Source organism: Pelobates fuscus, chromosome 2, assembly GCF_036172605.1.
Source record: "Pelobates fuscus isolate aPelFus1 chromosome 2, aPelFus1.pri, whole genome shotgun sequence".
Taxonomy (NCBI): Eukaryota; Metazoa; Chordata; class Amphibia; order Anura; family Pelobatidae; genus Pelobates; species Pelobates fuscus.
This window is the reverse complement of record NC_086318.1, coordinates 370,179,731-371,333,163: the sequence shown is the minus strand read 5'-3', so window position 1 is coordinate 371,333,163 and position 1,153,433 is coordinate 370,179,731. Positions and strand designations below refer to the sequence as shown.

Genomic DNA, 1,153,433 nt, shown 5'->3' with positions numbered 1-1,153,433 from the left:
CTTAACACACTGCTACACAATTCAACAATTTCTAACCTCCAAATCAGAAATATTGGATGTGACCACTGCCCCATTGCTTCGAAGGACGCTTACCAATCAGTATCCATTTCAATGGTTTCCAGCATAGATGCACTATCTGGGAATATGGCTAACAAAGGATCCTTCCAACCTATGCACAACGAATTGTCGCAGTCCTCTGCTCTGTGACAGAGGAATTGGCAAATTGGAGCTCCTATAATATTTCATGGCTAGGCCGGATTAAAGCAGTTAAGATGACACCGCTATCAAGACTGTTTCTCTTTCAGACTTTCTCAATAAATGTTGCACCAGCTTATTTTAAGTCCCTGAGGAAGGAGGTGTTTTGACAATTCATCTGGTTCTCAAGAATTGCCCATACCCAACTGATACTCCCTAAATCAGTGGTGCCCAAAAGGTAGAGCTCTAGAAATTTAAAACTACAGGTTCTACGATGCTTTGTCATTCTAAAGGAATTCCAAAGGTATGCAAAACATCAAGAGAGTTGTAGTTCTACATCTGGGAATTACCTTTTGGGCACCACCGCTCTAAATTGAGCGGAGGATTAATCCTTATGGATTTTGAGAAATATTACATGGCTGCACACATTTCCTATTTAACAATTGTCAGTTGGACGATTACAGGTGGCCAAAAGCTCTTGGTGATGTTGGAATCGGCAAGTGTCTAGGCTGATCTACGAACCTTACCATGAATATGGACAGAGGAGGGTCGACTGATAGCAGCTACCAACCCATTAGTCAAGATGACAATCACACTAAGGCACCAAGTATTACCTCTCTACGGAGCCAGGGCCACGGCTTTCCCCGATTGGAATCTTGGACTTACAAGTTTCCTTTCCTCTGCTTGCTTGATGTACTACAAACCCCTGCTGTTTCTGACCACTTTCCAGATGTTCCCCTTCACTTGATGAGGGCTCAAATTGCAAATTACATCTCTAATTTCCCAGAAGCCTCATAGGATCATTGAGGCATTTGAATCTGTTTTCATGACTCCCTAGCTCCCTGGAGTAACTCAATTTACAGAACGCTGGTGGAGGGTAGATATTTGCTGGCACCCCCTGCACCAACAAATTGGAAGTAGACTTACAAAATACATTTACCAATGAGGAATGGGATAAAATTAATACATCTTATACAAATGACCCCAGCTTCCGCTTGTTTTGAAGAAAACTCCTACAAACTGTGTTTGAAGCAGTAACCCACGAGGTACTCCATTTGCAGGATCTTTCTGTACCAATTACATGCTGGCAATGTGGGGCGGAGGTAGATGGTATCCGTCATGTTTGGTGGGACTGCAACAAGATACGAACCTTCTGGTCTGCAACAGACACGGTTCTTCAAAACCTTTTTTGCACAAGGAGAAGTGAATACAGAGGAATATCAGAACCATTGCTATAGCCTTTAAAAGGTGATAAACTAGGAATATCTGAACTATGAAGTACCACCTTTTTTTTTTTTTGCTGATACAATACAACTGTGTAGCTTGTTTTCCGAAGCACAGTTTAGTGACTAATTAAACCCTAATCTTGAAGATTATTTTCTCACCAACATTTAATTTATAAATGATTTAGATTTTATGGTGATAGTTTCGCATCACATCACAGTTCCTTTTTACATGTTTTTATGTGAGGTATCACTATTTTCTGTGTATTTGATAGTCACTTTTATTCTTTTTGCAATACTCATTCCTAGGCTGCAATAATGTCTCAGAAGTAACATAGGTCCAGTAGACCAATCTGGAAAATTTTAATGTGTGAAAAATTAAATGGGCAAGCCTATATATTTGACTAACTTTCCAAAATCCCATAATCTGGTGTATGTGGGTTCTGTTGTACTCGTAAGACAAGTGTTTTAGAGCAGTAAAAGATATTAAGGCAATATTATTAGTGAGAATGCAAAAGCAAAAAAAAAAAAAAAATCTGAACAAAAACTTTGGTCAGACTTTGTGACTAAGTGGCTACTACAAAAGACGGGGCATACCCCATTTTGATTACCCTGGCTTGTCTACTTTTGCAACTGGTATGCCATTATGGGGTAATGTTTATTACTGCGTTGCAATATGGATCCAAAGGCAACATAGGCCCATCAAACCAATCTGGCAAATGTCAATGTGTAAAAACTAAAATGGGCAAGCCCTATACTTGAACCTATAACTTGTCAAAACACCATAAAACCTGTACGTGGGGGCATCATAGCATACAAATATGTATTTTATTGCAGTGAAAGCCAATAGTAAAACATTAAAATAATTTCTCTAATTAAATTATGTTATACATGTATAATTTTATGTGAAATGAAAGTCCTATTTCTCTTGAATAAAACTATAAGTGTAGGTGCACATAAAATAAATCAGAATTAAAACAAAAAGTTTTTTTGGGTCAGAACTTGGACCATTGCCTCCTTCCCCAGGGTGTGAATTTGTAGTAAAGCATTATTAAAAATGAAAATTTTCAGTCTATAGTGTGCCTTAAAGTATTTAAAATTAAGTAATCCCATTACACCAATGTGCATTTATTCAATACACAAGATAATCTTCACAAAAACATGTGACAATTTTATGATTTTTTTTTTTTAATTGAAAAAAAATCCACCAAATGCAATATTTACAATGGATCACAATGCTTTGTGGAGCTATATCCGATACACAGTTAAATACAAAAAAAATAAACAGTTAAAAGTTTGCTATTGAAACCAGTTCCCAAAATAAAATTGCGTCAAATGTTTTCTTTGCAGCTTATTTCCAGAGTTGTTCCATATGGGATATCATTCTTTAGATCAAATCAGCAACTAAAAAAAAAAGTTAGAAAAATTTATATTTATTATAAAATATATTTGCAAGTGCCTCATACAATAGTGGTCACATATACGTAGAGGGTAATGTACGTACCATTCATGGGCATTTCATCAATTTGGGTAGAGTAGTACTGCTCAATATCTCGCAGGATCCGAATATCGTCATTCTTCACAAAGTTGATAGCAACACCTTTCCTTCCATATCGCCCTGAACGACCAATTCTGTTAAAAACAAAAAGGTTTAGTATAAAAAATGATTTGACTTTTCTTAAAATTACAAACCTCAAAGTAATAATAATAATAAAAATGTTTAAAAGACCAGCTCTGTATATAAAAGTAAATGATGTGACAGATGCAATACTTCTAGACATGCAAAATTAGCTTACTTTTATAGACGAATGGTAAACATAGGCTTACTGTAACATTTAATGACTCAGTGAATTGGGTAGATATGCAGCAAATATATGCGTACTGACATCAAGATACGTTTACGATGACTACTACTTCCACCTCAATTGACAGGACAGTTGTAGGCCACAAGTTGATGCACAAAACATTACTCACTATTGTAACAATCCATAGCAACATGTTAATGGTGTTACCGAAATAAGAGTGTCCCCACCCTACAAACTGAAGTACAATAATCAAATTTATTATGAACGTAACTGTTATAAAGTCATACAAGAAAATGACTATACCTGTGAATGTACAATTCTCTGTTGTTGGGCAGATCATAGTTAATGATTAAAGACACCTGGGGAACATCCAAACCTCTAGCCCACACATCAGTAGATATGAGAACACGGCTGTAAGAAGGGAAAGAGAAGAGAGAAAACAAAAAAGTTTATACATGCCTGGCATTACACAAACAATGTAAAACGCATATCCTTAAACTGGTTCTAAACATAGTCATGTCATCACGGGCTGCAAACGTTTACAAATCTTTAAATAGTACATAGACTATCAAGACATTAAAAAGTGACATGGCTTGATTACACCACGCCTGGCTTTTACAGCAGTTGCAGTATTTCAAAAGCATTTCATAGACTTCCCATGCAAAACAAAAAGTTATTAAGAGGAACATGTAGGATTAAAGGACTCAAAAGGTATACATTGATTTTTGTCAAACCACATTCTAGCTGTTTTGGGAAAGATTTCAGAGACTAGTAAAAAATAAATAAATCACAAACCATTATCAGCACAAAATAGTTCGCAAATAAGGCCAATAAGAAAGGTGCTTTATTAAGTGCACGCAGAGCGGTAGCAACGGCATGGCTCTCACCTGAAGGCCCGGAGTTTGGGGGGGTGATCTCTAGGATAAAGGAAAGCAGAATCATGGACGATCTGACCGCTAGATTGAGAGGTACAACCATGGCCTTCCAGAGGACATGGGCACCCTGGGACAATAGTGTTATGGGCTCCAGTAACGAGTGACGTGGGAGGTCTCCAGTTTGATTCGGGATTTGGCCCCATGGGGCCATTGCAGGACTGAGTCGCTTTAGCCTCACGCACCCCCCCCCCCCTACCCTCCCTACTTCTGTCCTCGTATCCTTCTCTTCCTTCTACTTCACCTTCCCTTCTTTAACCTTTTCTCTCTTCTTTAAGTTTTTTTTTTCCTTTCATTATTCTTGTTATGCCCTTGATTGACAAGGGTGCTATTCTTGTTCTATATTCTTTCGTCTCTTATGTTATAGGCTATGTTGTCAATATCGAATTTCATCACCCAGGCATGAGTATAGTGATTGGGCATTGAAGATGCCTACAGTACGGCCTCACGTAGATAGAGACAGGGCTCCTCTATAAGATACGCAGCCTGATTATTCCTTACGAATCCTAGAGGGGAGGCAAGTTGAACGACCTACATGCTGAGGCTGGGAATATGGGCTGATATCGAATGTTATATACTCAACTCTGATCTTTTGCACGGTGGCTTCTGCGCAAGCCACGCGGTCATGTTACTTTTGCTATGCCTATTTTCTATGAGCATACGGTAATTCGATAATATAGCTGTACAAAAACATAAAATCCTCGATGGGAGGCAAGTTGTTCAGAATGTATAAAACTATTTATCTTATGGGCTGATGCCAATTCTTCTGTTTATAAGTTTGATGTTTTATATTGAGGCTTCTGCGTAAGCCAAAAGGTTGTATTATGCTTGCCTTACCTATCGTGTGCAAAAATAAAGAATTTAAAAAAAAAAAAAGAAAGGTGCTTTAAAGCCAAGGAACGCGAGTAGAATCTATATTTCGACCAAAGAACGTTAGCAAGCTTTAAACCTTACAGAAGGCTTGTCTACCGACGTACAATGCATAAGAAAGAAATGGAAAACAAAACGCTTCATACCTGGCTCCAGAACGAAATTCTTTCATGATGGACTCACGCTCCTTCTGAGGCATGTCCCCATGCATGGATGATACTGTGAAGTTAGCCTCTCTCATTTTCTCTGTCAACCAATCTACCTGAGAAGGAAAAAGAATAAAATGGAACTTTAGTTTCTTTGCACTCTCTTGCTTTACAGCTATAGGCTTGCTGAAATATTTACATGCTGTAGCCTAAGAGACCAAAATCAATGGAAAGATTTTATATATCAAAAGTTCATGCCCTAAACTTCTCGAAGGCCTAAATGTAACCCTGTAAATAAAATACTTGACCTCTGAGAAGTGACAGGACAGAAGCTAGTACAGCTGCCATGGAATTACTTATGCAGCATTAATTCCTAATTTGAGAGTGCATGCTAGGCACTGCAGGAAATTTGGTGCAGCTAAAATGACAGATAGGTGAAGGAAATAAAAAACACTTTAGCGTTCAAATGGACAGAATATTGGATATTTGGGGTTATTGAAAGAACACTGCAAGAGAGGCTAGAAAGTCTCTAACACTTTAAAACGCATCAAAGAAAATAAAGAAGTCCCTTAACATAAAGGAGGAACTTTTTAAAATTCACTTAAAAAAAGAAATAAAATAGATTACATACCTTTCTTTTGGTGTTGCAGAAAATTACAGCCTGTGTAATAGTCAAAGTGTCATATAAATCACACAAAGTATCAAACTTCCACTCCTCTCTCTCCACAGCCACGAAGAATTGCTTGATGCCTTCCAATGTCAACTCATCACTACAGGAGAAATAACAGTTTGTAAACAAAAGGTGTAAAAAATAAAAACCACAGTCCATATCAAAGTATGTTACACTGAAGCAGTTCGAAATAAATGCTCTAACTAAAAAAAAACCTGATAAAACCACATTACGACAAGCCATATATTTGAAGAGACTACAATAAGGATTTATTATAGACGCTGTCACCTTCCATCATTTTTGCATATATTACAGAGATACCTTATGCCAAGCTGCACAAACACAGCCATTTTCAATGCTAAGCTGACACATTCACCAAGAATATTTCTGTATTACCATACATGTGCAAAATTGTAACAAGGATGTCTTTGGAGGATCCCATGAGACCGCTAGCATTGGAAGATTGGAAGCTTCATCTTTTGTCAAGTCTGACATTTACAGTGAGGCAAATTTGTCTCATCTCATGAAATCTTACAAAAGTGTTGGAATTCTTTACAAGCATACCATGAAGATGGTATTTTTCATAAGACCTTAGTGTAGGAAACTCCATTTTAAAAGATATAATCTTAAAATCAAATAGTATGTTCTGATCAGTGAAGTGTTATATATAGACGTGTTTTGGAAGCCATTATGGACCTCTTGTTTTCAGAAAAATGTAAACATACAAATAAATGACAAATATGACTTACCGTTTCACCAGTATACGAATGGGATCAGTCATGAATTTATTGGTCATTTCCAAGATTTCATGAGGCAATGTGGCACTGATCAGACATACTTGAGTAGCAGGAGGAAGGTATCGGTATACATCATAAATCTGCTCTTTAAAACCTAAAATTAAAATTAGAAAAATAAGAATTTAAATGGTTACTCAGACATCAAATATGTACAGAAAAACTTGTTTCAAGCTGGCTGATGATGCTGTATTGACACTGCCGAGGTGGAGTTACACCTCTGGCAGGAAAGGGCTATGTCTGTATGAGCTGCATTTCCTAGACTCCAAGCACCGTGACCACTTCAAATCACCGGAGTGGTCATACTGCTTCAAGTAACCCTTTAATGGGTAAAAGGAATTTAAAAAAAAAAAAAAAAAGTGTCAGAGGAAAGATGGTTGGGCAACATTCTACAACTGGAGCAAGCCACATGACAACCAAATGGATGGGCATCCATGTCCTGTACGTACTTTTAAACTAAACATGTCACGACAGACAGATCACACATTTTAATGTATTTCCATTACCCGTCTCCTGAAAACATCAATCATGCTTATAGGTGTTACGCTTGCTGTAAGACACCTTTCCTGCATATCCCTGCTTGAGAAACACAGACTTGTTTCCAATAACCGATTAAAAGCCAACACTTTATATTGGCTTTGTGTAAACAAAACTCCTGTTCTCAGATTGCCAGCCTAAAGCTAAAGGCTGTTTCTCTTGTCTCATTGTGCCTGCCCCCCCTCCCTACTTCACCTCTCATTGTGCCTGCCCCCCCTCCACCCAACCTACTTCACCTCGCAGCCATTGATTTCCCTTAAGCTAAATTCAAGCTCAAATGAGAGTCTCTGGGATAACAGTAGAACACAGCCTTGTTATCGCTGTGCTGATCAGCACAGGAGGGGAAAGGCTATTTTTTAACCTCTGATTTTAGACATTTGCTAGCATATTTGTATTTGTCATGATAGGTACCCTTTAAGTCAATGTTTTTGCACAACATTTTCCCCATTTTAAGTGCTTTTAGCTTCCCACAGAATTCTTACCTTTATTAAGCATTTCATCTGCTTCGTCCAAAACTAGCATTTTAATGGCGCGGGTTCTCAAACTTCTGCGTCTAATCATATCTAATCAAATACAAAAATATAATTTAATTGTGAAGTACAATTCTTTATTCCTCTCTAGTCAAGGTGCACGTGATATACCTAAATTACATTCAATATAACAGAGTCAATGTTAGGATTGGTAAAGTAGTTTTGGAATTGTGCTGCCCTTCAGTATTTTTAAGAATAATGCAAGCTCCTTTAAAAAGGGAGAAATATTCCCACATACAATAAACAGTACTCTGTTTTATTTTGATACTAAACACAAGGAAGTTAAAATGGTTATCACTAAAGTGGGAACTCAAGGTGAATCTGAAATTGAAGGACAAATAACTGAATCCGTGTCTAAATCTAAGGCTGCTATGCTTCCAGTTTGGCTACTGTGGCCAAAAATGTTAAATTAAGCTAAATTCTCACTTTAGCACAATGTAAGTAATTTTGATCCTGCAAGATTTAATTTTGCCTATGCTTACCAAAAACACGACCCGGGGTACCAGCAACTACATGCTGACCATAATCCAGTTTGCGGATATCTTCACCTACATTTGTACCTCCAATGCAGGCATGGCACTGCACATTCATGTAGTCCCCCAAAGCAAGAAGAACCTACAATGAAATCAACATCAACATTTCCAGAAGACTAAACAACAGCCACAATTTGACAATTAAGCTAGAATGGGAAAAAAGAAAAACTACAAATATAGTATCAGAGTTATGCCATCGGAACAATATGCCCGTATTTAATAGTTCTCTCCTATAACAGTAAATCATATAAATATATGCCACAGATGATTGAACATCTACCTTCTGAATCTGTCCTGCCAATTCTCTGGTTGGTGCCAAAATTAAAGCTTGAGTTTCACGAACCTGAAAGGGAAAAAGCCTGTCAATATAAGCATGTCCTGAAACAGTCTCAAAATTGCAGCGCAAATAAAAAGGGGATATGTTTGAGAGAATGCAGAACCCTTCCACAAACGAACAAACAAATCCTAAAACCAACTAACAGTGCAGCCCCATTGTGTTATGCCTATACATTTATATTCACTAAACAGATAAATGGAAAAGAAAAATCAAATAATAGAACTAGGCAAGCTTAGATAATCCAATTTGGAGAATATTTCTATATCTGTGACCTGAAGTTTGTACATTATTTTTCAGTCCAACTGAAGATGACGTAAGCATTCTAAATGCCAAATGTTTCACTGATATGTAGTTCTTAAACCCACAAATACCCAAAATAAACTAATACTTATATTTCTATTTACTTGTCTGCATATCATGGACTAAATATGATATACCACAATAGATTGATAGATATATAAAAAAAAAAAAAAACCGCAAAAGACCAATGGGATAGGTCAAAACTTGGAAGATATTATGTACACTTTATATACCAGTGGCCACAGGAATCAATTATAAAACATAATTCAAGACCAATTACCTGAATGTCCAAACACTGAAGAACAGACACACAAAAGGTTGCAGTTTTGCCTGTACCAGACTGTGACCTGAAAGAAAATAAATAGAGAACATTTAAGGTATTCACTAGGTTGAGCATGCGTGTTAAAAATGGACTAAAGAAATGTCAAACGAAAAAGATGGTTGAAGAAATAATTCCCCAAGCAGATTAACACAGAAAAGTATCAATTCCAAAGTGGGCATGAAAACAACTAAACTATAGAAAACAACTAATCTGTGTTCGGCTTCTAGTCCTAAAAGTATATCAATATACTCCATGCATAGCTTTGCCAGATTCAATGAACCTACATGGTCAAATTAATACTGGTACTGCATAACTGGCAAAGCTAGAACATATGTAAATTAATTTAATCCCATAGTGCTGAACCATAATTAAACCTTCATGACAATGGCACAGATGTTCCACTACTGTTTGAAAATACAAAAGCATTCAAGCACTATGTTTGCATGAGTGTGTTAGAGAGTTTTGCGTATGCACTATGGCTTGAGAACTCTATCAGGAAAGTGTAGTGTTGATTGGCAACTAAAAAGCAGGTAAGAGTCGAACAGGCTTACACATACCATTTGAAAGAAACACATTTTTTCTAGATCATAATTTAGAATGTATGTAGCACAAGAGAATAAGTAGGAGCGTTAGAACTTTACATCTCAAAACGGACCATGTGAATTAAAATCCTGTACTTACTGTGCAATAACATCTCTTCCTTTAATTATCTGCTTGATAGCTCTCTGTTGAATAGCTGAAGGTTTCTCAAAACCTGAAAAATAAGTTCAAACCACTTAGCAATCATGCAATTAATATGAAAATGAAGCAAACTGGAAGGAAAAAACAAACAAAACGCACGACATAAAAGTAAAATTTGCCAATTGAGAGAACTAATGAAAAGATCATTTCATGGACAAGATAATTTTTGATTTGGTATAGGTGAACATTTGCAAAAATGGTAAAGTACCACTCCAGTTGCCAAAAGCACTTCTAAACAAAGTGCTTCTCAAAGCAGATCATGGAGACTGTCACACATATACTGTAGGTCTCCAGTGCTTCTCTATGAGATTATAGGCCAAAGGTTTGCCAGAATAGATTATTTCCCAGGGGCAGAATGGGAGGTCCTAAATCTAAACTAAAGAAGCCCACCAGTGTGTGTGCGCGTTTTTTTTAAGTGTGTTTCTTTAACCCCTTAAGGACACATGACATGTGTGACATGTCATGGTTCCCTTTTATTCCAGAAGTTTGGTCCTTAAGGGTTTAAGCAGAAATACTTTTATTTTTAGATCATTTAACATTGTTAGGTTCTGAATATTGGTGCAGACACTGCCTACAGAAATTACATATTGCAATGTTCCCACTTATCCCATTTTTTCCAAAGTGACAGCAAAAACTGTACAGGGTTTTTCAGAACTTTATAAAAGTTTGGAAATCAGATAAGAGGCATAAAGATGTGAAAGTGCGGTAATCACATGTATGCCCCTTTGTGATAAGAAATGTAAACAGTTGCCTTAAGGTGATTATTCCACTTTCATAACTTTATGCCACTTATCTGATCCCCAAACTTTTATAAATGGAACCCACAAACACAAGCAATACACACTTGCACTCATTCTAAGGATAGTCCATTACTGAATATCAGCCCACAAACACTGACGCATATTTCTGATTAGGGGGGGGGGGAGGGGGGGGAGGGACTACACAATCAAAATAATATCTCCATATAAATACTAAGCATCAAAAAAGCATTCAAAGGACTTTGAAAAAAAAAAAAACCTCTTGCAGAAGACTATTAAAGTTGCACACACGCAAAAAAAATATTATCCAAATAACCTCCATCCCAAAGCACTCAATGATAGTATTAGCCCAAAGTAATTTTGAAATTTAAGACCAAAACAGCTGAATTGGAGAATGTTTTTCTCCAAGTTAACTATGCTTCCTGTTCTGCTATTTTGGCCTTAAATGGGATAAGGCAAAAAAATGGGATAAGTGGGAACATTCCAATATGTAATTTCTGTAAGAAATGTAAACAGTTGCCTTAAAGGACCACTCTAGGCACCCAGACCACTTCAGCTTAATTAAGTGGTCTGGGTGCCAGGTCCAGCTAGGGTTAACCCATTTTTTTTTTTTATAAACATAGCAGTTTCAGAGAAACTGCTATGTTTATAAATTGGTTAAGCCTTCCCCCTAATCCTCTAGTGGCTGTCTCATTGACAGCCGATAGAGGCGCTTGCGTGATTCTCACAGTGAGAGCACGCAAGTGTCCATAGGAAAGCATTGTAAATGCTTTCCTATGCGACCGGCTGAATGCGCGTGCAGCTCTTGCCGCGCGTGCGCATTCAGCCGACGGGGCGGAGAGGAGGAGGAGAGTTCCCCGCCCGGCGCTGGAATAAAGGTAAGTTTTAAACCTTTTCCCCTTTCCAGGGCTGGGCGGGAGGGGGTTCCTGAGGGTGGGGGCACCCTCAGGGCACTATAGTGCCAGGAAAACGAGTATGTTTTCCTGGCACTAGAGTGGTCCTTTAAAGTGATTAGTCCACTTTCACAACTTTATTCCACTTATCTGATCCCCAAACTTTTATAAATGGAACCCACAAACAAAAGCAATACACACTTGCACTCATTCTAAGGATAGTCCATTACTGAATATCAGCCCACAAACACTGACGCATATTTCTGATAGGGGGGGGGGACGACACTACACAATCAAAATAATATCTCCATATAAATACTAAGCATCAAAAATTCAAAAAAACTCTTGCTGAAGACTATTAAAGTTGCACACACACCAAAAAATATCACCCAAATAACCTCCCCCCCAAAGCACCCAATGATAGTATTAGCCCAAAGTATTTTTTTCCAAGTTAACTATGCTTCATGTTCTGCTATTTTGGCCTTAAATTTCCCTTTGCATTCATTCTCACTCTGATGTAGGAGTAGGCACCCTTCAGCCCTCCTAATGCTTTGGACTACATCCCCCATGATACTTTGCCAGCATTAAGGGAGATGTAGCCCCCAACATCCTGAGTGTCCCCTGATCTAACGAGTAACCCTGACTTTATAGGGAGGAACCCAGACTTTAGTAAATAAATAGAATTTAGTGTAAGTTTCCACCTATATCGGCAGATATTATCGTTCTTATTAGTATTATAGTTATTATTAGTTATCCCCGCTGTTCCCTAGCCGGTATGGGGTGCCCGGGCCCTCTCTCAGAGCTCTCCCGGACGGTCCGGCCCGCGGGCCGCTTACCATAAGCGTAGATTCCCCGGAGCAGGTCTTCCCGCAGCCCCATGGTGTCGAAGGTGGGAGTCACATCCACCTCCTCGCTGGTCTCGAACTCCACCTTGGTCATGTCCTCCTCCCTCATCAGCCTCTTTCGGCTGGACTGACTGGTCACCCCGGCGGGGCCCACAGCTGCAGCGGCCGCCATTTCACTAACACCCGGCGAGAGAAAGAGAGAGACCGGACTGACTGACTAACTGGCAAGCACCTCGCTCTCCAAGATGGTTACACGTTCGACGACGGCGGAAGTGACGTCTTACAACGTCTGGTGGCGGTGTTAAACCGCAGCCAATAGAATACTTAGGGTGTAGTTACGTCATCACAAGGCGCGCGCGTCCTGTGTCGTCCACTAAATTATTATTAACCGCCCATTTGTTTGGAGTCCGAGATTTACTTGTGGTCTATCCGTCAAAATGGCTCCTGTACCGGCGACAGAGTATAAACTTACACCGTGACTCTTGTGTTTAGAATTCTGGGACCTTGGCGTAGTGGGGTTTTTTTTTTGTCATTACATTTTATTTATTTATTTTACTTTATTGAATTGATCGTGCTGAAAAAAAAAATAACAAAAAAAACGTGTTTACTTTACGTCCAGTGGGTTATGATGTTGTTGTAGTTGGGATTTCTCGGGATCTGTGACTGGTGCAATAATAACCCCTTCAGGACGGAGTCAATAGTGCACGTTCTGATCAAAACAAAACGTAAACAAAAACTAGAATTTGCGCTATATGTCTGTTCACCCGTAATTCTTTCATATTAAATGCACTCACACTTTGTGATGTAATTCCAGTAAAATACAAGTTTAGCAGGCTAAGATTGCCACAAGGCATATGTATGTATATGTGTTTGTAGTATCAGTTAGTTAATAACACGTAGCTAAGATACTGTCATCACTGTACTGACCAGGTGCAGGAATGTAAGAACTGGAATTACGCGTCCCTCTCCTTTGTATCAGATGAGCCACGTGGTTAGACCGGATGGATGAGTTTAGACTCTATTCATTAAATAGGTTAAGGGTATGTGTGGGTGTAGTTAATTGTGGGAGGAGCTACAGTGCTATATAAGGAATGTACTCTATGTATTCAGTACTCAGACTTTGCTGTATTTTGGTGACGCTAGTCCCTCTGAGTCCCGATCGGTGATCCAATAAAGAATCTCTTCCTTCCTGAAGAAACCTGTGTCCATCTCTCTGTGCTTGGCTTCCGTCAGTTTCTCCGGTATCATTTGGTGCATTGGCCGGGAAGCTCATCGTTCAACGGTAGCTGAGAGGCAGAGGCGTGAGACGGTCTATCTTTGCCCACGTTCTCTACGGCTGCACCCCTGAACTTCTGCGTGGACCTCCCTTCGTCTCGGCGCCACTGGTCTGTTGTCCAGGAGATCATCGGCCTCTACGTGAGAAGTGCTGGGGTGTCCCCGTCGATGAGTGTGAACTCAGGTTCAGGAACGAGGAGGTAAGACAACTGCTGTTTTAGACGGCAGGACCCACTAGGGGTATACCGATTGTGCGGTAGGCCCAAAGGGGTTTTGAATCTGTGTATCTGCCCCCTCTGTCGGAGGGAAGGAGCGAAGGCGCACCGCTCGATCGAACGCTCTTTAGTCAGACCGTTTGATTTGGTTAGTCAGGCGGGGTCCTGGTGTAAGATAGCCCTAGCCGGACACCGGTGTCTTGTCTAGACTAGCGTTCTAGGGTGTATATTACGTTCGCTAGGTCGGAGGGACCGGGAGACTAAGCGGCGCCTGTGTAAATTCGGTTCGCTAGTTCTCATCCTATCTGGGCTAAGTGGGAAGGCGTGTAAATTTGGAACCCACTAGACTTTTGATAGTACGACTAAGAGGCGCCTGTGTAAATTCGGATCTCTAGCTCGTTGTATAGTGCGACTAAGAGGCGCCTGTGTAAATTCGGTTCTCTAGCTCGCTATGTATATGTGGTGATTGGGCAGTGTGGCTAACCAAAACGGGTGTATATAGTTTTAGGTAGTCCATTCAAGGTACTGGCCAATAGTTTAGTTGGGAATTGTAAATGTGTTAATGATTGTTTAGTAAAGTGTATATCTTGTTAGATAGCGCGAGCTCAGCCGTCTAGCGAGAGTGTTAATAGTGTGTTGCTGTATTATAGTGCACGGTACCATAACCCTGTATATTTACTGACATTATATAATAAGTACTAATCATTGTCGTCCATTGCATGTTTAACACCATAACCACTAATAATTGTATTGTGACCTTAACTTGTGCTTTGACCTATGCTAACCGTACTGTAACCGCTATTTGTAAAAGACGATGTTACTGGGGTGTGTTATAGACGGGTAATTCGTATATAGAGAATTATAGCGTGGGTGACTGTATAGTTACGCCAAAGGGCATAATATTGATTATATAGTGACTGGTGTAACAGCTGTGTGTGTACGGGAATTCCCTGAGTGTTTATTGTGTTATTGTGTACGTTTCACTTGGTAACCGTACCACGTGGTGCTGTTGCCAGAGGAAACGGGTGTGACTGTTGAATAGTACGCGTGTATAGTAATCGTTGTCAACGACGTTCCACTGTTAAATATGGGTGCGTCGCAGTCAACGATTCCGGATCCCTTAGGATGTATGGTTAAGAATTTTAAAAAGGGATTCAAAGTTTGTGATTTTGGGGTAAAGATGTCTCCTGTACGTTTGGTCACTTTGTGCACTAGGGAGTGGCCTACTTTGGTTGCGGCATGGCCGCCACGTGGCAGTTTGGATCCAACTCTGGTACAGCGCTTACACGTGGCTGTATCAGGTAGGCCTGAACTTTACGGCCAGTTTCCTTATATTGATTGTTGGAGACAGGCCGTAAATGACTCGCCAAAATGGCTCCGGACATGCCACGAGGAGCAGTGTCGCCTCATGGTAGCTAGGACTTGCTCGTCCACTAGGACTGGTGTTAGGCCCATTTTGGACACGCCCCCTGAGTCCGAGATCCCTTTGCCGCCCCCTTACTTTCCGGTAAGAGGAAGTGACGCAAATACAGGAAGTCCTGTAACCCTTCCCTCACTACCCCCATCCACTTCCGCTTCCTCCTCCAGTACAGGATCCACCCCCCCTCGTACTAAATCTCCCCTTCCGGAACCAGAACCCACCCCCATTAGAAACGAATATCCTGATTTGGCGCCACTTCAGACTTCCGGTCAAGCTTCATCTAGCTCGGCCCGAAGTGTTCTATTCACTACCTTTTCCCAAAACCGACCTCCCACATCCCCATACCCTATCTCTCCCCGACCGGAACCCATGACTGACGCTTCCCTACGTAGCCCCATCCAAACCCGACAGTTGACTGGTGCCCAACAATTAAAGCACTATCAGATGCCTCTTCGCTTAAATCCCGGGTCAGCTTATATCGATGCCGCAGGTCAAATGGCACACGCTGACCCTGTCTTCGTATATGTCCCTTTCACCACTACCGACCTTTTAAACTGGAAGACCCATAATTCCTCGTATACTGAGAAACCACAAGCCATGACTGATCTGTTCACCTCAATAGTACAGACGCATAATCCGACATGGGCTGATTGCCAGCAGTTACTAATGACTTTATTTAACAATGAGGAAAGGACAAGAATAAATCAAGCAGCCATTAAAGCATTAGAAGATAGAGCCCGTGCTTTGAACCAAGCTAATCCAGCAGCATGGGCCGCGACACACTATCCCAACACCGATCCCGATTGGAACGTAAATGGTGCTGATATGGTTCAACTCAGAGCCTATAGAGACGCTATAATTGCTGGCATGAAAGCCGGAGGAAAGAAAGCCATTAACATGTCGAAGACAGTTGAGGTGATCCAGAAAAGCGATGAAGCGCCCAGTGTCTTTTATGACCGATTATTGGAGGCGTACCGCTTGTACACCCCCTTTAATCCGGAAGACGCAGACAATTCCCGAATGGTTAACTCCGCCTTTGTCAGCCAAGCATACGGAGATATTAAGCGCAAGCTACAAAAGTTAGAAGGGTTTGCAGGTATGTCCATCACCCAACTAATGGAGGTAGCAAATAAGGTCTATATGAACAGGGATACAGAAAGTAAGAAAGAGGAAGAGCGCAAGATGCGTAAAAAGGCTGATATGCTAGCGGTAGCGATCGCAGGCGTAGATAAACGGGGCCCAGATAGAGGCAATAATAGATGGAGTAGGGAGCCTTTGAGTAGGGATCAGTGTGCGTATTGCAAGGAAGAAGGGCATTGGAGGAACGAATGTCCGCAAAGAGAGCAGTACGAGAGGGTCCTACCCAGGGCAGGCTACGGAAACTTTAGAGGCAGAGCGAGAGGTAGAGGAGGCCCCGGAGGGAGTAATGGTTATAGAGGGAGTAATGGGAACAGAGGAAGTGTTAGGGAAGACAGGTATATTCCAGCAGCGCAAAGGTCCCGCGATAGAGAAGGTAGGGACTTTGTAGGATTGGCTGACACTGTCATGGAGGACTATTGATACCGACCGGGCTCCATCCCCCTTGGTCGAGCGGAGCCTATGGTCGATGTATCAATAGGGGGGAAAAGGAGTGCGTTCATGATCGACACTGGTGCTGAACATTCAGTGGTGACTAATCTAGTTGCTCCTCCATCTGGAAGGACTATTACTGTGATAGGAGCAACTGGAAGAAGTGCTGAAAAACCGGTTCTTAAAAGTCGACTCTGTACATTGGGAGGCCACGTAGTAAAACACCAATTCCTTTATATGCCTGAATGTCCAGTCCAATTGCTGGGACGTGATATGCTATCAAAATTACAAGCGCAGATTACGTTCCTACCAAATGGAACAACATCCTTAAAGTTTAATGGACCTTCAGGTATTATGACTTTATCCGTACCAAAGGAAGAAGAGTGGCGACTTTATACAGTGTTGACTAGCCAAAACCCTAGGAGTGATGAGACATTGTTTAACATACCAGGAGTTTGGGCAGAGAACAACCCACCAGGACTGGCCCGCAATATTCCACCAATAAAAATTGAACTGAAACATGGGGTTTATCCAGTGAGCCTAAGACAATATCACATTCCGCAGAAGGCTAAGAAGAACATCCAATCCTATCTGGATAAGTTCATACGGTATGGTATCCTAAAATTCTGTACTTCCCCCTGGAACACCCCATTGCTGCCTGTTCAAAAGCCCGGCACAGATGAGTATCGACCTGTGCAGGACTTAAGAGCAGTCAATGATGCGGTTGTTAGTATACATCCAGTTGTACCCAATCCATATAACCTGCTTGCTTTAATTCCGGGCGGGGCTACTTACTTCACAGTTTTAGACCTCAAAGATGCCTTCTTTTGCCTCCGAATTGCCGCAGAAAGTCAATGTATTTTTGCTTTCCAATGGGAGAACGCTGTAACGGGCTCAAAACGCCAAATGACTTGGACAAGACTGCCCCAAGGGTTTAAAAATTCACCTACCCTATTTGGTTCAGCCCTAAGTCAAGATCTATTGGATTTCGAGTCCATCCCAGGAGAGTGTGTATTGTTACAATATGTAGATGACTTGTTGATAGCAGCAGTTACAAAAGAAATCTGTCAGCAAGCAACGCACGATCTACTACACATTCTCTGGAAGGCAGGATACAAGGTGTCTAGAAAGAAGGCTCAGTTGTGTTTGCCAACTGTCAAGTATCTAGGATTCCATATCTCTGAAGGTCAAAGAATTATGGGGCCAGAGAGAAAAGAGGCTGTCTGCCAAATACCAATACCCAAGAATAGAAGACAAGTGCGAGAATTCTTGGGGGCAGCAGGCTTCTGTAGGATATGGATTCCCAGCTATGCGATACTGGCAAAACCTCTGTACGCAGCTATCAAAGGTACAGAGCACGACCCCTTCCTATGGACCCAAGAACAGCAAACGGCATTTGAAGATGTGAAGAAGGCTTTGATGAGTGCCCCAGCATTAGGTCTACCTGATCACACACGACCATTCTACCTGTATGTACACGAGCAAAGAAGAATGGCTGTGGGAGTATTGACACAGTACTTGGGATCATGGCAAAGACCTGTTGCCTACATGTCTAAACAATTGGATGCAGTGGCCAGCGGACTTCCACCTTGTCTAAGAGCCGTAGCTGCAGCCGCCCTGCTAGTAGCTGAAGCCGATAAACTCACTCTGGGTCAAGAACTTTATGTACGAGTCCCACATGCAGTACAGACGTTGTTGGATTACAAAGGAAATCATTGGTTTAGTAACAGCCGTATGACCAAGTATCAAGCAATGTTGTGTGAAAACCCAAGAGTGCATTTAGAGACTGTAAACACCTTAAATCCAGCTACCCTTTTGCCACAACCTACTGAAAGTCAACATGATTGTTTGGAAGTAATGGATGAAGTATTCTCAAGTAGACCAGATCTTCGTGATTTTCCCATCCAGAACCCCGATGTTCAATATTACACCGACGGCAGTAGTTATGTGAAAGAAGGGATCCGCTATGCAGGATATGCAGTGACAACAATAGACAAGGTGATAGAAGCTCGGCCACTGGCGAAAGGAACATCAGCACAAAAGGCAGAATTAATAGCACTAACACGAGCGTTACAATTGGCTGAAGGTTTAAGAGTAAATATCTATACGGACTCTAAGTATGCGTTTTTAACCACTCATGCCCACGGAGCTTTGTATAAAGAAAGAGGACTACTGAATTCAGAAGGCAAAGAAATCAAGTACGCAGCTGAAATCCTACAACTATTGGAAGCAGTGTGGGAGCCGAAAGAAGTCGGTATCATACATTGTCGAGCGCATCTGAGAGGAGATGGTGATGTAACCAAGGGAAATCGGATGGCAGATAGTGCAGCTAAGCGTGCTGCTGAATCAGGAAGACAGGAGTATGTAGGGCATATAGCTGCTCTTATACCAACTCCACTGTCCCAATGGACTCCAGTTTATACAGCTCAAGAAGAGGAGTGGTTAAAGACTGAACCGGGAAAGTATCTGGAGAACAAGTGGTATCAGCTAGAAGATGGAAGAATAGTTATACCAGCATCGCTAGCGGTAGAAATTGTCCAAAATTATCACAACGGGACACATTCTGGGAGAGACAGTACTGAAGAATCTCTTAGAAAACATTTCTACATACCAAGATTGTCCAACTTGACTCAGGCCATTGTACGCAGATGTGTAACGTGTGCTAAGAATAATGCAAGACAAGGACCAGTAAAGCCACCAGGAGTCCAGTTTATGGGGGGACTCCCCATGTCCGATCTACAAATAGACTTTACAGTGATGCCTAAATCGGGTGGACATCGTTACCTGCTGGTAATTGTGTGCACCTATTCAGGCTGGGTAGAAGCATGTCCTACTCGTACAGAGAAAGCAGGAGAAGTTGTAAGATTCCTGCTACGAGAAATAATACCCCGATATGGACTACCCTGTTCTATAGGATCGGACAATGGTCCAGCTTTTGTTCATCAGTGCCTACAACAACTGACTCATATGCTTGGTATAAAGTGGAGGCTTCATACTGCATATAGACCACAGAGTTCTGGTAAGGTAGAGAGAATGAATAGAACTATAAAGAACCAGTTGGCTAAAATGTGTCAGGAAACCCAACTTAAGTGGAACGTTCTCTTACCCATAGCTTTATTGCGAATCCGCAGTACCCCTACCAGAAGGATGGGCCTCTCTCCTTTTGAAATCATGTATGGGCGACCACCTCCCGTACTTGGTAACTTAAGGGGGGACTTGAGTCAGTTGGGAGAAGGAATTACCCGGCAGCAGGTTGTAGAGTTGGGTAAGACTATGGAGGAGGTACAGAAATGGGTACAAGATAGATTACCGGTGAATATTTATCCCCCTGTTCATAGTTATCATCCAGGAGATCAAGTGTGGATTAAAGAGTGGAATAATGTACCGTTAGGGCCCAAGTGGAGAGGTCCTTATGTTGTTCTTTTGTCTACCCCTACAGCGATAAAAGTAGCAGAAGTGACTCCGTGGATACATCACTCCAGGGTTAAACCAGCAGCAGTCGATTCTTGGCAAGTTACAGCAGATCCAGAGAATCCCTGCAAGATCCGGTTAAAACGCACTACTCAGTCGGAGTAACGAGGAATTATTGTGGATTACAAATTTTATTGTTACAGGTGTGAGTGAGAAGGCCATAATAAAGCCTGTCCGCTTACCATCACATAGTGTATAAGCCAGGAAAGTCTCGAAGGGACACCTGTGAAGATGAGCAGAACTCCATTCCCTGCAGCCCTCACATCCTGGAAGCTGAGGTTCCATCGCACGGACGAAGACTGAGGATGACGGCGAAAGATGTGCTTTTGATTGTGTTTATTTATATGTGTTTTTATATTCAGGAAGGTAGAGGTACCGACACTCCTAGCTGTGAGGTATGCATTAAGACTACGAGAACAGGTAACCATATTTCCCAAACCCTAATTTGGCATTCACAATACGAATGTAAAGGAGAGGTATCAAGATGTAGATACCTAAATATAGACTATAGTGTGTGCCATTTAGGAGTAGGAGAACCTAAGTGCTTCAGTCCGGAGTATCAGCCTCGTACAATTTGGTTGACTCTCAGGAATGGAGATCCTCAGGGGACCCTAATTAATAAAACGGTGTTAGAATCCGTACATTCTTCGGGTGTTCTGCTATTTGATGCGTGTAAAGCGATATCGAGTGGTAGAAAGCCGTGGAATGTATGTGGGGATCTTAGATGGGAGAGGACGTATGGGTCTAATGATAAATATATTTGTCCCAGTAGTAAAAATAAATATGTGAGTCCTAGATGCCCAAATAAAGACTATAACTTTTGTCCATATTGGTCTTGTGTGGGGTGGGCAACTTGGGGACAGACAGTAGACAAAGACATGATAGTGACTAAGTTGCCGACTAGCCCTTATTGTAAGTCTATGGAATGCAACCCAGTCCATATACTTATTAATAACCCCGACAAGTTCCTAGATAAGTATGGAAATTTATTTGGGTTTCAAATATACGGGACGGGTTTAGATCCTGGGACATTATTGTTTATAGGAATAGAGACTGATACGGTATCCTCCCAGACTCAAGTATACCATTCCTTTTATGAAGAGATGAGTATAGATAATAAGATCCCCCATAATGCTAAAAACCTGTTCATTGACCTAGCTGAAAGTATTGCCGGTAGTCTTAATGTTACCAACTGCTATGTGTGTGGAGGTACTAACATGGGAGACCAATGGCCTTGGGAAGCAAAGGAGGTAATGTCCGGTTCTGAGGCAGTTGACCAACTAATATCTACACAAGCCGATTATCATTTGAGTGTTAGAGGTAAATCTGAGTGGAGATTAAAGACCTCCATCATAGGTTATGTTTGCATAGCAAGGAAAGGAATAATGTATAATACTTCTGTAGGAGAATTAACTTGTCTAGGGCAAAAAGCTTATGATGATGATACTAAAAATACAACTTGGTGGTCGGCTTCAAATGTCTCAGAACCATCTAACCCGTTTGCTAGATATGCCAATTTAAAGGATGTGTGGTTTGATTTATCCATCACATCTACCTGGAGAGCCCCAGCAAATTTGTACTGGATCTGTGGTAAGAAAGCCTATTCGGAGTTGCCACAGGACTGGGAAGGGGCATGTGTGTTGGGTATGCTCAAACCATCCTTCTTCTTGTTACCGATTGAAACAGGTGAGACTTTAGGTGTTAAAGTGTATGATGTGAATCATAGGAAGAAAAGGGGACCCATAGAGATAGGCGCCTGGGAAGATGATGAATGGCCTCCCCAGCGTATTATAGATTACTATGGGCCAGCCACGTGGGCAGAAGATGGTACCTTTGGTTATAGAACCCCAATTTATATGCTCAACCGTATTATAAGGTTACAGGCGGTGGTTGAGATTATCACTAATGAAACATCACAAGCGCTCAATCTTCTAGCGAAGCATAACACCAGGATGAGGACAGCAGTCTACCAAAATAGATTAGCCTTGGATTACCTTTTGGCAGTAGAGGGAGGTGTATGTGGGAAGTTTAACCTAAGTAATTGCTGTCTTCAAATAGATGACGAAGGGCAAGCAATAGCTGAGCTTACTAGCCATATGGTTAAACTAGTGCATGTGCCTACTCAGGTATGGAAAGGGTACAATCCAAGTAGTTGGTTTGGTAGCTGGTATGAGTGGTTTGGAGGGCTTAAGGCAGTGGTAGGTGGAGTCCTACTGATTTTACTGTTGTGTCTACTCCTACCGTGTCTTATACCCTTAGTAGTTAGGTCTGTGCAAAGCCTGATAGGAAGTATAGCAGAGAGGAAGGCTGCTGCACAGATAATGGCGATATATAAGTATAAGGCTCTAGATCAAGGAGAACCAATGCAAGAAGATGAATGTTGAAGATTCACATCATAAGATAAGTCTGGTCTGGTTCATGGTAACCTGAGGTATATGCAAACCAAGGTTAAGTGATGCCTCAAGTAATTGTGAAATATCAGAGGCATCAAAGGGGGGAATGTGATGTAATTCCAGTAAAATACAAGTTTAGCAGGCTAAGATTGCCACAAGGCATATGTATGTATATGTGTTTGTAGTATCAGTTAGTTAATAACACGTAGCTAAGATACTGTCATCACTGTACTGACCAGGTGCAGGAATGTAAGAACTGGAATTACGCGTCCCTCTCCTTTGTATCAGATGAGCCACGTGGTTAGACCGGATGGATGAGTTTAGACTCTATTCATTAAATAGGTTAAGGGTATGTGTGGGTGTAGTTAATTGTGGGAGGAGCTACAGTGCTATATAAGGAATGTACTCTATGTATTCAGTACTCAGACTTTGCTGTATTTTGGTGACGCTAGTCCCTCTGAGTCCCGATCGGTGATCCAATAAAGAATCTCTTCCTTCCTGAAGAAACCTGTGTCCATCTCTCTGTGCTTGGCTTCCGTCAGTTTCTCCGGTATCAACTTATTATATATAATTTTGTTCAAGAGCAACAGGGCTTTAATTTATCATTAACTATTCATATATGGAACATAATTCATTATGAATAAAATTTTAAAAAAATGTGAGAAAATAAGATTTTTTTTAAATTTGTATTTCCGTCTGACATTTTAGCTGTGAATGTCATAATACTGTTTTTACTGCACAAAAATGCACATATTTGTAATCAGCGATGTCTCACGAGTACAACAGTACCCCCAATTAACAGGTTTTATGGTGTTTTGGAAAGTTACAGGGTCAAATATAGAACGTTCCATTTTCAAATAGAAATTTGCCAGATTGGTAATGTTACCTTTGAGACGGTGTGGTAGCCCAGCAATGAGAATTACCCCCATAATGGCATACCATTTGCAAAATTAGACAACCAAAGGTATTGAAAGTGGGGTATGTTTAGTCTTTTTTAGTAGCCACTTAGTCACAAACACTGGCCAAAGTTAGCGTTCATATTTGTTTTTGTGTTAAAAAAGCAAAAAACGAATATTTGACCAGTGTTTGTGACTAAGTGGCTACTAAGAAAGACTGGACATACACCACTTGCAATACCTTGGGTTGTCTACTTTTGCAAATGGTATGCCATCATGGGGGAATTCTCATTCCTGGGCTACCATACGCTCTCAAAGGCAACATAACCAATCTGGCAAATTTCAATGTCAAAAAAATGAAATGCAAGCCTTATATGTGACTCTCTAACTTTCCAAAACACCATAAAACCTGTACATGGGGGGTACTGTTATTCTCGGGAGACTTCACTAAACACAAATATTAGTGTTTTAAAACAGTAAAACATATTACAACAATAATATAGTCCATTAAAGTGCAGTTCGTTTGTAAAAAATGCAAAAAAACTTCACTTTTACTTAAAATATCATCGTTGTAATACAATTTACCAATTTGAAACACTAATATTTGAGTTCAGCGAAGTCTCCCGAGTAAAACAGTACCCCCCATGTACAGGTTTTATGTTGTCTTGGAGAGTTACAGGGTCAAATATAGTGCTTGCAAATTAAATTCTCTGCACTTTCTCCCTGTGTTGTCAGGTATGTCAATCAAATTTTAATTAATAAAATCACCTAATTATGTTAAAAGATTACTTAAATATACACGTAGAAGAGGGCGGAGCTTACCAGCCGAGCAAGCCAGACGCACATGGTGGGAGCTCCCACATCTGACGCCTTGATCCTGGGCATAACGCCCGGCCACCGGATCGTGCAGACAGCGTACAAACACCCTCACATGCAGGAGGGAATGCTGAGCCTGGAGATACCCGATTCGGGTCTCTCCGCCGCGGAAAAACCCACATCTCAACCCGCGGCCTGCACAGGTGGGAGCCGTGGAGAGACGGCCGCTCTCCCGGGTCTCAGGCAGAGGAGGGGACACCCACACACCGCTTCCCCCCCCCTCTGGACCGGTGGGGGATATCCCGGTCCCCACAAGCACGAGCAACAACAAGCCGAGACATAGCGGCAGAAGCCACTAAACGTTCAAGCAGGATGGAAACGCCGGCGCCCAAGATGGCGAACGAGCCCAGCTTTACTACACGTGGCCTGATACAGCCCCGTTACAGCAAAGACAGACACTCAGCAAAAGGGAGAAAAATGTCGAACCGAGGTACCAACAAAGCCCTTGCCACTCCACCTAGACACACCCAGGAGACCGGCTCTGCTGCTACTTATGGTCACAACTCCATCGTAAGGTTCGGCCTTTTCAACAAGCGGTCCAAGCAATAGCAGCATGGGTCCGACCAGCTACCCGGCGGCTACTGAGTAAATGCCCACAACGAGCCCCCAGGGAAACCGTCAGAAGGGGACGAAGGCAGAGAACAAAGCAACGAGAGGCGACGGATCGCCCCCCCAGGCACCAACGCTCCCCCTCTCAAGCGCCCACACTTGCCGGTGAAAGCCCCGGAACAAACTACTACCCAGCCCCAGCGAAACCTCACCGCACACGGCCAAGCTGGACACCCAGCCCAAGCGACTGCTCACAGCCGAAACCACACAGTAGCAACACAGGAGATAGCCCCCACACAGGAAGCCTCGGACTGCTTGCAGACCTATGCCGAAAGCCTGCCGACCTCTGGTATAGGGTAAAAGGGGACACTCACAACAAGATGGCGGACTGAAATGACACTATACATGATCAACCGACCACCTAACACCCTTAATATAGCTCATACTACCCCACCAAATATGGCATACACAGGGTCACCCAAATCGATTATATAGTAGATGTTACTAACCCTGGTTTATGGCATTTTCTTTTTTTTATAAAGAGGTGTGCAATTGTAAAAGTTTGCAATGTGATGTGGTAGGTGTTCTAAGCTCTCTGCCTATTCTAACTAAGCTATCTGGGCATACAAATATGCCTGACGTTCTGCTGCCCCCTGGTGGATAACCTTAATTGAGTTTACAGTAATCTAATATTGATAATGAACCTAATCTAAGTTTGAACGTCAAAATACAGCTAACTATTTTGTATTTCACATGTATACCTAACACCATTGACGTTTTAGCCCTGTTGAACGACAGTTATCTTGCTACATTTTATTTACCTTCACGCTAACGACACAACTGTTTTAACCAAGCTTGTTATAATTATAAAAATGTGCAGTCTCTCATGCCACTGTTATGCCAATGTATATCTTACAAGACGCTGTTGTGGCGTTTGTTGATTCCTTGTACCCACCTGCACAGCAAAAATAAAGAATTAAAAAAAATATATATATATATACACGTAGAATTTTAATATATATGCATTTATAGGTATTTAAATTCTACGTGTATACTAATGTAATCTTTTATGTAATTATATGTAGTTATCTATATATATATATATTTGCGGTTATTTGCATTTTATATATAGATAGATATATATAGAATGTCATTCTAAGTGTATTTTGTTACCAATATATATATATTAATAACAAAATACAGTTAGAATGAAATTACATATGTATATATAATTTATATAAAATTTTGTTTCAATATTTTATTTATTAATTTTATTATTTTATTTATTTATTATTGTAATTATACGTATTTATATATATAATACATGTGTATATATCTATTATGTATATAATATATGTATATTATATATATGTAACGTCATTCTAAGTGTATTTTAATACTAATATATGTACTTATATTAGTATTAAAATACACTATGTATGACGTTAAATATATATAATATACATATATATTATATATATATAATATATATACAAATATTATATATATATAAATATATTTATTTTATTTTATAACATGTTTCATTATTTTTTTTTACAGATCCCACCAGCAGGGGGACTGTCTGATATTTTAGACAGTCCCCCTGCTGGCAGATCCACAGCCAGCTATAGGGGGCCATGTGATCGCTCTTTGAGAGCGATCACATGGCCCCCGGGGGCCTGATTTGCCGTGGGGGGGCTGCCTGGGCTGTTAGGCAGTCCTCTCGAAGCGGAGCGCCGGTAAGGTAAGTATACCGGGCGCTCCAGGGCTCAAAGCCATTATGGCGTTCTATGCCGTCGCAACGGCTTTAAAGCCCACTTAAAGCGTGACGGCATAGAACGTTGTAACAGCGTTAAGGGGTTAAACCATAAACCCATACCGAGTGTGAGACTTTCTAATACTTTATATCTAAAGCACCAACACTGGAGACCAGGCTGGGGCCCAGCTTGTTTAACCCCTTAAGGACCGGCCTGTTTTTGCAATGTTGTACGTTAAGGACCAGAGCTGTTTTAACACTTTTGTGGTGTTTGTGTTTAGCTGTAATTTTCCACTCTCTCTTTTACTGTTCCCATACAAATTATATATTGGGGGGTTTTTTCAGGACAAAAAGGGCTTTCTTTACATACCATTATTTATATAATCTCATGTAATTTAATTTAAAAAAAATATTATTAAAAATACATGTTTTTTTACTTTTGCTTGAAAAATCTTTTACTCATCTACAAAAGCGAATGAAAAAAACTGCTAAATAGATTCAAAATTTTGTCCTGACTTTAAAAATACCCAGTGTTTACCTGCTTTTTTTTTTTTTTGCAAGTTATAGGGCTATAAGTACAAGTAGGACATTGCGGATCAAAACATACATTTTTAAAATGTATCAATAGTGACATTGTAACACTATTATCTGTCATAAATCTCTGAATAACACCCCACATGTACATATTTTTTTTAAAGTAGACAAGCCAGGGTATTCAATATGGGATATTGTCAGGGTACCTGCCGTCTCTACCTCTGTGGAGGTGAGACACTTGGACGTTCTTCCTCGCAAAAGGGTTGTATCACTCGTTCCTCGCGGTTCCTTCGGTCGTTTACACGCCGGCCGCGAGGGATCCACTTCCTTTTATGACACGGCGTTCAGTAGCCGACGTCATGACGACAACCCAACCCGATCTGTCAATCAAGCCCCAAGCACGAATGAGGATTCGTCGGGGGCGTGATTGCCTGTTTAGAATCAGGGTATAAAAGAGGGCTTTCTACGTTTGTTCATTGCCCTGTCGTGGTTCTTGCTTGTCTAGTCACTCAGTGCTCTTGTATTCTGTTAGTTTCTTTGGTTTTGACCCGGCTTGTCTGTTCTACCTCGTTTACCTCTATTACCCCTTTGACTCGGCTTGTCTCTCGTTTACCTGCTCTCTCATTCCCTCGACCTCGGCTTGTCTCTAGACCATTCTTTACTACTCTTACGTTAGTCCGGCCATTCTAAGGTCCGGTATACGTACCCTGTACCTGTTTGTACTCTGCGTGTTGGATCCCTGTCCCGATCCTGACAGATATGTCCAGTCTTTTTTAGTAGCCGCTTAGTCGCAAACACTGGCCAAAGTTAGCGTTCATATTTGTGTGTGAAAAAAGTTAAAAACTAAATTGAACGCTAATTTTGGCCAGTGTTTGAGACTAAGTGGCTACTAAAAAAGACTGGACATACCCCATTTGCAATACCTTGGGTTGTCTTCTTTTGCAAATTGTATGCCATCATGGGGATAGTTCTCATTCCTGGGCTACCATTCACTCTCAAAGGCAACGTAACCAATCCGCCAATTTCAATGTACAAATATTTGACCCTGTAACTTTCAAAAACGCTATAAAACCTGTACATGGGGTGTACTGTTATACCCGGGAGACTTTGCTGAACACAAATATTAGTGTTTCAAAACAGGAAAACATATCACAACAATTATATCATCAGTAAAAGTGCTGTTTGTGTGTGAAAAATGCAAGAAAAGTCACTTTCATTGACAATATCATCGCTGTGATATGTTTTACTGTTTTGAATCACTAATATTTGTGTTCAGCAAAGTCTCCCGAGTAAAACAGTACCCCCCCCATGTGCAGGTTTTAGGTTGTTATAGAAAGTTTCAGGGTAAAATACAGTGCTAGCAAATTAAATTCTCTGGACTTTTGGCCTGGATTGGCAGGCAGGTCCCTTAAATTGCAATCAATAAAATTACTTAATTATGTAAAAGTATTACATAAATACGCACGTCGAATTTAAATATATATGCATATTTATATATTTGAAGTCTACGTGTATATTTCTATAATTATTTATCTAATTTTGTATATGGACATATGTATATTTCGTATTATTTTTATTTATTTATTTATGTATACATAGATATATATATACAATTTTATTCTACGTGTATTTTGATAGAATGTCCAAAAGTAGATAAATGTCAGCGCTGTGCAATAGCCCCAAATCAGTGTTTGTGGGGAAGCTGGGTATTGAAGTATATGTGTATGATTTCCACCTCCACAGCGGTGGTTTAGGAAATTAGGAGTATTCTGTGTAAACTTTGTATCCAACAGCAGTGATCACAGTAACGTATCTTCAAAGATACAAACCAAGCAGAGAAAGTGCAACACAGTTTATTAATGCTTTTGAAGCATTTGAAGATACGTTACTGTGATCACTGCTGTTGGATACAAAGTTTACACAGAATACTCCTAATTTCCTAAACCACCGCTGTGGAGGTGGAAATGATACACATATACTTCAATACCCAGCTTCCCCACAAACACTGATTTGGGGCTATTGCACAGCGCTGACATTTATCTACTTTTGGACATTCTATCATATAGGTTTGCGGAATAACCTTTTATGTCTGGCAGCTAAAAAATTTTTTATCTTTAGTCTTTTAATATTTGGTGTCATTCAGGCGATTTAATTTTATATTGCGCTTTTTTGTTCTATTTTTTGTGTATTTTGATATAAATATATATATATATATATATTAATATCAAAATACAGTTAGAATAACATTTTATATAGATATATATATTTTTTAAATGTTTATTATTATTTTTACATTTTTTTATTTAATTTAAATTACTTAGTATTTGTATTTTATAATAATACATATACATTATATATTAGTTATATATATATGTTATATATATATGTGTGTAATTTAATTATAAGTGTACTTTTATATTAATATATGTACATATTAATATAAAAATACACTTAGTATGACATTACACCCTGTTCCAAATTACAGGTTGTAGGTTGTAAAGAACTGAAAATTGTCATTTGTTGTGTTTGCATATTTACTGAAATCAAAATCTATTTCCATCAAACTTATAACAACATTTTAACTTTTTAAACATTTTAACAGGTCACATTACATTTTAACATAGGATCCCTTATTTGACAGCAGCTTCACAGGTCTTGCATCCATTAAACTTGTGCGTTTTTGGACAGTTTCTGCTTGAATTTGTTTGCAAGATGTCAGAATAGCCTCCCAGAGCTGCTGTTTGCAGGGCCGGTGCAAGGATTTTTGGCTACACAGGCGAAGATGAATTTTGCCGCCCCCCACACGAATAAGATGTATCTTTAGCGGTGTCTCATATCCAGCCTTTTGAAATCCCCATGTAGTGTATTGTACCCCCCTTTAGTGTGTCTTACACCCCCTTGTATGTCTCTTACAACCCCCATGTGTATCTCCTTTCCCCCCCAGCTCCTTTGTGTGTCTTTCTTTCCCACAGCCCTTTTCTGTGGGTCTCTCCCCTCAGCCTGTTTTTAGTGTGTCCCTCTTCCCCTCAGGCTCCTTTGTGTAACTTTTCCCTCCCAAGCCATATAGACATAGATATATAGCTACACACATACAGGCACATAGTCACAGAAATATGCAGGCACACAATCAAAAACAAAACAGCCATACAGTCATACAATCAACACATACAGGTACACAGACATACAGTCATACAGACACACACAGAGACATGCAGACACTGGCATATAGATAAATAAAGACACATTTATACAAACACAGACATACAGAGACATGAAGATGCAGGCATACAGAGACATACAGAACAAGGCATACAGATACATACAGGCATGCAGATACATACTTACACAGGCATGCAAGGACATATATACACAGACAGTCACACAAAGATATACAGAACAAGGCATACAGAGACATATGGATACGGTCATACAGACATACAGACACAGGCATAGAGACATACAGACACAGACATACACAGACAGACATAGTCATACAGAGACATGCAGACAGGTATACAGAGCAGGGGCAGATCCAGAACCTAATCTTGGGGGGGGGGTAGTGAGTTTCAGTGGGGTAATAGGGGCTCTAATTGAGGAGTTAGGGGCTGTAGTAGGGGGACAGGGGCTGTAATTGGGGGCTTAGGAAATGTAGTGGGGAATTGGGGCTGTAGTAGGGGGTTAGGGACTGAAGTAGGTTGATGGCTGCAAGTGGGAACAGGGGCTGTAGTGTGGGGGATATGGGCAGCAATTGGGGGAGAGGGACTGTAGTGGGGGTAAGGACTGTAGTAAGGGAATAAGGGCTGTACTGGAGTTATGGGGTGTAAAAGGGAGTGGAAGGGATGTGAAGTAAGGGAGTTAGAGGCTGTAGAAGGGAGTATAGGGGCTGTGGTGGGAGCAAAGGAGCAAAGGGGCAATGTGGTTGGAAACGGGCAGTATGGTGGGAAACAGGGGCAGTAGAGGGGGACACGGGCAGTATGGTGTGGGCACAGGCTGTAACGAGGGACACTGAGGCAATAAAGTGGTGTCACAGGGACAGTATGGTAGGGGGTAAATGGGAAGTAGAGGGGGGGACAGGGGCTGTTGAGGCGGGTAGAGGAAGTAGAGGGGGGAGACAGGGGCAGCAGAGGCGTGTGAAAGGGGGGCAGAGGCAGGGGCTGTAGAGGGAAATAGAGGAGGCACACGGGATAAAGAGGGGGGCACAAAAGCAATAGAGGGGGGCATGGGCAGTATAGTGGGGACAGGGGCTGTAGAGGGGGGCATGGGCTGTATAGGGGGCACATGGGCAGTTTGGTGGGGCAGAGGCTTTAGAGGGAAAGAGGGGCTGTAGAGGGAAATAGAGGAGCTGTAGAGGGGCAGTATGGTGGGGCCGGGGTTATGGAGGGAAATAGAGGTGCTGTAGAGTGGCACAGGGGGCAGTAGAGGAGGACAGGGTCAGTATGGTGGGGGCAGGGGCTATAGAGGTGCTGTAGAGGGGCACATGGGGCAGTATGGTGGGGCAGGGGCTATAGAGGGACGTAGAGGGGACATGGGCAGTATGGTGGGGCAGGGTCTATAGAGGGAAATAGAAGTGCTGGAGAGGGGCACATGGGGCAGTAGAGTGGGGACAGAGGCTATAGAGGGGCTGTTAAGGGGCAGGGGTAGTATGGTGGGGCAGGGGCTATAGAGGGGCTGTTAAGGGGCAGGGGTAGTATGGTGGGGCAGGGGCTATAGAGGGGGCAGGGGCAGTATAGAGGGGCTGTAGAGGGGGCGGGGGAAGGATGGTGGGGCAGGGGCTATAGAGGGATATAGAGGGGTGGGGGCTATAGAGGGGCTGTAAAGGGGGCAGTATGGTGGGGCAGGGGCTAAAGAGGGGCTGTAAAGGGGGCAGGGGTAGTATGGTGGGGAAGTTTGGAGGAGCAGGGGCTGTAGAGGGGACAGGGGCAGTATGGTGGGGGCAGGGGCTATAGAGGTGGCAGGGGTAGTATGGTGGGGCAGGGGTAGTATGGTGGGGCAGGGGCTATAGAGGGGGCAGGGGCAGTATAGTGGGGCAGGGGCATAGAGGGTCTGTAGAGGGTGCGGGGGCAGGGGCAGTATGGTGGGGCAGGGGCTATAGAGGGACATAGAGGGGTGGGGGCTATAGAGGGGCTGTAAAGGGGGCAGTATGGTGGGGCAGGGGCTAAAGAGGGGCTGTAAAGGGGGCAGGGGTAGTAAGGTGGGGAAGTTTGGAGGGGCAGGGGCTGTAGAGGGGGCAGCGGCAATATGGTGGGGGCAGGGGCTATAGAGGTGGCAGGGGTAGTATGGTGGGGCAGGGGCTATAGAGGTGGCAGGGGGAGTATGGTGGGGGCAGGGGGAGTATGGTGGGGGCAGGGGGAGTATGGTGGGGCAGGGGGACTATAGTGGGGACAGGGGCTGTAAAGGGGGCAGAATGGTGGGGCAGGGGCTATAGAGGGAAATAGAAGTGCTGTAGAGGGGCAAATGGGGCAGTAGAGGGGGCAGGGGCACTATGGTGGGGCAGGGGCTATAGAGGGGCTGTAAAGGGGGCAGGGGTAGTATGGTGGGGCAGTTTGGAGGGGGCAGGGGCCATAGAGGTGGCAGGGGTAGTATGGTGGGGGCAGGGGCTATAGAGGTGGCAGGGGAGTATGGTGGGGGCAGGGGCCGTATAGTGGGGGAAGGGGCCGTATAGTGGGGGGCAGGGGGAGTATAGTGGGGGGCAGGGGGAGTATGGTGGGGGGCAGGGGGAGTATGGTGGGGGCAGGGGGAGTATGGTGGGGCAGGGGGAGTATGGTGGGGGCAGGGGGGTATGATGGGGCAGGGGGGTATGATGGGGGCAGGGGGAGTATGGTGGGGGCAGGGGGAGTATGGTGGGGGCAGGGGCTGTATGGTGGGGCAGGGGCTGTATGGTGGGGCAGGGATAGTATAGTGGGGCAGGGATAGTATAGTGGGGGCAGGGATAGTATGGTGGGGGCAGGGGGAGTATGGTGGGGGGCAGGGGGAGTATGGTGGGGGGCAGGGGGAGTATGGTGGGGGCAGGGGGAGTATGGTGGGGAAGTTTGGAGGGGCAGGGGCTGTAGAGGGGGCAGGGGCAGTATGGTGGGGGCAGGGGCTATAGAGGTGGTAGGGGTAGTATGGTGGGGGCAGGGGGAGTATGGTGGGGGCAGGGGGAGTATGGTGGGGGCAGGGGCAGTATGGTGGGGGCAGGGGGACTATAGTGGGGGCAGGGGGACTATAGTGGGGGCAGGGGCTGTAATGGGGGCAGTATGGTGGGGCAGGGGCTATAGAGGGAAATAGAAGTGCTGTAGAGGGGCAACTGGGGCAGTAGAGAGTATAAAAAACTGCAATAATTACACTTGCAGGGTTAGGAGTAGTGGGAGTTGGCACCCAGACCACTCCAATGAGCAGAAGTGGTCTGGGTGCCTGGAGTGTCCCTTTAAAGGTGGATTCTTAGCACCATAACATATACACCCCATTGTAAGCCCATATTTTGGTTCTAAAAGGCTCCTTGCACCATTCACTGGTTCTGGAATGAAATCATTACTGAGCAGCCTAGTCCTTTTTCATTTATTATATTGCTAATATATAGGTTACATTTTTGCATTAGCAATCCCAATTTCATCCACGTTTGGACACCATTCATTGCTTGAGTGTGTCAGCTGATGATCTCAGTGCTTAGATTAATGTGCATTTCGTTGTTACAATGTTTGTACATATAACCAAATTTAAATTTGTTCTTTAAGATATATATGTTTTACTTCCATAGCATAATATTCACCGTGTATATGTAATAGCCAACAGTTTTTTGATGGGGGCGTGGCTTGACTGCCGAGAAACATGGCAGCCTAATCCGTGAGCTCCGTCTCACCCAGCTACAACCAGCACGCTCAGACAACAGCGAGGGCGAGACATGGGCCGCACAAAACGCCCAGATGGCTCCCAGACACCCCGGAACATCCCCACCAATTCCCAAGCGGGAACCATGGAAGGCTACCTGCAAACCCCGACAGCCGCACCACGCGAGCAGATGGGCCCTGAGAGAGCCGACTACCCATCCCACGCACGGCCCCGTGAGCCGGTAAATCCCACGTTCGCGGACATCAGCGCGGACATCAAGGCACTGGCGTCCCAGATGGTCACTAAAAGTGACCTCCAAGTCCTATCAGATGACCTACACGGCGCAATTCGCTTTGAGGTGGTGGCCCTGCGGTCAGAGATCACGGCACATGGCGGCAGACTCCAAATCCTGGAGGAAACGGTGAGAGAGACGGCAGAGAGGGCAGGGACCAATACCACTGCAACCACTAGACAGGGGTAAATGCTACTAGCCCTCCAACGACAAACAGAGGACTTAGACAATAGGAGTCGCCGCTCCAACATCCGCGTATGCGGCATACCCGAACCATCCACTGAGGAGGATGTGGAGGCCACGCTGAAAGCCCTCTTTCGGGAGATACTGGGAGCTGACATGCCAGAAACCCTTACGTTTGATCGGGCGCACAGGACCAGGCTGGCTGACAGCACCCCACGAGACGTCATCTGCTGCCTGCCCAATTACAAACACAAGGAAAGAATAATGCTCAAGGCGCGCTCTAGACCGCTGTGGAGATTCCACCGTGCGGACGTGGCCCTATTCCAGGACCTATCACCACTCACACTCGAGGCTCGCAGGGCCCTGCGCCCCATCACATCACTACTCAGGGAGAGGAACATCCCCTATAAATGGGGGTTCCCTTTTGCCTTACTCGCAAGACACCAAAATGAGTGGGTGCCCCTACGATGGCCGGAAGAGAGTCCGGGATTTCTACAACGCATGGGCCTACCACCTACCGAAATAGCTGATTGGATCATTGGACCTCTGGAACAAGACAGCAGCGTCACCATAAGGAAGAATCGCCAAGACGCCCCAGCGCCCGCAGACATCTGGACCAGCGGAACCCGAGGAGTAACAACGGACGCGATCCCCCCCTCCGACACGACCACCTACCCCAGAAGACAGCAGACAACCCTACTTCCCAGTGCAACAGGTGGATACCAGAGGGCTGCAACTACCACCAGGACACCAGAGAAGTGTAACACTAACCACACTGCAAGCACTCAACAAGGGGTTCACGGGTAGGGGTTAATGATGATACTATCAGACTCACGAAATTCAAAGAACTATGCTACACCTGGGGTGGGGGGAATGTCGTCAAGAGGGTGAAACGGGGTAAAGGGACTAAAAGACTCTGTTTTTATGGTTTAAAGTTCTCAGGTTTGAAGTTAGCATGGTTTGCTAAGGCACACATTGAGGGAACCCACGTAGGCCCCGAGTAGCTCCACTGCTGAACCCCAGGACACCAGGATGGCAATCACACACTACTAATAGGCCAGCCAAACCCCCTGATTGACCGATACATGGGTACTGATAACTAAACATGCAGTTGTATTAGATCTTGTAAATCCTTAAACTGGTTAGCACAATGCTACGTGACCTACAATAATGTGTATAACGTGATATTATGACTGACACCCGCCTCACAGGCAACAAAAGGAATGGGCCCCTTCCCCTGCCTGGCTTCTGACGAGGGTGGGGACCTGCAGGTAACGATGCCCCCATGCATGTCACAACACAACGTTTGTAGAGGGCACGCCATGGATGGGCCGACCAGGCCCCCCCGGTTTACCGGTGTATAACCTCATAGGACACCGATTTGTTTGTAAGAACGTAAACAGACGGGGGTGGTGACCGAAAATGATTCCAATACAGAACAGTGCCCCCCCCCCCCCTCGTCCGGCTCCCAAAGGGGAATGCGGGCCTGTTGGCGTAGGAACCACCGAACATGTAGTAACGTCTGATCCCCGTGTAGATCTCAATACTTACATCCCTTGAAGACAACCTACACCCCCACATGTGCACAATACCGTAAGGCGAAACAAACCCCCAGAACCCCAGCCTAGAGACCCCGCTGAGAGCAAACCATGATAACGGAACATGGGAGAGAAACCTAGGGGACCGACCACTACTGATGCACCTATAGATGATACGGATAGAATCAGAGTTAGGAAGACGGGCTGGGAGGGGCGGGGAACGGGGGATCAACGGGGCAGGATACCACAACATAAGAGCGGGAAAGGATAGGACACTACCACTACCGCTAAAAGCAGATGAAATAGCACAGCAACAGGGACCACAGATAGCGCAGCCACCCTAGGTTGCCCCGTGATACTGGGCAGATTAACAGCCCACAGACACTCCTGGACCTACGTGAACCCCCCAACCCTGATGCCTCCTACCCTAGGAGACACCGCAGTAGCGAGACTCAGTACAACGTTAAGTGAGGAGCGGCTTAGGGGACGGGACGCTACAGACACAGCAGCACCAAACCCACATGGCTAGACATAACCAATGACGAAGACCACACACATAAGGGGACCCACGCAATACACAGAGACCGGACTGACCCCAAACAACCGCTGAGACCGGGAGACCCTACCCAAAAGCCATACTCCAAAATGCTAACACTACTAATGTGAGACTCCGACATATGGACCGCTCACTCGCGCCCATACCACACCCTCAAGACCGCCACACTGAGCCTTAGCGCTCAACATGCCACCAATCACCAATGAGACGGACAACCCACGGAAACAGGTACTCTTGGACCAACCCCCTCCACTCGACCACGCCACCACAACTCTGGTGGTATACAACATACACGGGAGGCCACGACCCCGACACAGACTACCAAGGGGAACACTGCCTTGCTGCCCTAGTTAACTCTAAGTGGCAGTTTGGCATTTCCCACCAACTCGGTTACACAGTTACCCTATCCTTATAGGGACTACTACCCCAGATACCCAAGAAACAGAACAGGCAACAACACACAAGCCCACAACAAGCACAACTTAACTACACGACCCACGAGAGCCCTCCAGAGAAGGGGGAGGGGGAAGGGCAGACGCGGGCCGCGACCGCGGGAGCTCTGGGGTAATCCTTTCCTTCACCCTACCAAACCCTAAAACACCCCTAATACCCCACTCCCACTCTTGACCCATACCTGGCCCCTCATCCCCGTCCAGACCGAACAACACAACCCACCCACACCAAATGGCATACTCACCCGCACCATTCCATATAATCACGCAAAACTGCAGAGGTTTAAACGCACCTGAAAAGAGATCTCACCTTCTATAAGACTTAAAACGCCGCCGAGTATCAATCGCCCTCCTGCAGGAAACGCACCTCAGAGACGCTGACACACATAGAATACAGAACAAACACTACGACACCACCTACCATAGTAGCCATCAAACCACACGAAAAGCTGGGGTCTCGATACTCCTAAGCTCCAATCTACAATTCTCCCACTCCGAAACGCTCAAAGACACAGACGGAAGATACATATTCGTGAAAGGAACGATCTCCCTGAAGACCTACACGTTCGCCTCAATCTACGCCCCAAATACAAACCAGGTCAAATTCCTTCGGAGACGCTTCTGAAACTAGCAACCTTCGCAGAAGGCATCCTTATACTAGGCGGAGACCTTAACTTGCCTTTGGACCCAATAGCAGACACCTCCACTGGACGTAGCACAGTAGCACAAACAGCAATTAGAAAACTCCGCAGAACTCTCCTAGATATGAGACTAGTGGATGCATGGAGGGCACTCCACCCGGAAAGCCGAGACTATACGCATTACTCGACACTCCACAAGCGATACTCACGCATTGACTACATTTTCATCCAGCAAGAGGGACTCACACACCTACAAAAAGCCAACATTAGACCAACCCCATGGGCAGACCACAGCGAAACCTCCGTACACCTGGACTCCCCTCTCTTTAAGCCCACTAGAACGTCGTGGAGAATGAACGAATCGCTCCTCCTAGATGTGGCAATCCAATCGCAACTGGCCGAACACTTGCACCAATACTTTGAGGAGAATGCAACAGCCGACATGTCACAGGTTACACTCTGGGAAGCCCACAAGAGCGTACTCAGGGGACACTTCATACGACTAGCGTCGCGGAAGAAACGGGACAACCTTAAAGCAATTGAAGACCTAATGTCCCGCATAGTGAAACTCGAGACCCTGCATAAACAAAGTCAACTGGCTGCCCAGTATCAGGAACTCCTGTCTGCGCGCAGACAACTCACAGAGCTCATAGACCGCAAATACCACAGAGCCCTACAGCGCTCGAAGGCCTTTTACTACATACACGCAAATAAAAGCGGCAGACTACTAGCGCAGATGCTAAGAGGGCAGCAAAAGAGAGCCCAGGTACCAACGCTGCGAACCTGAAGAGGACGCCTCACACAATTCCCAGAAGAAATAGCGGAGGAATTTCGCACATATTACGCGACACTATATAATATCCACGCGGACAGTACTACGGGGAATCGGGAAGCAGCCACCAGAGAGGCAGAGCAATATCTACAAGGATTCCATCCGGAGGCGCTTACGGGAGAGGAAAGCGGAAGCACTTTAAGCGCAGATATCTGAGGAGGAGGTCAGACTGGCAATTAAGGTATCAAAGAATGGCAAAGCGCCCGGCCCAGACGGATTCCCCGCTGGATATTATAAGAAATTCGGTGACATCCTGATCCACCGACTGACCGCAGCACTGAACCAACTGCAGGAAGGGGACGGGTTCCACGCAGAAACAACGGCTGCCACCATCACAGTCATACCCAAACCGGGTAAGAACACAAAATGCTGCAGCAATTACCGCCCCATCTCACACTATCTCAAACTATTCTCTAAGATTATAGCAAATAGGTTACAGCCCTACCTCCCGAGGCTAATCCATCCAGATCAAACAGGCTTCATACCGGGGAGAGAGGCCAGAGACTGCACTTTGAGGACGTTTACTATCCAACAACTGGCACAAAAGGAAAACAAGAACATGTTATTGCTCTCCACAGATGCAGAAAAGGCGTTTGATCGGGTCAAGTGGCACTTCATGATGGCAACGCTCGCAAAGATAAGGTTGGGGAGAGGGATGCTCACGTGGATCGAAATGCTAAATCGCAACCCAAATGCGAAGATACGGGTCAACGGAGCACTCACAACTAGCTTCGCCATCCACAACGGCACCAGGCAAGGATGCCCCTTATCCCCCGTCCTATTCGCTCTCACACTAGAGCCTTTCCTGGAGAAGATTCGACACACGCCCAACATCCAGGGACTCCGACACAAAGAACAAGAACATAAGGTGACAGCCTACGCAGACATCATGCTCTTCTACATAAACAACCCGACGCAAATGCTACCCGCATTAATGGAGGAGTTCGAAACCTATGGCCGAGCTTCAGAGCTCAAACTGAACCTTTCGAAATGCGAAATACTACAAGTTTCGACCCCGACATCGGAATGGGACCAGATCAAACGGAACTTCCCCTTCACATGTTGCAGAGATCAGATGAAATACCTTGGAATATGGATCCCACGTAGCCCAACAGAGATATACACAAGGAATTACACCCCGCTCCTTCAACAAATTCTAAGAGATTTGAAATCATGGAACCATAAGTACATCTCCTGGCAGGGACGAATAACGGTGGTGAAGATGAACCTACTGCCAAGACTCCTGTATTACTTCAACACCATACCCTGACATATTCCACCAGACTTCTTCGCCACTATAAAATCAGCGATCGGCAGCTACGTCTGGAAAGGGAGCAAGGCGAGACTCAGCCACGATAAACTCTGCCTACCCAAATCATGGGGCGGACTAGCACTGCCTGACATACGGAAATACTACCATACGGCTGATCTACAGCGGATCAGGGACTGGCACACAGCCCCGAACCACAAAAGATGGGCAGACCTGGACAGGGAAAGCATGAACGATACCCTCCACTCACTCGTGTGGCACCACGCTCGAGTAGAATTACCGAATATGAGTAGGTCCTCACCCATAACACAAACACTAAAAACATGGGCTACAGTGAGAAAAGAATCTTACATATCCCCACAACCGAGCCCACTGATCCCGCTGACACACAACACTCTAGCTCTAGGAGGCGGCCTTCCGAGAGGCGCATGGCCAGGGGCGAATGGAGAAGAATATCTCCCCCTGAAGGAGGCACTACACAACACAGGGTTAAAGAACCTCCAAGAATGGACCGGGACCGAAACCCCCCCTCTCATGCATAGATTCCGCTACGCGCAGCTACGGCATTTCTACTATAATATCCCGAACAGACAAGCAGTACATAGAGATACAACCTGGTTCGAACGCATATGCGTCGACACACCTGAAGCGGATGGAAGAGTCTCTATACTATATCAGAGACTACTGATAGGTGACCGAATCAGAAATATAGCGTATAAGAGACAATGGGAAAACCTCACGGGCAGGACATACAGTGACGCACAATGGGAACAGATCCTCCTACTACAACACAAGAGCTCGATCAGCTCAAATTACCAGGAGGCCAATTTTAAACTGCTATCCCACTGGTACCGCACACCCGCGCTACTACACAGGATATTCCCAGGGACCCCCGACACATGCTGTAGATGTGAAGCCCACACGGGAACGGTATGACACATCTGGTGGGACTGCGCTAAAATACAACCATACTGAGACCAAATCCGACAAGAATTGAACGAGATCTTAGGCGACACACCAGAACTCAGCATAAAAACCGCCCTACTACACTTTACAGACCAATCCGTAGCACAATACAAGAGATCCATTATGAGACATCTACTCAATGAGGCAAAAGCCCTAATCCCAACACTGTGGAAAGGCACACAACCTCCCACGATTGCGCAATGGCAACAGAAGGTTGAAGACATTCACGCAGCGGAGGCAAAGAACGCAGATCTACAGGGGAGAAGCACCAAACACGCAGAACTATGGAGGCCATGGTACATGTACCTAACATGCCCACAAACACAGGGAAGGAGGAGGGGAGATACAGGGGACAGCGGAGCACACATGAACAATACATAACCCACACAAGCAACCCCCCACGGATCTCCCCCCCTGCCCTTTACTGCTACCCCGACCTGCCTCAGAGCTCGCGCGTGAGTGGCTGGCGCCTCCACGGCCTGCCCCCTGGCCTCCCTGGGAGGTGAGACCTCGACAGCACCTAATAAGACCCGAAACACAGAGGGACCAGAGGCACGGGAGGAAGGGAAAGTTGGTGACTTACCCATGGGGACGTGTCCCGCGAACCCCTAACAAACCTTGTCCACAGCTACACCACCTCATGACCACAGAAGGTTATGACAAATATGTCACACAAATAAACGAAAACATGACATTTGGGACAATCCCCTACTACACACACAACAAGACAATGCCAGACCACGCAATAGACCACACACAGCGGCCTGAACCTAGATGTAGGCGAACAGGCCCAATTTGGTGGAAATAAAAGACCAACAAGGGGCCGACACACCCTCCCCCCAACCTCACCCGTACCCTATGACCCTTAACCCGAACTGTATACAGACATACGATACGAGAGAATCGACCACACCGATAGTCATCGAGACTGAGACGACAGCGAAACCTAGGAAAACAACCCTAGACTTATAGTAGAGTGTACTACTACACACACCTGCACATAGTTCACCGTAAGATAAACGACAAAAGTCAATCAGTCTAACACCGGTATTGGTGACTTACAATCTCACTTCTGAAGAACGTAAACATGATATACATCTTGCTAAGAGACCTGCGAATCTCCTTATTACTGAAGCTTACGCAGAGATTTGCATATCTCAATGTATAATATATTCCTACAAACGTCAGAAACCTGCGAGTTTCACAATGTTTACCAATTAAATTCTTTTTACAACATGTAAAAATCTCAATAAAAAGATTTACAAAAAAACAAAACAAATAAAACAAAACAGTTTTTTGATGCGTTTTTAGAAATATTGACTAGTGCTTCTTGTATTGATACTTTATATTTAGCATTAGGAGTCTGTTATTCATCTGGTATTTCTTCAAGTCTAATTGCTTTTCAAAACCTCTAAGCCTCGATTGATTGTCCATTGGCAGATCTCAAGTAAGACAATAGGTTGCTACGGTGAGATCGTGTTCTGCCATCAGAACATTATACTGAAGTGTCTCATGTCCCCTTGACTACCAAGCATTTCACAAATGTAGTGAAATAAAGGGCCTTTTACTCTCTCGTGCTAGAGAAAAATGTTTAGGTATTGACTTATAATATATATGACAGTGTGTATTTCTTAAAAACCTATGCAGAGTTGACCATATCTGTGTAACTATTCAAGTCCATCAGAGTCCAATATTTGTGAGTAATTATATTAGGTTCCCCTGGAAAGCAATCTAAAGAAGCACACAAGGAAAACAATAAGATTCAAAGAAAGAAAGATTCAATAAACTTTAATATGTCTCAGAAACCAAAGAGGACAGCCAGAGACAACTTACCTTAACCCCTTAAGGACACATGACATGTGTGACACGTCATGATCCCCTTTTATTCCAGAAGTTTGGTCCTTAAGGGGTTAAAGAGATTCTATAGAGCCAGGAAAACAAACTTGTTTTCCTTGCACTATGGTTTTCCCCTTTGTTAAGGCCCCCTCCCGCGGCACTGAAGAGGTTAATAACGCCTTCAGTCACTTACCTGGGGCCAGCGCCGATGTCCCTCGGCGCTGGCTCAGCTACGTCCAAGCAATGGCCGCACTTGCATTAGTATTTCCCCATAGGAAAGCATTATTCAATGCTTTCCTTTGGGGAAAATCTGACGCTGGAGGTCCTCATACAGAGCGTGAGAACCTCCAGCGTCAGATAACGGACCAAAAGTCTGTTTCAATTCCAGAAGCTCTCTAGTGGCGGTCTGTCTTGATTGACTGCAGTGCACAAACAGAGTGCTGCACATTGGAAGCAATTCCCAGCACAAACACAGACATGCAACATCTCCAGCACACACACAATGACAGACTGCAGATACACACTGTAACGAACTGTATATACCAAGATTGGTACGTTCGCCTAAATCAATCTCCCGAATTCCGGCACGACACAGTCTGTCTACATTCACACACAGTACACAGGCTGTCTACATTAATAAACAGTACACAGGCTGTCTACATTCACACACAGTATACAATCTTTCTACATTCACACACAGTACACAGGCTGTCTACATTCACACACAGTATACAATCTTTCTACATTCACACACAGCACACAATCATTCTACATTTACACACAGTACATAAGATATCTACATTCACACAAGCACTCAATCCACCTACATTCACAGACATGGGCACCACCAGACAAAAAAGGAGCGCTGATTTGGATGCACTAAAAGAGCTCCACCAATCCAAATTCTGCCTTACCGTTTACAAATGATCCTGGATAAATGAGAAGATGAGAAGTTTATATCTGCATTGTGTCATCCCAAGCAGTGGCAGTGTGGCTTCTGAAAAAACATTTTTAAAATGGTTTTACATAACTCATAACAGACTAATCTTTCTTAAACAGTAAAACATGTGATTTTATAAGCTACACCTTCGTAATTGGGGGTATCTTACCCCTCCCATCCACATCCTACCCCAATGCAACTGGGTTACAAAAAACACAAAAACGGCAATTTAACCCCTTAAGGACCAAACTTCTGGAATAAAATGGAATAATGACGTGTCACACACGTCATGTGTCCTAAAGGGGTTAAAACTGCTAATTAAAAAGGAGCTCCTACCAGGATTTTTAATATTCCTATTCACTATATGTAGAAATGTATGTTTTGTGAGGAAAAATAGCATTAAATGTAGAAATCCGCTGGAACTGGGCGCCTCCATCTTAGCACACTGTCTATCATTGTTAAAAATGTAATAACAGGTTTAACACAAGTAACGGGTGGTTTTCAATGGTTTTTTAATGATGTAATGGTTCTCGCTTTAGTGAATAATCCTAAAAATATATGTATTTAATATATACTGTTTGACATGATATCAGCTGAAAGTCTTGTGAATTAGATAAGCTTTTAGTCAAAATTAGTAAAGTCCCACAGCAGGTAGACATTATGAACTATAGATGATTATCTGTGGTTTATGTTTGGATAGTTAAAGCTATTTGTCTTTGAATACGTAAAGCAGTGTTCCTCTCCCAAACCATTTCAAACAATTAGAGTAATTTTGATTAAATTGTCAGTAAAAAATAAAAATAAAATCATAATATTAAAAAACCAATAAAAAAACAACATTGTACAGACTTATTTTTATATACAATTTGTAGTTATAGATAACTATTAAGGATGAATAAACCCAAGACATTTGATGTGCCTATTTACTTTATAAGGATACCACTAAGCAGTGATGTCATCATGCATCATAATAATCTGAGAGTATCTAACAAGTGTTTGAACAATCTGAAGCCAGTCAGTGAGGAGCTGGGACTACAGGATAAACAGAAACTCATCAGAACAAAGCAATACCTTCTGGATAATCTGCTGCATGGACCTAAACAGGATCTGAAGAGGATGGTAATGTATAGGGTAAATGATTCATACAAAATAGATTGAATACAGATCCAGGGACAGACTTGTAACCGATCGCCTTAATATGGGGTCAGGAAGGAATTTTTTAATTGGATATTTTACCCATTGTATGTCCAAGTTTTTTCGCCTTCCTCTGGATCATTAATTCACTAAATATTGAATTGTAGCAAATTAGTCTGACCAGGTTATTCACTAAACAACAAATTTTATCCACATGGGTTTTTGTATTTTTGTAACTCTTAAAATTATATATATATAAAAGCTTGGTACAAATATATTAAAGACAAACACTCTAAATAAAATTAGAAGACTTTTTAATTACATAGGTTACAAAAATACAAAGATAAACAAAAAAAAAACCTTTAAAAGGGGAAATAATTGAATTGCCATATATAAAAGACACTAAATACATATTAGCCTCATGCTTCTGTAAATATGCAGTCACAAATATAGTGCCATGTCCCAATAGTAGGAAAAAAGCATATTATGATTTCTAATAATAATAACAAGTCCATTCTGACCACATCTCATCACATTTTAAACCACAGTTTTGCACTATATATTTTTTTATGATAAAACATGGAAGCATTTAATCATGAGTTAGCTCCTCCCCTCACAGCAGAAAGGACAGGAAATAGAACTCTGAAATTGGTATAAATAGATTAATCCCCTCCCCAACAGACAGTCTTTTTTCCTGTCCTTCACAGCAGTTTGGATGGAGTCTGCTTAAAGGAACACTATAGTCACCTAAATTACTTTAGCTAAATAAAGCAGTTTTAGTGTATAGATCATTCCCCTGCAATTTCACTGCTCAATTCACTGTCATTTAGGAGTTAAATCACTTTGTTTCTGTTTATGCAGCCCTAGCCACACCTCCCCTGGCTATGATTGACAGAGCCTGCATGGGGAAAAAACTGGTTTCACTTTCAAACAGATGTAATTTACCTTAAATAATTGTATCTCAATCTCTAAATTGAACTTTAATCACATACAGGAGGCTCTTGCAGGGTCTAGCAAGCTATTAACATAGCAGGGGATAAGAAAATCTTAATTAAACAGAACTTGCAATAAAGAAAGCCTAAATAGGGTGTTCTATCAGATCTCTATACCTTGTCAGAATGGTATACCGGAAGTGACGCAGCCGCACCGGAAGTGACGAGGCCGCACCGGAATTGACGTTTCGGAGCTGGAGGAGGAGGAGCGCCTGCGCAGAAAAACAGGTAGGTGAAAATTTCACACAGATCGGGAGCGAAGGACACCTAATGCGCATGCGCGAAACCCACACTGCGCCTGCGCAAGTAGCTACAAGGGAGGGGGGATGGAGGGGATTTAACGTGCCAGTGCGCACGCGCGCCGAAGTACTCCCGCCGGGCACAGACAGCGCACCAGCGGGCAGGGAGATCGATTCAGCCGAACATTCATCCGATCTCCCTGCCCCACACTGCGCACGCGCCCACCAAGCCAGGACAGCCTCGGACACCGCGCATGCGCACTAAGGGGGTATAGAAATCTGATGGCCATATCTTCTAAGAAATCTCCTACCCCCTGAGTGCGCATGCGCGGTGTCTGCACTGTATCCTGACATCTCTCAGGTAAGCCTCGCTCACAACACTCTCAGCCATCAGGGGGGACTGTGCTGTATGGAGGGGGTGTATGTACAGTATTGGGGGGGGGTCTGTACAGTGGTGGGGGGGGTCTGTACAGTGTGGGGGGGTCTGGACAGTGTGGGGGGGTCTGGACAGTATGGGGGGGTCTGGACAGTATGGGGGGGTCTGGACAGTATTTGGGGGGTTCTGTACTGTATGGGGGGTCTGGACAGTATGAGGGGGGTCTGGACAGTATGGGGGGGGGGTCTGGACAGTATGGGGGGGTTCTGTACTGTATGGGGGGGTCTGGACAGTATTGGGGGGGTCTGGACAGTATTGGGGGGTCTGGACAGTATTGGCGGGGTCTGGACAGTATTGGCGGGGTCTGTACAGTATGGGGGGGACTGTACAGTATGGGGGGGTCTGGACAGTATGGGGGGGGTCTGGACAGTATGGGGGGGTCTGGACAGTATTGGCGGGGTCTGTACAGTATGGGGGGGACTGTACAGTATGAGGGGGGTCTGGACAGTATGGGGGGGGGTCTGGACAGTATGGGGGGGTTCTGTACTGTATGGGGGGGTCTGGACAGTATTGGGGGGGTCTGGACAGTATTGGGGGGGTTCTGTACTGTATGGGGGGGTCTGGACAGTATGAGGGGGGTCTGGACAGTATGGGTGGGGTCTGGACAGTATTGGGGGGTCTGGACAGTATTGGCGGGGTCTGGACAGTATTGGCGGGGTCTGTACAGTATGGGGGGGGGTCTGGACAGTATGGGGGGGGTCTGGACAGTATGTGCAGTATTGGGCGGTCTGTGATGTATATTGGGGCGGTCTGTGCTGTGTATTAGGGGGCTGTGCGTTAGATGTGGGAGGCAGTGTATTAGGGTGCTGTGTGTTAGATGTGGGGATTGTGCGTTAGATGTGGGGGGTGGGCAGTATGTGGGGCCTGTGTGTTAGATGTGTACAGCCCTGGTTTGACTACCAAATATTTTGTTTCAGAGATCTCAGACGCCATGGCCTGCTTTTTGCTACGAAAGCCCAGCCATCTAGTCACTCACCAGGGGTGGATGAGAAACTGCACCCCAGCCAGAGGGACTGCCCCACATCTGCAACCAAATCCGTCTGTCACTGAATTCTGTAATCTCCGTGTCTTTGTGCATGTATAGTACTCCCAATTCTTATATTTAATACGGTGTGTCTCTCACAATCTTTGTGTCTGTCTGCTGTAAATATGTGGCACGCAAGTCTGCATGCACTGTGTCTGTTTTGCCATTTTACTCTAACCATTATATTTTTGTGTGTGTCACAACTCTGACAAGCATGTTCTCCTATGGGGCACGAAGTACATAAAGAGGAATGAAGAAGTCCCCGTTTGAGGCTCGCGTCCAGGGTGGATTATTGAAGTGCCATCTGACACGTGACAAGTTTCTCCTGTTTGCACGGCGACTTCAACACTGTGTACTGTGATCAGAGGTAGGTAACCTTAGACAGTTCAGATGCTGTGAATTACATCTTTGCCAGCAGGTGTAGTCCAAAACATCTGGAATACCGAATGCGTATGAATGAAAAGTATGGTGTGTGTGTGTGTGTGTGTGAATGGTCAGTAACAAGGGTTGAAGCCTTGACGTGGCGTTACTGCTCACATGTGTATTCATGTGCCAATTCAACCAATGTGAGTCACTGTAATACTGATAAGGTAACCAAAAGTACTGTGATTGTGGAGAATTAAACGCCTGTATCACCTACACACCGCTTACACTGTGACCTTATCTCCTAAACACGGCTTACACTGTGACCGTATCTCCTATACACTGCTTACACTGTGACCGTATCTCCTATACACTGCTTACACTGTGACCGTATCTCCTATACACTGCTTACACTGTGACTGTATCTCCTATACACTGCTTACACTGTGACCGTATCCCATAAACACTGCTTACACTGTGAATGTTATTTTTTCAAGTTAGTTTTAGTGTTTGCGGTTTCATATATTTGTTAACCTCTGTCCTCAATCTTCTGTTCTGTGTTTTCTTACATTTGTGGGAAGAACAAGGTGATCCTCTCCATTTTACACTCCTTTACTGATGGTTCCAGTTCCAGAGACAAACCCACCACCATTAACCTCCACCTGCTCAAACAGAAGAGATTACCTTCTTCTATAGAAAACTTCCATATGGCTGCTTCGGAACGCATGCTGCAGACATGATGTAACCTTCATTTTCCAGTGGACCGTCCAGGGAAAGAGACCATTATATTATTAAGATACTGCCTTCCTAATGCCATACAGCCTTTCTTTACATGTGATTGAACTTTCTCCTTCTTGGATACCACAGTGTGACTTTTCTTAACCAGTTTCCAAATTTGACTTTTTATGTTTTCCACTATACATATAAAGTGTAAACTGCATATTAACTTTGAATAAATAAAGTATTTTGCTGACACCTTAACATGTAATTTGTGTTACTTAGCTACAAATAATACCAGCACTTGCTGCGTTCCATTGTAGGTTTCTCAGAAACTGCAATATTTAACATTGCAGGGTTAAGGGGACATTGACACTGCACCCAAACCATTTAACCCCTTAAGGACACCTGACATATGTGACATGTCATGATTCCCTTTTATTCCAGAAGTTTGGTCCTTAAGGGGTTAAACGAGATGACGTGGGCTTTTTTTTTTTTTTTAATTCTTTATTTTTGAGTGCAGAGGTAAATATACGATTCATCAATAGTACAGGGTTTTAGAGAGATATTAACTGTTCCGTATAGCATAGTCATGTTGTGCTGCACTTTTTTTTTTTTTTTTTTAAAACAGGATTAATAACAAGATATGAAACATGCTTGTCAACATTTTCTCTTGTATGCGTTATAACAGGAGATGTTTTTTTGTGGGCGCATCTGAGAGGTGTGATGGGTGTTGGGTATCTCGGGAAAGAAGGGGGCTCTTAGGTGTGCCCTTGTGATGGGTGAGATAATCTTATGGGATTCTATGTGGAGGCTCTTAGTGGCCTCCCATGCGTATGTCCGTGGTATTCTGCGGGAGGTCCCCAGGTGTGGGGTGTCTTTTGCCTAGTGTCTGTCGTATTTAGGTATGTGGCCGTGTGTCGCTAGGCGCACTGCCAAGGTGCCTGAGGTGAGATGTGGGACCTCCTCTTTATGTGTTGCCCCTAACCATGGGGGTGGCGGGGGGGGGGGGGGGGGTTGTGGCGTCAGTGTGCCTCAAGGTGTTTGTCTCTGCGGGTTCTACAGCTCTGGTAGAGCAGTGGACTGGAACGTATGTTTGAGAGAAACAGTAATCAAAAAACAAATATACATATGCAACTTAGATCAAACAGGTATAACGGCTTGTGCCGGTTTTGCCCCAGCTGTTTTTTGGGCAGGTGCCATAGCCATAATCATTGGCCCAGTCCCCATTAGCTGTCAGCCGTCGGTGACCTATGAGCTTCCGGCTCTTGGGACGAAGGGGGTGATGTGGGCAGGGTCCCACGTGCCCCCAGGGGTGGTCGCCAGTGGGTCCTGATGGTTGTCCGTTAGTCCCAGTGCTTGGAAGAAGGCCGGTGCCCCTTCTAGTGACGTGAGTGTGTGAGTATGTCCATTGTGGGTTACTACAAGCGTTCCTGGGGCTCCCCAGCGGTAGGGTATGGCTGCAGATCGTAGTTGAGAGGTAACTGTACCCATTGACTTCCTCCAGACTAGGGTATTTTTGGTGAGATCTTGATAAAATGTTAACGAGGAGCCTTCAAAGGGCAGAGGTGCTTTATTCTTCAGTGCCATCATGATCTGGTTCCTATCTTGTGAGGATAAGCAGCGGAGGATAACATCTCGTGCTGTTCCAGTTGGTGCTTTAGGTGTGCCCGATATGCGATATACTCCGTCCAGAGCCATCTTTTTGGCTGTTGTGTGGGGCAGTATGGACGTGATTAATCTACGTACGTAATGAGGGAGTTCCTCTGCGGTCACCGCAGCAGGGATGCCACGGATTTTTATGTGGTTCCTGCGCTGTTTGTCCTCCAGGGCTGAGATTTGGTGTGACAGTGTGACTTGAGTGGTTTGCAATTGTTGTACTGTCTCTTTAAGGGCAACAATGTCAGTTCTGGCAGTACATATGTCCTTTTCAGAGGTTTGTACTCTGTCAGTTATGGCCTGTATGTCAGTTCTCAAAGCCCTGAGGTCAGCAGCCCACACTTGTTGGATGTCATTAAGCAGGAGTTTCAAGTCCTGCTTTGTTGAGGGTGCAGACCCGTCCGGGTTGTCAAGTATGTGTGGGAGACTTGCCTGGGTGGTCGGTGTAGCCTCTTGTCTGTCCTGCGCCCGGTTCTCCTCATTCCGGTCTCCAGCAGGGGTCAGCTTAGGCTGCATGGGCTGTCTCAGCATGTCCCCAATGTCTCTGCCGTCAGCCACTGTGTTTGGCTTTTGGGAGCGTCTCCCCATTGCGGTCCGGTGTTCCGGTTGCGGCAGGTAGGTGATGGGCTCCGTTCCCTGCGGGGGTTGTATGGTGCTGCCGCGGAGGAGTGCTTCCAGTCCCAGGCTCAGGGGTGTGTTGTAGGCCGCAGATTTGCGCCGTGGTTTGGTGTGCCTTGTCGCGATAAAGAAAGGCATCTATCGATGCGTTATGGCTCTGGGGACCCAGCTGTGGCGGTAAGAGGGTCGGATGGGCTTTAGTTGCTTTGATATTTGGTCGGATTCAGTCTGTAGTTTAGGAGCTCTCAGAGATGGCGTCCGCTTGTCAGGCTTGCAGGCTCCGCCCCCCGACGTGGGCTTTTAAAGAGCAACTTCTTACTATGCTTATTGCTATCTTTTGAAAGTCATCACATTTATAAGCAAACCTATGCATTGGCACAGTGACAAGAGGACCTATATGCACCATAAATTATCAAATGTTGTTACAAAGCCATATTTCCTAACAGTCCTGGATTGTTTGGTAGAGTCCCAGTTTCGGTTTTCTCTCCACTGTCCCACAATAATTAACAGGTTAACGTTATTACAGACAAATTACTGTAGATTTAAAAAATAAGAGTTTTAATCTTTTTAAAAGTGGCAATATAAAAAAAGTCAAACAATATTTAATTTCTAATTGAACAAAATTGAAAAAGTATGTTGTCCATTATTTACATAATAATTGCACATGTGGCCTAATATCAGATATTGTTATTGTCACCCCCCTGTCACCCCCCTCTCACCCTGTCAGACCCCCACACCCTGTCATCTCACCTCATCACCCCTTGTCACCCCCCTCTTACGGTCACCTCACCATAACCCCCTCACTCTGTCACCCTCCTCACACTATGTCACCCATCCTTACTCTGTCACCCATACTCTCACATTACATCACCCCCCCTCTTACTCTGTCATTTCCCCCCTCATCTCATCACCCTCACACTATGTCACCCTCCCCACACGGCCACCACTCCCCGTACACACGAGCACCACTCTCCACACTCTGGCACCTCCCTCCATACACACTGTCAACCATCAACACGCTGGCACCCTCCTGCTCTTTTACACTCACCCTGCCACAGTTACCCCTTTACTCACCCTGTCACCCCCCCAAAGGCAATCATTATACACACACCGTCATAAAACTTAGCTTCGCCATAAACTCAGTGCCAAAGGCCAGTCAGTACACAAACATACACATGCTCAGAGAAACATACATACAGATACAAGGATACTCACTGTCAGACACACACTCAGGTAGACAATGAAACGATGTTTACAGAGACTAGCTCTGTGTATCCAGTGCTGAAAGCTCCCCCATCAATATATCTACAGCTCCTTATACACAAAGTCAACTGCTATTTATTCTTCAATAATGGTGTTCTTCGTGGGGTCTCATGTACGAGTTTTGCCCAAGGCCTCGCCAAGTCTAGAGCCGACACTGCAGTACAGCCCTTCAGTATCCAATAGTCTCTTGTGCAGGGACTCCTCAAAGCGGTTTGCTCCTTCCCTCTGGAACTGTAAAAATAAAAAATATAGTTACAACTCACCAAATCGTAACCAGAAAGCATAATACTTATTTTATATTATTACAAACGACAATTTCAATGTTGGAGATTGGAGGCGTAGAATAGAAAGAATGGTCGAGCGCTTTCAATTTTGAATAAAAGCATGTCTGTGCTTAAAGTATGAGCAGTGTTTAGGAGATACGGTCACAGTGTAAGCAGTGTTTAGGTGATACGGTCACAGTGTAAGCAGTGTATAGGAGATAGGGTCACAGTGTAAGCAGTGTTTAGGTGATACGGTCACAGTGTAAGCAGTGTTTCGGTGATACGGTCACAGTGTAAGCAGTGTTTAGGTGATACGGTCATAGTGTAAGCAGTGTATAGGACATACGGTCACAGTGTAAGCAGTGTGTAGGTGATACAGGCGTTTAATTCTCCACAATCACAGTACTTTTGGTTACCTTATAAGTATTACAGTGACTCACATTGGTTGAATTGGCACATGAAAACACATGTGAGCAGTAACGCCACGTCAAGGCTTCAACCCTTGTTACTGACCATTCACACACACACACACACACACCATACTTTTCATTCATACGCATTCGGTATTCCAGATGTTTTGGACTACACCTGCTGGCAAAGATGTAATTCACAGCATCTGAACTGTCTAAGGTTACCTACCTCTGATCACAGTACACAGTGTTGAAGTCGCCGTGCAAACAGGAGAAACTTGTCACGTGTCAGATGGCACTTCAATAATCCACCCTGGACGCGAGCCTCAAACGGGGACTTCTTCATTCCTCTTTATGTACTTCGTGCCCCATAGGAGAACATGCTTGTCAGAGTTGTGACACACACAAAAATATAATGGTTAGAGTAAAATGGCAAAACAGACACAGTGCATGCAGACTTGCGTGCCACATATTTACAGCAGACAGACACAAAGATTGTGAGAGACACACCGTATTAAATATAAGAATTGGGAGTACTATACATGCACAAAGACACGGAGATTACAGAATTCAGTGACAGACGGATTTGGTTGCAGATGTGGGGCAGTCCCTCTGGCTGGGGTGCAGTTTCTCATCCACCCCTGGTGAGTGACTAGATGGCTGGGCTTTCGTAGCAAAAAGCAGGCCATGGCGTCTGAGATCTCTGAAACAAAATATTTGGTAGTCAAACCAGGGCTGTACACATCTAACACACAGGCCCCACATACTGCCCACCCCCCACATCTAACGCACAATCCCCACATCTAACACACAGCACCCTAATACACTGCCTCCCACATCTAACGCACAGCCCCCTAATACACAGCACAGACCGCCCCAATATACATCACAGACCGCCCAATACTGCACATACTGTCCAGACCCCCCCCATACTGTCCAGACCCCCCCCATACTGTACAGACCCCGCCAATACTGTCCAGACCCCGCCAATACTGTCCAGACCCCCCAATACTGTCCAGACCCCACCCATACTGTCCAGACCCCCCTCATACTGTCCAGACCCCCCCATACAGTACAGAACCCCCCCAATACTGTCCAGACCCCCCCAATACTGTCCAGACCCCCCCATACAGTACAGAACCCCCCCATACTGTCCAGACCCCCCCCCATACTGTCCAGACCCCCCTCATACTGTACAGTCCCCCCCATACTGTACAGACCCCGCCAATACTGTCCAGACCCCCCCATACTGTCCAGACCCCCCCCATACTGTCCAGACCCCCCCATACTGTACAGTCCCCCCCATACTGTACAGACCCCGCCAATACTGTCCAGACCCCGCCAATACTGTCCAGACCCCCCAATACTGTCCAGACCCCCCCAATACTGTCCAGACCCCCCCATACAGTACAGAACCCCCCCATACTGTCCAGACCCCCCCCCCATACTGTCCAGACCCCCCTCATACTGTCCAGACCCCCCATACAGTACAGAACCCCCCAAATACTGTCCAGACCCCCCCATACTGTCCAGACCCCCCCATACTGTCCAGACCCCCCCACACTGTCCAGACCCCCCCACACTGTACAGACCCCCCCCACCACTGTACAGACCCCCCCCCAATACTGTACATACACCCCCTCCATACAGCACAGTCCCCCCTGATGGCTGAGAGTGTTGTGAGCGAGGCTTACCTGAGAGATGTCAGGATACAGTGCAGACACCGCGCATGCGCACTCAGGGGGTAGGAGATTTCTTAGAAGATATGGCCATCAGATTTCTATACCCCCTTAGTGCGCATGCGCGGTGTCCGAGGCTGTCCTGGCTTGGTGGGCGCGTGCGCAGTGTGGGGCAGGGAGATCGGATGAATGTTCGGCTGAATCGATCTCCCTGCCCGCTGGTGCGCTGTCTGTGCCCGGCGGGAGTACTTCGGCGCGCGTGCGCACTGGCACGTTAAATCCCCTCCATCCCCCCTCCCTTGTAGCTACTTGCGCAGGCGCAGTGTGGGTTTCGCGCATGCGCATTAGGTGTCCTTCGCTCCCGATCTGTGTGAAATTTTCACCTACCTGTTTTTCTGCGCAGGCGCTCCTCCTCCTCCAGCTCCGAAACGTCAATTCCGGTGCGGCCTCGTCACTTCCGGTGCGGCTGCGTCACTTCCGGTATACCATTCTGACAAGGTATAGAGATCTGATAGAACAAGGGCTCCTTTACAGGAAGTGTTTATGGATGGCTGTGTAAGTCACATGCAAGGAGGTGTGACTAGGGTTCATAAACAAAGGGATTTAACTCCTAAATGGCAGAGGAGACTGCTGGGGCATGTTCTATACACCAAAACTGCTTCATTAAGCTTAAGTTGTTCAGGTGACTATAGTGTCCCTTTAAGCAGGCCTAGATTTTTCTTCTATGCTCATCAGGCCAGTATTTTTGTGTCCCTGCCAGGGTTCAGCCTCTAAGCCCTGAAGACCCAGCAACAGCACATCTCTATGAGTCGCCAGCCTGGGTAACCCCTTTAGTGACCAGGGGTCAGACTCACTCTCTCCCTCCCTCAGGGGATGAAGGTGGTCCACTCTATACATACCAGGGTTCAGCCTCTTATCCCTGAAGACCCAGCAACATCACATCTCTATGAGTTGCTAGCCTGGGTACCTCCTTTCGTGACCGGGGGTCAGACCCAATCACTCCCTCAGGGGATGAAAACAGTCCATTGCATATATAACAGGGTTCAGCCTCTTATCCCTGAAGACCCAGCAACAGCATATGTCTATGAGTTTCTAGCCTGGGTAACCCCTTTAGTGACCCGGGGTCTGACCCAATTCCCTCCTTCAGAGGAGGAAAGCGGTCCATACATGAAGCCATGCCAGGGTTCAACCTCTTATCCCTGAAGACCCAGCAACAGCATATGTCTATGAGTCGCTAGCCTGGGTAACCCCTTTATAGACTGAGGGTCAGACCCACTCTATCCCTCAGGGGATGAATGCGGTCCACGGTATACCTGAGGCCCAGCCAGGGTTCAGCCTCTTATCCCTGAAGACCCAGCAACAGCATATGTCTATGAGTTTCTAGCCTGGGTAACCCCTTTAGTGACCCGGGGTCTGACCCAATTCCCTCCTTCAGAGGAGGAAAGCGGTCCATACATGAAGCCATGCCAGGGTTCAACCTCTTATCCCTGAAGACCCAGCAACAGCATATGTCTATGAGTCGCTAGCCTGGGTAACCCCTTTAGTGACTGAGGGTCAGACCCACTCTATCCCTCAGGGGATGAAGGCGGTCCACTCTATACATACCAGGGTTCAGCCTCTTATCCCTGAAGACCCAGCAACATCACATCTCTATGAGTTGCTAGCCTGGGTACCTCCTTTCGTGACCGGGGGTCAGACCCAATCATTCCCTCAGGGGATGAAAACAGTCCATTGCATACATGCCAGGGTTCAACCTCTTATCCCTGAAGACCCAGTAACAGCATATGTCTATGAGTTGCTAGCCTGGGTAACCCCTTTAGTGACCCGGGGTCTGACCCAATTCCCTCCTTCAGAAGAGGAAAGCGGTCCATACATGAAACCATGCCAGGGTTCAGCCTCTTATCCCTGAAGACCCAGCAACAGCATATGTCTATGAGTCGCTAGCCTGGGTAACCCCTTTAGTGACTGAGGGTCAGACCCACTCTATCCCTCAGGGGATGAATGCGGTCCACGGTATACCTGAGGCCCAGCCAGGGTTCAGCCTCTTATCCCTGAAGACCCAGAAACAGCATATGTCTATGAGTTTCTAGCCTGGGTAACCCCTTTAGTGACCCGGGGTCTGACCCAATTCCCTCCTTCAGAGGAGGAAAGCGGTCCATACATGAAGCCATGCCAGGGTTCAACCTCTTATCCCTGAAGACCCAGCAACAGCATATGTCTATGAGTCGCTAGCCTGGGTAACCCCTTTAGTGACTGAGGGTCAGACCCACTCTATCCCTCAGGGGATGAATGCGGTCCACGGTATATCTGAGGCCCAGCCAGGGTTCAGCCTCTTATCCCTGAAGACCAATCTCTATGAGTCGCCAGCCTGGGTACCTCCTTTAGTGACCAGAGGTCAGACCCAATCGCTCCCTCAGGGGATGAAAACAGTCCATTGCATACATGCCAGGGTTCAACCTCTTATCCCTGAAGACCCAGCAACAGCATATGTCTATGAGTTGCTAGCCTGGGTAACCCCTTTAGTGACCCGGGGTCTGACCCAATTCCCTCCTTCAGAGGAGGAAAGCGGTCCATACATGAAGGCATGACAGGGTTCAGCCTCTTTTCCCTGAAGACCCAGCAACAGCACATCTCTATGAGTCGCCAACCTGGTACCCCCTTTAGTGACCAGGGGTCAGACCCACTCTCTCCCTCAGGGGATGAAAGCGATCCACTCTATACATGCCAGGGTTCAGCCTCTTATCCCTGAAGACCCAGCAACATCACATCTCTATGAGTTGCTAGCCTGGGTACCTCCTTTCGTGACCGGGGGTCAGACCCAATCACTCCCTCAGGGGATGAAAACAGTCCATTGCATATATAACAGGGTTCAGCCTCTTATCCCTGAAGACCCAGCAACAGCATATGTCTATGAGTTTCTAGCCTGGGTAACCCCTTTAGTGACCCGGGGTCTGACCCAATTCCCTCCTTCAGAGGAGGAAAGCGGTCCATACATGAAACCATGCCAGGGTTCAGCCTCTTATCCCTGAAGACCCAGCAACAGCATATGTCTATGAGTCGCTAGCCTGGGTAACCCCTTTAGTGACTGAGGGTCAGACCCACTCTATCCCTCAGGGGATGAATGCGGTCCACGGTATACCTGAGGCCCAGCCAGGGTTCAGCCTCTTATCCCTGAAGACCAATCTCTATGAGTCGCAAGCCTGGGTACCTCCTTTAGTGACCAGAGGTCAGACCCAATCGCTCCCTCAGGGGATGAAAACAGTCCATTGCATACAGGCCAGGGTTCAACCTCTTATCCCTGTAGATCCAGCAACAGCATATGTCTATGAGTTGCTAGCCTGGGTAACCCCTTTAGTGACCCGGGGGCTGACCCAACTCCCTCCTTCAGAGGAGGAAAGTGGTCCATACATGAAGCCATGCCAGGGTTCACCCTTTTATCCCTGACGACCCAATAAGCAGCACTTCCATAAGGTGACTACCTGGGTATGCCGTGGGTTTGTTTAAAACCTTCCTCCACTGGTGGTTAGTGATGTCCCGAACGGTTCACTGGCGAATAGTTCCTGGCGAACATATGTGCATATGTGATGTTCGGTCCGCCCCCTATTTATTTTTATTTATTTTTTTGTGGCCAAATTTACTAATACTAAGTAAAAATTACTTAGTATTAGTAAATTGTGCCCCTACTCGCAATACCGCGAGTAGGGGCATGTCTATTAACCCCTTAAGACCGCAGCCAAATGTACAAGTTGTGATCCAAAAAAACGTAAACAAAACCTGGCATTTGCGCTATATGTCTGTCCAACCATAATTCACCTCTTTCATATTAAATGCACCCCCCATTATTATATATCATTTTATTCAGGGGAAACGGGGCTTTCGTTTAACATCAAATATTTAGGTATGGAACATAATTTAATATGAAAAAAATATTTAAAAAATGGGAGAAAATAAGAATTTTTTAAATTTTTTTAGTTCTACGTGACATTCTAACTGTGAATGTCATAATACTGTTTGCTTTTACTGCAATACAATACACATATTTGTATTCAGCGATGTCTCGCGTGTAAAACAGTACCCCCTATGTACAGGTTTTATGGTGTTTTGGGAAGTTACAGGGTCAAATATAGCGTGTTACATATTTCAGTTTTTTTACATTGAAATTCGCCAGATTGGTTACGTTGCCTTTGAGACCATATGGTAGCCCAGAAATAGGAATTACCCCCATGATGGCATACCATTTGCAAAAGTAGACAACCTAAGGTATTGCAAATTGAGTATGTCCAGTCTTTTTTAGTAGCCACTTGGTCACAAACACTGGCCAAAGTTAGTGTTAATATTTGAAAATGCAAAAAACTAAATTGAACGCAAATTTTGGCCAGTGTTTGTGACTAAGTGGCTACTAAAAAAACTGAACATACCCTATTTGCAATACCCTGGGTTGTCTACTATTGCAAATGGTATGCCATCATGGGGATAATTTTCATTCCTGGGCTACCATACGGTCTCAAAGGCAACCTGGCAAATTTTAATGTGAAAAAACTGAAACGCAAACCTTATATTTGACTCTGTAACTTTTGAAAACACCATAAAACCTGTACATGAGGGGTACTGTTATACTCAGGAGACTTCGCTGAACACAAATATTAGTGTTTCAAAACAGTAAAACGTATCACAACAATTATATCGTCAGTGTAAGTGCCATTTGGTGTGAAAAATGCAAAAAATGTCACTGTCACTGACGATATCGTCGTTGTAATATATTTTACTGTTTTGAAACACTAATATTTGTGTTCAGCGAAGTCTTCCGAGTAAAACAGTACCCCCCATGTACAGGTTTCATGGTGTCTTGGAAAGTTACAGAGTTAAATATAGTGCTAGACAATGTAATTCCCTGAACTTTTGGCCTGGGTTGGCAGGCAGGTCCTGCAAATTGTAATTAATAAAATGACCTAATTATGTAAAATTATTACATAAATATATGCGTAGAATTATTATATATATATGTGTGTATATATATATGTGTGTATATATATGTATATAATTTTTTTTAATTATTTTTATTTATATATAGGTATATACATAGTGAAATATACGTATATACTTATGTATATAGATATATATATTATTTCGTTCTACATGTATTTTGATATCAATATATATATATTAATTTTAAAATACAGTTAGAACGAAATTACGCATGTTTATATATTTTTTATCTATTTTTTTTTTATTATTTTTTTATTATTTTTTTATTTATTTTTTTAACGTATTTATATATTTATTTATTTTTTATTATATATAAATATATATATAATGAAAATTATATATATATATTTAATCAATATCATTGTACGTGTATTTTGATATTAATATATATATATAATTATGTATATATTAATATTAAAATACACGTAGACAGTGTATGCATATTTATGTGTATGTGTGTATATGTGTGTATATATATACTTAGATCATATATATAATAAATATATATATGATCTAAGTATATATAATTTATTTTTACACTGTTTTAACATTTTTTTTTTTTTTTTCAGACAGCAGGGGGAGTACCTGTCATTACAGGCACTCCCCCTGCTGGCAATGCCTTGGACGGCTATGCCGTCCATGTGATTGCGGGGTCCTCGCAAGGACCTCGCGATCACATGGCCCTGGGCGGCTGAAGAGGACGCAGGGGGACTCCCTGGGCTCCCAGGTAAGTCCCCCATACCGCGATCGCCGGCGTTGGATCGCCGGCGACCGGGTAAGTACATAAGATCGCAGGACGTACTATGCCGTCCTGCGGCTTTTAGAGCCACCAAAATAAGGACGGCATAGTACGTCCTGCGGTCTTAAGGGGTTAAAGCCTGTGGCTGCTCACTGTTAAAAAAAAAAAAAGGGTCCCCCCTCCCTGAGCGGGTTGGGGCCCTAAATACCAATAGGGGGGGGGACCTTTTGTCCTCCCCCCCGGCCCCCACCCCTGAGCGGCGGGTGGGGGCCCTAAAAATAACAATAAGGGGGGGACCTAATGTCCCCCCCGGCCCCCACCCCTGAGCGGTGGGTGGGGGCCCTAAAAATAACAATAAGGGGGGACCTACTGTCCCCCCCTGGCCCCCACCCCTGAGCGGTGGGTGGGGGCCCTAAAAATAACAATAAGGGGGGACCTAATGTCCCCCCCGGCCCCCACCCCTGAGCGGTGGGTGGGGGCCCTAAAATTAACAATAAGGGGGAACCTATTGTCCCCCCCGGCCCCCACCCCTGAGCGGTGGGTGGGGGCCCCAAAAATAACAATAAGAGGGGGACCTACTGTCCCCCCCTGCCCCCACCCCTGAGCGGTGGGTGGGGGCCCTAAAAATAGCAATAAGGGGGGACCTACTGTCTCAGGGGTGGGGGCCGGGGGGGGACAGTAGGTCCTCCCCTTATTGTTATTTTTAGGGCCCCCACCCACCGCTCAGGGGTGGGGGCCGGGGGGGACAATAGGTCCCCCCCTTATTGTTATTTTTAGGGCCCCCACCCGCCGCACAGGGGTGGGGGCCAGAGAGGGGGAGGACAGTAGGTCTCCCCCTCATTATCTTTATGGCCCCCACCCGCTGCCCAGGGGTGGGGGCCGGGGGGGGGAGGACAGTAGGTCCCCCCCCTCATTATCTTTATGGCCCCCACCCGCCGCCCAGGGGTGGGGGCTGGAGAGGGGGAGGACAGTAGGTCCCCCCCTCATTATCTTTATGGCCCCCACCCGCCGCCCAGGGGTGGGGGCCAGGGGGGAAAAAGTAGAGTAGGTCTCCTCCCCCCCCCCTTCAACCACTATTGTGGCCAGATAGAGTCCCTGTGGGTTTTAAAATTTGCCTGCCTACTGAAGTCTATGGCGGTTCACCCGGTTCGCCGGGTTCGCGAACATTTGCGGAAGTTCGCGTTCGCGGTTCACGAAAATTTTATGTTCGCGACATCACTACTGGTGGTGACGAATGGCATGTTCTTTCTAACAAATAGGTGATATTTAGGAAGTTTCTGTGTTGAGCATTTAGGAAAGTTTATACATGCATTGATGCAATTTCCAAAAGAGCGCTGATAATGCAACAATGCATTTACAAAAAGAATGCTGATAATGAAATGATGCATTTTACTAAAGAGTGCTGATAATGCAATGATGTATTTTAAAAAGAGTGCTGATAATGCAATGATGCATTTTACTAAAGAGTGCTGATAATGCAATGATGGATTTTACTAAAGAGTGCTGATAATGCAATTATGTATTTTACAAAAGAGTGCTGACAATGCAAGTATGTGTTTTACAAAAGAGTGCTAATTCAATTTACCAAAGAGCGCTGATAATGCAATGATGCATTTTACAAAAGAGTGCTAATAATGCAATTTACAAAAGAGTGCTGGGAATGCAATGGTGCATTTTACTCAAGGGTGCTGATAATGCAATGATGCATTTTACAAAAGAGTACTGATAATGCAATTATGTGTTTTACAAAAGAGTGCTAATTCAATTTAAAAAAGAGCGCTGATAATGCAATGATGCAGTTTACAAAAGAGTGCTAATAATGCAATTTACAAAAGAGTGCTGGGAATGCAATGATGCATTTCCAAAAGAGAGCTAATAATGCAATTTACAAAAGAGCGCTGATAATGCAATGATGCATTTTACTCAAGAGTGCTGATAATGCAATTATGCATTTTACAAAAGAGTAGTGATAATGCAATGATGCATTTTACTAAAGAGTGCTGGTAATGCAATGATGCATTTACAAAATAGTGCTAATAATTCAATTTAGAAAAGAGCGCTGATAATGCAACGATGCATTTTATAAAAGAGCGCTGATAATGCAATGATGCATTTTTACTAAAGAGTGCTGATAATGCAATTTACAAAAGAGTGCTAATAATGGATATCCTGGTTGTATAAAGTCTGCCTGAATACCAGAGTCCTGGAGACAGAGAAGAGGCCAATACCCTCGGGAATAGAAAGCTTCCCTGGGTGACTGAGCCAATTGTACCTGTACACCCAGTGCATATAAAGGGTGAGTGATTGCGTAGTGATAATATATACTTACCAGCAAGCGCTCCACTCATTTCCTGATGTTGGAGCCGTTATCAGGTCACACAGTGTAAGATCTTTTTTTTGTACAGTTCTGGTGTGGTGTAAGGAACGTACCAATCCAAGTGTTGTAGTAGTTTATTCTATGTATCTTTCTATTATTCATTATTTGTTTGTAAGAGCCTCTTTTATCACAGATAGGTTCTATAACATGTTCTCCATACTGTAATGAATAACCCTGTGAATATTCAAATTCACTCAAAACAGTCAAGTTGTGACTAATTACTCTGCCCACATTTTGCCATCAGAGTTTAATTTGCTACAAATTAAAATGTATTGATTAAAACTGTTCATGAAGATTTTTTTCCTTTTCTATAAAAGGTTTTTTTTTACACTCTAAATAAATAAATTAAAAGAAAATATTTTTTTGTCTATCATGTTCTTTCAATGCAAAACAACTCCATGGCTCATTTACTTCATAATTCAAACACCAGAGCCACTACAGCATGGTTATAGTACCCTGGGCCAGATTAACATAGGGACTGATAGTTATATACAACTCCATGAATATCGAGTAAACAACTACTGTGTTTTGATGATCTCTCTGTTAATTCATCTATGGTACATACGGCAAGCTTTCATAATATACACATCCCAAATTATGTACAACTATATACAGTCTATAGATACAACATATATGGAGTTTTGAGAGTGATGTCTTTTAATTTTGTGCCTCTAATCTAAATTTACCATTCCTGTCATGGGTGCACCTCTTCCTGATATAAGAACCCACCCCTTCCTCTTTAGCTGCTCCTTTAGACTGAAGGGGTTAAAATCCTATGGGTATTTAGCAGATGTCCTCATGCACTGATGCAAAGATGCATTGGTCACCACCCAAAAGTAGACACTGCCTATAGTGTCCCTTTAAGAACACACACACTCAATGACAAACACACAGACATCACTGATTTGACACACACAGATTTCACTGACACTCACAGATATATATACACACACACACACACACACACACTCGCTTTAGTGCAGCGGGCTGTTCTAATTAGAGGCGGCAAGGGAGCTGTTATCTCTCTGCTCTGCTACCTGATCAGCAAACAGTGTGCAAGGGAGCAGAGGAGAGAGAGCACTGCTCCCTTGCTGCCTGTGACAGGTGCCATTTTTTGGTTGCCGGTGTACCCTCTGTAGAAAGAGTGCAGGAATGCTGTTCCCTCGCGTTCCTGTAGGACTTGAGCCCTGTTCCTAACATGAAAATAGATGGATGCCAGTTTGACCCAGAGCTGGAATAATACTGCCACAGTACACCCTGAGCCCTTCAGACAGCAAGGCGTAAACGTAACCAACCCCTTTAAGAGACCTGGCTGGGTTTGAACTCATAGCGCCAGCATTCCAGTCAGGTTGTCTGTCATGATATCCACCAGGGTGCTTCAGTATCTGGCTGCATTGTTCTGCTTCCTGACCCCTTGCCTGGATTGAGCATTGCTGATTCACCTGCAACCCTTTTCCAATTAGGGTTAGCTGCATCTAATTAGCAGGCTGTAAAAGCCAGCCCTGCCTGAAACCTAGTATCTGGTCATTTTCCTGGACCCTGACCTCTGCCTGCCTTACCAACTACGTTACTCCACTGCCAGCCCTTCTGTTTCTTGTCTGACCCTGCCTTTGGATTTCCCCTTAATCTGTACTGCGCTTTTGGTTTTTGCCTCCTGTGCCATCTCCTACAAATGGGCTCCAACTCCTGTTAAACTGTTACACAGACATCAGGGACAATGTGGCAGAGGCTCAAATTCAGTATTCGTCATAAATATCCTAGTCAGTGTAATACGCTTGTGTTAAAGCTTACTCTAGTTCAGTACCTGTGCTGAAAATAGATCTGTTTATCCTTCTTTGTATTCACCCATTGTCACTGTAAACCTGTTAGAAATCCCAATGCCCTGGCCTGACTTACTGCCTGGTGATGGATTACACATTAATCCATGTGTCCTAACCTCCTTCTGGTTCTTGGTCTATGCTTCTAGTGACCCGTTTAAGTTCTGAGTTTGTACTGTATATTGTTTACATATACTTCAGGTTTAATTTGCTTATGGTTGGCAGAGCTGGGATGATATTAATTTCATGTTTCAGATGCTGATCTAAATAACATTTATGTATCTAACACTATGATATACAAAAGTTGAATCTGGCCTTGGCTGTGAGAGAGTAACATACTCGTTGTTTCTATAATTGTGTACAATGTTGCTGTGGTCATGTTTGCTGAGTCCCATTGGATTTTCAGTACTGTAAACTACTTTAAAGGACCACTATAGTCACCCAGACCACTTCAGCTCAATGAAGTGGTCTGGGTTCCAGGTCCCACAGGTTTTAACCCTGCAGCTGTAAACATAGCAGCTTCATAGAAACTGCTATCTTTACATTGCAGGGTTAATTCAGCCTCTAGTGGCTGTCTTCCTGACAGCCGCTAGAGGTGCTTCTGCAAATCTGGATGCGAAAATCGCATTTAGCGTGCAGAACGTCCATAGGAAAGCATTGAGTAATGGGCGGTTTGAATGTTTCAATGCGCGCGCAGCTCTGGCTGCGCATTCGGCTCCACTCGGGAGCTGACTTCGGAGGGGGAGGAGAGGTCACCAGCGCCGAAGGAGCCCGGCGCTAGATTAAGGTAAGTGGCTGAAGGAGTTTTAACCCCTTCAGCCCATCAGGAGGGGGCCCTGAGTGTGGAGGGGACTATATAGTATATAGGGACTATATAGTGCCAGAAAAACGAGTTTGTTTTCCTGACACTATTGTGGTCCTTTAAAACTCAGTCCCGAGGAACCCAGAATAAATCAACTGTCCTACCTGGGTTGGAACTAGTAGAGGTTAAAGAATTCTCAAGATGTTAATCTGTTTGTATCTGGGTGTGCATGCAGTCTAAGTGAATAGACCCCTAGGTTAAAGGGGAATCTTTAATTGATTCTATTGATAATACATTAAAATAATGCAAAAAAAAGTAATACAAAATAAAGATCCCTGCAGATGCATTGCTTATTAGGCCTTGCTGCGGCAGCTATGAGTTTAAACATACTTAACAGACTTTCACTGTGTAGTGAGGTAGAAGAGGGAACCCAAGTCATGTGTGTAACATGTGCGCTGCAAACACAACTTCGACAAAATTGATATAAGGCATCTGGAAATGAACGTTCTGGCTCCTGACTGACAGAGCTGAAGTATTTTGTTAGAATTCAGAGTCTGGCTTGTGATGACAAGAATTATATGGAATATCTGAACAAAATGCATAATTTGTTTTTATGTGTGTTTACTAGGACTTTAGCAGTTTCATTTTTCAAAATCAAATTTTCACAATATACATGAAGACAGGTGTGGAAAGGAAAAAGGCCCACTCCCAACAAGCCTACAACTAGAAAAATCAATACAAATGTTCTAGAAATAACTATCTCTAACCCACACTAGAGGGCGCCAACTGACACCTTAAGAACAGTATAAAAAGGTATATTATTATTATTTATATAGGAACAAATAAATAAAACAGTTACAACTCTTGTAGTTTGAAAAGTTCACATATAAAAGAGAAAAAAGGAAAAATCATGGCACAGTACATTTATTAATAACAATAAATAAAACCAGAGTAGCATATGAACACTCACAAGAAACAATGCACTAATCTCTAAAAAAAAAAAAACGTGCTGTCCATCTCCTCTTTCTTTTACCTTGAATCTTTGAGCCAATTTGCGAGATTTGGTGCTGCATCATGGTGCCGCAGTGCACCGGGCGTGCCCGCATACTCACGCTGGAACACCACAAAACCAATATTAGCCAAAATCTAATTTTTTTTATTTTTTTATTTTTTTTTGTATTCTTTATTTTTGCAGTGCTCAGAAAATACAAACAGGCTCGTATCGCCACAACAGCTGGTACGGGCTTAAGTAGTACAATAACGACAATAAGAAACAATGTTGTGGTTGCTAGGATGGCACAATTTTTTTTTTAAAATTACGCTTTGTTGAGTGGGTACATCTAAATACATTTGTTAATAAGTAATGATTGTACAAGCTAAACAGGCTCGTCTGTGGGCTAGATGTTGCGAAGTAGACATACAATATAAACTCCCCAGACTTAGGTTATGTGTGTAGAAGCTGGCTGGGTAGTTACTGTGGAAGGCAGCTAGACTGAGTATAGATATTATTAGCCTTTTACTGTGCTCCTATGAGCTCCTCTCGGGGTGTTACGAATTATGTTAACCAATAATAAACTTTTAACGTAAATGGTAATAACTAGGCATATAAAAATGAACAAAAGTTCTTAAGTCGCCGAATGTCTGCATAGTGGAGGTCTGCTGGCTGTTCATGTCCCCGACGGTGACGATGGTTTTCCTCGGAAGGATGCAGGTACAAATGGGCGCACCTTCGCCGGGTCCCAGTGAGTGGTAGAGGAAGGTGTCGGCTGGGACGGTGCTGCCGCTGGTTGCTCAGGTAGTCCAAGCGTCTGCAGTATACCGGGTATTTCAGTGGCATCGGTAATTTTCAGATCGCCATTTTCTCTCGAGATAATTAGGCTTCTCGGTGCTCCCCATCGGTACGAGATTTTGTGGGTAGCGAGAACTGTCGTTAGTGGGCGCATTGTGCGTCTCCAGTCCAGGGTAGCTCTGGATAAGTCAGGATAAAATGTTAAGGAGTGTTCCTCAAATTGTAAAGGTGACCTGTTGCGGACGGCCGCCATGAAGGCTAGTCGGTCTTGGCTGTGCTGGAATCGGACAATAGTGTCCCTGCTGGTGCTTTGGTTGCCTGTGGCCGGTTTGGGTATTCTGTACCAGCCGTCCAGAGGCATCGCCTTGGCCTGTTTGGCGGGGAATAGAGCGTTGAGCATCCTGCGGAATAAGTGCGGGAACTCCGCCGGCTCCAGTGTGTCAGGTAGGCCTCTGATTTTGACATTTTTCCAGCGCCTTCTGTCTTCTAGGACTGCTAGAGTTTCTTTGGCTTGTGTCTGGCTTTGTTGTAGGGCCGTCACTTGTCGCTCTAGTGTTAGTATGCGGTTCTCGTGGTCCGCGGAGTTCAGTTCAGTGTGTTGCAGACGTGCTGAAACTCCATTGATTTCCTCCCTGAACTGCCCTATGTCAGTCGCTATGTTGCGGCGTAGCTCATCTAGTAGGCTCCGCAGCGTGTCCTCCGTTACTGGAGGTTTCGCGGCCGGTGACGGCTTGGGGGGTACAGGTCTGGTAGGTACCTTAGTGTAGTAGTCCACCCCGTCTGCCGAGTGTTCGTCGCTGGAGGATATTCCGTCGGACATTGGCGCCATTTCTGGTCGTCCCGCGACTTGCGGCCTTCTCAGCAGTTCGCCGATATCTGCCATTGTGTGGGGCCGATCAGCTTTACATTTTTTAGTGCGTCGTCCCATGCCTTCAGCGTTGTCGGTAGCACCGTTTTGCGGGGTTCTGCAGTTAAATTACCGAGTTGAGATGCTTTTTATTTTTGCGGTTCTCGGAGCTCGAGGAAGATGCGTCCTCACAGTATGGCCGCTGGCCCAAAATCTAATTTTTAACAGCTTTACTAGATGTACTCTTACAAGAAAAGGACACGGCAGGTTAGCCGTAAAATGTATAATGTGATTTTAAATATTTTTTTTTTTTTTTTTTTTGTGTGTCATGAGCGTTTAAGGCTGGACATTCGAGTGACATATTTGAGTATTCGTTTGCTCATAGTATAATATGTAAGTTGCATATTGAAAATCATAAAGTAAACAAGCTTTTGGCGCTTGGTAAAAAGAGGAAAATAAAATATAAATGCAGCGTCAACTATGGAGATTGTGCTTCGACGCTAAAAATTACCACCCCATGTGAATCCTGTGTGATCCAGGTGAGAAAACATGTGCACCTCTAAGAAACAGCCCGAGCATTTATGTTTAGCCTGTGAAGCATCCCCCCCAGGCGAGTCCCATGTCAGCCAGGCGAGGGTGTTTGCCTGTCAGGAGACCAGCCTTTGTGCAGCATGACTGTTGGTGCATGAAGCTCGGCAGACACTGCATTGTGCACAGTCCCTTTATGTGTGGAACGGTCCGACGCTTGTCTCAGACTGGGTAAGGTTCCAGGAATCATGGTTACCATTAGTGGTCAGGCTGTGTGTTTCTGCTCCTTCACTGTGTGCAGCGTGGTTTGGTAGGTAAGTTGTCATATCGTGCTAGTTCTTCCCTAGGTCTGCTCTGTGGCTCGTTTTCCTTTGCTGCCGGTTCCTGCTCTGTCTGGGTCATTAGGCTGTTCATGGGCCAACCGGAGAGGTGGGTGCTCCCCGCTGTCGTCAGGGTCGCCTGCCACGAGGTCTCCGCCATTTTAGAAGCGGCTTGTGCGCTGGGCCTTCTCTGACACCTCTCCGAGCGCTAGCGTTATGGTGGTCCGATGGGTATCAGGGTGGGGACCGGGATCACCCCCGCCGGCCCAGAGGGGGGGGGTAAACGTGGCCGGACCCGCCTAGCCCCGGGTGTCTGCTTTACCGCTGGTGGGCAGGATAGCTGGGCAGCGGCCGTCCACCCCGCTCACCGCCCGAGCGGTCCGCATCGTGAGACTTGGATCGCTCCTCCAAGGGACTAAAACCTCTCGGCAAGCCTCTCCTCAGGACCAGGGTGGCCTCTCACTTCGGGGTTCAGCAGCCAGGCGTCAGGTAAGCTTAAAGATGTTGTTTTGAGGCTAAAATCGGAGGCTTTTGCAGGAGCTACTCCATTTTGCGTCCGTGCAGTCCGGCGGTCCGGCCCCGTCCCCCGATTTTAAATATTTTAATAGGTTTTTTTAAGCAGTATAAGAACACTTTATTAGCAACACAGTGCAATGTATGCGTTGACTTAAAGGGAAATACTGTAGCTCCCTCTGCCTTCCACCTCCCTGCGGTGATCAATAAAGGGTTAAAAAGCCTGCCTTTACTAACCTGATCCCAGCGCAGATGTCCCTTGGCGCTGGTTGTGGCACCTGGGTGCCTATAGTGTCCCTTTAAAATGAAATGTAACTACCAGCAAAAAAAATAGAATTAGATTGTACATTCACATATATCAGAAATTCTGCATTCTTAAAAGGACATGATTCTGCATGCAAGACCCTAATTAAGGGTAAATTGATGGTCACTTGGCCCCTAAAAACTTCAAGACTGACGACTTCACAGCAGTGCCAGACATTTGTTTGCTCTCTCTGCTAGCTATTGTCTCCAACACAATAAAGTGAAACTCTGTTAAATGAGCCAGGGTAATAAAGGATTGTAAACACACCATCTCAAGAATTTTACTCCATTTGCATTGAATTGTATGGAAATCAGGATCCTATGGTATAAGACATAATTTAGGTTACACTTGACTGGACAAACTAGATCTCACGGACATGCACATTTGCAATGACACTATATTTTCAATATAGTTGGAGTCGAGCATGGACACATCTTGGTGCTAATGTGAGGCACTTTCTATACTAACATGGTGATTGACTTCTTCAAGTGTGAATTGTTGGGAAATAAAAGTGAATTTGACATTTTAGGGCACAATACTGGTGTTGGGAGAATGTCCAAAGTCAGCAATGTTTTCAGTTAGGATCTCTTTGACTATAGACAAATATTTGCCAAACACTGGACTTATCTTGTCTGCTTCACATCTTGATTAGTTAAAGCCATTAACTTGGGAATGCATAATACTGTGGAAGGATTAGGATAGTCTTATTTGGAATACTGAGGTAGGTCAACCTACTGTCTCTGCAGACTTAGAGTTTTACTGAATCATTTCATGATAGATGGCTTGCCAATACTGCCAAAATATGGACAGCCTGTACTCAAGAGGTTAAAAACTGTTTGTATTTGATAGCTGGACTGGAATTTGAGACTTTTACTAAATCAACAGCTTTTTTTTTTTTTTTTTTTGAGTTCACAACATTATGTATGACTTCATTTGTCCAATCATTTACCTGTGAGAACATATAACTGTTTAACATATACCAATTACCATAGTGTGTCCAGGAGGAGGTACAGGTGTTGTATTTAGGTGGGAGATTTGAGCACTAATTTGACAGTGCCACTAGGTCATTCTTAGAATGTCAAGTGTACCATCAACATTGCTGGGCTGGCTGATACGAAGGAGTGTGAAGGTCTGCAGAGATTCTAAAATGTATCTGTTACTCAGGGTCGGGGTGCGGTAAGTAGGTTTTACTTTACTGGGACTGAATAGAGAAATGTGTACTGTAGGGTTGCAATATTATTACTGCTATGACTTATTGTTTCATAGAATATATAAACATAAATATAGGATGCATGACTGACTGTGTAGACTGAAATTTCTATTATTAAAGGGTCAGTCTAGGCACAATAACCACTACATACCGACTGAGAGACCGTTAGCCCGAGTAGCACATAGGGATTGGGCTGCTGGGAACTCTTGGTAAACCATTGAAAATTGTTTAACACTAAACAGAAGAACTGTGCCTGAGACTTCAGGCAGGGCCGGTGTGACCGCTAGGCAGATTAGGCAGCTGCCTAGGGCACACCTGCCCCGGGAGAGCAATGCCCAGACGACCAGCTGGAGGGGAGCATAGTGTACACTGCTACCCTCCTGCCGGTTACATCATGTAGCATGGCCGAGCCACGGAACGCAGTAGAGGAGACTCTATTTCCCCTACCCGGTCTGACAGGAAGCAGTTCTGTGCTCTCTGAGAGCACTTCCTTTAAGACAAAGTAGAGGGAAACAGAGGCTTAACTAAGTTACATGGCACACGGGGAGAAAAAAGTTATAAAACAGTTTGACTTCTTATGCTGGTCCCCACCTCCTCTCAGCAGCCATGGGCTTATTAGCTCTCCTGATCTAAGCCACCACATGGACTGAGAGCATCAGCTGAACTTTCACAGCCAATGTACACTTAGTATAGTTTGTTATGGTGGTCAGTCTAAAATGTAATAACTCCCAAGTGTCCCTATTTAGGAGGCTCAATCCCTATTTTGAGCCCAAACCCCTCCGTCCTTTTCTGTCCTAATGCCACTATTTTAGGAGCTCCATATTGTTGGTGTGTCTAATGGTTTGTATAATGGAGCTCCACAACAATAATACTCACAGTAACGTGTCTTTAACCCCTTAAGGACCAAACTTCTGGAATAAAAGAGAATCATGACATGCCACACATGTCATGTGTCCTTAAGGGGTTAAAGGAACACTATAGTGACCTAAATTACTTTAGCTAAATAAAGCAGTTTTAGTGTATAGATCATTCCCCTGCAATTTCACTGCTCAATTCACTGTCATTTAGGAGTTAAATCACTTTGTTTCTGTTTATGCAGCCCTAGCCACACCACCCCTGGCTATGATTGACAGAGCCTGCATGAAAAAAAAACTGGTTTCACTTTCAAACAGATGTAATTTACCTTAAATAATTTTATCTCAATCTCTAAATTGAACTTTAATCACATACAGGGGGCTCTTGCAGGGTCTAGCAAGCTATTAACATAGCAGGGGATAGGAAAATCTTAATTAAACAGAACTTGCAAAAAAAAGAGCCTAAATAGGGCTCTCTTTACAGGAAGTGCTTATGGAAGGCTGTGCAAGTCACATGCAGGGAGGTGTGACTAGGGTTCATAAACAAAGGGATTTAACTCCTAAATGGCAGAGGATTGAGCAGTGAGGCTGCAGGGGCATGTTCTATACACTAAAACGGCTTCATTAAGCTAAAGTTGTTCAAGTGACTATAGTGTCCCTTTAAACTACAATAAATGTGTTTAGAAATCAGTCTGTACTAATAAGATAAATTGCTCATGTTCTTAATTAGATTTTAGTTGCATAAATTATTATTAGTAAGTCCCCCTTTCTCAATGTGAAATGTTCGGAGGTATTATTATTGGTATTTATATGGCGCCAACTATTCCGCAGCGCTTTACAAAAATATAAATGAAGGGAGAAATTTAACAATAAATGAGACAATTATAAAATGTTACAGGAACAATAGGTTGATGAGGACCCTGCTCAAACAAGCTTACAGTCAAGTAATATTTAATTGTATAAATAAGATTTTTTTTCTATGGAAAAAGTCTGCACGCAGATTTATTGTTCTATCATGTGTTTATGTACCAACCATGCATCCTATGTTTATATTAATATATGTATGTATGTGTGTGTATATATATATATATATATATATTTTAAATACATAAGGTAAGGGAGGGGTTAAAGAGGATTTCTGTGTTGAATGTTTAAGAACAAGTGAGTCCCTTACAATAAAACTTACAGGGGGAAAAAAATGAAATTAAAGTGTCAGAGTGTACAACTGAGTTTATAGGTAACACAGTAACCCAGCATTCCACGGTAGATTTAATTTACAAATATAATGCACACATACCACAGGCAGTAGAACTGTTTATCTTAGAAGCAGTTTAAACACAGCATTGAGTCACATGTAGTGACAAGATCCAGGTCTCTCTCTGCATCCTAGAATTAACTGTTTGCCCTGTTCCTGTTGGACCATGGCTGGGAGCTTTGCACAATAACAAAAGAGTCAACAGACTGACAAAAGTCAACTTGCTATTCTTTAAAACGTGGATTCACCATGAAATGCTCCAATCCAGCACAGGGTGGCAGTGGCATGGGTGCTGCATGGGGGAGGAGTAGGTGTCAGATAACAGTTGGATCAGGTCTCCAGAGCTCCTGGTGGAGATGAGAGGGAGATGGGGAGTTAGGAGGAGGAGGAGATGATGATGATGATGACAAAAGGTTCCCAGCCTCGCTTTAGGAGAGTTCAGCCTGCCCCCTTCCCTTTCTCCTGTGCCGCTGTGGAAGATTAGTTGGATCCCATAGGAGGGGCCAAGGCAGCTTTTTCTGTCTGTAACCCAGAGTCCCAACAAGCCTGTGCAAGGAGCCCTCCACCCTGGGGTGCTCTGCCTCACTAAAGGATGACCGTGTGTTTGCAGGTCTCTCTATGATCCCACCTAGAGAGCGGGGCAGACAGGTAACTCACCAGCCCACTGTTATTATAATGTTATACAATGCTGCCGCCTCACTTCCCCCCCAGGGTGTGTGTGTTTTTATCATGCTGATTGTTTGTTTTACATTGTGTCTACCTATATCAGTCGGTTTCACAGCCCCCCAGACTGTTCTGGATCATTCCCCCAAATATCCAGGTGATAAATGCCCTGTTTCTCCCTCCCGTGTTACAGGAGGCTGTTTGTTTTTGCTGTGAAGCACAATACCTGTTGATGTTCAGACTTTAATTTCTGTAAACTGAGAAATTCTCCTTTTTAGTCTTTTAGAATGCTTATTAACTCGTGGATGGTGCAATCATTCCAGTAATGGTTACTTGAAATAACTGATATGTGTATTAGTATTAACCCTTGGTGGGCTACAATGTGTGATAAGACATCATTTAGTCACATGGCTTCATCATAGTAAATATGAAATATCAATAATTACCTGTGCTGGGACTCAGTGATATACTTTTTAATTTGAACTTTAAATTAGACATATTAATTGTCTTTGCTTTCTGGCAATGGAAGAGTTACTGCTGTTACTTTGGGCTGCTGTATTGCTGATACTCATTAATAAATTGTTTTATACTTTTTGTAATGATCCTGAAATATTATATGTATTAGAGATGTATTGTAATTTTAGTTTTTTTTTTGTGTGGTTAGTTAACAATCACACTAAGCAGGGACAAACTAGAATCCATGCCAATTTTGTCATGAACGTTTAACGATTGCCATTTTTAAATCACAGCTTGTTCCTGTCTGCTGCTTGGCTGAGCAGTTTGAAAGCCAAGGGGTTAATTGTGGTGATTGCTAAATGGATTTATAAGCTAATAATGACACATTTTTCTGATAAAGTATGCTGCTTGCTGATGTAGCCTTTATATTAACTAATGGAAGGAAATCATTTTCTTCTATGTTGTGGAAGTTAATAATTTGTAAGGCTGGATGGAAATAAAACACTTTTTAAATTAGGAAAAAGAAAACAGTAATGCACCTTTTAATGTTGGTAGGGTGGTGAATAGAAAAAAACATTGTAGGATTTATTTTATATATAATTTTTAAAAAAATCATTTATAAGCTGCATTAATATTTATTGACTTTGGGGGAGAAGTTGCTATTCAATCTGGGTAAAACATAAACATGTTTAACATAAATAAATAAAATTATAAATATGCGTACTTGTTAGGAATTCTATTATTTTTTTTTATGGTGAATGATTGTGAGAGAGAGAGTGTCTATAATGTTACATATGGTTTAAAATAAAAAATAGTGTGGATTAAAAAAAAAAAAAAGAGGCTTCTGTATGTCAAAGGTTACTTTAGAGCACAGCCATAGTTTTCAAACCATTCTTTTGCAGTGTGGTGTGTTTGCGTTTTTAATATTTATTTTATTTTGTAGTCGTGAGGACCAACAAGGGATTGGTGGACCCAGTAATCGTGGTTGGGCTGTAAGATTTTTGCCACCAGTGTCTACAAAGAGTAGGAAAGGAAGTGTTTTGTATAAGACAATGCTACTAGTAATCTATCTGGTTTAACCTTTCAAATTACAGTTCTTATATTTTTTTTTTGATCTGCATTTCAGTGTGTTATTTTCTCGCAAACACTGGACAATCCTGCTGATAGAATCAATGCACTGCCACCTGTGGGTTTTAGGTTCCTGTAAAACCACAAACCAAATGATAGTTAATGTAAATACATTTAACCAAGAGGGACCCTAATAAGTCCTGTTCTCAGTGCCACCATTGTCTTACCATGGCCAGTTTAACCCTCCCCCCCCCCCCCCCCCCCCCCCCCGATTGTATCATTGCTGAGTCCTGATTGATCTATTTTAAACCACTGCATTGTCTGTTCTACTTTAAAAACCACCAATCCGTACGGTTCAGGGAAGAACTGAATGGAACGGAGATACTTTAAGAGAAAAGTAACCCAAATTCTTGACCATGTGCAAAAATATCATAAAAGCAAATGGAGTATGATGTAATTCACTATCGGAATCTCTTTGGAACATGATTTTGTTTATTGTTTCGTAATTTGATTTTTAGTTAACTACAATTCAGTGTTTAGAGAATAACCCTAATAGAACATTTATGGGGAAAGGGACTATTCAAGTCTTGTTCTTCTCTATGATATCAGAAATGAACGTATGCACACCCTACGCTCTATACAGCTACAGTTTATTGCCATTGGGTGCAATTCTTCTCAATGGTTTGACAATGCCAGGCTGTTACTGCACATAAAGCTTTGCTTCCACGGATATTAATACGGTGAAAATCTGGCCACATCTGGTTTACAGTGATGGGATGAGAGAGCTAACGTTGACTGATGTGCTCGCTGGACTAGCCCTGTTTTTGCCAAACTTCTCAAACGCTTCGACGAAAACCAGTGGAGCTGCCTCGACAGACTCCTTGCACCTACGACTACAGTTGCCTAGAATGTCCCTTTAAGTGTGTGTGTGTGTGTAGTGGAAAGCACTGGTAGGCTATTGTGCATGTGCAGTGAAACTCCGCACTGCATCTCCTCTTAGAGATGCATTGAATAAATGCATCTCTATGGGGAATATTCAGCACCTCCATGCACAGCGTGGAGAAGCTGAGCGTCCGTTCTGCAAACTGTACAGCACTGACCCAGGAAGCATCTCTAGTGGCCGTCTGAGTGACTGGTGTTCCTTGACAGTAATATAAATGTTTACAGTACAAAGCCTGCAGGGACAAGCTAATGACACCAGAACCACTACATTTAAGCTGATTTAAGTGATCCTGGTGACTACAGTGTACTTTTTTTTTTTTTATTCTTTATTTTTGCACTGATAGACATGCAACAGTATGACATATCAAGCTTATGCAAAAGCCAAAACATAGTTGCGGTACTATAGTGTACTTTTAAATGAGTAAACTCCCATTTTTTTTTCTTCCCCCCCCCCCCACTCCCCCTCTTCAATATTTTTGATTTGACAGCCACTAGAGGCAGTCTTAGTCCTGCACTGTAATTATTTCAGTTTTTAAAAAACTGCAATGATTTACGTTGCAGGACTACATTGGACTGGGACACTGCACCCATTCAACTTCAGTGAGATGAAGTGGTTTTGGGTTACTATAGTGTAGCCTTAATGGACCTATTTCAATGATATTAGACACCATGAATGCTTAACGTATGGAGATTTATTTGACTAGGTACGGACGATGACGGCTTTTAAATGACCCCCTCGCAAAGTCAGGCTCTTCTGATTGGATTGCATTGCTTATAACATTAGTTAATGTTTTCAAGCTCTTGAATTTCACCCCGCACCAGATGGTGCAATTGGCGCTGAAGAATTATCTGTGGATCTTTTGTACCCCAGAAATGTCAGTTTTGCTTATTAACAAAGCCAAATAAGTGAAAATGACCTTAGTCAGACATGATGAGTTGATGAATAAATTAATTGTTTTCTCTGGCTCATTGTTCTTTTGTGACCTTCATAAGTTATTCACCTGTCAAATCTTACTCTGAGTTTTGGCCCACCCTGTATTAGTAGACTGTCCGTTTCAGGATCCCACAAAGTAGACTGTGTTATGTGTGGATTTGAAGAGCAGTGTGTGAGGTGCCTACACATGCTTTAGTGGCACACCCATCTTGTATTGTGTATTTTGTTCTTTTTCCTGCCTCTTTAAATTGGAGCAGAAATTATATTTCTTTGTTTACCTCTGTTTCCTGTAAAGCATTATGTTCCCTTAAAGATAGACATCATTGGTGCGATTTGTTGTTGTTAGACTTAACTTCCGTCATCCTTTGCCATTTAGCGGTCAAGTCACCACAATTATAGCTGTAGCCCAACACCGTAATTGGAGGACCAAAGTTTGCCAGTCATTGCCTCAAATACTTTCTCTATTTTTTTTCTTTCTTTTTTGAATTCAATTCCACGCATCCGCCACACTTTAAAATATTTTTCTTTTTTTTTTTTACCCTGCTATTTTTTTTTTTAGTCCCCTAAATTTAGAGCGTGATGTAGTTTTTTTTGTTTTTTCCCTAGCCTCTTGTCTGTGAAAGATTTATCCCAACTGTACTTTTGTTAAATCCTTAAATATATATGTTTATACACACACATTCCTATGTGTGGAATGGTGTAGGCTGTGTGCCTGAATCACAGTGATTTCTTACTGCCAAGTCCTTCTTTTCAATTCACTTCATTTAGTGAGGATAGAGAAGGTATCATGGGGTTAAAGACAAAGGCTATATATGGGGGTAGAAAAGCAAGTGAGCAAATTAAACAGAGAAACGAAAACTACAAGGGGGGTGGGGGTGAGAGGGGAGCACGAAGACAATTAATGGAGCCACATTTTCCCATCATGCCTCTTTCTATAGGGTCTGTCTATAATAGTTTGAAGTGGAATTCTGGAGAATTTAGACTTATTGTATAGAGGCTCTTTCTTAACCCATTAAGGACCAAACTTCTGGAATAAAAGGGAATCATGACATGTCACACATGTCATGTGTCCTTAAGGGGTTAAGCTGATGAGTGGACTCCATTTAAATCTCCATTTTGGCTCATTACAATCCACCCTCCCAAGGGCTGCATCACATGGGTCGTTTGGACACCAAATGGCTATGAAGGAGAATAAGCCATACTATGGTTTATGATTAACAGACACACTTTAAGATCACATCCACATGTTTATTACATATTTTATTTTATTTTATCTTTTAAATGGACGAACGCATTGGATTTTTACTTTTGCTTAACTATTGTTTAAGCCAGCTTTCTTTTCTATTCTCGCGCACTCTCTCGCTCCCCCCCCCCAACCTTATTTAGGTAACATTTATTGTATAACTACTCCCTTATCAAGAGTATTATTACACGGATTAATGAAAATGCAGTTTCATGTACACTGATAATATTATCAAAGAAGGTAAACACTGGAAGTTTGTCATGAATTGGCAAATAAGATCAAACTTGGTTGGTAGTTCAGCCAGTAGGGGTACAATTGGTGGGTAGAGGAATGACGTGACTTTCAAAGTAAGAGCAGGAGAAAGCTAGGAGTGAGGGTCTGGGTTAAAAGTTATGGAATTGAGGGGGCAAATGGCAAAAAATATAACACTCTGCAAACCATAACCAGTACATCACTCTGGCACCACCCTAATTTAGTCAAACGGGGTTTAACCTGTTAAACAATGTTTTAACTTCTTAAGTGAGGACTACTATTTGCCCATCCCTGTCTCCACAGACAGAAGCTGTTTGAATGGCTGAGGTCTTGGCTCATTGGCTGAGGGCAGCCACCTGATGTTCTTAGCCAGTAAGCTAGCCCAGCACTGCAAAACACTAACAAACATCTGGCTCTCAAACTGAGGTAGTGGAGGTGGGAACAGTACCCAGTGGGCATCATTTAAAAAGTCAGACTGTTCTAATATGGTTTGGCTTCTTACAATTGGGGGGGGGGATTAATGTCAATCATCCCATGACACCTTGGGCGCACTAGTGTGCAGTCGGGCACCTACCAGGAAAGTCATATTATCAGAAAGCCATTTGAATTTTATCCAGCAGTGCAGTACGTACACACTGCAAAGATCAATATATATACGTGTTTTTTTTTTTAATGTATACCTCCTTCTACTGTAATTTAAAAATCAAAATAAAATCAGCATTTGATTCCCCACTGGACAATGTGTATTTGTGAAGGCAGGACTGCCGTAGTTACTGGTTTATAGTGGGCAGTTGCCTAGGGCCTAAATTAATATAGTGCATCTTTTTCCATCGCTGGGAGTGGGGACCCCTGAAGTAGCATGATGGCAAAATGGTGGTTTTGATTATAGAGCTTTAGAACCACTGCTTTTATCAAAATATTTAATAACCCCCAAAACCGCAGCTGGTAGAAAAAAATGTGGTAAATGTAATGCACATGTAGCAGTGTTTATACCAAGTCTAGCATAAAGTGTACATATGCCTTGCATTACTATTTCCTGATGGGATGGTGTGCTTTTTATATTGATACTCTAAAGTGCAACTTTTTTATTTTTTCTGCTCTTCATCTTCTTTCGCTTTTCTAATCTGAAGACTTGGAAGAACTGTATCGCTGCCGGGTACTCAAACAACAATTAATGCCTTAAAAGTAATGCTGACCAATAAATGAGAATTGACATACCGGTAATCTGGTGTCTTTCTTTGCATGAACATTGGCTGTAACGCCAAAAACTTGTGATCCTGGAACATAATTGCTCTTTACACATCACCCATAGGGTTCTTTCTCTATAACCGTGTTGGATTTGCAGACATGGTCAATACGTCTTGGTTGTTGCTGGCCCAGTGGTCTCACATTGCAAGCCAATAATCTGTAGACCACTTTTAAAATTACAGTTTACAATCTGATTACATATGAGCGATGTTGGCCTGCTTTTCCCTGGTGGTTTCATTTTCACAAAGCCAGAATGCTGGTTAAAATGTGACTACCTCCCACCCCTCTGGGAAAAGCCTAGTTACTGAGAAACAGGGTTCTATATCTATCTCCAATAGGTCCACGTGTTCCTGTCATGTCTCTTTGATACCGGAGAAACTGACGGAAGCCAAGCACAGAGAGATGGACACAGGTTTCTTCAGGAAGGAAGAGATTCTTTATTGGATCACCGATCGGGACTCAGAGGGACTAGCGTCACCAAAATACAGCAAAATCTGAGCCCCGGACAATAGTGCAGGCTCCTTATATAGGCATATAACTCCTCCCATATTAAGCTCCACCCGCACATTCTCTTAACCAATCAACACAAATAAGAATTAACTTCCTGTTTGACCGCATGGCTTGTCCAGCACAATGGAGGAGGGGGAATACTATATCCTGTATTCTTGCACATGCTCCGTACACTACTGATCGTATCTTGCCACGTGCAACCAACTGATCGATACGTCAGCATATGCACGTACACATGCCACGTGGTAATCTCGGCCTACTAAATTTATTTTTACCGAGATTCCACCACATCTTGGCATTTGATTTTCAAAGCTGAAGTTTTCTGGTGCACAATTGGTTTTATAAAACTTAAATTTTTAATTTTTTCTTTTTGCAGTTCAATTTCCAAAGGTGACCTTATTATTAAAAGGCACGCTTCATGTAGTTATTCTGGAGAGTATAGCATGTCCCTGCAGGCTTTTTGCTGTAAACACTGCCTATTCAGAAATAAAGGCCGTGTTGGAAATATTTAACTATTTAAGAATAAAATCTTTTACTATGGGAAAAACTTTTTCTGAAACCTCTCCAATTGATCAATTTATAGCATCCCATTATAGAAAAAAAAATTGCATCCAGATTTAACCAATTTATAAGAAGCCAAAGGCAAATAGATAAAGCATTAGCAACGAATAAATGGGAGCAAGAACTCCATTTTTCATTCCCGGTTAAAGATTGGATTTTGGGTCTACAATTAGTAAAAAGATATATACGTGAAGTGTACTTTAAACTTGTATACCGTTGGTACCTGGTGCCCACTCGCCTTCATAGATTTCAACCCACACTTCTACCAGATTGTTGGAGATGTGGCAGGGAACTAGGCTCATTCTCTCACATTTGGTGGGACTGTGAGGAGTTGAAACCTATGAAAATAACTTTATCAGATTTGGTAGAATTTATTCTGAACGTTCAAACTGTTATTACGACTCAAACGTTCCTGTTCCATTTAGATATGCCAAAAGTCAATATAAAATTAAAAATCCTTATGATTCACATCATTATGGCAATTAAAATAGTTATGGCTAGAAATTGGAGAAGTATGGGTCTGTTAATCTGGCAAGATATTTGTATACAAGTGGATTATCAATGCAGGATGGAAGCAGGGATAGCAATAAACAAGATATCCAGAGAGAAATATGATGAGATCTGGGCCCCATGGAATAGATATCTTAGTCTTAAAACTCAAAACCCCCTCCCGCCCCCTATTGATAACCACTCTTAGGTAGTAGCATTTTGTGGAACTGTAAGTAAGAGGAAATGTATGTAACTTTCTGTTTTTTGACTGTAGTTAATGTATAATTGTGTGAAATATGGCTTTATTAAAAATATGTATAATATTTAATTTATTGTAAAATTTCAAACCTATTTCTGTAAGTGTGTATATGGATGACATTTTAAAATGACAAAAATTTATATATATATATATATATATATATATATATATATATAATATATAAAGAAAAAAGGCAGTGTTTACATTGCAGTCTAGGCACACCTCTAATGGCAGTCACTCATGGAGGTGCTGAACTTTCCCCATAGAGATGCATCTCTAAGGAGATGCTGATTGGTCAGTGCGGAACTTTGCCGCAGGTGCGCATTAGCCTCCTTGTTGAGATTGTCTGTCTGTTTTGATGATCTCAGCCAATGGGGTGGACCTGGGATAAAGCTGTTTTTTTTTTTTGTTTTGGTTTTTGTTTTTTGGGGGGGGGGGGGATAAAAGGGAGGGGCTAAAATGTATTTTTTTTTTAACAATATAGGGTATGGTGTGTGTGGGTATTGTTTTATTTTATTTTTTAAATGACTCTCTAAATCTTGTGAATTTATATTTTATAAAACTTAAACAATACAAATGTATAAAAGTTCTGTTACAAAACTGTGTAACAATCATTGGTAAATGGGTAAATAACACAGAATAAAAAAAACAGATAAGAGAAAAGTACTGCAATAAATTAATCACTGATCAAAGATTACCTAGTCCGCTAGAGGTAGGATATTGGTTTAATTAAAGGAACACTATAAGCACCCAAACCACTTTAATGCAAACTGCAATGTTTATATTAAAGTGTTAAGTCTGTCCTGTAGTATAACAGAGTGCGACTCCGTGAAACGTCACTGGACGTCCTCACACTTTTCCTTGGGGCATACAGCGTGTTAAAAAAAAACCATAGGAAAGCATTTGGATCACTGCCTGACGCGAATGCTCATTAGGTAATCCCCATCGGCTGATGTCAATGGAGGAGGAGCCCAACCCTAGTGCGTGCCAAGGGACATAGGTGCTGGAATCAGGGAAGTTATTCAAGATTTAGAAACTTTTATTTTATGGGGGGGGGGGGGGCAGAGGGACATTATACACCTACAGCTTTGTATTCATCCCAAAGGACTAGCATGCACAGAATTAACATTAGCCACCCGGAACTCTTGCTCTGGGCTGGTAATGATGCCCCAATAATTTTGACAGGGATGGAGTTACACTTCCAGAAGCAGAGAAGTTAACCTCTGTATGTGTAGTGTTTCTTTGTGAAATAGACACCAGGCACCATGATCACTTAAAATCACAGAAGTGTTCGTGGTCTTTTGAGTAACCCTTTAATGTTTGATCACTCTGTTCTAATAGGTTTCAAATTAGACAGGGATTTTTTTTTCTCTGGCATGTTTTATCAATGATTTTGACATTGTATTTTGTAAATATTAATTTCTATGCAATTTTGTAAAAACTTTACAAAATGTCATTTTGTAAATTTGATACCTGCCGTAGACTGGTGTAAACTATTCATAAACGTGAGGAGAGAGTATAGATTCTCTTGTTTGCTCTGTCGAGTGTCCCTCTGTTTAAGGATTTTAAATTTAATCTTGAAAGGTGACCAGATGGCATCAGATTAGTAATTCTCAGACTGTCTGGATCTGTAAATCTCCTTTGCCATATAAGAAAATGATGCTGTGCTCCAGAATTAGTAGTTAATAACTGGGATTCAGCTGGCTCTTTGAGTCATTTTGCATATGATGTCACAGGTGACAAGCTGTGGATTTTTGCTTTACTGATTAACTTGAATCATCCAATCATGTGATTTTTAAATACTTGACTGGAGAGGCAATGGGAATGGACTGGCTTTATATATATCTTTGTAAAGTATCAGCTGCTGACAAAGTGACAATCACACCTTTCACCATGCTGTGTCTTACATTAACATCTCACAGCAACCACCTTTGGATGTATTGTGTGTTTCTTGTTGGTTGTTATTTAATATTAAGTTGAACACATGTTTATTATGTTGGAGTGCAAGCTGTGTGTGTGTGTGTGTGTGTGTGTGTTTTTGTTTTCTTTTTTTGTTTCTTCTTCGTCTCTTCTCCTTCTGGCATGTTTCTCTGTGACCAGTATCAATAAATTAAAGGACCACTATAGTGCCAGGAAAAAATACTAGTGTTCCTGGCACTATAGTGCCCTGAGGGTGCCCCCTCCCGCCGGGCTCTGGAGAGAGGAAGGGGTTAAAATCTTACCTTTCGGGGCGGGGCCTGACCGCCGAACAGATCAGACGTGTCTCGTCTGAGCTCAGGGATCTGGACCGGAAAATCGGTGCCAACTCCGCACCATTAGTAGCCACCAACCCAAACTGGCACCTAAACTGCCCACAAGGTGAGGGCACACACAGCGATACCTCTCAAGACACGGTATGGCGCCGGAGTAACCCGACCATCATACTCGGATCCTCGACAACTCCCACACAGGGAAGGACCGCGACCCACAGTGGAAGCACTCAAAACCACAAGCCGCAGAAGCAGGCCCCCGGGATTACCCAGGGCTCTGAAGAGTGCTTCATTGAACTCTGCAGCCGGGCCTCCTACAGACCTATATGTACACAACCAAGCCTGGGCATCAGCTAATTTTGGACACTAACTATGGACTCTATAATGCCGTACCTGCAAACACTGAAACAAACGGTATCCACTGACTCACACACACACTCTGACTTACCTGACATCACAACCTGACAACTTCTGGTATAAACAGGCCAATGCAGACAAAGATGCCACACATAAGCCCTGACAAATACCCCCATCAGTGTTAACCACGTAGACCCCAGGCCTGACAGCGATTAACCACACAAAACTCCACATGCTCTGTGGGGGCGCCTGGGGTAGACCAAGATAGAGCTTAACTCACTAGACCAAACGACTCATCAGAGACCAAACACTCATATGACTATAGCCAGCAAACGTCTAACTTTGTCATGCTAACTCTAGTACAGCAAATTGTAATTCTTAGTCAAGCTTGTCTTTATGCTCCTACAGCATTAACTGATTATACTAGCGGTGAAAACAGCTGGAGCACCAAACGCGTAATACTCTAATGTTATATTAGAATACATAACCTACTCGTAAGTCTGACCTCACATGTTATGCCACAAAATGACATCTATTAGCTTGCTATAATAACGTGATATGTACAAAACAAAAAAAAAGTGCATTGTCTATCTACCCCCCACTGTAGCTAATGTCTTGAAACCTGCATATGGAATGCCGTTGGGGTACCATATGTATGCCTGTAACCAATATACGCACTGCAAAAATAAAGAATAAAAAAAAAAAAATTAAATTAAAAAAAAAATCTTACCTTTCTCCAGCGCCGGGCGGGGAGTTTTCCTCCTCCTCTCCTTTCTAGCGACGTCATTGGCTGAATGTGCATGCGCGGCAGGAGCCGCGCGCGCATTCAGCCAGTCGCATAGGAAAGCATTTAAAATGCTTTCCTATGGACGCTGGCGTCTTCTCACTGTGATTTTCACAGTGAGAAGCACGCAAGCGCCTCTAGCGACTGTCAATGAGACAGCCACTAGAGGCTGGATTAACCCTCATTGTAAACATAGAAGTTTCTCTGAAACTGCTATGTTTATAAAAAAAAAGGGTTAATCCTAGCTGGACCAGGCACCCAGACCACTTCATTAAAGGGACACTGTAGGCACCCAGACCACTTCTGCCCATTGGAGTGGTCTGGGTGCCAACTTCCACTACCCTTAACCCTGCAAGTGTAATTATTGCAGTTTTTCATAAACTGCAATAATTACATTGCAGGGTTAACTCCACCTCTAGTGGCTGTCTACTAGACAGCCACTAGAGGTCACTTCCTAGTTTCTAGCACAGGTTTCCTGTGCTAGAGCGTCGCTGGACGTCCTCACGCTGTGTGAGGATCTCCAGCGTCGCTCTATTCCCCATAGGAAAGCATTGAAATGATTTTTCAATGCTTTCCTATGGGGAGACGTAATGCGCATGCGCGGCATTTCCCCGCATGCGCATTAGGTCTCCTCGGCCGGTGAGCGAGATTAGTCTTGCCCACCGGCCGACGTAATCACCAGGAGGAGCATCGCGGAGGCGGAGACAGCGGCGAGGGACATCGCCGCTGTCCCAGGTAAGTCACTGAAGGGGTTTTTACCCCTTCAGTAACCGGGGATTGGGGGGTGGGAGGGAGAGGGACCCTCCAGTGCCAGAAAAACGGATCGTTTTTCTGGCACTGGAGTTTCCCTTTAAGCTGAAGTGGTCTGGGTGCCTATAGTGATCCTTTAGGAAAAGACTAGGTCCTGTTTCTATAGAATATAGTTACATAGCTGAAAAGAGCCTTGCGTCCATCAAGTTTAGCCTTCCTCACATTTGTTTTTTGCTGTTGATCCAAAAGAAGGCAAAAAAAACAATTTGAAGTACAATTTTGCAACAAGCTAGGAAAAAAATTCCTTCTTGACCCCAGAATGGCAGTCAGATTTATCCTTGGATCAAGCAGTTATTACCCTTCATTGAAAGATTATATCCTTGAATATTCTGTTTTTGCAAGTATGCATCTAGTAGCTGTTTGAACATCTGTATGGACTCTGATAAAACCACTTCTTCAGGCAGAGAATTCCACATCCTAATTGTTCTTACAGTAAAAAAACCTTTCCTTTGCCTTAGACAAAATCTTCTTTCTTTCAGTCTAAACACATGACCTCGTGTCCTATGTAAAGTCCGGTTTGTGAATAGATTTCCACACAATGGTTTGTATTGGCCTCAAATATATTTGTATAATGTTATCATATCCCCTCTCAGGCGACGTTTTTCTAAACTAAATAGGTTTAAATTTGTTAACCTTTCTTCATAGCTGATATGTTCCATTCCTTTTATTAATTTTGTAGCCCGCCTCTGTACTTTTTCTAGTGCCATAATATCCTTCTTTAGAACAGGTGCCCAAAATTGCACAGCATATTCAATATGTGGTTTTACCAGTGATTTATAAAGAGGCAAAATGATATTCTCGTCCCGAGAATGAATGCCCTTTTTAATGCATGACAATACCCTACTGGCCTTGGCCACTGCTGATTGACATTGCACATTGTTGCATAGTTTGTAGTCTATAACAATTCCCAAGTCCTTTTCGTGTGTTATCCCTAATTCGCTTCCATTAAGGGTATACGTTGCTTGTGTATTCTTGTGTATCTTGAATATTAATAATTAAATTGTATCCACTTTAATTTTCAATTCCAGACATCCTCCTACTGTCAGCTGTGCAACTCTTCACTCTCTCTTTCTCTATGTAGTGGTTATGGTGCCCAAAGGCCCTGGGAGTCCTCTTGCCTTAGTGGGTTAAACTGTTTACTATCTATTTGAGTTGAAGGTTTAGTGAGGAGTGAACAATGCAGAGGAAACCAGTAACTTTGGTCCAAATAAATAAAAATCAATAGTATGCAATTTATTCCCCATGTATTGCATTAAAACACAAGTAAGGCGCAACCGCTGCTCCGCACTTAAGGCCCCCATCATAAGACCGATGATCTCATGAGGGTGCATTACGTACATACAGCGATATTTATGTCCTCCAACCTCCGAAACTAGTTGTGAAATATTGCATGCCTAGACGTTGCCTGTTGGCCATGCCTCTCAGTATGTTACAATCCTCTGTACCTGTGTCATGTATGCACCTTACAATAAAAATGAAACCTTTAAAAAAAAAAAAAACACACACAAAAAAAAAACACATGTAAGGCGGACCTATTATCAAAAGGATGGGACTGCGCCAGTTTGCCCTTTTCATTTATTTCAAGGACACGTAAGGGAGTCCTTGTTTGGGACTGCTGCCTTATATACTTCTTTCTGATACACTAGAGGTGACTCTATTTTCAGTTTTTTATGTAAGGCGGATTGCAGCAACAAATTTCCATCAATTAATCTACGAATTTCCTACAGCGTACTTTAACTAGACTGAATGATAATAATATTTTTTGAAAACCGTACAACACGCGTGGGGTACCCCGATGGCATTCCTTGGCATTCCTCACGCTTATATTCATTGCTTACATAAAAAGTGTATGAAAGATTTATATGCACATTTTTAAATGAGACGATATTAACCATGTTTAAACATATCGATCGGTGTCTGACATTGCAATTCAGGATTGACCTGTATAGAATGGTGCGATTAAAGCTTAATGCAGTGGGTTACAGGATGACAGGACTGCGCCTGGCAAGGCGGCCATCGTAAGAACTAGTTGCACATCTTTAACAGGGTGGTGTGGTGTATGTGTGACCCAGGGGCAAGCTAAACCTCGTGGTCAGGGAGGCAGAGGTGTATGTGCCTTTAAGAAGGTCTCCCTATCATATATTGCACGTAAACTGTGAGCTAAGCTAAGCAAAGACATGGTACAAAATACAGCTATATTCCAGGTTACTCTGGTGTATCAAATAGCGTCCGTGTCAATGGTCTGCTTGTTACTGCAATAGCCATGTTGAATCAGGTAAGGGAGTGTATTATCCCGTGGTGTCCAGCTTCATGGAGCTCTGTACTAGCTGTTATCCCATGCCACGCTTTGACTTAATAGCATTGTCCATCGCTTCCATGTGTACCGCTGGTGAGGTGACGGTAGGGTAGTGTAGCCGGACTGATGCTTGTTTCTCCGCTGTGCTGATGCCCTCTAAGGGTGTTGTAAAGGTCCTGCTGTAAACCGGCTGTCTCTGTGCTTTGCGGCTTTTTCTGTGCTGGTGAGAGAGTGGTGTTCGGCTCTTCGTATGGGAGATCGGCTTCCCTGCACGTCTGGAGTGTAGGTGTTCGCCTATGTGTCTGCGGTGTGTTCCAGTTCAGTGCAGGTGCTGGTTTGCTGTGCCCCCGCCTCACCCTCCTGTTTCGGGCCTGCCCTGGGGCTAGAGTAGGAGTCCAAAATTGCTTCCCGGGCGGTAAGTGTCGGGTCAGGGCGCCTTGCTGGGGGTTTATCCTTGGCTGATGTGGGTGGCTGGCTGGGTTGTACCTGTAAGCGGTTTGCGTTGTGAGCGCTGGGCTGTTGTGATAGGGCCCCTCATTGCCTTCGGCATGCATGGCGTCTGCCATCTTTGGTGAGATGTTTAGGCTGTTGGTCGTGGTAGCAACGCTGCTGGGTCTTGGTAGGCCTGTAGTTGTTGTGGCCACTGGGTGGGGACCGGGATGACCCCCCCCCCCCCGGTCCAGAGGGGGGGGGGGTTAAGCGAGACACCGGTCGGAGACCCGGGAGAGCATCCGTCCCTACCTGGCTCAAGCTCCGGAGCGCTTCGGGCCTTGTCGGGTTGCTTTGGAGTGCCAGGCAGGGCCTAGAGTGGTATCCCCGTGTACCCTAGCTGCTGGTAATCGCCGTGGGCACCAGTATGGGTCAGTGGTTGCGGTTGGCACCGATTCTCAGGCCCAGAAGCAGGAGCTCAGACGGAGCACGTCTGATCGTGTTGGCGGTCTGGCCCCGCCCCCCCTTTATTTTTTTACTAGATGTTGCAGTTTGTTTCTCATTGCACTGTAGTTCACTGTTTGAATTGTATTTGTATTTGGTAAAACACCATATAACCATGCGTTTGGAATTTCCGGACTATATGCCCTATTAACGATGCATGACTTCTCCTGCCATAAGACTTGGCTTTTAAATAACACATCCAGCTGGTGCTACTAAGCTTTCTAAGTACTATGTTTGTTTCAGTTTAAGAGACACTTCAGGCTTGGAGGATTGAATGTACATAAATTATTAATGTATTATATAAGATTTAAAGGACCACTCTAGTGCCAGGAAAACATACTCGTTTTCCTGGCACTAGAGTGCCCTGAGGGTGCCCCCACCCTCAGGGACCCACTACTGCCGGGCTCTGGGGGGAGGAAGGGGTTAAACTTACCTCTTTCTCCAGCGCCGGGCGGGGAGCTCTACTCCTCCTCCTCTTCTTCCTCGCGACGTCATCGGCTGAATGCGCATGCGCGGCAGGAGCCGCGCTCGCATTCAGCCGGTCGCATAGGAAAGCATTCATAATGCTTTCCTATGGACGCTTGCGTGCTCTCACTGTGATTTTCACAGTGAGAAGCACGCAAGCGCCTCTAGCGGCTGTCAGTGAGACAGCCACTAGAGGCTCTGGAGGCTGGCTTAACCCTCAGAATAAACATAGCAGTTTCTCTGAAACTATGTTTATAAAAAAAAGGGTAAAAGCTTGCTGGACCTGGCACCCAGACCACTTCATTAAGCTGAAGTGGTCTGGGTGCCTAGAGTGGTCCTTTAATGAAGTGCATTAAGCTTTCACTGAACCAGGAAGTAGCTCAGCCAATCAAGACCTCAAGATCTCATTTTGTTTAATGGAGTTTCAAGTTATCTCATAAACCCTTGCTGGGTTTAGTTCATCACTTTTCAGAAATTCCATTAATGACCTAGGATCATATTGACAATATGATCACTTCATCTTGCATGTAAGCAGTCGAAGGAAAGTGACTAGCACGGAATGGAATGTACAGATGTTTGGATGGACACAGGAAGTGCAATGTATTCTGACAGAAGAAGCTGGATAGGTATTCTGTATCAGGATTGCAAATGCATGTAACTGTAAACCTCAGAATGGCGGCGGGCTCTGAGGGGGGCATCACTGCCAACGCCAATAATGTGCACGTCTACCCAGAAAAGGAGCTGACCTGACCACTGAAGGGGAGTGCCAGCCCGTCTGGCCAGTCACCAAACTACAGGACTATGCAGGGAGCACTGCTGAAGCACTCTCTGCATGGTCCTAGTGCCAGCCTCACAGCACTAGTGTCTAATTATGTATTTGCACTGTGATGCCCTGGGGCATCTGGGAGCGAAATTGGGAGTGCGGAGTTGGATGGTGGATGGTGGATTGTGTTTTGGGTATTGGAGCAGTTAGAAATGGCGTCTAATCGGGTTTAGTGCCAGGCTCTCTCACCTCTCCCCCCCCCCCCCCCCCTCCTACTGGGTGGTTGTTTTGATAAAATAACCTTGCTTTTTTGTTTTTTAAATGGCAATTTCTACTTTAAAGGTTTAAGCATGCTAGCAGCTGTCTTTCGAGACTATATGTTCCCTTTAATTTTTAAGTCTGAGTTCTGTGTACAGTTACGCTGTAATGCTATATAAAACATACCTGGCTGTACCTTAACGTGAATATGTATTTTCCAGCTATGATAGGTTAAACCTTCAGGAGTATCTATTGGTCTTCTGAATTGTTAGAGCTTACAGAAATTTATAAATAACTGATCATAAGAATGTCTATCCAAATAAATTGTTGGGCAAGTTATAGCCTGTATCTATTTGGGCAGCCAGCCAGGCTGTTTTGTTTTCTAATAAGCTGAGAAATGCCTGTCATTGTCCCAATACAAACTGATAACCTTTCCTTTGCAGTTGCATAAGGGAGGTTGTGCTACAGCAGTGCTGGCAGCTAGACAGTGCAACAAACCTATCTCTGAGAAACGCTTGATTTATATATTATTTTACAATCTACCGGTAATAAATGTCGTCAATCCAGCGATCCCTGTTCCGCAATTTAAACATTTACAGCGTTGTCTTCCAGTTCTAAAAAAATAAAATCAACAAATCTGTTTAAAAAAAAAAAAAAAAAGAGTGTCAAATATATTATGTTCTGTTTTTAAAATGACACTCTGAGCACCAAAACAACTTTATCTTAAAGGGAACCTGTAGTCCCAAAAATATTTTTTTTTTCTGGATTTAGGTTCCATTCTCTCCACCCCCACTTGTTTTGGGGGAAAAAAAAAACTAATAAAGATTACTCTCCTTGTTTCCAGCTTGGGGCTTCAATGCTGTTGCTGCTCTCCCTACCTCCGGTGTAGTGGGCGTCCAAATTGACTTTACCTGCTGTCTGCTCCAAGCCATTGCTTCTCATAGACTTTTACACATTTTACATCACATCGTGGGTCCCACCTGTCAAAAATCGCCAATAATATATTATTTTGTAAAACTCTGCTGAATATGTTGGAGCTCTATAAATAAAAATTACAAAAAAATAATGCTGGATACAAGTACCACTGTGTTCTCCCTCTCCCTCCATAGCACTTTACATTTAAGTGTGCACACAAATGCCATCCAAACTTTTACGTAAACATTCCAATAAAAAAAAAAAAATTAAAAAAAAGAAAAATCTAAAAGAAATATTGTCCTGCTATTGCTAGGTGTATATAGAGTCATAAATTTATATTTATTCAGAAACAAAAGAGCCCTTGTGACCTAAAGGATACAGAAACCTGACAGACAGCAGCCATATAAAAAGTGCATAGCAATACCTAGTTTTTAATATGTACAGGATTTAAAAAAAATTCTTATTAAAGCGATACTCTACTCTAAAATGCAGTTAATCTGACGCTTAGTGTTTATGGCACAAAGAGTTTGTGGGTGAGGTCCCTCTGGTTTTTGAGTAGTTTGACAAAAACTACGAACTATCTGTCACTCAAAGCCCACCCCCTCTATTCGTGTTGAGATTATGAGTAATCCCACTTCCACGTTACCCACGTTGTAATCTGTACAAACCTAAACCCTGGCCCTGGGTTTGTTTATGGTGCAGGGTGTGTTCATTCTACTGTTCTGATATTACAGGTACCCTACAGGTTGCTATGGGATGGACCAGGAAGAGGAGAACAAATATGTATCCCAGCTTCAAGATGTATTTAACAGCTGTGACACCACGGGCACTGGGTACCTGGACAAAGAAGAGCTGACAGACTTGTGCCGCAAGCTCCATCTAGATGCCCAGTTACCTCTTCTCCTACAGACTCTACTGGGAAAGGATATTTTTGCCAGGGTAAGATACACCTATTTTTTTTTTCATTAATTTAAATATTTTGCTATAATTCAACACTGTGAAGTGGGTATATTGATATACCCTATATTTGCGGTGCCCTTACTGGACTGTATTCAAATCTAAAACTGTTTGAATCCTTACAATGGAGGGAGGGGGAACGAGGACACTCTTTGGCAAAATAGACAACTGTAGTGCTTATGGTGCTTGAAGTGTTACCTTAATGGGTATAATATCTGTAGTTCAGGGGGCACTCTTACTATCCACTTATGTTCTCGCATACATTTAATAATATGTAGTGACCATTACCTGGAGGCAGAGAAAATTGTATAACTTCTTATAATTATATCATTTTAGAAATGGATAATGCAAGCAATTTCATGGGATTGGTTGAATGGGAATAATAATAATAATAATAATAATAATAATAATAATAATAATAAAGGAATATGGTATGTTCCTTTTTAAAAGGACATTCCAAGCACCATGACTACTACGCTGTAGTGGTTATGGTGCCAGGATTGCCCTGGCACTACTATTTTTAAGTTGTCACACAATTTGGCCACGTTTGCACTTTGTATCTGGTGTTCACCGAGCACTACTCCGTCATTCTGCAGACTGAAGTCTGAGCTGAAAGCTTTTGATAAGATCTCCTGGTACAATAACCGCTACAGCATGTTGTGATTATGGTGGTTTCAGTGTTCTTGTAATATTTTTGTTTTGGTTTTTTGTCGGCACTATTACTTTGTGTGAATGGATATTGTAGCTATTTACATTCCTGCGTGTGATGTGGTCGGCACAACAATGAACAACCTTTTAAAAACATTACTGTGTGTATATAGTACTGAGAAGCGCAAACACTTCTTTATCCCAGCAAAATAAACACAGGTTTTAACAATTGTGCAAAAAATAACATTGCGCAAGTAAAGTATCTTGATTTTCCTATCCAAATACAATCGGCTTTGTCTGGTTGAATTGTTTGACAAGAATGCAAGGCTCAGTATTATATAAATATTTAATGGCCATGAAATGGAGACCAGACCTTAAATTCAGCTTCACGGCTAAACCTAATCACTCCTCTGTTTAATACGTTCCTAGTAATAATTTTGTAGCTGTAGGTAGCACAGGTCTGTGTAAGATACGTATTGATTTAAATAGCAAAACAACCTAACCCAACAATAAATTAATTCTTTCAAATATATATAGATCTTGGCCTCAGTCCGAGTCTAAGGTCACTGATGACAAGGTGTGTGTGTGTGTGTGTATGTGTGTGTGTATATATATATATATATATATATATATATATATTTTTTTTTTTTTCCCTATGTTGCCGACCGGTAAACCTTTTTACAACTCTGTACTTTTTAGAGTATCCTGGTTGAAGTCTACTCTAGTCCATATTTTTTATTGTATCAGTTGTTGCGTACTTTTCTGGAATAACACTTAATCTCTGACTGCTCTTCTTGTTCTATAGTGGTTATGGTGACTCTTTACCTGGGTTCTGCCAGGCTTTGCTCCCTGCCTCCTCTCAGCAGGAAGTGAGAGCCCAAAAGCTTTCTACTAAGAGCTTCCGTTAGTGCTTCTGAACTAAGCCTTGCATTGCAAGGACAAGTCATGGACAGAGCATCAGCAGATCACTACGATTGTCAGGTTTAGCTTAGAGCTGAGAATTTCTGTTTGAGTACTTCTGGATAACAGGAAGCGGGGAGCGTTGCCTGGTGGACTCTAGTTTAGAAGCAAATCTGTTATTAAACGTTCTGATTTCTTACATCGGGAAAGCACCATAACCACTACAGCATGTTGTAGAGAGAGCCACAAATGAACTTGTAACCATGTGAAGACTGTTTTGTAATCTAGTTTTCTATTGCTTTTAGGTCAACTTTGATGAGTTTAAAGAAGGCTTTGTGGCTGTGTTGTCCTCCACAATTGACATCAGCATCTCTGAGGATGAAAGTAGCTACTTAGAACCAGGTATATAAATATTTATATATATATAATTAATGTGTGTTTTAAAGTGGAACTGTCATTTCCCTGGTTCCACTTGTCTCATGCCAATAAATGCTATTAAAGCGTTAAATGAGGTGGGAAAGAGGAGCTGGGATGAGTAGAAAACACAGTTACCTCTGCTGCTCTTCAGTTATAATATGTGCATGAATGCTCGGTTATTCCCTCACGTCTTCTGAATATGTGGCAGAGTGCAGGTTACATTTGCATGATATGCCCTCGCTGTGCCAGAACATTCAGATGTGCAGTGAATATTTAGGAAACTTACATTTTTGTGATTTATGGCCCAACCCCCTCCCCAGTGTCACATATTTAAACACAGTAAAAAGAAAAATTGTAATCCTAGCTTAACAGGAATTGGCTATATGGATTATATGTTCTGGATGTGTCTATCCAAATAAATTTGAAAACTGATTTTGGTAGCTTTTGTGTAATTTTTATCCAAGCACAACTAGAAGTAGGTCACCACTATCAGCTGTTCTGCCTTCATTAGTGCTTTTATTATTTAATTATTTATATCTTAAAGGCACACTAGAGTCACCAAAACAACTTTAGATTAATGAAGCAGTTTTGGTGTATAGATCATGCCTCAGCAGTCTCACTGCTCAATTGTGTGCCATATGGGAGAGAAATCCCTTTATTTATGCAGCGCTTGCCACATCTCTCTGCATGTGTCTTACACAGCGTTCCTAAACGCTTCCTGTAAAGAGTCATCTAAAGTTCACACTTCCTTTATTGCAAATTCTGTTTAATCTAGAACTTCTTATCTCCTGTACTGTTAATGGCTTGCTAGACCCTGCAGGATTCTCCTGTATGCAATTAAGTTCAATTAGCAGAGCAGGGGATAAAAACGTTTTGTTTTCATGCATGCTGTGTAAGTCACAGCCAGGAGAGGTGTGGCTACAAACAGCATAACCGCTGAAGGTGTTAACCCCTTCAGCCCAGTGGGAGGGGGCTCCAAGGGAGGGTGGGACCTAATAACCCTATAGTGCCAGGTAAACAAGTTTGTTTTCCTGGCACTATAGTGTTCCTTTTAAGCATATGTTAAAAAAACAAAAAACCCTTTTTCTCTTTTTGATGGTGGGTTTCGAGGGAGGATATTTATACAGCTCTATTTCCCTATTTGTATTTCTTTCATCATTAAGTGATCCCAGATGAAGTGAAACCAAAGTTTGTAAAAGGCACGAAGAGGTACGGGCGACGCACACAACCTGAATTTGAGGCTGCTGAAAATGAGACCAACAAATATATGCAGGAGCAGCACAATGTCAAATGCAAGAGGAAAGGTCAAATTAGAAGGTCGTCCTCTCTGGAGAGCGTGGAGGTGAGAATGATTCACTGGTTAAACATCCCAAACCCTGTACTCTTATATACTTTTATATGGGACCGATTACTCAGATTTGCTTTCATTTCTTCCTTTTTATTGCTGAGTCTCGATGAGGTCAAAATGTTTCCTTTTAGAATTTTGTTTGGTAAAAAAAATGATTTTATATCGTTATGTAGAGGGTACAATAAATAAGCAATTTTACATGAGCGCTCTAAAGGGGCAACGCAGACTGGAATTGACCTCAAAATTGTTGTTTTTATTTAGTTTTACATTAATGTTTTTTATTTTTTTATTGAAGGGTCTGCAGAGGTACATAGCAGTAGACAGTAGTCAAATGTTTACAGCGATATGCAATTTAATTTAATATCCTTCAAATTTTATTCCAAAGAAGAATAGAAAAATTATTTATTTATTTTTTAAATAAAGATGAATAGAAAAATGCAAAAAGAGTGAGGAGAGGAAGACACTTCTGGCACTGTAATTTAACATATTATATATATATATATATATATATATATATATATACACACACACAGTCTTTACCCTGAAAATATGACCGGTTCTTCTATAATCCTCCCCCCCCCCCCCTCCCAAAAATCGCACTAGTGCTTACTTTCGGGTGATTTTTTTATTTTTTTATTTCAGGGAAAAACAGTCGCAAGCGTGCTAGAAAACAGGTCTACTACGTTCAGGGGAATACCCAAAACGTAAACCTGTTTACCACGGCATAGAATCCAGCAAATCTGTGTTTGGGGAAGTTTCCACAAATATAGATTAGCAAACTAGCGACTAGGGCTTTTTTCGGGGGATGTCTTATTTTTTGGGAAAGTGTGTTTGTTTGTTCTCATTTTAGTGAATAACCCTGTACTGTAAGATACACAGGGATATCTTGTGGGACTATAGTTGCTAGATTATAGAATTTTTCAATAATTTACTCCTACTTTTTTTTAAAAAAAATGAATGGAGTGTAAATTTTCTTGTATTTTGTATTCACTTTTAATTGTATTTTAGAAGTAAACATTCCATAGTTGCAAAACAGCTAAAGTATTAGACAGATCTGTTCCCCCTCCTACGCATTCAAAATCAATCTTTATTAAATTAATTTTATTGAATATTTTGGAACATACTTATTTATATTAATTTGCAATTTTCCTTTATTTTTTTTAACCCAATTTATGACAACAGGTTATGTAAAACATATGATTTCATACCAGTTCAAGTGTGTCTTTTTTATGAATGTGTTAATTGGTGCATAATCCAGCAAATCTTTTTTTCTCTGTTGTCTCCACCTCTGAAACTATTTTAACACTTTAGCTTTTGACCTTTAACTCTCATCTTCCTCAGCCAGCCCCTGATAATGTCAAGAGATGTAATTCAATAATGACCAGCACCCTCTATGTAAGATAATATCTATCTGGATCTGTGTACTGGTGTGTGTCGTATGCAGCTCACTGGAGGAAAATATTACATTTTAAACCACCTGTTAATATTTTACTTTAAATAAAGGCCTCTGACGTTTTAAAAACCAGTTGGGGGCTGTTAGGATTTCAGCTAATATCAAATTTTCAGACTGAATGAGGCCGTGGTATTTCTGTATTTATTTTGGCTGTCAGCTAGTCTGGGAGGTTAACGCACATTCTAAGCTCTGCAGAGGATTTAATGTTTCCCCCCACCCCCTTCCTTCTTGCCTGGCACATTTGTGTTTCTTCTAATGAGTATTTCCATCTTGGATAGTTTTTTAGACTAAATCTTTTGCACATGTGATTTATTCAATTTTTTTTCTGCAGAGCCTTAAGTCTGATGAAGAAGCAGAGAGTGCTAAGGAACCACACAATGAAAACTTTGAAGGTCAAGGTACGTGTGATGATATATTCGTCAGATGTTGTGAAATGTTCTTCGACATTTTTATTGATTTTTACTGGAAAGAAAGTGCTGATTTCATTCTTGTGATCCGTTCAAACTGCAGAACACTGCATTCCAATGGTTAAACTGTAGGAGAATTGGATGTTTTTAACTTTATCGTTGGGGTATTTAAGTTCTGTATTGCAGCTGGGAGTTGGAGAGCCGCACTGTGAAATCTACGGTTGATGATTAATAGTCTCCCGGTTCATCATATGATATGTTCATCTGGTCTGCGTGTTGAATTACCTCAAAGAAATGTGGGATTTTGTAAACTTTATAGTGTTGTGTGTTGACTTAGCGCCTTCAGAGATGGGCTGCTAAGCTGGTTCATGGATTGCAGGATAAAACTTACCAGGAAAGGTTAAAGGATCTTAACATGTATAGCTTGGAGGAAAGACGAGACAGGGGGGATATGATAGAAACATTTAAATACATAAAGGGAATCAACACAGTAAAGGAGGAGACTATATTTAAAAGAAAAAAAACTACCACAACAAGAGGACATAGTCTTAAATTAGAAGGGCAAAGGTTTAAAAATAATACCAGGAAGTATTACTTTACTGAGAGGGTAGTGGATGCATGGAATAGCCTTCCAGCTGAAGTGGTAGAGGTTAACACAGTAAAGGAGTTTAAGCATGCGTGGGATATGCATAAGGCTATCCTAACTATAAGATAATGCCAGGGACTAATGACAGTACAGTATTTAGAAAATTGGGCAGACTAGGTGGTTCTTATCTGCCAACACACTCTGTTTCTTACCAACCATGAATAATACTGATATGGTTTAGGGTATTTTCTGAAGTGCAAATTTAAAATTTTAGGTCAAAATAGCCACATTTGTGCAATGCTCAGTTCTATTGTTTTGACCTTTAAATATGAGTATTACTTGAAATTAACTAATTTCTTGACCTGAAAATGCCTGAGGTATTGCATGCAGATCTGCTCCTTTAAGGAAAGGGAAGATTTCTCCAGGGCACTAGTTTACTGGCTCAGGCTGATGGGAGGATTGGTGCACGGCACACCAGAGGAAACTATTGGGCTGCCCCTGAGGTAAATAAATAATCTAAATTGGAAAATAGGAATACAAACGTGTTCCTTTAAAAGCCAAAATCGGGTAGCTTAACCTGTCTATAGCCCATTCTACTTATAGCCTCCCCAGTGACAGTGTATCATTTTGCCTATAGAAAACTGCACGGTCGAACATATGCTGCCTAACGAGCTCATATTTGTTATGAAAGACTGCCCCGTCTTTCCAGATTTTCTTTGGTTCGTATGCCGATGCACAGACTGCAGTCTAAATCGTGTGGGAACACTGGAAGAATGCCTTTTTGGTGTTAAAGGAATATAATTGTGTTCTATACATACTGTACCTTTTCTATGATGCTGGTTTTCTGCTCTGGTCTCCTAAGATATCCAGCCTGTCAAATCCACAGTGACCTTTTCCCTTTGTTTAATTAATATTTATAAGTGAGCTATATTGCACGTTATACAGTATTGGGTTTATTTTTATAAGTAACACATACACACGTATAAGGCTATTATTAGCCTTAATATATTTGACCTGAGACCTGGTTATTGACACACTAAGTGCTATGGTGCACATAGTCTCATCCTGTGGAACGCGTTGAATAATTTTAAAGAAAAATAACTTAAAATTCATGCGTTTTCTATCCATTACTTCAGCACAATGGCTATTGAAATAATAAATATTGTATGTTTAGAATATTAAAGGAACACTATAGCGTTAGAAATACAAATATGTATTTCTAACGCTATAGAGCCCTAGTCACCTAACTGTGACTAGGGCCCCATTCTGCAGCGAATAAATGGTTAACCATTTATTTACTTATCTTAATCCAGCGCCGGGCTCCCTCTGCGCTGGTGACCTGTCCTCCTCCATCGACGTCGGCTTCCGAGTGGAGCCGAAGGCACACGTGCGGCCAGAGGCGCCCGCGCGCATTCAAATCCGCCCATAGGAAAGCATTACTCAATGCTTTCCTATGGGGATCTTTTTTGATGCTGGAGTTCCGTGAGAACATCCAGCGTCAAATAAGTGCGATTCGCGGAAGTGCCTCTAGTGGTCGTCAGGGAGACAGCCACTAGAGGCTGGATTAACCTTGCAGTGTAAACCTGCTATGTTTTCAGCTGCAGAGTTAAAACTAGGGGGACCTGGCACCCAAACCACTTCATTGAGCTGAAGTGGTCTGGGTGCCTATAGTGGTCCTTTAAAGAATTTTCATATAGACAAAGAAAAAGTAAAGGCACTCCATTCACTTACTTCGTTTTACCTGAAATCTGTGCCATTTAGGTCTTCTTGTAGAAATAGACTACCTGCTCCCCCATGAATTTCTGGGGCAATTGACAAAAAAACATTTACTTTTTCCATTAACTTGCTGACTGCCAAACAGCCCCTAATTCTTTAAATTCCTGCATTTAGGCTTAACTGGCCTGCTTGACAATCCAGCTCTTTCTACACAAATAAACATGTACAAATGGCAATTATAAGGAAATTGTGGATTTGTTAAAGAGGACTGCAAAATACTAATAGCTCTTTAACCTCTCTCCTAAAACAATCATTTAAAAATGTGTGGCGTGTAGGAAAATGATAGAATTACTTTTTTTTTTATACATTCCAAGCCATCACATTTTAGGTTTTACACTGCCTCTTTTTGATATTTATTACTCGTGTTTTGGGAACTGTAATGATGACAGAGGGAGGTTATCACAAAGATAGCTGTTTGCATGTTAAAAAAAAACAAAAAACCTGTATTTGAGCTTCAAATTCTATTTTTTTTTTTTTTTTGTCCTAGGTCAACTAAGGGTATGGGAGTCTGAGTTCTTTGCCAGTCCAGGAAGAAATGCAAGCCTTTACTGTGACATGACGGAACACCAGGTACGGGCCATCTGGGAGGAGCTGGGTGTGGGTTGTAATGGATACCTCAACCTACAGGAGCTTGCCACCGTGTGTCAGAACATTGGACTTAAAGACTTCAGTAAAGAGGTATATAAACATTTTATGAGATTCTATTCTGTCTTTAAAATTAGCTGTTTAGGTGTCTGTCATACTTCTGTAAGCAATGGACCTATTACCTCAAATAAAACGTTAATCTTGCCTTCATTGTAAGCATGAATATACTCAAGGAGGGAGTTTTGCCTTGGTTCTAGACCTGATAATATTTATGGAGTGAAGACATGTCTTCTCACTACAAAAAGAAAACCTAAGCCACAAAGTGCACCTTGACTGCAGTTAGAATGTACATCCAGTCAAACTCTGCTGTGGAGCCTTTACTGTAGAGAGAGCCTAGAGCAGGGGTAGGCAACCTTCAGCACTCCTGATGTTGTGGATTATTTTCCCCCTGATGCTTAGATACTGCCTGATACCTCTGCACTAGGGAGTAGAAGTGTACTATATGTTATGTGTATGTGTGCTTGTGTTTGTTTTTGTTTTTTGTGATGAAGTCTTAATTGTTTCTGTAGAAAATTGAAGACTTGTTTAAGAAGCTGGACCGGGATGGAGATGGCAAAGTTAGCTTTGTGGAGTTCCAGTTGGGATTGTTCAACTATGCTCCTCTGCCGTTTTCCTCGACACCGCTCCAGCAGAGGCGGCCATGGGCATTTTGTCAGGTGAGCAAACTTTATTTAATTTTATTACAATACACTGATATTTGAAGGGACACTATAGTCGCCTGATCAACTTTAGCTTAATGAAGCAGTTTTGGTGTATAGAACATGCCCCTGCAGCCTCACTGCTCAATCCTCTGCCATTTAGGAGTTAAATCCCTTTGTTTATGAACCCTAGTCACACCTTTCTGCGTGTGACTTGCACAGCCTTCCTAAATACTTATTTTGAAGAGTCCTCTAATGTTCACACTTCCTTTATTGTAAATTCTGTTTAATTTAGAATTTCTTATCTCCTGTTAATTGCTTGCTAGACTCTGCAAGATCTTCCTGTATGTAATTAAGTTTAATTTACAAAGCAAGAGAGAAAAACTTTTAACGTAAGTTACATCTGATTAAAAAAATAAACCATTTTGTTTTTATGCAGTCAGTCACAGCCAGGGGAGGTGTGACTATGGCTGCATAAACAAAGTGATTTAACTCCTAAATGGCAGAACATTGAGCAGTGAGACTGCAGTGGCATGATCTATACACCAAAACTGCTTCAATAAGCTAAAGTTGTTTTGGCGATTTGTAATGTCCCTTTAATTGTACGTGCTTTCTTTATATCTGATATTAATAGTTGATCTACTTTTAGTCTTTGTATTGTATATCTGGATATATCCCTATCTGATATTTCCAATTTCCTTAAAGGAATACTGTATATTGTTAGAAATACACATTTGTATGACTAATGCTATAGTGTTCTAGTCCCTATTTAAAATTTACAACTTCCACGGTGCTTTGTCATTCTAAAAGCATTCTAAAGGTTGTAGCTCTACAACATCTGGGGATCTACCTTTTGGGCACCCCTGTTCTAGACCATAGAATGTAGGAAAAGGTATCTCACATGAGAAACACAATGCAGAGTTTCCGTAGAATATTGGAGGGTTGGAATAACATTTGCATCTTGCAGCACTGATCCACCTGTTCATGGAGTCAAGTTTTGCTAATCTAAAGACAGCAAATTTACGCCATTTACGTTGAAATTAATTTCAAATATGCTGTCTAAACCAGGGAAGGCTTACACACTCGTTGTTTGACTGAAGTCTATTTTAAAAAAAATTTTTTTTTATGGTTTTGTGTGTATGAGTTGAGCACCAACTCGGGTCACTAATATGTTTCTTTCAGTCGGCAGAGGACAGTAGTCGGAAAACGGCCACTTCTTCCCTGCTATCCAGCTGTGGAGCTATCCACCTTTTCACCAGCATTGATGATGGAACTGGATTTGGGAATCCTGAGCAAATCATGATCATCTGGGAGGAAGAAGGGATTGAAGACAGTAAAGACCTATTAATGGTGGGAACTTTTTACAAATGATCTTTTCATAAAATTCTGTATCAATTTTAAAGTTTGATACATGTACTTGAAACTGCCTTATTATAATGACCAATGATATTGTTGGTACAGTTTAATTCTGATTTTTATTTTGGATGAACATGAACCTTTGAGTATACTTGGACAGTTTTTATTATTTGCACAGTTTGACTATTCTTCGTTGACTATTCCAGTGTCGAGTCCCTTTTACTATAATGCTTTATTTAGAAGGAAAATCGCAAAGCATGATAATATTCAGTGATCGGTTTGTTTCATGTGTTCAGAGCCTTGACTTCAATTTAGAAGAACGAATTAACCTTTTGGACCTCACGACTGCCTTGGACAATGAGTTGATTGCAGCAAAGAACAGATTCCACCTTGCAGCTCTGGCTTCCTATAAACATGAGCTTCATTACCAACAGTAAGTTCCTTGGGGGCAATATTGGATGGTTTGCGCATGAACTTAAAGGCTTTCTGTTATACAGTAGTGTGGTTTTGATTGTTCTGTTAAATTGGTTTGTACAATTTTATCCATCTATCCATAAGGATTATGTAGTATTGTGATAATGTTTACACACCTACATCTACTCCTTAGTAGAGTTTAATTTTTATATACAGTCTAAATCAAATTTCCATTGATTTGCCAAATTTTGATTTTAATTGTAGGATTCAATTCAGGTGCCACTTCATCTTTTTAAAGGACACTATAAGCACCAAAGTTCCACGTTGCCCTTCTGTAGTGGCAGAAAGGTGAGGGAGGGGTCTTGGCCATAGCTGAGTGGGGTATCATTGTTTTCTGTTGAACATCTCAAAACCAGTGTGACACAGAACTGAGGGAAAAATGCAGTAACCTTCAAGCACCATAATCTACACTATTAACCTACAAAGGGGCTGAAGTGGCCTTTTTTATTTGGAATTAGTTAGTATATATATGTATGTGTTTTTTTGAGATATAGATATAGATAGATATAGATATATAGATATAGATATAGATATATATAGATATATATATAGAGATAGAGATAGAGATATAGAGATATTTTCTCAAAAAACAGTCCTACACTCACTCAGTTTTACTTGCCAAGATGCTCCTCAAGCCTTTTAAGAATGCATACACTCGAAGAAGGGCACTCACTGGTCTTCTTAATTTGCAAACTTTATTCACCAATGTTCAGTAACTTTACAGTATCATCGTTTCAGTCCTCATCTGGACTTTCATCGGGATCTTTGGGAAATGGCATTTAGTGTTTTAGTGATACTGTGTTTTACATGGTGTGTGTTTGCTTCAGTGGCCAGGTTAATCAGGTGACGAAGGAAAGGGACAAGTTTAAGCAGGACCTGGAGAAGGCAGAGAAGCGAAACCTTCAGCTGGCTGATGAGGTTGATGACCACAATAGTACTATGGAGCAGCTGAATGAGAGCAAGATCAAGTAAGGCCCATTTATCTCTGACCAGACTCGCTAATGTTTTTGGCTTTCAGATTTGCGTAAACAGCGGTATCCCTTAATTCTTATTATAGCCTTTCTTTGTACGCACAGTGTTTTGTGTTAACAATGGAAGTTTAATAAAATTGTTACTGCAACTAAAAACAATGTTTTAATAGAATGGATAGAGTAAGCCTTACCTGATAAAGAGGGGGGAAGGAGAGGTCAAGCAAAAATCTGTGGTATGTGCATGTGCAGACTCCAAACACTATGACCACTTCACATCGCTGAAGTTGTTATGGTGCTTGGAGTAATCCTTGAAGGAAAAAAATGAAAAATGAGTCTAAAAATGCATAATTCATTTTGCTATCTGTATAATCACGTTTTTTCTCAGTTGTACAATAATCCTGTTACCCTATTATATACACTGTTATTGATTTAAATTTGTGCTTGTTACATTCTCTTTAATTTGTATATTGATATGAAGTACATTTGCATGCAACTGTCATTTTAACAAGGGCGGATGCAGAAAACTTTCAACATAACTAAGGGAGGTTGCTGGAGTGTTTTAGGGGTTAACTGAAGGTCTCTTCTTCTTTTATGACCGTGCTAATTTCAAGAGCAATTGACACTTCTTTAAAAGTAATTTGTTGTTTTTGTTGCTAGTTTAAACCGTAATTCCAAATGGAAGGTTTTTCTCATAGAAAAGTAATTAAAGGGACACTATAGTCACCTGAACAACTTTAGCTTAATTAAGCAGTTTTGGTGTATAGAACATGCCCCTGCAGACTCACTGCTCAATCCTCTGCCATTTAGGAGTTAAATCCCTTTGTTTATGAACCCTAGTCACACCTCCCTGCATGTGACTTGCACAGCCTTCCATAAACACTTCCTGTAAAGAGAGCCCTATTTAGGCTTTCTTTATTGCAAGTTCTGTTTAATTAAGATTTTCTTATCCCTTGCTATGCTAATAGCTTGCTAGACCCTGCAAGAGCCTCCTGTATGTGATTAAAGTTCAATTTAGAGATTGAGATACAATTATTTAAGGTAAATTACATCTGTTTGAAAGTGAAACCAGTTTTTTTTTTTTCATGCAGGCTCTGTCAATCATAGCCAGGGGAGGTGTGGCTAGGGCTGCATAAACAGAGACAAAGTGATTTAACTCCTAAATGACAGTGAATTGAGCAGTGAAATTGCAGGGGAATGATCTATACACTAAAACTGCTTTATTTAGCTAAAGTAATTTAGGTGACTATAGTGTTCCTTTAAACCAGAGCTTCTCTGAGACACAATGGACAGATGGAGTGCACCAATTACCATACATACAATGTAGGTTCCCAATACTTCTCTACGGGAAGCGTTGAATTAGACCTGAAATAATTAATCATAGTGATCTCGGCAACGGGGGATTTGGAAGCACTGGTCTTCTATCACTTGACATTTGACTCCCACACGCAATCAAACGTTAAGCAAAAAAATCAAATCGCTACAAACTGGCGAGTTTATTCTAATCAAATTAAATCAGCTTTCAAAGTGACTGAATTTTGTTTTGTTTGCATTTCTGATTTTTAAATGAAAATGCATAATGCCTGTTGCCTGGCTCCGTGTGGAATCGTTCATTAATTTTAAATAAGATTTTAAATAAACACCCAGCCCATCCCCCATAATGTGATTTGCTGCCATGGTCTGTTTTGCTCATTGATAACTGGTGCTTTCAGGGAGTTGGAGCAGGAATACAGGCAGAGGCTGGCATTCATTCGAACCGAGCTGGAGCGGGAGAAGGATCAGTTCCTGCAGAATACTGACCAGCATAGGACCAAAATGGAGTCAGACTTGGCCAATTTCCAAGTAGAAGAAGCCTTTCTAAGAGATAAGCTTAACCTGTCAATAAAGGTAGAAATAAAAAAAAATAAAAATTTCCCATTTGCCTGCTAACCACCAACTCTTCATAGTTATCTAGTGCTGTGTTTTATGGAGAAATTCCCCTGCAGGACTATTTTTAAAATATATGACATAATGTGAATATTGTGTACGTAAGGAAGAATGTACAAACTATTAATCTGAAGTAGAAGAGTCACAAAATAAAAATATATCACATACTTTATAGTTACGCACAGAGGAAACTGACACACACATACTCTCACTCACGAGTTATTATTTGTATAGAAGTCCACCTAGCCTCCCTACCTTTGGGAGAGCTGGAGTGAATTATTTTCCTGTAGTCTAGTGTGGCTGCTGTCCTCTTTATGGTCTTCTTTCTCTGCTCCTTCGTGCGCTGTTTAGTGATGCCGAGGCTGAAGTCATGTCTTAGCCTGGCATCACCGCAGGGTGTGCAAGGAAGAAGTGCTGGAAGAGCACAGAGATTACAGCTCCCTCGCCACCCGGCAACAACCAGGTGCCCGACACTGTAATTGGGCACAGTAGTCAACTGTTGGTCTCTACTCTGAATTAGCGCACAGCCAGCTGCCTCCTGAGGGGGCCTTAAGGTGACCGGTTGGTTAGCTTTTGGTGTACTCCTTGCCTTTTGGTGCTGCTGATTCGAGAAACCAGGATCTAGTGTGTGTGTGTGTGTGTGTGTATATTTTATTGCCTAACTCAGTGGCACTTATTTTAACAATCTCAAAGTCCTGGTCAGAGATGAATCTGCAATCCAAAAGTTTAAAAGAGCCCTAGAGATGCTGCAGCAGGAGTTCTAACATCTGAACTATTTTACAATCTTACAAGTTGTAAAATAGAGTGCAGACATATAATTGAATTGGCCAGTAATGTTTGTAATGTGGTTTATTGTGAAATGATGAGGTATTCCTTTTCTATACTTTTTTATTTTATTTTTTTAGTTGAATTTGGAAACTTATTGGCATGCAATTTCAGTCAGTATGCAGACACACAGATTGTATTCCTAGCAAGATTAACTGATATCTCTGTAATTTCAAAATGGATAAAATTGGTGTCACGGAGTTTGGACACACTCTCATACTTAACTGCCATTGCAGTTACCATTACCAAAGTTCACAGAATAGAGTGCTTGTTAATGTGATTAATAATTATAATTTTTTTTTTTTTTTTTTTTTATTGCAGGAGAACAGCAGGCTACAGAAGGAAATGGTTGAAATTGTTGGAAAACTGTCTGAATCAGAAAAGCTGGTGGAAAAATTACAGAACACAGTGGATCGCATACTAAAAGAAAAGGTAAGATTTCCTGTAAACCTATTTTCTAATTTATTTTTTCAAATATATTATTAGTATCTATGTAGAGGTGGGTGATATTTGGCTTCTAGTGTACATGCCCCTGATCTGCCTCCTTGGGTGACATCATCAGAAGTGATAATCTCAACCAATCGAAATGCATTCCCACAGGAAAGCATTGAATTGGCTGAGATTGTCAATTCTGATTATCTCAGCCAGTAAGGCAAGCCTCAAAGAGATGTAGTGAATCAATGCATCTCTCTAAAAAAGACAGTGTTTACTGCAGGAAGCCTAGCTCCACAGTACTGGGCACAGATTTTGATTCTTCTTCTTCCTGCTTTGGAGTGGATTTTTATTTCTTTCCTCCTATTACATCTCACCTCAGCTGGGCTAATGAACTGATCTGATTGATTTCTGAAATGGAGCCTGTTTCATTAATTTAAAATGGTCACAAATATCCCACCTAGGTAGTCCCAAAATGGTAAGGACTAGCTCTTGAATTAAGCCCCAAATTATTTCTGAATTAGTCTTGAAATAATCTTCCCACTGGAAGTTGCAAATTGGTTTTGAAAACTCCCTAGTAGTCATGGGTCCGGTGGTATGCCCTCATAAGGTATCCTAAACGCCATAGATTTTCATATGGGTAATATGTACTGAAGAGTATACCTTCATATGTTCAGTGCAAACTGTGGGCAAAGTTCTAATGTAGAGAATTTAGCAGAAATATTTCATTGGTTTCCATGGTGATTGATCTAACCTTAGAAAGCAGTTAATCGGTACTCTATGTTATGCTAAAAACTTGATCGTTCCAGACTGTGACCATGCAGAGCTTTTTGTTTATCAGACTCTGTCTACCATTTACTTACAGGGGGTCACAGATCCTCTTCATTCTGAGATCTTCGTTCAGGAGGAACACTTTGCAGAGATTATCAAGCAATATGAAGCACAGTGCAGGGTGAGTAATGGAGGGCTTGAGAATGCTGAACTGTGGGGGTGTTAGTATCACATCTCATTGTTTTTGTTCTGGTATCCATTTTAATTTGCTCATATAGAGCCTCAAAAACAGAATCCATGTATTTTCACTGAATGATGTAACCTATAGACTTATGTTAACACTAAGATGAACAATCATGCATTATACAATTTAAAATCATTTTTTGGTTATGTTTGCAAAGCAGTGCCATCCAATTGAATTAAAGCATATTGAATTGGCTGTTTTATGTCTCGAATACCTGTATGCCATTTGATATCAGTGGAATCCACTGATGTCCTAACAACAAAAAGGGTATTCTATATTCCATGAGCCTTTTCATGTGACTGTTGATGTAATATCTTAGTATCTTTTTTTTTTTTTAAAGTGGTTATGCTTTAAAAAAATATACTGAATCTAATCTCTTTCTATATAGCTTCCTGTGTTTAAATCCAATATATTTACTTTTTTTTTTTTTTACTGAGCACTCAAGTTTTCATTAAATATGTGAAGAAAAGTAGGAACTACTTTTCTCTTTATGTAGAACAGTCAGTTTTACAAAACTTAACTGGTAAAGCTTTAATCAAGGTTTTATTCCAGTTACCAATCAAATTTACCCACAATCCATCAGTAAAACCAATGGGGCATAATGAAAGGAAAACCTAATTGGGGGGAAAAAAATGACAGAACTGTTGTAAGTCTGTGCTAGAGTGTTCCATAGAAGGGAAAGCTGGGAGAGAGATCGGGGCACCAGGAGTAACACAGATCTTGGCTCCTTCCATCATTACACTACCAGGAGAAGAGGTGCAGAGATCCTGTAATGGTTGCATAGTCGGAAAACATACTGACTTATTTATTTACTCTATTTTCAAGAGTAAGAGTTTATCCATCCTTGGTACCATCTGTCACATACATCTAATACTACCAGCTAATTGTTTAGCACAGTATGGCTACAATTTGTAATAATGCGTTTAGAGTTTGTGTTTTTGGAATACATTTAAAATTCATAATTTTTTTACTTTTCTAAATTAAAAATTCATTAAAGTGTAAGGTGTCGACGCTGCATTGAAAGATGGATTAAATAAATTTAAAATTTCAGTAACACAAAGTACAGAACATAAAATGTGCGTTTGAAAGTATGCCAATGCTTTTACAAACTCTATTCACAGAATGGACAATAAAACTCACTTGTTACATTAATTAAACCCGTTTGGTGATGGGCTAGTAGTATCAGGAAGATATAAATCCATTCTGCTCCTTGTGGTTTATATGCGTGCTTTTAGACTTATTATTTCTCATCTCTTTCTCTTTGATCTCATCACTGTCTGAGTAGGTTAATGCAGGCCGACCTATATAAAACACAGTAGAGAGAGTTATGGGTCTTGGGATGTTCTAGAACAAAACGATTTCATTCCAGTTACTGTTTTGTTTTTTTTCTCTTTTTATGAACACTGACTTTCTATGTAAAATGGGCTACTAAATGCTATTTTCCCTGCTGCTCGCTGAAATATATGTATGCATGCAAACTTACATAATGGAGACAAACCTCCCCTTTTGACTATTGTATGCGACTGATACTAGCCTTACTGCATATAATGTCTTGTATACGGGGACATTCCTCATTCCTTATTGTGACACTAATGGTGTGTCACTAACTATTGTGACACTGTCAAGTTCAATGCTGTAGAATAGGTTTGACCTTCACTATCAGAATCCATTTGCAGGAAAGATCTGTGAAAAATGTAACCCTGGCCACTAGAAATTCACCCCTGGCAAATGTGACACAGACCCTCCAGGCTTGTAATGAGTAACCTTTGAGGCCCAGCTGGAAGTGTAGGAATGTAAATCTTAAGCCCCTGTGCAGAGGTTAAAATTGCATCTTGGGGAAAAAAACAGAACCGTTCATGCTTCCTTCAATGTTGGTCGCACAAACCTGCTTGTAATATTATGTATGAAATTCATTATGCTGATATAATTAAAGCAATTCCTTGCTGCTGTGGTAGGCTAGAACACATTTCTCGACTACCTTTTCTCACTTTCCTTCTCCTTTTCTGTTTTTCGGGAGTTTCTTTGTTTACTACCAAAATGACTGAAGTGACTCCAGCTGCCTGCTCAATACCTAACAGCACCCGTCTGTAAACTCGCCAAGAAACAATGGCAACATTTCCTATAGGCAGACCCATTATATGCTTCGGCCTACTTTACGGCTGAGTCACTGACTACTTTTTTTGCCCTGTTTTTACCATTCTTTCTGGATGCCGTATGTAACAGATTATGGATATTGCTACAGCATCTGTGTGTCCCATACAGAGACACAAAAGCAATTTTTGCTTCAACCTAAAATTATGGTTACTAATGCGTACAACTCTCTGTGTACCGGATCTGTGCCACATTGTAAATTTCATGAGAAATGTGTCCTAGGAGTAATTGATTAAATAAAATAAAAAAATCTAGCTATTGATACATTTATTGACTTAAACTCATGGTTTCTTTTTAACTCTTTATTAAATGGATACCAACCCTCACTGGGCTCTTTGCTAATCTGCTTTGGGACATTTAGAGAGTAAAGGTGAGCGTGACTGGACATTCACGTTTGTGTGTTTGTGCGTTTGTGCGCTGTTTTCTGCATGCTGTTCTAATGAGCAACAAAACATTATTTGCTTCTTCTACCCTTGGCCTATATTGCCCTGTTTTTTATTTTTCTTCTCTCAAATGTATAAATTAATCTGAAGATGAAGATTTAATGGATCATCTAAATAAGTTACGTTTTTATGTTTGTTTGTTTTTTTTCCCCGTAAAGGTTATTATAACCTTTTTCATAATGTGCTATTGGTTACCAAAAACTTGGTTCACCTGCCGTTTTATAATTGGCAAAACCTGCAAATAAAAATAACGCTTGCCTTCCAGCGCCAAGCAAAGCTCTCCTAGAGCATTTCCAAACCTGATGGCACACAGCATCACTCCTTTACTTGCCGAGGTCCAATCAAATGCTTTTCGTAAGGAAGCAATTGAAAGACTGGTCTCACTGGCTCAGAGCTTTTAAAAGATAGTGGTAGGTTCCTAGCACTTGTTGAATGATAAAAAAGACCACCCCAACCAAAGTCTCTCCTTTTCCAGTCGTGATTGAATAAAATGCAGAAAAAAGGAAGTGGCACCTTGTGAAAGTCCTCCGATACAGGTGCATGCAACACAAAATAGAAATAAAAAGAGGACAAGGAGTGGAATATAGTTTAGTTTGTTTATTTTTTTATTTTTTTTTTTTTTTATCGGTGCAAACCTAAAAGAAATGCACTTACAGTGTACAGAGCTGATATTTAGCTCCAAATTAATACACGTGGACGGCACAACAACTGCTTTTGCAGACCGTGTCTTGATCCAATGGGGGTTACTCAAAGAGTATGTAAGACAAACGGGAGATACTCAGAGCTCCGAGCTTATGCATGCACTCTGAGTGGGGGACTACGATGACTGAGCAAGGGTATAAAAACAACAACAAATGCTAACTATTATAGAATGCAGGGAGGGCTGAAATAAGAGCGGAAGGGAAAATATAGGCTTCCCCTTCCAGATGTACTTCCAGCACTGAAAAGAAAGTAATTTAGTTTTTTTCCTCCTCGATTTGGATTGCTTGCTCTTTACTTTTTCCACCTATGAGGACTTCTCACTTATAGGCTGAATAGTGTTTTGGTGCAGTTGTTTTGTATCTTCTAGTATCTATTTTTCAGCAAAAACGTTTCTTCTTTTTATGGTATATTTTCACCTGTGGAGACGCTCACAGTATGTTGCCTATATAATGGCATGGCTTTGGCAGCCTTCCTTTTTTCTTTTGCCGTTTCAGGCCACTTAGTAATTTTTCTGTTTTTAATTATTTTTTTAAATTTTTTTTATCCATTAAATTGTGTGCTCCTAAACAATAAGTCCTGGCTAAGTCCACCTGCAGTTGTTTTTACTCTTTGGGGAGTGTTTTGGTGCAAATTACACACCTGATTAATGTTCTAACGTGTTGTATATCAGGTAGATTTCTGAGTTAGTGTCTCTCTCCTTGTGCCCCCTCTGTGCACTGTTTGTTGCTGTGATGTATATTATTTAATTATCGACAGATGAAATAAAGCTTGGATTTTTACTTACCAATCTGAGCCTGCATGTGTTTCCTTCTTTTGTGATCCAGTGTTCCTTGGGTACTTCCATTTCTTTAGATTGGATGGGACAATGTGAGTTATTTCTATTGTGACAGTCCAGTTATAACTTTGTCCACACTGGTTGGAACCAAGATGTCTTGACATTGGACATCAATGGTTGTTCAAGGAGTCATGAAGCATTATTCTAGTAATTTAATAACCGTCTCGTGAGTTTGTGCATTTTTGTTAATTAAGTTCCGTTCAAGTCAGAAACCTAAACTTCACAGCCTTAAACATGATTTAAGCTGCACTGTTTACATTTAGTTCTCATTCACACAGCCACTAGGGGCTTCAGACTAGCAAATGTTAATTTATATTGTGATTACCAGAAGTGTAGCATGTTCTCGAGAAGCATATGATTACATAAAAGAGCTATTTAAAAAAAAAAAAAAATGTACTTTTTTTTTCAAGGTTCCAAGTAACCTAAAATAATGGATTTGTTTATTATTAATATATACATTTTATATAAATATTAAATTGTATTATATTTTTATTTTCCTAGAATGTTCCTTTTAACTTATATTTAACTTGTATTCAAGTTGCTAGTTTTAATTGTATGGTTTCTTCACATCTGTATTTGTGGCATTCATCCTGCAGGAACTTCGAGATCAGAATGATGAGCTTCAAATTCAGCTGGAAACCTTACGCTCGCAGCTCAGTGAGAGCAAGTATTCACGTTTGCTGGCTAGAATGAAGGACAATAAATTGCTACATCTTAAAGCAAAAGAAAAACACCATCTGTCCAATGGTAACTAAATATATATGTAACAAAATATAATATAGAAATAGCACTCTGTGTTTTCTTTAATTTTTTACATTGTCTAAATAACTGCATTAACGTTTTAAGGTGTTACTGGAAAAAAGGGCCTATCTACAAGGCTGAGAAGGAGTTCCTCTGCTGCCGGTGCTGATGGTACGTTAGACTGATTATTTTCCAGGGTTATTTTAATGTTCTACTTAACAAACCAGTGTTTTAATTAAGATGGAGAGACTGTACTTGTGCTCCAAAGTAAAGGGGAGGAAAGTATATAAAATGTGTGTAAAATAATGTTCAAGCCCAATAATAAATCATGCCCTGTGCCCAAACATGTGAAGCCCCCAAACAGCGACTCTAAGGGGACAGGCTGGGGGGAGCTCAATCCAAGTTACGTACCGTATATACTCGAGTATAAGCCGAGTTTTTTAGCACATTTTTTGTGCTAAAAAACCCCAACTCGGCTTATACTCGAGTCAATAGTCTGTATTATGGCAATTTGCATTGCCATAATACAGACTGGGGGAGAGGGGGGCTGGCAGAGCTGTACTTACCTCTCCTGCAGCTCCTGTCAGCTCTCTCCTCCTCCGCGCCGTCCGTTCAGCACCTCGGTCAGCTCCCAGTGTAAATCTCGCGAGAGCCGCGGCTCTCGCGAGACTTACACTGTGAGCTGACAGAGGGAGCTGCACGGACGGCGCGGAGGAGGAGAGAGCTGACAGGAGCTGCAGGAGAGGTAAGTACATCTCTGCCAGCCCCCCTCTCCCCCCACTGAACTACCAATGCTGGACCACCAGGGAAGGAGCCCCCCTCCCTGCCATATATCAAGCAGGGAGGGGGGACGAAAAAAAAATAATGAATAATAAAAAATAATAATAATTAAATAATAAAAAAATAATACAATAATAATAATAACACACACACTCACGCTGCACACTCACGCTGCACTCACACACTCACGCTGCACTCACACACTCACGCTGCACTCACACACTCACGCTGCACTCACACACTCACGCTGCACTCACACACTCACGCTGCACTCACACACTCACGCTGCACTCACACACTCACGCTGCACTCACACACTCACGCTGCACTCACACACTCACGCTGCACTCACACACTCACGCTGCACTCACACACTCACGCTGCACTCACGCTGCACTCACGCTGCACTCACGCTGCACTCACGCTGCACTCACGCTGCACTCACACACTCACGCTGCACTCACGCTGCACTCACACACTCACGCTGCACTCACGCTGCACTCACACACTCACGCTGCACTCATACACACACACACTGCATTCATTATACACACACACTGCATTCATTATACACACACACTGCATTCATTATACACACACACTGTAAATAAATATTCAATTAATATATTTTTTTTAGGATCTAATTTTATTTAGAAATTTACCAGTAGCTGCTGCATTTCTCACCCTAGTCTTATACTCGAGTCAATAAGTTTTCCCAGTTTTTGGGGGTAAAATTAGGGGCCTCGGCTTATATTCGGGTCGGCTTATACTCGAGTATATACGGTATGTGGATTTTACAGCAAGTATGCGAAAAGACATCTCACTGTATTGTTCCTAGTAAGATACATCCTTGAAAATAAATGGATAACTTTTATACAACAATAATGGGGCTGTCCCTTTCATTTTGTTCCTGTTAGAGTTGAGGAAATCTGAATTTTTTTTTGACTATTACACCTTTTATAGCCTGAGTGTTTTGTGTAATGTGAGTGTGAATCACAGGTTTTCTTATGGCTCGCTTGTTACTCATGTGTTCTTTGCTGTGTATAGTGACCGTCCAGTCGGAGAATTTGCCCATGAACATGGAAACAGAACTGACAAAGCACCAAATTAAAGAACAGCAACAAGAAATTCAAGATCTCAAAATACAACTGGAAACAAAGGTGAGGCATGCCAATAGAAATCCTTTAAAGATGAAACTAGTCTTAATAGAGAATGGCATTGACCTCCGGAATTCGCAGCCTCCAGAGAAATTCAATGCCTATGGAATTGTAGGGAACTCGACCCAACAGAAAAATCTTAAAGTAAAACTCCATTGCAAAAAAATAAATAAATTCGTAAAGCTACCTCCAATGAAAACATGCATTTATTTCTGCAGGTTTTTTTCTTTTTCTTTGGGGGTATATGTAAAAATATCTTTAAAAAGCTGTAGATCTCTTGTCTGATGCCTTTGGAAGCCCCCGGAATAAACTTTGCTGGGCAAATGACCAAATAGAGGCTTCTCATTCAGTAGCCTCTAGTTTTGGGTCACAAGTTCACATGGTTTTCCAATTTTATACATCTCTCATTGAGCAATACAGGAATTACACAGAGCTAAAATGAGGTCTGTGGACACGCATGCTCACAGGGACATTGGGACTGGGTTTGAAGGCATGCACAATCTAGCTAAGCATGCCTGGCTCTTCCGTTAACTCTGTACAGCTAAATTGGAGTGGAATATACTCTCAGACAGCCATGGAGTCATTTCTGTAGTTATTTGTAAAATTCTGAACTTTTCTAAACTGCATTGACAATGAGGCGATCCGGATAAAGCACTCCATCTTGCTGAAGTGCTTTATGTGTGGAGTGTTCCATTAATGAAGTGACATCGTCCTTGTCTTCTTTTGTCTTGATGTGTTACCGGGTCCTTGAGTGGCTGGACTTGATGTAATAATCAAAGAGCGAGACTTAGTCCTATAACAAGCCAAGGTCAGGAATACAGATGGTCTTCAAATGGATGAGAAGCCAGATCAGGATCACAGAGGTACTCAAATTCCTATTAACAGACCGAGGTCAACATCAGAAAATACACAGAAGACTTTAAGGTACACTATAGTGACAACATATACAAACATGTCTTCCTGGCACTAAAGCTGTTCAAGTGATGCTTAGGTGTCTGGCCCACCTGTAAGTTACGAAAAAGGTCAAATAAAGTGATGGTGCCGGCACTCCATTAGATAGCTTAACATCAGCTTTAATAGGGCAAACACACGGCAAAGTTTCGACCCGACCGGGTCTTTGTCAAGCTTGAGCTCAACAAATCCAAACATTTCCTATAGGTAAGCATTGGGAGGCTATTACGCATGATAGGCAAAATGTTTTGCTGGGCCAATCCGCAAAGTCTCAGAGATGCATTGAATCTGTGCATCTTTTTGAGGAATATTTAGGACCTCCATGCATAGCACATTGTGCAGCACTGACCCAGGAAGCACCTCAAGTTGCTGTTTGAGTGACTGCCACTAGAGGCATTCCTATGCAGTAATGTAAACACTGTCTTTTCTCTGCAAAAAAAGTTTATCACCTAAACAATGAGACATATGCTACTTTTACAAGTACATATCTAAGCCAATACATGCCACCTTGCAGTTTATCTATCAGAATATGTACAGAAACCGTATCCCCATGCCTAAAAGGCCAATGAGGAGCTGACAATGGTTCTTTCCTGGCTCCCCTACCAGAGAGCCTTGCTTTTGGTTGGATTAAGAGCAAAGGACAGTTTGCAGTTGGCTGACTGAGGATCATAATTGTGGTTGGACAGCAACTGCAGATCCACTAGATGCTGCTTAAATATGTCATTCAGTGTCTGCATATGTTATCCCTGGGGCATCCTAAAGAGACGGAGTGTTCTTCAAAATTATCATCCTCATTTTTAAAATATAGAATTAAAAAAAATATTCCTCAAAATGCTATAATCGTTACTGTGTATCAATTACTTCCACTGTAGTCCTGATTTACTGATAGATTTTGCATGGTGAGGAGATTAATATTGGTTTATCCTTTTTGGTAGATCTGTATAAGATATTCCTGATCTCCTCCTAGCTGAAACCAGATTGCCTTTTTCACAGCAGAAGGGGCAAGCTATTCTAAGGACACCTATTTTTTTTTTAATTAACCCAGTCCAAAAGAACACGGAGGGGCAGCACTAATAGTCATAGCACCATACGAACTGCGGTGGTTCTTGTGTTTGGAGTGCCCCTTTAATTTTTAACAGTCTCCTGTATCTCATAGAAACCTAGAATGTGACGGCAGATAAGAACCAATAGGCCCATCTAGTCTGCCCAATTTTCTAAATACTTCATTAGTCGCTGGCCTTATCTTATAGCTAGGATAGCCTTATGCCTATCCCACGCATGCTTATACTCCCTCGCTGTGTTAATCTCTACCACTTCAGCTGGAAGGCTATTCCATGCATCCACTACCCTCTCAGTAAAGTAATTCTTCCTCTTCTTGTGTAAATGTTGAAATGTCACTAATTCCTTTTAATTTCTTTTTCTTTTTAGGTTATCTATTATGAGAGAGAGGTAGAACTAATGAAGTCTAATTTTGAAAAGGAGAGGAGGGAGACCGAGCAGAGCTTTAAGATGGAGATTAGCGAATTGGAGGAACAGAAAGCAGACCTCGAGGGACTAAATACAAAGTACCAAGAAGTCATTGATGGACTGAAAGAGCAGCTAAACAAATCTGCTCACATCCAAGATATAGAAAAAAAATTTGAAAAAGAGAGAGTTGAAATGGAACAGTATTACGCCACGGAAATCTCCATGCTTGGCAAAAAGCTGACCGGTGAGAAGGAACAACTTGAAGAGGAGATAAAAAGGTTCCACCAGCAAGAACTGCAGACAATGAGGTCGGATATCACATATTTACTTTATGGTGTTCTCGAGTAGATGCAATTCCGGTTTACTAATAAAGAGTAGTTCTGGGACAACGTGCAGCAATTTTCAAAACTTTCTTTTTTTATTTTTGTTTTTTTTTGTTCTACTTTTAGAACTTTGCCCTGGAATTATTCTATATTAGAACCCCCTACAGGGGTGCCGTTTCTCCAGATATGGAGAAGATAAACTATGCTTTGTTTCTTCAACCTCTCTTGCACGTTTACATTTACAATTGCAAGTTTGATCTGAAGAATCTTTGCAGTAAACATTTACTAAAGTGTGAATTGCCGGGATTAAAAAAATTAATAAATTAATTCCTAGTGAATTTCAAATTTAGGGCTAAAGTAGCATAATTGAAATTTTGAATTTTTCCAATAAGGCTGCTTCGGTTTTACATTTTGAAATTCACTTTGAATTCCCAACAAATCCCACTATAACAAATAGCCTTGACAGTGTTTTCTGCATCTGATTTATATATATTTTCTTATTATTTTTTTTTTTTTATATATATATTTTTGCTTTGTTTAATGCAGCAGGTCTGCATCCTAATGCATGTGTCTCACTAAACCATTCTCACAGGTGAATGTTGATCTAAATAGTAGTGCATGGCATGGACTGTAATTAATGTTTAATTTCTGATCAAATGCTTGTCTTTCTTAAATATGTCATTTTTTTTTTATGCAAATACCACTGCACTTTAAATAAGGACAGATGTTCCTCGTCCACGTGTATGTATATATATTTTTACACATCACCCATCACTTGATCTAAACCTAGCACAGGGTGCTTAATGTTGCCGTTGCCCATTCTTACCAGGTTCTCTGTTATTTTTTGTTGTTGTTGTTGTTGAAAACCTTTCTTTATGGTGGTGATTGGTGCCATACACCATTTTAAAGACCCGTTTATTGAACTTTATTAAGAAAGAGTTTGAATTATGTTTTTGTTTTTTAAAGTCTGTGATTTATCTTCGTTCAGTTCATCATCTTTGTTATTAAAGTAATTTTTAAAGTCGTTCATCTCTAATGGGCTCTGCTGGTTTTTCATTTTGACTTTGGTAAACTAATCCGAAATCGTAGACATTTGCATGCAGCAAACCTGGTGATCTTGGTATGTGAAATGGTTTTCTCTGCTTTGCATGGCCACCTACGCATGCTGAAATAATACTGGACGTGGGCTTCTAAGATCTAATGCATCAGCCTCTTGCTGTTGTAACTTTACTGTCTGCTTTTGCTTGCCCCAATATTGAAAATCGTATAGAACTAATAAACTAGACCGTGTAGGTGGCAGTACAATATAAAATTACTCATTGCTCTATGGCGCCCCCATGTGAGAATAGTAGAGACAAACTTATGCTATTCTTACATTATCTATCCCTGCATTATGGTACGTGTGTTTAGTGCAATGCAAACATGATCACTCTTATTATATACCATAAAAAAAAAAAACAGTTATGCTCCTCTCACCGCCACTCACGCAAACACTTAAAACCTCGAGAGCCCCTTCTCCAAACATTCTGGATTTTTTCCAAACCTATAGATTCCAGTGATTGTTAAGGCTCGATACCTTAAAGAAGAACTGTCCTCTCAACACTATCTTTTAATATAACAAACCTTTTATCAAGTTTTGAAAGGAAATGGATTCTTCGTTTAAAGAAGTATATGTAAAAAAAAAAAAAGAGGAAAAATCATCCCTATGATAAGATCATTAGTATATGGCAGGATCATTAATCCATACACGTACACCCTGGGTCAGGCAGGGTTAGAATTTGACGGTTATTAGGTCTGTCACTGCATGGTGCAGAGAGGGAAGCAGGGAAAACCATAGAGCCTTTGGTGTGCCCTCCACTAACATTGGCACCCATGTGAAAAATAGTTTTTTAAAAATACACAAAAATATTCTGCAATTGTTTGCTACCCAGGAGAGCAAACACAACACAGGTTTATAAAATATAATTGAAATATCTGTACAGCACAATTATTGTCACCCTTGTAGTCAATACCTCCCTTTGTCAAGATAACCATTCGCAATCTTCTTGGAAAATACATGGCAATGGATCTTCTGAATGCCACCCAAGACTTGTAATGTTGAAATCCCTCTGTGTGCAGTACATCTGTGCAATAAAAAAATGTGTTTTAATGGACACCTGAAGTTTTTATATACAGGGAGCCTTGCATATCCCAAAGCAGTGTGTGTTACAAAGGACTTCTGAATGATTTGTTTAAAAAAAAAAAAAACTGAATTCCAAAACAGATTTTAAGGTTAGAATTGTGAAAGCAAAGTGATCTCAAAGGATTATTCTTCTTATAAAATACATTTCAGTTGTATAAATTATTAGTCACCTAAAATTTCTCCGAACTGCCCTGCCCCTTGTCACACACCCCACTTGTACTCCTGATATTAAAGTGTCCCTCTATGCCCATTTGAAATGTTGGGAGGTATGAGTAACCATACTGTGTTTGGGCATACCAAAAGAAACCTGTTCATACTTTCAATATAAATGATAAAGTTTCTGCGTCATGGTAAAGTGTTAAAAAAATATGCAGCACTAGATGCTTAGCCCTGGAGGCTCTAGGTTCAGATCACTTTCTCTTTCCAGAGTATTGTATCTTTTTTTTTTTTTTTTTTTTTTTTAAAGGCAAGGGGTAAGGCCTACAGTCACATAGTCTTTATAGCTCATCGTGAGTTTCCTACAAATCTGCTTCCCTCAGAGGGTGGTTATCTTGCTGTAACCTTCTGAGTGACACCCAAGACTTGTATGGTTGAAGTCCCACTATGTGTGCACTACTGCTGTGCAACGTAAGTTGTGTTTATTGGACACCTGAAGTTTTGATATACAGGGAACCAGGCATCTTCCAAAGCAGTGTCTGTAACAAAGGTCATCTGAAATGATTTGCTAATAATATCTGTTTTGGGATTCCTGATCTCTTTTAAGTTTAGAAACGTGAAAGCAAAGTGACCTGATCTGGGAGATGTGTCCTCACGGTCTTCAACGATTTGGTTTTTACATAGATTTTCATACTATTCTAGAAGTTCTATTGTACAAAAAGGTTATAAAGCCCTTAAACACCCCAAAGAGTTTTCCATTTAGGACTCTGGATACATTAATGCCCAGGATGTTGTGTTACTGGGATGGACGGGAAGTTGTGATAGGGCTGACAATGTTCCCTTTAATTTATAGTAGTAGGTGTGCGCAGAAATATTTTGTTGTGCAAATTTTTTTCCTGTTACAAATGTATGTGCGCACTGAATGCTTGTGCAAATGTATACCTGAAATTGTTTCAAGATATTTTTATCATGACTAGTAAAACTAGTTCCATATTTTAATATAATGCAAATATAATGGCAAGCTGTATTATCCAAACATTGTGTGTGTGTGTATATATGTATGTGTGTGTGTGTATGTGTGTGTGTGTATATATATATATATATATATATATATATATATATATATATATATATATATTTATATATATATATATATATTTATATATTAATTATGTCAGTTTGCCTCCATTTTATTATATATATTTAAAAAATAAAAAAAACGTAAAAAAATAAATAAAAATCAAGGAGTCCTTTTTGGAGGCTTCATTGTAAAGGTTTGTAGAAATGTCGGAGAATACACAAACAAAGGACTGAGTCTATGGTGCTTAGTACGGCAAGGAAACCAACATTATTCTGAAACTGCTGCATGGTTTAATGCAATGTAGTAGCTTAAATCTGAAAAATCCAGAAAAAATAGAATGACTTTAATAAAAACTATTTACATAATTAAAACAGAATTTAAGTATCATAAAGCAGGACTTGACATAGATGAGAAAAGTTCCATTGACTCCTGGCTAACTTTTTTTTATTTTTTATTTTTTTCTTAAAAAGAATTTGGTATACTATATTTAATACAAAAGCAGATTTTTCAATGTTAAAATTTAAAAGGAAAAAAACAAATGTAATTTTGTTTTTCTTTTCCATCATTTTGGAGTTGTTGAGTATCTCGAGTACATTTTCAATATGGCTTTCAAATTCCCCTTGCACAGTTTACAGCAGATTAGCTGAAGGTTCTCAATGATCAGTGCCTAACTTTTGGCTTTATCTTCAGGATTTGGAGTGGATGTGAATCTAAAGGTCCCTTTCTGTCTCTCCGTTTGAGCTCACTACACCTTCTAAATTTGAGTTCCACTTGCTCCTCTCTGATCCCTCTCAAGTCCCTTTATCTGCCAGCTCCCGTGCACATCGCTAATCCTATGTGCTGTCCTTCATTTCACTTTATATCTACATTTAATGTCTCACCATAACAGCTGGTTTCTCACTAGACCCTCCATATTGTTCTGCTTGTTCTGCAATTAACTCCTTCACATCGGTACTTGTCTATACACAATTGCCAAAATATGCATTCATACCCCGCAATGGTTTATAACAATTTGCATAATTGAAAAGTAAATTTGTTTATTGCAAACAAATTTAATTGTCAAATTATGCCTATATTAACTTCTGAAACAAACAACTCGGTGGCACCAAACGCCACCAAGGGAAGGCCAGCCCCAGATTTGGAAGCACAAGGACCTAATATCTGAGTGCAGTTTTCTTTGTTTGACATTATGTACCTATGTGTCTAAAAACGGGTGTCTGTGTGACGGCAGTGAATATCTGTCTTTTCTGGCAGTTGTAGAAGTGAGTATGTTTGGAATATCTGTGTGTGTGTGTGTGTAGATAAATGCATGTATTGTTGTGTGTGTGTGTCCAAAGAGGCAGGCTTTAATGAGGGTGATTTGGTATGGGCAACGTTATCACAATGTGACAACACATACTACAATTATACGATCTATATATATATATATATATATATATATATATATATATATATATATATAGATTTAATCTATGTTTCCTTGCTTACTTCAATATTTAGTAAATTATTCATTTACTTTTTTTTTTAAGCTTTTCTGTCCAACCAAAATATTTTTTTTTTGTTATCATGCAATAATGTGCTATTGACGCAAACTGAAACTAAAAATGCATTTAAACATTGCTTCCCAGGACACCCAAATTACATGGTTTCTGGAGATGTTATTTTTTGTTCCTACTACCAAGAAAACCGCTTGGTAGTAAAATGGGTAATGCCAGTCTGCAGGGCCAGCCCAAGGCATTCTGCTGCCTGGATCAAAGGATGAAATGCTGCCCCGCCTCCCCCATCCCCAACAAAACCACACCAAGCAAAAAACACCTACATCCATTATGTTATGCAGCGTCTGTGTAGTGGATGCAGTGTCTGTGGATTGCATGCAGTGTGTATAGTGGATGCAGCGTGTGTGTATTTTGTAATGGATGCAGTGTGTGGATAGCGGATGCAGAGCATGTATGTGTGTGTGTGTGTGTGTGTGTGTGTGTGTGTATATAGTGGATGCAGGAGGGTGACGGGTGGCAGAGAGACGGAGGGAGGCGGTGGCAGAGTAACTGAGGGGGTGACAGGTGGAAGAGTGATGGAGGGAGGGGGTGACAGTGAGGGAGGAGATTATAATTTTAAAAATAACTTTTATTTTTTTTCCCCTGGTGGTCCAGTGTCTTTGATCCCTGGTGGTCCGGTGGGCTTTCTCTCCAGTCTGCACTTAGAGGCAGAGAGCCAGCACAGTCTGCAGCTCCGCTTGGTGTGAACTGCAGACTGTGCAGTGTCTCGCGATACCCAGAAGTCAGAGCGTTTCCATGGTAACCTGCGGTAACTCTCTGATTGGCCAGAGATCTCAAGACACTGCACAGTTTGCAGCTCACACGCGGGGCCTTGCACCCGGCGGCATACCGGGAAAGCTGCCAGGCCCCCTCCTGGTGTCGGGTCCTCTGTGAGGGACCGAGGACCTGACAGTCTGCCTGCCCTATGGCGAGTTAGGCAGCCGCCTAAAAAGAGAGCCGCCGGCCCGCCACTGACATGGGCGGCAAAATGCTGCTCCTGTCAGAGTGCAGCCTGGAGCCGTGACTCCGCTGTGGGCTATGGACGGGCTGGCCCCGCTTGCAAGCCCACATATATAAACTGTACTTTGATGTAATTGATGTTTGCTCATATCTGTGTTTTCTGCCAGTCACTTGGCCTGTTCCTGTTTTGCATTGAAGCTGTAAGGCGTTTCAGGGATTATAGTTTGCCTGGGTGCTTACCTTTTTTAGACCGAGATCAAATGCCACCTTGGAAGAATTTAGTACTATGGTGGTTTCTATACTATAGGTTTGTGATCAGTGGTCCCAGGTAGTCAAATGTATGTTTTGTTAAACTTAATGTGTCTCACTGGTTAAAAGCTGTTTGCGTCTCATCCTTTGTCCACATTAAGAGAGAGCCAGGTGTAACTTTAGAAATATAAAAACGTTGATCTCTCGAATTACAAAGACATTTTAAAAATACATTTTGCTACTGGAAAAAAAGCAAATGTTCTTTATAGTTTAGTGGGTCTTTAAGCTGTTTTTGATTCCGTGCAGATATTTGAAATGATGACTTATCTTTAACCATGTAGTGTTCTCAGGATTTAAAAAAAAAAATAAATTTAATTGGTAGGTTAGGGAGTTCATATGACCACATCTATTCAATAAATGTGAAATTATATTGAATTCAGGTGAAAATCCACATTATTTATCTGTAGGGAAGAGGCAAAGGAAGAACTGAATGAAAGGTTATCAGAGATTGAAGCTCAGTATGCTGATTATTGCCAGACCATCTTGCTGCGACACAATTCTGAAAAGGAAGAGATTCTCCGAAAACATAAAGCAGACAAACAAGTATTGATGGAGGAGCACACCCTACAGAGAGCTCGTTGGGAAGAACAAGAAAAGGCGACAATGATGCAGTGGAAAAAAGAGCTACTTAAACTGGAAGAAAAGCAGAATGAAGAGCAGGCACTAATCTGTAAAACGTTCGCTGTAGAGCGAGAACATATTGAAAACGAGTACCATACTCACATCCAAGGGCTTAATGAGGAGATTCAACTTTTAAATGCACGTCTTACAGAGCAGGGAAGCTTGTCTTGCAGCGGGAAGGGGCAAGTGCAACAAAAGGTGAATTTGGAGAATGGACAGCTTGATGATGGTGTAGACGTCTGCTTTGGCAGTCCGAAACAGCAGCCATTTTCTTGCTCTGATATTATGCCAGGTGATGGCTGGGTTTGTGCAAAAGATGAAGACCAATTACTGAAACCTAAAATGGTCTGTGGCGTCAATTTGCTAGTAAATAAATGTGAGCTTGTAGAGATGCAAATAAAACCAATAGAGGCTCCGCATCTAAAGGTCCAACAGGTGTTATCTTTCAATGCATCGGAAGAAAATCTTGCTTTTTTGAAAAGGGCTGAAGATGATGCAATGGTAAAGCTGCAGGAGACGGAGAGCCCAGGGTCCTCTCCTAGAGCGCAGCTGCGGGGTGAAACAAAGGAAAAAGATGGGCTTCTGAAAAAACAAAAAAGCCTTGAAGTAAAAACACAATTAGTAAGCCAGTTAAAAGCAAAGGAGGAAGAATGCTTTTTGTCAGAAGTAAAGGGTGAACAGCTAGAGTCACAGATGAAAGAAGCCTGTAACGGCTTAGGAGACAAAGGTCTATGTAGTCAAGTCCTTGTTCAAGAATGGGAAGAGCTACAGAAACGGGTAGAGGATTTGCAAAGCTTGGTTTCAGAATTGGAATGCAACAGGACTTTAATGCAGGAAAAAGAACAAGACTTGACAGCTCAGCTGGAGCAATCTAGGAGAGAATCCAATGTGTTAAGAAATGTTTGCCAATCGTTGGAGAATGTGGAGGAAAGACACCTGGTGGAAGAGCTTATTAACCGAAATGTCCTGCTGTCTCAACAGCTGAAAAACAAGGACGATGAAGTATATAACCTACAGAGCAAAATGTTAGAAAATGTTACCTTCTCCCAACAGATGGAAGAAGAGGTGAATGAGAGAGTCCAGCATGCCATGAATGACCTTGAAAGGGAAAAGGACAATGCAAAAGACAAGCTCTTTGAGTTAGAAGCCTTAGTACGGGAAATCGAAGCCAGATCAAGTCTGGATAACAGGTTTGACTGTTTATCTTGTTTTATGTTGCCTAACCACAATGAACAGCCACACAGTAAGCAAGGACTCAGCATGCTACTAATCAAACTACTGACCCTTAATTTAAACAATATTCTATAGGTTTGTCTTTTGCATTGACACAATTGATTATGATTTATTGTTGTGCTTGTTTCACTGCTTTACTATCTGTACACTAACCGTGCATTCCTAGTAATTCGTTTTTTCCATTGCTAGGAACTTCATACTAATTTAGTGCTGGGTACACAAATTCTAGATTTGCACTGTTTTTTTTGTTTTTTTTTAAATTAACATTTAAACTGTGGTTGTAGCTTGTATTATTCATTACGATTGGGAGTAATTAGTTTCACAAAGTACACAGCTATTTTCTTCTGTTTCTACTATCTTTTTGTAAGGAACAGTTTTATTATAGCGTTTCAGTGTTAATTACAGAGCCCTGCGGGGACTTGCTTTACTGCTTTAGATTGTAGATCTTTGATATCCTGAACAAAACCACAATTGGTGGGAAAATAAAAATAAATAAATAATGCAGCTGTAACTGCTATGCTTCTGCATAAATATCATATTTGAATGATACTGCACATGTCTGAATAATTATGTGTTGTCTACAATCATTTTTTTTAATAGTTTACAGTTTTACACTTCTAAAATCCCTGAATTGGTTATTTGATTTTCATAACCTTTTGCATCATGATGCCTACAAGAAAATTCTGATTGGCCTCCCCATATTACAAAGCATAGAGTTCCCAGATATCCGATATGTTATTTACTAATTAGTTGTGGTGAGGTTACATTAATTTAAAAAAAAAAAAAAAAATGTAGGCAGAGTAGACTTGACTAGAAATGTATTTAGTTCTAGGCCCCTATTGTTCTAGGAACTTTAACTGATTTCAATCACTCTTCCCAGTATTGGTCAGATTATATTATTTGTTATTTTCAATATTACTCATTGAATACACCCTACAGAACCTGGTTTTTCCAAGCTCCATAACTCCAGCATACCAGAGCCCAGAAGATCCTAAGCAGGAGCTTCCATTGGGTATCTGGCTCTGAATCCTGCAGTGCAGGGATTAGCTCGTTGGCGGAGAGCGATCAGCTGGTGCCCTCAGCCAATGAGCAAGCCGTGAACTGTACGGCTTAGTTCAGGAGAGCCAATGGAAATCCCTGCTTAGCAGCTTCCATCTCTCTGGCGTTGTAGGAGAGGCAGGTGTTTATTCTGGAATGTACCTTTTCTACATTTTTCACTTCTAAATGTTTTTACCTTCATTATGATGTTGGCCCCTGCCAATGTTAAAAACTAATAATAAAAAAAAAAAAAAAGTAGTGGCGGCAGAAAGCAGCACCAAGCAAACCCCCAGGTAAGAAGTCAAACAATTAAAAAAAAAAAAAAAAAAAAATGTATGACTGCTAACAATGGGGAGAAACCAGGGCACTCCTGGGACCATGACCACTACAACGTTCTATAGTAGTTATGGTGCTTGGAGTGTTCCTTTTAATGTGAGGATTATTTCTACTGGACTATGTAGAGGTTACCTTGCTTAGTTGATACTAGAATCGAAAACTATTTTATAAAAATGACAGTTAACTATTTATGGACTTTCGCTGATGATGAGAGCTTTCTTTGCTGATGTAATTGTGCAGCTAGAATGTAAAATAAAATTATCCTAATCCTCCAGAATTTTCCCAACTACTTTGGCCCAAGTGTTTCAATGTAATCACATATCACAGGTTAGTGGGTAAGCATTCTGGGAACAACATGCTTTAAAATGTGGGCCAACAACTACTTCTAGATTACTCAAGAGTTTATATTATTTATATTGGTCAAAATCGCATGCAATACAACACATGTGCTATTCTAAGGTGTTTCCTTCCTCGTTAGGCTCCGTGCCTTCTATGTATAGGTGGTATATCACTGCCGTCTAATATGCCCTTTGTTTATCTAGGATGGAGCTCTCCAGACTTTCTGAGGATAATTCCGAACTTAAGAATAAGCTAGAGCGGCTCCAGCAGCATGTGGGTGACTTAGAAGATCTAAATAATATGACCAGGTAATGGAGCAAGACATTTTTATTAAGTGAACATGGTGATAAAACCATACTGACCAACTTCTTAGATGGGCAACATATGACACAGGTTGGTGTGGCTTTTGGACCCGCAGTCAGGTAGCTGTTAATATGCAACTAAGTGGACACACAGCTTGATGTCTTATATCTGATAATTGTGCATGTACACATAGGATTGTCATATCCGCATGGCTACACGTCATTTATACTTATTGATGGGGAGTATATGAAAAGCATTATCCTGTTATGAGTAAAATTTGAATGGCACAGGTAGGATATAAAGCCAGTAATCACTGACCATATGAATGCTACATGTAGCAGGGCAGTATTGTTCATGTGCTGCCCATTAAACATGAAGAACTGATACAAGTTCTATAAAACATGGTGGACATGGCAACTCTGTGTGCGCATGATGTGCGTAGTGGCAGTAAGATGGCAAAATGCAAGTGTGGCATGTTGGTCACTGTGGGTGCAGAATAGGAGAAATCTGGAACATTAAAGGAACAAGACAGTGTTAGAAATACAAACATCTCTTCTTAATGCTATAGTGTTCTAGGAACTATTTAGATTTTTGGCCACTCCCCAGGTTTGCTGATCTCCATGCGGATATCCCAGCTGATAAAATCAGTCCTAAGGGGGGTCGGGGCCTGGAAGCCAAGATGGCCGGTCGCACACTCTAAGAGCTCCTGCACTACGGAGTACAAATACGCCACCACAGATCGACCCATTAACGCAAGCGACTCATGGTGACCAGGGATCCACTCACAAAATCATGAGAAACAGAATGGTACCGGTCCGGCACCGATGTGGGGCGGAACAACACAGAACGACCATGCGGCCTACAACAGAGCGGAGCCTGAGGCCTGGGGGTGGCGGCCGAATTTCCGGCACGGGACCCGCTCACAGACATGATCTCAGCACAACCCTGCTACCCCCCCCTCTGGACTGGCGGGGGATATCCCGGTCCTCGCTGGGGACGATTACCCCCACACCAGCACCTGACCAAGCGACAAAGTCCAAAGCGATGTGGGTCTGTCCAGGCCCACACAAGATGGCGGCGCTGAAACAGCCTACCAAAAGACGCGCATTACTTAAACCTCCCAGGAACTTACAGGAGTTCTTCGACCAGATCTGCGCCAGCCTGTGGATCAAACTGCGGGCCCAGAGACGGCCCTACAAGATGGCGATCCAGCAATCCAGCGCCACATGGGCGGAAATACACCTCGTACACCCAGAGTGGCCCACTGGCAGGACAGGAGACAAGCACAGAGAGAAGCAACGCCAGGTGTCTGGGGTACCAGCACTTGCGCACCCAAGCCCCGGAGGGGGTCCTACCAACATGCCCGATATGCCTGTACCCCAGCGGCCCCAACCGACCCTACCCGGCAGGATGTTACCCCACGTTTGGATGCTCACAGCACCGACCGCGCCGCTGATCGGGGGGCAGTGAGGCTGGAAACCAGCGAGAGACGCAGACGGAGCTCCCCCAAGCATCACACAGGGGACAGATCCTCGATCCAAGGGGCCCACGTGCAACGCCAACGGCCCAGCAGAACGGGCGTCTGCTGCCAGGGAACAACTATGGATAGAGGCCTAACCACCTCTATTAAGCACCGTGGGAAGTACCAGCACCACCGCACAGACTTTCGCTGCACCGCAATACGCTGCCTAGCTGTCTCCTATATTCCTGGACACTTGTATGTACATTTAGCTAGCGAAGGGCTAGGACCAATGTCTAATTATTTTTTGTTTACGAATTAATTTCTGTTTAACGCGCGAGATTGGCATGTACCCTAAACACTAGCTTGAACTGCATTGCATAAAGCTACCTTTACTAACCTCTCAACATGTTAATTCCACCGCTATGCTTCTGAGGCGAACATGTTGCACTAAGCGCAAGCTACATCTCTATAACCATAAGCACAACTAATATAATGAGCGACTCTACCCTAGCATGTCTTACAGTGTAGGCGAACTGTTTACTGCTTCACATATACTGCATCACCTGTACTATCTATATTGAAACTAACATAGTTAACGCATGAACCAACCCTGCATAACATCTATACTTACGCTTTAATTGATGCTTTAATTAATTCATGCTAATGTTACGTTACTGTTACGTTAATTAAGCCTGATAACATATAAAAAAAATTGTGCCAGTTAGTCATACACCCCGTATGTTAAACGTGGGAAACTTTGGGGCACCTCAAGCCTGTCTGTCTCATGCATGTGCACTACAAAAATAAAGAATTTAAAAAAATCAGTCCTAAGATCTCAGCAAATTGCTGTGCTCCGCCAATCAGCATCTCCACATCGAGTCAACATGGAGATGCCAAACATTGGTACTGGACCCATGAAGTGCATCTAGGTAGCTATAGGCAGCAGTGTAAGCACTTCCTTTTCTCAGAAAAGGTAATGTTGAACACTGCGGAGGCTGAAGTGGCAGTCTCTATGTCCTAGAAACACTACATTAAGCTGGACAGTTCTTAGTGGACAGTTCCCAGCTTACATTGTTAGTGAATGGACAGCACAGTTTTTCAAGTGACTGGTTCCCTCGATTTGTACCCAGTGAAATGACCACATTTTCCAAATTGCAACATTACAACTATAGTCACTGCATTTGCTACAATGTGGAGTTAAGTGAATAACTACCTGTATTGTCTATGGGCTAAGTAATACTGTTTCCAGGGATATTGATAGCTGGATAATGGTTTTCATCGGAAGACGGTTTTTGCACAGCAGCGAAACTTACCATCTATTTTTAATTTCTTTTAATAGGCTACACTTGGAAGATGCTGAGAGAGAGAACAGTAAGCTGCAGAGTGACTTAAAAGAAATGGACATACAGGTGAGTAATGGGCAGAAAATCATCACATATTCCACTGAGAACCATGGGAGTGATTTCGCAAAGGAAAACCAGGTGTTATGCTAGGGCAAAGTGCTAATTTAGAATCCATCACCATGGAAACCAGTAGAATCTGTGTCTCTCTACATCCAGAATAGTATCTGTTTTGCCTTAATAAGGCTCCCCTAATTATATTTTTTTTACAAGTATGAATTGACAGAAGTTTAAGGTGAATTTTAAATTTTAGGCCAATTCTGCCAAAACTAGAGCTGGGAGACAGCAATCAGTGTAATGTGGCATGTCCATCTACAAAAAGCTAAAGGATCACTATAGTCTTTGTTTTCCTGACACTATAGTGCCCTGAGGGTGCCCCCATCCTCAGGGTCCCCATCTTGTGGCGCTGAAGGGGTTGAAACCCCTTAAGCAGCTTACTTTAATCCAGCGCTGGGCTCCCTCGGCGCTGATGACCTCTCCTCCCCCGACGACATCAGCTCTCCCATCCGACGTCAGCAGAGCCGAATGCGCATGCACGGCAAGTGCCGTGGGCGCATTGAAAATGTCCATAGGAAAGCATTTCTCAATGCTTTTCAATGGACGCCATGCGCGATGGAGGCATAACATGCCTCCAGCGTCGCAGATGCGCCTCTGGTGGCTGTCCGGAAGACAGCCACTAGAGGCTGGATTAACCCTGCAGTGTAAGCATAGCTGTTTCTCTGAAACTGCTATGTTTGCATCTGAAGGGTTAAAACCAATATGGCACCCAAACCACTTCATTGCGCTGAAGTGGTCTGGGTGACTATAGTGTCCCTTAAGCTTTATAGGTAAATCTGAAAATGAATGCCCAGAAAAGCTATTAAAACCAATGTGGTACATACATTAAACAGACTGTTATCGTTGTGGAATAAGAACTGGTCTTTATGCACCATAACAACTAAATCCATTGTAGTGGTTATGGTGTTATACGTACCCTGGCACTAACCTCCGTGTAAGTAGTCAAACTTTTTGCTAACAGTTTGCTAAAAGGACTTAAGCTCATTTAAAGGAACCACCCAGGCACCATAGCTACTACAGAATGTTGAAGTGCGTGTGGTTTCAGAAATGCACTGGACCCCCCTTAATGTAAGTAGTCAAATTGTTTGCTAATGGATTGACTTCTTACAAGAGGTTAGTACTATGTAAGGAGCACCTAATATAAACTAGTGTTGGCTTTCCTCAGCTAAGGGTAACCACAGGTAAGAAGTCAATCCATTAGCAAACAATTTGACTTCTTACATTAAGGGGGGTCCAGTGCATTTCTGTAACCATGAGCACTTCAACATTCTGTAGTAGCTATGGTGCCTGGGTGGTTCCTTTAAATGAGCTTAAGTCCTTTTGTAGCCAATACTACAATGCAACAATATGGTCCAATATGATTTAGAGGACTTATCGATGATGCCTGTTATTATGCATTAAAAATAAAAAAAATAAACAGTAATATGATTATTACTTATACTGAATTATATAAAAAAAAGTTATTTATTTGAAAGTTTAAGTGCGCATTTTTAAAACCAAACAAACAAATGAAATATTGTAGCTTTGATTCTTAATAATTCCATGTTATCTCTTCAGAATAAGAAATACCAGAATGAGATGAGTCAACTGAATTCCCATCTAAATGGCACAGTGTCTGAGATTCTGGCCAAACAGGAGACCATCCAGCAGATAACCAGCAGACTGCAGGAGGTGACACAGCAGAGAGAAGAGGCAGACGCTACTATAAAACAACTGCAGGAAACCGTTAGTGCTCTGGAGAAAGAGAAACTGCAGCAACTCTTAGAATGGGAAAATGTGAGACAGAGATTAGAACAGGATCTCCTTATGTCTAAAATGGAGGTAAATAACACTTTAAACTTAATCTATGGTCTGCATCATTCCATTAAAACACACGACTTGTGGTGTAAAATGTGAATTTATTGTAGAATTTTTGCCATAACCTTTAACTAATATACAGAATTGGTTGTATTGCTAATACTTCAGCTGTCCTGATGATCAGTCCTCTGTATTGTTTGTAACATTCCCCGCAGAGGCTTTATTTAGCTCCTATTTTATATCCGTTTTGCTTTTTATTTGTATTTTTTTTTTTTTAACTCTTTTTGTGGTTTGATATCGTTCTTGATTGTTCGTAGCCCTTCCATTTTTATTATGATGATTGCTGACTCCTCTGTAACTATCAGGGAATAATAAATAACAAAATAATCAATGGGGTGAGCAAATGTCATGCACCAATTCCCCAAACCTTGTACCACTTTAAAGTAAAAGTGTCAAAAATGCTTAAAAAATGGGAAGTGAGGGGGGCGGGGCCGGACCGCCGAGCTGGCTGGTCGCAAGTAGGACCAGCTCCTGCAACCCAAGGCCTAACAAGCAATACAATTCAGATTTCTGGCACAAAACCGACCGGCAACGGTGGCCCTCAGCGGGCAGAGAGCCCTGGATCCAGGGTGAGGCTGGCCAAACAGGCTTCAGTCCCCTGGAGGAGGAATCCTACCTGACACTTTTGAGGCCTACTCTGGAGTTGAGCGGGGCGGACAGCCGCTGCCCTGCCGCACGCCATGCAGTACTCAGTCAGACCCGCGGGGAACCGGCCCCGTACCCCCCCCCCCCTCTGGACCGGGGGGGGTGATCCCAGTCCCCACTCTCGGGACCCGACAACCGCAAGCACGACAGGCAAAGCTACAGGGCCGCCAAGACCCACGCTCCAGGCACTGTCACTAAGATGGCGGAGGCCACTTGTGAAGGCGGCGAGTCCAGAGCCTCCACAGGATACCCAACAGCAGCAGTACAACGAGCGGACTGTAAAAACCGAAGGTACAGATCCCGACTGCAACCATCCACCTGCACACATCCCAGAACCCCAGCAAGCCACCCACCTCCACTAACACTGGACCCTCAGAGGTCTCCCGCTGGGCTCCGGTACTTCCTCCCTCCTCCAAGCAGGGAAACAAGACGCCCCACAGAGGCATCAGCCGCCCGCAACCACCGCCGCACTGGGAGGCAACCCAGCATGTGGAAAAGCAATAGCCATAACCCACATCCCTGAAGTAGAGATCCTCACATGCGACTGGAACATAGTAGAGAATCTACCCAGCGCCCAGCGACTGGCAGCAGACCGGGCTGCCTGGGGGTATACTGCACCCAAAAGCTTGCCTATAGATCACATTGTGAATAGGAGCGCCCAATTTGTTGACCTTACCAGCCTGTCTTTAGATAACTGCCATTAATTAGAATTGCAAAAGCATGGGTGATCTTTGTTTCACTACTACTACTACTACTACTACAAATGCTGGATTTGAATTGGCATAATTAACCCATCACATTAAAGCGACTTACCTAGCGACTGACACAATGTCTGATATGTGACCTAACTGCTAATCGACTGTAGGATATGACTAGTTAGCCTGTTTAAGCGTAATCATACCTAGGGCCCGAAGCTAAAGCGACAACGATTACTACACTTAATAACCATAAGCTACTGTTGCCAAACGTCTGACTAATTCATTTTAGACAGCCAGTATGTACCTAGCCTGTTTTATCATATATTGTTTAAAAATATGGGCAAACCTTCTAAATGCTTAACAACGGTTACAACTCTTGTATGTTTATACTACCTAAGAATGCTGTTGTGGCATTATAGTCAAGCGAATGTTATACATGCACATCAAAAATAAAGAATTTATAAAAAAAAAAAAAAAATGGGAAGTGAAATTTAGATATTACATTTAATGAAACTTAATGATATATATATATATTAAATAATTTATATTGACCTTTTTTTTTTCTAAAAGAAAAGTTCACCTTTTTATTTGAAATAGCAGCAATGTTGGCTCTGAATCTGTCATCTGACCTTGCTTGCCTGCCGGCTGCCGCTACAGGTTCAAACAGAGCAATCACAACAGCAGGGAAAATAGGCTGAGCAGCAGTTGGTCCGATAACAGTAGAGTCTGACCCAAGATGGATAATCTTCCCAGGGCCAGATTAAGAGCCCATTAGGCCTGGTGCTGACAGTTATGTAGGGTTTGATCTTATTGGCAGAAAACACTAAAACAGTCATATCTTCCAAGTGCCATCTATCTGGTGGAGGGAAACTCACAGAATACACATAGCCTATACCAGTGTTTCCCAACCCAGTCCTCAAGGCACACCTACCAGTCCAGGATTTAAGGATTACCCAGTTTTGTCTAAGGTGTTTTTAGAAAAAAAAAGAAAAAACACCTTAGACAAAACTGGGTAATCCTTAAATCCTGGATTGGTAGGTGTGCCTTGAGGACTGGGTTGGGAAACACTGGCCTATACTAATCTCTCGCTTTCATTTCTCAACCAACATCTGTGTATTGTGAAGGAAAGGTGGCGGGTCTACACAAAGAATTGGAAGGTCAGCCTGGCATGAATTCATGCCAGACTTCCTGCCAGTCACGCAGATCAGCCAACGATGCTTCCGTGCCCTGAGCGTGGTACGAACACGTTGAATAATGCGCTCACCCTACGCTTTCTGGGGATTGTTCCCTTGTGTCCCCCAGCACTCCCTTATCTACTCCTCTCCTTCCCTTCCTACAAACAGATAGAAGCACAAAGTATGCAGCCTGGGGCAGAGAAATGGTGGATGAATTACCCCAATTATTTATTTTCAGAATGAGAAATACCAGGATGAGCTGAGCCAGATGAACTCTCAGAGCCTCCAGCTAAATGGCACAGTGTCTGATCTGAGCACTCATAACATGGCCAAACAAGAGACCATCCAGCAACTAACCAGCAAACTGCAGGAGGTGACGCAACAGAGGGAGGAAGCGGAAGCTGCTATAAAACAACTGCAGGAAACACTCAGTGCTCTGGAGAAAGAGAAACTGCAGCAACTCTCTGTATGGCAAAACGAGAGACAGAGATTAGAGCAGGAATTGCTAATGTATAAAGAAAAGGTACATATGTTTCAGATTTTCTATTTATTTTTTATTTTTTTAATATTACATTCCCACACACTGTCTCAACCTGACTCTTCATATTTTACACTGATTTGATATTTATTAAGACACCCATTTTCCTAGTAATATGTCACGGGTAAAATAGGTGCTTGTATTCAGGTTCCTCAATAAAAAGATCTTTTGCTGTCCAGATAAGATACAATTTCTTTGAGGACATTGTGAGGAACCGCCTGCCACCCCGACTGGGTGCCTCAGTCAATCGCTGCTTCCTAGTGCTCACCGAGTACTCCAAGCACTCCACCAGACACTATACACACCATAAACTCCACAGACAGCGTTACAGCTTGGTTGGGGTCCTCCACCCACCCTGGACCCAAAGCCAGGATTCATCTTCCAGTGGGTAGACCTCTCCTAGTCCAGAGAGTAAAGCAGGATACTCTTACAAGAGCAAGTTTTGTAATCCAAGGGAGTATAGTGATTATAGTAATCCCCAGAGTGAATATAGCTGTTCCCTCCACACATGAGACGAGGCTCTATGTTGAGGGTGAAGAGGAACTTGTTTAATGGCAGCCACAACTGGCCTTATATGCAGTCCCCATGCAAGGGGCTTTCCATAACATATTCCAGGGGCATTCCCCACTGGACCTGAGAGGGGTCTGTGACAAAGTACACACCATAGGATAAGGGTGTGCACCCTAAAGCACAAACACACACGCCGCGTATATGTATGTATGTATGTATGTATGTATGTATGTATGTATGTATGTATGTATGTATGTATGTATGTATGTATGTATGTATGTATGTATGTATGTATGTATGTATGTATGTATGTATGTATGTATGTATGTATGTATGTATGTATGTATGTATGTATGTATGTATGTATGTATGTATGTATGTATGTATGTATGTATGTATGTATGTATGTATGTATGTATGTATGTATGTATGTATGTATGTATGTATGTATGTAATTAGGCCTGAATTTGTGGGAGGAGTAAGTCCCCAACTTAAACTCACCCCTGCTGTTCAGCTGATTGTCTATCCCCATAGCAACCAGCACTTCCGGTCCGAGCTTCCCGCCAGATCAGCTTCAGTCTCCTGCAGCAAGAGGTCCAGAGCATTCCTCCATCCGTTCTGAGGCCCCGCCGCATGGTTTTCTCCCGGTCACGGTACCTGGCTTCCGGTCACAAGACCGGCACGCTCACGTAAGCTAAGTGAGGGAAATAGCGTCCGGCTATTTCCCTCCGTTCGGGCCTAAAAACATAGGGGTAGGCTCCCTCTATCTTCTTTACACGTATCCATGCTCATTTAACGTATTCAACGTTCGCGCCAAAACGGACGAACGCCCGTCACACTTACGCATCGTTCACATATTCGTACGGAAAACTACCGAACTATGTATAAGTATAACGCTCATATTAATCGTTGTATTTCTATGTTACTGTTCGGTCATACGCACGAACCTCGTACTTACCCGTTCGTGCATCCTTAACGTTAGACGCTAATCCTATTCACCCCTCGCTATTTTCTCATTCAGTACCGATCTAAACGAACGCACGGTACAAATACCTATTACGGTTAATTCTTTAAAACCAGGCTAAATAAATGCATGAATTTCATTTACACAAATTTTAAATGTAAACGCATATTCCCTGTTCGGTCAGTTAACTGCTGATACCTACATGTCAGTATTGGTTATTCAATCCGGTCTAACTACCAGTCTTTTTCTTAAACTGTGTTGGCCGGTTTGATATATCTAAAACATTTAAAAATCTCCACAATTATTTATGAGATACGGTTCTTTTTCCTACACCTAATTAACTAGTAACCACGTTTTAATATTAATTTTATTAATTCTTATAGACTTCTCATGTCACCAATATAAAGAACAGGTTTTTCTAATTATGCACCAACCCTATTCAAACCCTACATACAGATATTAATTATGATCTTCTAGGGTAATGCCGTTAAATCCACATCTGTACTACATCTTCTCCTTAAAATCACGCAGTCATTTATTCTTGCCTCTGTCACATGTCTTTGGCTTTACAGATTGCATCGGTTTCTTGCATTCCTGCTCAAAAGTTGTTATTTCAAGTTCTTTTTTTACAGGAACAGGTATAGTATTTTTCTCACTTTGGTTTCATCTAGGTCTAGGCCAAAAAATTCAATTAAGCTATCTAGACTTGTCACAACAAGACATGTTGGTATTTATTACATACTGTCACATCTGTCGTTAACTATTTAAATATTCATTGGTTAATCCTTAGCTCCAGTATTATTCTACGCCTCCACCGGTTTCTACACATTAAACCAGTTACGCTCATCACAAGTTTCGTACTTCATTCAAGGTATAGTTCCCCACTCTTTCAAGACCTTTCTATACAAGACCTTACGCGGTCTCGGTTTCATTACGATTGACTCACGGTCTTACGCCCACGGTATGTTAATTCTTTACAATTTCTCTACCCAGGCCACGGTCATACTGCCATCAGGCCAAGGAAAACATCCAACCTACCTAATCCGGTACTCAGGTATACCACCAGGTACTTACGTCCTTAATCACGTACGGCAATCACTACCCCAAGGCCTCAATCAGCCTCTCTTTAACGCAAACTCGTCCCAATCCTATACTAAACCTTTCAGATCCCTCAATTCAGGATCTCACGTTGCGCTCCTAACAGCCAACCCTCACTACAAACCATACGTCACCACGATACGCATAAATACATCAACATCTGTCTTAATCCTCAGGCTTCTTCTTCAAGAACAGCAGCAGACAAGACTCGCCACATTAAAAAATACTAGAAGGTTCCAGTTATCATTTACAACTTTTCAAGGTTAATATCCACACATTACACCAAAATTTCCCAGTCAACCTTAAAGGACCACTCTAGTGCCAGGAAAACATACTCGTTTTCCTGGCACTAGAGTACCCTGAGGGTGCCCCCACCCTCAGGGACCCCCTCCCGCCGGGCTCTGGAGAGAGGAAGGGGTTAAACTTACCTCTTTTTCCAGCGCCAGGCGGGGAGCTTTCCTCCTCCTCTCCATCTTGATCGCGACGTCATCGGCTGAATGCGCATGCGCGGCAGGAGCCGCGCTCGCATTCAGCCGGTCGCATAGGAAAGCATTCATAATGCTTTCCTATGGACGCTTGCGTGCTCTCACTGTGATTTTCACAGTGAGAAGCACGCAAGCGCCTCTAGCGGCTGTCAGTGAGACAGCCACTAGAGGATTTGGAGGCTGGATTAACCCTCATTATAAACATAGCAGTTTCTCTGAAACTGCTATGTTTATAAAAAAAAGGGTTAATCCTAGAGGTACCTGGCACCCAGACCACTTCATTAAGCTGAAGTCGTCTGGGTGCCTAGAGTGGTCCTTTAAGTATACAATTGAACTGGCTACTGGGTCTAGGCTACCGCCTTAGCTCACCCTATTAGGAAATCCGGTCCCACGAGGCCATCTCCCACCTCAACACGGAGGTACGGCCCCACACCCAAATCATAGTTATACACCTCGCCCGCCCTACTACAGGGCTTTAGTCAGGGCCTCACCTGTCACGGCCACACGTTTTGAATTCTCTTTACAGTCACCGAGAGGCCAACACCCTGCCACCACGTCTGTGGCCTCAATTTCCTAAGCCAAATCATAGATAGAGCCTCTCACCGCCACTTGGCATTAGCAGGGCCTCACCTACCAAAAATCCCACAGATAAGTTTTTCGCTTCGGCACTAGCATTACAGTCCAGTTCTTCCAAACAATACCATCCTTCATATCCCCCCCCCACGTTTTCCTTAATCCCCTTCTAATACCCCATTCACAAAATCATTTCTTTTAGAATGTCCCAAGAACCAATCCCCATCGAAGAACTGCCAGAAGAGATACCGTTTACGCCAACCAGACCAGAGTCTCCAGGCGAATCTCTCACCCCGTCAACTCCCACGTCCTTGAGAGCATGGACTATTCCTAAAATTACGGCCGAGCTTAGGCTCAGGGGAATCCCCTTTCCAGCCACAGCTAGGAAGGCAGAACTTTACAGGCTGCTTACCTACCAAGCCCCTGAGCCTAGGCCAAGCACTAGCTCTCAAGGTCGGCCACGAAGCACTGGCACGGCCATCCAGGATACCCTGGCAGCAATCTTGGCCAACCTACAGACCCTTAATAACAGGCTATCTAAGGTGGAGAGCGCCATCGCCTCCCCAGGTAATACCCCGGGCCTCCCAGTCTCCACCCCTGCTGTCGCCGCTGTACCAGCATGCCCCCCCATACTCCCCTCGCCAACACCAGTCACAGCTATAGCTCCTTTCGAGTCACCAGCTCAATCCGTCCCAGACTCTATCAGGAAAGAAATCCTAGACGGGAAGGGCGTGTGTCTGGTGTCTCTGCTTATAGCTTCACAAGACATATTGGAGAACAAGGCTTACAACTACGGGGATATATCACTAGTGCTTAAGACAAGAGATCCCAGGCTTAATAAAAAACGTTCAATTCCCCAGTTCGTGATAGCTTTTGGGATATACCATGACGTCATCTGCACGGGTATCCCCACAGAAGAGAGGAGTTAGACCTCTACCTTCACAAGGTGGTGGATCTAGGCATCAAGTACGGGGGCTCTTCTTTCTACGACTATCATAAGTCAGTATCAACGAAGGCGGCGACCCATCTGAAACAGTTCAACGTTAAAATTAACTGGTGTCAGATGGATACAGAACTATTCTGTCGCCACTTCGCTGGTCTTAGGCCCCCGTCTTGTGCCATATGTAATTCCACATCCCACATGGCGAACTTATGTCCCTCTGAAGCAGATCCCACCACCTCCACTCCCACCCCTCATCCCTCTTTCACCCCTCACAACAAACCAGCGGGTGGTCTACATGACAAGCTGGGTAGGCCCATCTCCTTTTTCGGCAAGGCGCAGGTGTGCAATAATTTCAACGCAGGCTCATGCAGTTTCAGCGCATGTAGATTGTTGCACATCTGCTCCATTTGCTTCTGGGCACATACCAAGAGCATGTGTCCGGCCAGGTTGTCCCCTAACAAATGACTAACCGACATTAATGTCGACAACCTGTTTTTTTACTTAACGTCACACCCTAGCAGGCACCTGGTGGAATATCTGACCACAGGGTTCACACAGGGGTTTCTCACGGGTATAGTAGCCACCCCCTCAGGTACACTTGAATGTCCTAACCTCCTGTCAGCACGTCTAGACCCAGTCTCAACAGACACTCTCCTTGCCTCTGAAATTACCAATGGTTTCATGATCGGGCCTTTCACCTCCTCACCTTTTTCCTCCTGGCACACTATCCCAATCGGTGTCGCTGTTCACAAATATTCTAATAAAAAACGTCTAATTATCGATTTATCGGCACCGCACTCCTCTTTTGTTCCCAGCATAAACGCACTCATTCCAGCAGACGAATTCTCACTCCAGTATGTAACTATCGACGTAATCACCCCTGGCTCAGCAAAACAGACATCACAAACGCATTTAAGTTACTACCCATGCACCCCTCACTCTGGCACTTGCACGGTGTTAAATGGCGAGGAAAGTACTACTTCTCCACACAACTCACTTTCGGTTCTCGAAGCAGCCCCAAACTTTTCGATATCTTCGCTGAGACACTATGCTGGCTGCTTCTGAACGTCCTCAGGTGTCACTCCGTTATTCACTACCTAGACAACTTCCTACTGATAGAGCCAGGGTCACAGACACTACAGCACTTTTTTCCACACTTGGAGTACCTTTGTCCCCATCTAAAACAATTGGCCCCACAACTAAATTAACCTTTTTGGGGATAGAGCTAGATTCCGTTACCCTCAGAACTAGCCTTCCCCATGACAAACTGACCCGCTTGAGAGGGGAGATAGACATGTTCCTGCGGAATGATGTTTGCACCAGGAAGGAACTCCAGTCCCTTCTGGGATCCCTGAACTTCGCCATGCGCATCGTCCCGCAGGGAAGGTCTTTTATATCCAGGCTTCTTTGCCTGCTCCACGGGGTACCGGACTCTTGCCCAGTTTCACTGGACCCCCACGCCAAGGCTGACTTAGCTATGTGGGGGAAGTTTTTGGCAGATTGGAACGGTATCTCCATGTTTATCCCCCCTCTCTCCACTTCGTCACCCAGCATTCACACATATGCTGCAGCCGACACTGGTTTCGCAGCCATCTTTGGGAACCACTGGTTTAGGGGTCACTGGCCCACTGAGACGGATGCCTTGCCAGGATTCAGGGAGACCTCAGCCCTATTTAAAGTCTATCCCATTGTGGCAGCCGCACACACCTGGGGTCATCTCTGGTCCGGCAAGGCAGTAAAATGCTACTCTGACAACTCGGCATCTTGCAAAATCATTAACCAGGGGCGCTCATCATCCCTGACCATCATGCGGCTGATTCGCAAGCTGACCTGGCTAGCAGCAACCGGTCAGTTTCACTTAATTTGTTTTCACATCCCGGGTATTCACAACACTGCAGCTGACGCTCTTTCTCGCTCTCAATTCCAGGTATTCTCTCAGGCACTCCCTACGGCTCACCACCAGCCATCCAGGACACCACGGTTTCACAAACTAATCCTGGATTGAGCACACTAATGCATCACGCTAGGACTCTCACTCACCAAGCACTATCACCTAACACAGCTATCTCTTATAATAGGGCACTTACCATATTTAACAAATTCACTGCAGAATTCGGTTTACAAGGCGACCTTTCTATACAAACCATGGTGGCTTTTGCCTCTTTCTGCCACTTACATCTTAAACTTTCCCACAACACCATAAAACTTTACCTCACCGGGGTGCAGCACCATAGCCTCACTAATTTCCCTAACAACACCCCCTTCTTGTCATCATATCCCATTAAAAAGGTATTGAAAGGTATGTTAAAGGTTTCAGCTCCTCTCACTATCACAAGACTACCTATAGATGGGCCTATCTTCAGATCACTTGGCAATCTCCTTGACGAATCCCCGTTTGATCCCGACACAAACCTGGTGATCAAAGCGGCTATCTATCTTGCTTTCTACGGTTTTCTCAGACCTAGAGAGTTCACCGTTGTTTGTCAAAGGGATATCACGCACAGCCTAAAAACATCGCACCTCACAAAGGTGGAGGATCACTATCTACTTTCGATCCCATCAACTAAAACCAACCATTCACTACACCCCACTGTAATTCCTCTCTTCCCTACTGATAATGCCTGGTGTCCGGTCAAGGCGCTAGACCACCTACGGTCAACCCGTCACGCGCACTTACCAGACTCTCCGCTCTTATCAATACAAGGGCACCCGCTTACCACAACTAAATTCACGTCTCACGTCAGAACTCTATTATCTAAACTGGGTTTCAATCCGACTTCATTCTCCAGGCACTCCTTTCGCATAGGAGCCGCCTCTTCAGCCTCCAGCACTAATACACCGGTCCACATCATCAAGAGACTGGGGCGATGGAAATCCTCCATATACCATACTTATATTCCACGACCAGAAAAAGAGCTTCGCCAAGCTTTCAGGAACTTGGTTATGTAAAAAGGCAACAAAGTATGTATTTTCTTGAACTTCTCTTTTATTTACAGGCCCAATCGCACGTTGGTTTCGGCACACCACAACCAACTTTGCCCTTACAGATACTATCCATTACGTATTAAATTCCGAGCACAAGTAGAAAGGCCATTAGGCCTGAATTTGTGGGAGGAGTAAGTCCCCTACTTAAACTCCCAGCCCCTACTCACCTCTGCCGTTCAGCTGATTGTCCCCACCCACCTACACCCTGTTATAATTACATTCTCCTTGGTGGGCCCTCTTTTATTTACAGGCCCACTCGTACGTTTATTTCGGCACACCACAACCAACTTTGCCCTTACAGATACTATCCATTACGTATTAAATTCCGAGCACAAATATATACACACTGTGTGTGTGTGCGAGGGTAGTGTGTGTGCGAGGGTGGTGTGCTGTGTGTGCGAGGGTAGTGTGCTGTGTGTGTAAGGGTGGTGTGTCTGTTTGAGGGCACTGTTAGTGTGTGTGTGTATGTGTAAGGGTGCTGTGTGTGTGTATGTGTATTGTGTTGGGTAGGGTAGGGGGACCGTTTAGTTAATATCCCCCCTCCCTTCTTACCTTATAGGGGGGGCCATGCTGCTGCCATCCCTGGTGGTCCAGTGGTGAGTGGAACCGATCTCGCGAGAGGAACCCGGCGGAGCTGCTGGCTAGAGCTCCCCGAGTCCTCTCCTGCCTCCCTCCCTGCCTGTGGGTCGTGAGGGAGATCTAAAATCTCCCTCACTGGCCCACGGAGGGAGGCACATAGTGCGGGCCACGGGGATGAGGGTGTGCCCAGGCACACCTGGCACACCCCGTGCGCACGCCTATGATACCACTGTAATTACATTGTCCAGGACACTCCCACACAAAACAAGATAATCCCTTCCCTGTGCCTGAGAGATAATTGAGTCAGGAACTGTACTAAACTCAATAATCTCCAAGCACAGAAAGCATATATTTTACAATAACCCAAAAGTACCCCGGGAACACATGGAAACCCCATATCCCCTGATAGCCCCGATCTGGGGGACCAACATATCCAAAAATCACCGAGATTGGTTAAGGGGTTTGGGATTTCCATGGAAGTCATAATTTTGACCGACCGTGAACATGGTCCCATGCCCAAAACTGTTCCAGGGAATCGGGGCTAACGGTCGGTCTCTCTTTCTGGAGTACAAAACTACATAAATCATATGAACAGAGCCTTTTAAAGTGCATTGGGTAAGGTATATTGCAGGTCCCGTATTCCTGAGGCTGGAGGCCGGCAAGCAGGCTCCTCCAGGAGCCCGTGGCAAGGTTCTGTTCGGCACAGACATGTACTAGGAATGTTGTTAATTTTCAGAACTTTAACAACAAACGGTAAACACACACATATACAACCACCTGCATAGACACACATACATACACAATCATTCAAACTCTTTAATGTAATTATACACATTCATTCTGGGCCTGGTACGAGACATTACTGGAAAGTTGTAGTAATACTTTTATAAAAATACCTTTTGCTTTGCATTTATTTTCTCCTTAGAATGATAAATACCAGGATGAGCTGAGTCAGCTGAATTCCCATGTAAACGGCACGGTGTCTGATCTAAGCGCTCAGATTATGGCAAAACAGGAGACCATCCAGCAGCTAACCAGCAGACTGCAGGAGGTGACTCAACAGAGGGAAGAGGCAGACGCTGCTATAAAACAACTGCAGGAAACACTCAGTGCTCTGGAGAAAGAGAAACTGCAGCAACTCTCAGTATGGCAAAACCAGAGACAGAGATTGGAACAGGATCTCCTTATGTCTAAAGAAAAGGTAAATAATTACAACAGAATTTCTTTTTTATTGTTTTAAATGTTTTTAGAAGTATTCGCCCTACAAATGTACCATTATCTCGAATGTGCTTTTTGGCTGTATGAAGTCCTAAAGGGATACGTTGGAGTTATTTAATTGGGTCATATACTGATACTGCTTACATTCTGGGCAGACCTTATAGTGCTTACACCTTACTCACAGGAGAAGCCAGGATAGAATTTGACATAATGTAACTGAACAGGTCATCGAGGACGTGTATAACTCTTAGGACTACATTAGACCATTGATATATAAACTATTTAGTCCATTCGGGCAAATACCCCAATGGACATTTGTTGCAAAATTATTTGTAGAATATGTGGGTATTTCCCATCTGTCTATGGCTGATTGTCCTGGATACTGTGAAGTAGCATGACAAATGTGCTAGTAAAGTGACCTTATTATTGATATTACTATTACTGGCATTTATAAAGCACCAACAAATTCAACTGCGCTGTACTATTGGCGAAAAAGACATTATAAGATGCACAGACCAGTACAAAAGTTAAATAGCTGAGGTCTAGCCATTAAAGCTCTTTTATACAAAGTACTTTTCTAGATAACCTGAGAGCTTGCAATCTGAATGTAAAAATGGGGAGTTGAGACAAGGCAGCAGGGAGAATATGGAGGTGGTTGCAGCCATTGGTAACGTGTAAACGGAACGATGAAGTTGTTTAGTGAGATCTCTAATAGCTGGAGAAACATGCTATGAGACTAAAACAGTTCTGCAAGGAAATGGTATCTCCCTAAAAAAGAATAATGCAAATTCACACACAATATGAAAGTATTGGTTAGAAGCTATGCAGAAATTACCAGTCACAAGATATATATAATACTTAGAGTTGCAAACATGTAGAATGATATTGATGAAGGTGGGTAAAAACAGCATGGAGTTTGTCTTGATGAAAGGTAACCTAATTGCTGGCAGAATGCAGAATGTTAGAGATGGTTGCAGAGGAAAATCGCTGTGTAGGTATGGATCTGGAGAAAGGAGGGGAGCATATGGCATTAAAGCTGCTCTGTCACCCTGTCCCTCTCACCCAAATAAAAAAAATCCTTATGAAATACTCACATTAAAGGAACATTATAGTGCCAGGAATACAAACATGCATTCCTGACACGATAGTGCTGGTGTGACTGTTTAGGTCCCTATCCCCCTTATATCACTCTGAGAAGGTGTTAATCTTACCATTTCTTCCATTGCCGTGCCGGTTTTGCTCTGGCTGGCCCTGCCTCCATGGCTGAGATCATCAATTTTGATTATCTCGGCCAATCCAGTTCTTTCCCATAAAAAAACATTGGGGGACTGTTGCTATCTGAAAAGGCAGCATTTACATTGCAAAGCCTGCAGGGACAGGCTATAGACACCAGAACCACTACATTAAGCTGTGAAATTCCAACGCAGTCAAAATACATTATTAGACAAAGTAAGGGGTACTTTGTGCCTGGTGGAGATTCCGCTGTCCAGTTTTGTCACTAGTGATGCTGGTAGAGAAAAGGGCCTTGTTTATATAGGCTCCCTCAATCCTCCATAGACATCAGTGTGCGAGAGTACAGCATTGACACGGGCTCCTGGCAGGTGCAGTGTCAGAAGCTTAGGAGGATAAACATGGCGGAAGCTGCAAGAGACCGTTTGAGGAAAGTAAAACTAACCTCCCCCTGCACCCCAGGCTACCAGGCGTGCTTAAATTGCAAAACATGCAAATACCCCAGAGGTGACCGATCCGCTTCAATAATGTCTCTGTCACTCTGTGTTAAAGGGCGTATGGCTTTTTCAGGATCCACTTTATCCAGTCTCCCTCCTCCACTGAGTGATTTATAATGATTTATATAGGTTGCCCCATACTGTGAATATGTAAGGCTGAGTACATTTGATTCATGAGGTTTTCGAGTAATTGGGCAGATTCTCAGGGCCCAAGAGAATGATAGATTCTCAAAGCATGGGGAGGAGTGTACAGATTCCCAAGGATACACAACCTGAACCTGAATTATTAAGCCACCCATTTTCCTAGTAATGTCACCGGTCAAATAGGTGTTTGTATACAGGTGTCTTAATGAAAAGATCTCCTGATGTCCCGGTAAGATAAAATTTTCTTGAGGATCGGTCCTAGAACCATCTTTATAGCATTGTTGGTAATTTTCAGATCTTTAACAATAAAACAAGCACCAAACAAACACATACATAACCACCTGCATAGGCACACACTCATTCAAACTCACTCTACTCAAGTAATTAAAAATATTCTGGGCAGGATAGCACACATTATCACGGACTAGACAGTACTAGATAGTTGTAGTAATAGCTTTTCCTCTGCATTTATTTTCCTCTCCTTAGAATGATAAATACCAGGATGACCTGAGTCGGTTGAATTCCCACAGTCTCCAGCTGAACTGCACAGTGTCTGATCTAAGTGCTCAAATTATGGCCAAACAGGAGACCATCCATCAACTAACCAGTAGACTGCCCGAGGTGGCGCAGCAGAAAGAGGAGTCGGACTTTGCAGTAAAACGGCTACAGGAAACCCTCTGTGCCCTGGAGAAAGAGAGACTGCAGCAACTGTCAGCATGGCAAAACGAGAGCCAGCGATTAGAGCAGGAACTGCGGATATCCAAAGAAAAGGTAAAAACTGCTAACAAAAAGTGCAATGACCACACGTCTTTCAGTGTCCATGCAGGTTAATAGATATTAAAATAGGTCATTTTAGTTTTTTTTTTCTCCTTTCAACATCATTTATATATGCGTCAATATGAAACACCTGCTTATTTAACATATTATTACTGGTTTGTCGGGACACAAATACTGCTTATACCTCTGAGTGTGTCAGCAAGCAGGGCAAAATTTACCCTCCTTGCTGCACAAGGCCCGTATCCTCAGTGCACTCCCATATATATATATATTTCTATAATACACCCACTTCAAGGGCCGAGCACTCCTTTTTAAATAATAAATATCTGGTGCAAAAACCTCCTGCTGAGCATCCATCCACCAAGAAGAGGCACACTCCAGGATTTGTATTGAAAATAAAGTATCTGCTGTTTATTACCACGTCATTATGCCACTTGTCATAGTGTCTTGTCCCAAATCCGACATAACACAGCACTGTGCGACTGTGTCTTGTCCCAAATCCGAAATACCAGGTCACTGTGCGATTTTTGTCTTGTCCCAAATCCGAAATACCAGATCACTGTGGGACTGTGTCTTGTCCCAAATCCAGAATACCAGGTCACTGTGTAACTGTGTCTTGTCCCAAATCCGGAAATCAGGTCACTGTGTAACTGTGTCTTGTCCCAAATCCGGAAATCAGGTCACGGCGTGACTGTGACTTGTCCCAAATCCAGAAACCAGGTCACTGTGACTGTGTCTTGTCCCAAATTCAGAATACCAGCGCACTGTGCGACTGTGACTTGTCCCAAATCTGGAATACCAGATCACTGTGCGGCTGTGACTTGTCCCAAATCCAGAATACCAGATCACTGTGCGACTGTGACTTGTCCCAAATCCAGAATACCAGATCACTGTGCGACTGTGACTTGTCCCAAATCTGGAATACCAGCTCGCTGCATGACTGTGTCTTGTTCCTCTAGGTGTTGGCCTTGGAAGCTCTTGAGGTAGATGTTTCAATACTAATAAAAGAGAAGCAGGATCTGCAAGAGCAGTGCCAGCGAGTGACTACGCAACTTAAAGAAACCGCAGACAAGGTAAAATCAACATGTAAACCTCATTGGAAGCTTGGAGAGGAGAATCCAAATGTCTGCTTCGATAAGATCATTGTATATTAGGACAGTATAACCATTTTCTCACATTACCTGTTAAATTCACCTGCTGTAGTGAGAACATCGTTATAGATGGTTGATGTGTATTATCCTTTACTTAAGCTTGTTGTAACTGTCTGTACTTCGCTGTCATAGTGTTAAATGTAATAAATCTTCCCTGTTCATATCCTCTCTCTCAACCACTGGTTGTTACTACCACAAAAAGTTCATCCTGAATTTCTTCTAATGACAGTAAAATGGCTCTTCCTAAGGGTTTGAGTCCACCAAGCACTGGAGGGCCACGGTTAGACACTCTGTTTTTACAGCATTCTGGACTCCCAGCTGATAGCTGACTTCAACTCCCATAATCCTTTGGCAGCTATAAGCACAGCAGGTGGTCTGTCAAATCTTTAGCAAGGAGATTCTTTAGATGTGAAGTTTGCCCAATAAATAAGCCCCGATTACCAAGTTAAATAGATCAATCCATCACTGTATGTACATTACCAAAAACCCAAACAATAATAAAGATGAATTGTGTTAAAATAAAATAAACACTTTCCTTCCTTACATTGCACTTTGAGAAAACACTAAAGTTAACATTAACTGCCTTCAATTTGCTAATAATAATAATCCCATTCTTGTATTATGTTCTTTTTTTTATTCTTTATTTGTACTCGTCAGGGAGAGCAAGTATACTTCAACTGTTGGGCTTACGCAGAAGCCAACTCATTGTACAGAATCATGAGACAACCATACGTATTCGGAATAATACAGAGCATAATTCACGACTCTCGCCCGGTCCCGGGCCTCTTATCGTTTGCCCCCTATCGAGGACATTTTTTTACTTTATGAGCCTAATATCAGGTTTGCCAGTAATCTATGATAGCCGAATGGGTTAGCCAAAAGGCTCCGCTGTTCCTTCAAACCCTTTAATCAGGCCAGATAGAAGAAAGAAAAGAGAATTAGGACGTCACCCCCAGAGGTATAAGAGAAGAGAGGAGTATCGAGAGAAGAGGGAGATGCAGCATTTAGAAGAGAAGAAGAAAAAAGAGAGGAGGGGGAGGGGGGGGGCACCGATTATTGATCAAGGCCTCTGCTTCCATCCCAGTCGCGCCGGGTCATAGGCCACCGGCCTAGCTTGTATTATGTTCTATGTGAACATGTGACCGGTTTCTTTATTGATATTATGTCGATGGTGTCCGTCACTGCTAATGTCACACAGATACTTTTTTTGACCAAATAAACCTGCCTATGGTTTGAACACCTTCAGTGCCTGGAGACTCTTTCCTGTTTGCCTTATCGTTGTGGGATTTGCTGGTCCTGCTCCAGTGCACCTGGTTTTGACTAGAATAGAGTGCGGTTCCTCCTAATCTTTATAACAAATAAATATTATCAAAGTAGCATTGTAATAGTCTCAACCCAGAGCTTATTAAACCAGATTTTTAGGATGCGCCTTATCATACGGCCCTTTGTAAGACAACAGTGTGTGTGGTTCTATATAGAAGCAGGCTGGAGGACAGGTACGAACCCCGGAGAGAGTCTTCAGAATCGTAAATCTTTTCATCCTGAAGTGATTGTGTGATTCTAATGCTAAATGTACTTTTAGTACCTTATTTTAACATCGTGGACTACATTACTGTGATGAGCATACAAAGCAAGAATATGCCACATATAACAAGGTTAGAATACGTTTGTCCACTTAATGTTTCAGCATTTTGTTCTTGTTATTAACAGGTAATACAGATGGATACAATAGAATCTGACCTAAAACAAGCACAGCAGGAATGTCAAACTCTGAGGACAGTCCAAAACCAACTCAGAGAGCAGTTAGATGAATCCCAAGACCAGGTAAGTGTCTATAATATGTTATATTATACACATGTTATATTATACACATTATATGTATTGGTGATTACATGTGTAAATCTAGACTGTATGGGCAATGTGTGTTCATGAACCTTTGACTATCGGTGTTTAACCAGTTTTGTGTTTATATGATGTAATGATCTCTTGTTTTTTTAACGTTCACTTTGAAGCTAATGGAAGCCCATATGAAGTTAACGCTGGCCCAGTCTCAGCACATGAGAGAAGTTCAGCAGCTGAAAGAACAGGTGAGCTCTGCTGCGCCCATGGACCAACTGAGTCACTTACAGGACAGGCTGTTGCAGGAACAACAGAAAGTTCAACAGATGCAGGACAAGCTGAGATTTCACGCGGAGCAGGCCAACAGGCAACTTGCCATGCAACAGGTATAGTCCATTATTAAAAAGCTGTTAATGTTCATTTTATAGAAGTAAAGTTGGCATGACTGTGCCAGTAAGTATACAGCTAGATGGCTTAATTTCCCCCTGTTTCCTAGACATTCGTTCTGCTCAAATGACCTAATATATATTCTATCAATTTTTATCCGTGAATGCGGGCATCTGACCAACATTTGGCAAAAAAAAAAAACTGTAAATAAACTGTTATTTAATGCATACCCTTCTTGGCATTGACAGAAATGTCAATGTTGAATATTGATCCGTAACAAAACAATGTTTATTTTGTGTTAAGCTTTATGAAAAGGAATCAGTAGTATGGTAAGGGGATTGTGGAGCCAATACAAACATTCCTCATATTGGTACATGGAACCATTATTGCATTAATGACCCTTTCATTGTCCTACTATTCACATTCTTGCGGTTTGGAGAATGAAAGGCTCCTAATTGGATGGGTTTTGAAGAAGGATAATGGATTGCTACCCAGAAGCCACTTAACCCCTTAAGTACACAACTTCATAAATAAAAGAGAATCATGACGGAATATTTCCGTCATGTGTCCTTAAGGGGTTAATCCACTGTCAAATCCAGAGCCTAAGGAGGACCTGAAGATCCCAATTTTCTGTGTATAAATACAAACAAATATTTACTATTATACTGAATAAACAAGCACTCAGGACTGACCTCTAGAATATTCTGGTAAATTGTGTTTTGTATTTTGTTTTAAGCATAGGAATTGGGTACATTTGATTGTTTTTAACATTTCAGTAATATTTGAGTTACATATTGATTATGTATATAATGGCTAATCTTTAGACTAGCATATCCTTCATGATTCAATTCCTTACTATACATCCCTTGTATTCCATTGATGGGTTTTTAGGAAGCTCATGAGAAGCTTTTGAGGAAGATGGAAGACCGAATGGAAAGTGTGGAAATGAATTTAAAGAATTTTCGACTCATGCTTCAGGAGAAGGTCAGCCAGTTAAAGGAACAGGTGAGTGCCCATATTTTGAAGGTTTTTATGGGGGGAGGTTTCAACAATAAATTCAGTTTATAACTGATCAAAATTAAATTTATTGTACTTTCTTTACTTCCAAGATAACAGTGTAAAATAGATAAAAAGCAAGACAAAGGCAACAGCTTTGATATCCTTAGCTCTTTCATCAAGGACACTTAGCAATGTTGAAATCTTGGTTTAAAAAGGGACACTCTAGGCACTAAATACCTTAATAATCATTAAGTTGTTATGGTGCAAGGAAGTCCCAGACGCTGGCGTACCCCAAAGTTTTGAGTCCTTAACCCATCAGCTCTGCCCTTCAGTTCTATTTAAGGCTGAGGCTTCAGTCAGGGAGCCTCAGACTGGGCACTGCTTATAGACATAGAGTTAATACTATCAGCCCATCAGTGTCCCCCCATTCACAAAACAGAGTGAAAAAGGTACGTATCTTTTTCAGTCCATCTTGTGAATGGGAAACAACCATCGGATCCTTCCTGATTGAAGCCTCGAACTGAAACAGAAGTGGAGAGGCAGAACTGACCGGCAAAAGACTAAGGGATTAAAACATTTGCAAAGGACCTCATTGCGCTATAATAATGCCATTGGAATGAAATTGTTATGATGCCAAGAGTGTTTCTTTAATACTAGATACAAGGACTGCCACTTCCTTTATACAGCCTATTGCCAGACTAGATTTTATACCATTCCTGGTGATATTAAATAGTTCCATAACGCTTATGCCAGCGTGAATACAGAGGAATACATAGTGTAAACATACACTACACGTGCTTTGTGTATAACTTGCAAAACTCCTCCCATACTATTCATCTATTTCACAAGGATAGAGTTATAGAAACGCAAAGGACCACTTGTCACTAAGACCTATACAAAGTCACTTTCTGTTTTTGAGAGTGGTTTTACTATTAATTGAGGTAATTACACATTGATGATCTTCCCCTATCCGTATATTCTAATAGCTGGAAAGGAATTCTAAATCAGACCTGCTGCTGAAGGATCTGTACGTAGAGAATGCCCATCTGATGAAAGCTCTCCAGGTCACCGAAGAGAGACAGAAAGGTGCAGAAAAGAAGAACTATGTCTTAGAGGAAAAGATTTTTGCTCTTAATAAAGTCATTAAGAAAATTGCACCTGCATCACTGGCGGTTTGACCTTCACCCGAAGATTCTTCAATACAATTGCACTCCAGAATGTGGACATAAATGCAAAAGACATGTTGGGGGGAGTGTAACCTGTACAAGCTTTACGAATACTTGCTTTTTATAAGATTTTTATTTTTAATTTAATTTTTTACTTGACAATTTCTACATCAAGCAGCTGTTTATTAAGTGGAATAATTAGATCCAGGCCATACTCCGATGGCTGCTGTGCAGCTTGTTGTATGAAACATAATGTACATGTCTAATCATTCGTAAATCCAAATGTCACTAAAGTTAAACATTTCTGAAAAATTTTAAAAAAATATTTCCAGAATAAAATTAAGTGTCTTAAAGAAGCCACCCGAAAAAACAACCCACTTATCCGAAGAAAGATTTTAGATAATTCTCTCTCTTCAGCCATCACTAACTTTCTCTGGATAATCTAAAATGACATAATTTAAGGTGGCTTTGGTAATTACTGTCATTATCTATATCTTCTGCTCCTATGATAGGAGATAATTTTGCTAAACAGAAATACTCTAATTTAAACACTAAAGTATTTTCTTCTAAAGATCTAAAAGTGAGCAGGGATTTAAATGAATAAAAGCACTAATTATTTTCAGGGTATATTACTACCTTAAAATGCACTCACTAGGACCAGAATTGTTCTAAGTAATGACAGATGTTTGCACATTATTACAGTAAGTATGGGTCTGCCAACAATGTTCTTATTTTATCTAGATTTTGGAAGTGATGTTAAAACTTGGTTCAAAATCTTTTTATATGGTGAGAATGAAATGCCGAAATTTTTGCAAACAGCTGGGCTGTATGACCATGATTGTTAAGACCTTCCAATGCTTGTATGAAATAAAAGTGGCATTTTTACTTGGTGTTTTTTTTCTGCTTGTCCTGAGTTTCACTTGTGCTACATTTTAATATTAGCAATATCTAGCTGCAGATGAACATTATATCTGTATATTTATATGTATCTAATAGCACAAGTCAAAATGTTCCATGCTTTTTATTTATTATTGACTGCGAGAGGACTATGCATACATACATACATACATACATACATACATACATACATACATACCACAACATACATACAACCTATTGATTATTCTTTAGAAAATATATTTTTCACACCAGGCAAGTACATATTTTTGTTGTTTGCAATACATATTTCAGGTAGAATATTGTACAGCTATAATATGCTTATATATTCATCTAAAACAACAACAAAAACCTAAACATTCAATTCACCCAAAGAAAAATGGAAAGTGAATTGCCAAGTGTAACAGAAGACCAGGTTGATTTTATTCTGAATATATGTAACATATTTGAATACACTGTACATAAGATTTTTCTGTTTATGTAAATGATAATTGGCTAAATAAAAAAAAAAAATGTTAATATACATTTACTATATTAAAAATGGACTTTGTGGATTCTGGTTAGAACAGATACACATTTGAAGCAATTTTTGGTTCATTCATCAAATATTGAGTAGGTTTGAGATGATAGTCGAATGTATTAGACCAGCGGTTCACAAAGTGTGGGCCACCGGGCTCCCTCCAATTAGTCTGCCCAGCTCCGGTCGGCAGCTCTGCTGGGTGCAGAGCTGCAGAACGTGTCATAAAAGTCTCACACGCACCCAGAGCGTTACCACAGCAAGACTCTGGTAGCTTGCGAGACTTCTATCACACAGTCTGCAACTCTGCACCCAGCGGAGCTGCAGACTGGAGCGTTAACCCACCGGACCACCAGGGAGAGACACTGGACCACCAGGGAATTAAATAAAGGTAGGACAAAGCCCCCAGACCCTGCCCCCCCCACACTGTAACCTCTTCACTCCCTGCCCCCCCACACTCTAACTCCTTTCCCGACCAACCTCCCCGCACTGTAACCCCTTCACCTTCTGCCCCCCTCCCCGCACTGTAACCCCTTCACCCTCTGCCCCCCTCCCCACATTGTAACCCCTTCTCTCCCTGACCCCCCTCCCCGCATTATAACCCCTTCTCTCCCTGATCCCCCTCCCGGCACTGTAACCCCTTCTCTCCCTGCCCCCCCCCCCACACTGTAACCCCTTCTCTCCCTGCTGCCCCCCCACACTGTATCCCCTTCTCTACCTGTCCCCCTCCCACACTGTAACCCCTTCTCTCCCTGTCCCCCTCCCACACTGTAACCCCTTCACTTCTGTCCCCCTCCCCACACTGTAACGAAACAGTCTCGAAAAATTACAGTTTTGAAAAGTGAGTCTCGGCTCATAAAAGTTTGAAGCCCTGTATTAGATTATGGTAAATAAATTGCTTGAAAGGGATATATCCTATCCCAAAAAAGGTTTGATCATTAGATTAAGCATAAGCTTTTATCTATACATTGTGCTAACAGTTTTACTAACAATGGAATAGATTAGGAGATAAACCATATTTAAAAATTGCTTCTTTTTTTTCTCCCAGTTGTCATTCAATGCTTCAGTGGAGTGTCCCTTTAAAAGAATACTATAGGGCAGTTTGGCACGCCGGGCCTGCGGCCACAGGTCGCCGGTCGGCATCCATGCAGAGTAGGCACCTGTCTGCCCGAAATGTCAGGCGCCTATTCTGCTTACGTGTTGGGAGGACAGGGGGAGGGATCAAGGAAGCCGCTCTCCTGTCCTCCCGCGAGCAATGTGTGGAGTGTTGCCGCGCGTTACCATGGCAACGCTCCACACAGCATCGCGCGGGAGAGCTGCAGGACCTGTCCCACTTACGACCACCAGGGATTTCTGTGTTCACCAAAGGAAAGAAGAAGGGAGGGGGGGGATACAGATTGTATTAATACATTTGCAGCAGCAGCCACCCTCCCTTCACACACAACCCCACTTCCCACACAGCACCCACTCTTCACTGTGGGGATATTTATGGGCTGATAATATTATACAGTTGAGAATTGCCCACAATTTTAATTCTCTTAGAGATCGTTATCATGTAAGTGAAATGTATTCCATACAAATAAAATCACAATTTGTTATAAAAATATAATTTATTGTGACAAAATAATAATAGGCAGCATGCATGATATTAATCAGTGAATATTTAGTATAACATAAATATGCAATACAATGGAATGGCTAAACACATTCCAATGGCTAGCAGCATCAACTGTCAAGACTTTAGATTTATGAGGGTACTTCAGACAGAAAGCTAAACTTCACACAGCCCATTTAAAAGTCGTAAAACCTTGGCTAACAGATCAACTGAGTAACCCTTTCAATGCTGGCTAGATCCTCCTAGGCATATCATATCCTATTCTCATGTAATTTTCAATTAAAATAACATTCAAACCAGCTCATTAATCATTTCCTGGAACCATCCAATAAGAATAATCTACCAGATTTTTACAAAAGCCAAATTTTAATTTGCCTAAAAAGATCTTATCTTATTTTAGAGCAAATCAATACACCTGGATAAAAAACAGTGGTATGCTAACATGTGATAATATCACATTAATATATAATTATTCTAAATTCCACCTGCAGAATGGAATGTTTATAACTATATATTCTTTAGTTAACGAAGATTTCTAAATATTGAAATCTGACCATGATTTATCCAGTCATATATCATGCTATTAGATTTTAATTAATTTAGATTAAATAAAACCAGCATAATTACCAGTTATGTAGATTTTCTCATCAGATGAGTAGGTAGTCCCAGGAACTTGGCTTGGTTGTATGGAGGTGTGTAAGTAATAGAGAAAAGTGATGTTGGTTAGAAAGTAAGAGTAAAATTCTAAGTGTCAAGGAGTGTTTCTTGAGTTGTGTCCAAGAGAGTTTGAGTGTTAGTCCCAGAGTGAATATCTGTCCTGGGTTTTTCTGAATGTCCGAATCTGAATGCCCAAACTACCCTCTCTCTTCCCTTTGTCCTAACTTTTAAAGGGCCAGACTCTCTGTACGTCATTAGTTGATAAGGGCAATAGGAAACTGAAGGTGTGTTCAACCTGCAGATTGCAATTTAGATTATTCGTCCATAGAGGGTGCAATTGCCTAATTAAACTTTCCTATCCAGGAAAGAGTTAACTTTTCCTGATGACGATTTTGACGTCATTTGGCTTATCTAAAATGACTACCATAACTTAAATTTGCTGTCAGTTCAAAGCGTTTGCCTCAGTCTTTGTGGCAACAACTTTGATCGTAATTTCTAGGATTGACATGTCTAAACTCAATTTCAATGGGACCTTGTAAGATTTAGAAAGTAAATTAATTACTTCGTCTTCTCTGTCACTAGTGTCTGTGTTTAAAATTATTTCTATTCCATTAACATTTAAACAGAGCATTCCATCCCCCTGCTTCATTGCTTATCACTTGGCTTGTTTATATAATGCATTCCTTAGCTCAGGCTAGTGGCTAGTGTTACAGAAAGCAAGAAGAAATGTGGCTTTGTTAGCCTGAAGATCCAAAATGGAGTCCGCTCTGTTCTGAGTGACTCTGGCAATATACACTTTTCATTTCTATCTTAGCACAAAATGTCTGCCGATATAAATATCCTGACATCACACACAAACTGCACCCCCCATACACACACAGCACCCCTCAATGCAATGTTTGTGTGTATGTATTCAGCAGACTGTGTGTATGTACTCAGCAGTCAGTCTGTCTGTGTGTGCATGTATGCAGTGGACAAAGGAGATGCTGGGGGGAGAAAGGGAGAGGAGTAGGAGGAGATGCTGGGGGGAGAAAGGGAGAGGAGTAGGAGGAGATGCTGGGGGGGGGGGAGTAGGAGGAGATGCTGGGGGGGGGAGTAGGAGGAGATGCTGGTGGGGGGAGTAGGAGGAGATGCTGTGGGGGGGGAGTAGGAGGAGATGCTGGGGGGGGAGAAGGGGAGAATCTGGGGGAGAGAGGAAGGAGATGCTTGGGGGAGAGGAGTAGATGCTGCGGGAGAGAGGAAGAGGAGAAGGTGATTCTGGGGGGAGAAGGAGGGGAGATGCGAATCTGGGGGAGAAGGGGAAAGGAAGATGCGAATCTGGGGGAGAAGGGGAAAGGAAGATGCGAATCTGGGGGAGAAGGGGAAAGGAAGATGCGAATCTGGGGGAGAAGGGGAAAGGAAGATGCGAATCTGGGGGAGAAGGGGAAAGGAAGATGCGAATCTGGGGGAGAAAGGGAAAGGAAGATGCGAATCTGGGGGAGAAGGGGAAAGGAAGATGCGAATCTGGGGGAGAAGGGGAAAGGAAGATGCAAATCTGGGGGAGAAGGGGAAAGGAAGATGCGAATCTGGGGGAGAAGGGGAAAGGAAGATGCAAATCTGGGGGAGAAGGGGAAAGGAAGATGCAAATCTGGGGGAGAAGGGGAAAGGAAGATGCAAATCTGGGGGAGAAGGGGAAAGGAAGATGCGAATCTGGGGGAGAAGGGGAAAGGGAGCTGAGAATCTGGGGGAGAAGGGGAAAGGGAGCTGAGAATCTGGGGGAGAAGGGGAAAGGGAGCTGAGAATCTGGGGGAGAAGGGGAAAGGGAGCTGAGAATCTGGGGGAGAAGGGGAAAGGGAGCTGAGAATCTGGGGGAGAAGGGGAAAGGGAGCTGAGAATCTGGGGGAGAAGGGGAAAGGGAGCTGAGAATCTGGGGGAGAAGGGGAAAGGGAGCTGAGAATCTGGGGGAGAAGGGGAAAGGGAGCTGAGAATCTGGGGGAGAAGGGGAAAGGGAGCTGAGAATCTGGGGGAGAAGGGGAAAGGGAGCTGAGAATCTGGGGGAGAAGGGGAAAGGGAGCTGAGAATCTGGGGGAGAAGGGGACATGGAGCTGAGAATCTGGGGGAGAAGGGGAAAGGGAGCTGCGAATCTGGGGGAGAAGGGGAAAGGGAGCTGCGAATCTGGGGGAGAAGGGGAAAGGGAGCTGCGAATCTGGGGGAGAAGGGGAAAGGGAGCTGCGAATCTGGGGGAGAAGGGGAAAGGGAGCTGCGAATCTGGGGGAGAAGGGGAAAGGGAGCTGAGAATCTGGGGGAGAAGGGGAAAGGGAGCTGAGAATCTGGGGGAGAAGGGGAAAGGGAGCTGAGAATCTGGGGGAGAAGGGGAAAGGGAGCTGAGAATCTGGGGGAGAAGGGGACATGGAGCTGAGAATCTGGGGGAGAAGGGGAAAGGGAGCTGAGAATCTGGGGGAGAAGGGGAAAGGGAGCTGAGAATCTGGGGGAGAAGGGGACATGGAGCTGAGAATCTGGGGGAGAAGGGGAAAGGAAGATGCGAATCTGGGGGAGAAGGGGAAAGGAAGATGCAAATCTGGGGGAGAAGGGGAAAGGAAGATGCGAATCTGGGGGAGAAGGGGAAAGGAAGATGCGAATCTGGGGGAGAAGGGGAAAGGGAGCTGAGAATCTGGGGGAGAAGGGGAAAGGGAGCTGAGAATCTGGGGGAGAAGGGGAAAGGGAGCTGAGAATCTGGGGGAGAAGGGGAAAGGGAGCTGAGAATCTGGGGGAGAAGGGGAAAGGGAGCTGAGAATCTGGGGGAGAAGGGGAAAGGGAGCTGAGAATCTGGGGGAGAAGGGGAAAGGGAGCTGAGAATCTGGGGGAGAAGGGGAAAGGGAGATGAGAATCTGGGGGGGAAGGGAGATGAGAATCTGGGGGGGAAGGGAGATGAGAATCTGGGGGGGAAAGGGAGATGAGAATCTGGGGGGGAAAGGGGAAAGGGAGATGAGAATCTGGAGGGGGAGGAGGAGGAAGAGCAGAATCGGGAGGGGAAGAGCAGAATCTGGAGATGAGGAGATTATGGGGGGAGAAGTGGAAAGGAAGATGAGAATCTGGGGGAGAGGAGGAGGAAGAGGAGAATCTGGAGGAGGAAGAGGAGAATCTGGAGGGGGAGGGGGAAGGGCAGAATCTGGAGGGGGGGAGGGGGAAGAGCAGAATCTGGAGGGGGAGGGGAAGAGCAGAATCTGGAGGGGAGGGGAAGAGCAGAATCTGGAGATGGTGAGATTATGGGGGGAGAAGTGGAAAGGAAGATGAGAATCTGGGGGAGAGGAGGAGGAAGAGGAGAATCTGGAGGGGGAGGAGGAAGAGGAGAATCTGGAGGGGAGGAGAATCTGGAGGGGAGGAGGAAGAGGAGAATCTGGAGGAGGAGAGGAAGAGAAGAATCTGGAGGAGGAGAGGAAGAGGGGAATCTGGAGGAGGAGAGGAAGAGGGGAATCTGGACGGGGAGGGGAAGAGCAGAATCTTGAGAAAAGGAGATTCTGGGGGGCGAAGGGGAAAGGAAGATGAGAATGTGGGGGAGAGGAGGAGGAAGATGAGAATGTGGGGGAGAGGAGGAAGAAGATGAGAATGTGGGGGAGAGGAGGAGGAAGATGAGAATGTGGGGGAGAGGAGGAGGAAGAGGAGAATCTTGGGGGGGAGAGGAGGAGGAAGAGGAGAATCTTGGGGGGGAGAGGAGGAGGAAGAGGAGAATCTTGGGGGGGAGAGGAGGAGGAAGAGGAGAATCTTGGGGGGAGAGGAGGAGGAAGAGGAGAATCTGGAGGGGGAGGAGGGGAAGATGATAATCTGGAGGGGGAGGGGAAGAGCAGAATCTGGAGATGAGGAGATTCTGGGGGGGATAAGTGGAAAGGAAGATGAGAATCTGGGGGAGAGGGGAAAGGAAGATGAGAATCTGGGGGAGAAGGGGAAGGAAGATGAGAATCTGGGGGAGAAGGGGAAAGGGAGATGAGAATCTGGGGGAGAGGAGGAGGAAGAGGAAAATCTGGGGGAGAGGAGGAGGAAGAGGAGAATCTGGAGGAGAGAGGAGGAGGAAGAGGAGAATCTGGAGGAGAGAGGAGGAGGAAGAGGAGAATCTGAAGGAGAGAGGAGGAGGAAGAGGAGAATCTGGAGGGGGAGGAGGAGGAAGAGGAGAATCTGGAGGGGGAGGAGGGGAAGATGATAATCTGGAGGGGGAGGGGAAGAGCAGAATCTGGAGATGAGGAGATTCTGGGGGGATAAGTGGAAAGGAAGATGAGAATCTGGGGGAGAGGGGAAAGGAAGATGAGAATCTGGGGGAGAAGGGGAAGGAAGATGAGAATCTGGGGGAGAAGGGGAAAGGGAGATGAGAATCTGGGGGAGAGGAGGAGGAAGAGGAAAATCTGGAGGAGAGAGGAGGAGGAAGAGGAGAATCTGGAGGAGAGAGGAGGAGGAGGAAGAGGAGAATCTGAAGGAGAGAGGAGGAGGAAGAGGAGAATCTGGAGGGGGAGGAGGAGGAAGAGGAGAATCTGGAGGGGGAGGAGGAGGAAGAGGAGAATCTGGAGGGGGAGGAGGGGAAGAGGAGAATCTGGAGGGGGAGGGGAAGAGCAGAATCTGGAGGGGGAGGGGAAGAGCAGAATCTGGAGATGAGGAGATTCTGGGGGGAGAAGTGGAAAGGAAGAGGAGAATCTGGGGGAGAGGAGGAGGAAGAGGAGAATCTGGGGGAGAGGAGGAGGAAGAGGAGAATCTGGAGGGGGAGGAGGAGGAAGAGGAGAATCTGGAGGAGGAAGAGCAGAATCTGGAGGGGGAGGGGAAGAGCAGAATCTGGAGATGAGATTATGGGGGGAGAAGTGGAAAGGAAGATGAGAATCTGGGGGAGAGGAGGAGGAAGAGGAGAATCTGGAGGGGGGAGGAAGAGGAGAATCTGGAGGGGAGGGGGAAGAGCAGAATCTGGAGGGGAGGGGGAAGAGCAGAATCTGGAGGGGAGGGGAAGAACAGAATCTGGAGGGGGAGGGGAAGAGCAGAATCTGGAGATGGGGAGATTATGGGGGGGGGGAGAAGTGGAAAGGAAGATGAGAATCTGGGGGAGAGGAGGAGGAAGAGGAGAATCTGGAGGGGGAGGAGGAAGAGGAGAATCTGGAGGGGGAGGAGGAAGAGGAGAATCTGGAGGGGGAGGAGGAAGAGGAGAATCTGGAGGGGGAGGAGGAAGAGGAGAATCTGGAGGGGGAGGAGGAAGAGGAGAATCTGGAGGGGGAGGAGGAAGAGGAGAATCTGGAGGGGGAGGAGGAAGAGGAGAATCTGGAGGGGGAGGAGAATCTGGAGGGGAGGAGGAAGAGGAGAATCTGGAGGGGGAGGAGGAAGAGGAGAATCTGGAGGGGGAGGAGGAAGAGGATAATCTGGAGGGGGAGGAGGAAGAGGATAATCTGGAGGGGGAGGAGAATCTGGAGGGGAGGAGGAAGAGGAGAATCTGGAGGAGAGGAAAAGGAGAATCTGGAGGAGGAGAGGAAGAGGAGAATCTGGAGGAGGAGAGGAAGAGGAGAATCTGGACAGGGAGGGGAAGAGCAGAATCTGGAGGGGGGGGTGGAAGAGCAGAATCTTGAGAAGAGGAGGTTCTGGGGGGAGAAGGGGAAACTAAGATGAGAATGTGGGGGAGAGGAGGAGGAGGAAGATGAGAATGTGGGGGAGATGAGGAGGAAGAGGAGAATCTTGGGGAGAGGAGGAGGAAGAGGAGAATCTTGGGGGGGGGAGAGGAGGAGGAAGAGAAGAATCTTGGGGGGGGAGAGGAGGAGGAAGAGAAGAATCTTGGGGGGGAGAGGAGGAGGAAGAGAAGAATCTTGGGGGGGAGAGGAGGAGGAAGAGAAGAATCTTGGGGGGGAGAGGAGGAGGAAGAGAAGAATCTTGGGGGGGAGAGGAGGAGGAAGAGAAGAATCTTGGGGGGGAGAGGAGGAGGAAGAGAAGAATCTTGGGGGGAGAGTAGGAGGAAGAGAAGAATCTGGGGGAGAGGAGGAGGAGGAAGAGAAGAATCTGGGGGAGAGGAGGAGAATCTGGAGGGGGAGGAGGAAGAGGAGAATCTGGAGGGGGAGGAGGAAGAGGAGAATCTGGAGGGGGAGGAGGAAGAGGAGAATCTGGAGGGGGAGGAGGAAGAGGAGAATCTGGAGGGGGAGGAGGAAGAGGAGAATCTGGAGGGGGAGGAGGAAGAGGAGAATCTGGAGGGGGAGGGGGAAGAGCAGAATCTAGAGGGGGAAAGAGGAAGAGAAGAATCTGGGGGAGGGTAGGAGCAGAGTCTGGAGGGGGAGTGCAGAGCAGAATCTGGAGAAGAGGAGATTCTGGGGGGGGAGAATGGGAGAGGAGGGGGATATGCTGGGGGGAGAAGGGGAAAGGAAGATAAGAATCTGGGGGAGAGGAAGAGCAGAATCTGGAGGGGGTGGAAGAGCAGAACCTGGAGGAGAACAGGAGATTCTGGGGGGAGAATGGGAGAGGAGGGGGAGATGAGGAGATGCTGGTGGGAGAAGGGGAAAGGAAGATGAGAATCTGGGGGAGAGGAGGAGGAGAATCTGAGGGGAGAAGAGGAGATGCTGGGGGGGAGAGGGGGATATGCTGTGGGTAGAGCAGGGAAGATGCTGGGAGGAGAAATGAGGAGAATTAGTTCGGGCAACTGTATGCTTTGTTTTTTCTAAACTTAAACCTCAGTATTCATGTTTAATTGCGGTGTTGGCACTTTGAGGAAAAAAAGTTGGCATGTATTGCGGTTTGGGCACTCAGGCTCAAAAAGGTTCGCCATCACTGCTATAGGATCAGAAATAAAAATGTGTATTCCTGAACTTTTAGTATTAAAAGTGCCGTTAAGGCCCCTTGCCCTCCTTAAATTGTTAAAATGTTACCTCCATTCCAGCTCTGAGTGAGTCCGCCGGCGCTGACCTAGCCCCCATCCGAATTGATGATCTCAGCCAATCACAATGCTTTCCCCTTGGAAAGCATTGGATTAGCTGAGATTGTCAATTCTGATGATCTCATAATAATACACAACTCCACAATATGACATAATGTAAAGTCCCAAATGACTGATTCCTTGTCAAAAGAAAGGCACCTGCTTTGGCAGGCTAGTTGTGGAGGGCCTGTTTGAAGAAACAGGGCCCATAACTGTAGAGAAAAACATCAACTTTCTTCTATGCTTTCCAGACCAGATGCTCCAAGCATCTGGGGTCTGTCCCATTTATTGGTTTAGATGAAAGCTGTTATAATGTCTGGGTTGGCTAAAGTATCGTCAAGGTGAGAGGCAGTGACCTAACAAAGGCAAAGACAGAGGGATAGGAAGAAGTGTATTACCAGAAATTAGAGAGGTTGTATGGGTTACAGATCTCTCCATGTTCTCAAACTTCATCCAAAATGCATCGCAAAGGCAGTCACAAATACACAATGTCCATCCAATTGTAGCCTCAAATGGGGCTTCGATCACATTTTCCTTGACACATTAGAATCCACAACTATGGTGGTCCACCTGCAGGGTGACATGCTTGCAATTGTTGAACTGTTTACCCCAAACCTTGTCAAAGGTCCAGAATGTCCTCTTCAGGTCCTGAACACTATTTAACAGCTTGCATATCTGCTATTTGCTAGGTCAGCCATGAATAGCTTTTGAATGTCCACAAATAAGTTGTGGCTATCCTACCTGGCATCTGGGGTTGCACAACCTGGCCCAACCAGGACAGCAACCGCTGGGGTTATTAAACAGGGTTGTAGGGCCCAATTAACTGTGCTGTCCTCAAACTGAGAAGTGTAGGCCTCGGAGTCAGGAGGATCTGTCACCTTATAGCATGAATCACAATGCAGCTTAGCATCAATATCAAGGAAATATCTGATAGCAGATGTCTGTCTCCCATTTCTGTTTCTATGGGAGTTCGAGTCTTCGAGGTAATAGGTATAAGAACACTCCAATCAGCTAGGCCTCTGGCAGACTTGACCTCTGCTCATAGACCCCCCACACAATAGGCCTTAAGAGACTGTGATACAAATGAATGCAACCCACATAACGCTATTCCTGAATTTTTCAGTAAAGGAAATAGACTTGACAATGGTCACAGCACTGGTTCATTCATAGAAATCTGTAAAAGAGAATCTCAGAGGAGTTAATCATTTGACATGTGCAATTCATCTTTGTAAAGTAAGATGATAGAACCGTTTTAATTTCAACTCTCCATCAAACGCAATGCATTTTTTTGACCACTTGGTGGCAGTGGCACAACTAGGATTCTAAACAAGGCTTGTACAATCCAAAGCATCTAGTAGTCTTCAATTCATTCAAGGCATTCGTAAACTATTTATTGTCAAGGTAGAATGTGGGCAGTTCTAAATTGTGAGGCATGCCCTGATCAGAATGTGCCCCAGCCATTTAAGCAGCTTTGTCAATTTGCAGATTTTGCTTTTGGATTAGACCTTTTTCCCTCTCTATTTCTCTTTGGTTTTATTGTTTTGTAAATTCATTATTGTTTTTTAGTTATATACAAAAAGTCGTAGGGAAAATTTTTTTAAAGGGTAATGTAGTTTTGGCAGTGGGCAGAGCTTAAGCAAAGTTCCATTGCAGTTAAGATAATTTACTCACAATCCATGAGGGAGAGCAAAAAACAGTGTGCAATAGAACAGACAATAGCTCAACTCACTTGCCCTTTGGTGGGTAAACCGAGACCAAACTGCAAACCAATGGAAAACTGAAAGAAAAACCAAAAAAATGCCTGAGCTTAAAGGGACACTATAGTCACCAAAACAACTACAGCTTATTGTATGTGTTCTGGTGAGTATAGTCAGTACCCTCAGGCTTTTTGCAGTAAACACTAGGGATACCTCTACTGGCCATTTCTCAGATGGCTGCTAGAGGTGCTTCCTGTGGTACACTGTGCAGCACTGCCATTCAGTATTTCCAACCTCTGTATGGAGACACTGAACTTTCTTTATAGAGATGCATTGATTCAATGCATCTCTATGAGGAGATGCTGATTGGCCAGGGCCGTGTTTGGCTTGTGCTAGCTCTGGTATTAATCTGCCTCCTTGGCAGTCTCAACCAATCCAATGCTTTCCTATGGGAAAGCATTGTGATTGGCTAAGAGAATCACTTCTGATAATGTCAGCCAAGCAGTGAGATCAGGTTCAGAGACAGCAGCAGCAGACTGGAGAAAATGTAAGTTTTTACTATATATAGGGGTGCAAGGGAGGGCTGGATGGTGTTTTTAACAATCTAGGGTCAGAAATACAGGTCTGTGTTCCTGACCCTATAGTGTTCCTCTAAATTATTTACATTATATACATTTATTTTCATCTGAGCGGTTACTGTAGATGCACCAGCGCAGATAAATTATACCATGAATGTGTCTCACAGATCATGACCATGCAGATGAAATTTAATTAATTAGAAAGTGTGAGCTTGTTGGATAGACTACACATAAGCAGTATGCATATGGAAAAAGTGCAGAAGACTAGGCAGACACAGGAGCCTATAGAACTTTACTGCCAAACATGAAAATTTAAACATTTTGCAAAAAAGTGCAATGGAGACCAAATGGCTGCTTTGCTCCAATGGAGCGTCCTAAAGGTAGTCAAGTACTAAATTGTTTTCCAAGGAATCAGCCTGCCAAATTAGAGAGCTTAGCCAGAATCCAAAGTATCAATTGAAGCCTTTCAACCCTTCCTTAGGCCTGAAAAATTTACAAATTGAATCACATTAACAGCCTACGCATAACATTTGAGGACCCTCACTATATATAGGGAATGGAATAATTGTGTTGTAATTGTCCATCTTTGGACAAAAAAAGTATCAACATCTCTTGTTTAATTATAGAAGGTAATGAGGTAATAGTGTTGTTCATATTAGGGACCGACTCCCACATACTCACCACTGTAGGGGTGACTGAGTACATGCACTTAGACTGTGTAGGACCAATGCACTACTCACCAATGTGTCATACTGCAGAGAAACTGAGGATGGTCCTCCTGGCTTGGCATTACTGGACTTGCTTTGACAAGCATTTGAAGTAGAAATAAAACTAGCATAGAATTAAGAAGTCTCAGGGAAGCATTACTGTAACTGGGTAATTTTCAATGGGACTAATGAGATGGAGGATTTGTATTAGGGCTCTGTCAGGGCTTACCTGGGTTGGGAGTCCGGCAGGCAGAGATGTATGCTCACCCTGGCAAGAAAACACAGGCAGAGGTGGTCAGGCAAGAATTCACCTGGCCTGTGAGTCGGTGCGCGGGGGCTGTGCAGGATAATTCCGAGTCGCGGTACAGGAACAGATAAACCAGGAGAATAGTCGTGGGAAGCCAAGGGTCAGAGGAAGCCAGAAGTCAGAATAAACGAAAACACAAGCCGAAGTCAAGAGCAAGCTGTAGAACAGGAAACAGCAAACCGATCACCAGAGTCAAGGAACTGACACTGCCTTCTGGGAAAGGCAGTGTTTTATACCTGGCTAATGAGGCCATCAGCTACAGGTGTGCTGAGAATGTTGGAACAGCCACAGAATAACGTCCAGCCCCCAGTGCTGGATACAAGGCAAGATACAAGAGACAAACTTCAGGCTGTATGGTGGCTCAGAGGAGAAACAGCAGGCCCAGGACTAAAAAGTACCCAGGTTCAAATCCCTTATTGGGCACTTCTGGGGTGACCTCGTCTGGATGTCGCGGTGAGAACTGTGACAGGCTCTAAGGATTTTTTTAATGTCTCCAGTTGGGAATATCACACAAGTAACAGATTATCATGGACTATGACCACATTAAAATGAAAGGAATAAGCAGTCTAAAGGGAATATCCCTAACACCAGGAAGGAGCATCACAATATAAAATAATAAGTTTCAGTCCACACAGGGACTTTTATCAGGATCAAATTTTCGGCCGAAAATTGGTCAAATTTGCCAAAATTTAATAATATATATAGTTTTGTAGTGCATAGTTTAACAGACATGCTTGCATTAACAATTCAGATGATTATATATCACAATGAAAGATAGTAATGATAACATGAACAGGGGAGGGGAGGGGAGAAAAGAACACTGAGACAGGGGAACACTAGAGGGGGGAGAGAGGAACATTAAGGGTGGAGGCACTAAAAGAGAAGGAAAGTTTTTCATATTAGATTAAATTCATTAAAAAGTCCAATATTAATAAAATTATAGGAAAAAATCTTTTTAAAAATCATTTGGGGAAATGGCATTTTCGGCCAAGTGCATCCTGAATTTTCGTTTTCGGCCCAGAATTTTCATTTCAGTGCATCCCTATGTTAAATAGTTATGTAGCATATTTTCTTTATCTATAGGTTATGGAAAGCAAATCATGATTTGTGGTTCTGAAGAGTGTTTCAGAGGTGTGTTGTTGTTTTTTGTCCATCTTTCTGATGTCACAGATTTATGAAAGGATTACCCAAAACACAACTTATTGTATTGGTTAGAATGCGAAGACACATTAGGCACCATTTAAACTGTTTTACAAAACACGTCTTTTCTCACAGCTAAATCCCAATTCCTCAACTGCAGCTAAATTTCCACATTAGATGTCAAACTTTGGATACCAATGATAGACTGACAGCACTATGGTAACCTGCTCCCAACCCTCTCTGCCTAGTTAAAGTCCTAGTCATAGTAGCATAGGGGATTAGCTTTAGGCAGTTTTGTTTGTGAAACTGCATAAATAAGTTGGCAACCAAAGACTCAGCTTCATAACTAAAACTAGGAGTTATGTGATTATAGTGTTCAGAGGGTCACATTACATACACGGTATCAGAGGGGAATATGTGACAGTTTCTCAACTCTAGTCCTGTGATGACTGTATTAGGACTGAACTCACGTAGGCACTTGTGTCAATGACATGAAAACAGAAGTAACCCAAAAATAAAATTATATTTTGATACATTTCATAAATTAGAAATATTGGCATTTGTAGCTCCCATACTCTTTTATATTCAAGAGAAATCACCAGTGATTCTGAAAACGTCACACATGGGTTAAAGCATGTATTTCTCCTTCCTCAGTTGTACATCCTCCCACGTTTTGGAATGTAAATCAACCAATTAGCAGTTTCCTAGCTCTCAATTATTCCCACAGAAGATACTGTTCCATTTCAGACTCCCACTGGATTACATCATGAGTGCTGTACACACAGTGTTCCCAGAATGCACAGGACATATCACTGTATGGGGAAGCCAATTTCTCATTTATACATTTTTAATTCAGAGAAATGCTCTCGCTGCAATTCTGTAATAACTGCAGGTTTCCAGTGGTTATGCAAATTAAATAGATCTGAATTATTAACATGTGAATGGAAACAGAGATGATAATTATTAACTTAAGAACCTTTGATTGCTTTAATCGCATTTGCAGTTCTATTTTTCTTATTGTAGTGGGTCTTTACTACATTGGACAAAAAAATAAATAAAAAATAGATAATATGCTGAGCAATGGGTGTCTGTTTTTTTTTTTTTTTAAATCAAATACACTTCAAAGCTGTACCTGTAGTCTCCTAGCATGAATACCACTACAAAGACTGTTATAGTGCCCCTTAGAAGACTGAGAGCACAACTGTATTAGAAACAGCTGACGCTATGAGAGTCGTTTGCTTAAAATGATCTTCTCCATCAAGGATGTGATGGATGATCAGAGGACTGCATTATTATAATTAACGTTTTATTGATTTTTTATTGCCATATTGATACAAAAAGAGAATAGGAACCGGAAAATCAAATTAGCAAGAAAGCATCTGAGAAACAGACTGTCAGGATCCACACCTTATTCCTTAAATTCAATTTTGTACCTACAGTAACTGTTGTCACTAGTGGCTTCCCTGACCACTAGCTCTCAACTTTCCTTGACTCATACTCACCTGGCTAGGACTAAATACAGACCCTACAAAAGGCTACACCTTACTCAATACAGGGCCTTTAGATTGAAGTTGATCATCAACTTGAAAATACTTCTGTCCCTGGCTCCTGTGAACTTACCATCCTGTTGAATACTAACCTTATCTACTCAACCAAGCTTCTTTGCTACCAAGCTTCTTCATATCAACCTGAACTACGCAACCAACCTGCTTTATTCTAACCTGAACTACGCAACCAACCTGCTTTATTCTAACCTGAACTACGCAACCAACCTGCTTTATTCTAACCTGAACTACGCAACCAACCTGCTTTATTCTAACCTGAACTACGCAACCAACCTGCTTTGATACCAACCTGAATTACGATACTAACTCACATTGCAAAGAGTAATTTACCTTTTTTTTTCAGTGCTCCTTCACTACACTTATTTTTTTTACAATTCTGATATTTCTTTTCTGATTTGCTTGTCTTTCTATATACCATACCTTCTACTATAGGTATTTGCTACCTTATCTAATTCTGCTTGGTAACAACCTGTGTGGGGCATATTGCCAAAACCTCTATTATTTCACCTTCTACCTACTTACCTATAATTCCGCTTATAGGTTCTCCTTCAACCTTACCTATAATTCCGCTTATAGGTTCTCCTTCAACCTTACCTATAATTCCGCTTATAGGTTCTCCTTCAACCTTACCTATAATTCCGCTTATAGGTTCTCCTTCAACCTTACCTATAATTCCGCTTATAGGTTCTCCTTCAACCTTACCTATAATTCCGCTTATAGGTTCTCCTTCAACCTTACCTATAATTCCGCTTATAGGTTCTCCTTCAACCTTACCTATAATTCCGCTTATAGGTTCTCCTTCAACCTTACCTATAATTCCGCTTATAGGTTCTCCTTCAACCTTACCTATAATTCCGCTTATAGGTTCTCCTTCAACCTTACCTATAATTCCGCTTAGGTCTTCCTGCTACCATTTGCCTAACTCTCTTTTCTGTTCTACCTTCTTTACTAACCTCCTTGTTTTGCTTGCTAAGTATACCAATTGGGTGTAAATATGTCTAAAAAGTCTCCAATAAACGATCAAATTGTTTTCCCCCCAACGTTAACCCAGGCCTAAGTATTTTACCTGACCTGCTGAAGACAATGACAGGCCTCAGTGATCAAGGGTAAAGCAATCAGAAAACAAAGTCAAGCTTTGTAAGACAGACAGTGAAGAGTCTAAGAAACATTAGCGTAACGGACCCAACTGCTAGGTAAAGAGAAAGGGTGGAAGAATTTAAACACAAAGAAAGGGAAAAAAAAAAAAAGGGAAGAGCTAGCCACAGCCAGGCAAGCTGGAGGCAGGGTTCCCCCACCAGGAAATTTAGGCTGAAGGCCTCAGTAGCATTGCCCTTCATCCATGGCCTCAAGGATTTTAGGAAGTTATCAGTGGTTTCATTAATGGGTGCTGTCAGGTTTTTCCCATTCTGATCGTATACCAAATTCTGGCATAAATCAATTTAGGCCTGTTAAAGTGGAACGGCCTTCTAGGTCTTAGCCAAGCAGAGTCGCAAGTCCAGAACTGTATTATTTTGTATTGTATTTACATACATGAACACATACTTTAAATTAGAAAGTTATAGAAAATGAAAATAAAACCTTAAGAAAGAATATTTTATTATTAACAGAAAATAGGAAAACAAAAGTCCAAAGGAGATCTGATATTTACACATAATGGATTCAAACTGATGCAACTGAGCCAGTGAAGGACAGCAAGTTAATGTTTGTATTGGTCTACACAGTAATACACGCGATGAAGTACTGTCCTAAGATAATACATGTTCCAGAACTCCTTGTCTGATCAACTGCTCACACTTCCACCGGGGAAGGAAATGCTAGGAAATAGAAAAGAAACAGGAGACATGTACAACATATTAAGGTCAAGACTTCCATACGTAAATGGTGCTCTAAATTCCCCTATGAAAAAAAAATAAAAATATATATATATATATATATATATATATATATATATATATATATATATATAAATAATAATAATAATAATAATAATAATAATAATAATACAAACAGGAAAACTTCTACACAACTATAAAAAAAATAAAAAAATAAAAATTAGAAAACCATTCTAGTTGCTCTTTACAGGTGAAAAATAGGGAACTATGTTATTCATGTAATAAAATGAAATCTATAAGCTTCTCCCAAAATATTTATATTTTAGCTTACTAAACATCCTCTGGAAAAAATATATACAAAAGATAAAGAAATATAGCTAAATTCCAATTATGTTGCAGTTTACCTGGCTATTCTTCTTTAGTAAAATTGATGTCCCATCTTCAATTTCAAATTCACCATAATCTCTTAAGCACCGCACCTGTAAAACAAAGGTCAACATTAGAAAGATGTTTTCTCTGATGAACATTTTAAAACAAAACGGTCACTAACATTTTCAGTAGCTTTAAATGTATTTACATGGCATCCTTCAGGGTGTGATTACAACCTTAACACTCTACCTAAAATAAATTAACCCCTACAGTTCCAAATGTCTAAGTAACGCACTACTGAACGAGTACCAGAGAAGATTATCCCCTTAGAACAGGTGTTATATTGTAAAGTGAAGGCAACATGGGAGTTGTAGCCTTACAACAACACCTGGGAATCTACTTTTTGGGCATCAGTTTCATTATTTTGCACAGGTCAATCTTGTGGCATTCTTTTTACATCAATGTGTCAAAGTCCACAGAGGAAAAATACACAAACCATGTTTATTAAAAGTGAATAGACATTCCTCTACCCAGTTAACCTCTTCCCTCTCGTACCCATACACAGTTAATTTTGCATTGCACTGGTCATATTGCAGGGTATGTGCCAGGTAACTATATACATATGCACTATGTCCACAGTTAAAATGTAAATGTTCTGCTTTCTTTTTGCGAAACTGAATATACAATAGAATGCTAACAGATCTCTTAAATACTAACAAGCATGGTATTTGACCATCTGTTTTACACGCATTTTAGTTTCCCCACTTACATTAAATGGATAAATGGCTAAATATGTCCTAGAATTGCATCACACAATTCAAATAAATATAGATTTACTCAATGAGAACCTGGGAATAACAGGATGAGAAGTCCTCATAAATACAAGTATACAAATGCATTGGTAGTCCTGCTACACACTTCATGAGTTTTATGATACCATTGAACTTACCTCAATGTATAAACTTTTAGGTGGTTTCATATCTTGTGTTATATCCAAGCCATCTTCACCTCCTAATGATCTCATATATGTTGCCAGGGACTTTTTATATTGATTAAACCAGTCTGTCTACAGGAAACCATAAACCAAATACACTCATTTAGTTAGTATTCTATAAAATACAACTGCAAAGCTCTACACCAGGATTTCTCAACTTTTTTTTTGTACCTCTTTAGGTACTTTTATTAACAAACAGCTGAATAAAAGTACTCCTCAAGGCCTGTTACAAGTATTTGTTGATAGCACCATCAAAAATCCAGTATCTTCCACATCTCAATTCACTTTCCCATCTTTTCACCCTTCCAGTTTCTCTCACTCTGCCAATCATTCCCTTTTTTCTCCAAATCTAACCTTTTCAATTTCTTTCTAACCTATTCACGATGTGTCTACAAATTTTTTTCTGAAAGTTGCGTGTGAAGTTACTACACATCGGGGCAGAAGATAACACATTGAGGCTGCTGCTTGTAGGGTTTTGTTTTTGTGTATAAGGAGGCCGCTTGTTTCTGGGAGAGGCAGTGAAGGAGAGCCATCCTCCCTGGTGGTCTGGCTGTGGTAAGCGCTCTGGTGTCCCTGTGGAAGGAGAATCTGGTCTCCATGTTTGGCACACAGTCAACTGCTTTTTTACAGTCCTTTCACACAGTGATTATCTGCCAATATAACCTGGTGGCAGGACTCAAGTTATTGAAAAGCACCAGGACCAGGACCATGAGGGAGAAGCCATAGGTGCAGACCACACACTCCCTTTGTATAGTAAGGGGACACAGTTGGACATTTCTGCTTTATGCTATATACACATTTCCAAATATTCACACAGTAATTCAGAAACCTCTTCTGTAGACATGTGGAACCTCAATGCATTTGGTAGTACACTGCCATATTCCCATCGGAGAGCTCGAATTCGAAGTAATCGGTCATACCTATAAAATAAACAAAAGGTTGCAGAGAAATACAAACAAACAATTTTCCCTCTTTTAGCCTTTTTAGGGTCCAAATAAATTCTGATTTTCGTAAGAAAAAGATACACAAGTCCCCATAATATTTTAGCTTTTTGGTTGAGACTGACAGTCTATTCTATTACCAGTTTTAGCGGATTATGCTGCCAAAAGTCTACAGGCTCTTTCCTTAAGTTTTTTCTCTTTATTGCTGAAGGTCTTGATGGTAAGGCAAGTCTTTTTGCTGATGATACTAAGATATGTAACAGGGTTGATGAACGGTAAACTAGAAAAATGGTCAGAGTTGTGGCAACTGACATTTAATGTGGATAAGTGCAAGATAATGCATCTTGGATGTAAAAACCCAAAGGGCAGAGTACAGAATATTTGATAGAGTCCTAACCTCAACATCTGAGGAAAGGGATTTAGGGGTGATTATTTCTGATGACTTAAAGATAGGCAGACAATGTAATAGAGCAGCAGGAAATGCTAGCAGAATGCTTGGTTGTATAGGGAGAGGTATTCACAGTAGAAAGAGGGAAGTGCTCATGCCATTGTACAGAACACTGGTGAGACCTCACTTGGAGTATTGTACGCAGTACTGGAGACCGTATGTCCAGAAGGATATTGATACGTTAGAGAGAGTTCAGAGAAGGGCTACTGAACTGGTTCATGGATTGCAGGATAAAACTTACCAGGAAAGGTTAAAAGGATCTTAACATGTATAGCTTGGAGGAAAGACGAGACAGGGGGGATATTATAGAAACATTTAAATACATAAAGGGAATCAACACAGTAAAGGAGGAGACTATATTTAAAAGAAGAAAAACTACCACAACAAGAGGACATAGTCTTAAATTAGAGGGACACAGGTTTAAAAATCATATCAGGAAGTATTACTTTACTGAGAGGGTAGTGGATGCATGGAATAGCCTTCCAGCTGAAGTGGTAGAGGTCAACACAGTAAAAGAGTTTAAGCATGTGTGGGATAGGCATAAGGTTATCCTAACTATAAGATAAGACCAGGGACTAATGACAGCATTTAGAAAATTGGGCCTACTAGATGGGTCGAATGGTTCTTATCTGCCCTCACATTCTATGTTTCTGTTTAACTACTATTCTGCTGCGGTTTTGTTTTGTGTGTTTTTGAGTCCCCATGTCATTGCAAAGCCACCTACAGAGACAATTCCTCTCCAGCTGTAAAATGAGAAATCTACACTTATGCATTACCAGTATAAGTGCTGGACAGCCGTAATAGACTGGTAGATTTGGAGGAGAGTATTTTACGTTCAGAAAAGAAAAGTCTAGTCTTTATACGAGTATGTGTGTTTGGTAGAGTCAATGCTTTGTGCCCATGTTTTTAAAATAGTAGATGATATATTGTATACATTTCAAATAAATGAAGCCACTTAAATCAATCTTGTCCATTCAAAAAATAATAAAAGTAAAATTTTAATGAATAACCTCACTATGTTTTTAAAGCAATGTTTGCTACTTCACAATATGCGTCTTTCCTGCTACACATTTCCCCCATCTTTCTCCTCCCAGTTCATGAGCAAAAGTACGAGTCCCCGATGCCAGCCTTTTCATGCCCCTAATTCCCAACCTGTATTGGCTCAAGATGCACCAATCTGAACACAAGCCCCAACCTAAAATGACCCAAGGAACATCTCCCTGAACCCTGATATTGCAACTGAACCTCAGTCTGAAACGGCACAATGAAGTCAAACTTGTGGCCACACTCAGCACAAATCATCAGAGAGAAACCCTTTGGGTGACATACAAAAACGCTCTAGTATAGGCAGATATGTGAGCCAGGAACTGTAACTCCCAGCTCTCTCATTGGGTTTGTACGCAGAATGCAAAAAATAAATTAAAAAAATAGGCCTTGAAAGTGGAGTTTATCAGTTGATAAATTAATAAAATAAAAGACTGCAGGGGTGGTACCCTGGCACCATAACCACCTCAATAAGCTTAACCAGTTCATTAACAAAAAAAACATTTGAAACAAGGGGTGCATAGCTAGCATATTCACATACCACAACACAGCAATTTTGTGTAGACTGTTTTGTTGACAAACCTAAACATTATAAACATATTTGATTAAAGAAAAGCTTTAAAAATGTATAGTGTGCGGGGGCGGGGCCTGACCGCCATGCTGACCGGTCGCATGGCCCTGAGGCTCCAACTAATTTTACCTCCAACCGATAAAAAGCATGGGCATGCCGCCGAAAACTGGAAGGAATAGCCCACATAAGCATGCAGGAGAGGGCTGGCACCACCGCAGACCCCGAGATCGGGAGTTTCGGGGCCCCAGAGGTACGAGACTTCGGAGCCTGCGGCCTACCTGGGGAAGACGCGGGGCAGACGGCCGCTGCCCTACTCAAAAGCCTGGTCGCCATGCCACAACCCTGCAGCGCGACTCACAGGCCCCGGTCCCCCCCCCCCCTTGGGCCGGGGGGGTCATCCTGGCCCCCACTGGAGGGAGCTCAGGCGGCACAGCAGGATGCCTGAGCGCGTGTACAAGGCCTGCAACACCGGGCGCAAGTACACACATCGCCGGCGTGCAAGAAGAGTACCCGAGTCCTGTCTCCTCACTACAAGGGAACACAGCAGCAGAGCCTTGCCACACACCACGGCAAACTCCCAGCCTACCTGACTCGCATACCCAGGATCTGGACCTGGTCTCCTGGTCTTGAGCCCTCTGAGGACGCTCCTCGAACCGCAGCCCCAGGCACACACCATCAGCCAGGCATCCCGTTACCGGCCAGAACTGGTACCGGAACTGGAGGCACGAGCGGTCGCTCAAGCAGAGACTGGGGCTGTCGGAGTGGAGCATACCAGACCAGCCCTCGAATCAAGCCTCCGTTCACAGCAACATCAGGCTGGAGAAGGGTGAGCCACGAGACACAGCAAGCCTACTGCATAAGCAGCTCAGCAACACCATGCAGAAGACAGCATGATCCCTCCGGTGAGAACTCAGTGGAGCCTAACACTTGGCATTTCTGATTACAGCCTATTACTCAGTCTGACTCATGAACGATTCCACACAGAATCAACAGCGACACCCCACCTGTATCTGCCGACACATACCTACACAAGCAAGCATTCATCACTCCAGCTAAGGACTGTCCTCCCCCTGCTCTCTCTTGGTCAGCTACATGGTCAGCCAGCATATAATATACCTTTTGCATGGAGAAGTGCAGGGGTGAGGGGACTATCACTTACAAGCAGTGTAATGGTACGGAGCGGTAACTCGGCGGACAATTGATCCTGTCTGTTTAGCATAAATAATACTATCTATGCAGCATACGCCTCCTGTCTTTACCTTCTATGACCTGCTATCACTCCTCTCATAAATAACACTGTCTTTCTTCAGTCTAGGTCTAGATTTTCGACAGCGCTATACATTGCTTATCAGATCAATGCTAAGTAGGAATTCCATGTGTTATCTTTATTTTTATTTTATTTTTTCACACTATGTTTAGGCTTATCTGTCAGACCTCAGCGGCAATATCTCTGAATGCCATCTGCATAGTGTACCTAATGTTAACTAACTCTAGCTTCACTTAGCTTGTAATCTAATCTACCATGCTTAACAAAACAAAATGTGCAGAATACTCGAATGCCTTGTAACTTGGAAATGTCTAATTAACTGCCTGATTAGTGCTGTTGGGGCATTGAAAGATGCTATGTAAAACATGTGCACACAAAAATAAAGAATTATAATAAAAAAAAAAAATGTATAGTGTGCTTTATTTTGTAATATCCAACACTGGGTCTGGAATACATGCATACATTTTTTTCCCCCAATTTTCCCTCTTACAGATTTGACATAAATGTTCCAATATCTTTCTTATAGATATTTATATGGACCCTGAAGGCATTACTAGCAGTACAGCTAACTGGAAATGGCAACAGAAGTAGGTAAATACAATTAAATCACATTTATAATATAAAAAGGTATTGAATACTTCTATAGCAATCTTTACCAATGCCTGGACTGTTACAGTAATGCCAACAGTGACATTGTAGAGTTCATTCAATGATGATATGACCAATTAAAACTTAATTTACTGTTTGAAAGTAGAGATGAGCTGGCATTTTCAGCAAACTTGCAGGCATTACAACAGTGACTTGTGGCTTCTGGCAAAGAAATGTGTTCCTCTACATGCTAGTAATCACCTTGAGTTTACATGAGGGTGAGTGAGGCTTTGTTGAGTAAATTTCATTCTTCTTACATGAAAAATAAGAAAGTTTAGACTTGATTTTTTAGACGCCATCTCCCACAAGGCTATTACAGCCATAATGCTGACAGAACATCATGGGTGATGTAGTCCACAACATCAGTAGTGTCAAAGGTTGCCTATCCCTGGTTTAGCATATCAAGGGATCTATTTAATTTTCTTTAGCAGCAGTCATGTTAATATAAATCTCCTCCTCCATGACAATGCTCCTGGGGCCTCCAGCTTTGTAATTATCCCAGCTTAAGAAAGCTTTTCCCCAGCAGGGCAAGCCTCCCTCATGATGCCAACACGCTGGCTTCATTGCCAGTTCCTTAGCATCATATGTGGACATCAGTGATGGCTGATGCTTTCAGCCAATTACCATTGTGAAATGCTCCTCTAGTTGCCTTCTGAGCAAATGAGGAGCAAGATAATGTGCTGTAAACAACAACTTACAGTAAACTTTCACTCAGAGACTCAGCACTCAAAGCAACTTGAAACGAAGTTGATTTAACCCCTTAGTGACCAGACCGTTTCAGTTTTCTTACTGTTAAGGACCAGGGCTGTTTTTAAATTTCGGCTGTGTTTCTGTTTAGCTGTAATTTTCCTCTAATTTACTGTACCCAAACATATTATATACCGTTTGTCTCGCCATTAAAAGGTCTTTTTAAAGATACCATTATATCCATATCATATAATTTACTATAAACGTAATTATAAAAAAAACAAAAAAAAACCAAACACGTTTTCTAACCTTGACCCCCAAAATCTGTTATGCATCTACAACTGCCAAAAAACACCCGTGCTAAATAGTTTCTAAATTTTATCCGGAGTTTAGAAATAGCCAAATGTTAACATGTTCTTAGCTTTTTCTTTTTGCAAGTTATAGGGCAATACGTACAAGTAGCACTTTGCTATTTCCAAACCATTTTTTCCCCCAAAAATTAACGAAAGTTAATTATTAACACTGATATCTGTCCGGAAGCCCTGTATAACCCTTCCCATGTATATATTTTTTTTTAAAGAAGACAACCAAAGGCAGCGGTTCCCAAACTGTGCCCTCAGGGGTGCTGCAGAATATTTCCCCGTTGCTATAAACATTACGGCTCAACAGGGACCTGGTCGAGTGCCGCGGCCCTTTAAGACAGCGACCGGGCCCCTGTAATGTCGGCTGGCTGACATAGCAATTTAAAAATACATGTACTGAGTACTTTAAGGGTTACTGCCAAAGAACACCCCAATATGTGTTCAGCAACATCTCCCGAGTACAACAGTACCTCCAATGTACAGGTTTTATAGGTTTCTGCAAACTTACAGGGGTCAAATATAGGGCTTTCCCCTTTTCCATGTTTGCACATTGAAATTTGCCAGATTGGTTTGCTGGGCCTATGTTGCCTTTGAGAGCTTATGGCAGCCGATGAATGAAAATTAACCCCATAATGGCATACCATTTGTAAAAGTAGACAACCCACGGTATTCAAAATGGGGTATGTCCAGTCTTTGTTAGTAGCCACAAACCCTGGCCAAAATTAGCATTTAGGTTTGGGTTTTTTTGCATTTTTTTCCCCACACATAAACTGACATTTTACCGAAGACATCAGTATAATACATTTTACTGCTCTAAAACACTCATTTGTGTAGAGTAATGTCTCACAAACAGGTTTTATGGTGATTTGGAAAGCTACAGGGTCAAACATAAGATTTGCCAATTTTTGTAAATTGCTATTTGCCAGATTGGCTATGTTGCCTTTGAGATGGTATGGCAACCCAAAAATGAAAATGAACCCCACCATGACATACCATTTGAAAAAGTAGACAACCCAGGGTATCCAAAATGGGGTATGTCCAGTCTTTTGAAGTAACCCCAAACGCTGGCCAAAGTGAACGTTCAATTGGTCTTTGCATTTTTATTGGTGATTTCATCGGCGTGATAAGTTTTACTGTTGTAAACACTCATATTTGTATTCAGCAAAGTCTCGAAGTTTTGCAAATGGGGTAAGTCCAGTCTTTTTTTAGTAGCCACTTAGTCACAAACACTGGCTAAAATTGGCGCTCTAATTAGTTTTTTGCATTTTTCACACACAAATATTAACGCTTACGCTGACTGGACATACCCCATTTGCTTTACCTTGGGTTGCCTACTATTGCAAAGGGTATGCCATCATGGGGGTAATTCCCATTCCTGGACTACCATATGGTCTCAAAGGCAACGTAACCAATCTGGTGAATTTCAATGTGAAATACCTGAAAAATGTAATATGCTATATTTGACTATGTAACTTCCCCAAACAACATAAAACTTATACATAGGGGTTACTGTTTTACACGTGAGACATCGGTGAATACAAATGTGTATTTTATTGTAGTAAAAGCAAACAGTATTATGACAATCACAGTTAAAATGTCATGCAGAACTAAAAAAAAAAATTTAATTTCTCCCATTTTTAAAAAATTACCGTATTTATCGGCATATAACACGCACCTCATTTTAAGAAGGAAATTTCAGAAAAAAATAAAAATTCAAATAAAGAACTTTGAAGCAAAATAAGGGTAGCTCAGAACTTTTTTCTATTAATATTATTAACACTTATGAGGTAAATAACGTAAAATGACAGTAAAAGCAACTGTTTTAACAAAGAAACTTGGATATTATATGTTTTTACAAAAGTTTACTCAGAAATCGCTGCTATCTGGGAAACCAAGAATCTCTTCATCTTCACTGCTATCTTCAATATCTTTGAACTGAACACTGCTACTGTCTTCATAAATCAGCTCGTCTTCACCATCCAAAGCATTGCTTATGCCACATTTCTTAAAAGATTTGATAATATCTTCTTTAACTGCGTCCCACGAAGTCTTTATCCACTGACACACTTTTGAAATGCCAGGTCTTTTCATTCTCCCAGAACTCGTACTTTCATCACACATGTATTTATTCCATTCTTCACGCATGAAGGCTTTAAAGGGCTTGTTAATGGAAACATCCAATGGCTGCAATTGTGATGCAAGTCCTCCTGGAATGACTGCTACTTCTGTTTTGCACATTTGAAATTCTTTGTTGGTTCTGTAAGATGAGATCTGAATGAGTCCAGTACTAACAAGGATGGCTTCTTTAACAAAGCACCTGGGCGCTTCTCCACCACATTTCTGATCCAAAGCCTCATGCCTTCTTCGTCCATCCAACCTTTGGGATGATCATGCACCTTTATGCCACTTGGAATCTTCTCCTTAGGAAAAGTTTTCCTTTTAAAAATGACCAATGGTGGTCTGCAGTGACAGCAAGGACCACAGTGTAACAATTTTTTTCATGCCCTGAAGTTTTAATTGTTACCGTCTTGGCACCTTTTGCTTCAATAGTTTTATTTGAAGGAACATCAAAAGTGAGTGGTACTTCGTCCATGTTGCCGATTTGACCAATTTCAAAATTTTGTCTCTTCCTTTGTTTGATAATAAATGTATGAAAATGTATTATCTTCTCTTCATAATCTTCTGGCATATGCTGGGCAATCCTGGTTCTTGTTCGCATCCGAAGCTCATGCCTCTTCATAAATCTTTGGCACCATGATGCTGTCCCTTTGAAATCTTGTATTTGCAACTCTTTGCTGATTTTCACTGCTTGAATTTTGATCATTTTTGTTGATAATGCAATGCCCGCTTTTCTATGATTAAGTACAAATTCCTTCACCCGTTCTTCTAATTTTGGCCATTTAGCAATACCGCTAAAAATTGCAGTTTTGAGTTTTTGCAGCATTGAGTTTTTCTTCCATTTTACGCCACTCTCTTATTGTGCATTCTGTTGGTGGCTCTCTAAAATGCCTTGCTGCAGCCCTATTTCCATGTTGCTTGGCATATTCCACAACCTTTAACTTGAAACCAGCTGTATATACTGCACGCTTTTGCTTTGATTCCATTAGGGATACCGTAGTAGGGAAATACCGGTACCGTAAGTACGTAATGAATGCACGTATGATAGTGCAGAGTTCAGCGTCGGAATGTCAGGATGAGTCACATTGCAGTGGTATACTTTTTTATCCAAGTTTAAATTAAAAAAAGAGTAAGGTAGTATCAGGGGTGTGTAAATTTACCGGTACTCTTGTTATATCTGTGTGTTGTAGGATGGCTGTGTATAGTGTGTGTTGTAGGATGGCTTTGTTAGCATGTGTTTGTATGGTATGGTAAAATTAAGGATGGGCTCGGACGTATTCAGATTGAGCCTCCCAGGAAGCCAATCATAGGTAGTGAGGCAATTCCCCAAACAGTTAGTATGGCTGAATTTGCACCGCATCCGCACTAAACACGCACATGACCCTTTTTTTATCCGCAGCAGAATCGGATCGCATTGTGGTTCACACTAGTGCGATCCGATTCTGTGCGAACTTGCAGATCGCACTGCGATATGCGATCTCAACTGGGGGTGTCGTTAACTTTTAATTGACATCCCCTGCGTATCGCATATGGCAGTGTGAACTGCCAGAGGTGCGGATGCGATGCGGGAACAAGCTGCATATTCGCAGCGTTCCCGCATCGTACAAGTGTGAACCGGCACTTAAGGTCCATGCACACTGATGCCTTTGCAGGGAGGGGGGCCTGTCGGGATGGGAGCTACTAGACACACACTAGCCCCCCGAAGGCAGCAGTGTGCACTGATTTAAAAGTGGACCAGATCATCAAAAGAAGTCTGCCAGGGGGAGCAAAGAAACACTGCCTGGTAGGGAGACAGACACAAGCCATCAGCAGTGTTTCTTTGCTCCCCACCTGGCAGACTTCTTTTAATACTCTGGTACCCTTTAAAATCAATGCACACTGCAGGGAGGGGGGTCAGCTAGTGTATGTAGTAGTCTATTGCTCCCCCTTGCTCTGTCAGGCAGTGTCTAATCTTTGTGTGCAATATCGTACTTGTCACATTCTTGAAATTCCTTAAATGCCATTCCCTAAATGCCTGTACCTCAGTGAAACTTTCGCCGAGTAACTCTCGCGAGCAATGCAGAGCCGTTGCCGTGGTTATGCTCCGGTAGGCCGCGAGATTTACTGGTGTGACGTATCCCCTGTAACAGGAAGGCTGCACTGGAGGTCTGTAATGCCGCGCCATTCAAGAAGAATTCCACTTGCTTACATTATGTGACACATTCCAGTGTAGCAGAGGAAGGCTGCCGGGGACTGCAATGTGCGCCGATGACATCCATTCGCGATGCTATGCGGTATGTACTATGGGTCCTTAATATTATATCGGCGTATAACACGCACACATCATTTGCCCCCTATTTTCAGGGAGAAAAAGTGTGTTATAGGCTGATAAATACGGTATTTTATTCATATTAAATTATGTGTCATAGCTAAATATTTAGCCCTATTTCTCCTGAATAAAATGATATATAATAAGTGTGGGTGCACTTAATATGAAAGAGGTGCATTACAGTTGGACAGACATAGTCAAATTCCAAGTTTTGCTTACGTTTTATTTTGATCAAAACGTGTACATTTGGCCTTAAACAAAAATCTCCACAACAGTCAAGCCATAAGACTTGCTTTTCCCACAGAAATCACAAATTTGCAGTGATGTTACTACCGCAAAGGATTCTGGGTGGGCATATTCAAATCACATTTTTGCCTCATTCCATTTTAAACATGGATTCCTTTGGATCTGTGTTTGCTGTATACAACAGCTTTGAAACACAACTGAGTAAAAGATGCAAAGCCAGTGAACCATTCATGGACAGCTGTTTCATTGTTAATGCAAATCATCAGCATAGGGTTGGTTACTGGTTTGCTATTGAGGCTTGGTAGTGCTTGGGAAGCAAAAAACAAAATGGCTTGACTGGTATGCAGATTTTTGTTTAACATTGTAATAACTAGCCACTTTGGTTAAAGGGGACATTATGAAAATAGAAACTTACAGGTATGCTAAAATGCAGCGTCGATTCCGTAGGAGACAGCAATGTCGGAACTTAATTGTTGGTATTAAATCACCGCGGCCTTCAGATTTTGCTTCATTACTGAAGAGAGAGAAACATAAAATAAAATTTATGAACTTTAATTCCTGCGGTTGCATTAGTCACGGACCAGGTTTAACTTTATTGCTCGTTAACTTTTTAGAGTGGTATCTAAATTATATGAAGGGAATTTCATGTAGAGTATTTTTTAAATGTAAACCAAGCTCAGGGCACCAGACAATATAACAAATACATCTGCAATAGCCTTTAATTGGAGACAGTTAAAGTTAAAGCAATGCAGTTAAAGAAAACACGTTCATACAGGCAGAGCCTGATGAATACAATGTGCCTGTCCCAACCATTAAGAACACAATAATACCATAGGGTCCAAATTTTGGGTACAGAAAATGAGTTTAAGAGCTACTGCTTGATTACATTACTAGCTTTGACCAAGTACACAGGACAGTCTTTTGTTTAACATTTAAAGAGGACTTACACATCTGATTGGTTCTGCTCATACAAAGCTTTCATTTCCTCGAGAACTTGCCTGATTCCATCCTCCTAAAACACACATACGTCAGATACATAAAACACTAGCATTGACTAAAAATACAATACACAGCGACAGCTCAGCAATTACATTCAAATACGCAGAACAAAACCAGAGTTGCGTACAGCTTCCAAATACACTGAATAATTCACAAAAATATGGAAAAAACATAATATTGTCATAATTGTACATACCCTTACAAAATCAAATAGATCAATTATTAATTTCTTACTTTGTGGCGCCAAACAATAACTAGCAAAATTTTTAATATAATCTGAACCTCTCTGTCCTGGGGTGAAGTGGCCAGGGTGCCTACAGTAGCCATTTAAGCATATTAACATCATATTGCATAGCTAGATCCATTAGGATTTCACTTAAGATATGCAATTTAAGAATGAAAGAAAAAAAAAAAAAAAAAATTATATATATATATATATATATATATATATTTATATTTTTTTTTTTTAAAGTTATTTAGTGGGCATGGAGCTTTGAGTTACCCTTTTATACGTTGTCAAAGCCAATGCCCAGAGTGCTATTTGTGCAGCACAAGCAATTTTAATAAGCATGCTGTATATTTGGTCTCTGGTTTCCCCAGATACAGCACACAAAAGAACAAAACTTGGATGACAAGACATGAGCCAGAGGACATTTTGGAGATATGGAAACATAGCATGGTGCTCTAGTCTAGAGAAATAAACTCACAGTAATGTGCAATATGCACGAGTGTATTACTGTGCTTTCCAACAAACAAACTCACAGATATTTACAACATGAATGAGTTTATTACAGAGAGTTCCCCAGCAATAAAACATTCAGTAATGTACAATATGTTTGAGTATATTACAGTGCACCACCACATCGATTTGCAATAGTGTATTACAGTGCTCCCCATCAATAAAAGTCATAGTTACATGCAATATGTAGGAGAACACTGTTCAACAATACAAATTAAAACTACCTGACTAATATCATGTAGGTCCCACTCATGCTACCAAAACAGCTCTGATGTGTCGAGGAATGGACTTCACAAGAATGTGTCCTGTGGTATCTGGCACCAAAACATTAGCAGCAGATTCTTTAAGTCCTGCAAGTTGCGAGATGAGGCCTCCATGGATCAGATTTGTTGCTCCAGCACATCCCACAGATGCTCACTCGGATTGAGATCTGGGAAATTTGGGGGCCAAGGCAAAACTTTCAACTATATGTCATGTTCCTTAACCCCTTAAGGACTAGACTGTTATTGCGATGTTGTACATTTGCGACCAGGCTTTTTTTACACTTTTGTGGTGTCTGTGTATAGCTGTAATTTTCCGCTCTCTCATTAACTGTTCCCATACAAATTATATATATATTTTTTTTTAGGACAAAAAGGGCTTTCTTTACATACCATTATTTATATAAGCTCATGTAATTTAATTGGAAAAAAAATAAAAAAATAAGATGAAAAATTGAAAAAAAAAATACATGTTTTTTGACTTTTACTTGAAAAATCTTTTACTCATCTACAAAAGCAAATAAAAAAAACCTGCTAAATAGATTCAAAATGTTGTCCTGAGTTTAAAAATCCCCAGTGTTTACGTGCTTTTTTTTGCAAGTTATAGGGCTATAGGTACAAGTAGGATATTGCGGTTTCAAAACATACATTTTTAAAATGTATCAATAGTGACATTGTAACACTATTATCTGTCATAAATCTCTGAATAACACCCCACATGTACATATTTTTTTTTTTTTAAAGTAGACAAGCCAGGGTATTCAATATGGGGTATGTCCAGTCTTTTTTAGTAGCCACTTAGTCGAAAACACTGGCCAAAGTTAGCGTTCATATTTGTTTGTGTGTGAAAAAAGTAAAAAACTAAATAAACGCTAATTTTGGCCAGTGTTTGTGACTAAGTGGCTACTAAAAGAGACTGGACATACCCCATTTGCAATACTTTGGGTTGTCTTCTTTTGCAAATGGTATGCCATCATGGGGGTAATTCTCATTCCTGGGCTACCATATGCTCTCAAAGGCAACGTAACCAACCTGGCCATTTTAAATGTAAAAATATTTGACCCATATATTTGACCCTGTAACTTTCAAAACACTATAAAACCTGTACATGGGAGGTACCGTTATACTCTGGAGACTTTGCTGAACACAAATATTCGTGTTTCAAAACAGGAAAACGTATCACAACAATTATATCATCAGTAAAAGTGCTATTTGTGTGTGAAAAATGCAAAAAAAAAGTAACTTTCACTGACAATATCATCGCTGTGATGTTTTACTGTTTTGAATCAATAATATTTGTGTTCAGCGAAGTCTCCCGAGTAAAACAGTACCCCCGTGTACAGGTTTTAGGATGTCATAGAATGTTACAGGGTAAAATATAGTGCTAGCAAATTAAATTCTCCGGACTTTTGGCCTGGGTTGGCAGGCAGGTCCCTCAAATTGCAATCAATAAAAATTACTTAATTATGTAAAAATATTACATAAATACGCACGTAGAATTTAAATATATATGCATATTTATATATTTGAAGTCTACGTGTATATTTATATAATTTTGTATATGGACATATGTATATTTTGTATTTATTTATATATACATAGATATATATACAATTTCATTCTAAGTGTATTTTTATATAAATATATATATATATATATATATATATATAACTATCAAAATACAGTTAGAATAAAATTTCATAGATATATATATTTTTTATTATTTTTACATGTTTTTATTTAATTTAAATTACTTATTTGTATTTTATTATATATATATATATATATATATATATATATATATATATATACACACACACACGTGTACATATTAATATAAAAATACACTTAGTATGACATTATATATATATGTGATATATAGACATTATATAGATATAATATGTCTATATATATCATATACACAGACATACATATAAATTTTTTTTTTTTTTATGATTTTGCACAGGCAGTCCCCCTGCAGGCAGACACATGGACACCTAGTGTGACCATGTGATTGCTGTGTTGAGCGATCACATGGCCCCAGAGGTCCTAATCTGCCCCGGGGAGACTGTCTGGACTGCAGGCAGTCTCCCCACACCGGGACCAATGCCAAACGCTGCCGGGGGAACGACGGCGATCGGGTAAGTACATATTATCGTTCGGACGGTTCAGGACCGTCACCGTTCGGCAAGACAAAAATGCCGACGACGGTCCTGAACCGTCCTAAGTCGTTAAGGGGTTAAACCATTCCTGAACAATGTTTGCAGTGTGGCATGGTGCATTTTTCTACTGAAAGAGGCCCCTACCATCAGGGAACACCATTGCCATGAAGGAGTGCCAATGAGCCTTTGGCGTTCAAGGACCCATCACCAGGTTCCAAGTGTTTCTTCTTTGCACCACTTTGGGTAGATACTATCCACTGCATAAGAGGAATACCCTACAAGACTTGCCTTTTTTTTTTAGATGCTCTGACCCAGTTGTCACGCCATAACTATTTGGTCCTTGTCAAAGTTACTCAGATCTCTCTGCTTGCCCATTTTAACTGCTTCCAACACATGAAATTTGATAACTGACTGTTAATATGCTTCCCAATATATCCCACCCCTTGACAGGTACCATTGTGACAATACAATCAATGCCATTCACTCCACTGGTTAGTGGTTCTAAAGGAACACTATAGGGTCAGGAAGACAAACATGTATTCCTGACCCTATAGTGTTAAAACCACTATCTAGCCCCCACATGCCTCCCTTAATATAATAACATCTTACTTATATTCAAGTCTGCAACTGCTGCCTCGGCCCCTGATCTGCCTGTTTGGCTGACATCATCAGAAGCGGTGGTCTGAACCAATCACAATGCTTCACCATAGGATTGGCTGAGATTGTCAAGGAGGCAGAGCCAGCACAGCACTAGCCATGCAACATCCCCTCATAGATACAAGTTGGATCAATGTGTAAAGTTCCATGTCTCCATGCAGATGGTGTTGAATGACAGTGCACTGCCCGAGGAAGCACCACAAGTAGCCATCTGAGGAGTGGCCAGTGAGGTTATCACTAGTATAATGTAAACACTGCCTTTTCTCTGAAAAGACAGTGTTTACAGCAAAAAGCCTGAAGGTAATCTACTCACCAGAACAAATTCAACAAGCTGTAGTTGTTCTGGTGACTGTAGTGTCCCTTTAATGTTGTGGCTAATCTGTGTCTAATTACAGTGCAGCCCAGCAGTAACAGTCACAGTAATGTGCAGTGTGTTTGAGAGCATTAAAGAGTTTTGCAGCAATAAAACACAGAGTAATAAGATGTTACTGTGCAGACATCATGTCTTAAATCTGCCCCCCACCCCCGGCTACCCATGGTAAAGCAAAACACACACACACACACACACACACACACACACACACACACACACACACACACACTCTATATGTACCAGGAGCACTCACATTAAAGGCAGGGAGCTGTCCATCCGAGGCCCGGTGGAGCTCTCGAATCAGCTCGATCGCTTTCTCACAAAACATCTCACACAGCCTCAATCCCAGGCGATAGCGGACAGCAAACTTGGCGCCACAAACACAGTCTGCCAGGAGAGGAGGGGAAACATGTCTGAAGCCAGCGACGCCATCTTGAATCCTGGCACTCACCCATTTCCCGGTTTAAAATACAGAAAGATTACTAACGACACCGCACTATCATTGCGGCTGAACAAATATTAGAGTGATTTATAGAAACGTACAGTTTGTGTCTGTCTAAACCCATCCAGGTCGGGATCAGAGCTGCACTCCGATACATACTGTAACTCCACTGACCGACGTGGTTCAGGGTGTACAGGTCAAGTCGGAGGATCACCGTGAATAAAATGAATAAAGCACAATAACGTAGCTGTGATAGGATAAAGGAGCCATGTTGGTAGAGTCTGGAGCCCATCATTTTGTTTTGGTCTCCAGTAAAATGGCGGCGCTCATTTCATTCTAGAGATTGACAGCCAGAGAGACCTGCTCTCCACGGAGCCGCCAGCGGAGTCTAACGCACGGACAAGCCCTGGCTATTAAACCTGGCGCCCAATACTAGCCGCCTATGAGGGGGCTCCTGGTCACGTGGTACGGTAGCCGCAGGAGCCCAGTATTTTAATGTGGTGCGTGATTGCCATGGAGGACCTGGCGCGGGGCTGCTGTCCGCGGGGTCGGAGGTAAGTCCTGGACATGTAATAAACTCTGTATGGTGAATGCCCCTCTCACTGCACCCATGCAGATATATTTATTTGTTTTAATGGTTAATATATTTTATCCTCCATGGTGTTAGAGCAGCACTGCCACACACACCCCTGAAAAATTAATATTTCATAAAGATAGACTATTTATTAAATAATCAAATTTACTGTTTTATTTTTACTGGAACCCAACCCAGCCAAGAGATCTAGTAAAACAAAGTAGGGATAACTTTGTCTCTGTATATTTCCAATGCCTGACACCTCCAGACACTGGATGGTGCCACCTCGTCTTGAAGTTGCGTGCCTCCTTGCACCTCCAGGTACTCCACTGTCCAGACGCGGCCATCGCAACACTGACCGACACACTCACTGATCCACTGACAGACAGACAGACACACACTAACCGACACACACTCACTGACAGACACACACTCACTGACAGACACACACTCACTGACAGACACACTCACTGACACACACACACTCACTGACACACACACACACACACTGACAGACACACACTAACCGTCGCACAGAAAGACACTGACACACACACACACTCACTCACTGACAGACACACGCACACACTCACATCATTCTCTGGTGTCCCGTGGGGATCTTCTCTCAGGAGATCTCCCTGCTCCTCACTGCTCCCTTGTGCGCAGTTTAGTGGTGCCGGAATGACGTCATATTCCGGCATCACTACAGAGGGCGAGCAAGGGAACAGTGAGGAGCAGTAAGACTGAGCTCCCTCGCTGCCGCCAGCGTCCTGCTTCTTCTCCAGCCGGGTGAATTTTAGCAGAGTAGGCACCTGCAATGTGAAGAAAGCAGGTGCCTGCTCTGCTTTAACACCAAGCATGTACTCGCAGCTCGCCGGGGCGCAAAGATTTTCATTGTGGGCTGCATGCAGCCCATGGGCCGCATGTTTGACATGCTTGAACTAAAGAATGGGAAGCCAAGCTAACGCATATATATATAATTTGGGTGTGTGAAAAACCGTATAGAAACAATCCAAGCATCATAACCACCACGGGTGCCACTGTGCATCCAAGCTTCCCTATAGGACATCTTTGTATGCAATGCTTTCCTATGAGCTTAGTTAGTGGCTGTCAGGAAGATAGCCACTAAAGGTGGAATTAAGTTCTTTCTCTGGTGGATCCCACAGTCTTGCGGTTCCTCCATAGACCTCAATGCTGTATTCTTGTGCAAGCGCGAGAGTACAGTGCTTATATTGTTTCCTGGCTGCTAAAGAAGAGCTGACGGAAGCTGATTGCGACGCCCGTGAGGTACAGGTTCAGATATGTAGCTCGAACTAGAAGTATGCACATTTCTCTAGTAAAACTCCAATGAAATGCTGTGCGCCTATCCTCGCCTCCACTGCAGCCAACAGAGAGTCGGAATTAGTGCAGGGCTTATTTCATTAGCGAAGGGCGATGAGCTAATGCTTTCAACCAATGAGCTAACAGGGTGTCACTTACCGTTTTCTGAGTGGTCTGCTTAGGTGTTCTCTCCTCTGAACAGTATCTGCGGGTGGCTCAATCATTCTGTATTTCGATATTTTATTCTTTGGATGCTGTGTTATTTTACACGCTTGATACTTTTTTGTACATATGATATTGGAACTACCTCAGCATACACGAGTATTTCTATTACTTTTTTTCAATAATGTGCTACTTTTTAATTACCTTTTTTTCATTTGTGGAGTGTTTGGATTTACCCATGTGTGCGGACTGTTTTTTTTTTTTGTTGTTGTTGTAATTTTGTCACGGAATTACAAAGGGATATGGTGGTAAAGCTCAGTAATTCCATGGCAATTTTACTCAAATTTACACGTCACTTACATATGCATAGATAAGTGTCTGACAGACTCTAATTTGCAACATTTAAAAGCGGCACGTATAGACCGTATCTCTTGAACAGATCATGCACCAGTAAGATCTGTTTCTTCAACTCTTTAGCCAGTCCACAACAGTGACATGTGGCGTCTTCATTACTTGTCACTAGATAATCCAAAAGTCTTTGTTCACTCAAGTTGGCTTTAGTTAATTATTTCAGTGACAATCCCTAAAAAAAACTCCATATAGAATACCAGTTTAGCACGCAATGCCGCAATGAGAGGGCAACTGATTTAAAGCTGGGTGGAGGCTTTAGATACAACATGGTGCGGCTCAGGCACAACTGCTCCTGCCCCTTGCTACCATAGAAACAATGTGAGAGCAATTGCCCTGGGCTGGACACAAGGTGCTTTGATTTAGTGTTTTAGTGTCATGGTAGCCCCCTGAGAATAAGGATATAAAGGTGTAGGTTTGAGTTTGGGAGGGGGTCCATGGCGGATTAATGGGGGACTCCCTTTCTAAGCTTCACAGTCTCCTCTTATGTTTAAATCACTCTGTGCTTATCCGGGAGACAGGATGACAGGAAACATCAGGCTGGCCTGCCCATATCAGACTTCCACCTCAGAATGATTGTCTGTGAGGGCTCCATGCGCCTGACCAGGACAAACCTGCAAACTTTGTGGAACTGCCAACCAGATAAGAACTTTCAAACAGCCAGCTGAAACTTTAATCTTAGGTACCTCGGACCCCCTGTGATGGACAACAGCGCAATCTTGCCTGTTCGGGTGCTCAGGGATACCACATATGTGTTTTTTTTTTATGTTTATATATGTGTGTGTTTTGGGGATATTCTGTTAAGGAAAGGTGTCTGAGTGGTATTTCCATTGTTTCAGTTAACGACCAACTACCGGGGGTCTGTGTATAAATATGTACATTTGAACCAAATAAAGTGTCATTATTTTTCACCCTTTATCAAGTCTATGCTGATGTCTGGGATGAGTATCAAGCTCTGTTACACGCAACATAAAGTAAAGGGAATAAAGCTGGGGTATTATTAGCATGTAAATTTAAAAAAAACGAAATATACGCAAACTTAAATTCCATATCTACTAGCTAATGACAGCACGAAAATAGCAAACCCTATAGTTCTAGCCAACGAATTTTATTTTTATGAGTCTTTGTACACTATCAAAAGATCAAACTGCTGCTCCGCATACACAAGCTTACCGTATATACTAGAGTATAAGCCGACCCGAATATAAGCCGAGGCCCCTAATTTTACCCCAAAAAACTGGGAAAACTTATTGACTCGAGTATAAGACTAGGGTGGGAAATGCAGCAGCTACTGGTAAATTTCTAAATAAAATTAGATCCTAAAAAAATTATATTAATTGAATATTTATTTACAGTGTGTGTACATGAGTGCAGTGTGTGTGTGTGTTGCAGAGCCTTGGTAGGGGGTGGGCATTTTTTTTATTATTTTTTATTTTATTATTATTATTTTTATTTTTTTCGTCCCCCCTCCCTGCTTGATACATGGCAGGGAGGGGGGCTCTCACTCCCTGGTGGTCCAGTGGCATTGGCAGTTCAGTGGAGGGGGGCTGGCAGGAAGCACTTACCTCTCCTGCAGCTCCCTTCTCCTCCGCGCCGGTCCGGTCAGCTCACACTGTAAGTCTCGCGAGAGCCGCACTATGACCCCGCGGCTCTCGCGAGACTTACACTGGGAGCTGACAGAGGTGCTGACCGGACCGGCGCCGAGGAGAAGGGAGCTGACAGGAGCTGCAGGAGAGGTAAGTAAACGCACACAGCCCCTTGTCTGTATTATGACGATGTAAATTGCCATAATACAGACATTGACTCGAGTATAAGTCGAGTTGGGGTTTTTCAGCACAAAAAATGTGTTGAAAAACTCGACTTATACTCGAGTATATACGGTATATAGATAAGTTGCTTTATGAGTTTAGACCCCCAAATCTTTCCCTGGAACAGATTTGGGACATAGAGCAACCATTTACTGCTATCTGCAATTAAAATACTTACTAATACTTACCTAATACCTCAAAAAGATTCTCAAATGTTTAATATTTTAAATATTCAGGCATTCTAACCCAGCATTTAATTAATATTTGTAACCACATAATGGAAACAGGACTTATGCATCCTGAGATGTTCGAAGCTAATATAGTTACACAACACAAACCTAGCAAACTGACAGCTTGCTGCGCAAATTTCTGCTCTATTTCACTACTGGATGCGGATACAAAGTTATACGCCAAAGTGCTAGCTAATAGACCAAAGCCTATGCTCTAGTTATTAGTTTCTGAAGAACAAGTGGGCTTTGTATCAGGACGCCAAGCAGGAGACAACACCGGGCACTTTATAAATGTAATTGAACTCCTGAGAAGGGAATGAGAACCAGAGCTTTTGTTGGCGCTTGATGCTGAAAAGGCCTTTGATTGTCTGAATTGGCTTTATATATGTCATCTGCACTGGTTTCCCATTGCTATTCCTTCTCAACACTTCCATATAACAACTAGAACTAGGCAGGGGTGCCCCCTTTCTCCATTGATCTTTAATTTAGCATTAGAATCTCTCGACATATTACAAATAACCAAGGAATTAGAGGCCTAACTACTCCCACAGGAGAACAAATATTAGAACTGCCTTCAGACGATGTGGTGATCTTACAGACGAATCCACAGAAGTCTTTACCAAAATCGAGACAATACAGTAGTATTGGCTGGTCTAATTTTATAAAAACACTGTTTCAAAACCTCAAGCTTTACCAATAGGCTTATCTAAAGAACTCAAACTAACTATGTCACATACCTTTCAATTTGAATGGAGGGGAAAATCTCTAACTTATCTGGGAATTCAATTAGCTACTTAGAGGCAGAGCATGTTAGCTGAAAATCACTGTAAATTGTTATCCAAAATTCAAGTCATGGTGGACTAGTGGATTGCTGAAGCAATGTCGTGGCATCAATTCAATTAAAATGATTCTGCCGCTGACCCAATATATTCAGAACCATTCCCATCGTTATTCCCAAAACCATTCTGTCCAAATTTTAAAAAATACTTAATGCTCATATTTGGAAAGGCAAACCTGCAAGGATATCCCGTAACTCTTTAGTATTCAAAACCCTGCAGATCAAAGGATATCCCACAGTTCTTTAGGATTGAACATTTATGAGGGTGGCTTGGAAGTGTCAGTGGTGCAAATATTTGACTCCCACAATTTTGGCACAGACTCATACACTTCCCAGTATGCAGTAAGCTCCTCTTTGGCTTAAGCTGGAGGACTCTCTTATACGTCACCACTCTCTTGCACTTGTTCTGGATACCACAACAACTACTGCCCCCGATGCTTCATCCTCTTGCCACAACTAATCTCTTATTGAATGTATGGCATAAATAGACTCACAAGTTAGTCATGTTGCACTGCCGATGTTGGCGTCTCCTTAGCCTGAGATACTACACACCCGACCTAACATTAGATGCGCAAGTTATGGCTGGCATCCCGTACGTGTCGCAGGTAGTGGGAGTGGAGGGAATTATAGAGTTTCCTGACCTACAAAGTAGTTTTAACCTCCCCTCTAGCGAACCTTTTTGATTACCTCTGTTTAAAAAAATATTATGAGGAAGGAATTAGTTCTCTCAGATACTACAGAGTTGACTGCATTTGGACAAGTGTGTATTGCAATTAAGTGTACTTTTAAACCTCTATCATTATGTTATGCTATCCCAACAGACCTTTCCAGACTCGCTAAACCCACTTATAGAAACATAGAATGTGGAGGCAGATGAGAGCCATTCGACCCATCTAGTCTGCTCAGTTTTCTAAAAAATATGCTCTGGTTTGAGAAAGACTTAAACACTTTTCACCGGAACAGTGGGATTTAGCGGCATCCCAAAGGAAAGGAACCACACATTGCCTAAATCGTATTAAATCCACTAAAAAAAGGCACATATTTATTCCAATGCCTTGTCTCTTTTGTTGGAGGTGCTGTAAGGCTACCTATTTTGGTATTGTTCAAGCTTTGATATTTACTCTATTGGGAGATAACATTTCATTACAACTGGAAGTTTATTTTCTGCATATGCTGTCCACTTCTTTGGCAAAAGTGGAAAGGGCCATTATATTGCAAATACTAATAGCGGTCAGATGCTCATTAGCAGGAGCTTGAAAATTTTCCCAGCCTCCGAGTTTTTGGTTCTGTAGAAGTTGGCTTGTAACAAAATGTATGAAGAAATGTCACAGAAAATGGAGGGGTACAATGCATACATTTGCGCAGATATGGGCCCAGTGGCACATGGTTCTTGTGTATTGTCAGGATATTTATATCGGCAGACATTTTGTGCTATGATAGAAATTAAAAATGTATATTGCCTGAATCACTCAGAACAGAGCAGACTCCATTTTGGATTTCAAGCTAACAAAGACACAGATTTCTATCCTTTCTGTAACGCTAACTACTGAGCTGGGAGCTTAGGAATGTTTGTATATACAAACCAAGTGATAAGAAATGAGAACGGGAGATGGATTCTCTGTCTAGATGCTAATGGAATAGAAATAATTCTAAACCCAGACATTAGTGACAGAGAAGATTAGTAATTAATTTTACTTTCTAAATTTTACAAGATTCCCATTGTAAGTGAAAGGTGAGACTAAGTTACGAACTGTCATATTAGAAATTACAGCAGGAATTGGAGACACACTGTCTGAAGAAAACCCTTTGAACTGACGAGTAAACTTAAATTATATTAACCATAAAGATAAGCTAAATAACGTCAGAATAGCCACCAGGAAAAGTTAACTCTTTCCTGGATAGGAATGTTTAGTGGGACGAGACTGCCCTCTATGGACCAAATACCTAAATTGCTATCTGGAAGGTAACCACACTTCCAGTTTTCTATTGGTCTGTCACCTAGTGACGAACAGAGAATCTTTCCCTTTAAAAAGTTAAGACAAAGGGAAGAGAGAGGTAAGCAAGAGAGTGAGCAGTAGTGGGCAAAGCAGTCGGAAGCAGGCTAAGTCAAAGAGTCGGAGTTGAAGTGAGTTGGAGTTTGGGTTTCAGATTTGGCCATGCAGAGAAATCCATGACAGATATCCACTCCAGGGCACTCAGAATTTCTTACACACCAATCACACATCCATTCAGTTCCTGAGACTACCTACTCATCTGATGAGAATGTCTACTCAACTGGTAATTATACTGGTTTCATTTAATTAATCTAAATTAATTAAACATTTTCTAATAGCATGATATATGACTGGATAAATCACGATCAGATTTTGATATTTAGAAATCTTAGTTAACTAAGAAATATATAGTTATAACCATTCCATTCTGCAGATGGAATTAGAATAATTATATATATTTATGTGACATATCACATGTTAGCATATCGTGATATTTATCCAGGTGTGTTGATTTGCTCTAAAATAAGATAAAATATCTGTTTAGGCAAGTTAAAATTCTGCTTATAGAACATGGTAGATTACTCTTATTGGATGGTTCCAGGAAATGACTAATGAGTTGGTTTAGGTGTTATTTTATTTAAAATTACACGAGAATAGGTCTTAATTACCTAGGAGGTCTAGCCAGCATTGAAAGGGTTATTCTAACTGTTAGCTAAAGTTTTATGGCCTTACGCTGCAAGCTGTGTGAAAGAAAGTTTTTCTTTCAATTATGTGTAACCATTGGAATGTATTACCATTTGTATTGCATACCCATGTTATACTAAATATTCATTGATTATTATCACGCATGTTACTTATTATTATTATTATTATTTAATTTGTCACAATAAATTGTATCTATTTTTATAACAAATTGTGATTTTATTTATATGGAATACATTTCACTTACATGATAACGATCTTTGGGGTCTGAGAATTGAAATAGTGGGCAATTCTCAACTGTTTACTATTATTATCCCATAAATATCCCCACAGTATAACAAGGGTGTCTGATAGAAAACTTTACTTATAGGATGTAAACCCATTACTCTATTTGTGTGCTGCACATGCCTGTTTACGGTGTTAAGCCCATGTGTTGATTTCTACATGTATAATGAAAAATCGACTAATAAAAATTGAAGCACGTAAAACAAAAAACGAAAGGGTGGAATTGTGATAGAATGAATGCATGACAAAAGTGCAAAAAGACCTTGGTCATAAATGCGTCACATCTAAAAATAGCCTTGGCCCTGAAGGGATTCATCCATATTTTGAATATTTTTGGGGTATTTACAGCAGCACATGTATGCTGAAAATTTGAGTGGTGAGGGACTATACTTTTACATTTAAAATATTTCAGTCTTTACATTTGCAAGGTATAAATTATTTGATTTAAATTTCTTTCTGTAGAAAGTAATAAATCAGTGTACCAATGACCGATGCACGTTAAATTTTTTTTTTTGGGGAGCCCTTTAATATTGTACATGCCAATAGGGCATTATAAATCGGATTATCAGATCCACCATGTTTTCAGGGACACAATCCATATTTATATTGATTGGCAGCACATGAAAAGGGTTGCCATATAGTATGTAGAAAATTTAGAAGAAGGTGTATAAGATTAATTCAACAATGAGAAATACTGCAGGGCAACCCATTTAATGCATTTCATAAATATGACAATTATGTGTCCCTGAAAACATGGTAAATCTGGTAAATCTTAATTATAAAGTTTAAAAAAAATAAAAGATTGTGAAAAGGGTTGTTTTAACCCCTAAGGACGGTGGGCATGCTATGTCGTCCTTGGGGACCCGGCTCTAAACGCTGGCTGGCGGCATAGCACGTCCCCGCCGTCCTTTGTACTTACCCGCTCGCCAGCGATCGCGGTGGGAGGACTTACCTGCCATGTTAGGGAGTCTCCTTGCTGCCGTTCCGGCCCTCCTGGGCCATGTGGTCGCAAGGTCCTTGCAAGGACGTCACGATCACATGGACGGCATAGCCATCCACAGCAGTGGCAGCAGGGGGAGTGCCTGCAATGACAGGTAGTCCCCCTGCTGCCTGTAAAAAGTAAAATAAAAGTTTTTAAAACAGTTTAAAATAAAATATATACTATATATTAGATCATATATATATATATATATATATATATATATATATATGATCAAAGTGATATATACACTTACACTGTCTAAGCGTATTTTAATATTAATATATAATTATATATTAAAGGGACACTATAGTCGCCTGAACAACGTTAGCTTAATGAAGCAGTTTTGGTGTATAGAACATGCCCCTGCAGCCTCACTGCTCAATCCTCTGCCATTTAGGAGTTAAATCCCTTTGTTTATGAACCCTAGTCACACCTCCCTGCATGTGACTTGCACAGCCTTCCATAAACACTTCCTGGAAAGAGAGCCCTATTTAGGCTTTCTTTATTGCAAGTTCTGTTTAATTAAGATTTTCTAATCCCCTACTATGTTAATAGCTTGCTAGACCCTGCAAGAGCCTCCTGTATGTGATTAAAATTCAATTTAGAGATTGAGATACAATTATTTAAGGTAAATGACATCTGTTTGAAAGTGAAACCAGTTTTTTTTCATGCAGGCTCTGTCAATCATAGCCAGGGAAGGTGTGGCTAGGGCTGCATAAACAGAAACAAAGTGATTTAACTCCTAAATGACAGTGAATTGAGCAGTGAAATTGCAGGGGAATGATCTATACACTAAAACTGCTTTATTTAGCTAAAGTAATTTAGGTGACTATAGTGTTCCTTTAATATCAAAATACACAGAATGATATTGATTAAAAATCTATATAATTATGTATATATATAAAATAAATATGTAAATACGTTAAATAAATATATGTGTAATTTCGTTCTAACTGTATTTTGATATTAAAGGGACACTATAGTCACCCATACCACTTCAGCTCAATGAAGTGGTCTGAGTGCCAGGTCCCTCAAGTTTTAACCCTTCAGATGTAAACATGGCAGTTTCAGAGAAAACACAAAAAAATAGCTTGACGCGTGTTAGCACGCCGTCGTCAAGAGCAATGTCAGCTGACCCCAGTGTCTGTTTTATAAGTCCTCAATTGTTAATCAATCACTAAGTGTGAATTGCTGAGCCAAGGGGGTGTGTAGAGCACATCCTATCATGATCATTATATTTCTATACTATTCATTGGTCTCGTCCGATAGGAGGCGGTACTAGACTGTGTATCTGTCCGGACCCAGCAGCCAATTAAATGAAGGGAGTTCAATCACACCTCCCAGCCGGCACACTTAGGTGATTGACGACTTACCCGCCCCACGTGGGTAGCGCACAATGGACATAGAGGGGAGGTAACTTTCCCCCATAGCCAGCAATAGAGGTGTCATACCTACTGATCGGCACACATAGCAGACCCGCCCCATGTGGACGGTGGGGTAATACTCCACTATACCCTCCGATGGACAGGCACACAACCTAGTTTTGCCTCACGCGGGCGGTGCGCGCAATGAATAGAGAGGGGAGGTACCCTCTGATGACAGATACAGTCTAGTACCGCTCCCTATCGGACGAGACCAATAAATAGTATAGAAATATAATCATGATAGGATGTGCTCTACACACCCTCTTTGCTCAGCAATTCACACTTGGTGATTGATTAACAATTGAGGGCTTATAAAACAGACACTGGGGCCAGCTCACTGACGATGGCGTGCTGACATGCCAAAACGCGCGTCAAGCAATTTTTTTGTTTTTGCACTTTAGCACTTGGTAGCACTTATGCACTGATTTTGTTAAAATTTGTTTAATTTTCTTTTGTTAAACTCAGGAAGGGAGAGAGGTTCAGGTAGGCACCAGTGGTTAGTCCACAGTGTCGAAGTATTCTAGGTACAGACTTATCTTTTGAGTTCTGGTTTGGGGGTACAATGGGGATTTCTCTGAGGTATTCAACACCTTTCTCTTAGCCTCTCTATCCCTTACTTCTTACTATACCTGATATACTAGTGGTACACCTGTTTTGTGTTCAACCGTTGGGATAGTGCACTAGTATGGGCTTAGAGCTTACTGGTAACTACTTTCCTAACTACTTTGCTGGACACTTTTGGGTAGTTGTGTGTGTGTGTATACTTATACATTTAAAATATACCTTGTTGTCCCTCACTCTGTCCTGTTTTATATTTGTTTTTGTTTTTTTTCCTAGGACTATTAAAGGTAGGGCTCCCCTCCATTTCCCTTATTTTATGTTAACTCTCCGAATTAGGACACCAGTCCATTTCTGTTTACTTTGTATACCGTTGGTTATTCCCCAATCTTAGGGAGAGTAACATTGGGCATTTTTTGTTACTGACCCATTAGCCCCTTATTTGTATTGGGACTCTTGGATCAAAGCCAGTTCCTTCTTTATTTTTATGACGAAGATTGATAATATCAATGAGGGAAGCAGCACATGGGTAGGCGAACCCTATAGCATTAGGAATGTTTGTATTCCTAATTCTATAGTGCTCCTCGGGGACACACACACACACACACACACACACACACACTATGTGGGTTATTCCCCAATCTTAGGGAGAGTAACATTGGGCATTTTTTGTTACTTTCCAATTAGCCCCCTTTTTGTATTGGGACTTTTTGGATCAGAGCCAGTTCCTTCTTAATTTTTATGACTAAGATTGATAATAGATAATATCAATGAGGGAAGCAGCACATAGGTGTAATGACATGAAGGGGTGCTGCCCTGCGACAGCACTGTCCCTTTAAATGTGGGAACCAACTTAGCAGATAAATAATGCAAGGACACGATGAATGGAGCAATCAAGAAAATGTATTAAAGAAAACCAAAGGATAATATATACACAAAACAAATGATGTACAATGCCACAAATATATATACAAGAAATCAATCAGAGTTTGCAGGAATCTATGATCTGCAAACTTTCTTTGTCTTAGGGATGAGCATAACCACCTAGCAAAGCTAGTGGGTATGCGGCAGCCTCCCGGAGTCAAATGCCAGAGCTGAAAAGGCTCGCGCTGTGCATCTGCACAGCAACAGCCTTTCAGCCAATCAGGTAATCAGGAGAGCCGTGCTGATCGCGGGATTCCTGATTACCTCAGATTTTTTAAAATTGGGAAACTGCGGATTTTTAGCACATCCCACGAAGTACTAAGGATAAATATTTCCGACAGTGTACGGGAATATATTTAAACGTCTAAACACAAATAAAACAGTTCAAGATGCCAATAGTACAGGGGAACAAGAAAATATTTAATAAATCATGAAGACATACAAGATAGACTTGAAACTTTGTATAAAACAGCTGAACTGAAAAACAAGGCAACAATGTATGCCAAATGAGAGTAACAAATGAATAGTGGAAACATTCAACAAATTGCAACAAAATAAGTTCAATAAAAGAGAAGAGAAATGTTGAAACAAGTCTCAGCAAACATATTCTTTATGCAGGGAGTCCATGCGAATATTGAACCGACGAGACTACTTGCATCCACTTCTCCTATTTAGGTGGATCTTTGGTTTGTTGGTCCGGTCTTGGAGTACGGCTATAGTCTGTAAAAAACAAAACAGAGAACGGTTATCAAATGTTGAATAAGCACCAGATAACCTTATGTTTTAGAAAGCAAACTACCACCAGCAGGCAAAACTCTTAACTTGGAGGAGGGTGGGACGGGCGCTATTGCTAGGTGGTTATGCTCATCCCTAAGACAAAGAAAGTTTGCAGATCATAGATTCCTGCAAACTCTGATTTGTCCTCCGGGAGGCATAACCACCTAGCAAAGCTAGTGGGTAGAATAGCACACACCTGGTGGTGGTCCTAAGAAACTGAAGGCGTTCAACTTCTGATGGCCTCCAGTAAAATCTAACAAAGGTTTTACTGGACAACCATCTTGCAGCTTTTAAGATAGTAGGGAGAGGAAGGCCCTTTCCTGCTGCTTTAGTAGCCGAGGCTCCCCTAATTGAATGGCTTTTGAACACTGAAACATCAATTCCAGCCGTAGACATGGCGGAAAGTATCCAGCCTCTAATTGTATTAACCATGGCTGGACGAAAGGGATTCCTTGATGTAATGAATAATTGACTGATATCATTTCTAAATACAGCAGAAAGTTGAAGGTACGATTGTAACAAACTGACTAAACATAAGCCTGGATCGGAAGAATCTTGGACCAAGTCCAGTTCTACCGGACCAGGAGAAAAATTGGATGTTTTTTGTCTGCCTTTTAGTATAATATGGAAACCTCCCGGGGTCCTGGACAACCAAGGTTCTGAAATATGGATTTGAGTTAACTCTGCTCCTCTAGCTGCCAGGGCCAAGGACAGCAGAGAAGCCAACTTAATAGCAGTCCATCTTAAATCAATTTTAGCATTATCCAAAGACTTAAGGAAATTTAATAAGACATCTACATCCCAAGTAGATGTGTAGCGTGGGGTATATGGGCGGCAGACGGCTAACCCTTTTAGTAATCTCAAATACAGGGCATCCTGAGTAAGGTTGGGGATCAGGAAGTTTAAGGCAGATCCGTAGGTCTTGATTGAACTGACAGATAAACCAGAATGGAACTTAAGGGTAAGAAATTCTAACGCCAAAGGAATGGTATCAGATCCTTGTGTGTTAGACAGAAAAGAAACCTCCCATTCTTTGAATTCCTCGATCATCTTTCTATATCTTACCCTAGTTCTACGTCTTAAAGATGAGTTAATAATATCCAAGACCTGATCCGATAAAAGGGGATGTGTTAACAGCCTACCAGGGCTGCGATCCACATTAGCTGCGGGAGCTTGAGCAGAAGATCGCTGGTTCCCTGAAAGCAGTCCACTGTCATGCCTAATGGGATCTTGGTTCCCTTGACTAACTGGTGGATCAAGGGATACCAGGGTCTGGAGGTCCATACTGGATAAACGAGAACTAAGCTCTGCACCCTGTCCCTGCGGATCTTCTCCAGCACTTTCATCAGTAAAGATGGAGGGGGGAAAGCATAAGGGGCTGGAACATCCGTCCATTGGAAAGACATTGCGTCCATTTTCCAAGCTCCTTTTGTCCAGGTTCGGGAGACGAACCGGGGGGTTTGAGCAGATGTTTGGGATGCAAACAGATCTACCTGTCTCTGGCCAAAATTGCTTTCTATCCGTTGGAAAAGAGCAATCTTTAATTGAATCGTTGCCAGGGACAGACTTTGGCGAGAGAGAGAGTCTGCAAGCTCGTTCGCCTCTCCCGGAACATATTCTGCGAAGACCTGAACGTTGTTTGCTAAGGCCCAGGACCAAAGATCTAGAGCCTCTAAGCAAAGACCCCTTGATCTTGTACCCCCTCTGTGGTTTATATAAGCCACCGCTGTCCTGTTGTCCGAATGGACTTTTACCAACATCGGTGACTGGTTTAGAGGAACTAGGCCCTTGAGAGCTAATTTTATAGCTCGTAACTCCAAAATGTTTATATGGAGGTGACTCTCTTGGTCTGACCAGATTCCCCTTATGGCGTTCTGGGATGTAAACGCACCCCAACCGTGACTTGAGGCATCTGACGTCAGAGTGACTGTCGCAGGCTGCTCTAACAGTGGACGAGGAAGTGGAATTTCTAACTCCAGAATGGACTTCAGTTCTTCTCTGACCTTCTTGGGGAGAACAAATTTTGATTCCCAATGGCCACCCTGTCTTAGTCGGTTCCCTAAAAACAGCTGACTTCTTCTGCAAAGTAAGGGGGAATTGTTGTATGCTGGTGTTAAAGCTATTAATTTCCCGATAATCTTTGCTAGGTCTCTCAAGGACCAACTCTGGTGCCTGAGAGATTAGTTGAGATGTACCAGTAGTTTGTCCCATTTGTCTTGAGGGATTCCAAGAGACATAGTCCTGGTGTTCAGTATGAAACCCAGAAAGAGGATGCTTTGAGTGGGAATTAGGACTGATTTCTGTAGGTTTACTACAAATCCTAGGTCTTGTAAAAGGGAAGCAAGGTAATCCCTTTGAGAAGCAAGGGCTTCCCCATCTGGATGCATGAGCAGGATGTCGTCTAGATAGTATAGACACATGAAACCTTTTAGTCTGACATGAGCTATCACTGATTTCATAATTCTGGAGAATGTGTATGGTGCGTTGGATAGGCCAAACACCAAAACGGTCCACTGCCACACTTTCCCTTTCCACTGAAACCTGAGAAAACGCCTGTGTTTCTTGGCTATGGGGACTGAATGGAAGGCATCTTTTAGGTCTAACTTTATGCAGAAAAAGGCTTTCTGTACTAAGCCTGGAAGATCTGATAAACCCTCCATCCTGAACCTTTTCCTTTTGATGAAAGCGTTCAGAGGCCTCACGTTTAGGACCGGTCTCCAGGAACCGTCTGACTTTGGTATTGGGAACAATGGGCTGACCCATCCTGTAATAGACGTGTCTGCCAACTCTATTTTCCCTTGACTTAAAGCTAAGGAAAGGGAGGCATCTAGCACTGGGTTCACCTCTCTGAGGGGTGCAAACTTCTGGACTGGGAACCTTGAAAGGGGGAGTTGTAAACCCCTTTGAAAAATCTTTAGGACCCATTTGTCTGAGGAAATATCCTTCCAATTTAGTGGCATATGAGGAGGCACACTTACTTGAATGCATGGGTTTTCTTTTGGAAGCTGAACCGCCTCTGGAATGCGCTCCTCTGCCACCGCCTTGGAGCTTATGTCTTCCACTGTAGTGGCGGTACTGGGCCTGGTGAGAGGCTTCTCGGGACGCTCCTGCAGCCCTATAGGGGCGACCCTCTGTCCGAAAGGGCTTTTTGTAGCCAGGGACAGTCTTCTTGAGCTCTGAAAAGGATCTCCTTGCCTTGTAATTGCCTTTAACCTCCTGAATGAACGAGGGACCGAATAGGTGAGAATCCTCCAAATTTGGGAACTCATGGGATTTGGGGGCTAGGTCGGACAGACCAGCTGCATGGAGCCAGCGTGATCTGCGGATGTTCGATATATAATTAAAGGCTTGGCCGATAATTAGCACTGCCCTGCCAGACGCTTTTAAAAGGGCCATCTTAGATGCTAACAGAGATGAAGTGGAAGGTTTCTGGACATTGCCTTCCTTTTCTGCCTTATCCAGCATCAGTAATAGTGGGCCCACAGCATCAGCAATTTTAAACTGTATATTGCGAAAAGTCTGGTCTGTGGGATCAGAGGATACGCTGCTCCCTGTGATGGATAACAGCGCAGGGTCTACCTCTGGGGCCATTAAAGCCTGAATGTCCGGGATACCGATGTGGTTCCTGAGGAGAAGATCATCTTCCTTAACCAAGGGGGATCTGAAGGCTAGTTCAGCAAAATCTCTAACCTCAGAGTCGTGCTCCATAGCCCATCTGGAGTGAAATAATTTTGATGGGAGAGTCTTTCCTAGGAGACTTACTCTGGCCATCTGAACGTTGCTTAGCTTCCCTCTCTCAGTGGAAGCCGCTGAACGAACCACTTCCTCGGATTCCCAGTCTATTTCTGGAGAGCCGTATCTGGAACTGGGACGGCTTTGGGAGGAAGAGTGAGCGAACGCTCTAGAAGAGGAAGGAGAGGGACTATCTAACCTCCAACGAGATTTGCCCTTTTCCTCTGGAAGGTGTTTCTGGTGCTCAAACGAGGGAAACACACTATTCCTTTTTTGGGGTCCTGTCCCCTTAAATTTTCTTTTACTCAAACGAGTATGAGGGGAAGGAGAAGCGGAGAAGTTTTCCTCAGACGAGGAACTGGCGGAAGAGACCAGCTGTCTTCCTTTATGTTTTTTATTTAAAACTGGGACCAAATCCTCCTCAGATGATGAAGAGGAAAGTTCCCTGGCAAGGAAAGCTCTTTTATGGAGCTTTCTAACATTGATGGGGCTGCCTTTAAGAGAGGCATCCACTAAATCTGTGGCAGACACAGAAATAGAGTCCTCCATCAATGATGCCATTTTAAAAATCTGAGGTAATCAGGAATCCCGCGCTCAGCACGGCTCTCCTGATTACCTGATTGGCTGAAAGGCTGTTGCTGTGCAGATGCACAGCGCGAGCCTTTTCAGCTCTGGCATTTGACTCCGGGAGGCTGCCGCATACCCACTAGCTTTGCTAGGTGGTTATGCCTCCCGGAGGACAAATATAAATGCAATAGAGCAGAGAGAGTACACGTGTTAGTCCTTAGGCATTAGTAAAGGCCTTAGGCAGGATAGTGCAGCCACCACAGAATATAAGTGGGGCACAGATCTAGGGATCGACCGATATTGATTTTTTAGAGCCGATACCGATACCGATAATCTGTGAACTTTCAGGCCGATAGCCGATAACTTGCCGATATTCTGTACATTTACCATTTTGAAAAAATAAACAATTTCTAACGGTAAATGCACAAAATAAACATGCCACATGTAGTGGATGAAGTGTATTTAGACAGGGGAGCTGTGTGTGTTGTGGATGCAGTGTGTATTTGTGTAGTGTGTGTGTTTGTGTAGTGTGTATAGTGAATGCAGAGTGTGTGTTTGTGTAGTGTGTATAGTGAATGCAGAGTGTGTGTTTGTGTAGTGTGTATAGTGAATGCAGAGTGTGTGTTTGTGTAGTGTGTATAGTGAATGCAGAGTGTGTGTTTGTGTAGTGTGTATAGTGAATGCAGAGTGTGTGTTTGTGTAGCATGTGTATATAATGCCGTGTGTATATAATGCAGTGTGTGTGTTTGTGTATATAATGCAGTGTGTGTTTGTGTAGTGTGTGTATATAATGCAGTGTGTGTTTGTGTAGTGTGTGTATATAATGCAGTGTGTTTGTGTAGTGTGTATGTATGTAATGCAGTTTGTGTAGTGTGTATGTTTGTGTAGTGTGTAGTGTGTATGTGTGTAATGCAGTGTGTGTGTGTGTTTGTGTAGTGATTTAATTTGTGTAAAATGGGGGGGGGATTTTTTTATGTAAATTATTTTATTTTAATATTTAAATGGTGTTTTTTTGTTTCTTTTAGTCCCCCCTCCTTGCTTCTTACCAGGGAGGGGGGATATAGTATTCCCTGGTGGTCCGGTGGTTTGTTAAGTACTGTGGGGGTCCGGCAGCAAGCGCTGACTTACCTTGCCAGCAGCTCCTGCAGCTCCCTAGTGTAAATCTCGCGGCCCTTAGTGCCGCGCGGAGCGTTGCCATGGTAACCCGTGGCAACGCTCTGCGGCCGCGGGTCTCGCGAGATTTAGACATGGAGCTGCTGGCAAGGTAAGTCAGCGCTTGCTGCCGGACCCCCCAGGACCGCCAGGCTTGTAATGAGCCTGGCGGTCCTAGGAGGTATTATCGGCAATATCGGTAGCTATATTGGCCGATACCGATATTGCCGAAAATACCGAATATCGGCCGATAATATCGGTAAAACCGATAATCGGTCGATCCCTACACAGATCCTAAGCCACCAAGCACTAAATTAAAAAACACCAAGTAGCAAAGCCCAAAGCAGGTCACATGAAAATAAGGCAGCAAGGTCAGAATCACTGGAAATGGAGTTTAGGCAGGAACACTGCAAGCGAACACTGGAACGGAAGGCACAGGACACAGGACCAGGCAGAGACGAGAACACAGGACCATAAGGACATCGGAACAGGAACACAGGATCAGGATACAAGACACAGGAGCAAGGAGTCAGAATCACTGGAACCAGGAGACAGCAGGTACAGGATGAAGGATAATGATCTGACAGGGAGTGAGGGGAGAAACCAGAATATATAGGTGCTAAACAAGGTGTAGTGCTTAACGAAAGTGCCAGGTGTAGTGCTTAACGAAAAGAAATGAGAAACAGTGCCAAACAGAAACAGTGGTGAGTGCGAGTACTGCACGAGGGCATATTAACTAAGGAGTGTCGTGACAATAGGTAGGCGAACCCTATAGCATTAGGAATGTTTGTATTCCTAATTCTATAGTGCCCCTTTAAAAACGTAAGGTTCATTAAACCCAAACCACTTTATTGACCTGAAGTGGTCTGGCTCACTTTAAAAATGTGTTGATTTTTTTTCCTCCAAAAGCATTTTACTAAAAGAAATCTGATTTAAATCAAGCAAATCTGATTTTATTGCTCATTTTTATTTAATTTTATAATTCTTGGGTTTTTTTTTTGGGGGGGGGGGGGGGGGGGGTAATTACTGAGTATGCCCAGTAAGTCCCCAATGCATGGGCTTAGACCAGGGTTCATGCAGATGGATGATCTCAATGATTAAGAATTGGGTGCCCAGCAGAAACTATTTAGTGCTCGATTACATCTGAGTTAACTGCATTTTTTTTCTCCTTTTTAAAGTAACATTAAAAATATATTTATATTTCATTACTAAAATTCAGTGGTTCACAAACCTTTTAGGTTCAAGGCTCCCTTAAAGCGGCACTGTCTTGGCCGAATCCAGTTTTTTTTAACCCCCTCCCGACTCTACTACATCTAATTGTTCCTCTAGTTACCCCCAAATGCCCCTGTGACGAAGTGCCCTTCGCCACTTGGGCCTGGAGAGGACTGCTTGCCAGCCTCTTGCCATGTGATTATGGTCCCTGGGAGATTGGGCCCTTTTAAAAAAACGTATTCAGCCCTAACAGAGTGCATGTCACTCATTCTGGCCCTTTAAACACAGTGGGGCCATTCGGTACTTGCCCTGTGTGAGCGGTGATACCCCCAGATAGCTATGCCATGGAGCCTATTCATATAATGAAAGACTATGGGAAAGACTTTAGCTCCATGGCAATTGAACTGTGTGATTAGGATCTGCGCGCTATTCGGTAGTTTTGTGCGTTCAGATCCCAGCTATCTGGGGATATGTTACATGTCTGCGTGTTATGTATAAAAAGTAACTTTATGTATTTTAAAGTGTTTTACTGTCTTTGTGTAAACATGTGCTCAATGGAGTCTGCCTCTATCCCTGGATAATTGGATTACTTCCCCCCCCCATTGTCTCCAGGATAGAGGCCTCTGTAAAAACCTGTGTGAGCCAGATTTTGCCATGCTGCCAGCCAGGGCCCAAAAGATACTTTTACTAACTTTTGAACCCCTGGTCTGATTCATGCCAATTTTTAATATGTTGTTCCCCTGAATGGATATGTATTTTTATGTGAATGTGATGTATGGTTTTAAAGTTACAGAGTATGTGTGGAAACTGTATTTTTACTGTATGTAATAATTATGTTAATTGCTTATCTGGGGGGAGGGGATGTGTGGGTTGTACTGTTACTTGATTGGTTGTTTTATGCCTCCCCCTGGGTGTGTCCTGTATGTGCATAACTGTAATAAAAAGCAGGCTGGGTGTTCCAGACCTGAGACCACTGCTTGACCCTCAACACGGAGCCTTGTCTCGTTCTTGGGGGGATTCACTGTATGCTGTTGGAGATTGATTGCTAGGAGTGTAAGCTGATGTCTGCTTTTCCTGTTCGTCTGCTAGCAGCTATTCCTGAGGTTCCAGTTTGGAGTGCTATTTTGTATCCAGTTCGGGAGTTTGGTGTTCTGCAGTAGCTGTGCCTGTCTCTCAGAAAGGGGCATATCGCCTAAACGGATTTTAACCCCTTGTCTGCTGAAACGGTCCGTTACAGCCCCTAAGCCGCCATCTTTTTGTGGGTAGATGAAGTCCCTGTGGGACACGTCATCTGCCCACACTAAATAGCATTGTGAAATTCCCGCGCATTCCCAGTTAAACACTTGGGCATTCGAACGGGAATGTCATCTATTCATTCATTAGTCAGAAAGACGAATAAATGAATGAAGACCTCTTTGTCGTCCCCCCGAGCCACACAAGTGGGGTCTATAAACGTAAATGGGCCCACTTGGCCCTCACCCATGAGCGGCGGGTGGGGGCCCTAAATTACAATAGGAGGACGGGACCTATTGTCCTCTCCCACAGCCCCCACCCATGTGCTGCGGGTGGGGGCCCTAAATTAAAATGGGGGACACGCGTATTGGGGGCTGCGTGTGGGGGCTAAGTGTAAATAACCCCCAAAGGTAACTAAGGGTCCCCAAGTCCCTAGTCACCCCCCACCACCCAAAAAAAAAGATTAATTCCTACCTACCCCCTTCACCCTAAAAATAGTGAGGGGGGAACGAGAAAACGAAATCCCTGTAAATAAAAAAATAACTTACCATTTGATGTCTTCTTTTTTTCTAAAATCCTCTTTTCAGCCCCAAAAAAGGCCAAATCAAAATCCATAATACCCGTCGAACTTAACCCCTTGAGGACTGAGCCAAATGTACATGTTGTGAACAAAACAAAACTTAAACAAAACCTGGCATTTGCGCTACATGTCTGTCCAACCGTAATTCACCTCTTTCATATTAAATGCACCCACCCTTATTATATATCATTTTATTCATGGGAAACAGGGCTTTCATTTAATATCAAATATTTAGCTATGAACATAATTTAATATGAAAAAAATGGGAGAAAATAAGATTTTTTAAAAAAAAATTTTTTTTTAGTTCTACATGACATTTTAACTGTCAATGTCATACTATTATTTGCTTTTACTGCAATAAAATACACATATTTGTATTCAGCAAAGTCTCACGTGTAAAACCGTACCCCCTATGTACAGATTTTATGGTGTTTTGGTAAGTTACAGGGTCAAATATAGCACGTTACATTTGAAATTTAAATTCGCCAGATTGGTTACGTTGCCTTTGAGACTGTATAGTAGCCCAGGAATTAAATGTACACCCATAATGGCATACAATTTGCAACAGTAGACAACCCAAGGTATTGCAAATGGTGTATGTCCAGTCTTCTTTAGTAGCCATTTGGTCACAGACACTGGCCAAATTTAGCGTTAATATTTGTTTGTGTGTGAAAAATGAAAAAAAAAACGCCAATTTTGGCCAGTGTTTGTGACTAAGTGGCTACTAAAAAAGACTGGACATACCCCATTAGCAATACCTTGGGTTGTCTAGTATTGCAAATGGTATGCCATCATAGGGGTAATTTTCATTCTTGGGCTACCATAGGGTCTCAAAGGCAGCGTAACCAATCTGGCGAATTTTAATGTGAAAAAAATGAAACACCTTATATTTGACGCTGTAACTTTTGAAAACACCATAAAACCTGTACATGAGGGGTACTGTTGTACTCGGGAGACTTCGCTGAACACAAATTTGTGTTTCAAAACAGTAAAAAGTATCACAGCAATAATATCATCCATGTACGTGCTGTTTGTGTGTGAAAAATGCAAAAAACTTCACTTTTACTGGCGATATCATCGTTGTAATACATATTTGTAGCGGAGCTGCAATGTTAAATCCCTGCTGGTACAGAAAGTAATCCAAGTAAAGCGCTGGAAATTAAGGCAATATCCCAAATCCCCCCAGTAACCGGACGAAACACAGTTCTAGGAGTCAACTGACGATTTTATTCACAAGCTCCAGTATTTATGTGATTCCCCATGCAAGGGGTTTCCTTAGTCACTTTACAGGGTTTATACAGTAGAGGACTACATGGGGAACTGAATATACAGAGCATTTCTCCCACCATGCACTGCTGTACGAGAGGGATACTCCCACTAAAATATCCTGTTAAGTGGATTATCCCTCCGTACAGCAGAACCGGATTTTAACACAAAAATACATAACTTTAACATTATTCGTGGGATTATACTAAATGACCGTTCGGTAGATAGCTGATGTCTGAGCGCACACTTCGTGAAAGTACCGCTCAGATCCCAGCAGAAATATCCAAACGCCGCACGAAACACACTTTATATTACATTCTCCTTAAAAGTACCGAATACATATTGGGGAACAAAATACCGAAGGACCGGTGCTCCCGAACGGCCTGGAAGTCCAGCGGTGTTCGCGCCATTGAGTAGCTGTCAGGGTACCTGAAGTCTCTACCTCCGAGAGAGGTAGAGACTTAGACGTTCATCCGTCCGGACGCCATGTTTCCTCTGTTCCTCGCGGTCGACCCGGTCACACAAACGCCGGCCGCGAGGGAGTCTCTTCCTTTTGTAGCATGGTGCCCGGAGGCCGACGTCATCACGCCAATCCGGAACGACCTGTCACTCAGTCCGAGACAGACTAATCAGGTTTCGTCGGAGGCGTGTCTATCCTCTCTAGCCAGGGTATTTAAACATACTTCGCCCTGTTGCTCATTGCCCTGTCGTGGTTCTAGCCTGTCTAGTCACACAGTGCTCTGGTGTTTCTCAGTTATCCTTTTGGTTTCGACCCGGCTTGTTTCCTTACTCTGTTTACCTCCGTTATCCTTGACCCGGCTTGTTCCTCGCTTACCTGTCTTCTCGTTCCCTCGACCTCGGCTTGTCTCTGACCATTCTCTATACTCTCTGTACGTTAGCCCGGCCATTCTAAGGACCGGTATACGTACCCTGTACCTGTTTGTACTTTGCGTGTTGGATCCCTGTCCCGATCCTGACATTACGACAGGGCCAATGGATCCTGCAGGTACAAACAGTCAGGTTGGTTCCTCTGATTCCAGGTTTGACGCCATGGAACACAGAATGGACCAAATGGCCTTAGCACTACAGGCATTGTTGTCTCGTGCTAATAATCCTCCAGAGGAGACGCGTCCTACTCCTATTTCCTCTGTAGGTTCAGGCCTAGAGGTAGCTACTGTAGGTGCCTCTTCCCGTGTTACTCCACCTGTACGTTATGGTGGGTCACCTGAGAAGTGTCGTGGTTTTTTAAACCAGATCAGCATTCACTTTGAATTGCAACCTCGCTCCTATCCTACCGATAGGGCAAAGGTTGGGTTTATTATCACCTTACTCATTGAGAAAGCTCTGAGATGGGCTAACCCATTATGGGAGAACGATAACCCGTTGGTATACAATTATACTGCCTTTGTAGCTGCTTTTAGAAGAACTTTTGACCCCCCTGGTAGAAAGGTCAATGCAGCCAGATTACTGTTGCGCCTGAGACAGGAGAACCGAACATTAGTGGATTATGCACTAGAGTTCAGGTCTCTGGCGTCAGAAGTTAAGTGGAATGAACAGGCTTATATGGATGTATTCTTGAACGGGTTATCAGATGTTATCCTTGACGAAATTGCTACTAGGGAGCTACCAGAGAATTTAGAGGACTTAATTTCGTTCATTTCTCGTATTGATGAACGTATAAGAGAAAGACAGAACACTCGAGAGAGGAACCTAAGACCTGCCTTTAAATTAGCACCTGCATTTCTAAGTCCTGAGTCCAATACCTCACTAATTCCTGAACCTATGCAGATAGGCAATACTCATCTCTCAGAAGAGGAGAGACTGTACAGGAGAAGGGAGGGATTGTGTATGTATTGTGGAGTCAGAGGTCATTTACGCCTGAATTGTCCTGTTCGCTCGGGAAACGCCCGCACCTAAGTTTCTCTAGAGGACAGGCCTTGGGTGTTTCTATTTTGTCCTCTACGCATAATTACAAAAATCACAGGCTTTTACTACCAGTTTCTTTAACATGGAAGAAGGAAGTACTTAAGACCGTGGCATTGATAGATTCCGGCGCTGCTGAGAATTTTATCGATCAAGCCTTTGCCACTAAGCACACTATTCCTTCCCAGTTAAGAGAGACCCCCTTGGCCGTTGAGGCCATTGATGGTAGACCACTACTCGAGCCTGTTATTACTCGTGAGACTATATCCATGAGCCTGTCTGTTGGTATCTTACACGAGGAGAGTATATCTCTTATGCTTATTTCGTCCCCTTCCGTTCCCATAGTCCTGGGGTATCCATGGTTAAAGAGACATAACCCTACTATCGATTGGGAGTTAGGGGAGATACTCTCGTGGGGCCAGGGTTGTCAGGAGAGGTGTTTACGGAAGGTATCCCCTTTGGCTGTAATTTACACACCTGACACTACTACCCAGCCTAAAGAGAGACAGATACCTCCTTTGTACATGGACTTAAAGGCAGTATTCGATAAAAAGAACGCTGATACTCTACCTCCACACAGGTCCTTTGATTGTAAAATTAACCTATTACCTGGTACCATGCCTCCTAGGGGCAATGTATACCCTCTATCCACTAAAGAGAATGCTGTTTTAGAGGAGTATATTCAGGAGAATTTAGACAAGGGATTTATCAGGAGATCCTCATCTCCTGCCGGGGCTGGGTTCTTTTTTGTTAAGAAGAAGGATGGGTCACTCAGACCTTGTATCGATTATCGAGGGTTGAATAAAATAACCATCAGGAATGCCTATCCTATCCCCTTGATTACAGAACTCTTTGATCGGTTAAAGGGCTCTAAGATTTTCACCAAGTTGGACCTCAGAGGGGCGTACAACTTGGTGAGAATTCAGCAAGGCCATGAGTGGAAGACAGCGTTTAATACCCGCTATGGTCATTATGAGTATACGGTCATGCCTTTTGGTCTCTGTAACGCACCTGCAGTTTTCCAAGATTTGATTAACGAAGTTCTTAGGGAATTTCAACATGATTGTGTTATTGTCTACCTGGATGACATACTCATACACTCTAAGGAGATTGAGACCCACCATCGACAAGTCAGACAGGTATTACACAAACTTTTACAACATGGTTTGTACTGTAAACTTGAGAAATGCAGTTTTGACCAGACCCAGATAGACTTTCTTGGATACGTGATTTCTGGGGAGGGCTTTAAGATGGATCCTGACAAACTCCAGTCTATTTTAGATTGGCCATTGCCTCAGGGACTCAAAGCTATTCAGAGATTTATTGGCTTCTCTAATTATTATAGACGCTTCATTAAGGGCTACTCGTCTATTATTGCGCCCATCACCAATATGACCAAACAAGGGGCGGATACTAAGACATGGTCTACTGATGCTTTAGCTGCTTTCAAGAGTCTCAAAGAACTTTTTGCTTCTGCTCCAATACTAGTCCATCCGGATACGACCTTACCGTTCCTGCTCGAGGTCGATGCCTCTGAGACAGGAGTAGGGGCGGTTCTGTCACAAAGATTGGGGGTAGATAAACCATTGCACCCATGTGGTTTTTTTTCTAAGAAACTTTCGGGCCCTGAGAGCAGATATGACATCGGCGACAGAGAACTCTTAGCAGTCATTAAAGCCTTAAAGGAATGGAGACATTTATTAGAGGGAACCTTACACCCTATTACTATCCTGACGGACCACAAGAACTTGTCCTACATTGGGGAGGCTAAGCGCCTGTCCTCTAGGCAGGCTCGTTGGTCCTTATTCCTGACTCACTTCAACTATGTGCTGACTTATAGACCTGGTTCAAAAAATTCTAAAGCCGATGCCTTATCTCGCCAGTATGAACCTTCTACTGTACCTGAGCCGGTCCTTTCCTCTATAGTTCCGAAATGCAATATTGTTGCTAATACGAATCTCAGGATTCATTCTCCGTTACTGGCCGAGATCGTTAAGCTACAACATTTAGCACCTAGACAGACTCCTGTGGGTCGACATTTCGTTCCTCCTGCTCTTCAACTGGAACTGTTGCAGTGTTTCCATAACAGCAAGATGGCGGGACATCCTGGTATTCGCAAGACTTTTGCGTTGATCTCTAAGGATTTCTGGTGGCCTGCTTTACGTAGGGATACTAAAGATTTCATCGCTGCATGTGAGGTTTGTACTAAGACCAAACAACCTCATACGCTTCCTTGTGGATTCCTGCACCCCTTAGAAGTTCCAGAGAAGCCGTGGTCCTGCTTGGCCATGGACTTTATTGTCGATCTACCTATCTCTAAAAAACAGACTGTTATCCTCACCGTGGTTGACAGATTCACTAAGATGGCACACTTCATTCCTCTGCCTAAACTTCCATCTTCTCCCGAATTGGCCGAGATATTCGCTAGGGAGATTTTTCGCCTACATGGGATACCCTCTCAAATTGTGTCTGACAGAGGTTCCCAATTTATTTCCCGTTTTTGGAGGTCCTTCTGTTCGCAACTTGGTATCAAATTGAACTTTTCTTCTGCCTATCACCCTCAGTCTAATGGAGCTGCTGAACGTACCAACCAGAAAATTGAACAATATTTGCGATGTTTTGTTTCCGAACACCAGGATGATTGGGTCGGTTTGATTCCTTGGGCAGAGTTTGCACACAACAATCTCGTTTGCGATTCTACTCATTCAAGCCCCTTCTTCATGAATTATGGCTTTCACCCGTCTATTCTTCCTTCGGCTTCTCCTTCCCAGGGGGTGCCGTCGGTTGATGTTCATGTTGCTAATTTGAGGAAGTTGTGGGATCAAACTCGGCAAATCCTTACGCACAATTCTATGCTGGTTAAGAAACATGCTGATAAACGTAGAAGGGCGGCTCCGCTCTTTGTTCCGGGTGATAGGGTATGGTTGAGCACGAGGAACATCCGTTTAAAGGTGCCCTCCATGAAGTTCGCTCCCCGTTATATTGGACCTTACAGGGTGTTGTCTCGTATCAATCCAGTTGCGTATCGTCTAGCTCTTCCTGATACCTTACGCATCCCTAACTCGTTTCATGTGTCGTTGCTGAAACCTCTTATTTGTAACAGGTTCTCCTCCACAACAGCCCCTCCTTGTCCTGTTCAGGTGGAGGGTCAGGAGGAGTATGAGGTTAACTCTATTATTGATTCTCGTATCTCCCGGGGGAAAGTACAATATCTGGTCGATTGGAAGGGATACGGTCCTGAGGAGAGGAGTTGGGTACCTCAGGAGGATGTTCATGCTCCTCGTCTCCGCAGGGCGTATCACTCTCGCTTTCCATCTCGTCCCGGTTCTTTCCGCCCGGTGGGCGTATCTGAGGGGGGGGGTACTGTCAGGGTACCTGAAGTCTCTACCTCCGAGAGAGGTAGAGACTTAGACGTTCATCCGTCCGGACGCCATGTTTCCTCTGTTCCTCGCGGTCGACCCGGTCACACAAACGCCGGCCGCGAGGGAGTCTCTTCCTTTTGTAGCATGGTGCCCGGAGGCCGACGTCATCACGCCAATCCGGAACGACCTGTCACTCAGTCCGAGACAGACTAATCAGGTTTCGTCGGAGGCGTGTCTATCCTCTCTAGCCAGGGTATTTAAACATACTTCGCCCTGTTGCTCATTGCCCTGTCGTGGTTCTAGCCTGTCTAGTCACACAGTGCTCTGGTGTTTCTCAGTTATCCTTTTGGTTTCGACCCGGCTTGTTTCCTTACTCTGTTTACCTCCGTTATCCTTGACCCGGCTTGTTCCTCGCTTACCTGTCTTCTCGTTCCCTCGACCTCGGCTTGTCTCTGACCATTCTCTATACTCTCTGTACGTTAGCCCGGCCATTCTAAGGACCGGTATACGTACCCTGTACCTGTTTGTACTTTGCGTGTTGGATCCCTGTCCCGATCCTGACAGTAGCCGATTTTAGTTCCAGGCGCTCGACGACCAAACACCGCTGGGCTAACAAAGGATCCAAGATGGCCGACCGCCGCGTGGTCAGTAGCCGAACGACGGCCATCCAGGAAAGCAATTAGCCGCCGATTGCTACAAATTTTGCAATCGGTTACTGGGAGCCACACAACCCTCTGTGTGTGGGCTCCCATTCGTTACTTTATTCGTTTCACGAACAGTGTGTAAAGTCACTGTTCGTGAAACTACCATATGAATGCTAGCGGCTTTTGGCCATTAGCAAACGAATGCTCTCTATTTAAAAAATACACGAATACATACATACACAGAATTAAAGCAGCTTTTTACAGACAACCTTCAGATGTTACACAGTATGACCTAAAGTGGCTAGGTTTGCCACAATATTATTTTTATTATATATTTTATCAGTATCAGTCTACGTGTAATTTGATATTAATATATTTAAATATATATTATATAGATATATATATATATATATATTTTAATAGTAAACTACACCTAGACAGTGTATATGTGTGTGTGTGTATATATATATATATATATATATATATATATATATGATCTAAGTATATAATTTATTATTTTTTTACACTGATTTTAACTGTTGTTTATTTGAATTCAGCCAGCAGGGGGACTGTCATTACAAGCAGTCCCCCTGCTGGCAATGCAGCAGCCAGCTAACCCGGCCATGTGATTGTGAGGTCATCGCAAGGACTCTCACATGGCCGGGGGGGGGGCTGGAGGAGGCAGGATCCCCGGCGACCGGGTAAGTAAGAAAAAACGTGAGGGTGTACTATTACGCCCTGCGGCGTTTAGAGCCGTTTAGAATAGGGCGTAATAGTACGCCCTCCGGTTTTAAGAGGTTAAATCAGGGGTTCGCAACCCAGTCCTCAATGGCCCCCTACCAGTCCAGGATTTAGGAAATACCTGGGTGTGTCTAAGGTGTTTAGAAAAAAGAAAAAAAAATCCTTAGACACACCCAGGTAATCCCTAAATCCTGGATAGGTAGGTAGGTAGGGGGTCCTTGAGGACTGGGTTGAGAACCCCTGGGTTAAATGAAGAGAATGACAATTTTTTTTTTTTTCAATTTGACAATTTTTATTTACAGTCAGAATGGGGGATGTGGGGGGTGTTACAGAAAAAAGGGAGGGGGGGGGGACTGGTCAACCTTGCATCACATTTGCCTCTCCACTCCGCCACTTGAGTAGTTGTGTTTTCTAATGCGCACTTATTACTTTGATGGCCTCTCTTCTTTGTGGGTCTCTTTGCATTTGCCCCCTGTTGCTCAAGTGGTAGTATATTTCTCTATGTAGTGCGTCCACCTTGTTTGTGCTTCCCTGATTGTGTGATTTTGTTTTGAGGTATATGCTGGCCATGGTTTCGTACTCCCAGTTTGTGGAGATTTGACCAAGTAGGGCTTGTTTGGTTGGCGGTTGAGGCTGTTTCCAACATCTAGCTATTAATGTAACCGCTGCTATGAGTGTTTGGAATATTAGTTGTCTCTCTGGTTTGTGCCAGAGGTCTAGGTGCATGAAAAGGAGACCCTGTTCTGGTGTCAAGTGGTATGTTTCGACTAATGTTTTGGCTATTATTTCCTCCACTTTTCCCCAATATGCGGTCAGGACCGGGAAGGTCCACCAGACATGGTACATCGTTCCCCTCTCCCCACATGCTCTTCAGCATTCTTTCTTGTTTCCCGGGTATATTTTGACTAATTTGTCTGGGACCATGTACCATCTATACATTATTTTCCTCATTATCTCTAGGTGTGAGGCACATGTGGTGAGGCCTTTGTGTGCTCTAAAAGCTTGTTTCCAATCCCTGTCCTCTATCTGGTGTCCTAGGTCTGTCTGCCATTTATTTCTGAAGTCTGTTTGAGTATCTGTGTTTGAGTTCGTCAGTAATGCGTACAGTCTGGATATGACTTTTTGGGGTATTTTGTTGGGCACAATTGTTCCAGGGAGTTGATGTGCTGTGGTTTGGGAATTTCGCTTACTGGTAGGGCGGACACAAAGGATTTTAACTGTAGGTATGGAAAGATTTGTGTGGCCGATAGGGAGAATTTGGTTTGTAGTACTGGAAATGGTAATATTTTACTTCTCTCACACATCTGTCATATGTGTGTGCATCCCCCTGCCATCCATGGTGTATGGTCGAAATTTCGGATGCTCACCGGGATGCTTGTTATTGGCATGTTCCTTGTATGCAGACCACTCCCACCCATCAAGGCTTTTACCTTCTCCCATGTTTTTAACATTACCTCTGTCGGTGGCAACATGTCTGGGTATTTCGGACGTAGTGTGTGGGGCATCCAATATAAGTGTCTTATTCCCTGTTTGCAGGCCCATTGCGATTCTATGTATACCCATTTAGGGGGTTCTTCCGCCGAGTTTGATGTCGTTATGGCCGCTAGGTGTGTGGCGCAATAGCATGCTTTAATGTCAGGCATCCCTAAGCCCCCCTCGCTTACTGGTTTTTGTAAGAGTTTGGTGGCCACCCGTACCTTGCGATTTACCCATACAAACCGCACTAGTGGTTTCTGTATTGCTGCTAGGTACTGTCCCGGCACCCGAATGGGGATTGTGCGTAAGAGGTATTGAATCTTGGGGAGTAGGGACATTTTAAATGCTGCCAATCTACCTAGCCATGATAAGTATTTACCCTCCCATGTTTGTAAAGTGTCTGTAAATGACTTGGTGAGTTTGACAAAGTTGAGTTTGAACAGATTCGGCAAGTGGGGCGGTATGTGGACACCTATGCTGTGTAATTTGACTCAACTCTCTGTTGGTTGATTACATCGCATGGGCCCCCACCTGCAGCTCATGGGTGGGGGCTGGGAGGGAGGATAATAGGTCCCCCCTTATTGTAATTTAGGGCCCAAACCCTCTGCTCAGGGGTGGGGGCCAGGGAGAAGGACAATAGGTCCCCCCCCTTATTGTAATTTAGGGGCCCCACCTGCCGCTCAGGGGTGTGGGCCAGGGGCGAGGACAAAAGGGCCTCCACCCGCCCCTCACCATTTAGGGGTGGGGGCCAAGTGGGATCCTATGTCCCCTGTTTACTTGAATAGCCCCCACTCGCGGGGCTCGGGGGGGACACTATGTTCCCCCCAGGCTAGTTACCATGGGCTCACTGTTCACTAGACATGCCCCTACTCGCGATATAGCGAGTAGGGGCAGATTAATTATGAATAACAATTAATTTTCACTTAGTATTAGTAAAGTTAGCTTAAAGACCAATTTAGATCTTTCAGCCTTTTGGTAGATGGCTCCCTAATGAAATTTCGAAACAAACAAAAGTCCCAAATTTCGTCCTCACACAAATGGACGAACTGCTCTCATTCTGTTAGGACGAAATTCTGTAGTTTTGCTGGTGTTCGGAAACACGGAAAGGAGGCATCGCGGGAACACGGAGGAAGGGTGAGAATTGTGAGAAAATTGCTTTGACCACAGGAAACGGAACACACTTTGTTTCTCCGCTGGTCAAGCATAGGAAACCTACATAAGACAAAGTAGTTCCTACTTTGTCTTATGTTTTAAACAAAACTAGATCAGATAGGAAGAAACGGAGAACAGATCCTGACAGAGGGAGAGAAGAGGAAGCGATTAAAGAAAGGTAAGTTCGACATTACAGTGCCGCTTTAATATTTCAATATTTTTCCAAGGCGCATTGTGTGTGTGAAGGATGCAGTATGTATGTGTGTGTGTGTGTGTGTATATGAGACAGTGTGTGTGTGTGTGTGGGCAGTGTGTGAGGGCTACTGTTTGTGTGTACGAAGGGGCAGTGTGTGTGTATGGGGGGTAATTGTGGGTCTTAGGGGGTAGGAGGGTAGATAAATATATATATATTATTTTAATATCCCCCCTCCCTGCTTACCTGGGAGAGGGGACAGTACTAATCCCTGGTGTTCAGGTGGATTAGCCCTGGTGGTCCCAGTGGTGAGAGTAAACTCTAGCAGCCTCAGTGGTAACCGCGGCAATGCTCCGAGCTCGCTAGAGTAGAATGCGGCGGAGCTGCGAGTTAGAGCCCCCCCCCCCAGGTCCTCTCTCCCCTCCCGGCTGCCAGCAGTACATTGCTAGCAGGCCAGAGAGGGTGATCTCTGATTTCCCTTCCGGTCCTGCAGAGCCAGCAGGGGATAGCGATGATCATAGCACCGGGAAAATATCTTGCGGCTCCCCTGTGTACTAATAATCTTAATTTTAGTAATGACAGGAGGCGAGTATTTTTCATAATCTCTCTTTACTAGCTCCACAGCAGCAAAGAAACACATAGAAAAAAAAAGAACCAATCACAAGAGAGTAGGATGTACATGAGGTGTAATGACCTAATCACTTCTTTTTTCAGAAAACAACATCAAGCAGAAGCAAACATATAACAAGCAATAATAATAACTCCTAAATCCAACATCCGACGGAGCAAACTTCCCCGTGAAGTCCACACAAACAACCAAAATGTTTTCAGGGACGAATCAAAATCCAAAGAGGCAAACTTCCAGAGAATTTCACATGAACAACCAAATGTCTTCAGTGACGAATCATAATGAAAAGAGAATGTGTGACAAGTTTAGTCATGAATTTGGAAATCCAAGTAACGTACCGTATACATCATTCCATAGCAGTAAGTTGAAATTACAATCTGATAACTGAATAACTATTATGTAACTCCAATGACAATTCCTTACCAATGGAAATAAAATCATCAATGTAAACACAAAATAACAGGAATCCAATCTACCTTACACCAGTGACAGGAAAACAAACAGAAAGGGTGGGCTAGCAAAGCAGGAAGGGAAAATACTCGCCTCCTGTCATTACTAAAATTAAGATTATAAGTACACTAAAAGCTAGCATAATCTTTAATTTTACAACATGACAGGAGGCTTCGTATTTTGCATTTTTAACTCTGAGAAAAGAATAGAAAACTAAGGAAGAAGCCGAAAGTGCAACGAGATACCTAGAACGTCGGGGCTACAGGGGAAACCTCTGTGTCGTACACCCGATTATCCGGTACCTGACGGAAAGCCACCAGACCAAGCTTAAAAGTCTGTCAATAGATGCACAGTCCCATAGAAAAAACGGAGAACGACCTCCACATCCCATAAGCCGGAGGTTGAGGTCACTGGTTAGTTGGTACATAAGAGGATCCTTGTCCATCGGGAGTTCCCAGACCGGGACACGGACCGTTGAGCCGTCCAAACCACCACATAATGGATCGCTTATGAATCCTAAGAAGCGGATCATCCACTATGAAACACGACGATTCCAGCTGGACCACAGAGAATCTCGAGTGTAGACACAGTCTTGAGTTCCCTGAATCTACCCTCAGGAGATTGTCCAGGACGATAATGCCACATCATCCCCATGCGTAATTGATCACTGATTTTGATGGTTTCATGAAGTCCTCAAGGATCTGAGCTGAGGGGTCAGGTGAAGAGCCAAGGTTGATCGTGTCACAAGAGACCTAGATAACGTCGTCAAGAGGGATGGAAAAAGATCACCATGACATGTCTTCATATCCAGTTTTGCCAGGCCAGTGGTACAATACGAAAAGTTCCTTATTAGGTTTTAATGCCTTCCGCATAGATATGATGGAAACTCCTGTGGGCGTAGTAGAAAGTACAGTCAATGGTACCCTAGAGGCGCTAACCTGAGGAAAACAGTACCTAGCGAATCTGCACGTTCTGTGTTCTCTGTCCGATCATCTGGAGCACCAGAGGTTGACTCTTGCTCCTTATGGGTAATCGAGTTAGCGATAGCGGGGTACTGTGGTCAGATGTCCCAAAGTGGTTGGCGGTCAGCCGGCCCCAGAGAATACCCCTTAGGGAGGTTAGGGTCTTGATGAGGGCAGCGGGACCATAAACGTGTGTAATAAGTTCCCTCAGGAAAAAGTGTGCCTTGTGTCTGGGGTCCCAATGATTTGGCGCCCAGAAACGCCAATCATCCGTCAATACGGAGGAGAGCTATGCGCTTTCCATAGGAGAGGCGAACACTGGGATTTCTGACGAAACAGAAGCATCTCTGAGCCCATTCACCAACATCATGACCACATTTCCGGACTGTGTTGGCGTTTCCCAGTATTTTATCCACGATAGGGTCGATAGAGTCCAGTAGTTAGTCCTGGGTGTCCCTGAGACCTCTCCTGACTCCCTTGCGGAGTCGCGGGCACCCAGAACCACGAAGGACTTCTTCCGCTGATCAAGCGCAGTCGTCTGTGCCACTCTGTCCAGGAGGGAAGGGCATGGGTCGGCCGACCGCAAGCGTATACGGACATCCTCTATAGAGGCTACAAAGCCGCCGGTGCATAAAGTAGCCAGGCGATCAAGAGGGGACAGTCTCTCGAACGTGGGAGAAGGATGTGTAGGTTACACAGCCATTGACCAGTAAGGTTCAGGGTCGCTACCATGTCTTCTCGGTCAGTAGCGTGCAAGGCACCGTCATCTTAGTAGTTACGTGGGATTCCCCTAGAAAGAAGTAGTCAGGTAGGCTTATCGTGATATGGGATACCCCTATAGAAGGCACAAACCAGTAGGCAGTCTCAGGATGCAGGGCAAACAGATCAGCCTACCATAGTAGAAGGCAGTGTTCACAGAAACCCCTGCAGGGTTATACTCTGAACAGTGGCCAAATAAAATAGACTGGGGCTCACCCAGTAAATAAAGGGTTGCAACCGCATGCCTCCACTCAGCAGCACTCATATAATAGGGCCTCGCCCTAGGAGCACAGAGTATGAACCCTTCAGTACTGGCCACAGCCATGATAGAGAGTGTCAATCAGTTCTTCCACAATCAATTCGCTATCAAGGGAGATATGCCTTGAGGCAGGCAGTGTTTAAATGATGTCCAGCAGTTAGCCAAGGCTGCAACAACATGCCTCCATTCAGCATTTCAGTGCAGCGCACATATAGTAGGGTCTTCACCCTGGGTATGACGCCTAAGTGCTGGCCACAGCCCTGATATAGAGCAGATGGCCGTTCTCCAACCATAACTCACTGTTATAACCATAACTCACTGTCGAGGGAGATATTCCTTTAAGCAGGGAGAGCTGAAAATCCTGTCCAGCAGTTGTGTCTGTAATGGCATGTCTATTCAGCAGTGCAGATCTAGTAGGTGCAAAGGGTATGAACCATTAAGTGCTGGCCATCAGCCTGATAGAGAGCCTCCCTCAGCTCTTCCAATAATTAATGCACTGTTATGGGAGATATTTTATGAAGCCGGAAGTGCAGAAAATTGTGTTCAGTAGCTAACAGAGGCTGACATCCAGCAAAATAGAGTAGCGTATACATAGCGGGGATTCACCCTAGGTGCACGGGGTATGAACCCTTCAAGTGTGGGTCACGGCCGTATAGAGTGCACCAATCTGTGTTTAAACAGACGTTTGAAGGTTGTGGTTATATCTCTTTAACCAGAACCAGCGGGTATATCTCTTTAAGCCACATGTCCAGGGAATCCTGATCAGCAGCTGTAATAGCCTGACTCCATTCAGTGGGACAAAGTAGTAACGACCTAGCCAAGGGTATATGAACTCTAGAGCGTGCATGTCTCCATCCTAATCCTGTGCTCTAACAGTTAATTTGAGGTATCCCTTTAACCCCTTAAGGACACATGACATGTGTGACATGTCATGATTCCCTTTTAATCCAGAAGTTTGGTCCTTAAGGGGTTCAACATCCCAATAACTGAAGTAATTCAACATAACGTGTAATCATACGGCACAGTCCTGGATATGGAGCACTGAACCGTGCTCTAACAGTAAGTCTGTGTCAGAGCTGCCTGAGCTGTGAGAGCAGTTAAGGCTTAACTGGCAGCACAAGCATAAGCTACTCCCGAGCGGCCAAATCATGGTGTGCGGGTGTAGCAAGATGGCCGCCTTCAATCTCGCGAGATTAAAGATGGCCGCCGCAGCTCAATTGCAAGGGCCGCTAGTCCGGCGCCAAACTAGAGTGTGCGGTGCAGCTGTGGGGGACCGTAGTCGTGCCAGGATTACTGTAAAACCAGAGGGAAGGGAAAAAAACGCCTGTGAGCCGGCGGAACCAGCAGAAGGGTAGGGAAAAAGCCCCAGCAAGGCCCAAAAGTTTCTTGAGACCCTGAGAGAAGAGAAAATAAGGAGGGGAGAGGGCCAAGGACCCAGAATAAGATAAAAGTATAGAAAGAAACCCAGATGCCCATAGCATAGAAGCACAGTAAAACAAATCACAAAGCCTATTGAAAGACAATTCCAAAACAGTCCTAAAAGGCAATAGAAATACAAATTAATGGAGAAGAGTAATACTCTGACCTGTCTGCTTTATGGAGCAGCAAAGAAAGAGAAAGTGCTTAGGTCATTACACCTCATGTACATCCTACTCTCTTGTGATTGTGTTTTTTTTTTTCTATGTGTTTCTTTGCTGCGGTGGAGCTAGTAAAGAGGGATTATGCAAAATACGAAGCCTCCTGTCATGTTGTAAAATGTATAAAGCGACCGCAAATTCTGCAGAGCTGTGCAATAGTTTTTAGTTTCCAGTCGTTGCCAGAATCGCCTGCAGACGGCATCGAATTTCGCTTTAAATGCTTCTGCCCAGTCGCTTACAGTTTGTTGCTTCGCGGGAACTGCGGCGCTGTCGGCCATTTTGACTCGGTTTTGCGGCACACAGTTTAAGGTATGCCCTGGAGAGTCTCGGAGGTGAATGTCCTCTGTGTGGAGGTAGACCGGGATAACCCCTGCCGGTCCAAGGGGGGGGGGGGGAACGGGGACCCATGTTTACAGTCGGCTGCATGTGGCGTCGGGAAAGCGGCCGTCCCTCCCGCGCCTGCCATGTGGGTAGGCCTTCGACATCTGCCGAGTGGATCATATTCGTAGAGTAGCTTGGGTGCTGTCATAGTGTTCCTCTCAGTGTCACCTCACCTTTGATGACTCTTTCAACACGGTTGATCACAAATTTGGTTATTAAAATCCGCTTTAGTCTTTGATCGATGCAGGAGCTGCTGAGGCAGACGTCCTCACAGCTCTGCGGTCAGGCCCTGCCCCAATTGTGATTTATTTTATCTTTCAAATATTGACATTAAAAAAAGCGTGTGTCATAAGAGACTCCGTAATGCTGCCGCATTAAAAATGTTGGCAAACATGTGATTAAGAGTAAATGAAGGGGTGTGTGGGTATCTGCTGCCAGGATGATGTGGACTGTAACTTTAATCACTCTCATCCAGCCATTGTCCTATTAACACTAAACATACCCTAGTAGTTTTACTTTTATGGCGTTGTGAACTGTAATGATGCCACATAAAGTCAGTGTAAGAATAAAATGCTCTTTCAGCAGCAATGTTTTAAATAATAAAATGCTGCCAGACATATTAAGCTAAAGAGATACAATACCTTCCACTCCAGACAGATGGGCTCATTTGTGTATTGGTGTGCAATGGTACTGTATTGATTTGTTTTATTTTACGCTATTGTAACGGAACCGCTGGCACCCCGACCGGGTACCCTCCGCTGACGGATGCTCCTAGTGCTTTCCGAGGTCTCCAAGCACTCTGCCTGACACCATAACCACTGCAGACCCCACGAACCGCTGCAGCTTGGTTGGGGTCTCACCGACTCCACCCACTCTGGACCCAAGACCAGGGTCCAGCTTCCAGTAGGTGGACCTCTCCGAATTCCAGAGAGCAGGAACAGGAACAAGCTCTTAGCAGAGCTCAGCGATTATACCCTGGGGAGTATAGTGATTATAGCAATCCCCAGAGTGTAGTTCTCCAATCCCCCAAACATGAGCCGAAACTTCATGAAGGTACAAGATCTGAGGTGCTGGCACACCCAGTCTGGTTTTTATTACAATCTTTGCCAATACAGGACCGCCCACAGGGAGGTATAAAACAACTAATAACATCCCTGTTACAACCCACAGATTCCCTCCCCTTATCCTGGGAGGTAACCCAATTACACATACAGTTAAAACATACTTTTTACCCAACTTTCATAACTCTAAAACCATACATCCAATCTCCGTAAATTACATATTCACAATCAATCCATTCAGGGGAACAACATATTAAAAAATGGCACGAATCAGACCAGTGGTTCAAAAGTTAAGGGAAAGGCCTTTGTGACCAAATGAAGCATGGCTTTTCTTCCCAAAACAAGTTCCACAGAGTCTCTATCCTGGAGATAATTGGGAAGTAATCCAATTATCTTCAAGGACAGAGGCAAAACTCCATTAGCCACATGGCAGACAAAGGACAATAGAAGACATAAAAATACGTACTGTTACATTTATCACATAGAACCTACACATTTACAATTTACCGAACACATAATAGCATACATACTATTGAAGACAGCCTGAATGCATTCTGCTACACAGTCTTAAAGGGACGTTGTTCCTAAAAGTCATAATATGTCCACGGATGGTTTTAAAAGGGCCAGCAGCAGCACCATACAAATCCAATATGCCCAAATGTTGCACCTGAAGGGCCAAATCTCCCAGGGACCATAGTCAACAGGTAAGAGGCTGGCAATCAGGCTCCTCCAACAGCCAGGGGTAAAGGGCAGCTTGTCACCAATAAACCCAGTGACAAAAGGCATTTCGTCACAGCTATATTTTTTTTTCCTCCGTCAATATTTGTATCTAATGCTTAGTGAGATGCCATATTCAAATATATGCTACCACGTTTGCCTGTCATCTGGGCAACGTGCATAGTAAAACAAAAAGACAACTTACCGGTACTTAATATCCATGCAGCAAGTTATTTTGTTTTTAGACTATAATATGACAGTACATATTAACTAGTGAATGCTAATATGTGTTTTGGCAGCGTGCTTTGCTAAGAAGCAGTAACATAATTATGTTGTGAGTTATACTGCAATAGAGTTGTAAGACTTGCTGGTCAAGTTCTGTGTTGGATTTTATGCCATTTCATTTTGCTTCTACAACAAAGTGTAACCTACCACTTTCAACCAAACAAAAACACATTATCAACCGATCTAGATTCCAAACGCTAGCAGGATCAGAAAGTACACATTCCTGAGTGGTGAGGAAAATGCTTTACTTGACTAGCCCTATAACAATATTGCCAAGTCAACAGTGTGCTATTGGTCCTTTCAGACAGTTCTGAGTTCTGTTCAATATCTTTTATCTCCAGCAAGTGTTTATCCTTTCTGATCCTGCTTCCACCCAAGCATTCTTTCCTCTTATTCTATGTGAGCAGGCCATGGCTGGAACCATAACTGCATAGTAGATGGAGCAAAATCGTGGGCACCTGGCAAAACATTAAAATGGCTTCCTATAACTCTTTTATAACTTCCTGCGTACTGATCTAAGAGAGCTTCTTTTCTTTCCTTCCATTCTTTTACCAATTTTTTCTCTCTGGAATAATGTGAAAGACCATTTCTTTGTTTTGTTCTTCCCTTATCTGGCATAAGACAAACTGTCGGGTATTAACAAAATTGATAATTATGGGTAATTGTCAAGAGAAATGCAGTTTCAGGTGAAACTGTAAAACCTATTCTAACATAGTGTAACTTTACACCATCCATACCGACCCGTAAAAAGAATGGGCAGCAAAGATAAGCTGAAATCACTCGGATGACACCATCACTGTCGTCCTTTGCTGCAGGTGCCTGGACACCCCTCGGTGTTCAAGAATGGCTCAATGCTAAACAGTAGGAAAGGGAACTCCTAGTCACCATAACCACGTCCGCGAGACAAAGTGGTTATGGTACGTTGAGTGTTCATGTAATAAACAGCTTCCGGTTTGTTGCATCTCTTAAATAATGGAAACCTTACAGTGGCTATTTTTTTTTTTGGAACTCTCCAGCAGTACACAATCTCTTTGCTGTGTTTTTGGGAGCTCTCCAGCACTCATATTGCTTTGCTAGATATTTTTCACCATTATTTGTAATACTGGTCAATTGTTTATAAATGCAGAGGACTGCCAGATTAAACTGACTATGGTTTTGGAGTAAAAACGTGTTACAATATTTCCATTGTTCACACACCGTGTAATAGAACATGGAAAATATTTTTGTTGTGCAAAGCCAGAGATGAGATTTTTATGTATTTATTTTACAAGTTGATGAAGTTAATGAAACAATATACTATGTTATTCAAGATTTGCTAATCATTTCACTTATAAAGTATAAGAAAAACATGTAATTACTACATAGTTACATAGCTGAAAAGAGACTTGCGTCCATCAAGTTCAGCCTTCCTCACATATGTTTTTGCTGTTGATCCAAAAGAAGGCAAAAAAACCTAGTCTGAAGCACTTCCAGTTTTGCAACAAACTGGGAAAAAATTCATTCTTGACCCCAAAATAGCAGTCAGATGTCTCCTTGGATCAAGCAACTATTACCACACTAATTAGAAATTATATCCCTGTATGTTATGTTTTTTGCAAGTATTTATCCAATTGCTGTTTAAACATCTGTATGGTCTCTGATAAAACTACCTCTTCAGGCAGAGAATTCCATATTCTTATTGCTCTTACTGTAAAAAAAAAAAAACCCTTTTCTTTGCCTTAGATGAAATCTCCTTTCTTCCAGCCGAAATGCGTGACCTCGAGTCCTATGTATAGCCCTGTTTTTAATAGATTTCCAGATAATGTTTTGTACTGGCCCCGAATATATTTGTATTATGTTAGGCGCCGTTTTTCCAAACTAAAGAGATTTACATTTTTTAAACTTTCTTAGTAACTAAAATGCTCCATTCCTTTTATCAATTTTGTAGCTCGTCTCTGCACCAAGTAGATCACATCCACTGCAACACCCTGATCTATACTTCTTCGCAGAATGCAATTAGGTTAGTTTGAAATTACCTATTTTTTATAAAACTATGCTGATTATTGCTAATAACAAAGTTATCCCTTAATAGCCCTTCAAATATTTTCCCATTCACAGAAGTTAAGCTCACAGGTCTATAATTTCCAGGTAAGGATTTTGAACCCTTTTTAAATATTGGAACGACATCTCCAATAACAATACATCTGCCTTCCAATGCAATACCTGAAACAAAAGAATCTTGAAAGATTAAATACAGAGGTTCACTTATTTCTCCACTTAGTTCCTTAAGTACTCGTGGGTGAATACCGTCAGGCCCCAGAGCTTTATTTACATTAATTTTCTTTAACTGCGGTTGCACCTTGTCTCAAGTCATCCAATCACAAGTTATCTGCAGGTTTTTTGCAGCAATCATTTGCTTACTCTTTAAAATAAAGCGGTTATTTAGTACTTTACAGCATAACAGCATGTTCACTTTAGTTTCTTAACCCCTTCAGGACGGGTGACGGACGAGGTCCGTCATCCAGGGAATACCCTTAACGACGGGTGACGGACCTCGTCCGTCACGCGGTAAAATTAACCCCAGATCGCCGCAATCGCGGCGATCGTGGGGTTAATGGTGCTCCCGGTCTGCCTCTGTATTAGAGGCAGACAGGGAGCACCGGATCGGGCTGCCCCAGCACATGTGCCCGCTCTGACAGCATGTCAGAACGGGCACATGTACTGTGTATACTTACCTTCCGCCTCCCTGCACTTCCTGGTTCACTGTGAAGTGCAGGGAGACGGATCAGTGCTGATCCTGCCCCCTAGTGTAAAAAAAGAAAAGTAAATTTAAAATCCCACCCCCCTTTACCCATTTTAATAAAAAATTAACCCCTTCCCTGCCAATTGATCACTGACTACAGTAATCAATTGGCAGGGATTACATTTTAATATGATCTGATTTTTTTTTTTTTTAACCCCTGAGGGTTAATTCTTTTTTTTTTTAACCCTCAGGGGTTAAATTTATTTTATTAATTAATTTAAATATTTTAAAATAATAAATTTAGCTAGCTGGGGAGGGTGGAAGTTAGTGGGGCATTGGGGGATTTAGTGTTAGGCTAACTAGGGGTTAACGTTAAAAAAACGTTTTAAAATAAGCTTTAAACAGTTAAAAAATTAAGTTAAAAAAAGTTTTAATAACGTTTAAGTAAAAAATTAAAAAAAATAAACCCTTTAAAAATTAACCCCTTCCCTGCCAGTCGATCAAAATACAGATCACAGTATTATACTGTGATCTAATTTTTTTTAACCCCTGACGATTAACTTTTTTATTTATTTTTGAACCCTCCGGGGTTAAATTTATTTAATTAACTAATTTAAATATTGTATAATTAAATATTTTGCTAGCTGGGGTGGGTGGGAGTTATGGGAAAATGGGGAATTTACCGTTAGTGCTGCTTACTGCTAGTTAGGGGTTAACGGTAAAAAAAAAAGCTTAGAAAAATGTTAAATCTGTAAAAAAAAAGTTTTACGAAAGTTTAAGAAACTTTAAAAAAATTAATAAGCATAACAAAAGTTTAAAAAATAGTTTAAAAAAGTTTTAAAAAGTTAAAAAATACATTTAATAACGCTCATTACCACTACACCTGGTACAAGCTAGCGGAAAAATGATCCCACGCTAAGGTTCAAAATATGCCTTTTGAAATACCCTGGGATGTCTTCTTTAAGAAATGGTATGGCTTTATGGGGTATTTGGATTATATAGCCTGGTATAATACTCTAAAATGGGACATGGGCACAGCGTAAAAATGTAAAGTTTGAAAAAAACTGGAATGACTATGTCCCAAATGTGCCCCTCTGATGTCCACATATACCTGGCAAAGGTACATACGGGGGTATTTTTGTACTCAGCTGACATAGCTGAGCAACATATAAAGTATTATAGAGTGGTGGTACACATAAGGTTTGCAAAATATACTGTGCAAACTCACTTTGTGTGTCAAAAAGGCAGAAAAAACGCTTCTTACCACCACACCTGGTACAAGCTAGCGGAAAAATGATCCCACGCTAAGGTTCAAAATATGCCTTTTGAAATACCCTGGGATGTCTTCTTTAAGAAATGGTATGGCTTTATGGGGTATTTGGATTATATAGCCTGGTATAATACTCTAAAATGGGACATGGGCACAGCGTAAAAATTTAAAGTTTGAAAAAAAATGGAATGGCTGTGTCCCAAATGGGCCCCTCCGATGTCCACATTTACCTGGCAAAGGTAAATACGGGGGTATTTTTGTGCTCAGCCGACATAGCTGAGCAACATATAAAGTATTATAGAGTGGGGTACACATAAGGTTTGCAAAATATACTGTGCAAACTCACTTTGTGTGTCAAAAAGGCAGAAAAAACGCTTATTACCACTACACCTGGTACAAGCTAGCGGAAAAATGATCCCACGCTAAGGTTCAAAATATGCCTTTTGAAATACCCTGGGATGTCTTCTTTAAGAAATGGTAGGCCTTTGTGGGTTAGTTTGAATTATATAGCCTGGTAAAATACTCTAAAATGGGACATGGGCACAGCGTAAAAATGTAAAGTTTGAAAAAAACTGGAATGACTATGTCCCAAATGTGCCCCTCTGATGTCCACATATACCTGGCAAAGGTACATACGGGGGTATTTTTGTACTCAGCTGACATAGCTGAGCAACATATAAAGTATTATAGAGTGGTGGTACACATAAGGTTTGCAAAATATACTGTGCAAACTCACTTTGTGTGTCAAAAAGGCAGAAAAAACGCTTCTTACCACCACACCTGGTACAAGCTAGCGGAAAAATGATCCCACGCTAAGGTTCAAAATATGCCTTTTGAAATACCCTGGGGTGTCTACTTTAAGAAATGGTAGGCCTTTGTGGGGTAGTTTGAATTTAAAACCTGCGAAGATGCTTAGAAATTGCACATAGGCCCAGCGTCAAAATCCAAAGTTCTGTAAAAACTGATATGGCTTGGTCTCCAATATGGCACTGTAGCTTCACAAAATAGTGCCAAAGACATTCATTGGGGATGTCTTTTTACTCAGAAGACTTAGCTGAGCATAATTTGGAGGTTTTGAACTTAGTGGCACATATGAAATATACAAAATGCCCAGCAAAAATGCAATCCGTATGTAAAAAAAAATGCCCCAAATTATTATTTACCACATACTTTGGCATATATTGGTGAAAAAATGGGGGCATGCTAAGGCACAATATGCACCTTATGATATACCCTGGAGTGTCTACTTTTACAAATGGTAGGCCTTTGTGGTTTTTTTTGAACAGTCAAACTGTTATAATACCCCAAATGGAAGCATAGGCTCATTAAATCCGTCTCTCAAAATTCTACTGTGAATACTGAAAAGGACAGGTCTCCTGTATGGCACTGTAGCTTCACGAAATAGTGCCATAGACATACAATGGGGGTGTCCTTTTACTCAGAAGACTTAGCTGAGCATAATTTGGGGGGTTTGAACTTAGTGGCACATATGAAATATACAAAATGCCCAGCAAAAATGCAATCCGTATGTAAAAAATGCACAAAATTATTTTTTACCACATACTTTGGCATGTAATGGTAAAAAAATGGGGGCATGTTAAGGCACAATATGCACCTTATGAGATACCCTGGAGTGTCTACTTTTACAAATGGTAGGCCTTTGTGGTTTTTTTTTTGAACAGTCAAACTGTTATAATACCCCAAATGGACAGGTCTCCCATATGGCACTGTAGCTTCACAAAATAGTGCCAAAGACATACAATGGGGGTACCGTTGTACTCAGCAGAAGTAACTGAACACATAATAAAACTTTGTACAGGAATAGCACACACCAACTTTACAAAATACACATGAGAAGTTCTTTGTTATAAGTTTTGTGTGCGAAAACCCCCCAAAAACACAATTTTACTCCAATATTTAGCAGAGGTTGGCGGTAAAATGGCTACGTAGAAAGTGTCAAAACAACCTTAGGTAAATAGCCTGTGGTGTCTACTTTATATAAATATATACTTTTGTGTGGCAATTTTGTTTTCTTTTATGGCTATTAAGCTTACAAGACAAACATACCAAATTCTAAAATCGCTCCACATTAAAAGTTTATTTTACTCCTTGTGCTTTGTGACCTGTAACTACCAAAAAAAAACTTAAAATCCCAGACACATTATATATTCTGTAAATCAGAACAACTAAATGAATTTATTTTTAATTACTTTCCTTAACCTGCACTAATTGTGCACACATTATTATTGCAAAAACTGTTAAAAAAAAATCAAGATTTTCCATTTTTTTTGCATTTTCTGTATTTTTTAATAATAAATAAGCATTTATGTAAATATATGTTACATCAAATGAAAGCCCTTTCTGTCCTTTAAAAAACGGTATATAATATGCGTTGGTGCAATAAATTAGTAAAATGCAAATTGCAGTTGAACGCAAACAGCAAAAAAATGCAAAAAATGCTTGTGTCATTAAGTGAAAGACAAGCTTCTGAAGCTCTGTCCTTAAGGGGTTAAAGTACTGTTTTCAAACAAAATCTGCACTTTTATAAACAAACCCCTATTAGTAACACCTCATTGCTATCAACGCTGGCTTCATTGCGATAAGCGGATAGCAGCAGTTGCTACTCATTTGCACTGTCCAACAATGCTTCTCTCTGAAAAGCATTGGATTGGTTGAGATACCATCATTAGCAATAATCTTCTGGGGGTGGAGTGTAGAAGAGTGTCTCTCTGCTAGATTAGAGGGAACTTATTTTCAGGACATAGTAGGGGCCCTAAAATGTATGTTGGAATGGTCTTGTAACATACAACAGTTTCCAGGCAGAATATACTGAACTTATCATAATGATACATTAAGTAAATGATTTGAGAGCAGTTATATTGGTACTCACCTGTCAATTCTTGCTCCAGCGCTCTGTAGTGGTTATGGTTTTTGGAGGAGTCTTCATTTTAACATACTTTATAGGTGATGTTAGTGTTTTATGCATTGCAGTAAAAAAAGTAATAATCTTACTCCCTTCCTCCCCCCCCCTTTTTTTCCCTTCCATATAAAAGATGTTAGCTGAACGTTAACTGCCATAAACCGTTTGTCATAATAAATAACCGTGTTATTAGAAAAAACACAGCAGTATAATAGGGAGTGGCAGAAAGGAAGCCGTGACATATCGTGGTCAGGTACTCTAACCAGTGACTAGAAAGTATTTTTTGTAACATGAGATGGGCTAGAGCAGTGATGGCGAACCTTTTTGAGCCCGAGTGCCCAAACTGCAATACATGCCAACTTTTTTTCCCTCAAAGTGCCAACACGACAATTAAACCTGAATACTGAGGTTTACGTTTAGAAAAAACTACTCGTACAGTTAACAACTTTTGTTTTAAAAGAAGAACACAACGTAGAGTTAAATTATACAAATTTTAAATAATGATATAAATTAAGCTTATATTAGTATCTCCAACAAATGCAATACATACACACAGACTGCTGAACACATTCACACACCGAGACATAGACAGACTGCTAAATACACACACAGTCCGCTAAATACACGCACACTGCTGAGTACGCAGTCTGCTGAATACACGCACGCAGTCTGCTGAATACACACACACACACTGCTGAATACATAAAGACTGCTGAACACACACATATACTGCATTGAGGGGTGCAGTGTATGTGTCTGTGTGTAATGTGTGTGGGGTGCTGTGTGTGGGGGGTTGGGGTGCTGTGTGTGGGGGGGGGGAAAGGGTGCTGTGTGTGTGGGGGGGGAAGGGTGCTGTGTGTGGGGGGGAAAGGGTGCTGTGTGTGTGGGGGGGAAAGGGTGCTGTGTGTGTGGGGGGGAAAGGGTGCTGTGTGTGTGGGGGGGAAAGGGTGCTGTGTGTGGGGGGGAAAGGGTGCTGTGTGTGGGGGGGGGAAAGGGTGCTGTGTGTGGGGGGGGAAGCGTGCTGTGTGTGGGGGGGAAAGGGTGCTGTGTGTGGGGGGGAAAGGGTGCTGTCTGTGGGGGGGAAAGGGTGCTGTGTGTGGGGGGGAAAGGGTGCTGTGTGTGGGGGGGAAAGGGTGCTTGTGTGTGTGGGGGGGAAAGGGTGCTGTGTGTGGGGGGGGGAAAGGGTGCTGTGTGGGGGAGGTGAAAGGGTGCTGTGTGGGGCAGGGGAAAGGGTGCTGTGTGTGGGAGGGGAAAGGGTGCTGTGTGTGGGAGGGGAAAGGGTGCTGTGTGTGGGGGGGAAAGGGTGCTGTGTGTGGGGGGAAAGGGTGCTGTGTGTGGGGGGGAAAGGGTGCTGTGTGTGGGGGGGAAAGGGTGCTGTGTGTGGGAGGGAAAGGGTGCTGTGTGTGGGGGGGCGGAAAGGGTGCTGTGTGGGGGGGGCGGAAAGGGTGCTGTGTGTGGGGGGGCGGAAAGGGTGCTGTGTGTGGGGGGGCGGAAAGGGTGCTGTGTGTGGGGGGGGAAGGGTGCTGTGTGGGGGGGGGAAGGGTGCTGTGTGTGTGGGGGGGAAGGGTGCTGTGTGTGTGTGGGGGAAGGGTGCGCTGTGTGTGGGGGGGAAGGGTGCGCTGTGTGTGGGGGGGGAAGGGTGCGCTGTGTGTGGGGGGAGGAAAGGGTGCTGTGTGTGGGGGGAGGAAAGGGTGCTGTGTGTGGGGGGAGGAAAGGGTGCTGTGTGTGGGGGGAGGAAAGGGTGCTGTGTGTGGGGGGAGGAAAGGGTGCTGTGTGTGGGGGGAGGAAAGGGTGCTGTGTGTGGGGGGAGGAAAGGGTGCTGTGTGTGGGGGGAGGAAAGGGTGCTGTGTTTGTGGGGCGGTAGGGGTGCTGTGTGTGGGACTGCTGTGGGTAGGGGTGCTGTGTGTGGGGCTGCTGTGGGTAGGGGTGCTGTGTGTAGGGGGTGGGGGTGCTGTGGATAGGGGTGCTGTGGGTGCGGGGGTGGGGGTGCTGTGGATAGGGGTGCTGTGGGTGCGGGGGTAGGGGTGCTGTGGGTAGGGGTGCTGGGGTAGGGGGGGGTAGGGGTGCTGGGGTAGGGGTGCTGGGGTAGGGGTGCTGGGGGTAGGGGTGCTGGGGGTAAGTGGGGTAGGGGTGCTGGGGGTAAGTGGGAGTAGGGGTGCTGGGGGTAGTGGTGCTGTGGGTAAGGGGGTAGGGGTGCTGGGGGTAGTGGTGCTGTGGGTAAGGGGGGTAGGGGTGCTGTGGGTAAGGGGGTAGGGGTGCTGGGGGTAGGGGTGCTGTGTGTAGGGGGAGTAGGGGTGCTGGGGGTAGGGATGCTGTGGGTAAGGGGGGTATGGGTGCTGTGGGTAGTGGGAGTAGGGGTGCTGGGGGTAGGGGTGCTGGGGGTAGTGGGAGTAGGGGTGCTGGGGGTAGGGGTGCTGGGGGTAGGGGTGCTGAGTAGGGGTGCTGTGGGTAGTGGAAGTAGGGGTGCTGGGGGTAGGGATGCTGTGGGTAAGGGGGTATGGGTGCTGTGGGTAGTGGAAGTAGGGGTGCTGTGAGTAGTGGAAGTAAGGGTGCTGTGGGTAGTGGAAGTAGGGGTGCTGGGGATAAGGGGGTAGGGGTGCTGGGGGTAAGGGGGTAGGGGTGCTGGGGGTAAGGGGGTAGGGGTGCTGGGGGTAAGGGAGGTAGGGGTGCTGTGGGTAGTGGGAGTAGGGGTGCTGGGGGTAGGGATGCTGTGGGTAAGGGGGGTATGGGTGCTGTGGGTAGTGGGAGTAGGGGTGCTGGGGTAGGGGTGCTGTGGGTAGTGGGAGTAGGGGTGCTGGGGGTAGGGATGCTGTGGGTAAGGGGGGTATGGGTGCTGTGGGTAGTGGGAGTAGGGGTGCTGGGGTAGGGGTGCTGTGGGTAGTGGGAGTAGGGGTGCTGGGAGTAGGGGTGCTGGGAGTAGGGGTGCTGGGAGTAGGGGTGCTGTGGGTAAGGGTGCTGTGGGTAAGGGTGCTGTGGGTAAGGGTGCTGTGGGTAGTGGGAGTAGGGGTGCTGGGGGTAGGGATGCTGTGGGTAAGGGGGGTATGGGTGCTGTGGGTAGTGGAAGTAGGGGTGCTGGGGGTAGGGGTGCTGTGGGTAGTGGGAGTAGGGGTGCTTGGGGTAGGGGTGCTGGGAGTAGTGGGAGTAGGGGTGCTGGGGGTAGGGGTGCTATGGTAGGGGTCTGTTGGTAAGGGGAGTAGGGTGTGCTGTAGCTAAGGGGGGTAAGTAATTAAATCAGTATCCCCCCCTTCCCTTCTTGTTACCTTTAGTGAAGGGGAGGGGGGGAACACAGCCATCCCTGGTGGTCCGGTGGTGTTATGCAGGACAGGACAGGTCCTGCAGCTCTCCTGTCCTCCCGCGCGATGCTGTGTGGAGCGTTGCCATGGTAACGCGCGGCAACGCTCCACACAGCTCGAGGGAGGACAGGAGAGCTGCTTCCTCGATCCCTCCCCCCTGCTTCCGGTCCTGCCGACATGGAAGCAGAGTAGGCGCCTGCCGTTTCGGGTAGGCAGGCGCCTACTCTGCAGTGATGGCAAACCTATGGCCGCGTGCCCACAGAGAGGGCCCGGCGTGCCACCTGTGGCACGCGTGCCATAGGTTCGCCATCACTGGGCTAGAGGAAGGCAGTGTTAATTTGCCGAGTGCTGTGAAACAATTCATTTGCAAAATCTGTACAAAATTGAGCGTGCAGAAAAAAATACATGCATGATGGTTATATTGGTGACTGGAGGTTCCCTTTAACCCCTTAAGGACACATGACATGTGTGACATGTCATGATTCCCTTTTATTTCAGAAGTTTGGTCCTTAAGGGGTTAAAGGATCACTATAGTGTCAGGAAAACAAACCCGTTTTCCTGACACTATAGTGCCCTCAGGGTCCCTCTCACTTGGCGCTGAAGGGGTTAAAACCCCTTCAGACGTTTACCTTAATCCATCGCCGGGCGCGCATTCAAACAGTCCATAGGAAAACATTTCTCAATGCTCTCCTATGGACGTTCTGCACGCTGGATGCCAATTTCGCATCCAGCGTCGCAGATGCAGATGCGCCTCTAGCGGCTGTCAGGAAGACCGCCACTAGAGGTTGGATTAACCCTGCTATGTAAACATAGCAGTTTCTCTGAAACTGCTATGTTTACATGTGAAAGGTTAAAACCTGAGGGACCTTGCACCCAGACCACTTCATTGAGCTGAAGTGGTCTGGGTGACTATAGTGTCCCTTTAAATACTTAATCTGTTGCAAATCCCAGGGGATTGTAGCATTCTGAGCATATTGCATATACTGCTGTTTAGGAGGTGTAGGCGATATGCAGATCTATATTCAATCGTTCTGTTTATCAGAAATTAATGCTTTCAGGAATGAGCCTATAATAAGCATGTCTGAACAGGTGTGGACTTGTATGACATGCACGCTCTATTCACGTACGCAATGTGCAAAGGACTGGATACAGTCATATTTACATTCTGTTATAAGTTTTATATGACTCTGTCAGACCTATTGCATTCCAAGGAGGACAAGTTATACCTGTAGTACCACTGAGTAGCAATCTTATTATGCTGCTGTAACTTTGTGTGCAAACTATATACTCTACATTTTGAAAGAAAATTGTAGTTTATATTTTTCCCCAGAAGACCTTCTAGTGAGGGGGTGAAACACTGCCAATTATATCATGGTTAAATCACTAAAGTGAGAAATCAAAGTGAATTTCAAAATTTAGTCCAAGGTAGCCAGCCGTACTGGAAGGTTAGCTGAGAATATTTTTTAGTTTGGCTGTTTTGGTCATAACTTTGGAATTTACTTTTCATTTCAAACAGAGAATTACTCTGTAAGTGTGTAAATAAAACTGAATGTGATCTAATTGTGTACACGGATATATCATCGTATACTCCAGTCTTGTGGTAGCATTGCCTTCTTGTCCTTTAATAAGCGTTGTATTGCTTCATCAAGTAGTTTATGGAAGAGGATATTGTCTTCCAAAAACATAGAACATAAACTGGACTTTGAAGATATATCTGCATCCCATGTCATGAAATGCAAAATTACTCTAGCTACCGTAGATAATGCTATACCTAATGTTACATCTAATATAGTTTCTGGAGAAAAAAAAATGCTGTCTCCAATTTAATACCCGTAATATTAATTATCTTTAACTTCTTTAAATATTTGCCCATATCTTCTAAGTGGCCAATCCATGCTTTTTGTGGTTATCTGTGAGATCTGCAATACACCTGACAGTGGCCCTTTCTATGATTTTACTAGATGGTCTAGTTTTTAGTTTTTTTATTATTCTTTGGTTATCTCAAAGAAGCAGCACTGTCTCTAGTAAGTATTATTTTCTTAGCTAGTCATATTACTGCTGCATCAATGTTCTCCTCTGGCTTTACCCATTTGGATTCCATTCTGTTCTGCCATTTGTACGGAATGCACCTCTTTTTGGTCTCAGGAATCCACTTAGTTCTTTAAGGGGTTTGGCTAAAAAATAAAGCACAACACGGAACAAAATGTACAGTTTGTTTTATACTTTTAAAGATTCTAGCAACATATAAAACAGATACTGCCTTTAAGTCAACTAACTACTTAAAAATTGTGATTATTGCCAAGTGTACCTTCTGATTGTAGCTTTTTTTTTATTATTATTTTTTTCAAGTGTGTGTTTTATTCAGATCCCTCTCCCAGCTGTTTTACAAATGTAAGATTTCAAAACATTTGTCTCGCATTTAGATTTTCATATGCAAGGCAAAGTGTCTTAGGCTCAGTTTTACATGTTTGTGTGACCTGAATGTCTCCTAGATACAGTAACACGGCTCCATTTTATGTTTTCCTTTCTTGCATGTTTAAACTATTCCCTTGCTGTTTGCTGTAGTCCTGTGAGAAATATTTACTGCAGACCAACTCTAGCTTCTTTACCCGTAAAGTGAATCTGAAGTCACGAGACATGGTTTCTACATTGTTCGTACATTTAATCATAAAATGCTTAAAGGGACATTAAAGGCACCCAGGAAGTTGTCTGGCTGCAGTGCCTCTGTCTCCTTAATACATACAGTAAAAAACAAAGAAAAAGTTACCTGCGCTCTCTCCTAAATCCCTATGTATATTTAAACAAATGGAGGTCATTTAGTTACTCCAATGACCATTGGAGGGAATGCCCGCCTGCCAACGTCAAGGTACTTAATAACCATTAATAGGGAACACATGGGATGGGCGGCAGCATTGTAACATAGCTGTTTGATACAAATACAAAAAGATAAGTCCTGTGCTCACTCCCATCACTCCTGGGCGGCAGCAACGACCACAGTACACATCAGCCACCACACATACAGTAAAAACCAAAGAAAAAGTTACCTGCACTTTCTCCTAAGAGGAGGTCATTTGTTTAAATATACAAAGGGATTTAGGAGAGAGCGCAGGTAACTTTTTCTTTGTTTTTTACTGTATGTATTGGGGCTGATCTGTACTGGTGGATCCACTCAAAGTTTCTACCTCAAGACCTGCGCTTCAGACAAAAAAACAAACAAAAACCTGGCTTTAAATTACTACAGATGCATTCGGAATCATTTGGGGTGCGCAAGTAGATCTCTTTATGCACCAGGGTTTGTGGAGTCACTGAGACCCAAAGCAATCTTCAAACTTAAGAGAAATTAATGCAGTATGCAAAGCATTTCTAGCCTTTCAGGATTACATCAGAGATGACGCAGTAGGAATTCAATCAGTCAACCTTACCACAGTAACACAATATAAGGAGGCACAAGAGTGAGAAGGTTGTCCGTACTCTACTCTCTAATTTTTAAATGGGCCGAAGAGAATTTTGACGACCTATCTGCACCATACATCAGAGGTATAGACAACACAATTTCAGACTATCTAAGCCAATAACAATGGAAGCAAATAGATTGGTTCGTAAGCAAAGATATATTCAGAGAAATGTCTTGCAAGATTCAGGAACTGTTCAATGGATCTGATTGCTACAAAAACAAACAAGAAAGCTTGGACTTTCGCTTCCATGAACAGAAAAGACTACCCATATTTTTTCCAATGGACTCTCAATCCCATGGAAATTTCGGCTGGCATATGTATTTTTCCTGGTTTCTCTAATTCTAAGAATCTTGCATAAGAATAGGAAGGATAAAATGTCCACCATTCCCTGATGGCCCAGTTTGTAGTGATTCTCAGAACGTGAGACACAGTCATAGAGCACACCATGGGAACTTCCAATTTCTACTCAAATACTGGAGAACAAAGGGATATCAGACATTTGTAGGGGTGCCATATAGTCTTCATTCAAAACTTTCAATGTCCATTACAGGCTATACATCTTTTCTTTGACAGATGCATCTTTCTGGCATAAGGTGTTGCAAGCTGTTGTTACTTGATCAGACCCACCCTGTTTGGATTTTGCTATATCCATAATGTACTGCCACTATAGGACAGGGAACCGAAACTCTACTTACCTTAAATTCTTTTTACCTTGTATAGTGGCAGTACAGAATTCCCTCCCAATTTTTGTAATAAATCTGTACTTTGGCATACATTTCGGTCTAGTGTGGTTTAAATTTTTTAATTATTTAACTTTTTTTTTTTTTTTTAATAATTCTTTATTTTTGTTGTACTTGACATATCAAAGAGTACTTAATACACATTGGGTAGTCTAGAAGTAAGCTGTCACAGCATAGCATGTCAAGTGTACAGAAAAACCAGCAATTTTTTGTATAAAAAAGAAACATAAAAAATGACAAGAGGAACACAGTGCAGATTGATAAGATCAGTAGGGTAGTACGTATGCAGGCTATATGCACTGGAAATAAGCTTTATGGGGTAGGCCGTGACTAGCTGCATAGGCAGACAAGCTTCGAGTAAAGACCCCTCAGAGGCCCCCCAAGCAGGCTATAAATGAGAGCCTAACAAAAAGAGAAGCAAAATAATAAAAATAAGCACAATGGCTGTTTCATTGGCAAGATGCATTGCAAGGGTATCCTGTCAGATAGAGCTAGTCCCTGATCCAGCCCTGGACTCACAGACCCTCCACAGAAGTCCCTGCAGGAGGCTCAGCAGTCCACTTGCGTGGTAATCTTGGGGTGCTGCGTGGCATTCAGGTAAGTCCTGTGTGGGTAACGGGGATCCCCTCGATGGTCCCATGATCCAGCAGGCTGTGCATCTTGCTGTGAGTCTCAGCCTATTTCTCCGGTCCCCGGTGTGGCTGGAGCCCTTTTCCTCACGGTTAGCCTCAGTATGCAGACTCATTGCGCTTGCCTGGCTCTTCGGAGCAGCAGGCCATGGGCCCATTAGGATTTTTTATTCACGTGGTGCAGGACATGGTTATAATTATTGCTTGAAGGAGTACGTGGCACCCGCCATCTTGTGGTCGCAAATGCCAGTTGCTTGTTCAACGGGGAAGCCGCGTGTCCATTTGTTAAATCTCATCTGTTCGCGATTTTCTTCATTGCTTCTGCATTCAATGTGTCCCAAGCCTCGTTATGATCTTGATGCGACATGAGGTTCCTTCCCATTCCGCCGAGAGCGCATGTGCAACCCTCGTGCGGTTCCACCATCGTTCTGTACATTAAGAACAAACTGAGGAATCTTCTTTCTAACCTGTATATTTATCTTAATTTTTTTTTCTTTACCTGTTTCCACTGGTGTTAACTTTATTGGGTATTGTTAATTATCTCTGGTAAGTGTAATTATGCCTGACTCTCTGACAGGGCTTATAGAGGATGCTACAAAGTCTGCTTTAATGTTCTGCCTTATTAGTGTACGAAGTAATTGGAATGAAAGATTGGAAAAAGTTATCTTAGCACCATTCTGATTCAAAAACCTGAAGAGTTTATGGTGCCATTGACCCACTACATGGAAAAGCTATGCTTTGAGACAGTGCAATTCAGGTTTTTAACAAAGCCTTGTAATGAGACACCTGTAAATTGAAGGTGTGTTATAATATGACATTTGGTCAAAATTTGGTTCAAGGTGAAAATCTCTTACTGCGTTAGTAGTGAGAGTGGTTCCAAAACACCCTATTAATTGGTCAAAACGTGTTCAGTATGCACATCTAAGGCATGGACGATATGCAGTATCTCTGAGAGGTTTGTTTTGAATGCCACGCATGATATAAATTGGAGCACGAACGGTCAATGGTCAATGCTCATATTGCTGCATCACTAGCATGTATTCAAAACACAATAGTCATCCATGGAGGTGAACTAAAATGAGTCATATTAAAGGGACTCAAAGCACCAGAACAACTCTAATTTATTAATCAGCATATGTAGTCTAACATGTAGGAACAATAGTTTGTATCCCGGCCCATAGTGATCCTTTAAATTTGTTAGTAAATGGGAAAATCCTGTTGGAGAACACAGAATTTCTTTGTTACTATTTTTAATTTGGTTAATTTACAAAGTACTCTTTATTTTGTAGCACACTTCACCGTTGGCCAAAAATGATCAAACTTGGGCCAAAGTGTGTATTAACCAGTAACCTTTTGACGAGTTATGCATGTTAATTCCCACCCCTCTTCCTCTTGCAATTACTGTATTCTAACGTGCTTCTAGTAGAAAGATTTATCTGTGGCATTCTATAAACATCTTCAGGTCTTATTTGTATAATATTATCTTGACAAGTATGTAGGCTTTGTGTTACCTTGTTGTAACTTTACCTTAGTGGATGGTCACTCGCCTTGTTTGATATTTGGTTACGGCTGAAGAATACTTAATGCAGTTTTGCTTGATTGTAATCAAATCCCTGGTGCCCTCATTGCATTTTTAAACTGGAATGGAATGCGTGCACTGCACAAAATCTATTTTAGTTCCCTTCTTATCACTGGCATCCAACCAGATGCATTTGTTCCGATTCTTTTAAAATCAATGGTTTTTAAATATCCAGATCCTATTATTATTTTAAATAGGAAGAAGTACTGTTTAAAAAAAAAAAAAACAAAAAACTGAATGTTTTCAAACAAATTGTACAGATTTGGTCAGGAGGACCATGTTTTGATTGCATTTGGCATCTGTAAATATGAAAATTGCCAAATGGTTCTGAGTTGAACTATATTCACAGAATTTTGTCTGGAGAAATGTTTTTTAGTAAAACTCGATACTGATTTTATTGACATGCCGTCGTTCCCAGTAAGCTAACCATAGCTTGCTAGATGAAAAGAATTAAATCTGTTTATTTGTATAATTGTTCTAAACTGGTTTATGGAGAGACCCCTTTTGGTGACAATACCACTTTTTAAATTATAAAACTCCTTAAACCAGGCCTTTTCAAATGGCAACAATTGAGTCAGGCCTTTCAGTGGATTGAACGATTTGACATTGTGCTGAGAATATATTTAAAAACGTTTAATGAAGAAAATTAGATTTCCCAATTAAAGAGAATGAGATATTGCCCTGTGGTAAACGATTGCCGGTGAAACTGTCACTTTGCCGTTTCAGAGCGATTGTTTTGTTCTAAGTGTGGCACATTCTGAATACTATTATATAAAACCTAGGTGAAAATGGGCAACCTTAAAAATATAAATGTATTTTTTACTACAAAAAGCATTCTGTGTTCTTCTAGCAAGATATTGGGTTGAAGTATGATACCTGTTTATTGGCCCTCTCCCTCATTCCTTTTTTATAGTTTATTTGCACACCTGATAGATAATGTGCGTTTGTTTTATTAACACTATGCAAACAAGTTTGTCAAACTCTAGTGTTTAGTCTCATCAAACCGGTTGCTGTAATTCAAATATCGAATAAATAGATTAGCATGTTGATAGAGGAAAAACTCTGTACTTCATATGTAGTATTCACATTTATGTTAGAAGCTAGTCATAATTCAGTTCCATTTAAAGAGACACTGTAGTCATCTAAACAACTTTAGCTTAATGATGCAGTTTTAGAGTATAGATCATGCCTCTCAGGTTTCACTGCTCAATTCACTGCCATTTAGGAGGTAAAACACTTTGATTCTGTTTAGCAGCCATTGCCACACCTCCCCTGGCTATGATTGACAGAGCCTGCATGAAAAAAAAAAAAATGGTTTCACTTTCAACCAGATGTAATTTACCTTAAACAATTGTATGTCTTGCTCTGTAAATTGAACTTTAATCAGCAGGCTCTTGCAGAGTCTAGCAAGCTATTAACATCACAGGGGAAATCTAAATTAAACAGAACTTGCAATAAAGGAAGGATAAACATTAGATGACTCTCTTTACAGGAAGTGTTTATGAAGGCTGTTCAAGTCACATGCAGGGAGGTGTGACTAGGCTTCATAAACAAAGTGCCTAACTGGCAGTGAGACTACAGGGGCATGATCTATCCACCAAAATGGTTTCATTAAGCTAAAGTTGTTTTGGTGACTATAGTGTCTCTTTAAAAAGCAGAATTGAGAGGGTTTGACTGCTTGGAATGACATTTGAAAAGACAGTGAAATGTTAGAAAACTCTGGCCACACCAAAACCACACCCTTTGCTCACCTTTCTCTCACAAGCTGCAGCCACTGAATGCACAATGGAATTAGCAGGATTGCTGAGGTTTTTGTAAATACCACCTGAAATTTTAAACCTAATGCTATGCTCCTTTTGTGTTCTCGCTTTAAACCAGAAGTACACGGGGAGGGACAGTAACGCATATGATCTTGATAGATTTTTTTTTTTTTGAGTGGATTCATTCTCCTTCCCCACAACTATGCACTGACGTGAGAATTCAAAGTGAATTTCAAATTAAGGTCAGAGTAACCAAACTGAAAGCATAGCTAGCGTAGAGAATTTTTCCAGTGCAGCTTTTTTCACCTTGATTTCGAAAATCACGTTCTTACTTAAAGGGACACTCCAGGCACCCAGACCACTTCTGCTCATTGGAGTGGTCTGGGTTCCAACTCCCACTACCCTTAACCCTGCAAGTGTAATTATTGCAGTTTTTTTTAAACTGCAATAATTACCTTGCAGGGTTAAGTCCTCCCCTAGTGGCTGTCTATTAGACAGCCACTAGAGGGAACTTCCTGGTCCCTAGCACAGGTTTTCTGTGCTAGAGCGTCGCTGGACGTCCTCACGCTGTGTGAGGACCTCCAGCGTCGCTCTATTCCCCATGGGGAAGCATTGAAATTCATTTTAAATGCTTTCCTATGGGGTGCGCTAATGCACATGCGCATTAGGTCTCCCCGGCCGGCGGGCGAGATCAGTCTCGCCCACCGGCCGACGTAAGCAGAAGGAGGAGCGGCGGGGGAGGAGGAAGCAGCGACGTGGGACATGTCGCTGCCTCTGGTAAGTCACTGAAGGGGTTTTCACCCCTTCAGCAACTGGGGATTGGGGGGTGGGAGGGAGAGGGACCCTCCAGTGCCAGGAAAACTGATTGTTTTCCTGGCACTGGAGTTTCCCTTTAAAATAACTCTGTATGTGAAAAATGTACTCTTTCTAAAAAAAAAGTGCAAATTGTGGGTTTTCAAGTTTTAGGCCTAAATAAACTATAGGATTTGGTGATTTATTTGGATTGGCTTCTTTGACCTCACCCCTCAGTTTATGCTTCAATTTTGCAATTTGTTTTTCAAATCCCAACATTTCACGGTTTAGTAAAGTAATTCCCAGTTGAATAAACCTGAAATTTAGTTTCACATTTTGACCAAACTAACCATACTGGAAACAAAGTAGTGTACTACAGTCATTATTTATATTTGCATTGGGATTTGGGATAGTGCGCAAGTAACTTTTAATTTTTTCATTTTTATTGCATGTATTGGGGCTGATGTGTACTATAGTCATTGCAGTCGCCCTGGATCCGTGGGAGTTTAAGCGCAGGGCTTAATTTCGTATGTTTAAAAACAAAGTAGACTTGAAAAATGTTACCAAATTGGCTGTGTTTAACATAAAATTTGAAATCTTTATTCCCTACTATTCTCTATTTGGCAAATAACTGACAGTTGCCCACTCTGGTAAACAAAGGGTTAATGTTGCTTGCTATAAGCAGCTAAAGGTTACATTTGAGTTTCTTGGTAGATTTATATATAAGGTACAGGTGTTCTGAGACAAGCGGAGTGTGGATTGGCTTGGTCAGGTATGAGGCAAGTTGTTAAATTTAAAGGATTGCAGTGCTGGATGTTTCAAACAAGCTCAATTGTAGAAATGCACTCCTCTGCAAGTGAGGACTTGATATTTCAGGACGGTTTTAGAGCACATTTAATATGTCCAACATGAGGTTCTGAAGTAGCTGGGTTGTTCCGCAAGATTGCTGTTTGTTCTGAACGGAACTATTGTTAAATCCAGACACAGGACTCCTAACTACAGTGCGTGATACAATGCCTGTTGTGGGCCAAAATTGTAAATACAATTTTGAAAATCAGACCATGTTTCCAGGTGTGTTCCTATTGTTGTGCATTCCCTACAGTTCCCATTTCAGTTAGTACTTGGTAATAATACTGTGCCAGACCCAGACATGAAACTGGAGTGACTGCTAATGTCTAATTCTCCTAGCTGGGCTCTGTACTTGGTAATAATACTGTGCCAGTCGTAGAGCTGGAGTGACTGCTAATGTCTGGTACTCCCAGCTGGGCTCTGTACTCGGTAATAATACTGTGCCAGACGTAGAGCTGGAGTGACTGCTAATGTCTGGTACTCCCAGCTGGGCTCTGTACTCGGTAATAATACTGTGCCAGTCGTAGAGCTGGAGTGACTGCTAATGTCTGGTACTCCCAGCTGGGCTCTGTACTCTGTAATAATACTGTGCCAGCATAGAGCTGGAGTGACTGGTAATGTCTGGTACTCCCAGCTAGGCTTTGTACTCGGTAATAATACTGTGACAGACGTAGAGCTGGAGTGACTGCTAATGTCTGGTACTCCTAGCTGGGCTCTGTACTCTGTAATAATACTGTGCCAGCATAGCGCTGGAGTGACTGGTAATGTCTGGTACTCCTAGCTAGGCTCTGTACTCGGTAATAATACTGTGACAGACATAGAGCTGGAGTGACTGCTAATGTCTGGTACTCCTAGCTAGGCTCTGTACTCGGTAATAATACTGTGACAGACATAGAGCTGGAGTGACTGCTAATGTCTGGTACTCCCAGCTGGGCTCTGTACTCGGTAATAATACTGTGCCAGACGTAGAACTGGAGTGACTGCTAATGTCTGGTACTCCTAGCTGGGCTCTGTACTCGGTAATAATACTGTGACAGACATAGAGCTGGAGTGACTGCTAATGTCTGGTACTCCTAGCTGGGCTCTGTACTCTGTAATAATACTGTGCCAGCATAGCGCTGGAGTGACTGGTAATGTCTGGTACTCCTAGCTAGGCTCTGTACTCGGTAATAATACTGTGACAGACATAGAGCTGGAGTGACTGGTAATGTCTGGTACTCCTAGCTAGGCTCTGTACTCGGTAATAATACTGTGACAGACATAGAGCTGGAGGGACTGCTAATGTCTGGTACTCCCAGCTGGGCTCTGTACTCGGTAATAATACTGTGCCAGACGTAGAACTGGAGTGACTGCTAATGTCTGGTACTCCTAGCTGGGCTCTGTACTCGGTAATAATACTGTGCCAGACATAGAGCTGGAGTGACTGCTAATGTCTGGTACTCCTAGCTGGGCTCTGTACTCTGTAATAATACTGTGCCAGTCGTAGAGCTGGAGTGACTGCTAATGTCTGGTACTCCCAGCTGGGCTCTGTACTTGGTAATAATACTGTGACAGACATAGAGCTGGAGTGACTGCTAATGTCTGGTACTCCCAGCTAGGCTCTGTACTCGGTAATAATACTGTGCCAGTCGTAGAGCTGGAGTGACTGCTAATGTCTGGTACTCCCAGCTAGGCTCTGTACTCGGTAATAATACTGTGCCAGTCGTAGAGCTGGAGTGACTGCTAATGTCTGGTACTCCTAGCTAGGCTCTGTACTCGGTAATAATACTGTGACAGACATAGAGCTGGAGTGACTGCTAATGTCTGGTACTCCTAGCTAGGCTCTGTACTCGGTAATAATACTGTGACAGACATAGAGCTGGAGTGACTGCTAATGTCTGGTACTCCTAGCTAGGCTCTGTACTCGTAATAATACTGTGACAGACATAGAGCTGGAGTGATTGCTAATGTCTGGTACTCCTAGCTGGGCTCTGTACTCGGTAATAATACTGTGACAGACATAGAGCTGGAGTGACTGCTAATGTCTGGTACTCCCAGCTAGGCTCTGTACTCGGTAATAATACTGTGACAGACATAGAGCTGGAGTGACTGCTAATGTCTGGTACTCCTAGCTAGGCTCTGTACTCGGTAATAATACTGTGACCGACATAGAGCTTGAGTGACTGCTAATGTCTGGTACTCCTAGCTAGGCTCTGTACTCGGTAATAATACTGTGACAGACATAGAGCTGGAGTGACTGCTAATGTCTGGTACTCCTAGCTAGGCTCTGTACTCGGTAATAATACTGTGACAGACATAGAGCTGGAGTGATTGCTAATGTCTGGTACTCCTAGCTGGGCTCTGTACTCTGTAATAATACTGTGCCAGACATAGAGCTGGAGTGACTGCTAATGTCTGGTACTCCTAGCTGGGCTCTGTACTCGGTAATAATACTGTGACAGACATAGAGCTGGAGTGACTGCTAATGTCTGGTACTCCTAGCTAGGCTCTGTACTCGGTAATAATACTGTGACAGACATAGAGCTGGAGTGACTGCTAATGTCTGGTACTCCTAGCTGGGCTCTGTACTCGGTAATAATACTGTGCCAGTCGTAGAGCTGGAGTGACTGCTAATGTCTGGTACTCCTAGCTAGGCTCTGTACTCTGTAATAATACTGTGACAGACATAGAGCTGGAGTGACTGCTAATGTCTGGTACTCCTAGCTAGGCTCTGTACTCGGTAATAATACTGTGCCAGTCGTAATGTTTGGTACTCCTAGCTGGGCTCTGCATTCGGCTGCAGTTCCGGGTGTAACTCCCTCCCAGCGGTCTGGGATTGGCTGCCTGGCCGGAGACACGGCGGAGGAGGCGGGGCCCGGGTAGCTAAGCTAGGGAAGCGGCACTAGGCTCCCGAACAGCCCAGCACATCCCAGCTCTGCAAGCCCGCTCCCCGCCTGTCCAGGGATGAGAAAGCGAGCCGAGCCTGGGCCCCGGGAACATGACGGCTTTGGTGCGGCTCCGCTGGACCGGGACTGCCGCCTGAAGCGCCTCAGGATCGGGGGGAGCAAGGGGACCCAGGGCCATTCTAACCAGGACTGCGACACCAAGGGCATGAAGCGACTTAGCAGGTAGGTACCGGGGCAGGTGACCGCACACCTACCGAACATAGCTCGCTGTATTTCTTATTCTTTGTTATGGATTATTTGTGGGAGATGCAGGCTATTGGGGTGAATGGTAACAGTGCAACAAGGGATATAGAATGGAGTGATAGAATTTGGAATGTAGAGGTGAGGATGCAATAAGAAATGCGTTTGGAATACAGAGATGGGCATATAGAATGTCGGGAGCTACAGCAACATGTAGAATATAGGGATGGTCTAAATGGCAAATCCATATTATAAATTTAGCTCATATTTACAAATATCCTGCTCTGTGGAATCGTGTGTGTGTGTGTGTATTAATATTTTTCTATTCTAATTCTGCAGACAAGGGTGTCTTTCGTATTACCCCCCTTCAGAGTAAATGTGTACTACGCTAATACTTTTTGTTGCATTTCCTAACCTTGGCATTCCAAGTGTCTGGAAACTAATTTCCCATGATGTTCATTGGACATCAATGGAAATGTAATCCTCCTCTCCGCGCCCCCCTCCTAAAATCTGGGGTTTTATATGTTCATTTTACCATGAATACTACTTTTTATAGCTGAAATTAACTGACTATAAATTGATGATGAGATTTTATTTCAAGTGCTACGTAACTGCAGTAAAAGATTATTTACTGACAATAGGAGTAGAATCCTGATGGTAACTAGTGTCTATGTAAAAGATAATTGCTGGTTTTGCATATATTTTATATTTTGTGGAAGTGAAAGTTCTAACTGTTAAGCAGTCTGTAATACTCGTATAGTTACTACGTAATATGTTTTAGAGCAGGGGTCCTCAAACTCCGGCCCCCCAGATGCTGCTGAACTAGAACTCCCATGATTCTTTGGCTATATGTAATTCAAAGAATCATGGGAGTTGTAGTTAAGCAACATCTGGGGGGCCGGAGTTTGAGGATTTAGAGGTTTTAGAGGAAATAAAATGCGACCTCGTGAAATTGATAAAATGTCCTGTGACACAGATGAATTGGACGGTTGTGCTTATTATGCAATTAATGCAATTGCTCCTGAATCTTTCAACTGGAAGTAGCTTAATAAACTGAATTTACAACACAAGATGATAATCCTAATGCAAGCCCTACTGGGCATCATACATTTTGGTGTACGACTTTCAGATGTGACTTGTGAATACTTTCCTGTTGTATGGAACTAGGGATTTTTCATGAGGAAACTGGGTAACACATTTTGCTTGTGCTTATTTTTGGTTTAGTGTACTATACATCCTCATTTCTCAAGTATTACATTTAACCCTTTTTGGAAGTGGTCTCACAAAAAACTGTTTTGTCACTCAAGCTGCCTCAGCAGTGTACTTTAGGAAAGGGTAATGGACTGAGCCTGCTGATTAGGATTTCCGATAAAAAGAATACTGACACTATGCATTTCCGTTTTTGGCAAGAATTTCTGCCAAACGCCTGAACTGTAAGTTTACTTTTAATTGTGTAGTTTTCATCAGTTCTTTCGGTTTCTATAGAGTTTACTGCAGTATGTAGGTAGTACCTTGAAATACAGAATTCTGCCATTGGGGTTCCCCAAATTTTGGCTTATGTGGAATCCATAAACTTTCACCTTGACCCAGTCTTGGACAGTTTAACAGATAAAATTACTTTATGGAGCCAATTTGCAGACTAGTCCTCTGCTTATTAATGGCTTTATCTTGTGTTTATCTTGCTGAGACAGATTTCATTTAGCTCAAAACCAAATCATTTTATTTGTTTGTTACCAGCAGTACCAATCGTTGAACTAGCATAAAATCTGTCTAAAAATTAGGCTGTGTGGAAGCCATCTCCCGATATGTTTATTTAGTTTTTAATGCCGCCTTATCCAACAATGCCATTGTGAATAACCTTTTGATCAGTGGTGCAAATGCCTAAAATATGTGTAAATATACATATATTTGTATACATGTTTAAGATTGGTTTGTCATTTTGAGAAATCTAAATTGCAGGTCATGGGTACTATTTATTGAGTGGCACTGCTAGTTTCTGATACAAAGATAATTTTTAATTTCTTTATCATTTTGAGCTGTCAATAGTTTAATCATTAATTTCCCTTACCTTATCTCTGATTTACTGACTGCGTAATTAATAATTCTAAGGGTCTGATGAAAAGAGTGACCTAACTGCAGCACACTTACTGCATTATTTACTAAAGTGAGTTTAAAATAAGAGAAAACCAGCCAAAATAGCGGACTTGGTTGAATTTTCTAGTATAGATATTTTGCCATTTAATGACATCTGTCATGCCCCAAACTATATGTGCTCAATCCAATGAGCATAAGATTTTATCTATACTTTGTGCTGACAGTTTTTTTTGTTTTTTTTTCTCAGGTGTCAATCACTCCATTCCAACACTGGCAACAAAGACAGTGTGATTTATAAAATACATAAAATCTCATCGCTATGAATTAATTATGTTACTTATTTAGAACAAGAATGGGTTTACTAATGGTATATTGTATATCGTGAATTATGTGATGTGTGTGTGTGTGTGTGTATGTGTGTATGTGTATATATATATATATATATATTATATCTCTATCTCTTGCCAACTTCATTGACAAGATTTGCTCTGCATGGGTTTGCGGAGGACCGCCAGGAGGTGGGTGTTAAGTTTACATTGAATACACTGTTGTTGTTTTTTTTTTTCTTTTTTCGTTTTTTTTTCTTTCTTTCTTTCTTTCTCTCTTTAAAGTTGAAATTCACTCTGAATTCTCACTTTAGTGAATAAAATGTTTGGTGTCTGTACATGTGTATACATTACCAGTATGACATTTTGTCAATATATGTGATCATTCTTGTAGGAGCACTCCATGCAGGAGCCCCCCCCCCCCCCTTCCTTCAAACAAACCATTAGACTGAGATCTCTGAACTTCTCTTGCCTGCTGCAGCATCCATGGGGATCAGAGATCTCAACCAATCTGAGTCCTCCCAGGGGATAGATAGGTCAGCAGTCCCAAGGAGTTCCATTGATGAAAAGGCTTATAGCAGCAGTTTGTGTAAATTGCTGTAGCTATAAATAACAGAATGACAGAAGGCAAGAGAGCTCCTTATACTGTATGCTGTGCTAAGAGCACACATTGTTATGGAGATTCTAATATCCAACAATGTTGCATACGGTATAAATGCTACAAATACTAATAGATTTGTATTAAATGCTCTGTACATTTGTGTATCTCTTCTGTATAAAGCTCTTTTTAAACCTTTTTTTTTTTTTAAACGTATACATTAGGGCTTTATAATTCCAGGGCTCCATCAAATGGGAATTTGGGGAATTTTTTTTTTTTTAGTGTACCTATCCTCCCCAAAACCTTCCTTGCATATGTTTAGAAAGAATCAGCCGCTGGAGAGCAAGTGGATCCTACAAGCTGTCTCTGGTATTGCAGCATGCAGAGACAGCCAGAATCCAACTTACACCGGGGACTTAATCCAGCATTTCCACTATCCCATTTACCTCTCCCTGCCGACAGGTGAACAGCAGGGGGAGGGAAATCGAAATCTGTTTCAAGTGTTTGATAAGTTATGCAGTTTAGATATACCAACACTGCAAAAAATGCATAATTAAATGCATTTGTGTTTTCGTTGGGGGTACATCTACTAAACATTGCCATTTATTCTTTTGTATTTGTGTAGGGGAGTGTCTCTTTAAATCTGACAGATCTTATGCTGTAGTGTTGGTGACACCTTGCAATATCATACTCTGTAGTGCAAGATATAACACTGTGCGCTAAAGAATTTGATAATATGGACTGTCCACTTGATATAACAGGCAGATCGTGTAAGATACATGTGCACTACTTTTTTTTTTTTTTTTTTTTTTAGTTTCATTTAAAAAAAGAAAAAAATCGACTGGGATTTTTCTGGTCCCTTCCATGACACACTTCAGAATAGAAATAACTGCAAATGAAAATGGTACCAGTATTTGCATCAAAGATAGAAGAACAAACAGAGACTGTAATTGTAAAGTTTGGCATGGTTCCAGCAGCAGTAACAGTAACTCAGCTGAACAGGCTTATTCGCAGGTAGACGACATAGCCTTTTGTTTAAAACGGCAATTTCATTGTATGCATAATTCACTTTCTGTTGTGCTTTGTGCAAGTTCTCTGTTGGGGATCTGATCATTGCAGAGACCGTAGCTCTTCAGGACTTTCTTTGCAGTAGAAGGTGAGTATGCTGCACTGATGCTGCACTGTATTCGGGTTTGGTTTTATTTCAGTGTTACTCATTAGTTAAAACCGTCACTTTTGTCTAAAGGTATTCATTAGTCTGGGTGTCATGTACCTGTCGGTTTAACCATGCAACGTAAAACATTGCTGTTTTGCAGGAAAGGCAATGTTTATATTGCAAGCTTTAAATGCTTTCAGTGGGTGTTACTCTAACTGCCCCTAGAGGCGCTTCCTTTAAAAAATGTATGATGCTCATGCACACTAGCTTCCCAATGCTTTCCGATTGGTTAAAATCTTCAGTTTTGATGATCTCGGCCATAAGGGCGGGATGGCAGTGTGGAGACTGGCACTGCGAGGGAGAATAGGTAAGTAAACTAGCCCCCTTTTGCACAAGGTGGGGGCTGGGAACCTAAACTCCTAACAAGGCACTTTAGCATTAGAATTTGTATTCCTAACACTATAGTGTTTCTTTAAGATGCATAATAACTGTGTTCTGTCTATTGACAGATTTTATAGTTTTCTTGTGTGAAAATGAAACCATGTTTGCTATGCAAGGATGAAAAAATAACAGCGATAGCACCTGCAAAAGGGCTTGATGGAAAGCACTCTGCTGAACAAGCAGAAAATAATTGCACTGTTGAAATCATCAAATGTTGTTCACAAACGAATTTGAAATTCGACACACATCCACATGATGAGCGCTACATAAACTAACCTAGCTTGGATGACTGAGGTTATGCATTTGACAGGTGTGTAGCGTTTACCCACTGTGCGGCATTGCAATGTGCAATTTCCTTTCAATGTTGCTATTTATTATCATTTTTTTTCCTCTATTATGCTATTGAAAGGTATTAACATTATTTTCAGAACCCCATAGATGAGATGTTGCAAACTGGAGCAGACTTTTTCTTTTTATTCATTCTCCTTTTTGAAGCCATTATGTGTTCACAGACATAAATCATGATGCTAATCTACATATCAAATTAAAGGGTTACTCCGACAAGTGTTTTTATTAGAAGAGCTCTTACTGGCATGCCTCCCTTTCCAACAAAAATAAAAGGAGGAAAAGAAAGCCTTTCCCACAGGCCAGTTTTTTCCTGCAACCTGATCCTTTTTGTCTAAAGGCAGAGGGATGCCCCACAGGATGGTTGAGGGTAGGTCTTGGGCAGCAGGGAAGGGGGGGGGGAGGGGGGCATGCCATTGGTGATGGTTTGAAGAAGCTCCTATTTTAGTCAAGTCACTCAAAATTATTTCACTCAGAACTAAGTAATATAACTCTCAGGTTATCCTAACCACCTCAACAGGGTTCTAATGGTTATAGAGTTGACTGCTGTTTTTGAAGCACCAGATTTGCTCCTATATGATATAAATGTGTCCGAAGCATCTGACAGCCTCCCTACTTTGCATATAATCCCAATGAAGTTGCAAATGACTATGAAGTCACTTCAGACAAGTGACTATGAAGAATAATGGAAGGTATTTCTTCACATAAACTTGTATCAAGGCAAAGGGCATCCTGGTAAATGGTATGGGCTGTGTGTTTTTAAGTAGCTGTGGACAAGATCTTCAGATGGAAATATGTAAGATTATGCTATAGTGGTTATGTTGCTTGGAGTATTCCATTAAGAGTCATAAATGTTGTGTAACAAGTGTGGCCTTTTGAAAGTAACCTCATACTAATGCAAAAACAAATTATTTTAATCAGCATGCATCTCACAGAAAACATTTGGAAATGATCACCTGCCAGGTGCAATAATACTGGAACCCAGCATCTCAAATTATAGACTGTCAGTCTAGGTGGAAAATAGTAATTACAGTTGGGTACATTTTAGACACACGAGTTTGATTTTTTTGTTTTTCTTGGTATTGGTGTCATTCCATGTCAGGTATTCATACACAGGCTGCCTTCCTATAATTTTTTGTAATTTTTTTTTTCTGTAAGTTGAGTAGTGCTTTCTAACTTTGCCCAAAATAAAACCAAATTGTTGCTAACAGTGCTTTACTAAATTTTTTAACGTATAAAATTGTGAAATATATTGTGGTTTATTTAGTCTGATTTACAAAGGCTAATCAAATCAGATATTAAATATACCAAAAAAAAGAAATGTGCTTCCACCAAACATGATCAGCTGTATCGATTTTTGTAGGAAAATTAAGATTCTGGCCAATCCAAAAATGCCCTCTAACATTAATTTAAGATGAATTTGTAAAAAGGTTAATTTGTTTATCACAGTGATGTCGATCTATTAAGTGCAAAAAAAATGCAATTTTAACCCACCTGTCGTACTGTCTAGTGTTGCCGTGTCATCGGCAGTGTGGATGTTACGCTTTTATGACACCCACCATACTTCCACCCTGGCTCTCCTTTCATTTGCATTGCTTATGAAGACTTAATGAAACCGTGCACATCTCCTCCTTGACACTGACACGCTTCCTGCAATGGTGTCTTAATGGAGTGATGTGTTCTTCTAGTTCCTAGCCCAGCTCTAGAACCGTTGACTAGGTAGTTGGCAACAACAATTCAGGTGTTGTTAGTTGCTTTGTGTGGGCTGGAGGGACCGCATGTTTTTATTTTTTTTTCTGCTCTCCCAATCACTCAGTACTTTGACACAGGAGTGTAGACAGTATTATTGATTGACAGGATCCTCCCACCACCCCTGTGTGTACATTTGCTCGTAATTCTGTTAGCACAATGTATAGGTAGAATTTTATGCTCTTTGAAAAGAGCATAGGTTGTGAATACCATGACAGGTACAGGCTTATTATATAACCCTTGTTATAGATTAGGAATTGTCCTACCCAACAATGTGGATTGCTGGCTGCAGGCAGGACCCATTTCAATAGAACACTTTTTACTGCAGTGCAATCAGTATAGTGGGTCATGTGATTTTCATGATGGAGAGCACAACTGAAGTTGAATAAAAAATGGAATGTAGATATTTGAATATGTTTAATATATTACCACTGATATGGAATTGTTGGTAAGCAGTGGGAATTAATACCTGCTGGTCAGTCAGTATTTTGTCATATTTGTTTAATTCTGCTTTGTTCCTTACAGAGAGAGCTCTTTTTCTTTTAAAAGTGAAAACCATGTGGTTGTATTTGCACGAATAACCGGTTATATTGCTTTGGTCGGGGAATGAATATAATTTTGAATATTCAGTGTTTGACGCACCTCATGCTTCCCAAATTTAATATCACTCAACTTTTTGTTATCAACCCCCGTAACCCTAATCTATACCCTACATGAATGAATGCTCATAAAGCATGCATTTCATTAGTGGATAGAAGACCAGGCCTCACATTTTGTCAGTAGCTGTAAGCAACGTGTGCAGCACATACAGATTGTGTAAATTCGCAATTGTTGCTCATTTAAAGATTACTTCTATTACCTTTTGAATATAAAATACAACTTTCACAACAAATACAACTTTCATGCTTGTTTTTCTTAAAGGATCACTATAGTGTCAGGAAAACAAACTTGTTTTCCTGACACTGTCATCCTTGGGGGACCCTCAACTTCAGGGCACCCCTCCATTAAAACCCGTTCAGCAGCTTGCCTTAATCCAGTGTCTGGCTCCCTCTGCCCTGGTGACCTCTCCTCCCCACCTACGTCGGCTCCCAAGTGGAGTGCAATTCGCATGCGCTGCAAGAGCCGCACGCGTATTCTAACAGTCCATAGGAAAGCATTTCTCAATGCTTTCCTATGGACGTTCTGCATGCTGGATGTGAATTTTGCATCCAGCGTCGCAGAAGCGCCTCTAGCGGCTGTCAGGAAGACCGCCACTAGAGGTTGGATTAACCCTGCAATATAAACATAGCTGTTTCTTTTAAACTACTATGTTTACATCTGAAAGGTTAAAACCTGAGGAACTGGCACCCAGACTACTTCATTGAGCTGAAGTGGTCTGGGTGACTATAGTGTCTATTTAAATTGTTAGTCACCTTAACCCCATATCCTAAATGAGTGTTTCATGAAGATGAAATCTTTAGGAAATACATTGACCGTGTTGGAATATCACTGAAGTTACTACCGAGTCAATAGATATACTAAGACAAAGTAGAGACTACTTTCATAGTATTTTTCTTATGCTTGACAAAAGGCACAGTCCCTCTTGTCACGGCTGAGGGCAAAAAGTTTCTGGCTGTGGAGGGTCTCATGCTATCTTCGATAGCGGTCTGTGTGTATGACGCTGACAACGGCTACTGGCAGCTGTAGTAATGAGGCACAGGTTCAGGCATAACCCGCCTTCTGCCACCACACTGCCAGTGAAGCAGTCCCCATCGGGGGTCTTTGCAAATTAATTAAAGACCAGTTACAGCTTTTATTTAAAGGACCCTTGAACTCACCCAAGCCATTTCCTCTTAATGGGGATAAGTGTCTGGTTCTCTTAAGTATTTTATTTTAGAAACTCCAGTGTCATTGTTTACATTGCAGGGTTCAATCCACCTCTTCCCGACAGTTTTACGGAAGTGTCTTTATCAGACCCTATTGATTCAGATTTGTATCAAAGGATGGAATAAATTAATGGGATTAATAGTCCTACATATCAAGTCCAGAGGGGCTCCCAGTGACTAGCATTTGTGGAAGATATTTGTCAAATAAAAGTGTTACATGGCATACTAGAATATGTTCATGCTTAGTGTCTTATAAGGGCATTTCTTAATGATCTTTCCAATGGTATTGTAATAAAACTGTTATTTGCATCAGAGCAAGTTGAACAGAATGGAGACCGTAAGGTTAACATTAGGTTGGTTGCACATTCTTAGTTTAGTGACCCATTCTCCCATTGTAATGTAGTCTATAATAAAGTAAAATCTGCAAAATACCTTCAGTATCCTCTTCCCGTTGTGAAATGGATATCCATTACAAAAAGCAAGCCAGCAGCACTGCAGGGAATAATTTGAGAGCAATTGTTGGAGTCTTGTTGCATATGATATCCCTGTTCAAATCACTGGGGACCCACTGAAATTTGGGTATTGCATTGCTGAATCAAAATGCATGTTTAGGATAGCTTTTCATCAGTCCAGATGGTTGATTTTTATTTTGTGTCATTAAAACCTACATTAGAAGCGAAGGTCCCCCTCATAACTAATGGGTCACATTCAATATTGCTACAAGTCTCTAAACAGGGAAATTGTTTTTGTCAAAAGCAGACAGTGCTTCCAATATTTTTGCAGGCGGTATTTGCAAACATAATTCCTCGTACATCTGATTATTATCCCAAGTGAATGCTTCCTCTGCCCTATGTTTGCTCTGAAAAAATAAACACCAATATACTCAGGAGGGCAATCTGTCTAGCTCTTGATCATGTGTGGGAGGGGGTGTATTTGTCAGTTTTCGAAGTTGTTTGTCAAAAGACAAGTCGTGCTGTGGCATGACATATGTATTGCTATTTGTACCCAGACCTGCACTTACTATCGACCCAGGCTTCGCATCACCACAGGCCTCGCTCTTGGTTATAAAATGATCTGAAGGAGAACGTTGTAATGAGGGCACTGCGATTTGTTTATAACCTTAGGATGCAGTGCTTTGTTACAATAGCCTTATCTCGTTCTTGTAATGTCCTTAGCCTGCTGTGAGGACAACTTTACCACATGCTTTGCTATCAGCTCCTGTTAATTGTAGACATGTAAGCACAAAAAAAAATCTGTATATGCTGCTTGACTCATAACAAATGTATTCTTTATTGCAGTAAATCTAACATACAATTGAATTGTGCTGTGGCATGTATGAAGTACTGTGTAGTTAAAAGAGATGAAAATAATGTAAATATATACATTTGCTTTTATGTTTGAGTCCCTAAAAGTAGGCATCAATATACCCATACCCTGTCAACTGTATGCAAGCTAAGGCTAAGTAAAAAAACTGGGAGAAGCGTTGATGCAAGAAACCTCTCTCTGGGTTCATCCAGGCCCCTGAGACTCCCCAAATGCTGTGTTCTAGAGGAAGGAAGGAAAAGGGGGAAGAGGAGATGACCATTCTTCTAGAGAAGTTTTAAGCTCTCCCTTATTTGTTATTTGTGTGTAATTTGTCATCCTCCCCTTAAAAAAAAAAAAAAAAAAAAAATTAATTAAATCCTCCAGTTTGTACATCCCTGCAGTATTAAATTTGTTTATTTTTGTGCTTGAAGTCTTGAGTAATTAATTAGATGAAACCTATAGTGTGTGTGTGTGTGTATATGTGTATATGTGTATATGTGTGTATATGTGTATATGTGTATATGTGTGTATATATATATATATATATATATATATATACACACACACACACTCTCTCTTTAATTTTTATTTTTTAACCTTGTGTGACACATGTCATTTGGTGCCCACTTCACCCATACACACATTCAAATTGTAGACTGTGCACCCCAATAACCCTTACTAAATCTGTCATTTAATACTGTTGGCTTTTACGGCAATAAAATACACCCATTTGTGTGCCGTGATTGTAACGGATCGCCTGGCACCCCGACTGGGTACCTCCGTTAATGGATGCTCCTAGCGCTTCCTGAGGACTCCAAGCACTCTGGCAGACACCACAATCACCGAACCGATTCAGCATATGAATCTTCTCAAGCATAGGAATACTGTAGACCGTTGAATAGGAACCATACGAATAGGCGTACACTCCTAGCAGTCAACTGGAACAGCATGCAATAAATCCTTCCCCCAATAATGAGACGACACTTCACTTTGAGGGTAAAACAGGAACTCTCGACTGGCTCATCCAGCCTGGCTTTTATTTCCATCTCACACATACAGGCCACACCCAGGGGGAGGCATAAAATAACCAATCCGAGATATGTTACCACCCACACATCCCCTCCCCTTAGCCTGAGAGATAATCTACTTATTATACAGTTTAAAACATAACTTTTACACTATCTATAACTTCAAAACCATACATCACATTCACATACAAATCACATATTCAGACTCGGCATACTTTAAACATAAACACTTCGGGGGCGGAGCCTAACCGCCGAAGAAGATGGCCGCGTTCTAGGAGAGCTCCGAGGCGGCAAACCGCTCACATTAAGGGCAATAACACCGGCAATCCAGCCACGAACCGTACACCGTAAACCCGACCCTCACCGGAGCACACTGAAATGGGCGGCGGACGAAAATCCAAATCCGGAACGGCCGTGGCGCCGATCTTCAAAGCCAGGTCAGACAGAGAGGCGCCATGCGCACACAGCATGCAGGCCTCGGATTCAGACTCCGACACAAGTATCACTAGCCACAAAAAGGAGACGTCACCCCTTACCAGACAAGACTTAAAGGAACTACTCACAGACATGAAGTCCCTAGTGGCAGATGAACTCACCAAACATCTATCCCCAATCAATGAAGGCCTGACTGCTCTAACAAAGTGCGCACACACACTCACTAGAAACCAAAATGGCCGACGTTACCGCCATTACCTCCAACCATGAGGCCAAATTCAAAGAAATGCAAGAGCAAATAGCCTACCTGGAGGACTTACAAGAAGACCTTAATAACCGATCCAGACGAAACAACATTCGCATAAGGGGTCTGCCCGAATCCATAGCACCAGAAGCCCTCAACGCCATGCTCCTTGAAGCCTTCAGCAGCTTGCTGCCTGATGCCTCATCATCAGACCTCCTCCTCGACAGGGCGCACAGAGCCCTCCGTCCGCCCACAGCGGGCTCCTCACAACCCCGAGATATCATAGTCCGCTGCCATTACTTCCATATCAAGGAGGCAATCATGCGGGCTACCAGAGAGACCCCACTGCAGATAGAAGGTCACACGGTACAATTATACCAAGACCTAGCACCCACGACCCTTCGCAAACGCAGAGAGCTGAAACCCCTGACCCAAGTCCTCCAAGCAAGGAGAATTCGCTACTCATGGGGCCACCCCTTCAAGCTCATGGTGCGACATGACAACCACACATACACGCTATACAGACCATCGGAAGCCCAAGAATTCGCCACACAACTAGGCCTCCACGAACTAGCCCAAGATATGAACGCAGCCTCACAACAACCGGTTGCCCAACACCGACCATGGGACCAACAGCCACAACGGGAGCGCGACAGGAGACAGCGCCCTAGGCAGTCTCCAGCCCAAACCTACGTCCAATACCACAGCCGCGTCTCGGCTTCGCTCACGGCACCCTCGCATCGAACCCACCCTGCTGACCAATCCCGGATACACAGAACAAAGACTATCGACACCGCAAAGCCGAAACTAAAGACCTAACCGTGAACTCCAAAACCCGACAAAGAGCACCCAGTACTTGCACCTGCTCCCCGGCCTCCGGGACACACTCAACATCCTCGGTGCCCTCCCCCAGTGAGCACAACGACCCACCACAGCTACCCACGCCGTCAGCACTGAGCCACACCGGCCTCGCCAGCCTCGACCCACAGCCCTGGAAGACCCCAACAACGCCATTCTACGAGCCACAGGACGCAGCACAGCATCCCCAACCGCAGACGAAAAAGACCCCACTCAGCCGTGGAGCACCCCAGCTCACACCCCAAGATCCAGCTGGCAGAGATCGAACTTTGAGAGCTCTAAGGACTTTGGGACTAACGTAAGAACACAATGGGGACAATTTTTGTCTTTCTTTTCTACTGCGTGGGGCGGGGATGGGGAAAAGAATGGGATGACCTGGGGCCCTGGTGGTCCTCCGGGGGGGACGGCGGACAGCGACGGCTTCAGACCGGGAGGAGAAGTGCACCACGAAGGCTACACACGACTCGGCCTATGCCGTTGGGACAGCAAGGGGAGGTGGGCTTGGTGGAACATAGTGGGGCTCTGGCGGCCTCCCCCCCCCCCCCTCCCACAGGGCGGGGATGCGGTGGGCCGCGACGGCCCCGTGACAGAAAAGGTGACGGCTCTTGGGAGTCACATAGCACCTGACCTGACCGGAGGGCGGGATCGGGCAGACGATGGAATACAGATGGCCTGGGCCCTGGCGGCCGTCCCCCTCCCCCCTCCTACGGGACGGGGGGGCGGCGGGCCGCGACAGCCTTGAGCCTGACAGAAATGGTGTACCCCGACAACTACATAGATCCCAGACACTCTCAGGAAACAAAACAGCCCCTTATAATTACAAAGAGACTGGGCCTAAAGTAACACAACCCTTACACCGGACCACAGCACCCTCACCGAAAGATCCAACCACCAACCACCCCATGCGACTTACTGCCGCACCGAGACGCGGCAAAACACAAACACTGCTGTACATAGTTTCAAAGATTACCTCCCAGGTTTCATTCTCCCCGGTTCCATACTAAGACAAGAATGCCCGCACGAACTTGTAAAGTGTTTGCCGCCCACTCCCAGACAGACTACCATTTCCCCCCCACACAATCTGATTCGTACCGCCGGTCTCCGACCACACCAACCAGAGAGACCCTCGGTACCACAGTCCACCTTTGCTGGCAATTGAAGTAAGTCCAGCACTTTTACCCCCCCCCCCCCCATACACCTTACCCTTCCTGTCAATCCTCCTGCTGCCCTCCTGAGACCACTCGGGCCCTGATACCTCCCCCTTGTACCGCCCTACACCCTCCAGATACACTGCAACACCTGACCAGGTCACCCCAGACCATGCCACTCAACTTACATTGTATCTCCATCAACGCAAAGGGCCTCAACAACCCCAAAAAACGCCACGCCCTGCTACGATGGGCCCACAGCCAGAAAGCAGACATTCTCCTAATTCAAGAAACTCACTTCACTCCTCACAAACACTTCCCACTCAAAAACAAACACTACAACCACAGCTTTCTCGCCAATTCTCCAGAAGCCAAAACCAAAGGGGTGGCTATCATACTCAAAGCATCTTGCCCCCTGACCGACATCCAAGCTTTCCCAGATAAACAAGGTAGATACCTCACGCTCACGGGTAAAATAGGCCCCTCAACCTATTCCATCACCTCCTTATACGCCCCTACGACCCCAGACTCAACATTCTGGCAAGCATTCTCAGCCCATCTAACAACGCAGTCCTCAGGAAGCGCTAGGAGCATCCATTAACGGAGGTACCCAGTCGGGGTGCCAGGCGATTTGTTACATTGGTGGCAGCAGTGGGATGGGGTCCTAGTGTGAGGTAAAGCAGCTTGGAGACACAGTTCATTTGGATTACAAAGTGAGGGCAACGCTAGTACCCGTACAGCGCCCCTATCCACAAAAGAGGCAACTTCAGCAGAGCACAGGGGGTAGGGATGGGTCGGTCCTGCCCCCCCACAACAGGGCTGTTTAGCCAAAGGGGAGACAGTCGGTCTCCACCAGCAGAGCAGTGTATCTAAAGGGGAGACAGTTGGTCTCCAGCAACCAGGCTTCAACCCGACTACTCCCGTGGTAGTGCTGGCATCCGGGCAGAGTACCGCTGGTCTCTGCCCACTTAGCAACCCACCAAGGCAGCCTACCAGTCCCCCACACAGCCATGGTGAGGCACCTGGACATGGACCAATTTCTACTCTACCCAGGTGTAGTAACCAGTTATTGTGGGTAGGCTGTACTGCTGTTTCTGTTTTGTGGGTGGGTTGCTGGACTAACCAGGGCACTGACCGGCAGGAGGTCAGATACATAGAAACATAGAATGTGACGGCAGATAAGAACCATTCGGCCCATCTAGTCTGCCCAGTTTTCTAAATACTTTCATTAGTCCCTGGCCTTATCTTATAGTTAGGATAGCCTTATGCCTATCCCACGCATGCTTAAACTCCTTTACTGTGTTAACCTCTACCACTTCTGCTGGAAGGCTATTCCATGCATCCACTACCCTCTCAGTAAAGTAATACTTCCTGATATTATTTTTAAACCTTTGTCCCTCTAATTTAAGACTATGTCCTCTTGTTGTGGTTTTTCTTCTTTTAAATATAGTCTCCTCCTCTACTGTGTTGATTCCCTTTATGTATTTAAATGTTTCTATAATATCCCCCCTGTCTCGTCTTTCATCCATGCTATACATGTTAAGATCCTTTAACCTTTTCTGGTAAGTTTTATCCTGCAATCCATGAACCAGTTTAGTAGCCCTTCTTTGAACTCTCTCTAAGGTATCAATATCCTTCTGAAGAGAAAGAAATGAAACCAAGCAGATGCCAGAATTCTATACCCTGTTAGTCTAGTTGGTAAAGGGGAGAAATGTGGCGGAACTAACCTCGCCACTGAGAACTGGAGAAGCCTGGTCGCTAGCCTCCTGCCCAGTGATTATGGTCCCTGGGAGATTTTGCCCTTTAATGGACTGAATTGGGGCTTATGGACTGCTACCATAATGTACTGACCGTTTAAGAACTACTTTTGGGCAGGTGGATTGTATTATACTGTCCCTAGCTCTTTAAATACTTTGGGGACAGATTGGTACTTTTGTATATGGCACTTCGGACACAGTCGAAGTTACCGAAGTGGCCGGTATCGGACAAAGGACCACGTGGCGGCGGCCATTTTAACTTCGAACACTGCCAACCCTTAACATCAACTCCACTTCGACACTTCGACCAAAGTCGAAGTACAGGCACACTTCGAATGGGACTTAGCCGTTTTTATGCCAGGAATTGACCGACCGCACAGCCTAAATCTATGGAACTGTTTTGGGCAAGAAAATGTGCTTGCGGTCGGTCATAAAAGGACTTCCGTGTAACTTTTGATCCACTGGAGGGATTTGCCTGAATTTTGGAAGTGTTTATGTTTAAAGTATGCTGAGTCTGAATATGTGATTTGTATGTGAATGTGATGTATGGTTTTGAAGTTATAGATATTGTGTAAAAGTTATGTTTTAAACTGTATAATAAGTAGATTATCTCTCAGGCTAAGGGGAGGGGATGTGTGGGTGGTAACATATCTCGGATTGGTTATTTTATGCCTCCCCCTGGGTGTGGCCTGTATGTGTGAGATGGAAATAAAAGCCAGGCTGGATGAGCCAGTCGAGAGTTCCTGTTTTACCCTCAAAGTGAAGTGTCGTCTCATTATTGGGGGAAGGATTTATTGCATGCTGTTCCAGTTGACTGCTAGGAGTGTACGCCTATTCGTATGGTTCCTATTCAACGGTCTACAGTATTCCTATGCTTGAGAAGATTCATATGCTGAATCGGTTCGGTGATTGTGGTGTCTGCCAGAGTGCTTGGAGTCCTCAGGAAGCGCTAGGAGCATCCATTAACGGAGGTACCCAGTCGGGGTGCCAGGCGATCCGTTACAATCACGGCACACAAATGGGTGTATTTTATTGCCGTAAAAGCCAACAGTATTAAATGACAGATTTAGTAAGGGTTATTGGGGTGCACAGTCTACAATTTGTGCTAGGACTACAATTCTGGCAAGCATTCTCAGCCCATCTAACAACGCTCAAAGCCACATTCACCATTGTAGGTGGCGACTGCAACGCCACACACCATCCGTCTATTGACCGCACCACCAAAACCCAGAGCGACCCACGACCATCACACAACGCGCTCCCTTCTCCCACTTCCTACACACACATAACCTCCTGGACATCTGGAGAGCCCAACACCCCTCAACTCTAGATTATACGTTCTACTCCCACCCCCACAACACTTACTCCCGCATCGATTACTTCCTCATCTCCCCAAACATAACATCGAGGATCACACACACCTCCATTGGCCACATAACCTGGTCGGACCATGCCGACATCTCCCTTACCCTCTCAATCCCCAACATGACACGTCCCTGGACATGGAAACTCAACTCACAACTCCTACAAGATAAGCTCATAACCATGTCCCTAGCGGAAGACATCAAGGAATATTTCACCCTGAACGACCCTTCCGTGTCCTCCCCAATCACCCTATGGGCGGCCCACAAACCAGTTATCAGAGGCAAACTGATTGCTATAGCCACAGCACGCAAAAAACAACACAACAGACAACTAATGGACGCCATTTCTGAAATAAGCCGCCTAGAAACCCTCCACAAACAACACCCGACCCCCTCTCACCTTGACCAGCTCACAACAGCTAGGGCTCTACTCAAACGCCTCTCCCTCTCAACCACAGCCAAAGCACTCACATGGACCAAACAAAAGTACTATGAGAAGGGCAACAAGGCAGACTCGATGCTAGCAAAACGCCTCAAAAACCTAACAGACACAAAACGAGTCTCTAAGATCCGCACACCGGATGGCACAATGAGTACCGACCCACACACAATTGGGAAAACCTTCCAGCAATACTTTACGTCCCTTTACAACCACACCCCAGACCCCCAATCTGACTTTATCCGATCCTTAACAGATGACTTCCTCAAGAAACTTTCCCTCCCCTCCCTCACCGATACAGCCAGAACGCTAATCTCAGCAGACATATCCCCAGAGGAACTACAAGCAGCAATACAAACCCTGAAACCCAATAAAAGCCCCGGCCCAGATGGCTTAACAGCTATCTATTACAAATCATTCGGAGACATACTCACCCCACGACTATGCAAAGTCTTTAATGAAATGCTCAAAGGCAACCCATTACCCCCCGACATGACACAAGCCAACATCACCCTCCTGCCTAAACCCGAGAAATCCCACGAGGACCCAGGTCACTATCGCCCCATTTCACTCCTAAACATAGACTTAAAACTCCTGACCAAAGTAATGACAACAAGAATTAATCCCCTCTTACCAAGACTCATCAATCCAGACCAAGTAGGCTTCATCCCTCACAGACAAGCACAAGACAACACCAGAAGGGCCATAGACCTAATTTGGTACGCCAACCATAAACGCCTCCCTACTCTCCCTAGACGCCGAGAAGGCATTTGACTATCTTTTCGCAGTTCTCCGCAAATTCAAATTCCCACAAGAACTTACCCACTTTCTCCAAGCAATGTACCACACTCCGACCGCACAGCTACTAATCCCCAATATTACCCCTCCCGGAACGGAACCCGTCAAGGCTGCCCCCTGTCCCCCCTATTATTCGCCATATCCCTCGAACCCTTGCTAGAGACCATACGTAACAACCCACACGTTGAGGGGCTCAAGATCAGAGAAGACACATTCACCATCGCAGCATACGCAGATGACATCCTCCTTACCCTGACCAACCCCATCCCGACCCTGACCGCCCTCATAACAACCCTGCAAGAATACTCAAAGATATCGGGATACCAACTCAATGCCACTAAATCAGACCTCATGCCGCTCAACCTCACTGAACCCGTTATCCGCTCCCTGAAACTGGATCTCCCCTTCCGTATCTGCCCGACGGCAATCACTTACCTAGGAGTCCAAATCACTAGCGACACCACCGCCCTCTACACAGCCAATTACCCCCCACTTTTCCAGAAAGCATTCCTAAACCTGGAACGTTGGAAACCGATGAACATATCCTGGCTAGGAAGAATAGCTTCCGTCAAAATGAACCTCCAACCCAAATTCCTCTACGCCTTCCAAGCACTACCCATCCCCTGTAATAAAACTGACCTCAAACGACTACTAACTGCCATAGACCGATTCATTTGGAATGGGGAAAAAACCCCGTGTCCGTAGAGCCACACTGTATGTACCCAAACTCTCCGGAGGTCTAGGCCTCCCCAATCTCACACACTACCTACATGCAGCCCACCTGACACAAATCCAGCACTGGCACCTTCCCCCCGCACACAAACGATGGGTAGACCTGGAACATCTCATCTTTGGCCGAGACCACCCCTCCCAATACATGTGGCTCCAAAGGCAATATAGACCACTGCCACCCCCCACCTCCCCGACAATCACCCACTCCCTGGACCTCTGGGACCGACTCAGCGATAAATTTGACTTGTCCACAGGCCTATCGCCCCTTACCCCAATCCTCCGCAACAAAATGTTCCTACCTGGCCACACACCACAACACTATGCCCACTTCGAAGATCGCGACATAATTAGGTTAGGACACCTCTATCCCAACGGCAAGCTCCTGCAATACACCGAAATCCCCAATCCTGAAACCTTAACCACATTTGACTACTTCCGCTACCTCCAACTCCGAAGCTTCGCAGCAACGGATACGGTTCGCATGGCAGCCACCTCGTCCCTGACCGGGTTTGAAAGAGACACCCTTCACTCACCATCCAGAAAGAGCCAAATATCAACTATTTACATGACACTAACCACACATCACACTCAGATAGCCCTCCCATACATCACGGCATGGGAAAAAGATCTCGGACCCCCCGAGGACCCCACAGACTGGGCTGACATCTGGGCATCCATTAAATCCATTTCAATCTGCGTCACCCATCAGGAGCAGGCATACAAAATGCTCTTCAGATGGTACCTCACTCCCTGCCGTTTAAAGGCTATGAAACGAAGCCCCACCAACCTTTGTTGGAAATTATGTGGCGAAACTGGCACATTCCTCCACTGCTGGTGGACATGCCCAAAACTCACCCCCCTGTGGGAAACAATCATGACTCTCCTAACCAAAATACTTGACAAACCGGTACCCCGAGACCCATGGTCCCTACTACTCTCCAAACCCTTAGACATCTTCACCCGTAACGAAAACAAACTCATAGCAAGAGTGGCCCTAGCCACACGCAGAGCAATTGCGGAAACATGGTCCATACAACGTATACCCACTCACCCTCAAATACACACAAAAATCACGGACAGCATAGATATGGACAGACTAACAGCGCAAATACATGACACCCCTAAATCATTTCACAAAGTCTGGGACCCGTGGATAGAAGGACACAGCACCCTACCATGGTGATCTGAGAGACCACTCAAATAAAGCCACTAACGTACAACGAAAATGGCGTCTGACACCCACACAACCGCCTCACCCGACCCATCCGGAGCCCGGTGGGTTACTCAGGAGGGCAGCAACACCTACCCCCTTCTATGTAGTCTTTCCCTTTACCCCTCAAATACCCCCCCACCTGCCCAACAACCCTACTGATTACAGCACCCGACTCAAATGCTAGGGTCTGGTGATATAGCCGCAACCAAAGAATAATCTAAGGCTGCAGCCCCTATGACAACTGCTCCCCCCCTCCCTAACAAAAGAACGACTACCTCCGAACCACCTGGCTTAACAAACCTATAAACTATATCACCTCTCTTCGCCGACATACTTTCAACCCGGACCACTATCCCCTCAGACAAACCACGATCTCCTCAACGACATATGACCATTGATAAAATAACCTGTGGGGTCGCACGCAAGACCTCCCACATACTACGGTCCTCAAAGAAAGGTATAATGCAAGCCAACAAACCTCTATGCCAGACTACAGTGCAAACAATACAATGTCGTACCTTATTGTTATTACCCATATAACCAACCTCTTTTTTCTGTTAAAATGTACATACGACTTTTTGTATGCGAAATATGAAAATTGAAAAATAAAGAATCTTTAAAAAAAAACATAAACACTTCCAAAATTCAGGCAAATCCCTCCAGTGGATCAAAAGTTACACGGAAGTCCTTTTATGACCGACCGCAAGCACATTTTCTTGCCCAAAACAGTTCCATAGATTTGGGCTGTGCGGTCGGTCAATTCCTGGCATAAAAACGGCTAAGTCCCATTCGAAGTGTGCCTGTACTTCGACTTTGGTCGAAGTGTCGAAGTGGAGTTGATGTTAAGGGTTGGCAGTGTTCGAAGTTAAAATGGCCGCCGCCACGTGGTCCTTTGTCCGATACCGGCCACTTCGGTAACTTCGACTGTGTCCGAAGTGCCATATACAAAAGTACCAATCTGTCCCCAAAGTATTTAAAGAGCTAGGGACAGTATAATACAATCCACCTGCCCAAAAGTAGTTCTTAAACGGTCAGTACATTATGGTAGCAGTCCATAAGCCCCAATTCAGTCCCTTAAAGGGCAATATCTCCCAGGGACCATAATCACTGGGCAGGAGGCTAGCAACCAGGCTTCTCCAGTTCTCAGTGGCGAGGTTGGTTCCGCCACAGTGATGATCCCCCAAATACAACAGTTACAGGGACAAATGTAGGTGATACTACCCCATTTCAGTTTGTACATATTGATATTTGCCGGACCTATCTTGCCTTTTGAGACTGTATGACTGCCCAGGAATGAGAATTGCTCCCATCATAGCACACAATTTGCAAAAAAGTCAGCACAGTGTATTCAAAATTGGGTATGTCCTGTCTGTTTTTCCTTTTTTTTTTTTTTTTTTTTTAGCTACTTGTCCAAAGCTAGTGATATCATTTTGTTTTATTTTTATATTTTACACAAAAACTGCACTTTACCTGTTGGCATCATAGTTACTATACATTTTACAGGTCTAAAACAATGGGGTTTTGGAATGTTACATGGTCCGTATTCACACCTGGAAATTTAACAAATCGATTTTCTGGGCCTATGTCTCCTTTGAGAGAGTATGGCGTCTCTTTTGTTAGTGCCTACTGGTTTCCTTAATGACTGCTCCGCTCTTGGTACTTTAGACCACTAATCAGAATATGACCCTTTTTTATACATAACCCCAATGTTACTATAGTTTTTGTCAGTGAGCCTCTAAAACCTTATTTTTTCAGTTCCCTTGGGAAAAGAAAATCAAACTCGTATGCCAGGCTTTAGAGTTGCAACAAATTATCGATCATAGATCATGAAAATATTTGTCAAAGAATCTCATCGATTAGTTGGCCTGCATACAGCACTGGGCATGTTTACTCTTTGCATTACTGCTGTTTAGAAAAAGTTATTACAATTGCCCTTTAAAAAAACAAAGGAAAGTGTGAAACGCGCTGATAATGTCTAGTTGAGCAGAGTGTATAAAGTTAGCTGTGTTTTACTCGGATAAAGGTGCCGGAACGTTTAATACAGTTGCTAGTGGGACATGGAGGGTTCTTAAGACGGACTTCTGACCACTGCATATCAGAAGACCAGCACGTATATGTGCCACTTTTTTCAGGGCAGTATAGGTTTCTTTTTCCGCTTACAGCTACTGGTTTATGTGTATTAGATCACCAGTGCAACCCAGAAATAAGTGTTATCGTTCGGATTGTTTTATATTCAATCAGGTGATTTGGGATTATGCTTTGCATGATCTAGTGCCAAGCTTATTTGCAGTAAGCCCCTTCAGGCATAGGCAACCTTCGGCTCTCCAGATGTTTTGGACTACACCTGCCATGATGCTTTGCCAGCATTATGGGTGTAAAAGCGCCAGCATTATGGGGGATATAGTCCTCAACATCTGGAGTGCAGAAGGTTGCCTATCCCTGTGCACTATTATCTGTTTACAGGATTATTAGCTGATTATATGTGCTGTATAGATAACTGTAAGGTTTTGTATAGTCAAGACTTGACAAAAGCCACAACTGGCTGAAATATTGTCAGCGTCTGCTTGATTTTCAAATTAAAACATGCACTTTTGTACACTTTCTGAATGCATGGATCCTCCATCTAAGGGCTGTCCACGGGCCAGTGGGATTTTATGCGGCCCACCTGTGGATTGTGACTTCAGCTTATGTAACAAAGCCATAGGCCCTGTGGGTTGTGAAAAAATAATCGTACACATACAAGCTGGCAGGGCCGATGACGTGAGTGTGGACCGCCCAATGTGCTGTACAAAGACAGGGGTTTCGGGACTAGGCTCTGCCCCCTCGGGTAGATCCTGCCTCCTCTCTTTAGGCCTGAGAGAGGCAGTGCCTAGTGTTAAAGGAACACTATAGTCACCTAAATTACTTTAGCTAAATAAAGCAGTTTTAGTGTATAGATCATTCCCCTGCAATTTCACTGTTCAATTCACTGTCATTTAGGAGTTAAATCACTTTGTTTCTGTTTATGCAGCCCTAGCCACACCTCCCCTGGCTATGATTGACAGAGCCTGCATGAATAAAAAACTGGTTTCACTTTCAAACAGATGTAATTTACCTTAAATAATTGTATCTCAATCTCTAAATTGAACTTTAATCACATACAGGAGGCTCTTGCAGGGTCTGGCAAGCTATTAACATAGCAGGGGATAAGAAAATCTTAATTAAACAGAACTTGCAATAAAGAAAGCCTTAATAGGGCTCTCTTTACAGGAAGTGTTTATGGAAGGCTGTGCAAGTCACATGCAGGGAGGTGTGACTAGGGTTCATAAACAAAGGGATTTAACTCCTAAATGGCAGAGGATTGAGCAGTGAGGCTGCAGGGGCATGTTCTATACACCAAAACTGCTTCATTAAGCTAAAGTTGTTCAGGTGACTATAGTGTCCCTTTAACCCCTTAAGGACACATGACATGTGTGACATGTCATGATTCCCTTTTATTCCAGAAGCTTGGTCCTTAAGGGGTTAAACCCACTGACTATGTTCACACCACACTGGGCTTTCTGCACCCTCCAGCTCATCAGGTCTGCTGCGTATTGTTGTAGAAAAGCAGTTTGCTCCCCCCTCCCCCGCCTTGCATGCTTGCCCACGATAGCTTGTGAATCCACTTACAGAAAGGGAAACAATTTTGGCACTGCATTCCAGCACATACACCCACACCTATATAAGCAGACTTAATAGCTACTCACTTACAGCTGGCTATTAGATTGCAGGCTTGGGCCATTATCTCCAAAGTGACAGTTCCTCTTTACTAAATAGATTTTATCTTGTATGGCTGCCACACCTATATAAGCAGACTTAATAAGTAAAGTAATTTACAGGTATTAGATAAGGGCAGTGATGGCTAACCTTGACACCATAAATTGTTTCTGGACTACATTTCCCATGATGCTCAGCTAGCTTTTAGAGACTGTAAAAGCTAGCTGAGCATCATGGGAAATGTAGTCCAGAAACAATTTATGGTGTTAAGGTTAGCCATCACTGGATTAGGGCCTTGGGCCATTATATCTAAACTGGCAATTCCTCTTTGCTAAATCACTTAACTGTTTACTCAACCCTTGACTGTCAGCATTGAAAAAGTAACAATATCGGACCTACAATAGCTTGAAGTGCTATTTGCTGTCAGTCAGTAGTCGAGGTGAGACACGACAGCGGCATGGACACGCATCTTGGCTGTATCAGACGTTAAAGGGTCGGATGCGCGCTATCTTTTTGAGATAGAAGTGGCAGGATTTGGCTATTGATTGGATATAAGGGGTGAAGGAGTGGTCGGAATCAAAGCTAACTTTGCATGCGGCCCTCGGATTACCGAATGTTGGACAACCCTGCTTTATCTAATTATTCAGTTATCTTATAGTCCTTAACGCTTCGCACTTTTTATTTTTCTTCTTTAAGTTATGATCTGTACCAGATTCAATCCCCTGTTATTTTAAGTGTACTATTTTAGATGGATAAAACCGTTTCCTGATCAAACATGGCAGCATGTACTTTACCCAGAAATCCCAACATGCAAAAACTAATTTCAGGGAGGTTACTTCACTAGCTACTTGTGCGTGCCACCTTCCGCCGCTGCCAACAACCATATATGATCAAAGAACATTACGTTTTATTGTGACCTGGACACGTTCTGAACTGACTGTCGAAAGTCCCTAAATCCTGGACTGGTAGGGGGTACTTGAGGACTCGATTGAGAACCCCTGGGTTAGGAGAGGGCTTTCAAAGGCAGCAGACAAGAGAAATGCAGGTTTTGTAAGCGATTTTTACATTTGGGTACAGATGGAAGCCTATAGTTTAAACAATTTAGGCTGTCAGTTGTTCAAATCCCCATTTGCTGCTGAAACACAGGACAGCAGCAGTTTATCTGTCTCCATGGTTGTTTAGTGTGTTTAATCCCCTAAGTACATTTAGTAATTTAGAATAAAGACTAGTATAAGTACCTGGGTTAGGTTCTTTCAGATCCTCCTTCCAGAAGGTGCTAGGAGACATTTTAGGAAGTTTTTGGTGAGAATTTAGGTACGTTTTATATATCCAATGATGCATTTTACAAAAGAGTGCTGATAATGGATATGCTGGTTGTATAAAGTCTGCCTGAATACCACAGTCCTGAAGGCAGTGAAGAGGCCAATACCCACGGTAAGAGGTTTGCCTGGGTGACTGATTAAAGTACATACTTAAATAACATGCATTAAAAAGTCCACGCAGACTCTTCCTATCAAGCTGGGCTTGACAAATTTGGAAGCAGCTAAAAATGTTAGGAGCCAGATATTTTTATTAACAAAGCTTAATTTTCAGCGACCAAAATAAAATTCTTAAAGGGATACTATAGACACCATTACCACTACAGCTCAATGTAGTGCTTCTGGTGTTAACATTAAAAAGCCTGCAAGGACAGCCTTTAAACACTGCCAACATTGATGGCAAATCACACCTCTAGTAACAGTCACTAGGTGATTCCTAGTCCAGTGCTGCACAGTGTGTAGCAATGACGTTTAGCATCTCCACGCACTGAATGTTCCCCATAGAGATGCATTGATTCAATGCATCTCTATGGGGAGATGCTGAATAGTGCATGTGCAATAGCCTAGCATTGCTTTCCTATAGGACAGCATTGGCTTGGCTAAAGTCATCAAGATTGAGTCTTAGCCATGGAGGTGGGGCCAGCCATGGCGAGACCGGCAAGGGGTGGGAAAAAATTGGATAAAAATCAGAGGGAGACGGACACACTCAAAAATGTATCATTTAAAAAATGTGTATTGTAATAGAAATCCACCCAGCCTACCTACATTTTGAAAGAGCTGGAGTGGATGGACTTTCTTTGGGGTCCAGTGGGGCTGCTGTAATCTCCCTCTCACGCGGTGTTGAGTGATGGCAGGGCCGACCAGGCATGACCGCAGGCGGCTGGCCCCGTCCTCTGCTCTGCCACAGCTGACCGGTGCCTGCGTCCTCCCTCACTAGCTCAACTGACCAGCTCACAAATCCTAAGCTTCCGGAGAAAACTCCTAGTCTGAGGTTTGTCGAGTCCTGCTATGAAGGTATGTGGCATTGATTTTGTTACCTGTGCCTTTTAGCACATACACAGGCTTCTTTTTTTCTCTTTCAATTTAATAGAAAAAAAAAAATCAGTGGATTTACTTAATTGAAATTCTGAAAAGAATAGTTGATTGCAGCCCTTCCAGGCTCTGTATTATCTTGAGGTATAGCCTGTGTGTTGGCAGATTTAGTATTAAATGGAACAGTGGTCTTGTATCTTGTGCTGAGTCTCTTTTTTTATCCTTGTCACTTATTTATTTTAGCACATTATGTGTCTGCAGATACCATTATAGGTCATCTTTAAACTGTTTCATTAAAACTGATTTGTGAAAAATGGGAAACTACCAATTTGTGTTGTCACTATTGCCAATTATAATAATTTTGAGAAATTGACAGTGGTTTTCTGTCTTTTCTTTTTTTTCTTTTTTTTTTTTCTTTCTTTTTTTCCCAATAACTTCCGTAGAACTAGCAGCTAACCGGCTCACCGCTTCCATACTGATATTGAAATACTCAAATAATTGCTTGGAGAGAACCTTGCAGCTATTTCAGATGGCTCTGTGTATTGTGCAAATTTTAATTATGGGGTTCTCACTACCTACAGTAATACCCAATTTGCAATAAAACTGGATTATATAATATGCTAGACATGCATTTGGACTCAAACTTTGTTTTTGCCTCTTCACTCCTGTATGCTGCATCTGAAATATGGTATATTTGGTAAACAGTACAAATTGTGTTGTTCATTCCTCCTAATGGTTTACATTAGGAATATATACTAAAGGTTGCAAGGTTTTGCTAGTATAGTCTCTCTATATTACTTTATATATATAATTTTTATTTCTCCGCATCCTTTAAAGGAATACTGTAAGGACAATAACTACTACAGTCAGCTGTCCTGGTTCCTTCAAGGGCAAATCGCCAAACCATTTGAGAACAGTTTTACAACGTACTTGGGGTCCACTGGGCACCTCCTTGTGTACTTCTGGAAGCTCCTGCACTGGCACGGCACGGCCTTCTTGCTCGATGGGAGGTGCCACCTGGCAGTCCATTGGTAATTTCTCAGGCCTTTCTCAAACGCTTTTGACTACTTACACTGGGAGAACTGCTGTTCCCTCCTAGCACCTTAACCTCTACAGGAGACGTAGTGGTTATGGTGCTTGGAGTGTTCCTTTAATAATTCCACTGATCTGATTTAGTCCAGTATGTGGGCTTTTTTTTTTATTAACCTTCTTTTTATAGTAAACCATGTCATTATGTACAACAATTTCCAACAGACCCAGCAGACGATAACGTTTAAAGATAATTTTTTCCATGAAGGCTGTATGAGTCAAAGCCAGAGGAGGTTTGGATCAGGCAGCATAGCAGTGATACTGCAGAGGCATGATCTATACACCCAAACTGCAGCCTTTCCAAAGCACGGCTGTTTGATTTCTAAACGGTTATTTATGCATCCAAACTCCAGCATATCTGTTGGCAAAAGGAAGGTCTCTGGGGTGCATTGAATACTTATTTTTATGCCGTATATTTTTTGGTTACAGGTTAATGCATTCTCTGCAATGAAGAGATCCACTGTGTTCTAGAATAGCACTGCAGCTTCTAAGGCATGCTGCTTAGGTCATGCTGCTGTATGTAAAACTAAAATAATACAAAATAAGTGTTTGTGTTTTTTTTTTTATTTTTTTTTTTATTTTTATTTTAACATGCCTTTTGATCCAAGGGTAAGCACAAAGTCTATAGTGTAGGGAAAGTATCTGTGACAGAACAAGTATTTACTATTTGATTCCATGTCAAAGCTTGAATTGCTTGTAAGGGTTTGATTTTGTGTTGCATGAATACACTCTGGAAGCATTCTCTGTGGTTGCCTTCACTCTATAGCAGTTGAAGGTTTTTGTAAACGTTCATGCTTGCAGTAGGAAAGAGGGTGGTAGATATACAGAAGGTGAATAAAATATCCAATATTATAAAAAAAAAAGTGACTTGGATAATTTGTGTCATTCGTGTTTTGATGTGAATTAATTTCTGTACCACCATCTGTCACATTTCTTTTGATATAAAGTGTTTTTCCTGAGCTACTTGGAGTTTTATTTAGTCTCTAATGGACTGGTGAGGGTATCATATAGTATTTGAGTTCTGGGTCCTGGTATGATCACAAATACAGATTGTTTTGAAAAGCTATTTTGGAAAAAAGATTTTGGGGAAAAATGCTGGTTATATGTAAATGATCTTGGTACAATTACTCAGACATTTACAGACATTTAATCCTGCAAAGTTGTTATCCATCTAATGTATATTTTTTTAATTTATTTTTTTAGGCGCTATGGTTTGTGGTCCCGGTTACGAATGTGCCTAATCTTCTTGGTTGGATTGTACATAGCCATTCCATTTTTAGTAAAGATCTGTCCTGCTATCCAAACTCAGTTGGTCTTTTTAAATTTAGGTAAGTGTTCTGATTTCTTCCAAATTTGTAATTCTGTTGATTGTTTCAGTGTAGAGCCAAGGTTGATATAGAACAAATACCCAAAGGTAATCTACAATACAATAGTAACCGAGAAAAACATCTTGAAAGTGTGCCTTTATATTAAAGTGTCATTTTATTAAGATACCCTGCACTATTATTTTCTTTGTTTCCTTCTATATTTGCCATGATGTTCCACAAGTCCTGAGGTTTCTCCAACTTTAAGATATGCTTACAATCAATATTGGTTTGTGAGTGTGACTTATTATCAAATTATTAACTCACAATTGTTGCAACATTATTGCACATGTTTTTCTCTGTTACTATTGTATTGTAGATTACCTTTGGGTATTTTTTTTCTATATTGCTTTGAGTCCTTATTTACAGTACATGGGTAATTGTTGTGAATTTTTCACCTACTGCCCACTGAGTGTGTTTCATCCGCTAATAGGTGTATCTGTATACATTATATATAGAGCCAAGGTTGGCAGACTTAATTTGAACAAACCATTGACTAACATTGATGGTAGTTGTCCAGTAGAAAGAAAAGAGACAAGTTTGCCTAAATCTCCACATAGCCAGTAATGCGTTATTTCATGAACAAGCCAACTGCTCACATGCAAAAACGGTCATCCTACTTGAGTGGTTTAGACATTTTGTGGTATGGAGAGGCTGTCAGAAGTCTTAGCACTATAACTGCTATCTGCCACCATATCATGCATACATTTAAAGGGGCAAATATCCTCTCCATGTTATAGTTTGTGTTAGTGCAGGTTTGACTCTAAATGCACACATATTGCAACACTGTTTTGGTTGCTAGTACCTAAATAGCAGGAAATCCCAGCAGCACAAAACATTAAAGGGACACTATAGTCAACATAACTTTAGCTTAAGGAATCAATTTTAGTGTATAGATTATGTCCCTGCAGTCTCACTGCTGAAATTTCTGCCATTTAGAAGTTAAATCACTTGGTTTATGCAGCCTTAGGCACGCCTCCATGCATGCGACTTGCACAGCCTTCCTAAACTCTTCCCATAAAGTCATCTAATGTTTAGACTATCTTTATTGCAAATTATGTTTAATCTAGAATTTCTTATCTCCTGCTCTCGTAATAGCTTTCTAGACCCTTCAGGAGCCTCTTGTATGTAATTAATGTTCAATTTACAGAGCAGCAGACCCAAAAACATTTTTTTACTTAAGTTACATCTGATTGAAAATGAAACCATTTTGTTATCATGCAAGCAGTCATTAAGAACAAGGGGAATTGTGGCTAGGGCTGCATAAAGTGAAACAAAAGTGATTTAACTCCTAAATAGCAATGAAACTTCACAGGCATGATCTATACACTAATCTATACTCCTAAATAGCAATGAAACTTCACAGGCATGATCTATACACTATATATTAAGCTAAAGTTCTTTTGATGACTATAGTATCCCTTTAAATACAGACAAGGCGTTACCACTTTAGTCTCAGTTGCCAAGAAATTAGGGAGGCTTTCCATTTAAAGAACATGAGATTTTAATTCGCTATGGGAAAGTGTTTTGAAGTTTCCCAAGCTCCTGTTTTGTGATTTCCAGTGCCATGCTCCTAAACCTTTGCCGCAGATGGCAGCTGAATAGTCAAGCCTTCATGGACATTTATACTAAACACTGTACAGAACCTGTGGAATACCCAGTCTCAACTGCCCTTAAAGCAGAACCACTTATAAACAATATAAAGCCACAAAAAAGACATCCTTCTGGAAAGTGCTAAAGAAAGAAGTGGTTATTTAAAATAATGTTTGCACTTTACTACGTAATGCTGTTGTATTTGGAAAATGCTTTTGTAATGTAACCTAGGGCATGAACGTATTACAATTTGTTAGGTCAAACTTTGTACACAAACCTTTTTTTTTTTTTTTTTTTTTACTGACACACCCCCTTCTTAAAAAAAAAAAAAAAAAAGCACAATACCTGGTTTATTACAAGCTCCAGGGATTAACTAGATGTTTTGATCAAGCTATTTGTCTGGTTTGCTCAAATGGTTTCCCAGCTTTCTGTAGGCAAATTTGTCAAAATCATATGATATTGCTTATCTTTGCATTCATGGCTTGTGTAATTTAATCATGTGATCTTTAGATGTATTATATTCATCTAGAAAGGGAGTTAAGGAAGAGATTTCTGACTATGACACCGTGTCACATGCTTACAAGGTAAAAGAGAGGGCTAAAAGCAGAACTGACTCCGTGACTGAGCTCAGCAGAAGTTGTACTCCATAAAACCTCAGACAGGGACTAAATTTTACTTAGCTTTCCAGTTAAGCAGATAAAACCATACAAAAATAAGTCCTGCAGACAAACTCACTCTCTACTCCTGGGTGGCTGCAATGATGATCAGCCCCAATTCATACAATAAAAACCAAAGAAAAGCGTCACTTGCTCACTATCTCAAATCCCTATGCAAATTTAAATAACTGGATGTATTTTTAGTAGACGACAAATGGCCTCCCGACTCTAATACATCTAATAGCCCCCCTGGTCGCCCCCAAATGCCCCTAAACCCCTATATTACCTATATTTAATGTTTATTTTCTGCCCGGACCTAGGTCCTGGGCGCCACCATCTTTTTGTGGGTAGATGAAGTCCCTGCCCACATTAGATAGCGCTGTGAAATTCCCGCACATGCAAAGTTCGGCATTCGGACGGGAATTTTGACCAATTATTCTTCAGAAATACCGAATGTCTTTTCGTTTGTTCGTTGGTTTATTATAAGGAGGGAGCTGCCAGCTCGCAGATCCCTCTTTGTAATATGTAAAAATAGAAGCGTCAGGGAGCTTTGCTCCCCGCCCCTTCCTAACCCTCCACATGTCCTCCCTCACTCTATAGGGGTCAATATGACCCCCATAATAGCATAAGGGAGATTAAAATCTTCCGACTGACCCTACTTGCTATGCTGCGAGTAGGGGCATGTCACCTAAACAGTGAGCAGCTGGTGGCTGCTCACTGTTGTGAACTCCCCTCATCTATTAACTAGCTCCTCCTCTCCCCACCTATCAACTAGCAGAGGGGACATAGTGTCCTCCCCGAGCCCCCACCTGTGCCCTGCGAGTGCGTGCTATGCACTAAATGACAATGACTGGGGGACTTATTGTCCCCCTACCCGGGCCCCAACCCATGAGCAACGGGTGGGGGCCCCAGATGGCAAGGGGGGCCTATTGCCCCCACAAATAAGCATCGGGTGGGGGCTCTACATGAAATTGGGTGGGTGCCTATTGTCCCCACCCATGGGCAGCAGGTGGGGGCCCTAAATGGCAATGATGGGGGAGGACCTATTGTCCTTCCCCCAGTCTCCACCCATGAGCGGCCGATTGGGGGGCCCTACATGAAAACAGGGGGGGGACCTATTGTCCCCGGCCCCCACCCATGAGCGGTGGGTAAGGGCTCTAAATGGGGGGAGGAGGGGGGGTATAAAACCTGGGGAGGATGACTAGGGGTCCCCAAGCCCCTTGTTTCCCCACCCTCCCCCAAAAAATACATTTCTACCTACCCCCCTCACACTAAAAATAGTGAGGGGTGACACAATAAAACCAAGTCCCTGTAAATAAAAATAAATACTTACCATTTTAAGTCTTCTCTTTTCATTCCCCAAAAAGGCCAAATTAAAAACCATAAAGCCTGTCGAATTTATAAAATATAAGACCCAAGCGCCAAAAAAAAATAGACGCTAAAAAAAATAATCCATGTTATTCGTTGGATTCCTGACAAGGGCCTTGGGGACCTATGTCTCGCCCCATTGTCACCAGCGACATAACGAGTAGGGGCAGAATAATTACTAATATTAAGTAATTTTTACTTGGTATTAGTAAACTAGTCTTTTGGTAGATCCCTCCCTAATACCGTGGAAATTAGGGACCTATTTACTAAATGGCTGCAAGATGCAGCCGTAGCACGAATAAGATCGATTCAAATGAAATTCCGATACGAACAAACTACTGAATGCCATTCTAATACAAATGAACAAACTGTTAATTCTGTTAGGACGGAATTCGGTAGTTTTGCCAGCGTCCTATCTGTATGACAGGATGCTGGGGAATATTGAAAGGAAGCATCGCAAGATCGGGTAAAAATTGTGGGAAAATGTCTTTGACCGCGAGAAGTGGGTCCAAGCTGGTCAAGCGTAGGAAACCTCCATAAGTCAAAGTAGTCCCTACTTTGTCTCCTGTTTAAAGAAAACTAGAGCAGACAGAAAGGGGGGAAAAAAGAACAGATCCTGAGAGAGAAGAGGAATAGATTTAAAGAAAGGTAAATTCGGCTTGACAGTGCTGCTATGAGTGTAAGCTCACAGTTCCCTGATAACCCAGAACACTCTGTTCCCTTTTCCTCCCTTGACCGTTTCTGCCTTTAATGCTTACCTCCCTCTCCCAAGTGCTTTCATCTCCCTCACTTGCCCATAATGCTGAATAGTAAAACTGTAAGATGTGGTCTCTGAAAAGCCCTTCTATCTTTCATTGAAGGGCACATAATAAATCTTATTTATCTGATGAAAATTAGTTCACGCAGGTCCTAAAATGTCCAGTCCCTTGAACTACCCAATCCTTTAAAAGTTACTTGTCATGGCAAGCCTGGAGAGTGTATGTCACACTCACCAGAGCTAAATCTTTCCTTGCCAGAGTTACATATTCATTCACCAATGGTTAGCGGCAAGAAGACATTTTAAATAAAGATTTGGTATGTTTGTATACTTTTTTTTTTTATTATTATTATTGTGTACAATGTGTGTAGAGTCTACACCTTTCATAGATCTATATGCACAGCTTCTTCTCTATGCTATGTATTTTGAAGTTTTTATTTTAAATTTAAAAAAAAAATGTTTGTTTTTTTTCCAGTGCGGTTTCCTTATTTTATTGATCTTAAGAGGCCTCAGGATCAAGGTTTGAATCACACCTGTAACTTTTACCTGCAGCCAGAGGAGGATGTAACCATTGGTGTCTGGTAAGTGCTATGTTGTATTGATCCTCCCTTAAAGGAACACTCCAGCTTTAAAATGAAATACTTTTATGTATAACATTTGGGTGTAAAAAAATCAAATAAAAAGCTAAATCTGTTACGGGTCTTCTTAAAGGAACACTTTAGTCCTTTACATAGTTTCAATGTTGCAAAATTGTTTTTCCTCACAGATTATAAACTTTTTATTACACAGATAAAGATAAGGCAATGTTTGTTCTTTTTTTTTTTTCTTTGTGAATTTCTTTCACATTGATGGTTGTTATGGGGGAAGAGGCTCTCCCATGCCCCCTTCTGATCCATCTTAAATGGAGGTTTCCCATCTGCAATACACTGTGCATGTAAAGCAGCATTTATTGTTATAATAGTAAGTACATTTTCCTCCTGGAAGCTGTTTGACAATGAGCTCAGAAACCAAAATAATTTGTACTTTATGTACTGCTGCACATGTGAATAATACTTAATTTAACAAATGCCATGCCATCTGATCTCCGTCACTTTGAGCTAACAGATGCAGCTTTATTAGAACCCTCTGAACGCTGTTATATCGTGTGTTTCTTCTGCTATAAAATAAGATAAACCGAATGCACATACATTAGAATGGTCTACCTTCCATCCTGAAGCCCAGCTGTTGGCTCATTGGGACATATGCTGCACTTTGTATTTTAAGTTGTTAGATTTACATCTTCTACATCTATTTATTTATGTGATACTCCTATTTAAGTATTTGGTGGAGTTTTGTTTTTTTTCTACTACTATCCTGTTGGCTGTATGTATCTGTTTGCAATGGGTGTATATATATATATATATATATATTGTCATTTCAAAATTTGGCAGAAGCTAGTAGTACTTTTTTTATTCCTAGCCAATTCTCCCAGTTCTCACGGTTTCCAACAGCAGCTTGCACCCAAATCTCTAATGAACAATACACGTTTTTTGTTTTTGTTTTTTGGGTTGCGTTTTTTTTTTTTTTTTTTTTTTTAATGTGATTTTTGTATTTTTAGGCACACCCTTCCTGCAGTTTTATGGAAAGATGCTCAGGGAAAGGACCTGGCATGGTATGAAGACGTAATGTCCACTAACTATCCTGTAATTCTCTATCTACATGGAAATGCAGGCACCCGGTAAGATTTCTTAGTATGTGAGTGACTAATGGGGGCTTAAGTATTGTTCAGACTTTCGTTTTAGGCTGACACAAGTCCTTAAGACGTTGTGCCTTATGCATCACATGATCCTGAAAGACTGAATATTGCCATCCATAACAGCATGCATAACAAAGACAGTCCTGGGGCATATCTCAAAATATATGATGTAGTTTTGTTAAAACTGGTTTGTTTAAAAAAAAAAAAAAAAAAAAAGTCAGTTAGTGGTATAATCATTATTTTAAATTTAATGCCAAAACCTTTCCCCTCTCTCTGCAAATCTACTCTTCCCTTAGTTCATCCTCTCATGTCACAACAAACTATTCAGATTATTATATGAATCTAAATACATGTACATTAAGTGTGTGTGTTTGTGTATATATAGAAAAAAGTGATGGCTACTACTTCCTGAATTATTATTTTTTTTCACTCCCCCTAGCATGTGACAGATCCTTTGTAAATTAATTTAAAAGTGCTCTAGGAGTCATCTTTTGAATTTGGTTTGCTGTTCTCAGACTGCTTGGCATATTCCTCCTACACACCTTTAATGTTTTTGTAAGGATTTCAGTTCTACACTTATCTTACTGTATACTGTAGACAGGACAGGTGTAGCAGTACGTAGTCTCATCTTTGGAAGTGTAGGAAGAATCATTGTGGAGAAGACAGACATTGGCTGTTAATTATAGTGTATGCAGGCTGATATTTGTAAAATGTCTCCATTGTAATAATTCTTCCTTCCTGTCCTCCCCCCTGTCCCCCACAACAGAGGAGGTGATCACAGAGTGCAGCTATACAAGGTATTTATTATGTTTCATTTTGTTAAAAATTGTCATCTTTTCACTTTTCCAAATTAACTATGTTCTTCTTGAATAAATCTCATGTAGATTTTTTATTAAAATGCTTTACTAAACCACATTTTAGTTAAAAAATCCATTGTCCTTATGTGTGTTTCTACTGTAATAGAAGCATAACTGTATGCTGTCTTAAAATATATGTCAAGAGGAAGTAGTTCCCATTATATTATTTTTTAGCCTAACTGCAAAGAGATGTTTCACTGCCCAAATTAAAGAAAAAAATATACTGTTTAGTAGATATACACCCAGTGAAAACAGGCATGAGTTTATTATTATTTTTTTATTTATTTTTTTGTATTGGAGTTTATCTAAAAACAGTTTGCAAAATTGGCAGATCTCCTTTTTTTTTTTTGGAGCCTTAACAAGCCGTCTTCTAACCTAGCCCAGACTTTCTATAGCTGTACAATCAGGAAGTAATAGGACCAGTTATCGGACAGCTGGGTGTGTAACAAGGTTAATTTGTTAATGGTGCTAATTTCTATTGAAATCTGCACTTTGTAAAATGGAAAGACATAATCTTCACATATATGCTTTAGTGGTCTGGTGTGCCACTTTATTGATCTGTTCCATCTGGAATGGTGGTATCTTCCCCTCTATTATCAGCTGTGTTTGAACTACAGTGGAACTCCCATTCTCAGCAACTCGTTTGCAAAACCTGCCTATTGCTGGATCTTTACCTGATTTCATTAGCTACTGTCAAAATGGAGGAATACTATGATAGATAGTGAATTCGTGTTGGGTAGTATCAACAAGCTGTTCTAACTCGCAATACTTTGTCCACTTTGCATTTTAGGTCCTCAGTTCAATGGGTTTTCATGTTATTTCGTTTGACTACAGAGGTAAGCACTGAATAAAGCATTTACTCTCTAACCTGATAACCTGATTTCACTGGTTGTTGTTGGTTGCATAGTCAGCAAGTGGTAGGTCATGAAGAATTAAAATAGATGTGTCTTGTGATTGGGATATGAAGTAGAGAGCACATCCTCTTTTGTGTATATTCTTTTTGGGAACATCTTAATTTTGTCTTTACTTTAATGCATACTTAAATACTCTGGAGGAAAAAAAAAGTTTCAGCTTGAGATGTACTTCTGTAAGGGAAAGAATGCCTGCCTGTATTTGTGCTTTTACCTAAATGTTTATTTACGGAATGTTCATCTGGCAACCCTCTAATCATATTTATTGTTATTGTCTTTACATGAAAAAATACGTTACACAATGTGGGTTTATGTTTATTTTATTTTTTTTTGTCTGTGTGTGTCTGTTTTAATACAGCTTGCAGTTGGCTATGAAACCAATGAGCATTACATTAGAGGATTGCGATTTAACAATTTCCTTATTTTTGTTCTTAAATCTGATGGTATAAAAATGGTAGGCAGGATTTATTTTATTTGGGGGGCGGAGGGGGGAGTTAAAGCAACTCTATAGTTTTAGACATTTGGAATTGCTTTATCAGAACATAGTATGCATGATGCATGGTATTTCCTGAAACAAGGCTACTGGCAAGACTTGAAGGAGTGTGTTGGCACCCATCATCTAGTGTAAAGTAAGTAAGAAAGCATAGTTAGTTATTTGTTATGGCCCAAAAATATTCTGGAGTACTCCTAATATGGTTGAAAGTTGAGCTCCTAGAATAATCATTTGTTTGTTTTTCTAGGAATAAGTCAGTTGTGGGAACAATGCTTCTGTTGAAATTGGGAAGCACTAGTTGAATGTAACCATGCCTAAATACACACAAACTGCTCTCCCAGATCAAATTGTGCTGATACCGGAGAAACTGACAGAAGCCAAGCACAGAGAGATGGACATAGGTTTCTTCAGGAAGGAAGAGATTCTTTATTGGATCACCGATCGGGACTCAGAGGGACTAATGTCACCAAAATACATCAAGTTCTGAGCCCCGGACAATAGTGCAGGCTCCTTATATAGGCACATAACTCCTCCCATATTAAGCTCCACCCGCACATTCTCTTGACCAATCAATACAAACAAGAATTAACTTCCTGCTTGACCGCATGGCCTGTCCAGCACAATGGAGGAGGGGAATACTACATCCTGTATTCTTGCACATGCTCCGTACACTACTGATCGTATCTTGCCTCGTGCAACCAACTGATCGATACGTCAGCATATGCACGTACAAATGCCACGTGGTAATCTCTGCCTACTAAATTTATTTTTACCGAGATTCCACCACATTCCCCCCTTTGATGCCTCTTGATATTTCACAATTACTTGAGGCATCACTTAACCTTAGTTTGCATACACCGCAAGTTACCTTGAACCAGACCTGACTTATCTTATGATGTGAATCTTCAACACTCATCTTCCTGCATTGGTTCTCCCTGATCTAGAGCCTTATATTTATAAATTGCCATTATCTGTGCAGCAGCCTTCCTCTCTGCTATATTTTCTATCAGGCTTTGCACAGACCTAACTACTAAGGGTATAAGACACGGCAGGAGTAGACACAACATTAAAATCAGTAGGACTCCACCTACCACTGCCTTAAGCCCTCCAAACCACTCATACCAGCTACCAAACCAACTGCTTGGATTATACCCTTTCCATACCTGAGTAGGCACATGCGCTAGTTTAACCATATGGCTAGTAAGCTCAGCTATTGCTTGCCCTTCGTCATCTATTTGAAGACAGCAATTGCTCAGGTTAAACTTCCCACATACACCTCCCTCTACTGCCAAAAGGTAATCCAAGGCTAATCTATTTTGGTATACTGCTGTCCTCATCCTGGTATTATGCTTCGCTAGAAGATTGAGCGCTTGTGATGTCTCATTAGTAATGATCTCAACCACTGCCTGTAATCTTATAATACGGTTGAGCATATAAATTGGGGTTCTATAACCAAAGGTACCGTCCTCTGCCCACGTGGCTGGCCCATAGTAATCTATAATACGCTGGGGAGGCCATTCATTATCTTCCCAGGCGCCTATCTCTATGGGTCCCCTTTTCTTCCTATGATTCACATCATACACTTCAACACCTAAAGTCTCACCTGTTTCAATAGGTAACAAGAAGAAGGATGGTTTGAGCATACCCAACACACATGCCCCTTCCCAGTCCTGTGGCAACTCCGAATAGGCTTTCTTACCACAGATCCAGTACAAATTTGCTGGGGCTCTCCAGTTAGATGTGATGGATAGGTCAAACCACACATCCTTTAAATTGGCGTATCTAGCAAACGGGTTAGATGGTTCTGAGACATTTGAAGCCGACCACCAAGTTGTATTCTTTGTATCATCATCATAAGCTTTTTGCCCTAGACAAGTTAATTCTCCTACAGAAGTATTATACATCATTCCTTTCCTTGCTATGCAAACATAACCTATGATGGAGGTCTTTAATCTCCACTCAGATTTACCTCTAACACTCATATGATAATCGGCTTGTGTAGATATTAATTGGTCAATTGCCTCAGAACCGGACATTACCTCCTTTGCTTCCCAAGGCCATTGGTCTCCCATGTTAGTACCTCCACACACATAGCAGTTGGTAACATTAAGACTACCGGCAATACTTTCGGCTAAATCAATAAACAGGTTTTTAGCATTATGGGGGATCTTATTATCTATGCTCATCTCTTCATAAAAGGAATGGTATACTTGATGAGTCTGGGAGGATACCGTATCTGTCTCTATCCCTATAAACAATACTGTCCCAGGATCTAAACCCGTCCCATATATTTGAAACCCAAATAAATTACCATATTTATCTAAGAACTTGTCGGGGTTATTTATAAGTATATGGACTGGATTGCATTCCATAGACCTACAGTATGGATTGGTAGGCAACTTAGTCACAATCATGTCCTTGTCTACTGTCTGTCCCCAAGTTGCCCACCCCACACAAGACCAATATGGGCAAAAGTTATAATCTCTATTTGGGCATCTAGGACTCACATATTTATTTTTACTACTGGGACAAATATATTTATCGTTAGACCTATACGTCCTCTCCCATCTAAGATCCCCACATACATTCCACGGCTTTCTACCACTTGATATCGCCTTACACGCATCAAATAGCAGAACACCCGAAGAATGTACGGATTCTAATACCGTCTTATTAATTAGGGTCCCCTGAGGATCTCCATTCCTGAGAGTCAACCAAATTGTACGAGGTTGATACTCTGGACTGAAGCACCTAGGTTCTCCTACTCCTAAATGGCACACACTATATTCTATATTTAGGTATCTACATCTTGATACATCTCCTTTACACTCGTATTGTGAATGCCAAATAGGGTTTGGGAAATATGGTTACCTGTTCTTGTAGTCTTAATGCATACCTCACAGCTAGGAGTGTCGGTACCTCTACCTTCCTGAATATAAAAATACACATAAATAAACATTATCAAGAACACATCTTTCGTCGTCATCCTCAGTCTTCGTCCGTGCGAAGGCACCTCAGCTTCCAGGATGTAAGGGCTGCAGGGAATGGAGTTCTGCTCGTCTTCACAGGGGTCCCTTCGAGACTTTTCCTGGCTTATATACTATACGTCGGTGAGCGGACAGGCTTTATTATGGCCTTCTCACTCACTTACCAAATCTCTGAAACAATAAAATTTGTAATCCACAAAGTTCCTCGTCACTCCGACTGAGTCGTGCGCTTTAACCGGATCTTGCAGGGATTCTCTGGATCTGCTGTAACTTGCCAAGAATCGACTGCTGCTGGTTTAACCCTGGAGTGATGTATCCACGGAGTCACTTCGGCTACTTTTATCGCTGTAGGGGTAGACAAAAGAACAACATAAGGACCTCTCCACTTGGGCCCTAACGGTACATTATTCCACTCTTTAATCCACACTTGGTCTCCTGGGTGGTAACTATGAACTGGGGGATAAATATTCACAGGTAATCTATCTTGTACCCATTTCTGTACCTCCTCCATAGTCTTACCCAACTCTACAACCTGCTGCCGGGTAATTCCTTCTCCCAACTGACTCAAATCCCCCCTTAAGTTACCAAGTACGGGAGGTGGTCGCCCATACATGATTTCAAAAGGAGAGAGGCCCATCCTTCTGGTATGTGTACTGCGGATTCGCAATAGAGCTATGGGTAAGAGAACGTTCCACTTAAGTTGGGTTTCCTGACACATTTTAGCCAACTGATTCTTAATAGTTCTATTCATTCTCTCTACCTTACCAGAACTCTGGGGTCTATATGCCGTATGAAGCCTCCACTTTATACCAAGCATATGAGTCAGTTGTTGTAGGCACTGATGAACAAAAGCTGGACCATTGTCCGATCCTATAGAGCAGGGTAGTCCATATCGGGGTATTATTTCTCGTAGCAGGAATCTCACAACTTCTCCTGCTTTCTCTGTACGAGTAGGACATGCTTCTACCCAGCCTGAATAGGTACACACAACCACCAGAAGGTAGCGATGTCCACCAGATTTAGGCATCACTGTATAGTCAATTTGTAAATCGGACATGGGGAGTCCCCCCATAAACTGTACTCCTGGTGGCTTTACTGGTCCTTGCCTTGCATTATTTTTAGCACACGTTACACATCTTCGTACAATGGCCTGAGTCAAGTTGGACAATCTTGGTATGTAGAAATGTTTTCTGAGAGATTCTTCTGTGCTGTCTCTCCCAGAATGTGTCCCGTTGTGATAGTTTTGGACAATTTCTACCGCTAGTGACGCTGGAATGACTATTCTTCCATCTTCTAACTGATACCATTTGTTCTCCAAATACTTTCCAGGTTCAGTCTTTAACCACTCCTCTTCTTGAGCTGTATAAACTGGAGTCCATTGAGACAGTGGAGTTGGTATAAGAGCAGCTATATGCCCCACATACTCCTGTCTTCCCGATTCAGCGGCACGCTTAGCTGTACTGTCTGCCATTCGATTTCCTTTGGTTACATCACCATCTCCTCTCAGATGCGCTCGACAATGTATAATACCGACTTCTCTCGGCTCCCACACTGCTTCCAATAGTTGTAGGATTTCAGCTGCATACTTGATTTCTTTGCCTTCTGAATTCAATAGTCCTCTTTCTTTATACAAAGCTCCGTGGGCATGAGTGGTTAAAAACGCATACTTGGAGTCCGTGTAGATGTTCACTCTTAAACCTTCAGCCAATTGTAACGCTCGTGTCAGTGCTATCAATTCTGCCTTTTGTGCTGATGTTCCTTTTGCCAGTGGCCGAGCTTCTATCACCTTGTCTATTGTTGTTACTGCATATCCTGCATAGCGGATCCCTTCTTTCACATAACTACTGCCGTCGGTGTAATATTGAACATCGGGGTTCTGGATGGGAAAATCACGAAGATCGGGTCTACTTGAAAATACTTCATCCATTACTTCCAAACAATCATGTTGACTTTCAGTAGGTTGTGGCAAAAGGGTAGCTGGATTTAAGGTATTTACAGTCTCTAAATGCACTCTTGGGTTTTCACACAACATTGCTTGATACTTGGTCATACGGCTGTTACTAAACCAATGATTTCCTTTGTAATCCAACAACGTCTGTACTGCATGTGGGACTCGTTCCCAGAGTGAGTTTATCGGCTTCAGCTACTAGCAGGGCAGCTGCAGCTACAGCTCTTAGACAAGGGGGAAGTCCGCTGGCCACTGCATCCAGTTGCTTAGACATGTAGGCAACAGGTCTTTGCCATGATCCCAAGTACTGTGTCAATACTCCCACAGCCATTCTTCTTTGCTCATGTACATACAGGTAGAATGGTCGTGTGTGATCAGGTAGACCTAATGCTGGGGCACTCATCAAAGCCTTCTTCACATCTTCAAATGCCGTTTGCTGTTCTTGAGTCCATAAGAAGGGGTCGTGCTCTGTACCTTTGATAGCTGCATACAGAGGTTTTGCCAGTATCGCGTAGCTGGGAATCCATATCCTACAGAAGCCTGCTGCCCCCAAGAATTCTCGCACTTGTCTTCTATTCTTGGGTATCGGTATTTGGCACACAGCTTCTTTTCTCTCTGGCCCCATAATTCTTTGACCTTCAGAGATATGGAATCCCAGATATTTGACAGTTGGCAATTACAACTGAGCCTTCTTTCTAGACACCTTGTATCCTGCCTTCCAGAGAATGTGTAGTAGATCGTGCGTTGCTTGCTGACATATTTCCTTTGTAACTGCTGCTATCAACAAGTCATCTACATATTGTAACAATACACACTCTCCTGGGATGGACTCGAAATCCAATAAATCTTGACTTAGAGCTGAACCAAATAGGGTAGGTGAATTTTTAAACCCTTGGGGCAGTCTTGTCCAGGTCATTTGGCGTTTTGAGCCCGTTACAGCGTTTTCCCATTGGAAAGCGAAGATACATTGACTTTCTGCGGCAATTCGGAGGCAAAAGAAGGCATCTTTGAGGTCTAAGACTGTAAAATAAGTAGCCCCGCCCGGAATTAAAGCAAGCAGGTTATATGGATTGGGCACAACTGGATGTATACTAACAACCGCATCATTGACTGCTCTCAAGTCCTGCACAGGTCGATACTCATCTGTACCGGGCTTTTGAACAGGCAGCAATGGGGTGTTCCAGGGGGAAGTACAGAATTTTAGGATACCATACCGTATGAACTTATCCAGATAAGATTGGATGTTCTTCTTAGCCTTCTGCGGGATGTGATATTGTCTTAGGCTCACTGGATAAACCCCAAGTTTTAGTTCGATTTTAATAGGTGGAATATTGCGGGCCAGTCCTGGTGGGTTGTTCTCTGCCCAAACTCCTGGTATGTTGAATAAGGACTCATCACTCCTAGGGTTTTGGCTAGTCAACGCTGTATAAAGTCGCCACTCTTCTTCCTTTGGTACGGATAATGTCATAATACCTGAAGGTCCATTAAACTTTAAGGATGTTGTTCCATCTGGTAGGAACGTAATCTGCGCTTGTAACTTAGATAGCATATCACGTCCCAGCAATTGGACTGGACATTCAGGCATATAAAGGAATTGATGTTTTACTACGTGGCCTCCCAATGTACAGAGTCGACTTTTAAGAACCGGTTTTGCAGCACTTCTTCCAGTTGCTCCTATTACAGTAATAGTTCTTCCAGATGGAGGAGCAACTAGATCAGTCACCACCGAATGTTCAGCACCAGTGTCGATCATGAACGCACTCCTTTTTCCCCCTATTGATACATCGACCATAAGCTCCGCACGACCAAGGGGGATGGAGCCCGGTCGGTATCAATAGTCCTCCATAACCGTGTCAGCCAATCCTACAAAGTCCCTACCTTCTCTATCGCGGGACCTTTGCGCTGCTGGATAGTACCTATCTTCCCTTACACTTCCTCTGTTCCCATTACTCCCTCTATTACCATTGCTCCCTCCGGGGCCTCCTCTACCTCTTGCTCTGCCTCTAAAGTTTCCATAACCTGTCCTAGGTCTGTCTCTCTCATACTGTTCTCTTCGCGGACACTCATTTCTCCAATGCCCTTCTTCCCTACAGTATGCGCACTGATTTCTACTCAGAGGTTCCTCATTCCACTTACTATCGCCTCTATCTGGGCCCCGTCTATCTACGCCTGCGATCGCTACCGCTAGCATATCTGCCTTTCTACGCATCTTGCGCTCTTCCTCTTTCTTTGTCTCTGTTTCCCTGTTCATATATACTTTATTCGCTACCTCCATTAGTTGGGTAATAGACATACCTGCGAACCCTTCTAACTTTTGTAGCTTGCGCTTAATATCTCCGTAAGCTTGGCTGACAAAGGCGGAGTTCACCATTCGGGAATTATCTGCGTCTTTCGGATTAAAGGGGGTATACAAGCGGTATGCCTCCAATAATCGGTCATAAAAGACACTGGGCGCTTCATCACTTTTCTGAATCACCTCAACTGTCTTCGACATGTTAATAGCTTTCTTCCCTCCGGCTTTAATGCCAGCAATTATAGCGTCTCTATAGGCTCTGAGTTGAACCATATCTGCGCCATTTACATTCCAGTCGGGATCGGTATTAGGGTAATGTGTTGCGGCCCATGCTGCCGGATTGGCTTGATTTAAAGCACGGGCTCTATCCTCTAGCGCTTTAATGGCCGCTTGGTTAATCCTTGTCCTTTCCTCATTATTAAACAAAGTCATTAATAACTGCTGGCAATCAGCCCATGTCGGATTATGTGTCTGAACTATCGAGGTGAACAGATCGGTCATAGCTTGTGGTTTCTCAGTGTACGAGGAATTGTGGGTCTTCCAATTCAAGAGATCGGTAGTCGTGAACGGGACATATACGAAGACTGGGTCAGCATGTGCCATTTGACCTGCGGCATCGATATAAGCTGACCCGGGATTCAGACGAAGAGGCATCTGATAATGTTTTAATTGTTGGGTACCGGTCAGTTGTCGGGTTAGTATGGGGCTACGTGGAGGGGCGTCAGTTAGAGGTTCCAGTCGGGGGGAAATAGGGCATGAGGATGTGGGAGCTTGATTTTGGGAAAAGTTAGTAAATAGAATACTCCCAGCCGAGCTAGAAGAAGCTTGACCGGAAGTTTGAAGTGGCGCCAAATCAGGATATTTAGATCTAACGGGGGTTGGTTCTGGTTCCGGAAGGGGAGGTTTAATACGAGGGGGGTGGATTCTGTACTAGAGGAGGAAGCGGAAGTAGATGAGGGGAGGGGTATAGAACTTCCTGCATTCGCGTTACCTCTTCCTGTAGGGAAGTAAGGGGGCGGCAAAGGGATCTCGGACTCAGGGGGCGTGTCCAAAATGGGCCTAACCACCGTCCTAGTGGACAAACAAGTCCTGGCCACCATGAGGCGACATTGCTCCTCGTGGCATATCTGAATCCATTTTGGCGAGTCGTTTACGGCCTGTCTCCAACAATCAATATATGGAAACTGTCCGTAAAGTTCAGGCCTACCTGACACAGCCACGTGTACACGCTGTATCAGGGTTGGATCCAGACTACCACGTGGCGGCCATGCCGCAACCAAAGTAGGCCACTCCCTAGTGCACAAAGTGACCAAACGTACAGGAGACATTTTAACCCCAAAATCACATGTTTTGAATCCCTTTTTAAAATTCTTTACCATACAACCTAAGGGATCCGGAATCGTTGACTCCGACGCGCCCATACTTATCAATGGAATGTCGTTGACAACGAATACTATGCACGCGTACTATTCAACAGTCACACCCGTTTCCTCTGGCAACAGCACCACGTGGTACGGTTACCAAGTGAAACGTACACAATAACACAATAAACACTCAGGGAATTCCCGTACACACACAGCTGTTACACCAGTCACTTGATAAACAATATTATGCCCTTTGGCGAAACTATACAGTCACCCACGCTATAATTCTCTATATATGAATTACCCGTCTATAACACACCCCAGTAACATCGTCTTTTACAAATAGCGGTTACAGTACGGTTAGCATAGGTCAAAGCACAATTTAAGGTCACAATACAATTATTAGTGGTTATGGTGTTAAACATGCAATAGACGACAATGATTAGTACTTATATACAGTGTCAGTAAATATACAGAGTTATGGTACCGTGCACTATGATACAGCAACACACTATTAACACTCTTGCTAGACGACTGAGCTTGCGCTATCTAACAAGATATACACTTTACTAACAATCTTTAACACATTTACAATCCCAACTAAACTATTGGCCAGTAGCTTGAATGGACTACCTAAAACTATCTACATCCGTTTTGGTTAGCCACACTGCCCAAGCACCACATATAGCGAACTAGAGGACCGAATTTACACAGACGCCTCTTAGTCGATTACTCTATCAAAAATCTAGTGGGTTCCAAATTTGCACGCCTTCCCACTTAGCCAAGATAGGTTGAGAGCTAGCGAACCGAATTTACACAGACGCCGCTTAGTCTCCCGGTCCCTCCGACCTAGCGAACAAAATATACACCCTAGAACGCTAGTCTAGACAAGACACCGGTGTCCGGCTAGGGCTATTTACACCAGAACCCTGCCTGACTAACCAAATCAAACGGTCTTACTAAAGAGCGTTCGATTGAGCGGTGCGCCTTCGCTCCTTCCCTCCGACAGAGGGGGCAGATTCCATACACAATTCAAACCCCTTATGGGCCTACCGCACAATCGGTATACCCCTAGTGGGTCTGCCGTCTAAAACAGCAGTTGTCTTACCTCCTCGTTCCTGAACCTGAGTTCACACTCATCGACGGGGACACCCCAGCACTTCTTACGTAGAGGCCGATGATCTCCTGGACAACAGACCAGTGGCGCCGAGACGAAGGGAGGTCCACGCAGAAGTTCAGGGGTGCAGCCGTAGAGAACGTGGGCAAAGATAGACCGTCTCACGCCTCTGCCTCTCAGCTACCGTTGAACGATGAGCTTCCCGGCCAATGCACCAAATGATACCGGAGAAACTGACGGAAGCCAAGCACAGAGAGATGGACACAGGTTTCTTCAGGAAGGAAGAGATTCTTTATTGGATCACCGATCGGGACTCAGAGGGACTAATGTCACCAAAATACAGCAAGTTCTGAGCCCCGGACAATAGTGCAGGCTCCTTATATAGGCACATAACTCCTCCCATATTAAGCTCCACCCGCACATTCTCTTGACCAATCAATACAAACAAGAATTAACTTCCTGCTTGACCGCATGGCCTGTCCAGCACAATGGAGGAGGGGAATACTACATCCTGTATTCTTGCACATGCTCCGTACACTACTGATTGTATCTTGCCTCGTGCAACCAACTGATCGATACGTCAGCATATGCACGTACACATGCCACGTGGTAATCTCGGCCTACTACATTTATTTTTACCGAGATTCCACCACAGTGCCTCCTTTAACGGAGTCCTTTTTGTCATTAAAGTTCCCCAAGTTGGATATGGATAGTGGTTGGCATTGTCAGATTGTTGCATTGTCATTGAAAAAAATATAAGTAGGAAGCGGGGAGGCCAGCAAGTAAATATTTCAGATAAGGGACAACTTGGCTATGTGTGCTCATTTCTGAGTGTGCCTTACCAGCTACTCGCAGAACAGTAAAGTCCTTATCTCCAAAATGGTCTCCTCGTCTGTTGCAGGCTCTAACAGTGAGATGCTACAGCTATTAAGCGTTTTTCATCCTCCTGTCTCTCCTTGTGCCACTTGCCATGTGGGGTGAGATGCTTTGTGAGGAGCAGATGACTGTGCAGCATTAAACTAGATGGACTTAAGGAGTTGTGAAAGGGGAGCAGGGGAGATGATTTATTTACCTAGACTCTGTTCTTCTGAGCGAGTAAGGGCTTGAAGCAGCCTATGAAAGTGCCACTGAGTTGTGGATGGCGAGTAATAGGTTCAGAGACATATTAATCAATCTTCATTCACTGGCTTGCAGTAGTCCCTCTTCCTGAGGTTCCTGTAAAAATGGTTTATTCTGGCCTCTTGGATAAATGTAATTTTTATTTGCAAAGAATTGTATATGTTTTAATTTTATTTACGTGTACCTGGGTACCTTCAGGCACTGTAGATTATTCATGGTTTCAAGGATGTTTTTGAACATTATCTAAAATGATATATAAGTGCTCTAGCAACCTGCTCGTCCTCAGTTTTTGGCTTGAATTGGCAAGCATATCATTTAATTACATTCTGCAAATTGAATTGAATGCCAGGAGACAAACAAAAATGTTATTTTAGTATTGCATTTTGGCTTACATCCAACAATTTTACTGTCGCTCTGCATAGGCTCCCAGTGCCTTCTGGTTCTATTTGGCAGTGATCTGTAGTTTGACCTTGAATAATATGACTTCTCGTAATGTAAATAGAACTTGGTGAATAAGAAAGGTATAAATACCTAAGGAGTGTCTTTATGGTTTGTGTTGTTCCCCCTCCTTCTAAGGTGTGTGTGCGCTGGTGTCAAAATATCAGCAAACTTTGTTTCCCTGTGCTTCTTTTCAACGATTAGCTTATTTTTTTTAAAAATTCATTTAATAGCCAAGTACAAAAGCTAAAATGGGCAAACTGAACCAATCTATAATGGGTATAAGAGGGGAAAAATGCATCATGTCTACAATAACAAATGTATAGAGGATGCCGTTCTACAACATCTGGGGACCTGCCTTCTGCACTCCCCTGGTGTAGGTGAACTGTTATTTTCTCTGTGGAGAGGCTGTACAGATATTACTGTGCAGATATTGTGAGGTGCAGGAGGTCCTTCCAGTATTTAATTCACATGGCTGTAAAAGAAGATGCCCTTTTTCTGCAATGAAGAATTAAAAATCAATGTATATATTCGCCTATTGTTGATTAAATTGTGTAAATCTATTTCTGCAAGCTCCCAGAATGGTTACTCCACAAACAAGGAATTTAGGGAATTTCAAAACTTAGACCAAGTAGCCAAGGTGGAAAAATGAGTTTACTAAATTTCCGGTTTATCAAATAACCCAGTTTATCGATGGGTGGGCAGGCAATGATATCCACTAATGTTTCATGGCTAGCCTTCTACTGCGCATGTATAGACAGCGTTGTCACCTAATCTTGCGGTGACCACAGTGTAAAATGTTTACTACTAAAACTTTCACGTGCATACCAGAATCGCTTTATCCAAAATAGGATGGGAATCTTGCCTGCCAACAGAATCTTTTATGTTGAGCATTTGAAACGCTTGCAACGGTGGGGTACATTTTGTTAAGTAGCAATTATTATTCCACACCAGCCACATTCTATACATTGCAGACTAAAACACTGTGTACATAACTCCATCTTTCTGCAGTCACAAACACTGAAACTAGTCATAAAGGAATTTTTATATAAGCGAGAAAATCTAAAATCCTTTTATTGTCTACTCTAGCTTGGTCAATGCACAGTTATCTTTCAGCCCGTGTATTTAGCCAACATATTGGCCGTAAGCAATCTTGTATGCATAGTATAAGAGAGAAACAAACCATTTCCTTTTTTTTTTCTTCTTCTTCTGTTCTCCTTCATAACCCCCTTGACCTAGTTATTGTTCTCTCTGTCGTTTATTGCACGTGTGAGTGTTGATCTTTCTAATCTTTCTGCAAAGTTCTGCATTGGATACTTTGCTGAATCTGCAGTATTGCTGGTGTATGAAAGAGATGATCTCAGTGCAGTACTGAGTCACCCGAAATGAATATTCCCTCCGTTCTCTACATGGCTTCCTCTATGCTGAGAACAATTGTGAGTTCTAAACCTGAAACGCATGGTGCCTAATGTGATGTCCATTTTTTCAACTGCACTAGTTTGCCAGATTGATTTATTTGGTACAAGGAAGGAACATAATTCTGCTTTCAGCATCTTGTGACACACAACACACTGGCACCTATAGTATGAATCAATAGGTATTGTTTGTGCTTTGATATGCTTTGTAAAGTCGATAATGAAAAGTGCAGGCTGTGAAGACTGAGGAATTTTGGTCTTTATTACACTGAGCATTTGTTGTTTTAACAAACAAACAAAAACATGGTATCATTTATGAGTACATTTATAATTAATGTCTCACGTTTAAAACTTAAAGTGTAACTCCAGCCACCATGACCACTTAAGTGATTTAAAGTGATCATAGTAGTCGGAATAAGTATGTCGAGTACTTCAGCTTTACATACAGAGAAACCTGCACTTGTGTGCCAGGGGCTAGTTAAACTGCTGGCACACATGACTTAGCCAGCACAGAACTCTGTTTCGCAATGCTTAATGTCTGTTCTTTGCATAAAATACTTTTATCAGCACACCACATGCTGGCAATGACACTTGCAGTCATTGTCTGAAAGGAGAAGATTCTATCTACCCTCCCTACCTTCCATTAAAACAGCTTGTTTAAAAAAAAAAAAAATAATAATAATAATAAAAAAAACTCCCTCACAGTCGCTTTCTGCACTCTATCTCACCCTTGGTGGCTCGGATTGTGCGCATGCACTCTGGGCCAGCAAAACAGTCCAATCACAGGCTTCTCAATGTGACTTTCCAAAACACAAAGCTACAGATTCCTAGATAAGGGGTTATTCTTTATAAGATAAGCTGTAATCTGGTAGACAATTGCTTTTTTTGAATCACTTACCAGATGTGCTCAGTTGGTAAATATCGTGGTCTTTTCAAGTTGCAACATTAATATCGTTAATATATTGTATTTCTAAAAATATTTCTTTCCTACGCCAACAGAACATTTTGGTTTGTTTTTGTTGAAAATCCCTAAAGAGTGCAGTACTTTGTCTTTACAGCAGCTCCCTCTAACCCGAACCAACACTACAGCTACTAGTAAAACTCAAAATATATATAATTCATTTTTTCTTTCTTTCTTTTTTTATTTTGTCCTATGACTTTTTTGTGCATTTTTATTTTTTATTTTTTTTACTTCTGCTGATTTTAGAACACAGGTGACGTTGCAACAAGTGATCAGTTTGAAGTTTTCTAGAATTTAGATGTAAAACATTAATTGTTTGTTGTTTGTTTTAGGCTGGGGTGATTCTGTGGGATCACCATCAGAAAGTGGCATGACTTATGACGCCCTCCATGTCTTCGATTGGATAAAAGCTCGAAGTGGGGACAACCCAGTCTATATATGGGGACACTCTTTGGGCACTGGGTAAGGATCTAGTACAGACTTTGTGTAACTCTTTAGTCTGTTATTACAGTGCATTGAGTTTGCTTGAACCACAAACCATTGCAGTAAGAATAATATGCAGTTAAATCAGGTGAAGTATTTTATTTACCAGCATACCCAACCACAGTCTCTATTGCATCCCAAATACATTTTGATTTACAGTCAGAATGATTTGTTTTTGCATTTTCAACAGATGACTGCATTTAGAAATTTTTAGCATTTAATTTTATCAAGAATGATTTGAGATGTGATAAGGAAATCTTTACAAAAGTTTCCTGCAGATCTGTGCAGGAGCCTTTACTCATCTCCAGCAGCTATAATACCAGTGCAGTACATGTTCTTATTAAATTTAATAGGCGAAAGGCTGACCGTATTGTGCAGATACAAAGGCTAGGAGAACGTTCCATTTAGGACACCTTTGTAATCCGTATCTCCTCATAGATATGCATTGATTCGATGCATCTCCATGGGTAACGTTCAGCGCCTCCATGCAGTTTGTGGAGACTCTCTAAATGCCAGTGCTTCACAATGTGATACGCTGAACGTATCTAAAGTAGGTCCTGCAAACATTGCAGGAACTAACCCAGGAAGCTAGTGTCTGTCTGAGTGATTGCCACTGGAGGTGTAACTAGCCATCAATGTAAACCCTACATTTTCTCTGAAAAGGCAGTGTTGACAGTGCAAAGGCTATAGACACCAGAACTATTACATTAAGCTGTAGTGGTGACTACTGATGACTACAGTGTCCCTTTAAACTGGTATCCTGATGTGGGTCAGCAATTCTAGCAGGCAACCCAAATAACCTATACAGAGGTCTTCAGAAATCATAGGATGTAACAGCCTTTTGTTGAAAAAAAAAGAAATATAGCCATATTTAAATTGCTGCAAACCTTCTAGAGAAACTACTGTTTCTCTTAAAATAAATATTCATATTTTTATTTGAAGAGACTACCACGGCTAGACTAGATAAATATAATGCATATTCCGAAACAATTTAATTGGCACTTTTTAACTTTCTGTCAACTGGTAATATTCAAACCTGCAAGCTACACTTCATTTTACATTTAAAAATGTCAACACTAGAAATCTCAATGGAATCTTCTCATTGATGTGTGTTAAATTATTTATCTGCGTTTGGAACTGTAGTAGGCCTTTCCGATTTTAGGAATTCATAAGAATGAAGCCTATGATTTGCAATTAGAGCGCCCTTTTAAAATGCTCCTCTACTCTTCAAATGTTTTCGTATGTGAGAATGATTCTGCCTTTGACACAGTCTCACCTGCAAATATTTACAGCATTACATGGTATGTTTTTATGGATTTTATTTTAAATCCAAGTTAGTTCAGTTTGCTTTAGCTACACCCTTTTCTCTGATATCCACTAGTTTATCTGTGATAAGAAATGCTTTGGCAAATACGGAGAATAGTTATTGCTGCAAAATAAAAATTTGCAGAGGAAAAAGGTATCTGATATGTGCAAAAAAAAAATGGGCTCCTTGTACAGATAAAACAAATATTGCTTAGATGCATGCTGCTAGCCAAACTCATTTAGGTTTTTACAGAATTTAAATACAGTTTGCACATGTCATTTAAACAATAAATACAATTTTATATATATATATCTATATATCTATAAATCCATAATGCCAAGCTTGAGCCTGCAGGATGACCATCTTTGCATTGTGAGAAATCCACTGCCGGTGTTTTAGAAAAAAAGAGTAGCTGTGAAGATAACTTGTAATCTGTTCAATTGTGTAACAAATCTACTAGCTCAGAATCAGGTTGGATTTTGATAGTTCTCTGAAACTACCGTGGTCATCCAAACTCTTTTTTTTGTTTTGAGCAGGTGGTATAGTACGTTGCAATACTAGACAACAAAAATGCACATGTTAACGCTTTACAACATATTGACAGTATTGTCTAGAGCAGGCTTCCCCAAACTCAGGCCCTCCAGATGTTTCTGAACTACAACTCCCATGATTCTCAGCCCATTTCATTCCTAGAATCATGGAAGTAGATTTTTTTTTAAACTGGAGGCTAGTATGGAAAGGGCCTGCTCCTTAGTTTATGATTTGTCATAACCCTTAACCTGGGGGGGCAGTGGGTGGGCGAGAAGTCAAAAGTAACTTAACGCCCTAAGAAAAAATGCTCTATGGAGCAATATCTATAAAACACTGAAAAAATAATATTGGCGGAGACCCCACCTTAACTTAAATGTAGACACCTATGAGGACTTTTGATAAGGTGAAGACTAGAAATCCTGTGATTGGACATTGACATAATGTCCTGTGATTGGACATTGACATAAATAAAATCTAATTATTAGAATTTTACAAATTCATATATTATAATTTATTTAATATGAAATATTACTTAAATGTATTGGTGTGCAATAGGGCAGGATACATCTCTAATTCTGTCCCATTTTCTTTCAGAGTGGCAACTAATTTAGTAAGAAGGCTTTGTGAAAGAGGTAACGTGAATATTCTTATGAGAGGTTCTATTTATTAATGTAGAAGATTTATATCCATTATGCATGGGTGCATTTTGCCATAACTCTCAGCCAACCTATAGCTGCTGGAATGTCTGCTTTCATTTGTGTCTTTCAGAAGGTTTGAGGCAACACAGATAGCAGAATTTTTGCTTCCTTTTGTGTGATCTGCCTCGGATGGAGAGAACCATCCTACCAGTCTATATCTGTTGGTATAGATTGCACATTCAATATAGGCCTCAATTTAATATTTGAGGTTTAAATTTCCAAATGACTTATTTTTGGATAAACTTTGAAAATTATATCTTTTTTTTCACCTCATTAAAATGTTGAAAAATGCAAATTTGCAATCTTTTTTTTTTTTCTTTTTCATGATAAAATCTTTTAGACGTTTATCCCAATTTTTTTTTTTTTTAATTATTAGAAAAACTTATCTAACTAAATTTTAAGCAGATTTTTATTTTATTCATGTCCTGGTTTGAAAAATGTATTTTTTTTTTTTTTTATTTATTTTTTTTTTCCTTCTCAGGATGAATATATGAAATGCCTTTATCTATCTTGCGCTAACTAAGCATTCATCATATTTATCATAGTCCCTATGTACTATGGGTCTCCCAAGTACACATACATTAACTTTATTCACTGAATGGTGAATAAAGTTAATGTTAATAACCCTGTATGCTAGGTTTAAAAAAAAAAAAAAAAAAGCCCCAAACTAGGCTCTAGTTATTTTTTTTTTATTAAAATGTATTTTATATATATATATATATATATATATATATATATATATATATATATATATATATATATATATATATATATATATATATATATATATATAATAATTATTTCAGTCGAACTTCTGCAATTTAGTTTTTATTTTACCAGAATTCACTGTTTAGGTGAATCCACATGCTCTCTCAATGTGAGAGTGAATTTTGATTTTTGTTGTCATTTTAAACGCTGGTTGCCAAGGATTGTATTGTCCCAAACTGTGTTTTCCTGTCCCAGTGGTGTCTTTCTCCCACGGTGTGTCTCCATGTTACTATCCCCCCACACACTGGGGAATATAGTGTTCCAAATAATGATGAAATGTAACCGTCACTCTTCAGATCATATTTATTTATAACCTGTTTTACCAGGAAGGATACATTGAGATTACTCTCACTTTAAAGTATGTCCTGGGCCCACAAACATTGCATTGTTAACAATTGGGTACAATACAAAAAGTACAAAATACATATAGGCACACACAGAACAGGTAAGAAATAAAGACAACCATGACGGGTGCATTCTGTATTGAGGTATGTTGCCATAGATCTCTTAAAGGATTTTTGATTGGATTAAGATTTGACTGTCTTTGAGGTTATTCCATAATTGTGGTGCTCCCCTGGCCCCTTAACTAACTAAAATGAAGTTTATAGTTACATGGTATATCGCATTTTCTAGTTTATAAATTGGCATCAACCCAATTAAAGGAACACTATAGTCACCTAAATTACTTTAGCTAAATGAAGCAGTTTTAGTGTATAGATCATTCCCCTGCAATTTCACTGCTCAATTCACTGTCATTTAGGAGTTAAATCACTTTGTTTATGTTTATGCAGCCCTTGCCACACCTCCCCTGGCTATGATTGACAGAGCCTGCATGGAAAAAAAAACCTGGTTTCACTTAAAAACAGATTTAATTTACCTTAAATAATGGTATCTCCATCTCTAAATTGAACTTTAATCACATACAGGAGGCTCTTGCAGGGTCTAGCAAACTATTAACATAGCAGGGGATAAGAAAATCTTAATTAAACAGAACTTGCAATAAAGAAAGCCTAAATAGGGCTCTCTTTACAGGAAGTGTTTATGGAAGGCTGTGCAAGTCACATGCAGGGAGGTGTGACTAGGGTTCATAAACAAAGGGATTTAACTCCTAAATGGCAGAGGATTGAGCAGTGAGGCTGCAGGGGCATGTTCTATACACCAAAACTGCTTCATTAAGCTAAAGTTGTTCAGGTGACTATAGTGTCCCTTTAATTTTTTTCTTTTTCTCTTCAATACATTAATAAACTTTTTCTTGCTTTTAGAAACCCCTCCTGATGCACTCATTCTTGAATCTCCGTTTACCAACATCCGTGAAGAGGCAAAAAGTCACCCCTTTTCTGTGGTAAGTACAAATATGGAATCTTCCTGGAAATTTCAGAGAAGTCGTTTAGAACGGAGTACTTCCCATCCCTCCAGAAGTGTAAACAATGAGTTTTGTGTCCTGTTGGAATAAATCATGTAAGTTGCATGGGCCAAGATGAGCAGAAAACAAGGTTCCACTAAGCTCATTTGACCAAAGCACCCCCTCCCCCTTTTGTTCCTGTCCACTTTATTTTCTGTAACATACTAACTAGATCATGCACACTCGCACGTTCACTAAACCGAAACTTCAAAGCTCACAGAATGTAATCGATTTTTAAAAAGCCCTTAAGCTAGGCAAAAATAATGGAGGTTTAGTTATACATTGCATAAGCCTGGCCAAACACCAGTGTAGTTTATTTTTTTTTTTTTTGGCAGGCCCTAACCTAGCAACATGCCTGCTCTTATTAGTTTAAACCACTTACTTGGGGAAAAACTTACCGTATATACTCGAGTATAAGCCGACCCGAATATAAGCCGAGGCCCCTAATTTTACCCCAAAAAACTGGGAAAACTTATTGACTCGAGTATAAGACTAGGGTGGGAAATGCAGCAGCTACTGGTAAATTTCTAAATAAAACTAGATCCTAAAAAAAAAATATTAATTGAATATTTATTTACAGTGTGTGTTTAATGAATGCAGTGTGTGTGTGTATGAGTGCAGTGTGTGTGTGTATATGAGTGCAGTGTGTGTGTGTGTATATGAGTGCAGTGTGTGTGTGTGTATATGAGTGCAGTGTGTGTGTGTGTATATGAGTGCAGTGTGTGTGTGTATATGAGTGCAGTGTGTGTATGAGTGCAGTGTGTGTATGAGTGCAGTGTGTGTATGAGTGCAGTGTGTGTATGAGTGCAGTGTGTGTATGAGTGCAGTGTGTGTATGAGTGCAGTGTGTGTATGAGTGCAGTGTGTGTGTATATGAGTGCAGTGTGTGTGTATATGAGTGCAGTGTGTGTGTATATGAGTGCAGTGTGTGTGTATATGAGTGCAGTGTGTGTGTATATGAGTGCAGTGTGTGTGTATATGAGTGCAGTGTGTGTGTGTATATGAGTGCAGTGTGTGTGTGTATATGAGTGCAGTGTGTGTGTGTATATGAGTGCAGTGTGTGTGTATATGAGTGCAGTGTGTGTGTGCAGTGTGTGTGTATGTGTTGCAGTGGTGGGGGGGTGGGCAATTTTATTATTTTATTTATTATTTTTTATTATTTTTTTTTCATTATTATTTCTTCTTATTATTTTTTATTTAATTATTATTTTTTTTTCGTCCCCCCTCCCTGCTTGTTACATGGCAGGGAGGGGGGCTCCTTCTCTGGTGGTCCAGCATTGGCAGTTCAGTGGGGGGGGAGAGGGGGCTGGCAGAGATCTTACTTACCCGTCCTGCAGCTCCTGTCAGCTCTCTCCTCCTCCGCGCCGTCCGTTCAGCTCTTCTGTCAGCTCACACTGTAAGTCTCGCGAGAGCCGCGGCTCTCGCGAGACTTACACTGGGAGCTGACCGAGGTGCTGAACGGACGGCGCAGAGGAGAAGGGAGCTGACAGGAGCTGCAGGACGGGTAAGTAAGATCTCTGCCAGCCCCCTCTCCCTCAGTCTGTATTATGGCAATGCAAATTGCCATAATACAGACTATTGACTCGAGTATAAGCCGAGTTCCGGTTTTTCAGCACAAAAAATGTGCTGAAAAACTCTGCTTATACTCGAGTATATACGGTACTTCTGCAGTGTAAGTTTAAACAGAGCCCTGGAATGAGGCACATGTGACAGGGAGGGTTGCAAAACTGGGGATTTGGCCTAGGCTTTTCGAATATATTTACATGTGAAACCAAGAGGACTACACTCCCCTGAATATGCATACATTATAAAGGTGCTGCTGGGGCCACTTCCAGGGTCCTATGTAACCTTGCACTGGAAAATAAACCCTGGTGGAAGGTTTTCCCAAGTAAGTGGTTTAATCTCGCAAGAACAGACATTCGGTTTAGGATAAAACCTGAAAAAATGGGGCTGGCTTGTGCAGTGTATGATCATGTACTGTATCTAAACCGCCATTATTATTTCCTAGTTTAGGTGTTTAAAAAACTTACATTCTGTGAGCTTTGGATTGGCTGTTCAAATTGCGCTGATACTTCTATTTTGTTTATATTGGCCTTAGCAGCACTCTTATTTTGTATACATGCTCAAGTGACTGCAGTCCTCATATGACATTATTTTAACTTGTCATTCTCCATACTTTATTGTAAAGCGCTGCAGATAATGGGGTACTCCAGTTATTATACATAGATATTCTGTAAGTCTCAGAATAGTGTACAGTATAAATGTCTTGACTTGATGTTTTGTTTCATTACATTCTCTGATAATTGCAACTATAAGCTAACCAGTAGATCCACCTGGTGTAGACATTAAAGAATAGTCTTACTACAGCAAGGTGCTAAACTGACATAAGATTAACCTACCTTTTTTGTGGCAATGCTTTACTGCAGTGTTAGCCTTGTACTGTGTTATATTTTTATCTTATACCTTGGAGATATTGCTTGTGCTAAAGTAGGGATGGGCAACCATTGGCACTCTAAGTGTTGTGGACTACATTTACTGTAATGCTGGCAAAGCATCAGGGGAGATGTAGTTCACAGCATCTGGAGTGTCAAAGGCTTCCTAACCATGTGCTAGAGTGTACACACTGTGCCATTTGATCTTTTGATTGCCTTGGTGCATATTAACACATTGTAGGAGGTTGTGTTTTTTGGGGGGGGGGGGGGGTTTTGGCATATTTGTTTTTTCTTCAATATATATTTTATCCATTTAGATCTACAGGTATTTCCCAGGCTTTGACTATTTCTTCCTTGATACGATTACATCAAGTGGTATAAAGTTTGCCAACGATGAGAAGTAAGTGTTTTGCATAGATCACACAAGAACTTCGTAGCGGAGAGCTGATATTCCACAGGTTATCTCAAAATCCCAGGGTGGCTCAGGAACAAGTATTACAAATCTATAAACCAATAAGTACAGCAGGCAAGACAATCCACGAATATCCCAATATAAATCCCATTGACTGGACGACACACAGCATCAGGAGCAGAACTGAACTTTAATCCACACAACCTTCTTTTAAAGCTTTCTCCCATGCAAGGGAGGGATTCAAATTAATTAGTACAATATCCAATAGTGTAACTGTTACCTCCCACACTTCTCCTCCCCTCAGTGTGACTCATAATCCACTTATACATACTTTATTTTTACCAGATTTCTGGATGTACCCCAAAACAGTCAGAATTATATACTGGGTAGCCCTGATCTGGGTGACTAACCTATTCAAAATTCACCCAGATCGGACCAGGGGTTCGGGAGTTAGATGGAAGGTGAAATTTGACCGACCGCACACGAGGTAGTATCAGAAAAAGGCTCCATGTGTTTTGGCCTTGCGGTCGGTCTCCGTTCGGGAGTTAAAATACATATTAATATCTTACATTCGTATTAATTCCCTTGTTCGGGACACTTATTTTACTGAACGGGGGGCTGGTTGGCCCCTCCGTTCGGGAGTTACAGAGATCTGGAGGTCTCAGCGGTGTTCTGGTGTTTGAGTGTCTGATTTGAGTTTCAAACACTCGACGACCAAACACCGCTAAGATTTTCTTGCGTAAGATGGCCGCCTCCACGCGGTTCGTATGCCAAACTGCGACCACACAGATACATACAAAGTAACGATTTCACGGTCAATTAGTTTGCGGTTACAGAGTGTGAAAGCTTAATGAGGAGGTGCACACTTCTCGCTTGGGTGGTCTGATGGTTCGGTATTTTCATTCGTATGAAAAACAGAATGAAAACTACCGAACAATTAGACGAAAGCTACATACAATACTGCTATATATGGCCGTAATTACACGAAATACATACACAAATTCTTGAGGATAGCCCAACGCCATCCGCTATAAACTTAAAAATGATGAAATTGGGGGCGTGGCTTGACCGCCGAAAGTGATGGCCGCTTAGGCAGAGAGCTCTGCACCCCGAACGGTCCAAAAACCACGCCAGACGCAAAACACCCGCTCACCAACACCCGAAATTGCTAGCAGAGCAACAGAGAAGGTTCCGGAGATGGCCCAGCATAAAAAATCTGGAAACAAAAGGAGAGACGGTACTCAGTCTGTAGCCGACCTCCTCACAACGCCCAGGCCGCAAGCGCACAAAGATGGCGGCGGCCACGCGAGCGCGGATTCCCCGAGCTCCCCGGGCACCAGGGACCTGGATGCCCCGACGCAGCAAGCCACCATCTCGGACATAATGCGGTCACTAGCAGAGGTAAAACACTTTTTAGCAGGGGAGATCGAAAGGTCGGCAAGAGAAGTAAAGGCCGAAATACAGGCTGTGGGGCAACGTACTGAAGCCCTGGAATGGCGGATGGACCAGGTAGTAACCGCCCACAATGAGACCGCCACTACCACCAACACCCTGCTGTCCAGAGTAGCTGAACTGGAGGCAGAAATTGAGGATGCTTCCAACAGGTCGAGAAGAAACAACCTGAGGATAAAGGGCCTGTCTGAAAGAATTAAAGACACAGACATCCAGAAGGTACTCACAGACATGTTCAAAACGCAGCTGCCAGCTATCCCTGATCATATGTGAGTGATAGACATGGCACTTAGGGCCAGGGGACCCCCCAATGGCCCACCCAGGGATGTGATAATGAGGTGGCACTTCTTCTCCACCAAAGAAGCCATCATCAAAAGTACCAGACACCACACGTATACCCTAGACGGCACCGCACTCCACTTATATCAAGACATAGCACCAGCAACGCTTGCTAGGCGCAGAGAGTGGAAGCCTATAGCGGATCTTGTCAGAGCCAAGGGCCTGAATTTTGCCTGGGGACACCCCTTCAAAATGCTTGTGTTTAACGGGCCAAGGCCAGCCGTACTACTGCCCTCGGCGGACCCCAGGGCCTTCCTGAGGGACTTAGGAATTGAGGTCCCGGCAGACTTCCATCTCCCCCAGAGGGGTATCCAGGCGCTAGGACTCTTACCCAGGGAAGGCGAAGCAATGGACGGTATTGCACCTTAATGGACACTAACAGACCCCTTCCCATCACATCGCCCCCATTGCACAACCAGCAGACCGTAACCCCCCATATTACTCCCCAACCCAGCAACATAACCAAAGCTGATCCACACAGTATAAGTAACCAGAGACTTTTAGAAGACCACCAGCTACCCAAGCAACCCCACCATGAACCACAAAGTAAAATAACCATACAGGCCGGAGCCAGATTATGGCATGCTCCACCATTGATAGCATATATCAACTTTACCCAAACGAAAATGGACATAAGACTGGTCACAAAGATGCCCTTTTTTTTTTTTTGTTGCAAAAAATTGTTTGAAAACCGGAAGAAAAGAAAAATTGGAAAGAGAAAGAAAAGGGGAAAAGGGAAAGAGAAGGAAAGAGACAATTTCCTAATAACACCTCTCACCAGAACTCTCCGACAAATACCCAAGAAAGAACCGCCTAAGGAAAAGACCGACCGCCACAGATCGACGACTCAAGGTGAAAGGAATCTGCCTATGCCTAATACGAACCGAGGCACTCAAGTGCGGTACATTGATCGCAATGAAGCACGAGAATATACTGGCAGTACCGACAAAAGGACCGAAAGGACTACCTGACCGTATACTCCTTGACGAACATTGCCCCAACCGGAGTATAAAACGGACTATTATATCCGCCTCGCATCCAACTAGACACGCAAGTTTCACCCTGTGTTGTGTATTTATGTTTATATATATATATTGACGGGGAGGGAGGGGGCAGCTCAGGCAAGTGGTAGGGTCAGTGGGCCCAGGGAAAGGAACAACCAGCCACACACCCCCTCACCCCCACCCAACCCACACCAGAAACCGTACACTATCATGCCTAAGTAGATATAGACACCCACCATAGAGGGGCATGGGAACCGGCGGGGCCCGAGCGCAACCGACATAATACTGTGCCGAGGACCCATTCCCTCATTATTCGAGACAAGCCAGTATGCTCGGGATTGAGGGTCTGCTGGGTAGCCAACGACAGGAATTCCACATATAACGTACCTTTATGCAAACCACTTAGTAGGGGCGAACAGGGACCGGCAGATTAGGCAGCCCCCATAGAAAAGATAAGGGGTAAATGCTCTGTATTTTGTATTTCTTTTTTTTTCGCTTTCGCTATTAACCTGATTTTGTTAAACTTTTTGATTTAATAACTGTTGCACATAATGTTGTTTATAAATGTTACACGTGACGAGACACACACGGACGACCTGACTCACGTACGCAGGCGTGACCAAAGAATGGGTGACGAATAATTGTACTATATGGACCGACACCGGGGTGCTCGGCGATTGATTGCCCCCTCCGCGCTAACACAAGGTACCGCGGGGCGGGTAGTCACCCCCCGAGACACCCGGCACTATTTGATAAGACCGGGGTGCTTCCCCGGAAACAGTAGTTTTCACCAACTACCTCCCCCCTCCCTCCTCAAGCTACCTTCCCCTACTCCCCCCCCCCCCCCCCCCATCCTCTCACCTTTCCACCCCCCACCCCCTTTCCGGCTCGATCCCCTACCGGGCCCGAGACTGGTGGACCCAACGGGTAACACCCAGGGAACAGCAGGGCTCGGGGGGGCGCTCGGCGGGCGGAGCATAGTCTTGCAGCACTAGTGATACATAGTAACTTCAAAGGTTCCACAACATGACAACGCTAAAATTCACCTCCCTAAACGTAAACGGGTTAAAGACGCTTGCTAATGAGGGAACTGAAACGACAAAAAACGGACATAGCTTTTGTACAAGAAACACACCTCCTGCGCTCAGCCCGGATCCAGTTGAAGGACCACATATACACCAGGGTATACTCCTCCAGGGCCCTAGTTAAAAAGAACGGGGTAGAAATCCTCCTACACAAAAATTGCCCCTTTATAGTACAGTCGACAAGCGCGGACACATCGGGAAGATATGTCATCGTCTCAGGGACAATACATGCTACCACATACCACCTCATTAATATTTACGCACCTAACCAACCAGACCCAGGCTTCTGGGACCAAATACACGCTCTAATTCAGGCCCTATCGCATGGTATCATAATCCTAGGGGGCGACATGAACGCTGCTCACTGCCCAACGGTGGACCGTAGCACCCCTACCGGAGGACAGAGGGCGCAAAGCACGAGGGGACAGGACAAACTCTTAACACAATTTATACAGCAGGCAACACTATTTGACCCCTGGAGGCTGCGGAATCCGGGTGTAAAAGACTACACGTTCTTCTCGGCCGCACACTCCACATATTCTCGCATTGACATGTTCCTGGTGAACCAAACCGGGATCCCATGGGTGCAGACTGCACGCATTAACCTTATCACATGGTCGGACCACGCCGACATAGAACTGACCCTCAGGATTCCAGGACCTAAACCACCTTGGAATTGGCGACTTAACAGCACACTATTAAAAGACCCAGAGACAGAGACACTCCTTCGGGACGAAATCCTGACATACTTTAGAGAGAACGACCACCCAGAACTAACCCAATCCACGATATGGGCCGCACATAAGGCGGTACTGAGAGGTACCCTCATAAAAATTGCTACCCGCCGGAAGAAACAGAGAGCTGAAACCCTCTTCGGGCTCCAAAAGGCGCTGAGGGGGGCAGAAGCCAAACACAAACATGACCCCACATCTCAGGGGCTACAAGACCTCAGGGAACTCCGACACAAAATTAGGTCAATAGCAGTAGAGGATCTGGGGAAAGACTTAGTTCGCAAAAAACGCTTCTACTATGAACGCTCCAATAAGATGGACACCTTGCTAGCTAGGGCACTGAACCCCAAACCCAACTACCATACCATTTCGGCCATTAAAAATAAACAGGGCCAAATAACCCAACACCCAACGGAGATTAATCAGATATTTACAGAATTCTTTGCACACACTTACAACCATTCCCCAACACTCAACAGCGACAATAAGGACCACACAATAGAAGTAGCAGACTACGTAGCGGGGACGAACATGCCGAGACTGGCCCCGGAAGCTCTAAACACCTTAGGGAAACCAATAGACGAGGAGGAAATCAATAAGGCGATCACAGACCTTAAAGGCAACAAGGCCCCGGGACCAGACGGCTTTGACGGCTCATACTATAAGGTCTTTAGGGACGTATTGACGCCCAGCCTCGTGAAAATGTACGCAGAGTGGATGGAGGGTGGGTGCCCTAATTCAGATATGCTCACGGCCGACATAGCACTTATACCTAAACCAGGGAGAGACCCAACTGAACCCTCCAACTACAGACCTATTTCCCTGATTAACTTCGACGTAAAGATTTTTGCGAAAACTTTAGCTACAAGACTTAACCAACTCCTGGGCACGCTGGTCCACCCGGACCAGGTCGGTTTTGTACCAACAAGGCAATTGTACGAAAACACCAGGAGGGGGGCAGACATCATATGGTGGGCGGTGAGGTCTCGAACGCCTTCTCTGATCCTTTCCCTGGACGCGGAGAAGGCGTTCGACAGAGTGCAATGGCACTACCTATTTACACTACTCGAACGACTGCAGATGCCAGAAGCCTTTATAAAGGGCATCAAAGCCCTTTATACCCAACCGAGGGCGCAGACCAAAGTGCCGGGTGCTATCCCGACCCCGTTCACGACAACCAACGGCACAAGACAGGGCTGCCCCCTCTCCCCCCTACTCTTCGTCCTCTCGTTAGAGCCTCTCCTGCAGAGGATAAGAGAGGACGAGAACATCTCGGGTGTACAGGTAGGAGGTGAAGAGTTCAAAGTCTCCGCATATGCGGATGACGTCCTGGTCACACTAACCAAACCTGCTCAATCGCTGCCCCGACTGGTGACAATACTAGAAGAATATGGCAGCGTTTCAGGCTACAAAATCAATCTAGACAAAACGGTAGCCATGCCAATAGAAATGGACAAGGCAGGGATGGACAACATAAAAAACACCTACCCCCTCAAACACGATCAGAATTCAAATACCTTGGGGTAAAACTCACGGCAGACCCAGAGAGGCTATACAGCGCCAATTACACGCCCACCATCCAGGCGCTCTGCAGGGACCTAGAAAAATGGCATGAGAGGCCCATATCGTGGATTGGTAGGATGCATGCAGTCAAAATGACTCTGCTTCCACGTATATTGTTCCTATTTCAAGCCCTTCCAACTAAAGTCACAAAGCAAAACCTACAAACACTACAAACACATATAGACAACTTCATCTGGGCACAAAAAAGACACAGGATAGCTCGACAGACTTTATACCGACCTAAAGCGAGGGGAGGGCTGGGACTCCCGAACCTCTACCATTATTACCTCGCAGCCCAACTGGCCCAGATAATAGCATGGCATACACCGGAGGGCGCACATAGATGGGTCGACCTTGAGACAAAACTGATGCACACTGACCTCCCTCAATTTTGGATTTGGGTGCCTAAACAAGACCGACCATCATTGCATACATCTTGCCCAGCGATCCTTAACTCCGTTAGGATCTGGGACTTGACAGCCACTAAATTCGCCCTGAAACATACACCCTCACCGCTGACTCCGTACCTACGGAACAAGGCGTTTGGGCCCGGGCTGAGCGCACGAGACTTCAGGGGGATAGAAAGCACAGGAATGCAAAGATATAAGCACATGTACATAGGGGACTCCTTCAAATCCTTCGAAACCCTACAAACTACTGCACCCCTAACGACCAAGGACGTCTTCCGACACATGCAGTTGCGTGACTTTGCCAAACACCCGAACATAAAGAAAGCAGCCCAGACCCCCATGACATTTTATGAACGGCTATGCGACGCCGAAACAATCCAAAAAGGGATGATTACAACAATTTATGCTCAGCTCAGTGCCCCAGAAAGGGGAGCCACAGACCCAAATTACATACGCCAGTGGGAAACAGACTTAGGGGGAGCAATAGAAGGAGAGGACTGGGTAGACATATGGGAAGCAACAGCGAAGACATCAATATGTGTGCTACATCAGGAGCAAGCATATAAGATGCTCATGAGGTGGTACACCACACCTGCTCAGCTCTATAAGATGGGGAAAACAACGACAGACACATGTTGGAAGGGATGCGGCGGCAAAGGCACCTTCATCCACATGTGGTGGGAATGCCCTGAGGTGACTAAATTTTGGAAAAGAATCCAATCACTGCTCCAAGAGGTCCTCATACGACACATAGACCTAGATCCCTGGGCGATCCTCCTATCCAGACCAAATGACTGCCTTTCTAAAAAAGAACAACAACTACTAAACAAACTTACACTGGCGGCTAGAAGGGCACTGGCACAAAAGTGGCTACAGCCCACGGTCCCCACTGACAATGACGTGATAGTTAAAATCAAAGATACTTGTCTAATGGACAAACTGACTGCCCAAATCAGACATACGGAAAAATCATTCCAAAAAATCTGGCAACCATGGGAAATTTACACCAATGAATAATTCCAAAATAACTGAGAATCGCGAGCTGCGGCTCGGCGTGCTTCTGCCTGCCGGGCGCCCCAACGAGCAAAATACCTCCACCTCCTATAACTACCCCCCCCCCCTCAACCGTAACTCACACCCTACCCTACCCTACCCCCTACCTGAACGACCGCTCAGTACCTCAGCTGGCTTGACATACCAGACTAGCAAGACAGCCTCGACTGGGTAGAATAGGACGCTAAGATGTAAAAGGCGAGAGGCAACTGTGTTACTGTAACGAGAACCACCTCGTAAACGCAGAAACTCCTCGCCCACCAAAAGAATCCCAGACCCATATAACGTTAACTGGTAAATATGCTGTGAAATGTAGTACTGAACTTCCATGACCATGTCAATAGTCATATATTTTTTTCTTTTATTGTATGTTTAAATTTGATACTTGGGCTACCAACGCCCGGATAACAGAAAACCAGTGCCGAACGGCACAATCCTTTATATTTATATGTGACAGCACGATATACATCTTGTTAAAACACTGTATAATCTGTCTTTAAAAGGCCCCTGCGTGAGCCACCTACTGTATTTTTTGATGCCGTTACGGATGCTGGAACAAAAATAAAGAAATTAAAAAAAAAAAAAAAATGATGAAATTGACCAGTATTTTTGTAGGTCTGTAAACTGTAATTAATATGCCTTGTGGTATAAATGTAAAATTTCTAACTTTTAATGTGTGTATGTATTTTGTAATTGCACGTGTAGTTTTACAAAAGAAACCTTTTTATTTTTAAATTGCATAGAAAAATACTAAACACTAAATTACTACTGAAAGTGAGATAATCAAAGGGGGAAATAATAGAAGGCTAGGAAGATAGACAGAAAAATAGATGGCACATTATATGTAGACATGTACTGTCTGGGTATCTGTATTGCAGTTCTATGTAATCCATCATAGTGACCCTTGGCTGTGTGGGATAGTTATGAGATCTCCTTATAGTGTCAGCTCTGTGTGTGTGTGTGTGTTTTGTATTTTACTCTGCTCTACCTGTGGGTATCTCTGGGCATGGGTATCTCTGTAGTCTACCAAGCTCTATGTATTTTATACATCTTCTTGGGTTGTGCCCATCTTGTTTTATTGTATGAGCCTCTCTACTTTACAACAGGAAGTCTGGCGCCCTATTATCTAACATCATTTTGAATTTTGGCATTATTAAACTGTATTCAAACTTTTAAAGCACCTTTGACCCGGCTTGTTCACATGTTCTAATTGCTGTGCTATAGCATATATTAGAATACCTTTACTGTCAGTCCACTGGGATTTCTTGATCATGTGATACATTAGTAAGCTGTGTTCTATATATCCATTTGAAAATCTTTGTGGCTGTCTGACCTCTCTGTAGCCACTGAGTTTATCCGAGCTTGGTAAGAATTTGCTGCTTTACTGAGCTGTTATAAAATTCATACATTTCATACATTAACCTTAATATATGCCATTATTTGTATCCAAGTGGCAATTGCAGATAATTGTACATTTTAGACGTAAATGCTAGAGTATTTTTAAACTTGTCTGTTTTTCCAGTTTGGCTCTTTTAGAGTAAACTTCATAATCATTCTCTTATTGATCAATAGTTTTCTGTGTAATGAATAACTAGGACTTCGAGCACCTTGACAAAAGACAAATTTAAAATTGTCCCTAATTAATTCTGACAAAACTTTGGCAACGTAACCCCTTTTTTTTGGGGGGGTCCCTGAGTTTGATCTATGGGGTATCTTAAATATACCTTGTTGAATTTGCTTTGTATGCATATTTTCTGATACCTTCTTATTATTCAAAGATGAAAGATTGGGTGGGGGTTTAACCACCACCTATTTTTCTAATTTAGTTTTATAAATTTAGGGAGTATCACTATCCATTGTAGAAATTTTTTTTGCAAATAGGAATAGTCTTAACTATGATAAAGAAAATAATCTAATTCCCGTGTAGGGGGACAATAAAGGGGGTAACCCTCAAATTGTATGTAAATCTAGGAAACAACATGTATTCTTGATACTATAGTGCTGGAGTGGCTATTTAGGTCTCTGACCCTCTCCTCTGTGGAGAGGAGACTTGCCTCTTCCTCTTCTCCACCACAACGCTGGCACCGCCTCCATGGCTGGATTCATACATTTTAAATTATCTCAACCAATCCGATGCTTTCCCATAGGAAAGCATTGAGAGGCTTTTACAGAAAATGCTGTGCTGCACTGATCAACATCTTCTCATAGAGAAAGTTCAGCGTCTCCACGCAGAGCATGGACAAGCTAAAGGCCATTGCTGCACACTGTGCAGCACTGGACTAGGAATCCCCTTAAGTGGCCGTCTGATGGACTCCCATTAGAGGTGTTAATAGCCAGCAATGTAAATGCTTCCTTTTCTCTAACAAGGCAGTGTTTACGGTGTTAAACCTGCAGGGACAGGCACTACATTAAGCTATAGTTCTTTTGGTGACTATAGTGTCCCTTTTAAAAATATAACCCAGTTTGATTAGATATTTTTAATCTTGCTGAGACAGAGAATGGCACATGATAAAATTAATATTCACAAGCATTTTATTTTTTTTTTAAATCAAGTTTTTATTAGTAATCGAGCACGATAAATGGAGGGCACGCAGGCCCTCATCAATCAGGCAATGAAATATTACAATAGAATAGCATTTTTACATATAACATGGGTACGTACAAATTCAAGGAAGTTTTTCTTTTGTTCCGTTACATAACAAATGACATTGTACAGTGGTGTTTCTCTTCTATAGTGTGGGATGTAGAATGTTGTTGTATCAGTATGTCATGGGACTAAGTGCGTCCGATTAGTGCTAGAGCTTAGTGCTATGTGGGCGTAGTAGCCTCCATAGATATTCTAAGAGTGTGGTTCCGCGGTTGGAATATATCTATAATCGTCGTCGATGAGTGTAGTTTGTATGAGTCGATGAGTAGAATGGTGATCTAACTAGAGATCGTGTGTAGGAGTGTATAGTGTCGGGATAATATGAAGTGCACAATGTAGGGGCGGGGTGAGCAGTGGGATGTGGTCCGTATGTGCCCAAGCCATAGTGCACACAAGCATTTTCTTAAGTTTTTTGGAACAAATTTAATGTTTTGGATCTATAACTTAATGTTTTCTGTTTCTGCAGTGTGAAGTACATATCATGCCCTCTGCTCATTATGCACGCGGAAGATGATCCTGTTATTCCATTTCACCTCGGTAGAAAGGTATTTAACCTTACCATGTGCACATGATCATTTTTAAAAAGTGACATCCAACATGTGAAAGGGAGGCATTCACAAAGCAATCGGACTCTTTTTTTTTTTTTTTTTCTTTTCTTGTAAATTAGAAAGTATTGCTACACCACAATCAATCCTCTGTTCTCTTTACTCCCCCACTTGTCTGCTTGTGAACTGATAGAAATTGAATTTGAATGATTTTATGATCTTGCTACTTTGCTTTTACATACATTTCAGAATGTCCGTATGTTGCAGATTATGCCCTGATTTTAGATTAGTGACACTGAGCTCTGTCTCTGAATTAGGCATTCTGTTTGGAACAGATAGCATTGTCGTGCTGCAATGAACCGTATATCTAGTTTTGCTGTTCTAAGCTCAACTAAGTGTACATGAAGATAGTTTAACTTCTACAAAGTAAAAAAATAAATTAAAACCTTCCCTAACAATCGTAGGCTCCACAAAGTGCTGTGGGGGGTGACCTATTTAAGCCACTGATGGGGCTTATTCAATAAAACAATAAATGCCATTGAGTTTCTATATGGCGGTTTTAACTTGTTTGGCTGGGGAAGGAGAATTTAGCTGAATTCAATTATCAAAATTTGCTTTAAAGATTTGTCTAGTCTAGTGAATAGAATCCCTCTCCAATGGCTGCTCCTGCCGCCACTTCATGATCTACAAATGCGTGTGTTATTACATTGATTTAAAATGGGTTTACAGTAAAATCAGTGCCAATGTTTTTTGCTTGTTATTTTGAACCTGTCTGAGATTATACAGAATCGCCTACTGGTTCCAGTATTTCTGCAACAGATAAACAAATGCTTTAATATATATTGCACCATGAAACTTCCTTTCTCTTTAATTCATTTTTTTCCCCCTCTGCATGCTTTGTAATGAAGGGATTAAATCAATGTTATTTCCACAGCTTTACAACATTGCTGCTCCGGCACGAAATTTACGGGATTTTAAAGTTCAGTTTGTTCCCTTCCACAAAGATCTAGGATACAGGCACAAGTACATTTTTAGGAGTCCAGAGCTGCGTCAGATACTGAGGTAAGGAACACACCATAATCGCTTATACTGCTTGTGTCATGCATTGACCTCCTAGTCTGCCTCAGTTGCCATAACTTCTGCAGCAATTTCTACACCCAACTATTTTGCAATGTCATGTTGTTGGATACTGACCATTTTTATTATACAAAATAAAGACTATAATTATTGTTCCAAATGGAATTATTCATATTTAAATGGACACTAAGACCACTTCACCACTCCATCTCATTTGAAGTGTTCTGGGTTTTAGTGTCCCTGACCCTTGACATTACAATGCAGAGTTAAGACTGCCTTTAGTGGCACTTGCATAATTTACATGGAACATGGTTTAACTCCATAAAACGACACATGAGGACGTCCGGCATCTTGAATATGCCCAAAGGAAAGCATTGATGCAATGCTTTCCTATGGGGAAGGTCTCATGCGCGCGGTAAATGCATGCACATTATGTTCTTCCATCGCCATAATGCAGCGTGAGGAGGATCGCTATTTGGGATGTGAGAGGGGGGGGGGGGGGTAAAGATAGAGGGACACTATAGTATTTAACTATGGAGCCAAGTCTTCAATAGTTCAGCAAACTGTGCCCAGGCAGTCAGTTAAATTAAGAACCCTGAATATTAATTAAATGAATGAAAGAAAAACACAATTCACTTAGAAAAGATAAAGCAAAGCCAGCAGTAACAAAGAGAAAAATAGTGACATTATATTACACAGACATAATAATTTGTATATACTCCATGTTTGTGTATTTTATTAGATGCACAAGTATTACTTGTTTTCTGGGCAACGCTCCCCATTCTCTACTCCAGGAACTCACAAATAGACACTGCTCCCACGCCCACAGATCAGAAAGGTTTGGGTGGACTGCATTTACTTAGTGTAATCGTTCTCCTGGTGTCCAATGTTTTTGGAAAGAACATCACTGTGAAATGACCTAGCCAATTAAAGTCACTTGGGGTATTACTATGTTCTATCAATCCATACATCACTAAAAGAAAACAAATGAATTCCCGTGTGTGTGTGTATATATATATATATATGTGTGTGTGTGTGTGTGTGTGTGTGTATATATAAATATATAATTAATTTTTTTGCTGAGTGGTTATTTTAAGTAGCCTTGTGAAATTTAAAACTGTATTTTGTGTGTGCTATTCTTTTTTTGGTCTCGACAGCAGCACCTTTGCTGAGAAAAGTGTGTGTGTGTGTGTGTGTGTGTGTGTTTTTTTTTTGTTTTTTTAAAGCTTACTATTGCAGTTTAACACAAAAAAGGCAAACCGTAACATGGCATAAATATTTGCACGGAATGGCAAAAGTTGTATAAAGTAATGTTTGAATGTATTTTATATTTTGTTTTTTCCATCTTCAGAATATACTTTTTACTCTTTTATACCCACGTCGTACAAGTCAATGCATTTTCTCAACCTCTTGAATTTTAGTTTACAGGTGAAAGCCCTATTCTAGTTCATATCTCCAAATTCCATCATTTCTGCTGCAAACTCCAAAACCTGTATAAATCATTCAACCATCACTACATGTTAACTACTATATCCTTCCATTCCATATACCTCTTTCAGAGAGGCAAGTACAGTGTGCGTTCCTTTCACAGAACAAGTAGACGTGGGTGGCTGTGTAACTGCCAAGGTGACAGTCAGGCTTCCTCAGGAATCCTAGCATTCTCTAGTCCAAGCAATTCAGCTGGTTAGGGGAAGGGGTTAGATCTCGATTTCCAGTTTGTTTTTTCTAGAAGAGAAGTTTGATAAGTAAAGATTAAGTATGTTCATATGAAAATTGTTATAGATCTAGTGTCAAGTGTAGTTTATAAAGATCCCTTAGATGCGTCCTCAATATAATATTTTTTCCTTCTGCCCATATCTACCTGGTTCTCTATTTCCAATCATCAAATCTTTCATATATAGAAATGTAAGGGCAGGAAATTATAAAACTGTCTGAGCAGGTAACCGGAAATTATTGGACTGCATAAGGCTGTTTAATATCAACAAATATTGCTGCTCACTGCAATCAGTCTTTCATTTGTAAACCTCAGTGCGTTTCCTTTTGTTTTTTTATTTAAAATAAATTAAATGTTTTTATGCATGCAGGTGAATAACAAAATAGAAATACACAAGATCAGCTTGCATAAATCATTCACACAGTAAATTACATGATGATATACCCAGTTTTCGAAAAAGTAGATGGGCTATGATAAAAAGTAGGCTATACCTAAACATCATGTAGCTTGCAGAGTCTAGAAGCTGTGAGTATGCCCAAAGGTGAGACTTCATATGCCTCAAGTGGGGGGTGGCGTATTCATCACAATGCCTGCTAGATTAAGTGAAGTTCCATTAAGAACTACTGGGAAAGTATAACAGCCTACTAAACGGTAGACAAAGTATAAAGACAAACATTATGGCTTCAGCAAGAGGACCTTTTCTCAAAATAACAATTGGAAGAGTGTCCTCAGCCAAGAACCGTTAAACTGCTAGGGATGAAGACTAGAACATTGTCCATGTGCACGCAGAGTGTATCTTCGTGTTCAATGCAGCTGGGGTAGAAAAGCTGGTAGCTTCTTCCACAGAGTGTAACTTTGTTCCTCCTCCCTCCGCTGTTGACAAATAAGGACCAAGGTGTTCTCCATCTATGTGAACGAACAGAGTCTCGTAATTGTTTGGTCACTGCTTTGAAAGAGCATGCCACTGTAGAGTAGAGCGACATAGATGGTTAAAAAAAAAAAATATAAAGAATGTTACTCAAAAATAAAAGTAGTGTTTCCCATTACTGATTTACGGAGCCTTTCTTTGTTGCTGCATGTTTGAAAGCATACAATGACATCTTGCAGTGCTCAGAATTGAGTTTGGCGGGTATGGGTAGTCTGTAGAGCCCTCACAGAAAAGGCCCTTATTTTGCTTGGGTTGCAGAAACGAATAGCATAGACGTTTCATAAACTGGAGAAATTCTCCCACCTCATTGCGCTGCCATGTCTTGTCTACCAGTTGGTCTTTAGTTGTAAGTAATAAACAGGTTGTGCTGAGGTGTTAAAATAGAAATATAGACCACCCAGGTGCAGTGAATATACAACAAATCAAAAAGGTAATTACCCCCTTTTTTTTCACAGTATAGTAGGATTCCTCTTAATCCTCATATAATCAACAAAAACAAATATACCTAAAAATATAACCTGGAAAGAACTCATAGGGTAATAACGTTTGTTAAAAAAGCCTCCCAGCGTTTAAAATTGCTCTCACAGAGTAGCAGTTTCAAGCTCATCAATCATAGATGTCACCAGGTTCAGCAATATTCAGCATTCCAAGGATTTACATGAAAAGAAATTAAAGAGACCATAGTGCAACACTGTTGAAAAGTAAAAACTTACACGCTTTAATTATCACACTCACAAAGTGGAAATTTGTCACAAGCCCATCAAATGTGATCTCCAGTCCAATCCCGACAATATCAGTGTCTGGAACTTACACAAAAGTCTAAGGCTAAATAAAACCGCAGCATACAAATAAAAACTGACTCTACGCGTTTCATCTAACATATATAACTTCTTCAGAAGTAGACACAGTGCTAGTTAGTGCATCAATAAAGTGCTATAATATGTAAAACCGGAGCTGCTTCTTTTAAATCTCCCTCTTTCGGCAGTTCACCAATCACTTCTCCTCTTCTCATGTGTTTTTACTTGTTCTGATTGCCATAGTCCAAATTGATGACGTCAATGTATTCCTGGCACTAGCGATCCCTCGCGCCCCCTTCTACCCTGTAAATAAAAGGGTTAAAAACCATAGGCACTGGGTCGAAGCTCCGTACCGCGACGAGTGGGGTCTAATGCCCATGCGCGGCAAATGCTGTGCACGCATTAGACCCCTCCATAGGAAAGCATTGAATCAATGTTTTCCTATGTGGAAAAATCTGACACTGGAGGTCCTCGTGCAGAGCGTAACTGACCAGAAGTCTGTTTGGATTCCAGAAGCCCTCTAGTGGCTATTTTGTAGACCGCCTCTGAGGGCAGACTTAGAGCTGCAATGTAAACATTGCAGTTCTTTGGAACGGCAATGTTTAGCATTGCAGCACTAGGTGCAAAAGGAACACAGCACCTAGACCACTTGAATGAGCTGAAGTGGTCTGGGTGCCTACAGTGTCCCTTTAATCCAGACCTCCTGCACATCCTTCTTTAATGAGACCTGTGAGTGTATCCAGGTTTTCTTTAAAAATGGTCAGTTCAGCAGTGAAGAAGGTTTTAATATCAGACCTTAAGCTGGAGATGTTTGTTTTAGTGGCCAAATTCAGGTTCTGGTCAGGCATGGCTGGTATAGAACTCCCATGACACCAAGCTAGAACATCTGACATATTTTCACTTTCATCATCGGAGGCAGGCAGAGAATGAGATGTCCCCAGCCAGGTGAAAAATAAGCAGGTAAGTACTTTAATAATTGCTCAAAAGCAGGCAAAGGATCTAAGCTCTGAAGTGCGTCCACGCACTACGCTGGCTAGCTCCACCCCCACCCCTTTAAAAGGAATGCCTCAAATGTATTATGATTGCAGAGCTGTCTGCTTTTATTATTCATCCATAAGCCTTGTTTATCTAGCCTCATTTTTAGCTGTTCTGCCTAGTGTTGGATTATTTAATCCTTGTTGGTAGGATAGTTGTGAAAACATTTAGATGTTCTCTGACTCATTCCAGCATATAACCAGTCATGAATTTAAAATTCTGGGTTTCAAACTACATCAACTTTTTATCTTTTAAGCATAGTTTTATTTTATTTTTTTATTATTTTTGCAATGCATATGATGGTAACCTACAGGCACGTGGTACCCCAAAGGCAATCCGCATGCTTATTTCAAAGACAAAGAGTGTATAACAAGGAAAGCATTAGGGTATGGTAGTACAATGCACTATTTTTTATATTTACGGTCACGTTTAAATCGCAGTGAAGTGGATAGCTTGAAAGTTGTAACAATTTAAGGCTAGCATTGTCATAGTAGGGAGGTATCTAAGAGTTACTAAGGCTTTTCTATAGACCTGACACTGAGTATTAATACAGCAAGTCATAGCTACCAGCAGAGGCAACAATCCTAATAAAAGTAATATAAATGTATATGTTGGTGATCATAAGACATTCTTGCTTTTAGTACCGTTAAGCTATATTTAGTATACCTGTTAAAATAAGGTAGGTCTGTCAGTTAGGTTACAGGCTGGTATAAGACAATATCTACCATATTATAAAACAGCCTAGCATTGATAAGTGCATTCAAGCTCCAGAAGCTGGGGTTATTCTTACAAGATCTGTTATAGTCTATGCATTCATACCACAACATCTAGAACTTTTTACTGATAAGGCATCTGATTTCTACCACTGTCAGGATTATACCATATATTAGGTTATTAACAGCACTGTATTATCCCCTGGGGTCCCCTAGGCTGAAGTCCGTCTCTGGGCATGTTGGAGGGACGTGTTTCGCGGTATCCAGTTGCGGTGTGCCGTGTCAGGTCTCCGGACCAGAGTGCCAGGGGTGCGGTGCGTCTCTTCAGATCATCCGACGCCTCGTTGGGACTGTGCAGCGGCCCGCCAGGGTGATGTCTCAGTGCGACGGGTCTCTGGACGTGATTGGAATTGTTTGGAGTTTGGTTCTCCGTCGCCTTCCCGCCTTTCTGGGTTGTTGCAGGGCTGTTGGGCTTTGCTGTGGGTCAGGCGGTGGGCGGCAGGGTGAGCAGCTTGAGGCAGGCCTCCTCGGTATCATCTGCCGAAGTGTGAGCTCCATGCTGCACCAGAGGTCTGTGAGGGTTTGCTCCAGGCTGATCAAGGAGCTCTGCCATATTGCGTGGCAGCCGTCAGGCCGCATGGTCTCTGCCATCTTTGGCGGGTTTCTCAGCTCTCCGCCCGATTTCCTTTTCCCTGCTGCCATATATGGGAGGACTCCCATGGGTGGACGGTGATCTCCCTCACAGGTCCCGAAGGGGGGTTGCGGGGAACCCGCTTGCAGCAGTCAGTCTCCGGGCTGCTCCAGGCTGGGAGCTCGGCCGCCGCTCCCACCCAGTGCGCTCCAGGCCTCATGCCCTCGCAGGTTCTGCCTGCCGTCTGTCGTCCACCCACGGTCCGCATTACCGGTTTACCGTGGGGGCTGATTGCCAGTAGGTCTTGTGGGGTCATTTTCTGTCGTTTATCGTAGTTTAAGAGTGCCTTTAGCATTGTTTTCTTAGAAAGTTGTAGAGAGCTTCAGTCAGGCACGTCTTCCCTCCATGACAGTCAGGCCTGCCCCTCTTTGGGTTTTTTTTTGTTTTTTTTGTACAATATTGGTAAATTGAATTGGACACGACAGTGCTGGAGTAACTTGCCATGAGCAACACAACATTAAACAATTTTTATTATTTTTTTTTTGTATTTTTATTGTTGTACCACCTCTACTGGGTATAGTGCAAAGTATAATCACTATTGACGGCCAGTCCATGCCAAATTGACACCCAGTCCATGCCAAATTGACACCCAGTCCATGCCAAATTGACACCCAGTCCATGCCAAATTGACACCCAGTCCATGCCAAATTGACACCCAGTCCATGCCAAATTGACACCATATCTCCTGCAGTCAATAGAACTTGTATACTCCCATTTACTTGAAATGTTTAGGTGTGTGAGGACACGAACATCTACAAAGATAAATTGCAACTATGAAAGGGCAATTTCTACAGCATGCAATAATATATAAATTTTAGTAGGGAAATTGTAAACAAATGTATACTTTATATGTTTTTACTTAAAATGAAAGAGAATCTGTAGGCACCTAGATTCCTGCACTGAAAAACATTGTTGTTTTAGAGATGCGTTCAGGTTTACATTGCAGGGTTAAAGATACCTCTAGTGGCTGTCACACAGGCACATAAAGGCTCAGAGAGGAGCCGAATCGTTGTCTCCACTTCCTTGTTTCAAATAAGAAAGACTGCCTTTTAGAAGAAACTTCAGGTGTGCCTTTTTTTTTTTTTTTTAATTTGAGGTCTTCAGGGATAGGCCCTCCTTTTCTGGAGCAGCATGCAGGAAGTATTCCCCCCACCCCCTGCCAATCTGGACAATGAAAGGCTGAGAATGGGTTAACAAAGCACTTCATGACTGCCATCGGTGTTGGATTTTATTTTTTTTTTTTTACTCATACTAGCTTGTATATTAACATTTATATAATTATTTTTTTATATTTTTCTGGTATGAATTGACCATTTTCTATAATATATCTAATTTTACCTATTGAGTGTGTCCTAAATTTGTTTTTCCCTTCCACAGGGAATTTCTTGGTAGTACAGAACCGCAGCAGTAATACCACCAGCCTTACGCAGACTACTTTGCTGTCCTTTGGTATGAAGACCTGTGGACCACCATGCTTACATACACTGGGAAAAAACAGAGCTTTGGATTTGCCACAGCAGTGAAAATCTTGCTTAAACTTTTCATTGGGACCTAATCCATTCCAGGGTCATTGAGCTAAAAAAAAAAAAAAACAGTTGATAAGATTTTGAGTGTTTTATCTTTGTGGTTGGACCATAGTAGTCTACGTACTAGTAGGGGGAATAATCTGTACTGTGCATATAATGCAGAGTTGGTAAAAGAACCTGTTTCTCCATGGCATTTAGAAGAATCCACCTAATGGACTTGCTGCTTCTACAAAAAGTAATGATCCAACTGGACAGATCCGGAAGTCTGATCTGCCTGTTTTATCTGCTATAAAACAGGTGGCCACCAAAAGGAAAAAAAAACAAAAAACTCACGTCTCCTATCTATAATAATTGTGAGAGCTGCTTTATTTTGGTGATTGGGTTTGCACATGTCAGATGTCCCATTAAGATATCATGCATGCATTTGGGATGACAAGTCTCTAAGAGGTTGTTATTGGCAAAGTCGCTATCCCATATTCGCGTAGCCCCAAGTCAGTTCATGGGTTTGAAAGCTTTCAAACTTAATTTTACCCAAGTAGATGCCTCTGAAAGGTCATATCCATACATGTGAGCATGAAATCTTATAAGTTGCACGTTTATTTATTGTTAATATTGGGAAATTTTACTGTATACTTTTTTTTCGTGGGGGAGGCAGTTAACGTGATTTTAAACAGCGGTAAGTTATGGTGTACAGTTGATAAGTGTTGGTTAATGTAAACGGGTCAAATCAGAATTGTAAGGCTTTGGAAGTTGGTTAACAAAAACTGCTTGCAACTAAACAACCTATAACAGGTTTTTGTAAATTGTACTTTTAATTTCAACATGCCACCTTGATGGCAATGGCCTCCCACAAAATGCCATATCCTGAATTAGTACATTTCACAAGTCTGAAGCATCTAACAAGATACAATATTCAATGCCCATGACATTATCTTTAACAAACATCAACATTTTGTATACAGACCTTGTATGTGTTTCCTATGGGTGGAGGGGAACACTTCTACAGCACTGATGCACTGCACTATTCTAAACTTAGAGGTCCAAATGCAGTGTTCATATTGACAATAAATACTGCAGCTAATAGCTTTTAAACTATGAAGAAAATGTGTTGCATACTTTGTACCATATGAACGGACAACGAAATGATTTCTGGCTGTTTAAAGTCTCATATCTTTCTACGCTGCAAAAAACTTATTCCATCAGATTTCGTTCTTGCAAGCCTCCCTCTTGCTGCTGTTGATCCAAATGTTTTCCAGTTTTTTTTTTCCAAAGGAGAAAAAAAGCAATTGGATTAGCAAGATTTGTCTATTAAAAGTTATATATTCTACTTTGCTAACACATATAGCCCCATAATTAAGGCATGCATAGAATCTGATGGAATAACCTATCTAGATAGTGAATACCTGTATCTTTTTTTTTTTTTCTTTTTTCTTTCTAAAGAAGAATTGAGCTGCTGTAGTTTGGGACGGGGCAAACCTTCCCTTAAAAATATCAATAGATGATCTTTTGTTCTTTTTATTGACCCTGTATGTTTGCGTAATGTTTTGGGTTCATTTTTTTTTTCACTCAATATTGCACTGCATAATCAAGGATTTATGAAGAGGAAGATTTATTGATTTAGATTAATTTGAAAATACCAAGACCTGGAGGGTGTTCTTCAAAGTGTTTAAAAAATACAATTTAAAAGTGGTCAAAAGTACTAAAAGGGAGGCAAACACCATGGGAATCAGTGGGACCAGTAGGTGTATGCAGTTGGTGACTCCTTCAATTTACGGCTTTGACCACTTTTTAGAAAACACTTTGATAATCTCTGTTTTTAATATGCCCTAAATTAAATAAATGTGTGTGTGTGTGTTAACCTTTTAAACCTGAGTTAGTGTAGAAAGAAAAGCTGTATGTACAAATACAGCCACTAAAAAGTAACAATAAAACGCATAATGTTAGACACACTTAAACTCATAGTACTGTATTTACTAAATATAAAATTGTGATTTTATTTTATTTGTATTTATTTTTTTTGAGGGGGAGGTAGTTATAAGTAGGGCACTACTCATCAAGTAAATGAAATTTGAAGTCTATTCTTCCACATTTGGTATTCTGTCCCATGAGGTGCGCAATTTTACCCCCAGTTTACTTGCGGTTGTTACTGTATTCTGGTGCCTATTAGACAGTCACCATGTCACTTCTGTGTTGTCTTAATTCTTAACTTTTTTTTATTTTATGTTTCTATGGCACTTTAAATTTTTTTATTTTTTTAACAGACTGGTTAATTCCTTTTGTTTTTTTTTTTATCTTGAGTGATAGAATATTGATTAATTGCATCTCTCTCCCTCCTTCCTATGTGTATATTCTTAAAATCTAACTAAAATAGTGCAGTAATTGGTGGAAGACTAGCACAGCCCACATGCGCTAACTTTGCCGTTGTATTTTGCAAAGGTTGCAGTTCCTCTTAAAGATCAGTTGATACAATCGTTTTGTTCCTCTTAAAAAATCTTAAATAACTTTGCACCACAAGTGTTTGTTTTCCTTTATTCTGATTATCAATGTCTTTTAGGACATAAGCAAATAAAAGGTTATTTTCTGGACTAATAAAATTATGTCTAGCTCAGTCAGCATAGACCTTTATTATATTCAATGGTTGTCCTTTCCCAGCTAAATAAAACATGGTTGCAATGGTAGAATTGGAATCCTTAAGTCTCACCATGACCATATTTTGGTGGTTTGTTGTGGATCACTCCAAACACCTAAAGTACTTTAGCTTGCTAAAGTGATTTGTGTGAAGTGTGTCCTCTTTCTTTCCATTTTACAGAGAGTGCGTATTTTAGGTAATTGAAATCTGGGTGCAGTAAAATAATTTAGTGGGGAATGGAGATCTGTATACAGTGGTGATGTGGAAGGTTGCAGTTGACCTACATTATAATATCTGGTTAGCCAGTCTGTTTTAATGTTACTTTCTTGCTGTCATCGTGCAATTTTGACATCCCAAGCAAAAAGGTAAGCATATTATGTGTTTATGGAACTCTGAATGATTGTCACAAGTCAGCGTACTATAACAAGTGCTGCAAGCATACACATTGCTGTGTGTACTAGACATGTGAAGAATGTTATGTGGGGTTTAAACACATAACACACAACACCGACAATAATGAATACAGACCATGTCACACTCTATACTAAGCAGTGAAAAAGTTTTGATATCCTTTTCGAAATCCAGTAAACCGATTTGAGGTTACATTTATTGGTTTGCACTTTGTGAATTGGTTTAAGTTGGCCTCCAAACTAAAAAATAAATTACTTAAGCTTGCTGGCAGTCCTCTAGCATTGGTCCTTGTGCTTGTTGGCCTACAGCAGTTTAGGCATTTGCTAATTAAGGAAGAGATCTTTTTTCACGAGTTTTTATTTACTTTCTAATAACCATTTACAGAGCACAAGGTCAGGCCTTTAAACATGTTTGTTTATGATCCAAAGTTATTTTCATGGGATATAAAGTACTTGCATACTTTTCACAAACTGAGAATAAGCTTAATCAGTGTTTCAAGATTAAATGTGTTCTCCAAAGAACCCTTTTTTTAATTCCGTATCTAAACCAATACGTTTTTAATGCCAAGTAATTCCTGCTGACCTGGCAAAGGCTCTGTTGGAGCTGAAACATTGTCTTGATAGATGACCAATAAACCGCATTTTAGCCACAGGGTGCGGGACTAATGTTTCTTGTGCTGCAGCTGCTTGAGATGTTTTACTTATGTCACAAACCTCATTTGTGCATCTCTAGTGTACCGGTTTGATAAAACACAATCTTTAAATGAACACTCCAGGCTCACTAACCACTACCGCCTGCTGTAGTGGTTATGGTGCAACTGCTCAGCCCAGCAATAAGATCTTAAATAATTTTTAGTATGCTTTGACATTTGCATTGGTTGTGTCCCCTCTATCTGGTCTTCTCCAGCAAGAAAATCTAAAGAACAAGGCGGGCCATGCAGGACTGCGTTCATTGTCTGAGAGGGTGTAGCGAGCATTGACGTGGACATGGTGCTTCGCGAGTTCCATTTAGTGAATGTTGGCCAACTGCCATGCCCATAGGTCATGTAAAACTCATTTTACAATCCCAGTAGAATCTCTAGGACAGGGGTAGGCAACCTACGGCACTAGTGCCATGCACGGCACTCAAGGCTGCTAGAGCCAAACGCACTCTGGCCTATTAGGAGTCCCAGTAAAACTTCAGATATCTGCTAATACGAAGAGGTGGTGAAGGACAATCCTCAATTTCTGCATTGCAGCACGTAGAGGAAGTGATCTCCGATCACTTCCTCCCAGCACTTGTGAATGGGAATCCACACTATAGTAGAGCAGCCTTGACAGCTATCCCAGATCCTGTCCTTAATCTGTACCTGGCCAGCCTGGTCCCCACTGGAACCCAGGGAACCCACCCACACTGCTAGATATACACAGAAATGCAGAATAACCCTCCCCTCATACAAATAATACGAACAGCCCACAAATGCAACACCACTAACAATCCACATACATGCACACAACCCCGCATGCAGCCTCTCACATACAATACCCCAAACAGCCCCTACACACTACCAAACACACAATGTGACATATCCATCCACACACAATTCCACAAGCAGCCCTCATACACAGCCCACATTCATATGTATCATACACGATACCATAAACTACTAATGAACATATACGATATAATAGCTCATATACGCACAAATACAACGACAAAGCAATTATAGTAAAAATAACACAAGCAGAATACGGCAGCATACACACCAATTTAAAAAAATAGGACCGGCACACTACGGGACATCACAATCCTATATCGGCACAGTGCTGCTAAAAGGTTGCCTACCCCTGCTCTAGGATATCAAAGTATTGCTCAATACACTAATGTTAATGCACTGTGCTGCCATAGTGTGGTTAATTAAACAATTGTTCATACTAATTTGGCAGTAGCACTCACAAGGATGTTAAACCCTCAGGCATTTTATCTTAGGATGTTTTATTTTCACATTGTTACTGTACGGTTCTGATCGGTACTGCTGACTAGAAAATGTTGACCTTTAGTCTGCACTTTTGTGGTCAATTTGCTTTCCCAGCAGGCTGTTTAAGTGCAGTGTACCCTGCATGGTAGAAAATGTGGAGCACTTTACTCCTACAATTTACTCCTGCTTCTGTAGCAAGACCCTACATTTTTTTTTTTTTTTTTTTTAATGAAATAGCAGTAAAACAAGGGTTTGAATAATCCATATTGTATGTCTATATGTTGGATTAACTCCTCCAGGACCCAAGTTATACAGATCCCTTGAAATGTTCAATCCTGACATGCCTTTGGTCCTGGAGGGGGTTTAGAAGAAGCTTGAACATGTTCTGATTATTTTTTTTTTTTATTTTTTTTTTACACTGTTTTAGGGCTGACAAGTGGGGTGGAAATTTACTGACCAAGCATAAATGTCTTATACCCATGTATAAATCAAATAAACCTAACAATCTCAGCTTGATAGATATAAGGTTTTTGTTTCTTTTGTGAGTACTTGGTAAAACTAGTTCTAAAGCCCTGTATAGACAGATTTTTTTTTTTTTATAATCCTTGTGTTCCAAATGTATCTCTTGACCTAAAATGCCAATATTGGGTAATATGATCAGAACTTGTATAATAATATATCAAATAAAGCCAAAAGAAAATGTTCAGCACACAGCAGGTGACATTCGCTCAAATTGAGTTTACCACGGCAGGGCTTAACATTAAAAGAACATGCAATGCTGCATGAAAATGGCGTAAACAGTCTGGCCTAGGTTGAGTGTTAAATAAGGTACATTTATCAGTAAACAATATAAGATCAAGGAGAAATGAAGCCACGTCAAAAGCAGAATAATCAAACCGAATCCGAACACTATATTGGAAATCTAAGATGACAAAAGGACTTGCTGAAGAAGTAACAACGTCAATATGTGCGCTATGCCAACAGCCACAGGACAGGCTCTACTGAGGAGAGGGAAACAGAGTTTTGAAGACGTGGACTGGGTACATTCTTATCGGTAGCAGGAAACTCAGGACTTTTATTCAAGCTGGAGTGCTGCCTGGGTCAAGAGTCATTGCTAGCCTGAGGAGGACTAATAGGTTTGTTTTATTACATAATTAATTCTAAAGGGACATGTGAAATGCGTTTGTAATTTATAGAACACTATTCATTCTATATATACTCTTACAGGGGCCTATGTATCTAGGTACCAATTATTCGAAGAGGGTGCAGAGACCCTATCACTATCTTGGTAGGTAGAGTTGTTCTTTAGCATCAATCAGCATAATGTTTCTGTAACTGGATGTTCTTACTAATGCTTTATTTTACCGTGCATGAAAAGTACAAAGCAACAAGCAATGCCACCACGGTGACTGCAATCTTAATGGTCAACATATTGGAGACATTTGTTTGGCATAATATAACATTGCACATTTTATATATTAATGTAGATTTATCAAGAGTGGAACCAACATGTCAGCTAAGAGATAAGACCGGCGGGTTATTGATTTAGCATAAACAAGCTGGCAATATTGAGGTATTATGGGGTCGCATGCATAACCGAAATATATCTTGTCTGTGCGCTGCCTAAAATAACATGGCTGGACAGTTTGCTGAATCTGCGCAAGTTCTAAAATAAAATAATAATACTGATCAAATAGGCAACAGGCTTGTTCATCATGTCTAGAGACGTAGCGGAGGATAAGCTGATGGCTAATGGCTTAACAAGTATGACTAAAAATCTTAGTAGATAGGCGTTAACACTAGGGACTCTCCAGACATCGAGCTCTAATGCCACTTGGTGTTAAAGGTAATTGGGAGGTGCTGCATTCTAAGTAAAACAAATTAAGACTTGGTAGGTGGTAAAGAATTTGATGGCCTTGTCACGCTTAAGCAATCCAGGGAACACAGAGCTAGTGCTGGGTTATTAAGAGTTATGCTAGAGATTAATGCATAGGCACTGGCTGCATAACTTATATTAAGGAACACATTAGCTCCCTAACAAGAAGCTGCTGCATCTGTTGACATGATTTTGTGCACATTAATTTTGAAAAACAGCCCGTTTAGGAGATTTGTGTTTTCCACCAGTGGAAACTCCTGATGGTAGAGTCTCAAAGCATTGTTGGTCTAAAGAAGAGTCTCCGTGACCACACTTTGCAAGGATATTTGTCTGCTGAGTCATCATTCTGGCCATTGCCCAGTTAACTGCTTAAGAAAATATATATAATAAAAAAAAAAAAAATATATATATATATATATACGGTATATATATATAATAAACAAAATCCGGAATACCTCTCCTTGTGGATCTTATTCGTTCCATGCAATAACAGCAGTAATGATCGCTTACATAGCATTCTTACTTGGATAGTTGGACTCGGAATGGTTGTAAAGACCCAGAGTGCAGAAGAGAAGCCAAAAGGGAGAGCTCTCAATTGATGGTGAAGAAACTGAGCTTGATCCTGAACACAATCTCCAGAGACCTTCTGTGGTGTAATGTGATAGGATGTGCAGGTAGATGTCTTTCGGATCTAGAGAGCTCATTCCATCTCTTGTTTGAATAATATGGTTAGTTGATTGATTAGGTGGGCCAAGATTCATAATAGGATTTGACAGGTAAATAATAATTTATTTTTTTTTTTTTTTTTTTTTTTTTTTAGTAAAATTATTTTTGTTGCAGGAACATATTATAACGGAGTCTTGGGAGATTAATCATGTGTAATTTCACGAAGTAACAAGTAAAAAAAGTGGAATTTTATTTTCAAAACTGAGAAGTGTTCATCGAGCTGATAACTTCAAGGAATTCCCAGATTAATTATCTACCACGTTTGCCTGACCTTTCAGCTCTTGATTACTTGGGGATATCTGAAAGAGTGGGTATAAGTGAACATACCGCGTATACTTGAGCAGCTCAAGCAGAATATCCGCGCAGAAATTAAAGAGCCTCAAATATTATAGTTGTGAACAATGAAAAGAGCCCGGCACATGGAGCTCATTTATAGGATGTCATCTACCTTACTTAGTCAAACAAATCTCAATACGTGAAGCATTTATTGTATATAATATCTTTGGAATTTGTCATTTAATAAACAAAAAGTTGACTCCCCTAATCTGAATTTGAGATATATAGAAAGAACACCCTCTTTGAATTATTTGGTTTTCAGACCAACAAATTAGGTAAATGGCTTTTATTTTTGTTCAGTAAATCATGACACTGTGTTGTTCATCTGAGATTGTATTTACCTAATTTTAAGAGGAACAGATGATTATGTCCTGATATGTAAAACCACAGAGTTCAAAGAGGCTATACTTTGTTTCCCATAACTGTATCATTCTAGGTGGAAAGGATTGTAGGAGAATTGAATTAAGGGAGCTTTTTCCTACGCTGAACTGCATTGAAAATGGGTTTATTATGAGATTGTGTTTCTATGGTAACGACTAGCTATAAAATAAAAGATCCTATTTCTATAATCTATTATACTGTGATATTCACGTTATTGAGCTTTAGGATTAATTAATATGGTCTTAAACTTAGAAAGACATGACTCATTCACATACTGAGACAATGTTTAGAAGTTTACACCTTATAAACGATAAATGGCAGGTGTATGTACCGATTTCCATGTTTAACTGTATTTTAGAACTTGCATAGTTCTTAACCCTGTATTTCGCTAAACTCAAATTTTTAGTTATATTTTTAAATGGATTAAAAAAATTAGAAGGTTCAAAAAAAATGTGCTAAAATACGTCTGGGGGCGGGGCCTGACCGCAGAGCCGAGTGGATGCGAGAGAGAGCAGCTCCTGCAATCGGCAACTGAAATAAAGCCAAAACTAGGCACAAAAAGGCACCAAATCGAAGCAGAAGTGCCACCACCAGAGAGATGACATGGTGGGGAACAGGCTGACACTAAACGAAAAGCCCATTGGACATAACCCGGCAAATACAAGCATGGCGGACGCGGGGGAGACGGCCGCTTTCCCGCGACCCGCCACAGAAGCAAACACGTACAAGGGCTCCTGTTCCCCCCCCTATGGGCCGGCGGGGGTCATCCCGGCCCCAAGAGGATCAGCCCAAGCAACGGAGCAGCGCCTCCAAAAGAGACCCACCAACACCAAACTGATGCCGACAGTAACCGGTCCACCTAACCTTACAGATGGACTAGATACACTGGCACGGCTCAATGCCATATTCAAGGCTTTCTGGTGCAAGATAGAGGACTGACATGCTATGGCACAGGGCCCAGAGGCACACTCACGAGTAACGGCACCTACAAGCCCACGCCCTCAGGGCGCAAGCCAAGCTGGAAAGCGAGCACAGAAATGGCGTCGCAAAAACAGACCCCCCTCCCTCCCGCCGGGCAGACTTCGCCAGGTGCACCCAGCAGCAAACAGCGCTTCAGGCAAGCAAAAACCCTCCCGGCCTCTAGCCCACACGAGCACCAAGAAACGCCTGAATCACCACACACACCAAAGTGTAAAGAAACAACCCGCAGCTCCCGCAGAGAAGAACATACCTTGGGGAGGGCGGTTGGGCTCCACGCATCACCCCTGCACAAGCAAAAGCAAAGTCGGACCCACAAGGGACTTACCTCTGCACAGCGCCGAAGACCTCCGGTACTCCCAGCAACTACAACCCAAGGGACCGACCGAGCCCACATGACAAGACAGGAGATGGGAGGCTTGAGCTACCCTGCAAATGGGTCTGGACTGGGTCTGCCAGCCATGGGCATAGGCTGAGAAGAACAAGCACAAGGGGACACTAGAGATGACAGAGCTATAATCTGCTGTTCCCTCTCACACACGCAGCACTGATATATAAAAGCATGTGTTTTAATATATTGTTTTATGCTTATACCCCCTAATTCACCTGATCCCACTACTATTTGGTACCCAGTTATTAAAAGACCTGGTGGTCTCCTCTCTTTAAGTAATGCCCAGCATCCGTAGTCCCTTAGCCTGTGTAATCTTGGCAAACAACCTGAATGTTCATGTTGCTCCTATAGGACTAATCACATACCGAGATATGACATGCATAACTATAACACCTTACACGGCCCTAGACAAATCCTCTAAGCCTGTTTTATAAGCTTGTTTCGTCTTAAATATAAAAAAAAGTGCACTGTCTATTCACGCCACATAACAGTCTTTATATGAACGTGTAAATTCTGGCAGAATGCTGTTGTGGCACTTGCCGGCGTAAATGTACCTTGTCTTAACTATGCACGATAAAATAAAGAATTTAATAAAAAAAAAAAATGTGCTAAAGTTAAAAAAGTGGCATAATTTGAATTCTGCATTAAGGCTGTTGGGATGCAAGGAATCTGAGTAGACCCACTAATTTCCTTTTTTAGTCTAGTTTTTTTTAATACGGTCCCCTCCAGGGCCGGACTGGGGATACAAAGCAGCCCTGGAAAAAAATAATTATGCCAGCCCCATAAGTCACTGCGCCATATATTGTCACGTGTAATATGTAAGGCTATGTCTTGCCATGACAGATGATTGAGTAATATATAAACACACACACACACACACATATATATATTGCTTTTTCTAATATAAAATATTGGTCCTTTCAGAGTAAAATGTTTAATTATACAGTAAGCATACTCACATGCAGACACAGACAATCTCACTGACATCTCAATGACACACACAAGTTCATTGATACACAGCCTAATAGACAAATAATCTCACTCATATACATCAGCTCATTGACATAATAACACAAGCTCACTCACTCGCAGGCACACACATGCAAGCAAGCTCACTCACTAGCAGACACACACACACACCGCTTAATGTAGTGGTACTGGTGTCTATAGCATGTCCCTACAGGCTTTTCAACGTAAACACTGACTTTTCAGAGAAAAAGCAGTGTTTACATTGCTTCAAAGTGACACCGTTAGTGACAGTCACTCAGACGGTCACTACAGGTGCTTCCTCTGTCAGTGCACCTACATTCAGGGCCTCCACACTCTGTAGGTGCTGAAAGTTCCCCATAGAGATTCATTGATTCAATGCATCTCTATGAGGAGATGCTGATTGGTGTAGTGTTTTCCAGCCAATCCTATTGCAAAGCATTGGATTGGCTGAGATCATCAAGCCATAGAGGCAGGGCCAGTCGAGGGGAGACCAGCACGCTGCGTGGGGGGGAAAAAGGTGAGCAAAAACACTATTTTTAAACACACATATACACCATGACAGACACAGAAATACACATATACCATGACCGATACACACACACATCATGACTGACAGACAGACACACACCATGACGGACAGACAGACAGACACACACCATGACGGACAGACAGACACACACCATGACACAGACAGACACACACACACACACACACACACACCATGACAGACAGACACACACACGGACAGACACACACACACCATGACGGACAGACAGACAGACACACACATTACTCTTACCTGCCAGGGGGTCGTGCAGTGCAGACGGCTGTCTGTGCTGGAGGCTGCTGGGGCACCCGTGCTGGCGGCCGCTGGGGGAGGTCTTCTGGCGGCCGCTGGGGGAGGTCTTCTTGCGGCCGCTGGGGGAGGTCCCCCAGCGGCCGCCAGAAGACGCAGGTGTCTGCCCGGCCCCAGGTGCCTACGGCCCACCGGGAAATTTCCCGGTATCCCGGTGGGCCAGTCCGGCCCTGGTCCCCTCCTCTCCATTGGTTTGGCACATGAGAAAAAGTTGCAAATTGTAATAAACTGGTTTTAGCATTACAGATTTCAGAGAAATTGTCTGACCCTGAGTGTTGTAGAAATCTCTTGGAAATATTTCACGTGTTCCCTTTCTCGGACATACAACTTGCTTTTGGTGCTTCCAATGTATTGCAACCCACAAGGGCATTGCAATATGTAGATCACATTGGTACTATTAGAAAGTACATTATTTGGAAGGATTCGGCTGAATGTTTTGATGTTTGTTCATAGATCCCTTTAAACTATTCCTTTTGCTGCTCCTGCATGCAAAAAAAGCCTTTTGTTTGATTTTTCTGTGGGCTAGGGTTCTCCTTACTTGGCTCTCTCTGACTTCTTACCAACTTTTTCTTAATACCACTAACACATATTCTTGGTGTCTTGGGCAATAGATCCTTAAAGAATCACTATAGGGTCAGGAACACAAATATGTATTCCTGACCCTATAGTGTTAAAATCACCATCTAGCCCCTCTGGGCCCCTCATGCCTCCATAAATATAGCAACATCTTACTATATTCAAGCCAGAAGCTGTAACTCTGCATGCTGTCTGCCTAAACAAAAAAAAAAACAAGCAGTCTGCTGACATCAGCAGAAGTGGTGGCCTGATCCAATCACAATGCTTCCCCATAGGATTGGCTGAGACTGACAAAGAGGCAGATCAGGGACAGAGCCAGCATGGTTCAAACACAGCCCTGGCCAATCAGCATCTCCTCATAGAGATGAATTGAATCAATTAATCTCTATGAGGAAAGTTCAGTGTCTGCATGCAGAGGGAGGAGATACTGAATGTTTGGATGCATTTTAGGCAGCCATGACCCAGGAAGGATCTCTAACAGCGATCTGAGGAGTGGCCAGTAAAGTTATCACTAGGCTGTAATGTAAACACTGCATTTTCTCTGAAAAGACCGTGTTTACAGCAAAAAGCCTGACGGTTATGATTCTACTCACCAGAACAAATTCAATAAGCTGTAGTTGTTCTGGTGACTATAGTGTCCCTTTAAGTATTTTATCCTTCCTTCACTAGGTGCTAGTGTTTTCGAATAACTATTTTTTTTTTTTTTTATACATTATACAATTTTTCCTTGCAATAGTCTAAAATAATGGACTACCAGGTAAATTTTGTTCTTCCTTAGGTCTTTCTACCTCTTGTTTTGTGTTAACTGTAGTTCACTGTATTTCTCCAGTTTAAAAAAAAAAATAAAATAATAAATAATGGTTTCCACTTGTACCTTTTAGGTGGTAACATCTATACAACTACATCTAATCCTTCAAAATTCATTAAAAAGGGACATTCTTTAACCTTGCACAGTGGTGACAACTGCTTCTCGAGATGAAACTGCACGTCAACTTCCTTGAAGAATGTTTTAATTTTAATATGACCATTTCAATGTATATCTTCAGATCTAGGAATTCTACAGATTTTTTTTTTCTATATACGATACTCATGCGGACCCCACAAGTATTCTGACATAAATATTTTAGAAATCTATTTTCTATTTTCTATTAGATTTTCTCTTTTGGTATTGTTAATGTACAGTCTATAGAGGCAGATGTTCTTGCTCCATACATGGTGGTTTTACCAATTCCCCATAAAAAGGTTGGCAAAGCTTGGGGCAAACTTGGTCCCTGTAGATGTGCCCTTTTCTGTAGATAGACACTATCCAAAACCCAAAAATAATTATTGGGGAGTAGAAAAAACATCCCCTTAATTAGAAACTGAATCTAAAGGTAGTCTATTTCTTGTGCCTTCCAAAGGGCTTTATATACAGCTTTGTTTATGGTCTATGACGGTATACAGGGATGTCACGCCTGCCACCACTAATAGGAACTTTTTGAACCATTCAAAGGAGGCCATTCTCTAATTATGCTTGTTTGTATCCTTCCTGTTCAATACAACTTTTTTGTTACATATGGCTGAGGCAACTAGTCAATATATTGGGACAGGGCTCGACATATCCCAGGTCGCCATAGCGACAAGGATTTTAGTCCTTGCGCCTAGGATTTGTTGGCCCATTCAGCTAGGTGGTGGTCAGCCGTTCATAAAGAGCATGGGCATGCGGTTGGTCGGTTGGCTGGTCGGCCGGCTGCCCGGCTAAAAGGAGCGCATTTGCGGGTGGTCGGCCAGCCATCTGATGTGTGGGGTGCTCGCACGGGCAGGAGGCTCCTGGAGGATTGAGACAGACCGGCGCACGAGGGAGCTGTAACCTCTCTTGCGCGTCCTCCAGTGATGCCGGGAACCGGAATATGGCTTAATTCTGGCACAGGCATCACTAAACAGCGCTCTATGGAACAGAGCAGGGAGATGACTGAAGCCCCACTGCACCCCAGGGAAAGCTGAATTACTCCTGCTCTAGGTAGGCATGCTGGGTGGTCACCTTAATGTGTGTTATTGCAGTGAATGTGAGTATGTGTTTAGGTGACTGATTCCCGTGTAAGGTTTTTTTACTCGCCTCCCTCCCCCTCCCCCCCCCCCCCCCCAACTGTGCTGGTCTCGCCGCAGCTGGCCCTGTCTCCATGACTGCAATCCTCAATCTTGATGATCTCAACCAATTCAATGCTTTCCCATAGGAAAGCATTGGGAGGCTATTGCACATGTGTGGCAAAATGCCATGCTGCGCCAATACGCATCTCCACATAGAGCTGAATTGAATGCATCTCTATGGGGAACATTCAGCGCCTCCATGCAGAGCGTGGAGACGCAAAACGTAGGTGCAGCACTGACTCAGGACACACTCTAGAAGCTGTCTGAGTGACTTTCACTAGAAGTCTTACTAGGCAACAATGTAAATACTGCATTTTCTCTGAAAAGGCAGGGTTTACATTGAAAAGTGTGGAGGAACAGGTTATAGAAACGAGAACAACTAAATTAAGATGTAGTGGTTCTGGTGACTATAGTGTCCCTTTAAGAATTTTATTTTTGCCATAACCTGGCTCCTAACTTTTTTTGCTGGCTCCTAGATTCAAAGCAAATTTGTCAAGCCCTGTATTGGGATAAATGGGATGTAAGAAAGTCCATTCACAAATGATTGGTCCCTGGTGGTTTAGCCAGAATTTTATGTATCTTTGATAAGACGTAGAAGGCTGGGGTTCTTGGATGTTGGATACATAGATTTTTTTTATGATACCCTCTTATTTTGTTTCATTGAGTAGTGTTGCTAAAGCAGTGGTCACAGCTGTCAATGGGTCATCTCTTAGAATCTCATGTCGCCCGATCATTAAGGAGCCTATAGGCCTCTTTCAGATGATTGTGACAATATAACTATGCCACCCCCTTTGTCTGCCGGCTTTACACAACAGATCATCTAAGCCTTCCATTTTTTTCTTCCTGAGGTTATTCTTAATATCCTCTACAACCATTTCTTCAAAAAGCTCATACCAGCTGGGATGAGGTTCGTAGAAAAGAAGGTTGATCTTGGTTTTAGGTTACTGTGTGATGTGATCCTGTATTGCAAATAGCACAGTCCTCTAGGGTATAAACATGCGCAGTCTTGTAGGATTAACAAATTCAGGCACTTTATTTTGCAATCCGCTCAGAAGGCAGCATCAGAAACAATACCAAAGAAATAAAATACCAGAAATCCTTACAAACAAAATCCTAGCTCTTTTGAGGTCTTACTAACATTCAGGTCCCTAACTATCAAGGGTTAGACTTAACCCCTTAAGGACACGACATGTGTGACATGTCATGATTCCCTTTTATTCCAGAAGTTTGGTCCTTAAGGGGTTAAACAAAACACAGGTATCACCAACCTTGTTAATAGTCACTTTTCTGAACTCCTGTGGTCAGCGACCTTGACTGTCAACTTTCTGCATTCCAGTACTAGGTCACAAGTCAGCCTGCTGCTTCCAGCCCCCAAAAGGAGAAACAAAGTCTCTCCTACCTGCCTAGCAGCGAGGGATTTATTTCCCTTTCTGCAGCTGAGCACTGGGTTGGAGATCGTCTGAATTCCTGGCCTGAACCTTATTTCTCCCAGTTACCTGTAAACTGAGGAGTGGAGCACTGGCCTGCCCTACTCCCTGAATGCTCCACCCCAGAGGTCCACATCAAAACATTAATTTATGTTGCATACAACACATTTATGTTGCATACAACACAACGGAGGAGCAATCCTCCATGGGTTAAATCGTTTGAAAATGGTTTAACCCTTTCAGGTAAGAAAATGACTTTTTGGCACCAAAACTGAATTCCCACGAAGTTATGGTGCCCAGGGTGCTCCTTTAAGAACTGATAACCTGGAACAGAAGCAATCCAATCTGCATTCCATGGCTACATGGCAGATAGAGAGAGGCTTCATGGAAGGAAACCATTCTACCTCTGCTGGACAAAGCCTCTCACAAGCTACAGCTGCCTCACCATTTCCAGATCAAAAATAAAAACATGGGAGTGCCTTCCTATTCTGAGGACATGCAGATAATTGGGGATCTTGTCTCATTACCTGCATTTATACAAGGTAGGAGGTGAGGAGGAATTTCAAAAGTCTTAATTCTATCTTTCAGCCAGTCTGAGCAAGGTGGAAATCTCTATGGTCTTGTACTGCCTCTAATCTGACTGGGGGAAAAGTTACATAGCTTGCTTCTGATAACATGTCTTTCTGCAATAAAATTACTTTTCATCGTAGTTTAATGTTTACAACTATCTGTACTATTTGCTATTATTTAAAAATGAAAACAGACATAGTGTAAATTTATATCCTGGGCTGAAATCGCACTTTGCCACCACCTAGTCCATAAAATACAAGAGCCGGGAATTAATTTAGTAAATGTTTATTGGTCATTGATGCTCAGGGGAATATCTTGGAGAAGGAACACAGTATCATTCACACGGTTATACTTTCTCTGCATCTTCTTCTAACGCTCGTTGCATACTTGACATGTAACCAAATCTATAGTCCACACTGAGCTTTTACATTTATTTAATACCCATTCAAATCTATGTGTATTCATTTGAATTGCCATTCAACTATACGAGTTGGTAATATGAAAGTGGAAGGGGGGTACATGGCTATTTTCTCAATTTGCTTTGTCTTGATTTTATTAGGCATTTTGCATGCTAATCCCAGACTAGGCCCTTGCAAATTTGACTCTTTCTGCTCTTATTTCACTATCCCAATTTATACTTCGGGATAGCTGATATGGAGCAGAACTCTAACCAGCGTTGGAATATCTCAAAACTTTAAGGAAAGAATTTATCAAGGCAAAACCAAGTGCTATTCTGAGACAAAGTGCAAAATATAGCGCAATATGCTGTTGGTTTTCATTGTGATCACAATTTGTTGTGCAAGTTGCTTTAGATTAGCACCTCTTTTGCCCTGCCAAAGCTCCCCAATCAGTGCCTTAGAAAACATGTAAGTTTCAGCATTGTGTTTTACAGTTTACTGAAAATGTGGCAATATTTAATGGGAAGATGGAGAGTAGAAGTGAACAATTGTGCTTAGTGCTGAGAGGCCATGTACTTTAAATGCGGCTCGCTAATTGCATCTAACTGCACATTAGAGATAAGTAGATAGAACCGTCTGGCTCTACTAACGCTACTCCCTTCCTGTGGTTGTTTACTTTTGTTTTTTTCAGAGGTGTTTTGCAGAGGTTCTGACACACTTATTGATCAGTTTGGTATAAACCAGACCACAATATATTTCTGTATAGACCTCGTGGAGCAATGTTTTTGCCCATAAATTTAATTGGAGTATTATTTTTGTACATAAACAAGGTAGTTAAGAAACTAATGCCATTACAGAATGTCTCATTTACAGTAAACTTTTCAAATTACACAAGTGCAAAATGGCTTGTAAGTGCTTTGTGTTTAAAGCTGTGGAATTGTATGGATTCCTACACACATTTTTGCATTCCATCAATAAACTGTCTGAGAGTGCTGAAAACCTCTGTAGGTATTGGCTTAAAATAGTGGAAGGTGTCAGTCCCAAGAGCCTCAAGCAGGAGTGATCGTGCAAATCATCTAGTTTAGAAATACAGTACTTTAAATATCACACACACAAATGAGAAAGCAATTCTGCTTGTACAAAGAAACACACAAATACAATGATAAACACAGGATTTGCTCAGACTTTCTTTCCTCGCACACTTTTTAAAGTCTTACGGTGAGCATAATATAAGCTACAACATTCCTCAGGACGGTTTATTAGTGAATCAGGAAGGTACTCTAAGTGGTTATAGCACCTTCGTGTCTACCCACAGACAGCTGCTTTCTGTTACAGTACATTAAATGCCCAATCCTAGAACTATGCCCATAACGGCCTGTTTTCCTATAAAACACTATTAATCAGTCTAGCACAGAGAATGCTTATTCTGATAATCAAGTGTATGCCTGGGGAAAATGTGCTCTTTTGTAGACCCAAACCAAACTTTTCAATCAGTAACATACTTTCTGAAGAATTAAGGTGGCTGTCATATTTTCTATATATTGTTCTGGACCGGAGAGTTATAGTGTTTAGTAGCCTGATGTCAGAATTGTTTACACTTCCCCCCAGTTGGTGATGACATCCTCTACACTGTGTTGTTGTCTAAATGGTCTTTATAAGGAACGCCATGGTTCTACTGCGTCTGTGAGGTGTATTTGTAAAGACACCTGCTCTTTATGGATAAAAGTCCAAGAACATGGCGATGTAGAGGGTAACTTGAAATAGCCAGAATAGTAATTGGCCTTGAATAATTATTTTCTTGCCATGCAGAAGACCTGTGTACTATAATCTTTGGTCACTTCTGGATATACTGGATATTGTGAGGTTTGATTTATGATGTGTTACTGGAGGACAGTTGGTTTAGGAAAACACAATGAAAGCAATCTTTTTAATTTTTTTTTCCTCCCCAGAGACAAAAATAAGCTTTAATGGGAAAGTGGTTCTAAGTCACAACTGGTGGATAAACACTAATCCTGAACCAACCAAACTAGCAGTGGAGAACATAGAGCACATGCACCCTCAGAATTATTCCCTGGGTATGTTTGGTGGTGGGATCTTCACTGCTGATGGTTCAACTCCCCAGATCTCTGTTGCATATTCACTAATTGTCCTGTCGCTAGAAAACTTCCCAGAGCAAGCAATATTCTTTATTACTTTTTTGGTCCACTCCCTGGGGTTCTGAAATAGAAAATAAAGTCACATATGAATGTTATTTCAAAAATTGATTGCCATCTTAAGGAGAACACAATGCAACCTTGAAAGCCACAACTTCTGTCCAGTGTAGCAAACAAAATTTCTGGTTGAAGCAGAAGTGGTGGACTTACAGCTTAAATGTACATGACTTGTTTTGATGGAGATATATATATATATACACATACATATACATACATATACATACACTGCTCCAAAAAAATAAAGGGAACACAAAAATAACACATCCTAGATCTGAATGAATTAAATATTCTTCAGAAATACTTTGTTCTTTACATAGTTGAATGTGCTGACCACAAAATCACACATAGAAACATAGAATGTGACGGCAGATAAGAACCATTCGGCCCATCTAATCTGCCACAAAAATTAAAAAAACGAAATCAAATTTTTCTGGATTTGGAGTCACACTCAAAATTAAAGTGGAAAAACACACTACAGGCTGATCCAACTTTTGATGTAATGTCCTTAAAACAAGTCAAAATGAGGCTTAGTAGTGTATGTGGCCTCCACGTGCCTGTATGATCTCCCTACAACGCCTGTGCATTCTCCTGATGAGGACTAAAGCATCTGCCAACTCCTGGACAGTTTGTGGTACAAAGTGACGTTGGTGGATGGAGCAAGACATGATGTCCCAGATGTGCTCAATTGGATTCAGGTCTGGGGGACAGGTGGGCCAGTCCATAGCATCAATGCCTTTGTCTTGCAGGAACTGCTGACACATGAGGTCTAGCATTGTCTTGCATTAGGAGGAACCCAGGGCCAACCACACCAGCATATGGTCTCACAAGGGGTCTGAGGATCTCATCTCGGTACCTAATGACAGTCGGGCTACCTCTGGCGAGCACATGGAGGGCTGTGCGGCCCCCCCAAAGAAATGCCACCCCACACCATTACTGACACACTGCCAAACCGGTCATGCTGGAGGATGTTGCAGGCAGCAGAACGTTCTCCACAGCATCTCCAGACTCTGTCACATGTGCTCAGTGTGAACCTGCTTTTATCTGTGAAGAGCACAGGGCGCCAGTGGCGAATTTGCCAATTTTGGTATTCTCTGGCAAATGCCAAACGTCCTGCACGGTGTTGGGCTGTAAGCACAACCCCCACCTGTGGACGTCGGGCCCTCATACCACCCTCATGGAGTCTGTTTCTGACCGTTTGAGCAGACACATGCACATATGTGGCCTGCTGGAGATCATTTTGCAGGGCTCTGGCAGTGCTCCTCCTGTTCCTCCTTGCACAAAGGCGGAGGTAGAGGTCCTGCTGCTGGGTTGTTGCCATCCTACGAACTCCTCCACGTCTCCTGATGTACTGGCCTGTCTCCCGGTAGCGCCTCCATGCTCTGAACACTATGCTGACAGACACAGCAAACCTTCTTTCCACAGCTTGCATTGATGTGCCATCCTGGATGAGCTGCACTACCTGAGCCACTTGTGCGGGTTGTAGACTCCGTCTCATGCTACCACTAGAGTGAAAGCACAGCCAGTATTCAAAAGTGACCAAAACATCAGCCAGGAAGCATAGGTACTGAGAAGTGGTCTGTGGTTACCACCTGCAGAACCACTCCTTTATTGGGGGTGTCTTGCTAATTGCCTATAATTTCCACCTGTTGTCTATCCCATTTGCACAACAGCATGTGAAATTGATTGTCACTCAGTGTTGCCTCCTAAGTGGAACGTTTGATTTCACAGAAGTCTGATTGACTTGGAGTTACATTGTGTTGAAGTGTTCCCTTTATTTTTTTGAGCAGTGTGTGTGTTTTTTTTTTTTTTTTATGCCAATGTTTAAGAATTAAGGTTGTTTTGAATTTTGCATGTACATTCTGCAACAATGTATACATCTTGTTTGATATCACACTGGGATTATTTACTTAAAGGGACACTATAGTCACCTGAACAACTGTAGCTTAATGAAGCAGTTTTGGTGTATAGAACATGCCCCTGCAGCCTCATTGCTCAATCCTCTGCCATTTAGGAGTTAAATCCCTTTGTTTATGAACCCTAGTCACACCTCCCTGCATGTGACTTACACAGCCTTCCATAAACACTTCCTGTAAAGAGAGCCCTATTTAGGCTTTCTTTATTGCAAGTTCTGTTTAATTAAGATTTTCTTAACCCCTGCTATGTTAATAGCTTGCTAGACCCTGCAAGAGCCTCCTTTATGTGATTAAAGTTAAATTTAGAGATTGAGATACAATTATTTAAGGTAAATTACATCTGTTTGAAAGTGCATGCAGGCTCTGTCAATCATAGCCAGGGGAGGTGTGGCTAGGGCTGCATAAACAGAAACAAAGTGATTTAACTCCTAAATGACAGTGAATTGAGCAGTGAAATTGCAGGGGAATGATCTATACACTAAAACTGCTTTATTTAGCTAAAGTAATTTAGGTGACTATAGTGTTCCTTTAATATTTTTACTTTTCTATGTTGATTATAGTAAAGGGTGTCTGATGGGTACTTATGATAAAGACATAGAGAAAGATGATTATACTCTGGCTTCACATAAACAGAGTAGAAGGGAGACAGGAATTTTACAAATGTTTACGTGAGTGCAATGCAAAAATAATTATCTTACAAAGTGGATATTCAAGGATCTAAAAATAGCTTTCTAAAATGTATTAATTTTATGTACTGTTCATTGTGTCATTTAGGTCTGTATAGCATATTGTTATGTGTGTTTACACATTAAAATAAAATTGGTTTGGTAAGGTGCTTTCTAAATCTTTAGAAAAGAAAAGTCTCAACTCTTTTTGTAGAAAATAGAAATCACTCTTACGTTATTCATATCATAAAGTCATGGTTAGATGATTTCTTAAATTAAAATAATTTCCATTATTAAACATATTTTCAAATGTTTATGCATATTAATAGACTGTAAGCTCGTTTGAGCAGCGCCCTCTTCAACCTATCGTTTCTGTAAGTTTTCTTCTAATTGTCCTATTTATAGTTAAATCCCGCCCTCTAACAATATTGTAAAGCGCTACGGAATCTGCTGGCACTATATAAGTGGCGATAATAATAATTAATGTAATTTAGTAGTTTTATTTTAAACTGAAATACTATTATTGTCCATTTTCAACTCTAGCGGCGACCGCTTTGTTATTTTCTACTCTTTGCTATAACCTTAAAGGACCACTATAGGCACCCAGACCACTTCAGCTCAATGAAGTGGTCTGGGTGCCAGGTCCATCTAAGGTTAACCCTGCCGGCGTCTTGCGCATTCAGCCGATGACGTCGGAAGGAGGAGGAGAGTCCCCAGCGCCGAGGGAGCACGGCGCTGGAGAAAGTTAAGAATTTAACCCCTTCCTCCCACTTGAACCCAACGGGAGGGGGGCCATGAAGGTGGGGGGACCTATTAACACTATAGTGCCAGGAAAACAAGTTTTTCCTGGCACTATAGTGGTCCTTTAAGTAGTTTGGTTAATTTCCACATTTGTGTGGTGTTTCTTGTAGAGTTACCTCATTAGCACACGGAAATCCTAATTAATACAAAAGTGACATCTCAGGCTTACCATGTACAACTGGTCCACTTTCTCCTGGCACTTTATATATGCCTCATAATCAGCAAACACCTTAAACCTGTGAAAGGATGAAAAAAAGGAAGGTATCTAATAAGCAAACTGGTTAATACGAATTAGACAGAAAACAAAGTCTACTGCCCCCAAGTGACACGCCAGCATTTCACAGCCTGCAATGTAGACGCACAGCTGGCCATCCCATAATACCATATTATCGAAATAAGATTATTAAAATCAATACCTAAAAATGTGTGGATGACAGGTTCACTTTAGGAATCACTGTATATACAAAAGCTTTAATAGCAACACTGGGGTACGAAACTGAGAAACTATTGCTTTCAATAATTAACCATTTTGTTATAAGACCTTTTTCTTAGTCGCTGTTGAAATAAATTTGGCTTTTGTCAAAAACTCTCTTTGGAAACAAATTGGTTTTCTATGAATGTCCAACACGTGGCCCTACTAAAAATATGTAAATCACGTACTGTATGCATGCTATGATTTATATTGAGTGTTTTTGTTTTGTGTTTTTCCTAAGCATTGATAAATGGAAACTTATACTTGCATTTATTTTAAGAAGGGAAGAAAAACACATTTTGGCTTTTTCCTTTATCGCAATGTAAAATTTTGCATTAGATTATATATGTAATGCATTATATATATATATATCTTACCAAGTTATTTCCTCTGGTTTTATATAATCTAAAACTGGTTTAGTAGGTTTTTGTTGTCTGGCAACGTTGCTGAGAATTTAGAATTGTTTTATTTTTGAAATTTCATTTCACATGGTGCATTGGAAAGAACAAATACCTCCAAGGTGCCAAATTCTATTATTCTGGACTATATTCGTATACAGTGAGATGTGTATTGTAAGAATATGAGGTCCTGGATTCCCTAATATCTTACCTGTCGTGGTTCATCAGCATATCGACCAAATCTTTGAACAGATCTGGTTCTCTTGGAGAGAAGTGTCCATCCCTCATCTGATTAATTGCCTGTCGCAGCTCAGGTATGCGATCGTAATAATCCTTTGCGTTGTACCTTTTTTGTTAAAATAATACAATTTAGTATTACAAGGTCATGGCTATGATGAGTTTAAAATATTTATGATTTGTCATCTAATGGGGTTTCAAACGATATATAGCACTAGGTTTCCAGACTGTGAAGAACAGTTTTATAACATTGATATATTTAATTTGTTTCTCAGAATCTGTCATTTCTCGAAACCACCTGTTCAGTAAGATCGTACATCTGTGCTGAAGTTTTTCTATACTTCTTAAAGAACTGTTGTACAGGTGCACTCTAATTTAGAATGCATGCCACTTCCTTTAGCCAACGTAGTGGTTCCCAAATCATGGGTCATTATGTTCCCTACCATTCCACGATTCAGTGATTACCCAGTTGTGTTTTTAGAAGGAGGAGAAAAAACAAAACACATTGGCACTGGGTAATCCCTAAATATGGAACTGGTTGAGGGGAAGGGGTGGGTTGAAAAACACTGTGTTAACAGTAGTGGAAGAAGACCTGCCCATCTGTCTAAACGACAGCCAGGGAGAGTTTTCTGCCCCCAATTATACAAGTGGTGGAATTGGCCCTTTTATAAGTTGTCAAAAAATGATAGACTCGAGCAAGCTGAAATGCTTTGTGACTTGAGTATTCCTTTAAAATAAACTTCTTGTCAAGTTCATGCAAACATACAGCTCTGTCTAAATTTACTGAGAATGCACTGGCATGTCTTTGATCACATGACACAGAATGCACTTGTCCTCAGACGGATGGATTGGAAAGGTATCCGCTCTTGCTGTAGCTGAAATATTTGTAAACCTCTTGTTTTAGTGCTTCTCTGTGTTTTTGCTAGAATGTTACAAAAAATATATATATTAATTTTTGTATTAATAAAAACACTATGTAGCTTATTTGTCAAACTTATACAAACCCTTTCTTATCAAGTGCTTCAACATCCTCCACTCTCATGCCGAAGATGAAAAGATTTTCCTCTCCAGCTTCTTCTGCCATTTCCACATTGGCTCCATCCATGGTACCAATGGTGAGAGCCCCATTAAGCATAAACTTCATGTTCCCAGTACCAGAAGCCTCGGTGCCTGCAGTGGATATTTGCTGAGATAGATCGGAGGCTGGGATCACTGAAAATAAAAAAAATAGTGTGTTCAGAGAGATTCTCAGAATGTTACACTCTCTACTAATATTGACAACCTTGGTAATTATGAGCAAAAATAACTGTAAAAAAAAAAATATTTACCCTTTTGATCTTCTGTTCAAAAAAATACATAAAAATACTCTGCTCTAAGGGATTTCAAAAATTGCAAACTCAACAAAGGTTTATCCCAAAAAGATATTCGAGCTATATGAGTGGAACAATTATTGGCAAAAGATTTATCCCAAAAAGATATTCGAGCTATATGAGTGGAACAATTATTGGCAAACCTTTAGTCAATACTTTGTGTCTACTTTTGCCAAGATAACAGCTCCGAGTCTTCTCCTCCAACGCCTGATGAGATTGGAGAATACATATCAAGGGATCTGAGACCATTCCTTCAGATCCCTTGCTAAGATTGTAGTTTTGGAGACTTTCTGACCCAAAGTCACAACTAACTTCTCCAATTCTTCAGCTGTGATCCTTGGAGATTTTTATTGGCAACATCCTCTTCACAGAGGAGACAATATAGACACGTCCTCTTCCAGGTTGATTCATAATATTTCCACTTGACTGGAACGTCTTAATTATTGCTCTCAAGGTGGAAATGGGTATCTTCAGTACTTGGGATTTTCATTTAGCCACTTTCCATTTTTTTTTGAATCTCAACAACCTTTTGCAGCACATCACAGCGATTTTTCCTTGGTCGTACTCATGGTAGAACAATTTCCTATTCCTAGTCACCCAGGTGTACTAAAAATAAATCTATGGAAATACACTGAAAATGTATTTTTTTCTGATATGAATTCATAGGGGTGCCAATAAATAACTAAAATATATTTATTTATATTTTATAAATCTGTGTAGTGTTTGCAATTACGTGATATCCATAAGAACAGTTTTTTTGTGTTATTTTTTTATTTTTTAACAAAAGTTTAAAAGGGCCCCCCCTCCGGTGCGGGGCGAGCTGGGGGGGGGAGAACCGTGGTGGAGGAACGTACTTAAGTGTGTTAACACTGTTTTAAGGCTTGATAAACCTGTTTTGTCGTGTTACGTTTTACATGGATCACTACATATGTATGTGGATATCTTTAGGTTTTGCTTTCCATAGACTCACATTCCTTCTCACAATTCGGGGATCTGACGTACGCAAAATGTTCATTAATCTACGACATGATCACTTGACGACCTACTAGGGGCGGACTGATGGGATAGGTGAGAGGACTAGAAGGAGGTGCTCTATGCTGGGGCTGTACCTGGGAAAACGGGATAGCCTTGGAATTAACTGAATAGCCCTGGACCCTTATATTTATTGCCTAACCTACTTAGCGATTACTGTCCGAGGGCTCCTTCATCGCTGATGCCCAAAAGGAAATTCACATTGCCCACTAGCTCTCAATACGGGGGGTGGGTTGAGGCGGGTGCTGACTATCTTCTCGTGGGAAATCCTTTGAGCGGAGCCCGAGCCGTGTTTCCACACATATACACTCGTGCTAAAAGTGGTGCGGCCGCGCAACGGGTACTTTGATCTCCTGGGCTGGTACCGGAGTGAAGGCCCATTGGCGTCGGCTGCTGCACGAGACTACCCTCCTCCACCTTGGTGGGGGGTGTAGATTTGGGATAAAACCCAAATTCTGTGAGGGTATCGACAATAGGGATACTTACCTCCTTTTAATCCCCTTACAGACGACTAAACCTGCATCTCAGGCCCCTGGACGGACCTGCCCCTACGCTCACTTTACCTATCTCTGACCTCCTCTCTCCCCCCTACCCGTTCTCTCACACCCCCCCCCCCTTTTTCTCCCTCTTTCTCTCCTCTTCCCCCTTCCCCCTCTTCTCCTGCATTGGACTGCCGGGCGTATAGACTGGTTGCTCTTCACTAACCCGCCTTCCCAGCGATACTGAGCACTATGGCCTACCGCACAGCGCCCCTGAAGGTTGTCACGCAGAACTGTAGGGGACTTAACATCCCCGAACGCAGGACGCACCTATTGAGGGAACTGCAACGGAAGCGGGTGTCAATCGCCCTGTTACAAGAAACCCATTTTAAGGAGGGGTCACAACCCAGATTACGCAACCGACACTATGCTACCAACTACTTTTGCAATCATCCCGCATCGCACAAGACCGGTGTGGCCATCCTAATGGCGACCAACCTGGGATTTGAAGAACTGGACCGAGTACAGGACTCACTGGGGAGGTACCTCTTCCTTAAAGGGGTCATCGCGGACAAGATCTACACTATAGCTTCCATTTATGTACCTAATAAGAGGCAGGCTCCTTTCCTCCGCAACGCTCTCCAACAATTAGAGGACTTCTCCGTTGGAATCCTAATAGTAGGAGGCGATTTTAATGCCCCGCTGGACCCGACGTTGGATTCTTCCACGGGTCACAGCTGCATATCGCAGCGCCATATTAGGTCCATCAGACAATCACTGGAGGCCCTCAGACTGGTGGACTGCTGGAGGACATTACACCCCTCGGTGAAGGATTTCACCTACTTCTCGGCGCTTCATAACCGATATTCACGCATTGATTATCTTTTTCTCACTCGAGGGATTATCCTGCCTACTTGGAGCCGACATCACCCCTGCCACATGGTCGGATCATGGATCTGTTGACATGGAATTGGCCTCCCCACTCTACAAGCCAACAGGATGGACCTGGAGACTCAATGAGGCCCTGTTACTAGATATGGACACGAAGGACCAACTACATCGGGCACTAGAGCAGTACTTTAGGGAAAATGACACGACGGATGTCTCCCCGATCTCGCTCTGGGAAGCACACAAGAGCGTGATCCGCGGGACATTCATACACATCGCCTCGCAAAAACGGAAGGCATTCATGTCCGAGCTGACTGAGCTACACCGCACCATCTCGGCACTGGAGCGCAGGCATAAGAGATCCCAACTAAATGCGGTCTATGGAGAATTGATGGAACATAGAAGACAACTTAAAGCTCTCCTCTTGAAGAGACACCTCAGGTCTGTACAACGCTCTAAGGGCTTCTACTATGCCCACGCCAACAAAGGTGGCAAGTACCTTGCACGACTGTTGAAAGGCCCCATGCCCCATAGGCAAATCCGACAGATCCGCTTGACCTCCGGGGAGATATCTCCCTTCCCGGAGAAGATTGCGGAGGAATTCAGACAGTTCTATGAAAAACTGTACAATCTGTATCCGCCTAAAGGGGAAGCCGAGACTGAGGCACCGCACGATGATTCAGGAATATCTGACTGAAATGGGCATACACAGACTGGAGCAGGATTCTGCGGCACTTCTGGAAGCTCCAATTGGAATTGAAGAAATAGCTGCAGCCCTGAAATCCTCTAAGACCGGTAAGGCGCCAGGACCAGACGGCTTCTCTGTGGGGTACTATAAAAGTTTCTCCGACATACTTTTACCGCGGCTCACTGACGCCCTTAACGCAGTCGGAGAGGGGGGACATCTGGGGAGGGAATCAGTAGCTGCTACCATCTCCGTACTCCTGAAACCTGGGAAGGACCCATTACACTGCGGCAGTTACCGCCCGATCTCATTGCTCAATGTGGATTCCAAACTGTTCACAAAAGTTCTGGCTACCCGCCTCAAATGCCTTCTGCCCGAGCTGATTCACGAGGACCAGACAGGGTTCATACCGGGTAGGGAAGCCAGAGATAGCACCATGAGATTATTCGCCATCCAACACCATGCTAGGAGACATGGGACCCGATTGATGCTTCTTTCCACGGACGCGGAGAAGGCGTTTGATCGGGTCAACTGGTCATATCTTATGGAGATGCTGAGATGGCAGGGATGCGGTGAAAAGCTCCTCTCTTGGATCTCTGCACTGTATATGGACCCCCGAGCAGCGGTAAGAATCAATGGGGCCACGACAACTGACTTCGCGATCCGTAATGGAACCAGGCAGGGGTGCCCGCTCTCACCGCTGTTGTTCGTACTCTACTTGGAACCCCTCTTACAAGCTATCAGACGAAGCCCAGACATCAAGGGCTATGTATGGGAAGGAGTGCACCATAAGGTGGCGGCTTACGCTGATGACCTCCTCTTTTTTGTCCGCAATCCCCGGATAACGCTACCTTGCCTCCTCACAGAACTTGACAGATTCGGACAACTATCTGGATTCAAACTCAACATCCCCAAATGTGAGGCACTAAACGTCACACTCCCCACAGAGGAGGTCCGCTCCCTGGAATCGCAATTCGCGTTTCGTTGGTGCTCCAACAAAATGAAGTACCTAGGCGTCTGGGTGACAACAGAACCGGAGGACATATACGAATGCAACTTTACACCCCTCCTCAAGAACGTCCTGATGGACCTCTCCAACTGGTCCTATCCACATGTTACATGGCACGGCAGAGTTGCCGTACTTAAAATGAACATCCTACCAAGGATCCTCTATCTCATGCAAACAATGCCCGTTGCCATCCCAGAGTCTTTCTTCTCGGCCCTAAAATCGGGAGTGCTTAAATATGTCTGGCGAGGCGGTCGCCCTCGACTTCGGCATGACATCATGTGCCGACCTAGGACACAAGGCGGTCTAGCGCTCCCTGATTTTAAAAAGTATTATCAGGCCGCAGTAATGCAACGTGTTTTAGACTGGCATGTAACATCGGCGCCCAAACAATGGGTGACTCTGGATAGGGGACTCATAGGTTCGACGCTGGAGGCGCAGGTATGGGGGAGTGCCGGAAGACGCATCACTCCGACTCGCAATGAGGGACTGGTCTCTCAGACCCTGATTGGTTGGCGAACACTGAGGAAGCAGGAACACATATCTCCAACGCCTAGCCCAATGCTACCGATCACACACAATGAGGAGGTGGGAGGTGGGCTCCCAGCGGGAGCATGGCCCGTCGAGAGTGAACGTGCATATATACCCATACATACAGTCCTCGTTGATGGGAAACTACGGGATCTCCCATCGCTGCTTGGAGACAGGCCCTGGACGCAGCTGAAACACTTCCTTGCCTCCATCCCACACAATGCACGGTTACGCAGGGATCTCACATGGTTCGAAAGACTCTGTGACCAAGGAATCGATCTGGCCCACGCAATTTCGATGCTCTATCAAAACCTGTTGGTGGGGGGCACTCCCGCACCGATGGCGTTTAAGCGGCAATGGGAGGGACAGCTGGGGAAGGAACTTACCACCCAACAATGGGAATCCGCGTTGCTCTGGCAACATAAGAGCTCAATGAGCTCTTATTACCAGGAAATGAATTATAAGCTGATATCCCTGTGGTACCGGACGCCGGCACTACTTCACCGAATTTTCCCATCAATCCCACCAGTGTGCTGGAGATGCCAGGAAGAACGCGGCACGGTACTACATATCTGGTGGGAGTGCAAACTCATCACCCCATATTGGATCATGATCAGGGACGAGGTGACGCTTATCCTGAGAGACATACCCAACTGGAATGCGGAACTGGCCCTGCTACACGCCTCTACACAGCCCATACCAGTGTATAAAAAGGTCGATACTGCGGCACATGCTTAACGCCACTAAGGCCAACATTCCAGCACATTGGAAAACAGATACGGTGCCAACTAAACAAGAATGGATTCACCGGGTTGAAGATATTCAGGGGGCGGAGGAGGCACATGCCACCATCACAGGTCGAAGAACCAGGCACCCCGACATGTGGATGCCCTGGTTTTTCTATATTGCTCAGTACCGACAAGATGGAGACAATCAGACGCACGGCGCATGCACCAATGCTCCCCTCCTCCTAACCTCCTTTCCTTTCTTTTTCTCCCTCTGGTCGCAGGGTCTCGAGGGGTCTGAGATCGAAGTTGGACAGACTGGACTTAAGCAGATAGGTGAAGCTCCGTGACAACTGACAGAATAAGAATCACTGACTAGAAACCTACGAGTTAGGACCTGACGTTGGACGGAAGACTCTGAAGGTAGAAATCGCCTTCGGGGACATTTACTGTACTGGACATTCCACAATCTGGATACGCTCTACTTCAACTCACTGGCGTCTTGACACATGGACTGACAGAAACCCTACACATGCACACGCAACAGAGAACACCGCCCATGACAGGAGCGATCAGAGGCTCTTAGAACCAATAGGTGACTCAGCGATGTTGAGGTAGGGGTGACCGGTGAACATGTTTTGGGCTCCGCTTTGGATGGGTATTGCGTGGGAAGAGCACTTGCATTGGGACTTAGTTTTCTACCTTAAGTCCGAACATTTAGCCACTTAGGATGGGGGCGTCGGGACGTGGAGGTGCTGTAGGATAGGTCTTTCACATACCTTACCTAGCAGGGGGTACTTCAACATCACTGAACAGATTATATCTCTCCCCGGATGTACCCCGGAATATACCTGGGACCCTACCACCAACAATCCCACATATGTGGAAGACTTGATGGTGTCATTGCCCATACTCTATCTTCCGACCTTTGCTGACCCGACCCCACATAGCTCTAAACTCGAGACTCACTGGTCTCCCTCTCCTGAAACTATATTACCCCCCGAACCGGCCTCAACTATCTGAGGTAGTAACTGCTTATTTGACATATTTACCCCCTGTTCACCATAGGCATAGTGCCAACTGTAATCCATGTCTAGCCAGAATAACATCACGCCGTGAATAAATACTCATATACACACAAATACAACATGAAGGCGCTCAAAACTGATTCCTGCTCTCTGCACCCACAGATAAAGGGAAGTAACCACGGAATTTGTCAACCTAGGTCAATACTCTGTTTGCCTGATTTTGAGAAGTTTAACTGTACTAAGATTGTTTTACTCAGACTGTTCTGGTACTAGAATATTCTATGCTTGCCTTATCTTGTTTTGAAAATGTTACATTTTTGCTTGGCCTGCGAGCCACTTATGTTGATTATATCATCTCAATAAACAGATTTACTAAAAAAAAAAAAAAGTTTAACCCCTTAAGGACACATGACGTGTGTGACACGTCATGATTCCCTTTTATTCCAGAAGCTTGGTCCTTAAGGGGTTAAAAGGGTAAACAAAGACCAGATTTCACAGCCTCCTTTGCTCATATTTACCAAGGGTGCCAATGTTAGTGGAGGGCGCTGTATATGTCTGGGTTGTAAATAACCATTAAACGGTCATAGGTGAGTGCTGCCCTTAAGAACACTAAAGTGAAAATCAAACCACCGCACACATTCCTTAAATTCTGAAAGCACTACCTTTGCATCAACTGATGCTGCCTACTAACTAAGCTGTTAGTTAAAACCAGGCTCTGTTCCTTTGCACCAGTGCTTGCAGCTGTGTGTATTGGAAAAATATGTCCTTTCTAAACTAAAAGCTGCTTTACTCCATGTAGTACCTTTTTCTGCTAAGGACACCCGGTAATTCTCCAAGAAGATGACCTTCAGTCTGTCTCCTACCACGGGATCGTTGTTCACGATACTTCCAACAGAGGTGATCAGCTTGATGATCATTTTAGCCATGTGATAACCAGGGGCTGCCTGCAATACAATAAAGCAGTTAATATAGACAGAGAAATTTGCTGCACGGGACAATCGGTAAATCCTGCTTTATATGTGATTTTAAACTACCGGATATTTGCAATTCTTAAATGCTGTAAAAGTATCCTCCTTATTTCACATTTACACACTTTTAACGTACAGTAACATACCTTACACTTTAGGACTGAATAAATGAGCAGCTATGAGTTGGCTAATATTTAATATATGTATTACCTTTCCTCCAATCATAATTGTTCTTGGCACAAATGATTTGGACGGCTCTTTCTTGATTCCTGGAACACAAATAATTTGTTAATAAATGTAACTGTAACAAATGCAGATCATACTAAGAGCCTTAAATGTTTTTGAACTATGCTTATAATTCTCTGCAATCCTTAGACATGCACAGCATTATGGGAATTGTAGATCAAAATAGAAGGGGGAGTGTAGTGTGCTATTCTTGCTTTTAGTTGAACCGCTTTTGCTTTGGATATCCCTGTGCACATTTAAAGCGGCAGTGTCATGGCAGCATCTGTTTAGTTTTTTTTTAATCCCACTCCCAACTCCACTACATCTAATTGCCCCCCAATTTACCTAATTTTTCATCTTTATTTATGCCCGGACCTAGTTTCTGGGCGCCGCCATCTTTGTGTGCGCAGATGAAGTCTCTGTGGGATACGTCATCTGCCCACACTAGTAAGCACTGTGAAATTCCCACGTATGCCCAGCTAAACACTTGGGCATTCGCTATTGTCCAAAATTCAGACGGGAAATTCGTCCATTCATTCGTCAGAAAGACGAATGAATGAATAGAAATTTCAGACGAAAAAACAAACACCAAATGTCGGTGTTCGTTTGTTTAGTTTATTACAAAGATGGCGCTACGGGCACGCAGCTCCCTCCTTGTAATATGTAAAAACAGAAGCGTCAGGGAGCCATGCTCCCCGCCACTTCCTAAGCCCCCCTGCCCTATGTCCTCACTATGACCCCCATATTAACATAAGGGAGATTAAGATCTCCTGAATGCCCCTACTTGCTATGCCGCAAGTAGGGGCATATCTACTAAACAGTGAGCATCCTGTGGCTGCTCACTGTTGTAAAAATATTTTTTAAAAAAGCTACCCCTTCTAATAAATAGCCCCATGGTGGGGCATCTTTTAAAAAGTGGGGAAGACAGTGTCCTTCCCACCCCCCCAATCCCCACCCATGCCCTGTGAGTGGGGGCTATTCAACTAAATAAGGGACATAGGGTCCCCCTTGATGACCGGGGTGGTACCTATTGTTCCCTCCCCGGCACCCACCCATGAGCAGCGGATGAGGGCCCTAAAAGACAATGGGGGGGGGTGATGGGTGGGGGCCAAGCCCCTAGTCACCACCCACCCCCAAAAAATAAACAAAAGTCCTGCCTACTCCCCCCCCCCCCCCCTCAACCTAACCATAGTGAGGGGGGGGGGGAGGGGGCAATAAAATGAAATACCTTTAAATAAAAAAAATTTTAACACAAAAAAAACCCACTTTTTTTTCTAAAACCTTCTTTTTTTCAGCCCCAAAAAAGGGCAAACTAAAATCCATAAAGCCGTCAAACTTATATATAAAAAAAGACCTGAGCGCCAAAAAAAAAAAAAAAGACGCAAAAAAAATGAATCCATCTTCACCCAGGGAGGGCACCGCGCAGACTGAGCTCCGTAGGGCAGAAAAGGGCTTATAAAGCCTTCCCATACGCTGCAATTTGACTCAGATCACTCTGGCTGGTTTAAGTCAACCAATAAGAGTGCTCTGATGGGTAAATAGTGAGCCTTACCCAATTGGTTACCTGTAAGGCTCATCATTTACATATCAGAGCAATTATTTATTATTTTTTTAAGTTAGACGGGCTTTATGAATTTTAATTTGGCCTTTTTTGGGGACTGAAAAAAGAAAACATCAAATGGTAAATGTTTTATTTTATTTTTTTCTATTTACAGTAGTTTAGTTTTATTGTTCTCTCCTCCCCCCCCCCCCCCACCCACTATTTTTAGGGTGAGGGGGGTAGGTAGGGCTTTAGTTTATATGGGTTTGGGGACCCCTAGTCACCTGGGGATGGGGTATTTTTTGGCAAAAGTGAGTGGAGGGACAGATGTTGGTTACTAAAACGTTGCCAAAATGCTCCACACTCTAGGTTTGAACAAAGCTGGTACATAGCACTGCTTTCTAAATGAGCTTTGTATTTATTTGTAGTAATGCTGTAAGCTGTATTCTGAAAAGGCTCTATAAAATGGTTTTCCACCCTAAATTCCTTTACTTGGTTGATCTGACAAACTAAATATAATCACTAGACTCTCAGCAAGATTAATATATTAAGTTTTGGATGTGGGAGGGTTCACAGACAATCAACAAAATTAACAAGAGAGTTTCGTCAGAACTACAGGATGTCTAAACTAGCTTTGTTTATTATAAGAAAAAGTCCCCTATGGGACAGTTTCACTGTATACAAGTTTTATTCGAGGTCAATTCCCACAATTTTGAGGTCTTCCATATGACTATAAACACACAAACATTGACTCAGTCTAAATAACTGTTATTTTATTTATTTAAAAAAAATATATGTTTTCTTTAAAATCGTTTCCGATGGATCACAGTACTGTATGATTTAATATCTTGCTCTGTCTTTTATGGTAAGGAGATCAACAATAAACGGCAAATGATGTGTGTTAAACCTTTATTTGACCTCTATGGTACTGTAATATAACAGAGCTTATATGGATTATAACAGTAAACTGAAGTAGACTATATGAATGTAATTAAAGTAAGGGTATAATTCTGAGCAGACTGACTAAGGAATATTTACAATTTTAATTAAAAAAACACTACAGGGAGTAAACCTCAAAGATTTTAATAGTACATGTCTACTATTTCAGGAGTGTCTCCAACACCGTTTCTACTAATGTTAACTGCCAATATCACAAATTAGATATCCTGAATTTGGATATGTGTTCAGACATCTATGATGCACAGTACTCCTTTAATGACAGTAGATGCCCCCTCTCCCCAAAACCAATACGGTCCTTAAAACCATAAAAGTAGGATATTTCTACTGGTACATATGTTCTCAATGAAAATGATTGATCCCCTGAATACGTTATCTGTGCTAAAGTTGGGATTTACAGACATTCTGGCTAGTTAGTGGATCCTGGTCTTGAAACCTAAAGATAATAGTTACATTGTTCACTGTGCACATGTCTATTTTTTTTTTTAACTGTAATTAAAATTTACTTATTTTGATTTGGTAGATTTTGGTTTTTTTAATACTTTTTTTGATCTCTGTGAAGTTTTAAAGTGCAATATTATGATACAACACCAATCGATCGGCCCTCCTAGATCTTGGGATGAACTTGGAAACGGACCAGAGTAAGATGTAAAATTCTTTAAGTAGCTTGATATGACAGAAACTTATGTTGTGAATATTTCTGTGTGTTTTGCATTCAATAAAGGAAAGTACGATCTCTAAAAAAGGGTATTTTATTATTAAAATTATTAATGTGTATATGCCTATTACTAGATAGCGATATATGGCGATCAGAAGGCACTTTGTCTATTTCTAATCCTTTTCTAACTTTTTTTTTTTAACCATTCAAATAGTAGTATTCACATCTTTTTCTAAAATATGTGATCCATTACTGCCCATATAAAATAATTCACCATAATTATACAATTAATTCATATAATTCCCCTATGTAGTACTTACGGTTATAGATTGCAATGATATGTAAACAGTTTAATAGCTGCCTTTTATATTCATGGATTCTCTTGACTTGAACATCAAACATGGAAGAAGGGTTGATCTTCACTTTGTATTGCTCTTCCAGGTAAACAGAAAACTTCAGCTTATTCTCCTGAAATGTACGTTTAAATAATTATATAAAAAGTGAAAGAGGACTATAATAAGTAACCTTTTAATCACTTGGTTAGAAAGCTTCCCTATGTTAAAAGTAGGGTTCCGATTAGGAGTAACTAGTGTACAAGTAAAACAGACTTGGGAACAAAATGATGGCTTGCAAGATGAAAGTATAGCCACAGAGCTGTAGATGGCGATAGGGAGCAGAAAAATAATACAAAATTCAAGTAGAAAAACTAAATACATTCCTGGAGTGTCTCAGACTTACTAAACCGTAAACTTGTTTTGTTTTTTTAAATTAAAGGAACACTATAGCGTTAGCCATACTGTACAAAACTCTATGCCTAATGCTATAGTATCCCTCTCATATAGAGCTTGGTTGCTTCATCTAAGTGTTGCTTCTAAGTGTGTGTGTGGTTGGAGATATTCTGGAGAGTTTTACAGAAGCTTCAACTGTCTAAGAGTTGTGCTAAGAGTTTTCTTTTTTACTGTTACAGGTAAGATTCATCTGTAGGAAAAGGTTACTGATTGCACAAGGTTTGATTTCCTGTTGGTAATTATAAGGCATTTGATTGGATTAGGTAGCTACTTGCTATTGATTGCTGTGTAAATTAGCTATTGTTTGCTAATAAGCAGAGGCCTGCCCAGGTGTTAAACATTCCTAGTGGGAGGTGATTTGAGGAGTATATAAGGGCTGTTGTCATTAGCTTGGCTAATAGAGCTTGGTTGCTTCATCTAAGTGTTGCTTCTAAGTGTGTGTGTGGTTGGAGATATTCTGGAGAGTGTTGCTTCTAAGTGTGTGTGTGGTTGGAGATATTCTGGAGAGTGTTGCTTCTAAGTGTGTGTGTGGTTGGAGATATTCTGGAGAGAAACTGGAGGTAATCTGAGGTATTCAGGAGGATAAATAAAAAAAAAGGTAAAATTTGTTTGATTTAAATTATTCGCCTCATTGGAATGGCAGACTTAGTTCAGTGTAATAGTTGCTTTGCATTTGTTTCACGTTCCACTTTTTGGAGGTTTGGTTGTTGTATAATCTGTAGACAGTTCTCTATCTTGCGGCAGGAGATTGTATTTTTGAAGTCTGAGATTTGTAAATTATCTGGTAAACAAATTCAGGCTGGAACTGCTGCAAAGCCATTGCCGCAGAGACATACTAGGAATGGCAGATGGATTACTGTAGGATCTGGTAGACTTGGAGTTGTGGATAAAAGGCATATTGCACAGTCTGTTGTTCTACATAATTCATTTTCTGCACTTTCAGAGTGTAGTGGTGTCCTGGAGATAGGCACTGAGGCTAGTGGTGTTGTGCAGAGAGGCACTGAGGCTAGTGGTGTTGTGCAGAGAGGCACTGAGGCTAGTGGTGTTGTGCAGAGAGGCACTGAGGCTAGTGGTGTTGTGCAGAGAGGCACTGAGGCTAGTGGTGTTGTGCAGAGAGGCACTGAGGCTAGTGGTGTTGTGCAGAGAGGCACTGAGGCTAGTGGTGTTGTGCAGAGAGGCACTGAGGCTAGTGGTGTTGTGCAGAGAGGCTTGAAGACTATGGTGAGGCCTAATAGAAAGCAGTTGTTGTTGGGGGATTCCATCATAAGAGGTGTGGAGATGGACAATGGTGGTCTTGTGAGGTGTTTTCCTGGAGCTACTGCTCACAAAGACAGGAGACGTATCTGTAATATTGTTAAGCAAGCAAAGCAGGAAGGGGAATTGGATGTACTTGTCCATTTAGGGACAAATGACTTGGCTTGCAATGAGGTTTCAGAGGTTAAGGAAGTTTTTAGTGTTTTTGCCAATGATATACGGCAGGTTGCTTCCACACTGCCATTCTCTGAAGTTCTGCCTGTGCATAACACTCAGAACGACAGGTGGATGCGTATTAGGGACTTTAACCCCTTAAGGACACATGACGTGTGTGACATGTCATGATTCCCTTTTATTCCAGAAGTTTGGTCCTTAAGGGGTTAACTTGTGGCTTGGTGAATGGTGTCGGGAGCAAGGATTTGGCTTTATTGCTCATGGTAGCTCTGTTTGGAATGGAAATAAACTGTACAAAAAAGATGGTTTGCATCTTTCTCAAAAGGGAACAAATGTTCTCAGTGAGCAGTTCAGAGGTTTTGCTAGGATGTTTTTAAGCTAGGAGGGGGGGGCAAAAGGGTGATAAAACATCAATCCAATTGTCCCCCAAAACAAGGACAGAAGGTGCCTGTAGCAAGTGTGTTAAAAATGATAAGCTTAGAGTCATGTCTACAAATGCTCGCAGTTTAGGGAATAAGATCCATGAACTTGTGGCAATAATGGCAACTGATAGTGTAGATTTAGTCGCTGTTACTGAGACATGGTATAATGAGAAAAATGACTGGGACATAGCAATACCAGGGTACTCTTTATATAGAAAAGACAGGGAAGGCAAGAAAGGGGGAGGGGTGGCCCTGTATGTGAAGGATAGCATAAAATCTACCCTAATAAAGGTTAGTGAGGCGAACATAGAGTCCGTTTGGGTTACGTTAGAATTTGGTAATCACACAGTAACTCGTGTAGGTGTGATTTATAGGCCCCCAGGACAAATTGAAGAGTTAGATAATCTACTAGTTGAAGAAATAGCTAAAATGACAATGAAGGGGAAAGTTATCATCATGGGTGACTTTAATCTTCCTGATGTGAATTGGAAAACAAAAATAGCTACTTGTGCCAGGAGCACACCTATTCTAAACTCCCTACTGGGATTGTCTCTAAAACAAGTCGTTGAGGAGCCAACTCGTAAAGAGGCCATACTAGATTTAGTGTTAACAAATGGAGATTTGGTATCAGATATTACTGTAGGTGAAAGTTTAGGATCCAGTGATCATCAGTCAGTGTGGTTTAATATAAGAACAGTGACTGAGTCACACCACACAAAAACAAAAGTTTTAGACTTTAGAAAAACAGACTTTTCTAAAATTAGAATATGTGTAAAGGAGTCATTATCAGACTGGAGCAATTTATATGGAGTCCAAAAGAAATGGGATTATTTAAAAGTTGCACTACTGAAGGCAACAGAAAATTGCATTAGGCTTGTCAGTAAAAGCAAAAAATTCAAGAAACCACTGTGGTACTCCGCAGATGTGGCCAAAATAGTAAAAAACAAAAAGTTAGCATTTAGTAATTATAAAAAAACCCAGAGTGAGGAAGACAGAATGACCTATAAGATTAGGCAGAAAGAGGCTAAGCAAGTTATAAGAGCTTCCAAATCCCACACAGAAGAGAAAATAGCACAGTCAGTAAAAAAGGGGGACAAAACTTTTTTTAGATACATAAATGAGAAAAGAAAAGTAAAACAAGGATTAGTTAGATTAAAAACAAAAGAAGGAAGGTATGTAGATGAGGATAAAGGTCTAGCTGACTGCCTCAATGAATATTTTTGTTCGGTATTTACAGATGAAAATGAAGGAAAGGGACCTCAGTTAAGAAAAAGGATAAATGAGTCATTTATTACACGTGAGTTTACAGAGGAAGAGGTTCTATTTCAACTGTCAAAAGTAAAGACAAATAAGTCAATGGGACCTGATGGAATACACCCAAAGCTATTAAAAGAGCTTAGTGGTGTACTAGCAAAACCATTAACAGATTTATTTAACCAATCATTGATAACAGGAGTAGTCCCAGAAGATTGGAAGTTAGCGAATGTTGTGCCCATTCACAAGAAAGGTAATAGGGAGGAGTCGGGCAACTATAGGCCAGTAAGCCTTACTTCAGTAGTGGGGAAAGTGATGGAAACCATGTTAAAGGATAGGATTGTTGAACATCTAAAAACACATGGATTTCAAGACCAGAGACAACATGGGTTTACTTCAGGGAGATCATGCCAAACTAATCTTATTGATTTTTTTGATTCGGTAACTAAAATTATAGATCAGGGTGGTGCAGTAGACATTGCTTACCTAGATTTCAGTAAGGCTTTTGACACTGTTGCACATAGAAGGCTTATCAATAAACTACAATCTTTGAGTTTGGATTCCAATATTGTTGAATGGGTAAGGCAGTGGCTGAGTGACAGGCAACAGAGGGTTGTAGTCAATGGAGTATATTCAAAGCTTGGGCTTGTCACCAGTGGGGTACCTCAGGGATCTGTACTTGGACCCATTCTCTTTAATATTTTTATTAGTGATATTGCAGAAGGTCTTGATGGTAAGGTGTGTCTTTTTGCGGATGATACTAAGATATGTAACAGGGTTGATGTTCCAGGAGGGATAAGCCAAATGGAAAATGATTTAGGTAAACTAGAAAAATGGTCAGAGTTGTGGCAACTGACATTTAATGTGGATAAGTGCAAGATAATGCATCTTGGACGTAAAAACCCAAGGGTAGAGTACAAAATATTTGATAGAGTCCTAACCTCAACATCTGAGGAAAGGGATTTAGGGGTGATTATTTCTGATGACTTAAAGGTAGGCAGACAATGTAATAGAGCAGCAGGAAATGCTAGCAGAATGCTTGGTTGTATAGGGAGAGGTATTAGCAGTAGAAAGAGGGAAGTGCTCATGCCATTGTACAGAACACTGGTGAGACCCCACTTGGAGTACTGTACACAGTACTGGAGACCCTATCTTCAGAAGGATATTGATACCTTAGAGAGAGTTCAAAGAAGGGCTACTAAACTGGTTCATGGATTGCAGGATAAAACTTACCAGGAAAGGTTAAAGGATCTTAACATGTATAGCTTGGAGGAAAGACGAGACAGGGGGGATATGATAGAAACATTTAAATACATAAAGGGAATCAACACAGTAAAGGAGGAGACTATATTTAAACGAAGAAAAACTACCACAACAAGAGGACATAGTCTTAAATTAGAGGGACAAAGGTTTAAAAATAATATCAGGAAGTATTACTTTACTGAGAGGGTAGTGGATGCATGGAATAGCCTTCCAGCTGAAGTGGTAGAGGTTAACACAGTAAAGGAGTTTAAGCATGCGTGGGATAGGCATAAGGCTATCCTAACTATAAGATAAGGCCAGGGACTAATGAAAGTATTTAGAAAACTGGGCAGACTAGATGGGCCGAATGGTTCTTATCTGCCGTCACATTCTATGTTTCTATGTTTCTATGTTTCTCACTATAACAAAAAGACTACCCAATCCCCACTCCCTCAGGTGTAAAGGAATAATAACCCCCTTTTTTCACTTACCTGTTTCCAGCACTGAGGTCACTCAGTCTGGATTGATTTCTCAGTCTAGAGCCACGCGCACATTAGGGCAAAGCGTAATAACGTCCGTGAGAAGCCAGAAGACAGCCACTAGAGGTTTTCTTATTCCTGCAATGTAAACACTGCAGTTTCTCTGAAACTGCAATGTTTTACGTTAAGGGGACAGGGGCACTGCACCTAGACCACTTCAATGAGATGAAGTGTTCTTGGTGCCAATAGTGTCCCTTTAATTTACTATTCAATTAGTTAATGAAAGATTCTCATGTGGATAACTGGATAGCAAAACAGATATTACGGCAATTAATTATTCTGTCAATATCAAGGCCAAATACCTTTCTTGTGTGTGTGTGTGTGGGGGGGGAAGGAGGTGCGGGGGATTTAAATATTTAAAACATGTATCAAGAACCAATCACTGCTTTCCTGTAGTAACACAGCACTTTACCTGCTTAACTTTAGCTATGTCATGGACAAAGCTCTCATCATCCACAAAATCTAACAATTTCTTCAGCTGGCTCAAGTCGGTCACAAAATCCTCTCCAATTTTCTGCAAAGAAAATACAAATTAGGTCTTATCTAGTGTGCTTAGTTATGTCAAAAGTCTGATAACATGCATAAGTCAACATCAACTAACAGTAAACAAAAAGTTTTGTTTGGCTGGGGCACATATTGATGAGGTCGAGGACCCCTTTTCTAATCATTTGTAGTTAGTATAAACAGCAAGTATCTACAAAGAATGCATGATGTGCTTGCTCTGCTCAGGCAGGAATATCATGGAAACAAATGTTAACATGTAAAGTTAAATCCCACTTTAAATGACTATGACCAGCTGTGTGAAAAGCATAGAATGTACTGATACTCTAAGTACAGAATCCTCATTAAAATTCCATCCAGCCAGCGCACATACCAGTAAAGGGACCACATAACAATAAAACAGCACATTCTTTGGGGTTTATGTATTAAGAAGTGAACTGTTCAGCATATAAAACCCCTCTGACAGCCTGGGCTGTGGCAAGACTCCTCACCTCTGCAATGATATCAGCCAGGCCAGGGTTACACAACATTAGCCACCTTCTAGGAGTGATACCATTAGTCTTGTTCTGAAATTTAGTGGACTCCAAGTCATAAAAATCTTTAAAGCTGTAAAATAAAAATAAAATAAAAACTTGAGGCCAAGTTAAATAACGTTGTATCTGCGTGAGACCATACGATATAATTAATTATTTCACTCTCTTGAGTATTTTATATTGATTGGCCATGTGCAATCTGGGACAAAACTCCAAGTTTGCTCTCAAATGACTCATTGCTTGCAGACAATCAGAGCTCATCTGTTGACATGGTTCTATATAATTTGTTTGCACTGTGCTATTTTCTTTTACATTTTGCTATATGTATTATGTTCTGCATGTTTTGTTTGGACACATTTTGCTATTTTTTATCCTTTTTCGGGGCTAAGCTAGAATAGTTTTTTTTTGTGTGGAATGTTGTATTTGTTGAAAGATAGTAGTAATGGAAAATCATTCATTTCTTTCAACAACCAATTTTACTGCAGTGTTTTACACAATTGCACAGTTTTGTAAAATTGGAGAACACTGCATGCTTTGGTAATGGAATAGGGAAAGAGAAACTCAAGTATAAACATACTTTACAGGGTTTAGTATAGAACCATTCACGTGAAGGGCAGCGGGCTGTGTATTTGTTAAAGTATTTCCATTTGGATAATCGTCTGTCTTGTAAAATCCAAGTCTGGGTTAAAAGGGCACCCTTGTCTAAGAAATAACTTAATCTGAAGTACATAAGAGAAAATTAAATGCTCGTTAAAGGACACTCCAGGCACCCAGACCACTTCTGCCCATTGGAGTGGTCTGGGTGCCAACTCCGACTACCCTTAACCCTGCAGCTGTAATTATTGCAGTTTTCATAAACTGCAATAATTACATTGCAGGGTTAACTCCTTCTCTAGTGGCTATCTAATAGACAGCCACTAGAGGGCACTTCCTGGTCTATAGCACAGGTTTTATGACGCTATGTGAGGACCTTCAGCGTCGCTCAATACCCCATAGGAAAGCATTTTCAATGCTTTCCTATGGAGAGGTCTAATGCGCGCGACATATTGGCGGGCATGCGCAATCGGTCTCCCCCGCTGGCGGCCGCGCATGCGCAACCTGTCGCCCCCGCCAAATGACGGTGGGGGAGGAGCCTGGGCAGACTTGAAACCACCGCCGAGGGACATCGGCTGGGGTCTCAGGTAAGTCACTGAAGGGGTTTTCACCCCTTCTGCAACATGGGAGGGGGGACCTGCAGTGCCAGGAAAACGATTTATTTTCCTGGCACTGGACTGTCCCTTTAATGGCCGTTCTATAATATGGCTCTTGTTTTTACAGTCACAATACGATACAAATGAATCTGTCTGGTTTTACAAACTACAGGGAGATTTATTAAAGTGTTCTGTTCTAATAAGTGGTGCAAATATTTAAAAAGGGAAAAATAACCAATGGAATGTGCATGCTGCTTCCAGTGGTTTCCACAGCGATTCCCCCACTTTTAGTACTTTAAATCAAGAGAATACTTTCACCCCAATGTGTCTAAAGCTGTGGTTAATTAATGGCTCTTACTCCAAGCGGCATGTTGGAGATTTTGAGATTTGCAGTTACAATGATCAAGAGCAAATAGTTGGGCATTCCACCCGTTAGAAGGCTAGCATGTTTAAAAATGACACTCAGCACATTCTGTTCCTGTATGTCCACCATGTCTTGTTGCAACTACAGTTTTTTTTTTTTAAACTATATCTAGTGTACAGTGCTGTAGAATATGTTGGTGCTTTATAAATAGCATTCAAGGTGCAGAAGATCTTCTCCCTTGATACATACACTGTATTTTTAACAATTTCTGAGTGAATTCTGGCCACTCCATTCACGGCATGAGACCCGATCACACACAGATGAGCCATGTTAATTCGTTTACAGTCGCCTTCTTCAATAATGGACATCCTTCTAAGACGATCAAAGTCACCAGGATACAAGGCTGCAACTTCCTGGGTGTTGGGAGAAGAGTAAGAAGAAAAACAAAGCATGTAAGACTTTTAGAATGGTGAGGTGATGTCTTATATACTTAGAGACTGGTGACAAATCCCCCGGGTTCCAGCACTTTGCAATTGTGAAATTATTTGCCCTAGCAAAGACCTGACAGAAGAGTTCCCATTAATTGCACTGATGTGTAAACCAGTACAAGCTAGCTACCACCTAATTTTATATGATCTAAGAATACCAAATGTGGGGTTAAGGCCTCAGGGAGATAAAAACAGGAGTTTACCCAATCCCGCTCATCTTAAATAAAGGGAAAGCTCTCCAGCTATCAAATTAGAGCTCCCATAACATCCAGATAACAAATGCTGAGTGAGGCTAATGTGGCCTAATATTTGCAATTCACTTGAATCCTGGCATGTCACACTAATGAATAATACACCTGCCTGGATTTGTAGCTCGGTAACAGTGCCAGCTCTGCCTGCACATTGGATTTATAAATGCTAATTACTAGTGGTAATCTGACAGAAAATTATAATTCAAATTAATAATAATTCAAGCTGAAAAAGATAATAATAAAAAATAAAAAAAACTTGTGCTGAGTTGAGGAGATTTTCATGGTCGGAATGTTCAAACCTTCTCAGACTATTGTCATGTCAGCAAAACATGCAGTTGAGTAAATATACCCCTTGGATTTGACTAGGTTTACACTACAAATAGTGGCCAATTATCAGCTTCATAGCTGCAGGGGAACAACATGGGCCATTTTACTCTAAATAATGTATCTAAATAAATGCTCTTTATCAATGGTAATTGATATAAACAAAATGAAACCAGGCACACGTAAGAGTTATTTAAACTGTGCATGGAAAACCAATAAGGGTCCATATTCCCCTACATAATATATACCTCCCACCCTATTTAGGTCATCGATCCTTCATATTCAATGTGCACATACATTGATATAGAAACATTGTGCTAGCAAAAGTATCAACAAAGTAAATCAATGTAAAGGTTACATTACAACATTCACAGGAGGCCACATCAGAATTTGAAAGCAATCCACTGGGACATACTGCAATGCATCCCAGGTCAAGCAAACTGAGAAATGTGAATGGACAGAGTATCTTATTATATACAATTTACTCCTCCGAGTCCTCAACTGCTATCCATTTTGCACTAGAGTACATACAATTAGAAAATATGGGGATTATACCAGGATTATATGACAGTCTATTGTTTAAAGATAAATTAGGCTAGTCATTAAAGTGTACATTGTCAAGAATTCAAACAGTGTCAGATTTTAGGAAAAGAAAAATCCTTAGATTTTTTTTTTATTTTTTTTCCCACTAGTTTGGTCTAAAATATACAATTCACTTTGCATTGCTGGCAATTCACACTTTATTGAATAGCCCTTTAAATCTTTACACAAGGCTTACATCCAGGTGTTTTTGGTTGATGGCGTAGATAATCTGCAGGTGGCGAGGGAGCAGTTTCTCAAAAAGATGAACAGGCCAGCGCTCCAGGGCTTCGGGTAACACTGTGTGGTTGGTGTATGCACAGGTTCGCTTAGTTACATCCCAGGCCTAGGGAGAAATTGACATTAACACAGTCAGTGGTATTTCACCAGCATTTCCATAGATCTTAATCATTTTAATACCATTCAAAGAATTAAATCATCATGTTTATTTGATGTACTGCAAGATTGCTTCTAAATTTACAATATACAGATTGTTTTAAAAATTTTCCTGCTGTTTGCATGGTTTATTTCAAATCTTCCATTATGTTACTATTTCTGTAATTAGTCTGCAAATTTGGGGTTTCCTGCACATTCATTTTAGCTATTACTAAGGTGTAAACCAGTTATGCAATTCTGAAATTTCCGTCTGAAATTGTAATAGTAAACCCCCTCCAGCTACCTCATCACCTCGGCCAGCGCCGCACTGCTACCGAGACCGCTAGGGATCTCACCGGAGGAAGCTACTAATGGTCTCCCCACCCCCCTCCACCTGTAACACCTCCAGGGGCTCGTTAAGCCCGTCAAGGTAACGGCCCTCGCGGCCACTTAGTTCCACCCTATCCAGGCGGCTGCTTGCTGCTCAGTTCACACATACTCTAGCTGGACTGGGCTCTCACTCCCAACAAGCTTAGCCATCCTTCTTGAGGCAAACTCACATTGCCAATACATGCCCTTATATTTTCACGCATTACTAAACACATATCTTGTTGTTACAATCTTGTTCCGTGGTCATTGCTCAGTCTCAGTCGCTATATAGATGCTATAGGTCGCTAATTTGCGCTGTTCAGAAGGCTGGATAGTTCCTTTGAGTTGTTTTCTTTGTCCCCATTAACAGTTTGATATGATTTTATTGTGGGATCTTACCTATTTAGCCTCATGCAGGGTCAGGTGCATTACACACGGAATTCTATACTGTTATAGAGTATTGAACGCGTTTGTGTCTTACTATTCACCGCTCCAATAACTTTACGTCATTTAGTGTTAACCTGCTGTTATTCACGTTTTATCAATTTAGTAGTCATTCTGTTGTATAGTATTATGTGGGGTCTAACTGCTTGGCTTCTTTAGGGGTTACGTATATGTATAAAGAACCTCTGTACACGCTAGTATGTTGGATATGCCATGTCTTTTACGGCTGTTCTCATACTACTTGTTTCTACCAGGTAATCAGGGAAGTTTGTGGCCATGGTTATGTTCTCAAACAGGTTATTTCCTGGGACTCCCCTAAGCCTGCCTATTATGTTTCTGTTTTCAAACTCTTGTTGACTCTCATCCGTTACAGTAGGCTCTCTTTAAAGGCTTTTTTCTGCTTCTGAGAGCACATCATATTCAGGTACATATTGCCATCTATTTGGCCTGAAGCCAGGCCCAAAGCCAGGTTTTCTTGTATCTACCTTAATCACGTAACCCTGCCCTAGTCACGTGTAGGATTTTTACCTTACACTATCCCTACAATGGTTTATTTATGACTCAGTCACATGTTTATCTATTCTAATTCACATCACCATACACGCCATGACTCGAGTACCTGTCTGCCATGTTGTTAAGTAGTTTTATGTATTTAAGGTACTGACTGGTATATTGCTTTACATTTAGATCCTTCAACTGTATCCGTTAATTGACAAACTAAAAAAGAAAACACTTTTCATGTCTTATCTGGTTTCTTCACCCCTGTTAAGGTATAACGAGGATATTTTATAGTTAGCAAGCACTTACCTTTCATAGGTTAGGTTGCTTATTACAACATCCGAGTCTATATGGTATTCACTAGTCCCTTGAATATATCACCACATAGGTATACTTACCTGCCACGGACCAGTTATATCCCGACAATTCTTGCCTCGTGAGAAGGTAAGTACAACATATAAGCCCATTTCCAAACTACGTCATAGTCATTCCCTTCCATAGCAGGCTTGGAGGCACTGGCTTGAGTTCATTAGTATTCAGTCCATCCAAGGCATCAGCCATTTGATTTTCTTCCCCACCTCACCACGAAGATCCAACCCCGGGCCACTTCATAGTCAGAGCCTCAATAGACTCAACTAGGAGTCATTAGAGAGGGCCTCAACCGAGACGGCCATCCATTTTGTATCTTTTACGTCACGAGAGGCCTACTACTAACTATATATATATATATATATATATATATATATATATATATATATATATATATATTGCTTGCTCCACTGATTTTTATGGGAGTGTAAGGATTGGCTGTAATTTAACATTCATTTATATAATGATATATATATATATATATATATATATATATATACACACACAGTTGCATGAAAATGGACAGATTTCTTTGCAACAATTAGGGATTCATTATAGTCTGAGATAAAACAAAAAAAATGTGTTGGGAAAAATATAAAAAAACTGATTAAAAGCTGGAGGAAAAAAAAAAGTCTCTTCATGTAAATCTTTCCTAGCAAGAAAATCCACCTTGAAAATAATCTACAAATTGCACGGTAGTAAACAGTTTTCCTAGTAAGGCCCTGTAATTCTATTCCAAAGGCTATGTGGCTATATAATTGTTTCATAATGACAACCATGCTCACTAAAATATTAGTTCGCGCATGTATTGTTATATGCCTTTAATTTATCAACTCAAAGTGCTATCATTGCCGGCTTCAGCTCAGGCACATTGCTCTGTATGTGGAATTTGTAGATACGGGTTTAGATAACACATTAATAGCCATCATTATATCACCAAATTACCTTGTCCCAATCCAATTTCTCAACGTCAACCAGGATCCTCATGAGCTCTGGGATGGCAAGGGCAGGATGTGTGTCATTCAGCTGGATGGCAACCTGTTTAACAAAGAGACTGGGTCACAAAATTACTTCCATGTTATGAAATCCATCAGTGTTTTCTAATGAAAGGATGTAAAGCAGGGATCTCAAGCTCTGGTCCCCAAAATGTTGATAGCCTCCAACTCCCAGAAGTCATTGCATGCAATAGATGGCTAAAGAATTGTGGGAGTTGTAGTTCAGAATACAGGAGTATAGTTGGAGGTGCCTTGTTTAAAGTGTGGACAGGATTGGAATTGTGGAATAAATATCCCCTGTGAAGAAAATTGACTTTTATTTGACATTTCCTTCTGTAGTCGTTTGTTTCCCCCATTCACTGTATGAATATTGGATATTAGTTCGGTAGTTTGAAACTACCGAACACTGACCACCCTCCTGGCTCATTAAGTTCAAAAGAACCGTCGATTAAGTGCTCCCTGGGCGGCCGCTGTTCGTATAGCGGAACGCCACGTGGAAAAGAAAACGGCGGCCATCTTGTTCGCACGAGGGGAGTCAGCGGGACTTGGTCGTCGAGTGTCTGGAACTAAAATTGGACACTCAACCTCACGAACCACCGCTGAAACTACTGAACGCCGGCTTCTCCTACTTACCGAACAGCCAGAAGAGCGGCATTCGGTAGTTATGTTCGTGCAGACAAGGGGAACAATTGCTCCTATGAGCCAGGAGGATCCATTCGGTATTTTGCTCGTTTTTCGCCTTGTTCTTAATTGACCGACCGCACACGCTGAATTCGTGGAACTGTTTTGGGCAGGAGCCTCGTGTGTGGTCGGTAAAACATGACTTCCACACTTTTTAAGAACCTCTGAACCGATCTGGGTGAAATTTGGATATGTTTGTCCCCCAGATCGGGGCTGGGGATAACTGGTGGGGAAAGGGGTGTTCTAACTTTTGGGGAAATTGTGTGCCCTTTGCCTGGAGATAATTGATTTATTCCTTAACTTATCTCAATATCTCCCAGGCAGAGGGAAGGCGTGTATTAGTGCAAAACTGTATAATGATTGGTCAATGTATTTGTTTGCTGTGGGAGGTCCTCTTGCAGGAGGATTTCTCATAAAAGCCAGCCTTTTTTCAATAAAGATGATTCCTGTTACACCCTTCATGAAGTCTAGACTCATGTTTGGGGAATATTCTATTTGCTGGTGAGAATCGTCTTGGAAGCTGCATTCATCTCTACTATTCCTCTACCCTCTGCTGTAGCTATAATCACTTATGCTCAGCTGTTAAGTGATCTTTGTGACTATAGTGTCCCTTTAAATAAAACCGTTAATCCGTTACAATTTTTACTAATATTTAAAAAGCACCAATAAATTCCTCCGTGCTGTACAATGGGTGGGATAACAGACAAGTATTTTTTTTTTTTTTGTAAATATAATTTTTATTTCCTGGATATAAGGGGAAAATAAGGTCATTTCTGCATAGACTCGCAGGTCTGTGCAATTTTCAACAACATGTTAGAGTCACAGACAAGTATTTTTAACCAGACGAGTTAGACGCACGGGAACAGAGGGGGTTGAGGGCCAATCCTAGAGAGAGTGGGGTATAATAACACAAAAGGTAAAGGAAGGGTAGAAAAGTAGGTTGCTAGAATAGTCTTCAATGATGGCTTAGTTTTTTTTTTTTTATGACAGATGCAGGAGTGGAGTGGGAGTATCATTTATATAGCCAATGCCTATCGGAGAGGGGCAAGGGTTAGGATAGGGAAAGACCTGCCCCCCCTGCTCCCCAAGAATTTTAAATGTAATTTTAAAGCTCTCTACTGTATGGGATGCCGATGTAGGGACTGACAGAGGGTGGAGATGTGGGAGGTACAGGTGGACAGGAAGATGCAAGCTATGTTTTTGAGATGATAACGGCAGGATTTGGCAATCGACTCGACATGAGGGATGAAGGAGAGGTTCGAGTCAAAGAGAAAAACTAGGCAGTGAGCCTGGGAAATAGAGGTGATGTTAGTTCCATTAACATGGAGAGAGACAGACACGGGAGTAGAAACCTTTGAGTGGGCAAAGGCAAGAAGTTCTGTTTTGGACAGGTTAAGTTTAAGGGAGTGAGAAGCCATCCAGATAGAAATAGCAGAAAAGCAGTCAGAGAAACCAATCAAGAGGGATGGCAAGAGATCAGGAGAGGACAGTTAGATTTGTGTTTCATCCACATAGAAAGGATATTGGAGGCCAGAGAAGACCAAGGACAGAATCGTGGGGAAGAGAGAGTGGTTGCAGAGAAGAGGCAGAGCCAAAGAAACATTGGAACAGTGCTGGAAGACAGAGATTAAGGAGGATGAGATAAAGTTGCTGATGTTCAACAGTGTCAAAGCAGCAGAATGGGCAAGGATAATCAGGAGAGAGTAGTGACCATTGGATTTTGCATAAATTATATCATACTTTGGTCAGAGCCTTTTCGACAGAGACAAACGCGGAATCCAGACTGAAGCGGGTTAAGCCGAGAGTTGGATTGAAGGAAGTTTCTCAATCTCGTGTACACAACTCACTCAAGGATCTTGGATGCAAACAGCGGTCGTGAGATTGAATGGCTAGTTTAGGTTAGGTTGGGCTTTTTAAAAAAATATATATATATTTTTTAAAGAATTGGGGTTACTGTTGCATGCTTGAAAGATGAAGGAAATATACCAGGAGAGGAAGATATTGAATATTTTAGTGAGGAGCAGAGCAAGAGAAGGAGACAGAGTGTTAATTAAATATGAGGGAACAGGAGCAAGGGGACAGGCAGTATGTAGGTTGATGCACATATGTGTAAGCAGCTTGGATGATCAAGAGTGGGTTGTTCATGAACATTTCTGATTTCTTGTAAACGAATGTACAGATTTTATGAGTAAATGTTCGCACTATAAACTATATTGTAGCTATCAGGATGGCTTGGTATCTTTGCTTTGCTGTTATATTGAAGGTTATGATGACAAGCAAAGCAGGAAATGCAAGGTACAGATTAAAAAGCTGCTTCCGTTCTATCTCTGTTGACTGCTGCGAAAATGATAAGCCAGTTTCAAATATCTTTCGGTCGATCATGATAAGAAAAGTGAATATGAGTAAATGGTACAGAATCGTCCTATTATCACAGTATATATAAACTACACAGCACACCAGCTCTCACCACACAATGTATTTGTTGTTTTGTATGCATGATGGAAGTGATGCTTTACATTAGATTGAGTGCTTGTTCCTTGCCATTCCAATTGCAACTCCCATCATACTCTGCCAATGTACACAATACCTGAAACTGCAGAGTCCAACCTACACTTTGATTGGGGTTTCAGTCTTTAGTAGAAAGGACAAGCAATATCCTGGCATCCCAGCTACTATGATTTACAACTCCCATCATTCTTTAGTCAACAGCGACTAAAGCACCAGGATGTATTCTTAATCTGCCCCATTCCAGAACCCCATAGAAAAATAAAATCATGCTTATTTTTCACAAATCTTTATTTTACAAACTGTTCAATAAGCTTCTGAATTTTCTACTCTATAATGCTAATATGATATTTACATTCAGTCATGAAGTTCTGTGTACAAACTGCTAAGCTGCTAAGTAATGCTATAACTTCATTCACAAGATTTCATGGTTTCTTTCCTAATATTTATAATTGGCTACGTCTATTCCCAAATGATCCCTTTGAGACTGCCCAGAAACATATAAAATGTAATGCAGACACCAGAGGGTTCTCCACTAAATCTTGGCAAATTGAAAAGGAGCATTGCAAATCATATTTGAATTGGGTAAACAGCGGACTTGCAGAATGTTTTCAATTAAACCAAAATGTACAATTTTGCGTTTAGTGAAAGCCTCAGAATATACCAAGTACCTCTGAACTCATATAACAGATGTGTTTTATAGTAGCATTATTAAATGTATTTTTGGACTGTGAATATCCCTATGCAGGATTAAAGAATGAATAATAGATCAAGCATTTTACCTTGTCTGGGAATGAATCAAAAGCTGTTCTAACCGGATCCCGACATCCAAACTTGGAAGACTTGAATCGCCTGATTATGTCTTGAAGCGTGGCAGCTACAACAAAGTACTCCTGCTTCAAACGCAACTCTTTACCTTCAAAGAACTAAGACAGAGTAACATATTAGCAGACAATCCCAAAACATTCAGTGTGAAACATCCTGTATATCACCAGGGGCCATTCCATAATAAGCTGTAAAACCACGTTGAAAATCATTGCATGGAAATCACTTTGCACTTGTTGCGTCAAATTTTTTTTTTCTTTACTACAGATAAATAAATAAGCAAGCAGCTAATTTCTAACCTTAGAAAAAGTTAACAGTTCAGCAAACAGAAGGCAACAGTGATCCCCATCCACCAGCTATATACATACAATGGGAGCTGTGAGGCACACTACAGCAAATATAGACCGAGAGGTTCAAGAAAGCCATAATAAACTTCTGCAAGCCAGATGTAAACAAACAGATCTGAACTTCTCGTCGCAGGACAAAATGGTGACAATAATAGATAAACGTTTTTAACGAATCGTCTTTGGTAAGAACACAATGCAGGTCTAATAAATTTAAAAAATAAAATGAAACTAAAATATATATATTTTTTTTTTTTATGTTTTATTTTTAATTTATTAGACCTGCATTGTGCTCTTCTTTATTTTTGCTGTGCAGGTGGGTACAAGGAATCAACAGACGCCACAACAGCGTATTGCAAGATATACATTGGCATAACAGTGGCATGAGAGTCTGCACAAATTTTATAATTTTAACAAGCTTGGTTAAACAGTTGTATCGTCAGCGTGGCATTAAATAAAATGCAACAAGATAACTGTCGTTCAACATGGCTAATTCGGCATTTGAGCTAGGTATACGTGTAAAACAAAATAGTGCGCTGATTTTGTCGTTCAGACATAAGTTAAGGTCATTATCAATATGCTAGGTAGGTATGTGTAGGAGTCACGAGTTTATCAACTTAGGTACATAACTAGGACATTGGGGGTAGGGTTAGATGTCAGGCTTATTATGCTCTATGTGGAGGCATGGTTCTCAGAGCATGACTAAAAGGCGTTGCTATATCTTATATAATATTGAAGAAAAAACTTGGTTATATGAAAAGCCTATATGTCTCAGCTTCTAGTAGTACAATTATTGGCTAACCCTGCAACCCTCGAAGTCAACATGCCTAGGGAACCTATCTAGATCTTGTTGCTTAAGTGTGTCATCGCTTTAACATCTAGACATATAAGTGATTATGCTGTAGCAAGATTCAACAAAATATGAGACCACTGGTAACAAGCATTAAAAAAGAAAAAAGGAAAGGTAATATGATCAATTGAAAGGAATTGCTGCAGTACTGGAAGCTAGTTTCTTAGGTAAACTTAGAGTCTGCCTATATGTCCGAAGAATGCGCCAGCTTATGAGAAGTAGTTAAAGTTGGCTGGGTAGTAAGCCATAACGGTGGCAGGGGTTGCTCCAGGCTAAATAAAAGAGAGTACATTAACTACTTGGGCTAGATACTAAATTAGACGTCAGGGTAAACTAGTGTGATATAGTGACATCGGGGGAAAGTGCCCGCACAATTTAGATTAAGGTATGTCAGCTGAGGGTCAGGGAAACGGGCTCTTCAGCCTATGCCCAGTGCGGGAATGTCTCGATAGCTGACACGGTTGGCCCCTTCGATGTTATTAAGGATGTATGCACAATGTTGACATTAACACTGTCAATAATAACAGGCTGAACAGAGCTTACTGTTTGTGTTAGGGTATACTTGACATCAATTTTTAGAGTACATCATGCTAGGCAATACATGAATAAAACATTGCTGGTTGGGCTTAGGTTTAGATAGGGCTAGCTAGTAACATATTACGACTACAGTATACATAACAGGTTGTCTAGGAGCACAGTCCGTGAAAAGAATGGAACATATCGCCATCTCACAGGCAAGAGGGGTAAGCTGTAGATAGGCTTGGACAGGTATTTATAGAACATCAGCTCTAACCTGGAGCTTGTAACGTAACCAGGCTTAGTTAATTATGTAGCTATATAGTAGGTAACGGAACTTTAGCAAATACATGTATTAATATTTCAAAAGGCTATCTATTGCTTATGGTTAAACTGGTCTACAACTTGGACTTTTAACAAAACAAACTCGCTTACAAACTGTCATGTCTTTACACTTTTATGTTGCTGGGTCAGCCGTCTTGAATTTGAGGCTCAGTTCAGCGGCTCGTTTTGGCCTGCAGCCATATCCCAGAGTGAGAGAGTTAGAAAGTTAACCGGTGTCCCGGCTGGGCTTCTGTTTAACATACTTGTGTGGTCCTTTTCGGTGGTCCCTGTCGCTCGTCGAGAGCGAAGTTCTCCTCCCACCCCAGGCCTGTTCCAGAGCCTGTGTCTTGTTGTCAGTCTTGGTATTGCGGAGCATGGAAGGTACGCCCTTCGGCTCCATCTAAGTGGTAACTGAGGCGTAGGTAACCGGCGTGGTGCTCCGTGGTCTGAAAGGGGCGGTTTTTGCTGGATCCCAGCTGTGGCTCGGGGTGGCGGGTAAGTCCTGTGGTAAACCCAGGGTTCGGAGAAGGGCCGCTGCCTCGTGCATGCTGTGGATTTGGTGCGTCGTTTCACCCTGTTGTATCAGGAGCGTGTGCGAGGACCTCCAGCGATAAGGTACGTTGTTGCGCTGGAGTGTGGAGGTGAGAGGCCGAAGAGACCTGCGCCACGCCAGAGTTCCACTGGACAGGTCGGCATAAAAGGTTAGTTTGGTATTTTCAAATCGTATGGGGGTTTTACCTCGGACTGCCGTGAGGACCTTCGATTTGTCAGTCCCGTTTTTAAAGGCGAGTATGGTGTCCCTTGTGGCCGCTTCTGGGGCCACAGCCGGTTTCGGAATTCAAAAGAGCTCTGTGGGTGTTATGGCGTTAGCTTGGTCTGTGGGCAGTATGGTGGTTAGCAGGCGCTTGACCATGTGTGGTAGGTCCGTCTCCGGCAACCCCTTTGGGAGTCCCCTGACCTTGATATTGAGTCTCCGTCTGGCGTCTTCCTGGGTTGCGAGGCGCCGTTCATATAGCATATTTTGTTCGCGTAGGTCCTGTATGTCGCTTCGCAGTGAGGCGATGGTACTCTGCTGTTCTTGGGAAGAGGCCTCCAGTACTGCAATGCAACCTGTCAGGCCCTGCAGCTCTCCCCTTAGCGCAGTGACATCTGCGAGGATGTTCTTTTGGAGGTCTGCTAGCAGGGTCTTTAACACCCCAGTGGTCACCAGGTCGGCGTCTGGGTCCTTCCTTGGTCCGCTGGGTTTTGCCTTCGGCTTTGGGTCCAGGTTTGGGAGGTATTCATCTTCAGCTCCCTCGGAGTAACCATCTGAAAAATCCGAGCAGCCTCCGTGGAGCGCCGCCATATTGGATCCGCTCGGGCCGCACGCTTGCCGCCACATTTCCCCTATTGTGAGCCCTGGGGCCGGTTTATCCAGCATCTGCTTCTTGTGTTTTCGTCCCATCAGGGTTGAGGGGTTTCCCACTTTCGGTTAATGGGTGTTGGGGGTAGTTTCTGTCGGTTTTATGTTAATTTTCTTTCGATTTGTTCGGAGCTCCAAAGATGTGCGTCCGCTTCTCTCCGCTTCCAGGCCACGCCCTGCATTGTGCTCTTAACACATTTCCAGTTCTCCCTTCCTGCCTATCCATGGCTGATGGTATTTTTCTGTCCTTCTAGATCTGGAGTAGGCAATCTTCGACACTCTAGATGTCGTGGACTACATCTCCCCTGATTCTTTGCCAGCATTTTGGCTGTAAGAGTAATATGGGAGACGTTTTTTACACCAACTGGAGTGTCGAAGGTTGCCCACACCTGTTCTAGATTTACTGATATGATGGGGGAGCTGCTGGAGAGAGTGAAACACCAGGTGTCATGTAAAGGAAGATGGACTGGACAGGGCTCTATTCAATCTCAAAGATTTACAGACCCTGCAATGGACACTGCTGCATCACATTGTGAATTATTTCACATTGAGCAATATGGTGTTTAAAAAAGATCTGCCAGTTTAGTGGAGCTGTGATCTCCTATGGGAATGTGGGATAGTTTCAACAGTCTGATCTGTTAGATTTAGGAGTTTTCCTCTCTTAAGAATGTTAAGCAACTAGAGATCTAGAAAACAGTGTCAGTACCCCTATTTTAACTCCCTCACTCAGTACCCAGATGGAGAGAGGGGAATTAGATCCCTATACTTACTAAAATAGGTGACCTTCTCAGACAAATTAATACAGTCATCTTTTCAATTAAAACACAATATTCTTGACTCCAAACAATTATATTTGTCCTTTATATTAAAGGTGATGACTGGCCCAATTCCAAAGGCTTAGTACTAGACAAACAGACTAGGAGCCGCTATCACCAGCCTCCTATATATATATATATATATATATAATAGTATATAATAAGATTGCACCATGATTGTACCAAGTAAAATCAGACCCTAATAATGGCACAACCTCCTTCCAGATCTTACTGCAAATGGCCTCCTAATAAGTACCAATTAACTTCTCACATTATTACCAGTAGCTTATTTTCAGAAAATGCACAGTAAAAAAACAAAAAACAAAACGCTCACTTTACACCCGAATGAAACAATTCCAATTGTAATTCTGTGACACGAACAAACCTCCTTAACACAATGATATCACATACACTGCTATTTAAGGGAAACAAACCTTAAATCTTAGAAACTGGTATCTAAACCAAGTAAACCCAATTTCTTTGTAGACCATCTAAGGTCAGGGGCTGCTTCCAATACATGCTTTTGTCATATGGTACCTGGTATTTAAATCATGGTTAACGCCTAATGAAATAATAAACTATAAGCTTTACTCCTATAGTTCATCTCCCTTTACATATGCTTTGTATCGCCTAATACCTACATACGCTTTCAATCGTCTAATAAAAATACGTTTGAAATAGTGATTTTAAAAAAAAGATTGATAATTTCATTCACCTGATAGTGTCCCTTTAAAATGTCTCAATGGGAAGTAAAACATTTGTATTGACCAAGAAACTGACTTCTTTAGTAAAAATGGGTCAATGATTGCTTAAGAAGAGCCCTGCTCATGAATGCTTCTTTGCAGAATCAGATATTTCAAGGATATTATGTATTGCTTGCCTGCAATATGATCTCTTCCTCTTTCTAAGCTATTTTCCGTTATCCTTAAATAATTAATGCTCTGTACATTACCACTAAAGGATCTATGGGTCCTTGCAAAAACTGTGTTGGCAAGTCACCAAGTATAGAAATACACAGGTGACCAATGAATTACCTAGGGGGCAACCATGCGTGGAATAATATGAGCAACAAAGTAGTTTCTCTAGAAAGCGTGTGCTTTTTGTTTTCCTTCACTGTTGTTTACATATATGCGATGCCCAGTTATTTTAATTATTTTCTACCAATTGGAGCCCTCAATGCAAATATTGAAAATAAGAACTCTCTCCTCAGACATTCTCATGGCCGAGCTTGCTACAGTGCCTGAGGTTGTTTTGGAGGATCGTCAAAAGGATGTATTTCAGACAATCTTTGAAGTGTAAAACATTATATAGAGCCTAATGGAACCAGCTACTATTTCAACATAAGGTGGTGTGGGTATCATTTTTCTTAAAAAATATCCAAAACGTATATTAACTTAAATGTGTAATTTTTAAAGCTGCAACTCACATTGTCATTGGGGTACAGGACTCGGGAGATATTTTCAGCCAGATTTCTGTCCAAGACAGCCTCTATATAATCACCAACATTAACTGAAATAGAGAAAAATATAAAAAATATATATTAAAGGATACGGTCTACAGATAAAGATAGTCAATACAATGTAATGCGTGTAAAAACTTAAAACATTTATTAAACCATAACAATAAGCCAGCCTTGTTGCCTCACTGGAAAAAAATTATTTAATTAAACTATGAAACTCAAAAGTGTCATAAACATTCACCCATGCTAAGTGTTATCACAGCTTTCAGGATGCAAAGGTCTGACCCAGTCATATCTCTAAAATTCAGCAGATTTATAAAGCTAACTGCAATACAGGAGATAACAGAAGAGGTGAATATACACAACATTCGAAGAAATGTCCATATACACCTAAAGTGAACCTTATCAGAAGTTCGCTTTGTGAATACACCATATTTCACAAAGATTGTGGTGTATTCAATGTAAATATAAAGATTTACTCACCTTTCCTCCACTCCAGCGCTGCTTTGTGGGAGTTACTCTTCATAACCCACTTAAGCCTCCTCCGCTCCTCCAAATCTTTGATTTGCCCTGCTTGGTAAGCATACCCAAAGCAGGGCAAATCTCGTCAGTGATGTTGGCACACTGGCGTCGTTGCCAGCGTCGGAATGGAGCACATGTGCTGTGGTTCCTACTATGAGTGGAGAGCAGAGGGGCCTCTTGTGTGAGGCACTGACTGAAAGCTGGGGGGGTGGGGGAAATACTCAAATAGATTTTTCTCCAAATCTATATATTTGCTAATAAAACTGATAGCACGATGTATAGATAAGATCTTACTCTCAGTGTAATGAGCATAAGTTGTTTGGGGTAGGACAGGTGCCCTTTGAAGCATCATTAAAGTCCGGCAGCAATGTAGTTTTTTCAACCATGTACACAAGTATCCATGCACAACCACCTGTTTGCCAATGCTATCTCATAATGAGAATGTTTAGTACATAACTAATCTGGCAAACAGGTGATAAGAGTCTTTGTTAAACAGGAAAGAGAGAGCTTCAATATCAAATATGGGCTTTGTTTTGTGTTATTGTGTTATAAACGTGATAAACTCTGAGTGGTTAGATTTTCCTGTATGTAGATTAAAATAAAGAGCATTTCTATGAGGCTGCAGTGATTCCATTTTATGGATGCTAGTGGACAAGATTTGTATAACCGACATTTATATTTATATTAAATGGTCACAGTCATTCACTAAAGTGTGAATTGTTGGGAAGTCAAACTGAATTTCCCCCATCTACCTACATCATTATAAATCTTTGTTTTCCACCCAGACTAGGAATCGGACTTCAATACTGATTTACATCTCAAAGGCATCACACACTTTCTTTGGCATTACCTGGGCCTCTTCTCAAACCCCCGTTTAATGACACAAGCTCAATTTCTGTCCAAGTTTCCCATATCCTTCCAAAGGATTCCTCAATTTTAATTGGATATATATTTACTCATTGTACCAGTGTGTTTTTTTCTTACATTTTCCCATGTCTACTACACAATAAAGTTACCGGTATATTGATTTCTATCTGTTATCTCGCTAATTGAATAGTAAAATAGTTCACAAATCAAGATTTATTATCTATTTATTATTATAATTTTTTTATAATTCTTTATTTTTGCGGTGCTTTAAAGGAACAACATGCAAGTAAAGACATTTTGACAATTCCAAGATTAGCGCATGAGAAAAGCATACGTCAAGTTTGCAGCACCATTTTTGATAATATAGTAGGAATATAACAGGCATGTCTAAGTAGGTGTTCAAACCATAACAAAGTATTGTATATGGGAAATAGACATGGCGATTACAGAGTTAAGATTAGGTTAGCATGTGTAATAGATGAAACTACAATACAACACACTTATGGGACATGAGAGCGTGTCAGTAGGGTATAGTAAGATAGTCAACTGACTCCCTGACTGGGTAGGGTTTGGCAGTATGAGAGTCCGCTTGTGGGCGCAACTGAGCACCAACAGGTAAGTTCCCCCTCCCATCTCCAGACCCCGAGTCCTTTCCAGGTGTGTTATTGCGTTGTACTTTAGCACGGTTCTGATGATGGCGCCGTCTGACTTAGTCTTGCTGACTCCCGTAGATGTGGTTGGCCTGTCAGGGCCTCCCTCCATAGAGCCCTAAGTGGAGACAGGCAGGTGATGCGAATAGTGGGTGCCATAGTTGCAATTCTGCTCGGGATATGCTGTTCCCTCCATTCTCCATTCTGCTGCGGTTTGCTAACCGTGTGCAGGATACTTGGGACAGCCGAAGCCTCGGGTCCCTCCAGTGCTTGTCTGAGTTGGTCTGTTTTGGCGCCATTCCCTGTATATTAAGGATAAGTGCAGCGGCCATCTTGCGTAGTGTGGTTTGCAGGGTATGTTGCCACTTTATGTGGGCCTTAGCTGCAATCAATACAGGTCCAGGCAGGTCAGGAAATGAAATACCGTCCCCTTCCCCCCAGTCAATTTCCCACACCAGGCCTCAAGTTTTGCCCATTGGACGGCATTCTCTATGGGCAGATCTGTGTTTTATTTTTTAGTTGAAGGTGCACAGGCACCTCTACTCCCAAACTATCATCCGCTGGAGCAAAAAGTCAGCGTGAAAAAGTAGGTAGATTACGGTTTGAGTGAAAGTGCTGGGGATCTTATGGATTGTGCATCTTTCCAGCTTGGAGGTCAGGCTCCACCCCCCTATTATTTATTTTTTAAAGGATCACTACAGAGTCAGGAACACAAACATGTATTCCTGACCCTATAGTGTTAACACCACCATCTAGCCCCCCTGGGCCCCTCATGCCTCCATAGTTTAAATATACTGTATTCAAGCCTGAAGCTGTAAATCTGCATGCTGTTAGACTCAGAAAAACAAGCAGTCTGCTGACATGTGGTAGCCTGATCCAATCACAGTGTTTCCCCATAGGATTGGCTGAGACTGACAAAGTGGCAGAGACAACATGATTCAAACACAGCCCTAGCCAATCAGCATCTCCTCATAGAGATGAATTGAATCAATGAATCTCTATGAGGAAAGTTCAGTGTCTGCAGGATGCTGTGCACAGTGCTGCCCTGTGCTCTGCTGACAGCAGATCTGAGTGGATGGAGGCATATTATGCCTCCATCAACTCCGAAGTCCCTCTGGTTCACTCTGAGTGACTGCAACTGGAGGTGTTCCTAGCTTTCAGTGTAAACACTGTATTTTCTCAGAAAATATAGTGTTTACATGAAAAAAGGCTGCAGGGAGCTGTAGTTCTCACCTGAACAACCTCATTAAGCTGAAGTTGTTCAGGTGACTATAGTGTCCCTTTAAATCTAATTTGAGGCTAAAAATATTCACAAAAATCTAATACAATATTAATTTAGAATGAATAACTCTGTGTCTAACTGCAAAATCATTAAAACAAAGCCTAAAAAAATATCAATAATTACAAAAAAAATTTATATAATTTTTTTGATATGTTCCTTTGAAATCGTTAAAGATGGTAATTCACCTTATATGTCTATATTCACGTACACAAACACTATTTGCAGGAACATTCCAAATAGGTCATAACCTTCTCAGTGACCTCTGACCCTGTCAACTCTAGCCTTTGTTTATCCCTGTGCTTTAGCACATACACCACACTGATTAACTCAATATTTTTTGTATAGCCAAAGACTTTTTAAGAATATCATTTCAAATATATATTTAGTATAATAGACTTTTAAAAACATACGCCATTATTCCTTTCAGTAGCTGTTTGTATTTTTTGTATTAAACAATACTTACGGAAAATTTCTATACTGTTAAAAATAGTAAATCTCTTAAATGTACATTATAGGTTTATATATACCGTATTTATCGGAGTATAACACGCACTTTTTTCCCCTGAAAATAGGGGGGAAATCGTGGGTGCGTGTTATACGCCGATATCCCATAATTACTTACCTGTCCTGAAGCGTGGGCCGGCTTCACAGCTTGCACCGCGGTACAGGAACTTTAATTTCATGTTCCGGTTTCCGGCAGGACTGAAAGGAAGTGTGCACAATAGTGTGCACACTTCCTTTCAGTCCCGCCGGAAACCGGAACATGAAATTAAAGTTCCTGTACCGCGATGCAAGCTGTGAAGCCGGCCCACGCTTCAGGACAGGTAAGTAATTATGGGAGGGGAAGTACACTATGGGAGGGGGAAGTACACTATGGGAGGGGAGGGGAGGAGGGGAGGGGAAGTACACTATGGGAGGGGAGGGGAGGGGGGGGGAAGTACACTATGGGAGGGGGGGGAAGTACACTATGGGAGGGGAGGGGGGGAGTACACTATGGGAGGGGAGGGGGGGAAGTACACTATGGGAGGGGAGGGGGGGAAGTACACTATGGGAGGGGAGGGGGGGAAGTACACTATGGGAGGGGAGGGGGAAGTACACTATGGGAGGGGAGGGGAGGGGGAAGTACACTATGGGAGGGGAGGGGAGGGGGGGAAGTACACTATGGGGGGGAGGGGAGGGGGGGAAGTACACTATGGGGGGAGGGGAGGGGGGGGGAGAATACTATGGGAGGGGGAGAATACTATGGGAGGGGAGGGGGGGAGAATACTATGGGAGGGGAGGGGGGGAGAATACTATGGGAGGGGAGGGGGGGAGAATACTATGGGAGGGGAGGGGGAGAATACTATGGGAGGGGAGGGGGGAGAATACTATGGGAGGGGAGGGGGGGAGAATACTAGGGGAGGGGGGGAGAATACTATGGAAAGGGGGGGAATACTATGGGATGAGGGGGGAACACTATGGGATGAGGGGGGAACACTATGGGATGAGGGGGGAATACTATGGGATGAGGGGGGGGGAATACTATGGGAGGGGGGAAATTTCCTGGAATTTCTTTCTAAAAATGAGGTGCGTGTTATACGCCAGTGCGTGTTATACGCCGATAAATACGGTATATATTCCAACAGTTGGGAAAATAGACACATTGCAACTCAGCTATTATCCACAGATTTTGTAATTTATGAAATAAAGTATATAAAAATCATGGTAGAAAAGTCTATGCAATGAAAACCCACTCACTGGGGTTTAAAAATTATTTCTTTCTTATTTTTGTTTCCATTTATCTATACATTTTTCTAACTAAAGAAGAAACATGTATATTATGTGTTATTTTAGTTTCTTACCACATCCTGCCTGGAACCACAAAGAGAATTGTGAGTTTTCTCAATCTAAAGTGCACAAGCCCTTTATACATTTCTTTAAATGACCCCAAAAACCTTCCACACAATTAATTTTAATAAACGATACTGAATGAGACTCAATGCAGCATTGATGATGACTGATTATTATTCTATTATTTATATAGCGCCAGCAAAATCCGTAGCGCTGTACAATGGGATCATCCTTAACCCGCCACTAAGACTTTGAAATAATTAGCAATGAGTGAATATTCCTTTCACAGCGACCTCTGTATATTTCTTAATGCTGCTTATGTCTCAAATAGCTAGAACTGACATTTTCAAAGTATTGCTATCACTATCATAGAGCCATTAGTATTTTCATGCATTGTCAGTTTAGTCACTAGCTCCTGTACTTGACCTATGTCGAGAGCTCTGGATAAGGGAATTTTATGAATAAAATGTAAAAAATATATATACATATTCTTTAGTGCTTGTTTGAAAAAAATAAAAATGTTTAGAATTACAGTTCACAAAACATTTCTTGCTCTGAAGAAGACAAATAAAGAATCATATTTCTTTCATAAAAATTTATATGACATCCTAACAACCTTGGCAAGATCTAAACTAAAATAGCAGTAGCCTGGGGCACACGTATTCCCCTTATATGGTCATCCCAAGACTGTCGCTAGCACTGTACAGATAATCACAAGAGCGAGACAATGTAACAATTCTTACAATGTAAGTGTGCTCCTGTAATAGAAAAACCTGTTGAAAGATGTCCTTTCCTTGCCACATTGCCAATCGGTACCATCACCAAGAATGAGTATGACCAAAATAGAAAACTGATGATTAAAGCAGTCACTGCTTTCATAAAATTCCCTTTCTAACAAAAGGAATGTCCTGTCCACTCCATCTGCTGTGCACAGTATTCCCTTTCTCACAGTATATTAAGCAGCTTTTTCATACTGCTCCAGCGTTAACTGGTTTTCAGGTGCACAGACCTGATCAAAACAGGTCCTGTATCTTCTGCATTAGATCCAATTTTGGCCAGCAGGTACCTCTATAGATGCAGTAAGTCCTTGAGTGACCTAAAGCAGTGTTCTGTAACCTTTTAGCACCCGCGGCCTGGCGAAAAGAGCAAGTGTGTGTGTGAAGGGTGTGTGTATGTGTATGGTTGGGTGGAAGGGGGGGTGGCAGTGTGTGTGTGTATATGGGGGGCAGTGTGGGTGTGGGGGAAGTGTGTGTGTATGTAGGGTAGTGTGTTTGGGTATGGGGGCAGTGTGTGTGTATAGGGGAGAATGATTGTGGGGTTGGAGGGTAGATCCAAAATATGTTTTTTTAATTAAAAAAAAAAGTAAAAAAAGTAATTTTGATATCCCCCCCCCTCCCTGCTTACCTTTGCCTGGGAGGAGGGACATTTCCTGCACTCCTTCGTGGCCTGGTGGGGAAGCCCTGGTGGTCCCAGTGATTAGAGTGAACTCTAGCAGCCTCAGGAGCTGCTAGAGTTCACTCTCGCGAGATTCAGAGCGTTGCCGTTGTAACCACAGCAACGCTCCGTGCTCGCGGGAGGAGAACCCGGCGGAGCTGCAGGTTAGTGTCCCCGGGTCCTCTCTCCATCCCCTGCTGGCTGCCAAGTTGCCTGCAGAGACGGCAGGGGAGAGGAAGGCACGGTTCCCGGTGCTATGATCATAAGAGCAAGAGACTTGTTTATCTAAGCTGTCAACATTATGAGGGTTAAAAGGGACAATTTTATCTGGAAGAATTGTATTAAGAGGTTATAGTGATGCATGTATGAAAACTTAGCTGTATGGAACACACCCTTTTACCCCTCTTTCGAGGCTACCAAAACAAATCCGCTAACACTAACGGTAAGGAATCTTATTTCAAGAGTTTAATAATCAGGATTTCCATTACTGATAATGCTTCTATTCTAAAAAGGTGAGATGGAACTGCAATCAATCGCCCAACGTAATCTGAGTCTGGGTGCAGCCAGGCCTTCCCCAGTACCAAGAGACCATTAGATAAGTAGACCAAAAATAGAGAGGTCCAGGCACTCCAGAACACAGTGAAATAGGCAGTTTATTGAACTCACAGCCAACACAACGTTTCTACCAAACTGGTCTTTGTCAAGCTTAATAGATAGATAGATAGCATAAATGTGATCATATTTTACTCATATCACTAAATGCACATTACATTAAACAGACCATTATATCAGACAATGCACTTACAGTCTTGAAGATTAAAATCATTTGGTGCCTTGGCAGACCAAAGCCTCATTGTATTAACAGTGTTGTTTTTGTATCCAGGAACTGGAGTGTCATAAGGCATTGCAAGAACAATCTGAGGAGAGAAAATACAACAGACCTTTATTAGCACAGGCTAACCCAGCAATGCATAAATGTACATGCAATCAACGCCAGCCAATATCTGTCATCTTAACCGCCTTATTTTTGTGTGTTCACTGCAACACCCCACAGAACCACTGTAATAAAATAAACCAAAATGATGATAATATCACTAAAGCGGTTCTAACGGTAGGTCCCCAGCTGTTGTAGATCTGCACCTACCAAATTGCCAGCCACCTTAAGCCTGGCAGTCGTAAGTTTGACAAAGCATCATGGGATTTGTAGTTCAGCTATTTATTTTTGTGTCCACCCCTTGACCTAAACTATTACAGTGTGTAATCAGAGATCAAGCAGGAACAGTGGGAGCTGGGATGGATAATGTTCGACTGACATGCTTTTTTCCCAGCATTTGTTTGAGAGAAGCAGATGGCATGAAATGTCTTCACTAAATACACAGAAAAGACGATTAGAATCTAGAGCTTGCAGACCAGTTGCTTTAAAAATGCACTCACAATACTTATGCCTATCACACAGATCTAGTGTGTGTAACACAGACACATACCTGAGTATCCACCCATTTGGAGCCTTCGGCCGTCTGCTCCACTCGTCCATAGAAATGAACTGGGAGCATGAACTCCGGACGTGCTTTCTCCCACGGGTTACCATAACGCAGCCAGTCATCCGCTTCCTCAACCTTTATCAACAGGGAATGGTGAGTTATTCCACAAGCACAGAAAGTATGCAAATAAAAATTTGGAGAGGTTTATATCAAGGGCCCTAATTTGATGACCTTTGCATTGAAAAGTAATGATTTGTTCAACCTTTTGACACTCAAAGGGTAAATTTATTGTAGTTTAGCAAGTCTTAGGGTGAGCTGTTTGCAAAGTATTATTGTTTAGCATTTTTCTTTTATCGAGTGTGGCGAAACCGACCTAGCCACGTGTCCTTGGAGGGGGCTGCTTGCCAGCCTCTTGCCTTTGGACTACGGACCAGACTTTATGTGAATGTGTTAACCCAGATAGCTATGCCATGGAGCCCATTCGTTTAGTTAAAGACTTCGGCTCCATGGCAATTGAACTGTGTGAATAGGATCTGCGCGCTATTCAGTAGTTTTGTGCGCTCACATCCCAGCTATCTGGGGATATGTGAAATGTCTGTGTGTTATGTGTAAAAGGTGACTTTATGTATTTTAAAGTGTTTTACTGTCTTTGTGTCCCCATGTGCTCAATGGAGTCTGTCTCTGTCCTGGGAGGTAATTGGATTACTTCTCCAGGAGAGAAGGCTCTGTAAAACCGGTCTGAGCCGGAAAGCCATGCTGGCAGGGGTTTTAAAAGATACTTTACTAACTTTTGAACCCCTGGTCTGATTCATGCCATTTTTTAATATGTTGTTCCCCTGAATGGATTGATTGTGGATATGTATTTTTATGTGAATGTGATGTATGGTTTTAGAGTTATGAAAGTTGGGTAGAAAGTATGTTTTAACTGTATGTATAATTGCGTTTTCTCTCAGGATAAGGGGAGGAATATGTGGGATGTAACGGATGTGTGAGTGGTTGTTTTATACCTCCCTGTGGGCGGACCTGTATTTGTAACAACTGCAATAAAAACCAGGCTGGGTGTGCCAGCACCTCAGTCCTGCTTAACCCTCAAAGTGAAGTGTCGTCTCATTATTGGGGGAGGATTTATTGTATGCTGTTCCAGTTTGACTGCTAGGAGTGTAAACCTATTCATATGGTTTCCTATTCAACTGTCTACAGCATTCATATGCTTGAGAGGATTTATACGCTTCTCTGATTCGGTGGTTGTGGTGTCTGCTGCAGTGCTTGGAGTCCTCAGGAAACACTAGGAGCATCCATTAACGGAGGTACCCAGTCGGGGTACCAGGCTATCCGTTACATCGAGCAACACATATTTCAAAATATATTTTTTCTACTTGTGTACTTATGTATAACTTTTGAATTAGGGGGAGTGTGGGAGGCTTGTAATCATAAATAGTTGGCAAGCATGTTTAGCCCTGAACCAAGCCCCAATCAATAGCTACATTGATACCAAAATGAGCAGTAAGGAACTTACTCCAACAAGTATTACATATTGTGATCCCTCTATAACCCTCAATAGATTTGAATATTCAAACAATCATGTAAATACGCGCAGTGCCGGGGACAATATAATCCTTCAAATCACGAGTTGTTAGAAATTTTATTAACAAATAACACCTTTTCTGTTTAACAAACACAAAGACTTTTGCATAATGTATTGAAAATTAATAAAATTATGCTATATGTAGTAGCCAAACTGCAGGTTGAAAAATCAAATAGTAAAAAACAAAATCAGATTTGTACCAAGGGAAATCTTGTTCTCACATGATTCCCACATGGTTTTTATCCGTGATGTTACTTTATATAAAATCATTGCTAAAATAAACTCAGCAATATTTTCAGTAACACTTGCATAGAACAGGTGTACTAAAATGATCTTTGCCTTGTTACATCTCAATGAACTAATACTAAACCAATGAACATGCAAGGTTTTATGGTTTTGGTATTTCCCTTGAAAACTGACAGGGTATTAAAGCCATATAACATAAATACAGAATAATTAGTTGATGTAAAAGATTATCAGGGTCAAGTTTAACACACATTGTGTTTATTTTTTTTAGCACGCAATTGAACACAGCACAGAGCTCAATTAGTACTGCTGTCTTAAGCTGGTTCTGTCTAAGTATTACATAAATAAGTAGTAACCATGGCAAAATGGAATTTTACCGAGTTCTGGATTTACCTGCCAGCCATTCATAATCCTTTGATTGAATATCCCAAACTCATATCGGATTCCATAGCCATATGCAGCCAAGCCCAGAGTGGCCATTGAATCAAGGAAGCAAGCTAAAACACAAAAAAACAAACAAAACAAAAAAACACAATTACCAAATGGTTACAAATCTAAAGTCACAGACAACAGCTTTGTGAAGACGTAGAGACATTATATCCGAGATATATCACAACAAAAGCAGCTGGTATTCTGGGGGCAAAGTGCTAAAGATAGAGCAATCATCATAGAGCTAGTATAGCCTTAATCCATAGCTATCACAATTATAAGTAAATAAACTTGGCAAGCATTACATATTGTGAGCTCTCTATAGCCCTCAATTGATTTAAATTGTCAAACATATATATTCAAACAATGCGTGTCCAAGAGCTCTTTCTCCTTCAGTGAATATACAAAAGATCTACACTAATGTCCAACTTTTTATTTATTTTTTTAATAGCTGCAACTTTTAAATACATTACTCCTGAAAAGGAAATCCATAGTTTTCAACTTTTCATAACAACATATATACCACTGCAAGACGTCACGGAGATCAGGCAGCATATTAGGATTTATGAGGGTTCTAGCAAAAGGGTTGCTCCAACAAAAGACAAAATGGCGTTCTCCATGCAACAGGTAGGGGTTAGTATATCTTTAAAAGCAATAAACTTGTCACAGGTTGAAAGAATGCTCCCATTAAATTGGTAACTAAAAAATCCTTTAAAATTATCTTAGAAAAGGAAATGGACAAACCTTTATTAAGAAATGGGAATCAGACTGTACTACAAATGTTACCAATAAACAATGGAACAAGATGGTTTTATAAGTCAATAAATATCACTCTTTGTCAATTAAAATTCAGGAGAATTCCTTTAAGATCTTATCAGGGTGGTATAGAGACCCAGTTACATAAAATCCAACAAGGTACCTCAGATACATGTTGGCGAGGTTTGAACTCAGCAGCCTCTAAACTACTTTCAATGACTTCCTCCCTCGGGTTATCACAGTGGGCTATTTCTCCCACCCATGTAGCTGGCAATATCCTCAACCTCATTTTCTCTTATGCATGTATAGTATCTAATATCTGCAACACTCCATTTCCTCTGATCACCAACTCTTATTGTTTGCTCTTAAGTACCGCCACACCCAACAACCTCAGCCTAACACCCCCTTCACTCAGGAGGAATCTTAATTCTATTGACCTCCAGCAGCTGTCAGCTGATATTTATTCACAACTGCTGTGCATCACTTCCCTCTCCTGTCCTTCACTGGCCATCTCCACATATAACTCTACTCTTACATCTGCCTTGAACGCTGCAGCCCCGCTCCAAACATGCACCTCGAGGAGGACACGCCCCCAACCATGGCATACTAAATCAACACACTATCTGTGGAGTTGCTCCCGTTGTGCTGAACGCTCCTGGAGGAAGTCTCGCACCCAGACAGACTACCGTATATACTCGAGTATAAGCCGACCCGAATATAAGCCGAGGCCCCTAATTTTACCCCAAAAAACTGGGAAAACTTATTGACTCGAGTATAAGACTAGGGTGGGAAATGCAGCAGCTACTGGTAAATTTCTAAATAAAATTAGATCCTAAAAAAATTATATTAATTGAATATTTATTTACAGTGTGTGTATGAGTGCAGCGTGTGTGTATGAGTGCAGCGTGTGTTTTTTTAATTATTTTAATATTTTTTTATGATTAATTTTTATTAATTTTATTTTATTTTATTTTTATTTTTTTATTATTTTAATATTTATTTATTATTTTATTTGTAGTATTTATTATTATTTTTTTTTTCGTCCCCCCTCCCTGCTTTATACATAGCAGGGAGTGGGGCTCCTTCCCTGGTGGTCTAGTGGCATTGGTAGTTCAGTGGGGGGGAGGAGGGGGCTATCAGAGAGTTTACTTACCTCTCCTGCAGCTCCTGTCAGCTCTCTCCTCCTCTGCGCCGGTCCGTTCAGCACCTCTATCAGCTCACACTGTAAGTCTCGCGAGAGCCGCGGCTCTCGCAAGACTTACAGTGGGAGCTGACCGAGGTGCTGAACGGACGGCACAGAGGAGGAGAGAGCTGACAGGAGCTGCAGGAGAGGTAAGTAAACTCTCTGACAGCCCCCACAGCCCCAGTCTGTATTATGGCAATGTAAATTGCCATAATACAGACTATTGACTCGAGTATAAGCCGAGTTGGGGTTTTTCAGCACAAAAAATGCTCGAGTATATACGGTATCTCCATTATAGATTCCTATTGTGTTCATACAGCACAGCCCTTGCCCTCGCCAAAGAGTCATACTTTTCCTCTCTCATTAGATCGTGCTTACGCAATCCCAGGCGTCTCTTTGACACCTTTAACTCTTTTCTTCGCCACCCCACAAACTAACCTTATAGCCGATAGCTTTGTATGCTGCTTTACCGACAAGATTGAACAGCTAAGGAAAGAATTCTCCCCACCTTGCCGTTCTCTTTCTCAACCACACGTTGATCTCTCTCCCCCTGTCTTGTACCTTCCTTAACACACATCTTCAACTGCTCTCTCTCTTTTGGCGTTGTCCCTGCTGACCTTAAACATGCCACTGTAGTACCTATACTGAAAAAACCATCTCTTGACCCGTCCTGCCCCTCGAACTATCGTCCCATATCCCTGCTCGCTTTTTCCTCAAAGCTTCTGGAAAGACTTATCTTTACCCGTATGTCTCACTTCCTCAATTCCAACTCTCTCCTTGACCCTCTTCAATCTGGCTTCCGCCCTCTCCACTCTATTGAGACTGCTCTTATAAAAGTTATGAACAACCTAATCACAGCTAAATCCAAAGGCCACTACTCCATACTAATTCTTCTTGACCTCTCTGCTGCCTTTGACACCGTTGATAATGCTCTCCTTCTTCAAACTCTTCAATCACTCGGTCTCTGTGACTCTGTCCTCTCGTGGTTTTCCTCTTATCTCTCCCAATGCTCATTCAGTGTCTTCTTTTCTAATGAAACCTCCTCCCCTCGTTCTGTCTCGGCTGGAGTCCCCCAAGGCTCTGTCATTGGTCCCCTTCTATTTTCTTTTTATACTGCCTCTCTTGGCAAACTTATTACCTCATTTTGATTCCACTACCACCTGTACGCTGATGATACCCAGATATATCTCTCCTCCCCGGATCTCTCCCCTGCCGTCCTGCAACGTGTCACTGCTTGCCTTTCTTCCATCTCTGACTGGATGTCCTCCCGCTTTCTAAAACTCAATCTCTCTAAAACTAAGCTCCTTGTCTTTCCTCCTCCTAATACTGATCCTTCTCTTTCGCTTTCCCTTTAAGTTAGTGGTATCCACATCAGTCCATCCTTGCAAGCGTGCTGTCGTAGCGTCATACTTGATTCTTGTCAGGATCCCGCGGGCGGCTGCGAGGGGAGGCTGCAGTCCGCTCGCGGCACTCACCCTCCATCCGTCCGCGGTCCCCTTCTCCTTGTGCGCTTGGCGAGCGGCATCCTCCCAGCCTCGGATGACGCCCGCGTCTTCCTCTTCGTCCCCCAGCGGCAGCATGCATGACGCTGCACGCTGGGAGACCGCCCAGTTTTGTAAACGCCGGGGTCAGCCACCTGACCCGGCGTTAAAGGCACAGTGCCTCAATCACAGTGGGAGGTATAGCTATCTCCCACGTGTGATTGTTAACTCTGTTTGGAAATTATCCAATCAGAGTTAAGCAATTGGTTTAAATACTTACCTTTCCTGTCTCTCTCTGTCCTGTTGTGGTCTTTGCTTTCTAGTATTGCTGTTCTACTTGTGGTTCTCTCTGGTTTACGTACTCTCTGGCTTGTTTATCCGACCTTGTGACTTTCTCCTACCCTTTGACCTCGGCTTGTCTCTCGTTATTCTGTCTTCTGGTTCCCCTTACTCGGCTTGTCTCCAGACTATTCTTTGTGTGCTTAGCCCGGCCACTCTAAGGTCCGGTACTGCACCTTTTCTGTGTGTGTGATGGTGTGTTTTGGTTCCCAGAATCGTGACAATTCTAGCTTCACTTTTGAGTCTCACATCCAGTATGTTGCCAAATCCTGTAGATTCCATCTTAAAAACATAGCCCGCATCCGCCCCTTTCTTACGCAAGATGCTACCAAGGAGCTTGTCCGTGCTCTAGTAAATTCCTGCATGGATTATTGTAACCCTCTCCTAATTGGTCTTCCCAAAAGCCGTATTGCTCCGCTACAGTCTGTAATGAATGCTGCCGCCAGACTGATTTTCCTCTCTAATCGGTCCTCTCACAACTCATCCCTCTGTCAATACTTACATTGGCTTCCTGTATCCTCAAAGTGCTAACTCATTCAAAGGGTCACCCCACCTCCTATAGACTGTAAGCTCGTTTGAGCAGGGTCCTCTTCAACCAATTGTTCCTGTAAGTTTTCTTGTAATTGTCCTATTTATAGTAAAATCCCTCCTCTCATAATATTGTAAAGCACTATGGAATCTGTTGGCGCTATATAAATGGCAATAATAATAATAATAATAATAGAAAAGGGCACCAACCTACACATATGGTGGTTTTGCCCACTCTTATTCCCATTATCGGAAAAAAAGATCTTGAAATTGAAATGAACCCTACATTAATGCAATCATTGTTAAATTCAATAAAGAATCTGATCCCAAGATATTGGAGACAAACACAAATCCCCTCACTCAATGAATGGTATAATATGGTAGATGAAATATGTGAAATGGAACATGTAATATATCTAAGTATAGGAAAAAGTATAGAACTTCATAAAAGATGGTCTCCTTGGATTGAATATAAAAACAAAACTGTAAGGGAAAACAATTACATTTATTTGTAGTTCTTAACGGAATTTTTTATTTTATGATTGGAAACTGCATTACAGGAGGGGGAGGTATGGGGGTGTGGATTAGTGGGGATGTAGTAGCGGATGTTTTACCAGGATATATATATATGTATGGTTGTGGGGTTTTTTTTTATATGTTTTTTTTTTCCGTTTTATATGTTTGTAAAAAATAAATTAATTTATAATAAAGAAATATAAAAATGTTTTTTTTAAATCTATATGGGGTTCCCCACCAGAAATTAGCCCATTGGCAAGTGAAAATGTAGCCCTAGCAAGTAGTAATTCACAGTCTGGTGAGTATGCCATGTACTCTCCAAGATTGCTGCATATAGAGCGTGAAATCTTAAACTTTGCATGCAAATTACATACCTGCCAAACGACCCAATCCACCGTTACCAAGGCCTGCATCCTCTTCTATCTCCTCTAGCTCTTCCATATCCAGTCCAAGCTAAAGAGAGGAAGAAGAGAGGAAAAAATCCATAGTTACAGATTGACTTTGCAAGTCCTATTATACACACTCAAAACCCAAGGCTTTATCCTACAAGATTAAATAAGATGTTAAGAGCAAAATACTAATTTATTTCTGGTTAGAGAAATATATGGGTGGATTGGCGCTATTAGAAAATAATGGGAACAGCAACAACCCCCAAGTGCCAAACAAATCACCCAAAGGCACTATACAAATACAAATGGTGAAAAGAAACAAAAAGAGGAGGGGGGTGCTATATATATGAAAACACAGTGTTATACTTATATCTGTATACAGGTGGTCCTGTCAAGGATCTGCCGAATCGATCTAGAAACAAATTATGTACATAGCATAATACTGTATAACACAAATAGTGAATGAATATAATTTGGTATTGGGTCACTCACGATCTCCAAAGCCTATTATAGCAGGCTTAGACTGTAACAGCTCTTCATAAAGTCATGCAGACTATGATTTTCAGGATGTTCCACTTTTTTGATTTTCTCCCCGATCACATCAAAAGCCTCAATAGCCAAATGGATACGATTAAAGGGATTTATTCAATAAAATAACAAATTCACAAAGTGATAAAAAAGTATAAAAGTACAGGGCACAACGCGTTTCGACTCTAGGTCTTCTTCCAAGGTGCATATGGTCCGGACAGTTTCAAACTCTTTAAATAAGTCCGGTGTTGCCGGTTTTCCCGGGCAAATTTTAAAGATGGCGTTAAAGTAAAGCAGTATCCGGGTCAAGGACTGAATACGAACTTATCCACGATGACGTCACTGACGCAAGTCACGTCGGAGGAACCCGGAAGTGACGTCACAACACGGAAGTGAATTGAAAATTTGCCCGGGAAAACCGGCAACACCGGACTTATTTAAAGAGTTTGAAACTGTCCGGACCATATGCACCTTGGAAGAAGACCTAGAGTCGAAACGCGTTGTGCCCTGTACTTTTATACTTTTTTATCACTTTGTGAATTTGTTATTTTATTGAATAAATCCCTTTAATCGTATCCATTTGGCTATTGAGGCTTTTGATGTGATCGGGGAGAAAATCAAAAAAGTGGAACATCCTGAAAATCATAGTCTGCATGACTTTATGAAGAGCTGTTACAGTCTAAGCCTGCTATAATAGGCTTTGGAGATCGTGAGTGACCCAATACCAAATTATATTCATTCACTATTTGTGTTATACAGTATTATGCTATGTACATAATTTGTTTCTAGATCGATTCGGCAGATCCTTGACAGGACCACCTGTATACAGATATAAGTATAACACTGTGTTTTCATATATATAGCACCCCCCTCCTCTTTTTGTTTCTTTTCACCATTTGTATTTGTATAGTGCCTTTGGGTGATTTGTTTGGCACTTGGGGGTTGTTGCTGTTCCCATTATTTTCTAATAGCGCCAATCCACCCATATATTTCTCTAACCAGAAATAAATTAGTATTTTGCTATTGTCTAAATCACCAGGGTGTGGGCAGCCAGACCATCATGGACATCTTTGAAAAAAGAGCAAAGATGCAAAGATGGACAGATGAAATTTTTCAAGAAATAGAGGTTGAAACCCCAGAAAAATATAAAATAACTGATAATTTGAAGGAAATTAGTATATTATTGGAAAAACTGCTAACTAAAGAGTTAAAAATTAAGTGGGAGGTATTCACGATGGAAAAATATTTGAGTGACCAAATAACCCCTAGAGGTCTCCGCTTCACGAAATACCCCACGTTTGATCGGGATGATAAAAGATTCATGGACATATGGGAAAAAGCCTTAGAGTCTTTTTCAATAACCATGATGCAGATTATAGTAGACCAAAGGAAAAGGAATTTAGACGTTTTAGACAAAATCATTAAAGAAATTCGTGAAAAACTGGAACCATATATTGGAACCAGGGACTTTGAATTAATCTCCGATCCGATTATGGGAAAATTAGATAAGTTGGAATCAATCATTATTACCAATAAAAAGAAAAAATATCAACGAGATATTAATGATTATGCCACTAATAATGTCAGAAAAAAACCTAAAGACAATTTTAATCAAGGGAATTTTAGAGTAAAAGAAAACAACCAACAAAGGGAAAGAAAACACTACACAAATAATTATGTCCCTAATCAAACATATAATAGACCATCAAAGACATATAACCCCACGTCAGAATGGACAGAGGTTAGGAGACAGAAATCAAGGGAAGGAGCCCACCGAGATGGTAAACATCAAAGTTACAATTCTCAAAAGGCCCCCCCAAACTATGGTGTCAAAAAGAGGCATCCATACAACCATAGGAATAGAGACCCTGACTCGAGTCAGAGGTCCCCAATTAGAGAAAGGCGAGATATCCCTATATCTAACCGGTTTGAACCCCTGAGCCAGTTAGAAAAAAAGAGGAGTGAACCTTTTTTAGAGGAGCGTTGGGACGAGTTGAGAGAAAAAACTCTGATCCCTACCAAAAGAAGGTACAGAGAGGTAGAAGAAGGGGAAATAGGGGAGGAAAAAGATTGGAGAGACCCAAGAGGGAAAATGATGAGAAGATAAAGATCTTTAACCTTTCTAAAAAATTTTTGAGTAATGACCAAATAAAAATCTTGGGAAAGGGTTTCAAATTTGTCCCGAGCTGTAATGTTGATCAATTTGATGCATATACAGATATCAATCGTTTTATGAGAAAGCTATGCATAAAAAAGTTTTTCGATAAAAAAATCAATACGGGAGACCCCAGCACTACAGAACCAGGGGAATTTGTACATACAGGCCTAAAAGCCCCCTCTACCTTTTACCCCATCCATCTGAAATCCAACCCAATGAAGGTCTTCGAAAAAGCATGTGTCAAAGACTTAAAAAAGATAAAAGCCAATAAAAAGAATAATCTTACCAAACTAGAGTTATTGGCAATACAAAATTTACGGAAAGACCCTGAAATAGTGATTAAACCCGCGGATAAGGGTGGTGGGGTAGTGGTGATGGATAGGGATAAATATGTGGCAGAAATTAATCGCCAACTTGAAGACAAAGATACTTATACCCAATTAAACAATAATCCCCAGCAAGATATTCAAAAAACATTTGTAAATTATTTAGATGAAGGCCTTTTAAAGGGAATCCTTAACAAAAAAGAGTATGATTTCTTGAATATTAGGTCCCCAAAAATTCCAGTGATCTATGTATTACCGAAACTTCACAAAGACGATAAGAATCCTCCGGGGAGACCAATAGTCTCTGGAGTGGGCTCCCTTTTGTCCAACTTATCGAAATACATAGATACCCTCCTCCAACCTCTAGTCAAAGAAAACCCCTCATATTTAAAGGACTCTATGAGCCTGTTGAAAATATTAAAAAATTTTAGATGGGAAAGTGACTTTGCACTCATTACTTGTGATGTCACGAGTCTCTACACCTGTATTGACCATGACATTGGGTGCAAGGCAAATTATTCATTTCTAGAAATATCTGGTCTGTACCCTAAAGACCAAATAGATTTCGTAATGGAGGGAATTTCCCTAATTCTTAGGAATAATTTTTTCTGGTTCGAGGGGGACTTTTATTTACAACGTCGAGGGACCGCTATGGGGACCAGGTTCGCACCCAGTTATGCTAATTTATTTATGGCCTACTGGGAGAAACATTTTGTGTATTCCCAGCATGACTGGAGTGCGAACCTGGTCCTTTATAGACGATATATAGATGACATTTTTATTATTTGGAGAGGAGGCTACTCTACCTTTTTGGAATTTTTTAATTTTCTTAATTCAAATGAGTGGAATATAAAGCTGACCCAAGAATATAGCCAACAAAAAATTAATTTTCTGGATTTGGAGATTTTTGTTAAAAATGACACCTTAGAAACCTGCACCTTCTTCAAACCGGTAGACGTTAATGGATATATTCATAAAGAGAGCTGTCATTTTCGCCCATGGCTGGACAATATACCAAGAGGCCAGTTTCTACGCATGAGGCGAAACTGTACAGAAATAGGAAATTTTGACTCTCAAACCCAAATTTTAAAAAAACAGTTTGTAAGTAGGGGATACTGTGAAAGTCTTCTAGATCAGGAGATAAAACAAATTAGAGATATGGAAAGAGACACCTTATTAGAATATAAATCCAAAACGATACTAGAGAAGAAGGATGATAAAATACCCATCATATGCAATTATAATCAAGACCACGGGAAATTAAGAAGAATGTTTAACAAACATTGGCACATCCTGCAACAGGATGAGGAAATTCTACCCTACCTCAATGAGAGACCCAAACTAATCTTTAGAGGAGCCTGTAATCTAAAGCAGAAATTAACTTCGAGTCATTTAGAATTATTGAAACCTAAAGAGAATTTCTTAACTTCACATAAAGCCCTACAGAAAGGCTTCCATTATTGTGGGGAATGTATGGGCTGTAAAAATATTGGAAAGAAACCCAAAAGAATAGAAGTTTTTAAATCAAGGATTGGCTCTGTTAATTTCAAAATCAACTCCTTTATCACTTGTCACACTAAAAATGTAGTGTATTTGCTCACGTGTCCTTGTGGACTCCAATATGTGGGGAAAACAACAAGGAATTTAAAAATAAGGATACGTGAGCACATCTACAACATAAGGAGAGGTTTTTTAAAACACAGTGTTTCCTCACATTTTCTGAATGTCCATGGTGGGAATCCAGCAGGTCTTAATTTCTATGGGATCCAGTCCATCAAATCCCATTGGAGGGGAGGCCAAATCGAGTCCACGTTGAGTCGTAGCGAAATGAGATGGATTTTTGACCTGGAGACATTAACTCCGGGCGGACTCAACGTGGACTTCGAAATGGCAGCCCTTATTTAGAAGATCAGCCCCTCTATATTCAGTTTGCCTTTTTGGATTATCCTTTCCCTTGGTATATTTTTTTAAAACAATTTTTTATATTATTCAAAAATTCTTTTATTATTCAAAAATATATATATTTTTTATTATTCCAAATTTTTAAAAAATGTTTTCTATATACACATATATAAGTTTTTTACCTATTAGGATCTTTTGGACAAAACCGTCTCCACACCTGTGTTCTCTACTTATGTTGTAGAATAAATAGATACTATCTTTGAAACTAAAAGTTTTTTTTTTGTTAATCATAATTGGATTTGTATATTTGCACAGTAAGATGTGGATTAGTTATTTCTAATGGCTCTAATTCCCTTACCGAAGAGTGGACTTTACAAAATAAGTTGCCACCTTTAAAGATGGCGTTAAAGTAAAGCAGTATCCGGGTCAAGGACTGAATACGAACTTATCCACGATGACGTCACCGACGCAAGTCACGTCGGAGGAACCCGGAAGTGACGTCACAACACGGAAGTGAATTGAAAATTTGCCCGGGAAAACCGGCAACACCGGACTTATTTAAAGAGTTTGAAACTGTCCGGACCATATGCACCTTGGAAGAAGACCTAGAGTCGAAACGCGTTGTGCCCTGTACTTTTATACTTTTTTATCACTTTGTGAATTTGTTATTTTATTGAATAAATCCCTTTAATCGTATCCATTTGGCTATTGAGGCTTTTGATGTGATCGGGGAGAAAATCAAAAAAGTGGAACATCCTGAAAATCATAGTCTGCATGACTTTATGAAGAGCTGTTACAGTCTAAGCCTGCTATAATAGGCTTTGGAGATCGTGAGTGACCCAATACCAAATTATATTCATTCACTATTTGTGTTATACAGTATTATGCTATGTACATTGTAGCGGCACCCCGGTGTAGTAGGGGTTTACGCCGCTGAGAAGGTGTCCTTTCCCCCAAGCACGAAGTTAGCTACAGCATAACAGGTTCCCCACAGTTACGATATCCAAGTAATAGTCATCCCCTCCAAGCACGAGACGAGACTCTGTGTTGAGGGTCAAAGTAGGAATAATGTTTATTCGGTAACTCGGGCTTTTATGCCGTACAACAACTCCTCCCCGTATCCGGAGGAGATAATACATTTACAGTGGGAGTCACTCCCACTGTACCGAGCAGAATATTATGCCATTATTACAAGTTTATATAACACACACAATATGTAACGAAAATACATTGTGCTACGTGTACTAGGGAACGGAGATCTAGGGGAACAATATACGTGAAAATCCCCTAGATCGGTTGGGCCGTTCGCCAGATACACGTTTGCACCAATTACTCAAAAACTATACAAGATAAACGGAAACTCTCTGTTGGACCGGGTGTCTTTAGTTCGGTACTTTGGATCCGTCGACTAGCATGGGCGTACGTCGTTGGTAAGGTCGGAATTCGTCGTGTGGAAAGTTCGGGCATTAGTCCAGGTGGTCAAAATGGCCGCGACCCATTGTTCTCTCCACGTGGCGATGTATACCGTACGGATCCACAAGTACCCGAAATCCACAATAATCCATATGCAACGGCAATTCTCCGAGATGGTATCTGTTACACCAGAAAGGGGTCTGTCACACGGCTCCCTCCTAGTGGTACACTCCGGCAGACCTGGATTGATCCTTTCGGATTAACTTAGGGATGACCGGAATTCATTTGTCCGGAGAATTGTCCAGTTGTCGAGACAACCCATCGGCGTTGCCATTTAGCTTACCGGGTCGATAGCTGATGGTGAAATTGTACGTTTGCAGGGCCAAGCTCCATCTTAGCAATCTGCCATTGTCTCCTGCGACCCGGTTAAGCCATACCAATGGATTGTGATCTGTTACCAAAGAGAATTCTTGTCCATACAAATAAGGTGTTAGTTTTTTCAATGCCCATACCAGGGCCAGGCACTCTTTCTCTACGGCCGCATAACTCACTTCCCTCGGTAACAGCTTTCGGCTGAGGTATGCGACCGGATGCTCTTTTCCATCTTCCCCGATTTGGCTCAGCACAGCCCCCAGTCCATACATGGAAGCGTCTGTATGTACAAGGAAACGTTTGTTAGGTACTGGGGCAGCCAAGACAGGAGCATTAACAAGAGCATGTTTGAGAGATTGAAATGCGGCTTCGCAAGCGGGAGACCACAGGACCTGTCTGGGTAAATTCTTTTTGGTCAAGTCAGTCAAAGGTTTGGCTACAGTGCTATAATCAGGGACAAAGCGTCTATAGTACCCGGCGGTCCCTAAGAAGGCCAATACCTGGGTCTTGGTATTCGGTGTGGGCCAGTTTGCTACTGCCTCAACCTTGGCAGGCTCCGGTCTCTGGTTTCCACACCCCACCCGATGTCCCAGGTATTGGACCTCGGCCATTCCTAGATGGCATTTCTCGGGTTTTAGTGTCAGGCCCGCGGCCCGAATCTTATCTAGGACTACCCCTACGTGGACTAAATGTTCTTCCCAAGACTCACTGTAGATCGCAATGTCATCCAGGTATGCACACGCAAACTCCTGGAAGCCATCGAGGAGCCGATCCACCATTCGCTGGAACGTAGCCGGGGCATTTTTCATCCCGAATGGCATGACCTTAAATTGGTATAAGCCAAACGGGGTGACAAAGGCCGACTTGGGGACGGCATCCTCGGCCAGGGGGATCTGCCAATAACCCTTGCAGAGGTCTATGGTAGAGAGGTAGTTACCCCTGGCTATGCGATCTAATAATTCGTCTACCCGAGGCATGGGGTAAGCGTCAGTGGTAGTCTTTTCATTTAGCCGCCTGTAGTCGACGCAGAACCGAGTGGTTCCGTCTTTCTTGGGGACTAAGACTACGGGAGAGGCCCAGGGACTGTCGGATGGCTCAATGACCCCCAGCTGTGTCATTTCCCGTATTTCCTTCAGCATTCCGTCCCGGACGGCTTCCGGAATACGGTACGGGGGTTGTCGGAGGGGGGCCTGCCCTGGGGTCTCTACTTTGTGTATGGCCAGGGTGGTGTATCCTGGCTCCTGGGAGAAGGTACTCTGCTTTTCCCATAGGAGCTGTCTAGCCTGCTCTAGCTCCGTAGGGTTCAGTCGTTCTCCCAGCTTCACTAGGCTAACTGGGTCGGGGTGAGTCTCCTTTTCCAGCAGGTCAGGTAGGGGTAAATTTTCGGGGTCATCAGTAGCTGGGGCACAAACAGCGTTAACATCTTCCTGTCGCTCTTGGTACTCTTTCAACATGTTCACATGAAAGGAGCGTTGGATCCTTTCATCTGCACAGCTGGCAATAAGGTAGGTGGTATCACAGAGTTGGGCTAAAACCTTGTAAGGACCCTGCCACGCAGCCTGCAGTTTGTTGTCCTTCACCGGTTTTAGCACCAACACCTTCTGCCCTATATGGAACAGTCGTTGCCGGGCACCCCTATCGTACCATCGTTTCTGTCGCCCCTGGGCCGCCTGGAGATTCTCCCTTACCAATAGGGAGAGTTGCTCCATGCGGTCCCGGAGCTCCAGGACATATGGCACAATAGGTGTCCCTGCCTGTTCGGTTTCCCCTTCCCAGTGGTCCCGAATGAGATCGAGGGGTCCTCGCACCCTCCTCCCATACAATAACTCAAAGGGAGAAAAACCCGTAGATTCTTGGGGGACCTCCCTATAGGCAAATAACAGGTGGGGTAAGAATCTCTCCCAGTCTCTGCAACCGTCCGTAAAGGTCCTCAACATTTGTTTGAGAGTCCCATTAAAGCGCTCACAGAGACCGTTAGTTTGGGGATGGTACGGGGAACTGAGCAGGGGTTTAATGTGGCACACTTTCCATAATTGCTGTGTGAGTACGGCAGTGAACTGGGTTCCCTGGTCGGATAGGATTTCTTTAGGGAACCCCACCCGAGTGAATATCTTAACCAAGGCATCGGCTACCGTCTCCGCTTCAATATTCGGCAGGGGTACCGCCTCGGGGTACCGGGTCCCATAGTCCACCACGGTAAGAATGTACTTCTTACCGGACGGCTATGTCGCGCTAGGGGGCCTACAATGTCGACGGCGACCCTATAGAAGGGTTCCCCAATGATCGGCATCGACATTAATTTGGCCTTCGGGCGATCTCCCCTCTTACCCACCCGTTGGCAAGTGTCACAGGTTCTGCAATATTGTCGCACGTCCCGGTTAAACCCTGGCCAGAAGAAATTCTGGGTAATCCTATGGGCCGTGCGACGTACTCCTGAATGGCCAGCTAAGGGTATATCGTGAGCGATCCTCATGATCTCTCGCCTGTATTTTTTCGGTAGCACTAGTTGCTTCTGTGGGACGGGGTTTTTACCTGCTGCGGGCTCCTGGGGGATCCTATACAGTCTATCCCCCACCCACTCGTAGCTTTCCCCATCTGTCCCTGGTTCCCCTTTCTCTGCCTTATCCCTATATTTCCGGAGAGTGACGTCTTCCCGCGTCTCCCTCCCAAAAGTCTCAGGGGTATCCCAGTCTAAGGGGGTCTGTCCTAAGGTCACAGTCGGAGGGTCAGATCTTACCTGGGTCTCCGCGACTGGCGGGCCGGTTCCAATAGCACGAGCCTGAGCCCGGGTGGTGACAGGGCAGGCTCCAGCAGGGCCTTGGGGAGCAAAAGCGGATAACAGCGGGGCTAAGTCATTTCCCAAAAGTACTTCCGCGGGTAGTCCTTTCATCAGTCCCACATTCACTTGGCCAGCTCCCACCCCCCAATCCAAATGCACTCGGGCCGTGGGGAGGCGATGTACTGCACCCCCGGCCACTCTAACGGCCACCGTTTGGCCCGTATGTTCTTTTTCTGGGACCAGGTCGTGTTGAATCAAGGTTAAGGTGGCCCCAGTGTCTCGTAACCCACTGACAATTTGTCCATTCACTCGGACTGTTTGTCGGTGATGCTGCCGGTTGTCTACAGCAGCCGCATATAGGGGATTGGCCTCGTGTAAAATCTCCCATTGCTCTTCCCCCAGGGGTTGGGCTTCAATGCAATGGGCCCCTGAGGTAAAAGGTCGGGGGTTCCCTTCAGCGGGCTTCCTCCAGGAAGTTTGTCGAGCGGGATCAAGTGGGCATTTGTCCCTCAGGTGACCCACTTGCTGGCACCTATGGCACCGCCGGCGGTCCGGGACACTTGACTGGGTGAAGCGGGAGGAAGTGTTGTAGCTAGGTTGGATAGTGGGGGTGGTTGGAGTAGGGCCGACAGGGCGGCTTTCTACTCGGGCAGCTGTCTTTTGGACCGAGAGATCGGGTTTGCGGGCGTCTGCATACTCGTCGGCCAACCGGGCGGCTTCGGGTAGGGTAAGCGGTCTCCTATCCCGAATCCACTCTCTGAGCTCCTTGTCCACCTTTTCAAAAAAATGTTCCAACAAAAACAACTGTAAAACCTCCTCCGCGGTGGTAGCTTGGCACCCCTCCATCCAGTGGCCAGCCGTGCGTTGTAATCGGCAGGCCCATTCGGTGTAGGAGTCACCGGTTTGCTTTCGGGATTCCCGGAAGCGTCTCCGATATGCTTCGGGGGTTACCGCATATCGGGACAATAGAGCTTCTTTTACCAATCGGTAGCTTCCCACCTCATGGTCCGGGATCGCCCGGAAAGCATCGCTGGCTCGTCCGGATAATTTGCCAGACAAAATTTTGACCCACTCCTCGGAGGGTACTTTATGCAGGGCACACTGACGTTCAAAGTCCGCTAGGTATTGGTCAATCTCCCCCTCTGCTTCCACAAAATTTTTAAAAGCGGCAAAGTGTACTTTCCTCTTTTCTTCGGGAGTTTGGAAAGTCCCCGCAATTGGACTGGTGCCTGTGGAAGTCTGGCGCCGGTTGGCATCGACTGCCGCAATGACTTGGGTTACAATCCTAGGTGAGGGGTTTGGTCCGTAGTGAGCCAGCCTTACCCTCACCTCGTGGTCGAATTGTTCATCTGCTGGTGTTCGGACCAAAGCGATCTCCGGTTCTGGGTTTGGTTCGACACCCAGTCCGTCATTCTGTTCAGCTAAGTCCAATGCGACCAACTCTGCCAAAATGTCTCTTTTCTTTTTGTTGCTAGCCGAACGACCACGGCTCTCCAACAAGTCTTTTAGGGTAGATCGTTTCAACCTTCCGTAGTAGGCCTCCATCCTGATTGCTCTCGGTAGCTGTCCTTCTGGGGTGAAAGAACGATCCCGCCGCTGCCACCAATTGTAGCGGCACCCCGGTGTAGTAGGGGTTTACGCCGCTGAGAAGGTGTCCTTTCCCCCAAGCACGAAGTTAGCTACAGCATAACAGGTTCCCCACAGTTACGATATCCAAGTAATAGTCATCCCCTCCAAGCACGAGACGAGACTCTGTGTTGAGGGTCAAAGTAGGAATAATGTTTATTCGGTAACTCGGGCTTTTATGCCGTACAACAACTCCTCCCCGTATCCGGAGGAGATAATACATTTACAGTGGGAGTCACTCCCACTGTACCGAGCAGAATATTATGCCATTATTACAAGTTTATATAACACACACAATATGTAACGAAAATACATTGTGCTACGTGTACTAGGGAACGGAGATCTAGGGGAACAATATACGTGAAAATCCCCTAGATCGGTTGGGCCGTTCGCCAGATACACGTTTGCACCAATTACTCAAAAACTATACAAGATAAACGGAAACTCTCTGTTGGACCGGGTGTCTTTAGTTCGGTACTTTGGATCCGTCGACTAGCATGGGCGTACGTCGTTGGTAAGGTCGGAATTCGTCGTGTGGAAAGTTCGGGCATTAGTCCAGGTGGTCAAAATGGCCGCGACCCATTGTTCTCTCCACGTGGCGATGTATACCGTACGGATCCACAAGTACCCGAAATCCACAATAATCCATATGCAACGGCAATTCTCCGAGATGGTATCTGTTACACCAGAAAGGGGTCTGTCACATACATAATTTGTTTCTAGATCGATTCGGCAGATCCTTGACAGGACCACCTGTATACAGATATAAGTATAACACTGTGTTTTCATATATATAGCACCCCCCTCCTCTTTTTGTTTCTTTTCACCATTTGTAAGATGTTAAGAGCATTTATACATTCTATAAAATGAATAGAAATGCCTCAGTGTAGGCACATGCTTAACAGTTAACAAAAGTTCAGTAATATATGGAAATGGCAGGAAAATTTTACTTTTACTATGTTTGTTATTATTTTTTACTGAAATCTGAAGTTTACAGCAGACTCGGGACCCGGCTTGTGGTGGAATCTCGGTAAAAATAAATTTAGTAGGCCGAGATTACCACGTGGCATGTGTACGTGCATATGCTGACGTATCGATCAGTTGGTTGCACGAGGCAAGATACGATCAGTAGTGTACGGAGCATGTGCAAGAATACAGGATGTAGTATTCCCCCTCCTCCATTGTGCTGGACAAGCCATGCGGTCAAGCAGGAAGTTAATTCTTATTTGTATTGATTGGTCAAGAGAATGTGCGGGTGGAGCTTAATATGGGAGGAGTTATGTGCCTATATAAGGAGCCTGCACTATTGTCCGGGACTCAGAACTTGTGGTATTTTGGTGACGCTAGTCCCTCTGAGTCCCGATCGGTGATCCAATAAAGAATCTCTTCCTTCCTGAAGAAACCTGTGTCCATCTCTCTGTGCTTTGCTTCCGTCAGTTTCTCCGGTATCATTTGGTGCATTGGCCGGGAAGCTCATCGTTCAACGGTAGCTGAGAGGCAGAGGCGTGAGACGGTCTATCTTTGCCCACGTTCTCTACGGCTGCACCCCTGAACTTCTGCGTGGACCTCCCTTCGTCTCGGCGCCACTGGTCTGTTGTCCAGGAGATCATCGGCCTCTACGTGAGAAGTGCTGGGGTGTCCCCGTCGATGAGTGTGAACTCAGGTTCAGGAACGAGGAGGTAAGACAACTGCTGTTTTAGACGGCAGAACCCACTAGGGGTATACCGATTGTGCGGTAGGCCCAAAGGGGTTTAAATCTGTGTATCTGCCCCCTCTGTCGGAGGGAAGGAGCGAAGGCGCACCGCTCGATCGAACGCTCTTTAGTCAGACCGTTTGATTCTGTTAGTCAGGCGGGGCTCTGGTGTAAATAGCCCTAGCCGGACACCGGTGTCTTGTCTAGACTAGCGTTCTAGGGTGTATATTTTGTTCGCTAGGTCGGAGGGACCGGGAGACTAAGCGGCGTCTGTGTAAATTCGGTTCGCTAGCTCTCAACCTATCTGGGCTAAGTGGGAAGGCGTGTAAATTTGGAACCCACTAGACTTTTGATAGTGCGACTAAGAGGCGTCTGTGTAAATTCGGTCCTCTAGCTCGCTATATATGGTGATTGGGCAGTGTGGCTAACCAAAACGTATGTAGATTGTTTTTAGGTAGTCCATTCAAGGTACTGGCCAATAGTTTAGTTGGGAATTGTAAATGTGTTAACGATTGTTTAGTAAAGTGTATATCTTGTTAGATAGCGCAAGCTCAGCCGTCTAGCGAGAGTGTTAATAGTGTGTTGCTGTATTATAGTGCACGGTACCATAACCCTGTATATTTACTGACACTGTATATAAGTACTAATCATTGTCGTCCATTGCATGTTTAACACCATAACCACTAATAATTGTATTGTGACCTTAACTTGTGCTTTGACCTATGCTAACCGTACTGTAACCGCTATTTGTAAAAGACGATGTTACTGGGGTGTGTTATAGACGGGTAATTCGTACATAGAGAATTATAGCGTGGGTGACTGTATAGTTACGCCAAAGGGCATAATATTGATTATTTAGTGACTGGTGTAACAGCTGTGTGTGTACGGGAATTCCCTGAGTGTTTATTGTTATTGTGTACGTTTCACTTGGTAACCGTACCACGTGGTGCTGTTGCCAGAGGAAACGGGTGTGACTGTTGAATAAGTACGCGTGTATAGTATTCGTTGTCGACGACGTTCCATTGTTAAGTATGGGTGCGTCGCAGTCAACGATTCCGGATCCCTTAGGTTGTATGGTGAAGAATTTTAAAAAGGGATTCAAAACTTGTGATTTTGGGGTTAAAATGTCTCCTGTACGTTTGGTCACTTTGTGTACTAGGGAGTGGCCTACTTTGGTTGCGGCATGGCCGCCACGTGGCAGTTTGGATCCAACTCTGGTACAGCGCTTACACGTGGCTGTATCGGGTAGGCCTGAACTTTACGGCCAGTTTCCTTATATTGATTGTTGGAGACAGGCCGTAAATGACTCGCCAAAATGGCTCCAGACATGCCACGAGGAGCAATGTCGCCTCATGGTAGCTAGGACTTGTTTGTCCACTAGGACTGGTGTTAGGCCCATTTTGGACACGCCCCCTGAGTCCGAGATCCCTTTGCCGCCCCCTTACTTTCCGTTAAGAGGAAGTGACGCAAATGCAGGAAGTCCTGCAACCCTCCCCTCATTACCCTCATCCACTTCCGCTTCCTCCTCCAGTACAGGATCCACCCCCCCTCGTACTAAATCTCCCCTTCCGGAATCAGAACCAACCCCCATTAAAAACGAATATCCTGATTTGGCGCCACTTCAGACTTCCGGTCAAGCTTCATCTAGCTCGGCTCGAAGTGTTTTATTTACAACCTTTTCCCAAAACCAAGCTCCCACATCCCCATACCCTATTTCTCCCCGACTGGAACCTATGACTGACGCCCCTCCACGTAGCCCCATACAGACCCGACAGTTGACCGGTGCCCAACAATTAAAACACTATCAGATGCCTCTTCGTCTGAATCCTGGGTCAGCCTATATCGATGCCGCAGGCCAAATGGCACATGCTGACCCAGTCTTTGTATATGTCCCATTCACGACAACCGATCTCTTAAATTGGAAGACCCACAATTCCTCGTATACTGAGAAACCACAAGCTATGACTGATCTGTTCACCTCAATAGTACAGACACATAACCCGACATGGGCTGATTGCCAGCAGTTATTAATGACTTTATTCAACAATGAGGAAAGGACAAGAATTAATCAAGCGGCCATTAAAGCACTAGAGGATAAAGCCCGTACTTTAAACCAAGCCAATCCATCAGCATGGGCCGCAACACATTATCCCAACACCGATCCCGATTGGAATGTAAATGGTGCTGATATGGTTCAACTCAGAGCCTATAGAGACGCTATAATTGCTGGCATGAAAGCCGGAGGAAAGAAAGCCATTAACATGTCGAAGACAGTTGAGGTGATTCAGAAAAGTGATGAAGCGCCCAGTGTCTTTTATGACCGATTATTGGAGGCATACCGCTTGTATACCCCCTTTAATCCGGAAGACGCAGACAATTCCCGAATGGTGAACTCCGCCTTTGTCAGCCAAGCTTATGGAGATATTAAGCGCAAGCTACAAAAGTTAGAAGGGTTTGCAGGTATGTCCATCACCCAACTAATGGAGGTAGCGAATAAGGTATACATGAATAGGGAAACAGAAAGTAAGAAAGAGGAAGAGCGCAAGATGCGTAGAAAGGCAGACATGCTAGCGGTAGCGATCGCAGGCGTAGATAGACGGGGCCCAGATAGAGGCGATAGTAGATGGAATGAGGAACCTCTAAGTAGAAATCAGTGCGCATACTGTAGGGAAGAAGGGCATTGGAGAAATGAGTGTCCTCGAAGAGAACAGTGTGAGAAAGACAGACCTAGGATAGGTTATGGAAACTTTAGAGGCAGAGCGAGATTAGAGGAGGCCCCGGAGGGAGTAATGGTAATAGAGGGAGTAATGGGAACAGAGGAAGTGTTAGGGAAGATAGATATATCCCAGCAGCGCAAAGGTCCCGCGATAGAGAAGGTGGAGGACTATTGATACCGACCGGGCTCCATCCCCCTTGGTCGAGCGGAGCCTATGGTCGATGTATCAATAGGGGGAAAAAGGAGTGCGTTCATGATCGACACTGGTGCTGAACATTCAGTGGTGACTAATCTAGTTGCTCCTCCATCTGGAAGGACTATTACTGTGATAGGAGCAACTGGAAGAAGTGCTGAAAAACCGGTTCTTAAAAGTCGACTCTGTACATTGGGAGGCCACGTAGTAAAACATCAATTCCTTTATATGCCTGAATGTCCAGTCCAATTGCTGGGACGTGATATGCTATCAAAATTACAAGCGCAGATTACGTTCCTACCAAATGGAACAACATCCTTAAAGTTTAATGGACCTTCAGGTATCATGACATTATCCGTACCAAAGGAAGAAGAGTGGCGACTTTATACAGCGTTGACTAGCCAAAACCCTAGGAGTGATGAGTCCTTATTCAACATACCAGGAGTTTGGGCAGAGAACAACCCACCAGGACTGGCCCGCAATATTCCACCTATTAAAATCGAACTAAAACTTGGGGTTTATCCAGTGAGCCTAAGACAATACCACATCCCGCAGAAGGCTAAGAAGAACATCCAATCCTATCTGGATAAGTTCATACGGTATGGTATCCTAAAATTCTGTACTTCCCCCTGGAACACCCCATTGCTGCCTGTTCAAAAGCCCGGTACAGATGAGTATCGACCTGTGCAGGACTTGAGAGCAGTCAATGATGCGGTTGTTAGTATACATCCAGTTGTACCCAATCCATATAACCTGCTTGCTTTAATTCCGGGCGAGGCTACTTACTTTACAGTCTTAGACCTCAAAGATGCCTTCTTTTGCCTCCGAATTGCCGCAGAAAGTCAATGTATTTTCGCTTTCCAATGGGAGAACGCTGTAACGGGCTCAAAACGCCAAATGACTTGGACAAGACTGCCCCAAGGGTTTAAAAATTCACCTACCCTATTTGGTTCAGCCCTAAGTCAAGATCTACTGGATTTCGAGTCCATCCCAGGAGAGTGTGTATTGTTACAATATGTAGATGACTTGTTGATAGCAGCAGTTACAAAAGAAATCTGTCAGCAAGCAACGCACGATCTACTACACATTCTCTGGAAGGCAGGATACAAGGTGTCTAGAAAGAAGGCTCAGTTGTGTTTGCCAACTGTCAAATATCTGGGATTCCATATCTCTGAAGGTCAAAGAATTATGGGGCCAGAGAGAAAAGAAGCTGTCTGCCAAATACCAATACCCAAGAATAGAAGACAAGTGCGAGAATTCTTGGGGGCAGCAGGCTTCTGTAGGATATGGATTCCCAGCTACGCGATACTGGCAAAACCTCTGTACGCAGCTATCAAAGGTACAGAGCACGACCCCTTCTTATGGACCCAAGAACAGCAAACGGCATTTGAAGATGTGAAGAAGGCTTTGATGAGTGCCCCAGCATTAGGTCTACCTGATCACACACGACCATTCTACTTATATGTACAAGAGCAAAGAAGAATGGCTGTGGGAGTATTGACACAGTACTTGGGATCATGGCAAAGACCTGTTGCCTACATGTCTAAGCAATTGGATGCAGTGGCCAGCGGACTTCCACCTTGTCTAAGAGCCGTAGCTGCAGCCGCCCTGCTAGTAGCTGAAGCCGATAAACTCACTCTGGGTCAAGAACTTTATGTACGAGTCCCACATGCAGTACAGACGTTGTTGGATTACAAAGGAAATCATTGGTTTAGTAACAGCCGTATGACCAAGTATCAAGCAATGTTGTGTGAAAACCCCAGAGTGCATTTAGAGACTGTAAACACCTTAAATCCAGCTACCCTTTTGCCACAACCTACTGAAAGTCAACATGATTGTTTGGAAGTAATGGATGAAGTATTCTCAAGTAGACCAGATCTTCGTGATTTTCCCATCCAGAACCCCGATGTTCAATATTATACCGACGGCAATAGTTATGTGAAAGAAGGGATCCGCTATGCAGGATATGCAGTGACAACAATAGACAAGGTGATAGAAGCTCGGCCACTGGCGAAAGGAACATCAGCACAAAAGGCAGAATTGATAGCACTGACACGAGCGTTACAATTGGCTGAAGGTTTAAGAGTGAACATCTACACGGACTCCAAATATGCGTTTTTAACCACTCATGCCCACGGAGCTTTGTATAAAGAAAGAGGACTACTGAATTCAGAAGGCAAAGAAATCAAATACGCAGCTGAAATCCTACAACTATTGGAAGCAGTGTGGGAGCCGAAAGAAGTCGGTATCATACATTGTCGAGCGCATCTGAGAGGAGATGGTGATGTAACCAAGGGAAATCGGATGGCAGATAGTGCAGCTAAGCGTGCCGCTGAATCGGGAAGACAGGAATATGTGGGGCATATAGCTGCTCTTATACCTGTCTCAATGGACTCCAGTTTATACAGCTCAAGAAGAGGAGTGGTTAAAGACTGAACCAGGAAAGTATTTGGAGAACAAGTGGTATCAGCTAGAAGATGGAAGAATAGTCATACCAGCATCACTAGCGGTAGAAATTGTCCAAAATTATCATAACGGGACACATTCTGGGAGAGACAGTACTGAAGAATCTCTCAGAAAACATTTCTACATACCAAGATTGTCCAACTTGACTCAGGCCATTGTACGAAGATGTGTAACGTGTGCTAAAAATAATGCAAGACAAGGACCAGTAAAGCCACCAGGAGTCCAGTTTATGGGGGGACTCCCCATGTCCGATCTACAAATAGACTTTACAGTGATGCCTAAATCGGGTGGACATCGTTACCTGCTGGTAATTGTGTGCACCTATTCAGGCTGGGTAGAAGCATGTCCTACTCGTACAGAGAAAGCAGGAGAAGTTGTGAGATTCCTGCTACGAGAAATAATACCCCGATATGGACTACCCTGTTCTATAGGATCGGACAATGGTCCAGCTTTTGTTCATCAGTGCCTACAACAACTGACTCATATGCTTGGTATAAAGTGGAGGCTTCATACAGCATATAGACCCCAGAGTTCTGGTAAGGTAGAGAGAATGAATAGAACTATTAAGAACCAGTTGGCTAAAATGTGTCAGGAAACCCAACTTAAGTGGAACGTTCTCTTACCCATAGCTCTATTGCGAATCCGCAGTACCCCTACCAGAAGGATGGGCCTCTCTCCTTTTGAAATCATGTATGGGCGACCACCTCCCGTACTTGGTAACTTAAGGGGGGATTTGAGTCAGTTGGGAGAAGGAATTACCCGGCAGCAGGTTGTAGAGTTGGGTAAGACTATGGAGGAGGTACAGAAATGGGTACAAGATAGATTACCTGTGAATATATATCCCCCTGTTCATAGTTATCATCCAGGAGATCAAGTGTGGATTAAAGAGTGGAATAATGTACCGTTAGGGCCCAAGTGGAGAGGTCCTTATGTTGTTCTTTTGTCTACCCCTAAAGCGATAAAAGTAGCCGAAGTGACTCCGTGGATACATCACTCCAGGGTTAAACCAGCAGCAGTCGATTCTTGGCAAGTTACAGCAGATCCAGAGAATCCCTGCAAGATCCGGTTAAAACGCACTACTCAGTCGGAGTAACGAGGAACTATTGTGGATTACAAATTTTATTGTTACAGGGATTTGGTGAAGTGAGTGTTTTTAGACGGCCATAATAAAGCCTGTCCGCTTACCGACATATAGTTTATAAGCCAGGGAAAGTCTCTAAGGGACTCCTGTGAAGACGAGCAGAACTCCATTCCCTGCAGCCCTTACATCCTGGAAGCTGAGGTGCCTTCGCACGGACGAAGACTGAGGATGACGGCGAAAGATGTGTTTTTGATAGTGTTTATTTATGTGTGTTTTTATATTCAGGAAGGTAGAGGTACCGACACTCCTAGCTGTGAGGTATGCATTAAGACTACGAGAAAAGGTAACCATATTTCCCAAACCCTAATTTGGCATTCACAATACGAGTGTAAAGGAGATGTATCGAGATGTAGATACTTAAATATAGATTATAGTGTGTGCCATTTAGGAGTAGGAGAACCTAAGTGCTTCAGTCCGGAGTATCAACCCCGTACAATTTGGTTGACTCTCAGGAATGGAGATCCTCAGGGGACCCTAATTAATAAGACGGTGTTAGAATCCGTACATTCTTCGGGTGTTCTGCTATTTGATGCGTGTAAGGCGATATCAAGTGGTAGAAAGCCGTGGAATGTATGTGGGGATCTTAGATGGGAGAGGACGTATGGGTCTAATGATAAATATATTTGTCCCAGTAGTAAAAATAAATATGTGAGTCCTAGATGCCCAAATAAAGACTATAACTTTTGCCCATATTGGTCTTGTGTGGGGTGGGCGACTTGGGGACAGACAGTAGACAAAGACATGATAGTGACTAAGTTGCCTACCAGCCCATATTGTAAGTCTATGGAATGTAATCCCATCCATTTACTTATAAATAACCCCGATAAGTTCTTAGACAAATATGGCAATTTATTTGGGTTTCAGATATACGGGACGGGTTTAGATCCTGGGACAGTATTGTTTATAGGGATAGAGACTGATACGGTATCCTCCCAAACTCATCAAGTATACCATTCCTTTTATGAAGAGATGAGTATAGATAATAAGATCCCCCATAATGCTAAAAACCTGTTTATTGATTTAGCCGAAAGTATTGCCGGTAGTCTTAATGTTACCAACTGCTATGTGTATGGAGGTACTAACATGGGAGACCAATGGCCTTGGGAAGCAAAGGAGGTAATGTCCGGTTCTGAGGCAGTTGACCAATTAATATCTACACAAGCCGATTATCATATGAGTGTTAGAGGTAAATCTGAGTGGAGATTAAAGACCTCCATCATAGGTTATGTTTGCATAGCAAGGAAAGGAATAATGTATAACACTTCTGTAGGAGAATTAACTTGTCTAGGGCAAAAAGCTTATGATGATGATACAAAGAATACAACTTGGTGGTCGGCTTCAAATGTCTCAGAACCATCTAACCCGTTTGCTAGATACGCCAATTTAAAGGATGTGTGGTTTGATTTATCCATCACATCTACCTGGAGAGCCCCAGCAAATTTGTACTGGATCTGTGGTAAGAAAGCCTATTCGGAGTTGCCACAGGACTGGGAAGGGGCATGTGTGTTGGGTATGCTCAAACCATCCTTCTTCTTGTTACCGATTGAAACAGGTGAGACTTTAGGTGTTAAAGTGTATGATGTGAATCATAGGAAGAAAAGGGGACCCATAGAGATAGGCGCCTGGGAAGATGATGAATGGCCTCCCCAGCGTATCATAGATTATTATGGGCCAGCCACGTGGGCTGAGGATGGTACCTTTGGTTATAGAACCCCTATTTATATGCTCAACCGTATTATAAGATTACAGGCGGTGGTTGAGATTATTACTAACGAAACATCACAAGCGCTCAATCTTCTAGCGAAGCATAACACCAGGATGAGGACGGCAGTCTACCAAAATAGATTAGCCTTGGATTACCTTTTGGCAGTAGAGGGAGGTGTATGTGGGAAGTTTAACCTGAGCAATTGCTGTCTTCAAATAGATGACGAAGGGCAAGCAATAGCTGAGCTTACTAGCCATATGGTTAAACTAGCGCATGTGCCTACTCAGGTATGGAAAGGGTACAATCCAAGTAGTTGGTTTGGTAGCTGGTATGAGTGGTTTGGAGGGCTTAAGGCAGTGGTAGGTGGAGTCCTACTGATTTTAATGTTGTGTCTACTCCTGCCGTGTCTTATACCCTTAGTAGTTAGGTCTGTGCAAAGCCTGATAGAAAATATAGCAGAGAGGAAGGCTGCTGCACAGATAATGGCGATTTATAAGTATAAGGCTCTAGATCAGGGAGAACCAATGCAGGAAGATGAGTGTTAAAGATTCACATCATAAGATAAGTCTGGTCTGGTTCATGGTAACTTGCGGTGTATGCAAACCAAGGTTAAGTGATGCCTCAAGTAATTGTAAAATATCAAGAGGCATCAAAGGGGGGAATGTGGTGGAATCTCGGTAAAAATAAATTTAGTAGGCCGAGATTACCACGTGGCATGTGTACGTGCATATGCTGACGTATCGATCAGTTGGTTGCACGAGGCAAGATACGATCAGTAGTGTACGGAGCATGTGCAAGAATACAGGATGTAGTATTCCCCCTCCTCCATTGTGCTGGACAAGCCATGCGGTCAAGCAGGAAGTTAATTCTTATTTGTATTGATTGGTCAAGAGAATGTGCGGGTGGAGCTTAATATGGGAGGAGTTATGTGCCTATATAAGGAGCCTGCACTATTGTCCGGGACTCAGAACTTGTGGTATTTTGGTGACGCTAGTCCCTCTGAGTCCCGATCGGTGATCCAATAAAGAATCTCTTCCTTCCTGAAGAAACCTGTGTCCATCTCTCTGTGCTTTGCTTCCGTCAGTTTCTCCGGTATCAGGCTGACATTTGTTTATCCTCACCTGTGTATATTTTGGTCACTGGTAGTAAACTCAATTCCAGGAAGATTATTCTCCAAACAGTAAATTGTAGGGGAATCAACCAGGGAATTAAAACTTAAGGTCAAAACAGACAAACTGGAAACAAACAAACATTCTTCAAACAGCAATTTGAAAAAAAAATTTGAAACTGGCAAGACGTGGTTGTAGAAACTGATTGAAGCCCATGTCTTGCCAAGAATCATCTAACCTATAAAAGAAAGTCGTCCTTGTTGTCTTTTTATAGAAGTATAAAAGAGGGATAGCGGGGAGAAAGAGGGAGGTGGAGCTAATGTGAAAACTGAAATTGCCAATGCTAAATTCTATTACTCCAAATAAATAAAACAATTATTTTTTTAAAGGGACACTATAGTCACCAAAACAACTTCAGCTTAATTAAGCAGTTTTGGTATATAGATTGTGCCTCTGAAGTTTCACTGCTCAGTTCTCCGCCATTTAGAAGTTAAATCAACTTTGTTTCTGTCTGTGCTGTCCTAGCCACAACTCCCCTGGCTGTGACTGGCACAGCCTGCATTAATTTTTTTTCATTGTGTCAGTTTAAAATTATTATTATTTATCTCCTGCTCTTTAAATTGAACATTTATTACACACAGGGAGCTCCTGCAGGGTCTAGCAGGCTAGTAACAGAGCAGGAGATAAGAAATTCTGAATTAAACAGAATTTGCAATAAAGCAAGTGTAAACTAGGACTCTTTTCAGGAGGTGTGTAGGGAGGCTGTGTAAGTCACATGCAGGGAGGCATAAACAAAGGGATTTAACTCCTAAATGGCAGAGGATTAAGCAGTTAGACTGCAGGGGCATGTTCTATACAACAAAACTGCTTCATCAAGCTAAAGATACAAACTTGTAATTAAGCCTGTTTCCCAGGCAATAGAATCCAGTTGCCAAGTGCAACATTCAAAATCAAAGCATAAGCAATCAGTATTTTATTTATGGACTATTCTGCCTGCAGGCTAGTGTGTATGTGCAAATGAAAACGTGCAGCTTCGCAGGAAAAGGGATAAAAGACACATTAATTCAACAGGTTGAAAGATCCCAGAAGCTGTCTGCTCTGGCTGCATTCTCCCCATTAACCCATTCTCTATAAAATATCTTATATATATGTACGGTCATCAGAACACTATGAAAACTTTCAGAATATAATGTATAGTAGTATTTATTTTTAACACAGTCTATACAGTTAGTAATAACACACCAGACTGTAACACAGTAGTAACAAACTGAAACTTGCTCACAAACATCCGATATCTTCATCTCAGTAAGTGATTAGCTTCCTGAAACGTCACTGTGGAAACAGCTGAACAGTTTACACAGTTTTTTTGGTTTGGATTTTCCTGGCTATTCTTTTCCAACACAGAGATCCAGCAATTAGTTTCCTGGACGTGTAGCTTTTCATAGAGGGACGTTAGGTCCTTGGTGTTAACAATACAGGAGTGAGCTGAAACAAAATGATCATATTTTTCAAATGAAGAGGAAATGCACACACCATTATCCAGGGAGTATTCCCATCAGGGTGCCTCCAAATTGGGAAGGCTAACTCCCAAATACATCCAGTAGTTTGAAACATAAATGGCTGGGTGCACCTGTTGGTTTATTTAAAGAGGCAATGTTTTATTCAGGAGTAATGAAAATAGACACCGTTTCGGTACCTATCTGTACCTTTGTTAAGTCCGACTTGTAAGACTTGACAAAGGCATAGATAGGTGACAAAACATTGCCTATTTCTGTACTCCTGGATAAAAACTGGCTCTTTAAAGTGACCAACAGGTGTGTCCAGACATTTGTATTTGAAACACAAATTACCAGTCATATTTGTAATTAGAGTTTGCAATCCTCCCCTTCTCCACAAAAACATATACAGGTTTAGCCTGTCTTATAGAATTAGCCACTCACATATAACTTGCTCCACACACCACCTTATTGGTAACACACACACAGACACACACTGACATTCATACAAATATAAACACCAGCACAGACATGCATGCATATACATACACACACACACACACACTGTAGCGGACCACGGGTAACCCGACTGGTTACCTTCGCTGTTACCTTCATTCAGCCACTCTGGAACCATCAGCACAAGTAAATACCCATTCCCCCAGTAACCTGATGAACCATAGTCCTGGGAGTCAAGCTGAACTGAAATGTTTGATGGGACATGGTACAGCCAATTTATCCACAGACCCCCAGCAGGTGGTCTCCATACTATTACACAAACTTTCACCAATGGGAATACAGAGCAGGTTACAGAAAAAGAACTACAAAGCAACAAAGCGATTCCTTACACTAGTTACCACCTCCCCCGGTGCCAACACACCATGACAACAAAAGGTTATCTTGGATGGACCCCATGTCCCTTCAAAGCAATCTTCTACAGACATGAACTAGCCCTCACACTCAGACACATCACACTAACACAATAAGACACACATTATTGCAAATAGTGCCCTATTTCTGCCCTACTCATGCTTCTGTCTGCCCCCTCTTTATGTTCTTTCTCATATATGTCCTTTAGTGGCCCTCTATGTTCTTTCTTCTTTTTCTTCCTCACCTTTTTCCCATATGGTCAACTAGCCCTTGTGCAAAAAAATGCATGGTCTGAGGCTGGTACCCTGCTCAAAGGGCAGACCTGATATTTTTATTATAGACATAAAAAATGAAAACCATGTGTCCAGGGTATATACCAGTGTATAGACAGGACTTAGTTAAGGTGTTAATAAACTACACTGCTTTGTGTTGGATGTGTGTTTCTTTAACCCTTTCATCCTGGGATGAGTTGCAAGTTCAGTGGCAGTCATGGGTTACTACACAATTCTTATGCAGCATTTAAAAGAATCTTAGCTGAACTGTGCTAAATATAAATTTCTTCATTCTGCCATTTAAGACATGCAGCAGCCATTTAAACAGTATCCAAAATAAATACTTCTGGGGAACGTTTAAGGGGAAAAGGACTGCAGTTCAGAGAAGGATGCCCTTGTTTGATGACACGTTATATTTATTACTTTGGATGAACTGTTGTTAACCCACTGATACTCAAAGGACGGATATATTTTATTAGATCTCAATAAAAACACTGTTCCCTTTTCTATTGGTGGCTTAACATTTACATAACCATGATTAATATAATACCCGTGAACTCCTTTTTATTATTCACTTATTGCTCTTGGGAGTCAAATTATGGCTAAAAGCTAAACTGCATTGCAGCACATTTCAGCACCAATTTATCATCATGTTTGACGAATTATACCGAACGACAGCTCCTGGTTTTGATATTGTTCCTTGTTTATTCTTACTGTCTACATCTACGACAATCGATAATGTAACTTTCTATTCTACTTCTCCAACAGACTGAGGTGCCTGTGTGTCCCACACAACCAAAATATGGTGAAATTGTCTCTTGTGCATATTTTTTTGTATTGCACCGTTTCTCAATAAAAAACATATTGCTATAAAAACACTGTTCTCTTTTGTAGTTGAAAATAAAAATTTTTGTTCACTTTGCACATGCAATTTCTTAATACATATTTTCTTTAAAAAAAAAAAAAAAAAGTGATTGGAAGCATAAGTGAGCTAAGCATAAGTGAGAATTCTTTCCAGTTCGGCTATTTGACCTTACATTTGAAATTCCCTTTGAATTCTTACTTTAGTGATTAACCCTGTAACATGCTAATTCAACTTTTTCTAGAAAATTCCATTGTAAATGTGCAATTTTTAATTTTTTTTATTGTGTGAATAAAAGCCTTAGTGTGTGGGACTGAAAATAGTCTTGTTGGTCTCAGAATGTGATTCTTCCCAACCCACATTGCTTCCTGGAACTCAGACTGATCTGGAATGCTCCAAGGATGGATATATATCACAAACAAACAAACAAACATGAAAAAAGTCTGAGCTTGCAGTTTATGTTTTTAGATGAGTTTGTCTGGTTTCCATATTGTAATTTACTACAAAAGTAGTGTGTTTATAAGCAAACATGTGCACTGGTGTGACTTCAAAGATAAAATGACAATAAGCTTACAGGAACTGATAATAGTTTGTTGGATCACTCTCATAAATAACACAAATCACACTTTCCTATAGGGAAGTCATCTTTTAACAAAGTTGGTGTAGTGTTCTATTCATTTCCTATCTCATATTCCACTCAACATTCTATAAGTTTAACAAGATTTTACCAATTCACTATTTAATAAGCATTTTCTGAACTAAGATTCCCATTTATTTACATAAATAGTGATGCTTTTTAGTAAGTTAAAGACACACTATAGTCACCAGAAGAACTACAGCTTATTGAATTTGTTTTGGTGAGTAGAATCAGTCTTTTTGCTGTAAACACGGTCTTTTCAGAGAAAATGCAGTGTTTACATTACAGCCTAGTGATAACTTCACTGGCCACTCCTCAGATGTCTGTTAGAGATCCTTCCTGGGTCATGGCTGCCTAAAATGCATCCAAACATTCAGTATCTCCTCCCTCTGCATGCAGACACTGAACTTTCCTCATAGAGATTCATTGATTCAATTCATCTCTATGAGGAGATGCTGATTGGCAAGGGCTGTGTTTGAATCATGCTAGCTCTGCCCCTGATCTGCCTCTTTGTCAGTCTCAGCCAATCCTATGGGGAAGCACTGTGATTGGATCAGGCTACCACTGTCAGGATCGGGACAGGGATCCAACACGCAGAATACAAACAGGAGCTAGGTACGTATACCGGACCTTAGAATGGCCGGACTAACGTAAGGAGAAAGCAAAGAATGGTCAGAGACAAGCCGAGGTCGAGGGAACGAGAGAACAGGTAAGCGAGAGACGAGCCGAGGTCAAAGGACACAAGAGTTAAGCAGGAACGAAAGTACAAGCCGAGTCAGAACCCAAAAAAACAAACAGTAATAAGAGCACTGAGTGACCAGACAAGCTAGAACCACGACAGGACAATGAACCATTACACACATCCCTATTTTATACCTTGGCTCTTTAATTGATGACTCCGCCCTTGCCGAGCCCTGATTCGTTGTTCGGAACTGGATTGACAGGTCGGGACGTGATTGCCGTCATGACCTCGGCTCCTGAGCGCCGCGTCATAAAAGGAAGCGGGGCTATCGCGGCCGGCGTGTAAACGGCTATGAGAGCTGTGAGGATTGGGTGAATCAGCCCCCCTGAGAGGACGGCCGTTTGAAAGTCTAACCTCCTCCGAGGTAGAGACTTCAGGTACCCTGACAGTACCCCCCCTCTCAGAAACGCCCACCGGGCGGAAGGAACCGGGGCGAGACGGAAAACGAGCATGAAATGCCCTGAGGAGACGAGGGGCATGCACATCTTCCCGGACCACCCAAGACCTTTCCTCAGGACCATAACCTTTCCAGTCAACAAGATATTGCACCCTCCCCCGAGAAACGAGAATGGACTTGACTTCATACTCCTCCTGATCCTCAACCTGGACAGAACGGGGGGAGGACACAGCGGAGGAAAACCTGTTACAAACCAAAGGTTTCAATAAGGAAACATGAAAGGAGTTCGGGATGCGCAGGGCAGGCGGAAGAGCCAGACGATATGCAACCGGGTTTATACGAGACAGAACCCTGTAAGGACCTATGTAACGAGGAGCAAATTTCATGGAAGGAACGTTCAAGCGGATGTTTCTGGTACTCAGCCATACCCTATCACCCGGGGAAAACACCGGAGCCACCCGTCTGCGTTTGTCAGCGTGTCGTTTGGACACCGCGGAATTATGAAGAAGAATTCGTCGAGTCTGATCCCACAACTTCCTCAGATTGGCAACATGAACATCAACCAACGGTATCCCTTGGGAAGGGGAAACCGACGGAAGAACGGAAGGATGAAAGCCATAATTCATGAAAAAGGGGCTAGAACGAGTAGAATCGCAAACGAGATTGTTGTGTGCAAACTCCGCCCAAGGAATCAGACCGACCCAATCGTCCTGGTGTTCAGAAACAAAACAACGCAAAAATTGTTCAACCTTTTGGTTGGTGCGTTCGGCAGCTCCGTTGGACTGGGGATGATAGGCAGAAGAAAAATTCAATTTGATGCCAAATTGAGAACAGAAGGACCTCCAAAACCGGGAAACAAATTGGGGACCTCTATCAGAAACAATTTCAGAAGGAATACCATGTAAACGAAAAATCTCCCTCGCGAAAATCTCAGCCAATTCGGGAGAAGAGGGCAATTTAGGCAGGGGTACAAAATGAGCCATTTTAGTAAACCTGTCAATCACCGTGAGGATAACAGTATGTTTTTTAGAAACAGGCAAATCGACAATGAAGTCCATAGCCAAACAAGACCATGGTTTCTCAGGAATTTCTAGGGGGTGCAAAAGCCCACATGGAAGCGTATGAGGTTGTTTAGTCCTCATACAGACATCACATGCCCCGACGAAGTCCTTAACATCCTTACGTAACGAAGGCCACCAGAAATCTTTAGAAATCAGAGAACACGACTTGCGTATGCCAGGGTGTCCGGCAAATTTACTGTTATGAAAACACTGCATCAGTTCCAGTTGGAGTTCAGGAGGAACGAAGTACCGATCCCCAGGAACAAGTCTGGGAGCCAGATGCTGTAATTTCTTGATCTCAGCAAGCAACGGGGAGTGAATCTTGATGCTCGTGTTGGCAACAATATTACACTTGGGAACTACAGAAGAAAAAAACAAATCAGACATAGTAGAAGGTTCATGTTGGCGGGACAATGCATCAGCCTTAGAGTTCTTAGAACCAGGTCTATAAGTGAGCACGTAGTTGAAATGAGTAAGGAACAAAGACCAACGAGCCTGCCTGGCGGACAAGCGCTTGGCTTCCCCTATATATGACAAATTCTTGTGATCCGTCAAAATAGTAACCGGGTGTAAAGTCCCTTCCAACAAATGTCTCCACTCCTTTAACCCCTTAAGGACACATGACATGTGTGACATGTCATGATTCCCTTTTATTCCAGAAGTTTGGTCCTTAAGGGGTTAAAGCCATAATGACCGCTAATAGTTCCCTGTCACCAATATCATATCTGCTTTCAGGCCCAGACAATTTCTTGGGAAAAAAAAAACACATGGGTGCAGCGGTTTATTCAAACCTAACCTTTGGGACAAGATAGCGCCTATACCTGTCTCTGAGGCATCTACCTCAAGTAAAAAAGGCAAAGAGGTGTCAGGATGAACTAATATTGGTGCTGAGGCAAACTGTTCCTTGAGAGTTCTGAAAGCAACAAGCGCCTCAGGAGACCAGGTCTTGGTATCAGCACCCTGTCTAGTCATATTGGTAATAGGAGCAATAATAGACGAGTACCCCTTAATGAAGCGCCTATAATAATTGGAGAATCCGATAAACCTCTGAATGGCCTTGAGTCCCTTGGGCAATGGCCAATCTAAGATTGATTGGAGTTTAACCGGGTCCATCCTAAACCAGTCTCCAGAAATAACGTAACCAAGAAAGTTTATCTGAGATTGGTCAAAGCTACACTTCTCCAATTTGCAGTACAAACCATCTTGTAGAAGCTTACGCAATACCCTTCTGACTTGTTTGTGGTGAGTCTCAAGCTCTCTAGAGTGTATTAGTATATCATCCAAATAAACTATAACACATTCATGTTGAAATTCCCTAAGAACCTCATTAATTAGGTCCTGGAATACTGCAGGAGCATTGCAAAGCCCGAAGGGCATTACCGTATACTCATAGTGGCCATACCGGGTATTGAAGGCCGTTTTCCATTCATCACCCTGCTGAATTCTCACCAAGTTATAAGCTCCCCTCAGATCTAACTTGGTAAAAATCTTGGACCCTTTCAGACGATCAAATAGCTCAGTAATCAAGGGAATAGGATAAGCATTTCTGATCATTATCTTATTCAAGCCCCGATAATCAATGCAAGGCCGTAGAGTGCCGTCTTTCTTATCTACAAAAAAGAAACCGGCCCCGGCTGGAGAAGAGGATCTCCTAATAAATCCCTTGTCTAGGTTCTCCCGTATGTATTCCTCTAAGACTAAGTTCTCCTTAGTGGATAGAGGATATACAGTACCCCTCGGAGGCATAGTACCAGGCAGGAGTCGAATCTTACAGTCAAAGGACCTGTGTGGGGGTAAAGTATCAGCCCTCTTTTTTATCAAAGACTGCCTTTAAATCCAGGTACTGAGAGGGTATCCGTAAATCTGTGGACCGGTTAGAGTTACTTGGTGCGTCAACTACGCAAACCGGCGAGATTTTCTGTAAACAACCTCTCTGGCAACCCTGAACCCAGGAGACTATCTCACCTTGTTCCCAATCAATAATAGGGTTATGCTTCTTAAGCCAGGGATACCCCAAGACTATGGGAACTGAAGGAGATGAGATAAGCATGAGAGATATTCCCTCCTCGTGTAGAATACCAATGGTTAACTTAACTGGTATAGTCTCACGAAAAATAACAGGGTCTGATAATGGTCTACCATCTATGGCCTCAACCGCCAAGGGTGTATCCCTTAGCTGAGATGGGATAGAGTGGTTTGTGACAAAGGCTTGGTCAATAAAGCTTTCAGCTGCTCCGGAATCTATCAATGCCATAGCATTAAGTACTCCCTTTTCACAAGCTAAAGAAACAGGTAACAGAAGCCTATGATCCTTGTAATCATATGTAGAGGACAAGATAGAAACACCCAAGGCCTGTCCTCTTGAGAAACTTAGGTGCGAGCGTTTCCCGGACGGTTAGGGCAATTTAGGCGTAGGTGACCTCTTACTCCACAATACAGACCCTCCCTTCTCCTGTATTGTCTTTCACTTTCTGAGAGACGAGTGTTACCTATTTGCATAGGTTCTGGGAGAGCTAGAGTTGTAGATTCAGAATTCTGCAATGCGGGAGCTAGTCTTAAGGTCTATGAGTTCTATCTCGAGTGTTCTGCCTCTGTCTCATGCGTTCATCTATTCGAGAAATAAATGAAATTAATTCTTCCAAATTTTCAGGAAGATCTCTAGTGGCAACCTCGTCTAGGATCTCATCTGATAATCCGTTCAGAAATACCCTGACAACCACTTCTGATGATGTCAGCAGACTGCTTGTTTTTTTTTTAAGGCAAACAGCATGCAGAGTTACAGCTTCTGACTTGAATACAGTAAGATTTTACTATATTTAGGGAGGCATAAGGGGCCCAGGGGGGCTAGATGGTGGTTTTAACACTATAGGGTCAGGAATACATGTTTGTATTCCTGACCCTATAGTGATCCTTTAAAGGAGAACAATCACTATTTTTTGAATTTTCACAATTGAATACAATTTTCAAAAACACCTAGTACTTGCATAAACCTTTTTTTCCATGTTCCATTTTCTGTTAAATGCCTTTTAAATATATTGCAAATGGCATCCAAATCCCGCTAAGTCTAGGCACAGCCAGGGCACATACGGAATTGGAGTTGTAGAAACAGAAATTATAACATGAAAAAGGGCAGCGCTGCTTATAGCAATGATTGACAGCGAGCAAAAATACAAGCTTCAGTTTCAAGATAGAGCTATACAATTTATTTGTTCAGACTACACAAAAGTATAATTGTTAAATATTTAGAATAATTACATTTTCTAGTTCCTAGCAGGAAAAAAAAGCATTGCTATTATTCTAAATTGTGAGGAGTAATCAGCCTGCCTGGTTTTATGTCATCATAGAATCTAGATGGTACGAAAAGAAGGCCAAATACACCTCCTCCACCAGTTAGACAATTGGATTATCAGATAATCCATTCCTTTTTTCTTTAACGCCATTGAAGAATGCATAATGCATGCAACACATGTTTGTATTACACATCAAACAACAATAACAATATCCACAGATATTTTCCCACATTAAAGAAAATGAACAGGCCATATAGGTTGATGTCGAACAAGGACCTTCATACTCTACCATCCACAGCCCATGATAGCCATACGATTTATGACCAAGAGCAAAGAGTATTTTTTCATTTTTCCTGTTTGACACTATCACAGATGTGTCGTTTATTCAGACAATTCTGCTCATACTTCGCAAGACATTTTTTTTTTTTTTTTTTTTAAAGCTCAACTCCTTCTCCAATTAAAATTGGAAAATTGGGATTAGTTGCATTACCAATTATTCACCCCAGAATACATTATTCCGGGAGACATGTCTTCAGAACATTCCCTGCAGGTATAATCATTCCCTGCAGGTCAGGTCCTTGCTGTAAAAATTCTCTGAAAAGACAGTGTTTACATTGCTGCCTAGACAACTCCAGTGATCGTCACTCAGAAGGCCACTAGAGGTGCTCCCTGGCATGGAAACACTGAACTTTCCTCACAGAGATGCCTTGATCCAATGCATCTCTATAAGGAGATAATGAATGGCCAGGGTGGCGTTTGGCTCCGCCCCATCGCTGCCTTCTTGGTCAAGATCATCAGAATTGACAATCTGAGCTAATCTAATGCTTTTCCATATGAAAGCAATAGATTGGCAGAGATAGTTAAAGGGACACTATAGTCACCAGTGCAACTAACTACATGTATTCCTGACCCTATAGTGTTAACACGACCATCTAGCCCCCCTGGGCCCCTCACGCCTCCATAAATATAGCAAAATCTTACTGTATTCAAGCCAGACGCTGTAAGTCTGCATGCTGTCTGCCTAAAAAAAAAAAAAAAACAGTCTGCTGACATCATCAGAAGTTGTAGCCTGATCCAATCACAATGCTTCCCCATAGGATTGGCTGAGACTGACAAAGAGGCAGATCAGGGGCAGAGCCAGCATGATTCAAACACAGCCCTGGCCAATCAGCATCTCCTCATAGAGATGAATTAAATCAATGAATCTCTATGAGGAAATTTCAGTGTCTGCATGCAGAGGGAGGAGACACAGTGCTGCCCTGTGCTCTGCTGACAGTAGATCTGAGTGGATTGAGGAGTTTTATGCCTCAATCAACTCGGAAGTCCCTCTGGTGGCATTTTGAGTGACTGAAACTGGAGGTGTTCCTAGCTTTGAATGTAAACACTGTATTTTCCCAGAAAATACAGTGTTTACATGAGAAAGGCTGCAGGGACTGCAACCTCGCCACTGTACACTGGAGAAGCCTGGTTGCTCGCCTGCTCCCTTTAGACTATGGCCCTGCAGTTCAAACCTTTATTTTCCCTGCAGAAAGGCTTATTCGTGCCTTTCTGCCGGGTGTTCGGTAGACTCAATCTACCGAACAAAGTACCGATCTAAGGACCACCTGGGAACTGGAGTGTGCCACCAATTGACCACCCCGCAGCTGCGGTTAACCGCAGCTTAATTGACGAACGCTGGGTGGCCTTTGTTCGTCGAACGAACACGTGGTGGCGGCCATCTTAAACTCCCGAACAGCGGTGTTTTGCCGTCGAGTGTCTGGAACTAAAATCGGACACTCTACTAGGCAAACACCGCTGAGACCTCCAGACTTCCGTGGATTTGTGCCGCAACTACCGAACGAGCCGCCGTTCGGTAGAAAGACTAATGTTCACATGGGGAGTCTAACGAACACAAGGAAACCCACGGATGGCAAGCCGTCCGGGACTTCTTAATACATTAACAGAGACCGACCGCAAGGCCAAACCTCATGGAACTATTTTCGGTCACTTTGCCTGTGCGGTCGGTCAAAACTTTAAACCTACATAACTCCCGAACCCCAGGTCTGATCTGGGTGATTTTGGAGTATGTTGCTCACCCAGATCAGGGCTATCAGGGGATCCCCTATTTAGGAGTGTACTCTAGGTATTTGGGCTACATCCAGGAAGTGGGGAAGTAATGTACATGATTAAGGGGATTATGTGTCATGCTGAGGGGAGGAGATGTGTGGGAGGTAATTCATGTGTGATTGGTGCATCGGGTAATGACTGTAAATCCCTCCCTTGCATGGGAGAATCCTTTATAAGCCAGTTGTGTTAATAAACGTGAGTTCCTGCTTAACCCTCAAAGTGAAGTGTCGTCTCATTCTTGGGGGGGATTTGATTGTATGCCGATTGCCAGGAGTGTAAGCTGTTCGTATGGCTTTTCCTGTTCGGCTGCTTCCAGTGTTCGTGTGTCTCTTGTTCGGGAGTTGGTGAATTTGTGTAGTTTGCAGTTTCGGGAGATTGGTGATTGCAGTAGGTGCTTGTCTATCGGGAAGGGGATTATCGCCTAAACGGTTTTTATCCTCTTGTGAGTGAAACTGTCCGTTACAGTTCTCACCTGAACAACCTCATTAAGCTGAAGTTGTTCAGGTGACTATAGTGTCCCTTTAATTCTGATATCAGCCAAAGAGGCGGATTAGGACAGTGCCAGTCCCTACGGACCCACACAGCGCTGGAATAAAGTTTCACAGGTTTTAAAAGGTGGGCAAGGGGGGAGACGGCCACCTAAATTACGTTTTTTTCGTTTTTCTTTCTTCCACTATAGGATCAGGAATACACTTTTGTATTCCTGACCCAATAGTGTGTACTTAAAGGACCACTATAGGCACCCAGACCACTTCAGCTTAATGAAGTAGTCTGGGCGCCAGGTCCATCTAGGGTTAACCCTGCCTGCTGTAAAAATAGCAGTTTCTGAGAAACTGCTATGTTTACATATGGGTTAATCCAGCCTCTAGTGGCTGTCTCATTGACAGCCGCTGGGAGGCACTTCCGCGCTTCTCACTGTGATTTTTACAGTGAGAAGACGCCAGTTTCCATAGGAAAGCATTGAGAATGTTTTCCTATGGACAGACTGAATGCGCGCGCGGCTCTTGGCGCGCATGCGCATTCAGCCGATGACGTCCGAAGGAGGAGGAAAGTCCCCAGTGCCGAGGGAGCCTGGCGCTGGAGAAAGGTAAGTGTTTAACCCCTTCCTCCCCCTTCAGCCCGGCGGGAGGCAGGCCATGAGGGTGGGGGTGGGGGGACCTATTAATACTATAGTGCCAGGAAAACAAGTTTGTTTTCCTGGCACTATAGTGTGTCTTTACCTCACAATATGTTTTATGATTCTAAACAGATAAGTATTATGCATCTAATTATCTCTTCTCTAAAGTTCACCCTTGCTATGTAATATTGTGTATACTTTTTGTGGTGCTTTATAACTTTCGTTGGCTAAAAAAAACTATATATAATATATATAAGATTTGTTTCGTAAAATAAAATATGACTTTTCCCGTTTAAAGTGCACACAAGACATCAAGACTTTGCCAAAGGACTATTTAACCAAGTATTTTAATATGTAAATAATTCCATTTTACGATGGTTAGGAAAAATTCTATAGGTGCAGTTTTTTCCATGCTCCAGAGGTGTCTTTTTACAATCCGACTGACTACAAACAAGGTCAACGACAGATTTTACCTAGTTATAGGACAATGTTGCATAAATGGAAAATAGTTGGTTTTCTTTTTTCATTCTTTATTTATATTTAGTCTATAATCATGAAATATAATACAGTGCCTACAACCAAGGTACATCAATAACACATTAACTCACTGGTGTGTGAAGAATAATGTATGATAATAATATGAAGTGGACTGATATATAACTGATGCGTTTTAATATATTAATGGGTACCCAAGGAAATCTACAGATGTGCACCTCAAGATTGCTAGAGAAATACAAGTAAACCAATATGGCTCCAAATAAGGTAAAACCAGAAAATATAAATATTCCTCAAATAATAAAATTGTTCTTTAATCATACCTAGAGGCCATTGGGGGGAGGAGGGAGGGTGCAGTTGGGTAAATGCTCAAGCAAGAGAATTAAAGAAAGAAATAAATGAGAGTAAATTAAAGGAAATATACAATATAGGAACATTTAATACAAATTGCAAAATAACCACAGATAATTCTATATCAGGTGGCCCATGCGGCATATGAATGTGAAGCAGACATTTTTTGGTATAAATGGAGTGACTTTAGCCGGTTTCCAAAGGTGGGGAGGCTTAGTCCACAGAGAGGGCCTAGTCTCCTGAAGTTGGGTAGGCAGAAGGGAGCATAGTTTGAATACATTGTGACTGTTCTAAGAAACTAAATCTACACATTTCTGAAACAGGGAAACATTTGACAAGCAAATTGCACATTTTAGACCAAAAAAGCTAAACTAAAGAAAAAAAATATCTTTAGCTGAACTATTTTTTACCTTGGCTATTATATACTACAAAGTGTAATGCCTTTGCCAATTCTCCCAAATTCCTGGTAAAGGTATAGTGAGTAGCTCCATAAACATATAATATTACGTTAGATTTAACGTTTCCACTGGCCTTTTCATTTCGTTAAGGGTTACACAGTTACAGTTCGATTTGAGAATAAGAGGGGGTGTGGAGGAATTATAATTTAATACAACCTGCTTTTGGCAGCTATGCCTGAAAAGTCTAGTCCGAGCTAAATAACAAGAGACTTGGCAGGAGGAAGTGATTTCCTTCCAGAGATTAAAAACAATCCAAATAATAAAATAAACTGCAGATATCACATCAGTAAGGTTTGCAAAGGGTTACTACTTAGGCTCCTTAGGTATGACATTAATATTACATTAATATTGAAGATTCTATTGTTAAATTTACTCTTTAAAAAAATGAAATGGGCAAACACTACAATTTTTCATTATGTCAACAAATATAATGACATGAGCGCAGTATAAGAGAGAGAAACTGGGCATTGGGTCATTGTGATCATAAGTTGAACATTTGTATAAAAAGTTGTGTTGTCACCAAAAGCCTGTATTGTATCCATAGAAGAGAGAACAGTCAATTTCCATAACTTTTCACATACATATTTGAGCACCTTTGGTATGTTATTCGATATAAAAGGCATTTCTATAAATACATAAATGACCCTTTAAATGACAAACTTTACTTTTATTTGCATATAGTGTCATTCTACAGGGTTTCTTTACTGGGCTACAGTATGACAAAAATTAGGTTTAAACAGCCAAAAACAAAATCCTCGAATCGGCTCTAGTCACAGTTTGGCTATTTTAGACTGATATTTTCCATAGGGATTTCAATGTGGAACAGTTAAATGTTTAGTGAATAAACCCATAATGTACCTTTGGCAGTTCCTTGGAAAGCTGTATGATATGAGCCAATATTCCTAAATTGAATCATTTTGCACCAGGTACCATATAGTACCCACATTACTGGATGGCTTCAATGATGAAGCTCAAGAATATTCGATTCAAGGTTTGCCATAGCCAAGAATCACATTAATGATAAATTGATGTTCCCCATTGATTGATTGATTGATGCATTCCTTAACAAAGAGGCTGGCTTCTGATAATTGGGTACAAATCCTACCTGATAGACAGCTTCGTCACAGGCATGTTGAAGGCCCAGATTCAGCATTGTGTTTTGAAGAGTTCGACCCATGTAGAATTCCAAAGATAGGTAATAAATACGCTGTACAAAAAGAACAAAAAACATATTAATGAATAATAATGATATCAATTTTGTTCTATGATATAAATTGTGCAGATACATTTTGGAGCATCTTAGATCGAAGGTCAGTTTAGATGTTTGACTCTGCTCCTCTGGGACCACGCAATGCAAAACTAACTGTTATTGCTATTAAAATGACGTTTTAAAATGACATTGCAAAGATTCTGAGCCAAATCATTTTTGTTTAAGGCTATAATTAGGCTCACAATGGTTTAAAACATATATATATATATATATATATAGTATGAAGACTCTGCATAATAAAATGGAAAGAGAGAACACAAATAAATACTAGTTGGAATATGAGGCTTAGTGGCCAGGCCTATGGGAAAAGAGGAAGCAAATTTTTGGCTATGACAACAGCTGGATAAATTGCCTGGAACCTGGGAACAAACAAACAATATGAAATGAGACCTTGTATTATCTCCTGGGCAATGTTTCTTCCTGGTAATAAGTGTAATTTTCACAGCAACTCCTGCCACTGGGGACTATTCCCATCAAACGTATCATGCAGTGAGAATCATTGACAACAAATATAAGCGACAGAAATTTAAAGCCCGCCCATGTGCTTTGTTGATTTACACTGGGAGCCTCAAAATGGTGCAGATGACAAGTAACTAATCTACAAACTGCTATACAGGCCCACGGCTAAAGTATGATGAGGAGTTGTTGGAACCACGTCTAATATACTTTATGAATTGAATTATTTTATACAATTGATTTAGTTAAAAAAAAAAAAAAAAGGCTATCATGCTCAAAAACTTACTCCAACAATGTTGCAACTTCAAAAATAAACCTAGGAGCAAAATATGCATGGATTAAACAAACAGCAAGAAAGATGTTGGCAAAGTCCAACTGCGATATGTAAGCCAAACCTAGCCATTCGATTTTTTTAATGGCAGTGCTTAGCATACCCCATAAATCCCTGCTCAGCATATGCAAAGTCCATATAAGACTGATGATTTCTATGAAATACACATTTTAATTACAACTGAATATTATCAGACTGACCTGCATATTTGCAATGCTCTGATAAAATATAAAGAGTTGACAAGCACAGACATCACAACAAAATCTACATCTTTTCACCTACTTCATCAGAGATTAAATAACAGATGCTAAAGGGACACTCCAGGCCACTAAGGCACTTTAACTATGTGTTTAACTTTATGTGTGAATAGTGTGTCTCCTGTTTTCAACATTTTATAAAAAAAATGCAGATTTCAATAGCAATTAGCACTTTTGTATATTAACCTGGTTACACCCCACCCCCTGACTGTCAATCAGACAACTGGTCCCATTACTTCCTGGTTTGATTAGTTCAGTGGAGCTAAACTCAAGTGGCAGGTAATTGCTCAAAGCACCTACCTGCCTTGCAAATGATTTTCATAGAGCTGCTTTGGAAAGTCTGTAATTGGAGAGCCACAGACAGCCTGGGTGGGGTTAGAGGCAGCAGACAAGAGGACTTTTGCAAACAGTGTTTAGATCTACCACAATGAAAACAAATGTCGAATAAATTACATGCATGTTTTCATTGGAGCTATATCTACTAAACAGTGATTTTTTATTTTTGTGTATTTGGGCAGTGGCGTGTCCCTTTAATGCCTTGAATTAAACAGATCTCTGAGAAAATGCATACCAGTTACAGCACAAGCATCTCATAATGTTTAGAGACACATCTTACTGAAACTGTGTTCTCATACCGACAGCATAATTTCCTTTTTTGACTTCAGCACACGTCAGGCCTTATTGTTAAGGCTGGATTCTATTTATAGAGAACATTTATGTGAAACTTAAAACCAAACTCTCTCAACACTACTTTCTGATTGCCAGATGTGTAATTTTAAAACTAAGCTTTTGTAAATCTAGGGAAACCAATAAAAAAAATTAGAATGGTCTGTTATTTACTGATAAATTATGTTTGCAATTGTATTACAAAGAAGAAATACACAATTTTATCAGGACAGGGCAAAAATAATAAAAACTTACCATTACAAAACAATAAATGGGTCCATCTTGAAACATAGTTGCCAGATTTGACAATCAAAACAAATTCCTCTCCACTTAAAAAGGTTACTCCAAGCTCCATCACCACTTCGCTGATTTGAAGATCTGGAGTCTGTATCTGGAGTCTGTATTTGAAGCGTAACTCTAGCTCCGGCTGTGTCATAAGCCAGCCCGATACAAGAGTTCTGGACCAGCCAATATAAGTTCTGTGCATGTTTGGCTTCTACTATCAGCACACACAGAATGCTGGTGGCAAGGCTCCCCACACCTTGCGTCCCCAATACCATTCTCCCAGAATGATGTTGGCAGAGGTGCATTGGGCTTTTTTTTTTTTTTTTTTTTTAGATGGTGAGGGCCAGGATAGGATTGGTTATTCTGACCAAAATCCATCTTTTCTTAAAACTGTTTTTTTGTTGTTGTTGGAGTAACCCTTTAATCCACACCTGCTCTCTGATTGGTAGAGGTATGTGAAGCAAAATTAATAACGAATCTGTATTATTTCTATTTGATAACTATGGATTATAGTTTAAAGGTTTAATTTAAAGGCCTTGTAATTAGGTTTCCAATAGTGGCAAGCCATGCTATTGGACGGCACACTAAACAGTCATTGCAGTCTTATGGGTGTGGCTAGCAGTCGATAATATTTAAATTTTGTTTAGATTTAGAATATTTTTTATTAAAAAAAAAAAGCAAAAGTTTTTTTTACCCTCAAGGCCATATTCCAGAGTCTTTAGAGAAGAATTTCAAATTGTTGTAATGAAAAAAGGCAGAAGAGAAGTAAGCAATGGAATCAACAATCACATTCCACTGGTGAATAGCCCACTTTACCGGTGTGATAAATCCTCCCCACCCTTATTGTGGGAAGAATGATTCACAGATCACAGGAGAAGTCCACAATAACTCAACACCATATACAACTAGATTTTTGATAAACCAGTTTAGCACATTATACTGTGTTGATACCACAAATGTGATTACATCTCTAAACTAAATCCTGTGGGTTAAGTGTGATTTACTTCGCAGTCTGTAGATCATCTGAATGTTACACATGCATGTCCCCAAAGCTATTTATGGGGATCTATTTATGACAAACACCAAATTGCTAAATGTATGCCAAAATAAATTATTATGAAAATTAGCCATCTGAACTGGGATGGGGGTTTGTATAAAAAAAAAAAAAAAACCTTGATACATCTTTATTGAGTCTGAAAAGGGCCTATAACACAGTAATATAATGTATACAGCATTATGTTTTTAAAAAACAAAACAAAAAAAACTGTAATGTCCCCAACTGTATGGTGATTGTTCAATTATAATTTTCATAGAATATACTTTGGAATATGAAGACACTATAAGATATACAGAATTTCTGTATTCTATATTCACAAACTGTATAAACATACACTTTTAACCTATGATAAAAAATGTTTATTTTTTTTTAAGTATATTATTTGATATATTTTGCTTTCCAAATGACAGAGCACACTACTGCACAGGTCATTGAGGCCAACATATTAGGTCAGATTGATTACTCTCTGCAGAAAACAGGAAGGTCACACGTGATGCTCCAAGGTCATAAGAGATATGAATAGTAAATTCTAGCAGCATCACAAATGACTACTGCCAAGTGAGCCCGTTCTTATTGCAGGGGTATGCAGTGATCTCAGAAATTTCATACAAAATAATAAAAATAGTTTGAAAATAAATAGATGAATTACAATCTCCATCTGATATTTATTGATGTGTTAACAGCTGTCGATGAGTCATTAATTATGTGGCCTGATTACAATCTCATCCTCACAATTTTCATCAAAGCTGTAATCATTGCTGCATCAGTGAAAAGGGGCCCTGTGATATTTTTAATTGATGTCCTTTAATTAGACCAGTTAAAGGAGAAACACAACACTGAATGAGGAATTTAATGAGTTAAGGGGATTTGATTGCTGTAAGGATGCATTTCAGATGTTTGTGAACAGTCAAATTATTACAAAGTAGGGGGCGGAGCTTACCAGCCAAGCAAAGCAGACGTGCCTGCTGAGAGCTCCTGAGCCTAAGGCCAAGATTTGGGTCTTAACGCCCGACCACCCAAGCGTACCAGCTGTGGACAGCGATAATCCTGATAAGGAGGAGATGCTGCATCGGGGGATACCAGTTGGGAGACCCTCTGTGGCGGAGCCAACCACATCGCAGCTTGCGGCCTACACGGGTGGGAGCCGAGGATAGATGGCCGCTATCCCGGTTCTCGGGCTGAAGGGGGGGGCACTCTCACAAAGCCTCCACCCCCCATGGACCGGGGGGGATATCCCGGTCCCTGCCTAACTGGATGACCGCAGCCCTGAACAAAGCAACGGTAGCATTCTCGGGCAGATTGAGAGCGGAGACACCCAAGATGGCGGACGCGCCTAACTCCATAACACGCGGCAAGCAAATCTTGCAATCAGAAGCAACAGGCCCTAACACCAAAGCGACCGACAAAATCGAGGAGCTCTTTAACAAATTTTGGGCACAGTTATCACATAGAGCAAAGCAAACGGCACCCAAACAAGAGTTACTCACGGGCGAACGTAGAATCAGCAAGTTGAGGCGCGGGAAACCCCTGGAAGGCGGGAAGTTGCCCCAAGCTCATACAACGAGCAGAGGCACTCCACCCAGGCGGAGAGCGCAGAGAGCCCTAACCGGCAAGCATAAACTACCCCCAAGGAGGGCTGCAACATACACAACACAGTCTAAACAGAGAGCATGCAAGGTCCAACCAACCGGGAAGACCGCAGACCCAAGAAGACACCAAGGTCACTACCAAGAGGTACCAGCCCCTCCGAGACCCTGGGGCAGAACTGAGACCCCGGTTACGCATCAACATCATATTTGCCATTTCGGCAGTAGCAGGGAGCGGAGGAGTGCCTACCAGAAGGACTCACCTAGTAACAACTTCACATGGCACACCTACTATGGTCCACAAGCAGAGGTCCGGGATCAGCACACAGTCTCTCCAGCACCGGAGCGCCATACGCCTAAGCAGACCAACAACGGGTGTCGGATGAAGCCCTGACTACTGGCAATCTGCCCATGCTGGACTGAAACCCTGTAACCAGACGGGGCACCAACTTGGGACTCCATAAGCTGAAGATGATGACTTGAGGTTTTCCTAGACTATTTTATTTTTACCCTAATTTAGCCACTGTCACTTAAAAGCGTCCATAGTATTACATATGTTTGTCTCTCCATAATCTTACGTACTTCACACCCAGTTTCGGACTCCAAGTGAATTCCTAATATAACGCTATAAAATGAGCGATGACCCCACTAAATATAAGCGACTGGACTCAATGGGTATAAGTGCATAATGTTTAGTATACGTTGGGTTGGAGGGTACCGCAACAGATATTAACGCGATACAACCCTACGACATAAGCATGATATAAATGTGTTCCCAAAGCATGTTAACCTTAAGGGCTATAGGACTAGCCAAACATAATAATACTGACCGCTGCGACAGATAGGCTTTCCGGTAACTAGACCTGTCTATGATATAGCATTGTATGCAAACCTCCCTTTGACCTAATCTGTGCCTTGAGACCATCTCCCCTCTGATTTTACACTCTAAGTAGCACTGAACTGCGTTTTACCTGTTACAATTAGTTTTATATGGATGCAGTAACACATCCTGTCTGTCTGTTTATAAGCTTTATGCCTAAGTCATTTAGCTTCAAACATATACTTAAACACGACATAGGGCAATGTTTCAGCTTCACCTTATATAAGTCATGCATCACAACATAAGCAAGGTAACATCGCAGTCTCACTGTTGTGGTACTGGCCTTTTCGCTGCCGGGACTCTGCCTCACCATAAGACCCTGATAGTCAGCATGGGCATCAGATAAGGGCAGGATGCTTCGGGGTGGGAGGGGGTAAGATTGACCTGGTTCCCTCTTTACTGATGCCCCACATATTTTCGAAGCCACGTCTGCTATCACATAGCAGTTTGTATCGGCAGCCTATTGCAGGGTAATATCGCAAGCGACAGCCTGTCTTCCTTTGCCCGTTTCATCCCTGAGCCCTCCGGATCATCCTAGCCTGTAACATCCAAATACCAACCTTGTCTAGTATCTTCCAGTTACACTGCTATGCCGGTACCTCGAATTTAGACAAATTAGCCTGAATTACTTATGCCAAGCGTGCCTTATCTACAATTAATTGTTTGCTATACTCTGTTAACTTAGCTTGTATTAATAACCTAAAAATTGTGCATTTCCTCTGGATGCTGTACAACAGTTGATTAATAAGAGTTTGTAAATTTCATGTGAATGCTGTTGTGGCATTTTTGATATGCAAATGTTAATTCATGCACAGCAAAAATAAAGAATAAAAAAAAAAAAAAATTATTACAAAGTACTTGGATTTTAATAACAGACAGACAGTTCATGGTCAATCGACCATGTACACATGTGCACTGCGGTGTTAGTGGTGGGAGGGACTTGCCGTGCACGCTGCTGGCAGGTCGCGAGGGCATCATCACCGGTCTGTGTGATACCCTTGCGTCATGTAGAGGTACATACAGAGGTCCGCGCGGACATTGCTCTGATTGAAGCGCTTGTCAGTGAGGGCACTGTAAAGCGGGAAAATACAATATATAAGGCGCCCTGAGGTAACAGCGCCACAAAAGTTCAAGAAAAATTTTATTGGACCTGTTTCCCACCCTACCCCCCTATAATTTTTTTATTTTATGTCGTGGTCTTTTATTGGGGTTGAGATCATCTGCCTATTTTAAAAGGGGGAGGGGAGTGGACTGGCTGAGTTGGTTATATATTTGTTTATGTTCTGGCTAATAGGGCGGAACTCTGGTAATTCATTTGTTAAATTCTCTGGGGGTTTAAAGACCGGAGATGTTTGGTTACACGTTATATATTTTAAAAGTGAATAAGTTATGGTTTGTAATGTGTTATAAACTAAATAAAAAGCCACAGCCTTTTTTATCACATATCTGACTTTGTGTGTTTTATTATTATTTATTCTATGTTTATTTATGTTTATTCATGGAAAGGTTATATGTTAGTGTATGTTAGAATTAACCCCTGCAGTGCACATGCAGATATATGACTGCATAAACACAGGCGAAATAGCCAAGCCTGCCTTCTGTGTATAGCCAAATGTACGGAAGCCCTGAGAGGCCAAATTGGACTTGTTACTTTGCAGAAAATTGAATTTCAGTTTAAAAACATAATTTTGTGCAACAGAACACGATTCCCCTTGTGTTCTAAAGGAAGAAAAGAGTGACTTATTACCTTGTATTCCTTTGGAGACACAGGAGAAAAATATGAGGAGGGAGGAACATGAACGGGAAAGTAACAGGCACTCCAGCCCAGCACATAGATACGACTAAGGCAAAAACAGGGGCTATTGTTAGACAAAGTGCTAAATAAAGATCAATCACTAAAGAAATCAATAGAATGTCTCTCAACATTTCGCAATTTGCATTCCTTAAACAGACCATGTTTTTTGTTGATAAATTCCCCTCTAGATGAGATGGCATGAATCCAAAATGACATCCATCTAAAGCCACGCCCCCCAGGAACAGAGTCCCGATGCCGTGTTACATTGTATTTATCCATTTTGATATAATTTTCTAAAACATTGGAGCATACAGATATAAAGATCAGTGACTTTGCAGCATTTATTAAAAATAGACAGGACACACATACGCTCATTCTATTGATTTTACAATCATGTCAAGTCAACCTTGACAAAAAGGTCACAGATGAATTTGGCCTGTACTATACAACACACAGATGTGTCAGGACAAGGACATCATATAATCAGAGAAGGAGACTATGAATAGTGAACAGCACCCAAGAAGCTAAAGCAGCTCTGTAACCTTCTGTTGTCTGCATAATTTGCAAAGACCCCAGATGGTGAATTAACCTTTTGCAGTGCAGTGGCCTGGGAGTGCAGGGGAAGGTAAGTTTTACTAACCTAAACCTGTCTCTCATAACCGACGCCATCATTATCCTGTGGATCCCCTTCAGCTCCAGGGACTTCACCTGCCAGGAGCCCACGTCAGTGCTGCACCCTTGCGCTTGCTCAAAAGTACAACACTAGTATGGACCCCCAAGATTGCAGGAGCCTCCACAGTGACGAGTAGAAAAAAATGACAAAAACTTGAAGGCGGTAGCTCTGCTTTTTGTCAGGCGTAGGAAAAATAGATAAGACAAAGTCCCTATTATCTTTTGACTGAGTTGGAGTTTCAGTGACATTCCAACACAATCAATGTGAGTATGTCATAAATATTTTAACTTTATTAAATAATCATTTTGGCGGAAGATGGGGATGCGATGACAGCTGTTTTAGAGGCTTTAAAACAAATCAGCTGTAGCATAAAAAAAAAAAAACATCCAGATTTAAACCTGTCATTTTAATTAGCTCCTTATCTGAGATCCAGACATATTTTCATGGGAACAGACAGGGGTTTGTGAGTGCTTCCAGTGGAATAAATAAGTCATGGGATTGGCCCAAGAGATCTCTGACATTTTCTGTTTTCAGGAGCAACAGCAGAACCTGGTTATTTGTTGCTAATGAGGAACAATCAATGGGCATTATTTATTTTATTGAATATATCTATAACATACTAAAATGGTGCTAAATTCACCCGCTATTTGTAGCATACTGTAGAATGTGAAAAATATGAGACATATTTTATCTTATTTATCTTAAGCAGAGCTGGGACAGTGGGCAGAGTGTGGACAGACAGGTGAGCTTACACTTAAATGGCCATCAAAGTGATACTAAAAAGTCTCCAGTTAGTTAAATGTGTATATGGATTTGAGATAGTGCGGAAGTAATTATTTTCTTTGGTTTTTATTAACCCATAATTCTAACCTAAACCACCCAGATTTTCTACCCTGCACCACTCTATAACTTTGACTCCAGGTTATCTTAGCTGAATAACCTCTGAATTATTTTGCTGTTACACTTAGGAACAAATACTACGATGCACAATTATTGTTCTGAATATATGATTGGAAAATTACCTTAATTAGGCTTTGTAAGTTTGGATACTACAGCACAATACGGGGTTAGCTGAATCATATTTTACTTATTCAATATTATTTTATAAAAATGTTTTATTTATTACATTAACATAACACGCTATAAGACAACAAAAATACAAGTAAAAGCAGATCTGTACATTAAATAAAAGCAGTATTAAGATAAAGTCGCAGAAGTTGAAAGTACCCGGTATGTAAATAACTTGCCACAGCTTGCAGTTTTTTGAATAAACCTTTAGGACATCTTAGAACAATTATGTTATTTGTTAAATAATTGCAGTGTAATAGGTTTTACCTTGCATGGCCAGTTCCTAATTAGATTCTTTTGAATGTCACAGTGTCACACAGTAGTACAGAACTGCATAGTGGGATGGACTAGCGATCTGCCTGTACATTACGTCACCCAGCTATTGTACAGTTCATTTTCAGTATATTAAACGGGTGTTATTCCTATCGGTCTCAAGCATTTTAAATAAGTTACATTACATTATTTTCTGTTATTTCAATTTTTTATAGACTCAGAATATCATTAGAGAGGGAGCCATGAACAAACCATATAACTACTCCCCCCCCCCCTTCCTCCCCCCCATGTGATGTCACTAAGCATTGTGTTAACATTACAGCTGTTGTGAGCGTCTATTTAAAGTAGCAATCAACATTTATCCTGGTCATTGTAGCAGTGCCATTTCAAAACAAATAACATGTTTGCTACAAATTTTTTGTTTTGTATAAACATGCAAGACGCATAAGACCTCCTGATGTATGTATGTACATCTGGTGGTGTATGTACCTCCCATAAAACCCCACAATTTAAATGATTTTATCAATGTTGGGGATTTGGCTAAAAAGGTTTTTAAAAAAAAAAGGCAGGCTAAATTTCTCAATTGACAGGCTTATCTTTTTTAATGTAATCTGCATTTTTGAAACTGTAGGTGTATGCTTATCAGTATTATTTGCAAACTGAGATATGCAAACTCAACCTATTTCAAATGTCTGCTTTAACCCCTTAAGGACACGACATGTGTGACATGTCATGATTCCCTTTTATTCCAGAAGTTTGGTCCTTAAGGGGTTAAAAAAAGCATACTTGGGTTCAAATAGTACTATAAGAAAAAAATGGAAGTGTAATAATAAACTACCTATTAAAGAAAAATAGGATTAAATGTAAGAGAATCAGGTACATTTACTACACGCAAATGTGTTTTTAGAAGAGAAGATTCAGATGAACAGAAAGCATATATTTTTTTACACTGTCACACAGCTGACTCATGGTACCAAATATAGACATTGCATTGAGCTGGGGGAGGATGTCCATGACAATATCATCATGGCTTATTCTCATTGTCACTTGGAGCAGATTGGGAAGGCAACATAAATTTACTTAGCTAATTGTTACCCTGTATTGCCAATTTGGTTGTAAATACAGGAATTTCCATCATATTAAAAGGGATATTCATTAAACCAGTAAAGGACCAGAGAATGGCTAATTTGATGAGCTGAAATGTAAGGGAGTTGGAGAAATTCTCCAATTGGCTGTTAAATGTTCATTTCCCTGACAAATCCCAGTGAATAATCCTTACTATATAGGGTATACAAGAATTGCACACGTTAAGCAATAATTGCTGAGGAAGAATACATTTACAAACTAAGCTGTTTTCTCTAAAATTAAAGGGGAAATCTAAGCATCACAGCAACTACAAGTCATTGTAGTTTGTGTGGCATTATCAGTCCATGGGCGCCAAATGTGTTTCTTTTATTAATTCGGATTACAGTTCGCTACAATTTAGTCTTCGACGTTTTTGAACTACAGAAAGATGATAACTGTCTTGATCCTATCTACATAGATATATTGGAACACAAGCAGCAGTTTTCTTCTAAAATACTAAATGTGGCATATTTGAGAAGACAACGTGGGGCACCGAGGGAGGCCACTCTAATCATTCCTAGCCACTGAAGCAGCACTCAAAGGCAGGGTGACTCATAGATAGTCGAATAATGTACTGTATGAATGTTTTATTGAGACCGTTCTAAAGGAGGTCAGAATTGGAGTACCAATCATAGATCAATCGATGGAACTCTGACTGGAATATAGGCGCAAGTGTCATATAGACAGATTATATACAAGCTTAGAGTCCATATTGCTTCATCCAGGCCCATTAAAATAAGGAGGGGAGAGGCCTAGGTCAGTGTGATACTAATTTACTATCTTGTTGCAGTCCTTAGTTTTGTATCATTGAATAATGTTCCTTTAATTAAAGGTGACATCAACTAATCATGTTTTATAAGGCTTAAGTAAAATTAATAAAAACCTTAAATTCTATTAAAAAAATATATGTATATAATAAAAAAAGGCTGGGCACGTTCTTTTTTAAAGAAGAGGTTCAAATTGCACCTATTGAAATAATATTGAAAAGCTGTAAATTAATCTCCCTATTCAGAAGTAAACATGATGTCACAGTATGTGCATTGCTGCACTACCAGTCTGACTGCAGGGCCAGACCCACAAGATGCGAGAATGACTTCTTCAAGGGCATATAGAAGAGATGACATAGGGATTTGTTGCTGAGCTACCTTCAGCCACACTAACAGGCCTCACGGCACTGTTTAATCCTCTACATACATACATACATACATACATACATACATACACATATATACACATACATACACACAAACATAAACATATATCTAAATACATATACTAATACACCAGGGGGTTGTGAGCATGGTTAACCTATAAATGCATTAATACATTATGCTCAAAAAGAGACATATTATTATAGGTAGGTATATATGGATACATATAATTGCCGTATGGTCACATGCCCTATTGCTGTATCCTGGAGCCTGTACTGCCAGATGAAGTCATCGATCATACACTCAGCAAATAGAAATGGCTCAGCAAACAATCAATACAAAAAGAAATTACATTCTCTCTTGCATAGTTACCTTAGAATTATGCAATACAGTCAGTTACCACTGCAGTAAACACAACATAACAACAGCATACCCCGCAAAACTACGAACAATGCATCATTTTAACATGTCTAACCAACAGTACAGAGTGCCCATCGTCTGAAATAAATTATTATATATTTTATCTCCATTAATATAATTTATTAATATTATTATTATTGCAGTACAATGGCTGCACCAGGATGTTTTTAGTCAAGCCTGGATCTGGCATTCATTTTATATTCTGTTGCCACTAGGAGAGGGGGGTGTTAAATTTGGTAGAAAAGGAGTGAAAACACAGCCCCTCCTCCTCATCATCATCATCTGTTATTGAATTTTCTTGCATCCTTTTTTTAATGAGATGCTGCATGGCAAGATGGATGATTGTGTTTATACCCACTGACTGCTGGAAGATTGCATTTACCTTGGGGTCCTTCTCGTAGTAATATTGCTGGGTTCTGATCCATCTCCCCACCAGGTGGTCCCTGACAGTGTGTGCCAGGGCGAAGTAGTAGTCTCTTGGGGTGGATACGTTCCTATCCTTGACCAGGGTGAAGTGGAGATGCCTGTTAAAGCTCTTCCTGACCTCAGACACATCTCCCAGCCCTGCAATGCCCCTCACACTGATCTGCTTCCTCTTGTCGCTGTCTGTGAGTGGGGTCGCCATGTCTTGTCAATGGAACGTGACCTGGAGCACTAGAAGATGTGAGGACTGTGCTTGAAGATGAGGATTTGGGTGCCCACCAAGCTCTGTCCAAGCCTCTTGTAGTAGAAGCTGCAGAGGGAGGGACTGTACAGGCGCCTGCGCCCTGTGGCCCCAGACAGTAACAGCCCAGCCTCCAAGAGAACTGGAGCTACAGTACAGTGAGTGGGGAGATGAGCTGCAGCCAGCCCTAACCTCTTATTTACCTATAAATGCAGGGTGACATCCCAGATCCTCCCCCTGCTTTGCACTGCTCAGCAATGGTTTGCTTGTAAACTAGGAACACACAACCTTTGTCTCCTGAACTCATTAGCAGTGAAAGCAGATCTGGGACTGCCTGGGGACTTTGCTTCCTATTTTAATTTCTCAATTAATGTATAAAATACACAAGGAATAATACAGGCTAGGTGGAGGTATGATAAAGTTGTCTTACTGGAAGCCTTGAGAAAAGGTCTTGGCTGCTGCAGAACCTCTTCGACTCTTCATGTCCTGTTTCTGTCTATGTTTAGTTTAATTTGCACAGGAGCTGTCATGTTGCCCAAGGGATTTGCATCACTATGAGGAAAGTGTGAGTTGTCAAGATTTTAAAGTGAATTTTTTTTAATTTATTTATTTTGCCAGAATAGCAGAAATGGAATTAATGTCAGCTATGTTTTCAGTGCAACTATTTTGGGTTAATGATTGAAAATCATTTGGAGGATTATTCACTAATATCCATATGGTGAAAAGTGAAACTTAACCCCTTCACTACCAAATCATGTATACACAATTTTGAAGTTATGTTCCCCAGAATCGTGTGTACATTTTGAATATTGGTGTCCCCGAGAGCAGAGCGGAAATCCCCGTTAGCGACACTACCATTAGTGTCAGCCCGTAGGGGGCACCCTCACTCAATTGCCTATAAACTCCCAATATATGACATATGTTGCTACTGAAAATACTGGATTTTAAATCCAAAACAATACTGGGTTATTGCAACAGAAGGCATGAATAGTTCTGAGACAACTTTACAAATAGTCCAAGATACATTGCAGATTCAGTAATGTTACAACTGTTTTAGCCCACTGTAGTGGTTATGGTGCCAGGACTGGTGTAAGTTGTCAAACTGTTTGACAACTTACCTTGGATCTGCTTGGTGCCAGTTATCTTCTCCATGAGAGCCAGAAGCTCCTCGGCATTGCAGGGGCTTAGCTCACTGGCTGAGAGTGATCAGCTCTGCATGGCAGGGATTAGCTCAAGAGGGTATTGGAAGCTCTGGGTAGCAGGGCCGGTGCTAGGATTTTTAGTTACACAGGCGAAGGTGCATTTTGGCGCCCTTACCCTCCTTTAAAAAAAAATAAAAAAATGCATCTTCACCTGTGTGTATTTCCTCCCAAGCCACAGCCATAATTTTTCAGTCACACAGTCAAAGTCATACAGGTACACTGTCATACAAACACAGAAATAATCATACAGAGACATACAGACACAGAGACATACATGCATACAGAGACATGAAGGCATATAAAGACATGCATACATACAGAGGCATACCGTCATACAGACACATACAGGCATACAGAAACATACATAGAAAGACATACAGAAACATACATACAAAGACATACAGGCAAATACATACAAACATACAGAGACATACAGGCATACAGAAACATACAGGCATGCAGGCATACAAAGACATGCATGCATACAGAGACATACCGCCATACAGACACATACATATATACAGGTGATGTAGAATTATTAAAATCCTTTATTGATCCTGTATTGAATTTTTGTACTAACTCCATTCTAACTACATTACATGACAGATTTTCCTAACAGCATTTAGAATAAAGAATAGAGACTGTATTTTCTAGAAGGACATGACTAACACCGGAATTATCAAGTTCCTGTAACATGCAACAAAGTATACTATAGCTAGGCCATGAGAAACAGCTTGTATGAAATGTTCTTTCATAAAAAAGACCCTGAACCTGACCTAGAGTCTGACATCACTAACTACCCAAAATGACGCCCAAGCCCCCCTTCCCACCGAGTAAGCCTCGTGCTGGGTAAGATGGCGCTTGAGCCATCTGTCCACACCTGTGTCCAAGAAAGACGCCACCTCCCGGTGGGAGGACACCTAGCTAACCACTTAGTGCTGGAGCCAATTAATAAAATTGATGGGTGGACATTGACATAACCACTTAACACTTAATCCAATTAATGATGTTTATTTGTTGTTATCTTGATATTCAATGATGATGCAATTTCGCTCTTATAAGGGTCTGCGAGCCCGCCTTTTTGATCAGATGCCATTAAATTTTCTCTAAGTGTTTTTAACCTGAACTCTGTGTGTCAGTGTGAACTTACTTCTGCGTATACGCAATTTAATCATCTCAGATTTGGACAGGAACAGATAGACATTTAAACATATTTGTTTATTTAAAATAATCTAGAACAATTTGGCGCCCATACGTGGGGCACCGGGCTATGGCCTCTGGCCGGTAAGCCGTCCTAAGGAAGACGCTGTTGGACGGAGGAATCCGGGGGGAAGGATAAGAGACTGATCACCTCTGAATACACGGTAGAGACTACTGCAGAGCCTAGCCGGTATGTTCCAGCCCCTTTGATTGACCCGTCCAAGTGTCTGTGACTGCTTCCGGGAGGACATCAAAGACAGGTAATATCTTGCCCGGTGCCTTATTGTTGTTACCCACCTGTTTACCTGCATTTAGTCTATCTGTTGCCTGGGTGTGTTTGTATTGGCCTGTCTTTAGCTTAAGTGCCCGGGTAGAGTGTTTATCTGTGTACCCCTTTTTGGGATAAGAGGGGGGTGGACCTGTGGTAGTTTGCCTGGGGGTCCTCTGTTTGTCTGTTTACACCTTTTGGGATAAAGGGGGGTGGACCTGCGGGTGTGTGCCTGGGGTCCTCTGTTGCCTGTTTACTCCTTTTAGGAGCCACGTGGCTGTGGCTGTAGGGAAAAGGGGGGGTGGACCTGTGGAAGTTTTCCTGGGGGTCTTCTTTGCCTGTTTACCTCTTTTAGGTGCTGGGTAGCTGCAGCAGTAAGGAAAAAGAGGGTGGGGAATCTGTGGAGGGGTGTAGACTCATTGCTTCCTGGGGATTCCCCTGGTGTCACTTTGATAGCCTAGCTAGCCTCATTGTGCACATAGCTCTGCTTGCAGAGAGGTGGTACCCTCCAGCTTCGAGCGCTGAGGCTGGTGGCATTCCAATTTTATTTCTGGTGCGTGGATTCGGGCAGGCATTGCTGTCTCCATCACCACGGAGACTTATGGGTGGGTCCATAGGGGCGCTACGAGGGTGAGGATAGTGGTAGCCACACTTGGTGGACTGCTGTAACGGGGGAGGCATATGGATTTCGGGCGGTGTTAGCTGTTATCCTTGGCCGCTGGTAGTGAGACTTACGAAAGTTGTTCTCCGAGCGGGGACACTACGAGGTTGAGGGAGGTGACTTTGGTCACATGAGTAAAGGAAAGGGATTACTGTTGAATTTATTTGAACTGTGATGCATGCACTGTATTTCAATTGAATTGTTGTTTTAATTGGGAGTCATTCAAACTCCTGTGTCTGTCTCTACTTTCACTTTACTTTTACCTTTTACTCTACTTCCTGTGTTATTTACACTATCCACTCCTATTTCTCTTGTGAGAGAAGTGATTGGTCACACACTTCTCACCTCGCTCCAATCCGTGGCTACCTCGGGTAGGCGGAATTAGTGACTAGTCTACGTTTTGGGAAGACGCACTTGGGGGGACCCACCCTTCCGAGTGGCAGTCGAGCATTGTAGACACTCTGTTTAATCTTCTTTCCCCTATATCAGGGACGCCTTTTATAGGGAGGTATGGGACAGGGATTGGGAAAGCCCGGTAAGGGCTGGCTAGCGTGTGATCTAGTTGAAGATAGAGAGGGTGAAGAGATGGTTAAGGGAGTTGAAAAGATTGCTAAAGTGTGTAAAATTGCTGTGCCTTCATGTGGTAGATTGCAGCCAGAAAGCTGGCGTAGATTACTGACAGAGAAGAAAGGCAAGCTTACAGATAATGATTTATTACGTACTGCAGAAGCATGGTATAGAGTAGCAAAGGCTATTCAGCAGGAAGGTTGGGTTGAGGAAGAAATAGATCACAAAGGTGTAAAATTGTATGTATATCATAATAATTATGTTGCTGGGGCATTCCCTCAGCCAGCGCCCCAAAATGGCGCCCAGGGGATGTCCATCCCCAAGGTTCAGTCAGCAATAAGTGACAGCCAGCTGACCATGTTCCCCACTCCCAATCCTCCCACCACCCATCCCGTCATTTCCCCTGTTTGTCCGGTCCTGAATTCTGATGGATCTTTATTTTCCCCCTCATCATCACTAACATTCCCATCATCCTCATCCATCCCTGCACTACCTTCTCTGTCTAATCCAAACATTTCATCCGCCATTCCTTCTCTACGCTCCCTCTCCGTCAATAATCCTACCCTCCCACTTGCATCCACCCAGTTTTCTAACCCCTCCTCACCCGCTACTGTCAATCCCACTACACCCACTCTGGCTCCTCCTACTACACCCGCCTCTACTAATCTCTCTCCATCCTCTCTCCTGCCCACTCCTCCCACAGCCCAAGTTCCCACCCCTTCAGTTTCATTTCCGTACCCCGGATGTCCCACCTCCTTCCATAATCCTTGCCCAACTAACCCGCCCTCCCCAGGTTCCACCTTAGCCCCTGCCCAGATGGCCTGGCCATACCCCTTCCCTTACCACATGGCCCTGCCCTATCCAAACCAAGCCTACTTCCTTTCCCAAGCCACTCCCCAGACCCCGGTCACGCCCAATCCGGCACAGTCTACCCCGGATGTGCCCACATCCAACATGGCCGCCACTACCTCCCTTAACCCTAATGCAGCTTCCTTTCACGCCTCCAATATGGCGGACCCCAGTCATCCAGCACCCCTGATGCCGGTACTTCCCGGTGACTACTCATCCCAGGATTATAATCCACTGGCCACCCCAGCATCCGGGATCCCCGCCTTTCCCCCGGCTCTGACACCCCGAGTGGCCCCACAGTCCAGAGGGGCTTTGGTCTCAGACGAAGATGAGTATGAGGAGACCGGCTCTCATGGATACCGGGGCTCACCGGATGCCTCAGGGCCTCCGCCTCGCTGTTCCCTCGATGATCGTTTCGGACATACGGGCCGAGGGGATCAGGCTCCTCCTAAATATGTTTCTTTTAATCCTACTCAGGCTAGTTCTCTGATGAAATCACTCCCCGACCCAGAAAAGCAACCTATGCCTTTTTACCGAGGGATAGTTCAAATTCAAAAGACTTATTCCGCTGCATGGCGTGATTTGCTGAGCATTTGTGCTATCAAAGCCGGAGATGCATACTGGCCCAGCATTTCCCGCCACCTCAGTACAGATTTGCTTATAAGTGACATTGATTACCCCTCCGGAGTAGCATTCTGCAACCAGCTAAAAGAATGGGCTAAGGACAAACTTGCAGATCAGGCTGCTGGCCTTACTGATATTGTACAGGAAAAAGGAGAATCAGTGGAAAGGTTTCATGCAAGACTGTTTCAACTGTTTACAGATTTGGGATTTGATCTCACAGACAAGATCCATTCTCAAATGCTGTCTGGTGCATTTGTCCAAGGTGTCAAAGACTCCATACGCAAGGGAATCATTGCTGCACGCCCTGAATATAAGGTAGTCCCTCTGGATACCTTACTCTTAGTTGCTAGAGGTCTGGAATCTGCCCAGACTCCTAGAAGGCCCACTTCAGCTCCTCTCATGGTGTCCCGCCCCGGACCAGTCCCAAAAGGCACCAAACCCGAGGATGGATATTGCTTTAATTGCAAAGCTAAAGGACACTTCAAAAATGATTGCCCAGAACCCAAGAAGGTGTTCAAGCCTGCTCCTGGCCCCAAGGCTACAAAAACAGTTCCAATAGTTGAGGAACCTGATGATTAGGAAACTGGCAAGCCTGTGTCATCAACCCCTGTCATGGCAGTGTCTTCAGGGGATAAGGGGGGGCCACTTGCCACTGTGACTCTACCCATTGAAGGACAACCTACTACATTTCTTGTTGACACAGGTGCAGCCCGAAGTGTTCTACGAGAACAAGACCTGCCAGACCCATCATTTCTGTCAAATATTGATGTCTCTTGTGTAGGAGTGGATGGCCAACCAAGACACAATCCTTTAACAACTCCATTACGAGTTGGCAACTACCCTAGCTTGCTTGCTCGTTTTGTGGTATCCTCCACATGCCCCATTAACCTGTTAGGCGCTGATGTCCTCTCACGCCTGCAGGCATCTATCATCTTCACTCCAGATGGACAAGTAGAGTTATCCACCCCTCTATCTGTGTCAGACACCTCAGCCTTGTGCTCCCTGCCTCTGATGCTCCATTTAGAAGAACCCCATGGGGAAGCAAAGGAACTGAGGTCCAATTTCCCTGATACACTGAAGACAAGAGTACCTGCAAAGCTGTGGTCCTCAGGCCCAGAGGACATAGGACACCTAAAGGTCCCACCTGTGGTGGTAAAACTCATTCCAGGAGCCAAGCTACCAAGGAAACCACAGTATCCTTTAAAACCAGCTCAAGCTGCAGCTATCTCAATTCAAATCAAAGCACTCTTGGAGAAGGGTGCTCTCGTGAAATGTGAATCAAAATGCAACACCCCATTGTTTCCTGTGAAGAAGAAGACTCCAAAAGGTGAACCAGAGAAATACAGGATGGTCCAGGATCTCCGTGCAGTGAATGAAGCAACTGTCCTGGACACCCCTATTGTACCAAATCCACACACCCTGCTCTCTGGAGTCCCACCTTCTGCAAAATACTTCACAGTCATTGATCTGGCCAATGCCTTCTTCAGTGTTCCCCTGGATCCAATTTGTCAATACCTGTTCGCCTTCACACATGAAATGCAACAGTATACATGGACTGTCATGCCCCAAGGGGCACAAAACTCTCCAAGTCAATTTGCAAAGGCCATGTGCTCTATCCTTGATCCATGGCAATCAGACCACCCACAAGTTGTCCTGCTCCAGTATGTGGATGATTTGCTGCTCTGTGGAGATGACATACCTACAACTGAAGAATGTTCAATTAGTCTCCTTTGCTATTTAGCAGACCAAGGATGCAAAGCTTCACTTCTCAAGCTTCAATTCTGTCAGCCTACTGTAATCTTCCTTGGACATTGTCTATCTCAGGGTACCAGACATCTCACTGGTGACCGAGTCAAAGCAGTACTGGATATTCCACCTCCAAGGACTTCAAAATCTCTACATGCCTTCTTAGGCCTCATTTCCTACTGCCGAGCATGGATCCCAGAAGCCTCTCTGCTCATGCAACCACTCTATGATGCACTCAAGTCAGACCCATTCTGCCTGACCAATGAAGCACAAGACAACTTCTGCACACTAAAACGTGCCATTGCATCTGCTCCTGCTCTAGGCCTACCAGACTATACCAAACCCTTCAAGTTGTTTGTCTCTGAAAGACAAGGCCACGCTACAGGAGTCCTTACTCAAACAAATGACTTAAGAGGCCGTCAAAGACCTATTGGATTTTTCTCCTGCCAGCTGGATATTGTGGCCAGGGGGACCCCTTCTTGCCTTCGGGCCGTTTTTGCAGCAAGAGAACTCATTGAAAGAACTGCAGACCTGGTCCTTGGCCACCCTCTAGTTGTCTTGGCCCCTCATGACATTTCTGCCATCATCAACCAAGTACAACTCAAGCATGTGTCTCCTGCAAGACACCTACGCCTTCAATGTCACCTCCTATTACCTGACAACATCACCATACAAAGATGTCAAGTTCTCAATCCGTCCACTCTCCTCCCACTACCTGAGGGGGGTATCCACTATGGGTTTATCATGGATGAAACCTACATCTACCTTCTTACTGGTACCATCAAGAGAATGCATCCTGATTTATCCTTTCATGATGGACAAACACCTCTCTGCGAGGGAGCAGGATATGCCTTCTGTACCATGTGGTACAAACCAAACATCACTCCTGAACCTTGCTATGAAGATGAACTCTATCATTGGGTGGAGGTGAAACTCACTGCACAAGACTTCTACTGTGACTCTGAAGGCAACAGCATGCTCTTGATTCAACTACCTTCAGAACTCAAATACTTGTACCGTCATTGGGATACTGCCATTCCACATGTCCCTGTCACCAAGTTGAAAACAAAATCATGGAATGATCTTGGGCCCATGGCAAAATTATGGGCCACCATGGATGGACCACAGCTACAGGAATGAATATGCGCTAGTAATTATGGACATGTTTTCAGGCTGGCCAGAAGCCTACCCAGTGGCCAATATCACTGCCAAGACAACAGCAAAACGTCTACTTGCAGATATTGTATGTAGATTTGGACTTCCAGAAGTCATTGAAAGTGACCAGGGCCCAGCCTTTACAGCAACAGTGACTAAAGAAATCTGGACTGCTCTGGGAGTGACCCTAGCCTTTCACACCCCTTACCACCCACAAAGTAGTGGCAAAGTGGAACGCATGAATGGTACCCTAAAAGCCAGAATGTTAAAAATGTCACAAGAAACAAAGATGCCCTGGCCAGAAAGCCTGTCAATAGCTTTATTCAGTGTTAGGCACACACCTAGAGGGAAGCACTCACTATCCCCATATGAGATTTTATTTGGGACTGCACCCAGACTAGGTTGTTATTACCCGCAACAGTTGCAGCTTCAAACTGATGTTTTAGTAGACTATGTAACTGAACTTGCAAGTGCCTTGAACAAAATACATGCCCAAGTTTTCTCTTCAATTCCAGATCCCGATTTTGATACGGGTACCCACAACCTGCTTCCCGGAGATTGGGTTCTGGTCAAGAGATTTGTGCGGAAACACACCCTGGAACCAAGATTTGACGGACCATTCCAAGTTCTCCTGATCACTTCAACTTCCGTCAAGTTGGCCGGCAGGCCACATTGGATCCACGCTTCCCATTGCAAGAAGACTCCTGCCCCAGAGGAAGCAGATACCGCACAACCATGTGCCTCTGGTACATCATCTCCTTAATTAGCCGAATGGGTATACCTTCTGGTACAACTCTTCATGTACCCGTGTGGCTACATACACATTTGATTACTGTGACATTGTAGACTGCCCATTCCCCACGTCACAAATTCAAAATATCTATAGAGATATCCCTCATGTAAAGGACCCCTATGTTTGTGTAGTTGACAAACAATGGGGGCACAACTGTAACCATTGGGGGGCGGCGGGATGGAATGCCGGGCCTGCCTGGGGTTACAAACCAAAAAGTGCCTTATCTAAAGTAGATGATCACGGTAGATCCCTTCTCCAAAGAATGACTCTGAGGAAGCCTGGAGGGGGTATACCCATGAAATTAATCCTAAACATTGAGCATCCCAGTCCAACAGATGCAGACCAGTATGTAATGGGAATGTATTGGAAGAAAGGTTCCTATAACAAATTAGGGCACTTCTACCTAAAAGATATGTGCCACTCTCCAGAGTGGCAAGGGGCCACCCACATGGTCTCAAATCCATTAAAACCACACATCCAGGGGGGCGTGGCCTGGCAGCCGACGAAGATGGCAGCCTAACAAGGGAGCTCCCGCGAATCCACACTAAATCCAGCACCGGCAAACAGCATCGCAACCGCTAAAAGGTACTCACATGCCCCACAAAGGTCCCAGAGCCACCCCACGCAAGAAAAAACAGGGGGGACCGCAAGAATCCTCTCCCACAGTGGCCGACATGTTCGCGGCCTCAAGATCCGCACAGGCCGCACAAGATGGCCGCCGGGCAGGCACACGAGGCTCCCACTCCCCATCCTCCAACACGGATAGGGGACAGCCTGAACAGAGTGAGGATACCGCCGCACAAATCTCGAAACAGCTTGCGGAGGTGAGAACCTATCTGGTGGGAGAGATCACCCGTAGCGCCCGAGATATCAAGGCCGAGATTCAGGCCCTAGGCGCCCGCACCGCTGTGCTGGAGCAACGCGTGGAAACCATAGTGCAAGGCCATAACACAGTGATACAGCACTCCACGTCCCTAAACCTTTACATCAGCGACCTGGAAATGCAAGTGGAGGATTTATCAAACCGCACGAGGCGGAATAACCTCCGAGTCAGAGGATGGCCAGAAGCAACACAAGAGGGCCCCCTGGCACCAATCATGGAGGCATATTTCAGCAACCTCCTACCAGAAATCCCTAAGACCCAATGGACTATGGACCGGGCGCACAGAGCCCTGCGGGCCCGACGCTCGAACACAGATGTGCCACGAGACATCATTATATGCTTCCATCACTTCTCAACCAAAGAGGCCCTACTGCGGTATAATCGGCAACATGAACTCACATACAAAGGCAAATCCATCGCATTATACCAAGATCTGGCCCCAAGCACTTTGCAAAGAAGAAGAGAATGGAGGCCACTGACAGATATATTGCGGCAACATGAAATCCGCTTCACCTGGGGACACCCATTCAAAATAGTGGCCTTCACAGCTGGAAGAACAATAGCCTACACACCGGGAGGAGACCCACACAAGTTCCTCAGGGACTTAGGAATCACGCCACCGCAAGACTTCGCCTTACCTGGGCCTACCCGACCGGCCCTTACACCCCTCCCGAGAGAGTGGTACACGATCGCAGCACAAGCGGACCGAGAGGACTGAGACCCGCAAACAGCCAGGCGCAAACTCAAAAGAGCGCCCACAAGACTTATTGCAGCAATTTTGACACTCTGGACAGTTAAGTTCTTCTGAGAGCAGACACCTGGACTCACACACCCCTTAAACCCCCGACAACCCTCTCCTCAATTTGATCAAGACCTTTGGATGGAACTGTCTCCAGTAAACCAAGGGGGAGAGAGAGGAAGGAGAGAGCAGACGACCTCACTACAAGCTGCACAGCGGCACTGACACCAACAGCACCACAGACCACGAACACAGCCTGAATGGACTTAACGCAAGGGTGCTGTTTGCACTGGGAGTGATGCACTGAGACAGTTCAAATCCCATGTCATCACGACTCAATATATTACACCTTTAATGCATTTCCCTACTACGGAGCCGGGATGGTCACCCGAGCACAAGAGGGAGGGGGGAGGGGGGGGTGACTCTCAGGCAAATATTGCACACAGGTAGGGGGACACTCCTAGACACGCTGAAACACTCCCAACTACACCTCACTCCACCATTCCACTAATACGCCTAACACACAGGGCTGAAATGTTTTCCTCATGCACTAATGAGAAACAAAGCTGGAGGGAGAACGGGAGGTCATACAGCAAGACACGCAACAATCCAGTAAACCTTAATTACACCCTCTATAGACTAACCCAGGAGGGTATGAAAGTTAGAGCAAACACTCACAGGGGAGGTCCCACAGGCCCCAGGGGCGACAACACGAAGATAGTTGTAACTCACACCACAGTGGATTAACGCGGGGCAATCACCGACTCCGAGAGGTGACTTTTTCTACGCCACTCGGAGGGGGTGAACACCCCCAATCTCATCTGGCACAGGTTAAGACCAGATGGTTAACAAATGTTTATGTTAATTGTTTAAGTGAATATATAATGCAAATGTTCTTTATTACTCAAGTTATCTTTCTTTTTCCTACTCTACTCTTTAAGACAAGTACCGATTCCTCAGCCGCTCTCGCTGCCTGGATGCTCCCTGCGACCCCGAGGAGGAGCCCCGTAAGCAACTCAGCGCACACCTCAGCCCATGGTTCCCGGAGGAAGGGGGACCCCGCCACACTCAATGCTCTGAATACATCTCCAAATGGCCCTTAAGGTACTATCATTAAATGTCAAAGGCCTTAACTCCCCCAACAAGCGTAGATTGCTGGTGAGGGACTTAAAAGCCAAAAAAATCGACATAGCACTAATACAGGAGACACACCTCCCCAGGTCGGCGACCACTAGGTTGACGGACAGAAACTACACGACAGTTCACAAAGCACGAGCACTACGGAAACGGGCAGGAGTAGCAATACTCCTACATAAAAACTGTCCCCTAAACATTACCACCATTCAAGCTGACCCAGAGGGGAGATTTATATACATAGGGGGCACACTCTACACCACTAAAATACACATTATTAATGTTTATGCTCCCAACGAGCCAGACCAACAGTTCTGGGCGAGCCTGGAAATGCTGGTGGCGGGAACAGGGGGAGGGTCCTCCTGGTAGGGGGTGACTTCAATGCTGTACCCAGCCCAGCAGCTGACAGAAGCGCGAAACCAGGCACCGTCAGATCACAGGGCAGAGGGAGCCAAGACAAGCAATTACACACATTCCTGACACACACAGGCCTCCTTGACGCCTGGCGGCTGCAACACCCAACCACAACAGACTACACGTTCTATTCAGCACCACACAACACCTACTCCAGAATAGACAACATATTTCTCAACGGAACAGGGATGGCCAAAACAATCCACACGGAAATTAGTAACATCACATGGTCAGATCACGCAGACATCACACTCACACTCAGCAATTTGTGCTACAAATCCAACTGGTCGTGGAGGCTCAACAATAGCCTATTAAAGGATGACACAACACGAACAACCATCCAACACGCCATCACAGAATACTTTGACATAAACACTACCCCCAAGGTTAGCCCTACCACGGTGTGGGCAGCACATAAAACAGTAATACGTGGACACTTCATAAAACTGGCCACACAGAAAAAGAGGGCCAAAACGAAACAGCTACTTGACTTACAATCTGCCCTACGCAAAAAGGAGCAACAACACAAAACAAACCCAACAGACACACTCCTCAGGGAACTCAATGACATCAGACACTCAATCAGGGACACCACTCTGGAGACGGTCTCACGGTCTATTCTATGGTCAAAACGACTTTTCTATGAAAAGGCCAATAAGACAGATACACTCCTAGCAAGAGTCCTCCGCCCGAGACCGCAAGGCAAAATCATAACAAAAATACGCACAACAACAAACACACTAGTCAAAACTCCTGAAACTATAAACGAAGTGTTTACGTCCTACTTCTCCGACCTTTACAACCACTCCCCCCAACTCCAGACCACCAACACAACATATATGGCAAACGTGCGCCGCTTCCTCTCCGAACTCACTATTCCAAGGGTGAGCGGAGCCGAAGCCGATGATCTGCAGGCACCAATCACACAGATGGAGGTAGAGGCAGCAATAGCATCCCTAAAAGGCAACAAAGCACCAGGACCAGACGGCTATGACATTAGCTACTACAAACAATTCAAAGACGTATTAGCCCCACCCCTCACAACCCTCAGCAACCACTTTCTGCAGGGAGGGACACCCGATGGCGACATGGCAATGGCAAACGTTGTCCTTCTGCCAAAACCAGGGAAAGACGAGACACTGGCCCCGAGCTACAGGCCCATCTCATTAATCAACACCGACCTTAAAATATTCGCTAAAATCTTGGCATCCAGACTGACCCCCCTGCTCCCGCGCCTGATCCACCCGGACCAGGTGGGCTTTATGCCAGGCCGCCAACTATATGAAAACACACGCAGGGGAGTTAGCACGATCTGGCACATGGGGGCTTCCAAGGCGCCTTCTCTGGCACTCTCTTTAGATGCGGAGAAGGCGTTTGACAGAGTGCTATGGCCTTACTTGTTTGAACTACTCCAATTTCAAGGATTCCCAGAGGCCTTTGTCACAGCAATACGAGCACTATATACAGACTTAAAAGCGCAAATACTCATCTCAGGGGCCCGCAAGAGACCCTTCACGCTAGGGAACGGCACCAGACAGGGTTGCCCGCTGTCCCCATTACTCTTTGCTCTGACCCTAGAACCACTACTACAAGCCATTAGACAACACCCAAACATACAGGGCATCGTAATACGAGACACACCATTCACAGTATCAGCCTATGCTGACGATGTCATGATAACGCTTCAGGAACCCATACAGTCTCTCCGACACCTCACACAAGTACTGGAGCGCTTTGGGACGATTGCGGGGTACAAAATAAACCACTCCAAATCCGTGGCCATGCCCTTCCACTTAGAACCCACAGACGTAGCCCGCATACATGACATGTATCACTTCAAGATAGCCACTGATGAATTCATGTATTTAGGGATACGACTGACAGCAAACACCTCCTCATTGTTTACCCGCAACTATACACCTCTGTTCCGAACTCTCCTTAAGGAACTAGAACAGTGGACAGACAGACCCATCTCATGGATGGGAAGAGTAAACTCTATAAAAATGAACGTATTACCGAGGATCTTGTTCCTCTTTCAGGCCCTCCCGATACAGGTAACCAGAGGGGACCTGATCGGCATCCAAAGAGCGATAGATGCCTTCATCTGGCATAATAAACGACCAAGGATAGCGCGCGCCCTCATGTATAGACCGAAACCTAGGGGGGGACTGGGACTGCCCAACATCTACGCCTACTACCTAGCTGCACAACTGACACAGATAATACAGTGGCACACACCACCAGGAAAACGAAGATGGGTGGACCTGGAGTCACTGATGACAGGTCAGGACCTCCCACAATTTTTCATATGGGCACCCAAATCCCAAAGAGCCATGCTAAGAACCGCAAACCCAGCCATACTCAACTCCATTCAGATATGGGACCAAACTAAAACAAAATACACCCTCAGTACCCAATTATCCCCCATGACACCGATCCTTAGAAACAGGGCCTTCCCCCCGGGAATGAGGGCAGGTGACTACAAGGGGATAGAAGCCACAGGGCTCCAAAGATATACCCACCTATATATAAACCAACAAGTGGTCACATATGAACACCTAGCCACCAAAGCCACCTTACATACCAGAGACTACTTTAGGTACATGCAAATCAGAGACTTTGCACACAAACCCGACGTACGGAAAGCAGCCCTAACACCATTAACTTTCTACGAAAAACTATGCTACAACGAGACAACACAAACCAAACTCATCACGCTAATGTACAACCATCTCATAGGGGCCCCAGACAGAGAAGACGCACTGCGTTATACCAAACAGTGGGAAACCGACCTGGGGGAGACACTAGAGGGCACGGAATGGCAGGAGATATGGGAAGCATGCACCAAAACCACAATCTGCATAACACTCCAAGAGCAATCCTATAAAACACTATTTAGGTGGTACATGACACCGGTAAAACAGAAACACATGGGATTGAACCCCACAGATGACTGCTGGCATGGATGTGGGGGGAAAGGAACGTATATTCATATGTGGTGGGAATGCCCAGAGGTAGCAAACTACTGGCGCAATATAGTAGAACTTAGCTCCCAAATCCTACAACGACGAATGGGAATGGACCCTTGGGCATGCCTACTCTCGAGACCCACTGAAGGCCTCCCCAGGCATGAACAAAGGCTACTCAATATGCTCTACCTAGCGGCCCGCAGAGCCTTGGCACAAAAATGGTCTTGTCCGGACCTCCCGTGTATATCCCTGGTCAAAACTAAAATGCGAGATAACTATATAATGGACAAATTAACCGCCCAGGTACGAAATTCAATGCCTAAATTCCAAAAAGTATGGGACCTATGGGAACAATACGACACCTAGGGGAGCAACCCGGGGAGCAGGGCAGCATCCACGCGGCTCAAAAAGCGGAAACCTAAAAACACGATTATTACCTACTATCACCCCATCACCCGGACGGGTGGCAGCGGCACCACCACCGGACGTGTGAGGGATCAAACTCGAAAAACACTAAGAAAACGCAACCTCAGCAACAACGGATATCTAGGTACTTGTCTCTTACTACTTTACTTTTACTTTCCTCTTAACTTTCTTTTATTGAATGCAAGCTCTAGTAACTCATAAACTGCAAATGAGGGAATAAATCACAACATCTACCAGCAGTAACAACTAAAGGGAAGCGGGTAAACGGTCACACACCCTCCGGGGCCAGAGACCGATATACTATTTCCCAACTCTACCCTCTAACTACATGCTATTGTACATAGTTGATTTTGCTTGCCAACAAAATAGAAAAAAAACAGACGACGAAAATGTATACAGGAAAAGAAACGTATATAAAATGTATAATGTAACTCCTACCGCTGACACTCTGTAAAATTATACCAGCAAATGTGATATCATATGCATGAATGTAAAAGCTTATACGGTAAATCTCAAAATCGTCTGCTCAAAAATAAAGAATTTAAAAAAAAAAAAAAAACCACACATCCAGTCCTTTAAAGACATGATGGCCAGTGCTAATCCCACCTTTGAAGATACCATGACCGCTGAAACAGGTTTTAATGATGTTAATTTATGGTTAGAATGGATGAAATATAATGCCAACAAACATAACAGAACTGCATGCTATGTGTGTGGTGGTGCCCGGCCTCACCTCGGCACCGTACCTTTAACTTTGCCAGTAGATATAGAAGAATGTGTTTTGAGTCTTTTTGCCTACCACTACAATTTCAATAGGTCCCTCTGCAAAGCATGGACAGTAGAATACCCTCTTCTAACCAAGGATGTCAAACCCCCAGATGGTGTTACAGTTTATAAAGGTAACTACACTTGTTATGCCAATTATGATGGAATTGGTAAATTCTTGGGTAACTTCTCCAAAGGGTATTGTGCCACCTACAGAACTGTTCCTATGTACCCATTACAATTCCATACTAGGTCATTGGGGGATATTTACTGGTTGTGTGGGGATTTACAGCTAAGATCCAGGATGGACAAGGAATGGTGGGGGGAGTGTACTCTGGCTAAAGCCATCATGCCTATACATATTATCTCTGACACACACCCTGACATACATGAGTCCATACACACACCAGCCAAGGTTAAGCGTGAAGCCCCAGTAAAAGGCAGTTTTGACCCTCACATTTACATTGATGCCATTGGGGTGCCTAGGGGGGTGCCTAATGAGTTTAAAGCAAGAGATGAAGTTGCTGCGGGGTTTGAATCACTTTTTACCATAGTTACTGCAAACAAGAATTTAAATTGGATAAATTACATTTATTACAACCAACAACGCTTTGTTAACTACACCAGGGATGCCCTTCAGGGTTTAGCCGAACAGCTGCAGGCTACATCTCAAATGTCCTTCCAGAATAGAATGGCCTTAGACATGATTCTAGCTGAAAAAGGGGGAGTATGTAAAATATTGCCCGACACCATGACCTGTTGTACCTACATCCCAGAAAACACAGGTTCTAATGGTAAAGTCACCTTGGCCATAGAGAAATTAAATCAACTCTCTGAAGAGTTACAAAGGAATTCTGGGATAAAAGATCCCTGGGAAAGATGGTTTGGTTGGATGTCAGGATGGCAAAAAGCTTTAATGCATATTGGTATGGCAATACTAATTTCTCTTTTTATTTTTGCTCTTCTCGTTTGTTGTGTCCTCCCCTGTCTGAGAAAATTCCTACAGAAGACTGTAGACCAAGCGGCAACAACTTTCGCACATCTGACAGTTGATGACCAAGATTTCCAAGATCTCAACTCACCCTGTCTGCCGCTGCAAACTATCCCTTTTACTGATAAAGTGCAAGAGTTCTAGGTAGGGAACCAGCTTAGGGACAGCGTCCGTCTCTATGGAACTGACTGCCGTGCGGAGAAGTGGTGGACTAGCCACCGCGGGCCACCAGCGGAGTGAAGAGATTTCCTGCCCGTATTGACGGATGTGCTGCAGCCTGTTAGGGACAGGAAGGGACAGAATTGCACTTTGCAATAACACCTAGCTAGCGGCCACTGGGTTTCTGTGCCTTTGGGCTAACACGTCTTCTGGTATTAACAAATAAAGTTTATCTTTTTTAGAATCTAACATTTCATAGGGGGGACTGATGTAGAATTATTAAAAACATTTTTCCTAACAGCATTTAGAATAAAGAATAGAGACTGTATTTTCTAGAAGGACATGACTAACACCGGAATTATCAAGTTCCTGTAACATGCAACAAAGTATACTATAGCTAGGCCATGAGAAACAGCTTGTATGAAATGTTCTTTCATAAAAAAGACCCTGAACCTGACCTAGAGTCTGACATCACTAACTACCCAAAATGACGCCCAAGCCGCCCTTCCCACCGAGTAAGCCTCGTGCTGGGTAAGATGGCGCTTGAGCGATCTGTCCACACCCGTGGCCTTATGGTAGCGCCGGCCCTGCTGGGTAGGAGCTTCCTGCTCTCAGAGCAGAAAGTTACCAATGCCAGGTGGACTCAAGGTCAGTTGTCGAATTAATCTGAATTTATTGGGGGAGAGGGAGCTAACGCACTCCGGGCATCATAATCAGTACAAAGTGCTGTGGTGATTATGGTGCATATAGCGCTCCTTTAAGGCACTGGTAAAGAAAGTTCTTGTTGTGGTTTGTTTTGGAGTAAATTGAATATTTATACACACTCAATTGTGAGGCCACAGTCCATAAGAGAAAGCATGTTCTTTAATTTTAAAAAGCCTAAATACTTCTATATGATTAAGAAAAAAACTCCTCATTGATGGCGTAACATTTTTGCCTGTATAAAGCCTGCAGTGGTTTGATGTACACTGATCATCCACAACATTAAAACCACCTGCCTAATATCTCCCTTGTGCTACTAAAACAGCTCTGATGAGTCAAGGCATGTACCCCCCAAGACCTCTGATCGTGTCTTGTGGTATCTGGCACCAAGACATTAGGAACAGACCCTTTACGTCCTGAAAGTTGCGAGGTGAGGCCCCATGGATCAGATTTGTTGCTCCAGCACATCCCACAGATGCTCAATCGGATTAAAATCTTGAGAATTTGGAGGCCAAGGCACTTAAACTCTTTGTTAAGTTCCTCAAACAGTCCCTGAATAATTTTTGGAGTGTGGCAGCGGTGTTATCTTGCATAAAGAGGCCACTGCCATCAGGGAACACCATTGCCATGAAGGAGTGTACGAGGTCTGCAATAATTTCTAGGTAGGTGGTACGCGTCAAAGTAACATCCAGATAGCTACTAGTTACCAAGGTGTACCAGCAGAACATTGCCAAGAGCATAACACTGCCTCCGCTGGCTTGCCTTGTTCCCATAGTGTATCTTGCTGCCATCTCTTCCCCAGGTAAACCACACAAACCCAGCTATTCACCTGATCTAAAAGAAAACTTGATTCATCAGACTTCTTCCATTGCTCTATGGTCCAGTTCTGACGCTCACGTCCCCACTGATGGACAACTGCACAGAAATCTCTGTTGGCATTGCACAGGGGTCATCATGGGCACTCAAAACTGTCTGCGGCTATGCAGCCCCCATATGCACCAAACTGCAATGCACTGTGTGTTCTGACCATTTTATCATGCCGAGCATTAAGTTTAGCAGCAATTTGAGCTAGAGTAGCTCTTTAGTGTAATCGGACCAGATGAGCTAGCCTTGGCACCCGTGATCCTGACAGCGGTTAGCCGGTTGTCCTTCCTTGCACCACGTTTGGTAGGTACTAAATACTGCATACCAGGAAATCCCCCAAAACTTGCTGTTATGGATATTCTCTGACCCAGTCGTCTAGCCATCACTATTTGGCCCTTGTCACCCTTGATTTATTTTGCTTGTCCATTTTTTCTGCTTCCAACACATGCAAATCAAGAACTGACTGCTCACTTTTTGCCTAATATATCCCACCCCTTGTATAGTGTAACAATATAAACAGTATTATTCAGGGCCGTCTTTAATATTGATTGGACCCCGGGCAAAGCATTTGCTTGGGCCCCCTGGATCCTGTACACCCTTCCCAGGCGTGCAATCACGTTATCACCCTTAATACAGTGGCAACCTAAAGTAGAGAGGTGCAAGAATATTTTTTGGGGCCTCCCTATTGCAAGGATGTTTAAAAGGTAGATCCTCATCTGTCGTACAACTCCAGCAATGCCTTGAAAGCTGGGGCTCTACCATTTACCCATGTTTGCAGGTTTGTATTTAACACTAAGCAGTTTTTGTATGTATGTTTCAATGTAAACAGGTTTTTGTATGGAATATGTATTTGTATGTAGTGCTGAAGCTTGAATGCAGGGGTGTATTTGTGTGTAGTGTTAGCGTGTGAATGTTGAGATGTATGCACAGAAACACAAACACACAAGTAGATATACACACACTGACACATAGATACACAACCTGACATAAATTCATATACACAGACACACATACTAATAACATAACATACAGATACAGCGAAACACAAAGACAACATACAGATACACACTGACACACATACAGACACACCGATACACATCCTGACATACACAAAGATTCAAACACTGACACACATGCAGTTACACAGACACACATATACACACCTGACACACTGGCAGATACACAGATACACACACAGACTTCATACAGATACACACACAATGACAACATATAGATACACACACAGATATACAGACACATAGAGACAGACATACTTACACAGACACATAAACTGACAGACATACTGACACATACACTGACAGACATACTGACACACAATCTGACAGGAATACTGACACACATACTGACACATACACTGACAGACATACTGACACACACACTGACAGGCATACTGACACACATACTGACACATACACTGACAGGAATACTGACACATACTGACACACACACACTGACACATACACTGACAGACATACTGACACATACACTGACAGGCATACTGACACACATACTGACACATACACTGACACACACACTGACAGACATACTGACACATACACTGACAGGCATACTGACACACATACTGACACATACACTGACACACACACTGACAGACATACTGACACATACACTGACAGGCATACTGACACACATACTGACACATACACTGACACACACACACTGACAGACATACTGACACACACACTGACAGGCATACTGACACAAACACTGGCAGACATACTGACACACACACTGGCAGAAGTACTGACACACACACTGGCAGACATACTGACACACACACTGACAGGCATACTGACACACACACTGACAGGCATACCGACACAAACACTGGCAGACATACTGACACACACACACAAAATTTACACTATAAAACCCACCCCCAGTTTCCTACCTTAGAGGGTGGCTGAAGCTGCTGGGAGTTGGGGTCTGGCTAGCTCGGCCCAGACCCCCTCTGCTCTGCCTCTTCCTCCTCCCGCGCGGCTCCTCTCTTTATGGAGGAAGTGACGCGCAGACATCACTTCCTCCCAGCCGGCTGCTGAAAAGCAAGAGGGCCCAGTCGCGCTCTTAAAGTGCCAGAGCGCAAGACCGGGCCCCTGCTGACAGAAGCCCACCGGGTTAGTGTGTGGCTGTACTGGCGGGTGGGAGAAATGCTTGAGGCAAGCGGGGCCCACAGTGCAGCTGCTTCGGGCCCCCAGGAGTAACTGGGCCCGGGGCAGCTGCCCCGTTTGCCCCGCGGTAAAGACGGCCCTGGTATTATTCACTTCACCACTTCACCTCAGATACAGCGAAACACACAAAGACAACATACAGATACACACTGACACACATACAGACACACCGATACACATCCTGACATACACAAAGATTCAAACACTGACACACATGCAGTTACACAGACACACATATACACACCTGACACACTGGCAGATACACAGATACACACACAGACTTCATACAGATACACACACAATGACAACATATAGATACACACACAGATATACAGACACATAGAGACAGACATACTTACACAGACACATAAACTGACAGACATACTGACACATACACTGACAGGCATACTGACCCACATACTGACACACACACACTGACAGACATACTGACACACAATCTGACAGGAATACTGACACACATACTGACACATACACTGACAGACATACTGACCCACACACTGACAGGCATACTGACACATACACTGACAGGAATACTGACACATATTGACACACACACACACTGACACATACACTGACAGGCATACTGACACACATACTGACACATACACTGACAGGCATACTGACACACATACTGACACATACACTGACAGACATACTGACACATACACTGACAGGCATACTGACACACACACTGACAGACATACTGACACACAATCTGACAGGAATACTGACACACATACTGACACATACACTGACAGACATACTGACCCACACACTGACAGGCATACTGACACATACACTGACAGGAATACTGACACATATTGACACACACACACACACTGACACATACACTGACAGGCATACTGACACACATACTGACACATACACTGACAGGCATACTGACACACATACTGACACATACACTGACAGACATACTGACACATACACTGACACACACACTGACAGACACATTGACACATACACTGACAGGCATACTGACACACATACTCACACACACACTGACAGACATACTGACACAAACACTGGCAGACATACTGACACACACACTGGCAGACATACTGACACACACACTGACAGGCATACTGACACACACACTGACAGGCATACTGACACACACACTGGCAGACATACTGACACACACACTGACAGGCATACTGACACACACACTGACAGGCATACTGACACAAACACTGGCAGACATACTGACACACACACACACAAAATTTACACTATAAAACCCACCCCCCAGTTTCCTACCTTAGAGGGTGGCTGAAGCTGCTGGGAGTTGGGGTCTGGCTAGCTCGGCCCAGACCCCCTCTGCTCTGCCACTTCCTCTTCCCGCGCGGCTCCTCTCTTTATGGAGGAAGTGACGCGCAGACATCACTTCCTCCCAGCCAGCTGCCGAAAAGCAAGAGGGCCCGGTCACGCTCTTAAAGCGCCAGAGCGCAAGACCGGGCCCCTGCTGACAGAAGCCCACCGGGTGGCCCTTAGTGCATGGGCCACCTGGTGGGCCTCCTTAGTGTGTGGCTGCACTGGCGGGTGGGAGAAATGCTTGAGGCAAGCAGGGCCCACGGTGCAGCTGCTTCGGGCCCCCAGGAGTAACTGGGCCCGGGGCAGCTGCCCCGTTTGCCCCGCGGTAAAGACGGCCCTGGTATTATTCACTTCACCTCTCAGTGGTTTTAATGTTGTGGCTTATCAGTGCATGTTCTTTCACTAAACAGGGCACTGGGTTTTATTGGTTAAAAGCTGTCCCTACGTTTCTTTTAGATTCCATACAACAGTCACCTGACATTGAAAAAAACAAAACACCTACAGCTTTATAATGACGTAAACAGTGCCATTTTGACTTTCTTAATTATGTCATGACAATTACTTTGACAGGGGTATTATAGAGTGTACCACTTTATTTAAAAATAATTTCAGCATACACCTCATCAAAGTCTATAATATCAGAGTTGAGGTAATAACAAGAAGGTGTGCCAACAGCCATCCATTTTGTTGCATCCATGGTGACTTATAAAATATAATATGGCCTGTTTTCCCTGATTTGGACTTTGATAAACAACCCATCTGGAAAATATCAGTAAACACTAACTAGACTTATACTAATCATTGCATTAATTAGCCTGGAGCCCTCTCGCAGCTGATGTAGATAGCACGGACAATTAAGTTATTAAAATAGGAGTAAGAAGCTTATGTAATGAGGTAAGCAAGGGAGGGGTAAGGTATACAGTCAATGTGGAAAGCTCACTTTTTTTACTATTTATAATTTATTTTTTTAATTCACTTGTTGCAGCAATACAGACAATTTATCATAGAAATATAATATGGGAAGATAATACAGAGTGAAATAAAGCTATCAATAGTGATGTCGCGAACATAACATTTTCGGTTCACGAAGCGCGAACACGAATTTCTGCAAATGTTCGGGAACCGGGCGAACCGCCATAGACTTCAATAGGCAGGCGAATTTTAAAACCCACAGGGACTCTTTCTGGCCACAATAGTGATTGAAGGGGGGTGGGGGAGACCTACTCTCCTCCCCCCCCGGCCCCCATCCCTGGGCGGCGGGTGGGGGCCATAAAGATAATGAGGGGGGGGACCTACTGTCCTCCCCCCCAGACCCCCACCCCTGTGCGGTGGGTGGGGGCCATAATGATAATGAGGGGGGGACCTACTGTCCCCCCCCCAGGCCCCCACCCCTGTGTGGCGGGTGGGGGCCATGATGATAATGAGGGGAGGGGACCTACTGTAAGGGGGGGACCCTAGTCACCCCCTTCCCCCCCAAAAAAAATTATCCCCCTACCTACCCCCCTCACCCTAAAAATAATGAGGGGGGGACCTTTAACTAAGAACCTGTACAAAAAATTTTAAAAAACCATTCGATGTTTTCTTTCTTCTAAAATCTTATTTTTTCAGCCCCAAAAAAGGCCAAATAAAAAACCATAATAACCGACGCAATTAAAAAAAATAAAATACGAGCGCAAAAAAAAAAAAAAATCCATCTTCACCCATGGAGGGCTCCGCGCAGACTGAGCTCTGCAGGGCGGGGGAAGGCTTATAAAGCCTTGCCACACCCTGCAATTAGGCTAAGAACACTCTGATTGGCTGGTTTAAGCCAATCAGAGTGCTCTTTGTCATTTTACACAGCGTGGGAAAATTCCAAAGAACTTTCCCACACTGTGTAAAATGACACAGAGCACTGTGATTGGATGGATTTCAAGCCATCCAATTACAGTGCTGTGTCATTTTACACAGCGTGGGAAAGTTCTTTGGAATTTTCCCACGCTGTGTAAAATGACAAAGAGCACTCTGATTGGCTTAAACCAGCCAATCAGAGTGTTCTTAGCCTAATTGCAGGGCGTGGCAAAGCTTTATAAGCCTTCCCCCGCCTTGCAGAGCTCAGTCTGCGCGGAGTCCTCAATGGGTGAAGATGGATTATTTTTTTTGCGCTCGTTTTTTTTTTTTTTTTAAATTGTGTCAGTTATTATGTTTTTTTATTTGGCCTTTTTTGGGGCTGAAAAAAGATTTTAGAAGAAAGAAAACATCAAATGGTAAGTTGTTTTTTTCTAATTTTTTTTACAGGTTCTTAGTTAAAGGGTGAGGGGGGTAGGTAGGGGGATAATTTATTTTTTTTGGGGGGAGGGGGTGACTGAGTCCCCCCCATTTGTATTTAGGGCCCCCACCCTCAGGGGTGGGGGCCAGGGGGGAGGACATTAGGTCCCCCCTTATTAGTATTTAGGGCCCCCACCCACCGCTCAGGGGTGGGGGCCGGGGGGGGGACAGTAGGTCCCACCCTTATTGTTTTTTTTAGGGCCCCCACCCACCGCTCAGGGGTGGGGGCCGGGGGGGGACAGTAGGTCCCCCCTTATTGTTTTTTTTAGGGCCCCCACCCACCGCTCAGGGGGAGGACAGTAGGTCCCCCCCTCATTATTTTTATTGCCCCCACCCACCGTGCAGGGGTGGGGGTGGGGGGGAGGACAGTAGGTCCCCCCTCATTATTTTTATGGCCCCTCACCCAACGCCCCATTGTGATTTATGGCCCCCACCCATCACGCAGGGTTGGGGGCCGGGGGGGAGGACAGTAGGTCCCCCCCTTATTGTATTTTTTAGGGCCCCCACCCACCACTCAGGGGTAGGGGCCGGGGGGGGGACAGTAGGTCACCCCCTTATTGTATTTTTTAGGGCCCCCACCCACCGCTCAGGGGTGGGGGCGGGGGGGGGGGGACAGTAGGTCATTATTTTTATTCCCCTATATAACAATGTTTGGTATTTAGTGAATATTCCCCTGTATAACAATGTTTTGCATTTAGTGAATATTCCCCCATATAACAATGTTTTGCATTTAGTGAATATAGGGGAATATTCACTAAATGCCAAACATTGTTATATAGGGGAATATTCACTAAATGCCAAACATTGTTATATAGGGGAATATTCACTAAATGCAAAACATTGTTATATAGGGGAATATTCAGTAAATGTCAAATATTGTTATACAGGGGAATATTCACTAAATGCCAAACATTGTTAAATTCTTTGGAATTTTCCCACGCTGTGTAAAATGACACAGAGCACTGTGATTGGATGGATTTCAAGCCCACCAATCAGAGTGCTCTTTGTCATTTTACACAGCGTGGGAAAATTCCAAAGAACTTTCCCACGCTGTGTAAAATGACACAGAGCACTGTGATTGGATGGATTTCAAGCCATCCAATCACAGTGCTCTGTGTCATTTTACACAGCGTGGGAAAGTTCTTTGGAATTTTCCCACGCTGTGTAAAATGACAAAGAGCACTCTGATTGGCTTAAACCAGCCAATCAGAGTGTTCTTAGCCTAATTGCAGGGCGTGGCAAGGCTTTATAAGCCTTCCCCCGCCCTGCAGAGCTCAGTCTGCGCGGAGCCCTCCATGGGTGAAGATGGATTTTTATTTTTTTGCGCTCGTTTTTTTTTTTTAATTGCCTCGGTTATTATGGTTTTTTTATTTGGCCTTTTTTGGGGCTGATAAAAGAAGATTTTAGAAGAAAGAAAACATCAAATGGTAAGTTTTTTTTTTCTAATTTTTTTACAGGTTCTTAGTTAAAGGTCTCCCCTCATTATTTTAAGGGTGAGGGGGATAGGTAGGGGGATAATTTTTTTGGGGGGGAAGGGGGTGACTAGGGTCCGCCCCCATTTGTATTTAGGGCCCCCACCCGCCGCTCAGGGGTGGGGGCCAGGGGGGAGGACATTAGGTCCCCCCCTTATTAGTATTTAGGGCCCCCACCCACCACTCAGGGGTGGGGGCCGGGGGGGACAGTAGGTCCCCCCTTATTGTTTTTTAGGACCCCCACCCACCACTCATGGGTGGGGGCTGGGGGGGGACAGTAAGTCCCCCCATTGTGATTTTTGACCCCCACCCACCGCACAGGGGTAGGGGCCGGGGGGGAGAAAAGTAGGTCCCCCCCTCATTATTTTTATGGCCCCCACCCACCGCTCAGGGGTGGGGGCCAGGGGTGGATAGTAGGCCCCCCTTATTGTTTTTTTTGGGGCCCCACCCATCGCTCAGGGGTGGGGGCCGGGGGGGGGGACAGTAGGTCCCCCCTCATTATTTTTATGGCCCCCACCCAACGCCCACGGGTGGGGGTGGGGGGGAGGACAGTAGGTCCCCCCATTGTGATTTATGGTCCCCACCCACCGCGCAGGGGTGGGGGCCGGGGGGAGGACAGTAGGTCCCCCCCTTATTGTTTTTTTTAGGGCACCCACCCACCGCTCAGGGGTGGGGGCCGGGGGGGACAGTAGGTCCCCCCCTTATTGTTTTTTTTAGGGCCGCCACCCACCGCTCAGGGGTGGGGCCCGGGGGGGGGGGGGTCAGTAGGTCTCCCCCCCCTCATTTTTTTTATTCCCCTACATAACAATGTTTGGTATTTAGTGAATATTCCCCTGTATAACAATGTTTTGCTTTTAGTGAATATTCCCCTATATAACAATGTTTTGCATTTAGTGCGTATAGGGGAATATTCACTAAATGCCACACATTGTTATATAGGGGAATATTCACTAAATGCCAAACATTGTTATATAGGGGAATATTCACTAAATGCCAAACATTGTTATATTCCCCTATATAACAATGTTTGTCATTTAGTGAATATTCCCCTATATAACAATGTTTTGCATTTAGTGAATATTCCCCTATATAACAATGTTTTGCATTTAGTGAATATTCTCCTATATAACAATGTTTTGCATTTAGTGAATATTCCCCAATATAACAATGTTTGGCATTTAGTGAATATTCCCCTATATTTATCAATAGGCAGTGAACACATGCAAGTTTATCTGGTGGTGTGGTGAACAGAATGTTGAGCAAAATGGTCCTGAGCAGTTTGTCAGAGTATAATAGTTATGTTAACAAGCTGGTTTACCAGCGCTAATTTTACCCTTCGCTTATGTATAGCCTTTAACTTGCCCTTAGTCTTGCCTGCTAAAGGGGTTAACTAGGTGAGGCCCTTTACAGGAGGAGGCTTATGGGCTATGAGCCCTCAGGGAGCACATAGATATGTAACTTGAAGAACAACAAGGAAAAAGCATATGAAAAATCAAACTAAAGAGCATATATAAAAGCTTGTTCAGAGATGGGTAACATGAGTGGAGTCACTTATCCTAAAGAGTAGTCGAGTGAGGTACTCCCCATATAGTATGCTACGGCAACTTGGTGTCAGACAGTGTCCTCTCGTGGGTACTTCACCCAATGCCTCGGCTGGGCACAGCTCGGGGGTTGCTGGTAGATCGTAAGGCAGAGTCCCTGCCGGCACCGGGGCATGACAAGTTTTGAAAGTCTGATAATAGGCAGCGTGGTTGAACGATCAGGGTTTGGTCTCTCCGAGGCTTGTTTGGCTGAAGCGTGCTCCATGTCGGTTCCCGCCTCTGTGCGGCTGCTGGTGGGTCTCTACCGGGTCGGCTTGTAGTAGAGCCTCTCTGAGGTGGGTAGGTGGGTCTGCGTTGGCGCTGGACTATAGATTGGGTATGTGCTCGGTCCAGTCGAGTTCCCTGTCCGAAGGGAGTTCTGCTGCTCCGGTTGGCTGCACGCGCCCTCAGTTTAATGTGTGGGGTTGGGCGGTGTCGCGATCCCTTCGGGCGCTGGGGTCTGCTCGTAGCGGCCATTTTAAGTGCTCCACGTGAGTGTGTTAATGAGCGGGTGCCATGTTTAAGTGTGGCATGTTGCTGCCTGCGCCGCTCGAGTTTGTCCCAAAACGCCTTGAAAATCGCGTCCAACCTTGCGGCGTAATCGGTGTGGTCTGAGGGGTAGTCGCTTGAGTTCCCTGTGCTCACCCTGAATTGCGTGAGTGCTACTGCGGCGGCAGTTTCAGGGGCATCTCGGGTCCGTTGGGCTACAGGCTGAGTTGTGGGGGTAACCGTCCCCAGCGAGGACCGGGATAACCCCCACCGGTCCGGCGGGGGGGGAGTTTGCAGGGCTATTGTGGGCTCTTGTATGTGAGCGTGTCCCTTGCCGGGGGATCGGCCGCCTCCCCCAGGCTCCAGGCCCAGCTCCAGAGTAGGCCGCATGGCCGGTTGCTGTGGTCGCTTGGTGTACCGGGTCAGGAAAGGTATCCCCCTGTTCCCCATTTGATTCTGCATCGGTTTCCGAGCCCCTGGAGTTGCTGAGGCTATTGTCTTGGTCCAAATTATCGTGTTTACTCCCGCAGGTGCAGGAGTTCTCAGAAAGCTTGACCGGCCATCTTGGGGAAGCCTGCTTTAAGTCTTAAACCAAAAGCAAACTAATGCTTTTTAACTACCCAAACACTACATCCACCCCAAGCTCTAACCAAACCTAATCTTTCCCTAAATTCCACCTTGGCTATATTATAAAAACAAATAATATCAATAGTTTAAAAACTGTTAGTATATGCTCTAAAACAGATAAGACATAAAACAGTGCAAAGTGTAAACTAAACTACATGTGTGACAGCAATCCCCTCTAAAATATCTCTCACAGCATATATAGTGTTTAAATGCTCATCATAATCCCCTTTCTATTAACAACAAGGAAGCAGGGATCTTCACAAGTATTTCAATAGGTTGTAAAAGTTACATAGTTACATAAACTGAAAAGAGACATGTGTCCATCAAGTTCAGCCTTCCTCACATGTTTTTGGCTGTTGATCTAAGGCAACCCTCCTCCCCTCAGAGTTTGAAGCACTTCCAATTTTGCAACAAACTAGGGGGAAAATTATTCTTGACCCTAGAATGGCAGTCAGATTTACCCTTAGATCAAGAAGCTGTAACCAGACAGTAGAACAATTGTATAATTAAATAGTATGTTTTTCCAAGTATGGTGCATCTAGTTGCTGTTTAAACATCTGTACAGACTCTGTTAAAACCACTTCTTCAGGCAAAAAATCAGATCTTTAAAACTTCCCTTTTAGACATGGATGTTTTAAATGCATGAGGTCAAAAATAAGCCAAGAACAGGACTGAATTTTGTTACTCGCAAAGCATACAAACAAATTATATAGATTACATAGTTCCATTATGCTTTAGCTCTTTCTGTTGCACACCCCTCTCATATCAGAGTTTACATTGTGAGAAGAAAATCCTTTCATGTAGCTCATTCAATGAGTTCTATAGCAACAACACCCTCACCAATATAAAGGAGAAGTGGATAATGGGCTGTGAAAGGATTATAAATTATGATTACCGACAGGGCACATACTCTTGGGGGGTGAGCAACTAATTTAACCCTTCATCAGCCAGTTTACAGTAAGAGTGGCAAGGGGGATGAGTAATTAATTTCACCATTAGAGTTACCGACAATGAATTAAAGGACTGTATTTATTTAATCATATGATGCACTTGTCTTCAGTGTCACTGTCAATTTTTATTAGTATTTGGACAAATGCAACAAATTTTAACAACAAAATAATGTTTTTGTTGCCTTAGTTCTAAACCTAAAATGTCATTATTTTACAAGAGATTATTGTTTTATTCTAAATCACCATTTAATTAAGGACTCTTTTGATATAAGTTTACTATATTGTTATACCAAACAACAACCTTTTTTTCAATAGTAAATCCTCCCCTAAAGTCTATGGGGAAATTGCCATTCAGTAAGTAGATTATAAAACCTCACTCTGCAAAGATAATCCAGCCATTGTATCTACAGCAAATAGTTAAATGTTTTCGATGTTTACTGTACACAATTTAACAAATGTTACATACACACCCTGTTTATACGTCTGTTCTTTCTCAATATACAGTTGTGAATCTAACATTTGTAAAGGAAAAAGGAAAAACATTTTTTAAAAATTTCAAAATAACTTTATTAAATATTATATATATTAAACTTCACAATAGGATGAAATAAACAAACAAATAAATAAATACATGGTTCAACAAAAGGTGCTAAAAAGAGTGCAGCAATAATCTGTTCTGCTGAAATCCACCACATGAAATTCATCAGGCCCCATGCGTCCGTAGCATACTGAAAACAGAAGTGTGAAGGCCTCTGTTGTTTCCCGTATACGAGGCAGACTGTGGTTCTGTGGGTAACATTCTGTACTTTATAAACCACATACTGATATTACATTCTAAATAAAAGTGTTTGGCAAGATGGTGTCAAATGACTCATGTTAGCAGGAGATATACGGCCAGAGAAGCAGACAGTTACTACTCCTCTGCTGCAAGATTCACAATGTTGATAAAAATCCACAAAGTGATGAGAATGACAATCCAATAACCAGAAATCCAGTCTGAGAGAAAGAGGAAGAAAGTCCTTAAACAAATCTCCTCTGATAACAGGTAATTAGTGATGTCGCGAACATGAAATTTTCTGTTCGCGAATGGCGAACGCGAACTTCCGCAAATGTTCGCGAACGGGCGAACCCGGCGATCCGCCATAGACTTCAATAGGCAGGCGAATTTTAAAACCCACAGGGACTCTTTCTGGCCACAATAGTGATGGAAAAGTTGTTTCAAGGGGACTAACACCTGGACTGTGACATGACGGAGGGGGATCCATGGCAAAACTTCCATGGAAAATTACATAGTTGATGCAGAATCTGGTTTTAATCCATAAAGGGCATAAATCACCTAACATTCCTAAATTGTTTGGAATAACATGCTTTAAAACATCAGGTATGATGTTGTATCGATCAGGTAGTGTAAGGGTTACGCCCGCTTCACAGTGACAGACCAAATTCCCCGTTTAACGCACCGCAAACAACCGCAAACAGTCCATTTGCACAACCGCAAACTCCCCATTTGCACAAGGTTGGATACCAAGCTAGCCATGTCCCGTTCCTTGTCCTCAATGATGTCATTGAAGGTCTCTTACTCCACCCACCCACGTACAACACCAAGGGTCCCCGAAAGGTGACAACAATCCCCCTGTAATTTTTTTTTAAATGTACACTACTGTTACACCAGATATGAGTTGCACTGGTGTGACACTGTGCCCTGGCAGGCCCTGAAACGCACACGTGTGAAGGAAACTGACTGCTATTATATTACAGTCAAAATTTTTAATTTTTTTTTAAATGCAAGCTATTGTGACACCAGATATGAGTGGTGGCACTGGGACCACCTTAAAAATATTGGATATCGCTAAAAATCATGATCACTGTAACGGACCGTTTCAGCAGACAAGGGGTTAAAATCCGTTTAGGCGATATTCCCCTTTCAGATATAAAGGCAGCTTCAGTAAAACACCAAACTCCCGAATTGAATACAAGTGAATGCACCAAACTCCCGAACTGCATACAAGGGAATAAGGTAGCACTCCAAACTCCCGAACCGGAACCTCACGAATAGCTGCTAGCAGACGAACAGGAAAAGCTCCCGAGCGGCTTACACTCCTGGCAATCAGTCTCTATCAGCATACAGTGAATCCCCCCAAAGACGAGACAAGGCTCCGTGTTGAGGGTCAAGCAGTGGTCTGGTTTATTATGGGCTACCCGCCCAGTATTTATGCAGGTCTCCCACTTGGTGGACACTCCCCTAGGAGACCAAATGGGAGACTGTAACAAAAGACAGACAGGTATCAATTTAGGACATACAGTCACAATACTTTCCCACAATGCATCCTGGCTTCCTCTCCTCTGCCCCGGGAGATAATTGAGAAGTAATTCAATTATCTCCCAGGACAAAGGCAAATCGCCATTATGCACATAGTGAGCACAAAAACATAAAAACACTTTAAAATACACAAAGTCATATTTTATACATAAAACACAGACATGCCACACATCCCCAGATAGCTGGGATCTGAGCGCACAAAACTACCGAATAGTTTTGTGCGCTCCCCCCCCCCCCCCGACACCCCCAAGGTAAGGGGCACATCACTCAGCAGGGAAAGGGGCCATGAGACACAATACCGAAGAATAGATACGAGAAGCCAGACACACACTCATGACAGAGCACCCCTATCTCACTATGAACGCCTGACAGACCCTACACATGCATTACTGTGCGGAACTTTACAGCCCGCATACCAGCACTACAAGCCAGGTCCCGTACAACTATACAACTCACGTAAGCTACAACCCGACTGACCTTGATAGACTACTCTCGGATAACACCACACATAAAATGGTGCGGACAAACTACCTAAAACCACAAGAATCGTAGTTACAAAATATTGTATGATACCGATATTTGATGCAGACAACTGTTTTTGTCAATTATACATGCACTGCAAAAATAAAGAATTAAAAAAAAAAATACCGAATAGCGCTCAGATCCTATTCACACAGTTCAATTGCCATGGAGCCAAAGTCTTTAATTACACGAATAGGCTCCATGGCATTGCGATCTGGGTTAACACATTCACATAACAAAAGTACCGGATGAACATGTATTCGTTAGAACTGTACGAATAAGAACCAGGCGGCGGATGGCTCAGCGGTGTTCGTGCAAATAAGTGTCCGTTTTTAGATCCATGTTGTAAGCGCTGAACACCGCTGACCGCTCGGGAGTTTTAAAATGGCCGCCGCCACGTGTTCGGTAAACGAACAAAGACCACCCTGTATTCGTCAATTAAGCTGCGGTTAACCGCAGCTTCAGGGAGATAAATTGGCGGCACACTCCAGCTCCCAGGTGGTCGCTCCTTCAGCAGTTTGTTCGGTAGATAAAATCTACCGAACACCCCGGCAGAAAGGCACGAATAAGCCTTTCTGCAGGGAAAATAAAGTCTTTTAAAGTCTAATCCATAGTCCAAAGGCAGCAGGCGGGCAACCAGGCTTCTCCAATGCAATGTGGCGAGATTGCTCTCGTCACATCTCTCCCCTTTTCCAAACAGACTAACAGGGTATCTGACCTCCTGCCGGTCAGTGCCCTTGTTAGTCCAGCAGCCCACCCACAAAACAGAAACAGCAGTACAGCCCACCCACAATAACTGGTTACTACACCTGGGTAGAGGAGAAACTTGTCCATGTCCAGGTGCCTCACCACGGCTGTGTGGGGGACTGGTAGGCTGCCTTGGTGGGTTCCTGAGTGGGCAGAGACCAGCGGTACTCTGCCCTGATGCCAGCACTACCACGGGAGTAGTCTGTTTGAAGCCTGGTTGCTGGAGACCGACTGTCTCCCCTTTAAATACACCACTCTGCTGCTGGAGACCGACTGTCTCCGCTTTAGCTGCACAGCTTTGCTGCCGGAGGGGGAGACCGGCTGTCTCCCCTTTGGCTAAACAGCCCAGTCGTTGGGGGGCAGGACCGACCGTCCCTACCCCGTGTGGTAAGTGCAGAGACCACGGCCCCATCTGCACAGTTGTGGGGCTTACTGTCTCCCCCTGGTATGTTAAGCTGCCGCTGGGGAGAGGGGGTAACAAGCTCCTCTCCCATATATACTTCCAGCCGCGGGAGAGGGAGACCGACTGTCTCTGCTCCCAATACAGAGTCCTGCTGCTGGGGAAAGGAGACTGGGCTCTCTATTCCTTTTAGGACACTCTGCCGCTGGGGAAAGGAGACTCTCTCTATTCCCTGCACATTAGTAATCTGCCGCTGGGGAGAGGGGGTAACAAGCTCCTCTCCCATATATACTTCCAGCCTCTGTGGAGGGAGACCGACTGTCTCTACTCCCAATACAGAGTCCTGCTGCTGGGGAAAGGAGACTGGACTCTCTATTCCTTGCTGGACACGCTGCCGCTGGGGAATGGAGACTGGGCTCCCAATTCCCAAAAAATAACGCTGCCGCTGGGGAGGGAGGACGCTGCTCTCCTCTCCCTGTACTTCACACTGCCTTCCCGGCATATCACTCTGCTGCTGGAGGGCAGGAACAACTACCTCTGCCCCCTGTAACTCAGCCTGCCGCTGGGGAGGGAGGACGCTGCTCTCCTCTCCCTGCACTTCACACTGTCTTCCCGGCATATCACTCTGCTGCTGGAGGGCAGGAACAACTACCTCTGCCCCCTGTAACTCAGCCTGCCGCTGGGGAGGGAGGACGCTGCTCTCCCCTCCCTGCACTTCACACTGCCTTCCCGGCATATCACTCTGCTGCTGGAGGGCAGGAACAACTACCTCTGCCGCTGGAGAGGGAGGACGCTGCTCTCCTCTCCCTGCATATTACACTGCTGCTGGGGAATGGAGACTGGGCTCCCAATTCCCTGCAGGATCGGTGGAGAGACCTCGGTCCCATCTCCACCGGCCACCTGGGGTTCTTCCCAGTAAAACTTCACTCTCTCGTCCCAGCTGAATGGGTCTGGCTCTGGGTCTGTCATGCTGCTTCCTGCTGAGCCTTCTCACTGCATTGAAACAGCTGCTGGTAGCCCTGTTCTAGCTCTATCTCCCGGGTCACCAGGTGGACTAGGTCTTGCTCATTCTCGTGAGTGTCGTCCCAGTCATACCTGCTCTCCCTCCACTCCAAGAGATCACTGAACGGGGCTTGTGTAAGGCTCCCAAATTCGAGCTCTGAAAAAGACTCCCACAACAAGCCAGGACCATGAAACTCCTCTCCCTCTTGCTTGTCATGCTCGGCTGTCCAGGGCAGGTACTGTGCCCCATACCACTAGAGCGCCTGGTAGGCATCTTCTAGCCACATCTCCTGCCATACTAGGTGTTCCAATTTCCTCACACATTCCTCCAGGGGCTGCTCTCCAAGGAAGGGCATCCGCAGGGCTACTCACTTCTGCAACCGCTGGTCTTCCTTGGGGAATCTCTCATACTCCGCAATACCCAGTGCCTGGTACCAGATGCCTTTGCAGACTGCATCTCGGTCATCCATGACACCCTCATCGTACTCCACTGCTGGTTCCATCCCAGTGCTGTCAGGGTCGCTGTACTGGGACATGCGTTGCCCTCAAATTGTAAAATCCACGGAATGGTGTCTCCTGTAGCTGTCCTTCTGGCTGTAGGAACGATCCCGCCGCTTGCCACCAATTGTAACGGACCGTTTCAGCAGACAAGGGGTTAAAATCCGTTTAGGCGATATTCCCCTTTCAGATATAAAGGCAGCTTCAGTAAAACACCAAACTCCCGAATTGAATACAAGTGAATGCACCAAACTCCCGAACTGCATACAAGGGAATAAGGTAGCACTCCAAACTCCCGAACCGGAACCTCACGAATAGCTGCTAGCAGACGAACAGGAAAAGCTCCCAAGCAGCTTACACTCCTGGCAATCAGTCTCTATCAGCATACAATGAATCCCCCCAAAGACGAGACAAGGCTCCGTGTTGAGGGGTCAAGCAGTGGTCTGGTTTATTATGGGCTACCCACCCAGTATTTATGCAGGTCTCCCACTTGGTGGACACTCCCCTAGGGGACCAAATGGGAGACTGTAACAAAAGACAGACAGGTATCAATTTAGGACATACAGTCACAATACTTTCCCACAATGCATCCTGGCTTCCTCTCCTCTGCCCTGGAGATAATTGAGAAGTAATTCAATTATCTCCCAGGACAAAGGCAAATCGCCATTATGCACACGGTGAGCACAAAAACATAAAAATACTTTAAAATACACAAAGTCATATTTTATACATAAAACACAGACATGTCACACATCCCCAGATAGCTGGGATCTGAGCACACAAAAATACAGAATAGCGCTCAGATCCTATTCACACAGTTCAATTGCCATGGAGCCAAAGTCTTTAATTACACGAATAGGCTCCATGGCATAGCTATCTGGGTTAACACATTCACATAACAAAAGTACCGGATGAACATGTATTCGTTAGAACTGTACGAATAAGAACCAGGCGGCGGATGGCTCAGCGGTGTTCGTGCAAATAAGTGTCCGTTTTTAGATCCATGGTGTAAGCGCTGAACACCGCTGACCGCTCGGGAGTTTTAAAATGGCCGCCGCCACGTGTTCGGTAAACGAACAAAGACCACCCTGTATTCGTCAATTAAGCTGCGGTTAACCGCAGCTTCAGGGAGGTAAATTGGCGGCACACTCCAGCTCCCAGGTGGTCGCTCCTTCTGCAGTTTGTTCGGTAGATAAAATCTACCGAACACCCTGGCAGAAAGGCACGAATAAGCCTTTCTGCAGGGAAAATAAAGTCTTTTAATGTCTGGTCCATAGTCCAAAGGCAGCAGGCGGGCAACCAGGCTTCTCCAATGCAATGTGGCGAGATTGCTCTCGTCACAATCACTATATACTTTCTCTACAAACCTCTAAAACGAACCAAACTACTCATCCATACAGCTATACCACTTTATCCCACCTAGAACTAGTGCCCAGTTAAAATACTTGACTCTTACTTACCCACACTCAGTCATGCCACACTACATTTCATTCAGAGTTTCTTTATTTTATAATGCATAAAAGATTACAACATTGCTTGAATAGCCACAACAGCTCTAACAAGCGCAGTGGTCATAAAGTGTTAAACATATTTGTGGCAGGAAAATAACTTGCACATATTTTAGTTAATTACATGTTTCATAGTATTATTAACAAGTTTAACGGGAGTATAGTAAAGTTTTTACATACATTAGTGAAGGCAAAAATGTGCATCAAGGATGATATGGAGCTTTACAGTTTCATGGTACAGCGTATTATGTAACAGCAGAACAGAGAATAACGTAAGCTTACAGCACACAGTTGAATCAAATTTGTATATTGGTTTAATGCCTAGTAAAGCATAATTAGCTAAACAGTAGTAACGTAGGTCAGTGCAAAGCGTAGTAGCGGTCTCATCATGTTATAAAACAAAATTATTCCCGCCTGAAATGGAGGGACATAAAAAAGGGGGGGAGAAAGGGCCTACGTGAAGTCCCCAATTAGGCACCAGTGAGAATATGTCTCAGAGGCCAAAAAGGGGTCTTGTGCCGTGCACGAGCGGCCGGGCATAATAATACACCCTGAGGTAAAATAATAGAGGGAGGAAATTAAGAGAATGGTAATGGCTATCGATCCTATGCACTGTTGCCTTCGTAGAGGCAGTATAAATCAGAGAATATACATTCATATCAGCTAAGGCGCTGACAGGCTGGTATCTTTTATATAATGTAGCATTCTGGTTATGGGGCCTTTGTGACTTAGATGAAGTAGGCCTAAAATTGGACCTTTTAAAACGCCTATTTAAATAAGACATGAAATAATAAGGCAAATTAGAGATGCGGTTATCAAGAGACCTATCTGAAGCAAGAGCAATATCTCCATCTTCCATATGAGTATTGGTTGGCTAACAGCTATGTGTCAAGTTAATTTAATTAAAGGCTGGTGCGCAGAATCCGCAATATTGTTATCACCATAAGTGAAGGTCAGCATTACCCGGTCCAAGACTGTCAGTTGTAACATATAGGATTATAGAGAACAAAAAAAATAATAAATAAACAGAAACTTAGAAGAACATATGACATGGAAATGTAAAAATACTAAATTCTTAGTGAGTGCGGTACAAGCATAATGACCGTATTTGGGGACTCCATAATGGTCCAGTCAGGGCCGTTCATGGCACAGCAACAACATGGCCCCAGTGCGCCGAGTTCCATCCGTCCTCCCCAGACAGGACACTGTCCGCCCTCAGGGCTCTCCGTGGCTCTGTGGGCACTCAGGGCCAGAGACCATCTACTGGACCCCCACACCTAGGGTCTGAGCGCCCTCTGTCCCCTGCACCTCCCCAGTACCTCTCAAGCGTCTGTGGAGTGTAAGCCCCCAGTCTCTCCTGGTGCCGGCCACACACTTGGGGACGACGCGCATCCCTCTCGGCCACCGGTCCGCCGGAGGGCCCGCATCCTCTTAATCCACAGGGCTCGCAGCTCCAGGGACTCTACTCCCCGAGGACCCCCACAGACTCGGTAAGTCTGGGCCGTCACTCCGTCGGTGGGCAGGTAGTCGGGCAATTCTTTAAGTTGTCGGCGACATCTGTGGTCACATGCGCTGTACTTGCCAGCCCTCCAGGAGCAGTCAAAAGTCCCCATCACGTCTGCTTTCGTCGAAACGAGCTTATATGTAGCTTGGTCTCCACGACTCTGCTGCTGGCGGGCTCCTTTGCGGCCGCCTTTACCAGTTTAGGAGGGCAGTCCGGGCCCAGCGCGGGGGACTCCCGTCTCGGCGCGCTTTGCCTATATGAGGCCAGATAACCCCACCGGCCAAGGAGGGGGGAGCGGGGCCGCGCCCCGAGCCAGCAGCATCCTTCACCTGGGTAAGTTGCTTTTATTTCGAAGTCGTCTATGGCCCGGTCCAGAGGATCAGCATGTATTATGGCCGACTCCTGGTTACTCAAGTCTGGTCCCATGGCCGCGGGTAGGCCTTGAATGTCCTTAAGAGTCCTTTACTGTGCTCACAGTCGTCTTTCAGGGACTATTTGGTATCTTTGTAAGGCTGATGTTGTCCTTGACTTTATGTCAGCGGGTAACCCGGTCTTTGCGCCTTCCGTGGGCGATTCGGAGCCAGTTTAGTTTATTGGGGCCGGGAGCCATGTAATTCTGCTGCCATGCGGCTCGGCGGCCCGGCCCCGCCCCCCGCCACACACATTTCACCACTACTCTCACTGAATCCCTCTGACTACGGCTAAATTCATCTTCTACATCAGAACACTACTCCTAAGATTGGGTTGTATCCATGTCTCGGATCTTTCATTTAGAATAGGGGCAGCTTCGGTCTCCTTCAACACTGACACTCCAGTGCATATTATTAAAAGATTGGGCAGATGGAAATCCTCAGTCTACAACCGATATATTCCTCATCCCGAGAAAGAAATGAGGAAAGCTTTTAAAAGTTTGGCTTTGTAAATTTGATGCTATAAGTGTGTTTTTCTTTAATACCTTTTCACCCTCTTTGCATGAACCCGATTTACATATATTACTAATATGTTTCTGAACATATATATTATATTATTCACTCACTCACTCACTCTCTGGGCCGGCTTAAGACATCATGCTGCCTAGGTCCAACCAGGGCCGGTGCTTGGATTTTTAGGTACATAGGCGAAGATGCATTTTTCCGCCATCCCCCTTCCCCCCCAAAAAAAATCTTCATCTATGTGCCTCTTAACCAGCCCCTCTCCCCTCCCCGACCATTAGTGGTCCCTTCCCTGTCCCTTATTGTTCTTCTCCCCTCCCCCCTCTTTTCCCTGTCTCTTGGTGTTTCTCTCCCATTCCCTCCCTGTCCCTTGGTGCACCCCACACCCATTTAGTGGTCACACTTCCCTTCCTGGTGTGCCTCCTACCTCTATTGTTGCATTGCCAAGCGGAGCAGATCCCCTAAAGGAGCTTCAGTTTTCTGTACCCGGCCAGACTGACAGGGAGTGCTCTCTCTGTGAGCACCTCCTGTCAGTCTGGCCAGGTACAGGAAACAGAAGCTCCTGTACCACGCTCCGCTCCACTCTGTACACACTGACAGTCACACACTCAATGACAAACACACAGACGTCACTGACAGACACAGACTCATTGATCTGACACACACTCATTCATTGACACTGACAGACCCACACTGATTGACACTCATTGACAGACACACTGATAGTCACACACAGACTCAATGAAAAAAATACTGTCACTGATTTGACAGACACACACTCATCATACACTGACAGACACACTCATACACTCACATGCACACACACTCATACAATCACTCACAGACAGACACAGAAGCACTCACTCACACACACACTCAGTCACTCACAGACAGACGCTGTCACTCACAGACACACACGCTGTCACTCACAGACAGACTCTGTCACTCACAGACACACACGCTGTCACTCACAGACACACACGCTGTCACTCACAGACACACGCTGTCACTCACAGACACACACTCTGTCACTCACAGACACACACACTGTCACTCACAGACAGACACTCACACACAGACACACGCTGTCACTCACTGACACACACACTGTCACTCACAGACAGACACTCACACACAGACACACTCTGTCACTCACAGACACACACGCTGTCACTCACAGACAAATGCTGTCACTCACAGACACACACACTGTCACTCACAGACACACACACTGTCACTCACAGACACACACACTGTCACTCACAGACACAGACACTCACACACAGACACATGACATACATTCACTAATTATTTTAATAAATAAAAGTTTGCCTAATGCCTAATGGTGAGGGGAGAGGGTACACCTAATGATCATGCAAGAGAGATGGGGATGATACATAATGAATATGTTTGAGGAAGGAAGAGGTGCTAAGTGGTGATGGAAGGGGGGTGGTATCCTCCTTCTTCTCCCACAACCATTAAACACAGCTCATTTCCTCTCACATTCATTAAAGGACCACTATAGTGCAAGGAAAACAAACTCGTTTTCCTGGCTCTATAGGGTCTTTATGTCCCCCCCACCCTCTGGGTCCCACTCCCGCCGGGCTGAAGGGGGAGGAAGGGGTTAAATTCTTACCTTTCTCCAGCGCCGGGCTCCCTCGGTGCTGGGGACTCTCCTCCCTCTTCCGACGTTATCTGCCGAATGCGCATGCATTCACTAGGAAGCACTATCCCTCCCATCACCATTAGGCATCAATCCTCCCTATTCCTTTATGATTAAACATCACCCCTCCTTAACCCAGCACCATTAAGCATCAAGTCCTCCCTCTCCCACCACCTTTAGGCAACTCTTTCTCTCCCACTGCTAACATTAGACTCCATGAAACTCTCTCTTACTCCCATCACTAACGTATAGGAGAAAAGCCGGATAGTGAGTGGAGAGAAAGGGATGATGACTGCTTAAAGGAAAACCATATGTGTTAAATGTCCCTCCTTTTATTGGATTCTAGAGAACAGGGTTCTCAAACCAGTGCCATCTTAACAGCATATTGGGCAAAGCAGTGCACTGGGGCCCTGCCTACACAACAACTCACAGGAATAAAAATTTAAATTATCGCTAAAATTAAGCTTATATTTATTAGTACCTCCAACAAATGCAATACATAAATACAGACTGCACCCTGTACCCTATTAGAACGTTCACACGTAGATAAACACCATTTAAGATAAAATCTACCGAACACCCTGGCAGAAAGGCACGAATAAGCCTTTCTGCAGGGAAAATAAAGTCTTTTAATGTCTGGTCCATAGTCCAAAGGCAGCAGGCGGGCAACCAGGCTTCTCCAATGCAATGTGGCGAGATTGCTCTCGTCACAATCACTATATACTTTCTCTACAAACCTCTAAAACGAACCAAACTACTCATCCATACAGCTATACCACTTTATCCCACCTAGAACTAGTGCCCAGTTAAAATACTTGACTCTTACTTACCCACACTCAGTCATGCCACACTACATTTCATTCAGAGTTTCTTTATTTTATAATGCATAAAAGATTACAACATTGCTTGAATAGCCACAACAGCTCTAACAAGCGCAGTGGTCATAAAGTGTTAAACATATTTGTGGCAGGAAAATAACTTGCACATATTTTAGTTAATTACATGTTTCATAGTATTATTAACAAGTTTAACGTGAGTATAGTAAAGTTTTTACATACATTAGTGAAGGCAAAAATGTGCATCAAGGATGATATGGAGCTTTACAGTTTCATGGTACAGCGTATTATGTAACAGCAGAACAGAGAATAACGTAAGCTTACAGCACACAGTTGAATCAAATTTGTATATTGGTTTAATGCCTAGTAAAGCATAATTAGCTAAACAGTAGTAACGTAGGTCAGTGCAAAGCGTAGTAGCGGTCTCATCATGCTATAAAACAAAATTATTCCCGCCTGAAATGGAGGGACATAAAAAAGGGGGGGAGAAAGGGCCTACGTGAAGTCCCCAATTAGGCACCAGTGAGAATATGTCTCAGAGGCCAAAAAGGGGTCTTGTGCCGTGCACGAGCGGCCGGGCATAATAATACACCCTGAGGTAAAATAATAGAGGGAGGAAATTAAGAGAATGGTAATGGCTATCGATCCTATGCACTGTTGCCTTCGTAGAGGCAGTATAAATCAGAGAATATACATTCATATCAGCTAAGGCGCTGACAGGCTGGTATCTTTTATATAATGTAGCATTCTGGTTATGGGGCCTTTGTGACTTAGATGAAGTAGGCCTAAAATTGGACCTTTTAAAACGCCTATTTAAATAAGACATGAAATAATAAGGCAAATTAGAGATGCGGTTATCAAGAGACCTATCTGAAGCAAGAGCAATATCTCCATCTTCCATATGAGTATTGGTTGGCTAACAGCTATGTGTCAAGTTAATTTAATTAAAGGCTGGTGCGCAGAATCCGCAATATTGTTATCACCATAAGTGAAGGTCAGCATTACCCAGTCCAAGACTGTCAGTTGTAACATATAGGATTATAGAGAACAAAAAAAATAATAAATAAACAGAAACTTAGAAGAACATATGACATGGAAATGTAAAAATACTAAATTCTTAGTGAGTGCGGTACAAGCATAATGACCGTATTTGGGGACTCCATAATGGTCCAGTCAAGGCCGTTCATGGCACAGCAACAACATGGCCCCAGTGCGCCGAGTTCCATCCGTCCTCCCCAGACAGGACACTGTCCGCCCTCAGGGCTCTCCGTGGCTCTGTGGGCACTCAGGGCCAGAGACCATCTACTGGACCCCCACACCTAGGGTCTGAGCGCCCTCTGTCCCCTGCACCTCCCCAGTACCTCTCAAGCGTCTGTGGAGTGTAAGCCCCCAGTCTCTCCTGGTGCCGGCCACACACTTGGGGACGACGCGCATCCCTCTCGGCCACCGGTCCGCCGGAGGGCCCGCATCCTCTTAATCCACAGGGCTCGCAGCTCCAGGGACTCTACTCCCCGAGGACCCCCACAGACTCGGTAAGTCTGGGCCGTCACTCCGTCGGTGGGCAGGTAGTCGGGCAATTCTTTAAGTTGTCGGCGACATCTGTGGTCACATGCGCTGTACTTGCCAGCCCTCCAGGAGCAGTCAAAAGTCCCCATCACGTCTGCTTTCGTCGAAACGAGCTTATATGTAGCTTGGTCTCCACGACTCTGCTGCTGGCGGGCTCCTTTGCGGCCGCCTTTACCAGTTTAGGAGGGCAGTCCGGGCCCAGCGCGGGGGACTCCCGTCTCGGCGCGCTTTGCCTATATGAGGCCAGATAACCCCACCGGCCAAGGAGGGGGGAGCGGGGCCGCGCCCCGAGCCAGCAGCATCCTTCACCTGGGTAAGTTGCTTTTATTTCGAAGTCGTCTATGGCCCGGTCCGGAGGATCAGCATGTATTATGGCCGACTCCTGGTTACTCAAGTCTGGTCCCATGGCCGCGGGTAGGCCTTGAATGTCCTTAAGAGTCCTTTACTGTGCTCACAGTCGTCTTTCAGGGACTATTTGGTATCTTTGTAAGGCTGATGTTGTCCTTGACTTTATGTCAGCGGGTAACCCGGTCTTTGCGCCTTCCGTGGGCGATTCGGAGCCAGTTTAGTTTATTGGGGCCGGGAGCCATGTAATTCTGCTGCCATGCGGCTCGGCGGCCCGGCCCCGCCCCCCGCCACACACATTTCACCACTACTCTCACTGAATCCCTCTGACTACGGCTAAATTCATCTTCTACATCAGAACACTACTCCTAAGATTGGGTTGTATCCATGTCTCGGATCTTTCATTTAGAATAGGGGCAGCTTCGGTCTCCTTCAACACTGACACTCCAGTGCATATTATTAAAAGATTGGGCAGATGGAAATCCTCAGTCTACAACCGATATATTCCTCATCCCGAGAAAGAAATGAGGAAAGCTTTTAAAAGTTTGGCTTTGTAAATTTGATGCTATAAGTGTGTTTTTCTTTAATACCTTTTCACCCTCTTTGCATGAACCCGATTTACATATATTACTAATATGTTTCTGAACATATATATTATATTATTCACTCACTCACTCACTCTCTGGGCCGGCTTAAGACATCATGCTGCCTAGGTCCAACCAGGGCCGGTGCTTGGATTTTTAGGTACATAGGCGAAGATGCATTTTTCCGCCATCCCCCTTCCCCCCCAAAAAAAATCTTCATCTATGTGCCTCTTAACCAGCCCCTCTCCCCTCCCCGACCATTAGTGGTCCCTTCCCTGTCCCTTATTGTTCTTCTCCCCTCCCCCCTCTTTTCCCTGTCTCTTGGTGTTTCTCTCCCATTCCCTCCCTGTCCCTTGGTGCACCCCACACCCATTTAGTGGTCACACTTCCCTTCCTGGTGTGCCTCCTACCTCTATTGTTGCATTGCCAAGCGGAGCAGATCCCCTAAAGGAGCTTCAGTTTTCTGTACCCGGCCAGACTGACAGGGAGTGCTCTCTCTGTGAGCACCTCCTGTCAGTCTGGCCAGGTACAGGAAACAGAAGCTCCTGTACCACGCTCCGCTCCACTCTGTACACACTGACAGTCACACACTCAATGACAAACACACAGACGTCACTGACAGACACAGACTCATTGATCTGACACACACTCATTCATTGACACTGACAGACCCACACTGATTGACACTCATTGACAGACACACTGATAGTCACACACAGACTCAATGAAAAAAATACTGTCACTGATTTGACAGACACACACTCATCATACACTGACAGACACACTCATACACTCACATGCACACACACTCATACAATCACTCACAGACACACACAGAAGCACTCACTCACACACACACTCAGTCACTCACAGACAGACGCTGTCACTCACAGACACACACGCTGTCACTCACAGACAGACTCTGTCACTCACAGACACACACGCTGTCACTCACAGACACACACGCTGTCACTCACAGACACACGCTGTCACTCACAGACACACACTCTGTCACTCACAGACACACACACTGTCACTCACAGACAGACACTCACACACAGACACACGCTGTCACTCACTGACACACACACTGTCACTCACAGACAGACACTCACACACAGACACACTCTGTCACTCACAGACACACACGCTGTCACTCACAGACAAATGCTGTCACTCACAGACACACACACTGTCACTCACAGACACAGACACTCACACACAGACACATGACATACATTCACTAATTATTTTAATAAATAAAAGTTTGCCTAATGCCTAATGGTGAGGGGAGAGGGTTACACCTAATGATCATGCAAGAGAGATGGGGATGATACATAATGAATATGTTTGAGGAAGGAAGAGGTGCTAAGTGGTGATGGAAGGGGGGTGGTATCCTCCTTCTTCTCCCACAACCATTAAACACAGCTCATTTCCTCTCACATTCATTAAAGGACCACTATAGTGCAAGGAAAACAAACTCGTTTTCCTGGCTCTATAGGGTCTTTATGTCCCCCCCACCCTCTGGGTCCCACTCCCGCCGGGCTGAAGGGGGAGGAAGGGGTTAAATTCTTACCTTTCTCCAGCGCCGGGCTCCCTCGGTGCTGGGGACTCTCCTCCCTCTTCCGACGTTATCTGCCGAATGCGCATGCATTCACTAGGAAGCACTATCCCTCCCATCACCATTAGGCATCAATCCTCCCTATTCCTTTATGATTAAACATCACCCCTCCTTAACCCAGCACCATTAAGCATCAAGTCCTCCCTCTCCCACCACCTTTAGGCAACTCTTTCTCTCCCACTGCTAACATTAGACTCCATGAAACTCTCTCTTACTCCCATCACTAACGTATAGGAGAAAAGCCGGATAGTGAGTGGAGAGAAAGGGATGATGACTGCTTAAAGGAAAACCATATGTGTTAAATGTCCCTCCTTTTATTGGATTCTAGAGAACAGGGTTCTCAAACCAGTGCCATCTTAACAGCATATTGGGCAAAGCAGTGCACTGGGGCCCTGCCTACACAACAACTCACAGGAATAAAAATTTAAATTATCGCTAAAATTAAGCTTATATTTATTAGTACCTCCAACAAATGCAATACATAAATACAGACTGCACCCTGTACCCTATTAGAACGTTCACACCAATTAATCAGAACGTTCGCACCTGCAACATAGGTGTGAAACTGCAAGGGAAGTAATTAATGAGCGCTCCCCTGGTTGCCCACCGGGGCAGCATTTCCCTGTGTGGCTGCCAGGGGGAGCATTTGTATCCCGAAAAGGGATGCTTCCCTTGGGTGGGCTTCCCACCAGGACTCCATGAACGGGTTCCTGGTGTTGGTGGGGATACCTTCTGGGGTGCTGGCGGTTCGGATCACCCTAACCTAATCCTAAAAGAGCTGGATCACTACCCGGGCTAGTGGCTGCAGATTGGGTCCTGGGTGGAGATATCCACTGGAGAGAGAGACGCAAGCTATCAGAGAATCACTGGTACTGTGAGTCGGCCTCACCGCCACAGAGTCCCGCTGGCCGCCTGGAAGTCCATGACACCTCCCTACTCTGAGCGCTGACTGGCGCAATTTGGTTTTGCGCCCTTTCCCCTGATAGGCCGGCACGAGTGAGCGCTGATTGGCCGCTGCGGGGTGCAGGCGACCAATAGGAAAAGGAGCGCCCATTCACACAGGGTTTCATACGATGATTTATCAGGCTCTGTACATCTGATAACCCTGACAGGACCTTGGGCTATCCAGGGAGCCCCTATGTTTCCCCAATGTAGGTACTGTGTTTTACTGTTGCAGTTGGTATCTCCCTGAGCGTTAGATGGTTATCTGTAAACCATCCCTTCCCAGCCTGGGATTGTGTTGGACCAAATAGAGACCCCCCTGTGGGGGTCTGTGCATAAAAGCTGTGTATACCAATAAAGCATTGTCTCTGCTGTACCTCCAGAACTGTGTGTTGTCCAGTTACTGGGGGGAAATAGGTCTCTTGATATTCTGAAATGGTTCCTGAACGGCTGAAGGAAGGGAATTAGCGGAGGTAACCGGTCGGGTTACCTGGGGTCCGCTACACATACAGACTGCTGAATACACACACAAACATAGACTTCTAAATATACACAGACTGCTGAAAACACAAAGACTGCAGTGAGGGGTGCAGTGTATGTGTTTGTGTGTAGGGGTGCTGTAGGTGTGTGTGATGTGTAGGGGTGCTGTGTGTCTGGAAGGTGCTGTGCGTGTGAGGGGTGCTGTGTGTGTGTTAGGGGTGCTGCATGTGAGAGGTGCTGTGTGTGTGAGAGGTGTTTTAAGAGAGGGGTGCTGCAAGCGAGAGGGGCTTTAAGCGAGGGGTGCTGTAAGTGAGGGGTGCTGTGTGTGTGAAAACTGCTTTGTGTGAAGGGTGCTGTGTGCGTGCTGTATATGAGGGGTGCTGTGTGTGTGTGAGGGGTACTGTGTGTGTGAGGGGTGTTGTATGTGTTTAAGGGGTGCTGTGTGTGAGAGGTGCTGTGTGTGAGGTGCTGTGTGTGTGAGGCACTGTGTGGGAAGGAGGTGCTGTGTGTGTGAGGTGCTGTGTGTGAGAGATGCTGTGTGTGAGGTGCTCTGTGTGTGTGAGATGTGAGGTGCTGTGTGTGAAAGGTGCTGTAAGTGAGGGGTGCTGTGTGTGTGAAAACTGCTTTGTATGAAGGGTGCTGTGTGTGTGTGCTGTATATGAGGGGTGCTGTGTGTGTGTGTGTGTGAGGGGTACTGTGTGTGAGAGGTGCTGTGTGTGAGGTGCTGTATTTGTGAGGGGCTCTGTGTGTGAGGCGCTGTGTGTGAGAGGCGCTGTGTGTGAGAGAGGTGCTGTGTGTGAGGAGTGCTGCGTGTGTGTGTGTGTATATGTGTGGGGTGCTGTGTGTGTGAAGGGTGTTGTGTGTGTAAAGGGTGCTGTGTGTGAGGTGCTGTGTGTGAGGGGTGCTGTGTGTATGTGTGTATGTGTGATGTGCTATGGGTGAGAGAGGTGATGTGTGTGAAGGGTGCTGTGTGTGTAAAGGGTGCTGTATGTGAGTAGTGCTGTGTGTGTGTGGTGCTGTGGTTAGGTGGTGTTTGTGTGGTGCAGAGTGTGAGGGGTGCATGTAAATGTACATTAATACATCTGCATGCCCCCTCCAACCCCCACCTTTTTTCTTACCTTTAGTGAAGCAAGTGGGGGGGGGGGGGGAGACAGCCAGCCCTGGTGGTCCGGTGGTGATCTATATAGCCTGCAGCTCCTCTGGCTGCAGGCTGTCTTCACTCCTCCTGAGCTGAGCGCTGTGTGGAGCATTGCCATGGCAATGCACGGCAACACTCCACACAGCATGCACGTGGCAGTTGCTATCTCTTCCCAGGTCACTTCTCCTGCCTCTGGGTCCTCCGCCCTCTCTCTCCCCTTTAGCAAAGGGCCTTTGGACCGGTGAGGGAGACCTTTGATACCCCCACTGGCCCGAGAGGGCCAACGGGAAGAGAGCAGGACTGGCTCTCCATGGGCCAGCAGGGGGGAATCAAAGGATCTCCCCTGTTGGCCAGACACGCTGGGCAGCGCTGAGTGGCCCCCATGCTTGTGGAGCACCCGGGCAACTGCCCAACGTGCCCATGGGAAAAAAAAAAAAAGAAACCAAGGCGTACTGCATACGTGATCAAGACTAGTTATTTTTAATTTAATCAGTGATCCTGGGAGTACAGGCATCAGAGGTCTGCTTGACTATGTGAAGTGGGGGATGCACCCTATTCCCTGCTTTAAATCTAATTCTGCCACCAAACTAGCCCTGTTATCCCCTTTGGACCGGTTATCCCGGACCCCATTGGATCGATTCCTTACTTTCACTTAAGAGACTTTGGCTGTACCCTCCCAAACTTAAAGATGGTGACTGCGTGTGCTTTTGCAGACAATGTTTAATTGTATCTCGCATTTGAATATTTGTGTCAGCAACATATCACAGAAGATGAACCCAAGCTACAACTGGTCTATGGTTGACACCGTTGGGTGCCTTTGACATGAACATACCAGGATCAAATTTGGGTGCTGGTAGCTGTCAGATCTGTGAGCGCATTGTGGCGACTCAAGTTATGGCTTGCGGTCGTTGAGGTGACTACCTTAGAGGATCCGTGCCTTTCAGTGGCAACGACTCCCCTACAGGGGAGCTCTTTCAATAGTGTTGGTTGCGGACCTTGAGAGCAGCAACGTTTCTTGATAAGTTTCATTTGCTTTATGTGTGTTTATCTTGCCTTATGATCCAGTGGTTTATCTTCTCTTTTTTTTTTTTTAGCAAATTTCTGTGATAATATGACCAACTAGATGGATTTGATAATCACATACTACCTTGTACAAAAAAAAAAATACGTATTCATGTCACTTCACTGTGGAGTGCCTAGTTTATGCAGTGTTTGGTTATGTACATCGTAGACATAAGTGTTACTTGACTTACTTTGCAAGTTTCTGTGTGTCAATTACTTACTTCAATAAATATTTTTTTTACAAAAAAAATGAAAATGCAAGTCTCTTTATCAATAAATACTACAGTCTTTACATGTGTGGAATTACGGTTACAACCAGAGGGACAGGGTGAATGGGGGTGGTACATGGGGGGAGGCACATCATTTTGTTCTGCGCCTGGCGATCGTAATTCTAATTACGCCATTGGTTTGTAATTGTATCAGTGTTTGCTGTGTTATTTGTGTTCTGCTTAGAGAGGCTGTTTTCATGGGCGCATATCACAAGTATTGATGGGCAACAGATGAAGGGTCTTGTCCTGCAGTTATGTAGACTTTAAAATGCTGCAGGACATGAACCAATTTCTGTAGTGCAGTATTTCTAAATTAAAGTGAGCCCTTCCAATGTGCTGCTCATAATGACCTAGTGAGTGTCCAAACATGTTGGAACTATCCACCCTAACTGTGCTACTACTTATTATTTACGTGAGAGGGGGGGTTCCTATGAATGAAATGGTTAATATTACTCAGCTGTTGAAAGCTATTTCTTTGTAACAAAAAAAACCCAAAACAGAACTCTCCTGCATATCTCAATTACACAGTAAAACCATGTCCTGTCACATAACACGCACCGGCCACATGGGGGCGCTCTAAGCCCTTCCCAATACCGTCTTCTCGCTGCCTTCAGTCGAGCGGCCGCCGAGATGACGTCAGAGCGCGGGTCTATAGAAGTGAGCCGCAGGGGGGCGTGGCGTGCCCTGGGGCGTTCTGTGCATTGCGGCAGTGCACGTGGTGCGAGGTATTGGCGGGCTGGCACCGCGTGGGAGAGGGCTGGGGAGGGAGTTTGTTTGTACCGTTAAGGTGTCCGTTACTGTCCGTGCTTATATTGAGTCCCGTTAGCTCGCCGTGGCCAGTCAGTGATACCGCTGCAGTGTTAACATTGGACACCTCGTTTCTTCATGTCGACTGACTGCAAGTGTATCAAGATGCCCTGCTGTATGTCTGGCCATAGAGGGCTCTTTGTTTTAGTAGCCTTTCCATGATGGATACTGTATGCTTGCTAACCATGACATGTCCTGCAAAACATAATGGGTCTGGAAGCCATGAATGTAGTGACTTACAAATAAGATACAAATCTGTATTAATGGGAGATCAGCAGTAATCTTAATTTTCCTCATTACCCCTATACAGTCTGGTTTAACCCCTTAAGGACACCTGACATGTGTGACATGTCATGATTCCCTTTTATTCCAGAAGTTTGGTCCTTAAGGGGTTAAACTGGGAGTCCTCTACAGGGGGTGTGTATGGAGATTTATAACAGTCTATCTAAACCCTAAAAACATTTCAATTTTGTTTTGGTACCTGTCATCAAAAACTGCCATTTCGAAGAAACTTGCTCTATATTTCTTTTTGCCCATTCCCCATAGTGGCTGTCAGACTTAAACAGATTAAATTATTGAATCTATTTTATGCACAACAGCACGCATGGTTATAGCAGACCCCAAATTCCAAATCTGCATGTAATTCTTCTCATAGAGAAATATTGTTTTGGCTGATATGGGTGCGTTGTCTACTCCCCCATTTTGTTGCATTTTGATTGGACAAAAGTCATCATTGACTGTGATACGATAAGTGGATTGGGCTGCAATGAGGTGTCTGTTGTCCAAACTGCATTGCTTTTACTTTTATTCTAATAAGGCTCCCTCATTAAATGTTTGTTTGTAATGCGTTCATTTAAAGGCACACTGTAGGCACCCAGATCACTTCATCTCGTGGAATGTGCTGGATGTCATATGGCCCCTCTCCTCCCTTCTAACCTACATCTAGTGGCTGTCAATTTGACCGCCACTAGATAAGCTTCTGTAAAATAGAGTAAAATTCTGCTGTTTTAGTCAAATGGTCTCCGGAGACCATATGATTGGCGCAGAGCGGTGTTTTGCCACAAATGCTCACTAGCCTCCCAATGCTTTCTGTTGGAAAGAATTGGATTGCCACATATCAACCTTTATAATCTTGGCCAAAGAGACAGAGCTAAATTGAGGAGACCAGCGCTGAGGGCCAAAAGTTAGGTCACTTTTTTTATTTGTATTCTGGTAGCGGTGGCCTAGTTACCTAAACAAACTATAGCACTTAAATCACTCACTGATCTTGCACTAAAAAACTTTAATTATAACTTCCCAGATAATCTACCTTCCAAACAAACGGCACTTCAAGTACTTTTAAGTTTATATATAACTTTTAGTTTGTGGACGTTTCAGTTGGACTAAGCTAACTTAAAGGACCACTCTAGGCACCCAGACCACTTCAGCTTAATGAAGTGGTCTGGGTGCCAGGTCCAGCTAGGGTTAACCCATTTTTTTATAAACCTATCAGTTTCAGAGAAACTGCTATGTTTATTAATGGGTTAAGCCTTCCCCCTAATCCTCTAGTGGCTGTCTCATTGACAGGAGGCGGAGAGGAGGAGGAGAGCTCCCCGCCCAGCGCTGGAAAAAGGTAAGTTTTAACCCCTTTCCAGAGCCGGGTGCGAGTATGTTTTCCTGGCACTAGAGTGGTCCTTTAAGCACACCTGCATGGACAAGTTAAAGGGAAACTATAGTGCCAGGAAAACAAACGTTTTTTCCTAGCACTATAGCTCTCCCCGTGGTGCAGATGGGTCAATAACCCCTTCTGTCTCTTACCTGGGTCCAGCGCTGATGTCCCTCGGCGTTGGCTCTGGACCGCCTTCACTACTCCCTCGTCAGAGGGGGAGATCTATTGCACATGCACAGCAGTAGCCGTGCTCTGATTAGGATTTCATTCAATGCTTTCCCATGAAGATTCCAGAGACACTGGATGTCCTCATGCATAGTGTAAGGATGTCTATCGTCATTTATGCGGCAGCAACTAGAGGAGACGTTAACCCTTGGATGTAGACAGAGGAGGAGTTAATCCTAGCAGGTAACTATTGCAGTTTATTAAAAACTGCAATAATGACATGCTCAGGGCTGAAGGAACACTATAGTCACCTAAATTACTTTAGCTAAATAAAGAAGTTTTAGTGTATAGATCAGTGGTAGTCAACCTTTTTCTACCTACCGCCCACTAATGCATCTTTTTGGTTGAAAAAATTTCCTTACCGCCCACCAGTTTTCGCGCAAATGCAGAATATTTTTTAGAAAGGAGGGTGTTTTAAAAAAAATAAATGTACGTACATTTATCTTTTTTTTTTTCTACTTAATGCAGGTTTATAAGGTTTTTAACTTTATAAAGTTTAATGAGAAAACAAAGTAAATTGAAATTACCTTTACTAGTGATTAATGAGATCCTTGAGGTTGATGCTGCGAGACTAAATATTTGATATCTGGTTCGATTTTCGTAAGGAACAAACGAAGGTCTCTTTCAGTGATATTCAGATGACTTCTCTGTTTGCGCATAATATGATTTCTCATTTGTGCGTCAGCTCATCTCCTCTCCCTCCTCAATTCCCCTCCCCACCTTTTTTCTATTTTTTAACCTTCCTTATAGCAATGCCCAGTATGAAGTCTGAGCTAGGTAGCCCACTTACAATAGTCCACTATAACATACAGGCACACAAGACACACACATGCAGACACACACATGCGCAGACGCAGGCACACGCAGGCGCACGCAGACGCAGGCAGACGCGCGCGCACGCAGACGCAGACGCACGCAGACGCACACACACGCAGACGCACACACGACACGCAGATGAAATAGATTCTTTTGCCCTTTGTTGTATATTGTCAGTCCTAATCAATACGTTCAAGGTATAGCTCATGCATGAGGAGATAAATAATCACACTGACACGTGAAGTTCAGTAGGAAAATCCTTCTGTATTACAGCAGTCTGGACGTGGCTTTTATAGCCACAAATTGTCCCATTCAGCACATATACATTGTATAACCTAAGCTGTAAACATTTTGTTGAATTGTGTTGTAAGCTTTTCATTGGATACTTTTAGTTGCTATGTGTCTTCTCATTTCTTCCTTTGTTGACACATGGCTTATTCTTAAAGGGTATAAGGGTGATAAGGGTGTTTGTCTCTGGGGGAGGTATCGTCATTCTGTTGAGCTCAGCAAATTCCATAGCCATCGGTCATCTTAAAGCATAGAAAAATATATCTTTAAACACGGTATACAAAACATTGATTTTCACAGTACTTGGTTTGGGTATTTAAAATGAGGAATATAAAAGGGGCATTTCAGATCCTACACAGCCTTCCATCACAGTCCCCCCTTGAAATGACCATTTTATCTTTCCACTGTCCTAAAACACCTGGCCCTTCCTGTCTGGAACTCTTTTTACATACCATAGGGGTTGGACCCGTGGCTTGCCCGCGGGTCGTCCCAAATATGTTACAGGAGGGGCAGTCAGGTGTATCTTTCCCTCATTTACCAGTTTTAAGTAATGTCATTCTACTTATCAGGGATTTTCCATTCAGGTCTTTCCTATTTAAGGCACTCTGTGGTCTGTATCCCCAGTCTGCGCCTGTGTTCCATCCTACTGCCCCCCAGTAGTCACAGTTCTTTCCCCCAATAACTATCTGTGACACAGATATAGGTGGACCTTGAGGTGTCATGTGTCATGTATAAGTGACACTGCCAGTAGATATTGGGGCATTTCACGATGCTACAATAATCAAAGGTGTAAGTGGCTACGTGTGTATTGGAAGAATTATACCAGAATATAACCTCATCATTTGTTTTCGTTATTGTCACTTGTTGGGTTATAGCTGACTTTATTGTAAAAAGGATATATATCAGGTGGATCATGGTCTCTGCTGTACTGTCTCAGCCGGAGCTTGTGTCTTTTTGCAATGAGAGGCGTGTATCCAGCTGCTTTTTCCTGCCAATTTTACAGATGTCGAGGTGGTAAGCAACACCTGGTATGGCCCCTCGAATCTGGGTTCTAGAGAGTGCTTCCGCACGAACTTCTTAACCAGGACCCAATCCCCAGGGCACAGGCTGTGAGACCCTGTGTCGGCTTCAGGATCTGGAATGGAGGAAAACACTTGTGCATGGATTTTGGTTAATTGTCGAGACAATGCGATTACATAATTCATCAACGCATCTGTACTTAATTGTAATTGTTGGGGATAGTAACACCCTAACCTTGGCACTGATCCAAAGAGGATTTCGTATGGAGATAGGGCATTTTTTCCCCTTGGAGTATACCTTACACTATACAAAGCTATGGGGAGGCTCTCTGGCCATGGTAGGTTTGTTTCTTGGGCCATTTTGAGCATCCTTGTTTTTAGAGTGCCGTTCATACGTTCTACCTTCCCACTGCTCTGGGGGTGATATGGGGTGTGGAATGCAAGGGTCAACCCTATTGCTGTCCATATTTATTTTGTCACTGTGGCCGTGAAGGCTGGACCTTGGTCACTTTCTATCACCTCTGGGACTCCATACCTACAAACTATCTCAGTCAGTAGTCGTTTTGCTGTGGTTCTAGCAGTCATGTTAGTCACTGGGTAGGCCTCTGGCCATCCTGAAAACATGTCTACTATAACTAAAGCATATTCAAAGCGGCCACTCTTGGGCATTTGAATATGATCTATCTGGATACGCTGAAAAGGGTAGAGTGGTTTTGCCAAATGTTTGCTGGGAACGCTCTCGGTCTTTCCTGGGTTACATTTGGCACATATTACACAAGATTTACAGTAATTGTTTGTCAAGGTAGTGATGCCGGGTGCCTCGTAATACTTGGTTATTACTGAATTCATCAAGGTTTTTGACAGGTGGGAAGCTCCATGTGCCCACTGGACGACTGCTGGGTATAATGCTCGAGGTAAGCATATTCTTCCTCTGTTGAGGTACAGACCATCCTTGTGTATGGCCCCTTTCTTCTTCCATTGTTCAATTTCTTCGGGATCTGCATCTGTTTGCAACTTTTTTAGCAAACCTTCATTGGTAGGTAGATTCATCATGGCGTGTGTAGGATGTTCCATGATGTCTATCCTTCTATCCATTTCCTGTTGGCCTGCAGCTTGTTTGGCCGCTTGGTCTGCTAGGTGGTTGCCTTTTGCTTCCTCTGAGTTTAATTTGCTCGAGCAATGCTGTGAAGCTGTGAGATAGCGGGTTGATGTCCAGGCCGTACCATGTGGGGTCTCCCCCCTCAGGAAATGGTAGCAGGGTAGACGGATTGAGGACGTAGCATCTTTTCAGGGAGATGTTATCGGGTATCAGAATGGAACATTGTAAACGCAGGTGACGTGCCGTGGTAAGGTGTTTGGACTTGGTTGATGATGGCAGCTATATCATGTGGAGCCAGGATGGTAAGGTCATGCCCCAGAACAATATCACATGTTTTATCAATCAGGGCCTGTGCTGCAAACACAGATCTCATGCAGGATGGGCTGCCTTTCGCTACTGTGTCCAGTTGACAAGAGTAGTATCCGATACTACTTTGTCTGGACCCATGTTGTTGTGTAAGTACGCTAGTGGCATGACCTTGTTTCTCCGTCACAAACAACTGGAAGGGTTTCTCATAGTCCGGGAGGCCGAGAGCCGGTGCTGAGGAGATAGCCTGTTGAAGAGAGTAAAAGCAGGACAAGGCCTCCTCAGAGAGCGAGAAAGGTTCTGTCTTCAGGGCGTCATAAAGGGGCTGCATCAGTAGAGAGGCTTCTGGGATCCAAGCCCTGCAGTAGGAAATCAGTCCCAAAAATGCGTGGAGGGGCTTGTGTGCTGTGGGTGGCTTGATAGCCGATATTGCTTTCACTCTGTCGCGAGTTAGGTGTCTGGCGCCATGTGAAATGCAATGTCCAAGGAAAACAACCATCGGGCTGCACCATTGAAGTTTCTGTTTAGATGCTTTGCAACCCTGGTCAGCAAGAAAACATAATAAGCTCAAGGAGGTGGATTCCGCCACTGGTTTGGAATCGTCACATAGGAGTAAGTCATCCACATATTGAAGTAGTACAATCTCTGGATGTTCCTTCTGCCATGGAATCAAGATTGAGGCCATGGCCTTCGCAAATTGACTGGGGGAATTCTGTGCTCCTTGAGGCATGACTGTCCAGGTGTACTGCTGACCCTCATGTGTGAAGGCAAAAAGGTAACGGCAAGATGTGTCCAGGGGAACGCTGAAGAAAGCGTTGGCCAGGTCAATAACTGTAAAATATTGTGCTGAGGGAGGGATGCCGGATAGCAGGGTATGCGGGTTCGGGACAATAGGAGTGTCTAGAACAGTGGCCTCATTGACAGCGCGTAAGTCCTGGACCATCCGGTAATTGACAGGCTCACCCGGGGCAGATTTCTTTTTCACAGGAAAGAACGGTGTATTACAAGGTGACACGTAGGGTATGAGGGCTCCGTTCCGGAGTAGGGTTTCTACTTGTTTGGAAAGGGCATCAACTTGAGCTGGCTTAAGAGGGTATTGGGGGCGACGTGGTAGGGAGGCACCCGGTATCAAGTGAACCAGCACAGGTGGGACTTTCAGTTTCCCAATGTCATCTGGGCCCGTGGACCAGAGGTGTGGAGGCACTATGTCTATAACTTCAGGGGGAGGGGCCAAGGTGTCGGGGATTAAAGGTAGTGTATCCAGATGTAGCAGCAAAGGCAACGCACAGAGTGCAGAGGCATCAGTCAGAGATAGTGGGGAAGAGAGTCGGACCTGTCCGTCTGGAGTGAAGGTAATGGTAGCCTGTAAACGGGAGAGTATGTCTGCACCTAGAAGGTTGAGAGGGCAAGTGGCGGAGACTACAAAACGGGCTAGGAGGTCCGGGAAGGCACCTACTTGTAAGGGTACTGAGAGAGGGCAGGAACGTGGTACACCATCAACACCTACACAGGAGATGTCTATATTGGAGAGGTATGATGGGTCTGGTAATTCTTGTTGTCTGATTACACTTCTGGCTGCACTTGTGTCTATCAGGAATTTAGTTGGCTTCCCAGCTATGGGTAAAACTATAGTTGACAAGGGGCCCTCACATTTGGTTGTGAGGGCCGACAAGTGCATAGCCGGGCAGGGCGACACAGGCTTGCCAGTATCCTAGTACTCCTGACTAGGGGGCGGGGGAGGGGGAGAGTATGCGTTGAAATTCTCCTCGCGGGGTCTGCGAGGTTCCCTGCATTGGCGGCGATAGTGACCAGTTTTGTGACAATTAAAACACAGCCGCTGGCCTTTGGGTGGGCAAGGAACGTAGGGGTAGTTATCAGGGTATTCTGGGGGGCTAGGGGCGTTTATGAATCCCGTAGTCGTGTCTGAATACATGAGTGTGGGAGTTAGTTTTTTGCATAGTTGTGCCGTCTCTAGTCCTTTTGCCACTAATAAAAGAGTATCAAGGGGCAGGACCCTATATTCCGGTCGTGATAATAGGAGGCCTCTTTTTATGGTTTCCCTGAGTCCGTCTACAAAGGCGGCGGACAACATTTGGCTGTGTGCTTTATTGAAGATGGTGAAACCTAAATCACAAAAAACTTGGGACAGCCGTACGTGGTACTTTTCTACGGACTCGGTCTTATCCTGTTTGATATCTTGTATGCTCGTGGCTTGATCAGCCAATTTGTCTTGTGCCCACGCTTTTAGTTGGTAGCAAAACTCTACCCCAGAGTGATAGTCAGTGTCAATACTGAGGAGGTCAGTATTAAAAGCTTTTTCTAAAATTGGCCAATAAGAGTCTCCAGCCTTTATTTCACATAAACTAATCAAATCCCTCCAGGCTGCGGAGTATGTTTTTTGTATCTGTGCGATTCTCCTATAGAAAGGCATCGGTTGGCGCTCAGGGTCAGGTAACGAGTTACCTAAGGTACTGGCTTGGGGTGGGCTGAACGCCACGTACATTAATGGGGCATCTTTAACTTGAGTAGGTGGGGAAGGGAGAGCGGGAGGGAGGGTGGGTGGTGGAGGTTCATTGTTGTTAAGGATGGGGGGTGAATGTTCGTTCATGTATCTATGTGAACCGGTCGTGTCCCAAGATCCAGACTGGGTGGGGGCGGAAACATGGTTGGACCAGGCCAGAGAAAGGGCGGGCATGTGAGGGGTGTGTTGATCAGAATGCAACACGGGGGTGGGGTCTGGTGCTACGGTAACTGGCATCAGAGTGGCGGCGGGAAGAGGGGTTGTTGGGGAAGGGGTGGGGTCGGGCACGTAATATCGCCCATCAGTTTGCAACACCGGATATAATTTAGTTTGTGGATTGGTATTATCGTAGGGAGGGGGTTTCAGTGTTTTTGGAGGCTTATAGTACACATAAATGGATTGTTTGCCACAGCCTATCTTTTGTTCGGCCCATCCCTCACTATGGATAAGTTTTGCAACTCGAAACCATGCTTCCGCTGTATCTAACAGCTTTTTGTCTGTTAACTTGCCCCGTTTCTCTGTGAGCAGTAATCGCCATTCTTCTGGTTGTAACCTTCCCCCCGTCCTTATATCTATCCCACACATCTGAGCAATTTTTCCTGCAGATTTTACCGCCTTTTTGCCCTCCCTCTGCATTACAATGTCTACTGCTAGGCTGCCCCCGGCAGGGATTGAACATTTTTGACCCATTGTCACAGACAAGAAGAGAAAAAGAGAAAGAAATATAGAGCCGAGAAACAAACAGAACGTCTACTGTGCTCGACTGCCACGGGTGACCCCGTGCGTCTTCCCAAAACGTAGACCGGTCACCAGATCTATAGACTCAACTGAGTATAGATCTACATACGGTTCGAGGGGAGTATGACCACTCTCTCCTCTTATCAATAGGACATAAAACATAAGCAGAAACAGATACACAGAATTGTCACAGACAAGAAGAGAAAAAAAAGAGAGAGAAATATAGAGCCGAGAAACAAACAGAACGTCTACTGTGCTCGACTGCCATAGGTGACCCCGTGCGTCTTCCCAAAACGTAGACCGGTCACCGGATCTTTAGACTCAACTGAGTATAGATCTACATACGGTTCGAGGGGAGTATGACCACTCTCCCCTCTTATCAATAAGACATAAAACAGAAACAGATACACAGAAATCAATAAACAGGTAGGTGATTTCTCCTTGTTCCCTTCAGTAAAAACTGATTCTTAAGAATGTTCCTTAACACCCAGACGTATATCTCTTGTAACTTCAATCCCGGGGTCCAAAAGGGAGACCTGCCCCTGCACAGACGCACTTGTGGGCTCCTCACTTTGTATAGTTAGTCCCTGCACTCACGCACTTGTGGACTCCTTCCCCTCTGTATAGTTAGTCCCTGCACTCACGCACTTGTGGACTCCTTCCCCTCTGTTATGAAGTACTCACTATAAAACCGCCTGTTTTATTTGTTTTGGAAATATCTAAGTATCTGGAACAGTTCTCACATAGGGAGTAAGAGACAAAACACTGTCCTGATTTAACCTAACATAGTGACAACATACAACAGGCAGGTAAGGGGTTCTGTAAATAACTGGACCGTAGCCAAGATATACCTGTCTTTGGTGTCCGCCGGAGCCGACCTTGGGAGTTGTGGACTTACTTGCAAAGGACAGACAACGGCTGAATAAGACACAAAAGGGGTTATTCTTACCGTGTCACGGAGGTGATCAGTCTCCTATTCCGTCCTTCGCAGCTTGTCCCGCTCCTCTCTTGTTCGGCATCGACCAACACAGGCTACGGCCCCACGTTAGGCACCAAGCTGAAATAGATTCTTTTGCCCTCTGTTGTATATTGTCAGTCCTAATCAATACGTTCAAGGTATAGCTCATGCATGAGGAGATAAATAATCACACTGACACGTGAAGTTCAGTAGGAAAATCCTTCTGTATTACAGCAGTCTGGACGTGGCTTTTATAGCCACAAATTGTCCCATTCAGCACATATACATTGTATAACCTAAGCTGTAAACATTTTGTTGAATTGTGTTGTAAGCTTTTCATTGGATACTTTTAGTTGCTATGTGTCTTCTCATTTCTTCCTTTGTTGACACATGGCTTATTCTTCAAGGGTATAAGGGTGATAAGGGTGTTTGTCTCTGGGGGAGGTATCGTCATTCTGTTGAGCTCAGCAAATTCCATAGCCATCGGTCATCTTAAAGCATAGAAAAATATATCTTTAAAGACGGTATACAAAACATTGATTTTCACAGTACTTGGTTTGGGTATTTAAAATGAGGAATATAAAAGGGGCATTTCAGATCCTACACAGCCTTCCATCGCGCAGACACTAGACGCGCAGACACTAGACGCGCAGACACTAGACGCGCAGACACTAGACGCGCAGACACTAGACGCGCAGACACTAGACGCGCAGACACTAGACGCGCAGACACTCACATATATACAAAGACAGACACATACACGCACACACACACATTATATTTAAGTCACCCTCCTGTTTCCTACCTTTAAGGTGCAGGAGGATGACTTTTCCTGGGGTCCAGTGGTGGCTCAGGTGGATGGGAGTCAGAGTTCCCACTCTGACTCCCTCTGCTTCCTCCCGCGCGGCTCTCAGTTTTAGCTGGGAGGAGTGACCGGGGAATCACTTCCTCCCAGCTCTGTGATGTCATCACAGGGGGCCCGGTCACGCTGTTAAAGCTCCCAGCGCTGACCGGGCCCTCTTACAATCCGCATCCATCGGGTGGCCCTGACAGTATGGGCCACCCGATGGACACTTTGGAAGGCGGCCGGCTGGAGCCGCAAATGGTCACAGCGGTACCCAGTCGCACGGGTACCGCCGGCTCGCACCCGCCCGCACTGTCAACCTGGAAATCCCTACCGCCCACCTGCAATCCTGAAACGCCCACTAGTGGGCGGTAGGGACCAGGTTGACGACCCATGGTATAGATCATTCCCCTGCAATTTCACTGCTCAATTCTGTCATTTAGGAGTTAAATCACTTTGTTTCTGTTTATGCAGCCCTAGCCACACCTCCCCTGGCTATGATTGACAGAGCCTGCATGAAAAAAAACTGGTTTCACTTTCAAACAGATGTAATTTACCTTACATAATTGTATCTCAATCTCTAAATTGAACTTTAAACACATACAGGAGGCTCTTGCAGGGTCTAGCAAGCTATTAACATAGCAGGGGATAAGAAAATCTTAATTAAACAGAACTTGCAATAAAGAGAGCCTAAATAGGGCTCTCTTTACAGGAAGTGTTTATGGAAGGCTGTGCGAGTCACATGCAGGGGGAGGTGTGACTATGGTTCATAAACAAAGGGATTTAACTCCTAAATGGCAGAGGATTGAGCAGTGAGGCTGCAGGGGCATGTTCAGGGCCGTTTGAAGGAATTTGGGGGCCCCAAGCAAAATAGACATGGAGGCCCCCCCCCCTCCACGCCCTCCCCACCTTACGCACGCAAAGCCTACAGGAACCACAATATAGCCATACAGTTTAAGTTCACCCACACCTTATATATATAAAAAAGGAGGTTAACAGTGCAAATACTACTGTTGCATTTAATGTGCATGAAATTTGAACATTTTCAAGAAATGAACATTTGCAAAAAACACCACTGTACCATACAATCCAATATACATTAAAAAAGTGCACAATAACTAAATCCAACATACTTAAAACACACACATTAACATTTTTCAGTTCTTACAAACATGTGCAAATGATCTAAAACTGCTGTTTGCGAACCTTGTTTTCTGCAAAGGCAATCACAATGTCCTCCATGTCCAAAGACTGGCGAACATCACGCTCAATTGATGTAAGTGCCAGTCCTGTGAGCCTTTCTTGGCCCATGGTGGACCTCATGTAATTTTTTATCAGCTTCAAAGCTGAAAAGCTCCTCTCACCAGAGGCCACTGACACAGGGAGAGTCAGGAGTAGACGCAAAGCAATGCTTAAATTACTGTACAAATCCAGTAGCTTCTCACTGTATATGTAATTAAGCATGTCAAATGGGGAAGTGGCTACATGGTCTGGAAAAGTGTAGAGAGATGAATTGATCTCAAGTGCCAGGTCATCAGCATCAATGTCATGGAGGGTCTGTTCCAATTTTTTGCATCGTTCATGAAGCTTTCCATTCTTTGTCTGCTTCATGTTGTCCTTTGAGAAGAGAAAGTCATAAAGGTCATAAACACCCTTCAATCTTGAAAACCTGTCATTTAGGCTTCTGAGGGCTGTGTCAACCATGGGCAGAAAGAAGTCTCTTCTGAAAGTCTCATCTGGAGTATACTGAGTGTCCTCTGTTCCTTCATATAGAGACTGCCTTTTCTTTTTACGCTGCCTTTTCTCAGGAAGGGTCATTTCCATATCCAGATTTTCTGCAATCTCCTTTGCATCAGTTTGACAGGATGCAATCCCTTTTTCCCTGAAGTTTTCAAGGTAGTATTTTACTCCTTCTGTTTCCGATCTAAGTGTTTCCATTGAAACATTTGGACTTTGTAGCAGCTTGCTGACATGATTGATCTGGTACAAAACATTGTACCAGGTCATTGTGCAAAGAAGAAAAGACCAGGTCTTCATCTCACCATGTAAGCTTTTAGCACTGGACATGGTCTCGGAGTCCCCCTTCTGTATAGCAAACATCTGGAGTGCAGACAATGCATCCAGGATCTCTGGTAACTGGTATCGCACCACCTTCACGCAGTCAATTCGAGCTTCCCATCTTGTTGTTGACAAAGGTTTTAAAGTGAGCTGCTTTACATGTTCCTTTAGAACTGCCCAGCGTTGCACAGAGGAACTGAATAAGTTATAGAGTCTTTGCAACACACCAAAGATGGAGATGGACAGCACTGAGGACTTAGCAGCATCTGCCACAACCAGGTTAAGTGTATGACTGCTGCATGGAATGCAAAATGCTTTGCTGTTCAATTGCAAAATTCTTGCCTGAACACCCTGTTTATGGCCCATCATATTGCTGCCATTGTCATAAGACTGACCACGGCAGTCAGAAAGACTCAGGCTGTGTTTCTGCAGGTGGTCAAGTAGGACTTCAGTCAGGCCCTTACCAGTTGTTTCTTCAACATCTAAAAATCCAAAGATGTTCTGCAATGGACACAGATGGTTCGCAATTAACAATTCTCAGAACAATGGAAAGCTGTTCCTTATGACTGACATCAGGAGTGCAATCCATAATAACAGAGTAATACTTTACTCGGTGTACTCTTCTCACAATCTCTTCCAGTACCTTGTTTCCAATTAGTGCAATTATTTCATTTTGAATAGTTCCACTCAAGTAATGCACTCTTGTCTCTTGGTTTTGTATCCTTCTTATGTGTTCAGTCATAACTGAATCGAACTGTGCCATCAGTTCAACTTGTGCCAGAAAATTCCCATTGTGCGGGTCATACAGCTCACTTGTGGTCCCTCTTAAAGCCTGGTTGCGTTCTGCTAAGTGACAAATTATAGCAATCACTCTCCTTATGACACATTTCCAATGCTCAATCTCTATCTGCATCAAGCTTTGTTGTCTTCGATCTATGGTTGTATTGGTTTGCAGTCTCCTCTGCAGCTCATGCCAGTTTGTCATATTGTCACAATGACCCTTTGAATATTCGTGTAATTTTAAATGATGAGCTAGGTTCCTCCATGTACGGAAGCCACAGTTGCTTAAGGCATTGTCACGCTTCCCAAAAACAGTGCAGGCAAAACAGAACACTGAGTCTGTGCTCATGGAATATAACATCCACGATCTAAGAATTTTCTCCCCATTTTTCATGCTTCTCATGTACCGTATTTTTCGCTCCATAAGACGCACCTCACCATAAGACGCACCTAGTTTTTAGAGGAAGAAACCCAGAAAAAAAATATTCTGAACAAACTGTCCCATAGTGTTTCTTACTATGGGACAGTTTGTACAGAATATTTTTTTTCTCCCCTGTCCCATAGTGTCCCCCCCTTCCATAGTCTTCTCCTCTCTCCCATAGTCTTCACTTACCCCCTCCCCATAGTCTTCACCCACCCCCTCCCCATAGACTTCATCCACCCCCTCCCCATAGACTTCATCCACCCCCTCCCCATAGACTTCATCCACCCGCTCCCCATAGACTTCATCCACCCCCTCCCCATAGACTTCATCCCCCCCCTCCCCATAGACTTCCATCCCCCCCTCCCCATAGACTTCCATCCCCCCCCTCCCCATAGACTTCCATCCCCCCCCTCCCCATAGACTTCCATCCCCCCCCTCCCCATAGACTTCCATCCCCCCCTCCCCATAGACTTCCATCCCCCCCTCCCCATAGACTTCCATCCCCCCCTCCCCATAGACTTCCATCCCCCCCCTCCCCATAGACTTCCACCCCCCCCCCCATAGACTTCCATCCCCACCCCTCCCCATAGACTTCCATCCCCCCCCTCCCCATAGACTTCATCCCCCTCCCTCCCCATAGACTTCATCTCCCTCCCATACTGTCCCCCTCCCCTTGTCCTATAATTACTTACCTGTCTTGCAGCGTTGGCCGGCAGCACAGGGCGCACCGCGGTAGTGGAACTTGAATTTCATGTTCCGGTTTCCGGCGGGACTGAAAGGAAGTGCGCACTCAGCTTGTGCGCACTTCCTTTCAGTCCCGCCGGAAACCGGAACATGAAATTCAAGTTCCACTACCGCGGTGCGCCCTGTGCTGCCGGCCAACGCTGCAAGACAGGTAAGTAAAGCATCATATTCGCTCCATAAGACGCACAGACATTTCCCCTCACTTTTGAGGGGAAAAAAAGTGCGTCTTATGGAGCGAAAAATACGGTAATTCTCATTTGTGAATCTTCAAGGTGGATTCTCAGAATTTTGGGGGAATACATAGTTTTTGACTTGCACTGGTCCTTTTTTAACAATTTGACAGCGCACACTATCAGTCAGGACTGCTGGCCACTGCGCAAGGTCATCAGCTATAATTACAGTGCTTGTGGTACCTTGAGCTGTAGAGGTAACCTCAGTGTTGGGAAGTGGTGCAGACTCAATTTCTGTTTTGGATGCAGTGTCTTCCACTGTGAGAGATGCTATTGACGGTTTAGCTGGGGAAAAATAATGTTTTTATTAATATAATTCATCTGTTGTACAGAATGCATCACTGAGTGTCTGACACCTAGAAATTTGACCGGCACTACTGTATATTAAACTGTATATTAAAAATTCTGAAATGTCCATGGGCAAAAGTGACTGGTGCTTTTTACACAAGTTTGGTGGGAATTCAATTGTGATTTACACTGTTTTTTTTCTAACAATATGCCAGCACACACTTATCAGTTTAAACTCGGGGCTGTGCAGGCTATCAGCTATAATTCACTCTACCTTCATCAGTGGAGGTATCCTTAGGAAGAGCCTGAGGGCTGAGAAATTTAAGCAAAGCACCTTGAGGGAGAAAGAAAAGATGGTAACACTTTATAATAAAAATCATCAATAGATGGTGAATTGATAGTTAATTAATCTTTAGTTAATTGTAATTTAACTGTTAGCAGTCTTTTTACTGTTAACAGACAATGAAATTATAATAACGTGTTTACTAATTATTAGTAGTGCTGTAAATTAACAGTTTATTGTAGCACACATACATTATATCTATCATATAATATATTAGGTATCGGGTAATGATTCAAAAATTTTGTAAACCTGTAAGAAACCATTTTTAAAACGTCTATAAACATTACATAGACAGACCAGATATTCCTAACACTTTGTTAAGGGTTATTAGTTGGTTAAACTGTCTATAAACAGTATCTGGATGGTTATTATAAAGTTACAACAGATGACTATAATACCTTAAATAGTTAATAAACAATACCAGTAAAACATGTGGGTTGTCCTGATACTGTAGTTGCACTAACTGTTCGTTACAAGCAGCATTTGCCGTCAGGCAGGTAGCTAACAAACATATTTTTGCTAGCTTACCTGCTGCAAAATTACACCATTTATACAAGACAAGTAGAGCTATTTTATCTAGTGCAGGGGTAGTCAACCTTTTAGCAGCACTGTGCCGATATAGGAATGTGATGTCCCGTAGCGTGCCGGTCTTATTTTTTATTTTTAAATTGAGGTGTGTATGCTGCTTGTTATTTTTACTGTAATTGCTTTGTATCGTTTTATTTGTGCGTATATGCAGGGCCGTCTTTAACCCCTTAAGGACCAAGCTTCTGGAATAAAAGGGAATCATGACATGTCACACATGTCATGTGTCCTTAAGGGGTTAATAGTAACTGGACCCTGGGCAAAGCATTTGCTTGGGGCCCTCTGGACCCTGTACCCCTGCCCAGGCATGCAATCACGTCCTCCACCTCAACGCAGTGGTGGACCTAAAGTAGAGAGGTGCAAGAATTTTTGGGGGTCTCCCTGTTGCCCGGGTGATTAAAAAGGTAGATCCCCATCTGTCGTGCAACTCCAGAAATGCATTGACAGCTGGGGCTCTACCATTTACCCATGTTTGCAGGTCTGTATTTAGCACTAAGCAGTTTTTGTGTGTTTTAATGTAAACAGGTTTTTGTATGGAATATGTTTGTATGTGGTGTTGGCGTGATTGCAAGCATGTATTTGCGTAGTGTTGGTTTTTGAATGCAGGGGTGTATTTACATATAATTTTGGTGTGCAAAACAGACATGTGTTTGTACGTAGTGTTGAAATTTGAATGCAGGGGTGTATTTGTGTGTAGTGTTAGTGTGTGAATGCTGAGATGTATGCACATATACACACACACACAGAGATATATACACACTGAAATTTGCACACACACACAGATACACACACACACAGACATGCTGACATATACAAAGATATACTGACACACAGACATACTGACACACAGACATGCTGACACACACACACACAGATATACTGACACACAAAGACATACTGACACACAAACATACTGACACAGCCCCCCTCCAATCTGCCTACTCTTCTTTCCTGCACGCTCCTCTCTTTGTGGGAGGAAGTGATGCGCGGCCGTCACTTCCTCCCAGCCTGCTGCCGAAAAGCAATGGGCCCGCTTGCACTGTTAAAGTGCCTCAGCGTGCAACGGGGCCCCTGCTGACAGAAGCCCACCGGGTGGTCCTTTGTGCATGGGCCACCCGGTGGGCCTCCTTAGTGTGCGGATTATCGGCCAGAGGGTTAGAAATAGTTGAGGCCTGCAGGGCTCACGGTGCAGCTGCCCAGTTTGCCCCGCGTTAAAGACGGCCCTGCGTATAGGAGCTATTATATTGTATATGTTCATGAGTAGTTTATGGTATTGTGTATGATACATATGAATGTGGGCTGTGTATGGGGGCTGCTTGTGGAATTGTGTGTGTGGGGATGGATATGTCACAGTGTGTGTTTGGTAGTGTGTGGGGGCAGTTTGGGGTATTGCATGTGGGGTTGTGTGCATGTATGTGGATTGTTAGTGGTGTTTCGTTTGTGCGGATTGTGTGTATGTTTGTGTGTGGGCTGTCCATATTATTTGTATGAGGGGAGGGTTATTCTGCATTTCTGTGTATATCTAGCAGTGTGGGTGGCTTCCAGTGGAGACTAGGCCGGCCAGGTACATGTCAAGGACAGGAGCTGCAACAGCAACTGCGAGCTGCTCTACTACAGTGTGGATTCCCATTCACAAGTGCTGGGAGGAAGTGATCTGAGATCACTACCTCTACGTGCTGCAATGCATAAACTGAGGATTGTCCTTCACCACCTTTTCGGATTAGCAGATATCTGAAGTTTTACTGGGACTCCTGATAGGCCAGAGCCTGTTTGGCTCTAGCAGCCTTGAGTGCCGTGCAAAGACACCTCGAGTGCCGTGCATGGCACTAGTGCCGTAGGTTGCCTACCCCTGATCTAGTGTATGTAATTTATCACTTACACTATCTTGTTTTTTCTTATCCTCCTCTTCCTTTCTCTTCTTTCTTTTCTGGCTTCCTGAAGCATAATTCCGCTTCATGATGACTGCTGACTCCGAGGAGGTTTTCTTTTTTGCCGGCAGCCGAGATCACGTGGTTGGCTGGCTGCTGAGAGAGGGGACCCCTTGAGGAGGGATAAAAGTGTCACTTTACTGATGCATTATGTGTGTGTGCGCGGCGGTGTAGTGTGAAAGAGCTCCCTGTCCTGCCCCCTTTCCTATAGAGCTCTCTCTTTCGTCCCATAGAGCTCTGCACCTGCCCCCTCTCTGTGTTCTCCTCACCCCCCTTCCCTGTGTTCTCCTCATCTCCTCCCCCTCCCTTTGTCCTTCTTACTCCCCCCTCCCCCTCCCCGTGTCCTTCTTATTCCCCTCCCCGTGTGCTTCTTACTCCATCACCCCATGTCCTTCTTACTCCCCTTTCCCCTGTCCTTCTTACTCCCCCCTTCCCCTGTCCTTCTTACTCCCCCCTTCCCCTGTCCTTCTTACTCCCCCCTTCCCCTGTCCTTCTTACTCCCCCCTTCCCCTGTCCTTCTTACTCCCCCTCCCCCTCCCTGTGTCCTTCTTATTCCCTCACCCCATGTCCTTCTTACTCCCCCTTCCCCTGTCCTTCTTACTCCCCCTCCCCCTATCTGTGTCCTTCTTATTCCCCTCCCCGTGTGCTTCTTACTCCCCCTCCCCCTTCCCCTTATTCCACTACCCCATGTCCTTCTTACTCCCCCCTCCCTTCTTATGTTATTCCACTACCCCATGTCCTTCTTAGTCCCCCCCTCCCTGTGTCCTTCTTATTCCACTACCCCATGTCCTTCTTACTTCCCCCCCTTCTTATTCCACTACCCCATGTCCTTCTTAGTCCCCCCTCCCTTCTTATGTTATTCCACTACCCCATGTCCTTCCTAGTCCCCCCCTCCGAGGGGGGGACTAAGAAGGACATGGGGTAGTGGAATAACATAAGAAGGGAGGGGGGACTAAGAAGGACATGGGGTGGGGGAATAAGAAGAACACAGGGAGGGGGGAATCTTACTCCCCCTCCCTGTGTCCTTCTTATTCCCCCACCCCATGTCCTTCTTACTTCCCCCCTCCCTTCTTATTCCACTACCCCATGTCCTTCTTAGTCCCCCCTCCCTTCTTATGTTATTCCACTACCCCATGTCCTTCTTAGTCCCCCCTCCCTTCTTATGTTATTCCACTACCCCATGTCCTTCTTAGTCCCCCCCTCTTATGTTATTCCACTACCCCATGTCCTTCTTAGTCCCCCCCTCGGAGGGGGGGACTAAGAAGGACATGGGGTAGTGGAATAACATAAGAAGGGAGGGGGAAGTAAGAAGGACATGGGGTGGGGGAATAAGAAGGACACAGGGAGGGGGGGGAGTAAGAAGGACACAGGGAGGGGGGAGTAAGAAGTTCTTACTCCGCCCTCCCTGTGTCCTTCTTATTCCCCCACCCCATGTCCTTCTTACTCCCCCCCCTCTCCCTTCTTATTCCACTACCCCATGTCCTTCTTAGACTTAGTCCCCCCTCCCCGTGTCCTTCTTACTTCCCCCTCCCCCTCCCTGTGTCCTACTTGCTCTCCCCCTCCCTGGTTTTTGTTTTCTTTTACTCCGGCCCTACCCTAGTAATTCAGTCCTCTTCCCTTCCCTGGACCATGTAGCGTGGCCGAGCTCCTCGCTCTCTACCTCAAGACTCCAGTTCTGGGCTTCTGGCTGTCACTCACTCCGGCCGGGTACCGCGTGGTACAGGTCAGGAGATTCAGCAGACAGTTTCCTGTTCCCGGCCGCGGCCGGACTAAAAGGAAGTGAGCACAGTGTACACTTCATGTCCGTCCGGCCGGGAACAGGAAACTGAATCCCCTGTTCCTGTACCGCGCCGCGCGGTACCCGGCCGGACTGAGTGACAGGCAGCCTGGCAGGAGGTAGACGGGAGAGGTAACCAGGAGTGCTGCAGCCGCCTGAGGCTCTCTATAGAGCGCTCAGGCGGCTGCAGCCTTAAAGAAAGCAAAACAAGCATGGGCTCTGCTTGGGGCCCCGGGCCAGCTCGGGGCCCCAAGCAATTGCTTGTTTTGCCTGTGTGCTAGCGACGGGCCTGGGCATGTTCTATACACCAAAACTGCTTCATTAAGCTAAAGTTGTTCAGGTCACTATAGTGTCCCTTTAAGGGTGATCGGACACTGCACCCAGACCACTTCAATGAGCCGAAGTGCTTTGGGTGCCTACTGTGTCCGTATAATTGTATGTAACTTGAAAGTTAGCTTAGTTCAGTGTTAATTTGGACGACTAAAACAATTCAAACTAGAAAAGCTACAATTTCTGGGGAAATTGTGAAGTGTTCTTGCCTCCACCAGTAGTCTACAACTGGAGTGGGCGGAGTAACTGTTATTATTTATTTATATAGCACATTTAATTGCAACGTTGTTGCCCAAAGTGCTTCACGGTTACATTAAAACATACAGTTATAGAAACCATTAGCAGGTGCATGTCTATGACATCACTTGCTGCTGCAGCCTTGCACAGGTCAGAGTATTTTTGCGGTTGCCATCTTCAAACGGTCATATTTTTAAAACTATACATCCTACAGCGAAGAGCTTTATATTGTGAGAATCACAAGACCCATACCTACATTTTGATGTATAGTATGTCTCTGAGATATTAACAATGAAGGCACAGTCGCAGTTTAGAAATTGCCCTTCAAATGTGAGCTTTGCAGAGTGGAGTTTCAATGAATGTCAATGGACTGCGTGAGTTGCAAACAAATGGTCATATTGTGAAAACTATAAGGAATACGACTTAGCTGTGGACATTTTTAGTGGCAGCAGGGATAGCTGAACGTTTTGATATAAGATTTGTGTAGGTGGGCCTGAAAATGAGGGAGTGGTGGCAGTTTAGAAATCATGTCCTGATTTTTCAGCTTTTGCCAGCTCCCACTCTAGCTTTGCCATTCATTCCTATGGGACAAATTTTGCCACAAGAACCACAAGAATATTCCGTGAACCATTCGGCGAAATGTTCTACAAAGTAATAGCAATCCGATCGGGAACAATCTGCACGTTTTGGTAAATTTTCGGCTATGTAGTGTAAAAACTGTGGGAGGAGTTAGGGTGGCAAATTTGGCTATAATAAGAATAATAATAATAATATATATGTGAGATAACATTAAGTGGTCTTGCTATGCAAGAACACTTAATGACTAAAATGGCTTTAGTCCAAAGATTATGATAACTAAATATAAATTTGCTGCCAAAATTAACATTGGCTTAGTCTAACTGAAATTTTGACAATAAACTAAGTTAAATATGAACTTAAGTAATTTAAGTGCGTTTTGTTTGAAGGGTGGCATGCATGTGTGTGTATATAAAATTAGTACAGAGTCCCTAGTGGCTTTCTAAGGCTGCAGAGGGGGGTTTGACCTGGCCGAGAGCCCTGAGGGGGCCTCGAAAATCCCCAGATCTAAATTTTGCTGTTTATTAATTTTAGTCTGGCCAGAATAGGGTACTCAGCACTAATAGTAATGAATGGCAATATGCCATAAATAAAAAAAAAAAAAAAAATAGAAAAATGGAGAGGAGGGAGCAGGGAGTACTTTTGTGGGGAGCAGCCCAATGACTTGACTCCTGTAGGCTTTGGCTGTTCATAGTGTTGGTGCGGTTTACCATAGCAACCCTCTGAATGCTGGAACTCGTGAGAGACGTATGATTGTGTTTGTGTAACAGTATGCGTGATTGTATCTGTAACATTGCTTATGTATGTGTAACTGCGTGCATGTATAATTGTGCCACTTTTTAAAAATATACATAGTATATACAAATTTTTTTGCTGCGGGGCATTGGGTGTATTTTGGATGAGCTTAATTGGCTGCTAAATATATTTTTGTAAATGTTATACCGCATTCATAATATAATGCAGAAAGAATGTATATTTCACACATTTTTCATTAGATATAGGAACTGCATTAGCAAATGTTTTCAGTCCTTTGCTCAATAACAGAGCTATTGCATACTTATATTGTTCACTTTCAAAAAAGTAGGTAAGGGCACAATTGCATAACCTAAAACCTGTGAATAAATCTCAAGGTGCATTGAAGTATACATGTATATACACTTATTTATGCTTCTTAACATATAAAACAGTGATAAAAAAAATCCCTTGTAAGTATGCTTCCTATAATCCTAGTTCACACAATGTACAATATATTATAGTGGACCCCTATGGTTTAATAGTCAGATACCCAAAAATCTATTGGGGGGGAAAAAAGAACATATAAAGGAAAATGGAAAAATATAAAAAAATATATATTTTCAAAGTCCCAGTGTGTAAACACCAGTAGAAAAAAAAAATCTTAATCCAAATGCTTTTGGTTCAAAGGACGTCCCTTATTGGATAGCTCTCACCCCTTTCAGTTGGAAAGTCCTCATTAAATGTGCAGTCCGATATGTCTGTGCCATGCCTTGAGGGATGTACACATTGGGACATTGAAAATATATATTTTTAAATATATGCTTTTTTTCCTCAATGGATTTTTGGGTTTCTGACTAAACAAGTTTGTTTTCCTGGCACTATAGTGGTCCTTTAATATATATTTATTTATAGCTTTGTATGTCTAGGGGAATATTTACTAAGTATTGCATAGGTAAAACAATGTATTCTCCATCCACTATCAAAGGTGTAGTTGTGGGCTAACTTGATACCAGCACTACTATAGACGGGAGAGTGCCAATACATATGGTAAAACTATATTTTTGGGCTGAAGCCCTTGGTTGTTTAACCACCTAGCAACGCCTATGTTGGCGGCTGCTTGACTCCTATGTATTCCTGGAAGCAGACGGTGACCTTTACAATGGGAAAGAAGGCCACAACCTGTAAAATCTTATTGGAGGAGAACTTGTTCTGATTGTTTGGTATATGTTGGAACCAGTGGCGTACACACAATCCATGGGGCCCCGGTGCGAAACTGATCTGTGGGCCTCCCCCCCCCCCCCCCCCGACACATACTGACAAACACATACACACAGACACCCCCCCGACAGACACATACATACACACTCACAGATACATACATACATACATACAGACACGCAGGCACACACATACAGAGAGACAGACACACACACACACACACACACACATACATATACAGACACATACACAAAATTCTTCCTACCTTTTGTTACTTTCCCTGGGGTCCAGTGGGGGCTCAGTATGATGGGAGTCAGTTCCCACTCTGACTCCTTCCTGCTTCCTCCCGCGCGGGCTGATAGCTGGGAGGAGTTACCGGGGAATCACTTCCTCCCAGCAGTGATGTCATCACAGGGGGCCCGGTCGCACTGTTAAAGCACCCAGCGCAGACCGGGCCTACTCACAATCCATATCCATAGGGTGACCCTGACACCATGGGCCACCCAATGGACCCCTTAACATGAGGCCCCGGCGGTGTGCTGTGCGGGCCGGGGCCGCAAAATGTGGATGGTGGTACCAGCTGCGACCGCAGTATATACACCGCTGGTTGGAACACAAGATGAGAGCTGACCAGGATTTGTTATAATTTTTTATCTGACACTGTCATAACTTGCCATTTACAAAAGTAGAATAACTTAAACACTGCTTTTTTAAAACTATTTGAGTTAAAATGATATAGTGGGTGATAATTCTTCTTTCTGAACTTGTTTACCATCTGTAAAGCAGGCAACATGTCGCACACATCTCAGAAGCACAGGGACTTTGTGTCTGAGCCTATGGGTGATAAACCCATCACGGCTCTGGCAGGCATTGGTGAAGTTCTTGGAAGTAAATTAGAAGAGCAAGGCTTCGATAAGGTAAGATTTGCAGATGCTGAGTTGTTTTTTATATTTTTATGGGGGGGGGTGAAATGTTTTATTGGATTATCTGCACTAAAAATATGGTTACCGTGGCTCAAAATTCCACTCCCCACTAGCCATTGGCAAGTGGAAATTCACCGCTATGAACCTTCCGGGCTTGCAGTGGCAAGTAACTTTTAGACCTAGCCAGTGTACAACTTTAAATTTTGAGTCATGCTGTTGCAGGAAATACAATCTTAATCTGCTAATAGTGTGCTCCAGTCCTTTGGTAACACATACGGTTCAGCTGTCTGCATTACCAAGAAATATTTAGTGATGTTTACATTGCAGAGCTAATACTACCTCTAATGGCTGTCTATCAGGCAGCCACTAGAGGTGCTTCCTGGATCATACTCACCCTCTGCATGAGGACATCCAGTGCCTTGCAAAACCTCTCAGGAAAGGCGCGTGGATAACTATGCTTCCTTTTTTAGCTACTTAAATTTGTCACATTAAATGTTTGACAATTCTTTAGTGAATAACCCTGAGGGTATTCAGTCTGCTAACTCTTGTAGCTGGGATTTGTTGCTATAAATTTTTTACATTTTTTTTCCCGAGTTTTGTTTTTGTCCCCATTTTCATGTTTAAAGGAAAATTTTAGTCACTAGAGCAAACTACAGTTGATAGGGACACTATAGTCACCCAGACCACTTCAGCTCAATGAAGTGGTCTGGGTGCCAGGTCCCTCAGGTTTTAACCCTTCACATGTAAACATAACAGTTTCAGAGAAACTGCTATGTTAACATTTGGGGTTAATCCAGCCTCCATCGCGCAGAGTGTCCATAGGAAAGCATTGAGAAATGCTTTCCTATGGACACTTTGAATGAGTGCGTGGCACTTGCCGTGCATGCGCATTCGGTTCCAGTGACGTCGAAAGGGGAGGAGAGGTCACCATTGCTGATTGGTCAGGGTGATGTATGGCTCTGTCCCTGGCCTGCCTTCTTGGTTGAGTTCATCAGGATTAACAATGTCAGCCAACCCCATCCTTTTCTATGGGAAAGCATTGTTATTGGCTGAGATCGTCAATTCTGATGTCAGCCAAAGCGGCGGATCAGGGGTAGAGCCAGCACCAGCGGACTGAAATAAAGGTAAGATTGTACTATATTTAGGAGGTACCGGGGGGCTAGATAGTGCTTTTAACACTATAGAGCCAAGAATACAGGTTTGTGTTCCTGTCACTATAGCAAACATAAGCAACCTTTGGCACTCCAGATGTTTTGGACAACACCTCCCATGATGTTTTGCCAGCATTATGGATGTAAGAGCATTATGGGGGGTGTAGTCCACAACATCTGGAGTGCTGAAGGTTGCCTATCCCTGCCCTATAGTGTTCCTTTAACTGAAAATTAAATATCAGATGGTTTAGAAGAGTGCTCCAAATATTGCATAAGTATAAACTTACATAAGTTTCATGCAGGATATTTAACATTCATTCTTTGTAGTACAACAAGTTCTGCAATACAATCTGTGAATATCATAATAAAATAAAATCTGCCTTGCAGACAATGAGACAAATTTAATAAAAGGAAGATTGTAAGTGGTTATGTGCAAGTTATATAAATAATTGAAAGAGATGTACGTCTTTAAGTTTCTAAGTATGAAAATATTGTGGAGACCTCAAAACATGATACAACTTCTGCCTAATCTCGGCAGATATAAAAATATACTTTTGTGCATTACCTACACATCTCAAGGCAAAAAGAGTTTTGAGAGATTGTTCCCACAATTTATCCAAAATTCCTTGCTGGATGTACAAATGAGACTCTGCAGGCATCGTGTTTAAGACTTCCATCTCACATTTCATGCAGGCTACTAGCAATCAAGCACTATTTTAAACACTGCTTTCTAAAACAAAAGTTCATGGGGCAAATTTTAAATTAAAGATTATTAGAAGCTGCATGAGAGAATCTTTGAAAAGACTTGACAAAGACCCTTTTATGGCCATAATACATGGGCATGGTAGAAAGTTGCCAGATCTCTCCTGGCACTTTTCCTGTACATTTTGGCATTCTGTATTCATATGAATTAGAGTAGAGATTGAAAGCAGTTGTAGTGGATTGTATTCAGCCTGTCCTGCATAATTCATGTAAAACGGCATTCGTCTAATTGTATCGCTATGTATTGTAAAACTGTATGTATTTTCGTATGAGGGTTCGGTAGTTTTCATACGAATGAAACTACCGAACCCCCAGACCCACTCAGTGAGAAGTGTGCACCTCGTTAGGCGTTCACACTTCTCAAAACCGCAGGTTAAGTGCCTGGGTGGCCGCTGTTCGGTATACGAACCACGCGCGGCGGCCATCTTACGCACAGAAATCTCAGCGGTGTTTGGTCGTCGAGTGTCTGGAACTCAAATCGGACACTCAAACAACCGAACACCGCTGAGACCTCCAGAGTGCCATAACTTCCAAACGGAGGGACTAGACAGCCCCCGTTCGGTTAAAACAAAGTACCGAACAAGGGAATGCAGGCGAAGGCATTAATAGGTATGGATGGCAAGGATTTTCATGCAATTTAACTGCTGAACGGAGACCGAACGCAGGGCCAAACCGAACACCGGGTCTCCGGGTCATATCCGCACCTTTGGCCCCATGCTTCCCATTTATCCCACGCAGGAGCCCAAAAAGATTTGACGTTCGTGCTCCTCTCGCTGCTTTTTCGAATACTTTGGTTACATTAACCCCTTCTATGCATTGTTGTATACTAGGAGTGGTAGTTTTTAGCCAGTGTCTACTTATGGTAGTTAAGGCTGCGATAGTGATATGGTATGCGAGGTATGCATCTTGTTTCTGTAATGATTCGGGCCATAGAAGTAGTAAATATGTCGTGGGTGTATGCGGCAGTGTCACCCCTGTGATGTTTTTTATTACGTGTGAGATTGCAGACCAAAAGGCCTGCAGATTGGGGCATTCCCACCAGATATGTGTCATAGTGCCCGGTTCTATGCCGCATCTCCAGCATGTTTCTGGTTTTGTGCGGTCTATTTTGTGGAGTTTGGCTGGTACCATATACCATCGGTATAATCATTTCCTGCTGAGTTCAATGTGTGCCGTGTTTAACGTGAGGTTTTTATGTGCCCCTTGTGTTTGCTGCCATTCTTCAGGTAGCAATGTCTGTTTGATTTCCTTTTCCCACGCTGTAATATAGGTAAACTTTTCTTTGTGTTCAATTGGTCCTATCAATCTATATAATGTAGCCAATAGTCGTTGCGGAGGCTTTTTTGCTAAACATAGGTAGTCTATCTCAGTGAGTGCGTGTTCTTGGGTGTGCGAGGTATCATAGTGTTTAGATACCCATGATTTCATTTGTAGGTACGAAAATAGGGCCGCAGGTGGGAGATTATATTTATTACGTAAAGTGGCATAGTCGATCATATGGCCTTTGTCCATCACTTGTGAAAGGTTAGATACCCCATAATTGTTCCATATTTTATATTCAAACCCTGGGATTAGTATATTTAGGGCTTGGATTTGGAAGACTTTGGAGATACGAGCTTGCGAATGTTGATTTTTTACTAAACTGTCCCACACTTTCAGTGTTGTCGCTGTAGTTGGACATATGTTGTTATATCTTGGCCTTAGCTTTACTGGTATCCAGGCCAGCACGTGAAGTGGTATCCCTTCGGTATACGCCATTTCTATTCGGGTCCAGGCTAGTGGGTATGTGTGGTGGTGTATGTGCACCAGCGTGCTTACTATAGCCGCCATGTAGTATTGTGAGACATTTGGTACCCCCATTCCTCCATTTTTAAAAGATCTATATAGGATAGTTGCCGATGTTCTGGCTCTTTTCCCACCCCATATGAATGCGTTTATAGAGCCTTGGGCTCGTTTTAAGAAACTCTGTGGGAGAGTGATTTGTAAGGTCCGGAAGAGGTATTGTAGACGTGGCAGTATCATCATTTTTGCTGCTGCGATTCTACCCATCCACGATACATATTTCCCCTTCCAGCCTAGCATTTGGTTATTTATATCCCGAAGGAGTTTCTCATAGTTGGCTTGGTACAGTTTGTGTGTGCGGTGTAAAAGCTATTCCTAGGAATGTGAGGTGGTCTCGTCTCCAGTCATATGTGAAATTGGTTTGGAGGTTTTGGAGTCTTGTATTGCTGATGTTAAAGCTCATGGCTTGGGTTTTGGTAACATTGAGTTTATAATATGAACAGTTACTGAACCTTTGTATGATCGTTTGCAGCGTAAGTAGAGATGTTTCAGGTTTGGTCAGAGTAAGCATCACATCATCAGCAAAGAGTGTGATTTTGTGCATTGTGTTGCCTATGGGTACCCCAGATTTGTTGCGATTTTCCCTGATATGCTGTTCTAGCAGCTCCAGTGCTAATATATACAATCAGGGTGACAATGGGCAGCCTTGCCTGCACCCATTTGATATGTGGAATTGTTTGGAAGCGAAGCCTCCATTTATCACTTTTGCCGTTAGCATATTATATAGAGCCGCGACTAGCGTCAAGAATTGTTCTGGGAAGTTGTATTGTCTTAGGACTGCTTCCAGATATCCCCAGTGCAGCCTGTCAAACGCCTTTTCTGCGTCTAGTGACAAGGCTACACTGGGTTTATGAGTTTGTTGTATTCTGTGGATAAGATTTATTAATTTTCTAGTTCCGTCAGAACCTTGCCTCCCCTTGACAAATCCTACTTGATCTTCATTAATGAGGGATGGTAAAATGTTACCCAAACGGAGTGCATATATTTTTGCCAACATTTTTAAGTCTGTATTTAACAGTGAGATTGGGCGCAAATTCTGACATCTGTGTGGTGGTTTGCCAGGTTTGGACAACGTTGATATGTGGGCTTTTATCATCTCTCGGTGTATAACTCCTGTAAGTAGGATGTGGTTGTATAACTTCTCTAAATAGGGTGCTAACACGTGCGAAAAGGTCTTATAGTATAGATTTGTGAACCCGTCTGGGCCCGGAGATTTCCCCTTGGGGAGTTTTTTGATCGCTTGGTATATTTCGTTAAGGGTGATGGGGTGTTCTAGCAGTGCTTGGTCATCCAAGGTTAGTTTAGGCGTCCTCACTTCTGATAGAAAATCGTTATCAGATGGGAGTGGCTGGTGTGTGTTGTCTGTATTTAAGTTATACAGTGTATCATAATAGTCAGCCATCATATTATTGATATCCTGTGGATTACATATTTTATTGCCTTTTGCATTAATAAGGAAGGGTATTTTGGCATTTTAGTGTTTCTGCCTAAGTATCGACGCTAATGCTTTCCCTGCTCTGTTTGCCTGCGTATATGTGTTAAACTTCAATTTATTCATAATATTCACTGTTTTGAGCATATGTAAGTTGTTAATCTGGTTTTGTAATTGTATCTGCTGCAGTTTTTCTGGTGATGGTTGTAGAATGTGGGCTTGTGTTTCATCTCTGAGGGATCTGAGAAGGTTGGTATATTCTTGGGTGGATTTACATTTTAAATGTGATGCTCTGCTGATGAGATGTCCCCGAATTACCGCTTTATGCGCCAGCCATATGTTAGCAGGTGACGTATCTGGTTGAGCGTTTTGCGGTGAAACATGTTGTTAGTTCTGTCTCTAATTGTGTGTTAAATTCTGGATTGTGTAATAGTCTCGTTTAGGCGCCAAGGTGTCGCCCCTCGGAATGCAAAGTTATCCTTAAGTGTTAGCCAGGTCGCCGCATGATCCGACCATGTTATGTTGGCTAGGTGGCATACGGTAGTAGGTCTCCGCTCACTAGTATATAGTCGATCCTGGAATAGGTGTGATGAACCGAGGAAAAGAATGTATATTCCCGGTCATCTGGGTGGTGTGTTCGCCAAATATCATAAAGACCATATTCAGAGAGTAGACGTATCAGCGGGGTTGTTTGTTTGCTTAGGTGTTTGTACCTGAGGGATGTTTTTGGTAGTGTGGTGTCTAAATTGGGTTGTAATATATGGTTGAAATCTCCACATATTATTGTTGGGATGTGGTTTGTTGTTGGAATTTTTGTTAGCATCTTATGGAGGAAGTTCCTTTGGTTAACATTTGGTCCGTAGACACTAGCTACAAGATATTGGGTATCATTGATTTTACAATGCAATATGACAAACCTGCCTTGTGCATCTTTTTTTAATTGTAAAAGTTCGAATGTTATGGATTTATGTACCAGTATAGAAACTCCCCTGGATTTGGATGTATGTGTTGAGTGATACTGCACTGGAAAATCTCTGTTAGCAAATGTTGGCACCTTATTATGTACAAAATGCGTTTCCTGGACACACAATATGTCAGTTTTGTGTTTTTGGGCCTCTTCCATTAATAATCTTCGTTTGTGCGGGGTATTTAGCCCGCGTGCATTAATTGATTGTACTTTCACCATGGTTATTTTGTGATGTGTTTCTGCTAGGAATTTGTTTGTGCCGAGTTAGTCTCATGTTAATTGCAAAAGGGTGAGGCTCTAAAGAGGCATTATCGGTCAGAGTAGAGTTATGTCGTGAAACAGTATTACAAAGTATGGACCAGAACATCTGGCGTTTGTTGCGATGATAGGGGTGGTTAGTGAGGTTTGTGTTGGCATGTGGGTTTTCTTTGTTTTGTACCGAACTGGAAAGGGAGGTATTAGGGGATCTAAAACTGGGAGAAAAGGTAGGAACTATATACAAAACGTCTCGGTTAGAGACATGGTATGGGAGTTCCATACCGTGAGAGGTGGAGTTGCTAGGTAACTCCATTTACGTGGTCCTGGGCGATTTCTTGTCGGTTGCTGCTATATTTGTGTGGGTTTAGGCCTCATCGTTTAAGGCCAGTATATGTATATGTATTGGGGAGTATAGGACGGCCTACAGCTATACATTGTCAGCAATGGGGATTTAGTTAGTCACACATGGGCGGTAATTCTTGCAATCATATAGTGCAGGATGGGCCGCGAAAAATCATATATTACATCATTATACACAATTTTACACAACAGGGTCCATCTATATATATAGGATCCCCCAAGGTGAACGCGCTCGCCCCCCATTGGATCCTGTGGACACCCGTGGGGGGGATACACCGGAGCACACCCACCCACAGGGGCCTCGCCACAACAATCCCCCCATCCGTTGATACTCCCTCCCCCCAAGACTCCCCACTCCCAGCATCCCAATCCACGAAGTCTTGCATATGTGCTATCTTTCCCATTTAGACCATAAAGGTCTTCCCAACTCTGTTATTCAATATGGTAACATGGTTTGTGCGTCCCTGTCGAAATGTCTGTTTGTACAGAGTCCTTCTTACCAGGGTCGGTGTCCGATTCACTACATGGGTCTAGACCCGGGTCCCCCCGCGTTGGTTCCACTGCTTTGCTGTGCTTCGTTACAGGGATAGCGGGAGCCCCGGATCCAGTTACCCTGCTGAATGTGTGGTCTCGCTGCATCTCGACAGGAGATATATACATATGGTGTAAATCCGTGGATTAGGCCATCACCGGCGAGGGGCATTCGCTGCAGAGGCCGTTAGTGAGATGTTTCGTGCTTGGGGATTACCATTATATCCGATGCCACCCGATATTCAGTCCGTATATGCATAGTTGTTCTCACCAAGATCAATAGTGGTCACAGTTTGTGGGTCCAGACCCGGGTCCCCCGCCAAGATTCCACTGCTGTGCGTCGTTACAGGGATGGCGGGAACCCCGGGTCCGGATACCCGCTTGAATTCATGGGTTTGTTGTGTTTCGGTGGAAGATACCTGTATGGTAGAAGTTCTTGGGTTAGGCTCTCTTCTTTAGAATATATTTCTAGTTAAAGTCGCGAGTCTGAAGTGTAGCGGTTAGAGGTTGCCGGTAAACCAGAAGCCGTCTGGTGTTCAATTTTTTTTCTGTGGTTTTGTCCATTCTGGCCTAAGCTGTTCGTTACTCTTCGGTTGATTTGGAGGGTCAGATGTCAGCGGGATGTCCCACAGTTTCACTCGTTTGGCGCCATCTTCGGGGGTGAGTATCACCGTCGTTGTCCCCTCTTTGGTAATGATTATTCTCGTGGGGAAACCCCATTTGTACCGAATGCCATGCAATCTCAGGGCGCTTGTGATTTGTGAAAAATCTTTCCTCCGCCAGAGCGTAGCCGCAGAGAGGTCAGCATATATCCGGACCGCGGCATACTCGTCCGGTGGCTTGATTCTCGCCTTGCTGTTCCTGAGGATATGCTCCTTAACGTGAAAGTAGTGAGCCCTCATTAATATGTCTCTCGGAGTTGTAGGGGGGAGATGCCGTGGTTTAGGTATGCGGTGTACTCTATCCACCAGCAGCATCTCCGTCGGAATCTCCGGTGCGTGTGCTTTTAGTAGGCCTCTGACATAGGCCGGGAGATCAGCGTTAGTTATGTCTTCTGGGATCCCCCTTAGACGGAGGTTATTTCTACGGGAACGGTCCTCCATATCTGTTAATTTTTCTTCCATGTTGCTTAGTTGAGTAGACAAATGCTCTACAGTGGTGGCTAGGTCGTTATGTGCTGTGGCGAATTCATCGCACTTGTCCTCCATGTTGGATGTTCTCTTCCCCAACTCCTGGATGTCTTTCCTCATAGAGTCGGCTGTGTGTTGCCAAGTTGTGATCAATTTTTGCGATAACGCTTCCAGTGCCGCCGATAGGTCGGCTTTGGTAATCTGTTGATCCTGTACTGATGTGTTAAATCTCGGATCTCGTTTGCAGTCGTCTGACTCCATATCCTCATTGTCATTTGAGGCCTGGTCCGTCGGAACTGCAGGTGCCGTTTTCTGATTAAAAACAATTACGTTTTTCGGCTTTCCCTGAGCTCTTCTTGTTCTTATGTTGTGACATCTTCGTTGTTGGTTGCTGGATGCAGCGTTATTTTGCTGGATTATAGCATATTATATGCCCATGGTACCGGAGCAGATTTCTATGCGACCATCTTGCTCCGTGTTGGCCGCGCCCCCTCCCATGTCAAATTTTTTAATCACATGCTTTCTGGAGAAACTAACTTTCTCAAGTCTAAAGCATCTTTTGAGGCTTCCAAATCACTTTAGCCTGTGTTGAAGGATCACTGAGCTGATCTGCTTGAATGAACAGTCCCCAGCACTTCCCTGTCAGTGCAGGCTTTGTACTGCAGCCTCTCTATATATGTACACCATGAGATTCTAGGGCAGGGGCATGCAACCTTTTGGTAGTACTGTGCCAAAACAAGATCTGGAAATCCTTTGGTGTGCCCGTTCTATTTTTTTTTTTAAACGAGGTGTGTATGTTGCCACATTCTGCTTGTGCTATTTATGGGTGCTGCACTTACTTTGTAATGTTGTATTTGTGCATATGTGGGCTGTTGTTTATGTTCGTGAGAATTTTGTGGTATTGTGTATTCATACATATAAATGCAGGCTGTGTACAGGGGCTATTTATAGAATTGTGTGTGGATGATGTCACATAGTGTGTTTGGTGATGTGTGCATGTGTTGGGCTGCTTGTTGTTTTGCATGTGAGAGGCTGCTTGTGAGGTTGTGTGCGAGTAGGTGGATTGTCAGTGGTGTTGTGTCTCTAGGGAATGTGTGTGGGCTGCTTGTATTATTTGTATGAGAGGAGGCTTCTTTTGTAGCTCTGACTGCTTTGTTTTCCTGGCACTATAGGATCTCTTTAATTGATGATGCTGATCGTCAAGTGCAGACGGGGTTAAATTGTGTTTTGGCGTTGCTTTTTTTTTTTTTGCTGTTGGGGGCCAGGCTGGATGGCACAGTTGATGAATAATCCAGTGCCAACAATAAGTGTGGGCCACTAGAAAGAGAAGCAGTATCTGAAGCACTGCTCCCCACAGCTACATTACACTGCTAACTGGGACTCTGCTCCTGTCAAATGAAACTCTTGCCAGGGATCAGTTTCCACTTGCAAAATCACCAATGTTATTCTTTGGTTCCTTTACCTTTATGGATGTACACTGTTGCATTTGAATTTCATTTTCTTTTAAACTTTATTTCCTTAGGCATATGTGCTTCTGGGACAGTTCCTTATGTTGAGGAAGGATGCAGATGACCTCTTCAAAGACTGGCTGAAAGACTGCTGTGGAGCAAATTCACGTCAAGCTGAGCTGTGTTCTTCCTGTCTGAAGGAGTGGTGTGCATCCTTTCTATGATGTACCAGCCTGCAGTTTTGTTCACCTCTCTTAATCTTGTCAAAGCCTTTTACATGAAGTTAAAATGAATAAGCACTAGCCTGTTTTATGTCCACTTACTAATTTGCTTACTTTTCTATTGAAAATAAAAGGAAGTTAATAGGTTTTTCACCAGCCAATGTTCTATTTATTTTTTATAAAGCTATGGAGAGGATCCGGAGGACAGATTTCCTCAGATAGTATCTTTGGGGGACGCAATGATGCAGATCTGCCCCCTTGTTACATTTTTTTCTATCTGGCAGATAAGGCAATATGTGAGTGACTTGGTAAGTTAGCAAACATATTGTTCCTCAATGATGACATAGTAGGATTAACTGTAAGGTGGGCTTAGGCAGCTGTATCAGGCAAGACAAGGGCTCAGGAACTATGACTTTGCTTGGCACTATATGAAGAATAAATGAGATCCCCAAACTGTTAATATGGTCCTGTGGAATCTTAATTTTTCTCTGTTGAGATGACCAACCAGCCCTAATGTCTTTATCTTAAAGGAACACTATAAGGTCAGGAACACAAACATGTATTCCTGACTCTATAGTGTTATAAATACTATCTGCTGGTGGTCTGGACCTAACTGAGAGCAGTCACATGGCTGTGGTGCTCCAGAGATATAATGGCAATTAATGCAGACTAACAGACCTATACGACAACAAATCGACTACATTCAGGCTCCTACACCGTGTGACAAAATGGGGAAACAAAATAAACATACTGAACAGCCTAAAAAATATACGCACCTTGTTCCGCACAGATATTGCGACGAGAGGAGGTGCACTCTGCTGTCACAGACAGGGTGAGTGCCACCGAAGAGGACGTTGCCTCCATGGCACAACACCACCAAGCAGCGGAGGAGAAGCTCCGACTCCTACAAGTCTCGCACCACACTTTGCAGGACCAGATAAATGGCCTAGACGATGCAAGACGTTTCACCAACATAAAAGTCAAGAGGCGTCGCTGACTCTATCGACGACTAGGAACTGCCACAATTCACCCGATGTCTACTAACCACGCTCCTAAATCCCAACAGACAAAGACAGTCCAAATAGAAAGCACCCATAGACTCCAGAAGTCTCCAAGAGCTCCGGTGGGGGCCTCCTGCGATGTTCTCCTCCACTTCCTGTCCACTAGAGACAAAATGGTGGTAATGACAGCGCTCAATAACAGGAGCCCCTACCAATTTGAGGGCATGAAGCTCACTTTCCTGCAAGACCTATCCAGAGCCATTCTGACATGGAGAAGGTCAGTCCGGCAAGTCACAGAGACCCTCAGAGCAGCTGGGGTTAAATATCGCTGGATATCCTCTATGCTCACGGTTACGAAGGGAGCATCCACCTTCCGCCTGATGTCGCCAGACGACTCTAGCTCCTTCCTGGGCAAACTCGGGCTGGATGCACCAGGCTCCAACAATCCCACTCCTAGAAGCTCCTGGGACGTAACCAACACTCTCTTAACCCTCTCAGAGGCAGAACTAGTAAGACCCTCTCACACTACAGACCACCACTCCACCTCGTATATAATAGCGAAGATACAGCCTCCCGGTTTCTCCCTAGCACGACATGCTAATCCAGGTCCCCGAGCTCTCTACGGTGTGACAGCTAACCTAAAAGCACCACTAAGCTCCCAAACCACGCTTCAGACAGCACAGGATTCTCTATGGCATTACTTCTGCCGTGCCCCCAAACCAAGAGCATCAGGGCACAAAAATAAATGAAATACCTCAAAAAAGAGAATAAGGTAGAGACCACTTGCTCCCTCGGTGGATACCCCACCCCAATGAAAGGTTTAGCGGGGGATTTATTTTTATATATATATATATATATCTATAACCTCCCCACACTTACCACGAGAGATACCTCCTCACAGCAGATTAAAGATTGCAGTCAAACCAAGTTGTTTCTTCTAAATAAAATGGGCAATGTTATTATAGCCACACCACTCTTATTCAATACCATATGCCTAGTTTGCACCAGCTGTTGTGGCAGTGCAAACCTGCTTGTTCAACATGTGCACTAATAAAGAATTTTTTTAAAAAAATTGTAAGCAACAGTGATTATTTCAAAAAGCACATACTTTTTTGTAGGACAATAAATGTGTTCAGAAATGTCACATATAAGACTATTGCAATATAGCTGTATAATAGGAAGCACAGCGTGAAATGTATGTAAGGAGACCTAGGATTCAGAATTCTTCCCCAAAACTGTTGTTCATGAGACTCCCTATTTGTACTAGTATAAGGAATCTGTTGATCAAAGTAAAAATCATGGGTGTAATCAACCTTCAAGTCAAAATTGCAGTCCACTTTTTGTAGTACTTTAGTGTAGTTGCAGTGTGGGAAAAAAAATTGAAAAATCCAAATACTTTACCATTCACATAAAAAGTGCATACTTGACAAGCCAGTAAGTTTAAATATGATCAGTATGGAAAGATCTCACTCCGTCCGTGATTTCTATAATTTGCGATATTTTGTGGAAAAAGGACTGCTGACAACTATAGAATTAAAGGGTTACTATAGTGCCAGGAATATAAAGCTGTATTCCTGGCACTATTGCTGCCCCCTTAGTCATAGACCGCTACTGAGGGCAGACTTTCTATGGACTTTCTATGGAACTGCAATATTTAACATCAGTGCTTCAGAATATGTTGGCACTTTATAAATGCCAGTAATAAATAAACAAACATTGCAGCACAAAGTGCAAAAGGGACATTGCACCTAGACCACTTCAATTAGACGTGGTCTGGGTGCTTACAGTGTCCCTGTAAAGTTTGTAAATGTTTCAATTAAAATATATGTTGCAGTACTATTAACTGATTATATTGTTACAAATCACATTATTACACAGAAATATATAACCACAGTACAGTGGTAACCTTTAACTATCATTGGTTGAATTTCTAAAAATATTTGGAACATTATGTATGCAAAACATTCAAAAATACGTTACCTGCTTAAGAGAGTCACTATAGTCACCAGAAAAACTACAGCTCAGGGGTGGATCCAGAACCTAATCTCTGGAGGGGCACCGCTAGATTATTTAAAGTAACACTCCTGGCATAATAACCACTACAGCCCTCTGTAGGGGTTATGGTGCCAGGACTGCTGTGGTGCCCTCCCAGAGTTAGTAGCCAAACCATTTAAGAACAGTTTGACAACTTAGGGTCTGCTGGGATCGGGACTGTAGTAGGCGATAGGGGCAGTAGTGTGTATTTTTCAAGTGTTAGGTGTGCTGTGTGTTGGGACTGGTACATGACTGTATTATGTGAGAGATGGGGGCAAATATATATATAATATATATATATATATATATATATAATTTAAAATCTTGTGAATTTAGATGTATTTTTTGAATACAATAAATAATCTTTAGATCACCTCACCCTTCTTGCCTTTTTCCTAGAAGAGGGGGCATAGCCTGAAATACCTGGTGGTCCTAGTGGGAAGTTAACTATAGCATGCAGGGCTGTCATCAGAAATTTTGGCCCCTCGGGCCGCCCACAAGTCCGCCCAAAGGACTCCTACCTAGTCTGCTGACAATGATGGACTGAATGTGGTGTGTATAGTGGAAGTGACTTAAAATGTGTGTAATGGATGTAGTGTTTGTGTGTATTAGATACTGTTTGTGCAGTGAATGCAGAGTGTGTAGTGAAGGCAGAGAGTGTGTTTGTGTAGAGGATCTAGTGTGTGTACTAGATGCAATGTGTTTAGTGGATGCAGTGTCTGTAGTGGATATAGTGTGTATTAGATGCAGTGTCTGTGTATAGTGAATGCAGCGTGTTTGAATGTGTGGTGGATGTAGTGTGTGTACAGTGAATTCAGGATGTTTGTGTAATGGATGCTGTGTGTAAAGTTAATGCAGAGTGTGTGTAATGAACACAGTGTCAGTGTAGTGATTTCAGTGTGTGTGTTAGTGTAATGAATGCAGAGTGTGTGTCAGTGTAGTGTATGCATGTAGTGTAAATGGAGCACCCCCCCCCCCCACCACTTTAAAAGTGAAAAAATGTATTCCTTCCTCCCAGGTACATTACAGCTCTTCCCTTGGCTCAGGATGCGCTGTAAGCAGCTGGAAGAGTTCCGCTTTCCTTGCAGTAGCTGGGAAAGGGAGTCCCCTTTGGCGCAACTCAGCCGCGATCCTTGGGACAGTCCAGGATCTTAAAGAGCCTGGGGATACCATGTCTAATAGGGGTGTTAGTGAGTGTTTGAGTGTTTACTAATAGTGCCAATACATTTTCATGCGATTGATAGCGTTCAGGCCATTGGCGGTTCGGGAGTTATTTCGGGAGGTTTAGGCATAACATCAGGGAAACATTGTTCAATGCCAATTTGTGATCAATGTACAAAATTTGAAATGAATGGTTTTACTTTGTTAATTTAAGGCTATTCGGTATTAAGGGAACTGATTTTTATATTAAATTCAATTGGTTCAAATGAAAAAAAAAAAAAAACGAATGGATTTCCTTCGAAAACTAATGGAAAAATTGATGAATTTTGGTTCTGATTAAACAAAAAATTTTTTCCTTACAAATGCGTTCGTATGAAACAAAAATTTCTGAAGTGCCCAAGTCTAGTTAACAACTATGTGAACTGAAATATCCAAGTAATTAAAGCAATGTAAAGAAAATTATATATTATACTGAAAGTAAAATATTTAAATCTCTATTCTATTTTTGGAACAAATAAAGGCTTTTTCTTACTATAGAAAAAGCTGTTAAACAATAAGCAATAGAGCTATAATCACAACAAGAGCTTTCATGTCCATAATAAGGTTAAAGTGACATCATAATTTACTTTTCTACTTTCCAGAAAATCCGTTTTATTAAACTTTGATTTACATTGTAGGTGACTACTGGAATATCTATCAAAATAAAAAAAAAATAGAATTGAAATGACATGACAGCAATTTCTAGAGTAAAATATTCCTAAATGTGAACTTAATCATTTGCATAAATAACAGAGTAGGCGTGGCTTAACATACTGATTTTTTTCTACAGAAAAGTTACCTTTTTCTTTGATTTTATTCCCAGGATCTCTTTTATTCTTTTTTAAAATTGAGTTGTACGTATAACCAAAACATACAACAATCAAGTCATAAAATGACATACACTCCTCTCAAAGAGAAAAAAAAGGAAAAACATAAGAACAAGCCAGAAAAAGATGTAAATTATATGTAACAATTTTCCAACATAATGTATTATTTTTCTACAACTTTGTTTGTTCTGGTCAGGAGATCTATATGATATTGAATATTCATTTGCATAGTAAAAGTTTATTTCAATACTATATATGGTTTACATATATATATATATATATATATATATATCAATGTTGGTGTGTCCATGAATTCACTGAATCTTGGTTAGTGCCTAATGTTTGGAACTTAGACTAGTAACTTATTAGCTTTACATGATTAATATTAGTGATGTCACGAACATAAAATTTTCGGTTCGCGAACGGCGAATGCGAACTTCCGCAAATGTTCGCGAACGGGCGAACCGCCATAGACTTCAATGGGCAGGTGAATTTTAAAACCCACAGGGACTCTTTCTGGCCACAATAGTGATGGAAAAGTTGTTTCAAGGGGACTAACACCTGGACTGTGGCATGCCGGAGGGGGATCCATGGCAAAACTTCCATGGAAAATTACATAGTTGATGCAGAGTCTGGTTTTAATCCATAAAGGGCATAAATCACCTAACATTCCTAAATTGTTTGGAATAACGTGCTTTAAAACATCAGGTATGATGTTGTATCGATCAGGTAGTGTAAGGGTTACACCCGCTTCACAGTGACTGACCAAACTCCCCGTTTAACGCACCGCAAACAACCGTAAACTCCCCATTTGCACATGTTTTAGTGCAAACTAGTCTAACTACTAATATAGTTGAAACATGCTTTTATTCATGCCAGACAAACATGCAGGCCAGACTAACAAACATACCAGGGCCAATCATAGTTAACCACCTCAGATAGTAACATGGCTCCCTCTATATACAGAGTAACATGGCTCCCTCTATATACAGAGTGTGGCGGAACCAACCTCGCCACTGAGAACTGGAGAAGCCTGGTTGCTAGCCTCCTGCCCAGTGATTATGGTCCCTGGGAGATATTGCCCTTTAAGGGACTGAATTGGGGCTTATGGACTGCTACCATAATGTACTGACCCTTTAAGAACTACTTTTGGGCATGTGGATTGTATAATACTGTCCCTAGCCCTTTAAATACTTTGGGGACAGATTGGTACTTTTGTATATGGCACTTCGGACACTGTCGAAGCTACTGAAGTTGTAGAAGTTGTCGGTATCGGACAAAGGACCACGTGGCGGCGGCCATTTTATCTTCGAACACTGCCGACCCTTAACATCAACTCCACTTCGACACTTTGACTAAAGTCGAAGTACAGTCACACTTCGAATGGGACTTAGCCGTTTTTATGCCCGGACTTGACCGACCGCACAGCCCAAATCTATGGAACTGTTTTGGGCAAGAAAATGTGCTTGCGGTCGGTCATAAAAGGACTTCCGTGTAACTTTTGATCCACTGGAGGGATTTGCCTGAATTTTGGAAGTGTTTATGTTTAAAGTATGCTGAGTCTGAATATGTGATTTGTATGTGAATGTGATGTATGGTTTTGAAGTTACAGATATTGTGTAAAAGTTATGTTTTAAACTGTATAATAAGTGGATTATCTCTCAGGCTAAGGGGAGGGGATGTGTGGGTTGTACCATATCTCGGATTGGTTATTTTATGCCTCCCCCTGGGTGTGGCCTGTATGTGTGAGATGGAAATAAAAGCCAGGCTGGATGAGCCAGTCCAGAGTTCCTGCTTAACCCTCAAAGTGAAGTGTCGTCTCATTATTGGGGGAAGGATTTATTGCATGCTGTTCAAGTTGACTGCTAGGAGTGTAAGCCTATTCGTATGGTTCCTATTCAATGGTCTACAGCATTCATATGCTAGAGAGGATTCCTATGCTTCTCTGAGTCGGTGGTTGTGGTGTCTGCTGCAGTGCTTGAAGTCCTCAGGAGCGCTAGGAGCATCCATTAACGGAGGTACCCAGTCGGGGTGCCAGTGGATCCGTTACACAGAGTAACATGGCTCCCTCTATATACAGAATAACATGTCTCCCTCTATATACAGAGTAACATGGCTTCCCTCTATATACCGTGTAAACATGGCTCCCTCTATTTACAGAATATCATGGCTCCCCTCTATATACAGTGTAAACATGGCTCCTCTCTATATACAGAGTAACATGGCTCCCTCTATATACAGTGTAAACATGGCTCCCCTCTATATACAGAGTAACATGGCTCCCCTCTATATACAGAGTAACATGGCTCCCTCTAAATACAGAGTAACATGGCTCCCCTTTATATACAGTGTAAACATGGCTCCTCTCTATATACAGAGTAACATGGCTCCTTCTATATACAGTGTAAACATGGCTCCTCTCTATATACAGAGTAACATGGCTCCCCTCTATACAGGGGCGTACCTGGAGCATTTGGCACCCGGGGCGGATCCTTTATTTGGCACCCCCTCCCCAACTTTGAAATGTAAAAAACAACTGCATTTTTTTTTAAATATATGTGTATGCAGTGTGTTTATAGTGTATGAAGTGTATGCAGTGTGTGTATAGAGTGTGCAGTGTGAGTATAGTGTGTGTGCATAGTGTATGCAGTGTGTGTAGTGTGTGTGCATAGTGTATTCAGTGTGTGCAGTGTGAGTATAGTGTGTGTGCATAGTGTATTCAGTGTGTGCAGTGTGAGTATAGTGTGTGTGCATAGTGTGTGTAGTGTGTGTGCATAGTGTATTCAGTGTGTGCAGTGTCTGTAGAGTGTGTGTAGAGTGTGTGCAGTGTGTATGCACTGTGTGTATATTGTGTACAGTGTGTAGAGTGTATGCAGTGTGTATGTTGTGTGGAATAAGTGCTGCCACTTACCTGTCCCTCCCTTCCTCCTCGACTGGTGGTCCGGTGGCACAGCATCACTGGGCAGTTTAGAGGGGCCCAGTATTCTCCATGCTCGTCAATAAGACTATGTACCCGAGTTTCCCATCCAGCAGCAGCAGGGTCCTCTGTTTTCGCGATCCGCGAGAGCGTTGCTATGGCAACCCACGGCAACGCTCTCGCGGATCGCAAGAACAGAGGACCCTGCTGCTGCTGGATGGGAAACTCAGGTAGATAGTCTTATTAGCGGCCGGTCCCTTTACACAAGACACAGGGCGGCATTTCGCCACACCTGCGAAAGTTCGCCCCGGGCACCACCCTAGTAAGTGGTACCCGGGGCGGACCGCCCCCTCCGCCCCCCCCTTTGTACGCCACTGCCTCTATATACAGAGTAACATAGCTCGCTCTATATACAGTGTAAACATGGCTCCCTCTATATACAGAGTAACATGGCTCCTGAGCTGCGGGTGTGGGCCCTATAAAAGAATAATGGGGGGGACATACTGTCCTCCCCCCCACCCCCACACCTGAGCGGCGGGTGGGGGTCCTAAGTTACAATAAGAGGGGGGATCTACTGTCCTCCCCCCGGCCCCCACCGCTGAGCTGCGGGTGGGGCCCCTAAACAACAATAAGGGGGGGGGACCTACTGTCCCCCCCGGCCCCCACCCCTGAGCGGCGGGTGGGGGCCCTAAATGAAAATCCCCCCCTCCCCCATCAAAGGTGACTAGGGGTCCCCAAGCCCCTAGTCACACACCCAAATAAAAAAGCCCCTACCTACCCCCCTCACCCTAAAAAATAGTGAGGGGGAATAAAATTACTACCCTGTAAAGTAAAATTCAACTTACTATTCAACGTCTTCTTTTTTCTAAAATCTTCATTTTTCAGCCCAAAAAAGGCCAAATAAAAAGCCATCATACCCGTCGAACTTAAAAATAAAATAAAAAACCCGAGCGCAAAAAAAATAAATTAATCCATCTTCACCCATGGAGGGCTCCGCACAGACTAGAGTATTAACATATACCCTATTGTTACAATTGTTACTTGAAAAGCATGAGGAATGCGGTTGGGGTACCACATGCTCATTTGTTATACCTCCATGCACTGCAAAAAATAAATAAAATAAATAAAAAAATAAAAAAAAAATGTATGCAGCTTCCAAATGAATCTAAAATGGATGCTGTCCAGGAGGTGGGAGGGTCTTCTAGGGAGGGTGTGCTGCTGATTGGCTGGAATGTGTCTGCTGACTGTGAGGTACAGGGTCAAAGTTTACTCAATGATGACGAATAGGGGCGGATCGAACCGCGCATGTGTTCACCCGCCGCGGCAAACGCGAACACGCTATGTTCGCCGGGAACTATTCGCCAGCGAACCGTTCGGTACATCACTAATTAATATGTCTATTACAATGTTTTCCCTATTTGATTCCCATTGTAAAATGAGTCCAGTTGTTACATGTAATTACACATTCCAGTCTAGTAAACTGACCAGGTTTACCTACATCATCTAGTATTTACACTGCAATTAGAGGTTAAGGGTGGCTATATGCAAATTCAGGTTACTTTATATTTGCATATTGCCTATTATTATTGCCTATTTCCTATTATTTCCTATTATTGCCTATATATTGCCTATTTCCTTACATATTAATTTTATTTCCGTTTGGAAAACAAAAATTAAATAGCTATATATCTCTTTTATTAGGAAATGGTTTGTTGGCCCAAATCAGTGTTAGTTTCATGAAAGTTTTTCAGTATGTCACACCAATTTCACTAAGAGGTACCCCAGAAACAATGCAGCGCATGTGGCTTTGTCATGTATGCCTTAAACTAATGAATAAGGTAAATAACAAGTTGGGGTAATACCTAAATTCACTGTTTTGACCAATTTTTGTTTGGGTATAGGTAACCCCTTGGAAAATACATCTACTTTGTGAGACCTCTAGGTGCTGTGATCTACCCTATCCTTGTGTTGTGTAAAAACTATATTATTGTTTTTGTATCCATATATCTTACATCATACTAGGACATGTGAGAAAAAAAATATACTTAAAATAGCAATTTTGTATAGGCCTATTTAATTGGCTACTTTCCTACTCCCTTCTAAAATGATATTGTGTTGCCAATTCCCACTTGTCAGTGCAACATGATGATTCATGAGCCCAAGAGACTAAGCAAAAAGCAATGCATACGAATGCGTATAGTGAGTGTTCGGGAGTTTACTAATAGTGCCAATACATTTTCATGCGATTGATAGCGTTTGGGCATTTGGCGGTTTGGGAGTTATTTCAAGAGTTTGTGCCGTAAAATCAGGGAAATATAACATTGTTCAATGCCATGTTGTGATCAATGTACGAAATTTGAAATTAATGGTTTGACTTTGTTAATTTAAGGCTATTCGGTATTGAGGGAACTGATTTTTATGTTAAATTCATCTGGTTCAATTAAATCGCACGTAATGAATGAATGGGTTTATCCGAAATGAAAAAACAAATGAATTTCCATTGAAAATGAATGGAAAAATGGACGAATTTCTCTTCTGACAAAACAATTTTTTTCTGTACAAATGCATTTGTAGGAAACAAAAATTTTGGAGGTGCCCAATGCTAGTAGACAACTATGTGAACTGAAACATGCAAGCAATTAAAGCAATGTACATAAAATTATATTGAAAGATTTTTTTTTTCAATATCTATTCTATTTTTGGAACAAATAAAGGCTTTTTCTTACTATAAAAAAAACTGTTAAACAATAAGCAATAGAGCTATAATCACAGCAGGAGCTTTCATGTCCGTAATATGCCTGGTTGATTAGACGAGCATTAACCCCTTAAGGACCAAACTTCTGGAATAAAAGGGAATCATGACATGTCAGACATGTCATGTGTCCTTAAGGGGTTAAGGTTAAAGTTACATCATAATTTAATATTCTATTTTCCAGAAAATCCGTTTTATTAAACTTTGATTTACATTGTAGGTGATTACTGGAATATCTATCAAAATTTAAAAAAAATAGAATTGAAATGACATGACAGCAATTTCTAGAGTAAAATATTCCTAAATGTGAACTTAATCATTTGCATAAATAACAGAGTAGGCGTGGCTTAACATACTGATTTTTTTCTACAGAGAAGTTACCTTTTTCTTTGATTTTATTCCCAGGATCTCTTTTATTCTTTTTTTTAAATTAAGTTGTACGTATAACCATAACATACAACAATCAAGTCATAAAATGACATACACTCCTTCTCTCAAAGAGAAAAAAAAGGAAAAACATAAGAACAAGCCAGAAAAATATGTAAATTATATGTAACAATTTTCCAACATAATGCATTATTTTTCTACAACTTTGTTCTGGTCAGGAGATCTATATGATATTGAATATTCATTTGCATAGTAAAAGTTTATTTTAATATTCGATATGGTTTACATATATATATATCAATGTTGGTGTGTCCATGAATTCACTGAATATTGGTTAGTGCCTAATGTTTGCAACTTAGACTAGTAATTTATTAGCTTTACATGATTAATATGTCTATTACAATGTTTTCCCTATTTGATTCCCATTGTAAAATGAGTCCAGTTGTTACATGCAATTACACATTCCAGTCTAGTAAACTGACCAGGTTTACCTACATCATCTAGTATTTATACTCCAATTAGAGGTTAAGGGTGGCTTTATGCAAATTCAGGTTACTTTATATTTTCAAATTGCATGTGCCTATTTCCTTACATATTAATTTCATTTCCGTTTGTAAAACAAAAATTAAATAGCTATATATCTCTTTTATTAGGAAATGGTTTGTTGGCCCAAATCCATGTTAGTTTCATTAAAGTATTTCAGTATGTCACACCAATTTCACTAAGAGGTACCCCAGAAACCATGCAGCGCATGTGGCCTTGTCATGTATGCCTTAACCCCTTAAGGACGCGGGATGGTTCAGGACCGTCATCGGCATTTTCCCATTGCCGACCGACGACGGTCCTGAACCGTCCTTAATTTAAAATGTACTTACCCGATCGCCGTCGTTCCCCCGGCGGCGATCGGCGGTGCTCCCATTGTGGGGAGACTGCCTGCAGCCCAGACAGTCTCCCCATGGCGAATTAGGACCCCTGCGGCCATGTGATCGCCCAACAGGGCGACCACATGGTCACAATAGGTGTCCTTGTGTCTGCCTGCAGGGGGACTGTCTGTGCTGACAGGCAGTCTCCCTGCTGCTGTAAAATCATTAAAAAAAATTAAAGTTAAAGTTAATAAAAAAAAATATTATTATATATGTGTATATATATATATGATATATAGACATATATTATACCTATATAATATATGTCTATATATCATATATATAATGTCATGCTAAGTGTATTTTTATATTAATATGTACATATATTAATATAAAAATACACTTATAATTAAATTACACACGTATATATATAATATATATAATAACTATATATATTGTATATATATATTATTATAAAATACAAATAATAAGTAAATTCAATTAAATAAAAAAAAAATAATAATAAAAATTTTAAAAAAAATTATATATCTATACGAAATTTTATTCTAACTGTATTTTGATATTAATATATATATATTTATATCAAAATACACTTAGAATGAAATTGTATATATATCTATGTATATATAAATAAATAAAAAGAATACAAACTATTCATATGTCCATATAAAAAATTACATAAATAATTATATAAATATACACGTAGACTTCAAATATATAAATATGCATATATATTTAAATTCTACGTGCGTATTTATGTAATATTTTTACATAATGAAGTTATTTTATTGATTGCAATTTAAGGGACCTGCCTGCCAACCCAGGCCGAAAGTCCAGAGAATTTAATTTGCTATCACTGTATTTTACCCTGTAACGTTCTACGACACCCTAAAACCTGTACATGGGGGATACTGTTTTACTCGGGAGACTTCGCTGAACACAAATATTAGTGATTCAAAACAGTAAAACATATCACAGCGATGATATTGTCAGTGAAAGTGACTTTTTTGCATTTTTCACACACAAACAGCACTTTTACTGATGATATAATTGTTGTGATACATTTTCCAGTTTTGAAACACTAATATTTGTGTTCAGCAAAGTCTCCTGAGTATAACAGTACCCCCCATGTACAGGTTTTATAGCGTTTTTGAAAGTTACAGGGTCAAATATATGGGTCAAATATTTTTACATTGAAAATGGCCAGGTTGGTTACGTGCCTTTGAGAGCGTATGGTAGCCCAGGAATGAGAATTACCCCCATGATGGCATACCATTTGCAAAAGAAGACAACCCAAGGTATTGCAAATGGGGTATGACCAGTCTTTTTTAGTAACCACTTAGTCACAAACACTGGCCAAAATTAGCGTTCAATTTAGTTTTTTACTTTTTTCACACACAAACAAATATGAACGCTAACTTTGGCCAGTGTTTGCGACTAACTGGCTACTAAAAAAGTCTGGACATACCCCATATTGAATACCCTGGGTTGTCTACTTTAAAAAAAATATGTACATGTGGGGTGTTATTCAGCGATTTATGACAGATAATAGTGTTACAATGTCACTATTGAAAATGTATGTTTTGAAACCGCAATATCCTACTTGTACTTATAGCCCTATAACATGCAAAAAAATAGCAAAAAGCATGTAAACACTGGGTATTTTTAAACTCAGGACAAAATTTTGAATCTATTTAGCAGTTTTTTTCATTCGCTTTTGTAGATGAGTAAAAGATTTTTCACATAAAAGTCAAAAAACATGTATTTTTTTTCAATTTGTCATCATATTTTTTCATTTTTAAAAAATTAAATTACATGAGATTATATAAATAATGGTATGTAAAGAAAGCCCCTTTTGTCCTGAAAAAAACAATATATAATTTGTATGGGAACAGTAAATGAGAGAGCGGAAAATTACAGCTAAACACAAACACCACAAAAGTGTAAAAAGATGCCTGGTCGCAAATGTACAACATCGCAAAAAAAGTCCGGTCCTTAAGGGGTTAAACTAATGAATAAGGTAAATAACAAGTTGGGGTAATGCCTAAATTCACTATTATGACCAATTTTTGTTTGGGTATAGGTTACCCCTTTGAAAATCCACCTACTTTGTGAGATCTCTAGATGCTGTGATCTGTCCTATCCTTGTGTCGGGTAAAAACTATTTTATAGTTAACCTTTTTGTATCCAAATATCTTACATCATATAAGGACATGTGAGAAAAAAATATACTTAGAATAGCAATTTTGTATAGGCCTATTTAATGGGCTACTTTCCTACCCCCTTCTAAAATGATATTGTGTTGCCAATTCCCACCTGTCAGTGCAGCATGATGATTCATGAGCCCAAGAGTGTAAGCAAAAAGCAATGCATACGAATGCGTATAGTGAGTGTTCGGGAGTTTTCTAATAGTGCCAATAAATTTTCATGCGATTGATAGCGTTAGGGCATTTGGCGGTTTGGGAGTTATTTCAGGAGTTTGTGGCATAAAATCAGGGAAATAGAACATTGTTCAATGCCATGTTGTGATCAATGTACGAAATTTGACATTAATGGTTTGACTTTGTTAATTTAAGGCTATTCGGTATTGAGGGAACTGATTTTTATGTTAAATTCATCTGGTTCAATTAAATCGCGCCTAATGAATGGGTTTAACCGAAATGAAAAAACGAATGAATTTCCATCGAAAATGAAAGGAAAAAAGGACGAATTTCTCTTCTGACAAAACAATTTTTTTCTGTGCAAATGCATTTGTACGAACCAAAAATTTTGGAGATGCCCAAACCTAATTGACAACTATATGAACTGAAACATCCAAGCAATTAAAGCAATGTACAGAAAATTATATTGAAATACATTTTTTAATATATCTATTCTAGTTTTGGAACAAATAAAGGCTTTTTCTTACTATAGAAAATGCTGTTAAACAATAAGCAATAAAGCTATAATCAAAACACAAGCTTTCATTTCAATAATATCCCTGGTTGATTAGACAAGCATTAAGGTTAAAGTGACATCATAATTTAATATTCTATTTTCCCGAAAATCCGTTTTATAAAAATTTGATTTACATTGTAGGTGATTACTGCTATATCTATCAAAATTAAAAAAAAAAAATAGAATTGAAATGACATGACAGCAATTTCTAGAGTAAAATATTCTTAAATGTGAACTTAATCATTTGCATAAATAACAGAGTAGGCGTGGCTTAACATACTGATTTTTTTTCTACAGGAAAGTTACCCTTTTCTTTGATTTTATTCCCAGGATCTCTTTTATTCTTTTTTTAAATTGAGTTGTACGTATAACTATAACATACAACAATCAAGTCATAAAATAACATACATTCCTTCTCTCAAAGAGAAAGAAATGGAAAAACATAAGAACAAGCCAGAAAAAGATGTAAATTATATGTAACAATTTTCCAACATAATGTATTATTTTTCTACAATAGTGATGTCGCGAACACGAAATTTTCGGTTCGCGAACGGCGGACGGGAACTTCCCCAAATGTTCGCGAACGGGCGAACCGCGCAATCCGCCATAGACTTCAATGGGCAGGCGAATTTTAAAACCCACAGGGACTCTTTCTGGCCACAATAGTGATGGAAAAGTTGTTTCAAGGGGACTAACACCTGGACTGTGGCATGCCGGAGGGGGTTCCATGGCAAAACTCCCATGGAAAATTACATAGTTGATGCAGAGTCTGGTTTTAATCCATAAAGGGCATAAATGTATTGTTTTTGCTTAGTTTCTTGGGCTCATGAATCATCATGCTTCCCTGACAGGTGGTACTGGAAACACAGTATCATTTTACAAGAGAGTGGGAAAGTAGGAGCCAATTAAATAGGCTTTTACATGCTGCCAGACAAAACTGTAAACAATAAAAGTATCAACTCAAGGCAGTCCTTTAATGCAAAATCTATCCAGATTTTCTATAGGCCAGCCATTCAGCCATTTTGGAGGTCAGCCAGCCCACCACCCTGTCAGCCATTTTAGGCACTTTGATAGGGACCTTGCCAGAAGTGGTCATGTCCTCCTCTAGCTCCTCAAGTGACATAGACATCGATATAGTGGAGGGGGGCATTGGCCACTCTGGCCAGGAGGAAGGAGAAGCAAGTGGGAGAAGCAAAGAGAGCCTAGAATGTTAAAGGCAGTATGTCCTAGGAGGAAGAATAAGTACGCTGATCGCTTTTGTGCAGAGGAGAATACAGTACTGGTAAACAAGCTTTGCCAGTACTACCAATGTATGTTTGGGGGAGCAGCCAAAAAGACTTCAAGAGCAAAGAAGGACAATCGGTGGAGGAAGATTGTGGCAGCGGTGAATGCTGTTGGAGGGAACAATCGCACCCAGGAGGTGGTGAAGAAACGGTAAGTGCACTTATATTCCTAAAAAATAATTTTCTTTATGCCATGTTTTTTTTAAACTTATTTTTTTCCTCCATGTGCTTTTGCTACACACCCCCACCAGTGGCAGCTATGCTTTTAAAGTCTTTTAAAAGTGAGGGTTGGGTCACTTAAGCACATAGAGGGAAAAAAACACCATGTGCAGCTCAGCTTTAAAGGAACACTATAGTGACATGAATACATGTTTGCATTCCTGTCACTATAACTGTGAAAACACAGTTTAACCTCCCTCTCAGCAATGTAACTGTATTTAAAGGGACACTCCAGTGCCAGGAGAACAAATCGTTTTCCTGGCACTGCAGGTCCCCTCTCCCTCCCACACCCCACCCCAGGGCGAGACCGATTGCGCATGCGCGGACGCTGGCGGGGTGAGACCTAATGCGCATGTGCGGCAATGCTGCACATGCGCATTAGACCTCCCCATCGGAAAGCATTGAAAAATGCTTTCAATGCTTTTCTATCGGGGTTTCAGCGTCGCCACTAGAGGAGGCGTTAACCCTGCAAGGTAAATATTGCAGTTTATGAAAACTGCAATATTTATTTACAGTTGCAGGGTTAAGGGTAGTGGGAGTTGGCACCCGGACCACTCCAATGGGCAGAAGTGGTCTGGGTGCCTGGAGTGTCCCTTTAATTACTCATCCTTATAGCAGAGCTGTGCTCTGCCTCCTTGGTTGCGATCTTCATAATTGACAAGATCAGCAAATCCAATGCTTTCCCATAGGAAAGCATTGGGAGGCTGTCATGTTGCAAAACGCAGCTGTTCTATCAGATATCTATATCCATCAGATTTCTATATTGACGTCACTTCCGGTGCCCCCATGTCACCAGAAGTGACGCGAGATCAGCTGCGCGCTAGCAGGCCTCGAGGTATAGAATTCTGGTGGAGGTACCGCGAGCATGTGTGCCGCCTCTGATGACACTCGATCAGCTGGGCCTTTAATCTGAAGGGTGTACCGCGCATGCGCTCGGCACATCCTCCAGCTATAGAAATCTGATGGGTGTAATGCGTATGCGCGCAGCCCATCCATCAGATATAGCGATCTGATGGGTGTGCAGCACATCATTCAGATATAGCAATCGGATGAGTGTACTGTGCATGCGTGCAGCACATCCATCAGATATTGCAATCTGATCTACAAATCTGACGGATTTCTGTACCACAGCTTTCACTGTGTAGTAACATACACAGTGTAGGTGAATGTGGTGTTAAATAAGGGAGAGGCACGGTTAATGGGGGTGACACACAGGGACAGGGGGTTAATAGGGGTGATACACATGGGATGGGGGATAAGGAGGGGTGACCAAAAGTTGCCTAACAACCCAGAAGTCCCTCTAGTGGCCATCTGGTAGCCAGCCACTAGAGGTGGAGTTAACACATAAAGATAATTATTGCAGTTGCACTTGCAATAGTTACCTTTACACAGTTAAGCGACCTGGGACACTGAACCCAGACCACTTCAATGCGCTGAATTGGTCTGGGTGCCTATAGTATCCCTTTAAACATGTCAGTAAACATATATATAGAAACATATTAAAGTAATTAATCAATTACACATGTCATTGCAGTTACTACGACATCAGGTGGATGGTGAAGAGGAAGGTGAAGGCAGCATTCGCCTCCAGGAAGACAGGAGGCGGTTCACAAGAACCGGACCTGCTGCCCTGTGAAGAGGAGCTCCTGCAGTTCCTGGGAAGAGACAACCTCCTTGGGATTGAGGGGACATCTGGCGCTGAAACATCTGAAGGTACGTTGTTAAAGGACCACTATAGTGCCAGGAAAACAAACTCGTTTTCATGGCACTATAGGGTAATTAGGTCCCCCCCCCCAACCCTCGTGTCCCCGTTCCCACTTCAGCCACTTACCTTTCTCCAACCCCTTCAGCCACTTACCTTTCTCCAGCGCCGGGCTCCCTCGGCGCTGGGGAACACTCCTCCCTCTGCCGACGTCAGCTCCGAATGCACAGCAAGAGCCGTGCGCACATTCAAACCACCCATAGGAAAGCATTACTCAATGCTTTCCTATGGACGTCCAGCATCTTCTCACTGTGATTTTCACAGTGAGAATCGCGGAAGCAGCCACTAGAGACAGCCACTAGAGGCTGGATTAACCCTCAGTGAAACAGCAGTTTCTCTAGAACTGCTATGTTTTCAGCTGCAGGCTTTAAACTAGAGGGACGTTGCACCCAGACCACTTCATTGAGCTGAAGTGGTCTGGGTGCCTATAGTGGTCCTTTAAATTCATTTTTGTTAGTCGAAATGTACATATATCAGTTTTCTTGTGTTAACCTTCCAATGTGTGTTTTCTATGCCATCAGTGCAGGCCCCTCAATCCCCAGAAGAGTCACTAGGAACTGCAGGAGATGCTGTCTGCATGGAGAGCAGGGCAGCAGGTTCACCTCCTGTCTCCCTGGAAATGCGCCTGGCTTCACTTTCCTCTCGTAAGTACTTGCATAGCATTGTTAGATAAATGTTATGTGTGTGTGTGCGTGCGCATTTAAACATACACACACACACACAAGCATGTGATTTTACTGTATATGAAGTTAATTTATCAAATACATGTATTTCAGACCATTCGCAACTTGTCGACGTTTCTTCACCACGTATGAGTGTGGTTTCCCTCCAACAGCCCACCACTGGTGTCCAGGAACAGGGATTCACTGCTGAGCGTAAGTAAAAAATGCTTTAACTCTACACATTTTCTTTGCAGGCATACTAGTTGTAACGGATCGCCTGGCACCCCGACTGGGTACCTCCGTTAATGGATGCTACTAGCGCTTCCTGAGGACTCCAAGCACTCTGGCAGACACCACAATCACCGGACCGATGCAGCATATGAATCTTCTCAAGCACATGAATGCTGTAGACAGTTGAATAGGAAACCATACGAATAGGTTTACACTCCTAGCAGTCAAACTGGAACAGCATACAATAAATCCTCCCCCAATAATGAGACGACACTTCACTTTGAGGGTTAAGCAGGAACTCTGGACTGGCACATCCAGCCTGGCTTTTATTACAATTGTACACCTACAGGCCACACCCAGGGGGAGGCATAAAATAACCAATGACATAGATGTTACCTCCCACACATCCCCTCTCCTTAGTGTGACAAATACTCCCATTATTCATACAGTTTAAAATATACTTTTTACAGAATATTTATAACTTCAAAACCATACATCACATTCACATAAAATTACATATCCACAATCAATCCATTCAGGGGAACAACATATTAAAAAATGGCATGGATCAGACCAGGGGTTCAAAAGTTAGTAAAGTATCCTAGCTTTCCAGCTCAGACCGGTTTTACAGAGCCTTCTCTCCTGGAGAAGTAATCCAATTACCTCCCAGCACAGAGACAGACTCAATTGAGCACATGGGGACACAAAGACAGTAAAACACTTTAAAATACATAAATTTACCTTTTACACATAACACAAAGACATTTCACCTATCCCCAGATAGCTGGGAACTGAGCGCACAATACTACCGAATAGCGCGCAGATCCTACTCACACAGTTCACTTGCCATGGAGCCGAAATCTTTAACTACACGAATGGGCTCCATGGCATAGCTATCTGAGTTAACACATTCACATAAAGTCTGGTCCATAGTCCAAAGGCAAGAGGCGGGCAAGCAGCCCCCTCCAAGGACACGTGGCGAGGTCGGTTTCGCCACACTAGTTTATGTAACATGCAGGGCCGGGTCGACCACTAAGCAAACTAAGCGTGTGCCTAGCACGCACTGGCCAGGGGGCTCAATGTCTGGGTGACCAGCAGGGGTGGGGGGGAGCTCACATCGCTCCTCTCCTTCTGTTCACTTTATTTACTGTGGCTGAGTGGACCACGTGTGATCTTATCTACCATCTACTTGCCCTGAAAGGAAGCTGAGTGCAACGATCAGCTTCCTGTCATGCAGAAGAAACAGGAGATTCTCTACCTGGGGACGCTCGGCCACGATACATGTAGTGAGATTAGAAGGAAAGGGAGGTGGGCACAAAGACATGCGTTGAGAGGTCACAAAGAGACGGAGAAAGGGCTAGGGGGGACAAAGATGCATAACTATACTTAGACATAATAATAAATTAATAGCATGACTGCATATATCTTATTTCCAAGTTTAAATGGTATTGTTGTACAGATGATAGTAAGCATTGCAACATATGACACATGCTAACAATGTTCTTTCTCTGTTCTCCCCTATAGGTTCTGATGGTACTCTCCCCCTGCAAGAGGAGGGTACCATTACCCTAACAGCAGTGGATCCTGATTCAGTGACATCAGTGGCCGAAGAAATGCAGTCGCCACAACTTCCTCTACCGTTGGCTGCGCTGTATGCGACGATCCAGGCTCATCAAGCTGAACTGGAGACGTCCATACAGCAGGATAGGGAGAATCAGCGAGAACTATTGCAGAATGTAATAACCGAGGTACACTCCATGTCTAACGCTTTGAATGAGGGCATTAGGCAATTTACATCAGCAATGGTTTCCTTGCAGCAAAATATGCAGCGCTTTATGGAAATGAGGGAGGAAGAGTGCATTTTAATGCGCGCGCAAGCTGCCCATAATTTGGGCATAACCATTGCTGATGTAGATAGCCTAGTTCGTGAACAACGTGCGCAGGGTCTTCCCAGAAGGGATGATGATGATGAATAGATATCTGTGGGAAGAATGCACTCAGATGTTTATTTCTCATTATCATCCACAAATGTGAACACAACTGACGCTGTTCATTACAGGTTGTTACATTCTCAATTTCCTCCTGGTTTTCCCTATCCTTCCCCTGAATATCCATTGGTTCATTCTCCTCTGCACTATATCCTCCCAGGACTGCTCCTAACAACCTGGGCTGCCTTTGCTTTGTTGCTTCTCCCACTTGCTTTTCTAAATAAAAAAATATTGGATTATAACTTCTGACTCCTCTTTTCTTTAATAATTTATATATATATATATATATATATATATATATATACACATACACACTTGAATGAAAAATATCACTATATATATATATATATATATATATATATATATAAATACCTATATATAAATAAAAATAATTACAAAAAATGATATATATATATATATATATATATATATACACACACACACACACATAAAGCAAATAGTGAACAGAGCACTCCTTAGGAAATTTTCAATTGTGTATTTAAGTAATCTTGATTACTTATTAAGTACACGATTGAAAATTTCCTAAGGAGTGCTCCGTTCACTATTTGCTTTATGTTTGGCGCTGGAAGCACCCAGGTATTACAAGTTATATTTTTTAATGATGGTGAGTGTCGGAGGTCGGATTATATATATACACAAACACGTGTATATATATATAATAATTCTATGTATATATTTATGTAATATTTTTACATAATTAGGTCATTTTAATAATTACAATTTGCAGGACCTGCCTGACAACCCAGGCCGAAAGTCCAGGGAATTTAATTTGCTAGCACTGTATTTAACCCTATAACTTTCTATGACACCATAAAACCTGTACATGGGGGGTACTGTTTAACTTCGCTGTACACAAATATTAGTGTTTCAAAGCAGTAAAATGTATTACAACGATAATATCGTCAGTGAAAGTGACATTTTTCTACACACAAATGGCACTTACCCAGACGAGATAATTGTTGTGGTACATTTTACTGTTTTGAAACACAAATTTTTGTGTTCAGCGAAGTCTCCTGAGTATAACAGCACCCCTCATGTACAGGTTTTATGGTTGTAACTGATCAACGGGCACCCTGACTGGGTACCTTCGTTGGAGGATGCTCCTAGCGCTACCTGAGGGCTTCCCGCACTCCAGCCGACACCATAACCACCGTAGACTCCTTCAGAGCGCAAACCAGGAACAAGCTCTTGCAAGAAACAGTAAAATCCCTCCCCTCTATCGTGAAGATAATTGGGTTAAGTAGCCATAGAAAACGTAAAGGATCACTATAGTGTCAGGAAAACAAAGCGGTTTTCCTGACTCTATAGTGCCCTGATGGGGGCCCACATAGACATAGAATACATAGTTGCCGCATTGACCGCTACTGCCTGCTGGCGCTGACACAAGTGGTGCAAGTGGCATGCCGCAGCTGTGATTTCAGAGCTGGAGCATAGACCCCACAACCCTCTAATGCAGCCATTCTTCTAGTATAAGAATCCACAGTGGATCGGCAGACTGTAAACTCTAAACCCCAGTCCCAGTTGGGGAATTATGGGATCTGGTCTCAGGCTGTAGGCAGCAACTACTATCACTTTCAGCCAGGCACTGTATTGGCATCTTGAACATTTTCCTAGGAAGAGGCAGAGGACTGACATTTAGGGGTAACACTGTTGAAGAACTCGGCCTTGGGTGATGGGAGTGGCCATCTGTAGCCTATTCACCGTATTCAACCTTGGAGTTTGGAATTTTCCTGATTTATTTTGATGAGCTACCACTGGCAGGAGTATCTGCAGTAACACGGGGTGTCTGGGGGGAGTATCTGCTGTAACACAGAGTGTCTGGGGAGAGTATCTGCAGTAACACAGGGTGTCTGGAGGGAGTATCTGCAGTAACACAGGGTGTCTGGAGGGAGTATCTGCAGTAACACAGGGTGTCTGGGGGGACTATCTGCAGTAACACAGGGTGTCTGGGGGGAGTATCTGCATATCTGCAGTAACACAGGGTGTCTGGGGGGAGTATCTGCAGTAACACAGGGTGTCTGGGGGGAGTATCTGCAGTAACACAGGGTGTCTGGAGGGAGTATCTGCTTTAACACAGGGTGTCTGGAGGGAGTATCTGCAGTAACACAGGGTGTCTGTAGGGAGTATCTGCAGTAACACAGGGTGTCTGGGGGGAGTATCTGCAGTAACACAGGGTGTCTGGGGGGAGTATCTGCAGTAACACAGGGTGTCTGGGGGGAGTATCTGCAGTAACACAGGGTGTCTGGGGGGAGTATCTGCAGTAACACAGGGTGTCTGGAGGGAGTATCTGCTTTAACACAGTGTCTGGGGGGAGTATCTGCAGTAACACAGGGTGTCTGGAGGGAGTATCTGCAGTAACACAGGGTTTCTGGAGGGAGTATCTGCAGTAACACAGGGTTTCTGGAGGGAGTATCTGCAGTAACACAGTGTCTGGAGGGAGTATCTGCAGTAACACAGTGTCTGGAGGGAGTATCTGCAGTAACACAGGGTGTCTGGGGGGAGTATCTGCAGTAACACAGGGTGTCTGGGGGGAGTATCTGCAGTAACACAGGGTGTCTGGGGGGAGTATCTGCAGTGACACAGGGTGTCTGGAGGGAGTATCTGCTTTAACACAGTGTCTGGGGGAGTATCTGCAGTAACACAGGGTGTCTGGAGGGAGTATCTGCAGTAACACAGGGTTTCTGGAGGGAGTATCTGCAGTAACACAGGGTGTCTGGAGGGAGTATCTGCAGTAACACAGTGTCTGGAGGGAGTATCTGCAGTAACACAGTGTCTGGAGGGAGTATCTGCAGTAACACAGTGTCTGGAGGGAGTATCTGCAGTAACACAGGGTGTCTGGAGGGAGTATCTGCAGTAACACAGGGTGTCTGGGGGGAGTATCTGCAGTAACACAGGGTGTCTGGAGGGAGTATCTGCAGTAACACAGGGTGTCTGGAGGGAGTATCTGCAGTAACACAGGGTGTCTGGAGGGAGTATCTGCAGTAACACAGGGTGTCTGGAGGGAGTGTCTGCAGTAACACAGGGTGTCTGGAGGGAGTATATATATATCCCAGGGATCCTTAGGATAGGTGTCAATCCATATCTGCCAAGTGACCCTATGTAGGGGGAACAGTCTCTATTCACTTGGCAGATATGGATTGACACCTGTCCTCAGGGACCCTGATACCCACTGGGGGAGGACCTACTGTCCTCCCCCCCCCCCGCCCCCACCCATGCGTGGTGGGTGGGGGCCATAACAATAATGAGGGGGGGGACCTACTGTCCTCCCCCCCGGCCCCCACCCCTGCGCGGTGGGTGGGGGCCATAAATCACAATGGGGGAGGACCTACTGTCCTCCCCCCTGGCCCCCACCCCTGAGCAGTGGGTGGGGGCCCTAAAAAAAAACAATAAGGGGGGGACCTACTGTCCCCCCTCCAGCCCCCACCCCTTAGTGGTGGGTGGGGGCCCTAAATAAAAATCCCCCCCCCAATCAAAGGTGACTAGGGGTCCCCAAGCCCCTAGTCACCCACCCCCCCTCCCCAAAAAAAGTTACCCCCTACCTATCCCCCTCACCCTAAAAAACAGTGAAGGGGGAATAAAATAACTAACCTGTAAAGAAAAATTCAACTTACCATTTGACGTCTTCTTTTTTCTAAAATCTTCTTTTTGCAGCCCCAAAAAAGGCCAAATAAAAAGCAATAAGAACCGACGCAATTTAAAAAAACAAAAAACGAGCGCAAAAAAAAATAATCCATCTTCACCCATGGAGGGCTCCGTGTCAGTGTGTATCAGGGATTCTTAGCATAGGTGTCAATCCATATCTGCCAAGTGACCCTATGTGGGGGGAACAGTCCCTATTCTGCTCTGTGTCAGTGTCTGGGGGGAGTATCTGCAGTAACACAGGATGTCTGGAGGGAGTATCTGCAGTAATACAGAGGGTCTGGGGGGAGTATCTGCTTGTAACATTTATATGCACTAAAAAAAAAAAAAAAATTGAAAAAAATAAATAAAATGGTTGCAGCTTCTGAATTAATCTAAAATGGATGCTGTCCAGTAGGTGGGAGGGTCTGCTAGGGAGGGTGTGCTGCTGATTGGCTGGAATGTGTCTGCTGACTGTGAGGTACAGGGTCAAAGTTTACTCAATGATGACAAATATGGGGCGGACCGAACACCGCATGTGTTCGCCACGGTGGCGGACGCGAACATGCTATGTTCGCCGGGAACTATTCGCTAGCGAACCATTCGGGACATCACTATTCTACAACTTTGTTTGTTCTGGTCAGGAGATCTATATGATATTGAATATTCATTTGCATAGTAAAAGTTTATTTCAATACTCTATATGGTTTACATATATATCAATGTTGGTGTGTCCATGAATTCACTGAATCTTGGTTAGTGCCTAATGTTTGCAACTTAGACTAGTAATTTATTAGCTTTACATGATTAATATTTCTATTACAATGTTTTCTCTATTTGATTCCCATTGTAAAATGAGTCCAGTTGTTACATGTAATTACACATTCCAGTCTAGTAAACTGCCCAGGTTTACCTACATCATCTAGTATTTACACTGCAATTAGAGGTTAGGGGTGGCTATATGCAAATTCAAGTTACTTTATATTTGTATATTGCATGTGCCTATTTCCTTACATAGTAATTTAATTTCCGTTTGGAAAACAAAAATTAAATAGCTATATATCTCTTTTATTAGGAAATGGTTTGTTGGCCCAAATCCGTGTTAGTTTCATGAAAGTATTTCAGTATGTCACACCAATTTCACTAAGAGGTACCCCAGAAACCATGCAGCGCATGTGGCTTTGTCATGTATGCCTTAAACTAATGAGTAAAGAAAATAACAAGTTGGGGTAATGCCTAACTTCAATATTATGACCAATTTTTGTTTGGGTATAGGTTACCCCTTGAAGGATCTACCTACTTTGTGGGACATCTAGGTGCTGTGATCTGCTCTATCCTTGTGTCGTGTAAAAACTTGATTATTGGGAACCTTTTTGTATCCATATATCTTACATCATACTAGGACATGTGTAAATAGGTCTATTTAATTGGCTACTTTCCTACTCCTTTCTAAAATGATATTGTGTTGTCAATTCCCACCTGTCAGTGCAGCATGATGATTCATGAGCCCAAGAGACTAAGCAAAAAGCAATGCATACGAATGCGTATAGTGAGTGTTCGGGAGTTTACTAATAGTGCCAATACATTTTCATGCTATTGATAGCGTTTGGGCATTTGGCGGTTTGGGAGTTATTTCAGGAGTTTGTGGCGTAAAATCAGGGAAATAGAACATTGTTCAATGCAATGTTGTGATCAATGTACGAAATTTGAAATTAATGGTTTGACTTTGTTAATTTAAGGCTATTCGGAATTGAGGGAACTGATTTTTATGTTAAATTCATCTGGTTCAATTAAATCGCGCCTAATGAATGAATGAATTTCCATCGAAAATGAATGGAAAAATGGACAGATTTCTCTTCTGACAAAACCAAATTTTTTTCCGTACAAATGCATTCATACGAAAGAAAAATTTCTAAGGTGCCCAAATCTAGTTGACAACAATGTGAACTGAAACATCCAAGCAATTAAAGCAATGTACAGAAAATGATATGGAAAGTAAAATTTTAAAATATCTATTCTATTTTTGGAACAAATAAAGGCTTTTTTTTACTATAGAAAAAGCTGTTAAACAATAAGCAATAGAGCTATAATCACAACAGGAGCTTTCATGTCAATAATATGCCTGGTTAATTAGACAAGCATTAAGGTTAAAGTGACATCATAAGTTAATATTCTATTTTCCAAAAAATCAGTTTTATTAAACTTTGATTTACATTATAGGTGATTACTGAAATATCTATCAAAAAAAAAAAAAATAGAATTGAAATTACATGACAGCAATTTCTAGAGTAAAATATTCTTAAATGTGAACTTAATCATTTGCATAAATAACAGAGTAGGCGTGACTTAACATACTGATTTTTTTCTACAGAAAAGTTACCTTTTTCTTTGATTTTATTCCCAGGATCTCTTTTATTCTTTTTTTTTTTTTTTTTTTAAATTGATTTGTACGTATAACTATAACATACAACAATCAAGTCATAAAATGACATACATTCCTTCTCTCAAAGAGAAAGAAAAGGAAAAACATAAGAACAAGCCAGAAAAAGATGTAAATTATATGTAACAATTTTCCAACATAATGTATTATTTTTCTACAACTTTGTTTGTTCTGGTCAGGAGATCTATATGATATTGAATATTCATTTGCATAGTAAAAGTTTATTTCAATACTATATATGGTTTACATATATATATCAATGTTGGTGTGTCCATGAATTCACTGAATCTTGGTTAGTGCCTAATGTTTGCAACTTAGACTAGTAATTTATTAGCTTTACATGACTAATATGTCTATTACAATATTTTCCCTATTTGATTCCCATTGTAAAATGAGTCCAGTTGTTACATGTAATTACACATTCCAGTCTAGTAAACTGCCCAGGTTTACCTACAAAATCTAGTATTTACACTGCAATTAGAGGTTAAGGGTGGCTATATGGAAATTCAAGTTACTTTATATTTGTATATTGCATGTGCCTATTTCCTTACATATTAATTTAATTTCCGTTTGGAAAACAAAAATTAAATAGCTATATATCTCTTTTAATAGGAAATGGTTTGTTGGCCCAAATCCGAGTTAGTTTCATGAAAGTATTTCAGTATGTCACACCAATTTCACTAAGAGGAACCACAGAAACCATGCAGCGCATGTGGCTTTGTCATGTATGCATTAAACTAATGAGTAAGGAAAATAGCAAATTGGTTTAATGCCTAACTTCAATATTATGACCAATTTTTGTTTGGTTATAGGTTACCCCTTGGAGGATCCACCTACTTTGTGGAATCTCTTGGTGCTGTGATCTGCCCTATCCTTGTGTCGTGTAAAAATTAGATTAGTGGGAACCTTTGTGTATCTATATATCTTACATCATACTAGGACATGTGAGAAAAAAATATACTTAAAATAGCAATTTTGTATAGGCTTGTTTAATTGGCTACTTTCCTACTCCTTTCTAAAATGATATTGTGTTGCCAATTCCAACCTGTCAGTGCAGCATGATGATTCATGAGCCCAAGAGACTAAGCAAAAAGCAATGCATACGAATGCGTATAGTGAGTGTTCGGGAGTTTACTAATAGTGCCAATACATTTTCATGCGATTGATAGCATTTGGGCATTTGGCGGTTTGGGAGTTATTTCTGGAGTTTGTGGAGTAAAATCAGGGAAATAGAACATTGTTCAATGCCATGTTGTGATCAATGTACGAAATTTGAAATTAATGGTTTGACTTTGTTAATTTAAGGCTATTCGGTATTGAGGGAACTGATTTTTATGTTAAATTCATCTGGTTCAATTAAATCGCGCCTAATGAATGAATGAATTTCCATCGAAAATGAATGGAAAAATTGACAGATTTCTCTTCTGACAAAACCAATTTTTTTTCTGACAAAACCAATTTTTTACAAATGCATTCATACGAAACAAAAATTTCGGAGGTGCCCAAATCTAGTTCACAACTATGTGAACCAGGGCCGGACTGGGATAAAAATTCGGCCCGGGCATTTTTTTATCACAGCGGCCCACTAAGAAGGGGCGGTGCAGAGAGGGTGTGTTTTGTCGTCACTAACGACAGCACGCCCCTTCTCAAAGTGCAGGCCAGGGCAGACTATGCGCAGAGCTCTGCTAAAGAGCTCTAGCATGAGAAAAAAGCCCTGTATTTGTTCTGCACAGTGCAAGCAAATTTAATAACATGCTTGCACTGTGTTTCCTTGCAACTTGTCTCTGGTGTCTCTATAAATGGATACCAGGAGACAAAAATGCCAGGAAAGAGTATCGTGCTGTGTTTGGAGCCTGCTTGTGGGATTGTGTGTGTTTGTATAGAGTGAGCTGATTGTGGTGTGGTATTGTGTAATAAGGTCGGTTTTAGTCGTGTTGTGTTTGTGGTGTAATGTAATGCATATGTGGCTAGGGGCTGTAGAGAATGTGTGTGTGTGTATAGGTGATGTAGTGTTTGTAGAGAGTGTGTGTTTAGGGGTGTAGTATGTGTTTGCTTACAAGGAATCTAGTGTGTGTATAGGGTATCCAGAGTGTGTATGTCAGGAATGTAGTGTGTGTGTGCGTGTGTATATATAAATATATATATATATATATATTTGGAAGTATTGTGTATGTGTGTGGTGCAGTGTGTTGGGGAGGTTCGGTGTGTATGTGAGGGGTGCAGTATGTGTGTATGATGGATGCTGTGTGTGATGTGTGTGAGGGTGCTATGTATGAGGGTGCTGTGTATGATGTGTGTGAGAGTGCTGTGTATGATGTGTTTTGTGATAGTGCTGAGTGTGATGTGTGTGAGTCCTAAATGTGATGTGTGTGAGAGTGCCGAGTGTGATAGTGCTGTGGATGATGTGTGTGAGAGTTCTGTGTGTGATGGGTGTGAGAGTGCTGTGTGTGAAAGTGCTGTGATGGGTGTGAGAGTGCTGTGTGTGATGGGAGTGAGAGTGCTGTGTGTGAAAGTGCTGTGATGGGTGTGAGAGTGCTGTGTGTGATGGGTGTGAGAGTGCTGTGTGTGATGGGAGTGAGAGTGCTGTGTGTGAAAGTGCTGTGATGGGTGTGAGAGTGCTGTGTGTGATGGGAGTGAGAGTGCTGTGTGTGAAAGTGCTGTGATGGGTGTGAGACTGCTGTGTGTGATGGGAGTGAGAGTGCTGTGTGTGATGGGAGTGAGAGTGCTGTGTGTGATAGTGATGTGTGTGCTGTGTGTGAATGTTAGAAGGGATTGAGTGTTGGGGGGGTAAAATAAAATAAAAAAATATGCATTATGTCCCCCCCTCCCTTCTTACCTTTAGCCTGGGAGGGGGGGACCGGTATGCTGGTGAGTGGGAGGGGGGGACCGGCACTCCGACACCATCCCTGGTGGTCCAGTGGTGAGTGAACTCTAGCCTGCCATGGCAACGCGCCGGATCTCGCGAGAGTAACCCGGCGGAGCTGCAAGATAGAGATCTACCTCCCTCCCCAGCCGCATGTCTCTCCAAGGGGGCCAGTGAGGGAGATCTCTGATCTCCTCACCGGCCCTTCATTGAGAACAGCGGGGCCGGCGCTCGGATAGTGCCGGCCCTGCATAGACCGGCAGGGGAGATCCTGGGACCTTCCCCTGCCGGCCTCGGCCCATGGCCACCGCGGCCCACCGGGCATTTGCCCGGTGTGCCCGATGGCCAGTCCAGGCCTGATGTGAACTGAAACATCCAAACAATTAAAACAATGTACAGAAAATGATACGGAAAGTAATATTTTAAAATATCTATTCTATTTTTGGAACAAATAAAGGCTTTTTCTTACTATAGAAAAAGCTGTTAAACAATAAACAATAGAGCTTTAATCACAACAGGAGCTTGCATGTCAATAATATGCCTGGTTAATAGACAAGCATTAAGGTTAAAGTGACATCATAATTTAATATTCTATTTTCCAAAAAATCAGTTTTATTAAACCTTGATTTACATTGTAGATGATTACTGCAATATCTATCAAATTTTTTTTTAAAAATAGAATTGAAATGACATGACAGCAATTTCTAGAGTAAAATATTCTTAAATGTGAACTTAATCATTTGCATAAATAACAGAGTAGGCGTGGCTTAACATACTGATTTTTTTCAACAGAAAAGTTACCTTTTTCTTTGATTTTATTCCCAGGATCTCTTTTATTCTTTTTTTCAATTGATTTGTACGTATAACTATAACATACAACAATCAAGTCATAAAATGACATACATTCCTTCTCTCAAAGAGAAAGAAAAGGAAAAACACAAGAACAAGCCAGAAAAAGATATAAATTATATGTAACAATTTTCCAACATAATGTATTATTTTTCTACAACTTTGTTTGTTTTGGTCAGGAGATCTATATGATATTGAATATTCATTTGCATAGTAAAAGTTTATTTCAATACTATATATGGTTTACATATATATATCAATGTTGGTGTGTAGTGATGTACCGAACTGTCCGCCGGCGAACAGTTCCTGGCGAACTTAGCGTGTTCGCGTTCGCCGCGGCGGGCGGACACAAGCGCAGTTCGATCCGCCCCCTATTCGTCATCATTGGGCAAACTTTGACCCTGTGCCTCTCGGTCAGCAGACACATTCCAGCCAATCAACAGCACTCCCTCCCTTCCACACCCTCCAACCTCCCTCCCAGCATCCATTTTCGATTCATTCTGAAGCTGCATGCTTAGTGAGAGGAGGGAAAGTTTAGCTGCTGCTGATTAGATAGGGAAATTGATAGCTAGGCTAGGGTATTCAGTGTCCACTACAATACTGAAGGACTAATCTCATCTCTGCTGTAAGGACAGCACCCCAAAAAGCCCTTTTTAGGGCTAGAACATCAGGCTGCTTTTTTTTCTTCTAATTGCAGGTGCCTGCCTGCCTGCCAGCTTCTGTGTGAGGTTCACATTGGATACTGTGCCTACTTGCCCAGTGCCACCACTCATATCTGTTTTTACAATAGGTTAAGCTTTACATTTAAAAGAAATATTTTTTTTTCACTGTAATAGAAGAGCAGTTGCCTGCCTGCCAGCTTCTGTGTCAGGTTGGATGCCTTGCCCATTTGCACAGTCAGTGCCACCACTCATATCTGTTTTTACAATAGGTTAAGCTTTAGATTTAAAAGAAATATTTTTTTCCCACTGTAATAGAAGAGCAGTTAGTTGTCTGCAAGCGTCTGGGTGTCAGGCCTTCCTTCAGCGTGTGCTCTGCAGACCTGTGCCAGCGTGCTTTGACAGTTGCCAATCATATCTGGTGTCTCTATAGCGTGCTTTTACAAAGAAAAAAGGTTTCTAGTGTAAGCTAATAGCAGCCAGTCAGTGTCCTTCAAGCGGCTCTGTCAGTCCTTCCTTCAGCGTGTGCTCTGCAGACCTGTGCCAGCGTGCTTTGACAGTTGCCAATCATATCTGGTGTCTCTATAGCGTGCTTTTACAAAGAAAAAAGGTTTCTAGTGTAAGCTAATAACAGCCAGTCAGTGTCCTTCAAGCGGCTCTGTCAGTCCTTCCTTCAGCGTGTGCTCTCCAGAACTGTTCCAGTGCACATTGCCAATCATATCTGGTGTCTCTATAGCGTGCTTTTACAAAGAAAAAAGGTTTCTAGTGTAAGCTAATAGCAGCCAGTCAGTGTCCTTCAAGCGGCTCTGTCAGGCCTTCCTTCAGCGTGTGCCCTGCACAACCCTGCCAGCGTACTTTGACAGTTGCCACTCATATCTGGTGTCTCTATAGCGTGCTTTTAAAACCAAAATTTTTGTTTTCACTGTTATAGATTGAATAGCAGTTACTTGTCTTCAAGCGGGTGTGTCAGGCCTACAGTGTGTGCTCTGCAGAACTGTTACAGTTCACATTGCCAATCATATCTGGTCTCACAGTAGCTTGCACGCATAGTACCACTAATCCCCCAAAAAATGACAGGCAGAGGCAGGCCACCCCGCAGGGGCCGTCGTGGTCGTGGTGCTGTGATTCCCTTTTGCCCTAGAATAATGCCCAGTTTTCAGAAGCCACGTACCCTGAACTTGAAAAGTTCTGAGGACATAGTTGACTGGCTAACACAGGACACCCAATCTTGTACAGCCTCCGCTCGGAACCTTGACGCACCATCCTCCTCCAGCTTAGCTTCAGGCACCTCTCAAGATACCACTCACCCGCCTGCCGCCACCACCAAAACTAGCACCACAGCCGCTTTACTTGGTATGTCAGAGGAGTTATTCACACACCCGTTTGAAGAAATGAGTGATGTGCAACCATTATTGCTAGAGGATGTAGATAACAGGGATATGTCTCAGGCAGGCAGCATTAAACACATGGAGGTACGGTGTGATGATGATGATGTTATACCCGCTGCTGCTTCCTTTTCTGAGTTGTCAGATACAAGCGAAGCGGTTGATGATGACGATGCGTCCATGGATGTCACGTGGGTGCCCGCTCGGCAAGAAGAAGAACAGGGCAAAAGTTCAGATGGGGAGACAGAGAGGAGGAGGAGACGAGTTGGAAGCAGGGGGGGGGTCGTCGCAAGGAGCTAGTGGCACAGTCAGACAGCATGCATTGGCACCCGGGGTCAGCCCGACAGCACGCCAATCAACGCATGCTGTGTCCACCACCAGAATGCCGTCATTGCAGAGCTCAGCAGTGTGGCATTTTTTTTGTGTGTCTGCCTCGGACAACAGCGATGCCATTTGCAACCTGTGCCAAAGGAAACTGAGTCGTGGGAGGTCCAACACCCACCTAGGTACAACTGCTTTGCGTAGGCACATGATCTCACATCACAAACGCCTATGGGATCAACACATGAGTACAAGCAGCACGCCTACTCTAAGTCGCCATCCTCCTCCTGGTCTAGCATCTTCAGCCACGTCAACCACTGCTGTCCTTCTTGCCCCCTCTCAACCATCCGCCACTCTGTCTCCCGCCTTGAGCAGTTCCCGCTCATCTGCCCACAGTCATGTGTCTGTCAAGGACATGTTTGAGCGTAAGAAGCCAATGTCACCAAGTCACCCCCTTGCCCAGCGTCTGACAGCTGGCTTGTCCGAACTATTAGCCCGCCAGCTTTTACCATACAATCTGGTTGAGTCTGAGGCGTTCAAAAAATTTTTAGCTATTGGGACACCGCAGTGGAAGGTACCCGGACGGAATTTCTTTTCACAAAAGGCAATCCCCAACTTGTACTCGATTGTGCAAAAGGAAGTCATGGCATGTCTGGCACACAGTGTTGGGGCAAGGGTCCATCTGACCACTGATACCTGGTCTGCAAAGCATGGTGAGGGCAGGTATATCACCTACACTGCGCATTGGGTAAACCTGCTGACGGCTGACAAGCAAGGAATGCGTGGCATTGCAGAGGAGTTGGTGACACCGCCACGAATTGCAGGCAGTCCTGCTGCCACCTCCTCTACTCCTCCTACTCCATCCTCTTCCATAACCTCCTCGGCTGAGTCCTCCTGTGCTGCTGTGTCTTGCTCCACATCAACGGCACCCCCCCCAGCTCCCCAGGTACTATTCCACATCCCGGATACGGCAGTGTCACGCCGTCTTGGGTTTGACTTGCTTGAAAGCAGAGAGTCACACCAGACAAGCACTCCTGTCCGCCCTGAACGCACAGGTGGAAAAGTGGCTGACTCCGCAGCAACTGGATATCGGCAAAGTGGTGTGTGACAACGGAAAAAAATTGATAGCGGCATTGAAGTTGGGCAAGTTGACACATGTGCCGTGCATGGCACATGTGTGTAATCTGATCGTACAACACTTTGTGCATAAGTACACAGGCTTACAGGACGTCCTGAAGCAGGCCAGGAAGGTGTGTGGCCATTTCAGGCGTTCCTACACGGCCATGGCTCACTTTGCCGATATCCAGCGGCGAAACAACATGCCAGTGAGGCGCTTGATTTGCGACAGCCCTACACGTTGGAATTCAACACTCCTAATGTTCGACCGTCTGCTCCAACAAGAAAAAGCTGTTAATGAATATTTGTATGACCGGGGTGCTAGGACAGCCTCTGGGGAGCTGGGAATTTTTTTGCCACGTTACTGGACGCTCATGCGCAATGCCTGTACGCTCATGCATCCTTTTGAGGAGGTGACAAACCTAGTCAGTCGCAACGAAGGCACCATCAGCGACATCATACCATTTGTTTTCTTCCTGGAGCGTGCCCTGCGAAGAGTGCTGGATCAGGCTGTAGATGAGCGTGAAGAGGAAGAGGAAGAGTTGTGGTCACCATCACCACCAGAAACATCCTTATCAGCATTGCTTGCTGGACCTGCGGCAACGCTGGAAGAGGATTGTGAGGAAGAGGAGTCAGAGGAGGATTGTAGCTTTGAGGCGGAGGAGGAGGAGGAGCAAGACCAAACACAACAGGCATCCCAGGGTGCTCGTTGTCACCTATCTGGTACCCATGGTGTTGTACGTGGCTGGGGGGAAGAACATACCTTCAATGACATCAGTGAGGAGGAGGAACGGGAAATGAGTAGCTCGGCATCCAACCTTGTGCAAATGGGGTCTTTCATGCTGTCCTGCCTGTTGAGGGACCCTCGTATAAAAAGGCTGAAGGAGAACGACCTTTACTGGGTGTCCACGCTACTAGACCCCCGGTATAAGCAGAAAGTGGCGGAAATGTTACCCAATTACAACAAGTCGGAAAGGATGCAGCATTTGCAAAATAAATTAAAAAGTATGCTTTACACAGCGTATAAGGGTGATGTCACAGCACAACGGGAATCTAACAGGGGGAGAGGTGGAAGTCATCCTCCTCCTCCTCCTCCCACGACCACGCCGGCAAGGACAGGACGCTTTAAAGACGTGTTGTTGATGGAGGACATGCGGACCTTTTTAAGTCCTATGCATCGCCACAGCCCTTCGGGATCCACCCTCAGAGAGCGACTCGACCGACATGTAGCAGACTACCTCGCCTTAACTGCAGATATCGACACTCTGAGGAGCGATGAACCCCTTGACTACTGGGTGTGCAGGCTTGACCTGTGGCCTGAGCTATCCCAATTTGCGATAGAACTTCTGGCCGGCCCCGCTTCAAGTGTCCTGTCAGAAAGGACCTTCAGTGCAGCAGGAGGTATTGTCACTGAGAAGAGAAGTCGCCTAGGTCAAAAAAGTCTAGATTACCTCACCTTTATTAAGATGAATGAGGGATGGATCCCGAAGGGACTGACACTGGGCGATACATTCGATTAAAAAAGGCCTGATGAGGTGAGCTGCCTTGGGCTAAAAATGGTCCACACGCTGCTGTATTTTAGCTCTGAATTACGTTTGACTTGCGTGACTTATCCGCCACCAACTAGGGTTCAAGCCGCCATGTTTTAGGGCACTTTCTGCCTGTGAAACAAACATCAATTTTTCTGGCCGCTGCTACAGCAGCGGCTGCAACAATACCAAATTTTTCAGGCATGTGTACATGCCTAATTTTTAGGCCCACTGGTGCAGCACTGTGGCTTCAAAAACCAAACCAAAAAAAAATCCTCCAAGATGGCACCAATATACCAGTGGTCTAAGCATCTTCCCACCTTGGCCTAAAAAGGGGAGGTGGGGGGGCGGAGCCGAACAGGCAAGCTAACCAGACGCACACTGCTTGAGCTCCTGCAGTGTGGGCCCGAATTTTGCAAAAAACTAGAATTTAACTGCCGCAATTTTCCCACTAACCTGCCTGTGAGCTGGGGGAAGCAACCACGAACACGCCGGTACCTGACTTGAAGCCTGACTCCACCGGGAACCGCGGCGGTGCAATGAGGCCTACTGGGAGTAGGGGGGAAGGACGGCCGCCTTCCCGCCGGACTCCGACTGCGGCGCATAAGAACAAAACATGCACCCCCCCCCTATGGACCGGTGGGGGATATCCCGGTCCCCACCTGACGGGCTACCCCGAACCCCGCACCGACAGACAAACCTCACGACCGCCATAAGGATCGAGGGGACGGGTGGGCCCAAGATGGCGGATCACTCAGAAGCGACAATACCCGACAAGAGACAGCGACCTCCAGAAGCAGAGAACATCGGGGACCACGCAAGAGATCCCATCACAATAATCTTTGACCGCTTCTGGGCTACATTGCAGGCACGCTTACAGTCTGCACCTCCCTGCCAATCATCACCCACGCGGGTAAGAGCAAATGGCGGACGAATGCATGGGAGTCCTCCTCAGGGCCACATCAAGACCCTCATATTGAAACCCCACATTGCAGGCCCTCCCGAGCTGAGAGCAAGAAGGGGTATACCCCAGAGGCGCGGGCCACACATGCGGAGAGAAGCAAGGCAAATGCACAAACGACTCGATCACACTCCCCGCACCACCCCGAAAGGGCCGACCCTGGACCAAGACGGTTCCCAGGCTCGTGGCATACGAGCGCCAGCTCTCCCAAGGCTCAGGGGCAAGAGAGGAATCCCGCAGCTAAGACACCGCGGCGCAGCATTGCTGGGATGGATCTCGGGCATGAGACCCAAGTCTAGAAAGCAGCCGATCACAGGGGGCCGCCGGGCCTACAGCAACAGGACTCTCATCCTGGTACAAGCTCAAGGGATGATCTCCCTCCTTACCAATGCGGTCTTCAGTGACGGCCTGGATGTCCTTATCCACAGTAGACATGCGGGACTCAACACAGCGAGGCAGCGAGAGCAGCGACAGATGACCCCCAGGGAAGGTACGGACCTACCAAGCCGGGGCATCGGCTGACAGTGCCACATGCTCCCGAGCGAGGTACCCGTGCCCCCCTCAGGACTATAAGCCTCACATATCTACATGTTGGGACTCACACTTATCATTTATCAGTTCTCATTTATCTGACCGAAGCTCCAAATCGGAACCACACTACACAATGGTGACCTGGACCCCATGGAGGGGGCATCAGCAAAAAGCTGGACTTTAGTACTACAGTGGGACTATCGTGGTGAGAGTGGGGTGGGGTGACCCATTCATACAGGACTCTGAATCCAGCAGTAAGCCAGTCCCTTTTGTGTATATACAGCTTACCCAGTGTACCATTATCACATTCTTAGCACCAGAGTGCACATGTTTCATAGAGCCCACATAGTTAGACACATACTCATTTGTTACAGTCAGGCAAGTAGAATAGGTTCATTGATTGTACACCAGCTGACTTACACGTTTACCTTACCTTTACTGGCATCTCCACCTCACAAGTTGTCTAGCCGTTACTAAAAGTTCTGTTTAAGTTTGAACATATTGACTGTAAGCCATCTAAGCAGATTGTATATTCCGCCCCATAACAGCTCACACTATTACTTCCAACTTGGCCACCAGCGTGTGGGCTTCCCGGATAAGACCAATCTTGTTAACCAAGTTATACATCCTGCAATTTAGCATGAACTAAACTACTGTATCCTATACATGCATAATCCATAGCATTCGTTGTCTGTACAAACGACATGTCACGATATCTATTACGCTATACAATAGTGCTACTTACTCTTGTAACCTTAACTATTACAAAAAAGCAAAAGTGAAAAAAATTCATCCATGTTGCCTTATGTTATTTACTATACGTTCACTGTACTGTTATCATACCCATTTAAAAATGTATGCATACTCAATCAGCCACAACTGTTATAATATGTAAATGAATAACAAGCCTGCGAATGCCGTTGGGGCGAAACAGGCACTGTTGTACCTACCTGCATACCAAAAATAAAGATTTAAAAAAAAAAAAAAAAAAAAAAAAAAAGGGGAGGTGATTCAACAATTAAAAATCTCTGCCATTTACACGTCCACTGATAGGAGACGCGGAAGGTATTAAGCTGATATGAACAATACTAAACTCACCACTCCTATCTGGTGGCACATTAGCTTGCCCGCGCAGTGCCCCAAATTTCAAGTAAGAGGACCGACCAAGCATCTTCTTCCATCTCCCTGTTACATAAATCAATGCCATATCCATAGAAATTGTAGAGAATATCCAGGATAGTTTTACAGGGCCAAATCATGTCGCCTGTTGAAAGAGGTGACCTTGCTCGGGTCCCAGGTGTGCGGTTCCTAAAATGGCTACCATATACATGTCCTCTGATAGGAGACGCGGAAGGTATTAAACTGATATGAACAATACTAAACTCACCACTCCTATCTGGTGGCACATTAGCTTGCCCGCGCAGTGCCCCAAATTTCAAGTAAGAGGACCGACCAAGCATCTTCTTCCATCTCCCTGTTACATAAATCAATGCCATATCCATAGAAATTGTAGAGAATATCCAGGATAGTTTTACAGGGCCAAATCATGTCGCCTGTTGAAAGAGGTGACCTTGTTCGGGTCCCAGGTGTGCGGTTCCTAAAATGGCTGCCATATACACGTCCACTGATAGGAGACGCGGAAGGTATTAAACTGATATGAACATTTACTAAACTCACCACTCCGAGTGCTGTTATTTATTTAATTTTTTGTGGTGAGGCTTTACAGGACAGAGTGCTTCTCCACGGGACATGTTAACTCACGGGCAGCTGGCTCATCAAGGAACCAGAGCAGCTTGAACGAGGTGACCTTGCTCGGGTCCCAGGTGTGCGGTTCCTAAAATGGCTGCCATATACACGTCCACTGATAGGAGACGCGGAAGGTATTAAACTGATATGAACAATACTCCACTCCTATCAGTAGGTCCGTCCCATTGTGATTTATGCCCCCCACCCACCGCGCAGGGATGGGCGCCGGGGGGGAGGAAAGTAGGCCCCCCCATTGTGATTTATGGCCCCCACCCACCGCGCAGGGGTGGGGGCCGAGGGGGGAAGGACAGTAGGTCCCCCCATTGTGATTTATGGCCCACACCCACCGCGCAGGGGTCGGGGAGGACAGTAGCTCCCCCCAGTGTGTATCATGGGCTTTGAGGACAGGTGTCAATCCATACCTGCCAAGTGACCCTATGTAGGGGTAACAGTCCCTATTCTGCTCTGTGTCAGTGTGTATCATGGTCTCTGTGGACGGGGAACAGTCTCTATTCTGCTCTGTGTCAGTGTGTATCATGGTCTATGTGGACGGTGAACAGTCTCTATTCTGCTCTGTGTCAGTGTGTATCATGGTCTCTGTGGACAGGGAACAGTCTCTATTCTGCTCTGTGTCAGTGTGTATCAGGGGCTTTGAGGACAGGTGTCAATCCATACCTGCCAAGTGACCCTATGTAGGGGGAACAGTGCCTATTCTGCTCTGTGTCAGTGTGTATCATAGTCCCTATGGACGGTGAACAGTCTCTATTCTGCTCTGTGTCAGTGTTTATCATGGTCTCTGTGGACAGGGAACAATCTCTATTCTGCTCTGTGTCAGTGTGTATCAGGGGCTTTGAGGACAGGTGTCAATCCATACCTGCCAAGTGACCCTATGTAGGGGGGACAGTCTCTATTCTGCTCTGTGTCAGTGTGTATCATGGTCTCTGTGGACAGGGAACAGTCTCTATTCTGCTCTGTGTCAGTGTGTATCAGGGGTTTTGAGGACAGGTGTCAATCCATATCTGCCAAGTGACCCTATGTAGGGGGAACAGTCTCTATTCTGCTCTGTGTCAGTGTGTATCAGGGATCATTAGGATAGGTGTCAATCCATATCTGCCAAGTGACCCTATGTAGGGGGAACAGTCCCTATTCTGCTCTGTGTCAGTGTGTATCAGGGATTTGACTATCTTTATTCAGATTGAAAAATTACAATTCCAGGAAAAATTTAACAAACATTTACAAGAACATGTTATGCACATCATAGAAACAACGTAAACCTCTTTAAAGCCACAAACTTAAGACAAAAAATACGTACACACAATGTGTAAGGGTTTGAAAGAATATTCTGAATCCTTACATGTTTACTTTATCGTTTGTTTGATTTTTGTGAACCATTTATAAACTACAAGCAGCGTGAAAACTATAAAAACTCAAGTGGCCATGCTAATCAAATTAAATAGTATGCTTTACACAGCGTATAAGGGTGATGTCACAGCACAACGGGAATGTAACAGGGGAAGAGGTGAAAGTCATCCTCCCCCTCCCACGACCCCGCCATATCTGCCAAGTGACCCTATGTAGGGGTAACAGTCTCTATTCTGCTCTTTGTCAGTGTGTATCATGGTCTCTGAGGACGGGGAACAGTCTCTATTCTGCTCTGTGTCAGTGTGTATCAGGGGCTTTGAGGACAGGTGTCAATGTTAGGTGATTTTTGCCCTTTATGGATTGAAAGCAGACTCTGCATCAACTGTGCAATTTTCCATGGGAGTTTTGCCATGGACCCCCCTCCGGCATGCCACAGTCCAGGTGTTAGTCCCCTTGAAACAACTTTTCCATCACTTTTGTGGCCAGAAAGAGTCCCTGTTGGTTTTAAAATTCGCCTGCCCATTGAAGTCAATGGCCGAAAATTTCGGGTTCGCGACAACACTATTGGTGTGTCCATGAATTCATTGAATTTTGGTTAGTGCCTAATGTTTGGAACTTAGACTAGTAATTTATGAGCTTTACATGACTAATATGTCTATTACAATATTTTCCCTTTTTGATTCCCATTGTAAAATGAGTCCAGTTGTTACATGTAATTACACATTCCAGTCTAGTAAACTGCCCAGGTTTACCTACATCATCTAGTATTTACACTGCAATTAGAGGTTAAGGGTGGCTATATGGAAATTCAAGTTACTTTATATTTGTATATTGCATGTGCCTATTTCCTTACATATTAATTTAATTTCCGTTTGGAAAACAAAAATTAAATAGCTATATATCTCTTTTATTAGGAAATGGTTTGTTGGCCCAAATCCGTGTTAGTTTCATGAAAGTATTTCAGTATGTCACACCAATTTCACTAAAAAGGTACCCCAAAAACCATGCAGCACATGTGGCTTTGTCATGTATGCCTTAAACTAATGAGTAAGGAAAATAACAAGTTGGGGTAATGCCTAACTTCAATATTATGACCAATTTTTGTTTGGGTATAGGTTACCCCTTGGAGGATCCACCTACTTTGTGGGACCTCTAGTTGCTGTGATCTGCCCTATCCTTGTGTCGTGTAAAAATTAGATTAGTGGGAACCTTTTTGTATCCATATATCTTACATCATACTAGGACATGTGAGAAAATAAATATACTTAGAATAGCAATTTTGCATAGGCCTATTTAATTGGCTACTTTCCTACTCCTTTCTAAAATGATATTGTGTTGCCAATTCCAACCTGTCAGTCCAGCATGATGATTCATGAGCCCAAGAGACTAAGCAAAAAGCAATGCATACGAATGCGTATAGTGAGTGTTCGGGAGTTTACTAATAGTGCCAATACATTTTCATGCTATTGATAGCGTTTGGGCATTTGGCGGTTTGGGAGTTATTTCAGGAGTTTGTGGCGTGAAATCAGGGAAATAGAACATTGTTCAATGCCATGTTGTGATCAATGTACGAAATTTGAAATTAATGGTTTGACTTTGTTAATTTAAGGCTATTCGGTATTGAGGGAACTGATTTTTATCTTAAATTCATCTGGTTCAATTAAATCGCGCCTAATGAATGAATGAATTTCCATCGAAAATGAATGGAAAAATGGACAGATTTCTCTTCTGACAAAACCAATTTTTTTCCGTACAAATGCATTCATACGAAACAAAAATTTCGGAGGTGCCCAAATCTAGTTGACAACTATGTGAACTGAAACATCCATGCAATTAAAGCAATGTACAGAAAATGATATGGAAAGTAAAATTTTAAAATATCTCTTCTATTTTTGGAACAAATAAAGGCTTTTTCTTACTATAGAAAAAGCTGTGAACCCTTTCAGGACCGCGGACGGTTCAGGACCGTCAGCGGTAAAACGTGCGTTTGGACCGCTGACGGTCCTGAACCGTCATAGCGGAAAACGGGCTGCAGGAAGCGATCAAAGATCGCTCTTGCCAGTACAATGATGTTACTATCTGCCAGACATCCCAGGCAGATAGTAACAGCCAATTACGGTGTGTGAGCGATCCGCGATCGCTCACAATTGGCTGCTGTCAAAGTGGGTGTTACAAACACTCACTTTGACAGTGATCTCTGCCCCTCTCTCCTCTGTAGCGTTTTGTGAGGCGAGAGAGACAGAGATCGTGATAGTTTGTTGCAGCAGAGTGTTCCAGAGAGTTGTAAAAAGTATCAGCAGTGAATTAAAAATCCATTTTAACCCCTTCCCTGCCAGATCTGTTTCAGCAGTGCATTTGTACTGTCTGTCTTTTTTTTTTTGCCCTTAAAGGGTTAAATTTGTTTTAAAAATATTTGTCTTAGTCTGTCTTAGTCTGTCTTAGTCTGTCTTAGTCCGTCTTAGTCTGTCGTAGTCTGTCTTAGTCTGTCGTAGTCTGTCGTAGTCAGTCAGTTTCCTTCCCCCAAATCTCCATTAGATTTTTGTGACAGGAGTTAGTTTAGGGATTGCTGTTTAGTCTGTTTTAGTTAAAAAAAAAAAAAAAAAAAAAGTATAAATTTTTTTTTGTGTGTTTGTAATTTGTTTTAGTCGTGTGTAAAACATGCAGCGTATGTATAACTTGCAGGAGGCATATGCCTTCTTGGCGTCAGACTCTGACGCCACTGACACTGCGTCAGATTTTCACCCAGGTCAGTTTTCTGACATGTCTAGTCAAGACGACATGTCATCTGTGTGTGAGCCGGCTGAAGAAAGAAGCTGTGCTTCCTCTGCTATGCCAAATGTGGAGGAGGACTGGGTACCTCCACAGTTAGCCGAGCCCAACGTCCCCCCTTTTAGTGCCAACGCAGGCATTAATGTTAATGTGGATGGCTTCTCCCCAATGCAGTATGTAGAACTATTTTTAGGGGATACCATCTGGGAGGAGATTGCTTCCCAGACTAACTTGTATGCTACCCAATTTATTGACAACAATCTAGGTAGCTATACAGCCAGGGAGCATGACTGGCATCCCACAGATGTCCCAGAGCTTAAAAAGTTCTGGGCTCTTACAATGCTCATGGGGATTATAAAAAAGCCATCGATTCGCTCATACTGGAGCACCAACCCAATAATGTCGAGTCCAGTATTCTCCCAAACCATGCCTAGAGCCAGATACGAGTTACTGCTGAGATTTTTACATTTCAGTGACAATACCCTCTGTCACCCTAGAGATCACCCCCAATACGATAGGCTTTATAAAATACGCCCACTGCTAGACCATTTTCAGGACAAATTTTCGGATGTTTATACCCCCCAACAAAATTTATCCATAGATGAATCTCTAATGAAATACAAAGGGAGATTAGGGTTCAGACAATACATCCCCTCAAAGCGCTCTAGGTATGGCATTAAACTGTACAAACTGTGTGAGAGCGAAAGCGGATACACATTTGCCTTTCGTGTATATGAGGGGAAAGATGGTCAACTGGACCCTCCTGACTGTCCTGACTCCCTGGGGACAAGTGGGAAACTTGTATGGGACCTACTAAACCCCTTGTTTAATAAAGGTTACCACCTTTATGTGGATAATTTTTATAGTAGTGTCCGTCTATTTAAAACACTTTATGCTTTACAGACACTGGCCTGCGGCACTGCCAGAAAAAATTCCAAAGACTTTCCACGATCTCTCATAGATGCAAAATTAAAAAAAGGCGAATGTAAAGCACTTCGGAAAGCTGAGGTGCTTGCACTAAAATTTAGGGACAGGAAGGATGTCCACATGCTCACCACCATCCATGACGAACGCATGTCCGACGTCTCTGTCCGGGGCAGAGTAGAGTCCAAACCGGTTTGCATCAGGGCGTATAATAAGTACATGGGTGGTGTTGATTTGGCTGATCAGCTGATGCAGCCGTATCTTATTTTATGAAAAACCAAAGCATGGTATAAAAAGGTGGCTATATATCTGATGCAAATAGCAACCCACAACTCATTTTTACTTTTTAAAAAAAATAATCCAGGGAAAATCACCTTTCTCCAATTTCAATTGAAAATAATTTCTTTAACAATTTATGGAGATGGACAAGTTCCAACAACGGTGCAAGCTGAGTCCAGACATTTTATTTTTAAGTTACCGCCAACTGCTAGAAAAAAAACCCCCCAGAAACGTTGCCGGGTCTGTTTTAAAAACGGGAAAAGGACAGACACCCCTTTTCACTGTCCTGATTGTCCTTCGAAACCAGGACTCTGTGTAGGAACATGTTTCAAGCTGTACCACACAGAACAGTTGTAAGAAGTGTTCCTGAATTTTTATTTTATTTTCTGTTTCTTTGGAAAGCAGCCATTTTTTTGTTAGTCAGTTTCCTTCCCCCAAATCTCCATTTAGATTCTATTTGCAGGAGTCAGTTTAAAGATTGCTGCTAAATGTACATTTGCTACCTGCACATTTGGCCTAACAAGTTTTCTGGCAGTAACACATAACCAGCTGTCCAAAACCAGATGACGTGTGCATAAAAACCAGAATAAAGAAAATACCACTACACTTTCTTTGGAGGGCAAAATGGTTGGGGGAAAGAAGTCAAAACACCCCATCCTCTATAACATGTGATGTCTACTTTATAAAAATATATACTATACATATTGGCATGATGGTAACATTAACTGGGGGGTACAAAAATATGTCAAACTGAAGATAGACCAAGCATACCTATATATCAAGTTGAAAAACTGACATGTACAAGTTCTGATTGTTGCCTTTTGGCCCCCAAACAACCCGGCAACCATATACATGGGGGGTATCACTGTACTCAAGAGATGTTGCTGAACATATTGGGCAGTGTTTGGCAGTGACACATAACAGGATCTGTTAATTCATGCCTAAAGTACAATGTGTGTGACAAAGAAACAAAAAAAGATTACTATCCAAAAGTTTGACAAAGGCTGGTGGTAGAATTCAGTGCATGAAAAGTGTTAAAATACCACAATTTAAAATGCCCTGGGTTGTCTACTTTTCAAAAATATATGGTTTGATGGGGGTAAAATACATTGGCTCAAATGGGACATGGGCGCAGGTTGATTACATGTCAAAATTCCAAGTTGGGAAACTGATAAGCGCACCTGCCAAACGTGGCCTTTTAGCCCCCAAAGAACCCGACAAGCCTATGCATGGGTGGTATCACTGTATTCAGGAGATCTTGCTGAACACATATTGGGGTGTTGTTTGGCAGTGACACATAACAGGATCTGATAATTCATGCCTAAAGTACAAGGTGTGTGAAAAAAACTGAAAAAAATTTACTAACTCAATGTTTGACAAAGCCTGGTGGTAGAATTAGTGCATGGAAAGTGTAAAAATTCCACCATGTGAAATACCCTAGGGTGTCTACTTTTCAAAAATATATGGTTTGATGGGGGTAAAATACATTGGCCGGCTTCAAAAATGTCCCAAATAGGACATGCATGCAGGTTGACTACATGTCAAAATTCCGAGCTGGGGAACTGATATGCGCACCTGCAAAATGTGGCCTTTTAGCCCCCAAACAACCCAAAACACCTATACATGGGGGGTATCCCTGTACTCGGGAGATGTTGCTGAACACATATTGGGGTGTTGTTTGGCAGTGACACATAACAGGATCTGTTAATTCATGCCTAAAGTACAATGTGTGTGAAAAAAACAGAAAGAAAATTACTAACTCAATGTTTGACAAAGCCTGGTGGTAGAATTAGTGCATGGAAAGTGTAAAAATTCCACCATGTGAAATACCCTAGGGTGTCTACTTTTCAAAAATATATGGTTTGATGGGGGTAAAATACATTGGCCGGCTTCAAAAATGTCCCAAATACGACATGCATGCAGGTTGACTACATGTCAAAATTCCGAGCTGGGAAACTGATATGCGCACCTGCAAAATGTGGCCTTTTAGCCCCCAAACAACCCAAAACACCTATACATGGGGGGTATCCCTGTACTCGGGAGATGTTACTGAACACATATTGGGGTGTTGTTTGGCAGTGACACATAACAGGATCTGTTAATTCATGCCTAAAGTACAATGTGTGTGAAAAAACAGAAAAAAAATTACTAACTCAATGTTTGACAAAGCCTGGTGGTAGAATTAGTGCATGGAAAGTGTAAAAATCCCACCATGTGAAATACCCTAGGGTGTCTACTTTTCAAAAATATATGGTTTGATGGGGGTAAAATACATTGGCCGGCTTCAAAAATGTCCCAAATAGGACATGCATGCAGGTTGACTACATGTCAAAATTCCGAGCTGGGAAACTGATATGCGCACCTGCAAAATGTGGCCTTTTAGCCCCCAAACAACCCAAAACACCTATACATGGGGGGTATCCCTGTACTCGGGAGATGTTGCTAAACACATATTGGGGTGTTCTTTGGCAGTGACACATAACAGGATCTGTTAATTCATGCCTAAAGTACAATGTGTGTGAAAAAAACAGAAAAAAAATTACTAACTCAATGTTTGACAAAGCCTGGTGGTAGAATTAGTGCATGGAAAGTGTAAAAATTCCACCATGTGAAATACCCTAGGGTGTCTACTTTTCAAAAATATATGGTTTGATGGGGGTAAAATACATTGGCCGGCTTCAAAAATGTCCCAAATAGGACATGCATGCAGGTTGACTACATGTCAAAATTCCGAGCTGGGGAACTGATATGCGCACCTGCAAAATGTGGCCTTTTAGCCCCCAAACAACCCAAAACACCTATACATGGGGGGTATCCCTGTACTCGGGAGATGTTGCTGAACACATATTGGGGTGTTGTTTGTCAGTGACACATAACAGGATCTGTTAATTCATGCCTAAAGTACAATGTGTGTGAAAAAAACAGAAAAAAAATTACTAACTCAATGTTTGACAAAGCCTGGTGGTAGAATTAGTGCATGGAAAGTGTAAAAATTCCACCATGTGAAATACCCTAGGGTGTCTACTTTTCAAAAATATATGGTTTGATGGGGGTAAAATACATTGGCCGGCTTCAAAAATGTCCCAAATAGGACATGCATGCAGGTTGACTACATGTCAAAATTCCGAGCTGGGAAACTGATATGCGCACCTGCAAAATGTGGCCTTTTAGCCCCCAAACAACCCAAAACACCTATACATGGGGGGTATCCCTGTACTCGGGAGATGTTGCTGAACACATATTGGGGTGTTGTTTGTCAGTGACACATAACAGGATCTGTTAATTCATGCCTAAAGTACAATGTGTGTGAAAAAAACAGAAAAAAAATTACTAACTCAATGTTTGACAAAGCCTGGTGGTAGAATTAGTGCATGGAAAGTGTAAAAATCCCACCATGTGAAATACCCTAGGGTGTCTACTTTTCAAAAATATATGGTTTGATGGGGGTAAAATACATTGGCCGGCTTCAAAAATGTCCCAAATAGGACATGCATGCAGGTTGACTACATGTCAAAATTCCGAGCTGGGAAACTGATAAGCGCACCTGCAAAATGTGGCCTTTTAGCCCCCAAGCAACCCAATACACCTATACATGGGGGGTATCCCTGTACTCGGGAGATGTTGCTGAACACATATTGGGGTGTTGTTTGGTAGTGACACCTAACAAAATCTGTGAATTTATACCTGAATTGCAATTTATGTGAAAAAAATAAAAAAAATAAACTACCTATGCAAAGTTTGACAAAGGTTTATGGTAAAATGGCTGCATAGAAAGTATCAAAATATTCTTAGATGAATACCCTGGGTTATCTAGTTTAAGAAAAATATATACATGTGGGGTGTTTTTTGGAGATTTATGACATAACAGTGTTACAATGTCACTATTGATACATTTGAAAAATTTAAATTTTGAAACCGCAAGTTCCTACTTGTACTTATAGCCCTATAACTTGCAAATAAAAGCAAAAAAACACGTAAATATTGGGTGTTTTTAAACTAAGGACAAAATGTTTAATCTATTTAGCAGTTTGTTTCATTCGATTTTGTAGATCAGTAAAATATTTTTTAAGTAGAAGTCAAAAAACACGTTTTTTTGGTTTTTTTTCACCATATTTTACTATTTTTTTAAAGTAAATGATATGAAATGATACAAATAATGGTATGTAAAGAAAGCCCTTCTTGTCCTGAAAAAAACAATATATAACTTGTATGGGAACAGTAAATGAGAGAGCGGAAAATTACAGCTAAACACAAACACCACAAAAGTGTTAAAATAGCTCTGGTCCTTAACGTACAAACATCGCAAAAACAGTCCGGTCCTGAAGGGGTTAAACAATAAGCAATAGAGCTATAATCACAACAGGAGCTTGCATGTCCATAATATGCCTGGTTAATAGACAAGCATTAAGGTTAAAGTGACATCATAATTTAATATTCCATTTTCCAAAAAATCAGTTTTATTAAACCTTGATTTACATGTTAGATGATTACTGCAATATTTATCAAAAATTTTTACAAAAATAGAATTGAAATGACATGACAGCAATTTCTAGAGTAAAATATTCTTAAATGTGAACTTAATCATTTGCATAAATAACAGAGTAGGCGTGGCTTAACATACTGATTTTTTTTCAACAGAAAAGTTACCTTTTTCTTTGATTTTATTCCCAGGATCTCTTTTATTCTTTTTTTAAATTGATTTGTACGTATAACTATAACATACAACAATCAAGTCATAAAATGACATACATTCCTTCTCTCAAAGAGAAAGAAAAGGAAAAACACAAGAACAAGCCAGAAAAAGATATAAATTATATGTAACAATTTTCCAACATAATGTATTATTTTTCTACAACTTTGTTTGTTCTGGTCAGGAGATCTATATGATATTGAATATTCATTTGCATAGTAAAAGTTTATTTCAATACTATATATGGTTTACATATATATATATCAATGTTGGTGTGTCCATGAATTCACTGAATCTTGGTTAGTGCCTAATGTTTGGAACTTAGACTAGTAATTTATTAGCTTTACATGACTAATATGTCTATTACAATATTTTCCCTTTTTGATTCCCATTGTAAAATGAGTCCAGTTGTTACATGTAATTACACATTCCAGTCTAGTAAACTGCCCAGGTTTACCTACATCATCTAGTATTTACACTGCAATTAGAGGTTAAGGGTGGCTATATGGAAATTCAAGTTACTTTATATTTGTATATTGCATGTGCTTATTTCCTTACATATTAATTTAATTTCCGTTTGGAAAACAAAAATTAAATAGTTATATATCTCTTTTATTAGGAAATGGTTTGTTGGCCCAAATCCGTGTTAGTTTCATGAAAGTATTTCAGTATGTCACACCAATTTCACTAAGAGGTACCCCAGAAACCATGCAGCGCATGTGGCTTTGTCATGTATGCCTTAAACTAATGAGTAAGGAAAATAACAAGTTGGGGTAATGCCTAACTTCAATATTATGACCAATTTTTGTTTGGGTATAGGTTACCCATTGGAGGATCCACCTACTTTGTGGGACCTCTAGGTGCTGTGATCTGCCCTATCCTTGTGTCGTGTAAAAATTAGATTAGTGGGAACATTTTTGTATCCATATATTTTACATCATACTAGGACATGTGAGAAAAAAATATACTTAGAATAGCAATTGTGTATAGGCCTATTTAATTGGCTACTTTCCTGCTCCTTTCTAAAATGATATTGTGTTGCCAATTCCAACCTGTCAGTGCAGCATGATGATTCATGAGCCCAAGAGACTAAGCAAAAAGCAATGTATACGAATGCGTATAGTGAGTGTTCGGGAGTTTACTAATAGTGCCAATACATTTTCATGCTATTGATAGCGTTTGGGCATTTGGCGGTTTGGGAGTTATTCAGGAGTTTGTGGCGTAAAATCAGGGAAATAGAACATTGTTCAATGCCATGTTGTGATCAATGTACGAAATTTGAAATTAATGGTTTGACTTTGTTAATTTAAGGCTATTCGGTATTGAGGGAACTGATTTTTATGTTAAATTCATCTGGTTCAATTAAATCGCGCCTAATGAATGAATGAATTTCCATCGAAAATGAATGGAAAAATGGACAGAATTCTCTTCTGACAAAACCAATTTTTTCCGTACAAATGCATTCATACGAAACAAAAATTTCGGAGGTGCCCAAATCTAGTTGAAAACTATTTGAACCAAAACATCCATGCAATTAAAGCAATGTACAGAAAATGATATGGAAAGTAAAATTGTAAAATATCTATTCTATTTTTGGAACAAATAAAGGCTTTTTCTTACAATAGAAAAAGCTGTTAAACAATAAGCAATAGAGCTATAATCACAACAGGAGCTTGCATGTCCATAATATGCCTGGTTAATAGACACTCATTAAGGTTAAAGTGACATCATAATTTAATATTCCATTTTCCAAAAAATCAGTTTTATTAAACCTTGATTTACATGTTAGATGATTACTGCAATATTTATCAAAATTTTTTACAAAAATAGAATTGAAATGACATGACAGCAATTTCTAGAGTAAAATATTCTTAAATGTGAACTTAATCATTTGCATAAATAACAGAGTAGGCGTGGCTTAACATACTGATTTTTTTCAACAGAAAAGTTACCTTTTTTTTTTATTTTATTCCCAGGATCTCTTTTATTCTTTTTTTAAATTGATTTGTACGTATAACTATAACATACAACAATCAAGTCATAAAATGACATACATTCCTTCTCTCAAAGAGAAAGAAAAGGAAAAACACAAGAACAAGCCAGAAAAAGATATAAATTATATGTAACAATTTTCCAACATAATGTATTATTTTTCTACAACTTTGTTTGTTCTGGTCAGGAGATCTATATGATATTGAATATTCATTTGCATAGTAAAAGTTTATTTCAATACTATATATGGTTTACATATATATATATATCAATGTTGGTGTGTCCATGAATTCACTGAATCTTGGTTAGTGCCTAATGTTTGGAACTTAGACTAGTAATTTATTAGCTTTACATGACTAATATGTCTATTACAATATTTTCCCTTTTTGATTCCCATTGTAAAATGAGTCCAGTTGTTACATGTAATTACACATTCCAGTCTAGTAAACTGCCCAGGTTTACCTACATCATCTAGTATTTACACTGCAATTAGAGGTTAAGGGTGGCTATATGGAAATTCAAGTTACTTTATATTTGTATATTGCATGTGCTTATTTCCTTACATATTAATTTAATTTCCGTTTGGAAAACAAAAATTAAATAGCTATATATCTCTTTTATTAGGAAATGGTTTGTTGGCCCAAATCCGTGTTAGTTTCATGAAAGTATTTCAGTATGTCACACCAATTTCACTAAGAGGTACCCCAGAAACCATGCAGCGCATGTGGCTTTGTCATGTATGCCTTAAACTAATGAGTAAGGAAAATAAAAAGTTGGGGTAATGCCTAACTTCAATATTATGACCAATTTTTGTTTGGGTATAGGTTACCCATTGGAGGATCCACCTACTTTGTGGGACCTCTAGGTGCTGTGATCTGCCCTATCCTTGTGTCGTGTAAAAATTAGATTAGTGGGAACATTTTTGTATCCATATATTTTACATCATACTAGGACATGTGAGAAAAAAATATACTTAGAATAGCAATTTTGTATAGGCCTATTTAATTGGCTACTTTCCTGCTCCTTTCTAAAATGATATTGTGTTGCCAATTCCAACCTGTCAGTGCAGCATGATGATTCATGAGCCCAAGAGACTAAGCAAAAAGCAATGCATACGAATGCGTATAGTGAGTGTTCGGGAGTTTACTAATAGTGCCAATACATTTTGATGCTATTGATAGCGTTTGGGCATTTGGCGGTTTGGGAGTTATTTCAGGAGTTTGTGGCGTAAAATCAGGGAAATAGAACATTGTTCAATGCCATGTTGTGATCAATGTACGAAATTTGAAATTAATGGTTTGACTTTGTTAATTTAAGGCTATTCGGTATTGAGGTTACTGATTTTTATGTTATATTCATCTGGTTCAATTAAATCGCGCCTAATGAATGAATTTCCATCGAAAATGAATGGAAAAATTGACAGATTTCTCTTCTGACAAAACCAATTTTTTTTCCGTACAAATGCATTCATACGAAACAAAAATTTCAGAGGTGCCCAAATCTAGTTGACAACTATTTGAACCAAAACATCCATGCAATTAAAGCAATGTACAGAAAATGATATGGAAAGTAAAATTGTAAAATATTTATTCTATTTTTGGAACAAATAAAGGCTTTTTGTTACTATAGAAAAAGCTGTTAAACAATAAGCAATAGAGCTATAATCACAACAGAACCTTGCATGTCAATAATATGCCTGGTTAATAGACAAGCATTAAGGTTAAAGTGACATCATAATTTAATATTCCATTTTCCAAAAAATCAGTTTTATTAAACCTTGATTTACATTGTAGATGATTACTGCAATATCTATCAAATTTGTTTACAAAAATAGAATTGAAATGACATGACAGCAATTTCTAGAGTAAAATATTCTTAAATGTGAACTTAATCATTTGCATAAATAACAGAGTAGGCGTGGCTTAACATACTGATTTTTTTCAACAGAAAAGTTACCTTTTTCTTTGATTTTATTCCCAGGATCTCTTTTATTCTTTTTTTAAATTGATTTGTACGTATAACTATAACATACAACAATCAAGTCATAAAATGACATACATTCCTTCTCTCAAAGAGAAAGAAAAGGAAAAACACAAGAACAAGCCAGAAAAAGATATAAATTATATGTAACAATTTTCCAACATAATGTATTATTTTTCTACAACTTTGTTTGTTCTGGTCAGGAGATCTATATGATATTGAATATTCATTTGCATAGTAAAAGTTTATTTCAATACTATATATGGTTTACATTTATATATCAATGTTGGTGTGTCCATGAATTCACTGAATCTTGGTTAGTGCCTAATGTTTGGAACTTAGACTAGTAATTTATTAGCTTTACATGACTAGTATGTCTATTACAATATTTTCCCTTTTTGATTCCCATTGTAAAATGAGTCCAGTTGTTACATGTAATTACACATTCCAGTCTAGTAAACTGCCCAGGTTTACCTACATCATCTAGTATTTACACTGCAATTAGAGGTTAAGGGTGGCTATATGGAAATTCAAGTTACTTTATATTTGTATATTGCATGTGCCTATTTCCTTACATATTAATTTAATTTCCGTTTGGAAAACAAAAATTAAATAGCTATATATCTCATTTATTAGGAAATGGTTTGTTGGCCCAAATCCGTGTTAGTTTCATGAAAGTATTTCAGTATGTCACACCAATTTCACTAAGAGGTACCCCAGAAACCATGCAGCGCATGTGGCTTTGTCATGTATGCCTTAAACTAATGAGTAAGGAAAATAACAAGTTGGGGTAATGCCTAACTTCAATATTATGACCAATTTTTGTTTGGGTATAGGTTACCCCTTGGAGGATCCACCTACTTTGTGGGACCTTTAGGTGCTGTGATCTGCCCTATCCTTGTGTCGTGTAAAAATTAGATTAGTGGGAACCTTTTTGTATCCATATATTTTACATCATACTAGGACATGTGAGAAAAAAAAATATACTTAGAATAGCAATTTTGTATAGGCCTATTTAATTGGCTACTTTCCTACTCCTTTCTAAAATGATATTGTGTTGCCAATTCCAACCTGTCAGTGCAGCATGATTATTCATGAGCCCAAGAGACTAAGCAAAAAGCAATGCATACGAATGCGTGTAGTGAGTGTTCGGGAGTTTACTAATAGTGCCAATACATTTTCATGCGATTGATAGCGTTTGGGCATTTGGCGGTTTGGGAGTTATTTCAGGAGTTTGTGGCGTAAAATCAGGGAAATAGAACATTGTTCAATGCCATGTTGTGATCAATGTACGAAATTTGAAATTAATGGTTTGACTTTGTTAATTTAAGGCTATTCGGTATTGAGGGAACTGATTTTTATGTTAAATTCATCTGGTTCAATTAAATCGCGCCTAATGAATGAATGAATTTCCATCGAAAATGAATGGAAAAATGGACAGATTTCTCTTCTGACAAAACCAATTTTTTTCCGTACAAATGCATTCATACGAAACAAAAATTTCGGAGGTGCCCAAATCTAGTTGACAACTATTTGAACCGAAACATCCAAGCAATTAAAGCAATGTACAGAAAATGATATGGAAAGTAAAATTTTAAAATATCTATTCTATTTTTGGAACAAATAAAGGCTTTTTCTTACTATAGAAAAAGCTGTTAAACAATAAGCAATAGAGCTATAATCACAACAGAACCTTGCATGTCAATAATATGCCTGGTTAATAGACAAGCATTAAGGTTAAAGTGACATCATAATTTAATATTCCATTTTCCAAAAAATCAGTTTTATTAAACCTTGATTTACATTGTAGATGATTACTGCAATATCTATCAAATTTGTTTACAAAAATAGAATTGAAATGACATGACAGCAATTTCTAGAGTAAAATATTCTTAAATGTGAACTTACTCATTTGCATAAATAACAGAGTAGGCGTGGCTTAACATACTGATTTTTTTCAACAGAAAAGTTACCTTTTTCTTTGATTTTATTCCCAGGATCTCTTTTATTCTTTTTTTAAATTGATTTGTACGTATAACTATAACATACAACAATCAAGTCATAAAATGACATACATTCCTTCTCTCAAAGAGAAAGAAAAGGAAAAACACAAGAACAAGCCAGAAAAAGATATAAATTATATGTAACAATTTTCCAACATAATGTATTATTTTTCTACAACTTTGTTTGTTCTGGTCAGGAGATCTATATGATATTGAATATTCATTTGCATAGTAAAAGTTTATTTCAATACTATATATGGTTTACATATATATATCAATGTTGGTGTGTCCATGAATTCACTGAATCTTGGTTAGTGCCTAATGTTTGGAACTTAGACTAGTAATTTATTAGCTTTACATGACTAATATGTCTATTACAATATTTTCCCTTTTTGATTCCCATTGTAAAATGAGTCCAGTTGTTACATGTAATTACACATTCCAGTCTAGTAAACTGCCCAGGTTTACCTACATCATCTAGTATTTACACTGCAATTAGAGGTTAAGGGTGGCTATATGGAAATTCAAGTTACTTTATATTTGTATATTGCATGTGCTTATTTCCTTACATATTAATTTAATTTCCGTTTGGAAAACAAAAATTAAATAGCTATATATCTCTTTTATTAGGAAATGGTTTGTTGGCCCAAATCCGTGTTAGTTTCATGAAAGTATTTCAGTATGTCACACCAATTTCACTAAGAGGTACCCCAGAAACCATGCAGCGCATGTGGCTTTGTCATGTATGCCTTAAACTAATGAGTAAGGAAAATAGCAAGTTGGGGTAATGCCTAACTTCAATATTATGACCAATTTTTGTTTGGGTATAGGTTACCCATTGGAGGATCCACCTACTTTGTGGGACCTCTAGGTGCTGTGATCTGCCCTATCCTTGTGTCGTGTAAAAATTAGATTAGTGGGAACCTTTTTGTATCCATATATTTTACATCATACTAGGACATGTGAGAAAAAAAAATATATACTTAGAATAGCAATTTTGTATAGGCCTATTTAATTGGCTACTTTCCTACTCCTTTCTAAAATGATATTGTGTTGCCAATTCCAACCTGTCAGTGCAGCATGATGATTCATGAGCCCAAGAGACTAAGCAAAAAGCAATGCATACGAATGCGTGTAGTGAGTGTTCGGGAGTTTACTAATAGTGCCAATACATTTTCATGCGATTGATAGCGTTTGGGCATTTGGCGGTTTGGGAGTTATTTCAGGAGTTTGTGGCGTAAAATCAGGGAAATAGAACATTGTTCAATGCCATGTTGGGATCAATGTACGAAATTTGAAATTAATGGTTTGACTTTGTTAATTTAAGGCTATTCGGTATTGAGGTTACTGATTTTTATGTTATATTCATCTGGTTCAATTAAATCGCGCCTAATGAATGAATTTCCATCGAAAATGAATGGAAAAATGGACAGATTTCTCTTCTGACAAAACCAATTTTTTTCCGTACAAATGCATTCATACGAAACAAAAATTTCGGAGGTGCCCAAATCTAGTTGACAACTATGTGAACTGAAACATCCAAGCAATTAAAGCAATGTACAGAAAATGATATGGAAAGTAAAATTGTAAAATATCTCTTCTATTTTTGGAACAAATAAAGGCTTTTTCTTACAATAGAAAAAGCTGTTAAACAATAAGCAATAGAGCTATAATCACAAGAGGAGCTTGCATGTCCATAATATGCCTGGTTAATAGACAAGCATTAAGGTTAAAGTGACATCATAATTTAATATTCCATTTTCCAAAAAATCAGTTTTATTAAACCTTGATTTACATGTTAGATGATTACTGCAATATTTATCAAAATTTTTTACAAAAATAGAATTGAAATGACATGACAGCAATTTCTAGAGTAAAATATTCTTAAATGTGAACTTAATCATTTGCATAAATAACAGAGTAGGCGTGGCTTAACATACTGATTTTTTTCAACAGAAAAGTTACCTTTTTCTTTGATTTTATTCCCAGGATCTCTTTTATTCTTTTTTTAAATTGATTTGTACGTATAACTATAACATACAACAATCAAGTCATAAAATGACATACATTCCTTCTCTCAAAGAGAAAGAAAAGGAAAAACACAAGAACAAGCCAGAAAAAGATATAAATTATATGTAACAATTTTCCAACATAATGTATTATTTTTCTACAACTTTGTTTGTTCTGGTCAGGAGATCTATATGATATTGAATATTCATTTGCATAGTAAAAGTTTATTTCAATACTATATATGGTTTACATATATATATATCAATGTTGGTGTGTCCATGAATTCACTGAATCTTGGTTAGTGCCTAATGTTTGGAACTTAGACTAGTAATTTATTAGCTTTACATGACTAATATGTCTATTACAATATTTTCCCTTTTTGATTCCCATTGTAAAATGAGTCCAGTTGTTACATGTAATTACACATTCCAGTCTAGTAAACTGCCCAGGTTTACCTACATCATCTAGTATTTACACTGCAATTAGAGGTTAAGGGTGGCTATATGGAAATTCAAGTTACTTTATATTTGTATATTGCATGTGCTTATTTCCTTACATATTAATTTAATTTCCGTTTGGAAAACAAAAATTAAATAGCTATATATCTCTTTTATTAGGAAATGGTTTGTTGGCCCAAATCCGTGTTAGTTTCATGAAAGTATTTCAGTATGTCACACCAATTTCACTAAGAGGTACCCCAGAAACCATGCAGCGCATGTGGCTTTGTCATGTATGCCTTAAACTAATGAGTAAGGAAAATAACAAGTTGGGGTAATGCCTAACTTCAATATTATGACCAATTTTTGTTTGGGTATAGGTTACCCATTGGAGGATCCACCTACTTTGTGGGACCTCTAGGTGCTGTGATCTGCCCTATCCTTGTGTCGTGTAAAAATTAGATTAGTGGGAACATTTTTGTATCCATATATTTTACATCATACTAGGACATGTGAGAAAAAAATATACTTCGAATAGCAATTTTGTATAGGCCTATTTAATTGGCTACTTTCCTGCTCCTTTTTAAAATGATATTGTGTTGCCAATTCCAACCTGTCAGTGCAGCATGATGATTCATGAGCCCAAGAGACTAAGCAAAAAGCAATGTATACGAATGCGTATAGTGAGTGTTCGGGAGTTTACTAATAGTGCCAATACATTTTCATGCTATTGATAGCGTTTGGGCATTTGGCGGTTTGGGAGTTATTTCAGGAGTTTGTGGCGTAAAATCAGGGAAATAGAACATTGTTCAATGCCATGTTGTGATCAATGTACGAAATTTGAAATTAATGGTTTGACTTTGTTAATTTAAGGCTATTCGGTATTGAGGGAACTGATTTTTATGTTAAATTCATCTGGTTCATTTAAATCGCGCCTAATGAATGAATGAATTTCCATCGAAAATGAATGGAAAAATGGACAGATTTCTCTTCTGACAAAACCAATTTTTTTCCGTACAAATGCATTCATACGAAACAAAAATTTCGGAGGTGCCCAAATCTAGTTGACAACTATTTGAACCGAAACATCCATGCAATTAAAGCAATGTACAGAAAATTATATGGAAAGTAAAATTGTAAAATATCTATTCTATTTTTGGAACAAATAAAGGCTTTTTCTTACAATAGAAAAAGCTGTTAAACAATAAGCAATAAAGCTATAATCACAACAGGACCTTGCATGTCAATAATATGCCTGGTTAATAGACAAGCATTAAGGTTAAAGTGACATCATAATTTAATATTCCATTTTCCAAAAAATCAGTTTTATTAAACCTTGATTTACATTGTAGATGATTACTGCAATATCTATCAAAATTTTTTACAAAAATAGAATTGAAATGACATGACAGCAATTTCTAGAGTAAAATATTCTTAAATGTGAACTAAATAATTTGCATAAATAACAGAGTAGGCGTGGCTTAACATACTGATTTTTTTCAACAGAAAAGTTACCTTTTTCTTTGATTTTATTCCCAGGATCTCTTTTATTCTTTTTTTAAATTGATTTGTACGTATAACTATAACATACAACAATCAAGTCATAAAATGACATACATTCCTTCTCTCAAAGAGAAAGAAAAGGAAAAACACAAGAACAAGCCAGAAAAAGATATAAATTATATGTAACAATTTTCCAACATAATGTATTATTTTTCTACAACTTTGTTTGTTCTGGTCAGGAGATCTATATGATAGTGAATATTCATTTGCATAGTAAAAGTTTATTTCAATACTATATATGGTTTACATATATATATATCAATGTTGGTGTGTCCATGAATTCACTGAATCTTGGTTAGTGCCTAATGTTTGGAACTTAGACTAGTAATTTATTAGCTTTACATGACTAATATGTCTATTACAATATTTTCCCTTTTTGATTCCCATTGTAAAATGAGTCCAGTTGTTACATGTAATTACACATTCCAGTCTAGTAAACTGCCCAGGTTTACCTACATCATCTAGTATTTACACTGCAATAAGAGGTTAAGGGTGGCTATATGGAAATTCAAGTTACTTTATATTTGTATATTGCATGTGCTTATTTCCTTACATATTAATTTAATTTCCGTTTGGAAAACAAAAATTAAATAGCTATATATCTCTTTTATTAGGAAATGGTTTGTTGGCCCAAATCCGTGTTAGTTTCATGAAAGTATTTCAGTATGTCACACCAATTTCACTAAGAGGTACCCCAGAAACCATGCAGCGCATGTGGCTTTGTCATGTATGCCTTAAACTAATGAATAAGGAAAATAACAAGTTGGGGTAATGCCAAACTTCAATATTATGACCAATTTTTGTTTGGGTATAGGTTACCCCTTGGAGGATCCACCTACTTTGTGGGACCTCTAGGTGCTTTGATCTGCCCTATCCTTGTGTCGTATAAAAATTTGATTAGTGGGAACCTTTTTGTATCCATATATCTTACATCATACTAGGACATGTGAGAATAAAAATATACTTAGAATAGCAATTTTGTATAGGCCTATTTAATTGGCTACTTTCCTACTCCTTTCTAAAATTATATTGTGTTGCCAATTCCAACCTGTCAGTGCAGCATGATGATTCATGAACCCAAGAGACTAAGCAAAAAGCAATGCATACGAATGCGTATAGTGAGTGTTCGGGAGTTTACTAATAGTGCCAATACATTTTCATGCTATTGATAGCGTTTGGGCATTTGGCGGTTTGGGAGTTATTTCAGGAGTTTGTGGCGTAAAATCAGGGAAATATAACATTGTTCAATGCCATGTTGTGATCAATGTACGAAATTTGAAATTAATGGTTTGACTTTGTTAATTTAAGGCTATTCGGTATTGAGGGAACTGATTTTTATGTTAAATTCATCTGGTTCAATTAAATCGCGCCTAATGAATGAATGAATTTCCATCGAAAATGAATGGAAAAATGGACAGATTTCTCTTCTGACAAAACCAATTTTTTTCCGTACAAATGCATTCATACGAAACAAAAATTTCGGAGATGCCCAAATCTAGTTGACAACTATTTGAACCGAAACATCCATGCAATTAAAGCAATGTACAGAAAATGATATGGAAAGTAAAATTGTAAAATATCTATTCTATTTTTGGAACAAATAAATGCTTTTTCTTACTATAGAAAAAGCTGTTAAACAATAAGCAATAGAGCTATAATCACAACAGAACCTTGCATGTCAATAATATGCCTGGTTAATAGACAAGCATTAAGGTTAAAGTGACATCATAATTTAATATTCCATTTTCCAAAAAATCAGTTTTATTAAACCTTGATTTACATTGTAGATGATTACTGCAATATCTATCAAATTTGTTTACAAAAATAGAATTGAAATGACATGACAGCAATTTCTAGAGTAAAATATTCTTAAATGTGAACTTAATCATTTGCATAAATAACAGAGTAGGCGTGGCTTAACATACTGATTTTTTTCAACAGAAAAGTTACCTTTTTCTTTGATTTTATTCCCAGGATCTCTTTTATTCTTTTTTTAAATTGATTTGTACGTATAACTTTAACATACAACAATCAAGTCATAAAATGACATACATTCCTTCTCTCAAAGAGAAAGAAAAGGAAAAACACAAGAACAAGCCAGAAAAAGATATAAATTATATGTAACAATTTTCCAACATAATGTATTATTTTTCTACAACTTTGTTTGTTCTGGTCAGGAGATCTATATGATAGTGAATATTCATTTGCATAGTAAAAGTTTATTTCAATACTATATATGGTTTACATATATATATCAATGTTGGTATGTCCATGAATTCACTGAATCTTGGTTAGTGCCTAATGTTTGGAACTTAGACTAGTAATTTATTAGCTTTACATGACTAATATGTCTATTACAATATTTTCCCTTTTTGATTCCCATTGTAAAATGAGTCCAGTTGTTACATGTAATTACACATTCCAGTCTAGTAAACTGCCCAGGTCTACCTACATCATCTAGTATTTACACTGCAATTAGAGGTTAAGGGTGGCTATATGGAAATTCAAGTTACTTTATATTTGTATATTGCATGTGCCTATTTCCTTACATATTAATTTAATTTCCGTTTGGAAAACAAAAATTAAATAGCTATATATCTCTTTTATTAGGAAATGGTTTGTTGGCCCAAATCCGTGTTAGTTTCATGAAAGTATTTCAGTATGTCACACCAATTTCACTAAGAGGTACCCCAGAAACCATGCAGCGCATGTGGCTTTGTCATGTATGCCTTAAACTAATGAGTAAGGAAAATAACAAGTTGGGGTAATGCCTAACTTCAATATTATGACCAATTTTTGTTTGGGTATAGGTTACTCCTTGGAGGATCCACCTACTTTGTGGGACCTTTAGGTGCTGTGATCTGCTCTATCCTTGTGTCGTGTAAAAATTAGATTAGTGGGAACCTTTTTGTATCCATATATTTTACATCATACTAGGACATGTGAGAAATAAAAATATACTTAGAATAGCAATTTTGTTTAGGCCTATTTAATTGGCTACTTTCCTACTCCTTTCTAAAATGATATTGTGTTGCCAATTCCAACCTGTCAGTGCAGCATGATGGTTCATGAGCCCAAGAGACTAAGCAAAAAGTAATGCATACGAATGCGTATAGTGAGTGTTCGGGAGTTTACTAATAGTGCCAATACATTTTGATGCTATTGATAGCGTTTGGGCATTTGGCGGTTTGGGAGTTATTTCAGGAGTTTGTGGCGTAAAATCAGGGAAATAGAACATTGTTCAATGCCATGTTGTGATCAATGTACGAAATTTGAAATTAATGGTTTGACTTTGTTAATTTAAGGCTATTCGGTATTGAGGGAACTGATTTTTATGTTAAATTCATCTGGTTCAATTAAATCGCGCATAATGAATGAATGAATTTCCATCGAAAATGAATGTAAAAATGGACAGATTTCTCTTCTGACAAAACCAATTTTTTTCCGTACAAATGCATTCATACGAAACAAAAATTTCGGAGGTGCCCAAATCTAGTTGACAACTATTTGAACCAAAACATCCATGCAATTAAAGCAATGTACAGAAAATTATATGGAAAGTAAAATTGTAAAATATCTATTCTATTTTTGTAACAAATAAAGACTTTTTCTTACTATAGAAAAAGCTGTTAAACAATAAGCAATAGAGCTATAATCACAACAGAACCTTGCATGTCAATAATATGCCTGGTTAATAGACAAGCATTAAGGTTAAAGTGACATCATAATTTAATATTCCATTTTCCAAAAAATCAGTTTTATTAAACCTTGATTTACATTGTAGATGATTACTGCAATATCTATCAAATTTGTTTACAAAAATAGAATTGAAATGACATGACAGCAATTTCTAGAGTAAAATATTCTTAAATGTGAACTTAATCATTTGCATAAATAACAGAGTAGGCGTGGCTTAACATACTGATTTTTTTCAACAGAAAAGTTACCTTTTTCTTTGATTTTATTCCCAGGATCTCTTTTATTCTTTTTTTAAATTGATTTGTACGTATAACTATAACATACAACAATCAAGTCATAAAATGACATACATTCCTTCTCTCAAAGAGAAAGAAAAGGAAAAACACAAGAACAAGCCAGAAAAAGATATAAATTATATGTAACAATTTTCCAACATAATGTATTATTTTTCTACAACTTTGTTTGTTCTGGTCAGGAGATCTATATGATAGTGAATATTCATTTGCATAGTAAAAGTTTATTTCAATACTATATATGGTTTACATATATATATATCAATGTTGGTGTGTCCATGAATTCACTGAATCTTGGTTAGTGCCTAATGTTTGGAACTTAGACTAGTAATTTATTAGCTTTACATGACTAATATGTCTATTACAATATTTTCCCTTTTTGATTCCCATTGTAAAATGAGTCCAGTTGTTACATGTAATTACACATTCCAGTCTAGTAAACTGCCCAGGTCTACCTACATCATCTAGTATTTACACTGCAATTAGAGGTTAAGGGTGGCTATATGGAAATTCAAGTTACTTTATATTTGTATATTGCATGTGCCTATTTCCTTACATATTAATTTAATTTCCGTTTGGAAAACAAAAATTAAATAGCTATATATCTCTTTTATTAGGAAATGGTTTGTTGGCCCAAATCCGTGTTAGTTTCATGAAAGTATTTCAGTATGTCACACCAATTTCACTAAGAGGTACCCCAGAAACCATGCAGCGCATGTGGCTTTGTCATGTATGCCTTAAACTAATGAGTAAGGAAAATAACAAGTTGGGGTAATGCCTAACTTCAATATTATGACCAATTTTTGTTTGGGTATAGGTTACTCTTTGGAGGATCCACCTACTTTGTGGGACCTTTAGGTGCTGTGATCTGCTCTATCCTTGTGTCGTGTAAAAATTAGATTAGTGGGAACCTTTTTGTATCCATATATTTTACATCATACTAGGACATGTGAGAAATAAAAATATACTTAGAATAGCAATTTTGTATAGGCCTATTTAATTGGCTACTTTCCTACTCCTTTCTAAAATGATATTGTGTTGCCAATTCCAACCTGTCAGTGCAGCATGATGGTTCATGAGCCCAAGAGACTAAGCAAAAAGTAATGCATACGAATGCGTATAGTGAGTGTTCGGGAGTTTACTAATAGTGCCAATACATTTTGATGCTATTGATAGCGTTTGGGCATTTGGCGGTTTGGGAGTTATTTCAGGAGTTTGTGGCGTAAAATCAGGGAAATAGAACATTGTTCAATGCCATGTTGTGATCAATGTACGAAATTTGAAATTAATGGTTTGACTTTGTTAATTTAAGGCTATTCGGTATTGAGGGAACTGATTTTTATGTTAAATTCATCTGGTTCAATTAAATCGCGCATAATGAATGAATGAATTTCCATCGAAAATGAATGTAAAAATGGACAGATTTCTCTTCTGACAAAACCAATTTTTTTCCGTACAAATGCATTCATACGAAACAAAAATTTCGGAGGTGCCCAAATCTAGTTGACAACTATTTGAACCGAAACATCCATGCAATTAAAGCAATGTACAGAAAATGATATGGAAAGTAAAATTGTAAAATATCTATTCTATTTTTGGAACAAATAAAGGCTTTTTCTTACTATAGAAAAAGCTGTTAAACAATAAGCAATAGAGCTATAATCACAACAGAACCTTGCATGTCAATTATATGCCTGGTTAATAGACAAGCATTAAGGTTAAAGTGACATCATAATTTAATATTCCATTTTCCAAAAAATCAGTTTTATTAAACCTTGATTTACATTGTAGATGATTACTGCAATATCTATCAAATTTGTTTACAAAAATAGAATTGAAATGACATGACAGCAATTTCTAGAGTAAAATATTCTTAACCCCTTAAGGACCAAACTTCTGGAATAAAAGGGAATCATGACATGTCACACACGTCATGTGTCCTTAAGGGGTTAAATGTGAACTTAATCATTTGCATAAATAACAGAGTAGGCGTGGCTTAACATACTGATTTTTTTCAACAGAAAAGTTACCTTTTTCTTTGATTTTATTCCCAGGATCTCTTTTATTCTTTTTTTAAATTGATTTGTACGTATAACTTTAACATACAACAATCAAGTCATAAAATGACATACATTCCTTCTCTCAAAGAGAAAGAAAAGGAAAAACACAAGAACAAGCCAGAAAAAGATATAAATTATATGTAACAATTTTCCAACATAATGTATTATTTTTCTACAACTTTGTTTGTTCTGGTCAGGAGATCTATATGATAGTGAATATTCATTTGCATAGTAAAAGTTTATTTCAATACTATATATGGTTTACATATATATATCAATGTTGGTATGTCCATGAATTCACTGAATCTTGGTTAGTGCCTAATGTTTGGAACTTAGACTAGTAATTTATTAGCTTTACATGACTAATATGTCTATTACAATATTTTCCCTTTTTGATTCCCATTGTAAAATGAGTCCAGTTGTTACATGTAATTACACATTCCAGTCTAGTAAACTGCCCAGGTCTACCTACATCATCTAGTATTTACACTGCAATTAGAGGTTAAGGGTGGCTATATGGAAATTCAAGTTACTTTATATTTGTATATTGCATGTGCCTATTTCCTTACATATTAATTTAATTTCCGTTTGGAAAACAAAAATTAAATAGCTATATATCTCTTTTATTAGGAAATGGTTTGTTGGCCCAAATCCGTGTTAGTTTCATGAAAGTATTTCAGTATGTCACACCAATTTCACTAAGAGGTACCCCAGAAACCATGCAGCGCATGTGGCTTTGTCATGTATGCCTTAAACTAATGAGTAAGGAAAATAACAAGTTGGGGGTAATGCCTAACTTCAATATTATGACCAATTTTTGTTTGGGTATAGGTTACTCTTTGGAGGATCCACCTACTTTGTGGGACCTTTAGGTGCTGTGATCTGCTCTATCCTTGTGTCGTGTAAAAATTAGATTAGTGGGAACCTTTTTGTATCCATATATTTTACATCATACTAGGACATGTGAGAAATAAAAATATACTTAGAATAGCAATTTTGTATAGGCCTATTTAATTGGCTACTTTCCTACTCCTTTCTAAAATGATATTGTGTTGCCAATTCCAACCTGTCAGTGCAGCATGATGGTTCATGAGCCCAAGAGACTAAGCAAAAAGTAATGCATACGAATGCGTATAGTGAGTGTTCGGGAGTTTACTAATAGTGCCAATACATTTTGATGCTATTGATAGCGTTTGGGCATTTGGCGGTTTGGGAGTTATTTCAGGAGTTTGTGGCGTAAAATCAGGGAAATAGAACATTGTTCAATGCCATGTTGTGATCAATGTACGAAATTTGAAATTAATGGTTTGACTTTGTTAATTTAAGGCTATTCGGTATTGAGGGAACTGATTTTTATGTTAAATTCATCTGGTTCAATTAAATCGCGCATAATGAATGAATGAATTTCCATCGAAAATGAATGTAAAAATGGACAGATTTCTCTTCTGACAAAACCAATTTTTTTCCGTACAAATGCATTCATACGAAACAAAAATTTCGGAGGTGCCCAAATCTAGTTGACAACTATTTGAACCGAAACATCCATGCAATTAAAGCAATGTACAGAAAATGATATGGAAAGTAAAATTGTAAAATATCTATTCTATTTTTGGAACAAATAAAGGCTTTTTCTTACTATAGAAAAAGCTGTTAAACAATAAGCAATAGAGCTATAATCACAACAGAACCTTGCATGTCAATTATATGCCTGGTTAATAGACAAGCATTAAGGTTAAAGTGACATCATAATTTAATATTCCATTTTCCAAAAAATCAGTTTTATTAAACCTTGATTTACATTGTAGATGATTACTGCAATATCTATCAAATTTGTTTACAAAAATAGAATTGAAATGACATGACAGCAATTTCTAGAGTAAAATATTCTTAAATGTGAACTTAATCATTTGCATAAATAACAGAGTAGGCGTGGCTTAACATACTGATTTTTTTCAACAGAAAAGTTACCTTTTTCTTTGATTTTATTCCCAGGATCTCTTTTATTCTTTTTTTAAATTGATTTGTACGTATAACTTTAACATACAACAATCAAGTCATAAAATGACATACATTCCTTCTCTCAAAGAGAAAGAAAAGGAAAAACACAAGAACAAGCCAGAAAAAGATATAAATTATATGTAACAATTTTCCAACATAATGTATTATTTTTCTACAACTTTGTTTGTTCTGGTCAGGAGATCTATATGATAGTGAATATTCATTTGCATAGTAAAAGTTTATTTCAATACTATATATGGTTTACATATATATATCAATGTTGGTATGTCCATGAATTCACTGAATCTTGGTTAGTGCCTAATGTTTGGAACTTAGACTAGTAATTTATTAGCTTTACATGACTAATATGTCTATTACAATATTTTCCCTTTTTGATTCCCATTGTAAAATGAGTCCAGTTGTTACATGTAATTACACATTCCAGTCTAGTAAACTGCCCAGGTCTACCTACATCATCTAGTATTTACACTGCAATTAGAGGTTAAGGGTGGCTATATGGAAATTCAAGTTACTTTATATTTGTATATTGCATGTGCCTATTTCCTTACATATTAATTTAATTTCCGTTTGGAAAACAAAAATTAAATAGCTATATATCTCTTTTATTAGGAAATGGTTTGTTGGCCCAAATCCGTGTTAGTTTCATGAAAGTATTTCAGTATGTCACACCAATTTCACTAAGAGGTACCCCAGAAACCATGCAGCGCATGTGGCTTTGTCATGTATGCCTTAAACTAATGAGTAAGGAAAATAACAAGTTGGGGGTAATGCCTAACTTCAATATTATGACCAATTTTTGTTTGGGTATAGGTTACTCTTTGGAGGATCCACCTACTTTGTGGGACCTTTAGGTGCTGTGATCTGCTCTATCCTTGTGTCGTGTAAAAATTAGATTAGTGGGAACCTTTTTGTATCCATATATTTTACATCATACTAGGACATGTGAGAAATAAAAATATACTTAGAATAGCAATTTTGTATAGGCCTATTTAATTGGCTACTTTCCTACTCCTTTCTAAAATGATATTGTGTTGCCAATTCCAACCTGTCAGTGCAGCATGATGGTTCATGAGCCCAAGAGACTAAGCAAAAAGTAATGCATACGAATGCGTATAGTGAGTGTTCGGGAGTTTACTAATAGTGCCAATACATTTTGATGCTATTGATAGCGTTTGGGCATTTGGCGGTTTGGGAGTTATTTCAGGAGTTTGTGGCGTAAAATCAGGGAAATAGAACATTGTTCAATGCCATGTTGTGATCAATGTACGAAATTTGAAATTAATGGTTTGACTTTGTTAATTTAAGGCTATTCGGTATTGAGGGAACTGATTTTTATGTTAAATTCATCTGGTTCAATTAAATCGCGCATAATGAATGAATGAATTTCCATCGAAAATGAATGTAAAAATGGACAGATTTCTCTTCTGACAAAACCAATTTTTTTCCGTACAAATGCATTCATACGAAACAAAAATTTCGGAGGTGCCCAAATCTAGTTGACAACTATTTGAACCGAAACATCCATGCAATTAAAGCAATGTACAGAAAATGATATGGAAAGTAAAATTGTAAAATATCTATTCTATTTTTGGAACAAATAAAGGCTTTTTCTTACTATAGAAAAAGCTGTTAAACAATAAGCAATAGAGCTATAATCACAACAGAACCTTGCATGTCAATAATATGCCTGGTTAATAGACAAGCATTAAGGTTAAAGTGACATCATAATTTAATATTCCATTTTCCAAAAAATCAGTTTTATTAAACCTTGATTTACATTGTAGATGATTACTGCAATATCTATCAAATTTGTTTACAAAAATAGAATTGAAATGACATGACAGCAATTTCTAGAGTAAAATATTCTTAAATGTGAACTTAATCATTTGCATAAATAACAGAGTAGGCGTGGCTTAACATACTGATTTTTTTCAACAGAAAAGTTACCTTTTTCTTTGATTTTATTCCCAGGATCTCTTTTATTCTTTTTTTAAATTGATTTGTACGTATAACTTTAACATACAACAATCAAGTCATAAAATGACATACATTCCTTCTCTCAAAGAGAAAGAAAAGGAAAAACACAAGAACAAGCCAGAAAAAGATATAAATTATATGTAACAATTTTCCAACATAATGTATTATTTTTCTACAACTTTGTTTGTTCTGGTCAGGAGATCTATATGATAGTGAATATTCATTTGCATAGTAAAAGTTTATTTCAATACTATATATGGTTTACATATATATATCAATGTTGGTATGTCCATGAATTCACTGAATCTTGGTTAGTGCCTAATGTTTGGAACTTAGACTAGTAATTTATTAGCTTTACATGACTAATATGTCTATTACAATATTTTCCCTTTTTGATTCCCATTGTAAAATGAGTCCAGTTGTTACATGTAATTACACATTCCAGTCTAGTAAACTGCCCAGGTCTACCTACATCATCTAGTATTTACACTGCAATTAGAGGTTAAGGGTGGCTATATGGAAATTCAAGTTACTTTATATTTGTATATTGCATGTGCCTATTTCCTTACATATTAATTTAATTTCCGTTTGAAAAACAAAAATTAAATAGCTATATATCTCTTTTATTAGGAAATGGTTTGTTGGCCCAAATCCGTGTTAGTTTCATGAAAGTATTTCAGTATGTCACACCAATTTCACTAAGAGGTACCCCAGAAACCATGCAGCGCATGTGGCTTTGTCATGTATGCCTTAAACTAATGAGTAAGGAAAATAACAAGTTGGGGTAATGCCTAACTTCAATATTATGACCAATTTTTGTTTGGGTATAGGTTACTCCTTGGAGGATCCACCTACTTTGTGGGACCTTTAGGTGCTGTGATCTGCTCTATCCTTGTGTCGTGTAAAAATTAGATTAGTGGGAACCTTTTTGTATCCATATATTTTACATCATACTAGGACATGTGAGAAATAAAAATATACTTAGAATAGCAATTTTGTATAGGCCTATTTAATTGGCTACTTTCCTACTCCTTTCTAAAATGATATTGTGTTGCCAATTCCAACCTGTCAGTGCAGCATGATGGTTCATGAGCCCAAGAGACTAAGCAAAAAGTAATGCATACGAATGCGTATAGTGAGTGTTCGGGAGTTTACTAATAGTGCCAATACATTTTGATGCTATTGATAGCGTTTGGGCATTTGGCGGTTTGGGAGTTATTTCAGGAGTTTGTGGCGTAAAATCAGGGAAATAGAACATTGTTCAATGCCATGTTGTGATCAATGTACGAAATTTGAAATTAATGGTTTGACTTTGTTAATTTAAGGCTATTCGGTATTGAGGGAACTGATTTTTATGTTATATTCATCTGGTTCAATTAAATCGCGCCTAATGAATGAATGAATTTCCATCGAAAATGAATGTAAAAATGGACAGATTTCTCTTCTGACAAAACCAATTTTTTTCCATACAAATGCATTCATACGAAACAAAAATTTCGGAGGTGCCCAAATCTAGTTGACAACTATTTGAACCGAAACATCCATGCAATTAAAGCAATGTACAGAAAATGATATGGAAAGTAAAATTGTAAAATATCTATTCTATTTTTGGAACAAATAAAGGCTTTTTCTTACTATAGAAAAAGCTGTTAAACAATAAGCAATAGAGCTATAATCACAACAGAACCTTGCATGTCAATTATATGCCTGGTTAATAGACAAGCATTAAGGTTAAAGTGACATCATAATTTAATATTCCATTTTCCAAAAAATCAGTTTTATTAAACCTTGATTTACATTGTAGATGATTACTGCAATATCTATCAAATTTGTTTACAAAAATAGAATTGAAATGACATGACAGCAATTTCTAGAGTAAAATATTCTTAAATGTGAACTTAATCATTTGCATAAATAACAGAGTAGGCGTGGCTTAACATACTGATTTTTTTCAACAGAAAAGTTACCTTTTTCTTTGATTTTATTCCCAGGATCTCTTTTATTCTTTTTTTAAATTGATTTGTACGTATAACTTTAACATACAACAATCAAGTCATAAAATGACATACATTCCTTCTCTCAAAGAGAAAGAAAAGGAAAAACACAAGAACAAGCCAGAAAAAGATATAAATTATATGTAACAATTTTCCAACATAATGTATTATTTTTCTACAACTTTGTTTGTTCTGGTCAGGAGATCTATATGATAGTGAATATTCATTTGCATAGTAAAAGTTTATTTCAATACTATATATGGTTTACATATATATATCAATGTTGGTATGTCCATGAATTCACTGAATCTTGGTTAGTGCCTAATGTTTGGAACTTAGACTAGTAATTTATTAGCTTTACATGACTAATATGTCTATTACAATATTTTCCCTTTTTGATTCCCATTGTAAAATGAGTCCAGTTGTTACATGTAATTACACATTCCAGTCTAGTAAACTGCCCAGGTCTACCTACATCATCTAGTATTTACACTGCAATTAGAGGTTAAGGGTGGCTATATGGAAATTCAAGTTACTTTATATTTGTATATTGCATGTGCCTATTTCCTTACATATTAATTTAATTTCCGTTTGGAAAACAAAAATTAAATAGCTATATATCTCTTTTATTAGGAAATGGTTTGTTGGCCCAAATCCGTGTTAGTTTCATGAAAGTATTTCAGTATGTCACACCAATTTCACTAAGAGGTACCCCAGAAACCATGCAGCGCATGTGGCTTTGTCATGTATGCCTTAAACTAATGAGTAAGGAAAATAACAAGTTGGGGGTAATGCCTAACTTCAATATTATGACCAATTTTTGTTTGGGTATAGGTTACTCTTTGGAGGATCCACCTACTTTGTGGGACCTTTAGGTGCTGTGATCTGCTCTATCCTTGTGTCGTGTAAAAATTAGATTAGTGGGAACCTTTTTGTATCCATATATTTTACATCATACTAGGACATGTGAGAAATAAAAATATACTTAGAATAGCAATTTTGTATAGGCCTATTTAATTGGCTACTTTCCTACTCCTTTCTAAAATGATATTGTGTTGCCAATTCCAACCTGTCAGTGCAGCATGATGGTTCATGAGCCCAAGAGACTAAGCAAAAAGTAATGCATACGAATGCGTATAGTGAGTGTTCGGGAGTTTACTAATAGTGCCAATACATTTTGATGCTATTGATAGCGTTTGGGCATTTGGCGGTTTGGGAGTTATTTCAGGAGTTTGTGGCGTAAAATCAGGGAAATAGAACATTGTTCAATGCCATGTTGTGATCAATGTACGAAATTTGAAATTAATGGTTTGACTTTGTTAATTTAAGGCTATTCGGTATTGAGGGAACTGATTTTTATGTTAAATTCATCTGGTTCAATTAAATCGCGCATAATGAATGAATGAATTTCCATCGAAAATGAATGTAAAAATGGACAGATTTCTCTTCTGACAAAACCAATTTTTTTCCGTACAAATGCATTCATACGAAACAAAAATTTCGGAGGTGCCCAAATCTAGTTGACAACTATTTGAACCGAAACATCCATGCAATTAAAGCAATGTACAGAAAATGATATGGAAAGTAAAATTGTAAAATATCTATTCTATTTTTGGAACAAATAAAGGCTTTTTCTTACTATAGAAAAAGCTGTTAAACAATAAGCAATAGAGCTATAATCACAACAGAACCTTGCATGTCAATAATATGCCTGGTTAATAGACAAGCATTAAGGTTAAAGTGACATCATAATTTAATATTCCATTTTCCAAAAAATCAGTTTTATTAAACCTTGATTTACATTGTAGATGATTACTGCAATATCTATCAAATTTGTTTACAAAAATAGAATTGAAATGACATGACAGCAATTTCTAGAGTAAAATATTCTTAAATGTGAACTTAATCATTTGCATAAATAACAGAGTAGGCGTGGCTTAACATACTGATTTTTTTCAACAGAAAAGTTACCTTTTTCTTTGATTTTATTCCCAGGATCTCTTTTATTCTTTTTTTAAATTGATTTGTACGTATAACTTTAACATACAACAATCAAGTCATAAAATGACATACATTCCTTCTCTCAAAGAGAAAGAAAAGGAAAAACACAAGAACAAGCCAGAAAAAGATATAAATTATATGTAACAATTTTCCAACATAATGTATTATTTTTCTACAACTTTGTTTGTTCTGGTCAGGAGATCTATATGATAGTGAATATTCATTTGCATAGTAAAAGTTTATTTCAATACTATATATGGTTTACATATATATATCAATGTTGGTATGTCCATGAATTCACTGAATCTTGGTTAGTGCCTAATGTTTGGAACTTAGACTAGTAATTTATTAGCTTTACATGACTAATATGTCTATTACAATATTTTCCCTTTTTGATTCCCATTGTAAAATGAGTCCAGTTGTTACATGTAATTACACATTCCAGTCTAGTAAACTGCCCAGGTCTACCTACATCATCTAGTATTTACACTGCAATTAGAGGTTAAGGGTGGCTATATGGAAATTCAAGTTACTTTATATTTGTATATTGCATGTGCCTATTTCCTTACATATTAATTTAATTTCCGTTTGAAAAACAAAAATTAAATAGCTATATATCTCTTTTATTAGGAAATGGTTTGTTGGCCCAAATCCGTGTTAGTTTCATGAAAGTATTTCAGTATGTCACACCAATTTCACTAAGAGGTACCCCAGAAACCATGCAGCGCATGTGGCTTTGTCATGTATGCCTTAAACTAATGAGTAAGGAAAATAACAAGTTGGGGTAATGCCTAACTTCAATATTATGACCAATTTTTGTTTGGGTATAGGTTACTCCTTGGAGGATCCACCTACTTTGTGGGACCTTTAGGTGCTGTGATCTGCTCTATCCTTGTGTCGTGTAAAAATTAGATTAGTGGGAACCTTTTTGTATCCATATATTTTACATCATACTAGGACATGTGAGAAATAAAAATATACTTAGAATAGCAATTTTGTATAGGCCTATTTAATTGGCTACTTTCCTACTCCTTTCTAAAATGATATTGTGTTGCCAATTCCAACCTGTCAGTGCAGCATGATGGTTCATGAGCCCAAGAGACTAAGCAAAAAGTAATGCATACGAATGCGTATAGTGAGTGTTCGGGAGTTTACTAATAGTGCCAATACATTTTGATGCTATTGATAGCGTTTGGGCATTTGGCGGTTTGGGAGTTATTTCAGGAGTTTGTGGCGTAAAATCAGGGAAATAGAACATTGTTCAATGCCATGTTGTGATCAATGTACGAAATTTGAAATTAATGGTTTGACTTTGTTAATTTAAGGCTATTCGGTATTGAGGGAACTGATTTTTATGTTATATTCATCTGGTTCAATTAAATCGCGCCTAATGAATGAATGAATTTCCATCGAAAATGAATGTAAAAATGGACAGATTTCTCTTCTGACAAAACCAATTTTTTTCCATACAAATGCATTCATACGAAACAAAAATTTCGGAGGTGCCCAAATCTAGTTGACAACTATTTGAACCGAAACATCCATGCAATTAAAGCAATGTACAGAAAATGATATGGAAAGTAAAATTGTAAAATATCTATTCTATTTTTGGAACAAATAAAGGCTTTTTCTTACTATAGAAAAAGCTGTTAAACAATAAGCAATAGAGCTATAATCACAACAGAACCTTGCATGTCAATTATATGCCTGGTTAATAGACAAGCATTAAGGTTAAAGTGACATCATAATTTAATATTCCATTTTCCAAAAAATCAGTTTTATTAAACCTTGATTTACATTGTAGATGATTACTGCAATATCTATCAAATTTGTTTACAAAAATAGAATTGAAATGACATGACAGCAATTTCTAGAGTAAAATATTCTTAACCCCTTAAGGACCAAACTTCTGGAATAAAAGGGAATCATGACATGTCACACACGTCATGTGTCCTTAAGGGGTTAAATGTGAACTTAATCATTTGCATAAATAACAGAGTAGGCGTGGCTTAACATACTGATTTTTTTCAACAGAAAAGTTACCTTTTTCTTTGATTTTATTCCCAGGATCTCTTTTATTCTTTTTTTAAATTGATTTGTACGTATAACTTTAACATACAACAATCAAGTCATAAAATGACATACATTCCTTCTCTCAAAGAGAAAGAAAAGGAAAAACACAAGAACAAGCCAGAAAAAGATATAAATTATATGTAACAATTTTCCAACATAATGTATTATTTTTCTACAACTTTGTTTGTTCTGGTCAGGAGATCTATATGATAGTGAATATTCATTTGCATAGTAAAAGTTTATTTCAATACTATATATGGTTTACATATATATATCAATGTTGGTATGTCCATGAATTCACTGAATCTTGGTTAGTGCCTAATGTTTGGAACTTAGACTAGTAATTTATTAGCTTTACATGACTAATATGTCTATTACAATATTTTCCCTTTTTGATTCCCATTGTAAAATGAGTCCAGTTGTTACATGTAATTACACATTCCAGTCTAGTAAACTGCCCAGGTCTACCTACATCATCTAGTATTTACACTGCAATTAGAGGTTAAGGGTGGCTATATGGAAATTCAAGTTACTTTATATTTGTATATTGCATGTGCCTATTTCCTTACATATTAATTTAATTTCCGTTTGGAAAACAAAAATTAAATAGCTATATATCTCTTTTATTAGGAAATGGTTTGTTGGCCCAAATCCGTGTTAGTTTCATGAAAGTATTTCAGTATGTCACACCAATTTCACTAAGAGGTACCCCAGAAACCATGCAGCGCATGTGGCTTTGTCATGTATGCCTTAAACTAATGAGTAAGGAAAATAACAAGTTGGGGGTAATGCCTAACTTCAATATTATGACCAATTTTTGTTTGGGTATAGGTTACTCTTTGGAGGATCCACCTACTTTGTGGGACCTTTAGGTGCTGTGATCTGCTCTATCCTTGTGTCGTGTAAAAATTAGATTAGTGGGAACCTTTTTGTATCCATATATTTTACATCATACTAGGACATGTGAGAAATAAAAATATACTTAGAATAGCAATTTTGTATAGGCCTATTTAATTGGCTACTTTCCTACTCCTTTCTAAAATGATATTGTGTTGCCAATTCCAACCTGTCAGTGCAGCATGATGGTTCATGAGCCCAAGAGACTAAGCAAAAAGTAATGCATACGAATGCGTATAGTGAGTGTTCGGGAGTTTACTAATAGTGCCAATACATTTTGATGCTATTGATAGCGTTTGGGCATTTGGCGGTTTGGGAGTTATTTCAGGAGTTTGTGGCGTAAAATCAGGGAAATAGAACATTGTTCAATGCCATGTTGTGATCAATGTACGAAATTTGAAATTAATGGTTTGACTTTGTTAATTTAAGGCTATTCGGTATTGAGGGAACTGATTTTTATGTTAAATTCATCTGGTTCAATTAAATCGCGCATAATGAATGAATGAATTTCCATCGAAAATGAATGTAAAAATGGACAGATTTCTCTTCTGACAAAACCAATTTTTTTCCGTACAAATGCATTCATACGAAACAAAAATTTCGGAGGTGCCCAAATCTAGTTGACAACTATTTGAACCGAAACATCCATGCAATTAAAGCAATGTACAGAAAATGATATGGAAAGTAAAATTGTAAAATATCTATTCTATTTTTGGAACAAATAAAGGCTTTTTCTTACTATAGAAAAAGCTGTTAAACAATAAGCAATAGAGCTATAATCACAACAGAACCTTGCATGTCAATTATATGCCTGGTTAATAGACAAGCATTAAGGTTAAAGTGACATCATAATTTAATATTCCATTTTCCAAAAAATCAGTTTTATTAAACCTTGATTTACATTGTAGATGATTACTGCAATATCTATCAAATTTGTTTACAAAAATAGAATTGAAATGACATGACAGCAATTTCTAGAGTAAAATATTCTTAAATGTGAACTTAATCATTTGCATAAATAACAGAGTAGGCGTGGCTTAACATACTGATTTTTTTCAACAGAAAAGTTACCTTTTTCTTTGATTTTATTCCCAGGATCTCTTTTATTCTTTTTTTAAATTGATTTGTACGTATAACTTTAACATACAACAATCAAGTCATAAAATGACATACATTCCTTCTCTCAAAGAGAAAGAAAAGGAAAAACACAAGAACAAGCCAGAAAAAGATATAAATTATATGTAACAATTTTCCAACATAATGTATTATTTTTCTACAACTTTGTTTGTTCTGGTCAGGAGATCTATATGATAGTGAATATTCATTTGCATAGTAAAAGTTTATTTCAATACTATATATGGTTTACATATATATATCAATGTTGGTATGTCCATGAATTCACTGAATCTTGGTTAGTGCCTAATGTTTGGAACTTAGACTAGTAATTTATTAGCTTTACATGACTAATATGTCTATTACAATATTTTCCCTTTTTGATTCCCATTGTAAAATGAGTCCAGTTGTTACATGTAATTACACATTCCAGTCTAGTAAACTGCCCAGGTCTACCTACATCATCTAGTATTTACACTGCAATTAGAGGTTAAGGGTGGCTATATGGAAATTCAAGTTACTTTATATTTGTATATTGCATGTGCCTATTTCCTTACATATTAATTTAATTTCCGTTTGGAAAACAAAAATTAAATAGCTATATATCTCTTTTATTAGGAAATGGTTTGTTGGCCCAAATCCGTGTTAGTTTCATGAAAGTATTTCAGTATGTCACACCAATTTCACTAAGAGGTACCCCAGAAACCATGCAGCGCATGTGGCTTTGTCATGTATGCCTTAAACTAATGAGTAAGGAAAATAACAAGTTGGGGGTAATGCCTAACTTCAATATTATGACCAATTTTTGTTTGGGTATAGGTTACTCTTTGGAGGATCCACCTACTTTGTGGGACCTTTAGGTGCTGTGATCTGCTCTATCCTTGTGTCGTGTAAAAATTAGATTAGTGGGAACCTTTTTGTATCCATATATTTTACATCATACTAGGACATGTGAGAAATAAAAATATACTTAGAATAGCAATTTTGTATAGGCCTATTTAATTGGCTACTTTCCTACTCCTTTCTAAAATGATATTGTGTTGCCAATTCCAACCTGTCAGTGCAGCATGATGGTTCATGAGCCCAAGAGACTAAGCAAAAAGTAATGCATACGAATGCGTATAGTGAGTGTTCGGGAGTTTACTAATAGTGCCAATACATTTTGATGCTATTGATAGCGTTTGGGCATTTGGCGGTTTGGGAGTTATTTCAGGAGTTTGTGGCGTAAAATCAGGGAAATAGAACATTGTTCAATGCCATGTTGTGATCAATGTACGAAATTTGAAATTAATGGTTTGACTTTGTTAATTTAAGGCTATTCGGTATTGAGGGAACTGATTTTTATGTTAAATTCATCTGGTTCAATTAAATCGCGCATAATGAATGAATGAATTTCCATCGAAAATGAATGTAAAAATGGACAGATTTCTCTTCTGACAAAACCAATTTTTTTCCGTACAAATGCATTCATACGAAACAAAAATTTCGGAGGTGCCCAAATCTAGTTGACAACTATTTGAACCGAAACATCCATGCAATTAAAGCAATGTACAGAAAATGATATGGAAAGTAAAATTGTAAAATATCTATTCTATTTTTGGAACAAATAAAGGCTTTTTCTTACTATAGAAAAAGCTGTTAAACAATAAGCAATAGAGCTATAATCACAACAGAACCTTGCATGTCAATAATATGCCTGGTTAATAGACAAGCATTAAGGTTAAAGTGACATCATAATTTAATATTCCATTTTCCAAAAAATCAGTTTTATTAAACCTTGATTTACATTGTAGATGATTACTGCAATATCTATCAAATTTGTTTACAAAAATAGAATTGAAATGACATGACAGCAATTTCTAGAGTAAAATATTCTTAAATGTGAACTTAATCATTTGCATAAATAACAGAGTAGGCGTGGCTTAACATACTGATTTTTTTCAACAGAAAAGTTACCTTTTTCTTTGATTTTATTCCCAGGATCTCTTTTATTCTTTTTTTAAATTGATTTGTACGTATAACTTTAACATACAACAATCAAGTCATAAAATGACATACATTCCTTCTCTCAAAGAGAAAGAAAAGGAAAAACACAAGAACAAGCCAGAAAAAGATATAAATTATATGTAACAATTTTCCAACATAATGTATTATTTTTCTACAACTTTGTTTGTTCTGGTCAGGAGATCTATATGATAGTGAATATTCATTTGCATAGTAAAAGTTTATTTCAATACTATATATGGTTTACATATATATATCAATGTTGGTATGTCCATGAATTCACTGAATCTTGGTTAGTGCCTAATGTTTGGAACTTAGACTAGTAATTTATTAGCTTTACATGACTAATATGTCTATTACAATATTTTCCCTTTTTGATTCCCATTGTAAAATGAGTCCAGTTGTTACATGTAATTACACATTCCAGTCTAGTAAACTGCCCAGGTCTACCTACATCATCTAGTATTTACACTGCAATTAGAGGTTAAGGGTGGCTATATGGAAATTCAAGTTACTTTATATTTGTATATTGCATGTGCCTATTTCCTTACATATTAATTTAATTTCCGTTTGAAAAACAAAAATTAAATAGCTATATATCTCTTTTATTAGGAAATGGTTTGTTGGCCCAAATCCGTGTTAGTTTCATGAAAGTATTTCAGTATGTCACACCAATTTCACTAAGAGGTACCCCAGAAACCATGCAGCGCATGTGGCTTTGTCATGTATGCCTTAAACTAATGAGTAAGGAAAATAACAAGTTGGGGTAATGCCTAACTTCAATATTATGACCAATTTTTGTTTGGGTATAGGTTACTCCTTGGAGGATCCACCTACTTTGTGGGACCTTTAGGTGCTGTGATCTGCTCTATCCTTGTGTCGTGTAAAAATTAGATTAGTGGGAACCTTTTTGTATCCATATATTTTACATCATACTAGGACATGTGAGAAATAAAAATATACTTAGAATAGCAATTTTGTATAGGCCTATTTAATTGGCTACTTTCCTACTCCTTTCTAAAATGATATTGTGTTGCCAATTCCAACCTGTCAGTGCAGCATGATGGTTCATGAGCCCAAGAGACTAAGCAAAAAGTAATGCATACGAATGCGTATAGTGAGTGTTCGGGAGTTTACTAATAGTGCCAATACATTTTGATGCTATTGATAGCGTTTGGGCATTTGGCGGTTTGGGAGTTATTTCAGGAGTTTGTGGCGTAAAATCAGGGAAATAGAACATTGTTCAATGCCATGTTGTGATCAATGTACGAAATTTGAAATTAATGGTTTGACTTTGTTAATTTAAGGCTATTCGGTATTGAGGGAACTGATTTTTATGTTATATTCATCTGGTTCAATTAAATCGCGCCTAATGAATGAATGAATTTCCATCGAAAATGAATGTAAAAATGGACAGATTTCTCTTCTGACAAAACCAATTTTTTTCCATACAAATGCATTCATACGAAACAAAAATTTCGGAGGTGCCCAAATCTAGTTGACAACTATTTGAACCGAAACATCCATGCAATTAAAGCAATGTACAGAAAATGATATGGAAAGTAAAATTGTAAAATATCTATTCTATTTTTGGAACAAATAAAGGCTTTTTCTTACTATAGAAAAAGCTGTTAAACAATAAGCAATAGAGCTATAATCACAACAGAACCTTGCATGTCAATTATATGCCTGGTTAATAGACAAGCATTAAGGTTAAAGTGACATCATAATTTAATATTCCATTTTCCAAAAAATCAGTTTTATTAAACCTTGATTTACATTGTAGATGATTACTGCAATATCTATCAAATTTGTTTACAAAAATAGAATTGAAATGACATGACAGCAATTTCTAGAGTAAAATATTCTTAAATGTGAACTTAATCATTTGCATAAATAACAGAGTAGGCGTGGCTTAACATACTGATTTTTTTCAACAGAAAAGTTACCTTTTTCTTTGATTTTATTCCCAGGATCTCTTTTATTCTTTTTTTAAATTGATTTGTACGTATAACTTTAACATACAACAATCAAGTCATAAAATGACATACATTCCTTCTCTCAAAGAGAAAGAAAAGGAAAAACACAAGAACAAGCCAGAAAAAGATATAAATTATATGTAACAATTTTCCAACATAATGTATTATTTTTCTACAACTTTGTTTGTTCTGGTCAGGAGATCTATATGATAGTGAATATTCATTTGCATAGTAAAAGTTTATTTCAATACTATATATGGTTTACATATATATATCAATGTTGGTATGTCCATGAATTCACTGAATCTTGGTTAGTGCCTAATGTTTGGAACTTAGACTAGTAATTTATTAGCTTTACATGACTAATATGTCTATTACAATATTTTCCCTTTTTGATTCCCATTGTAAAATGAGTCCAGTTGTTACATGTAATTACACATTCCAGTCTAGTAAACTGCCCAGGTCTACCTACATCATCTAGTATTTACACTGCAATTAGAGGTTAAGGGTGGCTATATGGAAATTCAAGTTACTTTATATTTGTATATTGCATGTGCCTATTTCCTTACATATTAATTTAATTTCCGTTTGGAAAACAAGAATTAAATAGCTATATATCTCTTTTATTAGGAAATGGTTTGTTGGCCCAAATCCGTGTTAGTTTCATGAAAGTATTTCAGTATGTCACACCAATTTCACTAAGAGGTACCCCAGAAACCATGCAGCGCATGTGGCTTTGTCATGTATGCCTTAAACTAATGAGTAAGGAAAATAACAAGTTGGGGTAATGCCTAACTTCAATATTATGACCAATTTTTGTTTGGGTATAGGTTACTCCTTGGAGGATCCACCTACTTTGTGGGACCTTTAGGTGCTGTGATCTGCTCTATCCTTGTGTCGTGTAAAAATTAGATTAGTGGGAACCTTTTTGTATCCATATATTTTACATCATACTAGGACATGTGAGAAATAAAAATATACTTAGAATAGCAATTTTGTATAGGCCTATTTAATTGGCTACTTTCCTACTCCTTTCTAAAATGATATTGTGTTGCCAATTCCAACCTGTCAGTGCAGCATGATGGTTCATGAGCCCAAGAGACTAAGCAAAAAGTAATGCATACGAATGCGTATAGTGAGTGTTCGGGAGTTTACTAATAGTGCCAATACATTTTGATGCTATTGATAGCGTTTGGGCATTTGGCGGTTTGGGAGTTATTTCAGGAGTTTGTGGCGTAAAATCAGGGAAATAGAACATTGTTCAATGCCATGTTGTGATCAATGTACGAAATTTGAAATTAATGGTTTGACTTTGTTAATTTAAGGCTATTCGGTATTGAGGGAACTGATTTTTATGTTAAATTCATCTGGTTCAATTAAATCGCGCATAATGAATGAATGAATTTCCATCGAAAATGAATGTAAAAATGGACAGATTTCTCTTCTGACAAAACCAATTTTTTTCCGTACAAATGCATTCATACGAAACAAAAATTTCGGAGATGCCCAAATCTAGTTGACAACTATTTGAACCAAAACATCCATGCAATTAAAGCAATGTACAGAAAATTATATGGAAAGTAAAATTGTAAAATATCTATTCTATTTTTGTAACAAATAAAGGCTTTTTCTTACTATAGAAAAAGCTGTTAAACAATAAGCAATAGAGCTATAATCACAACAGAACCTTGCATGTCAATAATATGCCTGGTTAATAGACAAGCATTAAGGTTAAAGTGACATCATAATTTAATATTCCATTTTCCAAAAAATCAGTTTTATTAAACCTTGATTTACATTGTAGATGATTACTGCAATATCTATCAAATTTGTTTACAAAAATAGAATTGAAATGACATGACAGCAATTTCTAGAGTAAAATATTCTTAAATGTGAACTTAATCATTTGCATATATAACAGAGTAGGCGTGGCTTAACATACTGATTTTTTTCAACAGAAAAGTTACCTTTTTCTTTGATTTTATTCCCAGGATCTCTTTTATTCTTTTTTTAAATTGATTTGTACGTATAACTATAACATACAACAATCAAGTCATAAAATGACATACATTCCTTCTCTCAAAGAGAAAGAAAAGGAAAAACACAAGAACAAGCCAGAAAAAGATATAAATTATATGTAACAATTTTCCAACATAATGTATTATTTTTCTACAACTTTGTTTATTCTGGTCAGGAGATCTATATGATAGTGAATATTCATTTGCATAGTAAAAGTTTATTTCAATACTATATATGGTTTACATATATATATATCAATGTTGGTGTGTCCATGAATTCACTGAATCTTGGTTAGTGCCTAATGTTTGGAACTTAGACTAGTAATTTATTAGCTTTACATGACTAATATGTCTATTACAATATTTTCCCTTTTTGATTCCCATTGTAAAATGAGTCCAGTTGTTACATGTAATTACACATTCCAGTCTAGTAAACTGCCCAGGTCTACCTACATCATCTAGTATTTACACTGCAATTAGAGGTTAAAGGTGGCTATATGGAAATTCAAGTTACTTTATATTTGTATATTGCATGTGCCTATTTCCTTACATATTAATTTAATTTCCGTTTGGAAAACAAAAATTAAATAGCTATATATCTCTTTTATTAGGAAATGGTTTGTTGGCCCAAATCCGTGTTAGTTTCATGAAAGTATTTCAGTATGTCACACCAATTTCACTAAGAGGTACCCCAGAAACCATGCAGCGCATGTGGCTTTGTCATGTATGCCTTAAACTAATGAGTAAGGAAAATAACAAGTTGGGGTAATGCCTAACTTCAATATTATGACCAATTTTTGTTTGGGTATAGGTTACTCCTTGGAGGATCCACCTACTTTGTGGGACCTTTAGGTGCTGTGATCTGCTCTATCCTTGTGTCGTGTAAAAATTAGATTAGTGGGAACCTTTTTGTATCCATATATTTTACATCATACTAGGACATGTGAGAAATAAAAATATACTTAGAATAGCAATTTTGTATAGGCCTATTTAATTGGCTACTTTCCTACTCCTTTCTAAAATGATATTGTGTTGCCAATTCCAACCTGTCAGTGCAGCATGATGGTTCATGAGCCCAAGAGACTAAGCAAAAAGTAATGCATACGAATGCGTATAGTGAGTGTTCGGGAGTTTACTAATAGTGCCAATACATTTTGATGCTATTGATAGCGTTTGGGCATTTGGCGGTTTGGGAGTTATTTCAGGAGTTTGTGGCGTAAAATCAGGGAAATAGAACATTGTTCAATGCCATGTTGTGATCAATGTACGAAATTTGAAATTAATGGTTTGACTTTGTTAATTTAAGGCTATTCGGTATTGAGGGAACTGATTTTTATGTTAAATTCATCTGGTTCAATTAAATCGCGCATAATGAATGAATGAATTTCCATCGAAAATGAATGTAAAAATGGACAGATTTCTCTTCTGACAAAACCAATTTTTTTCCGTACAAATGCATTCATACGAAACAAAAATTTCGGAGATGCCCAAATCTAGTTGACAACTATTTGAACCAAAACATCCATGCAATTAAAGCAATGTACAGAAAATTATATGGAAAGTAAAATTGTAAAATATCTATTCTATTTTTGTAACAAATAAAGGCTTTTTCTTACTATAGAAAAAGCTGTTAAACAATAAGCAATAGAGCTATAATCACAACAGAACCTTGCATGTCAATAATATGCCTGGTTAATAGACAAGCATTAAGGTTAAAGTGACATCATAATTTAATATTCCATTTTCCAAAAAATCAGTTTTATTAAACCTTGATTTACATTGTAGATGATTACTGCAATATCTATCAAATTTGTTTACAAAAATAGAATTGAAATGACATGACAGCAATTTCTAGAGTAAAATATTCTTAAATGTGAACTTAATCATTTGCATATATAACAGAGTAGGCGTGGCTTAACATACTGATTTTTTTCAACAGAAAAGTTACCTTTTTCTTTGATTTTATTCCCAGGATCTCTTTTATTCTTTTTTTAAATTGATTTGTACGTATAACTATAACATACAACAATCAAGTCATAAAATGACATACATTCCTTCTCTCAAAGAGAAAGAAAAGGAAAAACACAAGAACAAGCCAGAAAAAGATATAAATTATATGTAACAATTTTCCAACATAATGTATTATTTTTCTACAACTTTGTTTATTCTGGTCAGGAGATCTATATGATAGTGAATATTCATTTGCATAGTAAAAGTTTATTTCAATACTATATATGGTTTACATATATATATATCAATGTTGGTGTGTCCATGAATTCACTGAATCTTGGTTAGTGCCTAATGTTTGGAACTTAGACTAGTAATTTATTAGCTTTACATGACTAATATGTCTATTACAATATTTTCCCTTTTTGATTCCCATTGTAAAATGAGTCCAGTTGTTACATGTAATTACACATTCCAGTCTAGTAAACTGCCCAGGTCTACCTACATCATCTAGTATTTACACTGCAATTAGAGGTTAAGGGTGGCTATATGGAAATTCAAGTTACTTTATATTTGTATATTGCATGTGCCTATTTCCTTACATATTAATTTAATTTCCGTTTGGAAAACAAAAATTAAATAGCTATATATCTCTTTTATTAGGAAATGGTTTGTTGGCCCAAATCCGTGTTAGTTTCATGAAAGTATTTCAGTATGTCACACCAATTTCACTAAGAGGTACCCCAGAAACCATGCAGCGCATGTGGCTTTGTCATGTATGCCTTAAACTAATGAGTAAGGAAAATAACAAGTTGGGGTAATGCCTAACTTCAATATTATGACCAATTTTTGTTTGGGTATAGGTTACTCCTTGGAGGATCCACCTACTTTGTGGGACCTTTAGGTGCTGTGATCTGCTCTATCCTTGTGTCGTGTAAAAATTAGATTAGTGGGAACCTTTTTGTATCCATATATTTTACATCATACTAGGACATGTGAGAAATAAAAATATACTTAGAATAGCAATTTTGTATAGGCCTATTTAATTGGCTACTTTCCTACTCCTTTCTAAAATGATATTGTGTTGCCAATTCCAACCTGTCAGTGCAGCATGATGGTTCATGAGCCCAAGAGACTAAGCAAAAAGTAATGCATACGAATGCGTATAGTGAGTGTTCGGGAGTTTACTAATAGTGCCAATACATTTTCATGCGATTGATAGCGTTTGGGCATTTGGCGGTTTGGGAGTTATTTCAGGAGTTTGTGGCGTAAAATCAGGGAAATAGAACATTGTTCAATGCCATGTTGTGATCAATGTACGAAATTTGAAATTAATGGTTTGACTTTGTTAATTTAAGGCTATTCGGTATTGAGGGAACTGATTTTTATGTTAAATTCATCTGGTTCAATTAAATCGCGCCTAATGAATGAATGAATTTCCATCGAAAATGAATGGAAAAATGGACAGATTTCTCTTCTGACAAAACCAATTTTTTTCCGTACAAATGCATTCATACGAAACAAAAATTTCGGAGGTGCCCAAATCTAGTTGACAACTATTTGAACCGAAACATCCAAGCAATTAAAGCAATGTACAGAAAATGATATGGAAAGTAAAATTTTAAAATATCTATTCTATTTTTGGAACAAATAAAGGCTTTTTCTTACTATAGAAAAAGCTGTTAAACAATAAGCAATAGAGCTATAATCACAACAGAACCTTGCATGTCAATAATATGCCTGGTTAATAGACAAGCATTAAGGTTAAAGTGACATCATAATTTAATATTCCATTTTCCAAAAAATCAGTTTTATTAAACCTTGATTTACATTGTAGATGATTACTGCAATATCTATCAAATTTGTTTACAAAAATAGAATTGAAATGACATGACAGCAATTTCTAGAGTAAAATATTCTTAAATGTGAACTTAATCATTTGCATAAATAACAGAGTAGGCGTGGCTTAACATACTGATTTTTTTCAACAGAAAAGTTACCTTTTTCTTTGATTTTATTCCCAGGATCTCTTTTATTCTTTTTTTAAATTGATTTGTACGTATAACTTTAACATACAACAATCAAGTCATAAAATGACATACATTCCTTCTCTCAAAGAGAAAGAAAAGGAAAAACACAAGAACAAGCCAGAAAAAGATATAAATTATATGTAACAATTTTCCAACATAATGTATTATTTTTCTACAACTTTGTTTGTTCTGGTCAGGAGATCTATATGATAGTGAATATTCATTTGCATAGTAAAAGTTTATTTCAATACTATATATGGTTTACATATATATATCAATGTTGGTATGTCCATGAATTCACTGAATCTTGGTTAGTGCCTAATGTTTGGAACTTAGACTAGTAATTTATTAGCTTTACATGACTAATATGTCTATTACAATATTTTCCCTTTTTGATTCCCATTGTAAAATGAGTCCAGTTGTTACATGTAATTACACATTCCAGTCTAGTAAACTGCCCAGGTCTACCTACATCATCTAGTATTTACACTGCAATTAGAGGTTAAGGGTGGCTATATGGAAATTCAAGTTACTTTATATTTGTATATTGCATGTGCCTATTTCCTTACATATTAATTTAATTTCCGTTTGGAAAACAAAAATTAAATAGCTATATATCTCTTTTATTAGGAAATGGTTTGTTGGCCCAAATCCGTGTTAGTTTCATGAAAGTATTTCAGTATGTCACACCAATTTCACTAAGAGGTACCCCAGAAACCATGCAGCGCATGTGGCTTTGTCATGTATGCCTTAAACTAATGAGTAAGGAAAATAACAAGTTGGGGTAATGCCTAACTTCAATATTATGACCAATTTTTGTTTGGGTATAGGTTACTCCTTGGAGGATCCACCTACTTTGTGGGACCTTTAGGTGCTGTGATCTGCTCTATCCTTGTGTCGTGTAAAAATTAGATTAGTGGGAACCTTTTTGTATCCATATATTTTACATCATACTAGGACATGTGAGAAATAAAAATATACTTAGAATAGCAATTTTGTTTAGGCCTATTTAATTGGCTACTTTCCTACTCCTTTCTAAAATGATATTGTGTTGCCAATTCCAACCTGTCAGTGCAGCATGATGGTTCATGAGCCCAAGAGACTAAGCAAAAAGTAATGCATACGAATGCGTATAGTGAGTGTTCGGGAGTTTACTAATAGTGCCAATACATTTTGATGCTATTGATAGCGTTTGGGCATTTGGCGGTTTGGGAGTTATTTCAGGAGTTTGTGGCGTAAAATCAGGGAAATAGAACATTGTTCAATGCCATGTTGTGATCAATGTACGAAATTTGAAATTAATGGTTTGACTTTGTTAATTTAAGGCTATTCGGTATTGAGGGAACTGATTTTTATGTTAAATTCATCTGGTTCAATTAAATCGCGCATAATGAATGAATGAATTTCCATCGAAAATGAATGTAAAAATGGACAGATTTCTCTTCTGACAAAACCAATTTTTTTCCGTACAAATGCATTCATACGAAACAAAAATTTCGGAGGTGCCCAAATCTAGTTGACAACTATTTGAACCAAAACATCCATGCAATTAAAGCAATGTACAGAAAATTATATGGAAAGTAAAATTGTAAAATATCTATTCTATTTTTGTAACAAATAAAGACTTTTTCTTACTATAGAAAAAGCTGTTAAACAATAAGCAATAGAGCTATAATCACAACAGAACCTTGCATGTCAATAATATGCCTGGTTAATAGACAAGCATTAAGGTTAAAGTGACATCATAATTTAATATTCCATTTTCCAAAAAATCAGTTTTATTAAACCTTGATTTACATTGTAGATGATTACTGCAATATCTATCAAATTTGTTTACAAAAATAGAATTGAAATGACATGACAGCAATTTCTAGAGTAAAATATTCTTAAATGTGAACTTAATCATTTGCATAAATAACAGAGTAGGCGTGGCTTAACATACTGATTTTTTTCAACAGAAAAGTTACCTTTTTCTTTGATTTTATTCCCAGGATCTCTTTTATTCTTTTTTTAAATTGATTTGTACGTATAACTATAACATACAACAATCAAGTCATAAAATGACATACATTCCTTCTCTCAAAGAGAAAGAAAAGGAAAAACACAAGAACAAGCCAGAAAAAGATATAAATTATATGTAACAATTTTCCAACATAATGTATTATTTTTCTACAACTTTGTTTGTTCTGGTCAGGAGATCTATATGATAGTGAATATTCATTTGCATAGTAAAAGTTTATTTCAATACTATATATGGTTTACATATATATATATCAATGTTGGTGTGTCCATGAATTCACTGAATCTTGGTTAGTGCCTAATGTTTGGAACTTAGACTAGTAATTTATTAGCTTTACATGACTAATATGTCTATTACAATATTTTCCCTTTTTGATTCCCATTGTAAAATGAGTCCAGTTGTTACATGTAATTACACATTCCAGTCTAGTAAACTGCCCAGGTCTACCTACATCATCTAGTATTTACACTGCAATTAGAGGTTAAGGGTGGCTATATGGAAATTCAAGTTACTTTATATTTGTATATTGCATGTGCCTATTTCCTTACATATTAATTTAATTTCCGTTTGGAAAACAAAAATTAAATAGCTATATATCTCTTTTATTAGGAAATGGTTTGTTGGCCCAAATCCGTGTTAGTTTCATGAAAGTATTTCAGTATGTCACACCAATTTCACTAAGAGGTACCCCAGAAACCATGCAGCGCATGTGGCTTTGTCATGTATGCCTTAAACTAATGAGTAAGGAAAATAACAAGTTGGGGTAATGCCTAACTTCAATATTATGACCAATTTTTGTTTGGGTATAGGTTACTCTTTGGAGGATCCACCTACTTTGTGGGACCTTTAGGTGCTGTGATCTGCTCTATCCTTGTGTCGTGTAAAAATTAGATTAGTGGGAACCTTTTTGTATCCATATATTTTACATCATACTAGGACATGTGAGAAATAAAAATATACTTAGAATAGCAATTTTGTATAGGCCTATTTAATTGGCTACTTTCCTACTCCTTTCTAAAATGATATTGTGTTGCCAATTCCAACCTGTCAGTGCAGCATGATGGTTCATGAGCCCAAGAGACTAAGCAAAAAGTAATGCATACGAATGCGTATAGTGAGTGTTCGGGAGTTTACTAATAGTGCCAATACATTTTGATGCTATTGATAGCGTTTGGGCATTTGGCGGTTTGGGAGTTATTTCAGGAGTTTGTGGCGTAAAATCAGGGAAATAGAACATTGTTCAATGCCATGTTGTGATCAATGTACGAAATTTGAAATTAATGGTTTGACTTTGTTAATTTAAGGCTATTCGGTATTGAGGGAACTGATTTTTATGTTAAATTCATCTGGTTCAATTAAATCGCGCATAATGAATGAATGAATTTCCATCGAAAATGAATGTAAAAATGGACAGATTTCTCTTCTGACAAAACCAATTTTTTTCCGTACAAATGCATTCATACGAAACAAAAATTTCGGAGGTGCCCAAATCTAGTTGACAACTATTTGAACCGAAACATCCATGCAATTAAAGCAATGTACAGAAAATGATATGGAAAGTAAAATTGTAAAATATCTATTCTATTTTTGGAACAAATAAAGGCTTTTTCTTACTATAGAAAAAGCTGTTAAACAATAAGCAATAGAGCTATAATCACAACAGAACCTTGCATGTCAATTATATGCCTGGTTAATAGACAAGCATTAAGGTTAAAGTGACATCATAATTTAATATTCCATTTTCCAAAAAATCAGTTTTATTAAACCTTGATTTACATTGTAGATGATTACTGCAATATCTATCAAATTTGTTTACAAAAATAGAATTGAAATGACATGACAGCAATTTCTAGAGTAAAATATTCTTAAATGTGAACTTAATCATTTGCATAAATAACAGAGTAGGCGTGGCTTAACATACTGATTTTTTTCAACAGAAAAGTTACCTTTTTCTTTGATTTTATTCCCAGGATCTCTTTTATTCTTTTTTTAAATTGATTTGTACGTATAACTTTAACATACAACAATCAAGTCATAAAATGACATACATTCCTTCTCTCAAAGAGAAAGAAAAGGAAAAACACAAGAACAAGCCAGAAAAAGATATAAATTATATGTAACAATTTTCCAACATAATGTATTATTTTTCTACAACTTTGTTTGTTCTGGTCAGGAGATCTATATGATAGTGAATATTCATTTGCATAGTAAAAGTTTATTTCAATACTATATATGGTTTACATATATATATCAATGTTGGTATGTCCATGAATTCACTGAATCTTGGTTAGTGCCTAATGTTTGGAACTTAGACTAGTAATTTATTAGCTTTACATGACTAATATGTCTATTACAATATTTTCCCTTTTTGATTCCCATTGTAAAATGAGTCCAGTTGTTACATGTAATTACACATTCCAGTCTAGTAAACTGCCCAGGTCTACCTACATCATCTAGTATTTACACTGCAATTAGAGGTTAAGGGTGGCTATATGGAAATTCAAGTTACTTTATATTTGTATATTGCATGTGCCTATTTCCTTACATATTAATTTAATTTCCGTTTGGAAAACAAAAATTAAATAGCTATATATCTCTTTTATTAGGAAATGGTTTGTTGGCCCAAATCCGTGTTAGTTTCATGAAAGTATTTCAGTATGTCACACCAATTTCACTAAGAGGTACCCCAGAAACCATGCAGCGCATGTGGCTTTGTCATGTATGCCTTAAACTAATGAGTAAGGAAAATAACAAGTTGGGGGTAATGCCTAACTTCAATATTATGACCAATTTTTGTTTGGGTATAGGTTACTCTTTGGAGGATCCACCTACTTTGTGGGACCTTTAGGTGCTGTGATCTGCTCTATCCTTGTGTCGTGTAAAAATTAGATTAGTGGGAACCTTTTTGTATCCATATATTTTACATCATACTAGGACATGTGAGAAATAAAAATATACTTAGAATAGCAATTTTGTATAGGCCTATTTAATTGGCTACTTTCCTACTCCTTTCTAAAATGATATTGTGTTGCCAATTCCAACCTGTCAGTGCAGCATGATGGTTCATGAGCCCAAGAGACTAAGCAAAAAGTAATGCATACGAATGCGTATAGTGAGTGTTCGGGAGTTTACTAATAGTGCCAATACATTTTGATGCTATTGATAGCGTTTGGGCATTTGGCGGTTTGGGAGTTATTTCAGGAGTTTGTGGCGTAAAATCAGGGAAATAGAACATTGTTCAATGCCATGTTGTGATCAATGTACGAAATTTGAAATTAATGGTTTGACTTTGTTAATTTAAGGCTATTCGGTATTGAGGGAACTGATTTTTATGTTAAATTCATCTGGTTCAATTAAATCGCGCATAATGAATGAATGAATTTCCATCAAAAATGAATGTAAAAATGGACAGATTTCTCTTCTGACAAAACCAATTTTTTTCCGTACAAATGCATTCATACGAAACAAAAATTTCGGAGGTGCCCAAATCTAGTTGACAACTATTTGAACCGAAACATCCATGCAATTAAAGCAATGTACAGAAAATGATATGGAAAGTAAAATTGTAAAATATCTATTCTATTTTTGGAACAAATAAAGGCTTTTTCTTACTATAGAAAAAGCTGTTAAACAATAAGCAATAGAGCTATAATCACAACAGAACCTTGCATGTCAATAATATGCCTGGTTAATAGACAAGCATTAAGGTTAAAGTGACATCATAATTTAATATTCCATTTTCCAAAAAATCAGTTTTATTAAACCTTGATTTACATTGTAGATGATTACTGCAATATCTATCAAATTTGTTTACAAAAATAGAATTGAAATGACATGACAGCAATTTCTAGAGTAAAATATTCTTAAATGTGAACTTAATCATTTGCATAAATAACAGAGTAGGCGTGGCTTAACATACTGATTTTTTTCAACAGAAAAGTTACCTTTTTCTTTGATTTTATTCCCAGGATCTCTTTTATTCTTTTTTTAAATTGATTTGTACGTATAACTTTAACATACAACAATCAAGTCATAAAATGACATACATTCCTTCTCTCAAAGAGAAAGAAAAGGAAAAACACAAGAACAAGCCAGAAAAAGATATAAATTATATGTAACAATTTTCCAACATAATGTATTATTTTTCTACAACTTTGTTTGTTCTGGTCAGGAGATCTATATGATAGTGAATATTCATTTGCATAGTAAAAGTTTATTTCAATACTATATATGGTTTACATATATATATCAATGTTGGTATGTCCATGAATTCACTGAATCTTGGTTAGTGCCTAATGTTTGGAACTTAGACTAGTAATTTATTAGCTTTACATGACTAATATGTCTATTACAATATTTTCCCTTTTTGATTCCCATTGTAAAATGAGTCCAGTTGTTACATGTAATTACACATTCCAGTCTAGTAAACTGCCCAGGTCTACCTACATCATCTAGTATTTACACTGCAATTAGAGGTTAAGGGTGGCTATATGGAAATTCAAGTTACTTTATATTTGTATATTGCATGTGCCTATTTCCTTACATATTAATTTAATTTCCGTTTGAAAAACAAAAATTAAATAGCTATATATCTCTTTTATTAGGAAATGGTTTGTTTGGCCAAATCCGTGTTAGTTTCATGAAAGTATTTCAGTATGTCACACCAATTTCACTAAGAGGTACCCCAGAAACCATGCAGCGCATGTGGCTTTGTCATGTATGCCTTAAACTAATGAGTAAGGAAAATAACAAGTTGGGGTAATGCCTAACTTCAATATTATGACCAATTTTTGTTTGGGTATAGGTTACTCCTTGGAGGATCCACCTACTTTGTGGGACCTTTAGGTGCTGTGATCTGCTCTATCCTTGTGTCGTGTAAAAATTAGATTAGTGGGAACCTTTTTGTATCCATATATTTTACATCATACTAGGACATGTGAGAAATAAAAATATACTTAGAATAGCAATTTTGTATAGGCCTATTTAATTGGCTACTTTCCTACTCCTTTCTAAAATGATATTGTGTTGCCAATTCCAACCTGTCAGTGCAGCATGATGGTTCATGAGCCCAAGAGACTAAGCAAAAAGTAATGCATACGAATGCGTATAGTGAGTGTTCGGGAGTTTACTAATAGTGCCAATACATTTTGATGCTATTGATAGCGTTTGGGCATTTGGCGGTTTGGGAGTTATTTCAGGAGTTTGTGGCGTAAAATCAGGGAAATAGAACATTGTTCAATGCCATGTTGTGATCAATGTACGAAATTTGAAATTAATGGTTTGACTTTGTTAATTTAAGGCTATTCGGTATTGAGGGAACTGATTTTTATGTTATATTCATCTGGTTCAATTAAATCGCGCCTAATGAATGAATGAATTTCCATCGAAAATGAATGTAAAAATGGACAGATTTCTCTTCTGACAAAACCAATTTTTTTCCATACAAATGCATTCATACGAAACAAAAATTTCGGAGGTGCCCAAATCTAGTTGACAACTATTTGAACCGAAACATCCATGCAATTAAAGCAATGTACAGAAAATGATATGGAAAGTAAAATTGTAAAATATCTATTCTATTTTTGGAACAAATAAAGGCTTTTTCTTACTATAGAAAAAGCTGTTAAACAATAAGCAATAGAGCTATAATCACAACAGAACCTTGCATGTCAATTATATGCCTGGTTAATAGACAAGCATTAAGGTTAAAGTGACATCATAATTTAATATTCCATTTTCCAAAAAATCAGTTTTATTAAACCTTGATTTACATTGTAGATGATTACTGCAATATCTATCAAATTTGTTTACAAAAATAGAATTGAAATGACATGACAGCAATTTCTAGAGTAAAATATTCTTAAATGTGAACTTAATCATTTGCATAAATAACAGAGTAGGCGTGGCTTAACATACTGATTTTTTTCAACAGAAAAGTTACCTTTTTCTTTGATTTTATTCCCAGGATCTCTTTTATTCTTTTTTTAAATTGATTTGTACGTATAACTTTAACATACAACAATCAAGTCATAAAATGACATACATTCCTTCTCTCAAAGAGAAAGAAAAGGAAAAACACAAGAACAAGCCAGAAAAAGATATAAATTATATGTAACAATTTTCCAACATAATGTATTATTTTTCTACAACTTTGTTTGTTCTGGTCAGGAGATCTATATGATAGTGAATATTCATTTGCATAGTAAAAGTTTATTTCAATACTATATATGGTTTACATATATATATCAATGTTGGTATGTCCATGAATTCACTGAATCTTGGTTAGTGCCTAATGTTTGGAACTTAGACTAGTAATTTATTAGCTTTACATGACTAATATGTCTATTACAATATTTTCCCTTTTTGATTCCCATTGTAAAATGAGTCCAGTTGTTACATGTAATTACACATTCCAGTCTAGTAAACTGCCCAGGTCTACCTACATCATCTAGTATTTACACTGCAATTAGAGGTTAAGGGTGGCTATATGGAAATTCAAGTTACTTTATATTTGTATATTGCATGTGCCTATTTCCTTACATATTAATTTAATTTCCGTTTGGAAAACAAGAATTAAATAGCTATATATCTCTTTTATTAGGAAATGGTTTGTTGGCCCAAATCCGTGTTAGTTTCATGAAAGTATTTCAGTATGTCACACCAATTTCACTAAGAGGTACCCCAGAAACCATGCAGCGCATGTGGCTTTGTCATGTATGCCTTAAACTAATGAGTAAGGAAAATAACAAGTTGGGGTAATGCCTAACTTCAATATTATGACCAATTTTTGTTTGGGTATAGGTTACTCCTTGGAGGATCCACCTACTTTGTGGGACCTTTAGGTGCTGTGATCTGCTCTATCCTTGTGTCGTGTAAAAATTAGATTAGTGGGAACCTTTTTGTATCCATATATTTTACATCATACTAGGACATGTGAGAAATAAAAATATACTTAGAATAGCAATTTTGTATAGGCCTATTTAATTGGCTACTTTCCTACTCCTTTCTAAAATGATATTGTGTTGCCAATTCCAACCTGTCAGTGCAGCATGATGGTTCATGAGCCCAAGAGACTAAGCAAAAAGTAATGCATACGAATGCGTATAGTGAGTGTTCGGGAGTTTACTAATAGTGCCAATACATTTTGATGCTATTGATAGCGTTTGGGCATTTGGCGGTTTGGGAGTTATTTCAGGAGTTTGTGGCGTAAAATCAGGGAAATAGAACATTGTTCAATGCCATGTTGTGATCAATGTACGAAATTTGAAATTAATGGTTTGACTTTGTTAATTTAAGGCTATTCGGTATTGAGGGAACTGATTTTTATGTTAAATTCATCTGGTTCAATTAAATCGCGCATAATGAATGAATGAATTTCCATCGAAAATGAATGTAAAAATGGACAGATTTCTCTTCTGACAAAACCAATTTTTTTCCGTACAAATGCATTCATACGAAACAAAAATTTCGGAGATGCCCAAATCTAGTTGACAACTATTTGAACCAAAACATCCATGCAATTAAAGCAATGTACAGAAAATTATATGGAAAGTAAAATTGTAAAATATCTATTCTATTTTTGTAACAAATAAAGGCTTTTTCTTACTATAGAAAAAGCTGTTAAACAATAAGCAATAGAGCTATAATCACAACAGAACCTTGCATGTCAATAATATGCCTGGTTAATAGACAAGCATTAAGGTTAAAGTGACATCATAATTTAATATTCCATTTTCCAAAAAATCAGTTTTATTAAACCTTGATTTACATTGTAGATGATTACTGCAATATCTATCAAATTTGTTTACAAAAATAGAATTGAAATGACATGACAGCAATTTCTAGAGTAAAATATTCTTAAATGTGAACTTAATCATTTGCATATATAACAGAGTAGGCGTGGCTTAACATACTGATTTTTTTCAACAGAAAAGTTACCTTTTTCTTTGATTTTATTCCCAGGATCTCTTTTATTCTTTTTTTAAATTGATTTGTACGTATAACTATAACATACAACAATCAAGTCATAAAATGACATACATTCCTTCTCTCAAAGAGAAAGAAAAGGAAAAACACAAGAACAAGCCAGAAAAAGATATAAATTATATGTAACAATTTTCCAACATAATGTATTATTTTTCTACAACTTTGTTTATTCTGGTCAGGAGATCTATATGATAGTGAATATTCATTTGCATAGTAAAAGTTTATTTCAATACTATATATGGTTTACATATATATATATCAATGTTGGTGTGTCCATGAATTCACTGAATCTTGGTTAGTGCCTAATGTTTGGAACTTAGACTAGTAATTTATTAGCTTTACATGACTAATATGTATATTACAATATTTTCCCTTTTTGATTCCCATTGTAAAATGAGTCCAGTTGTTACATGTAATTACACATTCCAGTCTAGTAAACTGCCCAGGTCTACCTACATCATCTAGTATTTACACTGCAATTAGAGGTTAAAGGTGGCTATATGGAAATTCAAGTTACTTTATATTTGTATATTGCATGTGCCTATTTCCTTACATATTAATTTAATTTCCGTTTGGAAAACAAAAATTAAATAGCTATATATCTCTTTTATTAGGAAATGGTTTGTTGGCCCAAATCCGTGTTAGTTTCATGAAAGTATTTCAGTATGTCACACCAATTTCACTAAGAGGTACCCCAGAAACCATGCAGCGCATGTGGCTTTGTCATGTATGCCTTAAACTAATGAGTAAGGAAAATAACAAGTTGGGGTAATGCCTAACTTCAATATTATGACCAATTTTTGTTTGGGTATAGGTTACTCCTTGGAGGATCCACCTACTTTGTGGGACCTTTAGGTGCTGTGATCTGCTCTATCCTTGTGTCGTGTAAAAATTAGATTAGTGGGAACCTTTTTGTATCCATATATTTTACATCATACTAGGACATGTGAGAAATAAAAATATACTTAGAATAGCAATTTTGTATAGGCCTATTTAATTGGCTACTTTCCTACTCCTTTCTAAAATGATATTGTGTTGCCAATTCCAACCTGTCAGTGCAGCATGATGGTTCATGAGCCCAAGAGACTAAGCAAAAAGTAATGCATACGAATGCGTATAGTGAGTGTTCGGGAGTTTACTAATAGTGCCAATACATTTTGATGCTATTGATAGCGTTTGGGCATTTGGCGGTTTGGGAGTTATTTCAGGAGTTTGTGGCGTAAAATCAGGGAAATAGAACATTGTTCAATGCCATGTTGTGATCAATGTACGAAATTTGAAATTAATGGTTTGACTTTGTTAATTTAAGGCTATTCGGTATTGAGGGAACTGATTTTTATGTTAAATTCATCTGGTTCAATTAAATCGCGCATAATGAATGAATGAATTTCCATCGAAAATGAATGTAAAAATGGACAGATTTCTCTTCTGACAAAACCAATTTTTTTCCGTACAAATGCATTCATACGAAACAAAAATTTCGGAGATGCCCAAATCTAGTTGACAACTATTTGAACCAAAACATCCATGCAATTAAAGCAATGTACAGAAAATGATATGGAAAGTAAAATTGTAAAATATCTATTCTATTTTTGTAACAAATAAAGGCTTTTTCTTACTATAGAAAAAGCTGTTAAACAATAAGCAATAGAGCTATAATCACAACAGAACCTTGCATGTCAATAATATGCCTGGTTAATAGACAAGCATTAAGGTTAAAGTGACATCATAATTTAATATTCCATTTTCCAAAAAATCAGTTTTATTAAACCTTGATTTACATTGTAGATGATTACTGCAATATCTATCAAATTTGTTTACAAAAATAGAATTGAAATGACATGACAGCAATTTCTAGAGTAAAATATTCTTAAATGTGAACTTAATCATTTGCATAAATAACAGAGTAGGCGTGGCTTAACATACTGATTTTTTTCAACAGAAAAGTTACCTTTTTCTTTGATTTTATTCCCAGGATCTCTTTTATTCTTTTTTTAAATTGATTTGTACGTATAACTTTAACATACAACAATCAAGTCATAAAATGACATACATTCCTTCTCTCAAAGAGAAAGAAAAGGAAAAACACAAGAACAAGCCAGAAAAAGATATAAATTATATGTAACAATTTTCCAACATAATGTATTATTTTTCTACAACTTTGTTTGTTCTGGTCAGGAGATCTATATGATAGTGAATATTCATTTGCATAGTAAAAGTTTATTTCAATACTATATATGGTTTACATATATATATCAATGTTGGTATGTCCATGAATTCACTGAATCTTGGTTAGTGCCTAATGTTTGGAACTTAGACTAGTAATTTATTAGCTTTACATGACTAATATGTCTATTACAATATTTTCCCTTTTTGATTCCCATTGTAAAATGAGTCCAGTTGTTACATGTAATTACACATTCCAGTCTAGTAAACTGCCCAGGTCTACCTACATCATCTAGTATTTACACTGCAATTAGAGGTTAAGGGTGGCTATATGGAAATTCAAGTTACTTTATATTTGTATATTGCATGTGCCTATTTCCTTACATATTAATTTAATTTCCGTTTGGAAAACAAAAATTAAATAGCTATATATCTCTTTTATTAGGAAATGGTTTGTTGGCCCAAATCCGTGTTAGTTTCATGAAAGTATTTCAGTATGTCACACCAATTTCACTAAGAGGTACCCCAGAAACCATGCAGCGCATGTGGCTTTGTCATGTATGCCTTAAACTAATGAGTAAGGAAAATAACAAGTTGGGGTAATGCCTAACTTCAATATTATGACCAATTTTTGTTTGGGTATAGGTTACTCTTTGGAGGATCCACCTACTTTGTGGGACCTTTAGGTGCTGTGATCTGCTCTATCCTTGTGTCGTGTAAAAATTAGATTAGTGGGAACCTTTTTGTATCCATATATTTTACATCATACTAGGACATGTGAGAAATAAAAATATACTTAGAATAGCAATTTTGTATAGGCCTATTTAATTGGCTACTTTCCTACTCCTTTCTAAAATGATATTGTGTTGCCAATTCCAACCTGTCAGTGCAGCATGATGGTTCATGAGCCCAAGAGACTAAGCAAAAAGTAATGCATACGAATGCGTATAGTGAGTGTTCGGGAGTTTACTAATAGTGCCAATACATTTTGATGCTATTGATAGCGTTTGGGCATTTGGCGGTTTGGGAGTTATTTCAGGAGTTTGTGGCGTAAAATCAGGGAAATAGAACATTGTTCAATGCCATGTTGTGATCAATGTACGAAATTTGAAATTAATGGTTTGACTTTGTTAATTTAAGGCTATTCGGTATTGAGGGAACTGATTTTTATGTTAAATTCATCTGGTTCAATTAAATCGCGCATAATGAATGAATGAATTTCCATCGAAAATGAATGTAAAAATGGACAGATTTCTCTTCTGACAAAACCAATTTTTTTCCGTACAAATGCATTCATACGAAACAAAAATTTCGGAGGTGCCCAAATCTAGTTGACAACTATTTGAACCGAAACATCCATGCAATTAAAGCAATGTACAGAAAATGATATGGAAAGTAAAATTGTAAAATATCTATTCTATTTTTGGAACAAATAAAGGCTTTTTCTTACTATAGAAAAAGCTGTTAAACAATAAGCAATAGAGCTATAATCACAACAGAACCTTGCATGTCAATAATATGCCTGGTTAATAGACAAGCATTAAGGTTAAAGTGACATCATAATTTAATATTCCATTTTCCAAAAAATCAGTTTTATTAAACCTTGATTTACATTGTAGATGATTACTGCAATATCTATCAAATTTGTTTACAAAAATAGAATTGAAATGACATGACAGCAATTTCTAGAGTAAAATATTCTTAAATGTGAACTTAATCATTTGCATAAATAACAGAGTAGGCGTGGCTTAACATACTGATTTTTTTCAACAGAAAAGTTACCTTTTTCTTTGATTTTATTCCCAGGATCTCTTTTATTCTTTTTTTAAATTGATTTGTACGTATAACTTTAACATACAACAATCAAGTCATAAAATGACATACATTCCTTCTCTCAAAGAGAAAGAAAAGGAAAAACACAAGAACAAGCCAGAAAAAGATATAAATTATATGTAACAATTTTCCAACATAATGTATTATTTTTCTACAACTTTGTTTGTTCTGGTCAGGAGATCTATATGATAGTGAATATTCATTTGCATAGTAAAAGTTTATTTCAATACTATATATGGTTTACATATATATATCAATGTTGGTATGTCCATGAATTCACTGAATCTTGGTTAGTGCCTAATGTTTGGAACTTAGACTAGTAATTTATTAGCTTTACATGACTAATATGTCTATTACAATATTTTCCCTTTTTGATTCCCATTGTAAAATGAGTCCAGTTGTTACATGTAATTACACATTCCAGTCTAGTAAACTGCCCAGGTCTACCTACATCATCTAGTATTTACACTGCAATTAGAGGTTAAGGGTGGCTATATGGAAATTCAAGTTACTTTATATTTGTATATTGCATGTGCCTATTTCCTTACATATTAATTTAATTTCCGTTTGGAAAACAAAAATTAAATAGCTATATATCTCTTTTATTAGGAAATGGTTTGTTGGCCCAAATCCGTGTTAGTTTCATGAAAGTATTTCAGTATGTCACACCAATTTCACTAAGAGGTACCCCCGAAACCATGCAGCGCATGTGGCTTTGTCATGTATGCCTTAAACTAATGAGTAAGGAAAATAACAAGTTGGGGTAATGCCTAACTTCAATATTATGACCAATTTTTGTTTGGGTATAGGTTACTCCTTGGAGGATCCACCTACTTTGTGGGACCTTTAGGTGCTGTGATCTGCTCTATCCTTGTGTCGTGTAAAAATTAGATTAGTGGGAACCTTTTTGTATCCATATATTTTACATCATACTAGGACATGTGAGAAATAAAAATATACTTAGAATAGCAATTTTGTATAGGCCTATTTAATTGGCTACTTTCCTACTCCTTTCTAAAATGATATTGTGTTGCCAATTCCAACCTGTCAGTGCAGCATGATGGTTCATGAGCCCAAGAGACTAAGCAAAAAGTAATGCATACGAATGCGTATAGTGAGTGTTCGGGAGTTTACTAATAGTGCCAATACATTTTGATGCTATTGATAGTGTTTGGGCATTTGGCGGTTTGGGAGTTATTTCAGGAGTTTGTGGCGTAAAATCAGGGAAATAGAACATTGTTCAATGCCATGTTGTGATCAATGTACGAAATTTGAAATTAATGGTTTGACTTTGTTAATTTAAGGCTATTCGGTATTGAGGGAACTGATTTTTATGTTATATTCATCTGGTTCAATTAAATCGCGCCTAATGAATGAATGAATTTCCATCGAAAATGAATGGAAAAATGGACAGATTTCTCTTCTGACAAAACCATTTTTTTTCCGTACAAATGCATTCATACGAAACAAAAATTTCGGAGGTGCCCAAATCTAGTTGACAACTATTTGAACCAAAACATCCATGCAATTAAAGCAATGTACAGAAAATGATATGGAAAGTAAAATTGTAAAATATCTCTTCTATTTTTGGAACAAATAAAGGCTTTTTCTTACAATAGAAAAAGCTGTTAAACAATAAGCAATAGAGCTATAATCACAACAGGAGCTTGCATGTCCATAATATGCCTGGTTAATAGACAAGCATTAAGGTTAAAGTGACATCATAATTTAATATTCCATTTTCCAAAAAATCAGTTTTATTAAACCTTGATTTACATGTTAGATGATTACTGCAATATTTATCAAAATTTTTTACAAAAATAGAATTGAAATGACATGACAGCAATTTCTAGAGTAAAATATTCTTAAATGTGAACTTAATCATTTGCATAAATAACAGAGTAGGCGTGGCTTAACATACTGATTTTTTTCAACAGAAAAGTTACCTTTTTCTTTGATTTTATTCCCAGGATCTCTTTTATTCTTTTTTTAAATTGATTTGTACGTATAACTATAACATACAACAATCAAGTCATAAAATGACATACATTCCTTCTCTCAAAGAGAAAGAAAAGGAAAAACACAAGAACAAGCCAGAAAAAGATATAAATTATATGTAACAATTTTCCAACATAATGTATTATTTTTCTACAACTTTGTTTGTTCTGGTCAGGAGATCTATATGATAGTGAATATTCATTTGCATAGTAAAAGTTTATTTCAATACTATATATGGTTTACATATATATATATCAATGTTGGTGTGTCCATGAATTCACTGAATCTTGGTTAGTGCCTAATGTTTGGAACTTAGACTAGTAATTTATTAGCTTTACATGACTAATATGTCTATTACAATATTTTCCCTTTTTGATTCCCATTGTAAAATGAGTCCAGTTGTTACATGTAATTACACATTCCAGTCTAGTAAACTGCCCAGGTTTACCTACATCATCTAGTATTTACACTGCAATTAGAGGTTAAGGGTGGCTATATGGAAATTCAAGTTACTTTATATTTGTATATTGCATGTGCTTATTTCCTTACATATTAATTTAATTTCCGTTTGGAAAACAAAAATTAAATAGCTATATATCTCTTTTATTAGGAAATGGTTTGTTGGCCCAAATCCGTGTTAGTTTCATGAAAGTATTTCAGTATGTCACACCAATTTCACTAAGAGGTACCCCAGAAACCATGCAGCGCATGTGGCTTTGTCATGTATGCCTTAAACTAATGAGTAAGGAAAATAACAAGTTGGGGTAATGCCTAACTTCAATATTATGACCAATTTTTGTTTGGGTATAGGTTACCCATTGGAGGATCCACCTACTTTGTGGGACCTCTAGGTGCTGTGATCTGCCCTATCCTTGTGTCGTGTAAAAATTAGATTAGTGGGAACATTTTTGTATCCATATATTTTACATCATACTAGGACATGTGAGAAAAAAAATATACTTAGAATAGCAATTTTGTATAGGCCTATTTAATTGGCTACTTTCCTGCTCCTTTCTAAAATGATATTGTGTTGCCAATTCCAACCTGTCAGTGCAGCATGATGATTCATGAGCCCAAGAGACTAAGCAAAAAGCAATGCATACGAATGCGTATAGTGAGTGTTTGGGAGTTTACTAATAGTGCCAATACATTTTCATGCTATTGATAGCGTTTGGGCATTTGGGAGTTATTTCAGGAGTTTGTGGCGTAAAATCAGGGAAATAGAACATTGTTCAATGCCATGTTGTGATCAATGTACGAAATTTGAAATTAATGGTTTGACTTTGTTAATTTAAGGCTATTCGGTATTGAGGGAACTGATTTTTATGTTAAATTCATCTGGTTCAATTAAATCGCGCCTAATGAATGAATGAATTTCCATCGAAAATGAATGGAAAAATGGACAGATTTCTCTTCTGACAAAACCAATTTTTTTCTGTACAAATGCATTCATACGAAACAAAAATTTCGGAGGTGCCCAAATCTAGTTGACAACTATTTGAACCGAAACATCCATGCAATTAAAGCAATTCACAGAAAATGATATGGAAATTAAAATTGTAAAATATCTATTCTATTTTTGGAACAAATAAAGGCTTTTTCTTACTATAGAAAAAGCTGTTAAACAATAAGCAATAGAGCTATAATCACAACAGAACCTTGCATGTCAATAATATGCCTAGTTAATAGACAAACATTAAGGTTAAAGTGACATCATAATTTAATATTCCATTTTCCAAAAAATCAGTTTTATTAAACCTTGATTTACATTGTAGATGATTACTGCAATATCTATCAAATTTGTTTACAAAAATAGAATTGAAATGACATGACAGCAATTTCTAGAGTAAAATATTCTTAAATGTGAACTTAATCATTTGCATAAATAACAGAGTAGGCGTGGCTTAACATACTGATTTTTTTCAACAGAAAAGTTACCTTTTTCTTTGATTTTATTCCCAGGATCTCTTTTATTCTTTTTTTAAATTGATTTGTACGTATAACTTTAACATACAACAATCAAGTCATAAAATGACATACATTCCTTCTCTCAAAGAGAAAGAAAAGGAAAAACACAAGAACAAGCCAGAAAAAGATATAAATTATATGTAACAATTTTCCAACATAATGTATTATTTTTCTACAACTTTGTTTGTTCTGGTCAGGAGATCTATATGATAGTGAATATTCATTTGCATAGTAAAAGTTTATTTCAATACTATATATGGTTTACATATATATATCAATGTTGGTATGTCCATGAATTCACTGAATCTTGGTTAGTGCCTAATGTTTGGAACTTAGACTAGTAATTTATTAGCTTTACATGACTAATATGTCTATTACAATATTTTCCCTTTTTGATTCCCATTGTAAAATGAGTCCAGTTGTTACATGTAATTACACATTCCAGTCTAGTAAACTGCCCAGGTCTACCTACATCATCTAGTATTTACACTGCAATTAGAGGTTAAGGGTGGCTATATGGAAATTCAAGTTACTTTATATTTGTATATTGCATGTGCCTATTTCCTTACATATTAATTTAATTTCCGTTTGGAAAACAAAAATTAAATAGCTATATATCTCTTTTATTAGGAAATGGTTTGTTGGCCCAAATCCGTGTTAGTTTCATGAAAGTATTTCAGTATGTCACACCAATTTCACTAAGAGGTACCCCAGAAACCATGCAGCGCATGTGGCTTTGTCATGTATGCCTTAAACTAATGAGTAAGGAAAATAACAAGTTGGGGTAATGCCTAACTTCAATATTATGACCAATTTTTGTTTGGGTATAGGTTACTCCTTGGAGGATCCACCTACTTTGTGGGACCTTTAGGTGCTGTGATCTGCTCTATCCTTGTGTCGTGTAAAAATTAGATTAGTGGGAACCTTTTTGTATCCATATATTTTACATCATACTAGGACATGTGAGAAATAAAAATATACTTAGAATAGCAATTTTGTATAGGCCTATTTAATTGGCTACTTTCCTACTCCTTTCTAAAATGATATTGTGTTGCCAATTCCAACCTGTCAGTGCAGCATGATGGTTCATGAGCCCAAGAGACTAAGCAAAAAGTAATGCATACGAATGCGTATAGTGAGTGTTCGGGAGTTTACTAATAGTGCCAATACATTTTGATGCTATTGATAGCGTTTGGGCATTTGGCGGTTTGGGAGTTATTTCAGGAGTTTGTGGCGTAAAATCAGGGAAATAGAACATTGTTCAATGCCATGTTGTGATCAATGTACGAAATTTGAAATTAATGGTTTGACTTTGTTAATTTAAGGCTATTCGGTATTGAGGGAACTGATTTTTATGTTATATTCATCTGGTTCAATTAAATCGCGCCTAATGAATGAATGAATTTCCATCGAAAATGAATGGAAAAATGGACAGATTTCTCTTCTGACAAAACCAATTTTTTTCCGTACAAATGCATTCATACGAAACAAAAATTTCGGAGGTGCCCAAATCTAGTTGACAACTATTTGAACCAAAACATCCATGCAATTAAAGCAATGTACAGAAAATGATATGGAAAGTAAAATTGTAAAATATCTCTTCTATTTTTGGAACAAATAAAGGCTTTTTCTTACAATAGAAAAAGCTGTTAAACAATAAGCAATAGAGCTATAATCACAACAGGAGCTTGCATGTCCATAATATGCCTGGTTAATAGACAAGCATTAAGGTTAAAGTGACATCATAATTTAATATTCCATTTTCCAAAAAATCAGTTTTATTAAACCTTGATTTACATGTTAGATGATTACTGCAATATTTATCAAAATTTTTTACAAAAATAGAATTGAAATGACATGACAGCAATTTCTAGAGTAAAATATTCTTAAATGTGAACTTAATCATTTGCATAAATAACAGAGTAGGCGTGGCTTAACATACTGATTTTTTTCAACAGAAAAGTTACCTTTTTCTTTGATTTTATTCCCAGGATCTCTTTTATTCTTTTTTTAAATTGATTTGTACGTATAACTATAACATACAACAATCAAGTCATAAAATGACATACATTCCTTCTCTCAAAGAGAAAGAAAAGGAAAAACACAAGAACAAGCCAGAAAAAGATATAAATTATATGTAACAATTTTCCAACATAATGTATTATTTTTCTACAACTTTGTTTGTTCTGGTCAGGAGATCTATATGATAGTGAATATTCATTTGCATAGTAAAAGTTTATTTCAATACTATATATGGTTTACATATATATATATCAATGTTGGTGTGTCCATGAATTCACTGAATCTTGGTTAGTGCCTAATGTTTGGAACTTAGACTAGTAATTTATTAGCTTTACATGACTAATATGTCTATTACAATATTTTCCCTTTTTGATTCCCATTGTAAAATGAGTCCAGTTGTTACATGTAATTACACATTCCAGTCTAGTAAACTGCCCAGGTTTACCTACATCATCTAGTATTTACACTGCAATTAGAGGTTAAGGGTGGCTATATGGAAATTCAAGTTACTTTATATTTGTATATTGCATGTGCTTATTTCCTTACATATTAATTTAATTTCCGTTTGGAAAACAAAAATTAAATAGCTATATATCTCTTTTATTAGGAAATGGTTTGTTGGCCCAAATCCGTGTTAGTTTCATGAAAGTATTTCAGTATGTCACACCAATTTCACTAAGAGGTACCCCAGAAACCATGCAGCGCATGTGGCTTTGTCATGTATGCCTTAAACTAATGAGTAAGGAAAATAACAAGTTGGGGTAATGCCTAACTTCAATATTATGACCAATTTTTGTTTGGGTATAGGTTACCCATTGGAGGATCCACCTACTTTGTGGGACCTCTAGGTGCTGTGATCTGCCCTATCCTTGTGTCGTGTAAAAATTAGATTAGTGGGAACATTTTTGTATCCATATATTTTACATCATACTAGGACATGTGAGAAAAAAAATATACTTAGAATAGCAATTTTGTATAGGCCTATTTAATTGGCTACTTTCCTGCTCCTTTCTAAAATGATATTGTGTTGCCAATTCCAACCTGTCAGTGCAGCATGATGATTCATGAGCCCAAGAGACTAAGCAAAAAGCAATGCATACGAATGCGTATAGTGAGTGTTTGGGAGTTTACTAATAGTGCCAATACATTTTCATGCTATTGATAGCGTTTGGGCATTTGGGAGTTATTTCAGGAGTTTGTGGCGTAAAATCAGGGAAATAGAACATTGTTCAATGCCATGTTGTGATCAATGTACGAAATTTGAAATTAATGGTTTGACTTTGTTAATTTAAGGCTATTCGGTATTGAGGGAACTGATTTTTATGTTAAATTCATCTGGTTCAATTAAATCGCGCCTAATGAATGAATGAATTTCCATCGAAAATGAATGGAAAAATGGACAGATTTCTCTTCTGACAAAACCAATTTTTTTCTGTACAAATGCATTCATACGAAACAAAAATTTCGGAGGTGCCCAAATCTAGTTGACAACTATTTGAACCGAAACATCCATGCAATTAAAGCAATTCACAGAAAATGATATGGAAATTAAAATTGTAAAATATCTATTCTATTTTTGGAACAAATAAAGGCTTTTTCTTACTATAGAAAAAGCTGTTAAACAATAAGCAATAGAGCTATAATCACAACAGAACCTTGCATGTCAATAATATGCCTGGTTAATAGACAAACATTAAGGTTAAAGTGACATCATAATTTAATATTCCATTTTCCAAAAAATCAGTTTTATTAAACCTTGATTTACATTGTAGATGATTACTGCAATATCTATCAAATTTGTTTACAAAAATAGAATTGAAATGACATGACAGCAATTTCTAGAGTAAAATATTCTTAAATGTGAACTTAATCATTTGCATAAATAACAGAGTAGGCGTGGCTTAACATACTGATTTTTTTCAACAGAAAAGTTACCTTTTTCTTTGATTTTATTCCCAGGATCTCTTTTATTCTTTTTGTAAATTGATTTGTACGTATAACTATAACATACAACAATCAAGTCATAAAATGACATACATTCCTTCTCTCAAAGAGAAAGAAAAGGAAAAACACAAGAACAAGCCAGAAAAAGATATAAATTATATGTAACAATTTTCCAACATAATGTATTATTTTTCTACAACTTTGTTTGTTCTGGTCAGGAGATCTATATGATATTGAATATTCATTTGCATAGTAAAAGTTAATTTCAATACTACATATGGTTTACATATATATATATCAATGTTGGTGTGTCCATGAATTCACTGAATCTTGGTTAGTGCCTAATGTTTGGAACTTAGACTAGTAATTTATTAGCTTTACATGACTAATATGTCTCTTACAATATTTTCCCTTTTTGATTCCCATTGTAAAATGAGTCCAGTTGTTACATGTAATTACACATTCCAGACTAGTAAACTGCCCAGGTTTACCTACATCATCTAGTATTTACACTGCAATTAGAGGTTAAGGGTGGCTATATGGAAATTCAAGTTACTTTATATTTGTATATTGCATGTGCTTATTTCCTTACATATTAATTTAATTTCCGTTTGGAAAACAAAAATTAAATAGCTATATATCTCTTTTATTAGGAAATGGTTTGTTGGCCCAAATCCGTGTTAGTTTCATGAAAGTATTTCAGTATGTCACACCAATTTCACTAAGAGGTACCCCAGAAACCATGCAGCGCATGTGGCTTTGTCATGTATGCCTTAAACTAATGAGTAAGGAAAATAACAAGTTGGGGTAATGCCTAACTTCAATATTATGACCAATTTTTGTTTGGGTATAGGTTACCCCTTGGAGTATTCACGTACTTTGTGGGACCTCTAGGTGCTGTGATCTGCCCTATCCTTGTGTCGTATAAAAATTTGATTAGTGGGAACCTTTTTGTATCCATATATCTTACATCATACTAACTAGGACATGTGAGAAAAAAAATATAATTAGAATAGCAATTTTGTATAGGCCTATTTAATTGGCTACTTTCCTACTCCTTTCTAAAATGATATTGTGTTGCCAATTCCAACCTGTCAGTGCAGCATGAACTGAAACATCCAAGCAATTAAAGCAATGTACAGAAAATGATATGGAAAGTAAAATTTTAAAATATCTATTCTATTTTTGGAACAAATAAAGGCTTTTTCTTACTATTGAAAAAGCTGTTAAACAATAAGCAATAGAGCTATAATCACAACAGGACCTTGCATGTCAATAATATGCCTGGTTAATAGAATAGCATTAAGGTTAAAGTGACATCATAATTTAATATTCAATTTTCCAAAAAATCAGTTTTATTAAACCTTGATTTACATTGTAGATGATTACTGCAATATCTATCAAATTTTTTTTTAACAATAATAGAATTGAAATGACATGACAGCAATTTTTAGAGTAAAATATTCTTAAATGTGAACTTAATCATTTGCATAAATAACAGAGTAGGCGTGGCTTAACATACTGATTTTTTTCAACAGAAAAGTTACCTTTTTCTTTGATTTTATTCTCAGGATCTCTTTTATTCTTTTTTTAAATTGATTTGTACGTATAACTATAACATACAACAATCAAGTCATAAAATGACATACATTCCTTCTCTCAAAGACAAAGAAAAGGAAAAATACAAGAACAAGCCAGAAAAATATATAAATTATATGTAACAATTTTCCAACATAATGTATTATTTTTCTACAACTTTGTATGTTCTGGTCAGGAGATCTATATGATATTGAATATTCATTTGCATAGTAAAAGTTTATTTCAATACTATATATGGTTTACATATATATATCAATGTTGGCGTGTCCATGAATTCACTGAATCTTGGTTAGTGCCTAATGTTTGGAACTTAGACTAGTAATTTATTAGCTTTACATGACTAATATGTCTATTATTATATTTTCCCTTTTTGATTCCCATTGTAAAATGAGTCCAGTTGTTACATGTAATTACACATTCCAGTCTAGTAAACTGCCCAGGTTTACCTACATCATCTAGTATTTACACTGCAATTAGAGGTTAAGGGTGGCTATATGGAAATTCAAGTTACTTTATATTTGTATATTGCATGTGCCTATTTCCTTACATATTAATTTAATTTCCGTTTGGAAAACAAAAATTAAATAGCTATATATCTCTTTTATTAGGAAATGGTTTGTTGGCCCAAATCCGTGTTAGTTTCATGAAAGTTTTTCAGTATGTCACACCAATTTCACTAAGAGGTACCCCAGAAACCATGCAGCGCATGTGGCTTTGTCATGTATGCCTTAAACTAATGAGTAAGGAAAATAACAAGTTGGGGTAATGCCTAACTTCAATATTATGACCAATTTTTGTTTGGGTATAGGTTACCCCTTGGAGGATTCACGTACTTTGTGGGACCTCTAGGTGCTGTGATCTGCCCTATCCTTGTGTCGTATAAAAATTTGATTTGTGGGAACCTTTTTGTATCCATATATCTTACATCATACTAACTAGGACATGTGAGAAAAAAATATATAATTAGAATAGCAATTTTGTATAGGCCTATTTAATTGGCTACTTTCCTACTCCTTTCTAAAATGATATTGTGTTGCCAATTCCAACCTGTCAGTGCAGCATGAACTGAAACATCCAAGCAATTAAAGCAATGTACAGAAAATGATATGGAAAGTAAAATTTTAAAATATCTATTCTATTTTTGGAACAAATAAAGGCTTTTTCTTACTATTGAAAAAGCTGTTAAACAATAAGCAATAGAGCTATAATCACAACAGGACCTTGCATGTCAATAATATGCCTGGTTAATAGAATAGCATTAAGGTTAAAGTGACATCATAATTTAATATTCAATTTTCCAAAAAATCAGTTTTATTAAACCTTGATTTACATTGTAGATGATTACTGCAATATCTATCAAATTTTTTTTACAATAATAGAATTGAAATGACATGACAGCAATTTCTAGAGTAAAATATTCTTAAATGTGAACTTAATCATTTGCATAAATAACAGAGTAGGCGTGGCTTAACATACTGATTTTTTTCAACAGAAAAGTTACCTTTTTCTTTGATTTTATTCTCAGGATCTCTTTTATTCTTTTTTTAAATTGATTTGTACGTATAACTATAACATACAACAATCAAGTCATAAAATGACATACATTCCTTCTCTCAAAGAGAAAGAAAAGGAAAAATACAAGAACAAGCCAGAAAAATATATAAATTATATGTAACAATTTTCCAACATAATGTATTATTTTTCTACAACTTTGTATGTTCTGGTCAGGAGATCTATATGATATTGAATATTCATTTGCATAGTAAAAGTTTATTTCAATACTATATATGGTTTACATATATATATCAATGTTGGCGTGTCCATGAATTCACTGAATCTTGGTTAGTGCCTAATGTTTGGAACTTAGACTAGTAATTTATTAGCTTTACATGACTAATATGTCTATTATTATATTTTCCCTTTTTGATTCCCATTGTAAAATGAGTCCAGTTGTTACATGTAATTACACATTCCAGTCTAGTAAACTGCCCAGGTTTACCTACATCATCTAGTATTTACACTGCAATTAGAGGTTAAGGGTGGCTATATGGAAATTCAAGTTACTTTATATTTGTATATTGCATGTGCCTATTTCCTTACATATTAATTTAATTTCCGTTTGGAAAACAAAAATTAAATAGCTATATATCTCTTTTATTAGGAAATGGTTTGTTGGCCCAAATCCGTGTTAGTTTCATGAAAGTTTTTCAGTATGTCACACCAATTTCACTAAGAGGTACCCCAGAAACCATGCAGCGCATGTGGCTTTGTCATGTATGCCTTAAACTAATGAGTAAGGAAAATAACAAGTTGGGGTAATGCCTAACTTCAATATTATGACCAATTTTTGTTTGGGTATAGGTTACCCCTTGGAGGATTCACGTACTTTGTGGGACCTCAAGGTGCTGTGATCTGCCCTATCCTTGTGTCGTGTAAAAATTTGATTTGTGGGAACCTTTTTGTATCCATATATCTTACATCATACTAACTAGGACATGTGAGAAAAAAATATATAATTAGAATAGCAATTTTGTATAGGCCTATTTAATTGGCTACTTTCCTACTCCTTTCTAAAATGATATTGTGTTGCCAATTCCAACCTGTCAGTGCAGCATGAACTGAAACATCCAAGCAATTAAAGCAATGTACAGAAAATGATATGGAAAGTAAAATTTTAAAATATCTATTCTATTTTTGGAACAAATAAAGGCTTTTTCTTACTATAGAAAAAGCTGTTAAACAATAAGCAATAGAGCTATAATCACAACAGGAGCTTGCATGTCCATAATATGCCTGGTTAATAGACAAGCATTAAGGTTAAGGTGACATCATAATTTAATATTCCATTTTCCAAAAAATCAGTTTTATTAAACCTTGATTTACATGTTAGGTGATTACTGCAATATCTATCAAAATTTTTTACAAAAATAGAATTGAAATGACATGACAGCAATTTCTAGAGTAAAATATTCTTAAATGTGAACTTAATCATTTGCATAAATAACAGAGTAGGCGTGGCTTAACTTACTGATTTTTTTCAACAGAAAAGTTACCTTTTTCTTTGATTTTATTCCCAGGATCTCTTTTATTCTTTTTTTAAATTGATTTGTACGTACAACTATAACATACAACAATCAAGTCATAAAATGACATACATTCCTTCTCTCAAAGAGAAAGAAAAGGAAAAACACAAGAACAAGCCAGAAAAAGATATAAATTATATGTAACAATTTTCCAACATAATGTATTATTTTTCTACAACTTTGTTTGTTCTGGTCAGGAGATCTATATGATAGTGAATATTCATTTGCATAGTAAAAGTTTATTTCAATACTATATATGGTTTACATATATATATATATCAATGTTGGTGTGTCCATGAATTCACTGAATCTTGGTTAGTGCCTAATGTTTGGAACTTAGACTAGTAATTTATTAGCTTTACATGACTAATATGTCTATTACAATATTTTCCCTTTTTGATTACCATTGTAAAATGAGTCCAGTTGTTACATGTAATTACACATTCCAGTCTAGTAAACTGCCCAGGTTTACCTACATCGTCTAGTATTTACACTGCAATTAGAGGTTAAGGGTGGCTATATGGAAATTCAAGTTACTTTATATTTGTATATTGCATGTGCTTATTTCCTTACATATTAATTTAATTTCCGTTTGGAAAACAAAAATTAAATAGCTATATATCTCTTTTATTAGGAAATGGTTTGTTGGCCCAAATCCGTGTTAGTTTCATGAAAGTTTTTCAGTATGTCACACCAATTTCACTAAGAGGTAGCCCAGAAACCATGCAGCGCATGTGGCTTTGTCATGTATGCCTTAAACTAATGAGTAAGGAAAATAACAAGTTGGGGTAATGCCTAACTTCAATATTATGACCAATTTTTGTTTGGGTATAGGTTACCCCTTGGAGGATTCACCTACTTTGTGGGATCTCTAGGTGCTGTGATCTGCCCTATACTTGTGTCGTATAAAAATTAGATTAGTGGGAACCTTTTTGTATCCATATATCTTACATAATACTAGGACATGTGAGAAAAAAAATATACTTAGAATACCAATTTTGTATAGGCCTATTTAATAGGCTACTTTCCTGCTCCTTTCTAAAATGATATTGTGTTGCCAATTCCAACCTGTCAGTGCAGCATGATGATTCATGAGCCCAAGAGACTAAGCAAAAAGCAATGCATACGAATGCGTATAGTGAGTGTTCGGGAGTTTACTAATAGTGCCAATACATTTTCATGCTATTGATAGCGTTTGGGCATTTGGCGGTTTGGGAGTTATTTCAGGAGTTTGTGGCGTAAAATCATGGAAATAGAACATTGTTCAATGCCATGTTGTGATCAATGTACGAAATTTGAAATTAATGGTTTGACTTTGTTAATTTAAGGCTATTCGGTATTGAGGGAACTGATTTTTATGTTAAATTCATCTGGTTCAATTAAATCGCGCCTAATGAATGAATGAATTTCCATCGAAAATGAATGGAAAAATGGACCGATTTCTCTTCTGACAAAACCAAATTATTTCCGTACAAATGCATTCATACGAAACAAAAATTTCGGAGGTGCCCAAATCTAGTTGACAACTATGTGAACTGAAACATCCAAGCAATTAAAGCAATGTACAGAAAATGATATGGAAAGTACAATTTTAAAATATCTATTCTATTTTTGGAACAAATAAAGGCTTTTTCTTACTATAGAAAAAGCTGTTAAACAATAAGCAATAGAGTTATAATCATAACAGGAGCTTGCATGTCCATAATATGCCTGGTTAATAGACAAGCATTAAGGTTAAAGTGACATCATAATTTAATATTCCATTTTCCAAAAAATCAGTTTTATTAACCCTTGATTTACATGTTAGGTGATTACTGCAATATCTATCAAAATTTTTTACAAAAATAGAATTGAAATGACATGACAGCAATTTCTAGAGTAAAATATTCTTAAATGTGAACTTAATCATTTGCATAAATAACAGAGTAGGCGTGGCTTAACATACTGATTTTTTTCAACAGAAAAGTTACCTTTTTCTTTGATTTTATTCCCAGGATCTCTTTTATTCTTTTTTTAAATTGATTTGTACGTATAACTATAACATACAACAATCAAGTCATAAAATGACATACATTCCTTCTCTCAAAGAGAAAGAAAAGGAAAAACACAAGAACAAGCCAGAAAAAGATATAAATTATATGTAACAATTTTCCAACATAATGTATTATTTTTCTACAACTTTGTTTGTTCTGGTCAGGAGATCTATATGATATTGAATATTCATTTGCATAGTAAAAGTTTATTTCAATACTATATATGGTTTACATATATATATCAATGTTGGTGTGTCCATGAATTCACTGAATCTTGGTTAGTGCCTAATGTTTGGAACTTAGACTAGTAATTTATTAGCTTTACATGACTAATATGTCTATTATTATATTTTCCCTTTTTGATTCCCATTGTAAAATGAGTCCAGTTGTTACATGTAATTACACATTCCAGTCTAGTAAACTGCCCAGGTTTACCTACATCATCTAGTATTTACACTGCAATTCGAGGTTAAGGGTGGCTATATGGAAATTCAAGTTACTTTATATTTGTATATTGCATGTGCTTATTTCCTTACATATTAATTTAATTTCCGTTTGGAAAACAAAAATTAAATAGCTATATATCTCTTTTATTAGGAAATGGTTTGTTGGCCCAAATCCGTGTTAGTTTCATGAAAGTATTTCAGTATGTCACACCAATTTCACTAAGAGGTACCCCAGAAACCATGCAGCGCATGTGGCTTTGTCATGTATGCCTTAAACTAATGAGTAAGGAAAATAACAAGTTGGGGTAATGCCTAACTTCAATATTATGACCAATTTTTGTTTGGGTATAGGTTACCCCTTGGAGAATCCACCTACTTTGTGGGACCTCTAGGTGCTGTGATCTGCCCTATCCTTGTGTCGTATAAAAATTTGATTAGTGGGAACCTTTTTGCATCCATATATCTTACATCATACTAGGACATGTGAGAAAAAAAATATACTTAGAATAGCAATTTTGTATAGGCCTATTTAATTGGCTACTTTCCTACTCCTTTCTAAAATGATATTGTGTTGCCAATTCCAACCTGTCAGTGCAGCATGATGATTCATGAGCCCAAGAGACTAAGCAAAAAGCAATGCATACGAATGCGTATAGTGAGTGTTCGGGAGTTTACTAATAGTGCCAATACATTTTCATGCTATTGATAGCGTTTGGGCATTTGGCGGTTTGGGAGTTATTTCAGGAGTTTGTGGCGTAAAATCAGGGAAATAGAACATTGTTCAATGCCATGTTGTGATCAATGTACGAAATTTGAAATTAATGGTTTGACTTTGTTAATTTAAGGCTATTCGGTATTGAGGGAACTGATTTTTATGTTAAATTCATCTGGTTCAATTAAATCGCGCCTAATGAATGAATGAATTTCCATCGAAAATGAATGGAAAAATTGACAGATTTCTCTTCTGACAAAACCAATTTTTTTCCGTACAAATGCATTCATACGAAACAAAAATTTCGGAGGTGCCCAAATCTAGTTGACAACTATTTGAACCGAAACATCCATGCAATTAAAGCAATGTACAGAAAATGATATGGAAAGTAAAATTTTAAAATATCTATTCTATTTTTGGAACAAATAAAGGCTTTTTCTTACTATAGAAAAAGCTGTTAAACAATAAGCAATAGAGCTATAATTACAACAGGAGCTTGCATGTCCATAATATGCCTGGTTAATAGACAAGCATCAAGGTTAAAGTGACATCATAATTTAATATTCCATTTTCCAAAAAATCAGTTTTATTAAACCTTGATTTACATTGTAGATGATTACTGCAATATCTATCAAAAATTTTTTAAAAAATAGAATTGAAATGACATGACAGCAATTTCTAGAGTAAAATATTCTTAAATGTGAACTTAATCATTTGCATAAATAACAGAGTAGGCGTGGCTTAACATACTGATTTTTTTCAACAGAAAAGTTACCTTTTTCTTTGATTTTATTCCCAGGATCTCTTTTAATCTTTTTTTAAATTGATTTGTACGTATAACTATAACATACAACAATCAAGTCATAAAATGACATACATTCCTTCTCTCAAAGAGAAAGAAAAGGAAAAACACAAGAACAAGCCAGAAAAAGATATAAATTATATGTAACAATTTTCCAACATAATGTATTATTTTTCTACAACTTTGTTTGTTCTGGTCAGGAGATCTATATGATATTGAATATTCATTTGCATAGTAAAAGTTTATTTCAATACTATATATGGTTTACATATATATATCAATGTTGGTGTGTCCATGAATTCACTGAATCTTGGTTAGTGCCTAATGTTTGGAACTTAGACTAGTAATTTATTAGCTTTACATGACTAATATGTCTATTATTATATTTTCCCATTTTGATTCCCATTGTAAAATGAGTCCAGTTGTTACATGTAATTAAACATTCCAGTCTAGTAAACTGCCCAGGTTTACCTACATCATCTAGTATTTACACTGCAATTAGAGGTTAAGGGTGGCTATATGGAAATTCAAGTTACTTTATATTTGTATATTGCATGTGCCTATTTCCTTACATAGTAATTTAATTTCCGTTTGGAAAACAAAAATTAAGTAGCTATATATCTCTTTTATTAGGAAATGGTTTGTTGGCCCAAATCCGTGTTAGTTTCATGAAAGTTTTTCAGTATGTCACACCAATTTCACTAAGAGGTACCCCAGAAACCATGCAGCGCATGTGGCTTTGTCATGTATGCCTTAAACTAATGAGTAAGGAAAATAACAAGTTGGGGTAATGCCTAACTTCAATATTATGACCAATTTTTGTTTGGGTATAGGTTACTCCTTGGAGGATCCACCTACTTTGTGGGACCTCTAGGTGCTGTGATCTGCCCTATCCTTGTGTCGTATAAAAATTAGATTAGTGGGAACCTTTTTGTATCCATATATCTTACATCATACTAGGACATGTGAGAAAAAAATATACTTAGAATAGCAATTTTGTATAGGCCTATTTAATTGGCTACTTTCCTGCTCCTTTCTAAAATGATATTGTGTTGCCAATTCCAACCTGTCAGTGCAGCATGATGATTCATGAGCCCAAGAGACTAAGCAAAAAGCAATGCATACGAATGCGTATAGTGAGTGTTAGGGAGTGTACTGATAGTGCCAATACATTTTCATGCTATTGATAGCGTTTGGGCATTTGGCGGTTTGGGAGTTATTTCAGGAGTTTGTGGCGTAAAATCAGGGAAATAGAACATTGTTCAATGCCATGTTGTGATCAATGTACGAAATTTGAAATTAATGGTTTGACTTTGTTAATTTAAGGCTATTCGGTATTGAGGGAACTGATTTTTATGTTAAATTCATCTGGTTCAATTAAATCGCGCCTAATGAATGAATGAATTTCCATCGAAAATGAATGGAAAAATGGACAGATTTCTCTTCTGACAAAACCAATTTTTTTCCGTACAAATGCATTCATACGAAACAAAAATTTCGGAGGTCCCCAAATCTAGTTGACAACTATGTGAAGTGAAACATCCAAGCAATTAAAGCAATGTACAGAAAATGATATGGAAAGTAAAATTTTAAAATATCTCTTCTATTTTTGGAACAAATAAAGGCTTTTTCTTACTATAGAAAAAGCTGTGAACCCTTTCAGGACCGCGGACGGTTCAGGACCGTCAGCGGTAAAACGTGCGTTTGGACCGCTGACGGTCCTGAACCGTCATAGCGGAAAACGGGCTGCAGGAAGCGATCAAAGATCGCTCTTGCCAGTACAATGATGTTACTATCTGCCAGACATCCCAGGCAGATAGTAACAGCCAATTACGGTGTGTGAGCGATCCGCGATCGCTCACAATTGGCTGCTGTCAAAGTGGGTGTTACAAACACTCACTTTGACAGTGATCTCTGCCCCTCTCTCCTCTGTAGCGTTTTGTGAGGCGAGAGAGACAGAGATCGTGATAGTTTGTTGCAGCAGAGTGTTCCAGAGAGTTGTAAAAAGTATCAGCAGTGAATTAAAAATCCATTTTAACCCCTTCCCTGCCAGATCTGTTTCAGCAGTGCATTTGTACTGTCTGTCTTTTTTTTTTTGCCCTTAAAGGGTTAAATTTGTTTTAAAAATATTTGTCTTAGTCTGTCTTAGTCTGTCTTAGTCCGTCTTAGTCTGTCGTAGTCTGTCGTAGTCTGTCTTAGTCTGTCGTAGTCTGTCGTAGTCAGTCAGTTTCCTTCCCCCAAATCTCCATTAGATTTTTGTGACAGGAGTTAGTTTAGGGATTGCTGTTTAGTCTGTTTTAGTTAAAAAAAAAAAAAAAAAAAGTATAAATTTTTTTTTGTGTGTTTGTAATTTGTTTTAGTCGTGTGTAAAACATGCAGCGTATGTATAACTTGCAGGAGGCATATGCCTTCTTGGCGTCAGACTCTGACGCCACTGACACTGCGTCAGATTTTGACCCAGGTCAGTTTTCTGACATGTCTAGTCAAGACGACATGTCATCTGTGTGTGAGCCAGCTGAAGAAAGAAGCTGTGCTTCCTCTGCTATGCCAAATGTGGAGGAGGACTGGGTACCTCCACAGTTAGCCGAGCCCAACGTCCCCCCTTTTAGTGCCAACGCAGGCATTAATGTTAATGTGGATGGCTTCTCCCCAATGCAGTATGTAGAACTATTTTTAGGGGATACCATCTGGGAGGAGATTGCTTCCCAGACTAACTTGTATGCTACCCAATTTATTGACAACAATCCAGGTAGCTATACAGCCAGGGAGCATGACTGGCATCCCACAGATGTCCCAGAGCTTAAAAAGTTCTGGGCTCTTACAATGCTCATGGGGATTATAAAAAAGCCATCGATTCGCTCATACTGGAGCACCAACCCAATAATGTCGAGTCCAGTATTCTCCCAAACCATGCCTAGAGCCAGATACGAGTTACTGCTGAGATTTTTAAATTTCAGTGACAATACCCTCTGTCACCCTAGAGATCACCCCCAATACGATAGGCTTTATAAAATACGCCCACTGCTAGACCATTTTCAGGACAAATTTTCGGATGTTTATACCCCCCAACAAAATTTATCCATAGATGAATCTCTAATGAAATACAAAGGGAGATTAGGGTTCAGACAATACATCCCCTCAAAGCGCTCTAGGTATGGCATTAAACTGTACAAACTGTGTGAGAGCGAAAGCGGATACACATTTGCCTTTCGTGTATATGAGGGGAAAGATGGTCAACTGGACCCTCCTGACTGTCCTGACTCCCTGGGGACAAGTGGGAAACTTGTATGGGACCTACTAAACCCCTTGTTTAATAAAGGTTACCACCTTTATGTGGATAATTTTTATAGTAGTGTCCGTCTATTTAAAACACTTTATGCTTTACAGACACTGGCCTGCGGCACTGCCAGAAAAAATTCCAAAGACTTTCCACGATCTCTCATAGATGCAAAATTAAAAAAAGGCGAATGTAAAGCACTTCGGAAAGCTGAGGTGCTTGCACTAAAATTTAGGGACAGGAAGGATGTCCACATGCTCACCACCATCCATGACGAACGCATGTCCGACGTCTCTGTCCGGGGCAGAGTAGAGTCCAAACCGGTTTGCATCAGGGCGTATAATAAGTACATGGGTGGTGTTGATTTGGCTGATCAGCTGATGCAGCCGTATCTTATTTTATGAAAAACCAAAGCATGGTATAAAAAGGTGGCTATATATCTGATGCAAATAGCAACCCACAACTCATTTTTACTTTTTAAAAAAAATAATCCAGGGAAAATCACCTTTCTCCAATTTCAATTGAAAATAATTTCTTTAACAATTTATGGAGATGGACAAGTTCCAACAACGGTGCAAGCTGAGTCCAGACATTTTATTTTTAAGTTACCGCCAACTGCTAGAAAAAAAACCCCCCAGAAACGTTGCCGGGTCTGTTTTAAAAACGGGAAAAGGACAGACACCCCTTTTCACTGTCCTGATTGTCCTTCGAAACCAGGACTCTGTGTAGGAACATGTTTCAAGCTGTACCACACAGAACAGTTGTAAGAAGTGTTCCTGAATTTTTATTTTATTTTCTGTTTCTTTGGAAAGCAGCCATTTTTTTGTTAGTCAGTTTCCTTCCCCCAAATCTCCATTTAGATTCTATTTGCAGGAGTCAGTTTAAAGATTGCTGCTAAATGTACATTTGCTACCTGCACATTTGGCCTAACAAGTTTTCTGGCAGTAACACATAACCAGCTGTCCAAAACCAGATGACGTGTGCATAAAAACCAGAATAAAGAAAATACCACTACACTTTCTTTGGAGGGCAAAATGGTTGGGGGAAAGAAGTCAAAACACCCCATCCTCTATAACATGTGATGTCTACTTTATAAAAATATATACTATACATATTGGCATGATGGTAACATTAACTGGGGGGTACAAAAATATGTCAAACTGAAGATAGACCAAGCATACCTATATATCAAGTTGAAAAACTGACATGTACAAGTTCTGATTGTTGCCTTTTGGCCCCCAAACAACCCGGCAACCATATACATGGGGGGTATCACTGTACTCAAGAGATGTTGCTGAACATATTGGGCAGTGTTTGGCAGTGACACATAACAGGATCTGTTAATTCATGCCTAAAGTACAATGTGTGTGACAAAGAAACAAAAAAAGATTACTATCCAAAAGTTTGACAAAGGCTGGTGGTAGAATTCAGTGCATGAAAAGTGTTAAAATACCACAATTTAAAATGCCCTGGGTTGTCTACTTTTCAAAAATATATGGTTTGATGGGGGTAAAATACATTGGCTCAAATGGGACATGGGCGCAGGTTGATTACATGTCAAAATTCCAAGTTGGGAAACTGATAAGCGCACCTGCCAAACGTGGCCTTTTAGCCCCCAAAGAACCCGACAAGCCTATGCATGGGTGGTATCACTGTATTCAGGAGATCTTGCTGAACACATATTGGGGTGTTGTTTGGCAGTGACACATAACAGGATCTGATAATTCATGCCTAAAGTACAAGGTGTGTGAAAAAAACTGAAAAAAATTTACTAACTCAATGTTTGACAAAGCCTGGTGGTAGAATTAGTGCATGGAAAGTGTAAAAATTCCACCATGTGAAATACCCTAGGGTGTCTACTTTTCAAAAATATATGGTTTGATGGGGGTAAAATACATTGGCCGGCTTCAAAAATGTCCCAAATAGGACATGCATGCAGGTTGACTACATGTCAAAATTCCGAGCTGGGAAACTGATATGCGCACCTGCAAAATGTGGCCTTTTAGCCCCCAAACAACCCAAAACACCTATACATGGGGGGTATCCCTGTACTCGGGAGATGTTGCTGAACACATATTGGGGTGCTGTTTGGCAGTGACACATAACAGGATCTGTTAATTCATGCCTAAAGTACAATGTGTGTGAAAAAAACAGAAAGAAAATTACTAACTCAATGTTTGACAAAGCCTGGTGGTAGAATTAGTGCATGGAAAGTGTAAAAATTCCACCATGTGAAATACCCTAGGGTGTCTACTTTTCAAAAATATATGGTTTGATGGGGGTAAAATACATTGGCCGGCTTCAAAAATGTCCCAAATAGGACATGCATGCAGGTTGACTACATGTCAAAATTCCGAGCTGGGAAACTGATATGCGCACCTGCAAAATGTGGCCTTTTAGCCCCCAAACAACCCAAAACACCTATACATGGGGGGTATCCCTGTACTCGGGAGATGTTACTGAACACATATTGGGGTGTTGTTTGGCAGTGACACATAACAGGATCTGTTAATTCATGCCTAAAGTACAATGTGTGTGAAAAAACAGAAAAAAAATTACTAACTCAATGTTTGACAAAGCCTGGTGGTAGAATTAGTGCATGGAAAGTGTAAAAATCCCACCATGTGAAATACCCTAGGGTGTCTACTTTTCAAAAATATATGGTTTGATGGGGGTAAAATACATTGGCCGGCTTCAAAAATGTCCCAAATAGGACATGCATGCAGGTTGACTACATGTCAAAATTCCGAGCTGGGAAACTGATATGCGCACCTGCAAAATGTGGCCTTTTAGCCCCCAAACAACCCAAAACACCTATACATGGGGGGTATCCCTGTACTCGGGAGATGTTGCTAAACACATATTGGGGTGTTGTTTGGCAGTGACACATAACAGGATCTGTTAATTCATGCCTAAAGTACAATGTGTGTGAAAAAAACAGAAAAAAAATTACTAACTCAATGTTTGACAAAGCCTGGTGGTAGAATTAGTGCATGGAAAGTGTAAAAATTCCACCATGTGAAATACCCTAGGGTGTCTACTTTTCAAAAATATATGGTTTGATGGGGGTAAAATACATTGGCCGGCTTCAAAAATGTCCCAAATAGGACATGCATGCAGGTTGACTACATGTCAAAATTCCGAGCTGGGGAACTGATATGCGCACCTGCAAAATGTGGCCTTTTAGCCCCCAAACAACCCAAAACACCTATACATGGGGGGTATCCCTGTACTCGGGAGATGTTGCTGAACACATATTGGGGTGTTGTTTGTCAGTGACACATAACAGGATCTGTTAATTCATGCCTAAAGTACAATGTGTGTGAAAAAAACAGAAAAAAAATTACTAACTCAATGTTTGACAAAGCCTGGTGGTAGAATTAGTGCATGGAAAGTGTAAAAATTCCACCATGTGAAATACCCTAGGGTGTCTACTTTTCAAAAATATATGGTTTGATGGGGGTAAAATACATTGGCCGGCTTCAAAAATGTCCCAAATAGGACATGCATGCAGGTTGACTACATGTCAAAATTCCGAGCTGGGAAACTGATATGCGCACCTGCAAAATGTGGCCTTTTAGCCCCCAAACAACCCAAAACACCTATACATGGGGGGTATCCCTGTACTCGGGAGATGTTGCTGAACACATATTGGGGTGTTGTTTGTCAGTGACACATAACAGGATCTGTTAATTCATGCCTAAAGTACAATGTGTGTGAAAAAAACAGAAAAAAAATTACTAACTCAATGTTTGACAAAGCCTGGTGGTAGAATTAGTGCATGGAAAGTGTAAAAATCCCACCATGTGAAATACCCCAGGGTGTCTACTTTTCAAAAATATATGGTTTGATGGGGGTAAAATACATTGGCCGGCTTCAAAAATGTCCCAAATAGGACATGCATGCAGGTTGACTACATGTCAAAATTCCGAGCTGGGAAACTGATAAGCGCACCTGCAAAATGTGGCCTTTTAGCCCCCAAGCAACCCAATACACCTATACATGGGGGGTATCCCTGTACTCGGGAGATGTTGCTGAACACATATTGGGGTGTTGTTTGGTAGTGACACCTAACAAAATCTGTGAATTTATACCTGAATTGCAATTTATGTGAAAAAAATAAAAAAAATAAACTACCTATGCAAAGTTTGACAAAGGTTTATGGTAAAATGGCTGCATAGAAAGTATCAAAATATTCTTAGATGAATACCCTGGGTTATCTAGTTTAAGAAAAATATATACATGTGGGGTGTTTTTTGGAGATTTATGACATAACAGTGTTACAATGTCACTATTGATACATTTGAAAAATTTAAATTTTGAAACCGCAAGTTCCTACTTGTACTTATAGCCCTATAACTTGCAAATAAAAGCAAAAAAACACGTAAATATTTGGTGTTTTTAAACTAAGGACAAAATGTTTAATCTATTTAGCAGTTTGTTTCATTCGATTTTGTAGATCAGTAAAATATTTTTTAAGTAGAAGTCAAAAAACACGTTTTTTTGGTTTTTTTTCACCATATTTTACTATTTTTTTTAAAGTAAATGATATGAAATGATACAAATAATGGTATGTAAAGAAAGCCCTTCTTGTCCTGAAAAAAACAATATATAACTTGTATGGGAACAGTAAATGAGAGAGCGGAAAATTACAGCTAAACACAAACACCACAAAAGTGTTAAAATAGCTCTGGTCCTTAACGTACAAACATCGCAAAAACAGTCCGGTCCTGAAGGGGTTAAACAATAAGCAATAGAGCTATAATCACAACAGGAGCTTGCATGTCCATAATATGCCTGGTTAATAGACAAGCATTAAGGTTAAAGTGACATCATAATTTAATATTCCATTTTCCAAAAAATCAGTTTTATTAAACCTTGATTTACATGTTAGATGATTACAGCAATATTTATCAAAATTTTTTACAAAAATAGAATTGAAATGACATGACAGCAATTTCTAGAGTAAAATATTCTTAAATGTGAACTTAATCATTTGCATAAATAACAGAGTAGGCGTGGCTTAACATACTGATTTTTTTTCAACAGAAAAGTTACCTTTTTCTTTGATTTTATTCCCAGGATCTCTTTTATTCTTTTTTTAAATTGATTTGTACGTATAACTATAACATACAACAATCAAGTCATAAAATGACATACATTCCTTCTCTCAAAGAGAAAGAAAAGGAAAAACACAAGAACAAGCCAGAAAAAGATATAAATTATATGTAACAATTTTCCAACATAATGTATTATTTTTCTACAACTTTGTTTGTTCTGGTCAGGAGATCTATATGATAGTGAATATTCATTTGCATAGTAAAAGTTTATTTCAATACTATATATGGTTTACATATATATATATCAATGTTGGTGTGTCCATGAATTCACTGAATCTTGGTTAGTGCCTAATGTTTGGAACTTAGACTAGTAATTTATTAGCTTTACATGACTAATATGTCTATTACAATATTTTCCCTTTTTGATTCCCATTGTAAAATGAGTCCAGTTGTTACATGTAATTACACATTCCAGTCTAGTAAACTGCCCAGGTTTACCTACATCATCTAGTATTTACACTGCAATTAGAGGTTAAGGGTGGCTATATGGAAATTCAAGTTACTTTATATTTGTATATTGCATGTGCTTATTTCCTTACATATTAATTTAATTTCCGTTTGGAAAACAAAAATTAAATAGCTATATATCTCTTTTATTAGGAAATGGTTTGTTGGCCCAAATCCGTGTTAGTTTCATGAAAGTATTTCAGTATGTCACACCAATTTCACTAAGAGGTACCCCAGAAACCATGCAGCGCATGTGGCTTTGTCATGTATGCCTTAAACTAATGAGTAAGGAAAATAACAAGTTGGGGTAATGCCTAACTTCAATATTATGACCAATTTTTGTTTGGGTATAGGTTACCCATTGGATGATCCACCTACTTTGTGGGACCTCTAGGTGCTGTGATCTGCCCTATTCTTGTGTTGTGTAAAAATTAGATTAGTGGGAACATTTTTGTATCCATATATTTTACATCATACTAGGACATGTGAGAAAAAAATATACTTAGAATAGCAATTTTGTATAGGCCTATTTAATTGGCTACTTTCCTGCTCCTTTCTAAAATGATATTGTTTTGCCAATTCCAACCTGTCAGTGCAGCATGATGATTCATGAGCCCAAGAGACTAAGCAAAAACCAATGTATACGAATGCGTATAGTGAGTGTTCGGGAGTTTACTAATAGTGCCAATACATTTTCATGCTATTGATAGCGTTTGGGCATTTGGCGGTTTGGGAGTTATTTCAGGAGTTTGTGGCGTAAAATCAGGGAAATATAACATTGTTCAATGCCATGTTGTGATCAATGTACGAAATTTGAAATTAATGGTTTGACTTTGTTAATTTAAGGCTATTCGGTATTGAGGGAACTGATTTTTATGTTAAATTCATCTGGTTCAATTAAATCGCGCCTAATGAATGAATGAATTTCCATCGAAAATGAATGGAAAAATGGACAGATTTCTCTTCTGACAAAACCAATTTTTTCCGTACAAATGCATTCATACGAAACAAAAATTTCGGAGGTGCCCAAATCTAGTTGACAACTATGTGAACTGAAACATCCATGCAATTAAAGCAATGTACAGAAAATTATATGGAAAGTAAAATTGTAAAATATCTATTCTATTTTTGGAACAAATAAATGCTTTTTCTTACAATAGAAAAAACTGTTAAACAATAAGCAATGAAGCTATAATCACAACAGGACCTTGCATGTCAATAATATGCCTGGTTAATAGACAAGCATTAAGGTTAAAGTGACATCATAATTTAATATTCCATTTTCCAAAAAATCAGTTTTATTAAACCTTGATTTACATTGTAGATGATTACTGCAATATCTATCAAAATTTTTTACAAAAATAGAATTGAAATGACATGACAGCAATTTCTAGAGTAAAATATTCTTAAATGTGAACTTAATCATTTGCATAAATAACAGAGTAGGCGTGGCTTAACATACTGATTTTTTTAAACAGAAAAGTTACCTTTTTCTTTGATTTTATTCCCAGGATCTCTTTTATTCTTTTTTTAAATTGATTTGTACGTATAACTATAACATACAACAATCAAGTCATAAAATGACATACATTCCTTCTCTCAAAGAGAAAGAAAAGGAAAAACACAAGAACAAGCCAGAAAAAGATATAAATTATATGTAACAATTTTCCAACATAATGTATTATTTTTCTACAACTTTGTTTGTTCTGGTCAGGAGATCTATATGATATTGAATATTCATTTGCATAGTAAAAGTTTATTTCAATACTATATATGGTTTACATATATATATCAATGTTGGTGTGTCCATGAATTCACTGAATCTTGGTTAGTGCCTAATGTTTGGAACTTAGACTAGTAATTTATTAGCTTTACATGACTAGTATGTCTATTACAATATTTTCCCTTTTTGATTCCCATTGTAAAATGAGTCCAGTTGTTACATGTAATTACACATTCCAGTCTAGTAAACTGCCCAGGTTTACCTACATCATCTAGTATTTACACTGCAATTGGAGGTTAAGGGTGGCTATATGGAAATTCAAGTTACTTTATATTTGTATATTGCATGTGCCTATTTCCTTACATATTAATTTAATTTCCGTTTGGAAAACAAAAATTAAATAGCTATATATCTCTTTTATTAGGAAATGGTTTGTTGGCCCAAATCCGTGTTAGTTTCATGAAAGTATTTCAGTATGTCACACCAATTTCACTAAGAGGTACCCCAGAAACCATGCAGCGCATGTGGCTTTGTCATGTATGCCTTAAACTAATGAGTAAGGAAAATAACAAGTTGGGGTAATGCCTAACTTCAATATTATGACCAATTTTTGTTTGGGTATAGGTTACCCCTTGGAGGATCCACCTACTTTGTGGGACCTTTAGGTGCTGTGATCTGCCCTATCCTTGTGTCGTGTAAAAATTAGATTAGTGGGAACCTTTTTGTATCCATATATTTTACATCATACTAGGACATGTGAGAAAAAAAAATATACTTAGAATAGCAATTTTGTATAGGCCTATTTAATTGGCTACTTTCCTACTCCTTTCTAAAATGATATTGTGTTGCCAATTCCAACCTGTCAGTGCAGCATGATGATTCATGAGCCCAAGAGACTAAGCAAAAAGCAATGCATACGAATGCGTGTAGTGAGTGTTCGGGAGTTTACTAATAGTGCCAATACATTTTCATGCGATTGATAGCGTTTGGGCATTTGGCGGTTTGGGAGTTATTTCAGGAGTTTGTGGCGTAAAATCAGGGAAATAGAACATTGTTCAATGCCATGTTGTGATCAATGTACGAAATTTGAAATTAATGGTTTGACTTTGTTAATTTAAGGCTATTCGGTATTGAGGTTACTGATTTTTATGTTATATTCATCTGGTTCAATTAAATCGCGCCTAATGAATGAATTTCCATCGAAAATGAATGGAAAAATGGACAGATTTCTCTTCTGACAAAACCAATTTTTTTCCGTACAAATGCATTCATACGAAACAAAAATTTCGGAGGTGCCCAAATCTAGTTGACAACTATGTGAACTGAAACATCCAAGCAATTAAAGCAATGTACAGAAAAAGATATGGAAAGTAAAATTGTAAAATATCTCTTCTATTTTTGGAACAAATAAAGGCTTTTTCTTACAATAGAAAAAGCTGTTAAACAATAAGCAATAGAGCTATAATCACAACAGGAGCTTGCATGTCCATAATATGCCTGGTTAATAGACAAGCATTAAGGTTAAAGTGACATCATAATTTAATATTCCATTTTCCAAAAAATCAGTTTTATTAAACCATGATTTACATGTTAGATGATTACTGCAATATTTATCAAAATTTTTTACAAAAATAGAATTGAAATGACATGACAGCAATTTCTAGAGTAAAATATTCTTAAATGTGAACTTAATCATTTGCATAAATAACAGAGTAGGCGTGGCTTAACATACTGATTTTTTTCAACAGAAAAGTTACCTTTTTCTTTGATTTTATTCCCAGGATCTCTTTTATTCTTTTTTTAAATTGATTTGTACGTATAACTATAACATACAACAATCAAGTCATAAAATGACATACATTCCTTCTCTCAAAGAGAAAGAAAAGGAAAAACACAAGAACAAGCCAGAAAAAGATATAAATTATATGTAACAATTTTCCAACATAATGTATTATTTTTCTACAACTTTGTTTGTTCTGGTCAGGAGATCTATATGATATTGAATATTCATTTGCATAGTAAAAGTTTATTTCAATACTATATATGGTTTACATATATATATATATCAATGTTGGTGTGTCCATGAATTCACTGAATCTTGGTTAGTGCCTAATGTTTGGAACTTAGACTAGTAATTTATTAGCTTTACATGACTAATATGTCTATTACAATATTTTCCCTTTTTGATTCCCATTGTAAAATGAGTCCAGTTGTTACATGTAATTACACATTCCAGTCTAGTAAACTGCCCAGGTTTACCTACATCATCTAGTATTTACACTGCAAATAGAGGTTAAGGGTGGCTATATGGAAATTCAAGTTACTTTATATTTGTATATTGCATGTGCTTATTTCCTTACATATTAATTTAATTTCCGTTTGGAAAACAAAAATTAAATAGCTATATATCTCTTTTATTAGGAAATGGTTTGTTGGCCCAAATCCGTGTTAGTTTCATGAAAGTATTTCAGTATGTCACACCAATTTCACTAAGAGGTACCCCAGAAACCATGCAGCGCATGTGGCTTTGTCATGTATGCCTTAAACTAATGAGTAAGGAAAATAACAAGTTGGGGTAATGCCTAACTTCAATATTATGACCAATTTTTGTTTGGGTATAGGTTACCCATTGGAGGATCCACCTACTTTGTGGGACCTCTAGGTGCTGTGATCTGCCCTATCCTTGTGTCTTGTAAAAATTAGATTAGTGGGAACATTTTTGTATCCATATATTTTACATCATACTAGGACATGTGAGAAAAAAATATACTTAGAATAGCAATTTTGTATAGGCCTATTTAATTGGCTACTTTCCTGATCCTTTCTAAAATGATATTGTGTTGCCAATTCCAACCTGTCAGTGCAGCATGATGATTAGCCCAAGAGACTAAGCAAAAAGCAATGCATACGAATGCGTGTAGTGAGTGTTCGGGAGTTTACTAATAGTGCCAATACATTTTCATGCGATTGATAGCGTTTGGGCATTTGGCGGTTTGGGAGTTATTTCAGGAGTTTGTGGCGTAAAATCAGGGAAATAGAACATTGTTCAATGCCATGTTGGGATCAATGTACGAAATTTGAAATTAATGGTTTGACTTTGTTAATTTAAGGCTATTCGGTATTGAGGTTACTGATTTTTATGTTATATTCATCTGGTTCAATTAAATCGCGCCTAATGAATGAATTTCCATCGAAAATGAATGGAAAAATGGACAGATTTCTCTTCTGACAAAACCAATTTTTTTCCGTACAAATGCATTCATACGAAACAAAAATTTCGGAGGTGCCCAAATCTAGTTGACAACTATGTGAACTGAAACATCCAAGCAATTAAAGCAATGTACAGAAAATGATATGGAAAGTAAAATTGTAAAATATCTCTTCTATTTTTGGAACAAATAAAGGCTTTTTCTTACAATAGAAAAAGCTGTTAAACAATAAGCAATAGAGCTATAATCACAAGAGGAGCTTGCATGTCCATAATATGCCTGGTTAATAGACAAGCATTAAGGTTAAAGTGACATCATAATTTAATATTCCATTTTCCAAAAAATCAGTTTTATTAAACCTTGATTTACATGTTAGATGATTACTGCAATATTTATCAAAATTTTTTACAAAAATAGAATTGAAATGACATGACAGCAATTTCTAGAGTAAAATATTCTTAAATGTGAACTTAATCATTTGCATAAATAACAGAGTAGGCGTGGCTTAACATACTGATTTTTTTCAACAGAAAAGTTACCTTTTTCTTTGATTTTATTCCCAGGATCTCTTTTATTCTTTTTTTAAATTGATTTGTACGTATAACTATAACATACAACAATCAAGTCATAAAATGACATACATTCCTTCTCTCAAAGAGAAAGAAAAGGAAAAACACAAGAACAAGCCAGAAAAAGATATAAATTATATGTAACAATTTTCCAACATAATGTATTATTTTTCTACAACTTTGTTTGTTCTGGTCAGGAGATCTATATGATATTGAATATTCATTTGCATAGTAAAAGTTTATTTCAATACTATATATGGTTTACATATATATATATATCAATGTTGGTGTGTCCATGAATTCACTGAATCTTGGTTAGTGCCTAATGTTTGGAACTTAGACTAGTAATTTATTAGCTTTACATGACTAATATGTCTATTACAATATTTTCCCTTTTTGATTCCCATTGTAAAATGAGTCCAGTTGTTACATGTAATTACACATTCCAGTCTAGTAAACTGCCCAGGTTTACCTACATCATCTAGTATTTACACTGCAACTAGAGGTTAAGGGTGGCTATATGGAAATTCAAGTTACTTTATATTTGTATATTGCATGTGCTTATTTCCTTACATATTAATTTAATTTCCGTTTGGAAAACAAAAATTAAATAGTTATATATCTCTTTTATTAGGAAATGGTTTGTTGGCCCAAATCCGTGTTAGTTTCATGAAAGTATTTCAGTATGTCACACCAATTTCACTAAGAGGTACCCCAGAAAGCATGCAGCGCATGTGGCTTTGTCATGTATGCCTTAAACTAATGAGTAAGGAAAATAACAAGTTGGGGTAATGCCTAACTTCAATATTATGACCAATTTTTGTTTGGGTATAGGTTACCCATTGGAGGATCCACCTACTTTGTGGGACCTCTAGGTGCTGTGATCTGCCCTATCCTTGTGTCGTGTAAAAATTAGATTAGTGGGAACATTTTTGTATCCATATATTTTACATCATACTAGGACATGTGAGAAAAAAATATACTTCGAATAGCAATTTTGTATAGGCCTATTTAATTGGCTACTTTCCTGCTCCTTTTTAAAATGATATTGTGTTGCCAATTCCAACCTGTCAGTGCAGCATGATGATTCATGAGCCCAAGAGACTAAGCAAAAAGCAATGTATACGAATGCGTATAGTGAGTGTTCGGGAGTTTACTAATAGTGCCAATACATTTTCATGCTATTGATAGCGTTTGGGCATTTGGCGGTTTGGGAGTTATTTCAGGAGTTTGTGGCGTAAAATCAGGGAAATAGAACATTGTTCAATGCCATGTTGTGATCAATGTACGAAATTTGAAATTAATGGTTTGACTTTGTTAATTTAAGGCTATTCGGTATTGAGGGAACTGATTTTTATGTTAAATTCATCTGGTTCATTTAAATCGCGCCTAATGAATGAATGAATTTCCATCGAAAATGAATGGAAAAATGGACAGATTTCTCTTCTGACAAAACCAATTTTTTCCGTACAAATGCATTCATACGAAACAAAAATTTCGGAGGTGCCCAAATCTAGTTGACAACTATTTGAACCGAAACATCCATGCAATTAAAGCAATGTACAGAAAATGATATGGAAAGTAAAATTGTAAAATATCTATTCTATTTTTGGAACAAATAAATGCTTTTTCTTACAATAGAAAAAGCTGTTAAACAATAAGCAATAGAGCTATAATCACAACAGGACCTTGCATGTCAATAATATGCCTGGTTAATAGACAAGCATTAAGGTTAAAGTGACATCATAATTTAATATTCCATTTTCCAAAAAATCAGTTTTATTAAACCTTGATTTACATTGTAGATGATTACTGCAATATCTATCAAAATTTTTTACAAAAATAGAATTGAAATGACATGACAGCAATTTCTAGAGTAAAATATTCTTAAATGTGAACTAAATAATTTGCATAAATAACAGAGTAGGCGTGGCTTAACATACTGATTTTTTTCAACAGAAAAGTTACCTTTTTCTTTGATTTTATTCCCAGGATCTCTTTTATTCTTTTTTTAAATTGATTTGTACGTATAACTATAACATACAACAATCAAGTCATAAAATGACATACATTCCTTCTCTCAAAGAGAAAGAAAAGGAAAAACACAAGAACAAGCCAGAAAAAGATATAAATTATATGTAACAATTTTCCAACATAATGTATTATTTTTCTACAACTTTGTTTGTTCTGGTCAGGAGATCTATATGATAGTGAATATTCATTTGCATAGTAAAAGTTTATTTCAATACTATATATGGTTTACATATATATATATCAATGTTGGTGTGTCCATGAATTCACTGAATCTTGGTTAGTGCCTAATGTTTGGAACTTAGACTAGTAATTTATTAGCTTTACATGACTAATATGTCTATTACAATATTTTCCCTTTTTGATTCCCATTGTAAAATGAGTCCAGTTGTTACATGTAATTACACATTCCAGTCTAGTAAACTGCCCAGGTTTACCTACATCATCTAGTATTTACACTGCAATTAGAGGTTAAGGGTGGCTATATGGAAATTCAAGTTACTTTATATTTGTATATTGCATGTGCTTATTTCCTTACATATTAATTTAATTTCCGTTTGGAAAACAAAAATTAAATAGCTATATATCTCTTTTATTAGGAAATGGTTTGTTGGCCCAAATCCGTGTTAGTTTCATGAAAGTATTTCAGTATGTCACACCAATTTCACTAAGAGGTACCCCAGAAACCATGCAGCGCATGTGGCTTTGTCATGTATGCCTTAAACTAATGAGTAAGGAAAATAACAAGTTGGGGTAATGCCAAACTTCAATATTATGACCAATTTTTGTTTGGGTATAGGTTACCCCTTGGAGGATCCACCTACTTTGTGGGACCTCTAGGTGCTGTGATCTGCCCTATCCTTGTGTCGTATAAAAATTTGATTAGTGGGAACCTTTTTGTATCCATATATCTTACATCATACTAGGACATGTGAGAAAAAAAATATACTTAGAATAGCAATTTTGTATAGGCCTATTTAATTGGCTACTTTCCTACTCCTTTCTAAAATTATATTGTGTTGCCAATTCCAACCTGTCAGTGCAGCATGATGATTCATGAGCCCAAGAGACTAAGCAAAAAGCAATGCATACGAATGCGTATAGTGAGTGTTCGGGAGTTTACTAATAGTGCCAATACATTTTCATGCTATTGATAGCGTTTGGGCATTTGGCGGTTTGGGAGTTATTTCAGGAGTTTGTGGCGTAAAATCAGGGAAATATAACATTGTTCAATGCCATGTTGTGATCAATGTACGAAATTTGAAATTAATGGTTTGACTTTGTTAATTTAAGGCTATTCGGTATTGAGGGAACTGATTTTTATGTTAAATTCATCTGGTTCAATTAAATCGCGCCTAATGAATGAATGAATTTCCATCGAAAATGAATGGAAAAATGGACAGATTTCTCTTCTGACAAAACCAATTTTTTTCCGTACAAATGCATTCATACGAAACAAAAATTTCGGAGATGCCCAAATCTAGTTGACAACTATTTGAACCGAAACATCCATGCAATTAAAGCAATGTACAGAAAATGATATGGAAAGTAAAATTGTAAAATATCTATTCTATTTTTGGAACAAATAAATGCTTTTTCTTACTATAGAAAAAGCTGTTAAACAATAAGCAATAGAGCTATAATCACAACCGAACCTTGCATGTCAATAATATGCCTGGTTAATAGACAAGCATTAAGGTTAAAGTGACATCATAATTTAATATTCCATTTTCCAAAAAATCTGTTTTATTAAACCTTGATTTACATTGTAGATGATTACTGCAATATCTATCAAATTTGTTTACAAAAATAGAATTGAAATGACATGACAGCAATTTCTAGAGTAAAATATTCTTAAATGTGAACTTAATCATTTGCATAAATAACAGAGTAGGCGTGGCTTAACATACTGATTTTTTTCAACAGAAAAGTTACCTTTTTCTTTGATTTTATTCCCAGGATCTCTTTTATTCTTTTTTTAAATTGATTTGTACGTATAACTTTAACATACAACAATCAAGTCATAAAATGACATACATTCCTTTTCTCAAAGAGAAAGAAAAGGAAAAACACAAGAACAAGCCAGAAAAAGATATAAATTATATGTAACAATTTTCCAACATAATGTATTATTTTTCTACAACTTTGTTTGTTCTGGTCAGGAGATCTATATGATAGTGAATATTCATTTGCATAGTAAAAGTTTATTTCAATACTATATATGGTTTACATATATATATCAATGTTGGTATGTCCATGAATTCACTGAATCTTGGTTAGTGCCTAATGTTTGGAACTTAGACTAGTAATTTATTAGCTTTACATGACTAATATGTCTATTACAATATTTTCCCTTTTTGATTCCCATTGTAAAATGAGTCCAGTTGTTACATGTAATTACACATTCCAGTCTAGTAAACTGCCCAGGTCTACCTACATCATCTAGTATTTACACTGCAATTAGAGGTTAAGGGTGGCTATATGGAAATTCAAGTTACTTTATATTTGTATATTGCATGTGCCTATTTCCTTACATATTAATTTAATTTCCGTTTGGAAAACAAAAATTAAATAGCTATATATCTCTTTTATTAGGAAATGGTTTGTTGGCCCAAATCCGTGTTAGTTTCATGAAAGTATTTCAGTATGTCACACCAATTTCACTAAGAGGTACCCCAGAAACCATGCAGCGCATGTGGCTTTGTCATGTATGCCTTAAACTAATGAGTAAGGAAAATAACAAGTTGGGGTAATGCCTAACTTCAATATTATGACCAATTTTTGTTTGGGTATAGGTTACACGTATTATTCACGTTCTTTGTGGGACCTCTAGGTGCTGTGATCTGCCCTATCCTTGTGTCGTATAAAAATTTGATTAGTGGGAACCTTTTTGTATCCATATATCTTACATCATACTAACTAGGACATGTGAGAAAAAAAATATAATTAGAATAGCAATTTTGTATAGGCCTATTTAATTGGCTACTTTCCTACTCCTTTCTAAAATGATATTGTGTTGCCAATTCCAACCTGTCAGTGCAGCATGAACTGAAACATCCAAGCAATTAAAGCAATGTACAGAAAATGATATGGAAAGTAAAATTTTAAAATATCTATTCTATTTTTGGAACAAATAAAGGCTTTTTCTTACTATAGAAAAAGCTGTTAAACAATAAGTAATAGAGCTATAATCACAACAGGAGCTTGCATGTCCATAATATGCCTGGTTAATAGACAAGCATTAAGGTTAAAGTGACATCATAATTTAATATTCTATTTTCCAAAAAATCAGTTTTATTAAACCTTGATTTACATGTTAGGTGATTACTGCAATATCTATCAAAATTTTTTACAAAAATAGAATTGAAATGACATGACAGCAATTTCTAGAGTAAAATATTCTTAAATGTGAACTTAATCATTTGCATAAATAACAGAGTAGGCGTGGCTTAACATACTGATTTTTTTCAACAGAAAAGTTACCTTTTTCTTTGATTTTATTCCCAGGATCTCTTTTAATCTTTTTTTAAATTGATTTGTACGTATAACTATAACATACAACAATCAAGTCATAAAATGACATACATTCCTTCTCTCAAAGAGAAAGAAAAGGAAAAACACAAGAACAAGCCAGAAAAAGATATAAATTATATGTAACAATTTTCCAACATAATGTATTATTTTTCTACAACTTTGTTTGTTCTGGTCAGGAGATCTATATGATATTGAATATTCATTTGCATAGTAAAAGTTTATTTCAATACTATATATGGTTTACATATATATATCAATGTTGGTGTGTCCATGAATTCACTGAATCTTGGTTAGTGCCTAATGTTTGGAACTTAGACTAGTAATTTATTAGCTTTACATGACTAATATGTCTATTATTATATTTTCCCTTTTTGATTCCCATTGTAAAATGAGTCCAGTTGTTACATGTAATTACACATTCCAGTCTAGTAAACTGCCCAGGTTTACCTACATCATCTAGTATTTACACTGCAACTAGAGGTTAAGGGTGGCTATATGGAAATTCAAGTTACTTTATATTTGTATATTGCATGTGCTTATTTCCTTACATATTAATTTAATTTCCGTTTGGAAAACAAAAATTAAATAGTTATATATCTCTTTTATTAGGAAATGGTTTGTTGGCCCAAATCCGTGTTAGTTTCATGAAAGTATTTCAGTATGTCACACCAATTTCACTAAGAGGTACCCCAGAAAGCATGCAGCGCATGTGGCTTTGTCATGTATGCCTTAAACTAATGAGTAAGGAAAATAACAAGTTGGGGTAATGCCTAACTTCAATATTATGACCAATTTTTGTTTGGGTATAGGTTACCCATTGGAGGATCCACCTACTTTGTGGGACCTCTAGGTGCTGTGATCTGCCCTATCCTTGTGTCGTGTAAAAATTAGATTAGTGGGAACATTTTTGTATCCATATATTTTACATCATACTAGGACATGTGAGAAAAAAATATACTTCGAATAGCAATTTTGTATAGGCCTATTTAATTGGCTACTTTCCTGCTCCTTTTTAAAATGATATTGTGTTGCCAATTCCAACCTGTCAGTGCAGCATGATGATTCATGAGCCCAAGAGACTAAGCAAAAAGCAATGTATACGAATGCGTATAGTGAGTGTTCGGGAGTTTACTAATAGTGCCAATACATTTTCATGCTATTGATAGCGTTTGGGCATTTGGCGGTTTGGGAGTTATTTCAGGAGTTTGTGGCGTAAAATCAGGGAAATAGAACATTGTTCAATGCCATGTTGTGATCAATGTACGAAATTTGAAATTAATGGTTTGACTTTGTTAATTTAAGGCTATTCGGTATTGAGGGAACTGATTTTTATGTTAAATTCATCTGGTTCATTTAAATCGCGCCTAATGAATGAATGAATTTCCATCGAAAATGAATGGAAAAATGGACAGATTTCTCTTCTGACAAAACCAATTTTTTTCCGTACAAATGCATTCATACGAAACAAAAATTTCGGAGGTGCCCAAATCTAGTTGACAACTATTTGAACCGAAACATCCATGCAATTAAAGCAATGTACAGAAAATGATATGGAAAGTAAAATTGTAAAATATCTATTCTATTTTTGGAACAAATAAATGCTTTTTCTTACAATAGAAAAAGCTGTTAAACAATAAGCAATAGAGCTATAATCACAACAGGACCTTGCATGTCAATAATATGCCTGGTTAATAGACAAGCATTAAGGTTAAAGTGACATCATAATTTAATATTCCATTTTCCAAAAAATCAGTTTTATTAAACCTTGATTTACATTGTAGATGATTACTGCAATATCTATCAAAATTTTTTACAAAAATAGAATTGAAATGACATGACAGCAATTTCTAGAGTAAAATATTCTTAAATGTGAACTAAATAATTTGCATAAATAACAGAGTAGGCGTGGCTTAACATACTGATTTTTTTCAACAGAAAAGTTACCTTTTTCTTTGATTTTATTCCCAGGATCTCTTTTATTCTTTTTTTAAATTGATTTGTACGTATAACTATAACATACAACAATCAAGTCATAAAATGACATACATTCCTTCTCTCAAAGAGAAAGAAAAGGAAAAACACAAGAACAAGCCAGAAAAAGATATAAATTATATGTAACAATTTTCCAACATAATGTATTATTTTTCTACAACTTTGTTTGTTCTGGTCAGGAGATCTATATGATAGTGAATATTCATTTGCATAGTAAAAGTTTATTTCAATACTATATATGGTTTACATATATATATATCAATGTTGGTGTGTCCATGAATTCACTGAATCTTGGTTAGTGCCTAATGTTTGGAACTTAGACTAGTAATTTATTAGCTTTACATGACTAATATGTCTATTACAATATTTTCCCTTTTTGATTCCCATTGTAAAATGAGTCCAGTTGTTACATGTAATTACACATTCCAGTCTAGTAAACTGCCCAGGTTTACCTACATCATCTAGTATTTACACTGCAATTAGAGGTTAAGGGTGGCTATATGGAAATTCAAGTTACTTTATATTTGTATATTGCATGTGCTTATTTCCTTACATATTAATTTAATTTCCGTTTGGAAAACAAAAATTAAATAGCTATATATCTCTTTTATTAGGAAATGGTTTGTTGGCCCAAATCCGTGTTAGTTTCATGAAAGTATTTCAGTATGTCACACTAATTTCACTAAGAGGTACCCCAGAAACCATGCAGCGCATGTGGCTTTGTCATGTATGCCTTAAACTAATGAGTAAGGAAAATAACAAGTTGGGGTAATGCCAAACTTCAATATTATGACCAATTTTTGTTTGGGTATAGGTTACCCCTTGGAGGATCCACCTACTTTGTGGGACCTCTAGGTGCTGTGATCTGCCCTATCCTTGTGTCGTATAAAAATTTGATTAGTGGGAACCTTTTTGTATCCATATATCTTACATCATACTAGGACATGTGAGAAAAAAAATATACTTAGAATAGCAATTTTGTATAGGCCTATTTAATTGGCTACTTTCCTACTCCTTTCTAAAATTATATTGTGTTGCCAATTCCAACCTGTCAGTGCAGCATGATGATTCATGAGCCCAAGAGACTAAGCAAAAAGCAATGCATACGAATGCGTATAGTGAGTGTTCGGGAGTTTACTAATAGTGCCAATACATTTTCATGCTATTGATAGCGTTTGGGCATTTGGCGGTTTGGGAGTTATTTCAGGAGTTTGTGGCGTAAAATCAGGGAAATATAACATTGTTCAATGCCATGTTGTGATCAATGTACGAAATTTGAAATTAATGGTTTGACTTTGTTAATTTAAGGCTATTCGGTATTGAGGGAACTGATTTTTATGTTAAATTCATCTGGTTCAATTAAATCGCGCCTAATGAATGAATGAATTTCCATCGAAAATGAATGGAAAAATGGACAGATTTCTCTTCTGACAAAACCAATTTTTTTCCGTACAAATGCATTCATACGAAACAAAAATTTCGGAGATGCCCAAATCTAGTTGACAACTATTTGAACCGAAACATCCATGCAATTAAAGCAATGTACAGAAAATGATATGGAAAGTAAAATTGTAAAATATCTATTCTATTTTTGGAACAAATAAATGCTTTTTCTTACTATAGAAAAAGCTGTTAAACAATAAGCAATAGAGCTATAATCACAACAGAACCTTGCATGTCAATAATATGCCTGGTTAATAGACAAGCATTAAGGTTAAAGTGACATCATAATTTAATATTCCATTTTCCAAAAAATCAGTTTTATTAAACCTTGATTTACATTGTAGATGATTACTGCAATATCTATCAAATTTGTTTACAAAAATAGAATTGAAATGACATGACAGCAATTTCTAGAGTAAAATATTCTTAAATGTGAACTTAATCATTTGCATAAATAACAGAGTAGGCGTGGCTTAACATACTGATTTTTTTCAACAGAAAAGTTACCTTTTTCTTTGATTTTATTCCCAGGATCTCTTTTATTCTTTTTTTAAATTGATTTGTACGTATAACTTTAACATACAACAATCAAGTCATAAAATGACATACATTCCTTTTCTCAAAGAGAAAGAAAAGGAAAAACACAAGAACAAGCCAGAAAAAGATATAAATTATATGTAACAATTTTCCAACATAATGTATTATTTTTCTACAACTTTGTTTGTTCTGGTCAGGAGATCTATATGATAGTGAATATTCATTTGCATAGTAAAAGTTTATTTCAATACTATATATGGTTTACATATATATATCAATGTTGGTATGTCCATGAATTCACTGAATCTTGGTTAGTGCCTAATGTTTGGAACTTAGACTAGTAATTTATTAGCTTTACATGACTAATATGTCTATTACAATATTTTCCCTTTTTGATTCCCATTGTAAAATGAGTCCAGTTGTTACATGTAATTACACATTCCAGTCTAGTAAACTGCCCAGGTCTACCTACATCATCTAGTATTTACACTGCAATTAGAGGTTAAGGGTGGCTATATGGAAATTCAAGTTACTTTATATTTGTATATTGCATGTGCCTATTTCCTTACATATTAATTTAATTTCCGTTTGGAAAACAAAAATTAAATAGCTATATATCTCTTTTATTAGGAAATGGTTTGTTGGCCCAAATCCGTGTTAGTTTCATGAAAGTATTTCAGTATGTCACACCAATTTCACTAAGAGGTACCCCAGAAACCATGCAGCGCATGTGGCTTTGTCATGTATGCCTTAAACTAATGAGTAAGGAAAATAACAAGTTGGGGTAATGCCTAACTTCAATATTATGACCAATTTTTGTTTGGGTATAGGTTACACGTATTATTCACGTTCTTTGTGGGACCTCTAGGTGCTGTGATCTGCCCTATCCTTGTGTCGTATAAAAATTTGATTAGTGGGAACCTTTTTGTATCCATATATCTTACATCATACTAACTAGGACATGTGAGAAAAAAAATATAATTAGAATAGCAATTTTGTATAGGCCTATTTAATTGGCTACTTTCCTACTCCTTTCTAAAATGATATTGTGTTGCCAATTCCAACCTGTCAGTGCAGCATGAACTGAAACATCCAAGCAATTAAAGCAATGTACAGAAAATGATATGGAAAGTAAAATTTTAAAATATCTATTCTATTTTTGGAACAAATAAAGGCTTTTTCTTACTATAGAAAAAGCTGTTAAACAATAAGTAATAGAGCTATAATCACAACAGGAGCTTGCATGTCCATAATATGCCTGGTTAATAGACAAGCATTAAGGTTAAAGTGACATCATAATTTAATATTCTATTTTCCAAAAAATCAGTTTTATTAAACCTTGATTTACATGTTAGGTGATTACTGCAATATCTATCAAAATTTTTTACAAAAATAGAATTGAAATGACATGACAGCAATTTCTAGAGTAAAATATTCTTAAATGTGAACTTAATCATTTGCATAAATAACAGAGTAGGCGTGGCTTAACATACTGATTTTTTTCAACAGAAAAGTTACCTTTTTCTTTGATTTTATTCCCAGGATCTCTTTTAATCTTTTTTTAAATTGATTTGTACGTATAACTATAACATACAACAATCAAGTCATAAAATGACATACATTCCTTCTCTCAAAGAGAAAGAAAAGGAAAAACACAAGAACAAGCCAGAAAAAGATATAAATTATATGTAACAATTTTCCAACATAATGTATTATTTTTCTACAACTTTGTTTGTTCTGGTCAGGAGATCTATATGATATTGAATATTCATTTGCATAGTAAAAGTTTATTTCAATACTATATATGGTTTACATATATATATCAATGTTGGTGTGTCCATGAATTCACTGAATCTTGGTTAGTGCCTAATGTTTGGAACTTAGACTAGTAATTTATTAGCTTTACATGACTAATATGTCTATTATTATATTTTCCCTTTTTGATTCCCATTGTAAAATGAGTCCAGTTGTTACATGTAATTACACATTCCAGTCTAGTAAACTGCCCAGGTTTACCTACATCATCTAGTATTTACACTGCAATTCAAGGTTAAGGGTGGCTATATGGAAATTCAAGTTACTTTATATTTGTATATTGCATGTGCCTATTTCCTTACATAGTAATTTAATTTCCGTTTGGAAAACAAAAATTAAATAGCTATATATCTCTTTTATTAGGAAATGGTTTGTTGGCCCAAATCCGTGTTAGTTTCATGAAAGTTTTTCAGTATGTCACACCAATTTCACTAAGAGGTACCCCAGAAACCATGCAGCGCATGTGGCTTTGTCATGTATGCCTTAAACTAATGAGTAAGGAAAATAACAAGTTGGGGTAATGCCTAACTTCAATATTATGACCAATTTTTGTTTGGGTATAGGTTACCCCTTGGAGGATCCACATACTTTGTGGGACCTCTAGGTGCTGGGATCTGCCCTATCCTTGTGTCGTATAAAAATTAGATTAGTGGGAACCTTTTTGTATCCATATATCTTACATCATACTAGGACATGTGAGAAAAAAATATACTTAGAATAGCAATTTTGTATAGGCCTATTTAATTAGCTACTTTCCTGCTCCTTTCTAAAATGATATTGTGTTGCCAATTCCAACCTGTCAGTGCAGCATGATGATTCATGAGCCCAAGAGACTAAGCAAAAAGCAATGCATACGAATGCGTATAGTGAGTGTTCGGGAGTTTACTAATAGTGCCAATACATTTTCATGCGATTGATAGCGTTTGGGCATTTGGCGGTTTGGGAGTTATTTCAGGAGTTTGTGGCGTAAAATCAGGGAAATAGAACATTGTTTAATGCCATGTTGTGATCAATGTACGAAATTTGAAATTAATGGTTTGACTTTGTTAATTTAAGGCTATTCGGTATTGAGGTTACTGATTTTTATGTTATATTCATCTGGTTCAATTAAATCGCGCCTAATGAATGAATTTCCATCGAAAATGAATGGAAAAATTGACAGATTTCTCTTCTGACAAAACCAATTTTTTTCCGTACAAATGCATTCATACGAAACAAAAATTTCGGAGGTGCCCAAATCTAGTTGACAACTATTTGAACCGAAACATCCATGTAATTAAAGCAATGTACAGAAAATGATATGGAAAGTAAAATTGTAAAATATCTATTCTATTTTTGGAACAAATAAATGCTTTTTCTTACAATAGAAAAAGCTGTTAAACAATAAGCAATAGAGCTATAATCACAACAGGACCTTGCATGTCAATAATATGCCTGGTTAATAGACAAGCATTAAGGTTAAAGTGACATCATAATTTAATATTCCATTTTCCAAAAAATCAGTTTTATTAAACCTTGATTTACATGTTAGATGATTACTGCAATATTTATCAAAATTTTTTACAAAAATAGAATTGAAATGACATGACAGCAATTTCTAGAGTAAAATATTCTTAAATGGGAACTTAATCATTTGCATAAATAACAGAGTAGGCGTGGCTTAACATACTGATTTTTTTCAACAGAAAAGTTACCTTTTTCTTTGATTTTATTCCCAGGATCTCTTTTATTCTTTTTTTAAATTGATTTGTACGTATAACTATAACATACAACAATCAAGTCATAAAATGACATACATTCCTTCTCTCAAAGAGAAAGAAAAGGAAAAACACAAGAACAAGCCAGAAAAAGATATAAATTATATGTAACAATTTTCCAACATAATGTATTATTTTTCTACAACTTTGTTTGTTCTGGTCAGGAGATCTATATGATAGTGAATATTCATTTGCATAGTAAAAGTTTATTTCAATACTATATATGGTTTACATATATATATATCAATGTTGGTGTGTCCATGAATTCACTGAATCTTGGTTAGTGCCTAATGTTTGGAACTTAGACTAGTAATTTATTAGCTTTACATGACTAATATGTCTCTTACAATATTTTCCCTTTTTGATTCCCATTGTAAAATGAGTCCAGTTGTTACATGTAATTACACATTCCAGTCTAGTAAACTGCCCAGGTTTACCTACATCATCTAGTATTTACACTGCAATTCGAGGTTAAGGGTGGCTATATGGAAATTCAAGTTACTTTATATTTGTATATTGCATGTGCTTATTTCCTTACATATTAATTTAATTTCCGTTTGGAAAACAAAAATTAAATAGCTATATATCTCTTTTATTAGGAAATGGTTTGTTGGCCCAAATCCGTGTTAGTTTCATGAAAGTATTTCACTATGTCACACCAATTTCACTAAGAGGTACCCCAGAAACCATGCAGCGCATGTGGCTTTGTCATGTATGCCTTAAACTAATGAGTAAGGAAAATAACAAGTTGGGGTAATGCCTAACTTCAATATTATGACCAATTTTTGTTTGGGTATCGGTTACCCCTTGGAGGATCCACCTACTTTGTGGGACCTCTAGGTGCTGTGATCTGCCCTATCCTTGTGTCGTATAAAAATTTGATTAGTGGGAACCTTTTTGCATCCATATATCTTACATCATACTAGGACATGTGAGAAAAAAAATATACTTAGAATAGCAATTTTGTATAGGCCTATTTAATTGGCTACTTTCCTACTCCTTTCTAAAATGATATTGTGTTGCCAATTCCAACCTGTCAGTGCAGCATGATGATTCATGAGCCCAAGAGACTAAGCAAAAAGCAATGCATACGAATGCGTATAGTGAGTGTTCGGGAGTTTACTAATAGTGCCAATACATTTTCATGCTATTGATAGCATTTGGGCATTTGGCGGTTTGGGAGTTATTTCAGGAGTTTGTGGCATAAAATCAGGGAAATATAACATTGTTCAATGCCATGTTGTGATCAATGTACGAAATTTGAAATTAATGGTTTGACTTTGTTAATTTAAGGCTATTCGGTATTGAGGGAACTGATTTTTATGTTAAATTCATCTGGTTCAATTAAATCGCGCCTAATGAATGAATGAATTTCCATCGAAAATGAATGGAAAAATGGACAGATTTCTCTTCTGACAAAACCAATTTTTTTCCGTACAAATGCATTCATACGAAACAAAAATTTCGGAGGTGCCCAAATCTAGTTGACAACTATTTGAACCGAAACATCCATGCAATTAAAGCAATGTACAGAAAATGATATGGAAAGTAAAAGTGTAAAATATCTATTCTATTTTTGGAACAAATAAAGGCTTTTTCTTACTATAGAAAAAGCTGTTAAACAATAAGCAATAAAGCTATAATCACAACCGAACCTTGCATGTCAATAATATGCCTGGTTAATAGACAAGCATCAAGGTTAAAGTGACATCATAATTTAATATTCCATTTTCCAAAAAATCAGTTTTATTAAACCTTGATTTACATTGTAGATGATTACTGCAATATCTATCAAATTTTTTTTTAAAAATAGAATTGAAATGACATGACAGCAATTTCTAGAGTAAAATATTCTTAAATGTGAACTTAATCATTTGCATAAATAACAGAGTAGGCGTGGCTTAACATACTGATTTTTTTCAACAGAAAAGTTACCTTTTTCTTTGATTTTATTCCCAGGATCTCTTTTATTCTTTTTTTAAATTGATTTGTACGTATGACTATAACATACAACAATCAAGTCATAAAATGACATACATTCCTTCTCTCAAAGAGAAAGAAAAGGAAAAACACAAGAACAAGCCAGAAAAAGATATAAATTATATGTAACAATTTTCCAACATAATGTATTATTTTTCTACAACTTTGTTTGTTCTGGTCAGGAGATCTATATGATATTGAATATTCATTTGCATAGTAAAAGTTTATTTCAATACTATATATGGTTTACATATATATATATATATCAATGTTGGTGTGTCCATGAATTCACTGAATCTTGGTTAGTGCCTAATGTTTGGAACTTAGACTAGTAATTTATTAGCTTTACATGACTAATATGTCTATTACAATATTTTCCCTTTTTGATTCCCATTGTAAAATGAGTCCAGTTGTTACATGTAATTACACATTCCAGTCTAGTAAACTGCCCAGGTTTACCTACATCATCTAGTATTTACACTGCAATTAGAGGTTAAGGGTGGCTATATGGAAATTCAAGTTACTTTATATTTGTATATTGCATGTCCTTATTTCCTTACATATTAATTTAATTTCCGTTTGGAAAACAAAAATTAAATAGCTATATATCTCTTTTATTAGGAAATGGTTTGTTGGCCCAAATCCGTGTTAGTTTCATGAAAGTTTTTCAGTATGTCACACCAATTTCACTAAGAGGTACCCCAGAAACCATGCAGCGCATGTGGCTTTGTCATGTATGCCTTAAACTAATGAGTAAGGAAAATAACAAGTTGGGGTAATGCCTAACTTCAATATAATGGCCAATTTTTGTTTGGGTATAGGTTACCCCTTGGAGGATCCACCTACTTTGTGGGATCTCTAGGTGCTGTGATCTGCCCTATCCTTGTGTCGTATAAAAATTAGATTAGTGGGAACCTTTTTGTATCCCTATATCTTACATCATACTAGGACATGTGAGAAAAAAAATATACTTAGAATACCAATTTTGTATAGGCCTATTTAATTGGCTACTTTCCTGCTCCTTTCTAAAATGATATTGTGTTGCCAATTCCAACCTGTCAGTGCAGCATGATGATTCATGAGAGACTAAGCAAAAAGCAATGCATACGAATGCGTATAGTGAGTGTTCGGGAGTTTACTAATAGTGCCAATACATTTTCATGCTATTGATAGCGTTTGGGCATTTGGCGGTTTGGGAGTTATTTCAGGAGTTTGTGGCGTAAAATCAGGGAAATAGAACATTAGTCAATGCCATGTTGTGATCAATGTACGAAATTTGAAATTAATGGTTTGACTTTGTTAATTTAAGGCTATTCGGTATTGAGGGAACTGATTTTTAAGTTAAATTCATCTGGTTCAATTAAATCGCGCCTAATGAATGAATGAATTTCCATCGAAAATGAATGTAAAAATGGACAGATTTCTCTTCTGACAAAACCAATTTTTTCCGTACAAATGCATTCATACGAAACAAAAATTTCGGAGGTGCCCAAATCTAGTTGACAACTATTTGAACAAAAACATCCATGCAATTAAAGCAATGTACAGAAAATGATATGGAAAGTAAAATTGTAAAATATCTATTCTATTTTTGGAACAAATAAAGGCTTTTTCTTACTATAGAAAAAGCTGTTAAACAATAAGCAATAGAGCTATAATCACAATAGGACCTTGCATGTCAATAATATGCCTGGTTAATAGACAAGCATTAAGGTTAAAGTGACATCATAATTTAATATTCCATTTTCCAAAAAATCAGTTTTATTAAACCTTGATTTACATTGTAGATGATTACTGCAATATCTATCAAAATTTTTTCACAAAAATAGAAATGAAATGACATGACAGCAATTTCTAGAGTAAAATATTCTTAAATGTGAACTTAATCATTTGCATAAATAACAGAGTAGGCGTGGCTTAACATACTGATTTTTTTCAACAGAAAAGTTACCTTTTTCTTTGATTTTATTCCCAGGATCTCTTTTATTCTTTTTTTAAATTGATTTGTACGTATAACTATAACATACAACAATCAAGTCATAATATGACATACATTCCTTCTCTCAAAGAGAAAGAAAAGGAAAAACACAAGAACAAGCCAGAAAAAGATATAAATTATATGTAACAATTTTCCAACATAATGTATTATTTTTCTACAACTTTGTTTGTTCTGGTCAGGAGATCTATATGATATTGAATATTCATTTGCATAGTAAAAGTTTATTTCAATACTATATATGGTTTACATGTATATATCAATGTTGGTGTGTCCATGAATTCACTGAATCTTGGTTAGTGCCTAATGTTTGGAACTTAGACTAGTAATTTATTAGCTTTACATGACTAGTATGTCTATTACAATATTTTCCCTTTTTGATTCCCATTGTAAAATGAGTCCAGTTGTTACATGTAATTACACATTCCAGTCTAGTAAACTGCCCAGGTTTACCTACATCATCTAGTATTTACACTGCAATTAGAGGTTAAGGGTGGCTATATGGAAATTCAAGTTACTTTATATTTGTATATTGCATGTGCTTATTTCCTTACATATTAATTTAATTTCCGTTTGGAAAACAAAAATTAAATAGTTATATATCTCTTTTATTAGGAAATGGTTTGTTGGCCCAAATCCGTGTTAGTTTCATGAAAGTATTTCAGTATGTCACACCAATTTCACTAAGAGGTACCCCAGAAACCATGCAGCGCATGTGGCTTTGTCATGTATGCCTTAAACTAATGAGTAAGGAAAATAACAAGTTGGGGTAATGCCTAACTTCAATATTATGACCAATTTTTGTTTGGGTATAGGTTACCCATTGGAGGATCCACCTACTTTGTGGGACCTCTAGGTGCTGTGATCTGCCCTATCCTTGTGTCGTGTAAAAATTAGATTAGTGGGAACATTTTTGTATCCATATATTTTACATCATACTAGGACATGTGAGAAAAAAATATACTTAGAATAGCAATTTTGTATAGGCCTATTTAATTGGCTACTTTCCTGCTCCTTTCTAAAATGATATTGTGTTGCCAATTCCAACCTGTCAGTGCAGCATGATGATTCATGAGCCCAAGAGACTAAGCAAAAAGCAATGTATACGAATGCGTATAGTGAGTGTTCAGGAGTTTACTAATAGTGCCAATACATTTTCATGCTATTGATAGCGTTTGGGCATTTGGCGGTTTGGGAGTTATTTCAGGAGTTTGTGGCGTAAAATCAGGGAAATAGAACATTGTTCAATGCCATGTTGTGATCAATGTACGAAATTTGAAATTAATGGTTTGACTTTGTTAATTTAAGGCTATTCGGTATTGAGGGAACTGATTTTTATGTTAAATTCATCTGGTTCAATTAAATCGCGCCAAATGAATGAATTTCCATCGAAAATGAATGGAAAAATGGACAGATTTCTCTTCTGACAAAACCAATTTTTTCCGTACAAATGCATTCATACGAAACAAAAATTTCGGAGGTGCCCAAATCTAGTTGACAACTATGTGAACTGAAACATCCAAGCAATTAAAGCAATGTACAGAAAAAGATATGGAAAGTAAAATTGTAAAATATCTCTTCTATTTTTGGAACAAATAAAGGCTTTTTCTTACAATAGAAAAAGCTGTTAAACAATAAGCAATAGAGCTATAATCACAACAGGAGCTTGCATGTCCATAATATGCCTGGTTAATAGACAAGCATTAAGGTTAAAGTGACATCATAATTTAATATTCCATTTTCCAAAAAATCAGTTTTATTAAACCTTGATTTACATGTTAGATGATTACTGCAATATTTATCAAAATTTTTTACAAAAATAGAATTGAAATGACATGACAGCAATTTCTAGAGTAAAATATTCTTAAATGTGAACTTAATCATTTGCATAAATAACAGAGTAGGCGTGGCTTAACATACTGATTTTTTTCAACAGAAAAGTTACCTTTTTCTTTGATTTTATTCCCAGGATCTCTTTTATTCTTTTTTTAAATTGATTTGTACGTATAACTATAACATACAACAATCAAGTCATAAAATGACATACATTCCTTCTCTCAAAGAGAAAGAAAAGGAAAAACACAAGAACAAGCCAGAAAAAGATATAAATTATATGTAACAATTTTCCAACATAATGTATTATTTTTCTACAACTTTGTTTGTTCTGGTCAGGAGATCTATATGATATTGAATATTCATTTGCATAGTAAAAGTTTATTTCAATACTATATATGGTTTACATATATATATATCAATGTTGGTGTGTCCATGAATTCACTGAATCTTGGTTAGTGCCTAATGTTTGGAACTTAGACTAGTAATTTATTAGCTTTACATGACTAATATGTCTATTACAATATTTTCCCTTTTTGATTCCCATTGTAAAATGAGTCCAGTTGTTACATGTAATTACACATTCCAGTCTAGTAAACTGCCCAGGTTTACCTACATCATCTAGTATTTACACTGCAATTAGAGGTTAAGGGTGGCTATATGGAAATTCAAGTTACTTTATATTTGTATATTGCATGTGCTTATTTCCTTACATATTAATTTAATTTCCGTTTGGAAAACAAAAATTAAATAGCTATATATCTCTTTTATTAGGAAATGGTTTGTTGGCCCAAATCCGTGTTAGTTTCATGAAAGTATTTCAGTATGTCACACCAATTTCACTAAGAGGTACCCCAGAAACCATGCAGCGCATGTGGCTTTGTCATGTATGCCTTAAACTAATGAGTAAGGAAAATAACAAGTTGGGGTAATGCCTAACTTCAATATTATGACCAATTTTTGTTTGGGTATAGGTTACCCATTGGAGGATCCACCTACTTTGTGGGACCTCTAGGTGCTGTGATCTGCCCTATCCTTGTGTCGTGTAAAAATTAGATTAGTGGGATCATTTTTGTATCCATATATTTTACATCATACTAGGACATGTGAGAAAAAAATATACTTCGAATAGCAATTTTGTATAGGCCTATTTAATTGGCTACTTTCCTGCTCCTTTTTAAAATGATATTGTGTTGCCAATTCCAACCTGTCAGTGCAGCATGATGATTCATGAGCCCAAGAGACTAAGCAAAAAGCAATGTATACGAATGCGTATAGTGAGTGTTCGGGAGTTTACTAATAGTGCCAATACATTTTCATGCTATTGATAGCGTTTGGGCATTTGGCGGTTTGGGAGTTATTTCAGGAGTTTGTGGCGTAAAATCAGGGAAATAGAACATTAGTCAATGCCATGTTGTGATCAATGTACGAAATTTGAAATTAATGGTTTGACTTTGTTAATTTAAGGCTATTCGGTATTGAGGGAACTGATTTTTAAGTTAAATTCATCTGGTTCAATTAAATCGCGCCTAATGAATGAATGAATTTCCATCGAAAATGAATGTAAAAATGGACAGATTTCTCTTCTGACAAAACCAATTTTTTCCGTACAAATGCATTCATACGAAACAAAAATTTCGGAGGTGCCCAAATCTAGTTGACAACTATTTGAACAAAAACATCCATGCAATTAAAGCAATGTACAGAAAATGATATGGAAAGTAAAATTGTAAAATATCTATTCTATTTTTGGAACAAATAAAGGCTTTTTCTTACTATAGAAAAAGCTGTTAAACAATAAGCAATAGAGCTATAATCACAATAGGACCTTGCATGTCAATAATATGCCTGGTTAATAGACAAGCATTAAGGTTAAAGTGACATCATAATTTAATATTCCATTTTCCAAAAAATCAGTTTTATTAAACCTTGATTTACATTGTAGATGATTACTGCAATATCTATCAAAATTTTTTTACAAAAATAGAAATGAAATGACATGACAGCAATTTCTAGAGTAAAATATTCTTAAATGTGAACTTAATCATTTGCATAAATAACAGAGTAGGCGTGGCTTAACATACTGATTTTTTTCAACAGAAAAGTTACCTTTTTCTTTGATTTTATTCCCAGGATCTCTTTTATTCTTTTTTTAAATTGATTTGTACGTATAACTATAACATACAACAATCAAGTCATAATATGACATACATTCCTTCTCTCAAAGAGAAAGAAAAGGAAAAACACAAGAACAAGCCAGAAAAAGATATAAATTATATGTAACAATTTTCCAACATAATGTATTATTTTTCTACAACTTTGTTTGTTCTGGTCAGGAGATCTATATGATATTGAATATTCATTTGCATAGTAAAAGTTTATTTCAATACTATATATGGTTTACATGTATATATCAATGTTGGTGTGTCCATGAATTCACTGAATCTTGGTTAGTGCCTAATGTTTGGAACTTAGACTAGTAATTTATTAGCTTTACATGACTAGTATGTCTATTACAATATTTTCCCTTTTTGATTCCCATTGTAAAATGAGTCCAGTTGTTACATGTAATTACACATTCCAGTCTAGTAAACTGCCCAGGTTTACCTACATCATCTAGTATTTACACTGCAATTAGAGGTTAAGGGTGGCTATATGGAAATTCAAGTTACTTTATATTTGTATATTGCATGTGCTTATTTCCTTACATATTAATTTAATTTCCGTTTGGAAAACAAAAATTAAATAGTTATATATCTCTTTTATTAGGAAATGGTTTGTTGGCCCAAATCCGTGTTAGTTTCATGAAAGTATTTCAGTATGTCACACCAATTTCACTAAGAGGTACCCCAGAAACCATGCAGCGCATGTGGCTTTGTCATGTATGCCTTAAACTAATGAGTAAGGAAAATAACAAGTTGGGGTAATGCCTAACTTCAATATTATGACCAATTTTTGTTTGGGTATAGGTTACCCATTGGAGGATCCACCTACTTTGTGGGACCTCTAGGTGCTGTGATCTGCCCTATCCTTGTGTCGTGTAAAAATTAGATTAGTGGGAACATTTTTGTATCCATATATTTTACATCATACTAGGACATGTGAGAAAAAAATATACTTAGAATAGCAATTTTGTATAGGCCTATTTAATTGGCTACTTTCCTGCTCCTTTCTAAAATGATATTGTGTTGCCAATTCCAACCTGTCAGTGCAGCATGATGATTCATGAGCCCAAGAGACTAAGCAAAAAGCAATGTATACGAATGCGTATAGTGAGTGTTCAGGAGTTTACTAATAGTGCCAATACATTTTCATGCTATTGATAGCGTTTGGGCATTTGGCGGTTTGGGAGTTATTTCAGGAGTTTGTGGCGTAAAATCAGGGAAATAGAACATTGTTCAATGCCATGTTGTGATCAATGTACGAAATTTGAAATTAATGGTTTGACTTTGTTAATTTAAGGCTATTCGGTATTGAGGGAACTGATTTTTATGTTAAATTCATCTGGTTCAATTAAATCGCGCCAAATGAATGAATTTCCATCGAAAATGAATGGAAAAATGGACAGATTTCTCTTCTGACAAAACCAATTTTTTCCGTACAAATGCATTCATACGAAACAAAAATTTCGGAGGTGCCCAAATCTAGTTGACAACTATGTGAACTGAAACATCCAAGCAATTAAAGCAATGTACAGAAAAAGATATGGAAAGTAAAATTGTAAAATATCTCTTCTATTTTTGGAACAAATAAAGGCTTTTTCTTACAATAGAAAAAGCTGTTAAACAATAAGCAATAGAGCTATAATCACAACAGGAGCTTGCATGTCCATAATATGCCTGGTTAATAGACAAGCATTAAGGTTAAAGTGACATCATAATTTAATATTCCATTTTCCAAAAAATCAGTTTTATTAAACCTTGATTTACATGTTAGATGATTACTGCAATATTTATCAAAATTTTTTACAAAAATAGAATTGAAATGACATGACAGCAATTTCTAGAGTAAAATATTCTTAAATGTGAACTTAATCATTTGCATAAATAACAGAGTAGGCGTGGCTTAACATACTGATTTTTTTCAACAGAAAAGTTACCTTTTTCTTTGATTTTATTCCCAGGATCTCTTTTATTCTTTTTTTAAATTGATTTGTACGTATAACTATAACATACAACAATCAAGTCATAAAATGACATACATTCCTTCTCTCAAAGAGAAAGAAAAGGAAAAACACAAGAACAAGCCAGAAAAAGATATAAATTATATGTAACAATTTTCCAACATAATGTATTATTTTTCTACAACTTTGTTTGTTCTGGTCAGGAGATCTATATGATATTGAATATTCATTTGCATAGTAAAAGTTTATTTCAATACTATATATGGTTTACATATATATATATCAATGTTGGTGTGTCCATGAATTCACTGAATCTTGGTTAGTGCCTAATGTTTGGAACTTAGACTAGTAATTTATTAGCTTTACATGACTAATATGTCTATTACAATATTTTCCCTTTTTGATTCCCATTGTAAAATGAGTCCAGTTGTTACATGTAATTACACATTCCAGTCTAGTAAACTGCCCAGGTTTACCTACATCATCTAGTATTTACACTGCAATTAGAGGTTAAGGGTGGCTATATGGAAATTCAAGTTACTTTATATTTGTATATTGCATGTGCTTATTTCCTTACATATTAATTTAATTTCCGTTTGGAAAACAAAAATTAAATAGCTATATATCTCTTTTATTAGGAAATGGTTTGTTGGCCCAAATCCGTGTTAGTTTCATGAAAGTATTTCAGTATGTCACACCAATTTCACTAAGAGGTACCCCAGAAACCATGCAGCGCATGTGGCTTTGTCATGTATGCCTTAAACTAATGAGTAAGGAAAATAACAAGTTGGGGTAATGCCTAACTTCAATATTATGACCAATTTTTGTTTGGGTATAGGTTACCCATTGGAGGATCCACCTACTTTGTGGGACCTCTAGGTGCTGTGATCTGCCCTATCCTTGTGTCGTGTAAAAATTAGATTAGTGGGATCATTTTTGTATCCATATATTTTACATCATACTAGGACATGTGAGAAAAAAATATACTTCGAATAGCAATTTTGTATAGGCCTATTTAATTGGCTACTTTCCTGCTCCTTTTTAAAATGATATTGTGTTGCCAATTCCAACCTGTCAGTGCAGCATGATGATTCATGAGCCCAAGAGACTAAGCAAAAAGCAATGTATACGAATGCGTATAGTGAGTGTTCGGGAGTTTACTAATAGTGCCAATACATTTTCATGCTATTGATAGCGTTTGGGCATTTGGCGGTTTGGGAGTTATTTCAGGAGTTTGTGGCGTAAAATCAGGGAAATAGAACATTAGTCAATGCCATGTTGTGATCAATGTACGAAATTTGAAATTAATGGTTTGACTTTGTTAATTTAAGGCTATTCGGTATTGAGGGAACTGATTTTTAAGTTAAATTCATCTGGTTCAATTAAATCGCGCCTAATGAATGAATGAATTTCCATCGAAAATGAATGTAAAAATGGACAGATTTCTCTTCTGACAAAACCAATTTTTTCCGTACAAATGCATTCATACGAAACAAAAATTTCGGAGGTGCCCAAATCTAGTTGACAACTATTTGAACAAAAACATCCATGCAATTAAAGCAATGTACAGAAAATGATATGGAAAGTAAAATTGTAAAATATCTATTCTATTTTTGGAACAAATAAAGGCTTTTTCTTACTATAGAAAAAGCTGTTAAACAATAAGCAATAGAGCTATAATCACAATAGGACCTTGCATGTCAATAATATGCCTGGTTAATAGACAAGCATTAAGGTTAAAGTGACATCATAATTTAATATTCCATTTTCCAAAAAATCAGTTTTATTAAACCTTGATTTACATTGTAGATGATTACTGTAATATCTATCAAAATTTTTTACAAAAATAGAAATGAAATGACATGACAGCAATTTCTAGAGTAAAATATTCTTAAATGTGAACTTAATCATTTGCATAAATAACAGAGTAGGCGTGGCTTAACATACTGATTTTTTTCAACAGAAAAGTTACCTTTTTCTTTGATTTTATTCCCAGGATCTCTTTTATTCTTTTTTTAAATTGATTTGTACGTATAACTATAACATACAACAATCAAGTCATAATATGACATACATTCCTTCTCTCAAAGAGAAAGAAAAGGAAAAACACAAGAACAAGCCAGAAAAAGATATAAATTATATGTAACAATTTTCCAACATAATGTATTATTTTTCTACAACTTTGTTTGTTCTGGTCAGGAGATCTATATGATATTGAATATTCATTTGCATAGTAAAAGTTTATTTCAATACTATATATGGTTTACATGTATATATCAATGTTGGTGTGTCCATGAATTCACTGAATCTTGGTTAGTGCCTAATGTTTGGAACTTAGACTAGTAATTTATTAGCTTTACATGACTAGTATGTCTATTACAATATTTTCCCTTTTTGATTCCCATTGTAAAATGAGTCCAGTTGTTACATGTAATTACACATTCCAGTCTAGTAAACTGCCCAGGTTTACCTACATCATCTAGTATTTACACTGCAATTAGAGGTTAAGGGTGGCTATATGGAAATTCAAGTTACTTTATATTTGTATATTGCATGTGCTTATTTCCTTACATATTAATTTAATTTCCGTTTGGAAAACAAAAATTAAATAGTTATATATCTCTTTTATTAGGAAATGGTTTGTTGGCCCAAATCCGTGTTAGTTTCATGAAAGTATTTCAGTATGTCACACCAATTTCACTAAGAGGTACCCCAGAAACCATGCAGCGCATGTGGCTTTGTCATGTATGCCTTAAACTAATGAGTAAGGAAAATAACAAGTTGGGGTAATGCCTAACTTCAATATTATGACCAATTTTTGTTTGGGTATAGGTTACCCATTGGAGGATCCACCTACTTTGTGGGACCTCTAGGTGCTGTGATCTGCCCTATCCTTGTGTCGTGTAAAAATTAGATTAGTGGGAACATTTTTGTATCCATATATTTTACATCATACTAGGACATGTGAGAAAAAAATATACTTAGAATAGCAATTTTGTATAGGCCTATTTAATTGGCTACTTTCCTGCTCCTTTCTAAAATGATATTGTGTTGCCAATTCCAACCTGTCAGTGCAGCATGATGATTCATGAGCCCAAGAGACTAAGCAAAAAGCAATGTATACGAATGCGTATAGTGAGTGTTCGGGAGTTTACTAATAGTGCCAATACATTTTCATGCTATTGATAGCGTTTGGGCATTTGGCGGTTTGGGAGTTATTTCAGGAGTTTGTGGCGTAAAATCAGGGAAATAGAACATTGTTCAATGCCATGTTGTGATCAATGTACGAAATTTGAAATTAATGGTTTGACTTTGTTAATTTAAGGCTATTCGGTATTGAGGGAACTGATTTTTATGTTAAATTCATCTGGTTCAATTAAATCGCGCCAAATGAATGAATTTCCATCGAAAATGAATGGAAAAATGGACAGATTTCTCTTCTGACAAAACCAATTTTTTCCGTACAAATGCATTCATACGAAACAAAAATTTCGGAGGTGCCCAAATCTAGTTGACAACTATGTGAACTGAAACATCCAAGCAATTAAAGCAATGTACAGAAAAAGATATGGAAAGTAAAATTGTAAAATATCTCTTCTATTTTTGGAACAAATAAAGGCTTTTTCTTACAATAGAAAAAGCTGTTAAACAATAAGCAATAGAGCTATAATCACAACAGGAGCTTGCATGTCCATAATATGCCTGGTTAATAGACAAGCATTAAGGTTAAAGTGACATCATAATTTAATATTCCATTTTCCAAAAAATCAGTTTTATTAAACCTTGATTTACATGTTAGATGATTACTGCAATATTTATCAAAATTTTTTACAAAAATAGAATTGAAATGACATGACAGCAATTTTTAGAGTAAAATATTCTTAAATGTGAACTTAATCATTTGCATAAATAACAGAGTAGGCGTGGCTTAACATACTGATTTTTTTCAACAGAAAAGTTACCTTTTTCTTTGATTTTATTCCCAGGATCTCTTTTATTCTTTTTTTAAATTGATTTGTACGTATAACTATAACATACAACAATCAAGTCATAAAATGACATACATTCCTTCTCTCAAAGAGAAAGAAAAGGAAAAACACAAGAACAAGCCAGAAAAAGATATAAATTATATGTAACAATTTTCCAACATAATGTATTATTTTTCTACAACTTTGTTTGTTCTGGTCAGGAGATCTATAGGATATTGAATATTCATTTGCATAGTAAAAGTTTATTTCAATACTATATATGGTTTACATATATATATATCAATGTTGGTGTGTCCATGAATTCACTGAATCTTGGTTAGTGCCTAATGTTTGGAACTTAGACTAGTAATTTATTAGCTTTACATGACTAATATGTCTATTACAATATTTTCCCTTTTTGATTCCCATTGTAAAATGAGTCCAGTTGTTACATGTAATTACACATTCCAGTCTAGTAAACTGCCCAGGTTTACCTACATCATCTAGTATTTACACTGCAATTAGAGGTTAAGGGTGGCTATATGGAAATTCAAGTTACTTTATATTTGTATATTGCATGTGCTTATTTCCTTACATATTAATTTAATTTCCGTTTGGAAAACAAAAATTAAATAGCTATATATCTCTTTTATTAGGAAATGGTTTGTTGGCCCAAATCCGTGTTAGTTTCATGAAAGTATTTCAGTATGTCACACCAATTTCACTAAGAGGTACCCCAGAAACCATGCAGCGCATGTGGCTTTGTCATGTATGCCTTAAACTAATGAGTAAGGAAAATAACAAGTTGGGGTAATGCCTAACTTCAATATTATGACCAATTTTTGTTTGGGTATAGGTTACCCATTGGAGGATCCACCTACTTTGTGGGACCTCTAGGTGCTGTGATCTGCCCTATCCTTGTGTCGTGTAAAAATTAGATTAGTGGGATCATTTTTGTATCCATATATTTTACATCATACTAGGACATGTGAGAAAAAAATATACTTCGAATAGCAATTTTGTATAGGCCTATTTAATTGGCTACTTTCCTGCTCCTTTTTAAAATGATATTGTGTTGCCAATTCCAACCTGTCAGTGCAGCATGATGATTCATGAGCCCAAGAGACTAAGCAAAAAGCAATGTATACGAATGCGTATAGTGAGTGTTCGGGAGTTTACTAATAGTGCCAATACATTTTCATGCTATTGATAGCGTTTGGGCATTTGGCGGTTTGGGAGTTATTTCAGGAGTTTGTGGCGTAAAATCAGGGAAATAGAACATTGTTCAATGCCATGTTGTGATCAATGTACGAAATTTGAAATTAATGGTTTGACTTTGTTAATTTAAGGCTATTCGGTATTGAGGGAACTGATTTTTATGTTAAATTCATCTGGTTCATTTAAATCGCGCCTAATGAATGAATGAATTTCCATCGAAAATGAATGGAAAAATGGACAGATTTCTCTTCTGACAAAACCAATTTTTTTCCGTACAAATGCATTCATACGAAACAAAAATTTCGGAGGTGCCCAAATCTAGTTGACAACTATTTGAACCGAAACATCCATGCAATTAAAGCAATGTACAGAAAATGATATGGAAAGTAAAATTGTAAAATATCTATTCTATTTTTGGAACAAATAAATGCTTTTTCTTACAATAGAAAAAGCTGTTAAACAATAAGCAATAGAGCTATAATCACAACAGGACCTTGCATGTCAATAATATGCCTGGTTAATAGACAAGCATTAAGGTTAAAGTGACATCATAATTTAATATTCCATTTTCCAAAAAATCAGTTTTATTAAACCTTGATTTACATTGTAGATGATTACTGCAATATCTATCAAAATTTTTTACAAAAATAGAATTGAAATGACATGACAGCAATTTCTAGAGTAAAATATTCTTAAATGTGAACTAAATAATTTGCATAAATAACAGAGTAGGCGTGGCTTAACATACTGATTTTTTTCAACAGAAAAGTTACCTTTTTCTTTGATTTTATTCCCAGGATCTCTTTTATTCTTTTTTTAAATTGATTTGTACGTATAACTATAACATACAACAATCAAGTCATAAAATTACATACATTCCTTCTCTCAAAGAGAAAGAAAAGGAAAAACACAAGAACAAGCCAGAAAAAGATATAAATTATATGTAACAATTTTCCAACATAATGTATTATTTTTCTACAACTTTGTTTGTTCTGGTCAGGAGATCTATATGATAGTGAATATTCATTTGCATAGTAAAAGTTTATTTCAATACTATATATGGTTTACATATATATATATCAATGTTGGTATGTCCATGAATTCACTGAATCTTGGTTAGTGCCTAATGTTTGGAACTTAGACTAGTAATTTATTAGCTTTACATGACTAATATGTCTATTACAATATTTTCCCTTTTTGATTCCCATTGTAAAATGAGTCCAGTTGTTACATGTAATTACACATTCCAGTCTAGTAAACTGCCCAGGTCTACCTACATCATCTAGTATTTACACTGCAATTAGAGGTTAAGGGTGGCTATATGGAAATTCAAGTTACTTTATATTTGTATATTGCATGTGCCTATTTCCTTACATATTAATTTAATTTCCGTTTGGAAAACAAAAATTAAATAGCTATATATCTCTTTTATTAGGAAATGGTTTGTTGGCCCAAATCCGTGTTAGTTTCATGAAAGTATTTCAGTATGTCACACCAATTTCACTAAGAGGTACCCCAGAAACCATGCAGCGCATGTGGCTTTGTCATGTATGCCTTAAACTAATGAGTAAGGAAAATAACAAGTTGGGGTAATGCCAAACTTCAATATTATGACCAATTTTTGTTTGGGTATAGGTTACTCTTTGGAGGATCCACCTACTTTGTGGGACCTTTAGGTGCTGTGATCTGCCCTATCCTTGTGTCGTGTAAAAATTAGATTAGTGGGAACCTTTTTGTATCCATATATTTTACATCATACTAGGACATGTGAGAAATAAAAATATACTTAGAATAGCAATTTTGTATAGGCCTATTTAATTGGCTACTTTCCTACTCCTTTCTAAAATGATATTGTGTTGCCAATTCCAACCTGTCAGTGCAGCATGATGGTTCATGAGCCCAAGAGACTAAGCAAAAAGTAATGCGTACGAATGCGTATAGTGAGTGTTCGGGAGTTTACTAATAGTGCCAATACATTTTGATGCTATTGATAGCGTTTGGGCATTTGGCGGTTTGGGAGTTATTTCAGGAGTTTGTGGCGTAAAATCAGGGAAATAGAACATTGTTCAATGCCATGTTGTGATCAATGTACGAAATTTGAAATTAATGGTTTGACTTTGTTAATTTAAGGCTATTCGGTATTGAGGGAACTGATTTTTATGTTAAATTCATCTGGTTCAATTAAATCGCGCATAATGAATGAATGAATTTCCATCGAAAATGAATGTAAAAATGGACAGATTTCTCTTCTGACAAAACCAATTTTTTTCCGTACAAATGCATTCATACGAAACAAAAATTTCGGAGGTGCCCAAATCTAGTTGACAACTATTTGAACCGAAACATCCATGCAATTAAAGCAATGTACAGAAAATGATATGGAAAGTAAAATTGTAAAATATCTATTCTATTTTTGGAACAAATAAAGGCTTTTTCTTACTATAGAAAAAGCTGTTAAACAATAAGCAATAGAGCTATAATCACAACAGAACCTTGCATGTCAATAATATGCCTGGTTAATAGACAAGCATTAAGGTTAAAGTGACATCATAATTTAATATTCCATTTTCCAAAAAATCAGTTTTATTAAACCTTGATTTACATTGTAGATGATTACTGCAATATCTATCAAATTTGTTTACAAAAATAGAATTGAAATGACATGACAGCAATTTCTAGAGTAAAATATTCTTAAATGTGAACTTAATCATTTGCATAAATAACAGAGTAGGCGTGGCTTAACATACTGATTTTTTTCAACAGAAAAGTTACCTTTTTCTTTGATTTTATTCCCAGGATCTCTTTTATTCTTTTTTTAAATTGATTTGTACGTATAACTTTAACATACAACAATCAAGTCATAAAATGACATACATTCCTTCTCTCAAAGAGAAAGAAAAGGAAAAACACAAGAACAAGCCAGAAAAAGATATAAATTATATGTAACAATTTTCCAACATAATGTATTATTTTTCTACAACTTTGTTTGTTCTGGTCAGGAGATCTATATGATAGTGAATATTCATTTGCATAGTAAAAGTTTATTTCAATACTATATATGGTTTACATATATATATCAATGTTGGTATGTCCATGAATTCACTGAATCTTGGTTAGTGCCTAATGTTTGGAACTTAGACTAGTAATTTATTAGCTTTACATGACTAATATGTCTATTACAATATTTTCCCTTTTTGATTCCCATTGTAAAATGAGTCCAGTTGTTACATGTAATTACACATTCCAGTCTAGTAAACTGCCCAGGTCTACCTACATCATCTAGTATTTACACTGCAATTAGAGGTTAAGGGTGGCTATATGGAAATTCAAGTTACTTTATATTTGTATATTGCATGTGCCTATTTCCTTACATATTAATTTAATTTCCGTTTGGAAAACAAAAATTAAATAGCTATATATCTCTTTTATTAGGAAATGGTTTGTTGGCCCAAATCCGTGTTAGTTTCATGAAAGTATTTCAGTATGTCACACCAATTTCACTAAGAGGTACCCCCGAAACCATGCAGCGCATGTGGCTTTGTCATGTATGCCTTAAACTAATGAGTAAGGAAAATAACAAGTTGGGGTAATGCCTAACTTCAATATTATGACCAATTTTTGTTTGGGTATAGGTTACTCCTTGGAGGATCCACCTACTTTGTGAGACCTTTAGGTGCTGTGATCTGCTCTATCCTTGTGTCGTGTAAAAATTAGATTAGTGGGAACCTTTTTGTATCCATATATTTTACATCATACTAGGACATGTGAGAAATAAAAATATACTTAGAATAGCAATTTTGTATAGGCCTATTTAATTGGCTACTTTCCTACTCCTTTCTAAAATGATATTGTGTTGCCAATTCCAACCTGTCAGTGCAGCATGATGGTTCATGAGCCCAAGAGACTAAGCAAAAAGTAATGCATACGAATGCGTATAGTGAGTGTTCGGGAGTTTACTAATAGTGCCAATACATTTTGATGCTATTGATAGCGTTTGGGCATTTGGCGGTTTGGGAGTTATTTCAGGAGTTTGTGGCGTAAAATCAGGGAAATAGAACATTGTTCAATGCCATGTTGTGATCAATGTACGAAATTTGAAATTAATGGTTTGACTTTGTTAATTTAAGGCTATTCGGTATTGAGGGAACTGATTTTTATGTTAAATTCATCTGGTTCAATTAAATCGCGCATAATGAATGAATGAATTTCCATCGAAAATGAATGTAAAAATGGACAGATTTCTCTTCTGACAAAACCAATTTTTTTCCGTACAAATGCATTCATACGAAACAAAAATTTCGGAGGTGCCCAAATCTAGTTGACAACTATTTGAACCGAAACATCCATGCAATTAAAGCAATGTACAGAAAATGATATGGAAAGTAAAATTGTAAAATATCTATTCTATTTTTGGAACAAATAAAGGCTTTTTCTTACTATAGAAAAAGCTGTTAAACAATAAGCAATAGAGCTATAATCACAACAGAACCTTGCATGTCAATAATATGCCTGGTTAATAGACAAGCATTAAGGTTAAAGTGACATCATAATTTAATATTCCATTTTCCAAAAAATCAGTTTTATTAAACCTTGATTTACATTGTAGATGATTACTGCAATATCTATCAAATTTGTTTACAAAAATAGAATTGAAATGACATGACAGCAATTTCTAGAGTAAAATATTCTTAAATGTGAACTTAATCATTTGCATAAATAACAGAGTAGGCGTGGCTTAACATACTGATTTTTTTCAACAGAAAAGTTACCTTTTTCTTTGATTTTATTCCCAGGATCTCTTTTATTCTTTTTTTAAATTGATTTGTACGTATAACTTTAACATACAACAATCAAGTCATAAAATGACATACATTCCTTCTCTCAAAGAGAAAGAAAAGGAAAAACACAAGAACAAGCCAGAAAAAGATATAAATTATATGTAACAATTTTCCAACATAATGTATTATTTTTCTACAACTTTGTTTGTTCTGGTCAGGAGATCTATATGATAGTGAATATTCATTTGCATAGTAAAAGTTTATTTCAATACTATATATGGTTTACATATATATATCAATGTTGGTATGTCCATGAATTCACTGAATCTTGGTTAGTGCCTAATGTTTGGAACTTAGACTAGTAATTTATTAGCTTTACATGACTAATATGTCTATTACAATATTTTCCCTTTTTGATTCCCATTGTAAAATGAGTCCAGTTGTTACATGTAATTACACATTCCAGTCTAGTAAACTGCCCAGGTCTACCTACATCATCTAGTATTTACACTGCAATTAGAGGTTAAGGGTGGCTATATGGAAATTCAAGTTACTTTATATTTGTATATTGCATGTGCCTATTTCCTTACATATTAATTTAATTTCCGTTTGGAAAACAAAAATTAAATAGCTATATATCTCTTTTATTAGGAAATGGTTTGTTGGCCCAAATCCGTGTTAGTTTCATGAAAGTATTTCAGTATGTCACACCAATTTCACTAAGAGGTACCCCCGAAACCATGCAGCGCATGTGGCTTTGTCATGTATGCCTTAAACTAATGAGTAAGGAAAATAACAAGTTGGGGTAATGCCTAACTTCAATATTATGACCAATTTTTGTTTGGGTATAGGTTACTCCTTGGAGGATCCACCTACTTTGTGGGACCTTTAGGTGCTGTGATCTGCTCTATCCTTGTGTCGTGTAAAAATTAGATTAGTGGGAACCTTTTTGTATCCATATATTTTACATCATACTAGGACATGTGAGAAATAAAAATATACTTAGAATAGCAATTTTGTATAGGCCTATTTAATTGGCTACTTTCCTACTCCTTTCTAAAATGATATTGTGTTGCCAATTCCAACCTGTCAGTGCAGCATGATGGTTCATGAGCCCAAGAGACTAAGCAAAAAGTAATGCATACGAATGCGTATAGTGAGTGTTCGGGAGTTTACTAATAGTGCCAATACATTTTGATGCTATTGATAGCGTTTGGGCATTTGGCGGTTTGGGAGTTATTTCAGGAGTTTGTGGCGTAAAATCAGGGAAATAGAACATTGTTCAATGCCATGTTGTGATCAATGTACGAAATTTGAAATTAATGGTTTGACTTTGTTAATTTAAGGCTATTCGGTATTGAGGGAACTGATTTTTATGTTATATTCATCTGGTTCAATTAAATCGCGCCTAATGAATGAATGAATTTCCATCGAAAATGAATGGAAAAATGGACAGATTTCTCTTCTGACAAAACCAATTTTTTTCCGTACAAATGCATTCATACGAAACAAAAATTTTGGAGGTGCCCAAATCTAGTTGACAACTATTTGAACCAAAACATCCATGCAATTAAAGCAATGTACAGAAAATGATATGGAAAGTAAAATTGTAAAATATCTCTTCTATTTTTGGAACAAATAAAGGCTTTTTCTTACAATAGAAAAAGCTGTTAAACAATAAGCAATAGAGCTATAATCACAACAGGAGCTTGCATGTCCATAATATGCCTGGTTAATAGACAAGCATTAAGGTTAAAGTGACATCATAATTTAATATTCCATTTTCCAAAAAATCAGTTTTATTAAACCTTGATTTACATGTTAGATGATTACTGCAATATTTATCAAAATTTTTTACAAAAATAGAATTGAAATGACATGACAGCAATTTCTAGAGTAAAATATTCTTAAATGTGAACTTAATCATTTGCATAAATAACAGAGTAGGCGTGGCTTAACATACTGATTTTTTTCAACAGAAAAGTTACCTTTTTCTTTGATTTTATTCCCAGGATCTCTTTTATTCTTTTTTTAAATTGATTTGTACGTATAACTATAACATACAACAATCAAGTCATAAAATGACATACATTCCTTCTCTCAAAGAGAAAGAAAAGGAAAAACACAAGAACAAGCCAGAAAAAGATATAAATTATATGTAACAATTTTCCAACATAATGTATTATTTTTCTACAACTTTGTTTGTTCTGGTCAGGAGATCTATATGATAGTGAATATTCATTTGCATAGTAAAAGTTTATTTCAATACTATATATGGTTTACATATATATATATCAATGTTGGTGTGTCCATGAATTCACTGAATCTTGGTTAGTGCCTAATGTTTGGAACTTAGACTAGTAATTTATTAGCTTTACATGACTAATATGTCTATTACAATATTTTCCCTTTTTGATTCCCATTGTAAAATGAGTCCAGTTGTTACATGTAATTACACATTCCAGTCTAGTAAACTGCCCAGGTTTACCTACATCATCTAGTATTTACACTGCAATTAGAGGTTAAGGGTGGCTATATGGAAATTCAAGTTACTTTATATTTGTATATTGCATGTGCTTATTTCCTTACATATTAATTTAATTTCCGTTTGGAAAACAAAAATTAAATAGCTATATATCTCTTTTATTAGGAAATGGTTTGTTGGCCCAAATCCGTGTTAGTTTCATGAAAGTATTTCAGTATGTCACACCAATTTCACTAAGAGGTACCCCAGAAACCATGCAGCGCATGTGGCTTTGTCATGTATGCCTTAAACTAATGAGTAAGGAAAATAACAAGTTGGGGTAATGCCTAACTTCAATATTATGACCAATTTTTGTTTGGGTATAGGTTACCCATTGGAGGATCCACCTACTTTGTGGGACCTCTAGGTGCTGTGATCTGCCCTATCCTTGTGTCGTGTAAAAATTAGATTAGTGGGAACATTTTTGTATCCATATATTTTACATCATACTAGGACATGTGAGAAAAAAAATATACTTAGAATAGCAATTTTGTATAGGCCTATTTAATTGGCTACTTTCCTGCTCCTTTCTAAAATGATATTGTGTTGCCAATTCCAACCTGTCAGTGCAGCATGATGATTCATGAGCCCAAGAGACTAAGCAAAAAGCAATGCATACGAATGCGTATAGTGAGTGTTTGGGAGTTTACTAATAGTGCCAATACATTTTCATGCTATTGATAGCGTTTGGGCATTTGGGAGTTATTTCAGGAGTTTGTGGCGTAAAATCAGGGAAATAGAACATTGTTCAATGCCATGTTGTGATCAATGTACGAAATTTGAAATTAATGGTTTGACTTTGTTAATTTAAGGCTATTCGGTATTGAGGGAACTGATTTTTATGTTAAATTCATCTGGTTCAATTAAATCGCGCCTAATGAATGAATGAATTTCCATCGAAAATGAATGGAAAAATGGACAGATTTCTCTTCTGACAAAACCAATTTTTTTCTGTACAAATGCATTCATACGAAACAAAAATTTCGGAGGTGCCCAAATCTAGTTGACAACTATTTGAACCGAAACATCCATGCAATTAAAGCAATTCACAGAAAATGATATGGAAATTAAAATTGTAAAATATCTATTCTATTTTTGGAACAAATAAAGGCTTTTTCTTACTATAGAAAAAGCTGTTAAACAATAAGCAATAGAGCTATAATCACAACAGAACCTTGCATGTCAATAATATGCCTAGTTAATAGACAAACATTAAGGTTAAAGTGACATCATAATTTAATATTCCATTTTCCAAAAAATCAGTTTTATTAAACCTTGATTTACATTGTAGATGATTACTGCAATATCTATCAAATTTGTTTACAAAAATAGAATTGAAATGACATGACAGCAATTTCTAGAGTAAAATATTCTTAAATGTGAACTTAATCATTTGCATAAATAACAGAGTAGGCGTGGCTTAACATACTGATTTTTTTCAACAGAAAAGTTACCTTTTTCTTTGATTTTATTCCCAGGATCTCTTTTATTCTTTTTTTAAATTGATTTGTACGTATAACTTTAACATACAACAATCAAGTCATAAAATGACATACATTCCTTCTCTCAAAGAGAAAGAAAAGGAAAAACACAAGAACAAGCCAGAAAAAGATATAAATTATATGTAACAATTTTCCAACATAATGTATTATTTTTCTACAACTTTGTTTGTTCTGGTCAGGAGATCTATATGATAGTGAATATTCATTTGCATAGTAAAAGTTTATTTCAATACTATATATGGTTTACATATATATATCAATGTTGGTATGTCCATGAATTCACTGAATCTTGGTTAGTGCCTAATGTTTGGAACTTAGACTAGTAATTTATTAGCTTTACATGACTAATATGTCTATTACAATATTTTCCCTTTTTGATTCCCATTGTAAAATGAGTCCAGTTGTTACATGTAATTACACATTCCAGTCTAGTAAACTGCCCAGGTCTACCTACATCATCTAGTATTTACACTGCAATTAGAGGTTAAGGGTGGCTATATGGAAATTCAAGTTACTTTATATTTGTATATTGCATGTGCCTATTTCCTTACATATTAATTTAATTTCCGTTTGGAAAACAAAAATTAAATAGCTATATATCTCTTTTATTAGGAAATGGTTTGTTGGCCCAAATCCGTGTTAGTTTCATGAAAGTATTTCAGTATGTCACATCAATTTCACTAAGAGGTACCCCAGAAACCATGCAGCGCATGTGGCTTTGTCATGTATGCCTTAAACTAATGAGTAAGGAAAATAACAAGTTGGGGTAATGCCTAACTTCAATATTATGACCAATTTTTGTTTGGGTATAGGTTACTCCTTGGAGGATCCACCTACTTTGTGGGACCTTTAGGTGCTGTGATCTGCTCTATTCTTGTGTCGTGTAAAAATTAGATTAGTGGGAACCTTTTTGTATCCATATATTTTACATCATACTAGGACATGTGAGAAATAAAAATATACTTAGAATAGCAATTTTGTATAGGCCTATTTAATTGGCTACTTTCCTACTCCTTTCTAAAATGATATTGTGTTGCCAATTCCAACCTGTCAGTGCAGCATGATGGTTCATGAGCCCAAGAGACTAAGCAAAAAGTAATGCATACGAATGCGTATAGTGAGTGTTCGGGAGTTTACTAATAGTGCCAATACATTTTGATGCTATTGATAGCGTTTGGGCATTTGGCGGTTTGGGAGTTATTTCAGGAGTTTGTGGCGTAAAATCAGGGAAATAGAACATTGTTCAATGCCATGTTGTGATCAATGTACGAAATTTGAAATTAATGGTTTGACTTTGTTAATTTAAGGCTATTCGGTATTGAGGGAACTGATTTTTATGTTATATTCATCTGGTTCAATTAAATCGCGCCTAATGAATGAATGAATTTCCATCGAAAATGAATGGAAAAATGGACAGATTTCTCTTCTGACAAAACCAATTTTTTTCCGTACAAATGCATTCATACGAAACAAAAATTTCGGAGGTGCCCAAATCTAGTTGACAACTATTTGAACCAAAACATCCATGCAATTAAAGCAATGTACAGAAAATGATATGGAAAGTAAAATTGTAAAATATCTCTTCTATTTTTGGAACAAATAAAGGCTTTTTCTTACAATAGAAAAAGCTGTTAAACAATAAGCAATAGAGCTATAATCACAACAGGAGCTTGCATGTCCATAATATGCCTGGTTAATAGACAAGCATTAAGGTTAAAGTGACATCATAATTTAATATTCCATTTTCCAAAAAATCAGTTTTATTAAACCTTGATTTACATGTTAGATGATTACTGCAATATTTATCAAAATTTTTTACAAAAATAGAATTGAAATGACATGACAGCAATTTCTAGAGTAAAATATTCTTAAATGTGAACTTAATCATTTGCATAAATAACAGAGTAGGCGTGGCTTAACATACTGATTTTTTTCAACAGAAAAGTTACCTTTTTCTTTGATTTTATTCCCAGGATCTCTTTTATTCTTTTTTTAAATTGATTTGTACGTATAACTATAACATACAACAATCAAGTCATAAAATGACATACATTCCTTCTCTCAAAGAGAAAGAAAAGGAAAAACACAAGAACAAGCCAGAAAAAGATATAAATTATATGTAACAATTTTCCAACATAATGTATTATTTTTCTACAACTTTGTTTGTTCTGGTCAGGAGATCTATATGATAGTGAATATTCATTTGCATAGTAAAAGTTTATTTCAATACTATATATGGTTTACATATATATATATCAATGTTGGTGTGTCCATGAATTCACTGAATCTTGGTTAGTGCCTAATGTTTGGAACTTAGACTAGTAATTTATTAGCTTTACATGACTAATATGTCTATTACAATATTTTCCCTTTTTGATTCCCATTGTAAAATGAGTCCAGTTGTTACATGTAATTACACATTCCAGTCTAGTAAACTGCCCAGGTTTACCTACATCATCTAGTATTTACACTGCAATTAGAGGTTAAGGGTGGCTATATGGAAATTCAAGTTACTTTATATTTGTATATTGCATGTGCTTATTTCCTTACATATTAATTTAATTTCCGTTTGGAAAACAAAAATTAAATAGCTATATATCTCTTTTATTAGGAAATGGTTTGTTGGCCCAAATCCGTGTTAGTTTCATGAAAGTATTTCAGTATGTCACACCAATTTCACTAAGAGGTACCCCAGAAACCATGCAGCGCATGTGGCTTTGTCATGTATGCCTTAAACTAATGAGTAAGGAAAATAACAAGTTGGGGTAATGCCTAACTTCAATATTATGACCAATTTTTGTTTGGGTATAGGTTACCCATTGGAGGATCCACCTACTTTGTGGGACCTCTAGGTGCTGTGATCTGCCCTATCCTTGTGTCGTGTAAAAATTAGATTAGTGGGAACATTTTTGTATCCATATATTTTACATCATACTAGGACATGTGAGAAAAAAAATATACTTAGAATAGCAATTTTGTATAGGCCTATTTAATTGGCTACTTTCCTGCTCCTTTCTAAAATGATATTGTGTTGCCAATTCCAACCTGTCAGTGCAGCATGATGATTCATGAGCCCAAGAGACTAAGCAAAAAGCAATGCATACGAATGCGTATAGTGAGTGTTTGGGAGTTTACTAATAGTGCCAATACATTTTCATGCTATTGATAGCGTTTGGGCATTTGGGAGTTATTTCAGGAGTTTGTGGCGTAAAATCAGGGAAATAGAACATTGTTCAATGCCATGTTGTGATCAATGTACGAAATTTGAAATTAATGGTTTGACTTTGTTAATTTAAGGCTATTCGGTATTGAGGGAACTGATTTTTATGTTAAATTCATCTGGTTCAATTAAATCGCGCCTAATGAATGAATGAATTTCCATCGAAAATGAATGGAAAAATGGACAGATTTCTCTTCTGACAAAACCAATTTTTTTCTGTACAAATGCATTCATACGAAACAAAAATTTCGGAGGTGCCCAAATCTAGTTGACAACTATTTGAACCGAAACATCCATGCAATTAAAGCAATTCACAGAAAATGATATGGAAATTAAAATTGTAAAATATCTATTCTATTTTTGGAACAAATAAAGGCTTTTTCTTACTATAGAAAAAGCTGTTAAACAATAAGCAATAGAGCTATAATCACAACAGAACCTTGCATGTCAATAATATGCCTGGTTAATAGACAAACATTAAGGTTAAAGTGACATCATAATTTAATATTCCATTTTCCAAAAAATCAGTTTTATTAAACCTTGATTTACATTGTAGATGATTACTGCAATATCTATCAAATTTGTTTACAAAAATAGAATTGAAATGACATGACAGCAATTTCTAGAGTAAAATATTCTTAAATGTGAACTTAATCATTTGCATAAATAACAGAGTAGGCGTGGCTTAACATACTGATTTTTTTCAACAGAAAAGTTACCTTTTTCTTTGATTTTATTCCCAGGATCTCTTTTATTCTTTTTGTAAATTGATTTGTACGTATAACTATAACATACAACAATCAAGTCATAAAATGACATACATTCCTTCTCTCAAAGAGAAAGAAAAGGAAAAACACAAGAACAAGCCAGAAAAAGATATAAATTATATGTAACAATTTTCCAACATAATGTATTATTTTTCTACAACTTTGTTTGTTCTGGTCAGGAGATCTATATGATAGTGAATATTCATTTGCATAGTAAAAGTTAATTTCAATACTACATATGGTTTACATATATATATATCAATGTTGGTGTGTCCATGAATTCACTGAATCTTGGTTAGTGCCTAATGTTTGGAACTTAGACTAGTAATTTATTAGCTTTACATGACTAATATGTCTCTTACAATATTTTCCCTTTTTGATTCCCATTGTAAAATGAGTCCAGTTGTTACATGTAATTACACATTCCAGACTAGTAAACTGCCCAGGTTTACCTACATCATCTAGTATTTACACTGCAATTAGAGGTTAAGGGTGGCTATATGGAAATTCAAGTTACTTTATATTTGTATATTGCATGTGCTTATTTCCTTACATATTAATTTAATTTCCGTTTGGAAAACAAAAATTAAATAGCTATATATCTCTTTTATTAGGAAATGGTTTGTTGGCCCAAATCCGTGTTAGTTTCATGAAAGTATTTCAGTATGTCACACCAATTTCACTAAGAGGTACCCCAGAAACCATGCAGCGCATGTGGCTTTGTCATGTATGCCTTAAACTAATGAGTAAGGAAAATAACAAGTTGGGGTAATGCCTAACTTCAATATTATGACCAATTTTTGTTTGGGTATAGGTTACCCCTTGGAGGATTCACGTACTTTGTGGGACCTCTAGGTGCTGTGATCTGCCCTATCCTTGTGTCGTATAAAAATTTGATTAGTGGGAACCTTTTTGTATCCATATATCTTACATCATACTAACTAGGACATGTGAGAAAAAAAATATAATTAGAATAGCAATTTTGTATAGGCCTATTTAATTGGCTACTTTCCTACTCCTTTCTAAAATGATATTGTGTTGCCAATTCCAACCTGTCAGTGCAGCATGAACTGAAACATCCAAGCAATTAAAGCAATGTACAGAAAATGATATGGAAAGTAAAATTTTAAAATATCTATTCTATTTTTGGAACAAATAAAGGCTTTTTCTTACTATTGAAAAAGCTGTTAAACAATAAGCAATAGAGCTATAATCACAACAGGACCTTGCATGTCAATAATATGCCTGGTTAATAGAATAGCATTAAGGTTAAAGTGACATCATAATTTAATATTCAATTTTCCAAAAAATCAGTTTTATTAAACCTTGATTTACATTGTAGATGATTACTGCAATATCTATCAAATTTTTTTTACAATAATAGAATTGAAATGACATGACAGCAATTTCTAGAGTAAAATATTCTTAAATGTGAACTTAATCATTTGCATAAATAACAGAGTAGGCGTGGCTTAACATACTGATTTTTTTCAACAGAAAAGTTACCTTTTTCTTTGATTTTATTCTCAGGATCTCTTTTATTCTTTTTTTAAATTGATTTGTACGTATAACTATAACATACAACAATCAAGTCATAAAATGACATACATTCCTTCTCTCAAAGAGAAAGAAAAGGAAAAATACAAGAACAAGCCAGAAAAATATATAAATTATATGTAACAATTTTCCAACATAATGTATTATTTTTCTACAACTTTGTATGTTCTGGTCAGGAGATCTATATGATATTGAATATTCATTTGCATAGTAAAAGTTTATTTCAATACTATATATGGTTTACATATATATATCAATGTTGGCGTGTCCATGAATTCACTGAATCTTGGTTAGTGCCTAATGTTTGGAACTTAGACTAGTAATTTATTAGCTTTACATGACTAATATGTCTATTATTATATTTTCCCTTTTTGATTCCCATTGTAAAATGAGTCCAGTTGTTACATGTAATTACACATTCCAGTCTAGTAAACTGCCCAGGTTTACCTACATCATCTAGTATTTACACTGCAATTAGAGGTTAAGGGTGGCTATATGGAAATTCAAGTTACTTTATATTTGTATATTGCATGTGCCTATTTCCTTACATATTAATTTAATTTCCGTTTGGAAAACAAAAATTAAATAGCTATATATCTCTTTTATTAGGAAATGGTTTGTTGGCCCAAATCCGTGTTAGTTTCATGAAAGTTTTTCAGTATGTCACACCAATTTCACTAAGAGGTACCCCAGAAACCATGCAGCGCATGTGGCTTTGTCATGTATGCCTTAAACTAATGAGTAAGGAAAATAACAAGTTGGGGGTAATGCCTAACTTCAATATTATGACCAATTTTTGTTTGGGTATAGGTTACCCCTTGGAGGATTCACGTACTTTGTGGGACCTCAAGGTGCTGTGATCTGCCCTATCCTTGTGTCGTGTAAAAATTTGATTTGTGGGAACCTTTTTGTATCCATATATCTTACATCATACTAACTAGGACATGTGAGAAAAAAATATATAATTAGAATAGCAATTTTGTATAGGCCTATTTAATTGGCTACTTTCCTACTCCTTTCTAAAATGATATTGTGTTGCCAATTCCAACCTGTCAGTGCAGCATGATGATTCATGAGCCCAAGAGACTAAGCAAAAAGCAATGCATACGAATGCGTATAGTGAGTGTTCGGGAGTTTACTAATAGTGCCAATACATTTTCATGCGATTGATAGCGTTTGGGCATTTGGCGGTTTGGGAGTTATTTCAGGAGTTTGTGGCGTAAAATCAGGGAAATAGAACATTGTTTAATGCCATGTTGTGATCAATGTACGAAATTTGAAATTAATGGTTTGACTTTGTTAATTTAAGGCTATTCGGTATTGAGGTTACTGATTTTTATGTTATATTCATCTGGTTCAATTAAATCGCGCCTAATGAATGAATTTCCATCGAAAATGAATGGAAAAATTGACAGATTTCTCTTCTGACAAAACCAATTTTTTTCCGTACAAATGCATTCATACGAAACAAAAATTTCGGAGGTGCCCAAATCTAGTTGACAACTATTTGAACCGAAACATCCATGTAATTAAAGCAATGTACAGAAAATGATATGGAAAGTAAAATTGTAAAATATCTATTCTATTTTTGGAACAAATAAATGCTTTTTCTTACAATAGAAAAAGCTGTTAAACAATAAGCAATAGAGCTATAATCACAACAGGACCTTGCATGTCAATAATATGCCTGGTTAATAGACAAGCATTAAGGTTAAAGTGACATCATAATTTAATATTCCATTTTCCAAAAAATCAGTTTTATTAAACCTTGATTTACATGTTAGATGATTACTGCAATATTTATCAAAATTTTTTACAAAAATAGAATTGAAATGACATGACAGCAATTTCTAGAGTAAAATATTCTTAAATGGGAACTTAATCATTTGCATAAATAACAGAGTAGGCGTGGCTTAACATACTGATTTTTTTCAACAGAAAAGTTACCTTTTTCTTTGATTTTATTCCCAGGATCTCTTTTATTCTTTTTTTAAATTGATTTGTACGTATAACTATAACATACAACAATCAAGTCATAAAATGACATACATTCCTTCTCTCAAAGAGAAAGAAAAGGAAAAACACAAGAACAAGCCAGAAAAAGATATAAATTATATGTAACAATTTTCCAACATAATGTATTATTTTTCTACAACTTTGTTTGTTCTGGTCAGGAGATCTATATGATAGTGAATATTCATTTGCATAGTAAAAGTTTATTTCAATACTATATATGGTTTACATATATATATATCAATGTTGGTGTGTCCATGAATTCACTGAATCTTGGTTAGTGCCTAATGTTTGGAACTTAGACTAGTAATTTATTAGCTTTACATGACTAATATGTCTCTTACAATATTTTCCCTTTTTGATTCCCATTGTAAAATGAGTCCAGTTGTTACATGTAATTACACATTCCAGTCTAGTAAACTGCCCAGGTTTACCTACATCATCTAGTATTTACACTGCAATTAGAGGTTAAGGGTGGCTATATGGAAATTCAAGTTACTTTATATTTGTATATTGCATGTGCTTATTTCCTTACATATTAATTTAATTTCCGTTTGGAAAACAAAAATTAAATAGCTATATATCTCTTTTATTAGGAAATGGTTTGTTGGCCCAAATCCGTGTTAGTTTCATGAAAGTATTTCACTATGTCACACCAATTTCACTAAGAGGTACCCCAGAAACCATGCAGCGCATGTGGCTTTGTCATGTATGCCTTAAACTAATGAGTAAGGAAAATAACAAGTTGGGGTAATGCCTAACTTCAATATTATGACCAATTTTTGTTTGGGTATCGGTTACCCCTTGGAGGATCCACCTACTTTGTGGGACCTCTAGGTGCTGTGATCTGCCCTATCCTTGTGTCGTATAAAAATTTGATTAGTGGGAACCTTTTTGCATCCATATATCTTACATCATACTAGGACATGTGAGAAAAAAAATATACTTAGAATAGCAATTTTGTATAGGCCTATTTAATTGGCTACTTTCCTACTCCTTTCTAAAATGATATTGTGTTGCCAATTCCAACCTGTCAGTGCAGCATGATGATTCATGAGCCCAAGAGACTAAGCAAAAAGCAATGCATACGAATGCGTATAGTGAGTGTTCGGGAGTTTACTAATAGTGCCAATACATTTTCATGCTATTGATAGCATTTGGGCATTTGGCGGTTTGGGAGTTATTTCAGGAGTTTGTGGCATAAAATCAGGGAAATATAACATTGTTCAATGCCATGTTGTGATCAATGTACGAAATTTGAAATTAATGGTTTGACTTTGTTAATTTAAGGCTATTCGGTATTGAGGGAACTGATTTTTATGTTAAATTCATCTGGTTCAATTAAATCGCGCCTAATGAATGAATGAATTTCCATCGAAAATGAATGGAAAAATGGACAGATTTCTCTTCTGACAAAACCAATTTTTTTCCGTACAAATGCATTCATACGAAACAAAAATTTCGGAGGTGCCCAAATCTAGTTGACAACTATTTGAACCGAAACATCCATGCAATTAAAGCAATGTACAGAAAATGATATGGAAAGTAAAAGTGTAAAATATCTATTCTATTTTTGGAACAAATAAAGGCTTTTTCTTACTATAGAAAAAGCTGTTAAACAATAAGCAATAAAGCTATAATCACAACCGAACCTTGCATGTCAATAATATGCCTGGTTAATAGACAAGCATCAAGGTTAAAGTGACATCATAATTTAATATTCCATTTTCCAAAAAATCAGTTTTATTAAACCTTGATTTACATTGTAGATGATTACTGCAATATCTATCAAATTTTTTTTTAAAAATAGAATTGAAATGACATGACAGCAATTTCTAGAGTAAAATATTCTTAAATGTGAACTTAATCATTTGCATAAATAACAGAGTAGGCGTGGCTTAACATACTGATTTTTTTCAACAGAAAAGTTACCTTTTTCTTTGATTTTATTCCCAGGATCTCTTTTATTCTTTTTTTAAATTGATTTGTACGTATGACTATAACATACAACAATCAAGTCATAAAATGACATACATTCCTTCTCTCAAAGAGAAAGAAAAGGAAAAACACAAGAACAAGCCAGAAAAAGATATAAATTATATGTAACAATTTTCCAACATAATGTATTATTTTTCTACAACTTTGTTTGTTCTGGTCAGGAGATCTATATGATATTGAATATTCATTTGCATAGTAAAAGTTTATTTCAATACTATATATGGTTTACATATATATATATATATCAATGTTGGTGTGTCCATGAATTCACTGAATCTTGGTTAGTGCCTAATGTTTGGAACTTAGACTAGTAATTTATTAGCTTTACATGACTAATATGTCTATTACAATATTTTCCCTTTTTGATTCCCATTGTAAAATGAGTCCAGTTGTTACATGTAATTACACATTCCAGTCTAGTAAACTGCCCAGGTTTACCTACATCATCTAGTATTTACACTGCAATTAGAGGTTAAGGGTGGCTATATGGAAATTCAAGTTACTTTATATTTGTATATTGCATGTCCTTATTTCCTTACATATTAATTTAATTTCCGTTTGGAAAACAAAAATTAAATAGCTATATATCTCTTTTATTAGGAAATGGTTTGTTGGCCCAAATCCGTGTTAGTTTCATGAAAGTTTTTCAGTATGTCACACCAATTTCACTAAGAGGTACCCCAGAAACCATGCAGCGCATGTGGCTTTGTCATGTATGCCTTAAACTAATGAGTAAGGAAAATAACAAGTTGGGGTAATGCCTAACTTCAATATAATGGCCAATTTTTGTTTGGGTATAGGTTACCCCTTGGAGGATCCACCTACTTTGTGGGATCTCTAGGTGCTGTGATCTGCCCTATCCTTGTGTCGTATAAAAATTAGATTAGTGGGAACCTTTTTGTATCCCTATATCTTACATCATACTAGGACATGTGAGAAAAAAAATATACTTAGAATACCAATTTTGTATAGGCCTATTTAATTGGCTACTTTCCTGCTCCTTTCTAAAATGATATTGTGTTGCCAATTCCAACCTGTCAGTGCAGCATGATGATTCATGAGAGACTAAGCAAAAAGCAATGCATACGAATGCGTATAGTGAGTGTTCGGGAGTTTACTAATAGTGCCAATACATTTTCATGCTATTGATAGCGTTTGGGCATTTGGCGGTTTGGGAGTTATTTCAGGAGTTTGTGGCGTAAAATCAGGGAAATAGAACATTAGTCAATGCCATGTTGTGATCAATGTACGAAATTTGAAATTAATGGTTTGACTTTGTTAATTTAAGGCTATTCGGTATTGAGGGAACTGATTTTTAAGTTAAATTCATCTGGTTCAATTAAATCGCGCCTAATGAATGAATGAATTTCCATCGAAAATGAATGTAAAAATGGACAGATTTCTCTTCTGACAAAACCAATTTTTTCCGTACAAATGCATTCATACGAAACAAAAATTTCGGAGGTGCCCAAATCTAGTTGACAACTATTTGAACAAAAACATCCATGCAATTAAAGCAATGTACAGAAAATGATATGGAAAGTAAAATTGTAAAATATCTATTCTATTTTTGGAACAAATAAAGGCTTTTTCTTACTATAGAAAAAGCTGTTAAACAATAAGCAATAGAGCTATAATCACAATAGGACCTTGCATGTCAATAATATGCCTGGTTAATAGACAAGCATTAAGGTTAAAGTGACATCATAATTTAATATTCCATTTTCCAAAAAATCAGTTTTATTAAACCTTGATTTACATTGTAGATGATTACTGCAATATCTATCAAAATTTTTTTACAAAAATAGAAATGAAATGACATGACAGCAATTTCTAGAGTAAAATATTCTTAAATGTGAACTTAATCATTTGCATAAATAACAGAGTAGGCGTGGCTTAACATACTGATTTTTTTCAACAGAAAAGTTACCTTTTTCTTTGATTTTATTCCCAGGATCTCTTTTATTCTTTTTTTAAATTGATTTGTACGTATAACTATAACATACAACAATCAAGTCATAATATGACATACATTCCTTCTCTCAAAGAGAAAGAAAAGGAAAAACACAAGAACAAGCCAGAAAAAGATATAAATTATATGTAACAATTTTCCAACATAATGTATTATTTTTCTACAACTTTGTTTGTTCTGGTCAGGAGATCTATATGATATTGAATATTCATTTGCATAGTAAAAGTTTATTTCAATACTATATATGGTTTACATGTATATATCAATGTTGGTGTGTCCATGAATTCACTGAATCTTGGTTAGTGCCTAATGTTTGGAACTTAGACTAGTAATTTATTAGCTTTACATGACTAGTATGTCTATTACAATATTTTCCCTTTTTGATTCCCATTGTAAAATGAGTCCAGTTGTTACATGTAATTACACATTCCAGTCTAGTAAACTGCCCAGGTTTACCTACATCATCTAGTATTTACACTGCAATTAGAGGTTAAGGGTGGCTATATGGAAATTCAAGTTACTTTATATTTGTATATTGCATGTGCTTATTTCCTTACATATTAATTTAATTTCCGTTTGGAAAACAAAAATTAAATAGTTATATATCTCTTTTATTAGGAAATGGTTTGTTGGCCCAAATCCGTGTTAGTTTCATGAAAGTATTTCAGTATGTCACACCAATTTCACTAAGAGGTACCCCAGAAACCATGCAGCGCATGTGGCTTTGTCATGTATGCCTTAAACTAATGAGTAAGGAAAATAACAAGTTGGGGTAATGCCTAACTTCAATATTATGACCAATTTTTGTTTGGGTATAGGTTACCCATTGGAGGATCCACCTACTTTGTGGGACCTCTAGGTGCTGTGATCTGCCCTATCCTTGTGTCGTGTAAAAATTAGATTAGTGGGAACATTTTTGTATCCATATATTTTACATCATACTAGGACATGTGAGAAAAAAATATACTTAGAATAGCAATTTTGTATAGGCCTATTTAATTGGCTACTTTCCTGCTCCTTTCTAAAATGATATTGTGTTGCCAATTCCAACCTGTCAGTGCAGCATGATGATTCATGAGCCCAAGAGACTAAGCAAAAAGCAATGTATACGAATGCGTATAGTGAGTGTTCAGGAGTTTACTAATAGTGCCAATACATTTTCATGCTATTGATAGCGTTTGGGCATTTGGCGGTTTGGGAGTTATTTCAGGAGTTTGTGGCGTAAAATCAGGGAAATAGAACATTGTTCAATGCCATGTTGTGATCAATGTACGAAATTTGAAATTAATGGTTTGACTTTGTTAATTTAAGGCTATTCGGTATTGAGGGAACTGATTTTTATGTTAAATTCATCTGGTTCAATTAAATCGCGCCAAATGAATGAATTTCCATCGAAAATGAATGGAAAAATGGACAGATTTCTCTTCTGACAAAACCAATTTTTTCCGTACAAATGCATTCATACGAAACAAAAATTTCGGAGGTGCCCAAATCTAGTTGACAACTATGTGAACTGAAACATCCAAGCAATTAAAGCAATGTACAGAAAAAGATATGGAAAGTAAAATTGTAAAATATCTCTTCTATTTTTGGAACAAATAAAGGCTTTTTCTTACAATAGAAAAAGCTGTTAAACAATAAGCAATAGAGCTATAATCACAACAGGAGCTTGCATGTCCATAATATGCCTGGTTAATAGACAAGCATTAAGGTTAAAGTGACATCATAATTTAATATTCCATTTTCCAAAAAATCAGTTTTATTAAACCTTGATTTACATGTTAGATGATTACTGCAATATTTATCAAAATTTTTTACAAAAATAGAATTGAAATGACATGACAGCAATTTCTAGAGTAAAATATTCTTAAATGTGAACTTAATCATTTGCATAAATAACAGAGTAGGCGTGGCTTAACATACTGATTTTTTTCAACAGAAAAGTTACCTTTTTCTTTGATTTTATTCCCAGGATCTCTTTTATTCTTTTTTTAAATTGATTTGTACGTATAACTATAACATACAACAATCAAGTCATAAAATGACATACATTCCTTCTCTCAAAGAGAAAGAAAAGGAAAAACACAAGAACAAGCCAGAAAAAGATATAAATTATATGTAACAATTTTCCAACATAATGTATTATTTTTCTACAACTTTGTTTGTTCTGGTCAGGAGATCTATATGATATTGAATATTCATTTGCATAGTAAAAGTTTATTTCAATACTATATATGGTTTACATATATATATATCAATGTTGGTGTGTCCATGAATTCACTGAATCTTGGTTAGTGCCTAATGTTTGGAACTTAGACTAGTAATTTATTAGCTTTACATGACTAATATGTCTATTACAATATTTTCCCTTTTTGATTCCCATTGTAAAATGAGTCCAGTTGTTACATGTAATTACACATTCCAGTCTAGTAAACTGCCCAGGTTTACCTACATCATCTAGTATTTACACTGCAATTAGAGGTTAAGGGTGGCTATATGGAAATTCAAGTTACTTTATATTTGTATATTGCATGTGCTTATTTCCTTACATATTAATTTAATTTCCGTTTGGAAAACAAAAATTAAATAGCTATATATCTCTTTTATTAGGAAATGGTTTGTTGGCCCAAATCCGTGTTAGTTTCATGAAAGTATTTCAGTATGTCACACCAATTTCACTAAGAGGTACCCCAGAAACCATGCAGCGCATGTGGCTTTGTCATGTATGCCTTAAACTAATGAGTAAGGAAAATAACAAGTTGGGGTAATGCCTAACTTCAATATTATGACCAATTTTTGTTTGGGTATAGGTTACCCATTGGAGGATCCACCTACTTTGTGGGACCTCTAGGTGCTGTGATCTGCCCTATCCTTGTGTCGTGTAAAAATTAGATTAGTGGGATCATTTTTGTATCCATATATTTTACATCATACTAGGACATGTGAGAAAAAAATATACTTCGAATAGCAATTTTGTATAGGCCTATTTAATTGGCTACTTTCCTGCTCCTTTTTAAAATGATATTGTGTTGCCAATTCCAACCTGTCAGTGCAGCATGATGATTCATGAGCCCAAGAGACTAAGCAAAAAGCAATGTATACGAATGCGTATAGTGAGTGTTCGGGAGTTTACTAATAGTGCCAATACATTTTCATGCTATTGATAGCGTTTGGGCATTTGGCGGTTTGGGAGTTATTTCAGGAGTTTGTGGCGTAAAATCAGGGAAATAGAACATTAGTCAATGCCATGTTGTGATCAATGTACGAAATTTGAAATTAATGGTTTGACTTTGTTAATTTAAGGCTATTCGGTATTGAGGGAACTGATTTTTAAGTTAAATTCATCTGGTTCAATTAAATCGCGCCTAATGAATGAATGAATTTCCATCGAAAATGAATGTAAAAATGGACAGATTTCTCTTCTGACAAAACCAATTTTTTCCGTACAAATGCATTCATACGAAACAAAAATTTCGGAGGTGCCCAAATCTAGTTGACAACTATTTGAACAAAAACATCCATGCAATTAAAGCAATGTACAGAAAATGATATGGAAAGTAAAATTGTAAAATATCTATTCTATTTTTGGAACAAATAAAGGCTTTTTCTTACTATAGAAAAAGCTGTTAAACAATAAGCAATAGAGCTATAATCACAATAGGACCTTGCATGTCAATAATATGCCTGGTTAATAGACAAGCATTAAGGTTAAAGTGACATCATAATTTAATATTCCATTTTCCAAAAAATCAGTTTTATTAAACCTTGATTTACATTGTAGATGATTACTGTAATATCTATCAAAATTTTTTACAAAAATAGAAATGAAATGACATGACAGCAATTTCTAGAGTAAAATATTCTTAAATGTGAACTTAATCATTTGCATAAATAACAGAGTAGGCGTGGCTTAACATACTGATTTTTTTCAACAGAAAAGTTACCTTTTTCTTTGATTTTATTCCCAGGATCTCTTTTATTCTTTTTTTAAATTGATTTGTACGTATAACTATAACATACAACAATCAAGTCATAATATGACATACATTCCTTCTCTCAAAGAGAAAGAAAAGGAAAAACACAAGAACAAGCCAGAAAAAGATATAAATTATATGTAACAATTTTCCAACATAATGTATTATTTTTCTACAACTTTGTTTGTTCTGGTCAGGAGATCTATATGATATTGAATATTCATTTGCATAGTAAAAGTTTATTTCAATACTATATATGGTTTACATGTATATATCAATGTTGGTGTGTCCATGAATTCACTGAATCTTGGTTAGTGCCTAATGTTTGGAACTTAGACTAGTAATTTATTAGCTTTACATGACTAGTATGTCTATTACAATATTTTCCCTTTTTGATTCCCATTGTAAAATGAGTCCAGTTGTTACATGTAATTACACATTCCAGTCTAGTAAACTGCCCAGGTTTACCTACATCATCTAGTATTTACACTGCAATTAGAGGTTAAGGGTGGCTATATGGAAATTCAAGTTACTTTATATTTGTATATTGCATGTGCTTATTTCCTTACATATTAATTTAATTTCCGTTTGGAAAACAAAAATTAAATAGTTATATATCTCTTTTATTAGGAAATGGTTTGTTGGCCCAAATCCGTGTTAGTTTCATGAAAGTATTTCAGTATGTCACACCAATTTCACTAAGAGGTACCCCAGAAACCATGCAGCGCATGTGGCTTTGTCATGTATGCCTTAAACTAATGAGTAAGGAAAATAACAAGTTGGGGTAATGCCTAACTTCAATATTATGACCAATTTTTGTTTGGGTATAGGTTACCCATTGGAGGATCCACCTACTTTGTGGGACCTCTAGGTGCTGTGATCTGCCCTATCCTTGTGTCGTGTAAAAATTAGATTAGTGGGAACATTTTTGTATCCATATATTTTACATCATACTAGGACATGTGAGAAAAAAATATACTTAGAATAGCAATTTTGTATAGGCCTATTTAATTGGCTACTTTCCTGCTCCTTTCTAAAATGATATTGTGTTGCCAATTCCAACCTGTCAGTGCAGCATGATGATTCATGAGCCCAAGAGACTAAGCAAAAAGCAATGTATACGAATGCGTATAGTGAGTGTTCAGGAGTTTACTAATAGTGCCAATACATTTTCATGCTATTGATAGCGTTTGGGCATTTGGCGGTTTGGGAGTTATTTCAGGAGTTTGTGGCGTAAAATCAGGGAAATAGAACATTGTTCAATGCCATGTTGTGATCAATGTACGAAATTTGAAATTAATGGTTTGACTTTGTTAATTTAAGGCTATTCGGTATTGAGGGAACTGATTTTTATGTTAAATTCATCTGGTTCAATTAAATCGCGCCAAATGAATGAATTTCCATCGAAAATGAATGGAAAAATGGACAGATTTCTCTTCTGACAAAACCAATTTTTTCCGTACAAATGCATTCATACGAAACAAAAATTTCGGAGGTGCCCAAATCTAGTTGACAACTATGTGAACTGAAACATCCAAGCAATTAAAGCAATGTACAGAAAAAGATATGGAAAGTAAAATTGTAAAATATCTCTTCTATTTTTGGAACAAATAAAGGCTTTTTCTTACAATAGAAAAAGCTGTTAAACAATAAGCAATAGAGCTATAATCACAACAGGAGCTTGCATGTCCATAATATGCCTGGTTAATAGACAAGCATTAAGGTTAAAGTGACATCATAATTTAATATTCCATTTTCCAAAAAATCAGTTTTATTAAACCTTGATTTACATGTTAGATGATTACTGCAATATTTATCAAAATTTTTTACAAAAATAGAATTGAAATGACATGACAGCAATTTCTAGAGTAAAATATTCTTAAATGTGAACTTAATCATTTGCATAAATAACAGAGTAGGCGTGGCTTAACATACTGATTTTTTTCAACAGAAAAGTTACCTTTTTCTTTGATTTTATTCCCAGGATCTCTTTTATTCTTTTTTTAAATTGATTTGTACGTATAACTATAACATACAACAATCAAGTCATAAAATGACATACATTCCTTCTCTCAAAGAGAAAGAAAAGGAAAAACACAAGAACAAGCCAGAAAAAGATATAAATTATATGTAACAATTTTCCAACATAATGTATTATTTTTCTACAACTTTGTTTGTTCTGGTCAGGAGATCTATATGATATTGAATATTCATTTGCATAGTAAAAGTTTATTTCAATACTATATATGGTTTACATATATATATATCAATGTTGGTGTGTCCATGAATTCACTGAATCTTGGTTAGTGCCTAATGTTTGGAACTTAGACTAGTAATTTATTAGCTTTACATGACTAATATGTCTATTACAATATTTTCCCTTTTTGATTCCCATTGTAAAATGAGTCCAGTTGTTACATGTAATTACACATTCCAGTCTAGTAAACTGCCCAGGTTTACCTACATCATCTAGTATTTACACTGCAATTAGAGGTTAAGGGTGGCTATATGGAAATTCAAGTTACTTTATATTTGTATATTGCATGTGCTTATTTCCTTACATATTAATTTAATTTCCGTTTGGAAAACAAAAATTAAATAGCTATATATCTCTTTTATTAGGAAATGGTTTGTTGGCCCAAATCCGTGTTAGTTTCATGAAAGTATTTCAGTATGTCACACCAATTTCACTAAGAGGTACCCCAGAAACCATGCAGCGCATGTGGCTTTGTCATGTATGCCTTAAACTAATGAGTAAGGAAAATAACAAGTTGGGGTAATGCCTAACTTCAATATTATGACCAATTTTTGTTTGGGTATAGGTTACCCATTGGAGGATCCACCTACTTTGTGGGACCTCTAGGTGCTGTGATCTGCCCTATCCTTGTGTCGTGTAAAAATTAGATTAGTGGGATCATTTTTGTATCCATATATTTTACATCATACTAGGACATGTGAGAAAAAAATATACTTCGAATAGCAATTTTGTATAGGCCTATTTAATTGGCTACTTTCCTGCTCCTTTTTAAAATGATATTGTGTTGCCAATTCCAACCTGTCAGTGCAGCATGATGATTCATGAGCCCAAGAGACTAAGCAAAAAGCAATGTATACGAATGCGTATAGTGAGTGTTCGGGAGTTTACTAATAGTGCCAATACATTTTCATGCTATTGATAGCGTTTGGGCATTTGGCGGTTTGGGAGTTATTTCAGGAGTTTGTGGCGTAAAATCAGGGAAATAGAACATTAGTCAATGCCATGTTGTGATCAATGTACGAAATTTGAAATTAATGGTTTGACTTTGTTAATTTAAGGCTATTCGGTATTGAGGGAACTGATTTTTAAGTTAAATTCATCTGGTTCAATTAAATCGCGCCTAATGAATGAATGAATTTCCATCGAAAATGAATGTAAAAATGGACAGATTTCTCTTCTGACAAAACCAATTTTTTCCGTACAAATGCATTCATACGAAACAAAAATTTCGGAGGTGCCCAAATCTAGTTGACAACTATTTGAACAAAAACATCCATGCAATTAAAGCAATGTACAGAAAATGATATGGAAAGTAAAATTGTAAAATATCTATTCTATTTTTGGAACAAATAAAGGCTTTTTCTTACTATAGAAAAAGCTGTTAAACAATAAGCAATAGAGCTATAATCACAATAGGACCTTGCATGTCAATAATATGCCTGGTTAATAGACAAGCATTAAGGTTAAAGTGACATCATAATTTAATATTCCATTTTCCAAAAAATCAGTTTTATTAAACCTTGATTTACATTGTAGATGATTACTGTAATATCTATCAAAATTTTTTACAAAAATAGAAATGAAATGACATGACAGCAATTTCTAGAGTAAAATATTCTTAAATGTGAACTTAATCATTTGCATAAATAACAGAGTAGGCGTGGCTTAACATACTGATTTTTTTCAACAGAAAAGTTACCTTTTTCTTTGATTTTATTCCCAGGATCTCTTTTATTCTTTTTTTAAATTGATTTGTACGTATAACTATAACATACAACAATCAAGTCATAATATGACATACATTCCTTCTCTCAAAGAGAAAGAAAAGGAAAAACACAAGAACAAGCCAGAAAAAGATATAAATTATATGTAACAATTTTCCAACATAATGTATTATTTTTCTACAACTTTGTTTGTTCTGGTCAGGAGATCTATATGATATTGAATATTCATTTGCATAGTAAAAGTTTATTTCAATACTATATATGGTTTACATGTATATATCAATGTTGGTGTGTCCATGAATTCACTGAATCTTGGTTAGTGCCTAATGTTTGGAACTTAGACTAGTAATTTATTAGCTTTACATGACTAGTATGTCTATTACAATATTTTCCCTTTTTGATTCCCATTGTAAAATGAGTCCAGTTGTTACATGTAATTACACATTCCAGTCTAGTAAACTGCCCAGGTTTACCTACATCATCTAGTATTTACACTGCAATTAGAGGTTAAGGGTGGCTATATGGAAATTCAAGTTACTTTATATTTGTATATTGCATGTGCTTATTTCCTTACATATTAATTTAATTTCCGTTTGGAAAACAAAAATTAAATAGTTATATATCTCTTTTATTAGGAAATGGTTTGTTGGCCCAAATCCGTGTTAGTTTCATGAAAGTATTTCAGTATGTCACACCAATTTCACTAAGAGGTACCCCAGAAACCATGCAGCGCATGTGGCTTTGTCATGTATGCCTTAAACTAATGAGTAAGGAAAATAACAAGTTGGGGTAATGCCTAACTTCAATATTATGACCAATTTTTGTTTGGGTATAGGTTACCCATTGGAGGATCCACCTACTTTGTGGGACCTCTAGGTGCTGTGATCTGCCCTATCCTTGTGTCGTGTAAAAATTAGATTAGTGGGAACATTTTTGTATCCATATATTTTACATCATACTAGGACATGTGAGAAAAAAATATACTTAGAATAGCAATTTTGTATAGGCCTATTTAATTGGCTACTTTCCTGCTCCTTTCTAAAATGATATTGTGTTGCCAATTCCAACCTGTCAGTGCAGCATGATGATTCATGAGCCCAAGAGACTAAGCAAAAAGCAATGTATACGAATGCGTATAGTGAGTGTTCGGGAGTTTACTAATAGTGCCAATACATTTTCATGCTATTGATAGCGTTTGGGCATTTGGCGGTTTGGGAGTTATTTCAGGAGTTTGTGGCGTAAAATCAGGGAAATAGAACATTGTTCAATGCCATGTTGTGATCAATGTACGAAATTTGAAATTAATGGTTTGACTTTGTTAATTTAAGGCTATTCGGTATTGAGGGAACTGATTTTTATGTTAAATTCATCTGGTTCAATTAAATCGCGCCAAATGAATGAATTTCCATCGAAAATGAATGGAAAAATGGACAGATTTCTCTTCTGACAAAACCAATTTTTTCCGTACAAATGCATTCATACGAAACAAAAATTTCGGAGGTGCCCAAATCTAGTTGACAACTATGTGAACTGAAACATCCAAGCAATTAAAGCAATGTACAGAAAAAGATATGGAAAGTAAAATTGTAAAATATCTCTTCTATTTTTGGAACAAATAAAGGCTTTTTCTTACAATAGAAAAAGCTGTTAAACAATAAGCAATAGAGCTATAATCACAACAGGAGCTTGCATGTCCATAATATGCCTGGTTAATAGACAAGCATTAAGGTTAAAGTGACATCATAATTTAATATTCCATTTTCCAAAAAATCAGTTTTATTAAACCTTGATTTACATGTTAGATGATTACTGCAATATTTATCAAAATTTTTTACAAAAATAGAATTGAAATGACATGACAGCAATTTTTAGAGTAAAATATTCTTAAATGTGAACTTAATCATTTGCATAAATAACAGAGTAGGCGTGGCTTAACATACTGATTTTTTTCAACAGAAAAGTTACCTTTTTCTTTGATTTTATTCCCAGGATCTCTTTTATTCTTTTTTTAAATTGATTTGTACGTATAACTTTAACATACAACAATCAAGTCATAAAATGACATACATTCCTTCTCTCAAAGAGAAAGAAAAGGAAAAACACAAGAACAAGCCAGAAAAAGATATAAATTATATGTAACAATTTTCCAACATAATGTATTATTTTTCTACAACTTTGTTTGTTCTGGTCAGGAGATCTATATGATAGTGAATATTCATTTGCATAGTAAAAGTTTATTTCAATACTATATATGGTTTACATATATATATCAATGTTGGTATGTCCATGAATTCACTGAATCTTGGTTAGTGCCTAATGTTTGGAACTTAGACTAGTAATTTATTAGCTTTACATGACTAATATGTCTATTACAATATTTTCCCTTTTTGATTCCCATTGTAAAATGAGTCCAGTTGTTACATGTAATTACACATTCCAGTCTAGTAAACTGCCCAGGTCTACCTACATCATCTAGTATTTACACTGCAATTAGAGGTTAAGGGTGGCTATATGGAAATTCAAGTTACTTTATATTTGTATATTGCATGTGCCTATTTCCTTACATATTAATTTAATTTCCGTTTGGAAAACAAAAATTAAATAGCTATATATCTCTTTTATTAGGAAATGGTTTGTTGGCCCAAATCCGTGTTAGTTTCATGAAAGTATTTCAGTATGTCACACCAATTTCACTAAGAGGTACCCCCGAAACCATGCAGCGCATGTGGCTTTGTCATGTATGCCTTAAACTAATGAGTAAGGAAAATAACAAGTTGGGGTAATGCCTAACTTCAATATTATGACCAATTTTTGTTTGGGTATAGGTTACTCCTTGGAGGATCCACCTACTTTGTGAGACCTTTAGGTGCTGTGATCTGCTCTATCCTTGTGTCGTGTAAAAATTAGATTAGTGGGAACCTTTTTGTATCCATATATTTTACATCATACTAGGACATGTGAGAAATAAAAATATACTTAGAATAGCAATTTTGTATAGGCCTATTTAATTGGCTACTTTCCTACTCCTTTCTAAAATGATATTGTGTTGCCAATTCCAACCTGTCAGTGCAGCATGATGGTTCATGAGCCCAAGAGACTAAGCAAAAAGTAATGCATACGAATGCGTATAGTGAGTGTTCGGGAGTTTACTAATAGTGCCAATACATTTTGATGCTATTGATAGCGTTTGGGCATTTGGCGGTTTGGGAGTTATTTCAGGAGTTTGTGGCGTAAAATCAGGGAAATAGAACATTGTTCAATGCCATGTTGTGATCAATGTACGAAATTTGAAATTAATGGTTTGACTTTGTTAATTTAAGGCTATTCGGTATTGAGGGAACTGATTTTTATGTTAAATTCATCTGGTTCAATTAAATCGCGCATAATGAATGAATGAATTTCCATCGAAAATGAATGTAAAAATGGACAGATTTCTCTTCTGACAAAACCAATTTTTTTCCGTACAAATGCATTCATACGAAACAAAAATTTCGGAGGTGCCCAAATCTAGTTGACAACTATTTGAACCGAAACATCCATGCAATTAAAGCAATGTACAGAAAATGATATGGAAAGTAAAATTGTAAAATATCTATTCTATTTTTGGAACAAATAAAGGCTTTTTCTTACTATAGAAAAAGCTGTTAAACAATAAGCAATAGAGCTATAATCACAACAGAACCTTGCATGTCAATAATATGCCTGGTTAATAGACAAGCATTAAGGTTAAAGTGACATCATAATTTAATATTCCATTTTCCAAAAAATCAGTTTTATTAAACCTTGATTTACATTGTAGATGATTACTGCAATATCTATCAAATTTGTTTACAAAAATAGAATTGAAATGACATGACAGCAATTTCTAGAGTAAAATATTCTTAAATGTGAACTTAATCATTTGCATAAATAACAGAGTAGGCGTGGCTTAACATACTGATTTTTTTCAACAGAAAAGTTACCTTTTTCTTTGATTTTATTCCCAGGATCTCTTTTATTCTTTTTTTAAATTGATTTGTACGTATAACTTTAACATACAACAATCAAGTCATAAAATGACATACATTCCTTCTCTCAAAGAGAAAGAAAAGGAAAAACACAAGAACAAGCCAGAAAAAGATATAAATTATATGTAACAATTTTCCAACATAATGTATTATTTTTCTACAACTTTGTTTGTTCTGGTCAGGAGATCTATATGATAGTGAATATTCATTTGCATAGTAAAAGTTTATTTCAATACTATATATGGTTTACATATATATATCAATGTTGGTATGTCCATGAATTCACTGAATCTTGGTTAGTGCCTAATGTTTGGAACTTAGACTAGTAATTTATTAGCTTTACATGACTAATATGTCTATTACAATATTTTCCCTTTTTGATTCCCATTGTAAAATGAGTCCAGTTGTTACATGTAATTACACATTCCAGTCTAGTAAACTGCCCAGGTCTACCTACATCATCTAGTATTTACACTGCAATTAGAGGTTAAGGGTGGCTATATGGAAATTCAAGTTACTTTATATTTGTATATTGCATGTGCCTATTTCCTTACATATTAATTTAATTTCCGTTTGGAAAACAAAAATTAAATAGCTATATATCTCTTTTATTAGGAAATGGTTTGTTGGCCCAAATCCGTGTTAGTTTCATGAAAGTATTTCAGTATGTCACACCAATTTCACTAAGAGGTACCCCCGAAACCATGCAGCGCATGTGGCTTTGTCATGTATGCCTTAAACTAATGAGTAAGGAAAATAACAAGTTGGGGTAATGCCTAACTTCAATATTATGACCAATTTTTGTTTGGGTATAGGTTACTCCTTGGAGGATCCACCTACTTTGTGGGACCTTTAGGTGCTGTGATCTGCTCTATCCTTGTGTCGTGTAAAAATTAGATTAGTGGGAACCTTTTTGTATCCATATATTTTACATCATACTAGGACATGTGAGAAATAAAAATATACTTAGAATAGCAATTTTGTATAGGCCTATTTAATTGGCTACTTTCCTACTCCTTTCTAAAATGATATTGTGTTGCCAATTCCAACCTGTCAGTGCAGCATGATGGTTCATGAGCCCAAGAGACTAAGCAAAAAGTAATGCATACGAATGCGTATAGTGAGTGTTCGGGAGTTTACTAATAGTGCCAATACATTTTGATGCTATTGATAGCGTTTGGGCATTTGGCGGTTTGGGAGTTATTTCAGGAGTTTGTGGCGTAAAATCAGGGAAATAGAACATTGTTCAATGCCATGTTGTGATCAATGTACGAAATTTGAAATTAATGGTTTGACTTTGTTAATTTAAGGCTATTCGGTATTGAGGGAACTGATTTTTATGTTATATTCATCTGGTTCAATTAAATCGCGCCTAATGAATGAATGAATTTCCATCGAAAATGAATGGAAAAATGGACAGATTTCTCTTCTGACAAAACCAATTTTTTTCCGTACAAATGCATTCATACGAAACAAAAATTTTGGAGGTGCCCAAATCTAGTTGACAACTATTTGAACCAAAACATCCATGCAATTAAAGCAATGTACAGAAAATGATATGGAAAGTAAAATTGTAAAATATCTCTTCTATTTTTGGAACAAATAAAGGCTTTTTCTTACAATAGAAAAAGCTGTTAAACAATAAGCAATAGAGCTATAATCACAACAGGAGCTTGCATGTCCATAATATGCCTGGTTAATAGACAAGCATTAAGGTTAAAGTGACATCATAATTTAATATTCCATTTTCCAAAAAATCAGTTTTATTAAACCTTGATTTACATGTTAGATGATTACTGCAATATTTATCAAAATTTTTTACAAAAATAGAATTGAAATGACATGACAGCAATTTCTAGAGTAAAATATTCTTAAATGTGAACTTAATCATTTGCATAAATAACAGAGTAGGCGTGGCTTAACATACTGATTTTTTTCAACAGAAAAGTTACCTTTTTCTTTGATTTTATTCCCAGGATCTCTTTTATTCTTTTTTTAAATTGATTTGTACGTATAACTATAACATACAACAATCAAGTCATAAAATGACATACATTCCTTCTCTCAAAGAGAAAGAAAAGGAAAAACACAAGAACAAGCCAGAAAAAGATATAAATTATATGTAACAATTTTCCAACATAATGTATTATTTTTCTACAACTTTGTTTGTTCTGGTCAGGAGATCTATATGATAGTGAATATTCATTTGCATAGTAAAAGTTTATTTCAATACTATATATGGTTTACATATATATATATCAATGTTGGTGTGTCCATGAATTCACTGAATCTTGGTTAGTGCCTAATGTTTGGAACTTAGACTAGTAATTTATTAGCTTTACATGACTAATATGTCTATTACAATATTTTCCCTTTTTGATTCCCATTGTAAAATGAGTCCAGTTGTTACATGTAATTACACATTCCAGTCTAGTAAACTGCCCAGGTTTACCTACATCATCTAGTATTTACACTGCAATTAGAGGTTAAGGGTGGCTATATGGAAATTCAAGTTACTTTATATTTGTATATTGCATGTGCTTATTTCCTTACATATTAATTTAATTTCCGTTTGGAAAACAAAAATTAAATAGCTATATATCTCTTTTATTAGGAAATGGTTTGTTGGCCCAAATCCGTGTTAGTTTCATGAAAGTATTTCAGTATGTCACACCAATTTCACTAAGAGGTACCCCAGAAACCATGCAGCGCATGTGGCTTTGTCATGTATGCCTTAAACTAATGAGTAAGGAAAATAACAAGTTGGGGTAATGCCTAACTTCAATATTATGACCAATTTTTGTTTGGGTATAGGTTACCCATTGGAGGATCCACCTACTTTGTGGGACCTCTAGGTGCTGTGATCTGCCCTATCCTTGTGTCGTGTAAAAATTAGATTAGTGGGAACATTTTTGTATCCATATATTTTACATCATACTAGGACATGTGAGAAAAAAAATATACTTAGAATAGCAATTTTGTATAGGCCTATTTAATTGGCTACTTTCCTGCTCCTTTCTAAAATGATATTGTGTTGCCAATTCCAACCTGTCAGTGCAGCATGATGATTCATGAGCCCAAGAGACTAAGCAAAAAGCAATGCATACGAATGCGTATAGTGAGTGTTTGGGAGTTTACTAATAGTGCCAATACATTTTCATGCTATTGATAGCGTTTGGGCATTTGGGAGTTATTTCAGGAGTTTGTGGCGTAAAATCAGGGAAATAGAACATTGTTCAATGCCATGTTGTGATCAATGTACGAAATTTGAAATTAATGGTTTGACTTTGTTAATTTAAGGCTATTCGGTATTGAGGGAACTGATTTTTATGTTAAATTCATCTGGTTCAATTAAATCGCGCCTAATGAATGAATGAATTTCCATCGAAAATGAATGGAAAAATGGACAGATTTCTCTTCTGACAAAACCAATTTTTTTCTGTACAAATGCATTCATACGAAACAAAAATTTCGGAGGTGCCCAAATCTAGTTGACAACTATTTGAACCGAAACATCCATGCAATTAAAGCAATTCACAGAAAATGATATGGAAATTAAAATTGTAAAATATCTATTCTATTTTTGGAACAAATAAAGGCTTTTTCTTACTATAGAAAAAGCTGTTAAACAATAAGCAATAGAGCTATAATCACAACAGAACCTTGCATGTCAATAATATGCCTAGTTAATAGACAAACATTAAGGTTAAAGTGACATCATAATTTAATATTCCATTTTCCAAAAAATCAGTTTTATTAAACCTTGATTTACATTGTAGATGATTACTGCAATATCTATCAAATTTGTTTACAAAAATAGAATTGAAATGACATGACAGCAATTTCTAGAGTAAAATATTCTTAAATGTGAACTTAATCATTTGCATAAATAACAGAGTAGGCGTGGCTTAACATACTGATTTTTTTCAACAGAAAAGTTACCTTTTTCTTTGATTTTATTCCCAGGATCTCTTTTATTCTTTTTTTAAATTGATTTGTACGTATAACTTTAACATACAACAATCAAGTCATAAAATGACATACATTCCTTCTCTCAAAGAGAAAGAAAAGGAAAAACACAAGAACAAGCCAGAAAAAGATATAAATTATATGTAACAATTTTCCAACATAATGTATTATTTTTCTACAACTTTGTTTGTTCTGGTCAGGAGATCTATATGATAGTGAATATTCATTTGCATAGTAAAAGTTTATTTCAATACTATATATGGTTTACATATATATATCAATGTTGGTATGTCCATGAATTCACTGAATCTTGGTTAGTGCCTAATGTTTGGAACTTAGACTAGTAATTTATTAGCTTTACATGACTAATATGTCTATTACAATATTTTCCCTTTTTGATTCCCATTGTAAAATGAGTCCAGTTGTTACATGTAATTACACATTCCAGTCTAGTAAACTGCCCAGGTCTACCTACATCATCTAGTATTTACACTGCAATTAGAGGTTAAGGGTGGCTATATGGAAATTCAAGTTACTTTATATTTGTATATTGCATGTGCCTATTTCCTTACATATTAATTTAATTTCCGTTTGGAAAACAAAAATTAAATAGCTATATATCTCTTTTATTAGGAAATGGTTTGTTGGCCCAAATCCGTGTTAGTTTCATGAAAGTATTTCAGTATGTCACATCAATTTCACTAAGAGGTACCCCAGAAACCATGCAGCGCATGTGGCTTTGTCATGTATGCCTTAAACTAATGAGTAAGGAAAATAACAAGTTGGGGTAATGCCTAACTTCAATATTATGACCAATTTTTGTTTGGGTATAGGTTACTCCTTGGAGGATCCACCTACTTTGTGGGACCTTTAGGTGCTGTGATCTGCTCTATTCTTGTGTCGTGTAAAAATTAGATTAGTGGGAACCTTTTTGTATCCATATATTTTACATCATACTAGGACATGTGAGAAATAAAAATATACTTAGAATAGCAATTTTGTATAGGCCTATTTAATTGGCTACTTTCCTACTCCTTTCTAAAATGATATTGTGTTGCCAATTCCAACCTGTCAGTGCAGCATGATGGTTCATGAGCCCAAGAGACTAAGCAAAAAGTAATGCATACGAATGCGTATAGTGAGTGTTCGGGAGTTTACTAATAGTGCCAATACATTTTGATGCTATTGATAGCGTTTGGGCATTTGGCGGTTTGGGAGTTATTTCAGGAGTTTGTGGCGTAAAATCAGGGAAATAGAACATTGTTCAATGCCATGTTGTGATCAATGTACGAAATTTGAAATTAATGGTTTGACTTTGTTAATTTAAGGCTATTCGGTATTGAGGGAACTGATTTTTATGTTATATTCATCTGGTTCAATTAAATCGCGCCTAATGAATGAATGAATTTCCATCGAAAATGAATGGAAAAATGGACAGATTTCTCTTCTGACAAAACCAATTTTTTTCCGTACAAATGCATTCATACGAAACAAAAATTTCGGAGGTGCCCAAATCTAGTTGACAACTATTTGAACCAAAACATCCATGCAATTAAAGCAATGTACAGAAAATGATATGGAAAGTAAAATTGTAAAATATCTCTTCTATTTTTGGAACAAATAAAGGCTTTTTCTTACAATAGAAAAAGCTGTTAAACAATAAGCAATAGAGCTATAATCACAACAGGAGCTTGCATGTCCATAATATGCCTGGTTAATAGACAAGCATTAAGGTTAAAGTGACATCATAATTTAATATTCCATTTTCCAAAAAATCAGTTTTATTAAACCTTGATTTACATGTTAGATGATTACTGCAATATTTATCAAAATTTTTTACAAAAATAGAATTGAAATGACATGACAGCAATTTCTAGAGTAAAATATTCTTAAATGTGAACTTAATCATTTGCATAAATAACAGAGTAGGCGTGGCTTAACATACTGATTTTTTTCAACAGAAAAGTTACCTTTTTCTTTGATTTTATTCCCAGGATCTCTTTTATTCTTTTTTTAAATTGATTTGTACGTATAACTATAACATACAACAATCAAGTCATAAAATGACATACATTCCTTCTCTCAAAGAGAAAGAAAAGGAAAAACACAAGAACAAGCCAGAAAAAGATATAAATTATATGTAACAATTTTCCAACATAATGTATTATTTTTCTACAACTTTGTTTGTTCTGGTCAGGAGATCTATATGATAGTGAATATTCATTTGCATAGTAAAAGTTTATTTCAATACTATATATGGTTTACATATATATATATCAATGTTGGTGTGTCCATGAATTCACTGAATCTTGGTTAGTGCCTAATGTTTGGAACTTAGACTAGTAATTTATTAGCTTTACATGACTAATATGTCTATTACAATATTTTCCCTTTTTGATTCCCATTGTAAAATGAGTCCAGTTGTTACATGTAATTACACATTCCAGTCTAGTAAACTGCCCAGGTTTACCTACATCATCTAGTATTTACACTGCAATTAGAGGTTAAGGGTGGCTATATGGAAATTCAAGTTACTTTATATTTGTATATTGCATGTGCTTATTTCCTTACATATTAATTTAATTTCCGTTTGGAAAACAAAAATTAAATAGCTATATATCTCTTTTATTAGGAAATGGTTTGTTGGCCCAAATCCGTGTTAGTTTCATGAAAGTATTTCAGTATGTCACACCAATTTCACTAAGAGGTACCCCAGAAACCATGCAGCGCATGTGGCTTTGTCATGTATGCCTTAAACTAATGAGTAAGGAAAATAACAAGTTGGGGTAATGCCTAACTTCAATATTATGACCAATTTTTGTTTGGGTATAGGTTACCCATTGGAGGATCCACCTACTTTGTGGGACCTCTAGGTGCTGTGATCTGCCCTATCCTTGTGTCGTGTAAAAATTAGATTAGTGGGAACATTTTTGTATCCATATATTTTACATCATACTAGGACATGTGAGAAAAAAAATATACTTAGAATAGCAATTTTGTATAGGCCTATTTAATTGGCTACTTTCCTGCTCCTTTCTAAAATGATATTGTGTTGCCAATTCCAACCTGTCAGTGCAGCATGATGATTCATGAGCCCAAGAGACTAAGCAAAAAGCAATGCATACGAATGCGTATAGTGAGTGTTTGGGAGTTTACTAATAGTGCCAATACATTTTCATGCTATTGATAGCGTTTGGGCATTTGGGAGTTATTTCAGGAGTTTGTGGCGTAAAATCAGGGAAATAGAACATTGTTCAATGCCATGTTGTGATCAATGTACGAAATTTGAAATTAATGGTTTGACTTTGTTAATTTAAGGCTATTCGGTATTGAGGGAACTGATTTTTATGTTAAATTCATCTGGTTCAATTAAATCGCGCCTAATGAATGAATGAATTTCCATCGAAAATGAATGGAAAAATGGACAGATTTCTCTTCTGACAAAACCAATTTTTTTCTGTACAAATGCATTCATACGAAACAAAAATTTCGGAGGTGCCCAAATCTAGTTGACAACTATTTGAACCGAAACATCCATGCAATTAAAGCAATTCACAGAAAATGATATGGAAATTAAAATTGTAAAATATCTATTCTATTTTTGGAACAAATAAAGGCTTTTTCTTACTATAGAAAAAGCTGTTAAACAATAAGCAATAGAGCTATAATCACAACAGAACCTTGCATGTCAATAATATGCCTGGTTAATAGACAAACATTAAGGTTAAAGTGACATCATAATTTAATATTCCATTTTCCAAAAAATCAGTTTTATTAAACCTTGATTTACATTGTAGATGATTACTGCAATATCTATCAAATTTGTTTACAAAAATAGAATTGAAATGACATGACAGCAATTTCTAGAGTAAAATATTCTTAAATGTGAACTTAATCATTTGCATAAATAACAGAGTAGGCGTGGCTTAACATACTGATTTTTTTCAACAGAAAAGTTACCTTTTTCTTTGATTTTATTCCCAGGATCTCTTTTATTCTTTTTGTAAATTGATTTGTACGTATAACTATAACATACAACAATCAAGTCATAAAATGACATACATTCCTTCTCTCAAAGAGAAAGAAAAGGAAAAACACAAGAACAAGCCAGAAAAAGATATAAATTATATGTAACAATTTTCCAACATAATGTATTATTTTTCTACAACTTTGTTTGTTCTGGTCAGGAGATCTATATGATAGTGAATATTCATTTGCATAGTAAAAGTTAATTTCAATACTACATATGGTTTACATATATATATATCAATGTTGGTGTGTCCATGAATTCACTGAATCTTGGTTAGTGCCTAATGTTTGGAACTTAGACTAGTAATTTATTAGCTTTACATGACTAATATGTCTCTTACAATATTTTCCCTTTTTGATTCCCATTGTAAAATGAGTCCAGTTGTTACATGTAATTACACATTCCAGACTAGTAAACTGCCCAGGTTTACCTACATCATCTAGTATTTACACTGCAATTAGAGGTTAAGGGTGGCTATATGGAAATTCAAGTTACTTTATATTTGTATATTGCATGTGCTTATTTCCTTACATATTAATTTAATTTCCGTTTGGAAAACAAAAATTAAATAGCTATATATCTCTTTTATTAGGAAATGGTTTGTTGGCCCAAATCCGTGTTAGTTTCATGAAAGTATTTCAGTATGTCACACCAATTTCACTAAGAGGTACCCCAGAAACCATGCAGCGCATGTGGCTTTGTCATGTATGCCTTAAACTAATGAGTAAGGAAAATAACAAGTTGGGGTAATGCCTAACTTCAATATTATGACCAATTTTTGTTTGGGTATAGGTTACCCCTTGGAGGATTCACGTACTTTGTGGGACCTCTAGGTGCTGTGATCTGCCCTATCCTTGTGTCGTATAAAAATTTGATTAGTGGGAACCTTTTTGTATCCATATATCTTACATCATACTAACTAGGACATGTGAGAAAAAAAATATAATTAGAATAGCAATTTTGTATAGGCCTATTTAATTGGCTACTTTCCTACTCCTTTCTAAAATGATATTGTGTTGCCAATTCCAACCTGTCAGTGCAGCATGAACTGAAACATCCAAGCAATTAAAGCAATGTACAGAAAATGATATGGAAAGTAAAATTTTAAAATATCTATTCTATTTTTGGAACAAATAAAGGCTTTTTCTTACTATTGAAAAAGCTGTTAAACAATAAGCAATAGAGCTATAATCACAACAGGACCTTGCATGTCAATAATATGCCTGGTTAATAGAATAGCATTAAGGTTAAAGTGACATCATAATTTAATATTCAATTTTCCAAAAAATCAGTTTTATTAAACCTTGATTTACATTGTAGATGATTACTGCAATATCTATCAAATTTTTTTTACAATAATAGAATTGAAATGACATGACAGCAATTTCTAGAGTAAAATATTCTTAAATGTGAACTTAATCATTTGCATAAATAACAGAGTAGGCGTGGCTTAACATACTGATTTTTTTCAACAGAAAAGTTACCTTTTTCTTTGATTTTATTCTCAGGATCTCTTTTATTCTTTTTTTAAATTGATTTGTACGTATAACTATAACATACAACAATCAAGTCATAAAATGACATACATTCCTTCTCTCAAAGAGAAAGAAAAGGAAAAATACAAGAACAAGCCAGAAAAATATATAAATTATATGTAACAATTTTCCAACATAATGTATTATTTTTCTACAACTTTGTATGTTCTGGTCAGGAGATCTATATGATATTGAATATTCATTTGCATAGTAAAAGTTTATTTCAATACTATATATGGTTTACATATATATATCAATGTTGGCGTGTCCATGAATTCACTGAATCTTGGTTAGTGCCTAATGTTTGGAACTTAGACTAGTAATTTATTAGCTTTACATGACTAATATGTCTATTATTATATTTTCCCTTTTTGATTCCCATTGTAAAATGAGTCCAGTTGTTACATGTAATTACACATTCCAGTCTAGTAAACTGCCCAGGTTTACCTACATCATCTAGTATTTACACTGCAATTAGAGGTTAAGGGTGGCTATATGGAAATTCAAGTTACTTTATATTTGTATATTGCATGTGCCTATTTCCTTACATATTAATTTAATTTCCGTTTGGAAAACAAAAATTAAATAGCTATATATCTCTTTTATTAGGAAATGGTTTGTTGGCCCAAATCCGTGTTAGTTTCATGAAAGTTTTTCAGTATGTCACACCAATTTCACTAAGAGGTACCCCAGAAACCATGCAGCGCATGTGGCTTTGTCATGTATGCCTTAAACTAATGAGTAAGGAAAATAACAAGTTGGGGTAATGCCTAACTTCAATATTATGACCAATTTTTGTTTGGGTATAGGTTACCCCTTGGAGGATTCACGTACTTTGTGGGACCTCAAGGTGCTGTGATCTGCCCTATCCTTGTGTCGTGTAAAAATTTGATTTGTGGGAACCTTTTTGTATCCATATATCTTACATCATACTAACTAGGACATGTGAGAAAAAAATATATAATTAGAATAGCAATTTTGTATAGGCCTATTTAATTGGCTACTTTCCTACTCCTTTCTAAAATGATATTGTGTTGCCAATTCCAACCTGTCAGTGCAGCATGAACTGAAACATCCAAGCAATTAAAGCAATGTACAGAAAATGATATGGAAAGTAAAATTTTAAAATATCTATTCTATTTTTGGAACAAATAAAGGCTTTTTCTTACTATAGAAAAAGCTGTTAAACAATAAGCAATAGAGCTATAATCACAACAGGAGCTTGCATGTCCATAATATGCCTGGTTAATAGACAAGCATTAAGGTTAAGGTGACATCATAATTTAATATTCCATTTTCCAAAAAATCAGTTTTATTAAACCTTGATTTACATGTTAGGTGATTACTGCAATATCTATCAAAATTTTTTACAAAAATAGAATTGAAATGACATGACAGCAATTTCTAGAGTAAAATATTCTTAAATGTGAACTTAATCATTTGCATAAATAACAGAGTAGGCGTGGCTTAACTTACTGATTTTTTTCAACAGAAAAGTTACCTTTTTCTTTGATTTTATTCCCAGGATCTCTTTTATTCTTTTTTTAAATTGATTTGTACGTACAACTATAACATACAACAATCAAGTCATAAAATGACATACATTCCTTCTCTCAAAGAGAAAGAAAAGGAAAAACACAAGAACAAGCCAGAAAAAGATATAAATTATATGTAACAATTTTCCAACATAATGTATTATTTTTCTACAACTTTGTTTGTTCTGGTCAGGAGATCTATATGATAGTGAATATTCATTTGCATAGTAAAAGTTTATTTCAATACTATATATGGTTTACATATATATATATATCAATGTTGGTGTGTCCATGAATTCACTGAATCTTGGTTAGTGCCTAATGTTTGGAACTTAGACTAGTAATTTATTAGCTTTACATGACTAATATGTCTATTACAATATTTTCCCTTTTTGATTACCATTGTAAAATGAGTCCAGTTGTTACATGTAATTACACATTCCAGTCTAGTAAACTGCCCAGGTTTACCTACATCGTCTAGTATTTACACTGCAATTAGAGGTTAAGGGTGGCTATATGGAAATTCAAGTTACTTTATATTTGTATATTGCATGTGCTTATTTCCTTACATATTAATTTAATTTCCGTTTGGAAAACAAAAATTAAATAGCTATATATCTCTTTTATTAGGAAATGGTTTGTTGGCCCAAATCCGTGTTAGTTTCATGAAAGTTTTTCAGTATGTCACACCAATTTCACTAAGAGGTAGCCCAGAAACCATGCAGCGCATGTGGCTTTGTCATGTATGCCTTAAACTAATGAGTAAGGAAAATAACAAGTTGGGGTAATGCCTAACTTCAATATTATGACCAATTTTTGTTTGGGTATAGGTTACCCCTTGGAGGATTCACCTACTTTGTGGGATCTCTAGGTGCTGTGATCTGCCCTATCCTTGTGTCGTATAAAAATTAGATTAGTGGGAACCTTTTTGTATCCATATATCTTACATAATACTAGGACATGTGAGAAAAAAAATATACTTAGAATACCAATTTTGTATAGGCCTATTTAATAGGCTACTTTCCTGCTCCTTTCTAAAATGATATTGTGTTGCCAATTCCAACCTGTCAGTGCAGCATGATGATTCATGAGCCCAAGAGACTAAGCAAAAAGCAATGCATACGAATGCGTATAGTGAGTGTTCGGGAGTTTACTAATAGTGCCAATACATTTTCATGCTATTGATAGCGTTTGGGCATTTGGCGGTTTGGGAGTTATTTCAGGAGTTTGTGGCGTAAAATCAGGGAAATAGAACATTGTTCAATGCCATGTTGTGATCAATGTACGAAATTTGAAATTAATGGTTTGACTTTGTTAATTTAAGGCTATTCGGTATTGAGGGAACTGATTTTTATGTTAAATTCATCTGGTTCAATTAAATCGCGCCTAATGAATGAATGAATTTCCATCGAAAATGAATGGAAAAATGGACCGATTTCTCTTCTGACAAAACCAAATTATTTCCGTACAAATGCATTCATACGAAACAAAAATTTCGGAGGTGCCCAAATCTAGTTGACAACTATGTGAACTGAAACATCCAAGCAATTAAAGCAATGTACAGAAAATGATATGGAAAGTACAATTTTAAAATATCTATTCTATTTTTGGAACAAATAAAGGCTTTTTCTTACTATAGAAAAAGCTGTTAAACAATAAGCAATAGAGTTATAATCATAACAGGAGCTTGCATGTCCATAATATGCCTGGTTAATAGACAAGCATTAAGGTTAAAGTGACATCATAATTTAATATTCCATTTTCCAAAAAATCAGTTTTATTAACCCTTGATTTACATGTTAGGTGATTACTGCAATATCTATCAAAATTTTTTACAAAAATAGAATTGAAATGACATGACAGCAATTTCTAGAGTAAAATATTCTTAAATGTGAACTTAATCATTTGCATAAATAACAGAGTAGGCGTGGCTTAACATACTGATTTTTTTCAACAGAAAAGTTACCTTTTTCTTTGATTTTATTCCCAGGATCTCTTTTATTCTTTTTTTAAATTGATTTGTACGTATAACTATAACATACAACAATCAAGTCATAAAATGACATACATTCCTTCTCTCAAAGAGAAAGAAAAGGAAAAACACAAGAACAAGCCAGAAAAAGATATAAATTATATGTAACAATTTTCCAACATAATGTATTATTTTTCTACAACTTTGTTTGTTCTGGTCAGGAGATCTATATGATATTGAATATTCATTTGCATAGTAAAAGTTTATTTCAATACTATATATGGTTTACATATATATATCAATGTTGGTGTGTCCATGAATTCACTGAATCTTGGTTAGTGCCTAATGTTTGGAACTTAGACTAGTAATTTATTAGCTTTACATGACTAATATGTCTATTATTATATTTTCCCTTTTTGATTCCCATTGTAAAATGAGTCCAGTTGTTACATGTAATTACACATTCCAGTCTAGTAAACTGCCCAGGTTTACCTACATCATCTAGTATTTACACTGCAATTCGAGGTTAAGGGTGGCTATATGGAAATTCAAGTTACTTTATATTTGTATATTGCATGTGCTTATTTCCTTACATATTAATTTAATTTCCGTTTGGAAAACAAAAATTAAATAGCTATATATCTCTTTTATTAGGAAATGGTTTGTTGGCCCAAATCCGTGTTAGTTTCATGAAAGTATTTCAGTATGTCACACCAATTTCACTAAGAGGTACCCCAGAAACCATGCAGCGCATGTGGCTTTGTCATGTATGCCTTAAACTAATGAGTAAGGAAAATAACAAGTTGGGGTAATGCCTAACTTCAATATTATGACCAATTTTTGTTTGGGTATAGGTTACCCCTTGGAGGATCCACCTACTTTGTGGGACCTCTAGGTGCTGTGATCTGCCCTATCCTTGTGTCGTATAAAAATTTGATTAGTGGGAACCTTTTTGCATCCATATATCTTACATCATACTAGGACATGTGAGAAAAAAAATATACTTAGAATAGCAATTTTGTATAGGCCTATTTAATTGGCTACTTTCCTACTCCTTTCTAAAATGATATTGTGTTGCCAATTCCAACCTGTCAGTGCAGCATGATGATTCATGAGCCCAAGAGACTAAGCAAAAAGCAATGCATACGAATGCGTATAGTGAGTGTTCGGGAGTTTACTAATAGTGCCAATACATTTTCATGCTATTGATAGCGTTTGGGCATTTGGCGGTTTGGGAGTTATTTCAGGAGTTTGTGGCGTAAAATCAGGGAAATATAACATTGTTCAATGCCATGTTGTGATCAATGTACGAAATTTGAAATTAATGGTTTGACTTTGTTAATTTAAGGCTATTCGGTATTGAGGGAACTGATTTTTATGTTAAATTCATCTGGTTCAATTAAATCGCGCCTAATGAATGAATGAATTTCCATCGAAAATGAATGGAAAAATTGACAGATTTCTCTTCTGACAAAACCAATTTTTTTCCGTACAAATGCATTCATACGAAACAAAAATTTCGGAGGTGCCCAAATCTAGTTGACAACTATTTGAACCGAAACATCCATGCAATTAAAGCAATGTACAGAAAATGATATGGAAAGTAAAAGTGTAAAATATCTATTCCAATTTTGGAACAAATAAAGGCTTTTTCTTACTATAGAAAAAGCTGTTAAACAATAAGCAATAGAGCTATAATCACAACAGAACCTTGCATGTCAATAATATGCCTGGTTAATAGACAAGCATTAAGGTTAAAGTGACATCATAATTTAATATTCCATTTTCCAAAAAATCAGTTTTATTAAACCTTGATTTACATTGTAGATGATTACTGCAATATCTATCAAATTTGTTTACAAAAATAGAATTGAAATGACATGACAGCAATTTCTAGAGTAAAATATTCTTAAATGTGAACTTAATCATTTGCATAAATAACAGAGTAGGCGTGGCTTAACATACTGATTTTTTTCAACAGAAAAGTTACCTTTTTCTTTGATTTTATTCCCAGGATCTCTTTTATTCTTTTTTTAAATTGATTTGTACGTATAACTTTAACATACAACAATCAAGTCATAAAATGACATACATTCCTTCTCTCAAAGAGAAAGAAAAGGAAAAACACAAGAACAAGCCAGAAAAAGATATAAATTATATGTAACAATTTTCCAACATAATGTATTATTTTTCTACAACTTTGTTTGTTCTGGTCAGGAGATCTATATGATATTGAATATTCATTTGCATAGTAAAAGTTTATTTCAATACTATATATGGTTTACATATATATATCAATGTTGGTGTGTCCATGAATTCACTGAATCTTGGTTAGTGCCTAATGTTTGGAACTTAGACTAGTAATTTATTAGCTTTACATGACTAATATGTCTATTGCAATATTTTCCCTTTTTGATTCCCATTGTAAAATGAGTCCAGTTGTTACATGTAATTACACATTCCAGTCTAGTAAACTGCCCAGGTTTACCTACATCATCTAGTATTTACACTGCAATTAGAGGTTAAGGGTGGCTATATGGAAATTCAAGTTACTTTATATTTGTATATTGCATGTGCCTATTTCCTTACATATTAATTTAATTTCCGTTTGGAAAACAAAAATTAAATAGCTATATATCTCTTTTATTAGGAAATGGTTTGTTGGCCCAAATCCGTGTTAGTTTCATGAAAGTATTTCAGTATGTCACACCAATTTCACTAAGAGGTACCCCAGAAACCATGCAGCGCATGTGGCTTTGTCATGTATGCCTTAAACTAATGAGTAAGGAAAATAACAAGTTGGGGTAATGCCTAACTTCAATATTATGACCAATTTTTGTTTGGGTATAGGTTACCCCTTGGAGGATCCACCTACTTTGTGGGACCTTTAGGTTCTGTGATCTGCCCTATCCTTGTGTCGTGTAAAAATTAGATTAGTGGGAACCTTTTTGTATCCATATATTTTACATCATACTAGGACATGTGAGAAAAAAAAATATACTTAGAATAGCAATTTTGTATAGGCCTATTTAATTGGCTACTTTCCTACTCCTTTCTAAAATGATATTGTGTTGCCAATTCCAACCTGTCAGTGCAGCATGATTATTCATGAGCCCAAGAGACTAAGCAAAAAGCAATGCATACGAATGCGTGTAGTGAGTGTTCGGAAGTTTACTAATAGTGCCAATACATTTTCATGCGATTGATAGCGTTTGGGCATTTGGCGGTTTGGGAGTTATTTCAGGAGTTTGTGGCGTAAAATCAGGGAAATAGAACATTGTTCAATGCCATGTTGTGATCAATGTACGAAATTTGAAATTAATGGTTTGACTTTGTTAATTTAAGGCTATTCGGTATTGAGGGAACTGATTTTTATGTTAAATTCATCTGGTTCAATTAAATCGCGCCTAATGAATGAATGAATTTCCATCGAAAATGAATGGAAAAATGGACAGATTTCTCTTCTGACAAAACCAATTTTTTTCCGTACAAATGCATTCATACGAAACAAAAATTTCGGAGGTGCCCAAATCTAGTTGACAACTATGTGAACTGAAACATCCAAGCAATTAAAGCAATGTACAGAAAAAGATATGGAAAGTAAAATTTTAAAATATCTATTCTATTTTTGGAACAAATAAAGGCTTTTTCTTACTATAGAAAAAGCTGTTAAACAATAAGCAATAGAGCTATAATTACAACAGGAGCTTGCATGTCCATAATATGCCTGGTTAATAGACAAGCATCAAGGTTAAAGTGACATCATAATTTAATATTCCATTTTCCAAAAAATCAGTTTTATTAAACCTTGATTTACATTGTAGATGATTACTGCAATATCTATCAAAATTTTTTTAAAAAATAGAATTGAAATGACATGACAGCAATTTCTAGAGTAAAATATTCTTAAATGTGAACTTAATCATTTGCATAAATAACAGAGTAGGCGTGGCTTAACATACTGATTTTTTTCAACAGAAAAGTTACCTTTTTCTTTGATTTTATTCCCAGGATCTCTTTTAATCTTTTTTTAAATTGATTTGTACGTATAACTATAACATACAACAATCAAGTCATAAAATGACATACATTCCTTCTCTCAAAGAGAAAGAAAAGGAAAAACACAAGAACAAGCCAGAAAAAGATATAAATTATATGTAACAATTTTCCAACATAATGTATTATTTTTCTACAACTTTGTTTGTTCTGGTCAGGAGATCTATATGATATTGAATATTCATTTGCATAGTAAAAGTTTATTTCAATACTATATATGGTTTACATATATATATCAATGTTGGTGTGTCCATGAATTCACTGAATCTTGGTTAGTGCCTAATGTTTGGAACTTAGACTAGTAATTTATTAGCTTTACATGACTAATATGTCTATTATTATATTTTCCCATTTTGATTCCCATTGTAAAATGAGTCCAGTTGTTACATGTAATTAAACATTCCAGTCTAGTAAACTGCCCAGGTTTACCTACATCATCTAGTATTTACACTGCAATTAGAGGTTAAGGGTGGCTATATGGAAATTCAAGTTACTTTATATTTGTATATTGCATGTGCCTATTTCCTTACATAGTAATTTAATTTCCGTTTGGAAAACAAAAATTAAGTAGCTATATATCTCTTTTATTAGGAAATGGTTTGTTGGCCCAAATCCGTGTTAGTTTCATGAAAGTTTTTCAGTATGTCACACCAATTTCACTAAGAGGTACCCCAGAAACCATGCAGCGCATGTGGCTTTGTCATGTATGCCTTAAACTAATGAGTAAGGAAAATAACAAGTTGGGGTAATGCCTAACTTCAATATTATGACCAATTTTTGTTTGGGTATAGGTTACCCCTTGGAGGATCCACCTACTTTGTGGGACCTCTAGGTGCTGTGATCTGCCCTATCCTTGTGTCGTATAAAAATTAGATTAGTGGGAACCTTTTTGTATCCATATATCTTACATCATACTAGGACATGTGAGAAAAAAATATACTTAGAATAGCAATTTTGTATAGGCCTATTTAATTGGCTACTTTCCTGCTCCTTTCTAAAATGATATTGTGTTGCCAATTCCAACCTGTCAGTGCAGCATGATGATTCATGAGCCCAAGAGACTAAGCAAAAAGCAATGCATACGAATGCGTATAGTGAGTGTTAGGGAGTGTACTGATAGTGCCAATACATTTTCATGCTATTGATAGCGTTTGGGCATTTGGCGGTTTGGGAGTTATTTCAGGAGTTTGTGGCGTAAAATCAGGGAAATAGAACATTGTTCAATGCCATGTTGTGATCAATGTACGAAATTTGAAATTAATGGTTTGACTTTGTTAATTTAAGGCTATTCGGTATTGAGGGAACTGATTTTTATGTTAAATTCATCTGGTTCAATTAAATCGCGCCTAATGAATGAATGAATGAATTTCCATCGAAAATGAATGGAAAAATGGACAGATTTCTCTTCTGACAAAACCAATTTTTTTCCGTACAAATGCATTCATACGAAACAAAAATTTCGGAGGTCCCCAAATCTAGTTGACAACTATGTGAAGTGAAACATCCAAGCAATTAAAGCAATGTACAGAAAATGATATGGAAAGTAAAATTTTAAAATATCTCTTCTATTTTTGGAACAAATAAAGGCTTTTTCTTACTATAGAAAAAGCTGTGAACCCTTTCAGGACCGCGGACGGTTCAGGACCGTCAGCGGTAAAACGTGCGTTTGGACCGCTGACGGTCCTGAACCGTCATAGCGGAAAACGGGCTGCAGGAAGCGATCAAAGATCGCTCTTGCCAGTACAATGATGTTACTATCTGCCAGACATCCCAGGCAGATAGTAACAGCCAATTACGGTGTGTGAGCGATCCGCGATCGCTCACAATTGGCTGCTGTCAAAGTGGGTGTTACAAACACTCACTTTGACAGTGATCTCTGCCCCTCTCTCCTCTGTAGCGTTTTGTGAGGCGAGAGAGACAGAGATCGTGATAGTTTGTTGCAGCAGAGTGTTCCAGAGAGTTGTAAAAAGTATCAGCAGTGAATTAAAAATCCATTTTAACCCCTTCCCTGCCAGATCTGTTTCAGCAGTGCATTTGTACTGTCTGTCTTTTTTTTTTTGCCCTTAAAGGGTTAAATTTGTTTTAAAAATATTTGTCTTAGTCTGTCTTAGTCTGTCTTAGTCCGTCTTAGTCTGTCGTAGTCTGTCGTAGTCTGTCTTAGTCTGTCGTAGTCAGTCAGTTTCCTTCCCCCAAATCTCCATTAGATTTTTGTGACAGGAGTTAGTTTAGGGATTGCTGTTTAGTATGTTTTAGTTAAAAAAAAAAAAAAAAAAAAGTATAAATTTTTTTTTGTGTGTTTGTAATTTGTTTTAGTCGTGTGTAAAACATGCAGCGTATGTATAACTTGCAGGAGGCATATGCCTTCTTGGCGTCAGACTCTGACGCCACTGACACTGCGTCAGATTTTGACCCAGGTCAGTTTTCTGACATGTCTAGTCAAGACGACATGTCATCTGTGTGTGAGCCGGCTGAAGAAAGAAGCTGTGCTTCCTCTGCTATGCCAAATGTGGAGGAGGACTGGGTACCTCCACAGTTAGCCGAGCCCAACGTCCCCCCTTTTAGTGCCAACGCAGGCATTAATGTTAATGTGGATGGCTTCTCCCCAATGCAGTATGTAGAACTATTTTTAGGGGATACCATCTGGGAGGAGATTGCTTCCCAGACTAACTTGTATGCTACCCAATTTATTGACAACAATCCAGGTAGCTATACAGCCAGGGAGCATGACTGGCATCCCACAGATGTCCCAGAGCTTAAAAAGTTCTGGGCTCTTACAATGCTCATGGGGATTATAAAAAAGCCATCGATTCGCTCATACTGGAGCACCAACCCAATAATGTCGAGTCCAGTATTCTCCCAAACCATGCCTAGAGCCAGATACGAGTTACTGCTGAGATTTTTAAATTTCAGTGACAATACCCTCTGTCACCCTAGAGATCACCCCCAATACGATAGGCTTTATAAAATACGCCCACTGCTAGACCATTTTCAGGACAAATTTTCGGATGTTTATACCCCCCAACAAAATTTATCCATAGATGAATCTCTAATGAAATACAAAGGGAGATTAGGGTTCAGACAATACATCCCCTCAAAGCGCTCTAGGTATGGCATTAAACTGTACAAACTGTGTGAGAGCGAAAGCGGATACACATTTGCCTTTCGTGTATATGAGGGGAAAGATGGTCAACTGGACCCTCCTGACTGTCCTGACTCCCTGGGGACAAGTGGGAAACTTGTATGGGACCTACTAAACCCCTTGTTTAATAAAGGTTACCACCTTTATGTGGATAATTTTTATAGTAGTGTCCGTCTATTTAAAACACTTTATGCTTTACAGACACTGGCCTGCGGCACTGCCAGAAAAAATTCCAAAGACTTTCCACGATCTCTCATAGATGCAAAATTAAAAAAAGGCGAATGTAAAGCACTTCGGAAAGCTGAGGTGCTTGCACTAAAATTTAGGGACAGGAAGGATGTCCACATGCTCACCACCATCCATGACGAACGCATGTCCGACGTCTCTGTCCGGGGCAGAGTAGAGTCCAAACCGGTTTGCATCAGGGCGTATAATAAGTACATGGGTGGTGTTGATTTGGCTGATCAGCTGATGCAGCCGTATCTTATTTTATGAAAAACCAAAGCATGGTATAAAAAGGTGGCTATATATCTGATGCAAATAGCAACCCACAACTCATTTTTACTTTTTAAAAAAAATAATCCAGGGAAAATCACCTTTCTCCAATTTCAATTGAAAATAATTTCTTTAACAATTTATGGAGATGGACAAGTTCCAACAACGGTGCAAGCTGAGTCCAGACATTTTATTTTTAAGTTACCGCCAACTGCTAGAAAAAAAACCCCCCAGAAACGTTGCCGGGTCTGTTTTAAAAACGGGAAAAGGACAGACACCCCTTTTCACTGTCCTGATTGTCCTTCGAAACCAGGACTCTGTGTAGGAACATGTTTCAAGCTGTACCACACAGAACAGTTGTAAGAAGTGTTCCTGAATTTTTATTTTATTTTCTGTTTCTTTGGAAAGCAGCCATTTTTTTGTTAGTCAGTTTCCTTCCCCCAAATCTCCATTTAGATTCTATTTGCAGGAGTCAGTTTAAAGATTGCTGCTAAATGTACATTTGCTACCTGCACATTTGGCCTAACAAGTTTTCTGGCAGTAACACATAACCAGCTGTCCAAAACCAGATGACGTGTGCATAAAAACCAGAATAAAGAAAATACCACTACACTTTCTTTGGAGGGCAAAATGGTTGGGGGAAAGAAGTCAAAACACCCCATCCTCTATAACATGTGATGTCTACTTTATAAAAATATATACTATACATATTGGCATGATGGTAACATTAACTGGGGGGTACAAAAATATGTCAAACTGAAGATAGACCAAGCATACCTATATATCAAGTTGAAAAACTGACATGTACAAGTTCTGATTGTTGCCTTTTGGCCCCCAAACAACCCGGCAACCATATACATGGGGGGTATCACTGTACTCAAGAGATGTTGCTGAACATATTGGGCAGTGTTTGGCAGTGACACATAACAGGATCTGTTAATTCATGCCTAAAGTACAATGTGTGTGACAAAGAAACAAAAAAAGATTACTATCCAAAAGTTTGACAAAGGCTGGTGGTAGAATTCAGTGCATGAAAAGTGTTAAAATACCACAATTTAAAATGCCCTGGGTTGTCTACTTTTCAAAAATATATGGTTTGATGGGGGTAAAATACATTGGCTCAAATGGGACATGGGCGCAGGTTGATTACATGTCAAAATTCCAAGTTGGGAAACTGATAAGCGCACCTGCCAAACGTGGCCTTTTAGCCCCCAAAGAACCCGACAAGCCTATGCATGGGTGGTATCACTGTATTCAGGAGATCTTGCTGAACACATATTGGGGTGTTGTTTGGTAGTGACACATAACAGGATCTGATAATTCATGCCTAAAGTACAAGGTGTGTGAAAAAAACTGAAAAAAATTTACTAACTCAATGTTTGACAAAGCCTGGTGGTAGAATTAGTGCATGGAAAGTGTAAAAATTCCACCATGTGAAATACCCTAGGGTGTCTACTTTTCAAAAATATATGGTTTGATGGGGGTAAAATACATTGGCCGGCTTCAAAAATGTCCCAAATAGGACATGCATGCAGGTTGACTACATGTCAAAATTCCGAGCTGGGAAACTGATATGCGCACCTGCAAAATGTGGCCTTTTAGCCCCCAAACAACCCAAAACACCTATACATGGGGGGTATCCCTGTACTCGGGAGATGTTGCTGAACACATATTGGGGTGCTGTTTGGCAGTGACACATAACAGGATCTGTTAATTCATGCCTAAAGTACAATGTGTGTGAAAAAAACAGAAAGAAAATTACTAACTCAATGTTTGACAAAGCCTGGTGGTAGAATTAGTGCATGGAAAGTGTAAAAATTCCACCATGTGAAATACCCTAGGGTGTCTACTTTTCAAAAATATATGGTTTGATGGGGGTAAAATACATTGGCCGGCTTCAAAAATGTCCCAAATAGGACATGCATGCAGGTTGACTACATGTCAAAATTCCGAGCTGGGAAACTGATATGCGCACCTGCAAAATGTGGCCTTTTAGCCCCCAAACAACCCAAAACACCTATACATGGGGGGTATCCCTGTACTCGGGAGATGTTACTGAACACATATTGGGGTGTTGTTTGGCAGTGACACATAACAGGATCTGTTAATTCATGCCTAAAGTACAATGTGTGTGAAAAAACAGAAAAAAAATTACTAACTCAATGTTTGACAAAGCCTGGTGGTAGAATTAGTGCATGGAAAGTGTAAAAATCCCACCATGTGAAATACCCTAGGGTGTCTACTTTTCAAAAATATATGGTTTGATGGGGGTAAAATACATTGGCCGGCTTCAAAAATGTCCCAAATAGGACATGCATGCAGGTTGACTACATGTCAAAATTCCGAGCTGGGAAACTGATATGCGCACCTGCAAAATGTGGCCTTTTAGCCCCCAAACAACCCAAAACACCTATACATGGGGGGTATCCCTGTACTCGGGAGATGTTGCTAAACACATATTGGGGTGTTGTTTGGCAGTGACACATAACAGGATCTGTTAATTCATGCCTAAAGTACAATGTGTGTGAAAAAAACAGAAAAAAAATTACTAACTCAATGTTTGACAAAGCCTGGTGGTAGAATTAGTGCATGGAAAGTGTAAAAATTCCACCATGTGAAATACCCTAGGGTGTCTACTTTTCAAAAATATATGGTTTGATGGGGGTAAAATACATTGGCCGGCTTCAAAAATGTCCCAAATAGGACATGCATGCAGGTTGACTACATGTCAAAATTCCGAGCTGGGGAACTGATATGCGCACCTGCAAAATGTGGCCTTTTAGCCCCCAAACAACCCAAAACACCTATACATGGGGGGTATCCCTGTACTCGGGAGATGTTGCTGAACACATATTGGGGTGCTGTTTGGCAGTGACACATAACAGGATCTGTTAATTCATGCCTAAAGTACAATGTGTGTGAAAAAAACAGAAAGAAAATTACTAACTCAATGTTTGACAAAGCCTGGTGGTAGAATTAGTGCATGGAAAGTGTAAAAATTCCACCATGTGAAATACCCTAGGGTGTCTACTTTTCAAAAATATATGGTTTGATGGGGGTAAAATACATTGGCCGGCTTCAAAAATGTCCCAAATAGGACATGCATGCAGGTTGACTACATGTCAAAATTCCGAGCTGGGAAACTGATATGCGCACCTGCAAAATGTGGCCTTTTAGCCCCCAAACAACCCAAAACACCTATACATGGGGGGTATCCCTGTACTCGGGAGATGTTACTGAACACATATTGGGGTGTTGTTTGGCAGTGACACATAACAGGATCTGTTAATTCATGCCTAAAGTACAATGTGTGTGAAAAAACAGAAAAAAAATTACTAACTCAATGTTTGACAAAGCCTGGTGGTAGAATTAGTGCATGGAAAGTGTAAAAATCCCACCATGTGAAATACCCTAGGGTGTCTACTTTTCAAAAATATATGGTTTGATGGGGGTAAAATACATTGGCCGGCTTCAAAAATGTCCCAAATAGGACATGCATGCAGGTTGACTACATGTCAAAATTCCGAGCTGGGAAACTGATATGCGCACCTGCAAAATGTGGCCTTTTAGCCCCCAAACAACCCAAAACACCTATACATGGGGGGTATCCCTGTACTCGGGAGATGTTGCTAAACACATATTGGGGTGTTGTTTGGCAGTGACACATAACAGGATCTGTTAATTCATGCCTAAAGTACAATGTGTGTGAAAAAAACAGAAAAAAAATTACTAACTCAATGTTTGACAAAGCCTGGTGGTAGAATTAGTGCATGGAAAGTGTAAAAATTCCACCATGTGAAATACCCTAGGGTGTCTACTTTTCAAAAATATATGGTTTGATGGGGGTAAAATACATTGGCCGGCTTCAAAAATGTCCCAAATAGGACATGCATGCAGGTTGACTACATGTCAAAATTCCGAGCTGGGGAACTGATATGCGCACCTGCAAAATGTGGCCTTTTAGCCCCCAAACAACCCAAAACACCTATACATGGGGGGTATCCCTGTACTCGGGAGATGTTGCTGAACACATATTGGGGTGCTGTTTGGCAGTGACACATAACAGGATCTGTTAATTCATGCCTAAAGTACAATGTGTGTGAAAAAAACAGAAAGAAAATTACTAACTCAATGTTTGACAAAGCCTGGTGGTAGAATTAGTGCATGGAAAGTGTAAAAATTCCACCATGTGAAATACCCTAGGGTGTCTACTTTTCAAAAATATATGGTTTGATGGGGGTAAAATACATTGGCCGGCTTCAAAAATGTCCCAAATAGGACATGCATGCAGGTTGACTACATGTCAAAATTCCGAGCTGGGAAACTGATATGCGCACCTGCAAAATGTGGCCTTTTAGCCCCCAAACAACCCAAAACACCTATACATGGGGGGTATCCCTGTACTCGGGAGATGTTACTGAACACATATTGGGGTGTTGTTTGGCAGTGACACATAACAGGATCTGTTAATTCATGCCTAAAGTACAATGTGTGTGAAAAAACAGAAAAAAAATTACTAACTCAATGTTTGACAAAGCCTGGTGGTAGAATTAGTGCATGGAAAGTGTAAAAATCCCACCATGTGAAATACCCTAGGGTGTCTACTTTTCAAAAATATATGGTTTGATGGGGGTAAAATACATTGGCCGGCTTCAAAAATGTCCCAAATAGGACATGCATGCAGGTTGACTACATGTCAAAATTCCGAGCTGGGAAACTGATATGCGCACCTGCAAAATGTGGCCTTTTAGCCCCCAAACAACCCAAAACACCTATACATGGGGGGTATCCCTGTACTCGGGAGATGTTGCTAAACACATATTGGGGTGTTGTTTGGCAGTGACACATAACAGGATCTGTTAATTCATGCCTAAAGTACAATGTGTGTGAAAAAAACAGAAAAAAAATTACTAACTCAATGTTTGACAAAGCCTGGTGGTAGAATTAGTGCATGGAAAGTGTAAAAATTCCACCATGTGAAATACCCTAGGGTGTCTACTTTTCAAAAATATATGGTTTGATGGGGGTAAAATACATTGGCCGGCTTCAAAAATGTCCCAAATAGGACATGCATGCAGGTTGACTACATGTCAAAATTCCGAGCTGGGGAACTGATATGCGCACCTGCAAAATGTGGCCTTTTAGCCCCCAAACAACCCAAAACACCTATACATGGGGGGTATCCCTGTACTCGGGAGATGTTGCTGAACACATATTGGGGTGTTGTTTGTCAGTGACACATAACAGGATCTGTTAATTCATGCCTAAAGTACAATGTGTGTGAAAAAAACAGAAAAAAAATTACTAACTCAATGTTTGACAAAGCCTGGTGGTAGAATTAGTGCATGGAAAGTGTAAAAATTCCACCATGTGAAATACCCTAGGGTGTCTACTTTTCAAAAATATATGGTTTGATGGGGGTAAAATACATTGGCCGGCTTCAAAAATGTCCCAAATAGGACATGCATGCAGGTTGACTACATGTCAAAATTCCGAGCTGGGAAACTGATATGCGCACCTGCAAAATGTGGCCTTTTAGCCCCCAAACAACCCAAAACACCTATACATGGGGGGTATCCCTGTACTCGGGAGATGTTGCTGAACACATATTGGGGTGTTGTTTGTCAGTGACACATAACAGGATCTGTTAATTCATGCCTAAAGTACAATGTGTGTGAAAAAAACAGAAAAAAAATTACTAACTCAATGTTTGACAAAGCCTGGTGGTAGAATTAGTGCATGGAAAGTGTAAAAATCCCACCATGTGAAATACCCTAGGGTGTCTACTTTTCAAAAATATATGGTTTGATGGGGGTAAAATACATTGGCCGGCTTCAAAAATGTCCCAAATAGGACATGCATGCAGGTTGACTACATGTCAAAATTCCGAGCTGGGAAACTGATAAGCGCACCTGCAAAATGTGGCCTTTTAGCCCCCAAGCAACCCAATACACCTATACATGGGGGGTATCCCTGTACTCGGGAGATGTTGCTGAACACATATTGGGGTGTTGTTTGGTAGTGACACCTAACAAAATCTGTGAATTTATACCTGAATTGCAATTTATGTGAAAAAAATAAAAAAAATAAACTACCTATGCAAAGTTTGACAAAGGTTTATGGTAAAATGGCTGCATAGAAAGTATCAAAATATTCTTAGATGAATACCCTGGGTTATCTAGTTTAAGAAAAATATATACATGTGGGGTGTTTTTTGGAGATTTATGACATAACAGTGTTACAATGTCACTATTGATACATTTGAAAAATTTAAATTTTGAAACCGCAAGTTCCTACTTGTACTTATAGCCCTATAACTTGCAAATAAAAGCAAAAAAACACGTAAATATTTGGTGTTTTTAAACTAAGGACAAAATGTTTAATCTATTTAGCAGTTTGTTTCATTCGATTTTGTAGATCAGTAAAATATTTTTTAAGTAGAAGTCAAAAAACACGTTTTTTTGGTTTTTTTTCACCATATTTTACTATTTTTTTTAAAGTAAATGATATGAAATGATACAAATAATGGTATGTAAAGAAAGCCCTTCTTGTCCTGAAAAAAACAATATATAACTTGTATGGGAACAGTAAATGAGAGAGCGGAAAATTACAGCTAAACACAAACACCACAAAAGTGTTAAAATAGCTCTGGTCCTTAACGTACAAACATCGCAAAAACAGTCCGGTCCTGAAGGGGTTAAACAATAAGCAATAGAGCTATAATCACAACAGGAGCTTGCATGTCCATAATATGCCTGGTTAATAGACAAGCATTAAGGTTAAAGTGACATCATAATTTAATATTCCATTTTGAAAAAAAATTCAGTTTTATTAAACCTTGATTTACATGTTAGATGATTACTGCAATATTTATCAAAAATTTTTACAAAAATAGAATTGAAATGACATGACAGCAATTTCTAGAGTAAAATATTCTTAAATGTGAACTTAATCATTTGCATAAATAACAGAGTAGGCGTGGCTTAACATACTGATTTTTTTTCAACAGAAAAGTTACCTTTTTCTTTGATTTTATTCCCAGGATCTCTTTTATTCTTTTTTTAAATTGATTTGTACGTATAACTATAACATACAACAATCAAGTCATAAAATGACATACATTCCTTCTCTCAAAGAGAAAGAAAAGGAAAAACACAAGAACAAGCCAGAAAAAGATATAAATTATATGTAACAATTTTCCAACATAATGTATTATTTTTCTACAACTTTGTTTGTTCTGGTCAGGAGATCTATATGATAGTGAATATTCATTTGCATAGTAAAAGTTTATTTCAATACTATATATGGTTTACATATATATATATCAATGTTGGTGTGTCCATGAATTCACTGAATCTTGGTTAGTGCCTAATGTTTGGAACTTAGACTAGTAATTTATTAGCTTTACATGACTAATATGTCTATTACAATATTTTCCCTTTTTGATTCCCATTGTAAAATGAGTCCAGTTGTTACATGTAATTACACATTCCAGTCTAGTAAACTGCCCAGGTTTACCTACATCATCTAGTATTTACACTGCAATTAGAGGTTAAGGGTGGCTATATGGAAATTCAAGTTACTTTATATTTGTATATTGCATGTGCTTATTTCCTTACATATTAATTTAATTTCCGTTTGGAAAACAAAAATTAAATAGCTATATATCTCTTTTATTAGGAAATGGTTTGTTGGCCCAAATCCGTGTTAGTTTCATGAAAGTATTTCAGTATGTCACACCAATTTCACTAAGAGGTACCCCAGAAACCATGCAGCGCATGTGGCTTTGTCATGTATGCCTTAAACTAATGAGTAAGGAAAATAACAAGTTGGGGTAATGCCTAACTTCAATATTATGACCAATTTTTGTTTGGGTATAGGTTACCCATTGGATGATCCACCTACTTTGTGGGACCTCTAGGTGCTGTGATCTGCCCTATTCTTGTGTTGTGTAAAAATTAGATTAGTGGGAACATTTTTGTATCCATATATTTTACATCATACTAGGACATGTGAGAAAAAAATATACTTAGAATAGCAATTTTGTATAGGCCTATTTAATTGGCTACTTTCCTGCTCCTTTCTAAAATGATATTGTTTTGCCAATTCCAACCTGTCAGTGCAGCATGATGATTCATGAGCCCAAGAGACTAAGCAAAAACCAATGTATACGAATGCGTATAGTGAGTGTTCGGGAGTTTACTAATAGTGCCAATACATTTTCATGCTATTGATAGCGTTTGGGCATTTGGCGGTTTGGGAGTTATTTCAGGAGTTTGTGGCGTAAAATCAGGGAAATAGAACATTGTTCAATGCCATGTTGTGATCAATGTACGAAATTTGAAATTAATGGTTTGACTTTGTTAATTTAAGGCTATTCGGTATTGAGGGAACTGATTTTTATGTTAAATTCATCTGGTTCAATTAAATCGCGCCTAATGAATGAATGAATTTCCATCGAAAATGAATGGAAAAATGGACAGATTTCTCTTCTGACAAAACCAATTTTTTCCGTACAAATGCATTCATACGAAACAAAAATTTCGGAGGTGCCCAAATCTAGTTGACAACTATGTGAACTGAAACATCCATGCAATTAAAGCAATGTACAGAAAATGATATGGAAAGTAAAATTGTAAAATATCTATTCTATTTTTGGAACAAATAAATGCTTTTTCTTACAATAGAAAAAGCTGTTAAACAATAAGCAATGAAGCTATAATCACAACAGGACCTTGCATGTCAATAATATGCCTGGTTAATAGACAAGCATTAAGGTTAAAGTGACATCATAATTTAATATTCCATTTTCCAAAAAATCAGTTTTATTAAACCTTGATTTACATTGTAGATGATTACTGCAATATCTATCAAAATTTTTTACAAAAATAGAATTGAAATGACATGACAGCAATTTCTAGAGTAAAATATTCTTAAATGTGAACTTAATCATTTGCATAAATAACAGAGTAGGCGTGGCTTAACATACTGATTTTTTTAAACAGAAAAGTTACCTTTTTCTTTGATTTTATTCCCAGGATCTCTTTTATTCTTTTTTTAAATTGATTTGTACGTATAACTATAACATACAACAATCAAGTCATAAAATGACATACATTCCTTCTCTCAAAGAGAAAGAAAAGGAAAAACACAAGAACAAGCCAGAAAAAGATATAAATTATATGTAACAATTTTCCAACATAATGTATTATTTTTCTACAACTTTGTTTGTTCTGGTCAGGAGATCTATATGATATTGAATATTCATTTGCATAGTAAAAGTTTATTTCAATACTATATATGGTTTACATTTATATATCAATGTTGGTGTGTCCATGAATTCACTGAATCTTGGTTAGTGCCTAATGTTTGGAACTTAGACTAGTAATTTATTAGCTTTACATGACTAGTATGTCTATTACAATATTTTCCCTTTTTGATTCCCATTGTAAAATGAGTCCAGTTGTTACATGTAATTACACATTCCAGTCTAGTAAACTGCCCAGGTTTACCTACATCATCTAGTATTTACACTGCAATTAGAGGTTAAGGGTGGCTATATGGAAATTCAAGTTACTTTATATTTGTATATTGCATGTGCCTATTTCCTTACATATTAATTTAATTTCCGTTTGGAAAACAAAAATTAAATAGCTATATATCTCTTTTATTAGGAAATGGTTTGTTGGCCCAAATCCGTGTTAGTTTCATGAAAGTATTTCAGTATGTCACACCAATTTCACTAAGAGGTACCCCAGAAACCATGCAGCGCATGTGGCTTTGTCATGTATGCCTTAAACTAATGAGTAAGGAAAATAACAAGTTGGGGTAATGCCTAACTTCAATATTATGACCAATTTTTGTTTGGGTATAGGTTACCCTTTGGAGGATCCACCTACTTTGTGGGACGTTTAGGTGCTGTGATCTGCCCTATCCTTGTGTCGTGTAAAAATTAGATTAGTGGGAACCTTTTTGTATCCATATATTTTACATCATACTAGGACATGTGAGAAAAAAATATATACTTAAAATAGCAATTTTGTATAGGCCTATTTAATTGGCTACTTTCCTACTCCTTTCTAAAATGATATTGTGTTGCCAATTCCAACCTGTCAGTGCAGCATGATGATTCATGAGCCCAAGAGACTAAGCAAAAAGCAATGCATACGAATGCGTGTAGTGAGTGTTCGGGAGTTTACTAATAGTGCCAATACATTTTCATGCGATTGATAGCGTTTGGGCATTTGGCGGTTTGGGAGTTATTTCAGGAGTTTGTGGCGTAAAATCAGGGAAATAGAACATTGTTCAATGCCATGTTGTGATCAATGTACGAAATTTGAAATTAATGGTTTGACTTTGTTAATTTAAGGCTATTCGGTATTGAGGTTACTGATTTTTATGTTATATTCATCTGGTTCAATTAAATCGCGCCTAATGAATGAATTTCCATCGAAAATGAATGGAAAAATGGACAGATTTCTCTTCTGACAAAACCAATTTTTTTCCGTACAAATGCATTCATACGAAACAAAAATTTCGGAGGTGCCCAAATCTAGTTGACAACTATGTGAACTGAAACATCCAAGCAATTAAAGCAATGTACAGAAAAAGATATGGAAAGTAAAATTGTAAAATATCTCTTCTATTTTTGGAACAAATAAAGGCTTTTTCTTACAATAGAAAAAGCTGTTAAACAATAAGCAATAGAGCTATAATCACAACAGGAGCTTGCATGTCCATAATATGCCTGGTTAATAGACAAGCATTAAGGTTAAAGTGACATCATAATTTAATATTCCATTTTCCAAAAAATCAGTTTTATTAAACCATGATTTACATGTTAGATGATTACTGCAATATTTATCAAAATTTTTTACAAAAATAGAATTGAAATGACATGACAGCAATTTCTAGAGTAAAATATTCTTAAATGTGAACTTAATCATTTGCATAAATAACAGAGTAGGCGTGGCTTAACATACTGATTTTTTTCAACAGAAAAGTTACCTTTTTCTTTGATTTTATTCCCAGGATCTCTTTTATTCTTTTTTTTAATTGATTTGTACGTATAACTATAACATACAACAATCAAGTCATAAAATGACATACATTCCTTCTCTCAAAGAGAAAGAAAAGGAAAAACACAAGAACAAGCCAGAAAAAGATATAAATTATATGTAACAATTTTCCAACATAATGTATTATTTTTCTACAACTTTGTTTGTTCTGGTCAGGAGATCTATATGATATTGAATATTCATTTGCATAGTAAAAGTTTATTTCAATACTATATATGGTTTACATATATATATATATCAATGTTGGTGTGTCCATGAATTCACTGAATCTTGGTTAGTGCCTAATGTTTGGAACTTAGACTAGTAATTTATTAGCTTTACATGACTAATATGTCTATTACAATATTTTCCCTTTTTGATTCCCATTGTAAAATGAGTCCAGTTGTTACATGTAATTACACATTCCAGTCTAGTAAACTGCCCAGGTTTACCTACATCATCTAGTATTTACACTGCAAATAGAGGTTAAGGGTGGCTATATGGAAATTCAAGTTACTTTATATTTGTATATTGCATGTGCTTATTTCCTTACATATTAATTTAATTTCCGTTTGGAAAACAAAAATTAAATAGCTATATATCTCTTTTATTAGGAAATGGTTTGTTGGCCCAAATCCGTGTTAGTTTCATGAAAGTATTTCAGTATGTCACACCAATTTCACTAAGAGGTACCCCAGAAACCATGCAGCGCATGTGGCTTTGTCATGTATGCCTTAAACTAATGAGTAAGGAAAATAACAAGTTGGGGTAATGCCTAACTTCAATATTATGACCAATTTTTGTTTGGGTATAGGTTACCCATTGGAGGATCCACCTACTTTGTGGGACCTCTAGGTGCTGTGATCTGCCCTATCCTTGTGTCTTGTAAAAATTAGATTAGTGGGAACATTTTTGTATCCATATATTTTACATCATACTAGGACATGTGAGAAAAAAATATACTTAGAATAGCAATTTTGTATAGGCCTATTTAATTGGCTACTTTCCTGATCCTTTCTAAAATGATATTGTGTTGCCAATTCCAACCTGTCAGTGCAGCATGATGATTAGCCCAAGAGACTAAGCAAAAAGCAATGCATACGAATGCGTGTAGTGAGTGTTCGGGAGTTTACTAATAGTGCCAATACATTTTCATGCGATTGATAGCGTTTGGGCATTTGGCGGTTTGGGAGTTATTTCAGGAGTTTGTGGCGTAAAATCAGGGAAATAGAACATTGTTCAATGCCATGTTGGGATCAATGTACGAAATTTGAAATTAATGGTTTGACTTTGTTAATTTAAGGCTATTCGGTATTGAGGTTACTGATTTTTATGTTATATTCATCTGGTTCAATTAAATCGCGCCTAATGAATGAATTTCCATCGAAAATGAATGGAAAAATGGACAGATTTCTCTTCTGACAAAACCAATTTTTTTCCGTACAAATGCATTCATACGAAACAAAAATTTCGGAGGTGCCCAAATCTAGTTGACAACTATGTGAACTGAAACATCCAAGCAATTAAAGCAATGTACAGAAAATGATATGGAAAGTAAAATTGTAAAATATCTCTTCTATTTTTGGAACAAATAAAGGCTTTTTCTTACAATAGAAAAAGCTGTTAAACAATAAGCAATAGAGCTATAATCACAAGAGGAGCTTGCATGTCCATAATATGCCTGGTTAATAGACAAGCATTAAGGTTAAAGTGACATCATAATTTAATATTCCATTTTCCAAAAAATCAGTTTTATTAAACCTTGATTTACATGTTAGATGATTACTGCAATATTTATCAAAATTTTTTACAAAAATAGAATTGAAATGACATGACAGCAATTTCTAGAGTAAAATATTCTTAAATGTGAACTTAATCATTTGCATAAATAACAGAGTAGGCGTGGCTTAACATACTGATTTTTTTCAACAGAAAAGTTACCTTTTTCTTTGATTTTATTCCCAGGATCTCTTTTATTCTTTTTTTAAATTGATTTGTACGTATAACTATAACATACAACAATCAAGTCATAAAATGACATACATTCCTTCTCTCAAAGAGAAAGAAAAGGAAAAACACAAGAACAAGCCAGAAAAAGATATAAATTATATGTAACAATTTTCCAACATAATGTATTATTTTTCTACAACTTTGTTTGTTCTGGTCAGGAGATCTATATGATATTGAATATTCATTTGCATAGTAAAAGTTTATTTCAATACTATATATGGTTTACATATATATATATATATCAATGTTGGTGTGTCCATGAATTCACTGAATCTTGGTTAGTGCCTAATGTTTGGAACTTAGACTAGTAATTTATTAGCTTTACATGACTAATATGTCTATTACAATATTTTCCCTTTTTGATTCCCATTGTAAAATGAGTCCAGTTGTTACATGTAATTACACATTCCAGTCTAGTAAACTGCCCAGGTTTACCTACATCATCTAGTATTTACACTGCAACTAGAGGTTAAGGGTGGCTATATGGAAATTCAAGTTACTTTATATTTGTATATTGCATGTGCTTATTTCCTTACATATTAATTTAATTTCCGTTTGGAAAACAAAAATTAAATAGTTATATATCTCTTTTATTAGGAAATGGTTTGTTGGCCCAAATCCGTGTTAGTTTCATGAAAGTATTTCAGTATGTCACACCAATTTCACTAAGAGGTACCCCAGAAAGCATGCAGCGCATGTGGCTTTGTCATGTATGCCTTAAACTAATGAGTAAGGAAAATAACAAGTTGGGGTAATGCCTAACTTCAATATTATGACCAATTTTTGTTTGGGTATAGGTTACCCATTGGAGGATCCACCTACTTTGTGGGACCTCTAGGTGCTGTGATCTGCCCTATCCTTGTGTCGTGTAAAAATTAGATTAGTGGGAACATTTTTGTATCCATATATTTTACATCATACTAGGACATGTGAGAAAAAAATATACTTCGAATAGCAATTTTGTATAGGCCTATTTAATTGGCTACTTTCCTGCTCCTTTTTAAAATGATATTGTGTTGCCAATTCCAACCTGTCAGTGCAGCATGATGATTCATGAGCCCAAGAGACTAAGCAAAAAGCAATGTATACGAATGCGTATAGTGAGTGTTCGGGAGTTTACTAATAGTGCCAATACATTTTCATGCTATTGATAGCGTTTGGGCATTTGGCGGTTTGGGAGTTATTTCAGGAGTTTGTGGCGTAAAATCAGGGAAATAGAACATTGTTCAATGCCATGTTGTGATCAATGTACGAAATTTGAAATTAATGGTTTGACTTTGTTAATTTAAGGCTATTCGGTATTGAGGGAACTGATTTTTATGTTAAATTCATCTGGTTCATTTAAATCGCGCCTAATGAATGAATGAATTTCCATCGAAAATGAATGGAAAAATGGACAGATTTCTCTTCTGACAAAACCAATTTTTTCCGTACAAATGCATTCATACGAAACAAAAATTTGGGAGGTGCCCAAATCTAGTTGACAACTATTTGAACCGAAACATCCATGCAATTAAAGCAATGTACAGAAAATGATATGGAAAGTAAAATTGTAAAATATCTATTCTATTTTTGGAACAAATAAATGCTTTTTCTTACAATAGAAAAAGCTGTTAAACAATAAGCAATAGAGCTATAATCACAACAGGACCTTGCATGTCAATAATATGCCTGGTTAATAGACAAGCATTAAGGTTAAAGTGACATCATAATTTAATATTCCATTTTCCAAAAAATCAGTTTTATTAAACCTTGATTTACATTGTAGATGATTACTGCAATATCTATCAAAATTTTTTACAAAAATAGAATTGAAATGACATGACAGCAATTTCTAGAGTAAAATATTCTTAAATGTGAACTAAATAATTTGCATAAATAACAGAGTAGGCGTGGCTTAACATACTGATTTTTTTCAACAGAAAAGTTACCTTTTTCTTTGATTTTATTCCCAGGATCTCTTTTATTCTTTTTTTAAATTGATTTGTACGTATAACTATAACATACAACAATCAAGTCATAAAATGACATACATTCCTTCTCTCAAAGAGAAAGAAAAGGAAAAACACAAGAACAAGCCAGAAAAAGATATAAATTATATGTAACAATTTTCCAACATAATGTATTATTTTTCTACAACTTTGTTTGTTCTGGTCAGGAGATCTATATGATAGTGAATATTCATTTGCATAGTAAAAGTTTATTTCAATACTATATATGGTTTACATATATATATATCAATGTTGGTGTGTCCATGAATTCACTGAATCTTGGTTAGTGCCTAATGTTTGGAACTTAGACTAGTAATTTATTAGCTTTACATGACTAATATGTCTATTACAATATTTTCCCTTTTTGATTCCCATTGTAAAATGAGTCCAGTTGTTACATGTAATTACACATTCCAGTCTAGTAAACTGCCCAGGTTTACCTACATCATCTAGTATTTACACTGCAATTAGAGGTTAAGGGTGGCTATATGGAAATTCAAGTTACTTTATATTTGTATATTGCATGTGCTTATTTCCTTACATATTAATTTAATTTCCGTTTGGAAAACAAAAATTAAATAGCTATATATCTCTTTTATTAGGAAATGGTTTGTTGGCCCAAATCCGTGTTAGTTTCATGAAAGTATTTCAGTATGTCACACCAATTTCACTAAGAGGTACCCCAGAAACCATGCAGCGCATGTGGCTTTGTCATGTATGCCTTAAACTAATGAGTAAGGAAAATAACAAGTTGGGGTAATGCCAAACTTCAATATTATGACCAATTTTTGTTTGGGTATAGGTTACCCCTTGGAGGATCCACCTACTTTGTGGGACCTCTAGGTGCTGTGATCTGCCCTATCCTTGTGTCGTATAAAAATTTGATTAGTGGGAACCTTTTTGTATCCATATATCTTACATCATACTAGGACATGTGAGAAAAAAAATATACTTAGAATAGCAATTTTGTATAGGCCTATTTAATTGGCTACTTTCCTACTCCTTTCTAAAATTATATTGTGTTGCCAATTCCAACCTGTCAGTGCAGCATGATGATTCATGAGCCCAAGAGACTAAGCAAAAAGCAATGCATACGAATGCGTATAGTGAGTGTTCGGGAGTTTACTAATAGTGCCAATACATTTTCATGCTATTGATAGCGTTTGGGCATTTGGCGGTTTGGGAGTTATTTCAGGAGTTTGTGGCGTAAAATCAGGGAAATATAACATTGTTCAATGCCATGTTGTGATCAATGTACGAAATTTGAAATTAATGGTTTGACTTTGTTAATTTAAGGCTATTCGGTATTGAGGGAACTGATTTTTATGTTAAATTCATCTGGTTCAATTAAATCGCGCCTAATGAATGAATGAATTTCCATCGAAAATGAATGGAAAAATGGACAGATTTCTCTTCTGACAAAACCAATTTTTTTCCGTACAAATGCATTCATACGAAACAAAAATTTCGGAGATGCCCAAATCTAGTTGACAACTATTTGAACCGAAACATCCATGCAATTAAAGCAATGTACAGAAAATGATATGGAAAGTAAAATTGTAAAATATCTATTCTATTTTTGGAACAAATAAATGCTTTTTCTTACTATAGAAAAAGCTGTTAAACAATAAGCAATAGAGCTATAATCACAACAGAACCTTGCATGTCAATAATATGCCTGGTTAATAGACAAGCATTAAGGTTAAAGTGACATCATAATTTAATATTCCATTTTCCAAAAAATCAGTTTTATTAAACCTTGATTTACATTGTAGATGATTACTGCAATATCTATCAAATTTGTTTACAAAAATAGAATTGAAATGACATGACAGCAATTTCTAGAGTAAAATATTCTTAAATGTGAACTTAATCATTTGCATAAATAACAGAGTAGGCGTGGCTTAACATACTGATTTTTTTCAACAGAAAAGTTACCTTTTTCTTTGATTTTATTCCCAGGATCTCTTTTATTCTTTTTTTAAATTGATTTGTACGTATAACTTTAACATACAACAATCAAGTCATAAAATGACATACATTCCTTTTCTCAAAGAGAAAGAAAAGGAAAAACACAAGAACAAGCCAGAAAAAGATATAAATTATATGTAACAATTTTCCAACATAATGTATTATTTTTCTACAACTTTGTTTGTTCTGGTCAGGAGATCTATATGATAGTGAATATTCATTTGCATAGTAAAAGTTTATTTCAATACTATATATGGTTTACATATATATATCAATGTTGGTATGTCCATGAATTCACTGAATCTTGGTTAGTGCCTAATGTTTGGAACTTAGACTAGTAATTTATTAGCTTTACATGACTAATATGTCTATTACAATATTTTCCCTTTTTGATTCCCATTGTAAAATGAGTCCAGTTGTTACATGTAATTACACATTCCAGTCTAGTAAACTGCCCAGGTCTACCTACATCATCTAGTATTTACACTGCAATTAGAGGTTAAGGGTGGCTATATGGAAATTCAAGTTACTTTATATTTGTATATTGCATGTGCCTATTTCCTTACATATTAATTTAATTTCCGTTTGGAAAACAAAAATTAAATAGCTATATATCTCTTTTATTAGGAAATGGTTTGTTGGCCCAAATCCGTGTTAGTTTCATGAAAGTATTTCAGTATGTCACACCAATTTCACTAAGAGGTACCCCAGAAACCATGCAGCGCATGTGGCTTTGTCATGTATGCCTTAAACTAATGAGTAAGGAAAATAACAAGTTGGGGTAATGCCTAACTTCAATATTATGACCAATTTTTGTTTGGGTATAGGTTACACGTATTATTCACGTTCTTTGTGGGACCTCTAGGTGCTGTGATCTGCCCTATCCTTGTGTCGTATAAAAATTTGATTAGTGGGAACCTTTTTGTATCCATATATCTTACATCATACTAACTAGGACATGTGAGAAAAAAAATATAATTAGAATAGCAATTTTGTATAGGCCTATTTAATTGGCTACTTTCCTACTCCTTTCTAAAATGATATTGTGTTGCCAATTCCAACCTGTCAGTGCAGCATGAACTGAAACATCCAAGCAATTAAAGCAACGTACAGAAAATGATATGGAAAGTAAAATTTTAAAATATCTATTCTATTTTTGGAACAAATAAAGGCTTTTTCTTACTATAGAAAAAGCTGTTAAACAATAAGTAATAGAGCTATAATCACAACAGGAGCTTGCATGTCCATAATATGCCTGGTTAATAGACAAGCATTAAGGTTAAAGTGACATCATAATTTAATATTCTATTTTCCAAAAAATCAGTTTTATTAAACCTTGATTTACATGTTAGGTGATTACTGCAATATCTATCAAAATTTTTTACAAAAATAGAATTGAAATGACATGACAGCAATTTCTAGAGTAAAATATTCTTAAATGTGAACTTAATCATTTGCATAAATAACAGAGTAGGCGTGGCTTAACATACTGATTTTTTTCAACAGAAAAGTTACCTTTTTCTTTGATTTTATTCCCAGGATCTCTTTTAATCTTTTTTTAAATTGATTTGTACGTATAACTATAACATACAACAATCAAGTCATAAAATGACATACATTCCTTCTCTCAAAGAGAAAGAAAAGGAAAAACACAAGAACAAGCCAGAAAAAGATATAAATTATATGTAACAATTTTCCAACATAATGTATTATTTTTCTACAACTTTGTTTGTTCTGGTCAGGAGATCTATATGATATTGAATATTCATTTGCATAGTAAAAGTTTATTTCAATACTATATATGGTTTACATATATATATCAATGTTGGTGTGTCCATGAATTCACTGAATCTTGGTTAGTGCCTAATGTTTGGAACTTAGACTAGTAATTTATTAGCTTTACATGACTAATATGTCTATTATTATATTTTCCCTTTTTGATTCCCATTGTAAAATGAGTCCAGTTGTTACATGTAATTACACATTCCAGTCTAGTAAACTGCCCAGGTTTACCTACATCATCTAGTATTTACACTGCAACTAGAGGTTAAGGGTGGCTATATGGAAATTCAAGTTACTTTATATTTGTATATTGCATGTGCTTATTTCCTTACATATTAATTTAATTTCCGTTTGGAAAACAAAAATTAAATAGTTATATATCTCTTTTATTAGGAAATGGTTTGTTGGCCCAAATCCGTGTTAGTTTCATGAAAGTATTTCAGTATGTCACACCAATTTCACTAAGAGGTACCCCAGAAAGCATGCAGCGCATGTGGCTTTGTCATGTATGCCTTAAACTAATGAGTAAGGAAAATAACAAGTTGGGGTAATGCCTAACTTCAATATTATGACCAATTTTTGTTTGGGTATAGGTTACCCATTGGAGGATCCACCTACTTTGTGGGACCTCTAGGTGCTGTGATCTGCCCTATCCTTGTGTCGTGTAAAAATTAGATTAGTGGGAACATTTTTGTATCCATATATTTTACATCATACTAGGACATGTGAGAAAAAAATATACTTCGAATAGCAATTTTGTATAGGCCTATTTAATTGGCTACTTTCCTGCTCCTTTTTAAAATGATATTGTGTTGCCAATTCCAACCTGTCAGTGCAGCATGATGATTCATGAGCCCAAGAGACTAAGCAAAAAGCAATGTATACGAATGCGTATAGTGAGTGTTCGGGAGTTTACTAATAGTGCCAATACATTTTCATGCTATTGATAGCGTTTGGGCATTTGGCGGTTTGGGAGTTATTTCAGGAGTTTGTGGCGTAAAATCAGGGAAATATAACATTGTTCAATGCCATGTTGTGATCAATGTACGAAATTTGAAATTAATGGTTTGACTTTGTTAATTTAAGGCTATTCGGTATTGAGGGAACTGATTTTTATGTTAAATTCATCTGGTTCATTTAAATCGCGCCTAATGAATGAATGAATTTCCATCGAAAATGAATGGAAAAATGGACAGATTTCTCTTCTGACAAAACCAATTTTTTTCCGTACAAATGCATTCATACGAAACAAAAATTTCGGAGGTGCCCAAATCTAGTTGACAACTATTTGAACCGAAACATCCATGCAATTAAAGCAATGTACAGAAAATGATATGGAAAGTAAAATTGTAAAATATCTATTCTATTTTTGGAACAAATAAATGCTTTTTCTTACAATAGAAAAAGCTGTTAAACAATAAGCAATAGAGCTATAATCACAACAGGACCTTGCATGTCAATAATATGCCTGGTTAATAGACAAGCATTAAGGTTAAAGTGACATCATAATTTAATATTCCATTTTCCAAAAAATCAGTTTTATTAAACCTTGATTTACATGTTAGATGATTACTGCAATATTTATCAAAATTTTTTACAAAAATAGAATTGAAATGACATGACAGCAATTTCTAGAGTAAAATATTCTTAAATGTGAACTTAATCATTTGCATAAATAACAGAGTAGGCGTGGCTTAACATACTGATTTTTTTTCAACAGAAAAGTTACCTTTTTCTTTGATTTTATTCCCAGGATCTCTTTTATTCTTTTTTTAAATTGATTTGTACGTATAACTATAACATACAACAATCAAGTCATAAAATGACATACATTCCTTCTCTCAAAGAGAAAGAAAAGGAAAAACACAAGAACAAGCCAGAAAAAGATATAAATTATATGTAACAATTTTCCAACATAATGTATTATTTTTCTACAACTTTGTTTGTTCTGGTCAGGAGATCTATATGATAGTGAATATTCATTTGCATAGTAAAAGTTTATTTCAATACTATATATGGTTTACATATATATATATCAATGTTGGTGTGTCCATGAATTCACTGAATCTTGGTTAGTGCCTAATGTTTGGAACTTAGACTAGTAATTTATTAGCTTTACATGACTAATATGTCTATTACAATATTTTCCCTTTTTGATTCCCATTGTAAAATGAGTCCAGTTGTTACATGTAATTACACATTCCAGTCTAGTAAACTGCCCAGGTTTACCTACATCATCTAGTATTTACACTGCAATTAGAGGTTAAGGGTGGCTATATGGAAATTCAAGTTACTTTATATTTGTATATTGCATGTGCTTATTTCCTTACATATTAATTTAATTTCCGTTTGGAAAACAAAAATTAAATAGCTATATATCTCTTTTATTAGGAAATGGTTTGTTGGCCCAAATCCGTGTTAGTTTCATGAAAGTATTTCAGTATGTCACACCAATTTCACTAAGAGGTACCCCAGAAACCATGCAGCGCATGTGGCTTTGTCATGTATGCCTTAAACTAATGAGTAAGGAAAATAACAAGTTGGGGTAATGCCTAACTTCAATATTATGACCAATTTTTGTTTGGGTATAGGTTACCCATTGGATGATCCACCTACTTTGTGGGACCTCTAGGTGCTGTGATCTGCCCTATTCTTGTGTTGTGTAAAAATTAGATTAGTGGGAACATTTTTGTATCCATATATTTTACATCATACTAGGACATGTGAGAAAAAAATATACTTAGAATAGCAATTTTGTATAGGCCTATTTAATTGGCTACTTTCCTGCTCCTTTCTAAAATGATATTGTTTTGCCAATTCCAACCTGTCAGTGCAGCATGATGATTCATGAGCCCAAGAGACTAAGCAAAAACCAATGTATACGAATGCGTATAGTGAGTGTTCGGGAGTTTACTAATAGTGCCAATACATTTTCATGCTATTGATAGCGTTTGGGCATTTGGCGGTTTGGGAGTTATTTCAGGAGTTTGTGGCGTAAAATCAGGGAAATAGAACATTGTTCAATGCCATGTTGTGATCAATGTACGAAATTTGAAATTAATGGTTTGACTTTGTTAATTTAAGGCTATTCGGTATTGAGGGAACTGATTTTTATGTTAAATTCATCTGGTTCAATTAAATCGCGCCTAATGAATGAATGAATTTCCATCGAAAATGAATGGAAAAATGGACAGATTTCTCTTCTGACAAAACCAATTTTTTCCGTACAAATGCATTCATACGAAACAAAAATTTCGGAGGTGCCCAAATCTAGTTGACAACTATGTGAACTGAAACATCCATGCAATTAAAGCAATGTACAGAAAATTATATGGAAAGTAAAATTGTAAAATATCTATTCTATTTTTGGAACAAATAAATGCTTTTTCTTACAATAGAAAAAGCTGTTAAACAATAAGCAATGAAGCTATAATCACAACAGGACCTTGCATGTCAATAATATGCCTGGTTAATAGACAAGCATTAAGGTTAAAGTGACATCATAATTTAATATTCCATTTTCCAAAAAATCAGTTTTATTAAACCTTGATTTACATTGTAGATGATTACTGCAATATCTATCAAAATTTTTTACAAAAATAGAATTGAAATGACATGACAGCAATTTCTAGAGTAAAATATTCTTAAATGTGAACTTAATCATTTGCATAAATAACAGAGTAGGCGTGGCTTAACATACTGATTTTTTTAAACAGAAAAGTTACCTTTTTCTTTGATTTTATTCCCAGGATCTCTTTTATTCTTTTTTTAAATTGATTTGTACGTATAACTATAACATACAACAATCAAGTCATAAAATGACATACATTCCTTCTCTCAAAGAGAAAGAAAAGGAAAAACACAAGAACAAGCCAGAAAAAGATATAAATTATATGTAACAATTTTCCAACATAATGTATTATTTTTCTACAACTTTGTTTGTTCTGGTCAGGAGATCTATATGATATTGAATATTCATTTGCATAGTAAAAGTTTATTTCAATACTATATATGGTTTACATATATATATCAATGTTGGTGTGTCCATGAATTCACTGAATCTTGGTTAGTGCCTAATGTTTGGAACTTAGACTAGTAATTTATTAGCTTTACATGACTAGTATGTCTATTACAATATTTTCCCTTTTTGATTCCCATTGTAAAATGAGTCCAGTTGTTACATGTAATTACACATTCCAGTCTAGTAAACTGCCCAGGTTTACCTACATCATCTAGTATTTACACTGCAATTGGAGGTTAAGGGTGGCTATATGGAAATTCAAGTTACTTTATATTTGTATATTGCATGTGCCTATTTCCTTACATATTAATTTAATTTCCGTTTGGAAAACAAAAATTAAATAGCTATATATCTCTTTTATTAGGAAATGGTTTGTTGGCCCAAATCCGTGTTAGTTTCATGAAAGTATTTCAGTATGTCACACCAATTTCACTAAGAGGTACCCCAGAAACCATTCAGCGCATGTGGCTTTGTCATGTATGCCTTAAACTAATGAGTAAGGAAAATAACAAGTTGGGGTAATGCCTAACTTCAATATTATGACCAATTTTTGTTTGGGTATAGGTTACCCTTTGGAGGATCCACCTACTTTGTGGGACGTTTAGGTGCTGTGATCTGCCCTATCCTTGTGTCGTGTAAAAATTAGATTAGTGGGAACCTTTTTGTATCCATATATTTTACATCATACTAGGACATGTGAGAAAAAAATATATACTTAGAATAGCAATTTTGTATAGGCCTATTTAATTGGCTACTTTCCTACTCCTTTCTAAAATGATATTGTGTTGCCAATTCCAACCTGTCAGTGCAGCATGATGATTCATGAGCCCAAGAGACTAAGCAAAAAGCAATGCATACGAATGCGTGTAGTGAGTGTTCGGGAGTTTACTAATAGTGCCAATACATTTTCATGCGATTGATAGCGTTTGGGCATTTGGCGGTTTGGGAGTTATTTCAGGAGTTTGTGGCGTAAAATCAGGGAAATAGAACATTGTTCAATGCCATGTTGTGATCAATGTACGAAATTTGAAATTAATGGTTTGACTTTGTTAATTTAAGGCTATTCGGTATTGAGGTTACTGATTTTTATGTTATATTCATCTGGTTCAATTAAATCGCGCCTAATGAATGAATTTCCATCGAAAATGAATGGAAAAATGGACAGATTTCTCTTCTGACAAAACCAATTTTTTTCCGTACAAATGCATTCATACGAAACAAAAATTTCGGAGGTGCCCAAATCTAGTTGACAACTATGTGAACTGAAACATCCAAGCAATTAAAGCAATGTACAGAAAAAGATATGGAAAGTAAAATTGTAAAATATCTCTTCTATTTTTGGAACAAATAAAGGCTTTTTCTTACAATAGAAAAAGCTGTTAAACAATAAGCAATAGAGCTATAATCACAACAGAAGCTTGCATGTCCATAATATGCCTGGTTAATAGACAAGCATTAAGGTTAAAGTGACATCATAATTTAATATTCCATTTTCCAAAAAATCAGTTTTATTAAACCATGATTTACATGTTAGATGATTACTGCAATATTTATCAAAATTTTTTACAAAAATAGAATTGAAATGACATGACAGCAATTTCTAGAGTAAAATATTCTTAAATGTGAACTTAATCATTTGCATAAATAACAGAGTAGGCGTGGCTTAACATACTGATTTTTTTCAACAGAAAAGTTACCTTTTTCTTTGATTTTATTCCCAGGATCTCTTTTATTCTTTTTTTAAATTGATTTGTACGTATAACTATAACATACAACAATCAAGTCATAAAATGACATACATTCCTTCTCTCAAAGAGAAAGAAAAGGAAAAACACAAGAACAAGCCAGAAAAAGATATAAATTATATGTAACAATTTTCCAACATAATGTATTATTTTTCTACAACTTTGTTTGTTCTGGTCAGGAGATCTATATGATATTGAATATTCATTTGCATAGTAAAAGTTTATTTCAATACTATATATGGTTTACATATATATATATATCAATGTTGGTGTGTCCATGAATTCACTGAATCTTGGTTAGTGCCTAATGTTTGGAACTTAGACTAGTAATTTATTAGCTTTACATGACTAATATGTCTATTACAATATTTTCCCTTTTTGATTCCCATTGTAAAATGAGTCCAGTTGTTACATGTAATTACACATTCCAGTCTAGTAAACTGCCCAGGTTTACCTACATCATCTAGTATTTACACTGCAAATAGAGGTTAAGGGTGGCTATATGGAAATTCAAGTTACTTTATATTTGTATATTGCATGTGCTTATTTCCTTACATATTAATTTAATTTCCGTTTGGAAAACAAAAATTAAATAGCTATATATCTCTTTTATTAGGAAATGGTTTGTTGGCCCAAATCCGTGTTAGTTTCATGAAAGTATTTCAGTATGTCACACCAATTTCACTAAGAGGTACCCCAGAAACCATGCAGCGCATGTGGCTTTGTCATGTATGCCTTAAACTAATGAGTAAGGAAAATAACAAGTTGGGGTAATGCCTAACTTCAATATTATGACCAATTTTTGTTTGGGTATAGGTTACCCATTGGAGGATCCACCTACTTTGTGGGACCTCTAGGTGCTGTGATCTGCCCTATCCTTGTGTCTTGTAAAAATTAGATTAGTGGGAACATTTTTGTATCCATATATTTTACATCATACTAGGACATGTGAGAAAAAAATATACTTAGAATAGCAATTTTGTATAGGCCTATTTAATTGGCTACTTTCCTGATCCTTTCTAAAATGATATTGTGTTGCCAATTCCAACCTGTCAGTGCAGCATGATGATTAGCCCAAGAGACTAAGCAAAAAGCAATGCATACGAATGCGTGTAGTGAGTGTTCGGGAGTTTACTAATAGTGCCAATACATTTTCATGCGATTGATAGCGTTTGGGCATTTGGCGGTTTGGGAGTTATTTCAGGAGTTTGTGGCGTAAAATCAGGGAAATAGAACATTGTTCAATGCCATGTTGGGATCAATGTACGAAATTTGAAATTAATGGTTTGACTTTGTTAATTTAAGGCTATTCGGTATTGAGGTTACTGATTTTTATGTTATATTCATCTGGTTCAATTAAATCGCGCCTAATGAATGAATTTCCATCGAAAATGAATGGAAAAATGGACAGATTTCTCTTCTGACAAAACCAATTTTTTTCCGTACAAATGCATTCATACGAAACAAAAATTTCGGAGGTGCCCAAATCTAGTTGACAACTATGTGAACTGAAACATCCAAGCAATTAAAGCAATGTACAGAAAATGATATGGAAAGTAAAATTGTAAAATATCTCTTCTATTTTTGGAACAAATAAAGGCTTTTTCTTACAATAGAAAAAGCTGTTAAACAATAAGCAATAGAGCTATAATCACAAGAGGAGCTTGCATGTCCATAATATGCCTGGTTAATAGACAAGCATTAAGGTTAAAGTGACATCATAATTTAATATTCCATTTTCCAAAAAATCAGTTTTATTAAACCTTGATTTACATGTTAGATGATTACTGCAATATTTATCAAAATTTTTTACAAAAATAGAATTGAAATGACATGACAGCAATTTCTAGAGTAAAATATTCTTAAATGTGAACTTAATCATTTGCATAAATAACAGAGTAGGCGTGGCTTAACATACTGATTTTTTTCAACAGAAAAGTTACCTTTTTCTTTGATTTTATTCCCAGGATCTCTTTTATTCTTTTTTTAAATTGATTTGTACGTATAACTATAACATACAACAATCAAGTCATAAAATGACATACATTCCTTCTCTCAAAGAGAAAGAAAAGGAAAAACACAAGAACAAGCCAGAAAAAGATATAAATTATATGTAACAATTTTCCAACATAATGTATTATTTTTCTACAACTTTGTTTGTTCTGGTCAGGAGATCTATATGATATTGAATATTCATTTGCATAGTAAAAGTTTATTTCAATACTATATATGGTTTACATATATATATATATCAATGTTGGTGTGTCCATGAATTCACTGAATCTTGGTTAGTGCCTAATGTTTGGAACTTAGACTAGTAATTTATTAGCTTTACATGACTAATATGTCTATTACAATATTTTCCCTTTTTGATTCCCATTGTAAAATGAGTCCAGTTGTTACATGTAATTACACATTCCAGTCTAGTAAACTGCCCAGGTTTACCTACATCATCTAGTATTTACACTGCAACTAGAGGTTAAGGGTGGCTATATGGAAATTCAAGTTACTTTATATTTGTATATTGCATGTGCTTATTTCCTTACATATTAATTTAATTTCCGTTTGGAAAACAAAAATTAAATAGTTATATATCTCTTTTATTAGGAAATGGTTTGTTGGCCCAAATCCGTGTTAGTTTCATGAAAGTATTTCAGTATGTCACACCAATTTCACTAAGAGGTACCCCAGAAAGCATGCAGCGCATGTGGCTTTGTCATGTATGCCTTAAACTAATGAGTAAGGAAAATAACAAGTTGGGGTAATGCCTAACTTCAATATTATGACCAATTTTTGTTTGGGTATAGGTTACCCATTGGAGGATCCACCTACTTTGTGGGACCTCTAGGTGCTGTGATCTGCCCTATCCTTGTGTCGTGTAAAAATTAGATTAGTGGGAACATTTTTGTATCCATATATTTTACATCATACTAGGACATGTGAGAAAAAAATATACTTCGAATAGCAATTTTGTATAGGCCTATTTAATTGGCTACTTTCCTGCTCCTTTTTAAAATGATATTGTGTTGCCAATTCCAACCTGTCAGTGCAGCATGATGATTCATGAGCCCAAGAGACTAAGCAAAAAGCAATGTATACGAATGCGTATAGTGAGTGTTCGGGAGTTTACTAATAGTGCCAATACATTTTCATGCTATTGATAGCGTTTGGGCATTTGGCGGTTTGGGAGTTATTTCAGGAGTTTGTGGCGTAAAATCAGGGAAATAGAACATTGTTCAATGCCATGTTGTGATCAATGTACGAAATTTGAAATTAATGGTTTGACTTTGTTAATTTAAGGCTATTCGGTATTGAGGGAACTGATTTTTATGTTAAATTCATCTGGTTCATTTAAATCGCGCCTAATGAATGAATGAATTTCCATCGAAAATGAATGGAAAAATGGACAGATTTCTCTTCTGACAAAACCAATTTTTTCCGTACAAATGCATTCATACGAAACAAAAATTTCGGAGGTGCCCAAATCTAGTTGACAACTATTTGAACCGAAACATCCATGCAATTAAAGCAATGTACAGAAAATGATATGGAAAGTAAAATTGTAAAATATCTATTCTATTTTTGGAACAAATAAATGCTTTTTCTTACAATAGAAAAAGCTGTTAAACAATAAGCAATAGAGCTATAATCACAACAGGACCTTGCATGTCAATAATATGCCTGGTTAATAGACAAGCATTAAGGTTAAAGTGACATCATAATTTAATATTCCATTTTCCAAAAAATCAGTTTTATTAAACCTTGATTTACATTGTAGATGATTACTGCAATATCTATCAAATTTTTTTACAAAAATAGAATTGAAATGACATGACAGCAATTTCTAGAGTAAAATATTCTTAAATGTGAACTAAATAATTTGCATAAATAACAGAGTAGGCGTGGCTTAACATACTGATTTTTTTCAACAGAAAAGTTACCTTTTTCTTTGATTTTATTCCCAGGATCTCTTTTATTCTTTTTTTAAATTGATTTGTACGTATAACTATAACATACAACAATCAAGTCATAAAATGACATACATTCCTTCTCTCAAAGAGAAAGAAAAGGAAAAACACAAGAACAAGCCAGAAAAAGATATAAATTATATGTAACAATTTTCCAACATAATGTATTATTTTTCTACAACTTTGTTTGTTCTGGTCAGGAGATCTATATGATAGTGAATATTCATTTGCATAGTAAAAGTTTATTTCAATACTATATATGGTTTACATATATATATATCAATGTTGGTGTGTCCATGAATTCACTGAATCTTGGTTAGTGCCTAATGTTTGGAACTTAGACTAGTAATTTATTAGCTTTACATGACTAATATGTCTATTACAATATTTTCCCTTTTTGATTCCCATTGTAAAATGAGTCCAGTTGTTACATGTAATTACACATTCCAGTCTAGTAAACTGCCCAGGTTTACCTACATCATCTAGTATTTACACTGCAATTAGAGGTTAAGGGTGGCTATATGGAAATTCAAGTTACTTTATATTTGTATATTGCATGTGCTTATTTCCTTACATATTAATTTAATTTCCGTTTGGAAAACAAAAATTAAATAGCTATATATCTCTTTTATTAGGAAATGGTTTGTTGGCCCAAATCCGTGTTAGTTTCATGAAAGTATTTCAGTATGTCACACCAATTTCACTAAGAGGTACCCCAGAAACCATGCAGCGCATGTGGCTTTGTCATGTATGCCTTAAACTAATGAGTAAGGAAAATAACAAGTTGGGGTAATGCCAAACTTCAATATTATGACCAATTTTTGTTTGGGTATAGGTTACCCCTTGGAGGATCCACCTACTTTGTGGGACCTCTAGGTGCTGTGATCTGCCCTATCCTTGTGTCGTATAAAAATTTGATTAGTGGGAACCTTTTTGTATCCATATCTTACATCATACTAGGACATGTGAGAAAAAAAATATACTTAGAATAGCAATTTTGTATAGGCCTATTTAATTGGCTACTTTCCTACTCCTTTCTAAAATTATATTGTGTTGCCAATTCCAACCTGTCAGTGCAGCATGATGATTCATGAGCCCAAGAGACTAAGCAAAAAGCAATGCATACGAATGCGTATAGTGAGTGTTCGGGAGTTTACTAATAGTGCCAATACATTTTCATGCTATTGATAGCGTTTGGGCATTTGGCGGTTTGGGAGTTATTTCAGGAGTTTGTGGCGTAAAATCAGGGAAATATAACATTGTTCAATGCCATGTTGTGATCAATGTACGAAATTTGAAATTAATGGTTTGACTTTGTTAATTTAAGGCTATTCGGTATTGAGGGAACTGATTTTTATGTTAAATTCATCTGGTTCAATTAAATCGCGCCTAATGAATGAATGAATTTCCATCGAAAATGAATGGAAAAATGGACAGATTTCTCTTCTGACAAAACCAATTTTTTTCCGTACAAATGCATTCATACGAAACAAAAATTTCGGAGATGCCCAAATCTAGTTGACAACTATTTGAACCGAAACATCCATGCAATTAAAGCAATGTACAGAAAATGATATGGAAAGTAAAATTGTAAAATATCTATTCTATTTTTGGAACAAATAAATGCTTTTTCTTACTATAGAAAAAGCTGTTAAACAATAAGCAATAGAGCTATAATCACAACAGAACCTTGCATGTCAATAATATGCCTGGTTAATAGACAAGCATTAAGGTTAAAGTGACATCATAATTTAATATTCCATTTTCCAAAAAATCAGTTTTATTAAACCTTGATTTACATTGTAGATGATTACTGCAATATCTATCAAATTTGTTTACAAAAATAGAATTGAAATGACATGACAGCAATTTCTAGAGTAAAATATTCTTAAATGTGAACTTAATCATTTGCATAAATAACAGAGTAGGCGTGGCTTAACATACTGATTTTTTTCAACAGAAAAGTTACCTTTTTCTTTGATTTTATTCCCAGGATCTCTTTTATTCTTTTTTTAAATTGATTTGTACGTATAACTTTAACATACAACAATCAAGTCATAAAATGACATACATTCCTTTTCTCAAAGAGAAAGAAAAGGAAAAACACAAGAACAAGCCAGAAAAAGATATAAATTATATGTAACAATTTTCCAACATAATGTATTATTTTTCTACAACTTTGTTTGTTCTGGTCAGGAGATCTATATGATAGTGAATATTCATTTGCATAGTAAAAGTTTATTTCAATACTATATATGGTTTACATATATATATCAATGTTGGTATGTCCATGAATTCACTGAATCTTGGTTAGTGCCTAATGTTTGGAACTTAGACTAGTAATTTATTAGCTTTACATGACTAATATGTCTATTACAATATTTTCCCTTTTTGATTCCCATTGTAAAATGAGTCCAGTTGTTACATGTAATTACACATTCCAGTCTAGTAAACTGCCCAGGTCTACCTACATCATCTAGTATTTACACTGCAATTAGAGGTTAAGGGTGGCTATATGGAAATTCAAGTTACTTTATATTTGTATATTGCATGTGCCTATTTCCTTACATATTAATTTAATTTCCGTTTGGAAAACAAAAATTAAATAGCTATATATCTCTTTTATTAGGAAATGGTTTGTTGGCCCAAATCCGTGTTAGTTTCATGAAAGTATTTCAGTATGTCACACCAATTTCACTAAGAGGTACCCCAGAAACCATGCAGCGCATGTGGCTTTGTCATGTATGCCTTAAACTAATGAGTAAGGAAAATAACAAGTTGGGGTAATGCCTAACTTCAATATTATGACCAATTTTTGTTTGGGTATAGGTTACACGTATTATTCACGTTCTTTGTGGGACCTCTAGGTGCTGTGATCTGCCCTATCCTTGTGTCGTATAAAAATTTGATTAGTGGGAACCTTTTTGTATCCATATATCTTACATCATACTAACTAGGACATGTGAGAAAAAAAATATAATTAGAATAGCAATTTTGTATAGGCCTATTTAATTGGCTACTTTCCTACTCCATTTTAAAATGATATTGTGTTGCCAATTCCAACCTGTCAGTGCAGCATGAACTGAAACATCCAAGCAATTAAAGCAATGTACAGAAAATGATATGGAAAGTAAAATTTTAAAATATCTATTCTATTTTTGGAACAAATAAAGGCTTTTTCTTACTATAGAAAAAGCTGTTAAACAATAAGTAATAGAGCTATAATCACAACAGGAGCTTGCATGTCCATAATATGCCTGGTTAATAGACAAGCATTAAGGTTAAAGTGACATCATAATTTAATATTCTATTTTCCAAAAAATCAGTTTTATTAAACCTTGATTTACATGTTAGGTGATTACTGCAATATCTATCAAAATTTTTTACAAAAATAGAATTGAAATGACATGACAGCAATTTCTAGAGTAAAATATTCTTAAATGTGAACTTAATCATTTGCATAAATAACAGAGTAGGCGTGGCTTAACATACTGATTTTTTTCAACAGAAAAGTTACCTTTTTCTTTGATTTTATTCCCAGGATCTCTTTTAATCTTTTTTTAAATTGATTTGTACGTATAACTATAACATACAACAATCAAGTCATAAAATGACATACATTCCTTCTCTCAAAGAGAAAGAAAAGGAAAAACACAAGAACAAGCCAGAAAAAGATATAAATTATATGTAACAATTTTCCAACATAATGTATTATTTTTCTACAACTTTGTTTGTTCTGGTCAGGAGATCTATATGATATTGAATATTCATTTGCATAGTAAAAGTTTATTTCAATACTATATATGGTTTACATATATATATCAATGTTGGTGTGTCCATGAATTCACTGAATCTTGGTTAGTGCCTAATGTTTGGAACTTAGACTAGTAATTTATTAGCTTTACATGACTAATATGTCTATTATTATATTTTCCCTTTTTGATTCCCATTGTAAAATGAGTCCAGTTGTTACATGTAATTACACATTCCAGTCTAGTAAACTGCCCAGGTTTACCTACATCATCTAGTATTTACACTGCAACTAGAGGTTAAGGGTGGCTATATGGAAATTCAAGTTACTTTATATTTGTATATTGCATGTGCTTATTTCCTTACATATTAATTTAATTTCCGTTTGGAAAACAAAAATTAAATAGTTATATATCTCTTTTATTAGGAAATGGTTTGTTGGCCCAAATCCGTGTTAGTTTCATGAAAGTATTTCAGTATGTCACACCAATTTCACTAAGAGGTACCCCAGAAAGCATGCAGCGCATGTGGCTTTGTCATGTATGCCTTAAACTAATGAGTAAGGAAAATAACAAGTTGGGGTAATGCCTAACTTCAATATTATGACCAATTTTTGTTTGGGTATAGGTTACCCATTGGAGGATCCACCTACTTTGTGGGACCTCTAGGTGCTGTGATCTGCCCTATCCTTGTGTCGTGTAAAAATTAGATTAGTGGGAACATTTTTGTATCCATATATTTTACATCATACTAGGACATGTGAGAAAAAAATATACTTCGAATAGCAATTTTGTATAGGCCTATTTAATTGGCTACTTTCCTGCTCCTTTTTAAAATGATATTGTGTTGCCAATTCCAACCTGTCAGTGCAGCATGATGATTCATGAGCCCAAGAGACTAAGCAAAAAGCAATGTATACGAATGCGTATAGTGAGTGTTCGGGAGTTTACTAATAGTGCCAATACATTTTCATGCTATTGATAGCGTTTGGGCATTTGGCGGTTTGGGAGTTATTTCAGGAGTTTGTGGCGTAAAATCAGGGAAATAGAACATTGTTCAATGCCATGTTGTGATCAATGTACGAAATTTGAAATTAATGGTTTGACTTTGTTAATTTAAGGCTATTCGGTATTGAGGGAACTGATTTTTATGTTAAATTCATCTGGTTCATTTAAATCGCGCCTAATGAATGAATGAATTTCCATCGAAAATGAATGGAAAAATGGACAGATTTCTCTTCTGACAAAACCAATTTTTTTCCGTACAAATGCATTCATACGAAACAAAAATTTCGGAGGTGCCCAAATCTAGTTGACAACTATTTGAACCGAAACATCCATGCAATTAAAGCAATGTACAGAAAATGATATGGAAAGTAAAATTGTAAAATATCTATTCTATTTTTGGAACAAATAAATGCTTTTTCTTACAATAGAAAAAGCTGTTAAACAATAAGCAATAGAGCTATAATCACAACAGGACCTTGCATGTCAATAATATGCCTGGTTAATAGACAAGCATTAAGGTTAAAGTGACATCATAATTTAATATTCCATTTTCCAAAAAATCAGTTTTATTAAACCTTGATTTACATTGTAGATGATTACTGCAATATCTATCAAAATTTTTTACAAAAATAGAATTGAAATGACATGACAGCAATTTCTAGAGTAAAATATTCTTAAATGTGAACTAAATAATTTGCATAAATAACAGAGTAGGCGTGGCTTAACATACTGATTTTTTTCAACAGAAAAGTTACCTTTTTCTTTGATTTTATTCCCAGGATCTCTTTTATTCTTTTTTTAAATTGATTTGTACGTATAACTATAACATACAACAATCAAGTCATAAAATGACATACATTCCTTCTCTCAAAGAGAAAGAAAAGGAAAAACACAAGAACAAGCCAGAAAAAGATATAAATTATATGTAACAATTTTCCAACATAATGTATTATTTTTCTACAACTTTGTTTGTTCTGGTCAGGAGATCTATATGATAGTGAATATTCATTTGCATAGTAAAAGTTTATTTCAATACTATATATGGTTTACATATATATATATCAATGTTGGTGTGTCCATGAATTCACTGAATCTTGGTTAGTGCCTAATGTTTGGAACTTAGACTAGTAATTTATTAGCTTTACATGACTAATATGTCTATTACAATATTTTCCCTTTTTGATTCCCATTGTAAAATGAGTCCAGTTGTTACATGTAATTACACATTCCAGTCTAGTAAACTGCCCAGGTTTACCTACATCATCTAGTATTTACACTGCAATTAGAGGTTAAGGGTGGCTATATGGAAATTCAAGTTACTTTATATTTGTATATTGCATGTGCTTATTTCCTTACATATTAATTTAATTTCCGTTTGGAAAACAAAAATTAAATAGCTATATATCTCTTTTATTAGGAAATGGTTTGTTGGCCCAAATCCGTGTTAGTTTCATGAAAGTATTTCAGTATGTCACACCAATTTCACTAAGAGGTACCCCAGAAACCATGCAGCGCATGTGGCTTTGTCATGTATGCCTTAAACTAATGAGTAAGGAAAATAACAAGTTGGGGTAATGCCAAACTTCAATATTATGACCAATTTTTGTTTGGGTATAGGTTACCCCTTGGAGGATCCACCTACTTTGTGGGACCTCTAGGTGCTGTGATCTGCCCTATCCTTGTGTCGTATAAAAATTTGATTAGTGGGAACCTTTTTGTATCCATATATCTTACATCATACTAGGACATGTGAGAAAAAAAATATACTTAGAATAGCAATTTTGTATAGGCCTATTTAATTGGCTACTTTCCTACTCCTTTCTAAAATTATATTGTGTTGCCAATTCCAACCTGTCAGTGCAGCATGATGATTCATGAGCCCAAGAGACTAAGCAAAAAGCAATGCATACGAATGCGTATAGTGAGTGTTCGGGAGTTTACTAATAGTGCCAATACATTTTCATGCTATTGATAGCGTTTGGGCATTTGGCGGTTTGGGAGTTATTTCAGGAGTTTGTGGCGTAAAATCAGGGAAATATAACATTGTTCAATGCCATGTTGTGATCAATGTACGAAATTTGAAATTAATGGTTTGACTTTGTTAATTTAAGGCTATTCGGTATTGAGGGAACTGATTTTTATGTTAAATTCATCTGGTTCAATTAAATCGCGCCTAATGAATGAATGAATTTCCATCGAAAATGAATGGAAAAATGGACAGATTTCTCTTCTGACAAAACCAATTTTTTTCCGTACAAATGCATTCATACGAAACAAAAATTTCGGAGATGCCCAAATCTAGTTGACAACTATTTGAACCGAAACATCCATGCAATTAAAGCAATGTACAGAAAATGATATGGAAAGTAAAATTGTAAAATATCTATTCTATTTTTGGAACAAATAAATGCTTTTTCTTACTATAGAAAAAGCTGTTAAACAATAAGCAATAGAGCTATAATCACAACAGAACCTTGCATGTCAATAATATGCCTGGTTAATAGACAAGCATTAAGGTTAAAGTGACATCATAATTTAATATTCCATTTTCCAAAAAATCAGTTTTATTAAACCTTGATTTACATTGTAGATGATTACTGCAATATCTATCAAATTTGTTTACAAAAATAGAATTGAAATGACATGACAGCAATTTCTAGAGTAAAATATTCTTAAATGTGAACTTAATCATTTGCATAAATAACAGAGTAGGCGTGGCTTAACATACTGATTTTTTTCAACAGAAAAGTTACCTTTTTCTTTGATTTTATTCCCAGGATCTCTTTTATTCTTTTTTTAAATTGATTTGTACGTATAACTTTAACATACAACAATCAAGTCATAAAATGACATACATTCCTTTTCTCAAAGAGAAAGAAAAGGAAAAACACAAGAACAAGCCAGAAAAAGATATAAATTATATGTAACAATTTTCCAACATAATGTATTATTTTTCTACAACTTTGTTTGTTCTGGTCAGGAGATCTATATGATAGTGAATATTCATTTGCATAGTAAAAGTTTATTTCAATACTATATATGGTTTACATATATATATCAATGTTGGTATGTCCATGAATTCACTGAATCTTGGTTAGTGCCTAATGTTTGGAACTTAGACTAGTAATTTATTAGCTTTACATGACTAATATGTCTATTACAATATTTTCCCTTTTTGATTCCCATTGTAAAATGAGTCCAGTTGTTACATGTAATTACACATTCCAGTCTAGTAAACTGCCCAGGTCTACCTACATCATCTAGTATTTACACTGCAATTAGAGGTTAAGGGTGGCTATATGGAAATTCAAGTTACTTTATATTTGTATATTGCATGTGCCTATTTCCTTACATATTAATTTAATTTCCGTTTGGAAAACAAAAATTAAATAGCTATATATCTCTTTTATTAGGAAATGGTTTGTTGGCCCAAATCCGTGTTAGTTTCATGAAAGTATTTCAGTATGTCACACCAATTTCACTAAGAGGTACCCCAGAAACCATGCAGCGCATGTGGCTTTGTCATGTATGCCTTAAACTAATGAGTAAGGAAAATAACAAGTTGGGGTAATGCCTAACTTCAATATTATGACCAATTTTTGTTTGGGTATAGGTTACACGTATTATTCACGTTCTTTGTGGGACCTCTAGGTGCTGTGATCTGCCCTATCCTTGTGTCGTATAAAAATTTGATTAGTGGGAACCTTTTTGTATCCATATATCTTACATCATACTAACTAGGACATGTGAGAAAAAAAATATAATTAGAATAGCAATTTTGTATAGGCCTATTTAATTGGCTACTTTCCTACTCCTTTCTAAAATGATATTGTGTTGCCAATTCCAACCTGTCAGTGCAGCATGAACTGAAACATCCAAGCAATTAAAGCAATGTACAGACAATGATATGGAAAGTAAAATTTTAAAATATCTATTCTATTTTTGGAACAAATAAAGGCTTTTTCTTACTATAGAAAAAGCTGTTAAACAATAAGTAATAGAGCTATAATCACAACATGAGCTTGCATGTCCATAATATGCCTGGTTAATAGACAAGCATTAAGGTTAAAGTGACATCATAATTTAATATTCTATTTTCCAAAAAATCAGTTTTATTAAACCTTGATTTACATGTTAGGTGATTACTGCAATATCTATCAAAATTTTTTACAAAAATAGAATTGAAATGACATGACAGCAATTTCTAGAGTAAAATATTCTTAAATGTGAACTTAATCATTTGCATAAATAACAGAGTAGGCGTGGCTTAACATACTGATTTTTTTCAACAGAAAAGTTACCTTTTTCTTTGATTTTATTCCCTGGATCTCTTTTAATCTTTTTTTAAATTGATTTGTACGTATAACTATAACATACAACAATCAAGTCATAAAATGACATACATTCCTTCTCTCAAAGAGAAAGAAAAGGAAAAACACAAGAACAAGCCAGAAAAAGATATAAATTATATGTAACAATTTTCCAACATAATGTATTATTTTTCTACAACTTTGTTTGTTCTGGTCAGGAGATCTATATGATATTGAATATTCATTTGCATAGTAAAAGTTTATTTCAATACTATATATGGTTTACATATATATATATATCAATGTTGGTGTGTCCATGAATTCACTGAATCTTGGTTAGTGCCTAATGTTTGGAACTTAGACTAGTAATTTATTAGCTTTACATGACTAATATGTCTATTATTATATTTTCCCATTTTGATTCCCATTGTAAAATGAGTCCAGTTGTTACATGTAATTACACATTCCAGTCTAGTAAACTGCCCAGGTTTACCTACATCATCTAGTATTTACACTGCAATTAGAGGTTAAGGGTGGCTATATGGAAATTCAAGTTACTTTATATTTGTATATTGCATGTGCCTATTTCCTTACATAGTAATTTAATTTCCGTTTGGAAAACAAAAATTAAATAGCTATATATCTCTTTTATTAGGAAATGGTTTGTTGGCCCAAATCCGTGTTAGTTTCATGAAAGTTTTTCAGTATGTCACACCAATTTCACTAAGAGGTACCCCAGAAACCATGCAGCGCATGTGGCTTTGTCATGTATGCCTTAAACTAATGAGTAAGGAAAATAACAAGTTGGGGTAATGCCTAACTTCAATATTATGACCAATTTTTGTTTGGGTATAGGTTACCCCTTGGAGGATCCACCTACTTTGTGGGACCTTTAGGTGCTGTGATCTGCCCTATCCTTGTGTCGTATAAAAATTAGATTAGTGGGAACCTTTTTGTATCCATATATCTTACATCATACTAGGACATGTGAGAAAAAAAATATACTTAGAATAGCAATTTTGTATAGGCCTATTTAATTGGCTACTTTCCTGCTCCTTTCTAAAATGATATTGTGTTGCCAATTCCAACCTGTCAGTGCAGCATGATGATTCATGAGCCCAAGAGACTAAGCAAAAAGCAATGCATACGAATGCGTATAGTGAGTGTTAGGAAGTGTACTAATAGTGCCAATACATTTTCATGCTATTGATAGCGTTTGGGCATTTGGCGGTTTGGGAGTTATTTCAGGAGTTTGTGGCGTAAAATCAGGGAAATAGAACATTGTTCAATGCCATGTTGTGATTAATGTACGAAATTTGAAATTAATGGTTTGACTTTGTTAATTTAAGGCTATTCGGTATTGAGGGAACTGATTTTTATGTTAAATTCATCTGGTTCAATTAAATCGCGCCTAATGAATGAATGAATTTCCATCGAAAATGAATGGAAAAATGGACAGATTTCTCTTCTGACAAAACCAATTTTTTTCCGTACAAATGCATTCATACGAAACAAAAATTTCGGAGGTCCCCAAATCTAGTTGACAACTATGTGAAGTGAAACATCCAAGCAATTAAAGCAATGTACAGAAAATGATATGGAAAGTAAAATTTTAAAATATCTCTTCTATTTTTGGAACAAATAAAGGCTTTTTCTTACTATAGAAAAAGCTGTTAACCCTTTCAGGACCGCGGACGGTTCAGGACCGTCAGCGGTAAAACGTGCGTTTGGACCGCTGACGGTCCTGAACCGTCATAGCGGAAAACGGGCTGCAGGAAGCGATCGAAGATCGCTCTTGCCAGTACAATGATGTTACTATCTGCCAGACATCCCAGGCAGATAGTAACAGCCAATTACGGTGTGTGAGCGATCCGCGATCGCTCACAATTGGCTGCTGTCAAAGTGGGTGTTACAAACACTCACTTTGACAGTGATCTCTGCCCCTCTCTCCTCTGTAGCGTTTTGTGAGGCGAGAGAGACAGAGATCGTGATAGTTTGTTGCAGCAGAGTGTTCCAGAGAGTTGTAAAAAGTATCAGCAGTGAATTAAAAATCCATTTTAACCCCTTCCCTGCCAGATCTGTTTCAGCAGTGCATTTGTACTGTCTGTCTTTTTTTTGCCCTTAAAGGGTTAAATTTGTTTTAAAAATATTTGTCTTAGTCTGTCTTAGTCTGTCTTAGTCCGTCTTAGTCTGTCGTAGTCTGTCTTAGTCTGTCGTAGTCTGTCGTAGTCAGTCAGTTTCCTTCCCCCAAATCTCCATTAGATTTTTGTGACAGGAGTTAGTTTAGGGATTGCTGTTTAGTCTGTTTTAGTAAAAAAAAAAAAAAAAAAAAAAAAGTATAAATTTTTTTTGTGTGTTTGTAATTTGTTTTAGTCGTGTGTAAAACATGCAGCGTATGTATAACTTGCAGGAGGCATATGCCTTCTTGGCGTCAGACTCTGACGCCACTGACACTGCGTCAGATTTTGACCCAGGTCAGTTTTCTGACATGTCTAGTCAAGACGACATGTCATCTGTGTGTGAGCCGGCTGAAGAAAGAAGCTGTGCTTCCTCTGCTATGCCAAATGTGGAGGAGGACTGGGTACCTCCACAGTTAGCCGAGCCCAACGTCCCCCCTTTTAGTGCCAACGCAGGCATTAATGTTAATGTGGATGGCTTCTCCCCAATGCAGTATGTAGAACTATTTTTAGGGGATACCATCTGGGAGGAGATTGCTTCCCAGACTAACTTGTATGCTACCCAATTTATTGACAACAATCCAGGTAGCTATACAGACAGGGAGCATGACTGGCATCCCACAGATGTCCCAGAGCTTAAAAAGTTCTGGGCTCTTACAATGCTCATGGGGATTATAAAAAAGCCATCGATTCGCTCATACTGGAGCATCAACCCAATAATGTCGAGTCCAGTATTCTCCCAAACCATGCCTAGAGCCAGATACAAGTTACTGCTGAGATTTTTAAATTTCAGTGACAATACCCTCTGTCACCCTAGAGATCACCCCCAATACGATAGGCTTTATAAAATACGCCCACTGCTAGACCATTTTCAGGACAAATTTTCGGATGTTTATACCCCCCAACAAAATTTATCCATAGATGAATCTCTAATGAAATACAAAGGGAGATTAGGGTTCAGAGAATACATCCCCTCAAAGCGCTCTAGGTATGGCATTAAACTGTACAAACTGTGTGAGAGCGAAAGCGGATACACATTTGCCTTTCGTGTATATGAGGGGAAAGATGGTCAACTGGACCCTCCTGACTGTCCTGACTCCCTGGGGACAAGTGGGAAACTTGTATGGGACCTACTAAACCCCTTGTTTAATAAAGGTTACCACCTTTATGTGGATAATTTTTATAGTAGTGTCCGTCTATTTAAAACACTTTATGCTTTACAGACACTGGCCTGCGGCACTGCCAGAAAAAATTCCAAAGACTTTCCACGATCTCTCATAGATGCAAAATTAAAAAAAGGCGAATGTAAAGCACTTCGGAAAGCTGAGGTGCTTGCACTAAAATTTAGGGACAGGAAGGATGTCCACATGCTCACCACCATCCATGACGAACGCATGTCCGACGTCTCTGTCCGGGGCAGAGTAGAGTCCAAACCGGTTTGCATCAGGGCGTATAATAAGTACATGGGTGGTGTTGATTTGGCTGATCAGCTGATGCAGCCGTATCTTATTTTATGAAAAACCAAAGCATGGTATAAAAAGGTGGCTATATATCTGATGCAAATAGCAACCCACAACTCATTTTTACTTTTTAAAAAAAATAATCCAGGGAAAATCACCTTTCTCCAATTTCAATTGAAAATAATTTCTTTAACAATTTATGGAGATGGACAAGTTCCAACAACGGTGCAAGCTGAGTCCAGACATTTTATTTTTAAGTTACCGCCAACTGCTAGAAAAAAACCCCCCCAGAAACGTTGCCGGGTCTGTTTTAAAAACGGGAAAAGGACAGACACCCCTTTTCACTGTCCTGATTGTCCTTCGAAACCAGGACTCTGTGTAGGAACATGTTTCAAGCTGTACCACACAGAACAGTTGTAAGAAGTGTTCCTGAATTTTTATTTTATTTTCTGTTTCTTTGGAAAGCAGCCATTTTTTTGTTAGTCAGTTTCCTTCCCCCAAATCTCCATTTAGATTCTATTTGCAGGAGTCAGTTTAAAGATTGCTGCTAAATGTACATTTGCTACCTGCACATTTGGCCTAACAAGTTTTCTGGCAGTAACACATAACCAGCTGTCCAAAACCAGATGACGTGTGCATAAAAACCAGAATAAAGAAAATACCACTACACTTTCTTTGGGGGGCAAAATGGTTGGGGGAAAGAAGTCAAAACACCCCATCCTCTATAACATTTGATGTCTACTTTATAAAAATATATACTATACATATTGGCATGATGGTAACATTAACTGGGGGGTACAAAAATATGTCAAACTGAAGATAGACCAAGCATACCTATATATCAAGTTGAAAAACTGACATGTACAAGTTCTGATTGTTGCCTTTTGGCCCCCAAACAACCCGGCAACCATATACATGGGGGGTATCACTGTACTCAAGAGATGTTGCTGAACATATTGGGCAGTGTTTGGCAGTGACACATAACAGGATCTGTTAATTCATGCCTAAAGTACAATGTGTGTGACAAAGAAACAAAAAAAGATTACTATCCAAAAGTTTGACAAAGGCTGGTGGTAGAATTCAGTGCATGAAAAGTGTTAAAATACCACAATTTAAAATGCCCTGGGTTGTCTACTTTTCAAAAATATATGGTTTGATGGGGGTAAAATACATTGGCTCAAATGGGACATGGGCGCAGGTTGATTACATGTCAAAATTCCAAGTTGGGAAACTGATAAGCGCACCTGCCAAACGTGGCCTTTTAGCCCCCAAAGAACCCGACAAGCCTATGCATGGGTGGTATCACTGTATTCAGGAGATCTTGCTGAACACATATTGGGGTGTTGTTTGGCAGTGACACATAACAGGATCTGATAATTCATGCCTAAAGTACAAGGTGTGTGAAAAAAACTGAAAAAAATTTACTAACTCAATGTTTGACAAAGCCTGGTGGTAGAATTAGTGCATGGAAAGTGTAAAAATTCCACCATGTGAAATACCCTAGGGTGTCTACTTTTCAAAAATATATGGTTTGATGGGGGTAAAATACATTGGCCGGCTTCAAAAATGTCCCAAATAGGACATGCATGCAGGTTGACTACATGTCAAAATTCCGAGCTGGGAAACTGATATGCGCACCTGCAAAATGTGGCCTTTTAGCCCCCAAACAACCCAAAACACCTATACATGGGGGGTATCCCTGTACTCGGGAGATGTTGCTGAACACATATTGGGGTGTTGTTTGGCAGTGACACATAACAGGATCTGTTAATTCATGCCTAAAGTACAATGTGTGTGAAAAAAACAGAAAGAAAATTACTAACTCAATGTTTGACAAAGCCTGGTGGTAGAATTAGTGCATGGAAAGTGTAAAAATTCCACCATGTGAAATACCCTAGGGTGTCTACTTTTCAAAAATATATGGTTTGATGGGGGTAAAATACATTGGCCGGCTTCAAAAATGTCCCAAATAGGACATGCATGCAGGTTGACTACATGTCAAAATTCCGAGCTGGGAAACTGATATGCGCACCTGCAAAATGTGGCCTTTTAGCCCCCAAACAACCCAAAACACCTATACATGGGGGGTATCCCTGTACTCGGGAGATGTTACTGAACACATATTGGGGTGTTGTTTGGCAGTGACACATAACAGGATCTGTTAATTCATGCCTAAAGTACAATGTGTGTGAAAAAAACAGAAAGAAAATTACTAACTCAATGTTTGACAAAGCCTGGTGGTAGAATTAGTGCATGGAAAGTGTAAAAATTCCACCATGTGAAATACCCTAGGGTGTCTACTTTTCAAAAATATATGGTTTGATGGGGGTAAAATACATTGGCCGGCTTCAAAAATGTCCCAAATAGGACATGCATGCAGGTTGACTACATGTCAAAATTCCAAGCTGGGAAACTGATATGCGCACCTGCAAAATGTGGCCTTTTAGCCCCCAAACAACCCAAAACACCTATACATGGGGGGTATCCCTGTACTCGGGAGATATTGCTAAACACATATTGGGGTGTTGTTTGGCAGTGACACATAACAGGATCTGTTAATTCATGCCTAAAGTACAATGTGTGTGAAAAAAACAGAAAAAAAATTACTAACTCAATGTTTGACAAAGCCTGGTGGTAGAATTAGTGCATGGAAAGTGTAAAAATCCCACCATGTGAAATACCCTAGGGTGTCTACTTTTCAAAAATATATGGTTTGATGGGGGTAAAATACATTGGCCGGCTTCAAAAATGTCCCAAATAGGACATGCATGCAGGTTGACTACATGTCAAAATTCCGAGCTGGGAAACTGATAAGCGCACCTGCAAAATGTGGCCTTTTAGCCCCCAAGCAACCCAATACACCTATACATGGGGGGTATCCCTGTACTCGGGAGATGTTGCTGAACACATATTGGGGTGTTGTTTGGTAGTGACACCTAACAAAATCTGTGAATTTATACCTGAATTGCAATTTATGTTAAAAAAATAAAAAAAATAAACTACCTATGCAAAGTTTGACAAAGGTTTATGGTAAAATGGCTGCATAGAAAGTATCAAAATATTCTTAGATGAATACCCTGGGTTATCTAGTTTAAGAAAAATATATACATGTGGGGTGTTTTTTGGAGATTTATGACATAACAGTGTTACAATGTCACTATTGATACATTTGAAAAATGTAAATTTTGAAACCGCAAGTTCCTACTTGTACTTATAGCCCTATAACTTGCAAATAAAAGCAAAAAAACACGTAAACATTGGGTGTTATTAAACTAAGGACAAAATGTTTAATCTATTTAGCAGTTTGTTTCATTCGATTTTGTAGATCAGTAAAATATTTTTTAAGTAGAAGTCAAAAAACACGTTTTTTTGGTTTTTTTTCACCATATTTTACTATTTTTTTCAAGTAAATGATATGAAATGATACAAATAATGGTATGTAAAGAAAGCCCTTCTTGTCCTGAAAAAAACAATATATAACTTGTATGGGAACAGTAAATGAGAGAGCGGAAAATTACAGCTAAACACAAACACCACAAAAGTGTTAAAATAGCTCTGGTCCTTAACGTACAAACATCGCAAAAACAGTCCGGTCCTGAAGGGGTTAAACAATAAGCAATAGAGCTATAATCACAACAGGAGCTTGCATGTCCATAATATGCCTGGTTAATAGACAAGCATTAAGGTTAAAGTGACATCATAATTTAATATTCCATTTTCCAAAAAATCAGTTTTATTAAACCTTGATTTACATGTTAGATGATTACTGCAATATTTATGAAATTTTTTTACAAAAATAGAATTGAAATGACATGACAGCAATTTCTAGAATAAAATATTCTTAAATGTGAACTTAATCATTTGCATAAATAACAGAGTAGGCGTGGCTTAACATACTGATTTTTTTTCAACAGAAAAGTTACCTTTTTCTTTGATTTTATTCCCAGGATCTCTTTTATTCTTTTTTTAAATTGATTTGTACGTATAACTATAACATACAACAATCAAGTCATAAAATTACATACATTCCTTCTCTCAAAGAGAAAGAAAAGGAAAAACACAAGAACAAGCCAGAAAAAGATATAAATTATATGTAACAATTTTCCAACATAATGTATTATTTTTCTACAACTTTGTTTGTTCTGGTCAGGAGATCTATATGATAGTGAATATTCATTTGCATAGTAAAAGTTTATTTCAATACTATATATGGTTTACATATATATATATCAATGTTGGTGTGTCCATGAATTCACTGAATCTTGGTTAGTGCCTAATGTTTGGAACTTAGACTAGTAATTTATTAGCTTTACATGACTAATATGTCTATTACAATATTTTCCCTTTTTTATTCCCATTGTAAAATGAGTCCAGTTGTTACATGTAATTACACATTCCAGTCTAGTAAACTGCCCAGGTTTACCTACATCATCTAGTATTTACACTGCAATTAGAGGTTAAGGGTGTCTATATGGAAATTCAAGTTACTTTATATTTGTATATTGCATGTGCTTATTTCCTTACATATTAATTTAATTTCCGTTTGGAAAACAAAAATTAAATAGCTATATATCTCTTTTATTAGGAAATGGTTTGTTGGCCCAAATCCGTGTTAGTTTCATGAAAGTTTTTCAGTATGTCACACCAATTTCACTAAGAGGTACCCCAGAAACCATGCAGCGCATGTGGCTTTGTCATGTATGCCTTAAACTAATGAGTAAGGAAAATAACAAGTTGGGGTAATGCCTAACTTCAATATTATGACCAATTTTAGTTTGGTTATAGGTTACCCCTTGGAGGATCCACCTACTTTGTGGGATCTCTAGGTGCTGTGATCTGCCCTATCCTTGTGTCGTATAAAAATTAGATTAGTGGGAACCTTTTTGTATCCATATATCTTACATCATACTAGGACATGTGAGAAAAAATATATACTTAGAATACCAATTTTGTATAGGCCTATTTAATTGGCTACTTTCCTGCTCCTTTCTAAAATGATATTGTGTTGCCAATTCCAACCTGTCAGTGCAGCATGATGATTCATGAGCCCAAGAGACTAAGCAAAAAGCAATGCATACGAATGCGTATAGTGAGTGTTCGGGAGTTTACTAATAGTGCCAATACATTTTCATGCTATTGATAGCGTTTGGGCATTTGGCGGTTTGGGAGTTATTTCAGGAGTTTGTGGCGTAAAATCAGGGAAATAGAACATTGTTCAATGCCATGTTGTGATCACTGTACGAAATTTGAAATTAATGGTTTGACTTTGTTAATTTAAGGCTATTCGGTATTGAGGGAACTGATTTTTATGTTAAATTCATCTGGTTCAATTAAATCGCGCCTAATGAATGAATTAATTTCCATCGGAAATGAATGGAAAAATGGACAGATTTCTCTTCTGACAAAACCAATTTTTTTCCGTACAAATGCATTCATACGAAAAAAAAATTTCGGAGGTGCCCAAATCTAGTTGACAACTATTTGAACCGAAACATCCATGCAATTAAGGCAATGTATAGAAAATGATATGGAAAGTAAAATTGTAAAATATCTATTCTATTTTTGGAACAAATAAAGGCTTTTTCTTACTATAGAAAAAGCTGGTAAACAATAAGCAATAGAGCTATAATCTCAACAGAACCTTGCATGTCAATAATATGCCTGGTTAATAGACAAGCATTAAGGTTAAAGTGACATCATAATTTAATATTCCATTTTCCAAAAAATCAGTTTTATTAAACCTTGATTTACATTGTAGATGATTACTGCAATATCTATCAAATTTGTTTACAAAAATAGAATTGAAATGACATGACAGCAATTTCTAGAGTAAAATATTCTTAAATGTGAACTTAATCATTTGCATAAATAACAGAGTAGGCGTGGCTTAACATACTGATTTTTTTCAACAGAAAAGTTACCTTTTTCTTTGATTTTATTCCCAGGATCTCTTTTATTCTTTTTTTAAATTGATTTGTACGTATGACTATAACATACAACAATCAAGTCATAAAATGACATACATTCCTTCTCTCAAAGAGAAAGAAAAGGAAAAACACAAGAACAAGCCAGAAAAAGATATAAATTATATGTAACAATTTTCCAACATAATGTATTATTTTTCTACAACTTTGTTTGTTCTGGTCAGGAGATCTATATGATATTGAATATTCATTTGCATAGTAAAAGTTTATTTCAATACTATATATTGTTTACATATATATATATATATATCAATGTTGGTGTGTCCATGAATTCACTGAATCTTGGTTAGTGCCTAATGTTTGGAACTTAGACTAGTAATTTATTAGCTTTACATGACTAATATGTCTATTACAATATTTTCCCTTTTTGATTCCCATTGTAAAATGAGTCCAGTTGTTACATGTAATTACACATTCCAGTCTAGTAAACTGCCCAGGTTTACCTACATCATCTAGTATTTACACTGCAATTAGAGGTTAAGGGTGGCTATATGGAAATTCAAGTTACTTTATATTTGTATATTGCATGTCCTTATTTCCTTACATATTAATTTAATTTCCGTTTGGAAAACAAAAATTAAATAGCTATATATCTTTTTTATTAGGAAATGGTTTGTTGGCCCAAATCCGTGTTAGTTTCATGAAAGTTTTTCAGTATGTCACACCAATTTCACTAAGAGGTACCCCAGAAACCATGCAGCGCATGTGGCTTTGTCATGTATGCCTTAAACTAATGAGTAAGGAAAATAACAAGTTGGGGTAATGCCTAACTTCAATATAATGGCCAATTTTTGTTTGGGTATAGGTTACCCCTTGGAGGATCCACCTACTTTGTGGGATCTCTAGGTGCTGTGATCTGCCCTATCCTTGTGTCGTATAAAAATTAGATTAGTGGGAACCTTTTTGTATCCCTATATCTTACATCATACTAGGACATGTGAGAAAAAAAATATACTTAGAATACCAATTTTGTATAGGCCTATTTAATTGGCTACTTTCCTGCTCCTTTCTAAAATGATATTGTGTTGCCAATTCCAACCTGTCAGTGCAGCATGATGATTCATGAGAGACTAAGCAAAAAGCAATGCATACGAATGCGTATAGTGAGTGTTCGGGAGTTTACTAATAGTGCCAATACATTTTCATGCTATTGATAGCGTTTGTGCATTTGGCGGTTTGGGAGTTATTTCAGGAGTTTGTGGCGTAAAATCAGGGAAATAGAACATTAGTCAATGCCATGTTGTGATCAATGTACGAAATTTGAAATTAATGGTTTGACTTTGTTAATTTAAGGCTATTCGGTATTGAGGGAACTGATTTTTAAGTTAAATTCATCTGGTTCAATTAAATCGCGCCTAATGAATGAATGAATTTCCATCGAAAATGAATGTAAAAATGGACAGATTTCTCTTCTGACAAAACCAATTTTTTCCGTACAAATGCATCCATACGAAACAAAAATTTCGGAGGTGCCCAAATCTAGTTGACAACTATTTGAACAAAAACATCCATGCAATTAAAGCAATGTACAGAAAATGATATGGAAAGTAAAATTGTAAAATATCTATTCTATTTTTGGAACAAATAAAGGCTTTTTCTTACTATAGAAAAAGCTGTTAAACAATAAGCAATAGAGCTATAATCACAATAGGACCTTGCATGTCAATAATATGCCTGGTTAATAGACAAGCATTAAGGTTAAAGTGACATCATAATTTAATATTCCATTTTCCAAAAAATCAGTTTTATTAAACCTTGATTTACATTGTAGATGATTACTGCAATATCTATCAAAATTTTTTACAAAAATAGAAATGAAATGACATGACAGCAATTTCTAGAGTAAAATATTCTTAAATGTGAACTTAATCATTTGCATAAATAACAGAGTAGGCGTGGCTTAACATACTGATTTTTTTCAACAGAAAAGTTACCTTTTTCTTTGATTTTATTCCCAGGATCTCTTTTATTCTTTTTTTAAATTGATTTGTACGTATAACTATAACATACAACAATCAAGTCATAATATGACATACATTCCTTCTCTCAAAGAGAAAGAAAAGGAAAAACACAAGAACAAGCCAGAAAAAGATATAAATTATATGTAACAATTTTCCAACATAATGTATTATTTTTCTACAACTTTGTTTGTTCTGGTCAGGAGATCTATATGATATTGAATATTCATTTGCATAGTAAAAGTTTATTTCAATACTATATATGGTTTACATGTATATATCAATGTTGGTGTGTCCATGAATTCACTGAATCTTGGTTAGTGCCTAATGTTTGGAACTTAGACTAGTAATTTATTAGCTTTACATGACTAGTATGTCTATTACAATATTTTCCCTTTTTGATTCCCATTGTAAAATGAGTCCAGTTGTTACATGTAATTACACATTCCAGTCTAGTAAACTGCCCAGGTTTACCTACATCATCTAGTATTTACACTGCAATTAGAGGTTAAGGGTGGCTATATGGAAATTCAAGTTACTTTATATTTGTATATTGCATGTGCTTATTTCCTTACATATTAATTTAATTTCCGTTTGGAAAACAAAAATTAAATAGTTATATATCTCTTTTATTAGGAAATGGTTTGTTGGCCCAAATCCGTGTTAGTTTCATGAAAGTATTTCAGTATGTCACACCAATTTCACTAAGAGGTACCCCAGAAACCATGCAGCGCATGTGGCTTTGTCATGTATGCCTTAAACTAATGAGTAAGGAAAATAACAAGTTGGGGTAATGCCTAACTTCAATATTATGACCAATTTTTGTTTGGGTATAGGTTACCCATTGGAGGATCCACCTACTTTGTGGGACCTCTAGGTGCTGTGATCTGCCCTATCCTTGTGTCGTGTAAAAATTAGATTAGTGGGAACATTTTTGTATCCATATATTTTACATCATACTAGGACATGTGAGAAAAAAATATACTTAGAATAGCAATTTTGTATAGGCCTATTTAATTGGCTACTTTCCTGCTCCTTTCTAAAATGATATTGTGTTGCCAATTCCAACCTGTCAGTGCAGCATGATGATTCATGAGCCCAAGAGACTAAGCAAAAAGCAATGTATACGAATGCGTATAGTGAGTGTTCAGGAGTTTACTAATAGTGCCAATACATTTTCATGCTATTGATAGCGTTTGGGCATTTGGCGGTTTGGGAGTTATTTCAGGAGTTTGTGGCGTAAAATCAGGGAAATAGAACATTGTTCAATGCCATGTTGTGATCAATGTACGAAATTTGAAATTAATGGTTTGACTTTGTTAATTTAAGGCTATTCGGTATTGAGGGAACTGATTTTTATGTTAAATTCATCTGGTTCAATTAAATCGCGCCAAATGAATGAATTTCCATCGAAAATGAATGGAAAAATGGACAGATTTCTCTTCTGACAAAACCAATTTTTTCCGTACAAATGCATTCATACGAAACAAAAATTTCGGAGGTGCCCAAATCTAGTTGACAACTATGTGAACTGAAACATCCAAGCAATTAAAGCAATGTACAGAAAAAGATATGGAAAGTAAAATTGTAAAATATCTCTTCTATTTTTGGAACAAATAAAGGCTTTTTCTTACAATAGAAAAAGCTGTTAAACAATAAGCAATAGAGCTATAATCACAACAGGAGCTTGCATGTCCATAATATGCCTGGTTAATAGACAAGCATTAAGGTTAAAGTGACATCATAATTTAATATTCCATTTTCCAAAAAATCAGTTTTATTAAACCTTGATTTACATGTTAGATGATTACTGCAATATTTATCAAAATTTTTTACAAAAATAGAATTGAAATGACATGACAGCAATTTCTAGAGTAAAATATTCTTAAATGTGAACTTAATCATTTGCATAAATAACAGAGTAGGCGTGGCTTAACATACTGATTTTTTTCAACAGAAAAGTTACCTTTTTCTTTGATTTTATTCCCAGGATCTCTTTTATTCTTTTTTTAAATTGATTTGTACGTATAACTATAACATACAACAATCAAGTCATAAAATGACATACATTCCTTCTCTCAAAGAGAAAGAAAAGGAAAAACACAAGAACAAGCCAGAAAAAGATATAAATTATATGTAACAATTTTCCAACATAATGTATTATTTTTCTACAACTTTGTTTGTTCTGGTCAGGAGATCTATATGATATTGAATATTCATTTGCATAGTAAAAGTTTATTTCAATACTATATATGGTTTACATATATATATATCAATGTTGGTGTGTCCATGAATTCACTGAATCTTGGTTAGTGCCTAATGTTTGGAACTTAGACTAGTAATTTATTAGCTTTACATGACTAATATGTCTATTACAATATTTTCCCTTTTTGATTCCCATTGTAAAATGAGTCTAGTTGTTACATGTAATTACACATTCCAGTCTAGTAAACTGCCCAGGTTTACCTACATCATCTAGTATTTACACTGCAATTAGAGGTTAAGGGTGGCTATATGGAAATTCAAGTTACTTTATATTTGTATATTGCATGTGCTTATTTCCTTACATATTAATTTAATTTCCGTTTGGAAAACAAAAATTAAATAGCTATATATCTCTTTTATTAGGAAATGGTTTGTTGGCCCAAATCCGTGTTAGTTTCATGAAAGTATTTCAGTATGTCACACCAATTTCACTAAGAGGTACCCCAGAAACCATGCAGCGCATGTGGCTTTGTCATGTATGCCTTAAACTAATGAGTAAGGAAAATAACAAGTTGGGGTAATGCCTAACTTCAATATTATGACCAATTTTTGTTTGGGTATAGGTTACCCATTGGAGGATCCACCTACTTTGTGGGACCTCTAGGTGCTGTGATCTGCCCTATCCTTGTGTCGTGTAAAAATTAGATTAGTGGGATCATTTTTGTATCCATATATTTTACATCATACTAGGACATGTGAGAAAAAAATATACTTCGAATAGCAATTTTGTATAGGCCTATTTAATTGGCTACTTTCCTGCTCCTTTTTAAAATGATATTGTGTTGCCAATTCCAACCTGTCAGTGCAGCATGATGATTCATGAGCCCAAGAGACTAAGCAAAAAGCAATGTATACGAATGCGTATAGTGAGTGTTCGGGAGTTTACTAATAGTGCCAATACATTTTCATGCTATTGATAGCGTTTGGGCATTTGGCGGTTTGGGAGTTATTTCAGGAGTTTGTGGCGTAAAATCAGGGAAATAGAACATTAGTCAATGCCATGTTGTGATCAATGTACGAAATTTGAAATTAATGGTTTGACTTTGTTAATTTAAGGCTATTCGGTATTGAGGGAACTGATTTTTAAGTTAAATTCATCTGGTTCAATTAAATCGCGCCTAATGAATGAATGAATTTCCATCGAAAATGAATGTAAAAATGGACAGATTTCTCTTCTGACAAAACCAATTTTTTCCGTACAAATGCATTCATACGAAACAAAAATTTCGGAGGTGCCCAAATCTAGTTGACAACTATTTGAACAAAAACATCCATGCAATTAAAGCAATGTACAGAAAATGATATGGAAAGTAAAATTGTAAAATATCTATTCTATTTTTGGAACAAATAAAGGCTTTTTCTTACTATAGAAAAAGCTGTTAAACAATAAGCAATAGAGCTATAATCACAATAGGACCTTGCATGTCAATAATATGCCTGGTTAATAGACAAGCATTAAGGTTAAAGTGACATCATAATTTAATATTCCATTTTCCAAAAAATCAGTTTTATTAAACCTTGATTTACATTGTAGATGATTACTGCAATATCTATCAAAATTTTTTACAAAAATAGAAATGAAATGACATGACAGCAATTTCTAGAGTAAAATATTCTTAAATGTGAACTTAATCATTTGCATAAATAACAGAGTAGGCGTGGCTTAACATACTGATTTTTTTCAACAGAAAAGTTACCTTTTTCTTTGATTTTATTCCCAGGATCTCTTTTATTCTTTTTTTAAATTGATTTGTACGTATAACTATAACATACAACAATCAAGTCATAATATGACATACATTCCTTCTCTCAAAGAGAAAGAAAAGGAAAAACACAAGAACAAGCCAGAAAAAGATATAAATTATATGTAACAATTTTCCAACATAATGTATTATTTTTCTACAACTTTGTTTGTTCTGGTCAGGAGATCTATATGATATTGAATATTCATTTGCATAGTAAAAGTTTATTTCAATACTATATATGGTTTACATGTATATATCAATGTTGGTGTGTCCATGAATTCACTGAATCTTGGTTAGTGCCTAATGTTTGGAACTTAGACTAGTAATTTATTAGCTTTACATGACTAGTATGTCTATTACAATATTTTCCCTTTTTGATTCCCATTGTAAAATGAGTCCAGTTGTTACATGTAATTACACATTCCAGTCTAGTAAACTGCCCAGGTTTACCTACATCATCTAGTATTTACACTGCAATTAGAGGTTAAGGGTGGCTATATGGAAATTCAAGTTACTTTATATTTGTATATTGCATGTGCTTATTTCCTTACATATTAATTTAATTTCCGTTTGGAAAACAAAAATTAAATAGTTATATATCTCTTTTATTAGGAAATGGTTTGTTGGCCCAAATCCGTGTTAGTTTCATGAAAGTATTTCAGTATGTCACACCAATTTCACTAAGAGGTACCCCAGAAACCATGCAGCGCATGTGGCTTTGTCATGTATGCCTTAAACTAATGAGTAAGGAAAATAACAAGTTGGGGTAATGCCTAACTTCAATATTATGACCAATTTTTGTTTGGGTATAGGTTACCCATTGGAGGATCCACCTACTTTGTGGTACCTCTAGGTGCTGTGATCTGCCCTATCCTTGTGTCGTGTAAAAATTAGATTAGTGGGAACATTTTTGTATCCATATATTTTACATCATACTAGGACATGTGAGAAAAAAATATACTTAGAATAGCAATTTTGTATAGGCCTATTTAATTGGCTACTTTCCTGCTCCTTTCTAAAATGATATTGTGTTGCCAATTCCAACCTGTCAGTGCAGCATGATGATTCATGAGCCCAAGAGACTAAGCAAAAAGCAATGTATACGAATGCGTATAGTGAGTGTTCGGGAGTTTACTAATAGTGCCAATACATTTTCATGCTATTGATAGCGTTTGGGCATTTGGCGGTTTGGGAGTTATTTCAGGAGTTTGTGGCGTAAAATCAGGGAAATAGAACATTGTTCAATGCCATGTTGTGATCAATGTACGAAATTTGAAATTAATGGTTTGACTTTGTTAATTTAAGGCTATTCGGTATTGAGGGAACTGATTTTTATGTTAAATTCATCTGGTTCAATTAAATCGCGCCAAATGAATGAATTTCCATCGAAAATGAATGGAAAAATGGACAGATTTCTCTTCTGACAAAACCAATTTTTTCCGTACAAATGCATTCATACGAAACAAAAATTTCGGAGGTGCCCAAATCTAGTTGACAACTATGTGAACTGAAACATCCAAGCAATTAAAGCAATGTACAGAAAAAGATATGGAAAGTAAAATTGTAAAATATCTCTTCTATTTTTGGAACAAATAAAGGCTTTTTCTTACAATAGAAAAAGCTGTTAAACAATAAGCAATAGAGCTATAATCACAACAGGAGCTTGCATGTCCATAATATGCCTGGTTAATAGACAAGCATTAAGGTTAAAGTGACATCATAATTTAATATTCCATTTTCCAAAAAATCAGTTTTATTAAACCTTGATTTACATGTTAGATGATTACTGCAATATTTATCAAAATTTTTTACAAAAATAGAATTGAAATGACATGACAGCAATTTCTAGAGTAAAATATTCTTAAATGTGAACTTAATCATTTGCATAAATAACAGAGTAGGCGTGGCTTAACATACTGATTTTTTTCAACAGAAAAGTTACCTTTTTCTTTGATTTTATTCCCAGGATCTCTTTTATTCTTTTTTTAAATTGATTTGTACGTATAACTATAACATACAACAATCAAGTCATAAAATGACATACATTCCTTCTCTCAAAGAGAAAGAAAAGGAAAAACACAAGAACAAGCCAGAAAAAGATATAAATTATATGTAACAATTTTCCAACATAATGTATTATTTTTCTACAACTTTGTTTGTTCTGGTCAGGAGATCTATAGGATATTGAATATTCATTTGCATAGTAAAAGTTTATTTCAATACTATATATGGTTTACATATATATATATCAATGTTGGTGTGTCCATGAATTCACTGAATCTTGGTTAGTGCCTAATGTTTGGAACTTAGACTAGTAATTTATTAGCTTTACATGACTAATATGTCTATTACAATATTTTCCCTTTTTGATTCCCATTGTAAAATGAGTCCAGTTGTTACATGTAATTACACATTCCAGTCTAGTAAACTGCCCAGGTTTACCTACATCATCTAGTATTTACACTGCAATTAGAGGTTAAGGGTGGCTATATGGAAATTCAAGTTACTTTATATTTGTATATTGCATGTGCTTATTTCCTTACATATTAATTTAATTTCCGTTTGGAAAACAAAAATTAAATAGCTATATATCTCTTTTATTAGGAAATGGTTTGTTGGCCCAAATCCGTGTTAGTTTCATGAAAGTATTTCAGTATGTCACACCAATTTCACTAAGAGGTACCCCAGAAACCATGCAGCGCATGTGGCTTTGTCATGTATGCCTTAAACTAATGAGTAAGGAAAATAACAAGTTGGGGTAATGCCTAACTTCAATATTATGACCAATTTTTGTTTGGGTATAGGTTACCCATTGGAGGATCCACCTACTTTGTGGGACCTCTAGGTGCTGTGATCTGCCCTATCCTTGTGTCGTGTAAAAATTAGATTAGTGGGATCATTTTTGTATCCATATATTTTACATCATACTAGGACATGTGAGAAAAAAATATACTTCGAATAGCAATTTTGTATAGGCCTATTTAATTGGCTACTTTCCTGCTCCTTTTTAAAATGATATTGTGTTGCCAATTCCAACCTGTCAGTGCAGCATGATGATTCATGAGCCCAAGAGACTAAGCAAAAAGCAATGTATACGAATGCGTATAGTGAGTGTTCGGGAGTTTACTAATAGTGCCAATACATTTTCATGCTATTGATAGCGTTTGGGCATTTGGCGGTTTGGGAGTTATTTCAGGAGTTTGTGGCGTAAAATCAGGGAAATAGAACATTGTTCAATGCCATGTTGTGATCAATGTACGAAATTTGAAATTAATGGTTTGACTTTGTTAATTTAAGGCTATTCGGTATTGAGGGAACTGATTTTTATGTTAAATTCATCTGGTTCATTTAAATCGCGCCTAATGAATGAATGAATTTCCATCGAAAATGAATGGAAAAATGGACAGATTTCTCTTCTGACAAAACCAATTTTTTTCCGTACAAATGCATTCATACGAAACAAAAATTTCGGAGGTGCCCAAATCTAGTTGACAACTATTTGAACCGAAACATCCATGCAATTAAAGCAATGTACAGAAAATGATATGGAAAGTAAAATTGTAAAATATCTATTCTATTTTTGGAACAAATAAATGATTTTTCTTACAATAGAAAAAGCTGTTAAACAATAAGCAATAGAGCTATAATCACAACAGGACCTTGCATGTCAATAATATGCCTGGTTAATAGACAAGCATTAAGGTTAAAGTGACATCATAATTTAATATTCCATTTTCCAAAAAATCAGTTTTATTAAACCTTGATTTACATTGTAGATGATTACTGCAATATCTATCAAAATTTTTTACAAAAATAGAATTGAAATGACATGACAGCAATTTCTAGAGTAAAATATTCTTAAATGTGAACTAAATAATTTGCATAAATAACAGAGTAGGCGTGGCTTAACATACTGATTTTTTTCAACAGAAAAGTTACCTTTTTCTTTGATTTTATTCCCAGGATCTCTTTTATTCTTTTTTTAAATTGATTTGTACGTATAACTATAACATACAACAATCAAGTCATAAAATGACATACATTCCTTCTCTCAAAGAGAAAGAAAAGGAAAAACACAAGAACAAGCCAGAAAAAGATATAAATTATATGTAACAATTTTCCAACATAATGTATTATTTTTCTACAACTTTGTTTGTTCTGGTCAGGAGATCTATATGATAGTGAATATTCATTTGCATAGTAAAAGTTTATTTCAATACTATATATGGTTTACATATATATATATATCAATGTTGGTGTGTCCATGAATTCACTGAATCTTGGTTAGTGCCTAATGTTTGGAACTTAGACTAGTAATTTATTAGCTTTACATGACTAATATGTCTATTACAATATTTTCCCTTTTTGATTCCCATTGTAAAATGAGTCCAGTTGTTACATGTAATTACACATTCCAGTCTAGTAAACTGCCCAGGTTTACCTACATCATCTAGTATTTACACTGCAATTAGAGGTTAAGGGTGGCTATATGGAAATTCAAGTTACTTTATATTTGTATATTGCATGTGCTTATTTCCTTACATATTAATTTAATTTCCGTTTGGAAAACAAAAATTAAATAGCTATATATCTCTTTTATTAGGAAATGGTTTGTTGGCCCAAATCCGTGTTAGTTTCATGAAAGTATTTCAGTATGTCACACCAATTTCACTAAGAGGTACCCCAGAAACCATGCAGCGCATGTGGCTTTGTCATGTATGCCTTAAACTAATGAGTAAGGAAAATAACAAGTTGGGGTAATGCCAAACTTCAATATTATGACCAATTTTTGTTTGGGTATAGGTTACCCCTTGGAGGATCCACCTACTTTGTGGGACCTCTAGGTGCTGTGATCTGCCCTATCCTTGTGTTGTATAAAAATTTGATTAGTGGGAACCTTTTTGTATCCATATATTTTACATCATACTAGGACATGTGAGAAAAAAATATACTTCGAATAGCAATTTTGTATAGGCCTATTTAATTGGCTACTTTCCTGCTCCTTTTTAAAATGATATTGTGTTGCCAATTCCAACCTGTCAGTGCAGCATGATGATTCATGAGCCCAAGAGACTAAGCAAAAAGCAATGTATACGAATGCGTATAGTGAGTGTTCGGGAGTTTACTAATAGTGCCAATACATTTTCATGCTATTGATAGCGTTTGGGCATTTGGCGGTTTGGGAGTTATTTCAGGAGTTTGTGGCGTAAAATCAGGGAAATAGAACATTGTTCAATGCCATGTTGTGATCAATGTACGAAATTTGAAATTAATGGTTTGACTTTGTTAATTTAAGGCTATTCGGTATTGAGGGAACTGATTTTTATGTTAAATTCATCTGGTTCATTTAAATCGCGCCTAATGAATGAATGAATTTCCATCGAAAATGAATGGAAAAATGGACAGATTTCTCTTCTGACAAAACCAATTTTTTTCCGTACAAATGCATTCATACGAAACAAAAATTTCGGAGGTGCCCAAATCTAGTTGACAACTATTTGAACCGAAACATCCATGCAATTAAAGCAATGTACAGAAAATGATATGGAAAGTAAAATTGTAAAATATCTATTCTATTTTTGGAACAAATAAATGCTTTTTCTTACAATAGAAAAAGCTGTTAAACAATAAGCAATAGAGCTATAATCACAACAGGACCTTGCATGTCAATAATATGCCTGGTTAATAGACAAGCATTAAGGTTAAAGTGACATCATAATTTAATATTCCATTTTCCAAAAAATCAGTTTTATTAAACCTTGATTTACATTGTAGATGATTACTGCAATATCTATCAAAATTTTTTACAAAAATAGAATTGAAATGACATGACAGCAATTTCTAGAGTAAAATATTCTTAAATGTGAACTAAATAATTTGCATAAATAACAGAGTAGGCGTGGCTTAACATACTGATTTTTTTCAACAGAAAAGTTACCTTTTTCTTTGATTTTATTCCCAGGATCTCTTTTATTCTTTTTTTAAATTGATTTGTACGTATAACTATAACATACAACAATCAAGTCATAAAATGACATACATTCCTTCTCTCAAAGAGAAAGAAAAGGAAAAACACAAGAACAAGCCAGAAAAAGATATAAATTATATGTAACAATTTTCCAACATAATGTATTATTTTTCTACAACTTTGTTTGTTCTGGTCAGGAGATCTATATGATAGTGAATATTCATTTGCATAGTAAAAGTTTATTTCAATACTATATATGGTTTACATATATATATATCAATGTTGGTGTGTCCATGAATTCACTGAATCTTGGTTAGTGCCTAATGTTTGGAACTTAGACTAGTAATTTATTAGCTTTACATGACTAATATGTCTATTACAATATTTTCCCTTTTTGATTCCCATTGTAAAATGAGTCCAGTTGTTACATGTAATTACACATTCCAGTCTAGTAAACTGCCCAGGTTTACCTACATCATCTAGTATTTACACTGCAATTAGAGGTTAAGGGTGGCTATATGGAAATTCAAGTTACTTTATATTTGTATATTGCATGTGCTTATTTCCTTACATATTAATTTAATTTCCGTTTGGAAAACAAAAATTAAATAGCTATATATCTCTTTTATTAGGAAATGGTTTGTTGGCCCAAATCCGTGTTAGTTTCATGAAAGTATTTCAGTATGTCACACCAATTTCACTAAGAGGTACCCCAGAAACCATGCAGCGCATGTGGCTTTGTCATGTATGCCTTAAACTAATGAGTAAGGAAAATAACAAGTTGGGGTAATGCCAAACTTCAATATTATGACCAATTTTTGTTTGGGTATAGGTTACTCCTTGGAGGATCCACCTACTTTGTGGGACCTCTAGGTGCTGTGATCTGCCCTATCCTTGTGTCGTATAAAAATTTGATTAGTGGGAACCTTTTTGTATCCATATATCTTACATCATACTAGGACATGTGAGAAAAAAAATATACTTAGAATAGCAATTTTGTATAGGCCTATTTAATTGGCTACTTTCCTACTCCTTTCTAAAATGATATTGTGTTGCCAATTCCAACCTGTCAGTGCAGCATGATGATTCATGAGCCCAAGAGACTAAGCAAAAAGCAATGCATACGAATGCGTATAGTGAGTGTTCGGGAGTTTACTAATAGTGCCAATACATTTTCATGCTATTGATAGCGTTTGGGCATTTGGCGGTTTGGGAGTTATTTCAGGAGTTTGTGGCGTAAAATCAGGGAAATAGAACATTGTTCAATGCCATGTTGTGATCAATGTACGAAATTTGAAATTAATGGTTTGACTTTGTTAATTTAAGGCTATTCGGTATTGAGGGAACTGATTTTTATGTTAAATTCATCTGGTTCAATTAAATCGCGCATAATGAATGAATGAATTTCCATCGAAAATGAATGTAAAAATGGACAGATTTCTCTTCTGACAAAACCAATTTTTTTCCGTACAAATGCATTCATACGAAACTAAAATTTCAGAGGTGCCCAAATCTAGTTGACAACTATTTGAACCGAAACATCCATGCAATTAAAGCAATGTACAGAAAATGATATGGAAAGTAAAATTGTAAAATATCTATTCTATTTTTGGAACAAATAAAGGCTTTTTCTTACTATAGAAAAAGCTGTTAAACAATAAGCAATAGAGCTATAATCACAACAGAACCTTGCATGTCAATAATATGCCTGGTTAATAGACAAGCATTAAGGTTAAAGTGACATCATAATTTAATATTCCATTTTCCAAAAAATCAGTTTTATTAAACCTTGATTTACATTGTAGATGATTACTGCAATATCTATCAAATTTGTTTACAAAAATAGAATTGAAATGACATGACAGCAATTTCTAGAGTAAAATATTCTTAAATGTGAACTTAATCATTTGCATAAATAACAGAGTAGGCGTGGCTTAACATACTGATTTTTTTCAACAGAAAAGTTACCTTTTTCTTTGATTTTATTCCCAGGATCTCTTTTATTCTTTTTTTAAATTGATTTGTACGTATAACTTTAACATACAACAATCAAGTCATAAAATGACATACATTCCTTCTCTCAAAGAGAAAGAAAAGGAAAAACACAAGAACAAGCCAGAAAAAGATATAAATTATATGTAACAATTTTCCAACATAATGTATTATTTTTCTACAACTTTGTTTGTTCTGGTCAGGAGATCTATATGATAGTGAATATTCATTTGCATAGTAAAAGTTTATTTCAATACTATATATGGTTTACATATATATATCAATGTTGGTATGTCCATGAATTCACTGAATCTTGGTTAGTGCCTAATGTTTGGAACTTAGACTAGTAATTTATTAGCTTTACATGACTAATATGTCTATTACAATATTTTCCCTTTTTGATTCCCATTGTAAAATGAGTCCAGTTGTTACATGTAATTACACATTCCAGTCTAGTAAACTGCCCAGGTCTACCTACATCATCTAGTATTTACACTGCAATTAGAGGTTAAGGGTGGCTATATGGAAATTCAAGTTACTTTATATTTGTATATTGCATGTGCCTATTTCCTTACATATTAATTTAATTTCCGTTTGGAAAACAAAAATTAAATAGCTATATATCTCTTTTATTAGGAAATGGTTTGTTGGCCCAAATCCGTGTTAGTTTCATGAAAGTATTTCAGTATGTCACACCAATTTCACTAAGAGGTACCCCAGAAACCATGCAGCGCATGTGGCTTTGTCATGTATGCCTTAAACTAATGAGTAAGGAAAATAACAAGTTGGGGTAATGCCAAACTTCAATATTATGACCAATTTTTGTTTGGGTATAGGTTACCCCTTGGAGGATCCACCTACTTTGTGGGACCTCTAGGTGCTGTGATCTGCCCTATCCTTGTGTTGTATAAAAATTTGATTAGTGGGAACCTTTTTGTATCCATATATCTTACATCATACTAGGACATGTGAGAAAAAAAATATACTTAGAATAGCAATTTTGTATAGGCCTATTTAATTGGCTACTTTCCTACTCCTTTCTAAAATGATATTGTGTTGCCAATTCCAACCTGTCAGTGCAGCATGATGATTCATGAGCCCAAGAGACTAAGCAAAAAGCAATGCATACGAATGCGTATAGTGAGTGTTCGGGAGTTTACTAATAGTGCCAATACATTTTCATGCTATTGATAGCGTTTGGGCATTTGGCGGTTTGGGAGTTATTTCAGGAGTTTGTGGCGTAAAATCAGGGAAATATAACATTGTTCAATGCCATGTTGTGATCAATGTACGAAATTTGAAATTAATGGTTTGACTTTGTTAATTTAAGGCTATTCGGTATTGAGGGAACTGATTTTTATGTTAAATTCATCTGGTTCAATTAAATCGCGCCTAATGAATGAATGAATTTCCATCGAAAATGAATGGAAAAATGGACAGATTTCTCTTCTGACAAACCCAATTTTTTTCCGTACAAATGCATTCATACGAAACAAAAATTTCGGAGGTGCCCAAATCTAGTTGACAACTATTTGAACCGAAACATCCATGCAATTAAAGCAATGTACAGAAAATGATATGGAAAGTAAAATTGTAAAATATCTATTCTATTTTTGGAACAAATAAAGGCTTTTTCTTACTATAGAAAAAGCTGTTAAACAATAAGCAATAGAGCTATAATCACAACAGAACCTTGCATGTCAATAATATGCCTGGTTAATAGACAAGCATTAAGGTTAAAGTGACATCATAATTTAATATTCCATTTTCCAAAAAATCAGTTTTATTAAACCTTGATTTACATTGTAGATGATTACTGCAATATCTATCAAATTTGTTTACAAAAATAGAATTGAAATGACATGACAGCAATTTCTAGAGTAAAATATTCTTAAATGTGAACTTAATCATTTGCATAAATAACAGAGTAGGCGTGGCTTAACATACTGATTTTTTTCAACAGAAAAGTTACCTTTTTCTTTGATTTTATTCCCAGGATCTCTTTTATTCTTTTTTTAAATTGATTTGTACGTATAACTATAACATACAACAATCAAGTCATAAAATGACATACATTCCTTCTCTCAAAGAGAAAGAAAAGGAAAAACACAAGAACAAGCCAGAAAAAGATATAAATTATATGTAACAATTTTCCAACATAATGTATTATTTTTCTACAACTTTGTTTATTCTGGTCAGGAGATCTATATGATAGTGAATATTCATTTGCATAGTAAAAGTTTATTTCAATACTATATATGGTTTACATATATATATATCAATGTTGGTGTGTCCATGAATTCACTGAATCTTGGTTAGTGCCTAATGTTTGGAACTTAGACTAGTAATTTATTAGCTTTACATGACTAATATGTCTATTACAATATTTTCCCTTTTTGATTCCCATTGTAAAATGAGTCCAGTTGTTACATGTAATTACACATTCCAGTCTAGTAAACTGCCCAGGTCTACCTACATCATCTAGTATTTACACTGCAATTAGAGGTTAAGGGTGGCTATATGGAAATTCAAGTTACTTTATATTTGTATATTGCATGTGCCTATTTCCTTACATATTAATTTAATTTCCGTTTGGAAAACAAAAATTAAATAGCTATATATCTCTTTTATTAGGAAATGGTTTGTTGGCCCAAATCCGTGTTAGTTTCATGAAAGTATTTCAGTATGTCACACCAATTTCACTAAGAGGTACCCCAGAAACCATGCAGCGCATGTGGCTTTGTCATGTATGCCTTAAACTAATGAGTAAGGAAAATAACAAGTTGGGGTAATGCCTAACTTCAATATTATGACCAATTTTTGTTTGGGTATAGGTTACTCTTTGGAGGATCCACCTACTTTGTGGGACCTTTAGGTGCTGTGATCTGCTCTATCCTTGTGTCGTGTAAAAATTAGATTAGTGGGAAGCTTTTTGTATCCATATATTTTACATCATACTAGGACATGTGAGAAATAAAAATATACTTAGAATAGCAATTTTGTATAGGCCTATTTAATTGGCTACTTTCCTACTCCTTTCTAAAATGATATTGTGTTGCCAATTCCAACCTGTCAGTGCAGCATGATGGTTCATGAGCCCAAGAGACTAAGCAAAAAGTAATGCGTACGAATGCGTATAGTGAGTGTTCGGGAGTTTACTAATAGTGCCAATACATTTTGATGCTATTGATAGCGTTTGGGCATTTGGCGGTTTGGGAGTTATTTCAGGAGTTTGTGGCGTAAAATCAGGGAAATAGAACATTGTTCAATGCCATGTTGTGATCAATGTACGAAATTTGAAATTAATGGTTTGACTTTGTTAATTTAAGGCTATTCGGTATTGAGGGAACTGATTTTTATGTTAAATTCATCTGGTTCAATTAAATCGCGCATAATGAATGAATGAATTTCCATCGAAAATGAATGTAAAAATGGACAGATTTCTCTTCTGACAAAACCAATTTTTTTCCGTACAAATGCATTCATACGAAACAAAAATTTCGGAGGTCCCCAAATCTAGTTGACAACTATTTGAACCGAAACATCCATGCAATTAAAGCAATGTACAAAAAATGATATGGAAAGTAAAATTGTAAAATATCTATTCTATTTTTGGAACAAATAAAGGCTTTTTCTTACTATAGAAAAAGCTGTTAAACAATAAGCAATAGAGCTATAATCACAACAGAACCTTGCATGTCAATAATATGCCTGGTTAATAGACAAGCATTAAGGTTAAAGTGACATCATAATTTAATATTCCATTTTCCAAAAAATCAGTTTTATTAAACCTTGATTTACATTGTAGATGATTACTGCAATATCTATCAAATTTGTTTACAAAAATAGAATTGAAATGACATGACAGCAATTTCTAGAGTAAAATATTCTTAAATGTGAACTTAATCATTTGCATAAATAACAGAGTAGGCGTGGCTTAACATACTGATTTTTTTCAACAGAAAAGTTACCTTTTTCTTTGATTTTATTCCCAGGATCTCTTTTATTCTTTTTTTAAATTGATTTGTACGTATAACTTTAACATACAACAATCAAGTCATAAAATGACATACATTCCTTCTCTCAAAGAGAAAGAAAAGGAAAAACACAAGAACAAGCCAGAAAAAGATATAAATTATATGTAACAATTTTCCAACATAATGTATTATTTTTCTACAACTTTGTTTATTCTGGTCAGGAGATCTATATGATAGTGAATATTCATTTGCATAGTAAAAGTTTATTTCAATACTATATATGGTTTACATATATATATATCAATGTTGGTGTGTCCATGAATTCACTGAATCTTGGTTAGTGCCTAATGTTTGGAACTTAGACTAGTAATTTATTAGCTTTACATGACTAATATGTCTATTACAATATTTTCCCTTTTTGATTCCCATTGTAAAATGAGTCCAGTTGTTACATGTAATTACACATTCCAGTCTAGTAAACTGCCCAGGTCTACCTACATCATCTAGTATTTACACTGCAATTAGAGGTTAAGGGTGGCTATATGGAAATTCAAGTTACTTTATATTTGTATATTGCATGTGCCTATTTCCTTACATATTAATTTAATTTCCGTTTGGAAAACAAAAATTAAATAGCTATATATCTCTTTTATTAGGAAATGGTTTGTTGGCCCAAATCCGTGTTAGTTTCATGAAAGTATTTCAGTATGTCACACCAATTTCACTAAGAGGTACCCCAGAAACCATGCAGCGCATGTGGCTTTGTCATGTATGCCTTAAACTAATGAGTAAGGAAAATAACAAGTTGGGGTAATGCCTAACTTCAATATTATGACCAATTTTTGTTTGGGTATAGGTTACTCTTTGGAGGATCCACCTACTTTGTGGGACCTTTAGGTGCTGTGATCTGCTCTATCCTTGTGTCGTGTAAAAATTAGATTAGTGGGAAGCTTTTTGTATCCATATATTTTACATCATACTAGGACATGTGAGAAATAAAAATATACTTAGAATAGCAATTTTGTATAGGCCTATTTAATTGGCTACTTTCCTACTCCTTTCTAAAATGATATTGTGTTGCCAATTCCAACCTGTCAGTGCAGCATGATGGTTCATGAGCCCAAGAGACTAAGCAAAAAGTAATGCGTACGAATGCGTATAGTGAGTGTTCGGGAGTTTACTAATAGTGCCAATACATTTTGATGCTATTGATAGCGTTTGGGCATTTGGCGGTTTGGGAGTTATTTCAGGAGTTTGTGGCGTAAAATCAGGGAAATAGAACATTGTTCAATGCCATGTTGTGATCAATGTACGAAATTTGAAATTAATGGTTTGACTTTGTTAATTTAAGGCTATTCGGTATTGAGGGAACTGATTTTTATGTTAAATTCATCTGGTTCAATTAAATCGCGCATAATGAATGAATGAATTTCCATCGAAAATGAATGTAAAAATGGACAGATTTCTCTTCTGACAAAACCAATTTTTTTCCGTACAAATGCATTCATACGAAACAAAAATTTCGGAGGTCCCCAAATCTAGTTGACAACTATTTGAACCGAAACATCCATGCAATTAAAGCAATGTACAAAAAATGATATGGAAAGTAAAATTGTAAAATATCTATTCTATTTTTGGAACAAATAAAGGCTTTTTCTTACTATAGAAAAAGCTGTTAAACAATAAGCAATAGAGCTATAATCACAACAGAACCTTGCATGTCAATAATATGCCTGGTTAATAGACAAGCATTAAGGTTAAAGTGACATCATAATTTAATATTCCATTTTCCAAAAAATCAGTTTTATTAAACCTTGATTTACATTGTAGATGATTACTGCAATATCTATCAAATTTGTTTACAAAAATAGAATTGAAATGACATGACAGCAATTTCTAGAGTAAAATATTCTTAAATGTGAACTTAATCATTTGCATAAATAACAGAGTAGGCGTGGCTTAACATACTGATTTTTTTCAACAGAAAAGTTACCTTTTTCTTTGATTTTATTCCCAGGATCTCTTTTATTCTTTTTTTAAATTGATTTGTACGTATAACTTTAACATACAACAATCAAGTCATAAAATGACATACATTCCTTCTCTCAAAGAGAAAGAAAAGGAAAAACACAAGAACAAGCCAGAAAAAGATATAAATTATATGTAACAATTTTCCAACATAATGTATTATTTTTCTACAACTTTGTTTGTTCTGGTCAGGAGATCTATATGATAGTGAATATTCATTTGCATAGTAAAAGTTTATTTCAATACTATATATGGTTTACATATATATATCAATGTTGGTATGTCCATGAATTCACTGAATCTTGGTTAGTGCCTAATGTTTGGAACTTAGACTAGTAATTTATTAGCTTTACATGACTAATATGTCTATTACAATATTTTCCCTTTTTGATTCCCATTGTAAAATGAGTCCAGTTGTTACATGTAATTACACATTCCAGTCTAGTAAACTGCCCAGGTCTACCTACATCATCTAGTATTTACACTGCAATTAGAGGTTAAGGGTGGCTATATGGAAATTCAAGTTACTTTATATTTGTATATTGCATGTGCCTATTTCCTTACATATTAATTTAATTTCCGTTTGGAAAACAAAAATTAAATAGCTATATATCTCTTTTATTAGGAAATGGTTTGTTGGCCCAAATCCGTGTTAGTTTCATGAAAGTATTTCAGTATGTCACACCAATTTCACTAAGAGGTACCCCAGAAACCATGCAGCGCATGTGGCTTTGTCATGTATGCCTTAAACTAATGAGTAAGGAAAATAACAAGTTGGGGTAATGCCTAACTTCAATATTATGACCAATTTTTGTTTGGGTATAGGTTACTCTTTGGAGGATCCACCTACTTTGTGGGACCTTTAGGTGCTGTGATCTGCTCTATCCTTGTGTCGTGTAAAAATTAGATTAGTGGGAACCTTTTTGTATCCATATATTTTACATCATACTAGGACATGTGAGAAATAAAAATATACTTAGAATAGCAATTTTGTATAGGCCTATTTAATTGGCTACTTTCCTACTCCTTTCTAAAATGATATTGTGTTGCCAATTCCAACCTGTCAGTGCAGCATGATGGTTCATGAGCCCAAGAGACTAAGCAAAAAGTAATGCATACGAATGCGTATAGTGAGTGTTCGGGAGTTTACTAATAGTGCCAATACATTTTGATGCTATTGATAGCGTTTGGGCATTTGGCGGTTTGGGAGTTATTTCAGGAGTTTGTGGCGTAAAATCAGGGAAATAGAACATTGTTCAATGCCATGTTGTGATCAATGTACGAAATTTGAAATTAATGGTTTGACTTTTAAACAAATTAAAACCAATGTGGCTTAGTAGAGAAGTAAAACAAGAGATTAAAAATAAGAAAAGGGCATTTAAAGCATTTAAATCAGACAAATCAGATGCATCTTATAAAAGATATAAGAAAGCAAATAATGCGTGCAAAAAGGCAATTAAACTTGCTAAACTTCAAAATGAAAAAATGATAGCTAAAGAGAGCAAAACCAACCCCAAAGCATTTTTTAAGTACATAAATTCCAAAAAACCCAAAAATGAAAGTATAGGTACACTTAAAACTGAAACGGGGGTGTTGGTTAATGAAGACCAAGAAAAGGCAGGAATTCTAAATAACTATTTCTCCTCCGTATATATTAAAGAAGAACCCATGGCAATAGATGTGCAAATGATTGCTACTAAAAACTTGCAGAATAATTGTAATTGGTTAACTCAAGACAATGTGCTGCAGCAACTAAAGAAAGTTAATATAAACAAAGCTCCAGGGCCTGACGGTATCCATCCACGTGTACTTAAGGAACTAAGTGTAGAAATAAGTGAACCTCTGTTTTTAATCTTTCAAGATTCTTTTCTTTCAGGAAGTGTTCCGGAGGATTGGAGGAAGGCAGATGTGGTTCCTATATTCAAAAAGGGTTCAAAATCCTTGCCTGGAAATTATAGACCTGTGAGCTTAACTTCTGTGGCTGGTAAAATATTTGAAAGGTTATTAAGGGATAATATTCAAGAATTCCTTGAGAAGAATATGGTTATCAGCAAAAATCAGCACGGTTTTATGAAGCACAGGTCATGTCAAACTAACTTGATTGCTTTCTACGAAGAAGTAAGTAGAAGTATAGATCAGGGTGTTGCAGTGGATGTGATCTATTTGGATTTTGCCAAGGCATTTGATACAGTTCCACACAAAAGATTAGTGTTCAAACTCAAGGAAATCGGTCTCGATGAAAATGCTTGTTCTTGGGTAGAACATTGGCTTAAAAACAGAATACAAAGAGTTGTCGTTAATGGTAAATTTTCAAGCTGGACAGAGGTGGCAAGTGGTGTCCCTCAGGGGTCTGTTCTGGGACCCCTTCTATTTAACATTTTTATAAATGATCTTGAAGACAGCATTGAAAGTCATGTTTCAGTGTTTGCAGATGACACAAAACTTTGTAAAATAATACAATGTGAGCAAGATATTACTTTGCTGCAGAAGGATTTAGATAGACTGGGGGACTGGGCACTCAAATGGCAGATGAAATTTAATGTTGAAAAATGCAAAGTTATGCACTTCGGCGTAAAGAATACACAAGCAACGTATACCCTTAATGGAAGCGAATTAGGGATAACAACACACGAAAAGGACTTGGGAATTGTTATAGACAACAAACTATGCAACAATGTGCAATGTCAATCAGCAGTGGCCAAGGCCAGTAAGGTATTGTCATGCATGAAAAAGGGCATTCATTCTCGGGACGAGAATATCATTTTGCCTCTCTATAAATCACTGGTAAGACCACATATTGAATATGCTGTGCAATTTTGGGCACCTGTTCTAAAGAAGGATATCATGGCACTAGAAAAAGTGCAGAGGCGGGCTACAAAATTAATAAAAGGAATGGAACATATCAGCTATGAAGAAAGGTTAACAAATTTAAACCTATTTAGTTTAGAAAAACGTCGCCTGAGAGGGGATATGATAACATTATACAAATATATTCGGGGCCAATACAAACCATTGTGTGGAAATCTATTCACAAACCGGACTTTACATAGGACACGAGGCCATGCGTTTAGACTGGAAGAAAGAAGATTTCGTCTAAGGCAAAGGAAAGGTTTTTTTACTGTAAGAACAATCAGGATGTGGAATTCTCTGCCTGAAGAAGTGGTTTTATCAGAGTCCATACAGATGTTCAAACAGCTACTAGATGCATACTTGCAAAGACAGAATATTCAAGGATATAATCTTTCAATGTAGGGTAATAACTGCTTGATTCAAGGATAAATCTGACTGCCATTCTGGGGTCAAGAAGGAATTTTTTGTCCTAGCTTGTTGCAAAATTGTGCTTCAAACTGGGTTTTTTTCTTTTTTTTTTTTTTTTTTTTTTTTTTTTTTTCTTTTGGATCAACAGCAAAAAACAGGTGTGAGGAAGGCTGAACTTGATGGACGCAAGTCTCTTTTCAGCTATCTAACTATGTAACTATGTAACTTTGTTAATTTAAGGCTATTCGGTATTGAGGGAACTGATTTTTATGTTAAATTCATCTGGTTCAATTAAATCGCGCATAATGAATGAATGAATTTCCATCGAAAATGAATGTAAAAATGGACAGATTTCTCTTCTGACAAAACCAATTTTTTTCCGTACAAATGCATTCATACGAAACAAAAATTTCGGAGGTGCCCAAATCTAGTTGACAACTATTTGAACCGAAACATCCATGCAATTAAAGCAATGTACAGAAAATGATATGGAAAGTAAAATTGTAAAATATCTATTCTATTTTTGGAACAAATAAAGGCTTTTTCTTACTATAGAAAAAGCTGTTAAACAATAAGCAATAGAGCTATAATCACAACAGAACCTTGCATGTCAATAATATGCCTGGTTAATAGACAAGCATTAAGGTTAAAGTGACATCATAATTTAATATTCCATTTTCCAAAAAATCAGTTTTATTAAACCTTGATTTACATTGTAGATGATTACTGCAATATCTATCAAATTTGTTTACAAAAATAGAATTGAAATGACATGACAGCAATTTCTAGAGTAAAATATTCTTAAATGTGAACTTAATCATTTGCATAAATAACAGAGTAGGCGTGGCTTAACATACTGATTTTTTTCAACAGAAAAGTTACCTTTTTCTTTGATTTTATTCCCAGGATCTCTTTTATTCTTTTTTTAAATTGATTTGTACGTATAACTTTAACATACAACAATCAAGTCATAAAATGACATACATTCCTTCTCTCAAAGAGAAAGAAAAGGAAAAACACAAGAACAAGCCAGAAAAATATATAAATTATATGTAACAATTTTCCAACATAATGTATTATTTTTCTACAACTTTGTTTGTTCTGGTCAGGAGATCTATATGATAGTGAATATTCATTTGCATAGTAAAAGTTTATTTCAATACTATATATGGTTTACATATATATATCAATGTTGGTATGTCCATGAATTCACTGAATCTTGGTTAGTGCCTAATGTTTGGAACTTAGACTAGTAATTTATTAGCTTTACATGACTAATATGTCTATTACAATATTTTCCCTTTTTGATTCCCATTGTAAAATGAGTCCAGTTGTTACATGTAATTACACATTCCAGTCTAGTAAACTGCCCAGGTCTACCTACATCATCTAGTATTTACACTGCAATTAGAGGTTAAGGGTGGCTATATGGAAATTCAAGTTACTTTATATTTGTATATTGCATGTGCCTATTTCCTTACATATTAATTTAATTTCCGTTTGGAAAACAAAAATTAAATAGCTATATATCTCTTTTATTAGGAAATGGTTTGTTGGCCCAAATCCGTGTTAGTTTCATGAAAGTATTTCAGTATGTCACACCAATTTCACTAAGAGGTACCCCCGAAACCATGCAGCGCATGTGGCTTTGTCATGTATGCCTTAAACTAATGAGTAAGGAAAATAACAAGTTGGGGTAATGCCTAACTTCAATATTATGACCAATTTTTGTTTGGGTATAGGTTACTCCTTGGAGGATCCACCTACTTTGTGGGACCTTTAGGTGCTGTGATCTGCTCTATCCTTGTGTCGTGTAAAAATTAGATTAGTGGGAACCTTTTTGTATCCATATATTTTACATCATACTAGGACATGTGAGAAATAAAAATATACTTAGAATAGCAATTTTGTATAGGCCTATTTAATTGGCTACTTTCCTACTCCTTTCTAAAATGATATTGTGTTGCCAATTCCAACCTGTCAGTGCAGCATGATGGTTCATGAGCCCAAGAGACTAAGCAAAAAGTAATGCATACGAATGCGTATAGTGAGTGTTCGGGAGTTTACTAATAGTGCCAATACATTTTGATGCTATTGATAGCGTTTGGGCATTTGGCGGTTTGGGAGTTATTTCAGGAGTTTGTGGCGTAAAATCAGGGAAATAGAACATTGTTCAATGCCATGTTGTGATCAATGTACGAAATTTGAAATTAATGGTTTGACTTTGTTAATTTAAGGCTATTCGGTATTGAGGGAACTGATTTTTATGTTATATTCATCTGGTTCAATTAAATCGCGCCTAATGAATGAATGAATTTCCATCGAAAATGAATGGAAAAATGGACAGATTTCTCTTCTGACAAAACCAATTTTTTTCCGTACAAATGCATTCATACGAAACAAAAATTTCGGAGGTGCCCAAATCTAGTTGACAACTATTTGAACCAAAACATCCATGCAATTAAAGCAATGTACAGAAAATGATATGGAAAGTAAAATTGTAAAATATCTCTTCTATTTTTGGAACAAATAAAGGCTTTTTCTTACAATAGAAAAAGCTGTTAAACAATAAGCAATAGAGCTATAATCACAACAGAAGCTTGCATGTCCATAATATGCCTGGTTAATAGACAAGCATTAAGGTTAAAGTGACATCATAATTTAATATTCCATTTTCCAAAAAATCAGTTTTATTAAACCTTGATTTACATGTTAGATGATTACTGCAATATTTATCAAATTTTTTTACAAAAATAGAATTGAAATGACATGACAGCAATTTCTAGAGTAAAATATTCTTAAATGTGAACTTAATCATTTGCATAAATAACAGAGTAGGCGTGGCTTAACATACTGATTTTTTTCAACAGAAAAGTTACCTTTTTCTTTGATTTTATTCCCAGGATCTCTTTTATTCTTTTTTTAAATTGATTTGTACGTATAACTATAACATACAACAATCAAGTCATAAAATGACATACATTCCTTCTCTCAAAGAGAAAGAAAAGGAAAAACACAAGAACAAGCCAGAAAAAGATATAAATTATATGTAACAATTTTCCAACATAATGTATTATTTTTCTACAACTTTGTTTGTTCTGGTCAGGAGATCTATATGATAGTGAATATTCATTTGCATAGTAAAAGTTTATTTCAATACTATATATGGTTTACATATATATATATCAATGTTGGTGTGTCCATGAATTCACTGAATCTTGGTTAGTGCCTAATGTTTGGAACTTAGACTAGTAATTTATTAGCTTTACATGACTAATATGTCTATTACAATATTTTCCCTTTTTGATTCCCATTGTAAAATGAGTCCAGTTGTTACATGTAATTACACATTCCAGTCTAGTAAACTGCCCAGGTTTACCTACATCATCTAGTATTTACACTGCAATTAGAGGTTAAGGGTGGCTATATGGAAATTCAAGTTACTTTATATTTGTATATTGCATGTGCTTATTTCCTTACATATTAATTTAATTTCCGTTTGGAAAACAAAAATTAAATAGCTATATATCTCTTTTATTAGGAAATGGTTTGTTGGCCCAAATCCGTGTTAGTTTCATGAAAGTATTTCAGTATGTCACACCAATTTCACTAAGAGGTACCCCAGAAACCATGCAGCGCATGTGGCTTTGTCATGTATGCCTTAAACTAATGAGTAAGGAAAATAACAAGTTGGGGTAATGCCTAACTTCAATATTATGACCAATTTTTGTTTGGGTATAGGTTACCCATTGGAGGATCCACCTACTTTGTGGGACCTCTAGGTGCTGTGATCTGCCCTATCCTTGTGTCGTGTAAAAATTAGATTAGTGGGAACATTTTTGTATCCATATATTTTACATCATACTAGGACATGTGAGAAAAAAAATATACTTAGAATAGCAATTTTGTATAGGCCTATTTAATTGGCTACTTTCCTGCTCCTTTCTAAAATGATATTGTGTTGCCAATTCCAACCTGTCAGTGCAGCATGATGATTCATGAGCCCAAGAGACTAAGCAAAAAGCAATGCATACGAATGCGTATAGTGAGTGTTTGGGAGTTTACTAATAGTGCCAATACATTTTCATGCTATTGATAGCGTTTGGGCATTTGGGAGTTATTTCAGGAGTTTGTGGCGTAAAATCAGGGAAATAGAACATTGTTCAATGCCATGTTGTGATCAATGTACGAAATTTGAAATTAATGGTTTGACTTTGTTAATTTAAGGCTATTCGGTATTGAGGGAACTGATTTTTATGTTAAATTCATCTGGTTCAATTAAATCGCGCCTAATGAATGAATGAATTTCCATCGAAAATGAATGGAAAAATGGACAGATTTCTCTTCTGACAAAACCAATTTTTTTCTGTACAAATGCATTCATACGAAACAAAAATTTCGGAGGTGCCCAAATCTAGTTGACAACTATTTGAACCGAAACATCCATGCAATTAAAGCAATTCACAGAAAATGATATGGAAATTAAAATTGTAAAATATCTATTCTATTTTTGGAACAAATAAAGGCTTTTTCTTACTATAGAAAAAGCTGTTAAACAATAAGCAATAGAGCTATAATCACAACAGAACCTTGCATGTCAATAATATGCCTAGTTAATAGACAAACATTAAGGTTAAAGTGACATCATAATTTAATATTCCATTTTCCAAAAAATCAGTTTTATTAAACCTTGATTTACATTGTAGATGATTACTGCAATATCTATCAAATTTGTTTACAAAAATAGAATTGAAATGACATGACAGCAATTTCTAGAGTAAAATATTCTTAAATGTGAACTTAATTATTTGCATAAATAACAGAGTAGGCGTGGCTTAACATACTGATTTTTTTCAACAGAAAAGTTACCTTTTTCTTTGATTTTATTCCCAGGATCTCTTTTATTCTTTTTTTAAATTGATTTGTACGTATAACTTTAACATACAACAATCAAGTCATAAAATGACATACATTCCTTCTCTCAAAGAGAAAGAAAAGGAAAAACACAAGAACAAGCCAGAAAAATATATAAATTATATGTAACAATTTTCCAACATAATGTATTATTTTTCTACAACTTTGTTTGTTCTGGTCAGGAGATCTATATGATAGTGAATATTCATTTGCATAGTAAAAGTTTATTTCAATACTATATATGGTTTACATATATATATCAATGTTGGTATGTCCATGAATTCACTGAATCTTGGTTAGTGCCTAATGTTTGGAACTTAGACTAGTAATTTATTAGCTTTACATGACTAATATGTCTATTACAATATTTTCCCTTTTTGATTCCCATTGTAAAATGAGTCCAGTTGTTACATGTAATTACACATTCCAGTCTAGTAAACTGCCCAGGTCTACCTACATCATCTAGTATTTACACTGCAATTAGAGGTTAAGGGTGGCTATATGGAAATTCAAGTTACTTTATATTTGTATATTGCATGTGCCTATTTCCTTACATATTAATTTAATTTCCGTTTGGAAAACAAAAATTAAATAGCTATATATCTCTTTTATTAGGAAATGGTTTGTTGGCCCAAATCCGTGTTAGTTTCATGAAAGTATTTCAGTATGTCACACCAATTTCACTAAGAGGTACCCCCGAAACCATGCAGCGCATGTGGCTTTGTCATGTATGCCTTAAACTAATGAGTAAGGAAAATAACAAGTTGGGGTAATGCCTAACTTCAATATTATGACCAATTTTTGTTTGGGTATAGGTTACTCCTTGGAGGATCCACCTACTTTGTGGGACCTTTAGGTGCTGTGATCTGCTCTATCCTTGTGTCGTGTAAAAATTAGATTAGTGGGAACCTTTTTGTATCCATATATTTTACATCATACTAGGACATGTGAGAAATAAAAATATACTTAGAATAGCAATTTTGTATAGGCCTATTTAATTGGCTACTTTCCTACTCCTTTCTAAAATGATATTGTGTTGCCAATTCCAACCTGTCAGTGCAGCATGATGGTTCATGAGCCCAAGAGACTAAGCAAAAAGTAATGCATACGAATGCGTATAGTGAGTGTTCGGGAGTTTACTAATAGTGCCAATACATTTTGATGCTATTGATAGCGTTTGGGCATTTGGCGGTTTGGGAGTTATTTCAGGAGTTTGTGGCGTAAAATCAGGGAAATAGAACATTGTTCAATGCCATGTTGTGATCAATGTACGAAATTTGAAATTAATGGTTTGACTTTGTTAATTTAAGGCTATTCGGTATTGAGGGAACTGATTTTTATGTTATATTCATCTGGTTCAATTAAATCGCGCCTAATGAATGAATGAATTTCCATCGAAAATGAATGGAAAAATGGACAGATTTCTCTTCTGACAAAACCAATTTTTTTCCGTACAAATGCATTCATACGAAACAAAAATTTCGGAGGTGCCCAAATCTAGTTGACAACTATTTGAACCAAAACATCCATGCAATTAAAGCAATGTACAGAAAATGATATGGAAAGTAAAATTGTAAAATATCTCTTCTATTTTTGGAACAAATAAAGGCTTTTTCTTACAATAGAAAAAGCTGTTAAACAATAAGCAATAAAGCTATAATCACAACAGGAGCTTGCATGTCCATAATATGCCTGGTTAATAGACAAGCATTAAGGTTAAAGTGACATCATAATTTAATATTCCATTTTCCAAAAAATCAGTTTTATTAAACCTTGATTTACATGTTAGATGATTACTGCAATATTTATCAAAATTTTTTACAAAAATAGAATTGAAATGACATGACAGCAATTTCTAGAGTAAAATATTCTTAAATGTGAACTTAATCATTTGCATAAATAACAGAGTAGGCGTGGCTTAACATACTGATTTTTTTCAACAGAAAAGTTACCTTTTTCTTTGATTTTATTCCCAGGATCTCTTTTATTCTTTTTTTAAATTGATTTGTACGTATAACTATAACATACAACAATCAAGTCATAAAATGACATACATTCCTTCTCTCAAAGAGAAAGAAAAGGAAAAACACAAGAACAAGCCAGAAAAAGATATACATTATATGTAACAATTTTCCAACATAATGTATTATTTTTCTACAACTTTGTTTGTTCTGGTCAGGAGATCTATATGATAGTGAATATTCATTTGCATAGTAAAAGTTTATTTCAATACTATATATGGTTTACATATATATATATCAATGTTGGTGTGTCCATGAATTCACTGAATCTTGGTTAGTGCCTAATGTTTGGAACTTAGACTAGTAATTTATTAGCTTTACATGACTAATATGTCTATTACAATATTTTCCCTTTTTGATTCCCATTGTAAAATGAGTCCAGTTGTTACATGTAATTACACATTCCAGTCTAGTAAACTGCCCAGGTTTACCTACATCATCTAGTATTTACACTGCAATTAGAGGTTAAGGGTGGCTATATGGAAATTCAAGTTACTTTATATTTGTATATTGCATGTGCTTATTTCCTTACATATTAATTTAATTTCCGTTTGGAAAACAAAAATTAAATAGCTATATATCTCTTTTATTAGGAAATGGTTTGTTGGCCCAAATCCGTGTTAGTTTCATGAAAGTATTTCAGTATGTCACACCAATTTCACTAAGAGGTACCCCAGAAACCATGCAGCGCATGTGGCTTTGTCATGTATGCCTTAAACTAATGAGTAAGGAAAATAACAAGTTGGGGTAATGCCTAACTTCAATATTATGACCAATTTTTGTTTGGGTATAGGTTACCCATTGGAGGATCCACCTACTTTGTGGGACCTCTAGGTGCTGTGATCTGCCCTATCCTTGTGTCGTGTAAAAATTAGATTAGTGGGAACATTTTTGTATCCATATATTTTACATCATACTAGGACATGTGAGAAAAAAAATATACTTAGAATAGCAATTTTGTATAGGCCTATTTAATTGGCTACTTTCCTGCTCCTTTCTAAAATGATATTGTGTTGCCAATTCCAACCTGTCAGTGCAGCATGATGATTCATGAGCCCAAGAGACTAAGCAAAAAGCAATGCATACGAATGCGTATAGTGAGTGTTTGGGAGTTTACTAATAGTGCCAATACATTTTCATGCTATTGATAGCGTTTGGGCATTTGGGAGTTATTTCAGGAGTTTGTGGCGTAAAATCAGGGAAATAGAACATTGTTCAATGCCATGTTGTGATCAATGTACGAAATTTGAAATTAATGGTTTGACTTTGTTAATTTAAGGCTATTCGGTATTGAGGGAACTGATTTTTATGTTAAATTCATCTGGTTCAATTAAATCGCGCCTAATGAATGAATGAATTTCCATCGAAAATGAATGGAAAAATGGACAGATTTCTCTTCTGACAAAACCAATTTTTTTCTGTACAAATGCATTCATACGAAACAAAAATTTCGGAGGTGCCCAAATCTAGTTGACAACTATTTGAACCGAAACATCCATGCAATTAAAGCAATTCACAGAAAATGATATGGAAATTAAAATTGTAAAATATCTATTCTATTTTTGGAACAAATAAAGGCTTTTTCTTACTATAGAAAAAGCTGTTAAACAATAAGCAATAGAGCTATAATCACAACAGAACCTTGCATGTCAATAATATGCCTGGTTAATAGACAAACATTAAGGTTAAAGTGACATCATAATTTAATATTCCATTTTCCAAAAAATCAGTTTTATTAAACCTTGATTTACATTGTAGATGATTACTGCAATATCTATCAAATTTGTTTACAAAAATAGAATTGAAATGACATGACAGCAATTTCTAGAGTAAAATATTCTTAAATGTGAACTTAATCATTTGCATAAATAACAGAGTAGGCGTGGCTTAACATACTGATTTTTTTCAACAGAAAAGTTACCTTTTTCTTTGATTTTATTCCCAGGATCTCTTTTATTCTTTTTGTAAATTGATTTGTACGTATAACTATAACATACAACAATCAAGTCATAAAATGACATACATTCCTTCTCTCAAAGAGAAAGAAAAGGAAAAACACAAGAACAAGCCAGAAAAAGATATAAATTATATGTAACAATTTTCCAACATAATGTATTATTTTTCTACAACTTTGTTTGTTCTGGTCAGGAGATCTATATGATAGTGAATATTCATTTGCATAGTAAAAGTTAATTTCAATACTACATATGGTTTACATATATATATATCAATGTTGGTGTGTCCATGAATTCACTGAATCTTGGTTAGTGCCTAATGTTTGGAACTTAGACTAGTAATTTATTAGCTTTACATGACTAATATGTCTCTTACAATATTTTCCCTTTTTGATTCCCATTGTAAAATGAGTCCAGTTGTTACATGTAATTACACATTCCAGACTAGTAAACTGCCCAGGTTTACCTACATCATCTAGTATTTACACTGCAATTAGAGGTTAAGGGTGGCTATATGGAAATTCAAGTTACTTTATATTTGTATATTGCATGTGCCTATTTCCTTACATATTAATTTAATTTCCGTTTGGAAAACAAAAATTAAATAGCTATATATCTCTTTTATTAGGAAATGGTTTGTTGGCCCAAATCCGTGTTAGTTTCATGAAAGTATTTCAGTATGTCACACCAATTTCACTAAGAGGTACCCCAGAAACCATGCAGCGCATGTGGCTTTGTCATGTATGCCTTAAACTAATGAGTAAGGAAAATAACAAGTTGGGGTAATGCCTAACTTCAATATTATGACCAATTTTTGTTTGGGTATAGGTTACCCCTTGGAGGATTCACGTACTTTGTGGGACCTCTAGGTGCTGTGATCTGCCCTATCCTTGTGTCGTATAAAAATTTGATTAGTGGGAACCTTTTTGTATCCATATATCTTACATCATACTAACTAGGACATGTGAGAAAAAAAATATAATTAGAATAGCAATTTTGTATAGGCCTATTTAATTGGCTACTTTCCTACTCCTTTCTAAAATGATATTGTGTTGCCAATTCCAACCTGTCAGTGCAGCATGAACTGAAACATCCAAGCAATTAAAGCAATGTACAGAAAATGATATGGAAAGTAAAATTTTAAAATATCTATTCTATTTTTGGAACAAATAAAGGCTTTTTCTTACTATTGAAAAAGCTGTTAAACAATAAGCAATAGAGCTATAATCACAACAGGACCTTGCATGTCAATAATATGCCTGGTTAATAGAATAGCATTAAGGTTAAAGTGACATCATAATTTAATATTCAATTTTCCAAAAAATCAGTTTTATTAAACCTTGATTTACATTGTAGATGATTACTGCAATATCTATCAAATTTTTTTTACAATAATAGAATTGAAATGACATGACAGCAATTTTTAGAGTAAAATATTCTTAAATGTGAACTTAATCATTTGCATAAATAACAGAGTAGGCGTGGCTTAACATACTGATTTTTTTCAACAGAAAAGTTACCTTTTTCTTTGATTTTATTCTCAGGATCTCTTTTATTCTTTTTTTAAATTGATTTGTACGTATAACTATAACATACAACAATCAAGTCATAAAATGACATACATTCCTTCTCTCAAAGAGAAAGAAAAGGAAAAATACAAGAACAAGCCAGAAAAATATATAAATTATATGTAACAATTTTCCAACATAATGTATTATTTTTCTACAACTTTGTATGTTCTGGTCAGGAGATCTATATGATATTGAATATTCATTTGCATAGTAAAAGTTTATTTCAATACTATATATGGTTTACATATATATATCAATGTTGGCGTGTCCATGAATTCACTGAATCTTGGTTAGTGCCTAATGTTTGGAACTTAGACTAGTAATTTATTAGCTTTACATGACTAATATGTCTATTATTATATTTTCCCTTTTTGATTCCCATTGTAAAATGAGTCCAGTTGTTACATGTAATTACACATTCCAGTCTAGTAAACTGCCCAGGTTTACCTACATCATCTAGTATTTACACTGCAATTAGAGGTTAAGGGTGGCTATATGGAAATTCAAGTTACTTTATATTTGTATATTGCATGTGCCTATTTCCTTACATATTAATTTAATTTCCGTTTGGAAAACAAAAATTAAATAGCTATATATCTCTTTTATTAGGAAATGGTTTGTTGGCCCAAATCCGTGTTAGTTTCATGAAAGTTTTTCAGTATGTCACACCAATTTCACTAAGAGGTACCCCAGAAACCATGCAGCGCATGTGGCTTTGTCATGTATGCCTTAAACTAATGAGTAAGGAAAATAACAAGTTGGGGTAATGCCTAACTTCAATATTATGACCAATTTTTGTTTGGGTATAGGTTACCCCTTGGAGGATTCACGTACTTTGTGGGACCTCTAGGTGCTGTGATCTGCCCTATCCTTGTGTCGTATAAAAATTTGATTTGTGGGAACCTTTTTGTATCCATATATCTTACATCATACTAACTAGGACATGTGAGAAAAAAATATATAATTAGAATAGCAATTTTGTATAGGCCTATTTAATTGGCTACTTTCCTACTCCTTTCTAAAATGATATTGTGTTGCCAATTCCAACCTGTCAGTGCAGCATGAACTGAAACATCCAAGCAATTAAAGCAATGTACAGAAAATGATATGGAAAGTAAAATTTTAAAATATCTATTCTATTTTTGGAACAAATAAAGGCTTTTTCTTACTATTGAAAAAGCTGTTAAACAATAAGCAATAGAGCTATAATCACAACAGGACCTTGCATGTCAATAATATGCCTGGTTAATAGAATAGCATTAAGGTTAAAGTGACATCATAATTTAATATTCAATTTTCCAAAAAATCAGTTTTATTAAACCTTGATTTACATTGTAGATGATTACTGCAATATCTATCAAATTTTTTTTACAATAATAGAATTGAAATGACATGACAGCAATTTCTAGAGTAAAATATTCTTAAATGTGAACTTAATCATTTGCATAAATAACAGAGTAGGCGTGGCTTAACATACTGATTTTTTTCAACAGAAAAGTTACCTTTTTCTTTGATTTTATTCTCAGGATCTCTTTTATTCTTTTTTTAAATTGATTTGTACGTATAACTATAACATACAACAATCAAGTCATAAAATGACATACATTCCTTCTCTCAAAGAGAAAGAAAAGGAAAAATACAAGAACAAGCCAGAAAAATATATAAATTATATGTAACAATTTTCCAACATAATGTATTATTTTTCTACAACTTTGTATGTTCTGGTCAGGAGATCTATATGATATTGAATATTCATTTGCGTAGTAAAAGTTTATTTCAATACTATATATGGTTTACATATATATATCAATGTTGGCGTGTCCATGAATTCACTGAATCTTGGTTAGTGCCTAATGTTTGGAACTTAGACTAGTAATTTATTAGCTTTACATGACTAATATGTCTATTATTATATTTTCCCTTTTTGATTCCCATTGTAAAATGAGTCCAGTTGTTACATGTAATTACACATTCCAGTCTAGTAAACTGCCCAGGTTTACCTACATCATCTAGTATTTACACTGCAATTAGAGGTTAAGGGTGGCTATATGGAAATTCAAGTTACTTTATATTTGTATATTGCATGTGCCTATTTCCTTACATATTAATTTAATTTCCGTTTGGAAAACAAAAATTAAATAGCTATATATCTCTTTTATTAGGAAATGGTTTGTTGGCCCAAATCCGTGTTAGTTTCATGAAAGTTTTTCAGTATGTCACACCAATTTCACTAAGAGGTACCCCAGAAACCATGCAGCGCATGTGGCTTTGTCATGTATGCCTTAAACTAATGAGTAAGGAAAATAACAAGTTGGGGTAATGCCTAACTTCAATATTATGACCAATTTTTGTTTGGGTATAGGTTACCCCTTGGAGGATTCACGTACTTTGTGGGACCTCAAGGTGCTGTGATCTGCCCTATCCTTGTGTCGTGTAAAAATTTGATTTGTGGGAACCTTTTTGTATCCATATATCTTACATCATACTAACTAGGACATGTGAGAAAAAAATATATAATTAGAATAGCAATTTTGTATAGGCCTATTTAATTGGCTACTTTCCTACTCCTTTCTAAAATGATATTGTGTTGCCAATTCCAACCTGTCAGTGCAGCATGAACTGAAACATCCAAGCAATTAAAGCAATGTACAGAAAATGATATGGAAAGTAAAATTTTAAAATATCTATTCTATTTTTGGAACAAATAAAGGCTTTTTCTTACTATAGAAAAAGCTGTTAAACAATAAGCAATAGAGCTATAATCACAACAGAAGCTTGCATGTCCATAATATGCCTGGTTAATAGACAAGCATTAAGGTTAAGGTGACATCATAATTTAATATTCCATTTTCCAAAAAATCAGTTTTATTAAACCTTGATTTACATGTTAGGTGATTACTGCAATATCTATCAAAATTTTTTACAAAAATAGAATTGAAATGACATGACAGCAATTTCTAGAGTAAAATATTCTTAAATGTGAACTTAATCATTTGCATAAATAACAGAGTAGGCGTGGCTTAACTTACTGATTTTTTTCAACAGAAAAGTTACCTTTTTCTTTGATTTTATTCCCAGGATCTCTTTTATTCTTTTTTTAAATTGATTTGTACGTACAACTATAACATACAACAATCAAGTCATAAAATGACATACATTCCTTCTCTCAAAGAGAAAGAAAAGGAAAAACACAAGAACAAGCCAGAAAAAGATATAAATTATATGTAACAATTTTCCAACATAATGTATTATTTTTCTACAACTTTGTTTGTTCTGGTCAGGAGATCTATATGATAGTGAATATTCATTTGCATAGTAAAAGTTTATTTCAATACTATATATGGTTTACATATATATATATATCAATGTTGGTGTGTCCATGAATTCACTGAATCTTGGTTAGTGCCTAATGTTTGGAACTTAGACTAGTAATTTATTAGCTTTACATGACTAATATGTCTATTACAATATTTTCCCTTTTTGATTACCATTGTAAAATGAGTCCAGTTGTTACATGTAATTACACATTCCAGTCTAGTAAACTGCCCAGGTTTACCTACATCGTCTAGTATTTACACTGCAATTAGAGGTTAAGGGTGGCTATATGGAAATTCAAGTTACTTTATATTTGTATATTGCATGTGCTTATTTCCTTACATATTAATTTAATTTCCGTTTGGAAAACAAAAATTAAATAGCTATATATCTCTTTTATTAGGAAATGGTTTGTTGGCCCAAATCCGTGTTAGTTTCATGAAAGTTTTTCAGTATGTCACACCAATTTCACTAAGAGGTAGCCCAGAAACCATGCAGCGCATGTGGCTTTGTCATGTATGCCTTAAACTAATGAGTAAGGAAAATAACAAGTTGGGGTAATGCCTAACTTCAATATTATGACCAATTTTTGTTTGGGTATAGGTTACCCCTTGGAGGATTCACCTACTTTGTGGGATCTCTAGGTGCTGTGATCTGCCCTATCCTTGTGTCGTATAAAAATTAGATTAGTGGGAACCTTTTTGTATCCATATATCTTACATAATACTAGGACATGTGAGAAAAAAAATATACTTAGAATACCAATTTTGTATAGGCCTATTTAATAGGCTACTTTCCTGCTCCTTTCTAAAATGATATTGTGTTGCCAATTCCAACCTGTCAGTGCAGCATGATGATTCATGAGCCCAAGAGACTAAGCAAAAAGCAATGCATACGAATGCGTATAGTGAGTGTTCGGGAGTTTACTAATAGTGCCAATACATTTTCATGCTATTGATAGCGTTTGGGCATTTGGCGGTTTGGGAGTTATTTCAGGAGTTTGTGGCGTAAAATCAGGGAAATAGAACATTGTTCAATGCCATGTTGTGATCAATGTACGAAATTTGAAATTAATGGTTTGACTTTGTTAATTTAAGGCTATTCGGTATTGAGGGAACTGATTTTTATGTTAAATTCATCTGGTTCAATTAAATCGCGCCTAATGAATGAATGAATTTCCATCGAAAATGAATGGAAAAATGGACCGATTTCTCTTCTGACAAAACCAAATTATTTCCGTACAAATGCATTCATACGAAACAAAAATTTCGGAGGTGCCCAAATCTAGTTGACAACTATGTGAACTGAAACATCCAAGCAATTAAAGCAATGTACAGAAAATGATATGGAAAGTACAATTTTAAAATATCTATTCTATTTTTGGAACAAATAAAGGCTTTTTCTTACTATAGAAAAAGCTGTTAAACAATAAGCAATAGAGTTATAATCATAACAGGAGCTTGCATGTCCATAATATGCCTGGTTAATAGACAAGCATTAAGGTTAAAGTGACATCATAATTTAATATTCCATTTTCCAAAAAATCAGTTTTATTAACCCTTGATTTACATGTTAGGTGATTACTGCAATATCTATCAAAATTTTTTACAAAAATAGAATTGAAATGACATGACAGCAATTTCTAGAGTAAAATATTCTTAAATGTGAACTTAATCATTTGCATAAATAACAGAGTAGGCGTGGCTTAACATACTGATTTTTTTCAACAGAAAAGTTACCTTTTTCTTTGATTTTATTCCCAGGATCTCTTTTATTCTTTTTTTAAATTGATTTGTACGTATAACTATAACATACAACAATCAAGTCATAAAATGACATACATTCCTTCTCTCAAAGAGAAAGAAAAGGAAAAACACAAGAACAAGCCAGAAAAAGATATAAATTATATGTAACAATTTTCCAACATAATGTATTATTTTTCTACAACTTTGTTTGTTCTGGTCAGGAGATCTATATGATATTGAATATTCATTTGCATAGTAAAAGTTTATTTCAATACTATATATGGTTTACATATATATATCAATGTTGGTGTGTCCATGAATTCACTGAATCTTGGTTAGTGCCTAATGTTTGGAACTTAGACTAGTAATTTATTAGCTTTACATGACTAATATGTCTATTATTATATTTTCCCTTTTTGATTCCCATTGTAAAATGAGTCCAGTTGTTACATGTAATTACACATTCCAGTCTAGTAAACTGCCCAGGTTTACCTACATCATCTAGTATTTACACTGCAATTCGAGGTTAAGGGTGGCTATATGGAAATTCAAGTTACTTTATATTTGTATATTGCATGTGCTTATTTCCTTACATATTAATTTAATTTCCGTTTGGAAAACAAAAATTAAATAGCTATATATCTCTTTTATTAGGAAATGGTTTGTTGGCCCAAATCCGTGTTAGTTTCATGAAAGTATTTCAGTATGTCACACCAATTTCACTAAGAGGTACCCCAGAAACCATGCAGCGCATGTGGCTTTGTCATGTATGCCTTAAACTAATGAGTAAGGAAAATAACAAGTTGGGGTAATGCCTAACTTCAATATTATGACCAATTTTTGTTTGGGTATAGGTTACCCCTTGGAGGATCCACCTACTTTGTGGGACCTCTAGGTGCTGTGATCTGCCCTATCCTTGTGTCGTATAAAAATTTGATTAGTGGGAATCTTTTTGCATCCATATATCTTACATCATACTAGGACATGTGAGAAAAAAAATATACTTAGAATAGCAATTTTGTATAGGCCTATTTAATTGGCTACTTTCCTACTCCTTTCTAAAATGATATTGTGTTGCCAATTCCAACCTGTCAGTGCAGCATGATGATTCATGAGCCCAAGAGACTAAGCAAAAAGCAATGCATACGAATGCGTATAGTGAGTGTTCGGGAGTTTACTAATAGTGCCAATACATTTTCATGCTATTGATAGCGTTTGGGCATTTGGCGGTTTGGGAGTTATTTCAGGAGTTTGTGGCGTAAAATCAGGGAAATATAACATTGTTCAATGCCATGTTGTGATCAATGTACGAAATTTGAAATTAATGGTTTGACTTTGTTAATTTAAGGCTATTCGGTATTGAGGGAACTGATTTTTATGTTAAATTCATCTGGTTCAATTAAATCGCGCCTAATGAATGAATGAATTTCCATCGAAAATGAATGGAAAAATTGACAGATTTCTCTTCTGACAAAACCAATTTTTTTCCGTACAAATGCATTCATACGAAACAAAAATTTCGGAGGTGCCCAAATCTAGTTGACAACTATTTGAACCGAAACATCCATGCAATTAAAGCAATGTACAGAAAATGATATGGAAAGTAAAAGTGTAAAATATCTATTCCAATTTTGGAACAAATAAAGGCTTTTTCTTACTATAGAAAAAGCTGTTAAACAATAAGCAATAGAGCTATAATCACAACAGAGCCTTGCATGTCAATAATATGCCTGGTTAATAGACAAGCATTAAGGTTAAAGTGACATCATAATTTAATATTCCATTTTCCAAAAAATCAGTTTTATTAAACCTTGATTTACATTGTAGATGATTACTGCAATATCTATCAAATTTGTTTACAAAAATAGAATTGAAATGACATGACAGCAATTTCTAGAGTAAAATATTCTTAAATGTGAACTTAATCATTTGCATAAATAACAGAGTAGGCGTGGCTTAACATACTGATTTTTTTCAACAGAAAAGTTACCTTTTTCTTTGATTTTATTCCCAGGATCTCTTTTATTCTTTTTTTAAATTGATTTGTACGTATAACTTTAACATACAACAATCAAGTCATAAAATGACATACATTCCTTCTCTCAAAGAGAAAGAAAAGGAAAAACACAAGAACAAGCCAGAAAAAGATATAAATTATATGTAACAATTTTCCAACATAATGTATTATTTTTCTACAACTTTGTTTGTTCTGGTCAGGAGATCTATATGATATTGAATATTCATTTGCATAGTAAAAGTTTATTTCAATACTATATATGGTTTACATATATATATCAATGTTGGTGTGTCCATGAATTCACTGAATCTTGGTTAGTGCCTAATGTTTGGAACTTAGACTAGTAATTTATTAGCTTTACATGACTAATATGTCTATTGCAATATTTTCCCTTTTTGATTCCCATTGTAAAATGAGTCCAGTTGTTACATGTAATTACACATTCCAGTCTAGTAAACTGCCCAGGTTTACCTACATCATCTAGTATTTACACTGCAATTAGAGGTTAAGGGTGGCTATATGGAAATTCAAGTTACTTTATATTTGTATATTGCATGTGCCTATTTCCTTACATATTAATTTAATTTCCGTTTGGAAAACAAAAATTAAATAGCTATATATCTCTTTTATTAGGAAATGGTTTGTTGGCCCAAATCCGTGTTAGTTTCATGAAAGTATTTCAGTATGTCACACCAATTTCACTAAGAGGTACCCCAGAAACCATGCAGCGCATGTGGCTTTGTCATGTATGCCTTAAACTAATGAGTAAGGAAAATAACAAGTTGGGGTAATGCCTAACTTCAATATTATGACCAATTTTTGTTTGGGTATAGGTTACCCCTTGGAGGATTCACCTACTTTGTGGGATCTCTAGGTGCTGTGATCTGCCCTATCCTTGTGTCGTATAAAAATTAGATTAGTGGGAACCTTTTTGTATCCATATATCTTACATAATACTAGGACATGTGAGAAAAAAAATATACTTAGAATACCAATTTTGTATAGGCCTATTTAATAGGCTACTTTCCTGCTCCTTTCTAAAATGATATTGTGTTGCCAATTCCAACCTGTCAGTGCAGCATGATGATTCATGAGCCCAAGAGACTAAGCAAAAAGCAATGCATACGAATGCGTGTAGTGAGTGTTCGGGAGTTTACTAATAGTGCCAATACATTTTCATGCGATTGATAGCGTTTGGGCATTTGGCGGTTTGGGAGTTATTTCAGGAGTTTGTGGCGTAAAATCAGGGAAATAGAACATTGTTCAATGCCATGTTGTGATCAATGTACGAAATTTGAAATTAATGGTTTGACTTTGTTAATTTAAGGCTATTCGGTATTGAGGGAACTGATTTTTATGTTAAATTCATCTGGTTCAATTAAATCGCGCCTAATGAATGAATGAATTTCCATCGAAAATGAATGGAAAAATGGACAGATTTCTCTTCTGACAAAACCAATTTTTTTCCGTACAAATGCATTCATACGAAACAAAAATTTCGGAGGTGCCCAAATCTAGTTGACAACTATGTGAACTGAATCATCCAAGCAATTAAAGCAATGTACAGAAAAAGATATGGAAAGTAAAATTTTAAAATATCTATTCTATTTTTGGAACAAATAAAGGCTTTTTCTTACTATAGAAAAAGCTGTTAAACAATAAGCAATAGAGCTATAATTACAACAGGAGCTTGCATGTCCATAATATGCCTGGTTAATAGACAAGCATCAAGGTTAAAGTGACATCATAATTTAATATTCCATTTTCCAAAAAATCAGTTTTATTAAACCTTGATTTACATTGTAGATGATTACTGCAATATCTATCAAAATTTTTTTAAAAAATAGAATTGAAATGACATGACAGCAATTTCTAGAGTAAAATATTCTTAAATGTGAACTTAATCATTTGCATAAATAACAGAGTAGGCGTGGCTTAACATACTGATTTTTTTCAACAGAAAAGTTACCTTTTTCTTTGATTTTATTCCCAGGATCTCTTTTAATCTTTTTTTAAATTGATTTGTACGTATAACTATAACATACAACAATCAAGTCATAAAATGACATACATTCCTTCTCTCAAAGAGAAAGAAAAGGAAAAACACAAGAACAAGCCAGAAAAAGATATAAATTATATGTAACAATTTTCCAACATAATGTATTATTTTTCTACAACTTTGTTTGTTCTGGTCAGGAGATCTATATGATATTGAATATTCATTTGCATAGTAAAAGTTTATTTCAATACTATATATGGTTTACATATATATATCAATGTTGGTGTGTCCATGAATTCACTGAATCTTGGTTAGTGCCTAATGTTTGGAACTTAGACTAGTAATTTATTAGCTTTACATGACTAATATGTCTATTATTATATTTTCCCATTTTGATTCCCATTGTAAAATGAGTCCAGTTGTTACATGTAATTAAACATTCCAGTCTAGTAAACTGCCCAGGTTTACCTACATCATCTAGTATTTACACTGCAATTAGAGGTTAAGGGTGGCTATATGGAAATTCAAGTTACTTTATATTTGTATATTGCATGTGCCTATTTCCTTACATAGTAATTTAATTTCCGTTTGGAAAACAAAAATTAAGTAGCTATATATCTCTTTTATTAGGAAATGGTTTGTTGGCCCAAATCCGTGTTAGTTTCATGAAAGTTTTTCAGTATGTCACACCAATTTCACTAAGAGGTACCCCAGAAACCATGCAGCGCATGTGGCTTTGTCATGTATGCCTTAAACTAATGAGTAAGGAAAATAACAAGTTGGGGTAATGCCTAACTTCAATATTATGACCAATTTTTGTTTGGGTATAGGTTACCCCTTGGAGGATCCACCTACTTTGTGGGACCTCTAGGTGCTGTGATCTGCCCTATCCTTGTGTCGTATAAAAATTAGATTAGTGGGAACCTTTTTGTATCCATATATCTTACATCATACTAGGACATGTGAGAAAAAAATATACTTAGAATAGCAATTTTGTATAGGCCTATTTAATTGGCTACTTTCCTGCTCCTTTCTAAAATGATATTGTGTTGCCAATTCCAACCTGTCAGTGCAGCATGATGATTCATGAGCCCAAGAGACTAAGCAAAAAGCAATGCATACGAATGCGTATAGTGAGTGTTAGGGAGTGTACTGATAGTGCCAATACATTTTCATGCTATTGATAGCGTTTGGGCATTTGGCGGTTTGGGAGTTATTTCAGGAGTTTGTGGCGTAAAATCAGGGAAATAGAACATTGTTCAATGCCATGTTGTGATCAATGTACGAAATTTGAAATTAATGGTTTGACTTTGTTAATTTAAGGCTATTCGGTATTGAGGGAACTGATTTTTATGTTAAATTCATCTGGTTCAATTAAATCGCGCCTAATGAATGAATGAATTTCCATCGAAAATGAATGGAAAAATGGACAGATTTCTCTTCTGACAAAACCAATTTTTTTCCGTACAAATGCATTCATACGAAACAAAAATTTCGGAGGTCCCCAAATCTAGTTGACAACTATGTGAAGTGAAACATCCAAGCAATTAAAGCAATGTACAGAAAATGATATGGAAAGTAAAATTTTAAAATATCTCTTCTATTTTTGGAACAAATAAAGGCTTTTTCTTACTATAGAAAAAGCTGTGAACCCTTTCAGGACCGCGGACGGTTCAGGACCGTCAGCGGTAAAACGTGCGTTTGGACCGCTGACGGTCCTGAACCGTCATAGCGGAAAACGGGCTGCAGGAAGCGATCAAAGATCGCTCTTGCCAGTACAATGATGTTACTATCTGCCAGACATCCCAGGCAGATAGTAACAGCCAATTACGGTGTGTGAGCGATCCGCGATCGCTCACAATTGGCTGCTGTCAAAGTGGGTGTTACAAACACTCACTTTGACAGTGATCTCTGCCCCTCTCTCCTCTGTAGCGTTTTGTGAGGCGAGAGAGACAGAGATCGTGATAGTTTGTTGCAGCAGAGTGTTCCAGAGAGTTGTAAAAAGTATCAGCAGTGAATTAAAAATCCATTTTAACCCCTTCCCTGCCAGATCTGTTTCAGCAGTGCATTTGTACTGTCTGTCTTTTTTTTTTTGCCCTTAAAGGGTTAAATTTGTTTTAAAAATATTTGTCTTAGTCTGTCTTAGTCTGTCTTAGTCCGTCTTAGTCTGTCGTAGTCTGTCGTAGTCTGTCTTAGTCTGTCGTAGTCTGTCGTAGTCAGTCAGTTTCCTTCCCCCAAATCTCCATTAGATTTTTGTGACAGGAGTTAGTTTAGGGATTGCTGTTTAGTATGTTTTAGTTAAAAAAAAAAAAAAAAAAAAGTATAAATTTTTTTTTGTGTGTTTGTAATTTGTTTTAGTCGTGTGTAAAACATGCAGCGTATGTATAACTTGCAGGAGGCATATGCCTTCTTGGCGTCAGACTCTGACGCCACTGACACTGCGTCAGATTTTGACCCAGGTCAGTTTTCTGACATGTCTAGTCAAGACGACATGTCATCTGTGTGTGAGCCGGCTGAAGAAAGAAGCTGTGCTTCCTCTGCTATGCCAAATGTGGAGGAGGACTGGGTACCTCCACAGTTAGCCGAGCCCAACGTCCCCCCTTTTAGTGCCAACGCAGGCATTAATGTTAATGTGGATGGCTTCTCCCCAATGCAGTATGTAGAACTATTTTTAGGGGATACCATCTGGGAGGAGATTGCTTCCCAGACTAACTTGTATGCTACCCAATTTATTGACAACAATCCAGGTAGCTATACAGCCAGGGAGCATGACTGGCATCCCACAGATGTCCCAGAGCTTAAAAAGTTCTGGGCTCTTACAATGCTCATGGGGATTATAAAAAAGCCATCGATTCGCTCATACTGGAGCACCAACCCAATAATGTCGAGTCCAGTATTCTCCCAAACCATGCCTAGAGCCAGATACGAGTTACTGCTGAGATTTTTAAATTTCAGTGACAATACCCTCTGTCACCCTAGAGATCACCCCCAATACGATAGGCTTTATAAAATACGCCCACTGCTAGACCATTTTCAGGACAAATTTTCGGATGTTTATACCCCCCAACAAAATTTATCCATAGATGAATCTCTAATGAAATACAAAGGGAGATTAGGGTTCAGACAATACATCCCCTCAAAGCGCTCTAGGTATGGCATTAAACTGTACAAACTGTGTGAGAGCGAAAGCGGATACACATTTGCCTTTCGTGTATATGAGGGGAAAGATGGTCAACTGGACCCTCCTGACTGTCCTGACTCCCTGGGGACAAGTGGGAAACTTGTATGGGACCTACTAAACCCCTTGTTTAATAAAGGTTACCACCTTTATGTGGATAATTTTTATAGTAGTGTCCGTCTATTTAAAACACTTTATGCTTTACAGACACTGGCCTGCGGCACTGCCAGAAAAAATTCCAAAGACTTTCCACGATCTCTCATAGATGCAAAATTAAAAAAAGGCGAATGTAAAGCACTTCGGAAAGCTGAGGTGCTTGCACTAAAATTTAGGGACAGGAAGGATGTCCACATGCTCACCACCATCCATGACGAACGCATGTCCGACGTCTCTGTCCGGGGCAGAGTAGAGTCCAAACCGGTTTGCATCAGGGCGTATAATAAGTACATGGGTGGTGTTGATTTGGCTGATCAGCTGATGCAGCCGTATCTTATTTTATGAAAAACCAAAGCATGGTATAAAAAGGTGGCTATATATCTGATGCAAATAGCAACCCACAACTCATTTTTACTTTTTAAAAAAAATAATCCAGGGAAAATCACCTTTCTCCAATTTCAATTGAAAATAATTTCTTTAACAATTTATGGAGATGGACAAGTTCCAACAACGGTGCAAGCTGAGTCCAGACATTTTATTTTTAAGTTACCGCCAACTGCTAGAAAAAAAACCCCCCAGAAACGTTGCCGGGTCTGTTTTAAAAACGGGAAAAGGACAGACACCCCTTTTCACTGTCCTGATTGTCCTTCGAAACCAGGACTCTGTGTAGGAACATGTTTCAAGCTGTACCACACAGAACAGTTGTAAGAAGTGTTCCTGAATTTTTATTTTATTTTCTGTTTCTTTGGAAAGCAGCCATTTTTTTGTTAGTCAGTTTCCTTCCCCCAAATCTCCATTTAGATTCTATTTGCAGGAGTCAGTTTAAAGATTGCTGCTAAATGTACATTTGCTACCTGCACATTTGGCCTAACAAGTTTTCTGGCAGTAACACATAACCAGCTGTCCAAAACCAGATGACGTGTGCATAAAAACCAGAATAAAGAAAATACCACTACACTTTCTTTGGAGGGCAAAATGGTTGGGGGAAAGAAGTCAAAACACCCCATCCTCTATAACATGTGATGTCTACTTTATAAAAATATATACTATACATATTGGCATGATGGTAACATTAACTGGGGGGTACAAAAATATGTCAAACTGAAGATAGACCAAGCATACCTATATATCAAGTTGAAAAACTGACATGTACAAGTTCTGATTGTTGCCTTTTGGCCCCCAAACAACCCGGCAACCATATACATGGGGGGTATCACTGTACTCAAGAGATGTTGCTGAACATATTGGGCAGTGTTTGGCAGTGACACATAACAGGATCTGTTAATTCATGCCTAAAGTACAATGTGTGTGACAAAGAAACAAAAAAAGATTACTATCCAAAAGTTTGACAAAGGCTGGTGGTAGAATTCAGTGCATGAAAAGTGTTAAAATACCACAATTTAAAATGCCCTGGGTTGTCTACTTTTCAAAAATATATGGTTTGATGGGGGTAAAATACATTGGCTCAAATGGGACATGGGCGCAGGTTGATTACATGTCAAAATTCCAAGTTGGGAAACTGATAAGCGCACCTGCCAAACGTGGCCTTTTAGCCCCCAAAGAACCCGACAAGCCTATGCATGGGTGGTATCACTGTATTCAGGAGATCTTGCTGAACACATATTGGGGTGTTGTTTGGCAGTGACACATAACAGGATCTGATAATTCATGCCTAAAGTACAAGGTGTGTGAAAAAAACAGAAAAAAAATTACTAACTCAATGTTTGACAAAGCCTGGTGGTAGAATTAGTGCATGGAAAGTGTAAAAATTCCACCATGTGAAATACCCTAGGGTGTCTACTTTTCAAAAATATATGGTTTGATGGGGGTAAAATACATTGGCCGGCTTCAAAAATGTCCCAAATAGGACATGCATGCAGGTTGACTACATGTCAAAATTCCGAGCTGGGAAACTGATATGCGCACCTGCAAAATGTGGCCTTTTAGCCCCCAAACAACCCAAAACACCTATACATGGGGGGTATCCCTGTACTCGGGAGATGTTGCTGAACACATATTGGGGTGCTGTTTGGCAGTGACACATAACAGGATCTGTTAATTCATGCCTAAAGTACAATGTGTGTGAAAAAAACAGAAAGAAAATTACTAACTCAATGTTTGACAAAGCCTGGTGGTAGAATTAGTGCATGGAAAGTGTAAAAATTCCACCATGTGAAATACCCTAGGGTGTCTACTTTTCAAAAATATATGGTTTGATGGGGGTAAAATACATTGGCCGGCTTCAAAAATGTCCCAAATAGGACATGCATGCAGGTTGACTACATGTCAAAATTCCGAGCTGGGAAACTGATATGCGCACCTGCAAAATGTGGCCTTTTAGCCCCCAAACAACCCAAAACACCTATACATGGGGGGTATCCCTGTACTCGGGAGATGTTACTGAACACATATTGGGGTGTTGTTTGGCAGTGACACATAACAGGATCTGTTAATTCATGCCTAAAGTACAAGGTGTGTGAAAAAACTGAAAAAAATTTACTAACTCAATGTTTGACAAAGCCTGGTGGTAGAATTAGTGCATGGAAAGTGTAAAAATTCCACCATGTGAAATACCCTAGGGTGTCTACTTTTCAAAAATATATGGTTTGATGGGGGTAAAATACATTGGCCGGCTTCAAAAATGTCCCAAATAGGACATGCATGCAGGTTGACTACATGTCAAAATTCCGAGCTGGGAAACTGATATGCGCACCTGCAAAATGTGGCCTTTTAGCCCCCAAACAACCCAAAACACCTATACATGGGGGGTATCCCTGTACTCGGGAGATGTTGCTGAACACATATTGGGGTGCTGTTTGGCAGTGACACATAACAGGATCTGTTAATTCATGCCTAAAGTACAATGTGTGTGAAAAAAACAGAAAGAAAATTACTAACTCAATGTTTGACAAAGCCTGGTGGTAGAATTAGTGCATGGAAAGTGTAAAAATTCCACCATGTGAAATACCCTAGGGTGTCTACTTTTCAAAAATATATGGTTTGATGGGGGTAAAATACATTGGCCGGCTTCAAAAATGTCCCAAATAGGACATGCATGCAGGTTGACTACATGTCAAAATTCCGAGCTGGGAAACTGATATGCGCACCTGCAAAATGTGGCCTTTTAGCCCCCAAACAACCCAAAACACCTATACATGGGGGGTATCCCTGTACTCGGGAGATGTTACTGAACACATATTGGGGTGTTGTTTGGCAGTGACACATAACAGGATCTGTTAATTCATGCCTAAAGTACAATGTGTGTGAAAAAACAGAAAAAAAATTACTAACTCAATGTTTGACAAAGCCTGGTGGTAGAATTAGTGCATGGAAAGTGTAAAAATCCCACCATGTGAAATACCCTAGGGTGTCTACTTTTCAAAAATATATGGTTTGATGGGGGTAAAATACATTGGCCGGCTTCAAAAATGTCCCAAATAGGACATGCATGCAGGTTGACTACATGTCAAAATTCCGAGCTGGGAAACTGATATGCGCACCTGCAAAATGTGGCCTTTTAGCCCCCAAACAACCCAAAACACCTATACATGGGGGGTATCCCTGTACTCGGGAGATGTTGCTAAACACATATTGGGGTGTTGTTTGGCAGTGACACATAACAGGATCTGTTAATTCATGCCTAAAGTACAATGTGTGTGAAAAAAACAGAAAAAAAATTACTAACTCAATGTTTGACAAAGCCTGGTGGTAGAATTAGTGCATGGAAAGTGTAAAAATTCCACCATGTGAAATACCCTAGGGTGTCTACTTTTCAAAAATATATGGTTTGATGGGGGTAAAATACATTGGCCGGCTTCAAAAATGTCCCAAATAGGACATGCATGCAGGTTGACTACATGTCAAAATTCCGAGCTGGGGAACTGATATGCGCACCTGCAAAATGTGGCCTTTTAGCCCCCAAACAACCCAAAACACCTATACATGGGGGGTATCCCTGTACTCGGGAGATGTTGCTGAACACATATTAGGGGGTTGTTTGTCAGTGACACATAACAGGATCTGTTAATTCATGCCTAAAGTACAATGTGTGTGAAAAAAACAGAAAAAAAATTACTAACTCAATGTTTGACAAAGCCTGGTGGTAGAATTAGTGCATGGAAAGTGTAAAAATTCCACCATGTGAAATACCCTAGGGTGTCTACTTTTCAAAAATATATGGTTTGATGGGGGTAAAATACATTGGCCGGCTTCAAAAATGTCCCAAATAGGACATGCATGCAGGTTGACTACATGTCAAAATTCCGAGCTGGGAAACTGATATGCGCACCTGCAAAATGTGGCCTTTTAGCCCCCAAACAACCCAAAACACCTATACATGGGGGGTATCCCTGTACTCGGGAGATGTTGCTGAACACATATTGGGGTGTTGTTTGTCAGTGACACATAACAGGATCTGTTAATTCATGCCTAAAGTACAATGTGTGTGAAAAAAACAGAAAAAAAATTACTAACTCAATGTTTGACAAAGCCTGGTGGTAGAATTAGTGCATGGAAAGTGTAAAAATCCCACCATGTGAAATACCCTAGGGTGTCTACTTTTCAAAAATATATGGTTTGATGGGGGTAAAATACATTGGCCGGCTTCAAAAATGTCCCAAATAGGACATGCATGCAGGTTGACTACATGTCAAAATTCCGAGCTGGGAAACTGATAAGCGCACCTGCAAAATGTGGCCTTTTAGCCCCCAAGCAACCCAATACACCTATACATGGGGGGTATCCCTGTACTTGGGAGATGTTGCTGAACACATATTGGGGTGTTGTTTGGTAGTGACACCTAACAAAATCTGTGAATTTATACCTGAATTGCAATTTATGTGAAAAAAATAAAAAAAATAAACTACCTATGCAAAGTTTGACAAAGGTTTATGGTAAAATGGCTGCATAGAAAGTATCAAAATATTCTTAGATGAATACCCTGGGTTATCTAGTTTAAGAAAAATATATACATGTGGGGTGTTTTTTGGAGATTTATGACATAACAGTGTTACAATGTCACTATTGATACATTTGAAAAATTTAAATTTTGAAACCGCAAGTTCCTACTTGTACTTATAGCCCTATAACTTGCAAATAAAAGCAAAAAAACACGTAAATATTTGGTGTTTTTAAACTAAGGACAAAATGTTTAATCTATTTAGCAGTTTGTTTCATTCGATTTTGTAGATCAGTAAAATATTTTTTAAGTAGAAGTCAAAAAACACGTTTTTTTGGTTTTTTTTCACCATATTTTACTATTTTTTTTAAAGTAAATGATATGAAATGATACAAATAATGGTATGTAAAGAAAGCCCTTCTTGTCCTGAAAAAAACAATATATAACTTGTATGGGAACAGTAAATGAGAGAGCGGAAAATTACAGCTAAACACAAACACCACAAAAGTGTTAAAATAGCTCTGGTCCTTAACGTACAAACATCGCAAAAACAGTCCGGTCCTGAAGGGGTTAAACAATAAGCAATAGAGCTATAATCACAACAGGAGCTTGCATGTCCATAATATGCCTGGTTAATAGACAAGCATTAAGGTTAAAGTGACATCATAATTTAATATTCCATTTTCCAAAAAATCAGTTTTATTAAACCTTGATTTACATGTTAGATGATTACTGCAATATTTATCAAAAATTTTTACAAAAATAGAATTGAAATGACATGACAGCAATTTCTAGAGTAAAATATTCTTAAATGTGAACTTAATCATTTGCATAAATAACAGAGTAGGCGTGGCTTAACATACTGATTTTTTTTCAACAGAAAAGTTACCTTTTTCTTTGATTTTATTCCCAGGATCTCTTTTATTCTTTTTTTAAATTGATTTGTACGTATAACTATAACATACAACAATCAAGTCATAAAATGACATACATTCCTTCTCTCAAAGAGAAAGAAAAGGAAAAACACAAGAACAAGCCAGAAAAAGATATAAATTATATGTAACAATTTTCCAACATAATGTATTATTTTTCTACAACTTTGTTTGTTCTGGTCAGGAGATCTATATGATAGTGAATATTCATTTGCATAGTAAAAGTTTATTTCAATACTATATATGGTTTACATATATATATATCAATGTTGGTGTGTCCATGAATTCACTGAATCTTGGTTAGTGCCTAATGTTTGGAACTTAGACTAGTAATTTATTAGCTTTACATGACTAATATGTCTATTACAATATTTTCCCTTTTTGATTCCCATTGTAAAATGAGTCCAGTTGTTACATGTAATTACACATTCCAGTCTAGTAAACTGCCCAGGTTTACCTACATCATCTAGTATTTACACTGCAATTAGAGGTTAAGGGTGGCTATATGGAAATTCAAGTTACTTTATATTTGTATATTGCATGTGCTTATTTCCTTACATATTAATTTAATTTCCGTTTGGAAAACAAAAATTAAATAGCTATATATCTCTTTTATTAGGAAATGGTTTGTTGGCCCAAATCCGTGTTAGTTTCATGAAAGTATTTCAGTATGTCACACCAATTTCACTAAGAGGTACCCCAGAAACCATGCAGCGCATGTGGCTTTGTCATGTATGCCTTAAACTAATGAGTAAGGAAAATAACAAGTTGGGGTAATGCCTAACTTCAATATTATGACCAATTTTTGTTTGGGTATAGGTTACCCATTGGATGATCCACCTACTTTGTGGGACCTCTAGGTGCTGTGATCTGCCCTATTCTTGTGTTGTGTAAAAATTAGATTAGTGGGAACATTTTTGTATCCATATATTTTACATCATACTAGGACATGTGAGAAAAAAATATACTTAGAATAGCAATTTTGTATAGGCCTATTTAATTGGCTACTTTCCTGCTCCTTTCTAAAATGATATTGTTTTGCCAATTCCAACCTGTCAGTGCAGCATGATGATTCATGAGCCCAAGAGACTAAGCAAAAACCAATGTATACGAATGCGTATAGTGAGTGTTCGGGAGTTTACTAATAGTGCCAATACATTTTCATGCTATTGATAGCGTTTGGGCATTTGGCGGTTTGGGAGTTATTTCAGGAGTTTGTGGCGTAAAATCAGGGAAATAGAACATTGTTCAATGCCATGTTGTGATCAATGTACGAAATTTGAAATTAATGGTTTGACTTTGTTAATTTAAGGCTATTCGGTATTGAGGGAACTGATTTTTATGTTAAATTCATCTGGTTCAATTAAATCGCGCCTAATGAATGAATGAATTTCCATCGAAAATGAATGGAAAAATGGACAGATTTCTCTTCTGACAAAACCAATTTTTTCCGTACAAATGCATTCATACGAAACAAAAATTTCGGAGGTGCCCAAATCTAGTTGACAACTATGTGAACTGAAACATCCATGCAATTAAAGCAATGTACAGAAAATTATATGGAAAGTAAAATTGTAAAATATCTATTCTATTTTTGGAACAAATAAATGCTTTTTCTTACAATAGAAAAAGCTGTTAAACAATAAGCAATGAAGCTATAATCACAACAGGACCTTGCATGTCAATAATATGCCTGGTTAATAGACAAGCATTAAGGTTAAAGTGACATCATAATTTAATATTCCATTTTCCAAAAAATCAGTTTTATTAAACCTTGATTTACATTGTAGATGATTACTGCAATATCTATCAAAATTTTTTACAAAAATAGAATTGAAATGACATGACAGCAATTTCTAGAGTAAAATATTCTTAAATGTGAACTTAATCATTTGCATAAATAACAGAGTAGGCGTGGCTTAACATACTGATTTTTTTAAACAGAAAAGTTACCTTTTTCTTTGATTTTATTCCCAGGATCTCTTTTATTCTTTTTTTAAATTGATTTGTACGTATAACTATAACATACAACAATCAAGTCATAAAATGACATACATTCCTTCTCTCAAAGAGAAAGAAAAGGAAAAACACAAGAACAAGCCAGAAAAAGATATAAATTATATGTAACAATTTTCCAACATAATGTATTATTTTTCTACAACTTTGTTTGTTCTGGTCAGGAGATCTATATGATATTGAATATTCATTTGCATAGTAAAAGTTTATTTCAATACTATATATGGTTTACATATATATATCAATGTTGGTGTGTCCATGAATTCACTGAATCTTGGTTAGTGCCTAATGTTTGGAACTTAGACTAGTAATTTATTAGCTTTACATGACTAGTATGTCTATTACAATATTTTCCCTTTTTGATTCCCATTGTAAAATGAGTCCAGTTGTTACATGTAATTACACATTCCAGTCTAGTAAACTGCCCAGGTTTACCTACATCATCTAGTATTTACACTGCAATTGGAGGTTAAGGGTGGCTATATGGAAATTCAAGTTACTTTATATTTGTATATTGCATGTGCCTATTTCCTTACATATTAATTTAATTTCCGTTTGGAAAACAAAAATTAAATAGCTATATATCTCTTTTATTAGGAAATGGTTTGTTGGCCCAAATCCGTGTTAGTTTCATGAAAGTATTTCAGTATGTCACACCAATTTCACTAAGAGGTACCCCAGAAACCATGCAGCGCATGTGGCTTTGTCATGTATGCCTTAAACTAATGAGTAAGGAAAATAACAAGTTGGGGTAATGCCTAACTTCAATATTATGACCAATTTTTGTTTGGGTATAGGTTACCCCTTGGAGGATCCACCTACTTTGTGGGACCTTTAGGTGCTGTGATCTGCCCTATCCTTGTGTCGTGTAAAAATTAGATTAGTGGGAACCTTTTTGTATCCATATATTTTACATCATACTAGGACATGTGAGAAAAAAAAATATACTTAGAATAGCAATTTTGTATAGGCCTATTTAATTGGCTACTTTCCTACTCCTTTCTAAAATGATATTGTGTTGCCAATTCCAACCTGTCAGTGCAGCATGATGATTCATGAGCCCAAGAGACTAAGCAAAAAGCAATGCATACGAATGCGTGTAGTGAGTGTTCGGGAGTTTACTAATAGTGCCAATACATTTTCATGCGATTGATAGCGTTTGGGCATTTGGCGGTTTGGGAGTTATTTCAGGAGTTTGTGGCGTAAAATCAGGGAAATAGAACATTGTTCAATGCCATGTTGTGATCAATGTACGAAATTTGAAATTAATGGTTTGACTTTGTTAATTTAAGGCTATTCGGTATTGAGGTTACTGATTTTTATGTTATATTCATCTGGTTCAATTAAATCGCGCCTAATGAATGAATTTCCATCGAAAATGAATGGAAAAATTGACAGATTTCTCTTCTGACAAAACCAATTTTTTTCCGTACAAATGCATTCATACGAAACAAAAATTTCGGAGGTGCCCAAATCTAGTTGACAACTATGTGAACTGAAACATCCAAGCAATTAAAGCAATGTACAGAAAATGATATGGAAAGTAAAATTGTAAAATATCTCTTCTATTTTTGGAACAAATAAAGGCTTTTTCTTACAATAGAAAAAGCTGTTAAACAATAAGCAATAGAGCTATAATCACAAGAGGATCTTGCATGTCCATAATATGCCTGGTTAATAGACAAGCATTAAGGTTAAAGTGACATCATAATTTAACATTCCATTTTACAAAAAATCAGTTTTATTAAACCTTGATTTACATGTTAGATGATTACTGCAATATTTATCAAAATTTTTTACAAAAATAGAATTGAAATGACATGACAGCAATTTCTAGAGTAAAATATTCTTAAATGTGAACTTAATCATTTGCATAAATAACAGAGTAGGCGTGGCTTAACATACTGATTTTTTTCAACAGAAAAGTTACCTTTTTCTTTGATTTTATTCCCAGGATCTCTTTTATTCTTTTTTTAAATTGATTTGTACGTATAACTATAACATACAACAATCAAGTCATAAAATGACATACATTCCTTCTCTCAAAGAGAAAGAAAAGGAAAAACACAAGAACAAGCCAGAAAAAGATATAAATTATATGTAACAATTTTCCAACATAATGTATTATTTTTCTACAACTTTGTTTGTTCTGGTCAGGAGATCTATATGATATTGAATATTCATTTGCATAGTAAAAGTTTATTTCAATACTATATATGGTTTACATTTATATATCAATGTTGGTGTGTCCATGAATTCACTGAATCTTGGTTAGTGCCTAATGTTTGGAACTTAGACTAGTAATTTATTAGCTTTACATGACTAGTATGTCTATTACAATATTTTCCCTTTTTGATTCCCATTGTAAAATGAGTCCAGTTGTTACATGTAATTACACATTCCAGTCTAGTAAACTGCCCAGGTTTACCTACATCATCTAGTATTTACACTGCAATTAGAGGTTAAGGGTGGCTATATGGAAATTCAAGTTACTTTATATTTGTATATTGCATGTGCCTATTTCCTTACATATTAATTTAATTTCCGTTTGGAAAACAAAAATTAAATAGCTATATATCTCTTTTATTAGGAAATGGTTTGTTGGCCCAAATCCGTGTTAGTTTCATGAAAGTATTTCAGTATGTCACACCAATTTCACTAAGAGGTACCCCAGAAACCATGCAGCGCATGTGGCTTTGTCATGTATGCCTTAAACTAATGAGTAAGGAAAATAACAAGTTGGGGTAATGCCTAACTTCAATATTATGACCAATTTTTGTTTGGGTATAGGTTACCCTTTGGAGGATCCACCTACTTTGTGGGACGTTTAGGTGCTGTGATCTGCCCTATCCTTGTGTCGTGTAAAAATTAGATTAGTGGGAACCTTTTTGTATCCATATATTTTACATCATACTAGGACATGTGAGAAAAAAATATATACTTAGAATAGCAATTTTGTATAGGCCTATTTAATTGGCTACTTTCCTACTCCTTTCTAAAATGATATTGTGTTGCCAATTCCAACCTGTCAGTGCAGCATGATGATTCATGAGCCCAAGAGACTAAGCAAAAAGCAATGCATACGAATGCGTGTAGTGAGTGTTCGGGAGTTTACTAATAGTGCCAATACATTTTCATGCGATTGATAGCGTTTGGGCATTTGGCGGTTTGGGAGTTATTTCAGGAGTTTGTGGCGTAAAATCAGGGAAATAGAACATTGTTCAATGCCATGTTGTGATCAATGTACGAAATTTGAAATTAATGGTTTGACTTTGTTAATTTAAGGCTATTCGGTATTGAGGTTACTGATTTTTATGTTATATTCATCTGGTTCAATTAAATCGCGCCTAATGAATGAATTTCCATCGAAAATGAATGGAAAAATGGACAGATTTCTCTTCTGACAAAACCAATTTTTTTCCGTACAAATGCATTCATACGAAACAAAAATTTCGGAGGTGCCCAAATCTAGTTGACAACTATGTGAACTGAAACATCCAAGCAATTAAAGCAATGTACAGAAAAAGATATGGAAAGTAAAATTGTAAAATATCTCTTCTATTTTTGGAACAAATAAAGGCTTTTTCTTACAATAGAAAAAGCTGTTAAACAATAAGCAATAGAGCTATAATCACAACAGGAGCTTGCATGTCCATAATATGCCTGGTTAATAGACAAGCATTAAGGTTAAAGTGACATCATAATTTAATATTCCATTTTCCAAAAAATCAGTTTTATTAAACCATGATTTACTTGTTAGATGATTACTGCAATATTTATCAAAATTTTTTACAAAAATAGAATTGAAATGACATGACAGCAATTTCTAGAGTAAAATATTCTTAAATGTGAACTTAATCATTTGCATAAATAACAGAGTAGGCGTGGCTTAACATACTGATTTTTTTCAACAGAAAAGTTACCTTTTTCTTTGATTTTATTCCCAGGATCTCTTTTATTCTTTTTTTAAATTGATTTGTACGTATAGCTATAACATACAACAATCAAGTCATAAAATGACATACATTCCTTCTCTCAAAGAGAAAGAAAAGGAAAAACACAAGAACAAGCCAGAAAAAGATATAAATTATATGTAACAATTTTCCAACATAATGTATTATTTTTCTACAACTTTGTTTGTTCTGGTCAGGAGATCTATATGATATTGAATATTCATTTGCATAGTAAAAGTTTATTTCAATACTATATATGGTTTACATATATATATATATCAATGTTGGTGTGTCCATGAATTCACTGAATCTTGGTTAGTGCCTAATGTTTGGAACTTAGACTAGTAATTTATTAGCTTTACATGACTAATATGTCTATTACAATATTTTCCCTTTTTGATTCCCATTGTAAAATGAGTCCAGTTGTTACATGTAATTACACATTCCAGTCTAGTAAACTGCCCAGGTTTACCTACATCATCTAGTATTTACACTGCAAATAGAGGTTAAGGGTGGCTATATGGAAATTCAAGTTACTTTATATTTGTATATTGCATGTGCTTATTTCCTTACATATTAATTTAATTTCCGTTTGGAAAACAAAAATTAAATAGCTATATATCTCTTTTATTAGGAAATGGTTTGTTGGCCCAAATCCGTGTTAGTTTCATGAAAGTATTTCAGTATGTCACACCAATTTCACTAAGAGGTACCCCAGAAACCATGCAGCGCATGTGGCTTTGTCATGTATGCCTTAAACTAATGAGTAAGGAAAATAACAAGTTGGGGTAATGCCTAACTTCAATATTATGACCAATTTTTGTTTGGGTATAGGTTACCCATTGGAGGATCCACCTACTTTGTGGGACCTCTAGGTGCTGTGATCTGCCCTATCCTTGTGTCTTGTAAAAATTAGATTAGTGGGAACATTTTTGTATCCATATATTTTACATCATACTAGGACATGTGAGAAAAAAATATACTTAGAATAGCAATTTTGTATAGGCCTATTTAATTGGCTACTTTCCTGATCCTTTCTAAAATGATATTGTGTTGCCAATTCCAACCTGTCAGTGCAGCATGATGATTAGCCCAAGAGACTAAGCAAAAAGCAATGCATACGAATGCGTGTAGTGAGTGTTCGGGAGTTTACTAATAGTGCCAATACATTTTCATGCGATTGATAGCGTTTGGGCATTTGGCGGTTTGGGAGTTATTTCAGGAGTTTGTGGCGTAAAATCAGGGAAATAGAACATTGTTCAATGCCATGTTGGGATCAATGTACGAAATTTGAAATTAATGGTTTGACTTTGTTAATTTAAGGCTATTCGGTATTGAGGTTACTGATTTTTATGTTATATTCATCTGGTTCAATTAAATCGCGCCTAATGAATGAATTTCCATCGAAAATGAATGGAAAAATGGACAGATTTCTCTTCTGACAAAACCAATTTTTTTCCGTACAAATGCATTCATACGAAACAAAAATTTCGGAGGTGCCCAAATCTAGTTGACAACTATGTGAACTGAAACATCCAAGCAATTAAAGCAATGTACAGAAAATGATATGGAAAGTAAAATTGTAAAATATCTCTTCTATTTTTGGAACAAATAAAGGCTTTTTCTTACAATAGAAAAAGCTGTTAAACAATAAGCAATAGAGCTATAATCACAAGAGGAGCTTGCATGTCCATAATATGCCTGGTTAATAGACAAGCATTAAGGTTAAAGTGACATCATAATTTAATATTCCATTTTCCAAAAAATCAGTTTTATTAAACCTTGATTTACATGTTAGATGATTACTGCAATATTTATCAAAATTTTTTACAAAAATAGAATTGAAATGACATGACAGCAATTTCTAGAGTAAAATATTCTTAAATGTGAACTTAATCATTTGCATAAATAACAGAGTAGGCGTGGCTTAACATACTGATTTTTTTCAACAGAAAAGTTACCTTTTTCTTTGATTTTATTCCCAGGATCTCTTTTATTCTTTTTTTAAATTGATTTGTACGTATAACTATAACATACAACAATCAAGTCATAAAATGACATACATTCCTTCTCTCAAAGAGAAAGAAAAGGAAAAACACAAGAACAAGCCAGAAAAAGATATAAATTATATGTAACAATTTTCCAACATAATGTATTATTTTTCTACAACTTTGTTTGTTCTGGTCAGGAGATCTATATGATATTGAATATTCATTTGCATAGTAAAAGTTTATTTCAATACTATATATGGTTTACATATATATATATATCAATGTTGGTGTGTCCATGAATTCACTGAATCTTGGTTAGTGCCTAATGTTTGGAACTTAGACTAGTAATTTATTAGCTTTACATGACTAATATGTCTATTACAATATTTTCCCTTTTTGATTCCCATTGTAAAATGAGTCCAGTTGTTACATGTAATTACACATTCCAGTCTAGTAAACTGCCCAGGTTTACCTACATCATCTAGTATTTACACTGCAACTAGAGGTTAAGGGTGGCTATATGGAAATTCAAGTTACTTTATATTTGTATATTGCATGTGCTTATTTCCTTACATATTAATTTAATTTCCGTTTGGAAAACAAAAATTAAATAGTTATATATCTCTTTTATTAGGAAATGGTTTGTTGGCCCAAATCCGTGTTAGTTTCATGAAAGTATTTCAGTATGTCACACCAATTTCACTAAGAGGTACCCCAGAAAGCATGCAGCGCATGTGGCTTTGTCATGTATGCCTTAAACTAATGAGTAAGGAAAATAACAAGTTGGGGTAATGCCTAACTTCAATATTATGACCAATTTTTGTTTGGGTATAGGTTACCCATTGGAGGATCCACCTACTTTGTGGGACCTCTAGGTGCTGTGATCTGCCCTATCCTTGTGTCGTGTAAAAATTAGATTAGTGGGAACATTTTTGTATCCATATATTTTACATCATACTAAGACATGTGAGAAAAAAATATACTTCGAATAGCAATTTTGTATAGGCCTATTTAATTGGCTACTTTCCTGCTCCTTTTTAAAATGATATTGTGTTGCCAATTCCAACCTGTCAGTGCAGCATGATGATTCATGAGCCCAAGAGACTAAGCAAAAAGCAATGTATACGAATGCGTATAGTGAGTGTTCGGGAGTTTACTAATAGTGCCAATACATTTTCATGCTATTGATAGCGTTTGGGCATTTGGCGGTTTGGGAGTTATTTCAGGAGTTTGTGGCGTAAAATCAGGGAAATAGAACATTGTTCAATGCCATGTTGTGATCAATGTACGAAATTTGAAATTAATGGTTTGACTTTGTTAATTTAAGGCTATTCGGTATTGAGGGAACTGATTTTTATGTTAAATTCATCTGGTTCATTTAAATCGCGCCTAATGAATGAATGAATTTCCATCGAAAATGAATGGAAAAATGGACAGATTTCTCTTCTGACAAAACCAATTTTTTCCGTACAAATGCATTCATACGAAACAAAAATTTCGGAGGTGCCCAAATCTAGTTGACAACTATTTGAACCGAAACATCCATGCAATTAAAGCAATGTACAGAAAATGATATGGAAAGTAAAATTGTAAAATATCTATTCTATTTTTGGAACAAATAAATGCTTTTTCTTACAATAGAAAAAGCTGTTAAACAATAAGCAATAGAGCTATAATCACAACAGGACCTTGCATGTCAATAATATGCCTGGTTAATAGACAAGCATTAAGGTTAAAGTGACATCATAATTTAATATTCCATTTTCCAAAAAATCAGTTTTATTAAACCTTGATTTACATTGTAGATGATTACTGCAATATCTATCAAAATTTTTTACAAAAATAGAATTGAAATGACATGACAGCAATTTCTAGAGTAAAATATTCTTAAATGTGAACTAAATAATTTGCATAAATAACAGAGTAGGCGTGGCTTAACATACTGATTTTTTTCAACAGAAAAGTTACCTTTTTCTTTGATTTTATTCCCAGGATCTCTTTTATTCTTTTTTTAAATTGATTTGTACGTATAACTATAACATACAACAATCAAGTCATAAAATGACATACATTCCTTCTCTCAAAGAGAAAGAAAAGGAAAAACACAAGAACAAGCCAGAAAAAGATATAAATTATATGTAACAATTTTCCAACATAATGTATTATTTTTCTACAACTTTGTTTGTTCTGGTCAGGAGATCTATATGATAGTGAATATTCATTTGCATAGTAAAAGTTTATTTCAATACTATATATGGTTTACATATATATATATCAATGTTGGTGTGTCCATGAATTCACTGAATCTTGGTTAGTGCCTAATGTTTGGAACTTAGACTAGTAATTTATTAGCTTTACATGACTAATATGTCTATTACAATATTTTCCCTTTTTGATTCCCATTGTAAAATGAGTCCAGTTGTTACATGTAATTACACATTCCAGTCTAGTAAACTGCCCAGGTTTACCTACATCATCTAGTATTTACACTGCAATTAGAGGTTAAGGGTGGCTATATGGAAATTCAAGTTACTTTATATTTGTATATTGCATGTGCTTATTTCCTTACATATTAATTTAATTTCCGTTTGGAAAACAAAAATTAAATAGCTATATATCTCTTTTATTAGGAAATGGTTTGTTGGCCCAAATCCGTGTTAGTTTCATGAAAGTATTTCAGTATGTCACACCAATTTCACTAAGAGGTACCCCAGAAACCATGCAGCGCATGTGGCTTTGTCATGTATGCCTTAAACTAATGAGTAAGGAAAATAACAAGTTGGGGTAATGCCAAACTTCAATATTATGACCAATTTTTGTTTGGGTATAGGTTACCCCTTGGAGGATCCACCTACTTTGTGGGACCTCTAGGTGCTGTGATCTGCCCTATCCTTGTGTCGTATAAAAATTTGATTAGTGGGAACCTTTTTGTATCCATATCTTACATCATACTAGGACATGTGAGAAAAAAAATATACTTAGAATAGCAATTTTGTATAGGCCTATTTAATTGGCTACTTTCCTACTCCTTTCTAAAATTATATTGTGTTGCCAATTCCAACCTGTCAGTGCAGCATGATGATTCATGAGCCCAAGAGACTAAGCAAAAAGCAATGCATACGAATGCGTATAGTGAGTGTTCGGGAGTTTACTAATAGTGCCAATACATTTTCATGCTATTGATAGCGTTTGGGCATTTGGCGGTTTGGGAGTTATTTCAGGAGTTTGTGGCGTAAAATCAGGGAAATATAACATTGTTCAATGCCATGTTGTGATCAATGTACGAAATTTGAAATTAATGGTTTGACTTTGTTAATTTAAGGCTATTCGGTATTGAGGGAACTGATTTTTATGTTAAATTCATCTGGTTCAATTAAATCGCGCCTAATGAATGAATGAATTTCCATCGAAAATGAATGGAAAAATGGACAGATTTCTCTTCTGACAAAACCAATTTTTTTCCGTACAAATGCATTCATACGAAACAAAAATTTCGGAGATGCCCAAATCTAGTTGACAACTATTTGAACCGAAACATCCATGCAATTAAAGCAATGTACAGAAAATGATATGGAAAGTAAAATTGTAAAATATCTATTCTATTTTTGGAACAAATAAATGCTTTTTCTTACTATAGAAAAAGCTGTTAAACAATAAGCAATAGAGCTATAATCACAACAGAACCTTGCATGTCAATAATATGCCTGGTTAATAGACAAGCATTAAGGTTAAAGTGACATCATAATTTAATATTCCATTTTCCAAAAAATCAGTTTTATTAAACCTTGATTTACATTGTAGATGATTACTGCAATATCTATCAAATTTGTTTACAAAAATAGAATTGAAATGACATGACAGCAATTTCTAGAGTAAAATATTCTTAAATGTGAACTTAATCATTTGCATAAATAACAGAGTAGGCGTGGCTTAACATACTGATTTTTTTCAACAGAAAAGTTACCTTTTTCTTTGATTTTATTCCCAGGATCTCTTTTATTCTTTTTTTAAATTGATTTGTACGTATAACTTTAACATACAACAATCAAGTCATAAAATGACATACATTCCTTTTCTCAAAGAGAAAGAAAAGGAAAAACACAAGAACAAGCCAGAAAAAGATATAAATTATATGTAACAATTTTCCAACATAATGTATTATTTTTCTACAACTTTGTTTGTTCTGGTCAGGAGATCTATATGATAGTGAATATTCATTTGCATAGTAAAAGTTTATTTCAATACTATATATGGTTTACATATATATATCAATGTTGGTATGTCCATGAATTCACTGAATCTTGGTTAGTGCCTAATGTTTGGAACTTAGACTAGTAATTTATTAGCTTTACATGACTAATATGTCTATTACAATATTTTCCCTTTTTGATTCCCATTGTAAAATGAGTCCAGTTGTTACATGTAATTACACATTCCAGTCTAGTAAACTGCCCAGGTTTACCTACATCATCTAGTATTTACACTGCAATTAGAGGTTAAGGGTGGCTATATGGAAATTCAAGTTACTTTATATTTGTATATTGCATGTGCTTATTTCCTTACATATTAATTTAATTTCCGTTTGGAAAACAAAAATTAAATAGCTATATATCTCTTTTATTAGGAAATGGTTTGTTGGCCCAAATCCGTGTTAGTTTCATGAAAGTATTTCAGTATGTCACACCAATTTCACTAAGAGGTACCCCAGAAACCATGCAGCGCATGTGGCTTTGTCATGTATGCCTTAAACTAATGAGTAAGGAAAATAACAAGTTGGGGTAATGCCTAACTTCAATATTATGACCAATTTTTGTTTGGGTATAGGTTACACGTATTATTCACGTTCTTTGTGGGACCTCTAGGTGCTGTGATCTGCCCTATCCTTGTGTCGTATAAAAATTTGATTAGTGGGAACCTTTTTGTATCCATATATCTTACATCATACTAACTAGGACATGTGAGAAAAAAAATATAATTAGAATAGCAATTTTGTATAGGCCTATTTAATTGGCTACTTTCCTACTCCTTTCTAAAATGATATTGTGTTGCCAATTCCAACCTGTCAGTGCAGCATGAACTGAAACATCCAAGCAATTAAAGCAATGTACAGAAAATGATATGGAAAGTAAAATTTTAAAATATCTATTCTATTTTTGGAACAAATAAAGGCTTTTTCTTACTATAGAAAAAGCTGTTAAACAATAAGTAATAGAGCTATAATCACAACAGGAGCTTGCATGTCCATAATATGCCTGGTTAATAGACAAGCATTAAGGTTAAAGTGACATCATAATTTAATATTCTATTTTCCAAAAAATCAGTTTTATTAAACCTTGATTTACATGTTAGGTGATTACTGCAATATCTATCAAAATTTTTTACAAAAATAGAATTGAAATGACATGACAGCAATTTCTAGAGTAAAATATTCTTAAATGTGAACTTAATCATTTGCATAAATAACAGAGTAGGCGTGGCTTAACATACTGATTTTTTTCAACAGAAAAGTTACCTTTTTCTTTGATTTTATTCCCAGGATCTCTTTTATTCTTTTTTTAAATTGATTTGTACGTATAACTATAACATACAACAATCAAGTCATAAAATGACATACATTCCTTCTCTCAAAGAGAAAGAAAAGGAAAAACACAAGAACAAGCCAGAAAAAGATATAAATTATATGTAACAATTTTCCAACATAATGTATTATTTTTCTACAACTTTGTTTGTTCTGGTCAGGAGATCTATATGATAGTGAATATTCATTTGCATAGTAAAAGTTTATTTCAATACTATATATGGTTTACATATATATATATCAATGTTGGTGTGTCCATGAATTCACTGAATCTTGGTTAGTGCCTAATGTTTGGAACTTAGACTAGTAATTTATTAGCTTTACATGACTAATATGTCTATTACAATATTTTCCCTTTTTGATTCCCATTGTAAAATGAGTCCAGTTGTTACATGTAATTACACATTCCAGTCTAGTAAACTGCCCAGGTTTACCTACATCATCTAGTATTTACACTGCAATTAGAGGTTAAGGGTGGCTATATGGAAATTCAAGTTACTTTATATTTGTATATTGCATGTGCTTATTTCCTTACATATTAATTTAATTTCCGTTTGGAAAACAAAAATTAAATAGCTATATATCTCTTTTATTAGGAAATGGTTTGTTGGCCCAAATCCGTGTTAGTTTCATGAAAGTATTTCAGTATGTCACACCAATTTCACTAAGAGGTACCCCAGAAACCATGCAGCGCATGTGGCTTTGTCATGTATGCCTTAAACTAATGAGTAAGGAAAATAACAAGTTGGGGTAATGCCAAACTTCAATATTATGACCAATTTTTGTTTGGGTATAGGTTACCCCTTGGAGGATCCACCTACTTTGTGGGACCTCTAGGTGCTGTGATCTGCCCTATCCTTGTGTCGTATAAAAATTTGATTAGTGGGAACCTTTTTGTATCCATATATTTTACATCATACTAGGACATGTGAGAAAAAAAATATACTTAGAATAGCAATTTTGTATAGGCCTATTTAATTGGCTACTTTCCTACTCCTTTCTAAAATTATATTGTGTTGCCAATTCCAACCTGTCAGTGCAGCATGATGATTCATGAGCCCAAGAGACTAAGCAAAAAGCAATGCATACGAATGCGTATAGTGAGTGTTCGGGAGTTTACTAATAGTGCCAATACATTTTCATGCTATTGATAGCGTTTGGGCATTTGGCGGTTTGGGAGTTATTTCAGGAGTTTGTGGCGTAAAATCAGGGAAATATAACATTGTTCAATGCCATGTTGTGATCAATGTACGAAATTTGAAATTAATGGTTTGACTTTGTTAATTTAAGGCTATTCGGTATTGAGGGAACTGATTTTTATGTTAAATTCATCTGGTTCAATTAAATCGCGCCTAATGAATGAATGAATTTCCATCGAAAATGAATGGAAAAATGGACAGATTTCTCTTCTGACAAAACCAATTTTTTTCCGTACAAATGCATTCATACGAAACAAAAATTTCGGAGATGCCCAAATCTAGTTGACAACTATTTGAACCGAAACATCCATGCAATTAAAGCAATGTACAGAAAATGATATGGAAAGTAAAATTGTAAAATATCTATTCTATTTTTGGAACAAATAAATGCTTTTTCTTACTATAGAAAAAGCTGTTAAACAATAAGCAATAGAGCTATAATCACAACAGAACCTTGCATGTCAATAATATGCCTGGTTAATAGACAAGCATTAAGGTTAAAGTGACATCATAATTTAATATTCCATTTTCCAAAAAATCAGTTTTATTAAACCTTGATTTACATTGTAGATGATTACTGCAATATCTATCAAATTTGTTTACAAAAATAGAATTGAAATGACATGACAGCAATTTCTAGAGTAAAATATTCTTAAATGTGAACTTAATCATTTGCATAAATAACAGAGTAGGCGTGGCTTAACATACTGATTTTTTTCAACAGAAAAGTTACCTTTTTCTTTGATTTTATTCCCAGGATCTCTTTTATTCTTTTTTTAAATTGATTTGTACGTATAACTTTAACATACAACAATCAAGTCATAAAATGACATACATTCCTTTTCTCAAAGAGAAAGAAAAGGAAAAACACAAGAACAAGCCAGAAAAAGATATAAATTATATGTAACAATTTTCCAACATAATGTATTATTTTTCTACAACTTTGTTTGTTCTGGTCAGGAGATCTATATGATAGTGAATATTCATTTGCATAGTAAAAGTTTATTTCAATACTATATATGGTTTACATATATATATCAATGTTGGTATGTCCATGAATTCACTGAATCTTGGTTAGTGCCTAATGTTTGGAACTTAGACTAGTAATTTATTAGCTTTACATGACTAATATGTCTATTACAATATTTTCCCTTTTTGATTCCCATTGTAAAATGAGTCCAGTTGTTACATGTAATTACACATTCCAGTCTAGTAAACTGCCCAGGTCTACCTACATCATCTAGTATTTACACTGCAATTAGAGGTTAAGGGTGGCTATATGGAAATTCAAGTTACTTTATATTTGTATATTGCATGTGCCTATTTCCTTACATATTAATTTAATTTCCGTTTGGAAAACAAAAATTAAATAGCTATATATCTCTTTTATTAGGAAATGGTTTGTTGGCCCAAATCCGTGTTAGTTTCATGAAAGTATTTCAGTATGTCACACCAATTTCACTAAGAGGTACCCCAGAAACCATGCAGCGCATGTGGCTTTGTCATGTATGCCTTAAACTAATGAGTAAGGAAAATAACAAGTTGGGGTAATGCCTAACTTCAATATTATGACCAATTTTTGTTTGGGTATAGGTTACACGTATTATTCACGTTCTTTGTGGGACCTCTAGGTGCTGTGATCTGCCCTATCCTTGTGTCGTATAAAAATTTGATTAGTGGGAACCTTTTTGTATCCATATATCTTACATCATACTAACTAGGACATGTGAGAAAAAAAATATAATTAGAATAGCAATTTTGTATAGGCCTATTTAATTGGCTACTTTCCTACTCCTTTCTAAAATGATATTGTGTTGCCAATTCCAACCTGTCAGTGCAGCATGAACTGAAACATCCAAGCAATTAAAGCAATGTACAGAAAATGATATGGAAAGTAAAATTTTAAAATATCTATTCTATTTTTGGAACAAATAAAGGCTTTTTCTTACTATAGAAAAAGCTGTTAAACAATAAGTAATAGAGCTATAATCACAACAGGAGCTTGCATGTCCATAATATGCCTGGTTAATAGACAAGCATTAAGGTTAAAGTGACATCATAATTTAATATTCTATTTTCCAAAAAATCAGTTTTATTAAACCTTGATTTACATGTTAGGTGATTACTGCAATATCTATCAAAATTTTTTACAAAAATAGAATTGAAATGACATGACAGCAATTTCTAGAGTAAAATATTCTTAAATGTGAACTTAATCATTTGCATAAATAACAGAGTAGGCGTGGCTTAACATACTGATTTTTTTCAACAGAAAAGTTACCTTTTTCTTTGATTTTATTCCCAGGATCTCTTTTAATCTTTTTTTAAATTGATTTGTACGTATAACTATAACATACAACAATCAAGTCATAAAATGACATACATTCCTTCTCTCAAAGAGAAAGAAAAGGAAAAACACAAGAACAAGCCAGAAAAAGATATAAATTATATGTAACAATTTTCCAACATAATGTATTATTTTTCTACAACTTTGTTTGTTCTGGTCAGGAGATCTATATGATATTGAATATTCATTTGCATAGTAAAAGTTTATTTCAATACTATATATGGTTTACATATATATATCAATGTTGGTGTGTCCATGAATTCACTGAATCTTGGTTAGTGCCTAATGTTTGGAACTTAGACTAGTAATTTATTAGCTTTACATGACTAATATGTCTATTATTATATTTTCCCTTTTTGATTCCCATTGTAAAATGAGTCCAGTTGTTACATGTAATTACACATTCCAGTCTAGTAAACTGCCCAGGTTTACCTACATCATCTAGTATTTACACTGCAATTCAAGGTTAAGGGTGGCTATATGGAAATTCAAGTTACTTTATATTTGTATATTGCATGTGCCTATTTCCTTACATAGTAATTTAATTTCCGTTTGGAAAACAAAAATTAAATAGCTATATATCTCTTTTATTAGGAAATGGTTTGTTGGCCCAAATCCGTGTTAGTTTCATGAAAGTTTTTCAGTATGTCACACCAATTTCACTAAGAGGTACCCCAGAAACCATGCAGCGCATGTGGCTTTGTCATGTATGCCTTAAACTAATGAGTAAGGAAAATAACAAGTTGGGGTAATGCCTAACTTCAATATTATGACCAATTTTTGTTTGGGTATAGGTTACCCCTTGGAGGATCCACATACTTTGTGGGACCTCTAGGTGCTGGGATCTGCCCTATCCTTGTGTCGTATAAAAATTAGATTAGTGGGAACCTTTTTGTATCCATATATCTTACATCATACTAGGACATGTGAGAAAAAAATATACTTAGAATAGCAATTTTGTATAGGCCTATTTAATTAGCTACTTTCCTGCTCCTTTCTAAAATGATATTGTGTTGCCAATTCCAACCTGTCAGTGCAGCATGATGATTCATGAGCCCAAGAGACTAAGCAAAAAGCAATGCATACGAATGCGTATAGTGAGTGTTCGGGAGTTTACTAATAGTGCCAATACATTTTCATGCGATTGATAGCGTTTGGGCATTTGGCGGTTTGGGAGTTATTTCAGGAGTTTGTGGCGTAAAATCAGGGAAATAGAACATTGTTTAATGCCATGTTGTGATCAATGTACGAAATTTGAAATTAATGGTTTGACTTTGTTAATTTAAGGCTATTCGGTATTGAGGTTACTGATTTTTATGTTATATTCATCTGGTTCAATTAAATCGCGCCTAATGAATGAATTTCCATCGAAAATGAATGGAAAAATTGACAGATTTCTCTTCTGACAAAACCAATTTTTTTCCGTACAAATGCATTCATACGAAACAAAAATTTCGGAGGTGCCCAAATCTAGTTGACAACTATTTGAACCGAAACATCCATGCAATTAAAGCAATGTACAGAAAATGATATGGAAAGTAAAATTGTAAAATATCTATTCTATTTTTGGAACAAATAAATGCTTTTTCTTACAATAGAAAAAGCTGTTAAACAATAAGCAATAGAGCTATAATCACAACAGGACCTTGCATGTCAATAATATGCCTGGTTAATAGACAAGCATTAAGGTTAAAGTGACATCATAATTTAATATTCCATTTTCCAAAAAATCAGTTTTATTAAACCTTGATTTACATGTTAGATGATTACTGCAATATTTATCAAAATTTTTTACAAAAATAGAATTGAAATGACATGACAGCAATTTCTAGAGTAAAATATTCTTAAATGGGAACTTAATCATTTGCATAAATAACAGAGTAGGCGTGGCTTAACATACTGATTTTTTTCAACAGAAAAGTTACCTTTTTCTTTGATTTTATTCCCAGGATCTCTTTTATTCTTTTTTTAAATTGATTTGTACGTATAACTATAACATACAACAATCAAGTCATAAAATGACATACATTCCTTCTCTCAAAGAGAAAGAAAAGGAAAAACACAAGAACAAGCCAGAAAAAGATATAAATTATATGTAACAATTTTCCAACATAATGTATTATTTTTCTACAACTTTGTTTGTTCTGGTCAGGAGATCTATATGATATTGAATATTCATTTGCATAGTAAAAGTTTATTTCAATACTATATATGGTTTACATATATATATATATCAATGTTGGTGTGTCCATGAATTCACTGAATCTTGGTTAGTGCCTAATGTTTGGAACTTAGACTAGTAATTTATTAGCTTTACATGACTAATATGTCTATTATTATATTTTCCCATTTTGATTCCCATTGTAAAATGAGTCCAGTTGTTACATGTAATTACACATTCCAGTCTAGTAAACTGCCCAGGTTTACCTACATCATCTAGTATTTACACTGCAATTAGAGGTTAAGGGTGGCTATATGGAAATTCAAGTTACTTTATATTTGTATATTGCATGTGCCTATTTCCTTACATAGTAATTTAATTTCCGTTTGGAAAACAAAAATTAAATAGCTATATATCTCTTTTATTAGGAAATGGTTTGTTGGCCCAAATCCGTGTTAGTTTCATGAAAGTTTTTCAGTATGTCACACCAATTTCACTAAGAGGTACCCCAGAAACCATGCAGCGCATGTGGCTTTGTCATGTATGCCTTAAACTAATGAGTAAGGAAAATAACAAGTTGGGGTAATGCCTAACTTCAATATTATGACCAATTTTTGTTTGGGTATAGGTTACCCCTTGGAGGATCCACCTACTTTGTGGGACCTTTAGGTGCTGTGATCTGCCCTATCCTTGTGTCGTATAAAAATTAGATTAGTGGGAACCTTTTTGTATCCATATATCTTACATCATACTAGGACATGTGAGAAAAAAAATATACTTAGAATAGCAATTTTGTATAGGCCTATTTAATTGGCTACTTTCCTGCTCCTTTCTAAAATGATATTGTGTTGCCAATTCCAACCTGTCAGTGCAGCATGATGATTCATGAGCCCAAGAGACTAAGCAAAAAGCAATGCATACGAATGTGTATAGTGAGTGTTAGGAAGTGTACTAATAGTGCCAATACATTTTCATGCTATTGATAGCGTTTGGGCATTTGGCGGTTTGGGAGTTATTTCAGGAGTTTGTGGCGTAAAATCAGGGAAATAGAACATTGTTCAATGCCATGTTGTGATTAATGTACGAAATTTGAAATTAATGGTTTGACTTTGTTAATTTAAGGCTATTCGGTATTGAGGGAACTGATTTTTATGTTAAATTCATCTGGTTCAATTAAATCGCGCCTAATGAATGAATGAATTTCCATCGAAAATGAATGGAAAAATGGACAGATTTCTCTTCTGACAAAACCAATTTTTTTCCGTACAAATGCATTCATACGAAACAAAAATTTCGGAGGTCCCCAAATCTAGTTGACAACTATGTGAAGTGAAACATCCAAGCAATTAAAGCAATGTACAGAAAATGATATGGAAAGTAAAATTTTAAAATATCTCTTCTATTTTTGGAACAAATAAAGGCTTTTTCTTACTATAGAAAAAGCTGTTAACCCTTTCAGGACCGCGGACGGTTCAGGACCGTCAGCGGTAAAACGTGCGTTTGGACCGCTGACGGTCCTGAACCGTCATAGCGGAAAACGGGCTGCAGGAAGCGATCGAAGATCGCTCTTGCCAGTACAATGATGTTACTATCTGCCAGACATCCCAGGCAGATAGTAACAGCCAATTACGGTGTGTGAGCGATCCGCGATCGCTCACAATTGGCTGCTGTCAAAGTGGGTGTTACAAACACTCACTTTGACAGTGATCTCTCCTCTGTAGCGTTTTGTGAGGCGAGAGAGACAGAGATCGTGATAGTTTGTTGCAGCAGAGTGTTCCAGAGAGTTGTAAAAAGTATCAGCAGTGAATTAAAAATCCATTTTAACCCCTTCCCTGCCAGATCTGTTTCAGCAGTGCATTTGTACTGTCTGTCTTTTTTTGCCCTTAAAGGGTTAAATTTGTTTTAAAAATATTTGTCTTAGTCTGTCTTAGTCTGTCTTAGTCTGTCTTAGTCCGTCTTAGTCTGTCGTAGTCTGTCTTAGTCTGTCGTAGTCTGTCGTAGTCAGTCAGTTTCCTTCCCCCAAATCTCCATTAGATTTTTGTGACAGGAGTTAGTTTAGGGATTGCTGTTTAGTCTGTTTTAGTAAAAAAAAAAAAAAAAAAAAAGTATAAATTTTTTTTGTGTGTTTGTAATTTTTTTTAGTCGTGTGTAAAACATGCAGCGTATGTATAACTTGCAGGAGGCATATGCCTTCTTGGCGTCAGACTCTGACGCCACTGACACTGCGTCAGATTTTGACCCAGGTCAGTTTTCTGACATGTCTAGTCAAGACGACATGTCATCTGTGTGTGAGCCGGCTGAAGAAAGAAGCTGTGCTTCCTCTGCTATGCCAAATGTGGAGGAGGACTGGGTACCTCCACAGTTAGCCGAGCCCAACGTCCCCCCTTTTAGTGCCAACGCAGGCATTAATGTTAATGTGGATGGCTTCTCCCCAATGCAGTATGTAGAACTATTTTTAGGGGATACCATCTGGGAGGAGATTGCTTCCCAGACTAACTTGTATGCTACCCAATTTATTGACAACAATCCAGGTAGCTATACAGACAGGGAGCATGACTGGCATCCCACAGATGTCCCAGAGCTTAAAAAGTTCTGGGCTCTTACAATGCTCATGGGGATTATAAAAAAGCCATCGATTCGCTCATACTGGAGCATCAACCCAATAATGTCGAGTCCAGTATTCTCCCAAACCATGCCTAGAGCCAGATACAAGTTACTGCTGAGATTTTTAAATTTCAGTGACAATACCCTCTGTCACCCTAGAGATCACCCCCAATACGATAGGCTTTATAAAATACGCCCACTGCTAGACCATTTTCAGGACAAATTTTCGGATGTTTATACCCCCCAACAAAATTTATCCATAGATGAATCTCTAATGAAATACAAAGGGAGATTAGGGTTCAGAGAATACATCCCCTCAAAGCGCTCTAGGTATGGCATTAAACTGTACAAACTGTGTGAGAGCGAAAGCGGATACACATTTGCCTTTCGTGTATATGAGGGGAAAGATGGTCAACTGGACCCTCCTGACTGTCCTGACTCCCTGGGGACAAGTGGGAAACTTGTATGGGACCTACTAAACCCCTTGTTTAATAAAGGTTACCACCTTTATGTGGATAATTTTTATAGTAGTGTCCGTCTATTTAAAACACTTTATGCTTTACAGACACTGGCCTGCGGCACTGCCAGAAAAAATTCCAAAGACTTTCCACGATCTCTCATAGATGCAAAATTAAAAAAAGGCGAATGTAAAGCACTTCGGAAAGCTGAGGTGCTTGCACTAAAATTTAGGGACAGGAAGGATGTCCACATGCTCACCACCATCCATGACGAACGCATGTCCGACGTCTCTGTCCGGGGCAGAGTAGAGTCCAAACCGGTTTGCATCAGGGCGTATAATAAGTACATGGGTGGTGTTGATTTGGCTGATCAGCTGATGCAGCCGTATCTTATTTTATGAAAAACCAAAGCATGGTATAAAAAGGTGGCTATATATCTGATGCAAATAGCAACCCACAACTCATTTTTACTTTTTAAAAAAAATAATCCAGGGAAAATCACCTTTCTCCAATTTCAATTGAAAATAATTTCTTTAACAATTTATGGAGATGGACAAGTTCCAACAACGGTGCAAGCTGAGTCCAGACATTTTATTTTTAAGTTACCGCCAACTGCTAGAAAAAAACCCCCCCAGAAACGTTGCCGGGTCTGTTTTAAAAACGGGAAAAGGACAGACACCCCTTTTCACTGTCCTGATTGTCCTTCGAAACCAGGACTCTGTGTAGGAACATGTTTCAAGCTGTACCACACAGAACAGTTGTAAGAAGTGTTCCTGAATTTTTATTTTATTTTCTGTTTCTTTGGAAAGCAGCCATTTTTTTGTTAGTCAGTTTCCTTCCCCCAAATCTCCATTTAGATTCTATTTGCAGGAGTCAGTTTAAAGATTGCTGCTAAATGTACATTTGCTACCTGCACATTTGGCCTAACAAGTTTTCTGGCAGTAACACATAACCAGCTGTCCAAAACCAGATGACGTGTGCATAAAAACCAGAATAAAGAAAATACCACTACACTTTCTTTGGGGGGCAAAATGGTTGGGGGAAAGAAGTCAAAACACCCCATCCTCTATAACATTTGATGTCTACTTTATAAAAATATATACTATACATATTGGCATGATGGTAACATTAACTGGGGGGTACAAAAATATGTCAAACTGAAGATAGACCAAGCATACCTATATATCAAGTTGAAAAACTGACATGTACAAGTTCTGATTGTTGCCTTTTGGCCCCCAAACAACCCGGCAACCATATACATGGGGGGTATCACTGTACTCAAGAGATGTTGCTGAACATATTGGGCAGTGTTTGGCAGTGACACATAACAGGATCTGTTAATTCATGCCTAAAGTACAATGTGTGTGACAAAGAAACAAAAAAAGATTACTATCCAAAAGTTTGACAAAGGCTGGTGGTAGAATTCAGTGCATGAAAAGTGTTAAAATACCACAATTTAAAATGCCCTGGGTTGTCTACTTTTCAAAAATATATGGTTTGATGGGGGTAAAATACATTGGCTCAAATGGGACATGGGCGCAGGTTGATTACATGTCAAAATTCCAAGTTGGGAAACTGATAAGCGCACCTGCCAAACGTGGCCTTTTAGCCCCCAAAGAACCCGACAAGCCTATGCATGGGTGGTATCACTGTATTCAGGAGATCTTGCTGAACACATATTGGGGTGTTGTTTGGCAGTGACACATAACAGGATCTGATAATTCATGCCTAAAGTACAAGGTGTGTGAAAAAAACTGAAAAAAATTTACTAACTCAATGTTTGACAAAGCCTGGTGGTAGAATTAGTGCATGGAAAGTGTAAAAATTCCACCATGTGAAATACCCTAGGGTGTCTACTTTTCAAAAATATATGGTTTGATGGGGGTAAAATACATTGGCCGGCTTCAAAAATGTCCCAAATAGGACATGCATGCAGGTTGACTACATGTCAAAATTCCGAGCTGGGAAACTGATATGCGCACCTGCAAAATGTGGCCTTTTAGCCCCCAAACAACCCAAAACACCTATACATGGGGGGTATCCCTGTACTCGGGAGATGTTGCTGAACACATATTGGGGTGTTGTTTGGCAGTGACACATAACAGGATCTGTTAATTCATGCCTAAAGTACAATGTGTGTGAAAAAAACAGAAAGAAAATTACTAACTCAATGTTTGACAAAGCCTGGTGGTAGAATTAGTGCATGGAAAGTGTAAAAATTCCACCATGTGAAATACCCTAGGGTGTCTACTTTTCAAAAATATATGGTTTGATGGGGGTAAAATACATTGGCCGGCTTCAAAAATGTCCCAAATAGGACATGCATGCAGGTTGACTACATGTCAAAATTCCGAGCTGGGAAACTGATATGCGCACCTGCAAAATGTGGCCTTTTAGCCCCCAAACAACCCAAAACACCTATACATGGGGGGTATCCCTGTACTCGGGAGATGTTACTGAACACATATTGGGGTGTTGTTTGGCAGTGACACATAACAGGATCTGTTAATTCATGCCTAAAGTACAATGTGTGTGAAAAAAACAGAAAGAAAATTACTAACTCAATGTTTGACAAAGCCTGGTGGTAGAATTAGTGCATGGAAAGTGTAAAAATTCCACCATGTGAAATACCCTAGGGTGTCTACTTTTCAAAAATATATGGTTTGATGGGGGTAAAATACATTGGCCGGCTTCAAAAATGTCCCAAATAGGACATGCATGCAGGTTGACTACATGTCAAAATTCCAAGCTGGGAAACTGATATGCGCACCTGCAAAATGTGGCCTTTTAGCCCCCAAACAACCCAAAACACCTATACATGGGGGGTATCCCTGTACTCGGGAGATATTGCTAAACACATATTGGGGTGTTGTTTGGCAGTGACACATAACAGGATCTGTTAATTCATGCCTAAAGTACAATGTGTGTGAAAAAAACAGAAAAAAAATTACTAACTCAATGTTTGACAAAGCCTGGTGGTAGAATTAGTGCATGGAAAGTGTAAAAATCCCACCATGTGAAATACCCTAGGGTGTCTACTTTTCAAAAATATATGGTTTGATGGGGGTAAAATACATTGGCCGGCTTCAAAAATGTCCCAAATAGGACATGCATGCAGGTTGACTACATGTCAAAATTCCGAGCTGGGAAACTGATAAGCGCACCTGCAAAATGTGGCCTTTTAGCCCCCAAGCAACCCAATACACCTATACATGGGGGGTATCCCTGTACTCGGGAGATGTTGCTGAACACATATTGGGGTGTTGTTTGGTAGTGACACCTAACAAAATCTGTGAATTTATACCTGAATTGCAATTTATGTTAAAAAAATAAAAAAAATAAACTACCTATGCAAAGTTTGACAAAGGTTTATGGTAAAATGGCTGCATAGAAAGTATCAAAATATTCTTAGATGAATACCCTGGGTTATCTAGTTTAAGAAAAATATATACATGTGGGGTGTTTTTTGGAGATTTATGACATAACAGTGTTACAATGTCACTATTGATACATTTGAAAAATGTAAATTTTGAAACCGCAAGTTCCTACTTGTACTTATAGCCCTATAACTTGCAAATAAAAGCAAAAAAACACGTAAACATTGGGTGTTATAAAACTAAGGACAAAATGTTTAATCTATTTAGCAGTTTGTTTCATTCGATTTTGTAGATCAGTAAAATATTTTTTAAGTAGAAGTCAAAAAACACGTTTTTTTGGTTTTTTTTCACCATATTTTACTATTTTTTTCAAGTAAATGATATGAAATGATACAAATAATGGTATGTAAAGAAAGCCCTTCTTGTCCTGAAAAAAACAATATATAACTTGTATGGGAACAGTAAATGAGAGAGCGGAAAATTACAGCTAAACACAAACACCACAAAAGTGTTAAAATAGCTCTGGTCCTTAACGTACAAACATCGCAAAAACAGTCCGGTCCTGAAGGGGTTAAACAATAAGCAATAGAGCTATAATCACAACAGGAGCTTGCATGTCCATAATATGCCTGGTTAATAGACAAGCATTAAGGTTAAAGTGACATCATAATTTAATATTCCATTTTCCAAAAAATCAGTTTTATTAAACCTTGATTTACATGTTAGATGATTACTGCAATATTTATGAATTTTTTTTACAAAAATAGAATTGAAATGACATGACAGCAATTTCTAGAATAAAATATTCTTAAATGTGAACTTAATCATTTGCATAAATAACAGAGTAGGCGTGGCTTAACATACTGATTTTTTTTCAACAGAAAAGTTACCTTTTTCTTTGATTTTATTCCCAGGATCTCTTTTATTCTTTTTTTAAATTGATTTGTACGTATAACTATAACATACAACAATCAAGTCATAAAATTACATACATTCCTTCTCTCAAAGAGAAAGAAAAGGAAAAACACAAGAACAAGCCAGAAAAAGATATAAATTATATGTAACAATTTTCCAACATAATGTATTATTTTTCTACAACTTTGTTTGTTCTGGTCAGGAGATCTATATGATAGTGAATATTCATTTGCATAGTAAAAGTTTATTTCAATACTATATATGGTTTACATATATATATATCAATGTTGGTGTGTCCATGAATTCACTGAATCTTGGTTAGTGCCTAATGTTTGGAACTTAGACTAGTAATTTATTAGCTTTACATGACTAATATGTCTATTACAATATTTTCCCTTTTTTATTCCCATTGTAAAATGAGTCCAGTTGTTACATGTAATTACACATTCCAGTCTAGTAAACTGCCCAGGTTTACCTACATCATCTAGTATTTACACTGCAATTAGAGGTTAAGGGTGTCTATATGGAAATTCAAGTTACTTTATATTTGTATATTGCATGTGCTTATTTCCTTACATATTAATTTAATTTCCGTTTGGAAAACAAAAATTAAATAGCTATATATCTCTTTTATTAGGAAATGGTTTGTTGGCCCAAATCCGTGTTAGTTTCATGAAAGTTTTTCAGTATGTCACACCAATTTCACTAAGAGGTACCCCAGAAACCATGCAGCGCATGTGGCTTTGTCATGTATGCCTTAAACTAATGAGTAAGGAAAATAACAAGTTGGGGTAATGCCTAACTTCAATATTATGACCAATTTTAGTTTGGTTATAGGTTACCCCTTGGAGGATCCACCTACTTTGTGGGATCTCTAGGTGCTGTGATCTGCCCTATCCTTGTGTCGTATAAAAATTAGATTAGTGGGAACCTTTTTGTATCCATATATCTTACATCATACTAGGACATGTGAGAAAAAATATATACTTAGAATACCAATTTTGTATAGGCCTATTTAATTGGCTACTTTCCTGCTCCTTTCTAAAATGATATTGTGTTGCCAATTCCAACCTGTCAGTGCAGCATGATGATTCATGAGCCCAAGAGACTAAGCAAAAAGCAATGCATACGAATGCGTATAGTGAGTGTTCGGGAGTTTACTAATAGTGCCAATACATTTTCATGCTATTGATAGCGTTTGGGCATTTGGCGGTTTGGGAGTTATTTCAGGAGTTTGTGGCGTAAAATCAGGGAAATAGAACATTGTTCAATGCCATGTTGTGATCACTGTACGAAATTTGAAATTAATGGTTTGACTTTGTTAATTTAAGGCTATTCGGTATTGAGGGAACTGATTTTTATGTTAAATTCATCTGGTTCAATTAAATCGCGCCTAATGAATGAATTAATTTCCATCGGAAATGAATGGAAAAATGGACAGATTTCTCTTCTGACAAAACCAATTTTTTTCCGTACAAATGCATTCATACGAAACAAAAATTTCGGAGGTGCCCAAATCTAGTTGACAACTATTTGAACCGAAACATCCATGCAATTAAGGCAATGTATAGAAAATGATATGGAAAGTAAAATTGTAAAATATCTATTCTATTTTTGGAACAAATAAAGGCTTTTTCTTACTATAGAAAAAGCTGGTAAACAATAAGCAATAGAGCTATAATCTCAACAGAACCTTGCATGTCAATAATATGCCTGGTTAATAGACAAGCATTAAGGTTAAAGTGACATCATAATTTAATATTCCATTTTCCAAAAAATCAGTTTTATTAAACCTTGATTTACATTGTAGATGATTACTGCAATATCTATCAAATTTGTTTACAAAAATAGAATTGAAATGACATGACAGCAATTTCTAGAGTAAAATATTCTTAAATGTGAACTTAATCATTTGCATAAATAACAGAGTAGGCGTGGCTTAACATACTGATTTTTTTCAACAGAAAAGTTACCTTTTTCTTTGATTTTATTCCCAGGATCTCTTTTATTCTTTTTTTAAATTGATTTGTACGTATGACTATAACATACAACAATCAAGTCATAAAATGACATACATTCCTTCTCTCAAAGAGAAAGAAAAGGAAAAACACAAGAACAAGCCAGAAAAAGATATAAATTATATGTAACAATTTTCCAACATAATGTATTATTTTTCTACAACTTTGTTTGTTCTGGTCAGGAGATCTATATGATATTGAATATTCATTTGCATAGTAAAAGTTTATTTCAATACTATATATGGTTTACATATATATATATATATCAATGTTGGTGTGTCCATGAATTCACTGAATCTTGGTTAGTGCCTAATGTTTGGAACTTAGACTAGTAATTTATTAGCTTTACATGACTAATATGTCTATTACAATATTTTCCCTTTTTGATTCCCATTGTAAAATGAGTCCAGTTGTTACATGTAATTACACATTCCAGTCTAGTAAACTGCCCAGGTTTACCTACATCATCTAGTATTTACACTGCAATTAGAGGTTAAGGGTGGCTATATGGAAATTCAAGTTACTTTATATTTGTATATTGCATGTCCTTATTTCCTTACATATTAATTTAATTTCCGTTTGGAAAACAAAAATTAAATAGCTATATATCTCTTTTATTAGGAAATGGTTTGTTGGCCCAAATCCGTGTTAGTTTCATGAAAGTTTTTCAGTATGTCACACCAATTTCACTAAGAGGTACCCCAGAAACCATGCAGCGCATGTGGCTTTGTCATGTATGCCTTAAACTAATGAGTAAGGAAAATAACAAGTTGGGGTAATGCCTAACTTCAATATAATGGCCAATTTTTGTTTGGGTATAGGTTACCCCTTGGAGGATCCACCTACTTTGTGGGATCTCTAGGTGCTGTGATCTGCCCTATCCTTGTGTCATATAAAAATTAGATTAGTGGGAACCTTTTTGTATCCCTATATCTTACATCATACTAGGACATGTGAGAAAAAAAATATACTTAGAATACCAATTTTGTATAGGCCTATTTAATTGGCTAATTTCCTGCTCCTTTCTAAAATGATATTGTGTTGCCAATTCCAACCTGTCAGTGCAGCATGATGATTCATGAGAGACTAAGCAAAAAGCAATGCATACGAATGCGTATAGTGAGTGTTCGGGAGTTTACTAATAGTGCCAATACATTTTCATGCTATTGATAGCGTTTGGGCATTTGGCGGTTTGGGAGTTATTTCAGGAGTTTGTGGCGTAAAATCAGGGAAATAGAACATTAGTCAATGCCATGTTGTGATCAATGTACGAAATTTGAAATTAATGGTTTGACTTTGTTAATTTAAGGCTATTCGGTATTGAGGGAACTGATTTTTAAGTTAAATTCATCTGGTTCAATTAAATCGCGCCTAATGAATGAATGAATTTCCATCGAAAATGAATGTAAAAATGGACAGATTTCTCTTCTGACAAAACCAATTTTTTCCGTACAAATGCATTCATACGAAACAAAAATTTCGGAGGTGCCCAAATCTAGTTGACAACTATTTGAACAAAAACATCCATGCAATTAAAGCAATGTACAGAAAATGATATGGAAAGTAAAATTGTAAAATATCTATTCTATTTTTGGAACAAATAAAGGCTTTTTCTTACTATAGAAAAAGCTGTTAAACAATAAGCAATAGAGCTATAATCACAATAGGACCTTGCATGTCAATAATATGCCTGGTTAATAGACAAGCATTAAGGTTAAAGTGACATCATAATTTAATATTCCATTTTCCAAAAAATCAGTTTTATTAAACCTTGATTTACATTGTAGATGATTACTGCAATATCTATCAAAATTTTTTACAAAAATAGAAATGAAATGACATGACAGCAATTTCTAGAGTAAAATATTCTTAAATGTGAACTTAATCATTTGCATAAATAACAGAGTAGGCGTGGCTTAACATACTGATTTTTTTCAACAGAAAAGTTACCTTTTTCTTTGATTTTATTCCCAGGATCTCTTTTATTCTTTTTTTAAATTGATTTGTACGTATAACTATAACATACAACAATCAAGTCATAATATGACATACATTCCTTCTCTCAAAGAGAAAGAAAAGGAAAAACACAAGAACAAGCCAGAAAAAGATATAAATTATATGTAACAATTTTCCAACATAATGTATTATTTTTCTACAACTTTGTTTGTTCTGGTCAGGAGATCTATATGATATTGAATATTCATTTGCATAGTAAAAGTTTATTTCAATACTATATATGGTTTACATGTATATATCAATGTTGGTGTGTCCATGAATTCACTGAATCTTGGTTAGTGCCTAATGTTTGGAACTTAGACTAGTAATTTATTAGCTTTACATGACTAGTATGTCTATTACAATATTTTCCCTTTTTGATTCCCATTGTAAAATGAGTCCAGTTGTTACATGTAATTACACATTCCAGTCTAGTAAACTGCCCAGGTTTACCTACATCATCTAGTATTTACACTGCAATTAGAGGTTAAGGGTGGCTATATGGAAATTCAAGTTACTTTATATTTGTATATTGCATGTGCTTATTTCCTTACATATTAATTTAATTTCCGTTTGGAAAACAAAAATTAAATAGTTATATATCTCTTTTATTAGGAAATGGTTTGTTGGCCCAAATCCGTGTTAGTTTCATGAAAGTATTTCAGTATGTCACACCAATTTCACTAAGAGGTACCCCAGAAACCATGCAGCGCATGTGGCTTTGTCATGTATGCCTTAAACTAATGAGTAAGGAAAATAACAAGTTGGGGTAATGCCTAACTTCAATATTATGACCAATTTTTGTTTGGGTATAGGTTACCCATTGGAGGATCCACCTACTTTGTGGGACCTCTAGGTGCTGTGATCTGCCCTATCCTTGTGTCGTGTAAAAATTAGATTAGTGGGAACATTTTTGTATCCATATATTTTACATCATACTAGGACATGTGAGAAAAAAATATACTTAGAATAGCAATTTTGTATAGGCCTATTTAATTGGCTACTTTCCTGCTCCTTTCTAAAATGATATTGTGTTGCCAATTCCAACCTGTCAGTGCAGCATGATGATTCATGAGCCCAAGAGACTAAGCAAAAAGCAATGTATACGAATGCGTATAGTGAGTGTTCAGGAGTTTACTAATAGTGCCAATACATTTTCATGCTATTGATAGCGTTTGGGCATTTGGCGGTTTGGGAGTTATTTCAGGAGTTTGTGGCGTAAAATCAGGGAAATAGAACATTGTTCAATGCCATGTTGTGATCAATGTACGAAATTTGAAATTAATGGTTTGACTTTGTTAATTTAAGGCTATTCGGTATTGAGGGAACTGATTTTTATGTTAAATTCATCTGGTTCAATTAAATCGCGCCAAATGAATGAATTTCCATCGAAAATGAATGGAAAAATGGACAGATTTCTCTTCTGACAAAACCAATTTTTTCCGTACAAATGCATTCATACGAAACAAAAATTTCGGAGGTGCCCAAATCTAGTTGACAACTATGTGAACTGAAACATCCAAGCAATTAAAGCAATGTACAGAAAAAGATATGGAAAGTAAAATTGTAAAATATCTCTTCTATTTTTGGAACAAATAAAGGCTTTTTTTACAATAGAAAAAGCTGTTAAACAATAAGCAATAGAGCTATAATCACAACAGGAGCTTGCATGTCCATAATATGCCTGGTTAATAGACAAGCATTAAGGTTAAAGTGACATCATAATTTAATATTCCATTTTCCAAAAAATCAGTTTTATTAAACCTTGATTTACATGTTAGATGATTACTGCAATATTTATCAAAATTTTTTACAAAAATAGAATTGAAATGACATGACAGCAATTTCTAGAGTAAAATATTCTTAAATGTGAACTTAATCATTTGCATAAATAACAGAGTAGGCGTGGCTTAACATACTGATTTTTTTCAACAGAAAAGTTACCTTTTTCTTTGATTTTATTCCCAGGATCTCTTTTATTCTTTTTTTAAATTGATTTGTACGTATAACTATAACATACAACAATCAAGTCATAAAATGACATACATTCCTTCTCTCAAAGAGAAAGAAAAGGAAAAACACAAGAACAAGCCAGAAAAAGATATAAATTATATGTAACAATTTTCCAACATAATGTATTATTTTTCTACAACTTTGTTTGTTCTGGTCAGGAGATCTATATGATATTGAATATTCATTTGCATAGTAAAAGTTTATTTCAATACTATATATGGTTTACATATATATATATCAATGTTGGTGTGTCCATGAATTCACTGAATCTTGGTTAGTGCCTAATGTTTGGAACTTAGACTAGTAATTTATTAGCTTTACATGACTAATATGTCTATTACAATATTTTCCCTTTTTGATTCCCATTGTAAAATGAGTCCAGTTGTTACATGTAATTACACATTCCAGTCTAGTAAACTGCCCAGGTCTACCTACATCATCTAGTATTTACACTGCAATTAGAGGTTAAGGGTGGCTATATGGAAATTCAAGTTACTTTATATTTGTATATTGCATGTGCCTATTTCCTTACATATTCATTTAATTTCCGTTTGGAAAACAAAAATTAAATAGCTATATATCTCTTTTATTAGGAAATGGTTTGTTGGCCCAAATCCGTGTTAGTTTCATGAAAGTATTTCAGTATGTCACACCAATTTCACTAAGAGGTACCCCAGAAACCATGCAGCGCATGTGGCTTTGTCATGTATGCCTTAAACTAATGAGTAAGGAAAATAACAAGTTGGGGTAATGCCTAACTTCAATATTATGACCAATTTTTGTTTGGGTATAGGTTACCCATTGGAGGATCCACCTACTTTGTGGGACCTCTAGGTGCTGTGATCTGCCCTATCCTTGTGTCGTGTAAAAATTAGATTAGTGGGATCATTTTTGTATCCATATATTTTACATCATACTAGGACATGTGAGAAAAAAATATACTTCGAATAGCAATTTTGTATAGGCCTATTTAATTGGCTACTTTCCTGCTCCTTTTTAAAATGATATTGTGTTGCCAATTCCAACCTGTCAGTGCAGCATGATGATTCATGAGCCCAAGAGACTAAGCAAAAAGCAATGTATACGAATGCGTATAGTGAGTGTTCGGGAGTTTACTAATAGTGCCAATACATTTTCATGCTATTGATAGCGTTTGGGCATTTGGCGGTTTGGGAGTTATTTCAGGAGTTTGTGGCGTAAAATCAGGGAAATAGAACATTAGTCAATGCCATGTTGTGATCAATGTACGAAATTTGAAATTAATGGTTTGACTTTGTTAATTTAAGGCTATTCGGTATTGAGGGAACTGATTTTTAAGTTAAATTCATCTGGTTCAATTAAATCGCGCCTAATGAATGAATGAATTTCCATCGAAAATGAATGTAAAAATGGACAGATTTCTCTTCTGACAAAACCAATTTTTTCCGTACAAATGCATTCATACGAAACAAAAATTTCGGAGGTGCCCAAATCTAGTTGACAACTATTTGAACAAAAACATCCATGCAATTAAAGCAATGTACAGAAAATGATATGGAAAGTAAAATTGTAAAATATCTATTCTATTTTTGGAACAAATAAAGGCTTTTTCTTACTATAGAAAAAGCTGTTAAACAATAAGCAATAGAGCTATAATCACAATAGGACCTTGCATGTCAATAATATGCCTGGTTAATAGACAAGCATTAAGGTTAAAGTGACATCATAATTTAATATTCCATTTTCCAAAAAATCAGTTTTATTAAACCTTGATTTACATTGTAGATGATTACTGCAATATCTATCAAAATTTTTTACAAAAATAGAAATGAAATGACATGACAGCAATTTCTAGAGTAAAATATTCTTAAATGTGAACTTAATCATTTGCATAAATAACAGAGTAGGCGTGGCTTAACATACTGATTTTTTTCAACAGAAAAGTTACCTTTTTCTTTGATTTTATTCCCAGGATCTCTTTTATTCTTTTTTTAAATTGATTTGTACGTATAACTATAACATACAACAATCAAGTCATAATATGACATACATTCCTTCTCTCAAAGAGAAAGAAAAGGAAAAACACAAGAACAAGCCAGAAAAAGATATAAATTATATGTAACAATTTTCCAACATAATGTATTATTTTTCTACAACTTTGTTTGTTCTGGTCAGGAGATCTATATGATATTGAATATTCATTTGCATAGTAAAAGTTTATTTCAATACTATATATGGTTTACATGTATATATCAATGTTGGTGTGTCCATGAATTCACTGAATCTTGGTTAGTGCCTAATGTTTGGAACTTAGACTAGTAATTTATTAGCTTTACATGACTAGTATGTCTATTACAATATTTTCCCTTTTTGATTCCCATTGTAAAATGAGTCCAGTTGTTACATGTAATTACACATTCCAGTCTAGTAAACTGCCCAGGTTTACCTACATCATCTAGTATTTACACTGCAATTAGAGGTTAAGGGTGGCTATATGGAAATTCAAGTTACTTTATATTTGTATATTGCATGTGCTTATTTCCTTACATATTAATTTAATTTCCGTTTGGAAAACAAAAATTAAATAGTTATATATCTCTTTTATTAGGAAATGGTTTGTTGGCCCAAATCCGTGTTAGTTTCATGAAAGTATTTCAGTATGTCACACCAATTTCACTAAGAGGTACCCCAGAAACCATGCAGCGCATGTGGCTTTGTCATGTATGCCTTAAACTAATGAGTAAGGAAAATAACAAGTTGGGGTAATGCCTAACTTCAATATTATGACCAATTTTTGTTTGGGTATAGGTTACCCATTGGAGGATCCACCTACTTTGTGGGACCTCTAGGTGCTGTGATCTGCCCTATCCTTGTGTCGTGTAAAAATTAGATTAGTGGGAACATTTTTGTATCCATATATTTTACATCATACTAGGACATGTGAGAAAAAAATATACTTAGAATAGCAATTTTGTATAGGCCTATTTAATTGGCTACTTTCCTGCTCCTTTCTAAAATGATATTGTGTTGCCAATTCCAACCTGTCAGTGCAGCATGATGATTCATGAGCCCAAGAGACTAAGCAAAAAGCAATGTATACGAATGCGTATAGTGAGTGTTCGGGAGTTTACTAATAGTGCCAATACATTTTCATGCTATTGATAGCGTTTGGGCATTTGGCGGTTTGGGAGTTATTTCAGGAGTTTGTGGCGTAAAATCAGGGAAATAGAACATTGTTCAATGCCATGTTGTGATCAATGTACGAAATTTGAAATTAATGGTTTGACTTTGTTAATTTAAGGCTATTCGGTATTGAGGGAACTGATTTTTATGTTAAATTCATCTGGTTCAATTAAATCGCGCCAAATGAATGAATTTCCATCGAAAATGAATGGAAAAATGGACAGATTTCTCTTCTGACAAAACCAATTTTTTCCGTACAAATGCATTCATACGAAACAAAAATTTCGGAGGTGCCCAAATCTAGTTGACAACTATGTGAACTGAAACATCCAAGCAATTAAAGCAATGTACAGAAAAAGATATGGAAAGTAAAATTGTAAAATATCTCTTCTATTTTTGGAACAAATAAAGGCTTTTTCTTACAATAGAAAAAGCTGTTAAACAATAAGCAATAGAGCTATAATCACAACAGGAGCTTGCGTGTCCATAATATGCCTGGTTAATAGACAAGCATTAAGGTTAAAGTGACATCATAATTTAATATTCCATTTTCCAAAAAATCAGTTTTATTAAACCTTGATTTACATGTTAGATGATTACTGCAATATTTATCAAAATTTTTTACAAAAATAGAATTGAAATGACATGACAGCAATTTCTAGAGTAAAATATTCTTAAATGTGAACTTAATCATTTGCATAAATAACAGAGTAGGCGTGGCTTAACATACTGATTTTTTTCAACAGAAAAGTTACCTTTTTCTTTGATTTTATTCCCAGGATCTCTTTTATTCTTTTTTTAAATTGATTTGTACGTATAACTATAACATACAACAATCAAGTCATAAAATGACATACATTCCTTCTCTCAAAGAGAAAGAAAAGGAAAAACACAAGAACAAGCCAGAAAAAGATATAAATTATATGTAACAATTTTCCAACATAATGTATTATTTTTCTACAACTTTGTTTGTTCTGGTCAGGAGATCTATAGGATATTGAATATTCATTTGCATAGTAAAAGTTTATTTCAATACTATATATGGTTTACATATATATATATCAATGTTGGTGTGTCCATGAATTCACTGAATCTTGGTTAGTGCCTAATGTTTGGAACTTAGACTAGTAATTTATTAGCTTTACATGACTAATATGTCTATTACAATATTTTCCCTTTTTGATTCCCATTGTAAAATGAGTCCAGTTGTTACATGTAATTACACATTCCAGTCTAGTAAACTGCCCAGGTTTACCTACATCATCTAGTATTTACACTGCAATTAGAGGTTAAGGGTGGCTATATGGAAATTCAAGTTACTTTATATTTGTATATTGCATGTGCTTATTTCCTTACATATTAATTTAATTTCCGTTTGGAAAACAAAAATTAAATAGCTATATATCTCTTTTATTAGGAAATGGTTTGTTGGCCCAAATCCGTGTTAGTTTCATGAAAGTATTTCAGTATGTCACACCAATTTCACTAAGAGGTACCCCAGAAACCATGCAGCGCATGTGGCTTTGTCATGTATGCCTTAAACTAATGAGTAAGGAAAATAACAAGTTGGGGTAATGCCTAACTTCAATATTATGACCAATTTTTGTTTGGGTATAGGTTACCCATTGGAGGATCCACCTACTTTGTGGGACCTCTAGGTGCTGTGATCTGCCCTATCCTTGTGTCGTGTAAAAATTAGATTAGTGGGATCATTTTTGTATCCATATATTTTACATCATACTAGGACATGTGAGAAAAAAATATACTTCGAATAGCAATTTTGTATAGGCTTATTTAATTGGCTACTTTCCTGCTCCTTTTTAAAATGATATTGTGTTGCCAATTCCAACCTGTCAGTGCAGCATGATGATTCATGAGCCCAAGAGACTAAGCAAAAAGCAATGTATACGAATGCGTATAGTGAGTGTTCGGGAGTTTACTAATAGTGCCAATACATTTTCATGCTATTGATAGCGTTTGGGCATTTGGCGGTTTGGGAGTTATTTCAGGAGTTTGTGGCGTAAAATCAGGGAAATAGAACATTGTTCAATGCCATGTTGTGATCAATGTACGAAATTTGAAATTAATGGTTTGACTTTGTTAATTTAAGGCTATTCGGTATTGAGGGAACTGATTTTTATGTTAAATTCATCTGGTTCATTTAAATCGCGCCTAATGAATGAATGAATTTCCATCGAAAATGAATGGAAAAATGGACAGATTTCTCTTCTGACAAAACCAATTTTTTTCCGTACAAATGCATTCATACGAAACAAAAATTTCGGAGGTGCCCAAATCTAGTTGACAACTATTTGAACCGAAACATCCATGCAATTAAAGCAATGTACAGAAAATGATATGGAAAGTAAAATTGTAAAATATCTATTCTATTTTTGGAACAAATAAATGCTTTTTCTTACAATAGAAAAAGCTGTTAAACAATAAGCAATAGAGCTATAATCACAACAGGACCTTGCATGTCAATAATATGCCTGGTTAATAGACAAGAATTAAGGTTAAAGTGACATCATAATTTAATATTCCATTTTCCAAAAAATCAGTTTTATTAAACCTTGATTTACATTGTAGATGATTACTGCAATATCTATCAAAATTTTTTACAAAAATAGAATTGAAATGACATGACAGCAATTTCTAGAGTAAAATATTCTTAAATGTGAACTAAATAATTTGCATAAATAACAGAGTAGGCGTGGCTTAACATACTGATTTTTTTCAACAGAAAAGTTACCTTTTTCTTTGATTTTATTCCCAGGATCTCTTTTATTCTTTTTTTAAATTGATTTGTACGTATAACTATAACATACAACAATCAAGTCATAAAATGACATACATTCCTTCTCTCAAAGAGAAAGAAAAGGAAAAACACAAGAACAAGCCAGAAAAAGATATAAATTATATGTAACAATTTTCCAACATAATGTATTATTTTTCTACAACTTTGTTTGTTCTGGTCAGGAGATCTATATGATAGTGAATATTCATTTGCATAGTAAAAGTTTATTTCAATACTATATATGGTTTACATATATATATATATCAATGTTGGTGTGTCCATGAATTCACTGAATCTTGGTTAGTGCCTAATGTTTGGAACTTTGACTAGTAATTTATTAGCTTTACATGACTAATATGTCTATTACAATATTTTCCCTTTTTGATTCCCATTGTAAAATGAGTCCAGTTGTTACATGTAATTACACATTCCAGTCTAGTAAACTGCCCAGGTTTACCTACATCATCTAGTATTTACACTGCAATTAGAGGTTAAGGGTGGCTATATGGAAATTCAAGTTACTTTATATTTGTATATTGCATGTGCTTATTTCCTTACATATTAATTTAATTTCCGTTTGGAAAACAAAAATTAAATAGCTATATATCTCTTTTATTAGGAAATGGTTTGTTGGCCCAAATCCGTGTTAGTTTCATGAAAGTATTTCAGTATGTCACACCAATTTCACTAAGAGGTACCCCAGAAACCATGCAGCGCATGTGGCTTTGTCATGTATGCCTTAAACTAATGAGTAAGGAAAATAACAAGTTGGGGTAATGCCAAACTTCAATATTATGACCAATTTTTGTTTGGGTATAGGTTACCCCTTGGAGGATCCACCTACTTTGTGGGACCTCTAGGTGCTGTGATCTGCCCTATCCTTGTGTTGTATAAAAATTTGATTAGTGGGAACCTTTTTGTATCCATATATTTTACATCATACTAGGACATGTGAGAAAAAAATATACTTCGAATAGCAATTTTGTATAGGCCTATTTAATTGGCTACTTTCCTGCTCCTTTTTAAAATGATATTGTGTTGCCAATTCCAACCTGTCAGTGCAGCATGATGATTCATGAGCCCAAGAGACTAAGCAAAAAGCAATGTATACGAATGCGTATAGTGAGTGTTCGGGAGTTTACTAATAGTGCCAATACATTTTCATGCTATTGATAGCGTTTGGGCATTTGGCGGTTTGGGAGTTATTTCAGGAGTTTGTGGCGTAAAATCAGGGAAATAGAACATTGTTCAATGCCATGTTGTGATCAATGTACGAAATTTGAAATTAATGGTTTGACTTTGTTAATTTAAGGCTATTCGGTATTGAGGGAACTGATTTTTATGTTAAATTCATCTGGTTCATTTAAATCGCGCCTAATTAATGAATGAATTTCCATCGAAAATGAATGGAAAAATGGACAGATTTCTCTTCTGACAAAACCAATTTTTTTCCGTACAAATGCATTCATACGAAACAAAAATTTCGGAGGTGCCCAAATCTAGTTGACAACTATTTGAACCGAAACATCCATGCAATTAAAGCAATGTACAGAAAATGATATGGAAAGTAAAATTGTAAAATATCTATTCTATTTTTGGAACAAATAAATGCTTTTTCTTACAATAGAAAAAGCTGTTAAACAATAAGCAATAGAGCTATAATCACAACAGGACCTTGCATGTCAATAATATGCCTGGTTAATAGACAAGCATTAAGGTTAAAGTGACATCATAATTTAATATTCCATTTTCCAAAAAATCAGTTTTATTAAACCTTGATTTACATTGTAGATGATTACTGCAATATCTATCAAAATTTTTTACAAAAATAGAATTGAAATGACATGACAGCAATTTCTAGAGTAAAATATTCTTAAATGTGAACTAAATAATTTGCATAAATAACAGAGTAGGCGTGGCTTAACATACTGATTTTTTTCAACAGAAAAGTTACCTTTTTCTTTGATTTTATTCCCAGGATCTCTTTTATTCTTTTTTTAAATTGATTTGTACGTATAACTATAACATACAACAATCAAGTCATAAAATGACATACATTCCTTCTCTCAAAGAGAAAGAAAAGGAAAAACACAAGAACAAGCCAGAAAAAGATATAAATTATATGTAACAATTTTCCAACATAATGTATTATTTTTCTACAACTTTGTTTGTTCTGGTCAGGAGATCTATATGATAGTGAATATTCATTTGCATAGTAAAAGTTTATTTCAATACTATATATGGTTTACATATATATATATCAATGTTGGTGTGTCCATGAATTCACTGAATCTTGGTTAGTGCCTAATGTTTGGAACTTAGACTAGTAATTTATTAGCTTTACATGACTAATATGTCTATTACAATATTTTCCCTTTTTGATTCCCATTGTAAAATGAGTCCAGTTGTTACATGTAATTACACATTCCAGTCTAGTAAACTGCCCAGGTTTACCTACATCATCTAGTATTTACACTGCAATTAGAGGTTAAGGGTGGCTATATGGAAATTCAAGTTACTTTATATTTGTATATTGCATGTGCTTATTTCCTTACATATTAATTTAATTTCCGTTTGGAAAACAAAAATTAAATAGCTATATATCTCTTTTATTAGGAAATGGTTTGTTGGCCCAAATCCGTGTTAGTTTCATGAAAGTATTTCAGTATGTCACACCAATTTCACTAAGAGGTACCCCAGAAACCATGCAGCGCATGTGGCTTTGTCATGTATGCCTTAAACTAATGAGTAAGGAAAATAACAAGTTGGGGTAATGCCAAACTTCAATATTATGACCAATTTTTGTTTGGGTATAGGTTACCCCTTGGAGGATCCACCTACTTTGTGGGACCTCTAGGTGCTGTGATCTGCCCTATCCTTGTGTCGTATAAAAATTTGATTAGTGGGAACCTTTTTGTATCCATATATCTTACATCATACTAGGACATGTGAGAAAAAAAATATACTTAGAATAGCAATTTTGTATAGGCCTATTTAATTGGCTACTTTCCTACTCCTTTCTAAAATGATATTGTGTTGCCAATTCCAACCTGTCAGTGCAGCATGATGATTCATGAGCCCAAGAGACTAAGCAAAAAGCAATGCATACGAATGCGTATAGTGAGTGTTCGGGAGTTTACTAATAGTGCCAATACATTTTCATGCTATTGATAGCGTTTGGGCATTTGGCGGTTTGGGAGTTATTTCAGGAGTTTGTGGCGTAAAATCAGGGAAATAGAACATTGTTCAATGCCATGTTGTGATCAATGTACGAAATTTGAAATTAATGGTTTGACTTTGTTAATTTAAGGCTATTCGGTATTGAGGGAACTGATTTTTATGTTAAATTCATCTGGTTCAATTAAATCGCGCATAATGAATGAATGAATTTCCATCGAAAATGAATGTAAAAATGGACAGATTTCTCTTCTGACAAAACCAATTTTTTTCCGTACAAATGCATTCATACGAAACAAAAATTTCAGAGGTGCCCAAATCTAGTTGACAACTATTTGAACCGAAACATCCATGCAATTAAAGCAATGTACAGAAAATGATATGGAAAGTAAAATTGTAAAATATCTATTCTATTTTTGGAACAAATAAAGGCTTTTTCTTACTATAGAAAAAGCTGTTAAACAATAAGCAATAGAGCTATAATCACAACAGAACCTTGCATGTCAATAATATGCCTGGTTAATAGACAAGCATTAAGGTTAAAGTGACATCATAATTTAATATTCCATTTTCCAAAAAATCAGTTTTATTAAACCTTGATTTACATTGTAGATGATTACTGCAATATCTATCAAATTTGTTTACAAAAATAGAATTGAAATGACATGACAGCAATTTCTAGAGTAAAATATTCTTAAATGTGAACTTAATCATTTGCATAAATAACAGAGTAGGCGTGGCTTAACATACTGATTTTTTTCAACAGAAAAGTTACCTTTTTCTTTGATTTTATTCCCAGGATCTCTTTTATTCTTTTTTTAAATTGATTTGTACGTATAACTTTAACATACAACAATCAAGTCATAAAATGACATACATTCCTTCTCTCAAAGAGAAAGAAAAGGAAAAACACAAGAACAAGCCAGAAAAAGATATAAATTATATGTAACAATTTTCCAACATAATGTATTATTTTTCTACAACTTTGTTTGTTCTGGTCAGGAGATCTATATGATAGTGAATATTCATTTGCATAGTAAAAGTTTATTTCAATACTATATATGGTTTACATATATATATCAATGTTGGTATGTCCATGAATTCACTGAATCTTGGTTAGTGCCTAATGTTTGGAACTTAGACTAGTAATTTATTAGCTTTACATGACTAATATGTCTATAACAATATTTTCCCTTTTTGATTCCCATTGTAAAATGAGTCCAGTTGTTACATGTAATTACACATTCCAGTCTAGTAAACTGCCCAGGTCTACCTACATCATCTAGTATTTACACTGCAATTAGAGGTTAAGGGTGGCTATATGGAAATTCAAGTTACTTTATATTTGTATATTGCATGTGCCTATTTCCTTACATATTAATTTAATTTCCGTTTGGAAAACAAAAATTAAATAGCTATATATCTCTTTTATTAGGAAATGGTTTGTTGGCCCAAATCCGTGTTAGTTTCATGAAAGTATTTCAGTATGTCACACCAATTTCACTAAGAGGTACCCCAGAAACCATGCAGCGCATGTGGCTTTGTCATGTATGCCTTAAACTAATGAGTAAGGAAAATAACAAGTTGGGGTAATGCCAAACTTCAATATTATGACCAATTTTTGTTTGGGTATAGGTTACCCCTTGGAGGATCCACCTACTTTGTGGGACCTCTAGGTGCTGTGATCTGCCCTATCCTTGTGTTGTATAAAAATTTGATTAGTGGGAACCTTTTTGTATCCATATATCTTACATCATACTAGGACATGTGAGAAAAAAAATATACTTAGAATAGCAATTTTGTATAGGCCTATTTAATTGGCTACTTTCCTACTCCTTTCTAAAATGATATTGTGTTGCCAATTCCAACCTGTCAGTGCAGCATGATGATTCATGAGCCCAAGAGACTAAGCAAAAAGCAATGCATACGAATGCGTATAGTGAGTGTTCGGGAGTTTACTAATAGTGCCAATACATTTTCATGCTATTGATAGCGTTTGGGCATTTGGCGGTTTGGGAGTTATTTCAGGAGTTTGTGGCGTAAAATCAGGGAAATATAACATTGTTCAATGCCATGTTGTGATCAATGTACGAAATTTGAAATTAATGGTTTGACTTTGTTAATTTAAGGCTATTCGGTATTGAGGGAACTGATTTTTATGTTAAATTCATCTGGTTCAATTAAATCGCGCCTAATGAATGAATGAATTTCCATCGAAAATGAATGGAAAAATGGACAGATTTCTCTTCTGACAAAACCAATTTTTTTCCGTACAAATGCATTCATACGAAACAAAAATTTCGGAGGTGCCCAAATCTAGTTGACAACTATTTGAACCGAAACATCCATGCAATTAAAGCAATGTACAGAAAATGATATGGAAAGTAAAATTGTAAAATATCTATTCTATTTTTGGAACAAATAAAGGCTTTTTCTTACTATAGAAAAAGCTGTTAAACAATAAGCAATAGAGCTATAATCACAACAGAACCTTGCATGTCAATAATATGCCTGGTTAATAGACAAGCATTAAGGTTAAAGTGACATCATAATTTAATATTCCATTTTCCAAAAAATCAGTTTTATTAAACCTTGATTTACATTGTAGATGATTACTGCAATATCTATCAAATTTGTTTACAAAAATAGAATTGAAATGACATGACAGCAATTTCTAGAGTAAAATATTCTTAAATGTGAACTTAATCATTTGCATAAATAACAGAGTAGGCGTGGCTTAACATACTGATTTTTTTCAACAGAAAAGTTACCTTTTTCTTTGATTTTATTCCCAGGATCTCTTTTATTCTTTTTTTAAATTGATTTGTACGTATAACTTTAACATACAACAATCAAGTCATAAAATGACATACATTCCTTCTCTCAAAGAGAAAGAAAAGGAAAAACACAAGAACAAGCCAGAAAAAGATATAAATTATATGTAACAATTTTCCAACATAATGTATTATTTTTCTACAACTTTGTTTGTTCTGGTCAGGAGATCTATATGATAGTGAATATTCATTTGCATAGTAAAAGTTTATTTCAATACTATATATGGTTTACATATATATATATCAATGTTGGTGTGTCCATGAATTCACTGAATCTTGGTTAGTGCCTAATGTTTGGAACTTAGACTAGTAATTTATTAGCTTTACATGACTAATATGTCTATTACAATATTTTCCCTTTTTGATTCCCATTGTAAAATGAGTCCAGTTGTTACATGTAATTACACATTCCAGTCAAGTAAACTGCCCAGGTCTACCTACATCATCTAGTATTTACACTGCAATTAGAGGTTAAGGGTGGCTATATGGAAATTCAAGTTACTTTATATTTGTATATTGCATGTGCCTATTTCCTTACATATTCATTTAATTTCCGTTTGGAAAACAAAAATTAAATAGCTATATATCTCTTTTATTAGGAAATGGTTTGTTGGCCCAAATCCGTGTTAGTTTCATGAAAGTATTTCAGTATGTCACACCAATTTCACTAAGAGGTACCCCAGAAACCATGCAGCGCATGTGGCTTTGTCATGTATGCCTTAAACTAATGAGTAAGGAAAATAACAAGTTGGGGTAATGCCTAACTTCAATATTATGACCAATTTTTGTTTGGGTATAGGTTACCCATTGGAGGATCCACCTACTTTGTGGGACCTCTAGGTGCTGTGATCTGCCCTATCCTTGTGTCGTGTAAAAATTAGATTAGTGGGATCATTTTTGTATCCATATATTTTACATCATACTAGGACATGTGAGAAAAAAATATACTTCGAATAGCAATTTTGTATAGGCCTATTTAATTGGCTACTTTCCTGCTCCTTTTTAAAATGATATTGTGTTGCCAATTCCAACCTGTCAGTGCAGCATGATGATTCATGAGCCCAAGAGACTAAGCAAAAAGCAATGTATACGAATGCGTATAGTGAGTGTTCGGGAGTTTACTAATAGTGCCAATACATTTTCATGCTATTGATAGCGTTTGGGCATTTGGCGGTTTGGGAGTTATTTCAGGAGTTTGTGGCGTAAAATCAGGGAAATAGAACATTGTTCAATGCCATGTTGTGATCAATGTACGAAATTTGAAATTAATGGTTTGACTTTGTTAATTTAAGGCTATTCGGTATTGAGGGAACTGATTTTTATGTTAAATTCATCTGGTTCATTTAAATCGCGCCTAATGAATGAATGAATTTCCATCGAAAATGAATGGAAAAATGGACAGATTTCTCTTCTGACAAAACCAATTTTTTTCCGTACAAATGCATTCATACGAAACAAAAATTTCGGAGGTGCCCAAATCTAGTTGACAACTATTTGAACCGAAACATCCATGCAATTAAAGCAATGTACAGAAAATGATATGGAAAGTAAAATTGTAAAATATCTATTCTATTTGTGGAACAAATAAATGCTTTTTCTTACAATAGAAAAAGCTGTTAAACAATAAGCAATAGAGCTATAATCACAACAGGACCTTGCATGTCAATAATATGCCTGGTTAATAGACAAGCATTAAGGTTAAAGTGACATCATAATTTAATATTCCATTTTCCAAAAAATCAGTTTTATTAAACCTTGATTTACATTGTAGATGATTACTGCAATATCTATCAAATTTGTTTACAAAAATAGAATTGAAATGACATGACAGCAATTTCTAGAGTAAAATATTCTTAAATGTGAACTTAATCATTTGCATAAATAACAGAGTAGGCGTGGCTTAACATACTGATTTTTTTCAACAGAAAAGTTACCTTTTTCTTTGATTTTATTCCCAGGATCTCTTTTATTCTTTTTTTAAATTGATTTGTACGTATAACTTTAACATACAACAATCAAGTCATAAAATGACATACATTCCTTCTCTCAAAGAGAAAGAAAAGGAAAAACACAAGAACAAGCCAGAAAAAGATATAAATTATATGTAACAATTTTCCAACATAATGTATTATTTTTCTACAACTTTGTTTGTTCTGGTCAGGAGATCTATATGATAGTGAATATTCATTTGCATAGTAAAAGTTTATTTCAATACTATATATGGTTTACATATATATATATCAATGTTGGTGTGTCCATGAATTCACTGAATCTTGGTTAGTGCCTAATGTTTGGAACTTAGACTAGTAATTTATTAGCTTTACATGACTAATATGTCTATTACAATATTTTCCCTTTTTGATTCCCATTGTAAAATGAGTCCAGTTGTTACATGTAATTACACATTCCAGTCTAGTAAACTGCCCAGGTCTACCTACATCATCTAGTATTTACACTGCAATTAGAGGTTAAGGGTGGCTATATGGAAATTCAAGTTACTTTATATTTGTATATTGCATGTGCCTATTTCCTTACATATTAATTTAATTTCCGTTTGGAAAACAAAAATTAAATAGCTATATATCTCTTTTATTAGGAAATGGTTTGTTGGCCCAAATCCGTGTTAGTTTCATGAAAGTATTTCAGTATGTCACACCAATTTCACTAAGAGGTACCCCAGAAACCATGCAGCGCATGTGGCTTTGTTATGTATGCCTTAAACTAATGAGTAAGGAAAATAACAAGTTGGGGTAATGCCTAACTTCACTATTATGACCAATTTTTGTTTGGGTATAGGTTACTCCTTGGAGGATCCACCTACTTTGTGGGACCTTTAGGTGCTGTGATCTGCTCTATCCTTGTGTCGTGTAAAAATTAGATTAGTGGGAACCTTTTTGTATCCATATATTTTACATCATACTAGGACATGTGAGAAATAAAAATATACTTAGAATAGCAATTTTGTATAGGCCTATTTAATTGGCTACTTTCCTACTCCTTTCTAAAATGATATTGTGTTGCCAATTCCAACCTGTCAGTGCAGCATGATGGTTCATGAGCCCAAGAGACTAAGCAAAAAGTAATGCATACGAATGCGTATAGTGAGTGTTCGGGAGTTTACTAATAGTGCCAATACATTTTGATGCTATTGATAGCGTTTGGGCATTTGGCGGTTTGGGAGTTATTTCAGGAGTTTGTGGCGTAAAATCAGGGAAATATAACATTGTTCAATGCCATGTTGTGATCAATGTACGAAATTTGAAATTAATGGTTTGACTTTGTTAATTTAAGGCTATTCGGTATTGAGGGAACTGATTTTTATGTTAAATTCATCTGGTTCAATTAAATCGCGCCTAATGAATGAATGAATTTCCATCGAAAATGAATGGAAAAATGGACAGATTTCTCTTCTGACAAACCCAATTTTTTTCCGTACAAATGCATTCATACGAAACAAAAATTTCGGAGATGCCCAAATCTAGTTGACAACTATTTGAACCGAAACATCCATGCAATTAAAGCAATGTACAGAAAATGATATGGAAAGTAAAATTGTAAAATATCTATTCTATTTTTGGAACAAATAAAGGCTTTTTCTTACTATAGAAAAAGCTGTTAAACAATAAGCAATAGAGCTATAATCACAACAGAACCTTGCATGTCAATAATATGCCTGGTTAATAGACAAGCATTAAGGTTAAAGTGACATCATAATTTAATATTCCATTTTCCAAAAAATCAGTTTTATTAAACCTTGATTTACATTGTAGATGATTACTGCAATATCTATCAAATTTGTTTACAAAAATAGAATTGAAATGACATGACAGCAATTTCTAGAGTAAAATATTCTTAAATGTGAACTTAATCATTTGCATAAATAACAGAGTAGGCGTGGCTTAACATACTGATTTTTTTCAACAGAAAAGTTACCTTTTTCTTTGATTTTATTCCCAGGATCTCTTTTATTCTTTTTTTAAATTGATTTGTACGTATAACTTTAACATACAACAATCAAGTCATAAAATGACATACATTCCTTCTCTCAAAGAGAAAGAAAAGGAAAAACACAAGAACAAGCCAGAAAAAGATATAAATTATATGTAACAATTTTCCAACATAATGTATTATTTTTCTACAACTTTGTTTGTTCTGGTCAGGAGATCTATATGATAGTGAATATTCATTTGCATAGTAAAAGTTTATTTCAATACTATATATGGTTTACATATATATATATCAATGTTGGTGTGTCCATGAATTCACTGAATCTTGGTTAGTGCCTAATGTTTGGAACTTAGACTAGTAATTTATTAGCTTTACATGACTAATATGTCTATTACAATATTTTCCCTTTTTGATTCCCATTGTAAAATGAGTCCAGTTGTTACATGTAATTACACATTCCAGTCTAGTAAACTGCCCAGGTCTACCTACATCATCTAGTATTTACACTGCAATTAGAGGTTAAGGGTGGCTATATGGAAATTCAAGTTACTTTATATTTGTATATTGCATGTGCCTATTTCCTTACATATTAATTTAATTTCCGTTTGGAAAACAAAAATTAAATAGCTATATATCTCTTTTATTAGGAAATGGTTTGTTGGCCCAAATCCGTGTTAGTTTCATGAAAGTATTTCAGTATGTCACACCAATTTCACTAAGAGGTACCCCAGAAACCATGCAGCGCATGTGGCTTTGTTATGTATGCCTTAAACTAATGAGTAAGGAAAATAACAAGTTGGGGTAATGCCTAACTTCACTATTATGACCAATTTTTGTTTGGGTATAGGTTACTCCTTGGAGGATCCACCTACTTTGTGGGACCTTTAGGTGCTGTGATCTGCTCTATCCTTGTGTCGTGTAAAAATTAGATTAGTGGGAACCTTTTTGTATCCATATATTTTACATCATACTAGGACATGTGAGAAATAAAAATATACTTAGAATAGCAATTTTGTATAGGCCTATTTAATTGGCTACTTTCCTACTCCTTTCTAAAATGATATTGTGTTGCCAATTCCAACCTGTCAGTGCAGCATGATGGTTCATGAGCCCAAGAGACTAAGCAAAAAGTAATGCATACGAATGCGTATAGTGAGTGTTCGGGAGTTTACTAATAGTGCCAATACATTTTGATGCTATTGATAGCGTTTGGGCATTTGGCGGTTTGGGAGTTATTTCAGGAGTTTGTGGCGTAAAATCAGGGAAATAGAACATTGTTCAATGCCATGTTGTGATCAATGTACGAAATTTGAAATTAATGGTTTGACTTTGTTAATTTAAGGCTATTCGGTATTGAGGGAACTGATTTTTATGTTAAATTCATCTGGTTCAATTAAATCGCGCATAATGAATGAATGAATTTCCATCGAAAATGAATGTAAAAATGGACAGATTTCTCTTCTGACAAACCCAATTTTTTTCCGTACAAATGCATTCATACGAAACAAAAATTTCGGAGATGCCCAAATCTAGTTGACAACTATTTGAACCGAAACATCCATGCAATTAAAGCAATGTACAGAAAATGATATGGAAAGTAAAATTGTAAAATATCTATTCTATTTTTGGAACAAATAAAGGCTTTTTCTTACTATAGAAAAAGCTGTTAAACAATAAGCAATAGAGCTATAATCACAACAGAACCTTGCATGTCAATAATATGCCTGGTTAATAGACAAGCATTAAGGTTAAAGTGACATCATAATTTAATATTCCATTTTCCAAAAAATCAGTTTTATTAAACCTTGATTTACATTGTAGATGATTACTGCAATATCTATCAAATTTGTTTACAAAAATAGAATTGAAATGACATGACAGCAATTTCTAGAGTAAAATATTCTTAAATGTGAACTTAATCATTTGCATAAATAACAGAGTAGGCGTGGCTTAACATACTGATTTTTTTCAACAGAAAAGTTACCTTTTTCTTTGATTTTATTCCCAGGATCTCTTTTATTCTTTTTTTAAATTGATTTGTACGTATAACTTTAACATACAACAATCAAGTCATAAAATGACATACATTCCTTCTCTCAAAGAGAAAGAAAAGGAAAAACACAAGAACAAGCCAGAAAAAGATATAAATTATATGTAACAATTTTCCAACATAATGTATTATTTTTCTACAACTTTGTTTGTTCTGGTCAGGAGATCTATATGATAGTGAATATTCATTTGCATAGTAAAAGTTTATTTCAATACTATATATGGTTTACATATATATATATCAATGTTGGTGTGTCCATGAATTCACTGAATCTTGGTTAGTGCCTAATGTTTGGAACTTAGACTAGTAATTTATTAGCTTTACATGACTAATATGTCTATTACAATAGTTTCCCTTTTTGATTCCCATTGTAAAATGAGTCCAGTTGTTACATGTAATTACACATTCCAGTCTAGTAAACTGCCCAGGTCTACCTACATCATCTAGTATTTACACTGCAATTAGAGGTTAATGGTGGCTATATGGAAATTCAAGTTACTTTATATTTGTATATTGCATGTGCCTATTTCCTTACATATTAATTTAATTTCCGTTTGGAAAACAAAAATTAAATAGCTATATATCTCTTTTATTAGGAAATGGTTTGTTGGCCCAAATCCGTGTTAGTTTCATGAAAGTATTTCAGTATGTCACACCAATTTCACTAAGAGGTACCCCAGAAACCATGCAGCGCATGTGGCTTTGTTATGTATGCCTTAAACTAATGAGTAAGGAAAATAACAAGTTGGGGTAATGCCTAACTTCACTATTATGACCAATTTTTGTTTGGGTATAGGTTACTCCTTGGAGGATCCACCTACTTTGTGGGACCTTTAGGTGCTGTGATCTGCTCTATCCTTGTGTCGTGTAAAAATTAGATTAGTGGGAACCTTTTTGTATCCATATATTTTACATCATACTAGGACATGTGAGAAATAAAAATATACTTAGAATAGCAATTTTGTATAGGCCTATTTAATTGGCTACTTTCCTACTCCTTTCTAAAATGATATTGTGTTGCCAATTCCAACCTGTCAGTGCAGCATGATGGTTCATGAGCCCAAGAGACTAAGCAAAAAGTAATGCATACGAATGCGTATAGTGAGTGTTCGGGAGTTTACTAATAGTGCCAATACATTTTGATGCTATTGATAGCGTTTGGGCATTTGGCGGTTTGGGAGTTATTTCAGGAGTTTGTGGCGTAAAATCAGGGAAATAGAACATTGTTCAATGCCATGTTGTGATCAATGTACGAAATTTGAAATTAATGGTTTGACTTTGTTAATTTAAGGCTATTCGGTATTGAGGGAACTGATTTTTATGTTAAATTCATCTGGTTCAATTAAATCGCGCATAATGAATGAATGAATTTCCATCGAAAATGAATGTAAAAATGGACAGATTTCTCTTCTGACAAAACCAATTTTTTTCCGTACAAATGCATTCATACGAAACAAAAATTTCAGAGGTGCCCAAATCTAGTTGACAACTATTTGAACCGAAACATCCATGCAATTAAAGCAATGTACAGAAAATGATATGGAAAGTAAAATTGTAAAATATCTATTCTATTTTTGGAACAAATAAAGGCTTTTTCTTACTATAGAAAAAGCTGTTAAACAATAAGCAATAGAGCTATAATCACAACAGAACCTTGCATGTCAATAATATGCCTGGTTAATAGACAAGCATTAAGGTTAAAGTGACATCATAATTTAATATTCCATTTTCCAAAAAATCAGTTTTATTAAACCTTGATTTACATTGTAGATGATTACTGCAATATCTATCAAATTTGTTTACAAAAATAGAATTGAAATGACATGACAGCAATTTCTAGAGTAAAATATTCTTAAATGTGAACTTAATCATTTGCATAAATAACAGAGTAGGCGTGGCTTAACATACTGATTTTTTTCAACAGAAAAGTTACCTTTTTCTTTGATTTTATTCCCAGGATCTCTTTTATTCTTTTTTTAAATTGATTTGTACGTATAACTATAACATACAACAATCAAGTCATAAAATGACATACATTCCTTCTCTCAAAGAGAAAGAAAAGGAAAAACACAAGAACAAGCCAGAAAAAGATATAAATTATATGTAACAATTTTCCAACATAATGTATTATTTTTCTACAACTTTGTTTGTTCTGGTCAGGAGATCTATATGATATTGAATATTCATTTGCATAGTAAAAGTTTATTTCAATACTATATATGGTTTACATATATATATCAATGTTGGTGTGTCCATGAATTCACTGAATCTTGGTTAGTGCCTAATGTTTGGAACTTAGACTAGTAATTTATTAGCTTTACATGACTAGTATGTCTATTACAATATTTTCCCTTTTTGATTCCCATTGTAAAATGAGTCCAGTTGTTACATGTAATTACACATTCCAGTCTAGTAAACTGCCCAGGTTTACCTACATCATCTAGTATTTACACTGCAATTGGAGGTTAAGGGTGGCTATATGGAAATTCAAGTTACTTTATATTTGTATATTGCATGTGCCTATTTCCTTACATATTAATTTAATTTCCGTTTGGAAAACAAAAATTAAATAGCTATATATCTCTTTTATTAGGAAATGGTTTGTTGGCCCAAATCCGTGTTAGTTTAATGAAAGTATTTCAGTATGTCACACCAATTTCACTAAGAGGTACCCCAGAAACCATGCAGCGCATGTGGCTTTGTCATGTATGCCTTAAACTAATGAGTAAGGAAAATAACAAGTTGGGGTAATGCCTAACTTCAATATTATGACCAATTTTTGTTTGGGTATAGGTTACCCCTTGGAGGATCCACCTACTTTGTGGGACCTTTAGGTGCTGTGATCTGCCCTATCCTTGTGTCGTGTAAAAATTAGATTAGTGGGAACCTTTTTGTATCCATATATTTTACATCATACTAGGACATGTGAGAAAAAAAAATATACTTAGAATAGCAATTTTGTATAGGCCTATTTAATTGGCTACTTTCCTACTCCTTTCTAAAATGATATTGTGTTGCCAATTCCAACCTGTCAGTGCAGCATGATGATTCATGAGCCCAAGAGACTAAGCAAAAAGCAATGCATACGAATGCGTGTAGTGAGTGTTCGGGAGTTTACTAATAGTGCCAATACATTTTCATGCGATTGATAGCGTTTGGGCATTTGGCGGTTTGGGAGTTATTTCAGGAGTTTGTGGCGTAAAATCAGGGAAATAGAACATTGTTCAATGCCATGTTGTGATCAATGTACGAAATTTGAAATTAATGGTTTGACTTTGTTAATTTAAGGCTATTCGGTATTGAGGTTACTGATTTTTATGTTATATTCATCTGGTTCAATTAAATCGCGCCTAATGAATGAATTTCCATCGAAAATGAATGGAAAAATTGACAGATTTCTCTTCTGACAAAACCAATTTTTTTCCGTACAAATGCATTCATACGAAACAAAAATTTCGGAGGTGCCCAAATCTAGTTGACAACTATTTGAACCAAAACATCCATGCAATTAAAGCAATGTACAGAAAATGATATGGAAAGTAAAATTGTAAAATATCTCTTCTATTTTTGGAACAAATAAAGGCTTTTTCTTACAATAGAAAAAGCTGTTAAACAATAAGCAATAAAGCTATAATCACAACAGGAGCTTGCATGTCCATAATATGCCTGGTTAATAGACAAGCATTAAGGTTAAAGTGACATCATAATTTAATATTCCATTTTCCAAAAAATCAGTTTTATTAAACCTTGATTTACATGTTAGATGATTACTGCAATATTTATCAAAATTTTTTACAAAAATAGAATTGAAATGACATGACAGCAATTTCTAGAGTAAAATATTCTTAAATGTGAACTTAATCATTTGCATAAATAACAGAGTAGGCGTGGCTTAACATACTGATTTTTTTCAACAGAAAAGTTACCTTTTTCTTTGATTTTATTCCCAGGATCTCTTTTATTCTTTTTTTAAATTGATTTGTACGTATAACTATAACATACAACAATCAAGTCATAAAATGACATACATTCCTTCTCTCAAAGAGAAAGAAAAGGAAAAACACAAGAACAAGCCAGAAAAAGATATAAATTATATGTAACAATTTTCCAACATAATGTATTATTTTTCTACAACTTTGTTTGTTCTGGTCAGGAGATCTATATGATAGTGAATATTCATTTGCATAGTAAAAGTTAATTTCAATACTACATATGGTTTACATATATATATATCAATGTTGGTGTGTCCATGAATTCACTGAATCTTGGTTAGTGCCTAATGTTTGGAACTTAGACTAGTAATTTATTAGCTTTACATGACTAATATGTCTATTACAATATTTTCCCTTTTTGATTCCCATTGTAAAATGAGTCCAGTTGTTACATGTAATTACACATTCCAGTCTAGTAAACTGCCCAGGTTTACCTACATCATCTAGTATTTACACTGCAATTAGAGGTTAAGGGTGGCTATATGGAAATTCAAGTTACTTTATATTTGTATATTGCATGTGCTTATTTCCTTACATATTAATTTAATTTCCGTTTGGAAAACAAAAATTAAATAGCTATATATCTCTTTTATTAGGAAATGGTTTGTTGGCCCAAATCCGTGTTAGTTTCATGAAAGTATTTCAGTATGTCACACCAATTTCACTAAGAGGTACCCCAGAAACCATGCAGCGCATGTGGCTTTGTCATGTATGCCTTAAACTAATGAGTAAGGAAAATAACAAGTTGGGGTAATGCCTAACTTCAATATTATGACCAATTTTTGTTTGGGTATAGGTTACCCATTGGAGGATCCACCTACTTTGTGGGACCTCTAGGTGCTGTGATCTGCCCTATCCTTGTGTCGTGTAAAAATTAGATTAGTGGGAACATTTTTGTATCCATATATTTTACATCCTACTAGGACATGTGAGAAAAAAATATACTTAGAATAGCAATTTTGTATAGGCCTATTTAATTGGCTACTTTCCTGCTCCTTTCTAAAATGATATTGTGTTGCCAATTCCAACCTGTCAGTGCAGCATGAACTGAAACATCCAAGCAATTAAAGCAATGTACAGAAAATGATATGGAAAGTAAAATTTTAAAATATCTATTCTATTTTTGGAACAAATAAAGGCTTTTTCTTACTATAGAAAAAGCTGTTAAACAATAAGCAATAGAGCTATAATCACAACAGGAGCTTGCATGTCCATAATATGCCTGGTTAATAGACAAGCATTAAGGTTAAAGTGACATCATAATTTAATATTCCATTTTCCAAAAAATCAGTTTTATTAACCCTTGATTTACATGTTAGGTGATTACTGCAATATCTATCAAAAGTTTTTACAAAAATAGAATTGAAATTACATGACAGCAAGTTCTAGAGTAAAATATTCTTAAATGTGAACTTAATCATTTGCATAAATAACAGAGTAGGCGTGGCTTAACATACTGATTTTTTTCAACAGAAAAGTTACCTTTTTCTTTGATTTTATTCCCAGGATCTCTTTTATTCTTTTTTTAAATTGATTTGTACGTATAACTATAACATACAACAATCAAGTCATAAAATGACATACATTCCTTCTCTCAAAGAGAAAGAAAAGGAAAAACACAAGAACAAGCCAGAAAAAGATATAAATTATATGTAACAATTTTCCAACATAATGTATTATTTTTCTACAACTTTGTTTGTTCTGGTCAGGAGATCTATATGATATTGAATATTCATTTGCATAGTAAAAGTTTATTTCAATACTATATATGGTTTACATATATATATCAATGTTGGTGTGTCCATGAATTCACTGAATCTTGGTTAGTGCCTAATGTTTGGAACTTAGACTAGTAATTTATTAGCTTTACATGACTAATATGTCTATTATTATATTTTCCCTTTTTGATTCCCATTGTAAAATGAGTCCAGTTGTTACATGTAATTACACATTCCAGTCTAGTAAACTGCCCAGGTTTACCTACATCATCTAGTATTTACACTGCAATTCGAGGTTAAGGGTGGCTATATGGAAATTCAAGTTACTTTATATTTGTATATTGCATGTGCTTATTTCCTTACATATTAATTTAATTTCCGTTTGGAAAACAAAAATTAAATAGCTATATATCTCTTTTATTAGGAAATGGTTTGTTGGCCCAAATCCGTGTTAGTTTCATGAAAGTATTTCAGTATGTCACACCAATTTCACTAAGAGGTACCCCAGAAACCATGCAGCGCATGTGGCTTTGTCATGTATGCCTTAAACTAATGAGTAATGAAAATAACAAGTTGGGGTAATGTCTAACTGCACTATTATGACCAATTTTTGTTTGGGTATAGGTTACCCCTTGGAGGATCCACCTACTTTGTGGGACCTCTAGGTGCTGTGATCTGCCCTATCCTTGTGTCGTATAAAAATTTGATTAGTGGGAACCTTTTTGCATCCATATATCTTACATCATACTAGGACATGTGAGAAAAAAAATATACTTAGAATAGCAATTTTGTATAGGCCTATTTAATTGGCTACTTTCCTACTCCTTTCTAAAATGATATTGTGTTGCCAATTCCAACCTGTCAGTGCAGCATGATGATTCATGAGCCCAAGAGACTAAGCAAAAAGCAATGCATACGAATGCGTATAGTGAGTGTTCGGGAGTTTACTAATAGTGCCAATACATTTTCATGCTATTGATAGCGTTTGGGCATTTGGCGGTTTGGGAGTTATTTCAGGAGTTTGTGGCGTAAAATCAGGGAAATATAACATTGTTCAATGCCATGTTGTGATCAATGTACGAAATTTGAAATTAATGGTTTGACTTTGTTAATTTAAGGCTATTCGGTATTGAGGGAACTGATTTTTATGTTAAATTCATCTGGTTCAATTAAATCGCGCCTAATGAATGAATGAATTTCCATCGAAAATGAATGGAAAAATGGACAGATTTCTCTTCTGACAAAACCAATTTTTTTCCGTACAAATGCATTCATACGAAACAAAAATTTCGGAGGTGCCCAAATCTAGTTGACAACTATTTGAACCGAAACATCCATGCAATTAAAGCAATGTACAGAAAATGATATGGAAAGTAAAAGTGTAAAATATCTATTCTATTTTTGGAACAAATAAAGGCTTTTTGTTACTATAGAAAAAGCTGTTAAACAATAAGCAATAGAGCTATAATCACAACAGAACCTTGCATGTCAATAATATGCCTGGTTAATAGACAAGCATTAAGGTTAAAGTGACATCATAATTTAATATTCCATTTTCCAAAAAATCAGTTTTATTAAACCTTGATTTACATTGTAGATGATTACTGCAATATCTATCAAATTTGTTTACAAAAATAGAATTGAAATGACATGACAGCAATTTCTAGAGTAAAATATTCTTAAATGTGAACTTAATCATTTGCATAAATAACAGAGTAGGCGTGGCTTAACATACTGATTTTTTTCAACAGAAAAGTTACCTTTTTCTTTGATTTTATTCCCAGGATCTCTTTTATTCTTTTTTTAAATTGATTTGTACGTATAACTTTAACATACAACAATCAAGTCATAAAATGACATACATTCCTTCTCTCAAAGAGAAAGAAAAGGAAAAACACAAGAACAAGCCAGAAAAAGATATAAATTATATGTAACAATTTTCCAACATAATGTATTATTTTTCTACAACTTTGTTTGTTCTGGTCAGGAGATCTATATGATAGTGAATATTCATTTGCATAGTAAAAGTTTATTTCAATACTATATATGGTTTACATATATATATATCAATGTTGGTGTGTCCATGAATTCACTGAATCTTGGTTAGTGCCTAATGTTTGGAACTTAGACTAGTAATTTATTAGCTTTACATGACTAATATGTCTATTACAATATTTTCCCTTTTTGATTCCCATTGTAAAATGAGTCCAGTTGTTACATGTAATTACACATTCCAGTCTAGTAAACTGCCCAGGTTTACCTACATCATCTAGTATTTACACTGCAATTAGAGGTTAAGGGTGGCTATATGGAAATTCAAGTTACTTTATATTTGTATATTGCATGTGCTTATTTCCTTACATATTAATTTAATTTCCGTTTGGAAAACAAAAATTAAATAGCTATATATCTCTTTTATTAGGAAATGGTTTGTTGGCCCAAATCCGTGTTAGTTTCATGAAAGTTTTTCAGTATGTCACACCAATTTCACTAAGAGGTACCCCAGAAACCATGCAGCGCATGTGGCTTTGTCATGTATGCCTTAAACTAATGAGTAAGGAAAATAACAAGTTGGGGTAATGCCTAACTTCAATATTATGACCAATTTTAGTTTGGTTATAGGTTACCCCTTGGAGGATCCACCTACTTTGTGGGATCTCTAGGTGCTGTGATCTGCCCTATCCTTGTGTCGTATAAAAATTAGATTAGTGGGAACCTTTTTGTATCCATATATCTTACATCATACTAGGACATGTGAGAAAAAAAATATACTTAGAATACCAATTTTGTATAGGCCTATTTAATTGGCTACTTTCCTGCTCCTTTCTAAAATGATATTGTGTTGCCAATTCCAACCTGTCAGTGCAGCATGAACTGAAACATCCAAGCAATTAAAGCAATGTACAGAAAATGATATGGAAAGTAAAATTTTAAAATATCTATTCTATTTTTGGAACAAATAAAGGCTTTTTCTTACTATAGAAAAAGCTGTTAAACAATAAGCAATAGAGCTATAATCACAACAGGAGCTTGCATGTCCATAATATGCCTGGTTAATAGACAAGCATTAAGGTTAAAGTGACATCATAATTTAATATTCCATTTTCCAAAAAATCAGTTTTATTAAACCTTGATTTACATGTTAGGTGATTACTGCAATATCTATCAAAATTTTTTACAAAAATAGAATTGAAATGACATGACAGCAATTTCTAGAGTAAAATATTCTTAAATGTGAACTTAATCATTTGCATAAATAACAGAGTAGGCGTGGCTTAACATACTGATTTTTTTCAACAGAAAAGTTACCTTTTTCTTTGATTTTATTCCCAGGATCTCTTTTAATCTTTTTTTAAATTGATTTGTACGTATAACTATAACATACAACAATCAAGTCATAAAATGACATACATTCCTTCTCTCAAAGAGAAAGAAAAGGAAAAACACAAGAACAAGCCAGAAAAAGATATAAATTATATGTAACAATTTTCCAACATAATGTATTATTTTTCTACAACTTTGTTTGTTCTGGTCAGGAGATCTATATGATATTGAATATTCATTTGCATAGTAAAAGTTTATTTCAATACTATATATGGTTTACATGTATATATCAATGTTGGTGTGTCCATGAATTCACTGAATCTTGGTTAGTGCCTAATGTTTGGAACTTAGACTAGTAATTTATTAGCTTTACATGACTAATATGTCTCTTACAATATTTTCCCTTTTTGATTCCCATTGTAAAATGAGTCCAGTTGTTACATGTAATTACACATTCCAGTCTAGTAAACTGCCCAGGTTTACCTACATCATCTAGTATTTACACTGCAATTCGAGGTTAAGGGTGGCTATATGGAAATTCAAGTTACTTTATATTTGTATATTGCATGTGCTTATTTCCTTACATATTAATTTAATTTCCGTTTGGAAAACAAAAATTAAATAGCTATATATCTCTTTTATTAGGAAATGGTTTGTTGGCCCAAATCCGTGTTAGTTTCATGAAAGTATTTCAGTATGTCACACCAATTTCACTAAGAGGTACCCCAGAAACCATGCAGCGCATGTGGCTTTGTCATGTATGCCTTAAACTAATGAGTAAGGAAAATAACAAGTTGGGGTAATGCCTAACTTCAATATTATGACCAATTTTTGTTTGGGTATCGGTTACCCCTTGGAGGATCCACCTACTTTGTGGGACCTCTAGGTGCTGTGATCTGCCCTATCCTTGTGTCGTATAAAAATTTGATTAGTGGGAACCTTTTTGCATCCATATATCTTACATCATACTAGGACATGTGAGAAAAAAAATATACTTAGAATAGCAATTTTGTATAGGCCTATTTAATTGGCTACTTTCCTACTCCTTTCTAAAATGATATTGTGTTGCCAATTCCAACCTGTCAGTGCAGCATGATGATTCATGAGCCCAAGAGACTAAGCAAAAAGCAATGCATACGAATGCGTATAGTGAGTGTTCGGGAGTTTACTAATAGTGCCAATACATTTTCATGCTATTGATAGCATTTGGGCATTTGGCGGTTTGGGAGTTATTTCAGGAGTTTGTGGCGTAAAATCAGGGAAATAGAACATTGTTCAATGCCATGTTGTGATCAATGTACGAAATTTGAAATTAATGGTTTGACTTTGTTAATTTAAGGCTATTCGGTATTGAGGGAACTGATTTTTATGTTAAATTCATCTGGTTCAATTAAATCGCGCCTAATGAATGAATGAATTTCCATCGAAAATGAATGGAAAAATGGACAGATTTCTCTTCTGACAAAACCAATTTTTTTCCGTACAAATGCATTCATACGAAACAAAAATTTCGGAGGTGCCCAAATCTAGTTGACAACTATTTGAACCGAAACATCCATGCAATTAAAGCAATGTACAGAAAATGATATGGAAAGTAAAAGTGTAAAATCTCTATTCTATTTTTGGAACAAATAAAGGCTTTTTCTTACTATAGAAAAAGCTGTTAAACAATAAGCAATAGAGCTATAATCAAAACCGAACCTTGCATGTCAATAATATGCCTGGTTAATAGACAAGCATCAAGGTTAAAGTGACATCATAATTTAATATTCCATTTTCCAAAAAATCAGTTTTATTAAACCTTGATTTACATTGTAGATGATTACTGCAATATCTATCAAATTTTTTTTTAAAAATAGAATTGAAATGACATGACAGCAATTTCTAGAGTAAAATATTCTTAAATGTGAACTTAATCATTTGCATAAATAACAGAGTAGGCGTGGCTTAACATACTGATTTTTTTCAACAGAAAAGTTACCTTTTTCTTTGATTTTATTCCCTGGATCTCTTTTAATCTTTTTTTAAATTGATTTGTACGTATAACTATAACATACAACAATCAAGTCATAAAATGACATACATTCCTTCTCTCAAAGAGAAAGAAAAGGAAAAACACAAGAACAAGCCAGAAAAAGATATAAATTATATGTAACAATTTTCCAACATAATGTATTATTTTTCTACAACTTTGTTTGTTCTGGTCAGGAGATCTATATGATATTGAATATTCATTTGCATAGTAAAAGTTTATTTCAATACTATATATGGTTTAAATATATATATATATCAATGTTGGTGTGTCCATGAATTCACTGAATCTTGGTTAGTGCCTAATGTTTGGAACTTAGACTAGTAATTTATTAGCTTTACATGACTAATATGTCTATTATTATATTTTCCCATTTTGATTCCCATTGTAAAATGAGTCCAGTTGTTACATGTAATTACACATTCCAGTCTAGTAAACTGCCCAGGTTTACCTACATCATCTAGTATTTACACTGCAATTAGAGGTTAAGGGTGGCTATATGGAAATTCAAGTTACTTTATATTTGTATATTGCATGTGCCTATTTCCTTACATAGTAATTTAATTTCCGTTTGGAAAACAAAAATTAAATAGCTATATATCTCTTTTATTAGGAAATGGTTTGTTGGCCCAAATCCGTGTTAGTTTCATGAAAGTTTTTCAGTATGTCACACCAATTTCACTAAGAGGTACCCCAGAAACCATGCAGCGCATGTGGCTTTGTCATGTATGCCTTAAACTAATGAGTAAGGAAAATAACAAGTTGGGGTAATGCCTAACTTCAATATTATGACCAATTTTTGTTTGGGTATAGGTTACCCCTTGGAGGATCCACCTACTTTGTGGGACCTTTAGGTGCTGTGATCTGCCCTATCCTTGTGTCGTATAAAAATTAGATTAGTGGGAACCTTTTTGTATCCATATATCTTACATCATACTAGGACATGTGAGAAAAAAAATATACTTAGAATAGCAATTTTGTATAGGCCTATTTAATTGGCTACTTTCCTTCTCCTTTCTAAAATGATATTGTGTTGCCAATTCCAACCTGTCAGTGCAGCATGATGATTCATGAGCCCAAGAGACTAAGCAAAAAGCAATGCATACGAATGCGTATAGTGAGTGTTAGGGAGTGTACTAATAGTGCCAATACATTTTCATGCTATTGATAGCGTTTGGGCATTTGGCGGTTTGGGAGTTATTTCAGGAGTTTGTGGCGTAAAATCAGGGAAATAGAACATTGTTCAATGCCATGTTGTGATCAATGTACGAAATTTGAAATTAATGGTTTGACTTTGTTAATTTAAGGCTATTCGGTATTGAGGGAACTGATTTTTATGTTAAATTCATCTGGTTCAATTAAATCGCGCCTAATGAATGAATGAATTTCCATCGAAAATGAATGGAAAAATGGACAGATTTCTCTTCTGACAAAACCAATTTTTTTCCGTACAAATGCATTCATACGAAACAAAAATTTCGGAGGTCCCCAAATCTAGTTGACAACTATGTGAAGTGAAACATCCAAGCAATTAAAGCAATGTACAGAAAATGATATGGAAAGTAAAATTTTAAAATATCTCTTCTATTTTTGGAACAAATAAAGGCTTTTTCTTACTATAGAAAAAGCTGTTAACCCTTTCAGGACCGCGGACGGTTCAGGACCGTCAGCGGTAAAACGTGCGTTTGGACCGCTGACGGTCCTGAACCGTCATAGCGGAAAACGGGCTGCAGGAAGCGATCAAAGATCGCTCTTGCCAGTACAATGATGTTACTAACTGCCAGACATCCCAGGCAGATAGTAACAGCCAATTACGGTGTGTGAGCGATCCGCGATCGCTCACAATTGGCTGCTGTCAAAGTGGGTGTTACAAACACTCACTTTGACAGTGATCTCTGCCCCTCTCTCCTCTGTAGCGTTTTGTGAGGCGAGAGAGACAGAGATCGTGATAGTTTGTTGCAGCAGAGTGTTCCAGAGAGTTGTAAAAAGTATCAGCAGTGAATTAAAAATCCATTTTAACCCCTTCCCTGCCAGATCTGTTTCAGCAGTGCATTTGTACTGTCTGTCTTTTTTTTTGCCCTTAAAGGGTTAAATTTGTTTTAAAAATATTTGTCTTAGTCTGTCTTAGTCTGTCTTAGTCTGTCTTAGTCCGTCTTAGTCTGTCGTAGTCTGTCTTAGTCTGTCGTAGTCTGTCGTAGTCAGTCAGTTTCCTTCCCCCAAATCTCCATTAGATTTTTGTGACAGGAGTTAGTTTAGGGATTGCTGTTTAGTCTGTTTTAGTAAAAAAAAAAAAAAAAAAAAAAAAAAAAAGTATAAATTTTTTTTGTGTGTTTGTAATTTGTTTTAGTCGTGTGTAAAACATGCAGCGTATGTATAACTTGCAGGAGGCATATGCCTTCTTGGCGTCAGACTCTGACGCCACTGACACTGCGTCAGATTTTGACCCAGGTCAGTTTTCTGACATGTCTAGTCAAGACGACATGTCATCTGTGTGTGAGCCGGCTGAAGAAAGAAGCTGTGCTTCCTCTGCTATGCCAAATGTGGAGGAGGACTGGGTACCTCCACAGTTAGCCGAGCCCAACGTCCCCCCTTTTAGTGCCAACGCAGGCATTAATGTTAATGTGGATGGCTTCTCCCCAATGCAGTATGTAGAACTATTTTTAGGGGATACCATCTGGGAGGAGATTGCTTCCCAGACTAACTTGTATGCTACCCAATTTATTGACAACAATCCAGGTAGCTATACAGCCAGGGAGCATGACTGGCATCCCACAGATGTCCCAGAGCTTAAAAAGTTCTGGGCTCTTACAATGCTCATGGGGATTATAAAAAAGCCATCGATTCGCTCATACTGGAGCACCAACCCAATAATGTCGAGTCCAGTATTCTCCCAAACCATGCCTAGAGCCAGATACAAGTTACTGCTGAGATTTTTAAATTTCAGTGACAATACCCTCTGTCACCCTAGAGATCACCCAATACGATAGGCTTTATAAAATACGCCCACTGCTAGACCATTTTCAGGACAAATTTTCGGATGTTTATACCCCCCAACAAAATTTATCCATAGATGAATCTCTAATGAAATACAAAGGGAGATTAGGGTTCAGACAATACATCCCCTCAAAGCGCTCTAGGTATGGCATTAAACTGTACAAACTGTGTGAGAGCGAAAGCGGATACACATTTGCCTTTCGTGTATATGAGGGGAAAGATGGTCAACTGGACCCTCCTGACTGTCCTGACTCCCTGGGGACAAGTGGGAAACTTGTATGGGACCTACTAAACCCCTTGTTTAATAAAGGTTACCACCTTTATGTGGATAATTTTTATAGTAGTGTCCGTCTATTTAAAACACTTTATGCTTTACAGACACTGGCCTGCGGCACTGCCAGAAAAAATTCCAAAGACTTTCCACGATCTCTCATAGATGCAAAATTAAAAAAAGGCGAATGTAAAGCACTTCGGAAAGCTGAGGTGCTTGCACTAAAATTTAGGGACAGGAAGGATGTCCACATGCTCACCACCATCCATGACGAACGCATGTCCGACGTCTCTGTCCGGGGCAGAGTAGAGTCCAAACCGGTTTGCATCAGGGCGTATAATAAGTACATGGGTGGTGTTGATTTGGCTGATCAGCTGATGCAGCCGTATCTTATTTTATGAAAAACCAAAGCATGGTATAAAAAGGTGGCTATATATCTGATGCAAATAGCAACCCACAACTCATTTTTACTTTTTAAAAAAAATAATCCAGGGAAAATCACCTTTCTCCAATTTCAATTGAAAATAATTTCTTTAACAATTTATGGAGATGGACAAGTTCCAACAACGGTGCAAGCTGAGTCCAGACATTTTATTTTTAAGTTACCGCCAACTGCTAGAAAAAAAACCCCCCAGAAACGTTGCCGGGTCTGTTTTAAAAACGGGAAAAGGACAGACACCCCTTTTCACTGTCCTGATTGTCCTTCGAAACCAGGACTCTGTGTAGGAACATGTTTCAAGCTGTACCACACAGAACAGTTGTAAGAAGTGTTCCTGAATTTTTATTTTATTTTCTGTTTCTTTGGAAAGCAGACATTTTTTTGTTAGTCAGTTTCCTTCCCCCAAATCTCCATTTAGATTCTATTTGCAGGAGTCAGTTTAAAGATTGCTGCTAAATGTACATTTGCTACCTGCACATTTGGCCTAACAAGTTTTCTGGCAGTAACACATAACCAGCTGTCCAAAACCAGATGACGTGTGCATAAAAACCAGAATAAAGAAAATACCACTACACTTTCTTTGGGGGGCAAAATGGTTGGGGGAAAGAAGTCAAAACACCCCATCCTCTATAACATTTGATGTCTACTTTATAAAAATATATACTATACATATTGGCATGATGGTAACATTAACTGGGGGGTACAAAAATATGTCAAACTGAAGATAGACCAAGCATACCTATATATCAAGTTGAAAAACTGACATGTACAAGTTCTGATTGTTGCCTTTTGGCCCCCAAACAACCCGGCAACCATATACATGGGGGGTATCACTGTACTCAAGAGATGTTGCTGAACATATTGGGCAGTGTTTGGCAGTGACACATAACAGGATCTGTTAATTCATGCCTAAAGTACAATGTGTGTGACAAAGAAACAAAAAAAGATTACTATCCAAAAGTTTGACAAAGGCTGGTGGTAGAATTCAGTGCATGAAAAGTGTTAAAATACCACAATTTAAAATGCCCTGGGTTGTCTACTTTTCAAAAATATATGGTTTGATGGGGGTAAAAAACATTGGCTCAAATGGGACATGGGCGCAGGTTGATTACATGTCAAAATTCCAAGTTGGGAAACTGATAAGCGCACCTGCCAAACGTGGCCTTTTAGCCCCCAAAGAACCCGACAAGCCTATGCATGGGTGGTATCACTGTATTCAGGAGATCTTGCTGAACACATATTGGGGTGTTGTTTGGCAGTGACACATAACAGGATCTGATAATTCATGCCTAAAGTACAAGGTGTGTGAAAAAAACTGAAAAAAATTTACTAACTCAATGTTTGACAAAGCCTGGTGGTAGAATTAGTGCATGGAAAGTGTAAAAATTCCACCATGTGAAATACCCTAGGGTGTCTACTTTTCAAAAATATATGGTTTGATGGGGGTAAAATACATTGGCCGGCTTCAAAAATGTCCCAAATAGGACATGCATGCAGGTTGACTACATGTCAAAATTCCGAGCTGGGAAACTGATATGCGCACCTGCAAAATGTGGCCTTTTAGCCCCCAAACAACCCAAAACACCTATACATGGGGGGTATCCCTGTACTCGGGAGATGTTGCTGAACACATATTGGGGTGTTGTTTGGCAGTGACACATAACAGGATCTGTTAATTCATGCCTAAAGTACAATGTGTGTGAAAAAAACAGAAAGAAAATTACTAACTCAATGTTTGACAAAGCCTGGTGGTAGAATTAGTGCATGGAAAGTGTAAAAATTCCACCATGTGAAATACCCTAGGGTGTCTACTTTTCAAAAATATATGGTTTGATGGGGGTAAAATACATTGGCCGGCTTCAAAAATGTCCCAAATAGGACATGCATGCAGGTTGACTACATGTCAAAATTCCGAGCTGGGAAACTGATATGCGCACCTGCAAAATGTGGCCTTTTAGCCCCCAAACAACCCAAAACACCTATACATGGGGGGTATCCCTGTACTCGGGAGATGTTACTGAACACATATTGGGGTGTTGTTTGGCAGTGACACATAACAGGATCTGTTAATTCATGCCTAAAGTACAATGTGTGTGAAAAAAACAGAAAGAAAATTACTAACTCAATGTTTGACAAAGCCTGGTGGTAGAATTAGTGCATGGAAAGTGTAAAAATTCCACCATGTGAAATACCCTAGGGTGTCTACTTTTCAAAAATATATGGTTTGATGGGGGTAAAATACATTGGCCGGCTTCAAAAATGTCCCAAATAGGACATGCATGCAGGTTGACTACATGTCAAAATTCCAAGCTGGGAAACTGATATGCGCACCTGCAAAATGTGGCCTTTTAGCCCCCAAACAACCCAAAACACCTATACATGGGGGGTATCCCTGTACTCGGGAGATATTGCTAAACACATATTGGGGTGTTGTTTGGCAGTGACACATAACAGGATCTGTTAATTCATGCCTAAAGTACAATGTGTGTGAAAAAAACAGAAAAAAAATTACTAACTCAATGTTTGACAAAGCCTGGTGGTAGAATTAGTGCATGGAAAGTGTAAAAATCCCACCATGTGAAATACCCTAGGGTGTCTACTTTTCAAAAATATATGGTTTGATGGGGGTAAAATACATTGGCCGGCTTCAAAAATGTCCCAAATAGGACATGCATGCAGGTTGACTACATGTCAAAATTCCGAGCTGGGAAACTGATAAGCGCACCTGCAAAATGTGGCCTTTTAGCCCCCAAGCAACCCAATACACCTATACATGGGGGGTATCCCTGTACTCGGGAGATGTTGCTGAACACATATTGGGGTGTTGTTTGGTAGTGACACCTAACAAAATCTGTGAATTTATACCTGAATTGCAATTTATGTTAAAAAAATAAAAAAAATAAACTACCTATGCAAAGTTTGACAAAGGTTTATGGTAAAATGGCTGCATAGAAAGTATCAAAATATTCTTAGATGAATACCCTGGGTTATCTAGTTTAAGAAAAATATATACATGTGGGGTGTTTTTTGGAGATTTATGACATAACAGTGTTACAATGTCACTATTGATACATTTGAAAAATGTAAATTTTGAAACCGCAAGTTCCTACTTGTACTTATAGCCCTATAACTTGCAAATAAAAGCAAAAAAACACGTAAACATTGGGTGTTTTTAAACTAAGGACAAAATGTTTAATCTATTTAGAAGTTTGTTTCATTCGATTTTGTAGATCAGTAAAATATTTTTTAAGTAGAAGTCAAAAAACACGTTTTTTTGGTTTTTTTTCACCATATTTTACTATTTTTTTCAAGTAAATGATATGAAATGATACAAATAATGGTATGTAAAGAAAGCCCTTCTTGTCCTGAAAAAAACAATATATAACTTGTATGGGAACAGTAAATGAGAGAGCGGAAAATTACAGCTAAACACAAACACCACAAAAGTGTTAAAATAGCTCTGGTCCTTAACGTACAAACATCGCAAAAACAGTCCGGTCCTGAAGGGGTTAAACAATAAGCAATAGAGCTATAATCACAACAGGAGCTTGCATGTCCATAATATGCCTGGTTAATAGACAAGCATTAAGGTTAAAGTGACATCATAATTTAATATTCCATTTTCCAAAAAATCAGTTTTATTAAACCTTGATTTACATGTTAGATGATTACTGCAATATTTATGAAATTATTTTACAAAAATAGAATTGAAATGACATGACAGCAATTTCTAGAATAAAATATTCTTAAATGTGAACTTAATCATTTGCATAAATAACAGAGTAGGCGTGGCTTAACATACTGATTTTTTTTCAACAAAAAAGTTACCTTTTTCTTTGATTTTATTCCCAGGATCTCTTTTATTCTTTTTTTAAATTGATTTGTACGTATAACTATAACATACAACAATCAAGTCATAAAATGACATACATTCCTTCTCTCAAAGAGAAAGAAAAGGAAAAACACAAGAACAAGCCAGAAAAAGATATAAATTATATGTAACAATTTTCCAACATAATGTATTATTTTTCTACAACTTTGTTTGTTCTGGTCAGGAGATCTATATGATAGTGAATATTCATTTGCATAGTAAAAGTTTATTTCAATACTATATATGGTTTACATATATATATATCAATGTTGGTGTGTCCATGAATTCACTGAATCTTGGTTAGTGCCTAATGTTTGGAACTTAGACTAGTAATTTATTAGCTTTACATGACTAATATGTCTATTACAATATTTTCCCTTTTTGATTCCCATTGTAAAATGAGTCCAGTTGTTACATGTAATTACACATTCCAGTCTAGTAAACTGCCCAGGTTTACCTACATCATCTAGTATTTACACTGCAATTAGAGGTTAAGGGTGTCTATATGGAAATTCAAGTTACTTTATATTTGTATATTGCATGTGCTTATTTCCTTACATATTAATTTAATTTCCGTTTGGAAAACAAAAATTAAATAGCTATATATCTCTTTTATTAGGAAATGGTTTGTTGGCCCAAATCCGTGTTAGTTTCATGAAAGTTTTTCAGTATGTCACACCAATTTCACTAAGAGGTACCCCAGAAACCATGCAGCGCATGTGGCTTTGTCATGTATGCCTTAAACTAATGAGTAAGGAAAATAACAAGTTGGGGTAATGCCTAACTTCAATATTATGACCAATTTTAGTTTGGTTATAGGTTACCCCTTGGAGGATCCACCTACTTTGTGGGATCTCTAGGTGCTGTGATCTGCCCTATCCTTGTGTCGTATAAAAATTAGATTAGTGGGAACCTTTTTGTATCCATATATCTTACATCATACTAGGACATGTGAGAAAAAATATATACTTAGAATACCAATTTTGTATAGGCCTATTTAATTGGCTACTTTCCTGCTCCTTTCTAAAATGATATTGTGTTGCCAATTCCAACCTGTCAGTGCAGCATGATGATTCATGAGCCCAAGAGACTAAGCAAAAAGCAATGCATACGAATGCGTATAGTGAGTGTTCGGGAGTTTACTAATAGTGCCAATACATTTTCATGCTATTGATAGCGTTTGGGCATTTGGCGGTTTGGGAGTTATTTCAGGAGTTTGTGGCGTAAAATCAGGGAAATAGAACATTGTTCAATGCCATGTTGTGATCACTGTACGAAATTTGAAATTAATGGTTTGACTTTGTTAATTTAAGGCTATTCGGTATTGAGGGAACTGATTTTTATGTTAAATTCATCTGGTTCAATTAAATCGCGCCTAATGAATGAATTAATTTCCATCGGAAATGAATGGAAAAATGGACAGATTTCTCTTCTGACAAAACCAATTTTTTTCCGTACAAATGCATTCATACGAAACAAAAATTTCGGAGGTGCCCAAATCTAGTTGACAACTATTTGAACCGAAACATCCATGCAATTAAAGCAATGTATAGAAAATGATATGGAAAGTAAAATTGTAAAATATCTATTCTATTTTTGGAACAAATAAAGGCTTTTTCTTACTATAGAAAAAGCTGTTAAACAATAAGCAATAGAGCTATAATCTCAACAGAACCTTGCATGTCAATAATATGCCTGGTTAATAGACAAGCATTAAGGTTAAAGTGACATCATCATTTAATATTCCATTTTCCAAAAAATCAGTTTTATTAAACCTTGATTTACATTGTAGATGATTACTGCAATATCTATCAAATTTGTTTACAAAAATAGAATTGAAATGACATGACAGCAATTTCTAGAGTAAAATATTCTTAAATGTGAACTTAATCATTTGCATAAATAACAGAGTAGGCGTGGCTTAACATACTGATTTTTTTCAACAGAAAAGTTACCTTTTTCTTTGATTTTATTCCCAGGATCTCTTTTATTCTTTTTTTAAATTGATTTGTACGTATGACTATAACATACAACAATCAAGTCATAAAATGACATACATTCCTTCTCTCAAAGAGAAAGAAAAGGAAAAACACAAGAACAAGCCAGAAAAAGATATAAATTATATGTAACAATTTTCCAACATAATGTATTATTTTTCTACAACTTTGTTTGTTCTGGTCAGGAGATCTATATGATATTGAATATTCATTTGCATAGTAAAAGTTTATTTCAATACTATATATGGTTTACATATATATATATATATCAATGTTGGTGTGTCCATGAATTCACTGAATCTTGGTTAGTGCCTAATGTTTGGAACTTAGACTAGTAATTTATTAGCTTTACATGACTAATATGTCTATTACAATATTTTCCCTTTTTGATTCCCATTGTAAAATGAGTCCAGTTGTTACATGTAATTACACATTCCAGTCTAGTAAACTGCCCAGGTTTACCTACATCATCTAGTATTTACACTGCAATTAGAGGTTAAGGGTGGCTATATGGAAATTCAAGTTACTTTATATTTGTATATTGCATGTCCTTATTTCCTTACATATTAATTTAATTTCCGTTTGGAAAACAAAAATTAAATAGCTATATATCTCTTTTATTAGGAAATGGTTTGTTGGCCCAAATCCGTGTTAGTTTCATGAAAGTTTTTCAGTATGTCACACCAATTTCACTAAGAGGTACCCCAGAAACCATGCAGCGCATGTGGCTTTGTCATGTATGCCTTAAACTAATGAGTAAAGAAAATAACAAGTTGGTGTAATGCCTAACTTCAATATAATGGCCAATTTTTGTTTGGGTATAGGTTACCCCTTGGAGGATCCACCTACTTTGTGGGATCTCTAGGTGCTGTGATCTGCCCTATCCTTGTGTCGTATAAAAATTAGATTAGTGGGAACCTTTTTGTATCCCTATATCTTACATCATACTAGGACATGTGAGAAAAAAAATATACTTAGAATACCAATTTTGTATAGGCCTATTTAATTGGCTACTTTCCTGCTCCTTTCTAAAATGATATTGTGTTGCCAATTCCAACCTGTCAGTGCAGCATGATGATTCATGAGAGACTAAGCAAAAAGCAATGCATACGAATGCGTATAGTGAGTGTTCGGGAGTTTACTAATAGTGCCAATACATTTTCATGCTATTGATAGCGTTTGGGCATTTGGCGGTTTGGGAGTTATTTCAGGAGTTTGTGGCGTAAAATCAGGGAAATAGAACATTAGTCAATGCCATGTTGTGATCAATGTACGAAATTTGAAATTAATGGTTTGACTTTGTTAATTTAAGGCTATTCGGTATTGAGGGAACTGATTTTTAAGTTAAATTCATCTGGTTCAATTAAATCGCGCCTAATGAATGAATGAATTTCCATCGAAAATGAATGTAAAAATGGACAGATTTCTCTTCTGACAAAACCAATTTTTTCCGTACAAATGCATTCATACGAAACAAAAATTTCGGAGGTGCCCAAATCTAGTTGACAACTATTTGAACAAAAACATCCATGCAATTAAAGCAATGTACAGAAAATGATATGGAAAGTAAAATTTCTATTCTATTTTTGGAACAAATAAAGGCTTTTTCTTACTATAGAAAAAGCTGTTAAACAATAAGCAATAGAGCTATAATCACAATAGGACCTTGCATGTCAATAATATGCCTGGTTAATAGACAAGCATTAAGGTTAAAGTGACATCATAATTTAATATTCCATTTTCCAAAAAATCAGTTTTATTAAACCTTGATTTACATTGTAGATGATTACTGCAATATCTATCAAAATTTTTTACAAAAATAGAATTGAAATGACATGACAGCAATTTCTAGAGTAAAATATTCTTAAATGTGAACTTAATCATTTGCATAAATAACAGAGTAGGCGTGGCTTAACATACTGATTTTTTTCAACAGAAAAGTTACCTTTTTCTTTGATTTTATTCCTAGGATCTCTTTTATTCTTTTTTTAAATTGATTTGTACGTATAACTATAACATACAACAATCAAGTCATAATATGACATACATTCCTTCTCTCAAAGAGAAAGAAAAGGAAAAACACAAGAACAAGCCAGAAAAAGATATAAATTATATGTAACAATTTTCCAACATAATGTATTATTTTTCTACAACTTTGTTTGTTCTGGTCAGGAGATCTATATGATATTGAATATTCATTTGCATAGTAAAAGTTTATTTCAATACTATATATGGTTTACATGTATATATCAATGTTGGTGTGTCCATGAATTCACTGAATCTTGGTTAGTGCCTAATGTTTGGAACTTAGACTAGTAATTTATTAGCTTTACATGACTAGTATGTCTATTACAATATTTTCCCTTTTTGATTCCCATTGTAAAATGAGTCCAGTTGTTACATGTAATTACACATTCCAGTCTAGTAAACTGCCCAGGTTTACCTACATCATCTAGTATTTACACTGCAATTAGAGGTTAAGGGTGGCTATATGGAAATTCAAGTTACTTTATATTTGTATATTGCATGTGCTTATTTCCTTACATATTAATTTAATTTCCGTTTGGAAAACAAAAATTAAATAGTTATATATCTCTTTTATTAGGAAATGGTTTGTTGGCCCAAATCCGTGTTAGTTTCATGAAAGTATTTCAGTATGTCACACCAATTTCACTAAGAGGTACCCCAGAAACCATGCAGCGCATGTGGCTTTGTCATGTATGCCTTAAACTAATGAGTAAGGAAAATAACAAGTTGGGGTAATGCCTAACTTCAATATTATGACCAATTTTTGTTTGGGTATAGGTTACCCATTGGAGGATCCACCTACTTTGTGGGACCTCTAGGTGCTGTGATCTGCCCTATCCTTGTGTCGTGTAAAAATTAGATTAGTGGGAACATTTTTGTATCCATATATTTTACATCATACTAGGACATGTGAGAAAAAAATATACTTAGAATAGCAATTTTGTATAGGCCTATTTAATTGGCTACTTTCCTGCTCCTTTCTAAAATGATATTGTGTTGCCAATTCCAACCTGTCAGTGCAGCATGATGATTCATGAGCCCAAGAGACTAAGCAAAAAGCAATGTATACGAATGCGTATAGTGAGTGTTCGGGAGTTAACTAATAGTGCCAATACATTTTCATGCTATTGATAGCGTTTGGGCATTTGGCGGTTTGGGAGTTATTTCAGGAGTTTGTGGCGTAAAATCAGGGAAATAGAACATTGTTCAATGCCATGTTGTGATCAATGTACGAAATTTGAAATTAATGGTTTGACTTTGTTAATTTAAGGCTATTCGGTATTGAGGGAACTGATTTTTATGTTAAATTCATCTGGTTCAATTAAATCGCGCCTAATGAATGAATGAATTTCCATCGAAAATGAATGGAAAAATGGACAGATTTCTCTTCTGACAAAACCAATTTTTTCCGTACAAATGCATTCATACGAAACAAAAATTTCGGAGGTGCCCAAATCTAGTTGAAAACTATTTGAACCAAAACATCCATGCAATTAAAGCAATGTACAGAAAATGATATGGAAAGTAAAATTGCTAAATATCTATTCTATTTTTGGAACAAATAAAGGCTTTTTCTTACTATAGAAAAAGCTGTTAAACAATAAGCAATAGAGCTATAATCACAATAGGACCTTGCATGTCAATAATATGCCTGGTTAATAGACAAGCATTAAGGTTAAAGTGACATCATAATTTAATATTCCATTTTCCAAAAAATCAGTTTTATTAAACCTTGATTTACATTGTAGATGATTACTGCAATATCTATCAAAATTTTTTACAAAAATAGAATTGAAATGACATGACAGCAATTTCTAGAGTAAAATATTCTTAAATGTGAACTAAATAATTTGCATAAATAACAGAGTAGGCGTGGCTTAACATACTGATTTTTTTCAACAGAAAAGTTACCTTTTTCTTTGATTTTATTCCCAGGATCTCTTTTATTCTTTTTTAAATTGATTTGTACGTATAACTATAACATACAACAATCAAGTCATAAAATGACATACATTCCTTCTCTCAAAGAGAAAGAAAAGGAAAAACACAAGAACAAGCCAGAAAAAGATATAAATTATATGTAACAATTTTCCAACATAATGTATTATTTTTCTACAACTTTGTTTGTTCTGGTCAGGAGATCTATATGATATTGAATATTCATTTGCATAGTAAAAGTTTATTTCAATACTATATATGGTTTACATATATATATCAATGTTGGTGTGTCCATGAATTCACTGAATCTTGGTTAGTGCCTAATGTTTGGAACTTAGACTAGTAATTTATTAGCTTTACATGACTAGTATGTCTATTACAATATTTTCCCTTTTTGATTCCCATTGTAAAATGAGTCCAGTTGTTACATGTAATTACACATTCCAGTCTAGTAAACTGCCCAGGTTTACCTACATCATCTAGTATTTACACTGCAATTAGAGGTTAAGGGTGGCTATATGGAAATTCAAGTTACTTTATATTTGTATATTGCATGTGCTTATTTCCTTACATATTAATTTAATTTCCGTTTGGAAAACAAAAATTAAATAGCTATATATCTCTTTTATTAGGAAATGGTTTGTTGGCCCAAATCCGTGTTAGTTTCATGAAAGTATTTCAGTATGTCACACCAATTTCACTAAGAGGTACCCCAGAAACCATGCAGCGCATGTGGCTTTGTCATGTATGCCTTAAACTAATGAGTAAGGAAAATAACAAGTTGGGGTAATGCCTAACTTCAATATTATGACCAATTTTTGTTTGGGTATAGGTTACCCATTGGAGGATCCACCTACTTTGTGGGACCTCTAGGTGCTGTGATCTGCCCTATCCTTGTGTCGTGTAAAAATTAGATTAGTGGGAACCTTTTTGTATCCATATATTTTACATCATACTAGGACATGTGAGAAAAAAAAATATACTTAGAATAGCAATTTTGTATAGGCCTATTTAATTGGCTACTTTCCTACTCCTTTCTAAAATGATATTGTGTTGCCAATTCCAACCTGTCAGTGCAGCATGATGATTCATGAGCCCAAGAGACTAAGCAAAAAGCAATGCATACGAATGCGTGTAGTGAGTGTTCGGGAGTTTACTAATAGTGCCAATACATTTTCATGCGATTGATAGCGTTTGGGCATTTGGCGGTTTGGGAGTTATTTCAGGAGTTTGTGGCGTAAAATCAGGGAAATAGAACATTGTTCAATGCCATGTTGTGATCAATGTACGAAATTTGAAATTAATGGTTTGACTTTGTTAATTTAAGGCTATTCGGTATTGAGGTTACTGATTTTTATGTTATATTCATCTGGTTCAATTAAATCGCGCCTAATGAATGAATTTCCATCGAAAATGAATGGAAAAATGGACAGATTTCTCTTCTGACAAAACCAATTTTTTTCCATACAAATGCATTCATACGAAACAAAAATTTCGGAGGTGCCCAAATCTAGTTGACAACTATGTGAACTGAAACATCCAAGCAATTAAAGCAATGTACAGAAAATGATATGGAAAGTAAAATTGTAAAATATCTCTTCTATTTTTGGAACAAATAAAGGCTTTTTCTTACAATAGAAAAAGCTGTTAAACAATAAGCAATAGAGCTATAATCACAAGAGGATCTTGCATGTCCATAATATGCCTGGTTAATAGACAAGCATTAAGGTTAAAGTGACATCATAATTTAACATTCCATTTTACAAAAAATCAGTTTTATTAAACCTTGATTTACATGTTAGATGATTACTGCAATATTTATCAAAATTTTTTACAAAAATAGAATTGAAATGACATGACAGCAATTTCTAGAGTAAAATATTCTTAAATGTGAACTTAATCATTTGCATAAATAACAGAGTAGGCGTGGCTTAACATACTGATTTTTTTTCAACAGAAAAGTTACCTTTTTCTTTGATTTTATTCCCAGGATCTCTTTTATTCTTTTTTTAAATTGATTTGTACGTATAACTATAACATACAACAATCAAGTCATAAAATGACATACATTCCTTCTCTCAAAGAGAAAGAAAAGGAAAAACACAAGAACAAGCCAGAAAAAGATATAAATTATATGTAACAATTTTCCAACATAATGTATTATTTTTCTACAACTTTGTTTGTTCTGGTCAGGAGATCTATATGATATTGAATATTCATTTGCATAGTAAAAGTTTATTTCAATACTATATATGGTTTACATATATATATCAATGTTGGTGTGTCCATGAATTCACTGAATCTTGGTTAGTGCCTAATGTTTGGAACTTAGACTAGTAATTTATTAGCTTTACATGACTAGTATGTCTATTACAATATTTTCCCTTTTTGATTCCCATTGTAAAATGAGTCCAGTTGTTACATGTAATTACACATTCCAGTCTAGTAAACTGCCCAGGTTTACCTACATCATCTAGTATTTACACTGCAATTAGAGGTTAAGGGTGGCTATATGGAAATTCAAGTTACTTTATATTTGTATATTGCATGTGCCTATTTCCTTACATATTAATTTAATTTCCGTTTGGAAAACAAAAATTAAATAGCTATATATCTCTTTTATTAGGAAATGGTTTGTTGGCCCAAATCCGTGTTAGTTTCATGAAAGTATTTCAGTATGTCACACCAATTTCACTAAGAGGTACCCCAGATACCATGCAGCGCATGTGGCTTTGTCATGTATGCCTTAAACTAATGAGTAAGGAAAATAACAAGTTGGGGTAATGCCTAACTTCAATATTATGACCAATTTTTGTTTGGGTATAGGTTACCCCTTGGAGGATCCACCTACTTTGTGGGACCTTTAGGTGCTGTGATCTGCCCTATCCTTGTGTCGTGTAAAAATTAGATTAGTGGGAACCTTTTTGTATCCATATATTTTACATCATACTAGGACATGTGAGAAAAAAAATATACTTAGAATAGCAATTTTGTATAGGCCTATTTAATTGGCTACTTTCCTACTCCTTTCTAAAATGATATTGTGTTGCCAATTCCAACCTGTCAGTGCAGCATGATGATTCATGAGCCCAAGAGACTAAGCAAAAAGCAATGCATACGAATGCGTGTAGTGAGTGTTCGGGAGTTTACTAATAGTGCTAATACATTTTCATGCGATTGATAGCGTTTGGGCATTTGGCGGTTTGGGAGTTATTTCAGGAGTTTGTGGCGTAAAATCAGGGAAATAGAACATTGTTCAATGCCATGTTGTGATCAATGTACGAAATTTGAAATTAATGGTTTGACTTTGTTAATTTAAGGCTATTCGGTATTGAGGTTACTGATTTTTATGTTATATTCATCTGGTTCAATTAAATCGCGCCTAATGAATGAATTTCCATCGAAAATGAATGGAAAAATGGACAGATTTCTCTTCTGACAAAACCAATTTTTTTCCGTACAAATGCATTCATACGAAACAAAAATTTCGGAGGTGCCCAAATCTAGTTGACAACTATTTGAACCAAAACATCCATGCAATTAAAGCAATGTACAGAAAATGATATGGAAAGTAAAATTGTAAAATATCTCTTCTATTTTTGGAACAAATAAAGGCTTTTTCTTACAATAGAAAAAGCTGTTAAACAATAAGCAATAAAGCTATAATCACAACAGGAGCTTGCATGTCCATAATATGCCTGGTTAATAGACAAGCATTAAGGTTAAAGTGACATCATAATTTAATATTCCATTTTCCAAAAAATCAGTTTTATTAAACCTTGATTTACATGTTAGATGATTACTGCAATATTTATCAAAATTTTTTACAAAAATAGAATTGAAATGACATGACAGCAATTTCTAGAGTAAAATATTCTTAAATGTGAACTTAATCATTTGCATAAATAACAGAGTAGGCGTGGCTTAACATACTGATTTTTTTCAACAGAAAAGTTACCTTTTTCTTTGATTTTATTCCCAGGATCTCTTTTATTCTTTTTTTAAATTGATTTGTACGTATAACTATAACATACAACAATCAAGTCATAAAATGACATACATTCCTTCTCTCAAAGAGAAAGAAAAGGAAAAACACAAGAACAAGCCAGAAAAAGATATAAATTATATGTAACAATTTTCCAACATAATGTATTATTTTTCTACAACTTTGTTTGTTCTGGTCAGGAGATCTATATGATAGTGAATATTCATTTGCATAGTAAAAGTTAATTTCAATACTACATATGGTTTACATATATATATATCAATGTTGGTGTGTCCATGAATTCACTGAATCTTGGTTAGTGCCTAATGTTTGGAACTTAGACTAGTAATTTATTAGCTTTACATGACTAATATGTCTCTTACAATATTTTCCCTTTTTGATTCCCATTGTAAAATGAGTCCAGTTGTTACATGTAATTACACATTCCAGTCTAGTAAACTGCCCAGGTTTACCTACATCATCTAGTATTTACACTGCAATTCGAGGTTAAGGGTGGCTATATGGAAATTCAAGTTACTTTATATTTGTATATTGCATGTGCTTATTTCCTTACATATTAATTTAATTTCCGTTTGGAAAACAAAAATTAAATAGCTATATATCTCTTTTATTAGGAAATGGTTTGTTGGCCCAAATCCGTGTTAGTTTCATGAAAGTATTTCAGTATGTCACACCAATTTCACTAAGAGGTACCCCAGAAACCATGCAGCGCATGTGGCTTTGTCATGTATGCCTTAAACTAATGAGTAAGGAAAATAACAAGTTGGGGTAATGCCTAACTTCAATATTATGACCAATTTTTGTTTGGGTATCGGTTACCCCTTGGAGGATCCACCTACTTTGTGGGACCTCTAGGTGCTGTGATCTGCCCTATCCTTGTGTCGTATAAAAATTTGATTAGTGGGAACCTTTTTGCATCCATATATCTTACATCATACTAGGACATGTGAGAAAAAAAATATACTTAGAATAGCAATTTTGTATAGGCCTATTTAATTGGCTACTTTCCTACTCCTTTCTAAAATGATATTGTGTTGCCAATTCCAACCTGTCAGTGCAGCATGATGATTCATGAGCCCAAGAGACTAAGCAAAAAGCAATGCATACGAATGCGTATAGTGAGTGTTCGGGAGTTTACTAATAGTGCCAATACATTTTCATGCTATTGATAGCATTTGGGCATTTGGCGGTTTGGGAGTTATTTCAGGAGTTTGTGGCGTAAAATCAGGGAAATATAACATTGTTCAATGCCATGTTGTGATCAATGTACGAAATTTGAAATTAATGGTTTGACTTTGTTAATTTAAGGCTATTCGGTATTGAGGGAACTGATTTTTATGTTAAATTCATCTGGTTCAATTAAATCGCGCCTAATGAATGAATGAATTTCCATCGAAAATGAATGGAAAAATGGACAGATTTCTCTTCTGACAAAACCAATTTTTTTCCGTACAAATGCATTCATACGAAACAAAAATTTCGGAGGTGCCCAAATCTAGTTGACAACTATTTGAACCGAAACATCCATGCAATTAAAGCAATGTACAGAAAATGATATGGAAAGTAAAAGTGTAAAATCTCTATTCTATTTTTGGAACAAATAAAGGCTTTTTCTTACTATAGAAAAAGCTGTTAAACAATAAGCAATAGAGCTATAATCAAAACCGAACCTTGCATGTCAATAATATGCCTGGTTAATAGACAAGCATCAAGGTTAAAGTGACATCATAATTTAATATTCCATTTTCCAAAAAATCAGTTTTATTAAACCTTGATTTACATTGTAGATGATTACTGCAATATCTATCAAATTTTTTTTAAAAAAAAAATTGAAATGACATGACAGCAATTTCTAGAGTAAAATATTCTTAAATGTGAACTTAATCATTTGCATAAATAACAGAGTAGGCGTGGCTTAACATACTGATTTTTTTCAACAGAAAAGTTACCTTTTTCTTTGATTTTATTCCCTGGATCTCTTTTAATCTTTTTTTAAATTGATTTGTACGTATAACTATAACATACAACAATCAAGTCATAAAATGACATACATTCCTTCTCTCAAAGAGAAAGAAAAGGAAAAACACAAGAACAAGCCAGAAAAAGATATAAATTATATGTAACAATTTTCCAACATAATGTATTATTTTTCTACAACTTTGTTTGTTCTGGTCAGGAGATCTATATGATAGTGAATATTCATTTGCATAGTAAAAGTTTATTTCAATACTATATATGGTTTAAATATATATATATATCAATGTTGGTGTGTCCATGAATTCACTGAATCTTGGTTAGTGCCTAATGTTTGGAACTTAGACTAGTAATTTATTAGCTTTACATGACTAATATGTCTATTATTATATTTTCCCATTTTGATTCCCATTGTAAAATGAGTCCAGTTGTTACATGTAATTACACATTCCAGTCTAGTAAACTGCCCAGGTTTACCTACATCATCTAGTATTTACACTGCAATTAGAGGTTAAGGGTGGCTATATGGAAATTCAAGTTACTTTATATTTGTATATTGCATGTGCCTATTTCCTTACATAGTAATTTAATTTCCGTTTGGAAAACAAAAATTAAATAGCTATATATCTCTTTTATTAGGAAATGGTTTGTTGGCCCAAATCCGTGTTAGTTTCATGAAAGTTTTTCAGTATGTCACACCAATTTCACTAAGAGGTACCCCAGAAACCATGCAGCGCATGTGGCTTTGTCATGTATGCCTTAAACTAATGAGTAAGGAAAATAACAAGTTGGGGTAATGCCTAACTTCAATATTATGACCAATTTTTGTTTGGGTATAGGTTACCCCTTGGAGGATCCACCTACTTTGTGGGACCTTTAGGTGCTGTGATCTGCCCTATCCTTGTGTCGTATAAAAATTAGATTAGTGGGAACCTTTTTGTATCCATATATCTTACATCATACTAGGACATGTGAGAAAAAAAATATACTTAGAATAGCAATTTTGTATAGGCCTATTTAATTGGCTACTTTCCTTCTCCTTTCTAAAATGATATTGTGTTGCCAATTCCAACCTGTCAGTGCAGCATGATGATTCATGAGCCCAAGAGACTAAGCAAAAAGCAATGCATACGAATGCGTATAGTGAGTGTTAGGGAGTGTACTAATAGTGCCAATACATTTTCATGCTATTGATAGCGTTTGGGCATTTGGCGGTTTGGGAGTTATTTCAGGAGTTTGTGGCGTAAAATCAGGGAAATAGAACATTGTTCAATGCCATGTTGTGATCAATGTACGAAATTTGAAATTAATGGTTTGACTTTGTTAATTTAAGGCTATTCGGTATTGAGGGAACTGATTTTTATGTTAAATTCATCTGGTTCAATTAAATCGCGCCTAATGAATGAATGAATTTCCATCGAAAATGAATGGAAAAATGGACAGATTTCTCTTCTGACAAAACCAATTTTTTTCCGTACAAATGCATTCATACGAAACAAAAATTTCGGAGGTCCCCAAATCTAGTTGACAACTATGTGAAGTGAAACATCCAAGCAATTAAAGCAATGTACAGAAAATGATATGGAAAGTAAAATTTTAAAATATCTCTTCTATTTTTGGAACAAATAAAGGCTTTTTCTTACTATAGAAAAAGCTGTTAACCCTTTCAGGACCGCGGACGGTTCAGGACCGTCAGCGGTAAAACGTGCGTTTGGACCGCTGACGGTCCTGAACCGTCATAGCGGAAAACGGGCTGCAGGAAGCGATCAAAGATCGCTCTTGCCAGTACAATGATGTTACTAACTGCCAGACATCCCAGGCAGATAGTAACAGCCAATTACGGTGTGTGAGCGATCCGCGATCGCTCACAATTGGCTGCTGTCAAAGTGGGTGTTACAAACACTCACTTTGACAGTGATCTCTGCCCCTCTCTCCTCTGTAGCGTTTTGTGAGGCGAGAGAGACAGAGATCGTGATAGTTTGTTGCAGCAGAGTGTTCCAGAGAGTTGTAAAAAGTATCAGCAGTGAATTAAAAATCCATTTTAACCCCTTCCCTGCCAGATCTGTTTCAGCAGTGCATTTGTACTGTCTGTCTTTTTTTTTGCCCTTAAAGGGTTAAATTTGTTTTAAAAATATTTGTCTTAGTCTGTCTTAGTCTGTCTTAGTCTGTCTTAGTCCGTCTTAGTCTGTCGTAGTCTGTCTTAGTCTGTCGTAGTCTGTCGTAGTCAGTCAGTTTCCTTCCCCCAAATCTCCATTAGATTTTTGTGACAGGAGTTAGTTTAGGGATTGCTGTTTAGTCTGTTTTAATAAAAAAAAAAAAAAAAAAAAAAAAAAAGTATAAATTTTTTTTGTGTGTTTGTAATTTGTTTTAGTCGTGTGTAAAACATGCAGCGTATGTATAACTTGCAGGAGGCATATGCCTTCTTGGCGTCAGACTCTGACGCCACTGACACTGCGTCAGATTTTGACCCAGGTCAGTTTTCTGACATGTCTAGTCAAGACGACATGTCATCTGTGTGTGAGCCGGCTGAAGAAAGAAGCTGTGCTTCCTCTGCTATGCCAAATGTGGAGGAGGACTGGGTACCTCCACAGTTAGCCGAGCCCAACGTCCCCCCTTTTAGTGCCAACGCAGGCATTAATGTTAATGTGGATGGCTTCTCCCCAATGCAGTATGTAGAACTATTTTTAGGGGATACCATCTGGGAGGAGATTGCTTCCCAGACTAACTTGTATGCTACCCAATTTATTGACAACAATCCAGGTAGCTATACAGCCAGGGAGCATGACTGGCATCCCACAGATGTCCCAGAGCTTAAAAAGTTCTGGGCTCTTACAATGCTCATGGGGATTATAAAAAAGCCATCGATTCGCTCATACTGGAGCACCAACCCAATAATGTCGAGTCCAGTATTCTCCCAAACCATGCCTAGAGCCAGATACAAGTTACTGCTGAGATTTTTAAATTTCAGTGACAATACCCTCTGTCACCCTAGAGATCACCCCCAATACGATAGGCTTTATAAAATACGCCCACTGCTAGACCATTTTCAGGACAAATTTTCGGATGTTTATACCCCCCAACAAAATTTATCCATAGATGAATCTCTAATGAAATACAAAGGGAGATTAGGGTTCAGACAATACATCCCCTCAAAGCGCTCTAGGTATGGCATTAAACTGTACAAACTGTGTGAGAGCGAAAGCGGATACACATTTGCCTTTCGTGTATATGAGGGGAAAGATGGTCAACTGGACCCTCCTGACTGTCCTGACTCCCTGGGGACAAGTGGGAAACTTGTATGGGACCTACTAAACCCCTTGTTTAATAAAGGTTACCACCTTTATGTGGATAATTTTTATAGTAGTGTCCGTCTATTTAAAACACTTTATGCTTTACAGACACTGGCCTGCGGCACTGCCAGAAAAAATTCCAAAGACTTTCCACGATCTCTCATAGATGCAAAATTAAAAAAAGGCGAATGTAAAGCACTTCGGAAAGCTGAGGTGCTTGCACTAAAATTTAGGGACAGGAAGGATGTCCACATGCTCACCACCATCCATGACGAACGCATGTCCGACGTCTCTGTCCGGGGCAGAGTAGAGTCCAAACCGGTTTGCATCAGGGCGTATAATAAGTACATGGGTGGTGTTGATTTGGCTGATCAGCTGATGCAGCCGTATCTTATTTTATGAAAAACCAAAGCATGGTATAAAAAGGTGGCTATATATCTGATGCAAATAGCAACCCACAACTCATTTTTACTTTTTAAAAAAAATAATCCAGGGAAAATCACCTTTCTCCAATTTCAATTGAAAATAATTTCTTTAACAATTTATGGAGATGGACAAGTTCCAACAACGGTGCAAGCTGAGTCCAGACATTTTATTTTTAAGTTACCGCCAACTGCTAGAAAAAAAACCCCCCAGAAACGTTGCCGGGTCTGTTTTAAAAACGGGAAAAGGACAGACACCCCTTTTCACTGTCCTGATTGTCCTTCGAAACCAGGACTCTGTGTAGGAACATGTTTCAAGCTGTACCACACAGAACAGTTGTAAGAAGTGTTCCTGAATTTTTATTTTATTTTCTGTTTCTTTGGAAAGCAGACATTTTTTTGTTAGTCAGTTTCCTTCCCCCAAATCTCCATTTAGATTCTATTTGCAGGAGTCAGTTTAAAGATTGCTGCTAAATGTACATTTGCTACCTGCACATTTGGCCTAACAAGTTTTCTGGCAGTAACACATAACCAGCTGTCCAAAACCAGATGACGTGTGCATAAAAACCAGAATAAAGAAAATACCACTACACTTTCTTTGGGGGGCAAAATGGTTGGGGGAAAGAAGTCAAAACACCCCATCCTCTATAACATTTGATGTCTACTTTATAAAAATATATACTATACATATTGGCATGATGGTAACATTAACTGGGGGGTACAAAAATATGTCAAACTGAAGATAGACCAAGCATACCTATATATCAAGTTGAAAAACTGACATGTACAAGTTCTGATTGTTGCCTTTTGGCCCCCAAACAACCCGGCAACCATATACATGGGGGGTATCACTGTACTCAAGAGATGTTGCTGAACATATTGGGCAGTGTTTGGCAGTGACACATAACAGGATCTGTTAATTCATGCCTAAAGTACAATGTGTGTGACAAAGAAACAAAAAAAGATTACTATCCAAAAGTTTGACAAAGGCTGGTGGTAGAATTCAGTGCATGAAAAGTGTTAAAATACCACAATTTAAAATGCCCTGGGTTGTCTACTTTTCAAAAATATATGGTTTGATGGGGGTAAAAAACATTGGCTCAAATGGGACATGGGCGCAGGTTGATTACATGTCAAAATTCCAAGTTGGGAAACTGATAAGCGCACCTGCCAAACGTGGCCTTTTAGCCCCCAAAGAACCCGACAAGCCTATGCATGGGTGGTATCACTGTATTCAGGAGATCTTGCTGAACACATATTGGGGTGTTGTTTGGCAGTGACACATAACAGGATCTGATAATTCATGCCTAAAGTACAAGGTGTGTGAAAAAAACTGAAAAAAATTTACTAACTCAATGTTTGACAAAGCCTGGTGGTAGAATTAGTGCATGGAAAGTGTAAAAATTCCACCATGTGAAATACCCTAGGGTGTCTACTTTTCAAAAATATATGGTTTGATGGGGGTAAAATACATTGGCCGGCTTCAAAAATGTCCCAAATAGGACATGCATGCAGGTTGACTACATGTCAAAATTCCGAGCTGGGAAACTGATATGCGCACCTGCAAAATGTGGCCTTTTAGCCCCCAAACAACCCAAAACACCTATACATGGGGGGTATCCCTGTACTCGGGAGATGTTGCTGAACACATATTGGGGTGTTGTTTGGCAGTGACACATAACAGGATCTGTTAATTCATGCCTAAAGTACAATGTGTGTGAAAAAAACAGAAAGAAAATTACTAACTCAATGTTTGACAAAGCCTGGTGGTAGAATTAGTGCATGGAAAGTGTAAAAATTCCACCATGTGAAATACCCTAGGGTGTCTACTTTTCAAAAATATATGGTTTGATGGGGGTAAAATACATTGGCCGGCTTCAAAAATGTCCCAAATAGGACATGCATGCAGGTTGACTACATGTCAAAATTCCGAGCTGGGAAACTGATATGCGCACCTGCAAAATGTGGCCTTTTAGCCCCCAAACAACCCAAAACACCTATACATGGGGGGTATCCCTGTACTCGGGAGATGTTACTGAACACATATTGGGGTGTTGTTTGGCAGTGACACATAACAGGATCTGTTAATTCATGCCTAAAGTACAATGTGTGTGAAAAAAACAGAAAGAAAATTACTAACTCAATGTTTGACAAAGCCTGGTGGTAGAATTAGTGCATGGAAAGTGTAAAAATTCCACCATGTGAAATACCCTAGGGTGTCTACTTTTCAAAAATATATGGTTTGATGGGGGTAAAATACATTGGCCGGCTTCAAAAATGTCCCAAATAGGACATGCATGCAGGTTGACTACATGTCAAAATTCCAAGCTGGGAAACTGATATGCGCACCTGCAAAATGTGGCCTTTTAGCCCCCAAACAACCCAAAACACCTATACATGGGGGGTATCCCTGTACTCGGGAGATATTGCTAAACACATATTGGGGTGTTGTTTGGCAGTGACACATAACAGGATCTGTTAATTCATGCCTAAAGTACAATGTGTGTGAAAAAAACAGAAAAAAAATTACTAACTCAATGTTTGACAAAGCCTGGTGGTAGAATTAGTGCATGGAAAGTGTAAAAATCCCACCATGTGAAATACCCTAGGGTGTCTACTTTTCAAAAATATATGGTTTGATGGGGGTAAAATACATTGGCCGGCTTCAAAAATGTCCCAAATAGGACATGCATGCAGGTTGACTACATGTCAAAATTCCGAGCTGGGAAACTGATAAGCGCACCTGCAAAATGTGGCCTTTTAGCCCCCAAGCAACCCAATACACCTATACATGGGGGGTATCCCTGTACTCGGGAGATGTTGCTGAACACATATTGGGGTGTTGTTTGGTAGTGACACCTAACAAAATCTGTGAATTTATACCTGAATTGCAATTTATGTTAAAAAAATAAAAAAAATAAACTACCTATGCAAAGTTTGACAAAGGTTTATGGTAAAATGGCTGCATAGAAAGTATCAAAATATTCTTAGATGAATACCCTGGGTTATCTAGTTTAAGAAAAATATATACATGTGGGGTGTTTTTTGGAGATTTATGACATAACAGTGTTACAATGTCACTATTGATACATTTGAAAAATGTAAATTTTGAAACCGCAAGTTCCTACTTGTACTTATAGCCCTATAACTTGCAAATAAAAGCAAAAAAACACGTAAACATTGGGTGTTTTTAAACTAAGGACAAAATGTTTAATCTATTTAGAAGTTTGTTTCATTCGATTTTGTAGATCAGTAAAATATTTTTTAAGTAGAAGTCAAAAAACACGTTTTTTTGGTTTTTTTTCACCATATTTTACTATTTTTTTCAAGTAAATGATATGAAATGATACAAATAATGGTATGTAAAGAAAGCCCTTCTTGTCCTGAAAAAAACAATATATAACTTGTATGGGAACAGTAAATGAGAGAGCGGAAAATTACAGCTAAACACAAACACCACAAAAGTGTTAAAATAGCTCTGGTCCTTAACGTACAAACATCGCAAAAACAGTCCGGTCCTGAAGGGGTTAAACAATAAGCAATAGAGCTATAATCACAACAGGAGCTTGCATGTCCATAATATGCCTGGTTAATAGACAAGCATTAAGGTTAAAGTGACATCATAATTTAATATTCCATTTTCCAAAAAATCAGTTTTATTAAACCTTGATTTACATGTTAGATGATTACTGCAATATTTATGAAATTATTTTACAAAAATAGAATTGAAATGACATGACAGCAATTTCTAGAATAAAATATTCTTAAATGTGAACTTAATCATTTGCATAAATAACAGAGTAGGCGTGGCTTAACATACTGATTTTTTTTCAACAAAAAAGTTACCTTTTTCTTTGATTTTATTCCCAGGATCTCTTTTATTCTTTTTTTAAATTGATTTGTACGTATAACTATAACATACAACAATCAAGTCATAAAATGACATACATTCCTTCTCTCAAAGAGAAAGAAAAGGAAAAACACAAGAACAAGCCAGAAAAAGATATAAATTATATGTAACAATTTTCCAACATAATGTATTATTTTTCTACAACTTTGTTTGTTCTGGTCAGGAGATCTATATGATAGTGAATATTCATTTGCATAGTAAAAGTTTATTTCAATACTATATATGGTTTACATATATATATATCAATGTTGGTGTGTCCATGAATTCACTGAATCTTGGTTAGTGCCTAATGTTTGGAACTTAGACTAGTAATTTATTAGCTTTACATGACTAATATGTCTATTACAATATTTTCCCTTTTTGATTCCCATTGTAAAATGAGTCCAGTTGTTACATGTAATTACACATTCCAGTCTAGTAAACTGCCCAGGTTTACCTACATCATCTAGTATTTACACTGCAATTAGAGGTTAAGGGTGTCTATATGGAAATTCAAGTTACTTTATATTTGTATATTGCATGTGCTTATTTCCTTACATATTAATTTAATTTCCGTTTGGAAAACAAAAATTAAATAGCTATATATCTCTTTTATTAGGAAATGGTTTGTTGGCCCAAATCCGTGTTAGTTTCATGAAAGTTTTTCAGTATGTCACACCAATTTCACTAAGAGGTACCCCAGAAACCATGCAGCGCATGTGGCTTTGTCATGTATGCCTTAAACTAATGAGTAAGGAAAATAACAAGTTGGGGTAATGCCTAACTTCAATATTATGACCAATTTTAGTTTGGTTATAGGTTACCCCTTGGAGGATCCACCTACTTTGTGGGATCTCTAGGTGCTGTGATCTGCCCTATCCTTGTGTCGTATAAAAATTAGATTAGTGGGAACCTTTTTGTATCCATATATCTTACATCATACTAGGACATGTGAGAAAAAATATATACTTAGAATACCAATTTTGTATAGGCCTATTTAATTGGCTACTTTCCTGCTCCTTTCTAAAATGATATTGTGTTGCCAATTCCAACCTGTCAGTGCAGCATGATGATTCATGAGCCCAAGAGACTAAGCAAAAAGCAATGCATACGAATGCGTATAGTGAGTGTTCGGGAGTTTACTAATAGTGCCAATACATTTTCATGCTATTGATAGCGTTTGGGCATTTGGCGGTTTGGGAGTTATTTCAGGAGTTTGTGGCGTAAAATCAGGGAAATAGAACATTGTTCAATGCCATGTTGTGATCACTGTACGAAATTTGAAATTAATGGTTTGACTTTGTTAATTTAAGGCTATTCGGTATTGAGGGAACTGATTTTTATGTTAAATTCATCTGGTTCAATTAAATCGCGCCTAATGAATGAATTAATTTCCATCGGAAATGAATGGAAAAATGGACAGATTTCTCTTCTGACAAAACCAATTTTTTTCCGTACAAATGCATTCATACGAAACAAAAATTTCGGAGGTGCCCAAATCTAGTTGACAACTATTTGAACCGAAACATCCATGCAATTAAAGCAATGTATAGAAAATGATATGGAAAGTAAAATTGTAAAATATCTATTCTATTTTTGGAACAAATAAAGGCTTTTTCTTACTATAGAAAAAGCTGTTAAACAATAAGCAATAGAGCTATAATCTCAACAGAACCTTGCATGTCAATAATATGCCTGGTTAATAGACAAGCATTAAGGTTAAAGTGACATCATCATTTAATATTCCATTTTCCAAAAAATCAGTTTTATTAAACCTTGATTTACATTGTAGATGATTACTGCAATATCTATCAAATTTGTTTACAAAAATAGAATTGAAATGACATGACAGCAATTTCTAGAGTAAAATATTCTTAAATGTGAACTTAATCATTTGCATAAATAACAGAGTAGGCGTGGCTTAACATACTGATTTTTTTCAACAGAAAAGTTACCTTTTTCTTTGATTTTATTCCCAGGATCTCTTTTATTCTTTTTTTAAATTGATTTGTACGTATGACTATAACATACAACAATCAAGTCATAAAATGACATACATTCCTTCTCTCAAAGAGAAAGAAAAGGAAAAACACAAGAACAAGCCAGAAAAAGATATAAATTATATGTAACAATTTTCCAACATAATGTATTATTTTTCTACAACTTTGTTTGTTCTGGTCAGGAGATCTATATGATATTGAATATTCATTTGCATAGTAAAAGTTTATTTCAATACTATATATGGTTTACATATATATATATATATCAATGTTGGTGTGTCCATGAATTCACTGAATCTTGGTTAGTGCCTAATGTTTGGAACTTAGACTAGTAATTTATTAGCTTTACATGACTAATATGTCTATTACAATATTTTCCCTTTTTGATTCCCATTGTAAAATGAGTCCAGTTGTTACATGTAATTACACATTCCAGTCTAGTAAACTGCCCAGGTTTACCTACATCATCTAGTATTTACACTGCAATTAGAGGTTAAGGGTGGCTATATGGAAATTCAAGTTACTTTATATTTGTATATTGCATGTCCTTATTTCCTTACATATTAATTTAATTTCCGTTTGGAAAACAAAAATTAAATAGCTATATATCTCTTTTATTAGGAAATGGTTTGTTGGCCCAAATCCGTGTTAGTTTCATGAAAGTTTTTCAGTATGTCACACCAATTTCACTAAGAGGTACCCCAGAAACCATGCAGCGCATGTGGCTTTGTCATGTATGCCTTAAACTAATGAGTAAAGAAAATAACAAGTTGGTGTAATGCCTAACTTCAATATAATGGCCAATTTTTGTTTGGGTATAGGTTACCCCTTGGAGGATCCACCTACTTTGTGGGATCTCTAGGTGCTGTGATCTGCCCTATCCTTGTGTCGTATAAAAATTAGATTAGTGGGAACCTTTTTGTATCCCTATATCTTACATCATACTAGGACATGTGAGAAAAAAAATATACTTAGAATACCAATTTTGTATAGGCCTATTTAATTGGCTACTTTCCTGCTCCTTTCTAAAATGATATTGTGTTGCCAATTCCAACCTGTCAGTGCAGCATGATGATTCATGAGAGACTAAGCAAAAAGCAATGCATACGAATGCGTATAGTGAGTGTTCGGGAGTTTACTAATAGTGCCAATACATTTTCATGCTATTGATAGCGTTTGGGCATTTGGCGGTTTGGGAGTTATTTCAGGAGTTTGTGGCGTAAAATCAGGGAAATAGAACATTAGTCAATGCCATGTTGTGATCAATGTACGAAATTTGAAATTAATGGTTTGACTTTGTTAATTTAAGGCTATTCGGTATTGAGGGAACTGATTTTTAAGTTAAATTCATCTGGTTCAATTAAATCGCGCCTAATGAATGAATGAATTTCCATCGAAAATGAATGTAAAAATGGACAGATTTCTCTTCTGACAAAACCAATTTTTTCCGTACAAATGCATTCATACGAAACAAAAATTTCGGAGGTGCCCAAATCTAGTTGACAACTATTTGAACAAAAACATCCATGCAATTAAAGCAATGTACAGAAAATGATATGGAAAGTAAAATTTCTATTCTATTTTTGGAACAAATAAAGGCTTTTTCTTACTATAGAAAAAGCTGTTAAACAATAAGCAATAGAGCTATAATCACAATAGGACCTTGCATGTCAATAATATGCCTGGTTAATAGACAAGCATTAAGGTTAAAGTGACATCATAATTTAATATTCCATTTTCCAAAAAATCAGTTTTATTAAACCTTGATTTACATTGTAGATGATTACTGCAATATCTATCAAAATTTTTTACAAAAATAGAATTGAAATGACATGACAGCAATTTCTAGAGTAAAATATTCTTAAATGTGAACTTAATCATTTGCATAAATAACAGAGTAGGCGTGGCTTAACATACTGATTTTTTTCAACAGAAAAGTTACCTTTTTCTTTGATTTTATTCCTAGGATCTCTTTTATTCTTTTTTTAAATTGATTTGTACGTATAACTATAACATACAACAATCAAGTCATAATATGACATACATTCCTTCTCTCAAAGAGAAAGAAAAGGAAAAACACAAGAACAAGCCAGAAAAAGATATAAATTATATGTAACAATTTTCCAACATAATGTATTATTTTTCTACAACTTTGTTTGTTCTGGTCAGGAGATCTATATGATATTGAATATTCATTTGCATAGTAAAAGTTTATTTCAATACTATATATGGTTTACATGTATATATCAATGTTGGTGTGTCCATGAATTCACTGAATCTTGGTTAGTGCCTAATGTTTGGAACTTAGACTAGTAATTTATTAGCTTTACATGACTAGTATGTCTATTACAATATTTTCCCTTTTTGATTCCCATTGTAAAATGAGTCCAGTTGTTACATGTAATTACACATTCCAGTCTAGTAAACTGCCCAGGTTTACCTACATCATCTAGTATTTACACTGCAATTAGAGGTTAAGGGTGGCTATATGGAAATTCAAGTTACTTTATATTTGTATATTGCATGTGCTTATTTCCTTACATATTAATTTAATTTCCGTTTGGAAAACAAAAATTAAATAGTTATATATCTCTTTTATTAGGAAATGGTTTGTTGGCCCAAATCCGTGTTAGTTTCATGAAAGTATTTCAGTATGTCACACCAATTTCACTAAGAGGTACCCCAGAAACCATGCAGCGCATGTGGCTTTGTCATGTATGCCTTAAACTAATGAGTAAGGAAAATAACAAGTTGGGGTAATGCCTAACTTCAATATTATGACCAATTTTTGTTTGGGTATAGGTTACCCATTGGAGGATCCACCTACTTTGTGGGACCTCTAGGTGCTGTGATCTGCCCTATCCTTGTGTCGTGTAAAAATTAGATTAGTGGGAACATTTTTGTATCCATATATTTTACATCATACTAGGACATGTGAGAAAAAAATATACTTAGAATAGCAATTTTGTATAGGCCTATTTAATTGGCTACTTTCCTGCTCCTTTCTAAAATGATATTGTGTTGCCAATTCCAACCTGTCAGTGCAGCATGATGATTCATGAGCCCAAGAGACTAAGCAAAAAGCAATGTATACGAATGCGTATAGTGAGTGTTCGGGAGTTAACTAATAGTGCCAATACATTTTCATGCTATTGATAGCGTTTGGGCATTTGGCGGTTTGGGAGTTATTTCAGGAGTTTGTGGCGTAAAATCAGGGAAATAGAACATTGTTCAATGCCATGTTGTGATCAATGTACGAAATTTGAAATTAATGGTTTGACTTTGTTAATTTAAGGCTATTCGGTATTGAGGGAACTGATTTTTATGTTAAATTCATCTGGTTCAATTAAATCGCGCCTAATGAATGAATGAATTTCCATCGAAAATGAATGGAAAAATGGACAGATTTCTCTTCTGACAAAACCAATTTTTTCCGTACAAATGCATTCATACGAAACAAAAATTTCGGAGGTGCCCAAATCTAGTTGAAAACTATTTGAACCAAAACATCCATGCAATTAAAGCAATGTACAGAAAATGATATGGAAAGTAAAATTGCTAAATATCTATTCTATTTTTGGAACAAATAAAGGCTTTTTCTTACTATAGAAAAAGCTGTTAAACAATAAGCAATAGAGCTATAATCACAATAGGACCTTGCATGTCAATAATATGCCTGGTTAATAGACAAGCATTAAGGTTAAAGTGACATCATAATTTAATATTCCATTTTCCAAAAAATCAGTTTTATTAAACCTTGATTTACATTGTAGATGATTACTGCAATATCTATCAAAATTTTTTACAAAAATAGAATTGAAATGACATGACAGCAATTTCTAGAGTAAAATATTCTTAAATGTGAACTAAATAATTTGCATAAATAACAGAGTAGGCGTGGCTTAACATACTGATTTTTTTCAACAGAAAAGTTACCTTTTTCTTTGATTTTATTCCCAGGATCTCTTTTATTCTTTTTTAAATTGATTTGTACGTATAACTATAACATACAACAATCAAGTCATAAAATGACATACATTCCTTCTCTCAAAGAGAAAGAAAAGGAAAAACACAAGAACAAGCCAGAAAAAGATATAAATTATATGTAACAATTTTCCAACATAATGTATTATTTTTCTACAACTTTGTTTGTTCTGGTCAGGAGATCTATATGATATTGAATATTCATTTGCATAGTAAAAGTTTATTTCAATACTATATATGGTTTACATATATATATCAATGTTGGTGTGTCCATGAATTCACTGAATCTTGGTTAGTGCCTAATGTTTGGAACTTAGACTAGTAATTTATTAGCTTTACATGACTAGTATGTCTATTACAATATTTTCCCTTTTTGATTCCCATTGTAAAATGAGTCCAGTTGTTACATGTAATTACACATTCCAGTCTAGTAAACTGCCCAGGTTTACCTACATCATCTAGTATTTACACTGCAATTAGAGGTTAAGGGTGGCTATATGGAAATTCAAGTTACTTTATATTTGTATATTGCATGTCCTTATTTCCTTACATATTAATTTAATTTCCGTTTGGAAAACAAAAATTAAATAGCTATATATCTCTTTTATTAGGAAATGGTTTGTTGGCCCAAATCCGTGTTAGTTTCATGAAAGTTTTTCAGTATGTCACACCAATTTCACTAAGAGGTACCCCAGAAACCATGCAGCGCATGTGGCTTTGTCATGTATGCCTTAAACTAATGAGTAAAGAAAATAACAAGTTGGTGTAATGCCTAACTTCAATATAATGGCCAATTTTTGTTTGGGTATAGGTTACCCCTTGGAGGATCCACCTACTTTGTGGGATCTCTAGGTGCTGTGATCTGCCCTATCCTTGTGTCGTATAAAAATTAGATTAGTGGGAACCTTTTTGTATCCCTATATCTTACATCATACTAGGACATGTGAGAAAAAAAATATACTTAGAATACCAATTTTGTATAGGCCTATTTAATTGGCTACTTTCCTGCTCCTTTCTAAAATGATATTGTGTTGCCAATTCCAACCTGTCAGTGCAGCATGATGATTCATGAGAGACTAAGCAAAAAGCAATGCATACGAATGCGTATAGTGAGTGTTCGGGAGTTTACTAATAGTGCCAATACATTTTCATGCTATTGATAGCGTTTGGGCATTTGGCGGTTTGGGAGTTATTTCAGGAGTTTGTGGCGTAAAATCAGGGAAATAGAACATTAGTCAATGCCATGTTGTGATCAATGTACGAAATTTGAAATTAATGGTTTGACTTTGTTAATTTAAGGCTATTCGGTATTGAGGGAACTGATTTTTAAGTTAAATTCATCTGGTTCAATTAAATCGCGCCTAATGAATGAATGAATTTCCATCGAAAATGAATGTAAAAATGGACAGATTTCTCTTCTGACAAAACCAATTTTTTCCGTACAAATGCATTCATACGAAACAAAAATTTCGGAGGTGCCCAAATCTAGTTGACAACTATTTGAACAAAAACATCCATGCAATTAAAGCAATGTACAGAAAATGATATGGAAAGTAAAATTTCTATTCTATTTTTGGAACAAATAAAGGCTTTTTCTTACTATAGAAAAAGCTGTTAAACAATAAGCAATAGAGCTATAATCACAATAGGACCTTGCATGTCAATAATATGCCTGGTTAATAGACAAGCATTAAGGTTAAAGTGACATCATAATTTAATATTCCATTTTCCAAAAAATCAGTTTTATTAAACCTTGATTTACATTGTAGATGATTACTGCAATATCTATCAAAATTTTTTACAAAAATAGAATTGAAATGACATGACAGCAATTTCTAGAGTAAAATATTCTTAAATGTGAACTTAATCATTTGCATAAATAACAGAGTAGGCGTGGCTTAACATACTGATTTTTTTCAACAGAAAAGTTACCTTTTTCTTTGATTTTATTCCTAGGATCTCTTTTATTCTTTTTTTAAATTGATTTGTACGTATAACTATAACATACAACAATCAAGTCATAATATGACATACATTCCTTCTCTCAAAGAGAAAGAAAAGGAAAAACACAAGAACAAGCCAGAAAAAGATATAAATTATATGTAACAATTTTCCAACATAATGTATTATTTTTCTACAACTTTGTTTGTTCTGGTCAGGAGATCTATATGATATTGAATATTCATTTGCATAGTAAAAGTTTATTTCAATACTATATATGGTTTACATGTATATATCAATGTTGGTGTGTCCATGAATTCACTGAATCTTGGTTAGTGCCTAATGTTTGGAACTTAGACTAGTAATTTATTAGCTTTACATGACTAGTATGTCTATTACAATATTTTCCCTTTTTGATTCCCATTGTAAAATGAGTCCAGTTGTTACATGTAATTACACATTCCAGTCTAGTAAACTGCCCAGGTTTACCTACATCATCTAGTATTTACACTGCAATTAGAGGTTAAGGGTGGCTATATGGAAATTCAAGTTACTTTATATTTGTATATTGCATGTGCTTATTTCCTTACATATTAATTTAATTTCCGTTTGGAAAACAAAAATTAAATAGTTATATATCTCTTTTATTAGGAAATGGTTTGTTGGCCCAAATCCGTGTTAGTTTCATGAAAGTATTTCAGTATGTCACACCAATTTCACTAAGAGGTACCCCAGAAACCATGCAGCGCATGTGGCTTTGTCATGTATGCCTTAAACTAATGAGTAAGGAAAATAACAAGTTGGGGTAATGCCTAACTTCAATATTATGACCAATTTTTGTTTGGGTATAGGTTACCCATTGGAGGATCCACCTACTTTGTGGGACCTCTAGGTGCTGTGATCTGCCCTATCCTTGTGTCGTGTAAAAATTAGATTAGTGGGAACATTTTTGTATCCATATATTTTACATCATACTAGGACATGTGAGAAAAAAATATACTTAGAATAGCAATTTTGTATAGGCCTATTTAATTGGCTACTTTCCTGCTCCTTTCTAAAATGATATTGTGTTGCCAATTCCAACCTGTCAGTGCAGCATGATGATTCATGAGCCCAAGAGACTAAGCAAAAAGCAATGTATACGAATGCGTATAGTGAGTGTTCGGGAGTTAACTAATAGTGCCAATACATTTTCATGCTATTGATAGCGTTTGGGCATTTGGCGGTTTGGGAGTTATTTCAGGAGTTTGTGGCGTAAAATCAGGGAAATAGAACATTGTTCAATGCCATGTTGTGATCAATGTACGAAATTTGAAATTAATGGTTTGACTTTGTTAATTTAAGGCTATTCGGTATTGAGGGAACTGATTTTTATGTTAAATTCATCTGGTTCAATTAAATCGCGCCTAATGAATGAATGAATTTCCATCGAAAATGAATGGAAAAATGGACAGATTTCTCTTCTGACAAAACCAATTTTTTCCGTACAAATGCATTCATACGAAACAAAAATTTCGGAGGTGCCCAAATCTAGTTGAAAACTATTTGAACCAAAACATCCATGCAATTAAAGCAATGTACAGAAAATGATATGGAAAGTAAAATTGCTAAATATCTATTCTATTTTTGGAACAAATAAAGGCTTTTTCTTACTATAGAAAAAGCTGTTAAACAATAAGCAATAGAGCTATAATCACAATAGGACCTTGCATGTCAATAATATGCCTGGTTAATAGACAAGCATTAAGGTTAAAGTGACATCATAATTTAATATTCCATTTTCCAAAAAATCAGTTTTATTAAACCTTGATTTACATTGTAGATGATTACTGCAATATCTATCAAAATTTTTTACAAAAATAGAATTGAAATGACATGACAGCAATTTCTAGAGTAAAATATTCTTAAATGTGAACTAAATAATTTGCATAAATAACAGAGTAGGCGTGGCTTAACATACTGATTTTTTTCAACAGAAAAGTTACCTTTTTCTTTGATTTTATTCCCAGGATCTCTTTTATTCTTTTTTAAATTGATTTGTACGTATAACTATAACATACAACAATCAAGTCATAAAATGACATACATTCCTTCTCTCAAAGAGAAAGAAAAGGAAAAACACAAGAACAAGCCAGAAAAAGATATAAATTATATGTAACAATTTTCCAACATAATGTATTATTTTTCTACAACTTTGTTTGTTCTGGTCAGGAGATCTATATGATATTGAATATTCATTTGCATAGTAAAAGTTTATTTCAATACTATATATGGTTTACATATATATATCAATGTTGGTGTGTCCATGAATTCACTGAATCTTGGTTAGTGCCTAATGTTTGGAACTTAGACTAGTAATTTATTAGCTTTACATGACTAGTATGTCTATTACAATATTTTCCCTTTTTGATTCCCATTGTAAAATGAGTCCAGTTGTTACATGTAATTACACATTCCAGTCTAGTAAACTGCCCAGGTTTACCTACATCATCTAGTATTTACACTGCAATTAGAGGTTAAGGGTGGCTATATGGAAATTCAAGTTACTTTATATTTGTATATTGCATGTGCCTATTTCCTTACATATTAATTTAATTTCCGTTTGGAAAACAAAAATTAAATAGCTATATATCTCTTTTATTAGGAAATGGTTTGTTGGCCCAAATCCGTGTTAGTTTCATGAAAGTATTTCAGTATGTCACACCAATTTCACTAAGAGGTACCCCAGAAACCATGCAGCGCATGTGGCTTTGTCATGTATGCCTTAAATTAATGAGTAAGGAAAATAACAAGTTGGTGTAATGCCTAACTTCAATATAATGGCCAATTTTTGTTTGGGTATAGGTTACCCCTTGGAGGATCCACCTACTTTGTGGGATCTCTAGGTGCTGTGATCTGCCCTATCCTTGTGTCGTATAAAAATTAGATTAGTGGGAACCTTTTTGTATCCCTATATCTTACATCATACTAGGACATGTGAGAAAAAAAATATACTTAGAATACCAATTTTGTATAGGCCTATTTAATTGGCTACTTTCCTGCTCCTTTCTAAAATGATATTGTGTTGCCAATTCCAACCTGTCAGTGCAGCATGATGATTCATGAGAGACTAAGCAAAAAGCAATGCATACGAATGCGTATAGTGAGTGTTCGGGAGTTTACTAATAGTGCCAATACATTTTCATGCTATTGATAGCGTTTGGGCATTTGGCGGTTTGGGAGTTATTTCAGGAGTTTGTGGCGTAAAATCAGGGAAATAGAACATTAGTCAATGCCATGTTGTGATCAATGTACGAAATTTGAAATTAATGGTTTGACTTTGTTAATTTAAGGCTATTCGGTATTGAGGGAACTGATTTTTAAGTTAAATTCATCTGGTTCAATTAAATCGCGCCTAATGAATGAATGAATTTCCATCGAAAATGAATGTAAAAATGGACAGATTTCTCTTCTGACAAAACCAATTTTTTCCGTACAAATGCATTCATACGAAACAAAAATTTCGGAGGTGCCCAAATCTAGTTGACAACTATTTGAACAAAAACATCCATGCAATTAAAGCAATGTACAGAAAATGATATGGAAAGTAAAATTTCTATTCTATTTTTGGAACAAATAAAGGCTTTTTCTTACTATAGAAAAAGCTGTTAAACAATAAGCAATAGAGCTATAATCACAATAGGACCTTGCATGTCAATAATATGCCTGGTTAATAGACAAGCATTAAGGTTAAAGTGACATCATAATTTAATATTCCATTTTCCAAAAAATCAGTTTTATTAAACCTTGATTTACATTGTAGATGATTACTGCAATATCTATCAAAATTTTTTACAAAAATAGAATTGAAATGACATGACAGCAATTTCTAGAGTAAAATATTCTTAAATGTGAACTTAATCATTTGCATAAATAACAGAGTAGGCGTGGCTTAACATACTGATTTTTTTCAACAGAAAAGTTACCTTTTTCTTTGATTTTATTCCTAGGATCTCTTTTATTCTTTTTTTAAATTGATTTGTACGTATAACTATAACATACAACAATCAAGTCATAATATGACATACATTCCTTCTCTCAAAGAGAAAGAAAAGGAAAAACACAAGAACAAGCCAGAAAAAGATATAAATTATATGTAACAATTTTCCAACATAATGTATTATTTTTCTACAACTTTGTTTGTTCTGGTCAGGAGATCTATATGATATTGAATATTCATTTGCATAGTAAAAGTTTATTTCAATACTATATATGGTTTACATGTATATATCAATGTTGGTGTGTCCATGAATTCACTGAATCTTGGTTAGTGCCTAATGTTTGGAACTTAGACTAGTAATTTATTAGCTTTACATGACTAGTATGTCTATTACAATATTTTCCCTTTTTGATTCCCATTGTAAAATGAGTCCAGTTGTTACATGTAATTACACATTCCAGTCTAGTAAACTGCCCAGGTTTACCTACATCATCTAGTATTTACACTGCAATTAGAGGTTAAGGGTGGCTATATGGAAATTCAAGTTACTTTATATTTGTATATTGCATGTGCTTATTTCCTTACATATTAATTTAATTTCCGTTTGGAAAACAAAAATTAAATAGTTATATATCTCTTTTATTAGGAAATGGTTTGTTGGCCCAAATCCGTGTTAGTTTCATGAAAGTATTTCAGTATGTCACACCAATTTCACTAAGAGGTACCCCAGAAACCATGCAGCGCATGTGGCTTTGTCATGTATGCCTTAAACTAATGAGTAAGGAAAATAACAAGTTGGGGTAATGCCTAACTTCAATATTATGACCAATTTTTGTTTGGGTATAGGTTACCCATTGGAGGATCCACCTACTTTGTGGGACCTCTAGGTGCTGTGATCTGCCCTATCCTTGTGTCGTGTAAAAATTAGATTAGTGGGAACATTTTTGTATCCATATATTTTACATCATACTAGGACATGTGAGAAAAAAATATACTTAGAATAGCAATTTTGTATAGGCCTATTTAATTGGCTACTTTCCTGCTCCTATCTAAAATGATATTGTGTTGCCAATTCCAACCTGTCAGTGCAGCATGATGATTCATGAGCCCAAGAGACTAAGCAAAAAGCAATGTATACGAATGCGTATAGTGAGTGTTCGGGAGTTAACTAATAGTGCCAATACATTTTCATGCTATTGATAGCGTTTGGGCATTTGGCGGTTTGGGAGTTATTTCAGGAGTTTGTGGCGTAAAATCAGGGAAATAGAACATTGTTCAATGCCATGTTGTGATCAATGTACGAAATTTGAAATTAATGGTTTGACTTTGTTAATTTAAGGCTATTCGGTATTGAGGGAACTGATTTTTATGTTAAATTCATCTGGTTCAATTAAATCGCGCCTAATGAATGAATGAATTTCCATCGAAAATGAATGGAAAAATGGACAGATTTCTCTTCTGACAAAACCAATTTTTTCCGTACAAATGCATTCATACGAAACAAAAATTTCGGAGGTGCCCAAATCTAGTTGAAAACTATTTGAACCAAAACATCCATGCAATTAAAGCAATGTACAGAAAATGATATGGAAAGTAAAATTGCTAAATATCTATTCTATTTTTGGAACAAATAAAGGCTTTTTCTTACTATAGAAAAAGCTGTTAAACAATAAGCAATAGAGCTATAATCACAATAGGACCTTGCATGTCAATAATATGCCTGGTTAATAGACAAGCATTAAGGTTAAAGTGACATCATAATTTAATATTCCATTTTCCAAAAAATCAGTTTTATTAAACCTTGATTTACATTGTAGATGATTACTGCAATATCTATCAAAATTTTTTACAAAAATAGAATTGAAATGACATGACAGCAATTTCTAGAGTAAAATATTCTTAAATGTGAACTAAATAATTTGCATAAATAACAGAGTAGGCGTGGCTTAACATACTGATTTTTTTCAACAGAAAAGTTACCTTTTTCTTTGATTTTATTCCCAGGATCTCTTTTATTCTTTTTTAAATTGATTTGTACGTATAACTATAACATACAACAATCAAGTCATAAAATGACATACATTCCTTCTCTCAAAGAGAAAGAAAAGGAAAAACACAAGAACAAGCCAGAAAAAGATATAAATTATATGTAACAATTTTCCAACATAATGTATTATTTTTCTACAACTTTGTTTGTTCTGGTCAGGAGATCTATATGATATTGAATATTCATTTGCATAGTAAAAGTTTATTTCAATACTATATATGGTTTACATATATATATCAATGTTGGTGTGTCCATGAATTCACTGAATCTTGGTTAGTGCCTAATGTTTGGAACTTAGACTAGTAATTTATTAGCTTTACATGACTAGTATGTCTATTACAATATTTTCCCTTTTTGATTCCCATTGTAAAATGAGTCCAGTTGTTACATGTAATTACACATTCCAGTCTAGTAAACTGCCCAGGTTTACCTACATCATCTAGTATTTACACTGCAATTAGAGGTTAAGGGTGGCTATATGGAAATTCAAGTTACTTTATATTTGTATATTGCATGTGCCTATTTCCTTACATATTAATTTAATTTCCGTTTGGAAAACAAAAATTAAATAGCTATATATCTCTTTTATTAGGAAATGGTTTGTTGGCCCAAATCCGTGTTAGTTTCATGAAAGTATTTCAGTATGTCACACCAATTTCACTAAGAGGTACCCCAGAAACCATGCAGCGCATGTGGCTTTGTCATGTATGCCTTAAATTAATGAGTAAGGAAAATAACAAGTTGGGGTAATGCCTAACTTCAATATTATGACCAATTTTTGTTTGGGTATAGGTTACCCCTTGGAGGATCCACCTACTTTGTGGGACCTTTAGGTGCTGTGATCTGCCCTATCCTTGTGTCGTGTAAAAATTAGATTAGTGGGAACCTTTTTGTATCCATATATTTTACATCATACTAGGACATGTGAGAAAAAAAAATATACTTAGAATAGCAATTTTGTATAGGCCTATTTAATTGGCTACTTTCCTACTCCTTTCTAAAATGATATTGTGTTGCCAATTCCAACCTGTCAGTGCAGCATGATGATTCATGAGCCCAAGAGACTAAGCAAAAAGCAATGCATACGAATGCGTGTAGTGAGTGTTCGGGAGTTTACTAATAGTGCCAATACATTTTCATGCGATTGATAGCGTTTGGGCATTTGGCGGTTTGGGAGTTATTTCAGGAGTTTGTGGCGTAAAATCAGGGAAATAGAACATTGTTCAATGCCATGTTGTGATCAATGTACGAAATTTGAAATTAATGGTTTGACTTTGTTAATTTAAGGCTATTCGGTATTGAGGTTACTGATTTTTATGTTATATTCATCTGGTTCAATTAAATCGCGCCGAATGAATGAATTTCCATCGAAAATGAATGGAAAAATGGACAGATTTCTCTTCTGACAAAACCAATTTTTTTCCGTACAAATGCATTCATACGAAACAAAAATTTCGGAGGTGCCCAAATCTAGTTGACAACTATGTGAACTGAAACATCCAAGCAATTAAAGCAATGTACAGAAAAAGATATGGAAAGTAAAATTGTAAAATATCTCTTCTATTTTTGGAACAAATAAAGGCTTTTTCTTACATTAGAAAAAGCTGTTAAACAATAAGCAATAGAGCTATAATCACAACAGGAGCTTGCATGTCCATAATATGCCTGGTTAATAGACAAGCATTAAGGTTAAAGTGACATCATAATTTAATATTCCATTTTCCAAAAAATCAGTTTTATTAAACCTTGATTTACATGTTAGATGATTACTGCAATATTTATCAAAATTTTTTACAAAAATAGAATTGAAATGACATGACAGCAATTTCTAGAGTAAAATATTCTTAAATGTGAACTCAATAATTTGCATAAATAACAGAGTAGGCGTGGCTTAACATACTGATTTTTTTCAACAGAAAAGTTACCTTTTTCTTTGATTTTATTCCCAGGATCTCTTTTATTCTTTTTTTAAATTGATTTGTACGTATAACTATAACATACAACAATCAAGTCATAAAATGACATACATTCCTTCTCTCAAAGAGAAAGAAAAGGAAAAACACAAGAACAAGCCAGAAAAAGATATAAATTATATGTAACAATTTTCCAACATAATGTATTATTTTTCTACAACTTTGTTTGTTCTGGTCAGGAGATCTATATGATAGTGAATATTCATTTGCATAGTAAAAGTTTATTTCAATACTATATATGGTTTACATATATATATATCAATGTTGGTGTGTCCATGAATTCACTGAATCTTGGTTAGTGCCTAATGTTTGGAACTTAGACTAGTAATTTATTAGCTTTACATGACTAATATGTCTTTTACAATATTTTCCCTTTTTGATTCCCATTGTAAAATGAGTCCAGTTGTTACATGTAATTACACATTCCAGTCTAGTAAACTGCCCAGGTTTACCTACATCATCTAGTATTTACACTGCAATTAGAGGTTAAGGGTGGCTATATGGAAATTCAAGTTACTTTATATTTGTATATTGCATGTGCTTATTTCCTTACATATTAATTTAATTTCCGTTTGGAAAACAAAAATTAAATAGCTATATATCTCTTTTATTAGGAAATGGTTTGTTGGCCCAAATCCGTGTTAGTTTCATGAAAGTATTTCAGTATGTCACACCAATTTCACTAAGAGGTACCCCAGAAACCATGCAGCGCATGTGGCTTTGTCATGTATGCCTTAAACTAATGAGTAAGGAAAATAGCAAGTTGGGGTAATGCCTAACTTCAATATTATGACCAATTTTTGTTTGGGTATAGGTTACCCATTGGAGGATCCACCTACTTTGTGGGACCTCTAGGTGCTGTGATCTGCCCTATCCTTGTGTCGTGTAAAAATTAGATTAGTGGGAACATTTTTGTATCCATATATTTTACATCATACTAGGACATGTGAGAAAAAAATATACTTAGAATAGCAATTTTGTATAGGCCTATTTAATTGGCTACTTTCCTGATCCTTTCTAAAATGATATTGTGTTGCCAATTCCAACCTGTCAGTGCAGCATGATGATTAGCCCAAGAGACTAAGCAAAAAGCAATGCATACGAATGCGTATAGTGAGTGTTCGGGAGTTTACTAATAGTGCCAATACATTTTCATGCTATTGATAGCGTTTGGGCATTTGGCGGTTTGGGAGTTATTTCAGGAGTTTGTGGCGTATAATCAGGGAAATAGAACATTGTTCAATGCCATGTTGTGATCACTGTACGAAATTTGAAATTAATGGTTTGACTTTGTTAATTTAAGGCTATTCGGTATTGAGGGAACTGATTTTTATGTTAAATTCATCTGGTTCAATTAAATCGCGCCTAATGAATGAATTAATTTCCATCGGAAATGAATGGAAAAATGGACAGATTTCTCTTCTGACAAAACCAATTTTTTTCCGTACAAATGCATTCATACGAAACAAAAATTTCGGAGGTGCCCAAATCTAGTTGACAACTATTTGAACCGAAACATCCATGCAATTAAAGCAATGTATAGAAAATGATATGGAAAGTAAAATTGTAAAATATCTATTCTATTTTTGGAACAAATAAAGGCTTTTTCTTACTATAGAAAAAGCTGTTAAACAATAAGCAATAGAGCTATAATCCCAACAGAACCTTGCATGTCAATAATATGCCTGGTTAATAGACAAGCATTAAGGTTAAAGTGACATCATCATTTAATATTCCATTTTCCAAAAAATCAGTTTTATTAAACCTTGATTTACATTGTAGATGATTACTGCAATATCTATCAAATTTGTTTACAAAAATAGAATTGAAATGACATGACAGCAATTTCTAGAGTAAAATATTCTTAAATGTGAACTTAATCATTTGCATAAATAACAGAGTAGGCGTGGCTTAACATACTGATTTTTTTCAACAGAAAAGTTACCTTTTTCTTTGATTTTATTCCCAGGATCTCTTTTATTCTTTTTTTAAATTGATTTGTACGTATGACTATAACATACAACAATCAAGTCATAAAATGACATACATTCCTTCTCTCAAAGAGAAAGAAAAGGAAAAACACAAGAACAAGCCAGAAAAAGATATAAATTATATGTAACAATTTTCCAACATAATGTATTATTTTTCTACAACTTTGTTTGTTCTGGTCAGGAGATCTATATGATATTGAATATTCATTTGCATAGTAAAAGTTTATTTCAATACTATATATGGTTTACATATATATATATATATCAATGTTGGTGTGTCCATGAATTCACTGAATCTTGGTTAGTGCCTAATGTTTGGAACTTAGACTAGTAATTTATTAGCTTTACATGACTAATATGTCTATTACAATATTTTCCCTTTTTGATTCCCATTGTAAAATGAGTCCAGTTGTTACATGTAATTACACATTCCAGTCTAGTAAACTGCCCAGGTTTACCTACATCATCTAGTATTTACACTGCAATTAGAGGTTAAGGGTGGCTATATGGAAATTCAAGTTACTTTATATTTGTATATTGCATGTCCTTATTTCCTTACATATTAATTTAATTTCCGTTTGGAAAACAAAAATTAAATAGCTATATATCTCTTTTATTAGGAAATGGTTTGTTGGCCCAAATCCGTGTTAGTTTCATGAAAGTTTTTCAGTATGTCACACCAATTTCACTAAGAGGTACCCCAGAAACCATGCAGCGCATGTGGCTTTGTCATGTATGCCTTAAACTAATGAGTAAAGAAAATAACAAGTTGGTGTAATGCCTAACTTCAATATAATGGCCAATTTTTGTTTGGGTATAGGTTACCCCTTGGAGGATCCACCTACTTTGTGGGATCTCTAGGTGCTGTGATCTGCCCTATCCTTGTGTCGTATAAAAATTAGATTAGTGGGAACCTTTTTGTATCCCTATATCTTACATCATACTAGGACATGTGAGAAAAAAAATATACTTAGAATACCAATTTTGTATAGGCCTATTTAATTGGCTACTTTCCTGCTCCTTTCTAAAATGATATTGTGTTGCCAATTCCAACCTGTCAGTGCAGCATGATGATTCATGAGAGACTAAGCAAAAAGCAATGCATACGAATGCGTATAGTGAGTGTTCGGGAGTTTACTAATAGTGCCAATACATTTTCATGCTATTGATAGCGTTTGGGCATTTGGCGGTTTGGGAGTTATTTCAGGAGTTTGTGGCGTAAAATCAGGGAAATAGAACATTAGTCAATGCCATGTTGTGATCAATGTACGAAATTTGAAATTAATGGTTTGACTTTGTTAATTTAAGGCTATTCGGTATTGAGGGAACTGATTTTTAAGTTAAATTCATCTGGTTCAATTAAATCGCGCCTAATGAATGAATGAATTTCCATCGAAAATGAATGTAAAAATGGACAGATTTCTCTTCTGACAAAACCAATTTTTTCCGTACAAATGCATTCATACGAAACAAAAATTTCGGAGGTGCCCAAATCTAGTTGACAACTATTTGAACAAAAACATCCATGCAATTAAAGCAATGTACAGAAAATGATATGGAAAGTAAAATTTCTATTCTATTTTTGGAACAAATAAAGGCTTTTTCTTACTATAGAAAAAGCTGTTAAACAATAAGCAATAGAGCTATAATCACAATAGGACCTTGCATGTCAATAATATGCCTGGTTAATAGACAAGCATTAAGGTTAAAGTGACATCATAATTTAATATTCCATTTTCCAAAAAATCAGTTTTATTAAACCTTGATTTACATTGTAGATGATTACTGCAATATCTATCAAAATTTTTTTACAAAAATAGAATTGAAATGACATGACAGCAATTTCTAGAGTAAAATATTCTTAAATGTGAACTTAATCATTTGCATAAATAACAGAGTAGGCGTGGCTTAACATACTGATTTTTTTCAACAGAAAAGTTACCTTTTTCTTTGATTTTATTCCTAGGATCTCTTTTATTCTTTTTTTAAATTGATTTGTACGTATAACTATAACATACAACAATCAAGTCATAATATGACATACATTCCTTCTCTCAAAGAGAAAGAAAAGGAAAAACACAAGAACAAGCCAGAAAAAGATATAAATTATATGTAACAATTTTCCAACATAATGTATTATTTTTCTACAACTTTGTTTGTTCTGGTCAGGAGATCTATATGATATTGAATATTCATTTGCATAGTAAAAGTTTATTTCAATCATATATATGGTTTACATGTATATATCAATTTTGGTGTGTCCATGAATTCACTGAATCTTGGTTAGTGCCTAATGTTTGGAACTTAGACTAGTAATTTATTAGCTTTACATGACTAGTATGTCTATTACAATATTTTCCCTTTTTGATTCCCATTGTAAAATGAGTCCAGTTGTTACATGTAATTACACATTCCAGTCTAGTAAACTGCCCAGGTTTACCTACATCATCTAGTATTTACACTGCAATTAGAGGTTAAGGGTGGCTATATGGAAATTCAAGTTACTTTATATTTGTATATTGCATGTGCTTATTTCCTTACATATTAATTTAATTTCCGTTTGGAAAACAAAAATTAAATAGTTATATATCTCTTTTATTAGGAAATGGTTTGTTGGCCCAAATCCGTGTTAGTTTCATGAAAGTATTTCAGTATGTCACACCAATTTCACTAAGAGGTACCCCAGAAACCATGCAGCGCATGTGGCTTTGTCATGTATGCCTTAAACTAATGAGTAAGGAAAATAACAAGTTGGGGTAATGCCTAACTTCAATATTATGACCAATTTTTGTTTGGGTATAGGTTACCCATTGGAGGATCCACCTACTTTGTGGGACCTCTAGGTGCTGTGATCTGCCCTATCCTTGTGTCGTGTAAAAATTAGATTAGTGGGAACATTTTTGTATCCATATATTTTACATCATACTAGGACATGTGAGAAAAAAATATACTTAGAATAGCAATTTTGTATAGGCCTATTTAATTGGCTACTTTCCTGCTCCTTTCTAAAATGATATTGTGTTGCCAATTCCAACCTGTCAGTGCAGCATGATGATTCATGAGCCCAAGAGACTAAGCAAAAAGCAATGTATACGAATGCGTATAGTGAGTGTTCGGGAGTTAACTAATAGTGCCAATACATTTTCATGCTATTGATAGCGTTTGGGCATTTGGCGGTTTGGGAGTTATTTCAGGAGTTTGTGGCGTAAAATCAGGGAAATAGAACATTGTTCAATGCCATGTTGTGATCAATGTACGAAATTTGAAATTAATGGTTTGACTTTGTTAATTTAAGGCTATTCGGTATTGAGGGAACTGATTTTTATGTTAAATTCATCTGGTTCAATTAAATCGCGCCTAATGAATGAATGAATTTCCATCGAAAATGAATGGAAAAATGGACAGATTTCTCTTCTGACAAAACCAATTTTTTCCGTACAAATGCATTCATACGAAACAAAAATTTCGGAGGTGCCCAAATCTAGTTGAAAACTATTTGAACCAAAACATCCATGCAATTAAAGCAATGTACAGAAAATGATATGGAAAGTAAAATTGCTAAATATCTATTCTATTTTTGGAACAAATAAAGGCTTTTTCTTACTATAGAAAAAGCTGTTAAACAATAAGCAATAGAGCTATAATCACAATAGGACCTTGCATGTCAATAATATGCCTGGTTAATAGACAAGCATTAAGGTTAAAGTGACATCATAATTTAATATTCCATTTTCCAAAAAATCAGTTTTATTAAACCTTGATTTACATTGTAGATGATTACTGCAATATCTATCAAAATTTTTTACAAAAATAGAATTGAAATGACATGACAGCAATTTCTAGAGTAAAATATTCTTAAATGTGAACTAAATAATTTGCATAAATAACAGAGTAGGCGTGGCTTAACATACTGATTTTTTTCAACAGAAAAGTTACCTTTTTCTTTGATTTTATTCCCAGGATCTCTTTTATTCTTTTTTAAATTGATTTGTACGTATAACTATAACATACAACAATCAAGTCATAAAATGACATACATTCCTTCTCTCAAAGAGAAAGAAAAGGAAAAACACAAGAACAAGCCAGAAAAAGATATAAATTATATGTAACAATTTTCCAACATAATGTATTATTTTTCTACAACTTTGTTTGTTCTGGTCAGGAGATCTATATGATATTGAATATTCATTTGCATAGTAAAAGTTTATTTCAATACTATATATGGTTTACATATATATATCAATGTTGGTGTGTCCATGAATTCACTGAATCTTGGTTAGTGCCTAATGTTTGGAACTTAGACTAGTAATTTATTAGCTTTACATGACTAGTATGTCTATTACAATATTTTCCCTTTTTGATTCCCATTGTAAAATGAGTCCAGTTGTTACATGTAATTACACATTCCAGTCTAGTAAACTGCCCAGGTTTACCTACATCATCTAGTATTTACACTGCAATTAGAGGTTAAGGGTGGCTATATGGAAATTCAAGTTACTTTATATTTGTATATTGCATGTGCCTATTTCCTTACATATTAATTTAATTTCCGTTTGGAAAACAAAAATTAAATAGCTATATATCTCTTTTATTAGGAAATGGTTTGTTGGCCCAAATCCGTGTTAGTTTCATGAAAGTATTTCAGTATGTCACACCAATTTCACTAAGAGGTACCCCAGAAACCATGCAGCGCATGTGGCTTTGTCATGTATGCCTTAAATTAATGAGTAAGGAAAATAACAAGTTGGGGTAATGCCTAACTTCAATATTATGACCAATTTTTGTTTGGGTATAGGTTACCCCTTGGAGGATCCACCTACTTTGTGGGACCTTTAGGTGCTGTGATCTGCCCTATCCTTGTGTCGTGTAAAAATTAGATTAGTGGGAACCTTTTTGTATCCATATATTTTACATCATACTAGGACATGTGAGAAAAAAAAATATACTTAGAATAGCAATTTTGTATAGGCCTATTTAATTGGCTACTTTCCTACTCCTTTCTAAAATGATATTGTGTTGCCAATTCCAACCTGTCAGTGCAGCATGATGATTCATGAGCCCAAGAGACTAAGCAAAAAGCAATGCATACGAATGCGTGTAGTGAGTGTTCGGGAGTTTACTAATAGTGCCAATACATTTTCATGCGATTGATAGCGTTTGGGCATTTGGCGGTTTGGGAGTTATTTCAGGAGTTTGTGGCGTAAAATCAGGGAAATAGAACATTGTTCAATGCCATGTTGTGATCAATGTACGAAATTTGAAATTAATGGTTTGACTTTGTTAATTTAAGGCTATTCGGTATTGAGGTTACTGATTTTTATGTTATATTCATCTGGTTCAATTAAATCGCGCCGAATGAATGAATTTCCATCGAAAATGAATGGAAAAATGGACAGATTTCTCTTCTGACAAAACCAATTTTTTTCCGTACAAATGCATTCATACGAAACAAAAATTTCGGAGGTGCCCAAATCTAGTTGACAACTATGTGAACTGAAACATCCAAGCAATTAAAGCAATGTACAGAAAATTATATGGAAAGTAAAATTTTAAAATATCTATTCTATTTTTGGAACAAATAAAGGCTTTTTCTTACTATAGAAAAAGCTGTTAAACAATAAGCAATAGAGCTATAATCACAAGAGGAGCTTGCATGTCCATAATATGCCTGGTTAATAGACAAGCATTAAGGTTAAAGTGACATCATAATTTAATATTCCATTTTCCAAAAAATCAGTTTTATTAAACCTTGATTTACATGTTAGATGATTACTGCAATATTTATCAAAATTTTTTACAAAAATAGAATTGAAATGACATGACAGCAATTTCTAGAGTAAAATATTCTTAAATGTGAACTTAATCATTTGCATAAATAACAGAGTAGGCGTGGCTTAACATACTGATTTTTTTCAACAGAAAAGTTACCTTTTTCTTTGATTTTATTCCCAGGATCTCTTTTATTCTTTTTTTAAATTGATTTGTACGTATAACTATAACATACAACAATCAAGTCATAAAATGACATACATTCCTTCTCTCAAAGAGAAAGAAAAGGAAAAACACAAGAACAAGCCAGAAAAAGATATAAATTATATGTAACAATTTTCCAACATAATGTATTATTTTTCTACAACTTTGTTTGTTCTGGTCAGGAGATCTATATGATATTGAATATTCATTTGCATAGTAAAAGTTTATTTCAATACTATATATGGTTTACATATATATATATCAATGTTGGTGTGTCCATGAATTCACTGAATCTTGGTTCGTGCCTAATGTTTGGAACTTAGACTAGTAATTTATTAGCTTTACATGACTAATATGTCTATTACAATATTTTCCCTTTTTGATTCCCATTGTAAAATGAGTCCAGTTGTTACATGTAATTACACATTCCAGTCTAGTAAACTGCCCAGGTTTACCTACATCATCTAGTATTTACACTGCAATTAGAGGTTAAGGGTGGCTATATGGAAATTCAAGTTACTTTATATTTGTATATTGCATGTGCTTATTTCCTTACATATTAATTTAATTTCCGTTTGGAAAACAAAAATTAAATAGCTATATATCTCTTTTATTAGGAAATGGTTTGTTGGCCCAAATCCGTGTTAGTTTCATGAAAGTATTTCAGTATGTCACACCAATTTCACTAAGAGGTACCCCAGAAACCATGCAGCGCATGTGGCTTTGTCATGTATGCCTTAAACTAATGAGTAAGGAAAATAACAAGTTGGGGTAATGCCTAACTTCAATATTATGACCAATTTTTGTTTGGGTATAGGTTACCCCTTGGAGGATCCACCTACTTTGTGGGACCTTTAGGTGCTGTGATCTGCCCTATCCTTGTGTCGTGTAAAAATTAGATTAGTGGGAACCTTTTTGTATCCATATATTTTACATCATACTAGGACATGTGAGAAATAAAAATATACTTAGAATAGCAATTTTGTATAGGCCTATTTAATTGGCTACTTTCCTACTCCTTTCTAAAATGATATTGTGTTGCCAATTCCAACCTGTCAGTGCAGCATGATGATTCATGAGCCCAAGAGACTAAGCAAAAAGCAATGCATACGAATGCGTGTAGTGAGTGTTCGGGAGTTTACTAATAGTGCCAATACATTTTCATGCGATTGATAGCGTTTGGGCATTTGGCGGTTTGGGAGTTATTTCAGGAGTTTGTGGCGTAAAATCAGGGAAATAGAACATTGTTCAATGCCATGTTGGGATCAATGTACGAAATTTGAAATTAATGGTTTGACTTTGTTAATTTAAGGCTATTCGGTATTGAGGTTACTGATTTTTATGTTATATTCATCTGGTTCAATTAAATCGCGCCTAATGAATGAATTTCCATCGAAAATGAATGGAAAAATGGACAGATTTCTCTTCTGACAAAACCAATTTTTTTCCGTACAAATACATTCATACGAAACAAAAATTTCGGAGGTGCCCAAATCTAGTTGACAACTATGTGAACTGAAACATCCAAGCAATTAAAGCAATGTACAGAAAATTATATGGAAAGTAAAATTTTAAAATATCTATTCTATTTTTGGAACAAATAAAGGCTTTTTCTTACTATAGAAAAAGCTGTTAAACAATAAGCAATAGAGCTATAATCACAAGAGGAGCTTGCATGTCCATAATATGCCTGGTTAATAGACAAGCATTAAGGTTAAAGTGACATCATAATTTAATATTCCATTTTCCAAAAAATCAGTTTTATTAAACCTTGATTTACATGTTAGATGATTACTGCAATATTTATCAAATTTTTTTACAAAAATAGAATTGAAATGACATGACAGCAATTTCTAGAGTAAAATATTCTTAAATGTGAACTTAATCATTTGCATAAATAACAGAGTAGGCGTGGCTTAACATACTGATTTTTTTCAACAGAAAAGTTACCTTTTTCTTTGATTTTATTCCCAGGATCTCTTTTATTCTTTTTTTAAATTGATTTGTACGTATAACTATAACATACAACAATCAAGTCATAAAATGACATACATTCCTTCTCTCAAAGAGAAAGAAAAGGAAAAACACAAGAACAAGCCAGAAAAAGATATAAATTATATGTAACAATTTTCCAACATAATGTATTATTTTTCTACAACTTTGTTTGTTCTGGTCAGGAGATCTATATGATATTGAATATTCATTTGCATAGTAAAAGTTTATTTCAATACTATATATGGTTTACATATATATATATCAATGTTGGTGTGTCCATGAATTCACTGAATCTTGGTTAGTGCCTAATGTTTGGAACTTAGACTAGTAATTTATTAGCTTTACATGACTAGTATGTCTATTACAATATTTTCCCTTTTTGATTCCCATTGTAAAATGAGTCCAGTTGTTACATGTAATTACACATTCCAGTCTAGTAAACTGCCCAGGTTTACCTACATCATCTAGTATTTACACTGCAATTGGAGGTTAAGGGTGGCTATATGGAAATTCAAGTTACTTTATATTTGTATATTGCATGTGCTTATTTCCTTACATATTAATTTAATTTCCGTTTGGAAAACAAAAATTAAATAGTTATATATCTCTTTTATTAGGAAATGGTTTGTTGGCCCAAATCCGTGTTAGTTTCATGAAAGTATTTCAGTATGTCACACCAATTTCACTAAGAGGTACCCCAGAAACCATGCAGCGCATGTGGCTTTGTCATGTATGCCTTAAACTAATGAGTAAGGAAAATAACAAGTTGGGGTAATGCCTAACTTCAATATTATGACCAATTTTTGTTTGGGTATAGGTTACCCATTGGAGGATCCACCTACTTTGTGGGACCTCTAGGTGCTGTGATCTGCCCTATCCTTGTGTCGTGTAAAAATTAGATTAGTGGGAACATTTTTGTATCCATATATTTTACATCATACTAGGACATGTGAGAAAAAAATATACTTAGAATAGCAATTTTGTATAGGCCTATTTAATTGGCTACTTTCCTGCTCCTTTCTAAAATGATATTGTGTTGCCAATTCCAACCTGTCAGTGCAGCATGATGATTCATGAGCCCAAGAGACTAAGCAAAAAGCAATGTATACGAATGCGTATAGTGAGTGTTCGGGAGTTTACTAATAGTGCCAATACATTTTCATGCTATTGATAGCGTTTGGGCATTTGGCGGTTTGGGAGTTATTTCAGGAGTTTGTGGCGTAAAATCAGGGAAATAGAACATTGTTCAATGCCATGTTGTGATCAATGTACGAAATTTGAAATTAATGGTTTGACTTTGTTAATTTAAGGCTATTCGGTATTGAGGGAACTGATTTTTATGTTAAATTCATCTGGTTCAATTAAATCGCGCCTAATGAATGAATGAATTTCCATCGAAAATGAATGGAAAAATGGACAGATTTCTCTTCTGACAAAACCAATTTTTTCCGTACAAATGCATTCATACGAAACAAAAATTTCGGAGGTGCCCAAATCTAGTTGAAAACTATTTGAACCAAAACATCCATGCAATTAAAGCAATGTACAGAAAATGATATGGAAAGTAAAATTGTAAAATATCTATTCTATTTTTGGAACAAATAAAGGCTTTTTCTTACTATAGAAAAAGCTGTTAAACAATAAGCAATAGAGCTATAATCACAATAGGACCTTGCATGTCAATAATATGCCTGGTTAATAGACAAGCATTAAGGTTAAAGTGACATCATAATTTAATATTCCATTTTCCAAAAAATCAGTTTTATTAAACCTTGATTTACATGTTAGATGATTACTGCAATATTTATCAAAATTTTTTACAAAAATAGAATTGAAATGACATGACAGCAATTTCTAGAGTAAAATATTCTTAAATGTGAACTTAATCATTTGCATAAATAACAGAGTAGGCGTGGCTTAACATACTGATTTTTTTCAACAGAAAAGTTACCTTTTTCTTTGATTTTATTCCCAGGATCTCTTTTATTCTTTTTTTAAATTGATTTGTACGTATAACTATAACATACAACAATCAAGTCATAAAATGACATACATTCCTTCTCTCAAAGAGAAAGAAAAGGAAAAACACAAGAACAAGCCAGAAAAAGATATAAATTATATGTAACAATTTTCCAACATAATGTATTATTTTTCTACAACTTTGTTTGTTCTGGTCAGGAGATCTATATGATATTGAATATTCATTTGCATAGTAAAAGTTTATTTCAATACTATATATGGTTTACATATATATATATCAATGTTGGTGTGTCCATGAATTCACTGAATCTTGGTTAGTGCCTAATGTTTGGAACTTAGACTAGTAATTTATTAGCTTTACATGACTAATATGTCTATTACAATATTTTCCCTTTTTGATTCCCATTGTAAAATGAGTCCAGTTGTTACATGTAATTACACATTCCAGTCTAGTAAACTGCCCAGGTTTACCTACATCATCTAGTATTTACACTGCAATTAGAGGTTAAGGGTGGCTATATGGAAATTCAAGTTACTTTATATTTGTATATTGCATGTGCTTATTTCCTTACATATTAATTTAATTTCCGTTTGGAAAACAAAAATTAAATAGCTATATATCTCTTTTATTAGGAAATGGTTTGTTGGCCCAAATCCGTGTTAGTTTCATGAAAGTATTTCAGTATGTCACACCAATTTCACTAAGAGGTACCCCAGAAACCATGCAGCGCATGTGGCTTTGTCATGTATGCCTTAAACTAATGAGTAAGGAAAATAACAAGTTGGGGTAATGCCTAACTTCAATATTATGACCAATTTTTGTTTGGGTATAGGTTACCCATTGGAGGATCCACCTACTTTGTGGGACCTCTAGGTGCTGTGATCTGCCCTATCCTTGTGTCGTGTAAAAATTAGATTAGTGGGAACATTTTTGTATCCATATATTTTACATCATACTAGGACATGTGAGAAAAAAATATACTTAGAATAGCAATTTTGTATAGGCCTATTTAATTGGCTACTTTCCTGCTCCTTTCTAAAATGATATTGTGTTGCCAATTCCAACCTGTCAGTGCAGCATGATGATTCATGAGCCCAAGAGACTAAGCAAAAAGCAATGTATACGAATGCGTATAGTGAGTGTTCGGGAGTTTACTAATAGTGCCAATACATTTTCATGCTATTGATAGCGTTTGGGCATTTGGCGGTTTGGGAGTTATTTCAGGAGTTTGTGGCGTAAAATCAGGGAAATAGAACATTGTTCAATGCCATGTTGTGATCAATGTACGAAATTTGAAATTAATGGTTTGACTTTGTTAATTTAAGGCTATTCGGTATTGAGGGAACTGATTTTTATGTTAAATTCATCTGGTTCAATTAAATCGCGCCTAATGAATGAATGAATTTCCATCGAAAATGAATGGAAAAATGGACAGATTTCTCTTCTGACAAAACCAATTTTTTCCGTACAAATGCATTCATACGAAACAAAAATTTCGGAGGTGCCCAAATCTAGTTGAAAACTATTTGAACCAAAACATCCATGCAATTAAAGCAATGTACAGAAAATGATATGGAAAGTAAAATTGTAAAATATCTATTCTATTTTTGGAACAAATAAAGGCTTTTTCTTACTATAGAAAAAGCTGTTAAACAATAAGCAATAGAGCTATAATCACAATAGGACCTTGCATGTCAATAATATGCCTGGTTAATAGACAAGCATTAAGGTTAAAGTGACATCATAATTTAATATTCCATTTTCCAAAAAATCAGTTTTATTAAACCTTGATTTACATGTTAGATGATTACTGCAATATTTATCAAAATTTTTTACAAAAATAGAATTGAAATGACATGACAGCAATTTCTAGAGTAAAATATTCTTAAATGTGAACTTAATCATTTGCATAAATAACAGAGTAGGCGTGGCTTAACATACTGATTTTTTTCAACAGAAAAGTTACCTTTTTCTTTGATTTTATTCCCAGGATCTCTTTTATTCTTTTTTTAAATTGATTTGTACGTATAACTATAACATACAACAATCAAGTCATAAAATGACATACATTCCTTCTCTCAAAGAGAAAGAAAAGGAAAAACACAAGAACAAGCCAGAAAAAGATATAAATTATATGTAACAATTTTCCAACATAATGTATTATTTTTCTACAACTTTGTTTGTTCTGGTCAGGAGATCTATATGATATTGAATATTCATTTGCATAGTAAAAGTTTATTTCAATACTATATATGGTTTACATATATATATATCAATGTTGGTGTGTCCATGAATTCACTGAATCTTGGTTAGTGCCTAATGTTTGGAACTTAGACTAGTAATTTATTAGCTTTACATGACTAATATGTCTATTACAATATTTTCCCTTTTTGATTCCCATTGTAAAATGAGTCCAGTTGTTACATGTAATTACACATTCCAGTCTAGTAAACTGCCCAGGTTTACCTACATCATCTAGTATTTACACTGCAATTAGAGGTTAAGGGTGGCTATATGGAAATTCAAGTTACTTTATATTTGTATATTGCATGTGCTTATTTCCTTACATATTAATTTAATTTCCGTTTGGAAAACAAAAATTAAATAGCTATATATCTCTTTTATTAGGAAATGGTTTGTTGGCCCAAATCCGTGTTAGTTTCATGAAAGTATTTCAGTATGTCACACCAATTTCACTAAGAGGTACCCCAGAAACCATGCAGCGCATGTGGCTTTGTCATGTATGCCTTAAACTAATGAGTAAGGAAAATAACAAGTTGGGGTAATGCCTAACTTCAATATTATGACCAATTTTTGTTTGGGTATAGGTTACCCATTGGAGGATCCACCTACTTTGTGGGACCTCTAGGTGCTGTGATCTGCCCTATCCTTGTGTCGTGTAAAAATTAGATTAGTGGGAACATTTCTGTATCCATATATTTTACATCATACTAGGACATGTGAGAAAAAAATATACTTCGAATAGCAATTTTGTATAGGCCTATTTAATTGGCTACTTTCCTGCTCCTTTTTAAAATGATATTGTGTTGCCAATTCCAACCTGTCAGTGCAGCATGATGATTCATGAGCCCAAGAGACTAAGCAAAAAGCAATGTATACGAATGCGTATAGTGAGTGTTCGGGAGTTTACTAATAGTGCCAATACATTTTCATGCTATTGATAGCGTTTGGGCATTTGGCGGTTTGGGAGTTATTTCAGGAGTTTGTGGCGTAAAATCAGGGAAATAGAACATTGTTCAATGCCATGTTGTGATCAATGTACGAAATTTGAAATTAATGGTTTGACTTTGTTAATTTAAGGCTATTCGGTATTGAGGGAACTGATTTTTATGTTAAATTCATCTGGTTCATTTAAATCGCGCCTAATGAATGAATGAATTTCCATCGAAAATGAATGGAAAAATGGACAGATTTCTCTTCTGACAAAACCAATTTTTTTCCGTACAAATGCATTCATACGAAACAAAAATTTCGGAGGTGCCCAAATCTAGTTGACAACTATTTGAACCGAAACATCCATGCAATTAAAGCAATGTACAGAAAATGATATGGAAAGTAAAATTGTAAAATATCTAATCTATTTTTGGAACAAATAAATGCTTTTTCTTACAATAGAAAAAGCTGTTAAACAATAAGCAATAGAGCTATAATCACAACAGGACCTTGCATGTCAATAATATGCCTGGTTAATAGACAAGCATTAAGGTTAAAGTGACATCATAATTTAATATTCCATTTTCCAAAAAATCAGTTTTATTAAACCTTGATTTACATTGTAGATGATTACTGCAATATCTATCAAAATTTTTTACAAAAATAGAATTGAAATGACATGACAGCAATTTCTAGAGTAAAATATTCTTAAATGTGAACTAAATAATTTGCATAAATAACAGAGTAGGCGTGGCTTAACATACTGATTTTTTTCAACAGAAAAGTTACCTTTTTCTTTGATTTTATTCCCAGGATCTCTTTTATTCTTTTTTTAAATTGATTTGTACGTATAACTATAACATACAACAATCAAGTCATAAAATGACATACATTCCTTCTCTCAAAGAGAAAGAAAAGGAAAAACACAAGAACAAGCCAGAAAAAGATATAAATTATATGTAACAATTTTCCAACATAATGTATTATTTTTCTACAACTTTGTTTGTTCTGGTCAGGAGATCTATATGATAGTGAATATTCATTTGCATAGTAAAAGTTTATTTCAATACTATATATGGTTTACATATATATATCAATGTTGGTATGTCCATGAATTCACTGAATCTTGGTTAGTGCCTAATGTTTGGAACTTAGACTAGTAATTTATTAGCTTTACATGACTAATATGTCTATTACAATATTTTCCCTTTTTGATTCCCATTGTAAAATGAGTCCAGTTGTTACATGTAATTACACATTCCAGTCTAGTAAACTGCCCAGGTCTACCTACATCATCTAGTATTTACACTGCAATTAGAGGTTGAGGGTGGCTATATGGAAATTCAAGTTACTTTATATTTGTATATTGCATGTGCCTATTTCCTTACATATTAATTTAATTTCCGTTTGGAAAACAAAAATTAAATAGCTATATATCTCTTTTATTAGGAAATGGTTTGTTGGCCCAAATCCGTGTTAGTTTCATGAAAGTATTTCAGTATGTCACACCAATTTCACTAAGAGGTACCCCAGAAACCATGCAGCGCATGTGGCTTTGTCATGTATGCCTTAAACTAATGAGTAAGGAAAATAACAAGTTGGGGTAATGCCTAACTTCAATATTATGACCAATTTTTGTTTGGGTATAGGTTACTCCTTGGAGGATCCACCTACTTTGTGGGACCTTTAGGTGCTGTGATCTGCTCTATCCTTGTGTCGTGTAAAAATTAGATTAGTGGGAACCTTTTTGTATCCATATATTTTACATCATACTAGGACATGTGAGAAATAAAAATATACTTAGAATAGCAATTTTGTATAGGCCTATTTAATTGGCTACTTTCCTACTCCTTTCTAAAATGATATTGTGTTGCCAATTCCAACCTGTCAGTGCAGCATGATGGTTCATGAGCCCAAGAGACTAAGCAAAAAGTAATGCATACGAATGCGTATAGTGAGTGTTCGGGAGTTTACTAATAGTGCCAATACATTTTGATGCTATTGATAGCGTTTGGGCATTTGGCGGTTTGGGAGTTATTTCAGGAGTTTGTGGCGTAAAATCAGGGAAATAGAACATTGTTCAATGCCATGTTGTGATCAATGTACGAAATTTGAAATTAATTGTTTGACTTTGTTAATTTAAGGCTATTCGGTATTGAGGGAACTGATTTTTATGTTAAATTCATCTGGTTCAATTAAATCGCGCATAATGAATGAATGAATTTCCATCGAAAATGAATGTAAAAATGGACAGATTTCTCTTCTGACAAAACCAATTTTTTTCCGTACAAATGCATTCATACGAAACAAAAATTTCGGAGGTGCCCAAATCTAGCTGACAACTATTTGAACCAAAACATCCATGCAATTAAAGCAATGTACAGAAAATGATATGGAAAGTAAAATTGTAAAATATCTATTCTATTTTTGGAACAAATAAAGGCTTTTTCTTACTATAGAAAAAGCTGTTAAACAATAAGCAATAGAGCTATAATCACAACAGAACCTTGCATGTCAATAATATGCCTGGTTAATAGACAAGCATTAAGGTTAAAGTGACATCATAATTTAATATTCCATTTTCCAAAAAATCAGTTTTATTAAACCTTGATTTACATTGTAGATGATTACTGCAATATCTATCAAATTTGTTTACAAAAATAGAATTGAAATGACATGACAGCAATTTCTAGAGTAAAATATTCTTAAATGTGAACTTAATCATTTGCATAAATAACAGAGTAGGCGTGGCTTAACATACTGATTTTTTTCAACAGAAAAGTTACCTTTTTCTTTGATTTTATTCCCAGGATCTCTTTTATTCTTTTTTTAAATTGATTTGTACGTATAACTATAACATACAACAATCAAGTCATAAAATGACATACATTCCTTCTCTCAAAGAGAAAGAAAAGGAAAAACACAAGAACAAGCCAGAAAAAGATATAAATTATATGTAACAATTTTCCAACATAATGTATTATTTTTCTACAACTTTGTTTGTTCTGGTCAGGAGATCTATATGATAGTGAATATTCATTTGCATAGTAAAAGTTTATTTCAATACTATATATGGTTTACATATATATATATCAATGTTGGTGTGTCCATGAATTCACTGAATCTTGGTTAGTGCCTAATGTTTGGAACTTAGACTAGTAATTTATTAGCTTTACATGACTAATATGTCTATTACAATATTTTCCCTTTTTGATTCCCATTGTAAAATGAGTCCAGTTGTTACATGTAATTACACATTCCAGTCTAGTAAACTGCCCAGGTCTACCTACATCATCTAGTATTTACACTGCAATTAGAGGTTAAGGGTGGCTATATGGAAATTCAAGTTACTTTATATTTGTATATTGCATGTGCCTATTTCCTTACATATTAATTTAATTTCCGTTTGGAAAACAAAAATTAAATAGCTATATATCTCTTTTATTAGGAAATGGTTTGTTGGCCCAAATCCATGTTAGTTTCATGAAAGTATTTCAGTATGTCACACCAATTTCACTAAGAGGTACCCCAGAAACCATGCAGCGCATGTGGCTTTGTTATGTATACCTTAAACTAATGAGTAAGGAAAATAACAAGTTGGGGTAATGCCTAACTTCAATATTATGACCAATTTTTGTTTGGGTATAGGTTACTCTTTGGAGGATCCACCTACTTTGTGGGACCTTTAGGTGCTGTGATCTGCTCTATCCTTGTGTCGTGTAAAAATTAGATTAGTGGGAACCTTTTTGTATCCATATATTTTACATCATACTAGGACATGTGAGAAATAAAAATATACTTAGAATAGCAATTTTGTATAGGCCTATTTAATTGGCTACTTTCCTACTCCTTTCTAAAATGATATTGTGTTGCCAATTCCAACCTGTCAGTGCAGCATGATGGTTCATGAGCCCAAGAGACTAAGCAAAAAGTAATGCATACGAATGCGTATAGTGAGTGTTCGGGAGTTTACTAATAGTGCCAATACATTTTGATGCTATTGATAGCGTTTGGGCATTTGGCGGTTTGGGAGTTATTTCAGGAGTTTGTGGCGTAAAATCAGGGAAATAGAACATTGTTCAATGCCATGTTGTGATCAATGTACGAAATTTGAAATTAATGGTTTGACTTTGTTAATTTAAGGCTATTCGGTATTGAGGGAACTGATTTTTATGTTATATTCATCTGGTTCAATTAAATCGCGCCTAATGAATGAATGAATTTCCATCGAAAATGAATGGAAAAATGGACAGATTTCTCTTCTGACAAAACCAATTTTTTTCCGTACAAATGCATTCATACGAAACAAAAATTTCGGAGGTGCCCAAATCTAGTTGACAACTATTTGAACCAAAACATCCATGCAATTAAAGCAATGTACAGAAAATGATATGGAAAGTAAAATTGTAAAATATCTATTCTATTTTTGGAACAAATAAAGGCTTTTTCTTACTATAGAAAAAGCTGTTAAACAATAAGCAATAGAGCTATAATCACAACAGAACCTTGCATGTCAATAATATGCCTGGTTAATAGACAAGCATTAAGGTTAAAGTGACATCATAATTTAATATTCCATTTTCCAAAAAATCAGTTTTATTAAACCTTGATTTACATTGTAGATGATTACTGCAATATCTATCAAATTTGTTTACAAAAATAGAATTGAAATGACATGACAGCAATTTCTAGAGTAAAATATTCTTAAATGTGAACTTAATCATTTGCATAAATAACAGAGTAGGCGTGGCTTAACATACTGATTTTTTTCAACAGAAAAGTTACCTTTTTCTTTGATTTTATTCCCAGGATCTCTTTTATTCTTTTTTTAAATTGATTTGTACGTATAACTATAACATACAACAATCAAGTCATAAAATGACATACATTCCTTCTCTCAAAGAGAAAGAAAAGGAAAAACACAAGAACAAGCCAGAAAAAGATATAAATTATATGTAACAATTTTCCAACATAATGTATTATTTTTCTACAACTTTGTTTGTTCTGGTCAGGAGATCTATATGATAGTGAATATTCATTTGCATAGTAAAAGTTTATTTCAATACTATATATGGTTTACATATATAAATATCAATGTTGGTGTGTCCATGAATTCACTGAATCTTGGTTAGTGCCTAATGTTTGGAACTTAGACTAGTAATTTATTAGCTTTACATGACTAATATGTCTATTACAATATTTTCCCTTTTTGATTCCCATTGTAAAATGAGTCCAGTTGTTACATGTAATTACACATTCCAGTCTAGTAAACTGCCCAGGTCTACCTACATCATCTAGTATTTACACTGCAATTAGAGGTTAAGGGTGGCTATATGGAAATTCAAGTTACTTTATATTTGTATATTGCATGTGCCTATTTCCTTACATATTAATTTAATTTCCGTTTGGAAAACAAAAATTAAATAGCTATATATCTCTTTTATTAGGAAATGGTTTGTTGGCCCAAATCCATGTTAGTTTCATGAAAGTATTTCAGTATGTCACACCAATTTCACTAAGAGGTACCCCAGAAACCATGCAGCGCATGTGGCTTTGTTATGTATACCTTAAACTAATGAGTAAGGAAAATAACAAGTTGGGGTAATGCCTAACTTCAATATTATGACCAATTTTTGTTTGGGTATAGGTTACTCTTTGGAGGATCCACCTACTTTGTGGGACCTTTAGGTGCTGTGATCTGCTCTATCCTTGTGTCGTGTAAAAATTAGATTAGTGGGAACCTTTTTGTATCCATATATTTTACATCATACTAGGACATGTGAGAAATAAAAATATACTTAGAATAGCAATTTTGTATAGGCCTATTTAATTGGCTACTTTCCTACTCCTTTCTAAAATGATATTGTGTTGCCAATTCCAACCTGTCAGTGCAGCATGATGGTTCATGAGCCCAAGAGACTAAGCAAAAAGTAATGCATACGAATGCGTATAGTGAGTGTTCGGGAGTTTACTAATAGTGCCAATACATTTTGATGCTATTGATAGCGTTTGGGCATTTGGCGGTTTGGGAGTTATTTCAGGAGTTTGTGGCGTAAAATCAGGGAAATAGAACATTGTTCAATGCCATGTTGTGATCAATGTACGAAATTTGAAATTAATGGTTTGACTTTGTTAATTTAAGGCTATTCGGTATTGAGGGAACTGATTTTTATGTTATATTCATCTGGTTCAATTAAATCGCGCCTAATGAATGAATGAATTTCCATCGAAAATGAATGGAAAAATGGACAGATTTCTCTTCTGACAAAACCAATTTTTTTCCGTACAAATGCATTCATACGAAACAAAAATTTCGGAGGTGCCCAAATCTAGTTGACAACTATGTGAACTGAAACATCCAAGCAATTAAAGCAATGTACAGAAAATTATATGGTAAGTAAAATTGTAAAATATCTCTTCTATTTTTGGAACAAATAAAAGCTTTTTCTTACAATAGAAAAAGCTGTTAAACAATAAGCAATAGAGCTATAATCACAAGAGGAGCTTGCATGTCCATAATATGCCTGGTTAATAGACAAGCATTAAGGTTAAAGTGACATCATAATTTAACATTCCATTTTACAAAAAATCAGTTTTATTAAACCTTGATTTACATGTTAGATGATTACTGCAATATTTATCAAAATTTTTTACAAAAATAGAATTGAAATGACATGACAGCAATTTCTAGAGTAAAATATTCTTAAATGTGAACTTAATCATTTGCATAAATAACAGAGTAGGCGTGGCTTAACATACTGATTTTTTTCAACAGAAAAGTTACCTTTTTCTTTGATTTTATTCCCAGGATCTCTTTTATTCTTTTTTTAAATTGATTTGTACGTATAACTATAACATACAACAATCAAGTCATAAAATGACATACATTCCTTCTCTCAAAGAGAAAGAAAAGGAAAAACACAAGAACAAGCCAGAAAAAGATATAAATTATATGTAACAATTTTCCAACATAATGTATTATTTTTCTACAACTTTGTTTGTTCTGGTCAGGAGATCTATATGATATTGAATATTCATTTGCATAGTAAAAGTTTATTTCAATACTATATATGGTTTACATATATATATCAATGTTGGTGTGTCCATGAATTCACTGAATCTTGGTTAGTGCCTAATGTTTGGAACTTAGACTAGTAATTTATTAGCTTTACATGACTAGTATGTCTATTACAATATTTTCCCTTTTTGATTCCCATTGTAAAATGAGTCCAGTTGTTACATGTAATTACACATTCCAGTCTAGTAAACTGCCCAGGTTTACCTACATCATCTAGTATTTACACTGCAATTGGAGGTTAAGGGTGGCTATATGGAAATTCAAGTTACTTTATATTTGTATATTGCATGTGCCTATTTCCTTACATATTAATTTAATTTCCGTTTGGAAAACAAAAATTAAATAGCTATATATCTCTTTTATTAGGAAATGGTTTGTTGGCCCAAATCCGTGTTAGTTTCATGAAAGTATTTCAGTATGTCACACCAATTTCACTAAGAGGTACCCCAGAAACCATGCAGCGCATGTGGCTTTGTCATGTATGCCTTAAACTAATGAGTAAGGAAAATAACAAGTTGGGGTAATGCCTAACTTCAATATTATGACCAATTTTTGTTTGGGTATAGGTTACCCCTTGGAGGATCCACCTACTTTGTGGGACCTTTAGGTGCTGTGATCTGCCCTATCCTTGTGTCGTGTAAAAATTAGATTAGTGGGAACCTTTTTGTATCCATATATTTTACATCATACTAGGACATGTGAGAAAAAAAAATATACTTAGAATAGCAATTTTGTATAGGCCTATTTAATTGGCTACTTTCCTACTCCTTTCTAAAATGATATTGTGTTGCCAATTCCAACCTGTCAGTGCAGCATGATGATTCATGAGCCCAAGAGACTAAGCAAAAAGCAATGCATACGAATGCGTGTAGTGAGTGTTCGGGAGTTTACTAATAGTGCCAATACATTTTCATGCGATTGATAGCGTTTGGGCATTTGGCGGTTTGGGAGTTATTTCAGGAGTTTGTGGCGTAAAATCAGGGAAATAGAACATTGTTCAATGCCATGTTGTGATCAATGTACGAAATTTGAAATTAATGGTTTGACTTTGTTAATTTAAGGCTATTCGGTATTGAGGTTACTGATTTTTATGTTATATTCATCTGGTTCAATTAAATCGCGCCTAATGAATGAATTTCCATCGAAAATGAATGGAAAAATGGACAGATTTCTCTTCTGACAAAACCAATTTTTTTCCGTACAAATGCATTCATACGAAACAAAAATTTCGGAGGTGCCCAAATCTAGTTGACAACTATGTGAACTGAAACATCCAAGCAATTAAAGCAATGTACAGAAAATGATATGGAAAGTAAAATTGTAAAATATCTATTCTATTTTTGGAACAAATAAAGGCTTTTTCTTACTATAGAAAAAGCTGTTAAACAATAAGCAATAGAGCTATAATCACAACAGAACCTTGCATGTCAATAATATGCCTGGTTAATAGACAAGCATCAAGGTTAAAGTGACATCATAATTTAATATTCCATTTTCCAAAAAATCAGTTTTATTAAACCTTGATTTACATTGTAGATGATTACTGCAATATCTATCAAATTTTTTTTTAAAAATAGAATTGAAATGACATGGCAGCAATTTCTAGAGTAAAATATTCTTAAATGTGAACTTAATCATTTGCATAAATAACAGAGTAGGCGTGGCTTAACATACTGATTTTTTTCAACAGAAAAGTTACCTTTTTCTTTGATTTTATTCCCTGGATCTCTTTTAATCTTTTTTTAAATTGATTTGTACGTATAACTATAACATACAACAATCAAGTCATAAAATGACATACATTCCTTCTCTCAAAGAGAAAGAAAAGGAAAAACACAAGAACAAGCCAGAAAAAGATATAAATTATATGTAACAATTTTCCAACATAATGTATTATTTTTCTACAACTTTGTTTGTTCTGGTCAGGAGATCTATATGATATTGAATATTCATTTGCATAGTAAAAGTTTATTTCAATACTATATATGGTTTACATATATATATATATCAATGTTGGTGTGTCCATGAATTCACTGAATCTTGGTTAGTGCCTAATGTTTGGAACTTAGACTAGTAATTTATTAGCTTTACATGACTAATATGTGTCTTACAATATTTTCCCTTTTTGATTCCCATTGTAAAATGAGTCCAGTTGTTACATGTAATTACACATTCCAGTCTAGTAAACTGCCCAGGTTTACCTACATCATCTAGTATTTACACTGCAATTCGAGGTTAAGGGTGGCTATATGGAAATGCAAGTTACTTTATATTTGTATATTGCATGTGCTTATTTCCTTACATATTAATTTAATTTCCGTTTGGAAAACAAAAATTAAATAGCTATATATCTCTTTTATTAGGAAATGGTTTGTTGGCCCAAATCCGTGTTAGTTTCATGAAAGTATTTCAGTATGTCACACCAATTTCACTAAGAGGTACCCCAGAAACCATGCAGCGCATGTGGCTTTGTCATGTATGCCTTAAACTAATGAGTAAGGAAAATAACAAGTTGGGGTAATGCCTAACTTCAATATTATGACCAATTTTTGTTTGGGTATCGGTTACCCCTTGGAGGATCCACCTACTTTGTGGGACCTCTAGGTGCTGTGATCTGCCCTATCCTTGTGTCGTATAAAAATTTGATTAGTGGGAACCTTTTTGCATCCATATATCTTACATCATACTAGGACATGTGAGAAAAAAAATATACTTAGAATAGCAATTTTGTATAGGCCTATTTAATTGGCTACTTTCCTACTCCTTTCTAAAATGATATTGTGTTGCCAATTCCAACCTGTCAGTGCAGCATGATGATTCATGAGCCCAAGAGACTAAGCAAAAAGCAATGCATACGAATGCGTATAGTGAGTGTTCGGGAGTTTACTAATAGTGCCAATACATTTTCATGCTATTGATAGCATTTGGGCATTTGGCGGTTTGGGAGTTATTTCAGGAGTTTGTGGCGTAAAATCAGGGAAATATAACATTGTTCAATGCCATGTTGTGATCAATGTACGAAATTTGAAATTAATGGTTTGACTTTGTTAATTTAAGGCTATTCGGTATTGAGGGAACTGATTTTTATGTTAAATTCATCTGGTTCAATTAAATCGCGCCTAATGAATGAATGAATTTCCATCGAAAATGAATGGAAAAATGGACAGATTTCTCTTCTGACAAAACCAATTTTTTTCCGTACAAATGCATTCATACGAAACAAAAATTTCGGAGGTGCCCAAATCTAGTTGACAACTATTTGAACCGAAACATCCATCCAATTAAAGCAATGTACAGAAAATGATATGGAAAGTAAAAGTGTAAAATATCTATTCTATTTTTGGAACAAATAAAGGCTTTTTCTTACTATAGAAAAAGCTGTTAAACAATAAGCAATAGAGCTATAATCACAACCGAACCTTGCATGTCAATAATATGCCTGGTTAATAGACAAGCATCAAGGTTAAAGTGACATCATAATTTAATATTCCATTTTCCAAAAAATCAGTTTTATTAAACCTTGATTTACATTGTAGATGATTACTGCAATATCTATCAAATTTTTTTTTAAAAATAGAATTGAAATGACATGACAGCAATTTCTAGAGTAAAATATTCTTAAATGTGAACTTAATCATTTGCATAAATAACAGAGTAGGCGTGGCTTAACATACTGATTTTTTTCAACAGAAAAGTTACCTTTTTCTTTGATTTTATTCCCTGGATCTCTTTTAATCTTTTTTTAAATTGATTTGTACGTATAACTATAACATACAACAATCAAGTCATAAAATGACATACATTCCTTCTCTCAAAGAGAAAGAAAAGGAAAAACACAAGAACAAGCCAGAAAAAGATATAAATTATATGTAACAATTTTCCAACATAATGTATTATTTTTCTACAACTTTGTTTGTTCTGGTCAGGAGATCTATATGATATTGAATATTCATTTGCATAGTAAAAGTTTATTTCAATACTATATATGGTTTAAATATATATATATATCAATGTTGGTGTGTCCATGAATTCACTGAATCTTGGTTAGTGCCTAATGTTTGGAACTTAGACTAGTAATTTATTAGCTTTACATGACTAATATGTCTATTATTATATTTTCCCATTTTGATTCCCATTGTAAAATGAGTCCAGTTGTTACATGTAATTACACATTCCAGTCTAGTAAACTGCCCAGGTTTACCTACATCATCTAGTATTTACACTGCAATTAGAGGTTAAGGGTGGCTATATGGAAATTCAAGTTACTTTATATTTGTATATTGCATGTGCCTATTTCCTTACATAGTAATTTAATTTCCGTTTGGAAAACAAAAATTAAATAGCTATATATCTCTTTTATTAGGAAATGGTTTGTTGGCCCAAATCCGTGTTAGTTTCATGAAAGTTTTTCAGTATGTCACACCAATTTCACTAAGAGGTACCCCAGAAACCATGCAGCGCATGTGGCTTTGTCATGTATGCCTTAAACTAATGAGTAAGGAAAATAACAAGTTGGGGTAATGCCTAACTTCAATATTATGACCAATTTTTGTTTGGGTATAGGTTACCCCTTGGAGGATCCACCTACTTTGTGGGACCTTTAGGTGCTGTGATCTGCCCTATCCTTGTGTCGTATAAAAATTAGATTAGTGGGAACCTTTTTGTATCCATATATCTTACATCATACTAGGACATGTGAGAAAAAATATATACTTAGAATAGCAATTTTGTATAGGCCTATTTAATTGGCTACTTTCCTTCTCCTTTCTAAAATTATATTGTGTTGCCAATTCCAACCTGTCAGTGCAGCATGATGATTCATGAGCCCAAGAGACTAAGCAAAAAGCAATGCATACGAATGCGTATAGTGAGTGTTAGGGAGTGTACTAATAGTGCCAATACATTTTCATGCTATTGATAGCGTTTGGGCATTTGGCGGTTTGGGAGTTATTTCAGGAGTTTGTGGCGTAAAATCAGGGAAATAGAACATTGTTCAATGCCATGTTGTGATCAATGTACGAAATTTGAAATTAATGGTTTGACTTTGTTAATTTAAGGCTATTCGGTATTGAGGGAACTGATTTTTATGTTAAATTCATCTGGTTCAATTAAATCGCGCCTAATGAATGAATGAATTTCCATCGAAAATGAATGGAAAAATGGACAGATTTCTCTTCTGACAAAACCAATTTTTTTCCGTACAAATGCATTCATACGAAACAAAAATTTCGGAGGTCCCCAAATCTAGTTGACAACTATGTGAAGTGAAACATCCAAGCAATTAAAGCAATGTACAGAAAATGATATGGAAAGTAAAATTTTAAAATATCTCTTCTATTTTTGGAACAAATAAAGGCTTTTTCTTACTATAGAAATAGCTGTTAACCCTTTCAGGACCGCGGACGGTTCAGGACCGTCAGCGGTAAAACGTGCGTTTGGACCGCTGACGGTCCTGAACCGTCATAGCGGAAAACGGGCTGCAGGAAGCGATCAAAGATCGCTCTTGCCAGTACAATGATGTTACTATCTGCCAGACATCCCAGGCAGATAGTAACAGCCAATTACGGTGTGTGAGCGATCCGCGATCGCTCACAATTGGCTGCTGTCAAAGTGGGTGTTACAAACACTCACTTTGACAGTGATCTCTGCCCCTCTCTCCTCTGTAGCGTTTTGTGAGGCGAGAGAGACAGAGATCGTGATAGTTTGTTGCAGCAGAGTGTTCCAGAGAGTTGTAAAAAGTATCAGCAGTGAATTAAAAATCCATTTTAACCCCTTCCCTGCCAGATCTGTTTCAGCAGTGCATTTGTACTGTCTGTCTTTTTTTTTGCCCTTAAAGGGTTAAATTTGTTTTAAAAATATTTGTCTTAGTCTGTCTTAGTCTGTCTTAGTCTGTCTTAGTCCGTCTTAGTCTGTCGTAGTCTGTCTTAGTCTGTCGTAGTCTGTCGTAGTCAGTCAGTTTCCTTCCCCCAAATCTCCATTAGATTTTTGTGACAGGAGTTAGTTTAGGGATTGCTGTTTAGTCTGTTTTAGTAAAAAAAAAAAAAAAAAAGTATAAATTTTTTTTGTGTGTTTGTAATTTGTTTTAGTCGTGTGTAAAACATGCAGCGTATGTATAACTTGCAGGAGGCATATGCCTTCTTGGCGTCAGACTCTGACGCCACTGACACTGCGTCAGATTTTGACCCAGGTCAGTTTTCTGACATGTCTAGTCAAGACGACATGTCATCTGTGTGTGAGCCGGCTGAAGAAAGAAGCTGTGCTTCCTCTGCTATGCCAAATGTGGAGGAGGACTGGGTACCTCCACAGTTAGCCGAGCCCAACGTCCCCCCTTTTAGTGCCAACGCAGGCATTAATGTTAATGTGGATGGCTTCTCCCCAATGCAGTATGTAGAACTATTTTTAGGGGATACCATCTGGGAGGAGATTGCTTCCCAGACTAACTTGTATGCTACCCAATTTATTGACAACAATCCAGGTAGCTATACAGCCAGGGAGCATGACTGGCATCCCACAGATGTCCCAGAGCTTAAAAAGTTCTGGGCTCTTACAATGCTCATGGGGATTATAAAAAAGCCATCGATTCGCTCATACTGGAGCACCAACCCAATAATGTCGAGTCCAGTATTCTCCCAAACCATGCCTAGAGCCAGATACAAGTTACTGCTGAGATTTTTAAATTTCAGTGACAATACCCTCTGTCACCCTAGAGATCACCCCCAATACGATAGGCTTTATAAAATACGCCCACTGCTAGACCATTTTCAGGACAAATTTTCGGATGTTTATACCCCCCAACAAAATTTATCCATAGATGAATCTCTAATGAAATACAAAGGGAGATTAGGGTTCAGACAATACATCCCCTCAAAGCGCTCTAGGTATGGCATTAAACTGTACAAACTGTGTGAGAGCGAAAGCGGATACACATTTGCCTTTCGTGTATATGAGGGGAAAGATGGTCAACTGGACCCTCCTGACTGTCCTGACTCCCTGGGGACAAGTGGGAAACTTGTATGGGACCTACTAAACCCCTTGTTTAATAAAGGTTACCACCTTTATGTGGATAATTTTTATAGTAGTGTCCGTCTATTTAAAACACTTTATGCTTTACAGACACTGGCCTGCGGCACTGCCAGAAAAAATTCCAAAGACTTTCCACGATCTCTCATAGATGCAAAATTAAAAAAAGGCGAATGTAAAGCACTTCGGAAAGCTGAGGTGCTTGCACTAAAATTTAGGGACAGGAAGGATGTCCACATGCTCACCACCATCCATGACGAACGCATGTCCGACGTCTCTGTCCGGGGCAGAGTAGAGTCCAAACCGGTTTGCATCAGGGCGTATAATAAGTACATGGGTGGTGTTGATTTGGCTGATCAGCTGATGCAGCCGTATCTTATTTTATGAAAAACCAAAGCATGGTATAAAAAGGTGGCTATATATCTGATGCAAATAGCAACCCACAACTCATTTTTACTTTTTAAAAAAAATAATCCAGGGAAAATCACCTTTCTCCAATTTCAATTGAAAATAATTTCTTTAACAATTTATGGAGATGGACAAGTTCCAACAACGGTGCAAGCTGAGTCCAGACATTTTATTTTTAAGTTACCGCCAACTGCTAGAAAAAAAACCCCCCAGAAACGTTGCCGGGTCTGTTTTAAAAACGGGAAAAGGACAGACACCCCTTTTCACTGTCCTGATTGTCCTTCGAAACCAGGACTCTGTGTAGGAACATGTTTCAAGCTGTACCACACAGAACAGTTGTAAGAAGTGTTCCTGAATTTTTATTTTATTTTCTGTTTCTTTGGAAAGCAGCCATTTTTTTGTTAGTCAGTTTCCTTCCCCCAAATCTCCATTTAGATTCTATTTGCAGGAGTCAGTTTAAAGATTGCTGCTAAATGTACATTTGCTACCTGCACATTTGGCCTAACAAGTTTTCTGGCAGTAACACATAACCAGCTGTCCAAAACCAGATGACGTGTGCATAAAAACCAGAATAAAGAAAATACCACTACACTTTCTTTGGGGGGCAAAATGGTTGGGGGAAAGAAGTCAAAACACCCCATCCTCTATAACATTTGATGTCTACTTTATAAAAATATATACTATACATATTGGCATGATGGTAACATTAACTGGGGGGTACAAAAATATGTCAAACTGAAGATAGACCAAGCATACCTATATATCAAGTTGAAAAACTGACATGTACAAGTTCTGATTGTTGCCTTTTGGCCCCCAAACAACCCGGCAACCATATACATGGGGGGTATCACTGTACTCAAGAGATGTTGCTGAACATATTGGGCAGTGTTTGGCAGTGACACATAACAGGATCTGTTAATTCATGCCTAAAGTACAATGTGTGTGACAAAGAAACAAAAAAAGATTACTATCCAAAAGTTTGACAAAGGCTGGTGGTAGAATTCAGTGCATGAAAAGTGTTAAAATACCACAATTTAAAATGCCCTGGGTTGTCTACTTTTCAAAAATATATGGTTTGATGGGGGTAAAAAACATTGGCTCAAATGGGACATGGGCGCAGGTTGATTACATGTCAAAATTCCAAGTTGGGAAACTGATAAGCGCACCTGCCAAACGTGGTCTTTTAGCCCCCAAAGAACCCGACAAGCCTATGCATGGGTGGTATCACTGTATTCAGGAGATCTTGCTGAACACATATTGGGGTGTTGTTTGGCAGTGACACATAACAGGATCTGATAATTCATGCCTAAAGTACAAGGTGTGTGAAAAAAACTGAAAAAAATTTACTAACTCAATGTTTGACAAAGCCTGGTGGTAGAATTAGTGCATGGAAAGTGTAAAAATTCCACCATGTGAAATACCCTAGGGTGTCTACTTTTCAAAAATATATGGTTTGATGGGGGTAAAATACATTGGCCGGCTTCAAAAATGTCCCAAATAGGACATGCATGCAGGTTGACTACATGTCAAAATTCCGAGCTGGGAAACTGATATGCGCACCTGCAAAATGTGGCCTTTTAGCCCCCAAACAACCCAAAACACCTATACATGGGGGGTATCCCTGTACTCGGGAGATGTTGCTGAACACATATTGGGGTGTTGTTTGGCAGTGACACATAACAGGATCTGTTAATTCATGCCTAAAGTACAATGTGTGTGAAAAAAACAGAAAGAAAATTACTAACTCAATGTTTGACAAAGCCTGGTGGTAGAATTAGTGCATGGAAAGTGTAAAAATTCCACCATGTGAAATACCCTAGGGTGTCTACTTTTCAAAAATATATGGTTTGATGGGGGTAAAATACATTGGCCGGCTTCAAAAATGTCCCAAATAGGACATGCATGCAGGTTGACTACATGTCAAAATTCCGAGCTGGGAAACTGATATGCGCACCTGCAAAATGTGGCCTTTTAGCCCCCAAACAACCCAAAACACCTATACATGGGGGGTATCCCTGTACTCGGGAGATGTTACTGAACACATATTGGGGTGTTGTTTGGCAGTGACACATAACAGGATCTGTTAATTCATGCCTAAAGTACAATGTGTGTGAAAAAAACAGAAAGAAAATTACTAACTCAATGTTTGACAAAGCCTGGTGGTAGAATTAGTGCATGGAAAGTGTAAAAATTCCACCATGTGAAATACCCTAGGGTGTCTACTTTTCAAAAATATATGGTTTGATGGGGGTAAAATACATTGGCCGGCTTCAAAAATGTCCCAAATAGGACATGCATGCAGGTTGACTACATGTCAAAATTCCAAGCTGGGAAACTGATATGCGCACCTGCAAAATGTGGCCTTTTAGCCCCCAAACAACCCAAAACACCTATACATGGGGGGTATCCCTGTACTCGGGAGATATTGCTAAACACATATTGGGGTGTTGTTTGGCAGTGACACATAACAGGATCTGTTAATTCATGCCTAAAGTACAATGTGTGTGAAAAAAACAGAAAGAAAATTACTAACTCAATGTTTGACAAAGCCTGGTGGTAGAATTAGTGCATGGAAAGTGTAAAAATTCCACCATGTGAAATACCCTAGGGTGTCTACTTTTCAAAAATATATGGTTTGATGGGGGTAAAATACATTGGCCGGCTTCAAAAATGTCCCAAATAGGACATGCATGCAGGTTGACTACATGTCAAAATTCCAAGCTGGGAAACTGATATGCGCACCTGCAAAATGTGGCCTTTTAGCCCCCAAACAACCCAAAACACCTATACATGGGGGGTATCCCTGTACTCGGGAGATATTGCTAAACACATATTGGGGTGTTGTTTGGCAGTGACACATAACAGGATCTGTTAATTCATGCCTAAAGTACAATGTGTGTGAAAAAAACAGAAAAAAAATTACTAACTCAATGTTTGACAAAGCCTGGTGGTAGAATTAGTGCATGGAAAGTGTAAAAATCCCACCATGTGAAATACCCTAGGGTGTCTACTTTTCAAAAATATATGGTTTGATGGGGGTAAAATACATTGGCCGGCTTCAAAAATGTCCCAAATAGGACATGCATGCAGGTTGACTACATGTCAAAATTCCGAGCTGGGAAACTGATAAGCGCACCTGCAAAATGTGGCCTTTTAGCCCCCAAGCAACCCAATACACCTATACATGGGGGGTATCCCTGTACTCGGGAGATGTTGCTGAACACATATTGGGGTGTTGTTTGGTAGTGACACCTAACAAAATCTGTGAATTTATACCTGAATTGCAATTTATGTGAAAAAAATAAAAAAAATAAACTACCTATGCAAAGTTTGACAAAGGTTTATGGTAAAATGGCTGCATAGAAAGTATCAAAATATTCTTAGATGAATACCCTGGGTTATCTAGTTTAAGAAAAATATATACATGTGGGGTGTTTTTTGGAGATTTATGACATAACAGTGTTACAATGTCACTATTGATACATTTGAAAAATGTAAATTTTGAAACCGCAAGTTCCTACTTGTACTTATAGCCCTATAACTTGCAAATAAAAGCAAAAAAACACGTAAACATTGGGTGTTTTTAAACTAAGGACAAAATGTTTAATCTATTTAGAAGTTTGTTTCATTCGATTTTGTAGATCAGTAAAATATTTTTTAAGTAGAAGTCAAAAAACACGTTTTTTTGGTTTTTTTTCACCATATTTTACTATTTTTTTCAAGTAAATGATATGAAATGATACAAATAATGGTATGTAAAGAAAGCCCTTCTTGTCCTGAAAAAAACAATATATAACTTGTATGGGAACAGTAAATGAGAGAGCGGAAAATTACAGCTAAACACAAACACCACAAAAGTGTTAAAATAGCTCTGGTCCTTAACGTACAAACATCGCAAAAACAGTCCGGTCCTGAAGGGGTTAAACAATAAGCAATAGAGCTATAATCACAACAGGAGCTTGCATGTCCATAATATGCCTGGTTAATAGACAAGCATTAAGGTTAAAGTGACATCATAATTTAATATTCCATTTTCCAAAAAATCAGTTTTATTAAACCTTGATTTACATGTTAGATGATTACTGCAATATTTATGAAATTTTTTTACAAAAATAGAATTGAAATGACATGACAGCAATTTCTAGAGTAAAATATTCTTAAATGTGAACTTAATCATTTGCATAAATAACAGAGTAGGCGTGGCTTAACATACTGATTTTTTTTCAACAGAAAAGTTACCTTTTTCTTTGATTTTATTCCCAGGATCTCTTTTATTCTTTTTTTAAATTGATTTGTACGTATAACTATAACATACAACAATCAAGTCATAAAATGACATACATTCCTTCTCTCAAAGAGAAAGAAAAGGAAAAACACAAGAACAAGCCAGAAAAAGATATAAATTATATGTAACAATTTTCCAACATAATGTATTATTTTTCTACAACTTTGTTTGTTCTGGTCAGGAGATCTATATGATAGTGAATATTCATTTGCATAGTAAAAGTTTATTTCAATACTATATATGGTTTACATATATATATATCAATGTTGGTGTGTCCATGAATTCACTGAATCTTGGTTAGTGCCTAATGTTTGGAACTTAGACTAGTAATTTATTAGCTTTACATGACTAATATGTCTATTACAATATTTTCCCTTTTTGATTCCCATTGTAAAATGAGTCCAGTTGTTACATGTAATTACACATTCCAGTCTAGTAAACTGCCCAGGTTTACCTACATCATCTAGTATTTACACTGCAATTAGAGGTTAAGGGTGTCTATATGGAAATTCAAGTTACTTTATATTTGTATATTGCATGTGCTTATTTCCTTACATATTAATTTAATTTCCGTTTGGAAAACAAAAATTAAATAGCTATATATCTCTTTTATTAGGAAATGGTTTGTTGGCCCAAATCCGTGTTAGTTTCATGAAAGTTTTTCAGTATGTCACACCAATTTCACTAAGAGGTACCCCAGAAACCATGCAGCGCATGTGGCTTTGTCATGTATGCCTTAAACTAATGAGTAAGGAAAATAACAAGTTGGGGTAATGCCTAACTTCAATATTATGACCAATTTTAGTTTGGTTATAGGTTACCCCTTGGAGGATCCACCTACTTTGTGGGATCTCTAGGTGCTGTGATCTGCCCTATCCTTGTGTCGTATAAAAATTAGATTAGTGGGAACCTTTTTGTATCCATATATCTTACATCATATTAGGACATGTGAGAAAAAATATATACTTAGAATACCAATTTTGTATAGGCCTATTTAATTGGCTACTTTCCTGCTCCTTTCTAAAATGATATTGTGTTGCCAATTCCAACCTGTCAGTGCAGCATGATGATTCATGAGCCCAAGAGACTAAGCAAAAAGCAATGCATACGAATGCGTATAGTGAGTGTTCGGGAGTTTACTAATAGTGCCAATACATTTTCATGCTATTGATAGCGTTTGGGCATTTGGCGGTTTGGGAGTTATTTCAGGAGTTTGTGGCGTAAAATCAGGGAAATAGAACATTGTTCAATGCCATGTTGTGATCACTGTACGAAATTTGAAATTAATGGTTTGACTTTGTTAATTTAAGGCTATTCGGTATTGAGGGAACTGATTTTTATGTTAAATTCATCTGGTTCAATTAAATCGCGCCTAATGAATGAATTAATTTCCATCGGAAATGAATGGAAAAATGGACAGATTTCTCTTCTGACAAAACCAATTTTATTCCGTACAAATGCATTCATACGAAACAAAAATTTCGGAGGTGCCCAAATCTAGTTGACAACTATTTGAACCGAAACATCCATGCAATTAAAGCAATGTATAGAAAATGATATGGAAAGTAAAATTGTAAAATATCTATTCTATTTTTGGAACAAATAAAGGCTTTTTCTTACTATAGAAAAAGCTGTTAAACAATAAGCAATAGAGCTATAATCTCAACAGAACCTTGCATGTCAATAATATGCCTGGTTAATAGACAAGCATCAAGGTTAAAGTGACATCATAATTTAATATTCCATTTTCCAAAAAATCAGTTTTATTAAACCTTGATTTACATTGTAGATGATTACTGCAATATCTATCAAATTTGTTTACAAAAATAGAATTGAAATGACATGACAGCAATTTCTAGAGTAAAATATTCTTAAATGTGAACTTAATCATTTGCATAAATAACAGAGTAGGCGTGGCTTAACATACTGATTTTTTTCAACAGAAAAGTTACCTTTTTCTTTGATTTTATTCCCAGGATCTCTTTTATTCTTTTTTTAAATTGATTTGTACGTATGACTATAACATACAACAATCAAGTCATAAAATGACATACATTCCTTCTCTCAAAGAGAAAGAAAAGGAAAAACACAAGAACAAGCCAGAAAAAGATATAAATTATATGTAACAATTTTCCAACATAATGTATTATTTTTCTACAACTTTGTTTGTTCTGGTCAGGAGATCTATATGATATTGAATATTCATTTGCATAGTAAAAGTTTATTTCAATACTATATATGGTTTACATATATATATATATATCAATGTTGGTGTGTCCATGAATTCACTGAATCTTGGTTAGTGCCTAATGTTTGGAACTTAGACTAGTAATTTATTAGCTTTACATGACTAATATGTCTATTACAATATTTTCCCTTTTTGATTCCCATTGTAAAATGAGTCCAGTTGTTACATGTAATTACACATTCCAGTCTAGTAAACTGCCCAGGTTTACCTACATCATCTAGTATTTACACTGCAATTAGAGGTTAAGGGTGGCTATATGGAAATTCAAGTTACTTTATATTTGTATATTGCATGTCCTTATTTCCTTACATATTAATTTAATTTCCGTTTGGAAAACAAAAATTAAATAGCTATATATCTCTTTTATTAGGAAATGGTTTGTTGGCCCAAATCCGTGTTAGTTTCATGAAAGTTTTTCAGTATGTCACACCAATTTCACTAAGAGGTACCCCAGAAACCATGCAGCGCATGTGGCTTTGTCATGTATGCCTTAAACTAATGAGTAAAGAAAATAACAAGTTGGTGTAATGCCTAACTTCAATATAATGGCCAATTTTTGTCTGGGTATAGGTTACCCCTTGGAGGATCCACCTACTTTGTGGGATCTCTAGGTGCTGTGATCTGCCCTATCCTTGTGTCGTATAAAAATTAGATTAGTGGGAACCTTTTTGTATCCCTATATCTTACATCATACTAGGACATGTGAGAAAAAAAATATACTTAGAATACCAATTTTGTATAGGCCTATTTAATTGGCTACTTTCCTGCTCCTTTCTAAAATGATATTGTGTTGCCAATTCCAACCTGTCAGTGCAGCATGATGATTCATGAGAGACTAAGCAAAAAGCAATGCATACGAATGCGTATAGTGAGTGTTCGGGAGTTTACTAATAGTGCCAATACATTTTCATGCTATTGATAGCGTTTGGGCATTTGGCGGTTTGGGAGTTATTTCAGGAGTTTGTGGCGTAAAATCAGGGAAATAGAACATTAGTCAATGCCATGTTGTGATCAATGTACGAAATTTGAAATTAATGGTTTGACTTTGTTAATTTAAGGCTATTCGGTATTGAGGGAACTGATTTTTAAGTTAAATTCATCTGGTTCAATTAAATCGCGCCTAATGAATGAATGAATTTCCATCGAAAATGAATGTAAAAATGGACAGATTTCTCTTCTGACAAAACCAATTTTTTCCGTACAAATGCATTCATACGAAACAAAAATTTCGGAGGTGCCCAAATCTAGTTGACAACTATTTGAACAAAAACATCCATGCAATTAAAGCAATGTACAGAAAATGATATGGAAAGTAAAATTGTAAAATATCTATTCTATTTTTGGAACAAATAAAGGCTTTTTCTTACTATAGAAAAAGCTGTTAAACAATAAGCAATAGAGCTATAATCACAACAGAACCTTGCATGTCAATAATATGCCTGGTTAATAGACAAGCATTAAGGTTAAAGTGACATCATAATTTAATATTCCATTTTCCAAAAAATCAGTTTTATTAAACCTTGATTTACATTGTAGATGATTACTGCAATATCTATCAAATTTGTTTACAAAAATAGAATTGAAATGACATGACAGCAATTTCTAGAGTAAAATATTCTTAAATGTGAACTTAATCATTTGCATAAATAACAGAGTAGGCGTGGCTTAACATACTGATTTTTTTCAACAGAAAAGTTACCTTTTTCTTTGATTTTATTCCCAGGATCTCTTTTATTCTTTTTTTAAATTGATTTGTACGTATGACTATAACATACAACAATCAAGTCATAAAATGACATACATTCCTTCTCTCAAAGAGAAAGAAAAGGAAAAACACAAGAACAAGCCAGAAAAAGATATAAATTATATGTAACAATTTTCCAACATAATGTATTATTTTTCTACAACTTTGTTTGTTCTGGTCAGGAGATCTATATGATATTGAATATTCATTTGCATAGTAAAAGTTTATTTCAATACTATATATGGTTTACATATATATATATATATATCAATGTTGGTGTGTCCATGAATTCACTGAATCTTGGTTAGTGCCTAATGTTTGGAACTTAGACTAGTAATTTATTAGCTTTACATGACTAATATGTCTATTACAATATTTTCCCTTTTTGATTCCCATTGTAAAATGAGTCCAGTTGTTACATGTAATTACACATTCCAGTCTAGTAAACTGCCCAGGTTTACCTACATCATCTAGTATTTACACTGCAATTAGAGGTTAAGGGTGGCTATATGGAAATTCAAGTTACTTTATATTTGTATATTGCATGTCCTTATTTCCTTACATATTAATTTAATTTCCGTTTGGAAAACAAAAATTAAATAGCTATATATCTCTTTTATTAGGAAATGGTTTGTTGGCCCAAATCCGTGTTAGTTTCATGAAAGTTTTTCAGTATGTCACACCAATTTCACTAAGAGGTACCCCAGAAACCATGCAGCGCATGTGGCTTTGTCATGTATGCCTTAAACTAATGAGTAAAGAAAATAACAAGTTGGTGTAATGCCTAACTTCAATATAATGGCCAATTTTTGTTTGGGTATAGGTTACCCCTTGGAGGATCCACCTACTTTGTGGGATCTCTAGGTGCTGTGATCTGCCCTATCCTTGTGTCGTATAAAAATTAGATTAGTGGGAACCTTTTTGTATCCCTATATCTTACATCATACTAGGACATGTGAGAAAAAAAATATACTTAGAATACCAATTTTGTATAGGCCTATTTAATTGGCTACTTTCCTGCTCCTTTCTAAAATGATATTGTGTTGCCAATTCCAACCTGTCAGTGCAGCATGATGATTCATGAGAGACTAAGCAAAAAGCAATGCATACGAATGCGTATAGTGAGTGTTCGGGAGTTTACTAATAGTGCCAATACATTTTCATGCTATTGATAGCGTTTGGGCATTTGGCGGTTTGGGAGTTATTTCAGGAGTTTGTGGCGTAAAATCAGGGAAATAGAACATTAGTCAATGCCATGTTGTGATCAATGTACGAAATTTGAAATTAATGGTTTGACTTTGTTAATTTAAGGCTATTCGGTATTGAGGGAACTGATTTTTAAGTTAAATTCATCTGGTTCAATTAAATCGCGCCTAATGAATGAATGAATTTCCATCGAAAATGAATGTAAAAATGGACAGATTTCTCTTCTGACAAAACCAATTTTTTCCGTACAAATGCATTCATACGAAACAAAAATTTCGGAGGTGCCCAAATCTAGTTGACAACTATTTGAACAAAAACATCCATGCAATTAAAGCAATGTACAGAAAATGATATGGAAAGTAAAATTGTAAAATATCTATTCTATTTTTGGAACAAATAAAGGCTTTTTCTTACTATAGAAAAAGCTGTTAAACAATAAGCAATAGAGCTATAATCACAACAGAACCTTGCATGTCAATAATATGCCTGGTTAATAGACAAGCATTAAGGTTAAAGTGACATCATAATTTAATATTCCATTTTCCAAAAAATCAGTTTTATTAAACCTTGATTTACATTGTAGATGATTACTGCAATATCTATCAAATTTGTTTACAAAAATAGAATTGAAATGACATGACAGCAATTTCTAGAGTAAAATATTCTTAAATGTGAACTTAATCATTTGCATAAATAACAGAGTAGGCGTGGCTTAACATACTGATTTTTTTCAACAGAAAAGTTACCTTTTTCTTTGATTTTATTCCCAGGATCTCTTTTATTCTTTTTTTAAATTGATTTGTACGTATAACTTTAACATACAACAATCAAGTCATAAAATGACATACATTCCTTCTCTCAAAGAGAAAGAAAAGGAAAAACACAAGAACAAGCCAGAAAAAGATATAAATTATATGTAACAATTTTCCAACATAATGTATTATTTTTCTACAACTTTGTTTGTTCTGGTCAGGAGATCTATATGATATTGAATATTCATTTGCATAGTAAAAGTTTATTTCAATACTATATATGGTTTACATATATATATATCAATGTTGGTGTGTCCATGAATTCACTGAATCTTGGTTAGTGCCTAATGTTTGGAACTTAGACTAGTAATTTATTAGCTTTACATGACTAATATGTCTATTACAATATTTTCCCTTTTTGATTCCCATTGTAAAATGAGTCCAGTTGTTACATGTAATTACACATTCCAGTCTAGTAAACTGCCCAGGTTTACCTACATCATCTAGTATTTACACTGCAATTAGAGGTTAAGGGTGGCTATATGGAAATTCAAGTTACTTTATATTTGTATATTGCATGTGCCTATTTCCTTACATATTAATTTAATTTCCGTTTGGAAAACAAAAATTAAATAGCTATATATCTCTTTTATTAGGAAATGGTTTGTTGGCCCAAATCCGTGTTAGTTTCATGAAAGTATTTCAGTATGTCACACCAATTTCACTAAGAGGTACCCCAGAAACCATGCAGCGCATGTGGCTTTGTCATGTATGCCTTAAACTAATGAGTAAGGAAAATAACAAGTTGGGGTAATGCCTAACTTCAATATTATGACCAATTTTTGTTTGGGTATAGGTTACCTATTGGAGGATCCACCTACTTTGTGGGACCTCTAGGTGCTGTGATCTGCCCTATCCTTGTGTCGTGTAAAAATTAGATTAGTGGGAACATTTTTGTATCCATATATTTTACATCATACTAGGACATGTGAGAAAAAAATATACTTCGAATAGCAATTTTGTATAGGCCTATTTAATTGGCTACTTTCCTGCTCCTTTTTAAAATGATATTGTGTTGCCAATTCCAACCTGTCAGTGCAGCATGATGATTCATGAGCCCAAGAGACTAAGCAAAAAGCAATGTATACGAATGCGTATAGTGAGTGTTCGGGAGTTTACTAATAGTGCCAATACATTTTCATGCTATTGATAGCGTTTGGGCATTTGGCGGTTTGGGAGTTATTTCAGGAGTTTGTGGCGTAAAATCAGGGAAATAGAACATTGTTCAATGCCATGTTGTGATCAATGTACGAAATTTGAAATTAATGGTTTGACTTTGTTAATTTAAGGCTATTCGGTATTGAGGGAACTGATTTTTATGTTAAATTCATCTGGTTCATTTAAATCGCGCCTAATGAATGAATGAATTTCCATCGAAAATGAATGGAAAAATGGACAGATTTCTCTTCTGACAAAACCAATTTTTTTCCGTACAAATGCATTCATACGAAACAAAAATTTCAGAGGTGCCCAAATCTAGTTGACAACTATTTGAACCGAAACATCCATGCAATTAAAGCAATGTACAGAAAATGATATGGAAAGTAAAATTGTAAAATATCTATTCTATTTTTGGAACAAATAAATGCTTTTTCTTACAATAGAAAAAGCTGTTAAACAATAAGCAATAGAGCTATAATCACAACAGGACCTTGCATGTCAATAATATGCCTGGTTAATAGACAAGCATTAAGGTTAAAGTGACATCATAATTTAATATTCCATTTTCCAAAAAATCAGTTTTATTAAACCTTGATTTACATTGTAGATGATTACTGCAATATCTATCAAAATTTTTTACAAAAATAGAATTGAAATGACATGACAGCAATTTCTAGAGTAAAATATTCTTAAATGTGAACTAAATAATTTGCATAAATAACAGAGTAGGCGTGGCTTAACATACTGATTTTTTTCAACAGAAAAGTTACCTTTTTCTTTGATTTTATTCCCAGGATCTCTTTTATTCTTTTTTTAAATTGATTTGTACGTATAACTATAACATACAACAATCAAGTCATAAAATGACATACATTCCTTCTCTCAAAGAGAAAGAAAAGGAAAAACACAAGAACAAGCCAGAAAAAGATATAAATTATATGTAACAATTTTCCAACATAATGTATTATTTTTCTACAACTTTGTTTGTTCTGGTCAGGAGATCTATATGATAGTGAATATTCATTTGCATAGTAAAAGTTTATTTCAATACTATATATGGTTTACATATATATATATATCAATGTTGGTGTGTCCATGAATTCACTGAATCTTGGTTAGTGCCTAATGTTTGGAACTTAGACTAGTAATTTATTAGCTTTACATGACTAATATGTCTATTACAATATTTTCCCTTTTTGATTCCCATTGTAAAATGAGTCCAGTTGTTACATGTAATTACACATTCCAGTCTAGTAAACTGCCCAGGTTTACCTACATCATCTAGTATTTACACTGCAATTAGAGGTTAAGGGTGGCTTTATGGAAATTCAAGTTACTTTATATTTGTATATTGCATGTGCTTATTTCCTTACATATTAATTTAATTTCCGTTTGGAAAACAAAAATTAAATAGCTATATATCTCTTTTATTAGGAAATGGTTTGTTGGCCCAAATCCGTGTTAGTTTCATGAAAGTATTTCAGTATGTCACACCAATTTCACTAAGAGGTACCCCAGAAACCATGCAGCGCATGTGGCTTTGTCATGTATGCCTTAAACTAATGAGTAAGGAAAATAACAAGTTGGGGTAATGCCAAACTTCAATATTATGACCAATTTTTGTTTGGGTATAGGTTACCCCTTGGAGGATCCACCTACTTTGTGGGACCTCTAGGTGCTGTGATCTGCCCTATCCTTGTGTCGTATAAAAATTTGATTAGTGGGAACCTTTTTGTATCCATATATCTTACATCATACTAGGACATGTGAGAAAAAAAATATACTTAGAATAGCAATTTTGTATAGGCCTATTTAATTGGCTACTTTCCTACTCCTTTCTAAAATTATATTGTGTTGCAAATTCCAACCTGTCAGTGCAGCATGATGATTCATGAGCCCAAGAGACTAAGCAAAAAGCAATGCATACGAATGCGTATAGTGAGTGTTCGGGAGTTTACTAATAGTGCCAATACATTTTCATGCTATTGATAGCGTTTGGGCATTTGGCGGTTTGGGAGTTATTTCAGGAGTTTGTGGCGTAAAATCAGGGAAATATAACATTGTTCAATGCCATGTTGTGATCACTGTACGAAATTTGAAATTAATGGTTTGACTTTGTTAATTTAAGGCTATTCGGTATTGAGGGAACTGATTTTTATGTTAAATTCATCTGGTTCAATTAAATCGCGCCTAATGAATGAATTAATTTCCATCGGAAATGAATGGAAAAATGGACAGATTTCTCTTCTGACAAAACCAATTTTTTTCCGTACAAATGCATTCATACGAAACAAAAATTTCGGAGGTGCCCAAATCTAGTTGACAACTATTTGAACCGAAACATCCATGCAATTAAAGCAATGTATAGAAAATGATATGGAAAGTAAAATTGTAAAATATCTATTCTATTTTTGGAACAAATAAAGGCTTTTTCTTACTATAGAAAAAGCTGTTAAACAATAAGCAATAGAGCTATAATCTCAACAGAACCTTGCATGTCAATAATATGCCTGGTTAATAGACAAGCATTAAGGTTAAAGTGACATCATAATTTAATATTCCATTTTCCAAAAAATCAGTTTTATTAAACCTTGATTTACATTGTAGATGATTACTGCAATATCTATCAAATTTGTTTACAAAAATAGAATTGAAATGACATGACAGCAATTTCTAGAGTAAAATATTCTTAAATGTGAACTTAATCATTTGCATAAATAACAGAGTAGGCGTGGCTTAACATACTGATTTTTTTCAACAGAAAAGTTACCTTTTTCTTTGATTTTATTCCCAGGATCTCTTTTATTCTTTTTTTAAATTGATTTGTACGTATGACTATAACATACAACAATCAAGTCATAAAATGACATACATTCCTTCTCTCAAAGAGAAAGAAAAGGAAAAACACAAGAACAAGCCAGAAAAAGATATAAATTATATGTAACAATTTTCCAACATAATGTATTATTTTTCTACAACTTTGTTTGTTCTGGTCAGGAGATCTATATGATATTGAATATTCATTTGCATAGTAAAAGTTTATTTCAATACTATATATGGTTTACATATATATATATATATCAATGTTGGTGTGTCCATGAATTCACTGAATCTTGGTTAGTGCCTAATGTTTGGAACTTAGACTAGTAATTTATTAGCTTTACATGACTAATATGTCTATTACAATATTTTCCCTTTTTGATTCCCATTGTAAAATGAGTCCAGTTGTTACATGTAATTACACATTCCAGTCTAGTAAACTGCCCAGGTTTACCTACATCATCTAGTATTTACACTGCAATTAGAGGTTAAGGGTGGCTATATGGAAATTCAAGTTACTTTATATTTGTATATTGCATGTCCTTATTTCCTTACATATTAATTTAATTTCCGTTTGGAAAACAAAAATTAAATAGCTATATATCTCTTTTATTAGGAAATGGTTTGTTGGCCCAAATCCGTGTTAGTTTCATGAAAGTTTTTCAGTATGTCACACCAATTTCACTAAGAGGTACCCCAGAAACCATGCAGCGCATGTGGCTTTGTCATGTATGCCTTAAACTAATGAGTAAGGAAAATAACAAGTTGGGGTAATGCCTAACTTCAATATAATGGCCAATTTTTGTTTGGGTATAGGTTACCCCTTGGAGGATCCACCTACTTTGTGGGATCTCTAGGTGCTGTGATCTGCCCTATCCTTGTGTCGTATAAAAATTAGATTAGTGGGAACCTTTTTGTATCCCTATATCTTACATCATACTAGGACATGTGAGAAAAAAATATACTTAGAATACCAATTTTGTATAGGCCTATTTAATTGGCTACTTTCCTGCTCCTTTCTAAAATGATATTGTGTTGCCAATTCCAACCTGTCAGTGCAGCATGAACTGAAACATCCAAGCAATTAAAGCAATGTACAGAAAATGATATGGAAAGTAAAATTTTAAAATATCTATTCTATTTTTGGAACAAATAAAGGCTTTTTCTTACAATAGAAAAAGCTGTTAAACAATAAGCAATAGAGCTATAATCACAACAGGACCTTGCATGCCAATAATATGCCTGGTTAATAGACAAGCATTAAGGTTAAAGTGACATCATAATTTAATATTCCATTTTCCAAAAAATCAGTTTTATTAAACCTTGATTTACATTGTAGATGATTACTGCAATATCTATCAAATTTGTTTACAAAAATAGAATTGAAATGACATGACAGCAATTTCTAGAGTAAAATATTCTTAAATGTGAACTTAATCATTTGCATAAATAACAGAGTAGGCGTGGCTTAACATACTGATTTTTTTCAACAGAAAAGTTACCTTTTTCTTTGATTTTATTCCCAGGATCTCTTTTATTCTTTTTTTAAATTGATTTGTACGTATAACTTTAACATACAACAATCAAGTCATAAAATGACATACATTCCTTCTCTCAAAGAGAAAGAAAAGGAAAAACACAAGAACAAGCCAGAAAAAGATATAAATTATATGTAACAATTTTCCAACATAATGTATTATTTTTCTACAACTTTGTTTGTTCTGGTCAGGAGATCTATATGATAGTGAATATTCATTTGCATAGTAAAAGTTTATTTCAATACTATATATGGTTTACATATATATATCAATGTTGGTATGTCCATGAATTCACTGAATCTTGGTTAGTGCCTAATGTTTGGAACTTAGACTAGTAATTTATTAGCTTTACATGACTAATATGTCTATTACAATATTTTCCCTTTTTGATTCCCATTGTAAAATGAGTCCAGTTGTTACATGTAATTACACATTCCAGTCTAGTAAACTGCCCAGGTCTACCTACATCATCTAGTATTTACACTGCAATTAGAGGTTAAGGGTGGCTATATGGAAATTCAAGTTACTTTATATTTGTATATTGCATGTGCCTATTTCCTTACATATTAATTTAATTTCCGTTTGGAAAACAAAAATTAAATAGCTATATATCTCTTTTATTAGGAAATGGTTTGTTGGCCCAAATCCATGTTAGTTTCATGAAAGTATTTCAGTATGTCACACCAATTTCACTAAGAGGTACCCCAGAAACCATGCAGCGCATGTGGCTTTGTTATGTATGCCTTAAACTAATGAGTAAGGAAAATAACAAGTTGGGGTAATGCCTAACTTCAATATTATGACCAATTTTTGTTTGGGTATAGGTTACTCCTTGGAGGATCCACCTACTTTGTGGGACCTTTAGGTGCTGTGATCTGCTCTATCCTTGTGTCGTGTAAAAATTAGATTAGTGGGAACCTTTTTGTATCCATATATTTTACATCATACTAGGACATGTGAGAAATAAAAATATACTTAGAATAGCAATTTTGTATAGGCCTATTTAATTGGCTACTTTCCTACTCCTTTCTAAAATGATATTGTGTTGCCAATTCCAACCTGTCAGTGCAGCATGATGGTTCATGAGCCCAAGAGACTAAGCAAAAAGTAATGCATACGAATGCGTATAGTGAGTGTTCGGGAGTTTACTAATAGTGCCAATACATTTTGATGCTATTGATAGCGTTTGGGCATTTGGCGGTTTGGGAGTTATTTCAGGAGTTTGTGGCGTAAAATCAGGGAAATAGAACATTGTTCAATGCCATGTTGTGATCAATGTACGAAATTTGAAATTAATGGTTTGACTTTGTTAATTTAAGGCTATTCGGTATTGAGGGAACTGATTTTTATGTTAAATTCATCTGGTTCAATTAAATCGCGCCTAATGAATGAATGAATTTCCATCGAAAATGAATGGAAAAATGGACAGATTTCTCTTCTGACAAAACCAATTTTTTTCCGTACAAATGCATTCATACGAAACAAAAATTTCGGAGGTGCCCAAATCTAGTTGACAACTATTTGAACCTAAACATCCATGCAATTAAAGCAATGTACAGAAAATGATATGGAAAGTAAAATTGTAAAATATCTATTCTATTTTTGGACTAAATAAAGGCTTTTTCTTACTATAGAAAAAGCTGTTAAACAATAAGCAATAGAGCTATAATCACAACAGAACCTTGCATGTCAATAATATGCCTGGTTAATAGACAAGCATTAAGGTTAAAGTGACATCATAATTTAATATTCCATTTTCCAAAAAATCAGTTTTATTAAACCTTGATTTACATTGTAGATGATTACTGCAATATCTATCAAATTTGTTTACAAAAATAGAATTGAAATGACATGACAGCAATTTCTAGAGTAAAATATTCTTAAATGTGAACTTAATCATTTGCATAAATAACAGAGTAGGCGTGGCTTAACATACTGATTTTTTTCAACAGAAAAGTTACCTTTTTCTTTGATTTTATTCCCAGGATCTCTTTTATTCTTTTTTTAAATTGATTTGTACGTATAACTTTAACATACAACAATCAAGTCATAAAATGACATACATTCCTTCTCTCAAAGAGAAAGAAAAGGAAAAACACAAGAACAAGCCAGAAAAAGATATAAATTATATGTAACAATTTTCCAACATAATGTATTATTTTTCTACAACTTTGTTTGTTCTGGTCAGGAGATCTATATGATAGTGAATATTCATTTGCATAGTAAAAGTTTATTTCAATACTATATATGGTTTACATATATATATCAATGTTGGTATGTCCATGAATTCACTGAATCTTGGTTAGTGCCTAATGTTTGGAACTTAGACTAGTAATTTATTAGCTTTACATGACTAATATGTCTATTACAATATTTTCCCTTTTTGATTCCCATTGTAAAATGAGTCCAGTTGTTACATGTAATTACACATTCCAGTCTAGTAAACTGCCCAGGTCTACCTACATCATCTAGTATTTACACTGCAATTAGAGGTTAAGGGTGGCTATATGGAAATTCAAGTTACTTTATATTTGTATATTGCATGTGCCTATTTCCTTACATATTAATTTAATTTCCGTTTGGAAAACAAAAATTAAATAGCTATATATCTCTTTTATTAGGAAATGGTTTGTTGGCCCAAATCCGTGTTAGTTTCATGAAAGTATTTCAGTATGTCACACCAATTTCACTAAGAGGTACCCCAGAAACCATGCAGCGCATGTGGCTTTGTCATGTATGCCTTAAACTAATGAGTAAGGAAAATAACAAGTTGGGGTAATGCCTAACTTCAATATTATGACCAATTTTTGTTTGGGTATAGGTTACTCATTGGAGGATCCACCTACTTTGTGGGACCTTTAGGTGCTGTGATCTGCTCTATCCTTGTGTCGTGTAAAAATTAGATTAGTGGGAACCTTTTTGTATCCATATATTTTACATCATACTAGGACATGTGAGAAATAAAAATATACTTAGAATAGCAATTTTGTATAGGCCTATTTAATTGGCTACTTTCCTACTCCTTTCTAAAATGATATTGTGTTGCCAATTCCAACCTGTCAGTGCAGCATGATGGTTCATGAGCCCAAGAGACTAAGCAAAAAGTAATGCATACGAATGCGTATAGTGAGTGTTCGGGAGTTTACTAATAGTGCCAATACATTTTGATGCTATTGATAGCGTTTGGGCATTTGGCGGTTTGGGAGTTATTTCAGGAGTTTGTGGCGTAAAATCAGGGAAATAGAACATTGTTCAATGCCATGTTGTGATCAATGTACGAAATTTGAAATTAATTGTTTGACTTTGTTAATTTAAGGCTATTCGGTATTGAGGGAACTGATTTTTATGTTAAATTCATCTGGTTCAATTAAATCGCGCATAATGAATGAATGAATTTCCATCGAAATTGAATGTAAAAATGGACAGATTTGTCTTCTGACAAAACCAATTTTTTTCCGTACAAATGCATTCATACGAAACAAAAATTTCGGAGGTGCCCAAATCTAGTTGACAACTATTTGAACCAAAACATCCATGCAATTAAAGCAATGTACAGAAAATTATATGGAAAGTAAAATTGTAAAATATCTATTCTATTTTTGGAACAAATAAAGGCTTTTTCTTACTATAGAAAAAGCTGTTAAACAATAAGCAATAGAGCTATAATCACAACAGAACCTTGCATGTCAATAATATGCCTGGTTAATAGACAAGCATTAAGGTTAAAGTGACATCATAATTTAATATTCCATTTTCCAAAAAATCAGTTTTATTAAACCTTGATTTACATTGTAGATGATTACTGCAATATCTATCAAATTTGTTTACAAAAATAGAATTGAAATGACATGACAGCAATTTCTAGAGTAAAATATTCTTAAATGTGAACTTAATCATTTGCATAAATAACAGAGTAGGCGTGGCTTAACATACTGATTTTTTTCAACAGAAAAGTTACCTTTTTCTTTGATTTTATTCCCAGGATCTCTTTTATTCTTTTTTTAAATTGATTTGTACGTATGACTATAACATACAACAATCAAGTCATAAAATGACATACATTCCTTCTCTCAAAGAGAAAGAAAAGGAAAAACACAAGAACAAGCCAGAAAAAGATATAAATTATATGTAACAATTTTCCAACATAATGTATTATTTTTCTACAACTTTGTTTGTTCTGGTCAGGAGATCTATATGATATTGAATATTCATTTGCATAGTAAAAGTTTATTTCAATACTATATATGGTTTACATATATATATATATATCAATGTTGGTGTGTCCATGAATTCACTGAATCTTGGTTAGTGCCTAATGTTTGGAACTTAGACTAGTAATTTATTAGCTTTACATGACTAATATGTCTATTACAATATTTTCCCTTTTTGATTCCCATTGTAAAATGAGTCCAGTTGTTACATGTAATTACACATTCCAGTCTAGTAAACTGCCCAGGTTTACCTACATCATCTAGTATTTACACTGCAATTAGAGGTTAAGGGTGGCTATATGGAAATTCAAGTTACTTTATATTTGTATATTGCATGTCCTTATTTCCTTACATATTAATTTAATTTCCGTTTGGAAAACAAAAATTAAATAGCTATATATCTCTTTTATTAGGAAATGGTTTGTTGGCCCAAATCCGTGTTAGTTTCATGAAAGTTTTTCAGTATGTCACACCAATTTCACTAAGAGGTACCCCAGAAACCATGCAGCGCATGTGGCTTTGTCATGTATGCCTTAAACTAATGAGTAAGGAAAATAACAAGTTGGGGTAATGCCTAACTTCAATATTATGACCAATTTTTGTTTGGGTATAGGTTACCCATTGGAGGATCCACCTACTTTGTGGGACCTCTAGGTGCTGTGATCTGCCCTATCCTTGTGTCGTGTAAAAATTAGATTAGTGGGATCATTTTTGTATCCATATATTTTACATCATACTAGGACATGTGAGAAAAAAATATACTTCGAATAGCAATTTTGTATAGGCCTATTTAATTGGCTACTTTCCTGCTCCTTTTTAAAATGATATTGTGTTGCCAATTCCAACCTGTCAGTGCAGCATGATGATTCATGAGCCCAAGAGACTAAGCAAAAAGCAATGTATACGAATGCGTATAGTGAGTGTTCGGGAGTTTACTAATAGTGCCAATACATTTTCATGCTATTGATAGCGTTTGGGCATTTGGCGGTTTGGGAGTTATTTCAGGAGTTTGTGGCGTAAAATCAGGGAAATATAACATTGTTCAATGCCATGTTGTGATCACTGTACGAAATTTGAAATTAATGGTTTGACTTTGTTAATTTAAGGCTATTCGGTATTGAGGGAACTGATTTTTATGTTAAATTCATCTGGTTCATTTAAATCGCGCCTAATGAATGAATGAATTTCCATCGAAAATGAATGGAAAAATGGACAGATTTCTCTTCTGACAAAACCAATTTTTTTCCGTACAAATGCATTCATACGAAACAAAAATTTCGGAGGTGCCCAAATCTAGTTGACAACTATTTGAACCGAAACATCCATGCAATTAAAGCAATTTACAGAAAATGATATGGAAAGTAAAATTGTAAAATATCTATTCTATTTTTGGAACAAATAAATGCTTTTTCTTACAATAGAAAAAGCTGTTAAACAATAAGCAATAGAGCTATAATCACAACAGGACCTTGCATGTCAATAATATGCCTGGTTAATAGACAAGCATTAAGGTTAAAGTGACATCATAATTTAATATTCCATTTTCCAAAAAATCAGTTTTATTAAACCTTGATTTACATTGTAGATGATTACTGCAATATCTATCAAAATTTTTTACAAAAATAGAATTGAAATGACATGACAGCAATTTCTAGAGTAAAATATTCTTAAATGTGAACTAAATAATTTGCATAAATAACAGAGTAGGCGTGGCTTAACATACTGATTTTTTTCAACAGAAAAGTTACCTTTTTCTTTGATTTTATTCCCAGGATCTCTTTTATTCTTTTTTTAAATTGATTTGTACGTATAACTATAACATACAACAATCAAGTCATAAAATGACATACATTCCTTCTCTCAAAGAGAAAGAAAAGGAAAAACACAAGAACAAGCCAGAAAAAGATATAAATTATATGTAACAATTTTCCAACATAATGTATTATTTTTCTACAACTTTGTTTGTTCTGGTCAGGAGATCTATATGATAGTGAATATTCATTTGCATAGTAAAAGTTTATTTCAATACTATATATGGTTTACATATATATATATCAATGTTGGTGTGTCCATGAATTCACTGAATCTTGGTTAGTGCCTAATGTTTGGAACTTAGACTAGTAATTTATTAGCTTTACATGACTAATATGTCTATTACAATATTTTCCCTTTTTGATTCCCATTGTAAAATGAGTCCAGTTGTTACATGTAATTACACATTCCAGTCTAGTAAACTGCCCAGGTTTACCTACATCATCTAGTATTTACACTGCAATTAGAGGTTAAGGGTGGCTATATGGAAATTCAAGTTACTTTATATTTGTATATTGCATGTGCTTATTTCCTTACATATTAATTTAATTTCCGTTTGGAAAACAAAAATTAAATAGCTATATATCTCTTTTATTAGGAAATGGTTTGTTGGCCCAAATCCGTGTTAGTTTCATGAAAGTATTTCAGTATGTCACACCAATTTCACTAAGAGGTACCCCAGAAACCATGCAGCGCATGTGGCTTTGTCATGTATGCCTTAAACTAATGAGTAAGGAAAATAACAAGTTGGGGTAATGCCTAACTTCAATATTATGACCAATTTTTGTTTGGGTATAGGTTACCCATTGGAGGATCCACCTACTTTGTGGGACCTCTAGGTGCTGTGATCTGCCCTATCCTTGTGTCGTGTAAAAATTAGATTAGTGGGAACATTTTTGTATCCATATATTTTACATCATACTAGGACATGTGAGAAAAAAATATACTTCGAATAGCAATTTTGTATAGGCCTATTTAATTGGCTACTTTCCTGCTCCTTTTTAAAATGATATTGTGTTGCCAATTCCAACCTGTCAGTGCAGCATGATGATTCATGAGCCCAAGAGACTAAGCAAAAAGCAATGTATACGAATGCGTATAGTGAGTGTTCGGGAGTTTACTAATAGTGCCAATACATTTTCATGCTATTGATAGCGTTTGGGCATTTGGCGGTTTGGGAGTTATTTCAGGAGTTTGTGGCGTAAAATCAGGGAAATAGAACATTGTTCAATGCCATGTTGTGATCAATGTACGAAATTTGAAATTAATGGTTTGACTTTGTTAATTTAAGGCTATTCGGTATTGAGGGAACTGATTTTTATGTTAAATTCATCTGGTTCATTTAAATCGCGCCTAATGAATGAATGAATTTCCATCGAAAATGAATGGAAAAATGGACAGATTTCTCTTCTGACAAAACCAATTTTTTTCCGTACAAATGCATTCATACGAAACAAAAATTTCGGAGGTGCCCAAATCTAGTTGACAACTATTTGAACCGAAACATCCATGCAATTAAAGCAATGTACAGAAAATGATATGGAAAGTAAAATTGTAAAATATCTATTCTATTTTTGGAACAAATAAATGCTTTTTCTTACAATAGAAAAAGCTGTTAAACAATAAGCAATAGAGCTATAATCACAACAGGACCTTGCATGTCAATAATATGCCTGGTTAATAGACAAGCATTAAGGTTAAAGTGACATCATAATTTAATATTCCATTTTCCAAAAAATCAGTTTTATTAAACCTTGATTTACATTGTAGATGATTACTGCAATATCTATCAAAATTTTTTACAAAAATAGAATTGAAATGACATGACAGCAATTTCTAGAGTAAAATATTCTTAAATGTGAACTAAATAATTTGCATAAATAACAGAGTAGGCGTGGCTTAACATACTGATTTTTTTCAACAGAAAAGTTACCTTTTTCTTTGATTTTATTCCCAGGATCTCTTTTATTCTTTTTTTAAATTGATTTGTACGTATAACTATAACATACAACAATCAAGTCATAAAATGACATACATTCCTTCTCTCAAAGAGAAAGAAAAGGAAAAACACAAGAACAAGCCAGAAAAAGATATAAATTATATGTAACAATTTTCCAACATAATGTATTATTTTTCTACAACTTTGTTTGTTCTGGTCAGGAGATCTATATGATAGTGAATATTCATTTGCATAGTAAAAGTTTATTTCAATACTATATATGGTTTACATATATATATATATCAATGTTGGTGTGTCCATGAATTCACTGAATCTTGGTTAGTGCCTAATGTTTGGAACTTAGACTAGTAATTTATTAGCTTTACATGACTAATATGTCTATTACAATATTTTCCCTTTTTGATTCCCATTGTAAAATGAGTCCAGTTGTTACATGTAATTACACATTCCAGTCTAGTAAACTGCCCAGGTTTACCTACATCATCTAGTATTTACACTGCAATTAGAGGTTAAGGGTGGCTTTATGGAAATTCAAGTTACTTTATATTTGTATATTGCATGTGCTTATTTCCTTACATATTAATTTAATTTCCGTTTGGAAAACAAAAATTAAATAGCTATATATCTCTTTTATTAGGAAATGGTTTGTTGGCCCAAATCCGTGTTAGTTTCATGAAAGTATTTCAGTATGTCACACCAATTTCACTAAGAGGTACCCCAGAAACCATGCAGCGCATGTGGCTTTGTCATGTATGCCTTAAACTAATGAGTAAGGAAAATAACAAGTTGGGGTAATGCCAAACTTCAATATTATGACCAATTTTTGTTTGGGTATAGGTTACCCCTTGGAGGATCCACCTACTTTGTGGGACCTCTAGGTGCTGTGATCTGCCCTATCCTTGTGTCGTATAAAAATTTGATTAGTGGGAACCTTTTTGTATCCATATATCTTACATCATACTAGGACATGTGAGAAAAAAAATATACTTAGAATAGCAATTTTGTATAGGCCTATTTAATTGGCTACTTTCCTACTCCTTTCTAAAATTATATTGTGTTGCAAATTCCAACCTGTCAGTGCAGCATGATGATTCATGAGCCCAAGAGACTAAGCAAAAAGCAATGCATACGAATGCGTATAGTGAGTGTTCGGGAGTTTACTAATAGTGCCAATACATTTTCATGCTATTGATAGCGTTTGGGCATTTGGCGGTTTGGGAGTTATTTCAGGAGTTTGTGGCGTAAAATCAGGGAAATATAACATTGTTCAATGCCATGTTGTGATCACTGTACGAAATTTGAAATTAATGGTTTGACTTTGTTAATTTAAGGCTATTCGGTATTGAGGGAACTGATTTTTATGTTAAATTCATCTGGTTCAATTAAATCGCGCCTAATGAATGAATTAATTTCCATCGGAAATGAATGGAAAAATGGACAGATTTCTCTTCTGACAAAACCAATTTTTTTCCGTACAAATGCATTCATACGAAACAAAAATTTCGGAGGTGCCCAAATCTAGTTGACAACTATTTGAACCGAAACATCCATGCAATTAAAGCAATGTATAGAAAATGATATGGAAAGTAAAATTGTAAAATATCTATTCTATTTTTGGAACAAATAAAGGCTTTTTCTTACTATAGAAAAAGCTGTTAAACAATAAGCAATAGAGCTATAATCTCAACAGAACCTTGCATGTCAATAATATGCCTGGTTAATAGACAAGCATTAAGGTTAAAGTGACATCATAATTTAATATTCCATTTTCCAAAAAATCAGTTTTATTAAACCTTGATTTACATTGTAGATGATTACTGCAATATCTATCAAATTTGTTTACAAAAATAGAATTGAAATGACATGACAGCAATTTCTAGAGTAAAATATTCTTAAATGTGAACTTAATCATTTGCATAAATAACAGAGTAGGCGTGGCTTAACATACTGATTTTTTTCAACAGAAAAGTTACCTTTTTCTTTGATTTTATTCCCAGGATCTCTTTTATTCTTTTTTTAAATTGATTTGTACGTATGACTATAACATACAACAATCAAGTCATAAAATGACATACATTCCTTCTCTCAAAGAGAAAGAAAAGGAAAAACACAAGAACAAGCCAGAAAAAGATATAAATTATATGTAACAATTTTCCAACATAATGTATTATTTTTCTACAACTTTGTTTGTTCTGGTCAGGAGATCTATATGATATTGAATATTCATTTGCATAGTAAAAGTTTATTTCAATACTATATATGGTTTACATATATATATATATATCAATGTTGGTGTGTCCATGAATTCACTGAATCTTGGTTAGTGCCTAATGTTTGGAACTTAGACTAGTAATTTATTAGCTTTACATGACTAATATGTCTATTACAATATTTTCCCTTTTTGATTCCCATTGTAAAATGAGTCCAGTTGTTACATGTAATTACACATTCCAGTCTAGTAAACTGCCCAGGTTTACCTACATCATCTAGTATTTACACTGCAATTAGAGGTTAAGGGTGGCTATATGGAAATTCAAGTTACTTTATATTTGTATATTGCATGTCCTTATTTCCTTACATATTAATTTAATTTCCGTTTGGAAAACAAAAATTAAATAGCTATATATCTCTTTTATTAGGAAATGGTTTGTTGGCCCAAATCCGTGTTAGTTTCATGAAAGTTTTTCAGTATGTCACACCAATTTCACTAAGAGGTACCCCAGAAACCATGCAGCGCATGTGGCTTTGTCATGTATGCCTTAAACTAATGAGTAAGGAAAATAACAAGTTGGGGTAATGCCTAACTTCAATATAATGGCCAATTTTTGTTTGGGTATAGGTTACCCCTTGGAGGATCCACCTACTTTGTGGGATCTCTAGGTGCTGTGATCTGCCCTATCCTTGTGTCGTATAAAAATTAGATTAGTGGGAACCTTTTTGTATCCCTATATCTTACATCATACTAGGACATGTGAGAAAAAAAATATACTTAGAATACCAATTTTGTATAGGCCTATTTAATTGGCTACTTTCCTGCTCCTTTCTAAAATGATATTGTGTTGCCAATTCCAACCTGTCAGTGCAGCATGAACTGAAACATCCAAGCAATTAAAGCAATGTACAGAAAATGATATGGAAAGTAAAATTTTAAAATATCTATTCTATTTTTGGAACAAATAAAGGCTTTTTCTTACAATAGAAAAAGCTGTTAAACAATAAGCAATAGAGCTATAATCACAACAGGACCTTGCATGTCAATAATATGCCTGGTTCATAGACAAGCATTAAGGTTAAAGTGACATCATAATTTAATATTCCATTTTCCAAAAAATCAGTTTTATTAAACCTTGATTTACATTGTAGATGATTACTGCAATATCTATCAAATTTGTTTACAAAAATAGAATTGAAATGACATGACAGCAATTTCTAGAGTAAAATATTCTTAAATGTGAACTTAATCATTTGCATAAATAACAGAGTAGGCGTGGCTTAACATACTGATTTTTTTCAACAGAAAAGTTACCTTTTTCTTTGATTTTATTCCCAGGATCTCTTTTATTCTTTTTTTAAATTGATTTGTACGTATAACTTTAACATACAACAATCAAGTCATAAAATGACATACATTCCTTCTCTCAAAGAGAAAGAAAAGGAAAAACACAAGAACAAGCCAGAAAAAGATATAAATTATATGTAACAATTTTCCAACATAATGTATTATTTTTCTACAACTTTGTTTGTTCTGGTCAGGAGATCTATATGATAGTGAATATTCATTTGCATAGTAAAAGTTTATTTCAATACTATATATGGTTTACATATATATATCAATGTTGGTATGTCCATGAATTCACTGAATCTTGGTTAGTGCCTAATGTTTGGAACTTAGACTAGTAATTTATTAGCTTTACATGACTAATATGTCTATTACAATATTTTCCCTTTTTGATTCCCATTGTAAAATGAGTCCAGTTGTTACATGTAATTACACATTCCAGTCTAGTAAACTGCCCAGGTCTACCTACATCATCTAGTATTTACACTGCAATTAGAGGTTAAGGGTGGCTATATGGAAATTCAAGTTACTTTATATTTGTATATTGCATGTGCCTATTTCCTTACATATTAATTTAATTTCCGTTTGGAAAACAAAAATTAAATAGCTATATATCTCTTTTATTAGGAAATGGTTTGTTGGCCCAAATCCGTGTTAGTTTCATGAAAGTATTTCAGTATGTCACACCAATTTCACTAAGAGGTACCCCAGAAACCATGCAGCGCATGTGGCTTTGTTATGTATGCCTTAAACTAATGAGTAAGGAAAATAACAAGTTGGGGTAATGCCTAACTTCAATATTATGACCAATTTTTGTTTGGGTATAGGTTACTCTTTGGAGGATCCACCTACTTTGTGGGACCTTTAGGTGCTGTGATCTGCTCTATCCTTGTGTCGTGTAAAAATTAGATTAGTGGGAACCTTTTTGTATCCATATATTTTACATCATACTAGGACATGTGAGAAATAAAAATATACTTAGAATAGCAATTTTGTATAGGCCTATTTAATTGGCTACTTTCCTACTCCTTTCTAAAATGATATTGTGTTGCCAATTCCAACCTGTCAGTGCAGCATGATGGTTCATGAGCCCAAGAGACTAAGCAAAAAGTAATGCATACGAATGCGTATAGTGAGTGTTCGGGAGTTTACTAATAGTGCCAATACATTTTGATGCTATTGATAGCGTTTGGGCATTTGGCGGTTTGGGAGTTATTTCAGGAGTTTGTGGCGTAAAATCAGGGAAATAGAACATTGTTCAATGCCATGTTGTGATCAATGTACGAAATTTGAAATTAATGGTTTGACTTTGTTAATTTAAGGCTATTCGGTATTGAGGGAACTGATTTTTATGTTATATTCATCTGGTTCAATTAAATCGCGCCTAATGAATGAATGAATTTCCATCGAAAATGAATGGAAAAATGGACAGATTTCTCTTCTGACAAAACCAATTTTTTTCCGTACAAATGCATTCATACGAAACAAAAATTTCGGAGGTGCCCAAATCTAGTTGACAACTATTTGAACCTAAACATCCATGCAATTAAAGCAATGTACAGAAAATGATATGGAAAGTAAAATTGTAAAATATCTATTCTATTTTTGGACTAAATAAAGGCTTTTTCTTACTATAGAAAAAGCTGTTAAACAATAAGCAATAGAGCTATAATCACAACAGAACCTTGCATGTCAATAATATGCCTGGTTAATAGACAAGCATTAAGGTTAAAGTGACATCATAATTTAATATTCCATTTTCCAAAAAATCAGTTTTATTAAACCTTGATTTACATTGTAGATGATTACTGCAATATCTATCAAATTTGTTTACAAAAATAGAATTGAAATGACATGACAGCAATTTCTAGAGTAAAATATTCTTAAATGTGAACTTAATCATTTGCATAAATAACAGAGTAGGCGTGGCTTAACATACTGATTTTTTTCAACAGAAAAGTTACCTTTTTCTTTGATTTTATTCCCAGGATCTCTTTTATTCTTTTTTTAAATTGATTTGTACGTATAACTTTAACATACAACAATCAAGTCATAAAATGACATACATTCCTTCTCTCAAAGAGAAAGAAAAGGAAAAACACAAGAACAAGCCAGAAAAAGATATAAATTATATGTAACAATTTTCCAACATAATGTATTATTTTTCTACAACTTTGTTTGTTCTGGTCAGGAGATCTATATGATAGTGAATATTCATTTGCATAGTAAAAGTTTATTTCAATACTATATATGGTTTACATATATATATCAATGTTGGTATGTCCATGAATTCACTGAATCTTGGTTAGTGCCTAATGTTTGGAACTTAGACTAGTAATTTATTAGCTTTACATGACTAATATGTCTATTACAATATTTTCCCTTTTTGATTCCCATTGTAAAATGAGTCCAGTTGTTACATGTAATTACACATTCCAGTCTAGTAAACTGCCCAGGTCTACCTACATCATCTAGTATTTACACTGCAATTAGAGGTTAAGGGTGGCTATATGGAAATTCAAGTTACTTTATATTTGTATATTGCATGTGCCTATTTCCTTACATATTAATTTAATTTCCGTTTGGAAAACAAAAATTAAATAGCTATATATCTCTTTTATTAGGAAATGGTTTGTTGGCCCAAATCCGTGTTAGTTTCATGAAAGTATTTCAGTATGTCACACCAATTTCACTAAGAGGTACCCCAGAAACCATGCAGCGCATGTGGCTTTGTCATGTATGCCTTAAACTAATGAGTAAGGAAAATAACAAGTTGGGGTAATGCCTAACTTCAATATTATGACCAATTTTTGTTTGGGTATAGGTTACTCATTGGAGGATCCACCTACTTTGTGGGACTTTTAGGTGCTGTGATCTGCTCTATCCTTGTGTCGTGTAAAAATTAGATTAGTGGGAACCTTTTTGTATCCATATATTTTACATCATACTAGGACATGTGAGAAATAAAAATATACTTAGAATAGCAATTTTGTATAGGCCTATTTAATTGGCTACTTTCCTACTCCTTTCTAAAATGATATTGTGTTGCCAATTCCAACCTGTCAGTGCAGCATGATGGTTCATGAGCCCAAGAGACTAAGCAAAAAGTAATGCATACGAATGCGTATAGTGAGTGTTCGGGAGTTTACTAATAGTGCCAATACATTTTGATGCTATTGATAGCGTTTGGGCATTTGGCGGTTTGGGAGTTATTTCAGGAGTTTGTGGCGTAAAATCAGGGAAATAGAACATTGTTCAATGCCATGTTGTGATCAATGTACGAAATTTGAAATTAATTGTTTGACTTTGTTAATTTAAGGCTATTCGGTATTGAGGGAACTGATTTTTATGTTAAATTCATCTGGTTCAATTAAATCGCGCATAATGAATGAATGAATTTCCATCGAAATTGAATGTAAAAATGGACAGATTTCTCTTCTGACAAAACCAATTTTTTTCCGTACAAATGCATTCATACGAAACAAAAATTTCGGAGGTGCCCAAATCTAGTTGACAACTATTTGAACCAAAACATCCATGCAATTAAAGCAATGTACAGAAAATTATATGGAAAGTAAAATTGTAAAATATCTATTCTATTTTTGGAACAAATAAAGGCTTTTTCTTACTATAGAAAAAGCTGTTAAACAATAAGCAATAGAGCTATAATCACAACAGAACCTTGCATGTCAATAATATGCCTGGTTAATAGACAAGCATTAAGGTTAAAGTGACATCATAATTTAATATTCCATTTTCCAAAAAATCAGTTTTATTAAACCTTGATTTACATTGTAGATGATTACTGCAATATCTATCAAATTTGTTTACAAAAATAGAATTGAAATGACATGACAGCAATTTCTAGAGTAAAATATTCTTAAATGTGAACTTAATCATTTGCATAAATAACAGAGTAGGCGTGGCTTAACATACTGATTTTTTTCAACAGAAAAGTTACCTTTTTCTTTGATTTTATTCCCAGGATCTCTTTTATTCTTTTTTTAAATTGATTTGTACGTATGACTATAACATACAACAATCAAGTCATAAAATGACATACATTCCTTCTCTCAAAGAGAAAGAAAAGGAAAAACACAAGAACAAGCCAGAAAAAGATATAAATTATATGTAACAATTTTCCAACATAATGTATTATTTTTCTACAACTTTGTTTGTTCTGGTCAGGAGATCTATATGATATTGAATATTCATTTGCATAGTAAAAGTTTATTTCAATACTATATATGGTTTACATATATATATATATATCAATGTTGGTGTGTCCATGAATTCACTGAATCTTGGTTAGTGCCTAATGTTTGGAACTTAGACTAGTAATTTATTAGCTTTACATGACTAATATGTCTATTACAATATTTTCCCTTTTTGATTCCCATTGTAAAATGAGTCCAGTTGTTACATGTAATTACACATTCCAGTCTAGTAAACTGCCCAGGTTTACCTACATCATCTAGTATTTACACTGCAATTAGAGGTTAAGGGTGGCTATATGGAAATTCAAGTTACTTTATATTTGTATATTGCATGTCCTTATTTCCTTACATATTAATTTAATTTCCGTTTGGAAAACAAAAATTAAATAGCTATATATCTCTTTTATTAGGAAATGGTTTGTTGGCCCAAATCCGTGTTAGTTTCATGAAAGTTTTTCAGTATGTCACACCAATTTCACTAAGAGGTACCCCAGAAACCATGCAGCGCATGTGGCTTTGTCATGTATGCCTTAAACTAATGAGTAAGGAAAATAACAAGTTGGGGTAATGCCTAACTTCAATATTATGACCAATTTTTGTTTGGGTATAGGTTACCCATTGGAGGATCCACCTACTTTGTGGGACCTCTAGGTGCTGTGATCTGCCCTATCCTTGTGTCGTGTAAAAATTAGATTAGTGGGATCATTTTTGTATCCATATATTTTACATCATACTAGGACATGTGAGAAAAAAATATACTTCGAATAGCAATTTTGTATAGGCCTATTTAATTGGCTACTTTCCTGCTCCTTTTTAAAATGATATTGTGTTGCCAATTCCAACCTGTCAGTGCAGCATGATGATTCATGAGCCCAAGAGACTAAGCAAAAAGCAATGTATACGAATGCGTATAGTGAGTGTTCGGGAGTTTACTAATAGTGCCAATACATTTTCATGCTATTGATAGCGTTTGGGCATTTGGCGGTTTGGGAGTTATTTCAGGAGTTTGTGGCGTAAAATCAGGGAAATAGAACATTGTTCAATGCCATGTTGTGATCAATGTACGAAATTTGAAATTAATGGTTTGACTTTGTTAATTTAAGGCTATTCGGTATTGAGGGAACTGATTTTTATGTTAAATTCATCTGGTTCATTTAAATCGCGCCTAATGAATGAATGAATTTCCATCGAAAATGAATGGAAAAATGGACAGATTTCTCTTCTGACAAAACCAATTTTTTTCCGTACAAATGCATTCATACGAAACAAAAATTTCGGAGGTGCCCAAATCTAGTTGACAACTATTTGAACCGAAACATCCATGCAATTAAAGCAATGTACAGAAAATGATATGGAAAGTAAAATTGTAAAATATCTATTCTATTTTTGGAACAAATAAATGCTTTTTCTTACAATAGAAAAAGCTGTTAAACAATAAGCAATAGAGCTATAATCACAACAGGACCTTGCATGTCAATAATATGCCTGGTTAATAGACAAGCATTAAGGTTAAAGTGACATCATAATTTAATATTCCATTTTCCAAAAAATCAGTTTTATTAAACCTTGATTTACATTGTAGATGATTACTGCAATATCTATCAAAATTTTTTACAAAAATAGAATTGAAATGACATGACAGCAATTTCTAGAGTAAAATATTCTTAAATGTGAACTAAATAATTTGCATAAATAACAGAGTAGGCGTGGCTTAACATACTGATTTTTTTCAACAGAAAAGTTACCTTTTTCTTTGATTTTATTCCCAGGATCTCTTTTATTCTTTTTTTAAATTGATTTGTACGTATAACTATAACATACAACAATCAAGTCATAAAATGACATACATTCCTTCTCTCAAAGAGAAAGAAAAGGAAAAACACAAGAACAAGCCAGAAAAAGATATAAATTATATGTAACAATTTTCCAACATAATGTATTATTTTTCTACAACTTTGTTTGTTCTGGTCAGGAGATCTATATGATAGTGAATATTCATTTGCATAGTAAAAGTTTATTTCAATACTATATATGGTTTACATATATATATATCAATGTTGGTGTGTCCATGAATTCACTGAATCTTGGTTAGTGCCTAATGTTTGGAACTTAGACTAGTAATTTATTAGCTTTACATGACTAATATGTCTATTACAATATTTTCCCTTTTTGATTCCCATTGTAAAATGAGTCCAGTTGTTACATGTAATTACACATTCCAGTCTAGTAAACTGCCCAGGTTTACCTACATCATCTAGTATTTACACTGCAATTAGAGGTTAAGGGTGGCTATATGGAAATTCAAGTTACTTTATATTTGTATATTGCATGTGCTTATTTCCTTACATATTAATTTAATTTCCATTTGGAAAACAAAAATTAAATAGCTATATATCTCTTTTATTAGGAAATGGTTTGTTGGCCCAAATCCGTGTTAGTTTCATGAAAGTATTTCAGTATGTCACACCAATTTCACTAAGAGGTACCCCAGAAACCATGCAGCGCATGTGGCTTTGTCATGTATGCCTTAAACTAATGAGTAAGGAAAATAACAAGTTGGGGTAATGCCTAACTTCAATATTATGACCAATTTTTGTTTGGGTATAGGTTACCCATTGGAGGATCCACCTACTTTGTGGGACCTCTAGGTGCTGTGATCTGCCCTATCCTTGTGTCGTGTAAAAATTAGATTAGTGGGAACATTTTTGTATCCATATATTTTACATCATACTAGGACATGTGAGAAAAAAATATACTTCGAATAGCAATTTTGTATAGGCCTATTTAATTGGCTACTTTCCTGCTCCTTTTTAAAATGATATTGTGTTGCCAATTCCAACCTGTCAGTGCAGCATGATGATTCATGAGCCCAAGAGACTAAGCAAAAAGCAATGTATACGAATGCGTATAGTGAGTGTTCGGGAGTTTACTAATAGTGCCAATACATTTTCATGCTATTGATAGCGTTTGGGCATTTGGCGGTTTGGGAGTTATTTCAGGAGTTTGTGGCGTAAAATCAGGGAAATAGAACATTGTTCAATGCCATGTTGTGATCAATGTACGAAATTTGAAATTAATGGTTTGACTTTGTTAATTTAAGGCTATTCGGTATTGAGGGAACTGATTTTTATGTTAAATTCATCTGGTTCATTTAAATCGCGCCTAATGAATGAATGAATTTCCATCGAAAATGAATGGAAAAATGGACAGATTTCTCTTCTGACAAAACCAATTTTTTTCCGTACAAATGCATTCATACGAAACAAAAATTTCGGAGGTGCCCAAATCTAGTTGACAACTATTTGAACCGAAACATCCATGCAATTAAAGCAATGTACAGAAAATGATATGGAAAGTAAAATTGTAAAATATCTATTCTATTTTTGGAACAAATAAATGCTTTTTCTTACAATAGAAAAAGCTGTTAAACAATAAGCAATAGAGCTATAATCACAACAGGACCTTGCATGTCAATAATATGCCTGGTTAATAGACAAGCATTAAGGTTAAAGTGACATCATAATTTAATATTCCATTTTCCAAAAAATCAGTTTTATTAAACCTTGATTTACATTGTAGATGATTACTGCAATATCTATCAAAATTTTTTACAAAAATAGAATTGAAATGACATGACAGCAATTTCTAGAGTAAAATATTCTTAAATGTGAACTAAATAATTTGCATAAATAACAGAGTAGGCGTGGCTTAACATACTGATTTTTTTCAACAGAAAAGTTACCTTTTTCTTTGATTTTATTCCCAGGATCTCTTTTATTCTTTTTTTAAATTGATTTGTACGTATAACTATAACATACAACAATCAAGTCATAAAATGACATACATTCCTTCTCTCAAAGAGAAAGAAAAGGAAAAACACAAGAACAAGCCAGAAAAAGATATAAATTATATGTAACAATTTTCCAACATAATGTATTATTTTTCTACAACTTTGTTTGTTCTGGTCAGGAGATCTATATGATAGTGAATATTCATTTGCATAGTAAAAGTTTATTTCAATACTATATATGGTTTACATATATATATATATCAATGTTGGTGTGTCCATGAATTCACTGAATCTTGGTTAGTGCCTAATGTTTGGAACTTAGACTAGTAATTTATTAGCTTTACATGACTAATATGTCTATTACAATATTTTCCCTTTTTGATTCCCATTGTAAAATGAGTCCAGTTGTTACATGTAATTACACATTCCAGTCTAGTAAACTGCCCAGGTTTACCTACATCATCTAGTATTTACACTGCAATTAGAGGTTAAGGGTGGCTTTATGGAAATTCAAGTTACTTTATATTTGTATATTGCATGTGCTTATTTCCTTACATATTAATTTAATTTCCGTTTGGAAAACAAAAATTAAATAGCTATATATCTCTTTTATTAGGAAATGGTTTGTTGGCCCAAATCCGTGTTAGTTTCATGAAAGTATTTCAGTATGTCACACCAATTTCACTAAGAGGTACCCCAGAAACCATGCAGCGCATGTGGCTTTGTCATGTATGCCTTAAACTAATGAGTAAGGAAAATAACAAGTTGGGGTAATGCCAAACTTCAATATTATGACCAATTTTTGTTTGGGTATAGGTTACCCCTTGGAGGATCCACCTACTTTGTGGGACCTCTAGGTGCTGTGATCTGCCCTATCCTTGTGTCGTATAAAAATTTGATTAGTGGGAACCTTTTTGTATCCATATATCTTACATCATACTAGGACATGTGAGAAAAAAAATATACTTAGAATAGCAATTTTGTATAGGCCTATTTAATTGGCTACTTTCCTACTCCTTTCTAAAATTATATTGTGTTGCAAATTCCAACCTGTCAGTGCAGCATGATGATTCATGAGCCCAAGAGACTAAGCAAAAAGCAATGCATACGAATGCGTATAGTGAGTGTTCGGGAGTTTACTAATAGTGCCAATACATTTTCATGCTATTGATAGCGTTTGGGCATTTGGCGGTTTGGGAGTTATTTCAGGAGTTTGTGGCGTAAAATCAGGGAAATATAACATTGTTCAATGCCATGTTGTGATCACTGTACGAAATTTGAAATTAATGGTTTGACTTTGTTAATTTAAGGCTATTCGGTATTGAGGGAACTGATTTTTATGTTAAATTCATCTGGTTCAATTAAATCGCGCCTAATGAATGAATTAATTTCCATCGGAAATGAATGGAAAAATGGACAGATTTCTCTTCTGACAAAACCAATTTTTTTCCGTACAAATGCATTCATACGAAACAAATATTTCGGAGGTGCCCAAATCTAGTTGACAACTATTTGAACCGAAACATCCATGCAATTAAAGCAATGTATAGAAAATGATATGGAAAGTAAAATTGTAAAATATCTATTCTATTTTTGGAACAAATAAAGGCTTTTTCTTACAATAGAAAAAGCTGTTAAACAATAAGCAATAGAGCTATAATCACAACAGGACCTTGCATGTCAATAATATGCCTGGTTCATAGACAAGCATTAAGGTTAAAGTGACATCATAATTTAATATTCCATTTTCCAAAAAATCAGTTTTATTAAACCTTGATTTACATTGTAGATGATTACTGCAATATCTATCAAATTTGTTTACAAAAATAGAATTGAAATGACATGACAGCAATTTCTAGAGTAAAATATTCTTAAATGTGAACTTAATCATTTGCATAAATAACAGAGTAGGCGTGGCTTAACATACTGATTTTTTTCAACAGAAAAGTTACCTTTTTCTTTGATTTTATTCCCAGGATCTCTTTTATTCTTTTTTTAAATTGATTTGTACGTATAACTTTAACATACAACAATCAAGTCATAAAATGACATACATTCCTTCTCTCAAAGAGAAAGAAAAGGAAAAACACAAGAACAAGCCAGAAAAAGATATAAATTATATGTAACAATTTTCCAACATAATGTATTATTTTTCTACAACTTTGTTTGTTCTGGTCAGGAGATCTATATGATAGTGAATATTCATTTGCATAGTAAAAGTTTATTTCAATACTATATATGGTTTACATATATATATATCAATGTTGGTATGTCCATGAATTCACTGAATCTTGGTTAGTGCCTAATGTTTGGAACTTAGACTAGTAATTTATTAGCTTTACATGACTAATATGTCTATTACAATATTTTCCCTTTTTGATTCCCATTGTAAAATGAGTCCAGTTGTTACATGTAATTACACATTCCAGTCTAGTAAACTGCCCAGGTCTACCTACATCATCTAGTATTTACACTGCAATTAGAGGTTAAGGGTGGCTATATGGAAATTCAAGTTACTTTATATTTGTATATTGCATGTGCCTATTTCCTTACATATTAATTTAATTTCCGTTTGGAAAACAAAAATTAAATAGCTATATATCTCTTTTATTAGGAAATGGTTTGTTGGCCCAAATCCGTGTTAGTTTCATGAAAGTATTTCAGTATGTCACACCAATTTCACTAAGAGGTACCCCAGAAACCATGCAGCGCATGTGGCTTTGTCATGTATGCCTTAAACTAATGAGTAAGGAAAATAACAAGTTGGGGTAATGCCTAACTTCAATATTATGACCAATTTTTGTTTGGGTATAGGTTACTCCTTGGAGGATCCACCTACTTTGTGGGACCTTTAGGTGCTGTGATCTGCTCTATCCTTGTGTCGTGTAAAAATTAGATTAGTGGGAACCTTTTTGTATCCATATATTTTACATCATACTAGGACATGTGAGAAATAAAAATATACTTAGAATAGCAATTTTGTATAGGCCTATTTAATTGGCTACTTTCCTACTCCTTTCTAAAATGATATTGTGTTGCCAATTCCAACCTGTCAGTGCAGCATGATGGTTCATGAGCCCAAGAGACTAAGCAAAAAGTAATGCATACGAATGCGTATAGTGAGTGTTCGGGAGTTTACTAATAGTGCCAATACATTTTGATGCTATTGATAGCGTTTGGGCATTTGGCGGTTTGGGAGTTATTTCAGGAGTTTGTGGCGTAAAATCAGGGAAATAGAACATTGTTCAATGCCATGTTGTGATCAATGTACGAAATTTGAAATTAATTGTTTGACTTTGTTAATTTAAGGCTATTCGGTATTGAGGGAACTGATTTTTATGTTAAATTCATCTGGTTCAATTAAATCGCGCATAATGAATGAATGAATTTCCATCGAAAATGAATGTAAAAATGGACAGATTTCTCTTCTGACAAAACCAATTTTTTTCCGTACAAATGCATTCATACGAAACAAAAATTTCGGAGGTGCCCAAATCTAGTTGACAACTATTTGAACCGAAACATCCATGCAATTAAAGCAATGTACAGAAAATGATATGGAAAGTAAAATTGTAAAATATCTATTCTATTTTTGGAACAAATAAAGGCTTTTTCTTACTATAGAAAAAGCTGTTAAACAATAAGCAATAGAGCTATAATCACAACAGAACCTTGCATGTCAATAATATGCCTGGTTAATAGACAAGCATTAAGGTTAAAGTGACATCATAATTTAATATTCCATTTTCCAAAAAATCAGTTTTATTAAACCTTGATTTACATTGTAGATGATTACTGCAATATCTATCAAATTTGTTTACAAAAATAGAATTGAAATGACATGACAGCAATTTCTAGAGTAAAATATTCTTAAATGTGAACTTAATCATTTGCATAAATAACAGAGAGGGCGTGGCTTAACATACTGATTTTTTTCAACAGAAAAGTTACCTTTTTCTTTGATTTTATTCCCAGGATCTCTTTTATTCTTTTTTTAAATTGATTTGTACGTATAACTATAACATACAACAATCAAGTCATAAAATGACATACATTCCTTCTCTCAAAGAGAAAGAAAAGGAAAAACACAAGAACAAGCCAGAAAAAGATATAAATTATATGTAACAATTTTCCAACATAATGTATTATTTTTCTACAACTTTGTTTGTTCTGGTCAGGAGATCTATATGATAGTGAATATTCATTTGCATAGTAAAAGTTTATTTCAATACTATATATGGTTTACATATATATATATCAATGTTGGTGTGTCCATGAATTCACTGAATCTTGGTTAGTGCCTAATGTTTGGAACTTAGACTAGTAATTTATTAGCTTTACATGACTAATATGTCTCTTACAATATTTTCCCTTTTTGATTCCCATTGTAAAATGAGTCCAGTTGTTACATGTAATTACACATTCCAGTCTAGTAAACTGCCCAGGTCTACCTACATCATCTAGTATTTACACTGCAATTAGAGGTTAAGGGTGGCTATATGGAAATTCAAGTTACTTTATATTTGTATATTGCATGTGCCTATTTCCTTACATATTAATTTAATTTCCGTTTGGAAAACAAAAATTAAATAGCTATATATCTCTTTTATTAGGAAATGGTTTGTTCGCCCAAATCCGTGTTAGTTTCATGAAAGTATTTCAGTATGTCACACCAATTTCACTAAGAGGTACCCCAGAAACCATGCAGCGCATGTGGCTTTGTCATGTATGCCTTAAACTAATGAGTAAGGAAAATAACAAGTTGGGGTAATGCCTAACTTCAATATTATGACCAATTTTTGTTTGGGTATCGGTTACCCCTTGGAGGATCCACCTACTTTGTGGCACCTCTAGGTGCTGTGATCTGCCCTATCCTTGTGTCGCATAAAAATTTGATTAGTGGGAACCTTTTTGCATCCATATATCTTACATCATACTAGGACATGTGAGAAAAAAAATATACTTAGAATAGCAATTTTGTATAGGCCTATTTAATTGGCTACTTTCCTTCTCCTTTCTAAAATGATATTGTGTTGCCAATTCCAACCTCTCAGTGCAGCATGATGATTCATGAGCCCAAGAGACTAAGCAAAAAGCAATGCATACGAATGCGTATAGTGAGTGTTCGGGAGTTTACTAATAGTGCCAATACATTTTCATGCTATTGATAGCGTTTGGGCATTTGGCGGTTTGGGAGTTATTTCAGGAGTTTGTGGCGTAAAATCAGGGAAATAGAACATTGTTCAATGCCATGTTGTGATCAATGTACGAAATTTGAAATTAATGGTTTGACTTTGTTAATTTAAGGCTATTCGGTATTGAGGTTACTGATTTTTATGTTAAATTCATCTGGTTCAATTAAATCGCGCCTAATGAATGAATTAATTTCCATCGGAAATGAATTGAAAAATGGACAGATTTCTCTTCTGACAAAACCAATTTTTTTCCGTACAAATGCATTCATACGAAACAAAAATTTCGGAGGTGCCCAAATCTAGTTGACAACTATGTGAACTGAAACATCCAAGCAATTAAAGCAATGTACAGAAAAAGATATGGAAAGTAAAATTTTAAAATATCTATTCTATTTTTGGAACAAATAAAGGCTTTTTCTTACTATAGAAAAAGCTGTTAAACAATAAGCAATAGAGCTATAATCACAACAGGAACTTGCATGTCCATAATATGCCTGGTTAATAGACAAGCATCAAGGTTAAAGTGACATCATAATTTAATATTCCATTTTCCAAAAAATCAGTTTTATTAAACCTTGATTTACATTGTAGATGATTACTGCAATATCTATAAAAAAAATTTTTTAAATAGAATTGAAATGACATGACAGCAATTTCTAGAGTAAAATATTCTTAAATGTGAACTTAATCATTTGCATAAATAACAGAGTAGGCGTGGCTTAACATACTGATTTTTTTTCAACAGAAAAGTTACCTTTTTCTTTGATTTTATTCTCAGGATCTCTTTTATTCTTTTTTTAAATTGATTTGTACGTATAACTATAACATACAACAATCAAGTCATAAAATGACATACATTCCTTCTCTCAAAGAGAAAGAAAAGGAAAAACACAAGAACAAGCCAGAAAAATATATAAATTATATGTAACAATTTTCCAACATAATGTATTATTTTTCTACAACTTTGTATGTTCTGGTCAGGAGATCTATATGATATTGAATATTCATTTGCATAGTAAAAGTTTATTTCAATACTATATATGGTTTACATATATATATCAATGTTGGCGTGTCCATGAATTCACTGAATCTTGGTTAGTGCCTAATGTTTGGAACTTAGACTAGTAATTTATTAGCTTTACATGACTAATATGTCTATTATTATATTTTCCCTTTTTGATTCCCATTGTAAAATGAGTCCAGTTGTTACATGTAATTACACATTCCAGTCTAGTAAACTGCCCAGGTTTACCTACATCATCTAGTATTTACACTGCAATTAGAGGTTAAGGGTGGCTATATTGAAATTCAAGTTACTTTATATTTGTATATTGCATGTGCCTATTTCCTTACATATTAATTTAATTTCCGTTTGGAAAACAAAAATTAAATAGCTATATATCTCTTTTATTAGGAAATGGTTTGTTGGCCCAAATCCGTGTTAGTTTCATGAAAGTTTTTCAGTATGTCACACCAATTTCACTAAGAGGTACCCCAGAAACCATGCAGCGCATGTGGCTTTGTCATGTATGCCTTAAACTAATGAGTAAGGAAAATAACAAGTTGGGGTAATGCCTAACTTCAATATTATGACCAATTTTTGTTTGGGTATAGGTTACCCCTTGGAGGATTCACGTACTTTGTGGGACCTCTAGGTGCTGGGATCTGCCCTATCCTTGTGTCGTATAAAAATTAGATTAGTGGGAACCTTTTTGTATCCATATATCTTACATCATACTAACTAGGACATGTGAGAAAAACAATATAATTAGAATAGCAATTTTGTATAGGCCTATTTAATTGGCTACTTTCCTACTCCTTTCTAAAATGATATTGTGTTGCCAATTCCAACCTGTCAGTGCAGCATGAACTGAAACATCCAAGCAATTAAAGCAATGTACAGAAAATGATATGGAAAGTAAAATTTTAAAATATCTATTCTATTTTTGGAACAAATAAAGGCTTTTTCTTACTATAGAAAAAGATGTTAAACAATAAGCAATAGAGCTATAATCACAACAGGAGCTTGCATGTCCATAATATGCCTGGTTAATAGACAAGCATTAAGGTTAAAGTGACATCATAATTTAATATTCCATTTTCCAAAAAATCAGTTTTATTAAACCTTGATTTACATGTTAGGTGATTACTGCAATATCTATCAAAATTTTTTACAAAAATAGAATTGAAATGACATGACAGCAATTTCTAGAGTAAAATATTCTTAAATGTGAACTTAATCATTTGCATAAATAACAGAGTAGGCGTGGCTTAACATACTGATTTTTTTCAACAGAAAAGTTACCTTTTTCTTTGATTTTATTCCCAGGATCTCTTTTAATCTTTTTTTAAATTGATTTGTACGTATAACTATAACATACAACAATCAAGTCATAAAATGACATACATTCCTTCTCTCAAAGAGAAAGAAAAGGAAAAACACAAGAACAAGCCAGAAAAAGATATAAATTATATGTAACAATTTTCCAACATAATGTATTATTTTTCTACAACTTTGTTTGTTCTGGTCAGGAGATCTATATGATATTGAATATTCATTTGCATAGTAAAAGTTTATTTCAATACTATATATGGTTTACATATATATATCAATGTTGGTGTGTCCATGAATTCACTGAATCTTGGTTAGTGCCTAATGTTTGGAACTTAGACTAGTAATTTATTAGCTTTACATGACTAATATGTCTATTATTATATTTTCCCTTTTTGATTCCCATTGTAAAATGAGTCCAGTTGTTACATGTAATTACACATTCCAGTCTAGTAAACTGCCCAGGTTTACCTACATCATCTAGTATTTACACTGCAATTCGAGGTTAAGGGTGGCTATATGGAAATTCAAGTTACTTTATATTTGTATATTGCATGTGCCTATTTCCTTACATAGTAATTTAATTTCCGTTTGGAAAACAAAAATTAAATAGCTATATATCTCTTTTATTAGGAAATGGTTTGTTGGCCCAAATCCGTGTTAGTTTCATGAAAGTTTTTCAGTATGTCACACCAATTTCACTAAGAGGTACCCCAGAAACCATGCAGCGCATGTGGCTTTGTCATGTATGCCTTAAACTAATGAGTAAGGAAAATAACAAGTTGGGGTAATGCCTAACTTCAATATTATGACCAATTTTTGTTTGGGTATAGGTTACTCCTTGGAGGATCCACATACTTTGTGGGACCTCTAGGTGCTGGGATCTGCCCTATCCTTGTGTCGTATAAAAATTAGATTAGTGGGAACCTTTTTGTATCCATATATCTTACATCATACTAGGACATGTGAGAAAAAAATATACTTAGAATAGCAATTTTGTATAGGCCTATTTAATTAGCTACTTTCCTGCTCCTTTCTAAAATGATATTGTGTTGCCAATTCCAACCTGTCAGTGCAGCATGATGATTCATGAGCCCAAGAGACTAAGCAAAAAGCAATGCATACGAATGCGTATAGTGAGTGTTCGGGAGTTTACTAATAGTGCCAATACATTTTCATGCTATTGATAGCGTTTGGGCATTTGGCGGTTTGGGAGTTATTTCAGGAGTTTGTGGCGTAAAATCAGGGAAATATAACATTGTTCAATGCCATGTTGTGATCAATGTACGAAATTTGAAATTAATGGTTTGACTTTGTTAATTTAAGGCTATTCGGTATTGAGGGAACTGATTTTTATGTTAAATTCATCTGGTTCAATTAAATCGCGCCTAATGAATGAATGAATTTCCATCGAAAATGAATGGAAAAATGGACAGATTTCTCTTCTGACAAAACCAATTTTTTTCCGTACAAATGCATTCATACGAAACAAAAATTTCGGAGGTGCCCAAATCTAGTTGACAACTATTTGAACCGAAACATCCATGCAATTAAAGCAATGTACAGAAAATGATATGGAAAGTAAAATTGTAAAATATCAATTCTATTTTTGGAACAAATAAATGCTTTTTCTTACAATAAAAAAAGCTGTTAAACAATAAGCAATAGAGCTATAATCACAACAGGACCTTGCATGTCAATAATATGCCTGGTTAATAGACAAGCATTAAGGTTAAAGTGACATCATAATTTAATATTCCATTTTCCAAAAAATCAGTTTTATTAAACCTTGATTTACATTGTAGATGATTACTGCAATATCTATCAAATTTTTTTACAAAAATAGAATTGAAATGACATGACAGCAATTTCTAGAGTAAAATATTCTTAAATGTGAACTAAATAATTTGCATAAATAACAGAGTGGGCGTGGCTTAACATACTGATTTTTTTCAACAGAAAAGTTACCTTTTTCTTTGATTTTATTCCCAGGATCTCTTTTATTCTTTTTTTAAATTGATTTGTACGTATAACTATAACATACAACAATCAAGTCATAAAATGACATACATTCCTTCTCTCAAAGAGAAAGAAAAGGAAAAACACAAGAACAAGCCAGAAAAAGATATAAATTATATGTAACAATTTTCCAACATAATGTATTATTTTTCTACAACTTTGTTTGTTCTGGTCAGGAGATCTATATGATATTGAATATTCATTTGCATAGTAAAAGTTTATTTCAATACTATATATGGTTTACATATATATATCAATGTTGGTGTGTCCATGAATTCACTGAATCTTGGTTAGTGCCTAATGTTTGGAACTTAGACTAGTAATTTATTAGCTTTACATGACTAGTATGTCTATTACAATATTTTCCCTTTTTGATTCCCATTGTAAAATGAGTCCAGTTGTTACATGTAATTACACATTCCAGTCTAGTAAACTGCCCAGGTTTACCTACATCATCTAGTATTTACACTGCAATTAGAGGTTAAGGGTGGCTATATGGAAATTCAAGTTACTTTATATTTGTATATTGCATGTGCCTATTTCCTTACATATTAATTTAATTTCCGTTTGGAAAACAAAAATTAAATAGCTATATATCTCTTTTATTAGGAAATGGTTTGTTGGCCCAAATCCGTGTTAGTTTCATGAAAGTATTTCAGTATGTCACACCAATTTCACTAAGATTTACCCCAGATACCATGCAGCGCATGTGGCTTTGTCATGTATGCCTTAAACTAATGAGTAAGGAAAATAACAAGTTGGGGTAATGCCTAACTTCAATATTATGACCAATTTTTGTTTGGGTATAGGTTACCCCTTGGAGGATCCACCTACTTTGTGGGACCTCTAGGTGCTGTGATCTGCCCTATCCTTGTGTCGTGTAAAAATTAGATTAGTGGGAACCTTTTTGTATCCATATATTTTAAATCATACTAGGACATGTGAGAAAAAAAAATATACTTAGAATAGCAATTTTGTATAGGCCTATTTAATTGGCTACTTTCCTACTCCTTTCTAAAATGATATTGTGTTGCCAATTCCAACCTGTCAGTGCAGCATGATGATTCATGAGCCCAAGAGACTAAGCAAAAAGCAATGCATACGAATGCGTGTAGTGAGTGTTCGGGAGTTTACTAATAGTGCCAATACATTTTCATGCGATTGATAGCGTTTGGGCATTTGGGAGTTATTTCAGGAGTTTGTGGCGTAAAATCAGGGAAATAGAACATAGTTCAATGCCATGTTGTGATCAATGTACGAAATTTGAAATTAATGGTTTGATTTTGTTAATTTAAGGCTATTCGGTATTGAGGGAACTGATTTTTATGTTAAATTCATCTGGTTCAATTAAATCGCGCCTAATGAATGAATGAATTTCCATCGAAAATGAATAGAAAAATGGACAGATTTCTCTTCTGACAAAACCAATTTTTTTCCGTACAAATGCATTCATACGAAACAAAAATTTCGGAGGTGCCCAAATCTAGATGACAACTATGTGAACTGAAACATCCAAGCAATTAAAGCAATGTACAGAAAATTATATGGAAAGTAAAATTGTAAAATATCTATTCTATTTTTGGAACAAATAAAAGCTTTTTCTTACTATAGAAAAAGCTGTTAAACAATAAGCAATATAGCTATAATCACAACAGAACCTTGCATGTCAATAATATGCCTGGTTAATAGACAAGCATTAAGGTTAAAGTGACATCATAATTTAATATTCCATTTTCCAAAAAATCAGTTTTATTAAACCTTGATTTACATTGTAGATGATTACTGCAATATCTATCAAATTTGTTTACAAAAATAGAATTGAAATGACATGACAGCAATTTCTAGAGTAAAATATTCTTAAATGTGAACTTAATCATTTGCATAAATGACAGAGTAGGCGTGGCTTAACATACTGATTTTTTTCAACAGAAAAGTTACCTTTTTCTTTGATTTTATTCCCAGGATCTCTTTTATTCTTTTTTTAAATTGATTTGTACGTATAACTATAACATACAACAATCAAGTCATAAAATGACATACATTCCTTCTCTCAAAGAGAAAGAAAAGGAAAAACACAAGAACAAGCCAGAAAAAGATATAAATTATATGTAACAATTTTCCAACATAATGTATTATTTTTCTACAACTTTGTTTGTTCTGGTCAGGAGATCTATATGATAGTGAATATTCATTTGCATAGTAAAAGTTTATTTCAATACTATATATGGTTTACATATATATATATCAATGTTGGTGTGTCCATGAATTCACTGAATCTTGGTTAGTGCCTAATGTTTGGAACTTAGACTAGTAATTTATTAGCTTTACATGACTAATATGTCTATTACAATATTTTCCCTTTTTGATTCCCATTGTAAAATGAGTCCAGTTGTTACATGTAATTACACATTCCAGTCTAGTAAACTGCCCAGGTTTACCTACATCATCTAGTATTTACACTGCAATTAGAGGTTAAGGGTGGCTATATGGAAATTCAAGTTACTTTATATTTGTATATTGCATGTGCTTATTTCCTTACATATTAATTTAATTTCCGTTTGGAAAACAAAAATTAAATAGCTATATATCTCTTTTATTAGGAAATGGTTTGTTGGCCCAAATCCGTGTTAGTTTCATGAAAGTATTTCAGTATGTCACACCAATTTCACTAAGAGGTACCCCAGAAACCATGCAGCGCATGTGGCTTTGTCATGTATGCCTTAAACTAATGAGTAAGGAAAATAACAAGTTGGGGTAATGCCTAACTTTAATATTATGACCAATTTTTGTTTGGGTATAGGTTACCCATTGGAGGATCCACCTACTTTGTGGGACCTCTAGGTGCTGTGATCTGCCCTATCCTTGTGTCGTGTAAAAATTAGATTAGTGGGAACATTTTTGTATCCATATATTTTACATCATACTAGGACATGTGAGAAAAAAAATATACTTAGAATAGCAATTTTGTATAGGCCTATTTAATTGGCTACTTTCCTGCTCCTTTCTAAAATGATATTGTGTTGCCAATTCCAACCTGTCAGTGCAGCATGATGATTCATGAGCCCAAGAGACTAAGCAAAAAGCAATGCATACGAATGCGTATAGTGAGTGTTCGGGAGTTTACTAATAGTGCCAATACATTTTCATGCTATTGATAGCGTTTGGGCATTTGGGAGTTATTTCAGGAGTTTGTGGCGTAAAATCAGGGAAATAGAACATTGTTCAATGCCATGTTGTGATCAATGTACGAAATTTGAAATTAATGGTTTGACTTTGTTAATTTAAGGCTATTCGGTATTGAGGGAACTGATTTTTATGTTAAATTCATCTGGTTCAATTAAATCGCGCCTAATGAATGAATGAATTTCCATCGAAAATGAATGGAAAAATGGACAGATTTCTCTTCTGACAAAACCAATTTTTTTCCGTACAAATGCATTCATACGAAACAAAAATTTCGGAGGTGCCCAAATCTAGATGACAACTATGTGAACTGAAACATCCAAGCAATTAAAGCAATGTACAGAAAATGATATGGAAAGTAAAATTGTAAAATATCTATTCTATTTTTGGAACAAATAAAAGCTTTTTCTTACTATAGAAAAAGCTGTTAAACAATAAGCAATATAGCTATAATCACAACAGAACCTTGCATGTCAATAATATGCCTGGTTAATAGACAAGCATTAAGGTTAAAGTGACATCATAATTTAATATTCCATTTTCCAAAAAATCAGTTTTATTAAACCTTGATTTACATTGTAGATGATTACTGCAATATCTATCAAATTTGTTTACAAAAATAGAATTGAAATGACATGACAGCAATTTCTAGAGTAAAATATTCTTAAATGTGAACTTAATCATTTGCATAAATGACAGAGTAGGCGTGGCTTAACATACTGATTTTTTTTTCAACAGAAAAGTTACCTTTTTCTTTGATTTTATTCCCAGGATCTCTTTTATTCTTTTTTTAAATTGATTTGTACGTATAACTATAACATACAACAATCAAGTCATAAAATGACATACATTCCTTCTCTCAAAGAGAAAGAAAAGGAAAAACACAAGAACAAGCCAGAAAAAGATATAAATTATATGTAACAATTTTCCAACATAATGTATTATTTTTCTACAACTTTGTTTGTTCTGGTCAGGAGATCTATATGATATTGAATATTCATTTGCATAGTAAAAGTTTATTTCAATACTATATATGGTTTACATATATATATATCAATGTTGGTGTGTCCATGAATTCACTGAATCTTGGTTAGTGCCTAATGTTTGGAACTTAGACTAGTAATTTATTAGCTTTACATGACTAATATGTCTATTAAAATATTTTCCCTTTTTGATTCCCATTGTAAAATGAGTCCAGTTGTTACATGTAATTACACATTCCAGTCTAGTAAACTGCCCAGGTTTACCTACATCATCTAGTATTTACACTGCAATTAGAGGTTAAGGGTGGCTATATGGAAATTCAAGTTACTTTATATTTGTATATTGCATGTGCTTATTTCCTTACATATTAATTTAATTTCCGTTTGGAAAACAAAAATTAAATAGCTATATATCTCTTTTATTAGGAAATGGTTTGTTGGCCAAAATCCGTGTTAGTTTCATGAAAGTATTTCAGTATGTCACACCAATTTCACTAAGAGGTACCCAAGAAACCATGCAGCGCATGTGGCTTTGTCATGTATGCCTTAAACTAATGAGTAAGGAAAATAACAAGTTGGGGTAATGCCTAACTTCAATATTATGACAAATTTTTGTTTGGGTATAGGTTACCCATTGGAGGATCCACCTACTTTGTGGGACCTATAGGTGCTGTGATCTGCCCTATCCTTGTGTCGTATAAAAATTAGATTAGTGGGAACATTTTTGTATCCATATATTTTACATCATACTAGGACATGTGAGAAAAAAATATACTTAGAATAGCAATTTTGTATAGGCCTATTTAATTGGCTACTTTCCTACTCCTTTCTAAAATGATATTGTGTTGCCAATTCCAACCTGTCAGTGCAGCATGATGATTCATGAGCCCAAGAGACTAAGCAAAAAGCAATGCGTACAGTGAGTGTTCGGGAGTTTACTAATAGTGCCAATACATTTTCATGCTATTGATAGCGTTTGGGCATTTGGCGGTTTGGGAGTTATTTCAGGAGTTTGTGGCGTAAAATCAGGGAAATAGAACATTGTTCAATGCCATGTTGTGATCAATGTACGAAATTTGAAATTAATGGTTTGACTTTGTTAATTTAAGGCTATTCGGTATTGAGGGAACTGATTTTTATGTTAAATTCATCTGGTTCAATTAAATCGCGCCTAATGAATGAATGAATTTCCATCGAAAATGAATGGAAAATGGACAGATTTCTCTTCTGACAAAACCAATTTTTTTCCGTACAAATGCATTCATACGAAACAAAAATTTCGGAGGTGCCCAAATCTAGTTGACAAATATGTGAACTTGTGTATGGTATAGGGCTATTCCAAGCTAGGGAAATAAGAAATATATGGCATAGTGCAATACTGTATATATTATAATTGGATATATGAGCAAGTGACAAATGCTCACTCACACTTTGACATCCCAAGAAGTGCCTTCAGAAATATACTTGGTGTGTCTTCTTTGCTTCAAATACTTGGTAAATGTGAGTCTCACATAAAAAACAAAGTGCAAAAAAATAGATTGGATGACTGTATGAGTAAAGAGTAAAAAAAGCATTTATTACTTACATCAAAGTAAATAAAAGCAGGTAAATCAGTCCAACGCGTTTCTTCCCTGTTAGGGACTTCCTCAGGGACAATCTTTAACAAAGATGATGAATAAAAATACATACAAACATAGTTACAAACATCCCCTAATATATACCACCCCCAATCAGTCCCAATGATGGTTCTGCAGATGATTCCACTTCTCTTCAGCTGTTTTCCATTCAAATTTGAGTTACTTCCGGGTTTCGTGTATCCTGTGCGGTCACGTGACTTCCGTGATGACGTCATGCGTTCCAGCTATGCGTTCCACCTTCATTTCGGCTGTCACTCATAATGACAGGCTGAGATGTTGAAAAAAAGTCCAAAAAAGACTGTTTCTGAATAGAAATACAAATGGGGGAGTGTACAAAAGGGAATGGCAAAGAGGTTAAAGAGATATTGCTAATTTGAAGGTTTTTTGAATAATCTTTATTTATAAAAGACAAAACAGGTTAAAGAGATATTAAAGTTTTTTTTTTAAATCAACTTTATTTATAAAAGACAAAACAAACACACCAATAACCTGTGTTTCTTACAGTGATATATTTATATGTCAGTGTGCATGAATGCCTAACTCCATACTGCATAAGGCAGCATGCACACTGCATAATGTAATATGCACAAGCCAAGATATTCCAGATAATGCCATAAATGCATTAAAAAATGATTCTGCAAAAAATAAATGTATATTAAAAAATAATAATAATAAAAGATGTGTAATAATAAAACATGGTAGATTTTCTATCTATAACATCTAATTTTAAAATTAAGGCATATCTAATGCCACTAGAAGACCAAGTATTTATAATTTTGAGAGGAAACGTTCCTCTATATTTGATGGTAAGAAAAAATAGAATAGATTCTTGGCTTGTTCAATACCAAAAAACATATAGAGGGATATATGACAATATACACCACCCATAGAGAACAAAAGAAAAAGAAAAGAGAGCAGAGGAAAAAAGGATTACTCTAAGAAGCACCACAGATCTATATCTGCATTTAGTCCTCCTGGTTGAAGGGTTTTTAATATATTGATCCAATACGATTCTCGCTGTGCCAATCTTTTAATGAGATTGCCACCCCTCCAATGATTATTAATTGTTTCTAAACCTATATAGTGGAAATGTTTCCAACTAAAATTAGGACATGAGTTACAATGCATGGGAACTGAGTGTTTATCATATTTTTTTCTAATATTATTTTTATGTTCCAGGATTCGTTCTTTAAGTTTTCTACACGTGCGTCCCACGTATTGCTTTCCACAGGGGCAGTGTAGCAAGTATATTACATTTTTACTATCACGGTTTATGTTGGTCTTGATGTTAAATTCCCTACCTGTAACCGAACTTCTAAAATGTGTTGCTTTCAGAAGCCTCTGTGTCGAACAGGCTTTACAATGATTGCATGAGCTAAAACCCTTTATTTCACCTTTCTTATTTTCATGTTTATTTTTTAAAGCATAGCTAGGAGCCAATAAGCTTTTCAAATTTTTTGCTTTCCTAAAAATCAAAAGTGGCTGTTTGGGTAATGTCTCTCCTAAAATCGGATCTTTAAGCAACATTCCCCAGTGCTTATTTAGAATATTTTTAATTTTTCGATGTTGGGTATTATACTGCGTGATAAATGCATATTTGAAATTTTCTCCCTTGTCTTTGACTCTTTTCTTCTTTTTAATTAGATCCTTTCTGTCTAGTCTTCCTGTCTCCTTAATTTCCTTGTCTAATACACTTCTTTCATATTTTTTGGACATGAGTTTATTACATAAATGTTTAGCTTGTTCCTGATAATCATAATTATTGGTACAGTTTCTTTTAATTCGGATTAGTTGGCTTTTAGGTATAGAATTTAGCCAATGTTCATGATGGCAACTCTTTTTGTGAATAAAACTGTTCCCTTCTGTCTCTTTGAAGTAGCACTTCGATTGAACCTTATTGTTTTTGATATAGAATGTAATGTCCAGAAAATTTATGCTTCTGGTGTCAAATGTATGTGTGAACTTTAAATTATAGTTATTAATGTTAATGTAATTCAAGAACTTTTCTAGTTCACTCTGGGTTCCCTTCCAAATTAGGATAACGTCGTCTATGAAACGCTTCCAAAGGACCAGGTTTGCAACCCAGCCATGCCCCCTCCACACGGAGTTGGTCTCCCAATCTCTCATGTATATGTTGGCATAGCTGGGGGCAAACCTGGTCCCCATGGCCGTGCCAGTTTGTTGAAGGTAAAAAACATTGTTAAAGGAAAAGTAGTTATGGTGTAAAATAAAGTGAATACCATACAATACAACATTTCTTAAATTACTTGATAGGTAGAAAATCTACCATGTTTTATTATTACACATCTTTTATTATTATTATTTTTTAATATACATTTATTTTTTGCAGAATCATTTTTTAATGCATTTATGGCATTATTTGGAATATCTTGGCTTGTGCATATTACATTATGCAGTGTGCATGCTGCCTTATGCAGTATGGAGTTAGGCATTCATGCACACTGACATATAAATATATCAATGTAAGAAACACAGGTTATTGGTGTGTTTGTTTTGTCTTTTATAAATAAAGTTGATTTAAAAAAAAAACTTTAATATCTCTTTAACCTGTTTTGTCTTTTATAAATAAAGATTATTCAAAAAACCTTCAAATTAGCAATATCTCTTTAACCTCTTTGCCATTCCCTTTTGTTCCCTCCCCCCATTTGTATTTCTATTCACAAACAGTCTTTTTTGGACTTTTTTTCAACATCTCAGCCTGTCATTATGAGTGACAGCCGAAATGAAGGTGGAACGCATAGCTGGAACTCACGTGACCGCACAGGATACACGAAACCCGGAAGTAACTCAAATTTGAATGGAAAACAGCTGAAGAGAAGTGGAATCATCTGCAGAACCATCATTGGGACTGATTGGGGGTGGTATATATTAGGGGATGTTTGTAACTAGGTTTGTATGTATTTTTATTCATCATCTTTGTTAAAGATTGTCCCTGAGGAAGTCCCTAACAGGGAAGAAATGCGTTGGACTGATTTACCTGCTTTTATTTACTTTGATGTAAGTAATAAATGCTTTTTTTACTCTTTACTCATACAGTCATCCAATCTATTTTTTTGCACTTTGTTTTTTATGTGAGACTCACATTTACCAAGTATTTGAAGCAAAGAAGACACACCAAGTATATTTCTGAAGGCACTTCTTGGGATGTCAAAGTGTGAGTGAGCATTTGTCACTTGCTCATATATCCAATTATAATATATACAGTATTGCACTATGCCATATATTTCTTATTTCCCTAGCTTGGAATAGCCCTATACCATACACATGTTGAATTGAAGATAGGAGGAAATCTTCGGGCATATCCTATATTGCTAAGGGAAGTCATTTCACTTTTTATCACAATCACTTTTCGATTTGAGATTTATACAGCACTGTATGTGGACACTATCCATGAGTGTGTGAGAAATTCTATATATCTTTTAACTATGTGAACTGAAACATCCAAGCAATTAAAGCAATGTAGAGAAAATGATATGGAAAGTAAAATTTTTAAATATCTATTCTATTTTTGGAACAAATAAAGGCTTTTTCTTACTATAGAAAAAGCTGTTAAACAATAAGCAATAGAGCTATAATCACAACAGGAGCTTGCATGTCCATAATATGCCTGGTTAATAGACAAGCATCAAGGTTAAAGTGACATCATAATTTAATATTCCATTTTCCAAAAAATCAGTTTTATTAAACCTTGATTTACATTGTAGATGATTACTGCAATATCTATCAAATTTGTTTACAAAAATAGAATTGAAATGACATGACAGCAATTTCTAGAGTAAAATATTCTTAAATGTGAACTTAATCATTTGCATAAATAACAGAGTAGGCGTGGCTTAACATACTGATTTTTTTCAACAGAAAAGTTACCTTTTTCTTTGATTTTATTCCCAGGATCTCTTTTATTCTTTTTTTAAATTGATTTGTACGTATAACTTTAACATACAACAATCAAGTCATAAAATGACATACATTCCTTCTCTCAAAGAGAAAGAAAAGGAAAAACACAAGAACAAGCCAGAAAAAGATATAAATTATATGTAACAATTTTCCAACATAATGTATTATTTTTCTACAACTTTGTTCTGGTCAGGAGATCTATATGATATTGAATATTCATTTGCATAGTAAAAGTTTATTTCAATACTATATATGGTTTACATATATATATCAATGTTGGCATGTCCATGAATTCACTGAATCTTGGTTAGTGCCTAATGTTTGGAACTTAGACAAGTAATTTATTAGCTTTACATGACTAATATGTCTATTATTATATTTTCCCTTTTTGATTCCCATTGTAAAATGAGTCCAGTTGTTACATGTAATTACACATTCCAGTCTAGTAAACTGCCCAGGTTTACCTACATCATCTAGTATTTACACTGCAATTAGAGGTTAAGGGTGGCTATATGGAAATTCAAGTTACTTTATATTTGTATATTGCATGTGCCTATTTCCTTACATATTAATTTAATTTCCGTTTGGAAAACAAAAATTAAATAGCTATATATCTCTTTTATTAGGAAATGGTTTGTTGGCCCAAATCCGTGTTAGTTTCATGAAAGTTTTTCAGTATGTCACACCAATTTCACTAAGAGGTACCCCAGAAACCATGCAGCGCATGTGGCTTTGTCATGTATGCCTTAAACTAATGAGTAAGGAAAATAACAAGTTGGGGTAATGCCTAACTTCAATATTATGACCAATTTTTGTTTGGGTATAGGTTACCCCTTGGAGGATCCACCTACTTTGTGGGACCTCTAGGTGCTGTGATCTGCCCTATCCTTGTGTCGTATAAAAATTAGATTAGTGGGAACCTTTTTGTATCCATATATCTTACATCATACTAGGACATGTGAGAAAAAAAATATACTTAGAATAGCAATTTTGTATAGGCCTATTTAATTGTCTACTTTCCTACTCCTTTCTAAAATGATATTGTGTTGCCAATTCCAACCTGTCAGTGCAGCATGATGATTCATGAGCCCAAGAGACTAAGCAAAAAGCAATGCATACGAATGCGTATAGTGAGTGTTCGGGAGTTTACTAATAGTGCCAATACATTTTCATGCTATTGATAGCGTTTGGGCATTTGGCGGTTTGGGAGTTATTTCAGGAGTTTGTGGCGTAAAATCAGGGAAATAGAACATTGCTCAATGCCAGGTTGTGATCAATGTACGAAATTTGAAATTAATGGTTTGACTTTGTTAATTTTAGGCTATTCGGTATTGAGGGAACTGATTTTTATGTTAAATTCATCTGGTTCAATTAAATCGCGCCTAATGAATGAATGAATTTCCATCGAAAATGAATGGAAAATGGACAGATTTCTCTTCTGACAAAACCAATTTTTTTCCGTACAAATGCATTCATACGAAACAAAAATTTCGGAGGTGCCCAAATCTAGTTGACAACTATGTGAACTTGTGTATGGTATAGGGCTATTCCAAGCTAGGGAAATAAGAAATATATGGCATAGTGCAATACTGTATATATTATAATTGGATATATGAGCAAGTGACAAATGCTCACTCACACTTTGACATCCCAAGAAGTGCCTTCAGAAATATACTTGGTGTGTCTTCTTTGCTTCAAATACTTGGTAAATGTGAGTCTCACATAAAAAACAAAGTGCACAAAAATAGATTGGATGACTGTATGAGTAAAGAGTAAAAAAAGCATTTATTACTTACATCAAAGTAAATAAAAGCAGGTAAATCAGTCCAACGCGTTTCTTCCCTGTTAGGGACTTCCTCAGGGACAATCTTTAACAAAGATGATGAATAAAAATACATACAAACATAGTTACAAACATCCCCTAATATATACCACCCCCAATCAGTCCCAATGATGGTTCTGCAGATGATTCCACTTCTCTTCAGCTGTTTTCCATTAAAATTTGAGTTACTTCCGGGTTTCGTGTATCCTGTGCGGTCACGTGACTTCCGTGATGACGTCATGCGTTCCAGCTATGCGTTCCACCTTCATTTCGGCTGTCACTCATAATGACAGGCTGAGATGTTGAAAAAAAGTCCAAAAAAGACTGTTTCTGAATAGAAATACAAATGGGGGGAGTGTACAAAAGGGAATGGCAAAGAGGTTAAAGAGATATTGCTAATTTGAAGGTTTTTTGAATAATCTTTATTTATAAAAGACAAAACAGGTTAAAGAGATATTGCTAATTTGAAGGTTTTTTGAATAATCTTTATTTATAAAAGACAAAACAGGTTAAAGAGATATTAAAGTTTTTTTTTAAAATCAACTTTATTTATAAAAGACAAAACAAACACACCAATAACCTGTGTTTCTTACAGTGATATATTTATATGTCAGTGTGCATGAATGCCTAACTCCATACTGCATAAGGCAGCATGCACACTGCATAATGTAATATGCACAAGCCAAGATATTCCAAATAATGCCATAAATGCATTAAAAAATGATTCTGCAAAAAATAAATGTATATTAAAAAATAATAATAATAAAAGATGTGTAATAATAAAACATGGTAGATTTTCTATCTATAACATCTAATTTTAAAATTAAGGCATATCTAATGCCACTAGAAGACCAAGTATTTATAATTTTGAGAGGAAACGTTCCTCTATATTTGATGGTAAGAAAAAATAGAATAGATTCTTGGCTTGTTCAATACCAAAAACATATAGAGGGATATATGACAATATACACCACCCATAGAGAACAAAAGAAAAAGAAAAGAGAGCAGAGGAAAAAAGGATTACTCTAAGAAGCACCACAGATCTATATCTGCATTTAGTCCTCCTGGTTGAAGGGTTTTTAATATATTGATCCAATACGATTCTCGCTGTGCCAATCTTTTAATGAGATTGCCACCCCTCCAATGATTATTAATTGTTTCTAAACCTATATAGTGGAAATGTTTCCAACTAAAATTAGGACATGAGTTACAATGCATGGGAACTGAGTGTTTATCATATTTTTTTCTAATATTATTTTTATGTTCCAGGATTCGTTCTTTAAGTTTTCTACACGTGCGTCCCACGTATTGCTTTCCACAGGGGCAGTGTAGCAAGTATATTACATTTTTACTATCACGGTTTATGTTGGTCTTGATGTTAAATTCCCTACCTGTAACCGAACTTCTAAAATGTGTTGCTTTCAGAAGCCTCTGTGTCGAACAGGCTTTACAATGATTGCATGAGCTAAAACCCTTTATTTCACCTTTCTTATTTTCATGTTTATTTTTTAAAGCATAGCTAGGAGCCAATAAGCTTTTCAAATTTTTTGCTTTCCTAAAAATCAAAAGTGGCTGTTTGGGTAATGTCTCTCCTAAAATCGGATCTTTAAGCAACATTCCCCAGTGCTTATTTAGAATATTTTTAATTTTTCGATGTTGGGTATTATACTGCGTGATAAATGCATATTTGAAATTTTCTCCCTTGTCTTTGACTCTTTTCTTCTTTTTAATTAGATCCTTTCTGTCTAGTCTTCCTGTCTCCTTAATTTCCTTGTCTAATACACTTCTTTCATATTTTTTGGACATGAGTTTATTACATAAATGTTTAGCTTGTTCCTGATAATCATAATTATTGGTACAGTTTCTTTTAATTCGGATTAGTTGGCTTTTAGGTATAGAATTTAGCCAATGTTCATGATGGCAACTCTTTTTGTGAATAAAACTGTTCCCTTCTGTCTCTTTGAAGTAGCACTTCGATTGAACCTTATTGTTTTTGATATAGAATGTAATGTCCAGAAAATTTATGCTTCTGGTGTCAAATGTATGTGTGAACTTTAAATTATAGTTATTAATGTTAATGTAATTCAAGAACTTTTCTAGTTCACTCTGGGTTCCCTTCCAAATTAGGATAACGTCGTCTATGAAACGCTTCCAAAGGACCAGGTTTGCAACCCAGCCATGCCCCCTCCACACGGAGTTGGTCTCCCAATCTCTCATGTATATGTTGGCATAGCTGGGGGCAAACCTGGTCCCCATGGCCGTGCCAGTTTGTTGAAGGTAAAAAACATTGTTAAAGGAAAAGTAGTTATGGTGTAAAATAAAGTGAATACCATACAATACAACATTTCTTAAATTACTTGATAGGTAGAAAATCTACCATGTTTTATTATTACACATCTTTTATTATTATTATTTTTTAATATACATTTATTTTTTGCAGAATCATTTTTTAATGCATTTATGGCATTATTTGGAATATCTTGGCTTGTGCATATTACATTATGCAGTGTGCATGCTGCCTTATGCAGTATGGAGTTAGGCATTCATGCACACTGACATATAAATATATCAATGTAAGAAACACAGGTTATTGGTGTGTTTGTTTTGTCTTTTATAAATAAAGTTGATTTAAAAAAAAAACTTTAATATCTCTTTAACCTGTTTTGTCTTTTATAAATAAAGATTATTCAAAAAACCTTCAAATTAGCAATATCTCTTTAACCTCTTTGCCATTCCCTTTTGTTCCCTCCCCCCATTTGTATTTCTATTCACAAACAGTCTTTTTTGGACTTTTTTTCAACATCTCAGCCTGTCATTATGAGTGACAGCCGAAATGAAGGTGGAACGCATAGCTGGAACTCACGTGACCGCACAGGATACACGAAACCCGGAAGTAACTCAAATTTGAATGGAAAACAGCTGAAGAGAAGTGGAATCATCTGCAGAACCATCATTGGGACTGATTGGGGGTGGTATATATTAGGGGATGTTTGTAACTAGGTTTGTATGTATTTTTATTCATCATCTTTGTTAAAGATTGTCCCTGAGGAAGTCCCTAACAGGGAAGAAATGCGTTGGACTGATTTACCTGCTTTTATTTACTTTGATGTAAGTAATAAATGCTTTTTTTACTCTTTACTCATACAGTCATCCAATCTATTTTTTTGCACTTTGTTTTTTATGTGAGACTCACATTTACCAAGTATTTGAAGCAAAGAAGACACACCAAGTATATTTCTGAAGGCACTTCTTGGGATGTCAAAGTGTGAGTGAGCATTTGTCACTTGCTCATATATCCAATTATAATATATACAGTATTGCACTATGCCATATATTTCTTATTTCCCTAGCTTGGAATAGCCCTATACCATACACATGTTGAATTGAAGATAGGAGGAAATCTTCGGGCATATCCTATATTGCTAAGGGAAGTCATTTCACTTTTTATCACAATCACTTTTCGATTTGAGATTTATACAGCACTGTATGTGGACACTATCCATGAGTGTGTGAGAAATTCTATATATCTTTTAACTATGTGAACTGAAACATCCAAGCAATTAAAGCAATGTAGAGAAAATGATATGGAAAGTAAAATTTTTAAATATCTATTCTATTTTTGGAACAAATAAAGGCTTTTTCTTACTATAGAAAAAGCTGTTAAACAATAAGCAATAGAGCTATAATCACAACAGGAGCTTGCATGTCCATAATATGCCTGGTTAATAGACAAGCATCAAGGTTAAAGTGACATCATAATTTAATATTCCATTTTCCAAAAAATCTGTTTTATTAAACCTTGATTTACATTGTAGATGATTACTGCAATATCTATCAAATTTGTTTACAAAAATAGAATTGAAATGACATGACAGCAATTTCTAGAGTAAAATATTCTTAAATGTGAACTTAATCATTTGCATAAATAACAGAGTAGGCGTGGCTTAACATACTGATTTTTTTCAACAGAAAAGTTACCTTTTTCTTTGATTTTATTCCCAGGATCTCTTTTATTCTTTTTGTAAATTGATTTGTACGTATAACTATAACATACAACAATCAAGTCATAAAATGACATACATTCCTTCTCTCAAAGAGAAAGAAAAGGAAAAACACAAGAACAAGCCAGAAAAAGATATAAATTATATGTAACAATTTTCCAACATAATGTATTATTTTTCTACAACTTTGTTCTGGTCAGGAGATCTATATGATATTGAATATTCATTTGCATAGTAAAAGTTTATTTCAATACTATATATGGTTTACATATATATATCAATGTTGGCATGTCCATGAATTCACTGAATCTTGGTTAGTGCCTAATGTTTGGAACTTAGACAAGTAATTTATTAGCTTTACATGACTAATATGTCTATTATTATATTTTCCCTTTTTGATTCCCATTGTAAAATGAGTCCAGTTGTTACATGTAATTACACATTCCAGTCTAGTAAACTGCCCAGGTTTACCTACATCATCTAGTATTTACACTGCAATTAGAGGTTAAGGGTGGCTATATGGAAATTCAAGTTACTTTATATTTGTATATTGCATGTGCCTATTTCCTTACATATTAATTTAATTTCCGTTTGGAAAACAAAAATTAAATAGCTATATATCTCTTTTATTAGGAAATGGTTTGTTGGCCCAAATCCGTGTTAGTTTCATGAAAGTTTTTCAGTATGTCACACCAATTTCACTAAGAGGTACCCCAGAAACCATGCAGCGCATGTGGCTTTGTCATGTATGCCTTAAACTAATGAGTAAGGAAAATAACAAGTTGGGGTAATGCCTAACTTCAATATTATGACCAATTTTTGTTTGGGTATAGGTTACCCCTTGGAGGATCCACCTACTTTGTGGGACCTCTAGGTGCTGTGATCTGCCCTATCCTTGTGTCGTATAAAAATTAGATTAGTGGGAACCTTTTTGTATCCATATATCTTACATCATACTAGGACATGTGAGAAAAAAAATATACTTAGAATAGCAATTTTGTATAGGCCTATTTAATTGGCTACTTTCCTACTCCTTTCTAAAATGATATTGTGTTGCCAATTCCAACCTGTCAGTGCAGCATGATGATTCATGAGCCCAAGAGACTAAGCAAAAAGCAATGCATACGAATGCGTATAGTGAGTGTTCGGGAGTTTACTAATAGTGCCAATACATTTTCATGCTATTGATAGCGTTTGGGCATTTGGCGGTTTGGGAGTTATTTCAGGAGTTTGTGGCGTAAAATCAGGGAAATAGAACATTGTTCAATGCCATGCTGTGATCAATGTACGAAATTTGAAATTAATGGTTTGACTTTGTTAATTTTAGGCTATTCGGTATTGAGGGAACTGATTTTTATGTTAAATTCATCTGGTTCAATTAAATCGCACCTAATGAATGAATGAATTTCCATCGAAAATGAATGGAAAATGGACAGATTTCTCTTCTGACAAAACCAATTTTTTTCCGTACAAATGCATTCATACGAAACAAAAATTTCGGAGGTGCCCAAATCTAGTTGACAACTATGTGAACTTGTGTATGGTATAGGGCTATTCCAAGCTAGGGAAATAAGAAATATATGGCATAGTGCAATACTGTATATATTATAATTGGATATATGAGCAAGTGACAAATGCTCACTCACACTTTGACATCCCAAGAAGTGCCTTCAGAAATATACTTGGTGTGTCTTCTTTGCTTCAAATACTTGGTACATGTGAGTCTCACATAAAAAACAAAGTGCAAAAAAATAGATTGGATGACTGTATGAGTAAAGAGTAAAAAAAGCATTTATTACTTACATCAAAGTAAATAAAAGCAGGTAAATCAGTCCAACGCGTTTCTTCCCTGTTAGGGACTTCCTCAGGGACAATCTTTAACAAAGATGATGAATAAAAATACATACAAACATAGTTACAAACATCCCCTAATATATACCACCCCCAATCAGTCCCAATGATGGTTCTGCAGATGATTCCACTTCTCTTCAGCTGTTTTCCATTCAAATTTGAGTTACTTCCGGGTTTCGTGTATCCTGTGCGGTCACGTGACTTCCGTGATGACGTCATGCGTTCCAGCTATGCGTTCCACCTTCATTTCGGCTGTCACTCATAATGACAGGCTGAGATGTTGAAAAAAAGTCCAAAAAAGACTGTTTCTGAATAGAAATACAAATGGGGGGAGTGTACAAAAGGGAATGGCAAAGAGGTTAAAGAGATATTGCTAATTTGAAGGTTTTTTGAATAATCTTTATTTATAAAAGACAAAACAGGTTAAAGAGATATTAAAGTTTTTTTTTTTAAATCAACTTTATTTATAAAAGACAAAACAAACACACCAATAACCTGTGTTTCTTACAGTGATATATTTATATGTCAGTGTGCATGAATGCCTAACTCCATACTGCATAAGGCAGCATGCACACTGCATAATGTAATATGCACAAGCCAAGATATTCCAAATAATGCCATAAATGCATTAAAAAATGATTCTGCAAAAAATAAATGTATATTAAAAAATAATAATAATAAAAGATGTGTAATAATAAAACATGGTAGATTTTCTATCTATAACATCTAATTTTAAAATTAAGGCATATCTAATGCCACTAGAAGACCAAGTATTTATAATTTTGAGAGGAAACGTTCCTCTATATTTGATGGTAAGAAAAAATAGAATAGATTCTTGGCTTGTTCAATACCAAAAAACATATAGAGGGATATATGACAATATACACCACCCATAGAGAACAAAAGAAAAAGAAAAGAGAGCAGAGGAAAAAAGGATTACTCTAAGAAGCACCACAGATCTATATCTGCATTTAGTCCTCCTGGTTGAAGGGTTTTTAATATATTGATCCAATACGATTCTCGCTGTGCCAATCTTTTAATGAGATTGCCACCCCTCCAATGATTATTAATTGTTTCTAAACCTATATAGTGGAAATGTTTCCAACTAAAATTAGGACATGAGTTACAATGCATGGGAACTGAGTGTTTATCATATTTTTTTCTAATATTATTTTTATGTTCCAGGATTCGTTCTTTAAGTTTTCTACACGTGCGTCCCACGTATTGCTTTCCACAGGGGCAGTGTAGCAAGTATATTACATTTTTACTATCACGGTTTATGTTGGTCTTGATGTTAAATTCCCTACCTGTAACCGAACTTCTAAAATGTGTTGCTTTCAGAAGCCTCTGTGTCGAACAGGCTTTACAATGATTGCATGAGCTAAAACCCTTTATTTCACCTTTCTTATTTTCATGTTTATTTTTTAAAGCATAGCTAGGAGCCAATAAGCTTTTCAAATTTTTTGCTTTCCTAAAAATCAAAAGTGGCTGTTTGGGTAATGTCTCTCCTAAAATCGGATCTTTAAGCAACATTCCCCAGTGCTTATTTAGAATATTTTTAATTTTTCGATGTTGGGTATTATACTGCGTGATAAATGCATATTTGAAATTTTCTCCCTTGTCTTTGACTCTTTTCTTCTTTTTAATTAGATCCTTTCTGTCTAGTCTTCCTGTCTCCTTAATTTCCTTGTCTAATACACTTCTTTCATATTTTTTGGACATGAGTTTATTACATAAATGTTTAGCTTGTTCCTGATAATCATAATTATTGGTACAGTTTCTTTTAATTCGGATTAGTTGGCTTTTAGGTATAGAATTTAGCCAATGTTCATGATGGCAACTCTTTTTGTGAATAAAACTGTTCCCTTCTGTCTCTTTGAAGTAGCACTTCGATTGAACCTTATTGTTTTTGATATAGAATGTAATGTCCAGAAAATTTATGCTTCTGGTGTCAAATGTATGTGTGAACTTTAAATTATAGTTATTAATGTTAATGTAATTCAAGAACTTTTCTAGTTCACTCTGGGTTCCCTTCCAAATTAGGATAACGTCGTCTATGAAACGCTTCCAAAGGACCAGGTTTGCAACCCAGCCATGCCCCCTCCACACGGAGTTGGTCTCCCAATCTCTCATGTATATGTTGGCATAGCTGGGGGCAAACCTGGTCCCCATGGCCGTGCCAGTTTGTTGAAGGTAAAAAACATTGTTAAAGGAAAAGTAGTTATGGTGTAAAATAAAGTGAATACCATACAATACAACATTTCTTAAATTACTTGATAGGTAGAAAATCTACCATGTTTTATTATTACACATCTTTTATTATTATTATTTTTTAATATACATTTATTTTTTGCAGAATCATTTTTTAATGCATTTATGGCATTATTTGGAATATCTTGGCTTGTGCATATTACATTATGCAGTGTGCATGCTGCCTTATGCAGTATGGAGTTAGGCATTCATGCACACTGACATATAAATATATCAATGTAAGAAACACAGGTTATTGGTGTGTTTGTTTTGTCTTTTATAAATAAAGTTGATTTAAAAAAAAAACTTTAATATCTCTTTAACCTGTTTTGTCTTTTATAAATAAAGATTATTCAAAAAACCTTCAAATTAGCAATATCTCTTTAACCTCTTTGCCATTCCCTTTTGTTCCCTCCCCCCATTTGTATTTCTATTCACAAACAGTCTTTTTTGGACTTTTTTTCAACATCTCAGCCTGTCATTATGAGTGACAGCCGAAATGAAGGTGGAACGCATAGCTGGAACTCATGACGTCATCACGGAAGTCACGTGACCGCACAGGATACACGAAACCCGGAAGTAACTCAAATTTGAATGGAAAACAGCTGAAGAGAAGTGGAATCATCTGCAGAACCATCATTGGGACTGATTGGGGGTGGTATATATTAGGGGATGTTTGTAACTAGGTTTGTATGTATTTTTATTCATCATCTTTGTTAAAGATTGTCCCTGAGGAAGTCCCTAACAGGGAAGAAATGCGTTGGACTGATTTACCTGCTTTTATTTACTTTGATGTAAGTAATAAATGCTTTTTTTACTCTTTACTCATACAGTCATCCAATCTATTTTTTTGCACTTTGTTTTTTATGTGAGACTCACATTTACCAAGTATTTGAAGCAAAGAAGACACACCAAGTATATTTCTGAAGGCACTTCTTGGGATGTCAAAGTGTGAGTGAGCATTTGTCACTTGCTCATATATCCAATTATAATATATACAGTATTGCACTATGCCATATATTTCTTATTTCCCTAGCTTGGAATAGCCCTATACCATACACATGTTGAATTGAAGATAGGAGGAAATCTTCGGGCATATCCTATATTGCTAAGGGAAGTCATTTCACTTTTTATCACAATCACTTTTCGAATTGAGATTTATACAGTACTGTATGTGGACACTATCCATGAGTGTGTGAGAAATTCTATATATCTTTTAACTATGTGAAATGAAACATCCAAGCAATTAAAGCAATGTACAGAAAATGATATGGAAAGTAAAATGTTAAAATATCTATTCTATTTTTGGAACAAATAAAAGCTTTTTCTTACTATAGAAAAAGCTGTTAAACAATAAGCAATAGAGCTATAATCACAACATGACCTTGCATGTCAATAATATGCCTGGTTAATAGACAAGCATTAAGGTTAAAGTGACATCATAATTTAATATTCCATTTTCCAAAAAATCAGTTTTATTAAACCTTGATTTATATTGTAGATGATTACTGCAATATCTATCAATTTTTTTAAAAAAAATAGAATTGAAATGACAGCAATTTCTAGAGTAAAATATTCTTAAATGTGAACTTAATCATTTGCATAAATAAGAGAGTAGGCGTGGCTTAACATACTGATTTTTTTCAACAGAAAAGTTACCTTTTTCTTTGATTTTATTCCCAGGATCTCTTTTATTCTTTTTTTAAATTGATTGTACGTATAACTATAACATACAACAATCAAGTCATAAAATGACATACATTCCTTCTCTCAAAGAGAAAGAAAAGGAAAAACACAAGAACAAGCCAGAAAAAGATATAAATTATATGTAACAATTTTCCAACATAATGTATTATTTTTCTACAACTTTGTTTGTTCTGTTCAGGAGATCTATATGATATTGAATATTCATTTGCATAGTAAAAGTTTATTTCAATACTATATATGGTTTACATATATATATATCAATGTTGGCGTGTCCATGAATTCACTGAATCTTGGTTAGTGCCTAATGTTTGGAACTTAGACTAGTAATTTATTAGCTTTACATGACTAATATGTCTATTATTATATTTTCCCTTTTTGATTCCCATTGTAAAATGAGTCCAGTTGTTACATGTAATTACACATTCCAGTCTAGTAAACTGCCCAGGTTTACCTACATCATCTAGTATTTACACTGCAATTAGAGGTTAAGGGTGGCTATATGGAAATTCAAGTTACTTTATATTTGTATATTGCATGTGCCTATTTCCTTACATATTAATTTAATTTCCGTTTGGAAAACAAAAATTAAATAGCTATATATCTCTTTTATTAGGAAATGGTTTGTTGGCCCAAATCCGTGTTAGTTTCATGAAAGTATTTCAGTATGTCACACCAATTTCACTAAGAGGTACCCCAGAAACCATGCAGCGCATGTGGCTTTGTCATGTATGCCTTAAACTAATGAGTAAGGAAAATAACAAGTTGGGGTAATGCCTAACTTCAATATTATGACCAATTTTTGTTTGGGTATAGGTTACCCCTTGGAGGATCCACCTACTTTGTGGGACCTCTAGGTGCTGTGATCTGCCCTATCCTTGTGTCGTGTAAAAATTAGATTAGTGGGAACCTTTTTGTATCCATATATCTTACATCATACTAGGACATGTGAGAAAAAAATATACTTAGAATAGCAATTTTGTATAGGCCTATTTAATTAGGGATTATTCTAGCCTCGGTGAGGGAATAATCTAAATTTTATTAAAGACAGGAGGCGAATATTTGCTTTACCTTCTTTACTGAAACCTCCAGCAGCAAAGAAACAGTTAGCAGAACTTTTCAAAACAACCAATCAGAACAAAGCAACAGTAGTATAAAACCCCTAAGCAGGCTCTTCCACTTCCTCGTTCTTTGATGAGGTCGAGCAGGAGAGCAAGGAAACCAACAAATCCGCCTTGTAGCAGACACATCCAGAGAATTAATCGTCAAGCCCAGAGAGAAAATAGATTACACTGCAAGAAAAAGGAAAACATCGTGAAAGTAAACTGTCAAGGCAAGATGTCATATCCATACAATATCACTTGCACATTATAATACCTGATGAATAAACAAAGTCTACAGATCTTATGAAGACCTAGTATGTACCTAAACTAAAAGGCATGGACGAAACATAATTACAACACAAACATGATGAATAGAAATGCACACAGACAATCACTAAATAATAGAAATAACTAGACTTGGGCATTTCAGAACTTTTCGTTTCGTACGAATGTATTCGTACGAAAAATAAAGTAGTTTAGTCAGAACCGAAATTCGTCAATTCTTTCATTCGTTTTCGTACGATATTCGTTAGTATTTTCGTTTCGGATAAACTCGTTCGTTCATTCGGCTTGTTCATTTAATTGAACCAAATGAATTCATTCATATTCATAACACTATGTTCCCTAATCCCTAAATACCGAATAGCTTCAACCGAACTCAGTAAAACCATTCGTTTCAAATGTTGAACATTTCTCTAACAACATGGCATTGAATGCTGTATTTCGTAATTTCGTTTAATTTACGCCTAAAACTCCCGAATGTTCAAATGTACGAACGCTGCCATTCGCATGAAAATGAATTGGCTCTATTAGTAAACTACCGAACACCACTTACTATAGTCATTCGCATGGCGAATGACATTGCAAATGCAATGCATTGCTTTGCTTTTGCTTAGTTTTTCTTTTCAACGTGTATTTTATTGAGATTTTCAGTAGGGGGGTACAGAAGGGAAGAAGGAGGAAAAAAGGGGAACATACATTTCTCTAACAACATGGCATTGAATGCTGTAGTGTATTTCGTAATTTCGTTTAATTTACGCCTAAAACTCCCGAATGTTCAAATGTACGAACGCTGCCATTCGCATGAAAATGAATTGGCTCTATTAGTAAACTACCGAACACCACTTACTATAGTCATTCGCATGGCGAATGACATTGCAAATGCAATGCATTGCTTTGCTTTTGCTTAGTTTTTCTTTTCAACGTGTATTTTATTGAGATTTTCAGTAGGGGGGTACAGAAGGGAAGAAGGAGGAAAAAAGGGGAACATACATTTCTCTAACAACATGGCATTGAATGCTGTAGTGTATTTCGTAATTTCGTTTAATTTACGCCTAAAACTCCCGAATGTTCAAATGTACGAACGCTGCCATTCGCATGAAAATGAATTGGCTCTATTAGTAAACTACCGAACACCACTTACTATAGTCATTCGCATGGCGAATGACATTGCAAATGCAATGCATTGCTTTGCTTTTGCTTAGTTTTTTTTTTCAACTTGTATTTTATCTAGATTTTCAGTAGGGGGGTACAGAAGGGAAGAAGGAGGAAAAAAGGGGAACATACATCAAATATATAATCCAGTACAGCATATACATCCAGTGTGATTGCGCAAGGAAACATATTCACAAAAACATAAGTTTACGGCTTTAGGTTCACAAGATCCTACCCTGTCAACTTTGTAATGGTTACAGATTATAGATTAGTTACACAACATGAGTGACTGACTACATATATATACCATGGAGGACACCATAGACATTTAGATGATCAGAGGATTATGTGGTTAGGTGGTGAGATGGGTGGACGAAGATTAGTAAAATTTTTGGAAGCGTTATGCGTTCAGGAAATAGAGACCGGTAACGGCCGGGGATGATATTCTGGTGTTTGCCGTCATCAACACTACGGCATATACTGAGTTAAGTTACTGAATTAAGCTCTACTAACTCTGTGTCGTTGGTTATATTATATTCTTTCAATATTGATTGTTAATGATTGTTAATAACCTGCATCAGTAATGCTTCATTGCTTAGCATAGGGATACCTACATCTTACTGTGTCAATAGGTCATCTAGTTCAACTATAGGGGTGTACTGTCTAGTGTCTAGGTTTTTTTTGGCTTCAGACATGAGTCATGCTTCCCTGACAGGTGGTACTGGCAACACAGTATCATTTTAGCAGAGAGTGGGAAAGTAGGAGCCAATTAAATGGGCTTTTACATACTGCCAGACAAAACTGTAAAAAATAAAAGTATCAACTTCAATGCAAAATCTATCCAGATTTTCTATAGGCCAGCCATTCAGCCATTTTGGAGCTCAGCCAGCCCACTACCCTGTGTCAGCCATTTTAGTCATTTTTATTGGGACCTTGCCAGAAGTGGTCATGTCCTCCTCCAGCTCCTCTAGTGATTCAGCTATGGATATAGTGGAGGGGGGCATTGGCCCTTCTGGCCAAGATCAAGGAGAAGCAAGTGGGAGAAGCAAGAAGAAGCAGAGAGAGCCAAGGATTTTAAAAGTAGCATGTCCTGGGAGGAAGAGTAAATATGCTGACAGCTTTGGTGCAGAGGAGAATAAAGTACTGGTAAACAAGCTTTGCCAGTACTACCAATGTATATTTGGGGGAGCAGCCAAAAATACTTCTAGAGCAAGAAAAAACAAAATGTGGAGGAAGATTGCGGCATCGGTGAACACTGTTGGAGGGAACAACCGCACCCAGGAGGTGGTGAAGAAACGGTAAGTGCACTTATATTCCTAAAAATAATTTTCTTTATGCCATGTTTTTTAAAACTTTTTTTTTCCTCCATGTGCTTTTGCTACACCCCCACCCCCACCAGTGGCAGCTATGCTTTTAAGTCTTTTAAAAGTGAGGGTTGGGTCACTTAAGCACATAGAGGGAAAAAAACATGAAAATGTTAGTACTCAGTCAGTGCAGGGATAATGGGAATGGTAGTACTTAGTCAGTGCAGGGATAATGGGAATGGTAGTACTTAAGTCAGTGCAGGGATAATGAGAATGACAGCACACAAAGTACTACCATTCTCATTATCCCTGCACTGACAGTCAGACTCAGCATACATCAAACATAAACCCTTCCAAATCCCCCCAGTGGATCAAAAGTTAGCTGGAAGTCCTTTATGACCGACCGCAAGCACAATTTCCTGCCCAAAACAGTTCCATAGATTTGGGCTGTGCGGTCGGTCAATTTCATGCGAAAAAACGACTAAGTCCCATTTCGAACGGGACTTAGTCTCTGGAGCTGCAAGTTCCGTATGGGAGAAGGTAAGGGTCAGCGGTGTTCGGCAGAATGTGTAGCCGATTTCAGTTCCACAGAATCTTTAGCATACACCGCTGACCGCATTTGAGGAAACCAAGATGGCCGCCGCCACGTGCAATTAACCTGCAGTAACCTCACAGCCTGGGAGGTAAATTGCCTGCACACTTTAACTTCTGGGTGGTCTGCCTGTGTGGTACTTGGTTCAGTAAGCCCTATTTACTGAACCAAGTGGGAGAAAGCCAGGGGCAAGTTATTTTACAGGTCTGGGGACATAGTCTTAAAGGGACATTGTTCAGCAAAGTCACAATATGTCCCCCAGACGGTTCTTAAAGGGCCATACACACCCAATAAAAGTCCATAAGTTTTCAGGGGCACAATCTTCCAGGGGCCATAGTCATGAGGAAGGAGGCTGGCAAATAGGCTTCTACACAATCCAGGGAAGCAGGGCAATTTATCATTTAAAGGGCCAGTTACAAATAGCAATTTGTAACAGTATGACTTAGTGCAGGGATAATGAGAATGACAGCACACAAAGTACTAACATTCTCATTATCCCTGCACTGACTGAGTACTACCATCGTCAATATCCCTGCACTGACTGAGTACTACCATCCTCATTATCCCTGCACTGACAGTCAGTGCAGGAATAAATGAGAATGACAGAACGCAGTCAGTGCAGGGATAATGAGAATGACAGCACACAAAGTACTACCATTCTCATTATCTGACTGTCAGTGCAGGGATAATGAAAATGGTAGTACTCACTCAGTCAGTGCAGGGATAATGGGAATGGTAGTACTTAGTCAGTGCAGGGATAATGAGAATTACAGCACACAAAGTACTACCATTCTCATTATCCCTGCACTGACTGCGTTCTGTCATTCTCATTTATTCCTGCACTGACTGTCAGTGCAGGGATAATGAGGATGGTAGTACTCAGTCAGTGCAGGGATAATGAGGATGGTAGTACTCAGTCAGTGCAGGGATAATGAGAATGGTAGTACTCAGTCAGTGTAGGGATAATGAGAATGGTAGTACTCAGTCAGTGTAGGGATAATGAGAATGGTAGTACTTTGTGTGCTGCCATTCTCATTATCCCTGCACTGACTAAGTACTACCATTCCCATTATCCCTGCACTGACTGAGTACTACCATTTTCATTATCCATGCACTGACTGTCAGTGCAGGGATAATGAGAATGATAGTACTTCGTGTTCCTTCATTCTCATTATCCATGCACTGACTGTCAGTGCAGGGATAATGAGAATGGTAGTACTTTGTGTGCTGTCATTCTCATTATCCCTGCACTGACTTAAGTACTACCATTCTCATTATCCCTGCACTGACTGCGTTCTGTCATTCTCATTTATTCCTGCACTGACTGTCAGTGCAGGGATAATGAGGATGGTAGTACTTAGTCAGTGCAGGGATAATGAGGATGGTAGTACTTAGTCAGTGCAGGGATAATGAGAATGGTAGTACTGACAGTCAGTGCAGGGATAATGAAAATGGTAGTACTCACTCAGTCAGTGCAGGGATAATGGGAATGGTAGTACTTAGTCAGTGCAGGGATAATGGGAATGGTAGTACTTAAGTCAGTGCAGGGATAATGAGAATGACAGCACACAAAGTACTACCATTCTCATTATCCCTGCACTGACAGTCAGACTCAGCATACATCAAACATAAACACTTCCAAAAATCAGCCAAATCCCCCCAGTGGATCAAAAGTTAGCTGGAGGTCCCTTTATGACCGACCGCAAGCACAATTTCCTGCCCAAAACAGTTCCATAGATTTGGGCTGTGCGGTCGGTCAATTTCATGCGAAAAAACGACTAAGTCCCATTTCGAACGGGACTTAGTCTCTGGAGCTGCAAGTTCAGTATGGGAGAAGGTAAGGGTCAGCGGTGTTCGGCAAAATGTGTAGCCGATTTCAGTTCCACAGAATCTTTAGCATACACCGCTGACCGCATTCGAGGAAACCAAGATGGCCGCCGCCACGTGCAATTAACCTGCAGTAACCTCACAGCCTGGGAGGTAAATTGCCTGCACACTTTAGCTTCTGGGTGGTCTGCCTGTGTAATACTTGGTTCAGTAAGCCATATTTACTGAACCAAGTGGGGGAAAGCCAGGGGCAAGTTATTTTACAGGTCTGGGGACATAGTCTTAAAGGGACATTGTTCAGCAAAGTCACAATATGTCCCCCAGACGGTTCTTAAAGGGCCATACACACCCAATAAAAGTCCATAAGTTTTCAGGGGCACAATCTTCCAGGGGCCATAGTCATGAGGAAGGAGGCTGGCAAATAGGCTTCTACACAATCCAGGGAAGCAGGGCAATTTATCATTTAAAGGGCCAGTTACAAATAGCAATTTGTAACAGTATGACTTAGTGCAGGGATAATGAGAATGACAGCACACAAAGTACTAACATTCTCATTATCCCTGCACTGACAGTCAGTGCAGGGATAATGAAAATGGTAGTACTCACTCAGTCAGTGCAGGGATAATGGGAATGGTAGTACTTAGTCAGTGCAGGGATAATGAGAATTACAGCACACAAAGTACTACCATTCTCATTATCCCTGCACTGACTGCGTTCTGTCATTCTCATTTATTCCTGCACTGACTGTCAGTGCATGGATAATGAAAATGGTAGTACTCAGTCAGTGCAGGGATAATGAGAATGACAGCACACAAAGTACTACCATTCAGATATAGCAATCGGATGGGTGTACTGTGCATGCGCGCGACACATCCATCAGACATCCACAAGAGGTGGAGTTAACCCCTAAAGATAATTATTGCAGTTGCAATAATTGGGACACTGAACCCAGACCACTTCAATGTGCAGAATTGTTCTGGGTGCCTATAGTATCCCTTTAAACATGTCGGTATACATATATATAGAAACATATTAAAGTAATTAATCAATCACACATGTCATTGCAGTTACTACGACATCAGGCGGATGGTGAAGAGGAAGGTGAAGGCAGCAGCCGCCTCCAGGAAGACAGGAGGTGGTTCACAAGACAAAGAACCGAACCTGCTGCCCTATGAAGAGGAGCTCCTGCAGTTCCTGGGAAGAGACAACATCCTTGGGATTGAGGGGACAACTGGCACTGAAACATCTGAAGGTATGTTGTTAAAGGACCACTATAGTGCCAATAAAAGAAACTCGTTTTCCTGGCACTATAGGGTAATTAGGTCCCCCCCACTCTCGTGGTGCCCTTCCCACTTCAGCCACTTACCTTTCTCCAGCACCGGGCTCCCTCGGCGCTGGGGAACACTCCTCTCTCTGCCGACGTCAGCTCCGAATGCGCAGCAAGAGCCGTGCACGCATTCAAACCGCCCACAGGAAAGCATTACTCAATGCTATCCTATGGACTTCCAGCATCTTCTCACTGTAATTTTCACAGTGAGAATCGCAGAAACGCCTCTAGTGGCTGTCAGTGAGACAGGCACTAGAGGCTGGATTAACCCTCAGTGAAACAGCAGTTTCTCTAGAACTGCTATGTTTTCAGCTGCAGGCTTTAAACTAGAGGGACCTGGCATCCAGACCACTTCATTGAGCTGAAGTGGTCTGGGTGCCTATAGTGCTCCTTTAAATTCATATTTGTCAGTCAAAATGTACATATATCAGTTTTCTTGTGTTAACCCTCCAATTTGTGTTTTCTATGCCATCAGTGCAAGCCCCTCAATCCCCTGAAGAGGCACCAGGAACTGCAGGAGATGTGGTCTCCATGGAGAGCAGGGCAGCAGGTTCACCTCCTGTCTCCCTGGAAATGCGCCTGGCTTCACTTTCCTCTGGTAAGTATTTGCATAGCATTGTAAGATGAATGTTATATATGTGTGTGTGTGTGCGTGCATTTAAACATACACACACACGTATGATTTTACTGTATATGAAGTTAATTTATCACATACATGTATTTCAGACCATCCGCAACTTGTCGATGTTCCTTCACCACGTATGAGTGTGGTTTCCCTCCAACAGCCGGCCACTGGTGTCCAGGAACAGGGATCCACTGCTGAGCGTAAGTAAAAAATGCTTTAACTGTACACATTTTCTTTACATGCATACTAGTTTATGTAACAATCAGGGCCGGGTCGACCGCTAGGCAAACTAGCCGTCTACCTAGGGCGCACTGGCCAGGGGGCTCAATGTCTGGGTGACCAGCAGGGGTGGGGGGGCGCACATCGCTCCTCTCCTTCTGTTAACTTTATGTACTGTGGCTGAGTGTACCACGTGGATGATCTTCTGTACCATCTACTTGGCCTCTCAACGCATTTCTTTGTGCCCACCTCCCTTTCCTTCTAATCTCACTACATGTATCGTGTCCGAGTGTCCCCAGGTAGAGAATCTCCTGTTTCTTTTGCATGACAGGAAGCTGATTGTTGCACTCAACTTCCTGTCATGCAGAAGAAACAGGAGATTCTCTACCTGGGGACGCTCGGACACGATACATGTAGTGAGATTCGAAGGAAAGGGAGGTGGGCACAAAGAAATGCGTTGAGAGGCCACAAATAGACTGAAAAAGGGCTAGGGGGGACAAAGATGCATAACTATACATAGACATAATATTAAATTAATAGCATGACTGCATATATCTTATTTCCAAGTTTAAATAATATTGTTGTACAGATAATAGTAAGCATTGCAACATATGACACATGCTAACAATGTTCTTTCTCTGTTTTCCCTTATAGGTTCTGATGGTACTCTCCCCCTGCAAGAGGAGGGTACCATTACCCTAACAGCAGTGGATCCTGATTCAGAGACATCAGTGGCCGAAGAACAGTTGCCGCAACTTCCTCCAACGATGGCTGCGCTGTATGCGACGAGCCCGGCTCGTCAAGCTGAACCGGACACGTCCATACAGCAGGATAGGGAATATCTGCGAGAACTTTTGCAGAATGTGGTAACCGAGGTACGCTCCATGTCAAGCATTTTGAATGAGGGCGTTAGGCAATTTACATCAGCAATGGTTTGCTTGCAGCAAAATGGTCAGCGCTTCATGGAAATGAGGGAGGAAGAGTGCATTTTAATGCGCGCGCAAGCTGCCCATAATTTGGGCATAACCCTTGCTGATGTAGATAGCCTAGTTCGTGAACAACGTGCGCAGGGTCTTCCCAGAAGGGATGATGATGATGAATAGATATCTGCGGGAATAATGCACTCAGATGTTTATTTCTCATTATCATCCACAATGTGAACACAACTGACGCTGTTCATTATAGGTTGTTATATTCTCAATTTTCTCCTGGTTTTCCCTATCCTTCCCCTGAATATACATTGGTTATTCTCCTCTGCACTATATCCTCCCAGGACTGCTCCTAACAACCTGGGCTTTCTCTGCTTCGTTGCTTCTCCCACTTGCTTTTCTAATAAAAAAAAATATTAGATTACAACTTCTGACTCCTCTTTTCTTTAATGGTGTGTGTGTATATATATATATATATATATATATATATATATATATACACATATACATATACATATACATATACATATACATTACATATACACACACACAAACAAACTTGAACGAAAAATATACCGTATTTATCGGCATATAACACGCACTTTTTCTCCCTGAATATAGGTGGGAAATGATGTGTGCGTGTTATACGCCGATATACCATATTTACTTACCTGTCTTGAAGCGCGGGCCGGTGTTCAGCGCGCAACGCGGTACTGGAACTTCAATTTCAGGTTCCAGTTTCCGGCGGGACTTAAAGGAAGTGTGCACATTACAATACATACAATAAACAATACACAAGATCCAGCGCACTCTCCTATCCACTAAACAGGAACTTCAATGTTGACAGATTTTATTAGTTTGTAAAAGTTTTTTTTAAAAACACCTAATCTAGGCAAATAAAAATAATGGTGGTTTAGTTACATTATATGATCATACATTGCATAAGCCTGCCACAACGTCAATGTACCCCATCTTTGGCAGGTCCTACTCTAACAGTCTAATGTCTGCTCTAATGAGATTAACAAACTAACTTGGGAAAAAATTCCATCTGAGACTCCCTGCAGTACAAGGCTAAATAGGGACATGAGATGAGGCACCTGTAACAGGGAGGGGTGCAAAACCAAGGAGTTGGCTAGACTCCCAAATATATATATATATATATATATGAAACATGGGGGACGGTTGCACTCACCTGAACATGCTTAAATGGAGTGCTGCTGGGGGCCATATTATACAATAAACAATACACAAGATCCAGCGCACTCTCCTATCTACTAAACAGCAACTTCAATGTTGACAGATTTTATTAGTTTTTAAAAGTTTTTTTAAAAACACCTAATCTAGGCAAATAAAAATAATGGGGATTTAGTTACATTATATGATCATACATTGCATAAGCCTGCCACAACGTCAATGTACCCAATCTTTGGCAGGTCCTACTCTCACAGTCTAATGTCTGCTCTTATGAGATTAACCCATAGATATAAAATATTAATTGGGCCACAAATATCAATGTAAAAAATGTAATCATTGCCTCATCTCAAATTCCCAAGTCAGATCTTTCTCATCCCCCCTCCCCCTATCCAATACACTGCTGGCCCCCCTCCCCCTAATATACTGCTGTCACCCCCCTGCTCTAATATACTGCTGACCCCCCTCCCCTAATACATTGCTGACCCCCTTGTTCCCCTCCCCAATACATTACTGCCCCCCAATATATTACTGCCCTCCCTCCCCAATACATTACTGCCCCCTCCCCAATACATTACTGCACCCTCCCCAATACATTACTGCCCCTCCCCAAATACATAACTGCACCCTCCCCAATACATTACTGCCCCCTCCCCAATACATTACTGCCCCCCTCCCCAAATACATTACTGCCCCTCACCAAATACATTACTGCCCTCCCCAATACATTACTGCCCCCCCTCCCCAATACATTACTGCCCCCCCTCCCAAAATACATTACTCCCCTCCCCAATACATTACTGCCCCCTTCCCCAAATACATTACTGCCCCCCCTCCCCAATACATTACTGCCCCCTCCCCAATACATTACTGCCCCCTTCCCCAAATACATTACTGCCCCCCCTCCCCAATACATTACTGCCCCCTCCCCAATACATTACTCCCCTCCCCAATACATTACTGCCCCCTTCCCCAAATACATTACTGCCCCCCCTCCCCAATACATTACTGCCCCCTTCCCCAAATACATTACTGCCCCCCCTCCCCAATACATTACTGCCCCCTCCCCAATACATTACTGCCCCCCTCCCCAAATACATTACTGCCCCTCACCAAATACATTACTGCCCTCCCCAATACATTACTGCCCCCCCTCCCCAATACATTACTGCCCCCCCTCCCAAAATACATTACTCCCCTCCCCAATACATTACTGCCCCCTTCCCCAAATACATTACTGCCCCCCCTCCCCAATACATTACTGCCCCCTCCCCAATACATTACTGCCCCCTTCCCCAAATACATTACTGCCCCCCCTCCCCAATACATTACTGCCCCCTCCCCAATACATTACTCCCCTCCCCAATACATTACTGCCCCCTTCCCCAAATACATTACTGCCCCCCCTCCCCAATACATTACTGCCCCCTTCCCCAAATACATTACTGCCCCCCCTCCCCAATACATTACTGCCCCCTCCCCAATACATTACTCCCCTCCCCAATACATTACTGCCCCCTTCCCCAAATACATTACTGCCCCCCCTCCCCAATACATTACTGCACCCTCCCCAATACATTACTGCACCCTCCCCAATACATTACTGCCCCTCCCCAAATACATAACTGCACCCTCCCCAATACATTACTGCCCCCCTCCCCAATACATTACTGCACCCTCCCCAATACATTACTGCACCCTCCCCAATACATTACTGCCCCTCCCCAAATACATAACTGCACCCTCCCCAATACATTACTGCCCCCCTCCCCAAATACATTACTCCCCTCCCCAATACATTACTGCACCCTCCCCAATACATTACTGCCCCTCCCCAAATACATAACTGCACCCTCCCCAATACATTACTGCCCCCTTCCCCAAATACATTACTGCCCCCCCTCCCCAATACATTACTGCCCCCTCCCCAATACATTACTGCCCCCTTCCCCAAATACATTACTGCCCCCCCTCCCCAATACATTACTGCCCCCTCCCCAATACATTACTCCCCTCCCCAATACATTACTGCCCCCTCCCCAATACATTACTCCCCTCCCCAATACATTACTGCACCCTCCCCAATACATTACTGCCCCTCCCCAAATACATAACTGCACCCTCCCCAATACATTACTGCCCCCCTCCCCAAATACATTACTCCCCTCCCCAATACATTACTGCACCCTCCCCAATACATTACTGCCCCTCCCCAAATACATAACTGCACCCTCCCCAATACATTACTGCCCCCTTCCCCAAATACATTACTGCCCCCCCTCCCCAATACATTACTGCCCCCTCCCCAATACATTACTGCCCCCCTCCCCAAATACATTACTCCCCTCCCCAATACATTACTGCCCCCCTCCCCAAATACATTACTCCCCTCCCCAATACATTACTGCCCCCTTCCCCAAATACATTACTGCCCCCCCTCCCCAATACATTACTGCCCCCTCCCCAATACATTACTGCCCCCTCCCCAATACATTACTGCCCCCCTCCCCAAATACATTACTCCCCTCCCCAATACATTACTGCCCCCTTCCCCAAATACATTACTGCCCCCCCTCCCCAATACATAACTGCACCCTCCCCAATACATAACTGCACCCTCCCCAATACATTACTGCCCCCCTCCCCAAATACATTACTCCCCTCCCCAATACATTACTGCCCCCTTCCCCAAATACATTACTGCCCCCCTCCCCAATACATTACTGTCCCCTCCACAATACATTACTGCCCCCCTCCCCAAAAACGTTGCTCCTAGCGCTCACCAAAGGACCATCAACACCGTAGACACCATGAGTACCGCTGACTTCATGAACCGCCGCTGCTGGGCTGGAATCACTCTGTCTGCTATCCACCCTGGACTTATGACCAGGTTCTAGTGGGTGAACCTCTTCCTTCTGTAGAGGGAAGCAGGATCAGGAACAAGAGCTCAGTAGCTAAGGGAGTACGCAGAGCATGCTGGGCTCGCATAGAGCAGTGGCTGGCAGGAGGGAGAACGTGGAGGGAGTCTGCTGGGCTCCTCTTTGCTGCCCCAACTACAGGCTACAGTTAAGAGGCAAGGAGGGGGAAATACTTTTTTTTTTTTAATTATACAAATTCTACATTAAAAAAAAATAATCCCAGCAGCATTTGTCACACATCCAACACACACACACACACACACACACACATCAAACAGACAAACAGCATCCACTACACAACAACACACATCATCCACTACACAACCACACACATCATCCACTACACAACCATACACATCATCCACTAAACAACCATACACATCATCCACTACACAACCATACACATCATCCACTACACAACCACACACACATCATCCACTACACAACCACACACATCATCCACTACACAACCACACACATCATCCACTACACAACCATACACATCATCCACTACACAACCACACACATCATCCACTACACAACCACACACATCATCCACTACACAACCACACACATCATCCACTACACAACCATACACATCATCCACTACACAACCATACACATCATCCACTACACAACCATATAACTAGAAAGAAATTTGAGAAACCCTAAGCTCAATTACAGTCAAAGTGTAGAGCAGGGTACCCCAATTTAGGCAGATTAAATTTAAGAAAGGCAATCTGCTCCATGAGATGAGGTGACATTTGTGAGCGCTGTGGATTCAGTATATTACCGGTTACCGAAAACACACGCTCACTTGGGACAGTGGTTGGCGGACATGAAAGCAGCTCCTGCGCAACCAATGAGAGTGCAGGCCACACACTCTTCTTCTCATCCCAATAGCTAAGAGGGTCGACATTATGGGGCAAAGGAGGTTCAGAGAGGTACGCTCTGACCATTTCTGAGGCAGTGCTCTCCTGTCTGCTGCTAGCACTCTCAGTGGGTCCAACTATATCCTCAAGCAACTCTTCCCAAAATGCAGCTGCTCCACTCAGTTGTGTGGTGGTGGTGGTAGTGCCACTGCTTCTGCAAGAAGTGGCCGACATCTCAGCCTCCTGCTGAACTACTCCCTCATACAGCATTCCCCTCTTTTGCTGCCAGTCACACACCCTCTGGATCAGTTTCTCCCTCCAATTTGTTAAGTTATTGGATCTGAGTGCAAGCTTTCCCTTAATCCTTGGATCACACAGGCAAGCTAGCATCAGTTCAGGAGAATTATCCAATCGCTCACGTAGGCGAACTTTAAGCTGATCCTTCAGCCTCCTGACCAGAGTTACTACATCAGGATGTAAAGGATCACCTTGAACAACCTCTTGGCGTTCAAGGAAGACACCCATCTTGCTCCCTAGATGGGTGAAAACAGGGATTACCTGTCCCAGATTGGCAGTGTTCAAGCTTAAATTTTCAGTGGCATCCCTGAAGGGTTTCAGGACTGCCACTAGCTGAGCAATCACTGTCCAATCGTCTCTACCTAGTGGAGAACCAATACCAATGTACTGGTCTGATGACAGACTATGGATTGCCCTCTGCTGCTCTAAAATCCTCTCCAGCATCTCTACAGTAGAGTTCCACCGTGTACTGACATCTTGTCGTAGACAGTGTGTGGGAAGACCTGCCTTCTCTTGTTCCTGCCTCAACAGTTGGCTAGCCTTCACACTGCGGTGGAAGTGCCCAGCAATCCTCCTGCACCTTTCAATCACACTGGAAACTCTGTTATTACCTTCTGGGATTGCTGACTTTACTACTAGATGGATAATGTGCGCTGCACAGCGCACACCAACAAGGTTACCATCACGCAGAGCTTTCACCATATTTGTAGCTCCATCAGTAACCACAAAGCCCACTTCTACATTGGTGCCTGCCTCCGCTCCAACCCAAAGAGACACCATCCTCCTTACTGCCTGCAGAATGTTATCTGAAGTGTGTTTTTCATCCATCACTTCAGCATGGAGAAGGAAAGAGCGATAGCCCAGCTGATCAGATACACCTCCCTTTCTGCTAGACACTGCTGCTGAAGTTGCAGCAGCAGCTTCCTGAGACACACCAGGCTCCCACCAGTGTGCTGTCAGGGAAAGGAAGGCATGCTGGCCACTTGGTGCACTCCACAAATCTGTGGTAAAATGCACAGACTGACCAGCAGCCTTCGAAAGCTCCCTTTTAACTACTCCAACACAGGACCGGTAAAGTGAAGGGACTATCCTCCTGCTGAAAGTGGAGCGTGAGGGAAGATGATATTGTGGAGCCACAGCCTCCATCAACTGTTTGAAAGGCTGCCCTTCTATCATAGAAAATGAAGCACCCCCAACAGCAATTAACTGGCCAATAAGTCGCGTAATTTTATTGGCCTGCTGTTTAGACATAGCCCTGGAGTGGAATCCCCCAAATTGTTCCAGGGTGGGCTGGACGCATTGTGATGCTCCAACCAGTCTTGGTTGTTGGCTGGCAGCACCAGTAGCTCTTGGCTCTGCAACACCTCCCATGTCACTCCTAGCTGCCATGGTACTGGACACTGTAATAGTAGAAGCTATGCTGCCTGCCCTAGTACTTTCTGCCTCTTCCCTCAATAACACAGCCTTGTGATGGCTGCGAAGGTGATGGTTCATCCCTGCACTGGTGAGATGACCCAACACTCTCCCCCTGCTAACTTCCTTCCCACAAAGTTTGCACTTTGCAAAGCGCCCATCTCCAACACTTTCAAAGTGATCCCAAACTTTGCTGCGGCGCAAAACATTGGCACTTGCCCTTCGGGATTCTGCTGCTAATGGTGGTGTAATAATTGGTGGTGGGGGTGGTGGTGGTGGTGGTGGTGGTGGTGGTGGTGGTGGTGGTGGTGGTGGTCTGCTAATGGTTGAAGTAGCAGGTGCTACTATTGGAGAAAGTGGAGAGGAAGGGGAAAAATGTGCACTTGTAGCAGGAGAAAAGGTTGGACTGCTCCCTGAAGAATTCTGACTTTCCTCTACTATCTCATCCTCATTCTCAGGCTCATAGTCAAGCTCTTCATCAGCCAGACTAAATGCAATTCCTGCAAGGTTGGGGGTAAGACTGATATCACCTCCAGGAATAATAGGACTAGGAGCACTGGGTAGCATTGGCAATGGCAACAACTCCTGTGCTGAGGTGCCGCTGTCAGTGGTAGAAGCAGGCGCAGCACTGGTGGTGGTGGAAGTGGTGGTCTTGAGAGGGGGATTAGGAAACAGCCTCCGTGTACAAGAAGGACGCTTCTTAGCAGCACGACTCACAGGCCTGCTTGTGGTATTGGAAGATGCTTGGGGAAAAACACGCTTCCTCTTACTTATTGGGCTACTCCTACTACCAGTTGTGTTTTTAGTATTAGTAGCCATAGTGCTCACCCTTAAAAGCCCTGCTGGTTTCCCTTTGCCATAGAAAAGACTTGCAATTCTGGGCCTTGCTGCACTGCTGCCTGCTATTGGTGCCACTGCCTTTCCTTGACCAGACTTTGGCCTCCTAGGTGGTGAGTCTGACATAGCAGCACTCCTTGACCGCTTAGGCTGACGCATAGGCTGCGTACTCAAACTACCACTACTTGTGGTGGTGGCGGTGGTATTGGTGGTGGTGGTGGCTGACTGACCCTCCCTCACTTTACTAGTGGATGAACGTTTAAGAGGATCCATTTAGAATTTTAAAATAGTAAGAAAAGAAAAGAAAAGAAGTTGAAGAAAAGAAAAGAAAGAGATAATGTAATGTATGTACTATGTGGTGTTTTTAAAATAACGTTTATATTTTTATTAAAAAGGATTATTTGAAGTTTGGTGCTATGCTAATATACAGATCAACACAGATAAAAAAAAAAAAAAATAGAGACACTAGTACTGAGGCAGATTTCTTCACTCTAGTGCTTTCTGAGGAACTATACAAAACTGCACTGTCTGCCAACAACAAGTGCTCCCTGCTCGACTACTGCAAAAAACAGCGTATGAAAAAATTTACTAATATTAGAAAAATAAAATAATAAAAGGTTTACTACAGCTACCTTGAAGCTTAGGTTAGGACAGTCACACAGTCAATCAGAAACTAAAATGAACCAAATAAAAACAGCAACCAGTTAGCTTCACTGATTGCTGTTAAACAAACACACTAACTGAACTAATAAAAATCAGTTAATGAAAAAAGGAATTTCTTCACAACAGCAGTCAGAACAGTTAACTTCACTGCTGATGCTGATGTGAGCACAAAAAGAAAATGACACTAAAAGTGTGAAAAATGTAAAACAAAAAATAGACTGTTTGATTGACTAGTGTGTTTTCTGTTCTAACAAAGCACAAAGAGACTGTACTACAACAAATATATAGTCTAAACTGAAGATAATTCTATCAACTTAATAAAATGTTTTAATTAAAACTGAAGCTAATTCTATTAACTGAATAAAAAAATATTACTTAACTTTTATACTGACTGCCTGCAAAATGACGCAGCACCTCTGTAAAATCAATTTAACAAAAATCCACTTTGCTGCTAAAAATAATTAACAGATAAACTAGATTTCTTTTCTTCTAGGCTAACAAGCTAGTCTACCCCTAGGGCAGAAGCCCTCAGGCCCACTACGCTAAAGTACTGGACTGATTCTACCTTTACTCTAAATCTAAATCAATTTAAGCTAATTAATTTTGATTAAATAAAAATAAACAGATTTAAAAAGATTTAAAAAGTAATACCTGGTTGCTGTAGGCAGTAAGCAAGCGGGGGGGAAGGCAGGCACTGGCAGTGCCAGCCAGGCACCGTGTGGCACACTGACAGCAGCACAGCTCTCAAAAAGCACTAAAATAAAATAAAAAATTCTCAGCAATAGACTCAAATTCAACAAGTGAGAACTGGTAGGCACACCAAGACTCACTCACAGAAAATCTCTAAGACAAGCAATGAGGCTAACACAGCACAGAAGCACAGTGTGTCAACAACAAAACTCAGTCAAAGAAGGGCATAGAAAGATCCACTGCCTGCTTTTATACTGCTGTTTAGTTATTTTTTAAATCCACGATAAAGCACTCACCATTGGATAAGCCCCTACAGCATCATGTCAAAGGAGTGAGCTGATTAGATAAATGAAAATCAGCTCACTCCCATACCCCTCCTTTTTGATTCATACAAGAAGGCATCCGAATGAACTAATACACGAATTGAGGCAAATCAGTTCATTCATTAGTTCATTAGTTCATTCGTTTTTCTACCATCCCCATGTAAAGCAATGAAAAAGCACGAATGGTTTGTGCGTTCGGTAGTTTGAATTCGGTAGTTTGAATTCGGTAGTTTGAATTCGGTAGTATGCTCTCGTTCGGTAGTTTGCATTGCAATACATTACACAGAGGTGCTAAAATGTAAATTCACCCAGAGTATAATTCAAAAAGCCGAATGAACGAACAAACGAAAGATTTTCGGCAAACGGCTATTCGTTTGTTCGTTCTTTAGTTTGTATAGCCTTTCGTAATTCGGTATTCGGAAGAATGACCGAAAATGCATATTTTCGTACGAAAATCCATTCGTACGAATACGAATGCCCAAGTCTAGAAATAACCTTTATTATGTAAAACAATGCATTCACAAAACATAACAATATCCCCAATTAATTATAAGACCCAAATCCAGGGAGGGAACGTAAGAAAAGGGGGGGAAATATTGGCCTCCTGTCTTTAATAAAATTTAGATTATTCCCTCACCGAGGCTAGAATAATCCCTAATTTTATGGCAGGACAAGAGGCTTCATATTTGCAATTTTAACTCCCAAATAGTAGAACCAGAAGCAATATGACAGAGGACTGAAATGAAAGGAGAATGGAAAACCCATTCCCTAAACCAAGCAGCGGTGTATAGAAAATGCAGAAACAGTTCAAAACGTCCATACGCAGAAATCAACAGCTGTCCATGAGTAGACGGAGGAAAGAACCAGATCCTGGATCTACATGGTCGTGTACAACCTGTCAACAGAGCCGTGGCCTATCCGGAGAATAGGGGTACAACACAGAGGACGAATAGAAATGAAATGTGTGGAGCAGAAACCGATGTACTGAACGGCAAGAAGGAAGAAGACACTACGTCGATACCATGACGTCAGAACGCCATGAAATACAAGATGTACTGGGGAAAACCGTAAGCGGAAAACTGGCGCAAGGCAAGTCCTTGTCATCAGGTCATTCCTCAAGGAAATGCAGAACACACGATACCACTAGACTTGAGGAATAGCAAGAGATAGGGCTCCTGTACGGTATACTCCTCTTGGTAGACTGCAGACCACAAGATCCTTACCAATGCCAGAATCTTGCGAAAACGCACATGAGTCGTCCTCTAGCTGACATAGGACGTGAATGGCCCCATACGATCCTACCCTGAGAGGGCAACTCAGCCAGACAATGGGGACAGCCATAGGGACCCAACATCTCTCCAGACAACAGTCATGGCAGGCTACCCCTGTGGATCCCACACAGGACCTGGAGACAGGGAGTCGTAGATTGCCTTCCCATGGCAAACTCCAGCAAAAGGGGAAAGCACGGAGGACTCCTCTGAAGTGATGTGGCCAGGCGAAACGACATTCACAGGAATTCGGTCTGAAGCAAAGCCAGAAGTAAACAGGATGCGTACGCCCCAAAGGAGACCAAGCTTGGAAAACGCGTCCCTCGCCTTGCTGAGGGTCCAGCAGCCAGCTGGAGAACCACTCCGTATGGCAGTTCGCACCGAATTTAATCATGCCAGTAGTCGAGATCCCGGAGGGTAAGGCAACCAATCATTGGGGTCTCTCCATGGTCGGATGAAGCCGTCCGCCACATGAGTGTCTCGTCCCGCAGACATTGTCACAAATGACGAATACTTGTCCAGACGCTATAGATAGCGATCCTACGTGAGATCCGACTGCAGTCCCAAGTGGGCAACCAGTGATAAGTCCAGGCCGGAAGGTAGCGAGCAGTACCACTTCCCCTGGGAAAGCTGTAAACGTTGAACAAACCTGCAGGTAGTTCCATGCAGTTGGTGTGAAGAGGTTCCTCCTTTGGACTCCAGAGTCCAGGCCGAAGTTGGTTGGGGTCCGAAACTCCTAGGTAGGACAGGTCCCCCTATGTCGGAGTCATCAATTAAGTTTTAGATGGTCTTCGTCCGAAGGTCACATGATTCGGCCATACCAGGTCGAGGACCCGAGAAAGTGTCATGTTGGAGTGGCTGATAGTACCGGATCCTGGAGGTATGGCCTCGATGGCGAATAACAACTGGTCAATCGACCGGTTTGGGCCCCTAAGTGTGACCCGCAGGTTGCGGAGCATATGCCTGGCATTTTCCTTGAAGACAGACATCCTGGTCCTCGGGTGGCGGAGCATGCCTGGACCGAATATCCTATGAAAGACAAGAAACTGGGTTGACTGGGAGTGAGTCAGATTCAATATGTCTATGTTGATGGCAAAATCCATATGGGTTTCTCGCATGTCAAGTCGAGGGAGAGAACCAATCATCCACGCCGAGCAGCTCTGAGGGAATGAGTGCCTTCCGTCTCAAAGTGTCCACAGGCGACATATGCATTGGGAGCATGTAGGATGGGGATGGGGCGGGAGTCCACTCCGCCACACACTTCGTCAAGCATGGCAACTTCGGAATGGACGCCTCTTTTGGTCATGCGTATTGCTCATGGAACGGTCCAAGGTTCTGTAACCTTGATCCCGTTTTGGGGCTCTCAGGGGTAGAAACCAACTAGGCGATACCTACAAGTCATATAGGTACATTCCAAAAGGGAATTTAGTATTATTCGCTTTCCAAGCTGTAACGCGCCATTTGTCCCGAGGAAACATCTGTGTCCGTGTGTCATCGACATCCAGTGGTTAGTCCCGGATAGAGTGCAAACCCTGTATCAGATGTCTGCGGGGACCTTTCCGGACCCTGTCATGAAGACTGATCCTCTAGATGAATCCATCCGTTAGCCAACGTGTACCAGGGGTGCTCAGTGTAGCGTCTAGGATGGGCGGTGGAGTGTCCCCTGTAGGGTACCGATGGTTTCTGGCAGTGAAGTCAGCGGGGTGGCATGAAGACAGGACAAGTGACCTTTTGGGCACGGGAGATTTGTCCTTTAGTCGTGATTGCATAACTGTCATAGAGGTAACACTGTTGGAGTGATACCTGGTGAGGCCAGCTGGGGGTCACCCAGCATGCAAGAGGGGGTCACCCAACAAGCACAAGCATATTATGCAGTATAGGCCAGCAGGGGAGGGGGTCACCCTCAGTCTGAACATAATCGGACACTGTAGGTACAGTAGTGCCGTAGTGGTTGGCCTTCAGACGTGATTGCATAACTGCCATAGAGGTAACACTGTCTGAGTGATACCTGGTGCGGCCAGCTGGGGGTCACCCAGCGTGCAAGAGGGGGTCACCCAACAAGCACAAGCATATTATGCAGTATAGGCCAACAGAGGAGGGGGTCACCCTCAGTCTGAATATAATTGGACACTGTAGGTACAGTAGTGCCGTAGTGGTTGGCCTTCAGACGGGATTGCATAACTGCCATAGAGGTAACACTGTCTGAGTGAGATCTGGTGCGGCCAGCTGGGGGTCACCCAGCGTGCAAGAGGGGGTCACCCAACAAGCACAAGCATACTATGCAGTATAGGCCAGCAGGGGAGGGGGTCACCCTCAGCCTGAACATAATCGGACACTGTAGGTACAGTAGTGCCGTAGTGGTTAGCTGTAAAATAAAAGTAGCCAGACATTGCCAGTCCAGCAGTGCAGATGGCAGGAGGGGATCACCCTCATATAACCATAACCGGGCATTGCAGATCCAGCAGAGCTGTAGGTAAGAGGGGGTCACCCTCAGGGTGGTATCAAAGAGGACTGCACACCCAGTAGTGCGGTCAGCGAGAGGGGGTCACTCTCATTACGGTTATGACAGGACTGTATGTGGGGTCGGTTAGCCCCCCTGAGGGGTAGAAGGGTCCATACAGCTAGAAGCTGATGCACAGCTACAGACCACACAGGCATAATAATATTAGGATACATTGAAGTGTATGTATAGTGGAAAATTTTAAGCCCCTTGCAGGATGGGCAGCAAAACCTTGGCAGGGGAGCTAGGTGCTGAAAACAGACCATATAATGTTTGTTGAGAGAAAGGCTTGAGTAGCATATATCACATGTGGCATAGTCTTGTTACACAATGATTTTTAAACAAAGATATTTATTTGAGCAGTAATACCCCTTTAAATCTAAAATTCTCCTTAGTAGCAAAAGGTGTGGCAAGTTTACTGCTAGGATAGAGAACCTAGTCACATTGCATCAGACATCATAGTAAGCTGCAGTGTGAGCTGAGAGAGTGCTATCCAGGATCTGTTCACATATGCAGCATGTGAGACAGGCACAGTAAGTAGGGGGATAGCCGAAAAATTGGGCTATCTCCCCTTGTATAGGGAGAGGGAAGGCTGGCCACATGGCCAGCAGGCCAGCTCGGTGGGTGAGACCGGGCTGTATGTGATGCATGGAGCCCATGCGGCTCCAACAAAATGGCCACCGCGGCTCCAACAAAATGGCCGCCGCAGCCACAAAAGGACTAGCGCGGCACTGCCACGGTTGAAAAAGTTGCTCAGCAAGCGGCCAGGGGCCGCGGGGAGCAGGTGGGGAATAAGGGAGAAAGGGTATGGGTGACAGAGCCCAGCAGGGGGACCCAGGGAGGGGAAACAGAATACAGGCAGAGTAAAAGCATTAAAGCAGGGACATCCAGTCCCCATACAGCAGAGAGAGAAAACTGCATGCTACATAGCATGGAGTGGTATAGGAAATAACACAGAATAGACTGCCTAGCTAAACACAGCAATAGACTGCCTAGCTAAACACAGCAATAGACTGCCTAGCTAAACACAGCAATAGACTGCCTAGAGAAAGCCAGCAATAGACTGCCTAGAGAAAGCCAGCAATAGACTGCCTAGAGAAAGCCAGCAATAGACTGCCTAGCTAAACACAGCAATAGACTGCCTAGAGAAAGCCAGCAATAGACTGCCTAGAGAAAGCCAGCAATAGACTGCCTAGAGAAAGCCAGCAATAGACTGCCTAGAGAAAGCCAGCAATAGACTGCCTAGAGAAAGCCAGCAATAGACTGCCTAGAGAAAGCCAGCAATAGACTGCCTAGAGAAAGCCAGCAATAGACTGCCTAGATAAACACAGCAGACAAACTGTTAAAATAAATACAGCAAGAAACCTGCCTAAATAAATCCAGCAATTAAACTGCTTAAACAAACCTATGAAATAGACTGATTAAACAGACTGTTCAAATAAGCAAGCAGAATGTAGGATAAAAAAACAACCCAGAGCAGAGACAACTCTGAGTTGGTGAGTGCTCACCTGGAGGCAGCAGCAAAGAAAGAGGAAGTGGAAGAGCCTGCTTAGGGGTTTTATACTACTGTTGCTTTGTTCTGATTGGTTGTTTTGAAAAGTTCTGTTAACTGTTTCTTTGCTGCTGGAGGTTTCAGTAAAGAAGGTAAAGCAAATATGAAGCCTCCTGTCCTGCCATAAAATTGGCTACTTTCCTACTCCTTTCTAAAATGATATTGTGTTGCCAATTCCAACCTGTCAGTGCAGCATGATGATTCATGAGCCCAAGAGACTAAGCAAAAAGCAATGCATATGAATGCGTATAGTGAGTGTTCGGGAGTTTACTAATAGTGCCAATACATTTTCATGCGATTGATAGCGTTTGGGCATTTGGCGGTTTGGGAGTTATTTCAGGAGTTTGTGGCGTAAAATCAGGGAAATAGAACATTGTTCAATGCCATGTTGTGATCAATGTACGAAATTTGAAATTAATGGTTTGACTTTGTTAATTTAAGGCTATTCGGTATTTAATAATTTTTATATTAAATTCATTTGGTTCAATTAAATTGTGCCGAATGAACGAATGGGTTTATCCGATATGGAAAAAAAACAAATTAATTTCCTTCAAAAACGAATGGAAAAATGGACGAATTTCGGTTCTGACTAAACAATTTTTTTTCCGTACGAATGCATTCCTACGAAACAAACATTTTTTTTGCATTTTTCACGCACAAACAGCACTTACACGGACGATATTATTGCTGCAATACTTTTTACTGTTTTGAAACACAAATATTTGTGTTCAGCGAAGTCTCCCGAGTACAACAGTACCCCTCATGTACAGGTGTTATGGTGTTTTCAAAAATTACAGCGTCAAATATAAGGCTTGTGTTTCATTTTTTTCACATTAAAATTCGCCATATTGCTTACGTTGCCTTTATGACCCTATGGTCAGGGCCGGCGCGTCCATAAGGCGGCACAGGCGGCCGCCTTAGGGCGCACCGGCTCTGGGGGCGCAAAATTCCAGTGACCGGCAGGAGGGAAGTGCTCCCTCCTGCCTGGTCACCTCCTGGATCCCCGGAGCGGCGCTGAAGTTCATTAGGAGGCGGCGAGGGAGCTCTCTGATCTCTCTGACCGGCTCCCTCGCAGGCTGTTTTCTGATGCCGCGGGAGCCGGAATATGACGTCATATTCCGGCTCCCGCGGCATCAGAAAACAGCCTGCGAGGGAGCCGGTCAGAGAGATCAGAGAGCTCCCTCGCCGCCTCCTAATCCACTTCAGCCGCACGCCTCCCAGCAGCCCCACTGGACCACCAATGAAAGACCCACGCCAGCACTCCAGGTAGGGAGGCTGGGTGGGAAATGTAAATTTAATTTAGATAATTAATTACTGTGTGTGTATGTGTGTGTGCATGTGAGTGTGAGTGTGTATGTCAGTGTGTGTGTGTTCGAGTATGTGTCTGTGAGTTTGTGTGTGTCTGTCAGTGTGTGTGTGTGTGAGTGAGTGTGTGTGTGTCTGTCAGTGAGTGTGTGTGAGTGTGTGTGTGTCTGTCAGTGAGTGTGTGTGTGTCTGTCAGTGTGTGTGTGTCAGTGAGTGTGTGTGTGTGTGTGTGTGTGTCAGTGAGTGTGTGTGTGTCTGTCAGTGTGTGTGTGTGTGTGTGTCTGTCAGTGTGTGTGCATGTGAGTATGTGTGTCTGTCAGTGTGTGTGTGTTCGAGTATGTGTCTGTGAGTGTGTGTGTGTGTGTGAGTATGTATTTTTCTGTAAGCCTGTCTGTATGTATGTATCTGTATGACAGTATGCCTCTGTATGTATGTGTCTGTATGTCTTGTACGTATGTTTCTGTATGTCTCTGTATGCATGTATGTAACTGGATGTATGTTTGTCTCTGAATGTCTGTATATATGTCTCTGTATGCATGTATGTAACTGTATGCCTTTATGTCTCTGTATGTACGTATGTGTGTGTCTCTGTATGCCTGTATGTCTTTGTATGCATGTTTCTGTATGTATGTGTCTGTATGACGGTATGCCTCTGTATGTGTCTGTATGACGGTATGCCTCTGTATGCATGTATGTCTTTATATGCCTGCATGTCTCTGTATGCATGTATATCTCTGCTTGTATGTCTCTGACTGTATGTGTCTGTATGTCTCTGTATGATTATTTCTGTCTTTGTATGACAGTGTACCTGTATGACTTTGACTGTGTGACTGAAAAATTATGCCTGTGTGCCTGTGGCTTGGGAGGAAAGACACACAGGTGAAGATGCATTTTTTTTTTAATGAGGGTTGGGGGCGCCAAAATGCATCTTCGCCTGTGTAACTAAAAATCCTAGCACCGGCCCTGCCTATGGTAGCCCAAGAATGAAAATTACCCCTATGATGGCATACTATTTGCAATAGTAGACAACCCAAGGTATTGCAAATGGGGTATGTCCAGTCTTTTTTAGTAGCCACTTAGTCACAAACACTGGCCAAAATTGGCGTTTTTTTGCATTTTTCACACACAAACAAATACTAACGCTAACTTTGGCCAGTGTTTGTGACCAAATGGCTACTAAAAAAGACTGGACATACCCCATTTGCAATACCTTGGGTTGTCTACTATTGCAAATGGTATGCCATTATGGGTGTAAATTTATTTCCTGGGCTACTATACAGTCTCAAAGGCAACGTAACCAATCTGGCGAATTTCAATTTCAAATGTAACACGCTATATTTGACCCTGTAACTTCCCAAAACACCATAAAACCTGTACATAGCGGGTACTGTTTTACACGTGAGACTTTGCTGAATACAAATATGTGTATTTTATTGCAGTAAAAGCAAACAGTATTATGACATTGACAGGTAAAATGTCATGTAGAACTAAAAAAATAAAAGAAAATCTTATTTTCTCCCATTTTTTTTATATTTCTTTCATATTAAATTATGTTTCATAGCTAAATATTTGATATTAAATGAAAGCCCGGTTTCCCCTGAATAAAATGAAATATAATAAGGGGGGTGCATTTAATATGAAAGAGGTGAATTACGATTGGACATACATATAGCGCAAATGCCAGGTTTTGTTTACATTTTGTTTCGTTCACAACGTGTACATTTGGCTCCGTCCTTAAGGGGTTAACATACTAATTGTTTTCTTCAGAAAAGTTACCTTTTTCTTTGATTCTATTCCCAGGATCTCTTTTATTCTTCTTTTTATTTAGTTGTACGTATAACCATAACATCCAACAATCAAGCCATAAAAGGACATACATTCCTACTCTCAAAGAGAATGAAAAGGAAAAAAAGAGGAACAAGCTAGAAAAATATGTAAATTATATGTAACAATTTTCCAACATAGTGTATTATATATTTTTTTTACAACGTTTGTTTGTTCTGGTCAGGAGATCTATATGATATTGAATGTTCATTTGCATAGTAAAAGTTTTTTTCAATACTCTATATGGTTTATATATATATATATCAATGTTGCTGTGTCCATGTATTCACTGAATTTTGGTTAATGCCTAAGGCTTAGAATTTAGACTAGTAATTTATTAGCTTAACATGATAAATATGTCCATCACAATGTTTTTTTACCTATTTGATTCCCATTGTAAAATGAGTCCAGTTGTTACATGTAATTACACATTCCAGTTTCGTAAAATGACCAGGTTTACCTACATCATCTAGTATTTGCACTGCAATTAGATGATAAGGGTGGCTATATGCAAATTAATGTTACTTTATATTTGCACATTGCATGTGATTATTTCATAATACATTAATTCAATTTCCACCTGGAAAACATCAATTATTTTCTTATATATCTCTTGTTTAAAATTGTTGTAAAGATGTTGTTAACTGAAACATCTAAGCACTTAAAATAATGTAAGAATACATGCCCTTAGTATATTGATTCTGCCCGACCTTGAGAATCCCATCCACTCCAGTCCCGTAGATTTTTATAGAAACATAGAAACACAGATACATAGAATGTGACGGCAGATAAGAACAATTCGGTCCATCTAGTCTGCCCAATTTTCTAAATACTTTCATTAGTCCCTGGCCTTATCTTATAGTTAGGATAGCCTTATGCCTATCCCACACATGCTTAAACTCCTTTACTGTGTTAATCTCTACCACTTCAGCTGGAAGACTATTCCATGCATCCACTACCCTCTCAGTAAAGTAATACTTCCTGATATTATTTTTAAACCTTTGCTCCTCTAATTTAAGACTATTGCCTCTTGTTGTGGTAGTTTATCTTCTTTTAAATATAGTCTCCTCCTTTACTGTGTTGATTCCCTTTATGTATTTAAATGTTTCTATCATATCCCCCCTGTCTCGTCTTTCCTCCAAGCTATACATGTTAAGATCCTTTAACCTTTCCTGGTAAGTTTTATCCTGCAATCCATCAACCAGTTAAGTAGCCCTTCTCTGAACTCTCTCTAAGGCATCAATATCCTTCTGAAGATGCGGTCTCCAGTACTGCTTACAATACTCCAAGTGAGGTTTCACCAGTGTTCTGTACAATGGCATGAGCACTTCCTTCTTTCTACTGCTAATACCTTTCCCTATAGAACCAAGCATTCTGCTAGCATTTCCTGCTGCACTATTACATTATCTGCCTAACTTTAAAGGGACACTATAGTCACCTGAACAACTTTAGCTTGTGTAGAGAACATGCCCCTGCAGCCTCACTGCTCAATCCTCTGCCATTCAGGAGTTAAATCCCTTTGTTTATGAACCCTAGTCACACCTCCCTGCATGTGACTTGCACAGCCTTCCATAAAAACTTCCTGTAAAGAGAGCCCTATTTAGGCTTTCTTTATTGCAAGTTCTGTTTAATTAAGATTTTCGTATCCCCTGCTATGTTAATAGCTTGCTAGACCCTACAAGAGCCTCCTGTATGTGATTAAAGTTCAATTTAGAGATTGAGATACAATTATTTAAGGTAAATTACATCTGTTTGAAAGTGAAACCAGTTTTTTTTTCATGCAGGCTCTGTCAATCATAGTCAGCGGAGGTGTGGCTAGGGCTGCATAAACAGAAACAAAGTGATTTAACTCCTAAATGACAGAGAATTAAGCAGTGAAATTGCAGGGGAATGATCTATACACTAAAACTGCTTTATTTAGCTAAAGTAATTTAGGTGACTATAGTGTTCCTTTAAGTCATCAGAAATAATCACCCCTAAATCCCTTTCCTCAGATGTTGAGGTTAGGACTCTATCAAATATTCTGTACTCTGCCCTTGGATTTTTACATCCAAGATGCATTATCTTGCACTTATCCACATTAAATGTCAGTTGCCACAACTCTGATTATTTTTCTAGTTTACCTAAATCATTTGCCATTTGGCTTATCCCTCCTGGAACATCAACCCTGTTACATATCTTAGTATCATCAGCAAAAAGACATACCTTACCATCAAGACCTTCTGCAATATCACTAATAAAAATATTAAAGAGAATGGGTCCAAGTACAGATCCCTGAGGTACCCCACTGTTGACAAACCCAAGCTTCGAATATATTCCATTGACTACAACCCTCTGTTGCCTGTCACTCAGCCACTGCCTTACCCATTCAACAATATTGGAATCCAAACTTAAATATTGCAGTTTATTGATAAGCCTTCTATGTGCAACAGTGTCAAAAGCCTTACTGAAATCTAGGTAATCAATGTCTACTGCACCACCCTGATCTATAATTTTAGTTATCCAATCAAAAAAATCAATAATATTAGTTTGGCATGATCTACCTGAAGTAAACCCATGTTGTCTCTGATCTTGAAATCCATGTGTTTTTAGATGTTCAACAATCCTATCCTTTAACATGGTTTCCATCACTTTCCCCACTACTGAAGTAAGGTTTACTGGCCTATAGTTGCCCGACTCCTCCCTATTACCTTTCTTGTGAATGGGCACAACATTCGATAACTTCCAATCTTCTGGGACTGCTCCTGTTAACAATGATTGGTTAAATAAATGTGTTAATGGTTTTGCTAGTACACCACTAAGCTCTTTTAATAGCTTTGGGTGTATTCCATCAGGTCCCATTGACTTATTTGTCTTTACTTTTGACAGTTGAAATAGAACCTCTTCCTATGTAAACTCACGTGTAATAAATGACTCATTTATCCTTTTTCTTAACTGAGGTCCCTTTCCTTCATTTTCATCTGTAAATACCGAACAAAAATATTCATTGAGGCAGTCAGCTAGACCTTTATCCTCTTCTACATGCAGGGGTGGACTGACCGGTTGGGCACTTCGGACATGGTCCGAGAGCCCGGCCGGGAGGGGGGCCTGCCGCCAAGGTCGCCATCAGGGGGCCTGGCGGCAGGACTGGATTGGCCCACCGGGGCCGCGGCATCAGGGTGCCACCGGGTGGCCGGTCCGGTGGCACACACTCTGAGGGGGGCGGCAGCGTTATAGGCTGGAGCCGCCGGGCGGTCCGGCGGCATTCCTGTTCTGGCTGTCACTGACGCTGAGGACGGGAGGAGCATGTGTCTCTCTCACTCATACTCTTTTGCGGTTCCCACAATTCCCAGCACAGCATCCTGTGCTGGGAATTGTGGGAACCGCAAAGGAGCATGAGTGAGAGAGACACATGCTCCTCCCTCCTCCCGTCCTCAGCGTCAGTGACAGCCAGAACAGGAATGCCGCCGGACCGCCCGGCGGCTCCAGCGTATAACGCGGCCGGCCCCCTCAGACTTCTGGTAAATGGAGGGGTAGGATAAAACAGGGGGGGGGGATAAAACAGGAGAGGGGGCAATAAAACAGGGGGGATAAAACAGGGGGAGGGTGGCAATAAAACATGGGGGATAAAACAGGGGGAGAGGGGCAATAAAACATGGGGAGGGGGAATAAAACAGGGGGGGAATAAAACAGGGGGGGCAATAAAACAGGGGGAGGGGGGCAATAAAACATGGGGGATAAAACAGGGGGAGAGGGGCAATAAAACATGGGGAGGGGGGAATAAAACATGGGGAGGGGGAATCAAACGGGGAGGGGGTGAATAAAACAGGGGGACAATAAAACAGGGAGAGGGGGGCAATAAAACAGGGGGGATAAAACAGGGAGGGGGCAATAAAACAGGGGGGATAAAACAGGGGGAGGGGGGGATATAACAGGGGGAGAGGGGATAAAACAGGGGGAGGGGGGAATAAAACAGGGTGAGGGGGGAATAAAACAGGGTGAGGGGGGCAATAAAACAGGGGGGATAAAATAGGGGAGGAGGGGGCAATAAAACAGGGGGGAGGGGCAATAAAACATGGGGGATAAAACAGGGGGAGAGGGGCAATAAAACATGGGGAGGGGGGAATAAAACATGGGGAGGGGGAATCAAACGGGGAGGGGGTGAATAAAACAGGGGGGCAATAAAACAGGGGGGGCAATAAAACAGGGGGGGGATAAAACAGGGAGGGGGCAATAAAATAGGGGGGGTAAAACAGGGGGAGGGGGATAAAACAGGGGGAGGGGGGATAAAACAGGTGGAGGGGGAATAAAACAGGGTGAGGGGGGAATAAAACAGGGTGAGGGGGCAATAAAACAGGGGGATAAAATAGGGGAGGAGGGGGCAATAAAACAGGGGGGGAGAGGGGGGAATAAAACAGAGAGGGGGAATAGATATGGGGGGGAATAAAATGGGAGGGGGAAAATAAAACAGAGGGGGAATAAAACAGAGGGAGGGGGGCAATAAAACGGGGGGATAAAAAAGCGGGAGGGGGCAATAAAACAGGGGGGGAATAAAACGGGGAGGGGGCAATAAAACGGGGGGATAAAACAGGGGGGACAATAAAACAGGGGTGGAGAGGGGGGATAAAACAGAGAGGGGGATTAAAAGAGGAGGGGGAATACAACAGGGGGAGGGGGAATAGATAGGGGGGATAAAACAGGGGAAGGGGGGCAATAAAACAGGGGGAGGGGGGAATAAAATAGGGGGATGGGGGAATAAAACAGAGAGGGGGAATAGATAGGGGGGATAAAACAGAGGGGGAATAGATGGGGGAATAAAACAGAGAGGGGGAATAGATAGGGGTGGGGGAATAAAACAGAGAGGGGGAATAGATAGGGGGGAATAAAACGGGGGAATAAAACAGAGAGGGGGAATTGATAGGGGGAATAAAACAGAGAGGGGGAATAGATGGGGGAATAAAACAGAGAGGGGGAATAGATGGGGGGGAATTAAACAAAGAGGGGGAATAGATAGGGGGAATTAAACAGAGAGGGGGGATAGATAGGGGGGAATAAAACAGAGAGGGGTAATAGATAGGGAGGAATAAAACAGAGAGGGGGAATAGATGGGGGATAAAACAGAGAGGGGGAATAGATGGGGGAATAAAACGGGGGGAATAAAACAGAGAGGGGGAATTGATGGGGGGAATAAAACAGAGAGGGAGAATTGATGGGGGAATTAAACAGAGAGGGGGAATAGATAGGGGGGAATAAAACAGAGAGGGGTAGTAGATAGGGGGGAATAAAACAGAGAGGGGGAGTAGATGGGGGGAAAAAACAGAGAGGGGGAATAGATAGGGGGGAATAAAACAGAGGGGGGAATAGATAGAGGCAGGAGAAGAGGCGAGAAACAGACAGTGGGAGAATAGAGAGAGACGCAGGGGGAGGAGGGAGAAAGAGACAGAGGGGGAGAGAGAGAGACAGACGGGGAAGAATGAGACACAGGGGGAGAAAGAGGGGGAATAGAGAGATGGTGGAGGGGGGAGAAAGAGACAGAGAAGAAGAGAGATGTGGGGGAGAAAGAGACACAAGGTAAGAGAGAGACACAGGGAGAAAGGAGAAAGACACACAAGGGGAGGGGGAGAAATAGGTAGAGGGGTAAGAGAGACTGGGAAGGAGAGGGGAGACATGGACACAGAGGAGCAGTGAGGGGGAGAAAGAACCATACAGAGGGACTGGGGGGAGACAAAAAGGCACAAAGTGGGGCTGTATATATCACTGGTGGATCCAGGGGGCAACGGCGCAATTGCCCCTCCCCTGCCGGCCGATCTCTCTCCCCAGTCCGCAGGCACCGTGCGGGCAGCCAGCAGGGGAGGGAGGAAGAGAGGACCCGGGAGCTCAGCCTGCAGCTCCTCTGGGTCTTTCTTGCGTGAGCACAGAGCGTTGCCACGCTCCGGCTCTCGCGAGAGTTAACTCTAGCCCTGGAGCTACGGGCTAGAGTTCACTCTCAACACTGTGACCACCAGGGATTCCTGGTGGTCAGAGTGGTGAGAGTGAACTCAAGCCCCATAAACACACTGCCCCCACACACACACCATACACATTCACACACTGCCCCCACACACACATTTACACACATTGCCTCACACACACACATACACTGCCCACCCATACACACACAGACCCCAATACACAGCCCCCCATACTAACATTGCCACACACATACACAGCCCCCTCATACAGACATTGCACCACACACCCTACACATTCACACACTACACCCCCCACACACACACTGAACTTTTCACACTGCACCCTGCACACATTGCACCACTGCTCCTATACCCTACTACAGCCCAATATCCCAGCAGACCCCAGGTAAGTTGTCAAACTGTTCTTAAACGGTTTGACTACTTACTCTGGGAGGGGGTCCTGGCCCTCCTGGCACCATAACCACTACACAGAGCAGTAGTGGTTATTGTGCATGGATTATTTCTTTAAATAATCTACAAGTGCCCCAGTAGCCAGCCAGCCAGCCTACAGACCAGCCAGCCCACAGGCTGGCCAGTAGCTAGCCAGTCAACCCATTGGCCAGCCAGGTCAGCAGCCAGGCACAGGCCAGTAGCCAGCCCACAGGCCTACAGCAAGCCACAGGCTTACAGCCAGCAAGCCCACAGCCTGCCAGTCGTAGCCAGCAAGCCACAGCCTGCCAGCCCCAGCCAGCAAGCCACAGCCTGCCAGCCGCAGCCAGCAAGCCCACAGCCTGCCATCAGTAGCCAGCAAGCCACAGCCTGCCAGCCGCAGCCAGCAACAGTAATTAAGGTAAGAGGAGCCAACTTGGCCTAGGTATAAGCGAGCTATGTTGTGTTGCTATATTGTGAATAGGAACCAGAGTGTTGGAGAGACCCCCCTGCAGGCCCCATTATACTCCATTGTAGTCTCTAATGGGGCCTGGAGGAGATTATTTCTAACACACTCTCTAAAGGACACTGAGATAGCCTCTGCTAGAATGAGCCCTACTCCATGGCCCAGTAGCTGTCAATTGTAATCTCTACTGGGGCCTGGAGGCGACTGTTTCCAGTAGAGGCTATCTAATGGACGCTGAGATGGCCTCTGCTAGAAAGACCCCACTCCATGGCCCATTAGCCCTCAATTGTAGTCTCTACTAGGGGCCTCGAAGGGATAATTGCACTTTTGTTCCTTGTGCCTAAAGATTGTGTAGGGTGTGGCTGGAGGCGGGACAAGGGCGGCGCTTGCTGTGGAGCATGGGTGGGGTCTGTAAGGGGGCCCTTGAATATAGGGTTCTCAGTCCACCCCTGTCTACATGCCTTCCTTCTTTTGTTTTTAATCTAACTAATCCTTGTTTTACTTTTCTTTTCTCATTTATGTATCTAAAAAAAGTTTTGTCCCCCTTTTTTACTGACTGTGCTATTTTCTCTTCTGTGTGTAATTTGGAGTCTCTTATAACTTGCTTAACCTCTTTCTGCCTAATCTTATAGATCATTCTGTCTTCCTCACTCTGGGTTTTTATTATTATTACTAAAAGCTAACTTTTTGTTTTTTACTATTTTGGCCACATCTGTGGAGTACCACAGTGGTTTCTTGATTTTTTTGCTTTTACTGACAAGCCTAATGCAATTTTCTGTTGCCTTCAGTAGTGCGACTTTTAAATAATCCCATTTCTCTTGGACTCCATTTAAATTGCTCCAGTCTGATAATGACTCCTTTACACTTTTTCTAATTTTAGAAAAGTCTGTTTTTCTAAAGTCTAAAACTTTAGTTTTTGTGTGGTGTGACTCAGTCACTGTTCTTATATTAAACCACACTGACTGGTGATCACTGGATCCTAAACTTTCACCTACAGTAATATCTGATACCAAATCTCCATTTGTTAACACTAAATCTAGTATGGCCTCTTTACGAGTTGGCTCCTCAACGACTTGTTTTAGAGACAATCCCAGTAGGGAGTTTAGAATATGTGTGCTCCTGGCACAAGCAGCTATTTTTGTTTTCCAATTCACATCAGGAAGATTAAAGTCACCCATGATGATAACTTCCCCCTTCATTATCATTTTAGCTATTTCCTCAACTAGTAGATTATCTAACTCTTCAATTTGTCCTGGGGGCCTATAAATCACACCTACACGAGTTACTGTGTGATTACCAAATTCTAACGTAACCCAAACGGACTCTATGTTCACCTCACTAACTTTTATTAGGGTAGATTTTATGCTATCCATCACATACAGGGCCACCCCTCCCCTTTCTTGCCTTCCCTGTCTTTTCTATATAAAGAGAACCCTGGTATTGCTATGTCCCAGTCATTTTTCTCATTATACAATGTCTCAGTAACAGCGACTAAATCTACACTATCAGCTGCCATTATTGCCACAAGTTCATGGATCTTATTCCCTAAACTGCAAGCATTTGTAGACATGATTCTAAGCGTAACATTTTTTAACACACTTGCTACAGGCACCTTCTGTCTTTGTTTTGGGGGACAATTGGATTGATGTTTTAGCACCCTTTTGCCCCCCCCCCCTCCAAGTCTAAATACATCCTAGCAAAACCCCTGAACTGCTCACTGAGAACATTTGTTCCCATTTGAGAAAGATGCAAACCATCTTTTTTGTACAGTTTATATCCATTCCAAACAGAGCTACCATGAGAAATAAAGCCAAATTCTTGCTCCCGACACCATTCACCAAGCCACAAGTTAAAGTCCCTAATACGCATCCTCCTGTCGTTCTGAGTGTTATGCACAGGCAGAACTTCAGAGAATGACAGTGTGGAAGCAACCTGCCGTATGTCATTGGCAAAAACACTAAAAACTTCCTTAACCTCTGAAACCTCATTGCAAGCCAAGTCATTTGTCCCTAGATGGACAAGTACATCCAATTCCCCTTCCTGCTTTGCTCGCTTAACAATATTACAGACACGTCTCCTGTCTCTGTGAGCAGTAGAAGACACCTCACAAGACAACCATTGTCCATCTCCACACCTCTTATGATGGAATACCCCAACAACAACTGCTTTCTATTAGGCCTCACCATAGTCTCCAAGCCTGTCTCCACAACACTACTACCCTCAGTACCTGAGTGTAACGAAAATATACCCCAACACGCAGGATTCAACTCAACAAAAGACAACACAGAGGGGAGATACGTCTACCGGACCTTAGAATGGCCAGACTCGACGTATATGAGAGGAGTACAGAGTCAGGAGCGATCCGAGGTCTAGGGCACAAAGAGACAGCGTAAACTAGGACTAGCCGGGGTCTGGTACACAGTAAACAGCAAGCCGGCAAACAGAACAGATAAGGATAAAGAGATAACGTAGTCAGAAACAAAGCCAAGGTCAATACAAAGGAACACAACTGAACACAACAAGCGCTAAAGGGAACTGAAACAGAAACCACGATAGGGCAGGGAGTAAAGGGAGAGGTAAGTTTAAATAGCTTCTAAACTAATGTGATTGGCTCCTTTCATATCCACACCCCCAAAAGGTAAGTGTATGGGGAGTGTGGCATGACAGGGGCCAATGGGAGCCTTTTGACAATTTAGGCTCCCACGGTCTCTTTAAGAGCGCACCCGAGACCCGCGGCGCACTCTTAGATTTAGGCGGGACACATGACCGCTTCTCGCGGTCACTGCCCGCCTTCCTATTGAAGCCGTCGGATGAGCCGCGCGCGGCTCGTGCAGCAGCAGGACTGCGCGCGGCTCGAAGAGAGGACCGCGGCCGGCCCCTGGATAAGGTAAGTAACGCTACACTGAGCCTGTCTCCACAACACCACTAGTCTCAGTGCCTGAGTCTGTCTCCACAACACCACTAGCCTCAGTGCCTGAGCCTGTCTCCACAATACCACTAGCCTCAGTGCCTCTCTCCACAACACCACTACCCTCAATGCCTCTCTCCATAACACCATTACACTCTGAAAGTGCAGAAAATGAATTATGTAGAAGCAGCACTTAGATGAAGCAACCAAGCTTATTAGTTTGTTTTAATAAGGGTAAGAAATCAGCTTCTATTAACTTTTGTTTACCTCTGATGTCATAGTTATACCCATGTTTTAAAAAAAAATAAAAAAAATTCCTTTGGTAGTCCAAAATCTTTCATAAGATTATTAACTGGTCTCTTACACATGTTCTTGGCTATGTCTTCTGGATTATCGAAATTTATTTTATAACCCGATACTCTAGAGTAGCTATTTATCGTTTTTAACACTTCCGGAATAGAGGTCTCTGGCTCTTCAAGGATCAGTAGTACATCATCCGCATAGATATTTAATTTAATCTGCCCCAACATATATCTATAGCCTATAATTTTTTTATTTTGTCTTATAGAAATGGCTAAAGGTTCTAAATATAAAATTATATATATATATATATATATATATATATATAAACATATATATATATATATATATATATATGTATATATATATATAAACAATGGGGATAGATGGCATCTCTGCCTTGTCCTGTTGTTGATGTAAAAATTTGCCTGTGGAGAGTCATAGAGAGCAGATACTGCTTTTAGAATTGGGCCTGTAAATGAAAATTGTTTTAATGTGGCTGACATATAGGCCTATCCTATCAAACGCCTTCTCTGCGTCTATTGATATGAGCATGAGTGGGTTCCCTTTAGTCTCCGTTGCCTCCAAAATGTCTATTACTTTCCGGATATTGTTATCTGATGACCGACTTGGAATAAAACAACCTTTGTTGTTAATAATATGGTATGACAACTTTCAGTCGATCCGCAAGAATCACCGAGAATATTTTGATGTCTGTGTTTATCAATGAAATTGGTCTGAAATTACTTAACAGTTCTGGATCTTTATCTGGTTTTGGAATTGGAACGATATTTGCTCTCAATAACTCACCAGGGCATTTTCCTGTATTTATCATGTAATTAAAAACATTTGAGAGTTCTTTTTTTTAAGTGATCTTTCATATTTTATAAAGTTTATTCGTCAAGCCATCTGGGCCTGGGGCAGTTCTTTCTTTAAGTTTATCTATTGCTTTAATAACTTCTGTTTCTGATATAGGTTGGTTTATTACTTCTAATTGGTCGGGTAGAATTTGGGGAATTTTTATATTTTCAAAGAAATTTTTGATTTTTTCATCATTACCAAATATATCCTGTGGTAGATTATATAGATCTCTATAGAATAGGCATGTGCATGGGGAAAATTTTAATTTCGGTTCGGTCTTTCAGCCAAATTTACTAATACTAAGTAAAAATTACTTAGCATTAGTAAATTTTGCCCCTACTCGCTATACCGCAAGTAGGGTCATGTCTAGTAAACAGTGAGCAGTATTTGACTGCTCACTGTTTAAAAAAACAAAACAAAAAAAAAACAGTGCACCCCCCGGCCCCCACCCCTGAGCGGCGGGTGGGGGCCCTAAAGTAAAATGATGGGGGGGACACCTATTGTCCTCCCCCCCTGGCCCCCACCCCTGAGCGGCGGGTGGGGGCCCTAAATACTAATAAGGGGGGACACCTATTGTCCTCCCCCTGACCCCCACCCCTGAGCGGCGGGTGGGGGCCCTAAATATTAATAAGGGGGGGACCTAAGGTCCTCCCCTCTGGCCCCAACCCCTGAGCGGCGGGTGGGGGCCCTAAAATAAATGTGTGTACCCCCCAGGTGACTAGGGGTCCCCAAACCCCTAGTCACCCCCTCCCCCCAATAACAATTATCCCCCTACCTACCCCCTGTCACGGCAAGGGTGTATAATTTATTATTACACCCTTGGAATATTATCCTTTAATGTAATTTGTGTAGTAAATGGCACAAATTACAGAGATGTTATTGCTGAGGTCAACAGGGGTTACATCTTTTGAAGCTGGGACCCCCACAGTTGACAGTTGACAGTTGGCTCCCAGACTGTGTGTCGTCTAGTCCTTGGGGAAGAGGGATTATTATTACGCTGCCTGTGTTTTACCTGTTTTTTCCTGACTACCAGCAGAGATACCGTGATTATACTGCTACTCCGCTACAGTGAGTAATTAGGACTTCTGTATTTTATCCTTTTTGTTTTTATCTGTTGTTGGTGTAAATAACTTGTTTATCATATATTGTTATATGCACTGTGACTATTTTTTGTTCATAATAAACATTCATTTATTAAGTTCTGCCTTTGTCTGGTTAAGAATCACGTTACCTGAAGAGACTAGTTAGTATTTTTGTAATTCCTTAAATATTGTACTTAAGTGAGGGTGGTGTTAAAAAGGGGGGATTTTGTCATTATTTCCGGTCTAGTGAAGACAAATAGTGTACTTTAACCCTTTCACCACCACAACTACGTCACGCACACTCTTGGAGTAGGGTGCGTTCGTGACACCCCCCTCACCCTAAAAACTAATGAGGGGGGGACCTTTAACTAAGTACCTGTAAAAAAATAAATAAAACTTACCATTCAAAGTTTTCTTTCTTCTAAAATCTTTTTTTTCAGCCCCCAAAAAGGGCAAATAAAAAACCATAATAACCAACGCAATTATATAAAAAAAAAAAAACGAGCGCAAAAAAAATAATCCTTCTTCACCCATGGAGGGCTCCGCGCAGACTGAGCTCTGCAGGGCAGGGGAAGGTTTATAAAGCCTTGCCCCGCCCTGCAATTAGGCTCAGAGCACTCTGATTGGTGGGTTTAAGCCATCCAATCAGAGTGCTCTGACAGGTAAATGAAGAGATTGACAGGTAAGTCTCTACATTTACCTGTCACAGCACTCTGATTGGTTGGTTTGAAATCTACCAATCAGAGTGCTCTGTGTCATTTTACACAGCGAGGGAAAGTTCTTTGGAATTTTCCCACGCTGTGTAATTTGACTCAGAACTCTCTGATTGGTTACTTAATCCACCAATCAGAGAGTTATGAGTCTAATTACACAGCGTGGGAAACATTGTTGCGCTCGTTTTTTTTTTTTTTAATAATTGCGTTGGGTATTATGTTTTTTTATTTGCCCTTTGAATGGTAAGTTTGGGGACCCCTAGTCACCTGGGGGGACATTGTTTTTAGGGCTCCCACCTGCCGCTGAGAGGTGGGAGCCAGGGGGAGGACACTAGGTCCCCCCCTTATTCCAATTTAGGGCCCCCACCCGCCGCTGAGGGGTGGGGGCCAGGGGGAGGACATTAGGTCCCCCCCCTTATTTTACTGTAGGGTCCCCACCCACTGTTCAGGGGTGGGGGTCAGGGGGAGGACAATAGGTGTCCTCCCATTATTTTACATTAGGGCCCCCACCAACCACTCAGGGGGGGGGCCAGGGGGAGGACATTAGGTCCCCCCTTATTCTGATTTAGGGCCCCCATCCGCTGCTCAGGGGTGGGGGCACGGGGGGAGGACAATAGGTCCTTACCCCTATTATTTTACATTAAGGCCCTCACCCGCCGCTCAGGGGTGGGGGCCAGGGGGACCTTATTTTTTTTTTTACAAAATAGACATGCCCCTACTCGCGGTATAGCGAGTAGGGGCATAATTTACTAATACTAAGTAATCTTTACTTAGTATTAGTAAATTTGGCTGAAAGACCAATTTAGGTCTTTCATCCTTTTAGTAGATTGCTCCCTAATACCGTGGGAATTAGGGAGTTATCTACTTATTCATTCCTGTCATTACATTGACTGGCCAAGTAACTTACATTTTATATGAATGTATGTTACTTGATTGTTGTAAGTGTTGCAAATGCTTACAGCTGAATCCTGGCTATGTTTGTATACTTTTTATTTAAAATTGTTTACAATGTAACATTCTTCTTCTTTCACTGGGTAAGTATATTAGTACTTAGGCAATACTGTGATTCGGAACTTCGGCACTTCGGAAATTCGGAACTTCGGGACCTCTGCAATTCGGCACTGAAACGAATTGCACATGTCTAATAGAATTTTTTAAATGCTTCACCGATTTGTTCTGGGGCCATTATGTGTGTATCTTTATCCCTAATTCTAGATATCACTAATTTATTTTTTGCCTTTTTCAACTTGCTAGTCATAAGTGCTTCAACCTTATTGCCTTTTTGGTACCATTTAGATTGAAAACACTTTTTTCTATTTTATTGGATAATTGTACATTTATGTTCTGTTCTATTTCTGATACTTTCTTTGCTATTTCTATAGAAGGTGTTATTTTATTCTGTTTCTTATATTCATTTAGCACTATATATAGCTCTAAAAGTGGGGGTCCTTCTTTCTTTTTCATCCTGGCTGCGATCCCCATCAAGTGGCCTCTAACTACGCTTTTGTAAGCGCATCATACTATGATATCTGATTTCCCTTTATTATTATTTTCCAAGTAAAATAGTTTGGTTATTTTTTTTTATCTGTTCAATATTATTATTTTTATTTTTTATTTTTTTTAATTCTTTATTTTTCTTGTGCATGTATAGACAGTTAACAGTTTCTTGCGATGCCACAATCAGATTGCGTAACTGAGACACATTATAAGGTTATAACACCCCAGAGGCCCATGGAGGAATAATCAGTTATTAAGTCATACAGGTAAATTAATCTAACTAGAGGTGGCTAGAAAAAGCAGAGTGTTAGAATAGAGAATGTGATAGACAGTAGTTATAAAGGGACAAAAATCAGGCAATATGTAACACTCAGCCGGTAGAGGATCCAGGCCCCCATTCAGCCAATGCCTCTTAGTGGTTCCACTGAGCGTTGGTGCAGCAGGACAGTCATCGGGTACAAAGGCCCAGATAGAGACAGGATTTGTGGCATAGTGGAGCTTGAAGGCGGTCCCAGCTGCTCTTGTGAGTGCTAATATGCTGGGGAGCAATCTGGTTGGGACCTGTTCTTAGTGTCCTGCCGGTTTCTCGCCCGCGGTGTTCTGGTGCTGCTCAGGGAGGTTTGTTGACTCGAGTTGCTCTGTGGCTTGAAGTATGCCGGCTGTGTCTTTCGCGGCTTCATTGCAGCTGCCTGGTGTGCTTGTCGGTGCTTGTTTGGAATGCCTGCAGTGGGGCACCATAATGGCGTCGGCGGGCCATCGTCCGGATCCAAATGGCCACCGCCTGTGCCACTCTAAGGTTGGGCATACACCTGCTGCACTGCAGCTCGTAGAAGGCTGAGGAGAGCCTGTCGAGGGCCTCTAGGGAGGAAGGCTGTATATGGTTGCTCGTGGCTCCCCTCTGTGGACTATGACGAGCAGCCATCTTGGACGCGCTCCGCCTGACTCGTGCTTCTTCCGATTTTGAGTTCCTGAGCCAGAGGACTGATCAGCTTGCCTGGTCTGTCTGTCCAGTGGGGACCGGGATATCCCCCACCAGTCCAAAAGGGGGGGGTTGGAGACCTGCTTAGTTGCTTAGGGGATCCGGTGTCTGAGAGAGCGGCCGCCTCTCCCCGTCTCCGGCTTCTGTAGGCCGCACTTGGTGTCCCGCTTTTCTAGCTCCTACGGGCTTCAAAAAGGTCTCGTTTTGTTCAGGTGTGCACCCCCGACGTGGGTGATGCACCCTGGTGGGTCATTGGGCAATTTAGCCCTCGATTATGCCTTTTTTCCTGCCTGTTAAGCAGGAGCTCGTGTCCCCTGCTTCTGCTTAGTTCGACGGTCAGGCTCCGCCCCCCAATATTATAATTTTTATATATTATATTATATTATATATCTGTCTGCCAAAGACTTTTGTATATCCTCTGTCCATACTCCCACCTCTAATGGTCGCCTCCAAATTTTCTCCAGGGCTGTACCTCCTCTGTGGAACTCCCTTCCCTTCTCCGTAAGACTTTCACCCAGTCTCCACTTATTCAAAAAATCATTGAAAGCTCGCTTCTTCAAGAAAGCATATCTATTAAACGGTTAGCAGGTTTTTTTCCCCCCACCCTCCATGACTCCTCTCCTGCAACTGTCAAAATTACCTACTAAGCCCTCATTGAATACTTTTCTAACAACCTACTTCGTACCCCTACTTTTATTCTAGTAAGTAAACCATTCCATAAAATGTATTAATTTTTAACTTCACCGTGCTCTTTTCTTTTTTCCCACATCATTTTCACCTTTTCCTTTACTTGTATAATGCTTCATAACTCTCTTAATCCCTCATTAGTTTGTTGATAAACATATCTGTCAGTTTCATCTTAAGTGTATATTAATTAACACCTCAAACATGTGGTCTGTGTTATTTAACTTGTGAGTCTTTTCTCAGAAGAAGAAGAAAAAGAATAAAATGAAAAATAAATAAACAAAAACCCTAATTTCTTCAAATCACCTGCTGTCTGCCATTTCTAAATGTATTTTTTTTTTTTTATTCTACTAGTGTATATATTTTCCTCTTTATATTGTGTACATCTATAAATCATCGTTTATCACAACTACAAAAGTTAAAATAAAGATGAAGAATAAATAAGTCCGCAGGTGCCGTTCCTTCCCTCTTCCTTTTGTCGGGATCCCGCGGGCGGCTGCGAGGGGAGGCTGCACTCCGCTCGCAGTACTCACCCTCCAGCCGTCCGCGGTCCCCTCCTCCACGTGGGCTCGGCGAGCGGCATCCCTCCAGCCTCGGATTCCTCCACGTCCCCCAGTGGCAACATGCATGACGCTGCACGCTGGGAGACCGCCCAAGATATGACACGCCAGGGTCAGTCACCTGACCCGGCGTTAAAGGCACAGTGCCTCAATCACAGTGGGAGGTTTAGATATCTCCCACGTGTGATTGTTAATTCTGATTGGAAATTATCCAATCAGAATTAACCTGATGGTTTAAATACTTACCTTTCCTGTTCCTCCCTGCCCTGTTGTGGTCTTTGCTTGCTAGTATTGATACTGGACTTGTGTTTTCTGGTTACGTACTCTCTGGCTTGTTAATCTGACTTTGTGACTTTCTCCTACCCTTTTTTATTTTTTGAATTTTTTATTTTTGTTGTGCATTGTATAACAATCGGCTTGATCAGCCACAATAGCAGTCACAAGCAGTCGTAACGTGGCAGATATGAATACAGTACATTTTTAGTTATACAATAGAAACTAAGACACATTAATTGAGCGTCTATGGCATAAGGGTATCGGCACATTTTTAAGTATGTATTACTTGAAGAATAGGTTAGTCGAGAAGGTAAAACAGGTTAATAACAATTTAACAACAAAATAAGGTCTATAGCCCTACAGAATACAGAGCGGTCTCGCTTGTCCAGTGCACGGGCCAGAATAAGGTCAACACACTTGTCTCGCTAAACACGTCGTGGGTCCACTATGGGTATAATTTACTAAACTGGTCGGACTAGGCTTATGAAAAACTAAGAAAAAAGAAAAGAAAAAAAAAATGTGAGTCTGCAGATATCGGCTCGTATAGGTGTTTGGTTTACTGTGCGGAGTCCGATACGCTATCACACTACCTTTGTCTGCGCTGGTGTGTAGTTGAGCGGTGGCTTATAGACTCGGTATAAATATGCAATGGGGCTGCGCTTGCATAATCTAGGGCATGACTTGTGGTGCATACTGGAGCCTTTGTGGCGGGTGCGTCCCTCGCTTAAATCGTAATACTTTTTACAGAGTACATAATTAAAATGCTATCTGAAAGCAGTAATTAGGATAGAAGAGATAGGAAAATGCGAAAAATAAGGCAGCCATATCATGAGCAGCCATAGAGGTTTGGCAGTCCCCTTCTGAAGGAGTCAGGTGGTGGTTACAGTCTGCGTAGTGCGGGTGGGTCCGCCTGGAACAAAGGGTTCGGAGGTAGCAGGATTCCACTTGTGTGGCTTGTGGGTCGTGCGATGTCGCCGCATGGCATCCACTGGAAGGCCCAGGGTGGGGAGGAGGGCTTCAGCCTCCTGTAAGTCCACTACTAGGTGCGTGGCCTCTCCATGCAGCACTTGGAGTTTACAGGGTGAGCGCCATCTGTATTGGACGTCGCGCTCGCGGAGCAGGGTGGTGAAAGGCTTAAGGGTAGAGCGCCAGGCCATAGTTCCCCTTGATAGGTCAGAGTAAATTGATAATGTCATGTCCTCAAAGACGATCGGCGCGGTGTTACGGATTGCGGCCAGTATGGTTTCTTTGTCCTGTCGCTTCTGGAATTTGATGATTAAGTCCCTGGTTGCTGCTGGTGGGGCCGTTGGTGGTTTAAGGATCCTAAATATGCCCTCGAGGCCCACTCCTTTGGCCTGCTTTGGCGGCAGTATTGTGCTCACCAGACGCCTCACAAGGTGGAGGAGTTCAGCTTCAGGGACTGATTCAGCTATGCCTCTGACCTTGAGGTTCTGGGCGCGTCTGGAGTCTTCCATTGCTGCCATTGCCTGTTCCACCTTTATTTGTTGTTGTTGCATCAGTTTCGTCTCCTATTGGAGTGAGGCTATCTGCCTGGTATGCGTGTGGGAGTTGTGCTCCACGGTTGCCACGCGGTCGGTGAGGCCTTTTATGTCCCTCCGCATGTCCGCCACGTCCTCCTGAAAGTTCCGACGGAGTTCTGCCAGCAGCTCCTTCATTTCCGATTTTGTGACCGGAGCTGTGTCGGGCTGCGTAGCAGGTTTTACGGTAGGTTTCTCCGGTGCCCGCATCGTGGGCAAGCAGATCTCGTCCGGCTCAGAGAGCAAGTCGTCGGAATCTTCAAAGCCGTCCATGTAGGCGGCCATGACAGGCTCTGGGGCGCCATGCGCTCACCGCCACAGATCTCCTATGCTGGTGCCCTGTCGGGGTGGATCTGGCTTAGGATTCTTACTCTTCCTGCCCATAACCGCTGCCTTCTTGAGTGGCTGGTCCGCTTTTGGGGGGTGATATTTCGGGTATTTTGGGGTCTTTTAGGTCGATTTCGTCGGGAGCTCACTGTGGATGCGACCTGTCTGTTCGGCAGTTGGCTCCGCCCCCCTTTCTCCTACCCTTTGACCTCGGCTTGTTTCTCGTTATTCTGTCTTCTGGTTCCCCTTACTTGGCTTGTCTCCTGACTATTCTGTGTGTGCTTAGCCCGGCCACTCTATGGTCCGGTACTGCACCTTTTCTGTGTGTGTGTGTGTGTTAGCGTGTTGGGTTCCCCGAATCGTGACATTACAACAGGGCCATAATGTAACCTGCTGACAGACCACCGTATGGATCAGTTTGCTCAAGCTTTGCAAACCATACTGGCTCGTACTGCACTCTTGCAGCCTGCCGTTCCGGAGGCTGCTGCTGCTGTGCCCGAACCCATTCCCACTCCAGTACCCGTTCCTGCTCATGTAGTGCATATTTTATGCCGCCACAGCGCTACAGCGGTGACCCAGCATTGTGTCGTGGTTTCCTCAACCAAATCGACATCCATTTGGTGATGAATCCACGTTCCTACCCCACTGACAGATCTAAAATAGCCTTTTTAATAAACCACTTGTCAGGGAGAGCTTTAGCATGGGCCAACCCCATGTGGGAGAATACGTCTCCTATGTCCTTTGCAGATTTTCTGACAGCTTTCAAATGCACGTTTGATCAACCCGGTAGGGTTGCTTCTGCTGGCAAAGCTCTGCTTAGGGTCCGACAGGGTAATAGATCTGTAGCGGATTACACTATCGAATTCCGCACTCTAGCAGCTGAAGTGGTTTGGAACAATGACGCCCTCGTAACAGCCTTTCAGGAGGGTTTGTCCGCTTACATACTGGATGAAATAGCATCCAGAGAATTGCCTGTTCTTCTGGATGATGTTATGGACTATATGATTCTTATTGATAACCGTATTAGAGAGAGGCGTAGTCAAAGACGGCTGGATACACGGGTGTTACCTGCTCTACTCAGTACTGCATTACTAGCATTACCCGCTCCTAGGCCACCATCCCCTGAACCCATGCAATTGGGTGCTACGGGGTTAACTGAGGCTGAAAGAGCGTACCGTAGAAGGGAGGGATTATGCCTTTATTGTGGAAAGAGGGGGCACCACTGTAATGCCTGCCCTAAGGTACAGGGAAACTACAGCATCTAAGGCCTAGAGAGGGGTCGGCCTCGGGTGTTATGACTTTGTCCCCTCATGTGTCCATCTCCAGACCGTTTATTACGGTTTCTCTTTTGGTCAATAAAACCACTATAACAACTAAAGCCTTGATCAATTCAGGTGGGGCAGACAACCTTATGGATGAGAACTTTGCCAAAACCGCAACCTTGACTCTGATCCAAAAGGCCACACCCTTGGCCGTTGAGGCCATAGATGGTAGACCGCTTGAGAAACCTCTGTTAACCCATTAAACCCAAGAAATCGTTATGTCTGTGGGTGCTTTGCACAAGGAAAGGTTAACCTTCCAAATAATTGACTCCCCTACTGCCTCCATTGTTCTGGGTTTTCCCTGGTTAGTTAAACACAACCCTGTACTTGATTGGGGTTGTTTGGATATACTCTCCTGGGGGGAATCTTGTCAACGAGACTGTATGGCTCATGTACGTCCTGTTTGTTCACTCAATGTGCCCACGGCTAAACCACTTTCTGTTTCTGTCCCTTCTGTATATGCAGACCTTGCATTGGTTTTTGAAAAAAAGGGAGGCAGATAAGCTACCTCCACATCGTGAGTATGACTGTGCCATAAACCTGTTACCGGGTACTATGCCTCCTAGGGGTAAGGTCTACCCTCTTTCTGAGAAAGAAAACCAGATCATGGAGCAGTACATACGGGAATCCTTAAGTAAAGGTTTTATTAGAAGGTCCTCCTCTCCTGCTGGTGCTGGTTTCTTTTTTGTGGCAAAGAAGGAGGGCGACTTAAGGCCATGTATAGACTACAGGGGTCTGAATAATATAACGAATAAAAACGCCTACCCTATCCCCCTCATCACTGAGTTGTTTGATCGTGTGAAAGGTTCTAAGTTCTTCACTAAATTAGACCTCAGGGGGGGTTATAACCTTGTCCGTATAAAGGAGAATGACGAGTGGAAGACAGCGTTCAATACGCACAGTGGGCATTACGAATATCTGGTCATGCCTTTTGGACTGTGTAATGCTCCTGCTGTGTTTCAGGACCTTATAAATGATGTCCTTAGGGATCTGTTGCATGTCTGTGCCGTGGTGTACCTTGACAACATACTTGTGTATTCTCCTGATTTGAAGTCACACCATAACCATGTTAGGATGGTGCTCAAAAGGTTATTACAGAACGGACTCTACTGTAAGTTGGAAAAATGTTTATTCGATCAGACCTCTGTGCAATTCCTAGGATATATAATTACTGAACAGGGTTTCAGTATGGATCCTGCTAAATTGGAAGCCATACTGTCCTGGCCACTTCCCCAAGGACTGAAGGCTATCCAGCGATTTATAGGATTTGTCAACTATTATAGGAAATTTATAAAAAACTTTTCACCACTTATCTCTCCTATAACGAAGCTGACTAAAAAAGGTCTACACCCTAGGGTTTGGACTCCTGAAGCCCTTAAAGCCTTTGAAACTCTCAAGAAAGCATTTGCCTCTGCTCCAGTGCTGCACCACCCTAATCCTTCTCTTCCCTTTGTTATGAAAGTAGACGCTTCTGAGTCGGGTGTGGGAGCAGTACTGTCACAGAGGTTGTCGTATGACAAACCCCTCCATCCCTGTTGTTATTTTTCTAAAAGGTTGTCTGATCCAGAAAATAATTATGATGTTGGGAACAGGGAACTATTAGCTATTGTGTTAGCTTTTAAGGAATGGAGGTACTTATTAGAGGGTTCTAGGCACAAAATAATGGTTATAACAGATCATAAGAACCTCTCCTATATAGCTGATGCTAGAAGGTTATCTGCCCGGCAGGCTAGATGGTCTCTATTTCTTTCACGCTTCCAATATGTTATTACCTATAGACCTGGTTGCCGTAATGCCAAAGCTGACGCTATCTCTCGACAGCATGAACCATTAAAATATGTTAACCCGACTCCTGAACCTATTGTACCTGCGTCTCAGATAATAGCTGCTACCCGTTTGGTTGTTTCGTCTCCTTTCCTTGATAGCATTAAGGCATACCAAACCCAAGCACCCCCTGAGACGCCGGTTGGCAAACTATACGTCAAAGCAAATGACAGAAAAAAGTTGTTAACTTTATTTCACACCGCCAAAACTGCCGGTCATTCGGGGGTTACCAAAACCTATAAGGGCCTCCTTCAACAGTTCTGGTGGCCTTCACTTAAGCGAGACGTAGTGGGTTTTGTACAGGCTTGTCGGGTCTGTACGCAGTGTAAGTCCCCTAATGTGAGACCCCAGGGTCTACTGATGCCTCTATCTATACCCAAGAAACCATGGACCCACTTATCCATGGATTTCATTGTAGACCTTCCTCTTTCTGACGGTCAGACAGTGATATTGACTGTGACGGATAGGTTCTCTAAAATGGCGCACTTTATTCCGCTTAAGAAACTGCCTTCTGCGGTTCAGCTAGCTCAGGTGTTTGCCAAAGAAGTGTTCCGCTTGCATGGGGTACCTCAGGATATCGTATCTGACAGGGGCCCTCAATTTGTCTCTCGGTTTTGGAGGGGCTTTTGTGCTGAGATGGGGGTCTCCTTGTCGTTCACTTCCTCCTATCACCCGCAATCTAATGGTGCAGCTGAACGTGCTAATCAGTCTGTGGAATTGTATCTGCGCTGCTTCACTAATGCGCACCAGGACGACTGGTCTCACCTCCTTCCGTGGGCTGAATTTGCTAGGAATACGGTGTCTCATTCGTCTACTGGCTTAAGTCCTTTTGAGGTTGCTTATGGGTTTCGGCCTTCTGTCCTTCCCGGTGCGTTCTCCGACAAGGGAATGCCCGCCTTGGACCAGCACCTCGCCTCTTTGCGGAAGATGTGGGATCAGGTCCATGTTGCGCTGTCTCGTTCAGCAGCTGCTCAGAAGAGGTTCGCTGATCGCCGTAGGGTTGCGGCCCCTTCTTATGATGATAGGGTATGGTTGTCCTCCAGGAACCTCCGTCTCAAGGTTCCCTCGATGAAATTTGCTCCCAGATTTCTTAGTCCCTACAAGGTGTTACGTAGGGTTAACCCCGTTTCCTACTTCCTTGACCTGCCTCCTTCCATGCATATACTGAACACGTTTCACGTCTCGCTTTTGAAGCCCTTGCTGTGTAACCGGTTCTCTCGTCCCCTCGGACGGCCCGTTTCCCCTCGCACTGTCTCTAGTGATGTGTACGAAGTGGCCGCCCTTCTCGACTCTCGTGTTTCTAGGAGCGGCTGCAATATCTGGTGGATTGGAAGGGGTACGGCCCTGAGGAGCGGTCTTGGGTTTCGTGCTCTGATCTGCACGCTCCCTCTTTGGTCCGCTCCTTTCATGCCCGGTTTCCTTTGAAGCTTTCTGCTTCCCGCCCTCCGGGCGGTCTTCGAGGGGGGGGTATTGTCGGGATCCCGCGGGCAGCTGCGAGGGGAGGCTGCACTCCGCTCGCAGTACTCACTTTTTCAGTGATCTCAGGATCTATAACTTGAGTTTAAAAGAGGAGCAACAAACCAATATGCCTCTTGGTGGGTGGTCTGGTACGCCTTTTGGCTTGTTAACTCAGTGACACTGTTCCATCATAGGGCTTTTGACATCCCATTCCACTTATGATATCCCGAAAGCTGCTCACAGAGGATCGGAAGGAGAAAGGAGTTGGACATCCTTAAAGTGTCCATTTGCGCTTACCATCCGAGCCATATTACGTGAATGGCTCCCCACTTGTGTGTGATACTCTTAACCCTACTGGCCATAGCATTTTTTTATTCAGACAATATTGCACTATTTCCTCTCATTTGTTATCTTCACAGATTCATTGCATATTTTATTCCAATTAGCTCTATCTTTTGTATGTATATTGTATATATTCCACTCTAATTCACCTTGCACCACACACTGGTCCTCCTTCAAGATCGATGTTTTTGAACAATCAAATGCTTTTCTATGGCGAGAACGAACCATGTTCAACATGAGGACTGCAATTTTTTTTGACAGTTTTCACTAGGATGTACTTCCAGTGGCTTTTTGATTGACAGCCACTAAAAGCCCACTGACTGACAAAAGCCATGCTTGCATATGACACAGTGCAGAGACAGCATTTAAGCACCAAAACCACTACATTAAGCTGAGTGTCCATTTCAGTATAGTTTTGGTAATAAAGTACATGCAATTTAAAATAAATTCAGTCTATACCATGTGTAAAATATAAAACCTATAGAACAAGACTTTATTAGTAAGAAAATATATAGCTAAGGCATGTTCCAAAATGTGAAAATGTACTTTTTATTTCACTTAATTATTTTTAGATATTTTTATGCCTTATCTTTTTACAACACATTAAAGAGAACACTATAGCGTTAGAAGTGCAGACAAGTATTTCAGAGGCTATAGTGTTTTTCTCACTATTTAGATTCAGGACCCCCTAAACAAAGTTTTTCAAAAAGGGTCTTATCTTTTTTCCAGCGTTGAGACTCCGTGCAAATGCCCGCTCCACCTCTGGTAACTTTGTACACTAGGCAGCCTACTCTTTGTCTTCTTATCCAAGGCTTCTCATAGAGAAGGATACCAAAAAGAGGATCCCTAAAAGGGATCCTTCTTACTATTGTGTATAGTAGACCCCTCTAATACTGGGACATGACTAAATAGGAGACTTAGTAGAAGAAAGAAAAGAAACAGCTCACCAGATAAGGTGAGAAGAGGGTGTCCTTTTCATGAATACTTTTACATGTGGAAACATAATAAATTAATCTTTATTTAATCAAGGAACACTTAACCTAAAATGTGACACACAGGAAAATAACTATATAAAAAAAGAATTCATAAAAGAGGATTATGATGATTCAAAGACCCTAAACCAGGCGCAGGCAACCTTTGTCACTCCAGATGTTGTTGACTACATCCCCCATAATACTCTTACACCTATAATGCTGGCAAAAGATCATGGGAGGTATAGTCCAAAATACCTGGAGTGCCAAAGGTTGTCTATGCCTGCCCTAAACCAATGTTAAAAACCTAGTGACAGGTTTAATTAATTCTTAACGAAGTATAGGGGATTAGTCAATTATGTCCAGAAGGGTTTATGTGCATGTACTAATTAGTCACTAACACAGGATATATGTAGGAAAGATAAACCATGTAATCCATAAACTGGCGTGAATTTTGAGCCCCTACCAAGGGTGGTCAGAACCTAATGTGAAATGACAAAGAAAAGGAGGATGGGCTAGTGTCAGAAAATGAAAAGCAAATCTGAGATCACAGAATATAAGGATACTATAGAGCAGGGGATACCAACCCAGTCCGCAAGTACCCCCTAACAGTTCAGGATTTAGGGATTACCCTGTTGTGTCTAAAGCAGGGCCAGATTAAGATCCCAGTGGGCCTGGTGCTGACAATTGAGGGGCCTAAGTACAGAATCTTATCGATCAAAAACACTAAAACAGTCATACCTCTCAAGCGTTATGTATCTGGTGGCAATGTTGCTGGAGGGAAACTCATAGGATGCAGCTATAAAAAAAACTCAGATTCTCTTAAAATATGCTAATCTCTCTCTAATTCATGCTTTCATCTTTCAAGTAAATCCATACCCCCTAACAGCAGTGTCCAATGAAGGAGAAAGTCAATGAACAGTGTAAAAGGGTGGGCCACTGATGCGGATCATGTAACCAGAACTTCCGAAATGGCTGCATATGCCCAAAAAGGATGTGTGTCTGCCCAAAGAATTGAAAGGCTAGCCTGGCATGAATGTATGGCAGGCTGCCTGCCAATCATGCATGCTGGCCAACAGCATCCTGAGCTTGTCATAAATGCACTCACTCCATGCTTTCTAAGAACTGTCCCCTAGCACTCACATATCCACTTGTCTCCGTACCTTACTAGCAGGCAGAAGCTCCTGGTATACCGTCTGAGACAGAGAAAAGGTGGATGTAGTGAGTGTAGAAGAAAGGGAACATGCCTTAGTGTTAGAGAGACCAAAGTCAGCATTACCTTGACTAATTTCATTTCAGCTAGTCCACACAAGTTTAGTTTCCATATATCCCTCTTAAGTTTCCATAGTTAAGCAAGAGTATGTGATGAGTAGTTAGGGTCACCACCTTTCTTGGAAAAAAAATACAGGCCTTACTAATTTGCATAACTACTTATGTATGTGTGACATCACATGATGTAAATCACAAGAAGTGACAGAGGAAATTCTGTGAAATCACCCCAAAATTACTTAGTTTGATTCTGCTGTATAGATGGATTGCTCCCAGTTTCTCCCAGTGTCCCCATGTTACCCAGTGTCCCCTAGTGTCAGTGTCCCCATGTCACTAGGGGACACAGATACTTGGGGACACTGGGGGACACAGACTATGTATCACAGTGTCTCAGTGCCCCATGTCTCACAGTGTCCCAATGTCACTAGGGGACACAGATACTTGGGGACACTGGGGGACACAGACTATGTATCACAGTGTCCCTATGTCTCACAGTGTCCCTCAGTGTCCCCATGTCACTAGAGGACACTGAAAGACATGTGGACACGGAGATGTCACGATTGGCACCGTGCCATTCAGATGGCCAGGCGTGGCCATTCCACAGGTGCAAAAAAGGGAATATGAACTCTGGACTCATGCAGCCTTAGTCCTGATGTCTTGTCTCTGGGCCACAATTCAGTTCATGTTTCTGCCTGATGTCCTATACTGCCTTGTCTGCAGCACTAGGGGGCTGGATTTTACCTGGAGCTGCTCCTATCAATCTCAGCCCACCTGAAGCTGATGCCCAATTAGCCAGGTATAAGACACTGCCTCTCCCTGAGGGCAGTGTCAGTTCATTGACTCTGATTCCTGTGTTTGTGATCATGATTCAGTGTTCTCCAGTTGGCTCCTGACCTTGGCTTATTCTTATCGTGTGTCCTTACCTCTGGCATCCTCTGACTTTGGTTTACCCTTGTTTATCCTGACTTCTGGCACCCTCTGACTTTTGGCTTATCCTTGATGATTCTCCTGCTTGTGTCTTTGCTTGAACTGCGACTTGGAGCAATATCCTGCACAGACTCACAGGCCAGGTGGTTCCTTATCTGGTCACCTTGGTCTGTGTTTATTTGCAAGGGTAAGCGTATATCTCTGCATACCGGACTCCCAATGTTTCAGTGTCCCCATGTGTGTCTGTGAACCTGTGTCCCCAAGTGTCTCAGTGTCCCCAGAGGTCTCCCTGTGCCCCATGTCTCATAGTGTCCCCTAGTGTCTCAGTGTCCCCAGCCTTTACCCCATCCCTCACTTTCCTGAGCTGTAGGCTTTCTCTGAAGGGTGGAAGTTGCTGTCTGGACTCTCTGTGCTGTGTAGCAGCACCCTGCGGATCAGGGAGTAGAGAGATGCCTTAGACACAACTGGGTAATCCCTAAATCCTGGACTGTTAGGGGGGACTTGAGGACTGGGTTGGGAACCACTGCCATAGAGAAAACAGCACTCTCCCTCTGCTACCAAGGTTAATATAATACTAATCAGCTACACCAAGGTTAATATAATACTAATCAGCTACACCCCCTGATACATTCTCCTAGAGCAGGGGTAGGCAACCTTTTAGCAGCACTGTGCCGATATAGGATTGTGATGTCCCGTAGCGTGCCAGTCCTATTTTTTTATAAATCGAGGTGTGTATGCTGCCGTATTCTGCTTGTGTTATTTTTACTGTAATTGCTTTGTATCATTGTATTTGTACGTATATATGCAGGGCTGTCTTTAATAATGACTGGACCCTGGGCAAAGCATTTGCTTAGCGCCCCCTGGACCCTGTCCCCCCTTCCCAGGCATGCAATCACGTCCTCCACCTCAACACAGTGGCGGACCTAAAGTAGAGAGGTGCAAGAATTCTTGGCGGTCTCCCTGTTGCACGGGTGATTAAAAGGTAGATCCCCATCTGTCGTGTAACTCCAGAAATGCATTGATTTGTTTTTGTGGAATATGTTTGTATGTGGTGTTGGCATAATTGCAAGCACACACACACACACACACACACACAGATATACTGACACACACAGAGACATACTGACATACACACAGACATGCTGCCATACAAACATACTGACACACACACAGATATACTGTCACAGATATACTGACACACACACAGACATACTGACACACACAAAGACATACTGACACATACTGACACACAGACATGCTGACACACAAAGACATACTGACACACAAACATACTGACACACACAGATATGACACACACACAAACATACTGACACACACACACACACTGACATACTGACACAGACATACACTTTAAAACTCACCCTCCAGTTTCCTACCTTTCCTGCTGGTGGCTGAAGGCGTTGGGAGTTGGGGTCTAGAGCTCTTGGCCAGCCCCCCTCCAATCTGCCTACTCTTCTTTCCTGCGCGCTCCTCTCTTTGTGGGCAGTCACTTCCTCCCAGCCTGCTGCCGAAAAGCAAGGGGCCCGCTCGCGCTGTTAAAGAACCTCAGCGTGTGACCGGGTCCCTGCTGACAGAAGCCCAGCGGGTGGTCCTTTGTGCATGGGCCACCCGGTGGGCCTCCTTAGTGTGCAGATTACCAGCCAGAGGGTTAGAAATAGTTGAGGCCAGCAGGGCTCACGGTGCAGCTGCTCAGTTTGCCCCGCGTTAAAGAAGGCCCTGCGTATATAAGCTATTATATTGTTTATGTTCATGAGTAGTTTATGGTATTGTGTATGATACATATGAATGTAAGCTGTGTATGGGTGCTGCTTGTCGAATTGTGTGTGTGTGGATGGACATGTCACAGTGTGTGTTTGGTAGTGTGTGGGGGCTGTTTGGGGTATTGCATGTGATTTTGTGTGCATGTATGTGGATTGTTAGTGGTGTTTCGTTTGTGCGGATTGTGTGTATGTTTGTGTGTGGGCTGTCCGTATTATTTGTATGAGGGGAGGGTTATTCTGCATTTCTGTGTATATCTAGCAGTGTGGGTGACTTCCCTGGGTTCCAGTGGGGACTAGTCCGGCCAGGTACATGTCAAGGACAGGAGCTGCAACAGCAACTGCGAGCTGCTCTACTACAGTGTGGCTTCCTATTCACAAGTGCTGGGAGGAAGTGATCTGAGATCACTACCTCTACGTGCTGCAATGCATAAATTGAGGATTGTCCTTCACCACCTTTTCGGATTAGCCGATATCTAAAGTTTTACTGGGACTCCTGACAGGCCAGAGCCTGTTTGGCTCTAGCAGCCTTGAGTGCCGTGCAAAGACACCTCGAGTGCCGTGCATGGCACTAGTGCCGTAGGTTGCCTACCCCTGTCCTAGAGGATACAGCAGAAAAAATAAAAGGCTATAATAAAATGCATATCTATCTATCTATATCTCTAGCAAATAAGACAATATAAGAAAATAATATTTCCTCCCAGATTGTTAATTTTTATACTTTTTTTTTTTTTCCCAATTCCAGCTGGTTAGTACGTGGCCCTTAAAACTCTTCACGTTTCCAAGAATTGTTATTCTGCCTGTTGGTTGCTGATGTCACAGTATGGAAGTAGACTATTTATAGCGCTGCGATGATGTCATAATGAACATTCTATCCTATCATATAACAGTCACTGCATGTGTACCAGTTAATTCTAGTCAGTGTTATAGAAAACATCTATATTATTTCCCTTTACTATAGAGGCTACAGGCTTTTGGCTTCATCTCCACGCAGTGCTTATAATTGGCTAGTAAATTAGATTTTTATTTTTTGAGAATGAGATGGATGGAATTGTATTATACCCTGATTCTTCTATGGACACATGCTGAAAGAACATTTAGTGGTAAGTCATTCACATTTGTTCATGAGCTGTTCATATCACTTTCTCTCACCTTCCAAGCACTCACAGAATCATGGCTCTCCAAACCAGGCCTTGCTACCTCTGCCTCATGTAATGAAGGGTTTCTCTTGTCCCACACCCACCGTCTCATGGATCATAAAGGGGGTGAAATGGGTGTAATACTCTCCCAAAACTGCAGCTTTCAAGCTATCCCCCCTACTCCCTGCCCTCTCATCTCCTTACCTTTAGGGATGACACCCAAAAACCCTTTGCATCAAAACCACCTGCTCTGAGAAACTTTTGCCTAGTGCATCTTGCTATATCCTCCAGGTCTATAGACACAATAATACTACAACAATAACAAGGACAAATTGACTTGTAATTGAAGAGAAAAATTAGGCAAAACTGGATATCAAAAAAAGGAAATTAGAAAATAAAAGACTTGTTAGTACTGGACATTTAATCATAAGGAAGACAATTATGTGAAATTACATAGGGATATGCATGTAATTAGTCTTTATTAATGTGGTAAATTACAGGGGTAGGCTACATTTTAGCAACACTGTTCCAAACGAAAGGTTTTAGCATGCTGGTCCTGTTTTTTTTTTTATTTTGTTGTTTTTTTTATTAATTAACATGTGTTTGCAGTAGTGTCTCTGGGGGGGAGGGAGGGGGTGTATGCATGGTGCCCTAGAATATACTGTGCTCCCCCCATGAGCCTCCTCATTTGAAACACTGTCTATTCTTTTTTTTTTTTTTAACTCCTTGCAGACTGCCGCAAGGGAGCACGGATTTAATTGCCTATTCATTCGGGTAGTAGTAGTAGCTCCGAATGACTCTCTTGCGCTCAGTGCTCTCTCACCAAGCAGATAGACTTGGTTGCATATTTCACAAAGGTGATATAAAAAAATATATCTAAATGTCATTATTTATGATTGTTTTCCAAGTGTGTGGATATGTATATACAGGATGGGCCAAAATTCAGAGTAGGATTTGACAGGTAAGGTAAATAACTTATTTGTAGTTCAGTTTTTTTTTTTTTGTTGCAGGTACATATTATAACCGAGTCTTGGGAGATTCATTTTGTGTTATTAGATAAGGAAAAACAATTAAAAATATGTAAGCTCTCAATTACTTCCTGTAGAGATATCTGAAAGAGCAGGTGTATGAGAACAGACTGCGTACACTGGAGCAGCTCAAGGAGAATATTTGTGCAGAATTTTGAGTGCTAGAGCCTGTTTATAAACATAGCAATCGAAAGAGCCAGACTTTGCAAGGCAGCAAATGGAGTCGATTTAAAAGATGTCATCTTCTGTACCTAATCAAACAAATCTCCATATGTTAAGCATTCATTGCATGTGATACCATTGAAATTGGTTCATTAATGAAAAAGTTATTGACTCCTCAAACCCTACTCTGAATTTTGCCAACCCAATATATGTGTGTGTGTGTGTGTGTATATATATATATACTTTGTTATATTTGCACCCGTATTGGCCCCCCACACCACTCCCCCCTAGATATGAATACTGGAGAAGCCACTGTGTGTATGTTGCTGCATTCTGCTTTTATCATGTATGGTTGTTTACTGCTTCTTTGCAGAGTTGTATCTGTATGTATGTGGGCTGTGTTGTATTGTGTAGTGTGTATTCTGTGTGTGTTATGTATGGGAGGTGCATGGGCATTGACATAAATAAGGTTACCAAATTAAGAACTTCAAATCTAGTACTAAGCAACTGAAACTGCAAAATTTAGAAAAAATACTTTTTTTTTATTTTAACCTTTCAGTTTTTTAGTAGATATCTCCCTAATTTGGTATCCTTATGTGGATTTGCCATAATTAATATGGTACCCTTATGAGCGATTACTTTTGTAAAGGGACACTATAGTCACCAGAACAACTACAGCGTATTAAGTGTTCTTGCATAGCAAGACCACTTAATGTTATCTCACATATATATTATTATTATTATTATTCTTATTATAGCCAAATTTGCCACCCTAACTCCTCCCACAGTTTTTAAACTACATAGACAAAAATATACCAAAACGTGCAGATTGTTCCCGATCGGATTGCTATTACTTTGTGGAACGTTTCGCAGAATGGTTCACGGAATATTGTCGTTCTTGTGGCGAAATTTGTCCCATAGGAATGAATGGCAAAGCTAGAGTGGGAGCTGGCAAAAGCTGAAAAATCAGGACATGATTTCTAAACTGCCACCACTCCCTCACACAAATCTTATATCAAAACGTTCAGCTATCCCTGCTGCCACTAGAAATGTCCACGGCTAAGCCATAGTCCTGATAGTTTTCACAATATGACCATTTGTTTGCAACTCACGCCTTCCATTGACATTCATTGAAACTCCACTCTGCAAAGCTCACATTTGAAGGGCAATTTCTAAACTGCGACTGTGCCTTTATTTTTAATATCTCAGAGACATACTATACATCAAAATGTAGGTCGGGGGGGGCGGGGCCTGGCACAGCTACAGCTCAGACGCCATACTTTACTGCTCCGTGCAAAAACTGCCTAAATCGATCGAAACTGCGAAACTACCAGCTACTAACCGACAAACAGTCCTTGCCACGAGTAGGGGAATCCCCACTGATCCCGTTCATGCCCTTTCAGTTCGGAACGACTCCCGCGCCATCCCGTGGGACCCGACGGAGGTCTAGGCCTGGATGCCTGATGGCCGCGCCATTTTACGGCGAGCCCCTGGCGGACTGGAGCGAATATTTCACCCCCTACCTTAACGACACCAATACCACAACTATGGGTCGGAAAAATCAGAAATCACAATTGGCGCCACCACAGGAGGCTAGAGACATCGGGGCACTCCTCAAATGCACGAGGTCTAGGCCAGCTGAGCACTCCGCTACCTCAGCTAAGAGAGAAGCCTCTGAGGAGGGGGATGGGAGCGAAACAGAATACAGGCCTGAAACCACGCAACCCACCACTGAGTCCGCAACAGGTGAGACCCACAAGCAGACACCTGCCACCAAGCAGGATATATCAGACCTCTATGACAGAATCAGGCTACTGTTTGATGCAGACATCGCCTTAGTAAAAACAGAGGTCCAAGCAGTCACGGACCGCATTCAGGCCAATGAGGAAGATGTAAATGACCTCAAGCAAGGTCTGGCAACCCTGGGAGACACGGTGAAACAACTACAAACCTCGCACAACTTCCTGACCCACAGAGTGGACACCCTAGATGACAGGAGCAGGAGACTAAATATTAAAATCCGAGGAGTCTCTGACACAGTGACCACAGAGGAATTGCCACACTTTCTAAGACGGCTGGCATCTTCAGTCCTACCCACCAAACAGGCCAAACTGCTCCAGATGGATGGGGCATATAGGGTCAACAGGTCACCACGAACCCCATCAAGCACACCGAGAGACATTATACTGAAATGCCAATCCTTCATGGACAAACAAAGGCTCATGAAAGCCCTCCAAGACAAGGCCCCCATGGACTTTGAGAATCACCACCTCACTTTCTTCCAAGATGTCACCCGATCCACGTTGCTGTGGAGAAAGGCCATGCAACCCATAACTGGGAAGCTACAAGAAGCTGGGGTGCCTTACCGCTGGTCCGCATCACGCATGCTAATAGTCCTCAAGGACGGGAAGATGCACACAGCAGCATCACCATCGGACGCCCCTAACTTCCTTGCAGCACTTGGCCTCGAGAGGGACACGGAAGCTCCAGCAGGACACTCAAACACCCACCGGTGGGACGTCGCAAATGTAACACCCTTCGTGCCACCTAGGGTCCAGGACTCGGTAACATAGACTCTGCACCAGAAGCACCAACCCTGTGCACTTAACTAAAAGATGAGGGCACGGAGGAAACCACAACATAATGGACAGTAACTCAAGTTTAAAAACAGTTTAATGGTTATCTGCAGTTTTGATAATGCATGTTCTCTAACAACTCCCCCCAACCCCCCGCTACCCCCATAGGTAAGGGGTAAATACGAGCGCCTGTAGGCACCAAACACTATTCCCCATCCCTATGGCACATATCCAAATACAGAACTCACACAGCCGACTTCGTTGCTTTCCACACAATGGAAATACTCGCACACTAATATAACAGACAGAAGCACTTGCAACATAAGGTGGTGACCCCCGGCAAAACCCTTGCAGACACCCGGTCAGCACAACATTGCGGATCTATAGGAACATACACCGTATCATGCATACACCACATAGAGATCAACATACAGCAAACTCCCAAACAACTCATTACTTGTTGCGTTTCATTGTTTTTCATAGCAAATCATATTTACCGTGGGTAAGCTGACCTACCTACATCTAGTCATGTACTAAAATTCCCAAAGAGGGGTTAATTTACACGGAAACGATACGAGAAAACGAATGTCTTTTGCCTTCCAACTCTCTACAAGAGGCGAACTTTCTTGCAATACAACTTTTGTTTAACACTTTTGTTGGCATATCCTGTTTTTCATATTTCATGTGTTATTGTATGTGTAATGGCTAGGTTCTTATTATTGACAAGATGCATGTTTCACAGTATACCTTCCTCATTTTGTACGATGCATTAACCTCTCAATAAAAGAAAGAATTACAAAAAAAAAAATGTAGGTCTGGGTCTTGTGATTCTCACATTATAAAGCTCTTCACTGTAGGATTTATAGTTTTAAAAATATGACCGTTTGAAGATGACAACCGCAAAAATACTCTGACATGTGCCAGGCTGCAGCAGACAAAGCCTTTTACACCTGCTAATGTTTTTATAAATGGATGTTTTAATGTAACTGTGAAGCACTTTGGGCAACAACATTGCAATTAAATGTGCTATATAAATAAATAATAACAGTTACTCCGCCCACTCCAGTTGTAGACTACTGGTGGAGGCAAGAACACTTCACAATTTCCCCAGAAATTGTAGCTTTTCTAGTTGAATTTGTTCTGGTGAGTAGAATCATTACCTACAGGGTTTTTGCTGTAAACACTGTCTTTTCATAGAAAATGCAGTGTTTACATTACAGCCTAGTGATACCTTCACTGGCCACTCCTCAGATGGCTGTTAGAGATCCTTCCTGGGTCATGGCTGCCTAAAATGCATCCAAACATTCAGTGTCTCCTCCCTCTGCATGTAGATACTGGACTTTCCTCATAGAGATTCATTGATTCAATTCAGCTCTATGAGGAGATGCTGATTGGCCAGGACTGTGTTTGAATCATGCTGGCTCTGCCCCGATCTGCCTCTTTGTCAGTCTTAGCCAATCCTATGGGAAAGCATTGTGATTGGATCAGGCTACCACTTCTGATGATGTCAGCAGACTGCTTGTTTTTTTGTTGTTTAGGCAGACAGCATGCAGAGTTACAGCTTCTGGCTTGAATACAGTAAGATGTTGCTTTATTTATGGAGGCATGAGGGGCCCAGGGGGGCTAGATGGTGGTTTTAACACTATAGGGTCAGGAATACATGTTTGTGTTCCTGACCCTATAGTGATCCTTTAAGGATAGAAAAATAGGGAGCTATCTGATAAAGAGTGGCCTAATATGGTATCCTTTGAATTATTGGGAACAATGGCATCCACATTTTGTTTTGGTTCAGAAATTCTTTGAATTTCGTTCGGAATCTATAAATTCTGAATTTCAGATAAGCAGAAATTAGAAAGCGAATGAACTGGAACAAAACAAAAACATTTTTTGGCTGTGCACATGTCCAGCTGTCACCACTGGTGAGTAGTTATCTATTATCATTCATTATCTGTTATCATTCATTACTGAAGTAGGGTTGAAATTAATGGATTGGGTCTTGGAAAAGACACAGAAGGTGACTGGGAGGAGAATGAGAGGCACTACCGATGTGTGTGTATGTATATGTATGTGGCAGTGAATGCATACAATCTTGGATTCAAAACTAAACAGTACACACAAACACACCCATGCAATCAAACACAACAAACAAATGCACAGGTGCATTCAAGCTCCAACTCAACATATAAACTCGCCACTGTATTCAAATGCCTGCACTACACACAAACAAAGCAATGTATGCAAGCACCAGCACTATGCCCAAACTACACCCTTGTATTTAAATGTCAACAATACACACACACAGGGGAGGGCTGGCAGCCTTAGGCCTGGGGGGCAAAACCAGTCAAGTGGCCCATTGCACCACCAAATCAGTTCACCATCCATGCCCACCTTTTCCTGGGTTTTATAACGGATATTGATGTTATGCTAATACCCGCTCCTTCACGGCTCTGACTTTCAATGTTGTCAGAGCGCAGGCTGAGAATCTCTGAGCCTGTGCTCTGACTCACTAACTGAGCGCCGGAACCACAAGGGAGAGGATATAATCTGACTGCACCTACTGCTTGTGCGCAGCAGTGGACCACCAGCGAATCGTTTAAATTGAATATGCTGGTGTCCCCAATTTGTGAGCTGTGTTGGCCGCCGGGCGCCTCTGTTCAGGGCCGGATTAACATAGGGGCTGATGGAGCTGCAGCTCCAGGCCCAGGCCCATGGAATAGGCCCATTTAAAAAAAAAAAAAAATTTTTTTTTTTTTACTTTTTTTTTTTTTTCTTACACACTACTCTTAGGTTTGCCACCTGGCTGGTATTTTAATGGCACAGTCGGTATTTGAGGCTGCCTGGCACAGCCGGTATTGCAGTAATACCGGCAATACAAATGCAGGTCATTTTCTTAGTATAAATGGACATTACTCTGCAATACCAGCACCGGCCAGTAGGGGTCACTGTGTGTGGAGAGAGGCAGGGATAGGAAGTTACAGCCTGCCTCTCACTACTACTCATTGATCCGTGGGGGAGCAGCTACACAGCACAGAGAGTCCAGACAGCAGCTCTACAGCTCAGGTAAGTGAGGGATAGGGTGAAAGGCTGCAGGGAGACATGGGGACACTAAGACACTAGAGGACACATGGGGACACATACACTAGGGGACACTGGGAGACCTGGGGACACTGAGATACTTGGGGACACTGGAAAACATGGTGACACTGAGACACTAGGGGGCACTGTGAGACATGGGGACGCTGAGACACATGGGGACAATGAGACATAGGGACATTGGGAGAAGCTGAGACATTGGGACACAGAGATTCTAGGGACACAGTGTCCCCATGTCCCCCAGCCAGTGTCCCCATGGCTCTCAGTTTCCCCTAGTCTCCCAGTCTCTGTGTCCCCATATCTCTGTGTCCCTATTGACTCAGAGTCCCTATGTCTCCCAGTGTCCCCATGTCTCCCAGCCAGTGTCCTCAGTGTCCCCATGTCTCCCAGTGTCCACAAGTCTCCCAGTGTCTGTGTCCAAATGTCTTCCAGTGTCCCCATGTCTCCCATGTCTATGTCCACAAGTGTCCCCATGTCTCCTAGTGTCCCCAAGTGTCTGTCTCCCAGTCATAGTGTCCATAGTGTCCCAGTATCCCCTAGTCTCCCAGTGTCCCCTAGTCTCCCACTGTCTGTGTTCCCATGTCTCTCAGTGTCCCTAGTGTCTTAATTTCCCCAAATGTTTCAGTGTCCCCATGTCTCTGTGTCCCCATGTCTCTGCCCCCATGTCTGTATTCACATGTGCCTCCATGTGTCCCCAGGTCTCTGTGTCCCCAGGTGACTGTGTCCCCATGTCTCATTGTGTCCCCTAGTATCCTAGTGACACACTGAGACATGGGGACAATGGGAGAAATGGGGACACAGACACTGGGAGATTAGGGGACTGGGCTACATGGGGACACTGACACTGTGATACATAGGGACACTGAGACACTGGGTGACTTGCGAGACTGGGAGACAGGGAGACACTGGGAGCAATTCCTCTATACAGCAGAATCAAACTGTGAGTAGTTTTTTGGTGATTTTACTGAATTTTCTCTTATGTCACTCCTTGTGATTTACATCATGTGATGTCACGCATAACTAATTAATTATACAAATGATTAAGGCTGGTATTTTTTTTCCAAGAAAGGTGGAAACCCTAACTACTCTTCACATACTCTTGCTTAAAGGAACACTATAGGGTAAGGAACACAATCATGTATTTCTGACCCTATAATGTAAAAAACACCATCTAGCCCCCCTGGCCCCTTCTTGCCTCCCTAAATATAGTAAAATCTTACTTGTATTCTGTAGTCTGCAGCTGCTGGCTCTGCCTCTGAACTGACTCTGTCTGCTGACAACATCAGAAGTGGTGGTCTGAGCAAATTGCAATGCTTCCCTGTAGGATTGGCTGAGACTGTCAACTAGGCAGATCAGGGGCAGAGCCAGCACAAGTCAAACATAGCCCTGGCCAATCAGCATCTCCTCATAAAGATAAATTGAATCAATGCATCTCTATGAGGAAAGTTCAGTGTCTGAATGCAGAGGGTGGAGACACTGAATGGCAGTGCTGCACACTAGGCAGTACTGCCCCAGGAAGCACCTCTAGCCGCCATCTAAGGAGTGGCCAGTGGAGTTATTTTCTCTGAAAAGACATTGTTTACTGCAAAAAGCCTAAAGGGAATGATTCTACTTACCAGAACAAATACAATTATCTGTAGTTGTTATGGTGACTATAGTGTCCCTAAAAGTTTGTTAAAGAGGGATGTATGGCAACAAAACTTGTATGGACTGGCTGACAATAAAATTAGGTAATTAGGTAATGCAGACTTTGGTTTCTCTAGCACTGTGACATATCCTCTTTCTTCTACACTCACTACACTCACCTTTACTCTGTCCCAGACTATATACCAGGAACGTCTGCCTGCTAATAAGATGATAAGGAGACAAGTGCACATGTGAGTGCTAGGGGACAGTCCTTAGAAAGCGTGGGGTAGGCGCATCATTTGATGCATTTATGTCAAGCTCTGGGTGCTGCCTGCATAGTATGCCCTTAGTTGGACAGCATTCATGCCAGGCTGGCCTTCCAATTCTTTGGACAGACATGCCCCCTTTTTGGGCATGTTCACCCCTTTTGGCAGGTCTGGTCACGTGATTTGCGTCAGTGGCACACCCTTTTACCCTTCCCTTTGACTTCCTGCTTCACTGGACACTGCTGTTAGGGGTTCTGGATTTACTTGAAAGATGAAAGCATAAATTAGAGAGATATTGGCATAGAGTATGTGTTTTCATATAGCTGCATCCTTTGAGTTTCCCTCCAACGCCATCTCCATCAGATACATGACGCTTGGGAGGTATGTTTTAGTGTTTTTGGTCGATAAGATTCTGTAATTAGGCCCATCATAATTGTCAGCTCCAGGCCCTCTGGGCTCTTAATCTGGCCCTGCCTCTGTTGTCATGGCACCCTGCGTGACCGCACAGCTTGCACACCCCAACGGCTGGCCTTGCTGACACACACTGATGTTACTACTTAGAAATCCCTCAATATTAATACAGACATCAGAGTTAACACCAATAAACTGTGGAAACAGAGCTGAATACCCTAAATTTATAAAGATTTGCTTACTGGATTTGTTGTAAGATTAAATCGTGCCTCCTCCTCTCTCTCTCCCATGCGCTGCTCTGTAGGCTGGGAGGAAGTGAAGAGTAATCACATTCTCCCAGCACAGCGCCACCTGTGGCTGCATGGGGAACAGCTGGTTAATGTAATGCTTGCAGGACGGCCAGCTGCCGCAGAACCTCTTTGTTCCCGTCTCTGTAAAGGGCTCCAGGCACTGCTTGCTGTGAGTCTGAGCCACTGTAAATTAGGGACAAAGGGCACTTGCACTGCGGTAAAGACGGGTCTGGGCAGGAGGAGAGTGCAGTGCAATCAGTGCACTCCCCTCCTGTGGCCCCCCATGTGACATCACAATGCCCCACCCATATGATCTGCCATATGAACTAACGCCAGTGCTGCACACAGTGTTTGTGTTTACATTAAAAAGCGGGACCGGCTATAGACACCAGAACCACTTCATTAAGCTGAAGTGGTTCTGGGGACTATAGTGTCCCTTTAATGTGAGGTAAATTACTACTTACAACCAGATGAGGATGATGATGGGCTGCAGTTTGGCTCCACTGGTCTGGTGTAGAACAGGATCTCTGGAGGCTGTTTGCAACTGTGGTCACAAAATTCAATGTTCTGGGAGAATTGGAAGCAGCTCCATTTTGGGGGGGCCTCTTACACAGCTCAAGGTCTGAGCCCCAGGGCCTGACGGTGAGTATGCCCATAAGGCCCACTCATAAGTCCACTTATATGTTCCACCCACCCATGAGTTCGCTCACAGGGAGTGGAGTGTGTAGAGGATAAAATATGTATGCTTATGGTATGTAGTGTATACCAGTTTGTGTAGGTGATGCAGTGTGTTTGTGTGTAGTGGAAGCAGTGTGTATTTGTGTAAAAGGGATGTATTGTGTGTTTCTAGTTGTGTGTAAGGGATGCATTGTGTGAATCTGTGTTTGTATGCATAAGGGATGCAAGGTGTGTGTCTGTATGTGTATGCATTGAGTGTGTGTAAGAGATGCATTGTGTTTCTGTGTGTATGTAAGAAAAGCAGTGTGTGTTTGCATGTGTGTGTAAGGGTTTGCATTGTGTGTTTCTGTGTATGTGTGCAAAGGATGCATTGTCTTTGTGTGTAAGGGTTGCATTGTGTGTGTGTAATGGATGCATTGTCCGTTTCTCTGTGTGTAAGGGAAGCATGTTGTGTTTCTGTGTGTGTAGGGATGCATTGTGTGCGCGTAGTGTGAAACAGCTCCCTGTCTTGCCCCCTGTCCTATAGAGCTGTCTGTTCTGTCCCTTAGTGCTCTCCCCCACCCTCCCCTAACAGTCTCTTCTCACACTCACCCACCCTCCCTGTGCTCTTCTCATCCCCCCTTGTTCTTCTTACTCCCCCCCTTGTTCTTCTTACTCCCCCCCTTGTTCTTCTTACTCCCCCCTTGTTCTTCTTACTCCCCCCCTTGTTCTTCTTACTCCCCCTTGTTCTCCTTACTCCCCCCTTGTTCTTCTTACTCCCCCCTTGTTCTTCTTACTCCCCTCCTTGTTCTTCTTACCCCTCCTTGTTCTTCTTACCCCCCTTTTTCTTCTTACTCCCCCCACCTGTTCTTCTTACCCCTCCTTGTTCTTCTTACTCCCCCTTCTTCTTACCCCATGCCTTCTTCTTACCTCCCCTCTTCTTCTTAACCCCCTCTTCTTCTTAACCCCCCTCTTCTTCTTAACCCCCCTTCTTCTTCTTACCCCACCCCTTCTTCTTACCTCCCCTCTTCTTCTTACCCCTCCCCTTCTTCTTCTTACTCCCCCTCCCCTTCGTCTTCTTACTCCCCCTCCCCTTCTTCTTCTTACTCCCCCTCCCCTTCCCTGTAGCTTGGTCGAGCTCCTCTCTGAAACTCCGCGCGGAACAGGAGTTTCTGTTTCCTGTAACCGGCCGGACTGACAGGAAGTGCACACTGAGTGTGCACCTTCCCATCACTCCGTCCGGACACCGCGGACCAGAGAGGAACTCGGCCACACTACAGGGGAGGGGAGGGGAGGGGAGGAGAGAAGCTGTGCTGCAGCCGCCTGAGGCTCTTAACAGAGTGCTCAGACGGCTGCAGCATTTAAAGAGCCGGCCCTGCAGTGGCCGGTCTTAAAAAAATTTAGGGCGGCCTGGGGGGCAATTGCCTCCCTGCCCCCCAGCCCAGCCCGCCCCTGCATACACACACCCCTGTACCTCAACACCAACACTGCACACATTCAAAGACCCAGACACTGTCAGAATATAACCCTGCAAGGATAGTCAAATGGTAGATCCTTAGCTGGAATAGTATCATGGGAATTGTACAACAGTTAAGGATATATCTTCTGGCCACCCTTGCATTAGAGAGTGCATCCCATAGCTATAATAATAACCACAGTGCTGAAGAATAAAAGTTAAAGACTGAATAGATGTAAAAATAAAAAAATATAGGCACTTTATATATGTGTCATTGCAATAGATATATAACAAGGTTACGTGAAAAAAATGAACAATTCATGGCTAAATAGTAATAAAGTAAAATAGAAATACATATTGTACTGTAACTGCAATAGCAAATATTGCAAAAAGAACATGAGAACTAATAATTCCAAAATGTAACAAAGGTATACAGGAGTAATATCCCCCAAAGAAAAGAGTATAGACAAAATTGGCACCTATGGTCATATGACTGTATTACACAGGTAAACATTTGAAGCATCCTGATTTTCTGACTGATATTCAGGCTGATATTAAAGGGACAGTTCAGACCCCTAAAGCACTTTAGCTTGAAAAGCTTTATTTGTGAAGAGTGTGTCCTCGTTTTTCATTTTGGAAATAGTGCAGATTTCAATAGAAATTGATACTTTTATAAATTAACTTGGTTACACTTTCCTGGCTTTTCAGGCAGACAACTGGTCCTGTTACTTCCTGGTTTGGTTAGCTTATTTGCACTGAACTCAAGAGGCAGCAATTGCCCAGTGCACCTGCCTTGCAAAGACTTCTCATTGCGCTGCATTGAGAAGTCTGTGATTGGACAGCCACAGAAAGTATGGGCAGGATTAGAAGGGGATGGCTTGCAAATGATGCAGACAAGAGATCTACAGTTTTTACCAGTGGTTTTTAGATATAACTCCAATGAAAAAATGCACAATTAAATGTATGAAAGTTTTTATTTGGGTGTATATACTAAACACTGATTTTTATTTATTTAGTATTCGGGCAGTGGAGTGTCCCTTTAATAATATAACCAGTGGTTCGATTTTACAAAATTAATTTGAATTTGATATGCCTTACGCTATTGTAACTAATCAAAGGTGGATTTTTACTGTAGGAAGACTCAGATCAGTTGCTAACATGATCCAATATTTGTGTATAGCTTTTAGAGATTTTTTTTGGACTGAACTGTAATTTGGAAGTAATTTGGCAGATCAGGTGATTAGCCAAAATTCCAATTCCCAAACTGCCACATACCAGAATATCAGGAGAAACTGACTTTCATGAACCCGAACATGTTCGTTTCTTGATTCTGAGTACCATTCCTGGCATCAGAAAAAGGGAGATCTAAAGGAGAAGAGGTTGTTTGTTTGTTTTTGGATGGGAGCAAATAAGCAGCCTAATTTGCCATGATGGGACAAGAGGTATGGCAAATCATGTAGGCAGGATTTCTTGTACAATCAAGCAGTAGGAAACAAAATGTTTAATGGCTAGGGCACAGCCAATAAATGTTGATTTTACTCACAGATCAAATGAAGTGGCTCAAAAAAGTTAGAAAAAAAAGAGCAGCAATAAAGTATCTATATTTCCAAGAAAGATTCTTCTAGACACTTTGACTTCATCTAGTGAGGGAGACAGACCAATAGTGATCTGTGGTCTGTGTTGTGGTGGGTGATAGCCTGGATCATAGATTTGAGTGTGAAACTAGGTTTAGCTTGCTGCTGTATCATTCTAGCAGCGACTACCTGAAGCACTTGAAACAACTTAGAGAGGGAGTCAGAAGATTGGGAGGCATTTTGTCATTGATAGACCAACTTACCAATAGTATTTACTTTTTTGTTAACTGTCTGGAGAAAGAAAATCTTATGTATTTATTTTGTGCTTAGTGTTCAGTCCAGTGTGCTCTGCAAGTAACAGCAGTAAATTCACCAAGCACTAACCCGTTTTGCAAAACAAGCACACATTTTTGCTAAATAAAGTTGTGTTGGTTTACACAATACACTGTCATCAATGTCATGTACTAATCACAAGGCAAAATTGAGGGATGGCAGAGGAAGGGTTCATGTTCCCTAATCCACCAATCAGCAGTAGTGCTATGGCTTTTGAGAGTTGGAACACCTCTTACTTGGCCATAAGGTCTGCTGACACCACTATTGGTAGTATTCAGCCTCAGGATAGTGTGGTTAGCAGCATGTCTGTTATGTCCAATTCAGTAAATGTTTTTACTCATCCTTTTCATGCTGCAATAACTTGTGCTGCCAATTCTACTGACACTACAGCTCTTTATACCATAGAAAGTCCAAGCATTATTTCCTTTTGGTGTCCTTCAAGAAAAACCTAAGGGAGAGCACACAAGAGTGTACATTGTGGGGGTCTTCAGAACCTCAAGCTCTCTTTAGTGAGGGCTTCATGTATAGTACCAATGTAGTGTCCCCAATATCTAGTGTGGTGGCAGTGATGAATCCAGTGATGATAATTCTATTTCCACCTCCACTGCACACATAGCACTTATACCTCTGGCCCAGGAGCTACACAACTATGAGTATGATAAGCCAGAGGATTTAGAAAAGGAGTCTGTGGAGAGGATAGACAGTAAACCAGTATTTCCTCTGGCAGCTAGTGTACATTTGCCTCCTGCATCTTGTCCACCATATCCAAGTCCATCTGTATCTGCTTTAGAATCGTCTCATCACAGGTAAAAAGTTGAGACATGAGCTGCACCTACTATCACTGGCACAAGGAGCTCAACCATTGCCACTGTTACTATCACCACCACCATCAACATCTTCTGTACCAACGCAATCAATATTTCCGTTAGAATTAATCAATCAAGTGCTAGTGTACAGTCTACTTTTGCAACAACATCCACTACCACCGATGCAAATCCATCTGCATCTTCAGCAGATGCAAGACAAAGAGTGGGGGCTAATGTATTGTGTAAAAGAAGCAAAGTTCTGGAATCACGTTGATTGGCTCCAAGAAGGCTAAATTGCGTATTGCAAATAGTGAGTTTATTAGCAATTGTATTGAGATTAAGTGCAGCAAATAACATACACATTACACAATAATCTCAAACAAAATCACAATTCAAAAAATAATATATGAGTGTGTGACATTCAACAGATTGAAAAACTGCTTAATAATTAAAACATAGAACTATGAATGACAGTATGACAAGAAAAAAACAAAGTGCAGATTGTGCTGCAAGGAAGTGGGTAGCGAGCGAGTACCAGTATGAAGCAACATCTGCAAAGGTACCACAAGTCTGTATTTATTGAGGGAAGAGACAGAACAAGAAAGTACCAGGCTGGCAGCAGGTCCACTGGTGCTGTATCTAATTCTGTGCCATAGTTACAACCTACTACCAGCACTACCTCCTCTGCTACTACCATCACCCTGAGGCAAAGCAAGGTGGATGGTGAGGTTAGTGCCAGTAGTCGACAGAGCCAGATTACATAGGAACAGTGTAACAACTCTCATCATTTAGTGAATTTTTTTACATTTATTTTTTTCCTGAAAATAAATAAATGAATTAAAACATTCCTCTTGCCTAGCTGCTATTGACAGTGCCACGTACACCCACTTCACTAATTTAGAAATATGGTTGTGGTGCTTATGGTCGTCCACTTGTTCATCTACCTTAACAGTACCCACCATCAGCTTCTACCAAAAGTGTTTGGAGAGGTAGAAAAAACTACATTTTTCAATTAAATGACTCCTGCTGCCACTGAAGGTCGGTCAGTGACTCTACAGTCTAGATGTGTAAGAACACTTTGTTGTTATCAGGGTAGAAGGGGTGAGTAGGTAATCCTTTGGTTATTGGATAAATCCAATATTTCAACTTAAAATAACGCCTGCTCCTTAAAGGATTAAAAGGCAAAAGATCATAACCAATCATTCTAAAATCAGGTTCTCTGACTTTTGTCACCTCAGAGCTGTCATTGCAAAAATAGCTGATATTGCGAAGGCATGAGGCCAGGCACTATTGTAGCTGTATTTGCATGTCAGCACAGTCATAAGCAGCATTTATCCTGCTGTTCTTGCTGGCTGACTGTCCTTCCCAAATTATTTTTAGGCCAAGCATAACAGTGGCAAATAAATTCTGACGACCTAACTTTATTTTTATTTTTTTCTGCTTAAGTGTTCAGGAAGAACTACACTTATTTACCTTGCATAAGTCTAATATGTTTAGTCATGACCAAGGATGTAGCATGATGAGTTAGGAGTAACATTCTTTCTGTACAAGTCTTGGATCTCTGTGAAAAAGGAGGGCATTTGAAATCAGTGTCAGCATGTGTGTATTTGTTTGCTGCAAGTGTTTTGTTTTCACTCTCCAACCGCCTTCTGAGTTTATATATCTCTCTCATTCTTCACAAATCTGTATATGTGTCTTTCCATTATCTCCCTCTTTTATCTGTCACCCCTTGTCTCCCATTTTGTGACTCTCTAACACCACTTGTCACCCATCTGGCCCACTTCTGCCCCCTTCATTCTCCCACTCTGCTTCACATCACACGTCTCCTTCCCAAACACCACACTAATGTCTTTGCTGTCACCCATATTTCCATACGGTCTTCCATCTCACACATTTGTTTACCCACCCCATTCATTGTGTCTCACCCGTCAACTCCACATGTCTCTACAAAACACTTCTGTGTGTCTTACCCCTTCATCCAACATATTTCTGTCCTTTTCACCCCTAGCCCACTTACCTGCACCAGCCCAATTTTCTTTCCTCCCTCCAGCTTATTCAAGCAGTACCTGAGAGGGATCTGTGTGTCTGTCAGGTTGCTGCTTCTTCTCACCATGCATGCATGCTATGAGTTCTCCATGTGAGATGACAGCAGGGGGTGTGATGTGACTTCCTCCCCCGCCTCCCATCCTCACTGTGCAATGAAAGAGAGGAGACCTGGCAGTGATAGCAGATATGCTGCCTTGTCTCACATTGAATGAGAGAATTAAATTGCAAGGAGATAGGTGGCAGGGGCCCTCTGTGTTATCATGGACCCCTGCAACCTTCCTACTGACTGAGGAGATCTCCCCTGGCCTGATCTCAACATCATCACGTCTTTCTGGGATTACATGAAGAGACAGAAGTAATTGAGGCTGCCTATTCATGTTAGTTCTGCAAGATGTTTGAAACAACCTACATGCCAAGTTCCTTACAAAACTCCATGCAAATGTACCTAGAACAATTGATGCTGTTTTGAAGGGTGAAAATTGATTTTCTACATATCCTAAGTCTGAGGCTTTGATCAGGAAGCCTGAGACCGGGCACCGTTGATAGGTTGATAGTGTCAACTGACGCTCTCAACATATCTCCCTACAGGGACGGACTGACCACTCGGGCAGATCGGTCATGGACCGAGGGCCCGAGGCAGTCAGGGGCCCGGCTGCCTGAACAGTCATGCTCTCTCTGGCTGGGGAGTTCAGAGATCTCCCCAGCCAGAGAGGCACCATTTAACATGATATGTGTCCCCTCACCTCATGAGACCTGGCAGCAATCTTGCTCTTGCCAGGTCTCCTCTATCCTCTCTGTGCGGAGCATGTGAGGGGAGGAGGCGGAGCCCAGGAGAGGGGAAGTGACATCATTTCCTGCCTCCTCCTCTCCTCTCCTCCTGCAGAATATACTGAGTGAGCAGCCTGGCACAGTCAGCAGGTATGTAAATCTCCCATCTCCCCCTCCACCCACCACAGCACCCACTTCATCTCCCATGCCCCTCCACCCACCACAGCCCCCACTTCATCTCCCATGCCCCCTCCACCCACCACAGCACCCACTTCATCTCCCATGCCCCCTCCACCCATCACAGCACCCACTTCATCTCCCATGCCCCCTCCATCCACCTCAGCACCCACTTCATCTCCATGCCCCCTCCACCCACCTCAGCACCCACTTTATCTCTCATGCCCCCTCCACCTCAGCACCATGCCCCCTCCACCCACCTCAGCACCCACTTCATCTCCCATGCCCCCTCCACCCACCTCAGCACCCACTTCATCTCCCATGCCCCCTCCACCCACCTCAGCACCCACTTCATCTCCCATGCCCCCTCCACCTCAGCACCATGCCCCCTCCACCCACCTCAGCACCCACTTCATCTCCCATGCCCCCTCCACATCAGCCCCATGCCCCCTCCACCCACCTCAGCACCCACTTCATCTCTCATGCCACTCCACCTCAGCCCCATGCCCCCTCCACCCAACTTAGCACCCACTTCATCTCCCATGTCCCCTCCACCCACCTCAGCAGCCACTTCATCTCCCATGCCCCTCCACCCACCTCAGCACCCATTTCATCTCCCATGCCCCCTCCACATCAGCCCCATCCTCTCTCCACCCACCTCAGCACCCACTTCATCTCTCATGCCACTCCACCTCAGCCCCATGCTGTGCGGAGCGTGTGAGGGGAGGAGGCGGAGCCCAGGAGAGGGGAAGTGACATCATTTCCTGCCTCCTCCTCTCCTCCTGCAGAATATACTGAGTGAGCAGCCTGGCACAGTCAGCAGGTATGTAAATCTCCCATCTCCCCCTCCACCCACCACAGCACCCACTTCATCTCCCATGCCCCTCCACCCACCACAGCACCCACTTCATCTCCCATGCCCCCTCCACCCACCACAGCACCCACTTCATCTCCCATGCCACCTCCACCCATCACAGCACCCACTTCATCTCCCATGCCCCCTCCACCCACCTCAGCACCCACTTCATCTCCATGCCCCCTCCACCCACCTCAGCACCCACTTTATCTCCCATGCCCCCTCCACCTCAGCACCATGCCCCCTCCACCCACCTCAGCACCCACTTCATCTCCCATGCCCCCTCCACCCACCTCAGCACCCACTTCATCTCCCATGCCCCCTCCACCCACCTCAGCACCCACTTCATCTCCCATGCCCCCTCCACCTCAGCACCATGCCCCCTCCACCCACCTCAGCACCCACTTCATCTCCCATGCCCCCTCCACATCAGCCCCATGCCCCCTCCACCCACCTCAGCACCCACTTCATCTCTCATGCCACTCCACCTCAGCCCCATGCCCCCTCCACCCAACTTAGCACCCACTTCATCTCCCATGTCCCCTCCACCCACCTCAGCAGCCACTTCATCTCCCATGCCCCTCCACCCACCTCAGCACCCATTTCATCTCCCATGCCCCCTCCACATCAGCCCCATCCTCTCTCCACCCACCTCAGCACCCACTTCATCTCTCATGCCACTCCACCTCAGCCCCATGCCCCCTCCACCCACCTTAGCACCCACTTCATCTCCCATGTCCCCTCCACCCACCTCAGCAGCCACTTCATCTCCCATGCCCCCTCCACCCACCTCAGCACCCACTTCATCTCCCATGCCCCCTCCACCTCAGCCACCATGTCCCCTCCACCCACCTCATCTCCCATGCCCCCTCCACCTCAGCACCCACCTCAGCACCCATCTCCCCCTTAACTCACATCAGTGCCCACTTCATTTCCCATGCCCCCCTCCACCCACCTCAGCACCCATCTCCCCCATCACTCACCTCAGCCCTAATGCCCCATTCACCCACCTCAACCCCTATCCATCCCTACACCCATCACAGCCCTCACTGGACCCACTACAGCCCCTGTACCTTCCTGTACCCAGTATACCACCTATCACTCTTCCATTCTCTACAGCCACTATCTCCCCATGCACCTACTACGGTCCCTATGCCCCCCTGCACCTACTAGAGCCCATATCCCCACACGCACACACTGCAGCTACTATCCACACACACAGCCTTAAAGGGACACTCCAGGCACCCAGACCATTTCTGCCCATTGGAGTGGTCTGGTTGGCAACTCCCACTACCCTTAACCCTGCAAGTGTAATGATTGCAGTTTTCATAAACTGCAATATTTACCTTAAAGGGTTAAGACCTCAGCCACTAGAGGACACTTCCGTGTTCATAGAACACGAAAAGTGTGCTATAACATCGCTGGACGTCCTCATGCTATGTTAGGACCTCTAGCGTTGCTGAAATCCCCATTTGAAAGCATTAAATGCTTTCCTATGGGGAGGTCTAATGTGCATGCGCGGCATTGCACTGGAGAGTCCCTTTAATATCTATTATCCATACAAACACACATTACAGCCCTAGTAAACCCCAGACACCTACTACAGCCCCTACCACACACACTGCAACACAACCAGCTGTCTCAACTCACATACTACACTGCAAACAGACTCATTAACACACTTAAAATCACCAGAAGCCTCACTGTATGCACACAATCCCACAAGCAGCATCCCCACACATGGAAAACAACATGCAGCCTCCCTACACAAAGCCTCCCTACAGTTATCACAAGCAGCATTCCTACCATTGCAATACTGCATACAGCCTCCTTACACAAACACTCACACACACACACCATAATTACAACCATCTATATAGTACAAACATATTCTGCAGTGCAGTACAATAGGTAAAAGGCAAAAATTTTACACAACACGTTGACATACAGGAACACATCACAAGCAGCATCCCACACACTGAACCCCACAAGTCGCCTACAAACGTTTGCAGGCTACTTGTATGGACTTGTATGATTGAAAACAAATGTGGGGGATGCTGCTTGTGATGTCACCAGCAAACACAGGGGAAAAATACTTTGCACCAGAAGGGGGTCCTTGGTCTCCTATTGCCCGAGGGCCTTGTGAGTTGTCAGTCCGCCCCTGTCTCCCTATTGTGAAAAATGTAAGAAAAAGATATGTACCTTTTACGCTTTTTTTTTAAAATGGTAAGCTACTGATAAGAGCGTCAGCTGACATTACTCCCAATCTATAAGTGCCACTGGGGCTGAGTTTTTCTGATTGAAGTCATGGACATTGAGGCGAAGTGCAGGGGCAGAGCAATTAAGCATCAGCTTGGTTACTTTGGGGTTAAACCCCTTTAGGTAAGTCAGAGCTCAGAACCTCCTCAAACCATAACAACTTCATTGAGATGAAGTTGATATGGTGTCAGGGTGTCCCTTTAGCATCTGTGCATATATTTCGAATGAAAACTGTGCAAAGGCACAAATTACCACATGTTCACCGTAATTACGAGCAGTCCAATAGTCAATATTCATCTTTATCTTAAATCAGATGTGGCGTCAGATGAAAACAACCAAAAAAGAATAAAATAAAAACATTATTAGCAAGATTATTAGAATGAATTTTGGGAAAATAAATAATCAAATGGGAATGCTATCTCTGTAGGTTGTGGAACCCGGATGGATATGATCTTCTCATCCAGTCAGGCTGATGCATCACCGGGGGAGTTCCCTTGGCAGGTGTCGGTGGAACTTAGCACAATGACTCTCTGCTCAGGAACCATTATAAGTGATTTCTGGATTGTGTGTTCAGCTCAGTGCTTTGTACATAAGTAAGTAATGCGCAAGTGCCACTTTAAAGAGCTAATTTGCTGGTGAAGTACACAAACAGGGTTATTAGCTAGACTACAAGTTGGCAATAAATGATAATTCAATCACCAGATTAGAATATAACCCATCTTGTCATAAAATCTAATTTTCTAGTTTGTATACAACTTATAAATATTGTAAAGAGCTGAGGAATATGCTGCTATATAAAAGCCAATAATAATAATAATAATAATAATAGAAATACAATGTATGAAAAAAAGATTCATAAAACTTTGAGCAAGAATCATATGTTATGGTATTCCAGTATGTTCTATCATTCCTTTTACTTCAAAATTGTCAAAAACATCCCCGTATGTTCTAGAATAAAAGCTTTGGCCTGTCAATCCATGGTCCATCCTTGCCTGACATCACATAGTAAATAACAGATAAATATTATTTTGTAGACTGTCAGCTGTAATGACTTTGTCAGGGTATTTCCACTGGCAGACATTTTGTGTTAAGACAGAAATTAAACATTTAGATTGTAAGTCACCATTAAGCAGAGGTTAATTCTCAATTTTGTAACAAAAATTCAAAGACAGACACATTTTTACTTCTTTGTAACTCTGTTCATTCAAAAACCTAAACAAAGGAATGTGGCCAATGTAATGTTTCACGCCATCCGTGAAACAGCCCAGAAACACACACATCTATCTATCTATCTATCTATCTATCTATCTATCTGTCCACATATAGACTAACTATAATTATGTTTAATCATATATAAATAGTACCTATGTTAATAATATTGAATATTCATGGTTGAATATCAATGAAGAAATGTCATATTATTAAACTAATATAAGTTGAATGTGTGTACAAAAACATGTATATATCACATGCGCTCACATTATTAAGTGCTACACACATAGTTTCACACAAGAACCAAACGCAGGATTACAAGAAACAGATAACACTAAAAGTAATTAATTTTACTTTTTAAAGTTAAAGAATTGATACAGAGCTCCATTATTAAAGAAGGTGAAACCAAGGCTAGACGTGTCAAAATCCATTTTTATGGCCCAAAACCCAGTCAGTCTAAAGAAAATCCTTTGAAGAATGACACATTTTTTAAGGAAGGGTACTATAAAGATTAGGATTTGTGACGTTAATGAAATTCAGGTAACCCCTTATACAACGTGGTAGTTGGAATTCCTGACGAGAATTTCTTGTGGTGTTACTACGCCATCTATTGACCAAAGTCTAGATGATAGCCTGTAGGAAAGACACACCTGTGGCGGAACCACTGCCTGTTCAGGAAACTCCCTTCTCTTTAACATGTGTTTCCCCTGTATGTTCGTTTATTGTGCCCGCTCAACAATTCGGAGTGCTTCCACAAAGGGAATTCATTCACCTCCCGAACGGGGACCATCCCAATACCTCATTTATATTGTTAGGTTATAATGTTCACACCCCGCAACATAAGTGTCAAAACCGCAAACCGCAAGGGAAACAATTAGTAAGTGCTTCCCTGGGTGGCCGCCATTCGTACAGACAAACGCCACCAGGAAGAGTATTTATTTGTGGATTGTTTCCCGACTCGTTCATCTGATGAATGAGGACCTCCCCGGTGCCTCATTAGAACGTTCACACCAATTAATCAAAACATTCGCAATCACAACATAGGTGTGAAACCGCAAGGGAAGTAATTAATGAGTGAATTCTGGTATCCTTGACTTTTGGCTTTCCCTCATCGCTGTGTCTGATTCTGTGTTCCTGACCTCAGCAAGCATTTTGACTATTCTTGGATTTGTTAAGTCCGGCCATTCTAAGGTCCGGTGTTACGTTATCCTTAGTCCTAGGTGTGACACAGTTCTGCGTGCTGGATCAACTTGTTATCCTGACATTACAACATGGCCATAGATCCTGCAGAATTGTGTCAGCACATAGCAGCTTGCGAGAGAAAGCTAGAGGAGAATGATCACCATATGGATTAATTTGCCTAGGCTTTTAGCACGCTCCTTACTAGGACGGCTCATTTACAACCTCAGGCTTCTCAGATTATGTCACCGCTGCCTAATGTACCTCCACCTAAAGAATATAAGGCACCTACGATCTTATCTCCTCCCCCGCATATTTCTGGTAATATCCAGGAATGTAGGGGATTTCTCAATGAGACTGAGTACCACTTTGAGGCCTCACCTGGCTCATTTCCTTCAGAGAGAGCTAAGATTGGGTATCTGATGAACCAACTTAAAGGTAAGGCCTTAACTTGGGCTAATCCATTATGGGAAATCGCTCATGAGTATCGCTCATTGTTATCAGGAATTCCTTGCTGAATTCAAATTGATGTTTGAACCAAAAGGCAGGGAGAATATTCTTGATGAAATTGCTGCCAAACACCTACTTGAGGGGTTAAATGACTTTATTACTTATGTGATGCAGATCAATAATAGACTCAGGACCAGGGAAATTGCTAGAAACAGAACTAGATGTGTGACTATGTCACTAGCACCTCGATTCTCCAAACCTGTTCTCTCTGGCCTTCCGACGCTGTCTGAACCCGAACCTATGCAGTTAGGGGTTACTGGACTGTCTGAGGCAGAGAAACCGTATAGGAGAAAAGAGGGTCTTTGCTTATATTGTGGCAAAAAAGGACACATGAGAGATGCTTGTCCTATACGTCCGGAAAACTTCCGCACCTAAGAACCTTAAGGGGACAAGTAGGTGTAATGGATACGGCTGAAAGATGAAATGGCTGAAATGGTACGGCTGAAAGAGCTAACCAATAACTTGAGCTGTATTTACGTTGCTTCGTGAATAGTACACAGTCTAACTGGGCTGAATTATTGCCCTGGGCCGAATTTGCTAGGAATAATGCTACCTATGACTCATCTGGCCATAGTCCCTTTTTTGTCAATATGGTTCATCATCCTGCTGTTCTCCCTGCTGTGTTTTCTGATACGGCTATCCCTACTCTGGATGATCACCTTCCCTTTATTCGTGATACCTGGACTAAGGTTCACTCTGCTCTTGAAACTGCGGCTTCTCGTTTTAAGTTTCATGCGGATAAATGGCGGCGTGCCAATCCAGTTTATTAAGTGGGTGATCGGGTTTGGTTATCCTCATACAACATCAGGTTGAAGGATGCCAGCATGAAGTTTGCTCCGAGGTTCCTTGGTCTTTTTCGTGTGGTTAGGAGAATCAACCCTGTTTCGTATTCTCTGGCCATCCAGTGCCTTACGTATACCTAATACTTTTCATGTGTCCTTGCTCACACCGCTTGTTTTGAATCGGTACACAAGTCCGGTTGTTCCCCCTCCTCCTTCAGTTGTTTTTGCACAGGCGGAGTACGAAGTCTCCTCCATCATTGATTCCAGGTTTTCTCATGGTTCCTTACAGTATTTGGTTGATTGGAGGGGGTATGGACCTGCTGACCGTTCATGGGTTTTGGCTTCTGATATCCATGCTGGCCGTAAGATTAGTTCTTTTCATGCCAAGTTTCCTCTCAAACCTGGTCCTGCCCACCCTGTGGGCGGTCTTCAAGTGGGGAGTAATGTCACGTATTCATCCGTGCATTAAAATGTGGTTAATGGCATTTACCGTCCTGACAGGAAAAGTTGTGCCGAGCAGCATTACCGTCCAGACAGGAAAAGTTGTGCCGAGCAGCAACCATGCACATGAAAACCTGGTAATTACTTTTGGGGGTCAAAGGCCAGTTACAGCCAATCGGATCCACAGGAGGGGTATTTAAACCCAATTCTCCTTTTGCTCATTGCCCTGTCGTGGTTTCATCCTGATGGTAATCAGAGAGTGCGTTCCTGATTTTTTGGTATTTGACTTTGACTTTGAATTGACATCACTGAATTCTGGTATCCTTGACTTTTGGCTTTCCTTCATCGTTGTGTCGGATTCTGTGTTCCTGACCTCGGCAAGTATTTTGACTATTCTTGGATTCGTTAAGTCTGGCCATTCTAAGGTCCAGTTATACGATATCCTTAGTCCTAGGTGTGACACAGTTCTGCGTTCTGGATCAACTTGTAATCCTGACACGGGGACCTTGAGGATTTTTTGGCGGGCTTTAGGGAGAAAGGGAAAGGAGTTCATTCCCGTGCTGGGACCCCAGGGAGGGGAAGGATATTGGTATGTGATCCTGTGATTGTGTAGTAGACCCCTTGCATGGGGTCTGCAAAAAATTACTCTATTGGCCACTTTAAACCAGTGACGTAAAGAAATTGTAAGAAAGCTTCTTTTAAAAAAATTAGGAATAGCTGAAGAGATCTGAGATCTGGAGCAGGAGACAGGGACACACCTAACACTCTAACTCCAACTAATTCTGGGACTCTGAAAAATCTTCTCCAACTGAAACTTTGAAAATCAGAACTCTGATAAATTTCCTATTTCCAACAATTCTCTATACTCATACTTGCATACACAATTTATGAAATATCTCCACGCTAAAGAAATTCTACCAAGAAAGCTGGTAAATATGCTGGTTTTATTTAATTCAATTTAATTTAAATTAATCAACTTTTACTAAAAGCAGAAATATACCTGGACAAAGGCTGGTCAGATTTCTAACTTAGAAATCATAATTAGCTAATGAAATATACTGTTCCAATTTCCTTACTGCAGAAGGAATAAGTGAATAATATATTTACTGGTTATTTGCCAAGTTTAGCATATTAAAGGGACACTCCAGGCACCCAGACCACTTCTGCTCATTGGAGTGGTCTGGGTGCCAACTCCCACTACCCTTAACCCTGCAAGTGTAATTATTGCAGATTTTTTTAAACTGCAATAATTACCTTCAAGGGTTAAGTCCTCCCCTAGTGGCTGTCTATTAGACAGCCACTAGAGGGAACTTCCTGCTCTATAGCACTGCCGCGGCATTGCCGCGCATGCGCATTAGGTCTCCTCGGCCGGTGGGTGGGATCAGTCTCGCCCACCGGCCGACGTAAGCAGAGGGTGGAGCGGCGGGGGAGGAGCAGGCAGCGACGTGGGACATGTCGCTGCCTCTGGTAAGTCACTGAAGGGGTTTTCACCCCTTCAGCAACTGGGGATTGGGGGTTGGGAGGGAGAGGGACCCTCCAGTGCCAGGAAAATTGATCGTTTTCCTGGCACTGGAGTTTCCCTTTAAGCTATTATCCAGAGATATTGACTTATCCGAATTTAGGGATAGTAATCTTTAATCAGGAAATCTGGTGAGAATTTTTCTTATTGGTTATTGGATGAGAAGGAATGGTTAACTGATATGGTATGAGAAATATTGTATTTATCAATTACAATATAAAAGGTATTTTCCCTCTGAGAATTGTAGGCAGCAGTGAGTGAGTTAATTCAGTGTGTTTAAAACTGGCAGTGAAAGTTTTATTGCTGTAAGCTGTGCTGGGATGATATGATGTGTTCTGTGTAAAGGAATTTTCAAAGCTGTGAAAAGTTCTTCGTTAAGAATTGCCTAGCTGATTTCAGAAGAAAGTGTCCTGTCGTAAATCTTGTTGAAATTTACATCTATGTGGATAAAAATGTTGCTATGAACTATCTGAAACTCTTGACAAAGGTCTATGTAAACGCTCAAACACGCGTCGAGCATTTTGCCGATGCATTTACTTTACCTGGGTTTGACGGATGTCCTCTTTCATTATTTATTTATTTATTCATAATTTTTTTCCAAGTATGTGCTTACATAAGCTTATAGGGATTTGCTAGGCTGCCTTGAAGCAGCAGTTTAGTATCTATGGCCTGCCTGTGGGCTAGATAGTAAGCCCAGGGTTTTCTAGGATATTGTCACCTTTCCTCTAAAGTTACTAATTTCGGAGGGGGCTTTTTTGATTTAAGGTACTGCTGTTATATACCGCTGTGGATTTTATGTATCTTTTAGTCTCACACTAGGGGATATATCACTATTGGATTTCCCCTATAGTTTATATTGCCAAACGAGACATATAGCCTCCCAGAGAGTCTGTACAGCAGGGTCGGCTACATAGCTCTACACCCGTTTGTGCTTCTTCGTGAATTTATTTTCCACCAGTGAGCTATCTTGATAAGACACTATTTATAATGACCACAGTTTAACTCCAGTACCATATCGGCATTTCTACTATCGCTAGGTACCACAATCCCAGTTATATTTATTACTTACGGATTTTACAGTTTTTGCGCGACTTGGTTTATTTAATTTTCATCTTTTGTACGGAGCAGTCTGTACTTATGTTCCATTTCTCTTATATATTGGTCCACATATCGGATGTCCCTATAGTCTTACTTGGTCCTCTTTAGAGGCCTTACTACTATTTATTTTAGCGGACTTTATACGTATGTGCACATACATGATATATATATATATAACATTTTCTATGAGATTAAGGAACAGGTTTTTAATTCCTCACCTTTATGTGATTTTCACTAACACAACTTTCTATGGTGTTTCTATCCAGGGTAAGCTTTATACCTATTATATATACATTCTTTGCTTAATTTTAGTTTAATAAGGGTTATTACCATTTTCTTTGTTACGTTTACTTTAGGAGGTAATCTTCTAGAGTGAAATTGAATCCCATTCACTTTTGAGTGAGTGTTTTTTTCTATCCCACTCTTTCAGTTGGTAGTTATTTATCTGAAACTTTGTTAAACTGTTGCCATATTGTATACATATGTTATACCTAAATATTTACTGTTTATTGTCATGCATGTTACTTATTATTATTAATAATTATTGTCACAATAAATTATATTTTTATAATTCGTTTGTGATTAATGTGTGAAATACAAATTGTTTAATAAAACGTACTCCAAGGTTTTTAAGAGTTAAAATAGTGGGTAACTCTTCGCTTTAAAGGATCACTATAGGGTAAGAACACAAAGATGTATTCCTGACCCTATAGTGTTAATACCACCATCTAGCCCCCCCTGGGCCCCTCATGCCTCCATAAATATAGCAACATCTTACTGTATTCAAGCCAGAAGCTGTAGATCTGTGTGCTGTTTGCCCAAGAAGAACAAGCAGTCTGCTGATATCAGCAGAAGTGGTAGCCTGATCCAATCACAGTGCTTCCCCATAGGATTGGCTGAGACTGACAATGAGGCAGATCAGGGGCAGAGCCAGCATGATTCAAAAACAGCCCTGGCCAATCAACATCTCCTCATAGAGCTGAATTGAATCAATGAATCTCTATGGGGAAAGTTCAGTGTCTACATGCAGAGGGAGGAGACACTGAATGTTTGGATGCATTTTAGGCAGCCATGACCCAGGAAGGATCTCTAACAGCCATCTGAGGAGTGGCCAGTGATGGTATCACTAGGCTGTAATGTAAACACTGCATTTTCTCTGAAAAGACAGTGTTTACAGCAAAAAGCCTGAAGGTAATGATTCTACACACCAGAACAAATTCAATAAGCTGTAGTTGTTCTGGTGACTACAGTGTTCCTTTACAGCAATGAAGGGGAACAGTGCCAATATATCATTTTTTGATATAATAAAAATTAATACATTAATTGTTAATAATTTTTATGAAAATACATTTTTTAATATTTATCACCCCATAAATATTCTCACAATTTGGAGGTGGACCGATGAAAATAATTAGTTGAAATTATATTTCACACAGAAATTCGGAGGCATTTCTATTTGTGTAATTCATGCAATGATAGTCTTGGTATAGATAAGAGTTTTGTATTGAGATTAATTCAGTGCATAGAAATATGGCCAAATCTAATACATCAGATAATGAGGAACGGTTCACAGAGCTTAAATTTGCTCCCTTAGGTATTTTACATGAACATCTGAATATTAAAATTGATTACGAGGATTGGCTACGCCAAATTAGACAAGAAACTGAAGGACATCATATTTAGCAGACAAAGTTTTGAACTGATTTTGTTTGAACATCAGGCTTTTCTGAGATTCATCCAATCTAAGTTCTTTCTCATAATGCTCTGTTAGCATAACTGTATAACCCATTATGAAAAATGCACATGATTGGATAATAGACTGTATCGTAGATTCTTCGTCTATGTTGCTTATATGTTTAATTAGAGGTGAATTATCCGATATTGCATTAATTAATAACCAAATTTCTTGTCTAGTTTGGCATAGCCAATCCCCATAATCAATTTTAATATGATGTCCTGCAGTTTGAAAACTCTGATCTCTCAAATAGATTGGAAGGAATGAGTAACATGTTGGATAACTAGAAAAGCTACAATTTCTGGGGAAATTGTGTGAAGTGTTCTTGCCTCCATCAGAAGTCTACAACTGGAGTGGGCGGGGTAACTGGGTGGAGTGGCTGGAGTAACTGTGGAAAGGTTGGAGTGTGGTTCACTCACTCTACAGCAAGGGCAGAGAGGAGCTTTCAAATCCCTCGAACATTCCACCAACTGTCAACAGGAACTAATAGATTTCAAATAGGGCAGAGAAGAGCGGTTAAAAACAAACTGCTCCAAATTGCTCACTTCACTGGCGGTTGCCATCTTCAAACAGTTGTATTTTATAAACTATAAATCCTACAGTGAAGACCTTTATATTGTGAGAATCACAAGACCCAGACCTACATTGTGATGCATAGTATGTCTCTGAAATATTAACAATGAAGGCACAGTCACAGTTTAGAATTTGCCCTTCAAGTTTGAGCTGGCAAGAGTGGAGTTTCAATGGACGGCATGAGTTGCAAACAAATGGTCATATTGTGAAAACTATCTGGACTATGGCTTAGCTGTGGAAATTTTTAGTGACAGCAGAGATAGTGTTTTGATATAAGATTTGTGTAGGTGGGCTTGAAAATGAGGGAGTGGTGGCAGTTTAGAAATCATGTCCTGATTTTTCAGCTTTTGCCAGCTCCCACTCTAGCTTTGCCATTCATTCCTATGGGACACATTTCGCCACAAGAACGACGATATTCCGTGAACCATTCGGCGAAACGTTCCACAAAGTAATAGCAATCCGATCGGGAACAATCTGCACGTTTTGTTAAATTTTTGTCTATGTAGTGTAAAAACTGTGGGAGGAGTTAGGGTGGCAAATTTGGCTATAATAATATATATATGTGAGATAACATTAAGTGGTCTTGCTATGCAAGAACACTTAATAATAATAATAATAATATATATGTGAGATAACATTAAGTGGTCTTGCTATGCAAGAACACTTAATAATAATATATGTGAGATAACATTAAGTGGTCTTGCTATGCAAGAACACTTAATTATGTGCAGCAGATGAAGCAGATTCTGTTAGATGAAAATCAGCAGAAAAGTGAAAAATCACAGGAGAAAGATCGCGGGGATTTCTCTCAGACCAGATCAGATTTTCCCAGAACAGTCTTAGAGGAAAGACTTGAGCAAATCTGAGAAAACACCTGCGGAACAGGATTCTTCATCTCATGATATTGCTAAACAATGGCAATCTTGGGCAGAACAGTTTGAAAAGACTGTCTTGGCCAAGCTTGGGGAATGGAATCGGGTTCAAGGTGATAGGAATGAAAGCAAACATGGTTCTGTACACTGTCAGAATTCTGATGCTGATCAGAATGGTGATAGTGAACGAGAAGCTCAGAGTGATGGGCGTGAAAGTGATTGCACCGTCCACTCTGAATGCCATGTGACTGCTGAGCCATCTGCACTGTTATATGGACATAATCCCTATTCAGTAGCCAGATAGCACAGAGGTTTACATAAACCATAGGTCATGCGAGTGACGTGTGCAGTTTGGAGGAAGAGACGCTAATCGCACAGAGGCACCAGCAAAGCATAAGAGGGAGCAGGGTGCAATAGCGGAGCGGCCGTACCCTAGCACTTGTTGGCATGTATTATCTTTAGAATTACCACAGTTATCCAAGTAACAGTTGAAGCGATAAAAAGAACCTTAACAGATTTAACGAGCCATTCGCAGTTTCGCAGTCCGGTGACCGGGACCCAGACACTGTCTGGACGGCGGTCAGACAACCTGGACCCAGTATGCCTGATGTAGAAGTTAAGAGTCACAGTGTGGAATGGATTAGCAGGGTCTGGTGCAGGGTAACCGCACTCCCCCTGGTGTTGAGCACCAGCGTTTGTTCGGCCACATACCAGGACCCTGATGCAGCTTCAGTAAAAATAGTACTGGATACCAGAAGCCATCACCAGACTGATCCGCAACTTGGAACAGGATGTGACATTCACTGTAGCGGCTGTGCGCGCTTTCGGCGTTCTCACCCTGCTGCTGCTCGCTTGTCTGCGCTGCAGCGTAACTTGGGCCTTCCCGCTCACTGCCTCATATGCGACGTGCCCACAAGGTGGAAATCCACCTTGCACATGCTGGAGAGACTGTTTGAGCAGCAGCAGGCAATAGTGGAGTTTCAGCTGCAGCACGCACAGGTCAGTGGCTCTGCACCAGACTTCCCTCCAATTGATCAGAGTTAAAGGATTTCAAGTGGACTCATTACAATTACAGGGCCTCTAAAGAGTCCTGTATTGTTATTTGTCGTCACTACCTTCCCGCGTCGGGAGTGGGTCATTTGCGCGCCTGCTGCCTTCCTTACATGTGGTAGCCGTTTGTCAGGTTCCCTGTATGGAATCGAACCCTGATTCCCCGTTACCCGTGGCATCGAAAGTTGATATGGATTGACATATGAATGCGTTGTTTGGGAGCACATTGAAAAAGTGTTCTAGCATGACGAGCTGGGTGATCTCCAGGAACTTGTCTTGATTGGAGTTGAGCCAGTTCTGGGTGGCCCTTGTGATGCCACGGTGTATACCCAGATATATCAGAGCTTCTGCAGAAAGTGCGGGCCGTCTGTGCGCGCTTTTGGCGTTCTCACCTTGCTGCTGCTCGCCTGTCTGTGCTGCAGCGTAACTTCGGCCTTCCCGCTCATCGCCTCATGAGACTGTGCGAGCAGCAGCAGGAGATAGTGGAGTTTCAGATGCAGCACACATGGGTCAGTCGCTCTGCGGAACAGTTTTCTTTTTTTATATGTCCCAATATTTTGGGGGCTACCCGAATTAAAAAAAATAAAAAAAAAAATATCAAATATATATATAAATATATATATATATATATATATATATATATATATATACAGTGTTGGCTAGTCCTCCTCCTCCTCCAGCGCTGCTTCCACCTACATCGCCATGGTCACCGCCTCCTCTACCTATGGGTCACTTAGTATAAACTATGTACACCATAGCAGAGGCTTGTGAAGGCCTTTTCTTCATGCATCAGGAGTTGAGCATGTCTCCATGCATCAGGACTGCAAGTAATGCACCGCAGGCCGCAAATGTTTATTTTTTTATATGTCCCAATATTTTGGGGGCTACTGCAATTAAAATAAAAAATAGATATTTATAAAAAAGTGTTGGCTACCTCCTCCTCCTCCACCGCCGCTTCCACCTACACCGCCACGGTCACCACCTCCTCAACCTATGGGTCACTTAGTATAAACTATGTACACAACAGCAGAGGCTTGAGAAGGCCTTTTCTCCATGCGTCAGGAGTTGAGCTCAGTTTGAACAATTAAAGAGAATACCTTGCACTCCAACACTATTTCAAATTGATAATTCTGGTGATCCTCCTGACAGCCATGCTTTAGATTTTGATTTGTTCTTCCAAAGCTAAAATCAAAGATTCCATCTAGTGGTATTTTATGGCTCAGCTGTAATTTAAATGTTTATGTTATTTTAAGTGATTTCCCTATGCACATTTGTTTGTAGGGCACTTGTCCTACTCTTACCCCAATTTTACTTCCTTTTGCAGCCCTCTAGCCCTTTCCAGGACTTTTTTAGAGGCATTTTTGTGGCCAAAAGTTTGGGTCCCCATTGACTTCAATGGGGTTCGGCTTCAAGTTTGGGGTCAAGTTCAATCACGAACCCGGATTTTTTTTAAAAGTTCGGCCGAACCCGCCGGGCCCGAACATCCAGGTGTCCGCTCAACTCTAGTTAAGACGTATTACGATTTAAAAACTACGAAAAAATAAAATACAAAATGAAATAACAGATTAAGTCTATCGGTATAACTTTGGGCGAAATCAAGTCAAGGAAAATACATTTTTACCTTCTTGGAAAGGGTCATATGTTATAATTGATACATTTTCCCCAGTAGCATGTAAGATAAAAATGCCTAAGGATGGTGATTTTATTAAAAAGTGGGGTCACATTAACCAGTTGCGTGCTTGTCATCCTAAATCTCAAATAAGGATTATAGATGGGGATTTGGATGCAAAAGAGTGAATGACTAACCTGGATGAATGCCTGATCCATGTGGTATCGGATGATGTGAAATATTGTGATGTGCCATGATCTCATGTATGTTAATGTCATTAACCATTTCCTTACCATCCAGTAACTACATTTTTCTAAGCAGGTTACTAGCTTGTTTAGTTGCTATAGGCAAATTACCAAAGAGTCAGTTAGAAATGTAGTGAGGGATGAATTTATAAAAATGTAAATAGGCCGAATGCATAATGTTGAAGGATCGTAAATAATGTGTTGTCCTAGGCCAAGTGATGTCACACCGTTATAAGTTTGTATGCTTAACAATCCTTTAATCATTAGTAGATAAGTCTGAGACGAGTTCCTGATTTGTGACTGTTGAAAAATGTCCAAGAAGTATGTGACGTGTTTCTGGATCGTACTGCTCCTGTGCCAAGAACTATGGAACTGATCCGATCGCAGAGATGGGACCCCCCTCCGGCATCATGATTCAGGAGACACCAGGGTTCATCTTAACTCAGAGGATCCTGACCCAACGTGTGTTCATCAGCTTGGACCCCAAGATGTCCATTGAGAAGGCGTACAACATTTCATTGACACAACTTCCTGGGTTACAAGCCTGGTACCTGATGCACCTCCAAAGAGAACAGGACCGTGTGCGAAACATCATGGAGCAAGCCCGGAAATCTTTTGTATCCAATACTATTCCGATGAGCAACCAACCCAAAAGGTTCCTCACCACTATAATCGTTGAATTTGGTTTGTACTGCTGTTGGTGCAGTTGTCACAACTGGAATGACTGCAGCTAACTCTGTTTCAGTCCAAAATCTGGATATGGAACTCTTTGCACTAAATCAGCACATTGACGATATTCATCAGGTGATAAAACAGCAAAGAACACTTGTCCAGGACGTGTTAACTATTGTGGAAGACACAGTTGTAACAACAAATTTGCATTCAGAGTTAATTTCCAAGTCCACTGAGTTGAACTTCTATTTCTGCATGATCCAATCTTATTCCACACACTTTGTTTCCTTGGTGAAGTGCAAACTGGAATGATTGAATTGGCAGGGTGACGCATACCTCTGTATTTTGTATCCAAGGATATTGTTCATGCGATGCTTGACAAGTGGGTGGAGATACAATTGAAACTATGCAATTAAATCTTGCCTGTGAGATGGGGAGTGTCCTATCTTTCTTAATTGACCCAGAATGCATGGAGATTTGCGATTTCTTGGCCATACCATATGTAACTCCCAAAAACATTTTCCAAATGAAAACAATTTACAATGTTGGTACATGGAAGGAGGATATCCACGTAAAGGTCGAAACCCCTAATGCTTTGGCTATCCAACCGTGCGTACCAGACTGGCATTCAATAGCCATTTTAAATGACTGCAAGAAATTCAAAGAAAATAATTTCCACTGCAATGGAAAACCTTTTGTGTATGATTCTACCAATGCTTTGTGTGGGATTGAGTATTTATGGAATATCTCCAAGCTAAATAAATTCTGGTTTTATTTAATTCAATTTAATTTAAATTAATCAATTTTACTAAAAGCAGAAATATACCTGGATTAAGGCTGGTCAGATTTCTAACTCAGAAATCATAATTAGCTAATAATTAGCTAATTAAATATACTATTCCAATTTCCTTACTGCAGAAGGAATAAGTGAATATTATTTTTAGCATAAGTTTAGCATATCAAGCTACTATCCAGAGATATTGACTCATCCGAACTTAGGATAGTAATCTTTAATCAGTCTGGTGAGAATTATTCTTATTGGTTATTGGATGAGAAGAAATGGTTAACTGATCTGGTGTGAGAAATATTTTATTTGTCAATTGTAATATAAAATATATTTTCCCTGTGAGAATTGCAGCAGCAGGGAATGAGTTAACTCGGTGTATTTAAAACTGTCAGTGAAAGTTTTATTGCTGTAAGCTGTGCTGGGATGATATGATGTGTTCTGTGTAAAGGAATTTTCAAAGCTGCGAAAAATTCTTCGTTAAGAATTGCCTAGCTGATTTCAAAGAAAGTGTCCTGTTGTAAATCTTGTTGAAATTTGCATCTATGTGGATAAAAATGTTGCTATGAACTATCTGAAACTGTGTTAAACTGTTGCCATATTGTATACATATGGTATACCTAAATATTCACTGATTATTGTCACGCATGTTACTTATTATTATTATTATTAATTATTGTCACAATGAATTATATTTGTATAATTCATTTGTGATTAATGTGTGAAATACAAATTCTCTAATAAAACGTACTCCAGGGTCTATAGGAGTTAAAATATTGGGTAACTCTATAAATCAATCAAGGGGAATAGTGCCAATATATAAATTTTTGATATAATAAAAATTATTAAATTAATTTTTGATAATTTTTATGAAAATATAATTTTTAATATTTATCACCCCATAAATATCCTCACAACTTGGAACTTGTTTTGTCAATTAATTGTATGTGTTAATTATCCATTGTTTAGCTTGTTTTTAAAGTAATAATGAAAAAAGTAGGTAGCCACTATTTTGGTTTTTATATATTCTGTTTTTAGAGCGAATGAGTTGGAGATAGAAGTTGGAGTAACGGACCTTAATGTGAAAGGAAGTGTTTACCCAGTGAAGAGTTTAGTGCTACACAATGAATACAATTCAGAGAGAGACACACATAACATTGCTCTACTGGAGAGCTTCCGCGAGATCCAGTTTAATGACTTGGTCCAACCAGTCTGTTTCCCTGAGGACCATGTGCTAGAAATTGATCACTTAAGTAATTGCTGGGTAGCTACCTGGAGAGAACAAGTTAAAGGTAATATTAAGGTTTTTTATTGAAATAATGAGTATATGCCGAAAGAGTTTAAAAGTTCACAGAGATTGACTAAGGAATTGAAAAATGATGTCCGCCACGTGCCCGCTGCTGCCTCTTTTGGAGCCAGCATTAGCTGAGAGTGTCAGCAGTGCTCTCTCAGTCAGTGAGCTCCTTCCTGTACTGCACCCAGTGGTGTAGCCTGGTTTTGTGCTGCCCTAGGCATGAAAAAACTTGGGCAGCCCTCCCTCTTTTCCAAATTTCTCATTCTGACAGACACACACCCTCACTGATGCATACACTGACATACACTTACTTACAGATACACAGTCATTGTCGCACACACTGTTTAACCAACACACACTTTAACCAAAACACATACATTTACATGCATACACATTCACTCATTCACTGTTCCACTCACTCAGTTACACACACTCACATTCACTGACAAACACACATACACACTAACTGGCAGACACACATTCACCGACAGACACATACACACTCACTGACAAGACACACATGCACATTGGGACACAAATATACTCACTGACAGATACACACTGACAAACACACATACAGACAGACATGCATACACACACTGACAGACACGGATACACACACTGACACATGTGGAAACACTCATACATACAATGATAGACACGCATACACACACTGACACACTCATACACACACTCTCAGTGACAGATACACACACACTGACAAACATGTATACACTCTCACTGACAAATACACATACACACTCACTGACAAACACATATACACTCTCAGTGACACACACACACACACACACACACACACACTCTAACAGACACTCACTAACTCTCACTAACAGATACACACACACTAACACTCATTAACAGATACACAAACACTCACTAACAGACACACACTACCACTCACTAACACACACACACAGTAACACACTCATAATTTTTAAAAAATGTTTTTTAAAGTTGAATCCACCCAGCCTCCCTATGTGGGAGTGCTTGAGTGGATTATTCCCTGGGGTCCATTGAGGCTGCTGGGGGCTGGCAGGCACTGGTGCGGGCAGGCAGTCGGGAAGGCAGGCTTATATCAGAGGCGGTGAGGGAGCTCTGATGTCATATTTTGGCTCTGGCATCACTGCGGGGTGCGTGAGGGAGCTGAGCAGGGAGAGTTCCCTCACCACCTGCCTCTTACGTCAGTAGATGGCAGCCTTGGGGGGGCCCTAAGGTGGCCATCCAGCCAGCTCTTGGGCCCCCCAGGACAAGAAGCTGGCAAGGCGATTAGGGGTAGCTTTTTTGCCGCCCCCCTGAAAGTGCCACCCAATACAAATGTTTTGTGAGCCTTGCACTAAAAACAGCGTTGACTGAAACCCAGGTAAGTTGTCAAACTGTTCTTAAATGATTTGACTACTTACCTTGAGAGGATGCCAAACCACCATAATCACTGCAGTAGGATGTAGTAGCTGTAAGAGCTTGGAGTGTTCCTTTAAAAGGAAAGGAGACAGACGATGATCCTCTGTCATAACTAACTTTATAATATAGTTAATGAAATGATTAGGAGGTGTGGGGAGGGAGATACCGCAAAGTGGGTCAGGGACAGATACTTGAGAGGGATCATGGAGTGAGACCCAAGAGGGACAGGGACAAACACATCAGGGGTGCAGGAAGATATACAAACTTGTTCTTCCTATATTCCCTACTTATGGATACTCTAAGCACCAAAACAACCTTACTTTAATTAAATGGTTTTGGTGTATAGATCATGCCACTGCCATTGCTATGCCATTTTAGGTGCTAAATCATTTTGATCATGCAGCCTCCATGGAAAATTGTTTATGCTCAATCTGATCTTGCAGCACACTGAGTGAGTGGAACAGTGAATGAGTGAATGTGTATGCATGTAAATGTATGTGTTTTGGTTAAAGTGTGTGTTGGTTAAACAGTGTGTGCGACAATGACTGTGTATCTGTAAGTAAGTGTATGTCAGTGTATGCATCAGTGAGGGTGTGTGTCTGTCAGAATTTTACTTCAGAAGCTTTCTCTCTCCTGCACTGTTAATTTAACTTTAATCACAAACAAAAGGCTCTTGCAGTTAATTAACATAAGAGGAGATACAACATTCTAAATTAAGCACACTGTGCAGTAAGGGCAGGTTAAAAATTTGAGCTATTTTTATGTAAGTGTGTAGGGAGGCTTTGTATGTCTCCTCCATGGATGTTTGGCTGCATAAACAAAATGATTTAACTCCTAAATGGCGGGGACACAATCTATATGTCATATCCAATTAATTGAACTAAAGTTGTTTTGGTGCTTAAAGTGTCCATTTAAGATCACTGCTTCCTCTTCTCAGTGCTACATTGCTAATCACATGCCCATACTCACCTGACATAAATGAGACCTTGAGTTGTGGATGAAATAAACCATCTCCTGTGTGGGCAGAGTGCAAATGGTTAGGATAAATCAGTCCCTTATCACTTTAAGTACACAGCTTTATATACTCCTTATAATCCCCCCCCCCCCCCCCCCACCACCACTCTCAGGGCCCCCTTCAGTTACTTACCTTAATCCAGCGCCGGGCTCCCTCAGCCTCTCCTCTCCCTCCGACGTCAGCTCCCGAGTGGAGTGGAATGCGCATGCGCGGCATGAGCCGCATGCGCATTCAAACAGTCCATAGGAAATAATTTTTCTCAATGCTTTCCTATGGAAAAATCGCAGAAGCGCCTCTAGCGGCTGTCTGGAAGACAGCCACTAGAGGTTGGATGTTTACATCTTGTGGGTTAAAAGCTGGGGGACCTGGCAAGCAGACCACTTCATTGAGCTGAAGTGGTCTGGTTGGCTATAGTGTCCCTTTAAGGACACAAGCCATTTTTGTGTTTTTTGCTGTTTGTGTTCAAACGCAATTTGCATCTCTGTCATTTATTGCACCAACACATGTTATATACCAGTTTTTAGAGAGCAAAAAGGGCTTTAATTCAATGTCACATATACATAGGAAAATTCTCATGAATTATAAAAGAAAATGCCAAAAATGTTGAAAAATCAAAAAAATACTTTTATTTTTTTTTTTAAACAATTTAGGCAATAATAGTGTGTGCATATTTCCAGCGTATGAAAAGTAATTCAAAATTAATTCATTTATGTGTCTTGATTTATAGAGTACATAATATGTATTGGATTTCAGCTTATTTTGAAAGTTACAGGTCCCAAAATACAAGGACTAAAATAAAATTTCAATGTGAAACAATTTTAGAAGTTGGTATGTTTGTCTTATAGGTTTAGTAGCCATCACAGAAAACAAAATTGCCACACAAAAGTATATATTTATATAAAGTAAACATCACAGGCTATTTACCAAAGGTTCATTTTACACTTTTTATGTAGCCATTTCTTCACCAATCTCTGCTAAATATTGGAATAAAATTGTGTTTTTTCTCTATTTTGGCATATACACATATAACAAGGTTTTTGTAATGTGTATTTCGTAAAGCTGGTGTGCACTATTCCAGCATAGAACCCCATATTATGTTCAGCTATATATGCTAAGTATAACGATACCCCCATTGTATGCTTTTGGCACTATTTGTGAAGCTACAATGCCATATATGAGACAAGGCTATTTCATTTTCTGTAGTTAGAATTTTAATTGGATTTGATGAGCCTATGTCTCATTTTGGGGTATTATAGCTGTTTCACTGTTCAAATAACCCCACAAAGGGCTTCCATTTGATAAAGCAGGCGCCCCAGGGTATCTTATATGGTGTATATTGTGCCTTAAGTTGTCACCATTTTTTTTTTACCAATTTATTTCCATGTTTGTGGTGTGGGGGGAAAAATATCACTTTTACATACATGTTGCATTTTTGCTGAGTATTTCTTACATTTGATATGTGCCACTGTCATAAAATCCCCCAAGTTATGCTCAGTTATATCTTCTGAGTAAAACAACTTGCCCAATGTATGACCTAGACACTATTTTGTAAAGTTACAATGCTGTAAAAAAGACATGACGAGTTCCAGTTTTTAAGTGTGAATTTTTGTGGTATTTTGATGCGTCAGTGTACCAATTTGGAGTATTTTAGCAGGCTATATATTCCAACTACCCCATAAAGGCATACCATTTCTTAAAGAAGACATCCCAGGGTATTTCAAAAAGTATATTTTTAACCTTGGCATGGGATAATTATTCCACTAGCTTTTACCATGTGTAGTGATAATAAGCATTTTGTTCTGCCTTTTTGACATACAAAGTGAGTTTGCACAGTATATTTTGCAAACCTTATGTGTGCTATGGCTGTATAATACTTCATATGTTGCTCAGCTATGTCATCTAAGTACAGCAATACCCCCGTATGTATCTTTGCCATGTATATGTGGACATTGAAGGGGCACATTTGAGACACTGCCATTCCAGTTTTTTTCAAACTTTAAATTTTTATGCTGTGTCCATGTCCCATTTTGGAGTATTTTAGCAGGCTATATATTCCAACTAGCCCATGAAGGCAAACCATTTTTAAAATAAGACATCCAAGGGTAGTTCAAAAGGCATATTTTGAACCATGGCATGGGGAAATATTTGTACTAGCTTGTACCATGTGTATAGGTAATAAGCATTTTTTTTCTGCCTTTTTGACACACAAAGTGAGTTTGCACAGTATATTTTGCAAATCCTATGTGTGTTACGGCTGTATAATATTTCATATGTTGCTCAGCTATGTCGTCTGAGTACAACAATACCCCCATATGTACCTTTGCCAGGTATATGTGGATGTTAAAGGGGCACATTTGAGACGCAGCCATTCAGTTTTTTTCTAACTTTGAAGTTTTAAACTGTGTCCATGTTCCATTTTGAAGTAGTTTAGCTGGTTAGTTATTCAAACTACCCCACAAACACATACTATTTATTAAAGAATACACCCTGGGGTCATTCAAAAGGCATATTTTGAACCTTAGCGTGGGACAATTTTTTCGCTATTTTGCACCAAGTGTATTAGTAATAAGCATTTTTTCTGCGTTTTTGACCCACACAGTGAGCTTCTACTGTGTATTTTGCAAACCTTATATGTGCTATGGCAGTATAACACTTCATAGGTTGCTCAGTTATACCGTCGGAGTATAGGAATACCCCGTATTTACCTTTGCTACGTATATGTGGATGTTGAAGGGGCACATTTGAAACACATCCACTCAGTTTTTTTTTTTTTTCTTTGAAGTTTAATGCTATCCATGTTCAATTTTGGAGTAGTTTAGCTGGTTTGTTATTCAAACTACCCCACAAACGCATACCATTTTTAAAAAAAAATACACCTGTGGTATTTCAAATGGCATATTTTGAAACTTAGCGTGAGATAATTTTTTCGCTAGTTTGTTCCAGGTGTAGTAGTAATTTTTGTACTTTTTAAAACTTTTTTACTTGCAAAATTTGTAAAACTTTTTAAACTTTCTTAAAACTTGCTTTACACTTTTACATTTTTTTACGTTAACCCCTATCTAGCAATAAGCAGCACTAACAGTACATTTCCCAATTTCCAATAACTCCCACCCACCCCAGCTAGCAAAATATATCATTTAAAAATATTTTAATTAGTTAAATAAATAAATTGATTCCCTAAGGGTTAAAAATAAAATAAAGGGGGGCGGGGCCGGTCGGCCATTCCGACAGGCTGCAGGTCACTGGAGCTCCTGAGGAATCAGGCTAATTCTAGGGAAAATACCCACCTTGTGCTGCATGAGAACTTTGGAGGTTCGGGGTACAGAGTCCTGACTTGTCCCAGTGTAGCTGGAGCACCTGTTAACGGGTGAATCTAGGTCTTGGAGAGACATTCTGGGGCCTGGGGCCTGAAGCCTACACAGGAGGAGAGCGGGGTGAACGGCCGCTGCCTCGCGTTCCAATCTGGCTACTATGATAGCTTAGCTGGCGTCCTCCCAGTCTCGCTTATCCCGCCTCTGGGCCGGCGGGGGTTATCCCGGTCCCCACCAGGCAAGATGTTGTTAGCACACAGATACAGGGCGACTAAACGCCGAAGATAAACGGCTCCCAAGCGACCCCATTAAAATGGCCGACGGCGGAGCCATAACAACTCCACTAGCCTAAACATGGAGAACCCCCTATGGCACATGGAAGAAGAGTTGGGAAGACAATCCTGATCAATGACCGCAGACAGGACAGAAAAACGGTACCTGCACTTCGTCTCTCCACTCACACAGCAGAGGCAACCCCGAGATGAGGGCTCAATGACTGCTCCACCACAGCACGCCTAACCAGTGCTCCCTATCACTGGGGCCAGAGACCAACCAAGGGGGAGTACCCAGAGATGGCATACCCAAGCATCAACCCTAATATAACGCAGCCTGCACTTGAACACTGGTGTGTGTGAGCGCGGTGCCATTCAAGCCGCAGACGACCGGGAGACCCGGCAATTCGCAACCAAGGTGCCCTCTGGCAGGACTTTGGAACTCAGAGGACCTTCTCATAGGGACTATCCCCGTGCATGGGAATAAAATGCCTTCCAACATCACCCATATAACTAGACCCCGACATCCCACAATGACTGGCACCTAAGGCACACATCACTGAACCTTCTGACAGCCTCAAAAGCGGTTACTGCAGCTGCATTTTTTAATTAAACAGAGTGTAAAGCCATCCATGTCATAATCACTATTATAGGAAATGCTAGTTGGTATTTATGCCTGATGCTGTCGATAACATAGCATGCTCTGCTTTGCCTGGTGATATATTATTTTACTTTACTTAAACACTTGATTCAGTTAAAAAAATAAAAATAAAAAAATAAAGGTTAACCCTCAGAGGTTATAAAAATAAATCAGATCACAGTATAATACTATGAATTGTATTTTGATCACTATAGGCAGTGATCAACTGGCAGGGAAGGGGTTAATTTTTATTACGACTGGGTAAAGGGGGTGGGATTTTTTCTAAAACATTATTTAAAAACTTTTTAAAACTTTTTACAACTTTTTCAATCTTTATAAAAAACTTTTTTTTAAAGTTAACCCATAGCTAGCCTAACACAAAATCCCCCAATACCCCAATAACTCTTACCCACATCAGCTGGCTAAATATATAATTTTTTTAATTAATTAATAAAATAAATGTAACCCCTGAGGGGTAAAAAAATAAATAAAAGTTAACCATCAAGGGTAAAAAAAAAATCAGATCACAGTAAAATGTAGCCCCTGCCCATTGATTAGTGTAGTCGGTGATCAATTGGCAGGGAAGGGGTTAATTTTTATTTTAAATGTGTAAGGGGGGGGATCAGATTTAACTTTAATTATTATTATTTTTTTTGCTGGGAGAATATCATCATTGCTGATCCGTCTCCCTGCACTTCACACTGACCACAGAAGCACAGGGAGGCAGATCAGGAGTCCCTGCAGCACATGTGCACGCTCTGACAGGCTGTCAGAGCGATCACAGCTGCAGGGACCGCACTATCAGGTGCTCCCGGTCTGCATCGAATATCGAGGCAGACCGGAGGAACGTTAACTCTGCTCTGGGGTTAACTTTAGTAAATGACGGAAATTTTCCATTACGCGTCCTTGACGGTAGGACAAGCATGAAGGAAAATTTCCGTCTAGCGTCGGGAAAGAGGTTATTATTATTATATTTATATTTACATTAATTTTGTCAATATACCTAGAGTGCTGTCAGTCGTTCAGAAGCATACCAGTCTATACAGGCATGTACCAAAGATAGCAAAATTGTGACTATGGCTAAACTGGAGAGTTTTTCCAGATTAGCTATTTTTCCTAGTTTTTCCATTTGGATTTAATTCATGAAAATATGTGGTGTCATGGTTGTAAAGCATCTGTTATGAAAATGGTACGCTAACCGTGACATGTGTAACTGATATCATGGATGTCTTCCCAAGGACTTCATGGGTTTAACTTTGAAATAAATAGTTGGAGTGTTTAAGTATTTATCCCTGTCCTAACAGATGTGGAAAGAAGAATGAAAACAAAAATAGGATTTAAAAAAAATTTTTTACTTTTGTATACTTTGATTTCATTTTACAAAATAAAAAAAAAATTACAAAAAAAATCGCCAAAGCAATTCAATGCCTGCAGTATTGGTTGACTTTGGGAATTTATATAGACATATGTGTAAAGCAAGAATGAATTAATACTTTTGTGCATGGCAACTGTCAAGACAAGTAGCATAACCAATTGCTTTGATGTGTTTTGGGGGAAAATAATACTAATTACTGTTATAATTGAATAAATTAATGATGTGACTGTTATTTTGCCGGTTTTCCCACAAAATGTACCATTTGAATTGTGGGACCTAAAGAATTAAATCATAAAGATTAAAATAAAAAAGAGAAATATATATGTCTTCATTGTTGTCTAAGTATGGTTTTTGTAGGAATTATGGATTTAGGACTGTAGGAATTAAATTAATTCACAAGAAGTAATAATTTATTTTTCTCCAACAGAATCTACACTCACTACAGTACTGCAAAAGTTGGCAGTGATCCCTAAAGACTTCTGTAATAATAACAATAAACCAGAACTACTGTGCGGGAATATCGGCTATATACCTGAAGGATCAAATTGTTCAGTAAGCAGCTTAATAGGGAATTTAAAAACATTCACCATTTTCAGTTGCACCAGATCAGATTCAAAGTGCATTATAGGTTTAGAATGTTCAAATGTACACAGATGCCATCAACTCCCAGGCCATCACACAATTTATAAATAAAATACAAACTATATATATATAGAGAGAGAGAGAGAGAGTGAGAGAGAGAGAGAGAGAGAGAGAGAGAGAGAGAGAGAGAGAGAATAAATATACTGTATATACTCGAGTATAAGTCGACCCGAATAGAAGTCGAGACCCCTAATTTTACCCCCCAAAAATGGGAAAACTTATTGACTCGAGTATAAGACTAGGGTGGGAAATGCAGCAGCTACTGGTAAATTTCTAAATAAAATTATATCCCCAAAAAATTATATTAATTGAATATTTATTTACAGTGTGTGTATATAATGAATGCAGTGTGTGTGTGTATGAGTGCAGTGAGTGTGTGTGAATGCAGTGTGTGTATGAATGCAGTGTGTTTATGTGGTGCAGAGCCTTGGTGGGGGTGGACATTTTTATTATTATTTTTTTAATTATTATTATTTTAATATAAAAAAAAATATATTATAATTTTTTTATATATTATTAATATTTTTTTAATTTTAATATTATTTAATTTTTCTTATTTCATTGTTATTTTATTTTTTATTTATATTTTTATTCGTCCCCCCTCCCTGCTTGATACATGGCCAGGGAGGAGGCCTCTCATTCCCTGGTGGTCCAGTGGATGGGCTGTGTTGGAGGGGGCTGGCAGGAAGCTGTTACTTACTTTCACAGCAGCTCCTGTCAGCTCCCTTCTCTCTCCTCTGGCCAGTCAGCTCCCACTGTAAGTCTTGCGGCCGCGCGGAGCGTTGCCACGGTAAGCCGTGGCAACACTCTGACCCCACGGCTCTCGCAAGATTTACAGTGGGAGCTGACTGGACCGGAGGAGAGAGAAGGGAGCTGACAGGAGCTGTTGTAAAGGTAAGTAACAGCTCTCTGCCAGCCCCCAACAGGACCGCCGGGCTTGTAATAAGCCCGGCGGTCCTGGTCTGTATTATGGCAATGTAAGTTGCCATAATACAGACATTGACTTGAGTATAAGTCGAGTTGGGGTTTTTCAGCACAAAAAATTTGCTGAAAAACTCGACTTATACTCAAATATATACGGTATATAGTCTCTCTCTCTCTCTCTCTCTCTCTCTCTCTCTCTCTCTCTCTCTCTATATATATATATATATATATATATGTATACACACACATATGATATACATAAATACATCATACACACAGGCACTGTACAGTCTGCAACCT

At 38.7% G+C, this 1,153,433-nt stretch overlaps 6 protein-coding genes, 1 long non-coding RNA gene, 204 other non-coding genes and 7 pseudogenes across 214 annotated transcripts; 215 read left to right on the top strand and 3 right to left on the bottom strand.

Moving 5' to 3' along the window:
* Positions 1 to 2,596: 2,596 nt before the first annotated feature.
* On the bottom strand, positions 2,597 to 12,681 carry EIF4A3 (eukaryotic translation initiation factor 4A3). Its single transcript, XM_063441397.1, has 12 exons — positions 12,423 to 12,681; positions 9,876 to 9,948; positions 9,153 to 9,219; positions 8,516 to 8,578; positions 8,185 to 8,317; positions 7,655 to 7,735; positions 6,591 to 6,732; positions 5,803 to 5,941; positions 5,172 to 5,287; positions 3,527 to 3,634; positions 2,923 to 3,050; positions 2,597 to 2,822 (listed from the first exon to the last, which is right to left on the bottom strand). The coding sequence occupies exons 1-12, from the start codon at positions 12,601 to 12,603 to the stop codon at positions 2,806 to 2,808; spliced, it is 1,248 nt and encodes a 415-aa protein (XP_063297467.1). The 5' UTR covers positions 12,604 to 12,681; the 3' UTR covers positions 2,597 to 2,805.
* Positions 12,682 to 73,297: 60,616 nt separating this feature from the next.
* NINL (ninein like) lies at positions 73,298 to 153,967 on the top strand. Of its 2 annotated transcripts, XM_063443708.1 has the most exons (29): positions 73,298 to 73,484; positions 92,026 to 92,230; positions 94,102 to 94,198; positions 95,377 to 95,555; positions 97,346 to 97,412; positions 100,271 to 100,461; positions 100,938 to 101,084; positions 102,249 to 102,416; positions 102,719 to 102,855; positions 103,724 to 103,864; positions 105,577 to 105,751; positions 106,937 to 107,047; positions 107,913 to 107,999; positions 112,790 to 112,940; positions 113,040 to 113,105; positions 114,762 to 114,874; positions 117,251 to 117,597; positions 124,243 to 125,646; positions 127,606 to 127,710; positions 130,507 to 130,576; positions 132,182 to 132,445; positions 135,238 to 135,522; positions 144,600 to 144,875; positions 147,250 to 147,534; positions 148,500 to 148,613; positions 150,402 to 150,515; positions 150,704 to 150,916; positions 151,809 to 151,922; positions 152,903 to 153,967. In XM_063443708.1, exons 2-29 carry the CDS (start codon positions 92,048 to 92,050, stop codon positions 153,092 to 153,094), a joined length of 5,796 nt encoding a protein of 1,931 aa, XP_063299778.1. In that variant the 5' UTR covers positions 73,298 to 73,484; positions 92,026 to 92,047; the 3' UTR covers positions 153,095 to 153,967. The 2 variants fall into 2 exon arrangements, with proteins under 2 accessions (XP_063299778.1, XP_063299779.1); XM_063443709.1 differs by lacking the exon at positions 124,243 to 125,646.
* Positions 153,968 to 171,346: 17,379 nt separating this feature from the next.
* Positions 171,347 to 189,127, bottom strand: GINS1 (GINS complex subunit 1). The gene is made up of 7 exons (XM_063441396.1): positions 188,939 to 189,127; positions 184,443 to 184,507; positions 183,911 to 184,009; positions 173,685 to 173,775; positions 172,811 to 172,927; positions 171,897 to 171,971; positions 171,347 to 171,474 (listed from the first exon to the last, which is right to left on the bottom strand). Exons 1-7 carry the CDS (start codon positions 189,011 to 189,013, stop codon positions 171,406 to 171,408), a joined length of 591 nt encoding a protein of 196 aa, XP_063297466.1. The 5' UTR covers positions 189,014 to 189,127; the 3' UTR covers positions 171,347 to 171,405.
* Positions 189,128 to 189,237: 110 nt separating this feature from the next.
* Positions 189,238 to 333,531, top strand: ABHD12 (abhydrolase domain containing 12, lysophospholipase). Of its 2 annotated transcripts, none has more exons than XM_063443713.1 (13): positions 189,238 to 189,681; positions 279,893 to 280,017; positions 284,903 to 285,008; positions 286,025 to 286,144; positions 286,929 to 286,959; positions 287,810 to 287,855; positions 302,398 to 302,527; positions 304,980 to 305,017; positions 307,114 to 307,193; positions 310,002 to 310,084; positions 320,847 to 320,925; positions 321,860 to 321,987; positions 329,258 to 333,531. In XM_063443713.1, the coding sequence occupies exons 1-13, from the start codon at positions 189,623 to 189,625 to the stop codon at positions 329,289 to 329,291; spliced, it is 1,059 nt and encodes a 352-aa protein (XP_063299783.1). In that variant the 5' UTR covers positions 189,238 to 189,622; the 3' UTR covers positions 329,292 to 333,531. The 2 variants fall into 2 exon arrangements, with proteins under 2 accessions (XP_063299783.1, XP_063299782.1); XM_063443712.1 differs by lacking the exon at positions 189,238 to 189,681 and adding an exon at positions 251,349 to 251,601.
* A 12,375-nt stretch (positions 333,532 to 345,906) lies between these two features.
* On the bottom strand, positions 345,907 to 453,354 carry PYGB (glycogen phosphorylase B). The gene is made up of 20 exons (XM_063443707.1): positions 452,972 to 453,354; positions 440,402 to 440,503; positions 403,004 to 403,082; positions 397,791 to 397,894; positions 395,570 to 395,701; positions 394,891 to 395,002; positions 387,468 to 387,550; positions 381,748 to 381,891; positions 377,730 to 377,822; positions 374,929 to 375,075; positions 373,337 to 373,500; positions 371,492 to 371,606; positions 370,912 to 371,013; positions 365,147 to 365,294; positions 361,657 to 361,715; positions 361,281 to 361,422; positions 353,739 to 353,946; positions 352,709 to 352,843; positions 351,797 to 351,863; positions 345,907 to 348,252 (listed from the first exon to the last, which is right to left on the bottom strand). The coding sequence occupies exons 1-20, from the start codon at positions 453,212 to 453,214 to the stop codon at positions 348,100 to 348,102; spliced, it is 2,532 nt and encodes an 843-aa protein (XP_063299777.1). The 5' UTR covers positions 453,215 to 453,354; the 3' UTR covers positions 345,907 to 348,099.
* Positions 453,355 to 503,979: 50,625 nt separating this feature from the next.
* Positions 503,980 to 537,984, top strand: LOC134587388 (barrier-to-autointegration factor-like protein). Of its 2 annotated transcripts, none has more exons than XM_063443716.1 (3): positions 503,980 to 504,013; positions 527,594 to 527,727; positions 537,689 to 537,984. In XM_063443716.1, the coding sequence occupies exons 2-3, from the start codon at positions 527,602 to 527,604 to the stop codon at positions 537,836 to 537,838; spliced, it is 276 nt and encodes a 91-aa protein (XP_063299786.1). In that variant the 5' UTR covers positions 503,980 to 504,013; positions 527,594 to 527,601; the 3' UTR covers positions 537,839 to 537,984. The 2 variants fall into 2 exon arrangements, with proteins under 2 accessions (XP_063299786.1, XP_063299785.1); XM_063443715.1 differs by lacking the exon at positions 503,980 to 504,013 and adding an exon at positions 504,136 to 504,210.
* A 9,646-nt stretch (positions 537,985 to 547,630) lies between these two features.
* LOC134591862 (U12 minor spliceosomal RNA) lies at positions 547,631 to 547,773 on the top strand. Its single transcript, XR_010088567.1, has one exon. It is a non-coding gene; the product is annotated as a U12 minor spliceosomal RNA (small nuclear RNA).
* A 4,062-nt stretch (positions 547,774 to 551,835) lies between these two features.
* LOC134591863 (U12 minor spliceosomal RNA) lies at positions 551,836 to 551,978 on the top strand. The gene has a single exon (XR_010088568.1). It is a non-coding gene; the product is annotated as a U12 minor spliceosomal RNA (small nuclear RNA).
* Positions 551,979 to 563,748: 11,770 nt separating this feature from the next.
* Positions 563,749 to 563,891, top strand: LOC134591852 (U12 minor spliceosomal RNA). Its single transcript, XR_010088565.1, has one exon. It is a non-coding gene; the product is annotated as a U12 minor spliceosomal RNA (small nuclear RNA).
* A 1,834-nt stretch (positions 563,892 to 565,725) lies between these two features.
* LOC134591853 (U12 minor spliceosomal RNA) lies at positions 565,726 to 565,868 on the top strand. Its single transcript, XR_010088566.1, has one exon. It is a non-coding gene; the product is annotated as a U12 minor spliceosomal RNA (small nuclear RNA).
* Positions 565,869 to 579,350: 13,482 nt separating this feature from the next.
* On the top strand, positions 579,351 to 579,493 carry LOC134591781 (U12 minor spliceosomal RNA). Its single transcript, XR_010088505.1, has one exon. It is a non-coding gene; the product is annotated as a U12 minor spliceosomal RNA (small nuclear RNA).
* Positions 579,494 to 587,716: 8,223 nt separating this feature from the next.
* LOC134591753 (U12 minor spliceosomal RNA) lies at positions 587,717 to 587,859 on the top strand. The gene has a single exon (XR_010088482.1). It is a non-coding gene; the product is annotated as a U12 minor spliceosomal RNA (small nuclear RNA).
* Positions 587,860 to 589,713: 1,854 nt separating this feature from the next.
* LOC134591785 (U12 minor spliceosomal RNA) lies at positions 589,714 to 589,856 on the top strand. Its single transcript, XR_010088509.1, has one exon. It is a non-coding gene; the product is annotated as a U12 minor spliceosomal RNA (small nuclear RNA).
* Positions 589,857 to 591,705: 1,849 nt separating this feature from the next.
* On the top strand, positions 591,706 to 591,848 carry LOC134591664 (U12 minor spliceosomal RNA). Its single transcript, XR_010088405.1, has one exon. It is a non-coding gene; the product is annotated as a U12 minor spliceosomal RNA (small nuclear RNA).
* A 1,854-nt stretch (positions 591,849 to 593,702) lies between these two features.
* LOC134591823 (U12 minor spliceosomal RNA) lies at positions 593,703 to 593,845 on the top strand. The gene has a single exon (XR_010088541.1). It is a non-coding gene; the product is annotated as a U12 minor spliceosomal RNA (small nuclear RNA).
* Positions 593,846 to 595,699: 1,854 nt separating this feature from the next.
* LOC134591752 (U12 minor spliceosomal RNA) lies at positions 595,700 to 595,842 on the top strand. Its single transcript, XR_010088481.1, has one exon. It is a non-coding gene; the product is annotated as a U12 minor spliceosomal RNA (small nuclear RNA).
* Positions 595,843 to 597,696: 1,854 nt separating this feature from the next.
* LOC134591826 (U12 minor spliceosomal RNA) lies at positions 597,697 to 597,839 on the top strand. The gene has a single exon (XR_010088543.1). It is a non-coding gene; the product is annotated as a U12 minor spliceosomal RNA (small nuclear RNA).
* Positions 597,840 to 599,692: 1,853 nt separating this feature from the next.
* LOC134591780 (U12 minor spliceosomal RNA) lies at positions 599,693 to 599,835 on the top strand. Its single transcript, XR_010088504.1, has one exon. It is a non-coding gene; the product is annotated as a U12 minor spliceosomal RNA (small nuclear RNA).
* A 1,856-nt stretch (positions 599,836 to 601,691) lies between these two features.
* On the top strand, positions 601,692 to 601,834 carry LOC134591808 (U12 minor spliceosomal RNA). The gene has a single exon (XR_010088528.1). It is a non-coding gene; the product is annotated as a U12 minor spliceosomal RNA (small nuclear RNA).
* Positions 601,835 to 603,764: 1,930 nt separating this feature from the next.
* On the top strand, positions 603,765 to 603,908 carry LOC134591842 (U12 minor spliceosomal RNA). Its single transcript, XR_010088557.1, has one exon. It is a non-coding gene; the product is annotated as a U12 minor spliceosomal RNA (small nuclear RNA).
* A 1,854-nt stretch (positions 603,909 to 605,762) lies between these two features.
* LOC134591841 (U12 minor spliceosomal RNA) lies at positions 605,763 to 605,906 on the top strand. Its single transcript, XR_010088556.1, has one exon. It is a non-coding gene; the product is annotated as a U12 minor spliceosomal RNA (small nuclear RNA).
* Positions 605,907 to 607,760: 1,854 nt separating this feature from the next.
* LOC134591779 (U12 minor spliceosomal RNA) lies at positions 607,761 to 607,903 on the top strand. Its single transcript, XR_010088503.1, has one exon. It is a non-coding gene; the product is annotated as a U12 minor spliceosomal RNA (small nuclear RNA).
* A 1,854-nt stretch (positions 607,904 to 609,757) lies between these two features.
* LOC134591840 (U12 minor spliceosomal RNA) lies at positions 609,758 to 609,901 on the top strand. The gene has a single exon (XR_010088555.1). It is a non-coding gene; the product is annotated as a U12 minor spliceosomal RNA (small nuclear RNA).
* Positions 609,902 to 611,755: 1,854 nt separating this feature from the next.
* Positions 611,756 to 611,898, top strand: LOC134591777 (U12 minor spliceosomal RNA). The gene has a single exon (XR_010088502.1). It is a non-coding gene; the product is annotated as a U12 minor spliceosomal RNA (small nuclear RNA).
* A 1,930-nt stretch (positions 611,899 to 613,828) lies between these two features.
* LOC134591839 (U12 minor spliceosomal RNA) lies at positions 613,829 to 613,972 on the top strand. The gene has a single exon (XR_010088554.1). It is a non-coding gene; the product is annotated as a U12 minor spliceosomal RNA (small nuclear RNA).
* Positions 613,973 to 615,826: 1,854 nt separating this feature from the next.
* On the top strand, positions 615,827 to 615,970 carry LOC134591838 (U12 minor spliceosomal RNA). The gene has a single exon (XR_010088553.1). It is a non-coding gene; the product is annotated as a U12 minor spliceosomal RNA (small nuclear RNA).
* A 1,854-nt stretch (positions 615,971 to 617,824) lies between these two features.
* LOC134591776 (U12 minor spliceosomal RNA) lies at positions 617,825 to 617,967 on the top strand. Its single transcript, XR_010088501.1, has one exon. It is a non-coding gene; the product is annotated as a U12 minor spliceosomal RNA (small nuclear RNA).
* A 1,854-nt stretch (positions 617,968 to 619,821) lies between these two features.
* On the top strand, positions 619,822 to 619,964 carry LOC134591775 (U12 minor spliceosomal RNA). The gene has a single exon (XR_010088500.1). It is a non-coding gene; the product is annotated as a U12 minor spliceosomal RNA (small nuclear RNA).
* A 1,856-nt stretch (positions 619,965 to 621,820) lies between these two features.
* Positions 621,821 to 621,963, top strand: LOC134591774 (U12 minor spliceosomal RNA). Its single transcript, XR_010088499.1, has one exon. It is a non-coding gene; the product is annotated as a U12 minor spliceosomal RNA (small nuclear RNA).
* A 1,856-nt stretch (positions 621,964 to 623,819) lies between these two features.
* LOC134591772 (U12 minor spliceosomal RNA) lies at positions 623,820 to 623,962 on the top strand. The gene has a single exon (XR_010088498.1). It is a non-coding gene; the product is annotated as a U12 minor spliceosomal RNA (small nuclear RNA).
* Positions 623,963 to 625,816: 1,854 nt separating this feature from the next.
* Positions 625,817 to 625,959, top strand: LOC134591771 (U12 minor spliceosomal RNA). The gene has a single exon (XR_010088497.1). It is a non-coding gene; the product is annotated as a U12 minor spliceosomal RNA (small nuclear RNA).
* Positions 625,960 to 627,815: 1,856 nt separating this feature from the next.
* Positions 627,816 to 627,958, top strand: LOC134591806 (U12 minor spliceosomal RNA). The gene has a single exon (XR_010088527.1). It is a non-coding gene; the product is annotated as a U12 minor spliceosomal RNA (small nuclear RNA).
* Positions 627,959 to 629,812: 1,854 nt separating this feature from the next.
* Positions 629,813 to 629,956, top strand: LOC134591836 (U12 minor spliceosomal RNA). Its single transcript, XR_010088552.1, has one exon. It is a non-coding gene; the product is annotated as a U12 minor spliceosomal RNA (small nuclear RNA).
* Positions 629,957 to 631,810: 1,854 nt separating this feature from the next.
* LOC134591770 (U12 minor spliceosomal RNA) lies at positions 631,811 to 631,953 on the top strand. The gene has a single exon (XR_010088496.1). It is a non-coding gene; the product is annotated as a U12 minor spliceosomal RNA (small nuclear RNA).
* Positions 631,954 to 633,807: 1,854 nt separating this feature from the next.
* LOC134591769 (U12 minor spliceosomal RNA) lies at positions 633,808 to 633,950 on the top strand. The gene has a single exon (XR_010088495.1). It is a non-coding gene; the product is annotated as a U12 minor spliceosomal RNA (small nuclear RNA).
* Positions 633,951 to 635,806: 1,856 nt separating this feature from the next.
* Positions 635,807 to 635,949, top strand: LOC134591768 (U12 minor spliceosomal RNA). The gene has a single exon (XR_010088494.1). It is a non-coding gene; the product is annotated as a U12 minor spliceosomal RNA (small nuclear RNA).
* Positions 635,950 to 637,803: 1,854 nt separating this feature from the next.
* Positions 637,804 to 637,946, top strand: LOC134591805 (U12 minor spliceosomal RNA). Its single transcript, XR_010088526.1, has one exon. It is a non-coding gene; the product is annotated as a U12 minor spliceosomal RNA (small nuclear RNA).
* A 1,854-nt stretch (positions 637,947 to 639,800) lies between these two features.
* LOC134591767 (U12 minor spliceosomal RNA) lies at positions 639,801 to 639,943 on the top strand. Its single transcript, XR_010088493.1, has one exon. It is a non-coding gene; the product is annotated as a U12 minor spliceosomal RNA (small nuclear RNA).
* A 1,856-nt stretch (positions 639,944 to 641,799) lies between these two features.
* On the top strand, positions 641,800 to 641,942 carry LOC134591751 (U12 minor spliceosomal RNA). Its single transcript, XR_010088479.1, has one exon. It is a non-coding gene; the product is annotated as a U12 minor spliceosomal RNA (small nuclear RNA).
* Positions 641,943 to 643,787: 1,845 nt separating this feature from the next.
* LOC134591765 (U12 minor spliceosomal RNA) lies at positions 643,788 to 643,930 on the top strand. The gene has a single exon (XR_010088492.1). It is a non-coding gene; the product is annotated as a U12 minor spliceosomal RNA (small nuclear RNA).
* Positions 643,931 to 645,786: 1,856 nt separating this feature from the next.
* Positions 645,787 to 645,929, top strand: LOC134591750 (U12 minor spliceosomal RNA). Its single transcript, XR_010088478.1, has one exon. It is a non-coding gene; the product is annotated as a U12 minor spliceosomal RNA (small nuclear RNA).
* Positions 645,930 to 647,776: 1,847 nt separating this feature from the next.
* On the top strand, positions 647,777 to 647,919 carry LOC134591795 (U12 minor spliceosomal RNA). The gene has a single exon (XR_010088518.1). It is a non-coding gene; the product is annotated as a U12 minor spliceosomal RNA (small nuclear RNA).
* Positions 647,920 to 649,330: 1,411 nt separating this feature from the next.
* LOC134591690 (U12 minor spliceosomal RNA) lies at positions 649,331 to 649,473 on the top strand. The gene has a single exon (XR_010088426.1). It is a non-coding gene; the product is annotated as a U12 minor spliceosomal RNA (small nuclear RNA).
* Positions 649,474 to 650,883: 1,410 nt separating this feature from the next.
* On the top strand, positions 650,884 to 651,026 carry LOC134591793 (U12 minor spliceosomal RNA). Its single transcript, XR_010088516.1, has one exon. It is a non-coding gene; the product is annotated as a U12 minor spliceosomal RNA (small nuclear RNA).
* A 1,413-nt stretch (positions 651,027 to 652,439) lies between these two features.
* LOC134591672 (U12 minor spliceosomal RNA) lies at positions 652,440 to 652,582 on the top strand. The gene has a single exon (XR_010088411.1). It is a non-coding gene; the product is annotated as a U12 minor spliceosomal RNA (small nuclear RNA).
* Positions 652,583 to 654,435: 1,853 nt separating this feature from the next.
* LOC134591665 (U12 minor spliceosomal RNA) lies at positions 654,436 to 654,578 on the top strand. The gene has a single exon (XR_010088406.1). It is a non-coding gene; the product is annotated as a U12 minor spliceosomal RNA (small nuclear RNA).
* A 1,853-nt stretch (positions 654,579 to 656,431) lies between these two features.
* Positions 656,432 to 656,574, top strand: LOC134591625 (U12 minor spliceosomal RNA). Its single transcript, XR_010088371.1, has one exon. It is a non-coding gene; the product is annotated as a U12 minor spliceosomal RNA (small nuclear RNA).
* Positions 656,575 to 664,795: 8,221 nt separating this feature from the next.
* LOC134591821 (U12 minor spliceosomal RNA) lies at positions 664,796 to 664,938 on the top strand. Its single transcript, XR_010088539.1, has one exon. It is a non-coding gene; the product is annotated as a U12 minor spliceosomal RNA (small nuclear RNA).
* Positions 664,939 to 666,789: 1,851 nt separating this feature from the next.
* Positions 666,790 to 666,932, top strand: LOC134591663 (U12 minor spliceosomal RNA). The gene has a single exon (XR_010088404.1). It is a non-coding gene; the product is annotated as a U12 minor spliceosomal RNA (small nuclear RNA).
* Positions 666,933 to 668,786: 1,854 nt separating this feature from the next.
* Positions 668,787 to 668,929, top strand: LOC134591749 (U12 minor spliceosomal RNA). Its single transcript, XR_010088477.1, has one exon. It is a non-coding gene; the product is annotated as a U12 minor spliceosomal RNA (small nuclear RNA).
* A 1,848-nt stretch (positions 668,930 to 670,777) lies between these two features.
* On the top strand, positions 670,778 to 670,920 carry LOC134591748 (U12 minor spliceosomal RNA). The gene has a single exon (XR_010088476.1). It is a non-coding gene; the product is annotated as a U12 minor spliceosomal RNA (small nuclear RNA).
* A 1,853-nt stretch (positions 670,921 to 672,773) lies between these two features.
* On the top strand, positions 672,774 to 672,916 carry LOC134591649 (U12 minor spliceosomal RNA). Its single transcript, XR_010088392.1, has one exon. It is a non-coding gene; the product is annotated as a U12 minor spliceosomal RNA (small nuclear RNA).
* A 1,853-nt stretch (positions 672,917 to 674,769) lies between these two features.
* On the top strand, positions 674,770 to 674,909 carry LOC134591861 (U12 minor spliceosomal RNA; annotated as a pseudogene).
* A 1,408-nt stretch (positions 674,910 to 676,317) lies between these two features.
* Positions 676,318 to 676,460, top strand: LOC134591747 (U12 minor spliceosomal RNA). Its single transcript, XR_010088475.1, has one exon. It is a non-coding gene; the product is annotated as a U12 minor spliceosomal RNA (small nuclear RNA).
* A 1,854-nt stretch (positions 676,461 to 678,314) lies between these two features.
* Positions 678,315 to 678,457, top strand: LOC134591648 (U12 minor spliceosomal RNA). Its single transcript, XR_010088391.1, has one exon. It is a non-coding gene; the product is annotated as a U12 minor spliceosomal RNA (small nuclear RNA).
* A 1,853-nt stretch (positions 678,458 to 680,310) lies between these two features.
* LOC134591859 (U12 minor spliceosomal RNA) lies at positions 680,311 to 680,450 on the top strand (annotated as a pseudogene).
* A 1,408-nt stretch (positions 680,451 to 681,858) lies between these two features.
* LOC134591676 (U12 minor spliceosomal RNA) lies at positions 681,859 to 682,001 on the top strand. Its single transcript, XR_010088415.1, has one exon. It is a non-coding gene; the product is annotated as a U12 minor spliceosomal RNA (small nuclear RNA).
* Positions 682,002 to 683,851: 1,850 nt separating this feature from the next.
* On the top strand, positions 683,852 to 683,994 carry LOC134591683 (U12 minor spliceosomal RNA). The gene has a single exon (XR_010088421.1). It is a non-coding gene; the product is annotated as a U12 minor spliceosomal RNA (small nuclear RNA).
* Positions 683,995 to 685,853: 1,859 nt separating this feature from the next.
* Positions 685,854 to 685,996, top strand: LOC134591631 (U12 minor spliceosomal RNA). The gene has a single exon (XR_010088377.1). It is a non-coding gene; the product is annotated as a U12 minor spliceosomal RNA (small nuclear RNA).
* Positions 685,997 to 687,843: 1,847 nt separating this feature from the next.
* LOC134591745 (U12 minor spliceosomal RNA) lies at positions 687,844 to 687,986 on the top strand. Its single transcript, XR_010088474.1, has one exon. It is a non-coding gene; the product is annotated as a U12 minor spliceosomal RNA (small nuclear RNA).
* A 1,849-nt stretch (positions 687,987 to 689,835) lies between these two features.
* LOC134591744 (U12 minor spliceosomal RNA) lies at positions 689,836 to 689,978 on the top strand. The gene has a single exon (XR_010088473.1). It is a non-coding gene; the product is annotated as a U12 minor spliceosomal RNA (small nuclear RNA).
* Positions 689,979 to 691,830: 1,852 nt separating this feature from the next.
* On the top strand, positions 691,831 to 691,973 carry LOC134591743 (U12 minor spliceosomal RNA). The gene has a single exon (XR_010088472.1). It is a non-coding gene; the product is annotated as a U12 minor spliceosomal RNA (small nuclear RNA).
* Positions 691,974 to 693,822: 1,849 nt separating this feature from the next.
* LOC134591741 (U12 minor spliceosomal RNA) lies at positions 693,823 to 693,965 on the top strand. The gene has a single exon (XR_010088471.1). It is a non-coding gene; the product is annotated as a U12 minor spliceosomal RNA (small nuclear RNA).
* A 1,851-nt stretch (positions 693,966 to 695,816) lies between these two features.
* Positions 695,817 to 695,959, top strand: LOC134591740 (U12 minor spliceosomal RNA). The gene has a single exon (XR_010088469.1). It is a non-coding gene; the product is annotated as a U12 minor spliceosomal RNA (small nuclear RNA).
* A 1,849-nt stretch (positions 695,960 to 697,808) lies between these two features.
* On the top strand, positions 697,809 to 697,951 carry LOC134591739 (U12 minor spliceosomal RNA). Its single transcript, XR_010088468.1, has one exon. It is a non-coding gene; the product is annotated as a U12 minor spliceosomal RNA (small nuclear RNA).
* A 1,854-nt stretch (positions 697,952 to 699,805) lies between these two features.
* LOC134591787 (U12 minor spliceosomal RNA) lies at positions 699,806 to 699,948 on the top strand. The gene has a single exon (XR_010088511.1). It is a non-coding gene; the product is annotated as a U12 minor spliceosomal RNA (small nuclear RNA).
* Positions 699,949 to 701,802: 1,854 nt separating this feature from the next.
* LOC134591828 (U12 minor spliceosomal RNA) lies at positions 701,803 to 701,945 on the top strand. Its single transcript, XR_010088545.1, has one exon. It is a non-coding gene; the product is annotated as a U12 minor spliceosomal RNA (small nuclear RNA).
* Positions 701,946 to 703,799: 1,854 nt separating this feature from the next.
* On the top strand, positions 703,800 to 703,942 carry LOC134591764 (U12 minor spliceosomal RNA). Its single transcript, XR_010088491.1, has one exon. It is a non-coding gene; the product is annotated as a U12 minor spliceosomal RNA (small nuclear RNA).
* A 1,856-nt stretch (positions 703,943 to 705,798) lies between these two features.
* LOC134591738 (U12 minor spliceosomal RNA) lies at positions 705,799 to 705,941 on the top strand. Its single transcript, XR_010088467.1, has one exon. It is a non-coding gene; the product is annotated as a U12 minor spliceosomal RNA (small nuclear RNA).
* Positions 705,942 to 707,786: 1,845 nt separating this feature from the next.
* Positions 707,787 to 707,929, top strand: LOC134591763 (U12 minor spliceosomal RNA). Its single transcript, XR_010088490.1, has one exon. It is a non-coding gene; the product is annotated as a U12 minor spliceosomal RNA (small nuclear RNA).
* A 1,856-nt stretch (positions 707,930 to 709,785) lies between these two features.
* Positions 709,786 to 709,928, top strand: LOC134591737 (U12 minor spliceosomal RNA). Its single transcript, XR_010088466.1, has one exon. It is a non-coding gene; the product is annotated as a U12 minor spliceosomal RNA (small nuclear RNA).
* A 1,847-nt stretch (positions 709,929 to 711,775) lies between these two features.
* LOC134591688 (U12 minor spliceosomal RNA) lies at positions 711,776 to 711,918 on the top strand. The gene has a single exon (XR_010088425.1). It is a non-coding gene; the product is annotated as a U12 minor spliceosomal RNA (small nuclear RNA).
* A 1,409-nt stretch (positions 711,919 to 713,327) lies between these two features.
* Positions 713,328 to 713,471, top strand: LOC134591835 (U12 minor spliceosomal RNA). The gene has a single exon (XR_010088551.1). It is a non-coding gene; the product is annotated as a U12 minor spliceosomal RNA (small nuclear RNA).
* Positions 713,472 to 715,327: 1,856 nt separating this feature from the next.
* On the top strand, positions 715,328 to 715,470 carry LOC134591681 (U12 minor spliceosomal RNA). The gene has a single exon (XR_010088420.1). It is a non-coding gene; the product is annotated as a U12 minor spliceosomal RNA (small nuclear RNA).
* A 1,859-nt stretch (positions 715,471 to 717,329) lies between these two features.
* LOC134591630 (U12 minor spliceosomal RNA) lies at positions 717,330 to 717,472 on the top strand. The gene has a single exon (XR_010088376.1). It is a non-coding gene; the product is annotated as a U12 minor spliceosomal RNA (small nuclear RNA).
* Positions 717,473 to 719,319: 1,847 nt separating this feature from the next.
* On the top strand, positions 719,320 to 719,462 carry LOC134591736 (U12 minor spliceosomal RNA). The gene has a single exon (XR_010088465.1). It is a non-coding gene; the product is annotated as a U12 minor spliceosomal RNA (small nuclear RNA).
* A 1,849-nt stretch (positions 719,463 to 721,311) lies between these two features.
* LOC134591734 (U12 minor spliceosomal RNA) lies at positions 721,312 to 721,454 on the top strand. Its single transcript, XR_010088464.1, has one exon. It is a non-coding gene; the product is annotated as a U12 minor spliceosomal RNA (small nuclear RNA).
* A 1,851-nt stretch (positions 721,455 to 723,305) lies between these two features.
* On the top strand, positions 723,306 to 723,448 carry LOC134591733 (U12 minor spliceosomal RNA). The gene has a single exon (XR_010088463.1). It is a non-coding gene; the product is annotated as a U12 minor spliceosomal RNA (small nuclear RNA).
* A 1,849-nt stretch (positions 723,449 to 725,297) lies between these two features.
* On the top strand, positions 725,298 to 725,440 carry LOC134591732 (U12 minor spliceosomal RNA). The gene has a single exon (XR_010088462.1). It is a non-coding gene; the product is annotated as a U12 minor spliceosomal RNA (small nuclear RNA).
* A 1,851-nt stretch (positions 725,441 to 727,291) lies between these two features.
* On the top strand, positions 727,292 to 727,434 carry LOC134591731 (U12 minor spliceosomal RNA). The gene has a single exon (XR_010088461.1). It is a non-coding gene; the product is annotated as a U12 minor spliceosomal RNA (small nuclear RNA).
* A 1,847-nt stretch (positions 727,435 to 729,281) lies between these two features.
* On the top strand, positions 729,282 to 729,424 carry LOC134591827 (U12 minor spliceosomal RNA). Its single transcript, XR_010088544.1, has one exon. It is a non-coding gene; the product is annotated as a U12 minor spliceosomal RNA (small nuclear RNA).
* A 1,854-nt stretch (positions 729,425 to 731,278) lies between these two features.
* LOC134591762 (U12 minor spliceosomal RNA) lies at positions 731,279 to 731,421 on the top strand. The gene has a single exon (XR_010088489.1). It is a non-coding gene; the product is annotated as a U12 minor spliceosomal RNA (small nuclear RNA).
* Positions 731,422 to 733,277: 1,856 nt separating this feature from the next.
* LOC134591729 (U12 minor spliceosomal RNA) lies at positions 733,278 to 733,420 on the top strand. Its single transcript, XR_010088460.1, has one exon. It is a non-coding gene; the product is annotated as a U12 minor spliceosomal RNA (small nuclear RNA).
* Positions 733,421 to 735,265: 1,845 nt separating this feature from the next.
* Positions 735,266 to 735,408, top strand: LOC134591761 (U12 minor spliceosomal RNA). Its single transcript, XR_010088488.1, has one exon. It is a non-coding gene; the product is annotated as a U12 minor spliceosomal RNA (small nuclear RNA).
* A 1,856-nt stretch (positions 735,409 to 737,264) lies between these two features.
* On the top strand, positions 737,265 to 737,407 carry LOC134591728 (U12 minor spliceosomal RNA). Its single transcript, XR_010088459.1, has one exon. It is a non-coding gene; the product is annotated as a U12 minor spliceosomal RNA (small nuclear RNA).
* Positions 737,408 to 739,254: 1,847 nt separating this feature from the next.
* LOC134591686 (U12 minor spliceosomal RNA) lies at positions 739,255 to 739,397 on the top strand. The gene has a single exon (XR_010088424.1). It is a non-coding gene; the product is annotated as a U12 minor spliceosomal RNA (small nuclear RNA).
* A 1,409-nt stretch (positions 739,398 to 740,806) lies between these two features.
* LOC134591792 (U12 minor spliceosomal RNA) lies at positions 740,807 to 740,949 on the top strand. Its single transcript, XR_010088515.1, has one exon. It is a non-coding gene; the product is annotated as a U12 minor spliceosomal RNA (small nuclear RNA).
* A 1,413-nt stretch (positions 740,950 to 742,362) lies between these two features.
* On the top strand, positions 742,363 to 742,505 carry LOC134591669 (U12 minor spliceosomal RNA). The gene has a single exon (XR_010088410.1). It is a non-coding gene; the product is annotated as a U12 minor spliceosomal RNA (small nuclear RNA).
* A 1,853-nt stretch (positions 742,506 to 744,358) lies between these two features.
* Positions 744,359 to 744,501, top strand: LOC134591623 (U12 minor spliceosomal RNA). Its single transcript, XR_010088370.1, has one exon. It is a non-coding gene; the product is annotated as a U12 minor spliceosomal RNA (small nuclear RNA).
* Positions 744,502 to 746,354: 1,853 nt separating this feature from the next.
* Positions 746,355 to 746,497, top strand: LOC134591666 (U12 minor spliceosomal RNA). The gene has a single exon (XR_010088407.1). It is a non-coding gene; the product is annotated as a U12 minor spliceosomal RNA (small nuclear RNA).
* Positions 746,498 to 748,351: 1,854 nt separating this feature from the next.
* On the top strand, positions 748,352 to 748,494 carry LOC134591622 (U12 minor spliceosomal RNA). Its single transcript, XR_010088369.1, has one exon. It is a non-coding gene; the product is annotated as a U12 minor spliceosomal RNA (small nuclear RNA).
* Positions 748,495 to 759,074: 10,580 nt separating this feature from the next.
* Positions 759,075 to 759,217, top strand: LOC134591820 (U12 minor spliceosomal RNA). The gene has a single exon (XR_010088538.1). It is a non-coding gene; the product is annotated as a U12 minor spliceosomal RNA (small nuclear RNA).
* A 1,851-nt stretch (positions 759,218 to 761,068) lies between these two features.
* Positions 761,069 to 761,211, top strand: LOC134591798 (U12 minor spliceosomal RNA). The gene has a single exon (XR_010088521.1). It is a non-coding gene; the product is annotated as a U12 minor spliceosomal RNA (small nuclear RNA).
* A 1,854-nt stretch (positions 761,212 to 763,065) lies between these two features.
* LOC134591727 (U12 minor spliceosomal RNA) lies at positions 763,066 to 763,208 on the top strand. Its single transcript, XR_010088458.1, has one exon. It is a non-coding gene; the product is annotated as a U12 minor spliceosomal RNA (small nuclear RNA).
* Positions 763,209 to 765,058: 1,850 nt separating this feature from the next.
* On the top strand, positions 765,059 to 765,201 carry LOC134591726 (U12 minor spliceosomal RNA). The gene has a single exon (XR_010088457.1). It is a non-coding gene; the product is annotated as a U12 minor spliceosomal RNA (small nuclear RNA).
* Positions 765,202 to 767,054: 1,853 nt separating this feature from the next.
* LOC134591646 (U12 minor spliceosomal RNA) lies at positions 767,055 to 767,197 on the top strand. Its single transcript, XR_010088390.1, has one exon. It is a non-coding gene; the product is annotated as a U12 minor spliceosomal RNA (small nuclear RNA).
* Positions 767,198 to 769,050: 1,853 nt separating this feature from the next.
* On the top strand, positions 769,051 to 769,190 carry LOC134591858 (U12 minor spliceosomal RNA; annotated as a pseudogene).
* A 1,408-nt stretch (positions 769,191 to 770,598) lies between these two features.
* LOC134591725 (U12 minor spliceosomal RNA) lies at positions 770,599 to 770,741 on the top strand. The gene has a single exon (XR_010088456.1). It is a non-coding gene; the product is annotated as a U12 minor spliceosomal RNA (small nuclear RNA).
* Positions 770,742 to 772,596: 1,855 nt separating this feature from the next.
* On the top strand, positions 772,597 to 772,739 carry LOC134591819 (U12 minor spliceosomal RNA). Its single transcript, XR_010088537.1, has one exon. It is a non-coding gene; the product is annotated as a U12 minor spliceosomal RNA (small nuclear RNA).
* A 1,851-nt stretch (positions 772,740 to 774,590) lies between these two features.
* LOC134591797 (U12 minor spliceosomal RNA) lies at positions 774,591 to 774,733 on the top strand. The gene has a single exon (XR_010088520.1). It is a non-coding gene; the product is annotated as a U12 minor spliceosomal RNA (small nuclear RNA).
* A 1,854-nt stretch (positions 774,734 to 776,587) lies between these two features.
* LOC134591724 (U12 minor spliceosomal RNA) lies at positions 776,588 to 776,730 on the top strand. Its single transcript, XR_010088455.1, has one exon. It is a non-coding gene; the product is annotated as a U12 minor spliceosomal RNA (small nuclear RNA).
* Positions 776,731 to 778,578: 1,848 nt separating this feature from the next.
* Positions 778,579 to 778,721, top strand: LOC134591723 (U12 minor spliceosomal RNA). The gene has a single exon (XR_010088454.1). It is a non-coding gene; the product is annotated as a U12 minor spliceosomal RNA (small nuclear RNA).
* Positions 778,722 to 780,574: 1,853 nt separating this feature from the next.
* Positions 780,575 to 780,717, top strand: LOC134591645 (U12 minor spliceosomal RNA). The gene has a single exon (XR_010088389.1). It is a non-coding gene; the product is annotated as a U12 minor spliceosomal RNA (small nuclear RNA).
* A 1,851-nt stretch (positions 780,718 to 782,568) lies between these two features.
* On the top strand, positions 782,569 to 782,708 carry LOC134591857 (U12 minor spliceosomal RNA; annotated as a pseudogene).
* Positions 782,709 to 784,116: 1,408 nt separating this feature from the next.
* On the top strand, positions 784,117 to 784,259 carry LOC134591722 (U12 minor spliceosomal RNA). Its single transcript, XR_010088453.1, has one exon. It is a non-coding gene; the product is annotated as a U12 minor spliceosomal RNA (small nuclear RNA).
* Positions 784,260 to 786,113: 1,854 nt separating this feature from the next.
* Positions 786,114 to 786,256, top strand: LOC134591644 (U12 minor spliceosomal RNA). The gene has a single exon (XR_010088388.1). It is a non-coding gene; the product is annotated as a U12 minor spliceosomal RNA (small nuclear RNA).
* Positions 786,257 to 788,109: 1,853 nt separating this feature from the next.
* Positions 788,110 to 788,249, top strand: LOC134591856 (U12 minor spliceosomal RNA; annotated as a pseudogene).
* Positions 788,250 to 789,661: 1,412 nt separating this feature from the next.
* Positions 789,662 to 789,804, top strand: LOC134591662 (U12 minor spliceosomal RNA). The gene has a single exon (XR_010088403.1). It is a non-coding gene; the product is annotated as a U12 minor spliceosomal RNA (small nuclear RNA).
* A 7,424-nt stretch (positions 789,805 to 797,228) lies between these two features.
* Positions 797,229 to 797,371, top strand: LOC134591816 (U12 minor spliceosomal RNA). The gene has a single exon (XR_010088534.1). It is a non-coding gene; the product is annotated as a U12 minor spliceosomal RNA (small nuclear RNA).
* A 1,861-nt stretch (positions 797,372 to 799,232) lies between these two features.
* LOC134591629 (U12 minor spliceosomal RNA) lies at positions 799,233 to 799,375 on the top strand. Its single transcript, XR_010088375.1, has one exon. It is a non-coding gene; the product is annotated as a U12 minor spliceosomal RNA (small nuclear RNA).
* A 1,846-nt stretch (positions 799,376 to 801,221) lies between these two features.
* Positions 801,222 to 801,364, top strand: LOC134591721 (U12 minor spliceosomal RNA). Its single transcript, XR_010088452.1, has one exon. It is a non-coding gene; the product is annotated as a U12 minor spliceosomal RNA (small nuclear RNA).
* Positions 801,365 to 803,213: 1,849 nt separating this feature from the next.
* On the top strand, positions 803,214 to 803,356 carry LOC134591720 (U12 minor spliceosomal RNA). Its single transcript, XR_010088451.1, has one exon. It is a non-coding gene; the product is annotated as a U12 minor spliceosomal RNA (small nuclear RNA).
* A 1,851-nt stretch (positions 803,357 to 805,207) lies between these two features.
* Positions 805,208 to 805,350, top strand: LOC134591790 (U12 minor spliceosomal RNA). Its single transcript, XR_010088513.1, has one exon. It is a non-coding gene; the product is annotated as a U12 minor spliceosomal RNA (small nuclear RNA).
* Positions 805,351 to 807,199: 1,849 nt separating this feature from the next.
* Positions 807,200 to 807,342, top strand: LOC134591717 (U12 minor spliceosomal RNA). The gene has a single exon (XR_010088450.1). It is a non-coding gene; the product is annotated as a U12 minor spliceosomal RNA (small nuclear RNA).
* Positions 807,343 to 809,198: 1,856 nt separating this feature from the next.
* LOC134591643 (U12 minor spliceosomal RNA) lies at positions 809,199 to 809,341 on the top strand. The gene has a single exon (XR_010088387.1). It is a non-coding gene; the product is annotated as a U12 minor spliceosomal RNA (small nuclear RNA).
* A 1,854-nt stretch (positions 809,342 to 811,195) lies between these two features.
* On the top strand, positions 811,196 to 811,338 carry LOC134591650 (U12 minor spliceosomal RNA). The gene has a single exon (XR_010088393.1). It is a non-coding gene; the product is annotated as a U12 minor spliceosomal RNA (small nuclear RNA).
* A 1,853-nt stretch (positions 811,339 to 813,191) lies between these two features.
* Positions 813,192 to 813,334, top strand: LOC134591642 (U12 minor spliceosomal RNA). Its single transcript, XR_010088386.1, has one exon. It is a non-coding gene; the product is annotated as a U12 minor spliceosomal RNA (small nuclear RNA).
* Positions 813,335 to 815,189: 1,855 nt separating this feature from the next.
* On the top strand, positions 815,190 to 815,332 carry LOC134591804 (U12 minor spliceosomal RNA). Its single transcript, XR_010088525.1, has one exon. It is a non-coding gene; the product is annotated as a U12 minor spliceosomal RNA (small nuclear RNA).
* Positions 815,333 to 817,188: 1,856 nt separating this feature from the next.
* Positions 817,189 to 817,331, top strand: LOC134591803 (U12 minor spliceosomal RNA). The gene has a single exon (XR_010088524.1). It is a non-coding gene; the product is annotated as a U12 minor spliceosomal RNA (small nuclear RNA).
* Positions 817,332 to 819,185: 1,854 nt separating this feature from the next.
* On the top strand, positions 819,186 to 819,328 carry LOC134591802 (U12 minor spliceosomal RNA). Its single transcript, XR_010088523.1, has one exon. It is a non-coding gene; the product is annotated as a U12 minor spliceosomal RNA (small nuclear RNA).
* Positions 819,329 to 823,360: 4,032 nt separating this feature from the next.
* Positions 823,361 to 823,503, top strand: LOC134591760 (U12 minor spliceosomal RNA). The gene has a single exon (XR_010088487.1). It is a non-coding gene; the product is annotated as a U12 minor spliceosomal RNA (small nuclear RNA).
* Positions 823,504 to 825,359: 1,856 nt separating this feature from the next.
* Positions 825,360 to 825,502, top strand: LOC134591716 (U12 minor spliceosomal RNA). Its single transcript, XR_010088449.1, has one exon. It is a non-coding gene; the product is annotated as a U12 minor spliceosomal RNA (small nuclear RNA).
* A 1,845-nt stretch (positions 825,503 to 827,347) lies between these two features.
* LOC134591759 (U12 minor spliceosomal RNA) lies at positions 827,348 to 827,490 on the top strand. The gene has a single exon (XR_010088486.1). It is a non-coding gene; the product is annotated as a U12 minor spliceosomal RNA (small nuclear RNA).
* A 1,856-nt stretch (positions 827,491 to 829,346) lies between these two features.
* On the top strand, positions 829,347 to 829,489 carry LOC134591715 (U12 minor spliceosomal RNA). Its single transcript, XR_010088448.1, has one exon. It is a non-coding gene; the product is annotated as a U12 minor spliceosomal RNA (small nuclear RNA).
* Positions 829,490 to 831,336: 1,847 nt separating this feature from the next.
* On the top strand, positions 831,337 to 831,479 carry LOC134591685 (U12 minor spliceosomal RNA). Its single transcript, XR_010088423.1, has one exon. It is a non-coding gene; the product is annotated as a U12 minor spliceosomal RNA (small nuclear RNA).
* Positions 831,480 to 832,888: 1,409 nt separating this feature from the next.
* Positions 832,889 to 833,031, top strand: LOC134591684 (U12 minor spliceosomal RNA). Its single transcript, XR_010088422.1, has one exon. It is a non-coding gene; the product is annotated as a U12 minor spliceosomal RNA (small nuclear RNA).
* A 1,410-nt stretch (positions 833,032 to 834,441) lies between these two features.
* On the top strand, positions 834,442 to 834,584 carry LOC134591791 (U12 minor spliceosomal RNA). Its single transcript, XR_010088514.1, has one exon. It is a non-coding gene; the product is annotated as a U12 minor spliceosomal RNA (small nuclear RNA).
* Positions 834,585 to 835,997: 1,413 nt separating this feature from the next.
* LOC134591668 (U12 minor spliceosomal RNA) lies at positions 835,998 to 836,140 on the top strand. Its single transcript, XR_010088409.1, has one exon. It is a non-coding gene; the product is annotated as a U12 minor spliceosomal RNA (small nuclear RNA).
* Positions 836,141 to 837,993: 1,853 nt separating this feature from the next.
* On the top strand, positions 837,994 to 838,136 carry LOC134591621 (U12 minor spliceosomal RNA). The gene has a single exon (XR_010088368.1). It is a non-coding gene; the product is annotated as a U12 minor spliceosomal RNA (small nuclear RNA).
* Positions 838,137 to 839,989: 1,853 nt separating this feature from the next.
* Positions 839,990 to 840,132, top strand: LOC134591667 (U12 minor spliceosomal RNA). Its single transcript, XR_010088408.1, has one exon. It is a non-coding gene; the product is annotated as a U12 minor spliceosomal RNA (small nuclear RNA).
* Positions 840,133 to 841,985: 1,853 nt separating this feature from the next.
* Positions 841,986 to 842,128, top strand: LOC134591620 (U12 minor spliceosomal RNA). Its single transcript, XR_010088367.1, has one exon. It is a non-coding gene; the product is annotated as a U12 minor spliceosomal RNA (small nuclear RNA).
* Positions 842,129 to 851,137: 9,009 nt separating this feature from the next.
* Positions 851,138 to 851,280, top strand: LOC134591818 (U12 minor spliceosomal RNA). The gene has a single exon (XR_010088536.1). It is a non-coding gene; the product is annotated as a U12 minor spliceosomal RNA (small nuclear RNA).
* A 1,851-nt stretch (positions 851,281 to 853,131) lies between these two features.
* On the top strand, positions 853,132 to 853,274 carry LOC134591661 (U12 minor spliceosomal RNA). The gene has a single exon (XR_010088402.1). It is a non-coding gene; the product is annotated as a U12 minor spliceosomal RNA (small nuclear RNA).
* A 1,850-nt stretch (positions 853,275 to 855,124) lies between these two features.
* Positions 855,125 to 855,267, top strand: LOC134591796 (U12 minor spliceosomal RNA). The gene has a single exon (XR_010088519.1). It is a non-coding gene; the product is annotated as a U12 minor spliceosomal RNA (small nuclear RNA).
* A 1,854-nt stretch (positions 855,268 to 857,121) lies between these two features.
* Positions 857,122 to 857,264, top strand: LOC134591714 (U12 minor spliceosomal RNA). Its single transcript, XR_010088447.1, has one exon. It is a non-coding gene; the product is annotated as a U12 minor spliceosomal RNA (small nuclear RNA).
* Positions 857,265 to 859,112: 1,848 nt separating this feature from the next.
* On the top strand, positions 859,113 to 859,255 carry LOC134591713 (U12 minor spliceosomal RNA). Its single transcript, XR_010088446.1, has one exon. It is a non-coding gene; the product is annotated as a U12 minor spliceosomal RNA (small nuclear RNA).
* Positions 859,256 to 861,108: 1,853 nt separating this feature from the next.
* LOC134591641 (U12 minor spliceosomal RNA) lies at positions 861,109 to 861,251 on the top strand. The gene has a single exon (XR_010088385.1). It is a non-coding gene; the product is annotated as a U12 minor spliceosomal RNA (small nuclear RNA).
* A 1,851-nt stretch (positions 861,252 to 863,102) lies between these two features.
* On the top strand, positions 863,103 to 863,242 carry LOC134591855 (U12 minor spliceosomal RNA; annotated as a pseudogene).
* Positions 863,243 to 864,652: 1,410 nt separating this feature from the next.
* LOC134591640 (U12 minor spliceosomal RNA) lies at positions 864,653 to 864,795 on the top strand. The gene has a single exon (XR_010088384.1). It is a non-coding gene; the product is annotated as a U12 minor spliceosomal RNA (small nuclear RNA).
* A 1,853-nt stretch (positions 864,796 to 866,648) lies between these two features.
* Positions 866,649 to 866,788, top strand: LOC134591854 (U12 minor spliceosomal RNA; annotated as a pseudogene).
* A 1,408-nt stretch (positions 866,789 to 868,196) lies between these two features.
* LOC134591675 (U12 minor spliceosomal RNA) lies at positions 868,197 to 868,339 on the top strand. The gene has a single exon (XR_010088414.1). It is a non-coding gene; the product is annotated as a U12 minor spliceosomal RNA (small nuclear RNA).
* A 1,852-nt stretch (positions 868,340 to 870,191) lies between these two features.
* Positions 870,192 to 870,334, top strand: LOC134591660 (U12 minor spliceosomal RNA). Its single transcript, XR_010088401.1, has one exon. It is a non-coding gene; the product is annotated as a U12 minor spliceosomal RNA (small nuclear RNA).
* A 7,420-nt stretch (positions 870,335 to 877,754) lies between these two features.
* LOC134591814 (U12 minor spliceosomal RNA) lies at positions 877,755 to 877,897 on the top strand. Its single transcript, XR_010088533.1, has one exon. It is a non-coding gene; the product is annotated as a U12 minor spliceosomal RNA (small nuclear RNA).
* A 1,859-nt stretch (positions 877,898 to 879,756) lies between these two features.
* Positions 879,757 to 879,899, top strand: LOC134591628 (U12 minor spliceosomal RNA). Its single transcript, XR_010088374.1, has one exon. It is a non-coding gene; the product is annotated as a U12 minor spliceosomal RNA (small nuclear RNA).
* Positions 879,900 to 881,745: 1,846 nt separating this feature from the next.
* Positions 881,746 to 881,888, top strand: LOC134591712 (U12 minor spliceosomal RNA). Its single transcript, XR_010088445.1, has one exon. It is a non-coding gene; the product is annotated as a U12 minor spliceosomal RNA (small nuclear RNA).
* Positions 881,889 to 883,736: 1,848 nt separating this feature from the next.
* On the top strand, positions 883,737 to 883,879 carry LOC134591711 (U12 minor spliceosomal RNA). Its single transcript, XR_010088444.1, has one exon. It is a non-coding gene; the product is annotated as a U12 minor spliceosomal RNA (small nuclear RNA).
* A 1,851-nt stretch (positions 883,880 to 885,730) lies between these two features.
* Positions 885,731 to 885,873, top strand: LOC134591710 (U12 minor spliceosomal RNA). The gene has a single exon (XR_010088443.1). It is a non-coding gene; the product is annotated as a U12 minor spliceosomal RNA (small nuclear RNA).
* A 1,849-nt stretch (positions 885,874 to 887,722) lies between these two features.
* LOC134591709 (U12 minor spliceosomal RNA) lies at positions 887,723 to 887,865 on the top strand. Its single transcript, XR_010088442.1, has one exon. It is a non-coding gene; the product is annotated as a U12 minor spliceosomal RNA (small nuclear RNA).
* A 1,856-nt stretch (positions 887,866 to 889,721) lies between these two features.
* Positions 889,722 to 889,864, top strand: LOC134591638 (U12 minor spliceosomal RNA). The gene has a single exon (XR_010088383.1). It is a non-coding gene; the product is annotated as a U12 minor spliceosomal RNA (small nuclear RNA).
* A 1,854-nt stretch (positions 889,865 to 891,718) lies between these two features.
* Positions 891,719 to 891,861, top strand: LOC134591637 (U12 minor spliceosomal RNA). The gene has a single exon (XR_010088382.1). It is a non-coding gene; the product is annotated as a U12 minor spliceosomal RNA (small nuclear RNA).
* Positions 891,862 to 893,714: 1,853 nt separating this feature from the next.
* Positions 893,715 to 893,857, top strand: LOC134591636 (U12 minor spliceosomal RNA). Its single transcript, XR_010088381.1, has one exon. It is a non-coding gene; the product is annotated as a U12 minor spliceosomal RNA (small nuclear RNA).
* Positions 893,858 to 895,712: 1,855 nt separating this feature from the next.
* LOC134591708 (U12 minor spliceosomal RNA) lies at positions 895,713 to 895,855 on the top strand. Its single transcript, XR_010088441.1, has one exon. It is a non-coding gene; the product is annotated as a U12 minor spliceosomal RNA (small nuclear RNA).
* Positions 895,856 to 897,709: 1,854 nt separating this feature from the next.
* On the top strand, positions 897,710 to 897,852 carry LOC134591784 (U12 minor spliceosomal RNA). Its single transcript, XR_010088508.1, has one exon. It is a non-coding gene; the product is annotated as a U12 minor spliceosomal RNA (small nuclear RNA).
* Positions 897,853 to 899,708: 1,856 nt separating this feature from the next.
* On the top strand, positions 899,709 to 899,851 carry LOC134591783 (U12 minor spliceosomal RNA). The gene has a single exon (XR_010088507.1). It is a non-coding gene; the product is annotated as a U12 minor spliceosomal RNA (small nuclear RNA).
* Positions 899,852 to 901,707: 1,856 nt separating this feature from the next.
* Positions 901,708 to 901,850, top strand: LOC134591782 (U12 minor spliceosomal RNA). Its single transcript, XR_010088506.1, has one exon. It is a non-coding gene; the product is annotated as a U12 minor spliceosomal RNA (small nuclear RNA).
* A 1,854-nt stretch (positions 901,851 to 903,704) lies between these two features.
* On the top strand, positions 903,705 to 903,847 carry LOC134591658 (U12 minor spliceosomal RNA). The gene has a single exon (XR_010088400.1). It is a non-coding gene; the product is annotated as a U12 minor spliceosomal RNA (small nuclear RNA).
* Positions 903,848 to 905,699: 1,852 nt separating this feature from the next.
* Positions 905,700 to 905,842, top strand: LOC134591706 (U12 minor spliceosomal RNA). Its single transcript, XR_010088440.1, has one exon. It is a non-coding gene; the product is annotated as a U12 minor spliceosomal RNA (small nuclear RNA).
* Positions 905,843 to 907,245: 1,403 nt separating this feature from the next.
* Positions 907,246 to 907,388, top strand: LOC134591843 (U12 minor spliceosomal RNA). The gene has a single exon (XR_010088558.1). It is a non-coding gene; the product is annotated as a U12 minor spliceosomal RNA (small nuclear RNA).
* A 1,855-nt stretch (positions 907,389 to 909,243) lies between these two features.
* LOC134591812 (U12 minor spliceosomal RNA) lies at positions 909,244 to 909,386 on the top strand. The gene has a single exon (XR_010088532.1). It is a non-coding gene; the product is annotated as a U12 minor spliceosomal RNA (small nuclear RNA).
* Positions 909,387 to 910,790: 1,404 nt separating this feature from the next.
* LOC134591680 (U12 minor spliceosomal RNA) lies at positions 910,791 to 910,933 on the top strand. The gene has a single exon (XR_010088419.1). It is a non-coding gene; the product is annotated as a U12 minor spliceosomal RNA (small nuclear RNA).
* A 1,857-nt stretch (positions 910,934 to 912,790) lies between these two features.
* On the top strand, positions 912,791 to 912,933 carry LOC134591657 (U12 minor spliceosomal RNA). Its single transcript, XR_010088399.1, has one exon. It is a non-coding gene; the product is annotated as a U12 minor spliceosomal RNA (small nuclear RNA).
* A 7,438-nt stretch (positions 912,934 to 920,371) lies between these two features.
* Positions 920,372 to 920,514, top strand: LOC134591811 (U12 minor spliceosomal RNA). Its single transcript, XR_010088531.1, has one exon. It is a non-coding gene; the product is annotated as a U12 minor spliceosomal RNA (small nuclear RNA).
* A 1,859-nt stretch (positions 920,515 to 922,373) lies between these two features.
* Positions 922,374 to 922,516, top strand: LOC134591850 (U12 minor spliceosomal RNA). The gene has a single exon (XR_010088563.1). It is a non-coding gene; the product is annotated as a U12 minor spliceosomal RNA (small nuclear RNA).
* Positions 922,517 to 924,354: 1,838 nt separating this feature from the next.
* LOC134591705 (U12 minor spliceosomal RNA) lies at positions 924,355 to 924,497 on the top strand. The gene has a single exon (XR_010088439.1). It is a non-coding gene; the product is annotated as a U12 minor spliceosomal RNA (small nuclear RNA).
* Positions 924,498 to 926,347: 1,850 nt separating this feature from the next.
* Positions 926,348 to 926,490, top strand: LOC134591704 (U12 minor spliceosomal RNA). The gene has a single exon (XR_010088438.1). It is a non-coding gene; the product is annotated as a U12 minor spliceosomal RNA (small nuclear RNA).
* Positions 926,491 to 928,341: 1,851 nt separating this feature from the next.
* Positions 928,342 to 928,484, top strand: LOC134591656 (U12 minor spliceosomal RNA). Its single transcript, XR_010088398.1, has one exon. It is a non-coding gene; the product is annotated as a U12 minor spliceosomal RNA (small nuclear RNA).
* A 1,851-nt stretch (positions 928,485 to 930,335) lies between these two features.
* Positions 930,336 to 930,478, top strand: LOC134591679 (U12 minor spliceosomal RNA). Its single transcript, XR_010088418.1, has one exon. It is a non-coding gene; the product is annotated as a U12 minor spliceosomal RNA (small nuclear RNA).
* Positions 930,479 to 932,334: 1,856 nt separating this feature from the next.
* Positions 932,335 to 932,477, top strand: LOC134591654 (U12 minor spliceosomal RNA). The gene has a single exon (XR_010088397.1). It is a non-coding gene; the product is annotated as a U12 minor spliceosomal RNA (small nuclear RNA).
* A 7,438-nt stretch (positions 932,478 to 939,915) lies between these two features.
* LOC134591810 (U12 minor spliceosomal RNA) lies at positions 939,916 to 940,058 on the top strand. The gene has a single exon (XR_010088530.1). It is a non-coding gene; the product is annotated as a U12 minor spliceosomal RNA (small nuclear RNA).
* Positions 940,059 to 941,917: 1,859 nt separating this feature from the next.
* Positions 941,918 to 942,060, top strand: LOC134591848 (U12 minor spliceosomal RNA). Its single transcript, XR_010088562.1, has one exon. It is a non-coding gene; the product is annotated as a U12 minor spliceosomal RNA (small nuclear RNA).
* Positions 942,061 to 943,898: 1,838 nt separating this feature from the next.
* On the top strand, positions 943,899 to 944,041 carry LOC134591702 (U12 minor spliceosomal RNA). The gene has a single exon (XR_010088437.1). It is a non-coding gene; the product is annotated as a U12 minor spliceosomal RNA (small nuclear RNA).
* A 1,850-nt stretch (positions 944,042 to 945,891) lies between these two features.
* Positions 945,892 to 946,034, top strand: LOC134591846 (U12 minor spliceosomal RNA). The gene has a single exon (XR_010088561.1). It is a non-coding gene; the product is annotated as a U12 minor spliceosomal RNA (small nuclear RNA).
* Positions 946,035 to 947,872: 1,838 nt separating this feature from the next.
* Positions 947,873 to 948,015, top strand: LOC134591701 (U12 minor spliceosomal RNA). The gene has a single exon (XR_010088436.1). It is a non-coding gene; the product is annotated as a U12 minor spliceosomal RNA (small nuclear RNA).
* Positions 948,016 to 949,865: 1,850 nt separating this feature from the next.
* LOC134591829 (U12 minor spliceosomal RNA) lies at positions 949,866 to 950,008 on the top strand. The gene has a single exon (XR_010088546.1). It is a non-coding gene; the product is annotated as a U12 minor spliceosomal RNA (small nuclear RNA).
* A 1,838-nt stretch (positions 950,009 to 951,846) lies between these two features.
* On the top strand, positions 951,847 to 951,989 carry LOC134591700 (U12 minor spliceosomal RNA). The gene has a single exon (XR_010088435.1). It is a non-coding gene; the product is annotated as a U12 minor spliceosomal RNA (small nuclear RNA).
* A 1,850-nt stretch (positions 951,990 to 953,839) lies between these two features.
* LOC134591674 (U12 minor spliceosomal RNA) lies at positions 953,840 to 953,982 on the top strand. Its single transcript, XR_010088413.1, has one exon. It is a non-coding gene; the product is annotated as a U12 minor spliceosomal RNA (small nuclear RNA).
* Positions 953,983 to 955,834: 1,852 nt separating this feature from the next.
* Positions 955,835 to 955,977, top strand: LOC134591822 (U12 minor spliceosomal RNA). The gene has a single exon (XR_010088540.1). It is a non-coding gene; the product is annotated as a U12 minor spliceosomal RNA (small nuclear RNA).
* A 1,854-nt stretch (positions 955,978 to 957,831) lies between these two features.
* On the top strand, positions 957,832 to 957,974 carry LOC134591845 (U12 minor spliceosomal RNA). The gene has a single exon (XR_010088560.1). It is a non-coding gene; the product is annotated as a U12 minor spliceosomal RNA (small nuclear RNA).
* Positions 957,975 to 959,813: 1,839 nt separating this feature from the next.
* On the top strand, positions 959,814 to 959,956 carry LOC134591699 (U12 minor spliceosomal RNA). Its single transcript, XR_010088434.1, has one exon. It is a non-coding gene; the product is annotated as a U12 minor spliceosomal RNA (small nuclear RNA).
* Positions 959,957 to 961,806: 1,850 nt separating this feature from the next.
* Positions 961,807 to 961,949, top strand: LOC134591673 (U12 minor spliceosomal RNA). Its single transcript, XR_010088412.1, has one exon. It is a non-coding gene; the product is annotated as a U12 minor spliceosomal RNA (small nuclear RNA).
* Positions 961,950 to 963,801: 1,852 nt separating this feature from the next.
* LOC134591653 (U12 minor spliceosomal RNA) lies at positions 963,802 to 963,944 on the top strand. Its single transcript, XR_010088396.1, has one exon. It is a non-coding gene; the product is annotated as a U12 minor spliceosomal RNA (small nuclear RNA).
* Positions 963,945 to 965,796: 1,852 nt separating this feature from the next.
* LOC134591698 (U12 minor spliceosomal RNA) lies at positions 965,797 to 965,939 on the top strand. The gene has a single exon (XR_010088433.1). It is a non-coding gene; the product is annotated as a U12 minor spliceosomal RNA (small nuclear RNA).
* A 1,853-nt stretch (positions 965,940 to 967,792) lies between these two features.
* LOC134591697 (U12 minor spliceosomal RNA) lies at positions 967,793 to 967,935 on the top strand. The gene has a single exon (XR_010088432.1). It is a non-coding gene; the product is annotated as a U12 minor spliceosomal RNA (small nuclear RNA).
* A 1,853-nt stretch (positions 967,936 to 969,788) lies between these two features.
* LOC134591696 (U12 minor spliceosomal RNA) lies at positions 969,789 to 969,931 on the top strand. The gene has a single exon (XR_010088431.1). It is a non-coding gene; the product is annotated as a U12 minor spliceosomal RNA (small nuclear RNA).
* A 1,852-nt stretch (positions 969,932 to 971,783) lies between these two features.
* LOC134591758 (U12 minor spliceosomal RNA) lies at positions 971,784 to 971,926 on the top strand. The gene has a single exon (XR_010088485.1). It is a non-coding gene; the product is annotated as a U12 minor spliceosomal RNA (small nuclear RNA).
* A 1,856-nt stretch (positions 971,927 to 973,782) lies between these two features.
* Positions 973,783 to 973,925, top strand: LOC134591833 (U12 minor spliceosomal RNA). Its single transcript, XR_010088549.1, has one exon. It is a non-coding gene; the product is annotated as a U12 minor spliceosomal RNA (small nuclear RNA).
* A 1,856-nt stretch (positions 973,926 to 975,781) lies between these two features.
* On the top strand, positions 975,782 to 975,924 carry LOC134591832 (U12 minor spliceosomal RNA). Its single transcript, XR_010088548.1, has one exon. It is a non-coding gene; the product is annotated as a U12 minor spliceosomal RNA (small nuclear RNA).
* A 1,854-nt stretch (positions 975,925 to 977,778) lies between these two features.
* On the top strand, positions 977,779 to 977,921 carry LOC134591652 (U12 minor spliceosomal RNA). The gene has a single exon (XR_010088395.1). It is a non-coding gene; the product is annotated as a U12 minor spliceosomal RNA (small nuclear RNA).
* A 1,854-nt stretch (positions 977,922 to 979,775) lies between these two features.
* Positions 979,776 to 979,918, top strand: LOC134591678 (U12 minor spliceosomal RNA). The gene has a single exon (XR_010088417.1). It is a non-coding gene; the product is annotated as a U12 minor spliceosomal RNA (small nuclear RNA).
* A 1,857-nt stretch (positions 979,919 to 981,775) lies between these two features.
* Positions 981,776 to 981,918, top strand: LOC134591651 (U12 minor spliceosomal RNA). Its single transcript, XR_010088394.1, has one exon. It is a non-coding gene; the product is annotated as a U12 minor spliceosomal RNA (small nuclear RNA).
* Positions 981,919 to 989,741: 7,823 nt separating this feature from the next.
* LOC134591809 (U12 minor spliceosomal RNA) lies at positions 989,742 to 989,884 on the top strand. Its single transcript, XR_010088529.1, has one exon. It is a non-coding gene; the product is annotated as a U12 minor spliceosomal RNA (small nuclear RNA).
* A 1,859-nt stretch (positions 989,885 to 991,743) lies between these two features.
* Positions 991,744 to 991,886, top strand: LOC134591851 (U12 minor spliceosomal RNA). Its single transcript, XR_010088564.1, has one exon. It is a non-coding gene; the product is annotated as a U12 minor spliceosomal RNA (small nuclear RNA).
* A 1,854-nt stretch (positions 991,887 to 993,740) lies between these two features.
* Positions 993,741 to 993,883, top strand: LOC134591844 (U12 minor spliceosomal RNA). Its single transcript, XR_010088559.1, has one exon. It is a non-coding gene; the product is annotated as a U12 minor spliceosomal RNA (small nuclear RNA).
* A 1,848-nt stretch (positions 993,884 to 995,731) lies between these two features.
* LOC134591786 (U12 minor spliceosomal RNA) lies at positions 995,732 to 995,874 on the top strand. The gene has a single exon (XR_010088510.1). It is a non-coding gene; the product is annotated as a U12 minor spliceosomal RNA (small nuclear RNA).
* Positions 995,875 to 997,730: 1,856 nt separating this feature from the next.
* Positions 997,731 to 997,873, top strand: LOC134591634 (U12 minor spliceosomal RNA). Its single transcript, XR_010088380.1, has one exon. It is a non-coding gene; the product is annotated as a U12 minor spliceosomal RNA (small nuclear RNA).
* Positions 997,874 to 999,732: 1,859 nt separating this feature from the next.
* On the top strand, positions 999,733 to 999,875 carry LOC134591627 (U12 minor spliceosomal RNA). Its single transcript, XR_010088373.1, has one exon. It is a non-coding gene; the product is annotated as a U12 minor spliceosomal RNA (small nuclear RNA).
* Positions 999,876 to 1,001,278: 1,403 nt separating this feature from the next.
* Positions 1,001,279 to 1,001,421, top strand: LOC134591756 (U12 minor spliceosomal RNA). The gene has a single exon (XR_010088484.1). It is a non-coding gene; the product is annotated as a U12 minor spliceosomal RNA (small nuclear RNA).
* A 1,854-nt stretch (positions 1,001,422 to 1,003,275) lies between these two features.
* LOC134591830 (U12 minor spliceosomal RNA) lies at positions 1,003,276 to 1,003,418 on the top strand. Its single transcript, XR_010088547.1, has one exon. It is a non-coding gene; the product is annotated as a U12 minor spliceosomal RNA (small nuclear RNA).
* A 1,860-nt stretch (positions 1,003,419 to 1,005,278) lies between these two features.
* Positions 1,005,279 to 1,005,421, top strand: LOC134591694 (U12 minor spliceosomal RNA). The gene has a single exon (XR_010088430.1). It is a non-coding gene; the product is annotated as a U12 minor spliceosomal RNA (small nuclear RNA).
* A 1,854-nt stretch (positions 1,005,422 to 1,007,275) lies between these two features.
* LOC134591693 (U12 minor spliceosomal RNA) lies at positions 1,007,276 to 1,007,418 on the top strand. The gene has a single exon (XR_010088429.1). It is a non-coding gene; the product is annotated as a U12 minor spliceosomal RNA (small nuclear RNA).
* Positions 1,007,419 to 1,009,274: 1,856 nt separating this feature from the next.
* LOC134591633 (U12 minor spliceosomal RNA) lies at positions 1,009,275 to 1,009,417 on the top strand. The gene has a single exon (XR_010088379.1). It is a non-coding gene; the product is annotated as a U12 minor spliceosomal RNA (small nuclear RNA).
* Positions 1,009,418 to 1,011,276: 1,859 nt separating this feature from the next.
* On the top strand, positions 1,011,277 to 1,011,419 carry LOC134591626 (U12 minor spliceosomal RNA). The gene has a single exon (XR_010088372.1). It is a non-coding gene; the product is annotated as a U12 minor spliceosomal RNA (small nuclear RNA).
* Positions 1,011,420 to 1,012,823: 1,404 nt separating this feature from the next.
* On the top strand, positions 1,012,824 to 1,012,966 carry LOC134591800 (U12 minor spliceosomal RNA). The gene has a single exon (XR_010088522.1). It is a non-coding gene; the product is annotated as a U12 minor spliceosomal RNA (small nuclear RNA).
* A 1,854-nt stretch (positions 1,012,967 to 1,014,820) lies between these two features.
* LOC134591834 (U12 minor spliceosomal RNA) lies at positions 1,014,821 to 1,014,963 on the top strand. Its single transcript, XR_010088550.1, has one exon. It is a non-coding gene; the product is annotated as a U12 minor spliceosomal RNA (small nuclear RNA).
* Positions 1,014,964 to 1,016,823: 1,860 nt separating this feature from the next.
* LOC134591692 (U12 minor spliceosomal RNA) lies at positions 1,016,824 to 1,016,966 on the top strand. Its single transcript, XR_010088428.1, has one exon. It is a non-coding gene; the product is annotated as a U12 minor spliceosomal RNA (small nuclear RNA).
* Positions 1,016,967 to 1,018,820: 1,854 nt separating this feature from the next.
* LOC134591691 (U12 minor spliceosomal RNA) lies at positions 1,018,821 to 1,018,963 on the top strand. The gene has a single exon (XR_010088427.1). It is a non-coding gene; the product is annotated as a U12 minor spliceosomal RNA (small nuclear RNA).
* A 1,856-nt stretch (positions 1,018,964 to 1,020,819) lies between these two features.
* Positions 1,020,820 to 1,020,962, top strand: LOC134591632 (U12 minor spliceosomal RNA). The gene has a single exon (XR_010088378.1). It is a non-coding gene; the product is annotated as a U12 minor spliceosomal RNA (small nuclear RNA).
* Positions 1,020,963 to 1,022,817: 1,855 nt separating this feature from the next.
* LOC134591755 (U12 minor spliceosomal RNA) lies at positions 1,022,818 to 1,022,960 on the top strand. The gene has a single exon (XR_010088483.1). It is a non-coding gene; the product is annotated as a U12 minor spliceosomal RNA (small nuclear RNA).
* A 1,856-nt stretch (positions 1,022,961 to 1,024,816) lies between these two features.
* LOC134591794 (U12 minor spliceosomal RNA) lies at positions 1,024,817 to 1,024,959 on the top strand. The gene has a single exon (XR_010088517.1). It is a non-coding gene; the product is annotated as a U12 minor spliceosomal RNA (small nuclear RNA).
* A 1,853-nt stretch (positions 1,024,960 to 1,026,812) lies between these two features.
* On the top strand, positions 1,026,813 to 1,026,955 carry LOC134591817 (U12 minor spliceosomal RNA). The gene has a single exon (XR_010088535.1). It is a non-coding gene; the product is annotated as a U12 minor spliceosomal RNA (small nuclear RNA).
* A 1,408-nt stretch (positions 1,026,956 to 1,028,363) lies between these two features.
* LOC134591677 (U12 minor spliceosomal RNA) lies at positions 1,028,364 to 1,028,506 on the top strand. The gene has a single exon (XR_010088416.1). It is a non-coding gene; the product is annotated as a U12 minor spliceosomal RNA (small nuclear RNA).
* Positions 1,028,507 to 1,030,358: 1,852 nt separating this feature from the next.
* On the top strand, positions 1,030,359 to 1,030,501 carry LOC134591619 (U12 minor spliceosomal RNA). The gene has a single exon (XR_010088366.1). It is a non-coding gene; the product is annotated as a U12 minor spliceosomal RNA (small nuclear RNA).
* Positions 1,030,502 to 1,032,349: 1,848 nt separating this feature from the next.
* On the top strand, positions 1,032,350 to 1,032,492 carry LOC134591788 (U12 minor spliceosomal RNA). The gene has a single exon (XR_010088512.1). It is a non-coding gene; the product is annotated as a U12 minor spliceosomal RNA (small nuclear RNA).
* A 1,849-nt stretch (positions 1,032,493 to 1,034,341) lies between these two features.
* Positions 1,034,342 to 1,034,484, top strand: LOC134591824 (U12 minor spliceosomal RNA). Its single transcript, XR_010088542.1, has one exon. It is a non-coding gene; the product is annotated as a U12 minor spliceosomal RNA (small nuclear RNA).
* A 5,612-nt stretch (positions 1,034,485 to 1,040,096) lies between these two features.
* Positions 1,040,097 to 1,040,239, top strand: LOC134591618 (U12 minor spliceosomal RNA). Its single transcript, XR_010088365.1, has one exon. It is a non-coding gene; the product is annotated as a U12 minor spliceosomal RNA (small nuclear RNA).
* Positions 1,040,240 to 1,045,926: 5,687 nt separating this feature from the next.
* On the top strand, positions 1,045,927 to 1,046,069 carry LOC134591617 (U12 minor spliceosomal RNA). The gene has a single exon (XR_010088364.1). It is a non-coding gene; the product is annotated as a U12 minor spliceosomal RNA (small nuclear RNA).
* Positions 1,046,070 to 1,051,714: 5,645 nt separating this feature from the next.
* LOC134591616 (U12 minor spliceosomal RNA) lies at positions 1,051,715 to 1,051,857 on the top strand. The gene has a single exon (XR_010088363.1). It is a non-coding gene; the product is annotated as a U12 minor spliceosomal RNA (small nuclear RNA).
* Positions 1,051,858 to 1,059,106: 7,249 nt separating this feature from the next.
* LOC134585914 (uncharacterized) lies at positions 1,059,107 to 1,060,098 on the top strand. Its single transcript, XR_010086556.1, has 3 exons — positions 1,059,107 to 1,059,168; positions 1,059,297 to 1,059,395; positions 1,060,069 to 1,060,098. It is a non-coding gene; the product is annotated as an uncharacterized LOC134585914 (long non-coding RNA).
* The last annotated feature ends 93,335 nt before the right edge of the window (positions 1,060,099 to 1,153,433 follow it).

Coding starts and splice junctions, on each gene's coding strand:
- EIF4A3 (XM_063441397.1), bottom strand. CDS start 12,603: ATGGCGGCCGCTGCAGCTGTGGGCCCCGCCGGGGTGACCAGTCAGTCC. Junction 3,635..5,171: donor GAATTTCGTTCTGGAGCCAG/GTATGAAGCGTT, acceptor CCCTTCTTACAG/CCGTGTTCTCATATCTACTG. Junction 3,051..3,526: donor AGAGAATTGTACATTCACAG/GTATAGTCATTT, acceptor TGTTTTTAACAG/AATTGGTCGTTCAGGGCGAT.
- NINL (XM_063443708.1), top strand. CDS start 92,048: ATGGACCAGGAAGAGGAGAACAAATATGTATCCCAGCTTCAAGATGTA. Junction 97,413..100,270: donor TGAAAACTTTGAAGGTCAAG/GTACGTGTGATG, acceptor TTTTTGTCCTAG/GTCAACTAAGGGTATGGGAG. Junction 103,865..105,576: donor CTGAATGAGAGCAAGATCAA/GTAAGGCCCATT, acceptor TGGTGCTTTCAG/GGAGTTGGAGCAGGAATACA.
- GINS1 (XM_063441396.1), bottom strand. CDS start 189,013: ATGTTTTGTGAGAAAGCGATCGAGCTGATTCGAGAGCTCCACCGGGCC. Junction 184,508..188,938: donor GACAGCTCCCTGCCTTTAAT/GTGAGTGCTCCT, acceptor TGTGTGTTTTAG/GAGGATGGAATCAGGCAAGT. Junction 184,010..184,442: donor GAGCAGAACCAATCAGATGT/GTAAGTCCTCTT, acceptor CTCTCTCTTCAG/TAATGAAGCAAAATCTGAAG.
- ABHD12 (XM_063443712.1), top strand. CDS start 251,438: ATGAGAAAGCGAGCCGAGCCTGGGCCCCGGGAACATGACGGCTTTGGT. Junction 310,085..320,846: donor AAGTTTGCCAACGATGAGAA/GTAAGTGTTTTG, acceptor CTGTTTCTGCAG/TGTGAAGTACATATCATGCC. Junction 321,988..329,257: donor GAGCTGCGTCAGATACTGAG/GTAAGGAACACA, acceptor TCCCTTCCACAG/GGAATTTCTTGGTAGTACAG.
- PYGB (XM_063443707.1), bottom strand. CDS start 453,214: ATGGCGACCCCACTCACAGACAGCGACAAGAGGAAGCAGATCAGTGTG. Junction 365,295..370,911: donor ACATAGCTAAAGTTAAGCAG/GTAAAGTGCTGT, acceptor CGTACATTTCAG/GAGAATAAGCTGAAGTTTTC. Junction 353,947..361,280: donor GGTGTCCTTAGCAGAAAAAG/GTACTACATGGA, acceptor TTTTATTTTCAG/TGATCCCAGCCTCCGATCTA.
- LOC134587388 (XM_063443715.1), top strand. CDS start 504,174: ATGTCGACTGACTGCAAGTGTATCAAGATGCCCTGCT. Junction 504,211..527,593: donor GTGTATCAAGATGCCCTGCT/GTATGTCTGGCC, acceptor CCATCTGTAAAG/CAGGCAACATGTCGCACACA. Junction 527,728..537,688: donor AAGAGCAAGGCTTCGATAAG/GTAAGATTTGCA, acceptor TTATTTCCTTAG/GCATATGTGCTTCTGGGACA.